Source organism: Bos indicus, chromosome 12, assembly GCF_029378745.1.
Source record: "Bos indicus isolate NIAB-ARS_2022 breed Sahiwal x Tharparkar chromosome 12, NIAB-ARS_B.indTharparkar_mat_pri_1.0, whole genome shotgun sequence".
Classification (NCBI taxonomy): Eukaryota; Metazoa; Chordata; class Mammalia; order Artiodactyla; family Bovidae; genus Bos; species Bos indicus.
Genome location: NC_091771.1, coordinates 69,718,555 through 70,845,855, shown reverse-complemented (window position 1 = coordinate 70,845,855; position 1,127,301 = coordinate 69,718,555). Strand labels below are relative to the sequence as shown.

The 1,127,301-nt window shown below is 40.6% G+C and overlaps 4 protein-coding genes, 1 long non-coding RNA gene and 2 pseudogenes across 12 annotated transcripts; 3 read left to right on the top strand and 4 right to left on the bottom strand.

Annotated features, from left to right (window-relative positions):
* Nucleotides 1-4,293: 4,293 nt before the first annotated feature.
* On the bottom strand, nucleotides 4,294-157,048 carry LOC139186232 (ATP-binding cassette sub-family C member 4-like). 2 transcript variants are annotated; one of them, XM_070800394.1, is made up of 27 exons: nucleotides 151,433-157,048; nucleotides 141,703-141,792; nucleotides 140,273-140,436; nucleotides 138,955-139,080; nucleotides 137,759-138,008; nucleotides 135,289-135,390; nucleotides 123,277-123,366; nucleotides 121,183-121,374; nucleotides 116,351-116,445; nucleotides 116,041-116,127; nucleotides 106,975-107,071; nucleotides 102,943-103,140; nucleotides 101,474-101,614; nucleotides 100,685-100,722; nucleotides 99,907-100,001; nucleotides 95,837-95,983; nucleotides 90,443-90,522; nucleotides 86,831-86,981; nucleotides 73,591-73,710; nucleotides 72,337-72,447; nucleotides 68,861-68,961; nucleotides 67,485-67,676; nucleotides 56,027-56,185; nucleotides 33,384-33,473; nucleotides 21,583-21,755; nucleotides 20,389-20,494; nucleotides 4,294-13,685 (listed from the first exon to the last, which is right to left on the bottom strand). In XM_070800394.1, the coding sequence occupies exons 1-27, from the start codon at nucleotides 151,616-151,618 to the stop codon at nucleotides 13,551-13,553; spliced, it is 3,516 nt and encodes a 1,171-aa protein (XP_070656495.1). In that variant the 5' UTR covers nucleotides 151,619-157,048; the 3' UTR covers nucleotides 4,294-13,550. The 2 variants fall into 2 exon arrangements, with proteins under 2 accessions (XP_070656495.1, XP_070656496.1); XM_070800395.1 differs by lacking the exon at nucleotides 33,384-33,473.
* A 56,825-nt stretch (nucleotides 157,049-213,873) lies between these two features.
* Nucleotides 213,874-615,031, bottom strand: LOC139176077 (ATP-binding cassette sub-family C member 4-like). 6 transcript variants are annotated; one of them, XM_070800386.1, is made up of 39 exons: nucleotides 614,836-615,031; nucleotides 612,703-612,902; nucleotides 594,751-594,864; nucleotides 594,085-594,205; nucleotides 583,672-583,773; nucleotides 570,784-570,873; nucleotides 568,698-568,890; nucleotides 563,051-563,144; nucleotides 562,738-562,827; nucleotides 483,993-484,103; nucleotides 482,781-482,901; nucleotides 457,942-458,166; nucleotides 450,566-450,655; nucleotides 442,493-442,656; nucleotides 441,202-441,327; nucleotides 439,807-440,056; nucleotides 406,774-406,875; nucleotides 396,906-396,995; nucleotides 392,813-393,004; nucleotides 382,287-382,381; nucleotides 381,975-382,061; nucleotides 355,454-355,550; nucleotides 352,089-352,298; nucleotides 350,725-350,865; nucleotides 349,897-349,934; nucleotides 349,410-349,504; nucleotides 345,721-345,867; nucleotides 302,728-302,807; nucleotides 297,206-297,356; nucleotides 289,509-289,628; nucleotides 288,117-288,227; nucleotides 287,064-287,164; nucleotides 285,815-286,006; nucleotides 273,598-273,753; nucleotides 265,298-265,387; nucleotides 254,675-254,847; nucleotides 253,982-254,087; nucleotides 248,077-248,211; nucleotides 213,874-214,730 (listed from the first exon to the last, which is right to left on the bottom strand). In XM_070800386.1, the coding sequence occupies exons 10-39, from the start codon at nucleotides 484,046-484,048 to the stop codon at nucleotides 214,686-214,688; spliced, it is 3,786 nt and encodes a 1,261-aa protein (XP_070656487.1). In that variant the 5' UTR covers nucleotides 484,049-484,103; nucleotides 562,738-562,827; nucleotides 563,051-563,144; nucleotides 568,698-568,890; nucleotides 570,784-570,873; nucleotides 583,672-583,773; nucleotides 594,085-594,205; nucleotides 594,751-594,864; nucleotides 612,703-612,902; nucleotides 614,836-615,031; the 3' UTR covers nucleotides 213,874-214,685. The 6 variants fall into 6 exon arrangements, with proteins under 6 accessions (XP_070656487.1, XP_070656489.1, XP_070656488.1 ...); XM_070800388.1 differs by having other exon boundaries at nucleotides 594,751-594,861; XM_070800387.1 differs by lacking the exon at nucleotides 583,672-583,773.
* LOC139186273 (glutamyl-tRNA(Gln) amidotransferase subunit A, mitochondrial pseudogene) lies at nucleotides 409,104-410,667 on the top strand (annotated as a pseudogene).
* On the top strand, nucleotides 425,007-427,593 carry LOC139186230 (uncharacterized). Its single transcript, XR_011569794.1, has 3 exons — nucleotides 425,007-425,076; nucleotides 426,615-426,778; nucleotides 426,902-427,593. It is a non-coding gene; the product is annotated as an uncharacterized lncRNA (long non-coding RNA).
* An 18,327-nt stretch (nucleotides 615,032-633,358) lies between the features above and the next one.
* LOC109567078 (ATP-binding cassette sub-family C member 4-like) lies at nucleotides 633,359-1,016,692 on the bottom strand. The gene is made up of 31 exons (XM_070800391.1): nucleotides 1,016,234-1,016,692; nucleotides 935,220-935,330; nucleotides 934,011-934,131; nucleotides 908,697-908,921; nucleotides 892,207-892,296; nucleotides 889,706-889,869; nucleotides 888,410-888,535; nucleotides 887,029-887,278; nucleotides 842,916-843,017; nucleotides 833,126-833,215; nucleotides 828,718-828,909; nucleotides 818,436-818,530; nucleotides 818,124-818,210; nucleotides 803,177-803,273; nucleotides 797,168-797,377; nucleotides 795,783-795,923; nucleotides 794,951-794,988; nucleotides 794,464-794,558; nucleotides 791,961-792,107; nucleotides 743,328-743,407; nucleotides 737,971-738,121; nucleotides 728,392-728,511; nucleotides 726,991-727,101; nucleotides 725,935-726,035; nucleotides 724,686-724,877; nucleotides 712,476-712,631; nucleotides 704,032-704,121; nucleotides 680,322-680,494; nucleotides 679,625-679,730; nucleotides 673,762-673,896; nucleotides 633,359-637,299 (listed from the first exon to the last, which is right to left on the bottom strand). Exons 1-31 carry the CDS (start codon nucleotides 1,016,305-1,016,307, stop codon nucleotides 637,255-637,257), a joined length of 3,915 nt encoding a protein of 1,304 aa, XP_070656492.1. The 5' UTR covers nucleotides 1,016,308-1,016,692; the 3' UTR covers nucleotides 633,359-637,254.
* LOC139176074 (glutamyl-tRNA(Gln) amidotransferase subunit A, mitochondrial pseudogene) lies at nucleotides 844,623-846,770 on the top strand (annotated as a pseudogene).
* Nucleotides 1,016,693-1,017,737: 1,045 nt separating the features above from the next.
* LOC139186231 (ATP-binding cassette sub-family C member 4-like) lies at nucleotides 1,017,738-1,064,024 on the bottom strand. Of its 2 annotated transcripts, XM_070800392.1 has the most exons (9): nucleotides 1,063,700-1,064,022; nucleotides 1,062,402-1,062,527; nucleotides 1,061,004-1,061,253; nucleotides 1,057,300-1,057,401; nucleotides 1,045,357-1,045,446; nucleotides 1,043,263-1,043,455; nucleotides 1,037,731-1,037,824; nucleotides 1,037,421-1,037,507; nucleotides 1,017,738-1,022,834 (listed from the first exon to the last, which is right to left on the bottom strand). In XM_070800392.1, exons 1-6 carry the CDS (start codon nucleotides 1,063,792-1,063,794, stop codon nucleotides 1,043,333-1,043,335), a joined length of 786 nt encoding a protein of 261 aa, XP_070656493.1. In that variant the 5' UTR covers nucleotides 1,063,795-1,064,022; the 3' UTR covers nucleotides 1,017,738-1,022,834; nucleotides 1,037,421-1,037,507; nucleotides 1,037,731-1,037,824; nucleotides 1,043,263-1,043,332. The 2 variants fall into 2 exon arrangements, with proteins under 2 accessions (XP_070656493.1, XP_070656494.1); XM_070800393.1 differs by lacking the exons at nucleotides 1,017,738-1,022,834; nucleotides 1,037,421-1,037,507; nucleotides 1,037,731-1,037,824 and adding an exon at nucleotides 1,041,659-1,042,162 and having other exon boundaries at nucleotides 1,063,700-1,064,024.
* Nucleotides 1,064,025-1,127,301: the final 63,277 nt, after the last annotated feature.

Below are 1,127,301 nucleotides of genomic sequence, written 5' to 3'. Positions count from 1 at the left end.
AGAGATGGGAATCCCAGACCACCTTATCTGTCCCCTGAGGAACCTGTATGCAGGTCAAGAAGCAACAGTTAGAGCCGGACATGGAACAACTGCCTGGGTCAAAATTGGGAAAGGAGTATGACAAGGCTAGATAGTGTCACCCTGATTTAATTTATATGAAATAGAATGTATGTATCTCTATAACTGAATCACTGCTGTACAGCAGAAGTTAACACATTGTAAGTCAACTATACTTAAATAAATTTTTAAAGAAACATGAAAAAAAGCTAAGGGTGTCATTAGGTTCATTATTAGTAATGTTTATTTTGGTTACTTGCTTAGCCTGGTGTTTGCCAGATTTTTCTACTTAAAAATATAATTCTTCCCTAAAGAATTAATCTGAGAAAATAGTTTGAGTCCATGAAAATGCCATGTCTCCCCCAACCCCCAAACATGCACTGTCTATTCAGCCAATGATGAAATTTGTCTGAATTATTTATGACAATGATGGCTAAACTTTTCTGTCAATCTGTTTAGATTTGTGAGTTGGCATTCTACTGCAAAAAAGCTTTCCCTTCCTCCTATTTTCTGTCTTATTGGAATCAATATAAATTCAGATTTAAAAAAAATTTTATTGTTGTGAAATGTAGGGTTTTAAAACCCTCAATCCTTTGTTTATCATTACTCATTACATTGCTAATGTGATATAAACTACATCTAAGAGACTCATTCTTTGTCTAGATAGTCTGCAAAATGTAATTTAAAAAATGTTTTTCACATAATGTTCTCCAGAAGTAAATATGATTAGATTTTGGATCAAACACTGTTTTGGAATACCCCAAGCTTCCACCTATTGGGATGGATACTTGTGAGCATGGTTGCTGAGTGAAAAAGTGAATTTACTCAGAACCATTCAATGTAAACTTGGTGTAAAACATTCTTAGTGTGTCTTCTTTATCTTTGACAAAGGAGGCAAGAATATACAATGGATTAAAGACAATCTCTTTAACAAGTGGTGCTGGGAAAACTGGTCAACCACTTGCAAAAGAATGAAACTAGAACACTTTCTAACACCATACACAAAAATAAACTCAAAATGGATTAAAGATCTAAATGTAAGACCAGAAACTATAAAACTCCTAGAGGAGAACATAGGCAAAACACTCTCCGACATACATCACAGCAGGATCCTCTATGACCCACCTCTCAGAATATTGGAAATAAAAGCAAAAATAAACAAATGGGACCTAATTAAACTTAAAAGCTTCTGCACACAAAGGAAACTATAAGCAAGGTGAAAAGACAGCCTTCAGAATGGGAGAAAATAATAGCAAATGAAGCAACTGACAAACAACTAATCTCAAAAATATACAATCAACTCCTACAGCTCAACACCAGAAAAATAAATGACCCAATCAAAAAATGGGCCAAAGAACTAAATAGACATTTCTCCAAAGAAGACATACAGATGGCCAGCAAACACATGAAAAGATGTTCAACATCACTCATTATCAGAGAAATGCAAGTCAAAACCACTATGAGGTACCATTTCACACTAGTCAGAATGGCTGCTATCCAAAAGTCTACAGGCAATAAATGCTGGAGAGGGTGTGGAGAAAAGGGAACCCTCTTACACTGTTGGTGGGAATGCAAACTAGTACAGCCACTATGGAGAACAGTGTGGAGATTCCTTAAAAAACTGGGAATAGAATGGCCTTATGATCCAGCGATCCCACTGCTGGGCATACACACTGAGGAAACCAGAAGGGAAAGAGACACGTGTACCCCAGTGTTCATCCCAGCACTGTTTATAATAGCCAGGACATGGAAGTAACCTAGATGTCCATCAGCAGATGAATGGGTAAGAAAGCTGTGGTACATATACACAATGGAGTATTACTCAGCCATTAAAAAGAATGCATTTGAGTCAGTTTTAATGAGGTGGATGAAACTGGAGCCTATTATACAGAGTGAAGCAAGCCAGAAAGAAAAACAGCAATATAGTATACTAACGCATATATGTGGAATTTAGAAAGATGGTAACAATAACCCTGTATACGAGACAGCAAAAGAGACACTGATGTATAGACCAGTCTTTTGGACTCTGTGGGAGAGGGAGAGGGTGGGATGATTTGGGAGAATGGCATTGAAACATGTATAATATCATATATGAAATGAGTCGCCAGTCCAGTTTCGATGCACGATACTGGATGCTTGGGGCTGGTGCACTGGGACGACCCAGAGGGAGGGTATAGGGAGGGAGGTGGGAAGAGGGTTCAGGATGGGGAACACATGTATACCTGTGGCAGATTCATTTTGATATATGGCAAAACCAATACAATATTGTAAAGTTAAAAATAAAATTAAATTTAATTAAAAAAAATTCTTAGTGTGTCTTAACATTGATTCTTCTTAAAACACACACACACACACACAAACACACAATCCCAGTTTAACTCCTAAGGCAAGCCAGATGGGTCTGGAGTACAGATGGAGGTTTCACAGTGCTTGGCATGTTATTCCTTCTTGTAATGTTATTTTTTAGGTCTAAATTCAAATAAATATATGTCTATCCCAGTTTTCAACACACATTGCTATTTTAGTTTTCAGAAAAAAAAATTCTTTAGAACATTAGGTTTAAAAAACAAAAGCTCAGTTAAGCCCTATTCTTTCTGTTTTTAAAGGAAAATTAAGAGCTCACACATAAAACCTTGTATTTAAAAAACTCTGAAGAGTTTTAAAGTAGCCTGTTGTGTTTCCAGGTACCTTATTCAACTTTAGGACCATGTTGCTGATTCAAGAATAGCATCAATATAAATACATGCACAGTACTAGCTTGGGAGGGGGACCTCTAAATGTAAAGAGAAATTTAATTATTTTGAAGTTTTTAATGCTATTACAAATATTGATAATGTACAGTAGGACCTTTTGAAAGCCCATATGGTCTCATTTTAAGCATAAGTAAGATGATAACAATTAATAAAGAGGGTAGTACTGGAGAGGGTAGTACTGATTGACAGCTAATCACACATCCAGCATTGTTCAAAAGCAGTGTTTCTCACCTGTCTGGGATTAAGTATTAGTTTTATTTAATTTCACATTTTCCATCCATTGCTACCTAATCAGTGATCCACAGTGCATGGCTAGTGTGCAGCTCAGCCCCATGCCCCTCCCTCTCCCTGCAAGTGCAACAGTCACACTGGTCTCTGGGATGTTCAGGATCCCACCATCCTAAGTGTGGATGTCACAGCCATAGCTGATGGCTCCGAGTTTCTAGCTTTCTTAAATTTCCTGTGCGTACTTCTAACCTGGTTATAAACAGTCCACAGACTGGCACTAGTGCACAGACCACATTGGGAGTGTCACTGTCATAGTTAATCTTTGCAACAACCCTCTGAGAATCATACTATCCCCACTTCAACTTTCAGACAAAGACGCTGAAGCACAGCGGGCTTCCCAACCTTAAAAGCCCATGATTAGCAGGCAGCTGAACTTGTATCTAAACCCAGTTAGTGTCCAGAGGAGCCAGGATTTGCCCCTGGAAGGCTGACTCCAGAGCCTGTGCTCCTCCCCATGTGCTGGTGTCATTTTAACTACATGTGAAGGAGGAACAGTCTGGTTTAGCCCATCAGATGAGGACCTCCTCAAATACACCTTCTGCAGTCTACAAACCTCCTTCATCCACACCCATTTTGCTCTTTTCTCTTGGTGATTAAGAATCACCAAGGTCAGTGACTGCACCCTGTGTCTTTGGATGCTCTTGGTCCACCCATCATCCCAACCAAAGCAATGGTTCAAGAGCAGGAATTATATTCATTTTCCAGACAAAGTAGCTGAGAGGCAGAGGTTAAGATACTCTCCCAAGCATGAAACTAAGTCTACATGGCTGTAGGATGTCCAGAGCCCTTTTTATCAAGGATGGTACCAGTTTATTTCCCTGGAATCCTGGCTGGTTATCGGTTTCCCGTCACTCTCAAGTGTCCCACTCTGGACAATGCATTCTTTGGACACCCACACTGCTGGTGAGAGCACAGAAAGACCTGACAGGCAGGTCAGTGTGACTGATTCCAAAACCAGGGCTGTCTGTTATCCCAGGCTACCTCTTAGAATTTCAAAACTATAAATTTGAAAAGGAAGGTTTGTTCTCAGTCAACATTTATTCATTCAACCAACATTTACTGAACACTCCCTACATGATGCACACTGTGCTGGAAGATGTAATTAAAAAGTGGATAGGGTATAATTCCAAGTCTTTTTCTCACTTGATTTAATGAGAAAACAGACCATGTGTGAACACTCATAATCAGGGTGAAAGTGAAAGTGAAGTCGCTCAGTCGTGTCTGACTCTTTGCGACCCTGTGGACTGTAGCCCACCACCCATGGGATTCTCCAGGCAAGAATACTGGAGTGGGTTGCCATTTCCTTCTCCAGGGGATCCTCCCGACCCAGTGATCGAACCCAGGTCTCCCGCATTGTAGGCAGATGCTTTAACCTCTAAGCTACATCATATAGAAGCAGTGCACAATGGAAAGAACAGACCCCTTGTTTACAAATGAAGTATCTCAGGATGGAGACAACAGGACACTAACCAAGCACGGTTCAGTTTAACAAACAAGAGGTGCTCAGGGTCCTACAGAAATATGAGTTACCTAGGGTGATGACTTCCTAGAAGAGGTGACAACTGGGCTGACCCTGGAGAATGAGGATATCTCCCCTATATGGACCTTCTCCTCTATTTTTTAGACCAGAGGGTATTGAGGAGAATCACTAAATCACTGTTTTGACTTACATATCAGTCATCAAGAGTTTCCCGCACAGTACACCTTCATCACCTACCTCTGGAGCTGTGATACATGCTGTGGGGGGAACATGGAGACGTGCTGTCCTGACCTCCCTTCAAGGACTCGCTGTCCAGCTGCTGGAAGTGCTCAGTGGGCAAGTTTAAACCACCAGCCCTTCCAGGAGCAGGCTATGTGCACTACCCATCTAGGGGGAGGTATGACAGCCTGGCCAGTGGAGTGTCAAGACAACCCTGGAGAGCCCTCATCACTCCAGACCCCCATGTGGTCAGCTAAGGTCATCTGGCCAGTGTTCCTCTGCCCTATCCCGTTTCGTCCCTCCTGATTCCACAATGCTGACCCCAAGGGCACCCCTGATATACACCCCAGCACTAAACTCCATCTGAGTCTGCATCGTAGAGAACCAGCCTGCATGTGTCAGAAAACATTCCAGTATTTGGGTAGGATTTTTATTTGAAAATTACTGGTTACATACAGATTTATAATATTATAAAACCCCCAAATAAAATACAAAATGGTAGAAACAAGGACTTTTTGTGTTAATGTGGTTACCTTTGGTTTAAAATCCACAATCTAATGTTGTCTGACCAAAATGAAATTAAGTTATATATTAATAACAAAAGAAAATGATTATGTTTAACCATATGAAAGTACCATTTTATAGCTTATAAAAAGATGGAATGTTAGCAGTTCCACATGGTTCAATCTAATAGAAAAAATCCATTAGCATTTGAAACTTAGAAAACATTATACTTATGAATAACCCATAGATAAAAGATATAGTTAATGAATTAAATTAGTATTTAGAAAATACATAATACTTTGACTACTGGTTGTACTAAGTATCAAAACTTGTAGGTTGCGGCTAAAGTGGATATCAGAAAAAAATGTCAGCTTCATATACTTATATTAGAAAAATAATGACATTATTAACGTTTCCAATTTAAGAATTTAGAGAAAAAAAATCTCAGGAAAAGTTGAAGGAAAGAAAAAATGATGTGAGGAATTAGAAAAAAAAAAAAAAACACAGAGCCTCAATAAAAGAAAAAGTTGATTTTTTGAAAATAGAAAAAAGTTATGCAAGATTGTTAATAAAAAAGCAAAAGCTTAAAGAAAACTAAAAGCCAAAAGGACAGAGATGCTGCAGAGATTAAGCATATAAGATACTGTGAAAACATTTATGCCAGTCAAGCTCAAAACTCACAGGAAACAAATCCACTTCTAGAAAAATGAAACGTACCAGAATGACTCTGCAGAAATAACAACCTTTACCAAAAGTTACCTAGACAATGATGGTTGCACAATCTTGTAAACATGATTAATGCCACTGAATTGTATGATTAAAAATGGTTATATGGCAAATTTTATGTTATATATGTTTTACCACATTTTTTTTAATGTAAAAAAAAATTAAATCCTGTATCTAAAAGACAGTCATAGCACACGTTTGTCCTTCATGAGCAAATCCCAGCAAGGGTTCCTACTTTGAGAAAGCATATTTTCTCTTTCTTCTCTTTTAGAGGGCTTTCCCAGTGGCTCAGTGGTAAAGAATCTGCCTGAAATGCAGGGGATACAGGAGATGAACATAAAATATTGTCCTATATTTTAACCATAGTTTTTTTGGAGAGCAACACCTCTCTTTCCTATAATGTCACTTAAACTACATGTGTCATATGTTCTTCCTATTAGTTATATCTAGTATTTTAACCAGAGATCTTTGAGTGGAAAAATGGATCATAGTGTTAAAGGAAGTAGTGACACAAAACAGCAACTTCACACTATCTGCAAGTAAACAGAAGCCCTGACATAATTCTAAAGTAATATGTAATTGTGGAAACCGTAAAAAAAAAAAAAAAAAAAAAAAAAACACATCTGTGACAACTTTGTCTCAAATCTTAGAAAATGAGTTTGGCTCTGGAGTCTCTCAAGACACAAAACCTGGGAGACAGGTTTATTGGTGGCCTGTACTCTGATTGGAGAAGGCAATGGCACCCCACTCCAGCACTCTTGCCTGGAAAATCCCATGGACAGAGGAGCCTGGAAGGCTGCAGTCCATGGGGTCGCTAAGAGTCGGACACGACTGAGTGACTTCACTTTCACTTTTCACTTTCATGCATTGGAGAAGGAAATGGCAACCCACTCCAGTGTTCTTGCCTGGAGAATCCCAGGGACGGGGGAGCCTGGTGGGCTGCCATCTATGGGGTCGCACAGAGTCGGACACAACTGAAGTGACTTAGCAGCAGTACTCTGATTTGGATAAGAAAGAAAACACTGTAACATATAAATAAAGATAATAAATCCTTTTGCAAGAGCTTGAAATCACTGAGTGAAGGAGGAGGAAAAAACTATAGAAAAAAATAAACATCTTGTGATACGTAAATATTTGTTGTTAATGCAAAACAGTACAATTTATGTAGTGCAAAAACCTATTGGAAAAATGCCTTTGGAATAGACATGAACTCATGGTAGAATCACAGAGTTGACTCAAAAATTGCTAAGGCTGAGAGCTGTCCACTGGACATTCATTACATTGATAAAACCACACAGTCACTGTGAGTGATATCTGGCTATTGCTTCAAAATGCACCTGGGGGTGGGGAAAGCCAAAAACAAAATGTTTAAGAGTTTTAAAGTCCTTCTCCTAAGGCAACACATTTCTAAGTCCACTTCTTCATTTGAAGCAAATCATATCACTACTGGAGACACAATTTAAAAAAACAAGTGTGTTTATTCTATGGAGGAAGTAGCCCCCTTAGAACCCTCAGTGGGGCTGAACTTAATGCCAAACAACCTGTAGATCCACTAGAGTTCTGATCATTCTGATTAACAAATAAGTTTTATCACTAGAGCAAATTGATAAGTAAAATCATTTTACTAATTCAAAGCCTGGAGATAAACACCGGGTGACAAAGAGGCTGGGAAATCTATTAATACTGTCTGCCCAATGGTTTCTCATAATATGAGCACAACGAATTTGGATGTTAATATCAGGTTGTAATCCCTATGTTTTAAAAACTCTGCTTGACAAGTATTGAAAATAAGGAGTAGGAAATGGAGAAAGTGTAGCACTATGTAGCCATTAAAAGGAATGAGACAACTATATGCATTGATATAATCTGAGATATAATATTAGCTGAAAAAAAAAAAGGAAAGAACAGCTATCATCTGTGCTTAAAAACAGGAAGACCACATTTTCACAAGTTCTTCCTGATGCACAGAAGAGTCAACAAGACAGTCAACAGTGGTGCTGGGGCTCCATCTAGGGAGGAGCTGTGTGATGACAGGAGTGGAGGGTGATTTACTTTCTGTTCATAAATCCTTAAAAAGTATTTTTTAAAGATTTTAAATTTTGTAGCAGTATATGTATCATTTGTTTTCAAACTTATTATTAAAAATACCTTTTAATTACTTACACCAGCAGTCCCCAACCTTTTTTGGCACCAGGAACCCAGTTGCATGGAAGACAAGCTGTCCACAGACAGGACGGGGTGGGAGGGGAGTTGGGGGAGGTGTAATACGAGTGATTACGCTCAGGTGTAATATGAATGATGGGGAGCGGCAGATGAAGCTTTGCTCACTCCCCCACCACTCACCTCCTGTTGTGTGGCCCAGTTCCCAACAGCCCATGGAGCGGTACAAGTCTGTGGTCCAGTGGTTGGGGATCCCTGATTTAGAGTCTCTGAAGCTACTTAGAAGAACTATGGGTATATTTGTTTTATTGTTGGGAGCCAAGGCTTCTGACTACAGCTTTTACAGAGCCTAGAGCCTTCCCTTCTTTTTTTAATTTTAATTTTTTTAAACTGAAGGATAATTGCTTTATAGAACAGTGTTGGTTTCTGCCAAACACCAACATGAACCAGCCTTAGGTATACATATGTTCCCTCCCCATACCACCTCTCTAGATTGTTACAGAGCCCAGATTTGAGTTTCCTGAATCATACAGCAAATTCCCATTGGCTATCTGTTTTACATATGGTAACGTAAGTTTCCATGTTACTGTCTCCATACATCCCACCATCTCCTTCCTCCCCCCATCCCACCAGGTCCATAAGTGTTCTCTGTGTTCATGTCTCCATTGCTGCCCTGCAAATAATTTCATCAGTACCATCTTTCTAGACTCCATATATACACGTTAGTATGTGATACTTGTTTTTCTCCTTCTGACTGACTTCACTCTGTATAATAGGCTCGAGGTTTATCCACCTCATTAGAACTGACTCAAATACATTCCTTTGTATGGCTGAGTAATATTCCACTGTGTATATGTGCCACACTTCTTTATCTATTCATCTGTCGATGGACATCTAGGTTGCTTCCATGTTCTAGCTATTGTAAATGGTGCTGCTACAACATTGGAGTACATGTGTGTTTTTCAATTTTGGTTTCCTCAGGGTATATGCCTAGGAGTGAGATTGCTGTGTCATATGGTTGTTTTATTCCTAATTTTTAAAGGAATCTCCATACTGTATTCCACAGTGGCTGTATCAACTTACATTCCCACCAATAGTGAAAGAGGGTTCCCTTTTCTCAACACCCTCTCCAGCGTTTAGTGTTTGTAGACTTTTTGATAATGGCCATTCTGACTGGTGTGAGGTGATATCTCACTGTGGTTTTGATTTGCATTTCTCTAATAATGAGCAATGTTGAGCATCTTTTCATGTGTTTGTTAGCCATCTGTATGTCTTCTTTGGATAAATGTATGCTTATGTCTTTTCCCCACTTTTTGATTGGGTTGTTTGTTTTTCTGGAACTGACTTACATGGAAGTGTGGTAATGTTAGCATCTCAGTTGTGTCCGACTCTTTGTGACCCAATGGGCTGTAGCTCACCAGGCTCCTCTGTCTATGGGAATCTCCAGGCAAGAATACTGAAGTGGGTTGCCATTTCCTACTCCAGAAGATCTTCCTGAACCAGGACTGAACCTAGGTCTTGCACATTGCAGGGTTCTCCCTCATTGCAGGCAGATTCTTTACCATCTGAGTCACTAGGGAAGCCTTGCATGGGCAGCTTGTATATTTTGGAAATTAACCCTTTGTCAGTTGTTTAATTTGCTATTATTTTCTCCCATTCTGCAGGTTGGAAAAATGATCCCACTTTTATACTGTAAAACACTCTAAAGTCTCAAAGCATTTAAGCATCTGCTCTCTCATCTGATCCCTGTAATGAGTGTGAAGAAACTGGCAGACCTGTAATCCCTGCTCTACACACAGGTGAGGACCTGAGGCAGAGAGGCCTCGGGGGACACAAGGCCACATGGATGCTAAATGCCTCCTCCATTGATTCAAACTGGTCCAGGCACCTAGAACTAGGATATTGGGATTTTGTAATTTCTGGACTGTATTAAGTGATTTCATGAATAGATTAATAACACCTTTGTTACACACCAGGAGCAAAGAAACTTCAAAAAACTCCAATCAGGTCTGCTTTATCACAGAACAGAATAAATGACAGGCATTTTTTCTTTGAGTTGAATTGTGTCCCCTCCAATTTTACATGTTGAAGTCCTAAACCTGCTAGTACATCAGAATGTGACTGCATTTGGAGACAGGCTCTTTAAAGAGGCAAAAAGTTAAAATGAAGTCAAACAGATGGGTCCTAATCTAATAGACTGGAGTTCTTACAAGAAAAGAAGATCAGGACATAGGTACAGAGGGAAGGCCATGTGATGACACAGAGGGAAGATGGCATCTCCAAGCCAAGGAGAGAGACCTCAGAGGAAACCAACCCTACTGACACCTTGACCTCAGACATCCATTCTCCAGGGCTGTGAGAAAATAAATTTCTGTTGTTTAAGTCATCTACTCTGTGGTACTTTGTATGGCAGTCCTAGCAAACTAATGCCCCTTCCGCTTTGTGTATCTGAAAGGTAATTTCTCTGCTATTTCATAGATCATCTAAAAGGGTCAATCAGACAGTGAATCAGTGATTCACTTGAACTATGTATTTTAAAAAATGTGACTTGGAAGCACCTTTTCTCAGCTATTGAGTTTTCTTTTCAAATGAATGAATTCTGTTCTATTAGAGTGAAAATTTTGTTGACTTAGGCTAATGCTCCTGGTGTTATAGCTCTGAACAATGCATGGGTATCTGATGCTTGCACGTCCAAAAACCTGATAATCTGACAGCTTACCTAAGAGGATGCAGAGTATGCAGAAATAATGTCAAGAAGATGTTCAACTGGGATGAGGATCAAGAAATGCTTTTTTTTTTTTTTTGTTCTGTAGAGGTGACCTGACCCAGTGGCAGGACTCCAACTCAAGAGTGAGGTTCTGCTACTCTGTGAACTTGCATGATGACCCCATCTTGGCTACCACGTGAAAGAAGCAGTGTTCTCAGAATTGATACAGAACACAGTACCCAGGGTGGCCCTCAGCCTCCCCTAGCAATTGCCCCTCTGCTCCCTGGACCAGCGCTGTGACCTTAGGTGAGCCGTGGACACACCCTCCCCAACCGTGACGTGGATAAAAATGGACCATCATGAGATTATGTGAAATCATACATGTGAGAGCAATGTAAAATAAATTGAGAAAAACTACACAAATGTAACTTACCCTGAATATTGTTAGAGTAGGTGCAGGATTACTAGACCAGGAAGCACAAGATTTCTAGTTCTATGACCCATGTCTGTTTTTATATGTATGTTATACTTGATTTAAAACATTTACTGAAAGAAAAGATTTCTAATTCTGTATCTGCTGCAAACTAACTTCACGCCAATTATATACATAGGGCCACCTTCCTTCTAAGGGGCCTCAGTTTCATAACCCGTAAAATGAGGTTGTTGAAACCTATCTTATGTTATCCGGACCTATCAGAAGTTCTATGATCTACTTCTCATTACTCAATGTCTTGATAATATATAATGATAACACAGTGTTTAAATGAAGACTTTGACACAGGTGGACACACCTCTTTCTGATGTGAAATGCCTAAGGTGGAAAGACCAAAAGGGTTTGGGAGATTCCTGGTTGTTTTGTGATTTTGTCACCCAGAAAATGACAAATGCTTATCGAGTCTTCAATGACTGGCAGACACTCGAATTAACGAAAGTGCTCTGTGAATTTCAGGCACTAAAAAAATATAAAGGGTGATATATATGGCTCAGATGGTAAAGAATTTGTCCTCAATGTGGGAGACTAGAGTTCGATCCCTGGGTTGGGAAGATCCCCTCGAGAAGGGAATGGCAACCCACTCCAGTATTCTTGCTTGCAAAATTCCATGGACAGAGGAGACTGGCAAGCTACAGACAATGGTGTTGCAGAGTCAAACGTGACTTTACGACTAACACACACACTCTATATTTGCATACAATATAAGCACTTTGGAAATGTTCAGAACAGACTTCCTTGTCCCTAAACCTAAGTACAAACTCTAATTCTACCACCTCTTCAACCAGCTCTGCAACCCAGGAAGTCTCCTACACTATGAGCAATGGAAGGTACTGCTCTGCGTTTCCTCATTTCTAAGGAGGGCTGAGATGAGACAGTGATGAACTAAGGTCACATTTTAGATAAATGCTTTATATAGTAGTACTTAAGATACTGGGACATGTTTTCTTTAAGACATTTAAAATATTACACTAGTAATCTTATTCTGCTTACAAGTGAAAATCTGGGAAATGCACAAAAGTATGAGAATAGAAAATATACCCATAATTTAATACTAAGAGATAAATTTTCTATGGAGAAGCCTCACCACAGGCAGCTGGAAGCCTCATCCCACCCCAAACCCTGCATGTCAAGGGTCAAGAACACCAGACCTTCCTTCCCTCCATCTTCCCATCAACCCTATTCCCACTCCAACCTTCTTCCAGAAAAACTTACAGATGGCTGAATGACAATGGCTAAGTATCCTAACCTAGACCTCAGTTACCATCTCACCTTTGTTTGGAAGATGTCACATGACCTGAATGTTACCCATCAAGCCTGTTCCTCATACCATGCACCGTGCTTAGTGCTTCGCACACCTCATCTCTGAAAAAGTACTTTGTAAACTTTCAAGCATCATTCAGACTACAGTGTGAAGGTATTGTGAGTTCTTGATTTGTCCTGATTACAATTTCATTTTCTAGAAGGTAGAGGAAGAAGTTTTCCTTACAGATTAGAAAACAGAAGAGACCTACACCTTTCCCTGGAAGATCTTCCTAGAATCAAAATATTTCAAAAATTGTCCCCTGAACTCTCAAATTTCCTGGATATTCCTTGACAGAACTTGCATCACAAATATGCTGAGCACCAGTCAGAATGAATGTAAAGGGTCTGCAAACTGAGAGTGTTCTGTGCTCTATGAGAATCTGAACCCAGAGCCCAGAAATGTGGAAGTCCAATCTGAAATCTCTGTCACAAGATCTATATGATACTGGATGCTTGGGGCTGGTGCACTGGGACGACCCAGAGGGATGGTATGGGGAGGGAGGAGGGAGGAGGGTTCCAGATGGGGAACACATGTATGCCTGTGGCGGATTCATTTCGATATATGGCAGAACCAATACAATATTGTAAAGTTTAAAAAAAAATAAAATTAAAAAAAAATGAAATCTCTGTAGCAGGCACAGGTGTGTGCACATAGAAGGGTGCACACATCCTGACCCCACCCCCACCACTGCTGCAGATCTTCAGCAGACCTGCTCTTAACCCACCTTGTGTTGTTAAGACCCACTCATGAAGCTTAGTCTCTGGAGGTTTATAAGGCCACAGAGTGCTTGTTATCAGACCCCTGATAGAGATCTTGTGAAGAGTGAACCTGGAGACAAACTTTAATGACAACTCCCTGTCCTATTTTGCCCTTTCAGTGAGGACAGCTATTTCCTCCTTGCCCAGATGTTGCACCATTTTATAAAACAGACTGTTTCTATTCTGCAGCAAATCATTTGGCTGGCCAGTTTCTTTCCGTCTCCCTGAATCCAAAACCTGTAAACAGCAAAAAGAAACCCATTAGTACATAATGTCTCCCAGTAACATATTATAACTCAGACAATATTTCAAAAAGTGGCAGCATAGGGAAACAGAGAAAATCTATTTGGGTGGTAGGGCTGGCTGATGTTTTAATAGTTCAACTAATTTGTTTTACTAGGCAGACAAAGGCCTAAGCTAACCTTTTAATATTATAATGTTATAGGAAAGAAAGAAAATATGACTACTAGTACTCTATAGCATCTTATTTTATGTTCAGGGCATTTGGGGTTGTTATCATTAGCACTTTTAACACTCAGACTCTGAGCTTTGAGGCAATTTGTACAGATTCACAGAGTTGGCAAATATCTTCATTCAAGAAAATCAAACTCCATTTACCTAAAAAGTAGGTTGGTGTCATACAAACCAGAAAGCAGTGCCCTGACAACAAACTAATGGTCGATTTGAGAATCTGAGCAATATTTGGGGAAAAAAGCAAAGGCTTCCAGGATTTCTTAAGGATCCTGGATTATGCCAGCTTCTAAGAGGAACAGAATCCTTGTCCAAGGGATTGAGATGCTTCCTGAAGCTGGATGTGGTTGTAGTTTATTCTTCTGAGAGAGAAAGCTTGGCAAAAGGAGCTGGTACATAAGCAGCTTTTGCAAAATTGCTCTGCACAGAAGAAATCTCTAGAAATCCAGTTTTCTCTTTGGATAAGACTAAAGAAGCAAGTAAGAAATTGAGCTCCAAATTCCAGTGATCATGGGTTACAGAGCACATGGGGCCAGCCCAACCTGAACTGCCTAGGATCTGAATCTGTTTCCATTAATTATCTTTCTTTCCTTGTTTCTCTTTCTTTCTTCAGCTGCTTTCCTTTCACCCCTGTTATTGCTCATTAATAAGTCTGCTAAATGCAAACTGAAAGGGAGAGGAAGGGGTCCTTCACTCTGCCTTTCTACTTATTAGTGACTTTGGTTAATGGTTCTGGATGGGGAAAAAGTGTCTGAAACAATTGGCCCAAGTGATATAATTATAAAACTGTTCTGATGTTCAGTAGTATTTAATTCATTTAGGTCATATTTGAAATAAATGCATATTAAGAGAATATACTGGATGAGCTTCCCTGGTGGCTCAGTGATAAAAGAATCCACCTACTAATGCAGGAGTCTTGTGTTCCATCCCTGGTTCAGAAAGCTCGCACATGCCACAGAGCAACTAAGCCCATGTGCCGTAACTACAGAGCCTGTGGTCTAGAGCCCAGGAGCCTCAGCTATTGAGCCTACATGCCTAGAACCCATGCTCCACAACAAGAGAGCCCATGCAATGAGAAGTCTGCACACAGCAATGAAGAGTAGCCCCTACTTGCTGCAACTAGAGAAAAGTCTGTGTAGCAAGGAAGACCCAGCACAGCCTAAAATAAACAAATAAATAAAAGTTGATGTATGGCAAAACCAATACAATATTGTAAAGTAATTAACCTCCAATTAAAATAAATAAATTTATATTTTTTAAAAAAAGTTTTTTATTTTATTTTTAAAGAACAGAATGCAGGAACTCTAAACAACATACAGGTTGTTTTTCAACATATAAGTACTACAATAAATTTAATCCTTTCCATTTAATTGGAAACATTTTTTAGTCTCATAAATGCCATTTTCCTGTTAATCATTTGTTTACTACTGTGAATCACTGCTAAGGGTAGCCTTCTCAAAAGAGTCTGAGAATAATCGAATCTGTTTCATCCACTTAATGGGCTTCCAAGGTAACTCAGTGGATAAAGAATCTGCCTGCAATGAAGGAGACACAAGAGACACAGGTTCGATCCCTGGGTTGGGAAGATCCCCTGGAGAAGGGCATAGCAACCTATGCCAGTATTCTTGCCTGGAAAATCATATGGACAGGGGAGTCTGGTGGACTACAGTCCATAGGATCATAAAAAGTCAGACATGACTGAGCAACTTTCACTTTCACATCTGCATAATAATTTAAATGTTCAGTGAAAGTTGCTCAGTCATGTCCAATTCTTTATGACCCCATGGGACTGTAGTCCACCAGGCTTCCCTGTCCATGGTAAGAATACTGGAGTGGGTAGCCATCCCCTTCTCCAGGGGATCTTCCTGACCCAGGGATTAAACTCAAGTCTCCTGCATTGCAGGTGGAATCTTTACCCTCTGAGCCACCAGGGAAGCCCTGTAACTTGGCATGTCAATTTAGATGTCTCACATGTGCAATTCTACTTAAGCATAGCATAACAGAACGTAACTACCACTCCTGATGTTGAAGAAGAAAAACTGCAGTTTTAAAACACTGGTCTCCACACATCTACGTCAATTAATCTATGAAACAGTACACAAGAATTGGAGAAAAGACAGTTTCTATGGTAAATAGTACTGGGAAAGCTGAACACCTGAAAATATATGAAATTAGACACTCCCTCACATCATGCACAAAAATAAACTCAAAATGGCTTCAAGATCTAATATAAGGCTGGGAACTACAAAACTAAATGAAAATACAGGCAAAAGACTCTTTGATATAAATCATAGCAATATTTTTTTTTTAGATTAGTCTCCCAAAGCAAAAGAAATAAAAGCAAAAACAAATGGAACCTAATCAAACTTAAAAGCCAAGGCTCACGTAGGGGCTACAAGAGCTGAGATGGGACACAGACTGAAAAAAGGCCAGAAATAGAATTTTACCAACTTAGCCTTTACATTTACTGGTTTGGTCAAAAACTCTAGATATTTCAGAACAAATAAACATAAAGCAAATCCAAATTCTCATTATGTACAGAAAAATAGGTATAATTTTGGATTTTTAACATCCCTTATAAGAAAAAGCTCCTACAATCTCCCGTTAGGTCCCCAACTCCTTGTAACCCGAGATAAACTATTAACTAAACCACATATTCAAGTTGGTATGATAACAATCCCCAAACCCTAGGATCTCTCCAGGAACCCCAACCCTGAACTGCTTATCAAGCTCTAGTACGTTAAGTAAAAATACATTATGTTGGATGAGTAAGTTAGTTACATAAGCTCAATGAAGATGTGTTTATGAAGCCTGTTTATGTGCAGATATTCCAGACAGCTGTCCTAGACATAAAAATGAAATGGATGCACTGCAAGATAATTTGATCCATTTTCACTGGCAGGATGTCATCAGAGATAAAGAATGCAGGGAGAGGTGGGTGAGTGCACCAAGAGGTGGTGGTGCCCAGGAGAGGATGGAGGAGAAGCCTGGTAAGAAAGATGCTGGGAAATGATGACAACAATGGAGAGAGATCCCGCTGCACAACAAGCAGAGTTGGGAGGGGGAGATCTGAGTGTCAGATTTGTCTCTGGCTGCCAGGTGATGACACGGGATAGCTGTCCAACCCTGAAAGGTGGGTCCTCATTGGTAAAACGGGTACCTGTGATTTTCTCAGTGACTGGACAATGTGGCGACTATTAACTCAAAATCCTGTCTTGGGTCTTGAAATAGTAAATCATTCTTCTCACTGGGGAGGGATGAACGCTGGGTCAGGGTGACCTCCACAGCCACGCTCCCAAAGCTGCTGCCTTTGCACACAAGCACGCCCCCTCCATAAAGTATTTCTTCTCCCCAACTGTACTTCCTACCTCAGTGTTAGTTACCTTTCCTCTGAAAACTTGAGTGAAATCTCTTGCAGTGTTTTTGAAGGAGCTTTTCTCTTCTCAAATGTTCTAATTGCAATATATAGGTTTATGAAAGAAAAGTACCATTAAGGTGAAAAATAGAATTTAAGTAAAACTCTAGTTAGGTTGAGCTGTTTTATGCTTTTCAGGCGGGTGTGTTACAACCATTTCTGATTTTCACTTCTGTGGGAAAAATTCTAAGTAGAGGTTTGAGATGAGGAAGAAACAAAAAGAGGAAGAAACAAAAAATATAAAACCATAAGATGGACTATAAACAGAAGAGGTGGGATCTGAGTTTCTCAGCTCTGCTTTTGGTTCTTCATCATTCATTTCCAGAGAATTCTCTGAGGACAGTGAAAGTGTTGACCACAGATAACACTGTTGGAGCAAGTGCAGATTGTCACATGCTTCCTTTGTTCACACCAACAGGAGAATCTGGGTGATATGAAGGCAGCAGTGTGCAGAGACTGGAGGGAAGAGCTGGGCTGTTGGCTGCAGAGAAAGCAGGTCACGAGCACTCAGATACTCTGAAAAACTACAGGAAGAACCCTCTAGTGTAGAGAGAGTGGTGAGTCTTAGGATAAAGAGCATTTCTAATTTGTCTGTCTTGCTCCACCGTTTTGTGGCAACAGGGAAAGTAAGGAAGATTATATTAGCTGTCATGACTCCATCATGTTTAATAAACTTAATATTGAGAGAACTTTGTGAAATTGAATTCTAAGCCTGACACATGAATGGTGCTTAATGAACTAAAGCAGGGAAAACCCCTTTGGAGAGACAACACATAAACAAAGCTATTAATTAGGTTACAATTGTTTCCCAACAAGCCCTTTCTCTGATTTACTTACAGTGAACAAAACCATATCCATCTAATAATTTCAAGATTTTTGATAAAAGTGACAATTTGGAAAATATATAGATGTCTAAGTTTGAGATTAATCATGCTCTATCCCTATGATGAAATTTTACTCAGCTTTAAGAACTGAGCTGTGGAAAATTAATAAATGACATGGGGAATTTTAAGAATACAAAAAAAATTCTGGTAATGAAATATTCTGTCTTGCAGAATAAAATAAATTATTAAAATGGCTCTAATGTTATCCAAATAATTATAGCACTATATAACTGCCACTTTCTGGTGGTGGGTATTTTGTAACCTTCCCTTTATGAGATTTTCTTCTGTTTTCCTATTTTTATCTTGCACATTTATTGCTTTTTTATAACAAAAATATATTTTTATGGATTAGATTCAATTAAAAATAGAATTTAAAAAACATATTCATCTATCTTTCTGCAGAAGTATTCATGTGCAATAAAATGTAATTATTACACCTTATCACTTGCAATGATAGGACTTTATGGTGACAACCCTGTTGGTTATGCCCTTCATCAGCACCTGTCACTTCCCCAGCTACTCCTTAAGGCCGGTCACCTGCCCTCTGGAGCATAGGCTTTGAAACAGATTGACTCATCTTTATGTCCACAACTAAAGCTTTCAGAATAGACAGTCACCTGCTTTCCAGAAAGGAAGGAGGTACAGTCATCCCTCTGTGTGGGAATAGTTTCAGAAGGAATGAAGTGAATATGGCAGTAAAATGAGTCATATGAATGTTCTGGTTTCCCAGAATGTACAGAAGTTATGTTTTCATGACACTGGCCTATCAAGTGTGCAATAGCATTATGTCTGAGAAAACAATATAGAGACCTTAACCTAAAAGCAATGCATTGCTTAAAAAAATACTAACCAACAGATGAGACTTCAGCAAGTCATAGCAGTAACATTGATGTTACAGATCACCAGAGAAACTATAATGATTGTGAAAAAGTTTGACATATAATGAGAATTACCAAAATGTGAGACAGAGAATTGGAATGAGGAAATACTGTTTGAAAAATGGCGCCCATAGACTTGCTCGATGCAGGGTTATGATAAGCTCTCAATTTGCAAAAACACAGTATCTGGGAAGTACAATAAAAAAGCTATGTCTATTTCTAAAGCAAGAAATACAAATAAGGTTCAAATTGGGAAAGGATGTCAAGGTTGTATATTGTCACTCTTCTTACTTAACATATATGCAGAGTACATCATGCAAAATGTCAGCCTGGATGAAGCTCAAGATGGAATCAAGATTGCTAGGAGAAATATCAATAACCTCAGATATGTAGATGACACCACCCTTATGGCAGAATCAAAGAGGAACTAAGGAGCCTCTTGATGAAAGTGAAAGAGGAGAGTGAAAAAAGCTGGCTTAAAACTCAGCATTCAAAAGACAAAGATCATGGCATCTTTGCCATCACTTCATGGCAAATAGATGGGGAAACAATGGAAACAGTGACAGACTACTTTCCTGGGCTCCAAAATCACTGTAGACAGTGACCACAGCCATGAAATTAAAAAGATGCTTCCTCCTTGGAAGAAAAGCTATGACAAACCTAGACAACATATTAAAAAGTTGAGACATTATTTTGCCAACCAAGGTCCGTCTAGTCAAAGCTATATGGTTTTTCCAGTAGTCATGTATGGATGTGAGAGTTTGACCATAAAGAAGGCTGAGCACCAAAGAATTGATGCTTTCAAACTGTGGTGATAAAGAAGACTCTTGAGAGTCCCTTGGACTGAAAGAATATTAAACCGGTAAATCCCAAAGGAGATCAACCCTGAATATCCATTGGAAGGACTGATGCTAAAGCTGAAGCTCCAATACTTTGGCTATGTGATGCAAAGAGCTGACTTATTGGAAAATACTCTGATGCTGGGAAAGATTGAAGGCAGGAGGAGAAGGGGATGACAGAGGATGAGATGGTTGGACAACATCACAGACTCAACAGACATGAGTTTGAGCAAACTGGGATATAGTGAAGCACAGGGAGGCCTGGTATGCTGAACTTCATGGGGTCACGAACTACCAGACATGACTGAGCGACTGAACAACAACAATTTTCAGGAAAGAGAGGAGAAACTAATAGAAAATTACATTACTGGAGGTTTGTATCAAATTTTACAAGGAAGGATACATTGAAAAATTGAACATAAATGAAAACAACTAAAATGGTAAGAGTCTTACCGATATCTGTTGACAGTCAATGACATTGCTCAACCTGTGTGTGATGGTCAGCACAGTGCAGTGAGCAAATTTCTCACGAATTTTTTTTTGTATTAACTCATCAGTTCTAGAATCAAAGAAATTGATTCAGTTCAGTAAAAACAGGAAAAGCAGACTTTTGACTTAAAAATATCATGATACTTTTAATAATGTTTTTAAAAATCAATACCTTAATGTATAATCTCGTTCCAAAAAAAACCTAAGTATAAAAAGTCTATTTAGAGATTTACTGTTTTTCAAAAATGGAAAATAGTCTTCCCTCAAAATTGCTTGAGATTATAATGAGCTGGATTTAGGAATCTAGTTCTCTCAGGATGCCTCATAACAACATTAACCCTTTATAACATGTCTTGGTTTTTCCTTTGTTTTATGGAATTAATATTATAAAGAAATATCCATGAGGCCAAGAGAACACTTAGAAACATTTCTAAGCATCACTAAATGTTTTCCATTTACCACCTTTATTTTTTTTAATTTTTTTAATTAATTTTATTTTATTTTTAAACTTTACATAATTGTATTAGTTTTGCCAAATATCAAAATGAATCCACCACAGGTATACATGTGTTCCCCATCCTGAACCCTCCTCCCTCCTCCCTCCCCATACCATCCCTCTGGGTCGTCCCAGTGCACCAGCCCCAAGCATCCAGTATCGTGCATTGAACCTGGACTGGCATCTCGTTTCATACATGATATTTTACATGTTTCAATGCCATTCTCCCAAATCTTCCCACCCTCTCCCTCTCCCACAGAGTCCATAAGACTGTTCTATACATCAGTGTCTCTTTTGCTGTCTTGTATACAGGGTTATCGTTACCATCTTTCTAAATTCCATATATATGCGTTAGTATACTATATTGGTGTTTTTCCTTCTGGCTTACTTCACTCTGTATAATAGGCTCCAGTTTCATCCACCTCATTAGAACTGATTCAAATGTATTCTTTTTAATGGCTGAGTAATACTCCATTGTGTATATGTACCATAGCTTTCTTATCCATTCATCTGCTGATGGACATCTAGGTTGCTTCCATGTCCTGGCTATTATAAACAGTGCTGCGATGAACATTGGGGTACACGTGTCTCTTTCCCTTCTGGTTACCACCTTTAGAATTCAAGGATTCAGATTCAAGGTTTCCTAGATCTCAGCTCCATACCTTGGATCCACATTTGATGTGGCTTTGTCAATAATCAATATCTGATTTTTCTTCAGAATAGTCCGAGCAAGGCACACCAGTTGTCTCTGTCCAACACTTAAGTTCAATGCAGATTCTGCTAATTCAGTATTCATTTTACCAGAAAGATGTTCAAAGGTGTCTTTAAGTTGCACCTGTAGATACAGAAAGAATGACATTTTCCTAAGTAAACTGTTACTGAAGTAGACAAACCTCTTACACATTAGAATTCTGATGTCCTTATGTATCTTACATGGACTTCTTATGTATCTTACATGTATAGCCAGGTGAAGGGGAGAGCTTTTTCCAAAGAGCATTCACTGAGAAAGATGGTGGAGTCAAGTCAGGACAGAAAGATCTCAATGTCCCCCATCCCTGCCACAGGACAGCCTCCAGAAACCACACCGAGGGATTAGTTAAGGAAGTTTCTCAAAAAATGAAGCTATTTCTCCTAATGTGGTTTGAACAGAAAAGTTAAAACAATCTTTATGGTTGAGTCAAGTTTCTCAACATTCATTCTGCATAGGAGTTGGTACACTAAAGAAAAACTTCAAAACTTTTACAGTAAGTCTTTTTCTCTGAGGATAAAATCTTACCAGCACATTTGGTTTTAGAAAAGGCAGAGGAACCAGAGATCAAATTGCCAACATCCGCTGGATCATTGAAAAAGCAAGAGAGTTTCAGAAAAACATCTATTTCTGCTTTATTGACTATGCTAAATCCTTTGACTGTGTGGATCATAATAAACTGTGGAAAATTCTGTAGGAGATGGGAATACCAGACCACCTGACCTGCCACTTGAGAAACCTATATGCAGGCCAGGAAGCAACAGTTAGAACTGGGCATGGAACAACAGACTGGTTCCAAATAGGAAAAGGAGTACGTCAAGGCTGTATATTGTCACCCTGCTTATTTAACTTATATGCAGAGTACATCATGAAAAATGCTGGGCTGGATGAAGCACAAGCTAGAATCAAGATTTCTGGGAGAAATATCAATAACCTCAAATATGCAGATGACCCCACCCTTATGGCAGAAAGTGAAGAACTAAAGAGCCTCTTGATGAAAGTGAAAGAGGAGAGTGAAAAAGTTGGCTTAAAGCTCAACATTCAGAAAACGAAGATCATGGCATCCAGTCCCATCACTTTATGGAAAATAGGTGGGTAAACAGTGGAAACAGTGACTGACTTTATTTTGGGGGGCTCCAAAATCACTGCAGATGGTGATTGCAGCCAAGAAATTAAAAGATGCTTACTCCTTGGAAGGAAAGTTATGACCAACCTAGACAGCATGTTAAAAAGCAGAGACATTACTTTGCCAACAAAGGTCCGTCTAGTCAAGGCTATGGTTTTTCCAGTAGTCATGTATGGATGTGAGAGTTGGACTATAAAGAAAGCTGCGCACTGAAGAATTGATGCTTTTGAACTGTGGTGTTGGAGAAGACTCTTGAGAGTCCCTTGGACTGCAAGGAGATCCAACCAGTTCATCTTAAAGGAGATCAGTCCTGGGTTTTCATTGCAAGGACTGATGTTGAAGCTGAAACTCCAATACTTGGCCTTGGATACTTGAAATACTTGAAATATTGATACTTGAAATACTTGAAAAGTATTTCAATACTTGAAAAGACCCTGATGCTGGGAAAGATTGAGGGCAGGAGGAGAAGGGGTTGACAGAGGATGGCATGGTTGGATGGCATCACTGACTCAATGGACATGGCTTTGGGTAGACTCCGGGAGTTGGTGATGGATAGGGAGTCCTGGCGTGCTGTGGTTCATGGGGTGGCAAAGAGTTGGACATGACTGAATGACGGAACTGAACTGAAAATACACAAATTCAAACAATTGCAAACTTCACCTTATACATTAGTAATCCTGGAACCTGCTCTGGTGATGGTTCTTTCCCAAGTTTAATTCTATAAATAGTGGACCAATCAAGTGCATTTTCCTCAATATCATAAATGTCTTGCAGTGAATGAAAACTCATGAAAAATAAGACACAACATATTATTTCCCCCAGAAAATGAATATCAGATCAGATCAGTCACTCAGTCCTGTCCGACTCTTTGCGACCCCATGAACTGCAGCACGCCAGGCCTCCCTGTCCATCACCAACTCCCGGAGTTCACTCAGACTCACGTCCATCGAGTCAGCGATGCCATCCAGCCATCTCATCCTCTGTCATCCCCTTCTCCTCCTGCCCCCAATCCCTCCCAGCATCAGAGTCTTTTCTAATGAGTCAACTCATCGCATGAGGTGGCCAAAGTACTGGAGTTTCAGCTTTAGCATCATTTCTTCCAAAGAAATCCCAGGGCTGATCTCCTTCAGAATGGACTGGTTGGATGTCCTTGCAGTCCAAGGGACTCTCAAGAGTCTTCTCCAACACCACAGTTCAAAAGCATCAATACTTCAGCACGCAGCCTTCTTCACAGTCCAACTCTCACATCCATACATGACCACAGGAACAACCATAGCCTTGACTAGACGAACCTTTGTTGGCAAAGTAATGTCTCTGCTTTTTAACATGCTGTCTAGGTTGGTCATAACTTTCCTTCCAAGGAGTAAGCGTCTTTTAATTTCATGGCTGCAGTCACCATCTGTAGTGATTTTGGAGCCCAGAAAAATAAAGTCTGACACTGTTTCCAAGAATATGGATATAGGTGATGTTTATATTAATCTATCTTCATAAAGTTATACTCCACAAATTATAAAAAACAAACTTAACTGCCAAAGATAATCTGAAGCTACATTTGGTGGTAGGGATCAGTTCTGGAGAAGGAAATGGCAACCCACTCTGGTGTTTTTGTCTGGAGAATCCCAGGGGCGGGGGAGCTGGTGGACTGACGTCTATGGGGTCACACAGAGTCGGACACGACTGAAGTGACTTAGCAGCAGCAGCAGGGATCAGTTCAAAAATATTTATTTTGGAAAAGTATTATAGATAGAGAACCAAACTCAGGCTTTCCTTGAAGTTGAATAACAAAGAAGAAATACACTCCAAATTAAGAGACCAACAGATTGATGAGTGATGGCTGATAAATTTTGTAACATTTTACAATGTCAGATAATAGCACACCAAGGATGAGTGAGCAGTGTTTTTAATTTTTCATTTTTCAGGTATCCTAAATGCTGGAGCACATCTATGAATATGAACCTGAATTGTGTTCCAGATGGGAGTCTGATCACATGAAAAGGGAATTCTGAGTTAGGATTAAATATGGTATTTGTAGGTAGTGTTAGCATGAAAAGTACATAAAATCTAAAGAGTAAGCTTTGGATTGTGGTGCAAGTAGTTGGACTTGCTTAAAGCTGACATCCTGACTCACACTTGCTTCTGACTTGGATGACATCTCATCACTAATTTGATTTTATACTTTCCTTCGAGTTTGTCCATATCGGCGCCACAAGGAAAAAGGGTTGTGAGAGGCAATGTTTTTCAGAAAATTAATTTCTGAGATTCTGTCTTCATTTATAAATCAGGGATGGTTATGAGAATATATGAATATGAAGGCCCTCTGTATTGTAATGATAAAATCAAATTATAATTAAGTATTAAAATGGGAAAAAAGGACAATAGAAGCAGAGACAATAATAACTAGAAGCTACAATTAGAGAATCTGAAAACATATCAGATAATAGTATAATATTACTGTTAAATTTATTGATTGACATGACTGTGTTAGGACACATAAGGGAATGTCCTTGTTCTTACAAGGTGTACATTTTTGTATTTAAAGGTGAAATCCAACTTTTAATAAACATTTCTACAACTTACAAACAATTCAGCAAAATATAGATTATATTGATGGAGAAAATATGGGAAGACACTAACAGCTGATGAATCCAGATGAATGTGTATGTGTTCATCACACTATTCCTTCCATGTTCCTGTGATTTGAACATTTTAAAACAATAAATTGGAGGCTTGGGACTCCCTGAGGGTCCAGTGGTTAAGAATCCACCTGCCAATGCACAGAACATGGGTTTCATCCCTGGTCCAGGATGATCCCATGGCAAGAAGCAAGTGAACCCATGTGCCACAACTACTGAGCCCAACTCTAGAGCCCACAGGCTACAACTCCTGAGCCTGCAGGCCACAGTTCTGAAGCCTGTGTGCTCCAGAGTCCAGGTGTCACAACAGGAGAAGCTATGTCAGTGAGAAGCTGTGCACTGCCACTAAGATTAGCCCGTGTTTGCCACAACTAGAGAAAGCCTAGAAGCAGCAATGAAGAACCAGCACAGACAAAGGGAAAAAAAAAAAAAAAAATGAAGACTTGAAGTCAGACAGCCTGAGCATAAGTCCTGCCTGGCTCTGCCAACTGGGCAAGTTTCTAAACTTATTCTACCTTAGCTTCCTAAGCTCTAAGACTATAATATCATAATTGTAAAGATGGGTACCTCCTAACATTGATAGAGTATAAAATGAATCAGTACATGTAGAATTTATGACAGATCAATAGATATTGCCCAATATTAATAATGCTGTCAGCTAGCCTCTCTTCATGTTCTGCTCCATTTTCCTCCTTTGCATGTATTAACACTGAGGCCTTGTTATGTATGCATCGATTTGTTTTCCACCTTCTCCAAGAGAATTTAAGCTCCAAGGGTAGAGATTTTGTCTTTTGATGACTGTGATAGCCCTACAATCTGCTACACTGCATGTCTAACAAGCTCTCAGGAGATATTTGTTGCCTTAATGAAGGCATGAGTGAATCCCATCATGTAACACATCTGTTCCTATAAATTAGAAAATAAATCCACATATATAAATAATTTATACATAACACTATCTTCTTATTAAGTTTAAGTGTAAAAGGAATATATTATAACAATTAACTGGGTCCAAGATATCACAACCTCACACTTTAAACAGTGGAAAGCACTGAAAAAGTTATGATTTAAGGAAAATGGAGTAAATAATACTATTCAAAACTATACATCTCAGTAGAGAATCCTTCAGACTGTTTTTGAGTTTGGGAAAATAACAGAATATAGCAAAATTGAAAAATAATACACTGAAATTGAAGGCACCCTATTTCTATCACTATAAACATTTCAATGTAACCTACTAATGTACTGAATCTACCAACCAGGCACCAACACCCCGCTCAGGAGATCAACACAGATGTCAGACGGTTTCTGTATTAACCTTCTTACTTTTCAAAAAGAAAGGCTGCTGTGGACTGAAGGAGAAAGGGAAATGCAATCTACAGATGGGGAAGAACTTTTACTAGAGCAGGACTGGCAGTAAAGGAAGTAAAGGGAGAGCCCATTCATCTAACACAAGGCCCGGAAGTGAACATGTGATCTGTCTCCACCACAAGGACTGAACCACTGCATCAGTGGTTCCTGATGCAGAGGCTGTTGATGCCCAGGTTTCTGTATCTCGGTTTCCTGTGTGATGAGACACATTTCTGTCCAAACAGAGACACTATCAGCATCGAACATTTGACTGCATGATTTCTTCCCCAGTTTTGACAGGACAGACCATATGCTTAACTTCGTATCCCAGAATCCCAGCTGTTTTGTTCTCATTTTTTTTTAACAGAAGTGACACATTGGTGATTCATTTTGAGAGTTTTATCTACTGTGCTCTTTTAACCTTTGAGTGATAAGGTGCTTCCTCTTCAGATACATTCATGTTATACTTGCAGCATTATCTTGCTTCTTAGTGCCCCTATCAACACTAATTAACTGATGAATTTTTGTCAATTTACAGTAAGGTGGCTAGTTTACACTATGTGAAAAATGTAGTCTCAGCATATTTTGAAAAATAACCATGATGAGATGGGCAGCATCCATTGGACTGCCTCCCTTCTGAATGACCATCTCTCCCAAGGAAGGAGGAGGAAACAGAACTAGAGGACTTTAAAAGAGGAAAAATTAGTGGTTCCCTCCTACTCACTCTCAGGCCACCTCTGTGAGTTTGGGTTCACATGTCCAGTTTGGCACCACTTACACACTAATAACGATGGTTTTGAGTTCATATAAAAGTTGACCTCACTGATTTAGTGATCACCTTTTAGAGTGAGAGGCTTTCCATGTGGTACAGTAATTATGAATCCTCCTGCCAAATGCAGGAGATGCAAGAGATGTGGGTTCAATTCCTGGTTTGGGAAGATCTTCTGAAGGAGGAAACAGCAACCCACTCCAGTATTTCTTACCTGGAAAACTCCATGGACAGACAAGTCTGGCAGGCTATAGTTCCACAGAGGGTCACAAAAAAGTCATACATGATCAAGCATGCACATGCACACACACACACACACACTTAGAGTGATAAATCACCCCATTATTCTATTTCTTCAGGAATTTTTCTTTATCACATATGTATGCTTTCAATGAAATATTTGGTAGGTTTTCTTTAAAACAGCCATAAAGAAGCAATCCCTAGAGAAAAACAATGATGGGATGATTTCTCTAAGTGATACTAGCGAAGTTAACACAGTAAATTCCATAAGCAATATATGGAAACCACATACTTCACTTTTGAAATAGACTCACGTCTATTTCTTTCTATAGAAAGCTCCAAATGTAGTTTAAATAAAGGTAGATCTTAGTATTATCTACCCCTTCTACCACTTCATCATTTTTAGAATTTAGATAAAAATTGCCTCTCTGTCCATGGAACAATGTGTTCTAAAATTCTAGAGTAATTTTTCTACCTGAGAATCTGTGAAAAAATGTATCAGCTGGGAAACAGAAAAATAATTTACCAGTACTTCCAGTATTTTTCTTAAGATGTCATAATTTCACCATTAAATATGTCCTGTGAATTCAAGATCAATTAGTTCAATTCAGTTCAGTTGCTCAGTCATGTCCTACTCTTTGCGACTCCATGGACTACACAACACCAGGCTTCCCTGTCCATCACCAACTCCTGGAGCTTACTCAAACTAAAGTCCATCAAGTCAGTGACGCCATCCAATCATCTCATCCTCTTCATCCCCGTCTCTTCCTGCCTTCAATCCCTCCCAGCATCAGAGCCTTTTCTAATGAGTCAGTTCTTTGCATCAGGTGGCCAAAGTATTGGATTTTCAGCTTCAGCATCAGTCCTACCAATGAATATTCAGGACTGATTTCCTTCAGGATGGACTGGTTGGATTTCCTTGCAGTTCAAGGGACTCTCGAGTGTTTTCTCCAACACCACAGTTCAAAAGTATCAATTCTTTGCCACTCAGCTTTCTTTATAGTCCAACTCTCACATGACTACTAGAAAAACCATAGCTTTGACTAGATGGAACTGTGTTGACAAAGTAATGTGATATTTAAAATAATATGCTGTTAAGGTTAGCAAAGTAATATAATATTTAAAGTAATATGCTGTCATAGATTTTTTTCCAAGGAGCTAGTGTCTTTTAATTTCATGACTGCAGTCACCATCTGCAGTGATTTTGGAGCCCCCAAAATAAAGTCTTTCAGTGTTTTCATTGCTTCCCCATCTATTTGCCATGAAGTGATGGGACCAGATGCCATGATCTTCGTTTTTTGAATGTTGAGTTTTAAGCCAACTTTTTCACTCTCCTGTTTCACTTTCAACTGCAGCTTCTTCAGCATTCTTCAGCAAGATCAGTGAATCATCCTATCTTTTATTATATTTGATAGTTAACTGTTCTCCCCTCTTCTCTTCTAGAATTTCACTCTAGACTCAAAGACTTAAATGAAATCAGAGGTGCACTTCTTTGGGGGCAGGAAAAGGTAAAGCAATTGGCCCGATTTAGGAAAATAAAATCCTAACGTTACTGGAAAGCCAGGTGGGTGTGTAAAGACTCAGTGCTGACATCTTCAGAAACCAGAATTTCTGGCTGGAAATGTATGAGCTCCATCCAAATCAGCCTGCTCACAGTCAAGGCTCATCTACATATTACAGATTTCAGAGCTTGCCTGGAAGGATAACACTAAATGGCAAATACATCAATTCAAAACAACAAGAACAATTACTCAGATTTGTGTAACAACAACAATTTAAAGAACTATGCCACACTTCTCTGAAATGAAGAGAGCAATCGAAAATTTGGTAGTTATTTATGTCAAAGAGTGTTTTTCCTTTGTTTTCTCTAAGAATTTTATTGGGTCTGGTCTTACATTTAGGTCTTTAATCCATTTTGAGTTTATTTTTGTATATGGTATTAGCTGTTGCTGCTGCTACTAAGTTGCTTCAGTTGTGTCCGACTCTGTGCGACCACATAGATGGCATCCCACCAGGCTCCTCTGTCCCTGGAATTCTCCAGGCAAGAATACTGGAACGGGTTGCCATTTCCTTCTCCAATGCATGCATGCATGCTAAGTCGGTTCAGTAGTGTTCGACTCTGTGTGACCCTATGGACAGCAGCCCACCAGACTCCTCTGTCCATGGGATTCCCTAGGCAAGAATACTGGAGTGGGTTACCATTTCCTTCTCCAATATGGTTTTAGGGAGTATTCTAATTTCATTCTTTTACATGTAGCCATCCAATTTTCCCAGCACCACTTATTGAAGAGATGTCTTTTCTCCATTCTATATTCTTACCTCCTTTGTCATAGATTAGGTGACCATAGGTATGTGAGTTTATCTCTGGGCTTTCTATACTGTTCCATTGATCTATATTGCTGTTCTTTTTTCATGCCAGTACCATACCATCTTGACTACTGTATCTCTGCAGTGAATTTGTCAAAGAGTTCATTTGGGTCTTTATATAATATCTTATGTAACGAACTTTTTGGCCAACTTAATAATGTAGTCTGAAATTAAGGAACCTAATCCCCAGCTTCATATTTTCTTTCTTAAGATTGCTTTGTGTTTCCATACAAATTGTAAAATTTTTTGCCCTAATTCTATGAAAAATGTCATTGGTAATTTGACAGGGATTGTATTGAATCTGTAGATTCCTTGGGTAGTATAGCCATTTTCACAATATTGATTCTTCAAATCCAAGAATATATCTTCAAACTGTTTATGTCAACTTTGGTTTCCTTTATCAGTAAATTACAGTTTTCTGAGTACTTATCTTTTGCCTCCTTCAGTTCAGTCCAGTTCAGTCACTCAGTCGTGTCCGACTCTTTGCAACCCTATGAATTGCAGCAGGCCAGGCCTCCCTGTCCATCACTAACTCCTGGAGGTCACTCAAACTCATGTACATCAAGTCAGTGATGCCGTCCAGCCATCTCATCCTCTGTCGTCCCCTTCTCCTCCTGCTCCCAATCCCTCCCAGCATCAGAGTCTTTTCCAATGAGTCAACTCTTCTCATGAGGTGGCCGAAGTACTGGAGTTTCAGCTTCAGCATCAGTCCTTCCAAAGGACATCCAGGACCAATCTCCTTTAGAATGGACTGGTTGGATCTCCTTGCAGTCCAAGGGACTCTCAAGAGTCTTCTTCAACATCACAGTTCAAAACTATCAATTCTTCGGCACTCAGCTTTCTTCACAGTCCAACTCTCACATCCATACATGACCACTGGAAAAACCATAGCCTTGACTAGACGGACCTTTGTTGGCAAAGTAATGTCTCTGCTTTTCAATATGATATCTAGGTTGGTCATAACTTTCCTTCCAAGGAGTAAGCGTCTTTTAATTTCATGGCTGCAGTCACCATCTACAGTGATTTTGGAGCCCCAAAAAATAAAGTCTGACACTGTTTCCACTGTTTCCCCATCTATTTCCCATGGAGTGATGGGACCGGATGCCATGATCTTCGTTTTCTGAATGTTGAGCTTTAAGCCAACATTTTCACTCTCCTCTTTCACTTTTATCAACAGGCTTTTTAGTTCCTCTTCACTTTCTGCCATAACGGTGGTGTCATCTGCATATCTGAGGTTATTGATAGTTCTGGCAATCTTGATTCCAGCTTGTGCTTCCTCCAGCCCAGCGTTTCTCATGATGTACTCTGCATAGAAGTTAAATAAGCAGGGTGACAATATACAGCCTTGACGTACTCCTTTTCCTATTTGGAACCAGTCTGTTGTTCCATGTCCAGTTCTAACTGTTGCTTCCTGACCTGCATATAGGTTTCTAAAGAGGCAGGTCAGGTGTTCTGGTATTCCCATCTCTTTCAGAATTTTCCACAGTTTATTGTGATCCACACAGTTAAGGCTTTGGCATAGTCTAGAAAGCAGAAGTAGATGTTTTTCTGGAACTCTCTTGCTTTTTACATGATCCAGTGGATGTTGGCAATTTGATCTCTGGTTCCTCTGCCTTTTCTAAAACCAGCTTGAACATCTGGAAGTTCATGGTTCATGTATTGCTGAAGCCTGGCTTGGAGAATTTTGAGCATTACTTTACTAGCGTGTGAGATGAGTGCAATTGTGTGGTAGTTTGAGCATTCTTTGGCATTGCCTCCTTAAGTAGGTTTATTTTTATGTATTTTATTCTTTTTGTTGCAATGGTAATGGGATCGTTTCCTAATTTCTCTTTCTGATATTTCATTGTTAGTGTATAGGAATGTGCATGCTTACTTTTTAGAAACAAAAGACTAAGCTGCTGCTGCTGCTAAGTCGCTTAAGTCGTGTCCAACTCTATGCGACCCCACAGACGGCAGCCCACCAGGCTCCGTCATCCCTGGGATTCTCCAGGCAAGAACACTGGAGTGGGTTGCCATTTCCTTCTCCAATGCATGAAAGTGAAAAGTGAAAGTGAAGTCGCTCAGTGGTGTCCGACTCTTAGTGACCCCATGGAATGCAGCCTTCCAGGCTCCTCTGTCCATGGGATTTTCCAGGCAAGTGTACCGGAGTGGGGTGCCATTGCCTTCTCCAAAGACTAAGTTAGGTCCTGTGAAAAATTCAAAGACTGTCTATGGTTTACAAGTCTAGAGTTTCTGCCCAAAGTAGAATCAATTTGTAAAACGAGGGCAAATACACAAAATAATTTGCATTAAATATTCAAACCAACAGCAAGATAATAGTCAAAAATGTTTCACACAAAGGTGAGGGAATTCAAAGAAGAGGGGCAAGGGGAAACATGACACAAATGACAGAAAATTCTCCAGAAATGAACCTCTCCGTACAAGAGCTCAGCAAATTCTCCAGGGTTCTGTTACCTGCATTCATGATACGGCATTAAAATGACATAATCACCAATAAGTAATCATTCTCACATTCCAGGGCTTCCCTGGTGGCTCAGACAATAAAGAATCTGCCTGCAATGTGGTAGACTCAGGTTTGATCTCTGGGTTGGGGAGATCTCCTGGAGGACAGAATGGCAACCCACTCCAGTATTCTTGCCTGGAGAAGTCCATGGACAGAGGAACCAGGCAGGCTACAGTCTGTGGGATCGCAGAGTCAGACATGACTGTGTGAATCTCTTTTTTCTGTCTTCTTCTCATATTTCAACTATAAAATATACTTTTATAGACACTTTGCTATGAAACTTCCTCATTTTATTGGTCTGATCTCATTCACATCTTTCAGTTAATAATGAAAAACTACTATTGTCTCCACTTAGTAGATGTTCCCTAAGATCAAAGGAATAAAATGAACACTGGAGGGTAATTAGGGTAATTACATCACTAGATCACTAGTAGAATTTGATCCCACAGCTTTAATGTCTAATTTAGTGCTCTGCAAAGAACAAGATAATGTGTCTAGTCATTCAAGGTTTTAAGGAAAAAGCTAAAATGGAAACATGGCATTATATTGTTTTTCATCATCATCAATTAATAAACATTGTAAGTGTACACATGTTATCAATGTTCTTCTAGGTGGTAAACAAAGTCAGTTAAACTGCTAAGCTCCTCTTAATTACCTGCAATGCTCTAAATGTACATGCATGGATACTGATACTAACAATTAATTATATTTAATATTAATAAATTACCTCTTCTAAGGCATTCCACAGTTCCTCATCTGTATGTTCATTAAAAGGATCCAGATTGTTCCTCATTGTTCCAGTGAATAAAACAGGTTCCTAAATACCCCAAAATACTGAATATTATTAACTTAACCTCTTTTCATTATATCCCAATGGTTACAGATCAGAATTAAAATATAAAATATCAAAATTACTGTAAGTATTAATAATAAAATTGCAAATGTATATTTAGAAAACTATCTATAAAATAATTTTCCATGTACAAAGCATGCTACAAGATATCCTGCAGACTATTGAACATTAACAGAAGAAAAAAGTGTTGAAGAAATTTTTTATATTAAGAAAAAACCTGAAGAATAGAAAAGAGAATTTGATTCTTTAAAATAAAAAAAAAAGGCTTTCTGGGACCATGGGCTTAAGCACACACACACAAACTGAGGATATAATTACTGGAGAAACTTTACATCAAGATCTACATAAATTAATTGTCAATCTTAGTGTGACTGGGAAATATCAGTAGCATGATTAGTTGAAGTTTGTGCCTCAAAGCAAAATCATTAAATATTTACACACTGGCACTGAAGAATAAACTAGGCTCTTTTCTCCACTGGTCAGTCTTCTAGGATATGGAATCTCTCCATTTGTGTGAAAGAACATCCTCACACGTGCAAACAGAAGTCACCTCCTGGTGTCCGCAGCAGCTCTGTCCAAGGAGAGATCTCCTTGGATTCTACATCAACCTGATCCCCACATTCTCTCACCTGTTCATCAGGATGACCTGCCTCACAGAGCCTCCTTACTACTAACTGCAAGGTCAGAATGACCTGAAACCCATTATGACTGGGTCATAATAAAATTATTCAAATAACTTTTCCTGTTCAACTTTAGGAGGAGCCACAAGTAAATTACCCTAGAAATGTATGAGTCCTTCCAAGTTTCAGGACTTCCCTGGTGGCTTAGAGGGTAAAGTGTCTGCCTGCAATGCGGGAGACCTAGTTTCGATCCCAGGGTCGGGAAGATCCCCTGGAGAAGGAAATGGAAACCCATTCCAATATTCTTGCCTGGAGAATCCCATGGACGGATGAGCCTGGTAGGCTACAGTCCACCAGCTCGCAAAGAGTCTGACACGATTGAGCAATTTCACATTCCTTTCCTTTTTACCAAGTTTCAAGAGAGAATCTTGTTCAAAAGCTCCTGCCTGGCCTTGGGGCTAGACTTTCCTCCTCACTTCACAAAAGCCTGAGAAGATGAAGAAGACATTTATTTTTCCTAGTCATGAAGAAGAATGACACTCAGAGAGCCTCCTGTACTTTCTTTCAATATTGTCTCTGTTTTAAGTCTGGTGAGAGACAAATGAATGCAGAAGACTCGGGGTGTGGCCCCCAAAAATGTGTATCCCTAAGCAAAATCCAAAATTAAAAAGAAATTATACAGGAGCTTTATTGCACAAAGTTGATTAAGTGGCCAATATGCCTCCAAAGTGGTGAAATCATTGCTCACACATTTCAAAATGATTACTGAACTGAAAACTCCTGAGACCCAAATTTAAGGTCTCCCTTAAAACTCTTGAATTTATTGCTTGTAGACTTTTGGATAGCAGCCATTCTGACTGGCGTGAAATGGTACCTCATTGTGGTTTTGATTTGCCTTTCTCTGATAATGAGTGATGTTGAGCATCTTTTCATGTGTTTGTTAGCCATCTGTATGTCTTCTTTGGAGAAATGTCTATTTAGTTCTTTGGCCCATTTTTTGATTGGGTCATTTATTTTTCTGGAATTGAGCTGTAGGTGTTGCTTGTATATTTTTGAGATTAGTTGTTTGTCAGTTGCTTCATTTGCTATTATTTTCTCCCATTCTGAAGGCTGTCTTTTCACCTTGCTTATAGTTTCCTTTGTTGTGCAGAAGCTTTTAAGTTTAATTAGGTCTTATTTGTTTATTTTTGCTTTTATTTCCAATATTCTGGAAGGTGGGTCATAGAGGACCTTGCTGTGATTTATGTCGGAGAGTGTTTTGCCTATGTTCTCCTCTAGGAGTTTTATAGTTTCTGGTCTTATGTTTAGATCTTTAATCCATTTTTAGTTTATTTTTGTGTATGGTGTTACAAAGTGCTCTAGTTTCATTCTTTTGCGAGTGATTGACCAGTTTTCCCAGCACCACTTGTTAAAGAGACTGTCTTTAATCCATTGTGTATTTCTTGCCTCCTTTGTCAAATATAAGGTGTCCATAAGTGCATGGATTTATCTCTGGGCTTTCTATTTTGTTCCATTGATCTGTATTTCTGTCTTTGTGCCAGTACCATACTGTCTTGATGACTGTGGCTTTGTAGTAGAGCCTGAAGTCAGGCAGGTTGATTCCTCCAGTTCCATTCTTCTTTCTCAAGATGGCTTTGGCTATTTGAGGTTTTTTGTATTTCCATACAAATTGTGAAATTATTTGTTCTAGCTCTGTGAAGAATACCGTTGGTAGCTTGACAAGCAATAAATGCTGGAGAGGGTGTGGAGAAAAGGGAACCCTCTTACACTGTTGGTGGGAATGCAAACTAGTACAGCCACTATGGAGAACAGTGTGGAGATTCCTTAAAAAACTGGAAATAGAACTGCCTTATGATCCAGCAATCCCACTGCTGGGCATACACACTGAGGAAACCAGAAGGGAAAGAGACACGTGTACCCCAATGTTCATCGCAGCACTGTTCATAATAGCCAGGACATGGAAGCAACCTAGATGTCCATCAGCAGATGAATGGATAAGAAAGCTGTCGTACATATACACAATGGAGTATTACTAAGGCATTAAAAAAATACATTTGAATCAGTTCTAATGAGGTGGATGAAACTGGAGCCTATTATACAGAGTGAAGTAAGCCAGAAGGAAAAACACCAATACAGTATACTAATGCATATATATGGAATTTAGAAAGATGGTCACAATAACCCTGTGTACGAGACAGCAAAAGAGACACTGATGTTTAGACCAGTCTTTTGACTCTGTGGGAGAGGAAGAGGGTGGGATGATTTGGGAGAATGGCATTGAAATATGTATAATATCATATATGAAATGAGTCGCCAATCCAGGTTTGATGCACAATACTGGATGCTTGGGGCTGGTGCACTGGGATGATCCAGAGGGATGGTATGGGGAGGGAGGAGGGAGGAGGGTTCAGGATGGGGAACTCGTGTATACCTGTGGCGGATTCATTTCGATATATGGCAAAACCAATACAATATTGTAAAGTTAAAAAATAAAATAAAATTAAAAACAAACAAAAAAACAAACAAATTCTTGAATTTAGGACCAAGACCAAACAACCATCTGTGCAATGGTAAGAGTTCCTTGTTAGGGGAACCATCATTCTATTTCAGATTTCCACAAAACTTTTTTTACTCTTTGTAATTATCAACCCTAAGATTGCTACATGCAGGCAATTTTTCATCCTTCAGTTGTTTCCATGAGGTTAAAACAGATGACATGGTCAGGCAAGGGGAGGCTGCTCCCCAATACTCCTCTTTTCTCCATCTTCACTTCATTTTCCAGATTCTTTCAGATATGCAGCTGCTTGATGAACATAATCCCAATCAGTGTTCTTTCTGAGAAACATACTTAACTACTTTAGATACTCAGCACTAAGGATGAACATACATCCTTTGTTCATCAACCTACTTTGTACATCAACCTACTTCAGATCCTCAGCACAAAGGATGAACATACATCCTACCTGTTCTGTTCAAGGAAATAATTTAGGAAGAGCTTTCATTTTTGCTCATTCCTGAATTTTGAACACAAATTGAGGAGTACCTTCTTTAAAACACAGTATTCATCTTCAAAAGATCCCCCAGGACTGATGGTCTATGTCCCCACTCCCCTATCTCTGGTTCCTATCCAGGTCCTTGCTGCTATCCCATCTCCCCCAATTCTGATCTGCTCATGCAGGGTCAGCAGGATGGTGGGACGAGCCTGGGAGAGAGGTAGAGAGAGGAACCCAGAAACTCACTGCTGCTCCAAGGATCACAGAGAGCAGGTAGCTAGGGGAGGTGATGCAAGTTCATTATCTGAGTGGCTCACCTGAAAGGGGCAACTCAAAGAAACAGCACTGGGCTCCCCTTCTGCAGAGTCTGCTCTCAGCTTCCCTAAATTAGGATGTTGAGACACAAACATCACTGCTTCCTATTCATTTCGGGGGAAGAGAGATTTAAGTTTTCTGCACTTAGACAACTTAACTTCATGTAACCAAACCAACAGACTTTCTTCACCTCTGAGCCAGTAAGACATTGTAAAGACAAAGGGCTCTTGACTGGGGAGGGGTAACAGTTTGAGTATGTTCTTCTGACACTTATTAGCCCAAGACACATAAACAAATAAACCCATTTCAAAACTGATGCTGTCCAAATAAGAGATAGGGCATTAGCAGTAGTATCTTCTGGCTTTGCTCCATACTTACTCACTTTTATTATGGTTTGGGGAATCCTTTTGAGGATTTTTTAACATAAAATGTTATGTTATGTTTAAAAAAAATAGGAAAATATCTGATGAGAACATAATTTAGTTCAATTAACATTTATTGAAAAAAATAAACTTGGAGTCAGACAATTCTCAGTTCTGATTTTACTGCTCATTAGTTATTAGACTCAGGGTAAATTATTAATCTTCCCAAGACTTACTGCAAACTGGGGTTAGCCTTGCAGGGCTGCTCTGAGAATCTGGAATAACAGGGCAGCTCCTGTTGTGATGCTAACATGGACCAGAAGCCCCGAGCAGGGGGACAGTGAGGGACAGTGTTTGTTAAAATGCAGGTGCAATGAATGGATCAGGAAATCAATTTTGTGCCTCGTGACCATCATTTTGTCATTTATATGAACTAGGATAGAACTGGCATCACAGAAAATATCAGAGCACAGAGCAAGAGTAATATTATTTGTGAAATCTTTGTTCCTCTGTGTGTGTGTATGCACACGGAGGCACATGAATCATGATACAAATCAATTGTACATGGACCACACTCAACAGCCACTTGAAGGCACAAGCAGAGTAATTTGCTGCCCAGGCTCTGGAGTTGGGAATCTCTTTAAATTTGAATCCTGTTAGTATATTTTGGAAATTAATACCTGGTTGGTTGCAACATTTGCAAATATTTTCTTCCTTTCCAGAGGCTGTTTTTCAGTTTTATTTATGGTTTACTTGGTGCTTCAAATCCTTTTAACTAGGTCCCCTTTATTTTTGCTTTTCTTTCCATGACTTTAGGGGACAGATCCAAGAACATATTGCTGTGATTTATGTCAAAGAATATTCTATGTTTTCCTCTAGGATCTTGTCTTACAAATCTTTAGGTCTTTAATTTATTTTGACTTTATTTTTGTCTACATTATTAGAGAGAGTTCTAATTTCATTGTTTTACATATAGTTGCCCAGATTTTCCAGCACTATTTATTGAAGAGACTGTCTTTTATCCATTACATATTCTTACCTCTTTTGTCTTAGATTAACTGACCATAAGTGCATGGGTTTATATCTGGGTTTTTTAACCTGTTCCATTAATCTATATGCCTGGTTTCTGTGACAGGAATATACTTTTCATTATTGTGTGTCTGTAGTACAGTTAGAAGTCAGAGACTGTGAATCTTCCAGCTGTGTTCTTCTTTCTCAAGATGGTTTTTTGCTATTTGAGGTCTTTTCTGTTTCCGTATAAATTAAAAAAAATTTTTTTTTTTCTTTTGTTCTACTTCTGTGAAAAATGCCATTGGTAATTTGATAGGGATTGCATTGAATCTGTAAGTTGCCTTGTATAGTTTTGTCATTTTTAACAATATTGATCCTTTCAATCTAAGAACACAGTATATCTTTCCATCTGTTTGTGTTGTCTTCAATTTCTTTCATCAGCATCTTATAGATTAAGGGTCTTTTGCCTTCTTAAGTAGGTTTATTCCTAGTTATCCCTAGCATTGTTTTTATTTTTCCCTTTGACATGATGGCCAACGAGGTTGATTCCCTAATTTCTCTTTCTGAAAGAGAAATCTTTCAGAAAGTAAGGGAAATCTTTCAAAGTAACAGAAATCTCTTACTTTGATTTTAGTCTATATAAATGCAAGACATTTCTGTATATACAACAGCTTATACAGCTCAATACCAAAGACACAAAAAACCCAATCAAAAAATGGACCAAAGATCTAAATAGACATTTCTCCAAAGAAAAATACAGATGGCCGAAAGGCATATGAAAAGATACTCGACATCACTAATTATTAGAGAAATGCAGATCAAAACTACAATGAGGTATGACTTCACACTGGTCAGAATGGCTATCATGAAAAAGTCTGCAGATAATAAATGCTGGCAAGGGTGTGGAGAAAGGGTACTCTCCTACACTGTTGGTGGGAATGTAAACTGGTGCAGCTATTATGGAAAACAATGTGGAGGTTCCTTAAAAGCAGAAAAAGAATTACCATGTGATCCAACAACTCTAATCCTCAGCATATATCCAGAAAAGATAAAAACGCTTATTCAAAACAATACATGCACCTGAGTGTTCACAACAGAACTACCTAACAACAGCCAAGATATGCTCATGGACAGATAAATGGATGAAGAAGATGTGGAGTATACACACACATGCACACACAATGGAATATTATCAGCCATATAAACGAACCAAACAATGCCACTTGCAGCAACAAGGAAGAACCCAGAGATTGTCAGGCTAAGTGAAATAAGTCAGACAGAGAAAGACAAACATAATATGAGATTACTTATATATGGAGTCTTAAAAAATGATAGAAATTAATTTATTTATTATTTACAACCCAGAAGTAGACTCACAGACATAGAAAACAAATAATGGGTACCAAAGGAAAAGAGATAGGGAAGGATAAATTAGAAATCTGGTAATAATAGATACACACTACTATATACAAAATAGATAAAAAAGGATCTATTGATAGAACAGGGAACTATTTGTAACATCTTGCAATAACCTATGATAAAAGGATCTGAAAAAAATATATATGTGTGTGTGTATATACATGCATATATATAATGTATATATAAACATATACATTTATATAAAATTATATATATAAATATATATAACTGAACCTCTTGGCTGTACTACTGAAACACTGTGAATCAACTATTCTTCAATTTAAAAAAATATGGAACAGTCTTATGGAATCTGTGGGAGAGGGAGAGGGTGGGAAGATTTGGGAGAATGGCATTGAAACATGTAAAATATCATGTATGAAACGAGATGCCAGTCCAGGTTCAATGCACGATACTGGATGCTTGGGGCTAGTGCACTGGGACGACCCAGAGGGATGGTATGGGGAGGGAGGAGGGTTCAGAATGGGGAGCACATGTATACCTGTGATGGATTCATTTTGATATTTGGCAAAACTAATACAATTATGTAAAGTTTAAAAAAAAAATAAAATAAAAATAAAATAAACAGACACACACAAAATAAATCCTGACTCTGTCCCTTACTTGATCAGTGGGATAAGGTCCCAGTGCCTCAATTTTTAAATCTGTCAGGTAAGGATAACAAAAGAATTGTGAGGATTAAGCAGGAAGTGGTAGGATAAGTGGCTAAGGCATGTTAATGATTCCACAAACATTAGGAATTATCAATACTCATGTAACTTGCCAGGGATTGTAACAAGCACTAGAAGAACAGACATGAGAAATATAGGCTCTGTCCTCAAGGAAAGGAAGAAAAGAGTTGAGAATGTGAGGCAGACTGAGAAGGTCAGAGGTCTTGGTGTATAAGTAAGTAAATAAGAAAGTACCAGTGTGTACAAGGTGGTGATCAGGAGAGAAGCAGGTGGGAGGACAGCCAGAAATAAAAGTACAAAAAAATGCTAATCTGTCCTCTTGGTCTTGGTGGAAAACATCAGATACATTTCTGTGTTACACTTTTCCCCAAAATTCCTACTGTATTTTTTGTTTCTTTGCTTTACTATTTATGTTTATAAAAATAATTTAGTTTATATTGTAACAATAAATATAAAGAAAATAACCAAGGACTATAAACACATAAGCAGAAATTAAAGAGTAGAGTCACTCCAGAAGGTGCTACTCTTTTTACTTAAGCAGAAATAATACCCAAAGGTCTGTGCCCTGATCCTTAAGAATAACAATAGTTCTTATCGACTGAACTCTCCTAAGAACTAGACACAGGCGCAAACATTTTCACACCCAGTTATATCTTCACAGCAAATCTGTGTGACAATGATTCCCAGACCTGGAATAAGGACGCAGCCAGGTGACATCGACAAGGTCCTACAGCCATATGAGACAGAGCAAGAATAAAACTATGGGTCACATTGACACTCGGTCTACACTTTTAAACTTTCTACCCCTGTCTGCCTTCTGAATGTTTTCCTCGGATCCTTTGCAAGTTCTCTCTAGATTCTCTCAATTTGAACAACCACATAACAAGGAATTTACATGGACACAAGTTCAGTTCAGTCACTCAGTCATGTCCAACTCTTCATGACCCCATGAACCGCAGCACCCCAGACCTCACTGCCCATCACCAACTCCTAGAGTTTACCCAAACACATCTCCATTGAGTCAGTGATGCTATCCAACAATCTCACTCTCTGTTGTCCCCTTCTTCTCCTGCCCTCAATCTTTCCCAGCATCAGGGTCTTTTGAAATGAGTCACCTCTTCACATCAGGTGGCCAAAGTATTGGAGTTTCAGATTCAGCATCAGTCCTTCCAATGAATATCCAGGATTGATCTCCTTTAGGATGGACTGGTTGGATCCCCTTGCAGTCCAAGGGACTCTCAAGAGTCTTCTCCAACACCACAGTTCAAAAGCATCAGTTCTTCAGGACTCAGCTTTCTTTATAGTCCAACTCTCACATCCATATGTGACTGCTGGAAAAACCATAGCTTTGACTAGACAGATTTTTGTCAGCAAAGTAATGTCTCTGCTTTTGAATATGCTGTCTAGGTTGGTCATAACTTTCTTACCAAGGAGTCAGATCAGATCAGATCAGATAAGTCGCTCAGTCGTGTCCGACTATTTGCGACCCCATGAATCGCAGCACGCCAGGCCTCCCTGTCCATCACCAACTCCCGGAGTTGACTCAGACTCACATCCATTGAGTCAGCAATGCTATCCAGCCATCTCATCCTCTGTCGTCCCCTTCTCCTCCTGCCCCCAATCCCTCCCAGCATCAGAGTCTTTTCCAATGAGTCAACTCTTCGCATGAAGTGGCCAAAGTATTGGAGTTTCAGCTTCAGCATCATTCCTTCCAAAGAAATCCCAGGGCTGATCTCCTTCAGAATGGACTGGTTGGATCTCTTTGCAGTCCAAGGGACTCTCAAGAGTCTTCTCCAACACCACAGTTCAAAAGCATCAATTCTTCAGCACTCAGCCTTCTTCACAGTCCAACTCTCATATGCATACATGACCACAGGAAAAACCATAGCCTTGTCTAGACAGACCTTTATTGGCAAAGTAATGTCTCTGCTTTTTAACATGCTATCTAGGTTGGTCATAATTTTCCTTCCAAGGAGTAAGCGTCTTTTAATTTCATTGCTGCAGTCACCATCTGCAGTGATTTTGGAGCCCAGAAAAATAAAGTCTGACACTGTTTCCAGTGCTTCCCCATCTATTTGCCATGAAGTGGTGGGACCGGATGCCATGATCTTCGTTTTCTGAATGTTGAGCTTTAAGCCAACTTTTTCACTCTCCACTTTCACTTTCATCAAGAGGCTTTTGAGTTCTTCTTCACTTTCTGCCATAAGGGTGGTATCATCTGCATATCTGAGGTTATTGATATTTCTCCCCGCAATCTTGATTCCAGCTTGTGTTTCTTCCAGTCCAGTGTTTCTCATGATGTACTCTGCATATAAGTTAAATAAACAGGGTGACAATATACCGCCTTGACGAACTCCTTTTCCTATTTGGAACCAGTCTGTTGTTCCATGTCCAGTTCTAACTGTTGCTTCCCTGACCTGCATACAAATTTCTCAAGAGGCAGATCAGGTGGTCTGGTATTCCCATCTCTTTCAGAATTTTCCACAGTTTATTGTGATCCACACAGTCAAAGGCTTTGGCATAGTCAGTACAGCAGAAATAGATGTTTTTCAGGAACTCTCTTGCTTTTTCCATGATCCAGCGGATGTTGGCAATTTGATCTCTGGTTCCTCTGCCTTTTCTAAAACCAGCTTGAACATCAGGAAGTTCATGGTTCACATATTGCTGAAGCCTGGCTTGGAGAATTTTGAGCATTACTTTACTAGCGTGTGAGATGAGTGCAATTGTGCGGTAGTTTGAGCATTCTTTGGCATTGCCTTTCTTTGGGATTGGAATGAAAACTGACCTTTTCCAGTCCTGTGGCCACTGCTGAGTTTTCCAAATTTGCTGGCATATTGAGTGCAGCACTTTCACAGCATCATCTTTCAGGATTTGAAATAGCTCAACTGGAATTCCATAACCTCCACTAGCTTTGTTCATAGTGATGCTTCCTAAGGCCCACTTGACTTCACATTCCAGGATGTCTGGCTCTAGGTCAGTGATCACACCATCGTGATTATCTGGGTCGTGAAGATCTTTTTTGTACAGTTCTTCTGGGTATTCTTGCCACCTCTTCTTAATATCTTCTGCTTCTGTTAGGTCCATACCAGTTCTGTCCTTTATCGATCTCATCTTTGCATGAAATGTTCCTTTGACATCTCTGATTTTCTTGAAGAGATCCCTAGTCTTTCCCATTCTGTTGTTTTCCTCTATTTCTTTGCACTGATCACTGAGGAAGGCTTTCTTATCTCTTCTTGCTATTCTCTGGAACTCTGAATTCAGATGCTTATATCTTTCCTTTTCTCCTTTGCTTTTTGCTTCTCTTCTTTACACAGCTATTTGTAAGGCCTCCCCAGACAGCCATTTTGCTTTTTTGCATTTCTTTTCCATGGGGATGGTCTTGATCCCTGTCTCCTGTACAATGTCACGAACCTCATTCCATAGTTCATCAGGCACTCTATTTACCAGATCTAGACCCTTAAATCTATTTCTCACTTCCACTGTATAATCATAAGGGATTTGATTTTTATCATATCTAAATGATGTAGTGATTTATCCTACTGTATTCAATTTAAGTCTGAATTTGTCAATAAGCAGTTCATGATCTGAGCCATAGTCAGCTCCTGGTCTTGTTTTTGCTGACTGTATAGAGCTTCTCCAACTTTCGCTGCAAAGAATATAATCAATCTGATTTCGGTGTTGACCATCCGGTGATGTCCATATGTAGAGTCTTCTCTTGTATTGTTGGAAGAAGGTGTTTGCTGTGATCAGTGTGTTCTTTTGGCAGAACTCTATTGTCCTTTGCCCTGCTTCATCCCGTATTCCAAGGCCAAATTTGCCCGTTACTCCAAGTGTTTCTTGACTTCCTACTTTGCATTCCAATCCCCAGTAACATCTTTTTTGGATGTTAGTTCTAAAAGGTCTTGTAGGTCTTGTTAGAACCGTTAAACTTCAGCTTCTTCAGCATTATTGGTTGGGGGATACACTTGGATTACCATGATATTGAATGGCCTGCCTTGGAAACAAACAGAGATCATTCTGTCGTTTTTGAGATTGCATCCAAGTACTGCATTTTGGACTCTTTTGTTGACTACAATGGCTACTCCATTTCTATTAAGAGATTCTTGCCCACAGTAGTAGACATACTGGTCGTCTGAGTCAAATTCACCCATTCCAGTCCATCTTAGTTCACTGATTCCTAGAATGTTGATGTTCACTCTTGTCGTCTCTTGTTTGACCACTTCCAATTTGCCTTGATTCATAGACCTAACATTCCAGGTTTCTATGGAATACTGCTCTTTACAGCATCAGATCTTGATTCTATCACCAGTCACATCCACAACTGGGTGCTGTTTTTGCTTTGGCTCCGTCCCTTCATTCTTTCTGGAGTTAGTTCTCCACTGATCTCCAGTAGCATACTGGGCACCTACCGACCTGGGGAGTTCATCTTTCAGTGTCCTATCTTTTTACCTTTACATACCATTGATAGGGTTCCCAAGGCAAGAATCATGGATACAAAGCTTAGGACTATTTTGTAAGCATGCTGTCTGGAGTGTGCATATAGAGCATACTCAAAGGAAAGGTGGAAACCAACAGGACAGAACCAAAACATGGTGATGCAAAGGTTTGTTTGGTCTTTGCTCAGATGTGCTTCCAAACATTATTATCTATCATTATAATCTAATGATATTTACTTATAGCGTTATTTTATGTACACAAGCATACAACTTTTTTCCTATTGAGAAGCATTAAAAATAATGTAGGGCATTTGTTTAAGTCCTTGTATCCAAGGACTTTATACACATGCCCTTTATTTCTGTTAACTGATCATCTCACTTGGCCTTTTCAGAGAGGAATACCATCAAAACATAAAACTTGGGAATCTAAGCTCATTTATTTTCTATGTAACCACAAGTCATAACTCTAATAGCCAAAGGAAATTTTTTTTTCATTTTTTTCAAAATCGATTTTATTGCAGCCAAAACAGTGGAAATTTTTAAATATGGGTACTGAATGTGCTAAAAATTTCTTCCCATTTTTCCTGAATGGAACACCTTCGAATAAAAATTGTTTTAATTGTAGTAAAATACACATAAAGTTTACTAGTTTCACCACCTTTAAGTGCACAGTTCACTGGTATTAAATACATTCACACTGTTGTACAATCATCACCACCTTCCAGCCACAGATCTCCTTTCATCTGGCAGAATTGAAAATCTGTACCCATTAAACAACAATTCCTCTTTCCCAAAAGCTTCTGGCACCCACTATTCTATATCTTGTATCCATGAATTTAGTACTCTAGGAACCTCCTATTAGTAGAATCATACAGTATTTGTCCTTTGTGACTGGCTTATTCCACTTAGTTTAATTTCCTCAAGGTTCATCTGTGTTATAGCATGTTTCAGAATTTTCTTCTTTTGTAAGGCCAAATAATATTCCACTCTATGTATATATGCTACACTTTATTGATTCATCTGTCAATGGATTCTTGGATGCCTCCACCTTTTTGTTGTTGAGAATAATGCTGTTGTATCATGCATGTAGAGGTATCTCTTTAAGACCCTTCTTCCAATTCTTTTGTGTTTATACTCTAAAGTAGGATTGCTAGGTCATATGACAATTCTATCTTTAACTTTTCTGAGCAAACATCAACTTGATTTCCATAGTGGCTGTAGTAGTTTACATTCCTACAAGCAATGAATAAGGTTTCTAATTTCTCTACCTCTTTGCCAACACTTGTCATTCTCTTTCTCTCTCTCTCTTTTTTTAAAATTTTATTTTATTTTTAAACTTTACAATATTGTATTAGTTTTGCCAAATATCGGAATGAATCCACCACAGGTATACCTGTGTTCCCCATCCTGAACCCTCCTCCCTCCTCCCTCCCCATACCCTCCTTCTGGGTCATCCCAGTGCACCAGCCCCAAGCATCCAGTATCGTGCATCGAACCTGGACTGGCGATTCGTTTCATACATGATATTATACATGTTTCAATACCATTCTCCCAAATCTCCCCACCCTCTCCCTCTCCCACAGAGTCCATAAGACTGATCTATACATCAGTGTCTCTTTTGTTGTCTCATACACAGGGTTATTGTTACCATCTTTCTAAATTCCATATATATGCATTAGTATGCTGTATTGGTGTTTTTCTTTCTGGCTTACTTCACTCTGTTTAATAGCAGACATCTTAAAGGTTGTGAGGTGGCATTTCACTATAGTCTGAAAAGAATATCTTGGTTTCAAAAGTACTTAGAGTAATTCCAGGTATTTTAGAGGTCACGGGTAGGTAGCAACAGCAGTACCCAAGTCCACATTCTCCTTCCCTTTGGGTGCCATGTTCTATATGCTCCCTAATAAACAGGCATTTCAGGGCACATTACACCCACATTCCAGGAAGCACAACTGCCTGGCTCATTTTGTCTCATCTCCTTTCTGTTTTACATTTCAAGTGGGTATTTTTTTCTGAGCTTCCTTTGATGGGCATATGATTATCAAGTATATTAAAAAATTCAAATTATTATTATTTTTTTTTAAGTCAGTAAGTCTGTCAAAGCAGAGTACAGGATGGAAGATGAGGACACAGGATCTAGGCTGCCCTTGGCTATACACCTGGAGGATAGTATTTTCTCAGTAAATATTCACCAAATTATGGTGAGTGAACTAACCACAAGGAATGACAGGAATGTCTACTGTGCATATAACAGTTCCAAACACTCCCTGAAAGTTATACTTCTTTAAGATGCAGAAGAAAAGAAAACAGAATCAGAGTTCAGGAAAAGACTAGCCAATGGCCAATTCCATGCTCCACCATCACAGCAGTTGCATCAGGGTCTATGTGAAGCACTTCACACTTAGTGACCTATTTTGTCCTCACAACAGCTCAAGGGGTTGGTACTGTTAGTTACCTTATAAGACAGATAAAACTGAGGTACATAGAGACAGAATTCTCAGTTACCTACTCTACCTCAGTTCTATATTCTATACTGCCTCCCTGGTGAAAATTATTTATTAATGGATAAATTGTCAAAGTCTCCCCAGCATCTACATACCCTGTAATTCTCAAAGCTCAACAGTTTCACATAAAGTCCTCCAAGGAGATAATCACCTTTGAAAAGATGTCCTCATTTCCCACAGCAAAATTCCATCTGTAAAACACTTAAAAGTCATGTTTCCCTATAGGAACCTCTCCAGCACTAGACAAACCATTTAGCCTTTTATTCTCAGAATTATGTGGTTATCAGTGGATAAAATTGTGGCAACTGAGGAAGACTGAGTCCAGAAATCTATCTCAGTAAGTTATTAAATCACATGCACACAAAGCTAATAAACGAACAAAGAAACAAAACATGGTATCCGAAGAAAATGTCTGTTGAAAATACCTGATGCTAAAAAATGTGCTCTATTGGGAAAAAAAGGATCAACCCTTTTGAGAGAGTCATTTCCTAGGCAGGTTGATAGGGAGTCTAGGGGTCCCCAAGGAGAGAGGGGTCTGGAATTCTCAAGGAGGAAGAAAGGACAAACTTTTTTCTTTCTCCACATTCCTTAGGATTATATAACAATAATGTATCCTGCCTAAGGACAGTCTTTGGATTAAACCTTCTGTTATCTTAAAATGTAAATTATGGGAGTAGGTCTGCTGAGGTCTTTACAACCTCCAGACATTCTTTGGATTCATTGGAGAGTATATAATTTCATTGCTAACACTAGCAAGCGGGTACTCTTTCTGCCCCCTTCTGATGCCTATGTCAGAAGCTTTCTCTATCTCCTTTATACTTTAATAAAACTTTATTACACAAAAGCTCTGAGCTATCAAGCCTCATCTCTGGCCCCGGATCAAATCCTTCTCCTCCAGGGGCCAAGAATCCCGGTGTCTTCGTGTGATTCAACAACAACCTTTCATCTTGGGGGCTCATCCACGATCCTTCAGGACAAGGTAAGGATGCTTGGAGCTTTAGTTCTTTGTTCTCTTAGCGAACACGTTTTCTGCTGTGCTTTACTAACTCTACGGTGTGCTTGTGTGAATGAATGGCATGCCCTGCGTGAAGCAAGTAAGAAGCCCTACTCTGCGGTTCCACAGTGATCTCATATGGCTTATGGCAGAAACCTGTCGGGGGTTATACTGACCTGCCAATGCCAAGAGGCACCCAATGTCTCCTTCAGGAACCGACCAGAAATGGGCAAAGCGTGTGGACCGAACTCCCCTTTCTTGGTCAAACTTTTCGGTCTCTTTGACCATTTCATAACTCCTTGGGAATTAGAAGTACTAACCTAATCTATCGGATCATAGACTTTCAAGGGACTTGTGATCTATACTGTTATTGTGTACTGTGACTTAAGTCCCAAACTTGGATTGGTAGTTAAGAAAGCGCCTAGCCTCACTAGGAAGCTAGATGGAGCTCTAGCTCCCAGAACATCTCTGAGGTTAAAGGTTACTCAGATTGGGATTGAGATGGGTTTTTTTTTTTTTTTTTTGGTAATGTCGGCTCTTAGTGGATCAGAGGAGGCTATTATACTGGTGTGGTGATGCTTGGAAAGAACATCTCAGTTTTATGTTCGCGTCGGTCTTATTGTAGTCAGGAAATATTCAGGGTCGTGCACAGGCACTCAGGTGACAAATGTTTCCCCTAGCGGTCTTAGCTTGGGAGCCATTCCAGAAGGTTACTCTGATTCACCCCGGGTGACATTAGAGGCAAGCAAGTTAAAGGTGAAGAGCTGGATGTCAAGTAGGGATGCTATCAAGTCTACCCCTGGTACATCCTCACCCCATATTGGTGGTAGAACCGGGAGGGATGCGGACTGTGCCTGTGTCGGTAAGGGACAGACTAAGTCCGACCAGGAAGGAAAAGCTTTTGGTGTAATGTCTGTCTACACCCCCATCTAGAACAGGGAGGGATGCCTCCGGTAGAAAAAATGGCGCTTGTCGCTTTTTTTTCTCTCTTACAGATGGGAGCTAACAATTCCAGCCTCAATCCTTTGAACTGTATCCTGAAAAACTGGGATAGATTTGATCCCCAGGGCTTAAAGAAGACACACCTGGTCTTCCTATGTGATACTGCATGGCCACGGTATCCATTGGAGGATAGCGAATGGTGGTCAGTTGGAGGGTCTCTTAAGTATAATACTGTTTTACAATTAGACTGGTTCTGTAAGGAACAAGGGAAATGGGTAGAAGTAGCATATGTATTGCCCTTTTTCTCTCTGTGAAATATGCCAGACTTATGTCCTAAGGGTATAAATTTGGGTGTGAAACCTTCAGCTCCCTCCTTTATATCTCCTGTCTCAGTACGACCTCAGACTACTCTGGTTTCAGTAGAAACTCAGACCATCGAAGTAAGAGATGAGATGGAGGACAGGAGACAGAGAGAAGAGGAAAAACAGGTTTCTCCAATCTATCCCTGGGATCATATGCGCAGAGCAGCCAGAGAGACTGAGGAACAGCCACACAAGCTGTTACCTCTTTATCAAACACCCACTGGGAGCAATAATCAGTCTGTGAGAGTTAATAAGCCTTTTTCTTATCAAGAAATACAAAGAATCAAGGATGATCTGGGAGACTATTTAGAGGACCCAGAAAAATTTTAGAGCCTTTAAAGGTGTTACTCTGCTTTATGACCTCACTTGGAAGGATGTGATGTATATCTTGGGACAAACGCTGACTCCCGAGTCAAAGACTCGAGTTTTGGGAAAAGTGGTTGCTTATGGAGATGAATGGCTTGGTAATGAATCAGTAGGAAAGAGGGAGAACGAGATAGCGGCCGTCCCCACTGGGAATCAGGTGGTCCCAACTATAGAACCAGACTGGGACTACAACACAGCTAAAGGAAGATGGGATCAGAGTCATTTTGTTAGATGTATTCTTGAAGGACTTAGGCTGGTGCATTCTAAGCCTTTATACTATGGCAAATTGGCAGACACAGAACAGGAGAAGGAAGCTCCTGGTAAATTCCTAGATAGACTGAGAAGCCCTTCGCAGATTCACTGGGGTTGATCCCGAAAGTGAAGAGGGAAAAGTGATCTTAAAGGATAGATTTCTCACTCAGTTGGCTCCAGATATCCGCCGTAAGCTATTAAAACAGGCGTATGGACCAAATCAGTCTTTAGATACTCTGTTACAACTGGCTCAGACAGTCTATTATGGTAGGGAATATGAGGAAAAGAAAGAAAGGCAAAAAAAGACAAAGGAAAAGGCGGAAGCCTTTGCCATGGCTATGAAAAACGTTCTTAAACAGCCTGAGAAAAATGCCCAGAGGGACCCAAGTGAAAAGGGATGGGCTTGCTATTACTGTGGAAAGGAGAGGCACCTCAAGTGGGATTGCCCTAAGGCATCTAAGCCGCCCCCGGCTCCATGTCCGGTCTGCAAAGGACCACACTGGAAGAGAGACAGCCCCCAGAGGCGTAGGTCTCCGGGGTTGGACTCTCAAGACAATCAGGACTGAAGGTGCCTGGCGGTCCCCACACAAGCTCCTGTCCTAATTACACCTGAGGAACCCCGGGTATTAATAATTGTGGGGGGCCAATCCATCGATTTCCTTTTAGATACTGGGGCAACTTATTCTGTGCTTACTGAAGCCCCTGGCCCACTTTCTTCCTGATCCGCTTCCCTAATGGGTCTGTCTGGACGAGCCAAAAGGTATTATTTCAGTTATTCTTTATCTTGCAACTGGGATTCTGTGCTGTTTTCACACGAGTTTCTGATCGTGCCAGAATCTCCCTCACCCCTTTTGGGAAGGGTTATACTGAGCCAGGTCCATGCCTCTGTTTTCATGAATATGGAGCCCTTCCTTTCTCTCCCTTTAGTTGAACAAAATGTAAATCCTAGAGTATGGGCTGATGGAAAATCAGTGGGTCGAGCACAAAATGCTATTCCTGTAGTTGTTAAGCTCAAAGACCCACACGTATTTCCACATAAGAAGCAGTATCCACGGAAACCTGAAGTTAAGGAAAGGTTAAAACCCATCATCGAAAATTTAAAGGAGCAGGGACGATTAATTCCCTGTAACAGTCCTTGCAACACTCCTATTTTGGGTATAAAGAAATCGAATGGTAAATGGAGACTAGTTCAAAATTTACAAATAATAAATGAGGCTGTAGTTCCTTTACACCCCGTGGTGCCTAATCCTTATACTCTATTGTCTGAAATTTCTGAACGGGCCAAATATTTCTCAGTAATTGATTTAAAGGATGCCTTCTATTCAGTGCCTTTGGCGGAAGAAAGTCAATTTCTATTTGCCTTTGAAGACCCTACACAGCCAGCTTCTCAGTTAACCTGGAGAGTTTTGCCCCAGGGATTTCGTGACAGTCCTCACTTATTCGGACAAAGTTTGTCACAGGATCTAAAAAACTTTAATAGCTCTGAAGCGGTGGTGTTACAATATGTAGATGATATTTTGCTCTGTGCTGAGACAGAGGAAGCTTGTTCGCCAGCCTCAGAAGATTTCTTAAACTTTCTGGCAGGCTGTGGTTACAAGGCATCAAGAGAAAAGGCTCAGCTTTGTCAACAGTTGGTTAGATATCTGGGCCTAATCATATCAGAAGGGACTAGGGCCATAGGCCCTGAGAGAATTAAACCTATACTAAATCATCCCCTACCTATGACTTTAAGACAATTGAGAGGATTTTTAGGAATCACAGGATACTGTTGCATTTGGATTCCGGGTTATGGGGAACTTGCCCGGCCTTTATATAAACTTACAGCTGAAACTCAGCAGGCCCAAACTGACAAACTGGTTTGGTCTCCAGAAACTCAAAAGGCTTTTAAGATTCTTCAGACTGCTCTCCTGCAAGCTCCAGCTCTGAGCTTGCCCACAGGGTCAGAATTTAATTTGTTTGTCACTGAAAGAAAGGGTGTGGCATTGGGAATTTTGACACAACCCCAAGGGCCTCATCAGCAACCTATTGCTTATCTAAGCAGAGAATTAGATGTAGTTTCACGTGGGTGGCCCCACTGCCTAAGAGTAATTGGGGCAGCGGCTTTATTAGCACCTGAAGCTTTAAAAATAATTAATGGATGAAACCTTACCTTACTGACTTCTCGTGATGTGAGTGGAATATTAAATTCTAAGGTTAATATTTGGATGACAGACAGTAGGCTTCTTAAGTATCAGTCATTGTTGTTAGAAGGACCAGAAACTAAGCTTAAAGTTTGTGGAAATTTAAATCCTGGCACTTTCCTTCCTGAGAAGGAAAATGAAACACCTGATCATGATTGTTCTCAATTCCTAACTTCAAACTATGCAGCTCAGGAGGATCTAAAGGATACCCCATTAGACAATCCTCACATGGAAATATTTACAGATGGCTTTTGCTCAGGATGGAAAGCGTAAAGCAGGTTATGCCGTGGTGACTGCTGAACAGGTTTTGGAAGCAAAATCTCTCCCCCAGGGAACCAGTGCTCAGTTAGCGGAGCTTGTGGCCCTGACCCGAGCTCTAGAGTTAAGCAAAGGGCAGCGGGTAAATATCTACACAGATTCTAAGTATGCTTATTTGACTTTACATGCTCATGCTACAATATGGAAGGAAAGGCAGTTTAAAATAGCAACAGGAGAACCTATTAAGCATTTCAGAGAGATCGAGAGACTTTTAACTGCTATATATTGTCCTAAAGAAGTAGCTGTTATGCACTGCAAAGGGCACAGCAGGGATGGGAGTAAAATAGCTGAAGGTAAATCATCTGGCTGACTGTCAAGCCAGAAAAGCGGCACTTTACGAAACCCCTTCACTACAGACGCCTTTGATCTGGACAGGTCCTGTGGAACAGGAAAAACCACAATATACTGAGGAAGAATAGAAAGATATGAGAAACGAGGAGCAAAGATTACTGATAAAGGATGGTTACAGTCCGAGGATGGACGATTAATAATTCCTGAAAATGCTCAGTGGAAAATTCTTAAGAGTTTACATCAGAATTTTCATTTGGGTGCCGAGAGTACTTACCAAATGGTTTCTCATTTGTTTGAAGGTAAAAGTGTAATGAAAACTTTAAAGAATATTATCAAAAGGTGTGAGATTTGTTTAAAAAATAACCCAAAGACTGAAAAGCTAGCAAAATCTGGATTACAACGAAGTGGGAAGTATCCTGGAGAGGATTGGGAAATTGATTTTACTCATATGCCAAAAGCTAATGGATATTCTTGCTTACAAGTTTGAGTAGATACCTTTACTGGGTGGATTGAGGCTTTTCCCTGTCATAGTGAACAGGCTAAGGAGGTTATAAAGATTTTAATCCATGAAATTATCCCCACGTTTGGGCTGCCACGGAGCCTTCAGAGTGACAATGGTTCCGCCTTTAAAGCTGCTGTAACTCAGGGGGTATCTAAAGCTCTAGGAGTAGAATATCACTTACACTGTTCCTGAAGACCCCAATCCCCCGGGAAAGTTGAAAAAGCTAATGACATTATCAAAAGGCATCTGCGCAAATTAACTCAAGAGACGCAGGACAAATGGATTAAAGTCCTACCTATAGCTTTAATGAGGGCTCGAACTACCCCCAAAAAGGAGGGATTGTCCCCCTTTGAATGTATTTATGGAGGGCCTTTCTTACGCACAGACATTGTTATAGACCCTGAAGCCTTGGAATTAACTAATTATGTAACTCAGCTCTCAGCTTTTCAACAGGCATTAACAGAACTCTGGGAGACGACTCCTGACCCAGCCTCCGAGACAAGCAAGCCTCTATTTGAGCCAGGAACCGAGGTCCTCATAAAAACATTGGGATCTGGGGGCCTATCCCTTGAGCCTCTCTGGGAAGGTCCTTACCAGGTTATTCTTTCTTCTCCCACAGCTGTCAAAGTGCCAGGAATTGATTCATGGGTACATCACACTCGAGTTAAGAGGTGGCACCCTGACCAAAATTAAGTGACTTCATTTTATGTCTTTACTTTCTATGCTCTGACTTTGTACCTTTTAGATGGACCTGATAACCTATGTGAGTTTACTTCTGCTGACTCCAAATATCCTGAGTCTGCCATTGTATCCTCAAGACAATGTCTTCTTGTCCTGGGCTCACTCCTATGCTACATTCCACAATCGGTCTAATTGCTGGGTCTGCGGAGCGCTCCCCTCTTCATCAGTGGAAGGCTTCCCATGGTGGACATCCCTACCTCAAGGAAAAGACTTTCTCCCAGTCTGTGAATACCTTCAACAACAACCACATGCGATGCCTCTTCTTCATCTGATGACATCTACCAACCCTAAAATGGACTGGTGCAACACTTTGCACTTTAACTATGGACATAATGTGACTTTTAATTTTGATTCTGATTGTTTTGTTCTTGCTGTTTGCTCCCTGCATCTGTAATTGTATAACTGGATTTGTTTCTAGCCGCATGAAAGCTTTTAAGTTACAAATGGTTGCTTAAACTCCTGCTACTGCTGTAGCTTCCTTCAACTACTATTTGGGGCCCCTGGATCAGATATCCTCAATATGAGGATTAGGAGAATATGTTGCCTCACCAATTTAGGGACAATGCCCCTTGTCAGCTCGGAAGCATTTATGGAACGAGAACGACGTCCCTTTTCCCTAGGCAACATAATTCTCCTAAAAGAAAAGGGGGGAAATGAGAGAGTCATTTCCTAGGCAGGTTGATAGGGAGTCTAGGGGTCCCCAAGGAGAGAGGGGTCTGGAATTCTCAAGGAGGAAGAAAGGACAAACTTTTTTCTTTCTCCACATTCCTTAGGATTATATAACAATAATGTATCCTGCCTAAGGACAGTCTTTGGATTAAACCTTCTGTTATCTTAAAATGTAAATTATGGGAGTAGGTCTGCTGAGGTCTTTACAACCTCCAGACATTCTTTGGATTCATTGGAGAGTATATAATTTCATTGCTAACACTAGCAAGCGGGTACTCTTTCTGCCCCCTTCTGATGCCTATGTCAGAAGCTTTCTCTGTCTCCTTTATACTTTAATAAAACTTTCTTACACAAAAGCTCTGAGCGATCAAGCCTCATCTCTGGCCCCGGATTGAATCCTTCTCCTCCAGGGGCCAAGAATCCCGGTGTCTTCACGTGATTCAACAACAACCTTTCACTTTCATGTAACTTGAAAATAAAAATCAAACTAAAAGCAATGAAACTTATATACTTTATTAAAAGAACATGTGAGAATGCTCTGATGTGCATACCTGAGGTGCAACTGACATTTTCTTCCTTAAATCATGAAGTCCAATGTTGGTTGTCCAGATCCCATCAATCCAAATGTCAGGTTCTTCAGGTTCTGACAATCTAAAAAGAGCAGTGATGAGGGAACTTTTTCCAGCTCCTGTTCTTCCCACAATGCCACGCTGTAAAGAGACCCAGAGCAATTAAACCCTGATTGTTGAAAACGAATTTTCAAAGTTCTATTATATATAAAGTGTAGTCTATAGTTTCTCAAGCATGGTCCTGGTGACATTTGGGTCCAGATAATTCATTGTTGGGGGGTCTGGGGACTGTCTTGCATATTGTAAGATGTTTGACAGCAGCAATGAACTCTACCCACTAGATACCAGATGCAACCCCCAAATTGTGGCAACCAAAAATGGCAGATATTTACAAGTGCCCCTCCTTGAGACCACCATCAACCCAAGCATATGTAATATAAACGTGAGTGATTTTATGCCTTCTTACAGTTTTATTTATTTATGCAGTTTTATTCAGATTTCCCAAAAGTGAAAGTGAAGTTGCTCAGTCGTTTCCAACTCTTTGTGACCCCATAGACTATAACTTACTAGGCTCCTCCATGGGATTTTCCAGGCAAGACTACTGGAGTGGGTTGCCATTTCCTTCTCCAGAGGATCTTCCCAACCCAGGGATCGAACCCAGGTCTCCTGCATTGTAGGCAGACGCTTTACCATCTGAACCACCAGGGGAATCAGATTTCCCTGAAGGAATGCTTAATATGCTAAAAATTGTTTGTTTTCTGTGATTATCACATAGTATCCATTATGTGGTAGGCTAAAAGGGGGAGACATATTTTGTGTGTGGTGTATGTGTATACATGTATATGTATGTGTGTAATTAACATTCATAAATAAAGCAAGAAGATAACTTAAAAAAAATCTGCTGGCCGTGAAAAAACAGCAGTCTCCTAAGTGGCGCATAGGAAGTCAGTTTTTAAATTAGGTTTATTCCTACTGCCTGGGTAATCTGACTTTGAGAATTACACGGGTAATTGTACAGAGATGTCAGCAAGTCATAAGTGTTATACACAAACAACTACTCAGTTTTTCAGGGATCTTTTAAGAGGAGTTATTCTTTGGTATAAAAATGAAATCACTTCCTGATATTAAATATCTTAATTACATTCTATCTTGAAACAACTTAAAATATAAAATAGACAAAATGCACATAATGAGATTAAAAACAACACAAAGAAAATTTTATATTTACATGGGACCTTTCATCAGAGCAGCACAAAAGGCAGTTTATTAAAAACTTAATACTTACAATTGAATTTTGGAAAAATAAAAAATACATGTCGTGTCAGTCTATTTATTAATACTAAAGCAGAGAGAAATTAAATGACTAACAATAAAGTGAAAGAATCTATACAGTGCAGGTTAAATGCTGGTAAGGAATAAAACTGCATTCAAATATGTATGTAGAAACTGGCCTTTTTTACCAATGAGTTTGAAAGTAAAAGAAAGTATTAGCCACTCAGTCTTGTCCAGCTCTTTGCAACACCATGGAATGTAGCCTGCCAGGCTCCTCTGTCCATGGAATTCTCAAAGCAAGAATAGTACAGTGGGTTGCCATTTCCTACTCCAGGGGATTTTCCTGACCCAGGGATGGAACTCGGGTCTCCTGCCTTGCAGGCAGATTCTTTACCATCTGAGCCACCAGGGAAGCCCAACTGCAAATTCCCTGAAGGAAGCTTCCCAAGAGATGATTTCATCTCTATTTAGAATCTGGAATTGATGACAGTATAAGACATGCTTTTGATCATTTGTAAAACAGTAAAATTTTAAAACTCAGCTTTAAATGGAACAACTAAATCTTTCTGAGCAATATAATCAGAATTCTTGGAAATTTTCATATTTTCTGAATTGAATCATATTTTCTGATTTGAATCTCTAAAGTGTCACATCTTAGTCTGTCAAATCAATCATGGCATTTCAAAGCAGAATTTACCTTTAAAGAAATTAAACATAAGAAAAAGCAGGTTTAGCTAATTTTATTATCTTACGAAGATAATACAATGTCTATAAGATAATTTGTTGTTGTTGTTTAGTCGCTCAGTCACGTCCAACTCTTTGCAACCCCATGGACTGCAGCACACCAGGCCTCCCTGTTCTTCATCATCTCCCTGAGCTTGCTCAAACTCATGTCCATTGAGTCAGTGATGCCACCCAACCATCTTAATCCTCTGTCATCCCCTTCTCCTCCTGCCTTCAATCTTTCCCAACAGGGTCTTTCCCAATGAATTGGCTCTTCTCATCAGATAGCCAAAGTACTGGAGCTTCAGCTTCAGCATGTTTTTCCAATGAATATTCAGGATTGATTTCCTTTAGGATTTACTGGTTTGATCGCCTTGCTGTTCAAGGGACTCTGAAGAGTCTTCTTCAACACCACATTTCAAAAGCATCAGTTATTTGGTGCTCAGCCTTCCTTACATTCCAACACTCACATCCATACACAACTACTGCAAAAACCATAGCTTTGATTATATGGACTTTTGTTGGCAAAGTAATGTCTCTGCTTTTTAGTACACTGTCTAGGTTTCTCATAGACTTTTCTTCCAAGGAGCAAGCGTCTTAATTTTATAGCTGCAATCACCGACCACAGGGATTCTGGAGACCAAGAAAATAAAGTCTGTCAATGTTTCCATTGTTTCCCCATCTATTTGTCACAAAGTGATGGGATTGGATGCCATGATTGTTGTTTATTGAATGTTGAGTTTTAAGCCAACTTTTTCACTCTCCGCTTTCACTTTTAGTCTTTAGTTCTTTTTCACTTTCTGCCATAAGGTTGGTGTCATCTGCATAACTGAGTTTATTGATATTTTTCACAGCAGTCTTGATTCCATCTTGAGCTTCATCCAGCCCAGCATTTCACATGATGTACTTTGCATATAAGTTGAATAAGCAGGATAACAATATACAGCCTTGACGTACTCTTTTTCCAATTTTTAACCAGTCTTTTGTTCCATGTCCAGTTCTAACTCTTGTTTCTTGACCTGAATACAGGTTTCTCAGGACATTTTTTTACCTTATTTTAAACCCTAATCTGTATAATACATTCTCTGCACACAAACAGGTTGTAGTGTGTACATATGTGGCTCATATGTGTGTACAGGCAGAACTCGAAGATATTTTGGATTTGGTTTCAGACAACCTCAATCATGTGAAAATCACAAAATAAAGTTATATGAATTTTTTGTTTCTCTGTTCAAATAAATTGATGTTTATACTATATTGTAGTCTACTGTGTACAGTAGCATTATATATTAAAATGATGTACAACCTTAATTTTCAATAGTTTATTGCTAAAAGAATGCTAACCATCACCTGAGCCTTTAACATTAAAATACACTGATCACAGATCAGAATAACAAATATAATAATAATGAAACAGTTCACAATATTGCGAGAATTACAAAAATGTGACACAGATACATGAAGTTAGCAAATGCTGTAGGAAAAATGGTGCCAATATACTTGCTTGATACAGTGTTGCCATAAATGTACAATCTGTTTAAAAAATGCATTATCTGTGAGGCACAATAAAACAGATGTGCCTATATTTCTGGGTGTTCTCATACACAAATCAACACATATCAGGACACAAGTGAGAACTGTATCTGTGAGAATGTGTGTTTGTTCCCATGTTATCAGCTCCACTGAAACCGATCCATCTGTACAAACAGGAACATTTGTAGACTTTGGGTAAATGGACTGAGATATGTAGGAGCACCGAGGACTGCTCATAACCACAGGTCTGTGAACTCCATACTCCAGTGAGAAGAATAAAAGAAAAACAAAAACAAAAAAAAACGGGGGGACTTCCGTGGCAGTCCAGTGGTTAAGATCCTGTACTTCCTCTGTAGGAGGTGTGAATTCAATCCCTCATCAGAGAACTAAGATCCCACATGCTGCGTGGCCACAGGCCCCCCCAAAAAGAAAAAGACAACTCAAAGAAAATCTGGCTCTGGCTATCCTGCCATTCAGTCATCAAAACTATAGTCTGAATGTCTTTTCTGGGTAACCAAAGGGTTTTACCAATTGCCCGTGGAGAGGGTCACTAGTATCAGTAAGCTCACATTATTCAATCTAAAGACACTTTGAGGGCTTCCCTGGTGGCTCAGTGGTAAAGAATCCACCTGCCAGTACAGGAGACATGTGTGCAATCCCTCATCCAGGAGAATCCCACATGCCACAGAGCAACTAAGCCCGTGTGCCACAACTATTGAGCCTGTGCTCTACAACACAGGAACCAAAACTACTGAGCCACAACTACTGAAGCCCTCACACGCTACAGACTGTGCTTTGTAACAGGAGAGGCCACCACAATGAGAAGCTCAGGCACACAACTAGAGGAGTCCCCGTTCACCACAACTAGAGAAAAGCCCGAGCAGAAACAAAGACTCAGCTCAGACAAAAATAAATAAATAAAATTATGAAGACACTTGGAGAAAATCTTATTTTATTTGCTTTGAAATGGCCACTTTCTATTTTTCCAACCAGGTTTGTCTCTGATGATATCAACTTGTTACACATTTGCACCTGGATTTCTCTGCACACACCAAACTCAACATAATCAACACCCAATGCCCTACACAAAGCAACCCATTCCTCCTCTTTCCCACGTTACTCTCATGACTTCATTCCCAGCCTCAGGGGCTGAACTGTCCACCTCACTTCCCTGAGTCCAGCATGGTGCCAAGCCCTGAAGACTCTACCTTTGCAGTGTTTTATGACTCAGTTCCTCATTTTAAGAGCCACAGTCAGCACTGGAGTGCCAGGCTGCATTACCTTTTAAAAAACAAATTAAAACAAACTTTATGATTTATAAAAAAATATGTTTTATGATTATGATCCTTAATCATAATCAGTATAAATTTGAAAAATAAATAATAGCTATACTCAGCACTCTGAAAAAAACATTTTCAAGATGACATTTTTACTTTCTAGACTTCTGTATGTGTTCTTAAAGACACATGTTCCCATATATAAACAAAATGGGATTAATATGAACATATTGTTATGTGTTTTCATTTAGTATTTCATAAGAATATTTATTTTAATGGCTACAAAATATTACAGTATATGTGATCAATTAACAAACCCCCTACTTCTGGATATTTAGGCAGTTTTCAATAATTTGTTATTATAAATAACTCTGCTAAATATCCTTGAAGCTAAATCTTCTTTTTTGCAAATACTCTCAAGGATTTCCTTCAGATAAATTCTCAAATGTGGAACTACTGAGAATCAAGTGTGAACATTTTCAGAGGAAACTGTTAAGCTGTTAACCTACTCTCCAGAAATACGATACCATTTTCTACTCCCACTCAATTCCTTGCACATTCACAAACCCAAGTGTTATATCTTTGTTTTAATCGACATCAGTTTGATTCCAAAAAGGGGAATCACTTTTCCGGGACATTTTCCTGGAGGCACAACAGCTCCAGGCTCCCCACCTCCTGCATCTGTCCACTCTGGTCCTCAAGCTCTCACTTCTCAGATTAAACTCCCAAAGGCCACAGGCTCCGTGCCCATCACTCCACCCTAGGATGTTTCTTCTACAAAACTGTTCCCACTGACCTCTCCATCCCTCATGTGCACAAGTTGGCTTCCTTGGGGTGACTCGGGAGTTGTCAGGGTTGAACATGTAAATTTCTGCTGCACACCTGGTAGCTGATTTTCCTGAATTCTCTGCAGATGCCTCATTCTTCATTCACTGGATCAGGGCATCATGCTTTTGCTTATGTTGACTCCACCTCCTAAAGAACTTTCACATGCATTTCTGCTGAATGCATCTCCACCAGCTGAAACCCTAACCACACATCACTAAGTCTGTCTCACATGCCTAAATCCTTGGAAATACTCTCCGTGTCCCATCATGTGGGCTTGTCCCAACCCTAACAGATGTTATGTCATTTTTGTAAAAAAAAAAACAAAAACTGTTATGTTATTTTTGTGAAAACATGTAAAAAATTATGACCTCTTTCTAGCTTACAAAGCTAATATAGTCATTTTCTTGTTTCTTCAGATGAACTGTACATGTTGACAGCAGAATCTGTATTGGATTTGACTCATTTGTATTACCTATGGTGTCCTGAGAAAAAGAAGCTTCCATTGGGAACTGAGATTTTTAAATCAGGCCAGACAAATTTATGGAAAATCTATTACTGTATTATTTAGGTATATGATAAACCAGACAGAGAAACACAACAGATGGATCCTACAGCTATAGATACTTCAAATGGCCAACACCTCTTTTCTCATGGGATAGACAACTTGGGTATAAGTGGTTATGGTCATTTAATACCCAATGAAATGATGGCCATCTTTATCCAAGCAATTACTCTGATCCCTATGCTGGGTGTTTTACATGTCTTATCTTGTTTAAGTTGTACAACAACCCTACAGGTTACATCCTATTGCTTCCATTTTGGAAAAGAAAAGATTGAGGTTTAGTTAGATTAATTAGTCTGCCTGAAATGTCAGAACCCATAAGTCACAGGATGGGACTCAAATCCATATCCTCGGGCTCTTCTCCATCTGCTGATGGCCTGGCACCTTATCATGTCCCTCTGTGTAGCCAGAACAGAGAAACTGGGGAGAAGTCAGTGTAGCTGCAGTTAAAGGCACAGGCCTAACATAGAGATCCTATAGCCAGAGAGTTAAAGCATGATGTGGACACAGGCATGTTCATGGTGAGTGGGAGCAAGAGTGTGCCTGAGATCAGGTGGGCCAGCTGTCAGCAGGAAGAACCGGCACCCACAGCTGGGCTGAGAGAAACCTGCAGCTGAGTGGGGCACATGGTGCCTGGGGAACAGACCAGACAGACCTCGTGCCCTGCTTAAGGAGCAAGATTCATATTTCATCCCATCAGGTGGTGAAAGAGCCATGCATACGCTCAGCAATCTCTGACTACCTTGCTCAGCAGTCTCTGACTCCAGTTCCAGGCAGGGCTGAGCCTGTGGGAAATTCCTCCTGTCCCCACAGAAGGCTGCTATGGAGAAGGACAGACAGCAGGATGAAAATGGCCCGCGATGAAGACAGACTCCATGGAAAGATGCAAATAAATGCAGTAAAATCACAGAATTAGATTATACTGTAAAGACCCGATTTATAGAATATAAACGTAAGTAAATCTGTAGGGTAAGTGGTACAGAGCTTTCTAGTGCCTCCTGCTCAGTCACAATAGGGGTTTGGGTGATTCATGAGCTCAGTTTCAAACTGTCAAAGGACATTTCTTGGAAATCACATGCTATCAGTTATAGAACCCTGCCCATGGGAGAGAAAGGACTTTACTAGGAGGTCCTGCAATGCTGAGAAAGTGATCTGAATGGGCCTGAGACCCTGCATTTCTAAGAAGCTCCAGGAGATGCAGGTGCTGCTGCTCTGGCACCACAGTCTGAGTCACAAGGAATGAGGAAGCCAGCAGGGGAAGAAGGACAAGCTGAGAGTGAAGGGAGGGGTTTACAAGAAAACATTACATAAAAAAGAGAAAATATAGAAAACTAATATTTTTGCACATTATAGAAAGGTCTAGTAAGCATCTGTAAAAATATATTACCCAAATAAGAGCCGTGAGCAAAAACAAACAAATCAATCTACCTCAAGAGATGGAAAATGCTTTAATATGGCCCAGGACTCTCTAAAATGATCAAATAAACCACAAAATCATCTAAATGAAAAATGCAGCCCATGTTCAGAATCTAACCAGGAAGCCTAGCATGCTATTTACCTCAAGCTGATTTTTTTTTTTTTTTTTTTTTAAGTTTTTGGCTGTGCTGGGTCATGGTTGCTTTGGGCAGGCTGTCTCCAGTTGTGATGAGTGGAAGCTACTCCTTGTTGCAGTGAACTGACTTCTCACTGAGGTGGCTGCTTTTGTTGCTGAGCACAAGCTTTAGTAGTTGTGGCATGTAGGCTCAGTAGTTGTGGTACATGGACTCAGCAGTTGTGGCGCACAGGCTCAGTTGCTCTGCGGCATGTGAAACCTTCTCGGTTCAGATCAAGGATTGAACCAGTGTCCCCTGCATTGAAAGGTCGATTCTTCTCCACTGCACCACCAGGGAAGTCCTGGTTCTTTATTTTCACTTGTCATTTCTTCTATGGATTAAAGTCCCGCATAGTACCTACTACACTTTCCTATTGATGGTAACTTCCAGGAATCGTGACAGCAGAGGAAACGAGGGAAAGAGAATAAAGCCCCCCTTCTGCTGAGCTGGTTCACTCCCATGTCTCCTCCCCACCCACGGCTGCTGCTGCTGCTGCTAAGTCGCTTCAGTCGTGTCTGACTCTGTGCGACCCCATAGATGGCAGCCCACCAGGCTCCCCCGTCCCTGGGATTCTCCAGGCCAGAACACTGGAGTGGGTTGCCATTTCCTTCTCCCACAGCAGCTTCTCTCAATCAAATCCAACACCAAAGGGGGTGTCCTGGAGTGACAGGGGTGGGGACCTGTGAGCAGGAGAGGAAACCTGGGATGTACACAGGTGGAGTGAAATGGCTTCATGAACATGCTGCCCGGGTTTCATCTCCCCACACAGAAATGAAACTAATGGCGATACTGTGTCAAGTTGCTGCAGTTATTAATTCAGTCTCCAAATTTAATTTGCCCTCAAACATTTTAGAATCTCAATAATCCTATGATTTCCAGGGTTTAAGAAAGAAGAATAAGAATCTCTTATGTCCCTAAGTTGTACTACAGAGTTTCTTATGTAAGTTAACAGAATTACATTTACAATGGAAAATCTGACAGACTCATTGCCTGAGAGTAAACAAACATTGCCCTCAGAGCTCTCAGGGACAAAATTGTATCAAAAGCTGTGGTGAATGTTTTCCTGATAAGGCAGTTCACCTTCTTCCTGACCTACAGTGGAACTGGAAATAATTAGGACCAGCTTTTGCCCTGTGACTGACTGAAGCTGCTCCCTGGGCAGCATTTGGGGATTAAGTTGAATATTTATTTTTTCATTTTCATGTTACAAAGCTACCATTCATTAAATTACAGCTCCATTCCACTATATGGGTCTGGGGTGGTAAGAATTTTAAAGAGCAGTTCTTTTGGTTATTTACAGAGTTGTCTTCTCTGTGTGTGTTGGTTCCTGGTTGCTCACACCTATGTATTACTCGCCCTCTCATCCAGCAATCACTCAGTACTCTCTCTGTGCTCTGAAGAATGCCACTTGCTAGGGAACATAGATGAAAATAAGATGCTTCCTGATTTTAAAAAGTTTCAAGGTACTGTGACATACAGACTCAAATTACAAAGCATGTCACAGGTGCTATCTTTTAATTTAATTATGATAAAATTCACATAACATAAGATTTAACTACTTAACCATTTTATTGGACAGTTTGGTTTTCAGTACATTCACATTATTGTGCAACCAAGCTCGAGAATTTATTTTTTTGCCTCATGAAACTGATATACTATACCCTTTAGACAAACAACTCCCCATCTCCCCTCCCACAGTCCCTGGAGACCACCATCCTACTTCCTGTCTTTTTGAATTTGACTGCTCTAGGAAACTCACATGAGTGGAATCAGAGTTTTCATTTCTTTTGTGTCTGGTTTATTTCATTTAGCAAGATGTCCTCAAGTTTTATCCATAGGCCAGAATTTTCTTCATTTTTAAGGCTGAATAATATTTCATTGTAAGGATTTAGTTCCTTCCAACTTTTGCCTGCTATGACCACAGGTGTGGTCCACTATGACCACATAGTAAATGCTATGTTAAAAGAAAATATAAGACACTGAGGAAGAATTGAGAGTCTCTAAGACGCATTAGAGATGCCTCAGAAAATGAGGCGGAGAAGGCAATGTCACCCCACTCCAGTACTCTTGCCTGGAAAATCCCATGGGCGGAGGAGCCTGGTAGGCTGCAGTCCATGGGGTCGCTAAGAGTCGGACATGACTGAGCGACTTCACTTTCACTTTTCACTTTCATGTGTTGGAGAAGGAAATGGCAACCCACTCCAATGTTCTTTCCTGGAGAATCCCAGGGACGGGGGAGCCTGGTGAGATGCCGTCTATGGGGTCGCACAGGGTTGGACACGACTGAAGCGACTTAGCAGCAGCAGAAAATGAGGAGACTTTCACCATCCAGATGATGGAGGGGATGGGTCTCTCAGGTTGAGGGACATAGTGCACACTGGAAGTTGGGAGGACATAGCTTTGGGAGAACCTACACACAACCCGAGTGCAGGGGTGTGTGTAAATCAGGAGACATCCTGGCTGTAGAGGCAGATGGGGCAAGGGCTTCCTACCACCTTGTCTGTTCTGGTTTAGTCTCTTCTTCAAGAGTCTGCCCTGGCCCCAGGTGAGGTTCCCAATCTGAGCGTGAAAGGAACATCACCAGCGGACATGGACGCCGGCAGGTGCAGGTTACTAGCCTCTCTGCCATTTCCAATGTGAATCTTCCCTGCTCCCTTCAATTTGCTTTTGACTCTGAGCAAGTCTCTGGGCCCTATCCCCATCTGGGGCTCTGGTGCCTCACCCGTGACTGAGTCATGATTCTGGCTTTTCTCTAGTGGCTACGAGCTCACCCCACAGCCTCTACTGGAATGGGCTTTGGGCTGTGCTGTGGTTCTACCAGCAGCTCACCCAGGCCAGCAAAAGTCAGATCTGTGCTTCAGAAAGAAGCAGTCTGCGGGGTGGGGCAGGGCAATGGCAGTTCAGTGTCGGTGAATGGAGGACAAGTCTATGGGAAGGGCTAATGGAGAGAGGAGGAGGCGGCCACCAGAGGGCACCATGGGAGCAGGAGGAGATATCAGAAATACAAAGAAGAAAAAACGGAAAGGAGGAAAGGCAGGGGATATTGGACAGTTAGTGGCAGGGAGCCACGGCTGACTTCCCAGACTTAGTATGAATAATCAGGTGTCCTGTAGAGTGTCCTGGGTCAGGTTAAGATTGAGCCCTGGAGCCAAGGACCCATCTACCACCATGAGGGGGCTCACTCCACAGGGAAAAAATCACTGGTATCCCAATTTCATAGTCAGTTTCCAAGAAAGATTCACCTATGATGTCACTGATCTAATCTGCATCCATTAGGAACAGAGTCCCCCTGACACACTGACAAGGAAGCCAAGAGCAGATGTGGTGCTAAATCTTTAGCTGGATTTTAAAAAGGCAAATGAGTCATCCCAGTGCACCAGCCCCAAGCTTCCCATGACAGATGCATGTTGATGTATGGCAAAACCAATACAATATTGTAAAGTAAAAAAAAAAAAGATGTTCTAAATTAAAAAGTTCTGGAGATGGATAGTGGTGATGGTTGTAGAACAATGTGAATATACTTAATGCTACTGAAGTACATTTAAAAATAGTTAGAACGGTAAATTTTATGTATATTTTACCTCAATAAACAAGATAAAATGTTAACACTTAAAAAAAATAAATAAATAAAGAGGTAAATGGCTTAAACTAACCTTTTCTCTTGGGTCAATGAGCGTGTCCAGGTTCTTCAATACCAGAGGCCCATCCAGGCTGTACTTGAAATTAACATAAGTAATGTAAATCCTTCCTTCATGAGGCCAGGATGGTGGTGGACGATACTCAAGTTCCCAGGGTGCTTCTTTTTCAAGGTCTGTATATTCAATCCCCCTTTCTACTGAAATCATCTGAAATGCATATGACATCACAAGAGTTAAGTGTCAGACAGTCTTGCTTATGAATTTTAGAGATTGCAAGTGAAACCTTCTGCTTTTATATCTTCACATTTGCCTTTATATGGTATAGAATATCTCAGGTCTCAGCATCCACAAAGGACAGAAGTAGGAGTCTTATGGGGCCTTGGGTGATTTGCAAATTTATTCATCTTCAACCCTTTTACTTACAACTACTTCCTTCAACTTTATATTAAAGCTAAAAGAATTAGAGAAATGATTGTTTAAGATTTTATCCCTCTACCTTTCACATCTGCTTAATGTTAAATAAAATATATACATCTTTTTCTCAGTTTTGTGTGCTCCATGTCAACAGGTTTGATAGTTTGTGACTATAAATTTTTTTTTAAAAATTTAAAAAAGAGAATTTCTCAAAGAAAAGAACACCTATGGACACCAACTAGTAAACTGTGGTTACAGAAGGGCAATGTGTTACAGATGAGCAGGACTGGATGATCATCAACCAACATTTTAATAATTAGTCAGGTTCTACTCTGTTAGAAGACCAAAATTAAAAGACTTCATTTTTATTGTTTTTCTCCCTTTAGGAGAAGGTGCAAATATTTAGAGAAAGTGTATAATTTACATATTGATTAAGGCCTCTTAAACAACTGTAACTCCACACCTTGGAGAGCACATTTTGAGAAACAGCTTATCCTACCAGAAAGAAGGGCTTCCAGCAATTTTAGGTGCTCAACACATACAAGGATAAATGACAAAATGGGTTGGGGGAAAGGCAGAGGAAGCTATTAATTAAATAAACAAACCTCAGAGTACTGAATACTTTTTTTTTTTTTAACTAAAAATGAGGAATTACCCCTTAAGAAACAAAGATAAACAAGCTGCTAAGAAATTAGCTCATATTCTCTGCAGGATTACCTGAACTCCCTCCTGCAGAGACATTTATTATACTTGAGGACAGTTTGTGACTATAAAACCTGTTGACATGAAGCACACAAAACTAAGAAAAAGTTGTATATATTTTATTTAACATTAAGCAGATGGAGAAGAATAAAAAGAAATCCCTCTGTTAACAATGATGTAAAGAAATAGTTTTATTATTTTACATTAGAATTGCTTTTATTCCATTTAACAGCAAGGAGACTTGAAAAGACTAAGAATGGAAAGATAAACATCACCATATTCTCAACTTCAGTACTTTGCCTGATACACCACTGGAACATCCCCGTAAATGTGATGATTAGAGACAGGACCAGGCCAACCTCCCCAGGATTCAAAGCTAAATGAGGAAGAAGAGGAACAGTCAGTCTCCTTCTCCACCCCCTCACCTAGTTCTGTCACTTTATGAAGAAGACTCTTTTATTTTTATAATTTTTATTGGAGCATATTTGATTTACAAAGTTGTGTTAGTTTCAGGTGTACAGTAAAGTGAATTAGCCACACATATACATAAAATCTATTCATTCTAAAATTATTTTCCCATATAGACCATTACAGAGTATTGAGTAGAGTTCCCTGTGCTATATAGTAGGTCCTTAATAGTTATCTATTTTATGTTAATATATAGTAGTGAGAAGACTTCTTTATGGCATTTTAATCATTTGCATGTAATATTACTCATAATATTACTGTCTATTGATTGGGACCATAATACAGTGAAAAAAACACTATGGATTTAGAAAGAATTAGAAAGGTGATTTTATTAATCCCAACTGGTGATTTTATTAATCCTAACTGGATTGACATACAGTTGACAGTATTATATGGGTGAGGATCATGTCATTATTCAGACTTTCATCATTATGGCTTCAATTATCATTATGTAATCTCACTTTCTATGTCCAATGTAGCTGCAGCTGAAATCACAAAAACAAGGCAATTCTAGGAGCCAATGCTTTTAAATCTAAAGTATTACTCTCATGTTTCATTATTAAAGACTATGATTCAGAGTTACTACTATGAATAGTTAGGGATGGTGAGTTCATGCCACAGATACCCACACCTGCTCATCTTGTATGCATACAGCAGTGAGGATATTGATCTTTGCTACAGAGAATCCTTCTCACCCCAATGTACCATTACCTATAACTAAGAGATCCGAGTAGACCTAAAGCTAAAACCTAAACTCTCATTTGTGGAAAAAGTTTAATAGAAAACTTGATTCTCCCCTCCCAACTACAGGACACTACCTGGAATGTTCAGAATGTCATGCTGCTACAGCTGTGTAGACCTCAATCCCTTCAAAGAAAGATGAAAAGATAAAAGGTCTCAACAAGGACCTACAGCAAATAAATATACAAAGAAACTATCCAAAGCAATCTATAGATTCAATGTAATCCCTATCAAATAACCAATGACATTTTTTACAGAATAAGAACAAAAAATTTTACAATTTGTATGGCAACACAAAAGATGATGAATAGCCAAGGCAATCTTGAGAAAGGAAAACAAAGCTGAGGTAATCAGGCTCTCAGTCTTAAAACTATACTACAAAGCTTCAGTAATCAAAAGAATCAGTAGCTCCTATGCTACTGGCACAAGAAACAGAAATACAGATCAATGGAATAGGATTGAAAGTACAGAAATAAGCCCATGCTCCTATGTCACCTAATCTATGACAAAGGAGGCAAGAATATACAATGGAGAAAAGACAGTCTCTTTGATACGTGATGCTGGCAAAACTGGACAACTATTTGTAAAAGAGCGAAATTAAAACACTCCCTAACACCATACACAAAAATAAACTCAAAATGGATTACAGACATAAATGTAAGACTAGACACTATAAAATTCTCAGATGAAAATAGATAGAACACTCTGTGACATAAACTGAAGTCATAACTTTTTGATCCACCTCTGAAAGTAGTGAAAATAAAATAAAAAGTTAACAAATATGACATAATTAAACTTAAATGCTTTTATACAGCAAAGGAAACCATAAATAAAATGAAAAGACAACCCATAATATGGAGGAAAATATTTGCAGATAAAATGACTAACTAGGAATTATTCTCCAATACATACACAGACCATGGTTCAATATCAAAACAAATAACCCAATCAAAAAATAGGCAGAAGATCAAAAATGACATTCTTCAAAGAAGACATAAAAATGACCAAAAAAGCACATTAAAAGACACTCAACATCTCTAATTATTAGAGAAATGCAAATCAAAACTACAATGAGGTATCACCTCACACCAGTCAAAATGACCATCATCAAAAAGCCTACAAACAATAAATGTTGGAGAGGATGTGGAGAAAAGGGAAACCTCCTACACTGTTAGTGGGAATGTTAACTGGTATAGCCCATATTGAGAACAATACAGAGGTTCCTTTAAAAACTAAAATAGAACTACCATATGATCCAGCAATCTCACTTCTGGGTAAATATCCAGAGAAAACCATAATTCCCCCAATGTTCATTGCAGCACTATTTACAATAGCCAGAACATAGAAGTTGGACATAAATGTCCACCAAGAGAGGAATGGATAAAGAAGAGGTGGTATATATACACAATGGACTATTACTCAGACATAAAAAGAAAGAAATAATGCCGTCTGCAGCAACATGGATGAACCTAGAGACTGTCATAAGTCAGATTCAGAGAAAGACAAATAGCATATGATATTGCCTATATGTAGAATCCAACAAAAGGCTAGAAATGAACTAATCTACTTACAGATGCAGAAAATCCAAGGGGTAAGGGAAGGAAGGGATAATTTGGAAGACTGACACATACACACTACTATATACAAAAGAGATAACTAATAAAGACCTACTATAAAGTACAGCGAACTCTGTAATGACTTACAGGGAAAAGAATCTAAAAAACAGTAGGTATGTATATAGCAGATTCACTTTGCTGTACACATGAAATGCTGTACACTAAGATAACAGTAAAAATCAACTATACCCCTATAAAATATTTTAAAAATAAAAATAAAAGAATGGCCCAAGTGAGTCAAAGCAGGCACCCAAGGCACCACAGATCAGCTGGAACAGGCAGGTTCATACCTGGTCTTTGTTCCTGAAGATTCCTAAAGCCAAAAAGAAAAGTTCTTTCCAATAGGGCAATTTATTTGAAGTATTCTTTAAAATGAAAATTACTAAAAATATGCATGCAGCCCAATGTTCATGAGGTAGAAAAAAAGAATCCAAAAAAGGGGGATATAAGTATAACAGATTTGGGTTTCCATGTGGCTCAGTGGTAAAGAATCTGCCTGCTAATGCAGAAGACACAGGCTTGATCTCTGGGTCCAGAAGATCCCCTGAAGGAAATGGCAACCCACTCCAGTATTCTTGTCCGGAAAATCCCATGGACAGAGGAGCCTAGCAGGCTATGTCCATGGAGTTTCAAAGAGCTGACATGGCTTAGAGACTGAGCACACAGCAACAGATTCACTTGGCTGTACATTAGAAACTAATACAACATTGTAAAGCAAATAAACACCAATAAATCTTTTTTTAAAGGTCTCAACAAGGATCTACTGTAAATAAATAAATGGAAAAAAAGATAAAAGTTATCAAGATGTAAATAACTTCACATGGACCACAATGTGGAGTCACATGCTACAAACACTTTAATACAATTCATTAGAATCTGAAGCTATAAACTGTAAGCATTCCATAAATATTCAGATTTTTACTTACTATCTGCCAGAATCAGGGCCGCAAAGGCAACAACAGTGACAAAGATGGCACAGATGACATCCAGATACATAGCGAGCTGTTGGGACATCGTCAAAAGCAGGAAACAAGCCTCTGGATTTGTGAACCATAATATAATGAATAAACATAAAAACCATGTTAGCTGCTCCTAATGAAGGAGAGCATTTTTCTTAGTTAAGCATTTACACAAGGTAGGACAGCAAAGTTACACATTCAAGGAAACTGAAGATTCCAGAAAGCTAGGTTCTGACAAAGACAACATATAGCACATATAGAATCAGTCCAGTGGCTTTGTGAAGTTGAAAACTTCAACTCACTGGTTATCAACAGAAGTACAATCACAAGGAAAAAGAGGGAAAAAAGTCTAATCCGCACATTTCCGGCAGTGCTGGACCTCAACATGAAGGTCATCCTCTCACATGTCAACTGTTCCCAGCTCTCTGATAGCAGACAGCACAGCTCACACTGTTTCCAGCACCTTCTGCACTCATTACATGACCCTACATGTGTCTACTTTTAGGAGCTAATATCTAAAGGACCATCAGCTAACAAGATCTGCATGCAGTTTTTAAAATGCAGTCATTACCTTCAAACAGAATAAAGATTTTAGAGATAGCTCAAAATTTTGCAGACTTAGTGGAAATTCTGAAATTTCTTCCTAAAAATAATTCATTGATACAAAGTATGATCAAGTGGGTGGCAAATCAGGAAATTATATTCCTCAATCACATCTGCCACCCTGTATACTCTGAAAGGAAAGTCAATAAACTAAAGCCTGTGGGCCAAGAACAGCCACCACCTGGTTCTGTAAAGTTTTATTGGAACACAGCCCTAGCTATTTGCTGACATATTATCTTTGTCTGTCTTTGTGCTACAACACCAAAGGTAAGTATCTGCAATAGAGACAGTATAGTACAAAAAGCCTACAATATATTCTATCTGGATGTTTATTAAAAAAAAGAAAAAGGTTTCTTAACTCCTGCCCTAAAGAGAGAGAAAACCACAGAGCACAGTGATGGAAGGACGAAGGACAACGCAAACAAGGCGGGGGAGAAAAGCAGGGGGTGATGGGGAAGAGGGGCACACAGAGGGATGCTGAGAGGAAGGGGTGGAGGAGGCAGGTGTGCAGAGGGGGATGAGGGGCGGCACAGAACAGCCAGGCCACCTGAGAAGAAGATCAGGCCTCAGAAGGCAGCAGACCTCATACTTCGAAATCATCTCCAGAAACTGACAGACCTGAGTGCAAATCCTGGTATGTGTCGAACAGTTTCTGAAACTTGTGTTCAGCTTTGTACGCCCGGATGGTCCCAAGTCCCCGGAGAGAAGATGCTAAGTGAGAAAACACTGGACTCTGTGCTGGGGAAGCAGAGACAGACACACAACAGAGAAAGTCAGGGAGGCTGGACGTGAGGAAACCCACTGCTTCCCGGGCTCTGTGGTCACACGTCCCGACAAAGGGCACACCCAGGGCTTCCTGGAGGGCCGCCTGGGGAAGGAAGCTGCCCCTTTTGGAAAGGATCCTCCATGTGACCCTCAAACTCCTGTTCACGCCAACCTTCACTATAACAACCTGGAAATTAAAGATTCTCTTTGAACTCACCTTTGACCAAATTCAAATTGAAGCTAGATTTAGGTAAAAGAACTCTTAACTCATCAAGGTCCTCTCAAACATGCCTCCCTCCAAATTCTTCTGGCATCTCTCCATGTGGAAATTGTTCACAATGTTTTTTAAAACATATTGAAGGACAGTTGATTTACAATAATATGTTAGTTTCAGGTATACAGTACAGTGAGTCACTTATTTTTTCTTATTATATTCCATTATAGGTTATTACAAGATACTGAATAAAATTCCTTGGGCTTTACAGCCAATCCTTGTTCCTTACCTATTTTTACATGGTACTGTTTATCTGTTAATCCCATATTCCTAATTTATTCCTCCCTTCCAGTCCCCTTTGGTAACCATAAGTTGTTTTCTGTATCTCTGAGTCTATTTCTGTTTTGTATATAGTCTTTTACTTTTTAGATTCCACGTATAAGTGATGACGTATCATATTTGTTTTTCTCTGAATTACTTTACTAAGAATAATATTCTTTGCATCCATGTTGCTGAAAATTGTAGTATTTCATCCTTTTTCATCACTGAGTAATTATTCACTAATTTATGAGTCAGTGGCATTCCAAAATTTAATTCATTAGAGTCCTCACCACACTGAATTTTGATGAGCTACCTGTGTGCCATCTCCACCTTAGATGAGTAGACTAAAGGCTGGGATAGAGTCAGTACATCCCCCACCCTAGACCAGACCCAGACCCAGGACAGGGTGAGACGAGTAAGGGGAGTGGAGTCTGATGCCTCCCCTGTCCTGAGCCTCTCCCTGCACCTGCGCCAGGAGCCTCTGTGCGGGTCATGGAGCACCCAGTGCTGCACCACCCTTGTGCCCACAGGACCCAGCAGATGAGGAGCCTTTGAATAGTATCGACTTCTGCTCTGGGAACCTGATGGATGTTTTTATAACTTCCCTGCTGGATACCTGTCCTGGTGTTTGGAGGTCACTGTGACATATGACATTCACATCACCTTTTTAGAATCTGACAGTGGCCTTAGTGTCCACTCTCTTTTGAGTGATTTCATGTGAGTTTTGGGTCTGGTGTCACATGACTGGTCATTGTTTCCTGCCATCTTCTCTAAGAGCACACTGACCACGAGCACCAGGGTCAGGCTCCTGCCCATCAGGGAACAGGTGAGCTGTAGGCTGCAGGGCAGGGAGGACCCCTTACGGTTCTCATTCTCTACCATGAAAAAGGCTGTAACTTGCTGTGTCAGTGGCAGACTGTGACACTGTGGCCTCTGTCCGGGACGAGTGATAACTTGTGTTGTATCAGCAGGAAATACCAACATCACCTTGTTACCTGTGCATCTCCTGAGAAGAGCTATTAGTAAAACTTGGGTGTTTAGAAGAAGTTAAGATCACTTATCTTGCAGGCAGCTATGGAGATTTTATAAAATGAAAGGGAAAAAAGTCAAGGGGGAGAACTCCAAATTATTTTCAGGGCCTGACTCCTTAGCCTACCATCCAAACATCTGTCTGGTGACAGTGTAATCAGTAGCAATGTGCACATGGGCGTTGCGGGGTGGGGGTGCGCTGGGATACAAGGGGGCAAAGACACAGAACCTCCTCTTATGCTTAGTGTTCTCCGTTCTACCAGCAAGGAAGGAGCAGCCTTCCTCCTGTGAGACACTGGAGCTCAGAGAGGGTAGGAACCCCTGGCTGGGGGTGGACAGCTTGGGCTGGGGGCCAGCTGACCATCCACTGGACCCTGGGGCTCTTTCCACCTGGGGGTGTCTGACCAGGAACCATAACTATTAGTGCCCCACCTGTGACACTGACTTAAAGGAAAAACCTTCTGTGAAACTGAACATGATCATACATTTCCCCTTTGTACGTTGTTCAGGCAAAGAGCTGAAAGTGATTCAATGGTGCTTTGCCTTTGGTCATCCAGTTGTGTGCCTGTGTTCTCATTTCAGCATCCACACGGCTCTCTGTCTTCACTAAGTTGAATAACATTTTATTTTAGCTTCCTATAACTTTGCCCTTTTAAGAGCAACACAAACACAGACTGAGCTCATGCTTCAAATAAGAGAATCTGGGAGCTCTGTTCAGTCCTTTTCTGCACCCCGGCAGGTGTCCCAATCCAACCCCAGAACTCAGTCTGGAACCAGGGTTCTCAGAGGGATGACGCAGGTGAATTCCGGGGCCATCACCCTGTCAGAAGGATGCCAAGGCTGCAGCTCCAGAGAGCACAGAAAACTCACAAGAACCAGGCTCCCATTTTCACAGCAAATGTGGTGACATCAACACTACTCATCACAGACAAGACTTCTGAGCAGGAAGCAGATGTGACTGTTCACCCAGGGAGAGTCCTGGAATGAACTCTTCAGTGTGGCCTCCCTCACCTGCTTCCCTGTTGGGAGATCAAAGCTGCAGCTGATTCTCTCCAGCAGGGATGGTGGCCAGGGTTGACTTTAGAAACCAGGTGTCATCTCAGCCTTGAACACCAGGGAACCAAACATCCCACCACCTACCTCACCTCATGCCCAAGAGTTTCAGTGGGCCAGAGGGAATGCAGACCTGTGAAAAGCCATCCTGTTTCTTTTAAACCCCACTTAGGGTTGAGCAGGATGCCAGGATGAGTGAACTGGAGGGTCTGCAAAGACAATTAATTTGTACAGGGGAAGAGGGGATGTCAAGGCTCTGGTATTATGTTGCCCAATGTAACATCCTTTTTCCCACAAACACTGAGCTCACTATCCTGAAGCAGATATGTAACAGACATGGCATCACTCAGCAGTCACAGACACGTGTAACTCTACATTTCATGTGACTGACAGCTACATTTTTCACAACCCTGAGGACACTTGGGAACAAACCTCACAATGCCAGGACAACTTCCCTGGCAGGGGGAGGGAAGGAATTGCATGCAAGGACCCTGGGCTGACAGCCTCCCTGCAGGTTATCATTCATGCTCCCTGAGACCTGCTAGTTGTTGTTCAGTCCCTAAGTCGTGTCTGACTCTTTGAGACCAAATGAACTACAGCACGCCAGGCTTCCCTGTCCTGCACTGTCTCCCAGAGTTTGCTCAAATTCATGTCCATTGAGTCAGTAATACTATCTAAATATTTTATCCTCTGTCGTTCCCTTCTCCTCCTGCCCTCAACCTTTCCCAGAATCAGGGTCTTATCCAATGAGTTGGCTTTTCAGATCAGGTAGCCAAAGTATTGGAATTTCAGTTTCAGCATCAGTCCTTCCAATGAATATTCAGGACTGATTTCCTTTATGATTGACTGGTTTGATCTCCTTGCTGTCGAAGGGACTCTCAAGAGTCTTCTCCAGCACCAAAGTTCAAAAGCATCAATTCTTTTGCACTCAACCTTCTTTATGGTCCAACTTTTACATCCATACATGACTACTGGACAAACCATACCTTTGACTACACAGACCACTGTCAGCAAAGTGATATCTCTGCTTTGTAATATGCTGTCTAGGTTTTTCAGTTTTTCTTCCAAGGGCAGAAATTAATTTCATGACTGTGGTCAACATCCACAGTGATTTTAGAGCCCAAGAAAATAAAGTGTGTAACCGTTTCTGCTTTTTCCCCATATATTTGCCATCATGGGATGGGATTGGATGCCATGATCTAGTTTTTTGAATGCTGAGCTTTAAAACCAGTTTTTTTCACCCTCCTCTTTCACCTTCATCAAGAGATTCTTTAGTTCTTTGCTTTGTGCCATTCAAGTGGTATCACCTGTATATCTGAGGTTGTTGATATTTCTCCCAGCAATTTTGATTCCAGCTTGTGATTCATCCAGCCTGGCATTTCACATGATGTACTCTGCATATAAGTTAAATAAGCAGGGTGACAATGTACAGACTTGAAGTACTCTTTTTCCTTTTTGGAACCAGTCTGTTGTTCCATGTCCAGTTCTTACTGTTGTTTCTTGTCTTGCATGCTGGTTTCTCAGGAGGTAGGTATGGTGGTCTGGTGTTCCCATCTCTTCAAGAATTTTCCAGTTGTGATACACATAGCCAAAGTCTTCCATGTAGTCAATGAAGCAGAAATAGATTCTTTTCTGGAATTCCTTTGCTTATCTATGATCCAACAGATGTTGGCAATTTGAGCTCTGGCTCCTCTGCCTTTTCTAAATCGAGCTTGCACATCTGGGTAGTTCTTGGTTCATGTTCTGTTGAAGCCTACCTTAAGGGTTTTGAACATTACCTTACTAGCACAGAAATGAGTGCAATTGTGCAGTAGTTTGAACATTCTCTGGTATTGCCTTTCTTTGAGATTGGAATGAAAACTGACTTTTCCAGTCCCTTGGCAACTGCTGAGTTTTCCAAATTTGCTGGCATATTGAGTTTGCAGCAAACTAACAGCATCTTTTAGGATTTGAAATAGCTCAGCTGGAATTTGATCACCTGTACTAGCTTTGTTTGTAGTGATGTTTCCTAAGATCCATTTGACTTCACACTCCAGGATGTCTGGTTCTAGGTGAGTGATCACATCACTGTTAATATTTTCTTATTTCTTCTTGTTCAAGGTCTGGTGTCTTTGGCAGTGGCCTGCAAGTACTTTATAAGTGTCAAACTCAAGAAATTCTCATAGGAACCCCAGAAACTGAGGGATTAAGAACACTCACTTAAGTAAGATTAAGTAAATTAACCTACCTAAGTGGTAGAGCAGATGTCAGACCCAACTCTGTTTTATTCCCAAGTCTGTACCTGTGTATTAAGTCATTATAGTCATGTCTGACTCTTTGCAACCCTATGGACTGCTGCCCACAAGTCTCCTCTATCCACGGGGTTCTCCAGGCAAGAATACTGGATTGGGTTGCCTTTCCTTCTCCAGGGGATCCTCCCACCCGAAGGATTGAACCTGTATCTCTTATGTCTCCTGCACTGGAAGGCAGGTGCTTAACCACCAGCACCACCTAGTTCAGTTCAGTTCAGTCTCTCAGCCATGTCCGACTCTTTGGAAGCCCCTTATTCCCAAGGCTGGGCTTTTATTCACAGCTGCAGTGTCTCTTTTAGCGCAGGCGGCTGTGACCAGCGCACTTAGCGCAGCTGAGAGGAGCTACCCCACGTCCGAGGTCAGGGGCAGAATCTGGGAGGACCCCATGCCCGAGGGGAGGCAGCCAAGAGGAGTTACCCCACATCCAACATCAGGGGCAGCAGCCAAGAGTGCCAGGCTGAGACGGCGCAGGAATGACCGAGAGGAGCTACCCCACGTCCGAGGTCAGGGGCAGCGGCCGAGAGGAGCTACCCAGTGTCCAAGGTTAGGGGCGGTGGCCGGGAGGACCTACCCCACATCCGAGGCCAGCAGTGGCAGCCGGGAGGACCTACCCCATGCTGAGGCCAGGGGCTGTGGCCAGGAGGAGCAATCCCACCTCCAAGGAGTGGTGGCTGCACAGGGTGCAGGAGGTCCTAGAGGAGCTAGTCCATGTTCAAGGTCAGAAGGGGCAGTGGTGAGGAGATACCCCTTGTTCAAGGTAAGCAGCAGTGGCTGCGCTTTGCTGGAGCAGCCGTGAAGAGATACCCCACGTCCAAGGTAAGAGAAACCCAAGTAAGATGGTAGGTGTTGCTACAGGGCATCAGAGGGCAGACACACTGAAACCATAATCACAGAATACTAGTCAATCTAATCACACTAGGACCACAGCCTTGTCTAACTCAATGAAACTAAGCCAAGCCTGTTGGGCCACCCAAGATGGGCAGGTCATGGTGGAGACATGAATGTGGTCTGACAGAATGTGGTCCACTGGAGAAGGGAATGGCAAACCACTTCAGTATTCTTACCTTGAGAACCCCATGAACAGTATAAAAAGGCAAAGTGATAGGATACTGAAAGAGGAACTTCCCAGGTCAGTAGGTGCCCAATATGCTACTGGAGATCAGTGGAGAAATAACTCCAGAAAGAATGAAGGGATAGAGCCAAAGCAAAAAAAATACCCAGTTGTAGATGTGACTGGTGATCGAAGCAAGGTCTGATGCTGTAAGAGCAATACTGCATAGGAACCTGGAATGTCAGGTCCATGAATCAAGTCAAATTAGAAGTGGTCAAACAAGAGATGGCAAGAGTCAACATCGACATTCTAGGAATCAGAGAACTAAAATAGACTGGAATGGGTGAATTTAACTCAGATGACCATTATATCTACTACTGAGGGCAGGAATCCCTCAGAAGAAATAGAGTAACCATCATGGTCAACAAAAAGTTTCGAAATGCAGTACTTGGATGCAATCTCAAAAATGACAGAATGATCTCTGTTTGTGTCCAAGGCAAACCATTCAATATCACAGTAATCCAAGTCTATGCCCCAACCAGTAACGCTGAAGAAGCTGAAGTTGAACGGTTCTATGAAGACCTACAAGTCCTTTTAGAACTAACACCCCAAAAAGATGTCCTTTTCATTATAGGGGACTGGAATGCAAAAGTAGGAAGTCAAGAAACACCTGGAGTAACAGGCAAATATGGCCTTGGAATACAGAATGAAGCAGGGCAAAGACTAATAGAGTTTTGCCAAGAAAATGCACTGGTCATAGCAAAACCCTCTTCCAACAACACAAGAGAAGACTCTACACATGGATATCAATAGATGGTCAACACCAAAATCAGACTGATTATATTCTTTGCAGCCAAAGATGGAGAAGCTCTACACAGTCAGCAAAAACAAGACCAGGAGCTGACTGTGGCTCAGATCATGAACTCCTTATTGCCAAATTCAGACTGAAATTGAAGAAAGTAGGGAAAACCACTAGACCATTCAGGTATGACCTAAATCAAATCCCTTATGATTATACAGTGGAAGTAAGAAACAGATTTAAGGGACTAGATCTGATAGATAGAGTACTGATGAACTATGGACTGAGGTTTGTGAAATTGTACAGGAGACAGGGATCAAGACCATCCCCATGGAAAATAAATACAAAAAAGCAAAATGGCTGTCTGGGGAGGTCTTACATATAGCTGTGAAAAGAAGAGAAGTGAAAAGCAAAGAAGAAAAGGAAAGATATAAGCATCTGAATTCGGAGTTCCAAAGAATAGCAAGAAGAGATAAGAAAGCCTTCCTCAGCAATCAATGCAAAGAAATAGAGGAAAACAACAGAATGGGAAAGACTAGAGATCTCTTCAAGAAAATCAGAGATACCAAGGGAACATTTCACTGAAAGATGGGCTCAATAAAGGACAGAAATGGTATGGACTTAACAGAAGCAGAAGATATTAAGAACAGGTGGCAAGAATACACAGAAGAACTATACAAAAATCTTCATGACCCAGATAATCACAATGGTGTGATCACTCACCTAGAGCCAGATATCCTGGAATGTGAAGTCAAGTGGGCCTTAGAAATCATCACTATGAACAAAGCTAGTGGAGGTGATGGAATTCCATTTGAGCTATTTCAAATCCTGGAAGATGATGCTGTAAATGTGCTGCATTCTATATGCCAGCAAATTTGGAAAACTCAGCAGTGGCCACAGGCCTGGAAAAGGTCAGTTTTCATTCCAATCCCAAAGAAAGGCAATGCCAAAGAATGCTCAAACTACTGCACAATTGTACTAATCTCACACGCTAGTAAAGTAATGCTCAAAATTCTCCAAGCCAGGCTTCAGCAATACGTGAACCATGAACTTCCGGATGTTCAAGCTGGTTTTAGAAAAGGCAGAGGGACCAGAAATCAAATTGCCAACATCTGCTGGATCATGGAAAAAGCAAGAGAGTTCCAGAAAAACATCTATTTCTGCTTTATTGAGTATGCCAAAGGCTTTGACTGTGTGGATCACAATAAACTGTGGTAAATTCTGAAAGAGATGGGAATACCAGACCACCTGACCTGCCTCTTGAGAAATCTGTATGCAGGTCAGGAAGCAACAGTTAGAACTGGACATGGAACAACAGACTGGTTCCAAATAGGAAAAGGAGTACGTCAAGGCTGTATATTGTCACCCTGCTTATTTAATTTATATGCAGAGTACCTCATGAGAAACGCTGGGCTGGAAGAAGCACAAGCTTGAATCAAGATTGCCAGGAGAAATATCAATAGCCTCAGACATGCAGATGACACCACCCTTATGGCAGAAAGGGAAGAGGAACTAAAAAGCCTCTTGATGAAGGTGAAAGAGGAGAGTGAAAAAGTTGGCTTAAAGCTCAACATTCAGAAAACGAAGATCATGGCATCCAGTCCCATCACTTCATGGGAAATAGATGGGGAAACAGTGGAAACCGTCAGACTTTATTTTGGGGGGCTCCAAAATCACTTTAGATGGTGACTGCAGCCATGAAATTAAAAGACACTTACTACTTGGAAGAAAAGTTATGACCAACCTAGATAGCATATTGAAAAGCAGTGACATTACTTTGCCAACAGAGGTCCGTCTAGTCAAGGCTATGGTTTTTCCAGTGGTCATGTACGGATGTGAGAGTTGGACTGTGAAGAAAGCTGAGTGCTGAAGAATTGATGCTTTTGAACTGTGGTGTTGGAGAAGACTCTTGAGAGTCCCTTGGACTGCAAGAGATCCAACCAGTCCATTCTGAAGGAGATCAGCCCTGGGATTTCTTTGGAAGGAATGATGCTAGAGCTGAAACTCTAGTACTTTGGCCACCTCATGCGAAGAATTGACTCATTGGAAAAGACTCTGATGCTGGGAGGGATTGGGGGCAGAAGGAGAAGGGGACGACAGAGAATAAGATGGATGGATGGCATCACTGACTTGATTGACGTGAGTCTGAGTGAACTCTGGGAGTTGGTGAGGGACAGGGAGGCCTGGCGTGCTGCCATTCATGGGGTCACAAAGAGTCAGACAAGACTGAACTGAACTGAACTGAACTGCAGTGTCTCTGAGGGAGAATAATCAGGGTTAAGGATGCCCATGTGTGAATACATGCATTTTTCCTCCAGACTTCGTTATTTATATTCAGAATACTCCCAGATCTAACTCAGCTAGTAACTAACAGCTTTTGCCATTACCATACATCTTATTAAGCACCAGAGGTTGAACAAAGTTCCTGGGAATCTTGTATGAAAACACCTTAAAACAGCAGATTTAAGGGATGGTCTGAATACACCTGAACAACTTGCTAACCCACTGCTACCAAAGCCTGTGGCAGATATTGCTAGTTGATCACACCAGCCTTTCAAATAGAATTTGCATGTGACTTCATCATTCAGGCACTGCTAAATGCAGAGTGGACCAGAACATTAAAAAGAATGAACTAATGCCATTTGCAGCAACATGGATGGACCTAGAGAGTGTCACATGAATTAAATCAAACAAAAAGGGAGAAATATCGTATGAAATCCTTTATATGTGGAATCTAATAGGAAATTATACAAGTGAACTTACAAAACAGAAACAGACTCGCGTACTTAGAGAACAAACTTATGGTTGCCGGGGGAAGAATGAGAAAAGATAGGGAGCTTTGGATGGACGTCTACACAGTGCTGTATTTAAAATGGATAACCAACAAATATCTACTGAGTAGCACATGGAATGTTAAGTGCAGCCTGGTTGGGAGAGGGTTTTGGAGTAGAATGGATACATGTATATGTATGACTGAGTTCCTTCATTGTTCACCCGAAGCCATCACAATGTTGTTTGTTAATTGGCTATACCCCAATATAAAATAAAAAGTTTAAAAACAAACAAAAAAGAATTGGTGAGAGAAAGGCATGGAAAAGGCAATGGCAACCCACTCCAGTACTCTTGTCTGGAAAATCCCATGGATGGAGGAGCCTGGTAGGCTGCAGTCCATGGGGTCGCTAAGAGTCGGACACGACTGAGCAACTTCACTTTCACTTTTCACTTTCATGCATTGGAGAAGGAAATGGCAACCCTCTCCAGTATTCTTGCCTGGAGAATCCCAGGGACAGAGGAGCCTGGCGGCCTGCTGTCTATGGGGTCACATAGGGTCGGACATGACTGAAGCGACTTAGCAGCAGCAGCAGCAGAGAAAGGCAATCAAATGCCATCCAGGTTTTATGTACTGCTCTGTGACTATTGCTATGCTCAGTTTTGCAAAAATGTGCTCAATAAACCCATTATAATCAGCTGCATATTCATCATTAAGATGAAAGTGTCAACCTAAGCTTCTAAAGGCAACTAGGCAGCAGGATCTGAAACAAAACCTCAGGACTTCAGTAGTCCTTCAGAGCACAAAGAAGAAGCAGGTTTATGCCTTCTGGCCATAGCTGTCAGACAAGTGAACTTACAGAACAGATGTCCTTACAAAATAGATGTCAGGTGTCCTTCTTGCTGGTGGTTCCAGCAGTGACCTTAAGATATACTATAAGTTACTATTTAGAGAAAACAGAAGTGTTATTATTTATGGCACAGACCCACCACCTAGACAGAGAACATAGACAATTCTAATCAACTAGCTACCACATGTGGTTATCTGGGGTGTGTAGGAGGGGGTATCTGGATTGAATTTACAGTCTAACATTCCTGCAGCCTACTAGAGTACCAAAAATTCCAATATTCCACAGAGATGGGGCCAAAGTTTTCAGACTCTTCAGATGAAACATTGAGAAAATCCTGTACTGCTTCCTCATTAAAAAAGCCTCAGGAGGTGCCCTTCTCTCCACTTCTGTGTGGATGGGAAGTAGCCCTTCCCTAGGTATAAATCTTTTTTTTTTTTAATTTTACTTTATTTTTAAACTTTACATAATTGTATTAGTTTTGCCAAACATCAAAATGAATCCATCACAGGTATATATGTGCTCCCCATCCTGAACCCTCCTCCCTCCTCCCTCCCCATACCATCCCTCTGGGTTGTCCCAGTGCACCAGCCCCAAGCATCCTGTATCCTGCATCGAACCCAGACTGGCATCTCGTTTCATACATGATATTTTACATGTTTCAATGCCATTCTCCCAAATCTTCCCACCCTCTCCCTCTCCCACAGAGTCCATAAGACTGTTCCATACATCAGTGTCTCTTTTGCTGTCTCGTACACAGGGTTATTGTTATCATCTTTCTAAATTCCATATATATGCGTTAGTATACTGTATTGGTGTTTTTCCTTCTGGCTTACTTCACTCTGTATAATAGGCTCCAGTTTCATCCACCTCATTAGAACTGATTCAAATGAATTCTTTTTAATGGCTGAGTAATACTCCATTGTGTATATGTACCACAGCTTTCTTATCCATTCATCTGCTGATGGACATCTAGGTTGCTTCCATGTCCTGGCTATTATAAACAGTGCTGCGATGAACATTGGGGTACACGTGTCTCTTTCCCTTCTGGTTTCCTCAGTGTGTATAAATCTTAATCACTTGTTCCTTCTGGAACAACACCTCTTTGAATGTACCAGAGACCTGCTTTTTCCAACAAAACTACTGAATGACTCCAGCTCATGTGCACCCTCAAATCATAAAACTTCTGAAGCCTTGTCTACACAGAAGACTGGATGGAGCTCATCACTTCCTTTTCTGCCTCCCCAGGTCCTACTGTGCTACCAAGTCACATCAGCAGAATGCCACACACCTGGACTCTACTGCTCCCCATCCATCCAAACACCTCACAAGACCACACCTCACAGGAGTTCAGCTAGTTCTCTTGATGAGTGAAAACTTCTAAAGCTTTTATAAAACAGATGATCACTATCCTTTTTGCAAATAATTAGAATAAGTATCTCTTAAGCATTTTTATTATTAAAAACAAAGCACACAAATGCCACAATAAAGGGAAAAAACTCCTTTGAATGAACTTAGATTTTTTTTCCACTTGGTAGATACAAAGAATCATAGGACTCAATATGCTTCTCTTCTTGGCTTGGTTTCTAGAAGGTTAAGTTGGTATTAATTTGTTATAATTATTCATGATTTGGGTCTCTGATATAAATATTTTCCTTCCTTATTTTTTGGCTATAGTTCTTACAACTTTTTAAAAAACATATAACAATTCTGCTTTATTTTTTTGTTTTAATATTGATGAAATATGTACATTAATAATCAGATACATTCAATTATTTCATCACCTGTGATTACCCATAGTATAGAAGGATTCATCATAAAATGCGTTCTCCATTATTATTATTATTATTTTTTTTTTTGGCTGTGCTGTGTGGGATCTTAGTTCCCCAACCAGGGATTGAAGTTGTGCCCCCTGCAGTGGAAGCACAGAATCTTATCCACAGGACCACCAGAGAAGTCCCTGTTCCTCATTATTCTACAAGTAGGAAACTGATTGGGGTAATAGACCAAATGCCTACCAAACAGATTCCCTGTCCTGGGTCCTCCCAGGGGAATATTTTTCATATAGCATCTCATATAGTTTTCCCATATAGCATCATTTATACGAGAAGCTTTGAGAAAGGAGGGACCACAGTGTGGGATCACTCCAAATACTGGTGATGATAAAGAATGAAGCTGAAAATAATAGGACTTATCTTTCCAATACATTTAACAGCTGCAACTTACTCGGACATGTAAATGAATGTATTTTTCAAATATATCACTTCTGACACACATTTCCTTAATATCTCCTTTCCTTTTCTTAATCTCTTACTATCCTTGTCATCTCTAGTAGGAGAAGAAAAAAATGTCATCTTTAGCAGAAGAAAAACTCCTATTTTCTTTCTACAATAGTTCAAACACGATGAAATGTTTTATTTTTAAGAAAAGTATCTATAGAGTGGATAATCTGTTAGGCAGTATGTCATAAACAAGACAGAACGGTCCCTGTCCTCACCGTGCTCACATTCATCTTCTTTGTGCTAAAATGCAAAGCTGCAGCTGACCTGTTAAAGGCCACACTGACTTACAGTGGCCATCACATTCAATTACATAATGTCAACTTAGTGAGAAATTCCAGAAGATAAGACTCTCTGGAATTTCAAGGGTATAGTTAATTATAGCATAAATGGAAGCCAGCCTGCATTGCCATCCCAACCTGAGAGTACCAGTACTCACCTGCAGATTCCAGGCATTTCACATCTCGTGATGACCTTAAGAAATACCACTGGATAGCAAAGAAAATGATGCCAAAGGGAATCACAAGTACAGTAACCCAAGGAATCACAGCCACCATCACGCCCATCACACCAATCACAAGTAAAAACGTCTGAAATGGCAAAAATAGATACAGAGGGCTCCTTAGGAAGGACACTTCTCAAACTTTAATGGGCTGTTTTGTTAGGATTAAACTCCTTTGCTCGAAAGACTTGTTGAAACAGTAAGGAATGCTTTTGCATCTTAAGAAATAAAACTATAGGAGGTCCTCATAATGTTTATTATATGAACCAAACACTATGATAAGAACTTTCTCAGTATTCTTGTTCACTTGCTAACTTAAGCCTGACTCTTTGTGACCCCATGGACTGCAAAACACTAGGCTTCCCTGTCCTTCACCATCTCCCAGAGTTTGCTCCAACTCATGTCCATTGAGTCAATGATAACATTCAACCATCTCACCCTCTGTCATCCCCTTCTCCTCCTGCCTTCAATCTTTCCCAGCATCAGGGTCTTTTCCAATGAGTTGGCTCTTTACATCAGGTAGCCAAAGTATTGGAGCTTCAGCTTCAGCATCAGTCCTTCAATGAAGAGTCAGGGTTGATTTCCTTTAGGATTGACTGGTTTAATCTCCTTGCTGTCCAAGGGATTCTCAAGAGTCTTCTCCACCACAGTTCAAAAGCATCAATTCTTCAGCTCTCAGCTTTCTTTATAGTCCAACCCTCACATCTATACATCACTACTGGAAAAACCATAGCTTTGACTAGATAGACTTTTGTTGGCAAAGAATGTCTCTGCTTTTAATACACTGTCTAGGTTTGTCATTGCTTCTCTTCCAAGGAGCAAACATCTTTTAATTACATGGCTGTAGTCACCATCTGCAGTGATTTTGGAGCCCAAGAAAATAAATTCTGTCACTGTTTCCATTGTTTCCCCATCTTTTTGCCATGAAGTGATGGGACTAGATGCCATAATCTTTATTTTTTGACAGAGCTCCCACAATTAGGAGTCCAGAAGCATCAAGGGGTGAGTTTCTAGATGTCTTCATCCCCTGGGGGACTGGAGGAGACCCATGAGGGGAGGACTTCATGCCTGACTCACATCTGTACCTCAGGACCTCAAATCTATTTCATTTGTTGAAGGGAAGGAGGGAGAGAGGGAAATACCCTCACCACCTCACACACACCTGACTCACAAACTTAAAATCCAAACAACCAGCAATATATCCTCAGACCCTACATTCCAGATGGACCTCTCTCCTGCTTCAGTCAAACTCCTTCCAAAAATAGCCTGTCTTCACCTCAACTCCCTCCACGCCTCCTGCATTTGCAACCCTTTGCAGTCTGGCCTCCTCCCACCTGAAGCCTGTTCCTTGAGTCATCAGAAGCCTCCTGATTTGAAATCAACTGACAATTTTCCACAGACTCACCCTCTCATTTGAGTTGAACAGACTCGTCCTTCCTTGGCTCCCCAGCCTACTTCCTCTTTTCTCACTTGCTATTTATTGTTTGTCTCCTCTCCTCCCCTTTCTCTCTGCTTTCTCTCTGAGTATCGAACCTTCTTATCTTGACCCCTAAAACTGCTTCACTCTCCCTGGGTTGCCATCTTCACAGATTCAACTAATACCTGCTCAGTGAAAACTACACAGGCTCCATGCTCATCCCAGGTCTCTCCCTCGAACACCAGACTCTTACTTCCAATGACCTGCAGGTCATCTCCACCTTCAACTTCAAGATAATTGAACTACAGGGCAGAGCTGAGATTGAAAATCAGTGAGACTAGAATTTTATATCCTCATTACTGAGACTGGATCCTACAGAAATCAGGTAGCATCTATCTCTGTCCTTCCCTGTGTCATGCAAAAATATGTGACGATTCTGATAATGACTACTAACTAACCAAATATTAAGCACACGGAGGAAACCCAGCCTTGGCCTAGCTTGTCATTAACAAAGATACAGAGCCTTTCACAAAATCTTTTCAAAGCTATTCACAATCATTGTTAAAATATAGCACTGTTTTTAGGGAAGAAGTGTTTTTGGGGATAAATTATGTAGTTAAACTCAGCAGGATGTACTTATAAAATCAGTTTGTGAAAGAGGAAAAAAAAAAAAAAAAGACCAGACATCTCTGCAGTAAAAGCACTCTGCCTCCTAATCTCAGCTTAATTCACATTGGTAACAGTGAAAGCCATGCTCACAGGCTACACTGTCTGCAGTCAGATATTGACTGCTGCATTTCTGCGCTCAGCTTTTGATAATGCATTTCACTTCTGAAATTAACAATTGGAAAGAAAATGAAAATTTTCCACAGATTTAATCACTAAAAATTTGACAGTATTAAATAACAGAAAAAAAAAAAAAACAACACTCCACATGAGCAACTGTACTGAGCGAAGAAATGAGAGCTGAGATGACCCAACATCATTCTTTAGAACCTCAAATTCACAGACAAAACAGAGGCTGGATGACAGTATTCCTGTAGGTCTCTCTCTCTCATTTTTTTAAGACCCTTTAAGACAGAGCAATCAACTTGTTAAAAGAAAAACTTCCTACAAAAACAAAAGACATTTTATGAGATGGCTTTGATCATGGAATTGAATTACTGGCTTAAAGGCTTTATATCTTCAATAACTGCTCTGTATTGTACTTGTTGAATTCCCTGGTGGGTCACTGGTAAAGAATCCACCTGCCAATGCAGGAGACGCAGGTTTGATTCCTGGGTCAGGAAGATCTCCTGGGCAAGGAAATGGCAACCCACTCGAGTATTATTGCCTGAAAAATCCCATGGATGGAGAAGCCTGGCGGGCTACAGTCCATGGGATCACAAAATAGTTGGACACAACTTAGTAACTGAACAACATTGTCCTTGCTAAAGTATGAATTTCACCTTATTTTTACCACTCTTCTCTTGGTAAGTAACCACACCTGGCTTTATCCAAATAAAACAGTGCAGTAAGTATTTGTCCTCTGTGAGAATACAATGTATCAGCTCGTGCTCAGTCCTGTCCAACTCCTTGTGACCCCATGGACTGTAGCCCACCAGCTTCCTCTGTCTATGGAATTCTCCATGCAAGAATAGTGGAATGGGTTGCTCTTTCCTCCTCCAGGGAATCTTCCTGTCCCAGGGATCAAACTCACATCTCTTGCATCTCCTGCACTGGCAAGCAAATTCTTCACCACTGAACCACCTGGGAAGCCTGATACAATGCATAGTTTAGTTAATCTAGGCTCTCTTTCCAGGAGAGGTGATTATTTCTATATTGTGAAAGTCTCACAGTAAAGGGAATCCAGTGAGACACCTGGAAGGCAGAGGGAGAACCAATTGCCCAGCATGTCAACTGCTTCAGAACAACCTTGATGTCACTGTGTAGCCACTCTTGCCCCAGGTGTTTCTCATGTTAACTCAGCCTCCCAATCACAGCTGCACCTCTCTCTCACAAGCATGACCTTACAGAAGATAACAGGACACATTGCCAGGCTGAAAGGCCCACCCTCAGTCCCTCTGAAATGGCCTTGAGAAACAGGCACTCTACTATTCCCTGTGAGAACTCTGAGAGGATTGGTACGTTACCTGGATGAAATCTTGAAATATCTGGGGCAGTAAGTCATCCATATGCCCAATGTCTTTGGAGAAACGATTTAAAATTCTTCCTGCAAGAACAGGATATGAGAAATTACTCATTTCCTCAGATAGGAAACAAACAATTCACAAACAAATCAAAACACTGTTTGTAAAGTATATGTATTTAGAGACTTTCCTGGTGGTACAGTGTCCCCAGTGCAAAGGACATAGGTTCAATCCCTGGTCCAGGAAGATCCCACATGCCACAGAGCAACTAAGCCTTCACAACTACTGAAGCCCCTGTGCTTAGAGCCTGAGCTCCACAGCAAGAGAAGCCACTGCAGTGAGAAGCAGGAGCACCACAATGAAGAGCAGCCCTGCTTGCTGTAAGTAGAGAAAGCCCATGTGCAGCAACAAAGACCCAATCCAACTATAAATAAATACATCTTAAAAGCAATCTTGCAAGATTCTTCTTTCAAGATTGCAAAGCAATCTTGAGAAAGAAGAATGGAACTGGAGGAATCAACCTGCCTGACTTCAGGCTCTACTACAAAGCCACAGTCATCAAGACAGTCATCATACTGGCACAAAGACAGAAATATGGATCAATGGAACAAAATAGAAAGCCCAGAGATAAATCCATGCACCTATGGACACCTTATCTTTGACAAAGGAGGCAAGAATATACAATGGAGAAAAGACAATCTCTTTAACAAGTGGTGCTGGGAAAACTGGTCAACCACTTGTAAAAGAATGAAATTGGAACACTTTCTAACACCATACACAAAAATAAACTCAAAATGGATTAAAGATCTAAACGTAAGACCAGAAACTATAAAACTCCTAGAGGAGAACATAGGCAAAACACTCTCCAACATAAATCACAGCAGGATCCTCTATGACCCACCTTCCAGAATACTGGAAATAAAAGCAAAAATAAACAAATGGGACCTAATTAAAATTTAAAGCTTCTGCACAACAAAGGAAACTATAAGCAAGGTGAAAAGACAGCTGTCAAAATGGGAGAAAATAATAGCAAATGAAGCAACTGACAAACAACTAATCTCAAAAATATATAAGCAACTCCTGCAGCTCAATTCCAGAAAAATAAACGACCCAATCAAAAAATGGGCCAAAGAACTAAATAGACATTTCTCCAAAGAAGACATACAGATAGCTAACAAACACATGAAAAGATGCTCAACATCACTCATTATCAGAGAAATGCAAATCAAAACCACTATGAAGTACCATTTCACTTCAGTCAGAATGGCTGCGATCCAAAAGTCTACAAGCAATAAATGCTGAGAGAGGGTGTGGAGAAAAGGGAACCCTCTTACACTGTTGGTGGGAATGCAAACTGGTACAGCCACTATGGAGAACAGTGTGAAGATTCCTTAAAAAACTGGAAATAGAACTGCCTTATGATCCAGCAATCCCACTGCTGGGCATACACACCGAGGAAACCAGAAGGGAAAGAGACACGTGTACCCCAATGTTCATTGCAGCACTGTTTATAATAGCCAGGACATGAAAGCAACCTAGATGTCCATCAGCAGATGAATGGATAAGAAAGCTGTGGTACATATATACAATGGAGTATTATTCAGCCATTAAAAAGAATACATTTGAATCAGTTCTAATGAGATGGATGAAAACTGGAGCCTCATTATACAGAGTGAAGTAAGCCAGAAAGAAAAACACCAATACAGTATACTAACGCATATACATGGAATTTAGAAAGATGGTAACAATAACCCTGTATGCAAGTGAGCAAAAAGAGACACAGATGTATAAAACAGTCTTTTGGACTCTGTGGGAGAGGGAGAGGGTGGGATGATTTGGGAGAATTGCATTGAAACATGTATAATATCACATAAGAAACGAATTGTCAGTCCAGGTTCAATGCAGGATACAGGATGCTTGGGGCTGGTGCACTGGGATGACCCAGAGGGATGGTATGGGGAGGAAGGTGGGAGGGGAGTTCAGGAAGGGGAACACATGTACACCTGTGGCGGATTCATATTGATGTATGGCAAAACCAATACAATATTGTAAAGTAAAAAATAATAATAATAAAGAAATGATAAATGGTTAAAAATAAATAAATAAAATAAAATTATAGGTCAAATTCCCTCTAAAAAAAAAAGAAAGAGAAAACAGGATGATACCTAAAAAGAAACAAAACTACCACTAAATGTCAGTGGGTGGGGAGTTGAAACTGAGCCCTGATTTTTAAAAGAATGGAGGAATCTTGTGGCAGTATCAAAAAGGGTTGATGGATTTCAGTATGTTCCCTCCCTTTAGATCCATCCCATCTAAGACTCATTCCAAGTGCTAAGTTGGTAAATAAACAGTTGCAAAATACCCAAATTAATCCTAATGTTACACTAACTTTGCTTTAGTTGTCAAGATTAATTTTCCCAAGTGATACTCTTTAAATCAACATAATTATAATCTCTCTGTAATTTTTTCCCTCCAGATCATTCACAGCACCTCACATTTGGGGGAAACTGTGAGTTTTGACCATTTCCAAGTTGTGAGTTTACTACTGGGGTAATAAAGTCATTATTTTCAGAGTGTACCAGGTGTGACAAGCACAGACTTATGAATAAGCATCTAAGAAGATCAGAGGGATGTAGGCAGGAAAACAAATATATTACTAAATCACTAAGGATCACTTATCATTGATTTTATTTCCCTTTTCAGAATCCACAACAATAGTATATCCACAATGATATGTATAAAGGCTGCAGGATTAGAATATGAGAACTAGTTTCTATTAAATATCTAGTGCAAACTTAAAACGCCACTTGCCACATCAAACAAAGGATTCTGCAACCATGAGGACTCTGCAGCCACCCTACAAGGGTGGTGCACCCTGAGGAGATGCAGAATGAGAAAGCAGAGGGTACTGGCCCCAGACAGGAGAGGTGCACATCAAAGGAACTGCAACAAGGAGAAGCCAATACTGACTCCAAGCTGGATCTGTTTCTTTGACCATTGCTGTTCACTGCTTTTGTTAGGAAACCCTGACCCTCTGCCTCAAAGTTAAACTAAAATGGCTTTTTTCAGCTCACAGGGGGACAATCTGACCCTCACCACCTATGAATGGCTGTAGAAAAGAAAAAATTAACGAATCCCCTCCAATTTTGCAAGGCAAATGGCTTTACTTCCTCACCTCCTCTCCTCTGTATTCTATAAAAGAACCTGGCATCCAGACCCCAATAAGATGGTTATTTTGAGACATTAGTCTGCCAGGCTTCCAAATAAAGTTGCTATTTCTTGCTTTAACACATCAGCTGTAAGACTTACTGGCATTGTGAGGCGAGCAGAGTGAGCTTGAACTTGGTAACAAGTAACCCCACTCCATGTGGTTCTCTCTTCATGCCATCACACACCAGAAACAAAGACACCATAAACAGTCTATTACAAATTCTAGTTTTGAAAATAAACACAGGGAAAAGTTCAACTTAGTGTACCTACAAAGGAGTAAATAAGTGATACCCTGAAACCTTTGGGTGTATCTTTGCAGCATTTAATTAGGCTTCTATTTCTTGAAGGAATGAAGTTCTGATAATAGACACAGGATGAAGAAACAATATATATACTAGTGTGCCTGCTGCTCTAGGATTAGTGAGCTTGAAGATTTAAACTTGGTTCCAAATCCTTGAATAATAAATACATCAGCATCTGGAGAAGCCTACAGGTCATCATCAGCCTGTTCAGCTGTGGTCAGGAGCACTCAGAGGCTGTGATAACAGAAATTCAGTCCCACTTGATGCTCCCAAATTTATAACCATAGCTTTCACATTAACAGGCAAAGTAAAGTAGAGCAGCTTCACAGCCAAAATAGCATGGACTCCTCCAATCACTTCCTCGCTATGACTTCATAATATGATGAGATCTATGTGAGCCTCTGCACCTTACCATCCTGTGCTCCACACAGTGCCTGGACTAAATGACATGTGTTGAATAAATCTGCACAAGATGCTGCCCTAAACAGTCTTATTTAATCCTCACAACAGCCTTGTCAAACAGGAAGGGCAACTGTTATTCCCATTTCACAGGAGAGGAAGTTCCCAGAAACTATGTCATTATCCTTACTAAGGTTCATTAGCTACTGCCAGTGTGCTAAATGCTATGAATATATTAACCTGTTTAATGCCCACAAAATCAAGATATTGGTAAGTGTGTGAATAATATCCTCATTTTATAGGTAAGAAAATTGAGGCACAGAGAAATTAAATAATTTTCACATAAGTATTAACATAAATATAACTGGCTATTACTACTAGTAACTAGCACCAGGACTGAAGGTAAGAAAATCGAGGCACAGAGAAATTAAATAATTTGCACATAAGTATTAACATAAATATAACTGGCTATTACTACTAGTAACTAGCACCAGGACTGAACCCAGGAAGTTGGCTCCAGAGTCCATACTTATAACCATGACAATATCCTGCCTGGAGATTTGCCTGCCCAGTAGTATCTACCTACTTTGACCTTGATCACACAGCTAGTTGATGACCAGGCAACTCCTGTCCTCTCTCCAGTCACATCCCTGCCTTAACAGGTCCTGTCAATCATGACCTGCAAAAACAAACCTGCCCTGGGCCTCAACACAAGTCTAACCAACTGAACAGAGTGGGCATATATGCTGATGAACTACCTGTTTGTAGAAACTCACGTCAGGAGACTACCTTGCAAAGCAAGACAGGTCAAAGGCCTCAGAATGGAGGAAACAACCACTGGGAAACCTTCAGGGACACCCTTACTTAGTAATGAAAATCCACCTGCTATGTACCACAAGACCTCTTAAATGTAACCAGAATTCCATTGTAAAACTAGAGGGTTGATTTTACTGAAGAGGAGGTATACCTTTCACTGATCTTGCATTTAAATTAATTTTCCATTACAATTCAGATAAACCTCAAAATATGAGCACATGCCAGAGCTCTGTGGTCCCAGAAATGGATGGACAATGAAAGAAAGAAACACACAGCCTGTCTCCTGTAGAGATGTTTCTGGAAGAAGGTCATTCCTAGTTAGCTTAACACCATGTAACACGCCCAATGTTCCAACAACTAGTCGAAGACATTTCAACACATTTGCATTGTATATTGGGTATATATAACAAATGAATTTCTAAATCATCCTGCAAAGTAAATGTTATTTTTTTACAGACATGCATAAATTGGAATAAAAGCTTATATGCTCCTATATTCAGATTTTTTTCCTACCAAGAAAAATTACTAATGAAGCTTTTTGTACAAAATGAAAAACCACGGACAGTGATTTTCTTCCAAGCGTATCTTCCATTTTCAAATATGAAAATGTAATCAGGCACTAAATGTGTTAATAAGACATATTCATTGAGAAGTTTCATGTCTGACTTACCTATTGGATTTCTGTTGAAAAACAATACCGGAGCTCTCAAAATGCTCTCCAACATTTTGTTGTGCAAAGTTTGTGAAGAATTAGCAAGGACATAGAATAACAGCAGAGACCTTGTGATGCCAAAAAGGAAGGTAGATACAGTTAACCCTGAAATAAAGAAACATCAATCAGCACAAGATCTCTGTCTAATCCTCAATGATGCTGAAGCATAGTAGGCAGTTTATAAAGATACAATGCATTTAATTCTATAGGTAAAATTTACACAAAAATTTACATACACATAGAATAAATAAAATTTTATATGTAAATATATATATATATAGTAAATTCTGTAAGAGTTTAATGCTTTCACAAAAATACATTTATAAAGAAGAATATAAAAATCAATGTTTTCCTCTCACTAAATAGAAACAACACAGGGGTAAAAATATCTGTTACCTACAGTTTCATTCTAGGCTTTCCTAATTCAATTACAAGTTCTAATAAAAACTCACAAGATTGATAATTGCAAAAAGTAGTTGATCTTCTCTCCACATTTCAAATTTCACTATTTACAAACATGTCTCACAATCTAAAAGTGAGGTATGCTTTGGTACCAGCATGTGAATTAACAGGAAATAGGAGAAATGATTTACCATTTCCCTGTAATTTACAAGGAAATTTACTTCCATGTAAAGTAGCTTCTTAAGAACCTACTGTATAGCACAGGTAACTCTATTCAGTGCTCTGTGGTGACCTAAATGGGAAGGAAATCCAAAGAGAAGATATTGTATCATTGGTTCACTTTTCTGTACCACAGAAACTAACACAACATTGGAGAGTGAGTATACTGAAATAAAAATTAATAAAATTTTAAAATATTAAAAATAAAGTAGCTACTCTAGGCCCAAGTAACTTTAAAGAGTATAAAAAGACCATGTTAAGTTGCAAGTGGACAATCTCTTAAATAACTGAATTGTAAGAAACTACATTGAAACATGTAAAATATCATGTATGAAACGAGATGCCAGTCCAGGTTCAATGCACGATACTGGATGCTTGGGGCTGGTGCACTGGAACGACCCAGAGGGATGGTATGGGGAGGGAGGAGGGAGGAGGGTTCAGGACGGGGAACACATGTATACCAAAAAAAAAACAAAAAACAAAAAAAAAAGAAAAGGACATTAGGTGAAAACTAAGGAAAAAAAAAAAAAAAAGAAACTACAAATTACGTTCTGGCATGAGATAATTAATCTAAACAAGCAATTCATCTCTCACTAAGTGTTTGATAGAACCCCAAAGCATTTGTAAACAAATATAATCATGCGAATTTATGTTTTATCAATAACATAAATGAACTCTACTATGCATATAAAGGGCTTCCCTGATAGTTCAGAGGTTAAAGCGTCTGCCTGCAGTGTGGGAGACCTGGGTTCAATCCCTGGGTTGGGAAGATCCCCTGGAGAAGGAAATGGCAACCCACTCCAGTATTCTTGCCTGGAGAATCCCATGGACGGAGGAGCCTGGCGGGCTACAGTCCATGGGGTGGCAAAGAGTCAGACATGGCTGAGCGACTGAACTGAACTGAACTGATGCATATAAAAATTAAAAGAGCCCTCTAAACATCTCTTCAACCCACAATGCTAAATAGAGTTGGAGTAACTTCTGTAATAAATATTCCATCAAACATTTTTTTCCATTCAGCTGACCAGTATTATTTAAATTCTGAAAGCTGCTCAAATTCCTGAATTCCATTAACAGCCATTTGCCTTAAGCCCACCATCCGATATGGATGTGTAACAGAACACCTCCCTTCTTCTCTAAGCTCTCATTGTCCACCAATCCAGAAGGTAAACTGCTGGTGGATTCAAGTTTCTTGACAAGCAATCAACAAAATAAATGCCAAATTTTAGTGAGTGGATTTTTACATAACACACTCTTTGTTAATCTTTGTACAAGCATTTGTACAAGCAAACTTTGAAAAGCATTTTCTGTGAGGATATTTAAATTTTTATTTAGTTTTTGTTTTAATTTTATTAGGGTACAGTTGCTTTACACTGTTGTGTTAGTTTCTGCTGTACAATGAAGTTAACCAGCTGTATGTATACATATATCCCCTCCCTCATAGACCTCCCTTGCCCCCATCCCTCCCCTCTAGGTCACCACAGAGCACTGAGCTGAGCTCCCTGTGCTACACAGCAGCTTCCGACTAGCTATCTGTTTTACACATGGTAGTGTATGTATGCCAATCCTAATCTCCCAGTTCATCTTCCCCACCTCCCTACCCCTCACTGTGTCCACACATCTGTTCTCTACATCTATGACTCTGTTCCTGCCCTGTAGTTTTATATGTACTGTTTTTCTAGATTCCATATATATGCATTAATATAAGCATTTTGTTTGTTTTTCTCTTTTGACTTACTTTACTCTGCATGATAGACTCTAGGTCCATCCACATCTCTACAAATGACCCAATTTCCTTACTTTCTATGGATCAGTAATATTCCAGTGTATATATGTACCATAAATGAAATGAAAAGACAGTCCTGAGAATGGGAGAAAATAACTGCAGACTAAGCAACTGACAGGGATTAGTCCCCACAATATACAAGCAGCTCATGCAGCTCAATATCAGGGGAAAAAAATTAAAAATGGGCAGAAGACCTAAATAGACCTTTCTTCAAAGAAGACATACAGATGCCCAAGAGGCACGTGAAAAGATGGTCAGCATCACTATTAGAGAGATGTTGATCAAAACTACAATAAGATATTACCTCACACCAGTCAGAATGGCCATGATCAAAAAATACACAAACAATAAATGCTAGAGAGTGTGGAGAAAAAACAAACCCCTTGCACTGTTGGTAGGAATGTAAATTGATACAGCCACTATGGGGAGCAGTATGGAGGTACCTTAGAAAACTAGAAATACAACTACTATATGACCCAGCAATCTCACAACTGGGCCTATACCCTGAGAAAACCATAATTCAAAAAGACACATGTACCCCAATATTCATAGCAGCAATATTTACAAAACCCACGGCATGGAAGCAACCTAAATGTCCATCAACAAATGGACATTTTAGATGAAGATACCCTTTAAGTAGTACATAATGCGATATACAGTCTAAACATTCTTGTGAATAGAGACAGTCCTGCTAATATTAGTCTGGCACACCAAATGTTAAATTAATCACACAGTTGGGGAGGAGATAACACTGTGATCTCAAGATAAGAAAGAGAAGGAATCTGATCCCAGGCCCTGGATTTCCCCTGTTTAGCTTCTCTAGTAATTAGTGAAGCCCAAGAGATGACCAGTGTGGTAAAGGGGAGCTTTGCATACCTGGTAGGGAATAATGCTTTTAACTGGAACCCATGCTGCCAGAGGATTTCACCCAAGATCAATAAAAGCCAGGGGTTATTTAGACTGAATTGGAACATCCTGAACCACAGGGTGGGGATTCATTTCTAATCCCCTTGCCCATCCATATAGTGGATAAAAGATTTAGCTAAAGCAATCTATTTAATAGACAATAGCCATGTATTTTCCAGGGGCTGATTTTCTGAATGTGCAATACTGGTTTAACTACCAAAATCCAGTAGAGAGCAAATTAAGAGTCTTCATTCAACCTCTTTTCTTCTAGTAGATCTTTAAAATAATTATTCTAATTAATTCACAGAGTAAATGAGACTAAGACAATCAGTTAATACATTACTGAATTACTCTAGAAGCCCTAGTTTATCACACAGACTCTTTATAAACACCTTGCTGCTGCTGCTGAGTCACTTCAGTCGTGTCCGACTCTGTGCAACCCCATAGATGGCAGCCCACCAGGATGCCCCATCCCTGGGATTCTCCAGGCAAGAACACTGGAGTGGGTTGCCATTTCCTTCTCCAATGCATGAAAGTGAAAAGTGAAAGTGAAGTCTCTCAGTCATGTCCAACCCTCAGTGACCCCATGGACTGCAGCCTTCCAGGCTCCTCCATCCATGGGAGTTTCCAGGCAAGAGTACTGGAGTGGGGTGCCACTGCCTTCTCCATAAACACTTTAGACTCTGCTATAATGGAGCAGATGACGCAACTTTACCTGAATAAACTCCTAAGAACCAGTTCAGAACAAACATTACATCTGTGGCTTCTTCTACATATGTCCCAAAATACAGGCCACTTTGTACATTCGCCCTATGAAACAGGGAAGAAGAAATATTACACTATAGATTATATATAGAATTTACACAAATATCAAAAATTTTACCTCAATTCAAGAAATGTATTTTATGCTGTAAAGTGTTTCCCAGCTCACAAGACCCTGTGTGTATCTCCCCTTTAAAAATCTGAATCAGTTTTCAAAACTGTCTGTGAAGACAGACTTAGAAAAGGAACTTACAGTTGCTGAGGGGAAGGATAATTAGAGAGTTTGGATGGTCATGCACACATTGCTAGATTTAACAGAGGTAACCAACAAGGATTTATTGTACAGCACATGGAACTCTGCCCAGTGTTACGTGGCAGCCTGGATGTGAGCAGGGTTTGGGGGAGAATGGATACATGCATATGTATGACTGAGTCCCTTAGAAGTTCATCTGATAGTTCACCTGATAGTTCACCAACTATCACAACGTTGTTGATCGGCTATACTCCAATACAATATTAAAAGTTCAAAAAAAGTAAAAAAAAAAAACTTTCTGTGAAGAAGCTGCTAGAGGGAGGGACATGGGAGAGATCACAGGGGGATCACACACCACCCACAGGAACTTTTATTTTTCTTCAGGGAAACTACGTGAGGGTCAGTCCCCCTGACTTTGTGGGAAAGTGAGGCTTTGTATAGACTTTCAGCACTTTCAGTCAGACCAGGAATCACTCACCAGTTTAAAAGCCACCAATCCTGCAGGACGTAGGCAACCTGGAGCAGGAAACAGCAGTCATTCACACACTGACATCACTGAGCCTCACACCCCGCTCACTAGGAAGGGGGACGGAAAGGCTCCAGAACATGGAGATGGTCCTTCCAGCTCAGGTCTGCACCAATCCCCATGCCCAGATGACCACAGGTCAGGGGAGAGCATGTTACAGTTTAACATGTTTAAAAGAAACCCCCTTTTCCCTAGAAGACTTTGCTCCCCAAATATAATGTATTTCAATGCAAATCCAAGTAGACTGTGAAAGGCAGTAATAACAGTACAAATGTTAGGATTTTTCAAAGCAAAAAGCTTGACAGGTACAGTGATGGTCAGTTCCAGTGTCAGCTTGGCTAGGCCAGTCTCCAGTGATTCAACCAAACACTGGTCTAGATGTTGCCGTGAAGGTAGTTTGTGGATGTAGTTCACATCCTTCATCAGAAGTTAAGTAGAGGAGATCACCCTCAACACTGTGGTTGCCTCATCCAGTCAGTCAAAGGCCCTTAGAGCAAAACCTGAGGCTTCCTGGAGGAGGAAGAAATTCTGCCTCAAGACATCAGGGTCAGCTCCTGCCTGAGGTTCCAGCCTACAGGCCTGCCTTTCTGATTTCACATTCACCCAGCTAGATCCCACAACCTCATGAGCCAATTATTTGAGACAAATCTCTTAATACACAAAAATAATCATAAAATGCAATATAAATAGTATGTAAATATCAACCTGGGTACACAAATCAAAATAAACGCCCTTACGTACCTGAGCTGCGATGTTTACTAGAATAAGGAAGATGATGACAGACCAGTGAGCACCAGCTGTGAAGTAACTTGCATAGGTCTTAAAATCCACTTTTCTTTCCAACTGGTCTCCTAAAGGTAGTGTAACCTGTATGTTCTCAGTCTAGAAGGGAAACATGGCAGTGAGAGATGAAATTTTATATAATGAACCCCAAATTTCAAGAGTTCAACACTGCCCTCCACTGCAAAACTGTGGGGAAACAGACACATCGCATACAGTGGCAGGAGTGCGGATGGTCCATCTCCTGTGGAGAAGGGTGTGGGAATATCTGGCCAAATCACATATGCATTTACCCCTGGACACAGCCATCCTACTTCTAGGAATCTATTAGAAATAAAAGAATATCCTCACAAGGTTATTCACTGTTGGGTAGCTTTGCTTAAAATAGATCATGACTTTCAGCACACACACAACAAAATCAATTAATGTATAAATGCAGAAGTTTGCTCTAAAATAACACACAAAATGATATGGAGCTAATATATCCCTCTAGATGACTTGTGTCACTCAATGATAGAAACAGAAAACACAGGCTCAAAATACTAGCCAAATACAGTAAACTGAGATCACAGAGAGGGCTGGAATAATCAGTTTGGATAGCACATTGCAAACGTATGATCTGAATCTATTTGATTCTGAAATTTCAGAGTGATTCTTGAGTTTAGAAAGTGAACAGCTAATCCCAGTAATTATCAGAATCAGCCAGGCTCCTGGGTTTGGATATCAAAGAATATCTGTGTATTTTAAGGGAGCTCTAGTATATTTCTGCATTTCTGTCTGGAGCACTTAGAATGCATTATAGAGTCACGGGAGCCTAAAATGTTCTACTCTACCCTGGCCACTGGATCCAAGGTTGATAAGATGTGGTTGTCGGTCTTCAAGGGGAAGAAAGGAGTACGGGAACTAACAGCGAAGTGTCTGTCATGTGTCAGGTCCTTTGCACGTTACCTCTGACCTATCACAAACCATCTGACACCAAGGCAAAATACTACCATTAGTCATATGCAGTGCTAGAACATTCCAACATACAGGAAAAATAGATGATTTACTATGGCAACAGCAGGACTCAGTCTAAGGTAGTCTTCATATTAAGCTTCTGGATGCATAAGGGAAGTTGGGAGCCATGAGAGCAAGTAGGACACAACCATGGTAAACTGAAGAGTTCTCAATCAGTGTGAGCCACATGTACCCAGAAATGCACAGCAGTGCACCCACTACTGACCTCCATAAGGTTTTCCAACTACACCCAAAGGAGAACCACAAACAGGCTTGCTCCCTTCATGCTTTCCCATGAATTCCATGGAATAAGACTTTGGGAACTTAAGGGTCTACTTTGGGAAAAATGAAGATATCATTAGAGAAGCAGACTGAAGGTCCATGAAGCCACCAAGAGCAGAAAGACCAGGGCACACTGATGGATAGAAACTCACATCTTGGTCTTCTGGAGCTACATCCTTCCATGAGGGTCTAGGAGACTGTAGAGACCAACTCAAAGACTTGGAAATCAGAGTGGGAGTTCCTGGAACTGGAGATGGTTCAGATTGCTTATTCCTGTTGTCAAAAAGGGAAAGAATATCTACCCTAGATTTCAGGAACTCAGAGTAAGTCCCCCTTTTCACTGTTTTGCCCTAAAATAAAAAAAAAATTGAGAGGAATTAATTTACATTTGATAATATTAAAACAAGCTAAATACTAGTCAAGAAAAGTTATGTGGCCTTAAATTGTGGTTTTTGTAAAAAAAAAAAAAAAATCTCTGAGTCTAGAAGTCTTGTTGAAAAATCTAGTTCAGTCAACTCAGTATAGAACTGAGCATTGTGTTCTCTGCCAAACCCTGTGTTAGGTGCTAGGGGATATGAAAGAAACATGTGCTTGTGTGTTTAAAATGCAGGTCATTGACATAAGTACCCTGGGCCCTTGGGGAAGCAAAAAGCACAGAGTTTGGTGTAAGGATCAGCACAGTCTCTACAGACAACATGGGAATTGAGAGAAGCCTCCCTGGTGGCTCAGACAGTACAGAATATGCCTGCAATGTGGGAGACCTGGGTTCGACCCCTGGGTTGGGAAGATCCCCTAGAAGAGGGCATGGCAATCCACTCCAGTGTTCTTGCCTGGGAAATCCCATGGACAGAGGGTCCATGGGGTCACAAAGAGTCTGACATGACTTGAATGACTAAGCACATACAGCACATTAGGTGAGAAGCAGAATTTTTAAAAACAGTCAACTGGGGAGGATATTCCAGGAAAGAAATTTAAACTTAACCCAGAGGTGGGGACCAGCACATCTGCATATGGGTAAGAGTCTCTCATTAAATCTTCACTGACCACTGTCACTGTCACACTGTCATGTGCCCGGCTGGGATAACAGGAACCAGTCCCGGACAGAAAATCCAAGAGAGGCCTCTCCTTGGTCTACAACTGTCCCCAGACACTCAGCAAGTTTCCAACTTAAAATTCAATATTCCACCTTTTAAAGTAATTAAACAAGGAGGCCATGGGGCTGGGGTGGCTCTAAAGCCTTGGCAGTCTGTGTCCACAAACCAAAACCTAAGCCAGAATCAGTGCACTCAGATCCGAGAGAAAAACTTAAGACCAACCAACCACAAGCAGCCAACCAGCCTTCCCCAAAACAGGCAACTGCTTAAGCTATAGCCAATCTCATCATGTTCTTCGAACACGAGTGACAGATCCTTGCACAGTTTCCCTCCCTTAGAAAGTCATATAAAAAAATATGTTTCACTATTTTCTGACCCCTAAGCAAGACACACCTGAATCACTCAGTGGCAAACAAAACATATAGGAGAAAAATCCCAGGATGCAAAACTCATCAAATGCAAGCAGCTCTGGTCAACAGTGGTCAGATGGAAGATGACTCCGGACCCTGGTTGGGACCCCTCTCACCCTTTCCCCTGAGGTGAGCCAATGGGAGAAACCCAGTGAAGCATCTGGGTACCATCTGATACTTCAGAGCTAGAAACGTATGTAGGATATGGTGTGTCTTGTTCCACTTGGGAGGCAAAATTCATACACCTCTTCAAGGAAATTAGTGCTCACCACTTGATATCTGTAATATACACAATGAAATGACTGGTAGTACAAAGACAGCAATTTCACTGAGCAGCCAAGCACTGACAATTCCAAGGGGACAAGGGGGCAGCCATCCCCCCCTCTGCTGTGAGAGACGGACCAAACAAACACTAAGGATGGACCCCACTCATGCAGGAGTATTCACCAGTGGACAAATAGTTGTTTTGTTAGTAGTAAAATTGGGGGTAGTGTCCTCAAAGGAAGTAATAAGGGGACCCTAAAACATCTAGGGATGGAATAAATAGGTTATTCTCTTGCCCACTGATCCTGTGCTCATAACACTGTCAACACTGGGATTTGCACACTAGAATTGCACTCTCTGCACATGAAATCAACTGCTCTCAAGCTCAGAAAACCTTAACCACGACCCCCTTCCCATTCCTAGAGGAGCAGGTAGGAGTCAACACATGGAACTGCTTCCAGAGAGACAGAGGTTCTGCATTCTAATAATCTTTCTTAGAGCAGAGATTCATTTCTTAAGTCGAGAATTTGACCAAGAGCCTGTGGAACAGTCAGGGATTAATGACAAAGGTGCTAAGACACAGAGGCAAACAAGCCAAGGAGTGAAGCATCAAACGACCTCTAAGTCTGAATACTTCTCACTACTCTCCACCCCACCCCCAACCATGCTAGGAGTTGTGGGTTGGATGGTGCCCCCTCCTCAAAAAGATAAGTTCACACATGACACCTGTGAACATGACCTTATTTGGAAGCAGGGTCTTTGCAGATATAATCAAGTTAAGATAAGGTCACCCTGGAGTAGGGTGACCCTATATCCAATATGACTGATGTTCTTATGAGACTCAGACAAACATGGGGACAATGACCATGTGACATCAGAGGCAGAGACCACAGTGCTGTAGCTGGAAGCCAAGGAACACCAAGGAAGGCCAGTGAACACCAGAGGCTGGAGGGAAGGAATCTCCCTTGGAGCCTTCAGGAGAGCATAGCCATGCCAGCATCTAGATTTGGGACTTGTAGCCTCCAGAACAAGGAGACAATAAACTTCTGTTGTTTTAAGTCACCCAGTTTGCGGTGCTTGGTTACAGCAGCTCTAGAAACTGATACTCTAGCCTGAGCCCACACTTCTGTCTCCTCAGCTTTACTAAGATTCCTAATTACTTCTTCTGTCACCCCTCCAGTGACCATCAGAGGAATCTTTCAAATCCACATCAGATCACATCCCTCCTCTGTTCTGGATCATCCGATGGCTTCCATCCCACAACCGCCCATTGTCCACTGCTCAGAGACCAGCTCCCTTCTGTCCCCTGCTCACTCTCCTCAGACACTCTGGTCTTCCTGCCATTCCTTCAACCTGCCCAGTCAGCTCCTTCCTTAGGGAGTCTGCCTTCCTTAGGACCCCCTGCCTCAGACCCCCCTCCCCCAGGTGACAATGTGGCCCCCACCTTCATGTCACTCAGACCCCGTAAGGCACCATCTCTTCAGGGAGGCAGCCAGGATGTCAGGCCACCTCTCTCTCTGTCACATCCTCCCCATAAGAACAGGAGCCCAATGAAAGCAGGGCCTTGTCCTCCTGCCGCATAGGCTCCCACACGTATTGGACACAGAGAGACCTGGGCAGGGGGACCAGCAACTGGCGACACCAGCAGAGTGGGCATCTCTGACCTGAGTGCTTGGATACCCAACCTGGCTTCTGGTGTTAATGGAAGATGCTCTTTAGGCAAACTATGTATAACAATCACTTAGATACAATCAGATGTTAGTATCTCTAATTTCTAAGTGATACATTTTGACTTAAGTTGTGAAAGGAAAATGAAAACTTCTAAACAAAATTGAATCATTATCCTTAACAGATTTCATCAGAACAGTGACGATTTAGTAATACTGTTGCACTTTTATATACTTTAGGGTTTATGTGACTTAGAGTGTAGTAGTGACATTTCCTGCATTGGGGAAGGAAATGGCAATCCACTCCACGTTCTTGCCTGGAGTATCCCAGGGATTGGGGAGCCTGGTGGGCTGACATCTATGGGGCCGCACAGTCAAACATGACTGAAGCGACTTAGCAGCAGCAGCAGCAGTGACATTTCTGGACTTACCAGGTGGTGCCAGTGGTAAAGAACCTGACTGCCAATGAGACAGGATTCAATAGCAAGAGACTCGGGTTTGATCCCTGAGTCAGGAAGATTCCCTGGAGGAAGCCATGGCCACCCCCTCCAGTATTGTTGCCTGGAGATTCCCATGGACAGGAGCCTTGGGGGTTACAGGTCTTTGGGTTCATCCTCCAAGGCATGAACACCACCTACTCTGAGAAGGGGGTGTTTACCATGAATCCAAGGAGAATGACCTGTGGGGAGGTCTGTTCTTCAACACACGTGAGAGAAAAGCAATTCCCCAGACTTCTAGAAACCACTTACATCTTTCAGTATCAGAATCTGACTTGCATCTTCTAGGTACTGCAACTGATGAGTTACTAAGATTGTGATTTTCTCCTTCAAGGCCTGACGAATACACCTACAAATGCAAAAGGCACAGTATGCAAATGCACATTAATGGGGTGCTTCAAACTGGAAACTTATATTTTGAAAAAAATAAGACAAAGACTACACAGTAGTCAAAAATCTGCAGTTTAAATACCAAATCAATAATAAAAATTAAACATAAATCAATTAATCTTACTAGGTTCTTACATTTATCCCCAGTAAATTTGAACCTAACTCATCCCCAGTAAATTTGAACCTAACTCTGACTATGCCAAAGCCTTTGACTGTGTGGATCACAATAAACTGTGGAAAATTCTTTAAGCGATGGGAATATCAGGCCACCTGACCTCCCTCTTGAGAAAACTGTATGCAGGTCAGTAAGCAACAGTTAGAACTGGACATGGAACAACAGACTGGTTCCAAATAGGAAAAGGAGTACGTCAAGGCTGTATATTGTCACCCTGCTTGTTTAACTTATATGCAGAGTACATCATGAGAAATGCCAGGTTGGATGACGGACAAGCTGCAATCAAGATTGCTAGGAGAGAAATATCAATAACCTCAGATATGCAGATAACACCACCCTTATGGCAGAAAATGAAGAATAACTAAAGAGCCTCTTGATGAAAGTGAAAGAGGAGAGTGAAAAAGTTGGCTTAAAGCTCAACATTCAGAAAACTAAGATCATGGCATCCAGTACCATTACTTCATGGCAAATAGATGGGGAAACAGTGGCTATTTTGGGGGGCTCCAAAATCACTGCAGATGGTGATTGCAGCCATGAAATTAAAAGATGCTTACTCCTTGGAAGAAAAGTTATGACCAACCTAGACAGCATATTAAAAAGCAGAGATATAACTTTGTCAACAAAGGTCCATCTAGTCAAGGCTATGGTTTTTCCAGTGGTCATGTATGGATGTGAGAGTTGTACTATAAAGAAAGTTGAGAGCCAAAGAATTGATGGCTATTGAACTGTGGTGTTGGAGAAGACTCTTGAGAGTCCCTTGGACTGCAAGGAGATCCAACCAGTCCATCCTAAAGGAGATCAGTCCTGTGTTTTCATTGGAAGCACTGATGTTGAAGCTGAAACTCCAATACTTTGGCCACCTGATGAGAAGAGCTGACTCATTTGAAAAGACCCTGATACTAGGAAAGATTGAGGGCAGGAGGAGAAGGGAACTACAGAGGATGAGATGGTTGGATGGCATCACCAACTCGATGGACGTGAGTTTCAGTGAACTCCGGGAGGTGGTGATAGACAGGGAGGCCTGGCATGCTGCAGTTCATGGGGTCGAAAAGGGTCGGACATGACCATGCGACTGAACTGAAAAACTTCTAAAAAGTAATCCAATGAAGGAGGGGCACCAATAGCTAAGTTTTGTTTTTTCTTTTCCCTAAAACTCAGCTTAACAATTATTTACATGTTTCATAAAGAAAAGCAACTAATACTGAGATTCCTAAATTTGACTGAACTAAAATACTATTTCATCGCTATGTGGGAATGAGAGAAGAGGGATCTATGTCATATAAAAATGTGTACATTCTAGGGCAACTTTCTACATGATTATAATCAATTATGTAAATATTAGCAATGAAAAAACTAATAGATTCTCTGTAATCTTTGCCACAGTGCATTTGCTAAACACTTGCTCCCAAAGAACGTTAGACAGAAACTAAATCCTAGTGTGGCCTCCATCAGTCTCTGCAAAATTCCCAGTCCCAATCAGGAAGCAAGACTTCTTTCATCAGGACTGAACACCTTCCAAACATGAAAATAAAAGAACAGAACCCAAATGGCCCCAATCAAAATGGAAATCATCCAACAGCTCAGAGCACCCACCAGTTCTCTATAGTCAAAACCCCCCTCACTATTCAACCTTAAATTTTTTTCACAAAAAAAAAAAAAAAATTACAACTGCTCCTACCTTTTAAAAGCAGACCCCTAGGAACTCAGCCCCAGTCTCATCCCACAGGGTCCACAACCCCTCTAGGGAAGCGAGCGTCCAGGTCTGGCACCCCGCTGACCGTGGGCAGGGCTCCAGGCAGGTACTCTGGGAACCTAAGCCCCTTGCAGAGCAAATCTCAGGAGCATGGGCCACACCTCAGCCTGTGAGTGAGTCAGATGGAGAATCTGGAGGCAGCAGGCTGCAGCTCAGTCCCTCTCAGGAGTCTGACGATGTCAGACAAGCAACTAAACTTCATTTTCTTCATCTCAGAATGTCAGTGACAACTTCATCCACATGTTCTGAGAAGTCAAACCACCAACACGCTCAGTAAACGTCAGCCCCCTTCTCCGCTCCTCCCTAACCACAAGTGGCCCTGTGCTTTGGACTCAGGACAGAGTCCTAAGGGGACACTCTGGACACTGGGTCTGTGATCAGAATCAGGACCCCAGGACTCAACACACAAACCATCACTTCATTAAGTCCAAAAGGATTCATGTTTACCCTTTAACATGTGTTAGTTCAGTGTTCATACTAAGTTTCTTGACTAACACTTTTTTCAGATTTAGTACTAAAGCTTTTAAATAGAATTTTTTTCTCCTTAATTCATAATTACCTGCCAGTAGTCTAGGAAGGCATATGTTAATTAAATCTAATGGGCTGTACAGTCCAAAATAGACCAACACAAAAGTTTTAAATTGTTTTCTTCTTAACATTCCATCACAGATGAGGTAACATAAATAATTACAACAAAGTGATCAGTTGATGGCTTGGAATTTTTCCTAGATAATGCTTTTATCCAAATCATTAGGAAAATACACTATTTTCCAAGTTTTTTTTTTCTTTTTTTAATTTTATTTTATTTTTAAACTTTACAATATTGTATTAGTTTTGCCAAACATCAAAATGAATCCGAGTTTTTAGAGTAAAGATTTCCAAGTCATGCCCTAGAAATTACTGAGCAGCAACCAGTTGTTTAACTGCTATTCCTATATAAAGGCTGTGTTAATCCTATAATCCCACATATAATCCTATATAAGGGCTGGTCCCTGACAGCTCAGCTGGTAAAGAATCTGCCTGCAATGCAGGACACCCTAGTTCAATTCCTGGGAAGATATGCTGGATAAGGGATAGACTACCCACTCCAGTATTGCTGGATTCCCCTGTGGCTCAGCTGCTAACCTGGATTTGATCCCTGGGTTGGGAAGATCCCCTGGAGAAGGGAAAGGCCAGCCACTTTAGTATTCTGGCCTGGAGAATTCCATTGACTGTACAGTCCGTGAAGTCGGACTATACAAAGAGTCCGACATGACTGAGTGACTTTCACTTTTCTGGGGAGACACGGGAGCCCTGAGACTCTCTGGGAGAACATCCTGGAAAAAGACACAGCAAGTGCAGGGGTCATGGGACAGAACACGCTGGGCTGAGGCGCCTTCCTGCATTCATAGCTTGGGGGCAGGTGAGGGCACTCATAAATGGTCAAGGGCATCCACTGAGGGCTGTGGGAAGACAGAGGGCAGGGGCGCCCCCTGGAGGAGTGGGAGGGAATGGCAGGGCCGCCTTCCTTCTGTGTCCTGTGCACTGCTCCCTGGCTCTGGGACAGAGGGACCAATGTGCACAGACAGAAGGGGTGAGAAAGGACCCCACAGAGCCCGCACAGCCACACACCGAGTGGGGGTAGAGCTGGAAAGGCTGCGGGGGCAGACGGCAAGGAAGCCTGTTCTCTGTCTGAGGACCTGGAGCTGCTTCCCGAATGTGAAGAGGGGTCTGAGAAGGGCTGGAGCAGGAGGGTGAGCTGTGTAGACAGCAGCATGTGAGTCTGATCAGGACAGAACTGAAGACTTGATAATGCAGGAGGTGGGTGTCTGGAATGTGGGGCTGAACCAGAACAGGATCCACAGTGGACACAGGTGAGAGAGCATCAGTTCACCCAAAGCCACTCATCTTCTGTGGGTGACAGAATCCATTTAGTGTTCACAGCATAATGTAAAACTCACGAACCTTAATGACCTTCCTTCATAACTGAAGGAATCTGTTCATCGTAAGTAGAAGTGTGATTCATTCACTTTTAATACAAAATCCTTCACATGACTAAGCTTCCACATGACCACCATCTCTCACAGCATATTGTTCGTCCAGTTCCCTAGCTTGAGAACACTCTCCAACTGCTGCTGAGTGATTTCCTAAATTGCTTTTATATTCTCTGCTTTTGCTTTAAATCACCATAGAGAATGTGGTTCTGATTAACACAACTGTCTTAAGCCTGCTTCTCTCAAGAATATATCCAAAGTGGTACACCCAAAATATTTGAGAGGATTTTATAAATATCTCCTGTGTTCAAAAAAGAACTCAAGAGAACTTCTGTGATCAGCACACTGTACTTCACACTAATTGCCTTCCCCTGTGACATGGATGCAACAGCCAGTAGCATCTGTTCCCACCTTGATGGGGAAATTGTGCAGATGTTCACAAGATGGGGTGACACACATTTGTGAGTTCAAGATCGGGTCCTAGGAATAAAGAGGCTGAGATACTCACAATGCCAGGAGGATGGGGGTAGGGAATCACTGACATAGCACTAGCTCCTGTCACTGAACTCATGACAAGACACAGGCACTTCTCTAATGAAAAATTCATCAAGTCATGAACAGGAGAAGGTGGGAGGTCAGATCAGAGAACTGGAGGCCACGCCATGTGTCATCTGCCCTGTTCTCTCATGTTCTCAAAGATTCAGTGCTACTATGCATGTTTGTATAAGTGTTACAATGTATATAACACGAAATTTACCATTTTAACAATTTTAAGCATACAGCCCAGTGGCACTAAGTACATTCACATAGTTGTGCAGGCGTCACCACCATCCATCTCCACAACTCTTTCATCACCCCAACACTGAGCACGTTTTACACCTGGGCAGGTTCCACCAAAGACTAACGACCTCTGCTTAGAGGACATGGAATCCCAGCTCCTCATATCCAGGGCTCTGAAATCTCTTCACTTGGCTATCTCTGAGATTCACTTGACACTTTAACCATCAGTTTCTTAGAATTTGGTGACAGGGACTTTAAAGAGTTAATCATTACCCTCAATTATACTGGACCTAATCTAATCTGACTGGTGTGCTTAGATGAAGTGGAGACTAAGACACAAGGACAGAGACAGGACTGCAAATCAATGAAGTTGGAACACACCCTCCCTCCATGCACAAAAATAAACTCAAAATGGCTTAATGACTTAATCATAAGATGTGATACCATAAAACTTTAGAAGATATTAGAGGCAAACATTCTCTGACATAAATTATACAAACATTTTCTCCTAAGGCAATAGAAATATAAGCAAAAATATACAAAAAGGGCTTTCCTGGTGGCTCACTGGTAAAGAACCCATGTGCCAATGCAGGAGACATGGTTTCGATCCCTGGTCCAGGAGGGTCCCACATGCCATGGTGCAACTAAGTCCATGCACCACAACTACTGAGCCTGTGCTCTGGGGCCCAGAAGCCTCAACTACTGAGCCCACACACCCTAGAGCCAGTGCACTGCTCAAGAGGAGCCACTGAAATGAGAAGCCCACACACTGCAACTAAAGAGAAGCCCCTGCTCATCACAGTTAGAGGGAAACCTCCACCAACAAAGAGCCAGCACAGCCATAAACAGATAATTATTTTTAATTAAAAAAAAAGTAAGCAAACAGGGCCTAATCAAATTTACAAGCTTTTGCACAGTAAAGGAAACCATAAATACAATAAAGAGACAACCTATAGAATGGGAAAAAATACTACAAATAATGTGACCAACAAGGGCTTAATTTCCAAAATATACAAACAGCTCATACAACCCAACAACAACAAAAAATCCAATCAAAAACTAAACTGCCTTTTTTTTAGGCAGAAAAACTAAATAGACATTTCTCCAAAGGACAGACACAGATGGCCAAAAGAAGCTCACCATTGTGAATTATTGGAGAAATGCAAATCAAAACTACAATCTGGTATCACCTCACACCAGTGAGAATGGCCAGCATTAAAATAACAGTGGCTGAGGGGGAATGGAGTAAAGAGAACCCTCTTACACTGCTGGTGGGATTATTAGTTGTTGCAGGCATTATGGAAAACATTATGGAGATTCCTCAGAAAACTAAAAACAGAATTATCTTATAATCCAGTAATCCCATTTCTGGGCATATATCTGGGGAAAACTATATATCAAAAAGACACATGCAACCCTATGTTCATAGCAAAACTATTCACAATAGCCAAAACATGGAAATAACCTAAATGTCCATAGACAAATGAATGGGTAAAGAAGATGTGATACATATAGACGATGCAATACTACTCAGCCATAAAACAAAGAGAAAGAAAGAATACCATTTGCAGAAGTGTGGATGGACCTAGACTTTATCATACTAAGTGAAGTAAGTCAGAAAGAGAAAGATATCACGTATCACTTATATGTGGAATCTAAAATAAGGCAAAAATGAACCTATCTATAAAACAGAAACAGACTCACAGACAGTGAACAGACGTGGGGTTGCATGGGTGGAGGGGGTGTGGGGGAGGGATGGACTGGGAATTTGGGGTTAGCAGATGCAAACTGCTGCTGCTGCTGCTAAGTCGCTTCAGTCGTGCCCGACTCTGTGTGACCCCATAATGGACAGACAACATGGTTCTATGGTACAGTGCAGAGAACTATATTCAGGATATTCAATATCCTGAGATAAACCATAATGGAAAAGAGTATTAAAAAAGAATGTATAGCTGTGTATAACTGAGCCATTTTGCTGTACAAAGAAAGTAACACAATATTGTAAATTAACCATATTTCAATAAAAAATTTTTTTAAAAAAAGGACAGAGACACAGGGGTGCTCAAGGACAGAGAGGAGACCATGTGAGGACACCGTGCGGTGGCCGCCGCAGAGACCAAAGCTGCCCATGTGCTGAACTCCCAGCCTCAAGAACCCTGAGAGAATCAATTTCTGTTCTCTAAGCACCTCCATCTGTGACAGCTTGGTAGAGTGAATGTTTTTGTCCTCAAAATGCATGCATTAAAACCTAATCTTCACTTTTTTGGTATTAGGAGGTGGGGCCATCAGGAGGTGATCAGGTCATGAGGGTGGAGCCTCCATGAAAGGGATTAGTGTCCTGATAAAAGGAACCACAGGGCTCCCTCACCCTTCCAGCATGAGAGGACACCAGAATCAGACCCTCACCAGACGCTGAATCTGCCAGCACCCTGACTTGGACTATTTCAGCCTCCAGAACCGAGAGAGATAAACTTCCATTATTTCTAAGCCACCCAGCTCTGGTTCCTGTGAGAGCAGCCTGGATGGACACAATCCTAGAAACTAACATAGGACCTGACAACAAGAATTCCCAAACAGCTTCTCTCTGCTGAACACCCCGCCTCCTCCAGGTGAGGATATGCCTGCTATCCTCCTCACAGCCCTGCTTCCTCCTCCCACCATACCTGAGCTTCTCCTCTTCCTTCAGCAAAGGACTGGGTCCTCTTCTCAGCCTCCACACACACCCACCCAGCCTGAAGGCCCCCAGGGCACTGCCCGCCCAGCTCCGGGCACAGGGAGCTTTCCAACTTCAGTGAAAGTCTCTAGCTGCCACTTCCATTTCCACTTAGTACTTCCTACCCGGTATGGAAACTTTCTAAACCGTGATTCTGCTGAGCTTTCCCAGGCATCTGTGTTAACAAGCTCCACATAGAGACAGGTTCCTCAGAGGCAGGAATGAGAGCTGGGTGTCCTAGTCTCCCTTATTCGGTCCAGTGTGGTCCTTACCCTCTCCTGGCTCACCATCCTCCTTGTAAACTGAGAGGTTTTGTGTAGGAACATCTGTAAGGGCATCGATCTCAGTGTATACAGCAGGACATTAATAAGTGCAGCTGGAAGGCTCGTTGGCTTTACAAGGTGAATGACAGCAAGGGAACTAACTGTGGGGTAGATGTAGAGGCTGTTTCAGAAAAAGAAAATTCATGAGGCTTTCAAACAGGCCAGTCTAGACTCCACCAGAGGCCTCAGTCAGCATGTGTTAGGACAGAAAAGCATCAGAGCTCTTCTCCTTCAGGAGTTCTGTGGCCAAGAAAGAGCCACTGACAACAAATTCTAGAACAAAGTGAGAGTTAGGACTTTAACCAAGATATCGAGTTTCAAATTCAAGGTTACCCTACATGAGGGTCTAAGTATTAATTCTAGTAAGAATCCATTGCTGCTGCTAAGTCGCTTCAGTCGTGTCCGACTCTGCGACCCATAGATGGCAGCCCACCAGGCTCCCCCGTCCCTGGGATTCTCCAGGCAAGAACACTGGAGTAGGTTCCCATTTCCTTCTCCAATGCATGAAAGTGAAAAGTGAAAGTGAAGTCGCTCAGTCGTGTCCGACTCTAGCGAACCCATGGACTGCAGCACACCAGGCTCCTCCGTCCATGGGATTTTCCAGGCAAAAGTACTGGAGTGGGGTGCCATTGCCTTCTCTGAAGAATCCATTAAGCAATGTTAAATAATTGAGTCATATTCAGATGTGAAATAAATCATTTGCAAATTCTAGTCTTTATTAAGTATTTCCAAACCAACAGATTAATTAATAAGCATAAACCAAAAGTCTTTTCAAAGAAGTCCTATGTCAGTACTGAAAACTTCACTTCTAATGTGCCTTGAACACACGATGGAGGAAAAGGGCTGGTTACCAGGTTACCAAGTCCTACTCTCTGATTTAAAAATTTTACATTGCCCTTCTTATCCCTGGGGTCTGGATCCATCAACTACAAGTCATGGAGGAATCTGCCATCTATCCCTCACTCCCTAAAGCATGGACCCCACTGTCCTCCACACACTGGAAGCACCTGCTGTATTTTCCTGTCCTGACCTCATCATGATGTAAGATTTCTCTAGGATGGATCTTCTATGGAGGGAAGGGAGTGGAGAGAGGAACACCAGGGCAGAGGGAGCTGAGTCTCTTGGAGCACAAAGACCTTCCTGAGCTCCCTTCCCTGATCCCTACAGGGTTCCTGGAAAGAAGAAATGATATAAAACAGGTGCAAACTCACTGTTCAAACAAGTGCCTGCTGATTCCTGCATCCACTGCGCTGAGCGGATCATCCAGGAGGTAGATGTCTGCGTCCTGATACACAGCTCTAGAAAATGTAGAGAGACGTCAAGAGAAGACACTTCACACTCCCTGGGTCTCATCTCTGAATCATGATGGCGTCCAACAACTTCATGTTCCTTCCTGGAGCCCAGGGAAAGGGCCAAGACCCTGCTTCACACAGGCCTACCCGGTGAGCAGGGTCTACCTGCTCACGTCCACTAGGAGCCGCAGAGGAAGAGGGGTAGGATGGCAACTGAAACCCCATTTACCTGGCAAGGCTGACCCGGGCTTTCTGGCCTTCACTCAGCGGGGTTCCTCCATCTCCTGTCACAGTTAGATCTCTTTCCTTCAAATTCTGAAAATCCTGTATGGAGATAGAAAAGGGGAAAAAGAAAAACATTTAAAATGTGTTCTCCTGCCATCCTAACCTTTTAGCATAAGTTCTTCATACAAGTGTTTAATCAACAGCAATGGGCTTATTTCATAGTGACTATACTGTAACCAGGAAAATTAAACTCTCAGGGCTTTTCACTTGTTTTCATTCTGTGTTTTTTCAAAGCATTTATGCATTTTACCACTTTAACATGTATTTACTGAGGATTGAATATACACCAGGCACCGTTCTGGGCACAATGAATTCATCCATGAGAAAACAGAGCCCTTAGAATTTCTTTCCATGGTGGGAGGTGGTGATATGGAAAATTAACCTGAGCATAAGTATCCAGGACAAGAAGGAAAAGGAAGCCAGCTCAGGGGGATGGAGAGTGAAGGAGGGAAGTGAGTCCACACTGGATTGGGAGGGCTCTGCTCAGAGTGGGTGTGAGCAGATCTGGGGGTGGGGGGTGGGGCTCAGGCAGACCTGGAGAGGCTGCTCCTCACAGATGAAGGGGTGGGTGCAGGGACCACAGGGAGATGCCCAAGGTGTTCAGGACAAGGAGACAGGAGAGCAGAGCAGAGTAAGAATGAGGGGAGTGAGGGCAGAGACAGAGCAGGAGGAGCCTGGGGGCACTCCAGTAAGAGGAGGAGGGGGAGGGGAGGACTGACATGGTCTGAGGTTTACAATGAAACTCCTGTGCTTTGCAGAAACCAGGCAGTAAGTGGGAAAGGGTGAGGGCAGATACAAGTGAGGACATTACTGGAATAAGCTAGAGAACAGTGGGAATGGAGAGACGGGGTCACACTCCAGACACATTTGGAAGGCAGAGTTGTGAGACCTGCTGACAGGATGGGTGTGGGCTGTCAGAGGAGACTGTGGTGTCTGGGGTGAGGAGGGGGACGGACAGGGTCTCCATTTACTGAGCTGGGGAAGATGGTGGAGGCAGGTTTAGGAGACATCACTTGTGGACAAGCTGAGATGAGCTCTCGGTGATGTCATGGTGCAGCTGGACACGCAGGTGCAAAGGTCTGTGCTAGAGACACAGGTGTGAGAGCTGGAGGCCCAGGAGGTGAAGGCACAGGACTTGTTTTATCTCAAGTTACCAGTTGTCCTGATCTTGGTCTCTGCTTCTCACTTTCAGAGAAGGGATAACATCTCGCCAATGTCTTCACAGTGATACTTAAGGCAAGTCATACAATGACAGATAAGGTCTGTATAAGAAATGGGAGCAGAAAGAGTAGGTTGGGCAGGAAAACCAGAAGGAAAGAAACAGTCTGCTCGATGTACACCAAGCATATCAGCTGGACTAAGCAGATGCTTATCTGTGAAAGCAGGAAAATCTCAAAAGTTAAGAAGGATATGAAGCTTTGACTTGAGAATCTGGGAATCTACCATAAGTTATATTTGAATATTATTTAAGAAGTAAATGGACAAATCAGTCTATTTTCCCAAGAGTATCTGGGGAAATTTTTAAAAAATGACAACAATATCCCCCAAATGACAAGATAACAATCGTTTAAGTTACACAATTATTATGTTATAAATCTTTGAATTATCTACTAAACCCCTCAGGCATCAACCTAAGATACACAGCAGTACCTTTCTGCAGATGACGTGATCCCTCTGTCTCTACTTTAGCAAATTTGGGGAGAAAGCAGGTAGCACACTGGAGTCTGCATGAGAAACAAGTCCTTTGATCTCCCTAAGTCTCACATTCCTCTTCTACAGAATGTGCTACAAAAACAAGAGTCACTAAACTCAAAAGTGAGAACACCCTCTATAAATGGAAAAAGGACTGGAATTGATTGCAACTTGCTACTGGTGGCTGATGCCTATTTTCCCATCAAACCAACAGTGGGACCACATTCACATTGTGGGTCATAACATGCAAAGCACATGACCATAAAGAGAAGAAAGAGTGTCCATCATAACCCTCCCTGACAGGCACACAGACACACAGGGTCCCTGCTCACTCAAAACTTAACTGGGGTACATCCAATGAAAGGCAGCAACTGATCTGTCATGAAAATTCATCATTGTTTTATTGTCTTTCTTTGACAAGTTCAGAAGTTATTACCATCTCTTGATTTGGTTTTCATGAACAACAATGAGCCACTTTAAACAGGTTCCCAGACCTACATTCATGCACACACACACACACACACACACACAGAGTTATTGGTCTCTGTTTCACTGTTGAAGTCCTTGCAAACTGTTCCACTCAGCTTTTATGCTTTGATTCTACATTGTTTCATTTTGCTTAACAAAATAGTAACACATCATAGCACAGCAACCTTAACTATGTTCTAGAAAAAGCACCTAAATCCACACATTCACTTAGCACAGTTAGGGCACAAGAAACAGGCTCTCTCTGAGTCTGGTAGCAAGACTGCGACTGCATTGTTGACTCTGAACATTATTTATGGAGCAGCCCCAAATGAGAAAACCATTTCACAGAATTTGCAACAAAATCCAAGTCAGGCTAAATTTCTAGCCACCATTTTCCAATTAGGTTAAAGGGAAAAGCCTGACTTGAGTATAGACTACAATTCCCCCCACTGACAGAAAGGTGTTCTTATTCACGTTATTTTCCTTTAAGTTTCCCCAATTCTCACTGAACAGCAGACACACACACTAGAGGCAAACTAGGAAATGGCAAAGCAGATTTGATGCCATCCATCCAGAAGCACATCAAGGGCCCTTCAGCGATGGTGGAGACTTACAGTAGAAGCATCACCAAGCAGACTGCTGAAATGGTAAATGTGGGCAAGATGTGAAGCCCTGGCAGAGGAGGGCTGGACTCGAGAGTCAAGCAGCAGGAGCCCTGGCAGAGGAGGGCTGGACTCGAGAGTCAAGCAGCAGGAGCCCTGCCTTCCTTCACAGCTTTTCTTCCATGTAGAATCACCACTCCTCTCACAGTCTGTCAATATCCTGCCCATTTTCCCAGGCTCAGCCCAAGCACACTCTCCCATGGAACCATCCTGGACTCATCTCTACCTGCTGGGTTCCTAAGGCTCTGTTTACATCTCTCATCTCTCATGAAAGACCATCTTATTCTGCTCCATCGTTTGTACACGTGTATATGGCTTCTCTCAGGTCCTGGGGGGTAAGATCTGTGCACCAAGCTCTGTGCTGGATCCTGATGCTGATTATCTCTAATCCTCACAACAAGCTAAGAGGAAGCACTGGCCCCATTTCACAGATGAGGAAACTGAGATTAAGTGAGGTCGTATCACTGGTCTGAGGATGGTCAGCTGCTAAACAGAAGAGCTGAAATCTGAACCAGATCATGTCCTTTCAAACCACTTCATAGCCTTTTGCTCTTTCACATCACACGGCCCAGGGGGTGACTGAAGATTATATCTGAAATGAATGCAACACTAAAATAACTCAAGTCTCGAAGGCCTCTATACCTAGACACAGAAGGATCTTGTTATCTATGATTGTCAAGGCAACCTGAAAAGAAAATGGCCAAGTTGCCAGGAATGTGTAAATACGAGATGAAAGTATAAACTTACAGGCGTCCAAGAGGGCTTTGTAAGGTCAAGCAATAAATATGGGAAAATATCAAACTATAATTTATCAACATGATACCTGTAACTAGGTAATGCCTAAAACTTTTTAAAGTCCTTAAAAATTTTTTATAAAAACTTGTTTATGGCAAATAGATGGGGAAAAGGTAGAAACAGTGACAGATTTTATTTTCTTGGGCTCAAAAATCACTGCAGACAGTGACTGCAGCCATGAAATTAAAAGATGCTTGCTCCTTGGGAGAAAAGCTGTGACAAACCTAAACAGTATACTAACGAGCAGAGACATCACTTTGCCAACAAAGGTCCATATAGTCAAAGCTATGGTTTTTCCACTAGTCATGTATGGATGTGAGAGTTGGACCATAAAGAAGGCAGAGTGCTGAAGAATTGAAACTTTTGAATTGTGGTGCTGGAGAAGACTCTTGAGAGTCCCTTGGACTGCAAGGAGATCAGTCCTGAATATTCATTAGCAGGACTGATGCTAAAGCTGAATCTCCGATACTTTGGCCACCTCATACGAAGTGCCAACTCATTGGAAAAGACCCTGACACTGGGAAAGACTGAGAGCAGGAGGAGAAGGGGACAATGGAGGATTAGATGGTTGGATGGCATCACCGACTCAATGAACATGAGTTTGAGCAAGCTCCAGGAGATGGTGAAGGACAGGGAGGCCTGGCCTGCTGCAGTCCATGGAGTCGAAAAGAGCTGGACAGGACTTAGTGACTGAACAACGACAACAATGAAATGTTTACAGATGAACTAATCTGAGGTCTAGGATCCGCTTTAGAATACCGGGAGATGGGGTGGGGTGTTGGGTGGAGGGGTGGCACAGGGAAGGGGTAAAGACCTAGCAAGACCGGCTACCAGCTGACCCTGGCTGAATCTGGGGGTGGGAACATGAGGGTTCATTACATGGTGCTCTCTTCTACAAATTTTTGTTAATTGTCCATTAAGAAAAGAATCTAAAAGTAAATGATACTTCACCAAATGAAACAAAGGCATTCTGTGACGATCATTATCACACCAGAATTAAAACAGCAACATATATGACTGCATACTTATGCAAAGTCCAGCATAAAGCAACAAATAAGACCTTTCAAATTAAAAAAAAAAAAGAACTTTTAACAAACCTTAGAGCTTAAATCAATGTTATCGTAATTTGACCACATGCAACTCAAGAGTCACTACTCACCTCTTCCAAAGCACAAGCCTTTATTACTTCTTCATATCGTTCTTCTTCATATTTCTTCCCAAATAAAATGTTATTCTTCACAGTTCCTGGAAACACCCAGGGCTGCTGAGAAACATATGCGATCCTCCCGAGCACGCTGACCTTCCCCTGGCTTGGGGGCAGCTCCCCCAGAACAGCACTTAACAGTGATGACTGCAACAGACGGGAACACACACAGGTGAACAGGGTGCACTCAGAATGGAACATGCCCCGCAGCACAGCCGACCCCACCCTGGCTCTTGACACACGATATCAGAAGAGTATACAGTACAGTTTTGATACTGCAGGGAAAAAAAAATTGGAAAAGAGCCATTATTGGTCACCATAAACTAAAGGTTGATAAGCAATATTAACACGATAACAATCTACTCTGCCTGAGTTCCCTCAGATGAAATGCTCTACTCAGCAAAGACTAAGAATGTTTAACATCCTTCACTAGCAGAGCAGACTAGCAGGATGTATATTTTCTGTATCTGATGTTTAATGCAGTTGCTCCTGCATCTGGGTATCTTTTACTTGACAAATAGTTGTTCTTAAAAAGCTATGTGGGGCTTCCCTGGTGGTCCAGTGGTTAAGAATCCACCTTGGATTGGGGGAAGGGATAGTTAGGGAGTTCAGGATGAACAGGTACACACTGCTGTATTTAAAATGGATCACCAGCAAGGACCTACTGCACAGCTCATGGCACTCCATTCACTGTTACATGGCAGCCTGGATGGGAGGGGATTTGGGGGAGGATGGATGCATGTGTATGGATGGCTGACATACACCCTTCACTGTTCACCTGATACTATCACAACATTGTTAACTGGCTACACCCCAGTACAAAAGGAAATGCTAAAAAAAACAATAATTATATCCAGATAACAAACACTGAAAAAAAGAAGAATCCACCTTCCAATGCCATAGACTCTGGTTAGATCCCTGGTCCCCTGGTGGGAGAATTAATACCCCACATGCCCAGGGCAACTGAGCCCACATGCCACAATTAGAGATGCTATGCACTGCAACAAAGACTCAATGCAGCCAAATACATAAATAAGTATATTTTTTTAAAAAGTAAGAACTATGTGTGAAGAATATATCCAAAGATTATTATTTAAAACAACTCTGAGGTTGTTGTATTTGAAGAACAGAAGTCCATCATGCCCAGGGAACTCAAATCCTGGGCTCTGTGACAACCTAGGAGGGTAGGATGGGATGAGAGGTGGGAAAGAGGTTCAAGAGAGAGGAAACATATGTATACCTATGGCTGTTGATTCATGTTGATATATGGCAGAAACCAACACAGTATTGTAAAGTGATTATCCTCCAATTAAAATTAAATTTTTAAAAAAGTCCTTCATGGAGGAAATCATCACTCTCTCGTGTGCACACCCCACATTTAGGTTTCTGTATTTTGTTGTACAAAACACAGGACACTAAATGCACATGTACATGTCCTTCATATCTCTTGTAACACACAGAAATGACATGCCTATGTCCACGCCATCAGAGCACTCACCACACTGGGCTGAAATAGTCTGCCTGCATATCTGTCTTGCCCCAGAACCTGCTTGCCTCTGGAGGGCAGAGGTGTCAAGGTCTGGCTCATGTCTATATCTTTAGCTCCAGCATATGGTTGTACATTCCCTACACGTGCACTGATAGGACCAAGTCAAGTCACATGAAGAAATGCTCAGAGCTTCCTGGAAGAGCCTTCACCACCTCCAGACTTCCTGGAGGGGCCACCATGACAAAAAGAAGTCCCCACTGTCTCCGTCCATCCTGAACAGCTGCCACATAAATAATGTCCTTCATTGAGATGTGCAAACTCCCCACGAGCAGTTCCCAAGTATGTCACATGAAGCATCAAGAAGGAAAACACAGTGTGCATTTATCCCGATGTATTCGGCCATGAAATCTTTTTGCAAAACTAATGTTCCTAGAGAAACACCTTTCTAGATACACCCAATTCAAACTCAAACTGAGCCACACTCAGCTCTGGGCTCCACTCTGAGGACTGAATAGGGGCGGTGGCATTACATTAGGCTGACAAAAAGCATCATAACTTACCTTTCCTGCTCCCACAGGTCCGACCACAGCTAACAGTTCACTGGGTCTGACAGTAAAGGAAAGGCCTTGTAGGGTTGGGATTTCTGATTCCTGCAAATTAAAGTTTATAAAAATGTACTCATTTCGATAAAGTAATACACATTACTTTAAAAAGTAGAGAAAGTAACGTAATAGTCACTGATATCCTAACATTAACTCACATTTTTCTCCTTCCTATTTTAAGATACTGTGTCTCAAAGGTGTTTTCATCCAATCCTATGTCTTAGGGGGTTTGAAGTAGTTTTAAGTTGCCTTTAGGAAGCCTCTTTCTTTTACCAAATTTACATACGGATTCAGCTCTAGACACCCATAGAATTTAGTAGCAGAGATGACAAGGCACCTTCCCGAAATGCAAACTGAATGATGCATACTAGTTTATTAAAATAATGTACTTAAATACAATATCCAGTGTGGAATGTTTTTAATAATTTATAAGTTTTCATCAGGGTCCTTGGTTTTAACTGTCTCATTAATCTCCACAAAGCGGCAGCATAAGTACCTGGCATGCCTGGCCCTTTACTAAATAAATAAATTGAAAGTAAAAGTCACTCAGTCTTGTGATCACAACTCTTTGTGATCCCATGGCCTGTAAAGTCCATGGAATTCTCCAGGCCAGAATACTGGAGTGGATAGCCTTTCCCTTCTCTAGGGGATCTTCCCAACCCAGGGATTGAACCCAGGTCTCCCGCCTTGCAGGAGGATTTTTTACCAACTGAGCCACAGGGAAGCCCAAGAATAATGGATAGGTAGCCTATTCCTTCTCCAGGGGATCTTCCCAACCCAGAAATTGAACTGGGGTCTCCTGTATTGCAAATGGATTCTTTACCAACTGAGCTATAAGGGAAGCCCTAAATAATTTGAAATCTCCACTAATCTCTCCACTTTCATTTGATAGAATGAAACTCAGTAATGTTCAGCAAGCAAAGAGGCATTTTATATTAAGAAGTCACTCTTGGTAAATTAACTCTTATAAGTAATCTTCAAAGCTCTAAAGAGAGCTTTAATTCAACACCTACAACAACAACAACAAAATGGGTAATAAAGAAATTAATTATGACACCATGGGTCAGAGTGATAAAGCCTCAATTTTGTACATGATATATGCATTATGTGTCCTGGCTAAACAGGGCAATAAGGTATTTCTACTGTAAGAAAAATATAAAACATGAAGGTATATGTGACAACACATAATCCAACTCAAAGGTGAAGGACAAAGTACTCCTCATGCTGGTCACAGGTCACGTTCCTGAGAGACTCAGGGTGTCTGTGTGTCTTTACATATCCTGACTGTTAAGAAAATAGTAACTTCTATGTCAAAAAAAAAAGTTTATATGTGATTAATTAAAATGCTCAAAAGACTAAAAGCACACAGTTTGGATTAAAAGTCTGAATAATCTTCAAACTGAATTTTTTTTCTAGAAAAAAATTGAATTGCTTAAACAACATTCACATACTAAAAAAATGACAATAATTTTTCATCACCAAAAAAACTAGTTTCAGATTTTAAGAATGAAAAATCTATCAAAAGAAACTATATTTTAATATACAAGAAACATTTTTTAAGCCTTTTAAGCTTCTCCACTTTCCCCCTTAGTCAGTCTCTCCATCAAAAGGCTTCCATAAGCCTCTTATCCATCTTCATCAGAGGGCAGACTGACTGAAAACCACAATCATAAAAAACTAACCAATCTGATCACATGGACCACAGCCTTGTTTAACTCAATGAAATTATGAGCCACGCCATGTAGGGCCACCCAAGACAAACAGGTCATGGTGTAGAGTTCTGACAAAACGTGGTCCACTGGAGAAGGGAATGGCAAACTACTTCAGTATTCTTGCCTCGAGAACCCATGAACAATATGAAAAGGCAAAAAGATAGGACACTGAAAGATGAACTCCCCAGGTCGGTAGGTACCCAGTGTGCTACTGGAGATCAGTGGAGAAATAACTTCAGAAAGAATGAAGAGATGGAGCCAAAGCAAAAACAACACCCAGTTGTGGATGTGACTGGTGACAAAAGCAAAGTCCTGTGCTGGAAAGAGCAATATTGCATATGAACCTGGAATGTTAGGTCCATGAATCAAGGCAAATTGGAAGTGGTCAAACAGGAGATGGTGAGAGTGAACATTGAAATTTTAGGAATCAGCAAAATAAAATGAATGGAATGGGTGAATTTAACTCAGATGACCATTATATCTACTACTGTGGTCAAGAATCCCTTAGAAGAAATGGAGTAGCCATCACAGTCAACAAAAGAGTCCGAAATGCAGTATTTGGATGCAATCTCAAAAATGATAGAATGATCTCCATTTGTTTCCAAGGCAAACCGTTTAATATCATGGTAATCTAACTCTATGCCCTGAAGAAGTTGAATGGTTCTATGAAGACCTACAAGGCCTTCTAGAAAGTGAAGTGAAATCGCTCAGTTGTGTCCGACTCTTTGCGATCCCATGGACTGTAGCCTACAAGACTCCTCTGTCCATGAGATTTTCCAGGCAAGAATACTGGAGTGGGTTGCCATTTTCTTCTCCAGGAGATCTTCTCTACCCAGGGATTGAACCCAGGTCTTCCACATTGTAGGTAGATGTGTTACTGTCTGAGCCACCAGAATTAATATCCAAAAAAGATGTCCTTTTCATTATAGGGGACAGGAATGCAAAAGTAGGAAGTCAAGAAATACCTAGACTAACAGGCAAATTTGGTTTTGGAGTAAAGAATGAAGCAGGGCAAAGGACAATAGAGTTTTTCCAAGAGAACTCACTGCTCAAAGCAAACACCTTCTTCCAACAACACAAGAGAAGACTCTACACATGGACATCACCAGATGGTCAATACGGAAATCAGACTGATTATATTATTTGCAGCCAAAGATGGAGAAGCTCTATACAGTCAGCAAAAAAAAAAAAAAAAAAGATGGGGAGCTGACTGTGGCTCAGATCATGAACTCCTTATTGCCAAATTCATACTTAAATTGAAAAAAGTAGGGAAAACCAGTAAACCATTCAGGTATGACCTAAATCAAATCCCTGTGATTATACAATAGACATGAGAAATAGATTCAAGGGATTAGATCTGATAGACAAAATGCTGGATGAACTATGGACAGAGATTTGTGACACTGTACAGGAGAAAGGGAGCAAGACCATCCCCAAGAAAAAGAAATGCAAAAAAGCAAAATGGCTGTCTGAGGAGGCCTTACAAATAGCTGAGAAAAGAAGAGAAGTGAAAAGCAAAGGAGAAAAGAAAAGATACATCCATTTGAATGTGGAGTTCCAAAGAATAGCAAGGAGAGATAAGAAAGCCTTCTTCAGTAATCAGTGCAAAGAAATAGAGGAAAACATTAGAATGGGAAAGACGACTGATCTCTTCAAGAAAATTAGAAATAACAAGGGAATATTTCATGCAAAGATGGGAACAATAAAGGACAGAAATGGTACAGACCTAACAGAAGCAGAAGACATTAAGAAGAGGTGGCAAGAATACACAGAAGAACTACACAAAAAATATCTTCACTACCCAGATAATCACGATGGTGTGATCATTCACCTAGAGCCAGACATCCTGGAATGTGAAGTCAAGTGGACCTTAGGAAGCATCACTACAAAGTGTCTGGAGGTGATGGAATTCCAGCTGAGTTATTCCAAATCCTAAGAGATGATGCTGTGAAAGTGCTGCACTCAATATGCCAGCAAATTTGGAAAACTCAGCAGTGGCCACAGGACCGGAAAAGGTCAGAGTTCATTTCAATCCCAAAGAAGGGCAATGCCAAAGAATGTTCAAACTACTATACAATTGCACTCATCTCACACACTAGTAAAGTAATGCTCAAAATTCTCCAAGCCAGCTTCAACAGTATGTGAATGTGAACTTCCAGATGTTCAAGCTGGTTTTAGAAAAGGCAGAGGAACCAGAGATCAGATTGCCAACATCTGTTGGATTATCAAAAAAGTCAAAGAGTTCCATAAAAATATCTATTTCTGCTTTATTGACTATGCCAAAGCCTTTGACTGTGTGGATCACAATAAACTGTGGAAAATTCTTTAAGCGATGGGAACACCAGACCACCTGACCTGCCTCTTAAGAAATCTGTATACAGGTCAGGAAGCAACAGTTAGAACTGGACATGGAACAACAGACTGGTTCCAAATAGGAAAAGGAGTATGTCAAGGCTGTATATTGTCACCCTGTTTATTTATCTTATATGCAGAGTACATTGTGAGAAATGCTGGGCTGGATGTAGCACAAGCTGGAATCAAGATTGCCAGGAGAAATATGAATAACCTCAGATATGCAGATGACACCACCCTTATGGCAGAAAGCAAAGAATAACTAAAGAGCCTCTTTATGGAAGTGAAAGAGGAGAGTGAAAAAGTTGGCTTAAAGTTCAACATTCAGAAAACTAAGATCAAGGAATCTGGTCCCATCACTTCATGGCAAATAGATGGGGAAACAGTGAGAGAGTTTATTTTGGGGGGCTTCAAAATCATTGCAGATGGTGATTGCAGCCATGAAATTAAAAGATGCTTGCTCCTTGGAAGAAAAGCTATGACCAACCTAGACAGCATATTTTAGAGCAGAGACATCAATTTACCAACAAAGATCCATCTAGTCAAAGCTATGGTTTTTCCAGTAGTGATGTATAGATGTGAGAGTGGACTATAAAGAAAGCTGAGAGCAGAAGAATTGATGCTTTTGAACTGTGGTGTTGGAGAAGACTCTTGAGAGTCCCTTGGATTGCAAGGAGATCCAACTGGTCCATCCCAAAGGAGATCATCCCTGAATATTCATTGGAAGGGCAGATGTTGAAGCTGAATCTCCAATACTTTGGCCACCTGATGCAAAAAAATGACTCATTTGAAAAGACCCTGATGTTGGGAAAGATTGAAGTCAGGAGAAGAAGGGGATGACAGAGGATGAGATGGTTGGATGGCATCACTGAATCAATGGACATAAGTTTAAGTAAGCTCCAGGACTTTATGACGGGCAGGGAGGCCTGGCGTGCTGCAGTCCATGGGGTCGCCAAGAGCTGGACATGACTGAGCGACTGAACTGAACTCCTTTCTTCCTGCCTGACACTTGGGATTCCTATTTTACTGCTTTTCACCTAGTTATGACAGCAAAATAGTGAACCAACTACAAACATCAACTTCCTATCACAGCCCCTCAGTCTGTCAAGGACAGAGTTCCTTCCGTGTTCAGGCCTCAGGATCGCGCACTGCTCCGGGGTGATCAGAAGGGGGCAGCACTCGACAACTCATGGCTGCTGGGTCCCTCCCCCACTGGTTATCCGGGCTCAGGGAACACTGACTCAATAAAGACCATCATCTAAGCTACTACTCTGTGCAGACACGGTTCAAAACCCTGCACCTTGAGATCTGGAGGCTCCCACAAGACCTTTGTTTTGCTTATTCTTTTTTTTATTATTTTGGCTGCTGCTCTGGGTCTTTGTTGGGGTATGGGGGCTTAGTCGGAGAAGGCAATGGCACCCCACTCCAGTACTCTTGCCTGGAAAATCCCATGGATGGAGGAGCCTGGTAGGCTGCAGTCCATGGGGTCGCTAGGAGTTGGACACGACTGAGCGACTTCACTTTCACTTTTCACTTTCATGCATTGGAGAAGGAAATGGCAAGCCACTCCAGTGTTCTTGCTTGCCTGGAGAATCCCAGGGAGAGGGGAGCCTGGTGGGCTGCCATCTCTGGGGTCGCACAGAGTCCGACACGACTGAAGCGACTTAGCAGCAGCAGCAGCAGCAGAAGCAGCAGCAGCAGCAGCAGCAGGGGGCTTAGTTACTCCATAGCATGTGAGATCTTAGTTCCTCAACCAGGGATGGAACCAGAGTCCCCTGTATTGGAAGGTGGATTCTGAACCACTGGACCACCAGATAAGTCCCTGGAACCATTTATTTTAAATCTTAAAGATCAAGACCAAGTCACATCATTTCATGAATGAGACCTGGGTACCTGAGAACTGCCCCCACCTGCCCATCTGGCTGTCTAGGGGAGCAGATTACAGAGCTCATGTCTGTCTCCTGCCTCCCAGCCCAGCAGGGGCTTCATTCAGACTCAGCTTTTCTCCAAAACCCTAAATGCCTTCCCCTTCCCCTCCAAGGACTCTCTCACCTATGACCTAACCTGACAGCCCTAATTACTAATAACCCCAGCAAGGGACACAGTCCTTCCATAGGCAAGGCCAGGGCAACAGAACAGGGTGTTCTGGACTACAGAACAGGCAACAGAACAGGGTGTTCTGGACTACACAGAAGTCTGTGACCATGTTATTAAGCTCTTGAAAGAACAAGATAGTTCATTTTTAAATGCTGCATGCTGCTGCTGCTGCTAAGTCACTTCAGTTGTGTCTGACTCTGTGCAACCCTATAGAAAGCAGCCCAGCAGGCTCCCCTGTCTCTGGGATTCTCCAGGCAAGAACACTGGAGTGGGTTGCCATTTCCTTCTCCAATGCATGAAAGTGAAAAGTGAAAGTGAAGTTGCTCAGTCGTGTCTGACCCTCAGCGACCCCATGGACTGCAGGGCACCAGGCTCCTCCGTCCATGTGATTTTCCAGGCAAGAGTACTGGAGTGGGGTGCCATTGCTCCATAGTTTGGTACAAAAGCAATTCAGCGGACACCTGCTCACACTGGGGGAGAGGATGCAGGGGACAGAAGGATGGACGCAGCGATGGGTCCACTTGAACACCTGCACAGAGGACGGACGTATTGTCGGGCTCTCCCACCTGCTGCTCTGGGCCACGGGCTGCCTGGCCATGCTCTGTGTGATGACCAGCTCAGGGCACCACCCTGGCCCTGACGTGACTACAGCTCAGCTTTACTGAGCACCACCACTCAGTGCCGCCACTCCTCAGGAGCACCTCTCCAGCCCCAGAAATCTGGGAAACCACAACAGCTATGTTTCCTGTTTTGATGCTAAGACTGCTAATACTACCTGCTTTTGGACTGAATGAAAGGTAAGACCTACTGTTTACATAATTCAAAGTTAGTGACTGCCAGGTGGTGAACACAGAATTCTTTCTGTATCTGTGCCTGCTGTCACACCATTGCCAACCAATTTGAGAGCTAACACCACAACTCTGCCTTCCCCTCCACAGCTCCCACTGCAGCTGCCACATCAGGTGTAACTAAAACCACTAACTCTGAGCTCACAACCCATGCCAAAGTCTGCCTCTGATGCAGCCAGGTTCTTTGGAGGAACTGTCCTTTCTTGGGTGTGTAGGCTGTAATTTTCTTTCTCTATAGATTTGCAAATCTAAAAACAAAAAATTACCACACCCTATGGGCTTCCTTGATGACTCAGATGGTAGAGAATCCACCTACAATGTGCTGAGACCCAAGTTTGATCCCTGGGTAGGGAAGATCCTCCTGGAGAAGGGAATGGCAACCCACTCCAGTATTCTTGCCTGGAGAATTCCATGGACAGAAGAGCCTGGCGGGCTATAGTCCATGGAATCACAAAGAGTTGGACCCAACTGAGCAACTAACACTAACCCCACCCTCTGAAAACAGACCTGCTAAATTAACAAGGGCTGGAGTGTAACTCACTGAAACCAAAATATCATCTTTCAATATGTCCCACATGGAAGATGCTATTCTGGGATCTTTAATTTTTCAAGGGATGCATATCGGAGCATTGCTCTTGAAGAAAAATCAGTTAAATCATATTGCTCAAGGGGAATATTTAAAGTGCTCTGCATGAATATTTGTGGCTGCTTCTTTTACCTTAAATGGCTGCTGCTGTGGGATTAGATTCTCTCTTCTTTACATGTCAAATGTAAGTCTGTAAGTGATGGAAAACACTGTCCTGTGCGGACAGCCTATGACCCTTTTGCAGGTGCAGTGAAAGTCACTTAGCAGTCCCTAGGCAAGATTACTAGAGTGGGTTGCCATTCCCTTTTCCAGGGGATCTTCCCAACCTAGGAACCGAACCTGGGTCTCCTGCACTGCAGGCAGATTCTTTACCATGGATCCACCATGGAAGCCCAATATTGTAAAGTAATTAGCCTCCAATTAAAATTCTTTTAAAAAGAAGTCATTTTAAAGCCTGAAAGATGCATTATTTTTATTCAAACTCAGGATGTACTTTAGTGACCAGAATTTAGAAGAAAGTGCTAAATGAGCATCAATCAGGTGGATTTTTGGCTATCATTTAAAAAGTGGAATAAATTTAAAAATTTAGTATCCTTAGAGTAAAATTTTGTGCTTGATAACAGTTATTTTTTATACATGGAAAAATGATGCCACATTCCAGATTTAAAGAAATGAATGGAAAGGACACAAAAATAGTTAAGTACAACAGATTATTGTTCATACTTATAAAGCACTTTGTATCATTTATAAATTAAAGAACAATGCCTTAAAGTCTAGACCTAACCTAAAATGCTGGTGATTTGCTATTTCACATTAAAGAAGGGAAAAGTTGGTCTGAGGATGTAACTGTTGATGTGGGCAATAAAAAATCTGCTCTAAGATACTACACTGTTATAACTGAAAACGTACCTACTTTATTTCAAGCCTGAGTAACTTAAACAATTTATATGAAGTCAAAAGCCTGCATCTATGGAACCACCCTACATTTTTCTTATGACTGTTAAAAAGTATAAAGTTGATTTAATTATATTTTCCTTTGTACTTCAAAAAAGTATCCTAACTGTTGTACCTTAAGATTTTCACCAAGCTTTCTTAAAATGTAACTTTCATGAGGCAAGAAAGAAGTTGTTTTAGAATCATTTACTAACTCTTTAACGAGACAATCATTTTAAGTTTTGACACAGAAAATGTGAACAGTGTAATTTCAGAAAAAAATTTTAGTTGATCGGATTACTGTTGATTTTTAATGATGATTGTTCTAGGTAAATAGATAGTACTTTTTATTTCTTCTCACCTATCTTTTTTTTCCTTAGTTCCAATCCCTGTGGTATGGTAAGCATGCATACTTTCATCTCTTTAGTTTCCTTATGAATCACTAGTTTTTTCAGGTTTAGAGGGATCCTTCTTCCCTGCCTTTGACACACAGGATTAGTCCAGGGACTTAAGTCAGTTTAAAATGAGCTTTTGCTCATTAAGGCTCCAGGTCATTAAGGCTTTTTTGTTTTAGTTTCCTTACCCTACAATGGCTGAATTTAGCACTTGGTTTTCAATATTATATAGTAAGAAATGACAAGTTGCTCTTGACCATTTCTTAAGCCAAAGTTCCTTACATTTAAACAATTAAAGATTCATAAAATGAAGATTTACTATTTCTTCATTGCTTGCTGGTACAGCTATAGTTTGTTTTACTCGCAAGTTTATACATATCCCTAATGTTTTCAAGTGCCTTAATTGTTTAATATCTCTGGCTTCAAAGGTTTCTGGGAAAAGATATGCTTACCTCACATTTTTGTGTCTCCCTCAGTCGTGACAGTCTAGGTACCTCACAAAAAATGTTATTATGGTGCCATGGCTGTTAGTTTTTAGTGAGTGCTATTAGAGACTAGATTCAGTTGAAAATATTTATAATTTCTATTCCATGAAAGTGGTAAAAATTAGCTGCAATACCATAATCATCATTTACCTAGATAGGAATACCTTTGCTTTGCTCAGTCACTCTGCAACCCTATGGACTCTACCCACCAGGCTCTTCTATCCATGGGATTCTCCAGGCAAGAATACTAGAGGGAGTTGCCATTTCCTTCTCTAAGGAAACTTTGCCACACAATAATGTTCACATTTTCATCTATTTTTGTGAAAATGTAGCTGATGAAGCCTCTCATCTCTGTAATTTTGAATTCTGCTCTAACAGAATCATAATATCCCATTAGTTAGATTTTACAAGAACCTTACAACAGAACTCACAGCCTTTTCCCCTCTTCCTTCAGCAGTTTAGTATCTTGATTTAGTAATAATGTGTTTTTTTTTTTTTAACTCTAGAAGCTATATAGAAACCTTTTCAGATTTTTCATCTGATTTATTAACATGGACTGTAGTACAACTAAAATCCCTTATTCTACCTTACAGGCATTTGCTGCACAGGCAGACTGCTGAATACAGATATTTTTATTTTAGTTAATTAATAACTGCAGAACATATACTGAACTGATTTAAAGTAAATCTACATGTTTGCTCAGAACAAAAGAAATCTGCTCATAAGTTCATACAAAGTATGTGTTAGCATTTACATAAAATGGTCTTTATAATGGAATTTTAGTGGTGCATTCTATAAATGCTTCAAGAGCATTATGAGGAGAAACACCAACCAGAAGGTAAATCCACTGTATTAAGGTAGCAGAAGCTCTCAGGTTAGATCAGACACCTTGTGTGAGTTTCCATGGACAGAAGGTACAGGGATGTGGTTTCATGTATCTAGGAACAAACCACTGGTTGTCGGTGGGGACGGCAGCTGCTGAGTCAGAAGCAGGTGAACAGGATGCAGGTGGCACCACAGAGTCACAGGCACGGAAGACAGGGTGAGTCTACAGTCAGGACACATGCTCTGTGATCCCCACTCTGACAGCCCGGCTCCTGGGCTCTGCTCTGGAGGGTGGACCCTCTGGTGGAGGCGCCGCCTCCCTGAGTCCCTCCAGCGCTGGGGGTGGGAGCAGCTTCCTGCCTTTGATAACCCCTGGGTTGTCTCGCGCACCACCATTTTGCCCTTACTGCTTTTTTCTCCCTCTTTTATCATCTGCGTAACTAATTCCCTGCATGGAACTCCCTCTCCAGTGGTGGGGTTCTGTTTTCCTAACAAATCCTCACTGATACAGGAGGGTGAGCACAGAAGACCACGGAACCGGGGAGCAGCGGGGCATTTCAGTTGGTAAAGGCGCTGCACTGGGTGTGTGATACTGACAACTTCTTGAGACCAGACCCTGTTGTTTTTTCTGTTTGACTGAACCTAACAAATAATAACCCTGTATACGAGACAGCAAAAGAAACACTGATGTATAGAACAGTCTTTTGTACTCTTTGGGAGAGGGAGAGGGTGGGATGATATGGGAAAATGGCATTGAAATATGTATAATATCATATATGTAACGAGTCGCCAGTCCAGGTTCGATGCACGATACTGGATGCTTAGGGCTGGTGCACTGGGACGACCCAGAGGGATGGTATGGGGAGGGAGGAGGGAGGAGGGTTCAGGATGGGGAACACATGTATACCTGTGGCGGATTCATTTCGATATTTGGAAAAACCAATACAATATTATAAAGTTTAAAAATAAAACAAAATTTAAAAAAATAAATAAAAGAAGATCAAAAAAAAAAAAAAAAAAAGAAACCAAATAAGGTGATGAACAGGGAGGCCTGGCATGCTGCAATTCATGGGGGTCACAAAGAATCAGACACGACTGAGCTGAACTGAACTGACTGAACTGAAAAGTGTTGGAAATCACTAGCTCTCCTAGTCAGCTTCCACACAATGTAATCCTTTAACTAGGAATCACTGGTGCTCATTATGATCACCTTCTGTCTCCTCCTACCCTGGCTGCCACCAAAGTATTCAGAACCATCCAGAAGCTCAGGATGGGAGAGCCCCCACTCTACCCCACAGCAAAGATCCAGATCATGGCCTCATTCTGTGTATAATAAACTGCTCTGAAAATCAAGGCAAAAAATATATGCTGATTCCCCAAAGCCTCTTTAAAAACTAGTTATTTTTCAGATAACCCATATCACATTGCAGCATTTTGTCTGTCCAATTCCGTAAATGCTAACATTACAAATGTATGGACTTTAAGTTCAAAATGTGCTAATACTTTGAAAGCTCTCTTGAAAATGAGAGAGACAGCAACATGTCAAACATCTTAGGTTGATATTACAATCTCCATTACATACAAACATTAGTCCCTATTTTGAATAATTTTGTAACATACTTTTAGTAAATGAGCAAGTCACATTTTACACCATGGGTAAAATCTAAAAATTCTCCAGTGAATCTTAGTCACAGTTGTCTGTTAGCAGTCATGATCTTGGAATGGAAGATCTGTTACCTCATCCCAAAAAGCAGTGAAATCTTGCATGTCCACCATCACTTCACCCTCTGATGGCAGCTGAGTGTTGACCTGTGGTATTTCATCAAGTAATAAAAAATTCTATAGAAATGAGGCAAAAAAAAAAACAGATTGTAAAAAAACAGATTGTTAAACTGCAGGAAGAAAGCACAAACAAAAACAATTGCTTTCCTGGGATTTGCAAACTTTGAACAGTCTAAATATGTTTTGCTAACTGTTCTTAAAGTATTAGTTCACATCAAAACATATTATGCAATACATGAGACCCCAGTTTGATTCCTGGGTTGGGAAGACCCGCTGGAGAAGGGTTAGTCTACCCACTCCAGCTGTGGCTTCCCTTGTGGCTCAGCTGGTAAAGAATCCACCTGCAATGCAGGAGACCTGGGTTTGATCCCTGGGTTGGGAAGATGCCCTGGAGAAGGGAAAGGCTACCCATTCCAGTATGCTGGCCTGGAGAATTCCACAGAATGTATAGTCCATAGGGTTGCTAAGAGTCAGACACAACTGACCAACTTTCACTTTCACTCAGAACATATTAAATAATGTATGGAAAATATATTACATAATTATTATTATTACATAATTAATAATTACTATTATTACAGCTCATGGTATATATCAATATAATCATATAATATAGTGTATTTGCTGTTGCTCAGTCACTAAATCGTGTCTGACTCTTTGCAATCCCATGGATTGCAGCACTCCAGGATCCCCTGTCCATCACTATCTCCAAGAGTTTGCTCAGATTCATGTCTGTTGAGTCAGTGATGCTATCCAACCATCTCACCCTCTCTCGTCCCCTTCTCCTCTTGCCCTCAATCTTTCCCAGCATCAGAGTCTTTTCCAATGAGTTGGCTCTTGGCATTAGATAGCCAAAGTATTGGAGCTTCAGCATCAGACCTTCCAATGAATACTCAGGGTTGATTTCCTTTAGGATTGGCTGGTTTGATCTCCTTGCAGTCCAAGGGGCTCTCAAGAGTCTTCTCCAGTACCACAGTTCAAACCATCAGTTCTTCGGTGCTCAGCCTTCTTTATGGTCCAACACTCACATCTATACAAGACTAGTGGAAAAACCATACTTTTAACTATAGGGAACGTTGTTGGCAAAGTAATGTCTCTGCTTTTTAATACACTGTCTAGAATTTTCATAGCTTTTCTTCAAAGAAGCAAGGGTCTTTGAATTTCATGGCTGCAATCAGCACCTTCAGTGATTTTGGAGCCCAAGAAAATAAAGTCTGTTTCTGTTTCCATTGTTTCCCCATCTATTGCCATGAAGTAATGGGATGAGATGCCATGATTGTAGTTTTCTGAATGCTGAGTTTTAAGTCAGCATTTTCACTCTCCTCTTTCACCTTCATCAAGAGGCTCTTTAGTTCCTCTTCACTTTCTGCCATAAGGGTGGTGTCATCTGCATGTCTGAGGTTATTGATATCTCTCCCAGCAATCTTGATTCCAGCTTGAGCTTCATCCAGCCCAACATTTCTCATGATGTACTCTGCATATAAGTTAAAAAAGCAAGGTTACGATATATAGCCTTCATGTACTCCTTTTCCAAATTGGAACCAGCCCATTATTCCATGACCAGTTCTAACTGTTGCCTCTTGACTTGCATACAAGTTTGACAGGAGACAGGTAAGGTGATTTGATATTCCCATCTCTTTCATGATTTTCCACAGTTTGTTGTGATCCACACACTCAAAGGCTTTAGAGTAGTCAATGAAGCAGTAGCAGATGTTTTTCTGGAATTCTCTTGTTTTTCTATGATCCAACGGATGCTGGAAATTTGATCTCTGGTTCCTTTGCCTTTTCTAAATCCAGCTTGTATATCTGGAACTTCTTGGTTCACATAATGGTGGGAATTGTAAATGTGAAAAAAAAGAGGGCAGTTAGAGGATTAAGCAGTAAATAAAGAGGGGACAGGGATGAAAAGGCAGATGCAAAAGGTGGCTCAGATATCAACAAGCAAAACATCTGTAGAGGAAAGAACTCATTTTTGAACACAGAGAATTAAGTGAATCTGAGGCCACTCTTCCTGTCCAAGGAGCTGGGAGCTCTCAGCAAGTTCCTCCCGTCCCGGCCCAGAGAGGAATCCTGTACCCCAGGACTGCACAGTCACTGCCTGGTCACTGGAGTCAGCACAGGAGATGCACTCTGTTTGCTTCTCCTGCTTTTACACATTGTAGTCACTCTGCAGGCATCACTACACAAGAGCCCTGTGCTACTGCTACTTATATATACTACTGTCCCTACAAGAGAACCATTCTTATGATATCTGTAATGCACTCTACCTAAGAAGAAAAGGGAGTATCTACAACATTCTGGGAAGACTGCCAGCTTTGGCACTGAGAGAGCTAAATATCTCCTAACTGGAACACAGTGATACCAAACAAAAGGGCATTTTACAAAAAATCCACCGAAAACTGAAAACAATTATTTGTCCCCAAACCTTGATTCTTCGGATGCTGACAACAGCCTCTGACACCTTCTCGACGGCCATGGGGAAGTAAAGGGTGCTCGAGAACCGCAGAGCCTCAATCAGCATCACCACCACAAACACCTGGCTGGCTGTGATCCAGTTGTCAAGGAGCTCATTGGTGATGAAGGTGACAAAAATCATAATTTTGCTGATAGCGAAAAATGATGCCAAATTCATGCCCCTAAGGTAGGAACTTTTCAGAATCCTGGAAATTTCCTTCCTGAAAAGAGAGTAGGAAAGAGGTTTTAAAAGAAGCATCGACATCCAAGGCATGAATTCAAGCCCTCACATGGAGACACTACACAGGGCATGCCTGGGGCTCCGTCCCAACACCAGGACACACACTTCATCACCACTTCACTCTTCCAACTAAAGAGAGGCTTCATGTCACCCTTTTAAACACTGTTGGTCAATTGGACTGGGTTTGAACATTCTTTCAACAAGCATTCATAACCACAAGTCCTGGGCCATGCTCCCCACTGTTAACAGAAAGACACAGTCCGTCCCTTCCAGGAATTCATGAACTTGTGGGAGAAGAGAATAAGACACCCCAAAATTGTGAGACACCAAGACATTAGACAGAGGCAGACACCATGGCCGCCCTGGAAGCACATGTCCTGGCTATTGTAAATAGTGCTGCAATGAGCATTGAGGTACATGTGTCTTTTTGAATTCTGGTTTGCTCAGGGCATATGCCCAGTAATGGGATGGCTGTGTCATATGGTGGATTTATAACTAATTTTCTAAGGAATCTCCAGCCTCTTTTCCACAATAGCTGTGCCAATTTGCACTCCTACCACAGTGCAGGAGGGTACTGTTTGTAGACTTTTTGTTGATGGCCATGCCTACCAGTGTGAGGTGATACTTCATTGTAGCCTTGATTTGAATTTCTCTAAGAAAGAGTGATGTTGAGCATTTTTCATGTGTTTATTGACTATCTGTCTTCAGAAGCATACATAATTTTTACTTTAAGAAGATCGTAAGTGGAACAGCAGGTTAAAACGACATTTCCCCTCTTCCACTTAACCCTCCTGCCACATGTAAGGTATGGAGTTCATAGTATTTAAGCTCATCTTCATGTGAAAACTTGGTAAGACTTCTAATTTCAGTCAGTAAAAATAGAGGGGAAAGTACAAAAATATGGTGTGATATGTACAAAAACTTACCTTCTCAGTCTGGTAATAAGGTCTATAAATGACTTTTCCCAAGCATTCATTTTTACTGTTCTGATGCCAGTTATGACTTCAGTCATGGTCCTGATCCTGTCGTCTGTGAGAGCTGCAGTCTTACTCCTGAGGGGACAGACGAGATGAGCCTCAGTGACCACAGCCCAACTTTCTTCAGCAGCTGCAGAAGCAGCAGGGGGCACAGGGAGGGACCAGGGATTGATGATTCCCTACAGCTCTTCTGTGCTGACATTACAGGCAGGTCGTTCTCAAAGTGCAAATGGAGAAAAAGACTTTTAGAAGTCAACCACTCAGCCCAACTCAAGGAGTAACTTGGAGAACTCGAAGTTTCTCCAAGTTACTGGGCTGAGGAAGACCCAAAGTAAGTCAGGTATAAACTCTCTGCCCAAGGAGGTCACAGTTGGACAGGGAAGGCAAAAAGACACTGAATCTAACAGGAAGACAGTGTCTGTGCTATGATAAAATAGGAGAGAAGTGCTGGGGAGCAGAAAAGATGGGACTGTGAATTCTACCAGGAAAGCAGAACAAGAAGAAATTCAGAGACCTGATAGCACTGGAACAGGGCCTCGAAGGATAAGGAACATCTCTTCACAGCCAACAGGAAAGGAAATTGCAAATAGACAAAAATATCACATGTAAAGTCATAAAAAAAAAAAAAAAGAAGAGAAATCTCAAGGGGGAAAAAAAAAAACTTCAAAGAGCACAATACCTCCATCACCTAACAACCTGGACAATGACCCGCCTCCAACCCTCTGGGATCTACTTCAGGTCTATCTCTTTGCCATTAGGTCCTTCATGACCAGCCACTGTTCTATCACATAGTCTGCTGGGACTGTGGGGCTTTACAAAGACATAGTTAATTAAGATTGACCTTGTCCTTGAGGCATTTATAAGTTAGTGGGAACACTGAATTAAAAACAAGACAAAAAAATAGGTACCTGAAAATTGCTCTAACATAAGAATAACAAAAATACATGCAGTTAAATTTGAGTCTATGGGATTATTACTATTTAATAAAGTTTACATAACATCAATGTAGGTATATTCTGCTCAAGGACATTCCACTTATTCAGCTACGGTAGTGGGAGGAGCCAGTGAGTGCCACCTCCTTTCCCTCTTCAAGATCAGCCTTCAGCTTAAGGCTGGAGCCTCCACCTGCAAAGCCTGAAGGGTCTACAATGCACTCAAAGAAGAGACCAGAGAAGGCATTGGTTTTGTTTTTGAACACAAGCATCGAGCAGACGGTGCATGTTACTAAGCACATATCACCTATTTTTTAAATCAGTGTTTCTCTTACCGGAGTGATGAAAACAACATCCCGAAGCAGCTTTGCAAAAGCAGAAGAATAATGAGAACCGCCATCCCGGCAAGACACGACATTCCTATTTCCTTCCAGAGCAGGGCGGTCACTGCGACAGCCTGCAGTGGTCCCATCCACAGATAGTGCAAGAACATCGCTACCTTAAAAGAGAAAGACAACAGTGTAGAAACAATCTACTCTGAAGGAACAGACAGGAATCTAAACAGAAATGATCTTAGTGAGTTTTACACCTGCTGAAGGAGAAATCCAAGTGTCCACCCCAGATGACGCTGTTCTGGGGAAGCACAGGGCCGGCCTCAGGGACATCCAGGGAGAACCTGACCAGCACCACTGACAGAAGATGTTGATTTTGTCCACAACACAGATGATCTCAGGGCTTCCCCAAACTCTCTCTGTCCCAAAATTCAGCCCCATCTCCCCAGAAGAGCCTATATTATGGTACCTACCACACTTTCCAATAACTGCTTGTGCATTTACCTTTTGGACAGGCTGTGGCCTTTCCAGGGCAGAAATTAAGGCTTATTGATCCTTCAAATTAAGTAGAGGCCTTATGTCATGTTTGATGAATAATTGAAGGGGAATTGAAAGTGTTAGTCACTTAGTCATCCAACTCTTTGCAACCCCATGGATTATAGCCCACCAGGCTCCTCTGTCCATGGAATTATCCTGGCATGACAACTGGAGCAGGGTGCCATTTCCTTCTCCAGGGAATGTTCCTGACCCAGGGATCAAACCTGGGCATCGTGCATTGCAGGTGGACTCTCTACCATCTGAGCTACCAGGTAAGCTCCCAAACTTAAAGGCAGTATCATCCAGGAAAAAGAACTGTTCTATGCAGATCTGGCCAACAGCTGCAACACCCTGGTAACATGATCTATTCATAAGGTAAGTGTGAAGTGGGTATGATGGGATAGCAGAGAGGAGATTGTGCAAAGCTGGAGACCATCCACTTGGCATTATTCCTCAAAGGCACCCTGTGAAGCAGCACTGAACAGGGGGCAGGGGAAAGAACAATCCCTGCCCACCAGGCCTTCATCATCCAGAGAGGGAGGAAGACAGTTCAGGCAGCAACACTGACACCACATGCCAAGAAGGGCCACTACAAAACTTCTATGGAGTACCTCTATGAACACTAATCAAGCTGTCTAAGAACACTACTGCCTGCCTATTACTGAAGTATATTGCAGAAAATGTCAGAAAAACAAACTTCTCATCTACAGGACAAAACATATTATCACATCTAAGTTGCACACAGAGGAAATGAGAGTTGGATAAAGAGAACCCTTGTCTTATGTCCTCAACAGAACACTGACCGACACCAAACCCTGGCACCTGGCATCCCAATAAGCTAAATCCAGTAAGAAGAAGGGTGGGAAATGGAAGAGGATCCCTCAGGGGCAGCTCACCTGATCAAACCTGTTCACATCGTTGGACAGCAGGTTAACTATCTGGCCTGTGGTGGTCTTCCCCATGGCTGAGCTACTCAGGCGAAGTGACTGAAATGAAAGAAAGATACAGAGAATCAGATTCCTATAGTGATACCAAGTCAGTCTGAGAACATAGCAAAATGGAGTGTGTTTTCATGGGGTCTTGTGTGGTGTCAGGACGAGCAGGGTGATGCCTGACAGCAGGGCTTTGGGGACCCATGTTCATCCTTAGACAATTCAATGTGGCAGCAGCCCTGCTTACAAGGACAGCAAAAGGAGGAGCAGGAGACAGAAGAAAAATCCTCCACCCTGTTTCTCAGTGAACTTGGACCTGTCTGAAGGATAAATGAATGTAGGTTTAGACTTACAAGCCAACTAAGTAATTTTCAGCCAAACCCTAAACAGCATATTAAAAAGCAGAGACATCATTATGCCAACAAAGGTCCATATAGTCAAAGCTATATTCTTTCCAGTAGTCATGTACTGATATGAAAGCTGGACCATAAAGAAGGCTGAGCACTGAAGAACTGATGCTTTCGAAATGTGGTTCTAGAGAACTCTTGAGAGTCCCCTGGACAGCTAGGAGATCCAACCACTCAATCCTAAAGAAAACCAACCCTGAATACTCATTGTAAGGACTGATACTGAAACAAGCTCCAACAGTTTGGCTGCCTGATGCCAAGAGCCGATTCATTGGAGAAGATCCTGATGCTGGGAAAGATTAAGGGCAGGAGGAGGAGGGGGAAACAGAGGATGAGATAGTTGGATGGCATCCTGGTCTCAATGGACATGAGTTTGTGCAAACTCCGGGAGATAATAAATGACAGGGAAGGCTGGTGTGCTGCAGTCCATGGGGTCACAAAGAGTTGGACTGGACTTAGCGACTGAACAACAACAAAATGAAAGTGGAGAGGTCACCTTAAGGAAAGAGATTAGGGGACCTGGACTATAAATCTGGTCAGTCATTAACACTAGGTATGACACCATTTAAACACTCTGGTCTTAGTTTCCTCATTCTAAAACTAACCAGTATAGTATTCAAAACACTAATCCTGTGAGGAAACTATGTTCTTAATGCCAGTCTGCTGACTTTACAAAAAACACAGACTGTGCTGTACAATCCTTGATTTGATTAAAAAGCTCTGAAAAATTCCCTGGAGAACTGAGAAACCTGAACAGACCACCTTGACCTGTTTCAACAGACCATCAGCTGGAGCCATGAATCCAAACAAAATACCATGGTTCATAAATTCTTTATATTTAGTCTTCAAGTTAAACAGAAAAATCAGTGCTCAAGAGAAAATGTAAAATGATGTAGCCACAATGGAAGAGATGGCATTTCCTCAAAAACCAAACATGAAATTAGTACACAGCACAGCAATTTCATTTCCCAGAATGTACCCAGAATAATTTAGAGCATGAACTTTACTGGTCATTTGTGCACCATGTTCATACCACCATTATGTACAACAGTCAAAAGGTAGAAACAACTCAAATGTCCACTAACAGATAAATAGATACCCAGTCAGTCAGTCAGTCAGTACTCAAACTCAAGTCCATCGAGTTGATGATGCCATCCAACCATCTCATCCTCTGTCATCCCCTTCTCCTCCTGCCTTCAATCTTTCCCAGCATCAGAGTCTTTTCCAGAGAGTCAGTTCTTTGCATCAGGTGGCCAAACTATTGGAGTTTCAGCTTCAGCATCAATCCTTCCAATGAATATTCAGGGTTGATTTCCTTTAGGATGGACTGGTTTGATCTCCTTGCAGTCCAAGGGACTCTCAAGAGTCTTCTCCAACACCACAGTTCAAAAGCATCAATTATTTGGTGCTCAGCTATCTTTAGATTCCAACTCTCATCCAAACATGACTACTGGAAAAATCATAGCTTTGACTAGACAGACCTTTGTTGGCAAAATACTGTCTCTGCTTTTTAATATGCTGTCTAGGTTGATCATAGCTTTTCTTCCAAGGAGTAAGCATCATTTAATTTCATGGCTGCAATAACCATCTGCAGTGATGTTGGAGCCCCAAAAAATAAAATCTCTCACTCTTTCCATTGTTTCCCTATTTACTATGAAGTGATGGGATCGGATGCCATGATCATAATTTTCTGAATGTTGAGTATTAAACCAGCTTTTTCACTCTCCTCTTTCACTTTCATCAAGAGGCTCTTACTTCTTCTTCGCTTTCTGGCATAAGGGTCATGTCATCTGCTTATCTGAGGTTATTGATATTTCTCCCGGTAATCTTACTTCCAGCCTGTGCTTCATTCAGCCTGGCATTTCTCATGATGTGCTCTGCTATAAGTTAAATAAATAGGGTGGCAATATACAGCCTTGATGTACTCCTTTTCCGATTTGGAACCAGTCTGTTGTCCCATGTCTGGTTCTAACTATTGCTTCTAACTACTGCAAAAAATTTCTGAGGAGGCAGGGTCAGGTGGTCTGTTATTCCCATCTCTTTAAGAATTTTCCACAGCTTGTGGTAATCCACACAGTTAAAAGCTTTGGCATAGTCAATAAAGCAGAAGTAGATGTATTTCTGGAACTCTTTACCTTTTTCAATGATCCAACAGAGCTTGGCAATTTGATCTCAGGTTCCTCTGCTTTTTCTAAATTCACCTTGAACATTTGGAAGTTCATAGTTCACATGCTCTTGAAGCTTGGATTGTAGAATTTTGAGCATTACTTTGCTAGCATGTGAGATGAGTGCAACTGTGGGGTGGTTTGAACATTCTTTGGCATTGCTTTTCTTTGGGATTGGAATGAAAACTGACCTTTTTCAGTCCTGTGGCCACTGCTGAGTTTTCCAAATTTGCTGGCATATTGAGTGCAGCACTTTCACAGCATCATCTTTTAGGATTTGAAATAGTTCACCTGGAATTCCATCACCTCCACTAGCTTTGTTTGTAGTGATGCTTCCTAAGGCCCACTTGACTTCACATTCCAGGATGTCTGGCTCTCGTCCTGTGATCACACCATCATGGTTATCTGGGTCATGAAGATCTTTTTAGTATAGTTCTTCTGTGTATTGATGCCACCTCTTCCTAATATCTTTTGCTTCTGTTAGGTCCATACCATTTCTGTCCTTTATTGTGCCCATATTTGCATGAAGTGTTCCCTTGGTATCTCTAATTTTCTTGAAGAGATCTCTAGTCTTTCCCATTCTATTGTTTTCTTCTATTTCTTTGCACTGATCACTAAGGAAGGCATTCCAATTTCTCCTTGCTATTCTTTGGAACTCTGAATTTGAATGAGTATATCCCTGCTTTTCTCCTTTGTCTTTAGCTTCTCTTCTTTTCTCAGCTATTTGCAGGATCTCCTTAGACAACCATTTTGCCTTGTTGCATTTCTTTTTCTCAGGAACGGTCTTGATCATGGCCACCTGTACAATGTCAAGAACCTCCATCCATAGTTCTTCAGGCAGTTTGTCTATCAGATCTAATCCCTTGAATCTATTTGTCACTTCCACTGTATAATCATAAGGGATTTGATTTAGGTCATACCTGAATCAGTTCAGTTCAGTCGCTCAGTCATGTGCAACTCTTTGCAACCCCATGGACTGCAGCACGCCAGGCCTACCTGTCTATCACCAACTCCTGGAGTTCACTCAAACTCATGTCCATTGAGTTGGTGATGCCATCCAACCATCTCATCCTCTGGCGTCCCCTTCTCCTCCCACCTTCAATCTCTCCCAACGTCAGAGTCTTTTCAAATGAGTCACTTCTTCGCATCAGGTGGTCAAAATATTGGCGTTTCAGCCACTGCATCAGTCCTTCCAATGAACACTCAGGACTGATCTCCTTTGGGATGGATTGGTTGGATCTCTTTGCTTCCAAGGGACTCTCAAGAGTCTTCTCCAACACCACAGTTCAAAAGCATCAATTCTTCTGCTCTCAGCTTTCTTTATAATCAAACTCTCACACCCATACATGACTACTGGAAAAACCATAGCTTAGACTAAATGGACTTTTGTTGGCAAAGTAATGTCTCTGCTTTTCAATATGCTGTCTAGTTTGGTCATAACTTTCCTTCCAAGGGAAAGCGTTTTTTAATTTCCTGGCTGCAGTCACCATTTGCAGTGATTTTGGAGCCCCAAATAATAAAGTCTCTTACTGTTTCCCCATCTACTTGCCATAAAGTGATGGGACCAGATGTCATGATCTTAGTTTTCTCATTGTTGAGCTAAATGGTCTAGTGGTTTTCCCTACTTTCTTCAACTTATGTCTGATTTTGACAATAAGGATTTACACAATATTGTATATACATGTGAAGGAATATGATTCACCTTTAAAAAGGACTTAAATTCTGACATCTGTTCCAACATGGATGAATCTTGAAGACATTGTACTACATGACATAGAATAAATATTGTATGATTTCGCTTAAATGAGGGACCTAGAGGAGTCAAATTCATAGAAAGATGTAGTAGAGTCATGATGATGAAGAGGAGGTGACTGGGGAGTGAGTATTTAATTAATGCAGAGCTTAAGTTTTGGAAGAAGAAAAAATTCTGGAGATGCAGAGTGGTGATGGCTGCACAAGAATGTGAATGTATTTAATGTCACTAAATGGTGCACTTAAAAAGTTAAAATGGTAAATTTTATGTTGTGTATGCTAAGTCACTGCTAAGTCACTTCAGTCATGTCCGACCCCATAGACGGCAGCCCACCAGGCTCCCCCATCCCTGGGATTCTCCAGGCATGCTGTGTATATTTTACCACAATTGTTAAAATTATGAACCAAAGCTATAAGTAATTTTATCAAAAGGTAAATAAATGACAAATCATCTTTATATATGATACATCTCCCAAAATCATTCAATATCACAAACTATGACTACGAGCTTAGCAGCCATCCCATTTCTATTACCCAATCTGATTTCTCCCCAGGACCAGGGGTCAGGAGGTGGAGCCTAAGTATGAAACACAGACGTTCACAGGGACATTTCAGAGCCTCTCGGCAACCCCAGCTTTGCCCTAAGAAATCAGCCCACCTGTTACCTGCAAAAAAGTGTCTTATTTCTCCATCTCAGTAGGAATCTAGATGCAAGGCTGTCCATGAGGAAATTTCCATGTTTCTAGAATTTCAGCTTATGTATACAGTTTCTGACTTTGAAAGAAACAATTATTTTAGGCAATTAAGCCAGTAAATGAACACTTTGGGAGATGTTCACATTCACATAAGCAACATACAAGGTCAGGTCAGATTTCCCAAAAGAGGCATTCCAAAGTGTTAGTGGGAAGAGGAAGAAAACCAGGCGGACACTGGCTCACCTGTACAGCAAAGAAAGAGCTTTGTTTGCCTAAACCATCATCTCAAATATAACTTAAGGTTTTCCCAGTACAGTTCTGGTGAAATTTCCTGCATACTTATGGGAGCTAAGCATGATCTGGAAAGGTAAACATCTAGCTATTTTTTGGGGGGGTGGGGGCTCCAAAATCACTGCAGATGGTGACTGCAGCCGTGAAATTAAAGACGCTTGGATGTATGTCGGAGAGTGTTTTGCCTATGTTCTCCTCTAGGAGTTTTATAGTTTCTGGTCTTACATTTAGATCTTTAATCCATTTTGAGTTTATTTTTGTGTATGGTGTTAGAAAGTGTTCTAGTTTCATTGTTTTACAAGTGGTTGACCAGTTTTCCCAGCACCACTTGTTAAAGAGATTGTTTTTAATCCATTGTATATTCTTGCCTCTTTTGTCAAAGATAAGGTGTCCATATGTGTGTGGATTTATCTCTGAGCTTTCTATTTTGCTCCATTGATCTATATTTCTGTCTTTGTGCCAGTACCATACTGTCTTGATGACTGTGGCTTTGTAGTAGAGCCTGAAGTCAGGCAGGTTGATTCCTCCAGTTCCATTCTTCTTTCTCAAGATAGCTTTGGCTATTCGAGGTTTTTTGTATTTCCATACAAATTGTGAAATTATTTGTTCTAGCTCTGTGAAGAATACCGTTGGTAGCTTGATAGGGATTGCATTGAATCTATAAATTGCTTTGGGTAGTATACTCATTTTCACTATATCGATTCTTCCAATCCATGAACAAGGTCTATTTCTCCATCTATTAGTGTCCTCTTTGATTTCTTTCACCACTGTTTTATAGTTTTCTATATATAGGTCTTTAGTTTCTTTAGGTAGATATATTCCTAAGTATTTTATTCTTTTTGTTGCAATGGTGAATGGAATTGTTTCCTTAATTTCTCTTTCTGTTTTCTCATTATTAGTGTATAGGAATGCAAGGGATTTCTGTGTGTTGATTTTATATCCTGCCACTTTACTATAATCATTGATTAGTTCTAGTAATTTTCTGGTGGAGTCTTTAGGGTTTTCTATGTAGAGGATCATGTCATCTGCAAACAGTGAGAGTTTGACTTCTTCTTTTCCAATTTGGATTCCTTTTATTTCTTTTTCTGCTCTGATTGCTGTGGCCAGAACTTCCAAAACTATGTTGAATAGTAATGGTGAAAGTGGGCACCTTTGTCTTGTTCCTGACTTTAGAGGAAATGCTTTAATGAAACTATTAGCAAGGTGAAAAGGCAGCCTTCAGAATGGGAGAAAATAATAGCAAATGAAGCAACTGACAAACAACTAATCTCAAAAATATACAAGCAACTCCTACAGCTCAACTCCAGAAAAATAAATGACCCAATCAAAAAATGGGCCAAAGAACTAAATAGACATTTCTCCAAAGAAGACATACAGATGGCTAACAAACACATGAAAAGATGCTCAACATCACTCATTATCAGAGATATGCGAATCAAAACCACTATGAGGTACCATTTCACACCAGTCAGAATGGCTGCGATCCAAAAGTCTACAAGCAATAAATGCTGGAGAGGGTGTGGAGAAAAGGGAACCCTCTTACACTGTTGGTGGGAATGCAAACTGGTACAGTCACTATGGAGAACAGTGTGGAGATTCCTTAAAAAACTGGAAATAGAACTGCCTTATGATCTACCAATCCCACTGCTGGGCATACACACTGAGGAAACCAGAAGGGAAAGAGACACGTGTACCCCAATGTTCATCGCAGCACTGTTTATGATAGCCAGGACATGGAAGCAACCTAGATGTCCATCAGCAGATGAATGGATAAGAAAGCTGTGGTACATATACACAATGGAGTATTACTCAGCCATTAAAAAGAATACATTTGAATCAGTTTTAATGAAGTGGATGAAACTGGAGCCTATTATACAGAGTGAAGTAAGCCAGAAAGAAAAACACCAATACAGTATACTAACGCATATATATGGAATTTAGAAAGATGGTAACAATAACCCTGTGTACGAGACAGCAAAAGAGACACTGATGTATAGAACAGTCTTACGGACTCTGTGGGAGAGGGAGAGGGTGGGGAGATTTGGGAGAATGGCATTGAAACATGTATAATATCATGTATGAACGAGTCACCAGTCCATGTTCAATGCACGATACTGGATGCTTGGGGCTGGTGCACCGGGATGACCCAGAACGATGGTATGGGGAGGGAGGAGGGAGGAGGGTTCAGGATGGGGAACACAGGTATACCTGTGGCGGATTCATTTCGATGTTTGGCAAAACTAATACAATATTGTAAAGTTTAAAAATAAAATAAAATTTTAAAAAATTACAAAAAAAAAAAAAAGACGCTTGGCTCCTTGGATGAGAAGCTATGACAAACCTCAGTTCAGTTTAGTTCAGTTCAGTCGCTCAATCTGATAACCCTAGACAGCATATTAAAAAGCAGAGACATTACTTTGCCAGCAAAGATCCATCTAGTCAAAGCTATGGTTTTTCCACTAATCATGTATGGATGTGAGAGTCTGACTATGAAGAAAGCTAAGCGCTGAAGAATTGATGTTTTTGAACTGTAGTGTTGGAGAAGACTCTTGAGAGTCCCTTGAACTGCAAGGAGATCCAACCAGTCCATCCTAAAGGAAATCAGTCCTGAATATTCCTTGGAAGGACTGATGCTGAAGCTGAAACTCCAATATTTTGCTACCTGATGTGAATAACTGACTCATTGGAAAAGACCCTGATGTGGGGAAAGATTGAAGGCGGGAGAAGAAGGGGACAACAGAGGATGAGATGGTTGGATGTCATCACTGACTCAATGGACATGAATTTGAGTAAACTCTGGGAGTTTGTGATGGACAGGGAGACCTGGTGTGCTGCAGTCCAAAGAGGTCTCAAAGAGTCGGACATGACCGAGCAACTGAACTGAACTGAATTTGCGGGGAAATCTGAGTATTTTGTCTACTAAACGGTACAACAAGGTGTAAGAGAATAACAAATATGATGATGACTGACAATGAAGACACTTAACTAGAGGGTATGTCACCCAAGGAGAATCTGGACTCATGTGCCATAGCCAAACACAGACAATGAGATGCCAGGGCCCTGAGTTCACAGTCCCAAGATTTAACAAGATTTTACTAAAGGAAAGATGGGGAAAACACATGCTACATTTTACCCAGAAAAGTATTCCCAAGAAACAGAAGCTCTAGATAAGTAGCAAATAATAAGAGAAGCAATATTTTTCATTTAAATTTTTTGGTTTTAGCTTTCAATGAGGATTTTGTTTATTTGTAGTAAAAATTAAATGTATTTAATATGTGCAATGTGATATTTTGATGTAAATAAACATTGGGAAACAGTTACAGTAGAAAAACAAACATACGCCATCATCACATGTAGTTACCCTTTTGTATGTGTGGTGAGAACATTTAAGATCTACTCTCTCTACAAATTTCAACTATAAAATAACAGTTATATAATTTTTTTTCTAGAAAAAAGTAGACAGCCCAGGGCAAAGAGACATCCAAGATCAAGTTTATAAACAGCCCTTCAGCTTATAACACTGGTGTATCTGTGGCAAATCCTTAATAAAATCACCCAAAATCCTTATTTCTTTTAAACTATTTAAGACCTGGGTAAACTATGGAACAATTCTGCAGCATTTCTCAATACAAAATCACTGAACACATTAAATCAGGTCTTATTAAAAGTGCTAAAATGCATACTTAAGAAAAAAGAAACACTGAATTAAACAACTTGAATGAATAGCAACAAATTCTCACCAAAATACCAAAAACAAACTTGTGATTTCAAGTTTCATCCCAACATTCAGCTCTATTCTTTAATACCATTATAAACAATCATAACTATAGAATATAGTGAGTGAGTCTATGTTTGGCATGGATTCCATTTATAGGTTTTTTTAGTTCACACAATTATATTCAATATGATTAGATGTTTCATTTAAAAATATAATCGTTTCCTTTCTCAAATACATTTTTTGCTCCTAGATTTAATTTTATAAATCCAATCACTGAAGTTTACTTTTAAATACAACTTCAATGTAAAAGAAGGTTTTAATGAACAACAAAAGTTCTACAAATACAGCTATGAGATTTAAGTATGAAAACATTGAAAACCAATTTGATAATCAGAATCCATTACAAGCTGAGTGGATATTATGCAACAACCTGTGGATAAAAGTTATCAAAGGCAGCTCTGACACGATCTCAACACAAAACTTTTCATTATTTACTTGTAAAGTTTGCTTAAATGACAACAAGAAAATTGGCCTGATGCAAATAGCAAGACTCTCTAGGAAGGTGTAAATGATCCCAGTTACAAATTTTTAGTTTTCAGAGAACTTTCCCAAAATGCTTATGATGCTTGAGGGGAGGTACACACCATGGTACCGAGCGATACTCACCTTGCGATAGATCATATGGCACACGGCTACTCTCAGCCTCATCCCCACACACTGCATGTGGTAGAAGTACAAGTGGTGCAGAATGGCCCACACAAGCACGCAGGCACTCAGCCCTGCTGCATAGCCATAGGCTTCATGCAAAGCAGCAGAATTGGCAGGATCATAGTTTTCAATATAACTAACCATTTTCCCCAAAAATATGGGTTGAACTACTCTGGTGCCTTCCTGAAAGAAAAAAACCTTAATTAGAAATACAAGTGATGTCAGTTTTTCTTAATACAAGCTTTACTATTATTATTAGCATGTTGAAAAAGCCATCTTGAGAAAATGCTACATTCATGGCTAATCTAAAAGAAAAATGCACAGATCCACTATCTCAAAAAAGACAAGCAGACAACAGTGTTAGTTTTAATGTAGCCAAAATCTTACAATCAAAGACATTAAGCCTTAGTATTGGGTTGGCCAAAAACTTCTTTTGGTTTTTAAGTAAAAATAAAAGGCACATTTTTCATTTTCACCAAGAACTTTGTTGAACAACCTTGTCAAAGTTCTGTTCCATTACCTTCTTCCATTTTTCGGGCAATTTCCTAATTTCATCCTCCCAAAACTTTGTATCTTTTTGAGGAAAACTTTGTATCTATTTCAGGTGCCTTTTACAGTCTTCTGGAGAATTAAAATTTTCTTCCAGTAAGAGAATCTTGTAAAAAACAAAATAAATGGAAATCTGAAAGTGCAATGTCTGGTAAATATAGAAGATGGGATAGATCCTCCAGGTCAGGCTGTAACGGTTTCTGCCTGGTCATCAAAGAAACATGCAGTCTTACATTATCCTGATGGAAGATAATGCATTTTCTGTTGACTAATTTCAGACACTTTTCATCAAGTGCTGCCTTAAGTTGATATAATTGGGAGAAGTACTCACTGGAATTAACTGTTTGGTTTTCCTGAAGAAGCTCATAATAGAGGACTCCCTTTCACTCCCACAGTATACATAACATCAACTTCTCTGGATGAAGACTGGACTTTGGTGTGGTTGGTGGTGGTTCATTTCACTTACCCCATGATTTCTTCCATGCCACATCAGTGTAGAGTATCCACTTTTCATCGCCCATCACAATTTGTTTTTAAAAAGGAGCATTTTATTAATAATTACATATCAGTAGAGAATTGAGTGGGGAAATATGGTCAAGAAGGGTTTTTTGCCCCCTGCTTAACTTAGGTGGAAACAAAACAACAAAGTCATTAACATAAACAAAATGGTAAAATGACTTTTGATGGTTTTTTTTTTTTTTTTTTGGCTATTTTGAGTATGTTGACTATCTCCCATATGATATAACACTGATTGTTCTTAATCAATGTCTGGATTTGATCTGTGTCAACTTCTACTATCAAATGGTCTACTCAATTGTGGAACATCAGCCACAAAGAAACCTCCAGCACAAAATGTTTCTCTTTTTTTGGCTGTGTTGAGTCTTCATTGCAGTGCGCAGGCTTCTCTTGTTGGGAACTGCCAGTTTAGTTGCCCTGAGGCATGTAATATCTTACTTCCATGACCAGAGATCAAACTTGTGACCCCTGCATTGAAAGGCAGACTCTTAGGACCACCATGGAAGTTCCCAGATGGGTTTTCTTTTGAGAGCTCTCTACTGTCTGTACAAAGTTGAGGCACCCACACACAAGAGGAAAGGAAGAAGAATCCAAAGCTCAAAATGTGAAGCATAACAAAAAAGCATTTTCTGCTCAACCAACTAGTGCCTGCTCAAATTATTTACAGAAAGCTGACCCCATGTCTCAAATGGATGAGGCACTCAAATGGATGAGGCACTCCTATATTGCTCTACATACACATGTTCATAGGCTCTAACACCTGCCTTACCTTCCACAAGGTCACAGGAGATTTCATCTACTCCAGAAAAGAGAAGACCATGTAGTGGAAGAATTATGAGTAAGGTGACCATATAAGAGTAAGATGACCAGTTTTCAAGAACACAAAGGCTCACTGCGACACTTCCAGAAAGCCCCATCATTCACCCCTAGAGGTGCTAAAAGCTTAAAAGCCCCTCACATCATAGATTATAAAACACACTGCTTATAGAGTTTACTTAGGTAGAAGTCTGGAGGCTTACACAGAGAAGCAAGAATGTCAAACTACACAAGGCAGTCCCCAGCCCAGATATGATCAAGGGAAGCCCAGTGCTGCAGGCTACAAACCTGGGGCTCTCCACCAGAAGTCCAGCAGTAACACCTGCCATCCCAAAGTGTCCTAAAACTGTGATTCTCTTTGGGAATCACTGCTGTCTGTTACTCAGCTCTCTATTTGGTCCTAATATTGTTGTAATTACAGGAAAAGTAAGAGTAATGCCACCTACTTAAAGAACACTGTAAATGCAACAAATCCAGCAAAAAAAAAAAAAAAATACTGCAAAAGAAAGGCAGGTCATTACTGCCTAAATGTCTTGATTTTTCTGCTGAGAGACAGAATTTAATATGCCAGCTGAGCAAACAGCCTCACTAAGGAGTAATGCCAGTCCAGGACCTATATCTTCTACTCTTCTGTCTGTTCCTGATCCTAACCCTCAATTAGTAAGGTAAAAAACAACTGAGAAAGTATTCAGTATCAAACTTGAACTGGGGGCTCTCCTGATAGCTCAGTTGGTAAAGAATCCACCTGCAGTGAGGAGACCCCTGTTTGACTCCTGGGTTGTGAAGATCTGCTGGAAAAGGGATAGGCTACCCACTCCAGTATTCTTGGGATTCCCTTGTGGCTCAGCTGGTAAAGAATCCACCTGCAATGTGGGAGACCTGGGTTTGATCCCTGGGTTGGGAAGATCCCCTGGAGAAGGGAAAGGCTACCCACTCCGGTATTCTGGCCTGGAAAATTCCATGGACTGTAGAGTCTGTAGGGATCACAAAGAGTCAGACACAATTGAGTGACTTTCACAAACTTGAAACTAACGAAATTAAAACTTTCTGGATAAGCAGGGAGAAGATAAAAAATTGTTTCCAAGATCCTTCATCTTTGACTTCTAAGCTTGATCTGTGAATATTCTTTCCACAAACCAATTGAGATTAGAGTTCTTACTCCTTCACAGGAATTCTTCACAACTGTGAAACCATAAAAGATTTTTAAAAGAGTCCAATACAATATGACAACATTTGTTCAAGTTTCCACAGAAATCTCAGGGTAAGAGAGAAATAGACAGACATTTCATGGTGCAGTCCCTAGTATTCAACCTTCTGAAAGCACTTGACTTTGGGCCCCATTTCCTGCTTCTTAGGGGAACTTCTCACAGGGTTAAGTGCTAAAATTTCCCTAGTCAGGATAGTTTCCCCATTACATTTCTGCATGTACTTAAAAGGTTTCTTACCCAACTCCACCATCTCCACTTCATGAGAAAAATTAATAAAACACAGAAAATAGAAACAAGCTATCAACTAAAAAAATGCTTGAGTGAAGTATATAAGCAGAAAAGAATGAGCTTATGGAAAAAATGAATAGATAGTTTATCTTCAGAAATGGGGGAACAGGTGACAAAGAGTAGAGCTGAGAAAGATCCAGAGCTAAGGAGGAAAAGCAGTGAATCAGGGAAAAAAATAACCATTAGCATTTTACATATAACTTCACTCCTCCCGACACAATGGTCTTCATCCTGACTGTAGCTTACCATCACCTGGGAGGGGTTAGGAGCGCTCTGAGGCCTGAAACCCAGCCTCCAGAAACTGATTTAGGTTCAAATGATTAGAGATGGAGCCTGAAGTTCCCTCTCCCTAGAAGATGCTGGATGCAGAAACTAATCCCATGTAAGCATCTGCTATTCTCCTGTATCATCAGGGCATCTGGACGTGGAGGGGTCATGAACCTGCTCTGAAGGACTTACAAGTGCCACAAAGGGTTTTAACCAGAGTTCCATGTTACATATCATGCTTCTAGGAAAATTCCTTATGAATCCAAACTCTTTAGACTCCAATGATGAAATTCAGACCTTTCATTTGACACTACAGAAAAAAGTAAATGTTTATAAAATACTATATCTACAAAATAAAAACATGAATAAAAATTTGTAATGTTACCTCTAAAAGGGGAGGGAGAATTAGAATGGAGCCAACAAGGATATCAGACTTCCTTAAAAACAGCCTCTTCTGTTGATAGAGTTTGAAAACAATATCAGTTCAATTCAGTTCAGTCGCTCAGTTGTGTCTGACTCTTTGCAACCCCATGGACCACAGCACACCAGGCCTCCCTGTCCATCACCAACTCCTGAAGTCTACTCAAACCCATCTCCATTGAGTTGGTAATGCCATCCAACCATCTCATCCTCTGTTGTCCCCTTCTCCTCCTGCCTTTAATCTTTCCCAGAAAAATATTATACAGAATTATAATTATAAAACAACAAAGTTTTAAAAAGCAATTCCTAAAATTTCAGAGTGAAATGAAACAAAAGGTATATCCATCCAGTAGGCTGAGTTATACAAAAAAAGAATTATTAAAAGTGGTTGTAAAAAAATAATTTGAAAACACATTCCCTGTGTGATATGCCTAAGGACAATATGAACAGCAAAAAAAAAAAAAAAAAAAAGCTTCCAAAAGTCACATTATGGTTAATAGTGTTGATACTATAAGATTTTTAAATGAGTAATTATGTTGATATCATTGAGAACTGGGATTAGGCATGACAGAAAAGAGAACAGATGATGAAAGAAAACAGATACCAATCTAAGAGTTAAAAGATAAAGTAAAAACACTACTGTCCTGAATCTGATTTAGATTGAAAATACCCATATAAACTCAAGGTTTGTTTACTACAAAAAAATGTATACTAGCCTTGTCCAATGAAAAAGCTGAGAAATAATAGCCGACTCAACAGCAATGAGCACCCCTAGTGCCCAGACCATAGTCTCTAAATACCATTTCCCACTAGAAGGAACCATGGCTGCTTGGAGAAATGGAGATTCCAGGGCTGAGGCAAATTTTTACTTAAGGGTGCACAGCTTTTTTGTGTGTGTAAAGATAAACTAGAAACATTTTGTCACATCAGAAAGCAAAAAATTAGCAAGGATTTCTACAGTATGCACAAAAGACAGGAGTCCTAGGAAGAGATGCATTCTATCCTTAATGGCAGAGGCTGGTTTCACAAAGGGCTTAGAAAACTCATTGCTGTTTATAGGCCATTATGGCTGAATGAGATCTCTTGAGAAAAGTCACTTCTAAAAGCCAACTTTTCTGGAAAGTAATTAAAAGTTTCGCTTCTAAGCAGGACTTTGATTTTTTTAATCATTATGAAAGCAATCTTTAAAAAAAAAAGGAATCATCAAGGAAATAATCTATTTCCTTGATTTTTTAAAGAAAATGGATTGAGGGGGATTGGAGGATGAGTGAAATAGGTGAGGGAGATTAAGAGACACAAACCAGTTATAAAATAAATAAGTCATGGGAATGTAATGTACAACATAGGGAATACAGTCAATAACATTGGAAAAATTTGTATGGTGACAGAGGATAACTAGACTGATCAGGGTGATCATTTAATAATGTACAAAAATACTGAGTCACTACACTCACTATACACTTGAAACTAATATAATATTTATATTATACTTCATTATACTATATATATTATATATTAGTATATATAATATTATATATTATGCTAATATTTATATATACTTCATTATATTATAAAGTATAATACTTCATATTATACTTCAAAAATCATACTTCAATTTTTAAAACTTTTTTTCAATGAGGCAATAAAAGTATAGATTTTTTTAAAAAAATGAATTGAAAAGCATTACCCTCATATATGTCTCAAGGTCATCACTGTGGATATTACTAACACCTGATGGCTAATGCTATGCTCTCAAGAATCAGTAGAGCAGGTCTGTTCTGCAGGTCCCTTTCTAGTTGGCTCAGTGCCCCCTCCTCCTCCCCTTTGCTGTGTGGTCCTCAGTGGTTGCTCTGAGCCCACATATCTCTGCCACAAGCAGCCACTCCTCAGCCTCCTGGGTGGAGCAGAAGTGAGGGACACATGGAAGAAAGGGTTGGGAAATAAATGCAAAGACCACTCAGCTCTCTGGGAGTGAGTCAAGGCACAAAGCGCTGAGTCCAGGCACAAAGCCCACTTTGGGATGCAGAGGATTCTACTTACTTCCTGCTCATCAGTTGAGCTCTGATATAAAGATTTACACAAATATGTGCTTCCTACATTCTCCACCTAAAGCAGAGACAATCAGCAAAAATGGCCTTGGACAAAGGTCAGTAATTAGACAAGGCCAGGCCATTTCTAAGGTTCCCAGGAAGAGGACATAAACTCTGGTCACTTCGCCCCCCTCAGGGGAAGGGACTGGGTGAACTGGACTAGGTGAACTGGACTGGGTGAACCCCCTCTGGTTCTCTGAGGTCACCCCACTTACACACCAGCAGGTGGACACCTCCTCTGTCACAGAGAAGCCCTAATGACCTGGGGAGGTGGTCTCTGTGTCTCTGGTCCAGGAAGAGTCTTCGGGCCCCTCCTCTCCACCCTGAGGGCCCCAGGCAGGCAGAGACCTGTTCTCCTCACCCAAGGTCCCCATGGAGGTGCACACAGGGGCCAGGGTGCTGGGAACTCGCTGGCTGTTCTGTTCTAATCAGGGGTGACCTGCAAGTGCTCCAGGTTGGACATTAGCCTGGTACTTGCTTCCCCAAGCCTTATGATCACTCCTCAATTTGCACAGGACAGAGGTTTCACACTTTAAAATCTTAACCCCAAAAGCCTCATGCTGGACTGGCATCACCCTGCCTCTTCCCACTGTGTGCCAGGAGTGCCTTTGCTGTGGTTGGTCACAGCACTGTCTGGGAACAATGGGTAACCCATGAGTTGTCTGTGCATCACAGGAATTAAAAGAGGGCAGGAGGTTACAAAGTAAACGTATTCATGTTTTAGAGAATCCAGAAGTGAGTTTAGATCTTCCACTATCTAAAATTATCACCACTTAGGGACAGTAATGAGGGGAAGCTGGCTTCTTAAGAGGCTCCTGGTCCATCTGACCACAGCATGATATTGTTGCCGGCATCAACATCCTAGTCAAATCTGGCACCCAGGGGACATGGTCACTTGAAAACTACTCACAATTATGATCCCAAATCCGACTTCCTGCTCCAGGAAGTTCTTAGCATCCTATTTATTATATTAAACAAAGTTCAGGATGCATGTGTCTGAGACCCTGAAGACAAAGCTCTAAAGACAAGCCTTCCTGACCCTGGATAAACTCTTAGTCATTGAGATGATCAGGCTTGTAAGTCAGAGTGCCTGAAATGGAACCTCACTTTGTCCTTTAAACTCCCTGTAACCACAGGCAACCTATGTAATTACCTGGGTTCAGAGTCCTTTCTTCTACAATGGGGGTAATAGAAAACCTACAACTTCGCTGAGTTAGCCAAAGAAATAAAAATGTTATTACACATAAAGTGCTCGTGGCAGTTCCTGATACATAACTTAATTCGAGTACTTGCTATTGCTATTGCTGCACTACTAATAGTACTGTGGCTGCCACCACCAGTACTACTCAGTATGACCCTTTGTAACTGCCACTTGTACTTGTAGTACTACTACTGAGATGAGACCCCCATTTACCAGGTCCTCAACTCCCCACTTCTCTGCCATGACCACCCAACAACCAGCCTCCTGAAAGAGGGGCTGGGGCTCTACCAGTTGCACTTGATGCAGCCCCTAGGCCTGGCCTTCCTGGATCCCCAGTAGGAAGTGTTCCTGGGGCTGGACAACTGTGAAATCAACATTCCACCCCACCCTTCACAAGGCACTGCAGCATCTTGGTGGTCAGAGCCCTCTCTAAGGTGGCACTCTGCCCCACATACCTGTCCCCACCCTATGGCACAATTGTCAACTCACCTTTGTCATCAATGAGAACTCCGTCTCCCAGGACCACCCAGTCACCTGGGAGCTGACAGATTCTCTGTCTGTCCATTTGTGTGGGGCAGACTTCACCTGCCCAGCTGCCCACTGCCCACAGTGCCCTTCAGTATAGCACAGCCTTTAAACAAGAGCCATGCTGCCCACCTGTAAACCACCTGGCCCACCCAACACAATGAACTGATGACAGCTCACCACCTTCTCCACCTAGAACACCACTTTAACAGCAACTGCATCTTCCACCCCTCCCTTCCATCACACACTCACAGGCCACCTGTGTCCCTAAGGCAGTGCTAAGGGACCACGGAGAGCACGAGCCACCCAGGGGGGTCTGCAGCAGACCTCCAGCAGGCTCAGCCAGAACAGGGGGCTGACGGCACTGTGTCCCCAGGTGAACCGTCTCACTGCAGGGTCTTGACCCAGGATCTTCAGGGTCACGGAGGTCATTGACCTCACGGTTTTCTGTCCCTGGTTTTCTCCTGCACATCCCCTCCTCCATCTCCACCAAAGCCAGGATACCAAGACTCTCCCTTCAACCAGCAAACCACTTCCGCAGCCAGAACAGAAACCAGCATGGAGGGTGCATGAATTCATGGTGAAGCTGGAGCTCCTCCACCTGACCTGGGTGACCTGGCCCACAGGGAGGGCACAGCCCAGGGAAGGGCATGCTCTTGGAGCTCTGGCTCCTCCAAACCAGCTCCTCCAAACCAGGAGGCTCATATTCCTTGAGGTTGTAGGATATTTTCCTCAAGGATCACTTTCAGCATTTGTATCAAGTACTAAGCACTAAAAATGTCCTCAGTCTTAATTAGTCACTCAGTCGTGTCTGATTCCTTGCAACCCCATGAATCATGGCATGCCAGACCTCCCTGTCCATCACCAACTCTCAGAGTTCACCCAAACCTATGTGCATTGAGTCGGTGATGCCATCCAACCATCTCATCCTCTGTTGTCCTCTTCTCCTTCTGCCCCCAATCCCTCCCAGCATCAGGGTCTTTTCCAATGAGTCAACTCTTCGCATGAGGTGACTAAAGTATTGGAGTTTCAGCCTCAACATCAGCCCTTCCAATGAACACCCAGGACTGATCTCCTTTAGGATGGGTTGGTTGGATCTCCTTGCAGTCCAAGGGACTCTCAAGAGTCTTCTCCAACACCACAGTTCAAAAGCATTAATTCTTCAGCGCTCAGCTTTCTTCATAGTCCAACTCCCACACCCATACATGACCACTGGAAAAACCATAGCCTTGACTAGATGGATGTTTGTCAGCAAAGTAATATCTCTGCTTTTCAATATGATATCTAGGTTGGTCATAACTATCCTTCCAAGAAGTAAGCATCTTTTAATTTCATGGCTGCAGTCACCATCTGCAGTGATATTGGAGCCCATAAAAATAAAGTCTGACACTGTTTACCCATCTATTTGCCATGCAGTAATGGGACCAGATTCCATGATCTTCATTTTCTGAATGTTGAGCTTTAAGCCAACATTTTCACTCTCCTCTTTCACTTTCATCAAGAGGCTTTTGAGTTCCTCTTCACTTTCTGCCATAAGGGTAGTGTTATCTGTATATCTGAGGTTATTGATATTTCTCCCAGCAATCTTGATTCCAGCTTGTGCTTCTTCCAGCCCAGTGTTTCTCATGATGTACTCTGCATATAAGTTAAATAAGCAGGGTGACAATATACAGCCTTGACATACTCCTTTTCCTATTTGGAACCAGTCTGTTGTTCCATGTCCAGTTCTAACTGTTGCTTCCTGACCTGCATACAGGTTTCTCAAGAGGCACGTCAGGTGGTCTGGTATTCCCATGTCTTTCACAATTTTCCACAGTTTATTGTGATCCACACAGTCAAAGGCTTTGGCATAGTCAATAAAGCAGAAATAGATGTTTTTCTGGAACTCTCTTGCTTTTTCCATGATCCACTGGATGTTGGCAATTTGATCTCTGGTTCCTCTGCCTTTTCTAAAACCAGCTTGAACATCTGGAAGTTCACGGTTCACATATTGCTGAAGCCTGGCTTGGAGAATTTTGAGCATTACTTTACTAGCATGTGAGATGAGTGCAATTGTGCAGTAGTTTGAGCACTCTTTGGCATTGCCTTTCTTTGGGATTGGAATGAAAACTGACCATTTCCAGTCCTGTGGCCACTGCTGAGTTTTCCAAATTTGCTGGCATGTTGAGTGCAGCACTTTCACAGCATCATCTTTTAGGATTTGAAATAGCTCAACTGGAATTCCATAACCTCCACTAGCTTTGTTCATAGTGATGCTGTCTAAGGCCCACTTGACTTCACATTCCAGGATGTCTGGCTCTAGGTGAGTGATACGGTATAAAATGTCTTGTCTTATCAGTGCCATCCTTTACAATAAGCTGTTATGAGAAAACCTGAAAGAACTTTTGGCCAACTTAGTACTAATCCCCTGGAGGCTCACTCCTTTAAGCTCTGTCCATTCTAAAAATAAACGCAACCACTGAGGTACATAATGATGAGATTTATCCTGTGACAAACTGCTGTCCTCTCTCCCCACCATTGCATCCATCTCAGTACTGATCTGCACACACTTAAAAGCAACACACAGTATGTAAAAAAATTTTACCTCAAGAAAGGTAAATATTCCCAAAACTAGACAGGATTTCCAGTAACACTTTACGATTGCTTTCATTAAAGAAGGCTCCTGTTTGTATGTCTTGGCTCTCAAAACTTCTTGATCCCAGTACCTGTGATGAGAAACAGAGTACAGTAAATAACAGCGTGTCCACCAAAAGGAAAGGGGGAGGGGTGGAGTGGGAGATGAGCCTTCACTACAGGGTGCTCTGCGGCTGCCCCATAGATGCTGGCTAACTGATCACAGGGCTCCTGAAAGATGAGTGGTGCAGACTCTGAAGCACCAGAGAAACAGGCCTTGAGGGAAAAGTTCCAGATTCTGGAAACAAGTTCCTTCCAAGCTTTGCTGGACTCACAGGTCATGAGCAGTTCAGGGCAGACACTGTCCTCAGGGACCCCACCTCCAGGGACAGAGCTCGCTCTCTAGGGCCGTGGCTGTGGGCTCCCTCCACGTCCACAGATGCACAGGAAACACGGGCTCCCCCAGCCTCCAAAGTGGGCTAAGCCCGGGGTCAGCCTGAGGAGGGGAGCATTCAGTGTCAGGGGAGGAGGCTCAGAAGAACCTGGAGGAAGCAAAGCCCCCCCACATGCACCTTTAGCCCCACATGGAAATTCTCACTCTCCCTCCCTTTCTCCCTGCTGCCTGTGCTCACCCTTGCAGCTCTTCTCCAAGGTGCTGGGAGCGATCTTCTGGAAGCACTGAGTACATGTCATCTTGTTTTAATTTCTGTTCATCACCAATTTTAAACAAGGGGTTTAGCCACCTGCTAAAAATTAAAAGGACAGTGATATATATCCAAATTCTGCTGCTCTGCACAGATGCTCAATTGTACATCCAAACTACACATCTATAATTAGAATCTTATATTTATGGGCTTTGTTAAATAAAAACAAAAAAAACCACTACATTTTAAATATATAGAGGTATGGGGGAATAATTAGATATCTGTTTACACACTCACTCACATACATACACACAGTCCCTAACTCTGTACTCTGAGAGGCCCTGGAAGCAATGGCGCACTGGTAGCATTTTAGCCCCCTGATCTTGGGGTTTGGGGTAACATACACAATCACAATTTTTTTCTTGTTGTAAGAAATGTTAAGGTCTCTTATCAGCTTCCAAATATTCAGAACAGTAGGATTAACTAAAGTCAACAGACTGCACATTACATCCCCATAACTGACTCATTTTATAATGGAAGTTTGTGCCCTTAGGTCCCCTTCACCCAGACCTTGGCTTTTTAATACCTTCTTCGCTAAAAGGAATCAACTAAGAAAAGGCTGGTTCCAAAATTGGGGCTGTGTGTGTCAGCACTGATAACTCTGTTTTTTTTTTTTTTTTTACTGTAATATAAGTGCCTGAAATAAAGCTTTGAAGACATCCATGTCAAAGACATCCATCTCCAGTGAACACGTGACAGCTACACAATGAGATAAAGAGCCAGTCCACCCCACCCGTGAAGTTCCCGCTTTAGAAAGCTCTGGTTGACCTGATAACAGACCATCTCACTGACTGTTTGCTTCTCCCTTCCTGCACTTTAATTCCCTCTCTTATTTTTTAAATTCACCAATAAAGAGTGAAACTTTAAAATCCTAGACACCCTACCCTCAACCTCAAAAAGGCAGAACCCCAAGTCCAAGCTTACTCGAGAGCTCTCTCTCCCCACCTAGGACCTCGCTGTGTCACCCCAGGGGTGCCTTGTACCCTCCGGGGCATGTGAGTGATACACCTTGGCATTTCAAAGTTCCCTGATGGTTGTTGCTAAGATGTGTCTCACAATCCTAAGAACCACAAGGGCCAGTCCAGCCACAACACTGGCTGCAAAAAGAGAATTTCTGTGGGGCTGCTCATAACTAGTATGAGCCCTGGTGAGCAGAGCCCCAGGCAAAAGCCTCACTGTCTACAGGCCAAAACCAACAGGCAGAGAAAGTCCAAGATGGGTCTGGGACATATTGTGCCATAAAATAAAGAATCATGAGGATGTGTAGGAAGGACAGAGAAGCTTGAATGGCTCTTGCTAGACAAATCTGGGATACTTTGAACATCCAATGAACTTAACCCAGTAAATAATGAAAGAATCCATGAATAAGTACTGCTAAATAAATGGAAGAAAAAGGAAAACTCTTGCAAACAAATGCAAACACACATAAAATGAGTAATCAATTACTTTTTAACTGTGTACATAACTTAAAATGTACTGTACTGAATGATTTTTAAGCGCAAGATATGTTTTATCTTTATATGAGAAAAATCACTTGAGAAATTGTTTTGTGATTCAATCTATAAACTATGTATTCCAAGACATGTCTGTTCCAGATAGATGCTTAGTCCCTTGTGCAAATCAAGTATTGGTCCAAAATACTGCTGAAATTTTATATTTTTACTGATATTTTACACTTTTTTATCCTGCATGTCCTGTAAAGTTATAAATCTGCACAATAAAAATATTTAACAATTCCAAAAAAATAAAAGGAACAATCAAGTCAAGAAAATCATCAATGGAAATTAAAAACTGGCTGAAAGTTTACAGCAGAAGATGATATTTACATAATCTCAACTTATCTCTCTGCAATTATTTATTATAAAGGGAAAAAACAGTAACTATACAGATAATCCCACCGAAAAACCTATTCAGATAGACCATGCATTATTTAAATGATAATAGTTAGTATGCAGAGACAGCCCACAGGTAAACACCATTTTATTGATTTTGCCAGGGTAAGGAAATTTCCAAGGCCAGACCATAATAACCCATGGATAGAGATTAAATCAGTCAGTCCTAAAAGAAATCAACCCTGAATATTCATTGGAAGGCCTGATGCTGAAGCTCCAATACTTTGGCCAAGCTAATGAGAAGAGCTGACTGATTGAAAAAGACCCGGATGCTGGGAAAGGTTGAAGGCAAAAGGAGAAGAGGGCAGTAGAAGATGAGATGGTTAGATAAGATCACTGACTCAATGGACATGAGTTTGAGCAAACTCCAGGAGAGAGTAAGGGACAAGGAAGCCTGGTGTGCTGGTCCATGGGGTCGCAAAGAGTCGGACACAACTGAGCGACTGAAAAACAGCCAGGACAGAGATCATATTTCTTTTATCTTGTTATTCCTAGGACAACATGGGTACAGATGCTCAAGAATTATTTGTTGGATGTATGAATATCCATGACTCATTAAAGAAGCAATAAGATTGAACTTCAAATTTTGCTAATCCAGGTACCTTGGCACCCCTAAAGAAACCCCAGTTCAGGAGTCAGAAGACTGGACTCTAGTCCCAGCAGTGGTGCTGAGCACTCAGGGCCTCAGCTGTCCTCTGCTCCACGTCTCCACTCCGGTTCAGCAGCTCCATGCCTTTAACATCTCTAGGCCTCAGTTTCCTTCCAAAACAATGGTGTATACCTAGGAGCTTTACCACTAAGCAGGTTTGACACACGTTGGGTGTTATTCCACACTTGTCCCCCACAGAAAATGCCCAGGGAATCAGCACTGGGATGTACCCAGATGATGACACTCTGCCCCCAAAGTGAAAGCGTTAGTCACTCAGTTGTGTCTGATTCTTCCTGACCCCATGGTCTGTCCACAGAATTCTCCAGGCAAGAATACTGGAGTGGGTAGCCATTCCCTTCTCCAAGGGATCTTTCTGACCTAGGGCTGAACCAGGTTCTCCTGCATTACAGATTTTTTACCATCTGAGCTACAAGGGAAGCCCACAAAAGACCCTCTAAAATTCTGCTTGAAGAGGAAAAGATGCTCAGCATCATTAATCATGAGGAAAATGCACATGAAAACCACAATGAGACATCAGCTCACACATATTAGGAGGGCTACGATGGGGAAAAAAAGAAGAAAAAATAGTGTGGGCAAGGATGTGGAGAAACTGGAAATTTGCACACTGGCGATGGGATTGCAAAAAGGTGTATCACAAAGGACAAAGATTTTATGATTTGATTTACATGAAGTCCTCAGATCAGTCAAATTCAAAGAGAAACAAAATGGCCCTGTGGTTGCCAGGGGCTGTGTACAAGAGAAGTGGGCAGTTAGTGTTTTTCAGTTCAGTTCAGTTCATTTCAGTCGCTGAGTCGTGTACAACGCTTTGTGAACACATGAACCACAGAACGCCAGGCCTCCCTGTCCATCACCAACTCCCAGAGTTCACCCAAACCCATATCCATCAAGTCGGTGATGCCACCCAACCATCTCATCCTCTGTCGTCTCCTTTTCCTTCTCCCCTCAATCTTTCCTAGCATCAGGGTCTTTTCAAATGAGTCAGCTCTTCCCATCAGGTGGCCAAAGTATTGGAGTTTCAGCTTCAACATCAGTCCTTCAAAATGACACCCAGGGCTGATCTCCTTTAGGATGGACTGGTTGGATCTCCTTGCAGTCCAAGGGACTCTCAAGAGTCTTCTCCAACACCACAGTTCAAAAGCATCAATTCTTCAGCGCTCAGCTTTCTTCACAGTCCAACTCTCACATCCATACATGACCACTGGAAAAACCATAGCCTTGACTAGATGGACCTTTGTTGGCAAAGTAATGTCTCTGCTTTTGAATATGCTATCTAGGTTGGTCATAACTTTCCTTCCAAGGAGTAAGTGTCTTTTAATTTCATGGCTGCAATCACCATCTGCAGTGATTTTGGAGCCCAGAAAAATAAAGTCAGCCACTGTTTCCACTGTTTCCCCATCTATTTGCCTTGAAGTGATGGGACTGGATGCCATGATCTTAGTTTTCTGAATGTTGAGCTTTAAGCCAACATTTTCACTCTCCTCTTTCACTTTCATCAAGAGGCTCTTTAGTTCTTCATTTTCTGCCATAAGGGTGGTGTCATCTGCATGTCTGAGGTTATTGATATTTCTCCCGGCAATCTTGATTCCAGCTTGTGCTTCTTCCAGCCCAGTGTTTCTCATGATGTACTCTGCATATAAGTTAAATAAGCAGGGTGACAATATACAGCCTTGATGTACTCCTTTTCCTATTTGGAACCAGTCTGTTGTTCCATGTCTAGTTCTAACTGTTGTTTCCTGACCTGCATACAGGTTTCTCAAGAGGCAGGTCAGGTGGTCTGGTATTCCCATGTCTTTCACAATTTTCCACAGTTTATTGTGATCCATACAGTCAAAGGCTTTGGCATAGTCAATAAAGCAGAAATAGATGTTTTTCTGGAACTCTCTTGCTTTTTCCATGATCCACTGGATGTTGGAAATTTGATCTCCGGTTTCTCTGCCTTTTCTAAAACCAGCTTGAACATCTGGAAGTTCACAGTTCACGTATTGCTGAAGCCTGGCTTGGAGAATTTTGAGCATTACTTTACTAGCATGTGAGATGAGTGCAATTGTGCGGTAGTTTAAGCATTCTTCCACATTGCCTTTCTTTGGGATTGGAATGAAAACTGACCATTTCCAGTCCTGTGGCCACTGCTGAGTTTTCCAAATTTGTTGGCATATTGAGTGCAGAAGTTTCACAGCATCATCTTTCAGGATTTGAAATAGCTCAACTGGAATTCCATCACCTCCACTAGCTTTTAATAGCACACTAGTACAGAATGCGAAGAAGGCAATGGCAACCCATTCCAGTACTTTTTGGCTGGAAAATCCCATGGTTGGAGGAGCGTGGTAGGCTGCAGTCCATGAGGTTGCAGAGAGTCGGACACGACTGAGCGACTTCACTTTCATTTTTCACTTTCATGCATTGGAGAAGGAAATGGCAACCCACTCCAGTGTTCTTGCCTGGAGAATCCCAGGGACGGTGGAGCCTGGTGGGCTGCCATCTATGGCGTCGCACAGAGTCGGACACAATTGAAGCGACTTAGCAGCAGCAGCAGCAGCAGTACAGGATGAAAAGAGTTCTGGAAATTGGCTGCACAATAATGTGAATGTACTTAACAATACTGAACTGCATGCTTAAAAATCGTCAAGATCATAAATTTTATGTTGTGCGCATTTCCCACAATTTAAAAAAATTAAATCAGAAACAAAAATGGCACCTGATGTGCCTCATTTGGAAATCTTCCTGTGTTAGAGTCTAGACTTCGCCACTTCCTGGTTATATGACCGTGAACCAGCCACAAAACCTCTCAGTATTGGCCTTGGGAAAGTGGGGAGAAGACCTGGAGAGAACACCTCCCTGGGATGCTGAGAGGGTCAGTGATGCTCTGAACAGGACAAAGTCCCCCCAGACAAAGAGCAGTCATCACCACCACAGAGTGCTCGAGTAATCCCATGTGGTCCCCAGTAGAAAGCCTCTGAAAGTTTGATACATGAGGTTACAACAACAGCAGTGCCCAAGAGGAAGAAGAAAGACTCTTCTCCTTTCCTGGCAAGGACACAGGCAATGAAAAGCCATGGACTCTGTAAGAGCCCTCCCAACCTCCTCTTCCCCTCTGTAAAAATGCTCTCCAGGCCTGGCACTTTGGGGACTTGGCTCTCCACAAATGCAAACCTCAAACTGCAATTCTGTGCTGATTCTGAATAAACCCATTTTTGCTGGAGAAATATCTGACACTCTGTTTGTTCAGGTCAACAGAGGGAAGGGAATCAACATGATTGGGGGAACCATGGAAGACTCCAAAAGGCAAATGATCCACTTGACACATCTGAAAGGACACTTGTCTCAGGCTGATCAGATGCAGAATTATAAAGACCAAAAAAATCAAGAATAAACTACAGGAGATACATTTGTTAGGAAGTTTATTCTGCCATAAGGACATACCAATAAATTTTAATATACCTTTGGGACGTTCTACCTCTTGCTTGAGGCTGTGGATATTGTATAAAGTTATCAAAACTCATCAAACTAAACAGTTATTGAGAACAGGTCAAGGCCAGAGAAACAGCCCTGCAGAGCTCACCCAGCCTCCTTCTCCAACATGTGGATTTCTGACTTTTAATGAAGAATAACAAGTGTATTCTGAAAATGGTGCAAAGAATCCTAGTTTGAAATTTAACATTTCGATGTATTCACAATCAATAGTTACTAAGGACCTTACAGGACCAACCTCCCTAAACCATCTCAGCACTCAGCCAGTTCACATCCCCCTCATGTCATCAGCTTCTCTGACAAGAGTCTCTGGAGAGTCTGGCTTGACACCAGTGACAGTTTCCACATCCACACTCACCCTGTGGCCAGTGTCAAGGGAGCAAGAATGTAACCAGTCCCTGAAGGGTCAAGTGCATCTGGTCCAAGACCCTGCTCCATCTCATCCCTGGGGACAGGTCCTGCACTCACCCTCAGCTGGCTGGACTCTGGGATGAGGGTGGAGGGAAACACAGAGCTCACCCCAGAGGCTGCAGAGAGGACAGCAGGGAGAGTCTGAGCAGACGGGAAAGTCCAGTCCCCACAGGGACACAGTTTATAAACTAGGCCACTGATTTCCAATAATGGGGAAGAAGAATTATTCAGTAAATCATAATGGGGAAATGGGCTATTTTAGAAAAAAATGGGGCCTATCTTACATCAAAAACTAAAAAATTCTAGCTGCCTTTACTATTAAAATGAGATGAGAAAAAAGGTAAAATTAAACAGATTTATATGATGTTAGGATTTTTAAAACACATACTACAAAAGCAACAAGAGAAATCAAAAAGAAAAGCTCAATTTTAAGTAATGATATATAATTTAAAACCTCTAGATACCCAGAGGGGAGGAGCTAAGATGGGGGAGGAATAAGACGGGGAGAACACTTTCTCCCCCACAAATTCATCAAAAGAACATTGAAACGCTGAGTAAATTACACAGAACAACTTCTGAATGCTGGCAGAGGACATCAGGCACCCAGAAAAGTAACCCATTGTCTTCGAAAGGAGGTAGGAAAAAATATAAAAAACAAAAAAGGAGACAGAAGAGGGAGGGATGGAGCTCTGTCCCAGGAAGGGAGTCTTAAAAAGAGAGAAGTTTCCAAACACCAGGAAACATTATCACTGCTGAGTCTGTGCCGAGCCTTGGAAGCACAGAGGGCAACATGACAGGGAGGAAAAATAAATAAACAATTAAAACCCACAGATTACGAGCCCTACAGTAACTCCCCCAGCGGAGAAACAGCACAGATGCCTGCATCCGCCACTAGCAAGCGGGGGCTGGGCAGGGAGGTGCAGCACAGGCTACATCGCTTAGAGTAAGGATCTGGCCTGAATACCCCGAGCGCTACCTGAGCAAAATAATTTGGGCTAGAAAACCAGACTGTGGGATACTTACCATGCGAAAAGCCAGCCCTAATTCTGAAAGATGATGCTGTGAAAGTGCTGCACTCAATATGCCAGCAAATTTGGAAAACTCAGCAGTGGCCATAGGACTGGAAAAGGTCAGTTTTCATTCCAATCCCAAAGAAAGGCAATGCCAAAGAATGCTCAAACTACCGCACAATTGTACTCATCTCACACACTAGTAAAGTAATGCTCAAAATTCTCCAAGCCAGGCTTCAGCAATATGTGAACCGTGAACTGCTTGATGTTCAAGCTGGTTTTAGAAAAGGCAGAGGAACCAGAGATCAAATTGCCAACATCTGCTGGATCATAGAAAAAGTAAGAGAGTTCCAGAAAAACATCTATTTCTGCTGTACTGTCTATGCCAAAGCCTTTGACTGTGTGGATCACAATCAACTGTTGAAAATTCTGAAAGAGGTGTGAATACCAGACCACCTGATCTGCCTCTTGAGAAATTTGTATGCAGGTCAGGAAGCAACAGTTAGAACTAGACATGGAACAACAGACTGGTTCCAAATAGGAAAAGGAGTTCGTCAAGGCTGTTTATTTAACTTCTATGCAGAGTACATCATGAGAAACGCTGGACTGGAAGAAACACAAACTGGAATCAAGATTGCCGGGAGAAATATCAATAACCTCAGATATGCAGATGACACCACCCTTATGGCAGAAAGTGAAGAGGAACTCAAAAGCCTCTTGATGAAAGTGAAAGTGGAGAGTGAAAAAGTTGGCTTAAAGCTCAACATTCAGAAAACGAAGATCATGGCATCCGGTCCCACCACTTCGTGGGAAATAGATGGGGAAACAGTGCATACACTGTCAGACTTTATTTTTATGGGCTCCAAAATCACTGAAGATGGTGACTGCAGCCATGAAATTAAAAGACGCTTACTCCTTGGAAGGAAAGTTATGACCAACCTAGATAGCATATTCAAAAGCAGAGACATTACTTTGCCAACAAAGGTTCATCTAGTCAAGGCTATGGTTTTTCCTGTGGTCATGTATGGATGTGAGAGTTGGACTGTGAAGAAGGGTGAGCACCGAAGAATTGATGCTTTTGAACTGTGGTGTTGGAGAAGACTCTTGAGAGTCCCTTGGACTGCAAGGAGATCCAACCAGTCCATTCTGAAGGAGATCGGCCCTGGGATTTCTTTGGAAGGAATGATGCTAAAGCTGAAACTCCAGTACTTTGGCCACCTCATGTGAAGAGTTGACTCATTGGAAAAGACTCTGATGCTGGGAGGGATTGGGGGCAGGAGGAGAAGGGGACGACAGAGGATGAGGTGGCTGGATGGCATCACTGACTCGATGTACATGAGTTTGAGTGAACTCCGGGAGTTGGTGATGGACAGGGAGTCCTGGCGTGCTGAGATTCATGGGGTCGCAAAGAGTCAGACACGACTGAGTGACTGATCTGATCTGATCTGATCTGAACCTAAGACACTGTCAGGCCCACACAGAGAACAAAGGACTGAACAGAGATAGTGGGCTGCAGACAGTCCCCCTCTGGTGACAGGCAGCCAGAGCCGGAAGGGGGCAATCACAGCCCCAGAGAGACATTATCTACAAAACTGTAAGCAGGCTTCTTTGATAACTAAAACTTCTTGGGGGTCTGGACAGTCAACATCCGCCTGAGAAGGTGCTCCAGATGTACACCCAGATAACCGAGCACTGGGGAGGCGATAAGTCACAGCAACCATGCTCTCCAAACACCTCATCATCTGAGCTGCTCAGACCTGGGAAGGGCACAAAACGCAGGCCCAACCGAATCTGTGCCTCTGAGGACTACCCGAGTGCCTGAACCTGAGCGGCTTAGACCTGGGAGGTGCAAGCAGCCCAGGGCCGGCTATGGATGGTTCCCAGTGGAGCAACCTAGAGCCTGATCAGTGTGGGCAGGGAGGCTACATGCGCCGTGAGCAGGGGCGGGCCCAGTGTGGCTGAGGTACTGCGACCACACGCTAGTGTTATTTGTTTGCAGCGTCCCTCCCTACCCACAGCGTGACTGAACAAGTGAGCCTAAAAAAAAAAAAAATAAAGTGTCCACCACCACCCTCTTTGTATCAGGGCGGAAATCAGACACTGAAGAGACCCACAAACAGAAGAAGCAATAACAGAGGGAACGGCCTTGGAAGCGACAGGCAATAAATTAAAACCCCATGATTAGTACCGATTACATAGGAAGGGGCCTATAGATCTTGAGAAATATAAGCCTGAACAAGGAATTAGCCGAAAATGAACTGACCCCACAATAACACCAGAGAAAGTCCTAGATATATTTTTACTATTTTTACGATAATTCTCTCTTTTTTTAATTTTTTAAAAAATTTTAAGTCCTCTATTACTCCTTTAATTTTCACTTTTGTAACCTACTATTACTTTGCAAAAAAAAAAAAAAAAAAAAAGACCCTTTAAAAAAAAAAAAAGCAACCTTCATATATATATTTTTTATAATTTTTGTGACCTTGTTTTTTTTTTTCTTTTTCTCTTTCTTTCTTTTTTTTTTTTTTTTTCTTTTCTTTAACATTATATTTTTGAAATTCCAAACTGTGCTCTAGATTTTTAATTTTAGCTTTTTGGTATTTGTTATCAATTTTGTACCTATATTTTTTTAATTACTTTTGTGACTTTTTTTTCCCTCTCTTTCTTTATCTTCATCTTTTCTTTAACATTCTACTTCTGAAATTCCGAACTCTACTTCAGATTTTTAATTTATGCTTTTTGGTATTTGTTTTCAATTTTGTACCTATATCTTCTTTATAATTTTTGTGACTTTTTTTTTTCTCTTTCTTTTTCTTCTTCTTTTCTTTAACATTGTATTTTTTAAATTCCACACTCTACTGTAGATTTTTAACTTTTGCTTTTTGGTATTTGTTATCCATTTTGTACCTATATTTTCTTTATACCTTTTGTGACTTTGTTTTTGTTTTTGTTTTCTTTTTCTCTCTTTTCCTTCTTCTTTACATTAACACTGTATTTTTGAAAATACAAACTCTACTCTAGATTTTTAATTTTTACTTCTAGGTATTTGTTACCAATTTTGTACCTTTAAGAACCCAGTCTTCAGTACCCATTTTTTACTAGGGAGTGAGAATACTGGCTTGACTGCTCTCTCTCTTTGAATTCTCCTTTTTCTCCACCAGGTCGCCTGTATCTCCTCCCTAACTCCTCTCTACTCTACCCAACTCTGTGAATTTCTGTGTGGTCCAGACGGTGGAGAACACTTAGGGAACATATTACTGGCTGGATCTGTCTCCCTCCTTTTCATTCCCCACTTTTATCCTCTTGGCCACCTCTGTCTCCTTCCTCCCTCTTCTCTTCTCTGTATAACTCCATTAACATCTCTGAGCGGTCCAGTTGTGGAGTGCACATAAGGAAGTGATTACTGGTTAGTCCGCTCTCTCCTCTATTGATTCCACCTCATCTCATTCGGGTCACCTCTAACTCCCTCCTCCCTCTTCTCATCTCCATGTAATGCTGTGAACCTCTCTGGGTGACCCTTATGGTGGAGAAACTTTTCATCTTTAACGTAGATGTCTTATCAATGGTGCTGTATAGAAGGAGAAGTTTTGAGACTACTGTAAAAAATAAGACTGATAACAGGAAGCAGGAGGCTAAAGTCCAAACCCTGACTCCACGGAACTCCTGACTCCAGGGAACATTAATTGACAGGAGCTCATCAAATGCCTCCATACCCACACTGAAACCAAGCACCACACAAGGGCCAACAAGTTCCAGGGCAAGACATACCAAGCAAACTCTCCAGCAACACAGGAACACAGCCCTGAGCTCCAAGATACAGACTGCCCAAAGTCATCCCAAAACTATAGACATCTCATAACTCATTACGGGACACTTCATTGCACTCCAGAGAGAACAAATCCAGCTCCACCCACCAGAACACCGACACAAGCTTCCCTAACCAGGAAACCTTGACAAGCCACCTGTACAAACCCAAACACAGTGAGGAAACGCCACAATAAAGAGAACTCCACAAACTGCCAGAATACAGAAAAGACACCCCAAACTCAGCAATTTAAACAAGATGAAGAGACAGAGGAATACCCAGCGGGTAAAGGAATAGGATAAATGCCCACCAAACCAAACAAAAGAGGAAGAGATAGGGAATCTACCTGATAAAGAATTCTGAATAATGATAGTGAAATTGATCCAAAATCTTGAAATCAAAATGGAATCACAGATAAATAGCCTGGAGACAAGGATTGAGAAGATGCAAGAAAGGTTTAACAAGGACCTAGAAGAAATAAAAAAGAGCCAATATATAATGAATAATGCAATAAATGAGATAAAAAATACTCTAGAGGCAACAAATAGTAGAATAACAGAGACAGAAGATAGGATTAGTGAATTAGAAGATAGAATGGTAGAAATAAATGAATCAGAGAGGAAAAAAGAAAAACGTATTAAAAGAAATGAGGACAATCTCAGAGACCTCCAGGACAATATTAAACGCTACAACATTCAAATCATAGGGGTCCCAGAAGAAGAAGACAAAAAGAAAGACCATGAGAAAATACTTGAGGAGATAATAGTGGAAAACTTCCCTAAAATGGGGAAGGAAATAATCACCCAAGTCCAAGAAACCCAGAGAGTCCCAAACAGGATAAACCCAAGGCGAAACACGCCAAAACACATATTAATCAAGTTAACAAAGATCAAACACAAAGAACAAATATTAAAAGCAGCAAGGGAAAAACAACAAATAACACACAAGGGAATTCCCATAAGGATAACAGCTGATCTTTCAATAGAAACTCTCCAAGCCAGGAGGGAATGGAAAGACATACTTAAAGTGATGAAAGAAAGTAATGTACAGCCAGGATTACTGTACTCAGCAAGGATCTCATTCAAATATGAAGGAGAAATCAAAAGCTTTACAGACAAGCAAAAGCTGAGAGAATTCAGCACCACCAAACGAGCTCTCCAACAAATACTAAAGGATACTCTCTAGACAGGAAACACAAAAACGGTGTATAAATTCGAACTCAAAACAATAAAGTAAATGGGAACTGGATTATACTTATCAATAATTACCTTAAAAGTAAATGGGTTGCATGCCGCAACCAAAAGGCAAAAACTGGCTGAATGGATACAAAAACAAGACCCCTAAATATGTTGTCTACAAGAGACCCACCTCAAAACAGGGGACACATACAGACAAAGTGAAGGGCTGGAAAAAGATTTTCCATGCAAATAGGGACTAAAAGAAAGCAGGAGTAGCAATACTCATATCAGATAAAATAGACTTTAAAACAAAGGCTGTGAAAAGAGACAAAGAAGGTCACTACATAATGATCAAAGGATCAATCCAAGAAGAAGATATAACAATTATAAATATCTATGCACCCAAAATAGGAGCACCATAATATGTAAGAAAAATGCTAACAAGTATGAAAGAAGAAATTAACAATAACACTATAATAGTAGGAGACTTTAATACCCCACTCACACCTATGGATAGATCAACAAAACAGAAAAATAACAAGGAAACATAAACTTTAAATGATACAATAGACCAGTTAGACCTAATTGATATCTATAGGACATATCATCTCAAAACAATGAATTTCACCTTTTTCTCAAGCGCACATGGAACCTTCTCCAGGATAGATCACATCCTGGGCCATAAATCTAGCCTTGGTAAATTCAGAAAAATTGAAATCATTCCAAGCATCTTTTCTGACCACAATGCAGTAAGATTAGATCTCAATTACAGGAGAAAAACTATTAAAAATTCCAACATATGGAGGCTGAACAACACGCTGCTGAATAACAAACAAATCACAGAAGAAATCAAAAAAGAAATAAAAATTGCATAGAAATGAATGAAAATGAAAACACAACAACCCAAAACCTGTGGGACACTTTAAAAGCAGTCCTAAGGGGAAAGTTCATAGCAATACAGGCATACCTCAAGAAACAAGAAAAAAGTCAAATAAATAACATAACTCTACACCTAAAGCAACTAGAAAAGGAAGAAAAGAAGAAGCCCAGGGTTAGTAGAAGGAAAGAAATCTTAAAAAATAGGGCAGAAATAAATGCAAAAGAAACAAAAGAGACCATAGCAAAAATCAACAAAGCCAAAAGCTGGTTCTTTGAAAAGATAAATAAAATTGACAAACCATTATCCAGACTCATCAAGAAACAAAGGGAGAAAAACCAAATCAATAAAATTAGAAATGAAAATGAAGAGATCACAACAGACAACACAGAAATACAAAGGATCATAAGAGATTACTATCAGCAATTATATGCCAATAAAATGGACAACGTGGAAGAAATGGACAAATCCTTAGAAAAGTACAACTTTCCAAAACTGGGCCAGGAAGAAATAGAAAATCTTAAAAGACCCATCACAAGCACAGAAATTGAAACTGTAATCAGAAATCTTTCAGCAAACAAAAGCCCAGGTCCAGATGGCTTCACACCTGAATTCTACCAAAAATTTAGAGAAGAGCTAACACCTATCCTACTCAAACTCTTCCAGAAAATTGCAGAGGAAGGTAAACTTCCAAACTCATTCTATGAGGCCACCATCACCCTAATACCAAAACGTGATAAAGATGCCACAAAAAAGAAAACGACAGGCCAATATCACTGATGAACATAGAAGCAAAAATCCTTAACAAAATTCTAGCAATCAGAATCCAACAACACTTTAATAAGATCACACATCATGACCAAGTGGGTTTTATACCAGGGATGCAAGGATTCTTCAATATCCATAAATCAATCAATGTAATACTCCTCATTAACAAATTGAAAAATAAAAACCATATGATTATCTCAATAGATGCAGAGAAAGCCTTTGACAAAACTCAACATCCATTTATGAAAAAACTCTCCAGAAAGCAGGAATAGAAGGAACATACCTCAACATAATGAAAGCTATATATGACAAACCCATAGCAAACATTTTTCTCAATGGTGAAAAATTGAAAGCATTTCCTCTAAAGTCAGGAACAAGATGAGGGTGCCCAATTTCACCATTCCTATTCAACATAGTATTGGAAGTTTTGGCAACAGCAATCAGAGCAGAAAAAGAAATAAAAGGAATCCAAATTGGAAAAGAAGAAGTCAAACTCTCACTGTTTGCAGATGACATGATCCTCTACATAGAAAACCCTAAAGACTCCACCAGAAAATTACTAGAACTAATAAATGAATATAGTAAAGTTGCAGGATATAAAATTAACACACAGAAATCCCTTGCATTCCTATACACTAATAATGAGAAAATAGAAAGAGAAATTAAGAAAACAATTCCATTCATCATTGCAACAAAAATAATAAAATACTTAGGAATATATCTACCTAAAGAAACTAAAGACCTATATATAGAAAACTATAAAACACTGGTGAAAGAAATCAAAAAGGACACTAATAGATGGAGAAATATACCATGTTCATGGATTGGAAGAATCAATATAGTGAAAATGAGTATACTACCCAAAGCAATCTATAGATTCAAAGCAATCCCTATCAAACTACCAATGGTATTCTTCACACAGCTAGAACAAATAATTTCACAATTTGTATGGAAATACAAAAAAACTCGAATAGCCAAAGCTATCTTGAGAAAGAAGAATGGAACTGGACGAATCAACCTGCCTGATGTCAGGCTCTACTACAAAGCCACAGTCATCAAGACAGTATGGTACTGGCACAAAGACAGAAATATAGATCAATGGAACAAAATAAAAAGCCTAGAGATAAATCCACACACCTATGGACACCTTATATTTGACAAAGGAGGCAAGAAAATACAATGGATTAAAAACAATCTCTTTAACAAGTGGTGCTGGGAAAACTGGTCAACCACTTGTAAAAGAATGAAACTAGAGTACTTCCTAACACCATACACAAAAATAGACTCAAAATGGATTAAAGATCTAAACGTGAGACCAGAAACTATAAAACTCCTAGAGGAGAACATAGGCAAAACACTCTGCGACATACATCACAGCAGGATCCTCTATGACCCACCTCCCAGAATACTGGAAATAAAAGCAAAAATAAACAAATGGGACCTAATTAAACTTAAAAGCTTCTGCACAACAAAGGAAACCATAAGCAAGGTGAAAAGGCAGCCTTCAGAATGGGAGAAAATAATAGCAAATGAAGCAACTGACAAACAACTAATCTCAAAAATATACAAGCAACTCCTACAGCTCAACTCCAGAAAAATAAATGACCCAATCAAAAAATGGGCCAAAGAACTAAATAGACATTTCTCCAAAGAAGACATACAGATGGCTAACAAACACATGAAAAGATGCTCAACATCACTCATTATCAGAGAAATGCAAATCAAAACCACTATGAGGTACCATTTCACGCCAGTCAGAATGGCTGCGATCCAAAAGTCTACAAGCAATAAATGCTGGAGAGGGTTTGGAGAAAAGGGATCCCTCTTACATTGTTGGTGGGAATGCAAACTAGTACAGCCACTATGGAGAACAGTGTGGAGATTCCTTAAAAAACTGGAAATAGAACTGCCTTATGATCCAGCAATCCCAATGCTGGACATACACACCGAGGAAACCAGAATTGAAAGAGACACGTGTACCTCAATGTTCATCGCAGCACTGTTGATAATAGTCAGGACATGGAAGCGACCTAGATGTCCATCAGCAGATGAATGGATAAGAAAGCTGTGGTACATATACACAATGGAGTATTACTCAGCCATTAAAAAGAAAACATTTGAATCAGTTCTAATGAGGTGGATGAAACTGGAGCCTATTATACAGAGTGAAGTAAGCCAGAAAGAAAAACACCAATACAGTATACTAACGCATATATATGGAATTTAGAAAGATGGTAACAATAACCCTGTATATGAGACAGCAAAAGAGACACTGATGTATAGAACAGTCTTTTGGATCCTGTGGGAGAGGGAGAGGGTGGGATGATTGGGAGAATGGCATTTAAATATGTATAATATCATATATGAAATGAGCTGAAAGTCCAGGTTCAATGTACGATACTGGATGCTTGGGGCTGGTGCACTGGGATGACCCAGAGAGATGGTATGGGGAGAGAGGAGGGAGGAGGGAGGAGGGTTCAGGATGTGGAATACATGTATACCTGTGGTGGATTCATGTTGATATATGGCAAAACCAATACAATATTGTAAAGTCAAATAAAATTAAGTTTAAAAATAAATAAATAAATAATAAAAAACCTGCAAAAAAAAAAAAAAAAAAAAAACCTCTAAAGAACAAGTTAAAACCTCAAAAAGTATTATATGTATGATTACAAGTTATTTCAAAAATATAAATGCTCTATAAGAAAAAACATCTATTAACAGACATTTGAAGAAACACAAATAAATGGTCAGTAGACATAAAAAATCTTCCATCTCTACAAATCAAATGGCAACCCACTCCAGTATTCTGTCTGGGAAATCCCATGGAGAGAGGAGCCTGACAGACTACAGTCCATGGGGTTGCAAACAGTCAAACTGGAGTAAGTGACTGAGCACACATAAATCAAATAAATTCAAATTAAAACTCTTTGAATTATTTTTAACTTCAGGCCCAGGAAAAAAATGTAATTCAGATACTCAAAGTTGACAATGAAATAAGCTCACAAACACCTGTTAAGAGGGCAAATTGATCTGAACCTAATGGAAAACAATTCAGCCTTTCACTAATTATTCTATTTCTGGGAATTTGGAAAAAGAAAAGATGCACCAAAATATATGGTCATAGATATGCATCACATCCTAATTAGCAATACACTCTATTAAACAAAAGTGAAAGACTGCATACATTTCAATTAAATACCATGTTTTGACATAAACAGATTCACAGACTTAGAGAATGAACTTGTGGTTGCCAGGGAGAGTGATGGGGGAAAGGGATAGTTAGGGAGTTTAGTGGGAACATGCATACACTGCTGTATTTAGGATGGATAAGCAACAAGGACCCACTGTATCACAAAGGGAACTCTGCTCAATGTTATGTGCCAGCCTCGATGGGAGTGGGGTTTGGGGAAAAATGGATACGTGTTTATGTACAGCTGAGTTCCTTTGTTGTCCCCCTGAAACTATCACATTGTCAGTTGGATATACTCCTATACAAAATAAAAAGTTTACCTAAAAAATAAATGCCACATTTTGAACATTAACGCTATAAATAAATGTTAACCATAGAAAATTAAGAAGGAATCAGGATCCAAAGATATTTAACTTTATACAAAAGTGTGCATAACACAACATTGTTAGCAACTATGCCACAATAAAAATTAATTCTAAAAAAACATGAGCTATAATTTTGATTAAAAAAAAAAAAACTGTGCATGTGCAGATATGCACAAAAATTTTATGGGGAAAGACTAAGAAACAACCAAAATATCAGCAAGTATACCTGGCTAAAAAACAACAAATCCTTGTTCTTTTCTTCTTCTATGTGTTCAGTCGTGTCTGACTCATTGCAGAGTAGCCCACCAGACTCCTCTGTCCATGGGATTCTCCAGGCAACAGTATTGGAGTGGGTTGCCATTTCCTACACCAGGGAATCTTCCTGACCCAGGGATCAAACCCATGTCTGTGTCTCCACATTGGCAGGTGGGTTCCTTACGTCTGGGCCACCTGGGAAGCCCTTCTTCTTGCATAAATTTTTTTATAGAAATAGAAAAATATATATTCTTTTCTAAAATTCTCAATTACCAATAGCCATAATGTATACCTTCTCTTAGACCCTAAGTCCTACCTCTCCTGTGAAAACACTAAAACCCCTGTGAGGTCATTTGTATAAAGACAATAAGCTATTTATTGGCATTATTTACAAGTTGAGAAAGCAGATGAAATGTAGGAAAAGAAAACACCCAATGAGAAAATGAAAACTGTTTCTCTACATGGTGGGTCTTGTCTCTGGGCAGCAATTCCTGCCTGGCCTCATTTCAATTTCCCAGGACAGCAAGTGGGGGACATGAGTAAATCATGAGGATACCTCAGACTTTACAAACAGGATGGCAATTGTGGTTACCAACTAACTTCACAAAGTCTGGACCCCTTTTTAAAAGTTAACACTGAAGGAACAATGCCAATGGGAGGAGTGGCTTAAAGCAGAAAATAGCCTATACCTTCCATCAGAATCTCCTAGAGCTTGTTTAACCCCATCCCCACGGTTTCTAACTTTACAGAATTGGTCTAGAAGGAGCATGGAGCAGGGGTGGGGTGGGGGTGGGGGTGGTGATTTGCATTTCTAACAAGCTCCCAGGTAAGGAGGATGCTGCAGGTCTGAAAGCCATATTTTAGAACAGCCACCCTAAAGCTTGATTAGAGACGTTTCATGTGCATCATCTCCAAGAACAAGATCTTTAAGAACTTCCCTTGAGAAACTCCACTTAGAAGACCAAAGGTGTGTTTGAAATCACCTTCTCCCTCCATTTAAGAGCAAGAATCTCAACAGAAGCAGCTCAGTACTACAGTTACATCCACAACAACACAGGCTCGGAAGCCAGACTGACTGGTTTGGGATCCAACTCTTACTAGTAGCTGTGTGATGGTAGGCAACCTGGTCAACCTCTTGGAATCTGGGGCAGAATGGATACATGTTTATATACGGCTGAATCACTTTCCTGTCCACCTGAAACTATAGCAACATTGTAAATTGTCTGTGAAAATGAAAGTCATTCAGTCATGTCTGACTCTTTGCAACTCCATAGATTATACAGTCCGTGGAATTCTGCAGGTCAGAATACTGGAGTGGGTACCCTTTCCCTTCTCCAAGGGAATCTTCCCAACCCAGGGATTGAACCCCGGTTTCCTCATTGCAGGCAGATTCTTTACCAGCTGAGCCAGAAGTTTATTTTAAAAAAAAGTTTTAAAAAAATTTACTCAATCTCTCTGCTTAGGTGACTTCACATGTTAAATAAGAGGTAATAGCTCCTTCCACTCCAGAAGAAAAATTGGAAATGGGTGCCTACCCAAATCAATAAGAAGTCCTCACATTCCCATTTCTGTGCACATACAATTTGAAAATCCACAACAGAACATGCCTTGCCCTGGAGAGCTCCTTGCCCTGTCTGAAGTTAAGGAGAGGGGTCCCTTAACTTTGTTATTATTTATTGTGGTTGCTGTTTAGTCACTAAGTCATGTCCGACTGTTTTGCAACCCCATGGACTGTAGCCCGCCAGGCTCCTCTATTCATGGGATTTCCCAGACAAGAATACTGGTGTGGGTTGCAATTCCTTACTCCAGGGGATCTTCCCCACCCAGGGAACAAACCCACATCTCTTAGTCTTCTGCTATGGCGGGTGAATTCTTTACCACTGAGCCAACAAGGAAGCCTACATCCATATTTTTTCTTCTTGACCCTCTTTCCTTAAGGGCCACCAAATGGCCAAGAGATGTAGTTACACACACTGAATACACCACCATCAGAACAAGCACAGAAGCTTCTGTTTCCTGGGAATCCCCAAGGACCTCCCATATGAAGAAAAGGAAATAGAATTTGTGGGAAAGATGGATGGTTTCGGGTCCAGAAAAGAAAGATATAATAATTACTCAAGTGTGATTAAACCCACCTAATTAGTGTTCCCAACTACCAGATGGAAAACTTTAGTTAAGAGTTTCACCTCTCTGAGCTGCTTTTCATCTGTGTGTTTCCTCGCAACTTAGGGGCCCCTCAGTGGTTTCAAAACTACAGGACTCCTGGGAAGGACCACCTGCATCAAGACCATGCACTGTTTCTGGAAAGGCTAGAGATGTAGATAAGACCCCACAGGCTTCAGGGACCCCATCCCCAGGGTGACTCTCTAAAGTGGAAGCAGAGATTCACAGTAAGGGGCTGGTATCCCAGATAAAAGCAAAATGGGTTCAAGAATCATGTCCCTGTTCATTTTTTAAAAAGTGTTTTTTTTACACACATGAAATTTGTCAGTAGATACTGGAATATAGTGAGAGATGCACACAGACAGGGAGGCAGGGAGACATGGTCATAGACACAGTGACAAGTGAGCCTGGTGCAGTTGGAACTCAGCTGTCACCTCAAGAATAAGGAGAAAGCTGGGGACATTATTGGAAGATGGCAACAGGAGCAGAGCACTAATTAGATTAAGGAAGTGGTTCAGGGCTGTTTGCTTAGTGGGGAAAGGGTGCGAATTAGTTCAGAACTATGAATCTGGAGCTGTCCTGGGGAAGCCAGCTAAGGATGGTGTGCGGGGTCCGGTCCTTCTCCCACTGACGGTGACCCCTCTGGACAGCCTGGGTTCTCAGCCTCCCTGCCTCCTGCTCCCGCTGCCCCTCCTGGTCCCTGGACTAAGGAGGCTGACAGGGCAGCAAGCTGCTAGGCAGGGAGACCCTGCACTCCACCATCAGGACCCTCTTCTCCTTCCTGCTACCCCTTCCCACCGCCTCACCCAGAGGGCGCAGACAGGGACCCCCGCGGCCGGCGTGGGGAGACCCCACCTGCTACAAGCTGCAGCTGCTGCTGCTAAGTCGCTTCAGTCGTGTCCGACTCTGTGGACCCCATAAACGGCAGCCCACCAGGCTCCTCTGTCCATGGGATTCTCCAGGCAAGAACACTGGAGTGGGTTGCCATTTCCTCCTCCAATGCATGAAAGTGAAAAGTCAAAACCCGCTACAAGCAGCCATCGGAAAGCGCTCCTTCGCCCTGACCCTCGACCCGCAGCCCCTGAAAGGCGCAGCAGCGTCAGGCACTGGCCCTGAGGCTGCGGGCTGTCTCAGCCCAGGCGGGGCTCACCAGAACAGCCGCGAGCAGATGTTCGCGTCCTGCATCGGATTGGGCTTCTCCTCCGGGGACACCGGCCGCATCTTGCCGGCCTGTGAGGTGCGGGCAGCCGTGGGCCTCACGCAGGTGTGAGGTGAGGCTGCAGGCGCCGCTGATGGTGGCGGTGGGGGAACTGCACGGCGGGGGACGCAGGACCCCAGGCGCCCTCGTTCCCACCCTGGCTGCAAACGCTATCGGAGCGCACACTCTGAGCCCGGACCCCAACACAGAAGGTAGAGAGGGAGGGGCAGGCTGGAGCTGAAACGCCCCTCAGCTGTGGTGAAGACCCGGAGAAAGCTGGCAGAAGCAGATAGCAGCCCGCCCTCTGGGCACGCTGCCCTCATCAGGACCAAACAAGGGTGCTGTGGGAAGGTCTCCAACTGGAATGGAGAAGTACTCTGGTGGGCCTTTCTGGGAGAGACCCCACCCCACCGAGAGATACCCTGAGGTAGTGGCCTGTACTGGTCGGTGGAGGTGAGCACAGATGATGGGCACAAAGCTGCCAGGCTACTGAGATACAGCCCCAGGCTCCCCAGTGTCTGTCCTACTGCTAGGCTGGCCCTGAGGAATCCTGTTTTGATAAGAGGAGGGAAAAGGAAAGACCACAGCACATGCTTCTCATGGCATGAAGCACACTCAGTAGTGAACTGAGCACAGATAAAAGTACATAAGCAAGAAGTCAAGGTTTACTTTGTTTATCCCTCAAATAAATAAATTTTGAATCAGCCAATAAGCAGATATCAGTGCAAGAGAGAAATAAAGAACTTCAAACTTTTTTCCCATATATAAAGCCCATATGAATATATGAAGAAAATAACTGTATTCAAAAGTATTATTTCTTGAATGAATAAACAAAGTGTGGTATAAACATACAGTGGAGTATCATTCACCCTTAAAAAGGAAGGAAATTCTGACACGTGCTGCAGCATGGATGAATCTTGAAGACTGTTATATTGTGACTTAGAATACTTATTTAGTCTTCATGCTATTGCTTGCACAGAACTCCTAAAACCCTTAGGTGCTCTAAGACTGAAAAAGTATCTTGATAATTATAACAAGCCCCTTTCAACTACACCTGAGTTTTACTGAATGCATCTGTGTGTCAGAAAACCAAACAGCTGATTAAAGGGTTGGCAGTTTCAGCCCACCCCCCATGTCCAGGGAGGAGAGGGACTGGAAACAGTTCAACTAGAGTCTGTGAGCCAGGATGAGAGAATGCCATAGAGGGTGATGAAGCGTGTGCCATCCAGCTGGGGAGCAGATGAGAACAAGTTACATCCTTCCTTTAAAATCCCACAGCAGTTCTATTTCCAGTTTTTTAAGGAATCTCCACACTGTTCTCCATAGTGGCTGTACTAGTTTGCATTCCCACCAACAGTGTAAGAGAGTTCCCTTTTCTCCACACCCTCTCCAGCATTTATTGCTTGTAGACTTTTGGATCATAGCCATTCTGACTGGCGTGAAATGGTACCTCATAGTGGTTTTGATTTGCATTTCTCTGATAATGAGTGATGTTGAGCATCTTTTCATGTGTTTGTTAGCCATCTGTATGTCTTCTTTGGAGAAAATAGAACTGCCTTATGATCCAGCAGTCCCACTGCTGGGCATACACACTGAGGAAACCAGAAGGGAAAGAGACACGTGTACCCCAATGTTCATCGCAGCACTGTTTATAATAGCCAGGACATGGAAGCAACCTAGATGTCCATCAGCAGATGAATGGATAAGAAAGCTGTGGTACATATACACAATGGAGTATTACTCAGCCATTAAAAAGAATACATTTGAATCAGTTTTAATGAGGTGGATGAAACTGGAACCTATTATACAGAGTGAAGTAAGCCAGAAAGAAAAACACCAATACAGTATACTAACGCATATATATGGAATTTAGAAAGATGGTAACAAAAACCCTGTGTACGAGACAGCAAAAGAGACACTGATGTATAGATCAGTCTTATGGACTCTGTGGGAGAGGGAGAGGGTGGTAAGATTTGGGAGAATGGCATTGAAACATGTATAATATCATGTATGAAACGAGTCGCCAGTCCAGGTTTGATGCACGATACTGGATGCTTGGGGCTGGTGCACTGGGACGACCCAGAGGGAGGGTATGGGGAGGGAGGAGGGAGGAGGGTTCAGGATGGGGAACACAGGTATACCTGTGGTGGATTCATTTCGATATTTGGCAAAACTAATACAATATTGTAAAGTTTAAAAATAAAATAAAATTTAAAATAAATAAATAAAATCCCACAGCAAAGTTGATTTTAAAAACAGAATACATTTTAAAAAACATTTGCCGAAAAAAAGTGGAAACCAGACTTTGCTAAAGTTTAAGAAACAACAACAGGAAGATAAATAAAAACTCTTCCTAAAACTAGATCATCTGCTTTATAATCAGGTTAGATTTATAGTCCCTATTCTTCATCCTCCACATTACAAGTGGTGCAGGAGAAGGAAATATCTCATCCTGGGAGACGTGGGAGTACCAGGGACCAGCTTCCAAGTGAGGGTCTTTGGCTTCCTGCGGGAGAGAGTTGAAGAAGGAGCTGAAGTAAAGTGAAAATGGACTTATTCAGGGAGACACACATTCCATAGTCAAAATATGGACCCTCTCAGAAGATGAAAGGACCCAGGTTGTTATTTGTCATGGACTGGGTAATTTCATATGATAATAAGCAGGACGAATATTCTTGCTATTCCAGGGAAGGAACAGGGATTTTCAAGAACTGAATCACTGCATACTTTTGAAATGGAGCAGGACCCTATGGTCCTTGCCCCCAGTGTCCTCTGCCTGCCTTTTGTCTGTTGAAAATCTTTAGCCAAAAAATGTTTAATCCCAGAAGTGAGAACATGCAGAAGCAAAAGAAAACAGTTAAAGGAGACCAAATAATAATAATGTAGTCATTAAGCATAGTCAAGAATCTCTTAATTCCTTCCCAAGGGCTATAGATACTATTCTGAGCCATATCCTGTGAGCTGTCTTATAGGTACTGAAAACCCCTCCAAGTAAAAGAACTGCATGATGACCAGACTGTAGCCATGATATAAGCTACCACAGTTCTGAGAATAGACCTTGAGAAATGGGGACAAACCAACCCTGGAACTGAAGAGTAACTATACTTAAAACAATCAAGATGAAGCTGATCAGACCACCAGTGACCAATCTCAAGATGACTGTCAGCACTGACTGCTATTTTTACACATAACCCTCTCTCTCTCTGTCTATAAAATCTCTTGTCCATTCGTTCTCAGGGGAGAGGGCAGTAAGCCTTTGGACAGGTGCCCACCCTCCCCCTCACCACAAACTGTCATCCAAAATAAAGTAAATGTTCCTTTCTACCAACCTGGCCTCTTTATTGGCTTTTGAGGGCAGAGAAGCCAGACCCGCCTCGCTTTCTATGGTCAGCCTTGGAACTATCACGGCACCTGTCACAGTAAGAGGTGAGTGAATTTTAGTGTTATAGTGAAGGTGTAATGAGTTAGAGGTCAAAGGCCAGACCGTACTCAACACCATCTTGATTTTAGCTGGTTCAAGCCAGTTTTTGTGGGATCCTGTTTTTCTCAATATATGTGCCCCTCTTCCTTCCTGTCTTACAAGCATAGGAACACTATTTCCATAGTGATGAGGCCATCTTAGCCTGTCATCTGGGAGTCCAGACCTGGTTCTCTGTGTACCCTGATACTTAGGTCCTTCCCTTGCCCATTTAAGCAATACCAGGTTGTCTTCCTCAAATGAAGGGCACCACGGACTCCCACTTATTTTAGGAGCAACATCAAGCCCCAGCCAAGAGGGAGTTATCTTATAGGTTGAAAAAAAAAAAAAAAAACTGATTATATCAATACCTTCCCTTTTGGATCTTCAGGCATAGAAGAGAAATTTGTCTCTTTCTCTTCATCAAGATGATCTCCACAGGTAAAAAGGAAACAGTCATTTAAGTTAAGCTGGGACCCTTAATATTCAGGAAGGCTGGACTGTGATGCAACAGTCACTGATAAAGCCCATCAACCATTACCTGGGAGTAAAGTTAGAATCTGGATAATGAGATGAAGTTTACCTTTTATCTCTCCCTTTGTGCTGAGTCTTGTTTCACTTGCTCACAGGGCGCCTCGTACAGAAGCCTCACACCTGGTCCTTCAGATGAGACTCCCTGGTGTGAATTGGCTGTGCTGACACCTCAGCTCTGAGGGCCGTGTGCAGAGTCTCTGCGCCTGGCACTGTGATTCAAGATGGCGGCCAGGGGGCCGTGTGCAGAGATGCTGACCCAGCACTATGATCTGGAGCCACAGGCTGAGTTTGTCCTGTGAGAACCCACCCATCCCCCTGACAGGAATCACACACAGCAGTCCCAGGGGTGCTTTTAGAAGAAAGCCTGTCCTCTACAGCACATTCTGTGGACACAAGCCGTACTTGACAGAGGGGCTTCCCAGGTGGCTCAGCGGTAGAGAACCTGCCTGCCAGTGCAGGAGACTCGCATTGATCCCTGGGTCAGGCAGATCCCCTGGGGCTGAAATTGGCAACTCGCTCCACTATTCTTGTCTGGGAAACCCCATTGACAGAGGAGTCTGGTGGGCTGCAGTCCATGGGGTTGCAAAGAGTCAGACGTGACTGAGCACATACACACACACACACACCTGGCAGAAGGAACCCTTTGGGCTTTGGGCTCTGACTGGGGAGGGTAGGTAACAAAATAGGAGGAAGTCAAACCATCTTTGGTTTTCCTGGTGGCTCAGATGGTAAAGAATCTGCTTGCAATGGAGGAGACTCATGTTCAATCCCTGGGTTGAGAAGATTCCCTGGAGAAGGGAATGGCCTCCCACTCCAGCATTCTTCCCTGGAGAAGTCCATGGAATTCTGGTGGGCTATATAATTCGTGAAGTCACAGTCAGACGCAACTGAGCAACTTACACTTGTTCACACTTTCTAGCAATGAAAGCAGCTGCCATTTGGGAAGACATGAGATCTTTTGCCTCCAACAATGGTTCTCACTTGGCTGCAGGGTGGAATCACCTGTGGGGTTTTAAAAAGTGTTGACGCCTGCTTCCCCTCCCTCGAGATTCTGATTTAACTGAGATGAGGCTTCAGCACTGGGATTTCAAAGAGTCTTCCCTGTAGTCAAGTTTACAACCCCCTGGCCTTTAAGAGTGTGCGTTTCTGTATATAAGGTGTAGATGAGGTGGGTGGGGGGCGGGGGGGCCTGTGACCCCCTTTCCCCCCGTGTGAGGCCTTCCTGGCCCCTCTATCCACGGCCTTTGCAAGCCGCTCACCTGGACACATGGATTCTGCTGCCCCCTGCTGGTAACTTTCAGTGTAGCACAGTTTTCCCTGGAGGGTTTCATGCAAGCCCCACTTTCAGTTCAGTTTAGTTCAGTTGGTCAGTCATATCCGACTCTCTGCGACCCCATGAATCGCAGCACGCCAGGCCTCCCTGTCCATCACCAACTCCCGGAGTTCACTCAGACTCATGTCCATCGAGTCAGTGATGCCATCCAGCCATCTCATCCTCTGTCGTCCCCTTCTCCTCCTGCCCCCAATCCCTCCCAGCATCAGAGTCTTTTCCAATGAGTCAACTCTTCACATGAGGTGGCCAAAGTACTGGAGTTTCAGCTTTAGCATCATTCCTTCCAAAGAAATCCCAGGGCTGATCTCCTTCAGAATGGACTGGTTGGATCTCCTTGCAGTCCAAGGGACTCTCAAGAGTCTTCTACAATACCACAGTTCAAAAGCATCAGTTTGGGGAGGAGCCAAGATGGCGGAGGAGTAGGATGGGGAGAACACTTTCTTCCCCACAAATTCATCAAAAGAACATTTAAACGCTGAGTAAATTCCACAAAACAACTTCTGAATGCCGGCATAGGACATCAGGCACCCAGAAAAGCAACCCAAGTCTTCGAAAGGAGGTAGGAAAAAATATAAAAGACAAAAAAAGAGACAAAAGAGGGAGGGACGGAGTTCTGTCCTGGGAAGGGAGTCTTAAAAAGAGAGAAGTTTCCAAACACCAGGAAACCTTCTCACTGCTGAATCTGTGCCGAGCTTTGTATGCACAGAGGGCAACATAACAGGGAGGAAAAATAAATAAACAATGAAAACCCACAGATTGCAAGACCTACAGTAACTCCCCCAGCGGAAAAGCAGCACAGACGCCTGCACACACCATTAGCAAGCAGGGACTGGGCAGGGAGGTGCGGCGCGGGCTGCATTGCTTAGAGTAAGGACTTGGCCTGAATACCCTGAGCGCTATCTGAGCGAAATAATTTGGGCTAGCAAACCAGACTGTGGGATATCTACCACGTGAAAAGCCAGCCCTAACCTAACACACTGCCAGGCCCGCGCACGGAACAAAGGACTGAACAGAGATAGCCAGCGGCAAACCTTCCCCCTCCGGTGACAGGCAGCCAGAACCGGAAGGGGGCAATCGCAGTCCCAGAGAGACATTATCTATAAAACTGTAAGCACGCTTCTTTGCTAACTAAAACTTCTTGGGGGTCTGGACGGTCAACATCTGCCTGAGAAGGTGTGGCGGTTGTACACCTAGATAACCGAGCGGAGGGGAGGCGATAAGTCGCAGCATTGGCGCTCACCAAACACCTCATCACCTGAGCTGCTCGGACCTGGGAAGGGCACAAAATGCAGGCCCAACCAAGTCTGCGCTTCTGAGGACTACCCGAGTGCCTGAACCTGAGCGGCTTGGACCTGGGAGGTGCAGGCAGCCCAGGGCCAGCCATGGATGGTTCCCAGCAGAGCAACCTAGAGCCTGAGCAGAATGGGCAGGGAGGCTACACATGCCATGAGCAGGGGCAGACCCCATGTGGCTGAGGCACTGAGAGCACACGGCAGTGTTTTTTGTTTGCAGCATCCCTCCCTCCCTCCCCACAGCACAACTGAACAAGTGAGCCTAAAAAAAAAAAAAAAAAAAAAAGTGTCCTCCAACGTCCCCTTTGCGTCAGGGTGGAAACCAGACACTGAAGAGACCAACAAACAGAAGAAGCTATAACAGAGGGAACCGCCTTGGAAGCTACAGGCAATAGATTAAAACCCTGTGGTTACTACCGACTACATAGAAAGGGGCCTATAGATCTTGAGAAATATAAGTCGGACCAAGGAACTAGCCAAAAATGAACTGAACCCACAATACTCACAACAAAACCAGAGAAAGTCCTAGATATATAGATATATTTTTACTATTTTTATGATCATTCTTTATTTTTTTAATTTTTTAAAAAAATTTAAGTCCTCTATTATTCCTTTAATTTTCACTTTTATAACCTGTTACTTTGCAAAAAAAAAAAAAAAAGACCCAATTTTTTTTTACAGCAAACTTCATATTACATATATTTTATAATTTTTTGACCCCTTTTTTTTTCTTCTTTTCTTTAACATTGTATATTTGAAATTCCAAACTCTACTCTAGATGTTTAATTTTAGCTTTTTGGTATTTGTTATCAATTTTGTACATATAGTTTTTTTTTTTTTTAATAATTTCTGTGACTTTTTTTTTCTCCGTTTCTTTCTCTTCTTCTTTTATATAACATTGTATATCTGAAATTCCAAACCCTACTCTAGATTTTTAATATATGCTTTTTGGTATTTGATATCAATTTTGTACCTGTATTTTCTTTATAATTTTTGCGATTTTTCCCCCCTCTTTCTTTTTCTTCTTCTTTTTTTTTTTTTTTTTTTTGACATTGTATTTCTGAAATTCCAAACTCTACTGTAGATTTTTAACTTTTCCTTTTTGGTATTAGTTATCAATTTTGTACCTATATTTTCATTATAATTTTCACAACGTTGTTTCTTTTTGTTTGCTCATTTTTTCTCTCTTTCTTTTCCTTCTTCTTTTCTTTAACATCGTATTTTTGAAATTCAAAACTCTACTCCAGATTTTTAATTTTTACTTTTATGTATTTGTTACCAATTTTGTACCTTTAAGAACCCAATCTTCAGTACCCATTTTTTACTAGGGAGCGAGATTACTGGCTTGACTGCTCTCTCCCTCTTTGGATTCTCCTTTTTCTCCATCAGGTCACCTGTGTCTCCTCCCTAACTCCTCTCTACTCTACCCAACTCTGTGAATTTCTGTGTGTTCCAGACGGTGGAGAACACTTAGGGAACTGATTACAGGCTGGATCTGTCTCCCTCCTTTTCATTCCCCCCTTTTATCCTCCTGGCCGCCTCTGTCTCCTTCCTCCTTCTTCTCTTCTCTGTATAACTCTGTGAACATCTCTGAGTGGTCCAGTTGTGGAGTGCAAATAAGGAAGTGATTACTGGCTAGCCCACACTGTCCTCTATTGATTCCACCTCATCTCATTCAGGTCACCTCTAACTCCCTCCTCCTTCTTCTCTTCTCCATGTAACGCTGTGAACCTCTCTGGGTGACCCTCATGGTAGAGAAACTTCATCTTTAACATAGATGTTTTATCAATGGTGCTGTATAGAAGGAGAAGTTTTGAGACTACTGTAAAAATAAGACTGATAACAGGAAGCAGGAGGCTAAAGTCCAAACCCTGACTCCACGGAACTCCTGACTCCAGGGAACATTAATTGACAGGAGCTCATCAAATGCCTCCATACCCACACTGAAACCAAGCACCACACAAGGGCCAACAAGTTCCAGGGCAAGACATATCAAGCAAATTCTCCAGCAACACAGGAACACAGCCCTGAGCTCCAAGATACAGGCTGCCCAAAGTTACCCCAAAACCATAGACATCTCATAACTCATTATGGGACACTTCATTGCACTCCAGAGAGAACAAATCCAGCTCCACCCACCAGAACACTGAAACAAGCTTCCCTAACCAGGAAACCTTGACAAGCCACCTGTACAAACCCACACACAGTGAGGAAACGCCACAATAAAGAGAACTCCACAAACTGCCAGAATACAGAAAAGACACCCCAAACTCAGCAATTTAAACAAGATGAAGAGACAGAGGAATACCCAGCAGGTAAAGGAACAGGATAAATGCCCACCAAACCAAACAAAAGAGGAAGAGATAGGGAATCTACCTGATAAAGAATTCTGAATAATGATAGTGAAATTGATCCAAAATCTTGAAATCAAAATGGAATCACAGATAAATAGCCTGGAGACAAGGATTGAGAAGATGCAAGAAAGGTTTAACAAGGACCTAGAAGAAATAAAAAAGAGCCAATATATAATGAATAATGCAATAAATGAAATTAAAAACCCTCTGGAGGCAACAAATATTAGAATAACAGAGGCAGAAGATAGGATTAGTGAATTAGAAGATAGAATGGTAGAAATAAATTAATCAGAGAGGATAAAAGAAAAATGAATTAAAAGAAATGAGGACAATCTTAAAGACCTCCAGGACAATATTAAATGCTACAACATTCAAATCATAGGGGCCCCAGCAGAAGAAGACAAAAAGAAAGACCATGAGAAAATACTTGAGGAGATAATAGTTGAAAACTTCCCTAAAATGGGGAAGGAAATAATCACCCAAGTACAAGAAACCCAGAGAGTCCCAAACAGGATAAACCCAAGGCGAAACACCCCAAGACACATATTAATCAATTTAACAAAGATCAAACACAAAGAACAAATATTAAAAGCAGCAAGGGAAAAACAACAAATAACACACAAGGGGATTCCCATACGGATAACAGCTGATCGTTCAATAGAAACTCTTCAAGCCAGGAAGGAATGGCAAGACATACTTAAAATGATGAAAGAAAATAACCTACAGCCCAGATTATTGTACCCAGCAAGGATCTCATTCAAATATGAAGGAGAAATTCAAAGCTTTTCAGACAAGCAAATCTGAGAGAATTCTGCACCACCAAACCAGCTCTCCAACAAATACTAAAGGATATTCTCTAGACAGGAAACACAAACATGGTGTATAAATTCAAACCCAAAACAATAAAGTAAATGGCAACGGGATTAAACTTATCAGTAATTACCTTAAACGTAAATGGGTTGAATGCCCCAACCAAAAGACAAAGACAGGCTGAATGGATACAAAAACAAGACCCCTACATATGTTGTCTACAAGAGACCCACCTCAAAACAGGGGACACATACGGACTGAAAGTGAAGGGCTGGAAAAAGATTTTCCATGCAGATAGGGACCAAAAGAAAGCAGGAGTAGCAATACTCATATCAGATAAAATAGACTGAAATAAAGGCTATGAAAAGAGACAAAAATGGTCACTACATAATGATCAAAGGATCAATCCAAGAAGAAGATATAACAATTACAAATATATATGCACCCAACACGGGAGCACCGCAATATGTAAGACAAATGCTAACAAGTATGAAAGGAGAAATTAACAATAACACAATAATAGTGGGAGACTTTAATACCCCTCTCACAACTATGGATAGATCAACTAAACAGAAAATTAACAAGGAAACACAAACTTTAAATGATACAATAGACCAGATAGACCTAATTGATATCTATAGGACATTTCATCCCAAACCAATGAATTTCACCTTTTTCTCAAGCACACATGGAACCTTCTCCAGGATAGATCACATCCTGGGCCATAAATCTAGCCTTGGTAAGTTCAAAAGAATACAAATCGTTCCAAGCATCTTTTCTGACCACAATGCAGTAAGATTGTAGATCTCAATTACAGGAGAAAAACTATTAAAAATTCCAACATATGGAGGCTGAACAACATGCTGCTGAATAACCAAAAATCACAGAAGAAATCAAAAAAGAAATCAAAATTTGCATAGAAACGAATGAAAATGAAAACACAACAACCCCAAACCTGTGGGACACTGTAAAAGCAGTCCTAAGGGGAAAGTTCATAGCAATACAGGCATACCTCAAGAAACAAGAAAAAAGTCAAATAAATAACATAACTCTACACTTAAAGCAACTAGAAAAGGAAGAAATGAAGAACCCCAGGGTTAGTAGAAGGAAAGAAATCTTAAAAATAAGAGCAGAAATAAATGCAAAAGAAACAAAAGAGACCATAGCAAAAATCAACAAAGCCAAAAGCTGGTTCTTTGAAAGGATAAATAAAATTGACAAACCATTAGCCAGACTCATCAAGAAACAAAGGGAAAAAGTCAAATCAATAAAATTAGAAATGAAAATGGAGAGATCACAACAGACAACACAGAAATACAAAGGATCATAAGAGACTACTATCAACAATTATATGCCAATAAAATGGACAACTTGGAAGAAATGGACAAATTCTTAGAAAAGTACAATTTTCCAAAACTGGACCAGGAAGAATTAGAAAATCTTAACAGACCCATCACAAGTACGGAAATTGAAACTGTAATCAGAAATCTTCCAGCAAACAAAAGCCCAGGTCCAGACGGCTTCACACCTGAATTCTACCAAAAATTTAGAGAAGAGCTAACACCTATTCTGCTCAAACTCTTCCAGAAAATTGCAGAGGAAGGGAAACTTCCAAACTCATTCTATGAGGCCACCATCACCCTAATACCAAAACCTGACAAAGATGCCACAAAAAACAAAACAACAGGCCAATATCACTGATGAACATAGAAGCAAAAATCCTTAACAAAATTCTAGCAATCAGAATCCAACAACACATTAAAAAGATCATACACCATGACCAAGTGGGCTTTATCCCAGGGATGCAAGGATTCTTCAATATCCACAAATCAATCAATGTAATACACCACATTAACAAATTGAAAAATAAAAACCATATGACTATCTCAATAGATGCAGAGAAAGCCTTTGACAAAATTCAACATCCATTTATGATAAAAACTCTCCAGAAAGCAGGAACAGAAGGAACATACCTTAACATAATAAAAGCTATATATGACAAACCCTCAGCAAACATTATTCTCAATAGTGAAAAATTGAAAGCATTTCCTCTAAAGTCAGGAACAAGACAAGGGTGCCCACTTTCACCATTCCTATTCAACACAGTATTGGAAGTTTTGGCAACAGCAATCAGAGCAGAAAAAGAAATAAAAGGAATCCAAATTGGAAAAGAAGAAGTCAAACTCTCACTATTTGCAGATGACATGATCCTCTACATAGAAAACCCTAAAGACTCCACCAGAAAATTACTAGAACTAATCAATGATTATAGTAAAGTTGCAGGATATAAAATCAACACACAGAAATCCCTTGCATTCCTATACACTAATAATGAGAAAACAGAAAGAGAAATTAAGGAAACAATTCCATTCACCATTGCAACAAAAGGAATAAAATACTTAGGAATATATCTACCTAAAGAAACTAAAGACCTATATATAGAAAACTATAAAACACTGGTGAAAGAAATCAAAGAGGACACTAATAGATGGAGAAATATACCATGTTCATGGATTGGAAGAATCAATATAGTAAAAATGAGTATACTACCCAAAGCAATTTATAGATTCAATGCAATCCCTATCAAGCTACCAACGGTATTCTTCACAGAGCTAGAACAAATAATTTCACAATTTGTATGGAAATACAAAAAACCTCGAATAGCCAAAGCTATCTTGAGAAAGATGAATGGAACTGGAGGAATCAACCTGCCTGACATCAGGCTCTACTACAAAGCCACAGTCATCAAGACAGTATGGTACTGGCACAGAGACAGAAATATTGATCAATGGAACAAAATAGAAAGCCCAGAGATAAATCCACACACATATGGACACCTTATCTTTGACAAAGGAGGCAAGAATATACAATGGATTAAAGAGAATCTCTTTAACAAGTGGTGCTGGGAAAACTGGTCAACCACTTGTATAAGAATGAAACTAGAACACTTTCTAACACCATACACAAAAATAAACTCAAAATGGATTAAAGATCTAAATGTAAGACCAGAAACTATAAAACTCCTAGAGGAGAACATAGGCAAAACACTCTGCGACATACATCACAGCAGGATCCTCTATGACCCACCTCCCAGAATATTGGAAATAAAAGCAAAAATAAACAAATGGGACCTAATTGAACTTAAAAGCTTCTTCACAACAAAGGAAACTATTAGCAAGGTGACAAGGCAGCCTTCAGAATGGGAGAAAATAATAGCAAATGAAGCAACTGACAAACAACTAATCTCAAAAATATACAAGCAACTCCTACAGCTCAACTCCAGAAAAATAAATGACCCAATCAAAAAATGGGCCAAAGAACTAAATAGACATTTCTCCAAAGAAGACATACAGATGGCTAACAAACACATGAAAAGATGCTCAACATCACTCATTATCAGAGAAATGCAAATCAAAACCACTATGAGGTACCATTTCACACCAGTCAGAATGGCTGTTATCCAAAAGTCTACAAGCAATAAATGCTGGAGAGGGTGTGGAGAAAAGGGAACCCTTTTACACGTTGGTGGGAATGCAAACTAGTACAGCCACTATGGAGAACAGTGTGGAGATTCCTTAAAAAACTGGAAATAGAACTGTCTTATGATCCAGCAGTCCCACTGCTGGGCATACACACTGAGGAAACCAGAAAGGAAAGCGACACATGTACCCCAATGTTCATCGCAGCACTGTTTATAATAGCCAGGACATGGAAGCAACCTAGATGCCCATCAGCAGATGAATGGATAAGAAAGCAGTGGTACATATACACAATGGAGTATTACTCAGCCATTAAAAAGAAAACATTTGAATCAGTTCTAATGAGGTGGATGAAACTGGAGCCTATTATACAGAGTGAAGTAAGCCAGAAAGAAAAACACCAATGCAGTGTACTAACGCATATATATGGAATTTAGAAAGATGGTAAAAATAACCTTGTGTACGAGACAGCAAAAGAGACTCTGATGTATGGAACGGTCTTATGGACTCTGTGGGAGAGGCAGAGGGTGGTAAGATTTGGGAGAATGGCATTGAAACATGTATAATATCACGTATGAAACGAGTTGCCAGTCCAGGTTCGATTCACGATACTGGATGCTTGGGGCTGGTGCACTGGGACGACCCAGAGGGATGGTATGGGGAGGGAGGAGGGAGGAGGGTTCAGGATGGGGAGCACATGTATACCTGTGGCAGATTCATTTCGATGTTTGGCAAAACTTATACAATATTGTAAAGTTTAAAAATAAAATAAAATTAAACTAAACAAACAAACAAACAAACAAAACAAAAGCATCAATTCTTTGGCACTCAGCTTTCTTCACAGTCCAACTGACATCCATATATGACCACTGGAAAAACCATAGCCTTGACTAGACGGACCGTTGTTGGCAAAGTAATGTCTCTGCTTTTCAATAAGTGCCGCCTTAGGTCAGCACAAACCTATGAGCACCTCATCTACACACTGCACACAGAAACGCACACTCCTGTTCCTGAACAATCACTCGGTTTACCCTGTTTCCTCATTCAGTTTTTTATATCCTTAGTATGTGCTTAGTTCAGCACAACCTATGAGCTTGCTAGGAAGGAAACCCTGGGAACTGTAACAGGATGAGCAGCTCCGCAGTACCTTCAGGAGCTGTTCCTGTGCAGGGAAGCTCAGGGAGCTCCAGGCCACTGGCCAAGCACAGGTCTGGCACATGCCTGTGACTGGAGCATTCATGTACTTGGAGTCTGGGGTGTGTGTGTGTTCAGTCGTGACGACTCTCTGGGACCCCGTGGACAGAGGATGGGATTTCCCAGGCAGGAATACTTGGAGTGGGTTGCCATTTCATCCTCCAGGGGCTGTTCCCCTACCTGCGTCTCTTAGATCTCCTGCATTGGCAGGCAGATGCTTTACCACTAGCGCCCCCTGGGGGTTTGAGGAAACTGGTCTTATTGTCCAGTGACAAGTGCTTCCCAGGCTCAGTGGTAAAGAATCCACCTGCCAATGAAGGAGACACAGGAGACGTGAGCTGGAGCCCTGGGTCTGGAAGACTCCCTGGAGGATGAAATGGCAACCCACTCCAGTATTCTTGCCTGAAAAATCCCATGGACAGATGAGCCTGGTGGGCTGCAGTCACAAGGTCACAAAGAGTCACTCATGACTAAGCACAGCCAGTGACAAGTGCCTATGATATCGAGCATCCGAAAGTGCAGAGATGTAAGCTAAAGAGCGTCCCAATAAACAGCAGCTGCCCCTTATTCTGCTTCATGTGGCAGGATGTGTCTTTACTTTATCACGTTTAATTTTAACGCAAGCTCAGAAGGTATTAGGATCCCCATTTTACAGACAAGGAAACAAACCCACAGAGCTTAAGGACCTTGATCAATGGCATTCGACTCCTAACTGACAGATGCAGCCTCTGTTCCAGCTCCACCCGTGTCCCGGCAGGACCAGGAGGTCTCCCTGCCCAAAGACCTGCTCAGCAGCTTCAGCCTGACCCCCCAGGTGGGTCCGTGTGGTCCCTCCAGGCGCCCGCAGCCCCTTCACTCCTATTGCCCCTGACTCAGGTCCTTCCTTCTGCAGAGCAGCCCCCAAGAGCCCCATGGTCGGCAGGAGGACACCCTTGCCCCGTTCTGGCAGCTTCTCCCTGCAGCCAGCTCCCAGGGGTGGGGTCAGGCTAGATTGTTAGTAAATCAGGAGAGAAGCATGAAGGTGTGAACTCATGGTCGGCATATTCCTCTGACCTGGGACCTCCCTCTCTTCCCCCTGATGCTTCCTGCTCCTCTCCACACTTCCCCCCCACCACCCCCATTACAAGTTTTCCTATAGTTCTGCTGTGGATCAGAGTCATCAGGGGAGGGTTATAGGTTCCTAGGCTCCAGCCCCAAAGATCTGATGGAAGGGGTCACACAAATGGGGCCTGGAAATTTGAATTTTTAACCAACATCCTTTGGATGTGACGCAGGGGCATCTCTGAACACTTTGAGAAGCATTTAACAGACCTGCCACTCACATCTGTGGGTCCTGGGTCAAGAGTATAAATGAAGCCCATCCTATATATTTAAATATTTAAAAGTTAAAAGTCAAGCTAACACATTGTCAAGTGCACCTTCATAACCACCTAGCAGGCTGGAATTCCTGGACCCCAGAGTTTGGAGCCAGAAGGCAGGACAGCAGAGGGAAGAGCCGCCCCAGCCCCCAGCCCTCCCACTGCTCCTCCCACCTCTGGCTCTGACCCTCTCTGTGCCCTGAGGAATCCGCTGCTCAAGCAAGAGCACCCCCAGCCTTCAAGTCCAAGCTCAGGCCACCCTTTTCCCACCCTAAACAGCTATATCTTGACCACCTGTCAAGCTGGGACGTGGGCCCCAGGAGGAGGCCTGCACTGACGCTGGGAGCAGGGTTCTGGGCTCCCGGTGGTCAGAGAACGGCCTGGAGTGGATGGGGCTCCAGGTGGCCACACCCCCTGGTCCTCCCTGGCGGCCTGCACCTGGGGAGGGTACAACCGCAGGAGGACCGAGCAGGGCTTCTAAACCAGCGCTTTTCTAACTGTACTGTGAGCAGGACTCACCTGGGGTCCAGAGATTCTGAGTCAGTGGGTCTGGGGTAGAGACAAGATTCCAACAGCCTCCCAGGCCAGCCGATGCTGCTGGTCCACAGGCCACACTTAGAACAGCAGAGCTCTGGGACAGAGTGGGCAGAGATTTCCTATAAAGAACCAGGAAATACATTTCCAGATTTTCACATCGGACGATCTATGCGACCCCTCAACTCTGCTGGTGGAGCACAAAGGCAGCCACAGACAAATATTAGTGAATGAGGATGGCTATGCTCCAATAAAACCTTATTTCTGAACACTGAAATTTGAATTTCATATAATTTTCCTATGAGAGACAAATATTCGTCTTTGGATTCTTTCAACCATTTAAAAATATTAATAAAAAAACTGTTCTTAGCTTACAGGCCATAAGGAACAGATAGTGGGACAGACTTAGCCCCAAATCTCTAAAACACAAGGATGTTTTAAAATAACCACAACATCAATGTCCATCCTAAAAACAATTACCAATAATTTTTAACATCATCAAATACCCTTTTCGTCTTAATATATAATCACTGTTTAATTTGTCCTTTTATCCTTTCCCTGTCCCACAGTAGCTCAGTATCCTAAACTCTGTAAATGTTGTCATACTACTTCACCAGTAGATGGCACTGATAATTGTGACATTAGCTAGCAGTTTACACAAAGGAAGACATTATTTGTATGCAATTTGCAATTATAAATAAATATATGAACAAAAAAATTGAAAAGAGCCTGTTGACTCTGTGTATCATGCATAAAAGCTCAATACATTCCAATTTCAAGGAACATTTTTTATGTCAAACAAATTTTATTATTTTTTTTAAAGAGGTAACATGGGAAGCTCCTGTCATCTTTATTAGATCAACAATTTTTAGTGTTAAATAATGGAGGCCCTTATGTTTTTATACTTTTCTGTTTAAGAAAAAAAAATTTCTGTGCAAATTGAATCTATTTGCACAAATGATCTATGTTAAAACTCATTATAAATGTACTATCTGAATAAAAACTTATTTTTCAAACTTGCTCCAGTCTGTTGTGAATAACAAGGACTTAGGATGTGAGATTTGGAGGGAATCTTTAAGCCCATGTAGTTGACCCTTCCTCAGCTAACAGCAGACTTATATCACATTATGAAATCTCATAGCAATGTAATGGTTTTCTGTGCAATTTGCCATCTTTCTGCCAGTGATCTCCCCTTCTTCGCTCCAGCCCAGTCCTGCTATAAACATAAACTATTAAAAATAATTACTCAATAAAATTAGTTTCTGACTTTGGCTTATTTTGTATAATTCATCTAGAAAAAGAAGTTTAAAAAATCATCAACATGAGAGTACAAGTGAGATCATAATTACAGTCATACTCCAAATCTCAATATTCTGTCCTCCCACCTGCTTAAATACAACTAGTTCACACAGCCGCAGAGGACCCAGTCCACAGGGAGTGGGAGAGGGGTGTCTCAGAGCTGTTTCTTTCCATTGATATCTGAGGATGTCATGTGATTTACCTAAGACTACACAGGCCATTTGTGTGAGATGAGGGTCTTTTGACTCCAGGCTGACAGGATTCTAATTGGACCTGAGGGTTTGTACTTCATATGCAGTGGTGATATGTTCAACACAGTGCTTTTTTAAAACAAGTTAAGTTCTTGTTGTTATAAAGTCTTTAAATCATACTTTTTTAAACAAGTTAAAGTTCTTGTTATTATAAAGTCTTTAAATTATACCTTTTTCTCCTGCTTGTTACTAGACTATAATATTTTTTTTCTAATTCCCTTCCCTATATCAAAAGAAAGCCCTGTCAGAAAATTTAACAGTCCCAGTTTAAGGCAGTTTAGGGCTTTGTACATTGTTTCTCAAAGCCTGACAAACTCTTCCAAACTACTTGGAGAAGATGGGAGGTCCCACCCAGACAAACTGAATCAGAACTCTTGGGGAAGTTGAAGCAGGAATCTGAATGGTAACAAGCATCTTTCTTCCCCACAATTAACAGTGCCATCTACTGGTGAAATGTAGTATGACAACATTTACAGAGTGCAGGACTCAGCTACTGTGGGACAAGTAAAAGATAAAAGGACAGATTAGACAGTGATTATATATTAAGACGATGGTGAATCTATCTTCTATGAAATAACTATAAATTCAAATTATTATATATAATATGTATATTCAAATTACTGTATATATAAACAGATATTTGATTATGTTAAAAATTATTGCTAATTGTTTTTAGGTGAGCATTTGATATTGTGGTTATTTTAAAACATCCTTGTGTTTTAGAGATTTTCACAGAAAACCATTACATTGCTGTGAGATTTCATAATGTGATTTCAGTCTGCTGTTAGCTGAGGAGGCTCAACTAGATGGGCTTAAAGATTCCATCCAAATATCACATCCTGAGTCCTTGTTCTTCACAACAGGCTGGAGCAAGTTTGAAAAAAAAAAAAAGCTTTTATTCAGATAGTACATTTAAAATGAGTTTTAACCTGCTAAACTGTGAATTTTATTTTATTTAGAGTTGAAATAAAATTCAGTGAAATAATGAATGTGAATCTGCTTGGTACAGAGTTTCCCAGACTGATCCATGATCTTAACAGTCAATTCTTTAACAACAGCAGCAAAAATATATTCAAGGATATATGTTCTTAAATGTAGTTTTTAAATATATGTAAGAACAATATTAAATATGTTTATAAGAGGTTATTACTAAAGACAATGTCCCTTTTACAATGGTACAGCACACCTGGGGAGATCAGGAAATAAGGGCACCTCATGTGTCCATGTATGATGCCCATGGACAGGTAAGCAGCATGATGTTTTCTCAACAGTCACCAGCCTGTTATGAGTCATAATTTCAGCAAATATTTGTGAGACTTTCAATGTTCCTTGTGTATTAAAACATTTATTTTATTTGTCTTGTGAATGGATCTGAAAGACCTGCAGTTTTAAACCAAAAGTCAATTTTGTGGCTCTGAAAACACAAAAAATTGAACAATTCAGAATGAAGATGAATGCTTTTAGCCTTCAGATCCTGAAAAACTGGAAGGAGAGCTATCCAAGATGAAATAATGATTTTCAGAGCAGCCCATTGCAAAAATGCCCAAATATGGCAAAACATGCCATTTATGTTCTTCTCCCCATTGTCATTACACTCTCTGTGCTCCAACACAAACAGACTAAATGAAGGGACTTGATGTTGCATCTGATATGAAGTCTGACTCAGCCCCATTGCTCCAAATGTTAGTGCCTAAAGGGAAATAAAATAGAGTTCATTAAAAATGTATTCAGTATGTTGTGTTTTATAATACAAAGTGTAAACTGAAAGATGCTTTATTTTTATACAGTTTTTTACTATTTGTTCTCAACAAAATAGTTAAGTATGTATAAATTAATTAATTATCCATTATAGTTAGTTACTTAAGTCACTCAGTCCTGTCCGAATTTTTATGACACCATGAATCACAGCATGTCAGGCCTCCCTGTCCATCACCAACTCTCAAAGCTCACTCAAACTCATATGCATCCAGTCAGTGATGCCATCCAACCATCTCATTCTCTGTTGTCCCCTTCTCCTCCTGCCCCCAATCCCTCCCAGCATCAGGGTCTTTTCCAATGAGTCAACACTTCACATGAGGTGGCCAAAGTATTGGAGTTTCAGCTTCAGCATCAGTCCTTCCAATGAACACCCAGGACTGATCTCCTTTAGGATGGACTGATTGGATCTCCTTGCAGTCCAAGGGACTCTCAAAAGTCTTCTCCAACACCACAGTTCAAAAGCATCAATTCTTCAGCACTCAGCTTTCTTCATAGTCCAACTCTCACATCCATACATGACCACTGGAAAAACCATAGCCTTGACTAGACGGACCTTTGTTGGCAAAGTAATGTCTCTGCTTTTGAATATGCTATCTAAGTTGGTCATAACTTTCCTTCCAAGGAGTAAGCATCTTTTAATTTCATGGCTGCAATCAGCATCTGCAGTGATTTTGGAGCCCAAAAAATAAAATCTGACACTGTTTCCACTGTTTCCCCATCTATTTCCCAGGAAGTGATGGGACCAGATGGCATGATCTTCATTTTCTGAATGTTGAGCTTTAATCCAACTTTTTCACTCTCCACTTTAACTTTCATCAAGAGGCTTTTAAGTTCCTCTTCACTTTCTGCCATAAGGGTGGTGTCATTTGCATATCTGAGGTTATTGATATTTCTCTCGGCAATCTTGATTCCAGCTTGTGATTCATCCAGCAAAGGGTTTCTCATTATGTACTCTTCATAGAAGTTAAATAAACAGGGTGACAATATATAGCCTTGACAAACTCCTTTTCCTATTTGGAACCAGGCTGCTGTTCCACATCCAGTTCTAACTGTTGCTTCCTGATCTGCATACAAATTTCTCAAGAGGCAGGTCATGTCGTCCGGTATGCCCATCTCTTTCAGAATTTTCCACAGTTTATTGTGATCCACACAGTCAAAGGCTTTGGCAAAGCAGAAATAGATGTTTTTCTCGAACTCTCTTGCTTTTTCCATGAGCCAGCAGATGTTGGCAATTTGATCTCTGGTTCCTCTGCCTTTTCTAAAACCAGCTTGAACATCTGGAAGTTCACGGTTCACATACTGCTGAGATCTGGCTTGGAGAATTTTGAGCATTACTTTACTAGTGTGTGAGATGAGTGCAGTAGTTTGGGCATTCTTTGGCATTACCTTGCTTTGGGACTGGAATGAAAATTGACCTTTTACAGTTCTGTGGCCACTGCTGAGTTTTCCAAATTTGCTGGCATATTGAGTGCAGCACTTTCACAGAATCATCTTTCAGGATTTGAAATAGCTCCATTGGAATTCCATCACCTCCACTAGCTGTGTTTATAGTGATGCTTCCTAAGGCCCGCTTGACTTCACCTTCCAGGATGACTGGCTCTAGGTGAGTGATCACACCATCGTGATTATCTGGTCATGAAGCTCTTTTTTGTACATTTTTTCTGTGTATTCTTGCCACCTCTTCTTAATATCTTCTGCTTCTGTTATGTCCATACCATTCCTGTTCTTTATCGAGCCCATCTTTACATGAAATGTTCCCTAGGTATATCTAATTTTCTTGAAGAAATTTCTAGTCTTTCCCATTCTGTTGTTTTCCTCTATTTCTTTGCATTGATAGCTGAGGAAGTCTTTCTTATCTCTCCTTGCTAATCTTTGGAATTCTGCATTCAGATGCTTATATCTTCCCATTTCTCCTTTGCTTTTCACTTCTCTTCTTTTCACAGCTATTTTTAAGGCCTCCTCAGACAGCCATTTTGCTTTTTTGCATTTATTTTCCATGGGGACGGTCTTGATCTCTGTCTCCTGTACAGTGTCACAAACCTCTGTCCATAGTTAATCAGGAACTCTGTCTATCAGATCTATGCCTTAAATCTATTTCTCATTTCCATTGTATAATCATAAGAGATTTGATTTGGGTCATACCTGAATGGTCTAGTGATTTTCCCCACTTTCTTCCATTTAAGTCTGAATTTGGCAATAAGAAGTTCATGATCTGTGCCACAGTCAGCTCCTGGTCTTTTTTTTTGTGGACTGTATAGAGCTTCTCCATCTTTGGCTGCAAAGAATATAATCAATCTGATTTCGGTGTTGACCATCTGGTGATGTCCATGTGTAGAGTCTTCTCTTGTGTTGTTGGAAGCGGGTGTTTGCTATGACCAATGCATTCTCTTGGCAAAACTCTATTAGCCTTTGCCCTGCTTCATTCTGCACTCCAAGGCCAAATTTGCCTGTTACTCCAGGTGTTTATTTACTTCCTACTTTTGCATTCCAGTCCCCTATAGTGAAAAGGACATCTTTTTTGGATGTTAGTTCTAAAAGGTCTTGTAGGTCTTCATAGAACCATTCAACTTCAGCTTCTTCAGCTTTCCTGGCTGGGGCATAGGCTTGGATTATCGTGATATTGAATAGTTTGCCTTGGATACGAACAGAGATCATTCTGTCGTTTTTGAGATTGCATCCAAGTACTGCATTTCGGACTCTTTTGTTGACCATGATGGCTACTCCATTTCTTATAAGGGATTCATGCCCACAGTGGTAGATATAATGGTCATCTGAGTTAAATTCACCCATTCCAGTCCATTTTAGTTCACTGATTCCTAGAATGTCGACGTTCACTCTTGCCATCTCTTGTTTGACCATTTCCAATTTGCCTTGATTCATGGATCTGACATTCCAGGTTCCTATGCAATATTGCTCTTTACAGCATTGGACCTTGCTTCTGTCATCAGTCACATCCACAACTGGGTATTGTTTTTGCTTTGGCTCCATCCCTTCATTCTTTCTGGAGTCATTTATCCACTGAACTCCAATAACATATTGGGCACCTACTGACCCGGGGAGTTCCCCTTTCAGTATCCTACCATTTTGGATAATGGATAATCCAAAAAAATATCCATTATATTGTATGGCAATTCATATAAACTATAATAAAAAAAACAATTCAAAGGAAAATCTACATGGCAAACAAACAAATGCAAAGATGTTCAACATCACTAGCCATTAAGAAAATTCAAATTAAAACTAAATGAGATACCACTACACATCCATTAGAATGGCTATGATTAAAAAGACTGACAAAACCAAGTATTGGTGAGGATGTCAGGAAGATGGAATTCTCATTTATTTCTTAACACAAGAGACATTATTCTCTTACCGTTCTGAAGGCCAGAAGTCTGAAATAAGGGGAAAGGCAGGCCCACACTCTCCCTGGCTCTACCGGAGATCCTCCTCTTCCATCTTCCACTGGCTGTTGGCTTTCCTTGACTTCCAACTGCATCTCTCTCTGCTCCACCATCACGTCACCTCTCTTCCACTTGTCTGCCTCTAAAGTCCCTGAGCCTCTCTTACAAGGATACATGTTATAGCACTTAGGATCCACGCAGATAATCTAGGATGAATTCCTCCTCTGGAGATCCTTACTTACCCACATCGTCTACCATATTAGGTAATTTTCATAGGTTCCAGGGATTAGAATACATATGTGCCGGGAGCCAGCATGGGAGTCCTCACCCATGACAAGGTCATGCGGGAGAGCTCTGATGGGCAAGGCGAGTCAGAGCTTGAGCCCACCCCACCCCCCACCCCACCCCGGACCTGCCTGAGCGTCTACCCTAAAACCAGAATCTGTCTGTTTTACTGTTTCATGACCTTCACCAACTCCTCTGACATTTACGGGGGCTATCCCTGACCACCTTTCTCTGTAAGAAAATCAATTTAAAGCTCTAATTAATAATTCTCCTGGGCATAATAGGAGTGTTTCAATTCAAATCCCTCCAATGACTTTCTAGCTTGCCTGACAGGTTTGTTCAGATTCACAGCCTCCCAACCATGAGAGGCACGGGAAGCTTAAGATATTCTAACAATGCAGAGCTTCTCAGAGAGTTAAAATTGTTAGAATATAACTAGTAGAGGATTTCTTTGTTGAGCTAATGCTTGCTATCAAGTTTCCATATCCCTTACCTGTGTCCTTGGGAGTGTATTGATTAATATAGTTGGTGTATAGGAATGTAAGTAGTAGCTTTAATGTTTGTAACCTTGGACCCTTGAGTTAATTCTTTTCTTGTTATAGCCCACCACACTTTTGCCCTATAGGAATGCAACTTTATCTAATGCTTTCGGAGGGTGGTGCCTGACTTTAGAATAATCACCTTTAGAGAAAAATAAGTTTTCTGAAGAAAGGGTTATAAAATGTTAACAGGCCTTCTGGCCAGAAGATGATGTAAATCACCTAAAGCTTTTGCATATGATAAGCCTGCAGAAATAAAGCCTGGCTTTGATAAGGATCAAGGACTGTTGACCTTGCATGACTCCCTCCCCCCCCCCCCCATTATCCTCTATGCACAACTTAAGGTATAAAAACTACTTTGGAAAATAAAGGGCGGGCCTTGCTCACCGAAGCTTGGTCTCCCCGTATCGTTCTTTGTCTTTCCTTTTCCTTTTCAGGCTGACCTCCTGGAGCACAGGGGCCCTTTGCATTCACTTTCTTGCCTGGGCTTCTAAGACCCACTCAAGAAGGTGCCTAAGGTGGGGCATCTTCCGCGATTCGAGAGGGCACCTGCAGTCTACGTGAACAGAGCAAGTCCTGTGCTGGGGCTTTATTGGTTTTCTGCATAAACCAAGGAATATCAGCCTCTTTTCTCTCCTCTATTTTCTTAACTGCAAAATTCTTTTCTTACCTCTTTCTCCTTTTATCTATCCTTTTCGTCAATGCCATCCTCGCGAGGGAATCCCTGGATCCAACCAGGGCAGGACCCTGGCACATATGTATCTTTAGACCACTGTTGTTGTTGCACCTCATTTTATGCTAGTTGGTTTAGTCTCAGGTCACTGCTATCTATAATCAATGTATCCAGAAGATGAGAGTCCTCTGATGGACCAGGGGTTTGACACCCCTCTGTCCATCAGGATCACCTCTCCCTCTAGTGATCCTGATTCCATAGTTATAGGAGTGGCCTGGCATCAGAGAAACTCCTGAGGTGATTCTACTGTCTAGCCAGGCTTGTAAACCAGTGATTTTGGAAGATCCAAAGTGGCTGCCACTCACTGGGGTTGGCATGGGTGGAAGTTGGGAGGAAATCACAGCCCCCTACAGTACAATTGCAGTTGTGCTGCTGTGCTCTGTTGATTGAGCAAAAAAGTCTTTTGAGGAGAGCTACTCTGGAATCAGAAATATTTTAAACTTAAAATTATATTTTCATGAACCCTATCTCCTACTTGAGTTTGAAAAAGAGCATCACATGTTTTCTCAAGATTCCATTTATTTTTGCCTATAGATAAGAGTTGGACACGACTGAACAACTTTACTTTGACTTTTCACTTTCATGCATTGGAGAAAGAAATGGCAACCCAATCCAGTATTATTGCCTAGAGAATTCCAGAGAAGGGAGAGCCTGGTGGGCTGCTGTCTATGGGGTCACGCAGGGTTGGACACAACTGAAGCAACTTAGCAACTGCAGCAGCAGCAGCAACACTAGGTAAGCATATGCATTGAGGATTGCCTCCCAACAGTTCTTTGTGGTCCTTGTCCACTGGATGGGAACCCCACATTCATACACGAGCTGCCAGCTTTCCTCTGCTTCCCATAGAGATGGCAGGGGGCTGGAGGGTCATGGTAGGTACAGGGACATCAATAAGGCAGAGAGTGCTAGGCATTCCTGCTCATGTGTGGTGCCCAGACTCTCAAAAGATTACCTGTAATTGTGTGCATGTATACACACACACACAGCAGGTATGGCTAGCCTGAGTCCTGCATGTAACATGAGGAAAGATAACTCTGCCTCTCATCTACAGAGTGCAGGTGAGGAGTGGTGGCCAGGTGAAGTCACTGGGTATCACCACATTCATATTTGTAAGCAGGATTTCATCCCTTTATTTTTTAAAACTTTTTTGAAGAAGGACTTAGTATCTTTTTTAAAAAATTAAAGTATTGTTGATTTACAATATTATGTTAGTTCCAAGTGTACAGCAAAGATGATTCAGTCTTTTTTATATATATTTATATATATATATATATAAAATATGTATATAATATATATTATATATTTTTTCAGATTCTTTTCCATTAAGGTTATTAAAAGATATTGAATATTGTTCCCTGTGCTCTACAGGAGGTAATTGCTGGCAGAGCTGGTACGAGAGAACCAGGGCCTGCAGTGTGGCAACAGAGCCCATGGATGCATCAGGACATGGGCAAAGAGGGGACCAGGCTATCCTTAGAGCAGGGCAAGAGGCCTCTTCTCTGACCCTCACACTTTAAAGAACCCCAGTCTAGTCCTCCGCTGACACCCTCCTCCCAGTCCCCATGGGTTGAAGCCTCTGAGAGCCAAGGAGACACACCCCAGTCCAGAGCCCTCTCCTCCAGGCGCTCGCCTGGCAAAGTGTGGTCCACAGAGCACCAGCATCAGCATCCCACATGCCCACAGCAATGAAGGCGTAGAGTCTTAACCATTCAACTGACAGGGAATTACCACTATGGTCTAATTTTAAATATAAATACGGTAACAATAAAGAAGGTAGTTGAGCTAACCACATATCGAGTATTGTTCTAAAGTACTGCTTCTCACATCTCAGATTAAGAATCAGCTTTTACATTTTCAGCCCACTGCAACATAATCACTGATCCATTGTGCACAGTTAGTGTGCAGCTCAGCCATGTGCACCTCCCCCTGCAAGTGCAACACTCACAATGGTCTCTGGGCTGTTCAAGATCCCACCCATCCTGAGTGTGGATGTCACTGCAACAGCAGATGGCTGTTAGTTTCTAGCTTTCTTGAATTTTCTGTAGTTATTTCAGACCTGGTTACAAACAGGTCATGAACTGGCACTAGCTCACAGACCATATTCTGTGACTGTCTCTGATGTATTTAATATTTGCAACTGCTCTCTGAGAAACATACTACTCCCATCTCAACGTTACAAAGAAACTGAAGATCAGTGGGCTTCCCAACCTTAACAGCCCACAATTAGCAGGCAGCAGAACTCGTATCCAAATCCAGTCAGCAATGCCCAGAGGAACCAGTATTTGTCCCTAGAAGGCTAACTCCAGAGCTTGTGCTCCTCCCCATATGCTTACGTCATTCTGACTATATGTTAGAAGAGGAACAGTTATAACTTAGGCCGTCAGATGAGAACCTACTCAAATACACCCTTTACAGTATCTTGCCTACTTTCAAACATACCCATCTTGCTCTCTTCTCTTGGTGGTTAAGAATCACCAAGGTCAGTAATTCCATCCTTTGCTTCTTTGGATGCTTTCAGTCCATCCATCATCCAACCAAAGCAACTGCTGAAGAGCAGAAGTTATATTCATTTTCCAGATAAAGAAGCTGAGATTCAGAAGTTGAGACTTACCTATGCAAGTAATTAAGGCTACATGGCTATATGGTATCCAGAGCCCATTTTGTCAAGGTTGGTGCCAGTTTATTATGTTGGTAACTTAGCTAGTTATTTCCTTTCACTCCCAAGTGTCCCAATTGGACACTACACTTTTTGAACACCCATACTGCTAGCAAGTAGCAGATAAAGAATTGGCATGCAGATCAATGTGACTGACTCCAAACCCAGGGCTTTCTGTTATCCCAGGCTGCTGCTGCTGCTGTTAAGTTGCTTCAGTCATGTCCGACTCTGTGCAACTCCATAGATGGCAGCCCACCAGGCTCCACCATCCCTGGGATTCTCCAGGCCAGAACACTGGAGTGGGTTGCCATTTCCTTCTCCAATGCATGAAAGTGAAAAGTGAAAGTGAAGTCACTCAGTTGTGTCCAACTCTTTGTGACCCTGTGAACTGCAGTCTACCAGGCTCCTGCATCCATGGGATCTTCCAGGTAAGAGTACTGGTGTGGGTTGCCATTGCCTTCTCCAGGCTACCTCTTAAAATTTCAAAATCATAACGTTCAGAAAGAATATTTGTTTTCAGTCAACATTCATTCAGCAACGAGCATCCCTTATGTGACAGACACTGTGCTGCAAGGTTAGCCAGGTGACTCAGTGGTAAAGAATCTGCCTGCCAATGCAGGAGACGTAGGTATGATCCCTGGGTCCAGAAAATACCCTGGAGAAGGAAATGGCAACCCACTCCAGTATTCTTACCTGGGAGATCCCATGGACAGAAGAGCCTAGTGGCCTACAGTCCATGGGGTTGCAAAAGAATTGGACACAATTTAGCGACTAATGAACAACAAAAATGTAATAGACATTGTGCTGCAAGATGTAATTAAAAAGTAGACAGGGCACAGTTTAAAGTTTTTGGAAGCTCATGGTTTAGTAAGAAAACAAACCACCTATGAATACCCATTGTCAGGGTAGGCTACATAATTTACAGAACCCAGTGCAAAATGCAAAAAGAAGGGAGGCTTGTTCAAAAATTAAGTATTTCAAGATGGTAAGAACAGGCACTAGCCAAGCATGATTGGGTTTAACAAATGAGAGGTAACCAGGGTATCAGAGAAATAAGCATTAACTAGGATGATGAATGATCTTGAGATTGCTTCCTAGAAGAGGTGACAACTGGGCTGACCCTACAGAATGAGGATTTCTCCCCTACATGAACTTCCTCCTTTATTTTTTAAACCATAGGGTATTGAGGAGAATCAGTTACTCAGTCATTTTAGTTAAACATCAATCACCAAGAGTTTCTGTCACAGTACACACTCATCACCTACCCCTGGAGCTGTGACACATGCCATGAGGGGCATGCAGATGTGCTGTTCAGACCTCCCTTCACGGACTCATTGCCCAGCCACTAGAAGTGCTGCTAGTGGGCAACCTTAAGCCACCAGCCCCTCTGGGCATAGCCTCTGTACAATGACCCATCCGATGTATGACGGCCTGGCCAGTGGATATGTCACAACAATCCCAAAGGGTCATCACACCAGAGCTCCCGTGGGGTCAGCTAAGGTCATCTGGCCAGTGCTCCAGCTTGATTTTTTTCTCTGCCCTATCCCATTTCTTCCCTCTTGATTCCACAAGTGCTGATCCTAACGGCACCCTTAATACATATGCCAGTACTGAACTCCATCCAAGTCTGCATGTCAGAGAACCAACCTGTAACATGTGTCAAAAAACATTCAGTTCTTGGACAGGATTTTTATTTGAAAATACTGTTTACATACATACTTATAACATTTCTAAATCACCAAGTAAAATATAAAATGGAAACAAGGACTCTCTGTGTGAGTGTGGTTACCTTTGGTTTAAAATCCTCAATCTAATGTCTGACTAAAAATTAAGTTTTAGTTTCAGGTTAGTAACAAAAGAAAATTAATATGTTGAACCATATGAAACTGCCATTTTTATGGGTTAAAAAAAGGTTGGATATGATTTTCACATGGTTTAATGTCATAGTAAAAAGCACTTAGCATTTGAAATTTAGAGAACATTACACTTATGAATAACTCATGGGTAAAAGATATAATGAATAAAATTAAAAATTAGAAGATACCTAAATACTATGTTTATTGATCAGTGCTAAGTTCCAAAACCTGTAGTTGCAGATAAAGTGAGTCTTAGGGGAAAAAAGTGGGCTTTATGTACTTTTAACTTAATCACTTTTCTAATATAAGTTTGTAATTTAAGAATTTAGTGAAAAATATCAAAAAGTAAATGAAGAAAAGTTAAAGGAAAGAAAGAATAATATAGTGAAACCACCAAAAAAGAAAAAGAAAAAAAAAAGCCCATCAAAGGATCAATCAAGCAAAAAAAACTTATTCTTTGAAAATTAATAGGAAAAATTATTTTTTTTTTCCCCTCAAGATTTTTCAAGGGGAAAAAAAAAAAAAAACAGGGCAAAGTTACAACGTTAAAACGCAAAGAACAACATAATCATAGATGATGCAGAGATTAAACATTTAAGATACTATGAATAATTTTATGCCAATCAAGCTCAAAACTCACAGAAACAAATCCACTAATAAAGAAATAAAACTTAACCAAAAATGACTCTGTAGAAATAACACACTGAAAAGTACTAAAATAATGAACAAAAATTAAGTAGATGTTGATTGTTGTACAATATTGTGGATACAATTAATGCCACTGAATTATATGTTTAAAAATGGTAATATGGCAAATTTTATGTTATCTATACTGTAAAAAAAAAAAAAAAATGTAAAAAAATCCCCAATCTAGAAGACAATCAATGATCATGTCTGTTCTTCATTATTAAATGCCCTCGAAGGGTTCCTATTTTGAGAAAGCATGTTTTCTCTCCCTTCTCTTTTAAGATATAAAATTAAATATTGTCCTTCTATATCTTAATCGCATATCTTCTTTTGGGGGGGGGCACAACTCTCCCCTATAATATCACTTAGAGTATATTTTTTGTTTTTCCTATCCGTTTTCTCTGTAGTATTTTAACCAGAGGTCTTTGGGTGGAATAATTGATCCTAGTTATATTAAAGTCAGTTGTGAAACAAAACAGCAACTTCACAGCCTTCAAGTAAACAGAATCCTTGATATAACTGGAAAGTAATATGTAATTCTTGGAACAGTAAAAAAATAAAATCTGTGACAAATTTGTTTTATAACTTAGAAAATAAGCTTTAGCTCTGGACTCTCTCAAGGCACAAAATCTGGGAGACAGCTTTTATTGGTGGCTTGCTTCTCTGATTTGGATAAGGAAAAAAAAATAGTATAACCTTTAAAAATTAATAAGTCATTTTGTAAGAGTTTGAAATCATTGTGTGAAGTTGGAGAGAGATAAATCCAAATTAACATCTTGTATGTGTAAATATTTGTTGCTGGTATAAAGAAGTACAACATAGTTTATGCAAGGCAAATACTATGGGAGAAATGCCTTCAGAATAGACTTGACTTCACAGGAGGATCACAATGCTATCTCAAAAATAGTTAAGATTAAGGTCTGTCCATTGGAGGCATTCATAACCACACAGTCACTGAGCATCATCATCATCTGGATAATTCCTTTTGAGGTACACCTGAAAAAAAAATTAATAAAAACAACACACTTAAAAGCTGTAAAGTCCCTCCTAAAGCAACACATTTCTAGGGTCACTTCTTCATGTGAAGCAAATCATAACACTAATGGAGGCACAATTTTTAAACCCAGTGATGTGCTTATTCTATGAAGGATGTAGCCCCATTAAAACCCTCAGTGGGACTGGGCTGAATGCCAAACGTGATTCCCTTGAGTTCTGATCATTCTGATTCACAGATAAGCTTTGATCACTAATTGATAACCAAAATAATTTTACAGAATTAAAACATGGAGATAAATTATAAGCAAGATAACAAAGAGGCTGGGAAATCTAGTGTCTGCGTGAGGGTTTCTCACTTTTACACAAAAATGAGCATCATCAATCTAGATGTTAATATCAGGTTTGCCAGGCTTTGAATTCTTGACTTTTACCAATTTCTAGCTGAACTGGAAGAGACATAGGTTTTCTGATAAATGTATAATCAGAACATAAAGGAAGTGAAGTGCTGTCAAGTTTGTCTGTTCCACAATCATCAGTGTTTGTAGCTGCACCATATCTTGGTTTCTTGATGAATGCACATAACAAAATGAAATAATGTCAAGACTTGTGAGCTCTTACCTCTAAATGTGTTTGGCTGTAAAAGGACTTCAAATGTCATTTTTTCCCCCAAATAAGAATGTGTAAAGTTTTGTTTGAGTGTTTAAAACAGAAAATGTGCCATCTATCTGAAGCTGGCTCATGTCATGAGCTAGGTTGCTAGGTCATGTGATTCCAGATTCATTTTATAAAACTTGATTCTAAGTCCATTTGTAGATGCTATCAACAAAGTTATCATGAGAGATAGTGGGCTTCACATATGAAATAGAAAAGCTCTGAGACACCTACCTTTATATTAGGTGTACTTTTTCTCTTGTTACCTGCACACATGCTACTCCCTAAACAGCACTGCATATGAAATGCTATATATCAAAATGTCCCTTAAGTTAAGGAGAAAAACAAGAAATTCTCCAAGAATGTTTAGGCTCATGGATGAAATCTGAGGCTAGTTCCATTATGAACGCAAGAATTTAAAAAAAAGTGGTGGTGGGGTGGGGTGGTGTGGGGGGTTGTGGGGGGGCTTTGGATCCAGTGGTTCAGAGTCCACCTGCCAATGCAGGGGACATAGGTTTTATCCCTAGTCCAGGAAGATCCACATATCATAGAGCAACTAAGCCTATGTGCCATAACTACTGAGTCCACATGTCTCTACTATGAATCCCGTATGCCACAACTACTGAAGCCAGTGCACCCTAGAGCTCATGCTCTGTAACAAGAGAAGTAAGAAAAGCCCGCATACCACAACTATAGAGTAGCCCCCTGCTCACCACAACTAGAGAAAGCCTGTGTGCAGTAATGAAGACCCAGCACAGCCAAAACTAAATAGATAAATAAATAAATAATTTAAAATAACAATAGTAAGCCCTTTTGAGATAGCATTGTTGAGGACACTCAAGCTGAAGGGCAGGCCCCCGTAGGAGCTTTCTCTGTGTACTCTGAGGTGGCAGGGTACTGCCTACATGAGCTCCAGGGGTGGGTGTAAGCTGATGCTGCCACCTCAGACTCCAGAGGCAGTCACAGACAGATGCCACTACCACCTCCAAGGGTCCTGTGAGTTGGTGCAGGTCACTCCCCCACCTTCCTTGAAGTATGCCTGGCTCACCACCACTGCCAAGGCACCCGTGACTGGGAGCCAAGTGCCTTCCTGGGAGAGTGCACATGCCATACACCCACACAACTGCACACCCCCTATCTAGGGGAAAACAGCCAGCATATGCTGAGGAAATAGATGGCAAGCATCAAAACCTAAAACAGTCCTCCTACCGAAAAAAAAAAAAAAAATTAATCCACAAAAGCTACAGAGGGACAGTCCCACATAGAAATAACCCTCTAAGACAACAGTAGATAATTGTTTCACCTAAATTCAGAGTAAGAGAAACATAAGCAAAATGAAGAAGAGAAACCACTCTCAGTTAAAAGACCAAGAGAATTCCCCTGAAGGAACAATGAAACAGATCTCTTCAGTCTAATGGACAGCAAGCCTCAAAAGGAGGCAATGAAAATACTGAAGGAATTAAGAGGCTATCAACAGAAATGCAAATTACTGGGAAAAGGAACTAGAAACTATAAGGATTCAGGAGAATGCATTTGCTGAGACTAAAACTGAGCTCAAGGCAATGAAGAATAGAATGAATATTGCAGCAGAAAGAATAAGTGACCTGGAAGATAGAATAATGGAAATTATTTAATCAAAACAGCAGACAAAAATCCAAATGAAAAATTAAAGCAATATAAGAAAGCTATGGGATAATATAAAGCAGGCCAATCTATATATATAATAGGGATTCCAGAAGGAAAAGAAAAAGAAAAGGGGATTGAAAATGTATTTGAAAAAATTATGGCTGAAAACTTCCTAGATACAAGATGCACAGAGAGCCCCAAACAAGATGAACCCAAACAGTCCAATACCAACATATTATGATAAAAATGGTAAAAGTTAGAGATAAAGAGAAGATTCTAAAGACAGCAAGAGAAAAACAAAGAGCTCATCTAAGAGAATTCCCATAGGCTATCAGCTGATTTCTCTACAGAAACACTACAGGCCAGAAGGGAGTAGCAAAATATATTGAAAGTATTAAAAGAGAAAAAAATCAACTCAATGGACATGAATTTGAGCAAACTCCAGGAGACAGTGAAGGACAGGGAAGCCTGGCTTGCTGCAGTCCATGAGGTCACAAGGAGTTGGACATGACTGAGCGACTGAACAGCAGTACTCTACCCAGGAAGATTATTTAGAAAGGCAGAAGAAATAATTTCTCAGATAAGCAAAAACTAAAGGAATACAGCAATACTAAAACTATCCTAAAAGAAATATTGAAAAATCATCTCTAAATAGAAAAGAAGCAGGAAGATATAGGAAGGAGGAAATCACAACTGAAAAGTAAATCACTTAAATTAATGAAAATACAGGTTAAAAAAAATAACTATTTGTGAAAGCAATGATAAACACAAGGAGCAGCAGAGAGATAAACATGAAGATGTAAAAAGGGACATTAAAATCATATTATGTGGGGAAAAGTGTGAAAGTGTTATTTGCTCAGTCATGTCTGACTTTTTGCAACCCCATGAACTGTAGTCCGCCAGGCTCCTCTGTCCATGAAATTCTCCAGGCAAGAATACTGGAGTGGGTTTCCATTCTCTTCTCCAAGGGGTCTTCCCAACCCCGAGATTGAACCTGGGTCTCCCAAATTGCAGGAAGATCTTTACAATCTGAGCCAACAAGCAAGCCCAAATATGTGAGGAAGGAGAATAAGAAAATGCAAATTCTTTTTCTTATTTTTAGAATGTGTTTGAGCCTATCTGACTAACAGTCTAAAGCAAGCAGATATATAAAGGGATTAACATACTTGAAAAACAGGGCAACTACAAGTCAAAAGCATACAATAGAATCACAAAAAAATAAAAAGAAGAGAATAAAATAAAGCATAAAATAAAGTTAAATCATTAAACTATGGAAATAAAAACAAAAATAAAAAGAAAGGAACAAAGAAGAAGCAAAGAATCAACTGGAAAACAAGGTTTGAAATAGAAATAAATACATATGTATCAATAATTACCTTAAATGTCAATGGGTGCAGAATCAAAAGACACAGGGTGGCCAACTGAATTAAAAACAAGAATCTAAGCTCAGGGAACTCAAACAGGGGCTCTGTGAAAATCTAGAAGGGTGGGAGGTTCCAGAGGGAGGGGACACTGGTGTACCTATGGCTGATTCTTGTTGATGTATGACAGGAAACCACAAAATTGTGTAAAGCAATTATCCTTCAATTAAAAAAATAAATTTAAAAAAATTTGGGAAAAAAAAAATACCAAGAGCCCACAAGAGACCCATGCTGCCTACAATATGCAACTTAGGCAAAGGATACACACAGATTGAAAGTGTGGAGATAAAATTTTGATATTTGGCAAAACTAATACAATTATGTAAAGTTTAAAAATAAAATAAAAAAAAATATTAAAAAAAAAAGAAAAAAGATATTTCATGCAAACAGAAATGACAGGAGAGCAGGAATTACAATACTGTATTCATAAAAAAAGAGACTTTAAAGCAAAGGCTATAAAGAAAGATAAAGAAGGACATTATATAATGAGGTCAATACAAAAAGAGGATTTTACATTCATCAACATATATGCACCTATAGGAGCATCAAAATACATAAAACAAATACTAACATACATAACAAGAGAAAGCAATAAGAATACAATAATAATAGATATTAACCCCCATTCACATCAATGCACAGATCTTCCATAGAGAGAATCAATATGGCAACAGAGGTCCTAAATGATACAATAGAAGAGTTAGATTCAATTGATATTTTCAGAACACTACATCAAAAAACAAAACAAACAAACAAAAAAACAACCCAAAGTATATATTTGTATCAAGTAGACACAGAACATTGTCTAGGATTTACCATATATTAAGGCACAAAATTAACTTCAATAAATATGAGTATAGAAATTATTTCAAGTATCTTCTCTGACCACATGGCATGAAACTAGAAATCAACTACAGGAAAATAAATAAGAAAAAAAGATTACATGGAGACTAAATAACACACTACTTAAAAACCAGTGGGTCAATGAGAAAATTAAAAAGGAAATTTAAAAATATATTCAGACAAACAACAATGAAAACGTAACTATACAAAATCTATTTGGATTGGATTGCTCAGTTGCTCAGTCACGTCCAATTCTCTGTGGCTGTATGGACTGCAGCCGATCAGGCTTCTCTCTCGATGGGATTTTCCTGGCAAGAATACTATAGTGGGTTACCATGTCCTCCTCCAGGGGATATTTCCAACCCAGGGGTTGAACCTGCATCTTCTGTGTCTCCTGCATTGAATGCAGATACTTTATCACTGTATGGGGCTTCCCTTGTGGCTCAGATGGTAAAGAATCCACCTTCAATGTGGGAGACCTGGGTTCGATCCCTGGGTTGGGAAGATCCCCTGGAGAAGGGAAAGGCTACCCTCTCCAGTATTCTGGCCTGGAAAATTCCATGGACTTTATAGTCCATGGAGTCCCAAAGGGTCGAACACGACTGAGCAACTTTCACTTTCACTTTACCACTGAGCAACAAGGGGAGCCCCACAAAAATCTATGCTATGCAGCAGAAGCAATTCTTAGAGGTAAGTTTATAGTCATACAGGCCTTCATCAACAGAAAAATCTCAAGTAAACAACCTAACCCACCACCTAAAAGAATTAGAAAAAGAAGAACAAACAAAACCTAAAATCAACAGAAAGAAGGAAATAGTAAAGATCGGGAGAAAATAAATAAAATAGAGATTTGAAAAAATTGAAAAAATTCAACAAAACCAAGAGCTAGTGCTTTGAAAGAATAAAGAAAATTGAAAAACTTCTAGCCAGGTTCACCAGGAAGAAAGGAGAGAGAACACAAACAAACAAAATAGAAACTCAAAAAGGAAAAGTCTCAACTACCACAGAAATACAAAAAAAAAAAAAAAAATAGAATACCAATTATATGCCAACAAATTTTGCAATCTAGAAAAAATGGACAACTTTCTAGAAACACATAACCCAACTAAAACTGAAGCAAGAAGAAATAGATAATTTGAACAGATAAATCACTAGAACTGAAATACAATCTATATTTTAATAACTCCCTACAGACAAAAGTCCAGGACCAGATGGCTTCACAGGCAAATTCTACCAAGCATACAAAGAAAAACTTATACCAATTCTTCTCAAACTCTTCCAAAAGATTAAAGAGGAGGGAATACTCCTAAAAACATTCTATGAAGCCACCATCACCCTGATAATAAATCAGACAAAGATAACACCAAAAAAGAAAATTACAGGCCAAAATCTCTGATCAATCTATTGACAGATGTAAACGTTATCAACAAAATGTTAGCAAATTAAATAAACCTACACATAAAAAAGATACACCATGACAAAGTGGGTATGGATTTGGTGACCAAGTGGGTATTCATCCCAGATTCATAAGGATGGTTCAACACATGCAAATCAATGTAATACACCACATTAACAAAAGAAAAAAAAAATTAAAACACCTGATCATCTCAATAAATTCAGAAAAAGGATCTGATAAAATTCAATGCCTATTAATCATAAAAACTCTTACTAACGTGGGAATAGAGGGAACATATCTCAACATAATAAAAGTCATTTATAACAAACCCACAGCCAATATAATACTCAATAGTGAAAAGCTAAAGCCTTCCTGCTAAAATCTGGAATAAGACAAGGATGTCCATTCTCATCACTTCTTTTCAACATAGTATTGGAAGTCCTAGCCATAGTTAGAAGACAATTAAAAAAATAAAATGCACCCAAATTGGAAGGGAAGAGGTAAAACTGTCACTATATACAGATTCCATGACACTATATAAAGAGAACCCTAAAGACTCCACACCAAAACTGCTAGATCTAATAAATGAATTCAGCAAAGTAGCAAGATACAAGATTAACATTCAGAAATTGTTTGCAATCCATTACACTAACAATGAAATATCAGAAAGGGAATACCTTTTAAAACTCACACCAAAAAAAAGAAAGAAAGAAACTTTGGAATAAACCTAACCAAAGAGGTGAAAGGCATATGTTGAGAACTATAAAACATTGATAAAGGAAATTAAAGATGACTGAAATAAATTGAAATATATTCTATGTTCTTGAATTGGAAGACTCAATATTGTTAAAATGGCAATACTATCCAAAGAAATCTAAAGATTTAATGTGATCCCTATCAAACTACCCATGACGTTTTTCTCAGAACTAAAATAAATCATTGAAAAATTTATATGGAACTACAAAAGACCCAGAATTGCCAAAGAAATCTTGAGGAAAAAAAAAAACAAACCTAGAGGCATAACTCTCTGAGACTTCAGAAAATATGGCAAAGCTACAATAATCAAAGCAGTGTGGTATTAATGTGAAAATGACATAAAAATCAATGGAATAGAATAGACAGCCCAGAAATAAACCCATATACCTACTGTCAATTAATCTTCAACAAAGGAAGTACGAATTTAAAATGGGGGAAAGACAGTCTCTTCAGCAAGTGGTGCTAAGGAAGTTGGAAATCTGCATGTAAAGCAATGAAGGTAGAACACACCCTCACATCATGCACAAAAATAAACTCAAAGTGACTTAAAGACTTAAACATAAGACATGACATTATAAAATGCCTAGAAGAAAGCATGGGCAAACATTCTCTGACATAAATCATACCAATGTTTTCTGTCTCCTAAGGCAATAGAATTAAAAATAAACAAATGGGACCTAATCAAACTTACAAGACTTTACACAGCAAGGGAAATGATAAAACAAAACAAAAAGACAACCTATATAATGGGAGAAAAATATTTGTAAATGATGCAACAGACAAGAACTTAATCTCCAAAATATACAAAGAGCTGATACAACTTAACAAAACAAAAACATTCAACCCAACCAAAAAATGGGCAGAATATCTTAATAGATATTACTCCAAAGAAGACATACAGATAGCCAATAGGCACATGAAAAGATATTTGACATCACTAATTATTAGATAAATGCAAATCAAATCTACCACTTCACACTGATCAGGATGTCCATCATTAAAAAGTCTACCAATAATAAATTATGGAGAGGGTGCGGAGAAAAGGGAACCCTCCCACACTAATGGTGGGGATGTAAGTTAGGGTTGGTACAGCTACTATGGAAAACAATACAGAGGTTCCTCAGAAAACTAATTATGATCCAGCAAACCCATTCCTGGGCATATGCCCAGAAAAAAACTAGAATTCAAAAAGATACATGCATGCTTATGTTCATAGCAGCAGTATTCACAATAGCCAAAACATGAAAGCAACCTAAATGTCCATCGATGAAGTAATGGATGAAGAAGATGTGGTATTGTTGGGCATACACACCGAAGAAACCAGAACTGAAAGAGACACGCATACACCAATGTTCATTGCAGCAGTGTTTACAATAGCTAGGACATGAAAGCAACCTAGATGTCCATTGGCAGATGAATGGATAAGGAAGTTGTGGTACACATACATGATGGAATATTACTCAGCTACTCAGCTATAAAAAGGAACACATTTGAGTCAGTTCTAATGAGGTAGATGAAACTGGAGCCTATTATACAGAATGAAGTGGGTCAAAAAGAGAATCACCAATACAGTATATTAACACATATATATGGAATTCAGAAAGATGGTAACGACGATCCTATATGCAAGGCAGCAAAAGAGACGTAGATATAAAGAACAGACTTTTGGACTATGTGGGAAAGGCGAGGGTGGGATGATTTGAGAGAATAGCATTGAAACATGTATATTATCATATGTAAAATAGATAACCAGTGCAAGGTCGATGCATGAAGGAGGGCACTCAAAGCTGATGTTCTGGGACAACCCAGAGGGGTGGGATGGGGAGGGAGATGGAAGAGGGGGTTCAGGATGGGAGGACACATGTGCACCTGTGGCTGATCCATGTTGATGTATGACAAAACCACCACAATAATGTAAAGCAATTAGCCTCCAATTAAATCAAATAAAATTTTTGAAAAAGATGTGGTACATATATACAATGGAATACTCAGTTCAGTTCACTTCAGTCGCTCAGTCATGTCTGACTCTTTGTGACCCCATGAATCGCAGCACGCCAGGCCTCCCTGTCCATCACCAACTCCCAGAGTTCACTCAGACGCACGTCCATTGAGTCAGTGATGCCATCCAGCCATCTCATCCTCTGGCGTCCCCTTCTCCTCCTGCCCCCAATCCCTCCCAGCATCCCTCCCAGACTTTTTTCCAATGAGACAACTCTTTGCATCAGGTGGCCAAAGTACTGGAGTTTCAGCTTTAGCATCATTCCTTCCAAAGAAATCCCAGGGCTGATCTCCTTCAGAATGGACTGTTTGGATCTCCTTGCAGTCCAAGAGACTTTCAAGAGTCTTCTCCAACACCTCCGTTCAAAAGCATCAATTCTTCAGCACTCAGCTTTCTTCACAGCCCAACTCTCACATCCATACATGACCACTGGGAAAAACCATAGACTTGACTAGACGAACCTTTGTTGGCAAAGTAATGTCTCTGCTTTTCAATATGCTATCTAGGTTGGTAATAACTTTTCTTTCAAGGAGTAAGCGTCATTTAATTTCATAGCTGCAATCACCATCTGCAGTGATTTTGGAGCCTCCCCCCCCACGCCCCCGCCCCCCCCCAAAAAAAAGTCTGACACTGTTTCCACTGTTTCCCCTTCTATTTCCCATGAAGTGATGGGACGAGATGCCATGATCTTCATTTTCTGAATGTTGAGTTTCAAGCCAACTTTTTCACTCTCTTCTTTAACCTTCATCAAGCGGCTTTTTAGTTCTTCTTCACTTTCTGCCATAAGAGTGGTGTCATCTGCATATCTGAGGTTATTGATATTTCTTCCGGCAATCTTGATTCCAGCCTGTGCTTCTTCCAGCCCAGCATTTTTCATGATGTACTCTGCATATAAGTTAAATAAGCAGGGAGACAATATACAGCCTTGATGTACTCCTTTTCCTATTTGGAACCAGTCTGTTGTTCCATGTCCAGTTCTAACTGTTGCTTCCCTGACCTGCATACAAATTTCTCAAGAGGCAGATCAGGTGGTCTGGCATTCCCATCTCTTTCAGAATTTTCCACAGTTTATTGTGATCCACAGAGTCAAACGCTTTGGCATAGTCAATAAAGCAGAAATAGATTTTTTTTCCGGGACTCTCTTGCTTTTTCAATGATCCAGCAGATGTTGGCAATTTGATCTCTTTTTCCTCTGCCTTTTCTAAAACCAGATTGAACATTTGGAAGTTCATGGTTCATGTTGCTGAAGCCTTGCTTGGAGAATTTTGAGCATTACTTTACTAGCGTGTGACATGAGTGCAATTGTGCAGCAGTTTTAGCAATCTTTGGCATTGCCTTTCTTTGGGATTGGAATGAAAACTGACCTTTTCCAGTCCTTTGGGCACTGCTGAGTTTTCCAAATTTGCTGGCATATTGAGTGCAGTACTTTCACAGAATCATCTTTCAGGATTTGAAATAGCTCAACTGGAATTCCATCACCTCCACTAGCTTTGTTCATAGTGATGCTTTCCAAGGCCCACTTGACTTCACATTCCAGGATGTCTGACTCTAGGTGAGTGATCACACCATCGTGGTTATCTGGGTCGTGAAGATCTTTTTTGTACAGTTCTTCTGTGTATTCTTGCCACCTCTTCTTAATATCTTCTGCTTCTGTTAGGTCCATACCATTTCTGTCTTTTATTGAGCCCATCTTTGCATGAAATATTCCCTTGGTATCTCTAATTTTCTTGAAGAGATCTCTAGTCTTTCCCACTCTGTTGTTTTCCTCCATTTCTTTGCATTGATCGCTGAAGAAGGCTTTCTTATCTCTTCTTGCTATTTTTGGAACTCTGTATTGAGATGCCTATATCTTTCATTTTCTCCTTTGCTTTTCACTTCTCTTCTTTTCACAGCTATTTGTAAGACCTCCCCAGACAGCCATTTTGCTTTTTTGCATTTCTTTTCCATGGAAATGGTCTTGATCCCTGTTTCCTATACAATGTCATGAACCTCAGTCCATAGTTCATCAGACACTCTATCTATCAGATCTAGTCCCTTAAATCTATTTCTCACTTCCACTGTATAATCATAAGGGATTTGATTTAGGTCATACCTGAATGGTCTAGTGGTTTTCCCTACTTTCTTCAATTTAAGTCTGAATTTGGCAATAAGGAGTTCATGATCTGAGCCACAGTCAGCTCCTGGTCTTTTTGTTTTTTTTTTTTTTTTTGTGGACTGTATAGAGCTTCTCCATCTTTGGCTGCAAAGAATATAATCAATCTGATTTTGGTGTTGACCATCTCGTGATTTCCATGTGTACAGTCTTCTCTTGTGTTGTTGGAAGAGGGTGTTTGCTATGACCAGTGCATTCTCTTGGTAAAACTCTATTGTCCTTTGCCCTGCTTCATTCTATACCCCAAGGCCAAATTTGCCTATTACTCCAGGTGTTTCTTGACTTCCTACTTTTGCATTCCAGTCCCCTATAATGAAAAGGATATCTTTTTTGGGTGTTAGTTCTAAAAGGTCTTGTAGGTCTTCATAGAACTGTTCAACTTCAGCTTCTTCAGCATTACTGGTTGGGGCATATTCTTGGATTACCATGATATTGAATGGTTTACCATGGAAACGAATAGAGATCATTCTGTCGTTTTTGAGATTGCATCCAAGTACTGCATTTCGAACTCTTTTGTTGACCATGATGGCTACTCCATTTCTTCTGAGGGATTCCTGCCCGCAGTAGTAGATATAATGGTCATCTGAGTTAAATTCACCCATTCCAGTCCATTTTAGTTTGCTGATTCCCAGAATGTCGACGTTCAGTCTTGCCATCTCTTGTTTGACCACTTCCAATTTGTCTTGATTTGTGGACCTGACATTCCAGGTTCCTATGCAATATTGCTCTTTAAAGCATCAGACCTTGCTTCTGTCATCAGTACATCCACAACTGGGTATTGTTTTTGCTTTGGCTCCATCCCTTCATTGTTTCTGGAGTTATTTCTCCACTGATCTCCAGTAGCATATTGGGCACCTACTGACCTGGAGAATTCCTCTTTCAGTATCCTATCATTTTGCTTTTTCGTACTGTTCATGGGGTTCTCAAGTCAATGGAATACAACTCAGCCATAAAAAGAACAAGATAATGTCATCTGCAGCATCGTGGATGTAACTACAGATTATCATACTAAGTAAGTCAGAAAGAGAAAGACAAATACCATATGATATCACTTATATATGGAATGCGAAATATGGCACAAATCAACCTACCTACAAAACAGAGATAGACTCACAGTCATAGAGAACAGACTTGTGGTTACCAAGGGGGAAAGGGGAAGGGAGTGGAAGGGACTAGGAATTTAAGGTTGGTAGAGGCAAATCCTTACATTCAGAATGGATAAAAAGAAGGTCCTGGGACTTCCCTGGTGGTCCAGTGGTTAAGATTCTGCTTTGCAGTGCAGGGGGCATGGGTTTTGATCCCTGACTAGGAAACTAAGATCCCACATATTGTGGAGAAACTAAGCCTGTGTACCACAACTAGAAAGTCCATGCACCTTAACAAAAGATCCTGCATGATACAAGGAAGATCCCACATGCTGCAACTAGGACCCAACAAAGCCAAATAAATAAATATACTGCACACAAAAATAAATAAATATATAAATAAAAAAACAAGGCCCTAATGCATAGCATAGGGAACTATATTCAATATTCTGTGATTAAAACATAGTGGGAAAGAACATAAAAAAATAATGTATCAGTTCAGTTCAGTTCAGTTGCTCAGTCATGTCCGACTCTTTGCAACCCATGGACTGCAGCATGCCAGGCTTTTCTGTCCATCACCAACTCCCAGAGCCTGCTCAAGCTCATGTCCATCCAGTTGGTGAGGCCATTCAACCATCTCATCCTCTGTCATCCCCTTCTCTTCCTGCCTTCCATCTTTCCCAGCATCAGCATCTTTTCAAATGAGTCAGTTCTTTGCATCAGGTAGCTTAAACTGATTGAAACTGCAATCAGTTTCAGCTTCAGCATCAGTCCTTCCAATGAATACTCAGGACTGATTTTCTTTAGGATTGAGTGGCTTGATCTCCTTGCAGTCTCCCAAGGGAATCTCAAGAGTCTTCTCTAACACTACAACTCACAAGGATCAATTCTTCAGCACTCAGCTTTCTTTATGGTCCAACTCTCAAGCCATACATGACTAGTGGGAAAACTAGAGCTTTGGCTAGACAGACCTTTGCCTGCAAAGTCATGTCTCTGCTTTTTAATATGCTATCTAGGTTGGTCATAGCTTTTCTTCCAAAGACTAAGCATCTTTTAATTTCATGGTCTCAGTCACCACTTGCAGTGATTTTGGAGCCCAGGAAAATAAAGTCTCTCACTGTTTCCATTGTTTCCCCATCTATTTGCCATGAAGTGATGGGACTGGATGCCATGATCTTAGTTTTCTGAATGTTGATCTTTAAGCCAACTTTTTCACTCTGCTCTTTCACTTTCATCAAGAAGTTCTTTAGTTCTTCTTCACTTTCTGCCATAAGGGTGGTGTCACCTGCATATCTGAGGTTATTGATATTTCTCCTGGAAATCTTGATTCCAAGTTCTTCTTCACTTTCTGCCATAAGGGTGGTGTCACCTGCATATCTGAGGTTATTGATATTTCTCCTGGAAATCTTGATTCCAGCTTGTGCTTCTTCCAGCCCAGCATTTCGCATGATGTACTCTACATATAAGTTAAATAAGCAGGGTGACAGTATACAGCCTTGATGTACCCCTTTTCCAATTTGGAACCAGTCATTTGCTCCATGTCCGGTTCTAACTGTTGCTTCTTGACCTGCATACAGATTTCTCAGGAGGCAGGTAAGGTGGTCTGTTATTCCCATCTCTTTAAGAATTTTCCACAGTTTGTTGTGATCCACACAGTCAAAGGCTTTGGTGTACTCAACAAAGCAGAGGCACAGCAAAGTGATTCAATTATAAATGTAAATAAATTATTTTCTTTGTTTTTCTGGAACTCTCTATTGTTTGTTTGTTTGTTTGTTTTCTGCATCTCTGTGCAGCAGAGATGGACACAACATTGTAAACCAACTATATGTCAATAAAAAACAAAAAGTAAAAGTAAGGCTTTTGGGAAGTCTAATTGCATATCATCCCCCTCTTCCATTTTATTAAGCTACCCATATTTTGTGTGGTTTTATGTGTATGTATTCCTTTTGAAACAAAAACATCCAAAATAACAAATGGAAATATGTTTCACTTTCTACTGTTTGACAGTGCTCCCCAAATCAGAGGATTCCTTTTCCCATATCTCTTCTCAATGTAATTTTTATGAAGAAAATGCTATTATTATCACCTCTTAGCCAAAATGGGATTTGCTTCATGAATAGCTTCCTATGTATAAACTCCTTGGTTTGACCTTTCTCTCTCTTATCTGTTTGCCCTGGTGTAGATCACACTCTGGTTGACAGGAGGAGTGAGAGAAGGCATCTTCTTCACAGGGCAGTTTGCGAAGGGAGTTGAGATGACTGAATGCTTATTAGCAGAGTCCTTGTGGATGGGCTGCATCTAGGATGGAGAAGCCCAGTCTCACCTCTCTCCTGGGACCACTGCTGATCCTGGAAAAATCACTTAAGCTCTCTCCACACCAGCTAGTTCATTTGTGAAACGAGACAATGACCTACCTCATAGGAACTAAGTGACAGCTACAAACTTCAGGTTGTAAACATGCTGAGCTAAGTGTTGGGTGTGATTGTGATGCTTCTCAGAGATGTGGCCCCTTAGCTCATGAAAAGTGGCAGCATCACCTAGCTTGAACAATGAAAACAAAACAAGACATCTGGGAGGCACTTTTATGAATCTTCTGATTTTATCTTAAAGCAAGCCCAGAGCCTTAGTGGAGATGTATTTAATTCAGTGAATATAGTGACAAGAGGCAGAAGGTGGTTAAAAGTTTACTAACTCTTTCTCTCCTGTGACTTTGAGAAGTTAGTTGGGACCTTCTCTCTTAGTTTCTACACCTGAGGGATTATAGTGCCAGTTCAGAATAGTTGTGAAGATTCAAGTAGATACAATGACAAAAAAGTTCAAATTTCAGTGCAAACAGACCAGTCAGTGGTGGGTTTCTTGGCCTTATCCTCTTCCTTCTCTTGGATTTGTTCATTATGCTGCTGCTGCTAAGTCGCTTCAATCGTGTCCGACTCTGTGCGACCCCAGAGATGGCAGCCCACCAGGCTCCACTGTCCCTGGGATTCTCCAGGCAAGAACACTGGAGTGGGTTGCCATTTCCTTCTCCAGTGTATGAAAGTGAAAAGTGAAAGTGAAGTCGCTCAGTCGTGTCCGACTCTTAGCGACCCCGTGGACTGCAGCCTACCAGCCTCCTCCATCCATGGGATTTTCCAGGCAAGAGTACTGGAGTGGGGTGCCATCACCTTCTCCATTCATTACAGTTCCTTTCATATAGGCTGAAACTAAGTCCAGTATTTAAACTCCAGATTGTAAATAAAGCCACCATCACGGAATTAGATCTTACTAAAAGCAACAGAGCAATAAAAGTTCCCCTGCATGGACAAAGGCCAGCAATCAACGATTTAATATATGTACAATTCTAGCTCAAGTCTCTGACCATTCATTCTCACTAAGCTGCATGGCCCTAGTTCAATCCCAGTAATCCTCAAACTCCTCATATTTAAAGCAACTAATTTTGGTGTATATAATGGCAGATAAATTATCCAAGTTAAAGAATGCTGGAGAGTTAGAGAGGATTTCCACTTTTAACACAATGAAATAATTAATTTTACCTTCCCTTATCCTCTCAGAAATCACCTTAAACAGCAAGGATATTGGGAGATTAAAAAAAAAAAAAGCTCAATCTTTGATGAAATCAGGAGTCATTTGAAAACTCAAATGACAAAAAATCTGGACAAGTTGCCTTAAGCAACTGGATCCAATGGGCTGTGCCAAGACAGAGAGAGTATATAAGGGGAGTGGATCTCAACAATCATGGAGAGCACATTTCTTCAACTAACTGGCAAACTCTAAGGTATACCCATGAAGAAGTATATAGATAGAATCATTATCTTTGCCTGAAGGATGTACACTGGTCAGGTCCTAGGAGAAGAGAAATTCTGGAGTGCAAGCAGCATTGACTGCCCAGCTCTGCAGGTTAGAGAGGAATACAAGCTAAATGAATACCGGTTCTCATTTATTTCTCCCTCACCTATATATGTGTCCCCTCTCTCTCTCTCTCTCTCTGCACCATAAGGAGCTTCTGTGTAAAATAGAATTTCTTTTAGCCTGAAATGGTTACCTAGCCACAACTATCTGGCAAATATATGATCTAGAAAAAAACATTAAATTCAAGGGTGAGTAGTATGAATAACAACAATAAAAAAGTAGTATAGGATCTGTAAAAGACACAAACAAAAAATGAGGCTAAAGGACCAGATAAGCAGATGACAGATGAAAATACTCACTGAAAGATGAAAATTATAAAAATACATAATGCAATACATTTAAAAAAACACCATAGAACAATCAACCTGTGAACAACAGATAAATAGGAGTGCAGGAAAGCATGACACAGCAACAGAAGATTATGAAACATGAGTTGACAGAGGTTGAAAATGGAGTGGAAGAGAAACATGAAAGCATCAAAGAATGATCACTCTATAAGGTGCCACAAAGATCAGTCATTGCTGAAAAAAGTATGAGACATGAAGGACAGGACTAAGAATGCAAGGTACATAACTGTAAATTAATAAAAATTTTAAAAGGTTAAGGAGATATGTTTTATACAATAGACAAAGGATGTAACCTCTGAGCCACCAGGGAGCCCATATATACATACAGATATTTGTAAAGAAGAAAGTCCAATGAAATAAAAGGAACTCAAAGATATAATTCAAGTAAAGTTACATGGAAAAAAAAAAAAAAAACAAACAAACACTTGAATGTGCAGACTAAGGAAGTCCTAGAAAAAACTAATGACCTTCAACATAGAGAAAGAATTTTTTGAGCATCCAGGAAAAATTAAGTTATTTTAAATTAGAGAGACAACAGATAAATATTTCACACAGTTGATCTTTGATCAACAAAGGGGTTAGAGGCACTGACCCTCTGAACAGTTAAAAATCTGTGTATAACATTATAGTCAGCCTTCTGTATCCACAGATTCAATCAACAGTGGATGGTATAGTACTACAGCACATATTTATTGAAAATAATCCACATGTAAGTGGACCCATGCAGTCCAAACCTGTGCTTTTCAAGTATCAATTATATTTACAATTAGTCAGGGATTCTAACTCAAATGGACCCTCCTTTAAGTTTGTACAGTCTTGTTTTCAACCTTTCATTTGTACTGCTACACTGAATACTAAATACACTTAACTTTACATTGAATCTCAGTATAGAATCACTATCTATAGTTACCTATTCTGAAAAGAGTTTAATGCAATATTTACTGTTACTACAACGGACACATTGCTACTTTCCTTCTATTCCATTCTTTTCTATCTCATTTCCTAAAACATGCTGGTGGTGACTGGACTAAACAAATTTCACAGCCCTGCTATGAATCACAGTCCAGAATTTGAAAAACACTATACTAGAAGACAAACTTTAGCAAACTAGAGATGGAAGAAATATAATTTAAAACAAGTAAGCAGGGAGGCGGTTGTAAGATGGTGGAGGAATAGGACAGGGAGACCACTTTCTCCCCCAAAAATTCATCGAAAGAACATTTGAATGCTGAATAAATTCCACAAAACAACTTCTGAATGCTGGCAGAGGACACCAGGCACCCAGAAAGGCAGCCCATTGTCTTCGAAAGGAGATGGAGAAATCTTGAGGCTACTGTAAGAATAAGACTGAAAACCAGACCAGGAGGCTTAAATCCAAATCCTGAGAACACCAGAGAACTCCTGACTCCAGGGAACGTTAATCCATAGGAGCTCATCAAACACCTCCACATCTACACTGAAACCAAGCACCAACCAAGGGCCAACAAGTTCCAGAGCAAGACATACCACACAAATTCTCTAGCAACACAGGAACATAGCCCTGAGCTTCAATATACAGGCTGCCCAAAGTCACACCAAACCCATTGACATCTCAAAACTCATTACTGGACACTTTATTGCACTCCAAAGAGAAGAAATCCAGCTCCACCCAACTGAGCACCAGCACAAGCTTCCCTAACCAGGAAACCTTGACAAGCCACCCATCCAACCCCACCCACAGTGAGGAACCTTCACAATAAAGAAGAATCACAAACTGCCAGAATATGGAAAGGCCACCCCAAACACAGCAACATAAACAAGATGAAAAGGCAGAGAAATACCCAGCAGGTAAAGGAACAGGATAAATGCCCACCATACCAAACAAAAGAAGAGATAGAGAATCTACCTGATAAAGAATTCCAAATAATGATAGTGAAAATGATCTAAAATCTTGAAAACAAAATGGAATTATAGATAAATAGCCTGGAGAAAAGGATCACAAAGATGTAAGAAAGGTTTAACAAGGACCTAGAAGAAACAAAAAAGAGTCAATATAACAAAAAAAAGCAATAAATGAGATCAAAAACACTCTGGATGGAACCAACAGTAGAATAACGGAGGCAGAAGATAGGATAAGTGAGTTAAATGATAGAATGGTAGAAATAAATGAAACAGAGAGGCAAAAAGAATTAAATGAGGACAACCTCAGAGACCTCTGGGACAATGTTAAATGCCCCAACATTAGAATCATAGGAGTCCCAGAAGAAGAAGACAAATAGAAAGACCATGAGAAAAAACTTGAGGAGATAATAGTTGAAAACTTCCATAAAATGGGGATGGAAATAATCACCCAAGTCCAAGAAACCCAGAGAGTCCCATACAGGATAAACCCAAGGCAAAATACCCTAAGACATGTATTAATCAAATTAACAAAGATCAAACACAAAGAACAAATATTAAAAGCAGCAAGGGAAAAACAACAAGTACCACACAAGGGGATTCCCATAAGGATAACAGCTGATCTTTCAATAGAAACTCTTTAGGCCAGAAGGGAATGGCAGAATATTCTTAAAGTGTTGAAAGAAAAAAAAAAAAAACCTACAGCCCAGATTACTGTACTCAGCAAGGATCTCATTCAAATATGAAGGCGAAATCAAAAGCTTTACAGACAAGCAAAAGCTGAAAAAATTCAGCACCACCAAACCAGCTCTCCAACAAATGCTAAAGGATCTTCTCTAGACAGGAAACACAGAAAGGGTGCATAAACTCGAAACAAAAACAATAAAGTAAATGGCAACGGGATCATACTTATCAATAATTACCTTAAGTGTAAATGGGTTGAATGCCCCAACCAATAGACAAAGACTGGCTTAATGGATACAGAAACAAAACCCCTTGTCTACAAGAAATATACCTCAAAACAAGGGACACATATAGACTGAAAGTCAAGGGCTGGAAAAAGATATTCCATGCAAATCGAGACCAAAAGAAAGCAGTAGTAGCAATACTCATATCAGATAAAATGGACTTTATAACAAAGGCTGTGAAAAGAGACAAAAAAGGACACTATATAATGATCACAGCATCAATCCAAGAAGATATAACAATTATAAATATATATGCACTCAACATAGAGGCACTGCAATATGTAAGACAAATGCTAACAAGTATGAAATGGGAAATTAACAATAACACAATAATAGTGGGAGACTTTAATAACCCACTCACACCAATGGATAGATCAACTAAGCAGAAAATTAACAAGGAAACACAAACTTTAAATGATACAATAGACCAGTTAGACCTAATTGATATCTATGGCATTTCACCCCAAAACAATGAATTTCACCTTTTTCTCAAGTGCACATGGAACCTTCTCCAGGATAGATCACATCCTGGGCCATAAAGCTAGCCTTGGTAAATTCAAAAAAATTGAAATCATTCCAAGCATCTTTTCTGACCACAATGCAGTAAGATTAGAACTCAATTAAAGGAGAAATAAAAATTCCAACATATGGAGGCTGAACAACATGCTGCTAAATAGCCAACAGATCACAGAAGAAATCAAAAAAGAAATCAAAATATGCATAAAAATGAATAAAAATGAAAACACAACAACTCAAAACCTATGGGACACTGTAAAACCAGTGCTAAGGGGAAGGTTCATAGCAATACAGGCTGACCTCAACAAACAAGAAAAAAGTCAAATAAATAACCTAACTCTACACCTAAAGCATTAGAAAATGAAAAAAAGAAAGAAAGAAAGAACCCCAGGGTTAGAAGAAGGAAAGAAATCTTAAAAGTTAAGGCAGAAATAAATGCAAAAGAAACAAAAGAGACCATAGCAAAAATCAACAAAGCCAAAAGCTGGTTCTTCGAGAAGATAAATAAAATTGACAAACCATTATCCAGACTCATCAAGAAACAAAAGGAGAAGAATCCAAAATAAATAAATAAATAAATATATATATATATATATATATATATATATATATGAAAATGGAGAGATCATAACAGACAACACAGAAATGAAAAGGATCGTAAGAGACTACTACAAGCAACTATATGCCAATAAGATGGACAACTTGGAAGGAATGGACAAATGCTTAGAAAAGTACAACTTTCCAAAACTGAACCAGGAAGAAATAGAAAATCTTAACAGACCCATCACAAGCACGGAAATTGAAACTGTAATCAGAAATTTTCCAGCAAACAAAAGCCCAGGTCCAGATGGCTTCACACCTGAATTCTATTAAAAATTTAGAGAAGAGCAAACACCTATGCTACTCAAACTCTTTCAGATAATTGCAGAGGACGGTAAAGTTCCAAACTCATTTTATGAGACCACCATCACCCTAATACCAAAACCTGACAAAGATGCCACACACAAAAAAAAAAAAAAAAAGAAAGAAAGAAAGGAAACTACAGGCCACTATCACTGATGAACATAGATGCAAAAATCCTCAACAAAATTCTAGCAAACAGAATCCAACAACATATTAAAAAGACCATACATCATGCCCAAGTGGGTTTTATCCCAGGGATGCAAGGTTTCTTCAATATCTGCAAATCAATCAATGTAATATACCACATTAACAAATTGAAAAATAAAAACCATATGATTATCTCAATAGATGCAGAGAAAGCCTTTGACAAAATTCAACATCCATTTATGATAAAAACTCTCCAGAAAGCAGGAATAGAAGGAACATACTTCAACATAATAAAAGCTATATATGACCAACCCGCAGCAAACATTATCCTCAATGATGAAAAATTGAAAGCATTTCCCCTAAAGTCAGGAACAAGACAAGGGTGCCCACTCTCACCACTACAATTCAACATAGTTTTGGAAGTTTTAGCCACAGCAATCAGAGAAGAAAAAGAAATAAAAGGATCCCAGATTGGAAAAGAAGAAGTAAAACCCTCACTGTGTGCATATGACATGATCCTCTACATAGAAAACCCTAAAGACTCCACCAGAAAATTACTAATCAATGAATACAGTAAAGTTGCAAGATATAAAATTAACACACAGAAATCCCTTGCATTCCTATACACTAACAATGAGAAAACAGAAAGAGAAATTAAGGAACAATTCCATTTACCATTTCAATGAAAAGAATAAAATACTTAGGAATATATCTACCTAAAGAAACAAAAGACCTATATATAGAAAACTATAAAACACTGGTGAAAGAAATCAAAGAGGACACAAATAGATGTAGAAATATACCGTGTTCATGGATTGGAAGAATCAATATAGTGAAAATGAGTATACTACCCAAAACAATCTATAGATTCAATGCAATCCCTATAAAGCTACCAATGGTATTTTTCACAGAACTAGAAAAAATAATTTCACAATATGTATGGCAATACAAAAAACCTCAAATAGCCAAAGCAATCTTGAGAAAGAAGAATGGAACTGGAGGAATCAACCTGCCTGACTTCAGGCTCTACTACAAAGCCACAGTCATCAAGACAGTATGGTCCTAGCACAAAGACAGAAACATAGATAAATGGAACAAAATAGAAAGCCCGGAAATAAACCCATGCAACTATGGACACCTTATCTTCGACAAAGGAGGCAAGAATATACAATGGAGAAAAGACAGCCTCTTTAACAAATGGTGTCGGGAAAACTGGTCAACCACTTGTAAAAGAATGAAACTAGAACACTTTCTAACATCATACACAAAAATAAAATGGATTAAAGATCTAAATGTAAGACCAGAAACCATAAAACTCCTAGAAGAAAACACAGGCAAAACACTCTCCGACATACATCATAGCAGGATCCTCTATGACTCACCTCCCAGAATATTGGAAATAAAAGCAAAAATAAATGGAACCTAATTAAAATTAAAAGTTCGATGTACGATACTGGATGCTTGGGGCTAGTGCACTGGGACGACCCAGAGGGATAGTATGGGGAGGGAGGAGGGAGGAGGGTTCAGGATGGGGAACATATGTATACCTGTGGTGGATTCATTTTGATATTTGGCAAAACTAATACAATTATGTAAAGTTTAAAAATTAAAAAAAAAAATAAAGGTAAAAAAAAAAAGAAAAAAAAAAAAAAGCTTCTGCGCAACAAAGGAAACCATAAGCACGGTGAAAAGACAGCCTTCAGAATGGGAGAAAATAATAGCAAATGAAGCAACTGACAAAGAATTAATCTCAAAAATATATAAGCAACTCCTGTAGCTCAATTCCAGAAAAATAAACAACCCAATCAAAAATGGGCCAAGGAACTATACAGACATTTCTCCAAAGAAGACATACAGATGGCTAACAACACATGAAAAGATGCTCAACATCACTCATTATCAGAGAAATACAAATCAAAACCACAATGAGGTACCATTTCATGCCAGTCAGAATGGCTGCTATCCAAAAGGCTACAAGCAATAAATGCTGGAGAGGGTGTGGAGAAAAGGGAAACCTCTTACACTGTTGGTGGGAATGCAAACTAGTACAGCCACTATGAAGAACAGTGTGGAGATTCCTTAAAAAACTGGAAATAGAACTGCCATATGACCCAGCAATCCCACTGCTGGGCATACACACTGAGGAAACCAGAATTGAAAGAGACACGTGTATCCCAATGTTCATCACAGCACTGTTTATAATTGCCAGGACATGGAAGCAACATAGATGTTCCATCAGCAGACAAATGGATAAGACAGCTGTGGTGCATATACACAATGGAATATTACTCAGCCATTAAAAAGAATGCATTTGAATCAGTCCTAATGAAGTGGATGAAACTGGAGCCTATTATACAGAGTAAAGTAAGCCAGAAAGAAAAACACCAATACCGTCTACTAATGCATATATATGGAATTTAGAAAGATGGTAGTGATAATCCTGTATGCAAGACAGCAAAAGATGTATAGAACAGTCTTTTGGACTCTGTGGGAGAGGGCAAGGGTGGGATGACTTGGGAGAATGGCATTGAAACATGTACATTATCATATGTGAAATGAATCACCAGTCCAGGTTCAATGCATGATACAGGGTGCCTGGGGCTCGCGCACTGGGATGATCCAGAGGGATGGGTTGGGGAGAAAAGTGAGAGGGGGGTTTAGGAATGGGAACACATGTACAGCCATGGCAGATTCATGTCAATGTATGGCAAAGCCAATACAATATGGTAAAGTAATTAGCCTCCAATTAAAATAAATAAATTTATATTAAAAAAAGACGAGAGTGACAAAGAGATGGAAGAAATTATTACAGATTTTATCATTCAAAATAAGAAGAGATTCTTTAAAAATTTTATTTATGAGGAACTTTTAATATAGGTTAATAAGTTGTTTGCTTTTAAAGAAGGAATTGAAAGAGCATGATCTAAAAGCCATGTTATTCATGCAAAATTTCTGCAAGCTAACTGAGTGTTTAAGAGGTTTTTAAGATGTTGCAAGATCTCGAAAATGATTGTTTAGAAAAGGTTTCTCACAAGCAGCCAAATAAAAACCCTTAATTGAAAACTTAAATCTTTGGTTAAAAGGTGTAAAAACAAATTATTTTAAAATGTCTGTTTGCAAGAATTAATACGCATAGCATATTTTGTGTTTTGTGCACAAATCTAAATATATCACTTTTATTGGTATTGTGATTAAATTGTAAAAAATAAATAATCCTAAAGTGATATGAATTAAGTTGTTTTAACTACTAATTTTATATTTCAGCATAACCCCACAGGAGCAAAAGTGTGAACTCTTAAGTTCCAAAATGATGGCAGCAACCAGAAAAAAAATTGTTGTGGTGAAATAAGTATAACATGCTTGTCAGGGCAGCAAAAGAGACTCAGACATAAAGAACAGGCTTTTGGACCCAGTGGAAGAAGGTGAGGGTAGGATGATTTGAGAAAATAGCATCAAAAAATATACATTACCTTATGTAAAATAGATGACAGTGGGAGTTCGATGCATGAAGCAGGGCACCCAAAACCAATGCTCTGGGACAACTTAAAGAGATTGGGTGGGGAGGGACTGGGAGGGATTCAGGATGGGGGTGGGGGGACACATGTATACCTATGGCGATTCATGTTGATATATGGCAAAGGTCAGAGACATTACTTTGCCAACAAAGGTTCATCTAGTCAAGGCTGTGGTTTTTCCTGTGGTCATGTATGGATGTGAGAGTTGGACTGTGAAGAAGGCTGAGTGCCGAAGAATTGATGCTTTTGAACTGTGGTGTTGGAGAAGACTCTTGAGAGTCCCTTGGACTGCAAGGAGATCCAACCAGTCCATTCTGAAGGAGATCAGCCCTGGGATTTCTTTGGAAGGAATCCTGCTGAAGCTGAAACTCCAGAACTTTGGCCACCTCATGGGAAGAGTTGACTCATTGGAAAAGACTCTGATGCTGGGAGGGATTGAGGGCAAGAGGAGAAGGGGACGACAGAGGATGAGATGGCTGGATGGCATCACTGACTCGATGGACCTGAGTCTGAATGAACTCTGGGAGTTGGTGATGGACAGGGAGGCCTGGCGTGCTGCGATTCATGGGGTCGCAAAGATTCGGACACGACTGAGTGACTGAACTGAACTGAACTGAATGGCAAAAACCATCACAATGTTGTAAAGTAAATATACTTTAATTAAAATAAATAAATTAACTTTTAAAAAATTAAGCAAAATAATACAGGTTAAAATATTTTTAAATATTTGAAGATAAAACAGAATTTAAATAACTAAAATTTGGTGGTAGAAAGGAAAAAAGGGAACTATGTTTTCAATGTTTATAATGTGGAGTCAATAATAACAAAATAAACCATTCCTAGAAGAAATGAAAGCAACACACATACAATAGTGAACAACAACAAAAAAATACAGTCTGCAAACTAAAAGGTTAAAAAAAAAGAGACAACACTTAAAACTGCAAGCATAACATAAAAGAACTCATGTAAAATATACCTATAAGGGCTAAGACTAAACTCAGAGCTAAACCTAACTACTTACCATTGTAGGAGACACATCTACAATCTGATATTTAAAGACAGTGAAAGACATATCAGGCAAATGAAAACAAAGTGAAAACAGAGGACTCGATTTTAGTCTTGAACCAGCTTAGATTCAGGCAAGAAACATTAAAAATATCAAAGTAAGGCACCTCAAAAATTGTGGAAAATATACTTCTTAGTGAAAACCCAAATCATGAATATTTGTGGACTGAGAAATCACTGCATCAAAATTATCAAAACAAAAATGACAAGAACAAAAAGTGAAACATGGTACAAGGTGAGACTAATTCACCTAAGTCCAAGTCACATCAAAGGAACCAAAATAAAGAAGGATAGAGAAAACCTAAGTAATGAAATTAATAACTCAATCTAATTACAAATTAAACTCTGTATCTTGGATTCCCTGGTAGCGCAGTGCATAAGAATGCACCTACCAAAGCAGGGGACACAGGTTTGATCCCTGATCTTGGAAGATTCCACATGCCACAGAATAACTAAGCCATGTTCCACAACTGCTGAGCCTGTCCTCTGCAGCCTATGAGCCACATGTACTGAGCCCACACACTGTGACTACTGATGCTCAAAACCCTAGAGCTTGTGTTCCATAACAAGAGAAGCCACTGAGAATGAGAAGCAAGCATACTGCAATGAAGAGTAGCCTCTGCTCACTACAACTAGAGAAAGCCTGCATGCAACAATGAAGACCCAGCACAGTCAGAAACAGAGTTAAAATAGTTCATCTTTTTAAATGCTCAAAGAACATTCACAAAACTTATCTATACACTAGAACATGAAAAATTATTAACAAATACACTTTCTGGGTGAAAATAGTACAGATAACTTTTTTTAATCACAAAGCAATGAAATGAGTAAAATAAAGAGTAAATTAGAAAACAAATCAATGTTAAAAAATCCTCTATACCCAGGAAATTTTAATTACCTCCTTCTCAAATAATTCTTGGACCAAAGAGGAAATGAAAGCCAAAATTATAGAAATCTATAAGTAAAAACCTAACTATAATGAAAGGGCTACACACCAGCCCATAGGATATAACTAGAACAGTATGCAGAGAGAAGTTCACAGCCTTAAAATGTTTATATTAATAAATAAGAAAAATAAAAATAAACACATTCAAGAAGTGAGAAGTGACAACAAAATAAACCAAAGGGAGTGTGGAATTTTTAAAGATAAAAAGCAGAAAGTGATAGATTATATTAAACAAAAAAATACAAATAGTAAGTGAATTTGGGAGCTTCTTCTTTGGGGGTAAAAGCACCAAACTGTAACACTTAATTAGAAGGGAAAATGAGGAGTAGGGAATAGATAAATCATAAATATTATGTAGCCATTACAAAGAATAACTATGCAGTGATATAATCTGAGGTATTATATTAAATGAAAACAACAAGAACAGCCACCATTTGTGCTTAAAAACAGGAAGGGCATATCTGCACAATTCTTCCTGATGCACAGAATATTCAATAGAACAGCCAACAGTGGAGCTGGGGCTCCACCTGGGGAGGAGCTGTGTGATGACAGGAGTGGAGAGTGATTTACTTTTCATTCATAAATTTTAAAGAATTTATTTTTAAAACTGAAGTTTTAAAATTTTATAGCATTAGATGTATCATCTCTTTAAAAGCTAATTATTAAAAATACATTTTATTTATTTTGAGTCTCTAAAGCTACTCAGAACTGTAGGTGCATTTTCCTATTATTGGGAAGTAAGGGTTCACTCTAAGCCTTTTAAAAAAATAATCCCACTTTTATACTGTAAAACACTCTATATTCTCAAAGCACCAAAGCATCTGCTCTTTCATTTGATCCTTGTGTAGAATAACTGTGAAGAAGCCAGGCAGGGATGTAATCTCTGCTCTACATACAGGTGAGGATCTGAGGCCCAGAGACCTTGGGGGACACAAGGCCACATGGCTGCCAAGTGCCAACTCCATTTATTCAAATTGACCCAGGCTCTTAGATCCAAGATGAGGGTTTCATAACTTTTGGGTTGTATCTGGTGATAACACAAATAGAAAAAATGACCCCTCTGTTACACATTGGAAACAAAGAAAATTCAAAAAATCTCAATCAGGTCTGCTTCATCACAGAAGAAAATGAATGACAACTTTCATCCTTTGTTATGGGCTGAATCCTGTCCCCTCAAATTTTATATGTAGAAGCCCCAACCTTCCCCTATGCACAGAATCTCAGAATGTGACTCCATATTGAGACAGTGTCTTTAAAGAGACAATAAAGTTAAAATGCAGTCATATAGGCAGGTCCTAATGTAATCTGACTGATGTCCTCATAGAAAGAAGAGATTAGGACACAGGCACACACAGAGGAAAGACCACATGAGGACACAGAGAGAAGATGGCATCTCCAAGCCAAGAAGAGAGACCTCAGAGGAAACCACCCTACCGACACTGTGATCTCAGACTTGCAGTCTCCAAGGCTGTGAAGTAGTACATTTATGTTGTTTAACTCTCCTATTCTTTGGTACTTTCCCACTCCAGTGTTCTTGCCTGGAGAATCCCAGGGACAGGGGAGCCTGATGGGCTGCCGTCTCTGGGGTCGCACAGAGTTGGAGACAACTGAAGCGACTTAGCAGCAGCAGCATGGCAGCTCTAGCAAACTAATGAACCCTGCAGCTTTATATTTCTAGAAAGTACTTTCTCTACTGTTTTATGGATCATTTAAAAGGGTCAATCAGACAGTTATTGAGCTTCTCTGCACCAACATTTTCAGAGAAGGAACTACATAGTCAAGAAAATGTGATTTGGAAGCACCTTCTCCCAGATGTTGAGTTTTCTTTTCAAATGAATGAATTTTATTCTATTAGAGTGAAAAGCTTTTTGACTTAGGCTAATGTTCCCAGTGTTACAGCTCTGAACCATGCATTGATATCTGATGCATGCACTTTAAAAAAATTGACAATCTGATAGTTTGTTCACCTAATAAGATCAAGTATATGCAGAAAGAATATCTAAAAGATACTCAGCTGGATGGGGAACCAGGAAATGTACTTCCTTATGTTTTCTGCAGAGGTGACCTGAACCAGTGGTTGGACTGAAATCTAAGAGAAACTAATGCTTTGCCACCCAATGAACTTGGGTGATGACCCAACTTGGCTATCAATTAAAGAAGGAGCAGCGTTCTCAGACTCAATACAAAACACAGTACCTAGGGCAGCACACAGCCTTTCTGCTTCCTGGACCACCTCTGTGACCTTGTGCTTAGTCACTCAGTAGTGTCCAACTCTTCATGACCCCATGGACTGTAGACCCCCAGTTCCCTCTGTCCATGGGGATTCTCCAGGCAAGAATACTGGCAGGGGTTGCCATTCCTTTCTCCAGGAGATCTCCCCAACCCAGGGGTCAAACCTAGCTCTCCCACATTGAAGGTGGATTCTTGACCATCTGAGCCACAAGGGAAGCCCTCTGTGACCTTGGTGGCTTAGTCACTAAGTCATGTTTGACTCCTGTGAGCCCATAAACTGTAGCCCACAAGGCTCTCCTGTCTCTGGGATTTCCCAGGCAAGAATACTGGAGTGGGTTGTCATCTCTTTCTCTGTGACCTTATGTGTGACCAAATCTCTTCATCCATGATGTGGATAAAAAACAACCATCAAGAGGATTAAGTGAAATAATACATGTGAGAACTATGTAAAGCAATTGTAAAGAACAATACAAACATAACTTAGTGATATTGTTAAACTAGGTGCAAGATTATAGACCACAATCATGAGATTTCTATAACCCATTTCTGCTTTTGTATGTATGTTAAACTTGATTTGAAACACATACTGAAAAAACAAATTTCTAATTCTGTAGTATCTGCTACAAACTAGCAAAACAACTAGTTACATACATCAGTTCCATCTTCCTTCCAAGGAGTCTTAGTTTTCTCATCTGTAAAATGACCGTGGTGAACTCTGTTATTAAATATTTGGACCTATCTAAAATTCCCTGGTCTATTTTCTCATTACTCAATTTTGAAAAAGATAAAATGATAACACATTTTTTAAATGAAGACTGACACACAGGTGAGGACACATCCTTTTGATGTAGAATGCATAAGGTCAAAGGAACAAATGTTTATAAATTCCTGACTTCTTTGTGACTACTTATTCAAGGAATCACAAATGATCATCAGGCCTTAGCGGGGAAGCTCTGACTGAGAGACACTCTAGTACAGAGGTCCCCAACCTTTTTAGCACCAGGGACCAGTTTTGTGGAATAGTTTTTCCATGGATTGGGTTGGGGGATGGTTCTGGGATGATTCAAGTGCATTCGATTTATTGTGCTCTTTATTGCTGTTTTGTGGCAATCTTAGGATATTTCACCTCAACTTTTGGGTTAAAGTTCACGCTCCTATGAGAATCCAATGCTGCCACTGATCTGACAGGAGACAGAGCTCAGGGGATATGAGAAAAAGCTACAAACACTGATGAAGCTTGGCTTGCTCACCTGCCACTTACCTCCTGCAGTACTGCCCAGTTCCTAACAGGACATAGACCAGTATTGGTCTGTGGCCTAGGGGTTGGGGACCTCTGCTCTGGTAGGTAAAAACGCTCTGTGAGTTTCAGGAATTAAAAATAAGTCAGGGCTCCAAGTACAGCTTCTCTATATCTGCACACAATATAAGTACTTATGAAAAGTTCAGAACACAAACTTCTCATCCCTATACCAAGAATTGAATCCTGACGCTGCCAACTCTTCAGCCAGCTCGATGACGCTGTGCAACTTCCCACACTGTGAAAAGTGGAAGGTACTACTCTTCATCTCCAAGGAGAAGAACGGAGGTGAAGCGGTGACAGAGGAAAATTGAGCTACATTTTAGATAAATCTCTCACTTAGAAATACCATTCAGTTCAGTTCAGTCACCCAGCCATCTCCAACTCTTTGCAACCCCATAGACTGCAGCATGCCAGGCTTCCCTATCCATCACCAATTCCTGGAGCTTGCTCAAACTCATGTCCATTGAGTTGGTGATCCATCCAACCATCTCATCTTCTATCATCCCCTTCTCCTCCTTCCTTCAATCTTTCCCAACATCAGGATAATTTCCAATGAGTCAGTTCTTCACATCAGGAGGCCAAAGTACAGGAGCTTCAACTTTAGCATCAGTCCTTCCAATGAATGTTCAGGACTGATTTCCTTTAGGGTTGACTGGTTGGATTTGCTTGCAGTCCAAAGGACTCAAGAGTCTTCTCCAACACCACAGTTCAAAAGCATCAATTCTTTGGTGCTCAGCTTTCATTGTAGTCCAACTCTCACATCCATACATGACTACTGGAAAAACCATGCTTTGATCAGATGGACCTTTGTCAGCAAAGTTATGTCTCTAGTTTTGTTGTTGTTGTTGTTGTGGCATGCTTTTTTTTTTCTTAAACTTTACAATATTGTATTGGTTTTGCCAAATATTGAAATGAATCCACCACAGGTATACATGTATTTCCCATCCTGAACCCTCTTCCCTCCTCCCTCCCCATATCATCCCTCTGGGTTGTCCCAGTGCACCAGCCCCAAGCATCCAGTATCGTGCATCGAACCTGGACGGGCAACTCATTTCATATATGATGTTATACGTATTTCAATGCCATTCCCCCATATCCTCCCACCCTCTTCCTCTCCCACAGAGTCCAAAAGACTGTTCTATACATCAGTGTCTCTTTTGCTGTCTTGTATACAGGGTTATTGTTACCATCTTTCTAAATTCCATATATATGCGTTACTGTATTGGTGTATACAATTAGTATACTGTATTGGTGTTTTTCTTTCTGGCTTACTTTACTCTGTATAATAGGCTCCAGTTTCATCCACCTCATTAGAACTGATTCAAATGTATTCTTTTTAATGGCTGAGTAATACTCCATTGTGTATATGTACCACAACTTTCTTATCCATTCATCTGCTGATGGACATCTAGGTTGCTTCCATGTCCTGGCTATTATAAACAGTGCTGCGATGAACACTGGGGTACACGTGTCGCTTTCAATTCTGGTTTCCTCGGTGTGTATGCCCAGCAGTGGGATTGCTGGATCATAAGGCAGTTCTATTTCAGTTTTTTAAGGAATCTCCACATTGTTCTCCATAGTGGCTGTACTAGTTTGCATTCCCACCAACAGTGTAAGAGGGTTCCCTTTTCTCCACACCCTCTCCAGCATTTATTGCTTGCGACTGAATATGTCTCTGTTTTTTAATATGCTGTCTAGGTTTGTCATAGCTTTTCTTCCAAGGAGCAAGCGTCTTTTAATTTCATGGCTGCAGTCACCATCTGCAGTGATTTTGGAGCCCACTGTTTCCATTGTTTCCTCATCTATTTGTCATGAAGTGATGGGACTGGATACCATGATCTTAGTTTTCTGAATGTTGAGTTTTAAGCCAGGTGTTTCACTTTCCTCTTTCACTTTCATCAAGATGCTCTTTAGTTCTTCTGTTTTCTGCTATAAGGATGGTATCATCTGCATGTCTGAGGTTATTGATATTTCTCCTGGCAATCTTAATTCCAGCTTGTGCTTCATCCAGCCCAGCGTTTAACATGATGTACTCTGCATATAAGTTAAATAAGCAGAGTGACAATATACAGCCTTGACGTACTTCTTTCTCAGTTTGGAACCAGTCTGGTGTTCCTCATCCAGTTCTAACTGTTGCTTCTTGACCTGCATACAGATTTCTCAGGAGGTAATTAAGGTGGTCTGGTATTCCCATCTCTTGAAGAATTTTCCACAGTATATCTAACAGAAATATTGTGGGATACTTAGAATATGTTTTTAAGAGACATTTAAAATATTACACAAGTAAATTTGTTCTTTACAAGTGAAAAATCTGGGAGATTCAAAGTATGAAGAAGTAAAAACGCACCAATAATTTAATGAGCAGAGATTTAGTTTCATTGGGGAAGCCTCACCACACACAGTTAGAAGCCTCATCCCACCTCAAGCCATGCATCTCAAGGGGCAAGAGCACCAGACCATCATTCCCTCCTTCCATCCTTCCATCCTTCCATCAACCCCACTCTCACCTTGTTCCAGAAAGAATTACAGGCAGCTGCATGACAATGACTAAGTTCCTTAAGCAGACCTCAGTGCAGGCATTCTTGCCATTTCTGCTTGTTCCTCATGTCATAACCACAGAAACCAAAGGCCATGAAGTCAGCAAAGCAAAAAATATCAAAACAGGAACATTTTGACTGGGACCAGGGGACCAAAATGACCAGGGATAACATCATGGAAATAGCTATCCTAAAAACAAAGCAACTATATGTGACAGCCGTCATATAGGCACCCTAAAACTTTTCTTTAAATACACCTGCTGTCTCTTAGAAGGCAGGATGATAGTTCTTAAAAAATTAGTCTGCTATCCTACTCATTTGCTAGCAAATTAACAAATTTCTTTCCTTTATTCTTTGAAACTTGTCTTCATTATTCTCATTCAGCATTGGAAACAAAGACCAAATTTTTCAGTACAAAACCACATGACCTGAGTGTTACCCATCGAGCCCCTTCCTCACACCATGCACAGTGCTTAGTGCTTCACACACCTCATCTCTGAGAAAGTGCTCTGTAAACCTTCAGACACCATTCAGACTACAGTGTGAAGGTATTGTGAGCTCCTGATTTGTCCTGATGACACTTTCATTTTCCATATGCTAGAGAAAGCATGGGGGGCAAATGCACCTAACTCGAAACAACAAAGAATTAGAGAGAAAGTGTCAGTATCAGGTAGGAGTTTTATTTACAGATCAGAACACAGAAGAGACCTACATCTTTCCCTGGAAGATTTTCCTAGAATCAAAATACTCCAAATTTTTTCCCTTAAACTCTCAAATTTTCTGGATATTCTTTGACAGAACTTGTATCACAAATGTGCTAAGCACCAATCAGAATGAATGTGAAAGGTCTGCAAAATGGGTGTCCTGTGCTCTGTGAGAATCTGAACCCAGAGTCTAAATGTGTGCCAAGTCCAATCCAAAATCTCTCTCAGGTGCACGTGCATGCACACATCCTGACCCCATCCCCACTGCTTCTGCAGAGTCCCAGCAGACCTGGCTTCCACCTGCAACATGTAAAGATCCATTCATGAATCTTTGTCTCTGGAGCGTATGATTGAAAAGGACACAGAGAGCTTGTTACTGGACCCCTGCTACCAAATCGTGAGGAGTGAACTGTGGAGATAAATTTTAATTACAACTCCCCACAGTGGGCTCACCTGTTTTGCTGTTTCAGTGAGGGCAGCGGCCTTGGCCTTGCCCAGTTGTTGCACCATCTTGTAAAACAGGCCGTCTCTATTTTGCAGCAAAACATATGGCTCATCATATTCTTCCAGTCTTCCTGAATCCAAAACCTGTTAAGCAGCAGAGGAAACCTGTTAGTACACAACATTTCACAGTAACTTATTATAACTCCAACAATATTTCAGAAAGGGGCAGGACAGGGAGAATACAGAGAATCTATTTGGGTGGTAAGACTGGCTGGTATTTAAATAGTTTGATTACCCTAGGTTACTAGTAGATCAAGCTCTAACCCAATGTTTTACTATTATAATGTTATAGGAATAGAAGAAAATCAAAGTTTTAGACTATGATTACAGACACTTAGCAATCTATATCATTTATATTATGCCAAAGGCATTTGGGGTTGTTATGATTAGTTAGTATTTTTAGCTTTCAGACTCTTAAGATTTGAGGGTTGTTTATACAGACATTCAAAGCTGGGAAATTTCTTAATTCAAGAAAATCAAACTCAATTTATCTAAAAAGTACAGTTGCTGCTGCTGCTAAGTCGCTTCAGTCGTGTCCAACTCTGTGCTACCCCACAGTTGGCAGTCCACCAGGCTCCCCAGTCCATGGGATTCTCCAGGCAAGAACACTGGAGTGGGTTACCATTTCCTTCTCCATTGCGTGAAAGTGAAAAGTGAAAGTGAAGTTGCTCAGTCGCCTCTGACTCTTAGCGACACCATGGACTGCAGCCTACCCAGGCTCCCCCCATCCATGGGATTTTCTAGGCAAGAGTACTGGAGTGGCTTACTATTGCATTCTCTGAAAAAGTACAGTGGTATCATATAATAAGACAACAGTGACTTGACAGCAAATTAACTGTCAAGTTGGTTTAAAAACACTGAGCAAAACTTGGGAAAAAAGTAAATGCTTCCAGATTATGCCACCTCTTTGGGGCTGAATCCCTTGTCAGTGAGGTTAAAGTGCTTCTGAAAGTTGGTTTTGGTTGTACTTTATTATCCTGAAAGTGAAAGCCTGACAAAAAAGAGTTGCTACATAAACAGCTTTAGTGTAATCGCTCTGCACTGAAGAAATATCTAGAAATCCAATTTTCTCTTTGAGTAAGACTAAAGAAGCAATTTTTCCAGTAGTCATGTATGCATGTGAGAGTTGGACTATAAAGAAAGCTGAGCACCGAAGAATTGATGGTTTTGAACTGTGGTGTTGGAGAAGACTCTTGAGAGTCCCTTGGATTGCAAGGAGATCCAACCAGTCCATCCTAAAGTAGTCAGTCCTGGGTGTTCATTGGAAGGACTGATGCTGAAGCTGAAACTCCAGTACTTTGGCCACCTGATGTGAAGAGCTGATTCATTTGAAAACACCCTGATGCTGAGAAAGATTGAGGGCAGGAAAAGGAGGGGACGACAGAGGATGAGATGGTTGGATGGTGTCACTGACTCAATGGACATGAGTTTGGGTAAATTCCAGGAGTTGGTGATGGACAGAGAGGCCTGGAATGCTGCAGTTCATGGGATTGCAAAGTGTCAGACACGACTGAGCGACTGAACTGAACTGAAGACTTTGTACTAGCTTTATATATAAATTGAACAAATATGCCCATAAGCATAAATATTTCCCCCACTTTCTACTGCAATTTTTATTACACTCAGGCTCAGATTATTTACTGTGTACCTCTTATATATTCACAGAAAAATAAAACAACTCTGATTTAGCTTTCAAGATTAATAAAGAGTTAAGTAACGCATAGACAAAACACATTTGAGGATCACAAGAAAATTTTTCATTAATTTCTGAATTATTCAGCAAATATTTTTTACACATTTAGTTGCATTCCTGTCACTATGCTAGATGTTGTGGAAGAGCCAAACACAAGTAAGTCACAGCCCCTGCCTTCAGGGAGCCTGTACTGAGAGGAGAGAGAGAAGGAAATCCTCTAATGTCTACAATGCAAGAGAAAAAAAAAATCATAAAAAGGAGTTTAGTAACAGAAAAGATGACTTCTGTCAGAGGTTCTGAATATGAGCTTCAAGGAGGAGATCAGGCAATGAACTGGGCCTCAAAGAATGAATAGACGTGAACATGCAGAAGTGGGGGTGGGTGGGTGGACAATGGTCATTCCAGACACAGGGAATAACCTAGGTCAAGAGGGCTGGAGGAGAGACTGGCATCTCCTTAAGTGCAGGGTATGCAATCTCCCTTGTTTGGTGTTGCATCTCAGGCCCCTGGCATTGTACATGACAGGTAACAGGCACTTAATACATGCTCATTGGAAGTTAAATGGAAAGGAAACTAAATTCAGGGCATGAATGAGTGACCACCCAATGGTGTAATCTGTCAAGACTATAGGATGAGATCAGGGGGTTTGGAGAATGAGTCCAGCTGGCTTGGGGAATAGCTAAGGATTAGGGATGTGGATCTGGAGGACCACATGCCCAAGATTGATGACTGTGGCCAAGAGGGAGAGTGAGAGGGGAAATGAGGGAGGGACAAAGCAGGGTTGAGGATTGAAACTCATTTACATCAAATATTGGAATAAAAGAAAGAAAAAGGACAGTCAGAGAAGAGGGAGAGTCGAAAGGAGCAAGAGCTTAGTGCAGCTCAGACTCATGTCAGGCCACAAGAGCTGAGATGGGACCCAGACTGAAAAATTCCAGGAACAGAATTTTACCAACTTAGCCTTTACATTTATGGCTTTGATCAAAGATTCTAGATATTTCAGAACAAATTGACATAAACAACTATAATTTTTTTCTTTGTGTACAGAAAAAATAGGTATAGTATTAACTTTTTATTTTAAAACCCTCTAATTTGAAATTAAAAGTATCCTGTAATCTCCAGGTATATCTCCACTCTTCCCGTAACTCAAGTTAAACTATAAAGTAAACCACACATTCAATTCGGTGTGATAAGAATCCCTCAACTCTCGACCCCAATGAATACCAACCTCAAATTGCTTGTCACTCTCTAGTAGGTTTAGGAAAAATACATTATATTATCTGAGTCAGTTATATAAGCGCAATAAAGATGTGTTTATCTGGCTTCTGTATCTGCTGACATTCCAGCTAGTTGTCCTAGACATAAAACTTAAATGGACCCAATGCAAGATAATTTAATTTGTTTTTATTGGTAGGATGCCTTCAATGACAATGGGGTGGCTGCAGGGAGAGGTGGAGGGCAAGGACAGGGTGAAAGAAAAACCTGAAAAAGGGCTTGAAACAGGTAAAGTTCACAGCATCATTCACGTACTGTGGAAGAAGTGGGAACAGTATGGAAATACAATACTGAGAGATAAGAATTAACAAAGTGACAGGTAAAGAGTAGAAGGAAAAGGTTACTTTTCCCATTAGCATTCAAGAACACAAAATGAGTGACTAAAGATGCTCCATGCTAAACATCTCTGGATTCTAAGAGTAACTGTTCTACAATCTTGGGTTGTCACCAGGTCCCTCACAAACTCTGTAGGAGAAGCCTGCTTCCTACTGAGATGTTCTTGTCCTGTGACCAGCTGCACTGCTTGGAGCCTAGAGCATCCCTTTGGTTGGCAATCCCCTACTCCAGTCATCTGCCTCCACAGAGCTCACTTCTGTGCATGTTCAGCTTGGGAGAGTGAGGCTACAGGCACTGCCTCAGTGCTGACAGTCCGGTATCTATTCAGTGTCCCCACTAATGATCCCACCTGACAATGCATGGGGAAGAGGGTGGGAGGTGATTTTCTAGAAACTGCCCAAGAAGTCAAAAGCTCCATTATATCATTGGACATAAGGAATTTGAGGTATTACTGACCATTTATTCCTGATTCTTACCTGTTTAGTGTGGACCATCAAAATCACTGGTTAACTCTATCTGCTGCCTCTTGTGCATTGTGCAGGCCTTCTTTATCTATTTACTTCATCACTAATCAGCATCAATTGTATACTCTGGAGTCTTGTGATGACTAGTATCTATACAGTGGGTAAAATAAGCTCATTGACCCAGACTAGGTTAGGCTGAAAATACCTTGCTTCTTTTGGGCTTATTTGCTACCAAAGGTTTTTCCTTTGAGGGATGATTTCCTTGTCATTTAATAAACCACAACCTAAAATCTATTGAAACTCAGCAAGCAACAGAGGAGAAGAACAAAGAGAGAGAGAATAGAAAGAAAAAGAGAGAAAATGAAGGGAGGAAGAAATGGAGGAGATAAAGCTAAGGAAGGAAATATTAAATTACTAAGGAAGAAAGAGCAATCAAACCTGAAAGAAAGACACTAGACAGACATCCAGAGACCAAAGTTTGGAGCTTGCTGTGTCTGCAATGCCTGGATACATTGTATAAGAGACTTGCTAGTAAAAAAAAAAAAAAGAGAGAGAGAGAGAGAGACTTGCTAGTTGTTCATTTACAGTCACTCAGTCTCCATCTGCCTTTCTTTCTACACTTTCACCTGTGATGCAGAGGTTGTCTCTGCAAAGGCTCTTTGGCCTGCTGGCCCTTTGTGAGGTTCTGCCAGTAGGGGGCACTAGAGGGAGGAGGAAGGTGGGAAGCAGAGCAAATGGTCTCCCTCCTTTCTGCTACTTCTGCAACATAACGCTAGCTTCTATCAGCACATGGAGAACTAGCCTCATCATGCTCACTCACAAATATGACCAGTAGCTAGACAATGACCTCCCCTTGGAGGTCGCTCAGTCATGTCCAACTCTTTGCAACCCCATGAATTACAGCACGCTGGGCCTCCCTGTCCATCACCAACTCCTGGAGTTCACTCAAACTCACGTCCATTGAGTCAGTGATGCCATCCAGCTATCTCATCCTCTGTCATCCCCTTCTCCTCCTGCCCATAATCCCTCCCAGCATCAGAGTTTTTTCCAATGAGTCAACTCTTCACATGAGGTGGCCAAAGTATTGGAGTTTCAGCTTCAGCATCAGTCCTTCCAAAGAACACCCAGGACTGATCTCCTTTAGAATGGACTGGTTGGATGTCCTTGCAGTCCAAGGGACTCTCAAGAGTCTTCTCCAATACCACAGTTCAAAAGCATCAATTCTTCGATACTCAGCTTTCTTCACAGTCCAACTCTCACATCCATACATGACCACTGGAAAAACCATAGCCTTGACTAGACGGACCTTTGTTGGCAAAGTAATGTCTCTGCTTTTTAATATGCTATCTAGGTTGGTCATAACTCTCCTTCCTAGGAGTAAGCATCTTTTAATTTCTGTACTGAACTGAACTGAACTGGAGGTCTCAGCACTGACTCATAAGGCTTCTTCTCTGAGTCTTAGGTCTGGAGATCTGTCCTAGGGCAGTCATTGCTTCCTAAAATTATTACCCCAGTGATTCATTTTTCCAGCCCTCCAATTCTTATGTAACAAATTTCCTTTATTAAATCCTTTCTGTCTAAATACTTTTTCTCATTAGGCCTTTTGTCCTCAACGACTCCCCTCTGACAGCACATATTGTGAATGTCCCAACAACTGGGAAATTCTGCAAGTTCACCTAACAACTGCCTGGCAGTCTAATGAAATGCTGCTTTTATTAAGGGAATACAAAAATGCTGAAAGAACTGTGACACAGTAAAAATGACTTTGTTGCACCACTCTGAAATCTGAAGTCTCATTGTGAGTTTGGAATATTTTCATGGTTGGATACCTTAAAAAAACAGCAATTCAAATAAACTTTTAAATGGAAATAGGAAATTACTGTTTCCTATTCCTAAACAATACTGGAATGTATTGTTTAATAGCACATTCTGAAACTACACTTAAGTACTTGAGTTATTGTCAAGGATGAGAGGAAAAAATAAAAATTAATTAATTAGAAGTTTTAATCAAGTTTTACAAGGAAGAATAAATTTAAAAATTGAAGGTAAATGGAAACAATGGAAATCCCACAGGTGAGGGCCTTACCATTATCCTGTCACTGTCAATAATGGTGCTCAATCTGTGTGCGATGGTTAGCACAGTACACTGTGCAAATTTCTCACGGATCTTTTTTTGTATTAACTCATCAGTGCTGGAATCAAAGAATTGCATTTAGTTAAGTAAAGACAGGAAAAGCAGACTTAAGACTTGAAAATATCACATGATATTTTTATGCTTTTAAAAATCAATACTTAAGACATAATCCTGCTCTTGAAACACTAAGTATTAAAAGTCTTTATTGTTGTTGTTTAGTTGCTAAGTTGTGTCTGACTCTTTTGCAACCTCATGGACTATAGCCCACCAGGCTCTTCTGTCCATGGGATTTCCCAGGCAAGAATACTGGAGTGGGTTGCCATTTCCTGGTCCAGGAAATCTTCCCAATCCAGGGGAAAGTCTACTTGGAAACGTACTATTTTTCATAAAACAATAAAAAGTTGTCTTCCTGCCAAATTGCTTGAAACTATCAGGAGCTGGATTAACAAATCTAGCTCTCTCAGGATGCCTCATAACGTTATTACCACATTTTGGTTTCTTCCTCTGTTTTCTGGAATTAATGTTACCAGGAGATGTCTTTGGGGCAAATAGAGCACATAAAAACATTTCTCAACATCACTAAATATTTCCCATTTACCATATTTAAAATTCAGATTCCATGTTTCATGAATCTTAGCTCCATACCTTGGATCCACATGTGCTGTGGCTTCATCAATAATCAATATCTGATTCTTCCTGAGAATAGCCCTGGCAAGGCACACCAGTTGTTTTTGCCCAACACTTAAGTTCGATCCAGATTCTACTAATTCAGTATCCATTTTATCAGGAAGTTCTTTGATGATTTCTTTAAGTTGTACCTGTGCATATAGAAAGAAGAATGACATTTTCTTAAACAAACAACTACTGAAGTAGACAAGCCTCTTAGACATTAGAGCTTTGACATCTTCAGGACTTCTTATGTATCTTACATGTACAGCCAGGTGATGGGGAGAACTCTTTCCAAAGAGTGTTCACTGAGGAAGATGGTGGAGTCAACTCACGACAAAAAGGTCTCAGTGTCCCCCACACCGACTTAATGATTAGTTAAGAAAGTCTCTCAAAAAACTAAGCTATTTCTCTCAGTACAATTTGAACAGAAAAGTTAAAAGGACCCTATGGATGAGTCAAATTTCCCAAAAATAGATTTTGCAAAGGAGTTACTACACTTGAGCTCCCCTGGTAGTTCAGATGGTAAAGTGTCTGCCTGCAATGTGGGAGACCTGGGTTCGATCCCTGTGTTGCAAAGATCTCCTGGAGAAGGAAATGGCAACCCACTCCAGTATTCTTGCCTGGAGAATCCCACGGACAGAGGAGCATGGTAGGCTACAGTCCATGGGATCGCAAAGAGTCGGACATGACTGAGTGACTTCACTTTCTACTACACTAAAGTAAATTAAAAAAAAAAAAAATATATATATATATATATATATTTTGATTGTAGGAAGTATGGTTCTCTAAATATATAATCTTCTCAGCACTTCACCATTTTGGAAGGTCCAAATGTCTAAAAAAAATAAATTCAAATAATGGCAAATTGTACCTCATAGATCAGTAAAACTAGAGCTATTTTGGTGATGATTCTTTCTCATGTTTAATCCCATAATTGTGAACAAGTGCATTTTCTTCAATGTTATAATTTTGAAAAGTTTTTTTCTTGAACAGTAATTTATTTACTATATTATTTTAGTTTCAGGTATACAGCAAAGTGAATCAGTATATATATATATATATATATATATATATATTTCCTTCAGATTATTTTCCACTGTAACTTACTATCAGTCAGTTCAGTTTAGTCACTGAGTCCTGTCTGACTCTTTGCCACCCCATGGACCATAGTGCACCAGGCTTCCATCGGTGTCCATCACCAACTCTCCGAGCCTGCTCAAACTCATGTCCATCAAGTCGGTGATGCCATCCAACCACCTCATCCTCTGTCCTCTCCTTCTCCTCCTGCCTTCAATTTTTCCCAGCATCAGGGTCATTTCAAATAAGTCAGCTCTTCACATCAGGTGGCCAAAGTATTGGAGTTTCAGCTTCAAGATCAGTCCTTCCAATGAACACCCAGGACTGATTTCCTTTAGGATGGACTGGTTCGATCTCCTTGCAGTCCAAGGGACTCTCAAGAGTCTTCTCCAACACCAAAGTACAAAAACATCAATTCTTTGGGACTCAGCTTTCTTAATGGTCCAACTCTCACATCCACACATGACTGCTGGAAAAACCATAGCTTTGACTAGACAGATCTTTGTCAGCAAAGTAATGTCTCTGCTTTTTAATATGCCATCTAGGTTGGTCATAGCTTTTCTTCCAAGGAGCAAGTGTATTTTAATTTCATGGCTGCAGTCACCATCTGCAGTGATTGTGTAGCCCAAAAAATAAAGTCTCTCACTGTTTTCATTGTTTCCACATCTATTTGTCATGAAGTGATGGGACCAGATGCCATGATCTTTGTTTTTTGAATGTTGAGTTGTAAGCCAGCTTTTTAACTCTCCTTTTTCACTTTCATCAAGAAGTGCTTTAGTTCTTCTCTTTCTTCCATAAGGGTGATTTCATCTGCATATCTGAGATTATTGATATTTCTCCTGGAAATCTTGATTCCAACTTGTGCTTTATCCAGCCCAGCATCTCACATGATGTACTCTGCATGTAAGTAAATTAGCAGGGTGACAATATACAGTCTCGACATACTCCTTTCCCAATTTGGAACCAGTCCATTTTTCCATGTCTGGGTCTAACTGTTCCTTCTTGACCTGAATACAGATTTGTCAGGAGGCAGGTCAGATGGTCTGGTAGTCCCATCTCTTTAAGAATTTTCCACAGTTTGTTGTGATCCACACAATCAAAGACTCTGGCATAGTCAATAAAGCAGAGGTAGACATTTTTCTGGAACTCTCTTGCTTTTTCAATGATCCAACAGACGTTGGCAATTTGATCTGTGGTTCCTCTGCCTTTTTAAATCCAGCTTGAACATCTGGAAGTTCACAGTTCACTTATTGTTGAAGCCTGGCTTGGAGAATTTTGAGCATTACTTTGCTAGCATGTAAGATGAGTGCAACTGTGAAGTCGTTTGGACATTCTTTGGCATTGCCTTTCTTTGGGATTTGAGTGAAAAACTGACCTTTTCCAGTCCTGTGGCCACTACTAAGTTTTCTGAATTTGTTGGCATATTGAGTGCAGCCCTTTAACAGCATCATCTTTTAGGATTTGAAATAGCTCAACTGGAATTCCATCACCTCCACCACCTTTGTTCATAGTGATGCATCCTAAGGCCCATTTGACTTCACACTCCAGGATGTCTGGCTCTAGGTGAGGGATCACACCATCATGGTTATCTGGGTCATGAAGATCTTCTTTGTATAGTTCTTCTGTGTATTCTTGCCACCTTTCCTTAATATCTTCTACTTCTGTTAGGTCCATACCATTTCTGTCCTTTATTGTGCCCATCTTTGATGAAATGTTCCCTTTGTATCTTCAATTTTCTTGAAGCTATCTCTAGTCTTTCCAATTCTATTGTTTTACTTTTTTCTTTTCATTTTTCACTTAAGTGAAAGTGAAAGTGATGTCGCTCAGTCGTGTCCGACTCTGCCACCCGTGGACTGTAGCCCACCAAGCTCCTCCGTCCATGGGATTCTCCAGGCAAGAATACTGGAGTGGGTTGCCATTTCCTTCTCCATTTTTCACTTAGAAGACTTCCTTATCTCTCCTTGTTATTCTTTGGAACACTTCATTCAGATGAGTGTACATTTCCTTTTCTCCTTTGCCTTTCACTTTTTCTCAGCTATTTGTAAGGCCTCCTCAGGCAACAGTTTTGCCTTTTTGCATTTCTTCTTATTGGGGATGGTTTTGAACACCGCCTCCTGTACAATGTCATGAACCTCCATCCATAGTTCTTCAGGCACTCGTCTATCAGATCTATTCCCTTACTGTAAGGTACTCTAGTTGCCTGTGCTATACAGTAAATCCTTGTTGCTACTCTATTTTATGTATAGTAGTTTGTATCTGTGAATTTCGTACTCTTGATTGATCCCTCTCTTTCCCCTTTGGTAACCATAAGTTTATTTTCCATGACTGTAACTCTGTTTCTTTTTATACATACATTAATTTGCTTTATTTTTTAGAATCCACATATAAGTGATATAATATAATATTTGTCTTTCTCTGACTTCACTTAGGATGATTTTCTAGGTTTATCCATGTTGCTGCAAATAGCAATATTTCATTGCTTTTTATGTCTGTATAACACAATATACATACATATACACATATAATATATATATATAGATAGATAGATAGATATTTATGTGTGTATGTTGCCACATCTTCTTAAAGATGTTGTCTTGTCTGTTGACAGAAACTTGAGTTCCTTCTATATCTTGGCTATTGCAAATAGTACAGCAATGAACCCTGGGGTGCATGTTATTTCCAAGTTAGTATTTCCATTTTCCCCAGATATATACCCAGGAGTATAATTGCTGGATCATGTGGTAGCTCTATTTTTAGTTTTTTTAGGAACCTCCATACTGTTTTCCACACACCAATTTACATTCCCAACATAAGTGTCTTGGGGATTTCCCAAGTGGCTCAATGGTTAAAAAAAAAAAAAAAAAAAAAAATCCAGCTGCCAATGCAGGAGATGAAAGAAATGTGGGTTTGATCTCTGGGTCAGGAAGATCCCCTGGAGAAGGAAATGACAACCCACTCCAGTATTCCTGCCTGGAAAATCCTGTGGACAGAAGAGTCTGGCAGGCTACAGTTCATAGGGTTGCAAAGAGTAAAACATGACTGAGCATACACACACACAGCAGTGTGTTGGAGTTCCTTTTTTCCTACATCTTCTCTAGCATTTATTATTTATAAACTTTTTGATGATAGCCATTCTGACTGGTATGAGTTTGTACCTCATTGTGGTTTTGATTTGCATTTCTCTAATAATTAATAATGCTGAGCATCTTTTCATGTGTCTATTGGCCATCTGTATGTCTCCTTTGAAGAATTTCATAAATGTTTTTCAGTGAAAACTCAGGAAAACAAGACCACAACACAAGAAGTTATTTACCCCAGACTATGGATGTAGGTGGTATTTGTATTAATCTATCCTCATAAAATCAAAGTTGCAAGATTAAAGAATCAACTTTTTAACTGCCAAAGATAATCTTAAACTATATTGAGTTGCAGGGGTCAATGAACATTTGTTTTGGAGAAATATTATAGATTAAGAACAAAATTCAGACTGTGCTTGAAATTAAAGAACAGAGAGTAAATACACTTCAAATTAAAGGATTAAAGATTGATTAGTGATGGCCAATTAGCATACACAGAATTACAAAGGCAAATTACAAAACACCAGGGTGAGTGGGCAATGTTTTCATGGTATCCTAAATGCTGTAGTACTTCCATGAATGTTATCCTGAATTGCTTTCCTTATGAAAGTCTAATCTGTAGAAACGGGGATTCTGAGTATGGATTAAACATGGTATTAGTATTTAGTGATAGCATGAAAGATATGCAAAATCTGAAGGATAAGATATGGATTATGAGGGAAGTGGCTGAAAAGAAAATTATAAAATGAAAGTCAGCTTAATCACCCCCACCTCCACCACCTCATTACAAGGAAGAGGACTTACTGAATATTCTATGAAACATATTCCATAAATCTAAACTCAAGTGATAGGACTGATAAGAGTGTAACACTGCAAGACTTTCTCACTTTCCTTCTTAGTTGACTTTGGTAATCCTTGTAAATGCAAATTTGTCTTTCTTAAGACTGACATCATGACTGTGAGGAAATAACCTCAAACCTACTGGTGATTCAGGTGATATCTCATCATTAATCTGGTTTTTTACTTTCCTTCAAGTTGTCTACATATGCCTGACAAGGAATAAGCTGTTGTGAGGTGAAAATGCTTTCCAGAACACATGGTTTTCTGAGACTCTAATTTCATTTATGGATCAGAGATGGTTGACAATGCTATAAATATGAAGACCTTTTGTAGTGTAATCATATAATCAAGTTATAATTATTTGAATGGAAAAAAGACAAAAGAGACAGTAAACAATAACTAGGAGTTACAACTAGAGAATCTGAAAACATATCAAATAGTGTAATGCAGTGAAGTGAAGTGAAAGTCGCTCAGTCGTATCCAACTCTTTGAGATCCCATGGACAACAGTCCATAGAATTCTCCAGGCCAGAATACTGGAGTGGGTAAACTTTCCCTTCTCCAGGGGATCATCCCAATTCAAGGATCGAAACCAGATCTCCTGCATTGCAGGTGGATTCTTCACCAGCTGAGCCACAAGGGAAGCCCAAGAATACTGGAGTGGGTAGCCTATCCCTTTTCCAGTGGATCTTCCAGACCCAGGAATCCAACTGGGGTCTCCTGCATTGCAGTCAGATTCTTTACCAACTGAGCTATCAGAGAAGCCCAATAGTGTAATATTACTATTAAATTTCTTGAGTGAGATATTAGTATAATGTTATGTAGGAGAATGTTCTTGTTTTTAAAAGTGTATGTTTATGTATTTAGGATGAGTTTCAACTTAAAAAAAATTTCTGCAACTTACTTTCAAACAGTTCAGCAAAATATAGATGATAGAAGAGAGAAAGCAAATACAGAAAAAATATCAATAACTGGTGAATTTTGGTGAAGTTATATATGTGTTCATCATACCATTCCTTGCATATTCCTGTGATTTGAAAGCTTTAAAACAGAAAATTGGGACCTTGAACCTAGACAGCCTAGGCATAAGTCCTGCCTGGTCTGCCAACTGGGCAATTTCCTGAGCTTAATCTATCTTAGCTTCCTAAACTCTAAATAAGACTATAATATTGTAATATTGTAGTATTCCTTCCTTCCTCCTAATATTGTTAGAGTATAATGTGAGTCAGTATGTGTAGAATCTACAACAGAGGTTGATATGAAGAGATCAACAGATATTGCCCATTGTTAATAATGCTGTCAGCTATCCTCTCCTCATGCTCTACTTTGTTCATCTCCCTGCATGTTTCAGTACTGAGACTTTATTACACACACATTGGTGGTTTGCTTTTTACCTTCTCTATAAGAAGATAAACTCCAAAAGGATAGAGACTTTGCCTCCTCTGGTAACTGTGATAGCCCCAGAATCTGAAACACTGCCTATCCAAAAAACTCTCAATACATATTTGTTGGAAGTATGAATGAAGCAACAAGTGCATCTTATCTTGTGACATAACCTGTTTCTATAAGATAGGAAATAAATCCACACATAATTTTATATAATACCATTTTCTCATTAAATATCATTGTAAAATAAATATATTCCTTATAAAAACAATTAACTGGCCCCAAGATATCATAATATCTAACTTTAAACTATGGAAACCTTTTTTTAAAAAGTTGGTAATTTAAGAAAAACAGAGAAAATAACACTATTTGAAATTACATATATTGTATAGAATAGTTCAGATGATTTTTGAGCTTGGGAAAATAATAAACTACAGCAAAACTGAAAATAATAAGCTGAACTTATAGGACACCTCAGTTCTATCATCATAAACACTTTCAAATAACCTAGTAAATAAACCATCTTTCTCATACAGGTGCCAATGTCCCTCACAGAAGGTTAACACAGATGTAAGATGGTTTCCACATTTTATGAACCCTTACTTTTCAAAATGAAAGGCTGGTGTGGGCTGGAAAGAGACAGTGAAATCCAATCAGCAAATGGGGAAGAGCTATTACCAGAGCAGAGCCAGCAGTAAATGAAGTAAAGGGGAGCTTGTTCACCTAAATACAAGGCCCTGGGAAATGGGCCTGTGACCTGTCACCATAGCAAGGAATGAACCGCGTGTACAGGTTGCTGATGTCCAGATTTCTGTATCTTGGCTTCCTGTGTGATGAGACATACTTGTATTTTAACAGAGATACTATCAACGGTTCATATAATTGGATGTTTTCTGCACAGTTTTGACATGAAATACTATATTCTCAATTGTAAACTCCTGGATCAAAACTGTTTTATTTTTTCAGCGGAAGCAACACACTGCTGATTCATTTCCAGAGTTTTATCTACTGTGCTGTTTTAATCTTTGAGTGATAAAGTGCTTCATTTTTAAGCACTACTCTATATATTTGTAGACCTGCTGTTGTTTTTTTTAGGTTCTCTAACTTATAATTAACATTCTTCAGTGTATAGTAAGTTGGCTATTTTTCAGAAATTGAAAAACATATTTTTAACATATTTTGAAAAATAACCAAGATGAGAGGGACAGCATCCATAGGGCTATCTTCCTTATGGACGTTCATCTCTAACAGGAGAGAATGAAGAGGCAGAAATAGAGGACTTTAAAAAAATTTTAAAAGCATCTTTTCCTTTTAGTTAAATTTCTTTTTCTTTTTAATTTTTATTATTATTTTTTTCTTTTACTTTACAATATTGCATTGGTTTTGCCATACATCAACATGCATCCGCCACAAGAGTAAAATGGGTGCCCTCTTACTCTCAGGTCAACTGTATTAGTTTTGATTGACAGTTTCACCTTGGCTTTATTTATAAAGCAATGACTGGGGTTTTTAATCCACCTAAAAACTGACTTCATTGTTTAGACTGAGAAATCATCCCATCATGGTGTTCCTCTAGGAATTATTTCTTTATGAGATTTACATGTTTTCCAGTGAAGATCGGTAAACAATATATACAAAGGACAGAATGAAATAATTCCCAGAGGAACACAATGCTGGGATGATTTCTCACTTTAAGATATATCACTAAAATAGTAGGGTTAATTTCAGAAGCAATACAGAAAAACCACACACTTCACTTTGTGACATAAACTCATATTTATTTCTGTTTATGGAAAGTTCCAAATGTAGTCTAAATAAATGTAGATCTTAGTATCATGTACCACTCATCATTTTAGAATTGAGAGACTACTAAATTTTAATTTTAGCTCCTTCAGGTGAATTAACAAGTTAGGGCCAAGTTCTAAGAGAGTTTTTAACAGAATTTGTCTCCAATTAACATTTTTTTTCTGTCTATGGAATAATGTTTTCTAAAATTTTAAAGTAATTTTTCTGAGAATCTCTGAAGACACATGTCAAGCTCAGAAATAAACAGGGATATACCAGGGCTTCCAGTTAAAATGTGTCCCAATTTCACCAGTAAATGCATCCTATGACTGTGAGAGCAGTCTATCATCCTACCTTTATTTACACTTAGTGGTTTATTGTTCTCCCCACCTCTTTTCCTCTACAATTTCACTGTAGAAAGACTTACAAACTTAAGTGAAAGCAGAGGCCCACTGTTTTCCAATTAGGATAAGGTGAAGTAACCAGCCTGATTGAGGAAAGTAAAATTCCCACAATTGCTAGAAAGCAGGGTGGGTGTGTAAAGACTCAGTGCTGACAACCTTCAGAAACCAGAATTACTGGCAGGAAATTCTCAGACCTCCAAATCTGCTGACTCATAGTCAAAGGCCCTCTATGAATTACACATCTCAGTGCTATCCCAGGAAGAGTGACACCAAAAGATAAAAACACTGATTCTAAACAACAATGTGAGCAATTGCTTTCTGGTATTTTTGACCAAAAAAAAAAAAAAACAAATTTTTTTTTTTTAAGAAATAAGATACAATTCTCTAAAATGAGATAAAGTAAATATTCAGTGCCTATTTGTGCAACACATATTTTTTCAGGGCAAAAGACCTGGATAGGTATTTTCTATGAGAGCCTAGAAGTCTGCCTATTATTTAGAAGTCTAGGTAGAGTTTCTGCCATCAGTACCTTAGAATAAATTTGCAAAACTAGGGAAAATCCACAAAAATAATTAAAATTAAAAAAAAAAAAAAAAAAAAAACAAGAGCACCTTAACAGTCAAAATCCTTTTTATGCAAGACTGAGGAGGTTCAAAGTAGTGAGTCAAAGAGAAACATGACATAAATAATAGAAAATCCTCTAGAAATGAACTTAGTACAAAGCCTCAGCAAAAGCTCCAGAGTTGTGTCACCAGCATATGCTCTGTGGCATTGAATGATGCAGCTGCTAATAAATAATTATCACTTTTCAAATGTATAATATACCTTTAATAAACTCTTTCTTATGAAATTTCATACCATGTTACTGGCATGATCTCATTTATCTTTCTGTTAGTAATGAAAAACAACTGATATCTCCACATAGTAGATACTTCCTAAGATCAAAGGAATAAAAATGAATGTTGCAAATTAAGGTAATTAATTCCCTAGGTCACTAGTAGAATTTGAACACACAATTTTACCTTCTAGTTTAGTGTTCTACTAAGGACAAGAAAGAGGAGAGTGAAAAAACTGGCTTAAAGCTCAACATTCAGAAAACTGAGATCATGGCATCTGGCCCCATCACTTCATGGGAAATAGATGGGGAAACTGTGGAAACAGTGTCAGACTTTATTTTTGGGGGCTCCCAAATCACTGCAGATGGTGACTGCAGCCATGAAATTAAAAGACGTTTACTCCTTGGAAGGAAAGTTATGACCTACCTAGATAGCATATTCAAAAGCAGAGATATTACTTTGCCAACAAAAGTCCATCTAGTCAAGGCTACGGTTTTTCCAGTGGTCATGAATGGATGTGAGAGTTGGACTATAAAGAAAGCTGAGCGCTGAAGAATTGATGCTTTTGAACTGTGGTGTTGGAGAAGACTCTTGAGAGTCCCTTGGACTGCAAGGAGATCCAACCAGTCCAGCCTAAAGGAGATCAGTCCTGGGTGTTCTTTGGAAGGACTGATGCTAAAGCTGAAACTCCAATACTTTGGCCACCTCATGTGAAGAGTTGACTCATTGGAAAAGACCCTGATGCTGAGAGGGATTGGGGGCAGGAGGAGAAGGGGACGACAGAGGATAAGATGGCTGGATGGCATCACCGACTCAATGGACATGAGTTTGAGTGAACTCCGGGAGTTGGTGATGGACAGGGAGGCCTGGCACACTGTGATTCATGGGATCGCAAAGAGTTGGACACAACTGAGTGACTGAACTGAACTGCACTGAAGGGCAAGAAATGTAATGTATCTAATTGCTTTGGGTTCTAGGGAAAAAGGTAAAAGGGAAACATGATGAATTATACTGTTGGTTTTCATATTTACTCATTTCATCATACACACATTTTAAGTACATCCATGTCATCAATGTTCTCCTAGGAGGTGTGAAGTCAATTAAACTGTTAAGCTCCCTTAATTACCTACAATGCTTTTAAATGTACACACGTGAGATATTGATGCTAACAAGTTTATCATATTTAATAAATTACCTCTTCTAAGACATTCCATAGTTCCTCATCTGTATACTTATTAAAGGGATCCAGATTTTTCCTCATTGTTCCAGTGAACACAATAGGGTCCTAAATACAACAAAATAGAGAATGTTATTACTGCAGTCTCTTTTCATTTCATTCCAATTTTTAGAGAACAGATTTAAAATGCAAAAAAAAAAAAAAGAAAGAAAGAAAACAAAGTTTACTACAATCATTAATAGTAAGCTTGCAAATCCGTTCAATCACTTAGTCATGTCCAACTCTTTGTGACCTCATGGACTGCTGCAAAACACCAGGCTGCCCTGCCCTTCACCAACTCCCAGAGCTTACTCAAACTCATGTCCATCAAGTCAATGATGCAGTCCAACCATCTCATCCTCTGTCAAACCCTTTTCCTGCCTTCTATCTTTCCCAGCATCAGGGTCTTTTCAAATGAGTCAACTCTTCGCATCAGGTGGCTAAGTATTGGAGTTCCAGCTTCAGCATCAGTCCTTCCAATGAATATCCAGGACTGATTTCCTTTAGGATGGACTGGTTTGATCTCCTTGCAGTCCAAGGGACTCTAAAGAGTCTTCTCCAACACCACAGTTCAAAAGCATCAATTCATTTGTGTTCAGATTTCTTTATACTCCAACTTTCACGTCTATGCATAACTACTGGAAAAACCATAGCTTTGACTAGACAGACCTTTGTTGGCAAAGTTATGTCTCTGCTTTTTAATATGCTGTCTAGGTTGGTCATAGCTTTTCTTCAAAGGAGTAAGCATCTTTTAATTTCATGGCTGTAACCACCATCTGCAGTGATTCTGATCCAAAAATATATATATATATATCCAAAAAAATAAAGTCTTTCGCTGTTTCCATTGTTTCCCCATCTATTTGTCATGAAGTGATAGGATCGGATGTCATGCTCTTAGTTTTCTGAATGTTGAGTTTTAAGTCAACTTTTTCACTCTCCTTTTTCACTTTCATCAAGGGCTACTTTAGCTCTTCTTTGTTTTCTGCCCTAACGGTGGTGTCATCTGCATATCTGAGGTTATTGATATTTCTCCTGGCAATCTTGATTCCAGCTTCTGCTTCATCCAGCCCAGCATTTTTCATGATATACTCTGCATATAATTTAAATAAGCAGGGTGACAATATATAACCTTGACATACTCCTTTCTTGATTTGGAACCAATCTGTTGTTCCATGTCCAGTTCTAACTGTTGCTTCTTGACCTGCATACAGGTTTCTCTGTAGGCAAGTAAGTTGGTCTAGTATTCCCATTTCTTTAAGAATTTTCCAGAGTTTGTTGTGATCCACACAATGAAAGGTTTTGGCATAGTCAATAAAGCAGAAGTAGATGTTTTTCTGGAACTCTTTTGCTTTTTCAGTGATCCAACAGATGCTGGCAATTTGATCTCTGGTTCCTCTGCCTTTTCTAAATCCAGCTTGAACATCTAGAATTTCACAGTTTACTTACTGTTGAAGCCTGGCTTGGAGAATTTTAAGCATTACTTTGCTAGCATGTGAGATGAGTGCAATTGTGCAGTAGTATGAACATTCTTTGGCATTGCCTTTCTTTGAATTTGAATGAAAACTGACCTTTTCCAGTCCTGTGGCCACTGCTGAGTTTTCCGAATTTGTTGGCATATTGAGTGCAGCACTCTAACAGCATCACCTTTTAGGATTTGAAATAGCTCAACTGGAATTCCATCCATCACCTCCACTAACTTTGTTCATAATGATGCTTCCTAAGGTCCACTTAACTTCACACCAGAATGTCTGGCTCTAGGTGGGAGATCACACCATCGTGATTCTTTGGGTCATGAAGATCTTTTTTGTATAGTTCTTCTGTGTATTCTGGCTACCGCTTCTTAATATCTTCTGCTTCTGTTAGGTCCCTACCATTTCTGTCCTTTATTGTGCCCATCTTTGCATGAAATGTCCCCTCAGTATCTCTAATTTTCTTGAAGAGATCTCTAGTCTTTCCCATTCCATTGTTTTCCTCTGTTTCTTTGCACTGATCAGTGAGGAAGGCTTTCTTATCTCTCCTTGCTGAGACTGAGCAACTAAAACTAAAAATTAAATTTAAGCATTTCCCATTGCAATATGGGCACCCACTTACATCTATACTGCCAATTTAAAAGGATATATTGAGAGATTATTCATGTTCATTTAGCTGTAGTAGATGGCAGAACAGAGTTTAGTAAATAAGAGTATTTCCCTTTGTTCTACATGCCAAATATATATCTCAAAATCAGTAAAATTTTCATCAAAGCTTATTGAATAAAAAGAATTATCTATTAAAACATGAATTGTGGAACTGACTGTAAAAGTGCTCACAGTAGACACATATGCAAGGGCAGATAAGGATCAAAACAATAAAAACATATTATTATTACAGTATCAGGTACTACAGTACCTCTAGGCAATGAAGCAAATAAACTTATCTTATAAATAATCATTATAAAGATGTGTACAGGCAGAACACTTCAGTGTAGAGATTTACAGTAGAACATAAAAAATTCTTATATATACACTAAATCTGTTGGCCTAAGTATATTCTTTCTGAAGGTACACAATTAAGTCTCATTTAATAAGAATTAAACAGTTAAAGGAGCCTGGTGTGCTACAGTCCACAACGTTGCAAAGTGTTGGACATAACAACTGAACAACAACAATAAGAGTTAGCTGGCACAGCAGAGTCAGGGAAACAAATGCTCTTCGTCAATATAGCGTTTTAAATGGAGTACTAGCTTCAAACCTGTTTTTCATCATGGTATAAAGTTGATACTTTTAAAATGTAACCCTTCATACCATATTTAGTAGTAATTTTTCCCTTGTTACTACTGTAAGTTCACATTAGACATGTGACACAAAAATGGCCACTCTGAATCAGAGCATTTAGTGTAGCAAATTGATAATCCCTCAACACAACTGCAAGCCTGTAAACCTCAGTCTTACTGGACCTTTTTATATGGTCCTGGAAGATAAGACTCTCATTATCTTACAAAAAAGCCCTGCCCACTAACCTGGTGCTTAAAACAGCCTGGGACTCAGACAAACATCATACAAGTGGTTACAAATGGGGCAGATACAGAACAACAGTTTTAATGATTTCAGTCCCAAACCAGGAAACTGCCCTCCACTAATGTTTATGTAGTGTAACTATAGCTGCTGCTTCCTTGAGTCCTAAAAGCTCTGTCCTCATTTCTGTTCTGAGAATCTTTAAGGTGCAGCTCATCTCCCTGTTTCAAGAAGAAGGACCCAGAGTTGTTTTAAAATCTTAGTTTTCTTCTTCTTCTACTTCTTCTTCTTCTTTTTTTTTTTTTTTTGTAATCCTGTAGCTTCTAAACGAGTTTAATCCCTGGCTCAGGAAGATCCCCTGGAGGAGGAAATGGCACTCCAGTATTCTTGCCTGGAGAATCCCATGGGCAGAGGAGCCTGGCAGGCTACAGTCCATGGGGTCACAAAGAGTCAGACACAACTGAAGAGACTTAGCAGCAGCAGCCTCTAAATGAACTGATCATCGTCCATATTCAGAAGAAAGAGTATTGTTTGCCAGCAAAAGAAATGAATATAAGTCCTGTAAAGTTCTCTTTTGGTAGCTCCAGGGAGCAGTTCAAAGGGATTTAACAAAGACTTCTGACTGCATTGGTCTAGAGTCTAGTAATAGAACATCCACCTCTTCTGAGTTTTGTTCTCAATGAGGAAAAAGGGGGAAAGAAAGCCAGGTACTTTGGGATGTCTTAGAGAGAGACAGCTCTGGTTTACCTCTTTCAACCTACTGGAGAAAACTCGGGAAATAGAAATACCAAAAGAGCAGAGTGGGCTATTAAAAAAAATACCTAACTTTTGTCTTGATTTTTCAAAAACCTATTACATATAAAAATGAATCTGTTTAATCATAATAAACAGATCTGTGCTGATTTGTGCCAACCCTTGGTCTGTAATCATAAACACTCAATTTGCAAGGAATCTCTTTTCAACTGAAAACATTTTCTTTGTGCCAACAGCATAAGGGTTTCTAGGTACAGAGAGTCATCCAAAGAAGTTTTAAAATCCATTTTTTTAGATTCTTTTAGATAAGCAGCTACTACTTGAATGTAATCACTCCATGGTGTTCTTTCTGGGAAACATAACTACTTCACATCATGAGCATAAAGGATGCATACACTTCAGGCCCCTGTTGTTTAAGGAAAGTACCTAGGAAGTGCTTTCAGTTTTTACTTATTCCTGAAAATTTGAACACAAATTGAGGAGTACTTTCTTAAGAATATAGTATTTGTTTTTGAAAGCTTCCCGCCACCCCCCCACCCCCCCACCCCCCGCCCCATGACTCCAGGATTGATGCTCTATGACACCATTTCCCTGCCTCTGGCTCCTATGCAGGCCCTTGGTGCTATCACATCTCCCCCAGTTCTAACTTGCTCATGGTGGGGTCAACAGTGATGGGGATGAGCCTAGAGGGCAGAGAGAGAGAGAGAGAGAGATGATCCCAGAAGCTCGCTGCTGCTCCCAGGATCACAGGGAGCAGGGAGCCAGGGAAGATGGTGTGGGCCTGGCTCACCTGAGTGGGGCAACTCAAAGAAACAGCCTTGGGCTCCCTCTCTGCAGAATCTCCTCTCAGCTTCCTAGGTTCCCTAAATCAGGGTGTTGAGGCACAAGCATCACTGCTTCCCACTCCTTTGAGGAAGGGGGATATAAGCTTTTTGCACTCAGACAAGTAACTTTAAGTAATCAAGTCAACAGATTTTCTCCATCTCTGTAGTCAGCAAGACATTGTAAAGAGAAAGGACTCTTGGCTGGGGAGGGCTAAGATTTTTAGTATCTTCTGACATTTATTAACCCATGACACATAAGTGAATAAACTTGTTTCTAAACTGATACTGTTCAAGTGAAGGACATAGCACTAGAAGAAATATCTTCTGGTTTTGATCTATACTTTTTCACTTTTGTTACATTCTAGAGAATCGCCAAGATATTTCCTGAGAATTATACTTCTTTAAGAAGCAGAACAAAGGAAAACAGAATCAGAGACCAAGAAGAAATGGTCAATTCAACTTTCCATGATCACAGCAGCCAGATACTGGTTTTATATGAAGCATTCCACACACAGACCTATTAAGTCCTCACAATAGTTCAAGGAGTTGGTACTTGTTAGCTGCCTTGTAAGGGAGAGAAAATTGAGGTGCACAGAGATGGAATACCATATCCCATATTCTTCTTCACTATTCTCTACTGCTTGCCTGCTTGTTGCTGTTGTTGTTCAGTCACTAAGTTGTGTCTGACTCTTTGTGATCCCATAGACTGCAGCATGCCAGGCTTTCACTATCTCCCAGAGTTTGCTCAAACTCATGTCCATTGGGTCAATGATGCAATCCAACCATCTCATCCTCTGTCACCCCCTTTTCCTCCTTCCTGCAATCTTTCCCAGCATCAGAGTCTTTTCTAAAGAGTCAGTTCTTCACATCAAGTAGCCAAAGTATTGGAGCTTCAATTTTGGCATCGGTCCTTCCAATGAATATTCAGGGTTGATTTCCTTTAGGATTGACTGGCTTAATCTCCTTGTTGTTGAAGAGACTCTCAATCATCTTCTCCAGCACCACAGTTTGAAAGCATCAAATCTTCAGTGCTCATCCTTCTTTACGGTCCAACTCTCACATCTGTGCATGACTACTAGAAAAACCATAGCTTTGTCTATACAGACCTTTGTCAGCAAAGTGATGTCTCTGCTTTTTAATATGCTATCTGGGTTTGTCATAGTTTTTCTTCCAAGGAGCAAGTGTCTTTTAATTTCATGGCTGCAGCCACCATCTGCAATGATTTTGATGAAAAGGACTTTTTTTTTTTTTTTTTTTTGGTGTTAGTTCTATAAAGTCTTGTAGGTCTTCATAGAACCATTCAGCTTCACCTTCTTCAGCATTAGTGGTTGGGGCATAGACTTGGATTACTGTGATGTAGAATGGTTTGCCTTGGAAACAAACCAAGAGCATTCTGTCATTTTGCGATTGCAGCCAAGTACTGCATTTCAGACTCTTCTGTTGATTATGAAGGCTACTCCATGTCTTCTAAGAAATTCTTGCCCACGGTAGTAGATATAATGGTCATCTGAATTAAATTCACCTATTCCCATCTGTTTTAGTTCACTGATTTCTAAAATGTTGATGTTCACTCTTGCCATCTCCTGTTTGACCACTTCCAATTTACCTTGATTCATGAACTTAACATTCCAGGTCCCTATGCAATACTGTTCTTTACAGCATCAGACTTTACTTTTACCACCAGACACATCCACAACTGGGCATTGCTTCCACTTTGGTTCAGCCTCTTTATTTCTTCTGGAGCTATTTTTTCACTCTTCTCCATTAGCATATTGGAAACCTACTGACCTGAGGGGTTCATCTTTCAGTGTCATATCTTTTTGCCTTTTCATACTGTTCATTGGGTTCTCAATGCAAGAATGCTGAAGTGATTTGCTTGCCTCATTAAAATCTTTTATTAATCACTCATTTATTAAAGTCTCCCCAAAGCATCCATACACTCTGTAATTCTTAAAGCCCCACAGTTTCAAAAAAAGCCCTGCAGGGAGATAATCACCTTTATTTATTTATTTTTAATTTAAATTTGTTGTAATTGGAGGCTAATTACTTTACAATATTGTATTGGTTTTGCAATACATCAACATGAATCCACCACAGGTGTACACATGTTCCCCATCCTGAACCCCCCTCCCACCTCCCTCCCCATATCATCCCTCTGGGTCATCCCAGTGCGCCAGCCCCGAGCATCCTGTATCCTGCACTGAACCTGGACTGGTGATTCGTTTCTTATATGATATTATACATGTTTCAATGCCATTCTCCCAAATCTCCCCACCCTCTCCCTCTCCCACAGAGTCCAAAAGACTGTTCTATACATCTGTGTCTCTTTTGCTGTCTCACATACAGGGTTTTCATTACCATCTTTCTAAATTCCATATATATGTGTTAGTATACTGTATTGGTGTTTATCTTTCTGGCTTACTTCACTCTGTATAATACGCTCCAGTTTCATCCACCTCATTAGAACTGATTCAAATGTATTCTTTTTAATGGCTGAGTAATACTCCATTGTGTATATGTACCACTGGTTTCTTATCCATTCATCTGCTGATGGGCATCTAGGTTGTTTCCATGTCCTGGCTATTATAAACAGTGCTGCGATGAACATTGTGGTACACGTGTCTCTTTCAATTCTGGTTTCCTTGGTGTGTATGCCCAGCAGTGGGATTGCTGGGTCATAAGGCAGTTCTATTTCCAGTTTTTTAAGGAATCTCCACACTGTTCTCCATAGTGGCTGTACTAGTTTGCATTCCCACCAACAGTGTAAGAGTGTTCCCTTTTCTCCACACCCTCTCCAGCATTTATTGCTTGTAGACTTTTGGATAGCAGCCATTCTGACTGGTGTGAAATGGTACTTCATTGTGGTTTTGATTTGCATTTCTCTGATAATGAGTGATGTTGAGCATCTTTTCATGTGTTTGTTAGCCATCTGTATGTCTTCTTTGGAGAAATGTCTATTTAGTTCTTTGGCCCATTTTTTGATTGGGTCATTTATTTTTCTGGAATTGAGCTGCAGGAGTTGCTTGTATATTTTTGAGATTAGCTGTTTGTCAGTTGCTTCATTTGCTATTATTTTCTCCCATTCTGAAGGCTGTTTTTTCACCTTGCTTATGGTTTCCTTTGTTGTGTAGAAGCTTTTAAGTTTAATTAGGTCCCATTTGTTTATTTTTGCTTTTATTTCCAATATTCTGGGAGGTGGGTCATAGAGGATCCTGCTGTGATGTATGTCGGAGAGTGTTTTGCCTATGTTCTCCTCTAGGAGTTTTATAGTTTCTGGTCTTACATTTAGATCTTTAATCCATTTTGAGATAATCACCTTTAAAAAGTTAACTTTATTTCCCATAGCAAAATTCCATCAGTAAGACACAACCTGTGTTTCCCTATAGAATCATCTCCAGTGCTAAATCATTTATCATATTGTTCTCAGAATTGTGTGCTATCAGTGGATAAAACTGTGGCATCTGGCAAAATTTTGAGTCTAGAAATCTATCTGGATAAGTTATTAAATCACATACACACAAACCAAAATAACAAACAACAAAACCTGGTTTCTGATTAAAGTATCTGTTGAAAATACCTGCTGTTAAAAATATGCTCTACTGAGGGGGAAAATATTAACCCTTTCATTTTTTAAAATCAATCAAATTAAAAGCAATTAAACTTGGATACTGGATGAAAAGAACATGTGAGACTATTCTGATGTACATACTTGAGGTATGATTGACATTTTCTTCCTTAAATCATGAAGTCCAATTTCAGTTGTCAAGATCTTATCAATACAAATTCTACCTTCAGGCTCTGACAATCTAAAGAGGGCAGCAACGAAAGAACTTTTTCCAGCTCCTGTTCTTCCCACGATGCCAACCTGTGAAGAGATCCAGGAGGGATTAAGAACTAACAATATGCAATAAACCTGGGAGAAACCCTGGTGGTTGAAGATAAATTTTAAAAGCTCTATATTGAATATAGTCTATACATTTTTCAACCATGGCACTATTGACATTTTTGTTTAAATACTTCATTGTTATGGGGTGGGAGGCTGTCCTGTGTATTGTAGGATGTTTAGCAGTAGCCATGGACTCTACCCACTAGAGGCCAGAAGCACACCTAAACTGTCAACCAAAAATGTCAGATGTTGACAAATGTCTTCGGGTTGAGATCCCCTGGTCCAAAGAAGAGTTAAAAATAACAGAATCAATCTACTAGCAACAAAAAATCAGAAGTTGCCTAAGTGTTCCATAAGAAATAAATCTTTAGTTTTTATTTCTACTGTCTGCATATTTTGAACCTTGAGAATTTTGTGGATAATTTCATAGAGATATCAACAAATCAAATCAGAACTGTTACGTATACATAAGTATACATTTTCCCAGAGTTCTATTATTTAAAAGGGCTTATTCTCTGGGCTTCCCAGGTAGCGCTGGTGGTAAAGAACCTGTTTGCCAATGCAGAAGACGTCAATGATGTAGGTTCAATCCCTAGGTTGGAAAAACTCCCTGGAGTAGGAAATTGCAACCCACTCCAGTATTCTTGCCTGGAGAATCCCATGGACAGAGGAGAATGGCAAGCTAAAGTCCATAGGGTCGCAAAGAGTCAGACACGACTAAGTGACTGAGCACACATACATTCTCTGGTAGAGAAACTAAATCACTTCAACGTATTAAATACCTTGGTTATGTTCTGTCTTGAAAGGAATCATTTTAAAATTGTAAAATACTCACCTCAGTGTCTTAAGAGACAGTAGCCAGTACGCAAAACACATATAATAAAATCAACAACAACACAAACAACATTTGCTATTTATATGGAACCTTTCATCTGAACAGTTCAAAAGGCATTTTACAAACCAATTAATACTTATAGTTAAACCTTGGAAAGATATATGTCAAGTATCAGTCTGGTTATTTAAAACCAAGGCATAATGAAATTAGTACATTAAAAATAAGATCAAAGAATCACAATAATGCAGGTAAAATGCTGGTTAGGAATGAAACTGTATTATAAAAGTTGGCTTTTCACTGTGTGCTATAAACATGCATGCAGAGCACAATATAAAGTAGCCTAGACATGGGAGCAAACTAAATGTCCATTAACAGAGGAATCGATAAAGAAGATGTGATACATATATAAAGGGAATACTGCTACTGCTGCTAAGGTGCTTCAGTCGTGTCCGACTCTGTGCGACCCCATAGACGGCAGCCCACCAGGCTCCCCCGTCCCTGGGATTCTCCAGGCAAGAACATTGGGGTGGGTTGCCATTTCCTTCTCCAAAGGGAATACTACTCAGCCATAAAAAGTCATGAAATGTTACCATTTGCAGCAACATGGATGGACCAAGAGATTATAGTAAGTGAAGTAAATCAGACAAAGGCAAAGAAAATATCATGTTATCACTTACATGTGGAATCTTAAAAAAATGATACAAATGAACTTATTTACAAAACAGAAAGAGACTCACAGACATAGAAAACAAATTTATGATTACCAAAGGGGAAAGTGGTAGGGGGATAAACTAGGAATTTTGGAGTAACATATACACACTACTTCTGGAGGAGGGCATGGAAACCCACTCTAGTATTCCTGCCTGGAGAATCCTCATGGACAGAGGAGCCTGGCAGGCTACAGACCATGGGGTCTCAGAGTCAGACACAACTGAGTGACTAAGCATAGCACAGCACATACACATTACCATATATAACATTAAAAAGGTCCTACCCTATAGCTTCCTTGGTGGTTAAGACAGTAAAGCATCTGCCTACAATGTGGGAGACCCAGATTCAACCCCTGGGTTGGGAAGATCCCCTGGAGAAGGAAATGGCAACCCACTCCAGTACCCTTGCCTGGATGGAGGAGCCTGGTGGGCTACAGTTCATGGGGTCACAAAGAGTAGGACACGACTGAGCAACTTCACTTCACCATATAGCACAAGGAACTATACTCAGTATTTTGTAATAACCTATATGGAAAAAGAATCTATATATCTGAATCCCTTTGCAATACACCTGAAAGTAATACAACATTGTAAATCAACCATACTTCAATAAAAATAAATAAAAGCATGCATGCAGAAACTGGCTTTTTTATAGCAATGAGCTTGCATAACTGCAGATTCCCTAATGAGAGCTTCTCAAAAGATGATTTCCTCTCTATTTAGGAATTTGGAATTGATGATGTGCATAAGACATGCTTTCAATCATTTGTAAATTAATTCAGTTAGTAAATTTTTAAAATTCACAGCTTTAAACAGAGAAGAGTTAAATCTTTCTGAGCACTTATTATATTCTGGGAACCTTACATATTTTCTCATTTGAATACCTTCAAAGTTCCAAAGCTTAATCTGTAAGATCAATAATGGCACTTCAAAAAGGAATTTATCTTTACAGAGATTACATGTAAGAAAAGTAGCTTTAGTTGATTTATCTTTATAGCCAATTTTCTATCTTAATTTATTTAATACTGACGGGTCATTTTCTGCATATAGGCAAGTTCTTCTGCATACATGAATAGCTCATATGTTCTCTGTACAGGCTGATCTGGGCAACATGGCAGGTTCAGTTCCAGACCACTGCAATAAAATAAGTATTGCAATAAAACAAGTCACACTTTTTTAGTTTCCCCATGTATATAAAAGTTCAGTTCAGTTCAGTTCAGTTCAGTTACTCAGTCGTGCTTTGCTATACTATAGTCTGTCATGTGAGAAATAGCATTATATCTTAAAAAACAGTATTAGTATCTTAATTAAAAAAAAAAACTTTGTTTAAAAATGCTATCAACTGAGCCTCTGGCAAATTATAGCAGTAACATCAAAGATCATTGATCACAGATCATAACAAACATAATAATAATAATGTTTGAAATATTGTGAGAATTACCAAATGTGACCCAAAGACATGAAATTAGCAAATTCTGTAGGGAAAATGGTACTGATCCACATGTTTGAGGCAGGGTTGCCACAAATGTTCAATTTGCAAAAAATGCAGTATCAGTCAAGCGCAATAAAACCAGGTATCCCTGTATTTCTGGGTGTTCTCGTATGTGAATCAAAACACATCAGGACACAGGTGAGAACTGTGTTGTAAGAATGTGTGTGAGCAGGACTATAAACTACAAACTCCAAAAAGGAGAGTAAGAAAAAGGTAACTCAAAGAAAATCTGGCCCAGGCTATTTCTACTGTTCAGTTTTCAAAGCTATGTCTGGAAATCTTTCCCAGGTCACCAAAGGATTTTGCTAAGTGCCTGTGGGGAATGTCACCAATATTAGTAATTTTACATTCCTAAATCCAAAGGTACTTGGAAACAGTCTTACCTCAGCTTTACAACTGCTCCTTTTTGTTTTTCCAACCAGGCCAAGGTTGGTCTCTGACAACCACACCAACTTGTTGACATCTGCCCCCAGATCTATCTCCATACTGATACATTGAACTCCACATGATTAACATCAAATGCCCCCACAAAACAGCCACTTCTTCTGACTTTCCTACTTTAATCTCATTACTTCTTTCCCAGGCTCAATTGTACACTTTATTTGCAGCTTTCCCTGATTCCATCATGGTACCAAGGCCTACAGATTCTATATCTGCAATGTTTCATGACTCAATCCCTTATTTTAATGACCATAATCATTATGTGAGTAACAGGCTGTGTTAGCTTTTAAAAAGCCAAACAAATCTTTTTATTAATCATAATCAGTGCAAATAAATCTAGAAAGTAAATAAATACTAGTCATCACCACTGCACGCCAATAAATCCATTCCTAAGATATTGATGTATTTTCTTTCTGGATGTGTGTGTATATTGAAGACAAAAACTCATTTAAACAAAAAGAGATATGAACATATTGCAATTTGTTTTCATTTAATATTCACTAAAATATTTATTTTAATGACTATATAATATTATAGTATGTGTGCTAATTTATTTAATAAACCCCCTATTGGTGGATATTTGCTGCTGCTAAGTCACTTCAGTCGTGTCTGACTCTGTGTGATCCCATAGACAGCAGCCCACCAGGCTCCCCTGTCCCTGGGATTCTCCAGGCAAGAACACCGGAGTGGGTTGCCATTTCCTTCTCCAATGCATGAAAGTGAAAAGTGAAAGTGAAGTCGCTCAGTCGTGTCCAACTCTTAGCGACCCCATGGACTGCAGCCTACCAGGCTCCTCCATCCATGGGATTTTCCAGGCAAGAGTACTGCAGTGGGGTGCCATTGCCTTCTCATTGGTGGATATTTAGGCAGTCTCTAATATTTTGCTAATATAAATAACTGTGTGTTAAATACCCTTGAAGCCAAATCTTTGCAAACAACTGTCATTATTTTCTTAAGATAAGTTCTAATATGTGGGATTGCCAAGAAACAGGTATGAACTACTTTTTAAAGTAGACTCTTAAGTACTGCCAAACTACCTCCAGAAATATGATAGCAATTTCTACTCTCAGCTGTTTCCCTGCACATTCACAAACCCATGTGTTATAACTTAGTTTTAATTTACATCAGTTTGATTTCAAAATGTGGAATCACATTCCCAGGACATCTTCCTGGAGGCACAAGAATTCCTGGCTCCCTGCCTCTCACGTCTGCCCACTCTGGTGCACGTGCTCTCACTTCTCAGATTAACCTCAGGAAGGCCAGTTCTGTGCCCATCGCTCCACCCCAGGATATCTGACCTCTCCATTCTTCACGTCTATGAGTCAGTTTCCTTGGGGTCACTAGGTAGTTGTGGAGTTGGACATGAAAGTGTGTTATACATCTGATAGTTCACTTAACTGAATACTAGGTGCCTAGGTCTTCATTCACAGAATCAGAGCATCATGATTTGCTTATGCTAGCCCCACTTCCTGGAATGACTGTCACATACACTTCCACCTGCTAAAATTCTAACCACAAGTCACTAAAGCCTCTCTTACCTGTGTAATTCCTTGGAAATTCTGCACTTCTCCCCTCATGGGGGCTTGTTTCAACCCTAACAGATGTTATACCATCTTTTAATAAACTTCCATAAAAGTTCTTACAAAGTTAATACAGACTTCTTCTTATTCTTCAACTGGACTATATGTGTTGACAGTAGGATCCGCATTGGATTTGCCTTTGTATTATTTGTGTTACCTATGGTGTCCTGTGCAAAAGAGGCTTCTGTAGGGAGCTGAGGATTTTAACTCAGGCTGGAGAAATGTATGAAAGATCTATTACTATATTGTTTAGGAATGTGATAAGCTGGACAGAGAAACAGGCACAACAGATGGATTCTATAGCCATAAATACAATTGCAAATGGCTAAGCTTCTCATTTTCATGAGATAGACAGTTTATAAGTAAACAAAGTATAAGTGGTTATGGTCATTTTACACCTTATGAAAATGAAAGCTATCTTTGTCCAAGCATGTACTGCATGCTGATGTCCATGCTGGGTGTTTTATGTATCTTCTGTTGTTTAAGTTGTACAACTACCTTAGAGATTAGGTCCTGTTGCCTCCATTTTGCAAAAGAGAAGATCAAGGCTTAGTTAGATTAACTAGTCTGCCTGAAATAATAAAGCTTTTAAGTGCCAGGATGGGACTCATTCCACATATATTAGGTTCTTTTTCATTCTGCTGATGACCTCTTTATCATCTGGTTGGCCTGACTCCCTATTATGTCCCTCTGGCTAACTAGAACAGAGAAAGTGGGGAGAGGTGTAGCCACAGTTAAAGGAACAGACCTAACATGGAGATCCTATGGCCAGAGAGTTTAAGCAAGATGTGGATACGGGTGAGTATAAAGTAGTGTGTGGGACAAGAAGGACAAAATCTCTGAACAAAGAGCAAAACTGAGATCAGGTGGGCAGGCTGTCAGGAGGAAAAACCAGCACCTACAGGTGGGCTGGGGAAGAGCCCTACAGCTAAGTGGGATACAAGGTTCCCCAGGAAACAGGTCAAACAGACCTCAGGCACTGCTTGGGGCAGCAAGACTCATTTTTGATCCCATTAGGTGGTGAAAGAGCTGCACATACACTGCTGTGCGGGGCTGTCTCTGATTCTAGGTCCAGGCAGGACTGAGCCTGTGGGAAATCCCTCCAGTCTTTGAAGGAGGGTGGTGTGGAGAAGGCTGGAGCAGGATGAAAACTGCCTGTGATGAAGATAGACTCACTGAAAAGATGGAAAGAAATGCAGTGGACATGAAAAGATGCTCAACAGCACTCATTATCAGAGAAATGCAAATCAAAACCACTATGAGGTACCATTTCACACCAGTCAGAGTGAATGCTATCCAAAAGTCTACAAGCAATAAATGCTGGAGAGGGTGTGGAGAAAAGGGAAACCTCTTACACTGTTGGTGGGAATGCAAACTAGTACAGCCACTATGGAGAACAGTGAGGAGATTCCTTAAAAAACTGGAAATAGAACTGTATGACCCAGCAATCCCACTGCTGGGCATGCACACCAAGGAAACCAGAATTGAAAGAGACACGTGTATCCCAGTGTTCATCGCAGCACTGTTTATAATAGCCAGGACATGGAAACAACCTAGATTTCCATCAGCAGATGAATGGATAAGAAAGCTGTGGTACATATACACAATGGAGTATTACTCAGCCATTAAAAAGAATACATTTGAGTCAGTTCTAATGAGGTGGATGAAACTGGAGCCTATTATACACAGTGAAGTAAACCAGAAAGAAAAACACCAATACAGTATACTAACGCATATATATGGAATTTAGAAAGAGGGTAACAATAACCCTGTATACGAGACAGCAAAAGAGACATTGATGTATAGAATAGTCTTTTGGACTCTGTGGGAGAGGGAGAGGGTGGGATGATTTGGGAGAATGGCACTGAAACATGTATAATATCATATATTAAATGAGTCGCCAGTCCAGGTTTGATGCACGATACTGGATGCTTGGGGCTGGTGCACTGCAACGACCCAGAGGGATGGTATGGGGAGGGAGGAGGAAGAAGGGTTCAGGATGGGGAACACATGTATACCTGTGGCAGATTTATGTTGATATATGGCAAAACCAATACAATATTGCAAAGTTAAAAAATAAAAAAAATAAAAATAAAACCACAAAAAGATATGACACACATTAAAAAAAAAAAAAAAAAAAAGAAATGCAGTGGAATCACACAGTCTTAGACTATAACATAAAGGCATGATTTGCAGAATATAAATATGAATCTGTAGGGTGGTAAGTGATACAGAACTTTCTAGAGTCTCATGCTCAGACACAAGAGGGGTTTGGGTGATTCATGAGCTCAATTTCAAACTATCAAAGAATGTTTCATGGAAATCATGGGTTATTAGTCATCAAACACTGTACGGGAGAGAAAGCTCTTCACTAGGAGGTCTTTTTCAAATTTGATGCTGAGTCAAGAAGTCTGGATAAGAATGGGATTCTTCATATTTAAGAAGCTCTAGGAGATGCAGGTGCGTTGACCCTTGCACCACAGTCTGGGTCATGAGGAATTAGGAAGTTGGTAGAGAAAGTGGGACAATTTGGGAGTGGGGGGAAGGGTTGCTGAGGAAACACATAAACAAGGAGAAAATGCAGGAAAATAACATATTTGCATATTATATCAAGGTCTAGTAAGCATATATAAAAATGTATTATCCAAGTAATAACTCTGAGCAAGAAAAAAAAATATAACAAACCAACATCAATCTACCTCTAGAGGTGAAAAATGCTTTAAAATAGCCTAGGACTCTCTAAAATGATCAAATAAACCATCAAATCATCTAAATGAAAAACTCAACCCATGTTCAATATCTACGCAGAAGCCTAAGGTGCTATTTACCTCGTTTTTTGCTTGCTATTTCTTCTATAAATTAGAAACCACCATCAGATCAGATCAGATCAGATCAGTTGCTCAGTCATGTCCAACTCTTTGCGACTCCATGAATCGCAGCACGCCAGGCCTCCCTGTCCATCACCAACTCCTGGAGTTCACTCAGACTCACGTCCATCAAGTCAGTGATGCCATCCAGCCATCTCATCCTCTGTTGCCCCCTTCTCCTCCTGCCCCCAATCCGTCCCAGCATCAGAGTCTTTTCCAATGAGTCAACTCTTCACATGAGGTGGCCCAAGTATTGGAGTTTCAGCTTTAGCATTATTACTTCCAAAGAAATCCAAGGGCTGATCTTCAGAATAGACTGGTTTGATCTTCTTGCAGTCCAAGAGACTCTCAAGAGTCTTCTCCAACACCACAGTTCAAAAGCATCAATTCTTCGGCGGTCAGCCTTCTTCACAGTCCAACTCTCACATCCATACATGACCACTGGAAAAACCATAGGCTTGACTTTTGTTGGCAAAGTAATGTCTCTGCTTTTGAATATGCTATCTAGGTTGGTCATAACTTTCCTTCCAAGGAGTAAGCATCTTTTAATTTCATGGCTGCAGTCACTATCTGCAGTGATTTTGGAGCCCCCAAAAAATAAAGTCTGACACTGTTTCCACTGTTTCTCCATCTATTTCCCATGAAGTGATGGGACCGGATACCATGATCTTCATTTTCTGAATGTTGAGCTTTAAGCCAACTTTTTCACTCTCCACTTTCACTTTCATCAAGAGGCTTTTGAGTTCCTCTTCACTTTCTGCCATAAGGGTGGTGTCATCTGCATATCTGAGGTTTTTGATATTTCTCCCAGCAATCTTGATTCCAGCTTGTGTTTCTTCCAGTCCAGCATTTCTCATGATGTACTCTGCATATAAGTTAAATAAGCAGGTTGACAATACACAGCCTTGATGTACTCCTTTTCCTATTTGGAACTAGTCTGTTGTTCCTAGCTCCAGAGAGCAGCCTCAGTTAGTCACATGGCAAAAGCCTGCTTCTTAGTATTTCCAGTTTCAGTGTAGGTTGGAAAAATAGTAACTGTACCTCATGATGCAATCCTGTCCTTAAAATCACCATAGGCGATGTTTGCTTACTAGCAGTTAAGTATGTCCATTAGATTTCCCATCATAAACATATGTGAAATCACCTTATGAACATGCTGCCTGGTTATAATCTTTAAACACAGAAATGAAATTAAAGGTGATACTGTGAGTGGACCATGACACAAATCAAAAGTCAAGTAACTGAAGTTATTAATTCAGTCTCCAGATTCAATCATCCCTCAAACATTTTAGAAGCTCAGCTAGTCCTATGATTTGAGAATTTTAAGGTAAAAGAATGCAAATGTGTTATGTCCCTAAGATATAGATAATTAATATTTGATGTCTTTGTGGGAAATTTAAGACAGGAGCAAACTGACAGAATTATGTTTACGGTGGGAAATCTGATGGACATACTTAACTGCTAGTAAGAAAACTTCACCTATGGTGATTTTAAGGACAGGATTGCATCATGAGGTACAGTTACTATTTTCCCAACCTACACTGAAACTGGAAATACTAAGGAGCAAGCTTTTGCCATGTGACTAACTGAAGCTGCTCTCTGGACTGTAGCCCGCCAGGTTCCTCTGTGCATGGGGATTTTCCTGGCAAGAATACTGAAGTAGGCTGCCATGTCCTCCTCCAGGCCCTGGATATCATTTGGGCATTAAATTCAATATTCTTTCATGTCACAAGGGCTTCCCAGGTGGTGCTAGTGGTAAAGAATCCACCTGCCAATGCAAGTAGAGGTAAGAGACCTCTGTTCGATCCCTGGGTTGGGAAGACCCCCTGGAGAAGGAAATGGCAACCCATTCTAGTATTTTTGCTTGGAAAATCCCATGACCAGAGGAGCCTGGAGGGCTGCAGTCCATAGTGTCACACAGAATCACAAGGGTATCATTTATTAAATATGGCTATGGTCCACTAGGTGGGTCTGAGGTAGAAGGAGGAGGAGGAAGAAGGTCTGAGGAGAAGGAAATGGCAACCCATTCTAGTATTTTTGCCTGGAAAATACCATGACCATAGGAGCCTGGAGGGCTGCAGTCCATAGCATCACACAGAGTCACAAGGGTATTATTCATTAAATATGGCTATGGTCCACTAGGTGGGTCTGAGGTAGACCCACCTAGTGGGTTTTAAACAGCAGTTCCTAAAGTATTTAACACATCTAGGAAACTGGTTACTTACAAGGAGTTGCCTTGTGTGTATGTTTTGGTTACTGGTTGCACTTATCCATGTATTATTCACTCAACCTCGCAGCCGGCAGTCCCTCAGCACTTTCTGTGTGCCCTGCAGAACACTTTCTGAGGAACAGAGCTAAAAATAAGATGTTCCCTGATCTTTAGAAGCCTTAGGGTATTCTGGGATATAGACTAAAAATTACAAAGCATGTGAAGATGCTCTCTTTTATTTTAATTGTGGTAAAATACATATAACATACACTTTGCCAATTTAACTATATTTAAATTGACAGTTTAGTCTTAAGTTTTCATATTGTTGTGCAACAAACCTCCAGAATATTTTTTGCCTTTTATTCTTTGTCTTGTAGAACTTAAATTCTATACTCATTAAACAATAACTCCCTACTTCCCATCCCTCTGTCCTTGGTGACCATCATTCTACTTTCTGTTTTTAGGAATTTGACTACTCTAGAAACACCATAAAAGTGGAATTATATAGTATTTTTTCTTGTGTGTCTGGCATATTTCATTTAGTATGATGTACTCAAGGTTTATCCATGGGTCAGAAATTCCTTCCTTTTTAAGGCTGAATAATATTACATTGTAAGGATCAGGGAGAATTTTCTTTTTAGCTCTGTTCCCCAGAAAATGGCATTCTGCAGGGCACATAGAGGGTGCTGAGGGGCTGCTGGCTGGGAGAGTGAATGAGTAACATTTTATTTATCTATTCACCTGTTGAAGGATACTTACAAGCACACGTGTATGATAAATGCTATCTTAAGGGTATACAACACTAGGAGGAATTGGGAAGAAGATGCATTACAATTAACTCAGAAATGAGGAGGCTTTAACCAGAAGATGAGAGTGGGAAGGGTCTCTGAAGTAGAGAGGGCAGTGTGTGCACACTGGAAGCAGGGAGGATGTGGTACTTTAGGAAAATCTACACACAACCTGAGTCTTGGGGAGTGTGTGAACATGAGGACTTGAGGCTGGAGAGGTAGGTGGGGAGGAAATGCCTACTACCTTGTCTGTTCTGGTTTAGTCTGCTCTTCAAGACTCTGCCCTGGTCCCAGCTGAGGGCCTCAAGCTGCATGGGAAAGGAACATAACTTGCAGACATGGGTGCTGACAGGACCAGATCACAAGACTTTCTGCCATCTTCCACCTGGAATCTTCCCTGCTCCTCTCAGTTTGCTTTCATCAACTCTGAGTGAGTCTCCGGACTCTGACTCCATGGAGGGTTCTGGATTTTCACCCCTGACTGAATCATGATTCTGGGCTCTTCTCTGGTGGCTCTAAGCCGGCCACACAATCCCTGCTAGAATGGATATAGGACTGCCCTATGGTTCCAGTAGCAGCTCGCCCAGTCCAGTAAGGATCAGATCTGTGCTTCAGAAAGAAGCAGTCTGTAGGGGCAGGGCAGGAGGATGACAGTTGAGTGTGGGTTAATGGAGGACAAGTCTACGGGAAGGGCCAAAGGACAGAGGAGGAGGCCATAGCTGAAGGGCATCAGAGGAAGAAGAGAAGATTTCAGAAATACAGAGAAGAATGGATAGGAAAAAAGGAGATATTGGAGAGTTAGAGACAGTGAGTCAAGGCTGACTTCTCAGAATCCACATGAATAATCAGGTGTCAATATAGTGTCCTGGGTCAGGCTGTTATAGTTCAGGAGCTCAGGACCCACCAACCACCATGAGGGAGTTCACAACGCAGGGAAAGAAATACTGGGATCCCCATCCCCTGGTCAGTTTTTAAGAGAGATTCACCTGTGATGTCACTGATCTAATCTGCACCCATGAAGAACAAAGAGTCCTCCCAAGACACACAAGAAAGTCAACAGCAGATGTGGCACTAAATCTTCAGCTGAATTTTTAAAGAGACAAATGGCTTAAACAAACCTTTTCTCCTGGTTTAATGTCTGTTGTCAGGTCCTTCAATACCAGAGGCCCATCTGAGCTGTACTTGAAGTTCACATTGCTCAAGGCAATCATTCCATTGTTGGGCCAGTCTGGTGGTGGACGAAACTCGAGTTCCCAGGGTGCTTCTTGCTCAAGCTCTATATATTCTATCACCCTTTCTACTGAAATCATCTGAAATATATATGACATCATGTGGGTTAGGAGCAGAGGGCTTTATTTATGGATGTTCAGAGACTGTAAATAAGGTGTTCTGTTTTTATATCTTTATATGTGCTTTTTATATCTGCTTCCAGGTCTTAGCATCTGTGAAGGACTGAAGTAGGAGTGTGATGACTCCTTTGATGATTTGCAAACTTATTCATCATCCTGTAACAGTTTCACTTAAGGCTGTCTTCTTCAGCATTATATTAAAACTAAAAGAATTATATAAATGAATGCAAATATTTTACTTATTCACTTTCTACATCTGAATAAAAAGAATTTTGTCAAAGAAAAGAATACTTATGGGCACTAGTAAGTGGTCATAAAAGGGCCACGTGTTATAGAGTAGAACTGGATGGTCATCAAACCTCATTTTAATAATTTCTCACTTTCTACTCTATTAGAAAAGAGAAATGCAAATATTGCATTTTTTTGTTTGTTTGTTTTTCTCTCTTTGGGACAATATGCAATACTCAAAGGAGAATATAATTTAAATACTGACCAAGGCCTCCTAAACAAAAATAATTTGACATCTTTGATAGAACATTCAGAGAGGTGGCTTATTCTACCAAAAAGGAGGGACACCAGCACATTCCGGTGTTTAACACATACAAGAATAAATTCTAAAATAAGGCAGGGACAAATATCTATCAATTAAACAAAGAACTACAAAATATTGAATTCTTCTTTTACCAATAATGAGCAATTACCAGTTAAGAAACAATAATAAACAACCTCCCCCCAAACTGGTTTATATTCTCTCCAAAATTTCAGAACCTCCCTCTTACAGAGACATTTATTACATTTGAAGACAGGTTGTTATGAATAAAAACCTGCTGACATGGCATACATAAGACTGAGTAAAAGATGTACTTTTTTACATTAGCTTTAAACAGATGGAGGAGGATATAAAAACCTCTGTGAGCTAGATGTAAAAACAAGTTTTAATATTTTACATAAGAATTATTTTTATACTTTTTAATGGCAAGAAGTAGTATAAGGTTAAGAATGTTAAGATAAACATCACCATATGCTCAACTTCAACACTTAGCCTGATGCACCATGGGAACACCACTATGATGTTGAGGGCATAGGACAGTATCAGGCCAACCTGCCCGACATTCAAAACTAAATGAGGAAGAAGAGGGGGGAAAAAGTCAGTCCTGTTTTTGACCTTGAGGCCAGTTCCTTCTATCACTTTATTAAGATAACTCCTTTATACTATTTAAATCATTAACATATAATGACAATATTACTTATACTTTTACTATCATTTGATTGAGTCCACAATACAATTAAAACCTCCGTCCCCAAAAATTAAAACCACTATGAATTTAGAAAGACTTAAATGAACTTAATCTCAACATTGTCAATATACAGTAGACAATGAGGAATAATGTTATTATTAAGACTTTTGTCATTGTGGTTTAAAGAACAATCAAGCAATTTCACTTTCTATGTCCAATGCAACCATAATTGGAAACCATGAAAAACAAGGCAATGGTTTCTAAAAGCCAGTGCTTTTAAAACTAAAATACCATTCTCATTGTTCCATATTAAAGACTGTGATTCAATATTGCTCTTATAGAATATTTAGGGCTGGTAAATTCATGCTATATACACCAACACCTGCTCATCTGGTACCCACCCAGCGATGAGGATGGTGTCCTTTGCTACAGAGAACCTTTCTCATCCCAGTGCACCAAGCATCTGCAACCAAGAGACCCCAGTATCCCTAAAACCAAAATCTAAAGTCTTAACTTGGACAAAAAGCTTTATGGCAAATTTGGTTCTCTCCATCCAACTACTAAACACTACCAGGAAAGTTTCTAAGGTCAGCTTGCTATAGCTGAGTAGACATCTACTCATTCAAAGAAAAAGAAGAGAATAAAAGGTCCCATCAAGACCCAAATGACCTCTCTACATGGGCCACACTGTGGAATCACATGCTGCAAATGCTTTAATACAATTCATTAGAACCAAACTGTATTTGTTAGACAAGGCAGCAAGAGTTTAATAACTGTAAATACAGCTATAAATTTTAATCACACCATAAATAGTTATTTATACCCATACTTACTTTGTGCAAGAAGCAGGGCCCCAAAGTCAACAAGACAGATGAAGATAAAATAGATGATATCCAGACGCAAAGAGAACCATCGGGTTATAGTGAAAAGCAAGAACCAGGCCTCTGGATTTGTGAACCATAATAAGCATAATGAATAAGTTAGAAAAACCATGTTAACTGCTTTGAACAAGAAAGATCATTTTGCTCAGTTGAGCTACAGAAGATTTTTACACAAAGTAGGGTGGCAAAGTTATACACCCAAGGAACATGAAGGTTCCAAAAAGCTGTTTTGATACCAGACAACATCGGACACAGAAGAATCACACCAGGAGCTCTGTGGAACTATATTCAATAGCTTGTAATAATTTATGATGGAAAATTATCTGAAAAAATACACATATAAAATTGAATCATTTTGCTGTACATCTGACACTAACATACTACTGTTTATCAACTGTACTTCAATAAGAAAAAAATTCAACTCACAGGTTATAAACAGTAATATGATCACAATGGAGAAAATGGAAAAATGGTCTCATTGGTACATTTCCTACAGTGCTAGGCCTCGACGTGAGGCTCATCCTCTCTCAGGGCCAACTGTTCCCAGCTTTCGGACAGCAGAGAGCACAGCTCACACACTCTTTCCAGCACCTCCACACTTATTACAGGGCCCTGCACAGTGTTTATTCTTAGGAGCCAGTGTCTATACAACCATGAGCTAACTGGATCTGCGAAATGCCATTTTATCTTTAAGATACAATAAAGACTGGAGAGATGGGCCAGGATTTTACAGATCTAGAGGGAATTCTGAAATTTCTACTTAGGGAAAAATATTACCAATATTCAGAATAATATTAACCAAGTGAGTTAAAAATCTGTTAATTAGATAATGATTTACCTCAATGGAATCTGCTGCCCTGCATGCTCTGAAAAGAGAGTTGACAAACGGTAGCCTGTGGACCAAGAATGGCCATCATCTGCTTTTGTAAATAATTTTATTGGAACACAGTCATGTGCTTTTGCTTATGTATTACCTTTGCCTGTTTTTGTGCTACAACAGCAAAGTTGATAAGTTAAAACAGAGATAGAATGGCACACAAGTCTAAAATATTTACTATCTGTTGTTTGAAAAATATATATATATATACTGACTCCTGTCCTAAAGGGACAGAAAGCCATAGGACTCCATGATGGAAGGACGATGGAAGTCAGTCTGGGGAGAAGGGGGAAAAGGGGACCACAGACGGGGTGCTGGGAGGAAGGGGTGGGGGAGGCAGGTGTGCAGTGGGGGATATGGGGCAGCACAGAAAGAGGTGCTGACCAGCAAGACCACCTGAGAGGGAGGTCAGGCCTCAGATGACAGCACATCCCATCCTTTGAAATCATCTCCAGAAACTCACAGACCTGAATGCAAGTCCTGGTATGAGTCGAACAGTTCCTGAAACCTCTGCTCAGCTTTGTATGCCCGGATGGTCCAGAGTCCTTGGAGAGAAGATGCTAAGTGGGAAAACACCAAGCTCTGTGCTGGGGAAGCAGAGACAGACACAAGACAGAGAAAGTCAGGAAGGCTGGATGCAAAGAAACCCATAGCCTCCCGTGTGCTGTGATTGCACATTCTGCCAAACAGTGCACTAGAGTTCCTAGTTGGGCTGCCTGGGGGAGAAGGGGTGATGCCCTTTCTGGAGAGAATTCTCCATGTGCCACTCAAACTCCGGCTCATGCCAAGCTTCACCTTAATGACCTAGAAATGAAAGATTCTCTTTGAATCTATCTTTGTGCCTGCATGTTAAGTCTTCTCAATTGTGTCTGACTCTACGACCCTATGGACTCACCCACCAGGCTCCTCTGTACATGGGATTCTCCAGGCAAGAATACTGGAGTGGGTTGCCATACCCTTTTCCAGGGGATCTTCCCAACCCAGGAATCGAACTCATGTCTCTTGTGGCTCCTGCAGTGCAGGTTGATTCTTTACCGCTGAGCCACCAGGGAAGCCTGAATCTATCTTTAACCAAATTCAAATTTGACCTAGATTTAGATACTGAAATTCTTTACTAGCTCGTTCATCACAATCCTCAAACATGGCCTCTCTCCAAATTCTTCCCTGACATCTCTCTGGGTGGAAACTGTTCACAAACGTTTGATTCAATAGCATTTTCTTTGACTGCACTGGGTCTTCATTGCAGCATGCAAGCTTTCTTTAGTTGCAGTGCATGGGCTTCCATTATTTTAGATCACAGGCTCTAGAGCTCATGGGCTCAGTAGTTGCAGCACATGGGCTCTCTAGTTGTGGCACACAGGATTAGTTGCCCTGTGACATATAGGATCCTAGTTCACCAATCAGGGATTAAGACTAAGTCCCCTGCATTGGAAGGCAGATTCTTAACCACTGGATGAGAAGGATAGGCCCAATTCAATAGCATTTTTAAATTTAATTCTCTTTGAGAGTTCTTACCACACTGAATTTTGGTGAGCTGTCTGTGTGCTGTCTCCAACTTAGATGAGTAACCTAAGAGCCAGGATAGAGTCAGTACATCCCCTACGCTGAACCAGAGCCAGACATAGGACAGGGGCAAGATGAGTAAGAGGAGCAGACAGTCTGCCATCTCCCCCATCCTGGGACTCTCCCTGCACCTGCACCAGATGTCTCTGCATGGGTCACAGAACACCTGGCACTGCACCACCCTTGTGCCCACAGGACTTGCTTAGCCAGGTGTCCCTGAACGGTCTTGACTTCTTCTCTGAGAATCTAATCCAGGCTTTTAAAACTACCTGCTCAATGCTTTTTCTGGCATTTGGAGGTCACTGTGGCATGTGATACACACATACCTTATAAAACCTAACTGTGCCCTTAGTGATCATTTTCTTTGAGTGACTTCATGTGGGTTTGGGGTCTGGCATCCCTTCACTGACCATTCATTTCCTGCCATCTTCTCTAAGAGGACATTGACCACAAGCACCAGAGTTAGGCACCTGCCCATCAGGGAATAGGTGGGCTGCAGGCTGCCAGGCAGGGAGGACCCTTACGGTTCTCACTTCTACCATGAATGAGGCTGTAGCCTGCTGCAGTCAGAGGCAGATAGTGAGCCTGTGACCTCTGTCTGGGGTGAGTGATAACTTGTGCTGTATCAGCAGGAAATACTGACATCACTCTGTTACTTGTACATCTCCTAAAAAGACCTGTTAGTAAAATCTGGGCATTTAGGGGAAGTTAAGGTCACTTATCTTGCAGGAGGCCTCAGAAATTATATCAAATGATGGGGTAAGAATCAAAGGGGAGAAACTCCAAATTATTTTCAGGTTTTCACTCCTTAGCCTGGCATCCAAATGCCTGTCTGGGTGACAGTTCAGTCATTATCGACATACACAGGCTCCATGGGGTGGAGGGGCTGTAGGGGGACAGGGAATAAATGGGCAAAGACACAGAACTCCTCTTGTGCTTATTATTCCTGGATCTATCATATAATAAAGGAAGGAGCAGGCTTCCTCCTCTGAGACACTGGAGCTCAGAGAGGGTGGGAAGCCCTGCACTGGGGCAGGACAGCCTGGGCTGGGTCCTAGCTGACCATCCACTCAGCCCTGTGGCTCTTTCTACCTGGGACATCTGATCAGGAACCCTAACTGTTAGGGACCCTCAGCTGTAATATTGCTGTAAGGAAATATACCTTCTTTGAAACAGGACATGATATAACATTTCCCTTTGTATCTAATTCAGGCAAAGAGCCTAAAGTGGTTCAATGGTGTTTCTGACCTTCCAAGGACATGTCTGTGGTCTTACTTCAGCATGCACACTGTTCTCTCTCTTCATTGTATTGCATGGCAAGTTGATTCAATCATGTCTGACTCTGCAATCCTATAGACCGTAGTTCACCAGGCTTCTCTGTCCATGGGATTCTCCAAAAAAGAATTCTGGAGTGGATTGCCGTGCCCTCCTCCAGGGGATCTTCCCAACCCAGGGATCAAACCAGAGTCTCTTTAGTCTCCTGCATTGGTAGGTGAGTTTGTTACCACTAGCACCACCTGGGAAACTCTTATTCTATTGAGTAACATTTAATTGTATTTATTTTAGCTTTAACTTTACACTTTTAAAATAGCAATATGAACTTTTTTTTTTATTTTTTTTTGCAGATTTTTGCATATGTTTTATTTTTTTAATTTTATTTTATTTTTAAACTTTACATAATTGTATTAGTTTTGCCAAATATCAAAATGAATCCGCCACAACAGCAATATGAACTTTTAACAGCACTTTTAAGACTGAGCTCATGATCCAAATAACAAAGGCTAGGAACTCTCTTCAGGGCTTTTCTGCATTCCCAGAAGGTGTCCCAACCAGACCCCAGAACTCAATTACTCTGGAAGCAGGGGGCTCACAGCGATGACACAGGTGAATTCCGGGCCCATCACACTGTCAGGAGGATGTCAAGAGTCCAGCTCCAGAGAACACAGAAAACTCACTAGAACCAGGCTGTGATTTCCAGACCAAATGTGACGTCAACGCTATTCATCACAAACAAGTCTTCTGAGCAGGAAGTAGATGTGCCTGTTCCCCCAGGGAGAGTCCTGGAATGAACTCTTCAGCGTGGCCTCCCTCACCTGCTTCCATCACCAGGAGATCAAAGTGCAGTTGATTCTCTCCAGCAGGGATGGAAGATGGGGTCGACTTTAGAAACCAGGTGTCATCTCAGCCTTGAACACCAGGTAACCAAACACTCCATCACCTACCTCACCTCATGCCCAAGAGTTACAGTGGGCCAGAGGGGATGATGACCTGTGAAAATCTATCCTGTGTCTTTCAAACCCCACTAGGGGTGAACAGGATGCCAGAATGTGGGAACTGGAGGGTCTGCAAAGAAAATTAACTAGTACACGAGGAGAGGGGATGTCAAGGCTCTGGTCTCACCTTGCCTAACATAACACCCTTTTCCCCACAAAGACCGAGCCCACGATCCTGAAGCAGACTATATAACAGCCATGATATCAGTCAGAAGTCATAGATGCATGTAACCCTACAGTTTACATGACATACAGCTGTGTCTCCATAACCCTGAGGACACTTGGGGACACATTCCACCTGGACTGCAAATCTTCCTTGGGGTGGGGGCGGGGCAGTGAACCACATGAAAAGACCCCAAGGTGGCAGCCTTGCTGCAGGTTATCATTCACCTATGTGAGAACTGCCAGTTGTTACTATGTTCTTAATTCCTTCACATTTGGACTTCCCTGGTGGTTCTGTGGATGAGAATCTTGCTGCCAGTGCAGGAGACAAGGGCTCAATCCCTGATCTGGGAAGATCCCACATGCCAAAGAGCAACTAAACCCATGCACAATTATTATTGAGACTGTGCTCTAGAGCCTGAGAGCCACGAATACTGAGCTCACAAGCTAGAAGCCCAAGCCCTGTAGAGCCTGTGTCCCCTAAACAAAAGAAGCCATTACAGTGAGAAGCCCACATACCAACGAAGACTTAGCACAGCCAAAAACAAACAAATAAAAAATTTTAAATACCCTCATGTTCAAAGTTCTGGTGCCTTTGGTAGTCACTACCAAATATTTTGGGGCTTCCCTGGTAGCTCAGCTGATCAGGAATTTTTCTGCAATGCAAGAGATTGTGGTTTAATTCTTGGGTTGTGAAGATCCCCTGGAGATGGGATAGGCTACCCATTCAAGTATTCATGGGCTTCTCTGGTGGCTCAGATGGTAAAGAATCCACCTGCAAGGCAGGAAACCTTAGTTCAGTCCCTGGGTTGGGAAGATCCCCTGGAGGAGGGCATGGCAACCCACTCCAGTATTCTTGACTGGAATCCCCATGGACAGAGGCGCCTGGTGGCTACAGTCCATGGGGTCACAAAGAGTCAATATGACTGAGCAGCTAAGCACAGCACAGCACAGCATGTATTTTACAAGATCAATTCAAGAAATCCTGAGAGCCCCAGAAGGCAGGTATTAGTATACCTGTGACAGAGGGAAAACCAGACTGAGGAATTAAGAGTACTTCCTGCCCAAGATTAAATAAATTAACTCACCTAAGTGGTAGAGCTGAGTGTCAGACCCAATTCTGTCTTATTTCCAAGGCTGTTGTTTTAATCATAACAGCAGTGTCTCAGAGGGAGAATAATCAGGTATAAGGATGTCCATGAGTGACTAAATGCACTTTTCTCCAGACTTTGTTTACCTTCAGAAAATCCTCAAATCTTACTTAGCTAACATCCAACAGCCTTAGACATTACCGTACATCATACTAAGCACCTTAGGTTGAATAAAGTCCCAGGGAATCCGGCATGAGAATGCCTTAAGATAGCAGACTTGAGGATCCAATCTGAATAAATGTGGCACATGCGCTAAACCTCTCTTTGCAATGTCTCTGACAGACATTACTAGTTGATCACAGAATCCTTACAGATAAGATTTGATACAGATTCATAATTCAGGTACTGCCAAATGAATAGGTTTGGCTAGAAAAATGCAACCAAATGCCATAGTGGTTTTGCATTTTGGTTATGCTCAGTTCTAGAAAAATAAAAAAAATATTATGATCAACTGCACATTTGTCACTAAGAGGACAAAAATCAACATAATGCTCCAGAAAGGTAGGCAGCTGGATCTGAATATAAACCTCAGGATTTTAGCAGTTTTTCAGAGCACAGGAATGAAGTAGGCTTATGCCTTCTGGTTATAGCGATCAGATGTCTTTTTGCTGGTGGCTCCAGCAGTGGCCTTAAAATATACTATTAGTTACTGCATAGAGAAAAAAGTGGTATCCTTATTTATTGCACAGACCCACAACCTGGAGAGAGAACATAAACATTCTAATCAACAGGCCATCTCATTTGGTTACCTGTGGTATGGAAGAGGGGTATCTGGATTGAATTTACTGTCTAACATTGTTGCAGCCTGCTGCTGCTGGGGCTAAGTCACTTCAGTCGTGTCCAACTCTGTGTGACCCCATAGACGGCAGCCCAACAGGCTCCCCCGTCCCTGGGATTCTCCAGGCAAGAACACTGGAGTGGGTTGCCATTTCCTTCTCCAATACAGAAAAATGAAAAGTGAAAGTGAAGTTACTCAGTCGTGTCTGACTCTTCGCGACCCCATGGACGGAAGCCTACCAGGCTCCTCTGTCCATGGGATTTTCCAGGCAAGAGTATGGGAGTGGGGTGCCATTGCCTTCTCCCATTGCAGCCTACTAGGTTGCAAAAAATCCAAATACTCCACAGGGATGGGGCCAAAAAGTTCTCAGACTCTACAGGTGAAATCCTGTACTGCTTTTTGAAAAAGGCCTCAGGAGGTGCCCTTCTCTCCACTTCTATGTTGATAGGAAGTGGCCCATGCTCTAGGCAAAAATCTCTGAAAAACATTCCTTCTGGAACAGTCCCTCTTTGAATGGAACCTGCTTTGAACAAGACTATTGAATGACTCCATTTCATGACTGACTTCAAATCATAAAATGATTGAAGCCCTGTCTACACAAAAGACTGTATGGAGCTCATCATTTCTATTCTGTTTTCCCAGGTCCTACCATCATACCAAATCACATCATCAAAATATCACATATGTCTGGACTCTACTGCTCCATAATCCAATCAAACACCTCACAAAACCCAGACCTCATGGGAGTTTAGCTGGTTCTCTTGACTGAAAATTTTTTTCTACAGCGTTTATGACACCAACTGTACTTTATGCAAATACATAGGATGAATGCCTCTCAAGAGTTTATTATTAAAAATGAAACATACATATTTCACCACCAAAAACTCCTTTGTCTTGATTAACTTAGATTTTTCCACTTAGTAGATACAGAGAAGAATGAGACTCAATATGTTTCTCTTCTTGGCTTGGTTTCTAGAAAGTTAAGTTGTTATTAACTTGCAGTAACTATCCATAGTTAAGGTTTCTGACACAAACATCTTCATTTTCTGTCCTTATACCTTCTTTAAAAATATTTAACAATTCTACTTTCATTATAATTTTTTGTTTTAATATTGATGAAATATGTCTGTGCATTAATGACGAGATAAGTTCTGGATTATTTCATCCATTGTGATTGCCTGAAGAATAGAATGATTAATCATAAAATAATGTTCCCCATTATTCTAAAACTAGGAAGCTGAATGGAGTGATAAACTGCTGCTGCTGCTGCTGCTAAGTCGCTTCAGTCGTGTCCGATTCTGTGCGACCCCATAGACGGAAGCCCACCAGGCTCCCCTGTCCCTGGGATTCTCCAGTCAAGAACACTGGAGTGGGTTGCCATTTCCTGCTCCTAATGCATGAAAGTGAAAAGTCAAAGGGAAGTCGCTCAGTCATGTCCAACTGTTAGCGATCCCATGGACTGCAGCTTACCAGGCTCCTCCATCCATGGGATTTTCCAGGTAAGAGAACTGGAGTGGGGTGCCATTGCCTTCTCCGAAGTGACAAACTAAAAGTCTACTAAACAGATCCTCCTCCTGGGTCCTCCTAAAGGGATTATTTCCATCATCATTTATATGAACAGTCTTGGGGAGGGGTGACCATAGTGTGACATCATTGCAAATACTGGTGATGATAAAGAGCAAACCTGGAAATAACAGGGCTTATCTTTTCCATACATTTAACAACTACAACTTACTTACCATCTTAGGAGTATGTGAAATAATGTATTTTCTAAAAATATCACCTTGGACATATGAATACATTTCCTCATGGCTCCTTTCCTTTTCTTAACATTTTCCTTTCCTTGTCATTTCTAGTAACTTCAAGGGAAGAAAAATTCCCTATTTTCCTTCTACAATAGTACCAACATGATGAAACATATTTTTTGGAAAACTTTATACTGGGTGGCTGTTCTGTTTTAGGAATTATGTCATGAACAAGACAGAAATGGCCCCTGTCCTTATGGTGCTCATACTCATCCTTGTGCTAAAATGCAAAGCTGCAGCTGACCTGCCACCAGCTCAACTTGTCTTAAGGGTCACACTGACTCACAGGGCCCATAACATACAACTACCTAATGCTGATATAGGGAGAAATTCCAAAAGATATATTCTACAGGATTTCAGGGGTATGGTTAATTATGGTATAAATGCAGCCAACCTGCATTGCCATTCCAACCTGAGAGTTCCAGTACTCACTTGAACATTCCAGGCGTTTCACATCTCGTGACGTCTCTAAGAAATACCGCCGAAGAAAAAAGAAAAGGATGCCAAGGGGAATCACAGGTATGGCAATCCAAGGAATCACCATCACCACCACAACCACCACACCAATCACTTGTAGAAGTGTCTGGAAGAGTGAAAAATAGATGCAGGGGCCTCTTTATCAAGGATTATTTTCAAAAATAAACTTTAATAGACTATTTAGTTGTGACTAAACTTCTTTTCCTGAAAGATGTATTGAAATAGTAGAGAAAGCTTTGCCACCCAAACAAATAAAATTATAGATGGTTCTAATGATATTTATTGCAAGATTATGTGTGTGTGTGCTCAGTTGCTTAGTCATCTCCGACTCTTTGCGATCACATAGACCGCAGCCCTCCAGGCACCTCTGTCCACAGAATTTTCCAGGCAAGAATACTGGAGTGGGTTTCCATTTCCTCCTCCAGGGGATCTTCCTCACCCAAGAATCAAATCCATGCCTCCTGCGTTTCCTACATTGCCAGGTGAGTTCTTTACCACTAGCCACCTGGGAAGCTCTATTACATGATTCAGTTCAGTTCAGTTCAGTCGCTCAGTCGTGTCTGACTCTTTGCAACCCCATGAATTGCAGCACGCCAGGCCTCCCTGTCCATCACCAACTCCCGGAGTTCACTCAAACTCATGTCCATCGAGTCAGTGATGCTATCCAGCCATCTCATCCTCTGTCGTCCTGATTGCTGTGTGCCAAAAACCTTAAGAACCTTCTAGGTATTAGCTCTTTTAATATACTTAGTAGCCTATAAAATAGGAATTACTAATTTTAATAGATGATAAAATATTTGAGGTTCAGAGAGACTAGGACTTGAACCCTAAACTATCATGAGTCAGTAGGTATTACTAGAGATGAATGAGCAGCCATCACAGATAAGGAAACCAGAAGCCTCAGTTACACAGGTAAGGAAGTGGTTAATTACAAAGTTAGTGTCCAGTAAAGGAGGAAAAGATGCAAAAGTGACTTTTGGAAGTAGAAATTTTTCTTTCCTGGTTTTCTATCCATGGTTAACATTTACTGAGTGCTGACTCTGTACAGGGCTACACATTTAATACTTGACATGTATTAGCTTATTACGTCTCACAATAGCCCTATCAAGTAATAGTATTATCTCATTTTACAGATGGAAACACTGAGGCACAGGGAAAGGAAAAGGAGCTTGATGGAAACAAAGCCTGAGCCATGGAGCCAGAGAGTCTACATCATGAGCCATTAGGACATACTTAAGCTTGTTCCCAATATACCGCCAACTATTTATTGTCCAGGAAAATTATTTTTACTTATTTGAGGCTCCTAATCTATCTTAATTTTTTCTTCTAAATACCTTATTTAAGGAATTTCAGAGTTCATCAGCATGCCTAATAAAGAACAGACAAAAGAAGAGAAATGTGATAAAACAAATTTTGGGTATTTCCTAGAAATATGGGGAAGAATTTTGATAATAAACAACTTTTAAGCAAGAAGAGTTTTTTTTTTTTAATTTTATCCTCTGAATATAATTAAAATTTTTATCATTATGATAAAAATGACTGTTTTAAGGAGCAGTGATTATAACAACAGGGGGTGCCATTTACCCGGTGTTTACTCTATGCACAGCACTGTGGTAAGAGTTCCATAATCATTCACTTAAGCATCACATCATTCCATGAGGTCATTTTATCTTGGGAAATGATCTTGGTCTAAAAACACAGCAGGTACAATAGAAGCCCAAATCATTGATAGATGCTGATTTAGACATCCATATTTATCAGGAAAAGTATGACACTCTGATGAAAAGTTTCAGGTGATAGGAATGCAACCAGCACTTAGTATCTATGTGTAGTATCTATCTCAGTATCTAGTCTGCTATGAAAAGGGGTCAAAAGTTGAGGATATGCAGATTCACAGAATTTGGGCCAACGCCTCCAGAGTTTATGATCTCAGATGGATACAGTTCCATGGTGATCTTCACAAGGCACTGGGGAAACACAGGGAAGAACATGTGAATCCTTTATTGAAACTTTGAATAAGAGATTGACAACTGAATTTCACAGGCTAGAGAAATAGAGAATGACATGAATAATTTGAGGATAGCAATCACAATTCCTGGAAATTTTGACCAAAAGGGAGCTGGGCTGGGAAGGTCAAATGGCTTGTTCAAGTTAGCACCAGGTATTCTGTGTCCTCTTAGAACCAGCACTCCCTGTTCACCAACCCAGGGCCTCCACACTTTGTTGCCCAGGGCAGCTGTTCCCAGCATGTCTTTGGTGGATGCATTAGTAGAGTAATGCCTATATCACAGAGACTTGGGTTATCATTTCACAGCTCTTCCAGATAAGTTTTCTCAGATGATCTTCACAACCATTTATGAATGAGAAAAGCAAGAACTTTCATTTCCATTTATAGGTAAGAAAATTGTAAGCTAGGAGGGTCAGCAGTTGTCCTAAGTTTTCCCAGGAAGGTACTGCAGGTCATGAAGAAAGACAGGAAGAATCTGTACTCTGGGAATCTCAGAGACACAGTTGTTTGCAGAGGAGCCTGAAAGGGGAAGGAAATGTCCAGAACTGTGACTCTGTATTCAGGAGCCCTTGTGAATCAAAGTGCATTATTTGGATAGAGACATGTGCTTTTCCTGTTTCTCCCCATCTGCTGTGGTATCAATATAAAACTCAGAGTGCAAAGCATGGAATCTGAAGGAACAAATTTCAATCATAAGTGGAGAAATATACATCTGTCTAACCTCCCTTCTATTATATTTTCAGTTGAACAATTTCTTACAGCCATAGCATTAACTAATGCATCCCACCTTGCTATACCCTTTTCTCATGGGGAGGGTCCTTCCTTCTGTGTGTGATCTTAAGTCAAGTCACTAGGTTTGCCATCAGTAGTTGTCAGGAAAAAAGATCTGAAATGTCAATTATAAAAAATCCAAATTACAGTTTTTAGTAGACTCACATTATTTTATTGGACAATATTCACCAGTTTCAATAGCCTGGCTCTCCCCAGGTGGGGGCCTTTTATGACCAATCCAGCATGGCAGATAACCTAGGAAGAAGAGGTAAGATCAAAATGAAGGGCTCCACCTGAGCTGTGCCAATACTTTTTTCTTGAGTCCTCATTAAAGACCTGTAACTATTGTTCTCAAAAGCTCCTAAATTAGGTCCTTCAGATTTCATGCTCCTTAATTCTGAAGCAATTCAAATAGGCTTGTTATAAGAGTTTTATTTCTATTTACAGGTCATACCCTAACCAGCCTTATAGTGGATATTGGGATTTCCTTGTGGCTCAGCTGGTAAAGAATCTGCCTGCAATGCGGGAGACCTGGGTTTGGTCCCTGGGTTGGGAAGATTCTCTGGAGGAGGGAAAGGCTACCCACTCCAGTATTGTAGCCTGGAGAATTCTATGAACTGTATAGTCCACCGGGTCACAAGAATTGGACACAACTGAGCAACTTTCACTTTCATAGTGGATATTACATATTATATTAACATATATACAATGCATGAGTTTATATTTAAATTTACTTATGCATATACATTTATGAATCTTTTATTGCCAGCTGTCTCAAACTGTTAACAGAAGCTGTAGAAGACAAAAATAGTATCCAAGCAAAAAGTCAACAGTCTGAAGAAGGAGAGAGCATATTTCTGTGTGCGACAGAGATCCCTTCCTTGAAGCCAGTCTCATTTATTTCTTCCACATTTTCAGGAATTTCAAGGAACCTAATCCTAGCTACACACACAATTCACCCCATCTGACTGGATTTCAGGCCCATCTGATGGCCCATATTACCATGGCCAGTACTTCTGTACTTCTGTCTCACCATGGCACAAAGACAATGATGTGTGTACAACAAGAAACATGTTGACCCAGAAGAAGTGACCCAAGTCCTGATGCTCCAGGAAATAAAGGGAATCACTATTTTGATATGCTTATTTCCCACTGGGAGCACACCAGTTGGGAATTCTATCAGAAGTCATGAATTCACATGAATAAATAGAAATAATCTTTTGGATGAACCTTTCACTTGAGAGTACATGGTGATTTTTCACAATTCAATTAAGTATTTAGTTTGCAGAATATGATAACTACACCTAGAGGAGAAATTCCATTAGCCTGATATTGTGCTGAGATGGGGTTTAGTGTTAACATTCTTGAATATTAATAGGGAGGGTAAAACTCTGTACAAGCTGGAATAAAGATTGCAGGAGAAATATCAACAACTTCAGATTTGCAGATGATACCACCCTAATGGCATAAAGAGAAGAGAAACTAAAGAGCCTCTTGATGAATGTGAAAGAGGAGATTGAAAAAGATGTCTTAAAATTCAATACTCAAAAAACAACCATGGCATCCAGTCCTAACACTTCGTGGCAAATAGAAGGGGGGAAAGAGGAAGCAGTAACAAGACTTTTATTTTCTTGGGCTCCAAAATCACTGCAGACAGTGACTGCAGCCACAAAATTAAAAGACGTTTGCTCCTTGGAAGTAAAGCTATGACTAACCTAGCCAGCACATTAAAAAACAAAGATATCATTTTGCTGACAAAGATCTATATAGTCAAATCTATTGTTTTTCAAGTAGTCATGTATGGATATGAGAGTTGGATCATAAAGCATCCTGAGCACTGAAGAATTGATGCCTTTGAATTGCAGCATTGGAGAAGGCTCTTGAGAGTCCCTTGGACTGCAAAGGGATCATATTAGTCAATCTTAGAGGAAATCAACCCTGAATATTCATTGGAAGGACTGATGTTGAAGCTGAAGCTCAAACACCTTAGCCACCTAATGCAAAGAGCCAACTCATTGGAAAAGATCCTGATTCTGGGAAAGATTGAAGACAGAAGGAGAAGGGGATGACAGAGGATGAGACGGTTTGAAGGCATCACCAACTCAATGGACATGAGCTTGAGCAAACTATGGGAGATAGTGAAGAGCAAGGAAGCCTAGTGTGCTGCAGTCCATGGGGTTGCAAAGAGTCAGATACAACTTAGTGAGTGAACAACAGTGATTGTTTTTGGTCAAGTATTATTGGTCACCTCATTATTATTAATCTTTTCTTTGTAACACATGCTTTATCAGAAAAAAAGATGCAGTAAGTATTTGTCCTTTATGGTAATACAATACACAATTTAGTTCATCTTGGCTATCTTTTCATGAGAGGTGCTTGTTTCTATTATGAAATATTCTTACAGTAAAGGGAATCCACACCAGACACCTGGAAGGCAGAGAGTGAACCACTTACCTAGCAGTTGCTGCTTCAGACCAACCCTGACATAACAGAGTAGCCACTCCTGTCCCAGGTGTTACTAATGTTAACTCAGCCTCCCAATCACAGCCACACCTTTCTCTCACAAATATGGCTTTTATTTAAGATTAAAGGACACATCACCAGGCTGAAAGGCCCACCCTCAACCCCTGTGAAAAGGCCTTAAGAAACAGGCTCTCTGTTCTTCCCTGTGAGAACTCTGACAGGACTGATACATTACCTGCATGAACTTTTGAAATGATGAAGGCAGCACATCATCCATATACCCAATGTCTTTGGAGAAACGATTTAAAATTCTTCCTATAAGAACAGAATATGAGAAATTACTCTTTTACCCAGACAGGCCCTTTAAGACAAACAATTCATGACCAAATAAAATAATATTTTAAATGCATATTTATTTAATATATTTTAGAATCATATGAAATAAGCTGATGTCAGTGGAAGAAGGAGAAAATAGGATAATACCTAAAAAGAAACCAAAATACCACCAAATAGAAGTGGGTGGGATTGAAATTAGCTCTTGGTTTTTAAAAGAATGGTGGGGGGAGGGCAGGGAATCTTGTGGAAGGGTTGATGGATTTTGGAATGTTCCCTCCTTCATTCCAAGTGCTTCTTATCCTTGATTTTATTTGCCTTCTCAAAATGCACTAAAACAGTATATCCTAAATGCTGCAGAATTTGAAGATGAGAATTTCTAATATCTACTGCTTTTAATGATTTAATTCAAACAACCCTGAAGCTACACAAATACATGTATACACACAATCAATTTTGGTGTATCCAGGGAAATGTGTTTATCTACCCTGGGAAATGTGTTTATCTACCTCTCTGAGCTTCATTTGTAATTGAAGCTTCAGGAAGCCAGCCTGCAGATGAGATGTGGGACCTCTACCTGCTCTTCCTGACCTCAGTCACAGATGACTTCCTCCCAAGGCCTTTCACATCAACCCACAACAGGCTGGTGAATGAGCAGTGGTTGGGGGCTGATTTTCTACTGCTGCTGGGATGTGAGGCTCTTCTGTTGTCCACAGGGTGTCTGGCTCACCGGAAGCACAGGGTGTGCCCACACCAGGAACTGGAGTGGAATCTGGAATCAATGTTCACCCTTGGCCAGGCCAGCATTACAGCCTCAATTTTCCCATCTCAGACTTAGGAAATACAGATGAAGAAACTGTCTTTTAGTGACACATTTGGCAGATCTAGTGATAACTCTTCTGATATTGTAAGAATGCCTACTTTAGAGGGTGATTCTCAGGATTAAATAGGCTCTTGAAGGTGAAAGAACCCAGCCACAATGTCAGGTAAGTTACCAGGCGCTCAACCACCAAGGTGAGATGATGATTCTGACCCCCATGTTCTGCAGCATCACGTCCCCTGGGAAAGTCCACCAGGCGCTGCAGGAGGTCCACTTGGTAAAATGCAGATTCTGACTCAGGAATGCTGGGGGAGCTAGAGAGTCTGCATTTCCACCAAGCCGCCACATGACACCCTTTCTGCTGATGTTTCCCACACCATGCTTCAAGGGGCAAGAGGTTGGGTTATTTAAACAATTCTGCTTTAGGAACATTAAAATCAAATGGGTTTTTTTTTTCAAATATTCTAGATAATTTTGTGACCTACATAGTCTTTTTTAAGATTTATATATTTATTTAATTTTTGGCTGTGCTGGATCTCCATTGCTGCACATGGGCTTTCTCTAGTTGCAGCGCGGTGGTTTCTCTTGTTGTTGAGCATGGGCTTTAGGCACACAAGCTTCAGGAATTGTGGTGCATGGACTTAGCTGCCCTATGGCATGTGGAATCTTCCTACACCGGGGATCGAACCAGTTATCCCTGCACTGCCAGGTGGATTCTTAACCACTAGATTACCAGGGAAGCCCTGCATTGTCATTTTTTAACTTCTCAAAGTAATAATACCAAAATAAGGAAAATGTATGTCAAAAAATGTTAAGATACAGTTTACATGCAAATGGTTTCATCAGTGGAAGAGTACAACTATTTAACATAGGCAGAATTTGGAAACACTGTAAATACAATTCAGCTTAAAAAGTGTTTAAAGCAATGATGGAATTTTTTTGAAAGATGAAAAGGCTACCCAGAGATGAACAGTACATGAAAACCACCCCTTTACCTTTCACCAGATGTGGGTGACTTAAGGTCTGAGAGACTGAGGATTAGCAAAGTTTGTAGAATACAAGAAAAACAAAACCAATGAGAAAAAGCATCTCTCCACATAGCAACTATAATAACTGAACTAAATATCAAATATCATAAAAAAAAAACTAAACTCTTATCACCAATGAGCTGAGTGCAGAAAATGTGAGGTCAGCAAGTTTAACAGTTACTTCTTGCACTAAGAAACATTAAGAGAACAGATAGTGATAAACCCACAGCAAACATTATCCTCAATGATGAAAAATTGAAAGTATTTCCCCTAAAGTCAGGAACAAGACAAGGATGCCCACTCTCACCACTACTATTCAACATAGTTTTGGAAGTTTTAGCCACAGCACTCAGAGAGGAAAAAGAAATAAAAGGAATACAGATTGGAAAGAAGAAGTACAATTCTCACTGTTTGCAGATTACATGATCCTCTATATAGAAAACCCTAAAGACACCACCAGAAAATTACTAGAGCTAATCAATGAATATAGTAAAGTTGCAGGATATAAAATTAACACACAGAAATCCCTTGCATTCCTATACACTAACAATGAGAAAACAGAAAAAGAAACTAAGGAAACAATTCCATTCACCATTGCAACGAAAACAATAAAATAGTTAGGAATAAATATACCTAAAGAAACAAAAGACCTATATATAGAAAACTATAAAACACTGATGAAAGAAATAAAAAAGCACGCAAATAGATGGAGAAATATACCATGTTCATGGATCGGAAGACTCAATACAGTGAAAATGAGTATACTACCCAAAGAAGTCTATAGATTCAATGTAATCCCTATCAAGCTACCAATGGTATTTTTCAGAGGACTAGAACAAATAATTTCACAATTTGTATGGAAATACAAAAAACCTCGAGTAGCCAAAGCAATCTTGAGAAAGAAGAATGGAACTGGAGGAATCAACCTGCCTGACTTCAGCCTATACTACAAAGCAACAGTCATCAAGAAAGTATTGTACTGGCACAAAGACAGAAACATAGATCAATGGAACAAAATAGAAAGCCCAGAGATAAATCCATGCAGCTATGGACACCTTCTCTTTGACAAAGGAGGCAAGAATATACAATGGCGAAAAGACAATCTCTTTAACAAGTGGTGCTGGGAAAACTAGTCAACCGCTTGTAAAAGAATGAAACTAGAACACTTTGTAACACCATACACAAAAATAAACACAAAATGGATTAAAGATCTAAATGTAAGGCGAGGAACTGTAAAACTCCTAGAGGAAAACATAGGCAAAACACTCTCTGATGTACATCATAGCAGGATCTTCTATGACCCACCTCCCAGAGTAATGGAAATAAAAGCAAAACCAGATGGGACCGAATTAAACTTAAAAGCTTTTGTACAACAAAGGAAACTATAAGAAAGGTGAAAAGACAGCCTTCAGAATGGGAGAAAATAATAGGAAATGAAACAACTGACAAATAATTAATCTCAAAAATATACAAGCAACTCCTGCAGCTCAATTCCAGAAAAGGCGTGCTGAGCGCAGGCGGCTGCGACTGGCGACCTGAGTGCAGCCCAGAGGAGCCACCCCACGTCCGAGGTCAGGGGAAGAAGCTGGGAGGACGCCATGCCCGAAGGGCAGCGGCCAAGAGGAGTTACCCCACGTCCGAGGTCAGGGGCAGCGGCCGAGGGTACCAGTCAGTGATGGTGTAGGAACGGCCGAGAGGAGCTACCCCGCATCCGAGGTCAGGAGGGGCGGCCGAGAGGAGGTACCCAGCGTCCGAAGTCAGGGGCGTCGACGAGAAGAGTTACCCCACGTCTGAGGTCAGGGGCGGTGGCCGGGAGGAGCTACCCCATGCCCCTAAGACCGAGGCCAAGCATGGCGGGTGGGAGGAGCTACCCCACGCACCCATACCTGAGGCCAGGGACTGCAGCCAGGAGAAGCAACCCACGCCCGAGGCCAGAGGCAGTGGCCAGGAGGACCAACCCCACGTCCAAGGAGCCATGGCTTCACAGGCCCAGGAGGGCCTACAGGAGCTATCCCACACCGAAGGTCAGGAAGGGCAGCAGTGAGGAGATACCCCTCATCCAAGGTAAAGATCAATGGCTGCGCTTTGCTGGAGCAGCCGTGAAAAGATACCCCACGCCCAAGGTAAGAGAAACCCAAGTAAGATGGTAGGGGTTGCAAGAGGGCATCAGAGGGCAAACACACTGAAACCATACTCACAGAAAACTAGTCAATCTAATCACAATAGGATGACAACCTTGTCTAACTCAATGAAACTAAGCCATGCCTGTGGGGCAACCCAAGATGGGCGGGTCATGGTGGAGAGACCTGACAGAATGTGGTCCACTGGAGAAGGGAATGGCAAACCACTTCAGTATTCTTGCCTTGGGAACCCCATGAACAGTATAAAAGGCAAAGTGATAGGATACTGAAAGAGGAACTCCCCAGGTGAGTAGGTGCCCAATATGCTACTGGAGATCAGTGGAGAAATAACTCCAGAAAGAATGAAGGGATGGAGCCAAAGCAAAAACAATACCCAGCTGTGGATGTGACTGGTGATAGAAGCAAGGTCTGATGCTGTAAAGAGCAATATTGTATACGAACCTGGAATGTCAGGTCCATGAATCAAGGCAAATTGGAAGTGGTCAAACAAGAGATGGCAAGAGTGAACGTTGACATTCTAGGAATCAGCTAACTGAAATGGACTGGAATGGGTAAATTTAACTCAGATGACCATTATACCTACTACTGCGGGCAGGAATCCCTCAGAAGAAATGGAGTAGCCATCATGGTCAACAAAAGAGTCCGAAATGTAGTACTTGGATGCAATCTCAAAAACGACAGAATGATCTCTGTTCATTTCCAAGGCAAAACATTTAATATCACAGTAATCCAAGTCTACGCCCCAACCAGTAACGCTGAAGAAGCTGAAGTTGAACGGTTCTATGAAGACCTACAAGAACCTGTATACCTAACCTTTAGACCTTTAGACCTAACCTTTAGACCTTTAGAACTAACACCCAAAAAAGATGTCCTATTCATTATAGGTGACTGGAATGCAAAAGTAGGAAGTCAAGAAACACCTGGAACAATAGGCAAATTTGGGCTTGGTATATGCAATGAAACAGAGCAAAGACTAATAGAGTTTTGCCAAGAAAATGCACTGGTCATAACAAACACCCTCTTCCAACAACACAAGAGAAGACTCTATACATTGACATCACCAGATGGTTAACATCGAAATCAGACTGATTATAATCTTTGCAGCCAAAGATAGAGAAGCTCTATACAGTCAGCAAAAACAAGACCAGGAGCTGACTGTGGCTCAGACCATGAACTCCTTATTGCCAAATTCAGACTTAAATTGAAGAAAGTAGGGAAAACCACTAGACCATTCAGGTATGACCTAAATCAAATCCTTTATGATTGTACAGTGGAAGTGAGAAATAGATTTAAGGCACTAGATCTGATAGAGTGCCTGATGAACTGTGGACTGAGGTTCGTGACATTGTACAGGAGACAGGGATCAAGACCATCCCCATGGAAAAGAAATGCAAAAAAGCAAAATGGCTGTCTGGGGAGGCCTTTCAAATAGCTGTGAAAAGAAGAGAAGCGAAAAGCAAAGGAGAAAAGGAAAGATATAAACATCTGAATTCAGAGTTCCAAAGAATAACAAGAGATAAGAAAGCCTTCAGCAATCAATGCAAAGAAATAGAGGAAAACAACAGAATGGGAAAGAATAGAGATCTCTTCAAGAAAATCAGAGATACCAAAGGAACATTTCATGCAAAGATGGGCTCGATAAAGGACAGAAATGGTATGGACCTAACAGAAGCAGAAGATATTAAGAAGAGATGGCAAGAATACACAGAAGAACTGTACAAAAAAGATCTTCATGACCCAGATAATCAGGATGGTGTGATCACTGACCTAGAGCCAGACATCCTGGAATGTGAAATCAAGTGGGCCTTAGAAAGCATCACTATGAACAAAGCTAGTGGAGGTGATAGAATTCCAGTTGAGCTATTCCAAATCCTGAAAGATGAAGCTGTGAAAGTGCTGCACTCAATATGCCAGCAATTTGGAAAACTCAGCAGTGGCCACAGGCCTGGAAAAGGTCAGTTTTCATTCCAATCCCAAAGAAGCAATGCCAAAGAATGCTCAAACTACCACATAATTGCACTCATCTCACACGCTAGTAAAGTAATGCTCAAAATTCTCCAAGCAAGGCTTCAGCAATATATGAACCGTGAACTTCCTGATGTTCAAGCTGGTTTTAGAAAAGGCAGAGGATCCAGAGATTAAATTGCCAACATCCGCTGGATCATCGAAAAAGCAAGAGAGTTCCAGAAAAATATATATTTCTGCTTTATTGACTATGCCAAAGCCTTTGACTGTGTGGATCACAATAAACTGGAAAATTCTGAAAGAGATGGGAATACCAGACTACCTGATCTGCCTCTTGAGAAATTTGTATGCAGGTCAGGAAGCAACAGTTAGAACTGGACATGCAACAACAGAGTGGTTCCAAATAGGAAGAGGAGTTCGTCAAGGCTGTATATTGTCACCCTGTTTATTTAATTTATATGCAGAGTACATCATGAGGAACGCTGGACTGGAAGAAGCACAAGCTGGAATCAAGATTGCCGGGAGAAATATCAGTAACCTCAGATATGCAGATGACAGTACCCTTATGGCAGAAAGTGAAGAGGAACTAAAAAGCCTCTTGATGAAAGTGAAAGTGGAGAGTGAAAAAGTTGGCTTACAGCTCAACATTCAGAAAATGAAGATCATGGCATCTGGTCCCATCACTTCCTGGGAAATAGATGGGGAAACAGTGGAAACAGTGTCAGACTTTATTTTTTTGGACTCCAAAATCACTGCAAATGGTGACTGCAGCCATGAATTTAAAAGACACTTACTCCTTGGAAGGAAAGTTATGACCAACCTAGATAGCATATTCAAAAGCAGAGACATTACTTTGCCAACAAGGTTCATCTAGTCAAGGCTATGGTTTTTCCTGTGGTCATGTATGGATGTGAGAGTTGGGACTGTGAAGAAGGCTGAGCGCCAAAGAATTGATGCTTTTGGACTGTGGTGTTGAAACTCTTGACAATCCCTTGGACTGCAAGGAGATCCAACCAGTCCATTCTGAAGATCAGCCCTGGGATTTCTTTGGAAGGAATGATGCTAAAGCTGAAACTCCAGTACTTTGGTCACCTCATGTGAAGAGTTGACTCATTGGAAAAGACTCTGATGCTGGGAGGGATTGGGGGCAACTGGAGAAGGGGACGACAGAGGATGAGATGGCTGGATGGCATCACTGACTCGATTGACGTGAGTCTCAGTGAACTCTGGGAGTTGGTGATGGACAGGGAGGCCTGGCATGCTGTGATTCCTGTGGTCACAGAGTCAGACACGACTGAGCGACTGATCTGATATGATCTGATCCGAATCAAAAAATGGGCCAAAGAACTAAATAGACATTTCTCCAAAAAAAACATACAGATGGCTAACAAACACGTGAAAAGATGCTCAACATCACTCATTATCAGAGAAATGCAAATCATTCACGCCCATCAGAATGGCTGCAATCAAAAAGTCTACAAACAATACATGCTGGAGAGAGTGCAGAGGAAAAGGAACCCTCTTACACTGTTGGTGGGAATGCAAACTAGTTCAGCCACTATGGAGAACAGTGTGGAGATTTCCTTAAAAAACTGGAAATAAAACTGCCATATGACCCAGCAACCCCACTGCTGGGCATACACACACCAAGGAAACCAGAATTGAAAGAGACACGTGTACCCCAACGTTCATCACAGCACTGTCTATAATAGCTAGGACAAGGAAGCAACCTAGATGTCCATTGGTAGACAAATGGATAAGAAAGCTGTGGTACATATACACAATGAAATATTACTCAGCCCTTAAAAAGAATGTATTTGAATCAGTTCTAATGAGTTGGATGAAACTGAAGCCTATTATTCAGAGCAAAGTAAGCCACAAAGAAAAACACCAATACAGTATATTAATGCATACATATGGAATTTAGAAAGATGGTAATGATGACCCTATATGCGAGATAGCAGAGACACAGATGTAAAGAACAGACTTTTGGACTCTGTGTGAGATGGCGCGGGTGGGATAACTTGAGAGAATAGCATTGAAACATGTATATTATCATATGTGAAGTAGTCACCAATCCAGTTTCCTTGCATGAGGCAGGGTGCTCGAGGCAGGGTGCTCAAGGCTGTTGCACTGGGATGACTCTGAGGGATGGGATGGGGAGGTAAGTGGGAGGGTGGGTCAGGATGGGGAACACATGTACACCCATGGCTGATTCATGTGTATGAATGGCAAAAAACCCCACAACATTGTAAAGTAATTAGCCTCCAGTTAAAATAAATTTTAAAAAAGAGAGAGAGAGAACAGATAGCTTTTCAGAATATTTATTTCCTCTGTTTTTGAGATAGACTGTTGTAATCAGAGCTGTAATTCCAACTTTATGGCCTTGTAGTATAAAGTTCTCTCAAAGGTCTCCATATGAAAGCCTTATGATAAATTCCCTTCACACACATGCCATGATTATTCATATGAATGACACAGGATACATGGCCCCTACTGCAATATCTCCAGGAATACAGAGGGAAAAAAGGATTCACAGTAAACAAGGGGAACCCAAGCCATTTTCAGACTATTCTGTTAGGGCTTTCTCACATTAAACTGAATCTTGTCTTCCTGAAAGATCCAAACTCTGATGTTTATTCTCTCCTTATAAGCACACAAAGTGAATCTAATTTCTGTCAATAGGACAGTCTTTCAAATACTTAAAGGAAGTGAATCATATCCTTTCCACCACTACTCCTTGGTGCCTCAATGATCTCTAATAAGGCATGGTCTTATCCTGGCCGCTGCCTCTTGACCAGACTCAGATGGCCAGTCCCAGTTAATGCCTTGAGCCCAGGAGTAAAATCACCACCTCCTTCATCCTGCATAATCAGCCACAAAGCTGACAAACATGGTAAATTCTGGAGGCCAGATCATATTTTGGATATGGGTATAATGAAAATCCACATCACTCTCATCTACAGCACAGGTAAATTTAGAGGAACAATTGAGTAATACATATAAACAACTCTAAAAGTACATCCCTTCTCACCCAGAAATTCCATTTCTAGGAATGTATCCCAGGAGTTAAAACCAATATAATATTGTACAGTAATTAGCCTCCAATTAAAGTAAATAAATTTAAATTTTAAAAAAATTTTAAAAATGAAATAAAATTGATTTAAAAAAAAAGTGCATCAAAGGTGTACAATGTGGCATATTTGGAGAGTCAGAAGCAAAAAACAACCTCAACAAGTCTGAAATAAGCCTGCAATATAAATGTACAATTTAAATTTTTTGTGGTGTTTTTCTACAATGTCTATCGTTACTTGTATAAAAAGGTAGAGTTGGGGGAAGAACAAGAGAAAGACTGGGGGAAAGAGGGAAGGGAAATCAAGTGTTAAGGAGAGGAGGGAGGTAGTAGAAAGAGTTGAGGAAGAGAGGGGAGGAAGATAGCCTTCTTGAAGTCCATAGTATCTGAGAACCAATAAGGATCCTCTTAACTACTATGGTCCACATTTTTCTATTTTGGTCATGAGACAGAATACCATGAAAGATGTTACTGAACTTCTCATCAAATCCAAATTCACAATGATCATATTTTATGTTGTCTCTGAGTCTGGCTTCTCTTATTCAGCCTAAGGTTTTTGAGGTTCACCTGTGAGGTAACATGTGTCTTTTTAAGTCTTTTTTTTTTTTTTTTTACCACACAAGTGGTCTTAGGCACCAGCAATAACAGACCACATATCAGGCCATATCACACCTGACCTTGAGGGTAAGTAAGAGCAGATGGGTTCTGTGAAATCTTCAATGTTGTGAGCTTCTTTAGATGTGTCCATGGTTAGCTTCACTGATAGTCCTAGAATCTAATTGTTTTGATAAGAACTTACCATTGGTTTAAAGCCCTGCAGAGAATCAGAAGCTGGGGGTGGAGGGCCAAGGACAGGTTCTGAGTCCAGTGGAGTGTGGAGGGGTGGGAAGAACAATAAAGGAACCACTGTCCTCGTGAAAAGTGGGATTTATATTCAAGCAGCCTATTCAAAAAGCAAAAAAAAAAAAAAAAAAAAAAGAGAGTCTCTCCAAAGGGGCCAAGAAAATATACACTGGTTGTCGTGTACACAAGGATCCTTTTCATCCCAGTGGTCATCTCTGGGCTCCGCTGAACACCCTCTCCATTGGACCAGTTTTGCCCCATCCCGTTGCACAGTACCTGGAAGGTCCAGGTATATTTTTTTGTGTACACGAAGGAGTCATTAAAGGAGGTGGTCCAGCCTGGACTTCCTGCATCTACACAAATTAATTCGACTTACAAGAACCTAAGAACAGGAGCGGGAGCTGTAGAAGTCTGGGAGCTCCACAGTTTCTTCATCTTTGCTGTTAGAATAGGTCATAAATATGGTGCCTGCTCAAAGAATGTCAAGAAACATTAGGTTGGTGCAAAAATAATCACGGTTTTGCACTGTTGAAATTTGGCATTTGATATTGGAATACATGAATGTGGCTATGTCATACATCATTATAATGTTCATTTCTTGCTTTATGTTTTTTGCTAATGAATTATTACTTGCTGTTCATTTTATATATATTTTGGACTATGGAAATAATGTTAATAAAAAAGCAAATTTGAGCTATTTTCTTATTTGAGTTCAAAATGGGTCATAAGGCGGTGGAGACAACTCACAACATCAACAAGGCATCTGGCCCAGGAATTGCTAATGAATGTACAGTGCAGTGACGGTTCAAGTAGTTTTGCAAAGGAGATGAGAGCCTTGAAGATGAGCACGATGGCCAACCATCAGAAGTTGACAATGACCAAATAAGAGCACCGTTGAAGCTGACCCTTTTACCACTACAAGAGAAGTTGCCCCCAAAATCAACACCAACAATTTTACAGTCACTTAGCATTTGAAAGGTAAAAAGGCTCAATAAGTGGGTGTGTCATGAGCTGATCGCATATCAAAAAACTTGTTTTAAAGTGTCTATTCTATGCAACAACAATAAGCAATTTCTTGATTGGACTGTGACATGAGACCAAACTGGTTTTACATGACAACCAGCAATCACCAGCTCAGTGGTTGGACTGAGAAGACGCTCCAAAGCACTTCCCAAAGCCAAACTTACACCAAAAAAGGGTCATGGTCACTGTTTCGTGGTCTGCTGGCCATCTGATGCATTATAGATTTTTGAATCCCAGCAAAACCATTACTTCTGAGAAGTATGCTCAGCAAATTGATGAGATGCATAGAAAACTGCAATTCTTGCAGCTAGCATTGATTAACATAAAGGACCCAATTATTTGGGACAATACCCAGCAGCAGGTCACACAACCAACACTTCAAAAAGTGAACAAATTGGGCTACAGTTTTTTTTTTTTTAATAATTGTTTTTAAAAATTGTTTATTTTTTAACTGAAAGATAATTGCTTTACAGAATTTTTTTGTTTTCTGTCAAACCTCAACATGAATCAGCCATAGGTATATATATGTTTCTTCTCTCTTGAACCTCTCTCGCATCTCCCTCCCCATCCCACCCCTCTAGGTTGATACAGAGCTTCTGTTTGAGTTCCCTGAGACATACAGCAAATTCCTGTTGGCTATCTCTTTTACATATGGTAATGTAAGTTTCCCTGTTACTCTCAAACATCGTACCCTCTCTTCCCCTCTCCCCATGTCCGTAAGTCTGTTCTCTATGTCTGTTTCTCCATTGCTGCCCTGCAAATAAATTATTTGGTACCATTTTTCTAGATTCCATATATATGCATTAGTACATGATAATTATATTTCTCTTTCTGACTTACTTAATATGTATAATACTCTAGGTTCATCCACCTCATTAGAGCTAACCCAAATGTGTTCATTTTTATGGCTGAGTAATATTCCATTGTGTATATGTATCACAACTTCTTTATCCATTCATCTGTCAATGGACATCTAGGTTGCTTCCCTGTTCTAGCTATTGTAAATAGTGCTGAAACGAACATTGGGGTACGTGTGTCTTTTTCAATTTTGGTTTCCTCAGGGTATATGCCTAGGAATGGAATTGCTAGGTCATCAGTTCAGTTCACTTCAGTCGCTCAGTTGTTTCTGACTCTTTGCAACCCTATGGACTGCAGCATGCCAGGCCTCCCTATCCATCACCAACTCCAGGAGTTAACTCAAATTCTTGTCCACTGAGTCGATGATGCCATCCAACCATCTCATCCTCTGTCATCCCCTTCTCCTCCTTCCTGCAATCTTTCCCACCATCAGTGTCTTTTCAAATGAGTCACTTCTTCGCATCAGGTAGCCAAAGTATTGGAGTTTCAGCTTCACCAACAGTGTTTCCAATGAATATTCAGGACTGATTTCCTTTAGGATGGACTGGATGGATCTCCTTGCAGTCCAAGGGAATCTCAAGAGTCTTCTCCAACACCGTAGTTCAAAAGCATCAATTCTTTAGTGCTCAGCTTTCTTTATAGTCCAACTCTCACATCCATACATGACCACTGGAAAAACCATAACCTTGACTAGATAGATGGACCTTTGTTGGCAAAGTAACATCTCTGCTTTTTAATATGCTGTTTAGGTTGGTCATAACTATCCTTGCAAGGAGTAAGTGTCTTTTAATTTCAAGCATGCAGTCACCATTTGCAGTGATTTGGGGGCCCCCCAAAATAAAGTCTCTCATTGTTTTCACTGTTTCTCCATCTATTTGTCATGAAGTGATGAGGCCGGATGCCATAATCTTAGTTTTCTGAATGTTGAGTTTTAAGCCAACTTTTTCACTCTCCTCTTTCACTTTCATGGTGTAATCTTCATATCTGAGTTTATTGATATTTCTCCCAGCAATCTTGATTCCAACTTGTGCTTCCTCCAGCCAACCATTTCTCATGATGTACTCTGCATATAAGTTAAATAAGCAGGGTGACAATATACAGCCTTGATGTACTCCTTTTCCTATTTGGAACCAGTCTGTTGTTCTATGTCCAGTTCTAACTGTTGCTTCCTGACCTCCATACAGGTTTCTCAAGAGGCAAGTCAGGTGGTCTGGTATTCCTGTCTCTTTCAGAATTTTCCACAGTTTATTGTGATCCACACAATCAAAGGCTTTGGCATAGTCAATAAAGCAGAAATAGATGTTTTTTCTGGAACTCCCTTGCTTTTTCAATGATCCAGTGGATGTTCGCAATTTGAACTCTGGTTCCTCTGCCTTTTGTAAATCCAGCTTGAACATCTGGAGGTTCACAGAAGAACTGTACAAAAAAGATCTTCATGACCCAGATAATCACAATGGTGTGATCATTCACCTAGAGTCAGACACCCTCGAATGTGAAGTCAAGTGGGCCTTAGGAAGCATCACTACAAACAAAGCTAGTGGAGGTGATGGAATTCCAGTTGAACTATTTCAAATACTAAATGATTATGCTGTGCATTCAATATGCCAGCAAATTTGAAAAACTCAGCAGTGGCCACAGGGACTGAAAACAAAGGTCAGTTTTCATTCTAGTCCCTAAGAAGGGCAATGTCAAAGAATGTTGGGTCTTATGGTGGTTTTATTCCTAGTTTTCTAAGGAATCTATACCAATCTATAGTTACATTCCCACCAACAGTGCAAGAGGGTTCACTTTTCTCCACATCCTTTCCAGTGTTTATTGTTTGTAGACTTTTTGATAATGGCCATGCTCACTGGCCATCTGAATGCAGAGTTCCAAAGAATAGCAAGGAGAGATAATAAAGCCTTCCTCAGCGATGAATGCAAAGAAATTGAGGAAAACAATAGAATGGGAAAGACTAGAGATCTCTTCAGAGAAGTCAATGGTACCCCACTCCAGTGCTCTTGCCTGGAAAATCTCATGGATGGAGGAGCCTGGTGGGCTGCAGTCCATGGGATCACTAAGAGTCGGACACGACTGAGCGACTTCACTTTCACTTTTCACTTACATGCATTGGAGAATGAAATGGCAACCCACTCCAGTGTTCCTGCCTGGAGAATCCCAGGGATGGTGGATCCTGGTGGGCTGCCGTCTATGGGGTCGCACAGAGTCAGACACGACTGAAGCGACTTAGCAGCAGCAGCAGCAGAGATCTTTTCAAGAAAATTAGAGATACCAAGGGAACATTTCATGAAAAGATGGGTTCAATAAAGGACAGAAATGGTAGTGGCCCAACAGAAGTAGAAGATATTAAGAAGAGCTGGCAAGAATTCACAGAAGAACTGTACAAAAAAGATCTTCACAACCAAGATAATCACATTGGTGTGATCACTCACCTAGAGCCAGACATTCTGGAATTAAACAAAGCTAGTGGAGGCGATGGAATTCCAGTTGAGCTCTTTCAAATCCTGAAAGATGATGCTGTGAAAGTGCTGCACTCAATATGCCAGCAAATTTGGAAAATTCAGCAGTGGCCACAGGCCTGGAAAAGGTCCGTTTTCATTCCAATCCCAAAGAAAGGCAATGCCAAAGAATGCTCAAACTACCATACAATTGCACTCATCTCACACACTAGTAAAGTGATGCTCAAAATTCTCCAAGCCAGGCTTCAGCAATACATGAACCATGAACTTCCAGATGTTCAAGATGGTTTTAGAAAAGGCAGAGGAACCAGAGATCAAATTGCCAACATCTGCTGGATCATGGTAAAAGCAAGAGAGTTCCAAAAAAACATCTATTTCTGCTTTATTGAGTATGCCAAAGCCTTTGATTGTGTGGATCACAATAAACTGTGGAAAATTATGAAAGATATGGGCATACGAGACCACCTGACCTGCCTCCTGAGAAACCTGTATGCAGGTCAGGAAGCAACAGAACTGGACATGGAACAACAGACTGGTTCCAAATAGGAAAAGGAGTATGTCAAGGCTGTATATTGTCACCCTGCTTGTTTAACTTATATGCAGAATACATCATGAGAAACGCTGGGCTGGAAGAAGCACAAGCTGGAATTAAGATTGCCAGGAGAAATATCAATAACCTCAGATATTCAATGACACCACCCTTAAGGCAGAAAGTGAAGAGGAACTAAAGAGCGTCTTGATGAACATGAAAGAGGAGAGTGAAAATGTTGGCTTAAAGCTCAACATTCAGAAAACGAAGATCATGGCGTCTGGTCCCATCACTGCATGGGAAATAGATGGGGGAACAGTAGAAACAGTGGCTGACTTTATTTTTCTGGGCTCCAAAATCACTGCAGATGGTGATTGCAGCCATCAAATTAAAAGACCTTTGCTCCTTGGGAGCAAAGTTATGACCAACCTAGACAGCGTATTAAAAAGCAGAGACAATAGTTTGTCAGCAAAGGTCAGTCTACTCAAAGCTATGGTTTTTCCAGTGGTCACATATGGATGTGAGAGTTGGAATATAAAGAAAGCTTAGCACAGAAGGATTGATGCTTTTGAACTGTGATATTGGAGAAGACTCTTGAGAGTCTCTTGGACTGCAAGGAGATCCAACCATTCCATCCTAAAGATCACTTCTGGGCATTCATTGGAAGGACTGATGTTGAAGTTGAAACTCCAATACTTTGGCCACCTAATGTGAAGAACTGACTCATTTGAAAAGACTCTGATACTGGGAAAGATTGAAGGCGGGAGGAGAAGGGGAAAACAGAGGCTGAGATGGTTGAATGGCATCACTGACTCAATGGACAAGAATTTGAGTAAACTCTTGGAGTTGGTGATGGATAGGGAGGCCTGGCGTGCTGCAGTCCATAGGGTTGTAAAGAGATGGACATGACTGAGCAACTGAACTGATGGAATTGATTCTGACTGGTGTGAGGTGATATCCCATTGTGGTTTTGATTTGCATTTCTCTAGTTATGAGCAATTGAAGAAGACAATGGCACCCCACTCCAGTACTCTTGCCTGGAAAATCCCATGGACAGAGGGACCTGGTGGGCTGCAGTCCATGGGGTCGCTAAGAGTCAGACACAACTGAACGACTTCACTTTCACTTTTCACTTTCATGCGTTGGAGAAGGAAATGACAACCCACTCCAGTGTTCTTGCCTGGAGAATCCCAGGAACGGGGGAGCCTGGTGGGCAGCCATCTATGGGGTTGCAGAGAGTCGGACACGACTGAAGTGACTTAGCAGCAGCAGCAGCAGCAGCAGCAGCAGCAATAATAAGAAATATTGAGCATCTTTTCATGTGTTTGTTAGTCATTTGTAGTCTTCTTTGGAGAAATGTCTGTTTAGGTCTTTTCCCCACTTTTTGATTGGGTTGTTTTTTTCTTCTGGCATTGATTTGTAAGAGCTGCTTGTATATTTTGGAAATTAATCCTTTGTCAGTTGTTTCATTTGCTATTATTTTCTTCCATTTTGAGGGTTGTCTTTTCACTGGGTTTACAGTTTCCTTTGCTGTGCAAAAGCTTTTAAGTTTAATTGGGTACCATTTGTTTGCTTTTGTTTTTATTTCCATTATTCTAGGAGGTGGATCATGGAGGATCTTGCTTTATTTTATGTCATCGAGTGCTCTGCCCATGTTTTCTTCAAAGAGTTTTATAGTATCTGATCTTATATTTAGGTCTTTAATCCATTTTGAATTTATTTTTGTGTATGGTGTTAGGAAGTGTTCTAATTTCATTCTTTTACATGTAGCTGTCCAGTTTTCCCAGCACCACTTATTGAAGAGGCTATCTTTGCCCCATTGCATATTCTTGCCTCCTTTTTCAAAAATAAGGTACTCATAGGTGCATGGGTTTATTTCTTGGCTTTCTATCTTGTTCCATTTGCCTATATTTCTGTTTTTGTGCCAGTTCCATACTGTCTTGATGACTGTAGCTTTGTAGTATAATCTGAAGTCAAGAAGGTGGATTGCTCCAGTTCCATTCTTCTTTCTCAAGATTGCTTTGGCTATTTGGGTTCTTCTGTTTCCAAGTGAATTGTGAACTTTTCTGTTCTAGTTCTGTGAGAAATGCCATTGGTAATTTGATAGGAATCACATTGAATCTGTAGATTGCATTTGGTAGTATTGTCATTTTCATAATATTGGTTCTTCCTACTTAGGTACATGGAATATCTCTCCATCTGTTTATGTCATCTTTGATTTCTTGCATCAGTGTCTTATAATTTTCTGTGTACAGGTCTTTTGTCTCCTTAGGTAGGTTTATTCTTAGATATTAGCAATGGTGAGTGGGGATTGATTTCTTAATGTCTTTTTCTGATTTTTCATTGTTGGTATATAGGAATGCAAGTGATTTCTGTGTACTGATTTTTGTATCCTGTGCCTGTGACTTTGCTAAATTCACTGATAAGCTCCAGTAATTTTCTGATAGTATCTTTAGGGTTTTTTATGTATAGTATCATGCCATCTGCAAACAGTGAGAGCTTTGTTTCTGCTTTTCTGATCTAGATTCTTTTTACTTATTTTACTTCGCTGATTGATGTAGCTAAGACTTCCAAATCTATGTTGAATAGCAGTGGTGACAGTGGACACCCTTGTCTTGTTCCTGATCTTAGGGGAAGTGCTTGCTGTTTTTCACCATTGAGAATAACATAGGCTGTGGGCTTATCATATATACCCTTTTCTATGTTGAGGTAGGTTCCTTTATTTCCTATTTTCTGAATAATTTCAATTATAAATGGGTGCCAAGTTTTTTCAAAGGCCTTTTCTGCATCTGTTGAGATTATCATATGTTTTTTAATCTTTCAGTTTGTTAATATGGTGTATCACATTGATTAATTTGCATATATTGAAGAATCCCTGTACCTCTGGAATGAACCCAATTGGATCGTGGTGTATGAGCTTTTTAATGTGTTGTTGAATTCTGTTTGCTAGAATTTTATTGAGAATTTTTCCATCTATGTTCATCAGTGATATTGGCCTGTAGCTTTCTTTTTCTGTGTTGTCTTTGGTTTTGGTATCAGGGTGATGGTGGCCTCATAGAATGAGTTTGGAAGTATTCCTTCCTCTGCAATTTTTTGAAAGAGTTTTAGAAGGATAGGCATTAGCTCTTCTCTAGATGTTTGACAGAATTCACCTGTGAAGCTATCTGGTCCTAGTCTCATTTTTGGGGAGATTTTTTTTTTTTTATCACAGCTTCGATTTCAGTGCTTGTAATTGGGTCATTCATAATCTCTATTTCTTCCTGGTTCAGTCTTGGAAGATCAAACTTTTCTAAGAATCTGTCCATCTCTTCCAGGTTATCCATTTTATTGCCATGTAGTTGTTCATAATAGTCTCTTATAATCCATTGCATTTCTGTATTGTCTGTTGTAACCTCTCCTTTTTCATTTCTAATTTTTTTGATTTGATTCTTCTCTTTTGTTCTTGATGAGTCTGGATAAATGTTAGTCAATTTTGTTTATTTTCTCAAAGAACCAGCTTTTAGTTTTATTAATCCTTGCTATTGTTTATTTATTTATTTTTCATTTATTTCTGCTCTGATCTTTTTTATTTCTGTCCTTCTGATAATTTGGGGATCTCTTTTTCTTCTTATTTTTCCAGTTGTTTTAGGTGTAAAGTTAGGTTGTCTATTTGATGTTTTTTTTTTTTGTTTCTCGAGGTAGGATTGTATTGGTATAAACTTCCCTCTTAGAACTGCTTTTGCTGCATCCCATACGTTTTGACTTGTCATATTTACATTGTCATTTGGTTTTAGGAATTTTTTTATTTCCCTTTTGATTTCTTCAGTAAGCTGTTCATTATTTAGAAACATTTTTTTAATCTCCATTTGTTTGGGTTTTTTTTACAGATTCTTTTCTTGTAATTGATATCTAGTCTGATAGCATTGTGGTCAGAAAAGATGCCTGATACAGTTTCAATTTTTATTAATTTACTGAGGTTTGATTCGTGATCCAAGATATGCTCTGTCCTGGAGAATGTTTCATGTGCACTTGAGAAGAAGGTGTATTCTTCTGCATTTGGATGGAATATCCTGAAGGTATCAATGAGATCCATCTTATCTAATGTATGGTTTAAGACTTGCATTTCCTTATGAATTTTCTGTTTTGATGACCTGTCTGTTGGTGTAAGTGGGATGTTAAACTCTCCTCCTATTATTGTGCTACTGTCATTTCTCCTTTTATGTCTGTTAGTACTTGTCTTATGTATTGAGGTGCTCCTGTGTTGGATGCATAGATATTCAAAATTGTTATGTCTTTCTCTTGGATTGATCCCTTGATCATTTGTAGTGTCCTTCCTTATCTCTTGTAATATTCTTTATCGTAACGTCTATTTTGTCTAATATGAGAATTGCTACTTCAGTTTTCTTTTGCTTTCCATTTGCATGGAATATATTTTTCCATCCTCTCACTTTCAGTCTATATATGTCTTTAGGTCTGAAGTGGGTTTCTTGTAGACAGCATATATATGGGTCTTGTTTTTATATCCATTCAGCCAGTCTATATATTTTGTTTGGAGCATTAAATCCATTTACATTTGAAGTAATTATTGATATATAGGTTCCTATTGCCATTTTCTTAATTGCTTTGGGCTTGCTTTTGTAGATCTTTTTCTTCTCTTGTATTTCCTGACTATATAATTCCCTTTAACATTTGTTGTAAAGCTGGTTTGGTGGTACTGAATTCTCTTAACTTTTGTTTGTCTGAAAAGGTTTCAATTTCTCCATCAATTTTGAATGAGATCCTTGCCAGGTAGAGTAATCTTGGTTGTGGACTTTTCCCTTTCAGTACTTTAAATATATCCTGCCATTCCCTTCTGGCATGCAGAGGGAAATCTCTTAACGGCAGAGATCAGCTGTTAAGTAAATGGGGTTTCCTTTGTATGTTTCTTGTTGCTTTTCCCTTGCTGCTTTTAATATTCGTTGTGTGTTTAATCTTTGTTAGTTTGATTAGTATGTCTTAGCGTGTTTCTCCATGGGTTTACCCTATATGGGACTCTTCGTGCCTCTTGGACTTGATTGACTATTTCCTTTTCCATATTGGGGAAATTTTCAACTATAATTTCTTCAAATTTTTTCTCAACTTTTATTTTTCCCTTCTTTTTCTAGGACCCCTATTATTTGAATGTTGGTGCATTTAATATTGTCCCAGAGGTCTCTGAGACTAACCTCAGTTCTTTTCATTCTTTTTACTTTATTCTACCCTTCAGCATTTATTTCCACCATTTTATCTTCCAGCTCCTTGATCTGTTCTTCTGCTTCAAATATTCTGCTACTGATTCCTTCTGGAGTATTTTTAATTTTATTAATGTGCTGTTTGCCTTTATATGTTTATTCTTTAATACTTCTAAGCCTTTGTTAATTGATTGTTGCATTTTCTACATTTTATTTTCAAGGTTTTTGATCATCTTTACTATCATTATTCTGAATTCTTTTTCAGGCAGTTTGCCTATTTCCTCTTCATTTATTTGTTCTTGTGTATTACTAGTCTGTTCCTTCATTTGTGCAGTATTTCTCTGCCTTTTCTTTTTCTTTTTCTTTTTTTTTTTTTATAAATCTTACTGTGTTTGAGGTCTCCTTTTTCCAGGCTTCAAGTTTGAATTATTTATTCCCTTTGGTTTCTCCCCTCCTAAGTCTGGTCCAGTGGTTTGTGTAAGCCTCATGTAGGGTGAGATTTGTGTTGAGTGGTTGTTTTTTTCCTCTGATTGGCAGAGTGTGGTATTAATCCTGTCTGCTGATGATTGGGTTTGTATTTTTGTTCTGTTTGTTGTTTGGATGAGGCATCCTGCACAGGGTGCTACTGGCATTTGGGTGATGCCAGATCTTGTATATAAGTGGCTGCCTTTGTGGGAGTTCTCACTATTGAATACTCCCTAGGGTTAGTTCTCTGGTAGTCTAGATTCTTGGAGTCAGTACTCCCACTCCAAAGGCTCAGGGCTTGATCTCTGGCCAGGATGGAGATTCCACAGGTGGTTTGTTATGGCATTAAATGGGATTAGAACAAATATACAAAAACAGGAAACCAAAGAAGAACCCTAGACAAATGGCAGTTACAAAATCAGGCAAACAATAATTAAAATAATGGAATATACACATATACATATACACCCATAAGCAAAATCAAAATAGACCAACAAGCATAAAGATCGACTCAGTGAACAAAGGAAACAAAAAGTGATATCTGCCAGTTAAGAACAAAACTAATGAAAGTACAAATTGGAAAACAAAACTAAAGCAAGGTGCCAACTAGGGAATAAAGCAATGAAAGCAAAACTAAGAAACATGGTGAGAAAAAGAAAGAAGAAAGAATAGAAATGCAGTTAAATAAAGTTATATAAAGAAGATTTATATTTATTAAAGATCAACTGCATGGGGGGAAATAAGAGTAGGAAAAACGAACAAAGGAATAAAAGTAGAAAAATAATAATAGATTTTAAAAGTTTAAAAATTAAAATTAAAAAGAGGGGATAAAAAGTAGAAGAAGAAGAAAAAAAAAGAAAACTCCACAGAATTTAAAAAGGCCAACATACAAGCAGAGGTTTATAACAGCAATAAAAAGTGTGATTGAATAAAAATTTGAAAAAAGAAACCCTCAAAAGCTTAATTAGATTTCATAGTGCTAATAAAATCAACAACTACAAGGGGTGGGTGGGAAATGAAAGAAAAAAAAATCCAAAATAAACTACAGAACAAGCCAAAAGATAAGAATAATAAATGTTTTTCTTGAGTCTCTGCTGTCAGCATCCTTTCCCTCTCTGGGAGTCATAGTCCACCTTATCTCCCTAGGATGCCCTCCAACACTGCTGGTCTCTGGACCTGCTGTTGGGGCAGCTCAGAATCTAATCTGCTCCTATTCCTGTGTGTTCTTTCCTACAATGTACACAGCTATCAGAACTAGTGTGTTTTCTTTTGTGGAGCTCTCAGTGTCCTTTTATATAGACACAGAGTCTGCCTAGTTCATCATATGGATTTAATCTGCAGCTTGTATAGCTGGTGGGAAGGTTTTTTGTCTTCTTCCTTAGCCACACTGTCCTTGGATTTCAATTGTGGTTTTATTTCCACCTCTGCATGTGGGTCATCCCCAGGGGTTTGCTCCTGAGGCTGCCCTGGAGGACTTGGGTCTGGTCCAGTGAGGGCCACTTGTGGAGATGTTGCCACTGCTTGGGTCGAGGGGGTTCTGGCAGCACCAGGTACTCAGGGTAGTTGGTGGCTAGGGCAGCAAGAAATATACTGCTCTAGAAGGGTATGGCAACCAGTATTGGCCAATACACTCCAGTATTCTAGCTTGGAGAATCCCTCTGACAGAGAAGCCTCACAGGCCACAGGCCACAGGGTTACAGAGTCCAACACGACTTAAGTGACCCTGCGTGCATAGACTCAAGACTTCTTTTGCCTATGGCAGCTCTGCCCTAGTGAGAGTTGAGCATTAAGGTGGTGCAGCTGCTTGGGTCGTGGGTACCTGATGGCGCTAATTGTGCAGGGCCATGGACTGTCTCTGCCACAGGAGTTATGGCCCTATCAGCGTCTTTTTTTCAAGCCTGTGGTAGCTGGTGATCAGAAGACCTCTTTGGCCAGTCTTTCTCTATAGCTCTGCCCATTCAGGCACTTAGAGGGCTCCCTTGCCTGGGGTTCTTCTCTGTTGTTCATTACATCAGGCACATAGAGAGGCCCTCCAGACTGGGGTCCTACTCTGTAGATCCATGCATCAGGCAGTTAAAGTGGCACTTTGGGTGGGGTAGTCTGGCGAATCAGTCACTTAAAGGAACACCCTGGGTGGGGTCCTACTCGGTAGTTCAGTGAGTCAGCCATTTGATAGGCCAGCCTCTCTATTGTTCTGTTGCTGATGCTGCCCGTGTGGCAGGAGAAGCTACAGTGATGGCTCCACCCCCTACACATGACTCAGCAGTATCGCCTTGCTTCCATGCCTGCCTGGCTTTCCTCCACAGGCATGTCCCACCACAATCTCCTCTCTCATGTCCCCTCAGTCTGTCTCTCCACAGTCAACAGCAGCTCTCACCCTGGGATTGCTCCATAATCCCTACGCTCCAGCTCCCAGTCGCTGCATCTTCTAGGGGACCTGCATCCCTGTCTGGGATACATATAGCTGCGACATGGACTGTCTAATTCTCATTCCATTTCAGTTCAGCTCAGTCACTCAGTCGTGTCCGACTCTTTGTGACCCCATGAATCGCAGCACGCCAGGCCTCCCTGTCCATCACCAACTCCCGGAGTTCACCCAGACTCACGTCCATCGAGTCAGTGATGCCATCCAGCCATCTCATCCTCTATTGTTCCCTTCTCCTCCTGCCCCCAATCCCTCCCAGCATCAGGGTCTTTTCCAATGAGTTAACTCTTCACACGAGGTGGCCAAAGTACGGGAGTTTCAGCTTTAGCATCATTCCTTCCAAAGAAATCCCCGGGCTGATCTCCTTCAGAATGGACTGGTTGGATCTCCTTGCAGTCCAAGGGACTCTCAGGAGTCTTCTCCAACACCACAGTTCAAAAGCATCAATTCTTCGGTGCTCAGCTTTCTTCACAGTCCAACTCTCACATCCATACATGACTACTGGAAAAACCATAGCCTTGACTAGATGAACCTTTGTTGGCAAAGTAATGTCTCTGCTTTTGAATATGCTATCTAGGTTGGTCAGTCAGCTGTTTCACTCTCAGCCTTAAATATTTCTCTTCTGACCCAGACAATTGCCGTAATGCAGGGATTGGACCCTTGCTTCAGTTCCCTCATCCACCAAGGATAGGTCCAATACTACTAACACTCCTGTTTTTCCCCCTAATTCCTTCATCCTATTCAGTTTTACATGGTTCTATATATTCTTTTCCAGTGGTCAGGTACTCCTGTTGGCTCTCAGCTGGTGTTCTCCAAGCAGTGGTGTCTGAAGGTGTATTCCTGACATTTCCATAGAGAGACATGTACTCCATGTCTATCTACTCCTCACCATATTTTTTCCCTATCTACAAACTTTTGCCTCATCCACCTTATTCACTTGATCTCTCACCAACCAACTACCACTTCAAGAATCTCAACAACTCTTTGCAGGGGAAATGATTCCACAACCAGCAGGATGCAGAAAGTACTTTCCAAGAATTCATCAAATCCCAAAGCATAGATTTTCTTTTCTTTTCTTTTCTTTTTTTTTTTTTTGCTACAGGAATAAAAAAAAACATTTCTTGTTGGCAAAAATGTATTGATTGAAACTGTTCCTACTTTAATTAATTAAAGATGTGCTTGAGCCTAGTTATAATGATTTAAATATCACTATTTAAACTTAAACTTAAAATGATTTAAAACTCACTATTAAAACGCACCAACCTAATAGAACAGGAATTAGGAAACCATCAGTGGAAAAACACAAGGTTCTGGGCCTCCTCTAATGCACAGTAGCAATAGGCATTTTGGTAACTCATTCAAACTCCATTGAGAGGTAAATTGCTACTGCTAAGTCACTTCAGTCGTGTCCGACTCTCTGCGACCCCATAGATGGCAGCCCACCAGGCTCCCCCATCCCTGGGATTCTCCAGGCAAGAACACTGGAGTGGGTTGCCATTTCCTTCTCCAATGCATGAAAGTGAAAAGTGAAAGGGAAATCACTCAGCCGTGTCCGACCCTCAGCGACCCCATGGACTGCAGCCTTCCAGGCTCCTCCATCCATGGGATTTTCCAGGCAAGAGTACTGGAGTGGGGTGCCATTGCTTTCTCCATTGAGAGGTAAATACCTTATCTTTAAAAGTGAGATAACATTCACAGGATAAAACATCATGCTTAGTCAGTTCCCTCCTAAACTTTAAAGAAATACATGCATGCAAGGTATTATTCATATTATCCTTTGAGATTTTAGGGCTTTAAGGGGCATGAAAGGTCATCAGGGATAGTAATTTCCAAACTCTGTCCTGTGAAATATATAAGATGCAACAGAGGTGCCCCAGAGAATGATGCAAAAGAGGGAGTAATGGTGAAGTTTGCCCAGTTCCAGACACACCATCTGGATGTCTCCCTTACTGCCCATCCTCATCAAACAGAGTCCCTTACATATATCTGAATGTTCACATAGTGATGGCCTTTTAAGGAAGGTTTCTGCAGCTAAGATAAATGTTCAAATCCCTTTGTAAACCAAGCTTCCTGTGATATAAGAGACAAGGTCCAATCTTGCTCAGGGTGATGCAATAACATTTCATTATGGGGTGGGTGCTAATGTCAAGGGCTTCCCTACAGTCATCCTGGAATTTCCACTCTGCACAGAAAGGAGGCAAGAAAACCCTACTATGTAGCACAACTTCCTGCAATATCCCTTACTGCCCTTATTTCTTTCTAAGGATAGTTCCATTGACCATTTCTCCTTTTCCTGGTGCTCCTTCTAAACTTTGCTCACTTTTATTATTATGATTTCCTATTTGCTTATGCATCCCAAATCATATCTCCACTCCTAATCTCTTGCTTGGGCATGTGGCTGCCCTACAGAACATCTTAAGATCAAAACACATCCAAAATGAGCAGCGAGATCAGCCAAAATGGTGGAGTAGAAAGTCCTTCATTCCACCTCACTTTAAGAGCACACCAAAATCACAACTATCTGAAGAACAACCATCAGTGAAAAAGACCAGAACTTAACCAGAAAATATCTTCTATAAACTAAAGACAAAGAAGGAACCACATCAAGATGGGAGGAGGGACAGACTCACGATATAATCAAATCCCATATGCCCCTAGGTGGGCAACCTAAAAACTGGAAAATAATTATACTGCAGAGATTCTCCAGTGGGAGTGAAACCTGAGCCCAACATCAGGCTCCACTGCCCAGGGTTCTGGCACTGGAAAGACAAGCCCCCAGAATATTTGGTTTTGAATGCCAATGGGATTTAACTACAAGAGTTCCAAAAGGACTGGAAGAAATAAACACTTCACTCTTATAGGACACACACAAATATCTCACATGCACCAGGACTCAGGGGAAAAGCAATAATTTAATAGAAGCCTGGGGCAGATGTACTTGCTGGTTTTTGAGAGTCTCCTAGAGAGACGGAGGGTGGTTTCAGCTCACCCTGGGGGTACAGATACTGGTGGCAGAAGTAGGGAACATTCAGCCACATGAACACTCCTGCAGGCTGAAATCCTGGAACATTAGAGCCAAGACTTGGTCCCACTGAACAGCCTATAGACACCAGTGTAGGAACACCATAGGCCAAACAACTAACTGGACAGGACATGGCCCCACCCATCAGAAGATAGGCTGCCTAAAGACTAGAGAGCTCACAGCCACCTCTGGACATTTGTCTAAACATGGCCCAGCCATGAGAGGGCCAAGACCCAATTCCAACCACCAGTGGGCAGGCATGGACCTCCTTACCTGGAAACCTGCACAAGCCTCCAGAGCAGCCTCACCCAAGAGGGAACAGACACTAGAAGCAAGAAAACTACAATCCCAACAACATAGAACAGATCCTACCTTGGACCAGCTAGGCCCTGGCTCTGGCCACTGACAGGCCAATACAACATTAGTATTTGCATCATAGGAGTATCAGAGGAGAAGAGAAAGAGACACAGCCCAAGAAAATATTTGAAGAGATAATAGGTGAAAACCTCCTTTACCTGAGAAAGGAAATAGTTACCCAAATCCAGGAAGCCCATAGAGTCCCATACAGGATTAACCCAAAGAGGAACATGTTAAGACACATTGTAATCAAAATGACAAAAAAATACAGAGAGATTATTAAAAGCAACAAATAACATATAAGGGAATTCCCATAGGCTATCAGCTGATTTTTCATCAGATCCTGTAGCAAGAAGGGAGTGGCACAGTATCTTTAGAGTGATGAAAGGGAAAACCTACAATCAAGAATACTTCAACCAACAAGGCTCTCATTCAAATTTGATGGTGAAATCAAAAGCTTTATAGATAAGCAAAAGATAAAAGAATTCAGTACCAACAAACCAGCTTTACAATAAATGTCAAAGGAACTTCTCTAGGCAAAAAAAAGAAAAGATCACAACTAGAAACAAGAAAACTACAGAATGAAAAATCTCACCAGTAAAGGGAAACAATGGCAACCCACTCCAGTACTCTTGCCTGGAAAATCTCATGGGAGGAGGAGGAGCCTGGTAGGGTGCAGTCCATGGGGTCGCTAAGAGTCAGACATGACTGAGCTACTTCACTTTCACTTTTCACTTTCATGCATTGGAGGAGGAAATGGCAACCCACTCCAGTGTCCTTGCCTGGAGAATGCCAGGGACGGGGGAACCTGGTGGGCCGCCATCTCTGGGGTCGCACAGAGTCGGAAACGACTGAAGTGACTTAGCAAAGGAAAACATATAGTACTATATATAGTAACTACAAATCAAAAATCTGTAATAGATATGTCCACAAATAAGGAAAAGGAATCCAAACATAATGGCAAGGATAGTCATAAACTCACAAGAGAAGAGAACAAAAGAAGAAAGGTGGGGGGGGGGGGGGGGGCGGGCGGTGGGGAAAGACCTACAAAAGCAAACTCCAAATAATAAACAAAACAGCAATAAGAATACCAGTTCAGTTCATTTCAGTCGCTCAGTCGTGTCCAACTCTTTGCAACCTCATGAATTGCAGCACGCCAGGCCTCCCTGTCCATCACCAACTCCCAGAGTTCACCCAGACTCACGTCCATCAAGTCAGTGATGCTATCCAGCCATCTCATCCACTGTCATCCCCTTCTCCTCCTGCCCCCAATCCCTCCCAGCATCAGAGTCTTTTCCAATGAGTCAACTTTTCACATGAGGTGGCCAAAGTACTGGAGTTTCAGCTTTAGCATCATTCCTTCCAAAGAAATCCCAGGGCTGATCTCCTTCACAATGGACTGGTTGGATCTCCTTGCAGTCCAAGGGACTCTCAAGAGTCTTCTCCAACACCACAGTTCAAAAGCATCAATTCTTCAGCGCTCAGCCTTCTTCAAAGTCCAACTCTCACATCCATACATGACCACAGGAAAAACCATAGTCTTGACTAGACAAACTTTTGTTGGCAAAGTAATGTCTCTGCTTTTGAATATGCTATCTAGGTTTAGGTTGGTCATAACTTTCCTTCCAAGGAGTAAGCGTCTTTTAATTTCATGGCTGTAGTCACCATCTGCAGTGATTTTGGAGCCCCCCCAAAAAAAGTTTGACACGGTTTCCACTGTTTCCCCATCTATTTCACATGAAGTGATGGGACCAGATGCCATGATCTTCGTTTTCTGAATGTTGAATTTTAAGCCAACTTTTTCACTCTCCTCTTTCACTTTCATCAAGAGGCTTTCTAGCTCCTCTTCACTTTCTGCCATAACAGTGGTGTCATCTGCATGTCTGAGGTTATTGATATTTCTCCCGACAATCTTGATTCCAACTTGTGCTTCTTCCAGCCCAGGGTTTCTCACGATGTACTCTGCATATAAGTTAAATAAGCAGGTTGACAATATACAGCCTTGACGTACTCCTTTTCCTATTCGAAACCAGTCTGTTGTTCCATGTCCAGTTCTAACTGTTGCTTCCTGACCTGCATACAGATTTCTCAAGAGGCAGGTCAGGTGGTCTGGTATTCCCATCTCTTTCAGAATTTTCCACAGTTTATTGTGATCCACACAGTCAAAGGCTTTGGCATAGTCAATAAAGCAGAAATAGATGTTTTTCTGGAACTCTCTCGCTTTTTCCATGATCCAGTGCATATTGGCAATTTACATATTGATAATTACTTTAAATGTAAACAGACTAAATGCTTCAACCAAAAGACAAAGACTGGTTTGCTGGATACAAAAACAAGACCTATATATATGCTGCCTACAAAAACTCATTTCAGATCTAGAGACACATACCAGTTGAAAGTGAAGGGATGGTTAAATATACTTCACATAAATAGAAATCAAAAGGAAGCAGGAGTAGCAATACTTAGAACAAAATAGGTTTTAAAATAAAGACACTTAAAGAGACAAAGAAGGAGATTACATAATTATTAAGAGGTCAATCTAAGATCTAACAATTATAAATATATATGCACCCAACATAAAAACACCTCAATATATAAGGAAAATAGTAACAGGCATGAAGGAAGAAATTGACAGTAACACAATAGCAGTAGGGGACTTTAACACCCCACTTACATCAATAGATCATCCAGATAGAAAATCAATAAGGAAACACAGGCCTTAAATAACACATTAAACCAATGTAAATTGTATTTACAGAGCATTCCATCCAAAAGCAACAGAATGCACATTCTTCTCAAGTGCACATGAAACATTCTCTAGGATTGATCACTTGTTGAGCCACAAAGCAAGCCTTAATAAATTTAAGAAAACTGAAATCATACCAACCGTCTTTTCCGACCATAACATTATGAGATTAGAAATCAACTACAAGAAAAATAAAATTATTAAAAACCACAAACAAGTGGAGGGTAAACAATATGCTACTAAACTAACAATGCATCATTGAAGAAATCAAGGAGAAAATAAAAAAATAACTGGAGACAAATACTAATAAAAACAAAAACAAACTGTAACCAAAAAATGACAATACAAACTTCTGGGACATAGCAAAAGCAGTTCTAAGAGGGAAGTTTATAGTGATACAACCTTACCTCAGGAAACAAGAAATATCTCAAATAAATAAACTAACCTTACACCTAAAGCAACTAGACAAAGAAGAACAAACAAAACCCAAATGATAACTCGTTGTTATTAGAAGAAAAAAATCACAAATATCAGAGCAGAAATAAATGAAATCAAGATTAAAAAGAAATAGAAAAGACCAATGAAACCAAAAGCTTGTGTTTATTTTTAAAGATAAACAAAATTGATAAGCCTTTGGCTGACTCAACAAGAAAATAAGCTCAAATTAATCAGAAATGAAAAAGGGGAAATTGTAACTGATGCCACAGAAATACAAAGGATCATAAAACTACTACAAGCAACTATACATCAATAAAGTAGAAAAATTCTTAGAAACGTACAATTTCACAAAACTGAAACAGGAAGAAATAGAAAATATGAACAGATAATTACCAGTAATGAAGATGAATCAGTAATTTTAAAACTCCTACAAACAAAAGTCCAGGATCAGCTGCTTCACAGGCAAATTCTAACAAATATTTAGAGATGAATAAACACCCATCTTTCTGAAACTAATCCAGAAAAAAACTGCAAAGTAAAAAACAATTCTGAACTTGTTCTATGAAGCCACCATCACCCTTATAATAAAACAAGACAAAGATATCACAAAAAAAGAAAATTACAAGACAATATCACTCATAAACATAGATGCAAAAATCCTCAACAAAATTCTAGCAGATAATGTTCAGCTGAAACTGCTGCTGCTGCTAAGTCACTTCAGTCATGTCCGACTCTGTGTGACCCCATAAATGGCAGCCCATGAGGCTCCCCCATCCCTGGGATTCTCCAGGCAAGAACACTGGAGTGGGTGGCCATTTCCTTCTCCAATGCAGCTGAAACTATCACATCATTAATCAGCTATACCTCAATACAGAATAGTTAGGAAAAAAAAAAAAAACACTAATTCAAAAAGAAAAAATTGCTAGCAAATTAGCTCCAATAATCCATTAAAAAGATTATACAACATAATCAAGTGGGATTTATCTCAGGCATGGAAGAATTTTTCAATAGCCATAAATCAATCAGTGTGATACATCATATTAACAAATTAAAGAATAAAAACCATATGATCATCTCAATACATGTAGGGAAAGCCTTTGATAAAACTCAACACCCATTCATGATAAAAAACAAACAAACAAACAACCAACTTCCCAGAAAGTGGCCATAGAAGGAACATACCTCAACATAATAAAGGCCATATATAACAAACCCACATCTAATATCATGGTCAATGGTGAAAAGTTGAAAGCCTTTCCTCTAAGATCAGGAACAAGACAAGGATGTTCACTCTCACTACTCTTATTCAACACAGTTTTAGAAGGCCTAGCTAAGCAATCAGGAAAGAAAAAGAAAAAAGAAGGAACCCAAATTAGAAAGGATGAAGTAAAACTGTTAATCATTTGCAGATAACAACAAAAATCATAATGATGACACTAGGAAACTACTAGAGCTAATCAATGAATTTGGTAAAGTTCCAGGATACAAAATAAAGATACAGAAATCTGCTGCAATTCTATCCACTAATAAAAAAGTATCAGAAAGGAAAATTAAGGAAACAATTCCATATACCATAGGATCAAAATAATAACCAAAAACCTGGGAAAAAATCTACCTAAGGAGGCAAAATCTATAAGACACTGATAAAATAAACTGAAAACCACACAAACAAAAAGATATACTGTATTCTTGAATTGGAAGAATCAATATGGCTAACATAAAACTCTTAGAGGATACCTGAGGCAGAACACTCTTTGATATAAATTTGTCAATATATTTTAGATCCATCTCCTAGAGTAATGGAAACAAAAGCAAAAATCAACAAATGGAATCTAATTAAAGACTTTTTCAAAACAAAGGAAATCATCAACAAAATGAAAAACAACCTACTGAATAGGACAAAATATTGGCAAGTGATGAGATTGATGAAAAATTAATTTCCAGAATATAAATTCAGTTCAGTTCAGTTCAATTCAGTCACTCAGTTGTGTCCGACTCTTTGCAACCCCATGAATCGCAGTGGGCTAGGCCTCCCTGTCCATCACCAACTCCCGGAATTCACTCAGACTCACATCCATCGAGTCAGTGATGCCTTCCAGCCATCTCATCCTCTGTTGTCCTCTTCTCCTCCTGTCCCCAATCCCTCCCAGCATCAGAGTCTTTTCCAATGAGTCAACTCTTCGCATGAGGTAGCCAAAGTACTGGAGTTTCAGCTTTAGCATCATTCCTTCCAAAGAAATCCCAGGGCTGATCTCCTTCAGAATGGACTGGTTGGATCTCCTTGCAGTCCAAGGGACTCTCAAGAGTCTTCTCCAACACCACAGTTCAAAGGCATCAATTCTTCGGCACTCGCCTTCTTCACAGTCCAACTCTCACATCCATACATGACCACAGGAAAAACCATAGCCTTGACTAGATGAACCTTTGTTGGCAAAGTAATGTCTCTGCTTTTGAATATGCTATCTAGGTTGGTCATAACTTTTCTTCCAAGGAGTAAGCGTCTTTTAATTTCACGGCTGCAGTCACCATCTGCAGTGATTCTAGAGCCCCCCAAAAATAAAGTCTGACACGGTTTCCACTGTTTCCCCATCTATTTCCCAAGAAGTGATGGGAACATATGCCATCTCAGTAAAAAGAAAAAACAGCCCAATCGAAAAATGGGAGATGAACTAAATAGACATTTCTCCAAAGAACACATATATTGGTCAACAAGCACATGAAAAGATTCTCAACATCACTAATTATTACACAAATGAAGATCAAAACTACAATAATGTATTATGTCACACCTGTCAAAATGGCTGTCATCAAAATGTCTATAAATAATAGATGCTGGAGAGGGTGTGATGGAAAGGGAACCCTCTTACACTATTGGTGGGAATGTAAATTGATATAGCCACTTTGGAAAACAGTATGGAGATTTCTTTAAAAACTAGACCCCCATGGACTGAGTAGCCTGCATAGGCTATGCAGGCTACTCCGTCCATGGGATTTTCTAGGCAAGAGTATTGGAGTGGGTTGCCATTTCCTTCTCCAGGGAATCTTCCCAACCCAGGGATCAAACCCAGGTCTTACACATTGTAGACAGATACTTTACCATCTGAGCCACCAGGGAAGCCCAAAACTACTATATGATCTAGCAATCCCATTCCTGGGCATATATCCGGAAAATCCAATAACTCTAAAAGATATGTGACACTATTTATAAAATCCAAGGGATAGAAACAACCTAATTGTTCATTGACATATGAATGGATAAAGAAGATGCAGTGCATACACACAATGGAATATTACCCAACCATAAAGAACAATGAAATAATGACATTTGCAGCAACATAGATGAAGTAAGTGAACTTAGTGAAGTCATACAGAGAAAAATGAATACTGAATGGTACCACTTACATGTGGAATCTAAAATATGACACAAATGAACTTATTTAAAAAGCAGGAATGGACTAACAAACATAGGAAACAAATTTTATGGTTCCCAAAGGGAAAAGGGAAGGAAGGAATAAATTGGGAATCTGATATTAACAGATAAAGAGTACCGTACATAAAATAGGTAAACAGAAAGGACCTACTATATATAGCACAGGGATCTATATTCAATAACTTCTAATAACCTATAATGGAAAAGAATCTTAAAAAGATACATACATGTACATATTTTATATATGTATATATAACTGAATCACTCATCTATATATCTGATATATTGTAAATCAACTATGAAAGTGCTGTGCATTAGTCACTCAGTCCCGTCCCACTCTTCGTGACTCCATGGACTGTAATCTGCAGGCAGAGTTTTTAACATCTGAGCTACCAGGGAGGGCCAACTGAAAAAAAAGAGAGAGAGAGAAAGAAAAAAGAAATGGCAGAAACCTTTAAAGTTGACCCACAATCCGGGTCCAACTTCTCAAACTTGCTTTCTAAAATTAGTAGGGGAAATTATAGATTTTTGTAAAGTTAAAATTTCAAATTACTAAATACCCTTTAACAAGAAACGCTGTGGAAGCTGAAGTTGAACAGTTCTATGATGACCTACAAGACCTTCTAGAACTAACACCCAAAAAAGATGTCCTTTTCATTATAGGGGACTGGAATGCAAAAGTAGGAAGTCAAGAAACACCTGGAGTAACAGGCAAATTAGGCCCTGGAGTACAGAATAAAGCAGGGCAATGGCTAATAGAGTTCTGCCAAGAGAACGCACTGGTCATAGCAAACACCCTCTTCCAACAACACAAGAGAATTTTCTACCAGATGGTTGACACCGAAATCAGACTCATTATAATCTTTGCAGCCAAAGACAGAGAATTTCTATATAGTCAGTAAAAACAAGATGTGGAGGTGACTGTGGCTCAGATTATGATCTCCTTATTGCCAAATACAGACTGAAATTGAAGAAAGTAGGGAAAACCACTAGACCATTCAAGTATGACCTAAATCAAATCCCTTATGATTATACAGTGGAAGTGAGAAATAGATTTAAGGGCCTAGATCTGATAGACAGAGTGCCTGATGAACTATGGATGGAGGTTTGGGACACTGTACAGGAGACAGGGATCAAGACCATCCCCAAGAAAAACAAATGCAAAAAAAGCAAAATGGCTGTCTGGGGAGGCCTTACAAATAGCTGTGAAAAGAAGGGAAGTGAAAAGCAAAGGAGAAAAGGAAAGATATAAACATCTGAATGCAGAGTCCCAAAGAATAGCAAGAAGAGATAAGAAAGACTTTCTCAGCGATCAGTGCAAAGAAATTGAGGAAAACAATAGAATGGGAAAGACTAGAGATCTCTTCAAGATAATTAGAGATACTAAGGGAACATTTCATGCAAAGATGGGCTCGATAAAGGACAGAAATGGTGTGGACCTAACAGAAGCAGAAGATATTAAGAAGAGGTGGCAAGAATACACAGAAGAACTGTACAAAAATGATCTTCGTGACCCAGATAATCACAATGGTGTGATCACTCAACTCGAGCCAGACATCCTGGAATGTGAAGTCAAGTGGGCCTTAGGAAGCATCACTACAAACAAAGCTAGTGGAGGTGATGGAATTCCAGTTGAGCTATTTCAAATCCTGGAAGATGATGCTGTGAAAGTGCTGCACTCAATATGCCAGCAAATTTGGAAAACTCAGCAGTGGCCACAGGACTGGAAAAGGTCAGTTTTCATTCCAATCCCAAAGAAAGGCAATGCCAAAGAATGCTCAAACTACCGCACAATTGCACTCATCTTACATGCTAGTAAAGTAATGCTCAAAATTCTCCAAGCCAGGCTTCAGCAATACGTGAACCATGAACTTCCAGATGTTCAAGCTGGTTTTAGAAAAGGCAGAGGAACCAGAGATCAAATTGCCAACATCTACTGAATCATGGAAAAAGCAAGAGAGTTCCAGAAAAACATCTTTTTCTGCTTCATTGACTATGCCAAAGCCTTTGACTGTGTGGATCACAATAAACTGTGGAAAATTCTGAAAGAGATAGGGATACCAGACCACCTGACCTGCCTCTTGAGAAACCTGTACGGAGGTCAAGAAGCAACAGTTAGAACTGGACACAGAACAAGGGACTGGTTCCAAATTGGGAAAGGAGTGCCTCAAGACTGTATATCGTCACCCTGCTTATTTAACTATATTCAGAGTACATCATGTGAAATGCCAGGCTGGATGAAGCACAAGATGGAATCAAGATTGCTGGGAGAAATATCAATAACTTCAGATATGTAGATAATACCACTCTTATGGCAGAAAATGAAAAGGAACTAAAGAGCCTCTTGATAAAACTGAAAGAGGAGCATGAAAAAAATTAAAACTTTTTCACTTAAACTCAAGGCTTAAAACTCAACATTCAAAAAACAAAGATCACGGCATCTGGTCCCATCACTTTCTGGCAAATAGATGGGAGACAAGGGAAACAGTGACACACTTTATTTTCTTGGGCTCCAAAATCACCATGGACAGTGACTGCAGCCATGAAATTAAAAGATGCTTGTTCCTTGGAAGAAAAGCTATGACATACCTAAACAGTGTATTAAAAAGAAGAGACATAACTTTGACAACAAAGGTCTACCTAGCCAAAGCTATGGTTTTTCCAATAGTCATGTAGGGATATGAGTGTTGGGGGCATAAAGAAGGCTTAGCAGTGAAGAATTGATGCTTTTCAACTGTGGTGTTGGAGAAGACTCTCGAGAGTCCCTTGGACTGCAAGAAGATTAAACCAGTCAATCCTAAAGGAAATCAGTCCTGAATATTCCTTGGAACGACTGATGCTGAAGCTGAAACTCCAAAACTTTGGCCACCTGATGTGAAGAACTGACTCATTGGAAAAGACCCTGATGCTGGGAAAGACTGAAAGCAGGAGGAGAAGGGGAGGACAGAGGATGAGATGGTTGGATGGCAGCACCAACTCAATGGACATGTGTTTAAGTAAGCTCTGGGAGTTGGTGATGGACAGGAAGCCTGGAGTGCTGCCAGGGGTCACAAAGAGTCAGCCACGAGTGAATGACTGAACAGCAACAACAATATTGTCTTCTATAATGGCTGTATCAGTTTATATTTGCACCAACAGTGCAACAGGGTTCCCTTTTCTCCACAGCCTCTCCAGCATTTATCGTTTGTGGACTTTTGGGTGATGGCCATTCTGACCGAATTGAGATGACACCTCATTTTGGTTTTGATTTGCATTTCTCTAATAATGACCAAGGGTGAGCATCTTTCCATGTGTTTATTAGCCATTTATATATCTTCTTTGGAGAAATGTCTGTTTAGGTCTTCAGTCTACTTTTTGATTAGGTTGTTTGCTTTTTTGGTACCTGAGCTGCTTGTATATTTTGGAGATTAATTCTTGGTCAGTTGTTCTAGCTCAAAGGATTTGAGCTATGCTTTTTGCCTAGAAAATCCCATGGATGGAGGAGCCTGGTAGGCTGCAGTCCATGGGGTCGCTAAGAGTCGGACACGACTGAGCGACTTCACTTTCACTTTTAACTTTCATGCATTGGAGAAGGAAATGGCAACCCACTCCAGTGTTCTTGCCTGGAGAATCCCAGGGATGGGGAAGCCTGGTGGGCTGCCGTCTATGGGGTCGCACAGAGTCGGACATGACTGAAGCGACTTAGTATTTATTTATTTGCTAGCATATGAAATGAGTGCAATAGTACCGTAGTTTGAACATTCTTTAGCATTGCCCTTCTTTGGGATTGGAATGAAAACTAATCCCATGGGATACAATCCATTAAAATGCAGTTGTAAAAAAAGAAAGGAAAGGAAAATACTTCCAGAACACAGAACTTGATTTTATAATAGCTTTGTACTCAACAACCTCTTAATAAATTTCCACTCAAACTGTACTTGGAAGCTTGCCATCTTTTTTCCTATATATTGGAGTTTCACCTAAGGGAAAAATTTATGAAAATTAATCCTGGCTACCAAGAATGAAAAAAACATTCAACAGATCACAGTTAGTTTCATGACAACATTATTTATGAAGGAAATAGCATTGCTTATGTTCAGCCTACTGTCAAAACATTTGTAACATGCTTCTAAAAGGCCCAGAGACAAGTGTGCGTAGAGATTACCAAGGGCAACAGTGAAAGTGCTGGCTTCCCTCTTCTTTCCCTAACACACTTTCTGAGATGACCTTTAGCACCTAGATTGTCCCTGGTGGCTCAAGAAAGCATTTCAGTATCAGCAAGATTCTGGATACTGAGCTGAGTTTGCTGTAAGCTTAGAGATGATTTTTTTTAAATCAGTTTTATTTCCTAAATTCCTCTCACATTCCCACTGGTATGATTTCATTTTGAAAACATTTCATCTTTAAGTTCCAGAATAGTTTTTAGCAATTTTTTGAAAATAAGGGCAACAACTTTTGTAATTGACTATGAAAAAGAAATACACCACAGGGCTATGCTTATAAGTGTCTGTGTTGTATATACATGTGAATTGAAATCTCCAATCTACAGCTATATTAAATTTTGGATCTGCATCTTTTCTATACGGAATCATAGAATATTGGCATGACATTAAAAAAAAAAAAGAATCAATCCGTTGTCTGCAATTATTTATGTTTTCAAATACCTTGAAGACGGGAACTTTTTCTCTAGTGCTTGGGTCTACAAATAACAACTAGTAGATGACCAATAGAATGGAAAGGTCCCCACTTCTTACATGTTAAAACCTGAGGCCAAGAGAAGAAAAGTGACTGGCACAGCTCTTCCACAGCTATGTTTCAGTAGAACCTGGACGTCACAGCATCTTCACCTGCATCCAAACTCTCTGTCCAATAATAGTTTTTAAACGTCTACTGATGTTTTAAAATGGATGAATTCCTCCTCTTTACTTGATAAAGGCCTAAGTTTGTGAGGTAAAGCTACTATCAGATATCAAATATTTAACTCACATAACTTTAAAGCATAAATAACCCCCAGGGAAACATATTAGTTGTTTAACTGTTTCATTTCCTTGATTGACAGACAACAGAACTTGGAAGCTTGAATAGTCTGGATCTATGAACTGCAACTTCCAGAGAACCACTATATGTGGTTTGCTCTTCATGCCATCACATACAAGAAAGTCCACCACAAATAATTTATTACAAATTCTACTTTTGAAAATAAACTATAAAAAGGATTTTAATTTAACCCATCATTAAAAGAGCAAATAAATAATTTTTGGCCCCTAAACCTTTTGGGAAAACTAGGCCTGTCTTTGCAGTACTTATTTGGGCTTCTATTTTCTTGAAAGAATTAAGTCCTGCTGAGAGACACAAGGAGAAGGAAGCAAGATAAACACGAGTGTGCTGGCTGCTCTAAGATGAGCAACCTCAAAGATTTAAACTTGGTCCCAAATCCTTGAAAAATAAATGAATCAGCATGTGGAGAAGTCTACAGGTCTTGAACATGAAAAGCCTGGTTAACTGTGGTCATGAACACTCAGAAGCTGTGATGAAAGAAATCCAGTTCCACTTAATGCTCCAAACTTTATGACTGTAGTTTTTCAATTAACTGACAAAGTGTAACAACTTCACAGCCATAATAGCATAGACTCCTCCAATCACTTTCTCACTACAGTTTCATAGTAAGACAAGATCTGTGTGGGCCTTTTCAGGTTGTTACCTGTGTTTTATCCAGTGCCTGAACTAAACAAGTGCTGAATAAATCTGCACAGGATACTACTCTAAACAGTCTTATTTAATTCTCACAAAAGTCTTATGAAACAAAGAGGGCAGCCGTTATTCCCATCCCACAGAAGACAAAGTTCCCAGACACCATGTCATCATCATCACTAAGGTTCATTAGGCACTAACCATGTGCTAAGCCCTCTGAATGTATTAACCTGTTTAATTTCCATGGTATTGTGATATGGTAGATATGAACACCATCTCTATTTTACAGGTGAGAAAACTATGACACAGAGAAATTAACACATAAGTGTTAACATAACTACAATCAACTATCACAATTAGCAACTAGCACCGGAACTGAACCTAGGAAGGTGGCTCCACAGTCCATACTTATATCATGACAATATCGTGCTTTGATATTTGACTGCCCAAATAGTATGCACTTGCTTTGGGCTTGGTCACACGACTTTTTATGGCCAGTCCAAGACTACGTCCATCCTCCCTCCAGCCCACCTCCGTGCCACAGCAGGTCCTGTCAATCATCACCTGCAAAAACAAAGCTGCCCTGGGCCTCAGCACAAATCTAATTAACTGGACAGAGTGAGCATGTCCAATTAACTGATGAACTAACTCTTCATAGAAACCCAAGTCAAGAGGATACCTTCCAAAGACAGGTGAAAGGCCTCAAGGTGGAGGCATCAACCACTGGTAAACCTCCAGGGACACTCATATTCGAAACCTACTATTGAAGATTCACCTGTTAGGTAACACAAAGCCTCTTATATGTAATTGGAAGTCATTACCTTATTAGGAAAACCTCATAGTTGGAGAACATGCCAGAGCTGTGTGATTCCAGGAATGAAAGGGCAATGAAAGAAAGAAACATATAGTCTGTGTCTTATAGGGAGATTTCTTGTAAGAAGGTTCTTCATATGGGACAACCTAACAATGCTATTTAAGAGTCCATGTTTGCACAACTAGTCTAGGACATTTAAATATGTTTACATCAAATATAGGGTATTTCCCTCTTACTCTTTTGGTGGGAACGCTAACTAGTACAGCCACTATGGAGAACAGTGTGGACATTACTTAAAAAACTGGATATAGAATTGCCATATGACCCAACAATCCCACTGCTGGGCATACACACTGAGGAAACCAGAATTGAAAGAGACACATGCACCCCAATGTACTTTACAGCACTGTTTATAATACCTAGGACATGAAAGCAACCTAGATGTTCATCGACACACAAATGGATAAGGAAGTTATGATACATATACACAATAGAATATTACTCAGCTCAAAAAAAATTCATTTTAGTAAGTTCAAATGCCAAGAAAATGCACTGGTCATAAAAAACACCCTCTTCCAACAACACAAGAGAAGACTCTATACATGGACATCACCAGATGTCAACACCAAAATCAGATTGATTATATTCTTTGCAGCCAAAGATGGAGAATCTCTATACAGTCAACAAAAACAAGACCAGGAGCTGACTGTGGCTCAGACCATTAACTCATTATTGCCAAATTCAGGCTTAAATTGAAGAAAGTAGGGAAAACCACTAGACCATTCAGGTATGACCTAAATCAAATAGCTTATGATTATACAGTGGAAGTCAGAAATAGATTTAAGGGCCTAGATATGATAGACAAAGTGCCTAATGAACTATGGAATGAGGTTCGTGACATTGTACAGGAGACAGGGATCAAGACCATCCCCATGGAAAAGAAATGCAAAAAAGTGAAATGGCTGTCTGGGGAGGCCTTGCATATAGCTATGAAAAGAAGAGAAGGAAAAGCAAAGGAGAAAAGGAAAGATATAAACATCTGAATGCAGAGTTCCAAAGAATAGCAAGAAGAGATAAAAAAAGCCTTCAGCAATCAATGCAAAGAAATAGAGGAAAACAACAGAATGGGAAATACTAAGGATCTCTTCAAGAAAATCAGAGATACCAAAGGAATATTTCATGCAAAGATGGGCTCGATAAAGGACAGAAATGGTATGGACCTAACAGAAGCAGAAGATATTAAGAAGAGGTGGCAAGAATACACAGAAGAACTGTACAAAAAAGATCTTCATGACCCAGATAATCACGATGGTGTGATCACTGACCTAGAGCCATACATCCTGGAATGTGAAGTCAACTAGGCCTTAGAAAGCATCACTACGAACAAAGCTAGTGGAGGTGATGGAATTCCATTTGAGCTCTTTAAATCCTGAAAGATGATACTGTGAAAGTGTTGCACTCAATATGCCAGCAAATTTGGAAAACTTAGCAGCGGCCACAGGCCTGGAAAAGGTCAGTTTTCATTCCAATCCCAAAGAAAGGCAATGCCAAAGAATGCTCAAACTACCACACAATTGCACTCATCTCACAGGCTAGTAAAGTAATGCTCAAAATTCTCCAAGCCAGGCTTCACCAATATGTGCACTGTGAACTTCCTGATGTTCAAGCTTGTTTTAGAAAAGGCAGAGGAACCAGAGATCAAAATGCCAACATCCGCTGGATCATGGAAAAAGCAAGAGAGTTCCAGAAAAACATCTATTTCTGCTTTATTGACTATGCCAAAGCCTTAGACTGTGTGGATCACAATAAACTATGGAAAATTCTGAAAGAGATGGGAATACCAGACTACCTGACCTGCCTCTTGAGAAATTTGTATGCAGGTCAGGAAGCAACAGTTAGAACTGGACATGCAACAACAGACTGGTTCCAAATAGGAAAAGGAGTTCGTCAAGGCTGTATATTGTACCCTGTTTATTTAACTTATATGCAGAGTACATCATGAGAAACACTGGACTGGAAGAAACACAAGCTGGAATCAAGATTTCTGGGAGAAATATCAATAACCTCAGATACACATATGACACCACCCTTATGACAGAAAGTGAAGAGGAACTAAAAAGCTTCTTGATGAAAGTGAAAGAGGAGAGTGAAAAACTTGGCTTAAAGCTCAATATTCAGAAAACGAAGATCATGGCATCTGGTCCCATCACTTCCTGGGAAATAGATGGGGAAACAGTGGAAACCGTGTCAGACTTTATGTTTTTGGGCTCGAAAATCACTGCAGATGGTGACTGCAGCCATGAAATTAAAAGACGCTTACTCCTTGGAAGAAAAATTATGACCAACCCAGATAGCATATTCAAAAGCAGAGACATTACTTTGCCAACAAAGGTTCGTCTAGTCAAGGCTATGGTTTTTCCTGTGGTCATGTATGGATGTGAGAGTTGGACTCTGAAGAAGGCTGAGTGCCAAAGAATTAATTCTTTTGAACTGTGGTGTTGGAGAAGACTCTTGAGAGTCCCTTGGACTGCAAGGAGATCCAACCAGTCCATTCTGAAGGAGATCAGCCCTGGGATTTCTTTGGAAGGAATGATGCTAAAGCTGACACTCCAGTACTTTGGCCACCTCACGCGAAGAGTTGACTCACTGGAAAAGACTCTGATGCTGGGAGGGATTGGGGGCAAGAGGAGAAGGGGACGACAGAGGATGAGATGGCTGGATGGCATCACTGACTTGATGGACATGAGTCTGAGTGAATTCCTGGAGTTGGTGATGGACAGGGAGGCCTGGCATGCTGCGATTCATGGGGTTGCAAAGAGTCAGACATGACTGAGCGACTGATCTTATCTGATCTGAAGTTCAAATGAGATGGATGAAACTGGAATCTATTATACAGAGTGAAGTAAGTCAGAGAGAGAAACACCAATAGAGAATATTAATACATATATGTAGAATTTAGAAAGATGGTCATGACAATCCTATATGCAAGGCAGCAAAAGAGACACAGAGCCTCTAAAGAACATGCTTTTGGACTCTGTGGGAGAAGGCAAGGGTGGGATGATATGAGAAAATAGAATTGAAACATGTATATTGCCATATGTAAAATAGATGACAAGTGCAAGTTCTATGAATGAAGCAGGGCACTCAAGCTGGTACTCTGAGGCAATCCTGAGAGATGGGGTAGAGAGGGAGGTGGGAGGTGGGTTCAGGATGAAGGGACAATTTGCACCCATTGCTGATTCATGTTGATGTATGGAAAGACCAACACAATATTGTAAATTAATTATCCTCCAATTAAAATAAATACATTTTTAAAACAAATATATGGTGTTTCATAAGCCACACAAATGGATTCCTAAATCATTCTGCTAAGTGAACATTCATTTATATTCCCCCATACACATAAATGAAAAGCTTATATGCACCTATATTCAAATTTTCTCTAGTAAGAGAAAAATATCAGTGAAGATTTTTGTAGAAAATGAATAGACACACACAGTGATTTCCTCCAAGAATCTCTTCCATTTTCAAATACTAGAACATGGCAAAACACTAAATGTGTTAAGATATATTTACTGAGAAAATTGGTGTCTGACTTACCCGCTGGATTTCTATCAAAGAACAATACCGGAACTCTCAAAATGGTCTTCAACATTTTGTTGTGCAAAGTTTGTGAAGAATTAACAAGGATGTACAATGCCAACAGAGATCTTGTGACACCAAAAAGGAGACTAGATGCAGTTAAACCTGAAATAAAGAAATGTCACTCATAACATAAAATCTCTGCCTTTTCTTCAACGATACTGAAGTACAGCAAGCAGTTTATAAAGATATTATGCATTTTCCACTATAAAAAGAATTTACATATAAATTTTATATATAGAATGTGAAGGAAATAAGTTTAGATACATATATAGAATGGATTCTGTAAGAGTTTAGTGCATTCACAAGAGACATTTATTAAAAAGAATATGAAAATCAGTATTTTCCTTTCACTAAACAGAAACCACGTGTGAATAAAAAGTGAAGTGTAAACTACAATTTCATTCTCAGTTCAGTTCAGTTCAGTCGCTCAGTCGTGTCTGACTGTTTGCAACCCTATGAATTGCAGCACACCAGGCCTCCCTGTCCATCACCAACTCCCGGAGCTCACTCAAACTCTTATCCATCAAGTCGGGAATGCCATCCAGCCATCTCATCCTCTGTCGTCCCCTTTTCCTCCAGCCCCCAATCCCTCCCAGCATCAGAGTCTTTTTCAATGAGTGATCTCTCTGCATGAGGTGGCCGAAGTACTGGAGCTTCAGCTTTAGCATCATTCCTTGCAAAGAACACCCATGACTGATCTCCTCTAGAATGGACTGGTTGGAACTTCCTGCAGTCCAAGGGACTCTAAAGAGTCTTCTCCAACACCACACTTCAAAAGCATCAATTCTTCGGCGCTCAGCTTTCTTCACAGTCCAACTCACATCCATACATGACCACAGGAAAAACCACAGCCTTGACTAGACAGACCTTTGTTAGCAAATTAATGTCTCTGGTTTTCAATATGCTATCTAGGTTGGTCATAACTTTTCTTCCAAGGAGTAAGCGTCTTTTAATTTCATGGCTGCAATCACCATCTACAGTGATTTTGGAGCCCCCAGAAAATAAAGTTTGACACTGTTTCCACTCTCTCCCCATCTATTTCCCATGAAGTGATGGGACCAGATGCCATGATCTTCATTTTCTGAATGTTGAGCTTTAAGCCAACTTTTTCACTGTCCTCTTTCACTTTCATCAAGAGGCTTTTTAGTTCCCCTTCACTTTCTGCCATAAGGGTGGTGTCATCTGCATATCTGAGGTTATTGATATTCCTCCCAGCAATTTTGATTCCAGCTTGTGCTTCTTCCAGCCCAGAGTTTCTCATGACATACTCTGCATATAAGTTAAATAAGGAGGGTGACAATATACAGCCTTGATGTACTCCTTTTCCTATTTGGAACCAGTCTGTTGTTCCATGTCCAGTTCTAACTGTTGCTTCCTGACCTGCATATAGGTTTCTCAAGAGGCAGGTCAGATGGTCTGTATTCCCATCTCTTTCAGAATTTTCCAGTTTTTTGTTATCCACATAGCCAAAGGCTTTGGCATAGTCAATAAAGCAGAAATAGATATTTCTCTGGAACTCTCTTGCTTTTTCCATGAGCCAGCAGATGTTGGCAATTTGATATCTGGTTCCTCTGCCTTTTACAAATTTCATTCTAGGCTTTCCAAACTCAATTTGCAAGTTCTAATAAAAACTATTCAAAAGCAGAGACATTACTTTGCCAACAAAGGTCCATCTAGTCAAGGCTATGGTTTTTCCAGTAGTCATGTATGGATGTGAGAGTTGGACTGTGAAGAAACCTGAGTGCTGAAGAATTGATGCTTTTGAACTGCGGTGTTGGAGAAGACCCTTGAGAGTCCCTTGGACTGCAAAGAGATCCAACCGGTCCATTCTAGAGGAGATCAGTCGGGGGTGTTCTTTGGAAGGACTGATTGTAAAGCTGAAACTCCAATACTTTGACCACCTCATGCAAAGAGATCACTCATTGGAAAAGACTGATGCTGGGAGGAATTGGTGGCAGGAGGAGAAGCGACAACAGAAGATGAGATGGCTGGATGGCATCACTGACTTGATGGACATGAGTTTGGGTGAACTCCAGGAGTTGGTGATGGACAGGGAGGCCTGGCATGCTGCAATTCATGGGGTTGCAAAGAATCAGACACGACTGAGTGACTGAACTGAACTGAATAAAAACTCAGAAGAAAAATTAATTATAAAAAGTAGTTAATCGTTCTTTCTCCATGTTTCAATCTCACTATTTACAAAATTTTCCATAATGTGAAATTGTGGTATGCTTTGGTACCAGCATGTGAATTAACAGGAAACAGGAGAAATTATTTCACTTCATTGAACAAAATACCCAGTAGCTTTAAAAAATAGGAAAATACCATACTAAGTTGCAAGTAGAAAATGTCTTAAATAGTTGAACTGCATGAAAATACAAATTATATCTTAACACAAGATAATTAACCTAAAAGAGCATCTATTCTCATTTTTTATAGAAACAAAAAGCATTTGCAAATGCACATAATTATTGAAATTTGTTTTATTAATGACATAAATGAGTATTTACTATGCATATAAAAATTAAAATAGCCCTCCAAACATCTCTTGAACCCATGATACTAAGGAAACTGGAAATAACTTCTGTTATAAATATTCCATCAGGTATTTATTCTCCTTCAGCTTTTCACATCACTGTTATTCCAACTCTGGAAGCTGTTCGAATTCCTGAATTCCATCAACAGGCATTTGCCTTAGCCCACTATCCAAAATGAATATACAACAGAATCTTTTCCTTCTTCCTTTAAGCCCCCACAGTCCACCAATTCAGAAGGTAAACAAATAATGGATTTAGGTTTTTTAGCAAGTGATCAACAAAAGAAATAACAAATTTCTATGAGTGGGTTCTTACAAAGATCTAATTCACTCTATCTTTGCAGAAAGTTAGTATGCATGTTTCTTGTGCAAATATTTTAAAATTTTAGATGAGTATTTCCTTTTGAAAGTATGCAATGCTACACATATTCTAGGCACTGTTGTGAAAACAGAGCCACATTAATATTAGTCTGGCAAGCCAGATGTTAAATTAATCACACAATTGGAGGTGTAATAACATTGTGATCTCAAGGTAAGAAAGAGAAGGAATCCTAATTAATTCGCAGACATTGGATTTCTCCCTACTTAGCTTCTCTCTTAAGTAATTGGTGAAGCCCATGGAATGAGCAGTGTGGCAAAGGGGAGTTTGTATACCTGCAAGAAAATAGTGCTTTTGCTTGGGGGCCCTTGCTGCCAGAGAAATTCATCTAAGTTCAATAAAACACAGGGCTTATTCAGACAGAACTGGAAAAATTCAAACCACAGAGTGGGGATCCATTTCTAATCCCCTTGTCCATCCATATAATAAGATTTAGATAAAGCAACCCATTAGAATAGACATGTTTCCAGTTTCCAGTGGCTGATTTTCTGAATGTTCAATTCTAGTTTAACTTCCAACATCCAGTACAGAGCAAATTAAGAGTCTTCATTCACCTTCTTCTAGTAGATTTTTAAAATAATTATTCCAATTAATTAATAGAGTAAATGCAAGTCAGACTCTTATTTGCTGAGGTATTTCTGAATTTCTCCTGGAAGCCCTAGTTGCTCTCACAGGTTCCTTGTAAGCACCTCAGAGTCTAGTATAAGAGACCAGATGATTTGGCTTTACCTGAAAAAATTCCTAAGTACCAGTCCAGATCAACCCTCTCTGTTATATTTTCTTTTTCATATGCCATGGTATTCAGAGTTTCCTGTTCATTTGCCCTATGGAACAGGGAAGAAAAAAAATATTATGCTACAGGTAGAATGTACATATATACCAGAAAAAAAAAATTAACCTTGATTTAGGAGATGAATTTAATGCTAGAAAATGGTTCCCAGCTCTAAAGGCCCTATGTCTCTCTGCCTTATAGAGATACCATTTGTATCACAACTTTCAATTCTCAAAAATGTCTGTGAGGAAGCTTCTGAGAGTAAGACATGGAGAGAGACCATGGGAGGGTCACATTCCAGCAGGAACTGTCATTTTTCTTCAGGGAAACTACATGAGGGTCAGAGGAGGAGACTGAACAACCCCACCCCTCCCCCAACCCTGTGGGAAAGTGAGGCTTCGTGTAGACTTCACAGCACTTTGGATCAGAGTAGGAATCACTCACCAGTTTAAAAGCCACCAATCCTCCAGGATATAGGCAACCTAGAGCAGGAAACAACAGTCACTCACACACTGATGTTACTGAGCCCTCACACACCGCTCACTAGGATGGGAGACGGAAAGGTTCCAGAATAGGGAGACGGTCCTTCCGACTCAGGTCTGTGCCAAGCCCCACATCCCAGATGATGAGAGGTCAGGGGAAGACATGTTATATATCTGTAAAATGCATTCTTTTTTTTTTTTTTTTCTAGACTCTGTCACAAACACATACCAATAAGCCTCACTTATTTTGTTACCCAAAGATAGCATATTTGAATGAAAATCCAAGTACATGTCAAAAAAAAAAGTAGGAGTGTAAATGCTCAGGGTTTTGAAGGAAGACTCTTGACAGGTACTGTGATGGTCAGTTTTCTGTGTCACCTTGGCCATTCCAGTCTCTGGTCATTTAATCAAACACTCCTCTAGATATTAATGTGAAGGTATTTTTTGTGGATTGTGGTTCATATCTATAACTAGTCAACTTAAGTAAAAATAACCATCAACAATGTGGTGGGCCCCATCCAGTCAGTTGAAGGATGTAAGAGCACAACCTGAAGCTTCCTGGAGGAGGAAGAAATTCTGCCTTAAGACTGCAGCTCCTGCCTGAGGTTCCAGCCTGCAGGCCTGCTCTTCTGCTTTCAGATTCACCCAGGTAGATCCCACAGCTTCATGAGCCAGTTTTTTTAAATAAATCTCTTCATAAACATAATAATAATTAAATAAAGAGATACAGTATAAATAGTATGTGAATATCAAGCTAAGGACACACACCAAAACAAATTTCCTTACTTACCTGAGCTGCTATGCTTACTAGAACAAGGAAAATGATGACGGACCAGTGAGCACCAGCTCCCAAGTAATTCTTGTAGGTCTTAAAACCAACTTTTCCTTCTAAACGTCTCTCCTCAGATAGTGTATCCTGTATATTCTCAGTCTTGGAGGGAAAAATGGCAGTGAAAGACAAAATTTTAAATAATTATCTACGAAACTACAAAAGTTCAACAATGCCCTAAATTGCAATTCTGTGGCAAAAACAGACACACCTCACATGCTGGTAGGAGTGCAAGATAGTCCATCTCCTATGGACAGGGTATGGAAATATCTCACCAAACCATATATGCACTGACTCTTGGACCTAGCCATATTACTTCTAGTAATCTATTAGAAATAAGGAAATATCATTTGCACAAGGTTATTCATTGTTCTGTGGCTTTGCTTAAAGTAGCGGTGCTCTGTGATGTCTAGACGTTTGGGACAGGGGTGTAGGGGGGAAAGGAAGTCCAAGAGGGAGGGGATATATGTATACATAGAGTGGATTCACTTCATTGCAGAGTGGAAAGCAACACAACATTGTAAAGCAGTTGTACTTCAATTAAAATATAAATTATATGACTAAAGAATAAAAATAGGATATTATGACTTTCAGCACACATAAAACATATCCAATTCAAACATGAATGCAGAAGTTTGTTCCAAAATAACACATAAAATGATAATGTAGTTAATGTATCCCTCTAGATGACTTGTGTCATTCAATGATGAAAACATAAAACATAGCTGGTCCTCAAAATACTAGTCAAATACAATAAGCTGAGTTCACACAACAAGTTTGAGTAAGGTGAGTTTGGACAGCAGGAGGACAGCATATGATCTGAATCTATGTGGTTCCTGAATTTCAGTGATTCCTGAGTGTGGAATGTGAGGGACTAATCAGTGTCTGCTGTGTGTCAAATCCTTAGCACACGTTATCTCTGGTCTATCACAAACCTTCTGACAGCAAGGCAGAATACGACAATCAGTCATCTGCAGTGCCAGAACATTCCAATATGTGGGGAAAATAGCTGATTTAATATGGTCACAGCAGGATTTGATAGGAGAGGGTCTTCATAGTAAGCCTCTGGATGTAAAAGGGAAGCTGGGAGCCATTATAAACATACACCCAGAAATTCATAGCAGTGTACCCACTACTGATCTTGATAAGATTCATCATCCTATACCCAAAGGATAACCCTGGTCAGAGAGCAATTTAATTCTACTGGTTCCATGGAATAAGGCCCTGGAAACGTATTTACTTTGAGACAAAGATATCATGAGAGGAGAAGACTGAATGGCCATCAAAAGCAGACAGAGCAGAATGTTGCAGAATGAGAAACTCACATCTTGGTCTTCTGCAGCTGCATCTTTCAACAAGGGTGTGGAAGACTGTTGAGACTGAACTGAAGACTCGGAGGAGGTCTGAGTCCTCATAGTGGGAGATTCAGGAACCGGAGATGGTTCAGCCTCCTCATTCTCCTTCTTTAAAAGGGAAGCAAAATCTACCCCGGATTTCAGTAACTCAGCATAAGTCCCTTTTTGCACCATTTCACCCTAAAATAAAAATTTTAAACTTGAGAGGAATGTACTTGCATTAGATAATACTAATCTATTTAAATACTAATCAAGAAAAGTTAACTGGTATTAAACTATAACTTTTTTAAGAAAATATTTTTTAGGTCCGGAATTATGGTTCACAAATCTATTTCAGTACAAGCCTTCTGTCCTCTGCCAAACCAAATACTGTGTACGGTGCTGGCAGATATGAAAGAAATGTGTACTTATGTATTAAAAATGGAGGCCATTGAGATAACTGCTGTGTACACTTAGGGAAGCAAAAACTGTAGATGTCAGTAGAAGTATCAGTAGTTTTTTTAAGACAATTCAGATAAACTTCATGTGAGAAACAGAATTTTTAAAAAAACAGTCAATTGGAGAAGATATTCCAGGAAACAAACTTAAGACTGACACAGAGGTGAGCACAAGCTCATCTGCATAGGTAAAAGTCACTCATCAAATCTTTGCTGACCATGTCACTTCCAGTAGCATGTGTTCAGCTGGAACAAGACCTGTAAGAAGTAGCTCTGGACAGAGAATCAGTAAGCTGTGTCTTCATTGTCTTTATAACTTCCCCACAAACTCAGAAAGTTCCCAACTTCAAATTCAATATTCTTTCTGTTCAAGTCATTAAACAAGAAGGCCATGACACGGGAGTGGTTCTAAAGCCTTGCCAGCAAACCAAAACCTAACCCAGAATCAGTGAGCTCAAATTTGAGAGGCTTACTTAAAAACAACCAATCACATACAGATAACCAGGCCTCCTCAGATCAGGAAACTGCTTAAGCCACTGGGAATCTAATTAAGTTCTTTGAAAATTCATGACATTTTACTTTAGTTTCTCTCCCTTGAGTTCAATTCAGTTCAGTCGTTCCGTCGTGTCTGACTCTCTGAGACCCCATGGACTGCAGCATGCTAAACCTCCCTGTCCATCACCAACTCCTGGAGTTTACTCAAACTCATGTTCATTGAGTCAGTGATGGCCATCCAACCATCACATCCTCTGTCATCACCTTCTCTTCCCGCCTTCAATCTTTATCAGAATCAGGGCCTTTTCCAATGAGTCAGTTCTTCATTACAGGAGGCCAAAGTATTGGAGCTTTAGCTTCAGCAACATTCCTTCCAATGAACATTCAGGACTGATTTCCTTGAGAATTGACTGGTTGGATCTCTTTGTAATTCAAAGGACTCTCAAGAGTCCTTTCTAACACCATAGTTCAAAAGCATCAATTCTTCGGTGCTCAGCTTTCTTTATGGTCCAACTCTTACATCCATACATGACTACTGGAAAAACCGTAGCTTTGACTAGATGGACATTTGTTGGGAAAGTAATGTCTCTGCTTTTTAAAACGCTATCTAGTTTGGTCATAGTTTTTCTTCCAAAGAGCAAGTGTCTTTTAATTTCATGGGTGCAGTCACCATCTGCAGTAATTTTGGAGCCAAAAAAAAAAAATAAAGTCTGTCATTGTTTCCTTTGTTTCCCCATCTATTTGCCATAAAGTGATGGGACTGGATGCCATGATCTTCGTTTTTTGAATGTTGAATTTTAAGCCGGCTTTTTCACTCTCCTCTTTCACTTTCATCAAGAGAATGACTCTTTAGTTCTTCTTTGCTTTCTGCCATATGGGTGTTGTTATCTGCATATCTAAAGTTATTGATAAATCTCCTGGCAATCTTGACTCCAGCTTGTGCTTCATCCAGTATTTCACATACTGTACTCGGCATAGAAGTTAAATATATAAGGTGACAATATAAAGTCTTGACGTACTCCATTCCTCATTTGGAATCAGTCTGCTGTTCTGTGTCCAGTTCTATCTGTTTCTTCTTGACCTGATTACAGATTTCTCAGGAGGCAGGTCAGGTGGTCTGGTATTTCCATCTCTTGAAGAATTTTCCACAGTTTGTTGTGATCTACACAAAGGCTTTAGTGTAGTCAATAAAGCAGAAGTAAATGTTTTTCTGGAACTCTCTTATTTTTTCTATGATCCAACAGATGTTGGCAATTTGATCTCTGGTTCCTCTGCCTTTTCTAAATACATCATGAACATCTGGAAGTTTTCAGTTCATGTCCTGTTGAAGCCTAGCTTGGAGAATTTAGAACATTTCTGTTGTTTGAAGTCACCCAGTTTGTAGTACTTTGTTACAGCTGCTTTAGAAACTGATACTCTAGCCTGAGCCCACACTTCCGTCTTCTCAGCTTTACTAAGCCTTGTAACTGCTTCTGCTGTCACCTCTCCAGTGACCGTCAGAGGAATCTTTTAAATCCCACATCAGACCATATCCTCCTCTGCTCTGGGCCATCCAGGCTTCCATTTCACTTCTGGGCTCACTTCGCATTGCTCAGAGACCAGGTCCCTCCACATCCCCCTGCTCACTATCCTCAGACATGCTGGTCTTCCTGACATTCCTCCAACCTGCCAGGTCAGCTCCTTCCTTAAGACCCCCCTGCCTCAGATTCCCTCTCCCAGGTGACAGCATGGCCCCCTCCTTCATGTCACTCAGACCCCGTGAGGCACCAGCTCCTCAGGGAGGCAGCCAGGATGTCACCTTCTTTGTCATAACTGTCCCCATAAGAACAGGAGCCCCGTGAGGGCAGGGCCTTGTCCTCCTGCTGCACAGGCTCCCACACGTATTGGACACATAGAGACCTGGGCAGGGAGACCAGTGACTGGCAACACCAGCAGAGAGGGTGTCTCTGACCCAGGTGCTTGGCTACCCAACCTTGTTTCCTGTACTAATGGAAGATGCTCTTCAGGCAAACTGCATGACAATCATGTGGATACAAACAGGTCTTAGTATCTCTAATTTCCAAATAATACAATTTGACTTAAATCCTGGAAAAGGAAAACAAAAAGTTCTAAATAACTTTGCATCATTATCCTTAACAATTTCACTAGAACAGTGATGATTCAGTAGCCTTGTAATTGTACTTCTATACACTTTAAGCTTTATGTGGCTTAGAGTTTAATAGTGACATTTCTACAGGCCTTTGGATTCACCCTCAAATACCACCAGTTCTGAGAAGAAGGGAGTGTACAACTGAGGAAGAAGAGGGCATTTACGATTAATCCAGGAGAGTGACCTGTTGGGAGGCCTGGCCTTCAACACACCTGAGTGTCAGCAAGTATCACAGACTTCTAGAAATTACTTACCTTTTCCAGTAACAGAATTTGACTTGCATCTTTCAGGTACTGCCACTGATGAGTCACTAAGATTGTGATCTTCTCATGCAAGACTTGGCAAATACACCTACAAACGTAAAAGATACAGTATGTAAAAACATGAATGGGGGTGCTTCCAACTGAAAACATATATTTTGAAAACATAATGAGACAAAGAAAACACAGGAGTTGAAGATCCATGGTTTAAATACCAAATAAATAATACAAACTAAGTACCAATATAAATCAATAAATCTGACTAAGTGCTCAAATTCATCAGCAGCAAACCTGAATCCAGCTCTGTTCAAAAATCCCTGTATATGAGACAGCAAAAGAGACACTGATGTATAGAACAGTCTTATGGGCTCTGCGGGAGAGGGAGAGGGTGGGAAGATTTGGGAGAATGACATCAAAACATGTATAATATCATGTATGAAATGAGTTGCCAGTCCAGGTTCGATGCACGATACTGGATGCTTGGGGCTGGTGCACTGGGACAACCCAGAGGGATGGTATGGGGAGGGAGGAGGGAGGAGGGTTCAGGATGGGGAACACATGTATACCTGTGGCGGATTCATTTCAATATTTGGCAAAACCAATACAATATTGTAAAGTTTAAAAATAAATAAAATTAAAAAAAAAATTCTACAAACCAGTACAGTGAAGGAGGCACCAACAGCTAGTTTTTTTTTTTTTTTCTCAAAAAACTCATCAATTATTTACATGTTTCATGATGATAAACAACTGATCAGTATTGAGATTACAAAACCTGACTGAACTAAAACACTGTTTCATCACTACACAGGAATGGGAGAAGAGGAAGCTATATCATTTAAAACTCTGTACATTTTTTCTCAGGCAGTTTTCTAAGTGATTGTTTATGATTTATAATGTACATAGTAACAACAACAAATTAATAGACTCTTGGTAACCTTTGCCAGAGTGCATTTTCTAGACACTTCTTCCCAAATAGCACTAGATAGAAAATGAATGCTAGTGTGGCCTCCATACGTCTCTGCAACATTCCATCCCAACCAGGAAGTAAATGTTTCATTTGAACCAAAAACTTTCTGAATATGAAAATGAAAGATGAGAGTCCAAATGGCCCAAATCAGAGGAAATAATCCAACAGCTCAAGACACACAATTCTCTTGGCCAAGACCCCCCTAAACTATCCAGACTTAAGTGTTTTTTTCACAACAACCCCCTCAAACTGCCCCTACATCTTAAATGCAGACCCCAAGGAACTAAGCCCCAGTCTTTTCCTACAGGGTCCACAACGCCTTCAGAGAAGTGAGTAGCCAGGTCCGAGGCCCCAGTGAGCATGGGCAGGGCTCCAGGCAGGTACTCTGAGTGCCCTGCACCCTCACAAAGCAAATCTCAGGAACATGGGCCAGAGCTCAGCCTGATGAGTGAGTCAGATGGAGAACCTGGAGGCAGTAGACTGCAGCTCAGTCCCATCAGACAAGCCACTAAACCTGTTTCTTCATCTCAGAATCACACCAATGACAATCACATGTTCTGAGAAGTCTAACCACCCGGCTGCTCAGTAAATGCCAGCTCCCTTCCCCACTCCTCCCTAACCACAAGTGGTCATATGCTTTGGACTCAGAATAGAAAAACTCTGAGGGGACTCTCTGGACACAGGGTCTGTGATCAGAAAGAAGACCCTGGGATGCAGACACACTCACCATCATTTCATTAATTCCAAGCAGATTTATTTTTACCTTGACATGTCTTAGTTCAGCATTTGTACCTAAGTTTCTTGACTGAGTAACCCCCTCCTCCACTTTTAGTACTAAAGTTTTTCATGGAATTGTTGTCATTCAGTCCATAAGTCATGTCTAACTCTCTTTGACCCCATGGACTGCAGCACACCAGGCTTCCCTGTCTTCCACTGTCTCCACAGTTTGCTCAAATTCATGTCTATTAAGTCAATGATGCTATCTAACCATCCATCCTCTGCTGCCCCCTTCTCCTTTTGCCTTCAATCTTTCCCAGTGTCAGGGTCTTTTCCAATGAGTTGGCTCTTTGCATCAGGTGGCTAAAGGATTGGAGTTTCAGCTTCAGCTTCAGCATCTGTCCTTCCAGTGAATATTCAGGACTGATTTCCTTTAGAACTGACTTGTTTGATCTTTTTGAAGTCCAAGGGACTCTCAAGAGTCTTCTCCATGACCACAATTTGAAAGCATCAATTCTTTGGCACTCAGCCTTCTTTGTGGACCTACTCTCATATCCGTATATGACTACTGGAAAAACCATAGCTATGACAATACAGATTTTTGTCCACAAAGTGATGTCTTTGTTTTTTAATACACTGTCTAGGTCTGTCATAGTTTTCCTTCCAAAGAGCAAGTGTCTTTTAATTTCATGGCTGCAGTCACTGTCCACAGTGATTTTGGAGTCCAGAAAACATAAAATGTCACTGTTTCTACATTTTCCCCTTCTATTCGGCATGAAGTGGTGGGACTGGATGTCATAATCTTAGGTTTTTTAATGTTGAGCTTCAAGCCAGCTTTTTCACTCTCTTCTTTCATCCTCAGGTGGCACAGTGATAAAGAATTTGCCTGCCAATGCAGGAGACATGGATTCAATCCCTGAGTTGGGAAGATCCCCTGTAGAAAGAAATGGGAATCCACTCCAGTATTTTTATCTGGAAAACTCCATGGACAAAGGAGATTGGTGGGCTGCAGTCCATGGGGTTGCAGACTCAGACATGATTGAGAATACATGTGTACACAGTTTCACCCTCATCAAGAGGTTCTTTAGTTCTGCTTCACTTTCTTCCATTAAGGGTGGCATCATCTGTAGCTTGTTCATATTTCTCCCAGATTCTCCCCATTCTTGATTCCAGCTTGTGATTCATCCAGCCCAGCATTTTACATGATGTACTCTGCATAAAAGTAAAATAAGCAGGGTGACAATATACAGCCTTGACATACTCCTTTCCTAATTTTGAACCAGTCAGTTGTTCCATGCCCAATTCTAACTGTTGCTTCTTGATCCACATACAGGTTTCTCAGGAGACAGGTAAAGTAGTGTGGTATTCCCATCTCTTGAAGAATTTTCCACAGTTTGTTGTGATCCACACAGTTAAAGGCTTTAGCATAGTCAATGAAGCAGAAGTAGTTAGTTAGTTTGTTTGTTTGTTTGTTTGTTTTTTTAGATTTCCTTTCTTTCTCTATGATTCAGTGAATGATGGCAATTTGATCTCTGGTCCCTCTGCCTTCTCTAAACCCAGCTTGTACATCTGGAAGCTTTCAGGTCACATACTGCTGAAGCCTACCTTGGAGGATTTTAAACATTACCTTGCTAGCTTATGCAATGAATACAGTAATTTGAACATTCTTGGGAATGTTCTTTGGAACTCATGGAATTGTTTTTCTTTAGTTCAAAATACCTGTCAATAGTCCCCGAAGGCAGATGTTAATTGAATATGATGGGTTGCTTTATCCAAGATGGACCAACTGAAAAGTTTTAAAATGTTTTCTTCCTAACATTTCATCACAGATGAGGTAATATAATTACAATGAAGTGATCAATTGATGATTTTGAATTTCTTCCCAAACAATAATTTTTATCCAAATCTCTAGAAAAATACTTTATTTTCCAACCTTTCAAGAGTAAAGTTTTCCAAGTCATACCATAAAAAATAATTGCTTCAGCGTTGAGCTGTTTACACATTATTTCTAGATAAGCGCTGTTAACCATACAATTCCCTATATCAAAACAATCCTATATAAATGCTGTGTTAAGAGGGAACATAGTAGGTTATTGTAGAAAGGATATAAGTAATATAGAGTCCCACCTTCATTCATTCGACTGGCAGACTTTGGTTAGGCAGAGGTGCTATCCCAAGTGCTGAGGATACACCTACAGCTCAAGACAGTAGACAACACTCTGCACCATGGAGAGCGGAATACACTGAACTAATATAGAAAAATCCACTATCGGGCTGTGATGTGTGCTCTGAGAGTAAAGCAAGGGAGTCCTGCTGTCTTACATAGAGTGACATGGGATCTCTGAGACTATCTGGAAAATTCCTGGAAGAATACCACAGCAGGTGCAGGGGTCCTGGGACAGAACATGCTGGGTGGAGGCACCTTCCTGCATTCACTGCTTAGGGTCGAGGTGGGGGGAGTGGCAGCGGGGGGGGGACTCATAAATGGTCAAGTGCACCCCACTGAGGGCTGTAGGAAGACAGAAGGCAAGGGAGCCCTCTGGAGGAACAAGAGGGAATGGCAGGACCCATCTTCCACCTTCTTTCTGTGTGCTGGTACACTGCTCCCTGGCTCTGGGACAGAGGGACCAGTATGTACAGACAGACAGGGATGAGAAAGGACACCCCATAAATCCAGCACAGTCGGATACTTATTGCGTGTGGGGATGAGCTGGAAAGGTTGATGGGGCAGATGGCAAAGAAGCCTGTTCTCTGTTTGAGGACCTGGAACTGCATCCTGAATGGGGTGGGGGGACAGGGGGGATCTATGAAAGGCTGGAACAGGAGCGTGAGCTGTGTAGACAGCAGTGTCAGAATATGATTAGGACAGACCTGAAGAGAAGATGATGCAGGAGGTGGGGGGTCTGATGATGTAGGGCTGGACCAGGACACAATCCATGGCTGGACACAGGTGTCACTGCATCAGTTCACCTAAGGCCCCTCACCTTATGTAGGTGATAGAACTCACTTAGTGTAGTAAGTGTAACAACATATAGGTGTAAAACTTATGGACCTTAATAACCTTGGATTCATGACTGAAGAAAACTGTTAATGGCTAGTAGAAATATGATTCACTCACTTTTAATACAAAATACTCCCCATTATTAAGCTTCAACACAACCACCATCTCTCATAGCATAATGTTCCATCCAATTTTCTAACTCACTGAGAACATTCTCAGTTGCTGCTAAGTGATGTCCTAAATATTGCATTCATGCTTCCTGCCCTAAGTTTCCCCAGAGAATGTGGTTCTTATTAGCAAAGGACAGTCTTAATTAACAAGCTTGCTTCTATCCAGTGTACATCCAGAGTCATTACACCCAAAAGGTTGATAGGACTTTATAAACACATCCTGAGTTCAGAAAAGAACTTGGGAGAGCTTTTGTTATGATCACAGTGACACTTGACAATCAGAAATCTGTCTTCTCCCCTCCCAGTGATGCAAATACAACAGTCAGCAGAATCTCTTCTTACACAGATGGAGAATTTGTGCAGATGCACACAAGACAGAGTGATAGACATTTGTGGGTTCAGGGTGGGGTATTGAGAACAGGGAGGCTGAGCTACTCATGATGCCAGAAGGGCAGGTTGGGGAATCTCTGTCACAGCACTAGAGCAATCACTGAACTCATGACAAGACACAAAGCATTTCTCGAAGGGAAAATTCATCAAGCCATGATCAGGAGAGGGTAGGAAAGGGGGTCAGACCAGAGAGCTGGAGGCCATGTCAAGGGTCAGCTGTGCTGCTCTCTTACTTTGAAAGTCAGTATTACTGTGCATTTTTTGTGTGGCAAAATACATGTAATATGAAATCTACCATTTTAACCATTTTTAAGTATACAGCTCAGTAATGTTAAGTACATTTACATTGTTGTGTAACCATCATCACCATTCATCTCCAGAGCTCTTTCATCACCCCAATACTAAGCACAAGTTACACACAAACTTTGGTAGAACTCGTACAATGACGATGCTCAGTTCAGTTCAATTCAGTCCAGTTCAGTCACTCAGTCGTGTCCGACTCTTTGTGACCCCATGAATCACAGCACGACAGGCCTCCCTGTCCATCACCAACTCCCGGAGTTCACACAAACTCATGTCCATCAAGTCAGTGATGCCATCCAGTCATCTCATCCTCTGTCATCCCCTTCTCCTCCTGCCCCCAATCCCTCCCAGCATCAGAGTCTTTTCCAATGAGTAAACTCTTCACATGAGGTGGCCAAAGTATTGGAGCTTCAGCATTAGCATCAGTCCTTCCAATGAACACCCAGGACTGATCTCCTTTAGAATGGACTGGTTGGATCTCCTTGCAGTCCAAGGGACTGCCAAGAGTCTTCTCCAACACCACAGTTCAGAAGCATCAATTCTTCGGCACTCAGATTTCTTCACAGTCCAACTCTGACATCCATACATGACTACTGGAAAAACCATAGCCTTGACTAGACGGACCTTTGTTGGCAAAGTAATGTCTCTGCTTTTGAGTATGCTATCTAGGTTGACTTCCCTGGTGGCTCAGACGGTAAAGTATCTGCCTGCAATGCGGGAGACCCAGATTCAATCCCTGGGTCGGGAACATCTCCTGGAGAAGGGAATGGCAACCCACTCCAGTATTCTTGCCCCCCCCCCAAAAAAGGGGGCTCAAAGAAATGACCGTGCTAGTTAATGTGAAATACCAGCTCCTTGTATCCAGAGCTCAGATGTCTCTCATGCCTCCACATGTCTCTCTCTCTCTCTCTCTCTCTCTCTCTCTCTCTCTCTCTCTCTCACACACACACACTGCTAACTTTGCTGAAATCTTTTTACTTTGCTGCTGCTGCTGCTAAGTCGCTTCAGTCGTGTCCGACTCTGTGCGACCCCATGGATGGCAGCCCACCAAGCTTCCCCATCCCTGGGATTCTCGAGGCAATAACACAGGAATGGGTTGCCATTTCCTTCTCCAATGCATGAAAGGGAAAAGTGAAAATGAAGTCGCTCAGTCGTGTCCAACTCTTAGCGACCCCATGGACTGCAGCCTACCAGGCTCCTCCATCCATGGGAGTTTCCAGGTAAGAGTACTGGAGTGGGGTGCCATTGCCTTCTCCATTTTACTTTGCTAGGTAGCATGAATTGTGAATGAATTCTTTTCCCTACAAATGTACATGCTGATGTCTTAACCCCCAGTACCTTAGAATTTGGTGACAGGACCTTCAAAGAGGTATTTAAGTTAGATGATGCCATTAGGGTGGGCCAAATATAATCTGACTGGTGTCCTTAGAAGAGGAGACTAAGACATAAGAACAGAGACACAGCGGTGCACGTGGACAGAGGGAGGACCATGTGAGGACCATGCAAGAAGAAGGCCATTAGAAGCCAAGTAGAGAGGTCTAAGGAGAAACCAAACTGCCCACCACTTGATCTTAGACTTTCCCAGCTTCCAAAACTATGAGAGATAAACTTATATTATTTCTAAACTTCCCAGGCTCTGGTCTCCTGTGAGAGAAGCCTGGATGGACACAGCCCCAGGAAACTAACACAGGACCTGAAAGCAAGAATTTCTAAACAGCTTATCTCTGCCAAACACCCCACCTCCTCCAGGTGAGGACATGCCTGCTGTTCTCGTCACAGCCCTGTTTCCTCCTCCCTCCACACCTGAACTTCTACTCATCCTATAGCAAAAGAACTGGGTCCTCGGAGGTGGTCCTAAGATGGCAGAGGAATAGGACAGGGAGGCCACTTTCTCCCTCAAAATTCATTGAAAGAACATTTGAATGCTGAGCAAATTCCACAGAACAACTTCTGAATGCTGGCAGAGAACATCAAGCACCCAGAAAGGCAGCCCATTGTCTTTGAAAGGAGGTAGGACAAAATATAAAAGATAAAAAGAAAGGCAAAAGAGGTAAGGACAGAGATCCCCCCCAGGAAGGGAGTCTTAAAAAAGAGAGAAGTTTCCAAACACCAGGAAACACTCTCTCCGGCAGGTCTGTGGCGAACCTTGGAATCTCAGAGGGCAAAATAACTGAGATGAAAAATAAATAAATAAAACCCACAAATTACGTGCCCAACAGCAACTCCCAGTGGAGCAGCAGCCCACACTCTCATCCCCCACTAGATATCAGGGGAGGGAAAGGGAGGAGCGGGCTGCATTGCTTAGGGTAAGGACCCGCCTAAATGTCCTGAGGGCAATCTGAGGGAACTAGCTTGAGATAGCAACCCAGACTGTGGGATCAGTTCAGTTCAGTGGCTCAGTCGTGTCCAACTCTTTGCGACCCCATGAATTGCAGCACACCAGGCCTCCCTGTATATCACCAACTCCCAGAGTTCATTCAGACTCACGTCCATTGACTCAGTGATGCCATCCAGTCATCTCATCCTCTGTCGTCCCCTTCTCCTCCTGCCCCCAATCCCTCCCAGCATCAGAGTCTTTTCCAATGAGTCAACTCCTCGCATGAGGTGGCCAAAGTACTGGAGTTTCAGCTTTAGCATCATTCCTTCCAAAGATCTCCTTCAGAATGGACTAGTTGGATCTCCTTGCAGTCCAAGGGACTCTCAAGAGTCTTCTCCAACACCACAGTTCAAAAGCATCAATTCTTCAGTGCTCAGCCTTCTTCACAGTCCAACTCTCACATCCATACAAGACCACTGGAAAAACCATAGCCTTGACTAGACAGACCTTTGTTGGCAAAGTAATGTCTCTGCTTTTGAATATGCTACCTAGGTTGGTCATAACTTTTCTTCCAAGGAGTAAGCTTCTTTTAATTTGATGGCTGCAGTCACCATCTGCAGTGATTTTGGAACCCAGAAAAATAAAGTCTGACACTGTTTCCCCATCTATTTCCCATGAAGTGATGGGACCAGATGCCATGATCTTCGTTTTCTGAATGTTGAGTTTTAAGCCAACTTTTTCACTCTCCTCTTTCACTTTCGTCAAGAGGCTTTTTAGCTCCTCTTCACTTTCTGCCATAACGGTGGTGTCATCTGCATGTCTGAGGTTATTGATATTTCTCCCGGCAATCTTGATTCCAGCTTGTGCTTCTTCCAGCCCAATGTTTCTCATGATGTACTCTGCATAGAAGTTAAATAAGCAGTGTGACAATTTACAGCCTTGACGTACTCCTTTTCCTATTTGGAACCAGTCTGTTGTTCCATGTGCAGTTCTAACTGTTGCTTCCTGACCTGCATACAAATTTCTCAAGAGGCAGGTCAGGTGGTCTGGTATTCCCGTCTCTTTCAGAATTTTCCAGTTTATTGTGGTCCACACAGTCAAAGGCTTTGGCATAGTCAATAAATCAGAAATAGATGTTTTTCTGGAACTGTTTTGCTTTTTCCATGATCCAGCGGATGTTGGCAATTTGGTCTCTGGTTCCTCTGCCTTTTCTAAAACAAGCTTGGACATCTGAAAGTTCACAGTTCACGTATTGCTGAAGCCTGGCTTGGAGAATTTTGAGCATTACTTTACTAGCGTGTGGGATGAGTACAATTGTGCGGTAGTTTGAGCTTTCTTTGGCATTGTCTTTCTTTGGGATTGGAATGAAAACTGACATTTTCCGGTCCTGTGACCACTGCTGAGTTTTCCAAATTTGCTGGCGTATTGAGTGCAGCACTTTCACAGCATCATCTTTCAGGATTTGAAAGAGCTCAAATGGAATTCCATCACCTCCACTAGCTTTGTTCGTAGTGATGCTTTCTAAGGTCAATTTGACTTCACATTCCAGGATATCTGGTTCTAGGTCAGTGATCACACCATCGTGGTTATATTGGTCGTGAAGATCTTTTTTGTACAGTTCTTCTGTGTATTCTTGCCACCTCTTCTTAATGTCTTCTGCTTCTGTTAGGTCCATAAAATTTCTGTCCTTTATCTAGCCCATCTTTGCATGAAATGTTCTCTTGGTATCTCTAATTTTCTTAAAGAGATCTCTAGTCTTTCTCATTCTGTTATTTTCCTCTATTTCTTTTCATTGATTGGTGAGGAAGGCTTTCTTATCTCTTCTTGCTATTTTTTGGTACTCTGCATTCAGATGCTTATATCTTTCCTTTTCTCCTTTGTTTTTTGCTTCTCTTCTTTTCACAGCTATTTGTAAGACCTCCCCAGACACCCATTTTGCTTTTTTATGCATTTCTTTTCCATGGGGATGGTCTTGATCCCTGTCTCCTGTACAATGTCACGAACCTCATTCCATAGTTCATCAGGCACTCTATCAGATCTAGGCCCTTAAATCTATTTCTCACTTCCACTGTATAATCATAAAGGATTTGATTTAGGTCATACCTGAAAGGTCTAGTGGTTTTCCCTACTTTCTTCAATTTAAGTCTGAATTTGGCAATAAGGAGTTCATAATCTGAGCCACAGTCAGCTCCTGGTCTTGTTTTTGTTGACTGTATAGTGGTTCTCCATCTTTGGCTGCAAAGAATATAATCAATCTGATTTCAGTGTTGACCATCTGGTGATGTCCATGTATAGAGTCTTCTCTTGTACTGTTGGAAGAGGGTGTTTTGCTATGACCAGTGCATTTTCTTGGCAACACTCTATTAGTCTTTTCCCTGCTTCATTCCATATTCCAAGGCCAAATTTGCCTGTTACTCCAGGTGTTTCTTGACTTCTTACTTTTGCATTCCAGTCCCTTATAATGAAAAGGACACCTTTTTTGGGTGTTAGTTCTAAAAGGTCTTGTAAGTCTTCATGTAACTGTTCAACTTCAGCTTCTTCAGCGTTACTGGTTGGGGCATAGACTTGGATTACTGTGATATTGAATGGTTTGCCTTGGAAATGAACAGAGATCATTCTGTCGTTTTTGAGATTGCATCCAAGTACTACATTTCAAACTCTTGTTGACCATGATGGCTACTCCATTTCTTCTGACGGATTCCTGCCTGCAGTAGTAGATATAATGGTCATCTGAGTTAAATTCACCCATTCTAGTCCATTTCAGTTTGCTGATTCCTAGAATGTCGACGTTCAGTCTTGCCATCTCTTGTTTGACCACTTCCAATTTGTCTTGATTCATGGACCTGACATTCCAGGTTCCTATGCAATATTGCTCTTTACAGCATCAGACCTTGCTTCCTATATCCGGTCACATCCACAACTGAGTATTCTTTTTGCTTTGGCTCCATCCCTTCATTCTTTCTGGAGTTATTTCTCCACTGATCTCCCATAGCATATTGGGCACCTACTGACCTGAGGAGTTCCTCTTTCAGTATTCTATCATTTTGCCTTTTCATACTGTTTATGGGGTTCTCATGGCAAGAATACTGAAGTGGTTTGCCAATTCCCTTCTCCAGTGGACCACATTCTGTCAGACCTCTCCACCATGACCCGCCCGACTGTGTGATAGCTACCCTGTGAAAAGCCCTAACCCAAGACACTGCCAAGCATGCTCACAGAACAAAGGACTGAGCAGAGCTAGCTGGCTGTGGACAGGCCCATCCCCCTCCAGAGACAGGCAGGTGAGGGCAGCCAGAGCTAGAAGGGGGCAATTGCAGCCCAAGAAAGGCATCCTATACCAAACTGCAAGCAGACTTTGTTGCTAACCAAGACTTCTTGGGATTCTGGATGGTCAACATCTGCCAGGAGGGTCGCAGCCAGAGATCAGCTCCCCAGAAGAGACACACGGCACACCCGAGAAGGCAAGCCCATTGTACACCCAGAAAATAGAGTGGCTGGGACGGGGGAGGGGATAAGCCACAGCCTTCAACTGAGGGAGACTACACGTGCCAAGCCCCTGGTCACCTGAGCTGCTCAGACCCGGGACAGGAACAAAATGCAGGCCCAACCAAGTCTGCCCCTTTGTGGAGTATCTGAGAACCTTAACCTGAGCAGCTTAGACCTGGGAAGTGCATGCAAACCTGGGCCCACATCAGACAGTTCCCAGCAGAGCAACCTAGAGTCTGAGCAGACTGGAGAAGCACACACACTGTGAGCGGGGACAAACCCAGTGTGGCTGAATCACTGTGAGCACATGCTAGTGATATTTTTTGCAGTGTCCCTCCCTTCCCAAAGCACGACTAAACAAGCGAGCCTAAAAAAGGTGACCACCATCACGTACCTTGTGTTAGGGCAGAAATTAGACACTGAAGAGACCCGCAAACAGAAGAAGCTAAAATAAACAGAGGGAACCGCTCTGGAAGTGACAGGTGCAGTAGATTAAAATCCTGTAGTTAGCACCGACTACATAGGAAGGGGCCTATAGCCCTTGAGAAGTACAAGCTGGACCAAGGAACTATCTGAGAATGAACTGACCCCACACTGTCTGCAATAGCTCCAGAGAATGTCTTAGATATATTTTAACTATCATTTTTTTAAATTAAAAAAATATTTTATTTTATTTTTTTGATTTTTAAGTCCCCATTACAGCTTTAATTTTCATTTTTATAACCTACTATTACCTTGAGGAAAAAAAAAAAAAAAGACCCTATTTTAAAAGCAAACTTTGTATATATATTTTTAATAATTTTTGTGACTTTTTTTTTTTAACATTGTAATTTTGAGAATCTAACCTCTACTCTAGATTTTTAATCTTTGCTTTTTGGTATTTGTCATCAACTTTGTACCTTTAAGAACCCAAACTTCAGTACCCATTTTAACTTGGGAGCGAGATCACTGGCTTGATTGCCCTCTCCCCCTTCTGACTCTCCTTTTTCTCCAACAGGTCACCTCTATCGCTCCCTTCCCCCTTTTCTTCTCTACCCAACTCAGTGAATCTCTTTGTGTGTTCTGGGCTGTGGAGAACACTTAGGGAACTGATTACTGGCCGGATCTGTCTTTCTCCTTTTGATTCCCCCTTTTATCCTCCTGGCCACCTCTGTCTCCTTCCTCACTCTTCTCTTCTCTGTTTAACTCTGTGAACATCTCTGAGGGATCCAGACTGTGGAGAGCATATAGGAAAGTGATTACTGGCTAGCTTGCTCTCTCCCCTTTTGATTCCCCCTCTTCTCCTCCTTGTCACCTCTATCTCCCTCCTCCCTTTTCTCTTCTCCATGTAACTCTGTGTACCTCTCCAGGTGTTCCTCACTCTGGAGAAACTTTTCACCATTACCCTAGATGTTTTATCATTGGTGATGTATAGATGGAGAAGTCTTGAGGCTACTGTAAGAATAATACTGAAAACCAGAGGCAGGAGGCTTAGTCCAAATCCTGAGAACACCAGAGAACTCCTGACTCCAGGGAACATTAATAGATAAGAATGCATCAAACACTTTCATACCTACACTGAAACCAAGCACGACCCAAGGGCCAACAAGCTCCAGAGCAAGACATACCACACAAATTCTCTAGCAACACAGGAACATAACCCTGAACCTCAATATACAGGCTGCCCAAAGTCACACAAAACCCACTGACATCTAAAAACTCATTACTGGACACTTCATTGCACTCCAGAGAGAAGAAATCCAGCTCTACCCACCAGAACACCGACACAAACTTCCCTAACCAGGAAACCTTGACAAGCCACGCATCCAACCCCACCCAAAGCCAGGAAGTGCTACAATAAAGAGGAACCACCAACTGCCAGGATACAGAAAGGCCACCTCAAACACAGCAATATAAACAAGATAAAAAGGCAGAGAAATACCCAGCAGGTAAAGAAACAGGATAAATGCCCACCAAACCAAACAAAAGAGGAAGAGATAGGGAAACTACCTGATAAAGAATTCCGAATAATGATAGTGAAAATGATCCAAAACCTTGAAAACAAATTGGAGTTACAGATAAATACCCTGGAGACAAGGATTGAAAAGATGCAAGAAATGTTTAACAAGGACCTAGAAGAAATAAAAATAGTCAGTATATAATGAATAATGCAATAAATGAGATAAAAAACACTCTGGAGGGAACCAACAGGAGAATAATGGAAGTGAGGTATAAGATAGAATGGTAGAAATAAATGAATCAGAGAGGAAAGAAGAAAAAGGAATTAAAAGAAATGAGGACAACCTCAGAGACCTTTGGGACAATGTTAAACACACCAACATCGAATCATGGATTCCCAGAAGAAGAAGACAAAAAGAAAGACCACGAGAAAATACTTGAGGAGATAATAGTTGAAAACTTCCTGAAAATGGGGAAGGAAATAATCACCCAAGTCCAAGAAACCCAGAGACCAAAACAGGATAAACCCAAGGAGAAACACCCCAAGACACATATTAATCAAATTAGCAAAGATAAAACACAAAGAACAAATATTAAAAGAAGCAAGGGAAAAACAACAAATAACACACAAGGGGATTCCCATAAGGATAACAGTTGATCTTTCAATAGAAACTCTTCAGGCCAGAAGGGAATGGCAGGACATACTTAAAATGATGAAAGAAAATAACCTACAGCCCAGATTACTGTACCCAGCAAGGATCTCATTCAAATATGAAGGAGAAATCAAAAGCTTTACAGACAAGCAAAAGCTGAGAAAATTCAGAACCACCAAACCAGCTCTCCAACAAATGCTAATGAATCTTCTCTAGACAGGAAACACAGAAAGGGTGTATAAACTCGAACCCAAAACAATAAAGTAAATGGCAATGGGATCATACTTATCAATAATGACCTTAAATGTAAATGGGTTGAATGGCCCAACCAAAGACAAAGACTGGCTGAATGGATACAAAAACAAGACCCCTATATATGTTGTCTACAAGAGATCCACCTTGAAACAAGGGACACATATAGACTGAAAGTTAAGGGATGGAAAACGATATTCCATGCAAATAGAGACCAAAAGAAAGCAGGAGTAGCAATACTCATATCAGATAAAATAGACTTTAAAACAAAGGTTGTGAAAAGAGACAAAGATGGACACTACATAAAGATCAAAGGAGCAATCCAAGAAGAAGATATAACAATCAAAAATATATATGCACCCAACATAGGAACACCACAACATGTAAGACAAATGCTAACAAGTGTGAAAGGGGAAATTAACAATAATACAGTAACAGTGGGAGACTTTAATACCCCACTCACACCTACGGATAGATCAACTAAACAGAAAATTAACAAGGAAACACGAACCTTAAATGATACAATAGACCAGTTAGAACTAGTTGATATCTATAGGACATTTCACCCCAAAACAATGAATTTCTTTTTCTCAAGCACACACAGAAGCTTTTCCAGGATAGATCACATCCTGGGCCATAAATCTAGCCTTGGTAAATTAAAAAAAAAAAAAAAAAATTGAAATCATTCCAAGCATCTTTTCTAACCACAATGCAGTAAAATTAGATCTCAATTACAGGAGAAAAACTATTAAAAATTCCAACATATGGAGGCTGAACAACGCAACTGCTGAATAACCAACAAATCACAGAAGAAATCAAAATATGCATAGAAACGAATGAAAATGAAAACACAACAACCCCAAACCTATGGGACACTGTAAAAGCAATGCTAAGGGGAATGGTCATAGCAATACAGGCTTACCTCAAGAAACAAGAAAAAAGTCAAATAAATAACCTAACTCTACACCAAAAGCAACTTGAAAAGGAAGAAGTTATGAACCCCAGGGTTAGTAGGAGGAAAGAAATCTTAAAGATTACAGCAAAGATAAATGCAAAAGAAACAAAAAGACAAAAATCAACAAAACCAAAAGCTGGTTCTTTGAGAAGATAAATAAAATTGACAAACCATTAGGCAGACTCATCAAGAAACAAAGGGAGAAAAATCAAATCAACAAAATTAGAAATGAAAATGGAAAGATCACAACAGACAACACAGAAATACAAAGGATTGTAAGAGACTACTATCAGCAACTATATGCAAATAAAACGGACAACTTGGGAGAAATGGACAAATTCTTAGAAAAGTAAAACTTTCTAATTTGGCAAAACTAATACAATTATGTAAAGTTTAAAAATAAAATAAAATTTAAAAAAATAAATGAATAAAATAAAATTGAACCAGGAAGAAATAGAAAATCTTAATAGACCCATCACAAGCATGGAAATTGAAACTGTAATCAGAAATCTTCCAACAAACAAAAGCCCAGGACCAGACGGCTTCACAGCTGAATTCTACCAAAAAATTAGAGAATTAATACCTATTCTACTAAAACTCTTCCAGATAAATTGCAGAGGAAGGTAAATTCCAAACTCATTCTATGAGGCCACTATTACCCTAATACCAAAACCTGACAAAGATGTCACAAAAAAAGATAACTATAGGCCAAAATCACTGATAAACATAAATGCAAAAATCCTTAACAAAATTCTAGCAAACAGAATCCAACAATATATTAAAAAGATCATACATCATGACCAAGTAGGCTTTATCCCAGGGATGCAAGAATTCTTCAATATCCACAACTCAATCAAGGTAATATACCACATTAACAAATTGAAAAATAAAAACCATATGATTATCTCAATAGATGCAGAGAAAGCCTTTGACAAAACTCAACATTCATTTATGATAAAAAACCCTCTAGAAAGCAGGAATAGAAGGAACATACCTCAACATAATAAAAGCTATAGATGACAAACCCTCAGCAAACATTATCTTCAATGGTGAAAAATTGAAAGCATTTCCCCTAAAGTCTGAAACAAGACAAGGGTGCCCACTCTCACCACTACTATTCAACATAGTTTTGGAAGTTTTGGCCAGAGCAATCAGAGCAGAAAAAGAAATAAAAGGAATCCAAATTTGAAAAGAAGAAGTCAAACTCTCACTGTTTGCAGATAACATGATCCTCTACATAGAAAACCCTAAAGACACCACCAGAAAATTACTAGAGCTAATCAATAAATATAGTCAAGTTGCAGGATATAAAATCAACACACAGAAATCCCTTGCATTCCTATACACTAACAATGAGAAAACAGAAAGAGAAATTAAGGAAACAATTCCATTCACCATTGCAACAAAAAGAATAAAACACTTAGGAATATATCTACCTAAAGAAACAAAAGACCTATATAGAGAAAACTATAAAACACTGGTGAAAGAAATCAAAGAGGAGACAAATAGATGGAGAAATATACCGTGTTCATTGATTGAAAGAATCAATATAGTGAAAATGAGTATACTACTAGATGCAATCCCTATCAAGCTACCAATGTTATTTTTCACAGAACTAAAACAAATAATTTCACAATTTGTATGGAAATACAAAAAAAATTTCAAATAGCCAAAGCAATCTTGAGAAAGAAGAATGGAACTGGAGGAATCAACCTGCCTGACTTCAGGCTCTACTACAAAGCCACGCTTATCATGACAGTATGGTACTGGCACAAAGACAGAAATATAAATCAATTGAAGAAAATAGAAAGCTCAGAGTTAAATCCACAAACCTATGGATATTTATCTTTGACAAAGGAGGCAAGAATATACAATGGAGAAAAGACAATCTCTTTAACAAATGGTGCTGGGAAAACTGGCCAACCACTTGTAAAAGAATGAAACTAGAACACTTTCTCACACCATACACAAAAATAAACTCAAAATGGATTAAAGATCTCAACATAAGACCAGAAACTATTAAACTCCTAGAGGAAAACATAGGCAAAGCACTCTCCAACATAAACCACAGCAGGATCCTCTATGACCCACCTCCCAGAATATTGAAAACAAAAGCAAAAATAAACAAATGGGATCTAATAAAAATTAAAAGCCTCTGAACAACAAAGGAAACTATAAGCAAGGTGAAAAGACAGCCTTCAGAATGGGAGAAAATAATAGCAAATGAAGCAATGGACAAATAATTAATCTCAAAAATATACAAGCAACTCCTGCAGCTCAATTCCAGAAAAATAAATGATCCAATCAAAAAGTGGACCAAAGAACTAGAAAGACGTTTCTCCAAAGGAGACATACAGATGGCTAACAAACACATGAAAAGATGTTCAACATCACTCATTATCAGAGAAATGCAAATCAAAACCACAGTGAGGTACCATTTCACGTCAGTCAGAATGGCTGCTATCCAAAAGTCTACAAGCAATAAATGCTGGAGAGGGTGTGGAGAAAAGGGAACCCTCTTACACTGTTGGTGGGAATGCAAACTAGTACAGCCACTATGGAGAACAGTGTGGAGATTCCTTAAAAAACTTGAAATAGTACTGCCTTATGATCCAGCAATCCCACTGCTGGGCATACACACCGAGGAAACCAGAAATGAAAGAGACACGTGTACCCCAATGTTCATCACAGCACTGTTTATAATAGCCAGGACATGGGAGCAACCTAGATGTCCCTCAGCAGATGAATGGATAAGAAATCTGTGGTGCATATACACAATGGAATATTACTCAGCCATTAAAAAGAATACATTTGAGTCAGTTCTAATGAGGTGGATGAAACTGGAGCCTATTATACAGAGTGAAGTAAGCCAGAAAGAAAAACACCAATACAGTATACTAATGCATATATATGGAATTTAGAAAGATGGTAACAATAACCCTGTATAGGAGACAGCAAAAGAGACACTGATGTATAGAACAGTCTTTTGGACTCTGTGGGAGAGGGCGAGGGCAGGATGATATGGGAGAATTGCATTAAAACATGTAAATTATCATATGTGAAACAAATCACCAGTCCAGGTTCGATTTATAACACAGGGTGCTCAGGGCTGGTGCACTGGGATGACCCAGAGGGATGGGATGAGGAGGGACTGGGAGGGGGGTTTACGATGGGGAACACATGTACACCCATGGCGGATTCAAGTCAATGTATGGTAAAACCAATACAATATTGTAAAGTAAAATAAATTAGTTAATTAATTAATTAAAAAAAAAGAACTGGGTTGTCTTCTCAGGCTCCACATACCTGACCAGCCTGAGGCCCCTGGGGCACTTTCTGCCCATCCCTGGGCACAGGGAACTTTCCAACTTCAGTGAAAGCCTCCAGCTGCCACTTCTGCTTTCAGTCAGCGCTTACTATCCTGTATTAAAACCCTCTAAATGTCAAGAAGCAACAGTTAGAACTGGACATGGAACAACATATTGTCACCCTGCTTATTTAACTTGTATGCAGAGGGCATCATGAGAAATACTGGGCTGGATGAAGCACAAGCTGGAATCAAGATTGCAGGGAGAAATAGCAATAACCTCAAATATGCAGATGACATTACCCTTATGGCAGAAAGCAAAGAAGAACTAGAAAACCTCTTGACAAAAGTAAAAGAGTAGAGTGAAAAAGTTGGCTTAAAACTCAACATTCATAAAAAGAAGATCATGGCATCTGGACCCATCACTTCATGGGAAATAGAAGGGAAAACACTGGAAATAGTGACAGAGTTCATTTTGGGGATCTCCAAAATCACTGCAGATGGTGATTGCAGCCATGAAATTAAAAGATGCTCACTCCTTGAAAGAAAAGTTATGACTAACCTAGACAGCTTCTTAAGAACCAGAGACATTACTTTGCCAACAAACATCCGGGTAGTCAAAGCTATGGTTTTTCCAGTAGTCATATATGGATGTGACAGTTGGACTATAAAGAAAGCTGAGCACTGAAGAATTGATGCTTTTGAACTGTGGTGTTGGAGAAGACTCCTAAGAGTCCCTTGGACTGTAAGGAGATTCAACCAGTTTATCATAAGGGAAATCAGTCCTGAATATTCATTGGAAGGACTGATGTTAAAGCTGAAACTCCAATACTTTGGCCACCTGATGCAAAGAACTGATGAAAAGAACTCATTTGAAAATACCCTGATGTTGGGAAAGATTGAAGGCAGGAGGAGAAAAGGACAACAGAGGATGAGATGGTTGGATGGCATCACCAACTCAATGGACATGAGTTTGAGTAAACTCTGGGATTTGGTGATAGGACGGCCTGGCATGTTGCAGCCCATGGTGTCACAAAGAGTCGAACACGACTCAGTGGCTGAACTGAACTAAGCTGCTGACCTTTTCCCAGCCCTCTGTCTTAACAAGCTCCATGTAGAGACAGGTTCCTTACAGGCAGGAATGAGAGCTGAGCATCCTAGTGTTCCTTAATTCTTCCCAGTGTAGGTCCTTCCTGTCTCATGGCTGACCGTCTTGTTTGTAAACTAAGAGGTTTTGTGCAGTGACATCTCTAATGGTGTTGATCTCAGGGCACACAGCAGGGCTTTAATAAATGCAGCTGGAAGGACTTTTGGGCTTCACCAAGGTGAACAACAGCAAGATGGAGTAGATGTGGATGTTGCTTCAGAAAATCAAGTGTGTGAGACTTTCAAAAAGACCCATCTAGAATCCACCAGAGGTCTCTGTCAGAGTGTATTAGGACACATTATACACAAAAAGGAGCCATGGCTGCACGGGCGCAGGAGGGCCTAGAGGAGCTATCCCACATTGAAAGTCAGAAAGGGTGGCGGTGAGGAGATACCCCTCATCCAAGGTAAAGAGCAATGGCTGCGCTTTGCTGGAGCAGCTGTGAAGAAATACCCTACACCCAAGGTAAGAGAAACCCAAGTAAGATGGTAGCTGTTGCAAGAGGGCATCAGAGGGCAAACACACTGAAACCATACTCACAGAAAACTAGTCAATCTAATCACACTAAGACCACAGCCTTGTCTAACTCAATGAAACTAAGCCATGCCCATGGGGCAGTGCAAGATGGGCGGGTCATGGTGGAGAGACCTGACAGAATGTGGTCCACTGGAGAAGGGAATGGCAAACCACTTCAGTAGTCTTGCCTTCAGAACCCCATGAACAGTATGAAAAGGCAAAATGATAGGATACTGAAAGAGAAACTCCCCAGGTCAGTAGGTGCCCAATATGCTACTGGAGATCAGTGGAGAAATAACTCCAAAGAATGAAGGGATGAAGCCAAAGCAAAAAGAATACCCAGCTGTGGATGTTACTGGAGATAGAAGCAAGGTCCGATGCTGTAAAGAACAATATTGCATAGGAACCTGGATGTCAGGTCCATGAATCAAGGCAAATTGGAAGTGGTCAAACAAGAGATGGCAAGAGTGAATGTCGGCATTCTAGGAATAAGTAAACTGAAATGGACTGGAATGGGTGAATTTAACTCAGATGACCATTATATCTACTACTGCGGGCAGGAATCCCTCAGAAGAAATGGAGTAGTCATCATGGTCAACAAAACAGTCCAAAATGAAGTACTTGGATGCAATCTCAAAAACAACAGAATGATCTCTGTTCATTTCCAAGGCAAACCATTCAATATCACAGTAATCCAAGTCTAGGCCCCAACCAGTAATGCTGAAGAAGCTGAAGTTGAATGGTTTTTGAAGACCTACAAGACCTTTTAGAACTAACACCCAAAAAAGATGTCCTTTTCATTATAGGGAACTGGAATGCAAAAGTAGGAAGTCAAGAAACACCTGGAGTAACAGGCAAATTTGGTCTTGGAATATGGAATGAAGCAGGCCAAAGACTAATAGAGTTTCGCCAAGAAAATGCACTGGTCATAACAAACACACTCTTCCAACAACACGAGAGAAGACTCTATACATGGACATCACCAGATGGTCAACACCGAAATCAGATTGATTATATTCTTTGCAGCCAAAGAGGGAGAAGCACTATACAGTCAGCAAAAACAAGACCAGGAGCTGACTGTGGCTCAGACCATGAACTCCTTATTGCCAAATTCAGACTTAAATTGAAGAAAGTAGGGAAAACCACTAGACCATTCAGGTATGACCTCAATCAAATCCCTTATGATTATACAGTGGAAGTGAGAAATAGATTTAAGGGCCTAGATCTTAGAGATAGAGTACCTGATAAACTATGGAATGAGGTTCGTGACATTGTATAAGAAACAGGGATCAAGACCATCCCCATGGAAAAGAAATGCAAAATGGTTGTCTGGGGAGGCCATACAAATAGCTGTGAAAAGAAGAGAAGCGAAAAGCAAAGGAGAAAAGGAGAGATATAAACATCTGAATGCAGAGTTCCAAAGAATAGCAAGAAGAGATAAGAAAGCCTTCTTCAGCGATCAATGCAAAGAAATAGAGGAAAACAACAGAATAGGAAAGAATAGAGATCTCTTCAAAAAAATCAGAGATACCAAAGGAACATTTCATGCAAAGATGGGCTCGATAAAGGACAGAAATGGTATGGACCTAAAAGAAGCAGAAGATATTAAGAAGAGATGGCAAGAATACACAGAAGAACTGCACAAAAAAGATCTTCTGAACCAGATAATCATGATGGTGTGATCACTGACCTAGAACCAGACATACTGGAATGTGAAGTCAAGTTGGCCTTAGAAAGCATCACTACAAACAAAGCTAGTGGAGGTGATGGAATTCCGGTTGAGCTATTCCAAATCCTGAAAGATGGTGCTGTGAAAGTGCTGCACTCAATATGCCAGCAAATTTGAAAAACTCAGCAGTGGCCACAGGCCTGGAAAAGGTCAGTTTTCATTCCAATCTCAAAGAAAGGCAATGCCAAAGAATGCTCAAACTACCGCACAATTGCACTCATCTCACACGCTAGTAAAGTGATGCTCAAAATTCTCCAAGCCAGGCTTCACCAATATGTGAACCATGAACCTCCTGATGTTCAAGCTGGTTTTAGAAAAGGCAGAGGAACCAGAGATCAAATTGCCAACATCTGCTGGATCATGGAAAAAGCAAGAGAGTTCCAGAAAAACATCTATTTCTGCTTTATTGACTATGCCAAAGCCTTTGACTGTGTGGATCACAAGAAACTGTGGGAAATTCTGAAAGAGATGGGAATATCAGACCACCTGATATGCCTCTTGAGAAATCTGTATTCAGGTCAGGAAGCAACAGTTAGAACTGGACATGGAACAACAGACTGGTTCCAAATAGGAAAAGGAGTACATCAAGGCTGTATATTGTCACCCTGCTTATTTAACTTCTATGCAGAGTACATCATGAGAAACGCTGGGCTGAAAGAAACACAAGCTGAATCAAGATTGCTGGGAGAAATATCAATAACCTCAGATACGCAGATGACACAACCCTTATGGCAGAAAGTAAAGAGAAACTAAAAAGCCTCTTGATGAAAGTGAAAGTGGAGAGTGAAAAAGTTGGCTTAAAGCTCAACATTTAGAAAACGAAGATCATAGCATCTGGTCCCATCACTTCATGGGAAATAAATGGGGAAACAGTGGGAACAGTGTCAGACTTTATTTTGGGGGGCTCCAAAATCACTGCAGATGGTGACTGCAGCCATGAAATTAAAAGTTGCTTACTCCTTTGAAGGAAAGTTATGACCAACCTAGATAGCATATTCAAAAGCAGAGACATTACTTTGCCAACCAAGGTCCATCTAGTCAAGGCTATGGTTTTTCCTGTGGTCATGTATGGATGTGAGAGTTGGATTGTGAAGAAAGCTGAGCGCCGAAGAATTGATGCTTTTGAACTGTGGTGTTGGAAAAGACTCTTGAGAGTCCCTTGGAGTGCAAAGAGATCCAACCAGTCCATTCTGAAGGAGATCAGCCCTGGGATTTCTTTGGAAGGAATGACGCTAAAGCTGAAACTCCTGTATTTTGGCCACCTCATGCGAAGAGTTGACTCATTGGAAAAGACTCTGATGCTGGGAGGGATTGAGGGCAAGAGGAGAAGGGGACAACAGAGGATGAGATGTCTGGATGGCATCACTGACTCAATGGATGTGAGTCTGAGTAAACTCCGAGACTTTGTGATGGACAGGGAGGCCTGGCATGCTCGATTCATGACGTCTCAAAGAGTCGGACATGACTGAGCAACTTATCTGATCTGATACACAAAAAAGCATCAGAGTCTTTCTACCTCAGGGATTCAGAAGTCAACAAGAACTTCTGCTGCTGCTAAGTGACTTCAGTCATGTCCAACTCTGTACGACCCCATAGACAGCAACCCACCAAGCTTCCCTGTCCCTGGGATTCTCCGGGAAAGAGCACTGGACTGGGTTGCCATTTTCTTCCCCAACGCATGAAAATGAAAAGTGAAAGTGAAGTCACTCAGTCATGTCCGACTCTTGGCGACCCCATGGACTGCAGCCTACCAGGCTCCTCCATCCATGGATTTTCCAGGCAAGAGTACTGGAGTGGGGTGCCATTTCCTTCTCCACAAACAAGAACTACTAACAAAACATTCCAGACACAAAGTAAGAGTCAGATTCTAGATACCTAGTTTCAAATTCAAGTTAACCCTACATGTGGGTCTAAGTATTCATTCTACTAAGCATTAATGAAGCAGTTTTAATGTTTGAGGCCATATGCTGGTGAGGAATAAACCACTTTGAAATTCTCGACTTTAGTAAGAATTTCAAACCAACGGAATGACAAGCACAATAAACCAACAAGGCCTTTCCACAGAAGTTGTATACCAGTACTAAAAACATGGCTTCTAATGAGCCTTGAACAAATGATGGAGGAAAAGAACTGGCAGCCAAGTAGCAGGTCACCTAGTCCAATTGTCCAGTTTAAAAAGCATGCATCCCTCTGGGTCATCCCAGTGAGGGATGGGATGGGGAGAGAGGTAGGTAGGAGAGGGGTTCAGGATGGGGAACACATGTATACCCGTGGTGGATTCATTTCAATGTATGGCAAAACCAATACAATATTGTAAAGTAATTAGCTTCCAGTTAAAGTTAAAAAAAATAAGTCAAAAGAACGAGAAAGTGAGGAGAGGAGAAAAGAGATGTCAGGCAGAGGGGACCGCATGAGCCAAGCACTGGGGGTGAGTTTGGGATCAGCATGGATGACTGGGGGAAGTCTGAGGTTTTGTGCCCTGGACAACTTTAAGAAAAGGCTATGTCTAAACCACCGGACTGTGTGCATAGAACATATGATGCCAGAGGCAGGGTGAGCCTCCTGTAATTTCACAAGGTCACTCTAGACTCAAGATTATGCAGAACATTTCCCCCTGACAAGAAGAAGAAGAAGGAGAAGGAGAGGGAGGAGAAGGAGACGGAGGAGAAGGAGGAGGGGAAGGAGAAGGAGGACATCGTTCCCTGATGTTGGGAAAGATTGAAGGCAGGAGGAGAAGGGGATGACAGAGGATGAGATGCTTGGATGGCATCACCAACTCAATGGACATGAGTTTGAGTAAACTCTGGGATTTGGTGATAGACAGGGAGGCCTGGCATGCTGCAGTCCATGGGGTCACAAAGAATCAAAAATGACTCAGTGACTGAACTGAACTGAGCTGCTGACCTTTCCCCGGCCCTCTGTCTTAACAAGCTCCACGTAGAGACAGGTTCCTTACAGGCAGGAATGAGAGCTGAGCATCCTAGTGTCCCTTAATCCTGTCCAGTATAGGTCCTTCCTGTCTCATGGCTGACCGTCTTGCTTTGTAAACTAAGAGGTTTTGTGCAGTGACATCTCTAAGGGCGTCAGTCTCAGGGCACACAGCAGGGCTTTAATAAGTGCAGCTGGAAGGACTTGTGGGCTTCACCAAGGTGAACAACAGCAAGATGGAGTAGATGTGGATACTGCTTCAGAAAAAGCAAGTTTGTGAGACTTTCAAAAAGACCTGTCTAGATTCCACCAGAGGTCTTGGTCAGCGTGTATTAGGACACATTATACACAGAAAAGCATCAGAGTCTTTCTACGACAGGGATTCAGTGGTCAAACAAGAACTACCATCAACAAATTCCAGACACAAAGTAAGAGTCAAATTCTAGATACCTAGTTTCAAATTCAAGTTAACCCTACATGTGGGTCTAAGTATTCATTCTACTAAGCATCAATGAAGCAATGTTAATGTTTGAGGCGATATGCTGGTGAGTAATAAATCACTTTGAAATTCTTGACTTTAGTAAGAATTTCAAACCAACAGAATGACAAGCAAAATAAACCAAGGCCTTTCCACAGAAGTCATATGCAGTACTAAAAACTTGGCTTCTAATGTACCTTAAACAAATGATGGAGGAAAAGAACTGGCAGCCAAGTAACAAGTCACCTAGTCCCATTCTCCAATTTAAAAAACATGCATCCCTCTGGGTCATCCCAGTGAGGGATGGATAGGGAGGGAGGTAGGTGGGAGGGGGGTTCAGGAGGGGGAACACATGTATACCCATGGTGGATTCATGTCAATGCATGGCAAAACCAATACAATATTGTAAAGTAATTAGCTTCCAATTAAATTTTTTAAAAATAAGTAAAAAAAAGAAAAAAAAAACCTCTAAAGTGTTACACAGAGGGGAAAAAAAAAAAAAAGAACTAGAAGGTGAGGAAAGGAGAAAAGAGATGTCAGGCAGAGGGGACGGCATGAGCCAAGCACTGGAGGTGAGTTTGGGACCAGCATGGATGACTGGGGGAAGTCTGAGTTCTTGTGCCCTGGACAACTTTAAGAAAAGGCTATGTCTAAACTCACAGGGATGTGTGAATAGAACATGTGATGCCAGAGGCAGGGTGAGCCTCCTCTAATTTCACAACATCACTCTAGACTCAAGATTATGCAGAACATTTCCCCCGACACGTGCATAAAAACAAAAAGGAAAAAAAATCTTTCTTTCTTCTTTTTAAATATTTATTTATTTATTTAGCTGTGTCAGGTCTTAGTCATTTCATGAAACATCTTTTGTTGCAATGCAGGCTCTCAAGCTGTGGTGTGCAGGCTCTGGAGCATTCAGGCTCAACAGTTGTGACCCATGGGCTTAGTTACTCCATGGCATAAGAGATCTTAGTTCTCCAACAGGGACAAAACCCATGTCCACTGCATTGCAAGGCAGTTTCTTACCCACTAGACCACTAGACCACCCTATTCATCATCCTTCTTATCCCTGGGGTCTGGATTCAGCAACTACAAGTAGCAGGGGGAAATCTGCCATCTATCCCTCACTCCCTAAAGCACAGACCCCACTGTCCTGCACACACTGGAAGCACCTCCAGTATTTTCCTATCCTGCCCTCTCTTCCCTGATCTCTACAGAGTTCCTGGAAAGCAGAGATGATAGAAAACAAGAGCAAACTCACTGTTCGAACAAGTGCCTGCTGACTTCTGCATCCATTGCGCTGAGCGGATCGTCCAGGAGATAGATGTCTGCATCCTGATACAGGGCTCTAGAAAATGCAGAGAGACATCAGGAGAGGACACTTCACACTCCCTGAATCTCATCTCTGAATCATGACAGTGTTTGAAAACTCTTTATGTTCATTCCAAGAGCCTAGGAAAAGAGCCAAGACCCTGCTTCACACAGGCCCACCCAGTGAGCAGGGTCTGTGTGCTCACAATCACTAGGAGCCATGGAGAAGGAGGGGCAGGATGACAACTGAAATGCCATTTACCTGGCGAGGCTGACCCGGGCTTTCTGCCCCCCACTCAGTGTGGTTCCTCGGTCTCCTACGACAGTTAGATCTCCATTCTCCAGAAACTGTAAATCCTACACGGAGAGAGAAAAGGGGGAAAAAAAACCAAAGAATTAAAATGTGTTGTCCTCCTGCCATCTTAGCTCTTCAGCGTTAGTAATTCATACAAGTGTTTGATCAGCAGCAGTGTGCTTATTTTCAAAGCACCTAAATTGTAATTTTGAACATTGAAAAAAAAAAAAAAAACTTCTCAGGGCTTTTAATATGTTTTCATTCTATATTTTTTTCAGAGCATTTATGTATTTAACCATTATAACAGGTATTTATTGAGCATCAACTATATAGCAGGCATCGTTCTGGGCACAAGAATTCAGCCATGAGGAAACAAATGCTCAGAATTTCTTTCCATGGTGGGAGACAGATGATATGGAAAATTAACCTGAGCACAAGTACTGAGTACAGGAAGGAAAAAGAAGCCGGCTCAGGCAGATGGAGAGTAAAGGGGGGAAGTGAGTCCACATTGGGGTGTGAGGGCTCTGCTCAGAGGGGGTGTGAGCAGATCTGGGGTGGGGAGGGGTGCAGGCAGACCTGGAAGGGCTGTTCCACACAGAGGGAAGGGCGAGTGCAGGGGCCACGGGGAGATGCCAAAGGGGTTCAAAACAAGCAAGGAGGCCAGGAAAGCAGAGCAGAGTAAGAATGAGGGGAGTGAGGGTGGAGACAGCGCAGGAGGAGCCTGGGGTCACTCCAGTAAAGAAGTAAGGGGAGTATTGACATAGTCTAAGATTTTTAAGAAATCAGTCCTGCCCTTTGTGGAAAACAGACAATAATGGGAGAAAGGTGAGGGCAGATAAAAGCAAGAAGGCTACTGGAATAATCTAAGTGAGAGATGACAGTGGCCAGGACCAGAGTGGAAGCAGCAGGAATGGAGAGAGGGGATCACACTCCAGACACACTTAGAATGTGGAGTCTGGAAGACCTGCTGATGGGACAGGTGTGGGCTGTAAGAGAAGAGGACTGTGGTGTCTGGGGTGAGGAAGGGGAAGGACAGGGTCTCCATTTACTGAGTTGGGGAAGATGGTGGAGGCAGGTTTAGGACACTTCTCTTGTGGACAAGCTGAGATGACCTCCCAGTGGTGTCACAGTGCAGCTGGGCATGCAGGTGTGAAGGTCTGTGCTAGAGACACAGGTGTGAGAGCTGGTGGCCCAGGAGGTGAAGGCACTGCTGCTGCTGCTGCTGCTGCTAAGTCGCTTCAGTCATGTCCGACTCTGTGCGACCCCATAGACGGCAGCCCACCAGGCTCCCCCATCCCTGGGATTCTCCAGGCAAGAACACTGGAGTGGGTTGCCATTTCCTTCTCCAATGCATCAAAGTGAAAAGTGAAAGTGAAGTCGCTCAGTTGTGTCTGACTCTTAGCGACCCCATGGACTGCAGCCTACCAGGCTCTTCCATCCATGGGATTTTCCAGGCAAGAGTACTGGAGTGGGATGCCATGGTGAAGGCACAGGTCTTACTTTATCAAGGAGTAAATGTGTCTTAAACAAAACATTTTACTGATCTCAGCCTCAGCTTCCCACGCTCTCTGAAGAGATAATACCTGACCTGTGTCTTCCACAGTGATACTTAAGGCAAGGGGTAGACTGATGAGATCAGTACAAGAAATGGAAGCAGAAAAAAATAAGCATATGAAAAGATATTTGACAGAAATGTCATTAGGAAATTACAAATCAAAACAACAAGATACTACTATATACCTATTAGACTGGCTAAAATTCAAAACATTGAAAACACCAAATGTTGAAGAGGGTGTGGAGCAACAGGAACTATAATTCATTACTAACAGGATGTGAAATGGCACAGCCATTGTGGAAGATATTTTGGCACTTTTTTTTACAAAGTTTAACATGGGGCTTACTACATGACCTAGTAATCACTCTCCTAGATATTTGCCCATATGAATTGAAAATGTATGTCCACAAAGGAACCTATACCTTAATACTCATATCAGTATCTTTCATAATTTCTAAGACCTAGAAGCAAGAAAGATGGCCTTCACTAGCTGCATTTAGAAACAAACTGAGGTGCAACCATACCACGGGATATTATTTAGCAATAAAAATGAATGAGTTATCAGGCCATGTGTGGAAATCTTAAATGCATTTGACTAAATTAAAGAAGCCAGTCTGAAAATGCTTCATTATGTATGATTCTAACTCTAAAACACTATGAAAAAGGCAAACTATAAATACATGAAAAAGATCAGTGACCACTAATGGTTGAGTGAGGAGGAAAGATGAAGATGCAGAGCACAGATTTTTAGGGCAATAAAACCTCTGTATGATAAAGTACTAGCGAATGTATGACATTATGTATTTGTCAAAACCCATAGAAATGTACAATAAAAAATGAACTTTAATGTAAAGTGTGGATTTTAGTTAATAATAATGTGTTGTTTTGGGTTCATCTATTGTAACAAATGTACCACACTAATGCAGATGATAATAGTGAAAACTGGGGGAGGGGTAATCAGAAGATGGAGTGTATGGGAACTCTTCAGTGCCTGCTCAATTTTTCTATAAACCTAAAACTGCTATAAAATGAAGCATAAAAAAAAAAAAAAGATGGAACAGTCTGCATGAAAAATCAAAGGGAAAGAAACAGTGTGCTCAAGGGACACCAAGAAAAACTGCTGGACTAAGTAGATTCTTGTTCATGGAAGCAGGAAAAACTCAAAGCTAAGAAGGATATGAAGTTTCAACTTGAGAATCTGGAAATCTATCAAAAGTTATAATTTTACATTATTTAAGAACTAAGTAGACAAATCAGAGTATCTGGTGGGGGTTGGGGGAGAGATAATAAGAACATCCCCAAATGACAAGATAACAACCAAAGTTTATGTTACACAGCATTATATTACAAATCTTAGATTGCCTGTAATTACCACTGGACAGATCCTGGCACAGACAAACAGAGTTTGGGGGAGTTTGTTATCTACTAAACCCATCAGGCATCAATCTATGATGCCCAGCAGTACCTGTCTGCAGATAAAGCCCTCTTTTGTCTCTACTTTAGCAAATTTGGGGAGAAAGCACGTGGCACAGTAGGGTCTCCAGGATAAGAAGTTGTCTGATCTCCCTAAGTCTCACTTTCCTTTTCTACAGAATGTGCTGCAGAAACAAGAGTCACTAAACTCAATGATGCTGTGAGAATCAAAACACACATATGAACACCCTCCATAAATAAAAAAAAGGACATGAATTGATTGTAACTTGCTATTGGTGACTGAGACCTATTTTCACATCAAGCCAACAATGGGACCCTGCTCATAGTCTGGATCACAATATGCAAAGCATGTGACCAAAAGAAAAAGAGATTGTCTCCATCATAACCCTCCCTGACAGCCACAAAGACATACAGGCACACAGGTTCCCTGCTCATTCAAAGCTTAAACTGGAGTGCATCCAATGAAAGGCAACAATAGCTCTGTTGTGGAAATTCATTATTGCACCTTCTTTCTTTGTGGAGCTCAGAAATTATCATCTCATGCTTTTGGCTTTAGAGAAAAACAACAGGCCATTTTAAGATAGGTTCCCAGCCTCACACACACACACACACACACACACACACACACACACAGACACAACTGTTTACCTGGCTTCTGTTTCACTGTTGACAGTCTTCACAAACTGTTCCACTTAGCTTTTATGCTTTGATTTTATGTTGTTTTCATTTCTTTCTCAAAAGAGCACCACATTGTAGCACAGCAATCTCAACCATGCTCTAGAAAAGGCACCTGAATCCACTCCTTCATTTAGCACAGTCAGAGCATAAGATGCAAGCACTCTCTCTCCAGGTCTGGTGGGAGGACTTTGAGTGCCTCCTTGACTCTGACAATTTAGTTCAGTTCTCACCAACTCCCAGAGCTTGCTCAAACTCATGTCTGTTAAGTCGGTGATGCCATCCAACCATCTCATCCTCTGTCGTCCTCTTCTCCTCCTGCCTTCAATCTTTCCCAGCATCAGGGTCTTTTCAAATGAGTCAGCTCTTTACATCAGGTGACCTAAGTATTGCAGTTTCAGCTCCAACATCAGTCCTTCCAATGAACACCCAGGACTGATCTCCTTTAGGATGGACTGGTTGGATCTTCTTGCAGTCCAAGGGACTCTCAAGAGTCTTCTCCAACACCACAGTTCAAAAGAATCAATTCTTTGGTGCTCAGCTGTCTTCAAAGTCCAACTTTCACATCCATACATGACCACTGGAAAAACCATAGCTTTGACTAGGTGGACCTTTGTTGGCAAAGTAATGTCTCTGCTTTTTAATACGCTATCTAGGTTGGTCATAGCTTTTCTTCCAAGGAGTAAGCGTCTTTTAATTTCATGGCTGCAATCACTATCAGCAGTGATTTTGGAGCCCCAGAAAATAAAGTTACTCACTGTTTCCCCCATCTATTTGCCATAAAGTGTTGGGACCAGATGCCATAATCTTCTTTTTTTGAATGTTGAGCTTTAAGCCAACTTTTTCACTCTCCACTTTCACTTTTGTCAGGAAGCTCTTTTGTTCCTCTGGGATTTCTGCCATAAGGGTGATGTCATCTGCATATCTGAGGTTATTGATATTTCTCCCTGCAATCTTGATTCCAGCTTATGCTTCATCCAGCCCAGCATTTCTCATGATATATTCTGCATATAAGTTAAATAAGCAGGGTGACAATATACAGCTTTGATGTACTTCTTTCCCAATTTGGAACCAGTCTATTTTTCCATGTCCAGTTCTAACTGTTGCTTCTTGACCTGCATACAGATTTCTCAGGAGGCAGGTAAGGTGGTCTGCTATTCCCATCTCTTGAAGAAATTTCCACAGTTTGTTGTGTTCCACACAATCAAAGGCTTTGGCGTGGTCAATAAAGCAGAAGTGGGTGCTTTTCTGGAACTCTCTTGCTTTTTTTTTTGATGATCCAATGGATGTTGGCCATTTGATCTTTGGTTCTTCTACCATTTCTAAATCAAGTTTGAACATCTGGAAGTTCACGGCTCACATACTGTTGAAGCCTGGCTTGGAGAATTTTGAACATTACTTTGCTAGAATGACAACTGCTCTGACAATTATTCATGGACAAACCACAGATGGGAAAACAATTTCAAAGTATTTGAAGTAAAATCCAAGTCAGGTTAATTCCCAGCCACCATTTTCAGATTAGGTTAAAGGGAAAAGCCTGAGTTGAGCATATATTACAGTTCCTCCCACTGACAGGAAGGTGTTCTTATTCACGTTATTTTCCTCGAAGTTAAATTTAACCAATTCTTACTGAACAGCAGACACACACACTAGAGGCAAACTAGGAAATGGTGCTGCTGATTCTTGATGCCATCCATCCAGAAGAACATGAAGAGCCCTTCACTGATGGTGGAGACTTAGTGTAGAAACACCACACAGTAGACTGTTGAAACTGTTAATGAGGCCCTGACAGAGGAAGGCTGGGTTCCAGAGTCAAACGGCGGATGTCTTGTCTTTCTTACAGCTTTTCTTCCACTTGGAATCGCCCTTCCTCTCACATCCTGTCAATATCCCGCCCATCTTGCCAGGCTCAGCCAAAACACACTCCCGATGAACCCATCCTGGACTCATCTCTTCCTACGGGTTTCCTAAAGTTCTACTTACATCTCTCATCTCTCATGAAGGACTGTCTTATTCTGGTCCATCATTTGTATACATGCACAAGGTGTCTCTCAGTTCCTGGAGGGTAAGATCTGTGGTGGACCACAATGCTGTTTATCTCTAATCCTCACAACAAGCTGCACAGGAAGTACTGGCCCCATTTCACAGATGAGGAAACTGAGACTAAGTGAGGTCACATCACTGCTCTGAGGAATGCCTTTACATAATGTACTATGTACAGAGCACCTACATAAATATAAACTTAAATAATGGAAGTTAAATATTCAAATACCTTCTTTCTTACATGTCATATTTTATGGATGTGTTTTACCAAAAACTTACTGAGCTTAAAATTAACAGCTAATTTTTTCAAAATTATTCTAACATTTATAAAGTGCCTGTTATGTCCCTAGCAATCAGGTGCTTTAAAATCTCTCCTGCATTTCATCCTCAAAACAACATTTTGAGGTTAATAGTACTATATTCTCTATTTTACAGATGAAGGATCATGCACCTAGCGAACACAGAAACAGACTCAATTCCTGAGCCTCTGACTCCTGGGCCTTGAAGTTGATGTCATCAGTCTGAATTGATCTTGCCACTGTGATTACTTCATTTCTCCCTATTTTATCATATTAATAGAAATGTTTTCAGCTCAATGAACTTAAATGTTTACTTCAATTAAATCTAGTATAATATATCATGTTGTAATTAACATATGTAATACAAGAAAATTTGCTCTTTTTACTGCTCCTGGATTTGGGGGCAGTGGGGTTAGGGAAAACAGTGAGGAGACATCTTCATTTATATGTATGTATATTTGTAGAGAAAAGGGCTATAATAGTAAAAATAGCTACCATTTACTGAAACACTGGCATGTTTGCATTCCACATGCATGGCCTGTAGCCTTTAAAATAATTCCACCTCTCCTTGCATTCAATAAGAAAATAAATTGAGATAAACACCCAGAGTTAACAACTAAGATTGTTTCTCTCCAAAAGCCAAGCCTTTTCTACTACACATACAGTTTCTGTAACTATAGGTCAAAATAGTTCTAGAAACCCCTATTATCTATGGAAGTATTATGCTCGCCCACTGATATAGGGATTCAAAAAAAGATAAGCAAAGAATCTCATTAGGTGGTTCCCAGGTGTAAAAACCTTGCTGACCCCTTGCTAATCATAGTCACAGATGACATTTCAGAGCAGTAACAAAACCTCCTGGATACCCTCTGATCCAGAGTCCTTGTTTTACTGCAGATACATCAGAGGTCCAGGAAGGTAACAGGACATGTCCAGAGTGACAGTGAGCAAGTGACAAAGCTAGGGACAAGACTCTGCTCTCTGATCCCTCCCTTCCTGCCAGGGAGGAAATGGACACAAGGGGCCCCAACTCCATAACCCAAACATGCAGAAAACAGGAGAGCAGTCGGTGTTTATAAACACCACATCACATACAGAAGAATCACTGTGCAGCCCGGTCCTGCAGGTCCCCTTCCCACCAGGGTCTGTGCTGCACACATGCCCTAGGCTGGGTGAAGCCCCAGGACACCGCCCACATTACTGGTCCAGTCACCCCATGTGGCTGCAGCAAAGCATCAGCTCCCATGGGATATACTGAATGACAGCCACTGTCCCAGTACCTGCTCTTCAGAGATGCTCAAGTGTGGGGCAAAAGATAATGCTGAGCTTTACCAGAAAGGCAAGGTCATAAAAGAAACAGCCACACAGTGGCCTGGGTCTTTGGAGCCTGATCTGGACATCAAAAACTCAACTTGATTAAGGTACTTATTAACCTGTTTCTTATGAAATGCCTGAAATCTATTTATTTCCCATCGACTTGCATAAATCACCCAATTTTTTAAATAAGTTGTTCCTTATAAACTTCCTCAATTGAAAGGTAGCATGGCACTGTGGAGTCTAGAGTCCTGCTGAAACAGCTCTGAACCTGAGCTGCCAGTATTGAGGTGAGTCATTTCTTCTCACCAAGCCTCAGTTTTACCAGATATACAATGAGGTGGTAACATCAAAAACACTGGTAAAAGATTCATAACTCATATTTTTTTTTTATGTGTGTACATGTGTGCACGTGTGAGTGATACACAGAAAGCAGATGGGCACATGGACTCAATAAATGAGAGCTATTCTCTCACTAGCTTACATTTGCTTTCCCTCTTATTTTCTTACACAGTATGTATGTCATTTAATAAAAATCTAGTTCATTACTGCTAATGACATCATTTCTGCAAAAGCACAATCATCCATTAACAATAACCCAGGAGAAAGAAATAAGACAGTTAAGCAATTTTGTTTGTCTACATCATCATAAAATGGTACTCACCTGATACAATCTATGAAATTCAAGCCATTGTTCAAGCAAAATTACTATTTCCTCAGAAAGTGGGTCTGGAGCCTTCAACCCCACACCTTTGAAAGTCTGTCCCATCCTTTTTGTTACAGTATAAAAGAAATTAGATGTCCAGACTGCACTGAATAGACCCCAGGGGAAGCCCTTTAACATTGTTATTCACTGATTTTTCTAACCCAAGAGAGTAACATAGTATTTACCAGTATTTAATTTTTTCTTTTTTTTGCCAAATGATATTCTCCTATCAGGTAGGTTTAGTTTTCATTATTCACTAATTTATATCCCAATGTACAGTTAAAATTTTCATCTTGCCATTTCCTGTGAAACTCAGTGCCATTCCTGAAAATGACCTCTGCATAGTAAAAGATGCAGTATTAAAAAGAAATGTTAAAGCATTTGATTTTCTTTAAAGAATAAACTGCAAGTCAAAAATGAAGTGGAGACGGAAACCTGGAGACTGAAATGGAGCAAGAAGGCATCAACCAAGTGCAATGGACAGACCTCATACAGAGTCTGATTTCAATAATGGTGAAGAAGATTTCTCAGTGATATGATTAATAACATGTAAACACAGATTAGGAAAAAATAATAGCAAATGAAGCAACTAACAAAGAAGTAATCTCAAAAATATACAAGCAGCTCATGCAGCTCAATACCAGAAAAATAGACAACTCAATAAAAAAATAGGCAAAAGAACTAAACAGACATTTCTCCAAAGAAGACATACAGATGGCTAACAAACACATGAAAAGATGCTCAGCATCACTCATTATCCCAGAAATGCAAATCAAAACCACAGTGAGGTACAATCTCATGCCAGTCAGAATGGCTGCTATCAAAAAGTCTACAAACAATAAATGCAGGAGAGGGTGCAGAGAAAAGGGATCCCTCTTACACTGTTGATGGGAATGCAAACTAGTACAGCCACTATGGAGAACAGTGTGGAGATTCCTTAAAAAACTGGAAATAGAACTGCCATATGACCCAGCAATCCCACTGCTGGGCATACACACCAAGGAAACCAGAATTGAAAGAGACATGTGTACCCCAGTGTTCATCACAGCACTGTTTACAATAGCCAGGACATGGAAGCAACCTGGAGAAGGCAATGGCACCCCACTCCAGTACTCTTGCCTGGAAAATCCCATGGACAGAGGAGCCTGCAAGGCTGCAGTCCATGGGATCGCTGAGGGTCGGACACGACTGAGCGACTTCACTTTCACTTTTCACTTTCATACACTGGAGAAGGAAATGGCAACCCACTCGTGTTCTTGCCTGGAGAATCCCAGGGACAGAGGAGCCTGGTGGGCTGCCGTCTATGGGTCACACAGAGTCAGACACAACTGAAGCGACTTAGCAGTAGCAGTAGCAGGAAGCAACCTAGATTTCCATCAGCAGATGAATAGATAAGAAAGCAGTGGTACATATACACAATGGAATATTACTCAGCCATTAGAAAGAACACATTGGATCAGTTCTAATGAGGTGGATGAAACTTGAGCCTATTATACAGAGTGAAGTAAGCCAGAAAGAAAAACACCAATACAGTATACTAATACATATATATGGAATTTAGAAATATGGTAATGATAACCCTGTATGCAAGACAGAGAAAGAGACACAGATTTATTGAACAGTCTTTTGGACTCTGTGGGAGAGGGCAAGGGTGGGATGATATGGGAGAATGTCATTGAAACATGTAAAGTATCATATGTGAAACAAATCACCAGTGCAAGTTCGATTTATAATATAGGGTGCTCAGGGCTGATGCACTGGGATGACCCTGAGGGATGGGATGGGGAGGGAGGTAGGAGGGAGGGACACGATGGGAAACACATGTACATCCATGACTGATTCATGTCAATGTATGGCAAAAACACTACAATACTGTAAAATAATTAACCTCCAATTAAAATAAATAAATTAAAAAAAAAAAAAAAAACACAGACTAGAAGCTTGATGATATTCAAGAATTTGAGCTATTTTTCAGGTGAAATAATGTGGTGATTTTTTCCCAAAGGCTATCCTATCTTGTAGAGAAAACTAATGATATGTTTACAGATGAACAAATCTGATGTCTAGGATCTGCTTCAGAATACTCTGGGGTGGGGGTGGGGCTGGTAGGGGGCAGGGGTAGAGATACAGCAAAATTGGCCACCAGCTGATCTTGGCTAAAGCTGGGGGTGGTACATGAGAGTTCATTATACTATACTATTTCTGTAAATTTTTGTAATCATTCATTAAAGAAAGAAATTAAAAAGTGAATAAAACATTATAAAATTAAACAACCACCCACTACTTTCTAAAGGCATTTCTGTAAGTGCTGCTATCACATTGGCCATTGAAACAGCTGGCTTACATGTGTATATTTACCCAGAAACCCTTCAAAATTTGAAACAAAACTTTAATAAACTCTGTGGTTTAAACCAACACTATCATTATTTGAAATTTAAATATATGCAACTCAAAAGTCATTACTCACCTCTTCCAAAGCACAAGTCTTTATTACTTTTTCATACCGTTCTTCTTCATATTTCTTCCCAAATAAAATGTTACTCCTCACAGTTGCTGAGAACACCCAGGGCTGCTGAGACACATACGCGATCCTCCCATGCACACTGACCTGTCCCTGGCTTGGGGGCAGCTCCCCCAGCACAGCGCTTAACAGTGACGACTGAAACAGATGGCAACAGACACACATAAACAGGCAGCACTAAGGATAGAACAGCACACCCCACCATTGCACTTGATACACTATAGAACCCTTTCATTTAGAACAGGATGAAGTAGATCCGTGGCACATGTGAAAAAAAAAAAAGAAAAGAAAAGAACCCCATTGGTCCACGTACTACTAATGGTTGATAAGAAACATTAATATAATATTATAACAACCTAACTGCTAAGAATTTCCCCCAAATAAAAAATTTTACTCAGAAAAGACTAGCTAAGAAAGTTAAACATTCTTAACTAGCACAGCAGTGCAGCAGGATGTGTATTTCATGTATCCAATGTTTCGAGTAGTTCTTTCTGCATCCAGGTATCCTTTACTTGACAAACACTTATTATTAAAAAGCTACATGTGAAGAATATATCCAAAGATTATTATTAAAAGAACTGTGAAGTGAGTTGTGTCCAAAGAGCAAAGGACCATCCTAAAGGAAATCATCACTCTCTTGTGTGCACATCTCACATCTAGATTTCCACATTTTGTTGTTTCAAAGTACAGCTCTGGTTCCAATAGGGAAAGGAGTATGTCAAGGCTGTATATTGTCACCCTGCTTATTTAATTTATATACATAGTGCATCATGAGAATTGCTGAACTGGATGAGCCACAAGCTGGAATCAAGATTGCCAGAAATATCAATAACCTCAGATATGCAGATGGCATTACCCTTATGGCACAAAGTGAAGAAGAACTAAAGACCCTCTTAATGAAAGTGAAAAAGGAGAGTGAAAAAGTTGGCTTAAAACTCAACATTCAGAAAACTAAGGTCATGGCATCTGGTCCCATCACTTCATGGCAAATTGATGGGGAAACAGTGGAAACAGTGACGGACTGTTTTGGGGGACTCCCAAATCACTGCAGATGGTGACTGCAGCCATGAAATTAAAAGACACTTACTCCTTGGAATAAAAGTTATGACAAACTTTGAAAGTTTATTAAAAAGAAGAGACATAACTTTGCCAACCAAGGTCTGTCTAGTCAAAGCTATGGTTTTTCCAGTAGTCATGTATGGATATGAGAGTTGGACTTTAAAGAAATCTGATTACCGAAGAATTGATGCTTTTGAACTGTGGTGCTGGAGAAGACTCTTGAGAGTGTCTTGGACTGCAAGGAGATCCAACCAGTGCATATAAAGGAAATCAGTCCTGAATATTTATTGGAAGGACTGATGCTGAAGCTGAAGCTCCAATACTTTGGCCACCTGATGCAAAGAATTGACTCTTTTGAAAAGACCCTGATACTGGGAAAGATTGAAGGCAGGAGGAGAAGGGGACGACAGAGGATGAGATGGTTGGATGGCATCACCGACTCAATGGACATGAGTTTGAGTGGACTCCAGGAGCTGGTGATGAACAGGGAGGCCTGGCATGCTGCAGTCCATGAAGTCACAAAGAGTCAGACACAACTGAGCAACTGAACTGAACTGACAGCTGCATATTTACTTCAAATCTTTAACAACACATAGATGTGGTATGTGTATATCCACATCACACTAAGCTGAAATAATCTGCCTGTGTATTGGTTTCACCCAGGACCCTGGTTGCCTCTGGAAGGCAGGGGCATCAGGGTCTTGCTTACGTCCGAATCTTTTGCTCCAGCACATGGCTGCACCTTTACTACACATGTACTCATGGGACCAAGTCGACTCACATGAGGAAATGCTCAGAGCTTCCTGGAAGAGCCTTTGCAACCTCCAGACTTCATGGAGGGGCCATTAGGAAGTCCCCATGTCTCTGTCCCTCCTGACAGCTGTCACATAAATAATTTCCTTTAATGAGATGTCCAAATTCCCAATAAGCTGTTTCCAACCGTAAAACATGAAGCACCAAGAAGGAAAATATAATGTGCATTTACCCAGATCTGTGTGGCCATGAAACCTTGTAAAATAAAAGTTCCATGGAACACACCTAGAGAAATGCTGTTCTAGATACATCTAATTAAAACTGTTTTCCTTATAGCAGCATAAAAAGTCAAAGAAAAGTCCTTCCCCAATAAGAAACCACTGGCAGGACTTCCCTGGTGGTACAGTGGTTAACACTCTGTGTTTCCACTGCATGGTGCATGGTTTTTATCCCTGGTTGGGGAACTAAGATCCCACATACCTCACAGGTGCAGCAAAACAAACAAAAAAACAAAGAAGTAAACCAGAGGCAGATATTCTTGCAATGGATGCTGAAGGAAAGTTCTGTCTTACTGCCAATAAAACTAATAAAGATCTTTCTCAAAGGGAAAAAATAATTGTGTTACTAGCAACAAAAAGTCAGAAGGAGAAATTAAGGAAATAATCCCATTCATCATTATATCAAAAAGAATAAAATGCTTAGGGAAAAAAATTACCTAAGGAGACAAAAGACCAAAATGAAGAAAACTGTAACACACTGATGAAAGAAATCAAAGATGACATGAACAGATACACTGTGTTCTTGGACTGTAGGGATCAATATTGTGAAAATTACTGTACTACCCAAAGCAATATACAAATTCAATGCAATTCCTGTCAAATTACCCATAGCATTTTTCACAGAACTGGAACAAAAATTTTTTACAGTTTGTTTGGAAACACAAAAGACCCCAAATAGCCAAAGTAATCTTGAGAAGGAAAAAAAGAAAATAGAGCTGGAAGAATCAAGCTCTCTGACTTCAGACTATACTACAAAGCTATAGTAATCAAGACAGTACAGGGCTGGCACAAAAAAAAAAAAAAAAAAGAAAGAAAGAAAAGACATACAGATCAATGGAACAGTTTGGCAAGCCCAGAGATAAACCCATGCACCTATGGAAACCTTATCTTTGACAAAGGAGGCAAGAATATACATTAGATAACACATATCCTCTTCAATAAGTGGTGCTGAGAAAACTGGACAGCTACATGTAAAATAATGAAATTAGAACACTTCCTAACATCATATTGTTCATGTTTTAGGAGGGAGACCTGGGTTCAATCCCCTGGAGGAGAGCATGGCAACGCACTCCAGTATTCCTGCTGGAGAATCCCCATGGACAGAGGAGCCTGACAAGCTACAGTCCATGGGGTAGCAAAGAGGTGGACACAACTGAGTGACTAAGCACAGCTCAGCACAAGGAGCTCAACTCAGTGCTCTGTGATGACCTGGAAGGGTGGGATGGGGGGAGGGTGGGAGGGAGGCTCAAGAGGGAGGGGATATATATATATATATATATATATATATACACACACACACACATACTTACAGCTGAGTCATGTTGTTGTACAGCAGAAACTAATACAACATTGTGAAGCAATTATGTTCCCATTGAAAACTAAATTTAAAAAAAAGAATGACCATGGATGACTTATTAAAACAATGTAAACTAGGACATCAGAATAGCATTTTTAATGAGCTGAAAGGTATGGACTATAATCATCATGGAGATTTCACAAGTGTGACGATCAACACAAACTTCTCAAGAGGGTAAATCTTTATAGATCCCTCTGTGGAATGACCTTACAATTTGGCTCAGAAGGTCCCTGGGTCTGTCCAGGACTCCTGTGTCCATGAGAAAACTATGCCAGGCCTCTCCATGCTCTTCTCAGTAAGTTTCGTGGCAATCACTGCAATCCTTACCAAATATCTCTTATATGACATTATAAATTATAAGGAATCAATACACATGTGTACATGTAAAACTTTCTGAGAATCAAGATGGATGTGCCAAAACTGAGGCAATGCAGAGATGGGTTTCACTGTAATTATTTCACTATTATTCAATTTCAATAAACTATCCTGTTTGAAAAAAAAAAACATTGTACACACAGCTTTGGGCTCAACTCTGAGAATTTAATAGGGACTGTAGTGTTGCATCAAGCTGCCGAAAGGCACCACAACTTACCTTTCCTGCGCCCACAGGTCCAACCACAGCTAACAGTTCACCAGGTCTGACAGTAAAGGAAAGGCCTTGTAGGGTTGGGGTTCTTAATTCCTGCAAATTAAAGTTTATAAAAACATATCCATTTCAATAAAGTATGCCAAATGCTACAGAAAATGGAGAAAATAATATAATATACATTGATATGCAAATTAACCCACATTTTTCTCCAGCCTATTTTAAGATATCCTGTCCTGGAGGCCTTTTCATCCAATCATATTTCTTTGGAAGTTTCAAGCAGCTTTAGTTGCCTTTAGACACCCACAGATTTTAAGTAGGTGAAATGACAAGGCACCCGCATGAAGTGAAAACTTCATGATGCATATTAACTTATTAAAATAATATACTTTATAGAGTATCCAGTATGTGAAGTTTTATAATCATTTATAAGGTTTCATTATGACCCTTGGCTTTAATTAACTATATCTCATTAATCTCCACAAGGGAGCTACACAGGTATATGGCAGACCTGGCTCTTTAAATAATTTGAATCTCCACTAATCTCTCCATTTTCACTTGATAAAGAAAGAATCTCAGTAATGCTCAGCCAGCAAAGGAGCACTTTATATAAAGAAGTCTTTCTCAATATGGGTTGGCCAAAAAGTCTGTTCAGTTTTTTCTGTAAGACAGCTCTAGTAGCACTAAGTTGTCTTTAACTTTAGTCAAAACAATGTCGTTAAGATTGTATTATGACAGCTGTCATATCAGCATGCATTTTAAAAAAACTTTTTAAAATTGGTGAATTTTTGTGTAGCCATTTTAATATTAAAATTAAAAAGCAACAGTTTTGTTTTTGTTTTTGTTTTATTTCTACATATAGATTTATTTTATTTTTGTTTTTGTTTTTTAATTTTATTTTATTTTTAAACTTTACATACTTGTATTAGTTTTGCCAAATATCAAAATGAATCCGCCACAGGTATACACGTGTGGCACATTATGTTTTACTTTTTCTTTTTTTACTTTAGTATTTAAAGAGAGGTAAAAATGCAACTGAAATGCAGAAAAAGATTTGTGCAGTGTATGGAGAATGTGCTGTGACTGATCAAATGTGTCAAAAGTGGCTTGCAAAATTTTGTGCTGGATATTTCTTGTTGGACAATGCTCTGCTGTTAGGTATGCCAGCTGAAGTTGAAAGAGATTCCATCAAGACATCGAGAACAAACAATGCTATACCATGCAGGAGACAGCTGACATACTCAAAATATTCAAATATTTCATGCAAAGTATTGAATGGAAATCATTTGCACCAGCTTGGTTATGTTAATCACCTTGATATTTGAGTTTCACAGAAGTTAAGCAAAAAACCCTTCTTGACCATATTTCTGCACACAGTTCTCCACTTAAACGTAGCAGAAACATTCCATTTTTAAAACAAATTGTGACAGGTGATGAAAAACGGATACTGTACAATACTGTGGAACAGAATAGATTATGGGCAAATGAAATGCACCAGCACCAACCACAATCAAAAGCCAGTCCTCATCCAAAGAAGGTGATGTGTGTATGGTGGCATTGCAATGGAATCCTCTATAATGAGCTCCTTCAGGAAAACCAAATGATTAATTCCAATAAATACTGCTCCCATTAGACCAACCAAAAGCAGCTCTCTATGAAAAGCATCCAGAAAGTCAACAGAAAACGCATAATCTCCCATCAGGATAGCACAAGACTGCATGTTTCTTTGATGACCAGGCAACAAAACTGTTACAGACTGGCTGGGAAGTTCTGACTGATCCCCCGTATTCACCAGACATTGTACTTTTGGACTTCCATTTATTTCAGTCTTTACAAAATCCACTTAATGGAAAAAATTCAATTTCCTGGAAAACTGTAAAAGGTATCTGGAAAAGTTATTTGCTCAAAAAATCAAAAAATTTTGAAAAGATGGAATTATGCAATTCCCTGGAAAATGGCAGAAGGTAGTGGAACAAAACGGTGAGTATGTTTTTCAATGAAGTTCTTGGTGAGAATCAACCAGAGCAACAAGAACTCTGAGAGAGGGTTCCAGGAAAAGTTATATTAAGAAGACTACCCATGCCCTTTGGCCACATGGAAAATAGTACTGACAAGCAGCTGAATAAGGAAAGAATTATTGATGGATTTATATACATAAACTACTCAAATGAAAAATGGATAAATTTCAGAAGGGTAGGAGGAACTGTCATGAAAAAAAAATGTGATGACTACACACTACTTTTCCTAGCAGTTAATGATATTTACATGGTCATCAGTTCAGTTCAGTTCAGTTCAGTTCAGTTGTGTCCAACTCTTTGCGACCCCATGAATCACAGCATGCCAGGCCTCCCTGTCCATCACCAAATCCCAGACTTTATTCAAACTCATGTCCATCAAGTCGGTGATGCCATCCAACCATTTCATCCTCTATCGTCCCCTTCTCCTCCTGCCCCCAATCCCTCCCAGCATCAGAGTCTTTTCCACTGAGTCAACTCTTCCCATGAGGTGGCCAAAGTACTGGAGTTTTAGCTTCAGCATCAGTCCTTTCAATGAATACCCAGGACTGATCTCCTTTAGGATGGACTGGTTGGATCTCTTTGCAGCCCAAGGGACTCTCAAGAGTCTTCTCCAACACCACAGTTCAAAAGCGTCAATTCTTCAGTACTCAGCTTTCTTCACAGTCCAACTCTCACATCCATACATGACCACTGGAAAAACCATAGCCTTGACTAGACGGACTTTTGTTGGCAAAGTAATGTCTCTGCTTTTCAATATGCTATCTAGGTTGGTCATAACTTTTCTTCCAAGGAGTAAGTGTCTTTTAATTTCATGGCTGCAGTCACCATCTGCAGTGATTTTGGAGCCCCCAAAAATAAAGTCAGCCACTGTTTCCCCATCTATTTCCCATGAAGTGATGGGACCAGATGCCATGATCTTCGTTTTCTGAATGTTGAGTTTTAAGCCAACTTTTTCACTCTCCTCTTTCACCTTCATCAAGAGGCTTTTTAGTTCCTCTTCATTTTCTGCCATAAGGGTGGTGTCATCTGCATGTCTGAGGTTATTGATATTTCTCCTGGCAATCTTGATTCCAGCTTGTGCTTCTTCCAGCCCAGCGTTTCTCATGATGTACTCTGCATAGAAGTTAAATAAGCAGGTTGACAATATACAGCCTTGACATACTCCTTTTCCTATTTGGAACCAGTCTGTTGTTCCATGTGCAGTTCTAACTGTTGCTTCCTGACCTGCATACAGGTTTCTCAAGAGGCAGGTCAGGTGGTCTGGTATTCCCATCTCTTTCAGAATTTTCCACAGTTTATTGTGATCCACACAGTCAAAGGATTTGGCATAGTCAAAAAGCAGAAATAGATGTTTTTTCTGGAACTCTCTTGCTTTTCCCATGATCCAGTGGATGCTGGCAATTTTATCTCTGGTTTCTCTGCCTTTTCTAAACCAGCTTGAACATCTGGAAGTTCATGGTTCACATATTGCTGAAGCCTGGCTTGGAGAGTTTTGAGCATTGCTTTACTAGTGTGTGAGATGAGTGCAATTGTGTGGAAGTTTGAGCATTCTTTGGCAAATAGCAAATAAAAAATTACCCCAAAATTGTGAAAAATTAAAAATTTCTTAGTGAAAATTAAAACTATGTCTTTTATTTTTACTTAAAACCAAAGAAACTTTTTAGCCAACCATAAAAAAAAAAAAAAAAAAAAAAAAAAACAACTCCTGTAAAAGGCAATCCAGGCTCTAATCTCACTAGAGCTCTAACTTAACACCAAAACCAACAAAAACAAAAAAGGGAATAGATGTAAAGTATTACATCATGGGTTACAGTGATTGCCGTAAATTTTACACCTATTACATGCATTACCTGCCCTGGCTAAACAGGGATAACAAAGTACTTCTGTTAAAAAAAAGAAAAAAAAAAACAAAACAGATGTGCTATTGCATGTACAATCCAACATGAGAGCAAATGACAGAGTACTCATCATGCCATTCACAAGTTGTATTTCTGAGTAATCTGTAAGTTCTAAGGTAAAGAGATTTAAGGGTGTGTGTGTATACATTTACATATACTAAGTATTAAGAAAACTTCTCAATAACTGTTAGTTTTTTTCTTTTTCTTAAGAGAGTGATCACATGTGATTAGCAAAATGCCTGAAAGACTAAAGGAACAGGATCTAGATTAAAAGTTTGGAAAATCTTCTAAGTGAAAAATTCCTCTGGAAATAACTGAACTGATTATGGAACAGTCACTTGCTAAAACAACATTTACTTTTAATCATCAAATTATACCAGATTTTATAGGTATTATGAACAGTATCAAGAATAGAGTTTACTCCTTGGAAGAAAAGCTATGAAAAACCTACACAGCATATTAAAAAGGAGAGACGTTACTTTGTCAACAAAGATGCATATCGTCAAAGCTATGGTTTCTCCAGTAGTCATGTATGGATGTGAAAGTTGAACTATAAAGAAAGCTGAGCACCAAAGAATTGATGCTTTTGAACTGTGGTGTTGGAGAAGACTCTTGAGAGTCCCTTGGCCTATAAGGAGATCCAACCAGACTAAGGAAGTCAGTCCTGAATATTCATTGGAAGGACTGATGCTGAAGCTGAAGCTCTAATACTTTGACCTCCTGATGGGAAGAACTGACTCATTGGAAAAGACCCTGATGCTGGGAAAGAAGGAAGGCAGGAGGAGAAGGGGACGAAAGAGAATGAGATGGTTGGATGGCATCACCAACTCAATGGACATGAGTTTGAGTAAGCTCTGAGAGTTAGTGATGGACAGGGAGGCCTGGCATGCTGCAGTCCATAGGGTCACAAAGAGTCCGACACGACTGAGCCACTGAACGGAACTGATAAAGAAGAAACTAAATTTTAATACATGAGAAACATTTTTAAGCTTATCCACTCCTTTCTTCTTGCCTGACACTTAGGGTTCCTATTTTACTACTTTTCACTTGGTTAAGACTACAAAATACAAACATCAGATTCCTGTCTGCAGATTTCAAAGTCTATCAAGGCCACACACTGAGTTCCCTCCCAGTTTAGGCTTCGGGATCAAGCACTGCTTTGCCACAACCAGAAGGGGGCAGCACTCGACAGCCCATGGGTCCTGGGTATGTTCCCTCTTGGTTATTCAGGCTCAGGGGACCACTGACTCAACAAAGATCATCAGCTGAGTCCCCACTCTGTGTGAGAACAGTTTGAAACGCCTGCCCTGTGGAGATTTGGAGATACCCCAAATATACTTTAAAGATTAGAGACTGAGATCAATTCCCATCTTTTCATGAATGAGACTTGTATCCATGAGACCATCTCCAACCTGTCCACCTGGCTGTCCAGTGGAGCCAGTTAGAGTTCATGTCTATCTCCTGCCTCCCAACCCAGCAGAGGCTTCATTAAGACTTAGTTTCTCTTCAAAACTTCCAATGTCTTTGCCTTTCTCCCTCCCAAGGGCCCTCTCACCCATGACCTAACTTGACAGCCCCTAACTACTAATGAAAGGCAATGCCAAAGAATGCTCAAACTACCGCACAATTGCACTCCTCTCACATGCTAGTAAAGTAATGCTCAAAATTCTCCAAGCCAGGCTTCAGCAATATGTGAACCATGAACTTCCAGATGTTCAAGCTGGTTTTAGAAAAGGCAGAGGAACCAGAGATCAAATTGCCAACATCCGCTGGATCATCAAAAAAGCAAGAGGATTCCAGAAAAACATCTATTTCTGCTTTTTGACTATGCCAAAGCCTTTGACTGTGTGGGTCACAATAAACTGTGGAAAATTCTGAAAGAGATGGGAATACCAGACCACCTGACCTGCCTCTTGAGAAACCTGTATGCAGGTCAGGAAGCAACAGTTAGAACTGCACATGGAACAACAGACTGGTTCCAAATAGGAAAAGGAGTATGTCAAGGCTGTATATTGTCAACCTGCTTATTTAACTTCTATGCAGAGTACATCATGAGAAACGCTGGGCTGGAAGAAGCACAAGCTGGAATCAAGATTGCCGGGAGAAATATCAATAACCTCAGATATGCAGATGACACCACCCTTATGGCAGAAAGTGAAGAGGAACTAAAAAACCTCTTGATGAAAGTGAAAGAGGAGAGTGAAAAAGTTGGCTTAAAACTCAACATTCAGAAAACAAAGATCATGGCATCTGGTCCCATCACTTCATGGGAAATAGATGGGGAAACAGTGGAAACAGTGGCTGACTTTATTTTTGGGGGCTCCAAAATCGCTGCAGATGGTGACTGCAGCCATGAAATTAAAAGCCACTTACCCCTTGGAAGAAAAGTTATGACCAACCTCGATAGCATATTCAAAAGCAGAGACATTACTTTGCCAACAAAAGTCCGTCTAGTCAAGGCTGTGGTTTTTCCAGTGGTCATGTATGGATGTGAGAGTTGGACTGTGAAGAAAGCTGAGTACTGAAGAATTGATGCTTTTGAACTGTGGTGTTGGAGAAGACTCTTGAGAGTCCCTTGGACTGCAAGGAGATCCAACCAGTCCATTCTGCAGGAGATCAGCCCTGGGATTTCTTTGGAAAGAATGATGCTAAAGCTGAAACTCTAGTACTTTGGCCACCTCATGGGAAGAGTTGACTCATTGGAAAAGACTTTGATGCTGAGAGGGATTGGGGGCAGGAGGAGAAGAGGACGACAGAGGATGAGATGGCTGGATGGCATCACTGACTCGATGGACGTGAGTCTGAGTGAACTCCGGGAGTTGATGATGGACAGGGAGGCCTGGCATGCTGTGATTCATGGGGTCGCAAAAGTTGGACACGACTGAGCGACTGCACTGAACTAAACTACTAATGACTCTGCCAAGGTGCACAATCTTTCTATAGGCAAGTCCAGGACAACACAATAGAGTGTTCTGTACAATTATGCAAGTTGTACAGAAGTCTAAGAACATGTTCTTGGAAGTTCTTGGAAGAAGAACAAAACATCTTAGTTTATAATGTTGCATAGTTTGATATAAGAGAAATTTGGTAATTTGTCATATGGTGGCTGGGAAGGTAAAGAATCCACCTGCAATGCAGGAGACCTGGGTTTGATCCCTGGGTTGGGAAGATACCCTGGAGAAGGGCATGGAAGCCCACTGCAGTATTCTTGCCTGGAGAATCCCCACAGACAGAGGAGCCTGGTGGGCAACAGTCCATGGGGTCACAAAGAGACACGACTTAGCGACTGAAAAACAACATACAAAGTATGTGTCAACATTCACATAAAGTTAACATCATAATGGAATTTTAGTGGTACTTTCCATAAATGCTTCAAGTGGATTATGACAAAAAATACCAAGCAGGGGGCAAATCTACTCTATTAAGGTAGGGTAGGTCAGCCACCTTGTATGAGTTCCCATGTGCAAAAGGTATAGGGATGTTGTTGTATATAGTTTTCTATATATTTATATAGAACATACTACTGTCTTACTGGTGGAGATGAAAGGTGCTGAGTCAGAAGTAGGTGAACACAATGCAGGTGGCACAGCAGAGTCACTGGGATGAAAGACAGGAGGAGTCTACAGAGTCTGGACATTTGCTCTGTGTCCCCACTCTGACAGCAGCCAGGCTCCCAGACTCTGATCTGGAGGGTAGACCCTCTGGTAGAGGTGTCTCCTCCCTGAGTCCTTCCTGTCCTGGGTTGGGAGCAGCTTCCTGCCTTTGCTAATCGCTGAGCTGCCTCATCCACCACTGCTTTGCCTTTTTTGTTCTTTCATCTCCTATGTAACTAATTTCCTGCATGGAATCCCCTCGCCCCTGCTGTAGGTTCTCCTGATTAATCCACACTGATACAGGAGGATATGCACAAAGAACTATAAAGCTGGAGGCAGGAGGAGACTTTCAGTTGTCTGTAATGGGGCTGCACTGGGAGTGCAAACTTGAGACCTTTTGGAGAGTGGTCCCTATTGTTTTTCCTATTTGCTAAATTTCAGAAATAAACCAAGTGCTGGGAAAATCTTTGTGATTTCACCAGTTCTCCCTGTCAGCTTGTCACACAGTATAACTCTTCAACTTGGAATCACTGGTACTCACTATGCCCACCTGCTCTCTCCTCCTGCCCCTGGCCGCCACAGAAGTAGCCAGAACCATCCAGAAGCTTAGCATAGAGGAGCCCCACCCTACCCCAGCAAAGATGCAAACACTCACACTATGTAATAAGATACTTGATAACATTAAGGCAAAAAAGCATACACTGATTGCATCCAAAGTCTCTGGTCTCTAACAACTGATTGTGTATTTGTTAGTTAACCCTTTCTATACTGCAGCATTTTGTCTCTCCAATTCTACAAATTCTAATATTATAAATGCATTTACTTCAAGTTCAAAATATGATAACCCTTTGAAAGTTCTCTTGAAAGTGAGATAAATAATGTGTCAAATGCCTCAGGCTGACTTTATTTTTAGTGTTAGCAAGTGTTAGTTTCTCAGTCGTGTCTGACTCTTTGTGATCCCATGGATTGTAGCCGACTAGGTTCCTCTGTCCATGAAATTCTCCAACCAAGCATACCACAGTGGTTTGCCATTTCTTTCTCTGGAGTTCCTGTAGGGGAAATTAGAATTGGATGCCTCAAGTCCAAGGGACCGCGCCCCCCCACCCACCCACCCCGGGCATGTTCATTACCAGAGCATTCCTCTCCTTTGTAAAGACAGGAATTTTTTTCTTTACAAAGAAGTGCTTTGTAAAGCACTTCTGACTGACTGCCAGATTGTTTAATTGTGAGCCATACAGAGGCCATTGCTCTTTTGATCTTAACATATCTAATATGCACCCCAAATATCTTTCCTTCAGGACAGATGAAATATTTCCCATTTTTGCAAAACACAAAACACCAAAACACAAAAGATGCAGACAATTTCCAACAAAAATGGTACAAGACAGATTCCAGCATCAATGCATACAGATGAACTGGCCACCAACAGGGTAAATACATTTACCCTATAAAACAAATTAACTAATTCTATCTAGGTTACCCACTCCCACAAGAACTAGCTCCCAAATGAACCGGTTCCAACTGGACCAGTTCCCAAATCAGGTAAATAAATGTACCCTACATATGAGCTATGGTGGGCTTGCCCCATGAGAACTAGTTCCCAATGAACTGGTTCAGGGTAGAGTCCAACAACACCTCCCCTCTGTAAACGGGTACCCAACCAAATTAGCTTGTCCTGTAAAGGAAAAGCCCAGATTGAGGGGAAAAAATGTCCCTGGTGTGCACACTGGAGCAACTTACCCTTCAAAATCAAGCCTGTCAGCTCTTAACACAAAACGACACTCAAAACAAGTGAACCAGTTGAATCAGCTATCAAATTGGGTAGACTTACCCTATAACTGAAATCAAGTCTGTTGACTCTAGAAGTTTGTCAGTTCCTTGTCTCAATTGTCAAGCTGAGGGAAGCCAGTACCCATTCAGGGAATCTTGAAGGAAAGAACCTCAGGACAAATGATCCCAGCAGCTGCTAGGGTCTTGCTCCAATATTCCCTGATTGGTGTCGGCTAGCCACAAGCAGCAAGGCTGCTGGCTGGCTAAGCCAAATTGTTACCGAGTCCAAACTCGCTCTGCTCACCGCATGACAGGTAATGAATCTGAGAGACAAGGTTTTGAGGCAAGGAAAAGACCTTAATTGGGGAGCTGGTAGACCAGGAAGACTGCAGGCTAATGCTGCAAAACAACCATCTTTATTTTTAATCTCTGTTAATTGCAAACCTCATTCCTGATTCAGACTTTTTATAACATACTTCCATTGTAAATGGGCAAGTCACATTTTGTATCATGTGTAAAACCTCAAAATCCTCCAATAAATCTATGTCACAGTTGTCCTTTAGCAGTCACAATCATGAAATTAAGGATTTGTTACCTTATCCCAAAAACCAGTGAAATCTTGCACATTCACAACTCTTTTACCATCTGATGGCAGCTGATGATCACACTGTGGTAGCTCATCAAGTAACAGAAAGTTCTACAGAAAAAGAAAATACACAGATTGTTTAAACTATAGGAACAAAGCACAAGCAAAATAATTGCTTCCATGAAATTTGCAATATATTTTAAAACTGTATTTCATTATGTTAGGTCATTGAAGTGAAGTAAAGTCACTTAGTCGTGTCCGACTCTTTGCAACCCCATAGACTGTAGCCTACCAGGCTTCTCTGTCCATGAGATTTTCCAGTCAATAGTACTGGAGTGGACTGCCATTTCCTTCTCCAGGGGATCTTCCCAACCCAGGGCTTAAACCCGGGTTTCCCACATTCTAGACAGATGCTTTACCGTCTGAGCCACCAGGTAAGTCCAATGTTAGGTCATTAGAAATACTAAATAATATGTAGTATAAAGTATTATAGCATATAATATAGTACATACAGTATACACATATAGCTTATAGTGTGTATATATGTACACACACACACACACACAAAAATTTCAGGCCAAGGAACTACCTTTGTAACTTTCTTAACAAGTATACTGGCTCCCCTTTAAAGAACAAATATGTCTCCAAATTTGAACACATCAAGAACTGGGACATTTTTATTATGTCATTAATAATACAAACAGGTTTTGACATAAAATGATTTCATAAATATTTACTGAATCCCACCAGGTTCCAAGCACCATGCAACACTGCTGGGAACACAGAGTAGAAGGTCATTCCCAGGCCTTTAGCAGTTGGGTGGCAAAGGACAGGCTGGGAACATAAGACCTATGGAAAAAACTCCGAATGAAAGCCTTACTCTACTTTCCTCCTCCTGTGTATCAAATCCCTATCACTGGTTGTCAATAACTATCATTAAAATCATCATTCTTAAAAGATAATGCTATTAAGTCTCTATCTCTTTCTTACTTTTCACAAGCATCTTTTCACAAATACTTGTCTCTGCTCCTGAGTCAAAGTCCTCTCCTCCTCAACAGAATGATCACATCTTCCACTTCTTGCTATTTTCCACACAATTATTAATAGGAACTATTCAATGCAATTTAGCTGAATAAAATAAAGTCTTGAAAATCATTAGAAATCTAATATAATCATATACAGGAAATTCCCTCTTACCCTTTAAATGCTAAAAATAATCCAATGAGAAAACACACAGTGAGAAAGAAACTGAACAACAGAGACCACTCCCACCCCCACCCTCAAGTACTATGAACATGTGGTAGAGACTACTGGCTGTCCTCAAAACCTGCTCTCTTTCTTCTGTGCTAACAAAACCTTGGGTTTTAGCTGCACATGGCAACCTGGAAAGAAGCCCTCTCTCTCCAGCCTCCTGAACAAATAGGAGCAGCCACGTGACTAAATCCTGGAAGGTGACAACAACCAGGATCTTTCTCCACCCCATGGCCTGGGCCTTGGAGGCTGCCAGCATGGTCAAGATCAATGCATTTGACATCATGGAGGATCATACTAGCCATGGAGCTTGTTACAGGTTAAATTATATCCCTCTCCCAAATGATACACTGAAGTCCTATCTAGGAACTCCAGTTACATCAAAACGTGACTGTATTTGGAATTAGGGTCTGATTAAGATGCAATTATACTAGAGTCGGGTTGGCCCTAAATCCAATATGACTGATGCCTTTATAAGGAGACAAACACAGTCAAAAAACAGCCACCTAAAGAAAACGGAAACTGGAGTGGTGGCAGTTAAAAACCAAGGAACCCAAGGTTTGCCTGCAACCACCAAAATCTAGAAGAGGCAAAGAAAAATTCTCCCTGTGACCAGAATTTAGAGGGATCAGTAAGCCTGCTGACACCTTGATTTCAGACTTCCAACCTCCACAACTGGGAAACAATAAATTTCTATTGTTTTAACCACCTGGTTTGTAGTACTTGGTTATGGCAGTCCCAGAAAACAGATACAAAGCCTTATAAGGTTTCTTGCATGAGTGAAAAACAAACTATATTTCTGTGAAAAGTAGTTTTACCATGCATAATTCTAGGACCTATAGGCACAGAATCTTAACCAACACAGGGGGCAACTGAAACAAATATGCGATGATGTTCGAAAAAGAAAATGGATGTGAATAGTAACCTACTACCCTAAACCTCATAAATAGCCTTCAAGTCCTTGACACCCTTATTTATTGTGCCATAAAGCTACAAATTTGATAACCACCTTCTACTTCAAAAGTACAACTGTTCCTCTTCCTCCTTTGTCACCAGGCCCTGGTGGTGGCAGGCAGGGCACAAGGACCATGTTGGGTTGGACCCTCCAAGAAGTTTCTGTGGCACTAGAACAAGGCCAAGTTACTCCAACTGAGCTCTGTCAAGGATAGCTCTCCTTTATCAAGAAGACCAAGTTACTATATCAGAAGAGGTGGTCTTAAAGCAAGTTGAAGAATCAGAGGAAAGATATAAGGTCACTCACTGTGGAATTTAGATGAAATTCCTATTGCAGTAAAAGACAACTTTAGCACATCTGGCATTGAGACAACATGTGCATCAAACATACTGAAAAGTTAAGTATCACCTTAAATTCCACAGAGGTTGTTGGATCAGGAAGCTCTGTTAATGGTAAAAACAAACTTACATGAGTCTGCTATGGGATACAGAAGCACAGATGGAATTTTTGGACCATTTATAAACCCATGGAGTTATTCAAACAATATAGAGAAAAGAGGAAGCAGAAGTCTCATGGTGAAAATAAGGATTCAAATTGGCTTATAACTGGAGGAAGCTCAGGAGGGAGTGCAGTGGCTGTGTCAGCATTCACTTGCTTCATTGCTTTAGGACCGGATTCCAGAGGATCAACCAGCAATCCAGCTGCCCCCTATGAGGTTGTTGGTTTAAAATCCAGCTATGACTTAGTTTCTTGTCATGGCCTCACTCCCCCTGGTGAATTCAATGATGTGCCCAGAATCTTAACTAGATATGTGGATGATGCACCAATGTGTTGAGTATACTAGCTGGGCATGATCTCTAAGATTCTACCACAATTCAAGATCCTGTTAAAACCATTTATGCTTCCAAGTTTAACAGGTGAGAGCAAATGATGTATAGGAATTCCAAAGGAATGTCTTATACCAGAATTGTCAAGTGAAGTACAATCTTTTTGGTCCAAAGCTGCTAATCTCTTTGAGTCTGAAGGGGCCAAAGTAATTGAAGTGTCCCTGCCCCAACCAGTTATTCAGTTGTCTGCTACCATGTACTGTGTACATCAGAAGTGGCATCAAATATGGCAAGATTTGATAGGTTAGAATATGGTCACTGATTTGACATTGATGTGTCTACTGAAGCCATGTATGCTGCAACTAAACAAGAAGGGTTCAATGATATGGTGTGGGGAATAATCCTCTCAGGAAACTTTCTTATTAAAAGAAAATTATGAGAACTATTTTATCAAAGCAGAGAAAGTGAGATGACTCATTACTAATGATTTTGTGAATGTTTTTAACTCTGGAGTAGATGTTTTGCTAACTCCCACTGCCTTGAGTGAGGCAGTGCCATACGCAAAGTGCATCAAAGAAGACAACAGAATATGAATTGCCCAGGGTGATATTTTTACACAGACTGTAATATGGCAGAATTGCCCATGGTGATATTTTTACACAGACTGTAATATGGCAGAACTGCCAGTGGTGAGTGTCCCTACGGCCCTGTCAAGCCAAGGATTGTCAATAGGACTGCAGTTTAATGGTTGTGCATTGTGTGACCAGCTGCTTTTTTACAGTTTGCAAATGGTTTGAAAAACAAGTACGGTTTCCTGTTACTCAGCTTATCAAACTAATGGATGATTGTTCATCAAACTGTGAAAATTAAATGTTATCTCTGCTTCTCTAAAATAGTAGTAGTAACTATACCATGCAAATTATTATGACTTTTAAAGCTTTTATATTCTAGACAATTCAAGTGATCTTGTAATTTGGTTCATTGTCAGTACATTCATTCCTTGAAATCACTTATTAAAATTCTTGTGATATAATTATAAAAAATCTGTCAGGATTTATTAAACATTCACTAAGTATAAACAAAGTATAGGATTTCTATTATAATACAATATACCTGTTCCTGAAAAATGATGCATTCTGCAAAAATGATCATTAAAAACAACACCGACTACAGTACAAGTAAGCTTAGGGTAAATCTTTCAAAACTTCTACGTCTTTGCAACCAAAGCACTAACAAAATCACTGGTACCCTTATTTTTGACAAAGGAGGCAAGGACATACAATGGGGCAAAGATGGTTTACTCAATAAGTGCTGCTGGGGAAACTGGATAGTTACATGAAAAAGAGTGAAATTAAAATACTTCCTAACACCATACACAAAGATAAACTCAAAATGGATTAAAGATCTAAATATAAGACCATAAACTATAGAATCTTAGAGGAAAACATAGGCAGAACACTATGATATAAATCACAGCAAGATCCTCTATGACCCACCTCCTACAGTAAAGGAAATAAAAAAATAAATTAACAATGGGACCTAAGTAAATTTAAAAGCTTTTGCACAGTAAAGGAAACTGCAAACAAGGTGAAAAGACAACCCTCAGAATGGGAAAAAATAATAGCAAATGAAACAACTGACAAGGGTTAATTTCAAAAATATACAAGCAGCTTATATAAATCAATAACAGAAAAACAAATAACCCAATCAAAAAGTGGGCAAAAGCCCTAAGCAGACATTTCTCCAAAGAAAAGATATAGATGGCTAATAATAACATGAAAAGATGTTCAACATCATTCATTATTTAGTTCAGTTCAGTTGCTCAGTTGTGTCCAACTCTCTGCAACCCCATGAATTGCAGCACACCAGGCTTCCCTGACCATCACCAACTCCCGGAGTTCACCCAAACTCATGTGCATCGAGTCAGTGATGCCATTCAGGCCTCTCATCCACTGTCGTCCCCTTCTCCTCCTGCTCTCAATCTTTCCCAGCATCAGGAATTAGAACTATGCAAAATATTCAAAAAAGTACTAATATTTTGACCTGTTCAGGCCCCAAACAACAACCTGCTACTTTACAACCTTTAGTTGCAGATATCCCTATTAATTTATGTGGACGAGATCTATTTATGCAATGGACAGCTTATGTAACAAGTCTTATTATATCTTCTCAAGTTAAACAAATTATGGTAAATATAGGATACAATCCTGTTCAAAATACACAGGCTTTTTAGTGGAGGCCACTGCTGGATCACCGGAAAAGCAAGAGAGTTCCAGAAAAACATCTATTTCTGCTTTTTGACTATGCCAAAGCCTTTGACTGTGTGGGTCACAGTAAACTGTGGAAAATTCTGAAAGAGATGGGAATACCAGACCACCTGACCTGCCTCTTGAGAAACCTATATGCAGGTCAGGAAGCAACAGTTAGAACTGCACATGGAACAACAGACTGGTTCCAAATAGGAAAAGGAGTATGTCAAGGCTGTATATTGTCACCCTGCTTATTTAACTTCTATGTAGAGTACATCATGAGAAACGCTGGGCTGGAAGAAGCACAAGCTGGAATCAAGATTGCCGGGAGAAATATCAATAACCTCAGATATGCAGATGACACCACCCTTATGGCAGAAAGTGAAGAGGAACTAAAAAGCCTCTTGATGAAAGTGAAAGAGAAGAGTGAAAAAAGTTGGCTTAAAACTCAACATTCAGAAAACGAAGATCATGGCATCCGGTCCCATCACTTCATGGGAAATAGATGGGGAAACAGTGAAAATAGTGTCAGACTTTATTTTTGGGGGCTCCAAAATCGCTGCAGATGGTGACTACAGCCATGAAATTAAAAGATGCTTACTCCTTGGAAGAAAAGTTATGACCAACCTAGATAGCGTATTCAAAAGCAGAGACATTACTTTGCCAACAAAGGTTCATCTAGTCAAGGCTATGGTTTTTCCTGTGGTCATGTATGGATGTGAGAATTGGACTGTGAAGAAAGCTGAGCACTGAAGAATTGATGCTTTTGAACTGTGGTGTTGGAGAAGACTCTTGAGAGTCCCTTGGACTGCAAGGAGATCCAACCAGTCCATTGTGAAGGAGATCAGCCCTGGGATTTCTTTGGAAGGAATGATGCTAAAGCTGAAACTCTAGTACTTTGGCCACCTCATGGGAAGAGTTGACTCATTGGAAAGGACTTTGATGCTGGGAGGGAATGGGGGCAGGAGGAGAAGGGGATGACAGAGGATGAGATGGCTGGATGGCATCACTGACTCGATGGACATGAGTCTGAGTGAACTCCGGCAGTTGGTGATGGACAGGGAGGCCTGGCATGCTGCGATTCATGGGGTCGCAAAGAATTGGACACGACTGAGCGACTGAACTGAATTGAACTGGCAAACAACAAAAACAGCACTTAAGTTGACATGGAAATCTGATGAGCCTACTTGGACAGACCAGTGGCCCCTATCACATGAAAAGTTACAGGCTCTTGAACAGCTAGTAGAGGAACAAGTATCTTTTAATCATATCACCTCAACTAGTAGTCCTTGGAATTCTCCTGTCTTTGTTATTAAGAAGAAATCTGGGAAGTGGAGAATGTTAACTGATTTAAGAAAAATTAATGCTATAATCAAACCTATGGGTGCTTTACAACCAGGCATTCCGTCACCTTCTATGATACCATGAAATTGGAAAATAAAAATCTTTGATCTTAAAGATTGTTTTTATACTATTCCTCTATAAGAGTCTAATGCTTTCCATTTTGCTTTTACTATACCATCAATTAATAATAAAAAACCAGTGTCTCGATATGACTGGAAGGTATTGCCACAAGGAATGCTTAATAGTCCTACATTATGTCAATTATACATCTCCCAACCACTTAAATTTATTAGAAAACAATTCCCTCATGCTTATATTATCCACTATATGAATGATATTCTTTTAGCTTCTCCTTCTGCTGAGGAACTTCAATGTATTTTCTTAAATACAGAGATTAAATTAAAAGAATATGGGTTATATATTGCTGTCGATAAATCACAAGAGCAGGAACCATATACCTATTTAGGATATATATTGCAAAAAAATATTATTAAACCACAAAAAATACAAATTCAAACTGATTCCTTGAAAATTTTAAATGATTTTCAGAAATTATTTAGGAGATATAAATTGGTTACAACCATCTTTAGGAATTCCCAGTCATTCCTTAACACATATATTTCAAATCCTACAAGGAGAATCTGATTTAAACAGATCCCCTATACTAACAGAACAGGCTAAACAGAAATTGGATCTTGTAAATCAAGCTATATAGCAAAGACAAGATAAACAAGTAGATCTGACTGTTCCAATTTCTTTACTTATTTTTCCTGCTTTAGATTCCCCTACAGGAATATTATGACAACTGCTGGGTATCCTTGAATGGGGAAGTTTATCCCACACTCCTGAGAAAATAATGACTACTTACATAATGCTTATTTCCTTTCTTATTTCAAAAATGAGATCCAGATGTATACAACTTTCTGGTTATGGTCCATATGAAACTGTTTTTCCTTTCACTAATGATCAAATCCATAGATTATTTGTTACCAGTATGGATTGGCAAATCGCCATTGCTGATTTCATAGGTGAGGTTCATAACCATTTTCCAAAGTCACCTTTGATTACTTTTGCTGCTAAACACAAATGGATAATTCTTATTATTACTAAAACAATTCCTCTTGTTCATGCCCCCATGTATTTTACTGACACAAATAAAACTCTCAAAGCTGGTTATACTGTACCCACAACAAAGGTTTGTCAATCTACCCTAGCCTCTGTTCAACAAGATGAATTAGAGGCTATTGTTACCTTATTACAGGATGTTTCTACAGCTTTAAATATTATATCAGATTCTCGTATGCTATACAGATAACACAAATCATTGAAACCATATCTCTACCAAAGGCTTCTTCTAAATCATCTATTATTACAATGTTATCTCAATTACAAAGTATAGTAAGGCTTCATTCTGCCCCTTTTCATATTACACATATCAGATCTCATTCTAAATTGCTTGGACCATTGGCAAAGGGCAATGATTCCATCAACTCTTTGTTAATTGTTTTTCTTACTCATTATGAATTTCATCAACTCACACATATAAATATACATGGCTTGATGAATAAATTTCAATTATCCAGACAAGAGGCCAGAAAATTTGATCCTACAACTACAGGGGTTAATCCCAGAGGCCTTTATCCCAATGATATGTGGCAGACTGATGTTACTCATGTCCCTTCTTTTGGACGTTTGGGAGCTGTTCATGTTTCTGTGGATACATATTTGGGCATGATTTATGCTTCTGCTCATTCTGAAGAAACATCTGCTCATGTTATCTCACGTTTTTTGCAGGCCTTTTCTTACATGGGCCTACCAAAACATGTTAAAACTGATAATGGCCCTGCATATGTGAGTCATGGTTTTGCAAAATTTTTATCTGATTGGAATATTTCTCATTCTACAGGTATTCCATATAATTCTCAAGATCACTCATTGTGGTCTTGAACACACTCATCATACTCTGAAAAATATATTTTTTAAAAAGAAAGGGGGAGAAAAGTATGGCATACTGATGACACCAAAAGAGAAATTAGCCCAAGTTAATTTACTTTAAATTTTTTGGATTTACGATTGGATCATACAATGCCAGCAGTAACATTGCATTTTCAGAATACCATTCTTAGTGAAAATTATACTCCTGGTCAAATGATTGCAGATAATACTCCGGTATGGTTGGAAAATGCTATGAACAATTTGTGTAAGGGCTTTAGACTTAAGAAAGGACGAGGTTATGCTCTTGTCATTTCAGATGATGGACAACACCATTGGATACCAGGAAGCCATGTCAAAGTAAGGAAAGAAGAGGACATGGTTTGACATTGATCCTCCTGGAGAGCCGCCAATGATGGGGATAATAAGACTGATGATCAGCAACTGCCCCAAACCAGCTCCAAGGACCAACAAAGCCAAACCGCCCACTTGGGGTCAATTGAAGAAATTGACCATTGAATAGGAAAAATTGGTCAAAGAACAGGGACAGTCTTTGACCTTGGCTACCTTGTTCTTGGCTATGTTATCTGTGGTAACTACTAAGGTAGGTGCCAATCATACTTATTGGGCATATGTGCCCAATCCTCCCCTATTAAGGCCAATTATGTGGGAGGATTATTCTTTTCCAATTTTCATAAATGACTCTTCTTGGTTACTGAGATGTTTTGACCCGAGCCTTCCTTTAAAACCAGAAGAAGAGACCCGACAACTTTCAAAGGTTAGTGTTAATTATACTGTGGGAACAGATCTTACCCCTATATATGGGAGTGGAACCTCATTGTCTTAAAAGAGGATTACAAAGTTGGTTATCTATAGTAAAAGAACCTCAAGGGACCAAAACTCATTTTTTTTTTTAATTTGCATTTCAGATTTTTTTTTTTTTTTTTTTTTTTTTTTTACTCTACAATATTGTATTGGTTTTGCCATACATCAACATGCATCTGCCACGGGTGTACACGTGTTCCCCATCCTGAACCCCCCTCCCACCTCCCTCCCATACCATCCTTCTGGGCCATCCCAGTGCACCAGCCCCAAGCTTCCTGTATCCTGCATCAAACCTGGACTGGCAATTCATTTCTTATATGATATTATACATGTTTTAATGCTATTCTCCCAAATCATTCCCCCCTTCCCTCTCCCACAGAGTCCAAAGACTGGTCTATACATCTGTGTCTCTTTTGCTGTCTCGCATACAGGGTTGTCATTACCATCTTTCTAAATTCCATATATATGCATTAATATACTGTATTGGTGTTTTTCTTTCTGGCTTACTTCACTCTGTATAATAGGCTCCAGTTTCATCCACCTCATTAGAACTGATTCAAATGTATTCTTTTTAATGGCTGAGTAATACTCCATTGTGTATATGTACCACAGCTTTCTTATCCTTCATCTGCTGATGGACATCTAGGTTGCTTCCATGTCCTGGCTATTATAAACAGTGCTGCGATGAACATTGGGGTACACGTGTCTCTTTCCCTTCTGGTTTCTTCAGTGTGTATGCCCAGCAGTGGGGTTGCTGGGTCATATGGCAGTTCTATTTCCAGTTTTTTAAGGAATCTCCACACTGTTCTCCATAGTGGCTGTACTAGTTTGCATTCCCACCAACAGTGTAAGAGGTTTCCCTTTTCTCCACACCCTCTACAGCATTTATTGCTTTTTTTCTTATTAGAAGCATTTCCTTTAATATCACAGGAGAAAATACTACTATGTTTCCACCCCATCTACCGAAATGTATTATTTCTATAAAATCTGGAATAGAACATTGGGTACAATGGAAATTATGGAAAACTAATACTGGACACATTATGCCCAATACTTCTGATGGAGAATTACTGATTGGAACCCCAAAGGAGATCCTTTGGACAAAAATAATAATTTGGATTTGCCTATATTGTTAAACAATACTTTAGACTCTATCAATAACATTGTTATTAGCTCTATACATTGGCATGGAGGGAGTTTCTGCCCTCCCTTACCTAAATTACCTTGTATGCCTTTACATTCAGAATTGTGGAAAATATCAGCTGCCTTCCAACCCATAACAGCATGGAGGGGGCAATTTAACTCGATAGCATCTGGTCATTCCTTACATTTTGATAAATATTCAGCCCATTGGATTAAAGCATCTGTTCATTTACCTTTTGTATTTTTGACAGGACCTACTTTTTATAATTCCTCTTCTGGGTTACTTACTTGTCAAAATTGTTCCTTTTACACTTGTATCAATTCTTCTCTCCAGTTTCAGAATGACTATTCTCTATATATTCTAAAATCAGATCTGGAGTATGGCTTCCTGTAAAAATGAATAGACCATGGCAGGATACCCCCACAGTCTATATGTTAGCAATAAAAAGCCTGCACGGATCAGGATCTTGGCTTTTGCCTGCGAATGGCATCAGGCCCCTGATCCTCACCTTATTTTTGAGTCTTAGTTTTCTTTATTCTTCTGTGGCACTGCTCCCTCGTGTCAGTTTGTTGTTGGGCTGGTCCCAGCACCTAACCAGGAAACCTTGAAAACCACTCGTCCAACCCCACCCACAGGGAGCTAGCTTTACAAAAAGAGGAACCACAAACTTCCAGCCTACAGAAAGGCCATCCCAAACACAGCAATCTAAACAAAATGAAAAGGCATAGAAATATACAGCAGGTAAAGGAACATGATAAATGCCCATCAAACCAAACAAAAGAGGTACAGATAGGGAGAATACCTGGAGAAGAATTCAGAATAATGATAAGAAAGATGGTCCAACATCTTGAAAACAAAATGGAGTTACAAATAAATAGACTAGAGACAAGGATTGAGAAGATGAAAGAAATGTTTAACAAAGACCTAGAAGAAATAAAGAAGAGTCAATCAATAATGAATAATGCAATAACTGAGATCAAAAGCACTCTGGAGGAAACCAACAGTAGAATAACTGAGGCAAAAGATAGGATAGGTGAGGTGGAAGGTAGAATGATGGAAATCAGTGAAGCAGAGAGGAAAAAAGAAAAAAGAACTACAAGAAATGAGGACAACCTCAGAGACCTCTGGGACAATGTTAAATGCCCAACATTCGAACCATAGGAGTCCCAGAAGAAGAAAACAAAAAGAAAGGCCATGAGAAAATACTCGAGGAGATAATAGTTGAAAATGTCCCTAAAATGGGGAAGGAAATAGCCACCCAAGTCAAGAAACCCAGAGAGTCCCAAACAGGATAAACCCAAGGATAAAGACCCCAAGACACATATTAATCAAACTAATGAAGATAAAACACAAAGAGCAAATATTAAAAGCAGCAAGGGAAAAGCAACAAATAACACCCCCATTAGGAAAACAGCTAATCTTTCAATAGAAACTCTTCAGGTCAGAAGGGAATGGCAGAACATACTTAAAGTGATGAAAGAGAAAAACGTACTGTTGGGAGCCGTGTTAGAAATTACTGACAAAATGGAGGCATGGCAACAGACCCCTCTCCTCATTCCACAGGCACAGCCCCGGGATGAAGGAGTTAGGCTTTGTAATTCTGACTTGTCTTTTCCTCTTCTTGCCTGAGTTGACTGAAAAGGAATATTAAGGTGCTTATTGTTCTTGAGAGGAGCATGAGAAGGCACAAAGCCTTCTACAGCTGTGCTCAGAAAATAATTCATAAAGTTAATCATTGACATTTGTTCAAGGATTTTTATACAAGATAGTTCCAGGATGAGCACATAGGCCATAGCTTGAGGCCATGGAAGGGATTGCTATTTGAAGCCTATTTGTGAGGAGAATGTTTATGGCAAAGGAGTTTACTGAATTTAGGGCTTAGAAATAATTAAAACAGTTAAAAGTTAAATATTTAAGTAATGTTGCACAGTTAGCATATTTTACTATAGCTTATAGAAGTTAGGAATTTTTAGAGACACTATAGCTAGAAGCCTTTTTAAGTGAGCTAAGGATGTTAGGGGCAAACAGGATTTAGGAAGATGAGTAGTAAACTGAGGAATGTAGCATGAGTTACAATGTAATCACAAGTTAACTATAGGACACATTAGAGAAGGTAGATAATAGATGATAAGGCTGATTCTGAGAGAATCACTGAAGCAGGAACTCTGTTTGAAGAGCAACAATGATTTATGGAGATAATAAATCTGGGAGAGGGAGAACTGTATATGTCAAGCCTCTGGCCTAATGTTTTTGTAAAAGTATAAAAGAGAATCTTAAACTTGAAATAAACAGGCAGTCCAAAAGAAAATTGAGAGGCTGCCTCATCACTGACACCGTCCATCTTTTCAGGTTGAATCCCTGGCTGCTGGAGTTGGACTCTGGCAACATACAACCAAGATTACTATACCCATCAAGGATCTCATTCAAATATGAAGGAGAAATCAAAAGCTTTACAGACAAGCAAAAGCTGAGAATTCAGCACCACCAAACCATCTCTTCAACAAATGCTTAAAGATATTCTCTACATAGGAAACACAGAAAAGGTTTATAAACTTGAAACCAAAACAACAAAGGAAATGGCAATGGGATCATTCAGTTCAGTTCAGTCGTTCAGTCGTGTCCAACTCTTTGCAACCCCATGAATTGGAGCACGCCAGGACTCCCTGCCTATCACCAAATCCCGGAGTTTACTTAAACTCATGTCCATTGAGTCAGTGATGCCATCCAGCCATCTCATCCTCTGTCATCCCCTTCTCCTCCTGCCCCCAATCCCTACCAGCATCAGAGTCTTTTCCAATGAGTCAACTCTTCACATGAGGTGGCCAAAGTATTGGAGTTCCAGCTTTAGCATCAGTCCTTCCAATGAACACCCAGGACTGATCTCCTTTAGAATGGACTGGTTGGATCTCCTTGCAGTCCAAGGGACTCTCAAGAGTCTTCTCCAACACCACAGCTCAAAAGCATCAATTCTTCAGCAATCAGCTTTCTTCACAGTCCAACTCTCACATCCATACATGACCACAGGAAAAACCATAGCCTTGACTAGATGGACCTTTGTTGGCAAAGTAATGTCTCTGCTTTTGAATATGCTATCTAGGTTGGTTATAACTTTCCTTCCAAGGAGTAAGCATCTTTTACTTTCATGGCTGCAGTCACCATCTGATTTTGGAGCCCCAAAAAATAAAGTCTGACACTGTTTCCACTGTTTCCTCATCTATTTCCCATGAAGTGATGGGACCAGATGATCATATCAATAATTACCAATAATCAATAATTACCTTATATGTAAATGGGTTGAAAGCCCCAACCAAAAGACAAAGACTGGCTGAATGGATACCAAAAAAGACCCCTATATGTGTTGTCTACAAGAGACCCACCTCAAACCAAAGGACACATACAGGCTGAATGTGAAGGGCTAGAAAAAGATGTTTCATGCAATTGAGACCAAAAGAAAGCAGGAGTAGCAATACTCATATCAGATAAAATAGACTGAAATAAAGGCCATGAAAAGAGACAAAGAAGGATACTACATAATGATCAAAAGATCAATCCAAGAAGAAGATATAACAATTATAAATATATATGCACTCAACATAGGAGCACCACAATATGTAAGACAAATGTTAACAAGGATGAAAGGGGAAATTAACAGTAACACAAAAATAGTGGGAGTCTTTAATACCCCCACTCAGACCTATGGATAGATCAACCAAACAGAAAATTAGCAAGGAAACACAAACTTTAAATGATACAATGGGCCAGTTAGACCTAATTGATATCTATAGGACATTTCACCCCAAAACAATGAATTTCACCTTTGTCTCAAGAGCACACAGAACATTCTCCAGGATAGATCACATCCTGGGCCATAAATCCAGCCTTGGTAAATTCAAAAAAAATTGAAATCATTCAAGCATCTTTTTTAATCACAATGCAGTAAGATTAGATGTGAACTACAGGGAAAAAATATTAAAAATACAAATATATGGAGGCTAAACAACAGGCTTCTGAATAACCAACAAATCATGGAAGAAATCAAAAAAGAAATCAAAATATTCATAGAAACAAGTGAAAATGAAAACACCACAACCCAAAACCTATGGGATTCAGTAAAAGCAGTGCAAAAGGGAAGGTTCACAGCAATACAAGCTTACCTCATGAAAGAAGAAAAAATCAAACAAATAACCTAACTTTACACCTAAAGCAACTAGAAAAAGAAACAATGAAGAACCCCAGGGTTAATAGAAGGAAAGAAATCATAAAAATTATGGCAGAAAGAAATTAAAAAGAAACAAAGGAGACTATAACAAAAATCAACAAAACTAAAAGCTAGTTCTTTGAGAAGATAAATAAAATAGACAAACCATTAGCCAGATTCATTAAGGAAAAAAGGGAGAAGAATCAAATCAACAAAATTAAAAATGAAAATGGAGAAATCATAACAGACAACACAGAAATACAAAGGATCATAAGAGACTAGTATTAGCAACTATATGCCAATAAAATGGGTAACTTGAAAGGAATGGACGAATTCTTAGAAAAGTATAACTCCCAAAACTGAACCAGGAAGAAATAGAAAATCTTAACAGACCCATCAGAAGCACTGAAATTGAAACTGTAATCAAAAATCTTCCAGCAAACAAAAGCCCAAGACCAGATGGCTTCACAGGTGAATTCTACCAAAAATTTAGAAAAGAGCTAACAACTATTCTACTCAAACTCTTCCATAAGATTAAAGAGGAAGGTAAAACTTCCAAACTCATTCTATAAGGCCACCATCACCTAATACCAAAACCAGATAAAGATGCCACAAAAAAAGAAAACTAAAGGCCAATATCACTGATGAACATAGATGCAAAAATCCTCAACAAAATTCTAGCAAACAGAATCCAACAACACATTAAAAAGATCATACATCTTGACCATGTGGGCTTCATCCCAGGGATGCAAAGATTCTTTAATATTCACAAATCAATCAATGTGATACACCACATTAACAAACTGAAAGATAAAAAAACATATAATTATCTTAATAGATGCAGAGAAAGCCTTTGACAAAATTCAACATCTATTTGATAAAAAAAAAAGACCCTCCAGAAAACAGGCATAAAAAGAACATACTACAAAATACTAAAAGCCATATCTGATAAACCCACAGCAAACATTATACTCAGTGGAGAATAATTGAAAGCATTTGCCCTAAAGTCAAGAGCAAGACAAGGGCACCCACTCTGACCACTACTATTCAACATAATTTTGGAAGTTTTAGCCACAGCAATCAGAAAAGAAAAAGAAATAAAAGGAATCCAGATTGGAAAAGAAGAAAAACACTCACTGCTTGCAGATGACATGATCCTCTACATAGAAAACCCTAAAGACACCACCAGAAAAGTATTAGAGCTAATCAGTGAATATAGTAAAGTTGCAGGATATAAAATTAACAAAGAGAAATCCTTGCATTCCTGTACACTAACAATGAGAAAACAGAAAGAGAAATTAAGGCAAAAATTCCATTCACCATTGCGATGAAAAGAATAAAATACTTGGGAATAAATCTACCAGAAGAAACTAAGGCCTGTATATAGAAAACTATAAAACACTGATGAAAGAGATCAAAGATGACACAAATAGATGGAGAAATATACAATGTTCGTGGATCAGAAGAATCAATATAGTGAAAATGAGTATAATATCCAAAGCAATCTACAGATCCAATGCAATCCCTATCAAGCTATCAACGGTATTTTTCACAGCCATAGAACAAACCAGAATTGAAAGAGACATATGTACTCCAATGTTCATCACAGCACTGTTTACAATATGCAGGACATGGAAACAACCTAGATGTCCATCAGCAGACAAATGGATAAGGAAGCTGTGGTACGTATATACGATGGAATATTATTCAGCCATTAAAAAGAATGCATTTGAATCTGTTTTAATGAGGTGGATGAAACTGGAGCCTATTATACAGAGTGAAGTAAGTCAAAAAGAAAAACACCAATACAGTATATTAACGCATATATATGGAATTTGGAAAGATGGTAATGATGACCCTATATTTGAGACAGCAAAAGAGACACAGAGATAAAGAACAGACTTTTGGACTCTGTGGGAGAAGGCGACGGTGGGATGACTTGAGAGAATAGCAATGAAACGTATATTACTATATGTCAAACAGATCACCATTTCAAGTTCAGTGCATGAGGCAGGGTACTCAGGGCTGGTGCACTGGGATGACCCTGAGGGATGGGATTGGGAGGGAGGTGGGAGGAGGTTTCTGGATGGTGAACACATGTACACCCATGGCTGATTCATGTCAATGTATGGCAGAAACCACTACAATATTATAAAGTAATTAGCCTCCAATTAAAATGAATTAACTAAAAAGAAAAAGAAGTGGTGGTATATATATATATATACAATGGAATATTACTCAGCCATTAAAAGGAATGCATTTGAGTCAGCCCTAACAAGGTGGATGGGATTCCCTGGTAGCTCAGATGGTAAAGCATCTGCCTGCAATGTGGGAGACTCAGGTTCAATCCCTGGGTTGGGAAAATTCCCTGGAGAAGAAAATGGCAACCCACTCCAGTACTCTTGCCTGGAAAACTCCATGGACAGAGGAGCCTGGTAAGCTATAGCCCATGGGGTCGCAAAGAGTCAGACACAACTTAGCGACTTCCTTTTCCCTTTAATGAGGTGGATGAACTAGAGCCTATTATACAGAATGAATTATGTCAGAAAGAGAAAAACAAATAAACAAATATCAAATACTCATGCATATATGTGGAATCTAGAAAGATAATATTGATTAATCTATTTGCAGAGCAGCAACAAAGACACAGACATAGAGAACAGACTTACAGACAAGGCTAGTGGGGGAGGAAGGAGAGGGATGTATGGAGAGAATAAAATGGAAACATACATTACCATATGTAAAAGAAATAGCCAATGGGAATTTGCCATCTGACTCAGGGAACTCTAATCAGGGGCTGGGTAACAACCTAGAGGGGTGATATCTGGAGGGATGTGGGAGGGATGTTCATGTGTAAACCTATGGCTGATTCATGTTGATGTTTGGTAGAAACCAATGCAATACTGTAAAGCAATTTTCCTTCAGTTAAAAATAAATGTTAAAAAAATAATAACCTGTACCTCAAAGGAGGTACAGCAAAAACCTAAACCCACAGCAAAAATATCTCTGTACCTACAGAGATAACCTAGACAGCCCAGTGAACAGGCAACTCAATGTTCAGTGGACGCCACCTCAGCAGATGTTAAAAATGCACACACACACACACACACACACACACAAAACAGTAAAATGGGAATATCCACCACCAAATCTGAGCAGAACAGGTGGAAGAGGAACTCTGAGTAGAGGAGGAAGTACAACCTGATAGGAGCCAGTGTCATACCAGATGGCCATGTGCCTCTCTCTAGGGAGAGACCAAGATATCAGCACTTCTCTAAGAATAGAGCTGCAACGAATGAGAACCTTTTTCCTTTCCTTCTAAAAGTTAAAATGTCACTTCTGCTATTTCAGAGCCTCATGTCAAAGAACCAGAATAACTCCATGTTACACTGAGTTCATTTTCCTAGTTACCAATCACAAATAAGCTCAGTGATGCCACAGACACATTTGTTATGACCTAACAGACCACAGTGGACTCAAAACTTGGTAGCTAGTAGAGCACAGCTTTAGTGAGAAAGTTTCTTTACAAGTGGTCTCTCCTTAGGTTCCTTGAGTGCAAAGAAACATGAAACGAATCACCAGTCCAGGTTCGATGCAGGATACAGGAAGCTTGGGACTGGTGCACTGGGATGACTCAGAGGGATGGTATGGGGAGGGAGGTGGGAGCGGGGTTCGGGATTGGGAACACGTGTACACCTGTGGTAGATTCATGTTGATGTATGGCAAAACCAATGCAGTATTGTAAAGTAATTAGCCTCTAATTAAAATAAATTTAATTTAAAAAAACTAATGAAAATCATACATTTACCCACTTAAAGTTTCATTGTTCAATCTTTGTCAGAACATCAATGTCACCTCATGTTTATCATTTGACACATTTATTGTTGATAAGTATAAGTAAGGAGGCAAATTATTTAATACTTTATTAAATAATTTAACAAACTTTAAATTATTTAAATTATTTCAAACAAATTATAATTTACTAAACTTACTTTGTTTAGTAAGGGGGGAAAAAAAGCTTTTCTAAATATGAAACACATGAAGGAAAACATAAGAGGCAGAACCTTCTTGAAACCACTAGAACATTGCATGGTGGGAGTTTAACCTGCCTGGTAATTTTCATTAGTAGTTTTCTCTCTCCCTGGGATTCTCCCACTACCAAATACTCAATCTGATAAGCTTACATACAAGTTTTCTATGAAAGGTACACTATATTCTTAGATACTTTGATTGTGAATCCCTGAAAGAGAAGAAATTCACAACAGAGAATTCAGTTCAGTTCAGTCACTCAGTCATGTCCGACTCTTTGAGGCCCCGTGGACTGAAGCATGCCAGGCTTCCCTGTCCATCACCAACTCCCAGAGCTTGCTCAAACTCATGCCTATCAAGTTGGTGATGCCATCCAATCATCTCATCCTCTGTCATTTCTCCTGCCTTCAATTTTTCCCAGCAATAGGGTCTTTTCCAATAAGTCAGTTCTTCACATCAGGTAGCCAAAGTATTGGATTTTCAGCTTCAGCATCAGTTCTTCCAATGAATATTCAGGACTGATTTCCCTGAGGATTGACTGGCTGGATCTCCTTTCAGTCCAAGGGACTCTCAAGAGTCTTCTCTAACACTGCAGTTCAAAAGCATCAATTCTTCGGTGCTCAGCTTTCTTTATAGTCCAACTCTCACATCTATACATGACTACTGTAAAAACCACAGCTTTGATTAGACATAACTTTGTTGGCAAAGTAACGTCGCTGCTTTTTAATATGCTGTTTAGGTTGGTGATAGCTTTTCTACCAAGGAGCAAGTGTCTTTTAATTTCATGGCTGCAGTCACCATCTGCAGTGATTTTGGGTCCCAAAAGAATAAAGAATTGCTTTACTTTATAACAAAATTCTCAGTTGGGGGAGAATGTATGATATAAATGGCAAGCAAATAAATCTTTGCCTAGTCTTTTTTATGTATGTATAATTTGAAATAAATTTTTTTCAAAGGAAAAGAAAAGAACAACTAGTAAAAATAGAATATGATAACCTGCTTCTGTGCAGGAAAAGGAAGACAGGATCCTTGCATTTCTCTAAAAAACCAACTGGTAGGAGATGTGATCAACTCTTTCCCTCTTCCTCTTATCCAGGTTCACTGAGAACCTAACACTGAGCCTAGCTACTCCTACCTGCCCTGAGCCTGTGTTCAACAGGAGGCAAGACGGACAGATGGTGGTCCAAGGACGCCTCTGCAGACTCTCAACCACCACAGCCTGAGTTCTCTCTTCACACCACCTCTCCCATCGTCAGCCAGGTATGGGCTCTCATCGGTTCTGACACAGCTCAACCCTCTTCCAATTCTGCTTTTTTCTTGAAACAACACAATTTCAGACTCTATTAATCTTTTCAAATACTGATACAACTTTTCTTTTGCTAGTTCTGAGATAGGCTGGGACCTGGGACCTTTTGCTGCAGTGCTGCAATGCTTACACCTGGACACATCTCTCCTCCAGCAACCAACTACAGAAATGTTATGTGACTAAAAATAACTGCGTGCATGTGCAGTTGGGGCAAATTCTGGACCCAAAAGAGAAAAAGATCAAAAACCCGAACTGCCACTTTTTGAAAAGCCTGGAGCAAAAACAGCATGTCAGAACAAAAGCAGAGTACTGCACATGCCCCTGCACACAATACCACCTTAGGAGTGGATGAAACACCTAAACCACACCTGTGGCGTGACCCCTGGACACACCCCTACCCTCTCCCCATATAAGGAAAAGGCTTGCCCCTCATGGGGGAGCGAGCAAGCAAGGGAAACTATTGTTTGTTCTCCCTCCCCACTGCTGGAGCAGGGGCCCCAATAAAGCCTTGCCTGAATTTCTTGTCTGGCCTCTAGTCAATTTCTATTGTTTAAGGAGGCTAAGAACCCTGGTAGCAGTTCCTTCCCCAGCCCTTCCCAACACCACTTCCTCCTGATCTCTTTAGAGCACCTCTAAGAGTGTTCACCATGCTTAAAACCCTCCAGTGACCAACAGTACCTAAGTCCACACTCCCCAAGTGGCCTCTGCCTGGAGACCCTGAGTACTAACTCCACCCATTCTTCTGCATCACCTCAAATACTAATCCTCCTGGGAGCCAGTCAGGATGTCTTCAGCTTACACTTACTTCCTTACCTCTAAATTCCCATGGGGGATTCCCATTACACCACATAGAGGGTGGATAACCATGTCATCCAAGCACTTACAGACATAGCCCCAACTCTAATGAGACTGAACCTTACACAGAGTCAGCCCATTGTGGTTATCAACTAAAGGAAGGAACAGACTGTAGGGCTGTTCAAATCAGTCCAACTACAGACAAGCTACAACCTTGCATAGTCAGAGCTAACACAGCAACAAGAAAAAGTTATATATGTTATAAATTTTGTCAAGGCAGAAATTCCAATTGCAGCTTAAGCATATTGCCAAAACATAAAACTTAATATTCAGTGTATGCATATTAGAATATAGAATTCTCCACCTTCAAAAAAAAAAAAGAAAAATTATGCCTTAAGTGAGGAAGAAAATCTGTTGAGCACTTTTCTATAAATAACACATCTGAGGGAGAAGTTACAATATTCCAGAGGTTAGATGAGACTTCAGTCAACATCTGACCAGCTTGTAAAGGTGTCAGAAGTGCTGGCTGAATTCTGTAGCGATCATGGTGATGAAAAAACTAAAATTAAGTTGCCATTAGAGCCACTCTCACAGACCTGGGTTCTTGGACCCTTGAATCAATAGAAATTGATAAGACACCAGATGAGAAATTCAGGCAAAGTTTTAGTGGGACTCATGCTGCAGTATGAGGGAGTGTAACAGACAAGAACAAAGTCTGATTCCATGTTGGACCTGTTTCCTTTACTTTAACCTTTGTTTTTCGTAACTTTTGTTATTATAATCATTGTCTATAGCTATAAGCATCCATAATGGCCTGCCCTCAAGGAGCCCTGCCTCTCTGTCTGAATGTTAAACCAAAATGCCTTTGTTTATGGAAATATCCTGAAGCTGTCCACCTGAGAATGGCTGCAAAAAAGAAGAAATTAATACATCCCCTACCCGAGGCTGGCCATTCCAGGAGATATTTGCAAGATTAATGACCTTTTTACTTTACTTCCTCACCTTTTCCTGCTCTGTATTCTTCAAAAGAAACTGGCATTCAGGACCAAATAAGATGGTTATTTTGAGACACTAGTCTGCCATCTTCTTGATCAGATAGCTTTCCAAAAAAGTTGTATTTCTTGCCTCAACACATTGTCTCTGATGTATTGGACTGCCATGTGTGCAGAGTGTGCAGAGTGCACTTTGACTTAGGAGTGAAAACAACTAACACGTGTTCTTGCTCACTCACAGGGGGCTGGGGTGGGGGGTAAGCTAGTTCTTTAAATGGAGCGAAAATTGAGGCGGATCAGTGGGTGGGGCTGAAGAGGTGGCTTAGGTGTCTGCCCACCCCTTTGATGGTGCTATGTGCAGGGATCATGTGCAGTACATTGCTTTTGCTCTGGGTACCTCAGAAATGGCAGTTTGTTTTGGCCTTTTGTATCTTATTGCTCATAATTCATCCCAACTACCAGTGCATGCAGTTATTTTTACTCTCATAGTTTCTTATGTCTTATAGTTTCTTTAGTCTTATAGTTTCTTTATATTTTGTTGCTCAAAGAGATGTTTTTCCACCTATAAGCAGTCCAGTAAAGCATCCCACATCCCAGCCTATCTCACCATGAAGTGCAGGACAAGCACAGGTCATGCAGGAAAGTATCAAGGTCAGAACTAGAGCCAAAAAGGTTGACTTTCCAATGGCTAATAGGGGAAAATCTAAGCAGCTTTGTGAACAATATAACCTCAGAGAAACATTTTACTGGATGTAAAAGTTATTTAAATTTTTTAGTGCTTTGAAGTTAAAACAAGATTTTTTGAAATCCTATTGAAGTAATGCAATGCCAAAACCACAGGGCCCCTTTCTTCACTTAAAGAAAAATAGATGGACTTCTTGGTTATGTGGTTATAATATCAATAAATCTTCATTTTCTGAACATGGAAAAAAAAAAGAAATTGAAAAGCATGTGTAAACAAGAGGATACAATGCTATGAAATCCATATACAGGTCCACAGGTAAAACCACTAAACCCCCTCCAAGGTGGGCAGGGGTGGTGGATTTTCTTCCTAGGCTCCCAGACATGATAAGGGGAAATTATGAGAGATGACCATCCAGTCTACCAAGTACCAGGCTGCAGGAAGCAGCAGGGCTCAACACCATACTATGTTCTAAACTCTATACCTCATAATGATTCCAGGTGATCTACAGTCAAACCTTGCCCAGTTTTGGCCACCTAGTCAGTAAACTCAGCTGATCTATTCTTTCTTTCCTGTTTCCAAATTCACCTTTTAATTGGGATTAACACATATAAGTGAGAGGCATGGGAAGGAAGAAAAATGAACATCAGATCAGATAATTATATTTATTTCCTATTTCCTTTTAGAAACTAGGAAGGAGGTTGAATCAGACTTGGCTCATCATTGGGGTGGATCGTATAGCAAACACTGGGGGATTTCAAAAGCCTCTCAGAATACAAAACCAAATTCATGATCTTCTGTTCCCCTTGTTGTTCAGTCACTAAGTTGAATCTAACTCTTTGAGACCCTAATGACTGCAGCACACCAGGCTTCCCTGTACTTCACCATCTCCAGCAGCTTGTTCAAACTCATGTCCATCGAGTCAGTGATGCCATCCAACATCTCATCCTCTGTTGTACCCTTCTCCTCCCACCTTCAATCTTTCCCAGCATCAGGGTCTTTTCTTATGAGTCAGGTCTTAGCATCAGGTTTTCAAAGTATTTAAGTTTAAACTTCAGCATCAGTCCTTTCAATGAATATTCAGGGCTGATTTCCTTGAGAAATGACTAGTTGAATCTCCTTGCAGTTCAAGGGACTCTCAAGAGTCTTCTCCAACACCATAGTTCAAAAGCATCAATTCTTCAGTGCTCAGCTTTCTTTATGGTCCAACTCTCACATCCGTAGATGACTACTGGAAAAACCATAGCTTTGACAATATGCATCTTTGTCAGCAAAATATTGTCTCTGCTTTTTAATATGCTGTCTGTGGAAAATTCTGAAAGAGATGGAAATACTAGACCACCTGACCTGCCTCTTGAGAAACCTGTATGCAGGACAATTAGAACTGGACATGGAACAACAGACCGGTTCCAAATAGGAAAAGGAGTACATCAAGGCTGTATATTGTTACCCTGCTTATTTAATTTATATGCAGAGTACATCACGAGAAACGTAGGGCTAGATGAAACACAAGCTGGAATCAAGAGTTCCAGGAGAGATATCAATAACCTCAGATATGCAAATGACACCACCCTTATGGCAGAAAGTAAAGAAGAACTAAAGAGCCTGTTGATGAAAGTGAAAGAGGAGAGTGGAAAAGTTGGCTTAAAGCTCAACATTCAGAAAATGAAGATCATGGCATCTGGTCCCATCACTTCATGGCAAATAGATGGGGAAACAGTGGCTGACTTCATTTTGGGGGGCTCCAAAATCACTGCAGATGGTGACTGCAGCCATGAAATTAAAAGACACTTACTCCTTGGAAGGAAAGTTATGACCAACTTAGACAGCATATTTAAAAGCAGAGACATTATGTTGCCAACAAAGGTCCATCTAGTCAAGGCTATGGTCTTTCCAGTAGTTATGTATGGTTGTGAGAGTTGGACCATAAAGAAAGCTGAATGCTGAAGAATTGATGCTTTTGAACTGTGGTGTTGGAGAAGACTCTTGAGTGTCCCCTGGACTGCAAGGAGATCCAACCAGTCTATCCTAAAGGAGATCAGTCCTGAGTGTTTATTAGAAGGACTGATGTTGAAGCTGAAACTCCAATCCTTTGGTCACCTGATACAAAGAGCTGAGTCATTAGAAAAGACACTGATACTGGGAAATATTGAGGGCAGGAGGAGAAGGGGACGACAGAGGATGAGATGGTTGTATGGCATCACCGACTCAATGGATATGAGTTTGGGAAAACTCCGGGAAATGGTGATAGACAGGAAGTCCTGGCGCACTGCAGTCCATGGGGTTGCAAACAGTCAGAAATGACTGAGTGACTGAACTGGACTGAACTGGGGTTTATCATAGCTTTTCTTTCAAGGAGGAAACGTCTTTTAATTTCATGGCTGCAGTCACCATCTGCAGCAATTTTGGAGCCAAAAATAAATAAATAAATAAATAAAAATAAGCTCTTTCACTGTTTCCAGTGTTTCCCTATCTATTTGCCATGGAGTAATGGGACTGGATGCCATGATCTTCATTTTATGAATGTTGAGCTTTAAGCCAACTTTTTTGCTCTCCTCTTCCACTTTTATCAAGAGGCTCTTTAGTTCTTCTTCACTTTCTGCCATAAGGGTGATGTCATCTGCATATCTGAGGTTATTGATATTTCTCCCGGCAATCTTGATTCCAGCTTATGCTTCATCCAGTCCAGCATTTCTCATGATGCACTATGCATGTAAGTTAAATAAGCAGGGTGACAATATACAGCCTTGATGTACTCTTTTCTGTATTTGGAACCAGTCATTTCATGTCTGGTTCTAACTGTTGCTTCTTGACCTACATATAGATCTCTCAGGAAGAAGGTAAGGTGGTCTGGTATTCCCATCTCTTGAAGAATTTTCAACAGTATTTTTGAGATCCACACAATCAAAGCCTTTAGTGTAGTCAATAAAGCAGAGGTAAATGTTTTTTTTTTTGAAACTCTCTTGCTTTTTCTATAATCCAACGGATGTTGGCAATTTGATCTTTGGTTCCTCTGCCTTTTCTAAATCCAGCTTGAACATCTGTAAGTTCTCAGTTCACATATTGTTGAAGCCTAGCTTGGAAAATTTTGAGCATTACCTTGCTAGCATGTGAGAGGAGTGCAATTGAGCAGTAGCTTGAACATTCTTTGGCATTGTCTTCTTTGGGATTGGAATGAAAACTGACCTTTGCCAGTCCTATGGCTACTGCTGAGTTTCCAAATTTGCCAGCATATTAGAACTCCATATTTCAACAAATTCAGGTATTTTACAGCCCCATAACCCAAAACAGCCCAGCATTCACCTCTCCCTTCCTGCCATACCCAATTCAAGACATGCGCTGAGTTGTGCTTGAATGCTCTGAAATCTGGCCAAGTCTATTTCACCCTAAACCAAACCACATCATCTCGTCCCTGGACCATGTACTGCATCAGCCTCCTGACACACTCATCTCCCTGCCTCTGTTCTAGGTCCCCGCCCCATCTCCCTGTCCAGTTCCCAAGGCTGCAGCCAGGCTGAGTTCTGAGACACTAAAAACCTTAACTTGTGGTTTCCTTTCAGTTCCCTCCTCAGGCCTCCAGTACTCTCTACTCTGCAGCCTCAAACATTTTTGTTTCCTTCTTATGCACTAAAAGCCTTTGTCACAGTCACCATCCCCATGAAAATGCAAAGTATCAGCTTCCCACCTCCCCCACCCCCACACATGAAATTCTCCAGTCTTCCCAGGAAGTACCATCTCCAAAATTAAACCAGTGTCTCTAACAAAGTACCTCATTTCACCTCAGAGTTCTCCTTCCAAGGACTAATGACACAAAAACACACATCCACAGTGAGTTTCACTATTCGGTTTGTTATTAACCCTCCACTTGAAAGGAATTCCAAGGAGGACAGACTGCTCTATATTTCCTTACCAGCCATTATACATACACACCTAGCTTGTGCCAGGCTTCAGTTATTTATTCAATTATCTTGGTGATGGAATAGATGAATAAATTCCAAATTTGCCCCTAAAACATCTAATGTAAACCAAGACAGGTTTTTCCTCTCAACTAATTTTACTTTTCAAATGATCTTGACATCCTCTCTATTGGATTTGCACAGTTTGGATTTGTTTGCTCTTTTCTACAACTAGGGCACTGTTTCCCAAATGTGGCCTATGTTCAGGTACCCAGGGACATTAACCGAAGGCATATTAATAGACACTTTGGATTCCAGCCAACACCTAGTGAATCAGAATCTCCAAGGTGTGATCATTTAGTTTTAATAAGCACTACAGGTGATTCTGATAAACTAGAGAACTAAACTTTTTAAGGGTTAGAGAAATCAAATGAACTTAAAAAGAGGCTAAAATCTAAAATTTTAAATTATATATATTTCAATAATGATTTCAACCCACCAGGAAGCAGTTTGCCATTCTGACACTAACCCTTCTCATCACTCTATTCTTGGCCATTTGTCCCACATTTACTGAAAATGACTGTCAAAAAGATCTCAATACCTAGGCCATCTTCCAGCCAGAAATTTTATGTACATGAGGGAAAATTGGTGTTTCTTTCCCAAATCAAAGGTGCTTCCTTTACCAGGACACAAAGAAACCTGACAAAGTCAGCACCAGGAAAATTCAAAGTTCTCAACAGGTCATAATGTTAATGTTATTGCACACATCTACATAGGAAGGAATTTCAAGCCTCAGACACAGTTCAGTTGAATTTTGGTGGGAAAAAAATCCTACCCAAATATTTGAGCACGATTCCATAAAAACCTTATTTAGCACCCCTTTTGTGCTACACTCTTTGGTGCACCACATAATCCACCAAAGAATAAGAGTTAACACTTTTTGCACTAAAACCACACTTAATGGTTAGCCATTTGCAGAATCCCTACCAGACATGATGGAGCTGGATGGTTCTTTCAGTTACATACTTTCTGGGCACCTGCTATTTGTGAGGACTACAAAGATGAATGAGGCACTATATCTGCCCTTTAGATAAGTCTGCAGTTCAGGGAAGGAAAGAAATCCACAAACATGTGGTTTAGTGAGGGCAAAGTCACATCCATGAGCTCAAAGGAAGATATGGGAATTAAAGAGGGTGTGATGGTTAATTTTATGTCAACTTGACTAAACCACAGTCTTCAGACACCTGCTCAAACACATCTGGTTATTACAGTGAAAGTATTTTTAGATGAGATTAGTATTAAAATCAATAGACTCAGTAAAGCAGATTATTCTCCTATAGAAGAATACTAAGTAGCCAAGATGGCAATGGTCTGGCTCTTTTGCCCCACTTCTAGAAACAATGATGTTACATGATTATGTAATGGCTGAGATCATCTATAGCACTGCACAGGCACAATACAAAGTAACAGCTTGGCCACTTCCCACTTCTGTTCATGTATACCTTATAAGCCCATCTTAAAATCCCTGCTGCTGCTGTATCAGTTCAGTTCAGTTCAGTCACTCAGTCGTGTCCGATTCTTTGTGACCCCATAAATCGCAGCATGCCAGGCCTCCCTGTCCATCACCAACTCCCGGAGTTCACTCAGACTCACATCCATCGAGTCGGTGATGCCATCCAGCCATCTCATCTTCTGTCGTCCCCTCTCCTCCTGCCCCCAATCCCTCCCAGCATCAGAGTCTTTTCCAATGAGTCAACTCTTCGCATGAGGTGGCCAAAGTACTGGAGTTTCAGCTTTAGCATCATTCCTTCCAAAGAAATCCCAGGGCTGATCTCCTTCAGAATGGACTGGTTGGATCTCCTTGCAGAATCAGCCACTAGCAAATAAAGTATGTCTGTAGTTCCTATTGGAGAAGGCAATGGCACCCCACTCCAGTACTCTTGCCTGGAAAATCCCATGGACGGAGGAGCCTGGTAGGCTGCAGTCCATGGGGTTGCAAAGAGTCGGACACGACTGAGCTACTTCACTTTCAGTTTTCACATTCAATTTGAAAGCATCAATTCTTTGGTGCTCAGCCTTCTTTATGGTCCAGCTCTCACATCCATACTTGACTACTAGAAAGACCATACCTTTGGCTATACAGACCTTACATCTTGTTAGCAAGATGATGTCTTTCCTTTTTAATAGGCTGTCTAGGTTTGTCATAGCTTTCCTTCCAAGAAACAAGCATCTTCTAATTTCAAGGCTGCAGTCACCATCTGCAGTGATTTTAGAGCTCAAGAAGAGAAAATCTGTCACTGCTTAGAACTTTTCCCCTTCTATTTACCATGAAGTGATGGGATCAGATGCCATGATCTTAGTTTTTTAATACAGAGTTTTAAACCAGCTTTTTCACTCTACTTTTTCACCCTCATTAAGAGGCTCTTTAGTTCTTTGCTTTGTGCCATTAGAGTAGTATCGTTTGCATATCTGAGGTTGCTGATATTTCTCCCAGCAACCTTGATTATTCTTGATTCCTGTTTGCAACTCACAAATGCCATTCTTGCATTTCTCATGATGTACTCTGCATATAAGTTAAACATGGTGACAATATACAGCTTTGTTGTATTCCTTTCCCAATTTTGAACCAGTCCATTGTTCCATGTCCAGTTCTAACTGTTGCTTCTTGACCTGCAAACAGGTTTCTCAGGAGACAGGTAAGATGGTCTGGTATTCACAATTCTTTAAGAATTTTCCAGTTTGTTGTAATCCATACAGTCATAGGCTTTGGCATAGTCAATGAAGCAGAAATAAATGTTTTTCTGGAATTCCCTTGCTTTCTCTAAGATCCAACGAATGTTGGCAATTCCATAAAAAGGAATGAATTTGAGTCAGTTGTAGTGAGGTGGATGAAACTACAGCCTGTTATATACAGAGAAGTCAGAAGAATAAAAACAAATATCATAAATTAATGCATAAATATGGAATCTAGAAAAATGATATTGATGAATCTATTTGCAGGGAAGGAATGGAGAAGCAGATGTAGAGAACAGACTTGTGGACACAGCAGGGGAAGGAGAGGGTGGGACATACATTGAGAGAGAAAAATAGCACTGACATATATACACATCATGTGTAAAACAGAGGTGGCTCAGTGGTAAAGAATCAACTTGACAATGCAGAAGACACGGGTTCAATCCCTGGGTTGGGAAGATCCCCTGGAGTAGGAAATGGCAACCCACTCCAGTATTCTTGCCTGGAGAGTCCCACGGACAGAGGAGCCTAGCAGGCTACAGTCCAGGGGGTTGCAAAGAGTTGGACATGACTGAGCAACTTAGCTAGAGGGAAGTTGCTCTGTAACACAGGGAGCTCAACCTGGTGCTCTGTGACAACCTAGAGGGGTGGGATGTGGAGGGGAGGGAGGTTTAAGAGGGAGGTGATATATATGTATAATTATGACTGATTCATGATGTTGCATGGCAGAAACCAACATAACATTGTAAAGTAATTATCCTCCAATTAAAATAAATAAATAAAATGAAAATAGGGCTTCCCTGGTAGCTCAGATGGTAAAGAATCTGACTACAATGCAGGAGACCCAGGTTCGATCCCTGGGTTGGGAAGAACTGCTAGAAAAGGAAATGGCAACCAACTCCAGTATTCTTGCCTGGAGAATTCCACAGACAGAGGAGCCTGGTGGGCTACAGTCCACAGGATTGAAAAGAGTTGGAGGTTTAAGAGGGGATATATGTATAATTATGACTGATTCACTATCTTGTACAGCAGAAATCAACACAACATTGTAAAGCAATTATCCTCCAATTAAAAATAAATAAATAAAATGAAAATAAGAAAAAAAGAGAAAAAAGACTGACCAACTCCAAACAGGAGGAAATTCTGTGTCAAGATCATCTTTGGACTCCAGATACATTTTAGCATAAAGTCTGATGGTTTTAGTCTTCTTTTATCTCATGATGGCTGGCAAGACTTTCAGACTAAGTTTGTTAATCAAGACTGAGTGTTCCTATTTATCTACAAGACTCAAGAGCCCAGACCAGGTGTCAGGCCAGCAGTCTACATGAACACCAGGCTGTGCTAGCCACAACTCCTCTCTTTAAAGAGCAGGCCCACTGACAGACACAGAAAACAAAGGGAAGATTCATATCTATTTCCACTCTTGATAAGATCCAGCTCCCCTAAGTTGAAACACACTACCACACATACACACCAAAGATCAATGTTCCAGGAATGCTAACCCCAGTCTGCTCCCTCCCTCTGCATTGCTCTGGCTTCTAGTGCAGGTTGAGCCACCCTGGGCCTCTGTAGGCTCCCAGCCATTTCCTGTAACTGTTGTTTCAGTCAATCCAGTATGAATTTGATGCCCATGGTATGTCTGGTATGGTCCAGGCACTACATTAAAGAATCAGACACAGTCTACCAGACACAGTCAGCTGTCACAGGGCTTGGAACACTACCAGGGAGTCAACATCAGCCCACCCGACATGATGCTGGGTGGCACGGGACTGGCTGTGTACATAAATGGAAGCCCTGGATCATCGTGAATGAAAGTGCTGAGAGAGGCTCATGGGGCTACTGGAGGCTCAGCAGTATTTACTTAAATCAACAAGAGAAGACAAGGTGACCCAGGGGGCCCAACAGAGTGAGCCAAGACCCCAAAGTGGGGGTGACTGTGGCAGTCACAGAGACAACCTCACCACCTCCCTCCCTCCTCACTTGTCCAAGTGCTGGGAAACAAACAGAATGGACAGTGGAGCTAACAGTTAAAAATTTTAACTTTTCAGGAAGCAGGGAACTTTTGCATATCTTCAGAGTGAGACTCGTTGATGTGAATCACACTTAAGGACTTACTCCACTTGGCAGAAGGTACTAAGAAGACAATAATGTAACAATGGCTAAGAAACCAGGCTTTGGGTAGGATCCTAGAATGTCATGGAGAAGGCAATGGCAACCCACTCCAGTACTCTTGCCTGGAAAATCCCATGGACGGAGGGGCCTAGTAGGCTGCAGTCCATGGGGTCACTAGGAGTCAGACACGACTGAGTGACTTCACTTTCACTTTTCACTTTTCACTTTCATGCATTGAAGAAGGAAATGGCAACACACTCCAGTGTTCTTGCCCAGAGAATCCCAGGGACAGGAAGCCTGGTGGGCTGCCGTCTATGGGGTCGCACAGAGTCGGATATGACTGAATGACTTAGCAGCAGCAGCAGCTAGAATGTCATTTACAGGCTATTTGAGGATGGGTGAGTTGTTTCACCTGATACAGAAACCCATTTCCTTAGTTGTAAAGCAGGGACACATGCTAATCTCATTCAATTGCTGTCAGGATTAAATGAGAAACCCTGTAAGCCTTTGCGTGTACCCAGACCACACAGTGAGCCCTGGCAACAGCGATCAAAGATAGTGGCTGTGTCAAAATCACAGCGCTGTAACAAAATCACAGCAGTACAGCACATGTATGAAGCCTCCATCTGGACACATTACCCTGTCATTGACAATGTGACTATGGTCCAGGAATATTCCTAAGTGTTTTCTTTCAAGATGCAAAAGCTAAGGGAAAAAAAAAAAAAAATTGTTGAACTGAATGGACCATCCCTTAACAGTGTTGCTAGAAGCCCCTGGCAGAAAGAATGACAAAACTCAGGGGACCAGAACTAACCCTGTATGACTGATCTGCTTTGTAAGTAATCATTTTTTAAATAGTATATAGAAACTTCATCATAAAAAAAAAAAATCAACTTTTATGATAAGACCCCAAAATAAAATAAAATCGCACCCAAACCTATCTAACTTCACTATAGATCTGTTACTGTCTGTCCATCACTGAGGAGAAGGACAAAAGCAATTAAATATTTTATAAAGCCCAGATACTCAGTCATGCCCAGGCTGGCTCACAGAGCCAGTTTACCTTCATTTTAGACCTACTCATAAACATGCAAGTACTTTAGAGCCTACTGTATGCCAGGCTCTTATTTTGGTGACGTAAATTATTTGCCCTTGGCAATACAGAGACAGAAAAAAAGGAGACAGTGGATATGGTGGAAATCACAAATCTGAAAGGAAGAAGCCAATTAGAGATAGGATTAAAGAGTAAGGGTAAAGAGGACAAGTCAGATCCAAAAGACATGTTCAGAAATCAACAAGCAAGCCATCTGTGGAGGAAAGAAACCATTTTTAAACAGTGAATTAAGTGAATCTGAGGCCACTCTTCCTGTCCAAGGAGCAGGACCTCTCAGCAAGTTCTTTCCCTCCAGACTCAGAGAGGAATCCAATTCACCCCAGGACTGAACACAGTTGCTAGTCATTAAAGTTAACACAGGAGATGCAATCTGTTTACTTCTTTTGCTTTTAGACATTTTAGTTGCCCTGCAGCCATCACTTGTACATCAAGAACCCTGTGCCACTGCTACTGCTGCTCATAAATGAGCAGTGATCTTATATTATTTGTAATGTATTCTACCAAAGAAGAGAGGGGAGTATGTATGACATTTTGGAACAGCTACCAGTTATGTCCAAAACATTAAATCTCACCTAACTGGCATACAGTGACACCAAATAAAAGGAACCATTTTACCTAAAATCTACCTAAAACTTTAAAAAGTTATCTTTCACCAAACCTTGATTCTTCGGACACTGGCGACTGTTGATGCTACGTTCTCGATGGCTGTGGGGAAGAGGAGGATGCCTGTAAACTGCACAACTTGGTACAGTGTTATGGCCAAAAACACTTGGTTAACTGTGATCATGTTGCCAAGAAGCACGTAGGTGGTAAAGGTGACGAAAAGGATGACTCTGCTTGCAGTGTCAAAGAATATCAAATTCATTCCATCAAGGTAGGAACGTCTCAGAATCTTGGAAATTTCCTTCCTGTAAAAGAGAGACGGGAATAGATTTTAAAAGAAGCATCAACATCCAAGCTATGAATTCAAATGCCCTGTGTGAGTGGCCCCTTTCTAGAGAGTGGACACAGATTAAGATGAACCATCCCTCACATCATGGAGACACTATACAGAGCACACCTGGGGCTCTGCCCCGACCCAAGGACCACACACTTCATCATCGCTTCACTCTCCCAACTAAATGGAGGATTAACGTCACACTTTTAAACATTTTGAGTCAATAACAGTTGAGTTTGAAAATTCATTCAACAAGCATTTGTAATCACAAATCCTGTGTAGGGTACCTTGAGGATGACAGAAAAAGAGAACTTGTCCCTTCCAGGAGTTCATGAACTTAGAAAAGAAAATGGGTAGTCCAGTGGTTAAGACTTCATGCTTCTAACGCAGCAGCCATGGATTTGATCCCCAGTCAGGGAACTAAGATTTCATATGTCCACCAAGACATTAGACAGAGGCAGCCAGCATGGCCCCCATGGGAACACAGAGCAGAGATTTGTAACCCAGAGCAGTAAAGTCAGGACAATTCACACATACATGGACGCTGAGAAGATGAGTGGGAGTCAGTTAGGGCTGGTGGAAGCCAGAGAAGAAGGAAGATGAGAAAGTGTATTCCCAGCAGAGGGAGGGGCCCTTACAAAGGTACGAAGGTGAGAGGTAACAGGATGCAGCCAGAGAATTATGAATAGCTTGTGCTGGAATATAAATACTCATCAGATATTTAAATAAAAGATGGACAAAATTTCTATAAACCTAAAGAAAATTCAAAAGGAAAGGTATTTTCATGGCTCTGTTTGGAATAAAAAATACTGAATCATAAAGTTTGGCCCAATACAAATATACCCACTCTCTCTAATCTTCCCATTTGTTCTATATTAACATAAATTGTAGTTTTAGTTTAAACATCATCAACTCAAATATGAACATCTTAGGATCATTGCTTCCTTGAGATTTGGGGTATTAATATGTGAAATTTCATTTCTATATAAGAAAGAAGCACATATATTTTTCCTTTAGGAGGATGGTAAATAAAAGAACAGTAATACTTTTAAACCATTCAGTAAAAACAGGAAATAAAAAACTATGAACTGTGGTTTGAAATATACAGAAAGTTACCTTCTCAATCTGGTAATAAGCTCTGCAAATGACTTTTCCCAAGCATACATTTTTATTGTTCTGATGCCAGTTATAACTTCATTCATGGTCCTGAGCCTGGTGTCTGTGAGAGCTGCAGTCTTACTCCTAAGGGAACAAACATGAGAAATGAGCCTTAGTGATCACAGCAAAAATTTCCTTCCCGACAGCAGCATTGGCACAGTCAGAGACCAGGGATCAAATGATTTCCTACAGCTCCCCTAAGCTGACAACACAGGCAGGTCCTACTCAAAGTACAAACAGAGGAAGACTTTAATTAGGAAGTCAACCATGCAGCCCAATTCAACAAATAACTTGGAGAACTTGCAGTATTGGCTAAGGAAGACCTGAAGTAAGTCAGGTACAATCCACCTGCCCAAGGAAGTTGTGGTCAGCTAGGGAAGGCAGAAGACACCCGAATCTAATGGAAAGACAATGTGCTATAATAAAATAGGATTAAGGTGCTGGGAAGCAGAAAAGATGGGGCTGTGAATACCACTGGGAAAGGAGAGCAAGAAAAGCTTCAGAGACCTGGTAGCACTCAAACGGGGCTTCAAAGGATAAGGAACATCTTTCTGTGGTAAAGATAAGAAATAAAATTCCAAGTAGAGAAAAATAACATGCATAAAGTCACCAAAAAAAGAAAGGAAAAGAGCTCAATGTGCTTCAAACAGTACATCTCCATCACCTGACAATCTGAACAACACACCTCCAATCCCCTGATATATGCTTCAAGTCTAACTCATCACCATTAGACCCTTCATCACTAGACACTCTTTTATCACATAAGCTGCTGGTACTGTGGGGAACAAACAAACTGTGGGGCTTTATAAATTTATGTCTTTATGCCCTTGGAGTTCTGATAACTTAATGCAAACAGTGAATTAAAAACAAGACATGAATTTAAATAACTAAAAATGATCCTAATACAAGCATAGCAAAAATATATGCAGCTTGAATTGGGCCTATAGGATGATTACTATTTAATAATGTTTAAATAACCTGGACTTAGGTAAATTCTGCTTACAGACACTATACTTATTCAAGTACAGTTCCAAGAAGAGCCAGGAAATGGCTTCACCTTTCCCCTGTCAAGATCAGTCTTTGGTTTAAGGATGGAGCCTCCACTAGCTAAGCCTGAAGGGTCTACAAGATATGCAGAAAAAGAGATCAGAGAAGGTTGTTGTTGTTGTTGTTTTAACAAAAGCATAGAGTAGACTGTGGGTTCACCAAGTACACATCATCTGTTTTTTTAAACCAGTGTTTCTCTTACCGGAGTGATGAAAACAACTTCCCAGAGAAGCTTTGCAAAAGCATAAAAATAATGAGGAGTGCCATCCCGGCAAGAGATGATATTCCTATTTCCATCCAGAGCAAGATGATCACTGTGATAGCATTAAGTGGCCCAATCCACAGGATGTGCAAGCGTACTATTACCTTAAAAGAAAAAGACAAAGTCTTCCTAGAACTGTATAAAAGCAAAACCATAAGCACACAATTTAGAAACAATCTGCTCTGAAGGAAGAGACAGGAGCCTAAATAGAAATGATCTCAGTGGGTTTTAAACCTGCTGAAGCAGAAATCGAAGCATCCTCCCCAGATGATGCTGTTTTGGGGCAGCACAAGGCTGGGTTCAGGATGTCCAGGAAGAAGCAGACAGGCACACTGGAAGGAAAATGATTTTGTCAACAATGCAGATGGTCACAGGACATCCCTAAACTCTCTGTCCCAAAATTCAGACGCCTTTTTCCCTGGGGCTCCCTGCAACCCCAGGAAAGTCTACATTATGGTACCTACCACTCTCTCCAGTAATGACGTGTGTATTTACCTCCCTGATGAGCTTTGACTTCTCCAGGGCAGAAACTAAGCCTTATTCATCCCTGAAATTGGAGAGGTACCTGATTTCATGTCTGATGAATGAATAACTGAAAGAGAAGTTGTTGTTCATCACTTAGTCATATCCGACTCTTTGTGACCCCAATGGACTGCAGCACACCAGACTTCCCTGTCCTTCACCATCTCCAAGAGCTTTCTCAAACTCATGTCCATTGAGACAGGGATGCCATCCAACTATCTCATCCTCTCTTGTCCCCTTCTGCTCTTGCCCTCAATCTTTCCCAGCATCAACGTCTTTTCCAGTGAGTCAACTCTTCACATCATGTGGCCAAAGGATTAAAGCTTTGGCTTCACCATCAGTCAATCCAATGAATGTTCAGGGTTGATTTCCTTAAGGATTGACTGGTTTGATCTCCTTCCTATCCAAGGGACTCTCAGGAGTTTTCTCCAGCACCACAGTTTGAAAGTATTAATTCTTTTGTGCTCAGACTTCATGATATGGTTCAACTCTCATATCCATATAAGACTAGTGAAAAAACAAACATAGCTTTCACTACATGGACCTTTGTCAAAAAAGTGATGTCTCTCCTTGTTAATAGGCTATCTAGATTTGTTATAACATTTTTTCCCCAAGTAACAAGCGTCTTCTAATCGCATGGCTACAGTTACCATCTACGGTGATTTGGGAGCCCAAGAAAACAAAGTAAGTCACTCTTTCCATTGTTTCCCCATCTATTTCCCATGAAGTGATGGGACCAGATGCCATGATCTTTGTTTTCTGAATGTTGAGCCTTAAGCCAACTTTTTCACTCTCCACTTTCACTTTCATCAAGAGGCTTTTTAGTTCCTCTTAACTTTCTGCCATAAGGGTGGTGTCATCTGCATATCTGAGGTTATTGATATTTCTCCCAGCAATCTTGATCCCAGCTTGAGCTTCACCCAGCCCAGGATTCCACATGATGTACTCTGTATAAAAGCTGAATATGCAGGGTGACAATATACAGTCTTGACATATTCCTTTCCTGATTTGGAACCAGTCCGTTATCCTATGTACAATTCTAACTCTTCCTTCTTGACCTGCATACAGGTTTCTTGGGAGGCAGGTAGGTGGTCTAGTATTCCCATCTGTTAAAGATTTTCCCACATTTTATTGTGATCCACACAATGAAAGGCTTTAGCATAGTTAATGAAGGAAAAGTAGATGTTCTTCTGGAATTCCCTTTCTTTTTCTATGACCCAAGGAATGTTGGCAATTTGATCTATGATTCCTCTGCCTTTTCTAAATCCAGCTTATACATCTGGAATTTCTTTGTTTGTGTACTGTTGGAGCCTAGCTTGAAGGATTTTGAGCATTACCTTGCTAGCATGTGAAATGAATGCAGTTGTGTGGTACCTGGAACATTCTTTGACATTGCCTTTCTTTGGGATTGGAATGAAAACTGACCTTTTCCAGACCTGTGGTCACTGCTTAGTTTTCCAAATTTGCTGGCATTTTGTGTGGAGTACTTTAACAGCATCATTTTTTAGGATTTAAAATAGCTCAATTGGAATTCCATCATGCCCACTAGCTTTGTTGGTAGTAATGCTTCCTAAGGCGCACTTGACTTCATACTCCAGGATGTTTGGCTCAAGGTAAGTGATCATGCTATCATGTTTATCTGTGTCATTAAGATCTTTTTTGTACAGTTCTTCTGTGTATTCCTGCCACCACTTCTTAATATGCTCTGTTTCTCTTAGGTCCATACCATTTCTGTCAATTATTACGCCCATCTTTCCGTGAAATGTTCCCTTGGTATTTCCAGTTTTCTTGAAGAGATCTCTGTCCAGTTCAGTCATTAAGTGGTGTCCCACTCTTTGTGACCCCATGGACTGCAGCATACCAGGCCTTCCTGTCCATCACCAACTCCTGGAGTTTACTCAAATTCATGTCTATTGAGTCAGTGATGCCATCCAACCATCTAATCCTCTGTTGTCCCCTTCTCCTCCCACCTTCAATCTTTCCCATCAGCAGTGTCTTTTCCAATGAGTCGGTTCTTCCCATCAGATGGCCAAAGTATTGGAGTTTCAGCTTTGGCATCAGTCCTTCCGATGAACATTTAGGACTGATTTCCTTTAGGATTCATTGGCTTGATCTCCTTGCTATTCAAGGGATTCTAAGGAATTTTCTCCAGCACTACAGTTTGAAAGCATTAATTCTTTGTGCTAAGCTTTCTTGATAGTCCAACTCTCACATCCATACATGACTACTGGAAAAACCATAGCTTTGACTACAAGGACCTTTGTCAGAAAAGGTCCTTTGATGTCTCTGCTTTTTAATATGCTCTCTGGGTTGGTCATAACTTTTCTTCCAAGGAGCAAGTGTCTTTTAATTTCATGGCTGCAGTCACCCTCTGAAGTGATTTGGGAGACCAAGAAAATAAAGTCTGTCACTGTTTCCATTGTTACACCGTCTATTTGCCATGAAGTGATGGGACCAGGTGTCATGATCTTCGTTTTATGAATATTGAGTTTCAAGGCAACTTTTTCACTCTCCTCTGTCACTTTCATCAAGGGTGGTGTCATCTGCATATCTGAGGTTATTGCTGTTTCTCCTGGAAACAGAAGATTGATTCCAGCTTGTGTTTCATCCAGCCCAGCATTTCGCTTGATGTACTCTGCATATAAGTTAAATAAGCAGGGCGACAATATACAGCCTTGACACATTCCATTCCCGATTTGGAACCAGTCTGTTGTTTCATGTCCAATTCTAACTTGCTTTTTGACTTGCATATAAATTTCTCAGGAGGTAGGTCAGGCAGTCTGGTATTCCCATCTCTTAAAGAATTTTCCACAGTTTGTTGTGATTCACACAGTCAAAGTCTTTGGAATAGTCAATAAGGCAGAAGTAGATGTTTTTCTAGAACTCTCTTGCTTTTTCTATGATCCAATGGATGTTGGCAATTTGGTTCTTCTGCCTTTTCTAAATCCAGCTTGAACTTCTGGAAGTTCACCATTCACATACTGTAAGCATTACTTTGCTAGTGTGTGAGATGAATGCAACTGTGTGGTAGTTTGAACATTCTTTGGCATTGAGTTTCTTTGGGATTGGAATGAAAACTGACCTTTTCCAGTCCTGTGGCCATCAAAATCTTGTGCACACCAGGAGACCCCACAGAAACTGAGCCAGTACCTGCCTTTGAGTGTTTGAGGGTCTCCTGCAGAGGTACAGGTCAGCAGTGGCCTGCCACAGGGGTAGAGGCTCTGGGTGCAGCAAACCTGGGTATGACATAAACCCTCTTGGAGGAGGTCAACATTAACACCACCATAGGGCTGCCAGAACTTACACAGGACTGGGGAAACAGACTCTTGGAGGACAGGGGAAAAAAAAAAAAAAAAAAAAAACAACCCTTGTGTGCACAAGGACCAAGGAGAAAAAAGCAGTGACACCACAAGAGACTAATCCAGACTTGCCCATGAGTGTCCAAGAGTCTCTGGCAGAGGCATGGGTTGGCTGTGACCTGCTACAGGGTTGGGTACACTGACTGTGGCAGTGCATACACAGGACCTTTTGAAGGAGGTCACCATTATCTTCATTCAGTTCAGTCACTCAGTCATGTCTGACACTTTGCAACCCCATGGAATGAAGTACGCCAGGCTTCCACACCCATCAGCAAATCCAAGAGCTTGCTCAAACTCATGTTCATTGAGTCCGTGATGCCATCCAACCATCTCATCCTCTGACATCCCCTTCTCCTCCTGCCTTCAATATTTCCCAACACCACAGTCTTTTCAAATGAGTCAGTTCTTCCCATCAGGTGGCCAAATAATTGGAGCTTCAGCTTTAGCATCAGTTCTTCCAATGTATATTCAGGACTGATTTCCTTGAGGATTAACTGGTTGGATCTCCTTGCAGTTGATGGGACTCTCAAGAGTCCTTTCCAACACCAAAGTTCAAAAGCATCAATTCTTCAAAGCTCAGCTTTCTTGATAGTCCACCTCTCACAACCATATATGACTGCTGGAAAAACCATAGCTTTGACTAGACAGACTTTGTTGGTAAAGTAATATCTTTGCTTTTTAATAAGCTGTCTAGGTTGATCAAGCTTTTCTTCCAAGGAGCAAGTGTCTTTTAATTTTATAGCTGCAGTCATCATCTGCAGTGATTTTGGAGCCCAGGAAATTAAAGTCAGTTACCCTATTCCTATCTGCCATGAAGAGATGGGACCACATGCCATGATCTTCTTTTTCTGAATGTTGAGTTTTAAGGCAACTTTTTCACTCTCCTCTTTCACTTTTGTCAAGAGGTTCTCTAGTTCTTCTTCACTTTCTGCCATAATGGTGCTATCATCTGCATATTTGAGGTTATTGATATTTCTCACAGAAATCTTGATTTCAACTTGTGCTTCATCCAGCCTGGCATTTTGCATGATGTGCTCTGCATATAAGTTAAATAAGCAGGGTGAAAATATACAGCCTTGACATATTCCTTTCCCAATTGGAACCAATCTGTTGTTCCATGTCCGGTTAGAACTGTTGCTTTTTGACCTGCATACAGATGTCTCAGGAGGCAGGTAACGTGGTCTTGTATTCCTATTTCTTTAAGAATTTTCCACAGTTTGTTGTTATCCACACAGTCAAAGGCTTTGGTGTACTAATAAAGAAAAAACAGATGTTTTCCTGGAACTCTCTTGCTTTTTCTATGATCCAACAGATGTTGGCAATTTGATTTCTAGTTCATCTGCCTTTTCTACATTCAGCTTAAACATCTGGAAATTCATGATTCACGTATTATTGAAGCTTGGTTTGGAGAATCTTGAGCATTACTTTGCTAGGGTGTGAGATGAGTGCAGTTGTGTGGTGGCTGGAACATTTTTTGGCATTGCCTTCCTTTGGAATTGGAATGAAAACTGACTTTTTTCAGTCCTGTGGCCACTGCTCAGTTTTCCAGATTTGTTGGCATATTGAGTGCAGCATTTTCACAGCATCATCTTTTAGGATTTGAAATAGCGCAACTGGAATTCCAAGACCTCCACTAGCTTTGTTTGTAGTGATTCTTTATAAGGTCCACTTGGCTTCACATTCCAGGATGTCTGGCTCTAGGTGAGTGATCACACCATCGTGGCTATCTGGATCATGAAGATCTTTTCTGTACAGTTCTTCTGTGTATTCCTGTCATCTCTTCTTAATATCTTCTGCTTCTGTTAGGTCCATAACATTTCTGTCCTTTATTGAGCCCATCTTCGCATGAAATGTTCCCTTGGTATCTCTAATTTTCTTAAAGAGATCTATAGTCTTTCCCAGTCTATACTGTTTTCCTCTATTTCTTTGCATTGATTGCTGAGGAAGGCTTTCTTATCTTTCCTTGCTATTCTTTGGAACTCTGCATTCAAATGGATATATCTTTCCTTTTCTCCTTTGCCTTTAGCTTCTCTTCATTTCTCAGCTGTTTGTAAGGCCTCATCAGACAACCATTCTGCCTTTTTGCATTTCTTTTTCTTGCAGATTGTCTTCACTGCCTCCTGTACAATGTTACAAACTTCTGTCCACAGTTCTTCAGGCACTCTGTCTATCAGATCCAATCCTTTGAACCTATTTGTCACTTCCACTATATAATGATAAGGGATTTTATTTAGGTCACACCTGAATGGCCTAGTGGTTTTCCCCAGTTTCTTCAATTTAAGTCTGAATTTGGCAATAAGGAGTTCATGATCTGAGCCACAGTCAGCTCCTGGTCTTGTTTTTGCTGACTGTATAGAGCTTCTCCATCTTTGGCTGCATAGAATATAATCAATCTGATTTCGGTATGGACCATCTGGTGATGTCCACGTATAGAGTCTTCTCTTGTGTTGTTGGAAGAGGGTGTTCGCTATGACCAATGTGTTCTCTTGGCAAAGCTCTGTTAGCCTTTACCCTGCTTCATTTTGTACTCCAAGGCCAAATTTGTGTTACTCCAGGTAGCTTTTGAATTCCTACTCTTGCATTCCAGTCCCCTATAATGAAGAGGATATCTTTTTTGAGTGTTAGTTCTAGAAGGTTTTGTAGGTCTTCATAGAACTGTTCAGCTTCAGCCTCTTCAGCATTACTGGTCAGGGCATAGACTTGGATTACTGTGATATTGAATGGTTTGCCTTGGAAATGAATGGAGATCATTCTGTCATTTTTGAGATTGCATCCTAGTACTGCATTCAGTTCAGTTCAGTCTCTCAGTCATGTCCAACTCTTTGCAACCCCATGCACTGCAGCATGCCAGACCTCACTGTCCATCATCAACTCCTGGCGTTTTCTCACACTCATGTCCATTGAGTCAGTAATGCCATCCAACCATCTCATCCTCTGTTGTCCCCTTCTCCTCCCACCTTCAATCTTTCCCAGCATCACAGTCTTTTCCAATGAGTCAGTTCTTCCCATCAGGTGGCCAAAGTATTAGAATTTTGGCATCAGTCCTTCCAATGAATATTCAGGACTGATTTCCTTTAGGATGGACTGGTTGGATCTCCTTGTGGTGCAAGGGACTCCCAAGAGCCTTCTCAATCACCACAGTTCAAAAGCATCAATTCTTTGGCACTCAGCTTTTTTTATAGTCCAACTCTCACATCCATATATGACTATTGGAAAACCCATAGTCTTGACTAGATGGACCTTTGTTGGCAAAGTAATGTCTCTGCTTTTTAATATGCTGTCTAGGTTGGTCATAACTTTTCTTTCAAGGAGCAAGAATCTTTTAGTTTCATGGTTGCAGTCATCATCTGCAGTGATTTTGGAGCCCAAAAATATATGCAGAGTACATCATGAGAAATGGTGGACTGGAAAAAGCACAAGCTTGAATCAAGATTGCTGGGAGAAATATCAATAACCTCAGATATGCAGATGACACCACAATTAAGGAGAAAGTGAAGAAGAACCAAAGAGCATCTTGATGAAAGTGAAAGAAGATAGTGAAAAAGTTGGCTTAAAACTCAACATTCAGAAAACTAAGATCTTGGCATCTGGTCCCATCACTCCATGGCAAATTGATGTGAAACAGTGGAAACAAGTACTGCATAGTCATAAGGTAAGTGTAAAAAAAAAAAAAAAAAGAGTGTGGGGTTGACAGCTGAGAGGAAGTTGAGTCTGGCTGGAGAACACCTACTTTGCATATTCCTCACAGGCTCCCTGTGCAGCAGCACTGAACAGGGCACAGGAGAAATAACAATCCCTGCCCACCAAGCCTTCATCATCCAGAGGAGGAGGGAGACAGTTCAGCAACACTGACAGCATGTGGCAAGAAGGGCTACACCAGGAGGACCTTTAGGGACACTAACCGAGCTGGGATAGAACACTGCTGCCTATCTAGTATTAGAAAAACAAAATTCTTATCCACAGGACAATATATATTTTTACATGTAAGTTGCACGCAGAAGAGATGAGAGCTGGGTAACAACAACCCTTATCTTAGGTTCTCAACAGAACCCTGGCTGACACCAAACCCTGGCACTTGGCTCCCAAAAAGCTGAACCCAGTGAGAAATGAAGAGGATCCCTTGGTCACTTACCCTGTCAAACCTGTTCACATCATTAGACAGCAGGTTGACTATCTGGCCTGTGGTGGTCTTCCCTATGGCCGAGTTACTCAGGCGAAGGGTCTGAAATAAGAGAGGGAGACAGAGAATTGGATTCCCATGTTGATACAAATTCACACTTAAAACATAGCAAACTGGATAACACTTTCTTGGGGTCATGCATGGTATCAGGATGAGCAGGATAACCCCTGACAGCAGGGCTCTAGGGACCCATGTTCATCCTTTATCTCCTCAATGTGGCAGAAGCCCCACCAAGAAGGACAGCAAAGGGAGGAGTAGGAGGTAGGAAAAAAAAAAAAAAATCCCCCACCCTGTTTCTCAATTAACTTGGGTCTGCCCAGAGTGTAAAGGGTATAGGTTTAGATTTAGGAGCAAAATAAAGTAAATGTGAGCCTAACTAGATGAGAGTGGAGAAACTGCCTTAAAGCAAGAAATTAGAGGACTTGGACTAGAAATTAGGGGACTTGGAATCAATCACACTGTATGTGAAATCATTTAAGAACTTTGACTTTAATTTCCTCATTCCAATATGAGCAGAGGACTTCCCTGGTGGTTCAGTGGTTAAGCATCTGCCTGCCAATGCAGGGAACACAGTTTTGATCCCTCATCTGGAAAGATCCCACATGCTGCAGGGCAACTAAGCCTGTGCACCACAATTACTGGGCCCGAGCACCCCACAGCCTGTGTTCTGCAATAAGAGAAGTCATCTCCACAATAAGAGAAACCATCTGCACACTGCAATTAGAGAGCAGCCCTCAACAAGAGAAACAACAAGAGAAAACCCATACAAAGCAACAAAGGCCCAGCACAGACAAAAATAAATACTTATTAAATTCTTTAAACAAATGTTTTAAAATAATATACAATAAAATGAGCAGAGAATAGTGTTCAAAATAATATTCTCGTGAGGAATCTATGGCCTTTAATGTCTGACTTTACAAAAAATAGCCTGTTTTACATGATCCCTTTATTTGGTAAAAAGTTGCAAAATATGCCCTAGAGATCAGGAATCTGAAGTGACCACTGTAAGATGTTTCAGTGGACTACCAACTGGAGCCATGGATCCAAACAAAATGTCAGAATTCATGAAAACTTTTCATTTAGTTCTCAAGTTAAAGAGAAAAGTAAGTGATCAAGTAGAAAATATAAAATTATGTAGCCATGATTGAAGAGGGTATGGCGGTTTCTCAAAAAATTAAACATAAGATTAGTATATAGCACAACAGTTCCACTACTGGGAATGTACTCAAAAGAACTGAAAGCACAACCTTGAACAGATATTTGTTTACCTATGTTCATAGCAGCACTATTCACAATAGATATAAGATTGAAACAACCCAAACATTTATTAACAGATGAATGAATACACAAAATATTGTACATACCTATCATGAAATATCATTCAGTCTTAAAAAAGAATTTAATTCTGAAACCTGATACAACATGGATAAACCTTGAAAACATTGTGCTAGGTGACATAATCCAGACATCATATGCTTTCACTTATATGAGGCACCTGGAGTAGTGAAATTCATAAAGAGAAGTAGAATGGTGATGGTGGTGAAGGGATGGGAGTAGAAACTTAGTGTTTAATGGGTGCAGATTTGAGAAGATGAAAAAGTTCTGGAGATGCATAATGGTGATAACTCTACAATAATGTGAATGTACCTGATGTCATTAAATGGTGCACTTAAAAAGAGTTAAAACTGTAAATTTTGTTGTGTATATTTTGTTGCAACTTTTTAAAAAATCAATGATCAAAAGCCACAAGTTATTTTACCACAGTTGTGGAAAGATAATTAAAAGGCAAGTCATTTTCTATATATCATACATCCCACAAGATCACTCAACAATACAAACTATGACTATAAGCTTATCAGCCATTCCATTTCTAACACTCAATCTGATTTCTTTCCAGGACTAGGGATAAGCAAGTAGGGCCTCAGCATAAGCCAGAAACATTCAGATGCGCCTTTTAGAGCTGTTCTGCAGTACCAGCTTTTTCCCTAAAGAGTCAGCCCACCTGTAACCTACAAAAAAGAAACATCTTATTTCTTCACCTCAGCAGGATTCTAGATACATGAAAGTGCATGAGGAAACTGTCTCTCCCATGTGTCTGGAGGAGCTTCCCTGGTAGCTCAGCTGGTAAAAAAAATCCACCTGCAATGCAGGAGACCCCAGTTCAATTCTTGGGTCAGGAAGATTTCCTGGAGAAGGGATAGGCTATCCACTGCAGTATCCTTGGGCTTCCCTGGTGGTTCAGCTGGTAAAGAATCTGCCTGCAATGTGGGGAGACCTGAGTTCAATCCCTGGGTTAGAAAGATCCCCTGCAGGAGGGAACAGCTACCCACTCCAGTATTCTGGCCTGGAGAATTCCATGGACTGCATAGTCCATGGGGTCGCAAAGAGTTAGACACAACTGAGTGATGTTTCTTGAAATCCACGTTACCTCTGTGGTTTTACCTCAGCAATTCCTAACTTTGTAAAAAGACAATTCTTTTAAATACAAAGACTCTAAATTGGAAAGGAAGAAGTCAAACTGTCACTATTTGTAGATGACATGATACTATACATAGGAAATCCTAAAGACACTACCAGAAAACCGTTAGATTTCATCAATGAATACGGTAAAGTTTCAGGATACAAAATTAATATACAAAAATGTGCTGCATTTCTATACATTATTAAGAAAGTATCAGAAAGGGAAATTAAGGAAACAATCCCATTTACCATTGCATCAAAAAGACTAAAATGCCTAGGACTAAACCTACCTAAGGAGGCAAAAGATCTGTACCTCCAAAACTATAAGACACTGATGAAAGAAATTGAAGATGACAAAACAGATGGAAAGATATACCATGTTCTTGGATTGGAAACATTAGTATTGTCAAAATAACCATACTACCCAAGGCAATCTACAGATTCAATGAAACACCTATCAAATTACCAATGGCATTTTTCACAGAACTGGAACAAAAAAATATAAAATTTGTATGGAAAAACAAATGACACAAATAGTCAAAAAAAAAATTGAAGAAGAAGAACAAAGTTGGAGGAATCACACTCCTTGACTTTGACCATAGTACAAAGCTACAGTATTCAAAATAATAGTATGAAAGTGAAGTGAAAGTCACTCAGCCGTGTCCAACTCTTTGTGACCCCATTGACTACACAGTCCATGGAATTCTCTAGGCCAGAATACTAGAGTGGGTGGCCTTTCTCTTCTCTAGGGGATCTTCCCAACTCAGGGATCAAACCCAGGTCTCCCACATTGCAGGCATATTCTTTACCAGCTGATCCACAAGGGAAGCCCAAGGGAAGACAGTAGATACTGGCACAAAAACAGACACATAGATCAATGGAACAGTATAGACAGCCCAGAAATAAACCCATACACTTAGGGTCAACTAATTTAAGACAAAGGAGGCAAGAATACACAATGAAGAAAGCACAATCTCTTCAATAACTGGTGCTGAAAAAATGCACAGTTCAATTTAGTCACTCACTCATGTCCAACTCTTAGTGATCCCATGGACTGCAGCAGACCAGGCTTCCCAGCCCATCACCAACACCCAGAGCTTGCTTAAACTCATGTCCATCAAGTCAGTGATGTCATCCAACCATCTCGTCCTCTGTTGTCTCTTTTTCTTCCTGCCTTCAATCTTCCCCAGCATCAGGGTCTTTTCCAATGAATCAGTTCTTCACATCAGGTGGCCAAAGTTTTGGAGCTTCAACTTCAGCATCAGTCCTCCCAGTGAATATTCAGGACTGATTTTCTTTAGGATTGACTGGTTTGATCTCCTTGCTGTCCAAGGGAATCTCAAAGAGTCTTCTTCAACACAATAGTTCAAAAACATCAATACTTTGGCACTCAGCTTTCTTTATGGTTCAGCTCTCACATACATACATGACTGCTGGAAAAACCATAGTTGACTAGATGGACCTTTGTCGGTAAAGTACTGTCTCTGCTTTTTAATATGCTGTCTAGATTGGTCATAGCTTTTCTTCTAAGATGCAGGCATCTTTTAATTTCATGGCTGCAGTCACCATCTGCAGTGATTTTGGAGCCTGAGAAAATGAAGTCTGTCACTGTTTCTATTGATTTCCCATCTATTTGCCATGAAATCATGGGACCAAATGCCATGATATTCATTTTTTTGAAAGTTTTATGCCAGCTTTTATACTCTCTTCTTTCACTTTCATTAAGAGGCTCTTTCGTTTCTCTTTGCTTTATGCCATAAGGGTGGTGTCATCTGTATATCTTAGGTTATTGATACTTCTCCCTGCAATCTTGGTTACAGCTTGTGCTTCATTCAACCCAACATTTCGCATGATGTACTCTGCATCTGAGTTAAATTAGGAGGGTGACAATATACAGCCTTGATGTACTCCTTCCCCAATTTGGAACCAGTAAATTTTTCCATGTCTGGTTCTAACTGTTGCTTCTTGACCTGCATACAGGTTTCTCAGGAGGAAGGTCAGGTGGTCTGGTATTCCCATCTCTTGAGGAAATTTTCCAGAGTTTGTTGTGATCCACAAAGTAAACAGCTTTAGTGTAGTCAATGAAGCAGAAGTAGATGTTTTCTGGAATTCTCTTGCATTTTCTATGATCCAAGGGATGTTGGAAATTTCATCTCTGGTTCTTCTGCCTTTCTAAATCTAGCTTGAAAATCTGGAAGCTTTTGGTTCATGTACTGTTGAAGCCTAGGTTGGAGAGTTTTGAGCATTGCTTTGCTAGCATGTGAAATGAGTGCAATTGTGCAGTAGTTTGAACATTATTTGGCATTGCCTTTCTTTGGGATTGGTATGAAAACTGACCTTTTCCAGTGCTGTGGCCACTGCTGAGTTTTCCAAATTTGCTGGCATACAGAGTGCAGCATTTTAACAGCATCATCTTTTAGGATTTTAAACAGCTCAGCTGAAAAAAAAAAAAAGTGGTCCACTGGAGAAGGGAATGCAAACCACTTCAGCATTCTTGCCTTTAGAATGTCATGAACAGTATGAAAAGGCAAAAAGATTTGACACTAAAAGATGAACTCCCCAGGTCAGTAGATGCCCAACATGCTACTGGAGAAGAGCAAAGAAATAGCTCCAGAAGGAATGAAGAGGCTGAGCCAAAGTGAAAATAACATCCCATTGTGGATGTGTCTGGGGGTGAAAGGAAAGTCCAATGCTGTAAAAAACAATATTACAGAAGCTTTTAAGGTTAATTAGGTCCCATTTGTTTATTTTTGCTTTTATTTCCAATATTCTGGGAGGTGGGTCATAGAGGATCCTGCTGTGATGTATGTCAGAGAGTGTTTTGCCTATGTTCTCCTCTAGGAGTTTTATAGTTTCTGGTCTTACGTTTAGATCTTTAATCCATTATAGCCAGGACATGGAAGCAACCTAGATGTCCATCAGCAGATGAATGGATAAGAAAGCTATGGTACATATACACAATGGAGTATTACTCAGCCATTAAAAAGAATACATTTGAATCAGTTCTAATGAGGTGGATGAAACTGGAGCCTATTATACAGAGTGAAGTAAGCCAGAAGGAAAAACATCAATACAGTATACTAACGCATATATATGGAATTTAGAAAGATGGTAACAATAACCCGGTGTACGAGACAGCAAAAGAGACACTGATGTATAGAACAGTCTTATGGACTCTGTGGGAGAGGGAGAGGGTGGGAAGATTTGGGAGAATGACATTGAAACATGTAAAATATCATGTAAGAAACGAGTTGCCAGTCCAGGTTCGATGCACGATACTGGATGCTTGGGGCTAGTGCACTGGGACGACCCAGAGGGATGGTATGGGGAGGGAGGAGGGAGGAGGGTTCAGGATGGGGAACACATGTATACCTGTGGCGGATTCATTTTGATATTTGGCAAAACTAATACAATTATGTAAAGTTTAAAAATATATATATATATTGCATAGGAACCTCAAATGTTAGGTCCATGAATCAGGTTCACATAGCCCAAGGATTAACAAGACTCTGCTCAAAAAAGGATGAGGAAAGATACTTTTAATTTGCTGAGAAAAATATTCCTAAAAAATAGAAGCTCTAGATAAGTAACAACCAAGTAAAAGAAGTGCTTGTTTTCATTTAAATTGCTTGGTTTTATCTTTCAATGAGGATTCTGTTTATTTTTAATTATATATATATATATATATATATATATATATACACACACACACACACACACACACACACACACATATATATATATGCACAACAAGATGTTTGACATAAATGTACACTGGGAAATGATTACTGTAGTTAAAACAGTTAACATACCCATTGCCTCATGTAGTTATCTTTCTGTGTGTGCAGTGAAAACACTTATAATCTATCTCTCAGAAAATTTCAAGTGTGTAACATGATTAAATAAGGATTTTTTTTTTAATGAAACAACCCAAGATAAATAGATACCTAAGATCTTGTAGGTATCAAGAGCTCTCCAGCACATGTCACTGGTGTATCTGTGGCAGTTCATTTGTAAAGACATCTGAAATACTTAACTCCTTTTATACTAGATAAGACTAGAGTAAAATATAGAATAATTTTATAGCATTTCTCAGTACAAAAACACTAGAAAAATCAAACCAGATTTTATTAAAGCTGTTATAATGCATACTTTTAAAAAAGCAAATATTGTATTAAGAAAATAACTTCAATGAATAGCAACATAAATACCCTCTAAAATTGCTAAAAACAAAATTTCAAGTTTTCTCCCAAACACTCAACCATTTTCTTTAATATTATCAAAAACAATCAGAACTACAGAAGATGATGAGTGAGTCTAATTTGGCACAGATTTCACTTATATTTTTATTTAGTAAGCACAATTATATTAAACATGACTAGATGCATCATTTAAAATATAATCATTTATTTTATTAAATACATATTTTTCTCCTAAATTTAATGTTATAGATACAATCACTGAAGTCATTTTTAAACACAACTTTGATGTAAATGAAGGTTTAAATGAAAAACAACAAAATTTCCATGAATACCACAATATGATTTAGGCAAGAAAACATTGAAAATCAGTTTGATAATTTTGATACCTATTTTTAATTAGATTTCAATATAAGTTTAGTGGGTATTATGCACCAGCCTATGCATAAAGTTATCAAAGGCAGCCTTGGTCTGATCTCCAAACAAAACTTTTTAATATATTGGTAAAGTTTGCTCAAACAACAACAAATTGGCTTGAAACGAATATCGAGTATCTCTGGCAAGGAGTAAATGACACCATTTACAAAATTTTTAATCTACAGAGAACTTTCCCAAAATGCTTCTTATTCTTCAGAGGAGGTACAAGCTTTTGTACCAAATGACACTTACCTTGCGGTAAATCATATGGCACATGGCTACTCTTAATCTCATTCCTATACGCTGAGCATAATAGGAGAAAAAATGCTGAAGAATTGCCCAAATGACAAGGCAAACATTCAGTACAGCGGTGTAGCCATAGGCTTTGAACACAGCCCCAGAATCAGAAGGATCATAATTTTGAAAGTAAGTAATTAAATCCTCAAAATATGTTGGTAATAGTACTCTGAAGGTTTCCTAAAAGGAAAGGAAAAGAAACCTTAATTAGAAATACAAGCCATACAAGTTTTTCTTATCACAAGCTTCACTTTTTTTAATTTAATTTTTGCTGTGGTTCAGTTGCTAAGTCATGTCCATTTCTTTGTAACCCCATGGACTGCAGCATGCCAGGCTTCCCTGCCCTTCACTGTCTCTCAGAGTTTGCTCAAACTCATGTCCATTGAGTCAGTGATGCCATTTAACTATCTCATCCTCTGTCACTGCCTTCTCCTTGTGCCCTCAAACTTTCCTAGCATCAAGGTCTTTCCCAGTGAGTTGACTCTTTGCATCAGGTGGCCAAAGGATTGGAGCTTCAGCTTCAGCATCAGTCCTTCCAATAAATATTCAGGATTGATTTCCTTTAGGATTGACTGCTTTGATCTCCTGGAAGTCAAAGGGAGTCTTTAGAGTCTTCTCCAGCACCACAGTTTGAAAGCATTAATTCTTCAGTGCTCAACCTCTTTACAGTCCAACTCTCACATCTGTACATGACTACTGGAAAAAGCAAAGCTTTGACAATGTGGACCTTTATGGGCACAGTAAAGTACAGTTGATTTCCAATGCTATGTTAGTTTCAGGTGTACAGCAAAGTGATTCAGTTATACATATACATATATCTATTCTTTTTCAGATTCTTTTCCTATGTAGGTTATCACAGATTATTTAGTAGAGTTCCTTGTGCTACACAGTGCTGCCTGCTCACTGTCTGATGCTTTGCAACCTTATGGACTGTAGCCTGCCAGTCTCCTCTATCCATAGGATTCTCCAGGCAAAAATACTAGAATGGGTTGCCATTTCCCCCTCTAGGGGATCTTCCTGACTCAGGGATCAAAACCACATCTCCTGCATCTCCTGCATTAGCAGGTGGATACTTCACCACTAAACCACATGGGAAGCCCCATGCTATACAGTAGGTCCTTTTTAATTATTAATATCAATTTCATATATAGTAGTGTGTATATGCGGAGAAGACAATGGCAACCCACTATTCAGGCAACCAGTACTCTTGCCTGGAATATCCCATGGACAGAGGATCCTGGTAGGCTACAGTCCATGGGGTCGCACAGAGTTGGACAAAACTGATGCAACTTAGCAGCAGCAGCAGCAGTGAGTATATGTTCACCTCAAAGTCCTAATTTACTCCTCCCCTTGCCTTTCCCCTTTGAAAACCATAAGTTTGTTTTTGAAGTCTGTTTGGAACAACGTTCATTTTGTACCATCCGTTTAGATTCCACATATAACTGATACCATATGATATTTGTCATTCTTTATCTGACTTACTTCATTCAGTATTATAATATCTAAGCCCATCCGTGTGGTTGCAAATAGTATTCTTTCATTCTTTTTTTGTGACTGAGTAATATTTCATTGTATATATGTACCACATCTTCTTTATCCATTTCTCTGTCAATAGTCTTTTATATTGCTTCTAGACTATTGTAAATAGTGAAGCGATGAACACTAAGGTCCATGTCTCTTTTCAAATTAAGGTTTCCTCCAGATACGTGCCCAGTAGAGGGATTGCTGAATCATGTGGTAGTTCTATTTCTTAGTTTTTTTGAGGAACCTCCATTCTCACCAACAGTGTAGGAGGTTTCCTTTCTATCCACGTGTTCTCTAGCATTTATTATTTGCAGACTTTTTGATGATGGTTATTCTGACTGGTGTCAGGTGACAACTCATAGCAGTTTGATTTGCATTTCTCTAATAATTAACAATGTTAAGCATCTTTTTATGTGCTTTTTGGCCATCTGTATGTTTTCTTTTGAGAAATGTCTATTTAGATCTTCTGCCAATTTTTTTATTATATATATATATATATATTGAGCTGCATGAGCTATTATATATTTTGGAGATTAATCCCCTGTCAATCACTTCATTTGCAAATATTTTCTTCCATTCTGTGGGTTGTCTTTTCATAAAAGGAGAAATCAACATTGGCAAGAATAGTGGGGGACTTTAGTACTCCACTTCCATCAATGGACAGATCATACAGACAGAACAATCAATAAGGAAACAGAGGCCTTAAATGACATATTAGACCATATGGACATAACTGATATTTATATGACATTCTATATGAATGCAGCAGAATACACATTCTCCTCAAGTGCACATTGGAACATTCTCCAGGATAGCTAACATGCTGAGCCACAAAGCAACCTCCAGGCAAGTGGGGTGCCATTGTCTTCTCTGTCAGTAAATTTAAGAACACTTAAATCATATCAAGGATCTTATCCAACCATGACATTATGGATTACAAATCAACTACAAGGGAAAAACTGTAAAAAAAAAAAAAAAAAAACCAAAACAAAACAGATATGAAAGCTAAATAATATCTTACTAAGCAACCAATGCATCACTGAAGAAATCAAAGAGGAAACCAAAAAATACCTAGAGACAAATGAAAACCCAATGATCCTAAACCTATGAGATGCAACAAAAGCAGTGCTAAGAGAGGAAACAAGAAAAATCTCAAATAAACAACGTAACCTTATACCTCAAGCAACTAGAGAAAGAAGTACAAACAAAATTCAAAGATAGGAGAAGGGAAAAAATGATAAATCAGAGCAGAAATGAATTAAATAGAGATAAAGAAAACAATAGAAAAGATCAATGAAACTAAAAGCTGGTTCATCAAAAATATAAGCAAAATTGATAAGCCTTTAACCAGACTTATCAAGAAAAAAAGGAAGAGGGCTCAAATCAACAGTTAGAAATGAAAAAAGAGAAATTACAATGGACACTAAATAAATACAAAGAAATATGAGAGACTACTACAAGCAAATATATGCCAATAAAGTGGACAGCTTGGAAGAAATGGACAAGTGTTTAGAAAAGTAAAACCTTCCAAGACTGAAGATTGAACCAAGAAGAAATAGAAAATATGAACAGACTAATCATAAGTACTGAAATTGAAACTATGAGTAAAAACCTCCCAAAAAACAAAAGTCTAGGACCTGATGGCTCCACAAACAAGGATACCACAAAAAAAGAAAATCACAAGACAATCTCACTGATGAACATAGAAACAAAAATCCTCAACAAAATACTAGCAAATCAAATCCAACAACACATTAAAAAGATTACACATCATGATCAAGTGGGATTTATCTCAGGGAGGCAAGCACTCCAGTATATGCAAATCAATCAATGTAATATATTATATTAACAAACTGAAGAATAAAATCCATACGATCATCTCAATAGATGCAGAAAAAGCTTTCAACAAAATTCAACACCCTTTTATAATAAAAACTCTGCAGAAAGTGGGCATAGAGGGAACTTACCTAAACAAAATAAAGGCCATATGCCACAAACCCACAGCTAACATAGTCAATGGTGAAAAGTTGCAATTATTTCCTCTAAGATCAGGAACAAAAAAAGGATGTCCATTCTTGCCACTTTTATTCAACATAGTTTTTAAAGTCCTAGCCACAGCAATCAGAGAAGAAAAAGAAATAAAGGAATCCAAGTTGGAAAAGAAGTAAAATTTTCACTGTTTGCAAATGACATGATACTATACATAGAAATGGTACTGGATGCTTGGGGCTGGTGCACTGGGACGACCCAGAGGGAGGGTAGGGGAGGGAGGAGGGAGGAGGGTTCAGGATGGGGAGCGCGGGTATACCTGTGGCGGATTCATTTCGATATTTGGCAAAACTAATACAATATTGTAAAGTTTAAAAATAAAATAAAATTAAAAAAAAAAAGAAATTGTTAAAGCTGTTGCCAGAAAACTACTAAAGCTCATCAATGAATTCAGTAAGCTTTCAAGAAACAAAATCAGTACCCATAAATCTCTTGCATTTCTATACACAAACCAGCTTCACCTTTATTATCAGCATATTAAAATGGCATTTTTACGAAATGCTATACTCATGGCTAATCTAAAAGAAAAATATACAGATCCACTCTCTTCTATAAGACAAGCAGACAATAGCTTTAAACTTAAGTCAAATTTTTTCAAGGTAATAAATCCTTAGTACATTGTGTTTGGTACACTGTTGATGCTCAATAAATATTACATCCAGTGTTTTAGAACACATTTAGTAAAACACCAAGTGAGTCTTTGCCTAAGATGAATGAGGAAAAGGTGACAGAAGAAGCATAAGAGATTTGCTTCCATATGAACAAGCCCTGCTGGTAGCCTGCCCTGGTCCCCTGTAGTCTCAACATCCCAGCCCGACAGAAAGTCAAGATGGCGCATGTAGGCAAGACACACTCCTGCTATCATCTTTTGCTTTAAGAGCCTTTATGAACTGACACATTGGCACACAAACAGATCCAATCTTTCCCAGCCAGAATTCCACGTGTCAGCAGGTCAAGATATCAGACTAGCTTTTGTTGGTGTATCAAAAATAAACCAGGCTTGGGAGGTTCCCAAACTCTCAGCTCCACATGGCACTGCATCAATATATCTCTAGACCTTAGAAGCTGGGATTTTCCTTGAGTTAAAAGTTAAACACAGCAGAAGACAAGCTAAAAATAAAACATCCATGGTTCTCCATCAGCCACACACTGCAGGTGTTGGTTTGGAAGAAATGATTTCTTCCCCAGAGCAAAAATTTTAAATACTAAACCAATCATTTGGGAGGCATTGGGGCTTAACTCCTGAGTAAGACTTACAGAAAACAATTGTCTTTCCCCAAATAAATAGCAACACTTGCCCACCCTGCCAAATAGCCACTCCACCAAACATCCTACTACTTCCTCCCTGTAGTCATCCCTTGAGAAAGTACCCTTTTTCCCCAGGAAGGAAAACCAAACTCTCAACACAAATTCAAGTCACAAAAAGTAAACACTTAGGCCCTCAACACCATTTCCTCCACAGACTTGTCAAAAGACAAAATGCCAAAAGTTTGGAAATCTTTCTGGAATTCCATTTTGAGATAAATTTTTCCTTTTAAGCAATCTCCTTACTAACACAGACAAGGTAAACAACTGACAGGCTGCTTTGATAGTTCTCTTCTGTTATCTGAAGTTGAGGAGCCCATGCACAAGAGTAAGGGAAAGTAGAATCCAAAACACCAAACATAAGACAAAACTAACAAGTATTTTCTGCTCAGCCAACTAGTACCCAATCAGGATATGTACAGAAAGCTATCCTCATCCCTCAGATGGGTGTGACACTGAACCCAAACACTCCTGTTTTGTTGCACACACATGTTCACACCCTGCATCAACTGCTTTGTTTTCCAAGAGGTCACAGAAGTTTTCATCTACTATAAAGAAGTAAGGCTTCCCCAAAGGTTCAGCATTAAAGAATCTGCCCATAATGCAGGAGATGCAGCAGGAGCTGCAAGTTCGATCCCTGAGTCAGGAAGATACCCTGGAGAAGGAAATGGCAACCCACTCCAATAGTCTTGCCTAGAGAATCCCATGGACAGTGAAGCCTGGAAGGCTACCATCCATGGGGTTGCAAGAGTCAGGCACAACTTAGCAACTAAACAGCAACAATAGAGAAGTAAGCAAATAACACTTAGTTAAATGAGTAAGATGATCAAATCAGAGCAAGATGCTCAGTTCTCAAAAGCACAAAGGCTCACTATTACCTTTCCAGCATGCTTCATCGTTCATTGCAAGGGGCATGAAGAGCTTAAAAGAGCCCCTCATACAATAGATGATAAAACACACTTTTTATAGAGTTTACTGAGGTGGAATGGGAGGCTTTCACAGAGAACCAAGAATGTCAAACTGGACACATGCACGGTTCTACCCCAGGTATGGTGAAAGACAGCCCAGTGCTGCAGTCTGCAAACCTGGGGCTCTCCACCAGAAGCCCAGCACTAACACCTGCCTTCCCAAACTGTCCTGAAACTTACGATTGTCTCTGGGAGTCACTGTTGCCTGTTACTCAGCTCTTTGATTGAGGCTAACATTGTGTAATTATAAAAGTGTAATTATAAAAGTGTAATTATAAAAGTAAGAGCAATATCACCCACCAAAGAGCATACCAACAGATGCAACAAATTCAGCAAAAAAAAAAAAAGTGCAAACAAAGGTACATCATTACTGCTTAAGTGTCAGGATTTTTATACTAAAATATATCATTTAATAACCCAGTTGAAAAAAACAGTCTCATTAAAGAGTAATGCCATTTCATGGCCCATAGCTTGAATTCCTCTGTCTTTTCTTGATCCTGAACTCAACTAGTAAGAAATATAACAGCTGAGAAAATATTCACTATCAAACCTGAAACTAACCAAATTAAAATTTTCTGGATAAGTAGGAACAAGGACAAATATTACCCCATAAATCCTTCACTTTTGACACCAATCTATGACCCAATGAAAATTTTTTCCACAAACCAAGTGAAAATAGTTTTATTCCTTCACAAGTATTCTTCACAACTGTAAAACCATACAAGATTTTTTTAAAGAGCCCAACTTAATTCCATAATGCTCATCATTCAAAGTTCTCTGAGAATCTCAGTGTCTCCGAGGCAAACATTTCTTGATGGAGTCCTTCATATTCAGCCTCCTAAAAGCATCATCTGTTTGACCCCATGTCTTGGTTCAGGGGAACTTCTTACACGTTTGATGCCAGAACTTCCTCAGTGGGTACAATGCCTCCTCCATGTTTCCCCATGAAACATTTCTTGCCGAATTCCATGATCTTTGATTTATGAGGAAAAAAAAAGAAAACACAGTATATAGAAATAAGAAATCAGGCAAAGAAAGACTGCTTGAGTCAAACATAGGCAGAAAAGAGTGAGTTTGTGGGAAAATGAATAGGCAGTTAATCTTTAGAAATGGGCAGGTGACAAGAGTAGAGTTTAGAAATATCCAGAACTAAGGATGAAAAGCAGTGACTCTGGGGAAACCATAACCATCAGGATCCTAGATATACCTTCACTCCTCTTTCACACAATGGTCTTCATCCTGACTGCACCTTAGCATCACCTAGGGGAGCAACGCAGTTAAGAGCATGAGGCCCGCCTCCAGAATCTGGTTTAGGTTCAACTGGTTAGGGATGGATCCTAAAGTTCCCTCTCCATGGACAATTCTGGGTACAGGAACTAATCCCATATAAGTATCTGCTATCCTCCTCTCCCACAATATCATGGCATTTGAGCCTGGAAAATCTACAGACCTACTTATAAGTACCGCAAAGGCTGACTGGATTGATAGGTGGGTTGATTGGTTGATTAATTAATTGGCTGTGCTTCGTCTTCATTACTGCAAATGAGCTTTCTCTAGTTGCAGCAATCAGGGGCTACTCTGTAGTTACAGTGCCCAGCCTTCTCATTGTGCTGGCTTCTCTTGTTGCCTAGTATGGGCTCTATGCACGTGGGTTTCCTTAGTTATGACTCCCAAGCTCTAGAGCACAGGCTCAGTAGTTGTGGTGCAATGAGGCTTAGTTGCCTTGTAGCATGTGGAATCTTTCCAGACCAGGGATAGAAACAGCATCCCCTGCATTGGCAGGCAGATTCCTAACTACTGGAGCACCAGGGATGTCTACCACAAAGGGTTTTAATCAGAATTCAATGTGACATATCATACTTCCAAGAAAAATCCTTATTACCCCAAGTCCTGAGATTCTAATGATGAAATTAAGACCTTTCTGTACATTAGGAAAAATTGAGTGTTCAGAAAGCACTACATTCACAAAATTAAAAGATAAATCCAAATGGGTTTGTTAAGTTGCCTCTAAAAGAAGGAATTAGAGTGGAACAAGGATATCAACCTTTTAAAAAAAAGTAGCTTCTTCTGTTGACTTAACTTTGGAAGCATGAAAACATTATACAGAATTACAATTATAAAACAACTAATTTTTTCAAAAGCAATTCCTAAAATCTCAGAGTAAAATGAAACAAAAGTAACTAAATATATACTTGTCCACTTGGTTGACAGAGCCATATTAAGAAGAACTATTCCTGATGAAAGTGAAAGAGGGGGGTGAAAAAGTTGGCTTAAAGCTCAGTATTTAGAAAACTAAGATCATGGCATCTGGTCCCATCACTTCATGGGAAATAGATGGGGAAACAGTGGAAACAGTGGCTGACTTTATTTTTGGGGGCTCCAAAATCACTGCAGATGGTGACTGCAGCCATGAAATTAAAAGACGCTTACTCCTTGGAAGGAAAGTTATGACCAACCTAGATAGCATATTCAAAAGCAGAGACATTACTTTGCCAACAAAGGTCCATCTAGTCGAGCTATGGTTTTTCCAGTGGTCATGTATGGATGTGAGAGTTGGACTGTGAAGAAAGCTGAGCACCGAAGAATTGATACTTTTGAACTGTGGTGTTGGAGAAGACTCTTGAGAGTCCCTTGACTGCAAGGAAATCCAACCAGTCCATTCTGAAGGATATCAGTCCTGGGTGTTCATTGGAAGGACTGATGCTAAAGCTGAAACTCCAGTACTTTGGCCACTTCATGCGAAGAGTTGACTCATTGGAAAAGACTCTGATGTTGGGAGGGATTGGGGGCAGGAGGAAAAGGGGATGACAGAGGATGAGATGGCTCATGGCATCACCAACTTGATGGACATGAGTGTGAGTAGACCCTGGGAGTTGGTGATGGACAGGGAGGCCTGGCGTGCTGCAATTCATGGGGTCGCAAAGAGTCGGACATGACTGAGCAACTGAACTGAACTGAAAACAAAATAATTTGAAAATGTATCCTCTGTGTGATATATCTACTTAAAGAAACTATGAACTGCAAAAAATTCTAAAACTGTTTTGAGAAGTCACGTTATGGGTGATAGTGTTCATATCATAAGGTAAAACACTTGAATATAATTATATTGTTATCATTGCAAACTAGGATTAGATATGGGACAACAGAGAATAGATGACAGGAAAAAAAGAGATATATTATGGATTTAAGAGAAATGAGATGAAGAAAAAACACTAATGTCCTGAATCTGATTTGAATTGGAAATACTCATGTAGACTCATGAGATGTTTACCTTAAAAAAAAAAAAAAAAAAATGTATTCTACAGCTTCCCTGGTGGTCTAGTGGTTAGGAATTCAACTGCCAAATGCAGGGGACTCTGATTTTATTTCTGACCCAGGAAGATTCCACATGCCAGAGTGTAACTAAGCCCATGTGCCACAACTACTGAAGCCTGAGTGCCCTAGAGCCTGTACTCTGCAAAAAGAGAACCACCACAGTGAGAAGCCCACACACCACAAGTAGCGAGTAGCCCCCATTCTCAGCAACCAGAGAAAAGCCCACACAGCAACAAAGACCCAGCATAACCAAAAATAAAAATAAACCAAATTTTAAAAATGTATTCTATTAAATGTATTCTCTCTGTCCAATCAAAAAGCTGAGAAGCAATAACCAACTAAGCAGCAAGGAGCAACTCTAATGCTCAGACTATAAACTTTAGATACCATTTCCCACCAAAAGGAGCCAGAGTTGCTTGAAGAAATGCTGATACCAGGGCTGGGGGAAAAGCTGCACAAGATAAACTAGAAATATCTTGTCACATCAGAAAGCAGAAAAGGCTAGCTAAGCCTACTAGAATATGTACAAAAACTTAGGACCCAACCTGGATAGATTCCCATTGGCCAAAGATGGCCAAAGGTTGGCATAAGCATAACAACTGTAATCATCGTAACAACTGAAGCACATCAGAAATGCTTAAATTTCTCTGGGGCTTCACAAAATGCCGGCAGCCGGCATATTGCATATTGAGTGCATATTGCATATTGAGTGCAGCACTTTCCACAGCATCATCTTTCAGGATCTGGAATAGCTCAACTGGAATTCTATCACTGCCGGGAGCCAGCGTGAGGAGCTCCACCCATGACAAAGGTCATGAGGAAGGAGGCTTGGCATACGCAAAGGCAGGATCGAGCCTCAGGAGTCCCCCTGGAAATTCTCGAGCATTTACACCCAAAACCAGAGTCTGCCTACTTTCTGCTTTGTGCCTTCACCTACACCTCTGACTTTACGGGGGGCTGTCCTCCACTACCTCTCTCTGAAAAAAGAGTTAGCTTACAGTTCCAGTTAATAATTCCTGGGTGTGACAGTGTTTAACCTACAAACTCCTTTGGAAATCCTCTAGCCTGCCTGAATAGGTTTTTCTGGCCACATGTGATTGTTCAGAGCCTCCCAACTGTGAGAGGCAGAAGATGTTCTAAACTGTCTAAACACAGATTCTTTTGAGTAGTTAAAAGATTGATTAGAAATTGTACTAGTGAAGGGATTTTCACTTGTTGGACCAATGTTTGCTGCTAAGTTTCCATATCCCTTACCTGCTGTGTCCCTGGCAGTGTATTGATTAATATAATTGGTGTAAGTAGTAGCTTTAATGTTTGTAACCTGGGACCCTTGAGTTAATTCTTTTTCTTGTTATAGCCCACCACACCTTTGCTCTGTAGGAATGCAACTTTATCTAATGCTTTTGGAGGGTGGCTCCTGACCAATCACCTTTAGAGAAAAATAAGTTTTCTGAAGAAAGGGTCTTAAAATGTTAACAGGCCTCTGGGCCAGAAGATGACGCAAATCACCTAAGCTTTTGCGTATGATAAGTTTGCAGGAAGAAAGCCTGGCTTGCTGCATGACTCTACCCCTTCCCCCATTATCCTCTATGCGTAACTTAAGGTATAAAAACTACTTTGGAAAATAAAATGCAGGCCTTGTTCACCCAAACTTGGTCTCCCCATGTTGCACTCTCTCCCAAATTCTGGCTGAGTCTCCATCTGGAGCATGGAACCCGCCATGCTTGCTAACTATGCTTGGGCTTCTAAGATCTGACCGGGGATCTTAGTGTCTCCTCTCCTTCGAGAGAACGGAAGGATGCCTGCGGCCTACGTAAGTGGTGCAAACTTCTTGTCTTGAAGTTTTATTGGTCTCCCGCGTAAACCAAACTACTCAGCCTCTTTTCTCCACTGAATTTCCTCACTGAGCTATCCTTATTTCAGCCTCTTTTCTCCACTGAATTTCCTCACTGAGCTATCCTTATTCTATTACTCTTTATATCCTTAATTAACGTTTAATTAAGCAGTTGTTTCCTGATCCTCGCCTACGTCTCTCCTTCGAATACCCTGGATCAGCCGGGGCTGGACCCTGGCAACAAAACAACAAAATAAATAACAACAACCACAAAATTCATTAACCCCAAAGGAGAAGCAACTCACTATTTTGAAAATTAGTTTTTAAAAAGTAAAAACAGGCAGTTCAAGATGGCAGAGTAGAAGGACATGCACTCATCTCCCCCTGCAAGAGCACCAAAAATGCAACTAACTGCTGAACAACTATTGAGAGGAGGATGCTGGAACATACCAAAAAAAAAAGATACCCCACATCCAAAGACAAAGAAGACACAGCAAGACAGTAGGAGGGGCACAATCACAATGAAATCAAATCTCATACCCATTGGGTGGGTGACCCACAAGCTAGAGAACAATAAAAGCAAAGAAGTTCTCCCACTGTTGTGAAGGTTCTGAATCCCATATCAGGCTTCCAAGCCTGGAGATCTGACAAAGGAACTGGGACTCTCCAGGGAATCTGACCTTGAAGGTCAGTGGAATTTCAGACTTCCATAAGACTGGGGGAAACAGAGACTTCAGTCATAGACGGCACAAACAAAATCTCATGCACACCAAGGCCCAAATGGAAGGAACAGGGATCCCACAAGATACTGAACCAGGACTACCTGCTAGCATTGGAAGGTCTCCTGTGAAGGCATGGGTTATCAGGGGCTCACCACAGGGTCAGGGGCACTGGAAGCAGCAGTCCAGGAAGGTCCCCCTTGATGTAATCCCTCTAGGAGGTCACCATTAACCCTACCATAGACCCCACACCTCAGAGCTGGGTCACCTCAGGCCAAACAACTACCAGGGAGGGAGTGCAACCCCATCTTCATCAGATAATTGGATTGAAACTTTACTGAGCAAGGCCTTGCCCACCAGAGCAGGACCCAGTTTTTCCCACCACCAGTCCTTCCCATCAGGAGGCTTACACAAGTCTCTTTGCCTCCTCCATCAAAGGGAAGACAGAAGAGACAAGAAGAAATATAGTCCTACAGCAGCTAAAACAAGAGCCATATTACAAAATATCAATCAAGATGAAAAGGGAGAAAATTATGTCCCAGATGAAGGGACAAGATAAAACCCCAGAAAAACAACTAAATGAAGTGGAGCTAGGCAACCTTCCAGAAAAAAAGAATTCAGAATAATGATAGTGAAGATGATCCAGGATCTTGGGAAAATAATGGAGAAGATGCAATAAATGCTTATCAAAGACTTAGAAGAACTAAACAAACAGAGATGAATAACACACTAGAAGGAATTAATAGCAGAATAACTGAGACAGAAGAACGAATAAATGACCTGGAGGACAGAAAGAATGAAAAGAACTGAAGACAAAGAGACCTCTGGGACAACATTAAGCATGTGAACATTTGCATTATAGGGGACCCAGAAGGAGAAAAGAGAAAGAAAGCACATGAGAAAATATTTGAAGAGATAATAGCTGAAAATGTCCTTAACGTGGGAAAGGAAATAGTCAACCAAGTTGAGGAAGCATAGAGAGTCCAATTAGTATAAACCCAAGGAGGAGCACACCAAGAAACATAGTAATCAAACTGACAAAAATTAAAGACAAAGATAAAATGTTAAATATTAAAAGCACCAAGAAAAAAACAACAAATACAAGGAAACTCCCGTCAGGCAATCGCTGATTTCTCAACAGAAACTCTACAAGCCAGAAGGAAATGGCACGATATATTTAAAGTGCTCAAAGGGATGAACTTACAACCAAGAATACTCTACCCAGCCAGACTCTCCTTCAGATTTGATGGAGAAATCAAAAGCTTTTCAGATAAGCAAAAGTTAAGAGAATTCAGCACCACCAAACCACCTTTACAACAAATGCTAAAGGAACTTCTCTAGCCAGGAAACACAAGAGAAGGAAAAGACCTACAGAAAATAAACAAAAAATTAAGAAAACAATAATAGGATCAAATGTACCAACCAAAAGACACAGACTGGCTAAGTGGAGGAAAATATATGCATATGTGCACTTCCAATTACGACATCACTCCCTGACCCCTCAAATTTTATGTAATTATTTTATATTGCAAATACTTTGGCCACCTCATGTGAAGAGTTGACTCATTGGAAAAGACCCTCATGCTGGGAGGGATTGGGGGCAGGAGGAGAAGTGGAGGACAGAGGATGAGATGGCTGGATGGCATCACCAACTTGATGAACATGAGTTTGAGTAAACTCCGGGAGTTGGTGATGGACAGGGAGACCTGGCATGCTGCAACTCATGGGGTCGCAAAGAGTCTGACACTACTGAGCGACTAAACTGAACTGAACTGAGTAGACTTCCCTGGTGGTTCAGACAGTAAAGAATCTGCCTGTGGGAGACCCGAGTTTGATCCCTGGATCGGGAAGATCCCCTGGAGAAGGGAATGACAACCCACGCCAGTATTCTTGCTTGGAGAATCCCACAGACAGAGGAGTCTGGTGGGCTACAGTCCACAGGGTCACAAAGAGTCAGACATGACTGAGCAACTAACATTTTCACGTCTTTCTTTCATTTTATATTGTTAGGTTAATTATGGTTTGCAATTGTAATTATCCTTTCTTTTTTTATCTGGCTACTGATTGTGAAAACTGATAAACATGTTTTGCTATTGTGATTATGTAACTAGTACTCACTTAATGCCATTTTGTCATGATTGGTCAACAGAAAAATAATACTCTATATCATGAACACTGCAATTTAATAGAATAACTTGTTACCACTTTTTAAAATTCAGATGCATATCAGAATTATCTTGGAATTTTTTGAAAAATACAAATGTATAGGTATTGCTTTTTTTTTCCTCCAGAGCTTTAGATATATCTCTAGTGAGCAGCCATGTTTAAAAATAACTGGACTATATGATCTTTTACTTTTATCTAATTTGTTTCACTTTTTCTATTTCATATTCAGTGCTCCAATTTTACTTAGTTTGTATTTTCCAATTTCTCCATCTCTTCTTTTGTTTTTGATGTTCTTCCTCAAGCCTTTATCAAGTGCAGTAGGAAAGCTTTTGTATACATAAATAATATGTATAATATATGTATATTTTAGAAAACATGAACTTTTGCTTAGCTAAAAATTTTATGACATTTTGATTCTACTTGTTTGACTTAGTATGGATAGAATGCTAGATTTCTAATTATAAAAAAAATAAATACTTGAAAAGCAACAAAGGTTTACTGTATAGCATAGGAGCTATAATCTATATCTTATATAGCCTATAATAGAAAATAATTTCAAAAATAATATACGCATATATGTATAATTGAAATATTCCCTTGTGGCCCAGATGGTAAAGAATCTGCCTGCAATGTGGGAGACCTGGGTTCGATCCCTACATTGGGAAGATCCTCTGGAGAAGGGAATGGTAACCCACTCCAGTATTCTTGCCTAGAGAATTCCATGGACAGAGGAGCCTGGTAGGTTATAGTCCATGGGGTCACAATGAGTTGGACAGGACTGAGTGACTAACACTACTATATATAATTGAATCACTTTGCTGTGCATCTGAAAGATTGTAAGTCAACTACAGTACAACAAAGCACATATATTAAGAAAAAAATGTAAAAAAGAGACTTCACTGGTGGTTCAGTGGTTAAGACTCCACACTTTCAATGCAGAGAACATGGGTCTGATCTCTGGTAGGGAACAAAGATTCCACATGTCACTTGGCTTGGCAAAAATAATAAAGAAGGGGAAAAAATGTTTTAAGTTAAAAAAAAAATAAGAATTTTCCCTGCCATTCCTATACATACTATAGCTCAGAGTAACCAAAGAGTTAACAATGGCAAAGTGGCTCTTTATTTTAGCTAATAAATGAAAAAGGTAAAAATTAGAATTAGAACATCAACATTTTGTAATTCCTAATGAGTTAATGAAACTTGAGTAATGATCATGAATAGTTACTAACATCTCACACACATAAAAAGAGAAGACTTTGTCTACTTTATAAGGGAGGTGCACAACCCTACAAGCCTACCTCCTATATAAAGGAGGGGCAGGGAAATCCTGAATGAGTCAGATCAGCTTCTAACCACTAACTTAAGGTGCCAGAAAGTGAAAGTGTTAGTCGCTCAATCATGTTCAACTCTGTGACCCCATGGACTGTAGGCTGTCAGAGGAACATGTAAAGTGACACAGGGAGAGAAGCAATCAGCCAAATCCAGACTGTGTGAATCTCTCCAGGACAAACAACTTGGTTTCTTCCATTTAAATAATAATAATAAGTAAAATAAATAGCTGAGAGGAGACAGACAAGAGGTGGAGGGGAATAGAAATTAATCCATGCAACCTCTGTCAACCAAATGTGCCTTTTTTTATTTTGCTTCAGACTACAAGGCAAGGGGAAATAGGATAACTGTGTGCAATGGCTCGATATTGATGATATTAAAGTTAATATTTAGGCATAATAATGGGGATAGAATTATATAAAGGGACAACTCTACATCTTTTAAAGATACAGACTAAAATATTTACAGAATAAAAATGATGTGATATCTAGGTACTGCTTCAAAATAATTTGGGGAAGTGAGAGTAGAGGTTCAGATGATTCAAGACTGCTCATGAGTTGGGAACTACTGAAGCTGACTTAGGATGACATAGAGGCTTATTTTCCCTCTACCCTCTGAGTTCTTAGCTAACACTCCCTGTAATAAAAGACAGAATAACAAGAGAAAAAGAAACAGAAGTTTATTAATATGCAGACCTCCTATATACCTGGGAGATACTCAGGTATCTCCTGGCTCAATTCACTACCTTAAATACCATCTTGAGCTCAAGACAAACAGAAAAGTGAGGTAGTACTTATGAGAGATTAATAGGAAACATGGGACTGGGTGTGTCATGCACATTTAAGACTTCTGGAAGACTTTTCCACTGACAGGATTCTTATGTGATTTAGAGCCATCTTTCTGGTACAAAGAAGGAGACACCCTTACAAATGGAGATTTCCTTTATCAGTGTAAATGTCCCTCATAGAAGGTTAGCTTATACTCTGTCTTCAGAGCTTCTCCTGTGTCTATTCTAAAAAAAAAAAAAAATAGCTCAAAACAATCCAAAGATGCATAGATGTATGTTCTGGGGTGACATATTCTGTTACCCTGTAATCCTATACTGGTTTTGTATTTTTGAAATATTCTTGAAAACCTATGTGGCACAACTGAAACTAATACAATGTTGTAAGCCAATTATACTTCAATTGTTTTTAATTTTTAATGCTATGTACATGCTTTTAAGAACAAGATGAAAGTGGATTGAAAAGATAACCTTCATTTATTGAAGGAGGAAACAGAACAGGCTCCATCTTGAAAGCAGGACTCCATCTTGGGCTGGACTGTGGACTTTGAGCTATATGCCCAGTATCTATGGAAACAATATACCAATGGAAAACGAGACCCCCCAGTGAAGGAGCCTCAGGACTTGTACCTAGACTCTCCAGTCACCTAAAGTGAAGTCGGTCAGTCATGTCCAGCTCTTTGCTACCCCATGGTCTGTAGCCTACCAGGCTCCTCTGTCCATGGGATTTTCCAGGCAATAGTACTGGAGTGGATTGCCATTTCCTTCTCCAGGGGATCTTCCCAAACCAGGGATTGAACTCAGGTCTCCCGCATTGTAGAAGGACACTTTACAGTCTGAGCCACCAGGGAAGTCCAGTCGCCTAAAAGAATGTGCTAATTATCTCTGTAACAGAACAAAGTCATAAATCCCATTATGCTTATCAGGGTATGACCACAGGCCTATTGATAAATGTCCACTGTTTAAATATCTAGGCTTATGACACATGAATCATGGGATAACTTTGATCGTATCTCTCTTTCACCTTGTCCAGACTAGTTTCAAGGAATTTAGGGAGGTGGGTTTGAGCACGTACACTTAGAGTATAAAAGGTTTTCACAAAAACTGGTCAGGGTCCTTGGCTAAGAGGAGACTCTGCCTTGGGCCCACTCGTGTAATAAACTGCACTCCACTATCTGCATTGTCCTGAGTGAGTTTGTTTCCCAGAATGCGTGGCTACATTATGACTCAAGGTCATCACTGTTGATATTACTAATACCAAATGGATAATATATACACTCAAGAACCAGCAGGATACACACAGCAGGTCCCTGTCCATGCTCAGTGCTCCTTCCTCCTGTCCCTTACTGTGTTGTCCTCAATGGTTGCTCTTACCCCACTGTACCTTTTCCACCACCAGCCCCACTCCCTAGTCCCAGTTGGTTGGAGGTGAGGAACATTTAGAACAAAAGGTTGGGAAAGGTAAGACCCAGTATGGCTCTTGGGGAATCAGCTCTCAGTCAAGGCAGAAACCTTACTGTGGGACTCGGAGGTTTCTGTCTACTTCTTGCCTATCAGCTGAGCTCCAAAGTGAAGGTTTACACAAATATGTATTTCCTACAGCCTCCACCTGGACCAGAGACCGTCAGCAAAAGTGACCTCAGACAGAGACCAAGTAACTGGGTAACCAGGCAATGCTAGGCCATTTCTAAGGGTCATGAGAATAGGACATAACTCCTGGCCACTCATCGCCTCTTAGAGAAAGGGACTGAGTGAACCCACTCTGGTTCTCTGAGATCATCCCACTTACACAGCAGCAGGTGGAGACCTCACCTCTCAGAGAGAAGCACTGATAACCTGGGAGGTGGTCTCTGTGTCTCTGGCCCAGGCAGAGGCTTCAGCTCCTCCTCTCCACCCTGAGGGCACTAGGCAGGCAGAAACCTGTCCTCCCAACCTGCTATCCCTGTGGAGGTGCACACAGGGGCCAGGCATGCTGGGAGCTCTCTGGCTATTCTGTCCTAATTAGGAGTGACCTACAAGCGCACCAAATTCAACATTAGTCTGGTACTTGTTTCTCTAAGCATTAAAGGGATTCCTAATATTCACAGGACAGAGGTTTTCATAGTTTGAATCCTAACCCTAAAAGCTTCACCCTGAACTGGCATCACCTGCCTCTTCTTGCTGGTGCTGCCAGTACTTATGGTCAGTAATAGCACACTGCTTGGGAATCATGGATAATCTGCAAGGCATTCTGTGTACCAGAGGAATTAAGAGAGCTGGAGGTCACAAAGAAAATCTGTTTACATTTTAAAACATCCTGCGTTCAGTTTAGATCTTCCATTATCTAAAATACAAAGAGCAGGGACTTCCCTGGTAGTCCAGTGGTTAAGACTCCACAATTCCAATGCAGGAGGCAAGGGTTTGATCCTTGATCAGGGAACTATGATCCCGTATGCCATGTAGCATGGCCAAAAAATAAAAATAAATAAATAAATAAATAAAACAAAGTATATACTATGCTTTTCTAAAAAAAAATAAATAAATAAAATACAAAGACAGGAAAGCAGCATAGACAGAAGATCACAAAATGGGAAGTTAATTTCATGAAACCAATTATTTAGCTTACATTCCATCTAACTCAGCAGATTTAATCACTGAAAACCCAAACACCACCTGCAAATCATTTCTGAAAGGTAGCAGACTCTTTCTAGCTTTTTTATAAGAAATAACTTCTTTCTAACTTTTCCAAACAGCAGAGGGTCAACAGATAAATCTAGGAAAACAGAAGTATTTGTGTCGGATTTCAGGCTTCTTTTAGCTGCCAGGGGAAATACTCAACATTTACTTCTCATTAAGCTTTACTGTCCCAAAACTTCTTGAACTTCACTGCATCAGAATGAAGAGTTCTTCCATTATTATCCCAATCTGTCCAGCTGGTCCTACCCAACCATCACCTAAGACCTCAGGCCTGGGGCACACACTGTGTGCAGGAAAATGTATTCAGATAACAGGGAAGGAGAACTGCTCCATATCCCAGTAACTGACCTAGGGTTCTCATTTTCACTGAGCAAATGTGCCTCCAGATTCACAGAGATACCAGCTCTTTGCTAGCTTCCAGGTACTCTAAGTAACAACATTGATAATCTGGGCAGAGATCAATTCCTTGAGGTCCCAATGTTGTCATGTCCAAGAACCATTACCTTCCTACTCAAGGAGTCAATCTGTTATGGTGTCTTAAGAGTGTGGATGGTTATTTAGAACTTAGCTCACCAGGTCAGTTACAACCACTTCCACTTGGGGATGGTAATGAGGGCAAGTGGCTTCCTGAAGGGCTCCTGGCCCACCTGAACAAAGCATGACACTGCTGCTAATAGTGTCAACACCTAGTCACTTCAGGAACCTGGGGTTCAACCACCTTGATTCCACCCTCATTTATGATCCCCAATCTGACTCTCTGTTCCAGGGAGTTCCTAGTATCCTATTTCTTATACTTAGGCCAAGGTCAGGATGCATGAGTCTCAGACCATAAAAACAAAGCTCTTAAGATGAGCCTTCTTCACCCCGGATGAGCTCTCAGTCATTGAGATGGTCAGGCTCAGAAGTCAGAGAGGGAACCTCAGTCTGTCCTTCATGCTTCATGTGACCACAGGCACATGATATAACTGCTGCTGCTGCTGCTAAGTCACTTCAGTCATGTCTGACTCTGTGCGACCCCATAGATGGCAACCCACCAGGCTCCCCTGTCCTTGGGATTCTCCAGGCAAGGACACTGGAGTGGGTTGCCATTTGCTTCTCCAATGCATGAAAGTGAAAAATGAAAGTGAAGTTGCTCAGTCATGTCCGACTCCTAGTGATCCCATGGACTGCAGCCCACCAGGCTCCTCCATCCATGGGATTTTCCAGGCAAGAGTACTGGAGTGGGTTGCCATTGCCTTCTCCCATGATACAACTACTCGGTACTAAATGTCCTCTCTTCTTAAATGGGGGTAATACAATACCTATGAGTTAGTTGAATTAACAAAAGGAATAAAACTTTTACCACATATAAAGTACTCACAACTACTGAGTATGAGCCCCTTTACTGCTACTAGTACTTCTAGTACTACTACAAAGGATGAGCCCCCACATCTGCAAGGCCCTTGACTTCCCAATTCTCTGCCATGACCACCCAACAACCAACCTCCTGAAAGAGGAGCCAGGGCTCCACCAGTTGCATCTTATGCAACCTCAGGCCTGGCCTTCCTGGAAGTATTTCTGGAGATAAACAATTTTGGAATCAACACTCCCCACTGCCCTTCCCAAGGCACTGCATTTATCTAGGTGGTCCCTGCCCTCTCAGAGGTAGCACTCTGCCCCACATACCTGTCCTATCCTCTGGCACAATGACCAACCCACCTGTGTCATCAAGGAGAGCTCTGTCTCCCAGAACTATCCAGTCACCTGTGAGCTGACAGATTCTCTGGTTTCTCCAGTTGTATGGGGCAGACTTCACCTACCCAGCTGCCTACAGCTTGCAGTGCCCTTCAGTAAAACAGAGTCTTTTTCTTTCCTTTTTCAACCATGCCAGGCAGCATGTGGGATCTTAGTTCCCCAACCAGGGATGGAACCTGCATTGGAAGCATGGCATCTTAACCACCAGACCACCAGGGAAGTCCAACAGAGCCTCTTAAACAAGCAACCACACCGCCCACCCATAAACCACCTGACCCAACCCCTTCACCCCAACACAGTGGACTGATGACAACCCACCACATTCTCCATGTAAAACACCTCTTTCTCAGCAACTGCATCTTCCATCCCTCCTGCTCTCAGACACTCACAGGCCACCCATGTCCCTAAGGCAGCACTAAGGGACCACAGAGAGCATGAGCCACCCAGGGGGGTCTGCAGCAGAATTCCAGCAGGCTCAGCCAGAACAGGGGGCTGACGGCACTGTGTCCCCAGGTGGAACTGTCTCACTGGGGAATCTTGACCCAAGCCCTTCAGGGTCATGGAGGTTACTGACCTCACAGCTTCTGCCTTTGGTTTTCCCTGTACATCCCTTCCTTCACCCTCTGCTAATGCCAGGCTCCCAGACTCCACCTTCAACCAGCAATCCACCCCCACAGCCAGGGACAGGAACCAGCATGGGTGGCTCACGAATTCTCCACAATTCACAGTGAAACTGGAGCTCCTCCCAATCAGGGCCTTTGGCTTGGGATACCCAGCCCACTGGGAAGGGGGCAGCCAGGGGAATGCATGTACTCTTGGGAGCTCTGGGCAACTTCAGCTGAGATGCAGGGATCCAGATTCTGTTCCCCTTGAAGAGGAGGAGGTGACAATTATCACTTTAGGAAAACATTTATCCGATGTGATCTGATCCATATGACCCAACCATCTCACTACTGGGCTTATACACAAAGAAAACTATAATTCAATGTACAGTAAAAAATCACCACAATATTGTAAAGTAATTATCCTCTAATTAAAATAAATTACTTTATTTTTTAAAAGACACATGAATCTCAATATTCACTGGAGCACTATTTAAAATGGCCAGGACATGGAAGTAACCTAAATATCAATCAACAGAGAAATGGATAAAGAAGATGTAGTACATCTATACAGTGTAACATTTCTCAGCCATAAAAAGGAACAAAAATGGATCATTTGTAGAGATGTGGATGGACCTAGAGAGTGGCATACAAAGTGAAATAAGTCAGAAAGAGAAAACAAATATTGTATATTAATGCATATATGTAGAATCTGAAAAAAAACAATATAAATGATGTTAATTACAAAGCAGAAATAGAGAAGAAATTTATGGATACCAAGGAGGAAGGGGAGATGGAATGAACTGGGAAAGTGTGATTGACATATCTTCACTACTATGTATAAAATAGATAGCTAATGAGAACCTACTGTATAGCGCAGGGAACTCTACTCAATGCTCTGTGGTGACCTAAATGGGAAAGAAATCAAAAAAGAGGCAATGTATGTGTTCATGTAGCTGATTCACTCTGCTGTACAGCAGAAACTAATTCAACATTGTAAAGCAACTATATTCCAAAAAAAGTTAAAAACAATTATTTGCTGAGTACCTTTGCTATTGTAACTGGGAAGAGTTAATTTTGATTCTTCCATGATAGATCTGTGTCTTAGGCCCCTTTTGTTGTTACAGTCACACATAATGGCCTGCCTCAGAGAATCCTGCCCCTTTGTCTGGCTGTTAAACGAAATTGCCTTTGTTCAGAACCCTGTCCACCTGTAGATGGCAGGAAGGAAGAAATTAACACATCCCCCTGCCTGAGGCTTGCCATTCTAGGAGATACTTGCAAGATTAAATGGCCTTTTAACTTTGTTTCCTCACCTCGCCTCACCTCATCTCTGATCCATAAAAGAACCTGGTATCCAGAACCCCAGAAGGATGGTTACTTTGAGACATTATTCTGCCACCTTCTTGGTCAGCCAGCTCTGCATTCCTCGGATTCATTGGCAGCTAGCAGTGTGAGCTTGGACTTGGTGACATTACTGGGGCTCTGGTCCAAATTTACTTTCTCAAAACCATGAGGCACATATTCCTTGAGGTTCTAGGATCTTTTTTGGTCAAAGATCATTATATCATTTACTAATCACCAACAATATCACCATCCCCAAGAAAAAGAAATTCAAAAAAGCAAAATGACTGTCTGAAAAGGCCTTACAAATAGCTGTGAAAAGAAGAGAAGCAAAAAGCAAAGGAGAAAAGGAAAGACATACCCATTTGAGTGCAGAATTTCAAAGAATAGCAAGGAGAGATAAGAAAGCTTTCCTCAGGGATCAATGCAAAGAAATAGAGGAAAACAATAGAATGGGAAAGACTAGAGACCTCTTCAAGAAAATTAGAGATACCAAGGGAATATTTCATGCAAAGGTGGGCTCAACAAAGGACAGAAGTGGTATGGACCTAACAGAAGCAGAAGATATTAAGAATAGGTGGCAAGAATACACAGAAGAACTGTACAAAAAAGATCTTCATGACCCAGATAATCATGATGGTGTGATCACTCACCTAGAGCCAGACACCCTGGAATATGAAGTCAAGTGGGCCTTAGGAAGCATCACTACGAACAAAGCTAGTGGAAGTGATGGAATTCCAGTTGAGATATTTCAAATCCTAAAAGATGATGCTGTGAAAGTGCTGCATTCAATATGCTAGCAAATTTGGAAAACTCAGCAGTGGCCATAGGACTGGAAAAGGTCAGTTTTCATTCCAATCCCAAAGAAAGGCAATGTCAAAGAATGTTCAAACCACCACACAATTGCACTCATCTCACACGCTAGTAAAGTAATGCTCAAAATTCACCGAGCCAGGCTTCAGCAATATGTGAACTGTGAACTGCCAGATGTTCTAGTTGGTTTTAGAAAAGGCAGAGGAACCAGAGATCAAATTGCCAACATCCACTGGATCATCAAAAAAGCAAGAGAGTTCCAACAACATCTATTTCTGCTATGCCAAAGCCTTTGACTGTGTGGATCACAATAAACTGTGGAAAACTCTGAAAGAGATGGGAATACCAGACCACCTGACCTGCCTCTTGAGAAACCTGTATGCAGATCAGAAAGCAAAAATTAGAACTGGACATGGAACAACAGACTGGTTTCAGATAGGAAAGGTATACATCAAGGCTGTATATTGTTACCCTGCTTATTTAACTTATATGCAGATTACATCGTGAGAAATGCTGGGCTGGAAGAAGCACAAGCTGGAATCAAATTTGCCGGGAAAAGTATCAGTAACCTCAGATATGCAGATGACACCACCCTTATGGCAGAAAGTGAAGAAGAACTAAAGAGTCTCCTGATGAAAGTAAAAGAGGAGAGTGAAAAGGTTGGCTTAAAGCTCAACATTCAGAAAACTAAGATCATGGCATCTGGTCCCATCACTTCATGGCAAATAGATGGGGAAACAGTGGAAACAGTGCCAGACTTTATTTTGGGGGGCTCCAAAACCACTGCAGATGGTGACTGCAGCCATGAAATTAGAAGAAAGCTTACTCCTTGGAAGGAAAGTTATGACCAACATAGACAGCACATTAAAAAGCAGAGACATTACTTTGCCAACAAAGGTCTGTCTAGCCAAGGCTATGGTTTTTCCAGTAGTCATGTATGGATGTGAGAGTTGGACTATAAAGAAAGCTGAGCACTGAATAATTCATGCTTTTGAACTGTGGTGTTGGAGAAGACTCTTGAGAGTCCCTTGGACTGCAAGGAGATCCAACCAGTCCATCCTTAAGGAGATTAGTCCTGGGTGTTCACTGGAAGCACTGATGTTGAAGCTGAAACTCCAATACTTTGGCCACCTGATGCAAAGAATGGACTCATTTGAAAAGACCCTGATGCTGGGAAAGATTGAAGGCAGGAGGAGAAGGGGATGACAGAGGAGATGGTTGGGTGGCATTACCGACTCAATGGACATGAGTTTGGGTAAACTCCAGGAGTTGGTGATGGACAGGGAGGCCTGGTGTGCTGCGGTTCATGGGTTTGCAAAGAGTTGGACACAACTGAGGGAATAAACTGAACTGAACAATATCCTAAGTTGGAATAAAACATCTTTTCTTTTCAGTACTTCTTTCCAGGATACTACATTTTAATCAGTTAAAAGGGAAAGAGTAATCCACCAGAGGTCCAGTCCTTTAAGTATCTTTGTATTCTAAAGATAAATACAGCCATTGAGCTACATCATGTTTCCTAGACATCTTATCCTCTGATATTAAACCTCTGGCCTCTTTCCCTACCAGTTGTATCCATCTCAGTACTGATCTGCATGTAGACAGTAACACACTTTATATAAAAGCTTTTACCTCAAAAAGCTTAAAAATTGCAAAAGGCAAATAGGATTTCCAGTAACACTTTATGATTGCTTTCGTTAAAGAAGGCTCCCGTGCATCTTTCTCAGCTCTCTTCACTTCCTGATCCCAGTACCTGTGATGAGAAACAGCACAGTGAACAGCGTGTCCACCAAAGGGGAAAGGAGGTGGGGCGGAGTGGGAGAGGAGCCTGCACTACAGGGTGCTCTGTGGCTACCCTATAGATGCTGGCTAACTGCCCACAGGGCTTCTATGAGCAAAGATGAATGGTGCAGACCCTGAAGCACCACGTGTGCTTCCCTTCAACAAGCCTTGAAGGGAAAAGTCCTAGTCTCGGGAAATGAGTTCCTCCCAATCTTTGCTGGATTCACAGCACCATGAACAGCTCAAGAGGGCAGACACCTTCCTCCTGCTGAAGAAAAGAAGCTAATTCTGACTACATGTTGGAAACTGTTTCTCTGACTTGCTTTTTGTTGCTTTTGTTATTACAGTCATAGGTAATGGCCTGCCTCAGAGGACCCTGCCACTCTGCCTGACTGTAAACTAAAGTGCGTTTGTTCAGCTCTTAGATAATCTGACTCCCCACATGTGAATAGAAGAGATTAACACTCCCCTTCCAAAGGCTGGCCATTCCCTTGGAGATGTGTTATAGGACTGAAAATCCTTTCACTTTACTTCCCCACTGCCTCTCCCTCTCTATTCTGCATTTTGACTTTAGTTCCTCATTGCTTCCTTCTCTCTGACTCTACAAAAGAACCTGGCATCCAGACCTCCACAAGATGGTTACTCTGAGTCACCAGTCTGCCACCTTCTGGGTCAGCCAGCTTTCCGAATAAAGTCATATCCCTTGCCTCAATACCTTGTCTCTCAGATTCATTGGTCTGTCATGAGGTGAGCAGAGTGAGCTTGGACTCAGTAACACTCCAGGGACCCCACACCCAGGACAGAGCTCAGCCTCCAAGGCCTCGACTGTGGGCTCCCTCCACTTGCACAGATGCACAGGGAACATAGACTCCCCGAACCTCCAAAGTGGGCTAAGACCAGGGTTAGCCTGAGACGGGTGAGTATACCAGGTCAGGGGAGGAGGCTCAGAAGAACCCAGAGGAAGGCAAAGCCACCCCCCCCCTCCACCACCATACACATACCTTTAGCCCCATGTGGAAAATTCTCACTCTCCCTCCCCTTCTCCCTGTTGCCAGTGCTCACCCTTGCAGCTTTTCTCCAAGGTGCTGGCAACGATCTTCTGGAAGCACCGAGTACATGTCATCTTTTTCTAATCTCCGTTTGTGACCAATTTTAAACAAGGGATTTATCCACCTGTTAAAAATTAAGAGAAAAGAAGAGAGATGGAAATTCAAACTACATATCTTGTTGCAGAGAAGAAGCCAATTCTGACTCCATGTTGAAAACTGTTTGACTCGCTTTTATTAGTAAAATCATACACAATGGCCTCGTAAAAGAACCCTTACCCTTCTGATTGACTGTAAACTACAGTGTCTTTGTTCAGCTCATGGAGAGATAGTTTGTCTCTCCCTACCTGTGAGTGGAAGAGCTTAACACACCCCTTCCAAAGACTAGTTATTCCCTTGGAGATGGTTTGAAAGACTGAAGACCCTTTTACTTTACTGCCTCTGCCTCTCTATTTTACCTTTTGACTTTAGCTGTTTATTGTTTTTCTCTCTGTGATCTATAAAAGAATCTGGTATCCAAACACCAATAAGATGGTTATTTTGAGGCATTAGCCTGATATTGTACAGGAGATAGGGATCAAGACCATCCCCAAAGGAAAAAAAAAATGCAAAAAAGCAAAATGGCTGTCTTAGGACACCGTACAAATAGCTGTGAAAAGAAGAAAAGCAAAAAGCAAAGGAAGAAAGGAAAGATGTACCAGTTTGAATGCAGAGTTCCAAAAAAATACCAAAGAGAGATAAAGCCTTTCTCAGGGATCAATGCAAAGAAATAGAGGAAAACAATAGAATGGGAAAGACTAGAGATCTCTTCAAGAAAATTAGAGATACCAAGGGAACATTTAATGCAAAGACAGGCTCAATAAAGGGCAGAAATGGTATGGACCTCACATAAGCAGAAGATATTAAGAATAGGTGGCAAGAATACACAGAAGAACTATTCAAAAAAGATCTTCATGACCCAGATAATCGCGATGGTGTGATCACTCACCTAGAGCCAGATATCCTGGAATGTGAAGTCAAGTGCGCCTTAGGAAGCATCACTATGAACAAAACTAGTGGAGGTGATGGAATTCCAGTTGAGATATTTCAAATCCTGAAAGATGATGCTGTGAAAGTGCTGCACTCAATATGCCAGCAAATTTGGAAAACTCAGCAGTGGCCACAGGACTGGAAAAGGTCAGTTTTCATTCCAATCCCAAAGAAAGGCAATGCCAAAGAATGCTCAAACTACCACACAATTGCACTCATCTCACACGCTAGTAAAGTAATGCTCAAAATTCACCAAGCCAGGCTTCAGCAATATGTGACCCATGAACTTCAAGCTGGTTTTAGAAAAGGCAGAGGAACCAGAGATCAAATTGCCAACATCCAATGGATCATCGAAAAAGCAAGAGAGTTCCAAAAACATCTATTTCTGTTTTACTGACTATGCCAAAGCCTTTGACTGTGTGGATCACAATAAACTGTGGAAAATTATGAAAGAGATGGGAATACCAGACCACCTGACCTGCCTCTTGAGAAACCTGTATGCAGATCAGGAAGCAACAGTTAGAACTGGATATGGAACAACAGACTGATTCCAGATAGGAAAAGGAGTATGTCAAGGCTATATATTGTCACCTTGTTTATTTAACTTCTATGCAGAGTACATCATGAGAAACGCTGGGCTGGAAGAAGCACAAGCTGGAATCAAGATTGCCAGGAGAAATATCAATAACCTCAGATATGCAGATGACACCACCCTTATGGCAGAAAGTGAAGAAGAACTAAAGAATCTCTTGATGAAAGTGAAAGAGGGGAGTGAAAAAGTTGTCTTAAAGCTCAACATTCAGAAAATTAAGATCATGGCATCTGGTCCCATCACTTCATGGCAAATAGATGGGGAAACAGTGGAAACAGTGGCTGACTTTATTTTTTGGGACTCCAAAATCACTGTAGATGGTGACTGCAGCCATGAAATTAAAAGAAAGCTTACTCCTTAGAAGCAAAGTTATGACCAACCTAGATAGCATATTGAAAAGCAGAGACATTACTTTGTCAACAAAGGTCTGTCTAGTCAAGGCTATTGTTTTTCCAGTAGTCATGTATGGATGTGAGAGTTGGACTATAAAGAATGCTGAGAACCGAAGAATTGATGCTTCTGAACTGTGGTGTTGGAGAAGACTCTTGAGAGTCCCTTGGACTGCAAGGAGATCCAACCAGTCCATTGTAAAGGAGATCAGTCCTGGGTGTTCATTGGAAGCACTGATGTTGAAGCTGAAACTCCAATACTTTGGCCACCTGATATGAAGAGCTGACTCATTTGAAAAGACCCTGATGCTGGGAAAGATTGAGAGCAGGAGGAGAAAGGGACCACAGAGGATGAAATGGTTGGATGACATCACTGACTCAATGGACATGAGTTTGGGTAAAGTTCACGTGTTGGTGATAGACAGGGAGGCCTGGCATTCTGTGGTTCATCGGGTCACAAAAATCAGACATAACTGAGCTACTGAACTGAACTGAGCCTGCCATCTTCTCTGTCTGTCAGTTCCCCAATTAAAGTCTCTACCTTGCCTCAGCAGCTCGTCTGTCAGATTCATCAGCCTATTGTGAGGCAAGCATAGTGGGCTTGGACTCAGTAACAATCTCTAATTAGAACCCTATATTAATGAGCTTTATTAAAAAGAAAAGTCTACATTTCAAATATATAGAGATATGATTGGGGGGAATATATGGGCATCCCTGGTGGCTCATTGGTAAAGAATCCACCTGCTAATGCAGAAGACATGGATTTGATCCCAGGAGAAGGAAATGGTAACCCCCTCCAGCATCTTGCTTCAGAAATCCCAGGCACCCAGGAGCCTGGCGGGCTATCGTGCATGGGGTCACAAAAGAGTCAGACACAACTTAATGACTAATCAACAATACTTTCATATATATGCCCTAGCTCTACACACTGCTACTGCTGCTGTTGCTAAGTCTCTTCATTCGTGTCAGACTCTGTGCAACCCCATAGACGGCAGCCCACCAGGCTCCCCAGTCCCTGGGATTCTTCAGGCAAGAACACTGGAATGGGTTGCCATTTCCTTCTCCACACTAAAGGGGTCCTAAAAGCAAAGACACACCAGCTGCAAAGAACATTCTAGCACCCCAATGTTAGAGGTTTTGTTTCTTTAACCTACACAATTACAAAATATTTTTCTCGTGATGAGAACTTTCACAGTTGAGAAATAAATACTGCTTCCCATATCAGTAAACAAAGGATATCAGAGTCATCAATGATTGCAGTCACCTCCCTTTGAGTGAGTGAACTGGTGAGTCCTTTGGGAACACAGGAAGGAAACAAACAAACAAAAAACCATGCTACATGTTGTTGCTGTTCAGTCGCTCAGTCATATCTGACTTATTGCAACCCCATGGACTGCAGCACACCAGGGTTTCCTGCCCTTCACAGTCTCCCAGAGTTTGCTCAGATTCATACCCATTGAGCTGATGATGCCATATAACCATTTCATCCTCTGTTGTCCCTCCTTCTCCTGCCCTCAATCCTTCCCAGCATCAGGGTCAAACTGCAGCAACCCCCAATAGTGACCCCAGAGGGAGTACAGAATGACAAAATACAGAATACTGGCCCCAGATAACTGAGGTGCATATCAAAGGAATGATTTCCTTGAGCCCAGATTCCTGCATCTTCCCATTCAAAGAAAATCACTAAATTTTTTGAGATATTTGGTTTTCTTTCATTAAGAATATTTTGACGTTCAGACTACCTGTCCATTAGGGAAAAACTCCTATCTAACTGGGCTCTATACCTTCACCTCCTCAGAGCACTTTTCTCAGGGTTACTTGAGATGCTTCCTCCTAGACTTGAAGTCTTAAGAATATCTACTGAATAAAGCATAACTGTCAATATTTAGGCTCTGCAATTTTTTTTCAATCGACTCTCTTAGGTACTTTGCTGCTGCTGCTGCTGCTGCTGCTGCTGCTAAGTAGCTTCAGTCGTGTCTGACTCTGTGCGACTCCATAGACGGCAGCCCACCAGGCTCCCCTGTCCCTGGGATTCTCCAGGCAAGAACATTGGAGTGGGTTGCCATTTTCTTCTCCAATGCATGAAAGTGAAAAGTGAAAGTGAAATTGCTCAGTCGTATCCGACTCTTCATGACCCCATGGACTATAGCCTACCAGGCTCCACCACCCATGGGATTTTACAGGCAAGAGTACTGGAGTGGGGTGCCATTGCCTTCTCCCTTAGGCACTTTAGGTGCTTTCAAATATGCAATATAGTAATTTTTCAATGTATTAGTAGTTTGGGGGAGGTAATTTTAACTTTATTTATTTATGGTTGCACTGGGTCTTCATTGTTATGAATGGGCTTTCTTGAGTTGTGTCGAGCAGGGGCTACTCTCTAGTTGTGGTGCTCAGGCTTCTCATTGTGATGGCTTCCCTTATTGGGAGCATGGGATCCATGCTTCATGGGCTTAGTTGCCTTGCAGCATGTGAGGTATTCCCAGACCAGGGACTGAAACTGTGTTCCCTGTATTGGCAGGTGGATTCTTTATGACTGGACCACCAGGAAAGTCTGCAATACAGTATTATTAACTACAGTTACTAACCTGGACATTAAGTTTTCATGATTTATTTGTAACTGGAATTTTGTGCCTTTTGTTCCTCTTCACCTAGATCCTGGTTTTTAATACATTTTTTCCTAAAAGGAACCAGGCTCCTTGAAGCAATGGCTAACTTCAAGGTTGGGAGACTGTGTGCAAGCACTGACAATTAGCTGTTTTGATTATAATGCAATTTCCTAACATCAAGCTATGGAGACATCCATTTCAAAAACATTCACCTCCAGTGAACACATGCCAGCTACATGACTAGATAAAGAGCCAGGCCAGCTCACCCACAAAGTTCCCTTTTGTAGAAAGTTCAGGTTGACATGATAACAGATTATCTCACTGCCTGCTTGCTTCTCTCTTCCTGTTTTTTTAATTCCCACTCTCATGTTTTAATTAACCAATAAAGAGTGAACTTGTTCCATACTAGACACCACACTCTCAAACCCAAAAAGGCAGAAACCCAGATCCAAATACTCTCTCCCTAGACTACACTAAAGCCTTTAACTGTGTGGATCACAACAAACTGTGGAAAATTCTTCAAGAGATGGGAATACCAGACCAACGTACCCGCCTCCTTAGAAATCTGTATGCAGATCAAGAACAACTGTTAGAACCAGACATGGAACAACGAACTGGTTCCAAATTGGGAAGAGTACCTCAAGGCTATATATTGTCATGCTGCTTATTTAATTTATATGCAGAGTAAATCATGAGAAATGCTGGGATGGATGAAGCACAAGCTGAAATCAAGATTACTGGGAGAAATATCAATAACCTCAGATATGCAGATGACACCACCCTTACGGCAGAAAGTCAAGAGGAACTAAAGAGCCTCTTGATGAATGTGAAAGAAGAGAGTGAAAGAGCGGGCTTAAAACTCAACATTCAGAAAACAAAGATCATGGCATCCAGTCCCATCACTTCATGGCAAATAGTTGGGGAAACAATGAAAACAGTAACAGAATTTATTTTCTTGGGCTCCAAAATTACTACAGATGGTGACTGCAGCCATGAAAATAAAAGATGTTTGCTGCTTGGAAGAAAAGCTATGACAAACCTAGATAGCATATTTAAAAGTAGAGACATTACTTTGCTGGCAAAGGTTCGTCTTGTCAAAGCTATGATTTTTCCATTAGTCATATATGGATGTGAGAGTTGGACTATAAAGAAAGCTGAGTGCCGAAGAATTGATGTTTTTGAACTGTGGTGTTGGAGAAGACTCTTGAGAGTCCCTTGGACTGCAAGGGGATCCAACCAATTCATCCTAAAGGAAATCAGTCCTAAACATTCACTGGAAGGACTGATGCTGAAGCTGAAACTCCAATACTTTGGCCACCTGATGCAAAGAACTGACTCATTAGAAAAGACTCTGATGCTAGGAACAATCAAAGGTGGTAGGAGGAGGGGACGACAGAGGATGAAATGGTTGGATGGCATCACGGACTCGATGGACATGAGTTCGAGTGAGCTCTGGGAGTTGGTGATGGACAAGGAAGCCTGGAGTGCTGCAGTCCCGGGGTCTCAAAGACTCGGACATGACTGAGTGAACTGAACTGAACCGAACTCTCTCTCTTTCATCCAGGACATCACTGTGTCACCCAACATGTACCTTGTGCCCTCCAAGACATGTGAGTGATAAACCTTGCCTTTTCAAAGTTCCCTAATGGTTGTTGCTGAGACTAGTCTCACAATCCTAAGAACTACAAGTACAGGTCAGGTCACAACACTGGTTCCAAAAAAGGAACATCTGCGGGTGCTGCTATAACTAGTGTGAACACAGGTGAGCAAAGCCCCAGGCATCTCCAGCAGCAGAACCACTATCAGTAGGTGAAAAACAACAGCCAGAGAAATTATAAGCCAGGCCTGGAACACCTTGCACCATAAAATAAGGAAGTGTGCAAGGAATTGAGAGATGAAATTATTTTAAGAAATTAAATATTTCCTGCAATATCAGTAAACAAGGAAGTAACAAACATCAGCAGGAATTAGTGAGCCCTGAGGAAATTCAGGAAGGAAAAGAATACCTGCCATCTAGTAGCAATCAGACCTCAGTCACTCTCTGCAGCCATTCCCTGTGATGAGCCCTAAGGAAACTAAGCACATGAAAACACAGGATACTAGCTCCAGATAACAGAGATACATATCAAAGGAATAACTTCAATGAGCCTAGACTCGTCTTCCCATACATATAAAAGCACTAAATTCCTTAACTGGGATATTGGATTTACTTTAATTTACAATAATCTTTTGATGTTCCTGGATATTTCCCCTTTGTTTCAAAACACCTATATATCCTAGCTCCTCCTTTTGCCTCCCTGGAGCCATTTCTCTAAGGCTGTCTCCCAGGCTGCAGTCCTCATTTTGCCTCAGTTCAGATCAGTTCAGTTCATTTCAGTTCAGTCACTCAGTCGTGTCCAACTCTTTGCGACCCCATGAATCGCAGCATGCCAGGCCTCCCTGTCCATCACCAACTCTTGGAGTCTATTCAAACTCATGTCCATCGAGTTGGTGATCCATCCAGCCATCTCATCCTCTGTCATCCCCTTCTCCTCCTGCCCCCAATCCCTCCCAGCATCAGGGTCTTTTCCAATGAGTCAACTCTTCACATGAAGTGGCCAAAGTATTAGAATTTCAGCTTTAGCATCATTCCTTCCAAAGAACACCCAGGACTGATCTCCCTTAGAATGGACTGGTTGGATCTCCTTGCAGTCCAAGGGACTCTCAAGAGTCTTCTCCAACACCACAGTTCAAAAGCATCAATTCTTCAGCGCTCAGCTTTCTTCACAGTCCAACTCTCACATCCATACATGACCACTGGAAAAACCATAACCTTGACTAGATGGACCTTTGTTGGCAAAATAATGTCTCTGCTTTTTAATATGCTTTCATCAAGAGGCTTTTTAGTTCCTCTTCACTTTCTGCCATAAGGGTGGTGTCATCTGCATATCTGAGGTTATTGATATTTCTCCTGGCAATCTTGATTCCAGCTGTGCTTCTTCCAGCCCAGTGTTTCTCATGATGTACTCTGCATAGAAGTTAAATAAGTAGGGTGACAATATACAGCCTTGACAGACTCCTTTTCCTATCTGGAACCAGTCTGTTATTCCATGTCTAGTTCTAACTGTTGCTTCCTGATCTGCACACAGGTTTCTCAAGAGGCAGGTCAGGTGGTCTGGTATTCCCATCTCTTTCAGAATTTTCCACAGTTTATTGTGATCTACACAGTCAAAGGCTTTGGCATAGTCAGTAAAACAGAAATAGATGTTTTCCTGGAATTCTCTTGCTTTTTTGATGATCCAGAGGACGTTGGCAATTTAATCTCTGGTTCCTCTACCTTTTCTAAAATCAGCTGGAACATGTGGAAGTTCATGGTTCACATATTGCTGAAGCCTGGCTTGGAGAATTTTGAGCATTACTTTACTAGTGTGTGAGATGGGTGCAATTGTGTGGTAGTTTGAGCAATCTTTGGCATTGTCTTTCTTTGGGATTGGAATGAAAACTGACCTTTTTCAGTCCTGTGGCCACTGCTGAGTTTTCCAAATTTGCTGGCAAATAAATTGTAATTCCCAACTTTCATGTTGTGAAATATTTTTTCAACAGAATCATGAGGATGTGTAGAAAGGACAGAGAAGTCAACTTGAAGGGCTCTCACTAGAGAAACCTGGGATACTTCAAGAACAGAAATAAATAAATGGGGCTTCCTTGGTTGCTCAGTGGTTAAGAATCTGCCTGCCAATGCTCACAAACCACAACTAGAAAGTAGCCCCTGTTCTTCACAAGGAAAGCCCACACACAACAATAGAGACTCAGAACAGCCCAAAATAATAAAGATACAATATTGCCTTTAGAAAAAAAAAATTAAAATATATGGCAATGAATCATAACTCACTAAATAATGAATGAATCCACGAATCCTTACTGTAACATAAACAAGAGAGAAGGGAAAGCTTTTTCATTCTAGAATGCAAACAAACATAGAAGCAACAATGGAGTTAGAAAATTATCCATAGAACTTAAAACTAATGGGTAAAAGTTTGATGTGGAGTATGATATTTATATAATCTCAAATTATCTCTCTGCAAATTATTTATTAATTTTAACAGGAGAAAGCAGTAACTATATAGAAGATCACCCCACAAAACCCCATTCAAATCCAGTATGCACTGTGAAAGCAATAATAATTAATATGCAGAGATAACCCAAAGACTAAGATCAATGTACTGATTTTGCCAGGGTTAGGAAAGTTTCAAGGTGAAACAATAATAACCCTTAAAAGTGGAGATCAGATTTCTTATACCTATTGCTTTATTTCTAGCACAATATATAGTGCAGAGAAGATGCTCAAGAATTATATGTTAAATAAATTAATGTCTATGAATTATTAAATAAGCAATAAGAGACTGAGCTTCAGATTGTGCAAACCCTGCCTGGCATGCCTAAAGGACCTGGTCCAGGAGTCAGAAGACTGGATTCTACTCCCAGCAGTGGTAATGAGGAACCAGGGCCTTGAAGGTCCACCTCCCCACTGCTCCCCTACTCCATTCCAGTTCAGACTTTCATGACCTTTAATATTTCTAGGTCTCAATTTCATTCCAAAACAAAAGTATAAATCTATAAGTTTTTATTACCAAACTTGCTTAAAAGATGTTGGGTCATTTATCCTACAGTTATTCCCTACAGAAATCACTCAGGAAATTAGCACTGGGACTTACCCAGATAATGACATCCTGCCTGAGAGGTCCACTGTAAAATTCTGCTTGGGCAGGAAAGATGCTCAACATCACTAACCATTAGAGAAATGAGACACCACTTCACACATTTTAGAGGAACTAATATGGGGAGAACAAAGAAGAAAAGAGAAGGTTTAGCAAGGATGTGAAAAAACTGGGCACTTACACACTGATGGTGAGGTAGGGGGTGTAAAATGGACACAGGATAAATACTGTATGATTCTACTTACATGAAGATACTCAGAGCAGTCAAATTTAGAGAGAAACAAAGTGGTCCTGTGGTTCCCAGGGGCTGGAAAGGGACTGGGAGTTAGTGTTTAATGACACACTAATGCAGGATGAGTTCCAGAAAAGGGAGTTTCAGAAAAACATCTATTTCTGCTTTATTGACTATGCCAAAGCCTTTGACTGTGTGGATCACAATAAACTGTGGAAAATTCTGAAAGAGATGGGAATACCAGACCACTTGACCTGCCTCTTGAGAAACCTGTATGCAGGTCAGGAAGCAACAGTTAGAACTGGACATGGAACAACAGACCTATTTTGGTTCCGAATAGGAAAAGAAGTATGTCAAGGCTGTATATTGTCACCCTGCTTCTTTAACTTATATGCAAAGTACCTCATGAGAATCGATGGGCTGGAAGAAGCACAAGCTGGAATCAAGATTGCCGGGAGAAATATGAATAACCTCAGATATGCAGATGACACCACCCTTATGGCAGAAAGTGAAGAGGAACTCAAAAGCCTCTTGATGAAAGTGAAAGTGGAGAGTGAAAAAGTTGGCTTAAAGCTCAACATTCAGAAAATGAGGATCATGACATCTGGTCCCATCACTTCATGGGAAATAGATGGGGAAACAGTAGAAACAGTGTCAGACTTTATTTTTCTGGACTCCAAAATCACTGCAGATGGTAACTGCAACCATGAAATTAAAAGACGCTTACTCCTTGGAAGGAAAGTTATGTCCAACCTATATAGCGTATTCAGAAGCAGAGACATTATTTTGCCAACAAAGGTCCATCTAGTCAAGGCTATGGTTTTTCCTGTGGTCATGTATGGATGTGACAGTTGGACTTTGAAGAAGGCTGAGCCCCGAAGAATTGATGCTTTTGAACTGTGGTATTAGAGAAGACTCTTGAGAGTCCCTTGGACTGCAAGGAGATCCAACCAGTCCATTCTGAAGGAGATCAGCCCTGGGATTTCTTTGGAAGGAATGATGCTAAAGCTGAAACTCTAGTACTTTGGTCACCTCATGCGAAGAGTTGACTCATTGGAAAAGATTCTGATGTTGGGAGGGATTGGGGGCAGGAGGTGAAGGGGATGACAGAGGAGGAGATGGCTGGATGGCATCACCGACTCTATGGACGTGAGTCTGGGTGAACTCCGGGAGTTGGTGATGGACAGGGAGGCCTGGTGTGCTGCGATTCATGAGGTCGCAAAGAGTAGGACACAACTGAGCGACTGAACTGACGTGAACTGAACTGAAAATCACTGCAGATGGTGACTGCAGCCATGAAATTAAAAGATGCTTACTCCTTGGAAGAAAAGTTCTGACCAACCTAGATAGCATATTCAAAAGCAGAGACATTACTTTGCCAACAAAGGTCCGTCTAGTCAAGGCTATGTTTTTTCCCAGTGGTCATGTATGGATGCGAGAGTTGGACTGAGAAGAAAGCTGAGTGGTGAAGAATTGGTGCTTTTGAAGTGTGGTGTTGGAGAAGACTCTTGAGAGTCCCTTGGATTGCAAGGAGATCCAACCAATCCATTTTAAAGGAGATCAGCCCTGGGTGTTCTTCGGAAGGAATGATGCTAAAGCTGAAATGCCAGTACTTTGGCCACCTCATGCGAAGAGTTGACTCATTGGAAAAGACTCTGATGCTGGGAGGGATTGGGGACAGGAGGAGAAGGGGACGACAGAGGATGAGATGGCTGGATGGCATCACCGACTCGATGGACGTGAGTTTGAGTGAACTCCGGGAGATAGTGATGGACAGGGAGGCCTGGCGTGCTACGATTCATGGGGTTGCAAAGAGTCAGACACGACTGAGTGACTGAACTGAACTGAACTGAATGCACGATGAAAAGGGTTCTGAAAATAGGTTGTATTATAATGTGAATGTACATAACAACCCTGAATCAAATGCTTAAAAGTGGTTAAGATGGTAAATTTATGATTTGTGCATTTTACCACTATTTTTTTTAATTTAAAGAGAAAAAAAAAATTGTACTTGGTGTACCTCAGGTGGAAATCTTCCTGTGTTAGAGTCTAGGTTTTACCAGTCTCTGGTTGTATGACCTTGAACTAGTCAAGTAACCTCTCAGTATCTGTCTCTGGAAAGTGGGGAGAACACCTGGAGATAATAACATCCACCTGGGCTGCTGAGTTATTAACTGAAAGGATCAATGTTGCTCTGAACAGGACAAAGTCAGACAAAGAGCAGCTGTCACCACACCACTCTTGAATAATCCCATGCAGAAAAGAGATGAATTTGCTCAATTAGGCAATTTTCCTCCCCCATAGCTCTTGATTTAAGGACTTTCACAAATTCCTTTGCTGCCACATCTCAAAATGCCAGACAGAGTCCTCTGGACACCATCAAGGGATGAAGATTTTCACCTCCCTTAGATGACTGACAGGAAACTAAATCACATGTCACCTCCTAAATAAGGATTTGGACCTGGAGACCTGGATCAATTGACTCCTTAATTCCAATTTATCCCTGAGGGCATATACTCAACAATTCAACCACTGCTGAATGAGCTATCCCTCAACCCAGTTCCACTCCAAGAATTATACTCTCCACCGTGATCCTTTATCCTTCCCTCTCCTCCTATAACTCTTCATCCAGCAGCAGTATTTCCCACTAACTGTCCCACCAGAGACCACACTCCTTCAGGGCAATGATTACTTACATACTACATGGAGATTCTATGACTAAGCACAGCACCTGGCACAGATGTCACTGGAACCCATTGCTGGTGAGCTATGGGTCACCACCCTGGCTTTCTCAGAGTGGCCCAAGCCAAATCCAATGAGTCATGAGTGTCAATGCTCAAGCTAAAATCTTCTCTCCTTTCCTCTGAGACTTTCCTTGGTTCCTAAAACTTGCTCAAAATCCATTTTCTCATCCTTTCCCTGTTCATCCACTCTCTGTTCTTTCCACTTCAAAATAATTGAAGAAGCAGTGCAGAGTGCATGCCCCACCCTCGCCAAGGCTCTCCAGTTTTCTCCACACCCTCTGCCCTGGGGTCCACCAGGCTGTGGGCGCTGCAGATCCTTCCTGCCTCAGAAACTTCTAGGCCTTTTCTGCTTCATGTCTGGCCTTTTGTCTCCCTCTCTCCTAACAGCTAATCAAAGACTTTTACTTCTTCACAGTGTCCCTTGTCTTATCAACACACATATTCTCAACACTTTTTCCCATACTACAGCTAACACCAAAAATCTACTATTACACACAGATAACTGTTTTAAATTCTCTTCTTTAAGAGAAAAAAAGACACACACATTAGATACATTTGCAAAAATTCAGTAACAGTGACAGTAAAAAATGAGGAGTCACAACTAAAATACTGTTCTTGCTGACCAACTCCCAGCATTGTGATGGGATTAAAGTACTGCTGATTGGAACCAGTAAGCAACGAGCAGGTGATGCCCTACCTGCATGTAACAGGTGCATGGCCACCACTAGGTACAGGACTCAATCATCACCAAAGTCTCTCTGAGTGCCTATTTCTAACTCACCTCAGAATATTTGGTCTTTAGTATCTGTTCCAACCAACCACTTTTTCTAAACTATTAAAATTCTTCCCCATGAGGAATGACAGAGCTCTTGCTTCCAAGTTCCAGGAATCCTTCCTGAAAGTAGGGAGTATATATGCCTACCCAAGAAAGCTTTTGATGCCACTCATTGGGATTTGAGAAACCAAAGCATAGGAAAGAAACTACTCTACTTGGATCAAATAAGCATTCCAGAACCTGAATTAAATGCACATGAACATGCAATTCATATTTTCTTAATTAAAGGACACAATTCAAGACCAAAGAACTGATAGAATCTTGTGAGTTATCTTGGTGCTTTAACAGATTGCTCAAAGTTTATCAGTCCCTGAGAAATAAACATCAGTGCATTTAGGTGAATTTAGGAGATATGTCATCTTATGCAGCTTGCAAAGCCAAGCCTCCAGCCTCAGTACAATTAGGACCAATGTGAGCGCCTGCATATTTGCAATAGCCCCAACCTGCTTTTCCCATCACATATCCCTCTGTCCCAACATGAACCTTTTCTCACAGCCAGGTTGGTTTCCATCTTGTTCCTGAACACTCACTGACACGCCTACCTTTATCCTCCCACCCTGCATCCACCCTAGTCCTTCATAAGCCTTTATCTGTAACTGAGCAGGACCCTATGGGGTCTTCCCAAGACAGATCCCTTCCCCATATCCTGTTTTAACTCCTCTTTGAAGCACCTACATAACAGTATTTGAATCATATTTCCTGAGTTGTTTTACAGATGTGAAAACCCCCATCTAAAGGAAGATGTTAATTGGTTGATGACCATGAGCATATAGCTCCCAGGTCCCTTGAAGCCTAAGGATTGATAATGTTAACCCCTGTGACACTGTCCTTTTACCTCACCATCAACCAATCAAGAGAATTGTACATGAGCTGATCACATACCCTGTGACCCCTCCCCCTTACCTAGCCTTTAAAAATACTTTCCTGAAATCCTTTGGGGATTTTGGAGTTTTGGAGGCATGAGCCACCCATTTCCTTGCATGGCCCTACAATAAACCTTGCTCTGCTCCAAACTCTGACATTTCCTTATTGTTTGGCCTCACTGTACATCAGGCACATGAACTTGCTTTTAGTTACAATTTTGGCAAGGCAGCCCAGAGTCTGTGCCCATAGTAGGTCAACTCCAGCCACAGAAAGTCCCTTCTCTGAGTCCCCAGAGGCTGCTGGAGCTCATTTGCTCCAGGGAACTGGGAGGCACTGTCCTTGAGAGGTACCAACTGCCTCATGGCACAAGACTGTTTGGAGCAAAGAAATGTCTGGAGCTGCAGTCCACATTCAGTGTTGCTTGGAAGGTAAGTCATTCCAGCTTGTGCAGGCTGGGAACTCTCTCTACTCCATTTGGGCTGCTTCCCTTACAGGAAGTGAGCCACTCTGGGTCTGTTCTCTTTAGAGAGCTGGACCAATCTGTTTAGAGGCCTCTATCTGGGTATGGATATAAAAAATTTTTACACCTCCTCTGAGTTTCTGTCTGTGAAACCATATTTTATATGCTTTTGTATCATTTTGGGGTGAGTCACTCTGTGTCCATTCTCTTTTGGGAGCCAGGTCACTCTGTGGCCTTCATCTGGAAATGGAGGTGGAATTTGGGGGCTATACCTGAGCTGATTGTTTGTATGTGGGACCATACGTTTGTTGTTTGTATGTGCATCAGTACTTGCACTGGCCAACTGAGATGTCTTTGGTGAATAATGCAGCTCATGTGTGATGATGCATTGAGTTGGGCTTTGCCTGTGGTGCAGCACTGCTTAGCATTTTCCCTTTTGGACTAGCCTTGGTCATTCATTCAGTTTTATTTCTGATGGCATGTTGGTTGAGGTTCTCCCCATTTTGACTAAAGGGACATGGTTTTGGAATCTCCCTGTTTGGGGCTAGGGAACTGTGATCCTGAGACAACATTTTGAATTATTGTTTGCTTGATATTTGATGACACCAGCCACGAATAATGGATGATCAGAGCTCTGTTCCATCTTACAGTTCCGCTAGGGTATACGTTGCAAAACTGGGAGATCTTCAGCTATGTTCATGTAAAAGAAAGAAAACTGTATTTTTATTATAACACTGTGTATGCTCAATACTCTCTAAGATCTGGAGAACAATGATCCCTAATGGCTCTGCTATTGTATCAAAATGGGCCTTTTGCAATTTGGCTTATATTGGAGGATATGTGTGTGGGTATCTGTGTTGTCTTCCTGCCTGAGTCCAAATCTGTTCCCTCTTTGTGGTTTTGCTTAAAGTGAGCCATGTGAATGTGAGCAAATGATATACATTACTGTCTATTACTATTATCTGTTTTTTAAAACTTAAGTGGATACTTGAGAACTGGAGAAAAAATTTTCTGAAAATAGCTAAGATGACTGAGTTTTGTATAATGAGTTAGAAGAGAAATTTGCATTTCTCTTTTTGTGCCTTTTAGATATAAATGATCTCTATAGATATTTGGTAACGTAAAATTTTAGAGTTGTGCTAAATCAAGTTAAATGATGGAAGTTTATGCAGTTGTTTCAACATGGGATAATTTAAGAACAAAATAACAGATAAAGAAAATGATGAAAGGTTTGTAGAAAGGCAACACTGAAAAAAGAACTTTGTACGTGGTACAGATGGGCTAAGTTTATACTGAATTTAATTAAGTAAATGACTTTTATTATTAAAAGCAAACTGGTACAAGACTAGATTTGGTTTTCTCTTTCTGTTAGAAGGACAAAGTTCTCCTGGAATGCTGACTTTGATAACAGATTATGTGAACTTCTGTGCCTTGAAGTGATCTGTATTTGTGTTTGAGATGTCTTCTCACTTTGGTTAAGAAAGAAGTAATGTTTCACAGTGATCTATGACCTTATTTAACCAAGTGTTTTGAAAATTTTTCACAAATTTTCCAAATATACAATTTTCATTAAAGTTCTTTTGACTTCCAGACAGCTTTAAAATGCTTTAGAGAGCCCCTGATGCATCTAAGAGAAATTCTTAACTAGTATTATTTGGTACATAAAATTACTGGAGAGCATTATCACAAGAGTGATAAAGCTACTTAGAGTATACTTTATGAATGAATGTTATTAACATACATGGTAAAAGTTAAAGTTTCTGAAATTTGGATATGCACTGGTATAATTGTATCAGTCATAATTCTAGTTATCTTAAAATACAGGATGTCCCAACAACTTGGTTAAACTTCCTTGTCAAAAAACACTAATCAGATCTCTAACTTTGCTTTTTTAAGTCCTTAATCATCTGCAGACAGTTTAAGCTGAGTCTTTCCAAATTGCTCCATCTTTAAGAAGAGTCACAGGAAGGACTTCTGACAAGAACAGGTTTCTGAAAACTTTCATATCATGCTGCTGAACCAGGTAAGATATTTAAAATTTAACGGAATTTCTCACTTCATGAAAATGCTAGTAAAAATGATTAATTCTATAAGATTGAGTAAACTAATGAATGGGCTCCCCAAGTGGTACAGTGGTAAAGAACTCGCTGGAGATGTGGGTTCGATCCCTGGGTTGGGAAGATCCCCTGGAGTACGAAATGGGAACCCACTCCAGTATTCTTCCCTGGAAAATTTGATGGACAGAGGAATCTGGCAGGCTACAGTCCATGGGGTTGCAAAAGTGTCAGACTTCACTGAACACACACATTCATACAAACTGATACATATGGGTTATAATTTTGAAGTTTTGTCTGAAATATTACCAGTCCTTAATCTGTGTTTCTACAGATATAAGGAAATGTTAGGTAGTTTGAGAAAGGTGTCCAAAATGGCAGTTAAAAAGTGGCAATTAAAAGGCAAACAAAGAAATAAAAAAGCGAGAGTAAAATAAAACAAAGGAAAAATCTGCAACCTGCAGCAAAAACCTTTGGTGGGAAAAACACACCCAACATGACCCCTTCCCTGGTTGGTCTCAGGCACAAGCCCTGATTGACACTGCTGTTCTTCAGTTGCTCAGTCCTTTCCGACTCATTGCAACCCCATGGACTACAGCACTCCAGGCTTCTCTGTCCTTCATCACCTCTCAGAGCTTGCTCAAACTCATGTTCATTTAATGGATGATGCCATCCAACCATCTCATCCTCTGTCATCCCCTTCTCCTCCTGCCCTCTATCTTTCCCAGCATCAGGGTCTTTTCCAATGAGTCGTCTTCTTCACATCAGGTGACCAAAGTATTGGAGCTTCAGCTTCAACATCAGTCCTTCCAATGAATATTCAGGATTGAATCCCTTCAAGATTGACTGGTTTGATCTCCTTGCAGTCCAAGGGACTCTCAAGAGTCTTATCCAGCACCACAGTTCAAAAGCATCAATTCTTTGGTGCTCAGCCTTCTTTATAGTCCAAATCTCACATCCATACATGATTACTGGAAAAACCATAGCTTTGACTATATGAACCTTTGTTGGCAAAGTGATGTCTCTGCTTTTTCATAAGCTGTCTAGGTTTGTCATAGCTTTTCTTCCAAGGAACAAGCATCTTTTAATTTAATTGCTGCAGTCACCATCTACAGTGATTTTGGAGCCCAAGAAAATAAAGTCTGTCACTGTTTCCATTGTCTCCCCATCTATTTGCCATGAAGTGATGGGACCAGATGCCATGACTTTCATGTTTTAAATGTTGAGTTTTAAGCCAGCTTTTTCACTCTCCTCTTTCACCTTCATCAAGAGGCTCTTTAGTTCTTCTTTGCTTTCTACCATTAGAGTAGTGACATCTGTATATCTGAGGTTATTGACACTCCCCCTGGCAACCTTGTGACATTGTTAGTAATATCTTTAAGATGGCAGAATTCTCATTTTCTACAAGAACACCAAAATCAAACTAGGTGTTTGACATGGGGCAGAACAAATCAGGCTCTGGGGATGGCTTAGGAGATGGAACAAAGGACATTAAAAGAAAGCCTAAGACAGGGTGGGACCACTCTTACAGAGGTCAGTCTGCTCTCACAACTCAAGAGTGTGTTTCATGTCGCTTGTTTAATAAACGGTGCCTGCATGAGCTTTCCTGATCTGTAATTTTTATTTTTTACTACAACAAGACAAGGATGGAAGACAAAGAACCACACCTGACAATTTGGTGCCATGCCTCAGATGTAAGATAAACTGCATGTCTCGCCTAAACCTCTGGCTGGAGACTTCTGACTTTTCTCCCTCTTTTCTCTCACTCTGCCTAAACTACAACCCCCAGTATGCCTTGTGTACTAGGATTGTGTTTTTCTCAACAGGGCAAACAATGTGCTGGGAGTTGGAGCTTGGCGCCTGCTGCTACCTGCAACAAGTTTGCACCACTGGATGGCAAACTTGTTTTCCTGGGATAAAAAAAATTTACATCCCCCAGGTCCTGCTGCCTCCCAGAATCTTTCTCCCTGAGCAGCTTGCTAGTGCTCGTACCATCTCACCAGCCAGTGTGCTCTGCCCTTTACTTTTTCCTGGGATTTTCTTACCCACTCTACTTGGGAAGAACAATCTCCCACCTTACCCTGTGTTCAAAATTCCTCTGTTAAAATACTAGGACTTTCTCCTATAATCCATAGTGTGAAAAACCAGAAAACTCTCCTAACATCATAAAGAATTTCCATTTAAATTCTCCTATCTCTCAGGGGGAAGGAGAGCCCAGATTCCCTCACTCCTTCCCCTACCCAGTTTCTTTACCCTGTCAGGCTCTTCTGATCAAACAAAAAAATTATAAAGTCTCTATCTGGATATATATGTATGTCTCAGTGTGTGTCTTTGTCTTTGGATACTATTATTAATGCTAATTTATAAATGAGCTCTAATTTAGTTGGCCTAAAGAAAAGTAAGTGCCTTCAAACCAAATAATTCTAAATTCAAAATTCAGTTCAAGACAGCAAAAGAGACATTGATGTATAGAACAGTCTTTTGGACTCTGTGGGAGAGGGAGAGGGTGGGATGATTTGGGAGAATGGCATTGAAATATGTATAATATCATATATGAAACGAGTCGCCAGTCCAGGTTTGATGGACGATACTGGATACTTGGGGCTGGTGCACTGGGACGACCCAGAGGGATGGTATAGGGAGGGAGGAGGGAGGAGGGTTCAGGATGGGGAACACATGTATACCTGTGGCAGATTCATTTCGATATATGGAAAAACCAATACAATATAGTAAAGTTAAATAATAAAATTAAAACAACAACAACAAAAAAAAGAAAAACAAACAACAACAACAAAAAAATTCAGTTCAGTTCAGTCGCTCAGTCGTGTCCAACTCTTTGCGACCCCATGAATCGCAGTATGCCAGGCCTCCCTGTCCATCACCAACTCCCAGAGTTCACTCAGACTCACGTCCATCGAGTCAGTGATGCCATCCAGCCATCTCATCCTCTGTCGTCCCCTTCTCCTCCTGCCCCCAATCCCTCTCAGCATCAGAATCTTTTCCAATGAGTCAACACTTCACATAAGGTGGCCAAAGTACTGGAGTTTCAGCCTTAGCATCATTCCTTCCAAAGAAATCCCAGGGCTGATCTCTTTCAGAATGGACTGGTTGGATCTCCTTGCAGTCCAAGGGACTCTCAAGAGTCTTCTCCAACACCACACTTCAAAAGCACCAATTCTTCAGTGCTCAGCCTTCTTCAAAGTCCAACTCTCACATCCATACATGACCACAGGAAAAACCATACCCTTGACTAGATGGACCTTTGTTGGCAAATTAATGTCTCTGCTTTTGAATATGCTATCTAGGTTGGACATAACTTTCCTTCCAAGGAGTAAGTGTCTTTTAATTTCATGGCTGCAGTCACCATCTGCAGTGATTTTGGAGCCCAAAAAAATAAAGTCTGACACTGTTTTCACTGTTTCCCCATCTATTTCCCAGGATGTGATGGGACCGGATGCCATGATCTTCATTTTCTGAATGTTGAGCTTTAAGCCAACTTTTTCACTCTCCTCTTTCACTTTCATCAAGAGGCTTTTAGTTCCTCTTCACTTTCTGCCATAAGGGTGGTATCATCTGCATATCTGAGGTTATTGATATTTCCCCCAGCAATCTTGATTACAGCTTGTGTTTCTTCCAGTCCAGCATTTCTCATGATGTACTCTGCATATATGTTAAATAAGCAGGGTGACAATATACAGCCTTGATGTACTCCTTTTCCTATTTGGAACCAGTCTGTTGTTCCATGTCCAGTTCTAACTGTTGCTTCCTGACCTGCATACAAATTTCTCAAGAGGATCTGACAGAATGTGGTCCACTGGAGAAGGGAATGGCAAACCACTTTAGTATTCTTGCCTTGAGAACTCCATGAACAGTATGAAAAGGCAAAATGATAGGCTACTGAAATAGAAACTCCCCAGGTCAGTAGGTGCCCAATATGCTACTGGAGATCAGTGGAGAAATAACTCCAGAAAGAATGAAGGGATGGAGTCAAAGCAAAAACAATACCCAGTTGTGGATGTGACTGGTGATAGAAGCAAAGTCCAATGCTGTAAAGAGCAATATTGCATAGGAACCTGGAATGTTAGGTCCATGAATCAAGGCAAATTGGAAGTGGTCAAAAAAATTAAACTAAATTAATTTCAGGTTCATGTGAACTGTTTGTGTTTGTTTGCTGATCTAATTAACAGACGTGTCTTGAGTCACCAACATTGTATAATACTTTTATTGTGTATAGGCTTATATCTGTTGCAAATTGTCAGCAAGGAAATTGACGATGTAAAGAAACTTTAAAGGAAAGAAAATGCAAATGAGGTAAGAGCTTTAAATTATTTATATTTACCAATCTACCGAGTACTGTACTGATATAAAGGATACTTCATGGTTGCTTAAGAAATGTAGGGTGCATGGTACAAGTTTTCTTAAAATGTTAAATTGCCCTTGATAATGGATATTAAGTTTCTTTTCCTTTTAAATGATCTTTTCTAAGTTTACCTTTGAAATCTCTTGTTACTATTGCTAAGTGAATAACTGTTGTTCATGATCCTATCTCACTGAATGTTATGAACCCTTTAGATATTTTTGGGAAATTTTCCTTAAATTAAAGTTGAATGAAGTTGTTTTGTCTTCTAGCTAACTTTGAGGTGTTTCTGAGGGCCCCTGAGGCATCCCAAAGAAGGATATTAAACTAATTATGTTCATTTAACATGTTAAAGGTACATGGGAAATACTGTCAATAAGCAACAAATCTTTTTAGGCTATATTATATGGTAAATGACACTAATACAGATAGTCTAAAAATTATGTGAAATTCATAGAGATCTGATATGTCCTGCAAAAATATTGTCAGTTATAATTCTAATTATCGTATTAAAGTGTTACACGACACAGCAATAACCAGGTTGCTTTGTCAACTGCAATGTAATCACATTCTAAATGTGTCTTCTATGGTTTCACTCTGATGCCTTTGCAAAAATACTGCTGCTTCTTTAAGGTTTATGGCAAACATTTTCTAAGATTAACCAGATAAACAAATTTTATAATTAATAGTAACCTGGTGCCAGACTGAATTTTCTTTTTCTCTCTGTTAAGAAAACAAAGTTATCTAGGAATGTGGTATTTAATAACAGACAATGTGAATTTCTTTGCTTTTAACTGATTTATATTTGTTTTTAAAAGCTTTTCTTACTCTGGTAAAGTAAATAAGGCTGAGCTTTATCTACATGTACCATAATCTTTATTTTGCTTTTACAAAAATTAACCCCTCATTGTCAGACGCTTACTATCCTGATGTCCTTAAAACATAGCAACAGTCTACTCCTAAATTGGGGAAATTAAAATGGGTAAACTAACTATAAATCAAATAGGGTTGTGGGAAACACAAGATGGTCACTTGGCTTTCCCCAGCCCCGTGACAAACCTCATTTTTATTTGATGGGATAAAGCCTTCCCTGGCTGCAGAGTTAATATGTCCTCATGAAGGAAAATTTTCTTTATGTTTCACTAAATATTAAATTCTGCTGCTGCTGCTGCTGTTGCTGCTGCTAAGTCGCTTCAGTCGTGTCTGACTCTGTGTGACCCCATAGACGGCAGCCCACCAGGCTCCCCCGTCCTTGGGATTCTCCAGGCAAGAACATTGGAGTGGGTTGTCATTTCCTTCTCCAATGCATGAAACTGAAAAGTGAAAGTGAAATTGCTCAGTCGTGTCCAACCCTCAGCGACCCCATGGACTGCAGCCTTCCAGGCTCCTTCATCCATGGGATTTTCCAGGCAAGAGTACTGGGGTGGGGTGCCATTGCCTTCTCCGAGTATTAAATTCTAGTTTTGTTAATTAAGGTCTATGTTTGCCAAGGCTCACTTGCCAGGTCTTCCTTTGCTGTTTTGTTATATTACTAAAAACTTTGAGTTATTAAGAGATACTCCAAGTTTGTCTCTAAAGCTTATCTCAGTAATGTGTCTTTGGAGGGCAATCAGATGCCCTGTGGCCTACAACCAGAGGATTATAGGTTCTGGAAAAGACACAATGCAAACAACTATCACCAACCTGGACAGAAGGACCCTTATCAGGTATTAACTAGCTCATTTACAGTGAAACTAAAAGAAAATTAACTCTAGGGTTAACTTCCACTGACAAAGGGTCCCTGTACTGGAGTGGCCTATAGAGAGAACTGCTGACCTCAAGTCCACCTTAAAACAATGCTCAGAGGGGAAAACTACACTCACACAAGGATAAAAAGATGACATCAGAAGTAGGACAACTCACCCAAGAGCCTTAACCTGATTCGTATGATTCATCATGTTTTCTTTATAATGATTTCTTGATTTCTTAGATCTTTGCATTTAAATCAAATATTTTTCTATCATAGACATGATCCTATGCTAATTTAAAAAATCAACCAAATTGTTGGCTTTGTGGCCAGTTATCTATGTCTAGCACTTCTGGGTTACTTGGTGGATTTCTCCATTCCAAGGCTCTAATTGGTTGACTCAGAAAATTTTTCTAAAATTAAAAATCAATGACTTACATCCCTCAAGACAATACACATTTAGATTTGCAGCTATTCCACCAGGTTCCCAGTTTCAGGGCATAGGCTTGGATTGCTCTACACTTTGCTACTTATTTCCAACTGAGGTGGACAAACTAGCAACAAGTCTGACCAATTCTTCCATTCAGGTCCACATGACACTCCTCTACTGGAAACCCTGGGGACACCCAATTCCAGTAAAGGGGATCCCAAGAAGTCTCTCAAGCTCCCTTGGCATCCATGTCCTGACCGAGGGATGCTTGGCTCTCAGAATACAATCTCTTAATCCTACTAAGCACTAGTTATGCTGGAGACCTTGGGAATGCTTAACTCCACCTCTGGGATCCCAGGAGGTTGACCTGCCTTCACCTTCCCAGGGATCTGCACCTTGACACAAGGACGCTCAGCTCTCAGGTTGCCCCAGTCCTGGGAAGGATAAGCGTCAGCCCAGAGAAGTCCACCCATGGGATCCTATTAGCTTTTCCTGTCATTACTTTCAGATTGGGGGAAAAAAAAATCCACTTCCCCACAGATGCCCTTGAGATACATCCTTGATAACTGGGAACTGTTCGACCCTCAGACTCTAAGGCTAAGACACTTGAGATTCTTTTGTAAAACTGCATAGCTGCAGAGGGTGGTCTCAAGATGACAGAGGAATAGGACCAAGAGACCACCTTCTCCCCTAAAAATTCATCAAAAGATCATTTGAATGCTGAACAACCTCCACAAAACAACTTCTGAACACTGGTGGAGGACACCAGGCACCCAGAAAGGCAGCTCATTCTCTTCAAAATGAGTCATGAGGCTACTGTAAGAATAAGACTGAGAGCCAAAGGCAGGAGGCTTAACTCCAAAACTTGAGAACATCAGAGAACTCCTGATTCCAGGGAACATTAATAGACAAGAGCTCATCCAAAAGCCTCCATACTTACACTGAAACCAAGCTCCAACAAAGAGTCAACAAATTCCAGAGCAAGATATCCCATGCTAATTATCCAGCAAAGCAAGAATACAGCACTGAGCACTAAAAGACAGGATGCCCAAAGCACCAAACCCACAGACACCCCAAAACTCAATACTGGACACTTCATTACACTTCAGAGAGAAGAAACAGAGCTACACCCACCAGAACACAGAAGCAAGCTCCCCTAACTAGGAAACCTTGACAAGCCACTAGTCCTCCCCACCCACAGAGAGCAAGCTCCACAATAAAGAAGAACCACAAACTTCCAGCCTAGAGAAAGGCCACCCCAAACACAGCAATATAAACAAAATGAAAAGGCAGAGAAATATACAGCATGTAAAGGAACATGATAAATGCCCACCAAGCCAAACAAAAGAAAAGGAGACAGGGAGTCTACCTGAAAAAGAATTCAGAATAATGATAGTAAAGATGATCCAAAATCTTGAAAACAAAATGGAGTTACAGATAAATAGACTAGAGACAAGGATTGAGAAGATGCAATAAATGTTTAACAAAGACATAGAATAATGAATAATGCAATAACTGAGATCAAAAGCACTCTGGAGGAAACCAACAGTAGAATAACTGAGGAAGAAGATAGGATAGGTGAGGTGGAAGATAGAATGGTGGAAATCAATGAAGCAGAGAGGAAAAAAGAAAAAAAGAATTACAAGAAATGCAGACAACCTCAGAGACCTCTGGGACAATGTTAAACACCCCAACATTCGAATCATAGGAGTCCCAGAAGAAGACAAAAAGAAAGGCTGTGAGAAAATACTTGAGGAGATAATAGTTGAAAACTTCTCTAAAATGGGGAAGGAAATAGCCACCCAAATCCAAGAAACTCAGAGTCCCAAAAAGGATAAGCCCAAGGATAAAGATCCCAAGACACATAGTAATCAAACTAATGAAGATCAAACACGAAGAGCAAATATTAAAAGCAGCAAGGGAAAAGGAACAAATAACATCCCCATTAGGATAACAGCTCATCTTTCAATAGAAACTCTTCAGGCCAGAAGGAATGGCAGGACACTCTTAAAGTGATGAAAGAGAAAAATCTACAACCCAGATTACTGTACCCAGCAAGGATTTCATTCAAATATGAAGGAGAAATCAAAAGCTTTACAGACAAGCAAAAGCTGAGAATTCAGCCCCACGAAACCAGCTCTTCAACAAAATGCTAAAGGAGCTTCTCTAGATAGGAATCACAGAAAAGGTTTATAAACTCAAACCCAAAACAACAAAGTAAATGGCAATGGAATCATACTTACCAATAATTACCTTAATGTAAATGGGTTGAATGCCCCAACCAAAAGACAAAGACTGGCCAAATGGATACAAAGAAAGACCCCTATATGTGCTGTCTACAAGAGACCCACCTCAAAACAAGGGACACATATAGACTGAAAGTGAAGGACTGGAGAAAGATATTTCATGCAACTGAGACCAAAAGAAAGCAGGAGTAGCAATACTCATATCAGATAAAATAGACTGAAATAAAGGCCTAAAGAGACAAAGAAGGATACTACATAATGATCAAAGGATCAATCCAAGAATAATATATAACAATTATAAATATATATGCACCCAACATAAAAGTGAAAGTGAAGTCGCTCAGTCGTGTCCGACTCTTTGCGACCCCATGGACTGTAGCCTACCAGGCTCCTCTGTCCATGGGATTCTCCAGGCAAGGATACTGGAGTGGGTTGCCATTTCCTTCTCCAGGGATCTTCCCGACCCAGGGATTGAACTCGGGTGTACTGCATTGCAGGCAGACACTTTACCGTCTGAGCCACATTTTGCTAATGCACCCAACATAGGAGCACCTCAATACATAAGGCAAATGTTAACAAGGATGAAAGGGGAAATTAACAGTAACACAATAATAGTGGGAGACTTTAATACCCCACTCACACCGATGGATAAATCAACCAAACAGAAAATTAGCAAGGAAACACAAACTTTAAATTATACAGTGGACCAGTTAGACCTAACTGATATCTATAGGACATTTCACCCCAAAACAATGAATTTCACCATTTCCTCAAGTGCACACAGAACATTCTGCAGGATAGACCACATCCTGGGCCATAAATCTAGCCTTGGTAAATTCAAAAAAATTGAAATCATTTCAAGCATCTTTTCTGATCACAATGCGGTAAGATTAGATATCAACTACAGGAAAAAAAAAAAAAAAACTATTAAAAATACAAACATATGTCCTGTAAGTCAGAAAGAAAAACACCAACACAGTATACTAACGCATATATATGGAATTTAGAAAGATGATAACAATAACCCTGTGTACAAGACAGCAAAAGAGACACCGATGTATAAATCAGTCTTATGGACTCTGTGGGAGAGGGAGAGGGTGGGGAGATTTGGGAGAATAGCATTAAAACATGTATAATATCATGTATGAAACGAGTCGCCAGTCCAGGTTCGATGCACGGTACTGGATGCTTGGGGCTGGTGCACTGGGATGACCCAGAGGGAGGGTAGGGGAGGGAGGAGGGAGGAGGGTTCAGGATGGGGAACGTGGGTATACCTGTGGTGGATTCATTTCGATATTTGGCAAAACTAATACAATATTGTAAAGTTTAAAAATAAAATAAAATTTAAAAAAAAGAAAAAAAATACAAACATATGGAGGCTAAACATCATGCTTCTGAGTAACCAACATGTCATGAAAAAAATCAAAATATGCATAGGAACAAATGAAAATTAAAACACCACAACCCAAACCCAATGGGCTTCAGTAAAAGCAGTTCTAAGGGGAAGGTTCATTACAATACAAGAAACAAGAGAAAAATCAAATAGATAACCTAACTTTACACCTAAAACAACTAGAAAAAAAAAGAAAGAAATTATAAACCCCAGGGTTAGTAGAAGGAAAGAAATCATAAAAATTAGGGCAGAAATAAATGAAAATGAAACAAAGGAGACTATAGCAAAAACCAACAAGACTAAAAGCTGGTTCTTTGAGAAGATAAATAAAATAGATAAATCATTAGCCAGAGTCATCAAGGGGAAAAAAAAAAGGAGAAGAATCAAATCAACAAAATTAGAAATGAAAATGGAGAAATCACAACAGACAACACAGAAATACAAAGGATCATAAGAGACTACTATCAGCAACTATATGCCAATAAAATGGGAAACTTGGAAGAAACGGACAAATTCTTAGAAAAGTATAACCTCCCAAAACTGAGCCACGAAGAAATAGAAAATCTTAACAGACCCATCACAAGCATTGAAATCGAAACTGTAATCAAAAATCTATCAACAAACAAAAGCCCAGGACCAGATGGCTTCACATGTGAATTCTACCAAAAATTTAGAGAAGAGCTAACACCTATTCTACTCAACTCTTCTAGAAATTTGAAGAGGAAGGTAAACTCTCAAACTCATTCTATGAGGCCACCATCACCCTAATAGCAAAACCAGACAAAGATGCCACAAAAAAGAAAACTACAGGCCAATATCACTGATGAACATAGATGCAAAAATCCTCAACAAAAATTCTAGCAAACAGAATCCAACAACATATTTAAAAGATCATACATCATGACCACGTGGGCTTTATCCCAGGGATTCAAGGATTCTTCAATATTCACAAATCAATCAATGTGATACACCACATTAACAAGTTGAAAGACAAAAATCATATGATTATCTCAATAGATGCAGAGAAATCCTTGGACAAAATTCAACAACAATTTATGATAAAAACTCTCTAGAAAGCAGGCATAGAAGGAACATACCTCAACATAATAAAACACATACCTGATAAATCCATGGCAAACATTATCCTCAATGGAGAAAAATTGAAAGCATTTTGCCTAAAGTCAGGAACAAGACAAGGATGCCCACTCTCACCACTACTATTCAACATTGTTTTGAAAGTTTTAGCCACCAGCAATCAGAGAAGAAAAAGAAATAAAAGGAATCCGGATTGGAAAAGAAGTAAAACTCTCACTGTTTGCAGATGGCATGATCCTCTACATAGAAAACCCTAAAGACTCCACCAGAAAATTACTAGATCTAATCAATGAACATAGTAAAGTTGCAGGATATAAAATTAACACACAGAAATCCCTTGCATTCCTATACACTAACAATGAGAAAACAGAAAGAGAAATTAAGGAAACAATTCCATTCACCGTTGCAACGGAAAGAATAAAATATTTAGGAATAAATCTGCCTAAAGAAATCAAAGATCTATATATAGAAAACTGTAAAACACTGATGAAAGAAATCAAAATGACACAAATAGATTAAGAAATATACCATGTTCATGGATCAGAAGAATCAATATAGTGAAAATGAATATACTATCCAAAGCAATCTGTAGATTCAACACAATCCATATCAAGCTACCAACGGTATTCTTCACAGAATTAGAACAAATAATTTCACAATTTGTATGGAAATACAAAAAAAACTCAAATAGCCAAAGCAATCTTGAGAAAGAAGAATGAAACTGGAGGAATCAACCTACTTGACTTCAAACTATACTACAAAGTTACAGTCATCAAGATAGTATGGTACTGGCACAAAGACAGAAGTACAGATCAATGGAACAAAATAGAAAGCCCAGAGATAAATCCATGCACCTATGGACACCTTATCTTTGACAAAGGAGGCAAAAATATACAATGGAGAAAAGACAATCTCTTCAATAAGTGGTGCTGGGAAAACTAGTCAACCACTTGAAAAAGAATGAAACTAGAACACTTTCATGGAGAAGGCAATGGCACCCCACTTCAGTACTCTTGCCTGGAAAACCCCATGGACGGGGGAGCCTGGAAGGCTGCAGTCCATGGGGTCGCTGAAGTCGGACATGACTGAGCGACTTCACTTTCACTTTTCAGTTTCATGCATTGGAGAAGGAAATGGCAACCTACTCCAGTGTTCTTATCTGGAGAATCCCAGGGAAAGGGGAGCCTGGTGGGCTGCCGTCTATGGGGTCTCACAGAGTTGGACACCACTGAAGTGACTTAACAGAACACTTTCTAACACTATACACAAAAATAAACTCAAAATGGATTAAAGATCTAAATGTAAGACAATAAACTATAAAACTCCTAAAGGAAAACAGGCAAAACACTATCTGACATAAATCACAGCAAGATCCTCTATGACCCACCTTCCAGAGTAATGGAAATAAAAGCAAAAATAAACAAATGGAACCTAATTAAACTTGAAAGCTTTTGCACAATGAAGGAAGCTATAAGCAAGGTGAAAAGACAGCCTTCAGAATGGGAGAAAATAATAGCAAATGAAGCAACTGACAAAGAATTAAACTCAAAAATATACAAGCAGCTCATGCAGCTCAATACCAGAAAAATAAACGACTCAATCAAAAAATGAGCCAAAGAACTAAACTAAACTATTTCTCTATAGAAGACATACAGATGGCTAACAAACACATGAAAAGATGCTCAACATCATTCATTATCAGAGAAATGAAAATCAAAACCACGATGAGGTATCATATCATGCCGGTCAGAATGGCTGCTATCAAAAAGTCTACAAACAATAAATGCTGGAGAGGATGTGGAAAAATGGGAACCCTCTTAGGCTGTTGGTGGGAATGCAAACTAGTACAGCCACTATGGAGAACAGTGTGGAGATTCCTTAAAAAAAAAAAACTAGAAATAGAGCTGCCATTCGACCCAGCAATCCCACTGCTGGCATACACACGGAGGAAACCAGAATTGAAAGAGACAGGTATATCCCAATCACAGCATTTTTTACAATAGCTAGGACATGGAAGCAACCTAGATATCCATCAGCAGACAAATGGATAAGGAAGTTGTGGTATATATTCCATATATACACAATGGAATATTACTCAGCTATTAAAAAGCACATCTGAATCAGTTGTAATAAGGTAGATGAAACTGGAGCCTATTATACAAAGTAAGTCAGAATGAAAAACACCAATTCAGTATATTAACACATATACATGGAATTTAGAAAGATGGTAATGATGACCCTATATGCGAGGGAGCAAAGAGACACAGATCCAAAAAAACAGACTTTTGGACTCTGTTGGGAGACGATAAGGGTGGGACGATTTGAGAGAATAGCACTAAAACATGTATATTACCATATGTGAAATAGATCACCAGTCCAAGTTCGATGCATGAAACAAGGTACTCAAAGCCAGTGCACTGGAATGATCCTGAGGGATGGGATGCCGAGAGAGGTGGGAGGGGGGTTCAGAATGTATACTCATGGATGATTCATGTCAATGTATGGCAAAACCCACCAAATATTGTAAAGTAATTAGCCTCCAATTAAAATAAATTAATTACTTTTTTAAAAAAAGATACAGAGGCAAGAAGATTGGAAAGGGACGGGGGGTGGGTGGGGGGGACTGCATAGCCGCTATATTCACTGGGGGATGGGGAACACTGACCTGAGGATTGGAGTTTAAATTACAACACCATCCTGCAGCTAAACTTCCTCTGCAAAAAGCAAGGGGAATGGACAGAGATCCCCTATGTCCAAATTTTCTCTCAGCTAAGGGACATGAAGGCACTCTGTCTTAAGTGTGGAACTGACATATGCCCTAAAAGCTAGCCTACTAAGCAAATGGTGTTAGTCACAGACAACCAAGGGAAGAAATCCCCCATGAAGGCTTACCTCTCATGGCTTCTGAGTCTTCTGGTGCTCCTTTTCCCTTATATCCAAAATTTCCCCCATACCCTGGAGCACTCCCTCCACAAGAGCCAGCCCAAGTATGTCCCTTGATTGAAAACGGAGAATTCCAACCACAAGAGCCAGCCTGAGTACATCCTTAGTTGAAACCAGAGGGAAATTCAGACCAACCCAGGTCCATAAGCCCTTCTCCCTCTTAGAATTAAGACAACTCAAGGAAGACCTGGGAAGCTATATAGATGACCCAGGCAAATATATAGACACATGCTACCACATTACTTTGGCCTCTGACTTGATGTGAACATCATGGTTTTATTTGATCAAACTTTATCTGACTCTGAGGACGCTAGGGTCTTTAAAGAAGCTCAAAAACATGCTACAGGACTTCATATGTCAAGGGGTAAACTGCAGTTCCCTCTTCAGATCCCAGCTGAAACTCTAATGACCCTGAGCATATCTGGGAAAATGAACATTTTCTGATTTGTGTAAAGGCAAGACTAAAGACAGGCTTCCCCGGTAGCTCAGCTGGTAAAGAATTCACCTGCAATTCAGGAGACCTGGGTTCGATCCCTGGGTTGGGAAGATCCCCTGGAGAAAGGAACAGCTATTCACTCCTGTATTCTGGCCTGGAGAATTCTATGGACTGTATAGTCTATGAGGTCACAAAGAGTCAGACACGACTGAGCAACTTTCACTTTCACTTCACGTTAATTTTCAGGATTAAAACCAGCCCAATAAAAAGTAACCAACTATGCCCAGGTCTCAGCACTAATTAGGAGCTCACTACCTTTCTGGAAAGGTTAAAAGAAGCTCTTCAAAATTTACCTGTCTGAACTTAGATTCTTATGAAGGGCAGGTGGTTTTAAATGACAAATTCCTGTCCCAATGTGCATCAGATATAAAGTTACTATAGCTATAGCAACAGAGCCTTACTGCCTCCTTAGACAAGATGGTCCAGCCAGCCACCAAAACCTTTTATAATAGAGAACAGGAGAGGAAAGCCAAGGCCCAGGAAAGGGAGAGAAGTTAAGAGATAAAACATGCCCAGATCCTGGCTGACCTTCAGGGAAGCCCTATGGCAAACCCTGAATCCTTAAATGACAGGGCATAAAACAAATGCCTAATATGTACTGGCAGGACATTGGGCCAAACTGTCCAAATCAAGGCAAGCCTCCTAAAACAGCTTGCCACAAATGCCATCAGTCAGGAAACTGGGTGGCACTCTGCCCTGGGGAACCAAGAGCCTCAAGGTCAAGTACCAAACCTTCCCTCACGATGGTTCAACAGGACTGATGCAGGCCACCCCAGCCAGCCCACCTGTCACATACAACCATCATGGGACTGGAGCCAAGAGTGTAAGAGGATGTGGCAGGTAGGTCCAAGAATTTCTTGGTTGACACAGGGGCTACCTACTCTGTCCTGACCTCCTACTCCAGAGCCTTCTTCTCCCAAACCTGTACCATTTTGAGTCCTATGGGGAAAACAATTACAAAAAGATTCATCTGAGCACTTCTTTCTTGCTGGGATGGATAAATATTTTCCCATCAGTTTCTGGTGGTCCCTGAGTGCCCTACCCCATTATTGGGAAGAGATATTCTCATCAAGCTGGGAACCATATTTATGATTTGAAGTTTTTAGCGCCTAGGGCTCTGCAGCTCTTAGTTACTGCTGAGGAACCCATTATAGTCTCTCCAATTGGGCAAAAAAACTTTGAGGGGACAAAATTAACCCCTAGGTACGGGATCAGGGGATTCATGGACAAGCTCACTGAGATAAACTGGTTGTCATTGTCCTGAGACGCCACTCAGTTTCCAAATCAGAAACAATAACCCCTCAGAAGAGAAGCTCAGGAAGGACTCAGATCAGATCAGTCGCTCAGCCGTGTCCGACGATTTGCGACCCATGAAATGCAACATGCCAGGGCTCCCTGTCCATCACCAACTCCCGGAGTTCACCCAGACTCACGTCCATCAAGTCAGTGATGCCATCCAGCCATCTCATCCTCTGTCGTCCCCTTCTCCTCCTGCCCCCAATCCCTCCCAGCATCAGAATCTTTTCCAATGAGTCAACTCTTCGCATGAGGTGGCCAAAGTACTGGAGTTTCAGCTTTAGCATCATTCCTTCCAAAGAAATCCCAGGGCTGTTCTCCTTCAGAATGGACTGGTTGGATCTCTTGCAGTCCAAGGGACTCTCAAGAGTCTTCTCCAACACCACACTTCAAAAGCATCAATTCTGAGGCACTCAGACTTCTTCAAAGTCCAACTCTCACATCTATACATGACCAGAGGAAAAACCATAGCCTTGACTAGATGGACCTTTGTTGGCAAAGTAATGTCTCTGCTTTTGAATATGCTATCTAGGTTGGTCATAACTTTCCTTCCAAGAAGTAAGCGTCGTTTAATTTCATGGCTGCAGTCACCATCTGTAGTGATTTTGGAGCCCAGAAAAATAAAGTCTGACACTGTTTCCACTGTTTCCCCATCTATTTCCCATAAAGTGGTGGGACCAGATGCCATGATCTTCGTTTTCTGAATGTTGAGCTTTAAGCCAACTTTTTCACTCTCCACTTTCACTTTCATTAAGAGGCTTTTGAGTTCCTCTTCGCTTTCTGCCATAAGGGTGGTGTCATCTGCATATCTGAGGTTATTGATATTTCTCCCGGCAATCTTGAGTCCAGTTTGTGTTTCTTCCAGCCCAGTGTTTCTCATGATGTACTCTGCATATAAGTTAAATAAACAGGGTGACAATATACAGCCTTGGCGAACTCCTTTTCCTATTTGGAACCAGTCTGTTGTTCCATGTCCAGTTCTAACTGTTGCTTCCTGACCTGCATACAAATTTCTCAAGAGGCATATCAGGTGGTCTGGTATTCCCATCTCTTTCAGAATTTTCCACAGTTTATTGTGGTCCACACAGTCAAAGGCTTTGGCATAGTCAATAAAGCAGAAATGGATGTTTTTCTGGAACTCTCTTGCTTTTTCCATGATCCAGCAGATGTTGGCAATTTGATCTCTGGTTCCTCTGCCTTTTCTAAAACCAGCTTGAACATCAGGAAGTTCACGGTTCACGTATTGCTGAAGCCTGGCTTGGAGAGTTTTGAGCATTACTTTACTAGCGTGTGAGATGAGTGCAATTGTGCGGTAGTTTGAGCATTCTTTGGCATTGCCTTTCTTTGGGATTGGAATGAAAACTGACCTTTTCCAGTCCTATGGCCAAAGCTGAGTTTTCCAAATTTGCTGGCATATTGAGTGCAGCACTTTCACAGCATCGTCTTTCAGGATTTGGAATAGCTCAACTGGAATTCCATCACCTCCACTAGCTTTGTTCGTAGTGATGCTTTAAGGCCCACTTGACTTCACATTCCAGGATGTCTGGCTCTAGGTCAGTGATCACACCATCATGATTATCTGGGTCATGAAGATCTTTTTTGTACAGTTCTTCTGTGTATTCTTGCCATCTCTTCTTAATTATCTTCTGCTTCTGTTAGGTCCATATCATTTCTGTCCTTTATCGAGCCCATATTTGCATGAAATATTCCCTTGGTATCTCTAATTTTCTTGAAGAGATCTCTAGTCTTTCCCATTCTGTTGTTTTCCTCTATTTCTTTGCATTGATTGCTGAGGAAGACTTTCTTATCTCTCCTTGCTATTCTTTGGAACTCTGCATTCAGATGCTTATATCTTTCCTTTTCTCCTTTGCTTTTCACTTCTCTTCTTTTCACAGCTATTTGTAAGGCTTCCCCAGACATCCATTTTGCTTTTTTGCATTTCTTGTCCATGCGGATGGTCTTGATCCCTGTCTCCTGTACAATGTCATGAACCTCATTCCATAGGCAATCTATCTATCAGATCTAGGCCCTTAAATCTATTTCTCACTTCCACTGTATAATCATAAGGGATTTGTGGTCTATTGGTCCCCACCAATTCACCATGTAACACCTCGATCCTCCCTATAAAAAAAAAGGAAGGAATCTGGTGTGTGGTTCAAGATCTCCAGATCATAAATGAGGCTATATTCCCCCTCCACCCCCTCAGTGCCCAATTTCTATGTAATCCTGGGAGACATCCCATGCAATTGCAAGTGGTTTACTCTCCTGGACCTGAAGGACAAATTCTTTTGCACACCTCTGACTGAGAAATACTTTTTGCCTTCTAGTGGGAGGCTCCAGGAAAAAAACAAATGACCTGGATAGTATTACCTCAGGGATTCAACTGATAGTCCCCATCTGATTGGACAAGTTCTTAGAAGAGATCTCTTAGATCTGAACCTGGGACCAAATAGAAATAAAACAAATACATTCTTTAGCTTAGAGCATATTGTCAATAATACAGCTTCCCAAACAACAACAACAACAACCTAACCTGTGTTTACGGGTAGATATATAAACCTCTCTCCCACAAGTAACCTGACCTTGGGAGGAAGATCAGATGGAATTTAAGATTATAATCCCAGGAGACATTATTACCTACAAGTCCCCAGCCTCCTCAACTGAGACCACCTAGACAACCTACTTAGTCAACTATATGCTTATAAAAGACAACAGTTTATCTCTGGCCTTTCAAAACATCCTCTGTTGGTGGTCATCACTCATCCTGCCTGCCAGACTCCTACCACAGTATCCTTAATAGGGATTGAATACTATTTCCTATGTGGGAAAAACTTGTATATAACACTTCTAACTAAATGGCAAAGACTGTTCAATTCTTAAAGTTGTTCCATGAGTAAGATTCCACAACCCAGGAAGTTAAGACCACCTTGGGAGAAATTCCAAACCTAGGTTCCTTCTTAGAGCATGCCTTATAAGATGATGCTTTGAGCTGTTCTAAGAAAGCAAAGTCCTAGAGTGTGAAGTTACATGGGGCTTACGAAGCATCACTACGAACAAAGCTAGTGGAAGTGATGGAATTCTAGCTGAACTATTTCAAATCCTAAAAGATGATGCTGTTAAACTGCTGCACTCTATATTCCAGCAAATATGGAAAATTCAGGAGTGGCCACAGGACTGGAAAAGATCAGTTTTCATTCCAATCACAAAGAAAGACAATGCCAAAGAATTTTCAAACTACCACACAATTGCACTTATTTCACATGCTAGCAAAGTAATGTCAAAATTTTCCAAACCAGGCCTCAACAGTACATGAATCGTGAACTTTCAGATGTTCAAGCTGGATTTAGAAAAGGCAGAGGAACCAGAGATCAAATCGCCAACATCTGTTGGATCACAGAAAAAGCAAGAAAATTCCAGAAAAACATCTACCTCTGCTTCCTTGAATATACTAAATCCTTTGACTGTGCGGATCACAACAAACTCTGGAAAATTCTTAAGGAAATGGGAATACCAGACCACTTGACCTGCCTCCTGAGAAACCTGTATGCAGGTCAAGAAGCAACAGTTAGGACCAGACATGCAACAATGGACTGGTTCCAAATTAGGAAAGGAGTACATCAAAGCTGTATATTGTCACCTTGCTTATTTAACTTATATGCAGAGCACATCATGTGAAATGCCGGGTTGGATGAAGCACAAGCTGGAATCAAGATTGCAAGGAGAAATATCAATAACGTCAGATATGCAGATGACACCACACTTATGGCAGAAAGCCAAGAGGAACTAAAGAGCCTCTTGACAAAAGTGAAAGAGGAGAGTAAAAAAGCTGGCTTAAAACTCAACATTCAAAAAACAAAGATCATGGCATCTGCTCCCATCACTTCATGGCAAATAGAAGTGCTTGGGCTATTTTTATTTTCTTGGGCTCCAAAATCACTGCAGATGGTGACTGCAGCCATGAAATTAAGACACTTGCTCCTTGGAAGAAAAGCTATGTCACACCTAGACAGCATATTAAAAAGCAGAGACAGTACTTTACCTACCTAAGGTCCGTCTAGTCAAAGCTATGGTTTTTCCAGTAGTCATGTATAGATGTGAGAGTTAGACTGTAAAGAAGGTTGAACACTGAAGAATAAATGCTTTTGAACTGTGGTGTTGGAGAAGACCCTTGAGAGTCCCTTGGACTGCAAGGAGATCAAACCAGTCAATCCTAAAGGAAATCAATCCTGGATATTCATTAGAAGGACTGATGTTGAAGCTGAAGCTCCAGTGCTTTGGTCACCTGATGGGAAGAGTCAACTCATTGCAAAAGACCCTGATGCTGGAAAAGATTGAAGGCAGGAGAAGGGGATGACAGTCGGATGGTTGGATGGCATCACTGACTCAATGGACATGAGTTTGAGCAAGCTTCAGGAGATGGTGAAGGAGAGGGAAGCCTAGTGTGCTGCAGTCTATGGGGTTGCAAAGAGTCAGACACAACTGAGTGACTGAACAGCAAGACAGAATTTCCCTTCGTATAACCTTTCTCCTGAGAGATTTGGACACCTCAGTTTTCAATATAGCCCTATCTTGAAGGACCCAGAATTGGACACAATATTATTCGGGGCTTTATCTGGTCTAGGGAAATACCTCACTTGGAAAGAGAAATTATAAATTTTTCAGTGATGATGCAGCAGGGATAAAAAGCCATAATATTGGCTTTAGAGACCCAACAGAATCCATCAACAGCTTGACAGGGGTTGTACTCCAAAATAGAAGGGCAGTATATCTCCTGAAGGCTGAACAAGGAGGCGCTTGTGCCATCTTAAATGAGACGTGTTGCTTTTGGATAAACATCTCCAGTCAAGTTGAAAACATTCTCACAGTCCTCAAGGAACAGGATCTTAAAGAATGAGCTAGAGAGTCCTCAGGATGGCTACAATCCCTCTTTGGGGAATTCTTCTCCTGGTAAAGAAGGATTTGGAATTGGCTGATGCACCTATTAAAACCAGTTATCACCATATTAATACTACCTATGATTACTTCATGTGTTATCAATTGTTTAACCTGTTTTGTCTCTGCCCAGGTCAGCAAGCTACAAAATGCAGAGTTAATTCAACAAGGATATGTAGAACTACACCTGACCACAGAAAATATCTCACTCACCCTTAACCAGATGTCACCATAAGGTCCCTGAAGCTTGAGGTTAACAATAGGGAAAGGCCCAACACCCTTGCCATACCAACTCGGGAAGAAGTAGCCAGAGAGACATCAGTGGCCCTCTTCCCAAAGAACTGGGCTTCCAATCTCTTGAGGCAGGAATGTTAGGTAAGAGTCCAGAATGGCAGTTAAACAGTGGCAGCTAAAAAGTAAACAAAGATATGAAATAGCCCTCAAAAAACAGAACAAAGGGAAAATCCACAGCATGGAGTAAAAACCTTTGGCAGGAAAAACACACCCAACACTCCCCCTTCCCCGGTTGGCCTATGGTACAAGACCTGTTTGACATGCATGGGTACGTGCTAAGTCACTTCAGTGGTGCCTGACTCTTTTGACCCTATGCACTGTCCATGGAATTCTCCAGGCAAGAATACTGGAGTGGGTTGCTGTGCCCTCCTCCAGGGGATGTTCCCAACCCAGGGATTGAATCCACATCTCTTACATCTCCTGCATTGGCAGGCAGGTTCTTTAATACTAGTGCCACCTGGGAAGCTCCCTGTTTGATATGGGGCAGAAAAAAATCAGGTTCTGGGATCTGTTTGGGGGACAAAGGACATAGAAAGGAAAGCCTGAAACAGGGTGGGACCACTTCTATGAGGGTCAGTCCACCCTCACATCTCAGGAGCATATTTCATGTCGCTTGTTTAATAAATCTTGCCTGTGTGAGCTTTCCTGGTTTGTCATTTTAATTTTTCACATTGACAAGACAAAGACCAAGGAAAAAGAACCACACCCAAAAGGAAACTTTCCTCTTAAGCCAATTATGACTTCTATCAACTTGGTAAAGTATACCTTTGTAAGCACAGTTAAAACATTTATCTTTTCTCTTTACCTGATCTCTCCAGAGATTGGAAACTTTCAGGTTCCCAATAGCTTTATCAGGTAAATTATGAAGGCCACTTCCTAACAGGTGAAAAAAATCATAAAGTATTTTGGGGACCTCAAAAAGGGAGAAATTCACCTAAATTTGTAAGGTAAAATCTATGGCAAGTCCTTGGTATGGCTTTCCTAACCCTGAAAGGCCCTTTAAATTTCAGTCTGAGACTCCTTATGAAAAGTTGCAGCACAACCAATTTAAAGGAACCAACATGCTCAATTAACCAGACTCATTTTGCAAACAAGCTAGTCTTAATTTAGCTGTTTTTGATAAAAATTAGGGTTTTAGAGAAAGATTATGTTGCAGTGGGTGTCAAATTCTGATTCCATTAACTGAGGTCTGCATGTACTGTCTAAGACTCACTTCCCAGATAGTTCCTTGCTGTCATCCTACATAATTGTAAAGTTTAATTAAATTATTAAAGACATTGTAAGTCTATATTTCTGAGGCTTAATCTACTTTTGGATGAGTATCAGATGCCTTATGACCTGCAGCCAGGGATTATACATAGTGCAAGGAGCATCATTTAACGGGCTATTTCCAAACCAGATTTTAAAAAGACCCTATCAGGCACACTTAACTAGCTCATACGCAATGGAACTGGAGAGAATTGACTCTTGGATTAACATTTCAACTTATACAGGGGCTCTATACTGGACTGGCCTATAGAGAGGACTGCTGATCTCAAAATTACCTTTAAATAACACAGAGGGAAAACTGGCTTCCCTGATGGCTCAGATGGTAAAGAGTCTGCCTGCAATGTGGGAGACCTGGGTTTGGTCCCTGGGTTGGGAAGACCCGATGGAGAAGGAAATGGCAGCGCACTCCAGTATTCTTGCCTGGAGAATTCCACGGACAGAGGAGCCTGGTGGGCTACAGTCGATGGGGTTACAAAGAGTTGGACACGATTGAGTGACTAACTTTCTTTTCTTTCTTTCTTTTTCAGAGGGGAACCTACCATACCAGGATAAGAAGAAGACAACATTTTAAGTGGACAACAGATGTAAGATGCTGGAACAGGTATGTGTACCAATTACTTTGATAATTGCTTGCACCTTTCTTATGAACCAACTGTATTTCACAATCTTATGCAGAGTTGAAGTAATCCAGATACTTTAGATTTATGGTCACTACCTATATTCAGTACTTCTGGGTTACCCAGGTGGATTTCTTCACTCCAAATCTCTTATTCGTTGGCCCTTAGGAAATTTATTCTAGAAGGAAGAAATTATAGTTCTATTCAGGCCACTATTGATATTACTAGGTGGGATTCCCTCACCTGGTCAATTAATAATACCTGCTCCAATCCGTATTGTTAGGAGCACAGCAGGCCATTGCCCATCACCAGCTTGTAATGTGGAAAAAAGTGAACTAAAGCAATTTTATAACAACTAAAAATAAAAATAATAATAATTCTCTGAACCCAGCCATAAATATGAGTTTTCTTCTAAAGTTACTCGCACTCTATCAGAGCAACAGGCAGTAGTTCAGCCATAGAAAATAACCTCCCACAACTATGGGATGGATTTATGTGGTTAACACATGGCTGTGGTCATTTAAATTTAAAGGATCCCTTTAAACCATGCTAGAATAACCAGCCTCATAAGAAATTGGGCTGGGTATCTTATGGAAAATGCCAATATACAATTTCCCTTAAAGAAAAGGACAAGTATGAAACAAACTCAGATAACCTGTGGATATACTTGGCTGCACTTAATGGAAGTTCTTAACTTAAATTCTTACTTATAAGTTCAGTTTATTTCAGTCACTCAGTTATGCCCAACTCTTTGTGACCCCATGGACTGCAGCACACCAGGCTTCCATGTCCATCACCAACTCCCGGAGCTTACTCAGACTCATGTCCATCGAGTCAGTGATGCCATCCGACCATCTCATTCCCTGTCTTCTCCTTCTCCTCCTGTTCTTAATCTTTCCCAGCATCAGGGTCTTTTCCAAAGAGTCAGTTCTTCACATCAGGTGGCCAAAATATTGGAGTTTCAGCTTCAGCATGAGTACTTCCAGTTAATATTCAGGACTGATTTCCTTGAGGATTGACTGATTTGATGCCCTTGCAGTCCAAAGGACCCTCAAGAGTCTTCTCCAACCCCACAGTTCAAAAGCATCAGTTCTTCGGTGCTCAGCTTTCTTTATGGTCCAACTCACATCCATACATGACTACTGGAAAAACCATAGCTTTGACTAGACAAACTGTTGTCAGCAAAGTAATGTCTCTGCCTTTTAATATGCTGTCGAGGTTGGTCATACTTTTTCTTCCAAGGAGCAAGCATCTTTTAATTTCATGGCTGCAGTTGTCTTAAATCAGATATTAGCAGAAAAAGTATATGTTAATACCACATCAGAAGTCAAAACCTATAGAAGATAAAAATAGACAACCAGCTACCTGGCTACAACTCTCCCCAACAGAGCGAGGTCCAGACTGGTCTTTAGATTTTTTCTCCTGAATTCCTCAACAAATGAGATCTATTTTGTTCTGGCTGTCACTCTTCCATCTATTTCTAATTGAGTCTGTTGGCACCAAAAGGGCAGACTAAGTGACTGAGATCTTAATCACACAAGACTCAGAAACTTGAAACTCGGGAATATTTCCAATTTGGTGTCCATTCCCCAAACTGAGGCAGGACTACACCCCATTTCAGCAGCAAGTTGCCAGACCAGTTATTGCCTCATTCCCTGAAAGATTTGGGGAGGGATGAGATAGGGTTGGAGAGTGAAACCAAGTTCCCCTAAAATCTAGTTCCTCTGTTGAGTTTATGATTAAACTCTTTATCCAAAAATAATTCCTTTTTCATGTCCAACACCTGTTTTCCTCAAAATTGAGGAGTATGGAAGAGAAAAGGGGTATTGTAATTAAGCAGGATCCATGGGGCCTTCCTGGGGCAAGCCCTTCCCCCATATCCTCTGCTTTAAGTGAAGTGAAAGTCCCTCAGTCGTGTCTGACTCTTTGTGACCACATGGACTATACAGTCCATGGAATTCTCCAAGCCAGAATACTGGAGTGGGTAGCCTTTCACTTTGCCAGGGGATCTTCCCAACCCAGGGATCTAACCAGGGTCTCTGGCATTGCAGGCAGATTCTTTACCAGCTGAGCTACAAGGGAAGCCCATCCTCTGATTTGCTACTGCTGCTGCTAAGTCGCTTCAGTCGTGTCCACCTCTGTAAGACCCCATAGACGGCAGCCCACCAGGCTCCCCCGTCCCTGGGATTCTCCAGGCAAGAACACTAGAGTGGGTTGCCATTTCCTTCTCCAGTGCATAAAAGTGAAAAGTGAAAGCGAAGTCACTCAGTCGTGTCTGACTCCTAGCAACCCCATGGACTGCAGCCTACCAGGCTCCTCCATCCATGGGATTTTCCAAGCAAGAGTACTGGAGTGGGTTGCCATTGCCTTCTCTGCTTTAGCTCCTCTCTAAAGTACCTAAATAACAGTATCTGATGTACATTCCTGAGTTGTTTTACAAATTTGAAACCCGCCCCGCAACCAAAGGAAGATGTTAACTACTTGATACTATGAACATATAGCCTCCAGGCCTCCTGAAGTTTAAAGACTGATAATGTTAATCTGTGACACCATCAACCAGAGAACTGTGCTAATTATATACCCTGCAATGCCCCTTCCCTTATCTTCCCTTTAAAATTGCTTTGCTTAAACTCTGGGAAACTTAGAGTTTGGGGGGCATAAGTCACTTGTCTCTTTGCATGGCCCTGCAATAAGCCTTTCTCTGCTTCAAACTTCAGTATTTCAGTACTGTTTCACCATGTGTCACATACATAAACTTGCTTTCAGTAAGACACCCTTTTTGTTTCAACAGACTTTATTTTTTTAGCACAGTTATATAGTCAAAGCAACACTGAGCAGTACAGAGAGTTCCCATATATCTATCAAAAAAAGGTTGCCTGCCATATCAGTAAACAAAGGATAGTGCAGTCCTCAAGTCACTACATTATAGTTGTCCCAACAGTGTGCCCTGAGGGAACTCAGGATGGGAACAAAACACCCCCCATCTAGCAGTCAGCTGCCACAACCACCCCTGATGGCACACCCTGAGAAGACTTAAGAAGATAAAGTATAGGATATAAGCCCCAGATTGTTGAGGTGCATATCATAGGAACGATTTCAATAGGCCCACACTTGCATCTTTTATCTTCCCAGACATAGAAAAGTGCTAAGTTCCTTAACTTTGGGTATCTAATTTTCTTTAATTAACTGTAATCTTCTGCTGTTCCAACAACCTGGAGTTTTCTTTTGCAGACACTCCTATATCACCTGGTGCCTCCCTTACCTCTCCAGAGATGTCTCTCAGAGCTACTTGAGAGGCCACATGAACTTGAAGTCCTTAGTTTTGTCTGCCTAACTAAAACATAATCCTCAGCTTTTAGATTGTGTGTTTTTACTTTCAGATGACATACTCTTTCCCCACAAATATGTACAACCTCCCCCATTATCAACAACGCCCATCAGATAGGTATACTTGTTACAAACAATGAACCTACACTGATCTGTCATTATCACCCAAAGTTCATAGTTTACATTAGAGTTCACTCTTGGTTTTGTACATTCTATAGGTTTGGACAAGTGTATAAGGACCTTTATTCATCATTATTGTATAATACAAAGTAGTTTCACTGCCACAGAGAATCAGAACCGTATCAGTACCCTTGGTCTCCTACCTTGCTCTAAAACAGAAATGGACATTGAGGGCTAAGAAAGACCTGAGAAGTGGTTCCAAAATTTTAGCATCTGAATCACTCAGGAAACAAGTTTAAAATTTCAGATTTCAGGATGACACTTCTTTCTTCACCCCAACCTCAACATAATCACAAGAGATTATGATCCTATGAGTAAGAAATGGGGTTCATACTTTTATATTTTTAATCCATTTGGGAAATAAACCATGGCAATTTACAGAAGAAAATGTTATCTTACAATTGTTAAGAAATAAAAGGAAGGTGGTATGACTATTTTTGAGTATTTATTTACCATTTAAAAATGGCAACCCGCTCAACTATTCTTGCCTGGAGAATCCCATGGACAGAGGAGACTAGTGGGCTACAGTCCATAGGCTCACAAAGAATCAGACATGACTTAGTGACTAACACTTACTTACTTACTTACTTACCTGCCAGACTCTATTTTAAATGTTTCACCGGTGTGTCTGGTTTATTTAACACTTTTCACCATCTGATAAGGTGGGTATGATGATCAAGTAAGCAGCAGCAGAGGTCAGATCTGTATTCAGGCAATCTGGCTTCAGATGGGGTGCCACTCCACTGTACTACCCAACCAGGATGAGGGCGCAGTGTTGTGTAAATGAGCCTCTGGCCATGGTGCTGGGAAAACAACATGGGCATTGGCCTGCTATCTTGCATTCACTCCTATGGCCCTACTAATCCAACAGCTCACTCAGAGGGACATGCCTTTCAGCAGGCAAGACCCCAATCCTAGCCCTGATAGCCCTCCAAAGACAGGATAGTTATAAGATCTGCCTCAACTCATCATAAGTGCAACTGTGTAAGAAACGATGGAAGATAAGGATCAGAAAGCAGACTCAAGAATCCTTGAAGGCTCAGTTCAGTTCAGTCGCTCAGTCGTGTCCAACTCTTTGCGACCCCATGAATCGCAGCACGCCAGGCCTCCCTGTCCATCACCAACTCCCGGAGTTCACTCAAATTCACGTCCATCGAGTCGGTGATGCCATCCAGCCATCTCATCCTCTGTCGTCCCCTTCTCCTCCTGCCCCTAATCCTTTCCAGCATCAGGGTCTTTTCCAATGAGTCAACTCTTCACATGAGGTGGCCAAAGTATTGGAGTTTCAGCTTCAGCATCAGTCCTTCCAATGAACACCCAGGACTGATCTCCTTTAGGATGGACTGGTTGGATCTCCTTGTAGTCCAAGGGACTCTCAAGAGTCTTCTCCAACACCACAGTTCAAAAGCATCAATTCTTCGGTGCTCAGCTTTCTTCACAGTCCAACTCTCACATCCATACATGACCACAGGAAAAACCATAGCCTTGACTAGATGGACCTTTGTTGGCAAAGTAATGTCTCTGCTTTTGAATATGCTATCTAGGTTGGTTATAACTTTCCTTCCAAGGAGTAAGTGTCTTTTAATTTCATGGCTGCAATCACCATCTGCAGTGATTTTGGAGCCCAGAAAAATAAAGTCTGACAACTGTTTCCACTGTTTCCCCATCTATTTCCCATAAAGTGATGGGACCAGATGCCATGATCTTCGTTTTCTGAACGTTGAGCTTCGTTAAGCCAATTTTTTTGCTCTCCTCTTTCACTTTCATCAAGAGGCTTTTTAGTTCCTCTTCACTTTCTGCCAGAAGGGTGGTGTCATCTGCATATCTGAGGTTATTCACATTTCTCCCAGCAATCTTGATTCCAGCTTGTGCTACTTCCAGCCCAGCATTTCTCATGATGTACTCTGCATATAAGTTAAATAAGCAGGGTGAAGGCTAGGGCTAAAGAATTATTCTTGAGAGCAAGAGGTGAGAGAGGTTTTTAAGCAAGAGTACAGCATGGGTTTGTTTTAGGGGAAAGACTGGTAGCAGGAATGCACATTGGGAGGAAGAGAAGCCAAAAGTGTTAGGTGAGGACTGCGGGTGAAGGGAGGAGGAAGGATGGGTTCAAGGAACACAAACTCCAGAAGCTGCCTTCCCTGTGGGCCCCACACATCCACACTCAGGAAACAGTTACTGAAAGAATGAGTGACTCCAAGGGCATGTCTAAAGCTGAATCAGTAGGATCTGATGTCAGCAGATGAGAGTGAAGAAGTTAAGGAGAACTGATAGCTTGATGCCTTCAGGACTGGATGGATAAGGATTCCAACAATGCCTCCAGCAATCAAGAGTCACCATAATAAAGTAGGAGAACACACTTCAGATGCATGCCTATACAAAAAGTATATTCAGTCACTAACATGACTGTTAAATGTCTACTAGATTGAGTTAGCATATTCACTTAATATTCGCTCAACCTGTGGGAGTTAAAGCCAAGTAAATAGGAACTTCAGGACTGCCAGCCTCAGTGTGTGCTGAAAATGTGGGTAAAGTTGCAGTTAGGGCACAGAGACTTCCCAGCTATGAGGCTCCTAAAAAGCTGCCCACACTTTCTGGACATATTTTTCCTTATTTGTAAAATGGAGATATCTTCATGATAAGACAGGGTTCTCTGGCCCCATCAAAAAGTTGTAATAGGGAAGAACTCCATTTTAGATCTGTTTCCTTTACTTTAATCTTTGTATTCTATTGCTTTTGCATTCATATGATGCTTGTCTCATAGGAATGTTTGAGGATTAAATAAGACTTATGTAAAAATGTTAACAAATTATGAACCCTCATGAAGCATTCAATAGGTGTGATTATCAGTAATGTCATCTCTAGATATATACCCAATATAAGATATTTTTTAAAGCATTAATCTTTGTGTGTGTGTTAGTCGCTCAGTGATGTCCAACTCTTTGAACCCCATGGTCTGTAGCCACCAGGCTTCTCTTTCCAAAGGATGCTCCAGGCAAGAATACTGGAGGGGGTTGTCATTTCCTACTCCAGGGGATTTTCCTCATCCAGGGATAGAATCTGGGTCTCCTGCATTGCAGTCAAATTCTTTAGTGTCTGAGCCACCAGGGAAGCCCTATTAATCTTTATATGGATCTAAAAGTTACCTTCCTGTCTTCAAGTATCCCCTAGCCCCAATAACATGAGGCCTTAACCCTAGAATGGGTGAATACATTAAGATCATCCCATCCTTCCAATTTTAAGCCAGCTAAAGCTGAGCTTCACTCACACTTAGCCACACAGAATTTTCAGGGCCAAGATAAGACCATCCAGTCATTCAGTAGCCTACACTTTTCCACTGTATTACAGGCATCCGTCTTCACCCATGGTGGACACAGAAACACAGAAAATGTCTACAGGGGCTTATCTTTCACAAAGAAGAAATCCATGGAGATATCTTCATGATAAGACAGGGTTCTCTGGCCCCATCAAAAAGTTGTAATAGGGAAGAACTCCATTTTAGATCTGTTTCCTTTACTTTAGTCTTTGTATTCTATTGCTTTTGCATAAAGTTAAGAACATTGCCTATAGCCTGAAATATAAAGGACAGCCCATTCTCAAGGCTCTGATCTCTAAGGATATAGCACTTTTCCAGTCATACAGAGATTTAAAAATTGCAAAATAGAGAATAATATTTGCCTTGTTGAAGGTTCACAGGAACTTGTTGGAGGTTCACAGGAACTTCGTGGCCTGCAAGAACAAAGGATTATGACACCAAAAGTTTGCACCAAACAACCATGTCCCTCCCTCATCTTTCCTTTTAAAACACTTTGCTGAAACTCTTTGAGGACTTTGGGGTTTGAATAAGGCAGAAACCACCCATCTCCTTGAATGGCCCTGTAATAAACATTGATCTGCTCCAAACTCTGACATTTAAACTCATTTACCCTCACTGTGCTTAGAGCACACAAATTTGTGTACAGTAACAAAGTTATAGGCAAATAGTTATAGACAAATTATCCACTTGACACACCTGAATGGACACTAGTTGATACTTCTCAGGCTGACCAGATGCAGGACTATAAAGATCCAAAAAATCAAGAATAAATTACAGGAGATAAACTTATACTTTTATACTATTTATTCCACTATAAGGAATTAGTTGTAAATTGTAATGCACCTTTAGTCTGTTCTACATCTTGCTTGAAGCTGTAGTTATTGTATAAAATTGCCAAAACTCATCAAACTAAATGCTTAAGGGAAACAGAGAAAGAGCCCTGGAGAGCTCACCTAGCCTCCGTTTACAACACGTGGATTTCTGACTGTTAGTGAAAAACAACAAGATTAATACATATGGTATTCTGAAAATAATGTAAAGAATCCTAGTTTGAAATTAAACATTTCTATACATTCATGATCACTAGTTACTGAAAGCCTAAACCATCTCAGCTCTCAGCCAGTTCACATCCCTCCTCATGTCATCAGCTTATCTGACAAGAGCCTCCAGAGAGTCTGTCTTGACACCAGTGGCAGTTTCCACATCTGCACTCCTTTTGTAAGTGAAGAGTTTGAAGTAGGAGATAGATGGGCCCTGGGCTAGACAACTAGTATTTGGCAAGAGGAGTAAAATTCAAGCTTTGTTCTCACCCAAACACTCCAATGACAAAGCTAGTGGTAAAAGCTGAGCTCTGCTAAAGCAAAGAGATAAGGTGCCCACTCCTGAGATCAAGGAAAACTTTCCCTTCCATACATGCACAGAAGGCTCCTTGGAGTTCAAAAAGGGAGGGGGCTTCACCCCATAATAAGTATAGATATGCAGCTATAGGCCTCTGCAGTGGGATCCATCTTGGCAAAATCTTGGGGAGGGTCCAAGGACCGGTCAGGTGTGAAGAAAGAAACGAGGTAATTGGCCAAGTAAACAAAGATCCACAAACTGCACTCATCTCACACACAATCAAAATAATGCTCAAAGTTCTCCAAGTCAGGCTTTAACAGCACCTGAACCAAGAACTTCCAGATGTTCAAGCTGTATTTTAAAAAGGCAGAGGAACCAGAGATCAAATTGCCAATATCTGTGATCATAGAAAAAGCAAGAGAATTCCAGAAAAACATCTACTTCTCCTTCATTGACTATGCTAAAGCCTTTAACTGTGTGGATCACAACAAACTCTGGAAGATTCTTAAAGAGATGGAAATACCAGACCACCTTACCTGCCTCCTGAGAAACCTGTATGCAGGTCAAGAAGCAACAGTTAGAATTGGACATGGCACAATGGACTGGTTCCAAATGAGGAAAGGAGTACATCAAAGCTGTATATCGTCACCCTGCTTATTTAACTTATATGCAGAGTAAGGCTGCTTAGAACCCAGAAGTCTCCATTTTCTAGAGGAACCAGCCTCTCACCTCAAAAAAAAAAAAAAAAAAACTATTTCATTTTATTCACAGAGGGATAATTTACCAAATTGCTATAAGTCATGAGTAACTTGAGGGGAAGGGCTTCCCTGTATCTGGAAAACAGATCAAAACCAATAGCATTCCAGAAAAAAAAGAACATAAACATTATAACCACATTCACCAGTTTACTTGGTAATCAATACCTTTGTTAATTTCTTTAGATGCCATCACGTTTTCCATTAGGATTTTTAATGTGGTACCAGTTCAGCAGTATCATTTGAAATTTATCAGAGACCTGCACTTGTCAAAAAGTCCTATGAAGCTTCTTGAAGATGAAGCACTTTTGCCAAAGCATCAGAACTGTCTATAAATAATAGAGTTAAAAGGCACAGTTAAACACCTAATTACAATGTAATAACTAGATTATGACTAGTAACATTTTATCAGAAGATACTCAAATTTTAGAACCTATATATAATTTCTGTGATATTTACATTAATAATATTTATCCATACTATATAATCTGAGGGGGTTAACATTCATTTGACAATGCTTCCTGTGTAATTTAACATACAAACCAATCCTAGTTAATTTTTTTTTCTCTGAGATGGTTCAGAGGCTCTCTGAAGCAACTGAAAGTTAGCTGAAGTCAAAAGAGATTTGGAATTTGGTAGTAAGTTTGTAAAAAATATCAAAAAGTTTTCAAAACATTTGGTCAGATAGAATCATAGTCCACTGTGCCCAGCAATCCCACTACTGGACATATATCCTGAGAAAACCATAATTGAAAAAGATACATGTATTCCAATGTTCATTGTAGCACTATTAACAATAGATAGGACATGGAAGCAACCTAAATGTCCATCAACAGATGAATGGATAAAGAAGTTGTGGTACATATATGCAATGGAATATTACTCAGCCATAAAAAGGAACACATTTGAGGCTATTCTAATGAGGTGGATGAACCCAGAGCCTGTTACACAGAGTGAAGTCAGAAAGAGGAAAACAAATATAGTATTTTAATGTGTGTGTGTGTGTGTATCGAATCTACAAAGATGGTACTGATGAATCTATTTGCAAGGCAGAAATGGAGACACAGACATAGAGAACACACTTGTACACAAAGTGAGGGAAGGAGAGGATGGAACTAATTGAGAGAATAACAAGGAAACAGATATATTACCATATGTAAAATAGATAACCAGTGGGAATTTACTGTATGACAACTCAGGGAGCTCAACTTGGTGCTCTGTGTCAACCTAGAGGGGTGGATGCAGTGGGAGGTAGGAGAGAGGTTCAAGAGGAAGGGGACATATGTACACCTATGGCTGATTCATGTTGATGTATGGCACAAACAAACATGATACTGTAAAGCAATTATCCTCCAATCAAAAATAAATAATTAAAAAAAAAAGAATCCTAGGTCACTGTGAATATTTACAAACAAATACAGATTGCTTAAAGGCAAGGAAGTTCACAAAATCTGATGTCAAAAGCAGTATTCTAAGTAAAACTTATTTTCTTAGCAGAGTGGAAACAAGACTAGTACTGTACCAGCCTAATTTTAAGAGTAAAATCCATTTACTTAATTAAATTTAACCTAACCTCAGCTCAACCATGTACAAAACTCCTTTTTCTACTCAAAACATATTTCCTACTATATACTGAAATGTTTCTTTTATTACTTTTAGCAGCTTTAGTCACATATTTAAAATAGAATCCTCAACTCTTAAAAATCTCATTAATTCCTAGTGAAAACCAAGTAGCAAGTAATTGTGAACTGTTTGTCATACCAGCACTTCCTGACTGGAAACTTATGCTTTAGTTTTCCTTTCCTAACAAGGCAAACAAAGGTAGGTCAACTTAGACTTGCCCAGCAACAAATGTTCCAATATTTTATCCTATTTGAAATGGCACAGATAGTCACTGAATTCTTATCATTCAGCTTTAGTTTCAGGTTATCAAAATCTGAAGAGATTTGAGATGATGTTTTCAAAACATAAGTACTGCTATAGAGTTTACCTTTTATCATATCAAGTTATTTTTCTTGATGACAAATGCCTATGTTAATCAAACTAACAAGCTTAAGCTAGCTTCAATAGTACATGATTCAGTACTAACTATTCCCCAGATAATGTGAACCTGCAATATATTTGGCTGATGTTTTAAAGATTTGCAAGTAGTATTTAATTTGTAAGGGTTTACTTTTAAGTCAGTTAAGTAGAGCTCATTTACAAATTAATTTTTACATAAGGATAGAACCAGAGATCTCAGTTTTTCTGCTTGAGTTTAAGAAGGTCTTTCTCTCAAAACCTCCCTGGTGGCCCAGTGTTAATAATCTGCCTGCCAGTGTAGGAAACAGGAGTTTGATCCCTAGTCCAGGAACTAAGATCCCACATGCTGTGGGGCAACTAAGCCTGAGCATCACAGCTACTGAGCCTGCCTGCTACAAAACTTGTATGGCCTAGAACCTGTGTTCCACAACAGGAGAAGCTACCACCATGAGAAGCCCATGCACCAAAGTTCAAAAGCATCCCCTGCCCACTGCAATTAAAGAAAGCTCACATGCCGCAACAAAGACCCAGAACAGCCAAATGAATACATAAATATAAATAACTTACTAAAAAGAAATTTTAAGGCCTTTCTTTATTTTTCCTCCTTGAGAGCCCAAGTACATTATTTACCTTTCAAGGTGAGGTAGAAATTGCTAGGCAGTCAGTGTAGGTCTGAGACCTCGGTTCCTTTTTTCAATTTCAACCCTCCCAAATAAACATCTCAACCCATTAACCTAAAGCTATACTTGTTATTCCAGTTTCCAGGCATCCAAAAGAATTCCACCTCAGTCTGGTTGGTCATAAAATATCCAGACCCAAGACAGGACAATCATTAACTGCTGTCCAGTTTATCAAGAAGAAAAATACCAAATGGACCATTAACTCTTAACCCATACATCTGGTCCTTAAACAGTGGCCTGGGGTCATGAGAAAGAATCACAGGAATGGTGACTCAATGTTAAAAAAAAACTGAAAAACTGGGGATCAAAAAAAAAAAAAAAAAAACATAAAGATGACAAAGTGTACATAGTGCCCTTCAAACTGATTGGTCAGAGATTACATATGTCAGGGACATGAGCCAACCAAAAAGGAACAGATCAATACTAATAAAGACATAAACTGCTATAATTCTCACCTTTTGGGGCATTTCACCCACTCTCAGTGTCTATGCTGGGGCTTTGTACTTCTCTTTACCTTAAAATAAATCCTGCTTGTTTGCTACCATGAGTGTTTGCATGTTCGTGAAGTTCATTCTTGGGCTCCATGAACAAGAACTCAGATTCCCATTTCAAAGATACAGGGAGAAATACAAACTCCATTTATTAATGGAAACTGAAGAGTTCCCAGCTTTGCAAAAAATACCCACTGGGGGGATTATAAGATAGAACAGAGTTTTGATCATCCATACTTAATTATCCACAGCTAGTGTTATTACTGGAGAAGGCAATGTCAACCCACTCCAGTACTCTTGCCTGGAAAATCCCATAGTTGGAGGAGCCTGATAGGCTGCAGTCCATGGGGTCACTAAGAGTCAGACACGACTGGGCAACTTCACTTTCACATTTCACTTTCATCATTGGAGAAGGAAATGGCAACCCACTCCAGTGTTCTTGCCTGGAGAATCCCAGGGATGGGGGAGCCTTGTGGGCTGCCGTCTATGGGGTCACACAGAGTTGGACACGACTGAAGTGACTTTGCAGCAGCAGCAGCAGTGCTATTACTATCAAATATCAAACAATTTAAAGAGGTCTCTCAGGGTCACAGTTTCCTAGTCCAAAATTAGAAGTCTTCACCTTCCCATTTCCAAGCACATACACTTTGAAACTCACAAACATAAGATGCTTGGACAGTTCCTTGCCCTGCTATTGCAGCAAAAACAGAAATAAGTTTTTCCTCTCCTGAAAACAAGGGAAGTAAGAAGACCAGTCAACAGTCTAGGGAAGAAACATGGACAGGCCTGAAAGAATTAATGACTTCTAGTTTTACTTTAACCGTTACTAACCTGTAGTGTAACCAGAAGCTAACCTATCACCCCCTAATACTAGGTAAATTACACCCTGCACTTGGTATTTGCTCTCCCTGACCTCTCTTACAGAAAACTACCCTTTACAGTTTTTTGCATTTCAGAAAGAAGACTGCAGACCAAAAATCCAGAGACAAGTGGACCCCAATTACCAGGCTGCCTGATGCCAGCTGTGACTGTTTTGAAATAATGCAGGAAGAAAAAAAATGCAAAAACTTCATTGTGCTGTGTTTGTTCAGTCATGTCCAACTCTTTGCAAACTCATGGACTATGGCCCATCAGGCTCCTCTGTTCATGGAGTTTTCCAGGCAGGAATGTGGAGTGGGTTTCCATTTCCTACTCTAGGGGATCTTCCTGACCCAGGGATCAAACTCACCTGTCTTGCATCTCCTGCATTGGCAGGCAGATTCTTTACCACTGCGCCACCTTGGAAGCCCCAAAACATCATTACTCTGAACTTTATCATTTAGCCTAAGATCACAAGAGCCAGGCTATATACAGTCTCTTGGTTCCCTGGGTGGGGGTACATGGCTCTTGAGGCCTTAGCCTGCTGTGTTCTCCTCTCTGCTAGCTGATTTTTAAAGCCATCTTTCTATTCCCTCCAAACTCTGTCTCCATATTTTTTTATTTGGCATCAGTAGGCAGAGAAAGCCAAGATTTTGGCTGTAGCACTGCCTGAAGTTAAGGAGACAGTTGCCTACTTTGTTACCATTTAAGGTACCCGTATCCATATTCCTCCTTCTAGGGATTTCTTTGGAAGGAATGATGCTAAAGCTGAAACTCCAGTACTTTGGCCACCTCATGTGAAGAGTTGACTCGATGGAAAAGACTCTGATGCTGGGAGGGATTGGGGGCAAAAGGAGAAGGGGACGACAGAGGGTGAGATGGCTGGATGACATCACTGATTCGATGGACGTGAGTCTGAGTGAACTCCGGGAGTTGGTGATGGACAGGGAGGCCTGGCATGCTGCGATTCATGGGGTCGCAAAGAGTCGGATACAACTGAGCGACTGATCTGATCTGGTCTGATCTGAGGCCCCTATTTCCTTAAGGGCCACCAAAGGACCCAGAAATGCAGCTACACAAAATGAACACCACAATGGAAAAAAGCATAGGAACTCCCATCCCCTGGGGTCCCCTAGGTGGTCCCATAAAAAGGAAATATCAGAATATGTAGGAAAGATGAAAAGATTGGGTTCTCAGCACAAAAATCTAATAATCACCCAAGTGTGATCAAAGCCCAAAGGCTGAGACCCACCTAGTTAATAGTCTCAGCTACTACATGGAAAACTGAAGTTTCAGGGACTTCCCTGGTGGGTCAGTGGTTAAGAGTCTGAACTTCCACTGCAGGGAGTGTGGGTTCAATCCCTGGTTGGGGAACTAAAATCCCAGCAGGCCCCACAGCATGGCCTAAGAGAGAGGGAGAAGAGTTTCACCTCTGAGCCCTTTTTCATCTGTGTTTCCTCCCAGCTCAAGGACCTTCAGTGCTTTCAAGAACAAAGGACTCCAGGGCAGGACTATAATAGTGAAGAAAAAATTGGATTCCATGTTAGATCTGTTACTTTTATTTTAACCTTTGTATTCTATTGATTTTGCTACAAGTTAATCAGGAAAGGGATGTCTATAGCTCAAACTATACATAATGGCCCCTCAAGTCTTAATGTTAAACTAAAATACCTTTGTTTAGCTCACAGGAAACATCCTGACCCAGACCATCTCTTAATGGCTGCAGGACAAAAGATATTAACACACTCAGAGGAGACCAGGAGATATTTGCAATATCTTAGGACCTTTGTGGGTTTCCCAGGAGGCTCAGTGATAAAGAAAACACCTGCCAATGCAGAAGATGTGGGTTTGATCCCTGGGTAGGGAAGATCCTGTGGAGAAGGAAATGGCAACCCTCACCAGTATTCTTGCCTGGGAAATCACATGGACAGAGGAGCCTGGCGGGCTACAGTCCATGGTGTCACAAAAGAGTCAGCCATGATTTAGCAACTCAACAACAACAAATGGCCTTTCTACTTTACCTCCTCACTTCCCTCCTTTTTGTTCTATAAAAGAAACTAATGTCCAGACCTTGGTAAGATGGTTTTCTAGGACATTAATTTTCAGTCTACTCAGACTTCTGACTTTCCAAATAGAGTGACTAACCCTTGCCCAAACAACCCCTCTCCCAATTTACTGGCCTGTCCTGGGGCAAGGAGAAGGAGGTCTAACTAGGTAGCAGGACCACCTGCTTCAAGACCATGTACCACTTCCCTAAAGGCTGGAAATAAGACTCCACAGGCTTTGGGGACCCCATCCTCAGGGTTATCCTCAAAGGAGGAAGCAGAAATACTAGCAATTAAGGAAATGCTCAGTCGCTCAGTAGTGTCAGACTCTTTACGACCCCGTGGACTGTAGCCTTACAGGCTCCCCTGTCCATGGGATTCTCCAGGCAAGAACACTGGAGTGGGTTACCATTTCCTACTCCAAATTAAGGAAAGGGGTTGGGCAAATACATTCTTCAGTCGTGGCTGTGTGTCCCAGGCAAAAGCAAAACGTGTTCAAGAATATTGTGTCCATTCGTTAAATACAAAATAACTGTTATTCACCCACATGAAAATTGCTCCAACCAAATACCAGGATGTACAGTAACAGGTGTACCGGAAGACAGGGAGAGAGGGAGACATGGTCATAGACACCGGGACGAAGGGGCCGGGTGAAGTTGGAACTCAGCTGTCACCTAAGGAATATGGGAAAAGGTGGGGACATTATTGGAAGGTGACAACAGTCCAAGGCACTAATTAGATAAAGGAAGCTGTTCATAAGCTGCTTGCTTGGAGGGTAAACGAGTGCAGCTTTAGTTCAGAACTGAGAACTCCGGAGCTGTAACTGGGGAAGTCGGCCAAGGATGGAGTGTGGGGATCCAGTCCTTCTCCAGTTGGGCAGTGACTCTCCCAGGACAGCGTCCCAGCCTCCCGCTCCCGGGCACTGGAAGCTAGCCGGCCTTCGAGTGGAAAGAGATGCGCCCTAGTCACCAGGTCCCTGGCACCCTCCTCACCTCCGTCAGGTTCCCGCCTGCCGCGCGCGCCCAGGCGCAGGCAGAAATCACCCCTCCGGGGTGGGAGGGCTGCACCAAAAGCAAGAAGCCGGGCAGTAGGAGCGCCAGCAGAAAGCTCTCCCTCATCCCGACCCTCGGTCCCGGGAAAAGCGCCTGCAGCATTAAGTTCGGCAGCGCATCTCAGCTCAGGCAGGGCGCTCACCAGAATACCAGGCGTGAGCAGAGGTTCGCGTCCTGCAGCGGGTTCGGCTTCCTCTCCGGGAACACCTGCAACATCTTGCTGGCCGAGGGTGTGGGTGCTGGTCGTGGCCGTCCTTGCAATCGCTGCCACTGTTCCTGTAGGGCCCGACAGAGACGTTGGAGACCTGGCTGCCTCTCCGGTCTGCTTGACGTGAACTGAGAGCCACCTGCGTCTCTGGGAGTGGAGTGCCAGCTGCCTGTCGGTGCCCTCCCACCAGGTCGCCGGCTACGTTCCTCTGCCACAGCTGAGAGTGCCCGGGGCGGGAGCGATGGGAGGGCCCACAACCTCCACCCCCAGGCTAGGGAAGACACTGCAAGGAGCCACGCAGGTGGAAGGCAAGGCCATGAGGGCAGATGATAGAGGTGGGTAAGTGAATTACCGGCCACACTGGGTCCTCCCAGACGCCCCAACCTACTCACCTGACTTCAGACTCTAGCAAAGTGCTTGCTGGAACCCAGGCACCCACCGAGGAGGTGCAGAGAGAGCATAGACTTTGCCACCCACCCCCAACGGCGCACCTCCCCCCCCCCCCCCCCATCCCCGCCCCCAGGCCACTGCAGCTGGTAAAAGGAGATAGCAGCCCAACCTCTGGGCAAGCTGCCCTCATCAGTACCAAAAAAGGGCACTGTGGGAGAACTGTAGGGGAGCAGCACCTTTCCCAGGATATGTGCACCTCCCCACGCCCTTTTCCTCTGCCTGTCTCTTGTTGTAGAAAAGCTTTATTCTCCCAGGCCTCCCCTGAGTCACAAAAGGCCAACTCAGGATTAATGATTAAAAGAATGTAAACATATTATCAAAAAATATTTAAACAGTAGATCAGCCATGTAACAGTCTATAGTTCCTCCCTGAAGAACCTAGTAACAGTGTCTGATGCATATCTTGAGTTGTTTTGCTAAAAACCCCACCAGATGCAGTTAACTGCAAAAACCCTGACCAGCGGGAGCCTAAGGATTGATGATGCTAAACCCTGTGACACTAGCTTTGTTACCAACCAATTAAAGAATAGAGCAGTGGCTGATCACACACCCTGGACTCTCTCCCTCACTGTGCTTTTAAAGAGCCTCCCCTGAAATCCATCAGAGAGTTCAGATCTTTTGAGCATGAGCTGCCTGTACTCCTTGCTTTGGCCCTTACAGTAAGTCTCTGTCTGCTCTGAACTATGTTTTGGTTTGTTTGGCCTCACTTTGCCTCCAGCTTAGTAACTTGGGTTATACACAATTCATGGCCAAGCATTTGACCTCAAACAACAGCAGGGTTTAACACAGTTTGTTTGTTGTGCTACAAACACCTAAGGAAAGGTAACAGAAGGTTAGAAAAGCTCAAATGATTTTGGAAGACGAATCCATGCAGTTATTGGGAAAGGCTTTTGGCATCTCACATCTTGTATTGTGTGGGGGATCTCTGTGGGTTTTTGCTGCCCTCTTGGATTGGGAAAGGAGAACATGGGGAGAGAGAGGCTGCCTTATGACTTCTTTCATCATGAGCTCAGGGCCTGGCAGAATAAGAGTGACATATGTTCTAGGGCATAGGTCGTATGCTTTTCTGGGGGCCTTACCTCATTTTAACTCTAACAATGCCCTATTCAAGAAAGTAGTATCATCGCTACTTTACAGATAAGAAAAATGAGGCTCAAGGACAGCACTTGTCCAAGGTCTTCAAATAAGTGAATGATGAATCCTAATTTAGACTCAAGTGAGATTCCAGCATGGTCTGTCTCACTGGAGGATGGACAGTGTGTGTGAAAAGTGTCTAGAATATGCTGTTTGAATGAATGAGTTCATAACTGAAAGAATAAGATCTTGGGCTCTCACTCAAATCTTTAGTTGTTTGTGTGGCTGTCTTACTAGCTCAGCAGCTTCCCTTCCCTTTCACCCTAAATGAAGAAAGATCAAAGTTTGTGGTGCTTATAACAAGATCACTTTATTATTCTTTGATAATTGCCCATCGTCCTTGGCTAAAACACTGTTATTAATAATGTCTTTTAGCTTCAGCCATTCAAAAATGAGTATGTGCTACAGAACTGATGTACAGGAGTTAACAATACAGTACTGCATGCTTTTAATCTTCTAAGAGAGTACATCTTAAGTGTTCTCAGCATAAAAAATAAAAAAAGGGAAAATGGATAAAGTGTGAAGTATTACATTTCACAATATACACATGTATCTAGTCATCAGACTACAACTTAACTATATACAATTTTTGACTCTCGTTTGTACCTCAATAAAGCTGGAAGGAAAATGGCTTTTGAGGAAGGCCTTAATGTATTCAAATACTTTTTAAGTCAAATGTATAAGAATGGCAAAATGTTGATAATTTTAAATTAATGGACATGATAGGGGTTTACTATACTATTTTCTTGATATTTCATGCATGTTTGAAATTTTCTGTTACAAAAAGGAAGACAATGAAAGCTGAAATTTGTAATTTTTTCAATTACCTGCTTTCTGATGCTAGTTCTTTCTCAGATAACACAATCTACAACCTTTATAGTCAGTCCTCACATCTGATTTACAGTTCTCTTCGATGTTCTCTTTGACATTGCCTACATTTTCCAGCCTTGTGAATGCTACTAGTTCTACTTCAAAGATGAAGAAATTTCTTGCTGAAGATGGACATTTAGTGACTTCCCTTGTCAGATTGCCCCAGACTGTTGTCTCCAGTCCCCACTACTATCTCAAATCATAATTAGCCATCTCCAAACTGCTGAATACACTCAGTCCATTCTCTTGTCTTTTTTTAAATTAAGATCTTTTGAAACTTAGCATTTTTTCTGAACATTAACTAATATGCTTTTTAGTAGAGATATTGAGAACCAGTGTTGAATCATACAGAGAAGACTGTATATGAAGCCAGGGACCAGAGATCTTGATGTTTTGCTTGTTATCTAAATTTCTCAGGTCTAAAATGAGAAACCCGTATTTCTCCTACTTCCTACAGGGTTATTGTAAGCCTCAGAAATTGTGAATACACTTTGTAAAAAACGTTAGGTTTTAAGGCAATATACAAGAAAATGGTTTTTTTGGTTTTTTTGTTTTTAATTAATTGAACAAATGAAGGCCTTCTAGGTACATTACCACTAGGCCAGGCACAAGCTTGTAAACATGGGGACGATGTCATAAGGCCTCTATCTGCAATTGTTTACTGACGTTAATGGACCAACTCAATGAATATGAGTTGGAGCAAGTTCTGGGAGATGGTAAAAGACAGAGAATCCTGGTGTGATGCAGTCCATGGATTCACAAAGAGCCGGACATGACTGAGCAACTGAACAACAACTGATCTTAAATGGTTCAGTACTATAACTAAAAAGACAATAGGAAGTAGAAAGGATATAGAGAAATGGGAACCCTCATACATCACTGGTAGGAATGTAAAATAGTACAACCAAAAAGGTACCGTATAACCTAGGAACACTACTCCTAGTTTTCTACCCAAGATAAATGAAAACCTAGGTCTATACAAAAACCTTGATACAAAGTCATAGTAGCATTATTCAAAAAAAAGTCAAAAAGTATACTAGGGGTATGCAGAACCATGTGTACATCAACTGGTGAGTGGATAAATAAAATGTGATATTACATGCAATGGAATATTATTTGGCAAGATAGACATCCTGATGTATGCTACAACATGGATGAACACTGAAAACATTATGCTGAGTTAGTGAAGGCAAACACTGACTCTAGTGAGGATGATGAGACAACTTCTAAGGAGAGATGCAGTCTTGTTGGACTTGATAATTCCTTCCCAAACAAACTTCAGGGACACGTGATACAAATTTGTGTATGTGCAATCTATAAATTATTAAATGGTTTAAAGGATCCTGTCAAAGAGTCAAAAAAGCATGTTAAATCTAAAGTAGGTTTACAGTCATATCCAACTCTTTGCAACTACATGAACTGTAGCCCACCAGGCTCCTCTGTCCATGGGATTTTCCAGGCAAGAATACTGGAGTGGGTTGCCATTTCCTTCTCCAGGAGATCTTCCCAACCCAGGGACTGAACGCCTGTCTCTTAAGTCTCCTGCATTAGAAAGCAGACTCTTTACCACCAAGCCACCTAGAAAGCCCAGGTATAAGAGTGATAATATTAATAAAATATTTCAGTTAAGACAGTGCTGGTCCTCAAGCATTTTTCTACCAAGGCACATAGGAGAGATGACATTCAGAATTTGAATATACTCCAGTGAATATCCACAGTTCTGAATATGGCAACAATTTCTTTGTTACTGCAATTTCTATCAATCTATCCACCTCTGTAAGCTCAAGAGTCAGCCCTCAAATCAAATATAGCCAATCATAATATACCATGTTCTTGTCCAGAGGGTTTGGCACAGAAATAACCTCGTGGCATACCCGACTAACTTGCTTTCCTCCTTGAGAATCTTTGTTTCTTTTCCTGAAGTTAGAAAGGGAAAGGCCTCTCTTTCATTTCTAATGAGGGAGTTATAAGGATATGACCAAACACTGCTGGTAGCCATGTGCCCCATTTAGGTGGAGATGCCTGAAAGAATAAAGCAGGTACTCAAGGGGAAGTCATACAGTCATGGCTATTTATTAAACACCTACTGTGTGCCAACAACTGTTCCAGGAGCAAGGGAAAGATAAGTGAACAGGACAAGTGGTATAATGGAGTCTTGGTGGCATCAAGTCTCTGGGGCTCCTGAGGCTAAGGGGATCCCTCATTGGCTGGTGTGACCTGGAGCAGAAGAAGAAGCTGGAGCAGAAACTGTCACTTCCCAGCTCATGTCCTCTGACATTCATTCAAAATTCAGGCAACTCACTGCTTACCTGCAGATCTCTGCTGAAGGGCCTTTTTCTGCCTGTGGGAGCACAATGGGGACATACACAAGATAAGCCAGAACCCCTGGATTCAGCCCTCAAACAATGATGGATGGGGAGTGGGTAGATAAACACCCCAGTGCCTTTGCCTGTCAGTTGGAACAATGCTGTCTCTCAGGGTGACCCCGCAGGAAGGAGTCCAGTAACCCAAATAGTAACTGTCTTTTTTAACACACTTTTTATTGATTTAATGTCATTCTGTCTCACTTCTCCACTTCCTACAAATGTTTCCTGGGATCACTTCTAAATTACCTACGTTCACTCAAATCCTTGTCTCAGAGTTCATGGGAGGCCTAATTAAGACACCTAACAGAAATGTCCTTCTAAGAGTTAAGAACATGGTCCTTTGCTTGCACTCATAAATATCTTAACTATAATATAATAATTTATATTTTAAAAACTTACAAAATCGATACAATATATAATTTATATTTCATAAATTTATTAAATGAGTTTCAATTCAGTTCAGTCACTCAGTCATGTCTGACTCTGTGAACCCATGAACCGCAGCACACCAGGCCTCCCTGTCCATCACCAACTCCCAGAGTCTACCCAAACCCATGTCCATCGAGTTGGTGATGCCATCCAGCCATTTCATCCTCTGTCGTCCCCTTCTCCTCCTGTCCCCAATCCTTCCCACCATCAGAGTCTTTTCCAAAGATCAACTCTCTGCATCAGGTGGCCAAAGTACTGTAGTTTCAGCTTCAACATCAGTCCTTCCAGTGAACACCCAGGACTGATCTCCTTTAGGGTAGATTGGTTGGATCTCCTTGCAGTCCAAGGGACTCTCAAGGGTCTTCTCCAACACCACAGTTCAAAAGCATCAATTCTTCGGTGCTCAGCTTTCTTCACAGTCCAACTCTCACATCCATACATGACCACAGGAAAAACTATAGCCTTGACTAGACAGACCTTTGTTGGCAAAGTAATGTCTCTGCTTTTGAATATGCTATCTAGGTTGGTCATAACTTTCCTTCCAAGGAGTAAGCGTCTTTTAATTTCATGGCTGAAATCACCATCTGCAGTGATTTTGGAGCCCAGAAAAATAAAGTCTGACAACTGTTTCCACTGTTTCCCCATCTATTTCCCATGAAGTGATGGGACTGGATGCCATGATCTTAGTTTTCTGAACGTTGAGCTTTAAGCCAACTTTTTCACTATCCTCTTTCACTTTCATCAAGAGGCTTTTTAGTTCCTCTTCACTTTCTGCCATGAGGGTGGTGTCATCTGCATATCTGAGGTTATTAATATTTCTCCTGGCAATCTTGATTCCAGCTTGTGCTTCCTCCAGCCCAGTGTTTCTCATGATGTACTCTGCATATAAGTTAAATAAGCAGGGTGACAATATACAGCCTTGATGTACTCCTTTTCCTATTTGGAACCAGTCTGTTACTCTATATCCAGTTCATACAATAAACTCTGCTTTATTGAACACAGAAGCACTACTCACAATAGGATGCTGACCACTTGAAATATGTCTACTGAAAACTGAGATGTGCAATAATGGTAAAACACAAAGAGCTTTCGAAGACAGTATACAACATTTCCTGATCTCAGTGATGTTTACATTGAATACTTGGAAAATAATATAATTTTGCACATGTTGGTTTAAACACTAATAAGTAAATTTTGGTTTTTTGAGTTTGCATATAGGTACTAAAAAATTTTTAATTTCAGATGTGGTTCAATTTATTTTTCACTATAAAATTCTAAATATATAATTCTATGTATATATTAAGGTTCTAACAACAAAACGAGGGTACCAACATTAGATAAAAAGCAACTAGGAAGGGTAACTCGCCTTGGGTCCCAACATAGTAGTTCTAGTCAGAAAGTCTCAGTTCAAACTTTATCAAAGGAGCTGTTCTGTAACAATACATTTAACCCTACGTTTGGGCTTTCCTGGTGGCTCAGAGGTTAAAGCATCTGCCTGCAATGTGGGAGACCTGGGTTCGATCCCTGGGTCAGGAAGATCCCCTGGAGAAGGAAATGTTAACCCAATCCAGTATTCTTGCCTGGAGAATCCCATGGAGGGAGGAGCCTGGTGGGCTACAGTTCACAGGGTTGCAAAGAGTTGGACACGACTGAGAGACTTCACTTTCACTTTCTATGTATCCATACACAGTTCAAAACCCAACAAGGAAGTATAGCTTGCTTGTATCCACAAGAGATGCCACTCTCTCTAGATTCATACCAAATTCTGGGCCAAAAGTTTTCACCCCTCTCACCAACAATGATGTGTGTATATGTACATTTCACTTAGCATTTTTCAGCAGTCATGAAACATAGGTCTTCACTTGTTAATCAAAACAGCCACGGAGGCTATTTCTACCACACCTCTGTATGTCCTACAGGACTGTAACCATTACTCTACTATCCTGAAACCACTTTTCTTATCTCACATTTAGAATTTCATCCTTCAGCTATCAAGCATTGCCACCCATCTCTGGCCATCAGTCTACTTGGTCAGTTTCCAGAAAACAGCCATCTCTGCTTACAATGGCACTTATTGGTAGATTCATTTGGGTGTTTTAATACATTTTCCTGGTTTCCTTAAAATAAATGAATAGAAAATGGATAAAATTTACATGATGATATTACTGACCATGCAATTAACACAAGATGGACAGAGCATGAAGTAGAATAAAAGAGGTTGCTGTTCAGTCTGGTTTGGATGCTCATGGGAAGTAAGTCTGTTGATTATATGTTTAACTTTGAAGGGAAATAGTTTGTTTCTGTTTTGTTTTTTTTTTTTTAATCCATGGACTGCCGATAGCACATTTAATCATATTTGACAAAATTGGAAGTGACCAAGATGATAGCCAGTAAGTAAATGGAGAAATAAACTGATCTATCCATATATAGACTATTATTCCACACTAAAAAGAAAGAAGCTGTGAAGTCAGAAAACCAATAGGAGGAAACTTAAATGGTATTACCAAGTGAAGGAAGCCCATTTGATACAGCCATGTGGTGCATGTATTTCTATCTGTATGACATCGTCAATAGGCGAAACTGTGGAGACAATGGAAAGATCCATAGTTGCCAGCAGGGGGTGGTGGGGCTGAGAAATGAATACATGGAAGACAGAGGACCCTTCTTCCTATAGCACAAAGAAAACGTTCTGTATAATACCAAAATTATGGTAATGTCATTGTACATTTGTCCCGCCTCATAGAATGCACAACACCAAGAGTGAACCCTAATGTAAACCACGGTGTTTGGGGGACATTGACGAGTCAGTGTAGATTCACTAGATGTAGCTGATCTCTCAGTATGGTGGGGGATGCTGGTAATCGGTGGCTGTGCCGTGTGGGGACATGGATTAGGGGAAAACTCTGCACAGCCCCTCAAAGAAAAGAACACACAAAAGAAGGAAAAGCGAAAAAAACAATCTATGAAATGCTGGTAATATATTGGTGAAGTTTATATATTCAAAATGTGAAGTGTTACATTATAGGATATGGAGAAGAATTTTTTTTAAGTCATAGGCTGAGGGGCTATATTAACAAAATATCCCCCCATCGACCCTTTAGAGAATTTCATGGGCTTATACAAGATCTGATTAGAGCCACAGCTTTCTTCAACACAATCAAGAAAACTAGAGGGCCAAACTTAACCTTGCTCTTGTCAATTTTTAAAAAGTATTTATAAAACACTACCAAAATTATCCTCATAAACTTCTTTCCATCCCTTGCAAATCATCCTCTGTGGGCCATTTCTCCTTCATCAAACTCTATTTCTGGATTTATTAAATGTGTCAGGAAGCAACAGTTAGAACTGGACATGGAACAACAGACTGGTTCCAAATAGGAAAAGGAGTGCGTCAAGGCTGTATATTGTCACCCTGCTTATTTAACTTATATGCAGAGTACATCATGAGAAACACTGGACTGGAAGAAACAAAAGCTGGGATCAAGATTGCCGGGAGAAATATCAATAACCTCAGATATGCAGATGACACCACCCTCATGGCAGAAAGTGAAGAGGAAATAAAAATCCTCTTGATGAAAGTGAAAGTGGAGAGTGAAAAAGTTGGCTTAAAGCTCAGCATTCAGAAAACGAAGATCATGGCATCCAGTCCCATCACTTCATGGGAAATAGATGGGGAAACAGTGGAAATAGTGTCAGATTTTATTTTTCTGGGCTCCAAAATCACTACAGATGGTGACTGCAGCCATGAAATTAAAAGACGCTTACTCCTTGGAAGGAAAGTTATGAACAACCTAGATAACATATTCAAAAGCAGAGACATTACTTTGCCAACAAAAGTTCGTCTAGTCAATGGATGTGAGAGTTGGACTGTGAAGAAGGCTGAGCGCCGAAGAATTGATGCTTTTGAACTGTGGTGTTGGAGAAGACTCTTGAGAGTCCCTTGGACTGCAAGGAGATCCAACCAGTCCATTCTGCAGGAGATCAGCCCTGGGATTTCTTTTTGAAGGAATGATGCTAAAGCTGAAACTACAGTACTTTGGCCACCTCATGCGAAGTTGACTCATTGGAAAAGACTGATGCTGGGAGGGATTGGGGGCAGGAGGAGAAGGGGACGACAGAGGATGAGATGGCTGGATGGCATCACTGACTCGATGGACGTGAGTCTGGGTGAACTCCGGGAGTTGATGATGGACAGGGAGGCCTGGCGTGCTGCGATTCATGGGGTCGCAAAGAGTCGGACACGACTGAGCGACTGATCTGATCTGATCTGATCCATTGAGCTAGGAGAAACAAAAGTTGAGCTAAGAAATACACTTATAAGATTAATTTGCAGATTTCCCTAGTGGCATGGTGGATAGAAATCTGCTTGCCAGTGCAGAGGACACAGGCTCAATACCTGGACTGGGAAAATTGTACATGCCGACAAGCAACTAAGCCCCTGCACCACAACCACTAAGCCCTCACTCTTGAGCCCGTGAGCCACAACTGCTGAGCCTGGGTAGTGCAACAACTGAAGTCCACATGCCTACAGCCTGTGCTGCCCAGCAAGAAAAGCAACAAAAGCCCCTGTAATGAGAAGCCTACACAAGGCAACAAAGAGTAGCCCCCAATCCCCGCAAGCAGAAAAGAGCCAGCACAAAGCAACAAAGGCCCACCACGGCCAAAAGTTAATGAACAAACAAAGTTTGGTTTTCAATTCACTAGCAGTACCTGACTATTAATATTTAGTCTCTGTTTTGGATATGCATAGATGTCTTATAGAACACTCAGGCCTTTAAAACCTGAAGCACTCTTTCTCTATGTAAAGAAATTTAGGATTCTTTTTTGTTTTCCGAAAACAGACTACCCTTCATTCCGCTTAGACAGTCCACTTGCAACTGCACTCTCAGGGAAGCTGTAGGTACAAAAGTAGCAAATTGCATCTAAATGAAATGTGTGTGTCCTACCTTCACAGAGCTTACAGCGTGCACTGGGTCTGCAATTCCCATCCTTGGAGTCATGCTTTGTCCAAAGGGTTTCATTATAATGTGGACAACAGAAATTAAGTCCATTATGTCTTAATATTAACACAAAACTTGTTGAATTTTTTGCTTGGCTTTTTTTCTAAAATGTGTTACTGATGTACTTCCATTCTTAGAGTATGCAGAACATGACAATCGTTATTGATTATTTGGTATCCTTACCATCATAATGTATTGTGCCATTTGGAACAATATTCTAACAGCCTAATGTAGCATGGGTATAAGATTTATGGATTTACTTATTTACATTTGGTGCTGTTGTTGTTCGGTGGCTAAGTCCTGTTTGACTCCTTGTGACCTCATGGACTGCAGCACCCCAGGCTTTCCTATCCTTCACTACCTGCTGCATTTTGCTCAAACTCATGTCCATTGAGCAGTGACGTCATCCAACCATCTCATCCTCTGTCACCATCTTCTCCTCCTGCCCTCAATCCTTCCCAGCGTCAGGGTCTTTTCCAGTGAGTCGGCTCTTCAATCAGGTGGCCAAGGTATCAGATCTTCAGCTTCAGCATCAGTCGTTCCAGTGAATATTCAGGGTTGATTTCCTTTATGACTGACCAGTTTGATCTGCTTGCAGTCCAAAGGAGTCTCACGAGTCTTCTCCAATACCACAATTGGAAAGCATCAATTCTTCAGTGTTCAGTCTTCTGTATGGTCCAAACTCACTTAAACTCATGACCCTTGGAAAAACTATAGCTTTGACCATACAGACCTTTGTGGGCAAAGTGACATCTCTGATTTTTAGTACACTGTCTAGGTCTTTAAATGTATATACACACCCTTAATAGCAACCATTTATCCTTTAACACTTTCATGTCTGTACATTTCTCCTCTGCTTCTCTGCCAGCATTTTACTTTTTACTACTCTTTGATGCTCTGTAAGTTAAGAATGAATAGGTTTTAAATAAGGATCTGAGAGCCTCCACTAGGAATAATAAGGATGAGTTTGGACATACGATTTATGCAACTTAGATGCCTCTTCTCCTCAGCTGTCTTCTGTAAGACTGAACTTGCCCAAATAATGACAGCCGAAGACATGAATGTTTCTGTCAGAAGGTGCTTTGGTTTGCTAATGTCTTTATCAGTTCAGTTCAGTTCAGTCGCACAGTCGTGTCCGACTCTTTGCAACCTCATGAATCGCAGCACGCCAGGCCTCCCTGTCCATCACCAACTCCCAGAGTTCACTCAGACTCATGTCCACCGAGTCCGTGATGCCATCCAGCCATCTCATCCTCTGTTGTCCCCTTCTCCTCCTGCCCCCAATCCCTCCCAGCATCAGTCTTTTCCAATGAGTCAACTCTTCACATGAGGTGGCCAAAGTACTGGAGTTTCAGCTTTAGCATCATTCCTTCCAAAGAAATCCCAGGGCTGATCTCCTGCAGAATGGACTGGTTGGATCTCCTTGCAGTCCAAGGGACTCTCAAGAGTCTTCTCCAACATCACAGTTCAAAAGCATCAATTCTTCAGCACTCAGCCTTCTTCACAGTCCAACTCTCACATCCATACATGACCACAGGAAAAACCATAGCCTTGACCAGATGAAACTTTGTTGGCAAAGTAATGTCTCTGCTTTTGAATATGCTAACTACGTTGGTCATAACTTTCCTTCCAAGGAGTAAGCGTCTTTTAATTTCATGGCTGCAATCACCATCTGCAGTGATTTTGGAGCCCAAAAAAATAAAGTCTGACACTGTTTCCCCATCTATTTCACATGAAGTGATGGGGCCAGATGTCATGATCTTCTTTTTCTGAATGCTGAGCTTTAAGCCAACTTTTTCACTCTCCACTTTCACTTTCATCAAGAGGCTTTTTATTTCCTCTTCACTTTCTGCCAGAAGGGTGGTGTCATCTGCATATCTGAGGTTATTGATATTTCTCCTGGCAATCTTGATTCCAGCTTGTGTTTCTTCCAGTCCAGCGTTTCTCATGATGTACTCTGAATATAAGTTAAATAAGCAGGGTGACAATATACAGCCTTGACACACTCCTTTTCCTATTTGGAACCAGTCTGTTGTTCCATGTCCAGTTCTAACTGTTGCTTCCTGCCCTGCGTACAGATTTCTCTGTTCCTAAATGATTAGTAAAATTTCCCTCTCCTTTTAACGTGAGATATTTAAAAATGCTCAAAAGAAAATTTTTTTAAGTCTTAACTAATACTGGATACCGGAGAAGGCAATGGCACCCCACTCCAGTACTCTTGCCTGGAAAATCCCATGGATGGAGGAGCCTGGTAGGCTGTAGTCCATGGGGTCGCTAAGAGTCGGACACGACTGAGCGACTTCACTTTCACTTTTCACTTTCATGCACTGTAGAAGGAAATGGCAACCCACTCTGGTGTTCTTGCCTGGAGAATCCCAGGGACAGGGGAGCCTGGTGGGCTTCCGTCTATGGGGTCGCACAGAGTTGAACACAACTGAAGCGACTTAGCAGCAGCAGCATAATACTGGATACTGTGGGTTGACCAATTTGTGGTTGCTTTGGTTCAGTCGCTAAGCCACGTCTGACTCATTGTGACCCCACAGACTGCACCACTCCAGGTCCTCTGTCCTCCATTAGCTCTGGGAGTTTGCTCAAGTTCATGGCCACTGAGTTGGTGATGGTGCCTGACCATCTTATCCTCAGCTGCTCCATTCTCCTTTGGCCTCCAATCTTTCCCAGCATCAGGGTCTGGGAAAGTGAGTTAGCTTTTCCTATCAGGTGGCCAAAGTATTAGAGCTTCAGTTTCAGCATCAGTCCTTCCAGTGAATATAAAGGGTTGATAATCTTAAAATTGACTGTTCTGACTTCCTTGCAGTCCAACAGACTGTCAAGAGTCTTCTCCAGCACCGCACTTGGAAAGCATCAGTTCTTTGGCGTTCAACCTTCCTTATGGTTCAGCTTTTACAGTAGCATGATCTACATATGGGTTTTGAAACTTGAAATGCATTCGGGTCCAAATGAGATGTCTTGTATGTGTAAAAGACACAGTGGATTTCAAAGACATTATAAAATACTTGTTGGTCTCACTAATAATACTTTATAATTGATTACGTGCTTAAGTAATATTATTTGGACATGAAGGTTTAAAAACATCTTCCTAATAACATTTCCACTAGTTCCTTTTTCCTTTTTAACATGGTTATTATAAAATTTAAAATTAGACATGGGCTTCACTTTATAGCTCTGTGGACAGAAGACAGGGTGATAACTCTAAATAAGAAGCAAGTGGGAAAGGGTGGCTGGCCTTTGGCCCTAAGATGATGGTTTCAGTCAGAAAGCCTGAGGTGCCACCTCTTCAAAGAAGCTGTTCTGTAATGATACATTTAACCCCATGTTATGCATCCATACACAGTTCAGAATCCAATAAGGAAGTATAGCTTGCTTGTATCCCACAAGAGATGCCACTCTCTCTAGATTCATACCAAATTCTGGACCAAAAGTTTGCACCCCTCTCATCAACAATGATATGTGCATATGCACATTTCACTTAGCATTTTTCAGCAGTCATGAAACAGGTCTTCACCCCTCTCATCAACAATGATATGTGTATATGCACATTTCACTTAGCATTTTTCAGCAGTCATGAAACATAGGTCTTCACTTGTTAATCAAAACAGCCACGGAGGCTATTTCTACCACACCACTCTATGTCCTACAAGACTGTAACCGTTACTCTGCTATCCTGAAACCACTTTTCTTATCTCACATTTAGAATTTCATCCTTCAGCTATCAAGCATTGCCACCCATCTCTGCCCATGAGTCTACTTGGTCAGTTTCCAGAAAACAGCCATCTCTGCTTACAATGGCAGATTGTAAGCAGATTATTAGTAGATTCATTTGGGTGTTTTAATACATTTTCCTGGTTTTCTTAAAATAAATGAATAGAAAATGGATACAATTAACATGATGATATTACTGACCATGCAATTAACACAAGATGAACTGAGCATGGAAGCAGAAGAAAGGAGGTTGCTGTTCAGTCTGGTTTGTATGCTCATGGGAAGTAAGTCTGTTGATTTATATGTTTAATTTTGAAGGGAAAGAAATAGTTTCTTTTTAGTTAATAGAATACCTATAGTACATTTAAATAAGTTACTATTGTTGTTCCTTAGTAAGTCATGTCCAGCTCTTTTGTGACTCCATGAACTTCAAATTGCCAGCCTCCTCTGTCCATGGGATTTTTAAGGCAAGGTTACTGGAGTGGGTTTCCATTTCATTCTCCAACATTTAATCATATTTCACAATATTTGGAATTCACCAAGTGATCTTCAATAAATGAATGGAGAAATAAATTGGTCCATCCAGATATGGAATATTATTCAGCACTAAAAAGTAATGAGCTACCAAGTTAGGACACCACATGCAAGAAACTTAAACACTTATCACTAAGGGAAAGAAGCCAGTCTGAGAAGGCTACATAGTGTGTAAGTCTCACTACATTATATCATCACACAGGCAAAACCATGAAGACAATGAAAAGATAAATAGTTGCTAGCAGGTGGTGGCAAGGGTGAGGGATGAATAGGTGGAGCACAGAAGATTTTTAAGTAGAAAGAAAATACTATATATGATACCAAAATGATGGAAATGTCATTGTACATTTGTCCAACCTCATAGAATGTACAACACCAAGAGTGAACCCTAAGGTAAACCATGGAGCTTGGCGGACATGATGTGTCAGTGTAGATTCATTAGATGTTGCCAACATATCACTCTGGTGGGGAATGCTGGTAATTGGTGGATGTGGAGCATGGGGACATGAGTTAGGGCAAATCTCTGTACATGCCCTTCAAAAGACAAAGAGGAAGAAAGGAAGAAAAAGGCAGAAAAAAATCTATGAAGTTCTGGTAACATATTAGTGAATTTTATATATCCAAAACATGGAATGTTACAAAACAGGAAATGGAGACAGGTTTTTTTTAAGTTATAGACCGAGGCTCTATATTAACAAGGTATCCCCCCATCGACCCCTTAGAGAATTTCCCAGGTTTATACACCATCTAATAGATGTTCAAGCTGGTTTTAGAAAAGGTAGAGGAACCAGAGATCAAATTGCCAATATCTACTGGAACATCGAAAAAGCAAGAGAGTTCCAGAAAAACATCTATTTCTGCTTTATTGACTATGCCAAAGCCTTTGACTGTGTGGATCACAATAAACTGGAAAATTCTGAAAGAGATGGGAATACCAGACCACCTGACCTGCCTCTTGAGAAATTTGTATGCAGGTCAGGAAGCAACAGTTAGAACTGGACATGGAACGACAGACTGGATCCAAATAGGAAAAGGAGTACGTCAAGGCTGTATATTGTCACCCTGCTTATTTAACTTATATGCAGAGTACATCATGAGAAACGCTGGGCTAGAAGAATCACAAGGTGAAATCAAGATTTCTGGGAGAAATATCAATAACCTCAGATATGCAGATGACACCACCCTTATGGCAGAAAGTGAAGAGGAACTAAAAAGCCTCTTGATGAAAGTGAAAGTGGAGAGTGAAAAAGTTGGCTTAAAGCTCAACATTCAGAAAACTAAGATCATGGCATCTGGTCCCATCACTTCATGGGAAAAAGATGGGGAAACAGTGGAAACACTGTCAGACTTTATTTTGGGGGGTTCCAAAATCGCTGCAGATGGTGACTGCAGCCATGAAATTAAAAGACGCTTACTCCTTGGAAGAAAAGTTATGACCAACCTAGATAGCATATTCAAAAGCAGAGACATTACTTTGCCAACAAAGGTCCATCTAGTCAAGGGTATGGTTTTTCCTGTGATCATGTATGGATGTGAGAGTTGGACAGTGAAGAAAACTGAGCACCGAAGAACTGATGCTTTTGAACTGTGGTATTGGAGAAGACTCTTGAGAGTCCCTTGGACTGCAAGGAGATCCAATCAGTCCATCCTAAAGGAGATCAGTCCTGGGTGTTCATTGGAAGGACTGATGTTGAAGCTGAAACTCCAGTACTTGGGCACCTGATACGAAGAACTGACTCATTTGAAAAGACCCTGATGCTGGGAAAGATTGAGCGCAGGAGGAGAAGGGGACTACAGAGGATGAGATGGCTGGATGGCATCACCAACTCGATGGACATGAGTTTGGGTAGACTTCAGGAGTTGGTGATAGACAGGGAGTCCTGGCATGCTGCAGTTCATGGGGTCGCAAAGAGTCGGACATGACTGTGTGACTAAACTGAACTGAAAAAATTCTAAAAAATAGTCCAGTGAAGGAGGCACCAACAGCTGTTTTCCAAGTTTTTAGAGTAAAGATTTCCAAGTCATGACATAGAAATTACTGAGCAGCAACCAGTTGTTTGACTGTTATTCCTCTAAAAAGGCTGTGTTAGTCCTATAATCCCACATTCTTGCCTGGAGAATCCCAGAGATGGGGGAGCCTAGTGGGCTGCCGTCTATGGGGTCACACAGAGTCCAACACGACTGAAGCGACTTAGCAGCAGCAGCAGCAGCAGCATAATCCTATATAAGGGCTGGTCCCTGACAGCTCAGCTGGTAAAGAATCCACCTGCAATGCAGGTGACCGTAGTTAAATTCCTGGGTCGGGAAGATATGCTGGAGAAGGGGTAGACTACCCACTCCAGTATTGCTGAGATTCCCCTGTGGCTCAGCTGCTAAAGAATCCGCCTGTAATACAAGAGACCTCGATTTGATCCCTGTGTTGGGAAGATCCCTTGGAGAAGGGAAAGGCCACCCACTTCAGTATTCTGGCCTGGAGAATTCCATGGACTGTATAGTCCGTGAAGTCACAAAGAGTCGGACATGACTGAGCGATTTTCACTTTTCTGGGGAGACGTGGGAGCCCTGAGACTGTCTGGAGAAACATCCTGGAAGAAGACACAGCAGGTACATGGGTCCTGGGACAGAACACACTGGGTTAAGGCGCCTTCCTGCATTCACAGCTTGGGGGCACGTGGGGGGACTCATAAATGATCAAGTGCACCCACGGAGGGCATGGGCGCCCCCTGGAGGAGCGGGAGGGAACGGCAGGGCCACCTTCCTTCTGGATCCTGCGCACTGCTCCTGGCTCTGGGACAGAAGGACCAGTGTGCACAGACAGATGGGATGAGAAAGGACCCCACAGAGCCCGCACAGCCAGACATCGAGTTGGGGTGGAGCTGGAAAGGCTGAGGGGGGCAGACGGCAAGGAAGCCTGTTCTCTGTCTGAGGAGCTGGAGCTGCTTCCTGAATGTGAAGAGGGGTCTGAGAAGGGCTGGAACAGGAGAGTGAGCTGTGTAGACAACAGCATGGGAGTCTGATCAGGACAGACCCGAAAACTTGATAATGCAGGAGGTGGGCGTCTGGGATGTGGGGCTGAACCAGGACAGGATCCACAGCTGGACACTGGTGAGACAGCATCAGTTCACCCAAGGCCCCTCACCTTCTGTGGGTGACAGAACTCAGTATTCACAGCATAAATTGTAAAACTCACAAACCTTAATGACCTTCCTTCATGACTGAAGGAATCTGTTCATTGTAAGTAGAAGTGTGATTCGTTCACATTTAATACAGAACCCTTCACATGACTAACCGTCCACATGACCACCATCTCTCACAGCATGTTGTTCCATCCAATTCTCTAGCTTGAGAACACTCTCCAGTTGCTGCTGAGTGATTTCCTAAGTTTCTTTCATGCTCTCTGCTTTTGCTTTAAATCACTCTAGAGAATTTGGTTCTGATTAGCAAATAACTGTCTTAAGCCTGCTTCTCTCAAGTATATATCCAAAGTGGTACACCCAAAGTATTTGAGAGGATTTTGTAAATATCTCCTCTGTTCAAAAAATAACTCAGGACAACTTCTGTGATCAGCACACTGTACTTCACACCAGTTGCCTTCCTCTGTGACATGGATACAACAGCCAGTAGGATCTGTTCCTGCCCTGATGGGAAACTTATGCAGATGCTCACAAGATGGGATGACACACATTTGTGAGTTCAAGGTAGGGTCCTGGGAATCAAGAGGCTGAGATACTCACGATGCCAATGGGGTGGGGGTAGGGAATCACTGTCACAGCACTAACTCCTGTCACTGAACTCATGACAAGACACAGGCACTTCTCTAATGAAAAATTCATCAAGTCATGAAAAGGAGAAGGTGGGAGGACAGATCAGAGAACTGGAGGCCACACCATGTGTCATCTGCCCTGTTCTCTCATGTTCTCAAAGATTCAGTGCCACTATGCAGGTTTGTGTAAGTGTTACAATATATATAACATGAAATTTACCATTTTAACAATTTTAAGCATACAGCCCAGTGGCACTAAGTACATTCACATAGTTGTGCAGCCATCACCACCATCCATCTCCACGACTCTTCCATCACCCCAACACTCAGCACATTTTACAGCCGGGCAGGTCCCACCAAAGACTAACGACCCCTGCTTAGTGGACGTGGAATCCCAGCTCCTCATGTCCAGAGCTCAGAGCTCCTCACACATCTCCCTGTCACACACTGGACTCTGCTGAAATCTCTTCACTTGGCTATTTCTCAGATTCACTTGATACTTTAACCATCAGTTCCTTAGAATTTGATGACAGGGACTTTAAAGAGTTAATCATTACCCTTAATTGTACTGGACCGAATCTAATCTGACTAGTGTGTTTAGATGAAGCAGAGACTGAGACACAAGGACAGAGACACAGGACAGCAAATCAATGATATAGGAACACACCCTCCCACCATGCACAAAAATAAACTCAAAATGGCTTAAAGACTTAATCGTAAGATGTGACACCATAAAACTGCTAGAAGAGATTAGAGGCAAACATTCTCTGACATAAATTATACCAATGTTTTCTTAGGTCAGTCTCCTAAGGCAATAGAAATAGAAACAAAAATATACAAAAAGGGCTTTCCTGGTGGCTCACTGGTAAAGAACCCATGTGCCAATGCAGGAGACATGGCTTCGATCCCTGGTCCAGGAGGGTCCCACATACCACGGAGCAACTCAGTCCATGGACCACAACTACCGGGCCTGTGCTCTGGGGTCCAGGAGCCTCAACTACTGAGCCCACACACCCTAGAGCCAGTGCTCTGCTCAAGAGGAGCCACTGAAATGAGAAGCCCACACTGCAACTAGAGAGAAGCCCCTGCTCATCACAACTAGAAAGAAAGCCCCACAGCAACAAAGAGCCAGCACAGCCATAAACAAATAATTATTTTTAATTAAAAAAAAAGTAAAAAAAAAATAGGACCTAATCAAACTTACAAACTTTTGCACAGTAAAGGAAACCATAAACACAATGAAGAGACAACCTACAGAATGGGAGAAGATACTACAAATGATGTGACCAACAAGGGCTTAATTTCCAAAATATACAAACAGCTCATACAACTCAACAAGAACAAAAAATCTAATCAAAAAATAGGCAGAACTAAATAGACATTTCTCCAAAGGACAGACACAGATGGCCAAAAGAAGCTCACCATTGTGAATTATTGGAGAAATGCAAATCAAAACTACAATCCGGTATCAACTCACACCAGTCAGAATGGCCATCATTAAAATAACAGTGGCTGAGGGGGAATGGAGTAAAGAGAACCCTCCTACACTGCTGGTGGGATTATCAGTTGTTGCAGGCATTACGGAAGACAGTATGGAGATTCCTCAGAAAACTAAAAACAGAATTATCTTATAATCCAGTAATCCCATTTCTGGGCATATATCTGGGGGAAACTATAAATCAAAAAGACACATGCAAGCCTATGTTCATAGCAAAACTATTCACAATAGCCAAAACATGGAAATAACCTAAATGTCCATAGACAAATGAATGGGTATACCTGTGGTGGATTCATTTTGATATTTGGCAAAACTAATACAATTATGTAAAGTTTAAAAATAAAATAAAATTAAAAAAAAATAAAGACCTAAAAAAAAAAGAAGATGTGATACATATAGATGATGCAATACTACTCAGCCATAAAATAAAAAGAAAGAAAGAATACCATTTGCAGAAATGTGGGTGGACCTAGATTTTATCATACTAAGTGAAGTAAGCCAGAAAGAGAAAGATATCACGTATCACTTATATGTGGAATCCAAAATATGGCAAAAATGAACCTATCTACAAAACAGAAACAGACTCACAGACAGTGAACAGATTTGGGATTGCATGGGTGGAGGGGTGTGGGGGAGAGATGGACTGGGAATTTGGGGTTAGCAGATGCGAACTATTATGTGTATAATGGACAGACAACACGGTCCTATGGTATAGTGCAGAGAACTGTATTCAGGATATTCAATATCCTGAGATAAACCATAACGGAAAAGAGTATTAAAAAGAATGTATAGCTGTGTATAACTGAGCCATTTTGCTGTACAAATAAAGTAACACAATATTGTAAATTAACCATATTTCAATAAAAACTTTTTAATAAGAAAGGACAGAAACACAGGGGTGCTTGAGGACAGAGGGGAGACTGCATGAGGACACCGCACAGTGGCCGCTGCCAGAGGGCGAGGTGGCATGCTCAGCAGAGACCGAAGCTGCCCACGCGCTGGACTCCCAGCCTCGAGAACCGTGAGAGAATCAATTTCTGTTCTCTAAGCACCTCCATCTGTGACAGTTTGCTATAGACTGAATGTTTTGTCCTCAAAATTCATGCATTAAAACCTAATCTTCACTGTGTTGGTATTAGGAGGTGGGGCCATCAGGAGGTGATTGGGTCATGAGGGTGGAACCTCCACGAAAGGTATCCTGATAAAAGGAACCACAGGGCTCCCTCACCCTTCCAGCACAAGAGGACACCAGAATCAGACCCTCACCAGATGTTGAATCTGCCAGCACCCTGACTTGGACTTTCTCAGCCTCCAGAACCGAGATAGATAAACTTCCATTATTTCTAAGCCACCCAGCTCTGGTTCCTGTGAGAGCAGCCTGGATGGACACAATCCTAGAAACTAACACAGGACCTGACAAGGAGAATTCCCAAACGGCTTCTCTCTGCCAAACACCCCGCCTCCTCCAGGCGAGGATGTGCCTGTTGTCCTCCTCACAGCCCTGCTTCCTCCTCCCTCCACACCTGAGCTTCTCCTCTTCCTTCAGCAAAGGACTGGGTCCTCTTCTCAGCCTCCACATATCTGCCCAGCCTGCAGGCCCCAGGGCACTGCCCGCCCAGCCCCGGGCACAGGGAACCTTCCAACTTCAGTGAAAGCCTCCAGCTGCCACTTCTGCTTCCACTTAGTACTTCCTACCCTGTATGAAAACTCTCTAAACCGTGACTCTGCTGAGCTTTCCCAGGCATCTGTCTTAACCAGCTCCATGTAGAGACAGGTTCCTCAGAGGCAGGAATGAAAGCTGGGCATCCTAGTCTCCCTTATTCTGCCCAGTGTGGTCCTTCCCCTCTCCTGGCTCACCGTCCTCCTTATAAACTGAAAGGCTTTGTGTAGGAACATCTGTAAGGGCATCGATCTCAGTGTATACAGCAGGACATTAATAAGTGCAGCTGGAAAGCTCGTTGGCTTTACAAGGTGAACAACAGCAAGGGAACTAACTGTGGGGTAGATGTGGAGGCTGTTTCAGAAAAAGCGAATTCATGAGGCTTTCAAACAGGCCAGTCTAGACTCCACCGGAGGCGTCAGTCAGCGTGTGTTAGGACAGAAAAGCATCAGAGCTCTTCTCCTCCAGGAGTTCTGTGGCCAAGAAAGAGCCACTGACAACAAATTCCAGAAATAAAGTGAGAGTCAGGACTTCAACCAAGATACCGAGTTTCAAATTCAAGGTAACCCTACACAAGGGTCTAACTATTAATTCTAGTAAGAATCCATGAAGCAATGTAAAACAACTGAGTCAGATGTGAAAAGAACATACTCAGATGTGAAATAAATCATTTGTAAATTTTAGTCTTTATTAAGTATTTCCAAACCAACTGATTAATTAATAAGCATAAACCAATAGTCTTTCCATGGAAGTCCTATGTTGGTACTGAAAACTTCAGTTCTAATGTGCCTTCAGGAGAAGGCAATGGCATCCTATTCCAGTACTCTTGCCTGGAAAATCCCATGGATGGAGGAGCCTGGTGGGCTGCAGTCCATGGGGTCGCTAAGAGTCAGACACGACTGAGCGACTTCACTTTCACTTTTCACTTTCATGCACTGGAGAAGGAAATGGCAACCCACTCCGGTGTTCTTGCCTGGAGAATCCCAGGGACAGGGGAGCCTGGTGGGCTGCTGTCTATGTGGTCACACAGAGTTGGACATGAGTGAAGTAACTTAGCAGCAGCAGCAGCAATTTGCCTTCAACACATGATAGAGGAAAAAGGACTGGCAACCAGTTACCAGGTTACCAAGTCCTACTCTCTGATTTAAAATTTTTACATTGCCCTTCTTACCCCTGGGGTCTGGACAAATAAACTGCAAGTCATGGGGGAATCTGACATCTATCCCTCTCTCCCTAAAGCATGGACCCCACTCTCCTCCACACACTGGAAGCACCTGCTGTATTTTCCTATCCTGACCTCATCATGAATGTAAGATTTCTCTATGATGGATCTTCTGTGGAGGGAAGGGAGGGGAGGGAGGAACACCAGAGCAGAGGGAGTTGAGTCTCGCACAAAGGCTTTCCTGAGTTCCTTTTCCTGATCCCTACAGGGTTCCTGCAAAAAAAAAAGATATAAAACACGTGCAAACTCACTGTTAGAACAAGTGCCTGCTGACTTCTTCTGCATCCACTGAGCTGAGCGGATTGTCCAGGAGGTAGATGTCTGCATCCTGATACATGGCTCTAGAAAATGTGGAGAGACGTCAGGAAAGGACACTTCACACTCCCTGGGTCTCATCTCTGAATCATGATGGTGTCCGACAACACCAGGTTCCTTCTACAAGCCCAGGGAAAGGGCCAAGACCTTGCTTCACACAGGCCCACCCAGTGAGCGGGGTCTGCGTGCTCATGTCCACTAGGAGCCGCGGAGGAGGAGGGGCAGGATGGCAACTGAAACCCCATTTACCTGGCGAGGCTGACAGGGCTTTCTGTCCTTCACTCAGTGGGGTTCCTCCATCTCCTGTCACAGTTAGATCTCTTTCCTCCAAATTCTGAAAATCCTGTGTGGAGATAGAAAACGGAAAAAAGAAAAACATTTAAAATGTGTTCTCCTGCCATCCTAACCTTTTAGCATCAGTTCTTCATACAAGTGTTTAATCAACAGCAATGTGCTTATTTCATAGTGACTAAATTGGAACCAGGAAAGTTAAACTCTCAGGGCTTTTCACTTTTTTCATTCTGTATTTTTTCAAAGCATTTATGCATTTTACCACTTTAACACGTATTTATTGAGGATTGACTATACACCAGGCACCATTCTGGGCACAATGAATTCTGCCACGAGGAAACAGAGCTCTTAGAATTTCTTTCCATGCTGGGAGATAAGTGATATGGAAAATTAACCTGAGCACAAGGACTGAGGACAAGAAGGAAAAGGAAGCCGGCTCAGGGGGATGCAGAGTGAAGGAGGGAAGTGAGTCCACACTGGGGTGTGAGGGCTCTGCTCAGAGAGGGTGTGAGCAGATCTGGGGGTAGGGAGGGGCTCAGGCAGACCTGGAGAGGCTGGTCCTCACAGAGGGAGGGGCGAGTGCAGGGGCTATGGGGAGATGCCCAAGGGGTTCAGGACAAGGAGGCAGGAGAGCAGAGTGAGAATGAGGGGGTGAGGGTGGAGACAGAGCAGGAGGAGCCTGGGGGCACTCCAGTAAGAGGAGGAGGGGGAGGGGAGGATTGACATGATCTGAGGTTTACAAGGAAACTCCTGTGCTTTGCAGAAACCAGGCAGTAAGTGGGGAAGGGTAAAGGCAGATACAAGTGAGGACATTACTGGAATAAGCTAGAAAACAGTGGGAATGGAGAGATGGGGTTACACTCCAGACACATTTGGAAGGCAGAGTTGTAAGACCTGCTGACAGGATAGGTGTGGGCTGTAAGAGAAGAGGAGACTGTGGTGTCTGGGGTGAAGAAGGGGAAGGACAGGGTCTCCATTTACTGAGCGGGGGAAGATGGTGGAGGCAGGTTTAGGAGACATCACTTGTGGACAAGCTGAGATGAGCTCTCAGTGACATCACGGTGAAGCTAGATATGCAGGTGCAAAGGTCTGTGCTAGAGACACAGGTGTGAGAGCTGGAAGCCCAGGAGGTGAAGGCACAGGACTTGTTTTATCTCAAGTTACCAGTTTTCCTGATCTTGGTCTCTGCTTCTCACTTTCAGAGAAGGGATAACACCTCGCCAATGTCTTCACAGTGATAATTAAGGCAAGTCAGAGTGAAAGACAAGGTCTGTACAGAAATGGGAGCAGAAAGAGCAGGCTGGGCAGGAAAACCAAAAGGAAAGAAACAACGTGTTTGAGGGACACCAAGGAGATCAGCTGTACTAAGTAGATGCTTGTCTGTGAAAGCAGGAAAAACTCAAAGTTAAGAAGGATATGAAGCTTTGACTTGAGGATCTGGGAATCTACCATAAGCTATATTTGAATATTATTTAAGAAGTAGGCTTCAGCATGGGGAACACAGGTATACCTGTGGCAGATTCATTTCGATATTTGGCAAAACTAATACAATATTGTAAAGTTTAGAAATAAAAAAAAAAAAAAGTAAATGGACAAATCAGTCTATTTTCCCCAGAGTATCTGGGGAAATTAAAAAAAACAATGACAACAATATCCCCCAACAACAAGATAACAATCAGGTTTTGTTACACAATTATTATGTTAGAAATCTTTGAAATATCTACTAAACCCCTCAGGCATCAACCTAAGATACACAGCAGTACCTTTCTGCGGATGACGTGCTAACTCTGTCTCTACTTTAGCAAATTTGGGGGGAAAGCGGGTAGCACACTGGAGTCTGCATGAGAAACAAGTCCTTTGATCTCCCTAAGTCTCACATTCCTCTTCTACAGAATGTGCTACAAAAACAAGAGTCACTAAACTCAAAAGTGAGGACACCCTCTATAAATGGAAAAAGGACTGGAATTGATTGTAACTTGCTACTGGTGGCTGATGCCTATTTTCCCATCAAACCAACAGTGGGACCACATTCACATTGTGGGTCATAACATGCAAAGCACATGACCATAAAGAGAAGAAAGAGTGTCCATCGTAACCCTCCCTCCCTGACAGGCACACAGACACACAGGGTCCCTGCTCACTCAAAGCTTAAGTAGGTTATATCCAATGAAAGGCAGCAACTGATCTGTCATGAAAATTCATCATTCTTTCATCATCTTTCATTGTTGAGTTCAGAAGTTATTACCATCTCTTGATTTGGTTTTCATGAACAACAATGAGCCACTTTAAACAGGTTCCCAGCCCTACATACACACATACACACACACACATATATTGGCCTCTGTTTCACTGTTGAAGTCCTTGAAAACTGCTCCACTTAACTTGAGGAGCCTGATAGGCTGCAGTCCATGGGGTCGTGAAGAGTCGGACATGACTGAGCGACTTCACTTTCACTTTTCACTTTCCTGCATTGGAGAAGGAAATGGCAACCCACTCTAGTGTTCTTGCCTGGAGAATCCCAGGGATGGTGGAGCCTGGTGGGCTGCCATCTATGGGGTTGCACAGAGTCAGACACGACTGAAATGACTTAGCAGCAGTAGCTTTTATGCTTTGATTCTACATTGTTTCATTTTGCTTAACAAAATAGTAACACATCATAGCACAGCAACCTTAACCATGTTCTAGAAAAAGCACCTAAATCCACACATTCACTTAGCACAGTTAGGGCACAAGAAACAGGCTCTCTGAGTTTGGTAGCAAGACTGTAACTGTGTTGTTGACTCTGAACATTATTCATGGACCAGCCCCAAATGGGAAAACCATTTCACAGGATTTGCAACAAAATCCAAGTCAGGCTAAATTCCTAGCCACCATTTTCCAATTAGGTTAAAGGGAAAAGCCTGACTTGCATATAGCCTACAATTCCCCCCACTGACAGGTGTTCTTATTCACATTATTTTCCTTTAAGTTTCCCCAATTCTCACTGGACAGCAGACACACACACTAGAGGCAAACTAGAAAATGGCAAAGCAGATCTGATGCCATCCATCCAGAAGCACATCAAGGGCCCTTCAGCGATGGTTGAGACTTACAGTAGAAGCACCATGGAGCAGACTGCTGAAATGGTAAATGTGAGTCCGGACGTGAGGCCCTGGCAGAGGAGGGCTGGACTCTAGAGTCAAGCAGCAGGAGCCCTGCTTCCTTCACAGCTTTTCTTCCATGTGGAATCACCCCTCCTCTCACAGCCTGTCAATATCCTGCCCATTTTCCCAGTATCATCCCAAGTATACTCTCGCATGAAACCATCCTGGACTCATCTCTATCTGCTGGGTTCCTAAGGCTCTGTTTACATCTCTCATCTCTCATGAAAGACCGTCTTATTCTGCTCCATCATTTGTACACGTGTACATGGCTTCTCTCAGCTCCTGAGGGGTAAGATCTGTGCACCAAGCTCTGTGCTGGACCCTAATGCTGATTATCTCTAATCTTCACAACAAGCTCACAGGAAGCACTGGCCCCATTTCACAGATGAGGAAACTGAGACTAAGTGAGGTCGTATCACTGGTCTGAGGATGGTCAGCTGTTAAACAGAAGAGCTGGAATCTGAACCAGATCATGTCCTTTTGAACCATTTTATAGCCTATTGCTCTTTCACATCACATCGCCCAGGGGGTGACTGAAGATTATATCTGAAATGAAGGCAACACTAAAATAACTCAAGTCTTGAAGGCCTCTATACCTAGACACAGAAGGATCTTATTATCTATGATTGTCAAGGCAACCTGAAAAGAAAATGTCCAAGTCACCAGGAATGTGTAAATATGAGATGAAAGTATAAACTTACAGGCGTCCAAGAGGGCTTTGTAAGGTCAAGCAATATATATGGGAAAATATCAAACTAGAATTTATCAACATGATACCTTTAACTAGGTAATGCCTAAAACTTTTTAAAATCCTTAAAAGATTTTTTTTAAAACTTGTTTAAAAAAATTAAGTTTTTAAAAGTGGTTAATGATAATATAAAATGTTACATACTATATTGCTTATCGTAACAGAATATGTTTATTGATGATTTATGTGGCATCTGGCCCCATTCAGTTCAATTCAGTCACTCAGTCATGTCTGACTCTCTGCGACCCCATAAATAACACGCCAGGCCTCCCTGTCCATCCTCAACTCCCGGAGTTCACCCAAACTCATGTCCATCGAGTCAGTGATGCCATCCAGCCATCTCATCCTCTGTCATCCCCTTCTCCTCCTGCCCCCAATCCCTCCCAGCATCAGAGTCTTTTCCAATGAGTCAACTCTTCGCATGAGGTGGCCAAAGTATTGGAGTTTCAGCTTTAGCATCAGTCCTTCCAGTGAATACCCAGGACTGATCTCCTTTAGAATGGACTGTTTGGATCTCCTTGCAGTACAAGGGACTCTCAAGAGTCTTCTCCAACACCACAGTTCAAAAGCGTCAATTCCTCAGCACTCAGCTATCTTCACAGTTACTTCCTGGCAAACAGATGGGGAAAAGGTAGAAACAGTGACAGATTTTATTTTCTTGGGCTCAGAAATCACAGCAGACAGTGACTGCAGACATGAAATTAAAAGATGCTTGCTCCTTGGAAGAAAAGCTGTGACAAACCTAAACAGTATATTAAAAAGCAGAGCCATCACTTTGCCAACAAAGGTCCATATAGTCAAAGCTATGTTTTTTCCACTAGTCATTCATGGATGTGAGAGTTGGACCATAAAGAAGGCAAAGTGCCAAAGAATTGATACTTTTGAATTGTGGTGCTGGAGAAGACTCTTGAGAGTCCTATGGACTGCAAGGAGATCAAACCAGTGCATACTTAAAGGAAATCAACCCTAAATATTCATTGGAAGGACTGATGCTAAAGCTGAATTTCCAATACTTTGGATAACTGATACGAAGTGCCAACTCATTGAAAAAGACCCTGACACTGGGAAAGACTGAGGGCAGGAGGACAAGGGGACAACAGAGGATTAGATGGTTCAATGGCATCACCGACTCGATGGACATGAGTTTGAGCAAGCTCCAGAAGATGGTGAAAGACAGGGAGGCCTGGCCTGCTGCAGTCCATGGAGTCGAAAAGAACTGGACAGGCCTTCGTGACTGAAAAACAACAATGAGTGCTTACAGATGAACTAATCTGAGGTCTAGGATCTGTTTTGGAATACCGGGGGATGGGGCGGGGTGTTGGGTGGAGGGGTGGCACAAGGCAGGGGTAAAGACCCAACAAGACTGGCCACCAGCTGACCCCGGCTGAACCTGGGGGTGCAAACATGAGGGTTCATTACATGGCGCTCTCTATTCTTCAAAATTTTGTTAACTGTCCATTAAAAAAAAGAATCTAAAAGTGAATGATACTTCACCAAATGAAACAAAGGCATTCTGTGACCATCATTATCACACAAGAATTAAAACAGCCACATATATGACTGCATACTTACCCAGAAGTCCAGCATAAAGCAACAAATAAGACCTTTCAGATTCAAAAAAAAAAAAAAAGAACTTTTAACAAACCTTAGAGCTTAAATCAATGTTATCATTATTTGAAATTCGACTACATGCAACTCAAGAGTCATTATTCACCTCTTCCAAAGCACAAGCCTTTATTACTTCTTCATATTGTTCTTCTTCATATTTCTTCCCAAATAAAATGTTACTCTTCACAGTTCCTGGAAACACCCAAGGCTGCTGAGAAACACATGCGATCCTCCCGAGCACACTGACCTTCCCCTGGCTTGGGGGCAGCTCACCCAAGCATAGCTCTTAACAGCGAGGACTGAAACAGACAGCAACACACACACATGAACACGGTGCACTCAGGACAGAACACGACCCACAGCACAGCCGACCCCACCCTGGTGCTTGATACACGATATCAGAAGAGTATAAAGTACAGCTTTGATACTGCAGGGAAAAAAATGGAAAAGAGCATTATTGGTCACCGTAAACTAAAGGTTGATAAGGAATATTAATACAATAACAATCGACTCTGCCTGAGTTCCCTCAGATGAAATGTTCTACTCAGCAAAGACTAAGAATGTTTAACATCCTTCTCTAGCAGAACAGACAAGCAGGATGTGTATTTTCTGTATCTGATGTTTAATGCAGTTGTTCCTGCATCTGAGTATCTTTTACTTGACAAATACTTGTTTTTAAAAAGCTATGTGGGGCTTCCCTGGTGATCCAGTGGTTAAGAATCCACCCTCCAGGATGGGAGGAAGGGATAATTAGGAGTTCAGGATGGACAGGTAGGTACACACTGCTGTATTTAAAATGGATCACCAGCAAGGACCTACTGCACAGCTCATGGAACTCTATTCAATGTTATGTGGCAGCCTGGATGGGAGGGGAATTTGGGGGAGAATGGATACATGTGTACGTATGGCTGACATACACCCTTCACTGTTCACCTGAAACTATCACAACATTGTTAACTGGTTACACCCCAGTACAAAATAAAATGTTAAAAAAACAATAATTATATCCAGATAATAAACACTGAAAAAAAGAAGAATCCATCTTCCAAAGCCAGAGGCTTTGGTTAGATCCCTGGTCCCCTGGTGGGGGAACTAATATCCCACATGCCCAGGGCAACTGAACCCACATGCCACAATTAGAGATGCTATGCACTACAACAAAGACCCAATGCAACCAAATACATAAATAAGTATATTTTTAAAAATTGATAACTATGTGTGAAGAATATATCCAAAGATTATTATTTAAAATAACTCTGTGGTTGATGTATTTGAAGACCAGAAGTCCATTATGCCCAAGGGATTCAAATCCTGGGCTCTGTGACAACTTAGGAGGGTAGGATGGGATGAGAGGTGGGAAAGAGGTTCAAGAGAGAGGAAACATGTAAACTTATGGCTGATTCATGCTGACGTATGGCAGAACCCAACACAATATTGTAAAGCGATTATCCTCCAATTAAAAATAAATTTTTAAAAAAGTCCTTCATGGAGGAAATCATCACCCTCTCATGTGCACATCCCACATTTAGGTTTCTGTATTTTGTTGTACAAAACACAGGACACTAAGTGCACATGTACGTGTCCTTCATATCTCTTGTAACACAGAGAAATGACATGCCTATGTCCACGCCATCAGAGCACTCACCACACTGGGCTGAAATAGTCTGCCTGCATATCTGTCTTGCCCCAGAACCTGGTTGCCTCTGGAGGACAGAGGTGTCAAGATCTGGCTCATGTCTATATCTTTAGCTCCAGCACATGATTGCACATTCCCTAATGTGCACTGATGGGACCAAGTCAAGTCACATGAAGAAATGCTCAGAGCTTCCTGGAAGAGCCTTCACCACCTCCAGACTTCCTGGAGGGGCCACTGTGACAAAAAGAAGTCCCCACTGTCTCCGTCCATCCTGAACAGCTGCCACATAAATAATCTCCTTCACTGAGATGTCCAAACTCCCCACGAGCAGTTCCCAACTATGTCACATGAAGCATCAAGAAGGAAAACACAATGTGCATTTATCCTGAATTTGGCCATGAAACCTTTTTGCAAAACTAATGTACCTAGAGAAACACCTTTCTAGATATACCCAATTCTAGCTCAAACTGAGTCACACTCAGCTCTGGGCTCCACTCTGAGGTCTGAACAGGGGCTGTGGCATTGCATCAGGCTGACAAAAGGCATCACAACTTACCCTTCCTGCGCCCATAGGTCCGACCACAGCTAACAGTTCACCGGGTCTGACAGTAAAGGAAAGGCCTTGGAGGGTTGGGGTCTCTGATTCCTGCAAATTAAAGTTTATAAAAATGTACCCATTTCAATAAAGTAATACACATTACTTTAAAAAGTAGAAAAAATAACGTAATAGTCACTGATATCCTGATATTAACTCACATTTTTCTCCTTCCTATTTTAAGATACTGTGTCCCAAAGGCCTTTTCATCCAATCCTATGACTTAGGGGGTTTGAAGTAGTTTTTGTTTGTTTGTTTGTTTAACTTTTTAACTTTACAATATTGTATTGGTTTTGCCATATATCAACATGAATCCACCACAGGTATACACATGTTCCCCATCCTGAACCCTCCTCCCTCCTCCCTCCTCCCTCACCGTACCATCCCTCTGGGTCGCCCCAGTGCACCAGCCCCAAGCACCCAGTATCGTGCATCTAAGTTGCCTTTAGGAAGCCTCTTTCTTTTACCAGATTTACATACGGATTCAGCTCTAGACACCCACAGAATTTAGTAGCAGAGATGACAAGGCACCTTCCTGAAATGCAAACTGAATGATGCATGCTACTTTATTAAAATAATGTACTTAATACAATATCCAGTGTGGAAGGTTTTTAATCATTTATAAGTTTTCATCAGGACCCTTGGTTTTAACTGGCTCATTAATCTCCACAAAGTGGCAGCATAAGTACCTGGCATGCCTGGCCTTTTACTAAATAAATAAATTGAAAGTGAAAGTCGCTCAGTCATGTCCAACTCTTTGCAATCCCATGGACTATAAAGTCCATGGAATTCTCCAGGCCAGAATACTGGAGTGAATAGCCTTTTCCTTCTCTAGGGGATCTTCCCAACCCAGGGATCAAACCCAGATCTCCCACATTGCAGGAGGAATCTTTACCAACTGAGCCACAAGGGAAGCCCAAGAATACCAGGCAGGTAGCGTATTCCCTCTCCAGGGGATCTTCCCAAGCCAGGAATCAAACTGGGGTCTCCTGTATTGCAAATGGATTCTTTACCAACTGAGCTATAAGGGAAGCCCTAAATAATTTGAAAGCTCCACTAATCTCTCCATTTTCATTTGATAAAACAAACCTCAGTAATGCTCAATAAGCAAACAGGCACTTTATATTAAGAAGTCACTCTTGGTAAATTAACTCTTATAAGTAATCTTCAAAGCTCTAAAGAGGGCTTTAATTCAACACCAACAACAAAACAATGGGAAATAAAGAAATTAATTATGACACCATGGGTCAGAGTGATAAAGCCTCAATTTTATACATGATACATGCATTATGTGTCCTGGCTAAACAGGGCAATAAAGTACTTCTACTGTAAGAAAAATATAAAGCATGAAGGTATATGTGACAACACATAATCCAACTCAAGGGTAAAGGACAAAGTACTCCTCATGCTGATCACAGGTCACATTCCAGAGAGACCTAGGGTATCTGCGTGTCTTTACATATCTTGAGTGTTAAGAAAATAGTAACTGCTATGTCAAAAAAAAAAAAAAAAAAAGGTTTCATGTTATTAAGTAAAACACCCAAAAGACTAAAGGCATAGAGTCTGAATTAAAAGTCTGGAATAATCATCAAATTGAAATTTTTTTCTAGAAAAAACTGAACGGATTAAACAACATTCACATGCTAAAAAAATGACAATGATTTTTCATCACCAAAAAAACTAGTTTCAGATTCTAAGAATGAATGATCTACCAAAAGAAGCTACATTTTCATATGCAAGAAACATTTTTTAAGCCTTTTAAGCTTCTCCACTTTCCCCCTCAGTCAGTCTCTCCCATCAAGAAGCTTCCATAAGCCTCTTATCCATTTTCATCAGAGGGCAGACAGACTGAAAACCACAATCACAGAAAACTAACCAATCTGATCACATGGACCACAGCTTTGTCTAACTCAATGAAACTATGAGCCATGCCATGTAGGGCCACCCAAGACAAACGGGTCATGGTGGAGAGTTCTGACAGAATGTGGTCCATTGGAGAAGGGAATGGCAAACCACTTCAGTATTCTTGCCTTGAGAACCCCATGAACAGTATGAAATGGCAAAAAGATAAGACACTGAAAGATGAACTCCCCAGGTCAGTAGGCGCCCAATATACTACTGGAGATCAGTGGAGAAATAACTCCATAAAGAATGAAGAGACAGAGCCAAAGCAAAAACAACACCCAGCTGTGGATGTGAATAGTGACAGAAGCAAAGTCCAGTGCTAAAAAGAGAAATATTGTAGATGAATCTGGAATGTTAGGTCCATGATTCAAGGCAAATTGGAAGTGGTGAAACAGGAGATGGCAAGAGTGAACATTGACATTTTAGGAATCAGCAAAATAAAATGACTGGAATGGATGAATTTAACTCAGATTACCATTGTATCTACTACTGTGGGTAAGAATTCCTTAGAAGAAATGGAGTGGCTATTGTAGTCAACAAAAGAGTCCAAAATGCAGTACTTGGATGCAATCTCAAAAATGACAGAATGATCTCTGTTCGTTTCCAAGGCAAAGCATTCAATATCACAGTAATCCAAGCCTATGCCCCAACCAGTAATGCTGAAGAAGCTGAAGTTGAATGGTTCTATGAAGACCTACAAGACCTTCTAGAAAGTGAAGTGAAGTCACTCAGCTGTGTCCAACTCTTTGCAATCCCGTGGACTGTAGCCTACCAGGCTCCACTGTCCATGAGATTTTCCAGGCAAGAATACTGGAGTGGGTTGCCATTTCCTTCTCCAGAATATCATCCCAACCTGGGATTGAACCCAGGTCTTCCACATTGTAGGCAGATGTCTTACTGTCTGAGCTACCAGAACTAACACACAAAAAAAGATGTCCTTTTCATTATAGGGGACTGGAATGCAAAAGTAGGAAGTCAAGAAACACCTAGACTAATAGGAAAATTTGGCCTTGGAGTACAGAATGAAGCAGGGCAAAGGACAATAGAGTTTTACCAAGAGAACACACTGGTCACAGCAAACACCTTCTTCCAACAATACAAGAGAAGACTCTACACATGGACATCACCAGATGGTCAATACCAAAATCAGATTAATTATATTATTGGTGGCCAAAGATGGAGAAGCTCTATACAGTCAGCAGAAAAAAGACAGGGAGCTGACTGTGGCTCAGATCATGAACTCCCTATTGCCAAAATCAGACTTAAATTGAAGAAAGTAGGGGGAACCAATAAACCATTCGAAGTGAGAAACAGATTCAAAGGACTAGATCTGATAGACAGACTGCTGGTTGAACTATGGACAGAGGTTCATGACATTGTACAGGAGACAGGGAGCAAGACCATCCCCAAGAAAAAGAAATGCAAAAAAGCAAAATGGCTGTCTGAGGAGGCCTTACATTATAGCTGAGAAAAGAAGAGAAGTGAAAAGCAAAGGAGAAAAGGAAAGATGCATCCATTTGAATGTGGAGTTCCAAAGAATAGCAAGGAGAGATAAGAAAGCCTGCCTCACTGATCAGTGCAAAGAAATAGAGGAAAACAATAGAATGGGAAAGACCAGAGATCTTTTCAAGAAAATTAGAGATAACAAGGGAATATTTCATGCAAAGATGGGCAATAAAGGACAGAAATGGTATGGACCTAACAGAAGTAGAAGACATTAAAAAGAAGTGGCAAGAATACACAGAAGAACTGTACAAAAAAGATCTTCACAATCCAGAAAATCATGATGGTGTGATCACTGACCTAGAGCCAGACATCCTGGAATGTGAAGTCAAGTGGGCCTTAAGAAGCATCACTACAAACAAAGAGAGTGGAGGTGATGGAATTCCAGCTGAGTTGTTCCAAATCCTAAAAGATGATGCTGTGAAAGTGCTACACTCAATATCCCAGCAAATTTGGAAATATCAGCAGTGGCCACAGGACTGGAAAAGGTCAGTTTACATTCCAATCCCAAAGAAAGGCAATGCCAAAGAATGCTCAAACTACCACACAGTTGCACTCATCTCACGCGCTAGTAAAGTAATGCTCAAAATTCTCCAAGCCAGGCTTCAGCAATATGTGAACCATGAGCTTCCTGATGTTCAAGCTGGTTTTAGAAAAGGCAGAGGAACCAGAGATCAAATTTCCAATATCCACTGGATCATGGAAAAAGCAAGAGAATTCCAGAAAAACATCTATTTCTGCTTTATTGACTATGCCAAAGCCTTTGACTGTGTGGATCACAATAAACTGTGGGAAATTCTGAAAGAGATGGGAATACCCGACCACCTGATCTGCCTCTTGAGAAATTTGTATGGAGGTCAGGAAATAACAGTTAGAACTGGACATGGAACAACAGACTGGTTCCAAATAGGAAAAGGAGTACGTCAAGGCTGTATATTGTCACCTTGATTATTTAACTTCTATGCAGAGTACATCATGACAAATGCTGGGCTGGAAGAATCATAAGGTGAAATCAAGATTGCTGGGAGGAATATCAATAACCTCAGATATGCAGATGACACCACGCTTATGGCAGAAAGTGAAGAGGAACTAAAAAGCCTCTTGATGAAAGTGAAAGTGGAGAGTGAAAAAGTTGGCTTAAAGCTCAACATTGAGAAAACGAAGATCATGGCATCTGGTCCCATCACTTCATGGGAAGTAGATGGGGAAACAGTGGAAACAGTTTCAGACTTATTTATTTATTTATTTATTTTTGGCTCCAAAATCACTGCAGATGGTGACTGCAACCCTGAAATGAAAAGACGCTTACTCCTTGGAAGGAAAGTTATGACCAACCTAGATAGCATATTCAAAAGCAGAGACATTACTTTGCCAACAAAGTTTCATTTTGTCAAGCCTAGGGTTTTCCCTGTGGTCATGTATGGATGTGAGAGTTGGACTGTGAAGAAGGCTGAGTGCCAAAAAATTGATGCCTTTGAACTGTGATGTTGGAGAAGACTCTTGAGAGTCCCTTGGACTGCAAGGAGATCCAACCAGTCCATTCTGAAGGAGATCAACCCTGGGATTTCTTTGGAAGGAATGGTGCTAAAGCTGAAACTCCAGTACTTTGGCCACCTCATGTGAAGAGTTGACTCATTGGAAAAGACTCTGATGCTGGGAGGGATTGGGGGCAGGAGGAGAAGGGGATGAGGGGATGAGATGGCTGGATGGCATCACTGACTCGATGAACGTGAGTCTGGGTGAAGTCCGGGAGTTGGTGATGGACAGGGAGGCCTGGCATGCTGTGATTCATGGGGTCACAAAGAGTTGGACACAACTAAGTGACTGAACTGAACTGAACTGATCCCCGACCACCTTTTTCTGAAGGAAATCAACTTAAAACTCTAGTTAATAAGCCTCCTGGGCATAATAGGAGTGTTTAAATCCAAACCCCTCAGAGGTCTCTCTAACTTGCCTGACAGGTTTACCCAGACTCCTACAGCTATGCAAAGGATTGTTTACAGTCTCCCAACTGGGAGAGGCTTGGGAAGCTCAAGATATTCAAATAGTATAGAGCCTCTCAGGGAGTTAGAAATTATTAGAATAAAACTAGTAGAAGATTTCATTGTTGAGCCAATGCTTGCTGCCAAGTTTCCACATCCCCTGTATTGTATCCTCGGAAGTGTATTATTTAATATAGTTGGTATATAGAAAAAATAAGTAGTGGCCTTGGTGTTAACAACTTTAGACCCTTAAGGTAATAAATTATTTCCTTTGTTGTAAGCCCACTGCACCTTTGCCCTATAGGAATGCAACTTTATCTAACACCTTCGCCAAACTTTAAAATAATTACTCTTAGAGAAAATAAGTCTTATAGTTGACAAACCTTATCAGAGTCATAAAATGTTAACAGGCCTTCTGGCCAGAAGATGATGTAAATCACCTCAACCATTTGTATAGGATAAGTTTTCAGAAAAGAAAGCCTGGTCTCCATAAGGATCAAAGACTGCTGACTTTGCATGATTTCACACCCCCTATTATCCTCTATGCACAACTTAAGGTATATAAGCTCCCTTTGAAAATAAAGCTATGGGCCTTGCTCAAAGCTTGGTATCCCCGTGTCGTTCTTTCTTGTTTCTTTTTCTCTCCTTTTCTTTTCTGTTCTTCTTTCAGGACATTTAATTGGAGCTCGGGGGTCCTCTGGGACCACTTACTTGCCTGGGCTTCTAAGACCCACTCGAGAAAATGCCTCAGGTAGGGCACCTTCAGCGATTTGAGAGGGTGCCTGCGGCCTCCATGGTCAGAGCAAAGCTGATGTCATGGGTTTTATTGACTTTCCGCATAAACCAGTTATAATGAGCCTCTAATCTCTCTGCTTTGCTATTCTAATCACCAATGCCGTCCTCCCCAAGGAATCCCTGGATCCAACCGGGGCAGGACCCCGGTACTCCGGGGTGACCAGAAGGTGGCAGCACTCGACAGCTCATGCTGCTGGGTCCCTCCCGCACTGGTTATCCAGGCTCAGAGAACACTTACTAACAAGGATCATAATCTAAGCCACTACTCTGTGCAGACAAGGTTCAAAACCCTGCCCTGTGAAATCTGGAGGCTCCCACAAGACGTTTGTTTCTTTTGTTTTTTTTTTTGGCTGCTTCTCTGTGTCTTTGCTGGGATATGTGGGCTTAGTTGCTCCATAGCATGTGATCTTAGCTATCTCTCATGTGATCTCTCATAGCTTGAGATCTTAATTCTTCAACCAGGGATGGAACCAGAGGCCCCCATACTGAAAGGTGGATTCTTAATCACTGGACCACCAGAGAAGGCCTTGGAAGCATTTATTTTAAAACTTAAAGATCGATACCAAGTCTCATCATTTCATGAATGAGACCTGGGTCCCTGAGACCTTCTCCACCTGTCCACCTGGCTGTCTAGGAGAGCATGTTACAGAGCTCACATCTGTCTCCTGCCTCCCAGCTCAGCAGGGGCTTCAATCAGACTCAGCTTCTGTCCAAAACCCCAATGTGTTCCCCTTCCCCTCCGAAGGCTCCCTCACCCATGACCTAACCTGACAGCCCTAATGACTAATGACCCCAGCAAGGGGCACAGTCCTTCCATAGGCAAGGCCAGGACAACAGAACAGGGTATTCTGAACTACAGTGCAATTTACACAGAAGTCAGTGATCATGTTATTAAGCTCTTGAAAGAACAAGATAGTTCATTTTAAAATGCTACATCAGTTCAGTTCAGTTCAGTCACTCAGTCGTGTCTGACTCTTTGCGACCCCATGAATCGCAGCACACCAGGCCTCCCCGTCCATCACCAACTCCCGGAGACTCACGTCCATCAAGTCAGTGATGCCATTCAGCCGTCTCATCCTCTGTCATCCTCTTCTCCGCCTGCCTCCAATCCCTCCCAGCATCAGAGTCTTTTCCAATGAGTCAACTCTTCTCATGAGGTGGCCAAAGTACTGGAGTTTCAGTTTTAGCATCATTCCGTCCAAAGAAATCCTGGGGCTGATCTTCAGAATGGACTGGTTGGATCTCCTTGCAGTCCAAGGGACTCTCAAGAGTCTTCTCCAACACTGCACTTCAAAAGCATCAATTCTTCGGCACTCAGATTTCTTCACAGTCCAACTCTCACATCCATACATGCCCACTGGAAAAACCATAGCCTTGACTAGACAGACCTTTGTTGGTAAAGTCACGTCTCTGCTTTTCAGTATGCCATCTAGGTTGGTCAAAACTTTTCTTCCAAGGAGTAAGCGTCTTTTCATTTCAGGGTTGCAGTCACCATCTGCAGTGATTTTGGAGCCAAAAATAAATAAATAAATAAATAAGTCTGACACTGTTTCCACTGTTTCCCCATCTATTTCCCATGAAGTGATGGGACCAGATGCCATGATCTTAGTTTTCTGAATGTTGAGCTTTAAGCCAACTTTTTCACTCTCCACTTTCACTTTCATCAAGAGGCTTTTTAGTCCCTCTTCACTTTCTGTCATGCATAGTTTGGCCCAAAAGCAATTCAATGGACACCTGCACACACTGGTGGGGGGGGGGGGGGGTGGTGAGGACGCAGGGGACGGAAGGACAGACGAAGCGTTGGGTGCCCAGGTCCACTTGAACACCTGCATGGAGGACGCGTTGTTGGGCTCTCCCACCTGCTGTTCTGGGCCGCGGGCTGCCTAGCCACGCTCTGTGTGATGACTGGCTCAGGGCACCTCCCCGGTTCCTGATGTGACTACAGTCCAGTTTTACTAAGCACCACGATAGCCCCAGTACCGCCACTCCTCAGGGACACTTCTCCAGCACCAGAAATCCGGGAAACCATAACAGCTGTGTTTCCTGTTTTGATGCTAAGGCTATTAATACTACCTGCTTTTGGACTGAATGAAAGGTAAATGCTACTGTTTACATAATTCAGAGTTAGTCACTGCCAGTTGGTAAACACAGAATTCTTTCTGTGCCCGCTGTCACACCATTGCCAACCAATTCGAGAGCTAACACCACAACTCTGCCTTCCCCTCCACAGCTCCCACCGCAGCTGCCACATCAGGTGTAACTAAAACCACTAACTCTGAGCTCACAATCCATGCTAAAGTCTGCCTCTGATGCAGCCAGGTTCTTTGGAGGAACTGTCCTTTCTTGGGTGTGTAGGCTGTAATTTTCTTTCTCTATAGATTTACAAATCTAAAAACAAAATTACCACACTCTATGGGCTTCCTTGGTGACTCAGATGGTAAAGAATCTGCCTGCAATGTGCAAGACCCAGGTTTGATCCCTGGGTAGGGAAGATCCTCTGGAAAAGAGAATGACAACCATTCCAGTATTCTTACCTGGAGAATTCCATGGACAGAGAAGCCTGGAGGGCTACAATCCTTGGGGTCACAAAGAGTTGGACCCGACTGAGTGACTAACACCAACCCCACCCTCTGAAAATGGATCTGCTAAATGAACAAGGGCTGGAGTGTAACTCACTGAAACCAAAATATTGTCGTCTTTCAATGTGTCCCACATGGAACATGCTATTCTGGGATCTTTAATTTTTCAAGGGATGCATATAGGAGCATTGCTCTTGAAGAAAAATCAGTTAAATCATTTTGCTCAAGGGGAATATTTAAAGTACTCTGCATGAATATTTGTGGCTTCTTCTTATACCTTAAATGCCTGCTGCTGTGGGATTAGATTCTCTCTTCTTTACATGCCAAATGTAACTCTGTAAGTGATGGAAAACTGTCCTGTGCAGATAGCCTCATGACCCTTTTGCAGGTGCAGTGAAAGTCACTTAGCAGTCCCTAGGCAAGATCACTAGAGTGGGTTGCCATTCCCTTTTCCAGGGGATTTTCCCAACCTAGGAACCGAACCTGGATCTCCTGCACTGAAGGCAGATTCTTTACCATGGAGCCACCACGAAAGCCCAATATTGTAAAGTAATTAGCCTCCAATTAAAATTTTTTAAAAAGTAGTCATTTTAAAGCCTGAAAGATGCATTATTTTTATTCGAACTCAGGATGTACTTTAGTGACCAGAATTGAGAAGAAGGTGCTAAATGAGCATCAATCAGGTGGATTTTGGGCTATCATTTAAAAAGTGGAATAAATTTAAAAATTTAGTATCCTTAGAGTAAAATTTTGTGCTTGATAACAGTTTTTTCTACATGGAAAAAAAGATGCCATGTTCCAGATTTTAAAAAATGAATGGAAAGGACAAAAAAATAGTAAAGTATAACACATTATTGTTCATACTTATAAAGCACTTTGTATCACTTAGAAATTAAAGAATAATACCTTAAAGTCTAGACTTAACCTAAAATGCTGGTGATTTGCTATTTCACATTAAAGAAGGGAGAAGTTGGTCTGAGGATATAACTGTTGATGTGGGCAATAAAAAATCTGCTCTAAGATACTACACTGTTAGTATTTAACTGAAAACTTACCTACTTTATTTCAAGTCCGAGTAACTTAAACAATTTATAGGAAGTCAAAAGCCTTCAGCTATTGAGCCACCCTAAATTTTTATTATGGCTGTTAAAAAGTATAAAGTTGATTTAATTATATTTTCCTTTGTACTTCAAAAAAGTATCCTAACTGTTGTACCTTAAGATTTCCACTGAGCTTTCTTAAAATGTAACTTTTATGAGGTAAGAAAGAAGTTGTTTTAGAATCATTTACTAACTCTTTAATGAAACAATCATTTTAAGTTTTGACACAGAAAATATGAGCAGTATAATTTCAGAAAAAAATCTTAGTTGATCAGATTACTGTCAATTTATAATGATGATTGCCCTAGGTAAATAGATCATACTTTTTATTTCTTCTCACCCATCTTTTTCTTCTTAGTTTCAGTTCCTGTGGTATGGTAAGCATGCATACTTTCATCTCTTTAGTTTCCCTATGAATCACTAGTTTTTTCAGGTTTAGAGGGATCCTTCTTCCCTGCCTTTGACACACAGGATTAGTTCAGGGGTTTAAGTCAGTTTAAAATGAGCTTTTGCTCACTAAGGCTCCAGGTCGTTAAGGCTTTTTTGTTTTAGTTTCCTTACCCTACAATGGCTAAATTTAGCACTTGGTTTTCAATATTATATAGTAAGATATGACAAGTTGCTCTTGACCATTTCTTGAGCCAAAATTCCTTACATTTAGTTAATTAAAGGTTCATAAAATGAAGATTTACTATTTCTTCATTGCTTGCTGGTACAGCTATAGTTTGTCTTACTCACAAGTTTATACATATCCCTAATGTTTTCAAGTGCCTTAATTGTTTAATATCTCTGGCTTCAAAGGTTTCTGGGAAAAGATATGCTTACCTCACATTTTTGTGTCTCCCTCAGTAGTGACAGTCTGGTACCGCATGAAAAATATTATGGTGCCATGACTGTTAGTTTCTAGTGAGTGCTATTAGACTAGATTCAGTTGAAAATATTTAGAATTTCCATTCCCTGAAAGTGGTAAAAATTAGCTGCAATACCATAATCATCATTTACCTAGATAGGAATACCTTTGCTTTGCTTTGCTAAGTCACTTCAGTCATGTCCGACTCTGCAACCCTATGGACTGTAGCCCACCAGGCTCTTCTATCCATGGGATTCTCCAGGCAAGAATACTGGAGGCGGTTGCCATTTCCTTCTCCAAGGAAACCTTGACACACAATAATGTTAACATTGTATCTATTTTTGTGAAAACATAGCTGATGAAGCCTCTCATCTCTGTAATTTTGAATTCTGCTCTAACAGAATCATAATATGCCTTTAGATTTTACAAGAGACTTACAACAGAACTCACAGCCTTTTCCCCTCTTCCTTCAGGAGTTTAGTATCTTGAGTTAGTAATAATGTGTGTGTGTGTGTGTGTGTGTGTGTGTGTGTTTTAACTCTAGAAGCTATATAGAAACCTTTTCAGATTTTTCATCTGATTTATTCACATGGACTATAGTACAACTAAAATCCCTTATTCTACATTACAGGCATTTGCTGCACAGGCAGACTGCTGCATACAGATATTTTTATTTCAGTTAATAACTGCAGAATATATACTGAACTGATTTAAAATAAATCTACATGTTTGCTGTGAACATAAGAATTCCACTAATAAGTTCAAACAAAGTATGTGTTAGCATTCACATGAAATGTTCTCTATAATGGAATTTTAGTGGTGCTTTCTATAAATGCTTCAAGAGCATTATGACGAGAAACACCAACCAGAAGGTAAATCCACCGTATTAAGGTAACAGAAGCTCTCAGGTTAGATCAGACACCTTATGTGAGTTTCCATGGACAGAAGGTACAGGGATGTGGTTTCATGTATGAGGGAACAAACCACTGGTTGTCGGTGGTGATGGCAGCTGCTGAGTCAGAAGCAGGTGAACAGGATGCAGGGAGCACCACAGAGTCACAGGGACAAAATACAGGACAAGTCTACAGTCAGGACACGTGCTCTGTGGTCCCCACTCTGACAGCCCAGCTCCTGGGCTCTGCTGTGGAGGGTGGACCCTCTGGTGGAGGCGCCGCCTCCCTGAGTCCCTCCAGCCCTGGGGATGGCAGCAGCTTCCTGCCTTTGATAACCCCTGGGTTGTCTCGCGCACCACCATTTTGCCTTTACTGCTTTTTTCTCCCTCTTTTATCATCTGCGTAACTAATTCCCTGCATGGAACTCCCTCTCCCGCGGTGGGGTTCTGTTTTCCTAACCAATCCTCACTGATACAGGAGGGTGAGCACAGAAGACCACGGAACCGGGGAGCAGCGGGGCATTTCAGTTGGTAAAGGGCTGCACTGGGCGTGTGATACTGACAACTTCTTGAGACCAGACCCTGTTGTTTTTTCTGTTTGACTGAACCTAACAAATAAACCAAGTGTTGGAAATCACCAGCTCTCCTAGTCAGCTTCCACACAGCGCAATCCTTTAACTAGGAATCACTGGTGCCCACTATGATCACCTGCTGTCTCCTCCTACCCTGAATGCCACCAAAGTATTCAGAACCATCCAGAAGCTCAGGATGGGGGAGCACCCACTCTACCCCACAGCAAAGATCCAGATCATGGCCTCACTCTGTGTATAATGAACTGGTCTGAAAATCAAGGCAAAAAATATACGCTGATTCCCCAAAGCCTCTTTAAAAACTAGTTGTGTATTTTTCAGATAACCCATATCACATTGCAGCATTTTGTTTGTCCAATTCTGTAAATGCTAACATTACAATTGTATGGACTTTGAGATCAAAATATGATAATACTTTGAAAGTTCTATTGAAAATGAGAGCGAGCACAACATATCAAACATCTTAGGCTGATTTTATAATTTATCTCCATTAGATACAAACATTAGTCTCAATTTTGAAAATTTTTGCAACATACTTTTAGTAAATGAGCAAGTCACATTTTACACCGTGGGTAAAATCTAAAAATTCTCCAATAAATTGTAGTCACAGTTGTCTGTTAGCATTCATGATCTTGGAATGGAAGATCTGTTACCTCATCCCAAAAAGCAGTGAAATCTTGCATGTCCACCATCACTTCACCCTCTGATGGCAGCTGAGTGCTGACCTGTGGTATTTCATCAAGTAATAAAAAATTCTACAGAAACGAGGGAAAAAACAGATTGTTAAACTGCAGGAAGAAAGCACAAACAAAAACAATTGCTTTCCTGGGATTTGCAAACTTTGAACAGTCTAAATACTGTTTTGCTAAAAAGTATTAGTTCACATCAGAACATATTATGCAATACATGAGACACTGGTTCGATTCCTGGGTCAGGAAGATCCGCTGGAGAAGGGTTAGTCTACCCACTCCAGTATTCTTGGGCTTCCCTTATGTCTCAGCTGGTAAAGAATCCACCTTCAATGCAGGAGACCTGGGTTCGATCCCTGGGTTGGGAAGATGCCCTGGAGAAGGGAAAGGCTGCCCAGTCCAGTATTCTGGCCTGGAGAATTCCATGGACTGTATAGTCCATAGGGTTGCAAACAGTCGGACACAACTGACCAACTTTCACTTTCACTCAGAACATATTAAATAATGTATAGAACAAAATATTACATAATTACTATTATTACATAGTTACTATTATTACATCTTATGGTATATATCAATATAATCTTAAAATATAGTGTATTTGTTGTTGCTCAGTCACTAAGTCATGTCTGACTCTTTGCAATCCCATGGATTGCAGCACTCCAGGATCCCCTGTCCATCACTATCTCCAAGAGTTTGCTCAGATTCATATCCATTGAGTCAGCGATGCTATCCAAGCATCTCATCCTCTTTCATCCCCTTCTCCTCTTGCCCTCAATCTTCCCCAGCATCAGGGTCTTTTCCAATGAGTTGGCTCTTGGCATTAGGTGGCCAAAGTATTGGAGCTTCAGCATCAGACCTTCCAATGAATACTCAGGGTTGATTTCCTTTAGGATTGGCTGGTTTGATCTCCTTGCAGTCCAAGGGGCTCTCAAGAGTCTTCTCCAACACCACAGTTCAAAAGCATCAAATCTTCCATTCTCAGCCTTCTTTATGGTCCAACACTCACATCCATACATGACTAGTGGAAAAACCATAGCTTTGACTACAGGGAACATTGTTGGCAAAGTAATGTCTCTGCTTTTTAATACACTGTCTAGGATTGTCATAGCTTTTCTTTGAAGGAGCAAGGGTCTTTGAATTTCATGGCTGCAATCAGCACCTGCAGTGATTTTGGAGACCAAGAAAATAAAGTCTATTTCTGTTTCCATTGTTTCCCCATCTATTGCCATGAAGTAATGGGATGAGATGCCATGATTGTAGTTTTCTGAATGCTGAGGTTTAAGTCAGCTTTTTCACTCTCCTCTTTCACCTTCATCAAGAGGCTCTTTAGTTCCTCTTGACTTTCTGCCATAAGGGTGGTGTCATCTGCATGTCTGAATTTATTGATATCTGTCCCAGCAATCTTGATTCCAGCTTGAGCTTCATCCAGCCCAGCATTTCTCATGATGTACTCTGCATATAAGTTAAAAAAGCAAGGTTACACTATACAGCCTTCATGTACTCCTTTCGCAATTTGGAACCAGTCCATTATTCGATGACCAGTTCTAACTGTTGCCTCTTGACTTGCATACAAGTTTGACAGGAGACAGGTAAGGTGGTTTGATATTCCCATCTCTTTCATGATTTTCCACAGTTTGTTGTAATCCACACAGTCAAAGGTTTTAGAGTAGTCAGTGAAACAGTAGCAGATGTTTTTCTGGAATTCTCTTGTTTTTCTATGATCCAATGGATGCTGGAAATTTGATCTCTGGTTCCTCTGCCTTTTCTAAATCCATCTTGTATCTGGAACTTCTTAATTCACATAATGGTGTGAATTATAAATGTTAAAAGAAGAGGGCAGCTAGAAAGAGAGGATTAAGCAGTAAATAAAGAGGGGACAGGGATGAAAAGGCAGATGCAAAAGGTGGCTCAGACATCAACAAGCAAAACATCTGTGGAGGAAAGAACTCATCTTTGAACACAGACAATTAAGTGAATCTGAGGCCAGTCTTCCTGTCCAAGCAGCAGGGAGCTCTCAGCAAGTTTCTCCCCTCCTGGCCCAGAGAGGAATCTTATACCCCAGGACTGTGCACAGTCACTGCCTGGTCACTGGGGTTAGCACAGGAGATGCACTCTGTTTGCTTCTCCTGCTCTTAGACATTTTAATCACTCTGCAGGCATCACTACACAAGAGCCCTGTGCTACTGCTACTTATATATACTACTGCCCCTACATGAAAACCACTCTTACGGTATCTGTAACACACTCTACCTATGAATAGAAGTGGGCACCTACAACATTCTGGGAAGACTGCCAGATTTGGCACTGAGAGAGTTAAATATCTCCTAATTGGAACACAGTGATACCAAACAAAAGAGCATTTTACAAAAAATCCACCTACAACTGAAGCAATTATTTGTCCCCAAACCTTGATACTTCGGATGCTGACGACGGCCTCTGACACCTTCTCAATGGCCATGGGGAAGTACAGGGTGCTCGAAAACCTCAGAGCCTCAAACAGCATCACCACCACAAACACTTGGCTGGCTGTGATCAGGCTGTCAAGGAGCTCATTGGTGATGATGGTGACAAAAATTATAATTTTGCTGACACCAAAAAATGATGTCAAATTCATGCCCCTAAGGTAGGAAATTCTCAGAATCTTGGAAATTTCCTCCCTGAAAAAAAGAGTAGGAAAGAGGTTTTAAAAGAAGCATCGACATCCAAGGCACGAATTCAAGTCCTCACATGGAGACACTACACAGGGCATGCCTGGGGCTCCGTCCCAACATCAGGACGCACACTTCATCACCACTTCACTTCCAACTAAACAGAGGCTTCATGTCACCCTTTTAAACACTGTTGGTCAACTGAACTGGGTTTGAACATTCTTTCAACAAGCATTCATAACCACAAGTCCTGGGCCAGGTCCCTACTGATGACAGAAAGACACAGTCTGTCCCCTTCAGGAGCTCATGAACTTGTAGGGGAAGAGAATAAAACACCCCAAAATTGTGAGGCACCAAGACATTAGACAGAGGCAGGCACCATGGCCCCTATGGAAGCATATGTCCTAGCTATTGTAAACAGTGCTGCAATGAGCATTGAGGGACATGTGTCTTTTTGAATTCTGGCTTTCTCAGGGCATATGTCCAGTAGAGGGATGTCTGGGTCATATGGCAGATTTATTCCTAGTTTTCTAAGGAATCTCCAGCATCTTTTCCATAATAGCTGTGCCAATTTGCACTCCTACCACAGAGCAGGAGGGTACTGTTTGTAGACTTTTTGTTGATGGCCATGCCTACCAGTGTGAGGTGATACTTCATTGTAGTCTTGATTTGTATTTCTCTAAGAAAGAGTGATGTTGAGAATTTTTTCCTGTGTTTATTGGCTATCTGTATGTCTTCAGAAGCATATATAATTTTTCCTTTAAGAAGATGGTAAATGGAACAGTAGGTTAAAATGACATATCCCCTCTTCCACTTAACCCTCCTGCCATATGTGAGGCGTGGAGTTCATAGTATTTAAGTTCATCTTCATTTGAAAACTTGGTAAGACTTCTAATTTCAGTCAATAAAAATAGGGGGGAAAGTACAAAAATATGGTGTGATATGTACAAAAATGTACCTTCTCAATCTGGTAATAAGGTCTATAAATGACTGTTCCCAAGCATACATTTTTACTGTTCTGATGCCAGTTATAACTTCACTCATGGTCCTGATACTGTCATCTGTGAGAGCTGTGGTCTTACTCCTGAGGGGATAGACGTGAGAGATGAGACTTAATGACCACAGCCCAACTTTCCAGCAGCAGCAGCAGCAGGAGGGGGCAAAGGGAGGGACCAGGGATCGATGATTCCCTACAGCTCTTCTGTGCTGACATCACAGGCAGGTCCTTCTCAAAGTGAAAATGAAGAAAAAGACTTCTAGAAGTCAACCATTCAGCCTAATTCAAGGAGTAACTTGGGAACTCGCAGTACTGGCTGAGGAAGACTCAAAGTAATTCAGGTATAAACCCTCTGCCCAAGGAGGTTGCAGCTGGGCAGAGAAGGCAGAAAGACACTGAATCTAACGGGAAGACAGTCTGTGCTGTGATAAAATAGGAAAGAAGTTCTGGGAAGCAGAAAAGATGGGACTGTTAATTCTACCAGGAAAGCAGAACAAGAAGAAATTCAGAGACCTGGTAGCACTGGAACAGGGCCTCAAAGGATGAGGAACATCTCTTCACAGCAGACAGGAAAGAAATTGCAAATAGACAAAAATATCACATATAAAGTCATAAACAAACAAACAAACAGAAGAGAAATCTCAAGGAAAAAAAAAAAAAAACTTCAAAGAGCACAACACCTCCACCACCTGACAGCCTGGACAAATGACCCACCTCCAACCCTCTGGGACCTGCTTCAGGTTTATCTCTTCACCATTATGTCCTTCATCACCAGTGACTGTTCTATCACATATTCTGCTGGGACTGTGGGGCTTTACTAAGACATAGTTAATTAAGATTGACCTTGTCCTTGAGGCACTTACAAGTTAATGGAAACACTGAATTAAAAACAAGACATGAAAATAGAAACCTGAAAATTGCTCTAGCATAAGAATAACAAAAATACATGAAGCTAAATTTGAGCCTATAGGATTATTACTATTTAATAAAGTTTACAAAACATCAATGTAGGTACATTCTGCTCAAGGACACTCCACTTATTCAGCTATGGTAGTGGGAGGAGCCAGTGAGTGCCATCTCCTTTCCCTCTTCAAGATCAGCCTTCAGCTTAAGGCTGCAGCCTCCACCTGCAAAGCCTGAAGGGTCTACAATGCACTCAAAGAAGAGACCAGAGAAGGCACTGGTTTTGTTTTTGAACAGAAGCATTGAGCAGATGCTGCATGTTACTAAGCACTTATCACCTATTTTTTAAACCAGTGTTTCTCTTACCGGAGTGATGAAAACAACATCCTGAAGCAGCTTTGCAAAAGCAGAAGAATGATGAGAACCGCCATCGCAGCAAGATATGACATTCCTATTTCCTCCAGAGCAGGGCGATCACTGCGACAGCCTGCAGTGGCCCCACCCACAGATAGTGAAGAACATCCTCACCAATAAAGAGAAAGACAAGCCTTCTTAGGACTGCATACAATAAAACCAGTAAGGACACAGTGTAGAAACAATCTGCTCTGAAGGAACAGACAGGAATCTAAACAGAAATTATCTCAGTGAGTTTTACACCTGCTGAAGCAGATATCCAAGCTTCCACCCCAGATGACGCTGTTCTGGGGCAGCACAGGGCCAGCCTCAGGGACATCCAGGGAGAACCTGACCAGCACCACTGACGGATGATGTTGATTTTGTCCACAACACAGATGAGCTCAGGGATTCCCCAAACTCTCTCTGTCCCAAAATTCAGCCCCTATCTCCCCAGAAGAGCCTATATTATGGTACCTACCACACTTCTAATAACTGCTTGTGCATTTACCTTTTGGACAGGCTGTGGCCTTTCCAGGACAGAAATTAAGGCTTATTCATCCTTCAAATTAAGTAGAGGCCTTACGTCATGTTTGATGAGTAAATAATTGAAGAAGTGAAAATGTTAGTCACTTAGTCATGTCCGACTCTTTGCAGCCCCATGGATTATAGCCCTCCAGGCTCCTCCATCCATGGGATTCTCCAGAAAAGAATACTGGAGTAGGTTGTCATTTCCTTCTCCAGGGGATCTTCCCAATCCAGGGATCGAACTCAGGTCTCCCACATTGCAGGCAGATGCTTTAACCTCTGAGCCACCAGGGAAGCCCAAAGAAAACATTATACAGAATTATAATTATAAAACAATAAAGTTTTCAAAAGCAATTCCAAAAATTTCAGAGTAAAATGAAACAAAAGTTATATCCATCCAGTAGGCTGAGTTATACAAAAGAGAATTATTAAAAGTGGTTGTAAAAAAATAATTTGAAAACACATTCCCTGTGTGATATGCCTAAGGACAATATGAACAGCAAAAAAATACAAAAAGCTTCCAAAAGTCACATTATGGTTAATAGTGTTGATACTATAAGATTTTTAAATGAGTAATTATGTTGATATCATTGAGAACTGGGATTAGGCATGGCTGAAAAGAGAACAGATAGTGAAAGAAAACAGATACCAATCTAAGAGTTAAAAGAGAAAGTAAAAACACTACTGTCCGGAATCTGATTTAGATTGAAAATACCCATATAAACTCAAGGTTTGTTTACTACAAAAAATGTAGACTAGCTTTGTCCAATGACAAAGCTGAGGGAAAATAGACAACTCAACAGAAAGGAGCACCCCCCAGACCATAGTCTCTAAATACCATTTCCCACTAGAAGGAACCATGGCTGCTTAGAGAAATGGAGATTCCAGGGCTGGGGCAAATTTGTACTTAAGGGTGAGCAGCTTTTTTTGTGTAAAGATAAACTAGAAACATTTTGTCACATCAGAAAGCAAAAAATTAGCAAAGATTTCTACAGTATGCACAAAAGACAGGAGTCCTAGGAAGAGATGCATTCTATCCTTAATGGCAGAGGCTGGTTTCACAAAGAGCTTAGAAAACTCATTGCTGTTTATAGGCCATTATGGCTGAATGAGATCTCTTGAGAAAAGTCACTTCTAAAAGCCAACTTTTCTGGAAAGTAATTAAAAGTTTCACTTCTAAGCAGGGTTTTGATTTTTTCCTCATTATGAAAGTAATCTTTTAAAAAAGGAGTCATCTATTTCCTTGATTTTTTAAAGAAAATGGATTGAGGGGGATTGGAGGATGAGTGAAATAGGTGAGGGAGATTAAGAGACACAAACCAGTTATAAAAGAAATAAGTCATGGGAATGTAATGTACAACACAGGGAATACAGTCAATAACACTGGAAAAATTTGTATGGTGACAGAGGATAACTAGACTGATCAGGGTGATCATTTAATAATGTACAAAAACACTGAGTCACTACACTATACACTTGAAACTAATATAATATTGTAAGTCAATCATACTTCAATTTTTAAAACTTTTTTTAAATGAGATAATAAAAATACAGATTAAAAAAAAAATGAATTGAAAAGCATCACCCTCATATATGTCTCAAGGTCGTCACTGTGGATATTACTGACATCTGATGGCTCATGCTAAGCTGTCAAGAATCAGCAGGGCAGGTCTGCTCTGCAGGTTCCTGTCTGCTTGGCTCAGTGCCCCCTCCTCCTCTCCCTTGCTGTGTAGTCCTCAGTGGTTGCTCTGAGCCCACCTATCTCTGCCACCAGCAGCCACTCATCAGCCTCCTGGGTGGAGCAGAAGCAAGGGATACAAGGAAGAAAGGGTTGGGAAATAAATGCAAAGACCACTCAGCTCTCTAGAAGTGAGTCAAGGCACAAAGCCCCAAGTCCAGACACAAAGCCCACTTTGGGACGCAGAGGATTCTGCTTACTTCCTGCTCATCAGTTGAGCTCCAATGTGAAGATTTACACAAATATGTGCTTCCTACATTCTCCACCTAAAGCAGAGACAACCAGCAAAAGTGGCCTTGGAAAAAGGTCAGTAATTAGACAAGGCCAGCCATTTCTAAGGTTCCCGGGAAGCAGATATAAACCCTCTTCACTCCGCACCTCTCAGGGGAAGAGACTGGGTGTACCCTCTCTGGTTCTCTGAGGTCACCCCACTTATACACCAACAGGTGGGGACCTCACCTCTCAGAGAGAAGCCCTGATGACCTGGGGAGTGGTCTCTGTGTCTCTGGTCCAGGAAGAGTCTTCAGGCCCCTCCTCTCCACCCTGAGGGGCCTGGGCAGGCAGAGACCTGTTCTCCTCACCCAAAGTCCCCATGGGGGTGCTCACAGGGGCCAGGGTGGTGAGAACTCGCTGGCTGTTCTGTTCTAATCAGGGGTGACCTGCACGTGCTCCAGGTTGAACATTAGCCTGGTACTGGCTTCCCCAAGCATTATGATCACTCCTCAATTCTCACAAGACAGAGGTTTCACACTTAAATCCTAACCCCAGAATCCTCACCCTGGACTGGCACCACCTGTGCTGCCAGGAGTGCCTGTGCTGTGGTTGGTCACAGCACTGTCTGGGAACCACGGGTAACCCATAACTCGTCTTTGCACTAGAGGAATTAAAAGAGGGCAGGAGATCACAAAGTAAATGTGTTCATGTTTTAGAGAATCCAGAGCTGAGTTTAGATCTTCCACTATCTAAAATTATCACCACTTAGGGATAGTAATGAGGGGAAGCTGGCTTCTTAAGACACTCCTGGTCCATCTGACCACAGCATGATGTTGCTGCTGGCATCAACATCCTAGTCAAATCTGGCACCCAGGGGACATGGTCACCTGAAATCTACCCACAATTATGATCCCAAATCTGACTTTCCGCTTCAAAAAGTTCTTAGTGTCCTATTTATTATCCTTAAACAAAGTTCAGGATGCATGTGTCTGAGACCCTGAAGACAAAGCTCTAAAGACAAGCCTTCGTGACCCTGGACAAGCCATTGAGATGATCAGGCTTGTAAGTCAGAGTGCCTGAAATGGAAGCGCACTTTGTCCTTTAAGCTCCTTGTAACCACAGGCAACCTATGTAATTACTTGGATTCAGAGTCCTTTCCTCTACAACGGGGGTAATAGGAAACTCACAACTTCGCTGAGTTAGCCAAAGGAATAAAAATGTTATTATGCATAAAGTGCTCATAGCAGTTCCTGATACATAACTTATTTCAAGCACTTGCTATCGCTATTGCTGCACCACTAATAGTACTGTGGCTGCCACCACCAGTACTACTCAGTATGATCCCTTGTTACTGCCACTAGTACTTACAGCACTACTATTGAGATGAGCCCCCCCATTTACCAGGTCCTCGACTCCCCACTTCTCTGCCATGACCGCCCAACAACCAGCCTCCTGAAAGAGGGGCTGGGGCTCTACCAGTTACACTTTATGTAGCCCCCAGGCCTGGCCTTCCTGGATCCCCAGCAGGAAGTGTTCCTGGGGCTGGACAACTGTGAAATCAACACTCCACCCCACCCTTCACAAGGCACTGCAGTACCTCGGCAGTCAGAGCCCTCTCTAAGGTGGCACTTTGCCCCATATACCTGTCCCCACCCTCTGGCACAGTGGTCAACACATCTTTGTTATCAACGAGAACTCAGTCTCCCAGGACCACCCAGTCACCTGGGAGCTGACAGATCCTCTGTCTTTCCAGTTGTATGGGGTGTACTTCACCTGCCCAGCTGCCCATTGCCCGCAGTGCCCTTCAGCACAGCACTTTAAACAAGAGCCTTTAAACAAGAGCCACGCCGCCCACCTGTAAACCACCTGGCCCATAACCTCACCTCAACACAATGGACTGATGACAGCTCACACCTTCTCCACCTAAAACACCCCTTTCACAGCAACTGCATCTTCCATCCCTCCTGCCCTCACACACTTACAGGCCGCCTGTGTCCCTAAGGCAGTGCTAAGGGACCATGGTGAGCACGAGCCACCCAGGGGGGTCTGCAGCAGACCTCCAGCAGGCTCAGTCAGAACAGGGGGGCTGCCGGCACTGTGTCCCCAGGTGGACTGTACTCTGGGGAATCTTGATCCAGGATCTTCAGGGTCATGGAAGTCAGTGACCTCATGGCTTTCTGTCTCTGGTTTCCTCCTGCACATCCCCTTCTCCACCCTCCACCAAAGCCAGGATACCAAGACTCTCCCTTCAACCAGTAAACCACCCCCACAGCCAGGACAGAAACCAGCATGGAGGGTGCATGAATTCATGGTGAAGCTGGAGCTCCTCCACACGGGGTCTCTGACCTGGGTGACCTGGCCCACGAGGAGGGTGCAGCCCAGGGAAGGGCGTGCTCTTGGAGCTCTGGCAGCTCCCCCCGCCAGATGCAGGGCCCAGAGTTCTGTTCCACAAGAAGAGAAGAAGCGAGGACCCCTTTTTAGGAAATCATTTATCAGATGTGACCTAGGCAAGTTAACAATCACTTGCTTGAGCACCTGTAAAATGCCTTATGTTACTGGGCTCTGATCCAAAGTTACTTTCTCCAAACCAGGAGGCTCATATTTCTTGAGGTTGTAGGATCTTTTTCTCAAGGATCATTTCAGCGTTTATATCAAGTACTGAGCACTAAAAATGTCCTAATATGGTATAAAACGTCTTGTCTTGTCAGTGCCATCCTTTCCCATAAGCTGTTATGGGAAAACCTGAAAGAACTCTTGGCCAACTTAGTACTAATCCCCTGGAGGCTCACTCCTTTAAGCATCAGTCCATTCTAAAAATAAACACAACCATTGAGCTACATCATGATGAGATTTATCCTGTGACAAACCACTGTTCTCTCTCCCCACCATCACATCCATCTCAGTACTGATCTGCACACACTTAAAAGCAATGCACAGTATGTAAAAATTTTTACCTCAAGAAATGTAAATATTCCCAAAACTAGACAGGATTTCCAGTAACACTTTATGATTGCTTTCATTAAACAAGGCTCCCGTTTGTATGTCTTGGCTCTCAAAACTTCTTGATCCCAGTACCTGTGATGAGAAACAGAGCACAGTAAATAACAGCGTGTCCACCAAAGGGAAAGGGGGCAGGGAAGAGTGGGAGAAGAGCCTGCACTACAGGGTGCTCTGCGGCTGCGCAATAGATGCCAGCTACCTGCTCACAGGGCTCCTGAAAGATGAGCAGTGTAGACCCTGAAGCACCAGAATAAAAGGTTTTGAGGGGGAAAAGTCCAAATTCTGGAAATAAGTTCCTTCCAAACTTTGCTGGACTCACAGGTCATGAGCCGCTTAGGGGGGCAGACTCCCTTCCCCAGGGACCCCACCTCCGGGGACAGAGCTCAGCCTCCAGGGCCATGGCTGCAGGCTCCCTCCACGTCCACAGATGCACAGGGAACACGGGCTCCCCCAGCCTCCAAAGTGGGCTGAGCCTTGGGTCAGCCTGAGGGGGTAAGCGTTCAGTGTCAGGAGAAGAGGCTCAGGAGAACCCAGAGGAAGCAAAGCCCCGACACACACACCTTTAGCCCCACGTGGAAATTCTCACTCTCCCTCCCTTCCTCCCTGCTGCCTGTGCTCACCCTTGCAGCTCTTCTCCAAGGCACTGGGAGCGATCTTCCAGAAACACCGAGTACATGTCATCTTGTTTTAATTTCTGTTCGTGACCAATTTTAAACATGGGGTTTAGCCACCTGCTAAAAATTAAAAGGACAGTGACATATATGCAAATTCTCTCTGCTCTGCTCAGATGCTCAATTGTACATCAAAATTACACATCTCTAATTAGAATCCTACATTTATGGGCTTTGTTAAATAAAAACAAAAAACTACATTTTAAATATATAGAGGCAAGGGGGAATAATTAGATATGTGTTTACACACTCACTCACATACATACACACAGTCCCTAACTCTGTACTCTGAGAGGCCCTGGAAGCAGTGACACACTGGTAGCATTCTAGTCCCCTGATCTTGGGGTTTGGGGTAACATACACAATCACAATTTTTTTTTTTTCTTGTAAGAAATGTTAAGTTCTCTTCAGTTCAGTTCAGTCCAGTTGCTCAGTCATGTCCGACTCTTTGCAACCCCATGAATCGCAGCAGGCCAGGCTTCCCTGTCCATCACCATCTCCCAGAGTTCACTCAAACTCACGTCCATCAAGTCGGTGATGTCATCTAGCCATCTCATCCTCTGTTGTCCCCTTTTCCTCCTGCCCCCAATCCCTCCCAGCATCAGAGTCTTTTCCAATGAGTCAACTCTTCGCATGAGGTGGCCAGCTTTCAAATATTCAGAACCGTAGGATTAACTATAATCACCAGACTGCACATTACATCCCCATAACTGACTCATTTTATAATGGAAGTTTGTGTCTTTTGACCCCCTTCACCCAGACCTTGGCTTTTTAATACCTTCTTCCCTAAAAGGAACCAACTAAGAAATGGCTGGTTCCAAAATTGGGGCAGTGTGTGTCAGCATGTGATAATTCTTTTTGTCGTTGTTGTTTTATTGTAATATAAGTGCCTGACATGAAGCTTTGGAGACATCCATGTCAAAGACATCCATCTCTGGTGAACACGAGACAGCTACACAACCAGATAAAGAGCCAGGCCACCCCACCCATAAAGTTCCCTCTTTCAGAAAGCTCTGGTTGACCTGATAACAGACCATCTCACTGACTGTTTGCTTCTCCCTTCCTGCACTTTAATTCCCTCTCTTATTTTTTAAATTCAACAATAAAGAGTGAAACTTTAAAATCCTAGACATCCCACACTCAACCTCAAAAAGGTGGAACCCCTCGTCCAAGCTTGCTCATGAGCTTTCTCTCTCTCTCCACCCAGGACCTCGCTGTGTCATGCCAGGTGTGCCTTGTACCCTCCAGGACATGGGAATGATACACCTTGACATTTCAGATTTTCCTGATGGTTGTTGCTGAGATGTGTCTCACAATCCTAAGAACCACAAGGGCCAGTCCAGCCACAACACTGACTGCAAAATAGAATTTCTGTGGGGGCTGCTCATAACTAGTATGAGCCCTGGTATGCAGAGCCCCCGGAAGTCCTGGCAAAAGTCTCACTGTCTACAGGCCAAGACCAACAGGCAGGGAAAGTCCAAGATGGGTCTAAGACATCTTGTGCCATAAAATAAGGAAGTGCTCAAGGAATCATGAGGATGTGTAGAAGGACAGAGAAGCTTGAATGGCTCTTGCTAGACAAATCTGGAATACTATGAGCATCAAAACAAACAAATGGCAATGAAGCTTAACCCAGTAAATAATGAAAGAATCCATGAATCAGTAGTGCTACATAAACAGGAGAGAAAGGAAAGCTCTTGCAAACAAATGCAACCAAACATAAAAGGAGTAATCAATTACTTTTAAACTATGTACATAACTGAAAATGTACTATACTGAATAATTTTTAAGTGCAAGGTATTTTTTATCTTTACATGAGGAAAATCACTTGGGAAACTGTTTTGTGATTCAATCTATAAACTATGTATTCCAAGACATGTCTGTTCTAGATAGATGATTAGTCCCTTGTGCAAATCAAGTGCTGGTCCAAAAGACTGCTGAAATTTTATATGCCTACTGATATTTTACACTTTTTTATCCTGCGTGTCCTGTAAAGTTATAAATCTGCACAATAAACATGTTTAACAATTCAAAAAAATAAAAATAATAAAGGAAAAATCAAGTCAAGAAAATCATCCATGGAAATTAAAAACTGGCTGAAAGTTTGAAGCAGAAGATGATATTTACATAATCTCAACTTATCTCTCTGCAATTATTTATTATAAAGAGAAAAAACAATAAGGGTACAGATGATCCCACCAAAAAACCTATTCAGATAGATCATGCATTATTTAAATGATAATAATATGCAGAGACAGCACATAGGTAAATACCATTTTTCTAATTTTACCAGGGTAAGGAAATTTCCAAGGCCAGATCATAATAACCCATGGATAGAGATCAAACCAGTCAGTCCTAAAGGAAATCAACCTTGAATATTCATTGGAAGGCCTGATGCTGAAGCTCCAATACTTTGGCCAAACTGATGCAAAGAGCTGACTAATTGGAAAAGACCTGGATGCTGGGAAAGGTTGAAGACAAAAGGAGAAGAGGGCAGCAGAAGATGACATGGTTAGATAACATCACCCACTCAATGGACATGAGTTTGAGCAAACTCCGGGAGAGAGTAAAGGACAAGGAAGCCTGGTGTGCTGGTCCATGGGGTCGCAAAGAGTCAGACATGACTGAGCAACACAACTGAGCAATAACAGCAATGACAGAGATCACATTTTTTATCCTGTGGCAGATTCATTTCGATATTTGGCAAAACTAATACAATATTGTAAAGTTTAAAAATAAAATTAAATTTAAAAAAAAGAAATATTTGTTGAATGTATGACTATCCATGACTCATTAAAGAAGAAATAAGATAAACTGAACTTCAGATTTTGCTAATCTGGGTACTTGGCACCCCTAAAGAATCCCGGTCCAGGAGTCAGAAGACTGGACTCTAGTCCCAGCAGTGGTGCTGAGCACCCAGGGCCTCAGCTGTCCTCTGCTCCACATCTCCACTCCAATTCAGCAGCTCCATGACCTTTAACATCTCTAGGTCTCAGTTTCCTTCCAAAACAATGGTGTACATCTAGGAGCTTTACCACTAAGCCAGTTTGAAACATGTTGGGTGATTTATTTCACACTTGTCCCCTACAGAAAATGCTCAGGGAATTAGCACTGGGACTTACCCAGATGATGGCATCCTGCCCCCAAAGTGAAAGCATTAGTCACTCAGTTGTGTCCAAGTCTTCGTGACCCCATTGTCTGTCCACAGAATTCTCCAGGCAAGAATACTGGAGTGGGTAGCCATTCCCTTCTCCAGGGGATGTTTCTGACCCAGAGACTGAACCAGGTTCTCCTGCATTACAGATTTTTTACCATCTGAGCTACAAGGGAAGCCCACAAAAGACCCTCTTTAAAATTCTGCTTGAAGAGGAAAAGATGGTCAGCATCACTAATCATGAGGGAAATGCAAATGAAAACCACAATGAGACATCAGCTCACACATATTAGGAGGGCTACCATGGGAAAAAGAAAGAAGAAAAAATAGTGTTGGCAAGGATGTGGAAATCTGCACACTGACAGTGGGATTGTAAAATGGTGTATCACAAAAGACAAAGGTTTTATGATTTGATTTACATGAAGTCCTCAGAGTAGTCAAATTCAAAGAGAAACAAAGTGGCCCTGTGGTTGCCACGGGCTGGGGATAAGGGAAGTGGGCAGTTAGTGCTTTAATAGCACACTAGTACAAGATGCAGAGAAGGCACTGGTAACCCATTCCAGTACTCTTGCCTGGAAAATCCTATGGACGGAGGAGCGTGGTAGGCTGCAGTACATGGGGTCACGAAGAGTCAGACATGACTGAGCGACTTCACTTTCACTTTTCACTTTCATGCATTGGAGAAGGAAATGGTAACCCACTCCAGTGTTCTTGCCTAGAGAATCCCAGGGACGACGGAGCCTGGTGGGCTGCCATCTATGGGGTCGCACAGAGTCAGACATGACTTAAGCAACTCAGCAGCAGCAGTACAGGATGAAAAGAATTCTGGAAATTGGCTGCACAATAATGTGAATGTACTTAACAATACTGAACTGCGTGCTTAAAAATTGTTGATGGTAAATTTTATGTTGTGTGCATTTTCCACAATTTTAAAAAATTTAATCAGAAACAAAAATGGCAACTGATGTCCCTCATTTGGAAATCTTCCTGTGTTAGAGCTAGACGTTGCCACTTCCTGGTTATATGATCGTGAACCAGCCACAAAACCTCTCAGTATTGACCTCAGGAAAGTGAGAAGACCTGGAGAGACACCTCCTTGGGATGCTGAGAGGGTCAGTGATACTCTGAACAGGACAAAGTCCCTCCAGACAAACAGCAGTCATCACCACCACAGAGTGCTCCAGTAATCCCATGTGGTCCCCATTAGAAAGCCTCTGAAAGTTTGATACATGAGGTTACAACAATAGCAGCCCCCAAGAGGGAGAAGAAAGACTCCTCTCCTTTCCTGGCAAGGGCTCAGCCACTGAAAAGCCATGACTTTGAAAGAGCCCTCCCAAGTTCCTCTTCTCCTCTATAAAAGTGCTCTCTAGCCCTGGCACTTTGGGGACTTAAACTTGGCTCTCCACAAATGCAAACCTCAAACTGAAATTCTCTGCTGATTTTGAATAAGTCCATTTTTGCTGGAGAAATATCTGACACTCTATTTGTTCAGGTCAACAGAGGGAAGGGAATCAACATGATTGCAGGACCCATGGAAGACTCCAAAGGCAAATGATCCACTTGACACATCTGAAAGGACACATGTCTCAGGTTGATCAGATGCAGAACTATAAAGACCCCAAAAAAAAAAAAAAAATCAAGAATAAACTACAAGAGATAAATTTGTTAGAAGTTTATTCTGCCATAGGACATATCAGTAAATTTGAATATACCTTTGGGGTGTTCTACTTCTTGCTTGAGGCTGTTGATATTGTATAAAATTATCAAAACTCATCAAATTAAACAGTTATTGAGAACAGGTCAAGGCCAGAGAAACAGCCCTGCAGAGCTCACCCAGCCTCCTTCTCCAACATGTGGATTTCTGACTGTTAATGAAGAATAACAAGTAGTATTCAGAAAATGGTGCAAAGAATCCTAGCTTGAAATTTAACATTTCGATGTATTCACAATCGATAGTTACTAAGGGCCTTACAGGACCAACTTCCCTAAACCATCTCAGCACTCAGCCAGTTCACATCCCCCTCATGTCATCAGCTTCTCTGACAAGACTCTCTGGAGGGTCTGTCTTAACACCAGTGACAGTTTCCACATCCGCACTCACTCCCGCAAGGGGACAGTTCACTAACTGAGACGTGGTCAGGGTCAGGGGAGCAAGGATGTAACCACTCCCTGAAGGGTCAAGTGCCTCTGGTCCAAGACTCTGCTCCACCTCATCCCTGTGGACAGGTCCTGCACTCAACCCCCAGCCTGCTGTGGGCTCTGGGACAAGGGTGGAGAGAAACGCAGAGCTCACCCAGAGGCTGCAGGGACATCAGGGACATCACCAGGGAGAGTCTCAGCAGACTTGACAGTCCAGTTCCCAGAGGGACACTGTTCATAAACTAGGCCACTGATTTCCAATAATGGGGAAGAATTATTATTCAATAAACCATAATGGGAAAATGGGCTGTTTTAGAAAAAAAAAAAAATGAGGCCTATTCTTACACCAAAAACTAAAAATATTCTAGCTGCCTTTACTGTCAAAATAAGAAAAAAGCTAAAATTAAACACAGAGATTTAGGTGATATTAGGATTTTTAAAACACATACTAAAAAATCAACAAGAGAAATCAAAATTAAAAGCTCAACTTTAATTAGTGATATATAATGTAAAACCTCTAAAGAACAAACTAAAATCTGAAAAAGTATTACATGCACTTATTATAAGCATTTATTCACGTATTGCTGAAGCCTGGCTTGGAGAATTTTGAGCACTACTTTACTAGCGTGTGAGATGAGTGCAACTGTGCAGTAGTTTGACCACTCTTTGGCATTGCCTTTCTTTGGGACTGGAATAAAAACTGACCTTTTCCAGTCCTGTGGCCACTGCTGAGTTTTCCAAATTTGCTGGCAAATTGAGTGCAGCACGTTCACAGCATCATCTTCCAGGATTTGAAATAGCTCAATGGGAATTCCATCACCTCCACTAGCTTTGTTCGTAATGATGCTTTCTAAGCTGGAATCAAGATTGCCAGGAGAAATATCAATAACCTCAGATATGCAGATGACACCACCCTTATGGCAGAAAGTGAAGACGAACTAAAACGCCTCTTGATGAAAGTGAAAATGGAGAGTGAAAAAGTTGGCTTAAAACTCAACATTCAGAAAATAAAATTCATGGCATCCCATCGCTTCATTGGAAACAGATGGAGAAACAGTGTCAGACTTTATGTTTTTGGGCTCCAAAATCACTGCAGATGGTGACTGCAGCCATGAAATTAAAAGACGCTTACTCCTTGGAAGGAAAGTTATGACCAACCTAGATAGCATATTGAAAAGCATAGACATTACTTTGCCAACAAAGGTCCGTCTAGTAAAGGCTATGCTTTTTCCTGTGGTCATGTATGGATGTGAGAGTTGGACTGTGAAGAAGGCTGAGTGCCAAAGAATTGATGCTTTTGAACTGTGGTGTTGGAGAAGACTCTTGAGAGTCCCTTGGACTCTAAGGAGATCCAACCAGTCCATGCTGAAGGAGATCAGGCCTGGGATTTCTTTGGAAGGAATGATGCTAAAGCTGAAACTCCAGTACTTTGGCCACCTCATGCGAAGAGTTGACTCATTGGAAAAGACTCTGATGCTGGGAGGGATTGGGGGCAGGAGGAGAAGGGCATGACAGAAGATGAGATGGCTGGATGGCATCACCGACTCAATGGACGTGAGTCTGAGTGAACTCCGGGAGTTGGTGATGGACAGGGAGGCCTGGCGTGCTGCGATTCATTGGGTTGCAAAGAGTCGGACACGACTGAGCGACTGAACTGAAGGCCCACTTGACTTCACATTCCAGGATGTGTGGCTCTAGGTCAGTGATCACACCATCGTGATTATCTGGGTCATGAAAATCTTTTTTGTACAGTTCTTCTGTGTATTCTTGCCACCTCTTCTTAATATCTTCTGCTTCTGTTAGGTCCATATCATTTCTGTCCTTTATCGAGCCCATCTTTGCATGAAATGTTCCCTTGGTATCTCTAATTTTCTTGAAGAGATCTCTAGTCTTTCCCATTCTGTTGTTTTCCTCTATTTCTTTGCATTGATCGCTGAGGAAGGCTTTCTTATCTCTTCTTTCTATTCTTTGTAACGCTGCATTCAGATGATTATATCTTTCCTTTTCTCCTTTGCTTTTTGCTTCTCTTCTTTTCACAGCTATTTGTAAGGCCTCCCCAGACAGCCATTTTGCTTTTTTGCATTTCTTTTCCATGGGGATGGTCTTGATCCCTGTCTCCTGTACAATGTCACAAACCTCAGCCCATAGTTCATCAGGCACTCTATCTATCAGATCTAGTCCCTTAAATCTATTTCTCACTTCCACTGGATAATTATAAGGCATTTGATTTAGGTCATACCTGAATGGTCTAGTGGTTTTCCCTACTTTATTCAATTTAAGTCTGAATTTGGCAATAAGGAGTTCATGACTGAGCCACAGTCAGCTCCTGGTCTTGTTTTTGTTGACTGTATAGAGCTTCTAGATGTTTGGCTGCAAAGAATATAATCAATCCGATTTCAATGTTGACCATTTGGTGATGTCCATGTGTAGAGTCTTCTCTTTTGTTGTTGGAAGAGGTTGTTTGCTATGACCAGTTCATTTTCTTAGCAAAACTCTATTAGTCTTTGCCCTGCTTCATTCTGTATTCCAAGGCCAAATTTGTGTGTTACTCCAGGTGTTTCTTGACTTCCTACTTTTGCATTCCATTCCCCTATAATGAAAAGGACATCTTTTGGGGGTGTTAGTTCTAAAAGGTCTTGTAGGTCTTCACAGAACCGTTCAACTTCAGCTTCTTCAGCATTATTGGTTGGGGCATAGACTTGGATTACTGTGATATTGAATGGTTTGCCTTGGAAACGAACAGAGGTCATTCTGTCGTTTTTGAGATTGCATCCAAGTAATACATTTCAGACTCTTTTGTTGACCATGATGGCTACTCCATTTCTTCTGATGGATTCCTGCCCGCAGTAGTAGATATTATGGCCATCTGAGTTAAATTCAACCGTTCCAGTCCATTTTAGTTCACTGATTCCTAGAATGTCGATGTTCACTCTTGCCATCTCTTGTTTGACCATTTCCAATTTGCCTTGATTCATGGACCTGACATTCCAGGTTCGTATGCAATATTGCTCTTTACAGCATCAGACCTTGCTTCTATCACCAGTCACATTCACAGCTAGGTATTGCTTTTGCTTTGGCTCCATCCCTTCATTCTATCTGGAGTTATTTCTCCACTGATATCCAGTAGCATATTGGGCACCTACTGATCTGGGGAGTTCCTCTTTCAGTATTCTATTATTTTGCCTTTTCATACTGTTCATGGCTTCCAGATGTTCAAGCTGGTTTTAGAAAAGGCAGAGGAACCAGAGACCAAATTGCCAATATCCGCTGGATCATCAAAAAAGCAAGACAGTTCCAGAAAAACATCTATTTCTGCTTTACTGACTATGCCAAAGCCTTTGACTGTGTGGATCACAAGAAACTGTGGAAAATTCTGAAAGAGATGGGAATATCAGACCACCTGACCTGACTCTTGAGAAATTTGTATGCAGGTCAGGAAGCAACAGTTAGAACTGGACATGGAACAACAGACTGGTTCCAAATAGGCAAAGGAGTACATCAAGGCTGTATATTGTCACCCTGCTAATTTAAGTTATATGCAGAGTGAATCACGAGAAATGCTGGGCTGGAAGAAACATAAGCTTGAATCAAGATTGCCAGGAGAAATATCAATAACCTCAAATATGCAAATGACACCACCCTTAAGGCAGAAAGTGAAGAGGAACTAAAAAGCCTCTTGATGAAGGTGAAAGAGGAGAGTGAAAAAGTTGTCTTAAAGCTCAGCATTAAGAAAACGAAGATCATGGCACCTGGTCCCATCACTTCATGGGAAATAGATGGGGAAACAGTGCAAACAGTGTCAGACTTTATTTTCTTTGGCTCCAAAATCACTGCAGATGGTGACTGCAGCCGTGAAATTAAAAGACACTTACTCCTTGGAAGGAAAGTTATGACCAAACTAGATAGCATATTGAAAAGCAGAGACATTACTTTGCCAAAAAAGGTTCATCTAGTCAAGGCTGTGGTTTTTCCAGTGGTCATGTATGGATGTGAGAGTTGGACTGTGAAGAAGGCTGAGTGCCAAAGAGTTGATGCCTTTGAACTGTGGTGTTGGAGAAGACTCTTGAGAGTCCCTTGGACTGCAAGGAGATCCAACCAGTCCATTCTGAAGGAGATCAGCCCTGGATTTCTTTGGAAGGAATGAAGCTAAAGCTGAAACTCCAGTACTTTGGCCACCTCATGCGAAGAGTTGACTCATTGGAAAAGACTCTGATGCTGGGAGGGATTGGGAGCAGGAGGAGAAGGGGATAACAGAGGATGAGATGGCTGGATGGCATCACTGACTCGATGGACGTGAGTCTGAGTGAACTCTGGGGGTTAGTGATGGGCAAGGAGGCCTGGCGTGCTGTGATTCATGGAGTTGCAAAGATTCGGACACAACTGAGTGACTGAACTGAAATGATAAGCATTTATTACAAGTTATTTCAAAAATATAAATGCTCTATAGGAAAAATAATCTATTAATAGACATTTGAAGAAACACAAATAAATGGTCAGTAGACATAAAAAATCTTCCATCTCTACAAATCAAATGGCAACCCACTCCAGTATTCTTGTCTGGGAAATCCCATGTACAGCGGAGCCTGACAGGCTACAGTCCATGGGGTTGCAAACAATCAAACTGGAGTAGGTGACTGAGCACTCATAAATCAAATAAATTCAAATTAAAACTCTTTGAATTATTTTTGACTTTAGGCCCAGGAAAAAAATGTAATTCAGGTATTCAAAGTTGACAATGAAATAAGCTCACAAACAGCTGTTAAGAGGGCAAATTGATCTGAACCTAATTAAAAACAATTCAGCCTTTCACTAATTATTCTACTTCTGGGAATTTGGAAAAAGAAAAGATGCAGCAAAATATATGGTCATAGATATGCATCACATCCTAATTAGCCATAAACTCTATTAAACAAAAGCAAAAGACTGCATACATTTCAATTAAATACCACATTTTGACAGAAACAGATTCACAGATTTAGAGAACTTGTGGTTGCCAGGGAGAGTGATGAGGGAAAGGGATAGTTAGGAATTTAGTAGGAACATGTGTACACTGCTGTATTTAGGATGGATAAGCAACAAGGACCCACTGTATCACAAAGGGAACTCTGCTCAATGTTATGTGCCAGCCTCAATGGGAGTGGGGTTTGGGGGAGAATGGATACGTGTTTATGTATGGCTGAGTTCCTTTGTTGTCCACCTCAAACTATCGCGTTGTCAGTTGGATATACTCCTATACAAAATAAAAAGCCTACCTAAAAAATAAACGCCACATTTTGAACATTATTTAATGCTATAAATAAATGTTAACCATAGAAAATTAAGAAGGAATCAGGATTCAAGGATATTTAACTTTATAGAAAAGTGTGCATAATACAACATTGTTAAGCAACTATGCTACAGTAAAAATTAATTCTAAAAAACCATGAGCTATATTTTAATTAAAAAAAAAAAAACTGTGCATTTGCAGATATGCACAAAAACTTCAGAGGGAAAGACTAAGAAATAACCAAATTATCAGCAAGTATACCTGGCTAAAAAAAAAAAAAAAAAATCCTTGTTCCTTTCTTCTTCTTCTATGTGCTCAGTCATGTCTTTCTCTTTGCAGAGTAGCCCACCAGACTCCTCTGTCCATGGGATTCTCCAGGCAACAGTACTGGAGTGGGTTGCCATTTCCTACACCAGGGGATCTTCCTGACCCAGGGATCAAACCCATGTCTCTGTGTCTCCACATTGGCAGGTGGGTTCCTTATGTCTGGGCCACCTGGGAAGCCCTTCTTCTTCCATAAAGTTTTTTATAGAAATAGAAAAATATATATTCTTTTCTAAAATTCACAATTACCAATAGCCATAATGTATGCCTTCTCTTAGACTCTAAGTCCTACCTGTGCTGTGAAAACACTAAAACCCCTGTGAGGTCATTTGTATAAAGACAATAAGCCATTTACAAATTTAGAAAGCAGATGAACTGTAAGAAAAGCAAACACACAATGAGAAAATGAAAACTCGGTTTCTCTACAAGGTGGATAGACAGCACTCTGGGCAGCATTTCCTGCCTGGGCTCATTTCAATTTCCCAGGACAGCAAGTGAGGGACACGAGGAAATCATGAGGGTACCTCAGACTTTGCAAACAGGATGGCAATTGTGGTCCCCAAGTAACTTCACAAAGTCTGGACCTCTTTTTAAAAGTTAACACCGAAGGAACAATGCCAATGGGAGGAGTGGCTTAAAGCAGAAACCAGTCTCTACCTTCCATCAGAATCTCCTAGAGCTTGTTTAACCCCATCCCCAGGGTGTCTAAATTTACAGAATTGGCCTAGAAGCAGCATGGGGTAGGGGTGGGGTAGGGGTGGTGATTTGCATTTCTAACAAGCTCCCAGGTGAGGAGGATGCTGCAGGTCTGAAAGCCATATTTGAGAACAGCCGTGCTAAAGCTTGATTATAGAGACGTTTCACGTGCATCATCTCCAGCAACAAGATCTTTAAGAACTTCCCTTGAGAAACTCCACCTACAAGACCAAAGGTGTGTTTGGAATCACCTTTTCCCTCCATTTAAGAACAAAAATCTCAACAGAAGCAGCGCAGTACTGCAGTTACATCCACATCAACACAGGCTTGAAAGCCAGACTACCTCGTTTGGGATCCAACTCTTACTAGTAGCTGTGTGATGGTAGGCAACCTGGTCAACCTCTTGGAATCTGGGGCAGAATGGATACATGTTTATATATGGCTGAATCACTTTCCTGTCCACCTGAAACTATAGCAACATTGTAAATTGGCTGTGAAAGTCATTCAGGCATGTCTGACTCTTTGCAACTCCATAGATTATACAGTCCGTGGAATTCTCCAGGTCAGAATACTGGAGTGGGTACCCTTTCCCAGAAGGGAAATCTCTGGGAAACACCAAGGGAATCTTCCCAACCCAGGGATCGAACCCCAGTTTCCTGAATTGCAGGCAGATTTTTACCAGCTGAGCCACAAGTTTATAAAATAAAAAGTGTTTTTAAAAATTACTCAATCTCTCTGCTTCAGTGACTTCACATGTTAAATAAGAGATAATAGCTCCTTCCACTCCAGCAGAAAAATTGGAAATGGGTGCCTACCCAAATCAATAAGAAGTCCTCACATTCCCATTTCCATGCACATACATTTTGAAAATTCACAAATAAAACACTCCTTGCCCTAGAGAGTTCCTTGCCCTGTCTGAAGTTAAGGAGAGGTGTCCCTACTTTGTTATTATTTATTGTGGTTGTTGTTTAGTCACTAAGTCATGTCCGACTCTTTTGCAACCCCATGGGCCATAACCTGCCAGGCTTCTCTGTCCATGGGATTTCCCAGATAAGAATACTGGAGTGGGTTGCCATTCCCTACTCCAGGGGATCTTCCCCATCCAGGGAACAAACCCACATCTCTTGGTCTTCTGCTATGGCAGGTGCCTTCTTTAACACTGAGCCAACAAGGAAGCCTACACCCATATTTTCTCTTCTTGACCCTCTTTCCTTAAGGGCCACTAAATGGCCAAGAAATGTAGTTACACACACTGAATACACCACCATCAGAACAAGCACAGAAGCTTCTGTTTCCTGGGAATCCCCAAGGACCTCCCATATGAAGAAAAGGAAATATTAGAATTTGTGGGAAAGATGGACGGTTTCAGGTCCAGAAATGAAAGACATAATAATCACTCAAGTGTCTTTAAACCCAAAGGTTCCAGCCCACCTAATTAGTGGTCCCAACTACCAGATGGAAAACTTTAGTTAAGAGCTTCACCTCTCTGAGCTGCTTTTCATCTGTGTTTCCTCCTGGCTCAGAGGCCCCTCGGTGGTTTCAGAACCAGAGGACTCCTGGGCAGGACCACCTGCATCAAGACCATGCACTGCTTCTGGAAAGGCTAGAAATGCAGATAAGATCCCACAGGCTTCAGGGACCCCATCCCCAGGGTGACTTTCAAAAGTGGAAGCAGAGATTCACAGTAAGAAAAAGGGCTGGTCAAATACATCCTCCAGTCCTCTCAATGTATCCCAGATAAAAGCAAAATGGGTTCAAGAATCATGTCCCCGTTCATTTTTTAAAAAGTGTTTTTTTACACACATGAAATTTGTCACAACTAGATACTGAAATATAGTGAGAGATGCACACAGACAGAGGGAGGGAGGGAGACATGGCCATAGACACAGTGACAAGGGAGCTTGGTGCAGTTGGAACTCAGCTATCACCTCAAGAATATGGAGAAAGCTGGGGACATTATTGGCAGATGGCAACAAGAGCAGAGCACTAATTAGATTAAGAAACCTGTTCATGTCTTTTGCTTAGTGGGGAAAGTGTGTGAACTAGTTTAGAATTATGAATCCGGAGCTCTCCTGGGGAAGCCGGCTAAGGATGGCATGCGGGGTCCGGTCCTTCTCCTTCTGGCAGTGACCCCTCGAGGCAGCCTGGGTTCTCAGCCTCCCTGCCTCCTGCTCCCGCTGCCCCTCCTGCTCCCAGGACTAAAGAGGCTGACGGGGCAGCGAGCTGCAAAGCAGGGAGACCCTGCGCCCCGCCACCATGTCACTCTTCCCGTTCCTGCTACCCTTTCCCGCCGCCTCACCCAGAGGGCACAGACAGGGACCCCCGCGGCCGGCGTGGGGAGACCCCACCCGCTACAAGCAGCCATCCGAAAGCTCTCCCTCGCTCTGACCTCGACCCTCAGCCCCTGCAAGGCGCAGCAGCGTCAGGCACTGGCCCTGAGGCTGCGGGCTGTCTCAGCGCAGGCGGGGCTCACCAGAACAGCCGCAAGCAGATGTTCACGTCCTGCATCGTGTTGGGCTTCTCCTCCGGGGACACCGGCTGCATCTTGCCGGCCTGTGGGGTGGGGGTATCTGCAGGCCACATGTAGGTGTGAGGCGAGGCTGCAGGCGCCGCTGATGGTGGTGATGGGGGAACCACAGGGCACAGGGCACAGGACCCCAGGCACCCTCGTTTCCACCCTGGCTGCAAACGCTACCGGAGGGCCCGCTCTGAGCCCGGACCCCCACCCAGAAGGTGGAGAGGGAGGGGCAGGCTGAAGCGGAAATGCCCCTCAGCTATAGTGAAGACCTGGAGAAAGCTGGCAGAAGCAGATAGCAGCCCGCCCTCAGGGCACGCTGCCCTCATCAGGACCAAACAAGGGAGCCGTGGGAAGGTCTCCAACTGGAATAGCTCAGGACCCTGGGGGGCCTTCCTGGAAGAGACCCCACCCCGCCGCGAGATACCCTGATCTAGTGGCCAGTACTGGTCAGTGGAGGTGAGCACAGATGATGGGCACAAAGCTGCCAGGCTACTGAGATGACAGTTCCCGACTCCCTAGTGTCTGTTCTACTGCTAGGCTGTGAGAGAGTCACTTCCTAGGCAGGTTAAGGAGTCTAGGGGTCCCTAACGAGAGAGGGATCTGGAATTCTCAAGGAGGAAGAAAGGACAAACTTTTCCTTCTCTACATTCCTTAGGATTATATAATGTATCCTGCCTGAGGATAGTCTCTGGATTAAACCTTCTGGCTAATTCTGTTATCTTAAAATGTAAATTATGGGAGTAGGTCTGGTGAGGTCTTTACAACCTCCAGACATTCTTTGGATTCATTGGAGAGTATATAACTTCATTGCTAACACTAGCAAGCGGGTACTCTTTCTGACCCCTTCTGATGCCTATGTCAGAAGCTTTCTCTATCTCCTTTATACTTTAATAAAACTTTATTACACAAAAGCTCTGAGCAATCAAGCCTTGTCTCTGGCCCCAGATTGAATTCTTCTCCTCCCAGGGCCAAGAATCCCAGTGACTTCGTGTGATTCAACAACAACCTTTCAGCTGGCCCTGAGGAATCCTGTTTTGATAAGAGGAGGGAAAACGAAAGACCACAGCACATCCTTCTTGTGGCATGAAGGACAGTTACTCAGCAGTGAACTGATGCACAGAGAAAAGTACATAAGCAAGAAGTCAAGGTTAACTTTGTTTATCCCTCAAAGAAATAAATTTTGAATCAGCCAATAAGCGGGAATCAGTACAAGAGGGAAATATATATGGCAAAACCAATACAATATTGTAAAGTAAAAAATAAATAAATAAAAAAATAAAAAAGAACTTCAAACTTTTTTCCCGTATATAAAGCCCATATGAATATATAGGAAGCATTCAAAAGTATTATTTCTGGAATGAATAAACAAAATGTGGTATAAATATACAGTGGCGTATCATTCACCCTTAAAAAAGAAGGGAATTCTGACACATGCTGCAGAGTGGATGAACCTTGAAGACTTGTGACTCAGAATACTTATTTAATCTTCATGCTGTTGCTGGCACAGATCTCCTAAAACACTTAGGTGCTCTAAGAGTGAAAAAGTATCTTGATAATGGTAACAAGCCCCTTTCAACTACACCTGAGTTTTAGTGAATGCATCTGTTTGTCAGAAAAATCACACCGATTAAAGGGTTGGCAGTTTCAGCCCACCAATGCTTTAATCAACCTTGCCTAAGTATGTTTCTATGAAGCCTCAATAAAAAATGAATAGGATGGGGTCCACAGAGCTTCCTGGCTGGTGAACATATGCAGGTTCTGAGAAGCTCTCTCCTGGAGAGGGCCTAGAAGCCCCTCCCCTCCTCCTACCTTGCTCTGCATCCATTCCATCTGGCTGTTCGTGACTTGAATCCTTTTATAATAAACTAGTGATCTAGTTGAATAAACTGTTTTCCTGAGCTGTAAGCCACTTTAGAAAATTACCAAACCCAAGGAAGGGGTTATGGGAACCCTGATTTATGAGCAGTCCATAAGGAGAACAGGACTCAAGACTGGCTCTGAAGTTGAGAAGGGGCAGTCTTGTGAGACTGAGTCCTTAACCCATGATGAGGTCTAACACTAACTTCAGGCAGATAGTGTCAGAACTGACTTAAATTGCGGGACACAGTTGTGTCTGGTGAGTTGGAGAACTGGTTAGGATTGGTTAGTACACACATGGTGTCCAGAAGTACTGAGTCACCAAAAGACAAATACTGTGATTCCAGTTATATGAGGGGCCTAGACTAGTCAAATTCATAGAAACACAAAGTAGAATGGTGTTTGTTGGGAGAGGGTGGGGAGTGTTTAATGGACACAGTTTCAACTGGAAGATGAAAAAGCTCTGGAGAGGGACTGTGGTGATGGTTGCACAGCAGTGTGAATATAATCAACACCCAGAATAGTACATTTTAAAATGATTAAAATTGTTCACTTGTGTTATGTATATTTTACCATGTAAGGGAGGAGAAAATTCCTTTTCCTTTTACCCTTCTAGGCCCTCTGGCTGGGGCATGGGAAATTCAATTGATGTAAGACAGATGAACAAGAGAAAAACAATTTATTGACCTGTACAGCCTGCACGTGTATGCAAGAAGTCTTTCATCATACAGACAGTTGTTGTTGTACTCAGATGTGTTTGTAAAACTGCTTCATTTTTAAGAAGATTCATGGGAAGGACTTTTGACAAGTACATATTTCTGATAAGTTTCAAACCACAAGCTAAACTTTGTAAGAAATTATGAAGTCCTAATGGAAAACCTGATGCTCAATAAAACCATTAACAAAAAGGACTAGTTGCTGAGTGAACTGGAGAATATGCTTATAAATTTTACTGTTTTTGTCTAAAATATTAGTGATTTAAGTGATTAAGTTAGTGTTTTCCTAACATAAGGAAATCCTTTCCCTCAAGCTAATTATGACTTACAACAATTTGGTTAATTACACTTTGTAAGTAGAATTAAAACATTTGTCTTTTCTTTCTATCTGATCCTCCAAAAACTGGAAACTCTTAAGGTTTCCAGAAGCTGTACCAGATAAATAAGGAAGGCCACCCCATAATAGGGGCAACTCTTCCACCTCTAGTTGAGTGACACATGTTCTCTGAACTCAGTTTCTCATCTGTAAAATAGGTATTAAAAAGTAGTATCTTGGTTTTCCCTGGTAGTCCAGTGGTTAAGAATCTGCTTTGCAAGACAGGGGAGTTGGTTTCAATCTCTGGTCAGGGAACTCAGAGCCCACATGCCAGCAGAGTGACTAAGCCTGAGCACCGCAGCTATTGAGCCTGGCCGCTCCATATAAGAGAGTCCATGTACCCCAATGAAAGATCTCACATGACACAACGTAGGTCCTGAGTGCCACAACAAAGCCCTAACAAAGCCAAAATTAAAAAAAAAAAAAAAGTAATAACTGTCTCATGGAGTTACTGTTTATGTGAAAGTGCTTTTTGTAATTTCTGATGCAGAAGGGATGTTCAATAAGTGGAGATTATAGCAAGATATTTTATCAGAATATTAAATTAATTGTCCTTGCTATGGTATGAATGTTTGTGCTAAAGGAATGAAAATTCCTTGAGGTTATAGCTTAAAGACCACTGGTGCTGGCATGAAAAGCACAGTTTGCAAGAAAACTTAACCAAATGAATTTTCCTCCAGAGAAGAGAGATTGAAACCCAAGCCAGAGGAGAGCAAAGGTCTGGGGATAAGAGGCAGAGAGTTGGTGACCCCTGTCCCCAATGGTCATCATCCTCAACCTCCCAGGCAAGGACAAAGTAGAGGGGATACAGGATATCATAGAACCCCCCCAACCCAAGTACAGCTGGTGCCTTACCTACTGCTAGAAGCCAGGTGAGTTGGTTGCTTTGCAGAGGAGACTCCCATACCATCATTTTGTGTTACAAGTAAAATAGAAAAACCTGATTTCCCACTTTGGGTCTGGAAAATTCAGAAAGAGGGAGGCAGCAAGCTTAGACAGTCTGTGAGCCAGGATGACAGAATGCCATAGAAGGCGATGAAGCGTGTGCCATCCATCTGGGGAGCAGATGAGAACTCAGTTACATCCTTCCTTTAAAATCCCACAGCAGAGTTGATTTTAAAAACAGAATACACATGTTCCCCATCCTGAACCCTCGTCCCTCCTCCCTCCCCATACCATCAAAATAAATAAATAAAAATAATACATTTTAAAAAACATTTGCCCAGAAAAGTGGAAACCAGACTTTGCTAAAGTTTAAGAAACAACACCAGGAAGATAAATAAGAACTCTTCCTAAATCTAGATCATCTGCTTTATAATCAGGTTAGATCTATAGTCCCTATTCTTCATCCTCCATGTTACAAGTGGTGCAGGAGAAGGAAATATCTCATCCTGGGAGATGTGGGAGTACCAGGAACCAGCTTCCAAGTCAGGGTCTTTGGCTTCCTGCAGGAGAGAGTTGAAGAGGGAGCTGAAGTAGAGTGAAAATGGACTTATTCAGGCAGACACACACTCCATAGTCAAAATATGGACCCTCTCAGAAGGTGAGAGGATCCAGGTTGTTAGTTGTCATGGGCTGGGTAATTTCATATGATAATAAGTGGGACAAATATTCTTGCTATTACAGGGAAGGAACAGGGATTTTTAAGAACTGAACCACTGCACACTTTTGAAATGGAGCAGGACCCTGTGGTCCTTGCCTAGTGTCCTCTGCCTTCCTTTTGTCTATTGAAAATCTTTAGCCAAATAATAAATTTAATCCCAGAAGTGAAAACATGCAGATACAAAGAAAAACAGTTAAAGGACACCAAATAATAACAATGTAGCCATTAAGCATAGTCAAGGACCTCTTTATTCCTTCCCAAGGGCTATAGATAATATTCTGAGCCATACCCTGTGAGCTGTCTTATAGGTACTGAAAACCCCTCCAGGTAAAAGAACTACATGATGACCAGACTGTAGCCATGATATAAGCTGCCACAGATCTGAAAATGGACCTTGAGAAATGGAAACAAACAAACCCTAGAACTGAAGAGTAACTATACTTAAAACAATCAAGATGAAGCTGGTCAGACCACCGATGACCAATCTCAAGATGATGGTCAGAGTTGACTCTGCTATTTCTACATGCAACCCTCTCCCTCTGTCTATAAAAGCTCTTGTCCCTTCATTCTCAAAGGAGCAGGCAGTCAGCCTTTGGAGAGGTTCCCAGCCTTCCCTTCACCACATACTGGCATCCAAAATAAAGTAAATGTTCCTTTCTACCAACCTGGCCTCTTTATTGGCTTTTGAGCGGCGAGAAGCCAGACCCGCCTCTTCGGTATCACTATTTGGCTTTCTATGGTCAGCCTTGGCACTATCACAGCACTTGTCACAGTGAGAGGGGAGTGAATTCTAGTGTTATAATGAAGATGTAAGAGTTAGAGGTCAGAGGCCAGACCGTACTCAACACCATCTTGATTTTAGCTGGTTCAATCCAGTTTTTGTGGGATCCCGTTTTTCTCAATATCTGTGCCCCCTTCCTTCCTGTCTCACAAGCATAGAAACACTGTTTCCATAGTGATGAGGCCATCTTAGCCTCTCATCTGGGAATCCAGACCTGGTTCTCTGTGTACCCTCATGCCTAGGCCCTTCCCTTGCCCATTTAAACAATACCAGGTTGTCTTCCTCAAATGAAGGGCACCACAGACTCCCACTTATTTCAGGAGCAACATCAAGCCCCAGCCAAGAGGGAGTTACCTTATGGGTAAAAAAACAAAACTGATTATATCAATACCTTCCCTTTTGGGTCTTCAGGCATAGAAGAGAAATTTGTCTCTTTCTCTTCATCAAGATGATCTCCACAGGTAACAAAGGAAACAGTCATTAAAGTTAAGCTGGGGCCCTTAATATTCAGGGAGGCTGGGCTGTGATGGAACAATCATTGATAAAGCCCATAAACCATTCCCTGGGAGTAAAGTCAGCATCTGGTTAATGAAATGAAGTTTACCTTTTATCTCTCCCTTTGTGCTGAGTCTTTTTTCACTTGTTCACAGGGCGCCTCCCGCAGAAGCCTCGCACTTGGTCCTTCAGACGAGACTCCCTGGTGTGAAATGGCTGTGCCGACACCTCAGCTCTGAGTTCCATGTGCGGAGTCTCTGCGCCCGGCACTGTGATTCAAGATGGCGGCCAGGGGGCCGTGTGGAGAGATGCTGAGCCCAGCACTGTGATTCAAGATGGCGGCCAGGGGGCCGTGTGCAGAGATGCTGACCCAGCACTATGATCTGGAGTCACGGGCAGCACACCTGAGCCTGTCCTGTGAGAACCCACCCATCCCCCAGCTGACAGGAATCACACACAGCAGTCCCAGGGGTGCTTTTATGTGAAAGCCTGTCCTCTATATCACATTCAAGGGACAAGCCATACCTGACAGAGGGGCTTCTCAGGTGACTCAGCGGTAGAGAACCTGCCTGCCAGTGCAGAAGACTCTCATTGATTTCTGGGTCAGGCAGATCCCCTGGAGCTGAAATTGGCAACCTGCTCCACTATTCTTGTTTGGAAAATCCCATTGACAGAGGACTCTGGTGAGCTGCAGTCCGTGGAGTTACAAAGAGTCAGAAATGACTGAGTGACTGAGCATACACATACCTGGCAGAAGGAACCCTTTGGCCTTTGGGGTCTGACTGGCGAGGGTCAGTAGCAAAATAGGAAGAAATCAAACCATCTTTGGTTTTACTGGTAGCTCAGATGGTAAAGAATCTGACTGCAATGGAGGACACCCAGGTTCAATCCCTGGGCTGAGAAGATTCCCTGAAGAAGGGAATGGCCTCCCACTCCAGCATTCTTCCCTGGGGAAGTCCATGGAATTCTGGTAGGCAACATAATTCATGGAGTGACAAACAGTCAGACACAACTGAGCAACTTATACTTGTTCACACTTTCTAGTAATGAAAGCAGCTGCCATTTGGGAAGACATGAGATCTTTTGCCTCCAACAATGGTTCTCACTTGGCTGCAGGGTGGAATCACCTGTGGGGTTTTAAAAAGTGTTGACTCCTGCCTCCCTTCCCCCAAGATTCTGAGTTAACTGAGATGAGGCTTCAGCACTGGGATTTCAAAGAACTCCCCTGTAGCCAAGTTTACAAACCCCTGGCCTTTGCCATACTGAAGATGTAAAGACCTGTACCTGGATGAGGAAACAGGGTAAACTGATAGAGTGATTCTGCAGGAGCAGGAGTGTGCGTTTCTGTATATAAGGTGTAGATGAGGTGGGGGGCCTGTGACCCCTTTTGCCCCGTGTGAGGCCTTCCCGGCCCCTCTTTCCACGGCCTTTGCACACTGCTCACCTGGACACGTGGATTATGCTGCCCCCTGCTGGTGATTTTCAGTGTGGCACAGTTTTCCCTGGAGGTTTCACACAAGCCTCACCTTCAGTTGAGTTCAGTTCAGTTCAGTTCAGTCGCTCAGTCGTGTCTGACTCTTTGCAACCCCATGAATCGCAGCACGCCAGGCCTCCCTGTCCATCACCAACTCCCGGAGTTCACTCAAACTCATGTCCATTGAGTCGGTGATGCCATCCAGCCATCTCATCCTCTGTCCTCCCCTTCTCCTCCTGCCCCCAATCCCTCCCAGCATCAGAGTCTTTTCCATTGAGTCAACTCTTCGCCTGAGGTGGCCAAAGTACTGGAGTTTCAGCTTTAGCATCATTCCTTCCAAAGAACACCCAGGACCGATCTCCTTTAGAATGAACTGGCTGGATCTCCTTGCAGTCTGAAGGACTCTCAAGAGTCTTCTCCAACACCACAGTTTAAAAGCATCAATTCTTCGGTGCTCAGTTTTCTTCACAGTCCAACGCTCACATCCATACATGACCACTGGAAAAACCATAGCCTTGACTAGATGGACCTTTGTTTGCAAAGTAATCTCTCTGCTTTTGAATATGCTATCTAGGTTGGTCATAACTTTCCTTCCAAGGAGTAAGTGTCTTTTAATTTCATGGCTGCAATCACCATCTGCAGTGATTTTGGAGCCAAAAAAAAAAAAAAATAATAAAGTCTGACACTGTTTCCACTGTTTCCCCGTCTATTTCCCATGAAGTGATGGGACCAGTTGCTATGATCTTCATTTTCTGAATGTTGAGCTTTAAGCCAATTTTCTCACTCTCCTCTTTCACTTTCATCAAGAGGCTTTTTAGTTCCTCTTCACTTTCTGCCTTAAGGGTGGTGTCATCTGCATATCTGAGGTTATTGATATTTCTCCCAGCAGTCTTGATTCCAGCTTGTGCTTCTTCCAGCCCAGCGTTTCTCATAATGTACTCTGCATATAAGTTAAATAAGCAGGGTGACAATATACAGCCTTGGCGTACTCCTTTTCCTATTTGGAACCAGTCTGTTGTTCCACGTCCAGTTCTAACTGTTGCTTCCTGACCTGCATATAGGTTTCTCAGGATGTAAGTCAGGTGGTCTGGTCTTCCCATCTCTTTCAGAATTTTCCACAGTTAGGTCAGCACAAACTTATGAGCACCTCATCTACACCCTGCACACGGAAATGCACACTCCTGCTCCTGAAGAATCACTCTGTTTACTCTGTTTTTTCATCCAGGTACATTTTTTTATATCCTCCGTATGTGCTTAGTTCAGCACAACCTATGAGCTTGCTGGGAGGCAAACCCTGGGAACTGTAACAGGATGAGCAGCTCGGCAGGAACTTCAGGAGCTGCTCCTGCACAGGGAAGCTCAGGGAGCTCCAGGCCACTGGCCAAGCACAGGTCTGGCACATGCCTGTGACTGGACCATTCCTGTGCCTGGGGTTTGAGGTGTGTGTGTGTGTGCTTAGTCGTGGCGACTCTCTGGGACCCCGTGAACAGAGGATGGGATTTCCCAGGCAGGAATATTTAGAGTAGGTTGCCATTTCCTCCTCCAGGGGCTGTTCCCCTACCTGCATCTCTTAGATCTCCTGCATTGGCAGGCAGATGCTTTACCACTAGCGCCCCCTGGGAGGTTGAGAAATTGGTCTTATCGTCCAGCGACAGGTGCTTCCTGGGTTAAGTGGTAAAGAATCCACCTGCCAATCCAGGAGACACAGGAGACGTGAGTTAGATCCCTGAGTCCGGAAGACTCCCCGGAGGAGGAAATGGCTACACAGTCCAGTATTCTTGCCTGGAAAATCCCATAGATAGATGAGCCTGGAGGGCTACAGTCACAAGGTCATAAAGAGTCACGCATGACTGAGCACAGCCAGTGACAAGTGCCTATGATATAGAGCATCCGAAAGTGCAGAGATGTAAGTTAATGAGTGTCCCAATAAACAGCAGCAGCCCCTTATTCTGCTTTGTGAGGCAGGATGTGTTTTTACTTTATCACGTTTAATTTTAATGAAAGCTCAGAAGGTATTAGGATCCCCATCTTACAGACAAGGAAACAAACCCACAGAGCTTAAGGACCTTGATCAACGTCATTCGACTCCTAACTGACATATGCAGCCTCTGTTCCAGCTCCACCGTGTCCCAGCAGGACCAGGAGGTCTACCTGCCCAAAGACCTGCTCAGCAGCTTCAGCCTGAGCCCCCCAGGTGTATCCGTGTGGTCTCTCCAGGCGCCCGCAGCCCTTTTGCTCCTATTGCCCCTGACTCAGGTCCTTCCTTCTGCAGAGCAGCCCCCGAGAGCCCCACGGTCGGCAGGAGGACACCCTTGCCCTGTTCTGGCAACTTCTCCCTGCAGCCAGCTCCCAGGGGTGGGGTCAGGCTAAGTTGTGAAGAAAATCAGGAGAGACGCAGGAAGGTGTGAGCTCATGGTCGACACCTTCCTCTGACCTGGGACCTCCTTCTCTTCTCCCTGATGCTTCCTGCTCCTCTCCACACTCCCCTCACCCTCATTACAAGTTTTCCTATAGTTCTGCTGTAGATCAAAGTCACCAGGGGAGGGGTTAGAATATAGGTTCCTAGAGCAGGAAATGGCAACCCACTCCAGCGTTCTTGCCTGGAGAATCCCAGGGACTGGGGAGCCTGGTGGGCTGCCATCTATGGGGTCACACAGAGTCGGACACGACTGAAGCAACTTAGCAGCAGCAGCAGCAGTAGGCTCCATTCCCTAAAGATCTGATTGAGGGAGTCACACAAGTGGGGCCTGGAAATTTGAATTTTTAACCAACACCCCTATTGGATATGATGCAGGGGGATCTCTGAACACTTTGAGAAGCATTTAACAGACCTGCCACTCACATCTGTGGGCCCTGGGTCAAGAGTATAAATGAAGCCCATTCTATATATTTAAATATTTAAAAGTTAAAAGTCAAGCTAACACATTGTCAAGTGCACCTTCATAACCACCTAGTAGGCTGGGATTCCTGGACCTCGGAGTTTGAAGCCAGAAGGCAGGACAGCAGAGGGAAGGCCCGCCCCAGCCCCCAGCCCTCCCCCTGTTCTTCCCACACCTGGCTCTGACCCTCTCTATGCTCTGAGGAATCCACTGCTCAAGCAAGAGCACCCCAAACCTTCAAGTACAATGGGATTTATTGGAGCATTGGCTATGCTCCAATAAAACCTTATTTTTGAACACTGAAATTTGAATTTCATATAATTTTCCTATGAGACAAATATTCTTCTTTGGATTCTTTCAACCATTTAAAAATATTAATATAAAAACTGTTCTTAGCTTACAGGCCATAAGAAACAGATAGTGGGACAGACTTAGCCCCAAATCTCTAAAACACAAAGATGTTTTAAAATAACCACAACATCAATGTCCAACCTAAACACAACTAGATAAACAGCTGTGTCTTGACCACCTGTCGAGCTGGGGCATGGGCCCCAGGAAGAGGCCTGCACTGCCGCTGGAAGCAGGATTCTGGGCTCCAAGTGCTCAGAGCACGACCTGGAGGGGGCGGAGCTCCAGGTGGCCATGTCCCTACCCCTCTCTGCCTGCCCCTGGGGAGTGTGCAACCACAGGAGGATGGAGCAGGGCCTCTAAACCAGCGCTTCTCTGACTGTACTGCACTGTGAGCAGGGCTCACCTGGGATCCAGAGATTCTGAGTCAGTGGGTCTGGGGTAGAGACAAGATTCCAACTGCCTCCCAGGCCAGCCTATGCTGCTGGTCCACATGCCATACTTAGAATAGCAGAGCCCTGGGGCAGAGTGGGCAGAGGTTTCCTATAGAGGACCAGGAAATACATTTCCAGGATTTTCACATTGGATGATCTCTGCAACCCCTCAGCTCTCCTGCTGCTGCTGCTGCTACTAAGTCGCTTCAGTCGTGTCCGACTCTGTGCGACTCCATAGACGACAGCCCACCAGGCTCCCCCATCCCTGGGATTCTCCAGGCAAGAACCCTGGAGTGGGTTGCCATTTCCTCCTCCAATGCATGAAAGTGAAAAGTGAAAGTGAAGTCATTCAGTCGTGTCTGACTCTTAGCGACCCCATGGACTGCAGCCTACCAGGCTCTTCCATCCATGGGATTTTCTAGGCAAGAGTACAGCTCTCCTAGTGGAGCACAAAGGCAGCCACAGACAAATATTAGTGAATGAGGACGGCTATGCTCCAATAAAACCTCATTTTTGAACACTGAAATTTGAATTTCATATAATTTTCCTATGAGACAAATATTCTTCTTTGGATTCTTTCAACCATTTAAAAATATTAATAAAAAAACTGTTCTTAGCTTACAGGCCATAAGGAACAGATAGTGGGACAGACTTAGCCCCAAATCTCTAAAACACAAAGATGTTTTAAAATAACCACATCAATGTCCAACCTAAAAACAATTACCAATAATTTTAACATCATCAAATACCCTTTTCGTCAATATATAATCACTGTTTAATCTGTCCTTTTATCCCTTCCCTGTCCCACAGTAGCTCAGTATCCTGCACTCTGTAAATGTCATCATACTACTTAACACCAGTAGATGGCACTGATAATCGTGACATTAGCTAACAGTTTACACAAAGGAAGACATCATTTGTATGCAATTTGCAATTATAAATAAATATATGAATGCAAAAATTGAAAATAGCCTGTTGACTCTGTGTATCATGCATAAAAGCTCAATACATTCCAATTTCAAGGAAAAATTTTTATGTCAAACAATTTTTTTTTTAAGAGGTAAGTAACATGAAAAGCTCCTGTCATCTTTACTAGGTCAACAATTTTTAGTGTTAAATAATGGAGGCCCTTATTTTTTATAATTTTCTGTTTAAGAAAAAAGCAAATTTAATCTATTTGCACAAATGATCTATGTTAAAACTCATTATAAATGTACTATCTGAATAAAAACTTATTTTCAAAACTTGCTCCAGTCTGTTGTGAAGGATGAGGACTTAGGATGTGAAATTTGGATGGAATCTTTAAGCCCATCTAGTTGACCCTTCCTCAGTTAACAGCAAACTTATATCACATTATGAAATCTCATAACATTGTAATGGTTTTCTGTGCAATTTGCCATCTTTCTGCCAGTAATCTTCCCTTCTTCCCTCCAGCCCAATCCTGCTATAAACATAAGCTATTAAAAATATATAATTACTCAATAAAATTAGTTTCTGACTTTGGCATATTTGTATAATTCATCTAGAAAAAGAAGTTAAAAAAATCATCAACCTGAGAGTACAAGTGAGATCATAATTACAGTCATACTCCAAATCTCAATATTGTGTCCTCCCACCTGCTTAAATACAACCAGTTCACACAGCCGCAGAGGACCCAGTCCACGGGGAGTGGGAGAGGGGTGTCTCAGAGCTGTTTCTTTCCATTGGTATCCGAGGATGTCATGTGATTTACCCAAGACTACACAGGCCATTTGTGTGAGATGAGGGTCTTTTGATTCCAGGCTAACAGAATTCTAATTGGACCTGAGGGTTTGTACTTCATATGCAGTGCTAATATATTCAACACACTGCTTTTTTTAAACAAGTTAAAGTTCTTGTTGTTATAAAGTCTTTAAATTATACTTTTTTAAACAAGTTAAAGTTCTTGTTGTTATAAAGTCTTTATACTTTTTTAAACAAGTTAAAGTTCTTGTTGTTATAAAGTCTTTAAATTATACTTTTTAAACAAGTTAAAGTTCTTGTTGTTATAAAGTCTTTAAATTATACTTTTTAAACAAGTTAAAGTTCTTGTTGTTATAAAGTCTTTAAATTATACCTTTTTCTCCTGCTTGTTACTAGACTACAATATTTTTTTCTAATTCCCATTCCTGTATCAAAATAAAGCCCCATTAGAAAATTTAACAATCCCAGTTTGAGGCAAATGAGGGCCTTATACATTGTTTCTCAAAGTCTGACAAACTCTTCCAAACTACTTGGAGAAGATGGGAAGTCCTACCCAGACAAACTGAATCAGAACTCCTGGGGAAGTTGAAGCCGGAATCTGAATGGTAACAAGCATCTTTCTTCCCCACAATTAGCAGTGCCATCTACTGGTGAAATGTAGTATGACAACATTTACAGAGTGCAGGACTCAGCTACTGTGGGACAAGTAAAGGATAAAAGGACAGATTAGACAGTGATTATATATTAAGACGATAGCGAATCTATCTTCTATGAAATAATTATAAATTCAAATTATTATATATAATATATATTCAAATTGTTATATATATAAATGGGTATTTGATTATGATAAAAATTATTGCTAATTGTTTTTAGGTGGGGCATTTGATACTGTGGTTATTTTAAAACACCCTTGTGTTTTAGAGATTTACACAGAAAACTATTATATTGCTGTGAGATTTCATAAGGTAATTTCAGTCTGCTGTTAGCTGAGGAGGCTCAGCTAGATGGGCTTAAAGATTCCATCCAAATCTCACATCCTGAGTCCTTGTTCTTCACAACAGGCTGGAGCAATTTGAAAAAAAAAAAAATCTTTTATTCAGATAGTACATTTAAAATGAGTTTTAACCTGCTAAAGTGTGAATTTTATTTTGTCTAGAGTTGAAATAAAATTCAGTGAAATAATGAATGTGAATCTGCTCGGTTCAAAGTTTCTTAGACTGATCCATGATCTTAACAGTCAGTTCTTTAACAACAGCAGCAAAAATCTATGCAAGGATATGTGTTCTTAAATGTAGTTTTTAAATATATGTAAGAACAATATTAAATATGTTTATAAGAGGTTATTACTGAAACAAGACAATGTCCCCTTTACAATGGTACAGCACACCTGGGGAGATCAGGAAATAAGGGTACCTCATGTGTCCATGTATGATGCCCATGGAGAGGTAAGCAGCATGCTGTCTACTCAACAGTTGCCAGCCTATTATGAGTCGTAATTTCAGCACATATTTGTGAGAGTTTCAATGTTCCTTGTGTATTAAAACATTTATTTTACTTGGCTCGTAGATGGATCTGAAAGACCCACAGTTTTAAACAAAAAGTCAATTTTGTGGCTCTGAAAACACAAAAAGTTGAACAGTTCAGAATGAAAAATTTTAGCCTTCTGAACCTGAAAAACTGGAAGGAGAGCTATCCAAGATGAAATAATGATTTTCAGAGCAACCCATTTCAAAAATGCCCCAATATTGCAAAACATGCCATTTATGTCCTTCTCCCCATTGTCATTACACCCTCTGTGCTCCAACAGAAACAGAATAAATGAAGAGACTTGATGTTGCATCTGATATGAAGTCTGACTCAGCCCCATTGCTCCAAATGTTAGTGCCTAATAAAGGAAGGGACGTAAATAGAGTTCATTAAGAATGCATTCAGTATGTTGTTTTATAAAAAGTGTAAACTGAAAGATGCTTTATTTTTATATAGTTTTTATAATTTGTTCTCAACAAAATAGTTAAATGTGTATAAATTAATTAACTGTCCATTATAGTGTATGTTAAATCATATAAACTATAATAAAAAACAATTCAAGAGAAAATCTTCATGGCAAACAAACAAATACAGAGATGTTCAACATCACTAGCCATTAAGAAAATTCAAACTAAATGAGATACCACTACACATCCATTAGAATATCTATGATTAAAAAGACTGACAAAACCAAGTGTTGGTGAGGATGTCAGGAAGATGGAATTCTCATTTATTTCTTAACACAAGACACATTTATTCTCCTACAGTTCTGGAGGCCAGAAGTCTGAAATCAGGGGGCAGGTAGGCCCACACTCCCTCTGGAGGCTCTACCAGAGATCCTCCTCTTCCATCTTCCAGTGGCTGTTGGCTTTCCTTGACTTCCAGCTGCATCTCTCTCTGTTCCACCATCACATCACCTCTCCTCCACTTGTCTACCTCTAAGGTCTCTGAGCCTCTCTTATAAGGATACATGTTATGACACTTAGGATCCACCCAGATAATCTAGGATGAATTCCTCCTCTGGATATCCTTACTTACATCATTCACCATATTAGGTATTTTTCACAGATTCCAGGGATTAAGATACATATGTATCTTTAGACCACTGTTGTTGTTGCACCTCATTTTATGCTGATTGGTTTAGGTTTCAGGTCACTGCTATCTATAATCAATGTGTGCAGAAGATGAGAGTCCTCTGATGGACCAGGGGTTTGCCAACCCTCTGCTCATCAGGATCACCTCTCCCTCTAGTGATCCTGATCCCAGAGTTAGAGGAGTGGCTGGGCATCAGAGAAACCTCTGAGGTGATTCTACTGTGTAGCCAGGCTTGTAAACCAGTGATTTTGGCAGATCCAAAGTGGCTGCCACTCACTGGGGGTGCCGTGGATGAAAGTTGGGACAAAATCACAGCCCCCTAAATTACAATTACAGTTGTGCTGGTGTGCTCTGTTGATTGAGCAAAGAAGTCTTATGAGGAGAGCTACCCTGGAATCAAGATAATCGCGATGGTGTGATCACTTACCTAGAGCCAGACATCCTGGAATGTGAAGTCAGTTGGATCTTAGAAAGCATCACTACGAACAAAGCTAGTGGAGGTGATGGAATTCCAGTGGAGCTATTTCAAATACTGAAAGATGATGCTGTGAAAGTACTGCACTCAATATGCCAACAAATTTGGAAAACCCAGCAGTGGCCACAGGACTGGAAAAGGTCAGTTTTCATTCCAATCCCGAAGAAAGGCAATGTCAAAGAATGCTCAAACTACCACATAATTGCACTCATCTCACACGCTAGTAAAGTAATGTTCAAAATTCTCCAAGCCAGGCTTCAGCAATACATGAACCATGAACTTCCAGATGTTCCAGCTGGTTTTAGAAAAGGCAGAGGAACCAGAGATCAAATTGCCAACATCCGCTGGATCATGGAAAAAGCAAGAGATTTCCACACAAAAAAAAATCTATTTCTGCTTTATTGACTATGCCAAAGCCTTTGACTGTGTGGATCACAATAAACTGTGGAAAATTCTGAAAGAGATGGGAATACCAGACCACCTGACTTACCTCCTGAGAAACCTATATGCAGGTCAGGAAGCAACAGTTAGAACTGGACATGGAAAAATAGACTGGTTCCAAATAGGAAAAGGAGTACGCCAAGGCTGTATATTGTCACCCTGCTTATTTAACTTATATGCAGAGTACATCATGAGAAATGCTGTACTGGAAGAAACACAAGCTGGAATCAAGATTTCAGGGAGAAATCTCAATAACCTCAAATATGCAGATGACACCACCCTTAAGGCAGAAAATGAAGAGGAACTAAAAAGCCTCTTGATGAAGGTGAAAGAGGAGAGTGGAAATGTTGTCTTAAAACTCAACATTCAGAAAACGAAGATCATGGCAACTGGTCCTATCACTTCATGGGAAATAGATGGGGAAACAGTGGAAACAGTATCAGACTTATTTTTTTTTTGGCTCCAAAATCACTGCAAATGGTGATTTCAGCCATGAAATTAAAAGATGTTTACTCCTTGGAAGGAAAGTTATGACCAACCTAGATAATATATTCATAAGCAGAGAGATTACTTTGCCAACAAAGGTCTGTCTAGTCAAGGCTATGGTTTTTCCAGTGGTCATGTATGGATGTGAGAGTTGGACTGTGAAGAAAGCTGAGTGCCAAAGAATTGATGCTTTTGAACTGTGGTGTTGGAGAAGGCTCTTGAGAGTCCCTTGGACTGCAAGGAGATCCAACTGGTTAATTCTAAAGGAGATTGGTCCTGGGTGTTCATGGGAAGGACTGATGTTGAAGCTGAATCTCCAATACTTTATCCACCTCATTCAAAGAGTTGACTCAATAGAAAAGATACTGATGCTGGGAGGGATCAGGGGCAGGAGGAGAAGGGGACGACAGAGGATGAGATGGCTGGATGGCATCATCAACTCAATGGACATGAGTTTGAGTGAACTACAGGAGTTGGTGATGGACAGGGAGGCCTGGCGTGCTGCAATTCATGGGGTCACAAAGAGTCGGACATGACTCAATGACTGAACTGAACTGAAGCCTAGACTCAGAAATATTTTAAACTTAAAATTATATTATATATTTTTTAACTTCAAAAATGAATATAGTAAAGTTGCTGGATATAAAATCAGCACACAGAAATCCTTTGCATTCCTATACACTAATAATGAGAAAACAGAAAGAGAAATTAAGGAAACAATTCCATTCACCATTGCAACGAAAAGAATAAAATACTTAGGAATGTATCTACCTAAAGAAACTAAATACCTATATATATAAAACTATAAAACACTGGTGAAATGAATCAAAGAGGACACTAATAGATGGAGAAATATACCATGTTCATGGATCAGAAGAATCAATATAGTGAAAATGAGTATACTACCCAAAGCAATATATAGATTCAATGCAATCCCTATCAAGCTACCAACGGTATTTTTCACAGAGCTAGAACAAATAATTTCACAATTTGTATGGAAATACAAAAAAAAAAAAAAAAAAACTCAAATAGCCAAAGCAATCTTGGGAAAGAAGAATGGAACTGGAAGAATCAACCTGCCTGGCTTCAGGCTCTACTACAAAGCCACGGTCATCAAGACAGTATGGTACTGGCACAAAGACAGAAATATAGGTCAATGGAACAAAATAGAAAGCCCAGAGATAAATCCACGCACATATGGTCACCTTATCTTTGACAAAGGAGGCAAGAATATACAATGGATTAAAGACAATCTCTTTAACAAGTGGTGCTGGGAAAACTGGTCAACCACTTGTAAAAGAATGAAACTAGAACACTTTCTAAGACCATACACAAAAATAAATTCAAAATGGATTAAATATCTAAACATAAGACCAGAAACTATAAAACTCCTAGAGGAGAACATAGGCAAAACACTCTCCGACATAAATCACAGCAGGATCCTCTATGACCCATCTCCCAGAATATTGGAAATAAAAGCAAAAATAAACAAATGGGACCTGCTGCTGCTAAGTCGCTTCAGTCGTGTCCGACTCTGTGCGACCCCATAGACGGCAGCCGACTAGGCTCCCTCGTCCCTGGGATTCTCCAGGCAAGAACACTGGAGTGGGTTGCCATTTCCTTCTCCAATGCATGAAAGTGAAAAGTGAAAAGCGACTCCTAGCAACCCCATGGACTACAGTCTACCAGGCTCCTCCGTCCATGGGATTTTCCAGGCAGAGTACTGGAGTAGGTTGCCATTGCCTTCTCCAAAATGGGACCTAATAAAACTTAAAAGCTTCTGCACATCAAAGGAAACTATTAGCAAGGTGAAAAGACAGCATTCAGAATGGGAGAAAATAATAGCAAATGAAGCAACTGACAAACAACTAATCTCAAAAATATACAAGCAATTCCTGCAGGTCAATTACAGAAAAATAAATGACTCAATCAAAAAATAGGCCAAAGAACTAAATATACATTTCTCCAAAGAAGACATACAGATGGCTAAAAAACACATGAAAAGATGCTCAACATTACTTATTATCAGAGAAATGCAAATCAAAACCACAATGATGTACCATTTCACGTCAGTCAGAATGGCTTCAATCCAACAGTCTACAAGCAATAAATGCTGGAGAGGATGTGGAGAAAAGGGAACCCTCTTACACTGTTGGTGGGAATGCAAACTAGTACAGCCACTATGCAGAACAATGTGGAGATTCCTTAAAAAACTGGAAATAGAATTGTCTTATGACCCAGCAACCCCACTGCTGGGCATACACACTGAGGAAACTAGAATTGAAAGAGACACATGTACCCCAATGTTCATTGCAGCATTATTTATAATAGCCAGGACATGGAAGCAACCTAGATGTCCATCAGCAGATGAATGGGTAAGAAATCTGCAGTACATATACACAATGGAGTATTACTCAGCCATTAAAAAGAATATATTTGAATCAGTTCTAATGAGGTGGATGAAACTGGAGCCATTCTACAGAGTGAAGTAAGCCAGAAATAAAAACAGCAATACAGTATCAGATCAGAGCAGATCAGATCAGTCACTCAGTCGTGTCCAAGTCTTTGTGACCCCATGAATCGCAGCATGCCAGGCCTCCCTGTCCATCACCAACTCCCAGAGTTCACTGAGACTCAGGTCCATCGAGTCAGTGATACCATCCAGCCATCTCATCTTCTGTCGTCCCCTTCTCCTCTTGCCCCCAATCCCTCCCAGCATCAGAGTCTTTTCCAATGAGTCAACTCTTCCCATGAGGTAGCCAAAGTACTAGAGTTTCAGCTTTAGCATCATTCCTTCCAAAGAAATCCCAGGGCTGATCTCCTTCAGAATGGACTGGTTGGATCTCCTTGCAGTCCAAGGGACTCTCAAGAGTCTTCTCCAACACCACAGTTCAATAGCATCAATTCTTTGGCGCTCAGCCTTAGCCTTCTTCACAGTCCAACTCTTACATCCATACATGACCACAGGAAAAACCATAGCCTTGACTAGACGAAACTTTGATGGCAAATTAATGTCTCTGCTTTTGAATATGCTATCTAGGTTGGACATAACTTTCCTTTCAAGGAGTAAACGTCTTTTAATTTCATGGCTGCACCCACCATCTGCAGTGATTTTGGAGCCCAGGGAAATAAAGTCTGACACTGTTTCTGCTGTTTCTATTTCCCATGAAGTGATGGGACCAGATGCCATGATCTTCATTTTCTGAATGTTGAGCTTTAAGCCAACTTTTTCACTCTCCACTTTCACTTTCATCAAGAAGCTTTTGAGTTCCTCTTCACTTTCTGCCATAAGGATGGTGTCATCTGCATATCTGAGGTTATTGATATTTCTCCCGGCAATCTTGATTCCAGCTTGTGTTTCTTCCAGTCCAGCGTTTCTCATGATGTACTCTGCATATAAGTTAAATAAACAGGGTGACAATATACAGCCTTGGTGTACTCCTTTTCCTATTTGGAACCAGTCTGTTGTTGCATGTCCAGTTCTAACTGTTCTTCCAGACCTGCATACAAATTTCTCAAGAGGCAGATCAGGTGGTCTGGTATTCCCATCTCTTTCATAATTTTCCACAATTTTTGTGATCCACACAGTCAAAGGCTTTGGCATTGTCAATAAGGCAGAAATAGATGTTTTTCTGGAACTCTCCTGCTTTTTCCATGATCCAGCGGATGTTGGCAATTTATACTAACACATATATATGGAATTTAGAAATATTGTAACAATAACCTTGTATGTGAGACAGCAAAAGAGACACAGATATATAGAACATTCTTTTGGACTCTGTGGGAGAGGGAGATGGTGGGATAATTTGGGAGAATGGCATTGAAACATGTATAATATCATATATGAAATGAATCGCCAGTCCAAGTTTGATGCATGATACTGGTTGCTTGGGGCTGGCGCACTGGGACGATCCAGAGGGATGGTACAGGGAGGGAGGAGGGAGAGGGTTTGGGGTAAACACGTGTATACCTGTGGTGGACTCATGTTGATGTATGGCAAAACCAATACAATATTATAAAGTAATTAACCTCCAATTAAAATAAATTTTAAAAAATAAACTTAAACTTAAAACTCTATCTCCTACATGAGTTTGAAAAAGAGCATCACATGTTTTCTCGACATTCCATTTATTTTTGTTTATAGTTAACAGTAGGTAAGCATATGCATTGAGGATTGCCTCCCAACAGTTCTTTGTTGTCCTTGTTCACTGGATGGGAACGGCACATTCATACCCGAGCTGCCAGCTTTCCTCTGCCTCCCATAGAGATGGCAGGGCACTGGAGGGTCATGGTAGGTACAGGGACATCAATAAAGGCAGAGAGTGCTATGCATTCCTGCTCATGTGTGATGCCCAGACTCTCAAAGATTACCTATAATTGTGTGCATGTGCATGTGTACACACATACAGCAGGCATGGCTAGGCTGAGTCCTGCAGGTAACATGAGGAAAGATAACTCGGGCTCCCACCTACAGAGTGCAGGTGAGGAGTGGTGGCCAGGTGGACTCACTGGGTATCACCACATTCATATTTGCAAGCAGGATCTCATCCCTTTATTTTTTAAAACTTTTTTGAAGAACTTAGCATCATTTTTTTTATTTAAGTATTGTTGATTTACAATATTATGTTAGTTTCAAGTGGACAGCAAAGATGATTCAGTTATATATATAATATGTACACTATATATATATATATATATATATATATAATATTTTTTTCAGATTCTTTTCCATGAAGGTTATTAAAATATATTGAATATTGTTCCCTGTGCTCTACAGTAGGTTCTTGCTGACAGAGCTGGTAGGGGAGGACCAGGGCCTGTAGTGTGAGAACAGAGCCCATGGATGCATCAGGACATGGGCAAAGAGGGGACCAGGTTGCCCTTAGAACAGGGCAAGAGACCTCTGCCCTGAGCCACACACTTTAGAGAACCCCAGTCTAGTCCTCCGCTGACACCCTCCTCCCAGTCCCCATAGGGTGAAGCCCCTAAGAGCCAAGGGGATACACCCCAGTCCAGAGCCCTCTCCTCCAGGTGCTTGCTTGGCAAAGTGTGGTCCACAGAGCACCAGCATCAACATCCCATATGGCACCAGCAATGAAGGTGCAGAGTCTTAACCATTCAACTGACAGGGAATTATCACTATGGTCTAATTTTAAATATAAATATGGTAACAAATACGGTAACAAAGAAGGTAGTAGAGCTAACTACATATCCAGTATTGTTCTAAAGTAGTGCTTCTCACATCTCAGGTTGAGTCAGCTTTTATATTTTCAGCCCATTGCAACCTAATCACTGATCCATTGTGCACAGTTAGTGTGCAGCTCAGCCACGTGCACCTCCCCCTGCAAGTGCAACACTCACAATGGTCCCTGGGCTGTTCAAGATCCCACCCATCCTGAGTATGGACGTCACTGCAACAGCAGATGGCTGTGAGTTTCTAGCTTTCTTGAATTTTCTGTACTTATTTCAGACCTGGTTACAAACAGGTCATGAACTGGCACTAGCTCACAGACCATATTCTGTGACTGTCTCTGATGTATTTAATCTTTGAAATTGCTCTCTGAGAAACATACTACTCCCATCTCAATGTTACAAAGAAACTGAAGCACAGTGGGCTTCCCAACCTTAACAGCCCACAATTAACAGGTAGCAGAACTCGTATCCAAACCCAGTCATAATGCCCAGAGGAGCCAGTATTTGTCCCTAGAAGGCTGACTCCAGAGCTTGTGCTCCTCCCCATGTGCTTACATCATTTTAACTATGTGTTAAATGAAGAGGAACAGTTATAACTTAGGCTGTCAGATGAGATCATACTCAAATACATCCTTTACAGTCTCTTACCTACTTTCAAACATACCCATCTCGCTCTCTTCTCTTGATGATTAAGAATCACCAAGGTCAGTGATTCCATCCTTTGCTTCTTTGGATGCTTTCTGTCCATCCATCATCCAACCAAAGCAACTGCTCAAGAGCAGAAGTTATATTCATTTTCCAGATGAAGAAGCTGAGATTCGGAAGCTGAGACTTACCTATGCAAGTAATTAAGGCTACATGGCTATATGGTATCCAGAGCCCATTTTGTCAAGGTTGGTGCCAGTTTATTATGTTGGTAACTCAGCTAGTTATTTCCTTTCACTCCCAAGTGTCCCAGTTGGACACTACACTTTTTGAACACCTACACTGCTAGCAAGTAGCAGATAAAGAATTGGCATGCAGATCAATGTGACTGACTCCAAACCCAGGGCTTTCTGTTATCCGAGGCTGCTGCTGCTGTTGCTGGTGCTAAGTCACTTCAGTTGTGTCTGACTCTGTGCAACCCAATAGATGGCAGCCCACCAGGCTCTCCCAACCCTGGGATTCTCCAGGCAAGAGCACTGGAGTGGGTTGCCATTTCCTTTTCCATTGCGTGAAAGTGAAAAGTGAAAGTGAAGTCCCTCAGTTGTGTCCCCGTGAACTGCAGCCTACCAGGCTCCTCCATCCATGGGATTTTCCAGGCAAGAGTACTTGGGTGGGTTGCAATTGCCTTCTCCAGGCTACCTCTTAAAATTTCAAAATCATAACGTTCAGAAAGAATATTTGTTTTCAGTCAAAATTCATTCAGCAATGAGCATCCCTTATGCTGTTTGACAGACAGTGTGCTGTAAGGCTAGCCAGGTGACTCAGTGATAAAGAATCTGCCTGCCAATGCAGGAGACGCAGGTATGATCCCTGGGTCCAGAAAATCGCCTGGAAAAGGAAATGACAACCCACTTCAGTACTCTTACCTGGGAGATCCCATGGACAGAGGAGCCTAGTGGCCTACAATCCATGGGATTGCAAAAGAGTTGGACACAATTTAGCAACTAATGAACAACAAAAATGTGATAGACATTACGCTGCAAGATGTAATTAAAAAGTAAACAGGGTACAGTTTAAAGTTTTTAGAAGCTTGTGGTTTAGTAAGAAAACAAACCACCTATGAATACTCATAGTCAGGGTAGGCTACATAATTTACAGAACCCAGTGCAAAATGGAAAAAGAAGGGACCCTTGTTCAAAAATTAAGTATTTCAAGATAGTGAGAACAGGCACTAGCCAAGCATGATTGGGTTTAACAAATGAGAGGTGACCAGGGTATCAGAGAAATAAGCATTAACTAGGATGATGAATGATCTTGAGATTGCTTCCTAGAAGAGGTGACAACTGGGCTGACCCTACAGAATGAGGCTTTCTCCCCTACATGGACTTCCTCCTTTATTTTTTAAACCATAGGGAATACCGGAGAATCAGTTACTCAGTCATTTTAGTGAAACATCAATCACCAAGAGTTTCCATCACAGTGCACACTCATCACCTACCTCTGGAGCTGTGACACACCCATGAGGGGCATGCAGATGTGCTGTTCAGACCTCCCTTCACGGACTCACTGCCCAGCCACTAGAAGTGCTGCTAGTGGGTGACCTTAAGCCACCAGCCACCCTGGGCGCAGCCTTTGTACAATGACCCATCCAGGTGGATGTATGAAAAGCTGGCCAGTGGATCTGTCACAACAATCCCAAAGGGTCATCACATCAGAACTCCCATGGATCAGCTAAGGTCATCTGGCCAGTGCTCCAGCTTGATTTTTTCCTCTGCCCTATCCCATTTCTTCCCTCTTGATTCCACAAGTGCTGATCCTAATGGCACCCTTAATACATATGCCAATACTGAACTCCATCCAAGACTGCATGTCAGAGAACCAATCTGTAGCATGTATCAAAAAACATTCAGTTCTTGACCAGGATTTTTATTTGAAAACACTGTTTACATACATAACATTTCTAAATCACCAAGTAAAATATAAAATGGAAACAAGGACTCTCTGTGTGAGTGTGGATATCTTTGGTTTAAAATCCTCAATCTAATGTCTGACTAAAACAAAATTAAGTTTTAGGTTAATAACAAAAGAAAATTAATATGTTGAACCATATGAAACTGCCATTTTTATAGGTTAAAACAAGGCTGTATGTGATTTTCACATGGTTTAATCTCATAGTAAAAAGCAATTTGCATTTGAAATTTAGAGAACATTACACTTATGAATAACTCATGGGTAAAAGATATAATGAATAAAATTAAAAATTAGAAAATACCTAAATACAATGGTTATTGATCAGTGCTAAGTACCAAAACTTGTAGTTGCAGCTAAAGTGAGTCTTAGGGGAAAAAAGTAGGCTTTGTGTACTTAATTTTTAACTTAATCACTTTTCTAATATAAGTTTCTAATTTAAGAATTTAGTGAAAAATATCACAAAGTAAATGAAGAAAAGTTAAAGGAAAGAAAGAATAATATAGTGAAACTACCAAAAAAAAAAAAAAAAAAAAAAGGAAAAGAAACCCACCAAAGGGTCAATGAAGCAAAAAAAATTATTCTTTGAAAATTAATAGGAAAAAGTCATTCAAGACTTTAAAATAAATAAATTTAAAAAAATTAAGAAATAAAAATTAAAAAAAAGACTTTTCAAGGAAAAAAACAGGGCAAAGTCACAAAGTTAAAAAGCAAAGAACAACATAATTTTAGATGCAGCAGAGATCAAACATTTAAGATACTATGAATAATTTTATGCCAGTCAAGCTCAACACTCACAGAAACAAATCCACTGCTAAAGAAATAAAACTTCACCAAAAATGACTCTGTAGAAATAACACACTGAAAAGTACTAATATAATTAACAAAAATTAAATAGATGTTGATTGTTGTACAATATTGTGGATACAATTAATGCCACTGAATTGTATGTTTAAAAATGGTAATATGGCAAATTTTATGTTATCTATACTGTACCATCGGAGAAGGCAATGGCACCCCACTCCAGTACTCTTGCTTGGAAAATCCCATGGACGGAGGAGCCTGGTGGGCTGCAGTCCATGGGGTCGCTACAAGTCAGACACGACTGAGGGACTTCACATTCATTTTTCACTTTCATGCATTGGAGGAGGAAATGGAAACCCACTCCAGAATTCTTGCCTGGAGAATCCCAGGGACGGGGGAGCCTGGTGGGCTGCCATCTATGGGGTCGCACAGAGTCGGACATGACTGAAGCGACTTAACAGCAGTATCAGATCAGATCAGATCAGTCGGTCAGTCGTGTCCAACTCTTTGCGACCCCATGAATCACAGCATGCCAGGCCTCCCTGTCCATCACCAGCCCACGGAGTTCACTCAGACTCACGTCCATCGAGGCAGTGATGCCATCCAGCCATTTCATCCTCTGTCGTCCCCTTCTCCTCCTGCCCCCAATCCCTCCCAGCATCAGAGCCTTTTCCAATGAGTCAACTCTTCGCATGAGGTGGCCAAAGTACTGGAGTTTCAGCTTTGGCATCATTCCTTCCAAAGAAATCCCAGGGCTGATCGCCTTCAGAATGGACTAGTTGGATCTCCTTGCAGTCCAAGGGACTCTCAAGAGTCTTCTCCAACACCACAGATCAAAGGCATCAATTCTTCGGCGCTCAGCCTTCTTCATAGTCCAACTCTCACATCCATACATGACCACAGGAAAAACCATAGCCTTGACCAGACGAACCTTTGTTGGCAAAGTAATGTCTCTGCTTTTGAATATGCTATCTAGGTTGGTCATAACTTTCCTTCCAAGGAGTAAGTGTCTTTTAATTTCATGGCTGCAGTCACTATCTGTAGTGATTTTGGAGCCCAGGAAAATAAAGTCTCACACTGTTTCCACTGTTTCCCCATCTATTTCCCATGAAGTGGTGGGACCAGATGCCATGATCTTCGTTTTCTGAATGTTGAGCTTTAAGCCAACTTTTTCACTCTCCACTTTCACTTTCATCAAGAGGCTTTTTATTTCTCTTCACTTTCTGCCATAAGGGTGGTGTCATCTGCATATCTGAGGTTATTGATATTTCTCCCGGAAATCTTGATTCCAGTTTGTGTTTCTTCCAGTCTAGCGTTTCTCATGATGTACTCTGCATATAAGTTAAATAAACAGGGTGACAATATACAGCCTTGACGAACTCCTTTCCTATTTGGAACCAGTCTGTTGTTGCATGTCCAGTTCTAACTGTTGCTTCCTGACCTGCATACAAGTTTCTCAAGAGGCAGATCAGGTGGTCTGATATTCCCATCTCTTTCAGAATTTTCCACAGTTTATTGTGATCCACACAGTCAAAGGCTTTGGCATAGTCAATAAAGCAGAAATAGATGTTTTTCTGGAACTCTCTTGCTTTTTCCATGATCCAGCGGATGTTGGCCATTTGATCTCTGGTTCTTCTGCCTTTTCTAAAACCAGCTTGACCATCTGGAAGTTCATGGTTCATGTATTGCTGAAGCCTGGCTTTGAGAATTTTGAGCATTACTTTACTAGCATGTGAGATGAGTGCAATTGTGCGATAGTTTGAGCATTCTTTGGCATTGCCTTTCTTTGGGATTGGGATGAAAACTGACCTTTTCCAATCCTGTGGCCACTGCTGAGTTTTCCGAATTTGCTGGCATATTGAGTGCAACACTTTCACAGTATCATCTGTCAGGATTTGGAATAGTTCAACTGGAATTCCATCACCTCCACTAGCTTTGTTCATAGTGATGCTTTCTAAGGCCCACTTGACTTCACATTCCAGGATGTCTGGCTCTAGGTGACTGATCACACCATTGTGATTATCTGGGTCATGAAGATCTTTTTTGTACAGTTCTTCTGTGTATTCTTGCCATCTCTTCTTAATATCTTCTGCTTCTGTTAGGTCCATACCATTTCTGTCCTTTATCGAGCTCATATTTGCATGAAATGTTCCTTTGGTATCTCTGATTTTCTTGAAGAGATCCCTAGTCTTTCCCATTTTGTTGTTTTCCTCTATTTCTTTGCACTGTACCATAAAATAAATGTAAAAAAAATCCCCAATCTAGAAGACAATCAATGATCATGTCTGTTCTTCATTATCAAATGCCCTCAAAGGGTTCCTATTTTGAGAAAGCATGTTTTCTCTCCCTTCTCTTTTAAGATATAAAATTAAATATTGTCCTTCTGTATCTTAATCACATATCTTCTTTTTCGGGAGCACCACTCTCCCCTATAATATCACTTAGAGTATATTTTTTGTTTTTCCTATCAGTTTTCTCTGTAGTATTTTAACCAGAGGTCTTTGGGTGAAATAATTGATCCTAGTTATATTAAAGGCAGTTGTGAAACAAAACAGCAACCTCACAGTTTTCAAGTAAACAGAATCCTTGATATAACTGGAAAGTAATATGTAATTCTGGGAACAGTAAAAAAAAAAAAAAAATCTGTGACAAATTTGTTTTATAACTTAGAAAATAAGCTTTAGTTCTGGACTCTCTCAAGGCACAAAACCTGGGAGACAGATTTTATTGGTGGCTTGCTTCTCAGATTTGGATAAAGAAAAAAAATAGTATAACCTTTCAAAATTAATAAGTCATTTTCTAAGAGTTTGAAATCACTGTGTGAAGTTGGAGAGAGATAAATCCAAATAAACTAACATCTTGTATGTGTAAATATTTGTTGCTGGTATAAAGAAGTACAATTTAGTTTATGCAAGGCAAATACTATTGAAGAAATGCCTTCAGAATAGACTTGACTTCACAGGAGGATCACACTGCTATCTCAAAAATAGTTAAGATTAAGGTCTGTCCATTGGAAGCATTCATAACCACACAGTCACTGAGCATCATCATTATCTGGATAATTCCTTTTGAAGTACACCTGAAAAAAAAAAAAAAAAGAAAGAAATAAAAACAACACACTTAAAAGCTGTAAAGTCCCTTCTAAAGCAACACATTTCTAGGGTCACTTTTTCATGTGAAACAAATCATAACACTAATGGAGGCACAATTTTTAAACCCAGTGATGTGTTTATTCTATGAAGGATGTCGCCCCATTAAAACCCTCAGTGGGACTGGGCTGAATGCCAAACGTGATTCCCTTGGGTTCTAATCATTCTGATTCACAGATAAGCTTTAATCACTAATTGATAACCAAAATCATTTTACAGAATTAAAACATGGAGATAAATTATAAACAAGATGACGAAGAGGCTGGGATCTAGTGTCTGCATGAGGGTGTCTCACTTTTACACAAAAAAAGAGCACCATCAATCTAGATGTTAATATCAGGTTTGCCAGGCTTTGAATTCTTGACTTTTACCAATTTCTAGCTGAACTGGAAGAGACAGAGGTTTTCTGATAAATGTATAATCAGAACATAAAGGAAGTGAAGTGCTGTCAAATTTGTCCATTCCACAATCATCAGTTTTTGTAGCTGCACCATATCTTGGTTTCTTGATGAATGCACATAATAAAATGAAATAATGTCAAGACTTGTGAGCTCTTACCTCTAAATGTGTTTGGGTGAAAAAGGACTTCAAGTGTCATTTTTTTTTTTCCCCAAATAAGAATGTGTGAACTTTTGTTTGAGTGTTTAAAACACAAAATGTGCTCTCTATCTGAAGCTGACTCATGTCATGAGCTAGGTTGCTAGGTCATTGATCCAGATTCATTTTATGAAACTTGATTCTAAGTCCATTTGTAAATGTTATCAACAAAGTTATCATGAGAGATAGTGGGCTTCACATATGAAACAGAAAAGCTCTGAGACACCTACCTTTATATTAGGTGTACTTTTTCTCATTACACACTTGCTATTCCCTAAACAGCACTGCATATGAAATGATATATATCAAAATGTCCCTTAAGTTAAGGATAAAAACAAGAAATTCTCCAAGAATGTTTAGGGCCCATGGATGAAATCTCAGGCTAGTTCCATTGCAAATGCAAGGAATAAAAAAAAAAAGGTTGGGGAGGGGAAGCTTTGGATCCAGTGGTTCAGAATCCACCTGCCAATGCAGGGGACATAGGTTTGATCCCTAGTCCAGGAAGATCCACATATCATAGGGCAGCTAAGCCTGTGTGCCATAACTACTAAGTCCACATGTCTCTATTATGAATCCTGTATGCCACAGCTACTGAAGCCAGTGCACCCTAGAGCTCATACTCTATAACAAGAGAAGTAAGAAAAGCCTGCACACCACAACTATAGAATAGCCCCCTGCTCACCACAACTAGAGAAAGCCTGTGTGCAGTAATGAAGACCCAGCACAGCAAAAACTAGATAAATAAATAAAAATTTTTAAACTAAAAAAAGTAAGCCCTTTTAAGATGGCATTGTTGGGGGCACTCAAGTTGAGGGGCAAGCCCCCATAGGCGCTTCTTTATCTGTGTACTCTGAGGTGGCAGGGTACTGCCTACATGAGCTCCAGGGGTAGGTGTAAGCTGATGCTGCCACCTCAGACCCCAGAGGCAGGCACGGACAGATGCTACTACCACCTCCAAGTGTCCTGTGAGTTGATGCAGGTCACTTCCGCCACCTTCCTTGAAGTATGCCTGGCTCACCACCACTGCCAAGGCACCCGTGACTGGGAGCCAAGTGCCTTCCTGGAGAGTGCACATGCCATACACCCACACAACTGCACACCCCCATCAAGGGGAAAATAGCCAGCATATGCTGAGGAAATAGATGGCACGCATCAAAACCTAAAACAGTCCTCCTACAAAAAAAAAAAAAAAATTAAATCCACAAAAGCTACAGAGGGACACTCCCACATATAAATAACACTCTAAGACAACAGTAGATAATTGTTTCACCTAAATTCAAAGAGAAACATAAGCAAAATTAAGAAGAGGAATCACTCTCAGTTAAAAGACCAAGAAAATTCCCTTGAAAGAACAATGAAACAGATCTCTTCAGTCTAATAGACAGCAAGCTCAAAAGGAGGCAATGAAAATACTGAAGGAATAAAGAAAGGCTATCAACAGAAATGCAAATTACTGGGAAAAGGAACTAGAAACTATAAGGATTCAGGAGAATGCATTTGCTGAGACTAAAACTGAGCTCAAGGCAATGAACAGCAGAATGAATAATGCAGAAGAAAGAATAAGTGACCTGGAAGATAGAATAATGGAAATTCTTTCATCAAAACAGCGGACAAAAAGCTAAATGAAAAATTAAAGCAATGTAAGAAAGCTATGGGATAATATAAAGCAGGCCAATCTATATATAATAGGGATTCCAGAAGGAGAAAAAAAAAGAAAAAGAAAAGGGGATTGAAAATGTATTTGAAAAAACTATGGCTGAAAACTTCCTAGATACAAGATGCACAGAGAGCCCCAAACAAGATGAACCCAAACAGTCTAATACCAACATATTATGATAAAAATGGTAAAAGTTAGAGATAAAGAGAAGATTCTAAAGACAGCAAGAGAAAAACAAAGAGCTCATTTAAGAGAATTCCCATAGGCTGTCAGCTGATTTCTCTACAGAAACACTACATGCCAGAAGGGAGTGGCAAAATATATTGAAAGTATTAAAAGAGAAAAAAAAATCAACTCAATGGACATGAATTTGAGCAAACTCCAGGAGACAGTGAAGGATAGGGAAGCCTGGCTTGCTGCAGTCCATGGGGTCACAAGGAGTTGGACATGACTGAGTGACTGAACAGCAATACTCTACCCGGAAAGATTATTTAGAATGGCAGGAGAAGTAATTTCTCAGATAAGCAAAAACTAAAGGAATACAGCAATACTAAAACTATCCTAAAAGAGATATTGAAAAGTTATCTCTAAATAGAAAAGAAGCAGGAAGATATAGGAAGGAGGAAATCATAGTTGAAAAGTAAATCACTTAAATTAGTGAGAATACAGGTCAAAAAAAAAAAAAAAAAAACCTATTTGTGAAAGCAAGGATAAACATGAGGAGCAGCAAAAAGATAAACATGAAGATGTAAAAAGGGACATTAAAATCATATTATGTGGGGAAAAGTATGAAAGTGTTAGTTGCTCAGTCATGTCTGACTTTTTTTGCAACCCCATGAACTGTAGTCTGCCAGGCTCCTCTGTCCATTTAATTCTCCAGGCAAGAATACTGGAGTGGGTTTCCATTCTCTTCTCCAAGGGATCTTCCCAACCCAGAGATCGAACCTGGGTCTCCCAAACTGCGGGAAGATTCTTTACCATCTGAGCCACCAAGCAAGCCCAAATATGTGGGGAAGGAGAATAAGAAAATGCAAATTCTGTTTCTTATTTTTAGAATGTGTTTGAGCCTATGTGACTAACAGTCTAAAGCAAGCAGATATATAAAAGTGTTAACATACTTGAAAAACAGGGCAACCACAAGTCAAAAGCATACAATAGAATCACACACAAAAAAAAAGAGAGAGAGAGAGAGAGAGAAGAGAATAAAATAAAGCATAAAATAAAGTTAAATCATTAAAATATTGAAAGGAAAGCAAAAATAAAAAGAAGAATAAAGAAGAAGCAAAGAATCAACTGGAAAACTAGGTTTGAAATAGAAATAAATACATATGTATCAATAATTACCTTAAATGTCAATGGGTGCAGAATCAAAAGACACACAGTGGCCAACTGCATTATAAACAAGAACTTGGATTCAGGGAACTAAAACAGGGGCTCTGTGAAAATCTAGAAGGGTGGGATGGGGAGGAAGGTTCTGGAGGGAGGGGACACTGGTGTACCTATGGCTGATTCTTGTTGATGTATGACAGGAAACCACAAAATTCTGTAAAGGAATTATCCTTCAATTAAAAATAATAATAAATTAAAAAAATTGGAAAAAAAAATACCAAGAGCCTAAAAGAGACCCATGCTGCCTACAATACTCAACTTAGGCAAAGGATACATACAGATTGAAAGTGTAAAGATGAAAAAAGATATTTCATGCAAACAGAAATGACAGGAGAGCAGGAATTGTGATACTGTACTCATGGAAAAGAAATGCAAAAAAGTAAAATGGCTGTCTGGGGAGGCTTTACACATAGCTGTGAAAAGAAGAGAAGTGAAAAGCAAAGGAGAAAAGGAAAGATATAAGTATCTGAATGCAGAGTTCCAAGAATAGCAAGAAGAGATAAGAAAGCCTTCCTCAGAGATCAATATAAAGAAATAGAGGAAAACAACAGAATGGAAAAGACGAGAGATCTCTTCAAGAAAATTAGAGATACCAAGGGAACATTTCATGCAAAGATGGGCTTGATAAAGGACAGAAATGGTATGGACCTAACAGAAGCAGAAGATATTAAGAAGAGGTGGCAAGAATACACAGAAGAACTGTACGATAAAGGTCTTCATGACCCAGATAATCACGATGGTGTGATCACTCACCTAGAGCCAGACATTCTGGAATGTGAAGTCAAGTGGGCCTTAGAAAATATCACTACGAACAAAGCTAGTGGAGGTGATAGAATTCCAGTTGAGCTATTTTAAATCCTGAAAGACGATGCTGTGAAAGTGCTGCATTCAATATGCCAACAAATTTGGAAAACTCAGCAGTGGCCATAGGACTGGAAAAGGTCAGTTTTCATCCCAATACCAAAGAAAGGCAATGCCAAAGAATGCTCAAACTACCACACAATTGCACTCATCTCACATGCTAGTAAAGTAATGCTCAAAATTCTCCAAGCCAGGCTTCAGCAATACATGAACCATGAACTTCCAGATGGTCAAGCTGGTTTTAGAAAAGGCAGAGGAACCAGAGATCAAATGGCCAACATCCACTGGATCATCGAAAAAGCAAGAGAGTTCCAGAAAAATATCTATTTCTGCTTTATTGACTATGCCAAAGCCTTTGACTGTGTGGATCACAATAAACTGTGGAAAATTCTGAAAGACATGGAAATACCAGACCACCTGAGCTGCTTCTTGAGAAACCTGTATGCAGGTCAGGAAGCAACAGTTAGAACTGGACATGGAACAACAGACTGGTTCCAAATAGGAAAAGGAGTTCGTCAAGGCTGTATATTGCCACCCTGCTCATTTAACTTATATGCAGAGTACATCATGAGAGATGTTGGGCTGGAAGAAGCACAAGCTGGAATCAAGATTGCCAGGAGAAATATCAATAATCTCAGATATGCAGATGACACTACCCTAAGGCACAAAGTGAGAGGAACTAAAAAGCCTCTTGATGAAAGTAAAAGAGGACAGTGAAAAAGTTGGCTTAAAGCTCAACATTCAGAAAACTAAGATCATGGCATCCGGTCCCATCACTTCATGGGAAATAGATGGGGAAACAGTGGAAGCAGTGTCAGACTTTATGTTATTTTATTTATTTATTTATTTTTTGGCTCCAAAATCACTGCAGATGGTGATTGCAGCCATGAAATTAAAAGATGCGTACTCCTTGGAAGGAAAGTTATGACCAACTTAGATAGCATATTCAAAAGCAGAGACATTACTTTGCCAACAAAGGTTCATCTAGTCAAGGCTATGGTTTTTCCAGTGGTCATGTATAGATGTGAGAGTTGGACTGTGAAGAAAGCTGAGCACCGAAGAATTGATGTTTTTGAACTGTGGTGTTGGAGAAGACTCTTGAGAGTCCCTTGGACTGCAAGGAGATCCAACCAGTCCATTCTAAAGGAGATCGGTCCTGGGTGTTCTTTGGAAGGATTGATTCTAAAGCTGAAACTCCAACACTTTGGCCACCTCATTCAAAGAGTTGACTCATTGGAAAAGGCTCTGATGCTGGGAGGGATTGGGGGCAGGAGGAGAAGGGGACGACAGAGGATGAGATGGCTGGATGGCATCACTGATTCGATGGACATGAGTTTGAATGAACTCCGGGAGTTGGTGATGGAAAGGAAGGCCTGGCATGCTGCGATTCATGGGGTCGCAAAGAGTCGGACACGACTGAGTGACTGAACTGAACTGAACTCATCAAAAAAAAAAAAAGTCTTTAAAGCAAAGGCTATAAAGAAACATAAAGAAGGACATTATATAATGATAAAAAGGTCAGTTCAAAAAGAGGATTTTACATTCATCAACATATATGCACCTATAGGAGCACCAAAATACATAAAACAAATACTAACATACATAACAAGAGAAAGCAATAAGAATACAATAATAAGAGAAGACATTAACACCCATTCACATCAATGCACAGGTCTTCCATACAGAGAATCAATATGGAAACAGAGGTCCTAAATGATACAATAGAAGAATTAGATTTAATTGATATTTTCAGAACACTACATTAAAAAAAACAAGGTATACATTCTTATCAAGTAGACATAGAACATTCTCTAGGATTTACCATATATTAAAGCACAAAATTAACTTCAATAAATTTGAGTATAGAAATTACTTCAAGAATCTCTTCTGACCACATGGCATGAAACTAGAAATCAACTACAGGAAAAGAAACAAGGAAAAAAAAAAAAAAAGATTACATGGAGACTAAATAACACACTACTTAAAAACCAGTGGGTCAGTGAGAAAATTAAAAAGGAAATTTAAAATTATCTTGAGACAAACAACAATGAAAACTTAACTATACAAAATCTATTTTGATTGGATTGCTCAGTTGCTCAGTCATGTCCAATTCTCTGTGGCTCTATGGACTGCAGCCCACCAGGCTTCTCTCTCCATGGGATTTTCCTGGCAAGAATACTGGAGTGGGTTGCCATGTCCTCCTCCAAGGGATATTCCCAACCCAGGGGTTGAACCTGCATCTCCTGTGTCTCATGCATTGCATGCAGATACATTACCACTATATGGGGCTTCCCTTGTGGCTCAGATGGTAAAGAATCCACCTGCAATGTGGGAGACCTGGGTTCTATCCCTGGGTTGGGAAGATCCCCTAGAGAAGGGAAAGGCTACCCTTTCCAGTATTCTGGCCTGGAAAATTCCACGGACTTTATAGTCCATGGGGTCCCAAAGAGTCGGACACAACTGAGCAAGTGTCACTTTCATTTTACCAGGGGCAACCAGGGAAGCCCCCACAAAACTATGCTACGCAGCAAAAGCAATTCTTAGAGGGAAGTTTATAGTCATACAGGTCTTCATCAACAAATGGAAAAATCTCAAGTAAACAACCTAACCTACCACCTAAAAGAATTAGAAAAAGAAGAACAAACAAAACCTAAAATCAACAGAAAGAAGAAAATAATAAAAATCAGGGGAAAATAAATAAAATAGAGATTAAAAAATAGGAAAAAAAAAATCAACAGAACCAAGAGCTAGTGCTTCGAAAGAGTAAACAAAATTGACAAACTTCTAGCCAGGCTCACCAGGAAGAAAGGAGAGAGAACCCAAACAAATAAAATAGAAACTCAAAAAGGAAAAATCTCAACTGATACCACAGAAATACAAAAAAACATAAGAGAATACCAATTATATGCCAACAAATTTTGCAGTCTAGAAAAAATTAACAACTTTCTAGAAACACATAACCCAACTAAAACTGAAGCAAGAAGAAATAGATAATTTGAACAGATAAATCACTAGAACTGAAATAGAATCTATATTTTAATAACTCCCTACAGACAAAAGTCCAGGACCAGATGGCTTCACAGGCAAATTCTACCAAACATACAAAGAAAAACTTATACCAATTCTTCTCAAACTCTTCCAAAAGATTAAAGAGCAGGGAATACTCCCCAAAACATTCTATGAGGCTACCATCACCCTGATAATAAATCAGACAAAGATAACACCAGAAAAGAAAATTACAGGCCAAAATCTCTGACGAATCTATTGATACATGTAAAAATTATCAACAAAATGTTAGCAAATTAAATAAACCTACACATAAAAAAGATCATACACCATGACCAAGTGGATATGGATATGGTGACCAAGTGGATATTCATCCCAGATTCGTAAGGATGGTTCAACACATGCAAATCAATGTAATATACCACATTAGCAAAAGAAAAGTAAAAAAAGAAAAAAAACCTGATCATCTCAATAAATGCAGAAAATGGATCTGATAAAAGTCAACGCCTATTCATGATAAAAACTCTTACTAATGTGGGAATAGAGGGAACATATCCCAACATAATAAAAGCCATTTATAACAAACCCACAGCCAATATAATACTCAATAGTGAAAAGCTAAAAGCCTTCCTGCTAAAATCTGGAATAAGACAAGGATGCCCATTCTCACCATTTCTTTTGAACATAGTATTGGAAGTCCTAGCCACAGTTAGAAGACAATTAAAAGAAATAAAATGCATCCAAATTGGAAGGGAAGAGGTAAAACTGTCACTATATGCAGATTCCATGACACTATATGAAGAGAACCCTAAAGACTCCACACAAAAACTGCTAGATCTAATAAATGAATTCAGCAAAGTAGCAAGATACAAGATTAACATTCAGAAAGTGTTTGCAATCCTTTACACTAAGAATGAAATATCAGAAAGGCAATACCTTTTAAAACTCACATCAAAAAAAAGAGAAAAAACCTTGGAATAAACCTAACCAAGGAGGTGAAAGACATACGCCAAGAACTATAAAACACTGATAAAGGAAATTAAAGATGACTGAAATAAATTGAAAGATATTCTATGTTCTTGAATTGGAAAAATCAATATTGTTAAAATGGCAATACTATCCAAAGAAATCTAAAGATTTAATGTGATCCCTATCAAACTACCCATGACATTTTTCTCAGAACTAAAACAAATAATCTAAAATTTTTTATGGAACCACAAAAGACCCAGAATTGCCAAAGAAATCTTGAGGCAAAAACAAACAAACAAACAAACCTAGAGGCATAACTCTCTCAGACTTCAGACAAACCTACAAAGCTACAATAATCAAAACTGTGTGGCATTGGTGTGAAAATAGCATAAAAATCAATGGAATAGAATATACAGCCCAGAAATAAACCCACATACCTACTATCAATTAATCTTCAACAAAGGAAGTAAAAATTTAAAATAGGGAAAAGATAGTCTCTTCAGCAAGTGGTGCTAAGGAAGTTGGACAGCTGCATGTAAAGCAATGAAGGTAGAACACACCCTCACATCATGCACAAAAATAAACTCAAAATGACTTAAAGACTTAAACATAAGACATCACACCATACAATGCCTAGAAGAAAGCATAGGCAAGTATTCCCTGACATAAATCATACCAATGTTTTCTTATGTCAGTCTCCTAAGGCAATAGAATTAAAAATAAAAATAAACAAATGGGACCTAATCAAACTTACAAGACTTTGCACAGCAAGGGAAATGATAAAACAAAACAAAAAGACAACCTATAGAATGGGAGAAAAATATTTGTAAATGATGCAACAGACAAGGGCTTAATCTCCAAAATATACAAACAGCTGATACAACTCAACAAAATAAAAACATGCAACCCAACCAAAAAATGGGTAGAAGATTTTAATAGATATTGCTCCAAAGAAGACATGCAGATGGCCAGTAGGCACCAGCAAAGATATTTGACATCACTAATTATTAGAGAAATGCAAATCAAATCTACCACCTCACACTGGTCAGGATGTCCATCATTAAAAAGCCTACAAATAATAAATTATGGAGAGGGTGTGGAGAAAAAGGAACCCTCCCACACTAATGGTGGGAATGTAAGTTAGGGTTGATACAGCTACCATGGGAAACAATACAGAGGTTCCTCAGAAAACTAAAAATAGAATTACTTTATGATCCAGTAAACCCATTCCTGGGCATATGCCCAGAAAAAACTAGAATTCAAAAAGATACATGCATGTTTATGTTCATAGCAGCAGTATTCACAATAGCCAAAACATGAAAGCAATCTAAATGTCCATTGATGAAGTAATGGATAAAAAAAATGGGGTATTGTTGGGCATACACACCGAAGAAACCAGAACTGAAAGAGACACACATACACCAATGTTCACTGCAGCACTGTTTGCAATAGCTAGGATATGAAAGCAACCTAGATGTCCATTGGCAGACGAATGGATAAGGAAGTTGTGGTACACATACACGATGGAGTATTACTCAGCTATAAAAAAGAACACATTTGAGTCAGTTCTAATGAGGTAGATGAAACTGGAACCTATTATACAGAATGAAGTGGGTCAAAAAGAGAAACACCAATATAGTATATTAACACATATATATGGAATTCAGAAAGATGGTAATGACGATCCTATATGCAAGGCAGCAAAAGAGATGCAGATGTAAAAAACAGACTTTTGGACTACGTGGGAGAAGGCAAGGGTGGGATGATCTGAGAGAATAGCACTGAAACATGTATATTACCATATTTAAAATAGATAACCAGTGCAAGGTCGATGCATGAAGCAGGGCACTCAAAGCTGGTGTTCTGGGACAACCCAGAGGGGTGGGGTGGGGAGGGAGATGGAAGAGGGGGTTCAGGATGGGGGGACACATGTGCACCTGTGGCTGATCCATGTTGATGTATGACAAAACCACCACAATATTGTAAAGCAATTAGCCTCCAATTAAAACAAATAATTTTTTTTAAATGATGTGGTACATATATAAAATGGAATACTACTCAGCCATAAAAAGAACAAAATAATGTCATCTGCAGCATCATGGATGCAACTACAGATTATCATACTAAGTAAGTCAGAAAGAGAAAGACAAATATCATATGATATCACTTATATATGGAATGTGAAATATGGCACAAATTAACCTACCTACAAAACAGAGACAGACTCACAGTCATAAAGAACAGACTTGTGGTTGCCAAGGGGGAAAGGGGAAGGGAGTGGAAGGGACTAGGAGTTTAAGGTTGGTAGATGCAAATCATTACATTCAGAATGGATAAAAAGAAGGTCCTGGGACTTCACTGGTGGTCCAGTGGTTAAGATTCTGCCTTGCAGTCCAGGGGGCATGGGTTTTGATCCTTGACTAGGAATCTAAGATCCCACATACTGTGGAGAAACTAAGCCTGTGAACCACAACTAGAAAGTCCATGTCCCTCAACAAAAGATCCTGCATGATACAAGGAAGATCCCACATGCTGCAACTAGGACCCAACAAAGCCAAATAAATAAATATATTGTGCACACACACAAAAAAAGGCATAGCATAGGGAACTATATTCAGTATCCTGTGATTAAAATATAGTAGAAACAAACAAACAAACAAACAAAAAAAAACATAAAAAAAGAGTGTATCAGTTCAGTTCAGTTCAGTTGCTCAGTCATGTCTGACTCTTTGCAATCCATGGACTGCAGCATGCCAGGCTTCCCTGTCCATCACCAACTCCCAGAGCCTGCTCAAACTCATGTCCATCCAGGTTGGTGAGTCCATTCAACTATTTCATCCTCTGTCATCCCCTTCTCCTCCTGCCTTGCATCTTTCCCAGCATCTTTTCAAATAAGTCAGTTCCCAGGGTCTTTTCAAATAAGTCAGTTCTTTGTATCAGGTGGCCTAAGTATTGCAGTTTCAGCTTCAGCATCAGTCCTTCCAATGAATACTCAGGACTGATTTCCTTTAGGATTGAGTGGCTTGATCTCCTTGAAGTCTCCCAAGGGAATCTCAAGAGTCTTCTCCAACACCACAGCTCACAAGCATCAATTCTTCACCATTCAGCTTTCTTTATGGCCCAACTCTCAAGCCATACATGACTAGTGGGAAAACTAGACTCTGACTAGATGAACCTTTGCCTGCAAAGTCATGTCTCTGCTTTTTAATATGCTATCTAGGTTGGTCTTTTCCATGGGGATGGTTGATCAAGACCATCCCCATGGAAAAGAAATGCAAAAAAGAAAAATAGCTGTCTGGGGAGGCCTTACAAATAGCTGTGAAAAGAAGAGAAGTGAAAAGCAAAGGAGAAAAGGAAAGATATAAACATCTGAATGCAGAGTTCCAACGAATAGCAAGAAGAGATAAGAAAGTCTTCTTCAGCGATCAATGCAAAGAAATAGAGGAAACCAACAGAATGGGAAAGACTAGAGATCTCATCAAGAAAATCAGAGGTACCAAAGGAACATTTCATGCAAAGATGGGCTCGATAAAGGACAGAAATGGGATGGACCTAACAGAAGCAGAAGATATTAAGAAGAGGTGGCAAGAATACACAGAAGAACTGTACCAAGAAGATCTTCACGACCCAGATAATCACGATGGTGTGATCACTCACCTAGAGCCAGACATTCTGGAATGTGAAGTCAAGTGGGCCTTAGAAAGCATCACTACGAACAAAGCTAGTAGAGGTAATAGAATCCCAGTTGAGCTATTCCAAATCCTGAAAGATGATACTGTGAAAGTGTTGCACTCAATATGCCAGCAAATTTGGAAAACTGAGCAGTGGCCATAGGACTGGAAAAGGTCAGTTTTCATTCCAATCCCAAAGAAAGGCAATGCCAAAGAATGCTCAAACTACCGAACAATTGCACTCATCTCACATGCTAGTAAAGTAATGCTCAAAATTCTCCAAGCCAGGCTTCAGCAATATGTGAATTGTGAACTTCCTGATGTTCAAGCTTGTTTTAGAAAAGGCAGAGGAACCAGAGATCAAATGGCCAACATCCGCTGGATCATGGAAAAAGCAAGAGAGTTCCAGAAAAACATCTATTTCTGCCTTATTGACTATGCCAAAGCCTTTGACTGTGTGGGTCACAATAAACTGTGGAAAATTCTGAAAGAGATGGGAATACCAGACCACCTGATATGCCTCTTGAGAAATTTGTATGCAGGTCAGGAAGCAACAGTTGAAACTAAACATGGAACAACAGACTGGTTCCAAATAGGAAAAGGAGTTCGTCAAGGCTGTATATTCCCACCCTGCTCATTTAACTTATATGCAGAGTACATCATGAGAAACACTGGACTGGAAGAAACAAGGAATCAAGATTTCTGGGAGAAATATCAATAACCTCAGATATGCAGATGACACCACCCTTAAGGCAGAGAGTGAAGAGGAAATAAAAAGCCTCTTGATGAAAGTGAAAGTGGAGAGTGAAAAAGTTGGCTTAAAGCTAAACATTCAGAAAACGAAGATCATGGCATCTGGTCCCATCACTTCATGGGAAATAGATGGGGAAACAGTGGAAACAGTGTCAGACTTTATTTTTCTGGGCTCCAAAATCACTGCAGATGGTGACTGCAGCCATGAAATTAAAAGACGCTTACTCCTTGGAAGGAAAGTTATGACCAACTTAGATAGCGTATTCAAAAGCAGAGACATTACTTTGCCAACAAAGGTTCGTCTGGTCAAGGCTATGGTTTTTCCTGTGGTCATGTATGGATGTGAGAGTTGGACTGTGAAGAAGGCTGAGTGCCAAAGAATTGATGCTTTTGAACTGTGGTGTTGGAGAAGACTCTTGAGAGTCCCTTGGACTGCAAGGAGATCCAGCCAGTCCATTCTGAAGGAGATCAGCCCTGGGATTTCTTTGGAAGGAATGGTGCTAAAGCTGAAACTCCAGTACTTTGGCCACCTCATGCGAAGAGTTGACTCATTGGAAAAGGCTGTGATGCTGGGAGGGATTGGGGGCAGGAAGAGAAGGGGACGACAGAGGATGAGATGGCTGGATGGCATCACTGACTCGATGGACGTGAGTCTGAGTGAACTCTGGGAGTTGGTGATGGACAGGGAGGCCCAGCGTGCTGCAATTCATGGGGTCGCAAAGGGTTGGATATGACTGAGCGACTGATCTGATCTGATCTAGGTTGGTCATAGCTTTTCTTCCAAGGAGTAAGCATCTTTTAATTTCATGGCCGCAGTCACCACCTGCAGTGATTTTGGAGCCCAGGAAAATAAAATCTCTCACTGTTTCCATTGTTTCCCCATCTATTTGCCATGAAGTGATGGGATTGGATGTCATGATCTCAGTTTTCTGAATGTTGAGCTTTAGGCCAACTTTTTCACTCTCCTCTTTCATTTTCATCAAGAGGTTCTTTAGTTCTTTTTCGCTTTCTGCCATAAGCGTGGTGTCACCTGCATATCTGAGGTTATTGACATTTCTCCTGGCAATCATGATTCCAGCTTGTACTTCTTCCAGACCAGCATTTTGCATGATGTACTCTGCATATAAGTTAAATAATCAAGGTGACAATATACAGCCTTGATGTACCCCTTTCCCAATTTGGAACCAGTCCTTTGCTCCATGTCCAGTTCTAACCGTTACTTCTTGACCTGCATACAGATTTCTCAGGAGGCAGGTAACATGGTCTGGCATTCCCATCTCTTTAAGAATTTTCCACAGTTTGTTGTGATCCACACAGTCAAAGGCTTTGGTGTACTCAATAAAGCAGAGGCACAAAATATGGCTAGCTTTATAAAATGGAAGAGGGAGATGACATGCAATTATACTTCCCAAAAGTCTCACTTTTATTTTTTATTTTTATTGACATATAGTTGGTTTACAATGTTTTGTCCACCTCTGCTGCACAGCAAAGTGATTCAATTGTACATATAAATACATTCTTGTTGTTGTTTTTCTGGAACTCTCTCTGTCTCTCTCTCTCTTTTTTTTTTTTTTTTCTGCATCTCTGTGCATCAGAGATGGACACAACATTGTAAACCAACTATATGTCAATAAAAATAAAAACTAAAGTAAGGCTTTTGGGATGTCTAATTGCATATCATCTCCCTCTTCCATTTTACTAAACTAGCCATATTTTGTATGGTTATATGCATATGTATTCCCTTTTTGAAACAAAATTATCCAAAATAACAAATGGAAATATGTTTCACTTTCTACTGTTTGATCAGATCAGATCAGATCAGATCACTCGCTCAGTCGTGTCCGACTCTTTGCGACCCCATGAATTGCAGCACGCCGGGCCTCCCTGTCCATCACCAACCCACGGAGTTCACCCAGACTCATGTCCATCGAGTCAGTGATGCCATCCAGCCATCTCATCCTCTGTCGTCCCCTTCTCCTCCTGCCCCCAATCCCTCCCAGCATCACAGTCTTTTCCAATGAGTCAACTCTTCGCATGAGGTGGCCAAAGTACTGGAGTTTCAGCTTTAGCATCATTCCTTCCAAAGAAATCCCAGGGCTGATTTCCTTCAGAATGGACTGGTTGAATCTCCTTGCAGTCCAAGGGACTCTCAAGAGTCTTCTCCAACACCACAGTTCAAAAGCATCAGTTCTTCAGCGCTCAGCCTTCTTCACAGTCCAACTCTCACATCCATACATGACCACAGGAAAAACCATAGCCTTGACCAGATGAACCTTTGTTGGCAAAGTAATGTCTCTGCTTTTGAATATGCTATCTAAATTGGTCATAACTTTCCTTCCAAGGAGTAAGCGTCTTTTAATTTCATGGCTGCAGTCACTATCTGCAGTGATTTTGGAGCCCAGAAAAATAAAGTCTGACACTGTTTCCCCATCTATTTCCCATGAAGTGATGGGACCGGATGCCATGATATTCGTTTTCTGAATGTTGAGCTTTAAGCCAACTTTTTCACTCTCCACTTTCACTTTCATCAAGAGGCTTTTGAGTTCCTCTTCATTCTCTGCCTTAAGGGTGGTGTCATTTGCATATCTGAGGTTATTGATATTTCTCTGGGAAATCTTGATTCCAGCTTGTGTTTCTTCCAGTCCAGCGTTTCTCATGATGTACTCTGCATATAAGTTAAATAAACAGGGTGACAATATACAGCCTTGGCGTACTCCTTTTCCTATTTGGAACCAGTCTGTTGTTCCATGTCCAGTTCTAACTGTTGCTTCCTGACCTGCATACAAATTTCTCAAGAGGCATATCAGGTGGTCTGGTCTTCCCATCTCTTTCAGAATTTTCCACAGTTTATTGTGATCCACACAGTCAAAGGCTTTGGCATAGTCAATAAGGCAGAAATAGATGTTTTTCTGGAACTCTCCTGCTTTTCCATGATCCAGCGGATGTTGGCAATTTGATCTCTGGTTCCTCTGCCTTTTCTAAACCCAGCTTGAACATCAGGAAGTTCATGGTTCACATATTGTTGAAGCCTGGCTTGGAGAATTTTGAGCATTACTTTACTAGCGTGTGAGATGAGTGCAATTGTGCGGTAGTTTGAGCATTCTTTGGCATTGCCTTTCTTTGGGATTGGAATGAAAACTGATCTTTTCCAGTCCTGTGGCCACTGCTGAGTTTTCCAAATTTGCTGGCATATTGAGTGCAGCACTTTCACAGCATCATAGTCCTCCCCAAATCAGAGAATTCATTTTCCCATAACTCTTCTCAATGTAATTTTTATGAAGAAAATGTTATTTTTTCACCTTTTAGCCAAAATGGGCTTTGCTTCATGAATAGCTTCCTATGCATAAACTCCTTGGTTTGACCTTTCTCTCTCTCATCTGTTTGCCCTGGTGTAGATCACACTCTAGCTGACAGCAGGAGTGAGAGAAGGCATGTTTTTCACAGGGAATGTTGCTAAGGGAGTTGAGATGACTGAACGCTTGTTAGCAGAGTCCTTGTGGACAGGCTGCGTCTGGGATGGAGAAGCCCAGTCTCACCTCTCTCCTGGGACCACTGCTGATCCTGGAAAAATCACTTAAGCTCTCGCCACACCAGCTAGTTCATTTGTGAAATGAGACAGTGACCTACCTCACAGGAACCTGCTATAAACTGCAGGTTGTAAACATGCTGAGCTAAGTGTTGGGTGTGATTATGATGCTGCTGAGATGTGGCCCCTTAGTTCATGAAAAGTAGCAGCATCACCCGGCTTGAACAACGAAAACAAAACATCTGGGAGGCACTTTAATGAATCTTCTGATTTTATCTTTAAGCAAGCCCAGAGCCTTAGTGGAGATGTATTTAATTCAGTGAATATAGTGACCAAGAGGCAGAAGGTGGTTAAAAGATTACTAACTCTTTCTCTCCTGTGACTTTAAGAAGTTACTTCGGGCCTTCTGTCTTAGTTTCTACATCTGAGGGATTATAGTGCCAGCTCAGAATAGTTGTTAAGATTCAAGTAGATACAAGGCCAAAAAAGTTCAAATTTCAGGGCAAATAGACCAGTGAGTGGTGGGTTTCTTGACCCTATCCTCTTTCTTCTCTTGGACTTGTTCATTATAGTTCCTCTAATATAGTCTGAAACTAAGTCCAGTATTTAAACTCCAGTTTGTAAATAAAGCCACCATCATGGAATTAGATCTTACTAAAAGCAACAGAGCAATAAAAGTCCCCCTGCATGGACAAAGGCCAGCAATCAATGATTTAATATATATACAATTCTAGCTTAAGTCTCTGAGCATTCATTCTCACTAAGCTGCATGGCCCTAGTTCAATCCCAGTAATCCTCAAACTCCTCATATTTAAAGCAACTAACTTTGGTGTACATACTAGCAGATAAATTATCCAAGTTAAAGAATGCTGGAGAGTTCGAGAGGATTTCTATTTTTAACACAAGGAAATAATGAATTTCCCTTCCCTTATCCTCTCAGAAATCACCTTAAACAGCAAGGATATTGGGAGATTTTTAAAAAGCTCAATATTTGATGAAATCAGGAGTCATTTGAAAACTCAAATGACAAAAAATCTTGACAGGTTGCCTTAAGCAACTGGATCCAATGGGCTGTGCCAAGACAGAGAGAGTATATAAGGGGAGTGGATCTTATGGAGAGCAATCATGGAGAGCACAGTTCTTCAACTAACTGGAAATTCTAAGGTATACCCATGAGGAAGTATATAAATAGAATCACTATCTTTGCCTGAAGGATGTACTGTCAGGTCCTAGGAGAAGAGAAATTCTGGAGTGCAAGCAGCATTGACTACCCAACTCTGCAGGTTAGAGAAGAATACAAGCTAAATGAATACAGGTTCTCATTTATTTCTCCCTCACCTATATATGTTCTCTCTCTCTCTCTCTCTGAGCCATGAGGAGCTTCTGTATAAAATAGAGAGAATCCCTTTTAGCCTGAAATGGTTACCTAGCCACAACTATGTGGCAAATATATGATCTAGAAAAAAAATATTAAATTCAAGGGTGAGTAGAATGAATAACAACAATTAAAAAAGTCATATAGGATCTGTAAAAGACACAAACAAAAAATGAGGCTAAAGAACAAGATAAGCAGATGCAGATGAAAATACTCACTGAAGATGAAAATTATAAAAATACATAATGCAATATATTTTTAAAAATACCATAGAACAATCAATCTGTGGACAACAGATAAATAGGAGTGCAGGAAAGCATGGCACAGCAGCAGAAGATGATGAAACATGAGTTGACAGAGGTTGAAAGTGGAGAGGAAGAGGAACATGAAATCATCAAAGAATGATCATTCTATAAGGTGTCACAAAGATTAGTCATTGCTGAGAAAAAGTATGAGATATGAAAAATGGGACTAAGAATGCAAGGCACATAACTGTAAATTAATAAAAAATTTAAAAGGATTAAAGAGATAATAGCTTTATACAATAGACAAAGGATGTACCATATATACATATAGATATTTGTAAAGAAGAGAGTCCAATGAAATAAAAGGAACTCAAAGATATAATTCAAGTAAAGTTACAGGAAAAAAAAAAAAAAAACTTGAATGTGCAGACTAAGGAAGTCCTAGAAAAAACTAATGATCTTCAACATAGAGAAAGAATTTTTTGAGCATCCAGGAAAAATTAAGTTACTTTAGAGAGACAACAGATAAATATTTCACACAGTTGATCTTTGATCAACAAAGGGGTTAGAGGCCTGACCCTCTGAACAGTTAAAAATTTGTGTATAACATTATAGTCAGCCTTCTGTATCCACAGATTCAATCAACAGTGGATGGTACAGTACTACAGCACATATTTATTGAAAATAATCCACATGTAAGTGGACTCATGCAGTCCAAAACTGTGCTTTTCAAGGATCAATTATATTTACAATTAGTCAGGAATTCTAACTCAAATGGACCCTCCTTTAAGTTTGTACAGCCTTGTTTTCAACCTTTCATTTGTACTGCTACACAGAATAGTAAATACACTTAACTTTACATTGAATCTTAGTATAGAGTCACTATCTATAGTTAGATATTCTGATAATAGTTTCATGCAATACTTACTGTTACTACAATGGAAAGATTGTTACTTTTCTTATATTCCATTCTTTTCTATCTCATTTCTTAAAACATGCTGATCATGACTGGGCTAAACAAATTTCAAAGCTCTGCTAATGAATCACAATCCAGAGTTTGAACAACACTATACTAGAAGACAAACTTTAGCACACTAGAGATGGAAGAAGTATAATTTAAAACAAGTGAGCAGGGAGGTGGTCCTAAGATGGCAGAGGAATAGGAAAAGGAGACCATTTTCTACCCCCCAAATTCATCAAAAGAACATTTGAACGCTGAGCAAATTCCACAAAACAACTTCTGAATGCTGGCAGAGGACATCAGGCACCCAGACAGGCAGCCCATTGTCTTCGAAAGGAGATGGAGAAGTCTTGAGGCTACTGAAAGAATAAGACTGAAAACCAGAGGCAGGAGGCTTAAGTCTAAATCCTGAGAACACCAGAGAACTCCTGACTCCAAGGAATGTTAATTGATAGGAGCTCATCAAACACCTCCATGCCTATACTGAAACCAAGCACTACCAAAGGGCCAACAAGTTCCAGAGCAAGACATACCATGCAAATTCTCCAGCAACACAGGAACATAGCCCTGATCTTCAATATACAGGCTGCCCAAAGTCACACCAAACCCACTGACATCTCAAAACTCATTACTGGACACTTCATTGCACTCCAGACAGAGGAAATCCAGCTCCACCCACCAGAGCACCAACACAAGCTTCCCTAACCAGGAAACCTTGACAAGCCACCCATCCAAACCCACCCACAGTGAGGAACCTTCACAATAAAGAGGAACCACAAACTGCCAGAATATGGAAAGGCCACCCTAAACACAGAAATGTAAACAAGATGAAAAGGCAGAGAAATACCCAGCAGGTAAAGGAACAGGATAAATGCCCACCAAACCAAACAAAAGAGGAAGAGATAGGGAATCTACCTGATAAATAATTCCAAATAATGATAGTGAAAATGATCCAAAATCTTGAAAACAAAATGAAGTTATAGTTAAATAGCCTGGAGACAAGGATCGGGAAGATGCAAGAAAGGTTTAACAAGGACCTAGAAGAAATAAAAAAAAAAAGAGTCAATATATAATGAAGAATGCAATAAATGAGATCAAAAACACTCTGGAGGGAACCAACAGTAGAATAACGGAGGCAGAAGATAGGATAAGTGAAGTAGAAGATAGAATGGTAGAAATAAATGAAACAGAGAGGAAAATATAATTAAAAGAAATGAGGACAACCTCAGAGACCTCTGGGACAATGTAAAACGCCCCAACATTCGAATCATAGGAGTCCCAAAACAAGAAGACAAATAGAAAGACCATGATAAAATACCTGAGGAGATAATAGTTGAAAACTTCCCAAAAATGGGGAAGGAAATAATCACCCAAGTCCAAGAAACCCAGAGAGTCCCAAACAGGATAAATCCAAGGTGAAACACCCTAAGACACATATTAATCAAACTAACAAAGATCAAAAACAAAGAACAAATATTAAAAGCTGCAAGGGAAAAACAACAAGTAACACACAAGGGGATTCCCATAAGGATAACAGCTGATCTTTCAATAGAAACTCTTTAGGCCAGAAGGGAACATTCTTAAAGTGTTGAAGGAAAAAAACCTACAGCCCAGATTACTGTACCAAGCAAGGATCTCATTCAAATATGAAGGAGAAATCAAAAGCTTTACAGACAAGCAAAAGCTGAGAGAATTCAACACCACCAAACCAGCTCACCAACAAATGCTAAAGGATCTTCTCTAGACAGGAAACACAAAAAGGGTGAATAAACTCGAACCCAAAACAATAAAGTAAATGGAAATGGGATCATACTTATCAATAATTACTTTAAATGTAAATGGGTTGAATGCCCCAACCAAAAGACAAAGACTGGCTGAATGGATACAAAAACCCCTATATATGTTGCCTACAAGAGACTCACCTCAAAACAAGGGACACATACAGACTGAAAGTGAAGGGCTGGAAAAAGATATTCCACACAAATGGAGACCAAAAGAAAGCAGTAGTAGCAATACTCATATCAGATAAAATGAACTTTATAACAAAGGCTGTGAAAAGAGACAAAGAAGGACACTACATAATGATCAAAGGAGCAATCCAAAAAGATGTAACAATTATAAATATATATGCACCCAACATAGGAGCACCACAATATGTAAGACAAATGCTAACAAGTATGAAAGGGGAAATTAACAATAACACAATAATAGTGGGAGACTTTAATACCCCACTCACACCTATGGATAGATCAAATAAACAGAAAATTAACAAGGAAACACAAACTTCAAATGATACAATAGACCAGTTAGACCTAATTGATATCTAGGACATTTCACCCCAAAACAATGAATTTCACCTTTTTCTCAAGTGTACAAGGAACCTTCTCCAGGATAGATCACATCCTGGTCCATAAATCTAGCCTTGGTAAATTCAAAAAAATTGAAATCATTCCAAGCATCTTTTCTGACCACAATGCAGTAAGATTAGCTCTCAATTACAGGAGAAAAACTATTAAAAATTCCAACATATGGAGGCTGAACAACACGCTGCTAAATAGCCAAAAAATCACATAAGAAATCAAAAAAGAAATAAAAATATGCATATAAATGAATAAAAATGAAAACACAACAACTCAAAACCTATGGGACACTGTAAAAGCAGTGCAAAGGGGAAGGTTCATAGCAATACAGGCTGACCTCAAGAAACAAGAATAAAGCCAAATAAATAACCTAACTCTACACCTAAAGCACTAGAAAATGAAAAAATAAAGAACCCCAGGTTTACTAGAAGGAAAGAAATCTTAAAAATTAGGGCAGAAATAAATGCAAAAGAAACAAGAGAGACCATAGCTGCCAGGAGCCAGCACGGGAGTCCCCACCCATGACAAGGTCATGCAGGAGAACTCTGATGGGCAAGACGAGTCAGAGCTCGAGGGGTGCCCCTCTGGACCTGCCTGAGCATCTACCCCAAAACCAGAATCTGTCTGTTTTACTGTTTTATGACTTTCACCAACTCCTCTAACAGTCACAAGGGGCTATCCCCGACCACTTTTTCTGCAAGAAAATCAACTTAGAGCTCTAGTTAATAAGTCTCCAGGGTATAATAAGGTATGTTCCAATTCAAATCCCTCAGAAAGCTTTCTAACCTGCCTGACAGGTTTCCAGACTCTTACAGCTATGCATGTGATTGTTTGATGCCTTCCAACCATGTGAGGCACAGGAGACTTAAAATATTCTAACAATGCAGAGCCTCTCAGGGAGCTAGAAATTATTAAAATAGAACTAATAAAGGATTTCTTTGTTGAGCTAATGTTTGCTACCAAGTTTCCATATCCCTTACCCACTGTGTCCCTGGGAGTGTATTGATTAATATAGCTTGTATATAGAAATATAAGAGCTAATAAATTCTTCCCTTAATTAGCCCCACTGCACCTTTGCCCTATAGGAATGCAACTCTATTTAGTGCTTTCAGGAATGGCACCAAACTTTAAGAAAAATCACTTCTGGAGAAAATAAGTTTTTCTGGTTGACTAATTCTTATCAGAAGAAAAATGTTAGTAGGTCTCCTGACCAGAAGATGATGTAAATCACCTAAAGCCTTTGTATCTGATAAGTTTGCAGAAGAAAAGCCTGGTTTCAATAATGGTCAAGCTCTGCTGACCTTGCATGACTTTGCATCCCCTATTATCTTCTATGTATAACTTAGGGTATAAAATCTCCTTCTGAAAATAAAGCTATGGACCTTGCTCAACAGGCTTGGTCTCCCCGTGTCGTTCTTGCTTCCTTTTCTCTCCTTTTGGTCTCTGCTCTTCTTTCAGGCCAAAATAATTGGAGCACAGGGGTCCTCTGAGACTACTTATTTGCCTGGGCTTCTAAGACCCACTCGAGAAGGTGCCTAAGGTGGGACACCTTCTGCTACTCGAGAGAGCGCCTGTGGCCTCCGTGGTCAGAGCAAACCTGGTGTCACAGGTTTTATTGATTTTCCGCATAAACCAATTATAATAAGCCTCTAATCTCTCCACTGCTGCTATTCTATTCGCTGACACTGTCCTCCCGAGGGAATCCCTGGATCCAACCAGGGCTGGACCCTGGTACATAGCAAAAATCAACAAAGCCAAAAGCTGGTTCTTTGAGAAGATAAATAAAATTGACAAACCATTAGCCAGACTCATCAAGAAACAAAGGGAGAAAAATCAAATCAATAAAATTAGAAATGAAACTGGAGAGATCACAACAGACAACACAGAAATACAAAGGATCATAAGAGACTACTATAACAACTATATGCCAATAAAATGGACAACTTGGAAGGAATGGACAAATTCTTAGAAAAGTACAACTTTCCAAAACTGAACCAGGAAGAAATAGAAAATCTTAACAGACCCAACACAAGCACGGAAATTGAAAGTGTAATCAGAAATCTTCCAGCAAACAAAAGCCCAGGACCAGATGGCTTCACAGCTGAATTCTATCAAAAATTTAGAGAAGGGCTAACACCTATCCTACTCAAACTCTTTCAGATAACTGCAGAGGACGGTAAACTTCCAAACTCATTCTATGAGGCCACCATCACCCTAATACCAAAACCTGACAAAGATGCCACAAAAAAAAAAAAAAAGAAGAAGAAGAAGAAGAAGAAGAAAAGAAAACTACAGCCAATATCACTGATGAACATAGATGCAAAGATCGTCAACAAAATACTAGCAAACGGAATCCAACAACATATTAAAAAGATCATACATCATGACCAAGTGGGCTTTATCCCAGTAATGCAAGGTTTCTTCAATATCTGCAAATCAATCAAGGTAATACACCACATTAACAAATTTGAAAAATAAAAACCATATGATTATCTCAATAGATGCAGAGAAAGCCTTTGACAAAAGTCAACATCCACTTATGATAAAAACTCTCCAGAAAGCAGGAATAGAAGGAACATACCTCAACATAATAAAAGCTATATATGGCAAACATTATCCTCAATGGTGAAAAATTGAAAGCATTTCCCCTAAAGTCAGGAACAAGACAAGGGTGCCCACTCTCACCACTACTATTCAACATAGTTTTGGAAGTTTTGGCCAAAGCAATCAGAGCAGGAAAATAAATAAAAGGATTCCAGATTGGAAAAGAAGAAGTAAAACTCTCACTGTTTGCAGATGACATGATCCTCTACATAGAAAACCCTAAAGACTCCACCAGAAAATTACTAATCAATGAATATAGTAAAGTTGCAGGATATAAAATTAACACACAGAAATTCCTTGCATTCCTATACACTAACGATGAGAAAACAGAAAGAGAAATTAAGGAAACAATTCCATTCACCATTTCAACAAAAAGAATAAAATACTTAGGAATATATCTACCTAAAGAAACAAAAGACTTATATATAGAAAGCTATAAAACTCTGGTGAAGGAAATCAAAGAGGACACAAATACATGGAGAAATATACCGTGTTCATGGATTAGAAGAATCAATATAGAGAAAATGAGTATACTACCCAAAGCAATCTATAGATTCAATGCAATCCCTATCAAGCTACCAACGTTATTTTCACAAACCTAGGACACATAATTTCACAATATGTATGGAAATACAAAAAAACCTCAAATAGCCAAAGCAATCTTGAAAAAGAAGAATGGAACTGGAAGAATCAACCTGCCTGACTTCAGGCTCTACTACAAAGCCACAGTCATCAAGACAGTATGGTACTGGCACAAACACAGAAACATAGATCAATGGAACAAAATAGAAAGCCCAGAGATAAATCCACACACCTATGGACACCGTATCTTTGACAAAGGAGGCAAGAATATACCATGGATTAAAGACAATCTCTTTAACAAGTGGTGCTGGGAAAACTGGTCAACCACTTGTAAAAGAATGAAACTAGAACACTTTCTAACACCATACACAAAAATAAACTCAAAATAGATTAGATCTAAACATAAGACCAGAAACTATAAAATTCCTAGAGGAAAACATAGGCAAAAGACTCTCCGACATAAATCACAGCAGGATCCTCTATGACCCACCTCCCAGAATATTGGAAATAAAAGCAAAAATAAACAAATGGGACCTAATTAAAATTAAAAGCTTCTGCACAACAAAGGAAACTATAAGCAAGGTGAATAGACAGCCTTCAGAATGGGAGAAAATAATAGCAAATGAAGCAACTGACAAAGAATTAATCTCAAAAATATACAATCAACTCCTGCAGCTCAATACCAGAAAAATAAACAACCCAATCAAAAAATGGGCCAAGGAACTACACAGACATTTCTCCAAAGAAGACATACAGATGGCTAACAAACACATGATAAGATGCTCAACATCACTTATTATCAGAGAAATGCAAATTCAAACCACAATAAGGTACCATTCACGTCAGTCAGATTGCTATCCAAAAGTCTACAAGCAATAAATGCTGGAGAGGGTGTGGAGAAAAGGGAACCCTCTTACACTGTTGGTGGGAATGCAAACTAGTACAGCCACTATGGAGAACAGTGTGGAGACTCCTTAAAAAACTGGAAATAGAACTGCCTTATGACCCAGCAATCACACTACTGGGCATACACACCGAGGAAACCAGAATTGAAAGACACGCGTGTACCCCAATGTTCATCGCAGCACTGTTTATAATTGCCAGGACATGGAAGCAAGCTAGATGTTCCATCAGCAGATGAATGGATAAGAAAGCTGTGGTACATATACACAATGGAATATTACTCAGCCATTAAAAAGAATGCATTTGAATCAGTTCTAATGAGGTGGATGAAACGAGCCTATTATACAGAGTGAAGTAAGCCAGAAAGAAAAACACCAATACAGTATACTAACGCATATATATGGAACTTAGAAAGATGGTAACAATAACCCTGTATGTGAGACAGCAAAAAGACACAGATGTATAGAACAGTCTTTTGGATTCTGTGGGAGAGGGTGAGGGTGGGATGACTTGGGAGAATGGCATGGAAACATGTTATTATCATATGTGAAATGAATCACCAGTCCAGGCTCAATGCATGATACAGGGTGCTCAGGGCTGGTGCACTGGGATGATCCAGACAGATGGGTGGGGAGGAAGGTGAGAGGGGGGTTCAGGAATGGGAACATATGTACATCCGTGGCAGATTCATGTCAATATATGGCAAAACCAATACAATATGGTAAAGCAATTAGCCTCCGATTAAAATAAATAAATTTATATTAGAAAAAAGATGAGAGTGACAAAGAGATGGAAGAAATTATTACAGATTTTATAATTCAAAATAAGGAGAGATTCTTTAAAATTTTTATTTATGAGGAACTGTTAATATAGGTTAATAAGTTGTTTGCTTTTAAAGACAAGGAATTGAAAGAGCATGACCTAAAAGCCATGTTATTCATGCAAATTTTCTGCAAGCTAACTGAGTGTTTAAGAAGTTTTTAAGATTTTGCAAGATCTCAAAAATGATTGTTTAGAAGTTTTCTCACAAGCAGCCAAATAAAAACCCCTAATTGAAAACTTAAATCTTTGGTTAAAAGGTGTAAAAACAAATTATTTTAAAATGTCTGTTTGCAAGAATTAATATGCATAAGCATATTTTGTGTTTTGTGCACAAATCTAAAGATATCACTTTTATTGGCATTGTGATTAAATTGTAAAAAATCAATAATCCTAAAGTGGTATGAATTAAATTGTTTTAACTACTAATTTTGTATTTCAGCATAACCCCACAGGAGCAAAAGAGTGAACTTGTAAGTTCCAAAACAATAGCAGCAACCAGACAAAAAATTGTTGTGATGAAATAATTATAAGACACTTGTTAGGGCAGCAAAAAAGACTCAGACATAAAGAACAGACTTTTGGACCCAGTGGAAGAAGGCGAGGGTAGGATGATTTGAAAGAATAACATCGAAAAATATACATTACCTTATGTAAAATAGATGACAGTGGGAGTTCGATGCATTAGCAGGGCACCCAAAGCCAATGCTCTGGGACAACTTAAAGAGATTGGGTGGGGAGGGAGTGGAAGGGATTCAGGATGGGGGTGGGGGAACACATGTATACCTATGGCGATTCATGTTGATGTATGGCAAAAACCATCACAATGTTGTGAATACACTCTAATTTAAATAAATAAATTAACTTTTAAAAAATTAAGCAAAATATAGAGGTTAAAATATCTTTAAATATTTGAAGATAAAACACAATTTAAATAACAAATTTGGTGGTAGAAAGGAAAAAAAGGGAACTATGTTTTCAATGTTTATAATGTGGAGTCAATAATAACAAAATAAACTATCCCTAGAAGAAATGAAAGCAACACACATACAATAGTCAACAACAACAACAACAACAAACAGACTGCAAACTAAAAGGTTTAAAAAAAAAAAGACAACACTTAAAACTGAAAGCATAATGTAAAAGAACTCACATAAAACATACCTATAAGGGCTAAGATTAAACTCAGAGCTAAACCTAACTACTTACCATTGCAGGAGACACATCTACAATCTGATATTTAAAGACAGTTAAAGACATAACAGGCAAATGAAAACAAAGTAAAAACAGAGGACTCGATTTTAGTCTTGAACTAGCTTGGATTCAGGCAAGAAACATTAAAAATATCAAAGAAAGTCACCTCAAAATAGTGGAAAATATAATTCTTAGTGAAAACCCAAATCTTGAATATTTGTGGACTAAAAAGTCACTGCATCAAAATTATCAAAACAAAAATGACAAGAACTAAAAAGTGAAACATGGTACAAGGTGAGACTAATTCACCTAAGTCCAAGTCACATCAAAGGAACCAAAATAAAGAAGGATAGAGAAAACCTAAGTAATGAAATTAATAACTCAATCTAATTACAAATTAAACTCTGTATCGTGGATTCCCTCGTAGCGCAGTGCATAAGAATCCACCTACCAAAGCAGGGGACACAAGTTTGATCCCTGATTGGGGAAGATTCCACATGCCACAGAGTAACTAAGCCATGTGCCACAACTGCTGAGCCTGTCCTCTGCAGCCTATGAGCCACATATACTGAGCCCACACACTGTGACTACTGATGCTCACAACCCTAAAGCTTGTGTTCCATAACAAGAGAAGCCACTGAGAATGAGAAGCAAGCATACTGCAATGAAGAGTAGCCTCCACTCACTGCAACTAGAGAAAGCCTGCATGCAGCAATGAAGACCCAGCACAGTCAGAAAGAGAGTTAAAATAGTTCATCTTTTTAAATGCTCAAAGAATATTCACAAAAATTATCTATATACTAGAACACAAAAAATTATTAATAAATACACTTTCTGGGTGAAAATAGTACAGATAACTTTTTTTTTTTAATCACAAAGCAATGAAATGAATAAAATAAAGAGTAAATTAGAAAACAAATCAATGTTAAAAAAATCCTCTATACCCAGGAAACTTTAATGACCTCCTTCTCAAGTAATTCTTGGACCAAAGAGGAAATGAAAGTCAAAATTATAGAAATCTATAAATAAAAACCTAGCTATAATGAAAGGGCTACACACCAGCCCATAGGATATAACTAGAACAATATGCAGAGAGAAGTTCACAGCCTTAAAACATTTATATTAATAAATAAGAAAAAATAAAAATAAACACATTCAAGAAGTGAGAAGTGACAACAAAATAAACCAAAGGGAGGGTGGAATTTTTAAAGATAAAAAGCAGAAAGTGATAGATTATATTTAAAACAATAAAAACAGTGAATTTGGGAGCTGCTTCTTTAGCGGGAAAAGCACCAAATGGTAACAGTTAATTAGAAGGGAAAATGAGGAGTAGGGAATAGAGAAATCATAAATATTATCTAGCCATTACAAAGAATAACTATGCACTGATATAATCTGAGGTATTATATTAAATGAAAACAACAAGGAACAGCCACCATTTGTGCTTAAAAACAGGAAGGGCATATCTGCACAAGTTCTTCCTGATGCACAGAACACTCAACAGAACAGCCAACAGTGGAGCTGGGGCTCCACCTGGGAAGGAGCTGTGTGATGACAGGAGTGGAGAGTGATTTACTTTTCATTCATACATTTTAAAGACTTTATTTTTAAAACTGAGGTTTTAAAATGTTATAGCATTAGATGCATCATCTCTTTAAAAGCTAATTATTAAAAATACATTTTATTTATATTGAGTCTCTAAAGCTATTCAGAACTGTAGGTGCATTTTCCTATTATTGGGAAGTAAGGGTTCACTCTAAGCCTTTAAAAAAAAATAATAATCCCACTTTTATACTGTAAAACGTTCTATATTCTCAAAGCACCAAAGCATCTGCTCTTTCATCTGATCCTTGTAATAACTGTGAAGAAGCCGGGCAGGGATGTAATCTCTGCTTTACATACAGGTGAGGATCTGAGGCTCAGAGATCTTGGGGGACACAAGGCCACATGGCTGCTAAGTGCCAACTCCATTTATTCAAACTGGTCCAGGCTCCTAGATCCAAGATGAGGGTTTCATAACTTTTGGGTTGTATCTGGTGATAACACAAATAGAAAAAATGACCCCTCTGTTACACATTGGAAACAAATAAACTTCAAAAAATCTCAATCAGGTCTGCTTCATCACAGAAGAAAATGAATGATAGCTTTCATCCTTTGTTATGGGCTGAATCCTGTCCCCTCAAATTTTATATGTAGAAGCCCCAGCCTTCCCCTATGCACGGTATCTCAGAATGTGACTCCATATTGAGACAGGGTCTTTAAAGAGAAATGTGACTCCATATTGAGACAGGGTCTTTAAAGAGACAATAAAGTTAAAATGCAGACATATAGGCAGGTCCTAATGTAATATGACTGACATTCTCATAGAAAGAAGAGATTAGGACACAGGCACACACAGAGGAAAGACCACATGAGGACACAGAGAGAAGATGGCTTCTCCAAGCCAAGAAGAGAGACCTCAGAGGAAACCACCCTACCGACACTGTGACCTCAGACTTGCAGTCTCCAAGGCTGTGAAGTAGTACATTTATGTTGTTTAAGTCACCTATTCTTTGGTGCTTTGTATGGCAGCTCTAGCAAACTAATGAACCCTGCAGCTTTATATTTCTAGAAAGTACTTTCTCTACTGTTTTATGTATCATCTAAAAGGGTCAATCAGACAGTTACTGAGCTTGCCTGTACCAACATTTTCAGAGAAGCAACTACATGGTCAAGAAAATGTGATTTGGAAGCAGCTTCTCCCAGATGTTGAGTTTTCTTTTCAAATGAATGAATTTTATTCTATTAGAGTGAAAAGCTTTTTGACTTATGCTAATGTTCCCAGCGGAGAAGGCAATGGCACCCCACTCCAGTACTCTTACCTGGAAAATTCCATGGGCAGAGGAGCCTGGTAGGCTGCAGTCCATGGGGTCGCTAAGAGTCGGACACGACTGAGCGACTTCACTTTTACTTTTCACTTTCATGCATTGTAGAAGGAAATGGCAACCCACTCCAGTGTTCTTGCCTGGAGAATCCCAGGGATGGGGGAGCCTGGTTGGCTGCCGTCTATGGGGTTGCACAGAGTCGGACACGACTGAAGTGACTTAGCAGCAATGTTCCCAGTGTTAAAACTCTGAACCGTGCATTGATATCTGATGCATGCACTTTAAAAAAAATTGACAATCTGATAGCTTGTTCACCTAAGAGGACCAAATATGCTGGGGTGCAGCCCCGGCAGATCCAGGGAATTCAAAGGGGAGACGGCATCTGCGAGTACACTGGCTTTAATTAAATATTAATCAAAGATATAAAGAGTAATAGAATAAGGATAGCTCAGTAGGAAAATTCAGTGGTGGAAAGAGGCTGAGTAACTTGGTTTACGCGGAAAACCAATAAAACTTCGAGACAAGAAGTTTGCAGCACTTACGTACGCCACAGGCGTCCTTCCGTTCTCCCATGGGAGAGGAGACACTGAGGCCTCCCCTGTCGGATCTTAGAAGCCCAGGCAAAATTAGTAAGCTTGGCAGGCCTCCGCACTCCAGATGGGAACTCAGCCAGAGGTTGAAAGAAAGAATGACATGGAGAGACCAAGCTTCAGTGAGCAAGGCCCATAGCTTTATTTTCAACTGGGGCTTTTATACCATAAGTTGCACATAGAGGATAATAGGGGGTGTGAAATCATGCAAAGTCAGCAGTCTTTGATCCTTATCAAAACCAGGGTTTCTTTTCTGCAAATTTATCATATACAAATGGTTTAGGTGATTTACATCATCTTCTGGCCAGAAGGCCTATTAACATTTTATGAGTCTGACAAAGGTTTGTCAAACATAAGACTTATTTTCTCTAAGAGTAATTATTTTAAAGTTTGGCGCCATCCTCCTAAGGTGTTAGATAAAGTTACATTCCTATAGGGCAGAGGTGCAGTGGGTTTACAACAAAGGAAAGAATTTATTACCTTAAGGGTCTAAAGTTGCTAACACCAAGGCCACTACTTATTTTTTCTACATACCAACTGTATTAATTAATACACATCCAAGGATACAATACAGGGGATGAGGAAACTTGGCAGCAAGCATTGGCTCATCAATGAAATCTTCTACTAGTTTTATTCTGACAGCTTCTAACTCTCCGAGAGGCTCTAAGCTATTTGAATATCTTAAGGTTCCCATGCCTCTTGCGGTTGGGAGACTGTAAACAATCATATGCATAGCTATAGGAGTCTGGGGAAACTTGTCAGGCAAGTTAGAGAGCCATCTGAGGGGTTTTGATTTAAACACTCTTATTATGCCCAGGAACTTTATTAATTGCAGCTGTAAGTTAACTCTTTTTCAGAGAGAGCGAGATGGTGGTGGGGGACAGCCCCCATAAAGTCAGAGGTGAGAGCACAAAGCAATAAAGTAGGCAGACTCTGGTTTTGGGGGTAGATGCTCAAGAATATCCAGGGGGACTCCTGAGGCTCGATCCCACCTTTGCATATGCCGAGCCTCCTTCCTCACGACCTTTGCCACGGGTGGAGTTCTTCATGCTGGCTCCTGGCACAAGCATATGCAGAAAGAATGTCTAAAAGATACTCAGCTGGATGGGGAATCAGGATATGTATTTCCTTATGTTTTCTGCAGAGGTGACCTGAACCAGTGGTAGGGCTGAAATCTAAGAGAAACTGATGCTTTGCCACCCGATGAACTTGGGTGACAACACAACTTAGCTATCAATTAAAGAAGGAGCAGCATTCTCAGACTCGATACAAAACACAGTACCTAGGGCAGCACCCAGCCTTTCTGCTTCCTGGATCACCTCTGTGACCTTGTGCTTAGTCACTCAGTAGTGTCCAACTCTTTGTGACCCCATGGACTGTAGCCCGCCAGTTCCCTCTGTCCATGGGGATTCTCCAGGCAAGAATACTGGGGTGGGTTGCCATTCCTTTCTCCAGGAGATCTCCCCAACCCAGGGGTCAAACCCAGATCTCCCACATTGAAGGTAGATTCTTGACCATCTGAGCACCAGGGAAGCCCTCTGTGACCTTGGTGGCTTAGTCACTAAGTCATGTTTGACTCCTGTGAGCCCATAAACTGTAGCCCACAAGGCTCCCCTGTCTCTGGGATTTCCCAGGCAAGGATACTGGAGTGGGTTGTCATCTCTTTCTCTGTGACCTTATGTGTGAACAAATCTCTTCATCCATGATGTGGATAAAAAACAACCATCAAGAGGATTAAGTGAAATAATACATGTGAGAACTATGTAAAACAATTGTAAAGAACAATACAAATACAACTTAGTGATATTGTTAAACTAGGTGCAAGATTATAGACCACAATCATGAGATTTCTATAACCCATTTCTGTTTTTGTATGTATGTTAAACTTGATTTGAAGCACATGCTGAAAAAACAAGTTTCTAATTCTGTAGTATCTGCTGCAAACTAGCAAAACAACTAGTTACATACATCAGTTCCATCTTCCTTCCAAAGAGTCTTAGTTTCCTCATCTGTAAAATGACCGTGGTGAACTCTGTTATTAAATATTTGGACCTATCTAAAATTCCCTGGTCTATTTTCTCATTACTCAATTTTGAAAAAGATAAAATGATAACACATTTTTTAAATGAAGACTGACACACAGGTGAGGACACGTCCTTTTGATGTGGAATGCATAAGGTCAAAGGAACAAATGTTTATAAATTCCTGACTTCTTTATGACTACTTATTCAAGGAATCACAAATGATCATCACACCTTAGTGGGGAAGCTCTGACTGGGAGACACTCTAGTACAGAGGTCCCCAACCTTTTTAGCACCAGAGACCAGTTTTGTGGAATACAATTTTTCCATGGATTGGGTTGGGGGATGGTTCTGGGGTGATTCAAGTGCATTACATTTATTGTGCTCTTTATTTCTGTTTTGTGGCAATCTTAGGTTATTTCACCTCAACTTTTAGGTTAAAGTTCACGCTCCTATGAGAATCCAATGCTGCCACTGATCTGACAGGAGACAGAGCTCAGGGGATATGAGAAAAAGCTACAAACACTGATGAAGCTTGGCTTGCTCACCTGCCACTTACCTCCTGCAGTACTGCCCAGTTCCTAACAGGACATAGACCAGTATTGGTCTGTGGCCTAAGGGTTGGGGACCTCTGCTCTGGTAGGTAAAAACACTCTGTGAGTTTCAGGAATTAAAAATAAATCAGGGCTCCAACTACAGCTTCTCTATATCTGCACACAATATAAGTACTTATGAAAAGTTCAGAACATAGACTTCTCATCCCTATTCCAAGAATTGAATTCTCATGCTGCCAACTCTTCAGCCAGCTCGATGATGCTGTGCAACTTCCCACCCTGTGAAAAGTGGAAGGTACTACTCTTCATCTCTAAGAAGAAGGAATGAGGTGAAACAGTGACAGAGGAAATGTGAGCTACATTTTAGATAAATCTCTCACATAGAAATACCATTCAGTTCAGTTCAGTCACCCAGCCATGTCCAACTCTTTGCAACCCCATGGACTGCAGCATGTCAGGCTTCCCTATCCATCACCAATTCCTGGAGCTTGCTCAAACTCATGTCCATTGAGTTGGTGATGCCATCCAACCATCTCATCTTCTGTCATCCCCTTCTCCTCCTTCCTTCAATCTTTCCCAGCATCAGGGTCATTTCCAATGAGTCAGTTCTTCACATCAGGAGGCCAAAGTACAGTAGCTTCAACTTCAGCATCAGTCCTTCCAATGAATGTTCAGGACTGATTTCCTTTAGGGTTGACTGGTTGGATTTGCTTGCAGTCTAAGGGACTCAAGAGTCTTCTCCAACACCACAGTTCAAAAGCATTAATTCTTTGGTGCTCAGCTTTCATTGCAGTCCAACTCATATCCATACATGACTACTGGAAAAACCATGCTTTGACTAGATGGACCTTTGTCAGCAAAGTCATGTCTCTGTTTTTTAATATGCTGTCTAGGTTTGTCATAGCTTTTCTTCCAAGGAGGAAGCGTCTTTTAATTTCATGGCTGCAGTCACCATCTGCAGTGATTTTTGAGCCCACTGTTTCCATTGTTTCCTCATCTATTTGTCATGAAGTGATGGGACTGGATACCATGATCTTAGTTTTCTGAATGTTGAGTTTTAAGCCAGATTTTTCACTTTCCTCTTTCACTTTCATCAAGATGCTCTTTAGTTCTTCTCTGTTTTCTGCTATAAGGATGGTGTCATCTGCATGTCTGAGGTTGTTGATATTTCTCCTGGCAATCTTAATTCCAGGTTGTGATTCATCCAGCCCAGAATTTCACATGATGTACTCTGCATGTAAGTTAAATAAGCAGAGTGACAATATACAGCCTTGACGTACTTCTTTTCAGTTTGGAACCAGTATGTTGTTCCATGTCCAGTTCTAACTGTTGCTTCTTGACCTATATACAGATTATCTCAGGAGGTAATTAAGGTGGTCTGGTATTCCCATCTCTTGAAGAATTTTCCACAGTATATCTAACAGAAATACTGTGAGATACTTGGAATATGTTTTTAAGATATATTTAAAATATTACAAAAGTAAATTTATTCTTTACAAGTGAAAAATCTGGGAAATGCAAAGTACGAAGTATGAAGAAGTAAGTATGCACCTATAATTTAAAGATCAGAGATTTAGTTTCAGTGGGGAAGCCTCACTCCACACAGTTAGAAGCCTCATCCCACCTCAAGCCATGCATCTCAAGGGGCAAGAGCACCAGACCATCATTCCCTCCTTCCATCCTTCCATCAACCCCTCTCTCACCTTGTTCCAGAAAGAATTATAGGCAGCTGCATGACAATGACTAAGTTCCTTAAACCAGACCTCTGTGCAGGCATTCTTGCCATTTCTGCTTGTTCCTCTTGTTGTAACCACAGAAACCCAAGGCCATGAGTCAGCAAAGCAAAAAATATCAAAACAGAAACATTTTGACTGGGACCAGGGGACCAAAATGACCAGGGATACCATCACGGAAATAGATATCCTAAAAAAAAAAATCAACTATATGTGACAGCCGTCATATAGGCACCCTAAAACTTTTCTTGAAATACACCTGCTGTCTCTTAGAAGGCAGGATGATAGTTCTTAAAAAATTAGTCTGCTATCCTACTCATTTGCTAGCAAATTAACAAATTTCTTTCCTTTATTCTTTGAAACTTGTCTTCATTATTCTCATTCAGCATTGGAAACAAAGACCAAATTTTTCAGTACAAAACCACATGACCTGAGTGTTACCCATTGAGCCCCTTCCTCACACCATGCACAGTGCTTAGTGCTTCACACACCTGATCTCTGAGAAAGTGCTCTGTAAACCTTCAGGCACCATTCAGACTGCAGTGTGAAGGTATTGTGAGCTCCTGATTTGTCCTGATTACAATTTTATTTTCTGTGCTAAAGAAAGCATGGGGGGCAAATGCACCTAACTTGAAACAACAAAGAATTAGAGAGAAAGTGTCAGTATCAGGTAGGAGTTTTATTTACGGATCAGAACACAGAAGAGACCTACACTTTTCCCTGGAAGATTTTGCTAGAATCAAAATACTCCAAATTTGTTCCCTTAAACTCTCAAATTTCCTGGATATTCTTTGACAGAACTTGTATCACAAATGTGCTGAGCACCAATCAGAATGAATGTGAAAGGTCTGCAAAATGGGTGTCCTGTGCTCTGTGAGAATCTGAACCCAGAGTCTAAATGTGTGCCCAGTCCAATCCAAAATCTCTCTCAGGTGCACGTGCATGCACACATCCTGACCCCACCCCCACTGCTTCTGCAGAGTCCCAGCAGACCTGGCTTCCACCTGCAACATGTAAAGATCCATTCATGAATCTTTGTCTCTGGAGGCATATGATTGAAAAGGACACAGAGAGCTTGTTACTGGACCCCTGCTACCAAATCGTGAGGAGTGAACTGTGGAGATAAATTTTAATTACAACTCCCCACAGTGGGCTCACCTGTTTTGCTGTTTCAGTGAGGGCAGCGGCCTTCGCCTTGCCCAGTTGTTGCACCATCTTGTAAAACAGGCCGTCTCTATTTTGCAGCAAAACATATGGCTCATCATATTCTTCTAGTCTTCCTGAATCCAAAACCTGTTAAGCAGCAGAAGGAAACCTGTTAGTACACAACATTTCACAGCAACTTATTATAACTCCAACAATATTTCAAAAAGGGGCAGGACAGGGATAATACAGAGAATCTATTTGGGTGGTAAGACTGGCTGGTATTTAAATAGTTTGATTACTCTAGTTTACTAGTAGATCAAGCTCTAACCCAATGTTTTACTATTATAATGTTATAGGAATAGAAGAAAATCAAAGTTTTAGACTATGATTACAGGCACTTAACAATCTATATCATTTATATTCTGTCAATGGCATTTGGGGTTGTTATGATTAGTTAGTATTTTTAGCTTTCAGACTCTAAGATTTGAGAGTTGTTTATACAGACATTCAAAGCTGGGGAATTTCTTAATTCAAGAAAATCAAACTCAATTTATCTAAAAAGTACAGTTGCTGCTGCTGCTGCTAAGTTGCTTCAGTCACGTCCGACTCTGTGTGACCCCATAGACAGCAGCCCACCAGGGTCCCCCGTCCCTGGGATTCTCCAGGCAAGAACACTGGAGGGGGTTGCCATTTCCTTCTCCATTGCCGGAAAGTGAAAAGTGAAAGTGAAGTCGCTCAGTCGTGTCTGACTCTTAACGACCCCATGGACAGGCTCCTCCAATCCATGGGATTTTCTAGGCAAGAGTACTGGAGTGGCTTGCCATTGCCTTCTCTGAAAAAGTACAGTGGTATCATATAAATCAGACAACAGTGACCTGACAGCAAATTAACTGTCAAGTTGGTTTAAAAACACTGAGCAAAACTTGGGAAAAAAGTAAATGTTTCCAGATTATGTCACCTCTTTGGGGCTGAATCCCTTGTCAGTGAGGTTAAAGTGCTTCTAAAAGTTGGTTTTTGTTGTAGTTTATTATCCTGAGAGTGAAAGCCTGACAAAAAAGAGTTGCTACATAATCAGCTTTAGTATAATCGCTCTGCACTGAAGAAATATCTAGAAATCCAATTTTCTCTTTGAGTAAGACTAAAGAAGCAATTTTTCCAGTAGTCATGTATGCATGTGAGAGTTGGACTATAAAGAAAGCTGAGCACTGAAGAATTGATGCTTTTGAACTGTGGTGTTGGAGAAGACTCTTGAGAGTCCCTAGGATTGCAAGAAGATCCAACCAGTCCATCCTAAAGGAGATCAGTCCTGGGTGTTCATTGGAAGGACTGATGCTGAAGCTGAAACTCCAGTACTTTGGCCACCTGATGTGAACAGCTGACTCATTTGAAAAGACCCTGATGCTGGGAAAGATTGAGGGCAGGAAGAGAAGGGGACGACAGAGGATGAGATGGTTGGATGGCGTCACTGACTCAATGGACATGAGTTTGGGTAAATTCCAGGAACTGGTGATGGACAGAGAGGCCTGGAGTGCTGCAGTTCATGGGGTTGCAAAGAGTCAGACACGACTGAGCGACTGAACTGAACTGAAGACTTTGTACTAGCTTTATATATAAATTAAACAAATATGCCCATAAGCATAAATATTTCCCCTACTTTCTACTGCAATTTTTATTACACTCAGGCTCAAATTATTTACTGTGTACCTCTTATACATTCACAGAAAAATAAAACAAATCTGATTTAGCTTTCAAGATTAATAGTTAAGTAACACACAGAAAAACACATTTGAGGAACACAAGAAAATTTTTCATTAATTTCTGAATTATTCAGCAAATATTTATTACACATTTAATTGCATTCCTGTCATTATGCTAGATGTTGTGGAAGAGCCAAACACAAGTAAGTCACAGCCTCTGCCTTCAGGGAGCCTGTACTGAGAGGAGAGAGAGAAGGAAATCCTCAAATGTCTACAATGCAAGAGAAAAAAATAAAAAGGAGTTTAGTAACAGAAAAGATGACTTCTGTCAGAGGTTCTGAGTATGAGCTTCAAGGAGGAGATCGGGCAATGAACTGGGCCTCGAAGAATGGATAGATGTGAACATGCAGAAGTGGAGGTGGGTGGGTAGACAATGGTCATTCCAGACACAGGGAATAACCTAGGTCAAGAGGGCTGGAGGAGAGACTGGGATCTCCTTAAGTGCAGGGTATGCAATCTCCCTTGTTTGGTGTTGCATCTCAGGTCCCTGGCATTGTACATGACAGGTAACAGGCACTTAATACATGCTCATTGGAAGTTAAATGAAAAGGAAACTAAATTCAGGGCATGAATGAGTGACTACCCAGTGGTATAATCTGTCAAGACTATAGGATAAGATCAGGAGCTTTGGAGAATGAGTCTAGCTGGCATGGGGAATAGCAATGCGGACCTGGAGGACCACATGCCCCAGATTGATGACTGTGGCCAAGAGGGAGAGTGAGAGGGGAAATGAGGGAGGGACAAAGCAGGGTTGAGGACTGAAACTCATTTACATCAAATATTGGAATAAAAGAAAGAAAAAGGACAGTCAGAGAGGAGGGAGAGTTGAAAGGAGCAAGAGTTTAGTGCAGCTCAGACTCATGTCAGGCAACAAGAGCTGAGATGGGACCCAGACTGAAAAATGCCAGGAACAGAATTTTACCAACTTAGCCTTTACATTTATGGCTTTGATCAAAGATTCTAGATATTTCAGAACAAATTGACATAAACAACTATAATTTTTTTTTCTTTGTGTTCAGAAAAAATATGTATAGTGTTAACTTTTTTATTTTAAAACCCTTTAATCTTGAAATTAAAAGTCTCCTGTAATCTCCAGGTATATCTTCACTCTTCCCATAACTCAAGTTAAACTCTAAAGTAAACCACACATTCAATTTGGTGTGATAAGAATCCCTCAACTCTCAACCCCAATGAATACCAACCTCAAATTGCTTGCCACTCTCTAGTAGGTTTAGGAAAAATACATTATATTATCTGAGTCAGTTATATAAGTGCAATAAAGATGTGTTTAGCTGGCTTCTGTATCTGCTGATATTCCAGCTAGTTGTCCTAGGCATAAAACTGAAATGGACCCAATGCAAGATAATTTAATTCATTTTTATTGGCACGATATCTTCAATGACAATGGGGTGGCTGCAGGGAGAGGTGGAGGGCAAGGACAGGGTGAAAGAAAAACCTGAAAAAGGGCTTGAAACAGGTAAAGTTCACAGCATCATTCACTTACTGTGGAAGAAGTGAGAACAGTATAGAAATGCAATGCTGAGAGATAAGAATTAACAAAGTGACAGGTAAAGAGTAGAAGGAAAAGGTCACTTTTCCCATTAGCATTCAAGAACACAAAATGAGTGACTAAAGATGCTCCATGCTAAACATCTCTGGATTCTAAGAGTCACTGTTCTATAATCTTGGATTGTCACCCGGTCCCTCACAAACTCTGCAGGAGAAGCCTGCTTCCTACTGAGATGTTCTTGTCCTGTGACAAGCTGCACTGCTTGGAGCCTAGAGCATCCCTTTGGTTGGCAATCCCCGACTCCTGTCATCTGCCTCCACAGAGCTCACTTCTGTGCATATTCAGCTCAGGGGAGTGAGGCTACAGGCACTGCCTCAGTGCTGACAGTCTGGTATCTATTCAGTCCCCACTGATGATCCCACCTGACAATGCATGGGGAGGAGGGTGGGATGTGATTTTCTAGAAACTGCCCAAGAAGTCAAAAGTTCCATTATATCATTGGACATAAGGAATTTGAGGTATTACTGACCATTTATTCCTGATTCTTACCTGTTTAGTGTGGATCATCAAAATCACTGGTTAACTCCATCTGCTGCCTCTTGTGTATTGTGCAGGCCTTCTTTATCTATTTACTTCATCACTAATCAGCATCAATTGTATACTCTGGAGTCTTGTGATGACTAGTATCTATACAGTGGGTGAAATAAGCTCATTGACCCAGACTAGGTTAGGCTGAAAATACCTTGCTTCTTTTGGGCTTATTTGCTGCCAAAGGTTTTTCCTTTGAGGGATGATTTCCTTGTCATTTAATAAGCCACAACCTAAAATCTATTGAAACTCAGCAAGCAACAGAAGGGAAGAACAAAGAGAGAGAGAATAGAAAGAAAAAGAGAGAAAATGAAGGGAGAAATAAATGGAGGAGATAAAGCTATGGAAAGAAATATTAAATTACTAAGGATGAAAGAGCAATCAAACCTGAAAGAAAGACACTAGACAGACATCCAGAGACCAAAGTTTGGAGCTTGCTGTGTCTGCAATGCCTGGATACATTGTATAAGAGACTTGCTAGTAAAAAAAAAATAAGAGAGAGAGACTAGCTAGTTGTCCATCTACAGTCACTCAGTCTCCATCTGCCTTTCTTTCTACACTTTCATCTGTGATGCAGAAGTTGTCTCTGCAAATCATATTTCAGAGGCTCTTTGGCCTGCTGGCCCTTTGTGAGGTTCTGCCAGTAGGGGGCACTAGAGGGAGGAGGAAGGTGGGAAGCAGAGCAAATGGTCTCCCTCCTTTCTGCTACTTCTGCAGCATAACTCCAGCTTCTATCAGCACATGGAGAACTAGCCTCATCATGCTCACTCACAAATATGACCAGTAGCTAGACAATGACCTCCCCTTGGAGGTCGCTCAGTCATGTCCGACTCTTTGCAACCCCATGAATTACAGCACGCCAGGCCTCCCTGTCCATCACCAACTCCTGAAGTTCACTCAAACTCATGTCCATCGAGTCGGTGATGTCATCCAGCCATCATCCTTTGTCATCCCCTTCTCCTCCTGCCCCTCATCCCTCCCAGCATCAGGGTCTTTTCCAATGAGTCAACTCTTCGCATGAGGTGGCCAAAGTACTGGAGTTTCAGCTTTAGCATCAGTCCTTTCAAAGAACACCCAGGACTTGTCTCCTTTAGAATGGACTGGTTGGATCTCCTTGCAGTCCAAGGGACTCTCAAGAGTCTTCTCCAACACCACAGTTCAAAAGCATCAATTCTTTGGTGCTCAGCTTTCTTCACAGTCCAACTCTCACAGCCATACATGACCACTGGAAAAACCATAGCCCTGACTAGACGGACCTTTGTTGGCAAAGTAATGTCTTTGCTTTTGAATATGCTAGCTAGTTTGGTCATAACTTTCCTTCCAAGGAGTAAGCATCTTTTAATTTCTGTACTGAACTGAACTGAACTGGAGGACTCAGCACTGACTCATAAGACTTCTTCTCTGAGTCTTAGGTCTGGAGATCTGTCCTAGGACATAGTCATTTCTTCCTAAAATTATTACCCCAGTGATTCATTTTTCCAGTCCTCCAATTCTTGTGTAACAAATTTTCTTTATTAAATCCTTTCTGTTTAAATACTTTTTCTCATTAGGCGTTTTCTCCTCAATGACTCCCCTCTGAGAGCACATATTGTAAATGTCCCAACAACTTGGAAATTCTTCAACTTCACCTAACAACTGCCTGGCAGTGTAATGAAATGCTGTTTTTATTAAGGGAATACAAAAATGCTGAAATAACTGTGACACAGTAAAAATGACTTTGTTGCACCACTCTGAAATCTGAAGTCTCATTGTGAGTTTGGAATATTTTCATGGTTGGATACCTTAAAAAAAATAGCAATTCAAATAAACTTTTAAATGGAAATAGAAAATTACTGAATGTATTATTTAATAGTACATTCTGAAACTACACTTAAGTACTTGAGTTATTGTCAAGGATGAGAGGGGAAAAAAAAGAATTAATTAATTAATTAGAAGTTTTAATCAAGTTATACAAGGAAGAATAAATTTAAAAATTGAAGGTAAATGGAGACAATGGAAATCCCATAGGTGAGGGCCTTACCATTATCCTGTCACTGTCAATAATGGTGCTCAACCTGTGTGCGATGGTTAGCACAGTACACTGTGCAAATTTCTCACGGATCTTTTTTTGTATTAACTCATCAGTGCTGGAATCAAAGAATTGCATTTAGTTAAGTAAAGACAGGAAAAGCAGACTTAAGACTTGAAAATATCACATGATATTTTTATGCTTTTAATAATCAATAGTTAAGACATAATCCTGCTCTTGAAACACTAAGTATAAAAAGTCTTTGTTGTTGTTGTTTAGTTGCTAAATTGTATCTGACTCTTTTGCAACCTCATGGATTATAGCCCACCAGGCTCTTCTGTCCATGGGATTTCCCAGGCAAAAATACTGGAGTGGGTTGCCATTTCCTGCTTCATGAAATCTTCCCAACCCAGGGGAAAGTCTACTTGGAAACTTACTACTTTTCATAAAACAATGGAAAGTTTTCTTCCTGCCAAATTACTTGAAACTATCAGGAGCTGGATTTACAAATCTAGCTCTCTCAGGATGCCTGATAACAACATTATTACCACGTTTTGATTTCTTCCTCTGTTTTCTGGAATTATTGTTATCAGGAGATGTCTTTGGGGCAAACAGAGCACATAAAAAACATTTCTCAACATCACTAAATATTTCCCATTTACCATATTTAAAATTCAGATTCCAAGTTTCATGAATCTCAGCTCCATACCTTGGATCCACATGTGCTGTGGCTTCATCAATAATCAATATCTGATTTTTTCTGAGAATATTCCTGGCAAGGCACACCAGTTGTTTTTGCCCAACACTTAAGTTCGATCCAGATTCTACTAATTCAGTATCCATTTTATCAGGAAGCTCTTCTATGATTTCTTTAAGTTGAACCTGTGCATATAGAAAGAAGAATGACATTTTCTTAAACAAACAACTACTAAAGTAGACAAGCCTCTTAGACATTAGAGCTTTGATGTCCTCAGGACTTCTTATGTATCTTACATGTACAGCCAGATGATGGGGAGAACTCTTTCCAAAGAGTGTTCACTGAGGAAGATGGTGGAGTCAACTCAGGACAAAAAGGTCTCAGTGTCCCCCACACCGACTTAAGGATTAGTTAAGAAAGTCTCTCAAAAAACTAAGCTATTTCTCTCAGTATGATTTGAACAGAAAAATTAAAAGGACACTATGGATGAGTCAGATTTCCCAAAAATAGATTTTGTAAAGGAGTTACTACACTAAAGTAAATTAAAAACATATATATATTGATTGTAGGAAGTATGGTTCTCTAAATATATAATCTTATCAGCACTTTACCATTTTGCAAGGTCTAAATGTCTAAAAAAAAAATAAATTCAAACAACGGCAAATTGTACCTCATAGATCAGTAAAACTAGAGCTATTTTGGTGATGATTCTTTCTCATGTTTAATTCCATAATTGTGAACAAGTCAAGTGTGTTTTCTTCAATGTTATAATTTTGAAAAGTTTTTTATTAACTGTAATTTATTTACTATATTATTTTAGTTTCAGGTATACAGCAAAGTGAATCAGTTTATATATATATATATATTATATATTTATATATTATATTTATATATATATTTTATATATATATATCCTTCAGATTATTTTCCACTGTAATTTACTATCAGTCAGTTCAGTTTAGTCGCTCAGTCCTGTCTGACTCTTTGCCACCCCATGGATTGCAGTGCACCAGGCTTCCATCATCAGTGTCCATCACCAACTCTCCGAGCCTGGTCAAACTCATGTCCTTCAAGTTGGTGATGCCATCCAACCATCTCATCCTCTGTCATCTCCTTCTCCTCCTCCCTTAAATCTTTCCCAGCATCAGTGTCTTTTCAAATGAGTCAGTTCTTCACATGAGGTGGCCAAAGTATTGGAGTTTCAGCTTCAGCATCAGTCCTTCCAATGAACACCTAGGACTGATTTCCTTTAGGATGGACTGGTGGATCTCCTTGCAGTCCAAGGGACTCTCAAGAGTCTTCTCCAACACCACAGTACAAAAATGTCAATTCTTCGGGACTCAGTTTTCTTGTGGTCCAACACTCACATCCATACATGACTGCTGGAAAAACCATAGCTTTGACTAGGCAGATCTTTGTCAGCAAAGTAATGTCTCTGCTTTTTAATATGCTGTCTAGGTTGGTCATAGCTTTTCTTTCAAGGAGAAAGTGTCTTTTAATTTCATGGCTGTAGTCACCCTCTGCAGTGATTTTGGAGCCCAAAAAATAAAGTCTCTCACTGTTTCCATTGTTTCCACATCTATTTATCATGAAGTGATGGGACCAGATGCCATGATCTTTGTTTTTTGAATGTTGAGTTTTAAGCCAGCTTTTTCACTCTCCTTTTTCACTTTCATCAAGAGGTGCTTTAGTTCTTCGCTTTCTGCCATAAGGGTGGTGTCATCTGCATATCTGAGGTTATTGATATTTCTCCGCATCTCACATGATGTACTCTACATGTAAGTAAATTAGCAGGGTGACAATATACAGTCTTGACATACTCCTTTCCCAATTTGGAACCAGTCCATTGTTCTGTCTGGGTCTAACTGTTCCTTCTTGACCTGAATACAGATTTCTCAGGAGGCAGGTCGGGTGGCCTGGTATTCCCATGTCTTTAAGAATTTTCCACAGTTTGTTGTGATCCACAAAATCAAAGGCTCTGGCATAGTCAATAAAGCAAAGGTAGACATTTTTCTGAAACTCCCTTGCTTTTTCAATGATCCAACAGATGTTGGCAATTTGATCTGTGGTTCCTCTGCCTTTTTAAATCCAGCTTGATCGTCTGGAAGTTTACAGTTCACTTACTGTTGAAGCCTGGCTTGGAGAATTTTGAGCATTACTTTACTAGTGTGTAAGATGAGTGCAACTGTGAAGTAGTTTGGACATTCTTTGCCATTGCCTTTCTTTGAGATTTGAATGAAAACTGACCTTTTCCAGTCCTGTGGCCACTACTGAGTTTTACAAATTTGTTGGCAAATTGAGTGCAGCACTTCAACAGCATCATCTTTTAGGATTTGAAATAGCTCAACTGGAATTCCATCACCTCCACTACCTTTGTTCATAGAGATGCTTGCTAAGGCCCATCTTACTTCGCACCCCAGGATGTTTGGCTCTATGTGAGGGATCACACCATCATGGTTATCTGGGTCATTAAGATCTTCTTTGTATAGTTCTTCTGTATTCTTGCCACCTTTCCTTAATATCTTCTACTTCTGTTAGGTCCATACCATTTCTGTCCTTTATTGTGCCCATCTTTGATGAAATGTTCCCTTTGTATCTCTAATTTTCTTGAAGAGATCTCTAGTCTTCCCCATCCTATTGTTTTCCTTTATTTCTTTTCATTTTTCACTTAGGAAGGCTTCCTTATCTCTCCTTGTCATTCTTTGGAACTCTTCATTCAGATGAGTATATATTTCCTTTTGTCCTTTGTTTTTCACTTCTCTTCTTTTCTCAGCTATTTGTAAGGCCTCCTCAGGCAACAATTTTGCCTTTTTACATTTCTTTTTATTTGGGATGGTTTTGATCACTGCCTCCTGTACAATGTCATGAACCTCCATCCATAGTTCTTCAGGCACTCTGTCTATCAGATCTAATCCCTTACTGTAAGGTACTCTAGTTGCCTGTGCTATACAGTAAATCCTTGTTGCTTCTCTATTTTATGTATAGTAGTTTGCATCTGTGAATTTCATACTCCTGATTGATCCCTCTCTTTCCCCTTTGGTAACCGTAAGTTTACTTTCTATGTCCGTGAGTCTGTTTCTTTTTATATATACATTAATTTGCTTTATTTTTTTTTTTTTAGAATCCACATATAAGTGATATTAGATAATATTTGTCTTTCTCTGACTTCACTTAGGATGATATTCTAGGTCTATCCATGTTGCTTCAAAAAGCAATATTTCATTACTTTTTATATCTGTATAACACAATATACATACATATATACATATAAAAATATATATATTTATGTGTGTATGGTGCCACATCTTCTTAAACCAATTTTCTGTTGACACACACTTGAGTTCCTTCTATATTTTGGCTATTGCAAAGAGTGCAGCAATTAACGCTGGGGTGCATGTATCTTTTCAAATTAGTATTTCCTTTTTCCCCAGATATCTACCCAGGAGTATAATTGCTGGCTCATGTGGTAGCTCTATTTTTAGTTTTTTAAGGAACTTCCATACTGTTTTCCACATATCAATTTACATTCCCACCAACAGTGTGTTGGGGATTTCCCAAGTGGCTCAATGGTGAAAAATCCAGTTACCAATGCAGGAGATGAAAGAAATGTGGGTTTGATCCCTGGGTCAGGAAGATCCTCTGAAGAAGGAAATAACAACCCACTCCAGTATTCCTGCCTGAAAAATCCTGTGGACAAAGGAGTCTGGCTGGCTACAGTTCATAGGGTTGCAAAGAGTCAAACATGACTGAGCATACACACACACAGCAGTGTGTTGGAGTTCCTTTTTTCCCACATCTTCTCTAGCATTTATTATTTATAGACTTTTTGATGATAGCCATTATGACTGATATGAGTTGGTACCTCATTGTGGTTTTGATTTGCATTTCTCTAATAATTAATAATGCTGAGCATCTTTTCATGTGTCTATTAACCATCTGTATGTCTTCTTTGAAGAATTTCATAAATGTTTTTCAGTGAAAACTCAGGAAAAACAGACCACGACACAAGTTATTTCCCCCAGACTATGGGTATAGGTGGTATTTGTATTAATCTATCCTCATAAAATCAAAATTGTAAGATTAAAAAATCAACTTTTTAACTGCCAAAGATAATCTGAAACTATATTGAGTTGCAGGGGTCAGTTCAATGAATATTTGTTTTGGAGAAATATTATAGATTAAGAACAAAATTCAGACTGTGCTTGAAATTAAAGAACAGAGATGAAACGAGTCGCCAATCCAGGCTTGATGTACGATACTGGATGCTTGGAGCTGGTGCACTGGGACAACCGAAAGGGATGGTACGGGGAGGGAGGAGGGAGGAGAGTTCAGGATGGGGAACACGTGTATACCTGTGGCATATTCATGTTGATATATGGCAAAACCAATACAATATTGTAAAGTTCAAAAAAAAATTTTAAATAAATAAAATGATACAATTACACAAGTTGGTAAAAAGGAGATATTTAATAATAAATCTTGCTCATGCTCAAAATATATATATATATATATATATATATATATATATATATATATATAATTTAAAAAAGAACAGAGAGTAAATACACTTCAAATTAAAGGATTAAAGATTGATGAGTGATGGCCAATTAGCAGGTACACAGAATTACAAAGGCAAATTACAGAACACCAAGGTGAGTGGGCAATGTTTTCATGGTATCCTAAATGCTGGAGTACTTCCATGAATGTTATCCTGAATTGTGTTCCTTTTGAAAGTCTAATCCATAGAAATGGGAATTCTGAGTAAGGATTAAACATGGTATTAGTATTTAGTGATAGCATGAAAAGTATGCAAAATTTGAAGGATAAGATATGGATTATGAGATAAATGGCTCCATTGAAAATTATAAAATGGAAGTCAGCTTAATCACCCCCACCCCTGCCTACCTCGTTACAAGGAAGAAGCCTTACCGAATATTCTATGAAACATATTCCATAAATCTAAACTCAAGTGATGGGACTGATCAAGAGTGTAACACTGGCAAGACTTTCTCTTTTCCTTCTGAGTTGACTTTGGTAATCCTTGTAAATGCAAATTGGTCTTTCTTAAGACTGACATGATGACTGTGAGGAAATAACCTCAAACCTACTGGTGACTCAGGTGATATCTCATCACTAATCTGATTTTTACTTTCCTTCAAGTTGTCTACATATGCCTGACAAGGAATAAGCTGTTGTGAGGTGAAAATGTTTTCCAGAACACATGGTTTTCTGAGACTCTAACTTCATTTATGGATCAGGGATGGTTATGACAATGCTGCAAATAAGACCCTTTGTAGTGTAATCATATAATCAAGTTATAATTATTTGAAGGGAAAAAAAGACAAAAGAGACAGTAGACAATAACTAGGAGTTACAACTGGAGAATCTGAAAACATATCAGATAATAGTGTAATACAGCAAAGTGAAGTGAAAGTCGCTCAGTCATATCCAACTCTTTGAGACCCCATGGACAACAGTCCATGGAATTCTCCAGGCCAGAATACTGGAGTGGGTTAACTTTCCCTTCTCCAAGGGATCTTCCCAACTCAGGGATCGAACCCAGGTCTCCCACATTGCAGGTGGATTCTTTACCAGCTGAGCCACCAAGGAAGCCTAAGAATACTGGAGTGGGTAGCTTATCCCTTCTCCAGGGGATCTTCCAGACCCAGGAATCCAACTAGGGTCTCCTGCATTGCAGGCAGATTCTTTACCAACTGAGCTATCAGGGAAGCCCAATAGTGTAATATTACTATTAAATTTCTTGAGTGAGATATTAGCATAATGTTATTAGGAACATTAGGTGCCGGGAGCCGGCGAGAGGCACTCCACTCATGGCAAAGGTCATGACGAAGGAGGCTTGGCATACGCAAAGGTGGGATCGAGCCTCAGGAGTCCCCCTGGATATTCTCGAGCATCTACCCCCAAAAAACCAGAGTCTGATGTTGGGGGCCAGAGTGAGGTACTCCGCCCATGACAAAGGTCATGAGGAAGGAGGCTCGACATACGCAAAGGCGGGATCGAACCTCAGGAGTCCCCCTGGAACTCCTCGAGCGTCTACCCCCATAACCAGAGCCTGCCTACTTTACTACTTTGTGCTCTTACCTACACCTCTGACTTTACGGGGGGCTGTCCCCCACCACCTCTTTCGGAGAAGGAGTTAACCTAGAGCTCCAGTCAATAAAAACTCTTGGGTGTGACAAGAGTGTTTTAACCTACAAACTCCTCTGAAGGTTCTCTAGCCTGCCTGACAGGCTCGTCGGGCCACATGTGATTGCTCACAGCCTCCCAGCCAATCTTGAGAGGCACAAGATGCTTTAAACCCTCTAAAAACAGGTTCCTTAGAAAAGTTAGAAAACTATAAGTATAGTGGGCTAATTAGAAATTGTGTTGGTGAAGGGTTTTTCATTTGTTGAGCCAATGTTTGTTGCTAAGTCTCCATATCCCCTGCCCTTACACACATTAATGAATATATAGAAGAAATAAGTATTAACCTTTGATATTAATCACGTTAGACCTTAGGCTAAGTAAATTCTTTCCTTAACTAAAACCCACTACACCCTCACCCTGTAGGAATGTAACTTTATTTGGGTGGCGTCTGTTTTGAGAATAATCAGCCCTGGAGAAATAAGTGTCCTGATTGACTGACCGCTGTCACAAGGAGAGGGTCGTAAATTGTCAGCAGGCCCCCCTGGCCAGAAGATGATGTAACACCCCTAAGACCTCTGTATACATTTGTATGAAGCACCTGACTTTGATAAAAGTCAGGACTGCTGACCCCGCGTGAGTTTTGCATAACATCTCAGTGTATAAAAGTAGACCATGGAAAATAAAGAATTGGGATCAGTTTCTTGAAATACTGGTCTCCCCATGTCGCTCTCTCTCTCACTCTGGTTGAGTCTCCATCTGGAGCGCGGAACCCACCATGCTTACTAATTATGCCTGGGCTTCTAAGATCCGACCGGGGAGGCCTCAGTGTCTCCTCTCCTTCGGGAGAACGGAAGGACGCCTGCGGCCTACGTAAGTGGTGCAAACTTCTTGTCTTGAAGTTTTATTGGTCTCCCGCGTAAACCAAGCTACTCCGCCTCTTTGCTCCACTGAATTTTCCTACTGAGCTATCCTCATTCTATTACTCTTTATATCCTTAATTAACGTTTAATTAAGCAATTGTATCCTGATCTTCGCCTACGCCGTCTCTCCTTCGAATACCCTGGATCAGCCGGGGCTGGTCCCCGGCAGGTGGCGCCCGAGACAGGGATTTTCGAAGGTAAGCTCCCAAAGCAATCAGAGCCATCAGCCCTATTGCTCCCCGTTCTCGAAACAACTGGGTTACCAGCCCTCTTGTTCCCCCACGGAGCAGTTTGGGTCACCAGCCCTACTGCTCCTCCCTCGGAACAGTTTGGGCCATCAGCCTACTGTTCCTCCCCCCGGAACAATCTGGGCCATCAGCCCTATTGTTCTTCCAATGTTCGGGACGGCTAGGACCCCACTCGAGGGTGCCGCGGACCCCCCTGTAGGATAGACAGGGCGAGAGGAGTGGGAAGTGTTGAAAGTGTTAAAGAGTTAGAGTTAGAGAGAAAAAATGGTTTCTGAAGTTAAAAGGCCAAAGAAAAGCCTGATCTTTTTAAAAGCTAAAAGCTTTATCTTCTATTATGTTTAACTTTCTGACATGGATAACACTGAAACTAAGAATGGCAACTCTTTATACAAGTAATCTTGAAACTGTTAAAGAGGCTACTGTTAATTTAGATACTTGGGTGAAGGTGAAAAAAACAACTAAACACTTATCCTATAAATATGATTAAAAATGTTCTGGATCCTCGTCGTGAGGCTGTGGGGTGACCTATGGGAGAGGCTATAGCGGTGGATGGTAGTGGGTCTCCACCTTCTGCACAGATCATATTTTCTGCCATTGACAAGGAAGAGGAGGGACACTGTGCTCTACCTCCCGAGGAGTGAGAGGGCTTACAGGACGCTGCGGCCGGGCGCCCTGGCGAGCCCCCTCTCCCTCTACACAAACCTTTAAAAATTTATCCAACAATTTCTGATTTAAGGCGACTACTCCACCTCTGCTTGCACCTCCCAGGGCCTAAAAATTCCCCAGTTTACATCCAAAGTCTCCCAGAGCATTGCCTAAAGCTGAAAAAGATAAAAAAGATTTCTCTTAAACAAAGGAGCTTTTAAAGAATACACAATATACAGAGCCTGCTCCTTGCAGAAAAACCCCCTCAGGGGGGCTTCACCCAAGCAAAAAAAAAAGAGAGAGAGAGAAAAATAAAAAGAAAAAAGAAAAAAAGTGAAAAATAAAAAAGGAAAGAAAATAGAGAAAGATCTAAAGATAGAAAAAGAACTAAAGAGTGAAAAGGAGAGAGGAACGGAGGAGGAAGAAATCAGGGAATGCAGCAAGATAGAAAAAGGGAAAAAGGAAGTTAGAAAAAGAGATACAGAGAGAAAGAGAGGGAGGAGGAAAAGAAAAAGTTAGAGAGAAAGAGGGTAAAGGAAAAGAAACGAAAGAAAGAGAAGGTAGTAAGAAGGAAGAAGGGAGAATGAAAGAGGGAAACAAGAAGGAAATGATAGAAAGTAAAAGAGAAGAGAAGAGGAAGGAAAAAAGATAGAGTGAGGGAAAGAAAACTTGAGAAAGATTTAAAGAGAAGAAGGAAGAAAAAATCAGCAGAGGAGAGAGGAGAGGACTTACAGGACACTGTGGCCAGACGCCCTGGCGAGCTACCTCCCCCTCTGCGCAAACTTTAAAAAAAACTTATCCACCACTTTCTGATTTGGGGCGATAGCCGCCGCCTCCGTTTGCGCCTTCCAGGGCCCAAGAGTTCCCCACTTTGCCCCCAAAGCCTCTCAAAGTGTTGCCTAAGCCTGAAAAAGATAAAAAGTTTTTTAAACAGTGGAGCTTTTAAAACAGACTGCATGCACAATATGCAGAGCGTGCTCCTTGGAGAAAACCCCCTCAGGGGGGTCTCACCCAGGCTAAGAGAAAAGCCAAACGGTAAGGGGATTTAGCAACAATATTAACCCTTGACGAGGTTACTCCAATTCCAACGGGAGTGGCTGGCCCCCTACCTGAGGGCATTGTAGGACTTGTGCTAGGGCGTAGCTCGATTTCTTAAAAAAAAAAAAAAAAGAAAGAAAAAGAATAAATAAATAAAAAGAAAAAGAAAATTTCGGTGGTGCATGGTGTAGTAGATTCTGATTATATTGAGAAATTAAAGTTTTGTTCTCACCGCCTACTAAAACTGTGCAAATTAATAAAGGTCAAAGAGTAACACAGCTTTTGCTTTTTACCTTATTATCAGACAAGAAAAACCTTGACTTCTCAAGCTAAGAGCCACAGAGCATTTAGATTTAGTGATCTAGCTTTTTGGGTGCAGGGAATTACAGCTCCAAGGCCTTTAAAAGATCTTTTAATTCAAGAAAATAAAATGTCAGGGCTATTAGACACAAGAACAGACGTCTCTTAACATTGCTGGAAAAGACTGGCCTAGTTCCTGGCCCACGTATAATACTGAAAATGAGTTGGTGGGATTAGAGAAAGTGATATGCAGGGTGAGAATGCTGTAGAAAAAAAAAAAAAAAGGTGAGGGAGAGTTTAAAACCTTGAAGAGTAGTGAGTTCCCTGTTGCTGGAAGTATTCAAGCAAAGATTAGATGGTTGCTTGTCATCTAAAAAGCTATAGACCAGATTTAGGTTACAAAACAAAAACTGGAGAAGCTTATAAAGATGTTGTGCAACACCTCTTTACTTGCTTCTCATATTTAGGTGTGCCAAAAGTTTTAAAAACTGATAATGCCCCTTTGAAGCTGTGGAGAGATTGTTTACTAACTTTAAATGATTTCCAAAAATTATTAGGGGACATTAATTGGATACGCCCTCATTTAAAACTGACTACTGCAGATTTAAAGCCTTTATTTGATTGCTTAAAAATTGATCCTAATTCCAGTTCTAAGAGAAAGTTGACTAATGAGACAGAGTTAGCTCTTGTTGAAGTGTATGAGACTTTAAATGGTCAGTTAATTAGGATTAATATTACCAAAAGATGAGATTAAATTATTCTTGCCATAAAACATACACCTACAGGATACTTGTGACAAAAAGGCCCATTGGTTCCATCTACCAGTGACCCCAAGAAAAATAGTTTTATCTTATCCCAACTTGGTGGCACAATTAATTATAAAAGGAGGAAAAAAGAAGTGTGGAACTTTTTAGAAAAGAAGTAGCAAATATAGTAATTCCATTCAATAAGGATCAACTACAAGTCTTTTACAAAGTAGTGATGATTGGCAAGTTGCCCTGATAGATTTCAGGGGTCAAATTTTGTTTCATTTGCCCTCAAGCCCCCACAGTAGTTAAAAGTTCAAAAATGTTAGATTGGCAGTTTGAAGATACCTGTGGAACTTTCCAACCCTACGTAGTTCCTACGCTCCCCTTTACCCTATGGGGGAGGGACGTGCTATCTCAAATAGGAGATACTCAGAGAAGGGTTTTCTCAATTTCTTAGTGATCAACAGGCGGTACAATTAATAATACTATATATATTATTATAAATACATAATATAAATATATTTGCCTAATTGCAGTTCGCCTAATTAGGTATGTGTATAAATAAAATATAATAGAGGTATACCTAATTCTATTTATGGATCTATACTTAATTAATCTGTATATAATTAATATGTATAGTATATATGCATATTATACATATACTGTATAATCAAATATATATTGCAGTAGTATAATGTGTGTGGCTGATATTAATTGGTATGGATTGATGTGCTGTGATGATATATGTTCTATATACTGTATAATTATATATGTGTGACATGTATTATTGCAGTACATTGGTTTGTGTTGGCTGGTATTAGCTGTGTACGTGTTGTATTGCTGTAATATATATTAATTAACATTAATTATAAAGATTAATTCAAGTATATTATGTCAATAAGTTTATACTTGTTGAAATGCATAAATACATATATAAATACATTTTGCATTTAGATATATTTGTTTACCAAAATGAGATAAGGAGGTTATACATTTATTGTTTAAATTTATACAGAGACCCAAACTAAACATTAGACCTAAATTAACATATCCCTAAATTTATGTTGTTAAATTGTAAATTTTAAAAATTTAAAAAATTAAATTGACAACTGCTTGACAATTCTTTTACCATAAAACCCCCATAGGTGTAATTGGGGTAGCCAGACAAAAAATTGGTTTTATGGCAAAACAGCCCCCCATAAATACTGAGGATAAAAATACTGAGGATAAAAAGCGATCTGCCTTTAGTCTTCCATCAGAAAATCTTAAACAGCCTTATTTATGGTTTCAGTGGAAGGAATGAAAAATAGCCCCACCCTTTGTCAAAAGTTTGTTAGTGCTGCTTTAGAAGATGTTAGAAGTAAATATGAACAAGTCTATATGATCCATTATATGGATGACATCTTAATTGCCCACCCTGATAGGGCTCATTTACAAACTGTCCTCCAGGATTTGACCCAGGCATTAACAGACAGAGGCTAAAAAATTGCCCCAGAGAAAATTCAAGTCAATCTGCCCATAACCTACTTAGGACAGGTTATCAGTTCAGAAACTGTAACTCATGTCCCATTAAAATTGAGAAAAGATCACCTTGTTACTTTAAATGATTATCAAAAACTTTTAGAAGATATTAATTGGATCAGACCTTATTTAAAATTAACCACTGCTGAATTAAAGCCTCTTTTTAATATTTTACGTGGGGATCCTGACCCAACTTCTAAAAGACAATTAACTGCTGAAGCTCAGGAAGCTTTAGACAAAGTAGAAGCAGCCCTATCTGATAGCTATGTTAAAAAGAGTTAATTTACAGACAAACTGGCAATTCCTCTGCTTAGCTACTCCAACTGCGTGCCTACGGGAGTTTTATGGCAAAACGGCCCCCTAGAATGGGTCCATCTCCCCACCCAAGCTAAAAAAAAAAAAACAAAAAACAGTGGCTTCTTATCCAGGACTGATACCTATGTTGAAATTAAAAGGGAGAAAACGGAGCATTGAATTATTTGGTAAAGAGCCATCAGAAATTGTAATTCCATATAATAAGGAACAACTTGATGCTCTTCTAATGTTTGATGAGGACTGGCAGATTGCCGTAGGAAATTATTTTGGTCAAAATTTTTGCATCATTTACCCTCACATGTTTTGCTGAATTTTATATCCTGACATCCAGTTATTTTCCCTGTCAGATGTAAACAATCTCCTATTCCAAATGCTCAGATAGTTTTTACTGACGGGTCAGCAAACGGTAAAGCCTCCATAGTTACTAAAAATCACCAAAAGGTTTTAGAAACACGGGAAACTTCAGCTCAAAGAGCTGAAATAACAGCAGTCATAGAGGCTTTTGCTATGTTTGCAGATGAAGAATTTAACCTTTATTCTGATTCTCAGTATATTGTCAGGTTGTTTCCACACATTGAAACTGTGGTTTTTGTCTAAAAATAAAACTACCATATTTCATTTGTTAACTAAATTACAGCAACAAATTTGGAAAAGAAATAAAATATTTTTCACTGGACACATTCGGGCTCATTCCGGATTGCCCGGCCCTTTAAATGCCTTTAATGATTTGGCTGACTTAACCAGAAATACAGTGGCTACTGTGATTGAGGAGGCCAGAGCCTCTCACTCACTTCATCATCAATATGCTACTGCCTTAAGATATCAATTCCAAATTCCCAGAGAAACTGCTAGGGAGATTGTGCGTTCTTGCTTATATTGCCCCACTGTTTATAATAGTCTACCTATGGGAGTTAACCCTCGTGGTCTCAAACCTAACATACTCTGGTAAATGGATGTAACTCATATCTCTTCATTTGGAAAACTTTTCTTTGTTCATGTAACTATAGATACCTTTTCTCATGTCATTATTGCAACGTCTTATACCAGAGAGGCAGTTAAAGATGTTATACAACATCTCTTTACTTGTTTTTCATATTTGGGCCTACCAAAAGCTCTGAAAACTGACAATGCTCCTGCTTACATTTCTAAGTCTTTTCAGGAATTTTGTTTACAGTTTCAAATTAAACACAATACAGGCATCCCTTATAATCCCCGGGGACAAGCCATTGTGGAAAGAGCACATCAAACATTAAAGCTTCAAATTCAAAAATTAAAAGAAGGGGAGTTTAAGTATAGTTCTCCCCATCAAATCTTGCAACATGCTCTTTTCGTAATAAATATTCTAAATGCTGATCTGGCTGGAACTACTGCAAGGCTTCGTCATTGATGCCTGGAGCAATTAAATGCAAAACCATTAGTTAAATGGAAGGACCTCCTCTCAGGACAATGAAAGGGTCCTGACCCATTATTAACTAGCGGTCGAGGGTGCTTGTATTTTTCCACAGGATGCAAATTCTCCAATTTAGATCCGGGACAGGTTGATTCTCCATGTTGCAGACCCCCAGACATCCAGTTCCCCCATTGCTTCGATCACAAAAGAGGAGCCCGCCGGCAGGGGAGACAAGATAAACATCGAGATCCCGGCGAGACAGACAGGGCAGCTGCAGCGTGAACTCCAACCAGAAAATAATTCTACTTATTCTGTTTTAGCTTATCCACCCTTGCCTTATGTTTTCCTTTTTACTAATGACTCCAACAAACTTAATGTAGGCATGAATTATTCAGGTGGACCTAACGTAGTGACTTGTGAACAATGTATGCTTTCATCTTGTTTAAACCCTCAATGTAATGTTTGCTCCTTTGTGGTGTTACAATGCCCATCCTATCTTATGGTGCCTATATGATAGCTATGGTCTTACTGTGTTACAACAACTGCAGGATTTAATGCGATCGCGACGGTTTGTGGTCTTACTTATTTTAGGAATATCAGCTTTAATAGCAGCAATTACTTCTGTTACTGCGGCAGCAATATCATTGACTCAACAAGTGCATACTGCCCAATATGTTGATACCATGTCTCAAATTGTTTCTTTAACTCTAGCAACACAGGAAGCTATAGATAGGAAATTAGAGATGAGAGTAGACGCATATTGGGACTGAGTTACAGGCTTTAAAGGTGAAGATGGCGTTGACATGCCACACTGATTACAGGTGGATATGCATGACATCTTTGAAGGTAAACGAGACAGATTATGAATGGGAAAAGATTAAAAATCATATCTCAGGTGTTTGGAACAGTTCTGATATTGGCCTGGACTTAGGGAAACTTCATAATCAAATACAGACCTTGGAACACTCTCAACTGGATTTTACCGCCACTGGAGCAGCTAATGACTTTTTTCACACCTTCTCTAACTTTTTTCTGGAAAAAATATTCTGTCTAATATCCCTAGTCTCTAATCCTACTTCTCATAATCATTCTTCCTTGTATTGTCAGGATTCTCCGGCAGAGCATTCGGAGGCTTGCGACTGAGCTGCATCTGGCTGTTTTAAGAAATAAAAAAGGGGGAGATGTTGGGGGCCAGAGTGAGGTACTCCGCCCATGACAAAGGTCATGAGGAAGGAGGCTCGACATACGCAAAGGCGGGATCGAACCTCAGGAGTCCCCCTGGAACTCCTCGAGCGTCTACCCCCATAACCAGAGCCTGCCTACTTTACTACTTTGTGCTCTTACCTACACCTCTGACTTTACGGGGGGCTGTCCCCCACCACCTCTTTCGGAGAAGGAGTTAACCTAGAGCTCCAGTCAATAAAAACTCTTGGGTGTGACAAGAGTGTTTTAACCTACAAACTCCTCTGAAGGTTCTCTAGCCTGCCTGACAGGCTCGTCGGGCCACATGTGATTGCTCACAGCCTCCCAACCAATCTTGAGAGGCACAAGATGCTTTAAACCCTCTAAAAACAGGTTCCTTAGAAAAGTTAGAAAACTATAAGTATAGTGGGCTAATTAGAAATTGTGTTGGTGAAGGGTTTTTCATTTGTTGAGCCAATGTTTGTTGCTAAGTCTCCATATCCCCTGCCCTTACACACATTAATGAATATATAGAAGAAATAAGTATTAACCTTTGATATTAATCACGTTAGACCTTAGGCTAAGTAAATTCTTTCCTTAACTAAAACCCACTACACCCTCACCCTGTAGGAATGTAACTTTATTTGGGTGGCGTCTGTTTTGAGAATAATCAGCCCTGGAGAAATAAGTGTCCTGATTGACTGACCGCTGTCACAAGGAGAGGGTCGTAAATTGTCAGCAGGCCCCCCTGGCCAGAAGATGATGTAACACCCCTAAGACCTCTGTATACATTTGTATGAAGCACCTGACTTTGATAAAAGTCAGGGCTGCTGACCCCGCGTGACTTTTGCATAACATCTCAGTGTATAAAAGTAGACCATGGAAAATAAAGAATTGGGATCAGTTTCTCGAAATACTGGTCTCCCCATGTCGCTCTCTCTCTCACTCTGGTTGAGTCTCCATCTGGAGCGCGGAACCCACCATGCTTACTAATTATGCCTGGGCTTCTAAGATCCGACCGGGGAGGCCTCAGTGTCTCCTCTCCTTCGGGAGAACGGAAGGACGCCTGCAGCCTACGTAAGTGGTGCAAACTTCTTGTCTTGAAGTTTTATTGGTCTCCGGCGTAAACCAAGCTACTCAGCCTCTTTTCTCCACTGAATTTTCCTACTGAGCTATCCTCATCCTATTACTCTTTATATCTTTAATTAATATCTAATTGAAGCTATTGTATCCTGATCCTCGCCTATGCCGTCTCTCCTTCGAATACCCTGGATCAGCCGGGGCTGGTCCCTGGCAGTCTGCCTACTTTATTGCTTTTTGCTCTCACCTCTGACTTTACTGGGGGCTGTCCCCCACCACCATCTTGCTCTCTCTGAAAAAGAGTTAACTTACAGCTGCAATTAATAAAGTTCCTGGGCATTAGGAGTGTTTAAATCTAAACCCCTCAGATAGCTCTCTAACTCGCCTGACAAGTTTACCTGGACTCCTACAGCTATGCATATGATTGTTTACAGTCTCCCAACCGCAAGAGGCATGGGAATCTTAAGATATTCAAATAGCTTAGAGCCTCTCAGAGAGTTAGAAACTGTCAGAATAAAACTAGTATAAGATTTCATTGATGAGCCAATGCTTGCTGCCAAGCTTCCACATTCCCTGTATTGTATCCTTGAATGTATATTAATTAATATAGTTGGTATGTAGAAAAAATAAGTAGTGGCCTTGGTGTTAGCAACTTTAGACCCTTAAGGTAATAAATTCTTTCCTTTGTTGTAAACCCATTACACCTCTGCCCTATAGGAATGCAATTTTATCTAACACCTTTGGAGGATGGCGCCAAACCTTAAAATAATTACTCTTAGAGAAAATAAGTCTTACGGTTGACAAACCTTTGTCAAGAGTCATAAAATGTTAATAGGCCTTCTGGCCACAAGATGATGTAAATCACCGAAACTATTTGTATATGATAAATTTCAGGAAAAAAAAAACCCTAGTTTTTGATAAGGATCAAAGACTGCTGACTTTGCATCCCCTATTATCCTCTATGTGTAACTTAGGGTATAAAAACCCCTGTTGAAAATAAAGCTATGGGCCTTGCTCACCAAAGCTTGGTCTCCCCATGTCATTCTTTCTTCTCACATTCTGGCTGAGTCTCCATCTGGAGTGCAGAGGTCCTCTGCGACCATTTATTTGCCTGGGCTTCTAAGACCCACTCGAGAAGGTGTCTAAGGTGGGACACCTTCCGCTATTCAAGAGGGCGCCTGCGGCCTCCGTGGTCAGAGCTAACCTGGTGTCACAGGTTATATTGATTTTCCACGTAAACCAAGCTACTCAGCCTCTTTTCTCCACTGAATTTTCCTACTGAGCTATCCTCATTCTATTACTCTTTATATCTCTAATTAATATTTAAATAAATCACCGACGCCGTCTCTCCTTCGAATACCCTGGATCAGCTGGGGCTGGACCTCAGCAATTAGGAGAATGTTCTTGTTTTTTAAAAGTGCATGTTTATGTATTTAGGATGAGTTGCAACTTTAAAAAAAGTTTCTGCAACTTACTTTCAAACAGTTCAGCAAAGTATAGATGATAGAAGAGAGAAAGCAAATACAGAAAAAATATGAACAACTGGTGAATTTTGGTGAAGTTATATATGTGTTCATCATACCATTCCTTTCATGCTCCTGTGATTTGAAATTTTTAAAACAGAAAATTGGGACCTTGAACTTAGACGGCCTAGGCATAAGTCCGGCCTGGTCTGCCAACTGGGCAATTTCCTGAGCTTAATCTATCTTAGCTTCCTAAACTCTAAATAAGACTATAATATTGTAACAAAGTATCTTCCTCCTAACATTGTTAGAGTATAATGTGAGTCAGTACCTGTAGAATCTACAACAGAGGTTGATATGAAGGGATCAACAGATATTGCCCATTGTTAATAGTGCTGTCAGCTATCCTCTCCTCATGTTCTACTTTATTCTTCTCCCTGCATGTTTCAGTACTGAGACTTTATTACACACATTGGTGGTTTTCTTTTTACCTTCTCTATAGGAAAATAAACTCCAAAAGGTAGAGACTTTGTCTCTTCTGGTAACTGTGATAGCCTCAGAATCTGCAACACTGCTGCTGCTGCTGCTAAGTGACTTCAGTCGTTTCTGACTCTGTAAGACCCCAGAGATGGCAGCCCACCAGGCTCCCCCGTCCCTGGGATTCTCCAGGCAAGAACACTGGAGTGGGTTGCCATTTCCTTCTCCAATGCATGAAAGTGAAAAGTGAAAGTGAAGTCACTGAGTCTTGTCCAACTCTTAGCGACCCCATGGACCCCACCAGGCTCCTCCGTCCATGGGATTTTCCAGGCAAGAGTGCTGGAGTGGGGTGCCATTGCAACACTGCCTATCCAAAAAACTCTCAATACACATTTATTGGAAGTATGAATGAAGTGACAAGTGCATCTTATCTTGTGACATAACCTGTTTCTATAAGATAGGAAATAAATCCATACATAATTTTATATAATTCTATTTTCTCATTAAATATCATTATAAAAGAAATATATTCCTTATAACAACAGTTAACTGGCCCCAAGATATCATAATATCTAACTTTAAACTATGGAAACTTTTTTTTTTAAGTTGGTAATTTAAGAAAAACAGAGAAAATAACACTATTTGAAATTACATATCTTGTATAGAATAGTTCAGATCATTTTTGAGCTTGGGAAAATAATAAACTACAGCAAAACTGAAAATAATAAGCTGAACTTATAGGACACCTCAGTTCTATCATCATAAACACTTTCAAATAACCTAGTAAATAAACCATCTTTCTCAACCAGGTGCCAATGTCCCTCACAGAAGGTTAACACAGATGTAAGATGGTTTCCACATTTTGTGAACCCTTACTTTTCAAAATGAAAGGCTGGTGTGGGCTGGAAAGAGACAGTGAAATGCAATCAGCAAATGGGGAAGAGCTATTACCAAAGCAGAGCCAGCAGTAAATGAAGTAAAGGGGAGCTTGTTAAGCTAAATACAAGGCCCTGGGAAATGGGCCTATGACCTGTTGCCATAGCAAGGACTGAACCGTGTGTACAGGTTGCTGATGCACAGATTTCTGTATCTTGGCTTCCTGTGTGATGAGACATACTTGTATTTTAACAGAGATACTATCAACGGTTCACATATCTGGATGTTTTCTGCACAGTTTTGACATGAAATACTATATTCTCAATTGTAAACTCCTGGATCAAAACTGTTTTGTTTTTTCAGAGGAAGCAACACACTGCTGATTCATTTCCAGAGTTTTATCTACTGTGCTCTTTTAATCTTTGAGTGATAAAGTGCTTCATTTTTAAGCACTACTCTATATATTTGTAGACCTGCTGTTGTTTTTTTTTAGGTTCTCTAACTTATAATTAACATTCTTCAGTGTATAGTAAGTTGGCTATTTTTCAGAAATTGAAAAACATATTTTTAACATATTTTGAAAAATAACCAAGATGAGAGGGACAGCATCCATAGGGCTATCTTCCTTACGGACGTTCATCTCTAACAGGAGAGAATGAGGAGGCAGAAATAGAGGACTTTAAAAAAATTTAAAAAGCATCTTTTCCTTTTAGTTAAAGTTCTTAAAGAGTAAAATGGGTGCCCTCTTACTCTCAGGTCAACTGTATTAGTTTTGATTGACATTTTCACTTTGGCTTTATTTATAAAGCAATGACTGGGGTTTTTAATCCACCTAAAAACTGACCTCATTGCTTAGACTGAGAAATCATCCCATCATTGTGTTCCTCTAGGAATGATTTCTTTATGAGATTTACATGTTTTCCAGTGAAGATCGGTAAACAATATATACAAAGGACATAAAGAAATAATTCCCAGAGGAACACAATGATGGGGTGATTTCTCACTTTAAGATATATCACTAAAATAATAGGGTTAATTTCAGAAGCAATAACAGAAACCACACACTTTACTTTGTGCATAAACTCATATTTATTTCTGTTTATGGAAAGTTCCAAATGTAGTCTAAATAAATGTAGATCTTAGTATCATGTACCACTCATCATTTTAGAATTGAGAGACTACTAAATTTTAATTTTAGCTCCTTCAGGTGAATTAACAAGTTAGGGCCAAGTTCTAAGAGAGTTTTTAACAGGATTTGTCTCCAACTAGCATTTCTTTTCTGTCCATGGAATAGAAACAATTCCATTCACCATTGCAATGAAAAGAATAAAATACTTAGGAATATATCTACCTAAAGAAACTAAAGACCTATATATAGAAAACTATAAAACACTGGTGAAAGAAATCAAAGAGGACACTAATAGATGGAGAAATATACCATGTTCATGGATTGGAAGAATCAATATAGTGAAAATGAGTATACTACCCAAAGCAACTTATAGATTCAATGCAATCCCTATCAAGCTACCAACAGTATTCTTCACAGAGCTAGAACAAATAATTTCACAATTTGTATGGAAATACAAAAAACCTCGAATAGCCAAAGCGATCTTGAGAAAGAAAAATGGAACTGGAGGAATCAACCTACCTGACTTCAGGCTCTACTACAAAGCCACAGTTATCAAGACAGTATGGTACTGGCACAAAGACAGAAACATAGATCAATGGAACAAAATAGAAAGCCCAGAGATAAATCCACGCACATATGGACACCTTATCTTTGACAAAGGAGGCAAGAATATACAATGGATTAAAGACAATCTCTTTAACAAGTGGTGCTGGGAAATCTGGTCAACCACTTGTAAAAGAATGAAACTAGAACACTTTCTAACACCATATACAAAAATAAACTCAAAATGGATTAAAGATCTCAATGTAAGACCAGAAACTATAAAACTCCTAGAGGAGAACATAGGCAAAACACTCTCTGACATACATCACAGCAGGATCCTCTATGACCCACTTCCCAGAATATAGGAAATAAAAGCAAAAATAAACAAATGGGACCTAATTAAACTTAAAAGCTTCTGCACAACAAAGGAAACTATTAGCAAGGTGAAAAGACAGCCTTTAGAATGGGAGAAAATAATAGCAAATGAAGCAACTGACAAACAACTAATCTCAAAAATATACAAGCAACTCCTACAGCTCAACTCCAGAAAAATAAATGACCCAATCAAAAAATGGGCCAAAGATCTAAATAGACATTTCTCCAAAGAAGACATACAGATGGCTAACAAACACATGAAAAGATGCTCAACATCACTCATTATCAGAGAAATGCAAATCAAAACCACTATGAGGTACCATTTCACACCAGTCAGAATGGCTGCAATCCAAAAGTCTACAAGTAATAAGTGCTGGAGAGGGTGTGGAGAAAAGGGAACTCTCTTACACTGTTGGTGGGAATGCAAACTAGTACAGCCACTATGGAGAACAGTGTGGAGATTCCTTAAAAAACTGGAAATAGAACTGCCTTATGATCCAGCAATCCCACTGCTGGGCATACACACTGAGGAAAGCAGAAGGGAAAGAGACACGTGTACCCCAGTGTTCATCGCAGCACTGTTTATAATAGCCAGGACATGGAAGCAACCTAGATGTCCATCAGCAGATGAATGGATAAGAAAGCTTTGGTACATATACACAATGGAGTATTACTCAGCCATTAAAAAGAATACATTTGAATCAGTTCTAATGAGGTGGATGAAACTGGAGCCTATTATACAGAGTGAAGTAAGCCAGAAGGAAAAACACCAATACAGTATACTAACGCATATATATGGAATTTAGAAAGATGGTAACGATAACCCTGTATATGAGACAGCAAAAGAGACACTGACGTATAGAACAGTCTTATGGACTTTGTGGGAGAGGGAGAGGGTGGGAAGATTTGGGAGAATGGCATTGAAACATGTAAAATATCATGTATGAAACGAGATGCCAGTCCAGGTTCAATGCACGATACTGGATGCTTGGGGCTAGTGCACTGGGACGACCCAGAGGGATGGTATGGGGAGGGAGGAGGGAGGAGGGTTCAGGATGTGGAACACATGTATACCTGTGGTGGATTCATTTTGATATTTGGCAAAACTAATACAATTATGTAAAGTTTAAAAATAAGATAAAATTAATTAAAAAAAATTTTTTAAGTAATTTTTCTGATAATCTCTGAAGAGAGATCTCAAGCTCAGAAATAAACAGGGATATACCAGTGTCCCAATTTCACCAGTAAATGCATCCTATGACCACGAGAACAGTCTATCATCCTACCTTTATTTACACTTAGAGGTTTATTGTTCTCCCCACCTCTTTTCTTCTAGAATTTCACTGTAGAAAGACTTAAAAACTTAAATGAATCAGAGGCCCACTGTTTTCCAATTAGGATAAGGTGAAGTAACAGCCTGATTTAGGAAAATAAAATTACCACAATCGCTGGAAAGCAGGGTGGGTGTGTAAAGACCCAGTGCTGACAACCTTCAGAAACCAGAATTACTGGCAGGAAATTCTCAGACCTCCAAATCTGTTGACTCATAGTCAAAGGCCCTCTATGAACTACACATCTGAGTGCTATCCCTGGAAGAGTGACACCAAAAGATAAAAACACTGATGCAAAACAACAATGTGAGCAATTGCTTTCTGGTATTTTTGACAAAAAAAAAAAGATATAATTCTCTAAAATAAGAGAAAGCAAATATTCAGTGCCTATTTGTGCAACACATACTTTTTCAAGGTAAAAGACCTGGCTAGGTATTTTCTATAAGAGCCTAGAAGTCTGCCTATTATTTAGAAGTATAGGTAGAGTTTCTGCCATCAGTACCTTAGAATAAATTTGCAAAATTAGGGAAAATCCACAAAAATAATTAACATTTAAAAAAAAAAAAAGAGCACCTTAACAGTCAAAACCCTTTTCATGCAAGACCGAGGAGATCCAAAGTAGTGGGCCAAAGAGAAATATGACATAAATAATAGAAAATCCTCTAGAAATGAACTTAGTACAAAGCCTCAGCAAAAGCTCCAGAGTTCTGTGACCAGCATATGCTCTGCAGCATTGAATGATGCAGCTGCTAACAAATAATTATCACTTTTCAAATGTATAATATACCTTTGATAAACTCTTTCTTATGAAATTTCATACCATGTTACTCGCATGATCTCATTTATCTTTCTGTTAACAATGAAAAACAACTGATATTGCCATATAGTAGATATTTCCTAAGATCAAAGGAATAAAAATAAATGTTGCAAATTAAGGTAATTAATTCACTAGGTCACTAGGAGAATTTGAACACATAATTTTACCACCTGGTTTAGTGTTCTACTAAGGGCAAAAAAGAGGAAAGTGAAAAAGTTGGCTTAAAGCTCAACATTCAGAAAACTAAGATCATGGCATCTGGCCCCAACACTTCATGGGAAATAGATGGGAAAACAGTGGAAACAGTGTCAGACTTTGTTTTTTGGGGCTCCAAAATCACTGCAGATGGTGACTGCAGCCATGAAATTAAAAGACGCTTACTCCTTGGAAGGAAAGTTATGACCAACCTAGATAGCATATTCAAAAGCAGAGATATTACTTTGCCAACAAAAATCCATCTAGTCAAGGCTATGGTTTTTCCAATGGTCATGTATGGATGTGAGAGTTGGACTGTGAAGAAAGCTGAGTGCCGAAGAATTGATGCTTTTGAACTGTGGTGTTGGGGAAGACTCCTGAGAGTCCCTTGGACTGCAAGGAGATCCAACCAGTCCATCCTAAAGGAGATCAGTCCTGAGTGTTCATTGGAAGGACTGATGTTGAAGCTGAAACTCCAATACTTTGGCCACCTCATGCGAAGAGTTGACTCATTTGAAAAGACCCTGATGCTGGGAGGGATTGGGGGCAGGAGGAGAAGGGGACGACAGAGGATGAGATGGCTGGATGGCATCACTGATTCAATGGACATGAGTTTGAGTGAACTCCAGGAGTTGGTGATGGACAGGGAGGCCTGGCCTCCTGTGATTCATGGGGTTGCAAAGAGTCAGACACGACTGAGCAACTGAACTGAACTGAACAGAAGGGCAAGAAATGTAATGTATCTAATTGCTTTGGGTTCTAGGGAAAAAGGTAAAATGGAAATGATGAATTATACTGTTGGTTTTCGTATTTACTTGTTGCATCATAAACATATTTTAAGTACATCCATGTCATCAATGTTCTTCTAGGAGGTAAATGAAGTCAATTAAACTGTTAAGCTCACTTAATTACCTACAATGCTTTTAAATGTACACACATGAGATATTGATGCTAACAAGTTTATCATATTTAATAAATTACCTCTTCTAAGACATTCCATAGTTCCTCATCTGTATGCTTATTAAAGGGATCCAGATTTTTCCTCATTGTTCCAGTGAACACAATAGGGTCCTAAATACAACAAAATATAGAATGTTATTACTGCAATCTCTTTTCATTTCATTCCAATTTTTAGAGAACATATTTAAAATGCAAAAAAAAAAAAAGCAAAATTTACTACAATCATTAATAGTAAGGTTGCAAATCAGTTCAATTCAGTTCAATCACTCAGTCATGTCCAACTCTTTGTGACCTCATGGACTGCTGCAAAACACCAGGCTTCCCTGTCCTTCACCAACTACCAGAGCTTACTCAAACTCATGTCCATCGAGTCAGTGATGCAATCCAACCATCTCATCCTCTGTCATGCCCTTCTCTTCCTGCCTTCAATCTTTCCCAGCATCAGGGTCTTTTCAAATAAGTCAACTCTTCACATCAGGTGGCCACAGTATTGGAGTTCCAGCTTCTTTCCAATGAATATCCAGGACTGATTTCCTTTAGGATGGACTGGTTTGATGTCCTTGCAGTCCAAGGGACTCTCAAGAGTCATCTACAACACCACAGTTTAAAAGCATCAATTCTTCTATGTTCAGATTTCTTTATACTCCAACTTTCACATCTATACATAATCACTGGAAAAACCATAGCTTTGACTAGACAGACCTTTGTTGGCAAAGTCATGTCTCTGCTTTTTAATATGCTGTCTAGGTTGGTCATAGCTTTTCTTTCAAGGAGAAAGTGTCTTTTAGTTTCATGGCTGTAATCACCATCTGCAGTGATTCTGGAGCCCCAAAAATAAAGTCTCTCACTGTTTCCATTGTTTCCCCATCTATTTGTCATGAAGTGATAGGATCAGATGTCATGATCTTAGTTTTCTGAATGTTGAATTTTAAGCCAACTTTTTCACTCTCCTTTTTCACTTTCATCAAGGGCTGCTTTAGCTCTTCTTTGCTTTCTGCCCTAAGGGTGGTGTCATCTGCATATCTGAGGTTATTGATATTTCTCCTGGCAATCTTCATTCCAGCTTGTGCTTCATCCAGCCCAGCATTTTTCATGATATACTCTGCATATAAGTTAAATAAGCAGGGTGACAATATATAACCTTGACATACTCCTTTCCTGATTTGGAACCAATCTGTTGTTCCATGTCCAGTTCTAACTGTTGCTTTCTGACCTGCATACAGATTTCTCTGGAGGCTAGTAAGGTGGTCTGGTATTCCCATTTCTTTAAGAATTTTCCAGAGTTTGTTGTGATCCACACAATGAAAGGTTTTGGCATAGTCAATAAAGCAGATGTTTTTCTGGAACTCTTTTGCTTTTTCAATGATCCAACAGATGCTGGCATTTGATCTCTGGTTCCTCTGCCTTTTCTAAATCCAGCTTGAACATCTATAATTTCACAGTTTACTTACTGTCAAAGCCTGACTTGGAGAATTTTGAGCATTACTTTGCTAGCATGTGAGATGAGTGCAATTGTGCAGTAGTATGAACATTCTTTGTCATTGCCTTTCTTTGAATTTGAATGAAAACTGACCTTTTCCAGTCCTGTGGCCACTGCTGAGTTTTCCAAATTTGTTGGCATATTGAGTGCAGCACTCTAACAGCATCATCTTTTAGGATTTGAAATAGCTCAACTGGAATTCCATCCATCACCTCCACTAACTTCGTTCATAATGATGCTTCCTAAGGTCCACTTAACTTCACACCATGATGTCTGGCTCTAGGTGGGATATCACACCATTGTGATTATTTGTGTCATGAAGATCTTTTTTGTATAGTTCTTCTGTGTATTCTTGCCACCTCTTCTTAATATCTTCTGCTTCTGTTAGGTCCCTACCATTTCTGTCCTTTATTGTGCCCATCTTTGCATGAAATGTTCCCTCAGTATCTCTAATTTTCTTGAAGAGATCTCTAGTCTTTCCCATTCTATTGTTTTCCTCTATTTCTTTGCACTGATCAGTGAGGAAGGCTTTCTTATCTCTCCTTGCTGAGACTGAGCAACTAAAACTAAAAATTAAATTTAAGCATTTCCCATTGCAATATGGGCACCCACTTACATCTATACTGCCAGTTTAAAAGGCTATTTGGGGAGATTATGCATGCTCATTTAGCTGTAGTATATGGAAGAACAGAGTTTAGTAAATAAGAGTATTTCCCTTTGTTCTACATGCCAAATATATATCTCAAAATCAGTAAAATTTTCATCAAAGCTTATTGAATAAAAAGAATTATCTATTAAAACATGAATTGTGGAACTGACTGTAAAAGTGCTCACAGGAGACACATATGCAAGGGCAGATAAGGATCAAAGTAATAAAAACAGATATTATTATTACAGTATCAGGTACCACAGTACCTCTAGGCAATGAAGTAAATAAACTTATAAATAATCATTATAAAGATGTGTACAGGCAGAACACTTCAGTGTAGAGATTTACAGTAGAACATAAAAAATGCTTATATATATACTAAATTTGTTGGCCTAAGTATATTCTTTCTGAAGGTACACAATTAAATCTCATTTAATAAGAATTAAACAGTTAAAGGAGCCTGGTGTGCTACAGTCCATGACGTTGCAAAGTGTTGCACATAACAACTGAACAACAACAATAAGAGTTAGCTGGCACAGCAGAATCAGGGAAACAAATGCTCTTCATCAATATAGCGTTTTAAATGGAGTACTAGCTTCAAACCTGTTTTTCATCATGGTATAAAGTTGATAGTTTTTAAATGTAACTCTTCATACCATATTTAGTAGTAATTTTTCCCTTCTTACTACTGTAAGTTCATATTAGACATGTGACACAAAAATGGCCACTCTGAATCAGAGCATTTAGTGTAGCAAATTAATAATCCCTCAACACAACTGCAAGCCTGAAAACCTCAGTCTTACTGGACCTTTTTATATGCTCCTGGAAGATAAGACTCTCATTATCTTACAAAGAAGCCCTGCCCACTAATCTGATGCTTAAAACAGCCTGGGACCCAGACAAAAATCATACAAGTGGTTACAAATGGGGCAGATACGGAACAACAGTTTTAATGATTTCAGTCCCAAACCAGGAAACTGCCCTCCACTAATGTTTATGAAGCGTAACTATAGCTGCTGCTCCCTTGAGTCCTAAAAGCTCTGTCCTCATTTCTAATCTGAGAACCTTTAAGGTGCAGCTCATCTCCCTGTTTCAAGAATAAGGACCCAGAGTTGTTTTAAAATCTTAGTTTGCTTCTTCTTCTTTTTTTTTTTTTTTTTTTTGTAATCCTGTAGCCTCTAAACAAATTTAATCCCTGGCTCAGGAAGATCCCTTGGAGGAGGAAATGGCACTCCAGTATTCTTGCCTGGAGAATCCCATGGGCAGAGGAGCCTGGCAGACTACAGTCCATGGGGTCACAAAGAGTCAGACACAACTGAAGAGACTTAGCAGCAGCTAGAATAAACATCTGCAGTAGAACTTAACTGCAGTTCTAAATGAACTGATCATCATCCATATTCAGAAGAAAGAGTATTGTTTGCCAGCAAAAGAAATGAATATAAGTCCTGTAAAGTTCTCTTTTGGTAGCTCCAGGGAGCAGTTCAAAGGGATTTAACAAAGACTTCTGACTGCATTGGTCTAGAGTCTAGTAATAGAACATCCACATGTTCTGAGTTTTGTTCTCAATGAGGAAAAAAGGGGAAAGAAAGCCAGGTAATTTGGGATGTCTTAGAGAGAGACAGCTCTGATTTACCTCTTTTAACCTACTGGAGAAAACTCAGGAAATAGAAATATCAAAAGAGCAGAGTGGGCTATTTAAAAAAAATACCTAACTTTTGCCTTGATATTTCAAAAATCTATAACATATAAAAATGAATGTTTAATAATAAACAGATCTGTGCTGATCTGTGCCAACCCTTGGTCTGTAATCATAAACACTCAATTTGCAAGGAATCTCTCTTCAACTCTTCAACCTCATTAGAACTAATTCAAATATATTCTTTTTAATGGCTGAGTAATAATCCATTGTGTATATGTACCCCAGCTTTCTTATCCATTCATCTGCTGATGGACATCTAGGTTGCTTCCATGTATGGCAAAACCAATACAATATTATAAAGTAAAAAAATTAAAATTAAAAAAATTTTTTCTTTGTGCCAACAGCATAAGGGTCTCTAGGTGCAGTGTCATCCAAAGAAGTTTTGAAATCCATTTTTTAGGTTCTTTTAGATAAGCAGCTACTACTTGAATGTAATCACTCCACAGTGTTCTTTCTGGGGAACATAACTACTTCACATCATGAGCATAAAGGATGCATACACTTCAGCCCCCTTTTGTTTAAGGAAAGTATCTAGGAAGTGCTTTCAGTTTTTACTTATTCCTGAAATTTTGAACACAAATTGAGGAGTACTTTCTTAAGAATATAGTATTTGTTTCTGAAACCTTCCGGCTACCCCCCATGACTCCAGGATTGATGCTCTATTGACACCATTTCCCTGCCTCTAGCTCCTATGCAGGCCCTTGGTGCTATCACATCTCCCCCCATTCTGACTTGCTCATGGTGGGGTCAACAGTGAGGGGGATGAGCCTAGAGGGGAGAGAGACAGAGAGAGAGAGAGAGAGAGAGAGAGAGAGAGAGAGAGAGATGATCCCAGAAGCTCACTGCTGCTCCCAGGATCACAGGGAGCAGGGAGCCAGGGAAGATGGTGTGGGCCTGGCTCACCTGAGCGGGACAACTCAAAGAAACAGCCTTGGGCTCCCCCTCTGCAGAATCTCCTCTCAGCTTCCTAGGTTCCCTAAATCAGGGTGTTGAGGTACAAGCATCACTGCTTCCTACTCCTTTGGGGAAGGGGGATATAAGCTTTTTGCACTCAGACAAGTAACTTTAAGTAATCAAGTCAACAGACTTTCTCCATCTCTGTAGTCAGCAAGATGTTGTGAAGAGAAAGGACTCTTGGCTGGGGAGGGCTAAGATTTTTAGTATCTTCTGACATTTATTAGTCCATGACACATAAGTAAATAAACTTGTTTCTAAACTGATACTGTTCAAGTGAAGGACATAGCACTAGAAATATCATCCTGTTTTGATCTATACTTATTTACTTTTGTTACATTCTAGAGAATCGCCAAGATATTTCCTCAAAATTATACTTCTTTAAGAAGCAGAACAAAGGAAAACAGAATCAGAGACCAAGAAGAAATGGTCAATTCAACTTTCCATGATCACAGCAGCCAGATACTGGTTTTATATGAAGCATTCCATACACAGACCTATTAAGTCCTCACAATAGTTCAAGGAGTTGGTACTTGTTAGCTGCCTTGTAAGGGAGAGAAAATTGAGGTGCACAGAGATGGAATACCATATCCCATATTCTTCTTCACTATTCTTTACTGCTTGCCTGCTTGTTGCTGTTGTTGTTCAGTCACTAAGTTGTGTCTGACTCTTTGCGATCCCATAGACTGCAGCACGCCAGGCTTTCACTATCTTCACTATCTCCCAGAGTTTGCTCAAACTCATGTCCACTGGGTCAATGATGCCATCCAACCATCTCATCCTCTGTCACCCCTTTTCCTCCTTCCTGCAATCTTTCCCAGCATCAAAGTCTTTTCTAAAGAGTCAGTTCTTCATATCAAATGGCCAAAGTATTGGTGCTTCAATTTTGGCATCGGTCCTTCCAATGAATATTCAGAGTTGATTTCCTTTAAGATTGATTGGCTTGATCTTGTTGTTGAAGAGACTCTCAAGCATCTTCTCCAGCACCACAGTTTGAAAGCATCAAATCTTCAGTACTCATCCTTCTTTACGGTTCAACTCTCATATCTGTGCATGACTACTAGGAAAACCATAACTTTGTCTATACAGACCTTTGTCAGCAAAGTGATGTCTCTGCTTTTTAATATGCTGTCTCGGTTTGTCATAGTTTTTCTTCCAAGGAGCAAGTGTCTTTTAATTTCATGGCTGCAGCCACCATCTGCAATGATTTTGATGAAAAGGACTTTTTTTTTTTTTTTTGGTATTAGTTCTAGAAAGTCTTGTAGGTCTTCATAGAACCATTCAGCTTCACCTTCTTCAGCATTAGTGATTAGGGCATAGACTTGGATTACTGTGATGTAGAATGGTTTGCCTTGGAAACAAACCAAGAACATTCTGTCATTTTTGAGATTGCAACCAAGTACTGCATTTCAGACTCTTCTGTTGATTATGAAGGCTACTCCATGTCTTCTAAGAGATTCTTGCCCACAGCAGTAGATATAATGTTCATCTGAATTAAATTCACCTATTCCCATCCATTTTAGTTCACTGATTTCTAAAATGTTGATGTTCACTCTTGCCATCTCCTGTTTGACCACTTCCAATTTACCTTGATTCATGAACCTAACATTCCAGGTTCCTATGCAATACTGTTCTTTACAGCATCAGACTTTACTTTTACCACCAGACACATCCACAACTGGGTGTTGCTTCCACTTTGGTTCAGCCTCTTTATTCCTTCTGGAGCTATTCTTCCACTCTTCTGCAGTAGCATATTGGAAATCTACTGACCTGAGGGGTTCATCTTTCAGTGTCATATCTTTTTGCCTTTTCATACTGTTCATTGGGTTCTCAATGCAAGAATGCTGAAATGATTTGCTTGCCTCATTAAAATCTTTTATTAATCATTCATTTATTAAAGTCTCCCCAAAGCATCCACACACTCTGTAATTCTTAAAGCCCCACAGTTTCACAAAAAGCCCTGCAGGGAGATAATCACCTTTATTTATTTATTTTTAATTTAAATTTATTTTAATTGGAGGCTAATTAAAATATTGTATTGGTTTTGACCTACATCAACATGAATCCGCCATGGGTATACACATGTTCCCCATCCTGAACCCCCCTCCCAATCCCTCCCCATATCATACCTCTGGGTCATCCCAGTGTACCAGCCCCAAGCATCCTGTATCCTGCATTGAACCTGGAATGGTGATTCATTTCTTATATGATATTATACATGTTTCAATGCCATTCTCCCAAATGACCCCACCCTCTCCCTCTCTCACAGAGTCCAAAAGACTGTTCTATACATCTGTGTCTCTTTTGCTGTCTTGCATACAGGGTTATTGTTACCATCTTTCTAAATTCCATATATATGCGTTAGTATACTGTATTGGTGTTTTTCTTTCTGGCTTGCTTCACTCTGTATAATAGGCTCCAGTTTCATCCACCTCATTAGAACTAATTCAAATGTATTCTTTTTAATGGCTGAGTAATACTCCATTGTGTATATGTACCCCCGCTTTCTTTTCCATTCATCTACTGATGGACATCTAGGTTGTTTCCAAGTCCTGGCTATTATAAACAGTGCTGTGATGAACATTGGGGTACACGTGTCTCTTTCAATTCTGGTTTCCTCAGTGTGTATGCCCACCAGTGGGATTGCTGGGTCATAAGGCAGTTCTTCTATTTCCAGTTTTTAAAGGAATCTCCACACTGTTCTCCATAGTGGCTGTACTAGTTTGCATTCATTCCCACCAACATTGTAGGAGGGTTCCCTTTTCTCCACATACTCTCCAGCATTTATTGCTTGTAGACTTCTGGATAGCAGCCATTCTGACTGGCGTGAAATAGTGTCCCACTGTGGTTTTGATTTGCATTTCTCTGATAATGAGTGATGTTGAGCACCTTTTCATGTGTTTGTTAGCCATCTGTATGTCTTCTTTGGAGAAATGTCTATTTAGTTCTTTGGCCCATTTTTAGATTGAGTCATTTATTTTTCTGGAATTGAGCTGTAGGAGTTGCTTGTATATTTTTGAAATTAGTTGTCAGTTGCTTCATTTGCTATTATTTTCTCCCATTCTGAAGGCTGTCTTTTCACCTTGCTTATAGTTTCCTTTGTTGTGCAGAAGCTTTTAAGTTTAATTAGGTCCCATTTGTTTATTTTTGCTTTTATTTCCAATATTCTGGGAGGTGGGTCATAGAGGATCCTGCTGTGATGTATGTGGGAGAGTGTTTTGCCTATGTTTTCCTCTAGGAGTTTTATAGTTTTTGGTCTTACGTTTAGATCTTTAATCCATTTTGAGATAATCATCTTTAAAAAGTTAACTTTATTTCCCATAGCAAAATTCCATCAGTAAGACACAACCTGTGTTCCAGTGCTAAATCATTTATCATATTGTTCTCAGAATTGTGTGTTATCAGTGGATAAGATTGTGGCATCTGGCAAAGTTTTGAGTCTAGAAATCTATCTGGATAAGTTATTAAATCACATATATACAAACCAAAAGAACAGACAACAAAACCTGGTTTCTGATTAAAGTATCTGTTGAAAATACCTGCTGTTAAAAATATGCTCTACTGGGGTGGGGAGGGGGTGGAATATTAACCGTTTCATTCATTTTTAAAATCAATCAAATTAAAAGCAATTAAACTTAGATACTGGATTAAAAGAACATGTGAGAATATTCTGATGTACATACTTGAGGTATGATTGACATTTTCTTCCTTAAATCATGAAGTCCAATTTCGGTTATCAAGATCTTATCAATCCAAACTCTACCTTCAGGCTCTGACAATCTAAAGAGGGCAGCAATGAAAGAACTTTTTCCAGCTCCTGTTCTTCCCACGATGCCAACCTGTGAAGAGATCCAGAAGGGATTAAGAACTAACAACATGCAACAATCCTGGGAGAAACCCTGGTGCTTGAAGTTGAACTTTAAAAGCTCTATATTGAATATAGTCTATACATTTTTCAACCATGGCACTATTGACATTTTTGTTTAAATACTTCATTGTTATGGGGTGGGAGGCTGTCCTGTGTATTGTAGGATGTTTAGCAGTAGCCATGGACTCTACCCATTAGAGGCCAGAAGCACCCCTAAACTGTCAACCAAAAATGTCAGACATTGACAAATGTCTTCGGGTTGAGATCCCCTGGTCCAAAGAAGAGTTAAAAATAACAGAATCATTCTACATAGTTTTGGAAGTTTTGACCACAGCAATCAGAGCAGAAAAAGAAATAAAAGGAATCCAAATTGGAAAAGAAGAAGTAAAACTCTCACTGTTTGCAGATGACATGATCCTTTACATAGAAAACCCTAAAGACTCCACCAGAAAATTACTAGAACTAATCAATGATTATAGTAAAGTTGCCGGATATAAAATCAACACACAGAAATCCCTTGCATTCCTATACACTAATAATGAGAAAATAGAGAAATTAAGGAAACAATTCCATTCACCATTGCAACAAAAAGAATAAAATACTTAGGAATATATCTACCTAAAGAAACTAAAGACCTATATATAGAAAACTATAAAACACTGGTGAAAGAAATCAAAGAGGACACTAATAGATGGAGAAATATACCATGTTCATGGATTGGAAGAATCAATATAGTGAAAATGAGTATACTACCCAAAGCAACTTATAGATTCAATGCAATCCCTATCAAGCTACCAACGGTATTCTTCACAGAGCTAGAACAAACAATTTCACAATTTGTATGGAAATACAAAAAACCTTGAATAGCCAAAGTGATCTTGAGAAAGAAGAATGGAACTGGAGGAATCAACATACCTGACTTAAGGCTCTACTACAAAGCCACAGTTATCAAGACAGTATGGTACTGGCACAAAGACAGAAATATTGATCAATGGAACAAAATAGAAAGCCCAGAGATAAATCCACACACATATGGATACCTTATCTTTGACAAAGGAGGCAAGAATATACAATGGATTAAAGACAATCTCTTTAACAAGTGGTGCTGGGAAAACTGGTCAACCACTTGTAAAAGAATGAAACTAGAACACTTTCTAACACCTTACACAAAAATAAACTCAAAATGGATTAAAGATCTAAACGTAAGACCAGAAACTATAAAACTCCTAGAGGAGAACATAGGCAAAACACTCTCCCACATACATCACAGCAGGATCCTCTATGACCCACCTCCCAGAATATTGGAAATAAAAGCAAAAATAAACAAATGGGACCTAATTAAACTTAAAAGCTTCTGCACAACAAAGGAAACTATTAGCAAGGTGAAAAGGCAGCCTTTAGAATGGGAGAAAATAATAGCAAATGAAGCAACTGACAAACAACTAATCTCAAAAATATACAAGCAACTCCTACAGCTCAACTCCAGAAAAATAAATGACCCAATCAAAAAATGGGCCAAAGATCTAAATAGACATTTCTCCAAAGAAGACATACAGATGGCTAACAAACACATGAAAAGATGCTCAACATCACTCATTATCAGAGAAATGCAAATCAAAACCACTATGAGGTACCATTTCACACCAGTCAGAATGGCTGCAATCCAAAAGTCTACAAGTAATAAGTGCTGGAGAGGGTGTGGAGAAAAGGGAACTCTCTTACACTGTTGGTGGGAATGCAAACTAGTACAGCCACTATGGAGAACAGTGTGGAGATTCCTTAAAAAACTGGAAGTAGAACTGCCTTATGATCCAGCAATCCCACTGGTGGGCATACACACTGAGGAAACCAGAAGGGAAAGAGACATGTGTACCCCAATGTTCATTGCAGCACTGTTTATAATAGCCAGGACATGGAAGCAACCTAGATGCCCATCAGCAGATGAATGTATAAGAAAGCTGTGGTACATATACACAATGGAGTATTACTCAGCCATTAAAAAGAATACATTTGAATCAGTTCTAATGAGATGGATGAAACCGGAGCCTATTATACAGAGTGAAGTAAGCCAGAAAGAAAAACACCAATACAGTATACTAATGCATATATATGGAATTTAGAAAGATGATAACAATAACCCTGTATGCGAGACAGCAAAAGAGACACAGATGTATAGATCAGTCTTATGGACTCTGTGGGAGAGGGAGAGGGTGGGGAGATTTGGGAGAATAGCATTGAAACATGTATAATATCATGTATGAAATGAGTCGCCAGTCCAGGTTCGATGCACGGTACTGGATGCTTGGGGCTGGTGCACTGGGACGACCCAGAGGGAGGGGAGGGGAGGGAGGAGGGAGGAGGGTTCAGGATGGGGAATGCGGGTATACCTGTGGCTGATTCATTTCGATATTTGGCAAAACTAATACAATATTGTAAAGTTTAAAAATAAAATAAAATTTAAAAAAAATAAAAATAACAGAATCAATCTACTAGCAACAAAAAATCAGAAGTTCCATAAGAAATAAATCTTTAGTTTTTATTTCTACTGTCTGCATATCTTGAACCTTGAGAATTTTGTGGATAATTTCATAGAGATATCAACAAATCAAATCAGAACTGTTACATATACATATGTATACATTTTCCCAGAGTTCTATTATTTAAAAGGGCTTATTCTCTGGGCTTCCCAGGTAGTGCTGGTGGTAAAGAACCTGCTTGCCAATGCAGGAGATGTCAACGATGAAGTGGTTCAATCCCTAGGTTGGAAAAATTCCCTGGAGTAGGTAATGGCAACCCATTCCAGTATTCTTGCCTGGAGAATCCCATGGACACAGGAGAATGGCAGGCTAAAGTCCATAGCGTCGCAAAGAGTCAGAAACGACTGAGCGACTGAGCACACATATATTCTCTGATAGAGAAACTAAATCACTTCAACGTATTAAATGCCTTGGTTATGTTCTGTCTTGAAAGGAATCATTTTAAAATTGCAAAATACTCATCTCAGTGTCTTGAAACAGTAGCCAGTACGCAAAACACATATAATAAAATCAACAACAACACAAACAACATTTGCTATTTATATGGAACCTCTCATCTGAACAGTTCAAAAGGCATTTTACAAGCCAATTAATACTTATAGTTAAGCCTTGGAAAGATATATGTCAAGTATCAGTCTGGTTATTTAAAACCAAGGCATAAAGAAATTAGTACATTAAAAATAAGATCAAAGAATCACAATAATGCAGGTAAAATGCTGGTTAGGAATGAAACTGTATTATAAAAGTTGGCTTTTCACTGTGTGCTATAAACATGCATGCAGAGCACAATATAAAGTAGCCTAGACATGGGAGCAAACTAAATGTCCATTAACAGAGGAATCGATAAAGAAGATGTGATACATATATAAAGGGAATACTGCTACTGCTGCTAAGTCGCTTCAGTCGTGTCCGACTCTGTGCGACCCCATAGACGGCAGCCCACCAGGCTCCCCCATCCCTGGGATTCTCCAGGCAAGAACACTGGGGTGGGTTGCCATTTCCTTCTCCAAAGGGAATACTACTCAGCCATAAAAAGTCATGAAATGTTACCATTTGCAGCAACATGGATGGACCAAGAGATTATAGTAAGTGAAGTAAATCAGACAAAGGCAAAGAAAATATCATGTTATCACTTACATGTGGAATCTTAAAAAAATGATACAAATGAACTTATTTACAAAACAGAAAGAGACTCACAGACATAGAAAACAAATTTATGGTTACCAAAGGGGAAAGTGGTGGGGAATAAATTAGGAATTTTGGAGTAACATATACACACTTCTTCTGGAGGAAGGCATGGAAACCCACTCTAGTATTCCTGCCTGGAGAATCCCCATGGACAGAGGAGCCTAGCGGGCTACAGATCATGGGGTCTCAGAGTCAGACACAACTGAGTGACTAAATATAGCATAGCGCATACACATTACCATATATAAAATAAAAAGGTCCTACCCTATAGCTTCCCTGGTGGTTCAGATGGTAAAGCATCTGGCTACAATGTGGGAGACCCGGATTCAATCCCTGTGTCGGGAGGATCCCCTGGAGAAGGAAATGGCAACCCACTCCAGTACCCTTGCCTGGAAAAATCCCACGGATGGAGGAGCCTGGTGGGCTACAGTTCATGGAGTCACAAAGAGTAGGACATGACTGAGCAACTTCACTTCACCATATAGCATAAGGAACTATACTCAGTATTTTGTAATAATCTATATGGAAAAAGAATCTATACATCTGAATCCCCTTGCTATACACCTGAAAGTAATACAACATTGTAAATCAACTATACTTCAATAAAAATAAATAAAAGCAGGTATGCAGAAACTGGCTTTTTTATAGCAATGAGCTTGCATAACTGCAGATTCCTTAGTGAGAGCTTCTCAAAAGATGATTTTCTCTCTATTTAGGAATTTGAATTGATGATGTGCATAAGACATGCTTTCAATCATTTGTAAATTAATTCAGTTAGTAAATTTTTATTTTTTTATTTTATTTTTTAACTTTACAATATTGTATTGGTTTTGCCATATATCAACATGAATCCACCACAGGTATACACGTGTTCCCCATCCTGAACACTCCTCCCTCCTCCCTCCCTGTACCAACCCTCTGGGTTGTCCCAGTGCACCAGCCCCAAGCATCCAGTATTGAAAATTCACAGCTTTAAACAGAGAAGAATTAAATCTTTCTGAGCACTGATTATATTCTGGGAACCTTACATATTTTCTCATTTGAATACCTTCAAAATTCCAAAGCTTAACCTATAAGATCAATAATGGCACTTCAAAAAGGAATTTATCTTTAGAGAGATTACATGTAAGAAAAGTAGCTTTAGTTGATTTATCTTTGTAGCCAATTTTCTATCTTAATTTTTTTAACACTGATGGGTCATTTTCTGCATATGGGTAGGTTCTTCTGCATACATGAATAGCTTATATATTCTCTGTACGGGCTGATCTGGGCAACATGGCAGGTTCAGTTCCAGACCACTGCAATAACATAAGTATTGCAATAAAACAAGTCACACTTTTTTAGTTTTCCCATCTATATAAAAGTTCAGTTCAGTTCAGTTCAGTCACTCAGTCATGGTATGCTATACTATATTCTGTCATGTGAGAATAGTGTTACATCTTAAAAAACAGTATTAGTATCTTAATTTAAAAAAACTTTATTGTTTAAAAATGCTAACTATCAACTGAGCCTCTGGCAAATTATAGCAGCAACATAAAAGATCATTGATCACAGATCATAACAAATATAATAATATAATAAGTTTGAAATATTGGGAGAATTATCAAAATGTGACCGAAAGACATGAAATTAGCAAATTCTGTAGGGAAAATGGTACTTATCCACAAGTTTGAGGCAGGGTTGCCACAAACGTTCAATTTGCAAAAAATGCAGTATCAGTCAAGCACAATAAAACCAGGTATCCCTGTATTTCTGGGTGTTCTCATATGTGAATCAAAACATATCGGGACATAGGTGAGAACTGTGTTGTAAGAATGTGTGTGAGCAGGACTATAAACTACAAACTCCAAAAAGAAGAGTAAGAAAAAGGCAACTCAAAGAAAATCTGGCCTGGGCTATTTCTACCGTTCAGTTTTCAAAGCTATGTCTGGAAGTCTTTACCAGGTCACCAAAGGGTTTTGCTAAGTGCCTGTGGGGAATGTCACCAATATCGGTAATTTTACATTCCTAAATCCAAAGGTACTTGGAAACAGTCTTACCTCAGCTTTACAACTGCTCCTTTTTGTTTTTCCAACCAGGCCAGGTTTGGTCTCTGACAACCACACCAACTTGTTGACATCTGCCCCCGGATCTATTTCCATACTGATACATTGAACTCCACATGATTAACATCAAATGCCCCCACAAAACAGCCACTTCTTCTGACTTTCCTACTTTAATCTCATTACTTCTTTCCCAGGCTCAACTGTCCACTTTATTTCCAGTTTTCCCTGATTCCAGCATGGTACCAAGGCCTACAGATTCTATACCTGCAATGTTTCATGACTCAATCCCTTATTTTAATGACCATAATCATTATGTGAGTAACAGGCTGTGTTAGCTTTTAAAAAACCAAACAAATCTTTTTGTTAATCATAATCAATGCAAATAAATCTAGAAAGTAAATAAATACTAGTCATCACCCCTGCACGCCAATAAATCCATTCCTAAGATACTGATGTATTTTCTTTCTGGATGTCTGTGTGTCTATGTGTGTGTATGTTGAAGACAAAAACTCATTAAAAAAAGAGATATGAACATATTGCAATTTGTTTTCATTTAATATTCACTAAAAATATTTATTTTAATGACTATATAATATTATAGTATGTGTGATAATTTATTTAATAAACCCCCTATTGGTGAATATTTAGGCAGTCTCTAATATTTTGCTATTATAAATAACTGTGTGTTAAATATCCTTGAAGCCAAATCTTTGCAAACAACTGTCATTATTTTCTTAAGTTCTCATATGTGGAATTGCCAAGAAACAGGTATGAACATTTTTAAAGTAGACTCTTAAGTACTGCCGAACTACCTCCAGAAATATGATAGCAATTTCTACTTTCAGCTGTTTCCCTGCACATTCACAAACCCATGTGTTATAACTTAGTTTTAATTTACATCAGTTTGATTTCAAAATGTGGTATCACATTCCCAGGACATCTTCCTGGAGGCACAAGAGTTCCTGTCTCCCTGCCTCTCACGTCTGCCCACTCTGGTGCACATGCTCTCACTTCTCAGATTAACCTCACGAAGGCCGGTTCTGTGCCCATTGCTCCACCCCAGGATATCTGACCTCTCCATTCTTCACGTCTATGAGTCAGTTTCCTTGGGGTCACTAGGTAGTTGTGGAGTTGGACATGAAAGTGTGTTATACATCTGATAGTTCACTTAACTGAATACTAGGTGCCTAGGTCTTCATTCACAGAATCAGAGCATCATGTTTTGCTTATGTCCCACTTACTGGAATGACTTTCAAATACATTTCCACCTGCTAAAATTCTAACCACAAGTCACTAAAGCCTCTCTTACCTGTGTAATTCCTTGGAAATTCTGTACTTCTCCCCTCATGGGGGTTTGTTTAAACCCTAACAGATGTTATACCATCTTTTAATAAACTTCCATAAAAGTTCTTACAAAGTTAATACAGCCTTTTTCTTATTCTTCAACTGGACTGTATATGTTGACAGTAGGATCTGCATTGGATTTGCCTTTGTATTACCTATGGTGTCCTGTGCAAAAGAGGCTTCTGTAGGGAGCTGAAGTTTTTAACTCAGGCTGGAGAAATGTATGAAAGATCTATTACTATATTGTCTAGGAATGTGATAAGCTGGACAGAGAAACAGACACAGCATAAGGATTCTATAGCCATAAATACAATTGCAAATGGCTAAGCTCATTTTCATGAGATAGTTTATAAGTAAACAAAGCATAAGTGATTATGGCCATTTTACACCTTATGAAAATGACAGCTATCTTTGTCCAAGCATGTACTGCATGCTGATCTCCATGCTGGGTGTTTTATGTATGTTATGTTGTTTAAGTTGTACAACTACCTTAGAGATTAGGTCCTGTCACCTCCATTTTGCAAAAGAGACGATCAAAGTTTAGTTAGATTAACTAGTCCACCTGAAATAATAAAGTTTTTAAGTGTGTAAGGATGGGACTCATTCCACATATGTCAAGTTCTTTTCCATTCTGCTGATGGCCTCTTTATCACCTGGTTGGCATGACTCCCTATTATGTCCCTCTGGCTAACTAGAACAGAGAAAGTGGGGAGAGGTGTAGCTACAGTTAAAGGAACAGACCTAACATGGAGATCCTATGGCCAGAGAGTTTAAGCAAGTTATGGATACGGGTGACTATAAAGTAGTGGGTGGGACAAGAAGGACAAAATCTCTGAACAAAGAGAATGACTGAGATCAGGTGGGCAGGCTGTAAGTGGGAAAAACCAGCACCTACAGGTGGGCTGGGGAAGAACCCTGCAGCTAAGTGGGACATAAGGTTTCCCAGGAAACAGGCCAAACAGACTGCAGGCACTGCTTAGGGCAGCAAGACTCATTTTTGATCCCATTAGGTGGTGAAAGAGCTGCACATACACTGCTGTGCAGGGCTGTCTCTGATTCTAGGTCCAGGCAGGACTGAGCCTGTGGGAAATCCCTCCAGTCCCTGCAGGAGGCTGGTGTGGGGAAGGCTGGAGCAGGATGAAAACTGCCTGTAATGAAGACAGACTCACTGAAAAGATGCAAAGAAATGCAGTGGAATCACACAGTCTTAGATTATAATGTAAAGGCATGATTTGCAGAATATAAATATGAATCTGTAGGGTGGTAGGTGATACAGAACTTTCTAGAGTCTCATGCTCAGACACAAGAGGGGTTTGGGTGATTCATGAGCTCAATTTCAAACTGTCAAAGAATGTTTCATGGAAATTATGGGTTATGAGTCATCAAACACTGTCTATGGGAGAGAAAGGACTTTACTAGGAGGTCTTGTTCAAATTTGATGCTGAGTCAAGAACTCTGGATGAGAATGGGATTCTTCATCTCTAAGAAGCTCCAGGAGATGCAGGTGCTGTTGACCCTGGCACCACAGTCTGAGTCATGAGGAATTAGGAAGCTGGTAAAGAAAGTGGGACAATTTGGGAGTGGGGAGAGGAGTTGCTGAGGAAATAAACAAGGAGAAAATGTAGGAAACTAACATATTTGTACATTATATCAAGGTCTAGTAAGCATCTATTAAAATGTATTATCTAAGTAACAACTCTGAGCAAGAAAAAAATATAACAAACCAATATCAGTCTACCTCTAGAGCTGAAAAATGCTTTAAAATAGCCTAGGACTCTCTAAAATGATCAAATAAACCATCAAATCATCTAAATGAAAAACTCAACCCAGGTTCAATATCTACGCAGGAAGCCTAAGGTGCTATTTACCTCATTTTTAGCTTACTATTTCTTCTATAAATTAGAAACCAGCATAATACCTATTAATTTTTCCCATTTACCCTAACTTCCAGGAATTGGGACAGCAGAGGAAATGAGGGAGAGAATAAAGCCCAATTTCTGCTGGTCTGGCTCACTCCCAGCAACCTCAGTCAATCAAATCCAACACAAAAGGGTATCCAGGAGTGACGGGGCCTGGGACAAGTGAGCAGGAGAGGAAACCTGAGGATGTACACAGGTGGTGTGAAATCACCTCATGAACATGCTGCCTGGTTATAATCTTTAAACACAGAAATGAAACTAATGGTGATACTGTGAGTGGACCATGACACAAATCAAAAGTCAAGTAACTGAAGTTATTAACTCAGTCTCCAAATTCAATCATCCCTCAAACATTTTAGAAGCTCAGATAGTCCTATGATTTGAGAATTTTAAGGTAGAAGAATACAAATATGTTATGTCCCTAAGATATAGATAATTCATATTTGATGTCTTTGGGCAAAATTTAAGACAGGAGCAAATTGACAGAATTATGTTTATGATGAGAAATCTGATGGACATACTTAACTGCTAGTAAGCAAACATCACCTATGGTGATTTTAAGGACAGGATTGCATCATGAGGTACAATTACTATTTTCCCAACCTACACTGAAACTGGAAATACTTAGGAGCAAGTTTTTGCCATGTGACTAACTGAAGCTGCTCTCTGGACTGTAGCCCGCCAGGTTCCTCTGTACATGGGGATTTTCCTGGCAAGAATACTGAACTAGGTTGCCATGTCCTCCTCCAGGCCCTGGATATCATTTGGGCATTAAATCTAATATTCTTTCATGTCACAAGGGCTTCCCAGGTGGCGCTAGTGGTAAAGAATCCTCCTGCCAATGCAAGTAGAGGTAAGAGACCTCTGTTTGATCCCTGGGTTGGGAAGACCCCCTAGAGAAGGAAATGGCAACCCATTCTAGTATTTTTGCCTGGAAAATCCCATGACCAGAGGAGCCTGGAGGGATGCAGTCCATAGCGTCACACAGAGTCACAAGGGTATCATTCATTAAATATGGCTACGGTCCACTAGGTAGGTCTGAGGTAGATAGAGATTTAAACAGCAGTTCCTAAAGTATTTAACACATCTAGGAAACTGGTTACTTACAATGAGTTGCCCTGTGTGTATGTTTTGGTTACTGGTTACACTTATCCATGTATTATTCACTCAACCTCGCAGCCAGCAGTCCCTCAGCACTCTGTGTGCCCTGCAGAACACTTTCTGGGGAACAGAGCTAAAAATAAGATGTTCCCTGATCTTTAGAAGCCTTAGGGTATTCTGGGATATAGACTCAAAATTACAAAGCATGTGACGATGCTTTCTTTTATTTTAATTGTGGTAAAATACATATAACATACACTTTGCCAATTTAACTATATTTAAATTGACAGTTTAGTCTTAAGTTTTCATATTGTTGTGCAACAAACCTCCAGAATATTTTTTGCCTTTTATTCTTTGTCTTGTAGAACTTAAATTCTATACTCATTAAACAATAACTCCCTACTTCCCATCCCTCTGTCCTTGGTGACCATCATTCTACTTTCTGTGTTTAGGAATTTGACTACTCTAGGAACCCCATAAAAGTAGAATTATATAGTATTTTTTTCTTGTGTGTCTGGCATATTTCATTTAGTATGATGTACTCAAGGTTTATCCATGGGTCAGAAATTCCTTCCTTTTTAAGGCTGAATAATATTACATTGTATGGATCAGGGAGAATCTTCTTTTTAGCTCTGTTCCTCAGAAAATGGCATTCTGCAGGGCACAGAGAGGGTGCTGAGGGACTGCTGGCTGGGAGAGTGAGTGAGTAACATTTTATTTATCTATTCACCTGTTGATGGATACTTGTACACACGTGTACAATAAATGCTATCTTAAGGGTATACAACATTAGGAGGAATTGGGAAGCAGACACATTAGAATTAACTCAGAAAATGAGGAGGCTTTAACCAGAAGATGACAGAGGGGAAGGGTCTCTGAAGTAGAGAGGGCCATGTGTGCACATGGGAAGCAGGGAGGATATGGTACTTTAGGAGAATCTACACACAACCTGAGTGTTGGGGAGTTTGTGAACATGAGGACTTGAGGCTGGAGAGGTAGGTGGGGAAGAGATGCCTACTGCCTTGTCTGTTCTGGTTTAGTCTGTTCTTCAAGACTCTGCCCTGGTCCCAGCTGAGAGCCTCAAGATGCATGGAAAAGGAACATCACTTGCAAACATGGGTGCTGACAGGACCAGGTCACAAGTCTTTCTACCATCTTCCACCTGGAATCTTCCCTGCTCCTCTTGGTTTGCTTTCATCAACTCTGATTGAGTCTCCAGACTCTGCCTCCATGGAGGGCTCTGGTTTTTCACCCCTGACTGATTCTGGGCTCTTCTCTGGTGTCTCTGAGCTGGCCACACAATCCCTGCTAGAATGGATCTAGGGCTGCCCTATGGTTCCAGCAGCAGCTCACCCAGTCCAGTAAGGATCAGATCTGTGCTCAAGAAAGAAGCAGTCTGTGGGCGCAGGGCAGGAGGATGACAGTCGAGTGTGGGTTAATGGAGGACAAGTCTACGGGAAGGCTCAAAGAACAGAGGAGGAGGCCATAGCTGAAGGGCATCAGAGGAAGAAGAGAAGATTTCAGAAATACAAAGAAGAATGGATGGGGAAAAAAGGAGATATTGGAGAGTTAAGAGACAGTGAGTCAAGGCTGACTTCTCAGAATCCACATGAATAATCAGGTGTCAATATAGTGTCCTGGGTCAGGCTAAGTTATAGTTCAGGAGCTCAGGACCCTCCAACCACCATGAGGGAGTTCACAACAAAGGGAAAGAAATACTGGGATCCCCATCCCCTGGTCAGTTTTCAAGAGAGATTCACCTGTGGTGTCATTGATCTAATCTGCACCCATGAAGAACAAAGAGTCCCCCCAGCACACACAAGAAAGTCAACAGCAGATGTGGCACTAAATCTTCAGCTGAATTTTAAAAAGGCAAATGGCTTAAACAAACCTTTTCTCCTGGTTTAATGTCTGTTGTCAGATCCTTCAATACCAGAGGCCCATCTGAGCTGTACTTGAAGTTCACATTGCTCAAGGCAATCATTCCATTGTTGGGCCAGTCTGGTGGTGGACGAAACTCGAGTTCCCAGGGTGCTTCTTGCTCAAGCTCTATATATTCTATCACTCTTTCTACTGAAATCATCTGAAACATATATGACATCATGTGGGTTAGGAGCAGAGGGTTTTATTTATGGATGTTCAGAGACTGTAAATAAGGTGTTCTGTTTTTATATCTTTATATCTGCTTTTTATATGGTTAAGAATATTCCAGGTCTTAGTATCTGTGAAGGACTGAAGTAGGAGTGTGATGACTCCTTTGATGATTTGCAAACTTATTCATCATCCTATAACAGTTTCACTTAGGGCTGCTTCCTTCAGCATTTTATTAAAACTAAAAGAATTAGATAAATGAATGCAAAGATTTTATTTATTCACTTTCCATATCTAAATAAAAAGAATTTTGTCAAAGAAAAGAATATATATGAACACTAATCAGTGGTTATAAAAGGGCCACGTGTTATAGAGGAGTAGAACTGGATGGTCATCAAACCTCATTTTAATAATTTCTCACTTTCTACTCTATTAGAAGAGAGAAATGCAAATATTGCATTTTTATTGTTTTTCTCTCTTTGGGACAATATGCAATACTCAAAGGAGAATATAATTTAAATACTGACCAAGGCCTCCTAAACAAAAATAACTTATCTTTGATAGCACATTCAGAGAGGTGGCTTATTCTACCAAAAAGGAGGGATAGCAGCATATTCAGGTGTTTAACACATACAAGAATAAATGCTAAAATGAGGCGGGGACAGCTATCTATCAATTAAACAAAGAACTACAAAATATTGAATTCTTCTTTTACCAATAATGAGCAATTACCAGTTAAGAAACAATAATAAACAACCTGTCCCCAAACTGGTTTATATTCTCTCCAACATTTCAGAACCTCCCTCCTACAGAGACATTTATTACATTTGAAGACAGTTTGTGATGAATAAAAACCTGCTGACATGACACACATAAGACTGAGTAAAAGATATATTTTTTTACATTAGCTTTAAACAGATAGAGGAGGATATAAAAACCTCTGTAAGCTAGATGTAAAAACAAGTTTTAATATTTTACATAAGAATTCCTTTTACACTTTTTAATGGCAAGAAGTAGTACAAGGTTAAGAATGTTAAGATAAACATCACCATATTCTCAACTTCAACGCTTAGCCTGATGCACCATGGGAACACCACCATGACGTTGAGGGCATAGGACAGTATCAGGCCAAGCTGCCCGACATTCAAAGCTAAATGAGGAAGAAGAGGGGGGGAAAAGTCAGTCCTGTTTTTGACCTTGAGGCCAGTTCCTTCTATCACTTTATTAAGCTAACTCCTTTATAATATTTAAATCATTAACATATAATGACAATATTACTTATACTTTTACTATCATTTGATTGAGTCCACAATACAATTAAAACCTCCCTCACCCAAAATTAAAACCACTATGAATTCAGAAAGACTTAAATGAACTTAATCTCAACATTGTCAATATACAGTAGACAATGAGGAATAATGTTATTATTAAGACTTTTGTCATTGTGGTTTCAAGAACAATCAAGCAATGTCACTTTGTATGTCCAATGCAACCATAGTTGGAAACCATGAAAAACAAGGCAATGGTTTCTAAAAGCCAGTGCTTTTAAAACTAAAATAAAATTCTCATTGTTCCATATTAAAGACTGTGATTCAATATTGTTCTTATAGAATATTTAGGGCTGGTAAATTCATGACATTTACACCAACACCTGCTCATCTGGTACCCAAACAGCGATGAGGATGGTGTCCTTTGCTACAGAGAATCTTTCTCATCCTCGTGCACCAAGCACCTACAACCAAGAGACCCAAGTAGCCCTAAAGCCAAAATCTAAAATCCTAACTTGGACAAAAAGCTTTACGGCAAATTTGGTTCTCTCCATCCAACTACTAAACACTACCAGGAAATTTCTAAGGTCAGCTTGCTATCGCTGAGTAGACATCAACTCATTCAAAGAAAGAGAAAAGAATAAAAGGTCCCAACAAGACCAAATGACCTCTCTACATGGGCCACACTGTGGAATCACATGCTGCAAATGCTTTAATACAATTCATTAGAACCAAACTGTACTTGTTAGACAAGGCAGCAAGAGTTTAATATAATAACTATAAATACAGCTATAAATTTTAATCACACCATAAATAGTTATTTACACCCATACTTACTTTGTGAAAGAAGCAGGGACCCAAAATCAACAAGACAGATGAAGATTAAATAGATGATATCCAGACGCAAAGAGAACCATCGGGTTATAGTCAAAAGCAAGAACCAGGCCTCTGGATTTGTGAACCATAATAAGCATAATGAATAAGTTAGAAAAACCATGTTAACTGCTTTGAACAAGAAAGACCATTTTGCTCAGTTGAGCTACAGAAGATTTTTACACAAAGTAGGGTGGCAAAGTTATACACCCAAGGAACATAAGGTTCCAAAAAGCTGTTTTGATACCAGATAATATGGGACACAGAAGAATCAAGCCAGGGACTCTGTGGAACTATATTTAATAACTTATAATAATTTATGATAGGAAATTATCTGAAAAAAAATGCACATATAAAACTGAATCATTTTGCTGTACATCTGAAACTAACATACTACTGTTTATCAACTACACTTCAATAAGAAAAAAATTCAACTCACAGGTTATAAACAGTAATATGATCACAATGGAGAAAATGGAAAAATGGTTTCATTGGTGCGTTTCCTACAGTGCTAGGCCTTGACATGAGGCTCATCCTTTCTCAGGAGCAATTGTTCGCAGCTTTCTGACAGCAGAGAGCACAGCTCACACTCTGTTTTCAGCACCTCCACCTTACCACAGGGCCCTGCACAGTGTTTATTCTTAGGAGGCAGCGTCTATACAACCATGAGCTAACTGGATCTGCATGTGACTTTCAAAATGCCATTTTATCTTTAAGATACAATAAAGATTGGAGAGATGGGCCAGGATTTTACAGATCTAGAGGGAATTCTGAAATTTCTACTTAGAGAAAAATATTACCAATATTCAGAATAATATTAACCAAGTGAGTTAAAAATCTGTTAATTAGATAATGATTTATCTCAATGAAATCTGCTGCCCTGCATGCTCTGAAAAGAGAGTTGACAAACGATAGCCTGTGGGCCAAGAATGGCCATCACGTGCTTTTGTAAATAAAGTTTTATTGGAACACAGTCATGTGCTTTTGCTGATGTATTATCTTTGCCTGTTTTTGTGTTACAACAGCAAAGTTGATAAGTTACAACAGAGATAGAATGGCACACAAAGTCTAAAATATTTACTATCTATTGTTTGAAAAAAAAAGTATACTGACTCCTGTCCTAAAGGGACAGAAAGCTATAGGACTCCGTGATGGAAGGACAATGGAAGTTGGTCTGGGGAGAAGAGGGAAAAGGGGAGCACAGACGGGGTTCTGAGAGGAAGGGGTGGGGGAGGCAGGTGTGCAAAGGGGAACATGGGGCAGCACAGAGAGAGGTGCTGGCCAGCAAGACCACCTGAGAGGGGGGTCAGGCCTCAGACGACAGCATATCCCATCCTTTGAAATCATCTCCAGAAACTCACAGACCTGAATGCAAGTCCTGGTGTGAGTCGAACAGTTCCTGAAACCTCTGCTCAGCTTTGTACGCCCGGATGGTCCAGAGTCCTTGGAGAGAAGATGCTAAGTGGGAAAACACTGGGCTCTGTGCTGGGGAAGCAGAGACAGACACACGACAGAGAAAGTCAGGGAGGCTGGATGCAAAGAAACCCATAGCCTCCCGTGTGCTGTGATTGCACGTTCTGCCAAACAGTGCACTAGAATTCCTGGTTGGGCTGCCTGGGGAAGAAGGGATGATGCCCTTTCTGGAGAGAATTCTCCATGTGCCGCTCAAACTCCTGCTCACGTCAAGCTTCACTTAACAACCTAGAAATGAAAGATTCTCTTTAAATCTATCTTTGTGCATGCATGTGAAGTCTTTTCAGTTGTGTCTGACTCTTCACGACCCTATGGACTCGCCCACCAGGCTCCTCTGTACAGAGGATTCTCTAGGAAAGAATACTGGAGTGGGTTGCCATACCCTTTTCCAGGGGATCTTCCCAACCCAGGAATCGAACCCGTGTCTCTTGTGGCTCCTGCAGTGCAGGCTGATTCTTTACCACTGAGCCACCAGGGAAGCTTGAATCTATCTTTAACCAAATTCAAATCTGACCTAGATTTAGATACTGAAACTCTTTACTAGCTCATTCATCACAATCCTCAAACATGGCCTCTCTCCAAATTCTTCACTGACATCTCTCTGGGTGGAAACTGTTCACAAACTTTTGATTCAATAGCATTTTCTTTGACTGCACTGGGTCTTCATTGCAGCATGCAAGCGTTCTTTAGTTGCAGTGCATGGGCTTCCATTATTTTAGATCACAGGCTCTAGAGCTCATGGGCTCAGTAGTTGCAGCACATGGGCTCTCTAGTTGTGGCACACAGGATTAGTTGCCCTGTGACATATATGATCCTAGTTCACCAATCAGGGATCAAGACTAAGTCCCCTGCATTGGAAGGCAGATTCTTAAATGCTGGATGAGTAGGGTAGTCCCAATTCAATAACATTTTTAAATTTAATTCTCTTTGAGAGTTCTTACCACACTGAATTTTGGTGAGCTATCTGTGTGCTGTCTCCAATTTAGATGAGTAACCTAAGAGCCAGGATACAGCCAGTACATCCCTATGCTGAACCAGAGCCAGACATAGGACAGGAGCAAGATGAGTTAAGAGGAGCAGTTTGCCATCTCCCCCATCCTGGGACTCTCCCTGCACCTGCACCAGGTGTCTCTGCACGGGTCACAGAACACCTGGTACTGCACCGCTCTTGTGCCCACAGGACTTGCTTAGCCAGGTGTCTCTGAATGGTCTTGACTTCTGCTCTGGGAATCTAATCCAGGTTTTTAAAACTACCTGCTCAATGCTTTTTCTGGCATTTGGAGGTCACTGTGGCATGTGATACTCACATACCTTATAAAACCTAACTGTGCCCTTAGTGATCATTCTCTTTGAGTGACTTCATGTGGGTTTGGGGTCTGGTGTCCCTTCACTGACCATTCATTTCCTGCCATCTTCTCTAAGAGGCCATTGACCACAAGCACCAGGGTTAGGCACCTGCCCATCAGGGAATAGGTGGGCTGCAGGCTGCCAGCCAGGGAGGACCCTTACAGTTCTCATTTCCACCATGAATGAGGCTGTAACCTGCTGCTGTTAGAGGCAGATAGTGAGCCTGTGATCTCTGTCTGGGGTGAGTAATAACTTGTGTTGTATCAGCAGGAAATGCTGACATCACTTTCTTACTTGTACATCTCCTAAAAAGACCTCTTAGTAAAATCTGGGCATTTAGGGGAAGTTAAGGTCGCTTATCTTGCAGGAGGCCTCAAAAATTATATAAAATGATGGGGAAAGAATCAAAGGGGAGAAACTCCAAATTATTTTCAGGTTTTCACTCCTTAGCCTGGCATCCAAATGCCTGTCTGGGTGACAGTTCAGTCATTATCGACATACACACAGGCTCCACGGGGGTGGAGTGGCTGTAGGGGGGCAGGGTATAAATGGGCAAAGACACAGAACTCCTCTTGTGCTTATTATTCCTGGATCTATCATATAAGAAAGGAAGGAGCAGGCTTCCTCCTCTGAGACACTGGAGCTCAGAGAGGGTGGGAAGCCCTGTGCTGGGGGGAGGACAGCCTGGGCTGGGTCCTAGCTGACCATCCACTCGGCCCTGTGGCTCTTTCTACCTGGGACATCTGATCAGGAACCCTAACTGTTAGGGACCCTCAGCTGTAATATTGCTGTAAGGAAAAAACCTTCTTTGAAACAGGACATGATATAACATTTCCCTTTGTGTCTAATTCAGGCAAAGAGCCTAAAGTGGTTCAATGGTGTTTCTGACCTTCCAAGGACATGTCTGTGGTCTTACTTCAGCATCCACACTGTTCTCTCTCTTCATTCTATTGCATGGCAAGTTGCTTCAATCATGTCTGACTCTGCAATCCTATAGACTGCAGTTCACCAGGCTTCTCTGTCCATGGGATTCCCCAGGCAAGAATACTGGAGAGGATTGCTGTGCCCTCCTCCAGGGGATCTTCCCAACCCAGGGATCAAACCGGCATCTCTTTAGTCTCCTGCATTGGTAGGTGAGTTTGTTACCACTAGCACCACCTGGGAAACCCTTATTCTATTGAGTAACATTTAATTGTATTTATTTTAGCTTTAACTTTACACTTTTAAAATAGCAATATAAACTTTTAACAGCACTTTTAAGGCTGAGCTTATGCTCCAAATAACAAAGGCTAAGAACTCTCTTCAGGCCTTTTCTGCATTCCCAGTAGGTGTCCCAACCAGACCCCAGAACTCAATTATTCTGGAATCAGGGGGCTCACAGCGATGACACAGGTGAATTCTGGGCCCATCACACTGTCAGGAGGATGTCAAGAGTCCAACTCCAGAGAACACAGAAAACTCACTAGAACCAGGCTGTGATTTCCAGAGCAAATGTGACATCAACACTATTCATCACAAACAAGGCTTCTGAGCAGGAGGTAGGCATGCCTGTCCCCCCAGGGAGAGTCCTGGAATGAACTCTTCAGCATGGCCTCCCTCACCAGGAGATCAAAGTGCAGCTGATTCTCTCCAGCAGGGATGGAGGATGGGGTTGATTTTAGAAACTAGATGTCATCTCAGCCTTGAACACCAGGGAAGAAAACACTCCATCACCTACCTCACCTCATACCCAAGGGTTACAGTGGGCCAGAGGGAATGCTGACCTGTGAAAATCTATCCTGTTTCTTTCAAACCCCACTAGGGGTGAGCAGGATGCCAGAATGAGGGAACCAGAGGGTCTGCAAAGAAAATTAACTAGTACATGAGGAAAGGGGATGTCAAGGCTCTGGTCTTACCTTGCCCAACATAACACCCTTTCCCCCACAAAGACCGAGCCCAAGATCCTGAAGCAGACTATAAAACAGCCATGACATCAGTCAGAAGTCATAGACGCATGTAACCCTACAGTTTACATGACATACGGCTGTGTCTCCACAACCCTGAGGACACTTGGGGACACATTCCACCTGGACTGCAGATCTTCCCTGGGCTGGGGGCGGGGGCAGGGAACCACATGAAAAAACCCCAGGGTGGCAGCCTTGCTGCAGGTTATCATTCACCTATGTGAGAACTGCCAGTTGTTACTATGTTCTTAATTCCTTCACATTTGGACTTCCCTGGTGGCTCTGTGGATGAGAATCTTGCTGCCAGTGCAGGAGACAAGGGCTCAATCCCTGATCTGGGAAGATCCCACATGCCAAAAAGCAAATAAACTCATGCACAATTATTATTGAGACTGTGCTCTCAAGCCTGAGAGCCACAAATACTGAGCTCACAAGCTAGAAGCCCAAGCCTCATAGAGCCTGTGTCCCCTCAACAAAAGAAGCCATCACAGTAAGAAGCCCCCATACCACAACTAGAGAAAAGCCCACATACCAACGAAGACGTAGCACAACCAAAAACAAATAAATAAAAAAATTTAAATACCCTCATGTTCAAAGTTCTGGTGCCTTTGGTAGTCACTACCAAATACTTTGGGGCTTCCCTGGCAGCTCAGCTGATAAAGAATTTGCCTGCAATGCAAGAGACCATGGTTTAATTCTTGGGTTGTGAAGATCCCCTGGAGAAGGGATAGGCTACCCATTCAAGCATTCATGGGCTTCTCTGGTGGCTCAAATGGTAAAGAATCCACCTGCAAGGCAGGAAACCTTGATTCAGTCCCTGGGTTGGGAAGATCCCCCGTAGGAGGGCATGGCAACCCACTCCAGTATTCTTGACTGGAATCCCTATGGACAGAGGCGCCTGGTAGCTACAGTCCATGGGGTCACAAAAAGTCAATATGACTGAGCAACTAAGCACAACACAGCACAGCAAGTATTTTACAAGCTTCAATTCAAGAAATGCTGAGAGCCCCAGAAGGCAGGTATTAGTATACCTGTGACAGAGGAAAAACCAGACCGAGGAATTAAGAGCACTTCCTGCCCAAGATTAAGTAAATTAACTCACCTAAGTGGTAGAGCTGAGTGTCAGACCCAATTCTGTCTTATTACCAAGGCTGTGCTTTTAATCACAACAGCAGTGTCTCAGAGGGAGAATAATCAGGTTTAAGGATGTCCATGCGTGACTAAACGCACTTTTCTCCAGACTTTGTTTACCTTCAGAAAACCCTCAAATCTTACTTAGCTAACATCCAACAGCCTTAGCCATTACCATACATCATGCTAAGCACCTTAGGTTGAATAAAGTCCCAGGGAATCCAGCATGAAAATGCCTTAAAACAGCAGACTTGAGGATCCATGATCTGAATAAATGTGGCACATGTGCTAAACCTCCCTTTGCAATGTCCCTGGCAGACATTGCTAGTTGGTCACAGAATCCTTATAGATAGGATTTGATACAGATTCATAATTCAGGCACTGCCAAATGAATAGATTTGGCTAGAGAAATGCAAAGAAGTGCCATCCTGGTTTTGAATTATAGTTATGCTCAGTTCTATAAAAATGAAAAACCATTATGATCAGCTGCAGATTTGTCACTAAGAGGACAAAATTCAACATAATGCTCCAGAAAGGTAGGCAGCTTGATCTGAATATAAACCTCAGCATTTTAGCAGTTTTTCAGAACACAGGAATGAAGTAGGCTTATGCTTTCTGGTTACAGCGATCAGATGTCTTTTTCCTGGTGGCTCCAGCAGTGGCCTTAAGATAAACGATTAGTCACTGCATAGAGAAAAAAGTGGTATCATTATTTATGGCACAGACCAACAACCTGGAGAGAGAACATAAATGTTCTAATCAACAGGCCATCTCATTTGGTTACCTGAGGTGTGGAAGAGGGGTATCTGGATTGAATTTACTGTCTAACATTGTTGCAGCCTATGAGGTTGCAAAAAATCCAAATACTCCACAGGGATGGGGCCAAAAAGTTCTCAGACTCTACAGGTGAAATCCTGTACTGCTTTTTGAAAAGGGCCTCAGAAGTTGCCCTTTTCTCCACTTCCATGCGGATGGGAAGTGACCCATGCTCCAGGCAAAAATTTCTGAAAAACATTCCTTCTGGAGCAATCCCTCTTTGAATGGAACTACCTGCTTTGAACAAGACTATTGAATGACTCCATTTGATGACTGACTTCAAATCATAAAATGATTGAAGCCCTGTCTACACAAAAGACTGTATGGAGCTCATCACTTCTATTCTGTTTTCCCAGGTCTTACCATCCTACGGAATCACATCAGCAAAATATCACACACATCTGAACTCTACTGCTCCATAATCCAATCAAACACCTCCCAAAACCCAGACCTCATGGGAGTTTAGCTGGTTCTCTTGGCTGAAATTTTCTACAGCATTTATGACACCAAGTGTACTTTATGCAAATACACAGGATGAATGCCTCTCAAGAGTTTATTATTGAAAATGAAACACACACATTTCACCACCAAAAGTCCTTTGTCTTGATTAACTTAGATTTTTCCACTTAGTAGATACAGAGAAGAATGAGACTCAATATGTTTTTCTTCTTGGCTGGGTTTCTAGAGTTAAGTTGGTATTAAATTACAATAAATATCCATAGTTAAGGTTTCTGACACAAACATCTTCCTTTATTTTCTGTCCTTATACCTTCTTTAAAAATATTTAACATTTCTACTTTCATTATAATTATTTGTTTTAATATTGATGAAATACATCTATGCATCAATGATGAGATAAGTTCTGGATTATTTCATCCTCTGTGATTACACTGTGGCTCAGATCATGAACTCCTTACTGCCAAATTCAGACTTAAATTGAAGAAAGTAGGGAAAACCACTAGACCATTCAGGTATGACCTAAATCAAATCCCTTATGATTATACAGTGGACATGAGAAACAGATTTAAGGGACTAGATCTGATAGAGTGCCTGATGAGCTATGGAATGACGTTCCTGACATTGTACAGGAGACAGTACACCCAGACCATCCCCATGGAAAAGAAATGCAAAAAAGCAAAATAGCTGTCTGGGGAGGGCTTACAAATAGGTGTGAAAAGAAGAGAAGCAAAAAGCAAAGGAGAAAAGGAAAGATATAAGCGTCTGAATGCAGAGTTCCAAAGAATAGCAAGGAGAGATAAGAAAGTCTTCCTCGGCGATCAATGCAAAGAAATAGAGGAAAACAGCAGAATGGAAAAGACTAGAGATCTCTTCAAGAAAATTAGAGATACCAAGGGAACATTTCATGCAAAGATGGTTTGATAAAGGACAGAAATGGTATGGACCTAACAGAAGCAGAAGAAATTAAGTAGAGGTGACAAGAATACACAGAAGAACTGTACAAAAAAAGCTCTTCACGACCAAGATAATCACAATGCTGTGATCACTCACCTAGAGCCAGACACCCTGGGATGTGAAGTCAAGTGGGCCTTAGAAAGCATCACTACAAACAAAGCTAGTGGAGGTGATGGAATTCCAGTTGAGCTATTTCAAATCCTGAAAGATGATGCTGTGAAAGTGCTGCACTCAATATGCCAGCAAATTCGGAAAACTCAGCAGTGGCCATAGGACTGGAAAAGGTCAGTTTTCCTTCCAATCCCAAAGAAAGGCAATGTCAAAGAATGCTCAAACTACCACACAATTGCACTCATCTCACACACTAGTAAAGTAATGCTCAAAATTCTTCAAGCTAGGCTTCAGCAATATGTGAACTGTGAACTTCCAGATGTTCAAGCTGGTTTTAGAAAAGGCAGAGGAACCAGAGGTCAAATTGCCAACATCTGCTGGATCATCGAAAAAGCAAGAGAATTCCAGAAAAACATCTATTTCTGTTTTATTGATTATGCCAAAGCCTTTGACTGTGTGGATCACAATAAACTGTGGAAAATTCTGAAAGAGATGGGAATACCAGACCACCTGACCTGCCTCTTGAGAAACCTGTATGCAGGTCAGGAAGCAACAGTTAGAACTGGACATGGAACAACAGACTGGTTCCAAATAGGAAAAGGAGTACATCAAGGCTGAATATTGTCACCCTGCTTATTTAACTTATATGCAGAGTACATCATGAGAAGTGCTGGGCTGGATGAAGCACAAGCTGGAATCAAGATTGCTGGGAGAAATATCAATAACCTCAGATATGCAGATGATACCACCCTTATGGCAGAAAGTGAATAGGAACTAAAAAGCTTCTTGATGAAACTGAAAGAGGAGACTGAAAATGTTGGCATAAAGCTCAACATTCAGAAAACGAAGATCATGTCATCTGGCCCCATCACTTCATGAGAAATAGATGGGGAAACAGTGGAAACAGTGTCAGACTTTATTTTTTGGGCTCCAAAATCACTGTAGATGGTGATTGTAGCCATGAAATTAAAAGACGCTTACTCCTTGGAAGGAAAGTTATTCCACGACCAACCTAGATAGCATATTCAAAAGCGGGGACATTACTTTGCCAACAAAGGTCCATCTAGTCAAGGCTGTTTTTCCAGTGGTCATGTATGGATGTGAGAGTTGGACTGTGAAGAAAGCTGAGCACCGAAGAATTGATGCTTTTGAACTGTGGTGTTGGAAAAAACTCTTGAGAGTCCCTTGGACTGCAAGGAGATCCAACCAGTCCATTCTAAGGGAGATTAGTCCTGGGTGTTCTTTGGAAGGAATGATGCTAAAGCTGAAACTCCAATACTTTGGCCACCTCATGCGAAGAGTTGACTCATTGGAAAAGACTCTGATGCTGGGAGGGATTGGGGGCAGAAGGAGAAGGGGATGACAGAGGATGAGATGGCTGGATGGCATCACCGACTCGATGGACGTGAGTTTGAGTGAACTCCGGGAGCTGGTGATGGACTGGGAGGCCTGGTGTGCTGTAATTCATGGGGTCGCAAGAGTCGGACATGACTGAGTGATTGAACTGAACTGATAACCTGAAGAATAGAATGATTAATCATAAAATAATGTTCCTCATTATTCTAAAACTAGGAAGCTGAATGGAGTTATAAACTAAAAGTCTACTAAACAGATCCTCATCTTGGGTCCTCCTGAAGGGATTATTTCCAGCACCATTTATATGAACAGCCTTGGGGAGGGCTGACCACAGTGTGACATCAGCTCAAATACTGGTGATGATAAAGAGCAAACCTGGAAATAACAGGGCTTATCTTTTCAATACATTTAACAACTACAATTTAATTACCATCTTAGGAGTATGTGAAAGAATGTATTTTCTAAAACTATCACCTCTGACGTATGAGTACATTTCCTGATGCTTCCTTTCCTTTTCTTAATATTTGCCTTTCCTCGTCATTTCTAGTAACTCTAAGGGAAGAAAAATTCCCTATTTTCCTTCTACAATAGTACCAACATGATGAAACATATTATTTTTTGGAACACTGTTTACTGGGTGGCTGTTCTGTGTTCAGAAGGATGTCATGAACAAGACAGAAATGGCCCCTGTCCACATTTGTCCTTGTGCTAAAATGCAAAGCTGCAGGTGACCTGCTACCAGCTTAACTTGGCTTAAGGGTCACACTGACTCAACAGGGCCCATAATATATAATTACCTAATGCTGACTTAGGAGAAGGAAATGACAACCCACTCCAGTATTCTTGCCTGGAGAATCCCAGGGACGGGGGAACCTTGTGGGCTGCTGTCTATGGGGTCCTACAGAGTCGGACACGACTGAAGTGACTTAGCAGTAGCAGTAGACTGTCATGCGGAGAAGGCAATGGCAACCCATTCCAGTACTCTTGCCTGGAAAATCCCATGGGCAGAGGAGCCTGCTAGGCTGCAGTCCATGGGGTCGCTAAGAGTCGGACACGACTGAGCGACTTCACTTTCACTTTTCACTTTCATGCATTGGAGAAGGAAATGACAACCCACTCCAGTATTCTTGCCTGGAGAATCCCAGGAACAGGGGAGCCTGGTCGGCTGCCGTCTATGGGGTCGCAAAGAGTCGGACACAACTGAAGCGACTTAGCAGCAGCAGCAGCAACGCTGACTTAGGGAGAAATTTTTTTTAAAAAGATATATTCTGCAGGTTTTCAGGGGTGTGGTTAATTATGGTATAAATGCAGCCAACCTGCATTGCCATCCCAACCTGAGAGTTCCAGTACTCACTTGAACATTCCAGGCGTTTCACATCTCGTGACGTCTCTAAGAAATACCGCCGAAGAAAAAAGAAAATGACGCCAAGGGGAATCACAGGTATAGCAATCCAAGGAATCACCACCACCACCACAACCACCACACCAATCACTTGTAGGAATGTCTAGAAGAGTGAAAAATAGATGTAGGAGACTCTTTGTCAAGGACTCTTTTCAAAAATAAACTTTAATAGACTATTTTGTTGTGATTAAACTTCTTTTCCTGAAAGATGTATTGAAATAGTAGAGATAGCTTTGCCATCCAAATAAAATTATAGGTGGTTCTAATGATATTTATTGCAAGATTATGTGTGTGTGCTCAGTTGCTTAGTTGTGTCTGACTCTTTGTGATTGCATGAACTGCAGCCCTCCAGGCACCTCTGTCCATGGAATTTTCCAGGCAAGAATACTGGAGTGGGTTGCCATTTCCTTCTCCAGGGGATCTTCCCCACCTAAGAATCAAATGGGCCTCCTGCATCTCCTACATTGCCAGGTGAATTCTTTACCACTAGCCATCTGGGAAGCTTTATTACGTGATTGCTGTGTGCCCAAAACCTTAAGAATCTTCTAGGTATTAGCCCTTTTAATACACTTTGTAGTCTATAAGGTAGGAATTACTAATTTTAATAGATGAGAGAATATTTTACGTTCAGAGAGACTAGGACTTGAACCCTAAAATATCATGAGTCAGTAGGTATTACTAGAGATGAATGAGCAGGCATCACAGATAAGGAAACCGGAAGCCTCAGTTACCCAGGTAAGGATAAAGAAGTGGTTAATTACAAAGTTAGTGTCCAGTAAAGGAGGAAAAGATGCAAATGTGACTTTTAAAGTGGAAATTTTTCTTTGCTGGTTTTCTATCCATAGTTAACATTTACTGAGTGCTGACTCTGTACAGGGCTACACATTTAATACTTGACATGTATTAGCTTATTACTTCTCACAATAGCCCAATCAAGTACTAGTATTATCTCATTTTACAGATGGAAACACTGAGGCACAGGGAAAGGAAAAGGAGCTTGATGGAAACAAAGCCTGAGCCATGGAGCCAGAGAGTCTACATCATGAGCCATTAGGACATACTTAAGCTTGTTCCCAACATACCACCAACTATTTATCGTCCAGGAAAATTAGTTTTACTTATTTGAGCCTCCTAATTTATCTTAAATTTTTCTTCTAAATACCTTATTTAAGGAATTTCAGAGCTCACCAGCATGCCCAATAAAGAACAGACAAAAGAAGAGAAATGTGATAAAACCAGTTTTTGGTATTTCCTAGAAATCAGGGGAAGAATTTTAATAATAAACAACTTTAAATCATGAATATTTTTGTGTTTGTTTGTTTGTTTGTTTTATCCTCTGGATATACATTAAATTTTTTAACATTATGATAAAGATGACTATTTTAAGGAGTAGTGATTATAACAACAGGGGGTGCCATTTACCAGGTGTTTACTCTATGCACAGCACTGCGATAAGAGTTCCATAATCATTCACTTGAGCATCACATCGTTCCATGAGGTGATTTTATCTTGGGAAATGATCTTGGTCTAAAAACACAGCAGGTAGAATAGAAGCCCAAATCATTGATTGATGCTGATTTAGACATACATATTTATCAGGAAAAGTATGATACCCTGGTGAAAAGTTTCAGGTGATAGGAATGCAACCAGCACTTAGTATCTATGTGTAGTATCTATCTTAGTATCTAGCCTGCTATGAAAAGGGGTCAAAAGTTGAGGATATGCAGATTCACAGAGTTTGGGCCAATGCCTCCAGAGTTTATGATCTCAGATGGATACAGTTCCATGGTGATCTGCACAAGGCTCTGGGGAAACACAGGGAAGAACATGGGAATCCTTTATTGAAACTTTGAAGAAGAGATTAACAACTGAATTTCACAGGCCAGAGAAACAGAGAATGACATGAATAATTTGGGGTAGCAATCACAATTCCTGGAAATTTTGACCAAAAGGGAGCTGGGCTGGGAAGGTCAAATGGCTTATCCAAGTTAGCACCAGGTGTTCTGTGCCTCTTAGAACCAGCACCCCTGCTCACCAACCCAGGACCTCCACACTTTGTTGCCCAGGGCAGCTGTTCCCAGCATGTCTTTGGTGGATGCATTAGCAGAGTAATGCCTATATCACAGAGACTTGGGTTATCATTTCACAGCTCTTCCATATAAGTTTTCTCAGATGATCTTCACAACCATTTGTGAATGAGAAAAGCAAGAACTTTCATTTCCATTTATAGGTAAGAAAATGGTAAGCTAGGAGGGTAAGCAGTTGTCCTAAGTTTTCCCAGGAAGGTACTTCAGGTCATGAAGAAAGACAGGAAGAATCTGTACTCTGGGAATCTCAGAGACACAGTTGTTTGCAGGGGAGCCTGAAAGGAGAAGGAAATGTCCAGAACTGTGATTCTGTGTCCAGGAGCCCTTGTGAATCAAACTGCATTATTTGGATAGAGACATTTGCTTTTCCTGTTTCTTCCCATCTGCTGTGGTGTCAATATAAAATTCAGAGTGAAAATCATGGAATCTGAAGGAACATATTTCAATCATAAGTGGAAAAATATAGGTCTGTCTAACCTCCCTTCTATTATATTTTCAGTTGAACAATTTCTTACAGCCATAGGATTAACTAATGCATCCCACCTTGCTATACCTTTTTCTCATGGGGAGGGGTCCTTCCTTCTGTGTGTGATCTTAAGTCAAGTCACTAGGTTTGCCATCAGTAGTTGTCAGGAAAAAAGATCTGAAACGTCAATTATAAAAAATTCAAATTACAGCTTTTTCATAGACACATTATTTTATTGGACAATATTCACCAGTTTCAATAGCTTGGCTCTCCCCAGGTGAAGGCCTTTTATGACCAACCCAGCATGGCAGATAACCTAGGAAGAAGAGGTAAGATCAAAATGAAGGGCTCCACTTGAGCTGTACCAATACTTTTTCCCTGAGTCCCTATTAAAAACTTGTAACTGTTGCTCTCAAAAGCTCCTAAATTAGGTCCTTCAGATTTCATGCTCCTTAATTCTGAAGCAATTCAAATAGGCTTTTTATAAGAGCTTTATTTCTATTTACAAGTCATACCCTAACCAGCCTTATAGTGGATATTGGGCTTTCCTTGTGGCTCAGCTGGTAAAGAATCTGCCTGCAATGTGGGATACCTGGGTTCAGTCCCTGGGTTGGGAAGATTCTCTGGAGAAGGGAAAGGCTACCCACTCCAGTATTCTAGCCTGGAGAATTCCATTAACTGTATAGTCCACAGGGTCACAGAGAATTGGACACAACTGAGCAACTTTCACTTTCATAGTGGATTTTACATATTATATTATATTAACATATATACAATGCAAGAGTTTATATTTAAATTTATTTATGAATGTATGAATCTTTTATTGCCAGCTGTCTCAAACTGTTAACAGAAGCTGTAGAAGACAAAAATAGTATCCAAGCAAAAAGTCAACACTCTGAAGAGGGAGGGAGCAGATTTCTGTGTGAGACAGAGATCCCTTCCTTGAAGCCAGTCTCATTTCTTTCTTCCACATTCTCAGGAATTTCAATGAGCCTAATCCTAGCTACACACACAATTCTCCCCATCTGATTGGATTTCAGACCCATCTGATGGCCCATATTACCATGGCCAGTGCTTCTGTACTTCTGTCTCACCATGGCACAAAGACAATGATATGTGTATAACAAGAAACATGTTGACCCAGAAGAAGTGACCCAAGTCCTGATGCTCCAGGAAATAAGGGGAATCATTATTTTGATATGCTTATTTCCCACTGGGAGCACACCAGTTGGGAATTCTATCAGAAGTCATGAATCCACATGAATAAATAGAAATAATCTTTTGGATGACTCTTTCACTTGAGAGTACATGGTCATTTTTCACAATTCAGATAAGTATTTAATTTGCAGAATATGATAAATACACCTAGAGGAGAAATTCCATTAGCCTGATATTGTGCTGAGATGGGGTTTAGTGTTAACATTCTTGAATATTAATAGGGAGGGCAAGACTCTATACAAGCTGGAATCAAGATTGCAGGAGAAATATCAACAACCTCAGATATGCAGATGATACCACCCTAATGGCATAAACAGAAGAGAAACTAAAGAGCCTCTTGATGAATGTGAAAGAGGAGAGTGAAAAAGATGTCTTAAAACTCAATATTCAAAAAACAACCATGGAATCTAGTCCTAACACTTCATGGCAAATAGAAGAGGGAAAAGAGGAAGCAGTAACAAGACTACTTTCTTGGGCTCCAAAATCACTGCAGACAGTGACTTCAGCCACAAAATTAAAAGACGTTTGCTCCTTGGAAGAAAAGCTATGACTAACCTAGCCAGCACATTAAAAAGCAAAGACATCACTTTGCCGACAAAGATCTATGTAGTCAAATCTATTGTTTTTTCAGTAGTCATGTATGGATGTAAGAGTTGGACCATAAAGCAGCCTGAGCACTGAAGAATTGATGCCTTTGAATTGCAGCATTGGAGAAGGCTCTTGAGAGTCCCTTGGACTGCAAGGGGATCAAATTAGTCAATCTTAAAGGAAATCAACCCTGAATGTTCATTGGAAGGACTGATGCTGAAGCTGAAGCTCAAAAACTTTAGCCACCTAATGCAAAGAGCCAACTCATTGGAAAAGATCCTGATGCTGGGAAAGATTGAAGACAGGAGGAGAAGGGGGTGACAGAAGATGAGATGGTTTGAAGGTATCACCAACTCAATGGACATAAGCTTGAGCAAACTATGGGAGATAGTGAAGGACAAGGAAACCTGGTGTGCTGCAGTCCATGGGGTTGCAAAGAGTCAGACACAACTTAGCGAGTGAACAACAATGATTGTTTCTGTTCAAGTATTATTGGTTACCTTATTATTATTAATCTTTTCTTTGTAACACGTGCTTTATTAGAAAAAAAGGTGAAGTATATATTTGTCTTTTATGGTAATACAATACACAATTTAGTTCATCTTGGCTATCTTTTCATGAGAGGTGCTTGTTTCTATTATGAAATATGCTTACAGTAAAGGGAATCCACACCAGACACCTGGGAGGCAGAGGGAGAACCACTTACCCAGCATGTGCTGCTTCAGACCAACCCTGACATGACAGAGTAGCCATTCCTGTCCCAGGTGTTACTAATGTTAACTCAGCCTCCCAATCACAGCCACACCTTTCTCTCACAAACATGGCTTTTATTTAAGATTAAAGGACACATCACCAGGCTGAAAGGCCCACCCTCAATCCCTGTGAAAAGGCCTTGAGAAACAGGCTCTCTGTTCTTCCCTGTGAGAACTCTGACAGGACTGATACATTACCTGGAAGAACTTTTGAAATGATGAAGGCAGCACATCATCCATATACCCAATGTCTTTGGAGAAACGATTTAAAATTCTTCCTGTAAGAACAGGATATGAGAAATTACTCTTTGACCCAGACAGGCCCTTTAAGACAAACAATTCATGACCAAATAAAATAATATTTTAAATGCATATTTATTTAATATATTTCAGAGTCATATGAAATAAGCTGATGTCAGTGGCAAAGAAGGAGAAAATAGGATAATACCTAAAAAGAAACAAAAATACCACCAAATAGAAGTTGGTGGGATTGAAATTAGCCCTTGGTTTTTAAAAGAATGGTGGGCTGAGGGCAGGGAATCTTGTGGAAGGGTTGATGGATTTTAGTATGTTCCCTCCTTTTAGATCCACCCCATCTAAGGCTTCATTCCAAGTGCTTCTTATCATTGATTTTATTTGCCTTCTCAAAATTCACTAAAACAGTATATCCTAAATGCTGCAGAATTGGAAGATGAGAATTTCTAATATCTACTGCTTTTAATGATTTAATTCAAACAACCCTGAAGCTACACAAATACATACATACACACAATCAATTTTGGTATATCCAGGGAAATGTGTTTATCTACCCTGGGAAATGTGTTTATCTACCCCTCTGAGCTTCATTTGTAATTGAAGCTTCAGGAAGCCAGCCTGCAGATGAGATGTGGGACCTCTACCTGCTCTTCCTGACCTCAGGCACAGATGACTTCCTCCCAAGGCCCTTCACATCAACCCACAACAGGACGGTGAATGAGCAGCAGTTGGGGCTGAGTTTCAACTTCTGCTGGGATGTGAGGCTCTTCTGTTGTCCACAGGGTGTCTGGCTCACTGGAAGCACAGGGTGTGCCCACACCAGGAACTGGAGTCACTGGAGGCTTTCACCCTTGGCCAGGCCAGCATTACAGACTGGGCCTCAAATTTCCCTACTCAGACTTAGGAAATACAGATGCAAAAACTGTCTTTTAGTGATACCTTTGGCAGATCTGGTGACAACTCTTCTGATATTGTAAGAATGCCTGTTTTAGAGGGTGATTCTCAGGATTAAATAGGCTCTTGCAGGTGAAAGAGCCCAGCCACGATGCCAGGTAAGTTACCGGGCACTCAACCACCAAGGTGAGATGATGATTCTGACCCCCAGGTTCTGCAGCATCACGTCTCCTGCGAAAGTCCACCAGGCGATGCAGGAGGTCCACTTGGTAAAATGCAGATTCTGACTCAGGAGGGCTGGGGGAGTTAGAGAGTCTGCATTTCCACCAAGCTGCCACATGACACCCTTTCTGCTGTTTCCCACACCACACTTCGAGGGGCAAGAGGTTGGGTTATTTAATCAGTTCTGCTTTAGGAACATTAAAATCAAATGGGTTATTTTTCAAATATTCTAGATAATTTTGCTACCTACCTAGTCTTCTTCTTCTTTTTTTTTTTTTTTTTTTTAAGATTTATTTATTTATTTCATTTTTGGCTGTGCTGGATCTCCATTGCTGCACATGGGCTTTCTCTAGTTGCAGCACGGTGGTTTCTCTTGTTGCTGAGCATGGGCGTTAGGCACACAGGCTTCAGGATTTGTGGTGCATGGACTTAGCTGCCCTATGGCATGCGGAATCTTCCCAGACCAGGGATCAAACCAGTTATCCCTGCATTGCCAGGTGTATTCTTAACCACTAGACCACCAGGGAAGCCCTGAATGGTCATTTTTTAACTTCTCAAAGTAATAATACCAAAAACAAGGAAAATGTATGTCAAAAAATGTTAAAGATACAGTTTACATGCATATGGTTTCATCAGTGGAAGAGTACAACTATTTAACATAGGCAGAATTTGGAAACCTTGTAAATACAATTCAGCTTAAAAAGTGTATAAGGTAATGATGGAATTTTTTAAAGATGAAAAGGCTACCCAGAGATGAACAGTACATGAAAACACCCCTTTACTTTTCACCAGATGTGGGTGACTTAAGGTCTGAGAGACAGGATTAGCAAAGTTTGTAGAATACAAGAAAAACGAAACCAATGAGAAAAACCATCTCTCCACATAGCAACTACAAAAACTGAACTAAATATCAAATATCATAATAAAAAAAAAAAAACTAAACTCTAATCAGCAATGAGCTGAGTGCAGAAAATGTGAGGTCAGCAAGTTTAACAGTTACTTCTTGCACTAAGAAACATTAAGAGAACAGATAATGATAAACCCACAGCAAACATTACCCTCAAAGGTGAAAAATTGAAAGCATTTCCCCTAAAGTCAGGAACAAGACAAGGATGCCCACTCTCACCATTACTATTCAACATAGTTTTGGAAGTTTTAGCTACAGCAATCAGAGAAGAAAAAGAAATAAAAGGAATACAGATTGGAAAGAAGAAGTACAATTCTCAATATTTGCAGATGACATGATCCTCTATATAGAAAATGCTAAAGACACCACCAGAAAATTACTAGAGCTAATCAATTAATATAGTAAAGTTGCAGGATATAAAAATCAACACACAGAAATCCCTTGCATTCCTATATACTAGTAATTAGAAAACAGAAAGAAAAATTAAGGAAACAATTCCATTCACCATTGCAACGAAAAGAATAAAATACTTAGGAATATATCTACCTAAAGAAACAAAAGACCTATATAGAGAAAACTATAAAACACTGGTGAAAGAAATCAAAAAGGACACAAATAGATGGAGAAATATACCATGTTTATGGATCAAAAGAATCAATATAGTGAACATGAGTATACTACCCAAAGCAATCTACAGATTCAATGTAATCCCTATCAAGCTACCAATGGTATTTTTCAGAGAACTAGAACAAATAATTTCACAATTTGTATGGAAATACAAAACGCCTCAAATAGCCAAAGCAATCTTGAGAAAGAAGAATGGAACTGGAGGAATCAACCTGCCTGACTTCAGGCTCTACTGCAAAGCCACAGTCATCAAGACAGTATGGTACCAGCACAAAGACAGATACATAGATCAATGGAACAAAATAGAAAGCCCAGAGATAAATCCACGCACCTATGGACACCTTATCTTTGACAAAGGAGGCAAGAATATACAATGGAGAAAAGACAACCTCTTTAACAAGTGGTGCTGGTAAAACTTGTCAACCACTTGTAAAAGAATGAAACTAGAACACTTTCTAACACCATACACAAAAATAAACTCAAAATGGATTAAAGATCTAAATGTAAGGCCAGAAACTATAAAACTCCTAGAGGAAAACATAGGCAAAACACTCTCTGATGTAAATTATAGCAGGATCCTCTATGACCCACCTCCCAGAGTAATGGAAATAAAAGCAAAAATAAAAAATGGGACTTAATTAAACTTAAAAGCTTTTGCACAATGAAGGAAACCATAAGCAAGGTGAAAAGACAGCCTTCAGAATGGGAGAAAATAATAGCAAATGAAGCAACAGACAAAGAATTAATCTCAAAAATGTACAAGCAACCCCTGCAGCTTAATTCCAGAAAAATAAATGACTAAACAGACATTTCTCCAAAGAAGATATACAGATGGGTAACAAACACATGAAAAGATGCTTAACATCACTCATTATCAGAGAAATGCAAATCAGAACCACAATAAGGTACCATCTCACGCCGGTCAGAATTCAGTTCAGTTCAGTCGCTCAGTCGTGTCCGACTCTTTGTGACCCCATGAATCGCAGCACGCCAGGCCTCCCTGTCCATTACCAACTCCAGAAGTTCACTCAGACTCACTTCCATCGAGTCAGTGATGCCATCCAGCCATCTCATCCTCTGTCGTCCCCTCCTCCTCCTGTTCCCAATCCCTCCCAGCATCAGAGTCTTTGCCAATGAGTCAACTCTTCACATGAGGTGGCCAAAGTACTGGAGTTTCAGCTTTAGCATCATTCCTTCCAAAGAGCACCCAGGACTGATCTCCTTCAGAATGGACTGGTTGGATCTCCAGGATGGCTGCTATCAAAAAGTCTACAAAATAAATGTTGGACAGGGTGAAGAGAAAAAGGAACCCTCTTACACTGTTGGTGGGAATGCAAACTTGTACAGCCACTATGGATAACAGTGTGGAGGTTTCCTTAAAAAACTGGAAATAGAACTGCCATATGACCCAGCAACCCCACTGCTGGGCATACACACACCGAGGAAACCAGAACTGAAAGAGACACGTGTACCACAATGTTCATCTCAGCACTGTCTACAATAGCCAGGACAAGGAAGCAACCTAGATGCCCATCGGCAGATGAACGGATAAGAAAGCTGTGATACATATACACAATGGAATATTACGCAGCTATTAAAAAGAATGTATTTGAATCAGTTCTGATGAGGTGGATGAAACTGAATCCTATTATACAGAGCAAAGTAAGTCAGAAAGAAAAACACCAATATAGTATATTAACGCATACAGATGGAATTTAGAAAGATGATAACGATGACCCTATATGTGAGATAGCAGAGACACAGATGTAAAGAACAGACTTTTGGACTGTGTGGGAGAAGGTGACGGTGGGATGATTTGAGAGAATAGCATTGAAACATGTATATTATCATATGTGAAACAGATCGCCAATCCAGGTTCCATGCATGAGGCAGGGTGCTTAGGGCTGGTGCACTGGGATGACCCTGAGGGATGGGATGGGGAGGTAGGTGGGAGGGTGGGTCAGGATGGGGAACACATGTACATCCACGGCTGATTCGTGTGAATGAATGGCAAACCACCCCCCCACACACACACACACACACACAATATTGTAAAGTAATTCAGTTCAGGTCAGTTGCTCAGTCATCTCCGACTCTTTGCGACCCCATGAATCGCAGCATGCCAGGCCTCCCTGTCCATCACCAACTCCCAGAGTTCACTCAGACTCATGTCCATCGAGTCGGTGATGCCATCCAGTCATCTCATTCTCTGTCATCCCCTTCTCTTCCTGCCCCCAATCCCTCCCAGCATCAGAGTCTTTTCCAATGAGTCAACTCTTCACATGAGGTGGCCAAAGTACTGGAGTTGCAGCTTTAGCATCATTCCTTCCAAAGAAATCCCAGGGCTGATCTCCTTCAGAATGGACTGGTTGGATTTCCTTGCAGTCCAAGGGACTCTCAAGAGTCTTCTCCAACACCACAGTTCAAAAGCATCAATTCTTTGGCGTTCAGCTTTCTTAACAGTCCAACTCTCACATCCATACATGACCACTGGAAAAACTAAAGCCTTGACTAGATGGACCTTTGTTGGCAAAGCAACGTCTCTGCTTTTTAATATGCTGTTTAGGTTGGTCATGACTATCCTCCCAAGGAGTAAGTGTCTTTTAATTTCATGGCTGCAGTCACCATCTGCAGTGATTTTGGAACCCCCCCAAAATAAAGTCTCTCATTGTTTTCACTGTTTCTCTATCAATGCCATGAAGTGATGCCATGATGCCATGATGCCATGACTGGATGCCATGATCTCAGTTTTCTGTATGTTGAGCATTAAGCCACATTTTTCACTCTCCTCTTTAACTTTCATGGTGTCATCTTCATATCTGAGGTTACTGATATTTCTCAAAGCAATCTGGATTCCAGGTTGTGCTTCATCCAGCCCAGTGTTTTTCATGATGTACTCTGCATATAAGTTAAATAAGCAAGGTGACAATATACAGCCTTGACATACTCCTTTTCCTATTTGGAAGCAGTCTGTTGTTCCATGTCCATTTCTAATTGTTGCTTCCTGACCTGCATACAGGTTTCTCAAGAGGCAGGTCAGGTGGTCTGCCTCTGACCTGCCTCTTGGGAAAGGCATTCCCATGTCTTTCAGAACTTTCCACAGTTTCTTATGATCCACACAGTCAAAGGCTTTGGCATAGTCAATAAAGCAGAAATAAATGTTTTTTTCTAGAACTCCCTTGCTTTTTCAATTATCCAGTGAATGTTGAAAATTTGATCTCTGGTTCCTCTGCCTTTTCTAAATCCAGCTTGAACATGTGGAAGTTCACAGAAGAACTGTACAAAAAAGATCTTCACAACCCAGAAAATCACAATGGTGTGATCATTCACCTAGAGCCAAACACCCTGGAATGTGAAGTCAAGTGGGTTTAGGAAGCATCACTACAAACAAAGCCAGTGGAGGCAAAGGAATTCGAGTTGAACAATTTCAAATCCTAAATGGTGATGCTGTAAAGTGGCACATTCACTATGCCAGCAAATTTGGAAAACTCAGCAGTGGCCACAGGGACTGTAAAAGTGACTTTTCATTCCAAGCCCTAAGAAAGGCAATGTCAAAGAATGCTGGGTCTTATGGTGGTTTTATTACTAGTTTTCTAAGGAATCTCCATACCATCTTCTATACTGACTGTACCAATTTACATTCCCACCAACAGTGCAAGAGGGCTCCCTTTTCTCCACATCCTGTCCAGCATTTATTGTTTGTAGACTTCTTGATGATGGCCATGCTCACTGGCCATCTGAATGCAGAGTTCCAAAGAATAGCAAGGAGAGAAAAGATAACCTTCCTCAGCAAGCAAAGCAAAGAAATCAAGGAAAACAATAGAATGGGAAAGACTAGAGATCTCTTCAAGAAAATTAGAGATACAAAGAGAACATTTCATGCAAAGATGGGCTCAATAAAGGACAGAAATGGTATGGACCTAAAAGAAGCAGAAGATATTAAGAAGAGGTGGCAAGATTACACAGAAGAACTGTACAAACAAGATCTTCGTGACCCAGATAATCACGATGCTGTGATCACTCACCTAGAGCCAGACATCCTGGGGTGTGAAGGCAAGTGGGCTTTAGGAAGCATCACTAGGAACAAAGCTAGTGGGGGTGATGGAATTCCAGTTGAGCTATTTCAAATCCTGAAAGATGATGCTGTGAAAGTTCTGCACTCAGTATGTCAGCAAATTTGGAAAACTCAGCAGTGGCCACAGGCCTGGAAAAGGTCAGTTTTCATTCCAACCCCAAAGAAAGGTAATTTCAAAGAATGTTCAAACTACCACACAATTGCACTCAGCTCACATGCTAGTAAAGAGATCCTTAAAATTCTTCAAGCCAGGCTTCAGCAATACATGAACCATGAATTTCCAGATGTTCAAACTGGTTTTAGAAAAGGCAGAGAAACCAGAGATCAAATTGCCAACATCTGCTGGATCACAGAAAAAGCAAGAGAGTTCCAGAAAAACATCTATTTCTGCTTTATTGACTATACCAAAGCCTTTGACTGTGTGGATCACAATAAACTGTGGAAAATTCTGAAGGAGATGGGAATACCAGACCACCTGATCTTCCTCTTGAGAAACCTGTATGCAGGTCAGGAAGCAACAGTTAGAACTGGACATGGAACAACAGACTGCACCCAAATAGGAAAAGGAGTACGTCAAGGCTATATATTGTCACCCTGCTTGCTTAACTTATAAACAGAGTACATCATGAAAAACACTGGGCTGGAGGAAGCACAAGCTGGAATCAAGATTGCCATGAGAAATATCAATAACCTCAGATATGCAGATGACACCACCCTTATGGCAGAAAGTGAAGAAGAAGTAAACAGCCTCTTGATGAATGTGGAATAGGGGAGTGAAAAAGTTGGCTTAAAGCTCAACATTCAGAAAACGAAGATCATGGCATCTGGTCCCATCACTTCATGTCAAATAGATGGGGAAACAGTGGAAACACTGGCTGACTTTATTTTTCTGGGCTCCAAAATCACTGCAGATGGTGACTGAAGCCATGAAACTAAAACAACTTGGCTCCTTGGAAGCAAAGTTGTGACCAACCTAGACAGCATATTAAAAAGCAGAGACACTACTTTGCCAACAAAGGTTCATCTAGTCAAGGCTATCGTTTTTCCTGTGGTCATGTATGGATGTGAGAGTTGTACTGTGAAGAAAGCTGAGCACCAAAGAATTGATGCTTTTGAACTATGATGTTGGAGAAGATCTTGAGAGTCCCTTGGACTGCAAGGAGATCCAACGAATCCATCCTAAAGGAGGTCAGTCCTAGGTGTTCATTTGAAGGACTGATGTTGAAGCTGAAACTCCAATACTTTGGCCTCCTGATGTAAAGAGCTGACTCATTTGAAAAGACCTTGATACTGGGAGAGATTGAAGATGGGAGGAGAAGGGGACAACAAAGGCTGAGATGGTTGGATGGTATCACCGACTCAATGGACATGGATTTGGGTGGACTCCAGGAGTTGGTGATGTACAGGGAGGCCTGGCGTGCTGTGGTTCATGGGGTTGCAAAGAACCAGACACAACTGAGCAACTGAATTGACTGAATTGATTCTGACTGGTGTGAAGTGACATCTTATTGTGGTTTTGATTTGCATTTCTCTATTAATGAGCAATCGGAGAAGGCAATGGCACCCCACTCCAGTACTCTTGCCTGGAAAATCCCATGGACAGAGGAGCCTGGAGGGCTGCAGTCCATGGGGTCGCTAAGAGTTGGACACGACTGGGGGACTTCACTTTCACTTTTCACTTTCATGCATTGGAGAAGGAAATGGCAACCCACTCCAGTGTTCTTGCCTGGAGAATCCCAGGGACAGGGGAGCCAGGTGGGCAGCCGTCTATGGGGTCGCACAGAGTCGGACATGACTGAAGCAACTTAGCAGCAGCAGCAGGAGCAATAATGAGCAATATTGAGCATCTTTTCATGTGTTTGTTAGTCATCTGTAGTCTTCTTTGGAGAAACATCTGTTTAGGTAGTTTTCCCACTTTTTGATTGGGTTGTTTTTTTCTTCTGGTATTGAGTTGTATGCTGCTACTGCTGCTAAATCACGTCAGTCGTGTCTGACTCTGTGCAACCCCATAGATGGCAGCCCACCAGGCTCCCTCGTCCCTGGAATTCTCCAGGCAAGAACACTGGAGTGGGTTGCCATTTCCTTCTCCAATGCATGAAAGTGAAAAGTGAAAGTGAAGTCCCTCAGTCATGTCTGACCCTCAGAGACCCCATGGACTGTGCCTTTCAGGCTCCTCCATCCATGGGATTTCCCAGGCAAGAGCACTGGAGTGGGGTGCCATATGAGCTGCTTGTATATTTTGGAAATTAATCCTTTGTCAGTTGTTTCATTTGCTATTATTTTCTTCCATTTTGAGGGTTGTCTTTTCACTGGGTTTACAGTTTCCTTTGCTGTGCAAAAGCTTTTAAGTTTAATTGGGTACCATTTGTTTGCTTTTGTTTTTATTTCCATTATTCTAGGAGGTGGATCATGGAGGATCTTGCTTTATTTTATGTCATCGAGTGCTCTGCCCATGTTTTCCTCAAAGAGTTTTATAGTATCTGATCTTATATTTAGGTCTTTAATCCATTTTGAATTTATTTTTGTGTATGGTGTTAGGAAGTGTTCTAATTTCATTCTTTTACATGTAGCTGTCCAGTTTTCCCAGCACCACTTATTGAAGAGGCTGTCTTTGCCCCATTGTATATTCTTGCCTCCTTTGTCAAAAATAAGATACCCATAGGTGCATGGGTTTATTTCTTGGCTTTATATCTTGTTCCATTTGCCTATATTTCTGTTTTTGTGCCAGTTCCATACTGTCTTGATAACTGTAGCTTTGTAGTATAATCTGAAGTCAAGAAGGTGGATTGCTCCAGTTCCATTCTTCTTTCCCAATACTGCTTTGGCTATTTGGGGTCTTCTGTGTTTCCAAAAGAGTTCTGAGATTTTTTGTTCTAGTTCTGTGAAAAAATTCCATTGGTAATTTGATAGGAATTGCATTGAATCTGTAGATTGCATTTGGTAGTATAGTCATTTTCACAATATTGGTTCTTCCTACCCAGGTACATGGAATATCTCCATCTGTTTATGCCATCTTTGATTTCTTTCATCAGAGTCTTATAATTTTCTGTGTACAGGTCTTTTTTTCTCGTTAGGTAGGTTTATTCCTAGATATTTAATTCTTTTTGTTGCAATGGCGAATGGGGAGTGATTCCTTAATGTCTCTTTCTGATTTTTCATTGTTGGTATATAGGAATACAAGTGATTTCTGTGTATTGATTTTTGTATCCTGTGCCTGTGACTTTGCTAAATTCACTGATTAGCTCCAGTAATTTTCTGATAGTATCTTTAGGGTTTTCTATGTATAGTATCATGCCATCTGCAAACAGTGAGAGCTTTGTTTCTGCTTTTCTGATCTGGATTTTTTTTTTTAACTTATTTTACTTCTCTGATTGATGTAGCTAGGACTTCCAAATCTATGTTGAATAGCAGTGGTGAGAGTGGACACCCTTGTCTTGTTCCTCATCTTAGGAGAAATGCTTGCAGTTTTTCACCATTAAGAATAACATAGGTTGTGGGCTTATCATATATGTTGGGAGCCAGCACAGGAGATCCCACCCATAGCAAGGTCATGCAGAGGAGAACTGACAGGCAAGGAGGATCAGGACTCAAAGGACACCCTGGACCTGCTCGAGCATCTACCCTGAAACCAAAGTCTGTCTGTCCACTGTTTACTATATTATGCCTTTCACCAACTCTTTTGACATTCAGATTAGATCAGTTGCTCAGTCTTGTCCGACTCTTTGCAACCCCATGAATGGCAGCACACCAGGCCTCCCTGCTGTCCATCACCAACTCCCAGAGTTCACTCAGACAGAAGTCCATCGAGTCGGTGATGCCTTCCAGCCATCTCATCCTCTGTCGTCCCCTTTTCCTCTTGCCCCCAATCCCTCCCAGCATCAGAGTCTTTTCCAATGAGTCAACTCTTCACATGAGGTGGCCAAAGTACTGGAGTTTCAGCTTTAGCATCATTCCTTCCAAAGAAATCCCAGGCCTGGTCTCCTTCAGAATGGACTGGTTGGATCGCCTTGCAGTCCAAGGGACTCTCAAGAGTCTTCTCCAACACCACAGTTCAAAAGCATCAATTCTTCAGTGCTCAGCCTTCTTCACAGTCCAATTCTCACATCCATACGTGACCACAGGAAAAATCATAGCCTTGACTAGATGAATCTTTGTTAGGAAAGTAATGTCTCTGCTTTTGAATATGCTATCTAGGTTGGTCATAACTTTCCTTCCAAGGAGTAAGCGTCTTTTAATTTCATGGCTGCAATCACCATCTGCAGTGATTTTGGAGCCCAGAAAAATAAAGTCTGACACAGTTTCCACTGTTTCCCCATCTATTTCCCATGAAGTGATGGGACCGGATGCCATGATCTTCGTTTTCTGAATATTGAGCTTTAAGCCAACTGTTTCACTCTCCACTTTCACTTTCATCAAGAGGCTTTTTAGTTCCTCTTCACTTTCTGCCATAAGGGTGGTATCATCTGCATATCTGAGGTTATTGATATTTCTCCTGGCAATTTTGGTTCCAGCTTTTGTTTCTTCCAGTCCAGCGTTTCTCATGACATACTCTGCATATAAGTTAAATAAACAGGGTGACAATATACAGCCTTGATGTACTCCTTTTCCTATTTGGAACCAATCTGTTGTTCCATTTCCAGTTCTAACTGTTGTTTCCTGACCTGCATATAGGTTTCTTAAGAGGCAGGTCAAGTGGTCTGGTATTCCCATATCTTTCAGAATTTTCCACAGCTTATTGTGATCCACACAGTCAAAGGCATTGGCATAGTCAATAAAGCAAAAATAGATTTTTTCCTGGAACTCTCTTGCTTTTTCCATGATCGAGCAGATATTGGCAATTTGATCTCTGGTTCCTCTGCCTTTTCTAAAACCAGCTTGAACATCAGGAAGTTCACGATTCACATATTGCTGAAGCCTGGCTTGGAGAATTTTGAGCATTACTTTACTAGAGTGTGAGATGAGTGCAATTGTGCGGTAGTTTGAGTATTCTTTGCCATTGCCTTCTTTGGGATTGGAATGAAAACTGACCTTTTCCAGTCCTGTGGCCAGTGCTAAGTTTTCCAAATTTGCTTTCATATTGAGTGAAGCACTTTCACAACATCATCTTTCAGGAAAGGCCCACTTGACTTCACATTCCAGGATGTAACAGGGGGCTCTCCCTGACCACCTTTCTCTGAAGGAGATCAACTTAAGGCTCTAATTAATAAGTCTCCTGGGCATGAATGGAGTATTTCAATTCAAACCCCTCTGTTGGCATTTTAGATTCCTTGTCAGGTTTATCCATACTCTTGCAACTAACGCACATGATTGTTCACAACATCCCAACCATGACCTTCGAGCAGTGAAAAAGTTGTGGTACATATACACAACGGAGTATTACTCAGCCATTAAAAAGAATACATTTGAATCAGTTCTAATGAGGTGGATGAAACTGGAGCCTACTATACAGAGTGAAGCAAGCCATAAAGAAAAACACCAATACAGTATACTAACGCATATACATGGAATTTAGAAAGATGGTAACAATAACCCTGTATACGAGACAGTAAAAGAGACACACAAAAGATCAGTCTTTTGGACTCTGTGGGAGAGGGAGAGGGTGGGATGATTTGGGAGAATGGCATTGAAACATATATAATATCATATATGAAACAAGTCACCAGTCCAGGTTTGATGCACGATACTGGATGGTTGGGGCTGGTGCACTGGGATGACCCAGAGGGATGGTATGGGGAGGGAGGAGGGTTCAGGATGGGGAACACGTGTATACCTGTGGCAGATGCATGTTGATGTATGGCAAAACCAATACAATATTGTAAAGTTAAAAAATAAAATTAAATAATAAAATAAAATTTAAAAAAAAAAAAAAAAGAATAACACTGCATTGTTGAGCCAATGCTTGCTTACCCACTGTGTGCCTGGGAGTGCATTAGTTGATATAGTTAGAATGTAGGAAAAACAAGTAGTAGCCTTGGCATTAGCAACATAAGACCTTTGAGTTAATAAGTTCTTTCTTTGTTGTAACCCACTGCACCTTTGCTCCATAAGAATGTAACTTTATTTTCTGAGGGGGACGCAGATTGGAAAAATAAAGAAAAAACATTTTAAGGAAAACAAGTTTTCTGGTTGACCAACCTTTATCAGGAAAGAGATAAAATGTTAACAGGCCACAGGGCCAGAAGATAATGTACACAACAGAAGACCCTTGTAATTGGAAAGGTATGTGAAAAAGAGCCTGGTTTCGATAAAGGTTAAATCTGATGGAATGTTGAGCTGACTCTGCATGACTCTGCATCTTTCACTTCTGTAAATGTGTAACTCAGGGTATAAAAGCTCCTTTTGAAAATAAAATTGCAGACCCGTTCCACCTAAGCTTGGTCTCCCCGTGTCTTTCTTTCTCTCTTTCTCACTCACTCTCTCTCCTTCTCTTTTTTTCAGGCTGATCCTGAGGCTCTCTGAGTTCACTTTCCTGCCCAAGCTTCTAAGACCCCATCGAGAGGGCCCCTGAGGCCTCTGTGAACAGAGCAAGTCCCATGTCAGGGGCTTTATTGGCTTTCTGTGTAAACCAAGGAATATCAGCCTCTTTCTCTCTCCTTTACTTTCATCTCTCTCACTGACGCTGCTCATCCTGAGGGTATCCCTGGCCTCTGCTGAGGCTGGACCCCGGAACATATATAGCCTTTACTATGTTGAGGTAGGTTCCTTTATTTCCTATTTTCTGAATAATTTCAATTATAAATGGGTGCCAAGTTTTGTCAAAGGCTTTTTCTGCATCTGTTGAGATTATCATATGGTTTTTATCCTTCAATTTGTTAATATGATGTATCACATTAATTGATTTGCATATATTGAAGAATCCTTGTACCCCTGGAGTAAACCCACTTTGATTATGATGTATGAGCTTTTTAATGTGTTGTTGAATTCTGTTTGCTAGAATTTTGTTGAGAATTTTTGCATCTATGTTCATCAGTGATATTGGCCTGTAGCTTTCTTTTTTTGTGTTGTCTTTGGTTTGGGTATCAGGGTGATGGTGGCCTCATAGAATGAGTTTAGAAGTGTTCCTTCCTCTGCAATTTTTTGAAAGAGTTTTAGAAGGATAGGCATTAGCTCTTCTCTAAATGTTTGACAGAATTCACCTGTGAAGCTATCTGGTCCTAGGCTTGTTTTTTGGGAGACTTTTTATCACAGCTTTGATTTCAGTACTTGTAATTGGGTCATTCATAATCTTTATTTCTTCCTGGTTCAGTAATGGAAGATCAAACTTTTCTAAGAATCTGTCCATCTCTTTCAGGTTATCCATTTTATTGCCATGTAGTTGTTTGTAATAGTCTCTTATAATCATTGTATTTCTGTATTGTCTGTTGTAACCTCTCCTTTTTCATTTCTAATTTTGTTGATTTGATTCTTCTCTCTTTTGTTCTTGATAAGTCTGGATAAAGGTTAGTCAATTTTGTTTATCTTCTCAAAGAACCATCTTTTGGTTTTATTAATTCTTGTTATTGTTTCTTTCATTTCTTTTTCATTTATTTCTGCTCTGATCTTTTTTATTTCTTTCTTTCTGATAATTTTGGGATTTCTTTTTTCTTTTTCTTTTTCCAGTTTGTTTTAGGTGTAAAGTTAGGTTATCTATTTGACACTTTTCTTGTTCCTTGAGGTAGGATTGTATTGCTATAAACTTCCCTCTTAGAACCACTTTTGCTGCATCCCATATGTTTTGACTTGTCATGTTTTCATTGTCATTTGTTTCTAGGAATTTTATTTCCCTTTTGATTTCTTCAGTAACCAGTTCATTATTTATAAACATATTTTTTAATCTCCATTTGTTTGTGTTTTTCTACAGATTTTTTTTCTTGTAATTGATATCTAGTCTTATAGCATTGTCATCAGAAAAGATGCTTGATACAATTTCAATTTTTTAAAATTTACTGAGGTTTGATTCATGATCCAAGATGTGCTCTCTCCTGGAGAATGTTCCATGTGCACTTGAGAAGAAGGTGTATTCTTTTGCATTTGGATGGAATGTCCTGAAGGTATCAATGAGATCCATCTCATCTAATGTATGGTTTAAGACTTGCATTTCCTTATTAATTTTCTGTTTTGATGACCTGTCTGTTGGTGTAAGTGGGATGTTAAACTCTCCTCCTATTATTGTGCTACTGTCATTTCTCCTTTTATGTCTGTTAGTATTTGTCTTATGTATTGAGGTGCTCCTGTGTTGGATGCATAGATATTCAAAATTGTTATGTCTTTTGGATTGGCCCCTTGATCATTTGTAGTGTCCTTCCTTATCTCTTGTAATCTTCTTTATCGTAACATCTATTTTGTCTAATATGAGAATTGCCACTTCAGTTTTCTTTTGCTTTCCGTTTCCATGGAATATATTTTTCCATCCTCTCACTTTCAGTCTATATATGTCTTTAGGTCTGAAGTGGCTTTCTTGTAGACAGCATATATATGGGTCTTGTTTTATATCCATTCAGCCAGTCTGTATCTTTTGCTTGGAGCATTTAATCCATTTATATTTGAAGTAATTGTTGATATATAGGTTCCTATTGCCATTTTCTTAATTGCTTTGGGTTTGCTTTTGTAGATCTTTTTCTTCTTTTGTATTTCCTGACTATATAATTCCCTTTAACATTTGTTGTAAAGCTGGTTTGGTGGTACTGAATTCTATTAACTTTTGCTTGTCTGAAAAGCTTTCGATTTCTCCATCAATTTTGAATGAGATCCTTGCCAGGTAGAGTTATCTTAGTTGTAGATTTTTCCCTTTCAGTACTTTAAATATATCCTGCCATTCCCTTCTGACCTGCAGTTTCTGCTGAAAGATCAGCTGTTAAGTAAATGGGATTTCCTTTGTACGTTACTTGTTGCTTTTCCCTTGCTGCTTTTAATATTCGTTGTGTGTTTAATCTTTGTTAGTTTGATTAGTATGTCTTAGCGTGTTTCTCCATGGGTTTATCCTATATGGGACTCTTTGTGCCTCTTTGACTTGATTGACTATTTCCTTTTCCATGTTGGGGAAATTTTCAACTATAATTTCTTCAAATTTTTTCTCAACTTTTATTTTTACCTTCTTTTTCTAGGACCCCTATTATTTGAATGTTGGTGCATTTAATATTGTCCCAGAGGTCTCTGAGACTAACCTCAGTTCTTTTCACTCTCTACTTTATTCTACTCTTAAGCAGTTATTTCCACCATTTTATCTTCCAGCTCATTGATCTGTTCCTCTGCTTCAAATATTGTGCTACTGATTCCTTCTAGAGTATTTTTAATTTTATTAATGTACTATTTGTCTTTATATGTTTATTCTTTAATTCTTTTAAGTCTTTTTTAATTGATTGTTGCATTTTCTCCATTCTATTTTCAAGGTTTTTGATTATCTTCACTATCATTATTCTGAATTCTTTTTCAGGCAGTTTGCCTATTTCCTCTTCATTTATTTGGGCTTGTGTATTACTAGTCTGTTCCTTCATTTGTGCAGTATTTCTCTGCCTTTTCATTATCTATTTTTTTAACTTACTGTGTTTGAGGTCTCCTTTTCCCAGGCTTCAAGTTTGAATTATTTATTCCTTTTGGTTTCTCCCCTCCTAAGGCTGGTCCAGTGGTTTGTGTAAGCCTCATGTAGGGTGAGATTTGTGCTGAGTTGTTGTTGTTTTTTTCCTCTGATGGGCAGAGTGAGGTGTTAATCCTGTCTGCTGATGATTAGGTTTGTATTTTTGTTTTGTTTGTTGTTTTGATGAGGCATCCTGGGTGATGCCAGGTCTTGTATACAAGTGGCTGCCTTTGTGGGAGTTCTCAGTATTGAATACTCCCTAGGGTTAGTTCTCTGGTAGTCTTCTTGGAGTCAGCACTCCCACTCCAAAGGCTCAGGGCTTGATCTGTGGCCAGGATGGAGATTCCTCAGGTGGTTTGTTATGGCATTAAGTGGGATTAAAATAAATACCCGAAAACAGGAAACCAAAGATGAATGCTAGACAAATGGAAGTTACAAAATCAGGTAAATAATAATTAAAATAATGAAATATACACATATACATATACATCCATAAGCAAAATCAAAACAGACCAACAAACATAAAGTACAGTATATCAACTCAGCAAACAAAGGAAACAAAATATGATATACGCCAGTTAAGAACAAAACTAACTAAAGCACAAATTGGAAAACAAAACTACAGCAAGGTGTCAAATGGGGAATAAAGCAGTGAAAGCAAAACTAAGATATACGGTGAGAAAAAGAAAGAAGAAAGAATAGAAATACAGAGTTAAATAAAGGTATATAAAGAAGATTTATATATATTAAAGATCAATTGCATGGGGGAAATAAGAGTAGGAAAAACAAAAAAAAGGAATAAATGTAGAAAAATAATAATAGATTTTAAAAGTTTAAAAATTAAAATTAAAAAGAGAGGGGATAAAAAGTAGAAGAAAAAAAATGAAAACTCCACAGAACTTAAAAAGGCCAACATACAGGCAGAGTTTTGTAACAGCAATAAAAAGTGTGATTGAAGGAAAATTTAAAAAAGAAACCCTCAAAAGCTTAATTAGATTTCACAGTGCTAATAAAATCAACAACTACAAGGGGGGGGGGTGGGGAATCCAAAATAAACTACAGAACAAGTCAAAGATAAGAATAATAAATGTTTTTCTTGAGTCTCTGCTGTCAGCATCCTTTCCCTCGCTGGGAGTCATAGTCAACCTTACCTCCCTAGGATGCCCTCCAACACTGTGCTGGTCTCTGGACCTGCTGTGGGGGTAGCTCAGACTCTAATCTGGTCCTATTCCTGTGTGTTCTTGCCTCCAATGTACACAGCTATCAGAACTAGTGTGTTTTCTTTTGTGGAGCTCTCAGTGTCCTTTTATATAGACACAGAGTCTGCCTAGTTCATCATATGGGTTTAATCTGCAGCTTGTATAGCTGGTGGGAAGGTTTTGTGTCTTCTTCCTTAGCCACACTGTCCCCGGGTTTCAATTGTGGTTTTATTTCCACCTCTGCATGTGGGTCATCCCCAGGGGTTTGCTCCTGAGGCTGCCCTGGAGGACTTGGGTCTGCCCCAGTGAGGGCCACATGTGGAGATGTTGCAGCTGCTTGGGTCACGGGGGTTCTGGCAGCACCAGGTACTCAGGGGAGTTGGTGGCTAGGGCAGCAGGAAATATACTGCTGTAGAAGGGTATGGCAACCAGTATTGGCCAATACACTCCAGTATTCTAGCCTGGAGAACCCTTCTGACAGAGAAACCTCACAGGCCACAGTCCACAGGGTTACAGAGTCCAACACGACTTAAATGACCCTACGTGCATAGACTCAAGACTTTTTTTGCCTGTGGCAGCTCTGCCCCAGTGAGAGTTGAGCATTAAGGTGGTGCAGCTGCTTGGGCTGTGGGTACCTGGTGACGCTAATTGTGCAGGGACATGGACTGTCTCTGCCACAGGAGTTATGGCCCTATCAGCATCTTTTTTCAAGCCTCTTGTAGCTGGTGATCAGAAGAACTCTTTGGCTTGTTCTATCTCCATAATTCTGCCCATTCAGGCACTTAGAGGGCTCCCTTGCCTGGGGTCCTTCTCTGTTGTTCAGGAGATCAGGCACATAGAGGAGCCCCCCAGACTGGGGTCCTACTCTGTAGATCCATGCATCAGGCAGTTAAAGTGGCACCTTGGATGGGGTTCTACTCTGTAGTCTGGTGAACCAGTCACTTAAAGGAGCACCCTGGGTGGGGTCCTACTCTGTAGTTCAGTGCGTCAGCCATTTGATAGGCCAGCCTCTCTTTTGTTCTGTTGCTGATGCTGCCTGTGTGGCAGGAAAAGCTACCGTAATGGCTCCACCCCCTACACATGTCTCAGCAGTATCGCCTTGTTTCCATGCCTGCCTGGCTTTCTTCCACAGACATTTCTCACCACAATCTCCTCCTTCATGTCACCTCACTCCATCTCTCCACAGTCAACAGCAGCGCTCACCCTGGGATTGCTCCATAATCCCTACGCTCCAGCTCCCAGTTGCTGCATCTTCTAGGGGATCTGAATCCCTCTCTGGGGTACATATGGTTACAATATGTACTGTCTAATTCTCATTCCATTTAGGCTGCCACAAATCAGCTGTTTCACTCTCAGCCTTAAATGTTTTTCTTCTGACCCAGACTACTGTCCCAATGTGGGGATTTGACCCCTGCTTCAATTCCCTCACCCACCAAGGGTAAGTCCAGTCCTACTAACACTCCTGTTTTTCCCCCTAATTCCTTCATCCTATTCAGTTTTATGTGGTTCTATATATTCTTTTCCAGTGGTCAGGTACTCCTGTTGGCTCTTAGCTGGTGTTCTCCAAGCAGTGGTGTCTGAAGGTGTATTCCTGACATTTCCATAGAGAGACATGTACTCCATGTCTACCTATTTCTCGCCGTCTTTTTCCCTATCTACAAAGATTTGCCTCATTCACCTTATTCACTTGACCTCTCACCAACAAACTACCACTTCAAGAATCTCAACAACTCTTTGCAGAGGATATGATTCCACAACCAGCAGGATGCAAAAAGTACTTTCCAATAATTCATCAAATTCCAAAGCACAGATTTTTTTTTTTTTTCCTACAGGAATAAAAATTTTTTCTTGTTGGCAAAAATGTGTTGATTGAAATGGTTCCTACTTTAATTAATTAAAGATGTGTTTGAGCCTAGTTATAATGATTTAAATATCACTATTTAAACTTAAATTTAAAATGATTTAAAACTCACTATTAAAATGCACCAACATAAAAATAAATAAATAAATAAAATGCACCAACATAATAGAACAGGAATTAGGAAACCATCAGTGGAAAAACACAAGGTTCTGGGCCTCCTCTAATGCACTGTAGCAATAAGCATTTAGGCAACTCATCCAAACTCCACTGAGAGGTAAATACCTTATTTTTAAAGGTGAGATAACATTCACAGGATAAAACATCATGCTTAGTCAGTTTCTTCCTAAACTGTAAAGAAACACATGCATGCAAGATATTATTCATATTATCCCTTGAGATTTTAGGGCTTTAAGGGACATGAAAGATCATCAGGGATAGTAATTTCCAAACTTTGTCCTGTGAAACATATGATAGGCAACAGAGGTGCCTCAGAGAATGATGCAAAAGAGGGAGTAATGGCCAAGTTTGCCCAGTTCCAGGCACACCATCTGGATGTCTCCCTTGCTGCCCATCCTCCTCAAACAGAGTCCCTTACATATATCTGGATGTTCACATAGTAATGGCCTTTGAAGAAAGGTTTCTGCAGCTAAGAGAAATGTCCAAATCCCTTTGTAAACCAAGCTTCCAGTGATATAAGAGACAAGGTCCAACCTTGCTCAGGGTGATGCAATAACATTTCATTATGGGGTGGGTGCTAACGTCAAGGGCTTCCCTACAGTCATCCTGGAATTTCCACTCTGCACAGAAAGGAGGCAAGGAAACCCTACTATGTAGCACAACTTCCTGCAATATCCCTTACTGCCTCATTTCTTTCTAAGGATAGTTCCATTGACCATTTCTCCTTTTCCTGGTGCTCTTTCTAAACTTCGCTCACTTTTATTATTATGATTTCCTATTTGCTTATGCATCCCAAATCATATCTCCACTCCTAATCTCTTTCTTGGGCATGTGGCTGTCCTACAGAACATCTTAAACTCCAAACACATCCAAACTGAGCAGAGAGATCAGCCAAAATGGTGGAGTAGAAAACCCTTCATCCCACCTCACTTCAAGAGCACACCAAAATCACAACTATCTGAAGAACAACCATCAGTGAAAAAGACCAGTACTTACTAGGAAATATCTTCTATAAACTAAAGACAAAGAAGGAACCACATCAAGATGGGAGGAGGGACAGACTCACGATATAATCAAATCCCATATGCCCCGAGGCGGGCAACCTAAAACTGGAAAATAATTATACTGCAGAGGTTCTCCCAGGGGAGTGAAACCTGAGCCCAACATCAGGCTCCACTGCCCAGGGTTCTGGCACTGGAAAGACAAGCCCCAGAACATTTGGTTTTGAATGCCAGTGGGATTTAACTACAGGAGTTCCAAAAGGGCTGGAAGAAATAGACACTTCACTCTTACAGGGCATACACAAAAATCTCACATGCACCAGGACTCAGGGAAAAAGCAATAATTTAATAGAAGCCTGGGGCAGATGTACCTGCTGGTTTTCGAGAGTCTTCTAGAGAGATGGAGGGTGGCTGTAGCTCACCCTACGGGTATAGATACTTGTGGAAGAAGTAGGGAACATTCAGCCACATGAACACTCCTGCAGGCTGAAATCTTAGAACATTAGAGCCAAGACTTGGTCCCACTGAACAGCCTATAGACACCAGTGTAGGGACACCATAGGCCAAACAACTAACTGGACAGGACATGGGCCCACCCATCAGAAGATAGGCTGCCTAAAGACTAGAGAGCTCACAGCCACCTCTGGACATGTGTCTAAACATGGCCCAGCCCTCAGAGGGCCAAGACCCAATTCCAACCACCAGTAGTCAGACATGGCCCTCCTTACCTGGAAACCTGCACAAGCCTCTAAAGCATCCTCACCCACCAGGGAACAGACACTAGAAGCAAGAAAACTACAATCCCAACAATGTAAAACAGATCCTACCTTGGGATCAGCTAGGCCCTGGCTCTGGTCACTGACAGGCCAATACAACATTAGTATTTGCATCATAGGAATGTCAGAGGAGAAGAGAAAGAAACACAGCCCAAGAAAATATTTGAAGAGATAAGTGAAAATCTCCCTAACCTGAGAAAGGAAATAGTTACCCAAACCCAGGAAGCCCAGAGAGTCCCATACAGGATTAACCCAAAGAGGAACATTCCAAGACACATTGTAATCAAAACATCAAAAAGATAAAGAGAGATTATTAAAAGCAACAAATAACATATAAGGGAATTCCCATAGGCTATCAGCTGATTTTTCATCAGAAATCCTGTAGCAAGAAGGGAGTGGCACAGTATCTTTAGAGTGATGAAAGGGAAAACCTACAATCAAGAATACTTCACCCAACAAGGCTCTCATTCAAAATTGATGGAGAAATCAAAAGCTTTATAGACAAGCAAAAGATAAAAGAATTCAGTACCAACAAACCAGCTTTACAATAAATGTCAAAGGAACTTCTCTAGGCAAAAGAAGATCACAACTAGAAACAAGAAAATTACCGAATGAAAAATCTCACCAGTAAAGGAAAATATATAGTACTATATATAGTAACTACAAACCAAAAGTCTGTAATAGATATGTCCACAAAAAAGGAAAAGGAATCCAAACATAATGGTAACGATAGTCATAAACTCACAACAGAAGAGAACAAAAGAAGAAAGGGGGCGGGGGGGGGGAAGACCTACAAAAGCAAACTCCAAATAATAAACAAAATAGCAATAAGAATATACATATTGATAATTACTTTAAATGTAAACAGACTAAATCCTTCAACCAAAAGACAAAGACTGGCTTGCTGGATACAAAAACAATACCTATATATATGCTGACTATAAAAAACTCACTTCAGATCTAGAGACACATACCAGATGAAAGTGAGGGGATAGTTAAAGATCAGATCAGATCAGATCAGTCACTCAATCGTGTCCGACTCTTTGCGACCCCATGAATCGCAGCACACCAGGCCTCCCTGTCCATCACCAACTCCCGGAGTTCACTGAGACTCATGTCCATTGAGTCAGTGATGCCATCCAGCCACTTCACATAAATAGAAATCAAAAGAAAGCAGGAATAGTAATACTTATATCAGAACAAAATAGGTTTTAAAATAAAGACACTTACAAGAGACAAAAAAGGAGATTACATAATGATCAAGAGATCAATCTAAGATCTAACAATTATAAATATATATGCACCCAACATAAAAACACCTCAATATATAAGGAAAATATTAACAGTCATGAAGGAAGAAATTGACAGTAACACAATAGCAGTAGGGGACTTTAACACCCCACTTACATCAATGGACAAATAGATCATCCAGACAGAAAATCAATAAGGAAACACAGGCCTTAAATAATGCATTAAACCAATGTAAATTGTATTTACCGAGTATTCCATCCAAAAGCAACAGAATGCACATTCTTCTCAAGTGCACATGAAATATTCTCTAGGATTGATCACTTGTTGAGCCACAAAGCAAGCCTTAGTAAATTTAAGAAAACTGAAATCATACCAACCATCTTTTCTGACCATAACATTATGAGATTAGAAATCAACTACAAGAAAAATAAAATTATTAAAAACCACAAACAAGTGGAAGGTAAACAATATGCTACTAAACTAACAATGGATCATTGAAGAAATCAAGGAGGAAATAAAAAAATAACTGGAGACAAATACTAATATAAACAAAAACAAACCATAGCCAAAAATGACAATACAAACTTCTGGGACATAGCAAAAGCAGTTCTAAGAGGGAAGTTTATAGTGATACAACCTTACCTCAGGAAACAGGAAACATCTCAAATAAATAAACTAAACTTACACCTAAAGCAACTAGACAAAGAAGAACAAACAAAACCCAAATGATAACTCTTTCTTATTAGAAGCAAAGAAATCACAAATATCAAAGCAGAAATGAATGAAATCAAGATTAAAAAGAAATAGAAAAGATCAATGAAACCAAAAGCTGGTGTTTATTTTTAAGATAAACAAAATTGGTAAAACTCTGAGGGTGGGAAGATTTGGGAGAATGGCATTGAAGCATGTATAATATGTATGAAACGAGTCACCAGTCCAGGTTCGATACATGATACTGGATGCTTGGGGCTGGTGCACTGGGACGACCCAGAGGGATGGTATGGGGAGGGAGGAGGGAGGAGGGTTCAGGATGGGGAACACATGTATACCTGTGGTGGATTCATTTCGATATTTGGCAAAACTAACACAATATTGTAAAGTTTAAAAATAAAATAAAATTTAAAAAATTTTTTTTAAAAATTGGTAAGACTCAAGACTCAAAACTGGTAAGACTCAAACAAAATTGGCAAGACTTTGGCCAGACTCAACAAGAAAAAAAGCTCAAATTAATCAGAAATGAAAAAGGAGAAATTGTAACTGATGCCACAGAAATACAAAGGATCCTAAAACTACTACAAACAACTATACATCAATAAAGTAGATAAAATCTTAGATAGGTACAATTTCCCAAAACGGAACCAGAAAGAAATAGAAAATATGAACAGACTAATTACCAGTACTGACGGTGAATCAGTAATTTTAAAACTCCTACAAACAAAAGTCCAGGATCAGCTGCTTCACAGGCAAATTCTAACAAATATTTAAAGATGAATAAACACCCATCTTTCTGAAACTAGTCCAGAAAAAAACTGCAAAGTAAAAAACAATTCTGAATTTGTTCTATGAGGCCACCATCACCCTGATACTAAAACTAGACAAAGATATCACAAAAAAAGAAAATTACAAGCCAATATCACTCATAATGCTATGCTAAGTCACTTCAGTTGTCTCCGACTCTGTGTGACCTCATAGACGGCAGCCCACCAGGCTCCCCCATCCCTGAGATTCTCCAGGCAAGAACACTGGAGTGGGTTGCCATTTCCTTTTCCAATGCATGAAAGTGAAAAGGGAAAAGTGAAAGTGAAGTAGCTGAGTCTTGTCCGACTCTTAGCGACCCCATGGACGGCGGCCCACCAGGCTCCTCCATCCATGGGATTTTCCAGGCAAGAGTACTGGAGTGGGTTGCCATTGCCTTCTCCAAATATCACTCATAAACATAGATGCAAAAATCCTCAACAAAATTCTAGCAGATAATGTTTAGCTGAAACTATCACATTGTTAATCAGCTATACCTCAATACAGAATAGGTTTTTGTTTTTTTTTTTAAAGAAAACAAAAACACTAATTCAAAAAGAAAAAAAAATTGCTAGCAAATTAGCTCCAATAATCAATTAAAAAGATTATACAACATAATCAAGTGGGATTTATCTCAGGCATTTTTCAATAGCCATAAATCAATATGATACATCATATTAACAAATTAAATAATAAAAACCATATGATCATCTCAATACATGTAGGGAAAGCTTTTGATAAAACTAAACATCCATTCATGATTTTAAAAAAAAGAAAAACTCCCCAGAAAGTGGGCATAGAAGGTACACACCTCAACATAATAAAGGCCATATATAACAAACCCACATCTAATATCATATTCAATGGTGAAATTGAAAGCATTTTCTCTAAGATTAGGAACAAGACAAGGATGTTCACTCTCACTACTCTTATTCAACACAGTTTTAGAAGGCCTAGCCAAGCAATCAGGAAAGAAAAAGAAAAAAATAAGGAACCCAAATTGGAAAGGAAGAAGTAAAACTGTTAATCATTTGCAGATAACAACAAAAATCATAATGATGCCACTAGGAAACTATTAGAGCCAATCAATGAATTTGGTAAAGTTCCAGGATACAAAATTAAGATACAGAAACCTGCTGCATTTCTATACACTAATAACAAAGTATCAGAAAGAAAAATTAAGGAAACAATTCTGTATACCATAGGATCAAAACAATATCCAAAAACCTGGGAATAAATCTACCTAAGGAGGCAAAACCTATAAGACACTGATAAAGAAACTGAAAACCACACAGACAAAAAGATATACTGTATTCTTGAATTGGAAGGATCAATATTGCTAACATAAAACTCTTAGAGGATACCTCAGGCAGAACACTCTTTGATATAAATTTATCAATATACTTTAGATCCATCTCCTAGAGTAATGGAAACAAAAGCAAAAATAAACAAATGGAATCTAATTAAAGGCTTTTTCACAGTAAAGGAAATCATCAACAAAATGTAAACACAACCTACTGAATAGGACAAAATATTTGCAAATGATGAGATTTATGAAAAATTAATTTCCAGAATATAAATTAATTATACCTAATTATATTATATAGTTTATACATCTCAGTATAAAGAAAAAAACAGCCTAATCAAAAAATGGGCAGCTGACCTAAATAGACTTTTCTCCAAAGAAGACATATATTGGTCAACAAGCACATGAAAAGATGCTCTACATCACTAATTATTACACAAATGTAGATAAAAACTACAGTAATCTATTATGTCACACCTGTCAAAATGGTCATCATTAAAAAGTCTATAAATAATAAATGCTGGAGAGGGTGTGATGAAAAGGGAACTCTCTTACACTGTTGGTGGGAATGTAAATTAATATAGCCACTTTGGAAAACAATATGGATATTTCTTTAAAAACTAGGAATAAAACTACCATATCCCATTCCTGGGCATATATCCGGGAAATCCAATAACTCTAAAAGATATGTGACACTATTTACAAAAGCCAAGGCATAGAAACAACCTAATTGTTCACTGACAAATGAATGGATAAAGAAGATGCAGTGCATACACAAAATGGAATATTACCCAACCATAAAGAACAATGACATAATGCCATTTGCAGCAACATAGATGAACTAAGTGAACTTAGTGAAGTAAATCATACAGAGAAAAATGAATACTTTATGGTACCACTTACATGTGGAATCTAAAATATGACACAAATGAATTTATTTAAAAAACAGGACAGACTAACAAACATCGGAAACAAATTTATGGTTCCCAAAGGGAAAAGGGAAGGAAGGAATAAATTGGGAATCTGACATTAACAGATACAAAGTACTGTACATAAAATAGGTAAACAGAAAGGACCTACTCTATATAGCACAGGGATCTATATTCAATAACTTCTAAAAACATATAATGGAAAAGAATCTTAAAAAGATACATACATGTACATATTTTATATATGTAGACATAACTGAATCACTCCACTATACATTTGATACATTGTAAATCAACTATGAAAGTGTTGTGTGTTAGTCACTCAGTCCTGTCCTACTCTTTGTGACCCCATGGACTGTAATCTGCAGGCAGGTTTTTTTAACATCTGAGCTATCAGGGAAGGAAAATTGAAGAAAAAAACGAGAGAGAGAGAGAGAGAGAGAGAAAAGAAATGGCAGGTTCCTTTAAATTTGACCCACAACAATCCAGGTCCAACTTCTTAAACTTGCTTTCTAAAATTAGTTGGGGAAAGGATAGATTTTTGTAAAGTTAAAATTTCAAATTACTAAATACTCTTTTACCCAGAAACGCTGTGGAAGCTGAAGTTGAACAGTTTTATGATGACCTACAAGACCTTTTAGAACTAACACCCAAAAAAGATGTCCTTTTCATTATAGTTCTGCTTTATTGACTTCTGCTTTATTTCTGCTTTGACTATGCCAAAGCCTTGGACTGTGTGGATCACAATAAACTGTGGAAAGTTCTGAAAGAGATGGGAATAGCAGACCACGTGATCTGCCTCTTGAGAAATTTGTATGCAGGTCAGGAAGCAACAGTTAGAACTGGACACGGAACAACAGACTGGTTCCAAATAGGAAAAGGAATACGTCAAGGCTGTATATTGTCACTCTGTTTATTTAACTTATATGCAGACTACATCATAAGAAATGCTGGGCTGGAAGAAGCACAAGCTGGAATCAAGATTGCTCAGAGAAATATCAATACCCTCAGATATGCAGATGACACCACCCTTATGGCAGAAAGTGAAGAGGAACTCAAAAGCCTCTTGATGAAAGTGAAAGTGGAGAGTGAAAAAGTTGGCTTAAAGCTCAACATTCAGAAAACGAAGATCATGGCATACGGTGCCATCACTTCATGTGAAATAGATGGGGAAACAGTGGAAACAGTGTCAGACTTTATTTTTCTGGGCTCCAAAATCACTGCAGATGGTGACTGCAGTCATCAAATTAAAAGACGCTTACTCCTTGGAAGGAAAGTTATGACCAACCTGGATAGCATATTCAAAAGCAGAAACATTACTTTGCCTACAAAGGTTTGTCTAGTCAAGGCTATGGTTTTTCCTGTGGTCATGTATGGATGTGAGAGTTGGACTGTGAAGAAGGCTGAGCGACGAAAAATTGATGCTTTTGAACTGTGGTGTTGGAGAAGACTCTTGAGACTCCCTTGGACTTCAAGGAGATCCAACCAGTCCATTCTGAAAGAGATCAGCCCTGGGATTTCTTTGGAAGGAATGATGCTAAAGCTGAAACTCCAGTACTTTGGCCATCTCATGCAAAGAGTTGACTCATTGGAAAAGACTCTGATGCTGGGAGGGATTGGGGGGAAGAGGAGAAAGGGACGACAGAGGATGAGATGGCTGGATGGCATCACTGACTCAATGGACGTGAGTCTGAGTGAACTCTGGGAGTTGGTGATGGACAGGGAGGCCTGGCGTGCTGCGATTCATGGGGTCGCAAAGAGTCGGAAACGACTGAGCGACTGATCTGATCTGATCTTTCATTATAGGGGACAAGAATGCAGAAGTAGGAAGTCAAGAAACACCTGGAGTAACAGGCAAATTAGGCCTTGGAGTACAGAATGAAGCAAGGCAAAGGCTGATAGAGTTCTGCCAAGAGAATGCACTGGTCATAGCAAACACCCTCTTCCAACAACACAAGAGAAGACTCTATACATGGACATCACCAGATGGTCAACAACGAAATCAGATTGATTATATTCTTTGCATCCAAAGATGAAGAAGCTCTATACAGTCAGTAAAAACAAGACCTGGAGCTGACTGTGGCTCAGATTATGATCTCCTATTGCCAAATACAGACTGAAATTGAACAAAGTGGAGAAAACACTAGACCATTCAAGTATGACCTAAATCAAATCCCTTATGACTATACAGTAGAAGTGGGAAATAGATTTAAAGGACTAGATCTGATAGACAGAGTGCCTGATCAACTATGGATGGAGGTTCATGAAATTTTACAGTAGACAGGGATCAACACCATCCCCAAGAAAAAGAAATGCAAAAAAACAAAATGGCTGTCTCAGGAGGCGTTACAAATAGCTGTGAAAAGAAGGGAAGTGAAAAGAAAAGGAGAAAAGGAAAGATATACCCATATGAATGCCAAGTTCCAAAGAATAGCAAGGAGAGATAAGAAAGCCTTTCTCATTGATCAATGCAACGACATAGAGGAAAACAATAGAATGGGAAAGACTAATTATCTTCAAGATAATTAGAGATACCAAAGGAATATTTCATGCAAAGATGGGCTCAATAAAGGACATAAATGGTATGGACCTAACAGAAGCAGAAGATATTAAGAAGAGGTGGCAAGAATACACAGAAGAACTGTACAAACAAGATCTTCATGACCCAGATAATCACGATGGTGTGATCACTGACCTAGAGCCAGACATCCTGGAATGTGAAGTCAAGTGGGCCTTAGGAAGCATCACTATGAACAAAGCTAGTGGAGGTGATGGAATACCAGTTGAGGTATTTCAAATCCTGAAAGATGAGACTGTGAAAGTGCTGCACTTAATATGCCAAAAATTTGGAAAACTCAGCAGTGGCCACAGGACTGGAAAAGGTCAGTTTTCCTCCCAATCCCAAAGAAAGGCAATGCCAAAGAATGCTCAAACTACCACACAATTGTACTCATCTCACACGCTAGTAAAGTAATGCTCAAAATTCTCCAAGCCAGGCTTCAGCAATACATGACTGAGAACTTCCAGATGTTCAAGCTGGTTTTAGAAAAGGCAGAGGAACCAGAGATCAAATTGCCAGCATCTGCTGGATCATGGAAAAAGCAAGAGAGTTCCAGAAAAACATCTATTTCTGCTTTATTGACTATGCCAAAGCCTTTGACTGTGTGGATCACAATAAACTGTGGAAAGTTCTGACCTTTCTTCTTCTGGAAAGACCACCTGACCTGCCTCTTGAGAAACCTATATGCAGGCCAGGAAGCAACAGTTAGAACTGGACATGAACAACAGACTGGTTCCAAATAGGAAAAGGAGTACGTCAAGGCTGTATATTGTCACCCTGCTTATTTAACTTATATGCAGGGTATATCATGAGAAACGCTGTGCTGGAGGAAGCACAAGCTGGAATTAAGATTGCCAGGAGATATATCAATAACCCCAGATATGCAGATGACACCACACTTAAGGCAGAAAGTGAAGAGGAACTAAAGAGCCTCTTGATGAATATGAAAGGGGAGAGTGAAAGTTGGCTTAAAGCTCAACATTCAGAAAACTAAGATCATGGCATCCGGTCCCAACACTTCATGGCAAATCCATGAGGAAACAGTGGAAACTGGCTGACTTTATTTTTCTGGGCCCCAAAATCACTGCAAATGGTGATTTCAGCCATTAAATTAAAAGACGCTTACTCCTTGGAAGCAAAGTTATGACCAATCTAGATAGCATATTAAAAGGCAGAGCCATTAATTTGCCAACAAAGGTCCATCTAGTCAAGGCTATTGTTTTTCCAGTGGTCATGTATGGATGTGGGAGTTGGACTATGAAGAAAGCTGAGCGCTGAAGTACTTATGCTTTTGGATTGTGGTGTTGGAGAAGACTCTTGAGAGTCCCTTGGACTGCAAAGAGATCCAACCAGTCCATCCTAAAGGAGATCAGTCCTGGGTGTTCAGTGGAAGGACTGATGCTGAAGCTGAAACTCCAATACTTTGGCCACCTCATGCAAAGAGTTGACTCATTGGAAAAGACCCTGATGCTGGGAGGGATTTGGGGCAGGAGGAGAAGGGAACAACAGAGGTTGAGATGGCTGTATTACATCACCAAATTGATGGACTTGAGTTTGAGTAAACCCCGGGAATTGGTGATGGACAGGGAGGCCTAACATGCTCTGATTCATGGGGTCTCAAAGAGTCAGACACAACTGAGCAACTGAACTAACTAAATATTAAAAGTTAATAAAAAGGGGGGCGGTCCTAAGATGGCAGAGGAATAGGATGGGGAGACTTTCTCCACAACAAATTCATCAAAAGAACATTTGAACGCTGAGTAAATTCCACAAAACAACTTCTGAATGCTGGCAGAGGACATCAGGCACCCAGAAAAGCAGCCCATTGTCTTTGAAAGGAGGTAGGAAAAAATATAAAAGACAAAAAGGGAGACAAAAGAGGTAGGGACAGAGCTCCATAGGGGAAGGGAGTCTTAAAAAGAGAGAAGTTCCAAACATCAGGAAACACTCTCACTGCCAAGTCTGTGGTGAGCCTTGGAATCACAGAGGGCAACATAACTGGGAGAAAAGTAAATAAACAATTAAAACTCACAGATTATGTGCCCAACAGTAACTCCCCCAGTGGAGAAGCAGCGCAGACGCCTGCATCCGCCACTAGCAAGCAGGGGCTGGGCAGGGAGGCGTGGGCTGAATTGCTTAGAGTAAGGACCAGGCCTGAATGCCCCGAGGGCAATCTGAGGGAACTAACTTGGGCTAACAAACCAGACTGTGGGATAGCTACTACGAGAAAAGCCCTAACCTAAGAAACCGCCAGGCCTGCTCACAGAACAAAGGACTGAGCAGAGATAGCCAGCTGCAGACCATCCCCCTCTGGCGACAGGCAGCCAGATTCAAAAGGGGCAATCTCAGCCCCAGAGAGGCATTATCTACCAAACTGCAAGCAGGCTTCATTGCTAACTAAGACTTCTTGGGGTTCTGGATGGTCAACTTTCGCCTGAGAAGGCTTGCCAGTTGTACACCCAGAAAACCAAATGGCAGGGACAAGGGAGGCGATAAGTTGCAGCAACTGCGCTCTCCAAACACCATATCACCTGAGCTGCTCGGACCTGCGAAGGGCACAAAACACAGGCCCAACCGAGTCTGCGCCTCTGAGGACTACCCGAGTGCCTGAACCTGATCAGCTTAGACCCGGGATATGCATGCAGCCCAGGCCAACCTCCGACAGTCCCTGGCGGAACAACCTAGAGCCTTAGCAGTGGGGCCAGGGAGGGCACACGTGCCGTGAACAGGGGCAGGCCCAGTGTGGCTGAGACACTGCAAGCACATGCCACTGTTATTTGTTTGCAGCATCCCTCCCTCCCCACAGCACGACTGAACAAGTGAGCCTAAAAAAGTGTCCACCACCATCCCCTTCAGTCAGGGTGAAAATCAGACACTGAAGAGACCAGCAAACAGAAGAAGCTAAAACAGAGGGAACTGCCTTGGAAGTGACAGGTGCAATAGATTAAAATCCTGGTGTTAGTACTGACTACATAGGAAGGGGCCTATAGATCTTGAGAAATATAAGCCGGACCAAGGAACCAGCTGAAAATGAACTGACCCCACACTACCCACAACACCAGAGAAAGTCCTAGATATATTTTTACTATTTTTACTATCATTTTTTAAATTTTTTAAATTTTTTAAGTCCTCTATTACTCCTTTAATTTTCATTTTTATAACCTATTATTACTTTGCAAAAAAAAGACCCTATTTTTAAAGCAGACTTCATATATATATATATATAAATATATATATATATATATAAAGTAATTTTGTGACTTTGTTTTTTTTCTTTTCTTTTTTTCTTTTCTTTAATATTGTATTTTTCAAAATTCAACCTCTACTCTTGATTTTTAATCTTTGCTTTTTGGTATTTGTTTTCAATTTTGTACCTTTAAGAACCCAATCTTCAGTACCCATTTTTACTTAGGAGCGAGATTACTGGCTTGACTGCTCTCTCCCTCTTTGGACTCTCCTTTTTCTCCACCAGGTCTCCTCTATCTCCTCCATCCACCTTCTCTTCTCTACTGTACTCTGTGAATCTCTTTCTGTGACCCAGACAGTGGAGAACACTTAGGGAGCAGATTACTGGCTGGATCTGTTTTTCTCCCTTTGAATCCTCCTGCTTTATCCTCCTGGCCACCTCTGCCTCCTTCCTCCCTCTTCTCTTCTCTGTATAACTCCGTGAACATCTCTGAGTGGCCCAGACTGTGGAATGCACACAGGGAGTGATTACTGGCAAGCTTGCTCTCTTCTCTTTTGATTCCACCTCATGTCATTTGGGTCACCTCTATCTCCCCCCTCCCTCTTCTCTTATCTCCATGTAACTCTGTGAACCTTTCTGGGAGTCCCCTACTGTGGAGAAACTTTTCTTCTTTAACCTAGATGTTTTATCACTGGTGCTGTATAGATGGAGAAGTCTTGATGCTACTTTAAAAATAAGACTGAAAACCAGAAGCAGGAGGCTTAAGTCCAAATCATGAGAACACCAGAAAACTCCTGACTCCAGGGAACATTAATCAACAGGAGTTCATCAAATGCCTCCATCAGATCAGATCAGATCAGTCGCTCAGTCGTGTCCGACTCTTTGCAACCCCATGAATCGCAGAATGCCAGGCCTCCTTGTCCATCACTAACTCCCAGAGTTCACTGAGACTCACGTCCACCGAGTCAGTGATGCCACCCAGCCATCTCATCCTCTGTCGTCCCCTTCTCCTCCTGCTCCCAATCCCTCCCAGCATCAGAGTCTTTGCCAATGAGTCAACTCTTCGCATGAGGTGGCCAAAGGACTGGAGTTTCAGCTTTAGCATCATTCCTTCCAAAGAAATCCCAGGGCTGATCTCCTTCAGAATGGACTGGTTTGATCTCCTTGCAGTCCAAGGGACTCTCAAAAGTCTTCTGCAACACCACAGTTCAAAATCATCAATACTTCGGCACTCAGCCTTCTTCACAGTCCAACTCTCACATCCACACATGACCACAGGAAAAACCATAGCCTTGACTAGACGAACCTTTGTTGGCAAAGTAATGTCTCTGCTTTTGAATATGCTATCCAGGTTGGTCATAGCTTTCCTTCCAAGTAGTAAGAGTCTTAATTTCATGGCTGCAGTCACCATCTGCAGTGATTTTGGAGCCCAGAAAAATAAAGTCTGACACTGTTTCCACTGTTTACCCATCTATTTCCCATGAAGTGTTGGGACCGGATGCCATGATCTTCGTTTTCTGAATGTTGAGCTTTAAGCCAACTTTTTCACTCTCCACTTTCACTTTCATCAAGAGGCTTTTGAGTTCCTCTTCACTTTCTGCCATAAGGGTGGTGTCATCTGCATATCTGAGGTTATTGAGATTTCTCCCGGCAATCTTGATTCAAGCTTGTATTTCTTCCAGACCTCCATACCTACACTGAAACCAAGCACCACCCAAGGGCCAACAAGTTCCAAAGCAAGAAATACCATGCAAACTCTCCAGTAACACAGGAACACAGCCCTGAGCTTCAATATACAGGCTTCCCAAAGTCATTACAAACCCATTGACATTTTATAACTCATTACTGGACACTTAATTGTACTCCAGAGAGAATAAATCCAGCTCCACCCACTAGAACACCAACACAAGCTTCCCTAACCAGGAAACCTTGACAAGCCACCCATACAACCCCGTCCACAGTGAGGACACTCCACAATAAAGAGAATTCCACAAACTACCAGAATACAGAAAGGGCTGCCAGAATGCAGAAAGGGCATCCCAAACACAGCAATATAAACAGGATGAAGAGACAGAGGAATACACAGCAGGTAAAGGAACAGGATAAATGCCCACCAAACCAAACAAAAGAGGAAGAGATAGGGAATCTACCTGATAAAGAATTCCGAATAATGATAGTGAAAATGATCCAAAATCTTGAAATCAAAATGGAATCACAGATAAACAGCCTGGAGACAAGGATTGAGAAGATGCAAGAAAGGTTTAACAAGGACCTAGAAGAAATAAAAAAGAGTCAATATATAATGAATAATGCAATAAATGAGATCAAAAACACTCTGGAGGGAACAAATAGCAGAATAACTGAGGCAAAAAATAGAATTAGTGAAGTAGAAGATAGAATAGTAGAAATAAATGAATCAGGAAAAAATAAAAACGAATTAAAAGAAATGAGGACAATCTCAGAGACCTCCAGGGCAATGATAAACGCCCCAACACTCGAATCATAGGAGTCCCAGAACAAGAAGACAAACAGAAAGACCATGAGAAAATACTTGAGGAGATAATAGTTGAAAAGTTCCCAAAAATGGGGAAGGAAATAATCACCCAACTCCAAGAAACCCAGAGGGTCCCAAACAGGATAAACCCAAGGCAAAACACCTCAAGAAACATATTGATCAAATTAACAAAGATCAAACACAAAGAACAAATATTAAAAGCAGCAAGGGAAAAACAACAAATAACACACAAGGGGATTCCCATAAGGATAACACCTGATCTTTCAATAGAAACTCTTCAGGCCAGGAAGGAATGGCAGGACATATTTAAAGTGATGAAAGAAAATAACCTACAGCCCAGATTACTGTACGCAGCAAGGATCTAATTCAAATATGAAGTAGAAATCAAAAGCTTTACAGACAAGCAAAAGCTGAGAGAATTCAGCACCACCAATCCAGCTCTCCAACAAATGCTAAAGATCTTCTCTAGACAGGAAACACAGAAAGGGTGAATAAACTTGAACCCAAAACAATAAAATAAATGGCAATGGGATCATACTTATCAATAATTACCTTAAATGTAAATTTGTTGAATGCCGCAACCAAAAGACAAAGACTGGCTGAATGGATACAAAAACAAGACCCCTATATATGTTGTCTACAGGAGACCCACCTCAAAACAGGGGACACATACACACTGAAAGTGAAGGGCTGGAAAAAGATATTCCACACAAATAGAGACCAAAAAAAAGCAGGAGTAGCAATGCTCATATCAGATAAAATAGACTTTAAAACAAAGGCTGTGAAAAAAAGAGGAAGAAGATCACTACATAATGAACAAAGGAGCAATCCAAGAAGAAGATATAACAATTATAAATATATATGTACCCAACATAGGAGTACTGAAATATGTAAGACAAATGCTAATAAGTATGAAAGGGAAAGTAACAATAACACAATTATAGTGGGAGACTTGAATACCCCACTCACATCTATGGATAGATCAACTATACAGAAAATTAACAAGGAAACAAAAACTTTAAATGATACAATAGACAAGTTAGACCTAATTAATATCTATCAGACAGTTCACCCCAAAACAATGAATTTCACCTTTTTCTCAAGTGCACACGGAACCTTCTCCAGGATAGCGCACATCCTGGGTCATAAATCTAGCCTTGGTAAATTCAAAAAAATTGAAATCATTCCAAGCATCTTTTCTGACTTCAATGCAGTAAGATTAGTTCTCAATTACAGGAGGAAAACTATTAAAAATTCCAACATATGGAGGCTGAACAACACGCTACTGAATAGCCAACAAATCACAGAACAAATCAAAAAAGAAATCAAAATACACATAGAAACTAATGAAAATGAAAACACAACAACCCAGAACCTGTGGGACACTGTAAAAGCAGTGCTAAGGGGAAGGTTCATAGCAATAAAGGCATACCTCAAGAAATAAGAAAAAAGTCAATTAAATAACCTAACTCTACACCTAAAGCAACTAGAAAAGGAAGAAATGAAGAACTCCAGGGTTAGTAGAAGGAAAGAAATCTTAAAAATCAGGGCAGAAATAAATGCAAAAGAAACAAAAGAGATCATAGTAAAAATCAACAAAGCCAAAAGCTGGTTCTTTGAGAGGGTAAATAAAATTGACAAACCATTAGTCAGACTCATCAAGAAACAAAGGGAGAAAAATCAAATCAATAAAATTAGAAATGAAAATGCAGAGATCACAACAGAAGACACAGAAATACCAAGGATCATAAGAGACTACTATCAGCAATTATGTGCCAATAAAATGGAAAACGTAGAAGAAATGGACAAATTCTTAGAAAAGTACAACTTTCCAAAACTGAACCAGGAAGAAATAGAAAATATTAACAGACCCATCACAAATACAGAAATTGAAACTGTCATCAGAAATCTTCCAGCAAACAAAAGCCCAGGTACAAATGGCTTCACAGTTGAATTCTACCAAAAATTTAGAGAAGAGCTAACACCTATCCTACTCAAACTCTTCCACAAAATTGAAGAGGAAGGTAAACTTCCAAACTCATTCTATGAGGCCACCATCACCTTAATACCAAAACCTGACAAAGATGCCACAAAAAAAGAAAACTACAGGCCAATATCACTGATGCACATAGATGCAAAAATCCTTAACAAAATTCTAGCAATCAGAATCCAACAACATATTAAAAAGATCATAAACCATGACCAAGTGGGCTTTATCCCAGGGATGTAGGATTCTTCAATATCGGCAAATCAGTGTAATATACCACATTAACAAATTGAAAAATAAAAGCAATATGATTATCTCGATAGATGCAGAGAAAGCCTTTGACAAAATTCAACATCCATTTATGATAAAAACTCTCCAGAAAGCAGGTATAGAAGGAACATACCTCAACATAATAAAAGCTATATATGACAAACCCATAGCAAACATTATTCTCAACAGTGAAAAGTTGAAACCATTTCCCCTAAAGTCAGGAACAAGACAAGGGTGCCCACTTTCACCACTACTATTCTATGTAGTTTTGGAAGTTTTGGCCACAGCAATCAGAGCAGAAAAAGAAATAAAAGGAATCCAAATTGGAAAAGAAGTAAAACTCTCACTGTTTGCAGATGACATGATCCTTTACAAAGAAAACCCTAAAGACTCCACTAGAAAATTACTAGAACTAATCAATGAATACAGTAAAGTTTCAGGATATAAGATCAACACACAGAAATCCCTTGCATTCCTATACACTAATAATGAGAAAATAGAGAAATTAAGGAAACAATTCCATTCACCATTGCAATGAAAAGAATAAAATACTTAGGAATATATCTACCTGAAGAAACTAAAGACCTATATATCAGATCAGATAAGATCAGTCGCTTAGTCGTGTCCGACTCTTTGCGACCCCATGAATCGCAGCATGCCAGGCCTCCCTGTTCATCACCAACTCCAGTAGTTCACTGAGACCCACGTCCATCGAGTCAGTGATGCCATCCAGCCATCTCATCCTCTGTCGTCCCCTTCTCCTCTTGCCCACAATCCCTCTGTAAAACACTGGTGAAAGAAATCAAAGAGAACACTAATAGATGGAGAAATATACCATGTTCATGGATTGGAAGAATCAATATAGTGAAAATGAGTATACTACCCAAAGTGATCTATAGATGCAATGCAACCCCTATCAAGTTACCAACAGTATTTTTCACAGAGGTAGAACAAATACATTTGTATGGAAATACAAACAAAAAAAAAAATCAAATAGCCAAGGCAATCTTGAGAAATAAGAATGGAACTGGAGGAATCAACCTACCTGACTTCAGGCTCTACTACAAAGCCCCAGTCATCAAGACAGTATGGTACTGGCACAAAGACAGAAATATAGATCAATGGAACAAAATAGAAAGCCCAGAGATTAAATCCACACACATATGGACACCTTATCTTTGACAAAGGAGGCAAGAATATGCAATGGAAAAGTGAAAATCTCTTTAACAAGTGGTGCTGGGAAAACTTGTCAACCACTTGTAAAAGAATGAAACTAGAACACTTTCTAACACCATACACAAAAATAAACTCAAAATGGATGAAAGATCTAAATGTAAGAGCAGAAACTATAAAACGCCTAGAGGAGAACATAGACAAAACATTCTCCAACATAAATCACAGCAGGATCCTCTATGACCCACCTCCCAGAATATTGGAAATAAAAGCAAAAATAAAGAAATGGGGCCTAATTAAAATTAAAAGCTTCTGGACAACAAAGGAAACTATAAGCAAGGTGAATAAACAACCTTCAGAATGGGAGAAAATAATAGCAAATGAAGCAACTGACAAACAACTAACCTCAAAAATGGACAAGCAACTCCTGCAGCTCAATTCCAGAAAAATAAACGACCCAATCAAAAAATGGGCCAAAGAACTAAACAGACATTTCTCCAAAGAAGACATACAGATGGCTAACAAACATGAAAAGATGCTCAACATCACTCATTATCAGAGAAATGCAAATCAAAACCACAATGAGGTACCATTTCATGCCAGTCAGAATGGCTGCTATCCAAAAAATATCTACAAGCAATAAAAGCTGGACAGGGTGTGGAGAAAAGGGAACCCTCTTACACTGTTGGTGGGAATGCAAACTAGTACAAACTAGTACAACCTAGTACACTATGGAGAACAGTGTGGAGGTTCCTTTAAAAACTAGAAATAGAACTGCCTTATGACCCAGCAATCACACTACTGGGCATACACACTGAAGAAACCAGAATTGAAAGAGACACATGTACCCCAATGTTCATCACAGCACTGTTTATAATAGCCAGGACATGGAAGCAACCTAGATGTCTATCAGCAGATGAATGGTTAAGAAAGCTGTGGTACATATACACAACGGAGTATTACTCAGCCATTAAAAAGAATACATTTGAATCAATTCTAATGAAGTGGATGAAACTGGAGCCTATTATACAGAGTGAAGTAAGCCAGAAAGAAAAATACCAATACAGTATACTAATGCATATATATGGAATTTAGAAAGATGGTAACGATAACCCCATATGCGAGACAGCAAAAGAGACACAGATGTACAGAGCAGTCTTTTGGACTCTGTGGGAGAGGGAGATGGTGGGATGATTTGGGAGAATGGCATTGAAACATGTATAATATCATATATGAAACAAATCACCAGTCCAGGTTCTATGCATAATACAGGATGCTTGGGGCTGGTGCATTGGGATGACCCAAAGGGGTGGTATGGGGAGGGAGGTGGGAGGGGTGTTCAGGATGGGGAACACGTGTATACCCGTGGCGGATTCATGTTGATGTATGCCAAAACCAATACAATGCTGTAAATTAATTAGCCTCCAAATAAAATAAATAAATTTATATTAAAAATAAATAAAGGTAATAAAAAACAATTAATCCATGATTCTGCCTATAATTCAAAGCACTGCTGCTTATTTAGATACATAGAATTATTTATGTGAGAAAATGTATTTAAGTAGTAGTCCACATACACTGCAATACCTGTTCAAATATCTTTCTTTGTGTAGGATGGCAAGAAATGACCGCATTATTTTTCTTATGACACCTTCAAGATTCTCTTCTTTTTGCTTACATGCTTCAATCAAACAGAGCGAAGGATAAGATTACTCACTGAATCAAAAGAACACTTCCAGAAACATTCACTTAAAGTTCAGAAAGAAATCATTAACTAATTGTTCACTTAAAAATCCCCAAATCAGGGACTTAGACAGAAAATCACCCAGGGCCATTGCTCTGTTTTCTACTTAATTGTTAACAACATTCTGCTATATAACACTGCCTTCTCTCAATGGCAGGTTTGGAGGCAGGATTTTCCCATCATGAGAAGCATGACTGTGTTTGTAATAACATATAGATAGAGATTTTTAAACATATAACAAGTCTAAAATAGACTTTCCAAGTGTTCAAGAAGTTGAAACATTTCCCCATTTCCCTATGGGACTGTTAGTCCATAAGTTATGTCCATGTCTTTCAGACCCCATAGACTGTGACTCTATACATGGACATCACCAGATGGCCAATACTGAAATCAGATTGATTATATCCTTTGCAGCCAGCTCTTTTGTGCAGGAGAAGCTCTATATAGTCAACAAAAGCAAGACCAAGAACTTATTGTGGCTCATATCATGAGCTCTTTATTGCAAAATTCAGACTTAAATTGAAGAAAGTAGGGAAAACCACTAGACCATTCAGGTATGACCTAAATCAAATCCTTTAATGATTATACAGTACAAGTGACAAATAGATTCAAGGATTATCTCTGATAGAAAGAGTGCATGAAAAACTATAGACAGAGGTTCATAACATTGTACAGGAGGTGGTGACTAAAATGACCCCCAAGAAAAAGAAACACAACAAGGCAAAATGGCTGTCTAAGGAGGCCTGACAAATAGCTGGGAAAAGAATAGAAGCCAAAAGCTAAAGGAGCCAAGAAAAGATACATGCATCTGAATGCAGAGTTCCAAAGAATAGCAAGAAAAGATAAAAAGTCTTATGAAGTGAACAGTTCAAAGAAACAGAGGAAAAACAATAGAATGGGAAATATTAGGGATCACTTCAAGAAAATTAGAGATACCAAGGGAACATTTCATGCAAAGATGGGCACAGTAAATGACAGAAACGGTAGGGACATAACAGAAGCAGAAGATATTAAGAAGAGGTGGCAAGAATACACAGAAGAACTGTACAGAAAAGATCTTCACAACCCAGATAAGTACGATGGTGTGATCACTCACCTGGAGCCAGATATCCTGGAGTGTGAAGTCACGTGGGCCTTAGTAAGCACTACTATGAACAAAACTGCTGGATTTGATGGAATTCCAGCTGAGCTGTTTCAAATCTTAAAAGATGATGCTGTGAAAGTGGTGTACTCAATATGTCAGCAAATTTGGAAAACTCAACAGTGACCACAGGACTGGAAAAGGTCAGGTATCATTCCAGTCTCAAAGAAGGGCAATGCCAAAGAATGTTGAAATTACTGCACAACTGCATTCCTTTCACATGCTAGCAAGGTAATACTCAAAATACTTCAAGCTACACTTCAATAGTACATGAACCAGGAACTTTCAGATGTACAAGCTATATTTAGAAAAGGCAGCGGAACCAGAGATCAAATGGCCAACATCCAGTGGATCATAGAAAAAGCAAAAGAATTCCAGAAAAACATCTACTTCTGCTTCATTGACTATACCAAAGCCTTTGATTGTGTGGATCACAACGAACTCTGGAAAATTCTTCAAGAGATGGGAATGCCAGACCATCTTACCTGCCTCCTGAGAAACCTGTATGGAGGTCAAGAAACCATAGTTAGAACTGGACACAGAACAAGGGACTGGTTCCAAATTGGGAAAGGAGTGCCTCAAGACTGTATATCGTCACCCTGCTTATTTACCTATATTCAGAGTACATCATGTGAAATGCCAGGCTGGATGAAGCACAAGATGGAATCAAGATTTCTGGGAGAAATATCAATAACCTCAGATATGTAGATAACACCACCCTTATGGCAGAAAATAAAAAGGAACTAAAGAGCCTCTTGATAAAGCTGAAAGAGGAGAATGAAAAAAATTAAAACTTTTTCACTTAAACTCAAGGCTTAAAACTCAAGATTCAAAAAACAAAGATCATGACACCTGGTCCCATCACTTTATGGCAAATAGATGGGAGACAATGGAAACAGTGACACACTTTATTTTGGGGGGCTCCAAAATCACCATGGACAGTGACTGCAGCCATGAAATTAAAAGATGCTTGCTCCTTGGAAGAAAAGCTATGATATACCTAGACAGTGTATTAAAAAGAAGACACATAACTTTGACAACAAATGTCTGCCTAGCCAAAACTATGGTTTTTCCATAGTTATGTATGGATGTGAGTGTTGGGAGCATAAAGAAGGCTGAGTGCTGAAGAACTGATGCTTTTCAACTGTGGTGTTGGAGAAGACTCTCGAGAGTCCCTTGGACTGCAAGATCAAACCAGTCAATCCTAAAGGAAATCAGTCCTGAATATTCATTGGAACGACTGATGCTGAAGCTGAAATTCCAAAACTTTGGCCACCTGATGTGAAGAACTGACTCATTGGAAAAGACCCTGATGCTGGGAAAGATTGAAGGCAGAAGAAGGGGACAACAGAGGATGAGATGGTTGGATGGCATCACCAACTCGACGGACATGTGTTTGTGTAAGCTCTGGGAATTGATGATGGACAGGAAGCCTGGTGTGCTGTGGTCTATGGGGTCACAAAGAGTCAGACACGAGTGAATGACTGAACAGCAACAAAAATACTGTCTTCCATAATGGCTGTATCAGTTTACATTCGCACCAACAGTGCAACAGGGTTCCCTTTTCTCCACACCCTCTCCAGCACTTATCGTTTGTGGACTTTTGGATGATGGCCATTCTGACCGACTTGAGATGACACCTCATTTTGGTTTTGATTTGCATTTCTCTAATAATGACCAAGGGTGAGCATTTTCCCATGTGTTTATTAGCCATTTATAAATCTTCTTTTGAGAAATGTCTGTTCAGTTCTTCAGTCAGTCCACTTTTTTATTAGGTTGTTTGCTTTTTTGGTATTGAGCTACATGAGCTGCTTGTATATTTTGGAGATTAATTCTTAGTCAGTTGTTCTAGCTCGAAGGATTTGAGCATATCCTTGCTAGCATATGAAATGAGTGCAATAATACCATAGTTTGAACATTCTTTAGCATTGCCCTTCTTTGGGATTGGAATGAAAACTAATCCCATGGGATACAATCTATTAAAATGCAGTTGCAAAAAAGGAAAGGAAAGGAAAATACTTCCAGAACACAGACTTTGATTTTATAATAGCTTTGTACTCAACAATCTCTTAATAAATTTCCACTCAAAGTGTACTTGGAAGTTTGTCATCTTTTTTCCTATATATTAGAGTTTCACCTGAGGGAGAAAGTTCTGAAAATTAATCCTAGTTACCAAGAATGAAAAAAACATTCAACAGATCACAGTTAGTTTCATGACAGTATTTATGAAGGAAACATCATTGCTTATGTTCAGCCTACTGTCAAAACATTTGTAACATGCTTCTAAAAGGCCCAGAGACAAGTGTGCATAGAGATTACCAAGGGCAACAGTGAAAGTGCTGGCTTCCCTCTTCTTTCCCTAACACACTTTCTGAGATTAGCTTTAGCACCTAGATTGTCCCTGGTGGCTCAAGAAAGCATTTCAGTATCATCAAGAGTCTGGATACTGAGCTGAGTTTGCTGTAAGCTTAGAGATGATAGTTTTGTTTTGTTTTGTTTTTTAATCAGTTTTGTTTCCTAAATTCCTCTCACATTCCCACTGGTGTGATTTCATTTTGAAACCGTTCATCTTTAAGTTCCAGAACAGTTTTTAGAATTTTTTTTTTAAATAAGGGCAACAACTTATGTAATTGACTATGAAAAAGAAATACACCACAGGACTATGCTTATAAGTGTCTATGTTGTGTGTATGTGTGAATTGAGATCTCCAATCTACAGCTATATTAAATTTTGGATCTGTATCTTTTCCATACGGATTCAAAGAATATTGACATGACATTAAAAAAAAAAAAGAATCAATCCATTGTCTGCAATTACTTATGTTTTCAAATACCTTGAAGACAGGGACTTTTTCTCTAGTGCTTGGGTCCACAAATAACAACTAGTAGAAGAACAATAGAGTGAAAAGGTCCCCACTTCTTACATGTTAAAACCTGAGGCCAAGAGAAGAAAAGTGACTGGCACAGCTGTTCCAAAGCTATGTTTCAGTAGAACTGGGATGTCATAGCATCTTCACCTACATCCCAACTCTCTGTCCAATAATAGATTTTAAATGTCTACTGATTTTTTTTTAAAGTACTAGTTTATCATTTATTGATTTTAACAATTGACTAGTGGATCTATTTGTGATTTATTTATTTATTTTTTTTAGAAATTTATTTTATTTTATTTTTAAACTTTACATAATTATATTAGTTTTGCCAAATATCAAAATGAATCCATCACAGGTATACATGTGTTCCACATCCTGAACCCTCCTCCCTCCTCCCTCCCCATACCATCCCTCTGGGTTGTCCCAGTGCACTAGCCCCAAGCATCCAGTATCGTGCATCAAACCTAGACTGGCATCTCGTTTCATACATGATATTTTACATATTTCAATGTCATTCTCCCAAATCTTCCCACCCTCTCCCTCTCCCACAGAGTCCATAAGACTGTTCTATACATCAGTGTCTCTGTTGCTGTCTCGTACACAGGGTTATTGTTATCATCTTTCTAAATTCCATATATATGCGTTAGTATACTGTATTGGTGTTTTTCCTTCTGGCTTACTTCACTCTGTATAATAGGCTCCAGTTTCATCCACCTCATTAGAACTGATTCAAATGAATTCTTTTTAATGGCTGAGTAATACTCCATTGTGTATATGTACCAAAGCTTTCTTATCCATTCATCTGCTGATGGACATCTAGGTTGCTTCCATGTCCTGGCTATTATAAACTTTGCTGCAATGAACACTGGGGTACACGTGTCTCTTTCCCTTCTGCTTTCCTCAGTGTGTATGCCCAGCAGTGGGATTGCTGGATCATAAGGCAGTTCTATTTCCAGTTTTTTAAGGAATCTCCACACTGTTCTCCATAGAGGCTGTACTAGTTTGCATTCCCACCAACATTGTAAGAGGGTTGCCTTTTCTCCACATCCTCTCCAGCATTTATTATTTGTAGACTTTTGGATCGCAGCCATTCTGACTGGTGTGAAATGGTACCTCATAGTGGTTTTGATTTGCATTTCTCTGATAATTACTGATGTTGAGCATCTTTTCATGTGTTTGTTAGCCATCTGTATGTCTTCTTTGGAGAAATGTCTGTTTAGTTCTTTGGCCCATTTTTTGATTGGGTCATTTATTTTTCTGGAGTTGAGCTGTAGGAGTTGCTTGTATATTTTTGAGATTAGTTGTTTGTCAGTTGCTTCATTTGCTATTATTTTCTCCCATTCTGAAGGCTGTCTTTTCACCTTGCTGATAGTTTCCTTTGTTGTGCAGAAGCTTTTAAGGTTAATTAGGTCCCATTTGTTTATTTTTGCTTTTATTTCCAATATTCTGGGAGGTGGGTCATAGAGGATCCTGCTGTGATGTATGTCAGAGAGTGTTTTGCCTATGTTCTCCTCTAGGAGTTTTATAGTTTCTGGTCTTATGTTTAGATCTTTAATCCATTTTGAGTTTATTTTTGTGTATGGTGTTAGAAAGTGTTCTAGTTTCATTCTTTTACAAGTGGTTGACCAGTTTTCCCAGCACCACTTGTTAAAGAGATTGTCTTTAATCCATTGTATATTCTTGCCTCCTTTGTCAAAGATAAGGTGTCCATATGTGCGTGGATTTATCTCTGGGCTTTCTGTTTTGTTCCATTGATCTATATTTCTGTCTTTGTGCCAGTACCATACTGTCTTGATAACTGTGGCTTTGTAGTAGAGCCTGAAGTCAGGTAGGTTGATTCCTCCAGTTCCATTCTTCTTTCTCAAGATCGCTTTGGCTATTTGAGGTTTTTTGTATTTCCATAAAAATTGTGAAATTATTTGTTCTAGCTCTGTGAAAAATAATTCCTCCTCTTTACTTCATAAAGGCCTAAGTTTGTGGGGTAAAGCTACTATCAGATATCAAATATTTAACCCACAAAACTTCTTTAAAGCATAAATAAACCCCAGGGAAATGTATTCGTTGTTTAACAGTTTCAGTTCCTTGATTGACAGACAACAGAACTTGGAAGCTTGAATAGTCTGGATCTATGAACTTCCAAAGAAGTTCCAAAGAATCGCTATATGTGGTTTGCTCTTCATGCCATCACATACAAGAAAGAAAGCCCACCACAAACAATTTATTACAAATTCTACTTTGAAAATAAACTATAAACAGGAGTTTAATTTAACACATCATTAAAAGAGAAAATAAACAATTTTCTGCCCCTAAACCTTTTGAGCAAACTAGGCCTGTCTTTGCAGTACTTATTTGGACTTCTATTTTCTTGAAACAATGAAGTCGTGCTGAGAGATACAAGGAAAAGGAAGCAAGATAAACATGAGTGTGCCGGCTGCTCTAAGATAAGCAACCTCAAAAATTTAAACTTGGTCCCAAATCCTTGAAAAATAAATGAATCAGCATGTGGAGAAGCCTACAGGTCTTGAACATGAAGAACCTGGTTAACTGTGGTCATGAGCACTCAGAAGCTGTGATGAAATAAATCCAGTCCCACTTAATGCTTCAAACTTTATGACTGTAGTTTTTGCATTAACTGACAAAGTGGAACAACTTCACAGCCATAATAGCATAGACTTCTCCAATCACTTTCTCTCTACAGTTTCATAGTAAGATGAGATTTGTGTGGGCTTTTGCAGGTTATTATCCTGTGTTTTATCCAGTGCCTGAACTAAACAAGTGCTGAATAAATTTTCACAGGATACTACCCTAAAAAGTCTTATTTAATTCTCACAAAAGTCTTATGAAACAAGGAGGGCAGCCATTATTCCCATCCCACAGAAGACAAAGTTCCCAGACTTTGTGATGATGTCATCATCATCACTAAGGTTTATTAGGCACTAACCATGTGCTAAGCCCTCTGAATATATTAACCTGTTTAATTTTCATGTTATTGTGACATGGTAGATATGAACAGCATCTCTATTTTACAGGTGAGAAAACTATGACACAGAGAAATTAACACATAAGTATTAACATAACTACAATCAGCTATCACAATTAGGAACTAGCACCGGGACTGAACCTAGGAAGGTGGCTCCACAGTCCATACTTATATCATGATAATATCATGCCTTGATATTTGGCTGCCCAAGTAGTATGCACTTGCTTTGGGCTTCATCACACGACTAGTTGATGGCCAGTCCAAGACTACTTCCATCCTCCCTCCAGCCCACCTCTGTACCTCAGTAGGTCCTGTCAATCATCACCTGCAAAAACAAAGCTGCCCTGGGCCTCAGCACAAGTCTAATTAACTGGCAGACTGAACGTGTCCAATTAACTGATGAACTAACTCTTCATAGAAACCCAAGTCAGGAGGATACCTTCCAAAGACAGGTGAAAGGCCTCAAGGTGGAGGCATCAACCACTGGTAAACCTCCAGGGACACTCATATTCGAAACTTACTATTGAAGATTCACCTGTTAGATAATACAAAGCCTCTTATATGTAATTGGAAGTCATTACCTTATTAGGAAAACCTCATAGCTGGAGAACATGCCAGAGCTGTGTGATTCCAGGAATGAAAGGGCAATGAAAGAAAGAAATATATAGCCTGTGTCCTATAGGGAGATTACTTGTAAGAAGGTTCTTCATATGGGACAACCTAACTTAATGCTATTTAAGAGTCCATGTTTTAGCAACTAGTCTAGGACATTTAAATATGTTTACATCAAATATAGGGTATTTCCCTCCTACACTGTTGATGGAAACACTAACTAGTACAGCCACTATGGAAAATGGTGTGGAGATTCCTTAAAAAACTGGCTATAGAATTGCCATATGACTCAACAATCCCACTGCTAGGCATAAACACTGAGGAAACCAGAATTGAAAGAGACACATGCACCTCAATGTCCTTTACAGCACTGTTTACAATACCTAGGACATGCAAGCAACCTAGATGTTCATCAACAGACAAATGGATAAGGAAGTTATGATACATATACACAATGGAATATTACTCAGCTCGAAAAAAAATCATTTTAGTAAGTTCAAATGAGGTGGATGAAACTGGAGTCTATTATACAGAGTGAAGTAAGTCAGAAGGACAAACACTAATACAGAATATTAACGCATATATATGGAATTTAGAAAGACGGTAATGACGATCCTATATGCAAGGCAGCAAAAGAGACACAGAGCCTGTAAAGAACAGGCTTTTGGACTATGTGGGAGAAGGCAAGGGTGGGATGATCTGAGAAAATAGAATTGAAACATGTATATTACCATATGTAAAATAGATGACCAATGCAAGTTCAATGAATGAAGCAGGGCATTCAAGCTGGTACTCTGGGACAATCCTGGGGGATGAGGTGGAGAGGGAGGTGGGAGGAGGGTTCAGGATGAAGGGACAATTGTGCACCCATGGCTGATTCATGATGATGTATGGCAAGACCACCACAATATTATAAATTAATTACCCTCCAATTAAAATAAATACATTTTTAAAACAAATATATGGTGTTTCATAAGCCATACAACAAATGGAATTCTAAATCATTCTGCTAAGTGAACACTGATTTACCTTCCCCCACACACATAAATGAAAAGCTTATATGCGCCTATATTCAAATTTTCTCTAGTAAGAGGAAATATATCAGTGAAGATTTTTGTAGAAAATGAATCAACACACACAGTGATTTCTTCCAAGCATCTCTTCCATTTTCAAATACCAGAACATGGCAAAGCACTAAATGTGTTAAGATATATTTACTGAGAAAACTGGTGTCTGACTTACCCGCTGGATTTCTATCAAAGAACAATACCGGAACTCTCAAAATGGACTTCAACATTTTGTTGTGTAAAGTTTGTGAAGAATTAACAAGGATGTACAATGCCAAGAGAGATCTTGTGACACCAAAAAGGAGACTAGATGCAGTTAAACCTGAAATAAAGAAATGTCACTCATAACATAAAATCTCTGTCTTTTCTTCAACGATACTGAAGTACAGCAAGCAGTTTATAAAGATATTATGTATTTTCCACTATAAAAAGAATTTACATATAAATTTTATATATAGAATTTGAAATAAATAAGTTTAGATACATATATAGAATGGATTCTGTAAGAGTTTAATGCATTCACAAGAGACATTAAAAAGAATACGAAAATCAGTGTTTTACTTTCATTAAACAGAAACCACATGCGAAGAAAAAGTGAAGTGTAAGCTACAATTTCATTCTAGGCTTTCCAAACTCAATTTGCAAGTTCTAATAAAAACTATTCAAAAGCAGAGACATTACTTTTCCAACTAAGGTCTATCTAGTCAAGGCTATGGTTTTTCCAGTAGTTATGTATGGATGTGAGAGTTGGACTGTGAAGAAAGCTGAGCATCAAAGAACTGATGCTTTTGAACTGTGGTGTTGGAGAAGTCTCTTGAGAGTCCCTTGGACTGCAAGGAGATCCAACCAGTCCGTTCTGAAGGAGATCAGTCCTGGGTGTTCTTTGGAAGGACTGATTGTAAAGTTGAAACTCCAATACTTTGGCCACCTCATGTGAAGAATTGATTCATTGGAAAAGACTCTGATGCTGGGAGGGATTAGGGGCAGGAGGAGAAGGGGACAACAGAGGATGAGATGGCTGGATGCCATCACCGAATCGATGGACATGAGTTTGGGTGAACTCCAGGAATTGGTGATGGACAGGGAGGCCTGGCATGCTGCAATTCATGGGGTCGCAAGGAGTCCGACACGACTGAGCTACTGAACTGAACTGAACTGAATAAAAACTCAGCAGAAAAATTAATTATAAAAAGTAGTTAATCGTTCTTTCTCCATGTTTCAAATCTATTTACAAAATTTTCCATAATGTGAAATTGTGGTATGCTTTGGTACCAGCATGTGAATTAACGGGAAACAGGAGAAATTATTTCGCTTCATTGTACAAAATACCCAGTAGCTTTAAAAATAGGAAAATACCATACTAAGTTACAAGTAGAAAATGTCTTAAATAGTTGAATTGCAAGAAAATACAAATTATATCTTAACACAAGATAATTAACCTAAAAGAGCATCTATTCTCATTGTTTTATAGAAACAAAAAGCATTTGTAAATGCACATAATTATTGAAATTTGTTTTATTTATGACATAAATAAGTGTTTACTATGCATATAAAAATTAAAATAGCCCTCCAAACATCTCTTGAACCCATGATACTAAGGAAACTGGAAATAACTTCTGTTATAAATATTCCATCAAGTATTTTTTCTCCTTCAGCTTTTCACATCACTGTTATTCCAACTCTGGAAGCTGTTCGAATGCCTGAATTCCATCAACAGGTATCTGCTTAGCTGACTATCCTAAATGAATATACAACAGAATCTTTTCCTTCTTCCTTTAAGCCCCCACAGTCCACCAATTCAGAAGGTAAACAACTAATGGATTTAGGTTTCTTAGCAAGTGATCAACAAAAGAAGTACCAAATTTCAATGAGTGAGTTCTTACAAAGATCTAATTCACTGTATCTTTGCAGAAAGTTAGTATGCATGTTTCTTGTGCAAATAATTTAAAATTTTAGATAAGGATTTCCTTTTGAAAGTATGCAAGGTTACACATATTTTAGGCACTCTTGTGAAAACAGAGCCATATTAATTAATATTAGTCTGGCAAGCCAGATGTTAAATTAATCATACAATTGGAGGTGCAATAACATTGTAATCTCAAGGTAAGAAAAAGAAGGAATCCTAATTAATTCCCAGACACTGGATTTCTCCCCACTTAGCTTCTCTCTTAAGTAATTGGTGAAGCCCAAGAGATGAGCAGTGTGGCAAAGGGGAGTTTGCATACCTGCAAGAAAATAGTGCTTTTGCTTGGGGGCCCTTGCTGCCAGAGGAATTCATCTAAGTTCAATAAAAGACAGGGTTTATTCAGACAGAACTGGAAAAATTCAAACCACTGGGTGGGGATCCATTTCTAATCCCCTTGTCCATCCATATAATAAGATTTAGATAAAGCCACCCATTAGAATAGACAGTAGCACGTTTCCAGTGGCTGATTTTCTGGATGTTCAATTCTAGTTTAACTTCCAAAATCCAATACAGAGCAAATTAAGAGTCTTCATTCATCTTCTTCTAGTAGATTTTTTAAATAATTATTCCAATTAATTAATAGAGTAAATACGAGTCAGACTCTTATTTGTTGATGTATTTCTGAATTTCTCCTGGAAGCCCTAGTTGCTCACACAGGCTCCTTGTAAGCACCTCAGACTCTACTATAATAGACCAGATGATTCGGCTTTACCTGAAAAAATTCCTAAGTACCAGTCCAGATCAATCATCTCTGTTATATTTCCTTTTTCATGTGCCGTGATATTAAGAGTATCCTGTTCATTTGCCCTATGGAACAGGGAAGAAAAAAATATTATGCTATAGATAGAATATACATATATACCAGAAAAAAAAAATAACCTTGATTTAGGAGATGAATTTAATGCTAGAAAATGGTTCCCAGCTCTAAGGGCCCTATGTCTCTCTACCTTATAGAGATACCACTTGAATCACAGCTTTCAATTCTCAAAAATGTCTGTGAGGAAGCTTCTGAGAGTGAGACATGGAGAGAGACAATGGGAGGGTCACAGTCCAGCAGGAACTGTGATTTTTCTTCAGGGAAACTACATGAGGGTCAGAAGAGGAGGCTGAACAATCCCCACCCCTCCCCCTGACCCTGTGGGAAAGTGAGGCTCTGTGTAGACTTCACAGCACTTTGGACCAGAGCAGGAATCACTCACCAGTTTAAAAGCCACCAATCTTGCAGGATATAGGCAACCTAGAGCAGGAAACAACAGTCACTCACACACTGACGTTACTGAGCCCTCACACCCCACTCACTAGGATGGGGGATGGAAAGGTTTGAGAACAGGGAGACGGTCCTTCCGACTCAGGTCTGTGTCAAGCCCCACATCCCAGATGATGAGAGGTCAGGGGAGGGTATGTTATATTTTAATATCTCTAAAGGCATTCTTTTTTTTTTTTTCCTAGACTCTGTCACAAACACACACCAATAAGCCTCACTTATTTTGTTGCCCAAAGATAGCATATTTGAGTGCAAATCCAAGTACATGTCAAAAAAAAAAGTAGGAGTGTAAATGCTCAGTGTTTTGAAGGAAGACTCTTTACAGTACTGTGATGGTCAGTTTTCTGTGTCATCTTGGCCATTCTAGTCTCTGGTCACTTAATCAAACACTCCTCTAGATATTAATGTGAAGGTATATTTTGTGGATTGTGGTTCATATCTATAGTTAGTCACCTTAAGTAAAAATAACCATCAACAATGTGGTGGGCCTCATCCAGTCAGTCGAAGGCTGTAAGAGCACAACCTGAAGCTTCCTGGAGGAGGAAGAAATTCTGCCTTAAGACTGCAGCTCCTGCCTGAGGTTCCAGCCTGCAGGCCTGCTCTTCTGCTTTCAGATTCACCCAGGTAGATCCCACAGCTTCATGAGCCAGTTTTTTTTTTTAAATAAATCTCTTCAGAAACATAATAATAATTAAATATAGATACAGTATAAATAGTATGTGCATATCAAGCTAAGGGAACACACCAAAACAAATTTCCTTACTTACCTGAGCTGCTATGTTTACTAGAATAAGGAAAATGATGACAGACCAGTGAGCACCAGCTCTGAAGTAATTCTTGTAGGTCTTAAAACCAACTTTTCCTTCTAAACGTCTCTCCTCAGATAGTGTGTGCTGTATATTCTCAGTCTTGGAGGGAAAAATGGTAGTGAAAGACAAAATTTTAAATAATGAACTACAAAACTACAAAAGTTCAACAATGCCCTAAATTGCAATTCTGTGGTGAAAACAGACACACCTCACATGCTGGTAGGAGTGCAAGATGGTCTATCTCCTATGGAGAAGGTATGAAAATATCTAACCAAACCATATATGCATTGGCTCTTGGACCCAGCCATACTACTTCTAGTTATCTATTAGAAATAAGGAAATAAAAAAAAAAGAAATAAGGAAATATCATTTGCACAAGGTTATTCATAGTTGTGTGGCTTTGCTTAAAGTAGCAGTGCTCTGTGATGATCTAGATGTTTGGGACAGGGGTGTAGGGGGGAAAGGGAGTCCAAGAGGGAGGGGATATATGTATACATAGAGCAGATTCACCTCATTGCACAGTGGAAAGCAACACAACATTGTAAAGCAGTTATACTCCAATTAAAAAATAAATTATATGACTAAAGAATAAAAGTAGGATATTATGACTTTCAGCACATGCAAAACATATCCAATTCAAATATGAATGCAGAAGTTTGTTCCAAAATAACACACAAAATGATATGTAGCTAATGTATCCCTCTAGATGACTTGTGTCATTCAATGATGAAAACATAAAACATAGCTGGGCCTCAAAATACTATTCAAATACAATAAGCTGAGTTCACACAATAAGTTGGAGTAAGGTAGTTTGGATAGCAGGAGGACGGCATATGATCTAAATCTATGTGGTTCCTGAATTTCAGTGATTCCTGAGTGTGGAATGTGAGAGACTAATCAGTGTCTGCTGTGTGTCAGGTCCTTAGCACACGTTATCTCTGGTCTATCACAAACCTTCTGACACCAAGGCAGAATACGACAATCAGTCATCTGCAGTGCCAGAACATTCCAATATGTAGGAAAAAATAGCTGATTTAATGTGGTCATAGCAGGATTTGATAGGAGAGGGTCTTCATAGTAAGCCTCTGGATGTAAAAGGGAAGCTGGGAGCCATTATAAACATACACCCAGAAATTCATAGCCGTGTACCCACTACTGATCTTGATAAGATTCATCATCCTATACCCAAGGAGAACCCTGGTCAGAGAGCAATTTAATTCTACCAATTCCATGGAATAAGGCCCTGAAAACTTTTTTACTTTGAGACAAGATGTCATGAGAGGAGAAGACTGAACGGCCATCAAAAGTAGACAGACCGGGATGTTGCAGAATGAGAAACTCACATCTTGGTCTTCTGCAGCTGCATCTTTCAACAAGGGTGTGGAAGACTGTTGAGACTGAACTGAAGACTCGGAGGAGGTCTGAGTCCTCATAGTGGGAGATTCAGGAACTGGAAATGGTTCAGCCTCCTCATTCTCCTTCTTTAAAAGGGAAGCAAAATCTATCCCAGATTTCAGTAACTCAGCATAAGTCCCTTTTTGCACCATTTCACCCTAAAATAAAAATTTTAAACTTGAGATGAATGTACTTGCATTAGATAATACTAATCTAATTTAAATACTAATCAAGAAAAGTTAACTGGTATTAAACTATAACTTTTTTAAGAAAATATTTTTTAGGTCTGGAATTATAGTTCACAAATCTATTTCAGTACAAGCCTTCTGTCCTCTGCCAAACCAAATACTGTGTACGGTGCTGGCAGATATGAAAGAAATGTGTGCTCATGTGTTAAAAATGGAGGCCATTGAGATAACTACTGTGGGCACTTAGGGAAGCAAAAACTATAGACACCAGTAGAAGTATCAAAAGAGTTTTTTTAGACAATTCAGATAAATTTCATGTGACAAGCAGAATTTTTAAAAAGTCAATTGGAAAAGATATTCCAGGAAACAAATTTGAGACTGACACAGAGATGGGCACAAGCACATCTGCATAGGTAAGAGTCATTCATCAAATCTTTGCTGACCATGTTACTATCACAGAAGCATGTGTTCAGCTGGGACAAGACCTGTAAAAAGTATCTCTGGACAGAGAATCCATTATCTGTGTCTTCACTGTCTTTATAACTTCCCCACAAACTCAGGAAGTTCCCAACTGCAAATTTAATATTCTTTCTGTTCAAGCCATTAAAAAAGAAGGCCATGACACTAGAGTGGTTGTAAAGCCTTGGCAGCAAACCAAAACCTAACCCAGAATCAGTGCGCTCAAATTTGAGAGGAAAACTTAAAAACAACCAATCACAAGCAGATAACCAGGCCTCCTCAGATCAGGTAACTACTTAAGCTACTGCCCATCTAATCAAGTTTTTTGAAAATACATGACATTTTACTTCAGTTTCCCTCCCTCCAGTTCAGTTCAGTTCAGTTGCTTGGTTGTGTCTGACTCTCTGAGACCCCATGGACTGCAGGACACCAGGCCTCCCTGTCCATCACCAACTCCTGGAGTTTACTCAAACTCATGTCCACTGAGTCAGTGATGCCATCCAACCATTGCATCCTCTGTTGTCACCTTCTCTTCCCGCCTTCAATCTTTATCAGAATCAGGGCCTTTTCCAATGAGTCAGTTCTTCACATCCAGAGGCCAAAGTACTGGAGCTTCAGCTTCAGCATCATTCCTTCCAATGAACATTCAGGACTGATTTCCTTGAGGATTGACTGGTTGGATCTCCTTGTAGTTCAAAGGACTCTCAAGAGTCTTCTCTAACACCATAGTTCAAAAGCATCAATTCTTCTATGCTCAGCTTTCTTTATGATCCAACTCTCACATCCATACATGACTACTGGAAAAACCATAGCTTTGACTAGATGGACATTTGTTGGCAAAGTAATGTCTCTGCTTTTTAAAATGCTATGTAGGTTGGTCATAGCTTTTCTTCCAAAGAGCAAGCATCTTTTAATTTCATGGCTGCAATCACCATCTGCAGTGATTTTGGAGCCAAAAAATATAAAGTCTGTCACTGTTTCCTTTGTTTCCCCATCTATTTGCCATAAAGTGATGGGATCAGATGCCATGATCTTCATTTTTTGAATGTTGAGTTTTAAGCCAGATTGTTCACTCTCCTCTTTCACTTTCATCAAGAGACTGTCTCTTTAGTTCTTCTTTGCTTTCTGCCTTATGGGTGATGCTATCTGCATATCTGAAGTTATTGATAAATCTCCTGGCAATCTTGATTCCAGCTTGTGCTTCATCCAGCCCAGTATTTAACATGATGTACTCTGCATAGAAGTTAAATATATAAGGTGACAATATAAAGTCTTGACATGCTCCATTCCTCATTTGGAATCAGTCTTCTGTTCCGTGTCTGGTTCTAACTGTTTCTTCTTGACCTGCATACAGATTTCTCAGGAGGCAGGTCAGGTGGTCTGGTATTTCCATCTCTTGAAGAATTTTCCACAGTTTGTTGTGATCTACACAGACAAAGGCTTTAGCATAGTCAATAAAGCAGAAGTAAATGTTTTTTTGGAACTCTCTTGCTTTTTCAATGATCCAACGGATGTTGGCAATTTGATCTCTGGTTCCTCTGCCTTTTCTAAATACAACATGAACATCTGAAAGTTCTCAGTTCATGTACTGTTGAAGCCTAGCTTGGAGAATTTTGAGCATTACTTTGCTAGAGTGTGAGATAAGTGCAATTGTGTGGTAGTTTGAATATTCTTTGCATTGCCTTTCTTTGGAATTGGAATGATAACTGACCCTTTCCAGTCCTGTGGCCACTGCTGAGTTTTCCAAATTTCCTGGCATATTGAGTGTAGCACTTTCACAGCATCATCTTTTAGGGTTTAAAATAGCTCACCTGGAATTCCATCACTGCCACCAACTTTGTTAATAGTGAGGCTTTCTCTTTTTTTTGTTTTGTTTTGTTTTTTAATTTATTTTATTTTATTTTATTTTATATAGTGAGGCTTTCTAAGGCCCACTTGACTTCACACTCCAGTCTGTTTGTCTCTAGGTGAGTGATCACACCATTGTGGTTATCTCAATCATTAAGATCTTTTTTCTACAGTACTTCTGTGTACTCTTGCCATCTCTTCTTAATATCTTCTGCTTCTGTTCGGTACATACCATTTCTGTCATTTATTGTGCCCATCTCTGCATGAAATGTTCCCTTGGTATCTCTAATTTTCTTGAAGAGATCCTTAGTCTTCCCCATTCTATTGTTTTCCTCTGTTTCTTTGCATTGATCACTGAGGAAGGCTTTCTTATTTCTCGTTGCTGTTCTTTGGAACTCCCATATGCAGGTGCTTTCACTGTTTTCTAGCCCCATGAAACAAGACACAGCTAATTCACTCAGTGGCAAACAAAATATGAGGCCAAAATTTCAGGATGCAAAACCAATCAAAAGAGGGAATCTGGTTAAGGTAGATCAAGTAGAAGAAAGTGCCCCATGACCCTACCTTTGACCCCTCTCATCCTATCTCCTGAGGTGGTCCCCTGAAGAAACCCTATGAAACCTTTGGGAACCATCTGATACTGAAGAATTAGAATTTTATTCAAGATATATTGTGTCTTGTGCCACTTGAGAGACAAAATACATACACCTTACTTAATGAAATTACCACTTTCTACTTAGTATCTGTAAGCTGCACAAGGAAATTACTAGTGGTACAAAGACAGTAATTTCACTCAGCAGCCAAGCCCTGACAATTCCAAGGGGACAAGGGGGCATGCCTTCCCCCCTCTGGTGTGAGAGAGAGATCAGACAAATAGAAAGGATGGACGCCCAACTCATCCAGGGGTGCTCACTAGTGGACAAATTGTTGTTCTAAAATTGAGGATGGTATTCTCAAAAGAAGCAATGAGGGGGCCCCAAAACATCTAGGGGCTGGCTAAATATGTTATTGTGCCTCTCACCATTCTGTACTCAATACTGCCAATGCAGGGTTTTACATACTACTATCACCTGCTCTGTGGGCTTCCCTGGTAGCTCAGCAGGTAAAGAATCCACCTGCAATGCAGGAGACCCTGGTTCAATCCCTGGGTTAGGAGTATCCCCTGGAGAAGGGATAGGCTACCAACTCCAGTATTCTTGGACTTCTCTGGTGCATAGATGGTAAAGAATCTGCCTGCAATGCAAAAGACCTGGGTTCCATCCCTGGGTTGGAAAGATCCCCTGAAGGATGGAATGGCAACACACTCCAGTATTCTTGCCTGGAGAATCCCCATGGACAGAGGAGTCTGGGGTAACAAAGAGTTGGACATGACTGAGTTACTAAGCACAGCACATCATCTGCTCTGCACATGAAGTTAACTGGTCTCAAGCTTAAGAAATCTGAGCTCCACATTCCTGGAGGAGTGGAGAACAGTCTACACATGGAATTGCTTTGAGAGGTAGAGATGCTATGTTTTAATCATCTTTCTTAGAACAGAAATTCATTTGATAAGTGAGAGATTTTGCCATGTGTCTGTTGAAAGAGACAAGGGTTAACAACAGAGGTGCTGAGGCACAGACACAGACAAACTAAGGGGTGAAACATCAAACAATTACCAAGTCTGAAAAATTCTCACTAATCTCCAACCCACTCCCAATCTTGTGAGGTATTGTGCACTTAATGGTGGCCCCTTAAAAAGGTGTGTTCAAGCCCTAAACATGATACCTGTGAACTTACCTTATTTGGAAGCAGGGTCTTTGCAGATGCAATCAAGCTAAGATGAGGTCACATTGGAGCAGGGTAACCCTAAATCCAATATGACTGATGTCCTTATGAGAACAGAAGAGATTCAGACAAACAAGGGATAATGGCCACGTGGTATCAGAAGCAGAGACCACAATACTGCAGCTGGAAGCCAAAGAACACAAGGAAGACCAGCGCACACCAGTGGCAGGAAGGAAGGATTCTCTCCTGCAGCCTTCAGGCAGAACACAGCCCTGCCAGCACCTGGACTAGCAGGGCTGTGGCCTGGTCTGTAGCCTCCAGACCAGGGAGACAATAAATCTCTGTTGTTTTTAGGACAGAGAGAACAGACCTGTAGTTTCCAACAGGGAGGGAGCTGGGGAGACTTCGAGTATGAGGTTTTGGATTAGCAGATATAAGCATTATATATGGAATGGATAAACAACAAGGTCCTACTGTGTAGCACACAAAGAATTATATTCAGTATCCTATAATAAACCATAATGGAAAAGAATATTTAAAAATAAATATATGTATATGTATAACTGAATCACTTCACTGTACAGCAGAAATTAATACAATATTGTAAATCAACTATATTTCAAGAAAATAAAATACATTTCTGTTGTTTGAAGTCACCCAGTTTGCAGTACTTTGTTACAGCAGCTCTAGAAACTGATACTCTAGCCTGAGCCTACACTTCTGTCTTCTCAGCTTTACTAAGCCTTGTAACTGCTTCTGCTGTCACCTCTCCAGTGACCATCAGAGGAATCTTTTAAATTCCACATCAGACCACATCCTCCTCTGCTCTGGACCATCCAAGGCTTCCATCTCACTTCTGGGCTCACTGCCCACTGCTCAGAGACCAGCTCCCTCCACATCCCCCTGCTCACTCTCCTCAGACATGTTGGTCTTCCTGACGTTCCTCCAACATGCCAGGTCAGCTCCTTCCTTAAGACCCCCTTGCCTCAGATTCCCCCTCCCAGGTGACAGCACGGTCCCCACCTTCATGTCACTCAGACCTCATGAGGCGCCAGCTCCTCAGGGAGGCAGCCAGGATGTCACCTTCTTTGTCATATCCATCCCCATAAGAACAGGAGACCCATGAGGGCAGGGCCTTGTCCTCCTGCTGCACAGGCTCCCACACGTATTGGGCACATAGAGACCTGGGCAGGGAGACCAGCGACTGGCAACACCAGCAGAGAGGGTGTCTCTGACCCAGGTGCTTGGCTACCCAACCTTGCTTCCTGTACTAATGGAATATGCTCTTCAGGCAAACTGCATGACAATCATGTGACTACAAACAGGTCTTAGTATCTCTAATTTACAAATAATACAATTTGACTTAAATCCTGGAAAAGGAAAACAAAAAGTTCTAAAAAACATTGCCATCATTATCCTTAACAATTTCACTAGAACAGTGATGATTCAGTAGCCTTGTGGTTGTACTTCTATACACTTTAAGCTTCATGTGGCTTACAGTATAATAGTGACATTTCTACAGGCCTTTAGATTCATCCTCAAGTGTAAGAATACCACCAGCTCTGAGAAGAAGGGAGTGTACAACTGAGAGAGAAGAGGGCATTTACCATTAATCCAAAGAGAGTGACCAGTTGGGAGGCCTGACCTTCAACACACCTGAGTGTCAGCAAGTTCCACAGACTTCTAGAAATTACTTACCTTTTCCAATACCAGAATCTGACTTGCATCTTTCAGGTACTGCCACTGATGAGTCACTAAGATTGTGATCTTCTCATGCAAGCCTTGGCAAATACACCTACAAACGTAAAAGGTACAGTATGTAAAAACATGAATGGGGGTGCTTCCAATTGAAAACACATATTTTGAAAACATAATGAGACAAAGACAACACAGGAGTTGAAGTTTTGTGGTTTAAATAACAAATACATAATACAAATTAAGTACCAATATAAATCAATAAGTCTAAGTCCTCAAATTCATCAGCAGCAAACCTGAATCCAGCTCTGTTCAAAAATTCTACAAACCAGTCCAGTGAAGGAGGCACCAACAGCTAGGTTTTTTTTTCCTTAAAAAACTCATCAATTATTTACACATTTGATGATGATAAACAACTGACCAATACTGAACAACTAACTGAACTAAAATACTATTTCATCACTATACGGGAATGGGAGAAGAGGAATCTATGTCATTTAAAACTCTTTATATTTTTCTCAGGCAGTTTTCTAAGTGATTGTTTATGATTTATAATGTACATAGTAACAACAACAAATTAATAGACTCTTGGTAACCTTTGCCAGAGTGCATTTTCTAGACACTTCTTCCCAAATAGCATTAGACAGAAAATGAATGCTAGTGTGGCCTCCATACGTCTCTGCAACATTTCATCCCAACCAGGAAGTAAACGTTTCATTTGAACCAAAAACTTTCTGAATATGAAAATGAAAGATGAGAGTCCAAATGGCCCAAATCAGAGGAAATAATCCAACAGCTCAAGACATACAATTCTCTTAGCCAAGATCCCCCCAAACTATCCAAACTTAAGTGTTTTTTTTTCACAGCAACCCCCTCAAACTGCCCCTACATTTTAAATGCAGACCCCAAGGAACTCAGCCCCAGTCCCTTCCTACAGCGTCCACAACCCCTTCAGAGAAGTGAGTAGCCAGGTCCGAGGCCCCAGTGAGCATGGGCAGGGCTCCAGGCAGGTACTCTGAGTGCCCTGCACCCTCACAAAGCAAATCTCAGGAACATGGGCCAGAGCTCAACCTGCTGAATGAGTCAGATGGAGAACCTGGAGGCAGTAGACTGCAGCTCAGTTCCATCAGACAAGCCACTAAACCTCAGTTTCTTCATCTCAGAACAACATCAATGACAATCACATGTTCTGAGAAGTCTAACCACCCGTCTGCTCAGTAAATGCCAGCTCCCTTCCCCAATCCTCCCTAACCACAAGTGGTCATATGCTTTGGACTGAGAATAGAAAAACTCTGAGGGGACCCTCTGGACACAGGGTCTGTGATCAGAAAGAAGACCCTGGGATGCAGACACATTCAGCATCGTTTCATTAATTCCAAACAGATTTATTTTTACCTTATGACATGTCTTAGTTCAGCTTTTAAACATAAGTTTCTTGACTGAGTAACCCCATCTCCAGTTAGTATTAAAGTTTTTCATGGAATTGTTGTCAATTAGTCCATAAGTCATGTCCAACTCTCTTTGACCCCATGGACTGCAGCACACCAGGCTTCCCTGTCCTCCACTGTCTCCACAGTTTGCTCAAATTCATGTCTATTAAGTCAATGATGGTATCTAACCATCTCATCCTCTGCTGCCCCCTTCTCCTTTTGCCTTCAATCTTTCCCAGTGTCAGGGTCTTTTCCAATGAGTTGGCTCTTTGCATCAGGTGGCCAAAGGATTGGAGTTTCAGCTTCAGTATCTGTCCTTCCAATGAATATTCAGGACTGATTTCTTTTAGAACTGACTTGTTTGACCTTTTTGAAGTCCAAGGGACTCTCAAGAGTCTTCTCCAACACCACAGTTCAAAAGCATCAATTCTTTGGCGCTTAGTTTCTTCATAGTCCAACTCTCACATCCATACATGACCACTGGAAAAACCATAGCCTTGAGTAGACAGACCTTTGTTAGCAAAGTAATGTCTCTGCTTTTCAATATTGTATCTAGGTTGGTCATAACTTTTCTTCCAGGGAGTAAGCATCTTTTATTTTCATGGCTGCAGTCACCATCTGCAGTGATTTTGGAGCCCAAAAAATAGTCTGACACTGTTTCCAGTGTTTCCCCATCTATTTCCCATGAAGTGATGGGACCAGATGCCATGATCTTCGTTTTCTGAATGTTGAGTTTTAAGCCAACTTTTTCACTCTCCTCTTTCACCTTCATCAAGAGTCTTTTTAGTTCCTCTTCATTTTCTGCAATAACGGTGGTGTGATCTGCATATCTGAGGTTATTGATATTTCTCAAAATCAGCAATCTTGATTCCAGCTTGTGCTTCTTCCAGCCCAGTGTTGCTCATGATGTATTCTGCACATAAGTTAAATAAGCTGGATGACAATAAACAGCCTTGACGTACTCCTTTTCCTATTTGGAACCAGTCTGTTGTTTCATGTCCAGTTCTAACTGTTGCTTCCTGACCTGCATACAGGTTTCTTAAGAGGCAGATCAGGTGATCTGGTATTGCCGTCTCTTTCAGAATTTTCACAGTTTATTGTGATTCACACAGTCAAAGGCTTTGACATAGTCAATAAAACAGAAATAGATGTTTTTCTGGAACTCTCTTGCTTTTTCCATGATCCAGAGGATGTTGGCAATTTGGTCTCTGGTTCCTCTGCCTTTTCTAAAACCAGCTTGAACATCTGGAAGTTCATGATTCACGTACTGCTGAAGCCTGGCTTGGAGAATTTTGAGCATTACTTTACTAGCCTGTGAGATGAGTACAATTGTGCGGTAGTTTGAGCATTCTTTGGCATTGCCTTTCTCTGAGACTGGAATGAAAACTGACCTTTTCCAGTCCTGTGGCCACTGCTGAGTTTTCCAAATTTGCTGGCATATTGAGTGCAGCACTTTCACAGCATCATCTTTCAGGATTTGAAATAGCTCCACTGGAATTCCATCACCTCCACTAGCTTTGTTCTTAGTGATGCTTTCTAAGGCCCACTTGACTTCACATTCCATGATATCTAGCTCTGGTTGAGGGATCACACCATGATGATTATCTGGGTCATGAAGATCTTTTTTTGTACAGTTCTTCTGTGTATTCTTGCCACCTCTTCCTAATATCTTCTGCTTCTGTTAGGTCCATCCCATTTCTGTCCTTTATCGAGCCCATCCTTGCTTGAAATGTTCCCTTGGTATCTCTAATTTTCTTGAAGAGATCTCTAATCTTTCCCATTCTGTTGTTTTCCTCTATTTCTTTGCATTGATCACTGAAGAAGGCTTTCTTATCTCTTCTTGCTATTCTTTGGAACCCTGTATTCAGATGCTTATATCTTTCCTTTTCTCCTTTGCTTTTCACTTCTCTTCTTTTCATAGCTATTTGTAAGGCCTCCCCAGACAGCCATTTTGCTTTTTTGCATTTCCGTTCCGTGGGGATGGTCTTGATCCCTGTCTCCTGTACAGTGTCACGAACCTCATTCCATAGTTCATCAGGCAGTCTATCTATCAGATCTAGGCCCTTAAATCTATTTCTCACATCCACTGTGTAATCATAAGGGATTTGATTTAGGTCATACCTGAATGGTCTAGTGGTTTTCCCTACTGTCTTCAATTTACGTCTGAATTTGGCAATAAGGAGTTCATGATCTGAGCCACAGCCAGCTCCTGGTCTTGTTTTTGCTGACTGTATAGAACTTCTCCATCTTTGGCTGCAAAGAATATACTCAATCTGATTTTGGTGTTGACCATCTGGTGATGTCCATGTATAGAGTCTTCTCTTGTGTTGTTGGAAGAGGGTGTTTGCTATGACCAGTGCATTCTCTTGGCAAAACTCTATTAGTCTTTGCCCTGCTTCATTCCGTATTCCAAGGCCAAATTTGCCTGATACTCCAGGTGTTTCTTGACTTTCTACTTTTACATTCCAGTCCCCTATAATGAAAAGGATATCTCTTTTGGGAGTTAGTTCTAAAAGGTCTTGTAGGTCTTCATAGAACCGTTCAACTTAGCTTCTTTAGCGTTACTGGTTGGGGCATAGACTTGGATTACTGTGATATTGAATGGTTTGCCTTGGAAACGAACAGAGATCATTCTGTCGTTTTTGAGATTGCATCCAAGTACTGCATTTCGGACTCTTTTGTTGACCATGATGGCTACTCCCTTTTTTTCTGAGGGATTCCTGCCCGCAGTAGTAGATACAATGGTCATCTGAGTTAAATTCACCCATTCCAGTCCATTTCAGTTCGCTGATTCCTAGAATGTCGACATTCACTCTTGCCATCTCTTGTTTGACCACTTCCAATTTGCCTTTATTCATGGACTTGACATTCCAGGTTCCTATGCAATATTGCTCTTTACAGCATCGGACCTTGCTTCTATCACCAGTCACATCCATAGCTGGGTATTGTTTTTGCTTTGGCTCCATCCCTTCATTCTTTCTGGAGTTATTTCTCCACTAATCTCCAGTAACATATTGGGCACCTACTGACCTGGGGAGTTCCTCTTTCAGTATCCTATCATTTTGCCTTTTCATACTGTTCATGGGGTTTTCAAGGCAAGAATACTGAAGTGGTTTGCCATTCCCTTCTCCAGTGGACCACATTCTGTCAGACCTCTCCACCATGACCCGCCCGACTGTGGGATAGCTACCCCGTGAAAAGCCCTAACCTAAGACACTGCCAGGCATGCTCACAGAACAAAGGACTGAGCAGAGCTAGCTGGCTGTGGACCAGCCCATCCCCCACCAGAGAAAGGCAGGCGATGGCAGCCAGAGCCAGAAGGGTGCAATCGCAGCTCAAGAGAGGCATCCTATACCAAACTGCAAGCAGACTTTTTTGCTAACCAATACTTCTTGGGATTCTGGATGGTCGACATCTGCCAGGAGGGTCGCAGCCAGAGATTAGCTCCCCAGAAGCGACACACAGCACACCTGAGAAGGCACACCCATTGTACACCCAGAAAACCGAGCGGCTGGGATGGGGGAGGGGATAAGCCACAGCCTTCAACTGGGGAAGACTATGCGCGCCAAGCACCTGGTCACCTCAGTTGCTCAGACCTGGGACGGGAGCAAAACACACGCCCAACCAAGTCTGCACCTTTGTGGAGTATCTGAGAACCTGAACCTGAGCAGCTTAGACCTGGAAAGTGCATGCAAACCAGGGTCTGCATCAGACAGTTCCTAGAAGAGCAACCTAGAGTCTGAGCAGACTGGAAAAGCACACACACTGTGAGCAGGGACAAACCCAGTGTGGCTGAATCACTGTGAGCACATGCTAGTGATATTTGTTTGCAGTGTTCCTCCCTCCCCAAAGCACGACTGAATAAGCAAGCCTAAAAAAAGTGACCACCATCACGCCCCTTGTGTCAGGGCGGAGATTAGACACTGAAGAGACCAGCAAATAGAGGAAGCTAAAATAAACAGAGGGAACTGCTCTGGAAGTGACAGGTGCAGTAGATTAAAATCCTACAGTTAGCACCGACTACATAAGAAAGGGCCTATGGCCCTTGAGAAGTATAAGCTGGACCAAGGATCTATCTGAGAATGAACTGAACCCACACTGACTGCAATAGCTCCAGAGAAAGTCTTAGATATATTTTAACTATTGTCATTTTTTTAATTTAAAAAATTATTTTATTTTATTTTTTTGATTTTTAAGTCCCCATTACAGCTTTAATTGTCATTTTTATAACCTACTATTACCTTGAGAAAAAAAAGACCCTATTTTTAAAGCAAACTTCGTATATATATATATATTTTTTATAATTTTTGTGACTTTTTTAATATTGTAATTTTGAGAATCTAACCTCTAGTCTAGATTTTTAATCTTTGCTTTTTGGTATTTGTTATCAACTTTGTACCTTTAAGAACCCAGTCTTTAACTTTGGGAGCAAGATCACTGGCCTGATTGCTCTCTCCCCCTTCTGACTCTCCTTTTTCTCCAACAGGTCGCCTCTATCTTCCCCCTCCCCCTTTTCTTCTCTACCCAACTCGAATCTCTTTGTGTGTTCTGGGCTGTGGAGAACACTTAGGGAACTGATTACTGCCTGTATCTGTCTTTCTCCTTTTGATTCCCCCTTTTATCCTCCTGGCCACCTCTGTCTCCTTCCTCACTCTTCTCTTCTCTGTTTAAGTCTGTGAACATCTCTGAGAGATCGAGACTGTGGAGAGCACATAGGAAAGTGATTACTGGCTCACTTGCTCTCGCCCCTTTTGATTCCCCCTCTTCTTCTCCTGGTCACCTCTTTCTCCCTCCTCCCTCTTCTCTTCTCCATGTAACTCTGTGTACCTCTCCAGGTGTTCCTCACTGTGGAGAAACTTTTCATCATTACCCTAGATGTTTTATCATTGGTGATGTATAGATGGAGAAGTCTTGAGGCTACTGTAAGAATAAGACTGAAAACCAGAGGCAGGAGGCTTAGTCCAAATCCTGAGAACACAAGAGAACTCCTGGCTCCAGGGAACATTAACTGATAGGAGCGCATCAAACACCTTCATACCTACACTGAAACCAAGCACCACCCAAGGGCCAACAAGCTCCAGAGTCTTAATACCACGCAAATTCTCCAGCAACACGGGAATATAACCCTGAGCCTCAATATACAGGCTGCCCAAGTCACACCAAACACACTGACATCTAAAACCTCATTACTGGACACTTCATTGCACTCCAGAGAGAAGACATTCAGCTCCACCCACCAGAACACCGACACAAGCTTCCCTAACCAGGAAACCTTGACAAGCCACCCGTACAACCCCACCCACAGCGAGGAACCTCCACAATAAAGAGAATTCCACAAACTACCAGAATACAGAAAGGCCACCTCAAACACAGCAATATAAACAAGATGAAAAGGCAGAGAAATACCCAGCAGGTAAAGGAACAGGATAAACGCCCACCAAACCAAACAAAAGAGGAAGAGATAGGGAATCTACCTGATAAAGAATTCTGAATAATGATAATGAAAATGATCCAAAATCTTGAAAACAAATTGGAGTTACAGATAAATAACCTGGAGACAAGGATCGAGAAGATGCAAAAAAGGTTTAACAAGGACCTAGAAGAAATAAAAAAAGAGTCAATATATAACGAATAATGCAATAAATGAGATAAAAAACACTCTGGAGGGAACCAACAGGAGAATAATGGAGGCAGAAATGAGGTATAAGATAGAATGTTAGAAATAAATGAATCAGAGAGGAAAAAAGAAAAAGGAATTAAAAGAAATGAGGACAACCTCAGAGAGCCCTGGGACAATGTTAAACACCCCAACATAGAATCATAGGAGTCCTAGAAGAAGAAGACAAAAAGACAGACCATGAAAAAATACTTGAGGAGATAATAGTTGAAAACTTCCCTAAAATGGGGAAGGAAATAATCACCCAAGTCCAAGAAACCCAGAGAGTCCCAAACAGGATAAACCCAAGGAGAAACACCCCAAGAAACATATTAATCAAATTAACAAAGAACAAATATTAAAAGCAGCAAGGGAAAAACAACAAATAACACACAAGGGGATTCCCATAAGGATAATAGCTGATCTTTCAATAGAAACCCTTCAGGCCAGGAGGGAATGGCAAGACATACTTAAAGTGATGAAAGAAAATAACCTACAGCCCAGATTACTGTACCCAGAAAGGATCTCACTCAAATATAAAGGAGAAATCAAAAGTTTTACAGACAAGCAAAAGCTGAGAGAATTCAGAACCACCAAACCAGCTCTCCAACAAATGCTAAAGGATCTTCTCTAGATAGGAAACACAGAAAGGATATATAAACTCGAACCCAAAACAATAAAATAAATGGCAATGGATCATACTTATCAATAATTACCTTAAATGTAAATGGGTTGAATGCCCCAACCAAAAGACAAAGACTGGCTGAATGGATACAAAAACAAGGCCCCTATATATGTTGTCTACAAGAGACCCACCTTAAAACAGGGGACATATACAGACTGAAAGTGAAGGAATGGAAAAAGATATTCCACGCAAATAGAAACCAAAAGAAAGCAGGAATAGCCATACTCATATCAGATAAAATAGACTTTAAATCAAAGGCTGTGAAAAGAGACAAAGAAGGACACTACATAATGTTCAAAGGAACAATACAAGAATATATAACAATCATAAATATATATGCACCCAATATAGGAGCACCACAATATGTAAGACAAATGCTAACAAGTGTGAAAGGGAAAATTAACAATAACACAGTAATAGTGGGAGACTTTAAGACCCCATTCACACCTATGGATAGATCAACTAAACAGAAAATTAACAAGGAAACACAAACTTTAAATGATACAATAGACAAGTTAGACCTAATTAATACCTATAGGACATTTCACCCTAAAACAATGAATTTCACCTTTTTCTCAAGTGCACACGGAAGCTTCTCCAGGATAGATCACATCCTGGCCCATAAATCTAGCCTTGGTAAATTCAAAAAAATTGAAATCATTCCAAGCATCTTTTCTGACTACAATGCAGTAAGATTAGATCTCAATTACAGGAGAAAAACTATTAAAAATTCCAACATATGGAGGCTGAACAACATGCTGCTGAATAGCCAACAAATCACAGAAGAAATCAAAATATGCATAGAAATGAATGAAAATGAAAACACAACAACCCAAAACCTGTGGAACACTGTAAAAGCAGTGCTAAGGGGAACAGTCATAGCAATACAGGCTTACCTCAAGAAACAAGAAAAAAGTCAAATAAATAACCTAAATCTACATCTAAAGCAACTTGAAAAGGAAGAAACTATGAATCCCAGGGTTAGTAGAAGGAAAGAAATCTTTAAAATTATGGCAGAGATAAATGCAAAAGAAACAAAAGAGACAAAAATCAACAAAACCAAAAGCTGGTTCTTGAGAAGATAAATAAAATTGACAAACCATTAGGCAGACTCATCAAGAAACAAAGGGAGAATAATCAAATCAACAAAATTAGAAATGAAAATGGAGAGATCACAACAGACAACACAGAAATACAAAGGATCATAAGAGACTACTATCAGCAACTATATGCAAATAAAATGGACAACTTGGAAGAAATGGACAAATTCTTAGAAAAGTACAACTTTCTAAAATTGAACCAGGAAGAAATAGAAATCTTAATAGACCCATCACAAGCATGAAAATTGAAACTGTAATCAGAAATCTTCCAACAAACAGAAGCCCAGGACCAGACGGCTTCACAGCTGAATTCTAGCAAAAATTTAGGGAACTAATACCTAGCCTACTAAAACTCTTCCAGATAAATTGCAGAGAAAGGTAAACTTCCAAACTCATTCTATGAGGCCACCATCATCCTAACACCAAAACCTGACAAAGATGCCACAAAAAAATATAACTATAGGCCAATATCATTGATGAACATAAGTGCAAAAATCCTTAACAAAATTCTAGCAAACAGAATCCAACAACATATTAACAGATCATACATCATGACCAAGTAGGCTTTATCCCAGGAATGCAAGGATTCTTCAATATCCACAACTCAATCAATGTAATATACCACATTAACAAATTGAAAAATAAAAACCATATGATTATCTCAGTAGATGCAGAGAACACCTTTGACAAAATTCAACATCCATTTATGATAAAAACTCTCCAGAAAGCAGGAATAGAAGGAACATACCTCAACATAATAAAAGCTATAGATGACAAACCCTCAGCAAACATTATCTTCAATGGTGAAAAATGAAAGAATTTCCCCTAAAGTCTGGAACAAGACAAGGGTGGCCACTCTCACCACTACTATTCAACATAGTTTTGGAAGTTTTGGCCACAGCAATAAGAGCAGAAAAAGAAATAAAAGGAATACAAATTGGAAAAGAAGAAGTAAAACTCTCACTGTTTGCAGATGACATGATCCTCTACATAGAAAACCCTAAAGACTCCACCAGAAAATTACTAGAGCTAATCAATGAATATAATCAAGTTGCAGGATATAAAATCAACACAGAGAAATCCCTTGCATTCCTATACATGAACAATGAGAAAACAGAAAGAGAAATTAAGGAAACAATTCCATTCATCATTGCAATGAAAAGAATAAAATACTTAGGAATATATCTACCTAAAGAAACAAAAGAGCTATATAGAGAAAACTATAAAACACTGGTGAAGGAAATCAAAGAGGACACAAATAGATGGAGAAATATACCGTGTTCATGGATTGGAAGAATCAATATAGTGAAAATAAGTATACTACACAAAGCAATCTATAGATTCAATGCAATCCCTATCAAGCTACTAAGGATATTTTTCAGACAACTAAAACAAATAATTTCACAATTTATATGGAAATACAAAACGCCTCAAATAGCCAAAGCAATCTTGAGAAAGAAGAATGGAACTGGAAGAATCAACCTGCCTGACTTCAGGCTCTACTACAAAGCCACCATCATCAAGACAGTATGGTACTGGCACAAAGACAGAAATATAAATCAGTGGAACAAAATAGAAAGCCCAGAGATAAATCCACGCACCTATGGACACTTGTCTTTGACAAATGAGGAAGGAATATACAATGGAGAAAAGACAATCTCTTTAACAAATGGTGCTGGGAAAACTGGTAAACCCCACTTGTAAAAAAATGAAACTACAACACTTTCTAACACCATACACAAAAATAAACTCAAAATGGATGAAAGATCTAAACATAAGACCAGAAACTATTAAACTCCTAGAGGAGAACATAGGCAAAACACTCTCCAACATAAATCACAGCAGGATCCTCTATGACCCACCTCCCAGAATACTGGAAATAAAAGCAAAAATAAACAAACAGACCTAATTAAAATTAAAAGCTTCTGCACAACAAAGGAAATTATAAGCAAGGTGAAAAGACAGCCGTCAGAATGGGAGAAAATAATAGCAAACAAAGCAACAGACAAAGAATTAATCTCAAAAATAAACAAGCAACTCGTGCAGCTCAATTCCAGAAAAATAAACGACCCAATCAAAAAGTGGACCAAAGAACTAAATAGACATTTCTCTAAAGAAGACATACAGATGGCTAACAAACACATGAAAAGATGCTCAACATAACTCATTATCACAGAAATGCAAATTAACACCACAGTGAAGTACCAACTTACGCCAGTCAGAATGGCTGCTATCCAAAAGTCTACAAGCAATAAATGCTGGAGAGGGTGTGGAGAAAAGGCAACCCTCTTACAATGTTGGTGGGAATGCAAACTAGTACAGCCACTATGGAGAACAGTGTGGAGATTCCTTTAAAAACTGGAAATAGAACTGCCTTATGACCCAGCAATCACTGCTGGGCATACACACTGAGAAAACCAGAATTGAAAGACACACGTGTGCCCCAGTGTTCATTGCAGCACTATTTATAATAGCCAGGACATGGGAGCAACCTAGATGTCCATCAGTAGATGAATGGATAAGAAAGCTATGGTACATATACACAATGGAATATTACTCAGCCATTAAAAAGAATACATTTGAATCAGTCCTAATGAAGTGGATGAAACTGGAGTTTACTATACAGAGTGTAGTAAGCCAGAAAGAAAAACACCAATACAGTATACTAATGCATATATATGGTATTTAGAAAGATGGTAATGATAACCCTGTATGCAACAGCAAAAGAGACACAGATGTATTGAACAGTCTTTTGGATTCTGTGGGAGAGGGCGAGGGCGGGATGATATGGGAGAATGGCATTAATACATGTAAATTATCATATGTGAAACAAATTGCCAGTCCAGGTTCGATTTATAATACAAGGTGCTCAGGGCTGGTGCACTGGGATGACCCAGAGGGATGGGATGGGGAGGGATTGGGAGGGGGATGCAGGATGGGGAACACATGTACAGCCACGGCAGATTCAAGTCAATGTATGGTAAAACCAATACAATATTGTAAAGTAAAATTAATTAATTAATTAATTAAAAAAAAAAAAAGAACTGGGTCCTCTTCTCAGGCTCCACACACCAGCCCAGCCTGCAGGCCCCCAGGGCATTTCCTGCCCAGCCCTGGGCACAGGGAACTTTCCAACTTCAGTGAAAGCCTCCAGCTGCCACTTCTGCTTTCACTCAGCACTTACTATTCTGTATTAAAACCCTCTAAATGTCAAGAAGCAATAGTTAGAACTGGACATGGAACAACAGACTGGTTCCAAATCAGGAAAGGAGTATGTCAAGGCTGTATATTGTCACCTTGCTTATTTAACTTGTATGCAGTGGGCATCATGAAAAATGCTGGGCTGGATGAAGCACAAGCTGGAATCAAGATTGCAGGGAGAAATATCAATAACCTCAAATATGCAGATGACATCACCCTTATGGCAGAAAGCAAAGAAGAACTAGAGAACCTCTTGACAAAAGTGAAAGAGGAGAGTGAAAAAGTTGGCTTAAAACTCAACATTTGGAAAAAGAAGATCATGGCATCTGGTCCCATCACTTCATGGGAAATAGATGGGAAAACAGTGGAAATAGTGACAGACTTCATTTTGGGGAGCTCCAAAATCACTGCAGATGGTGACTGCAGCCATGAAATTAAAAGATGCTCACTCCTTGAAAGAAAAGTTATGACTAACCTAGACAGCTTCTTAAAAAACAGAGATGTTACTTTGCCAACAAACGTCCAGGTAATCAAAGCTATGGTTTTTCCAGTAGTCATATATGGATGTGAGAGTTGGACTATAAAGAAAGCTGAGCACCGAAGAATTGATGCTTTTGAACTGTGGTATTGGAGAAGACTCTTGAGAGTCCCTTGGACTGTAAGGAGATCCAACCAGTTCATCATAAAGGAAATCAGTCCTGAATATCCATTGGAGGGACTTATGTTGGAGCTGAAACTCCAATACTTTGGCCACCTGATGCAAAGAACTGACTCATTTGAAAAGACCCTGATGTTGGGAAAGATTGAAGGCAGGAGGAGATGGGAATGACAGAGGATGAGATGGTTGGATGGCATCACGAACTCAATGGACATGAGTTTGAGTAAACTCTGGGATTTGGTGATAGACAGGGAGGCCTGGCATGTTGCAGCCCATGGGGTCACAAAGAGTCAAACATGACTCAGTGACTGAACTGAACTGAGCTGCTGACCTTTTCCCAGCCCTCTGTCTTAACGAGCTCCACGTAGAGACAGTTTCCTTACAGGCAGGAATGAGAGCTGAGCATCCTGGTCTCCCTTAATACTGACCAGTGTAGGTCCTTCCCCTCTCATGGCTGACCATCTTGCTTTGTAAACTAAGAGGTTTTGTGCAGTGACATCTCTAAGGGCATCAATCTCAGGGCACACAGCAGGGCTTTAATAAGTGCAGCTGGAAGGACTTGGCTTCACCAAGGTGAACAACAGCAAGATGGAGTAGATGTGGATGCTGCTTCAGAAAAAGAAAGTTTGGGAGACTTTCAAAAAGACCCATCTAGACTCCACCAGAGGTCTCGGTGAGCATGTATTAGGACACATTATACACAGAAAAACATCAGAGTCTTTCTACCTCAGGGATTCAGTGGTCAAACAAGAACTACCAACAACTAAATCCAGACACAAAGAGTCAGATTCTAGATACCTAGTTTCAAATTCAAGTTAACCCTACATGTGGGTCTAAGTATTCATTCTACTAAGCATCAATGAAGCAATTTTAATGTTTGAGGCCATATGCTGGTGAGGAATAAATCACTTTGAAATTCTTGACTTTAGTAAGAATTTCAAACCAATGGAATGACAAGCAAAATAAACCAACAAGGCCTTTCCACAGAAGCCATATACCAGTACTAAAAACTTGGCTTCTAATGGGCCTTGAACAAATGGTGGAGGAAAAGAACTGGCAGCCAAGTAGTAGGTCACCTAGTCCCATTCTCCAATTTAAAAAGCATGCATCCCTCTGGGTCAATCCCAGTGAGTAATGGGATGGGGAGGGAGGTAGGTGGGAGAGGGGTTCAGGATGGGGAACACATGTACACCCGTGGCGGAGTCATGTCAATGTATGGCAAAACCAATACAATATTGTAAAGTAATTAGTTTCCAATTAAAATTTAAAAAAATAAGTCAAAAAAATACCTCTAAAGTGTTACACAGAGGAAAAAAAAAAAGAACGAGAAGGTGAGGAGAGGAGAAAAGAGATGTCAGGCAGAGGGGACGGCATGAGCCAAGCTTTGGAGGTGAGTGTGGGACCAGCATGGATGACTGGGGGAAGTCTGAGGTCTTGTTCCCTGGACAACTTTAAGAAAAGGCTATGTCTAAATCACCAGGCTGTGCGTATAGAACATGTGATGCCAGAGGCAGGGTGAGCTTCCTGTAATTTCACAAGGTCACTCTAGACTCAAGATTATGCAGAACATTTCCCCCTGACACATAAACAAAAAAAAAAAAAAAAAAGAAGAAGAAGAAGAAGAAAAGAAAAAGCATGCATCATCTTTCTTCTTTTTAAATATTTATTTATTTATTTAGTTGCATCAGGTCTTAGTCGTTTCATGCAGCATCTTTTGTTGCGATGCAGACTCTCAAGCTGTGGTGCGCAGGCTCTGGAGCATTCAGGCTCAACAGTTGTAACACATGGGCTTAGTTACTCCATGGCATAAGAGATCTTAGTTCTCCAACAGGGATAAAACCCATGTCCACTACATTGCAAGGCAGATTCTTAACCACTAGACCACCAGACCACCCTATTCATCGTCCTTCTTATCCCTGGTGTCTGGATTCAGCAACTACAAGTAGCAGGGGGAAATCTGCCATCTATCCCTCACTGCCTAAAGCACAGACCCCACTGTCCTCCACACAGTGGAAGCACCTGCTCTATTTTCCTGTCCTGACCTCAGCATGATGCAAAATTTCTCTATGATGGATCTTCTGTGAGGGGAAGGGAGGGGAAAGAGAGATACCAGGCAGAGTGAGCTGAGTCTCCCAAAGTACAAAGGCTTTCTTGAGCTCTTTCCTGATCTGTACAGAGTTCCTGGAAAGCAGAAATGATAGACAATAGGAGCAAACTCACTGTTTGAACAAGTGCCTGCTGACTTCTGCATCCACAGCGCTGAGTGGATCATCCAGGAGGTAGATGTCTGCATTCTGATACAGGGCTCTAGAAAACGTAGAGAGACATCAGGAGAGGACACTTTACACTCCCTGAGTCTCATCTCTAAACCAAGACAGTGTTCGAAAACTCTTTATGTTCATTCCAAGAGCCTAGGGAAAGAGCCAAGACCCTGCTTCACACAGGCCCACCCGGTGAGCAGGGTCTGTGTGCTCATGTCCACTAGGAGCCATGGAGAAGGAGGGGCAGGATGACAACTGAAGTGCCATATACCTGGCGAGGCTGACCCGGGCTTTCTGCCCCCCGCTCAGTGTGGTTCCTCGGTCTCCTACGACAGTTAGATCTCCATTCTCCAGAAACTGTAAATCCTACATAGAGAGAGAAAAGGGAAAAAAAAAAAAAAAAAACAAAGAATTGAAACGTGTTGTCCTCCTGCCATCTTAGCCCTTCAGCGTTAGTAATTCATACAAGTGTTTGATCAGCAGCAGTGTGCTTATTTTTCATAGCAACTAAATTGTAACTTTGAACATTGAAAAAAAAAAAAAAAAACCTTCTCAGGGCTTTTAATGTGTTTTCATTCTATATTTTTTTCAGAGCATTTATGCATTTAACCATTATAACAGGTATTTATTGAGCATCAACTATATGGCAGGCATCATTCTGGGCACAAGAATTCAGCCATGAGGAAACAAATGCTCAGAATTTCTTTCCATGGTGGGAGACGGATGATATGGAAAATTAACCTGAGCACAAGTACTGAGGACAGGAAGGAAAAGGAAGCCGGCTCAGGCGGATCGGGAGTAAAGGGGGGAAGTGAGTCCACATTGGGGTGTGAGGGCTCTGCTCGGAGAGGGTGTGAGCAGATCTGGGGTGGGGAGGGGCTCAGGCAGACCTGGAGGGGCTGCTCCACACAGAGGGAGGGGCAAGTGCAGGGGCCATGGGGAGATGCCCAAGGGGTTCAAGACAAGCAAGGAGGCCAGGAGAGCAGAGCAGAGTAAGAATGAGGGGAGTGAGGGTGGAGACAGAGCAGGAGGAGCCTGGGGTCACTTCAATAAAGAAGTAAGGGGAGTATTGACATGGTCTGAGATTTTTAAGAAATCAGTCCTGCCCTTTGTGGAAAACAGACAATAATGGGAGAAAGGTGAGGGCAGTACAAGTGAGGAGGCTACTGGAATAATCTAGGTGAGAGATTACAGTGGCCAGGACCAGAGTGGAAGTAGCAGGAATGGAGAGAGGGGATCACACTCCAGACACACTTGGAATGTGGAGTCTGGAAGACCTGCTGATGGGACAGGTGTGGGCTGTAAGAGAAGAGGACTGTGGTGTCTGGGGTGAGGAAGGGGAAGGACAGGGTCTCCATTTACTGAGCTGGGGAAGATGGTGGAGGCAGGTTTAGGAGACTTCTCTTGTGGACAAGCTGAGATGACCTCCCAGTGGTGTCACAGTGCAGCTGGGCATGCAGGTGTGAAGGTCTGTGCTAGAGACACAGGTGTGAGAGCTGGTGGCCCAGGAGGTGAAGGCACTGCTGCTGCTGCTGCTGCTGCTAAGTTGCTTCAGTCATGTCCGACTCTGTGCGACCCCATAGACGGCAGCCCACCAGGCTCCCCCATCCCTGGGATTCTCCAGGCAAGAACACTGGAGTGGGTTGCCATTTCCTTCTCCAATGCATCAAAGTGAAAAGTGAAAGTGAAGTCGCTCAGTTGTGTCTGACTCTTAGCGACCCCATGGACTGCAGCCTACCAGGCTCTTCCATCCATGGGATTTTCCAGGCAAGAGTACTGGAGTGGGATGCCATGGTGAAGGCACAGGTCTTACTTTATCAAGGAGTAAATGTGTCTTAAACAAAACATTTTACTGATCTCAGCCTCAGCTTCCCACGCTCTCTGAAGAGATAATACCTGACCTGTGTCTTCCACAGTGATACTTAAGGCAAGTGGTAGACTGATGAGATCAGTACAAGAAATGGAAGCAGAAAAAAATAAGCATATGAAAAGATATTTGACAGAAATGTCATTAGGAAATTACAAATCAAAACAACAAGATACTACTATATACCTATTAGACTGGCTAAAATTCAAAACATTGAAAACACCAAATGTTGAAGAGGGTGTGGAGCAACAGGAACTATAATTCATTACTAACAGGATGTGAAATGGCACAGCCATTGTGGAAGATATTTTGGCACTTTTTTTTACAAAGTTTAACATGGGGCTTACTACATGACCTAGTAATCATTCTCCTAGATATTTGCCCATATGAATTGAAAATGTATGTCCACAAAGGAACCTATACCTTAATACTCATATCAGTATCTTTCATAATTTCTAAGAACTAGAAGCAAGAAAGATGGCCTTCACTAGCTGCATTTAGAAACAAACTGAGGTGCAACCATACCACTGGATATTATTTAGCAATAAAAATGAATGAGTTATCAGGCCATGTGTGGAAATCTTAAATGCATTTGACTAAATTAAAGAAGCCAGTCTGAAAATGCTTCATTATGTATGATTCTAACTCTAAAACACTATAAAAAGGCAAACTATAAATACATGAAAAAGATCAGTGACCACTAATGGTTGAGTGAGGAGGAAAGATGAAGATGCAGAGCACAGATTTTTAGGGCAGTAAAACCTCTGTATGATAAAGTACTAGCGAATGTATGACATTACGTATTTGTCAAAACCCATAGAAATGTACAATAAAAAATGAACTTTAATGTAAAGTGTGGATTTTAGTTAATAATAATGTGTTGTTTTGGGTTCATCTATTGTAACAAATGTACCACACTAATGCAGATGATAATAGTGAAAACTGGGGGAGGGGTAATCAGAAGATGGAGTGTATGGGAACTCTTCAGTGCCTGCTCAATTTTTCTATAAACCTAAAACTGCTATAAAATGAAGCATAAAAAAAAAGATGGAACAGTCTGCATGAAAAATCAAAGGGAAAGAAACAGTGTGCTCAAGGGACACCAAGAAAAACTGCTGGACTAAGTAGATTCTTGTTCATGGAAGCAGGAAAAACTCAAAGCTAAGAAGGATATGAAGTTTCAACTTGAGAATCTGCAAATCTATCAAAAGTTATAATTTTACATTATTTAAGAACTAAGTAGACAAATCAGAGTATCTGGTGGGGGTTGGGGGGGAGATAATAAGAACATCCCCAAATGACAAGATAACAACCAAAGTTTATGTTACACAGCATTATATTACAAATCTTAGATTGCCTGTAATTACCACTGGACAGATCCTGGCACAGACAAACAGAGTTTGGGGGAGTTTGTTATCTACTAAACCCATCAGGCATCAATCTATGATGCCCAGCAGTACCTGTCTGCAGATAAAGCCCTCTTTTGTCTCTACTTTAGCAAATTTGGGGAGAAAGCACGTGGCACAGTAGGGTCTCCAGGATAAGAAGTTGTCTGATCTCCCTAAGTCTCACTTTCCTTTTCTACAGAATGTGCTGCAGAAACAAGAGTCACTAAACTCAATGATGCTGTGAGAATCAAAACACACATATGAACACCCTCCATAAATAAAAAAAAGGGACATGAATTGATTGTAACTTGCTATTGGTGACTGAGACCTATTTTCACATCAAGCCAACAATGGGACCCTGCTCATAGTCTGGATCACAATATGCAAAGCATGTGACCAAAAGAAAAAGAGATTGTCTCCATCATAACCCTCCCTGACAGCCACAAAGACATACAGGCACACAGGTTCCCTGCTCATTCAAAGCTTAAACTGGAGTGCATCCAATGAAAGGCAGCAATAGCTCTGTTGTGGAAATTCATTATTGCACCTTCTTTCTTTGTGGAGCTCAGAAATTATCATCTCATGCTTTTGGCTTTAGAGAAAAACAACAGGCCATTTTAAGATAGGTTCCCAGCCTCACACACACACACACACACACACACACACACACACACACACACACACAGACACAACTGTTTACCTGGCTTCTGTTTCACTGTTGACAGTCTTCACAAACTGTTCCACTTAGCTTTTATGCTTTGATTTTATGTTGTTTTCATTTCTTTCTCAAAAGAGCACCACATTGTAGCACAGCAATCTCAACCATGCTCTAGAAAAGGCACCTGAATCCACTCCTTCATTTAGCACAGTCAGAGCATAAGATGCAAGCACTCTCTCTCCAGGTCTGGTGGGAGGACTTTGAGTGCCTCCTTGACTCTGACAATTTAGTTCAGTTCTCACCAACTCCCAGAGCTTGCTCAAACTCATGTCTGTTAAGTCGGTGATGCCATCCAACCATCTCATCCTCTGTCGTCCTCTTCTCCTCCTGCCTTCAATCTTTCCCAGCATCAGGGTCTTTTCAAATGAGTCAGCTCTTTACATCAGGTGACCTAAGTATTGCAGTTTCAGCTCCAACATCAGTCCTTCCAATGAACACCCAGGACTGATCTCCTTTAGGATGGACTGGTTGGATCTCCTTGCAGTCCAAGGGACTCTCAAGAGTCTTCTCCAACACCACAGTTCAAAAGAATCAATTCTTTGGTGCTCAGCTGTCTTCAAAGTCCAACTTTCACATCCATACATGACCACTGGAAAAACCATAGCTTTGACTAGGTGGACCTTTGTTGGCAAAGTAATGTCTCTGCTTTTTAATACGCTATCTAGGTTGGTCATAGCTTTTCTTCCAAGGAGTAAGCGTCTTTTAATTTCATGGCTGCAATCACTATCAGCAGTGATTTTGGAGCCCCAGAAAATAAAGTTACTCACTGTTTCCCCCATCTATTTGCCATAAAGTGTTGGGACCAGATGCCATAATCTTCTTTTTTTGAATGTTGAGCTTTAAGCCAACTTTTTCACTCTCCACTTTCACTTTTGTCAAGAGGCTCTTTTGTTCCTCTGGGATTTCTGCCATAAGGGTGATGTCATCTGCATATCTGAGGTTATTGACATTTCTCCCTGCAATCTTGATTCCAGCTTATGCTTCATCCAGCCCAGCATTTCTCATGATATACTCTGCATATAAGTTAAATAAGCAGGGTGACAATATGCAGCTTTGATGTACTTCTTTCCCAATTTGGAACCAGTCTATTGTTCCATGTCCAGTTCTAACTGTTGCTTCTTGACCTACATACAGATTTCTCAGGAGGCAGGTAAGGTGGTCTGCTATTCCCATCTCTTGAAGAAATTTCCACAGTTTGTTGTGTTCCACACAATCAAAGGCTTTGGCGTGGTCAATAAAGCAGAAGTGGGTGCTTTTCTGGAACTCTCTTGCTTTTTTTTTTTTTTTTTGATGATCCAACAGATGTTGGCCATTTGATCTTTGGTTCTTCTACCATTTCTAAATCAAGTTTGAACATCTGGAAGTTCACGGCTCACATACTGTTGAAGCCTGGCTTGGAGAATTTTGAACATTACTTTGCTAGAATGACAATTGCTCTGACAATTATTCATGGACAAACCACAGATGGGAAAACAATTTCAAAGTATTTGAAGTAAAATCCAAGTCAGGTTAATTCCCAGCCACCATTTTCAGATTAGGTTAAAGGGAAAAGCCTGAGTTGAGCATATATTACAGTTCCTCCCACTGACAGGAAGGTGTTCTTATTCACGTTATTTTCCTCGAAGTTAAATTTAACCAATTCTTACTGAACAGCAGACACACACACTAGAGGCAAACTAGGAAATGGTGCTGCTGATTCTTGATGCCATCCATCCAGAAGAACATGAAGAGCCCTTCACTGATGGTGGAGACTTAGTGTAGAAACACCACACAGTAGACTGTTGAAACTGTTAATGAGGCCCTGACAGAGGAAGGCTGGGTTCCAGAGTCAAACAGCAGATGTCTTGTCTTTCTTACAGCTTTTCTTCCACTTGGAATCGCCCTTCCTCTCACATCCTGTCAATATCCCGCCCATCTTGCCAGGCTCAGCCAAAACACACTCTCCCATGAACCCATCCTGGACTCATCTCTTCCTACTGGTCTCCTAAAGTTCTACTTACATCTCTCATCTCTCATGAAGGACTGTCTTATTCTGGTCCATCATTTGTATACATGCACAAGGTGTCTCTCAGTTCCTGGAGGGTAAGATCTGTGGTGGACCACAATGCTGTTTATCTCTAATCCTCACAACAAGCTGCACAGGAAGTACTGGCCCCACATCACAGATGAGGAAACTGAGACTAAGTGAGGTCACATCACTGCTCTGAGGAATGCCTTTACATAATGTACTATGTACAGAGCACCTACATAAATATAAACTTAAATAATGGAAGTTAAATATTCAAATACCTTCTTTCTTACATGTCATATTTTATGGATGTGTTTTACCAAAAACTTACTGAGCTTAAAATTAACAGCTAATTTTTTCAAAATTATTCTAACATTTATAAAGTGCCTGTTATGTCCCTAGCAATCAGGTGCTTTAAAATCTCTCCTGCATTTCATCCTCAAAACAACATTATGAGGTTAATAGTATTATATTCTCTATTTTACAGATGAAGGATCATGCACCTAGCGAACACAGAAACAGACTCAATTCCTGAGCCTCTGACTCCTGGGCCTTGAAGTTGATGTCATCAGTCTGAATTGATCTTGCCACTGTGATTACTTCATTTCTCCCTATTTTATCATATTAATAGAAATGTTTTCAGCTCAATGAACTTAAATGTTTACTTCAATTAAATCTAGTATAATATATCATGTTGTAATTAACATATGTAATACAAGAAAATTTGCTCTTTTTACTGCTCCCGGATTTGGGGGCAGTGGGGTTAGGGAAAACAGTGAGGAGGCATCTTCATTTATATGTATGTATATTTGTAGAGAAAGGGCTATAATAGTAAAAATAGCTACCATTTACTGAAACACTGGCATGTTTGCATTCCACATGCATGGCCTGTAGCCTTTAAAATAATTCCACCTCTCCTTGCATTCAATAAGAAAATAAATTGAGATAAACACCCAGAGTTAACAACTAAGATTGTTTCTCTCCAAAAGCCAAGCCTTTTCTACTACACATAAAGTTTCTGTAACTATAGGTCAAAATAGTTCTAGAAACCCCTATTATCTATGGAAGTATTATTCCCACCCATTGATATAGGGATTCAAAAAAAGATAAGCAAAGAATCTCATTAGGTGGTTCCCAGGTGTAAAAACCTTGCTGACCCCTTGCTAATCATAGTCACAGATGACATTTCAGAGCAGTAACAAAACCTCCTGGATACCCTCTGATCCAGAGTCCTTGTTTTACTGCAGATACATCAGAGGTCCAGGAAGGTAACAGGACATGTCCAGAGTGACAGTGAGCAAGTGACAAAGCTAGGGACAAGACTCTGCTCTCTAATCCCTCCCTTCCTGCCAGGGAGGAAATGGACACAAGGGGCCCCAACTCCATAACCCAAACATGCAGAAAACAGGAGAGCAGTCCGTGTTTATAAACACCACATCACATACAGAAGAATCACTGTGCAGCCCGGTCCTGCAGGTCCCCTTCCCACCAGGGTCTGTGCTGCACACATGCCCTAGGCTGGGTGAAGCCCCAGGACACCGCCCACATTACTGGTCCAGTCACCCCATGTGGCTGCAGCAAAGCATCAGCTCCCATCGGAAATACTGAATGACAGCCACTGTCCCAGTACCTGCTCTTCAGAGATGCTCAAGTGTGGGGCAAAAGATAATGCTGAGCTTTACCAGAAAGGCAAGGTCATAAAAGAAACAGCCGCACAGTGGCCTGGGTCTTTGGAGCCTGATCTGGACATCAAAAACTCAACTTGATTAAGGTAATTATTAACCTGTTTCTTATGAAATGCCCGAAATCTATTTATTTCCCATCCCACTTTCATAAATCACCCAATTTTTTAAATAAGTTGTTCCTTATAAACTTCCTCAATTGAAAGGTAGCATGGCACTGTGGAGTCTAGAGTGCTGCTGAAACAGCTCCGAACCTGAGCTGCCAGTATTGAGGTGAGTCATTTCTTCTCACCAAGACTCAGTTTTACCAACTATAAAATGAGGTGGTAACATCAAAGACACTGGTAAAAGATTCATAACTCGTATTTTTTTTATGTATGTATATGTGTACATGTGTGAGTGATAGACAGAAAGCAGATTGGCACATGGACTCAATAAATGAGAGCTATTGTCTCACTGTCTTACATTTGCTTTCCCTCTTATTTTCTTACACAGTAAGTATGTCATTTAATAAAAATCTAGTTCATTACTGCTAACGACATCATTTCTGCAAAAGCACAATCATCCATTAACAATAACCCAGGAGAAAGAAATAAGACAGTTAAACAAGCAATTTTGTTTGTCCACATCATCATAAAATGGTACTCACCTGATATAATCTATGAAACTCAAGCCATTGCTCAAGCAAAATTACTATTTCCTCAGAAAGTGGGTCTGAAGCCTTCAACCCCACAACTTTGAAAGTCTGTCCCATCCTTTTCTTCACAATATAAAAGAAATCAGATGTCCAGACTGCACCTTATAGACCCCAGGGGAAGCCCTTTAACATTGTTATTCACTGATTTTTCTAACCCAAGAGAGTAACATAGTATTTACCAGTATTTAAATTTTTCTTTCTTTTTTTTTTTTTTTTGCCAAATGATATTCTCCTATCAGGTAGGTTTAGTTTTCATTATTCACTAATTTATACCCCAATATACAGTTAAACATTTCATCTTGCCATTTCCTGTGAAACTCAGTGCCATTCCTGAAAACAACCTCTCCATAGTAAAAGATGCAGTATTAAAAGGAAATGTTAAAGCATTTGATTTTCTTTAAAGAATAAACTACAAGTCAAAAATGAAGTGGAGAGGGAAACCTAGAGACTGAAATGGAGCAAGAAGGCATCAACCAAGTACAATGGACAGACCTCATACAGAGTCTGATTTCAACAATGGTGAAAGAGATTCCTCAATGATATGATTAACAACATGTAAACACAGATTAGGAGAAAATAATAGCAAATGAAGCAATTGACAAAGAAGTAATCTCAAAAATATACAAGCAGCTCATGCAGCTCAATACCAGAAAAATAAACGACTCAATCAAAAAATGGGCCAAAGAACTAAACAGACGTTTCTCCAAAGAAGACATACAGATGGCTAACAAACACATGAAAAGATGCTCAACATCACTCATTATCACAGAAATGCAAATCAAAACCACAGTGAGGTACCATCTTATGCCAGTCAGAATGGCTGCTATCAAAAATTCTACAAACAATAAATGCTGGAGAGAGTGCAGAGAAAACGGAACCCTCTTACACTGTTGGTGGGAATGCAAACTAGTACAGCCACTATGGAGAACAGTGTGGAGATTCCTTTAAAAACTGGAAATAGAACTGCCTTATGACCCAGCAATCACACTGCTGGGCAATCACACCAAGGAAACCAGAATTGAAAAAGACACGTGTACCCCAGTGTTCATCACAGCACTGTTTACAATAGCCAGGACATGGAAACAACCTAGATGTCCATCAGCAGATAAATGGATAAGAAAACTGTGGTACATATACACAATGGAATATTACTCAGCCGTTAAAAAGAATACATTTGAATCAATTCTAATGAGGTAGATGAACCTGGAGCCTATTATACAGAGTGAAGTAAGCCAGAAAGAAAAACACCAATACAGTATACTAACACATATATATGGAATTTAGAAAGATGGTAACAATAACCCTGTATGCAAGACAGTGAAAAAGATGCAGATTTATTGAACAGTCTTTTGGATTCTGTGGGAGAGGGCGAGGGCAGGATGATATGGGAGAATGGCATTGAAACATGTAAATTATCATATGTGAAACAAATCACCAGTCTAGGTTCGATTTATAATTTAGGGTGCTCAGGGCTGGTGCACTGGGATGACCCTGAGGGATGGGATGGGGAGGGAGGTAGGAGGGAGGGACACGATGGGAAACACATGTACATCCATGACTGATTCATGTCAATGTATGGCAAAAACACTACAATATTGTAAAATAATTAGCCTCTGATTAAAATAAATTAATTAATTAAAAAAAAAAAAAAAACACAGACTAGAAGCTTGATGATATTCAAGTATTTGAGCTATTTTTCAGGTAAAATAATGTGGCAATTTTTTCCCAAAGGCTATCCTATCTTGTAGAGAAAACTAATGATATGTTTACAGATGAACAAACCTGATGTCTAGGATCTGCTTCAGAATACTCTGGGGTGGGTGTGGGGCTGGCAGGGGTCAGGGGTAGAGATGCAGCAAAACTGGCCACCAGCTGATCTTGGCTAAAGCTGGGGGTGGTACATGAGAGTTCATTATACTATACTATTTCTGTAAATTTTTGTAATCATTCATTAAAGAAAGAAATTAAAAAGTGAATAAAACCTTATAAAATTAAACAACCACCCACTACTTTCTAAAGGCATTTCTGTAAGTGCTGCTATCACATTGGCCATTGAAACAGCTGGGTTACATGTGTATATTTACCCAGAAACCTTTCAAAATTTGAAACAAAACTTTAATAAACTCTGTAGTTTAAACCAACACTATCATTATTTGAAATTTAAGTATATGCAACTCAAAAGTCATTACTCACCTCTTCCAAAGCACAAGCCTTTATTACTTTTTCATACCGTTCTTCTTCATATTTTTTCCCAAATAAAATGTTACTCCTCACAGTTCCTGAGAACACCCAGGGCTGCTGAGACACATACACGATCCTCCCGTGCACGCTGACCTGTCCCTGGCTTGGGGGCAGCTCCCCCAGCACAGCGCTTAACAGTGATGACTGAAACAGATGGCAACACACACATGTGAACAGGCAGCACTCAGGATAGAACAAGACCCGTAGTACAGCAGACCCCACCGTTGCCCTTGGTACATTATAGAACCCTTTCATTTATAACAGGATGAAGTAGATCCCTGGCAATTGCGAAAAAAATAAAAGAAAAGAAAAGAACCCCATTGGTCCACGTACTACTAATGGTTGATAAGAAACATTAATATAATACTATAACAACCTAAACTGCTCAGAATTTTCCCCCAAATAAAAAATTATACTCAGAAAAGTCTAGCTAAGAAAGTTAAACATTCTTAACTAGCACAGCAGTGCAGCAGGATGTGTATTTCATGTATCCAATGTTTCAAGTAGTTCTTCCTGTATCCAGGTATCCTTTACTTGACAAACACTTATTATTAAAAAGCTACATGTGAACAATATATCCAAAGATTATTATTAAAAGAATTCTGAAGTGAGTTGTGTCCAAAGAGCAAAAGACCATCCTAAAGGAAATCATCACTCTCTTGAGTGCACATCTCACATCTAGATTTCCACATTTTGTTCTTTCAAAGTATAGCTGTGGTTCCAAATAGGGAAAGGAGTATGTCAAAGCTGTATATTGTCACCCTGCTTATTTAATTTATATACATAGTGCATCATGAGAAATGCTGGACTGGATGAAGTACAAGCTGGAATCAAGATTTCCAGGAGAAATATCAATAACCTCAGATATGCAGATGGCATTACCCTTATGGCAGAAAATGAAGAAGAACTAAAGACCCTCTTAATGAAAGTGAAAAAGGAGAGTGAAAAAGTGGGCTTAAAACTCAATATTTAGAAAACTAAGGTCATGGCATCTGGTCCCATTGCTGCTGCTAAGTGACTTCAGTCATTTCTGACTCTGTAAGACCCCAGAGATGGCAGCCCACCAGGCTCCCCCATCCCTGGGATTCTCCAGGCAAGAACACTGGAGTGGGTTGCCATTTCCTTCTCCAATGCATCAAAGTGAAAAGTGAAAGTGAAGTCACTCAGTAGTGTCCGACTCTTAGCGACCCCATGGACTGCATCCTACCAGGCCCCTCTGTCCATGGGATTTTCCAGGCAAGAGTACTGGAGTGGGTTGCCATTGCCAAGGTCATGGCATCTGGCCCCATTACTTCATGGCAAATAGATGGGGAAACAGTGGAAACAGTGACAGACTATTTTGGGGGGCTCCCAAATCACTGCAGATGGTGACTGCAGCCATGAAATTAAAAGACACTTACTCCTTGGAATAAAAGTTATGACCAACCTTGAAAGCTTATTAAAAAGCAGAGACATAACTTTGACAACCAAGGCCTGTCTAGTCAAAGCTATGGTTTTTCCAGTACTCAGGTATGGATATGAGAGTTGGACTATAAAGAAATCTGATTTCCAAAGAATTGATGCTTTTGAACTGTGCTGCTGGAGAAGACTCTTGAGAGTGTCTTGGACTTCAAGGAGATCCAACCAGTCCATCTAAAGGAAATAAGTCCTGAATATTTATTGGAAGGACTGATGCTGAAGCTGAAGCTCCAATACTTTGGCCAACTGATGCAAAGAATTGACTCTTTTGAAAAGACCCTGATGCTGGGAAAGATTGCAGGCAGGAGGAAAAGGGGACGACAGAGGATGAGATGGTTGGATGGCATCACCAACTCAATGGACATGAGTTTCAGTGGACTCCGGGAGTTGGTGATGGACAGGGAGGCCTGGCATGCTGCAGTCCATGGAGTCACAAAGAGTCAGACACAACTGAGCAACTGAGCTGAACTGACAGCTGCATATTTACTTCAAATGTTTAACAACACATAGATGTGGTATGTGTATATCCACATCACACTAAGCTGAAATAATCTGCCTGCGTATCGGTCTCACCCAGGACCCTGCTTGCCTCTGGAGGGCAGGGGCATCAGGGTCTTGCTCACATCCAAATATTTTGCTCCAGCACATGGCTGCACCTTTACTACACGTGCACTGATGAGACCAAGTCAAGTTACGTGAGGAAATGCTCAGAGCTTCCTGGAAGAGCCTTTGCAACCTGCAGACTTCATGGAGGGGCCACTGTAATGAAAAGGAAGTCCCCATGTCTCTGTCCATCCTGAACAGCTGTCACATAAATAGTTTCCTTTAATAAGATGTCCAAATTCCCAACAAGCTGTTTCCAACTGTACAACATGAAGCACCAAGAAGGAAAACATAATGTGCATTTACCCAGATCTGTGTGACCATGAAATCTTGCAAAATAAATGTTCCATGGAACACACCTAGATAAATGCTGTTCTAGATACATCTAATTAAAACTGTTTTCCTTATAGCAGCATGAAAAGTCAAAGAAAAGTCCTTCCCCAATAAGAAACCACTGGCAGGACTTCCCTGGTAGTACAGTGGTTAACACTCTGTGTTTCCACTGCTCGGTGCATGATTTTGATCCCTGGTTGGGGAAGTAAGATCCCACATACCTCACAGGTGCAGCAAAAACAAACAAACAAACAAAGAAGCAAACCAGAGGCAGACATTCTTGCAATGGATGCTGAAGGAAAGTTCTGTCTTCCTGCCAAAAAAACTAATAAAGATCTTTCTCAAAGGAAAAAATAATTGTGTTATTAGCAACAAAAAGTCAGAAGGAGAAATTAAGGAAATAATCCCATTCATCATTGTATCAAAAAGAATAAAATGCTTAGGGAAAAAAATTACCTAAGGAGACAAAAGACCAAAATGAAGAAAACTGTAAGACACTGATGAAAGAAATCAAAGATGACATGAACAGATACACTGTGTTCTTGGAATGTAGGAATCAATATTGTGAAAACGACTATAGTACCCAAAGCAATATACAGATTCAGTGCAATCCCTGTCAAATTGCCCATAGCATTTTTCACAGAACTAGAACAAAAATTTTTACAATTTGTTTGGAAACATAAAAGACCCCAAAGAGCCAAAGTAATCTTGAGAAGGAAAAAAAAAAAAAAAACAACAGAGCTGGAAGAATTAAGCTCTCTGACTTCAGACTATACTACAAAGCTATAGTAATCAAGACAGTACAGGGCTGGCACAAAAAAACAGAAATACAGATCAATGGAATAGTATGGCAAGCCCAGAGATAAACCCATGCACCTATGAACACCCTATCTTTGACAAAGGAGGCAAGAATATATATTGGAGAACAGATAGCCTCTTCAATAAGTGGTGCTGAGAAAACTGGACAGCTACATGTAAAATAATGAAATTAGAACACTTCCTAACATCATATTGTTCTTGTTTTAGGAGGGAGACCTGGGTTTGATCCCCTGGAGGAGAGCATGGCAACCCACTCCAGAATTCCTGCTGGAGAATCCCCATGGACAGAGGAGTCTGACAAGCTACAGTCCATGGGGTAGCAAAGAGGTGGACACAACTGAGTGACTAAGCACAGCTCAGCACAAGGAGCTCAACTCAGTGCTCTGTGATGACCTGGAAGGGTGGGATGGGGGGAGGGTGGGTGGGAGGCTCAAAAGTGAGGGGATATATATATATATATATATATATATATATATATATATACACACACATACTTACAGCTGAGTCATGTTGTTGTACAGCAGAAACTAACACAACATTGTGAAGCAATTATGTTCCAATTGAAAAATAAATTAAAAAAAAGAATGACCATGGATGACTTATTAAAACAATGTAAACCTAGGACAATAGAATAGTATTTTTAATGAGCTGAAAGATATGGACTATAATCATCATGGAGATTTCACAAATGTGAAGATCAACGAAAACTTCTCAAGAGGGTAAATCTTTATAGATCCCTCTGTGGAATGAACTTACACTTTGGCTCAGAAGGTCCCTGGGTCTGTCCAGGACTCCTGTGCCCATGAGAAAGCTATGGCAGGCTTCTCCATGCTCTTCTCAGTAAGTTTCGTGGCAATCACTGTAATCCTTACCAAATATCTCTTATATGACATTATAAATTTTAAGGAATCAACACACATGTGTACACGTAAAACTTTCTGAGAATCAAGACGGATGTGCCAAAACTGAGGCAATGCAGAGATGGGTTTCACTGTAATTATTTTACTATTATTCAATTTCAATAAACTATCCTGTTTGAAAAAAAAAAAAGAAAAAAAACATTGTACACACAGCTTTGGGCTCAACTCTGAGAATTTAATAGGGACTGTAGTGTTGCATCAAGCTGCCGAAAGGCACCACAACTTACCTTTCCTGCGCCCACAGGTCCAACCACAGCTAACAGTTCACCAGGTCTGACAGTAAAGGAAAGGCCTTGTAGGGTTGGGGTTCTTAATTCCTGCAAATTAAAGTTTATAAAAACATATCCATTTCAATAAAGTATGCCAAATGCTACAGAAAATGGAGAAAATAATATAATATACATTGATATGCAAATTAACCCACATTTTTCTCCAGCCTATTTTAAGACATCCTGTCCTGGAGGCCTTTTCATCCAATCATATCTCTTCGGGAGTTTCAGGCAGCTTTAGTTGCCTTTAGACACCCACAGATTTTAAGTAGGTGAAATGACAAGGCACCCACATGAAGTGAAAACTTCATGATGCATGTTAACTTATTAAAATAATATACTTTATAGAGTATCCAGTATGTGAAGTTTTCTAATCATTTATAAGTTTTCATTATGACCCTTGGCTTTAATTAACTATATCTCATTAATCTCCACAAGGGAGCTACATAGGTATATGGCAGACTTGGCCCTTTAAATAATTTGAATCTCCACTAATCTCTCCATTTTCACTTGATAAAGAAAGAATCTCAGTAATGCTCAGAAAGCAAAGGAGCACTTTATATAAAGAAGTCATTCTCAATATGGGTTGGCCAAAAAGTCTGTTCAGTTTTATCTGTAAGATGGCTCTAGTAGCATTAACAATGTCATTAAGATTGTATTATGACAGCTGTCATATCAGCATGCATTTTAAAAAACTTTTTAAAATTGGTGAATTTTTGTGTAGCCATTTTAATATTAAAATTGAAAAGCAACATTTTTGGCACATTATGTTTTACTTTTTTTTTTTTTTTTGCTTTACTATTTAAAAAGATGCAACTGAAATGCAGAAAAAGATTTGTGCAGTGTATGGAGAATGTGCTATGACTGATCAAATGTGTCAAAAGTGGCCTGCAAAGTTTTGTGCTGGATATTTCTTTTTGGGCAATGCTCTACTGTTAGGTATGCCAGTTGAAGTTGATAGAGATTACATCAAGACATCAAGAACAAACAACGCTATACCAGCTGACAACTCAAAGTATTCAAATATTTCATGCAAAGTATTGAATGGAAATCGTTTGCACCAGCTTGGTTATGTTAATCACCTTGATATTTAAGTTTCACAGAAGTTAAGCAAATAAAACCCTTCTTGACCATATTTCTGCACACAGTTCTCCACTTAAACGTAACAGAAACATTCCATTTTTAAAACAAATTGTGACAGGTGATGAAAAATGGATACTGTACAATACTGTGGAACAGAATAGATTGTGGGCAAGTGAAATGCACCAGCACCAACCACAACCAAAAGCCAGTCCTCATCCAAAGAAGGTGATATTGTGTATATGGTGGTATTGCAATGGAATGCTCTATTATGAGCTCCTTCAGGAAAACCAAATGATTAATTCCAACAAATACTGCTCCCATTAGATCAACTGAAAGTAGCTCTCTATGAAAAGCATTCAGAATTAGTCAACAGAACATGCATAATCTCCCATCAGGATAGCACAAGACTGCATGTTTCTTTGATGACCAGGCAAAAAACTGTTACAGATTGGCTGGGAAGTTCTGACTGATCCCCCATATTCACCAGACATTGTACTTTTGGACTTCCATTTATTTCAGTCTTTACAAAATTCTCTTAATGGAAAAAATTCAATTCCCTGGAAAACTGTAAAAGGTATCTGGAAAAGTTCTTTGCTCAAAAAAAATCAAAAAATTTTGAAAAGATGGAATTATGCAGTTCCCTGGAAAATGGCAGAAGGTAGTGGAACAAAACAGTGAGTATGTTGTTCAATGAAGTTCTTGGTGACAATCAACCAGAGCAACAAGAACTCTGAGAGAGGGCTCCAGGAAAAGTTATGCTAGGAAGACTACCCATGCCCTTTGTCCACATAGAAAATAGTACTGACAAGCAGCTGAATAAGGAAAGAATTATTGATGGATTTATATACATAAACTAATCAAATGAAAATGGATAAATTTCAGAAGGGTAGGAGGAACTTTCATGAAAAAAAGAAAAAGTGAACACTACACACTACTTTTCCTAGCAGTTAATGATATTTACATGGTAATCAGTTCAGTTCAGTTCAGTCGCTCAGTCGTGTCCGACTCTGCGACCCCATGAATCACAGCATGCCAGGCTTCCCTGTCCATCACCAACTTCAGGAGTTCACTCAAACTCATGTCCATCGAGTCGGTGATGCCATCCAACCATCTCATCCTCTATCGTCCCCTTCTCCTCCTGCCCCCAATCCCTCCCAGCATCAGAGTCTTTTCCAATGAGTCAACTCTTCACATGAGGTGGCCAAAGTATTGGAGTTTTAGCTTCAGCATCAGTCCTTCCAATGAACACCCAGGAATGATCTCCTTTAGGATTGACTGGTTGGATCTCCTTGCAATCCAAGGGACTCTCAAGAGTCTTCTCCAAAACCACAGTTCAAAAGCATGAATCTTCAGTGCTCAGCTTTCTTCACAGTCCAACTCTCACATCCATACATGACCACTGGAAAAGCCATAGCCTTGACTAGATGGACCTTTGTTGGCAAAGCAATGTCTCTGCTTTTCAATATGCTGTCTAGGTTGGTCATAACTTTCCTTCCAAGGAGTAAGCATCTTTTAATTTCATGGCTGCAGTCACCATCTGCAGTGATTTTGGAGCCCCAAAAAATAAAGTCTGACACTGTTTCAACTATTTCCCCACCTATTTGCCAGGAAGTGATGGGACCAGATGCCATGATCTTTGTGTTCTGAATGTTGAGCTTTAAGCCAACTTTTTCACTCTCCTCTTTCACTTTCATCAAGAGGCTTTTTAGTTCCTCTTCACTTTCTGCTATAAGGGTGGTGTCATCTGCATATCTGAGGTTATTGATATTTCTCCTGGCAATCTTGATTCGAGCTGTGCTTCCTCCAGCCCAGCGTTTCTCATGATGTACTCTGCATATACATTAAATAAGCAGGGTGACAATATACAGCCTTGATGTACTCATTTTCCTATTTGGAACCAGCCTGTTGTTCCATGTCCAGTTCTAACTGTTACTTCCTGGCCTGCATATAGGTTTCTCACGAGACAGGTCAGGTTTTCTGGTATTCACATGTCTTTCAGAATTTTCCACAGTTTCTTGTGATCCACACAGTCAAAGGCTTTGGCATAGTCAATAAAGCTGAACTCTCTTGCTTTTCCCATTATCCAGTGGATGTTGGAAATTTGATCTCTGGTTCCTCTGCCTTTTCTAAAACCAGCTTGAACATCTGGAAGTTCATGGTTCACGTATTGCTAAAGCCTGGCTTGGAGAGTTTTGAGCATTGCTTTACTAGTGTGTGAGATGAGTGCATTGTGCAGTAGATTGAGCATTCTTTGCTGCTACTGCTAAGTCACTCAGTCGTGTCCAACTCTGTGTGACCCCATAGACGGCAGCCTACCAGGCTCCTCCGTCCCTAGGATTCTCCAGGCAAGAGTACTAGAGCATTCTTTGGCAAATAGCAAATAAAAATTCAACCCAAAATTGTGAAAAATTGAAAAGTTCTTAGTGAAAATTAAAACTATGTCTTTTATTTTTACTTAAAAACCAAAGAAACTTTTTTAGCCAACCATAAAAAAATTTCCTGCAAAAGGCAGTCAAGACTCTAATCTCACTAGAGCTCTAACTTAACACCAAAACCAACAAAAACAAAAAAGGAAATAGATGTAAAGTATGACGTTATGGGTTACAGTGATACCCCTATATTTTACACTTATTACATGCATAATCTGCCCTGGCTAAACAGGGATAACAAAGTACTTCTGTTTAAAGAAAAAAAAATCAGATGTGCTATAGCATGTACAATCCAACACAAGAGCAAATGACAGAGCGCTCATCATGCCATTCACAAGTTGTATTTCTGAGTAATCTGTAAGTTCTAAGGTAAAGAGATTTAAGGGTGTGTGTGTATATATACATACACATACATTTACATATACTAAGTATTAAGAAAACTTCTCAATAACTGCTAGTTTTTTCTTTTTCTTAAGAGAGTGATCACCTGTGATTAGCAAAATGCCTGAAAGGCTAAAGGAACAGGATCTAAATTAACAGTTTGGAAAATCTTCTAAGTAAAAATTCCTCTAGAAATAACTGAACTGATTATGGAACAGTCACTTACTAAAACAACAATTACTTTTAATCATCAAATTATACCAGATTTTATAGGTATTATGAACAGTGTCAAGAATAGAGTTTACTCCTTGGAAGAAAAGCTATGAAAAACCTAGACAGCACATTAAAAAGCAGAGACGTTACTTTGTCAACAAAGATGCATATAGTCAAAGCTATGGTTTCTCCAGTAGTCATGTATGGATGTGAGAGTTTATGTGAGAACTATAAAGAAAGCTGAGCACCAAAGAATTGATGCTTTTGAACTGTGGTGTTGGAGAAGACTCTTGAGAGTCCCTTGGCCTGTAAGGAGATCCAACCAGACTAAGGAAGTCAGTCCTGAATATTCATTGGATGGACTGATGCTGAAGCTGAAGCTCCAATACTTTGACCTCCTGATGGGAAGAACTCACTGGAAAAGACCCTGATGCTGGGAAAGAAGGAAGGCAGGAGGAGAAGGGGACGACAGAGAATAAGATGGCTGCATGGCATCACCGACTCAATGGACATGAGTTTGAGCAAGCTCTGGGAGTTGGTGATGGACAGGGAGGCCTGGCATGCTGCAGTCCATGGTGTCACAAAGGGTCCAACATGACTGAGCCTCTGAACAGAACTGATCAAGAAGAAACTAAATTTTAATACATGAGAAACATTTTTAAGCTTATCCACACCTTTCTTCTTGCCTGACACTTAGGGTTCCTATTTTACTACTTTTCACTTGGTTAAGACTACAAAATACAAACATCAGATTCCTGTCTGCAGATCTCAAAGTCTATCAAGGCCACACAGAGTTCCCTCCCAGTTCAGGCTTCGGGATCAAGCACTGCTCTGCCACAACCAGAAGGGGGCAGCACTCGACAGCCCATGGGTCCTGGGTATGTTCCCTCTTGGTTATTCAGGCTCAGGGGACCACGGACTCAACAAAGATCATCAGCTGAGTCCCCACTCTGTGTGAAAACAGTTTGAAACCCCTGCCCTGTGGAGATTTAGAGATACCCCCAAATATACTTTAAAGATTAGAGATTGAGATCAATTCCCATCATTTCATGAATGAGACTTGCGTCCATGAGACCATCTCCAACCTGTCCACCTGGCTGTCCAGAGGAGCCAGTTAGAGCTCATGTCTATCTTTTGCCTCCCAACCCAGCAGAGGCTTCATTAAGACTTAGTTTCTCTTCAAAACTTCTAATGTCTTTGCCTTTCTCCCTCCCAAGGGCCCTCTCACCCATGACCTAACTTGACAGCCCCTAACTACTAATGAAAGGCAATGCCAAAGAATGCTCAAACTACCGTACAATTGCACTCATCTCACACGCTAGTAAAGCAATGCTCAAAATTCTCCAAGCCAGGCTGCAGCAATACGTGAACCGTGAACTTCCAGATGTTCAAGCTGGTTTTAGAAAAGGCAGAGGAACCAGAGATCAAATTGCCAACATCCGCTGGATCATAGAAAAAGCAAGAGAGTTCCAGGAAAAAATCTATTTCTGCCTTATTGACTATGCCAAAGCCTTTGACTGTGTGGATCACAATAAACTGTGGAAAATTCTGAAAGAGATGGGAATACCAGACCACCTGACCTGCCTCTTGAGAAATTTGTATGCAAGTCAGAAAGCAACAGTTAGAACTGGACATGGAACAACAGACTGGTTCCAAATAGGAAAAGGAGTACATCAAGGCTGTATATTATCACCCTGCTTATTTAACTTATATGCAGAGTACATCATGAGAAACACTGGGTGGAAGAAGCACAAGTTGGAATCAAGACTGAGGGGTGAAATATCAATAATCTCGGATATGCAGATGACACCACCCTTATGGCAGAAAGTGAAGAGGAACTCAAAAGCTTCTTGATGAAGGTGAAAGAGGAGAGTGAAAAAATTGGCTTAAAACTCAACATTCAGAAAACAAAGATCATGGTATCTTGTCCCATCATTTCATGGGAAATAGATGGGGAAACAGTGGAAACAGTGTCAGACTTTATTTTGGGGGGCTCCAAAATCACTGCAGATGGTGCATACAGCCATGAAATTAAAAGACGCTTACACTTTGGAAGAAAAGTTATGACCAACCTAGACAGCATATTGAAAAGCAGAGACATTACTTTGCCTACAAAGGTTCATCTAGTCAAGGCTATGGTTTTTCCAGTGGTCATGTATGGATGTGAGAGTTGGACTGTGAAGAAAGCTGAGCACCAAAGAATTGATGCTTTTGAACTGTGGTGTTGGAGAAGACTCTTGAGAGTCCCTTGGACTGCAAGGAGATCCAACCAGTCCATTCTAAAGGAGATCAGCCCTGGGATTTCTTTGGAAGAAATGATGCTAAAGCTGAAACTCCAGTACTTTGGCCCCCTCATGCGAAGAGTTGACTCATTGGAAAAGACTCTGATGCTGGGAGGGATTGGGGGCAGGAGGAGAAGGGGACGACAGAGGATGAGATGGCTGGCTGGCATCACTGACTCGATGCATGTGAGTCTGAGTGAACTCTGGGAGTTGGTGATGGACAGGGAGGCCTGGCGTGCTGCGATTCATGGGGCCGCAAAGAGTCAGACACGACTGAGCGACTGAACTGAACTGAACTTCTAATGACTCTGCCAAGGTGCAGTCTTTCCATAGGCAAGTCCAGGACAACACAATAGAGTGTTCTGTACAATTATGCAAGTTGTACAGAAGTCTAAGAACATGTTCTTGGAAGTTCTTGAAGAAAAACAAAACATCTTAGTTTATAATGTTGCATAGTTTGATATAAGAGAAATTTGGTAATTTGTCAAATGGTGGCTCAGAAGGTAAAGAATCCACCTGCAATGCAGGAGACCGAGGTTTGATCCCTGGGTTGGGAAGATCCCCTGGAGGAGGGCATGGAAACCCACTCCAGTATTCTTGCCTGGAGAATCCTCACAGACAGAGGAGCCTGGTGAGCAACAGTCCATGGGGTCACAAAGAGACACAACTTAGCAACTGAAAAACAACATACAAAGTATGTGTCAACATTCACATAAAGTTAACATCATAATGGAATTTTAGTGGTGCTTTCCATAAATGCTTCAAGTGGATTATGACAAAAAATACCAAGCAGGAGGCAAATCTATTCTATTAAGGTAGGGTAGGTCAGCCACCTTGTATGAGTTCCCATGTGCAAAAGGTGTAGGGATGTGGTTTATATATTTTCTATATATTTATATAGAACATACTACTGTCTTGCTGGTGGAGATGAAAGGTGCTGAGTCAGAAGTAGGTGAACACAATGCAGGTGGCACAACAGAGTCACAGGCATGAAAGACAGGAGGAGTCTACAGAGTCTGGACATTTGCCCTGTGGTCCCCACTCTGGCAGCAGCCAGGCTCCCGGACTCTGATCTGGAGGGGAGACCCTCTGGTAGAGGTGTCTCCTCCCTAACTCCTTCCTGTCCTGGGTTGGGAGCAGCTTCCTGCCTTTGCTAATCGCTGAGCTGCCTCATCCACCACTGCCTTGCCCTTTTTTGTTCTTTCATCTCCTATGTAACTAATTTCCTGCATGGAATCCCCTCGCCCCTGCTGTAGGTTCTCCTGATTAATCCACACTGATACAGGAGGATATGCACAAAGAACTATAAAGCTGGAGGCAGGAGGAGACTTTCAGTTGTCTGTAATGGGGTTGCACTGGGAGTGCAAACTTGAGACCTTTTGGAGAGTGGTCCCTATTGTTTTTCCTATTTGCTAAATTTCAGAAATAAACCAAGTGCTGGGAAAATCTTTGTGATATCACCAGTTCTTCCTGTCAGCTTGTCACACAGTACAACCCTTCAACTTGGAATCACTGGTACTCACTATGCCCACCTGCTCTCTCCTCCTGCCCCTGGCTGCCACAAAAGTAGCCAGAACCATCCAGAAGCTTAGCATAGAGGAGCCCCACCCTACCCCAGCAAAGATGCACTCACTCACACTATGTAATAAGATATTTGATAACATTAAGGCAAAAAGCATATACTGATTGCATCCAAAGTCTCTGGTCTCTAACTGATTGTGTATTTGTTAGTTAACCCTTTCTATACTGCAGCATTGTGGCTCTCCAATTCTACAAATTCTAATATTATAAATGCACTTACTTCAAGTTCAAAATATGATAACCCTTTGAAGGTTCTCTTGAAAGTGAGATAAATAATAATACATCAAATGCCTCAGGCTGACTTTATTTTTAGTGTTAGCAAGTGTTAGTTTCTCAGTCGTGTCTGACTCTTTGTGATCCCATGGATTGTAGCCGGCTAGGTTTCTCTGTCCATGAAATTCTCCAACCAAGAATACCACAGTGGTTTGCCATTTCTTTCTCTGGAGTTCCTGTAGGGGAAATTACAATTGGATGCCTCAAGTCCAAGGGAACCCCCCACCCCCACCCCGGGCATGTTCATTACCAGAGCATTCCTCTCCTGTGTAAAGAGAGGAATTTTTTTCTTTACAAAGAAGTGCTTTATACTTCTTTACAAAGAAGTGCTTTGTAAAGCACTTCTGAGTGCCAGATTGTTTAATTGTGAGCCATACAGAGGCCATTGCTCTTTTGATCTTAACATATCCAATATGCACCCCAAAGATCTTTCCTTCAGGACAGATGAAATATTTCCCATTTTTGCAAAACACAAAACACCAAAACACAAAAGATGCAGGCAATTTCCAACAAAAATGGTACAAGACAGATTCCAGCATCAATGCACACAGATGAACTGGCCACCAACAGGGTAAATAAATTTACCCTATAAAACAAATGGACTAATTCTATCTAGGTTACCCACTCCCACAAGAACTAGCTCCCAAATGAACCGGTTCCAACTGAACCAGTTCCCAAATCAGGTAAATAAATGTACCCTACATATGAGCTATGGTGGGCTTGCCCCATGAGAACTACTTCCCAATGAACTGGTTCAGGGTAGAGTCCAACAACACCTCCCCTCTGTAAACAGGTACCCAACCAAATTAGCTTGTCCTGTAAAGGAAAAGCCCAGATTGAGGGGAAAAAATGTTCCCGGTGTGCACATTGGAGCGACTTACCCTTCAAAATCAAGCCTGTCAGCTCTTAACACAAAACGACACACAAGACAAGTGAACCGGTTGAATCAGCTATCAAATTGGGTAGACTTACCCTACAACCGAAATCAAGTCTGTTGACTCTAGAAGTTTGTCAGTTCCTTGTCTCAATTGTCAAGCTGAGGGAAGCCAGTACCCATTCAGGGAATCTTGAAGGAAAGAACCTCAGGACAAATGATCCCAGCAGCTGCTAGGGTCTTGCTCCAGTATTCCCTGATTGATGTCGGCTAGCCACAAGCAGCAAGGCTCCTGGCTGACTAAGCCAAATTTTTACCGAGTCCAACCTTGCTCTGCTCACTGCATGACAGGTAATGAATCTGAGAGACAAGGTTTTGAGGCAAGGAAAAGACCTTAATTGGGGAGGTGGTAGACCAGGAAGACTACAGGCTAATGCCTCAAAACAACCATCTTTATTTTTAACCTCTGTTAATTGTAAACCTCATTCCTGATTCAGAATTTTTATAACATACTTCCATAGTAAATGGGCAAGTCACATTTTGTATCATGTGTAAAATCTCAAAATCCTCCAATAAATCTATGTTACAGTTGTCCTTTAGCAGTCACAATTGTGAAATTAAGGATTTGTTACCTTATCCCAAAAAGCAGTGAAATCTTGCACGTTCACAACTGTTTTACCATCTAATGGCAGCTGATGATCACACTGTGGTAGCTCATCAAGTAACAGAAAGTTCTACAGAAAAAGGAAAAACACAGATTGTTTAAACTGTAGGAACAAAGCACAAGCAAAATAATTGCTTCCATGAAATTTGCAATATATTTTAAAACTGTATTTCATTATGTTAGGTCATTGAAGTGAAGTGAAGTCGCTCAGTCGTGTCCGACTCTTTGCAACCCCATAGACTGTAGCCTACCAGGCTTCTCTGTGCATGGGATTTTCCAGTCAGTAGTACTGGAGTGTACTGCCATTTCCTTCTCCAGGGGATCTTCCCAACCCAGGGCTCGAACCAGGGTCTCCCACATTCTAGACAGATGCTTTACCATCTGAGCCACCAGGTGAGTCCAATGTTAGGTCATTAGAAATACTAAATAATCTGTAGTATAAAGTATTATAGCATATAGTATAGTACATACAGTATACACATATAGCTTACAGTGTGTATATAGGTACACACACACACACAAATAGTTTCAGGCCATGGAACTATCTTTGTAACTTTCTTAACAAGTATACTGGCTCCCCTTTAAAGAACAAATATGTCTCCAAATTTGAACACATCAAGAAGCGGGATATTTTTCTTGTGTCATTAATAATACAAATGGGTTTTGACAGAAAATAATTTCATAAATATTTACTGAATCCCACCAGGTTCCAAGCACCATGCAACACTGCTGGGAACACAGAGAGGAAGGTCATTCCCAGGCCTTCAGCAGTCAGGTGGCAAAGGACAGGCTGGGAACATAAGACCTTTGGAAGAAACTCCGAATGAAAGCCTTACTCTGCTTTCCTCCTCCTGTGTATCAAATCCCTATCACTGGTTGTCATTAACTATCATTAAAATCATCATTCTTAAAAGATAATGCTATTAAGTCGCTATCTCTTTCTTACTTTTCACAAGCATCTTTTGACAAACACTTGTCTCTGCTCCTTAGTCAAAGTCCTCTCCTCCTCAACAGAATGATCACATCTTCCACTTCTTGCTATTTTCTGCACAATTATTAATAGGAACTATTCAGTGCAATTTAGCTGAATAAAATAAAGTCTTGAAAATCATTAGAAATCTAATATAATCATATACAGGAAACTCCCTCTTACCCTTTAAATGCTAAAAATAATTCAATGAGAAAAGACACAGTGGGAAAGAAAATGAACAACTGAGACCACTCCCACCCCCAACCCCAAGTACTATGAACATGTGGCAGAGACTACTGGCTGTCCTCTCTTTCTTGCTCTCTTTCTTCCATGCTAACAAAACCTTGGATTTTAGCTCCACATGACAACCTGAAAAGAGGCCCTCTCTCTCTCCAGCCTTCTGAGCAAATAGGAGCAGCCACGTGACTAAATCCAGGTCAGTGGAGGGTGACAACAACCAGGCTCTTTCTCCACCCCATGGCCTGGGCCTTGGAGGCTGCCAGCATGGTCAAGGTCAATGCATTTAACATCATGGAGGATCATACTAGCCATGGAGCTTGTTACAGGTTAAATTATATCCCTCTCCCAAATGATACACTGAAGTCCTATCTAGGAACTCCAGTTACATCAAAACATGACTTAATTTGGAATTAGGGTCTGATTAATATGCAATCATACTGGAGTCAGGTTGGCCCTAAATCCAATATGACTGATGTCCTTATAAGGAGACAAACACAGTCAGAAAACAGCCACCTGAAGAAAACGGAAACTGGAGTGGTGGCAGTTAAAAACCAAGGAACCCAAGGTTTGTCTGCAACCACCAAAATCTAGAAGAGGCAAAGAAAGATTCTCCCTGTGACCAGAATTCAGAGGGATCAGTGACCCTGCTGACACCTTGATTTCAGACTTCCAACCTCCACAACTGGGAAACAGTAAATTTCTATTGTTTTAACATCTGGTTTGTAGTACTTGGTCATGGCAGCCCCAGAAAACAGATACAAAGCCTTACAAGGTTTCTTGCATGAGTGAAAAACAAACTATATTTCTGTGAAAAGTGGCTTTGCCATGCGTAATTCTAGGACCTATAGGCACAGAATCTTAACCAACACAGGGGGCAACTGAAACAAACATGTGATGATGTTCGAAAAAGGAAATGGACGTGAATAGTAACCTACTACCCTAAACCTCATAAATAGCCTTCAAGTCCTTGACACCCTTATCTATTGTGCCATAAAGCTACAAATTTGATAAACACCTTCTACTTCAAAAGAACAACTGTTCCTCTTCCTCCTTTGTCACCAGGCCCTGGTGGTGGCAGGCAGGGCACAAGGACCACGTTGGGTTGGACCCTCCAAGAAGTTTCTGTGGCACTAGAACAAGGCCAAGTTACTCCAACTGAGCTCTGTCAAGGATAGCTCTCCTTTATCAAGAAGACCAAGTTACTGTATCAGAAGAGGTGGTCTTAAAGCAAGTTGAAGAATCAGAGAAAAGATATAAGGTCACTCACTGTGGAATTTAGATGAAATTCCTATTGCAGTAAAAGACAACTTTAGCACATCTGGCATTGAGACAACATGTGCATCAAACATACTGAAAAGTTAAGTATCACCTTAAATTCCACAGAGGTTGTTGGATCAGGGAGCTCTGTTAATGGTAAAAACAAACTTAGATGAGTCTGCTATGGGATACAGAAGCACAGATGGAATTTTTGGACCAGTTATAAACCCATGGAGTTATTCAAACAATATAGAGAAAAGAGGAAGCAGAAGTCTCATGGTGAGAATAAGGATTCAAATTGGCTTATAACTGGAGGAAGCTCAGGAGGGAGTACAGTGGCTGTGTCAGCATTCACTTGCTTCATTGCTTTAGGACCAGATTCCAGAGGATCAACCAGCAATCCAGCTGCCCACTATGAGGTTGTTGGTTTAAAATCCAGCTATGACTTAGTTTCTTGTCATGGCCTCATTCCCCTGGTGAATTCAATGATGTGCCCAGAATCTTAACTAGAGGTGTGGATGATGCACCAATGTGTTGAGTATACTAGCTGGGCAGGATTTCTAAGATTCTACCACAATTCAAGATCCTGTTAAAACCATTTATGCTTCCCAGTTTAACAGATATGAGCAAACGATGTATAGGAATTCCAAAGGAATATCTTATACCAGAATTGTCAAGTGAAGTACAATCTTTTTGGTCCAAAGCTGCTAATCTCTTTGAGTCTGAGGGGGCCAAAGTAATTGAAGTGTCCCTGCCCCAACCAGTTTTCAATTGTCTGCTACCATGTACTGTGTACATCAGAAGTGGCATCAAATATGGCAAGATTTGATAGGTTAGAATATGGTCACTGATTTAACATTGATGTGTCTACTGAAGCCATGTATGCTGCAACTAAACAAGAAGAGTTCAATTATTTGGTGTGGGGAAGAATCCTCTCAGGAAACTTTCTTATTAAAAGAAAATTATGAGAACTATTTTATCAAAGCAGAGAAAGTGAGATGACTCATTACTAATGATTTTGTGAATGTTTTTAACTCTGGAGTAGATGTTTTGCTAACTTCCACTGCCTTGAGTGAGGCAGTGCCATACACAAAGTGCATCAAAGAAGACAACAGAACATGAATTGCCCAGGGTGATATTTTTACACAGACTGTAATATGGCAGAATTGCCAGTGGTGAGTGTCCCTACAGCCCTGTCAAGCCAAGGATTGTCAATAGGACTGCAGTTTAATGGTTGTACATTTTGTGACCAGCTGCTTTTTTACAGTTTGCAAATGGTTTGAAAAACAAGTACTGTTTCCTGTTACTCAACTTATCAAACTAATGGATGATTGTTCATCAAACTGTGAAAATTAAACGTTATCTCTGCTTCTCTAAAATAGTAGTAATAACTATACCATGCAAATTATTATGACTTTTAAAGCTTTTATATTCTAGACAATTCAAGTGATCTTGTAATTTGGTTCATTGTCAGTACAGTCATTCCTTGAAATCACTTTTTAAAATTCTTGTGATGTAGTTAATTATAAAAAATCTGTCAGAATTTATTTAGCATCCACTAAGTATAAACAAAGTATAGGATTTCTATTATAATACAATATACCTGTTCCTGAAAAATGATACATTCAGCAAAAATGATCATTAAAAACAACGCTGCTTACAGTACAAGTAAGCTTAGGAGTAAATCTTTCAAAACGCCTACATCTTTGCAACCAAAGCACTAACAAAATCACTGGTACGCTTATTTTTGACAAAGGAGGCAAGAACACACAATGGGGCAAAGACGGTTTCCTCAATAAGTGCTGCTGGGGAAACTGGATAGTTACATGAAAAAGAATGTAACTCAAAATGGATAAACTCAAAATGGATTAAAGATCTAAATATAAGATCATAAACTATAGAATCTTAGAGGAAAACATAGGCAGAACACTATGACATAAATCACAGCAAGATCCTCTATGACCCACCTCCTACAGTAAAAGAAATAAAAAAATAAATTAACAATGGGACCTAAGTAAATTTAAAAGCTTTTGCACAGTAAAGGAAACTGTAAACAGGTGAAAAGACAACCCTCAGAATGGGAAAAAATGATAGCAAATGAAAGAACTGACAAGGGTTAATTTCAAAAATATACAAGCAGCTTGTACAAATCAATACCAGAAAAACAAATAACCCAATCAAAAAGTGGGCAAAAGCCCAAAGCAGACATTTCTCCAAAGAAAAGATATAGATGGCTAATAATTACATGAAAAGATGTTCAACATCATTCATTATTTAGTTCAGTTCAGTCGCTCAGTCGTGTCCAACTCTCTGCAACCCCATGCATCGCAGCACGCCAGGCCTCCCTGACCCTCACCAACTCCCAGAGTTCACCCAAACTCATGTGCATCGAGTCGGTGATGCCATCCAGGCATCTCATCCTCTGTCGTCCCCTTCTCCTCCTGTTCTCAATCTTTCCCAGCATCAGGAATTGGAACTATGGAAAATATTCAAAAAAGTACTAATATTTTGACCTGTTCAGGCCCCAAACAACAACATGCTACTTTACAACCTTTAGTTGCAGATATCCCTATTAATTTATGGAGACGAGATCTACTGATGCAATGGACAGCTTATGTAACAATTCTTACTATATCTTCTCAAGCTAAACAAATTATGGAAAATATGGGATACAGTCCTCTTCAAAATACACAGGCTTTTTAGTGGAGGCCACTGCTGGATCATCAAAAAAGCAAGAGAGTTCCAGAAAAACATCTATTTCTGTTTTATTGACTATGCCAAAGCCTTTGACTGTGTGGATCACAAGAAACTGTGGAAAATTCTGAAAGAGATGGGAATACCTGACCACCTGACCTGCCTCTTGAGAAATTTGTATGCAGGTCAGGAAGCAACAGTTAGAACTGGACATGGAACAACAGACTGGCTCCAAATAGGAAAAGGAGTACATCAAGGCTGTATATTGTCACCCTGCTTATTTAATGTATATGCAGAGTACACCATGAGAAACACTGGGCTGGAGGAAGCACAAGCTGGAATCAAGATGGCCAGGAGAAATATCAATAACCTCAGATATGCAGATGACACCACCCTTATAGCAGAAAGTGAAGAGGAACTAAAAAGCCTCTTGATGAAGGTGAAAGAGGAGAGTGAAAAAGTTGGCTTAAAACTCAACATTCAGAAAACAAAGATCATGGCATCTGGCCCATCACTTCATGGGAATAGATGGGGAAACAGTGGAAACAGTGTCAGACTTTATTTCTTTGGGCTCCAAAATCACTGCAGATGGTGACTGTAGCCACAAAATTAAAAGATGCTTACTCCTTGGAAGGAAAGTTATAACCAACTTATACAGCATATTGAAAAGCAGAGACATTAGTTTGCCAACAAAGGTCTGTCTAGTCAAGGCTATGGTTTTTCCAGTGGTCATGTATGGATGTGAGAGCTGGATTGTGAAGAAAGCTGACCGCCGAAGAACTGATGCTTTTGAACTGTGGTGTTGGAGAAGACTCTTGAGAGTCCCTTGGACTCCAAGGAGGTCCAACCAGTCCATTCTGAAGGAGATCAGCCCTGGGATTTCTTTGGCCACCTCATGCGAAGAGTTGACTCATTGGAAAAGACTGATGCTGGGAGGGATTGGGGGCAGGAGGAGAAGGGGACGATAGAGGATGAGATGGCTGGATGGCATCACTGACTCGATGGACATGAGTCTGAGTGAACTCCAGGAGTTGGTGATGGACAGGGAGGCCTGCCGTGCTGCAACTCATGGGGTCGCAAAGAGTCAGACACAACTGAGTGACGGAACTGAACTTAACTGAACTGGCAAACAACAAAAAACAGCACTTAAGTTGACATGGAAATCTGATGAGCCTACTTGGACAGACCAGTGGCCCCTATCACATGAAAAGTTACAGGCTCTTGAACAGCTAGTAGAGGAACAAGTGTCTCTTAATCATATTGCTTCAACTACCAGTCCTTGGAATTCTCCTGTCTTTGTTATTAAGGAGAAATCTGGGAAATGGAGAACGTTAACTGATTTAAGAAAAATTAATGCTTAATCAAACCTACGGGTGCTTTACAACCAGGCATTCCGTCACCTTCTATGATACCACGAAATTGGAAAATAAAAATCATTGATCTTAAAGATTGTTTTTATACTATTCCTCTACAAGAATTTAATGCTCTCCATTTTGCTTTTACTCTACCATCAATTAATAATAATTAAAAAAAAAAAAAAAACAGTGTCTCGATATTACTGGAAGGTATTGCCACAAGGAATGCTTAATAGTCCTACATTATGTCAATTATACATCTCCCAACCACTTAAATTTATTAGAAAACAATTCCCTCATGCTTATATTATCCACTATATGAATGATATTCTTTTAGCTTCTCCTTCTGCTGAGGAACTTCAATGTATTTTCTTAAATACAGAGATTAAAGTAAAAGAATATGGGTTATATATTGCTGTTGATAAATCACAAGAGCAGGAACCATATACCTATTTAGGATATATATTGCAAATAAATATTATTAAACCACAAAAAAATACAAATTCAAACTGATTCCTTGAAAATTTTAAATGATTTTAAGAAATTATTTAGGAGATATAAATTGGTTACAACCATCTTTAGAAATTCCCAATCATTCCTTAACACATATATTTCAAATCCTGCAAGGAGAATCTGATTTAAACAGACCCCGTATACTAACCGAACAGGCTAAACAGAAATTGAATCTTGTAAATCAAGCTATACAACAGAGACAACTTAAACAAGTAGATCTGACTGTTCCAATTTCTTTACTTATTCTTCCTGCTTTAGATTCCCCTACAGGAATATTATGACAACTGCAGGGTATCCTTGAATGGGGAATTTTATCCCACACTCCTAAGAAAATAATGACTACTTATATAATGCTTATTTCCTTTCTTATTTCAAAAATGAGATCCAGATGTATACAACTTTCTGGTTATGATCCATATGAATTGTTTTTCCTTTCACTAATGAACAAATCCATAGATTATTTGTTACCAGTATGGATTGGCAAATTGCCATTGCTGATTTCATAGGTGAGGTTCATAACCATTTTCCAAAGTCACCTTTGATTACTATTGCTGCTAAACACAAGTGGATAATTCCTATTACTACTAAAACAATTCCTCTTGCTCATGCCCCATGTATTTTACTGACACAAAACTCTCAAAGCTGATTATACTGTACCCACAACAAAGGTTTGTCAATCTACCCTAGCCTCTGTTCAACAAGATGAATTAGAGGTTATTGCTACCTTATTACAGGCTGTTTCTACAGCTTTAAATATTATATCAGATTCTCAAGATGCTATACAGATAACACAAATCATTGAAACCATATCTCTACAAAAGGCTTCTTCTAAATCATCTATTATTACAATGTTATCTCAATTACAAAATATAGTAAGGCTTCATTCTGCCCCTTTTCACATTACACATATCAGATCTCATTCTATATTCCTCAGACCATTGGCAAAGGGCAATGATTCCATCAACTCTTTGTTAATTGCTTTTCTTACTCATTATGAATTTCATCAACTCACACATATAAATATACATGGCTTGATGAATAAATTTCAATTATCCAGATAAGAGGCCAGAAATATTGTTTCTGCCTGCCCTACATATATTCTTAGTTACCACATTCCTACAACTACAGGAGTTAATCCCAGAGGCCTTTATCCCAATGATATGTGGCAGACTGATGTTACTCATGTCCCTTCTTTTGGACATTTGGGAACTGTTCATGTTTCTGTGGATACATATTCGGGCATGATTTATGCTTCTGCTCATTCTGAAGAAACATCTGCTCGTGTTATCTCACGTTTTTTGAAGGCCTTTCTTACATGGGCCTACCAAAACATGTTAAAACTGATAATGGCCCTGCATATGTGAGTCATGGTTTTGCAAAATTTTTATCTGATTGGAATATTTCTCATTCTACAGGTATTCCATATAATTCTCAAGACCACTCATTGTGGTCTTGAACACACTCATCATACTCTGAAAAATATGTTTTTTAAACAGAAAGGGGGAGAAAAGTATGGCATACTGATGACACCAAAAGAGAAATTAGCCCAAGCTAATTTACTTTAAATTTTTTGGATTTACAATTGGATCATACAACGCCAGCAGTAACACTGCATTTTCAGAATACCATTCTTAGTGAAAATTATATTCCTGGTCAAATGATTGCAGATAATACTCTGGTATGGTTGGAAAATGCTATGAACAATTGGTGTAAGGGCTTTAGACTTAAGAAAGGACGAGGTTATGCTCTTGTCATTTCAGATGATGGACAACACCATTGGATACCAGGAAGGCATGTCAAAGTAAGGAAAGAAGAGGACATGGTTTGACATTGATCCTTCTGGAGAGCCACCAGTGATGGGGATAACAAGACTGATGATCAGCAACGGCCCTGAACCAGCTCCAAGGACCAATAAAGCCAAACCACCCACTTGGGGTCAATTGAAGAAATTGACCATTGAATAGGAAAAACTGGTCAAAGAACAGGGACAGCCTTTGACCTCAGCTACCATGTTCCTGGCTATGTTATCTGTGGTAACTACCACAGTAGGTGCCAATCATACTTATTGGGTGTATGTTCCCAATCCTCCCCTATTAAGGCCAATTATGTGGGAGGATTCTTCTTTTCCAATTTTCATAAATGACTCTCCTTGGTTACCCGGATCTTTTGACTGAGCCTTCCTTTAAAATCAGAAGAGACCCGACAACTTTCAAATGTTAGTGTTAATTATACTGTGGGAACAGATCTTACCCCTGTATGTATGGGAGTGGAAATTCATTGTCTTAAAAAGAGGATTACAAAGATGGTTATCTATAGTTAAAGAACCTCAAGGGACCAAAACTCATTTTTTCTTATTAGAAACATTTCCTTTAATATCACAGGAGAAAATACTACTATGTTTCCACCCCATCTACCGAAATGTATTATTTCTATAAAATCTGGAATAGAACATTGGGTACAAAGGAAATTATGGAAAGCTAATACTGGACACATTATAGCCAATACTTCTGATGGAGAAATTACTGATTGGAGTCCCAAAGGAGATCCTTTAGACAAAAATAATAATTTGGATGGAACAACAGACTGATTCCAAATAGGAAAAAGAGTTCATCAAGAATGTATATTGTCACCTTGTTTATTTAACTTAAATGCAGAGTACACCATGAGAAATGCTGGACTGGAAGAAACGCAAGCTGGAATCAAGATTGCTGGGAGAAATATCAATAACCTCAGATATGCAGATGACACCACCCTTATGGCAGAAAGTGAAGAGGAACTAAAAAGCCTCTTGATGAAAGTGAAAGTGGAGAGTGAAAAAATTGGCTTAAAGCTCAACATTCAGAAAACGAAGATTATGGCATCCGGTCCCACCACTTCATGGGAAATAGATGGGGAAACAGTGGAAACAGTGTCAGACTTTATTTTTCTGGGCTCCAAAATCACTACAGATGGTGACTGCAGCCATGAAATTAAAAGACGCTTACTCCTTGGAAGGAAAGTTATGACCAACCTAGATAGCATATTCAAAAGCAGAGACATTACTTTGCCAACAAAGTTTCGTCTAGTCAAGGCTATGGTTTTTCCTGTGGTCATGTATGGATGTGAGAGTTGGAATGTGAAGAAGGCTGAGCGCTGAAGAACTGATGCTTTTGAACTGTGGTGTTGGAGAAGACTCTTGAGACTCCCTTGGACTGCAAGGAGATCCAACTAGTCCATTCTGAAGGAGATCAGCCCTGGTATTTCTTTGGAAGGAATGATGCTAAAGCTGAAACTCCAGTACTTTGGCCACCTCATGCGAAGAGTTGACTCATTGGAAAAGACTCTGATGCTGGGAGGGATTGGGGGCAGGAGGAGAAGGGGACGACAGAGGATGAGATGGCTGGATGGCATCACTGACTCGATGGACGTGAGTCTGAGTGAACTCCAGGAGTTGGTGAGGGACAGGGAGGCCTAGCGTGCTGTGATTCATGGGGTCGCAAAGAGTCGGACACGACTGAGTGACTGATCTGATCTGATATTGTTAAACAATACTTTAGACTCTATCAATAACATTGTTATTAGCTCTATATATTGGCATGGAGGGAGTTTCTCCCCTCCCTTACCTAAATTACCTTGTTTGCCTTTACATTCAGAATTGTGGAAAATATCAGCTGCCTTTCAACCCATAACAGCATGGAAGGGGCAATTTAACTCGATAGCATCTGGTCATTCCTTACATTTTTATAAAAATTCAACCCATTGGATTAAAGCATCTATTCATTTACCTTTTGTATTTTTGACAGGACCTACTTTTTATAATTCCTCTTCTGGGTTACCTACTTGTCAAAATTGTTCCTTTTACACTTGTATCAATTCTTCTCTCCAGTTTCAGAATGACTATTCTCTATATATTCTAAAAATCAGATCTGGAGTATGGCTTCCTGTAAAAATGAATAGACCATGGCATGATACCCTCACAGTCTATATTGTAGAAGAAATCCTTAAGAAAGTGTTAAAACACACTAAACGGTTTATTGGACTGTTAATTGCTGCCATTTTAGGAATTATTTCTATAGCTACTACAGCAGCTGTAGAAAGAGTGGCATTACTTCAGAGTGAACAGACTGTGCCCTTTGTGCAAGAATGGCATAAAGACTCTGATGTTCTTTGCTCTACCCAGAGAAAAACAGATGGAAAATTAGCTGCACAAATGGCTGATTTACAACAGGTTGCTATACTACTAGGTGATCGAGTAAATAGTATGCAAAAACAGATTCGTCTTAAGTGTGATTGGAACATAACTTCTTTTTGTGTCACTCCTCACAAATATAATGAATCTGCATTTCATTGAGAAAAAGTTAAACAACACCGCTTAAGTCAAGGTAATATATCTCTGGATATTAATAACTTACAACAAGAGATTATGGAAACTTTCTCTCGGAAACTACACCTTTTGCAAGGATCTAATCTGCTGGAAGCAGCAGCAATGGGATTTCTCAATTAAATCGCATTCCACCCCTGACAACTAACGGAGAATCAATTTATGTTAATTTTTGTATGTCTTTTTCTCTGTTTCTACATAGTCTGGTGGTGAATCACCAAGAAAGTCAACAGACAACAGCAATTAGTGACTATCGCTTTGGCTTCTATGATCAACAATAATCATAAAAAAATAAGCTTCTAAAAAAAGGGGGGGGGGGATATGTAGGGAATATGCTATGCACAGGCCTGTACTATAATTAACAAGGCTTCTTTGAAAAATAAGAATGACTTTCTCATCACCTCCAGGCAAAGGGCCAGGAGCAGTAAAAAGTAAATCGTGGGAAAACGTCTTGAAAACAAGATGCTGAAGTAGTGATGTGATTGATGGAAAAATATTAGTGACTGTTCTCCTGACCAGAGCCTTGAGGGAGTTGCTGAGAAAGGTCGTCACTAGCTGCAGGGCTAAACATAGTTATGAAATGCCTGAAGGTTTGACATTGAAGACTGTGCATTGTATATCATTTATCCCTGATCTGAAATTGTAAAAAACAGATGTCTTTAGAGCACACACAAGAAAGTAGATGTTAGCAATAAAAAGCCTGCAAGGATCAGGATCTTGGCTTTTGCCTGCGAATGGCATCAGCCCCCTGATCCTCACCTTATTTCTGAGTCTTAGTTTTCTTTATTCTTCTGCAGCACTGCTCCCTCATGTCAATTTGTTGTTGGGCTGGTCCCAGCACCTAACCAGGAAACCTTGAAAACCACTCGTCCAACCCCACCCACAGGGAGCTAGCTTCACAAAAAGAGGAACTACAAACTTCCAGCCTACAGAAAGGCCACCCCAAACACAGCAATCTAAACAAAATGAAAAGGCAGAGAAATATACAGCAGGTAAAGGAACATGATAAATGCCCATCAAACCAAACAAAAGAGGTGGAGATAGGGAGACTACCTGGAGAAGAATTCAGAATAATGATAGGAAAGATGGTCCGCCATCTTGAAAACAAAATGGAGTTACAGATAAATAGACTAGAGACAAGGATTGAGAAGATGCAAGAAATGTTTAACAAAGACCTAGAAGAAATAAAGAAGAGTCAATCAATATTGCAATAACTGAGATCAAAATCACTCTGGAAGAAACCAACAGTAGAATAACTGAGGCAGAAGATAGGATAGGTGAGGTGGAAGATAAAATGATGGAAATCAATGAAGCAGAGAGGAAAAAAGAAAAAAGAACTACAAGAAATGAGGACAACCTCAGAGACCTCTGGGACAATATTAAATGCCCAACATTTGAACCATAGGAGTCCCAGAAGAAACAAACAAACAAACAAAAAAAGGCCATGAGAAAATACTCAAGGAGATAATAGTTGAAAATTTCCCTTAAATGGGGAAGGAAATAGCCACCCAAGTCAAGAAACACAGAGTCCCAAACAGGATAAACCCAAGGATAAAGACCCCAAGACACATATTAATCAAACTAATGAAGATCAAACACAAAGAGCAAATATTAAAAGCAGCAAGGGAAAAATAACAAATAACATCCCCATTAGGATAACAGCTGATCTTTCAATAGAAACTCTTTAGGCCAGAAGGGAATGGCTGCTGCTGCTGCTGCTGCTAAGTCGCTTCAGTCGTGTTCGACTCTGTGCAATCCCATAGACGGTGGCCCACCAGGCTCCCCCGTCCCTGGGATTCTCCAGGCAAGAACGCTGGTGTGGGTTGCCATTTCCTTCTCCAATGCATGCAAGGGAAAAGTGAAAGTGAAGTCGCTTAGTCGTGTCCGACTCTTCGCGACCCCATGGTCTGCAGCCTACCAGGCTTCTCCGCCCATGGGATTTTCCAGGCAAGAGTACTGGAGTGGGGTGCCATTGCCTTCTCCAAAGGGAATGGCAGGACATACTTAAAGTGATGAAAGAGAAAAATGTACTGTCAGCAGCTGCGTTAGGCATTACTGACAAAATGGAGGCACGGCCACAGACCCCTCTCCTCATTCCGCAGGCACAGCCCCGGTATGAAGGAGTTAGGCTTTGTAATTCTGACTTGTCTTTTCCTCTCCTTGGCTGAGATGACTGAAAAGGAATATTAAGGTGCTTATTGTTCTTGAGAGGAGCATGAGAAGGCACAAAGCCTTCTGCAGCTGTGCTCAGAAAATAATTCATAAAGTTACATTGTCATTTGTTCAAGGATTTTTTCAAAAGAGTGTTCCAGGATAAGCACATAGGCCATAGCTTGAGGCCCATGGGAGGGATTGCTATTTGAAGCCTATTTGTAAGGAGAATAGCGCAGGTGGCTGCGACGGGTGCGCCATAGCACAGGTGGCTGCGAACGGCCAAGAGGAGCTACCCCGCGTCCGAGGTCGGGGCGTGAGGGGGGGGGGGGCGCGGCCGAGAGGAGATACCCAGCGTCTGAGGTCAGGGGCGGCCGCCCGGAGGAGCTACCCCACGCCCCCACGCCGGAGGCCAGGGTCGGCGGCCGGGAGGAGCAACCCACACCTGAGGCCAGGGGCAGTGACCAGAGGAGTTACCCCAAGTCTGAGGCCAGGGGCGGCAGCCAGGAGGAAGTACCACACACCTCAAGCCAGAGGCCAGGGGCGATAGGCGGGAGGATCTACCCCACGCCTCTAAGCCCAAGGCCAAGGGCAGCGGTGGGGAGGAGCAACCGCACGACTGAGGCCAGGGGCGGTGGCCGGGAGGACCAACCACACGTCCAAGGAGCCGAGGCTGCGCGGGCGCAGGAGGGCCTAGAGGAGCTATCCCACATTGAAGGTCAGGAATGGCGGCAGTGAGGAGATACCCCTCGTCCAAGGTAAGGAGCAATGTCTGCACTTTGCTGGAGCAGCCGTGAAGAGATACACCACGCCCAAAGTAAGAGAAACCCAAGTAAGACGGTAGGTGTTGCAAGAGGGCATCAGAGGGCAAACACACTGAAAACATACTCACAGAAAACTAGTCAATCTAATCACACTAGGACCACAGCCTTGTCTAGCTCAATAAAACTAAGCCATGCCCGTGGAGCAACCCAAGACAGGCGGGTCATGGTGGAGAGATTGGACAGAATGTGGTTCACTGGAGAAGGGAATGCCAAACCACTTCAATATTCTTGCCTTGAGAACCCCGTGAACAGTATGAAAAGGCAAAATGATAGGATACTGAAAGAGAAACTCCCCAGGTCAGTAGGTGCCCAATATGCTACTGGAGATCAGTGGAGAAATAACTCCAGAAAGAATGAAGGGATGGAGCCAAAGGAAAAAGAAACCCAGCTGTGGATGTGACTGGTGATAGAAGCAAGGTCCGATGCTGTAAAGAACAGTATTGCATAGGAACCTGGAATGTCAGGTCCATGAATCAAGGCAAACTGGAAGTGGTCAAACAAGAGATGGCAAGAGTGAATGTCTACATTCTAGGAATCAGCGAACTGAAATGGACTGGAATGGGTGAATTTAACTCAGATGACCATTGTATCTACTACTGCGGGCAGGAATCCCTCAGAAGAAATGGAGTGGCCATCATAGTCAACAAGAGTCCAAAATGCAGCACTTGGATGCAATCTGAAAAACAATAGAATGATCTCTGTTTGTTTCCAAGGCAAACCATTCAATATCACAGTAATCCAAGTCTATGCCCCAACCAGTAATGCTGAAGAAGCTGAAGTTGAACGGTTCTATGAAGACGTACAAGACCTTTTAGAACTAACACCCAAAAAAGATGTCCTCTTCATTATAGGGGACTGGAATGCAAAAGTAGGAAGTCAAGAAACACCTGGAGTAACAGGCAAATTTGGCCTTGGAATATGGAATGAAGCAGGGCAAAGACTAATAGAGTTTTGCCAAGAAAATGCACTGATCATAACAAACACCCACTTCCAACAACACAAGAGAAGACTCTATACATGGACATCACCAGATGATCAACACCAAAATCAGATTGATTATATTCTTTGCAGACAAAGACGGAGAAGTTCTATACAGTCAGCAAAAACAAGACTAGGAGCTGATTGTGGCTCAGACCATGAACTCCTTATTGCCAAATTCAGACTTAAATTGAATAAAGTAGGGAAAACCACTAGACCATTCAGGTATGACCTAAATCAAATCCCTTATGATTATTATACAGTGGATGTGAGAAATAGATTTAAGGGCCTAGATCTGATAGATAGAGTGCCTGATGAACTATGGAATGAGGTTCGTGACACTGTACAGGAGACAGGGATCAAGACCATCCCCACGGAACAGAAATGCAAAAAAGCAAAATGGCTGTCTGGGGAGGACTTACACATAGCTGTGAAAAGAAGAGAAGTGAAAAGCAAAGGAGAAAAGGAAAGATATAAGCATCTGAATGCAGAGTTCCAAAGAATAGCAAGAAGAAATAAGAAAGCCTTCTTCAGAGATCAATGCAAAGAAATAGAGGAAAACAACAGAATGGGAAAGACTAGGGATCTCTTCAAGAAAATCAGAGATACCAAAGGAACATTTCATGCAAAGATGAGTTCGATAAAGGACAGAAATGGTATGGACCTAACAGAAGCAGAAGATATTAAGAAGAGATGGCAAGAATACACAGACGAATTATACAAAAAAGATCTTCACGACCCAGATAATCACTATGGTGTGATCACTGACCTAGAGCCAGACATCCTGGAATGTGAACTCATGTGGGCCTTAGAAAGCATCACTACGAACAAAGCTAGTGGAGGTGATGGAATTCCAGTTGAGTTATTCCAAATCCTGAAAGATGATGCTGTGAAAGCGCTGCACTTAATATGCCAGCAAATTTGGAAAACTCAGCAATGGCCACAGGACTGGAAAAGGTCAGTTTTCATTCCAATCCCAAAGAAAGGCAATGCCAAAGAATGCTCAAACTACCGCACAATTGCACTCATCTCACAGGCTAGTAAAGTAATGCTCAAAATTCTCCAAGCCAGGCTTCAGCAATACGTGAACCGTGAACTTCCTGATGTTCAAGCTGGGTTTAGAAAAGGCAGAGGAACCAGATATCAAATTGCCAAAATCCTCTGGATCATGGAAAAAGCAATAGAGTTCCAGAAAAACATCTATTTCTGCCTTACTGACTATGCCAAAGCCTTTGACTGTGTGGATCACAAGAAACTGTGGAAAATTCTAAAAGAGATGGGAATACCAGACCACCTGATCTGTCTCTTGACAAATTTGTATGCAGGTCAGGGAGCAACAGTTAGAACTGGACATGGAACAACAGACTGTTTCCAAATAGGAAAAAGAGTTCATCAAGAATGTATATTGTTACCCTGTTTATTTAACTTATATGCAGAGTACATCATGAGAAACGCTGGACTGGAAGAAACACAAACTGGAATCAAGATTGTTGGGAGAAATATCAATAACCTCAGATATGCAGATGACACCACCCTTATGGCAGAAAGTGAAGAGGAACTCAAAAGCCTCTTGATGAAAGTGAAAGTGGAGAGTGAAAAAATTAGCTTAAAGCTCAACATTCAGAAAACGAAGATCATGGCATCCGGTCTCACTACTTCATGGGAAATAGATGGGGAAACAGTGGAAATAGTGTCAGACTTTATTTTTCTGGGCTCCAAAATCACTACAGATGGTGACTGCAGCCATGAAATTAAAAGACGCTTACTCCTTGGAAGGAAAGTTATGACCAACCTAGATATCATATTCAAAAGCAGAGACGTTACTTTGCCAACAAAGGTTCGTCTAGTCAAGGCTATGGTTTTTCCTGTGGTCATGTATGGATGTGAGAGTTGGAATGTGAAGTAGGCTGAGGGCTGAAGAATTGATGCTTTTGAACTGTGGTGTTGGAGAAGACTCTTGAGAGTCCCTTGGACTGCAAGGAGATCCAACTAGTCCATTCTGAAGGAGATCAGCTTTGGAATTTCTTTGGAAGGAATGATGCTGAAGCTGAAACTCCAGTACTTTGGCCACCTCATGCGAAGAGTTGACTCATTGGAAAAGACTCTGATGCTGGGAGGGATTGGGGGCGGGAGGAGAAGAGGACGACAGAGGATGAGATGGCTGGCTGGCATCATTGACTCGATGGACGTGAGTCTCAGTGAACTCCGGGAGTTGGTGATGGACAAGGAGGCCTGGCGTGCTGCAATTCATGGAGTCGCAAAGAGTCGGACACGACTGAGCGACTGATCTGATCTGATATGTGAGGAGAATGTTTATGGCAAAGGAGTTTACTGGCTTTAGGGCTTAGAAATAATTAAAACAGTTAGAAGTTAAAGATTTAAGTAATGTTGTAAAGTTAGCATATTTTACTCTAGCTTATAGAAGTTAGGAATTTTTAGAGACACTATAGCTAGAAGCCTTTTTAAGAGATAGTGAGCTCAGGATGTTAGGGGCAAACAGGATTTAGGAAGATAAGTAGTAAACTGAGGAATGTAGCTTGAGTTACAATGTAATCACAAGTTAACTATAGGACATATTAGAGGAGGTATATAATAGATGATAAGGCTGATTCTAAGAGAATCACTGAAGCAGGAACTCTGTTTGAAGCGCAACAATGATTTATGGAGATAATAAATCTGGGAGAGGGGGAACTGAATATGTCAAGCCTCTGGCCTAATATTTTTGTAAAAGTATAAAAGAGAATCTTAAACTTGAAATAAACAGGCAGTCCAAAAGAAAATAGAGAGGCTTCCTCATCGCTGACACCGTTCATCTTTTCAAGTTGAATCCCTGGCTGCTGGAGCTGGACTCTGGCAACGTACAACCAAGATTACTATACCCATCAAGGATCTCATTCAAATATGAAGGAGAAATCAAAAGCTTTACAGACAAGCAAAAGCTAAGAATTCAGCACCACCAAACCATCACTTCAACAAATGCTAAAGGATATTCTTTAAATAGGAAACACAGAAAAGGTTTATAAACTTGAACCCAAAACAACAAAGTAAATGGCAATGGGATCATTCAGTTCAGTTCAGTCGCTCAGTCGTGTCCGACTCTTTGGGACCCCATGAATTGGAGCATGCCAGGCCTCCCTGCACATCACCAAATCCCGGAGTTTAATCAAACTCATGTCCATCGAGTCAGTGATGTCATCCAGCCATCTCATCCTCTGTCGTCCCCTTCTCCTCCTGCCCCCAATCCCTCCCAGTATCAGAGTCTTTCCAATGAGTCAACTCTTCGCATGAGGTGGCCAAAGTATTGGAGTTTCAGCTTTAGCATCAGTCCTTCCAATGAACACTCGGACTGATCTCCTTTAGAATGGACTGGTTGGATCTCCTTGCAGTCCAAGGGACTCTCAAAAGTCTTCCCCAAAACCACAGTTCAAAAGCATCAATTCTTCAGTGATCAGTTTTCTTCACAGTCCAACTCTCACATCCATACATGACCACTGGAAAAACCATAGCCTTGACTAAACAGACCTTTGTTGGCAAAGTAATGTCTCTGCTTTTGAATATGATATCTAGGTTGGTCATAACTTTCCTTCCAAGGAGTAAGCGTCTTTTAATTTCATGGCTACAATCACCATCTGCAGTGATTTTGGAGCCCCCCAAAATAAAGCCTGACACTCTTTCCACTGTTTCCTCGTCTATTTCCCATGAAGTGATGGGACCAGATGATCATACTTATCAATAATTACCTTAAATGTAAATGGGTTGAAAGTCCCAACCAAAAGACAAAGACTGGCTGAATGGATACAAAAAAAAGACCCCTATATGTGCTGTCTACAAGAGACCCACCTCAAACCAAGGGACACATACAGGCTGAATGTGATGGGCTGGAAGAAGATATTTCACACAAACGGAGACCAAAAGAAACTAGGAGTAGCAATACTCATATCAGATAAAATAGACTTTGAAATAAAGGCTGTGAAAGGAGACAAAGAAGGATACTACATAATGATCAAAGGATCAATCCAAGAAGAAGATATAACAAGTGTAAATATATATGCACCCGAAATAGGAGTACCACAATATGTAAGACAAATGCTAACAAGGATGAAAGGGGAAATTAACAGTAACACAATAATAGTGGGAGTCTTTAATACTCCACTCACACCTATGGATAGATCAACCAAACAGAAAATTAGCAAGGAAACACAAACTTTAAATGATACAATGGGCCAGTTAGACCTAATTGATATCTATAGGACAATTCACCCCAAAACAATGAATTTCACCTTTGTCTCAAGAGTACACAGAACATTCTCCAGGATAGATCACATCCTGGGCCATAAATCTAGCCTTGGTAAATTCAAAAAAAATTGAAATCATTCAAGCATCTTTTCTATCACAATGCAGTAAGATTAGATGTGAACTACAGGGAAAAAATATTAAAAATACAAATATATGAGGCTAAACAACATGCTTCTGAATAACCAACAAATCGTGGAAGAAATCAAAAAAAGAAATCAAAAAATTCATAGAAACAAATGAAAATGAAAACACCACAACCCAAAACCTATGGGATTCAGTAAAAGCAGTGCAAAAGGGAAGGTTCACAGCAATGCAAGCTTACCACAAGAAAGAAGAGAAAAATCAAATAAATAACCTAACTTTACACCTAAAGCAACTAGAAAAAGAAACAATGAAGAACCCCAGGGTTAATAGAAGGAAATAAATCATAAAAATTAGGGCAGAAAGAAATTAAAAAGAAACAAAGGAGACTATAGCAAAAATCAACAAAACTAAAAGCTAGTTCTTTGAGAAGATAAATAAAATAGACAAACCATTAGCCAGACTTATCATGGAAAAAAGGGAGAAGAATCAAATCAACAAAATTAAAAATTAAAACGGAGAAATTACAACAGACAACACAGAAATACAAAGGATCATAAGAGACTACTATTAGCAGCAATATGACAATAAAATGGGTAACTTGGAAGGAATGGACGAATTCTTAGAAAAGTATAACTTCCCAAAACTGAACCAGGAAGAAATAGAAAATCTTAACAGACCCATCAGAAGCACAGAAATTGAAACTGTAATAAAAAAATCTTCCAGCAAACAAAAGCCCAGGACCAGATGGCTCCACAGGTGAATTCTACCAAAAATTTAGAAAAGAGCTAACACCTATTGTACTCAAACTCTTCCAGAAAGTTAAAGAGGAAGGTAAAACTTCCAAACTCATTCTATAAGGCCACCATCACCCTAATACCAAAACTAGACAAAGATGCCACAAAAAAGAAAACTAAAGCCAATATCACTGACGAACATAGATGCAAAAATCCTCAACAAAATTCTAGCAAACAGAATCCAACAACACATTAAAAAGATCATACATCATGATCATGTGGGCTTTATCCCAGGGATGCAAGGTTCTTTAATATTCACAATCAATCAATGTGATACACCACATTAACAAACTTAAAGATAAAAAACATATAATTATCTCAATAGATGCAGAGAAAGCCTTTGACAAAATTCAACATCTATTTATGATAAAAAAAAAAAAAAAAAAACCTGCAGAAAACAGGCATAGAAGGAACAAACCACAAAATAATAAAAGCCATATCTGATAAACCACAGCAAACATTATACTCAATGGTGAAAAATTGAAAGCATTTGCCCTAAAGTCAAGAACAAGACAAGGGTGCCCACTCTCATCACTACTATTCAACATAGTTTTGGAAGTTTTAGCCACAGCAATCAGAGAAGAAAAAGAAATAAAAGGAATCCAGATTGGAAAAGAAGAAAAACTCTCACTGCAGATGATATGATCCTCTACATAGAAAACCCTAAAGACACCACCAGAAAATTACTAGAGCTAATCAATGAATATGGTAAAGTTGCAGGATATAAAATTAACACAGAGAAATCCTTGCATTCCTGTACACTAACAATGATAAAACAGAAAAAGAAATTAAGGCAAAAATTCCATTCATCATTGCGATGAAAAGAAGAAAATACTTGGGAATAAATCTACCAAAAGAAACTAAGGCCTGTATATAGAAAACTATAAAACACTGATGAAAGAAATCAAAGATGACACAAATAGATGGAGAAATATACAATGTTCGTGGATTGGAAGAATCAATACAGTGAAAATGAGTATTCTATCCAAAGCGATCTACAGATCCAATGCAATCCCTATCAAGCTACCAATGGTATTTTTCACAGAACTAGAACAAACCAGAATTGAAAGAGACACGTGTACTCCAATGTTCATCGCAGCACTGTTTACAATAGGCAGGACATGGAAACAACCTAGATGTCCATCAGCAGACAAATGGGTAAGGAAGCTGTGGTACGTATACACAATGGAATATTATTCAGCCATTAAAAAGAATGCATTTGAATCTGTTCTAATGAGTTGGATGAAACTGGAGACTATTATACAGAGTGAAGTAAGCCAGAAAGAAAAACACCAATACAGTATACTAATACATGTATATGGCATTTGGAAAGATGGTAATGATGACCCTATATTTGAGACAGCAAAAGAGACACAGAGATAAAGAACAGATTTTTGGACTCTGTGGGAGAAGGTGACGGTGGAATGATTTGAGAGAATAGCAATGAAACGTATATTACCACATGTGAAACAGATCAACATTCCAAGTTCAATGCATGAGGCAGGGTGCTCAGGGCTGGTGCACTGGGATGACCCTGAGGGATGGGATGGGGAGGGAGGTAGGAGGAGGTTTCCAGATGGTGAACACATGTACACCCATGGCTGATTCATGTCAATGTATGGCAAAAACCACTACAATATTATAAAGTAATTAGCCTCCAATTAAAATAAATAAATTCACTAAAAAGAAAAAGAAGTGGTGGTATATATATACAATGGAATATTACTCAGCCATTAAAAGGAATGCATTTGAGTCAGCCCTAACGAGTTGGATGGGATTCCCTGGTGGCTCAAATGGTAAAGCGTCTGCCTACAATGCGGGAGACCCAGGTTCAATCCCTGGGTCAGGAAGATTCCCTGGAGAAGAAAATGGCAACCCACTCCAGTACTCTTGCCTGGAAAACTCCATGGACGGAGGAGCCTGGTAAGCTACAGCCCATGGGGTTGCAAAAAGTCAGACATGACTGAGTGACTTCCCTTTCCCTTTAATGAGGTGGATGAACTAGAGCCTATTATACAGAGTGAATTATGTCAGAAAGAGAAAAACAAATATCAAATACTAACGCACATATGTGGAATCTAGAAAGATAATACAGATTAACCTATTTGCAGAGCAGCAGTAAAGACACAAACATAGGGAACAGACTTACAGACAAGGCTAGTGGGGGAGGAAGGAGGGGGATGTATGGAGAGAGTAAAATGGAAACATACATTACCATATATAAAAGAGATAGCCAATGGGAATTTGCTGTCTGACTCAGGGAACTCTAATCAGGGGCTGGGTAACAACCTAGAGGGGTGATATCCAGAGGGATGTGGGAGGGACGTTCAGGTGGGAGGAGCATGGGTAAACCTATGGCTGATTCATGCTGATGTTTGGTAGAAACCAATGTAATACTGTAAAGCAATTATCCTTCAGTTAAAAATAAATAAGTTAAAAAAATAATAATAACCTGTACCTCAATGGAGGTACAGCAAAAACCCAAACCCAAAGCAAAAATATCTCTGTACCTACAGAGATAACCTGGACAGCTCAGTGAACAGGCAACTCAATGTTCAGTGGGGGCCACCTCAGCAGATGTTAAAAATGCACCAAAAAAAAAAAAAAAACCAGTAAAATGGTAATATCCATCTCCAAATCTGAGCAGAACAGGTGGAAGAGGAACTCTGAGTAGAGGAGGAAGTACAATCTGATGGGCCCCAGAGTCATACCAGATAGCTATGTGCCTCTCTCTAGGGAGAGACCAACATATCAGCACTTCTCTAAGAATAGAGCTGTAACGAATGAGAACTTTTTTCCTTTCCTTCTAAAAGTTAAAATGTCACTTCTGCTATTTCAGAGTCCCATGCAAAAGAACCAGAATAACTCCATGTTACACTGAGTTCATTCTCCTAGTTACCAATCACAAATAAGCTCAGTGATGTCACAGAGACGTTTGTTATGATCTAACAGACCACAATGGACTCAAAACTTGGTAGCTAGTAGAGCACAGCTTTAGTGAGAAAGTTTCTTTACAACTGGTCTCTCCTTAGGCTCCTTGAGTGCAAAGAAACATTAATGGGAGTATGTATTCAGAACTTGAAAAAAAACTAATGAAAATCATATATTTACCCACTTAAAGTTTCATTGTTCAATCTTTGTCAGAAATCAATGTCACCTCATGTTTATCATTTGACACATTTACTCTTGATAAGTATAAGTATTCTACTTTAACACATTTATGTTGATAAGTAGGGAGGCAAATTATTTAATAGTTTATTAAATAATTTAACAAACTTTAAATTATTTAAATTATTTCAAACAAATATAATTTACTAAACTTACTTTGTTTAGTAAGGGGGGAAAAAGCTTCTCTAAATGTGAAACACATGAAGGAAAACATAAGAGGCAGAACCTTCTTGAAACCACTAGAACATCGCATGGTGGGAGTTTAACCTGCCGGGTAATTTTCATTAGTAGCTTTCTCTCTCCCTGGGATTCTCCCACTACCAAATACTCAATTTGATAAGCTTACATAAAAGTTTTCTGTGAAAGGTACACTATATTTTTGGATATTTTGACTGTGAATCCCTGAAAGAGAAGAAATTCACAACAGAGAATTCAGTTCAGTTCAGTCACTCAGTCTTGTCGGACTCTTTGAGACCCCGTGGACTGAAGCATGCCAGGCTTCCCTGTCCATCACCAACTCCCAGAGCTTGCTCAAACTCATGCCTATCAAGTTGGTGATACCATCCAAGCATCTCATCCTCTGTCATTTTCTCCTGCCTTCAATTTTTCCCAGCAATAGCATCTTTTCCAATAAGTCAGTTCTTCAGGTAGCCAAAGTATTGGATTTTCAGCTTCAGCATCAGTCCTTCTAATGAATATTCAGGACTGATTTCCCTGAGGATTGACTGGTTGGATCTCCTTGCAGTCCAAGGGACTCTCAAGAGTCTTCTCCAACACTGCAGTTCAAAGGCATCAATTCTTTGGTGCTCAGCTTTCTTTATAGTCCAGCTCTCACATCTATACATGACTACTGTAAAAACCATAATTTTGACTAGACATACCTTTGTTGGCAAAGTAACATCCCTGCTTTTTAATATGCTGTTTAGGTTGGTGATAGCTTTTCTACCAAGGAGCAAGTGTCTTTTAATTTCATGGCTGCAGTCACCATCTGCAGTGATTTTGGGTCCCCAAAGAATAAAGAATTGCTTTACTTTATAACAAAACTCTCAGTTGGGGGAGAATGTATGATGTAAATGTCAGGCAAATAAATCTTTGCCCCAGTCTTTTTTATGCATGTATGCTATGCTATGCTAAGTCACTTCAGTCGTGTCCGACTCTGTGTGACCTCATAGACGGCAGCCACAAGGCTCCCCCGTCCCTGGGGTTCTCCAGGCAAGAACACTGGAGTGGGTTGCCATTTCCTTCTCCAATGCATGAAAGTGAAAAGTGAAAGCGAAGTCGCTCAGTCGTGTCCGACTCTTAGCGACCCCATGGACTGCAGCCTACCAGACTCCTCCATCCATGGGATTTTCCAGGCAAGAGTACTGGAATGGGGTGCCATTGCCTTCTCTGTATGTATGTATAATTTGAAATAAATTTTTTTCAAAGGAAAAGCAAAGAACAACTAGTTAAAAATAGAATATGATAACCTGCTTCTGTGCAGGAAAAGGAAGACAGGATCCTTGCATTTCTCTCAAAGACTAACTGGTAGGAGATGTGATCAACTGTTTCCCTCTTCCTCTTACCCAGGTTCACTGAGACCCTAACACTGAGCATGGCTACTCCTACCTGCCCTGAGCCTGTGTTCAACAGGAGGCAGGATGGACGGATGGTGGTCTAAGGACTCCTCTGCAGACTCTCAACCACCGCAGCCTGAGTTCTCTCTCCACACCACCTCTCCCATCGTCAGCCAGGTATGGGCTCTCATCGATTCTGACACAGCTCAACCCTCTCCCAATTCTGCTTTTTTCTTGAAACAACACAATTTCAGACTCTCACTATTAATCTTACATCTCTCCTCCAGGAACCAACTACAAATAAATCTTATGTGACTAAAAATAACTGGGTGCATGCGCAGTTGGGGCAAATTCTGGACCCAAAAGATAGAAAGAGATCAAAAACCCAAACTGCCACTTTTTGAAAAGCCTGGAGCAAAAGCAGCATGTCAAAACAAAAGCAGGGTACTGCACATGTCCCTGCACACAATACCACCTTAGGAGTGGATGACACACCTAAACCACACCTGTGGCCTGACCCCTGGACACACCCCTACCCTCTCCCCATATAAGGAACAGGCTTGCCCCTCATGGGGGAGCGAGCAAGCAAGGGAAACTATTGTTTGTTTTCCCTCCCCACTGCTGGAGCAGGGGCCCCAATAAAGCCTTGCCTGAATTTCTTGTCTGGTCTCTAGTCAATTTCTATTGTTCAAGGAGGCTAAGAACCCTGGTAGCAGTTCCTTTCCCAGCTCTTCCCAACACCACTTCCTCCTGATCTCTTTACAGAGAGAGATCTAAGAGATCTAGATTTAACACCTCTAGGAGTGTTCACCATGCTTAAAACCCTCCAGTGACCAACAGTACCTAAATCCACACTCCCCAAGTGGCCTCTGCCTGGAGACCCTGAGTACTAACATCACCCATTCTTCTGCATCACCTCAAATACTAATCCTCCTGGGAGCCAATCAGAATGTCTTCAGCTTACACTTACTTCCTTACCTCTGAATTCCCATGGGGGATTACCATTACATCACATAGAGGGTGGATAACCATGTCATTCAAGCATTTACAGACACAGCCCCAACTCTAATGAGACTGAATCTTGCACAGAGTCAGCCCATCATGGGTATCTGCTAAAGGAAGGAACAGACTGTAGGGCTGTTCAAATCAGTCCAACTACAGACAAGCTACAGCCTTGCATAGTCAGAGCTAATACAGCAACAAGAAAAAAATTATATATGTTATAAATCTTGTCAAGGCAGAAATTCCAATTGAAGCTTAAGCATATTGCCAAAACATAAAACTTAATATTCAGTGTATGCATATTAGAATATAGAATTCTCCACCTTCAAAAATAAGAATTATGCCTTAAAAGAGGAAGAAAATCTGTTGAGCACTTGTCTATAAATAACACATCTGAGGGGGAAGTTACAATCTTCCAGAGGTTAGATGAGACTTCAGTCAATATCTGACCAGCTTGTAAAGGTGTCAGAAGTCCTGGCTGAATTCTCTAGCGACCATGGTGATGAAAAAACTGAAATTAAGTTGCCATTAGAGCCACTAGCACAGACCTGGGTTCTTGGACCCTTGAATCAATAGAAATTGATAAGAGATCAGATGAGAAATTCAGGCAAAGTTTTAGTGGGACTCATGCTGCAGTATGAGGGAGTGTAAAAGACAAGAACAAAGTCCGATTCCATGTTGGATCTGTTTCCTTTACTTTCAGTTCAGTTCAGTTGCTCAGTCGTGTCTTACTCTTTACGACCCCATGAATCTCAGCACGCCAGGCCTCCCTGTCCATCACCAACTCCTGGAGTTCATCCAGATTCACATCCATCGAGTCAGTGATGCCAGCCAGCCATCTCATCCTCTGTCGTCCCCTTCTCCTCCTGCCCCCAATCCCTCCCAGCATCAGAGTCTTTTCCAATGAGTCAACTCTTCGCATGAGGTGGCCAAAGTACTGGAGTTTCAGCTTTAGCATCATTCCTTCCAAAGAAATACCAGGGCTGATCTCCTTCAGAACGGACTGGTTGGATCTCCTTGCAGTCCAAGGGACTCTTAAGAGTCTTGTCCAAAACCACAATTCAAAGGCATCAATTCTTTGGCGCTCAGCCTTCTTCACATTCCAATTCTCACATCCATACATGACCACTGGAAAAACCATAGCCTTGACTAGACTAACATTTGTTGGCAAAGTAATGTCTCTGCTTTTGAATATGATATCTAGGTTGGTCATAACTTTCCTTCCAAGGAGTAAGCGTCTTTTAATTTCATGGCTGCACTTACCATCTGCAGTGATTTTGGAGCCTAAAAAACTAAAGTCTGACACTCTTTCCACTGTTTCCCCATATATTTCCCATGAAGTGATGGGATCAGATGCCATGATCTTCGTTTTCTGAATATTGAGCTTTAAGCCAACTTTTTCACTCTCCACTTTCACTTTCATCAAGAGGCTTTTGAGTTCCTCTTCACTTTCTGCTATAAGGGTGGTGTCATCTGCATATCTGTGGTTATTGATATTTCTCCCAGCAATCTTGATTCCAGCTTGTGTTTCTTCCAGTCCAGCGTTTCTCATGGTGTACTCTGCATATAAGTTAAATAAGCAGGGTGACAATATACAGCCTTGACAGACTTCTTTTCCTATTTGGGACCAGTCTGTTGTTCCATGTCCAGTTCTAACTGTTGCTTCCTAACCTGCATACAGGTTTCTCAAGAGGCAGATCAGGTGGTCTGGTATTCCATCTCTTTCAGAATTTTCCACAGTTGATTGTGATCCACAGTCAAAGGCTTTGGCATAGTCAATAAAGCAGAAATAGATGTTTTTCTGGAACTGTCTTGATTTTTCAATGATCCAGAGGATGTTGGCAATTTGATCTCTGGTTCCTCTACCTTTTCTAAAACCAGCTTGAACATCTGGAAATTCATGGTTCACGTATTGCTGCAGCCTGGCTTGGAGAATTTTGAGCATTATTTTACTAGCATGTGAGTTGAGTGCAATTGTGCGGTAGTTTGAGCATTCTTTGGCATTGCCTTTCTTTGGGATTGGAATGAAAACTGACCTTTTCCAGTCCTGTGGCCATTGCTGAGTTTTCCAAATTTGCTGGCATAGTGAGTGCAGCACTTTCAAAGCATCATCTTTCAGGATTTGAAATAGCTCAACTGGAATTCCATCACCTCCACTAGCTTTGCTCATAGTGATGCTTTCTAAGGCCCACTTGGCTTCACATTCCAGGATGTCTGGCTCTAGGTCAGTGATCACACCATCAGTGATTATCTGGGTCATGAAGATCTTTTTTGTATAGTTCTTCTGTGTATTCTTGCCATCTCTTCTTAATATCTTCTGCTTCTGTTAGGTCCATACCATTTCTGTCCTTTATCGAGCCCATCTTTGCATGAAATGTTCCCTTGGTATCTCTAATTTTCTTGAAGAGATCTCTAGTCTTTCCCATTCTGTTGTTTTCCTCTATTTCTTTGCATTGATCTCTGAAGAAGGCTTTCTTATTTCTTCTTGCTATTCTTTGGAACTCTGCATTCAGATGCTTATATCTTTCCTTTTCTCCTTTGCTTTATGCTTCTCTTCTTTTCACAGCTATTTGTAAGGCCTCCTCTGGCAGCCATTTTGCTTTTTTGCATTTCTTTTCCACGGGGATGGTCTTGATCCCTGTCTCCTGTACCATGTCACGAACCTCAGTCCATAGCTCATCAGGCACTCTATCTATCAAATCTAGACCCTTAAATCTATTTCTCACTTCCACTGTATAATCATAAGGGATTTGATTTAGGTCATACCTGAATGGTCTAGTGACTTTCCCTACTTCAATTTAAGTCTGAATTTGGCAATAAGGAGTTCATGATCTGAGCCACAGTCAGCTCCTGGTCTTGTTTTTGCTGACTATATAGAACTTCTCCATCTTTGGCTGCAAATAATATAATCAATCTGATTTTGGTGTTGACCATCTGGTGATGTCCATGTGTAGAGTCTTCTCTTGTGTTGTTGGAAGAGGGTGTTTGTTATGATCAGTGCATTTTCTTGGCAAAACTCTATTAGTCTTTGCCCTGCTTCATTCCATATTCCAAGGCCAAATTTGCCTGTTACTCCAGGTGTTTCTTGACTTCCTACTTTTGCATTCCAGTCCCCTATAATGAAAAGGACACCTTTTTTGGCTGTTAGTTCTAAAAGGTCTTGTAGGTCTTCATAGAACTGTTCAACTTCAGCTTCTTCAGCCTTACAGGTTGGGGCATAGACTTGGATTACTGTGATACTGAATGGTTTGCCTTGGAACTTTTGTTATTATAATCATTGTCTATAGCTTTAAGATACACAATGGCCTGGTTTCAAGGAACCCTGCCTCTCTGTCTGAATGTTAAACCAAAATGCCTTTGTTCATGGAAACATCCTGAAGCTGTCCACCTGAGAACGGCTGCAAAAAAGAAGAAATTAATACATCCCCTACCCGAGGCTAGCCATTCCAAGAGATATTTGCAAGATTAATGACCTTTTTACTTTACTTCCTCACCTCTTCCTGCTCTGTAGTCTACAAAAGAAACCTGCATTCAGGACCAAATAAGATGGTTATTTTGAGACAGTAGTCTGCCATCTTCTTGATCAGATAGCTTTCCAAAAAGTTGTATTTCTTGCCTCAACACATTGTCTCTGATATATTGGACTGCCATGTAATAAGCAGAGTGCACTTTGACTTAGGAGTGGAAACAACTAACACGTGTCCTTGCTCACTCACAGGGGGCTGGGGTGGGGGCTAAACTAGTTCCTTAAATGGAGCGAAAATTGAGGCGGATCAGTGGATGGGACTGAAGAGGTGGCTTAGGTGGTCTGCCCACCCCTTTGATGGTGCTATGTGCGGGGATCATGTGCAGTACATTGCTTTTGCTCTGGGTACCTCAGAAATGGCAGTTTGGTTTTGGCCTTTTGTATCTTATTGCTCATAATTTATCCCAACTGCCAGTGCATGCAGTTATTTTTAGTCTCATAGTTTCTTATGTCTTATAGTTTCTTTAGTCTTATAGTTTCTTTATATTTTGTTGCTCAAAGAGATGTTTTTACACCTATAAGCAGTCCAGTAAAGCATCCCACATCTCAGTCTATCTCACCATGAAGTGCAGGACAAGCACAGGTCATTCAGGAAAGTATCAGGGTCAGAACTAGAGCCAAAAAGATTGACTTTCCAATGGCTAATAGGGGGAAATCTAAGCAGCTTTGTGAAAAATATAACCTCAGAGAAACATTTTACTGGATGTAAAAGTTATTTAAGATTTTTAGTGCTTTGAAGTTAAAACAAGATCTTTTGAAATCCTATTGAAGTAATGCAATGCCAAAACTGCAGGGCCCCTTTCCTCACTTAAAGAAAAATAGATGGACTTCTTGGTATGTGGTTATAATATCAATAAATTTTCATTTTATGTACATGGAAAAAAGGAAATTGAAAAGCATGTATAAACAAGAGGATACAATGCTATGAAACCCATATGCAGGTCCACAGGTAAAACCACTAAACCCCCTCCAAGGTGAGCAGGGGTGGTGGATTTTCTTCCTAGGGCTCCCAGACATGATAAGTGGAAATTATGAGAGATGACTATACAGTCTACGAAGTACCAGGCTGCAGGAAGCAGCAGGGCTCAACACCATACTATCTTCTAAACTCTATACCTCATAATGATCCCAGGTGATCTACGGTCAAACCTTGCCCAGTTTTGACCACCTAGTCAGTAAACTCAGCTGATCTTTTCTTTCTTTCCTGTTTCCAAATTCACCTTTTAATTGGGATTAACACATATAAGTGAGAGGCATGGGAAGGAAGAAAAACGAACATCAGATCAGATAATTATATTTATTTCCTATTTCCTTTTAGAAACTAGGAAGGAGGTTGAATCAGACTTGGCTCATCATTGGGGTGGATCGTATAGCAAACACTGGGGGATTTCAAAAGCCTCTCAGAATACAAAACCGAGTTTATGATCTTCTCTTTCCCTTGTTGTTCAGTCACTCAGTTGAATCTAACTCTTTGAGACCCTAACGACTGCAGCACGCCAGGCTTCCCTGTACTTCACCATCTCCAGCAGCTAGCTCAAACTCACGTCCATCGCGTCAGTGATGCCATCCAACCATCTCATCCTCTGTTGTCCCCTTCTCCTCCCACCTTCAATCTTTCCCAGCATCAGGGTCTTTTCTAATGAGTCAGGTCTTAGCATCAGGTTGTCAAAGTATTTGAGTTTCAGCTTCAGCATCAGTCCTTTCAATGAATAGTCAGGTTTGATTTCCTTGAGGAACGACTAGTTGAATCTCCTTGCAGTTCAAGGGACTCTCAAGAGTCTTCTCCAACACCATAATTCAAAAGCATCAATTCTTCAGTGTTCACCTTTCTTTATGGTCCAACTCTGACATCCATACATGAATACTGGAAAAACCATAGCCTTGACAATATGGATCTTTGTCAGCAAAGTATTGTCTCTGCTTTTTAACACGCTGTCTGTGGAAAATTCTGAAAGAGATGGAAATACTAGACAACCTGACCTGCCTCTTGAGAAATCTGTATGCAGGTCAGGAAGCAACAGTTAGAACTGGACATGAAACAACAGACTGGTTCCAAATAGGAAAAGGAGTACATCAAGGCTGTATATTGTCACCCGGCTTATTTACCTTATATGCAGAGTACATCATGAGAAACATTGGGCTAGATGAAGCACAAGCTGGAATCAAGATTTCCGGGAGAAATATCAATCACCTCAGATATGCAGATGACACCACCCTTATGACAGAAAGTGAAGAAGAACTAAAAAGCCTCTTGATGAAAGTGAAAGAGGAGAGTGAAAAAGTTGGCTGAAAGCTCAACATTCGTAAAATGAAGATCATGGCATCTGGTCCCATCACTTCATGGGAAATAGATGGGGAAACAATGGCTGACTTCATTTTGGGGGGCTCCAAAATCACTGCAGATGGTGATTGCAGCCATTAAATTAAAAGACACTTACTCCTTGGAAGGAAAGTTATGACCAACCTAGACAGCATATTAAAAAGCAGAGACATTACGTTGCCAACAAAGGCCCGTCTAGTCAAGGCTATGGTTTTTCCAGTAGTCATGTATGGATGTGAGAGTTGTACCATAAAGAAAGCTGAGTGCTGAAGAATTGATGCTTTTGAATGTGGTTTTGGAGAAGACTCTTGAGAGTCCCTTGGACTGCAAGGAGATCCAACCAGTCCATTCTAAAGGAGGGTTCAGGATGGGGAACACATGTATACCTGTGGCGGATTCATTTTGATATTTGGCAAAACTAATACAATTATGTAAAGTTTAAAAATAAAATTAAGAAAAAAAGGAAATCAGTCCTGGGTGTTCATTAGAAGTGATGCTGGAGCTGAAATTCCAATCCTTTGGTCACCTGATATGAAGAGCTGAGTCATTAGAAAAGACCCTGATGCTGGGAAAGATTGAGGGCAGGAGGAAAAGGGGATGACAGAGGATGAGATGGTTGTATGGCATCACCAACTCAATGGACATGAGTTTGGGAAAACTCCGGGAGTTGGTGATAGACAGGAAGTCCTGGCACACTGCAGTCCATGGGGTCGCAAACAGTCAGAAATGACTGAGTGACTGAACTGAACTGAACTTAGGATTGTCATAGATTTTCTTTCAAGGAGCAAGCGTCTTTTAATTTCATGGCTGCAGTCACCATCTGCAGCGATTTTGGAGCCAAAAAATAAATAAATAAATAAAGTCTCTCACTGTTTCCACTGTTTCCCTATCTATTTGCCATGGAGTGATGGAACCGGATGCCATGATCTTCATTTTATGAATGTTGAATTTTAAGACAACTTTTTGGCTTTCCTCTTTCACTTTCATCAACAGGCTGTTTAGTTCTTCTTCACTTTCTGCCATAAGGGTGATGTCATCTGCATATCTGAGGTAATTGCTATTTCTCCCTGCAATCTTGATTCCAGCTTGTGTTTCATCCAGTCCAGCATTTCTCATGACGCACTATGCATATAAGTTAAATAAGCAGGGTGACAATATACTGCCTTGATGTACTCTTTTCTGTATTGGGAACCAGTCATTGTTTCATGTCTGGTTCTAACAGTTGCTACTTGACCTACTTATAGATCTCTCAGGAAGCAGGTAAGGTGGTCTGGTATTCCCATCTCCTGAAGAATTTTCAACAGTATTTTTGTGATCCACACAATCAAAGCCTTTGGCGTAGTCAATAAAGCAGAGGTAGATGTTTTTCTGGAACTCTCTTGCTTTTTCTATAATCCAACGGATGTTGGCAATTTGATCTCTGGCTCCTCTGCCTTTTCTAAATCCAGATTGAACATCTATAAATTCTCATTTCACATATTGTTGAAGCCTAGCTTGGAAAATGTTCAGCATTACCTTGCTAGCATGTGAGAGGAATGCAATTGTGCAGTAGCTTGAACATTCTTTGGCATTGTCTTTTTTGGGATTGGAATGAAAACTGACCTTTTCCAGTCCTGTGGCTACTGCTGGGTTTCCAAATTTGCCAGGGTATTAGAACTCTATATTTCAACAAATTCAGGTATTTTACAGCCCCATAACCCAAAACAGCCCAGCATTCACCTCTCCCTTCCTGCCATACCCAATTCAAGACATGCGCTGAGTTGTGCTTGAATGCTCTGAAATCTGGCCAAGTCTATTTCACCCTAAACCAAACCACATCATCTCGCCCCTGGACCATGTACTGCTCCTGACCCACTCATCTCCCTGCCTCTGTTCTAGGTTCCCACCCCACCTCCCTGTCCAGTTCCCAAGGCTGCAGCCAGGCTGAGTTCTGAGACACTAAAAACCTTAACTTGTGATTTCCTTTCAGTTCCCTCCTCAGGCCTCCAGTACTTCCTACTCTGCAGCCTCAAACATCTTTGTTTCCTTCTTATGCACTAAAAGCCTTTGTCACAGTCACCATCCCCATGAAAATGCAAAGTATCAGCTTCCCACCTCCCCCACCCCCACACATGAAATTCTCCAGTCTTCCCAGGAAGTACCATCTCCAAAATTAAACCAGCATCTCTAACAAAGTACCTCATTTCAACTCAGACTTCTCCTTCCAAGGACTAATGACACAAAAACACACATCCACAGTGAGTTTCACTATTTGGTTTGTTATTAACCCTCCACTTGATGAAAGGAATTCCAAGCAGGACAGACTTCTCTGTATTTCCTTACCAGCCATTATACATACACACCTAGCCTGTGCCAGGCTTCAATTATGTATTCAATTATCTTGGTGATGGAATAGATGAATAAATTCCAAATCTTCCCCTAAAACATCTAGTGTAAACCAAGACAGGTTTTTCCTCTCAACTAATTTTACTTTTCAAATGATCTTGACATCCTCTTTATTGGATTTGCACAGTTTGGATTTGTTTGCTCTTTTCCACAACTAGGGCACTGTTTCCCAAATGTGACCTATTTTCAGGTACCCAGGGACATTTACTAAAGGTGTATTAATAGACACCTCGGATTCCAGCCAACACCTAGTGAATCAGAATCTCCAAGGTGTGATCATTTAGTTTTAATAAGCACTACAGGTGATTCTGATAAACTAGAGAACTAACCTTTTTAAGGGTTAGAGAAATCAAATGAACTCAAAAAGAGGCTAAAATCTAAAATTTTAAATTATATATGTTTCAATAATGATTTCAACCCACCAGGAAGCAGTTTGCCATTCTGACACTAACCCTTCTCATCACTCTATTCTTGGCCATTTGTCCCACATTTACTGAAAATGACTGTCAAAAAGATGTCAATTCCTAGACCATCTTCCAGCCAGAAATTTTATGTACATGAGGGAAAATTGGTGTTTCTTGCCCAAATCAAATGTGCTTCCTTTACCAGGACACAAAGAAACCTGACAAAGTCAGCACCAGGAAAATTCAAAGTTCTCAGCAGGTCATAATGTTAATGTTATTGCACACACCTACATAGGAAGGAATTTCAAGCCTCAGACACAGTTCAGTTGAATTTTGATGGAAAAAAAAATCCTACCCAAATATTTGAGCACAATTCCATAAAAACCTTATTTAACACCCCTTTTGTGCTACACTCTTTGGTGCACCACATAATCCACCAAAGAATAAGAGTTAACATTTTTCCCACTAAAACCACGCTTAATGGTTAGGCATTTGCAGAATCCCTCCCAGATATGATGGAGCTGGATGGTTCCATCAGTTACATACTTTCTGGGCACCTGCTATTTTTGAGGACTACAAAGACGAATGAGGCACTGTATCTGCCCTTTAGATAAGTCTGCAGTTCAGGGAAGGAAAGAAATCCACAAACACATGGTTTAGTGAGTGCAAAGTCACATCCATGAGCTCAAAGGAAGAGATGGGGATTAAAGAGGGTGTGATGGTTAATTTTATGTCAACTTGACTAAACCACAGTCTTCAGACACCTGCTCAAACACACCTGGTTATTACAGTGAAAGTATTTTTAGATGAGATTAGTATTAAAACCAGTAGACTCAGTAAAGCAGATTATCCTCTTGTAGAAGAATACTAAGTAGCCAAGATGGAAATGGTCTGGCTCTTTTGCCCCACTTCTAGAAACAATGGTGTTACATGATTCTGTAATGGCTGAGATCATCTATAGCACTGCACAGGAACAATACAAAGTAATAGCTTGGCCACTTGCCACTTCTGTTCATGTATACCTTATAAGCCCACCTGAAAATCCCTGCTGCTGCTGTATCAGCCACTAGCAAATAAAGCATGCCTGTAGTTCCTATTGGAGAAGGTAATGGCACCCCACTCCAGCAATGGCAACCCACTTCAGTACTCTTGCCTAGAAAATCCCATGGACGGAGGAGCCTGCTCGGCTGCAGTCCATGGGGTCGATAAGAGTCGGGCACGACTGAGCAACCTCACTTTCACTTTTCACTTTCATGCATTGGAGAAGGAAATGGCAACCCACTCCAGTGGTCTTGCCTGGAGAATCCCAGGGATGGGGGAGCCTGGTGGGCTGCCCTCTATGGGGTCGCACAGAGTCGGACATGACCGAAGTGACTTAGCAGCAGCAGTTCCTATGGCTCCTCACACTTTCATCCAGCTTTCCGACTCACACTTTGTCTACCCTAGGGTCAGAGACCAGCGAGAAACCTGTATAATGTGGGTGGGCCTCATGCAATTAGTCAAAGGCCTTAAGAGAAAAAAGACTAACATACAATGGAGAAAACACAGCCTCTTCAATCAGTGATGATGAAAAAACTGGACAGCTACTTGTAAAAGAAAGGTATTAGAACATTTCCTAACACCACACACAAAAATAAACTTGAAACGGATTAAATGTAAGGCCAGAAACTACAAAACTTTTAGAGGAAAAGTAGGCAGAACACTCTTTGACAAAAATCACATCAACATTCTCTTTAACCCAATTCCTAGAGTAATGGAAATAAAAACAAAAATAAACAAATGGGATATAATTAAACTTAAAAGCTTTTGCACAGCAAAGGAAACAATAAATATGATGAAAAGACAACCATCAGAATAGGAGAAAATAATTGCAGATGAAACAACTGACAAAGGATTAGTCTACAAAATATATAAGCTCATGAAATGTATCAGAAAAACAAACAACCCAATCAAAAAATGAGCAGAAGATCTAAGCGGACACTTCTCCAAAGACATACAGATAGCCAATAAACATATGAAAAGATGCTCAACATCACTCATTATTCAGTTCAGTTCAGTTCAGTTCAGTCAGTTGTCTCCGACTCTTTTCGAACCCATGAATTGCAGCACGCCAAGGCCTCCCTGTCCATCACCAACTCCCAGAGTTCACTCAAACACATATCCATCGAGTCGGTGATGCCATCCAGCCATCTCACCCTCTGTCGTCCCCTTCTCCTCCTGCCCCCTCTCCCAGCATCAGAGTCTTTTCCAATGAGTCAACTCTTCGCATGAGGTGGCCAAAGTACTGGAGTTTCAGCTTCAGCATCATTCCTTCCAAAGAACACCCAGGACTGATTTCCTTTAGAATGGACTGGTTGGATCTCCCTGCAGTCCAAGAGACTCTCAAGAGTCTTCTCCAACACCACAATTCAAAAGCATCAATTCTTCGGTGCTGTTTTCTTCACAATCCAACTCTCACATGACTACTGGAAAAACGATAGCCTTGACTAGATGGACCTTTGTTGGCAAAGTAATGTCTCTGCTTTTGAATATGCTATCTAGGTTGGTCATAACTTTCCTTCCAAGGAGTAAGTGTCTTTTAATTTCATGGCTGCAATCATCATCTGCAGTGATTTTGGAGCCCAAAAAAAAAAAAACTCTGACACTATTTCCACTGTTTCCCCATCTATTTGCCATGAAATGATGGGACTGGATGTCATGATCTTAGTTTTCTGAATGTTGAGCTTTAAGCCAACTTTTTCACTCTCCTATTTCACCTTCATCAAGATGCTTTTTAGTTCCTCTTCACTTTCTGCCATACGGGTGGTGTCATCTGCATATCTGAGGGTATTGATATTTCCCTGAGCAATCTTGATTCCAGCTTGTGCTTCTTCCAGCCCAGCATTTCTCATGATGTACTCTGCATATAAGGTAAATAAGCCGGGTGACAATATACAGCCTTGACAGACTCCTTTTCCTATTTGGAATCAGTCTGTTATTCCATGTCCAGTTCTAACTGTTGCTTCCTGACCTGCATATAGGTTTCTTAAGAGGCAGGTCAAGTGGTCTGGTATTCCCATCTCTTTTAGAATTTTCCGCAGTTTATTATGATCCACACAGTCAAAGGCTTTGGCATAGTCAATAAAGCAGAAATAGATGTTTTCCTGGAACTCTCTTGCTTTTTCCATGATCCAGCAGATGTTGGCAATTTGATCTCTGGTTCCTCTGCCTTTTCTAAAACCAGCTTGAACATCTGGAAGTTCACGGTTCACGTATTGCTGAAGCCTGGCTTGGAGAATTTTGAGCATTATTTTACTAGCATGTGAGATGAGTGCAATTGTGTGGTAGTTTGAGCATTCTTTGGCATTGCCTTTCTTTGGGATTGAAATGAAACTGGCCTTTTCCAGTCCTGTGGCCACTGCTGAGTTTTCCAAATTTGCTGGCATATTGAATGCAGCACTTTCACAGAATCATCTTTCAGGATTTGAAATAGCTCAACTGGAATTCCATCACCTCCACTAGCTTTGTTTGTAGTGATGCTTTCTAAGCCAGGATGTCTGGCTCTAGGTCAGTAATCACACCATCGTGATTATCTTGGTTGTGAAAATCTTTTTTGTACAGTTCTTTTGTGTATTCTTGCCACCACTTCTTAATATCTTCAGCTTCTGTTAGGTCCATACCATTTATGTCCTTTATCAAGACCATCTTTGCATGAAATGTTCCCTTGGTATCTCTAATTTTCTTGAAGAGATCTCTAGTCTTTCCCATTCTGTTGTTTTCCTCTATTTCTTTGCATTGATCTCTGAGGAAGGCTTTCTTATCTCTTCTTGCTATTCTTTGGAACTCTGCATTCAGATGCTTATATCTTCCCTTTTCTCCTTTGCTTTTCACTTCTCTTCTTTTCACAGTTATTTGTAAGGCCTCCCCAATCAGCCATTTTGCTTTTTTTGCATTTCTTTTTGACACGCAAATCAAAACTAAATGAGATATCACCTCATACCACTCAAATTGGCCATCATCAAAAAACCTTCAAACAATAAATTCTGGAGAGGATGTGGAAAAGGGGGGACTCTCTTACACTGTTGGTGGGCATGTAAATCCATACAAGCCACTATGGAGAACAGTATGGAAGTCCTTAAAATTCTAGGAATAAAACTACCACATGACCCAGAAATTCACCACTGAGCACTGACTCTGAGAAAAATCATAATGCAAAAAGACATGTGTACCTCAGTGTTGACTGTAGCACTATTTACAATAGCCAGGACATGGAAGCAATCTAGATATATATCGACAGATGAATGGATAAAGAAATCGTGGTGTATATATATACAACGGAATATTTGTTGTTGTTTTTCCATCACTAAGTCGTGTCTGACTCTTTGCAACCCCATGGACTGCAGCACACCAGGCCTCCGTGTCCTTCATCATCTCCCAGAGTTTGTACAAATTCAAGTCTGTTGAATCAGTGATGTCATCCAACCATCTCATCCTCTGTTGCCCGCTTCATCTCCTGCCCTCAATCTTTCCCAGCATCAGAGTCTTTTCCATTGAGTTAGCTCTTCACATCAGGTGGCCAAATTATTGGAGCTGCAGCTTCAACATCAGTCCTTCCTATTAATATCCAGGGTTGATTTCCTTTAGAATTGACTGGTTTGATCTCCTTGCTGTCCAAGGGACTTTCACGAGTCTTCTCCAGCACCACAATTTGAAAGCATCAATTCTTTGGTGCTCAGCCTTCTTTATGGTCCAGCTCTCACATCTATATACAACTACTAGAAAGACCATAACTTTGGCTATACAGACCTTACATCTTGTTAGCAAGATGATGTCTTTCCTTTTTATTTTTATTTATTTTTTATTTTTTTAAATTTTATTTTATTTTTAAACTTTACAATATGGTATTAGTTTTGCCAAATATCAAAATGAATCTGCCACAGGTATACCTGTGTTCCCCATCCTGAACCCTCCTCCCTCCTCCCTCCCCATACCCTCCCTCTGGATCGTCCCAGTGCACCAGCCCCAAGCATCCAGTATCGTGCATCAAACCTGGACTGGCGACTCATTTCATACATGATATTATACACGTTAGGCTGTCTAGGTTTGTCATAGTTTCCTGCCAAGAAACAAGTGTCTTCTAATTTCAAGGCTGCAGTCACCATCTGCAGTGATTTTAGAGCTCAAGAAGAGAAAACCTGTCACTGTTTAAAACTTTTCCCCTTCTATTTACCATGAAGTGATGGGATCAGATGCCATGATCTTAGTTTTTTAATACAGAGTTTTAAACCAGCTTTTTCACTCTACTTTTTCACCCTCATTAAGAGGCTCTTTAGTTCTTCTTTGCTTTGTGCCATTAGAGTAGTATCATCTACATATCTGAGGTTGCTGATATTTCTCCCAGCATTCTTTGATCCCTGTTTGCAACTCACAAATGCCAGTCTTGCATTTCTCATAATGTACTCTGCATATAAGTTAAATAAACATGGTGACAATATACAGCCTTGTTGTATTCCTTTCCCAATTTTGAACCAGTCCATTGTTCCATGTCCAGTTCTAACTGTTGTTTCTTGACCTGCATACAGGTTTCTCAGGAGACAGGTAAGATGGTCTGGTATTCCCAATTATTTAAGAATTTTCCAGTTTGTTGTAATCCATACAGTCATAGGCTTTGGCATAGTCAATGAAGCAGAAATAAATGTTTTTCTGGAATTCCCTTGCTTTCTCTAAGATCCAATGAAATTTGGCAATGCCATAAAAAGGAATGAATTTGAGTCAGTTATAGTGAGGTGGATGAAACTACAGCATGTTATATACAGAGAAGTAAGTCAGAAAAAGAAAAATAAATATCATAAATTAATGTATAAATATGGAATCTAGAAAAATGATATTGATGAATCTATTTGCATGGAAGGAATGGAGAAGCAGATGTAGAGAACAGACTTGTGGACACAGCAGGGGAAGGAGAGGGTGGGACATACATTGAGAGAGAAAAATAGCACTAACATATATACACTATCGTGTTAAAACAGAGGTGGCTCAGTGGTAAAGAATCAACTTGCCAATGCAGAAGACACAGGTTCAGTCCCTGGGTTGGGAAGATCCCCTGGAGTAGGAAATGGCAACCCACTCCAGTATTTTTGCCTGAAGAGTCCCATGGACAGAGGAGCCTAGTGGGCTACAGTCCAGGGGGTTGCAAAGAGTTGGACATGACTGAGCAACTTAGCTAGAGAGAAGTTGCTGTGCAACACAGGGAGCTCAACCTGGTGCTCTGTGACAACCTAGAGGGGTGGGATGTGGAGGGGAGGGAGGTTTAAGAGGGAAGTGATATATATGTATAATTATGACTGATTCATGACATTGTATGGCAGAAATCAACATAACATTGTAAAGTAATTATCCTCCAATTAAAAATAAATAAATAAAATGAAAATAGGGCTTCCCTGGTAGCTCAGATGGTAAAGAATCTGACTACAATGCAGGAGACCTGGGTTCGATCCCTGGGTTGGGAAGAACTGCTAGAAAAGGAAATGGCAACCAACTCCAGTATTCTTGCCTGGAGAATTCCACGGACAGAGGAGCCTGGTGTGCTACAATCCACAGGAGTGAAAAGAGTTGGAGGTTTAAGAGGGGATATATGTATAATTATGACTGATTCACTATCTTGTACAGCAGAAATCAACACAACATTGTAAAGCAATTATCTTCCAATTAAAAATAAATAAATAAAATGAAAATAAGAAAAAAAGAGAAAAAAGACTGACCAACTCCAAACAGGAGGAAATTCTGTGTCAAGATCATCTTTGGACTCCAGATACATTTTAGCATAAAGTCTGATAGTTTTAACCTTCTTTTATCTCATGATGGCTGGCAAGACTTTCAGACTAAGTTTGTTAATCAAGACTGAGTGTTCCTATTTATCTACAAGACTCAAGAGCCCAGACCAGGAGTCAGGCCAGCAGAGTCTACATGAACACCAGGATGTGTTAGCCACAACTCCTCTCTTTAGAGAGCAGGCCCACTGACAGACACAGAAAACAAAGGGAAGATTCAGATCTATTTCCACTTGATAAGATCCAGCTCCCCTAAGTTGAAACACACTACCACACATACATACCAAAGATCAATGTTCCAGGAATGCTAACCCCAGTCTGCTCCCTCCCTCTGCATTTCTCCAGCTTCTAGTGCAGGTTGAGCCACCCTGGGCCTCTGTAGGCTCCCAGCCATTTCCTGTAATTGTTGTTTCAGTCAATCCAGTATGTATTTGATGCCCATGGTATGTCCAGTATGGTCCAGGCACTACATTAAAGAATCAGACACAGTCTACCAGACACAGTCAGCTGTCACAGGGCTTGGAACACTACCAGGGAGTCAACATCAGCCCACCTGACATGATGCTAGGTGGCGCGGGACTGGCTGTATACATAAATGGAAGCCCTGGATCAGTGTGAATGAAAGTGCTGAGAGAGGCTCGTGGGGCTACTGGAGACTCAACAGTATTTGCTTAAATCAACGAGAGAAGAGAAGGCAACCCAGGGGGCCCAACAGAGTAAGCCAAGACCCCAAAGTGGGGGTGACTGTGGCAGTCACAGAGACAACCTCACCACCTCCCTCCCTCCTCACTTGTCAAAGTGCTGGGAAACACAGAATGGCCAATGGAGCTAACAGTTAAAATGTTTAATTTTTCAGGAAGCAGGGAACCTTTGCATATTTTCAGAGTGAGACTAGTTGATGTAACTCACACTTAAGGAGTTACTCCACTTGGCAGAAGGTACAAAGAAGACAATAATGTAACAATGGCTAAGAAACCAGGCTTTGGGTAGAATCCTAGAATGTCATTTACAGGCTATTTGAGGATGGTGTATTGTTTCACCTGATACAGAAAACTGTTTCCTTAGTTGTAAAGCAGGGACACATGCTAATCTCATTCAATTGCTGTCAGGATTAAATGAGAAACCCTGTAAGACTTTGCGTGTACCCAGACCACACAGTGAGCCCTGACAACAGCGATCAAAGATAGTGGCTGTGTCAAAATCACAGCGCTGTAACAAAATCACAGCAGTACAGCACATGTATGAAGCCTCCATCTGGACACATTACCCTGTCATTGACAATGTGACTATGGCCCAGGAATATTCCTAAGTGTTTTCTTTCAAGATGCAAAAGCTAAGGGAAAAAAAAAAAAAATTGTTGAACTGAATGGACCATCCCTTAACAGTGTTGCTAGAAGCCCCAGGCAGAAAGAATGACAAAACTCAGGGGACCAGAACTAACCCTGTATGACTGATCTGCTTTGTGAGTAATCATTTTTTTTATAGTATATAGAAACTTCATCATAAAAAAACACAACTTTTATGATAAGACCCAAAAATAAAATAAAATCGCACCCAAACCTATCTAACTTCACTATAGATCTGTTACTGTCTGTCCATCACTGAGGAGAAGGACAAAAGCAATTAAATATTTTATAAAGCCCAGATACTCAGTCATGCCCAGGCTGGCTCACAGAGCCAGTTTACCTTCATTTTAGACCTACTCATAAACATGCAAGTACTTTAGAGCCTACTGTATGCCAGGCTCTTATTTTGGTGACGTAAATTATTTGCCCTTGGCAATACAGAGACAGAAAAAAAGGAGACAGTGGATATGGTGGAAATCACAAATCTGAAAGGAAGAAGCCAATTAGAGATAGGATTAAAGAGTAAGGGTAAAGAGGACAAGTCAGATCCAAAAGACATGTTCAGAAATCAACAAGCAAGCCATCTGTGGAAGAAAGAAACCATTTTTAAACAGTGAATTAAGTGAATCTGAGGCCACTCTTCCTGTCCAAGGAGCAGGACCTCTCAGCAAGTGCTTTCCCTCCAGATGCAGAGAGGAATCCACTTCACCCCAGGGCTGGACACAGGTGCTAGTCATTAAAGTTAACACAGGAGATGCAATCTATTTACTTCTTTTGCTTTTAGACATTTTAGTTGCCCTGCAGCCATCACTTGTACATCAAGAACCCTGTGCCACTGCTACTGCTGCTCATAAATAAGCAGTGATCTTACATTATTTGTAATTTATTCTACCAAAGAAGAGAGGGGAGTATGTATGACATTTTGGAACAGCTACCAGTTATGTCCAAAAGCATTAAATCTCACCTAACTGGCACACAGTGACACCAAATAAAAGGAACCATTTACCTAAAATCTACCTAAAACTTTAAAAAGTTATCTGTCACCAAACCTTGATTCTTCGGACACTGGCGACTGTTTCTGCTATGTTCTCGATGGCTGTGGGGAAGAGGAGGATGCCTGTAAACTGCACAACTTGGTACAGTGTTATGGCCAAAAACACTTGGTTAACTGTGATCGTGTTGCCAAGAAGCACGTAGGTGGTAAAGGTGATGAAAAGGATGAGTTTGCTTGCAGTGTCAAAGAATATCAAATTCATTCCATCAAGGTAGGAACGTCTCAGAATCTTGGAAATTTCCTTCCTGTAAAAGAGAGACGGGAATAGATTTTAAAAGAAGCATCAACATCCAAGCTATGAATTCAAATGCCCTGTGTGAGTGGCCCCTTTCTAGGGAGTGGACACAGATTAAGATGAACCATCCCTCACATCATGGAGACACTATACAGTGCACACTTGGGGCTCTGCCCCGACCCAAGGACCACACACTTCATCATCGCTTCACTCTCCCAACTAAATGGAGGCTTAATATCACACTTTTAAACATTTTGGGTCAATAACACTTGAGTTTGAACATTCATTCAACAAGCATTTGTAATCACAAGTCCTGTGCAGGGTACCTCGAGGATGGCAGAAAGAGAGAACTTGTCCCTTCCAGGAGTTCATGAACTTAGAAAAGAAGATGGGTGGTCCAGTGGTTAAGATTCCATGTTTCTAATGCAGCGGCCATAGATTTGATCCCCAGTCAGGGAACTAAGATTTCACATGTCCACCAAGACATTAGACAGAGGCAGCCAGCATGGCCCCCATGGGAGCACAGAACAGAGATTTGTAACCCAGAGGCAATTCACAAATACATGGACCCTGAGAAGATGAGTGGGAGTCAGTTAGGGCTGGTGGAAGCCAGAGAAGAAGGAAGATGAGAGGGTGTATTCCCAGCAGAGGGAGGGGCCCTTACAAAGGTGTGAAGGTGAGAGGTAACAGGATGCAGCCAGAGAATTATGAATAGCTTGTGCTGGAGTATAAACACTCATCAGATATTTAAATGAAAGATGGACAAAATTTCTATAAACCTAAAGCAAATTCAAAAGGAAAGGTATTTTCATGGCTCTGTTTGGAATAAAAAATACTGATTCATAAAGTTTGGCCCAATACAAATATACCCAATCTCTACAATCTTCCCATTTGTTCTATATTAACATAAATTGTAGTTTTAGTTTAAACGTCATCAACTCAAATACGAACATCTTAGGATCATTGCTTCCTTGAGATTTGGGTATTAATATGTGAAATTTCATTTCTATATAAGAAAGAAGCACATATATTTTTCCTTTAGGAGGATGGTAAATAAAAGAACAGTAATACTTTTAAACCATTCAGTAAAAACAGGAAATAAAAAAGTACAAACTGTGGTTTGACATATACAGAAAGTTACCTTCTCAATCTGGTAATAAGCTCAGCAAATAACTTTTCCCAAGCATACATTTTTATTGTTCTGATGCCAGTTATAACTTCATTCATGGTCCTGAGCCTGGTGTCTGTGAAGGCTGCACTCTTACTCCTAAGGGAACAAACATGAGAGATGAGCCTTAGTGATCACAACAAAAATTTCCTTCCCGACAGCAGCATTGGCACAGTCAGAGACCAGGGATCAAATGATTTCCTACAGCTCCCCTAAGCTGACAACACAGGCAGGTCCTACTCAAAGAACAAACAGAGGAGGACTTCAATTAGGAAGTCAACCATGCAGCCCAATTCAACAAATAACTTGGAGAACTTGCAGTATTGGCTAAGGAAGACCTGAAGTAAGTCAGGTACAATCCACCTGCCCAAGGAAGTTGTGGTCTGGTAGGGAAGGCAGAAGACACCCGAATCTAATTGAGACAATGTGCTATAATAAAATAGGATTAAGGTGCTGGGAATCAGAAAAGATGGGGCTGTGAATACCACTGGGAAAGCAGAGCAAGAAAAGCTTCAGAGACATAGTAGCACTTGAACAGGGCTTCAAAGGATAAGGAACATCTCTCTGTGGTAAAGATAAGAAATGAAATTCCAAGTAGAGAAAAATAATATGCATAAAGTCACCAAAAAAAAGAAAGGAAAAGAGCTCAATGTGCTTCAAACAGTACATCTCCATCACCTGACAATCTGAACAACACACTTCCAATCCCCTGATATATGCTTCGAGTCTAACTCATCACCATTAGACCCTTCATCACTAGACACTCTTTTACCACATAAGCTGCTGGTACTGTGGGGAACAAACAAACTGTGGGGCTTTATAAATTTATGTCTTTATGCCCTTGGACTTCTGATAACTTAATGCAAACAGTGAATTAAAAACAAGACATGAACTTAAATAATTGAAAATGATCCTAAAACAAGCATAGCAAAAATATATGCAGCTTGGATTGGGCCTATAGGATGATTACTATTTAATAATGTTTAAATAACCTGGACTTAGGTAAATTCTGCTTACAGACACTATACTTATTCAAGTACAATTCCAAGAAGAGCCAGGAAATGGCTTCACCTTTCCCCCTTCAAGATCAGTCTTTGGTTTAAGGATGGGGCCTCCACTAGCTAAGCCTGAAGGGTCTACAAGACGTGCAAAAAAAGAGATCAGAGAAGGTTGTTGTTGTTGTTGTTATTGTTTTAACAAAAGGATAGAGTAGACTGTGGATTCACCAAGTACATATCATCTGTTTTTTTAAACCAGTGTTTCTCTTACCGGAGTGATGAAAACAACTTCCCAGAGAAGCTTTGCAAAAGCATAAAAATAATGAGGAGTGCCATCCCGGCAAGAGACGATATTCCTATTTCCATCCAGAGCAGGATAATCGCTGTGATAGCATTAAGTGGCCCAATCCACAGGATGTGCAAGCGTATCATTACCTTAAAAGAAAAAGACAAAGTCTTCTTAGAACTGTATAAAAGCAAAACCATAAGCACACAATTTAGAAACAATCTGCTCTGAAGGAAGAGACGGGAGCCTAAATAGAAATGATCTCAGTGGGTTTTAAACCTGCTGAAGCAGAAATCGAAGCATCTTCCCCAGATGATGCTGTTCTGGGGCAGCACAAGGCTGGATTTAGGACATCCAGGGAGAAGCAGACAGGCACACTGGAAGGAAAATGATTTTGTCAACAATGCAGATGGTCTCAGGGAATCCCTAAAGTCTCTGTCCCAAAATTCAGACGCCTTTTTCCCTGGGGCTCCCTGCAACCCCAGGAAAGTCTACATTATGGTACCTACCACTCTCTCCAGTAATGACTTGTATATTTACCTCCCTGATGGGCTTTGACTTCTCCAGGGCAGAAACTAAGCCTTATTTATCCCTGAAATTGAAGAGGTACCTGATTTCATGTCTGATGAATGAATAACTGAAAGAGAAGTTGTTGTTGTTCATCATCTGAGCCACAGTCAGCTCCCAGTCTTGTTTTTGCTGACTGTATAGAGCTTCTCCATCTTTGGCTGCATAGAATATAATCAATCTGATTTCGGTATTGACCATCTGGTGATGTCCACGTATAGAGTCTTTTCTTGTGTTGTTGAAAGAGGGTATTTGCTATGACCAATGTGTTCTCTTGGCAAAACTCTGTTAGCCTTTGCCCTGCTTCATTTTGTACTCCAAGGCCAAATTTGTCTGTTACTCCAGATAGCTCTTGACTTCCTACTCTTGCATTTCAGTCCCCTATAATGAAGAGGATATCTTTCTGAGTGTTAGTTCTAGAAGTTTTTGTACGTCTTCACAAAACCATTCAGCTTCAGCATCTTCAGCATTACTGGTCAGGGCATAGACTTGGATTACTGTGATATTGAATGGTTTGCCTTGGAAATGAATGGAGATCATTCTGTCATTTTTGAGATTGTATCCTAGTACTGCATTCAGTTCAGTTCAGTCTCTCAGTCATGTCCAACTCTTTGTGGCCCCATGTGCTGCAGCATGCCAGGCCCCACTGTCCATCATCAACTCCTGGAGTTTTCTCACACTCATGTCCATTGAGTCAGTGATGCTATCCAACCATCTCATCCTCTGTTGTCCCCTTCTGCTCCCACCTTCAATCTTTCCAGCATCACAGTCTTTTCAAATGAGTCAGTTCTTCCCATCAGGTAGCCAAAGTATTAGAATTTCAGCATCAGTCCTTCCAATGAATATTCAGGACTGATTTCCTTTAGGATGGACTGGTCGGATCTCCTTGTGGTCCAAGGGACTCTCAAGAGTCTTCTCAATCACCACAGTTCAAAAGCATCAATTCTTTGGCATTCAGCTTTATTTATAGTCCAACTCTCACATCCATACATGACCACTGGAAAAACCATAATCTTGACTAGATGGACCTTTGTTGGCAAAGTAATGCCTCTGCTTTTTAATATGATGTCTAGTTTGGTCATAACTTTTCTTTCAAGGAGCGATCATCTTTTAGTTTCATGGCTGTAGTCACCATCTGCAGTGATTATGGAGCCCAAAAATATATGCCGAGTACATCATGAGAAATGCTGGACTGGATGAAGCACAAGCTTGAATCAAGATTGCCGGGGAAAATATCAATAACCTCACATATGCAGATGACACCACAATTAAGGAGAAAGTGAAGAAGATCCAAAGAGCCTCTTGATGAAAGTGAAAGAAGATAGTGAAAAAGTTGGCTTAAAACTCAACATTCAGAAAACTAAGATCTTGGCATCTGGTCCCATCACTTCGTGGCAAATTGATGTGAAACAGTGGAAACAAGTACTGCATAGTCATAAGGTAAGTGTAAAAAAAAAAAAAAGAGTGTGGGGTTGACAGCTGAGAGGAAGTTGAGTCTGGCTGGAGAACACCTACTTGGCATATTCCTCACAGGCTCCCTGTGCAGCAGCACTGAACAGGGCACAGGGGAAATAACAATCCCTGACCATCAAGCCTTCATCATCCAGAGGAGGAGGAAGACAGTTCAGCAACACTGACAGCATGTGCCAAGAAGGGCTACACCAGGAGGACCTTTAGGGACACTAACCGAGCTGGGATAGAACACCGCTGCCTATCTAGTATTAGAAAAACAAAATTCCAATCCACAGGTCAATACATCTTTTTACATGTAAGTTGCACACAGGAGATGAGAGTTGGATAACAACAACCCTTCCTTATCTTAGGTTCTCAACAGAACCCTGGCTGACACCAAACCCTGGCACTTGGCTCCCAAAAAGCTGAACCCAGTGAGAAATGAAGAGGATCCCTTGGTCACTTACCCTGTCAAACCTGTTCACATCGTTAGACATCATGTTGACTATCTGGCCTGTGGTAGTCTTCCCTATGGCTGAGTTACTCAGGCGAAGGGTCTGAAATAAGAGAGGGAGACAGAGAATTGGATTCCCATGTTGATACAAATTCACACTTAAAACATAGCAAACTGGATAACACTTTCTTGGGATCATCCATGGTATCAGGATGAGCAGGATAACCCCTGACAGCAGGGCTCTAGGGACCCGTGTTCATCCTTTATCTCCTCAATGTGGCAGAAGCCCCGCCCAGAAGGACAGCAAAGGGAGGAGTAGGAGGTAGGGGAAAAAAAAATCCACCACCCTGTTTCGCAATTAAATTGGGTCTGCCCAGAGTGTAAAGGATGTAGGTTTAGATTTAGAAGCAAAATAAAGTAAATGTGAGCCTAACTAGATGAAAGTGGAGAAACTGCCTTAAAGCAAGAAATTAGAGGACTTGGACTAGAAATTAGGAGACTTGGAATCAATCACACTGTATGTGAAATCATTTAAGAACTTTGACCTTAGTTTCCTCATTCCAATATGAGCAGAGAATTTCCCTTGTGGTTCAGTGGTTAAGCATCTGCCTGCCAATGCAGGAAACACAGCTTTGATCCCTCATCTGGAAAGATCCCACATGCTGCAGGGCAACTAAGCCTGTGCACCACAATTACTGGGCCCGAGCACCCCACAGCCTGTGTTCTGCAATAAGAGAAGCCATCTCCACAATAAGAGAAACCATCTGCACACTGCAATTAGAGAGCAGCCCTCAACAAGGAAACAAGAGAAAACCCATACAAAGCAACAAAGGCCCAGCACAGACAAAAATAAATACTTATTAAATTCTTTTTAAAAATGTTTTAAAATAATATACAATAAAATGAGCAGAGAATAATGTTCAAAATAATATTCTCATGAGGAATCTGTGGCCTTTAATGCCTGACTTTACAAAAAATAGCCTGTTTTACACAATCCCTTTATTTGGTAAAAAGTTCCAAAATATGCCCTAGAGATCAGGAATCTGAAGTGACCACTGTAAGATGTTTCAGTGGACTACCAACTGGAGCCATGGATCCAAACAAAATGTCAGGATTCATGAAAATTTTTCATTTAGTTCTCAAGTTAAAGAGAAAAATCAGTGATCAAGTAGAAAATATAAAATGATGTAGCCATGATGGAAGAGGGTATGGCAGTTTCTCAAAAAATTAAACATAAGATTAGTATATAGCACAACAGTTCCACTACTGGGAATGTACTCAAAAGAACTGAAAGCACAACCTTGAACAGATATTTGTTTACCTATGTTCATAGCAGCACTATTCACAATAGATATAAGATTGAAACAACCCAAACATTTATTTTTTTTTAATTTTATTTTATTTTTAAACTTTACATAATTGTATTAGTTTTGCCAAATATCAAAATGAATCCACCACAGGTATGCATGTGTTCCCCATCCTGAACCCTCCTCCCTCCTCCCTCCCCATACCATCCCTCTGGGTCGTCCCAGTGCACTAGCCCCAAGCATCCAGTATCGTGCATCGAACCTGGACTGGCAACTCGTTTCTTACATGATATTTTACATGTTACAATGTCATTCTCCCAAATCTTCCCACCCTCTCCCTCTCCCACAGAATCCATAAGACTGTTCTATACATCAGTGTCTCTTTTGCTGTCTCGTACACAGGGTTATTGTTACCATCTTTCTAAATTCCATATATATGCGTTAGAATACTGTATTTATGTTTTTCCTTCTGGCTTACTTCACTCTGTATAATAGGCTCCAGTTTCATCCACCTCATTAGAACTGATTCAAATGTATTCTTTTTAATGGCTGAGTAATACTCCATTGTGTATATGTACCAAAGCTTTCTTATCCATTCATCTGCTGATGGACATCTAGGTTGCTTCCATGTCTTGGCTATTATAAACAGTGCTGCGATGAACATTGGGGAACACGTGTCTCTTTCCCTTCTGGTTTCCTCAGTGTGTATGCCCAGCAGTGGGGTTGCTGGATCATAAGGCAGTTCTATTTCCAGTTTTTTAAGGAATCTCCACACTGTTCTCCATAGTGGCTGTACTAGTTTGCATTCCCACCAACAGTGTAAGAGGGTTCCCTTTTCTCCACACCCTCTCCAGCATTTATTATTTGTAGACTTTTGGATCGCAGCCATTCTGACTGGTGTGAAATGGTACCTCACAGTGGTTTTGATTTGCATTTCTCTGATAATGAGTGATGTTGAGCATCTTTTCATGTGTTTGTTAGCCATCTGTATGTCTTTTTTGGAGAAATGTCTATTTAGTTCTTTGGCCCATTTTTTGATTGGGTCGTTTATTTTTCTGGAGTTGAGCTGTAGGAGTTGCTTGTATATTTTTGAGATTAGTTGTTTGTCGGTTGCTTCATTTGCTATTATTTTCTCCCATTCTGAAGGCTGTCTTTTCACCTTGCTAATAGTTTCCTTTGATGTGCAGAAGCTTTTAAGGTTAATTAGGTCCCATTTGTTTATTTTTGTTTTTATTTCCAATATTCTGGGAGGTGGGTCATAGAGGATCCTGCTGTGATGTATGTCGGAGAGTGTTTTGCCTATGTTCTCCTCTAGGAGTTTTATAGTTTCTGGTCTTATGTTTAGATCTTTAATCCATTTTGAGTTTATTTTTGTGTATGGTGTTAGAAAGTGGTCCAGTTTCATTCTTTTACAAGTGGTTGACCAGATTTCCCAGCACCACTTGTTAAAGAGATTGTCTTTAATCCATTGTATATTCTTGCCTCCTTTGTCGAAGATAAGGTGTCCATATGTGCGTGGATTTATCTCTGGGCTTTCTATTTTATTCCATTGATCAATATTTCTGTCTTTGTGCCAGTACCATACTGTCTTGATAACTGTGGCTTTGTAGTAGAGCCTGAAGTCAGGTAGGTTGATTCCTCCAGTTCCATTCTTCTTTCTCAAGATCGCTTTGGCTATTCGAGGTTTTTTGTATTTCCATACAAATTGTGAAATTATTTGTTCTAGCTCTGTGAAGAATACTGTTGGTAGCTTGATAGGGATTGCGTTGAATCTATAAATTGCTTTGGGTAGTATACTCATTTTCACTATATTGATTCTTCCAATCCATGAACATGGTATATTTCTCCATCTATTAGTGTCCTCTTTGATTTCTTTCACCAGTGTTTTATAGTTTTCTATATATAGGTCTTTAGTTTCTTTAGGTAGATATATTCCTAAGTATTTTATTCTTTCTGTTGCAATGGTGAATGGAATTGTTTCCTTACTTTCTCTTTCTGTTTTCTCATTATTAGTGTATAGGAATGCAAGGGATTTCTGTGTGTTGATTTTATATCCTGCAACTTTACTGTAGTCATTGATTAGTTCTAGTAATTTTCTGGTGGACTCTTTAGGGTTTTCTATGTAGAGGATCATGTCATCTGCAAATAGTGAGAGTTTTACTTCTTCTTTTCCAATTTGGATTCCTTTGATTTCTTTTTCTGCTCTGATTGCTGTGGCCAAAACTTCCAAAACTATGTTGAATAGTAATGGTGAAAGTGGGCACCCTTGTCTTGTTCCTGACTTTAGAGGAAATGCTTTCAATTTTTCACCATTGAGGATAATGTTTGCAGTGGGTTTGTCATATATAGCTTTTATTATGTTGAGGTATGTTCCTTCTATTCCTGCTTTCTGGAGAGTTTTTATCATAAATGGATGTTGAATTTTGTCAAAGGCTTTCTCTGCATCTATTGAGATAATCATATGGTTTTTATTTTTCAATTTGTTAATGTGGTGTATTACATTGATTGATTTGCGGATATTGAAGAATCCTTGCATCCCTGGGATAAAGCCCACTTGATCATGGTGTATGATCTTTTTAATGTGTTGTTGGATTCTGATTGCTAGAATTTTGTTAAGGATTTTTGCATCTATGTTCATCAGTGATATTGGCCTGTAGTTTTCTTTTTTTGTGGGATCTTTGTCAGGTTTTGGTATTAGGGTGATGGTGGCCTCATAGAATGAGTTTGGAAGTTTACCGTCCTCTGCAATTTTCTGGAAGAGTTTGAGCAGGATAGGTATTAGCTCTTCTCTAAATTTTTGGTAGAATTCAGCTGTGAAGCCGTCTGGACCGGGGCTTTTGTTTGCTGCAAGATTTTTGATTACAGTTTCAATTTCCATGCTTGTGATGGGTCTGTTAAGATTTTCTATTTCTTCCTGGTCCAGTTTTGGAAAGTTGTACTTTTCTAAGAATTTGTCCATTTCTTCCACGTTGTCCATTTTATTGGCATATAATTGTTGATAGTAGTCTCTTATGATCCTTTGTATTTCTGTGTTGTCTGTTGTGATCTCTCCATTTTCGTTTCTAATTTTGTTGATTTGATTTTTCTCCCTTTGTTTCTTGATGAGTCTGGCTAATGGTTTGTCAATTTTATTTATCCTTTCAAAGAACCAGCTTTTGGTTTTGTTGATTTTTGCTATGGTCTCTTTTGTTTCTTTTGCATTTATTTCTGCTCTAATTTTTAAGATTTCTTTCCTTCTACTAACCCTGGGGTTCTTCATTTCTTCCTTTTCTAGTTGCTTTAGGTGTAGAGTTAGGTTATTTATTTGACTTTTTTCTTGTTTCTTGAGGTGTGCCTGTATTGCTATGAACTTTCCCCTTAGGACTGCTTTTACCGTGTCCCACAGGTTTTGGGGAAACAACCCAAACATTTATTAACAGATGAATGAATACACAAAATATTGTACATACCTACCATGAAATATCACTCAGTCTTAAAAAGGAATTTAATTCTGACACCTGATACAACATGGATAAACCTTGAAAACATTATGCTAGGTGACATAATCCAGACATCATATGCTTTCACTTATATGAGGCACCTGGAGTAGTGAAATTCATTAAGAGAAGTAGAATGGTGATGGTGGTGAAGGGATGGGAGTAGAAACAGTGTTTAATGGGTGCCAATTTGGGAAGATGAAAAAGTTCTGGAGATGCATAATGATGATAACTCCACAACAATATGAATGTACCTGATGTCATTAAATGGTGCACTTAAAAAGAGTTAAAACTGTAAATTTTGTTGTGTATATTTTGTTGCAACTTTTAAAAAAATCAATGATCAAAAGCCAAAAGGTATTTTACCACAGTTGTGGAAAGGTAATTAAAAGACAAGTCATTTTCTATATATCATACATGCCACAAATCACTCAACAATACAAACTATGACTATAAGCTTATCAGCCATCCCATTTCTAACACTCAATCTGATTTCTTTCCAGGACTAGAGATGAGCAAGTAGGGCCTCAGCATAAACCAGGAACATTCAGATGGGCCTTTTAGAGCCGTTCTGCAGCACCAGCTTTTGCCCTAAAGAGTCAGCCCACCTGTAACCTACAAAAAAGAAACATCTTATTTCTTCACCTCAGCAGGATTCTAGATGCATGAAAGTGCATGAGGAAACTGTCTCTCCTGTGTCTGGAGGGGCTTCCCTAGTAGCTCAGCTGGTAAAGAATCCACCTGCAATGCAGGAGACTCCAGTTCAATTCCTAGGTCAGGAAGATTTCCTGGAGAAGGGATAGGCTATCCACTGCAGTATCCTTGGGCTTCCCTGGTGGTTCAGCTGGTAAAGAATCTGCCTGCAATGTGGGGAGCCCTGGGTTAAATCCCTGGGTTAGAAAGATCCCCTGCAGGAGGGAACAGCTGCCCACTCCAGTATTCTGGCCTGGAGAACTCCATGGATTGTATAGTCCATGGGGTCGCAAAGAGTTAGACACAACTGAGTGATGTTTCTTAAAATCCACGTTACCTCTGTGGTTTTACCTCAGCAATTCCTAACTTTGTAAAAAGACAATTCTTTTAAATACAAAGACTCTAAATTGGAAAGGAAGAAGTCAAACTGTCACTACTTGTAGATGACATGATACTATACATTAGATCAGATCAGGTCAGTCGCTCAGTCGTGTCCGACTCTTTGTGACCCCATGAATCGCAGCATGCCAGGCCTCCCTGTCCATCACCAACTCCTGGAGTTCACTGAGACTCACGTCCATCGAGTCAGTGATGCCATCCAGCCATCTCATCCTCTGTTGTCCCTTTCTCCTCTTGCCCGCAATCCCTCCCAGCATACATAGGAAATCCTAAAGACACTACCAGAAAACCATTAGAGTTCATCAATGAATTCGGTAAAGTTTCAGGATACAAAATTAATATACAAAAATGTGCTGCATTTCTATACATTATTAAGAAAGTATCAGAAAGGGAAATTAAGGAAACAATCCCGTTTACCATTGCATCAAAAAGACTAAAATGCCTAGGAATAAACCTACCTAAGGAGGCAAAAGATCTGTACCCCCAAAACTATAAGACACTGATGAAAGAAATTGAAGATGACAAAACAGATGGAAAGATATACCATGTTCTTGGATTGGAAACATTAGTATTGTCAAAATAACCGTACAACCCAAGGCAATCTACAGATTCAATGCAACACCTATCAAATTACCAATGGCATTTTTCACAGAACTAGAACAAAAAAATATAAAATTTGTATGGAAAAACAAATGACACAAATAGTCAAAAAAAAAAAAAAAAAAAAGAAGAAGAAGGACAAAGCTGGAGGAATCACACTCCTTGACTTTGACCATAGTACAAAGCTACAGTAATCAAAATAATAGTATGAAAGTGAAGTGAAGGTCACTCAGCTGCGTCCAACTCTTTGTGACCCCATTGACTATACAGTCCATGGAATTCTCTAGGCCAGAATACTAGAGTGGGTGGCCTTTCTCTTCTCCAGGGGATCTTCCCAACTCAGGGATCAAACCCAGGTCTCCCACATTGCAGGCGATTCTTTACCAGCTGAGCCACAAGGGAAGTCCAAGGGAAGAGAGTAGATACTGGCACAAAAACAGACACATAGATCAATGGAACAGTATAGACAGCCCAGAAATAAACCCATACACTTAGGGTCAACTAATTTAAGACAAAGGAGGCAAGAATACACAATGGAGAAAGCACAGTCTCTTCAATAACTGGTGCTGAAAAAATGCACAGTTCAGTTTAGTCACTCACTCATGTCCAACTCTTTGTGACCCCATGGACTGAAGCACACCAGTCTTCCTAGCCCATCACCAACTCTCAGAGCTTGCTTAAATTCATGTCCATCAAGTCAGTGATGTCATCCAACCATCTCATCCTCTGTTGTCTCTTTCTCTTCCTGCCTTCGAACTTCACCAGTATCAGGGTCTTTTCCAATGAATCAGTTCTTCACATCAGGTGGCCAAAGTTTTGGAGCTTAAACTTCAGCATCAGTCCTCCCAGTGAATATTCAGGACTGATTTTCTTTAGGATTGACTGGTTTGATGTCCTTGCTATCCAAAGGAATCTCAACAGTCTTCTCCAACACAATAGTTCAAAAGCACCAATACTTTGGCACTCAGCTTTCTTTAAGGTTCAACTATCATATCCATACATGACTGCTGGAAAAACCACAGTTGACTAGATGGACCTTTGTCAGTAAAGTACTGTCTCTGCTTTTTAATATGCTGTCTAGATTGGTCATAGCTTTTCTCCCAAGAAGTAGGCATCTTTTGATTTCATGGCTGCAGTCCCTGTCTGCAGTGATTTTGGAGCCCAAGAAAATGAAGTCTGTCACTGTTTCCATTGTTTCCCCATCTATTTGCCAAGAAATTATGTGACCAAATGCCATGATCTTCGTGTTTTGTTTTTTTTTTAAGTTTTATTCCAGCTTTTACACTTTTCTTTCACTTTCATCAAGAGGCTCTTTAGTTTCTCTTTGATTTCTGCCATAAGGGTGGTGGCATATGCATATCTGAGGTTATTGATACTTCTCCCTGCAATCTTGGTTACAGCTTGTGCTTCATTCAGCCCAACATTTCGCATGATGTACTCTGCATATGAGTTAAATTAGCAGGGTGACAATATACAGCCTTGATGCACTCTTTCCCCAATTTGGAACCATTCCATTGTTCCATGTCTGGTTCTAACTGTTGCTTCTTGACGTGCATACAGGTTTCTCAGGAGGCAGGTAAGGTGGTCTGGTATTCCCATCTCTTCAAGAATTTTCCAGAGTTTGTTATGACCCACAACAAGCAAAGTAAAAGGCTTGAGTGTAGTCAATGAAGCAGAAGTAAATGTTTTTCTGGATTCTCTTGCTATTTCTATGATCCAACGGATATTGGCAATTTGATCTCTGGTTCCTCTGCCTTTTCTAAATCTGGCTTGTACATCTGAAGTTCTCGGTTCGTGTACTGATGAAGCCTAGCTTGGAGAATTTTGAACATTACTTTGGTTGCATGTGAAATGAGTGCAATTGCTCAGTAGTTGGAACATTCCTTGGCATTGCCTTTCTTTGGGATTGGAATGAAAACTGAGTTTTCCCATCCTATGTTCACTTCTGAGTTTTTCAAATTTGCTGGCATATTGAGTGCAGCACTTTCACAGCATCATCTTTTAGGATTTGAAATAGCTCAAATGGAATTCCATCACCTCCACTAGCTTTGTTCATAGTGATGCTTCCTAAGGCCCACTTGACTTCACACTCCAGGATATCTGGCTCTAGATGAGTGATCACACCATTATGATTATCTGGGTCATTAAGATCTTTTTTGAATAGTTCTTCTGTGTATTCTTGCCACCTCTTCTTAATATCTTATGCTTCTGTTAGGTCCATACCATTTCTGTCCTTTATTGAGCCCATCTTTGCATGAAATATTCCCTTGGTATCTCTAATTTTCTTGAAGGGATCTCTCTTTTCCATTCTATTGTTTTCCTCTATTTTTTTTTTTTTTTTTTTGCATTGATCACTAAAGAAGGCTTTCTCATCTCTCCTTGCTATTCTTTGTAACTCTGCATTCAAATGGGTATATCTTTCCTTTTCTCCTTTGCCTTTCACTTCTCTTCTTTTCTCAGCTATTTGAAAGCTCTCCTCAGACAATCATTTTGCCTTTTTGCATTTCTTCTTCTTGGAGATGGTTTTTATCACTTCCTTCTGTACAATGTTATGAACCTCCATCCATAGTTCTTCAGGCACTGTATCTATCAGATCTAATGCCTTCAATCTATTTGCCACATCTACTACATAATCATAAGGGATTTGATTTAGGTCATACCTGAATGGCACAGTGGTTTTCCCTACTTTCTTCAATTTAATCCTGAATTTGGCAATCAGGAGTTCATGAACTCAGTCACAGTTAGCTCCCAGTCTTGTTTATGCTGACTGTACAGAGCTTATTCATCTTCTGTTGCCAAGAATATAATCAATCTCATTTTGGTATTGACCATCTGGTGATGTCCTTGTGTAGTTGTCTGTTGTGTTGTTGGAAGAGGGTGTTTGCTATAACCACTGCATTCTCTTGGCAAAATGCTGTTAGCCTTTGCCCTGCTTCATTTTGTACTCTAAGGCCAAGTTTGCCTGTTATTACAGGTATCTTTTGACTTCCTACTTTTGCATTCCAGTCCCCTATAATGAAGAGGACATCTTTTTTTGGCTGTTAGTTCTGGAAGTTCTTGTTAGTCTTCATAGAACCATTCAACTCTAGCTTCTTCAGCATTACTGGTTGGGGCATAGACTTAGATTACTCTGATATTCAATGATTTGCCTTGGAAACAAACAGAAATCATTCTGTCATTTTTGAGACTGGATCCAAGTACTGCATTTCAGACTCTTTTGTTGACTATGAGGGCTACTCCATTTCTTCTAAGGAATTCATGTCCACAGTAGTAGATATAATGGTCATCTGAATTAAATTCACACATTCCAGCTCATTTTATTTCACTGATTCCTAAAATGTTGATGTTTACTCTTGCCATAACCTATTCGACTACTTCCAATTTACCACGATTCATAGATGGAACATTCCAGGTTCCTATGCAATATTGTTCTTTACAGCATCAGGATTTACTTCTATTACCAGTCACACGCACAACTAGGTGTCATTTTCATTTTGGCTCAGCCTCTTCATTCCTTCTGGAGCTATTTCTCCACTCTTCTCCAGTATCATATTGAGCACCTACCGACCTAGGGAGCTCATCTTTCAGTGTCCTATCATTTTGCCTTTTCATACTCTTCATGGAGTCCTCAAGGCAAGAATGCTGAAGTGATTTTTCCATTTCCTTCTCCAGTGGACCACATTTTGTCAGAACTCTCCACTATGACCCATCCATTTTGGGTGGCCCTACACGGCATGGCTCATAGTTTCACTGAGTTAGACAAGGCTGTGATTCAAGTGATCAGTTTGGCTATTTTTAAATGTAGCTTGCTCCTTGGAAGAAAAGCTATGACAAACCTAGACAGCATATTAAAAAGCAGACACATTACTTTACCAACAAAGGTCTGGGAAAACTGGACAGCTACATTTAAAAGGATGAAATTAAACCATTCTCTAATACCATATACAAAAATATACTCAAAATGTGTTAAAGACCTAAATGTAAGACCAGATACTATAAAACTCCTAGAGGGAAACATGGGCAGAACGCTCTTTGACAAAAACCAATGCAATGTATTTTGGGGTTCTCTCAAAGTAAAAGAAATGAAAGCAAAAACAAATAGAAAAGAACTAAACTTAAAAACTTTTGCATGGAGAAGGAAATCATCAACCAAATGAAAAGAAAAGATACTGAATCATAGGAAATATTTGTAAATGATATGACCTATATGGGATTAATATCCTATGTATACAAGCAATTTATATAACACAACATCATAAAAACAAACAACCCTATTAAAAATGGACATAAAGAATTAAATGGACATTTTTCCAATGAGGAAATTTGAATCGAAACCACAATGAGATATCACCTCACACCTGTCAGAATGACTTTAATCAAAAAGAACATGAATAACAAATTCTGGTAAGGATGTGGAGGAAAGGTAACACTCATACACTATTGGTGGAAATGTATATTGGACAACCACTGTGAACAACTGTATGAAGGCTTGTCAAAGAACTAAAAAGAGAACTACCACATGACCCAGCAATTCAACTTCCTGTGATATATCCAAAAAAAAAAACAAAAACACTACTTCAAAAAAAATACATGTACCACAATGTTCATATAAGCATTATTTACAGTTCTCAGGATATGCAAGCAACCTAAGCATCCATACACAGACATCCAATCACTGCAGATAGTAATTGCAGCCATGAAACTAAAAGAAACATGATCCTTGGAAGAAAAGCTATGACCAACCTAGACAGCATATTAAAAAGCAGAGACATCACTTTGCCAACAAAGGTCCTTCTAGTCAAGGCTATAGGTTTTCCAGTAGTCATGTATGGATGTGAAAGTTGGACTATAAAGAAAGCTGAGCACCAAAGAATTGATGCTTTTGAACTGTGGTGTTGGAGAAGACCTTTAAGAGTCCCTTGGACATTAAGGAGATCAAACCAGTTAATCCCAAAGGAAATCAATCCTAAATATTCATTAGAAGGAATGATGCTGAAGCTGAAACTCCAATTCTCTGGCCACCTGATGCCAAGAACTGACTCGTTGAAAAAGACCCTGATGCTGGGAAAGATGGGAGGCGGGAGGAGAAGGGGATGATAGAGGATGAGATGGTTGTATGGCATCACCAACTCAATGGACATGAGTTTGAGCAAGCTCCAGAAGTTGGTGATGGACAGGGAAGCCTGGAGTGCTGCAATCCATGGTGTCACAAAGAGTCAGACATGACTGAGTGACTGAACTGAATGGAACTGATGCTAAATGAAACAAGTCAGAGAGAGAGAGAGATAAATACTGTATGATATTGTCTATAAGTGGAGCCTAAAAATACAATAAACTAGTGAATAAAACAAAAGAGAAATAGGCTCACAGATACAGAGAACAAACTAGTGGTTACCAGTGAAGTGGGGGAGCCATATAGTGATGGGGGAGTGGGAGGTACAAACTATTGGGAGTAAGGTAGCCTACAATGATATATAGTACAACACAGGGAATGCAGCCAATATCTTATAATAACTCTAAATGGAGTGTAATCTTTAAATATCATATAAAATTTTCTAAAAAATGGAAAAGGAAACAATTCCTTAAGGCTAATCAAGTAGGCAAATTAATGCCTTTGGAAAATGTTTACTTTCATGTAAGAAACATGCCCCCCTGGAGAAGGGCATGGCAACCCATTCCAGTATTCTTGCCTGGAGAATTTCATAGACAGAGGAGCCTGGCAGGTTACAGTCCATGGAGTCACAAAGAGTTGGACATGACTGAGCAACTAAGACTGTCACTTTCACTTTCAAGCAGCATGCCAGGAAGGGTCCAATTTCTCAAAGGCAACATTCCAAAGAACTAGTGGGTAGAGAAAGGAAACCAGTTGGACAATGGCTTACATGTGGAACAAAGAGTAAACTTTGAGTAAAACATCACCTCACAACTAATATAAGAGTTTCATAGTGTACTTCTGGTGAAATTTCCTATTTATTTATTTATAGGAGTTAAACATGATCTGCAAAGACAAACTTCTAGACAATTTGTAGGGAAACCTGAGTATTCATCTTCTAAATAGAAGGAGGTGCAACAGAATAACAAACATGATGATTGAGGACAAGGAAGATGCTTGACTGGAGTGTATGGGCATCGTTGCATTTCCACATCAACTAGGAACAAATTAGCTTATGTTCTACAGTCTATGACTGACAGTGACACGCCAGACCCCCAGTTTCACACTTGTTGTTGTTCTTCAATTGCTCAGTAATGTCAGACTCTTTGCAACCCCATGGACTGCAGCACATCAGGCTGTCCTATCCATCAACAATTCCCGGAGCTTGTTCATCCTCATGTCCATGGAGTTGGTGATGCCATTTAACCATCTCATCTTCTGTCACCCCCTTCTCCTCCTGCCCTCAATCTTTGCCAACAACAGGGTTTTTCCAACAAGTCAGCTCTTCGCATCAGGTAGCCAAAGTGTTGGAGTTTCAGCTTTAGCATCAGTCCTTCCAATGAACATTCAGGATTGATTTCCTTTAGGATTGACTGGTTTGATTTCCTTGCAGTCCAAGGGACTCTCAAGAGTCTTCTCCAACACCACAGTTCAAAAGCATCAATTCTTTGGCACTCAGCTTTCTTTATGGTCCAACTCTCATATACCTACATGACTACTGGAAAAAAAAAAAACAACATAGCTTTGACTAGACCTTTGTTGGTAAAGTAATGTCTTTGCTTTTCAATATGCTGTCTAGGTTGGTCATAGCTTTTCTTCCAAGGAGCAAGTGCCTTTTAATTTCAAGGTTGTAATCATCTGTGGTGATTTTGGAGATCCCCACCCAAAAAAATAAATAAATAAATAAAGTCTGAAACTGTTTCCATTGTTTCCCCATCTGTCATGAAGCGATGTGACTGGATGCCATGATCTTTGTTTTTTGAATGCTGAGTTTTAGCCAGCTTTTTTTTTTTTAACTTTACAATATTGTATTGGTTTTGCCATATATCAACATGAATCCACCACAGGTATACACGTGTTCCCCATCCTGAACCCTCTTCCCTCCACGTACCATCACTCTGGGTTGTCCCAGTGCACCAGCCCCAAGCATCCAGTATCGTGCATCGAACCTGGACTGGCGACTCATTTCATATATGACACTATACATGTTTCAATGCCATTCTCCCAAATCATCCCACCCACTCTCTCTCCCACAGAGTCCAAAAGATTGTTCTATACATCAGTGTCTCTTTTGCTGTCTCGTATATAGGGTTATTGTTACCATCTTCTAAATTCCATATATATGCATTAGTATACTGTATTGGTGTTTTTCTTTCTGGCTTACTTCATTCTGTATAATAGGTTTAGCCAGCTTTTGAACTCTCCTCTTTAACTTTCATCAAGAGGCTCTTTAGTTTCTCTTTGCTTTCTTCCATAAGGGTGGTGTCATCTACATATTTGAGGTTATTGATATTTCTCCCAGAAGTCTTGATTTCAACTTGTGCTTCATTCAGCGTGGCATTTTCCATGATGTGCCCTGCTGCTGCTGCTGCTGCTGCTGCTGCTACTAAGTCGCTTCAGTCATGTCCGACTCTGTGCAACCCCATAGACAGCAGACCACCAGGGTCCTCCGTCCCTGGGATTCTCCAGGCAAGAATACTGGAGTGGTTTGCCATTTCCTTCTCCAATGCACGAAAGTGAAAAGTGAAAGTGAAGTCGCTCAGTCGTGTCTGACTCTTGGCGACCCCATAGGCAGCAGCCTACCAGGCTCCTCCACCCATGGGATTTTCCAGGCAAGAGTACTGGAGTGGGGTGCCATTGCCTTCTCTGGATGTATTCTAAATAGAAGTTAAATAACAAGGGTGACAATATACAGCCTTGACGTACTCCTTTACCAATTTGGAATCAGCCCATTGTTCCATGTCCAGTTCTAACTGTGGCTTCTTGACCTGCATACAGGTTTCTCAGGAGGCAGGTATGGTGTTCTGGTATTCCCATCACTTTAAGAACTTTCCAGAGTTTGTTGTGATCCACAAAGTAAACGGCTTTAGTGTAGTCAATGAAGCTGAAGTAGATGTTTTCTGGAATTCTCTTGCATTTTCTATGATTCAACGTATGTTGGCAATTTGATCTCTGGTTCCTCTGCCTTTGCTAACTCTAGCTTGAAAATCTGGAAGTTTTTGGTTCATGTACTGTTGAAGCCTAGGTTGGAGAGTTTTGTGCATTACTTTGCTAGCATGTGAAATGAGTGCAATTGTGCAATAGTTTGAACATTATTTGGCATTGCCTTTCTTTGGGATTGGTATGAAAACTGACCTTTTCCAGTGCTATGGCCACAGCTGAGTTTTCCAAATTTGCTGGCATACAGAGTGCAGCATTTTAGCAGCAGTATCTTTTAGGATTTGAAACAGCTCAGCTGGAAAAAAGTGGTCCACTGGAGAAGGAAATGCAAACCATTTCAGCATTCTTTCCTTGAGAATCCCATGAACAGTATGAAAAGGCAAAACGATTTGACACTAAAAAATGAACTCCCCAGGTCAGTGGATGCCCAACATGCTACTGGAGAAGAGCGAAGAAATAGCTCCAGAAGGAATGAAGAGGCTGAGCCAAAGTGAAAACAGAGCCCCATTGTGGATGTGTCTAGTGGTGAAAGGAAAGTCCAATGCTGTAAAAAGCAATATTACATAAGAACCTAGAATGTTAGGTCCATGAATCAGGTTCACATAGCCCAAAGATTAACAAGACTCTGCTCAAAAAAGGCTGAGGAAAGATATCTTTAATTTGCTAAGAAAAGTATTCCTAAAAAATAGAAGTTTCAGATAAGTAGCAACCAAGTAAAAGAAGTGCTTGTTTTCATTTAAATTGCTTGGTTTTATCTTTCAATGAGGATTTTGTTTATTTTTAATGAAATATATATATATATAAATGTGCACAACAAGATGTTTGACATAAATGTACACTGGGAAATGATTACTATAGTTAAAACAGTTAACATATCCATTGCCTCATGTACTTATCTTTTTTTGTGTGCAGTGAAAACACTTATAATCTCTCTCTCAGAATATTTCAAATATACAACATGGTTAAATAAGGATTTTTTTTTTTTTTAATGAAACAGCCCAGGACAAAGAGATATCTAAGATCTCATTTATCAAGAGCTTTCCAGCACATGACACTGATGTATCTGTGGCAGTTCATTTATAAAGACATTGAAATACTTAACTCCTTTTATACTAGATAAGACTAGAGTAAAACATAGAATAATTTTACAGCATTTCTCAATACAAAAACACTAGAAACATCAAACCAGATTTTATTAAAGCTGCTATAATGCATACTAAAAAAAAAGCAAATATTGTATTAAGAAAATAACTTCAATGAATAGCAACATAAATGCCCTCTAAAATTGCTAAAAACAAATTAAAATTTCAAGTTTTCTCCCAAACAGCCATTTTCTTTAATATTATCAAAAACAATCAGAACTACAGAAGATCATGAGTGAGTCTAATTTGGCACAGATTTCACTTATATTTTTATTTAGTAAGCACAATTATATTAAACATGACTAGATGCATCATGTAAAATATAATCATTTATTTTATTAAAAACATATTTTTCTCCTAAATTTAATGCTATAGATACAATCACTAAAGTCACTTTTAAATACAACTTTGATGTAAATGAAGGTTTAAATGAAAAACAACAAAATTTCCATGAATACCACAATAAGATTTAGGCAAGAAAACATTGAAAATCAGTTTGATAATTTTGATACCTATTTTTTAATTAGTTTCAATATAAGTTTAATGGGTATTATGCACCAGCCTATGCATAAAGTTATCAAAGGCAGCCCTGGTCTGATCTCCAAACAAAACTTTTCATTATATATTGGTAAAGTTTGCTCAAACAACAACAAAATGGCTTGAAACAAATATCGAGTATCTCTGGCAAGGAGTAAATGACACCAGTTACAAAATTTTTAATCTACAGAGAACTTTCCCCAAATGTTTCTGATTCTCCAGAGGAGGTACAAACTTTTGTACCAAATGACACTTACCTTGCAGTAAATCATATGGCACATGGCTACTCTTAATCTCATTCCTACACGCTGAACGTAATAGAAGCAAAAGTGCACCAGAATTGACCAAATGAAAAGGCAGAGATTCAGTACAGCAGTGTAGCCATAGGTTTTGAACAAAACCCCAGAATCAGAGGGATCAAACTTTTGAAAATGAGTAAGTAAATCCTCAAAATATCTTGGTAATAGTACTCTGAAGGTTTCCTAAAAGGAAAGGAAAAGAAACCTTAATTAGAAATACAAGCCATACCAGTTTTTCTTATTACAAGCTTCACTTTTTTTAATTTAATTTTTTCTGTGGTTCAGTTGCTAAGTCATGTCCATTGCTTTGTAACCCCATGGACTGCAGCATGTCAGGCTTTCCTGCCCTTAACTATCTCTCAGAATTTGCTCAAACTCATGTCCATTGAGTCAGTGATGCCATTTAACTATCTCATCCTCTGTCGCCCCCTTCTCCTTGTGCCCTCAATCTTTCCTAGCATCAAGGTCTTTTCCAGTGAGTTGACTCTTTGCATCAGGTGGCCAAAGAATTAGAGCTTCAGCTTCAGCATCAGTCCTTCCAATAAATATTCAGGATTGATTTCCTTTAGGATTGACTGCTTTGATCTCCTTGAAGTCAAAGGGACTCTTTAGAGTCTTCTCCAGCACCACAGTTTGAAAGCATTAATTCTTCAGTGCTCAACCTTCTTTATGGTCCAACTCTCACATCTATACATGACTACTGGAAAAACCAAAGCCTTGACTATATGGACCTTTACTGGCACAGTAAAGTATAGTTAATTTCCAATGCTATGTTAGTTTCAGGTGTACAGCAAAGTGATTCAGTTATACATATACATATATCTACTCTTTTTCAGATTCTTTTCCCATATAGGCTATCACAGATTATTGAGTAGAGGTCCCTGTGCTACACAGTGCTGTCTGCTCACTGTGTGATGCTTTGCAACCTTATGGACTGTAGCCTGCCAGGCTCCACTGTCCATGGGATTCTCCAGGCAAGAATACTAGAGTGGGTTGCCACTTCCCCTCTAGGGGATCTTCCTGACCCAGGGATCAAAACCACATCTCCTGCATCTCCTGCATTAGCATGTGGATACTTCACTACTAAACCACGAGGGAAGCCCCATGCTACACAGTAGGTCCTTGTTAACTATTAGTATCAATTTCATATATAGTAGTGTGTATATATTCACCTCAAAGTCCTAATTTATTCTTCCCCCTGCCTTTCCCCTTTGAAAACCGTGCTTGAAGTCTGTTTGGAACAACGTTCATTTGTATCATTTTTTTAGATTCCACACATAATTGATACCATATGATATTTGTCCTTCTCTATCTGACTTACTTCACTCAGTGTTATAATCTCTAAGCCCAACCGTGTGGTTGTAAATGGTATTATTTCATTCTTTTTGGTGACTGAATAATATTTCATTGTATATACATACCACATCTTCTTTATCCATTTCTCTGTCAATAGACTTTTATATTGCTTCCAGACTATTGTAAATAGTGAAGCAATGAACACTGAGGTGCATGTCTCTTTTCAAATTAAGGTTTCCTCCAGATACATGCCCAGTAGAGGGATTGCTGGATCATGTGGTAGTTCTATTTTTTTAGTTTTTTTGAGGAACCTCCAATCTCACCAACAGTGTAGGAGGTTTCCTTTCTCTCCACATCTTCTCCAGCATTTATTATTTGCAGACTTTTTCATGATGGTTATTCTGACTGGTGTCAGGTGACAACTCATTGTTTGATTTGCATTTCTCTAATAATTAACAATGTTAAGCATCTTTTCATGTGCCTTTTGGCCATCTGTCTGTTTTCTTTTGACAAATGTCTATTTAGACCTTCTGCAAATTTTTTGATTGGGTATATATATATATGTATGTATGTATGTATTTTGAGCTGCATAAGCTGTTATATATTTTGAACATCAATCCCTTGTCAATCACTTCATTTGCAAATATTTTCTCCCATTCTGTGGGTTGTCTTTTCATAAAAGGAGAAATCAACATTGGCACAAGAAAGTGGGGTACTTTAGCACTCCACTTACATCAATGGACAAACCATACAGACAGAACAATCAATAAGGAAACAGAGGCCTTAAATGACATATTAGACCATATGGACATAATTGATATTTATATGACATCCTATATGAATGCAGCAGAATACACATTCTCTTCAAGTGTACATGGAACATTCTCCAGGATAGCTAACATGCTGGGCCACAAAGCAACCCTCAATAAATTTAAGAACACTGAAATCATATCAAGCATCTTATCCAACCACAACATTATGGATTACAAATCAACTACAAGGGAAAAACTGTTAAAAAACAAAACAAAAAAACAGATATGAAAGCTAAATAATATCTTACTAAGCAACCAATGCATCACTGAAGAAATCAAAAAGGAAACCAAAAAATACCTAGGGACAAATGAAAACAAAATGATCCTAAACCTATGGAATACAGCAAAAGCAGTTCTAAGAGGGCAGTTTATACTAATACAATCTTATCTCAGGAAACAAGAAAAATCTCAAATAAACAACCTAATCTTACACCTCAAGCAACTAGAGAAAGAAGTAAAAAAAAAAAAATTCAAAGTTAGGAGAAGGGAAAAAATGATAAATATTAGTGCAGAAATGAATTAAATAGAGATAAGGAAAATAATAGAAAAGATCAATGAAACTAAAAGCTGGTTCATCAAAAATATAAGCAAAATTGATAAGCCTTTAACCAGACTTATCAAGAAAAAAAGGAAGAGGGCTCAAATCAACAAAGTTAGAAATGAAAAAGGAGACATTACAATGGACACTAAAGAAATACAAAGAAAGATGAGAGACTACTATAAGCAAATATATGCCAATAAAGTGGACAACCTCAAAGAAATGGACAAGTGTTTAGAAAAATAAAACCTTCCAAGATTGAATTTTGAACCAGGAAGAAGTAGAAACTATAAACAGACTAATCATAAGTACTGAAATTGAAACTGTGAGTAAAAACCTCCCAAAAAACAAAAGTCCAGGACCCGATGGCTTCACAGACAAAGATACCACAAAAAAAAAAAAAAAAAGAAAAGAAAAGAAAATTACAAGCCAATCTCACTGATGAACATAGAAACAAAAATCCTCAACAAAATACTAGCAAATCAAATCCAACAACACATTAAAAAGATCACACACCATGATCAAGTGGGATTTATCTCAGGGAGGCAAGGACTCTTCAGTATATGCAAATCAATCAATGTGATATATTATATTAACAAATTGAAGAATAAAAGCCATATGATCATCCCGATAGATGCAGAAAAAAGCTTTCAACAAAATTTAACACCCATTTATGGTAAGAACTCTGCAGAAAGTGGGCATAAAGGGAACTTACCTAAACAAAATAAAGGCCATATGCCACAAACCCACAGCTAACATACTCAATGGTGAAAAGTTGAAAGTATTTCCTCTAAGATCAAGAACAAAAAAAGGATGTATATTCTTGTCACTCTTATTCAACATAGTTTTTAAAGTCCTAGCCACAGCAATCAGAGAAGAAAAAGAAATAAAGGAATCTAAATTGGAAAAGAAGTAAAATTTTCACTGTTTGCAAATGACATGATACTATACATAGAAATTGCTAAAGCTGCTACCAGAAAACTACCAAAGCTCATCAATGAATTCAGTAAGCTTTCAAGAAACAAAATCAATACCCATAAGTCTCTTGCATTTCTATACACAAACCAGCTTCACCTTTATTATTAGCATATTAAAATGGCATTTTCACAAAATGCTACACTCATGGCTAATCTAAAAGAAAAATATACAGATCCACTCTCTTCTATAAGACAAGCAGACAATAGCTTTAAACTTAAGCCAAAATTTTCCAAGGTAATAAATCCTTGGTACACTGTGTTTGGCACACTGTGGATGCTCAATAAATATTACATCCAGTGTTTTAGAACACATTTAGTAAAACACCAAGTGAGTCTTTGCCTAAGATGAATGAGGAAAAGGTGACAGAAGAAGGATAAGAGATTTGCTTCCATATGAGCAAGCCCTGCTGGTAGCCTGCCCCTGTCCCCTGTAGTCTCAACATCCCAGCCCGACAGAAAAGTCAAGATGGCACATGTAGGCATGACACACTCCTGCTATCATCTTTTGCTTTAAGAGCCTTTATGAACTGACACATTGGAAAAAAACAGATACAATCTTTCCCAGCCAGAATTCCACATGTCAGCAGATCAAGATATCAGACTTTAGCTTTTGTTGGAGTATCACAAATAAACCAGGCTTGGGAGATTCCCAAACTCTCAGCTCCAGGTGGCACTGCATCAATATATCTCTAGACCTTAGAAGCTGGGATGTTCCTTGGAGTTAAAAGTTAAACACAGCAGAAGACAAGCTAAAAATAAAACATCCGTGGTTCTCCATCAGCCACACACTGCAGGTGTTGGTTTGGAAGAAATTATTTCTTCCCCAGAGAAAAAATTTAAAATACTAAACCAATAAGTTGGGAGGCATTAGGGCTTAACTCCTGAGTAAGACTTACAGAAAACAATTGTCTTTCCCCAAAGAAATAGCAACACTTGCCCACCCTGCCAAATAGCCACTCCACCAAACATCCTACTATTTCCTCCCTGTAGTCACACCTTGAGAAAATACCCTTTTTCCCCAGGAAGGAAAATCAAACTCTCAACACGAATTCAAGTCACAAAAAGTAAACACTTAGGCCCTCAACATCATTTTCTCCACAGACTTATCAAAAGACAAAATGCCAAAAGCTTGGAAATCTTTCTGGAATTCCATTTTGAGATAAATTTTTCCTTTAAGCAATCTCCTTACTAACACAGACAAGGTAAACAACTGGCAGGCCTGCTTTGATAGTTCTCTTCTGTTATCTGAAGTTGGGGAACCCATGCACAAGAGGAAGGGAAAGCAGAATCCAAAACACTAAACATAAGACAAAACTAACGAGCATTTTCTGCTCAGCCAACTAGTACCCAATCAGGATATGTACAGAAAGCTATCCTCATCCCTCAGATGGGTGTGACACTGAACCCCAACACTCCTGTTTTGTTGCACACACATGTTCACACCCTGTATCAACTGCTTTGTTTTCCAAGAGGTCACAGAAGTTTTCATCTACTATAGAGAAGTAGGGCTTCCCCAAAGGCTCAGCGTTAAAGAATCTGCCCGTAATGCAGGAGATGCAGCAGGAGCTGCAGGTTCGATCCCTGGGTCAGGAAGATCCCCTGGAGAAGGAAATGGCAACCCACTCCAGTAGTCTTGCCTAGAGAATCCCATGGACAGTGAAGCCTGGCAGGCTACCATCCATGGGGTTGCAAGAGTCAGGCACAACTTAGCAACTAAACAGCAACAATAGAGAAGTAAGCAAATAATGCTTAGTTAAATATGGGTAAGATGATCAAATCAGAGCAAGATGCTCAGTTCTCAAAAGCACAAAGGCTCACTATTACCTTTCCAGCATGCTTCATCATTCGTTCCAAGGGGCATGAAGAGCTTAAAAGAGCCCCTCATACAATAGATGATAAAACACACTTTTTATAGAGTTTACTGAGGTGGAATGGGAGGCTTGCACAGAGAAGCAAGAATGTCAAACTGGACACATGCACAGTTCCAGCCCAGGTATGGCCAAGGACAGCCCAGTGCTGCAGCCTGCAAACCTGAGGCTCTCCACCAGAAGCCCAGCACTAACACCTGCCTTCCCAAACTGTCCTGAAACTTATGATTGTCTCTGGGAGTCACTGTTGCCTGTTACTCAGCTCTTTGATTTAGCCTAGCATTGGTGTAATTATAAAAGAAAGTAAGAGCAATATCACCCACCAAAGAGCATACCGACAGATGCAACAAATTCGGGGGTGAGGGGGAGTGCAAATAAAGGTACGTCATTACTGCTTAAGTGTCAGGATTTTTATACTAAAAGGTATCATTTAATAACCCAGTTTAAAAAACAGTCTTATTAAAGAGTAATGCTAGTTCATGTCCCATAGCTTGAACTCCTCTGTCTATTCTTGATCCTGAACCTCAACTAGTAAGAAATACAACAGCTGAGAAAATAGTCACTATCAGACCTGAAACTAACCAGATAAGTAGGAACAAGGACAAAAATCATCCTCATAAATCCTTCACTTTTGACACGAATCTATGACCCAATGAAAATTCTTTCCACAAACCAACTAAAAATAGTTTTATTCCTTCACAAGTATTCTTCACAACTGTAAAACCATACAAGATTTTTTTAAAGAGCCCAACTTAATTCCACAATGCTCATCATTCAGAGTTCTCTGAGAGTCTCAGAGTCTCTGAGGCAGACATTTCTTGATGGAGTCCTTCGTATTTAGCCTTCTAAAAGCATCATCTGTTTGACCCCATGTCTTGGTTCAGGGGAACTTCTTACACGTTTGGTGCTAGAATTTCCTCAGAGGGTACAATGCCTCCTCAGTGTTTCCCCATGAAACATTTCTTGCCCAATTCCATGATCAAAAAAAAAAAAGAAAGAAAACACAGGATATAGAAATCAGGCAAAGAAAGACTGCTTGAGTCAAACATAGGCAGAAAAGAGTGAGTTTGTGGGAAAATGAACAGGCAGTTAATCTTTAGAAATGGGGGACATGTGACAAGAGTAGAGTTTAGAAAGATCCAGAACTAAGGAGGAAAAGCAGTGAATCTGGGGAAATCATAACCATCAGGACCCTACATATACTTTCACTCCTCTTTTACACAGTGGTCTTCATCCTGACTGCACCTTAGCATCACCTAGGGGAGCAATGCAGTTAAGAGCACTCAAAGAACTGAGACCTGCCTCCAGAATCTGCTTTAGGTTCAACTGGTTAAGGATGGATCCTGAAGTTCCCTCTCCATGGACAATTCTGGGTACAGGAACTAATCCCATGTAAGTATCTGCTATCCTCCTCTCCCACAATGTCATGGCATTTGAGCCTGGAAAAGCTACAGACCTACTTACAAGTACCACAAAGGCTGACTGAATTGGTAGGTGGGTTGATTGGTTGGTTGATTGATTGGCTGTGCGTGGTCTTCATTACTGAAAATAAGCTTTCTCTAGTTGCAGCAAGCAGGGGCTAGTCTGTAGTTATAGTGCCCAGGCTTCTAATTGTGGTGGCTTCTCATGTTGCCTAGCACGGGCTCTTTGCACGTGGGTTTCCTTAGTTGTGGCTCCCAACCTCTAGAGCACAGGCTCAGTAGTTGTGGTGCAGTGGGGTTTAATTACCTTGTAGCATGTGGAATCTTTCCAGACCAGGGATAGAACCAGTGTCCCCTGCATTGGCAGGCTGATTCCTAACCACTGGAATGCCAGGGATGTCTACCACAAAGGGTTTTAATCAGAATTCAATATGACATATCATACTTCCAGAAAAATCTTTATGACCCCAAATCCTGAGGTTCCAATGATGAAATTAAGACCTTTCTGCACAGTAGGAAAAATTGAGTGTTCAGAAAACACTACATTCACAAAATGAAAAGATGAATCCAAATGGGTTTGTTAAGTTGCCTCTAAAAGGAGAAGGAATTAGAATGGAACAAGGATATCACCTTTTTAAAAAAAAAAGTAGCTCTTCTGCTGATTTAACTTTGGAAGCATGAAACCATTATACAGAATTATAATTACAAAACAACTAATTTTTTAAAAAGCAACTCCTAAAATCTCAGAGTAAAGTGAAACAAAAGTAACTAAATATATACTCATCCAATTGGTTGGCAGAGCCATATTAAAAAGAACTATTTTTAAATGATTTTAAAACAAAATAATTTGAAAATGTACCCTCTGTGTGAGATATCTACTTAAAGAGAATATGAACTGCAAAAAAATTCTAAAACTCTTTTGAGAAGTCACATTATGGGTGATAGTGTTCATATCATAAGGTAAAACACTTGAATATAATTATATTGCTATCATTGAAAACTGGGATTAGATATGGGACAACAGAGAATAGATGACAGGAAAAAAGAGATATATTATAGATTTAAGAGAAATGAGATGAAGAAAAAACACTAATGTCCTGAATCTGATTTGAATTGGAAATACTCATGTAGACTCATGATATGTTTACCTTAAAAAAAAAAATGTATTCTACAGCTTCCCTGGTGGTCTACTGGTTAGAAATTCACCTGCCAAATACAGGAGACTCTGGTTCTATTTCTGACCCAGGAAGATTCCACATGCCAGAGTGTAACTAAGCCCATGTGCCACAACTACTGAAGCCTGAGTGCCCTAGAGCCTGTACTCTGCAACAAGAGAAGCCACCACAGTGAGAAGCCCACACACCACAACCAGAGAGTAGCCCCCATTTGCAGCAACCAGAGAAAAGCCCACACAGCAACAAAGACCCAGCACAACCAAAAATAAAAATAAACCAAATTTAAAAACTGTTAAATGTATTCTCTCTTTGTCCAATCAAAAAGCTGAGAAGCAATAAACAACTAAGCAGCAAGGAGTAACTCTAGTGCTCAGACTATAAACTTTAGATACCATTTCCCACCAAAAGGAGCCAGAGTTGCTTGAAGAAATTCTGATACCAGGGCTGGGGGAAAAGCTGTACAAGATGAACTAGAAATATCTTGTCACACCAGAAAGGAAAAAAGGCTAGCTAAGCCTACTAGAATACGTACAAAAGACTTAGGACCCAACCTGGATGGACTCCCACTGGCCAAAGATGGCCAAAGTTTGGCTTAAGCATAACAACTGTAATCATCATAACAACTGAAGCACATCAGAAATGCTTAAATACTCTGGGGCTACACAAAACAACAAAATAAATAACAACGGCACAAAATTCATTATCTCCAGAGGAGAAGCAACTCACTATTTTGAAAACTAGTTTTTAAAATGTAAAAACAGGCAGTTCAAGATGGCAGAATAGAAGGACATGCACTCATCTTCCCCTGCAAGAGCACCAAAATTGCAACTCACTGCTGAACAACTATTGACAGGAGGATGCTGGAACATACCAAAAAAAAAAAAGATACCCCACATCCAAAGACAAAGCAAGACCCGGGTTCGAGCCCTGGGTTGGGAAGATCCCCTGGAGAAGGAAATGGCAATGCACTCCAGGACTATTGCCTGGAAAATCCCATGGACAGGGGAGCCTGGTAGACTACAGTCCATGGGGTCGCAAAAAGTCAGACACGATTGAGCGACTTCACTTCACTTCACCTCACTCACTTAATACCATTTTGTCATGATTGGTCAACAGAAAAATAATACTCTATATCATGAAAACTACAATTTAATAGAAAAAACTTGTTACCACTTTTGTTTTGTTTTGTTTTTAATTTTATTATTATTATTGTTATTTACTTTACAATATTGTATTGGTTTTGCCATACATCAACATGCATCCACCATGGGTGTACACGTGTTCCCCACCCTGAACCCCTGCCTCCCACCTCCCTCTCCATACCATCCCCCTGTGTCATCCCAGTGCACCAGCCCCAAGCTTCCTGTATCCTTTTTTTAAATCCAGATGCATATCAGAATTATCTTGGAATTTTTCGAAAAATATAAATGTATAGGTATTGCTTTTTTTTCTCCAGAGCTTTAGATATATCTCTAATGAACAGCCATGTTTAAAAATAACTGGACTGGAGGAGCCAAGATGGCGGAGGAGTAGGACGGGGAGAACACTTTCTCCCCCACAAATTCATCAAAAGAGCATTTAAACATTGAGTAAATTCCACAAAACAACTTCTGAATGCTGGCAGAGGACATCAGGCACCCTGAAAAGTCGCTCAACTCTTCGAAAGGAGGTAGGAAAAAATATAAAAGACAAAAAAAGAGACAAAAGAGGGAGGGACGGAGTTCCATCCCAGGAAGGGAGTCTTAAAAAGAGAGAAGTTTCCAAACACCAGGAAACCTTCTCACTGCTGAATCTGTGCCGAGCTTTGGAAGCACAGAGGGCAACATAACAGGGAGGAAAAATAAACAAGTAAAACTCACAGATTGCGAGCCCTACGGTAACTTCCCCAGCGGAGAAGCAGCACAGACGCCTGCACACGCCATTAGCAAGTGGGGGCTGGGCAGGGAGGCGCGGCGCCGGCTGCATCGCTTAGAGTAAGAATCTGGCCTGAATACCCTGAGCATTATCTGAGCGAAATAATTTGGGCTAGCAAACCAGACAGTGGGATATCTACCACGCGAAAAGCCAGCCCCAACCTAAGACACCACCAGGCCCGCACACGGAACAAAGGACTGAACAGAGATAGCCGGCTGCAGACCTTCCCCCTCTGGTGACAGGCAGCCAGAGCAGGAAGGGGGCAATCGCAGCCCCAGAGAGACATTATCTATAAAACTGTAAGCAGGCTTCTTTGCTAACTAAAACTTCTTGGGGGTCTGGACGGTCAACATCTGCCTGAGAAGGTGCACCGGTTTTACACCCAGATAACCGAGTGGCGGGGAGGCGATAAGTCGCAGCATTGGAGTTCGCCAAACACCTCATCACCTGAGCTGCTCGGACCTGGGAAGAGCACAAAATGCAGGCCCAACTGAGTCTGTGCCTCTGAGGACTACCCGAGTGCCTGAACCTGAGCGGCTTGGACCTGGGAGGTACATGCAGCCCAGGGCTGGCCTCGGATTGTTCTCGGCGGAACAACCTAGAGCCCGAGCAGTGTGGGCAGGGAGGCTACACGCGCCGTGAGTGGGGGCAGACCCAGTGTGGCTGAGGCACTGCAAGCGCACGCCAGTGTTATTTGTTTGCAACATCCCTCCCTCTCTCCCCACAGTGCGACTGAACAAGTGAGCCTAAAAAAAATAAAAAGTTTCCCCCACTGTCCCCTTTGTGTCAGGGCAGAAGTCAGACACTGAAGAGACCAGCAAACAGAAGAAGTTATAACAGAGGGAAACGCCTTGGAAGCTACGGGCAATAGATTAAAACCCCGTGGTTACTACGGACTACATAGGAAGGGGCCTATAGATCTGGAGAAATATAAGTCGGACCAAGGAACTAGCCAAAAATGAACTGAACCCACAATACAACAAAACCAGAGAAAGTCCTAGATATATGTTTACTATTTTTACGATCATTCTTTCTTTCTTCCTTTCTTTCTTTTTTTTAATTAAAAAAAAAAATTTTTAAGTCCTCTATTGTTCCTTTAATTTTCACTTTTATAACCTATTACTTTGCAAAAAAAAAAAAAAAAAGACCCTATTTTTTTCTTCTTCAGCAAACTTCATATATATATATTTTATAATTTTTTGACCTTTTTTTTTCTTCTTCTTTTCTTTAACATTGTATTTTTGAAATTCCAAACTCTACTCTAGTTTTTTAATTTTAGCTTTTTGGTATATGTTATCAATTTTGTACCTACAGTTTTTTTTATAATTTCTGTGACTTTTTTTCTTTTTTCTGTTTCATTCTCTTCTTTTATATAACATTGTATATCTGAAATTCCAAACTCTACTCTAGATTTTTAATTTATGCTTTTTTGTATTTGATATCAAATTTGTACCTGTATTTTCTTTATAATTTTGCGACATTGTTTTTGTTTGTTTGTTTTCTCTCTTTATGTTTCTTCTTCCTTTTTTTTTAACATTGTATTTTGAAATTCCAAACTCTACTCTAGATTTTTAATTTTTGCTTTTATGTATTTGTTACCAATTTTGTACCTTTAAGAACCCAATCTTCAGGACCCATTTTTCACTAGGGAGCGAGATTACTGGCTTGACTGCTCTCTCTCCCTTTGGACTCTCCTTTTTCTCCACCAGGTCGCCTGTGTCTCCTCCCTAACCCCTCTCTACTCTACCCAACTCTGTGAGTTTATGTGTGTTCCAGATGGTGGAGAACACTTAGGGAACTGATTACTGGCTGGATCTGTCTCCCTCCTTTTCATTACCCCCTTTTATCTCTCTGGCCACCTCTGTCTCCTTCCTCCTTCTTCTCTTCTCTGTATAACTCCGTGATTATCTCTGACTGGTCCAGTTGTGGAGTGCACATAAGGAAGTGACTACTGGCTACCCCACTCTCTCCACTGTTGATTCCACCTCATCTCATTTGGGTCACCTCTAACTCCCTCCTCCCTCTTCTCTTCTCCATGTAACGCTGTGAACCTCTCTGAGTGACCCTCACAGTACAGAAACTTTTCATCTTTAACGTAGATGTTTTATCAATGGTGCTGTATAGAAGGAGAAGTTTTGAAACTACTGTAAAAATAAGACTGATAACTGGAAGCAGGAGGCTTAAGTCCAAACCCTGACTCCAGGGAACTCCTGACTCCAAGGAACATTAATTGACAGGAGCTCATCAAACGCCTCCATACCGACACTGAAACTAAGCACCACACAAGGGCCAACAAGTTCCAGGGCAAGACATACCAAGCAAATTCTCCAGCAACAAAGGAGCACAGCCCTGAGCTTCAAGATACAAGCTGCCCAAAGTCACCCCAAAACCATAGACATCTCATAACTCATTACTGGACATTTCATTGCACTCCAGAGAGAAGAAATACAGCTCCACCCACCAGAACACCGACAGAAGCTTCCCTAACCAGGAAACCTTGACAAGCCACCTGTACAAACCCACACACAGCAAGGAAAAGCCACAATAAAGAGAACTCCACAAACTGCCAGAATACAGAAAGGACACCCCAAAATCAGCAATTTAAACAAGATGAAGAGACAGAGGAATACCCAGCAGATAAAGGAACAGGATAAATGCCCACCAATCCAAACAAATGAGGAAGAGATAGGGAATCTACCTGATAAAGAATTCTGAATAATGATAGTAAAATTGATCCAAAATCTTAAAATTAAAATGGAATCACAGATAAACAGCCTGGAGATAAGGATTGAGAAGATGCAAGAAAGGTTTAACAAGGACCTAGAAGAAATAAAAAAGAGTCAATATATAATGAATAATGCAATAAATGAAATTAAAAACACTCTGGAGGCAACAAATAGTAGAATAACAGAGGCAGAAGATAGGATTAGTGAATTAGAAGATAGAATGGTAGAAATAAATGAATCAGAGAGGATAAAAGAAAAACGAATTAAAAGAAATGAGGACAATCTCAGAGACCTCCAGGACAATATTAAACGCTACAACATTCGAATCATAGGGGTTCCAGAAGAAGAAGAGAAAAAGAAAGACCATGAGAAAATACTTGAGGAGATAATAGTTGAAAACTTCCCTAAAATGGGGAAGGAAATAACCATCCAAGTCCAAGAAACCCAGAGAGTCCCAAAGGGATAAACCCAAGGCAAAACACCCCAAGACACATATTAATCAAATTAACAAAGATCAAACACAAAGAACAAATATTAAAAGCAGCAAGGGAAAAACAACAAATAACACACAAGGGAATTCCCATAAGGATAACAGCTGATCTTTCAATAGAAACTCTTCAAGCCAGGAGGGAATGGCAAGACATACTTAAAGTGATGAAAGAAAATAACCTACAGCCCAGATTATTGTACCCAGCAAGGATCTCATTCAAGTATGAAGGAGAAATCAAAAGCTTTTCAGACAAGCAAAAGCTGAGAGAATTCTGCACCACCAAACCAGCTCCCCAACAAATACTAAAGGATATTCTCTAGACAGGAAACACAAAAACGGTGTATAAATTCGAACCCAAAACAATAAAGTAAATGGCAACGGGATCATACTTATCAGTAATTACCTTAAACGTAAGTGGGTTGAATGTCCCAACCAAAAGACAAAGACTGGCTGAATGGATACAAAAACAAGACCCCTACATATGTTGTCTACAAGAGACCCACCTCAAAACAGGGGACACATACAGACTGAAAGTGAAGGGCTGGAAAAAGATTTTCCAAGCAAATAGGGACCAAAAGAAAGCAGGAGTAGCAATATTCATATAAGATAAAATAGACTTTAAAACAAAGGCTGTGAAAAGAGACAAAGAAGGTCACTACATAATGATCAAAGGATCAATCCAAGAAGAAGATATAACAATTATAAATATATATGCACCCAACACGGGAGCACCGCAGTATGTAAGACAAATGCTAACAAGTATGAAAGGAGAAATTAACAATAACACAATAATAGTGGGAGACTTTAATACCCCACTCACACCTATGGATAGATCAACTAAACAGAAAATTAACAAGGAAACACAAACTTTAAATGATACAATAGACCAGTTAGACCTAATTGATATCTATAGGACATTTCATCCCAAAACAATGAATTTCACCTTTTTCTCAAGCGCACATGGAACCTTCTCCAGGATAGATCACATCCTGGGCCATAAAGCTAGCCTTGGTAAATTCAAAAAAATAGAAATCATTCCAAGCATCTTTTCTGACCATAATGCAGTAAGATTAGATCTCAATTACAGGAGAAAAACAATTAAAAATTCCAACATATGGAGGCTGAACAACACGCTGCTGAATAACCAACAAATCACAGAAGAAATCAAAAAAGAAATCAAAATTTGCATAGAAACGAATGAAAATGAAAACACAACAACCCAAAACCTGTGGGACATGGTAAAAGCAGTCCTAAGGGGAAAGTTCATAGCAATACAGGCACACCTAAAGAAACAAGAAAAAAGTCAAATAAATAACCTAACTCTACATCTAAAGCAACTAGAAAAGGAAGAAATGAAGAACCCCAGGGTTAGTAGAAGGAAAGAAATCTTTAAAATTAGAGCAGAAATAAATGCAAAAGAAACAAAAGAGACCATAGCAGAAATCAACAATGCCAAAAGCTGGTTCTTTGAAAGGATAAATAAAATTGACAAACCATTAGCCAGACTCATCAAGAAACAAAGGGAGAAAAATCAAATCAATAAAATTAGAAATGAAAATGGAGAGATCACAATAGACAACACAGAAATTCAAAAGATCATAAGAGACTACTATCAGCAATTATATGCCAATAAAATGGACAACGTGGAAGAAATGGACAAATTCTTAGAAAAGTACAACTTTCCAAAACTCGACCAGGAAGAAATAGAAAATCTTAACAGACCCATCACAAGCACGGAAATTGAAACTGTAATCAAAAATCTTGCAGCAAACAAAAGCCCAGGTCCAGACGGCTTCACAGCTGAATTCTACCAAAAATTTAGAGAAGAGCTAACACCTATCCTACTCAAACTCTTCCAGAAAATTGCAGAGGAAGGTAAACTTCCAAACGCATTCTATGAGGCCACCATCACCCTAATACCAAAACCTGACAAAGATCCCACAAAAAAAGAAAATTACAGGCCAATATCACTGATGAACATAGATGCAAAAATCCTTAACAAAATTCTAGCAATCAGAATCCAACAACACATTAAAAAGATCATACACCATGACCAAGTGGGCTTTATCCCAGGGATACAAGGATTCTTCAATATCCGCAAATCAATCAATGTAATACACCACATTAACAAATTGAAAAATAAAAACCATATGATTATCTCAATAGATGCAGAGAAAGCCTTTGACAAAATTCAACGCCCATTTATGATAAAAACTCTCCAGAAAGTAGGAATAGAAGGAACATACCTCAACATAATAAAAGCTATATATGACAAACCCACAGCAAACATTATCCTCAATGGTGAAAAATTGAAAGCATTTCCTCTAAAGTCAGGAACAAGACAAGGGTGCCCACTTTCACCATTACTATTCAACATAGTTTTGGAAGTTTTGGCCACAGCAATCAGAGCAGAAAAAGAAATAAAAGGAATCCAAATTGGAAAAGAAGAAGTAAAACTCTCACTATTTGCAGATGACATGATTCTCTACATAGAAAACCCTAAAGACTCCACCAGAAAATTACTAGAACTAATCAATGAATATAGTAAAGTTGCAGGATATAAAATCAACACACAGAAATCCCTTGCATTCCTATACACTAATAATGAGAAAACAGAAAGAGAAATTAAGGAAACAATTCCATTCACCATTGCAACAGAAAGAATAAAATACTTAGGAATATATCTACCTAAAGAAACTAAAGACCTGTATATAGAAAACTATAAAACACTGGTGAAAGAAATCAAAGAGGACTCTAATAGATGGAGAAATATACCATGTTCATGGATTGGAAGAATCAATATAGTGAAAACGAGTATACTACCCAAAGCAATTTATAGATTCAATGCAATCCCTATCAAGCTACCAACAGTATTCTTCACAGAGCTAGAACAAATAATTTCACAATTTGTATGGAAATACAAAAAACCTCGAATAGCCAAAGTGATCTTGAGAAAGAAGAATGGAACTGGAGGAATCAACCTACCTGACTTCAGGCTCTACTACAAAGCCACAGTTATCAAGACAGTATGGTACTGGCACAAAGACAGAAATATAGATCAATGGAACAAAATAGAAAGCCCAGAGATAAATCCACGCACATATGGACACCTTATCTTTGACAAAGGAGGCAAGAATATACAATGGATTAAAGACAATCACTTTAACAAGTGGTGCTGGGAAAACTTGTCAACCACTTGTAAAAGAATGAAACTAGAACACTTTCTAACACCATACACAAAAATAAACTCAAAATTGGTTAAAGATCTAAACATAAGACCAGAACTATAAAACTCCTAGAGGAGAACATAGGCAAAACACTCTCTGACATACATCACAGCAGGATCCTCTATGACCCACCTCCCAGAATATCGGAAATAAAAGCAAAAATAAACAAATGGGACCTAATTAACCTTAAAAGCTTCTGCACATCAAAGGAAACTATCAGCAAGGTGAAAAGACAGCCTTCAGAATGGGAGAAAATAATAGCAAATGAAGCAACTGACAAACAACTAATCTCAAAAATATACAAGCAACTCCTACAGCTCAACTCCAGAAAAATAAATGACCCAATCAAAAAATGGGCCAAAGAACTAAATAGACATTTCTCCAAAGAAGACATACAGAGGGCTAACAAACACATGAAAAGATGCTCAACATCACTCATTATCAGAGAAATGCAAATCAAGACCACTATGAGGTACCATTTCACACCAGTCAGAATGGCTGCGATCCAAAAGTCTACAAATAATAAATGCTGGAGAGGGTGTGGAGAAAAGGGAACCCTCTTACACTGTTGGTGGGAATGCAAACTAGTACAGCCACTATGGAGAACAGTGTGGAGATTCCTTAAAAAACTGGAAATAGAACTGCCTTATGATCCAGCAATCCCACTGCTGGGCATACACACTGAGGAAACCAGAAGGGAAAGAGACACATGTACCCCAGTGTTCATCACAGCACTGTTTATAATAGCCAGGACATGGAAGCAACCTAGATGTCCATCAGCAGATGAATGGATAAGAAAGCTTTGGTACATATACACAATGGAGTATTAGCCATTAAAAAGAATTCATTTGAATCAGTTCTAATGAGGTGGATGAAACTGGAACCTATTATACAGAGTGAAGTAAGCCAGAAGGAAAAACACCAATACAGTATACTAACGCATATATATGGAATTTAGAAAGATGATAACAATAACCCTGTGTACGAGACAGCAAAAGAGACACTGATGTATGGAACAGTCTTATGGACTCTGTGGGAGAGGGAGAGGGTGGGAAGATTTGGGAGAATGGCATTGAAACATGTAAAATATCATGTATGAAACGAGATGCCAGTCCAGGTTCAATGCACGATACTGGATGCTTGGGGCTAGTGCACTGGGACGACCCAGAGGGATGGTATGGGGAGGGAGGAGGGAGGAGGGTTCAGGATGGGGAGCACATGTATACCTGTGATGGATTCATTTTGATATTTGGCAAAACGAATACAATTATGTAAAGTTTAAAAATAAAATAAAATTTAAAAAAATAAAAATAAAATAAAATTTGGTAAACACTTTTAAAAAATAAAATAAAAATAACTGGACTATATGATGATCTTTTACTTTTATCTAACTTGTTTCACTTTTTCTATTTCATATTAAGTGCTCCAATTTTATTTAGTTTGTATTTTCCAATTTCTCCATCTCTTCTTTTGTTTTTGATGTTCTTCCTCAAGCCTTTATCAAGTGCAGTAGGAAAGCTTTTGTATAAATAAATAATATATATAATATATATATTTTAGAAAACATGAGCTTTTACCTAGATAAAAATTTTATGATATTTTGATTCTACTTGTTTGACTTAGTATGGATAGAATGCTAGATTCCTACTTTTAAAAAAATAAATACCTGAAAAGCAACAAAGGTTTACTGTATAGCATAGGGAGTTATAACCAATATCTTATAATAACCTATAATAGAAAATAATTTAAAAAATAATATATGCATATATGTATAATTGGAGTCTTCCCTTGTGGCCCAGAATCTGCCTGAAATGTGGGAGACCTGGGTTCGATCCCTGCATTGGGAAGATCCTCTGGAGAAGGGAATGGTAACCCACTCCAGTATTTTTGCCCAGAGAATTCCATGGACAGAAGAGCCTGGCAGGTTACAGTCCATGGGGTCACAATGAGTTGGACAGGACTGAGTGACTAATACTACTATATATAATTGAATCACCTTACTGTACATCTGAAACATTATAAGTCAACTACACTACGACAAAGGACATATATTAAGAAAAAAAAGTAAAAAAGAGACTTCACTGGTGGTCCAGTGGTTAAGAGTCCACACTTTCAATGCAGGGAATATGGGTCTGATCCCTGGTCAGGGAACAAAGATTCCACATGTCACTTGGCTTGGCAAAAATAACAAAGAAGGGGGAAAAAAATGCTTTAAGTTAAAAAAATAAGAATTTCCCCTGACATTCCTATGCATACTATAGCTCGGGGTAACCAAAGAGTTAACAATGACAAAGTGGCTCTTTATTTTAGCTAATAAATGAAAAAGGTAAAAATGAGAATTAGAACGTCAACATTTTGTAATTCCTAATGAGTTAATGAAACTTGAGTAATGATTATGAATAGTTCCTAACATCTCACACACACAAAAAGAGAAGACTTTATCTACTTTATAAGGGAGGTGCACAACCCTACAAGCCTACCTCCTATATAAAGGAGGGGCAGAGAAATCCTGAATGAGTCAGATCAGCTTCTAACCACTAACTTAAGGTGCCAGAAAGTGAAAGTGTTAGTCGCTCAATCGTGTTCAACTCTGTGACCCCCATGGACTGTAGGCTGTCAGAGGAACATGTTAAATGACACAGCGAGAGAAGCAGTCAGCCAAATCCAGACTGTGGGAATCTCTCCAGGACAAACAACTTGGTTTCTTCCATTTAAAAAATAATAATAAGACTGTTCTATATATCTGTGTCTCTTTTGCTGTCTCGCATACAGGGTTGTCATTATGCGACACAGCAAAAGAGACACAGATGTATAGAACAGTCTTTTGGACTCTATGGGGGGTGGGGGGGAGATGATTTGGGAGAATGGCATTAAAACATGTATAATATCATATAAGAAACGAATCGCCCGTCCAGGTTTGATGCAGGATACAGGAAACTTGGGGCTGGTGCACTGGGATGACCCAGAGGGATGGTATGGGGAGGGAGGTGGGAGGGGGGTTCAGGATGGGGAACACGTGTACACCCATGGCAGATGCATGCTGATGTATGGCAAAACCAATACAATATTATAAAGTAAAAAATAATAATAATAAAATAAATAAATAACCAAAGAGGAATAACTTTAAAAAATAATAATAAGTAAAATAAATAGCTGAGAGGAAAGAGACAGGAGGTAGAGGGGAATAGAAAGTAACCCATGCAACCTCTGTCAACCAAATGCACCTTTTTTGATTCTGCTTCAGACTACAAGGCAGGGGGAAATAGGACAAATGTGTGCAATGGCTCAATATTGATGATATTAAAGTTAATGTTTATGACCAACTTAGATAGCATATTGAAAAGCAGAGACATTACTTTGCCAACAAAGGTCCATATAGTCAAGGCTATGGTTTTTCCAGTGGTCATGTATGGATGTGAGAGTTGGACTGTGAAGAAAGCTGAGCACCAAATAATTGATGCTTTTGAACTGTGGTGTTGAAGAAGACTCTTGAGAGTCCCTTGGACTGCAAGGAGATCCAACCAGTCCATTCTAAAGGAGATCAGCCCTGGGTGCTCTTTGGAAGGAATGTTGCTAAAGCTGAAACTCCAGTATTTTGGCCACCTCATGCGAAGAGTTGACTCATTGGAAAAGACTCTGATGCTGGGAGGGATTGGGGGCAGGAGGAAAAGGGGACGACAGAGGATGAGATGGCTGGATGGCATCACTGATTCAATGGATGTGAGTTTGAGTGAACTCTGGAAGATGGTGATGGACCGGGAGGCCTGGCATGCTGCAATTCATGGGGTTGCAAAGAGTCGGACACGACTGAGTGACTGAACTGAACTGAACCGAAAGTTAATGTTCAGGCATAATAATGGGAATAGAGTTATATAAAGGGACAATTCTACATCTTTTAAAGATACAGACTAAAATATTTACAGAATAAAAATGATGCGATATCTAGGTACTGCTTCAAAATAATTTGGGGAAGTGAGAGTAGGGGTTCAGATGATTCAAGACTGCTCGTGAGTTGGGAACTATTGAAGCTGACTTAGGATGACATAGAGGCTTATTTTCCCCCTACCCTCTGAGTTCTTAACTAACACTCCCTGTAATAAGAGACAGAATAACAAGAGAAAAAGAAACAGAAGTTTATTAATATGCAGACCTCCTATATACCTGGGAGATACTCAGGTATCTCCTGGCTCAATTCACTACCTTAAATACCATCTTGAGCTCAAGACAAACAAAAAAGTGAGGTAGTACTTATAAGAGATTAATAGGAAAAGCAACACCATGGGACTGGGTGTGTCATGCATAATTAAGGCTTCTGGAAGACTTTTCCACTGACAGGATTCTTATGTGATTTAGAGCCATCTTTCTGGTACAAAGAGAGAGACACTCTTACAAATGGAGATTTCCTTTATCAATGTAAATGTCCCTCACAGAAGGTTAGTTTATACTCTGTCTTCAGATCTTCTCCTGTGTCTAGTCTCAAAAAAAAAAAAAAAAATCAGCTCAAAACAATCCAAAGATGCATGTTCTGGGGTGACATATTCTGCTGCCCTATAATCCTATACTGTTTTTGTATTTTTGAAATATTCTTGAAAACCTATGTGGCACACCTGAAAATAATACAATGTTGTAAGTCAATTATACTTAATTTATTTTAATTTTTAATGCTATAATAAAAACTTACACATGCTTTTAAAAAGAAAACGAAAGTGGATTGAAAAGATAACCTTCATTTATTGAAGGAGGAAACAGAACAAGCTCCATCTTGAGAGAAAGACTCCATCTTGGGCTGGACTGTGAACTTTGAGCTTCATGCCCAGTATCTATGGAAACAACATACTAATGGAAAACCAGACACCACCTCCCCCCCACCCCAGAGGAAGGAGCCTCAGGATTTGTACCTAGACTCTCCAGTCACCTAAAAGAATGTGCTAATTATCTCTGTAACAGAACAAAGTCATAAACCCCATTATGTTTATCAGGATATGACCACAGGCCTATTGATAAATGTCCACTGTTTAAATATCTAGGCTTATGACACATGAGCCTAGATATGGCACAAACACAAGTGACTGTGACGGAGCACAAGCATGGCCCAGAGGAGCTAACCGACATCCGAGGCCAAGGGCAGCACTGGGAGGAGCTACCCCACATCCAAGGAGCAGTGGCTGCACGGGTGCAGGAGGGCCTAGAGGAGCTACTCCACGTTCAAGGTCAGGAGGGGCAATGGTGAGGAGATACCCCTCCTTCAAGGTAAGGAGCAACGGCTGTGCTTTGCTGGAGCAGCCATGAAGAGATACCCCATGCGCAAGGTAAGAGAAACCCAAGTAAGATGTTAGGTGTTGCAAGAGGGTATCAGAGGGTAGACACACTGAATCCATAATCTCAGAAAACTACTCAATCTAATCACACCAGGACCACAGCCTTGTCTAACTCAATGAAACTAAGCCATGCCCTGTGGGGCCACCCAAGACAGGAAGGCCATGGTGGAGAGGTCTGACAGAATGTGGTCCACTGGAGAAGGGAATGGCAAACCACTTCAGTATTGTTGCCTTGAGAACCCCATGAACAGTATGAAAAGGCAAAATGATAGGATACTGAAAGAGGAACTCCCCAGGTCAGTAGGTGCCCAATATGCTACTGGAGATGAGTAGAGAAATAACTCCAGAAAGAATGAAGGGATGGGGCCAAAGCAAAAACAGTACCCAGTTGTGGATGTGACTGGTGATAGAAGAAAGGTCCGATGCTGTAAAGAGCAATATTGCCTAGGAACCTGGAATGTTAGGTCCATGAATCAAGGCAAATTGGAAGTGGTCAAGAGTGAATGTCAACACTCTAGGAATCAGCAAAGTAAAATGGACTGGAATGGGTGAATTTAACTCAGATGACCATTATATCTACTACTGAGGGAAGGAATCCCTTAGAAGAAATGGAGTAGCCATCATGGTCAACAAAAGAGTCTGAAATGCAGTACTTGGATGCAATCTCAAAAATGACAGAATGATCTCTGTTCGTTTCCAAGGCAAACCATTCAATATCACAGTAATCCAAGTCTATGCCCCAACCAGTAACACTGCAGAAGCTGAAGTTGAACGGTTCTATGATGACCTACAAGACCTTTTAGAACTAACACCCAAAAAAAGATGTCCCTTTCATTATAGGGGACTGGAATGCAAAAGTAGGAAGTCAAGAAACACCTGGAGTAACCAGCAAATTTGGCCTTGGAATATGGAATGAAGCAGGGCAAATGCTCATAGAGTTTTGCCAAGAGAACGCACTGGCCACAGCAAACACCTTCTTCCAACAACACAAGAGAAGACTCTATACATAGACATCACCAGATGGTCAACACCGAAATCAGATTGATTATACTCTTTGCAGCCAAAGATGGAGAAGCACTATACAGTCAGCAAAAACAAGACCAGGAGCTGACTGTGGCTCAGATCATGAACTCCTTATTGCCAGATTCAGACTGAAATGGATTTGTTTAATGACCTCAATCAAATCCCTTACGATTATACAGTGGAGGTGAGAAATAGATTTAAGGGACTAGATCTGATAGATAGAGTGCCTGACAAACTATGGACTGAGGTTCGTGACATTGTACAGGAGACAGGGATCAAGACCATCCCCATGGAAAAGAAATGCAAAAAAGCAAAATGGCTGCCTGGGGAGGCCTTACAAATAGCTGTGAAAAGAAGAGAAGTGAAAAACAAAGGAGAAAAGGAAAGATATACCCATTTGACTGCAGAGTTCCAAAGAATAGCAAGGAGAGATAAGAAAGCCTTCCTCAGTGATCAGTGCAAAGAAATAGAAGAAAACAACAGAATGGGAAAGACTAGAGATCTCTTCAAGAAAATTAGAGATACCAAGGGAACATTTCATGCAAAGATAGGCTCGATAAAGGACAAAAATAGTATGGACCTAACAGAAGCAGAAGATATTAAGAAGAGGTGGCAAGAATACACAGAAGAATTGTACAAAAAAGATCTTCACGATCAAGATAATCACGATGGTGTGATCACTGACCTAGAGCCAGACATCCTGGAATGTGAAGCCAAGTGGGCCTTAGAAAGCATCACTTCGAACAAAGCTAGTGGAGGTGATGGAATTTCAGTTTAGCTATTTCAAATCCTGAAAGATGATGCTGTGAAAGTACTGCACTCAATATGCCAGCAAATTTGGAAAACTCAGCAGTGGCCACAGGACTGGAAAAGGTCAGTTTTCATTCAAATCCCAAAGAAAGGCAATGCCAAAGAATGCTCAAACTACTGCACAATTGTACTCATCTCACACGCTAGTAAAGTAATGCTCAAAATTCTCCAAGTCAGGCTTCAGCAATACATGAACCGTGAAATTCCTGATGTTCAAGCTGGTTTTAGAAAAGGCAGAGGAACCATAGAAAAATTGCCAACATCTGCTGGATCATTGAAAAAGCAAGAGAGTTCCAGAAAAACATCTGTTTCTGCTTTATTGACTATGCCAAAGTCTTTGACTGTGTGGATCACAATAAACTGTGGAAAATTCTGAAAGAAATGGGAATACCAGACCCCCTGACCTGCCTCTTGAAAAACCTGTCTGCAGGTCAGGAAGCAACAGTTAGAACTGGACACAGAACAGACTGGTTCCAAATAGGAAAAGGTATACATCAAGGCTGTATATTGTCACCCTGCTTTTTTAACTTATATGCAAAGTGCATAATGAGAAACGCTGGGCTGGAAGAAGCACAAGCTGGAATCAAGATTGCCGGGAGAAATATCAATTACCTCAGATATGCAGATAACACCACCCTTATGGCAGAAATTGAAGAAGAACTAAAGAGCCTCTTGATGAAAGTGAAAGAGGAGAGTGAAAATGTTGGCTTAAAGCTAAACATTCAGAAAACTAAGATCATGGCATCTGGTCCCATCACTTCATGGGAAATAGGTGGGGAAACAGTGGAAACAGTGTCAGACTTTATTTTGGCGGGCTCCAAAATCACTGCAGATGGTGACTCCAGCCATGAAATTGAAAGAAAGTTTACTCCTTGGAAGGAAAGTTATGACCAACCTAGAAAGCATATTGAAAAGCAGAGACATTACTTTGCCAACAAAGATCCGTCTAGTCAAGGCTATAGTTTTTCCAGTAGTCATGTACGGATGTGAGATTTGGACTATAAAGAAAGCTGAGCACTGAAGAATTGATGCTTTTGAACTCTGGTAGTGGAGAAGACTCTTGAGGGTCCCTTGGACTGCAAGGAGATATAACCAGTTCCTCCTAAAAGGTATCAGTCCTGGGTGTTCACTGGAAGGACTGATGTTGAAGCTGAAACTCCAATACTTTGGCCACCTGATGCAAAGAGTGGACTCATTTGAAAAGACCCTGATGCTGGGAAAGATTGAAGGCAGGAAGAGAAGGGGACGACAGAGGATGAGATGGTTGGGTGGCATTACCAACTCAATGGACATGAGTTTGGGTAAACTCCAGGAGTTGGTGATGGACAGGGAGGCCTGGCATGCTGCAGTTGATGGGGTCACAAAGAGTATGACACAACTGAGCGACTGAACTGAACTGAACAATATCCTAACTTGGAATAAAATGTCTTTTCTTTTCAGTCCTTCATTCCAGGATACTACATTTTAATCAGTTAAAAGGAAAAGAGTAACCACCAGAGGTCCAGTCCTTTAATTATCTTTGTATTCTAAAGATAAATACAGCCATTGAGCTACATCATGTTTCCTAGACATTTTATCCTCTGATCTTAAACCTCTGGCCTCTTTCCCTACCAGTTGCATCCATCTCAGTACTGATCTGCATGTATACAGTAATGCACTGTATATAAAAGCTTTTACCTCAAAAAGCTTAAAAATTGCAAAAGGCAAATAGGATTTCCAGTAACACTTTATGATTGCTTTCATTAAAGAAGGCTCCCGTGCATCTTTCTCAGCTCTCTTAACTTCTTGATCCCAGTACCTGTGATAAGAAACAAAGCACAGTAAAGAACAGCATGTCCACAAAGGGAAAACAGGGGAGGGGCGGAGTGGAAGATGAGCCTTCACTACAAGGCGCCCTGTGGCTACCCTATAGATGCTGGCTAACTGCCCATAGGGCTTCTGTAAGCAAAGATAAACGGTGCAGACCCTGAAGCACCAGGTGTGTTTCCCTTCAACAAGCCTTGAAGAGAAAAGTCCTAGTCTCAGGAAATGAGTTCCTGCCAAACTTTGCTGGATTCACAGCACCATGAACAGCTCAAGAGGGCAGACACCTTCCTCCTGCTGCAGGGAAAAAAAAAAAAAGCTGATCCTGACTACATGTTGGAAACTGTTTTTCTGACTTGCTTTTTGTTGCTTTTGTTATTACAGTCATAGGTAATGGCCTGCCTCAGAGGACCCTGCCACTCTGCCTGACTGTAAACTAAAGTGCCTTTGTTCAATTTGTAGATAATCTGACCTCCCACCTGTGAATAGAAGAGATTAACACTCCCCTTCCAAAGGCTGGCCATTCCCTTGGAGGTGTATTATAGGACTGAAAATCTTTTCACTTAACTTCCCCATTGTCTCTCCCTCTCTATTCTGCATTTTGACTTTAGTTCCCCATTGCTTCCTTCTCTCTGACTCTACAAAAGAACCTGGCATCCAGACCTCCACAAGATGGTTACTCTGGGTCACCAGTCTGCCACCTTCTGGGTCAGCCAGCTTTCTGAATAAAGTCATATTCCTTGCCTCAATACCTTGTCTCTCAGATTCATTGGTCTGTCATGCGGTGAGCAGAGTGAGCTTGGACTCAGTAACACTCCAGGGACCCCACCTCCCAGGACAGAGCTCAGCCTCCAAGGCCTCGACTGTGGGCTCCCTCCACTTGCACAGATGCACAGGGAATACAGATTCCCTGAACCTCCTAAGTGGGCTAAGACCAGGGTTAGCCTGAGATAGGTGAGCATGTGAAGTCAGGGGAGGAGGCTCAGAAGAACCCAGAGGAAGGCAAAGCCCCCCACATACACACCTTTAGCCCCATGTGGAAATTCTCACTCTCCTCCCCTTCTCCCTGCTGCCTGTGCTTACCCTTGCAGTTCTTCTCCAACGTGCTGGGAGCGATCTTCTGGAAGCACCGAGTACATGTCATCTTCTTCTAATCTCCGTTTGTGACCAATTTTAAACAAGGGATTTATCCACCTGTTAAAAATTAAGAGAAAAGAAGACAGATGTAAATTCAAACTACACATCTTGTCGCAGAGAAGAAGCCAATTCTGACTCCATGTTGAAAACTGTTTCTTTGACTTGCTTTTATTAGTAAAATCATACACAACAGCCTCCTAAAAGAACCCTTGCCCTTCTGCTTCACTGTAAACTACAGTGCCTTTGTTCAGCTCATTGAGACAGAGTTTGTCCCTCCCTACCTGTGAGTAGAAGAGCTTGACACACCCACTTCAAAGGCTGGTCATTCCCTTGGAGATGTTTTGAAAGACTGAAGACCCTTTTACTTTACTGCCTCTCCCTCTCTATTTTGCCTTTGACTTTAGCTACTGATTGTTTTTCTCTCTGTGATCTATAAAAGAATATGGTATCCAGACCCCAATAAGATGGTTATTTTGAGGCATTAGCGTGACATTGTACAGGGATCAAGACCATCCCCAAGAAAGAAACGCAAAAAAGCCAAATGGCTGTCTAAGGAGGCCTTACAAATAGCTGTGAAAAGAAGAGAAGTGAAAAGCAAAGGAAGAAAGGAAAGATATACCCATTTCAATGCAGAGTTCCAAAAAATAGCAAGGAGAGACAAGAAAGCCTTCCTCAGGGATCAATACAAAGAAATAGAGGAAAATAATAGAATGGGAAAGACTAGAGATCTCTTCAAGAAAATTAGAGATACCAAGGGAACATTTCATGCAAAGATGGGCTCAATAAAGGACAGAAATGGTATGGACCTAACAGAAGCAGAAGATATTAAGAAGAGGTGGCAAGAATATACAGAAGAACTATTAAAAACTTATATTTTTTTCTTTTAATATCTGTGACTTTGTTTTGTTTTGTTTTTCTTCTTTTCTTTAATATTCTATTTTTTAAAATCCAACCTTTACTCTAGATTTTTAATCTTTGCTTTTTGGTATGTTATCAATTTTGTACTTTTAAGAACACAATCTTCAGTCCCCATTTTTACTTGGGAGCGAGATTATTGGCTTGACTACTCACTCCCCCTTTGGACTCTCCTTTTTCTCCACCAGGTCGCCTCTGTCTCCTCATTCCCCCTTCTCTTCTCTACCCAACTCTGTGAATCACCAGTGTGTTCCGGACGGTGGAGAACACTTAGGGAACTGATCACTAGCTGGATAGGTCTCTCTCTTTTTGATTCTCCCTTTTTATCCTCCTGGCCACCTCTGTCGCCTTTCTCCCTCTTCTCTTCCCTGTATAACTCCGTGAACATCTCCAAGCGGTCCAGACTGTGGAGTACACATAAGGAAGTGATTACTGGCTAGCCTGCTCTCTCCTTTATTGATTCCACCGCATCTCATTCGGGTCACCTCTAACTCCCTCCTCCCTCTTCTCTTCTCCATGTAACTCTGTGAACCCCTCTGGGTGTCCCCCACTGTGGAGAAACTTTTCATCTTTAACCTAGATGTTTTATCAACAGTGCTGTATAGAGGGAGAAGTCTTGAGACTACTGTAAAAATAACACTGAAAACCAGAAGCAGGAGGCTTAAGTCCAAATCCTGAGAACATCAGAGAACTTCTGACTCCAGGGAACATTAATCGATAGGAGCTCATCAAAAGCCTCCATACCTATACTGAAACTAAGCACCACCCAAGTGCCAACAAGTTCCAGAGCAAGACATACCATGCAAATTCTCCAGCAACACAGGAACACAGCCCTGAGCTTCAATATACAGGCTGCACAAAGTTACTCCAAACAACTGACATCTCATAACTCATTACTGGACACTTCATTGCACTCCAGAGAGAAGAAATTCAGCTCCACCCACCAGAACACCGACACAAGCTTCCCTAACCAAGAAACCTTGACAAGCCACCTGTACAACCCCATCCACAGTGAGGAAACTCCATAATAAAGAGAACTCCACAAACTGCCAGAATACAGAAAGGCCACCCCAAACTCAGCAATATAAACAAGATGAAAAGACAGAGGAATACCCAGCAGGTAAAGGAAAAGGATAAATAATTTCACCTTTTTCTCAAGCGTGCACGGAACCTTCTCCAGGATAGATCACGTCCTGGGCCATATCTCTAGCCTTGGTAAATTCAAAAAAATTGAAATCATTCCAAGCATCTTTTCTGACCACAATGCAGAAAGATTAGATCTCAAGTACAGGAGAAAAACTGTTAAAAATTCCAACATATGTAGGCTAAACAACATGCTGCTGAATAACCAACAAATCACAGAACAAATCAAAAAAGAAATCAAAATATGCATAGAAATGAATGAAAATAAAAACACAACAACCCCAAACCTATGGGACACTGTAAAAGCAGTGCTAAGGGGAAAGTTCATAACAATACAGGCATATCTCAAGAAATAAGAAAAAAGTCAAATAATAACCTAACTCTACACCTAAAGCAACTAGAAAAGGAAGAAATGAAGAACCCCAGGGTTAGTAGAAGGAAAGAAATCTTAAAAATTAGGGCAGAAATAAATGCAAAAGAAACAAAGGAGGCCATAGCAAAAATCAACAAAGCCAAAAGCTGGTTCTTTGAAAGGATAAATAAAATTGACAAACCATTAGCCAGTCTCATCAAGAAACAAAGGGAGAAAAATCAAATCAATAAAATTAGAAATGAAAATGGAGAGATCACAACAGACAACACAGAAATACAAAGGATCATAAGAGACTACTATCAGCAATTATATGCCAATAAAATGGACAACATGGAAGAAATGGACAAATCCTTAGAAAAGTACAACTTTCCAAAACTCGACCAGGAAGAAATAGAAAACCTTAACAGACCCATCACAAGCACGGAAATTGAAACTGTAATCAGAAATCTTCCAGCAAACAAAAGCCCAAGTCCAGACGGCTTCACAGCTGAATTCTATCAAAAATTTAGAGAAGAGCTAACACATATCCTACTCAAACTCTTCCAGAAAATTGCAGAGGAAGGTAAACTTTCAAACACATTCTATGAGGCCACCATCACCCTAATCCAAAATCTGACAAAGATGCCACAAAAAAAGAAAACTACAGGCCAATATCACTGATGAAAATAGATGCAAAAATCCTTAACAAAATTCTAGCAATCAGAATCCAACAACACATTAGGAAGATCATACACCATGACCAAGTGGGCTTTATCCCAGGGATGAAAGGATTCTTCAATATCCACAAATCAATCAGTGCAATACACCACATTAACAAATTGAAAAATAAAAGCCATATGATTATCTCAATAGATGCAGAGAAAGCCTTTGACAAAATTTAACATCCATTTATGATAAAAACTATCCAGAGAACAGGAATAGAAGGAACATACCTCAACATAATAAAAGCTACATATGACAAACCCACAGCAAACATTATCCTCAATGGTGAAAAATTGAAAGCATTTCCCCTAAAGTCAGGAACAAGACAAGGGTGCCCACTTTCACCACTACTATTCAACACAGTTTTGGAAGTTTTGGCCACAGCAATCAGAGCAGAAAAAGAAATAAAAGGAATTCTAATTGGAAGAGGAGAAGTAAAACTCACACTGTTTGCAGATGAAATGATCCTCTACATAGAAAACCCTAAAGACTCCACCAGAAAAGATCTTCATGACACATATAATCATGATGGTGTGTTCACTCAACTAGAGCCAGACATCCTGGAATGTGAAGTCAAATGGGCCTTAGGAAGCATCACTATGAACAAAGCTAGTGGAGGTGATGGAATTCCAGTTGAGCTATTTCAAATCCTGAAAGATGATGCTGTGAAAGTACTGCACTCAATATGCCAAAAATTTGGAAAACTCAGCAGTGGACACAAGACTGGAAAAGTCAGTTTTCATCCCAATCCCAAAGAAAGGCAATGCCAAAGAATGCTCAAACTACCACACAATGGCATTCATGTCACACTCTAGTAAAGTAATGCTCAAAATTCACCAAGCCAGGCCTCAGCAGTATGTGAACCACGAACTTCCAGATGTTCAAGCTGGTTTTAGAAAAGGCAGAGGAACCAGAGATCATATTGCCAACATCCGCTGGATTATCGAAAAAGCAAGAGAGTTCCAGAAAAACATCTATTCCTGCTTTATTGACTATGCCAAAGCCTTTGACTGTGTAGATCACAATCAACTGTGGAAAATTCTGAAAGAGATGGGAATACCAGACCACCTGACCTGCCTCTTAAGAATCCTATTTGCAGGTCAGGAAGCAACAGTTAGAACTGGACATGGAATAACAGACTGGTTCCAGACAGGAAAAGGAGTATGTCAAGGCTGTATATTGTCACCCTGCTTATTTAACTTATATGCAGAGTACATCATGAGAAACGCTGGACTGGAAGAAACACAAGCTGGAATCAAGATTGCCGGGAGAAATATCAAAAACCTCAGATATGCAGATGACACCACTCGTATGGAAGAAATTGAAGAAGAACTAAAGAGGCTCTTGATGAAAGTGAAAGAGGGGAGTGGAAAAAGTTGGCTTAAAGCTCAACATTCAGAAAATTAAGATCATGGCATCTGATCCCATCACTTCATGGCAAATAGATGGGGAAACAGTGGCTGACTTTATTTTTTAGGACTCCAAAATAACTGTAGATGGTGATTTCAGCCATGAAATTAAAAGAAAGTTTACTGCTTAGAAGGAAAGTTATGACCAACCTATACAGCATATTGAAAAGCAGAGACATTACTTTGTTAACAAAGGTCCGTCTAGTCAAGGCCATGGTTTTTCCAGTAGTCGTGTATGGATGTGAGAGTTGGACTATAAAGAAACCTGAGCTTCGAAGAATTGATGCTTTTGGACTGTGGTGTTGGAGAAGTCTCTTGAGAGTCCCTTGGACTGCAAGAAAATCCAACCAGTCCCTCCTAAAGGAGATCAGTCCTGGGTGTTCATTTGAAGTACAAATACTTTGGCCACCTGACGTGAAGAACTGACTCATTAAAAAGACCCTGATGCTGGGAAAGTTTGAGGGCAGGAGGAGAGGGGGATGACAGAGGATGAAATGGTTGGATGACATCACTGAATCAATTGACATGAGTTTGGGTAAACTCCAGGAGCTGGTGATGGACCGGGAGGCCTGGCATTCTGTAGTTCATGGGGTCACAAAGAGTCATACATAACTGAGCAACTGAACTGAACTGAGCCTGCCATCTTCTCTGTCTGTCAGTTCCCCAATTAAAGTCTCTACCTTGCATCAGCAGCTCATCTGTCAGATTCATCAGCCTATTGTGAGGTGAGCATAGTGAGCTTGGACTTGGTAACAATCTCTAATTAGAACCCTATATTAATGGGCTTTATTAAAAAGAAAATTCTACATTTTAAATATATAGAGACATGAGTGGGGGGAATATATGGGCATCCCTGGTGGCTCAGTGGTAAAGAATCCACCTGCCAATGCAGAAGACACAGATTCGATCCCTGGGTCAGAAAGATCCCCTGGAGAAGGAAGTGGTAACCCCCTCCAGCATCTTGCCTCAGAAATCCCAGGCACAGAGGAGCCTGGTGGGCTAACGTGCATGGTGTCACAAAAGAGTCAGACACAACTTAATGACTAAACAACAATACATTCATATATATGCCCTAGCTCTACACACTGAAGGGGTCCTAAAAGCAAAGACATACCAGTTGCAAAGAACATTCCAGCTCCCAAATGTTAGGGGTTTTGTTTCTTTAACCTACACAATTACAAAATATTTTTCTCATGATGAGAACTTTCACAGTTGAGAAATAAAATACTGCTTCCCATACCAGTAAACAAAGGATATCAGAGTCATCAATAATTGCAGCCACCTCCCTCTGAGTGAGTGAACTGGTGAGTCCTTTGGGAACACAGGAAGGAAACAAACAAACAAACAAAAAACCATGCTATATGTTGTTGCTGTTCAGTCGCTCAGTCAGGTCTGACTCATTGGGACCCCATGGACTGCAGCATGCCAGGGTTTCCTGCCCTTCACGATCTCCCAGAGTTTGCTCAAACTCATACCCATTGAGCTAATGATGCCATATAACCATTTCATCCTCTGTTGCCCCTCCTCCTCCTGCCCTCAATCCTTCCCAGCAACAGTCAAACTGCAGCAACCCCCAATAATGACCCCAGAGGGAGCACAGGATGACAAAACACTAGATACTGGCCCCAGATAACTGAGGTGCATATCAAAGGAATAATTTCCATGAGCCCAGATTCCTGCATTTTCCCATTCAAAGAAAAGCACTAAATTCTTCAATTTGAGATACCTGGTTTTCTTTCATTAAGAATATTTTGACCTTCAGACTACCTGTCCTTTAGGGGAAAACTCCTATATAACTGGGCTCTACACCCTCACCTCCTCAGAACACTTTTCTCAGGGTTACTTGAGATGCTTCCTCCTAGACTTGAAGTCTTAAGAATATCTACTGAATAAAACATAACTGTCAATATTTAGGCTCTGCAATTTTTTCTCAATCGACTCTCTTAGGTACTTTGCTGTTGTTGATGCTGCTAAGTAGCTTCAGTCGTGTCCGACTCAGTGTGACCCCATAGACGGCAGCCCACCAGGCTCCCCCGTCCCTGGGATTCTCCAGACAAGAACACTGGAGTGGGTTGCCATTTCCTTCTCCAATGCATAAAAGTGAAAAGTGAAAGTGAAATCGCTCAGTCGTGTCCGACTCTTCACGACCCCATGGACCGTAGCCTCCCAGGCTCCTCCACCCATGGGATTTTACAGGCAAGAGTACTAGAGTGGGTTACCGTTGCCTTCTCCCTTAGGCACTTTGCTGCTGTTGCTGGTAAGTCGCTTCAGTCGTGTCCAACTCTGTGCAACCCCATAGACAGCAGCCCACTAGACTCCTCTGTCCCTGGGATTCTCCAGGCAAGAATACTGGAGTGGATTGCCATTTCCTTCTCCAGTGCATGAAAGTGAAAAGTGAAAGGGAATTCGCCCAGTCGTGTCCAACTCTTAGCGACCCCATGGACTGCAGCCCACCAGGCTCCTCCATCCATGGGAGTTCCAAGCAAGAGTACCAGAGTGGGGTGCCAGTGCTTTCAAATATGCAATATAGTAATTTTTCAATGTATTAGTAGTGTGGGGGAGGTAATTTTAACTTTATTTATTTATGGTTGCACTGGGTCTTCATTGTTATGAATGGGCTTTCTTGAGTTGTGTCGAGCAGGGGCTACTCTCTAGTTGTGGTGCTCAGGCTTCTCATTGTGATGGCTTCCCTTATTGGGGAGCATGGGCTCCATGCTGCATGGGCTTAGTTGCCTTGCAGCATGTGAGGTATTCCCAGACCAGGGACTGAAACTGTGTTCCCTGTATTGGCAGGTGGATTCTTTATGACTGGACCACCAGGAAAGTCTGCAATACAGTATTATTAACTACAGTTACTAACCTGGACATTAAGTCTTCATGATTTATTTGTAACTGGAATTTTGTGCCTTTTGTTCCTCTTCACCTAGATCCTGGTTTTTAATACATTTTTTCCTAAAAGGAACCAGGCTCCTTGAAGCAATGGCTAACTCCAGGGTTGGGAGACTGTATGCAAACACCTGACAATTAGCTGTTTTGATTATAATGTAATTTCCTAACATCAAGCTATGGAGACATCCATTACAAAAACATTCACCTCCAGTGAACACATGCCAACTACACGACTAGATAAAGAGCCAGGCCAGCTTATCCACGAAGTTCCTTTTTGTAGAAAGCTCACATTGACATGATAACAGACTATCTCACTGCTTGCTTGCTCCTCCCTTCCTGTTTTTTTAAGTCCCACTCTCATGTTTTAATTAACCAATAAAGAGTGAACCTGTTGAATACTAGACACCACACTCTCAACCCCAAAGAGGCAGAAGTCCAGATCCAAATACTCTCTCCCTGGACTACGCTAAAGCCTTTAACTGTGTGGATCACAACAAACTGTGGGAAATTATTCAAGAGATGGGAATACCAGACCAACTTACCTGCCTCCTTAGAAATCTGTATGCAGGTCAAGAACAACAGTTAGAACCAGACATGGAACAACGAACTGGTTCCAAATTGGGAAAAAAGTACATCAAGGCTATATATTGTCACCCTGCTTATTTAACTTATATGCAGAGTACATCATGAGAATTGCTCGGCTGGATGAAGCACAAGCTGAAATCAAGATTACTGGGAGAAATATCAATAACCTCAGATATGCAGATGACACTATCCTTATGGCAGAAATTGAAGAAGAATTAAAGAGCCTCTTGATGAATGTGAAAGAGGAGAGTGAAAAAGTGGGCTTAAAACTCAACATTCAGAAAACAAAGATCATGGCATCCAATCCCATCACTTCATGGGCAAATAGTTGGGGAAACAATGAAAACAGTGACAGAATTTATTTTCTTGGGCTCAAAAATTACTACAGATGGTGACTGCAGCCATCTGTAAATAAAAGATGCTTGCTCCTTGGAAGAAAAGCTATGACAAACTTAGATAGCATATTAAAAAGTAGAGACATTACTTTGCTGACAAAGGCTCATCTTGTCAAAGCTATGATTTTTCCATTAGTCATGTATGGATGTGAGAGTTGGACTATAAGGAAAGCTGAGTGCTGAAGAAGTGATGTTTTTGAACTGTGGTGTTGGAGAAGACTTTTGAGAGTCCCTTGGACTGCAAGGAGGTCTAACCAATCCATGCTAAAGGACATCAGTCCTAAATATTCATTGGAAGGACTGACGCTAAAGCTGAAACTCCAATACTTTGGCCACCTGACGCAAAGAACTGACTCTTTGGAAAAGACCCTGATGCTAGGAACAATCGAAGGTGGTAGGAGGAGGGGACGACAGAGGATGAAATAGTTGGATGGCATCACCAACTCGATGACATGAGTTTGAGTGAGCTCTGGGAGTTGGTGATGGACCGGGAAGCCTGGCGTGCTGTCCATGGGGTCACAGAGACTCGGACTTGACTGAGTAAACTGAACTGAACTGAACTGAACTCTCTCTCTTTCATCCAGGACATCATTCTGTCACCCAACGTGTACATGTGAGTGATAAACCTTGCCTTTTCAAAGTTCCCTAATGGTTCTTGCTGAGACTCGTCTCACAATCCTAAGAACTCAAGTACAGGTCAGGTCACAAGACTGGTTCCAAAAAAGGAACATCTGTGGGTGCTGCTATAACTAGTATGAACTCAGGTGAGCAAAGTCCCAGGCATTTCCAGTAGCAGAACCACTATCAGTAGGTGAAAAACAACAGCCAGAGAAAGTACAAGCTGGGCCTGGAACACCTTGCACCATAAAATAAGGAAGCAAGGAATTGAGAGATGAAATTATTTTAAGAAATTAAATATTTCCTGCAATATCAGTAAACAAGGATGTCACAAACATCAGCAGGAACTGGTGAGCCCTGAGGAAATTCAGGACGGAAAAGAATACCTGCCATCTAGTAGCCATTAGACCTCAGCCACTCTCTGCAGCCATTCCCTGTGATGAGCCCTAAGGAAACTCAGCACATGAAAACACAGGATACAGGCTCCAGATAACAGAGATATACAGCAAAGAAATATGTTCAGTGAGCCCAGACTCTTGTCTTCCCATATATATAAAAGCACTAAATTCCTTAACTTGGGATATTGGATTTACTTTAATTTACAATAATCTTTTGATGTTCCTGGCTACTTGCCCTTTGTTTCAAAACTCCTATATATCCTAGCTCCTCCTCTTGCCTCCGTTGAGCCATTTCTCTAAAGCTGTCTCCCGGGCCACAGTCCTCATTTTGCCTCAATTCAGATCAGTTCAGTTCAGTTCAGTTCAGTCGCTCAGTCGTGTCAGACTCTTTGCGACCCCATTAATCGCAGCACGCCAGGCCTCCCTGTCCATCACCAACTCCCGGAGTCTACTCAAACTCATGTCCATCGAGTTGGTGATGTCATCCAGCCAGCTCATCCTCTGTTGTCCCCTTCTCCTCCTGCCCCCAATCCCTCCCAGCATCAGGGTCTTTTCCAATGTGTCAACTCTTCCCATGAGGTGGCCATAGTATTGGAGTTTCAGCTTCAGCATCAGTCCTTCCAAAGAACACCCAGGACTGATCTCCCTTAGAATGGACTGGTTGGATCTCTTTGCAGTCCAAGGAACTCTCAAGAGTCTTCTCCAATACCACAGTTCAAAAGCATCAACTCTTCAGCGCTCAGCTTTCTTCACAGTCCAACTCTCACATCCATACATGACCACTGGAAAAACCATAGCCTTAACTAGATGGACCTTTGTTGGCAAAGTAATGTCTCTAATTTTTAATATGCTTTCATCAAGAGGTTTTTTACCTCCTCTTCACTTTCTGCCATAAGGGTGGTGTTATCTGCATATCTGAGGTTATTGATATTTCTCCCGGCTGTCTTGATTCCAGCTTGTGCTTCTTCCAGCCCAGCATTTCCCATGATGTACTCTGCATATACTTTAAATAAGCAAGGTGACAATATACAGCCTTGACATACTCCTTTTCCTATCTGGAACCAGTCTGTTGTTTCATGTCCAGTTCTGTTGCTTCCTGACCTGCATATAAGTTTCTCAAGAGGCAGGTCAGGCGATCTGGTGTTCCCCTCTCTTTAAGAATATTCCACAGTTTATTGTGATTCACACAGTCAAAGGTTTGGGGATAGTCAATAAAGCAGAAATAGATGTTTTTCTGGAACTCTCTTGCTTTTTACATGATCCAGCGGATGTTGGCAATTTGATCTTTGGTTCCTCTGCTTTTTCTATACCAGCTTGAACATCTGGGAGTTCATGGTTCATGTATTGCTGAAGCCTGGCTTGGAGAATTTTGAGCATTAATTTACTAGCGTGTGAGATGGGTGCAATTGTGCAGTCGTTTGAGCATTCTTTGGCATTGCCTTTCTTTGGGATTGAAATGAAAACTGACCTTTTCCAGTCCTGTGTCCACTGCTGAGTTTTCCAAATTCGCTGGCAAATAAATTGTAATTCCCAACTTTCATGTTGTGAAATTTTTTTCAACAGAATCATGAGGATGTGTAGAAAGGACAGAGAAGTCAACTCGCAGGGCTCTCACTAGACAAACCTGGGATACTTCAAGCACAGAAATAAGTGAATGGGGCTTCCTTGGTGGCTCAGTAGTAAAGAATCTGTCTGCCAATGCAGGCAAGACAGCTTTGATCCCTGGTCCAGGAGGATCCCACATGTCACAGGATAACCACTCAACCAGCACTCTAGAGTCCATAAGCTACAACTGCTGAGCCCAAGAACTGAAACTACTGAAGCCCACTCACTCTAGGGCCCATGCTCTGAAACAAGAGAGACCACTGCTCACAAACCAAACTAGAAAGTAGCCCCTGTTCTTCACAAGGAAAGCCCACACACAGCAATAGAGACTCAGCACAGCCAGAAATAATAAAGAAACAATCTTGCCTTTAGAAAAAAAAAAAAAATTAAAATATATGGCAATGAATCATAACCCACTAAATAATGAATGAATCCACGAATCCTTACTGTAACATAAACAAGAGAGAAGGGAAAGCTTTTCCATTCTAGAATGCAAACAAACATAGAAGCAACAATGGAGTTAGAAAATTATCCATGGAACTTAAAACTAATGGGTAAAAGTTTGATGTGGAGTATGATATTTATATAATCTCAAATTATTTCTCTGCAAATTATTTATTAATTTTAACAGGAGAAAACAGTAACTAAATAGAAGATCACCCCACAAAACCCCATTCAAATCCAGTATGCACTGTGTAAGTGATAATAATTAATATGCAGAGATAGCCCAAAGACTAAGATCAATTTACTGATTTTGCCAGAGCTAGGAAATTTTCAAGGTGAAATAATAATAACCTGTAAAAGTGGAGATCAGATTTCTTATACCTATTGCTTTATTTCTAGCACAATATATAGTGCAGAGAAGATGCTTAAGAATTACATGTTAAATAAATGAATGTCTATGAATTATTAAATAAGCAATAAGAGACTGAGCTTCAGATTGTGTAAACCCTGCCTGGCATGCCTAAAGGACCCTGGTCCAGGAGTCAGAAGACTGGATTCTACTCCCAACAGTGGTAATGAGGACCCAGGGCCTTAAAGGTCCACCTCCCCACTGCTCCCCTACTCCATTCCAGTTCGGTACATTCATGACCCTTAATATTTCTAGGTCTCAATTTCCTTCCAAAACAAAAGTATAAATCTATGAGTTTTATTACCAAACTGGCTTAAAAGATGTTGGGTCATTTATCCTACAGTTATTCCCTACAGAAATCACTCAGGAAATTAGCACTGGGACTTACCCAGATAATGACACCCTGCCTGAGAGGTCCTCTGTAAAATTCTGCTTGAGCAGGAAAGATGTTCAACATCACTAACCATCAGGGAAATGAGACACTACCTCACACATTTTAGAGGAACTAACATGGGGAAAACAAAGAAGAAAAGAGAAGGTTTAGCAAGGATGTGAAGAAACTGGGCCCTTACACACTGATGGTGAGGGAGGGGGTGTAAAATGGACACAGGAAAAATACTGTATGATTCTACTTACATGAAGGTACTCAGAGCAGTCAAATTTAGAGAGAAACAAAGTGGCCCTGTGATTCCCAGCGGCTGGAAAGGGACTGGGGAGTTAGTGTTTAATGGCACACTAATGCAGGATGAAAAGGGTTCTGAAAATAAGTTGTATTATAATGTGAATGTACATAACAACCCTGAATCAAATGCTTAAAAGTAGTTAAGATGGTAAATTTATGGTTTTTGCATTTTACCACTACTTTTTAAAATTTAAAGATAAAAAAAATTGTACTTGGTATACCTCAGGCGGAAATCTTCCTGTGTTAGAGTCTAGGTTTTACCACTCTCTGGTTGTATGACCTTGAACTAGTCAAGTAACCTTTCAGTATCAGTCTCTGGAAAGTGGGGAGAACACCTGGAGATAATAACACCCACCTGGGCTGTTGAGTTAACTGAAAGGATCAATGTTGCTCTGAACAGGACAAAGTCAGACAAAGAGCAGCTGTCACCATGACACCACTCTTGAGTAATCCCATGCAGAAAAGAAATTAATTTGCTCAATTAGGCAAATTTCTTTCCCCATGGCTCTTGATTTAAGAACTTTCACAAATTCCTTTGCTGCCAAATCTCAAAATTCCAGACAGAGCCCTCTGGACACCATCAAGGGATGAAGATTTTCACCTCCTTTAGATGACTGACAGGAACCTAAATCACATGTCACCACCTAAATAAGGATTTGGACCTGCAGACCTGACTCCTTAATTCCAATTTATCCCTGAGGGCATATACTCAACAATTCAACCAATGCTGAATGAGCTATCCCCCAACCCAGTTCCACTCCAAGAATTATCCTCTCCACCATGATCCTTTCTCCTTCCCTCTCCTCCTACAACTCTTCATCCAGCAGCAGTATTTCCCACTAACTGTCCCACCAGAGACCACAATCCTTCAGGGCAATGACTACTTACATACTACATGGAATCTCCATGACCAAGCACAGCGCCTAGCATAGATGTCACTGGAACCCATCCAGGAGGATATCAGAACACCCACATTGCTGTTGAGCTATGGGGCACCACCCTGGCTTTCTCAGAGTGACCCAAGCCAAATCCAATTAGTCATGAGTGTCAATGCTCAAGCTAGAATCTTCTCTCCTTTCCTCTGAGACTTGCCTTGGTTCCTAAAACTTGCTCAAAATCCATTTTCTCATCCCTTCCCCTTTCATCAACTCTCTGTTCTTTCCACTTCAAAATAATTGAAGCAGCAGTGCAGGTTGCATGCCCCACCCTCCCCAAGGCTCTCCAGTTTTCTCCACACCCTCTGCCCTGGGGTCCACCAGGCTGTGGGCACTGCAGAGCCTTCCTGCCTCAGAACTTCTAGGCCTTTTCTGCTTCATGCCTGGCCTTTTGTCTCCCTTCTTTCCTATCAGGTAATCAAAGACTTTACTTCTTCAGTGTCCCTTGTCTTATCAACACACATATTCCCAACACTTTTTCCCACACTACAGCTAACACCAAGAATCTACTATTACACACAGATAACTGTTTTAAATCCTCTTCTTTAAGAGAAAAAAAAAGACACACACATTTGATACATTTGCAAAAATTCGGCAACAGTGAGAGTAAAAAATGAGGAGTCACAACTAAAATACTGTTCTCGCTGACCAACTCCCAACGTTGTGATAGGATTAAAGTACTGCTTGGAGAAGGCGATGGCACCCCACTCCAGTACTCTTGCCTGGAAAATCCCATGGATGGAGGAGCCTGGTGGGCTGCAGTCCATGGGGATTGGAAACAGTAAGCAACGAGCAGATGATGCCCTACCTGCATGTAACAGGTGTACAGCCACCACTAGGTACAGGACTCAATCATCACCAAAGTCCCTCCAAGTGCCTAGTTCTGACTCACCTCAGAATATTTGGTCTTTAGTATCTGTTCCAATCAACCACTTTCTTCTAAACTATTAAAATTCTTCCCCATGAGGAAGGACAGAGCTCTTGCTTCCAAGTTCCAGGTATCCTTCCTGAAAGTAGGGAGTATATCTGACTACCCAAGCAAGCCTTTGATGCCACTCACTAGGATTTGAGAAACCAAAGCATAGGAAAGAAACTACTTTACTTGGATCAAATAATCATTCCAGAACCTGAATTAAATGCACATGAGCATGCAATTCATATTTTCTTAATTAAAGGACACAAAGAACTGATAGAATCTTGTGAGTTATCTTGGTGCTTTAACAGATTGCTCAGTTTATCAGTCCCTGAGAAATAAACATCGGTGCATTTAGGTGAATTTAGGAGATATATCATCTTATGCAGCTTGCAAAGCCAAGCCTCCTGCCTCAGTACAATCAGGACCAATGTGAGTGCCTGCATATTTGCAATCGCCCCAACCTGCTTTTCCCATCATATATCCCTCTGTCCCAAGAGGAATCTTTTCTCACAGCCAGGTTGGTTTCCATCTTGTTCCTGAACACTCACTGACATGCCTACCTTTATCCTCCCACCCTGCATCCACCCCAGTCCCTCATAGGCCTTTATCTGTAACTGAGCAGGACCCTATGGGGTCTTCCCAAGACAGATCCCTTCCCCATATCCTGTTTTAACTCCTCTCTGAAGCACCTAGATGACAGTATTTGAATCATATTTCCTGAGTTGTTTTACAGATATGAAAACCCCCACCTAAAGGAAGATGTTAACTAGTTGATGATCATGAGCATATAGCTCCCAGGCCCCTTGAAGCCTAAGGATTGATAATGTTAACCCCTGTGACACTGTCCTTTTACCTCACCATCAACCAATCAAGAGAATTGTACATGAGCTGATCACATACCCTGTGACCCCTCTCCCTTACCTAGCCTTTAAAAATACTTTCCTGAAATCCTTTGGTGATTTTGGAGTTTTGGAGGCATAAGCCACCCATTTCCTTGCATGGCCCTACAATAAACCTTGCTCTCCTCCAAACTCTGACATTTCCTTATTGTTTGGCTTCACTGTACATCAGGCACATGAACTTGCTTTCAGTTACAATTTTGGCAAGGCAGCCCAGAGTCTGTGCCCACAGTAGGTCAACTCCAGCCACAGAAAGCCCCTTCTCTGAGTCCCCAGAGGCTGCTGGAGCTCATTTGCTCCAAGGAACTGGGAGGCACTGTCCTTGAGAGGTACCAACTGCCTCATGGCACAAGACTGTTTGGAGCAAAGAAATGTCCAGAGCTGCAGTTCACATTCAGTGTTGCTTGGAAGTTAAGTCATTCCAGCCTGTGCAGGCTGGGAACTCTCTCTACTCCATTTGGGCTGCTTCTCTTACAGGAAGTGAGCCACTCTGGGTCTGTTCTCTTTAGAGAACTGGGCCAATCTGTTTAGAGGCCTCTATCTGGGTATGGATATAAAAATTTTTACACCTCCTCTGAATTTCTGTCTGTGCAACTGTATTTCATATGCTTTTGTATCATTTTGGGGTGAGTCACTTGTGTCCAGTCTCTTTTGGGAGCCAGGTCACTCTGCGGCCTCCATCTGGAAATGGAGGTGGAATTTGGGGGCTCTACCTGGGCTGATTCTTTGTATGTGGGACCATACGTTTGTTGTTTGTATGTGCGTCAGTACTTGCACTGGCCAACTGAGATGTCTTTGGTGAATAGTGCAGCTCTTGTGTGATGATGCATTGAGTTGGGCTTTGCCTGTGGTGCAGCACTGCTTAGCATTTTCCCTTTTGGACTAGCCTTGGTCATTCATTCAGTTTTATTTCTGATGGGATGTTGGTTGAGATTCTCCCCATTTTGACTAAAGGGACATGGTTTTGGAATCTCCCTGTTTGGGGCTAGGGAACTGTGATCCTGAGAGAACATTTTAAATTGCTGTTTGCTTGATATTTGATGACACCAGCCATGAATAATGGATGATCAGAGCTCTGCTCCATCTTACAGTTCCGCTAGGGTATATGTTACAAAACTGGGAGATCTTCAGCTATGTTCATGTAAATGAAAGAAAACTGTATTTTTATTGTAACACTGTGTATGCTCAATACTCTCTAAGATCTGGAGAACAATGACCCATAATGGCTCTGCTATTGTATCAAAATGGGCCTTTTGCAATTTGGCTTATATTGGAGGATATGTGTGTGGGTGTCTGTGTTATCTTCCTGCCTGAGTCCAAATCCTGTTCCCTCTTTCTGGTTTTAAGTGAGCCATGTGAATGTGAGCAAATGATATACATTACTGTCTATTACTATTATCTGTTTTTTAAAACTTAAATGGATACTTGAGAACTGGAGAAAAAAAATTCCTGAAAATAGCCAAGATGATTGAGTTTTGTATAATGAGTTAGAAGAGAAATTTGCATTTCTCTTTTTCTGCCTTTTAGATATAAATGATCTCTACAGATATTTGGTAATGTAAAATTTTAGAGTTGTGCTAAATCAAGTTAAATGATGGAAGTTTATGCAGTTGTTTCAACACGGGATAATTTAAGAACAAAATAACATAGATACAGAAAATGATGAAAGGTTTGTAGAAAGGCAACACTGAAAAAAGAACTTTGTGTGTGGTACAGATGGGCTGTTTATACTGAATTTAATTAAGTAAATGACTTTTATTATTAAAAGCAAACTGGTACAAGACTAGATTTGGTTTTCTCTTTCTGTTAGAAGGACAAAGTTCTCCTGGAATGCTGACTTTGATAACAGATTGTGTGAACTTCTGTGCCTTGAAGTGATCTGTATTTGCGTTTGAGATGTCTTCTCACTTTGGTTAAGAAAAAAGTAATGTTTCACAGTGATCTATGACCTTATTTGACCAAGTGTTTTGAAATTTTTTCACAAACTTTTCAAATATACAATTTTCATTAAAGTTCTTTTGATTTCCAGACAGCTTTAAAATGCTTTAGAGAGCCCCTGATGCATCTAAGAGAAATTCTTAACTAATATTATTTGGTACATAAAATTACTGGACAGCATTATCACATGAGTGATAAAGCTACTTAGAGTATACTTTATGAATGAATGTTATTAACACAGACATGGTAAAAGTTAAAGTTTCTGAAATTTGGATATGTACTGGTATAATTGTATCAGTCATAATTCTAGTTGTTATCTTAAAATACTGGATGCCCCAACAACTTGGTTAAACTTCCTTGTCAAAAAACACTGTAATAAGATCTCTAACTTTGCTTTTTTAAGTCTTTAATCATCTGCAGACAGTTTAAGCTGAGGCTTTCCAAATTGCTCCATCTTTAAGAAGAGTCACAGGAAGGACTTCTGACAAGAACAGGTTTCTGAAAACTTTCATATCATGCTGCTGAACCAGGTAAGATATTTAAAATTTAACAGAATTTCTCACTTCATGAAAATGCTAGTAAAAATGATTAATTCTATAAGATTGAGTAAACTAATGAATGGGCTCCCCAAGTGGTACAGTGGTAAAGAACTCGCTGGAGATGTGGGTTCAATCCCTGGGTCGGGAAGATCCCCTAGAGTAGAAAATGGGAACCCACTCCAGTATTCTTCCCTGGAAAATTTGATGGACAGAGGAATCTGGCAGGCTACAGTCCAAAAGGTTGCAAAAGTGTCGGACTTCACTGAACACACACATTCACACAAACTGATACATATGGGTTATAATTTTGAGGTTTTGTCTGAAATACTACCAGTCCTTAATCTGTGTTTCTACAGATATAAGGAAATGTTAGGTGGTTTGAGAAAGGAGTCCAAAATGGCAGTTAAACAGTGGCAACTAAAAGGCAAACAAAGAAATAAAAAAGCCAGAGTAAAATAAAACAAAGGAAAACTCTGCAGCCTGGAGTAAAAATCATTGGTGGGAAAAACACACCCATCATGACCCCTTCCCTGGTTGGTCTCAGGTATAAGCCCTGATTGACGCTGCTGTTGTTCTTCAGTCGCTCAGTCCTTTCTGATTCATTGAAACCCCATGGACTGCAGCACACCAGGCTTCGCTGTCCTTCATCATCTCTCAGAGCTTGCTCAAACTCATGTCCATTTAATGGATGATGCCATCCAATCATCTCATCCTCTGTCATCCCCTTCTCCTCCTGGCCTCTATCTTTCCCAGCATCAGGGTCTTTTCCAATGAATTGGCTTCTTCACATCAAGTGACCAAAGTATTGGAGCTTCAGCTTCAACATCAGTCCTTCCAATGAATATTCAGGATTGATTTCCTTTAGGATTGACTGGTTTGATCTCCTTGCAGTCCAAGGAACTCTCAAGAGTCTTCTCCAGCACCACAGTTTGAAAGCATCAATTCTTTGGTGCTCAGCCTTCTTTATAGTCCAAATCTCACATCCAGACATGATTACTGGAAAAACCATAGATTTGACTATATGAACCTTTGATGGCAGTGATGTCTCTGCTTTTTCATATGCTGTCTAGGTTTGTCATAGCTTTTCTTCCAAGGAACAAGCATCTTTTAATTTAATGGCTGCAGTCACTATCTACAGTGATTTTGGAGCCCAAGAAAATCAAGTCTGTCACTGTTTCCATTGTTTCCCCATCTATTTGCCATGAAGTGATGGGACCAGATGCCATGATTTTCGTGTTTTAAATGTTGAGTTTTAAACCAGCTTTTTCACTCTCCTCTTTCACCTTCATCAAGAGGCTCCTTAGTTCTTCTTTGCTTTCTGCCATTAGAGTAGTGACATCTGTATATCTGAGGTTATTGACACTCCCCCTGGCAACCTTGTGATATTGCTAGTAATATCTTTAAGATGGCAGAATAGAAGGGCATGCGCTCATTTTCTACAAGAACACCAAAATCACAACTAGCTGTTTGACATGTGGCAGAACAAATCAGACTCCGGGGACTGCTTAGGAGACGGAACAAAGGACATTAAAAGAAAGCCTAAGACAGGGTGGGACCACTCTTACAGAGGTCGGTCTGCTCTCACAACTCAAGAGTGTGTTTCATGTCGCTTGTTTAATAAATCCTGCCTGCATGAGCTTTCCTGATCTGTAATTTTAATTTTTTCTACAAGACAAGGATGGAGGAAAAAGAACCACACCTGACAATTTGGTGCCATGCCTCAGATGTAAGGTAAACTGCAGGTCTCGCCCAAACCTCGGCTGGAGACTTCTGACTTTTCTCTCTCTTTCTCTCACTCTGCCTAAACTACAACCCCCAGTATGCCTTATGCACTAGGATTGTGTTTTTCTCAACAGGGCGAACAGTGTGCTGGGAGTTGGAACTTGGCGCCTGCTGCAACAAATCTGCACCACTGAATGATAAACTTGTTTTCCTGGGATAAAAAAAAAAAATTTACCTCCCCCAGGTCCTGCTGCCTCCCAGAATCTTTCTTCCTGAGCAGCTTGCTAGTCCTTGTACCATCTCACCAGCCAGTGTGCTCTGCCCTTTACTTTTTCCTGGGATTTTCTTACCCACTCTACTTAGGAAGAACAATCTCCTACCTTACTCTGTGTTCAAAAATCCTCTGTTAAAATACTAGGACTTTCTCCTATAATCCATAGCCTAAAAAATCAGAAAACTCTCCTAACATCATAAAGAATTCCCATCTAAATTCTCCTATCTCTCAGGGGGAAGGAGAGCCCAGATTCCCTCACTCCTTCCCCTACCCAGTTTCTTTACCCTGTCTGGTTCTTCTGATCAAACAAAAAAATTATAAAGTCTCTATCTGGATATATATGTATGTCTCAGTGTGTATCTTTGTCTCTGGATAATATTACTGAGGCTAATTTATAAATGAGCTCTAATTTAGTTGGCCTAAAGAAAAGTAAGTGCTTACAAATCAAATAATTCTAAATTCAAAAAAATTAAACTAAATGAATTTCAGTTTCATGTGAACTGTTTGTGTTTGTTTGCTGATCTAATTAACAGAGACGTGTCTTGAGTCATTGACATCGTGTAATACTTTTACTGTGCATAGGCTTATATCTGTTGCAAATTGTCAGCAAGGAAAGTGATGATGCAAAGAAACTTTAAAGGAAAGAAAATGCAAATGAGGTAAGAGCTTTAAGTGATTTATATTTACCAATCTATAGAGTACTGTACTGATATAAAGGATACTTCATGGTTGCTTAAGAAATATAGGGTGCGTCGTACAAGTTTTCTTAAAATGTTAAATTGCCTTTGATAATGGATATTGTTTATTTTCCTTTGAAATGATCTGTTCTGTGTTTACCTTTGAAATCTCTTGTTACTATTGCTAAGTGAATAACTGTTGTTTCTCAGTGAACTGCATGATCCTATCTCACTGAATGTTATAAACCCTTTAGATATTTTGGGGAAAACTTCCTTAAAGTCAAATGAAGTTGTTTTGACTTCTAGCTAACTTTGAGGTGTTTCTGAGGGGCCCTGAGGCATCCCAAAGAAGGATATTAAACTAATTATGTTCATTTAATATGTTAAAGGTACATGGGAAGTACTGTAAATAACTAACAAATCTTTTTAGGCTATATTATATGGTAAATGACACTAATGCAGGTAGTCTAAAAATTATGTGAAATTCATAAAGATCTGATATGTCCTGCAAAAATATTGTCAGTTGTGATTCTAATTATCATATTAAAGTGTTACATGACACAGCAATAACCAGGTTGCTTTGTCAACTGCAATGTAATCAGATTCTAAATGTGTCTTCCATGGTTTCATTTTGATGCTTTTGCAAAAATACCGCTGCTTCTTTAAGGTTTATGGTAAACATTTTTTAAGATGAACCAGATAAACAAATTTTATAATTAATAGTAACCTGGTGCCAGACTGTTTTTTTTTTTTTTTTTTTTTTTTTTTCCTCTCTGTTAAGAAAACAAAGTTATCTAGGAATGTGGTATTTAATAACACAGTGTGAATTTCTTTGCTTTTAACTGGTTTATATTTGTTTTTAAAAGCTTTTCTTACTCTGTTAAAGTAAATAAGGCTGAGCTTAATCTACATGTACCATCTGAATGCAGAGTTCCAAAGAATAGCAAGAAGAGATAAGAAAGCCTTCCTCAGCGATTAATGCAAAGACATAGAGGAAAACAACAGCATGGGAAAGACTAGAGATCTCTTCAAGAAAATTAGAGATAACAAGGGAACATTTCATGCAAAGATGGGCTCGATAAAGGGCAGAAATGGTATGGACCTAACAGAAGCAGAAGATGTTAAGTAGAGGTGGCAAGAATACACAGAAGAACTGTACAAAAAAAGATCTTCACAACCCAGATAATTATGGTGATGTGATCACTGACCTAGAGCCAGACATCCTGGAATATGAAGTCAAGTGGGCCTTAGAAAGCATCACTTCGAACAAAGCTAGTGGAGGTGATGGAATTCCAGTTGAGCTATTTCAAATCCTGAAAGATGATGCTGTGAAAGTGCTGCACTCAATATGCCAGCAAATTTGGAAAACTCAGCAGTGGCCACAGGACTGGAAAAGGTCAGTTTTCATTCCAATCCCAAAGAAAGGCAATGCCAAAGAATGCGCAAACTACTGCACAATTGCACTCATCTCACACGCTAGTAAAGTAATGCTCAAAATTCTCCAAGCCAGGCTTCAGCAATATGTGAACCATGAACTTCGTAATGTTCAAGCTGGTTTTAGAAAAGGCAGAGGAACCAGAGATCAAATTGCCAACATCCGCTGGATCATGGAAAAAGCAAGAGAGTTCCAGAAAAACATCTATTTCTACTTTATTGACTATGCCAAAGCGTTTGACTGTGTGTATCACAATAAACTGTGGAAAATTCTGAAAGAGATGGGAACACCAGACCACCTGACCTGACTCTTGAGAAATCTGTATGCAGGTCAGGAAGCAATAGTTAGAACTGGACATGGAACAACAGACTGGTTCCAAATAGGAAAAGGAGTACGTGAAGGCTGTATATTGTCACCCTGCTTATTCAACTTATATGCAGAGTATATTATGAGAAACACTGGCTGGAAGAAACACAAGCTGGAATCAAGATTGTCGGGAGAAATATCAATAACCTCAGATATGCAGATGACACCACCCTTATGGCAGAAAGTGAAGAGGAACTAAAAAGCCTCTTGATGAAAGTGAAAGTGGAGAGTGAAAAAGTTGGCTTAAAGCTCAACATTCAGAAAACGAAGATCATGGCATCTGGTCCCATCACTTCATGGGAAATAGATGGGGAGACAGTGGAAACAGTGTCAGACTTTATTTTGGGGGGCTCCAAAATCACTGCAGATGGTGACTGCAGCCATGAAATTAAAAAACGCTTACTCCTTGGAAGGAAAGTTATGACCAACCTAGATAGCATATTCAAAGGCAGAGACATTACTTTGCCAACAAAGGTCTGTCTAGTCAAGGCTATGGTTTTTCCTGTGGTCATGTATGGATGTGAGAGTTGGACTGTGAAGAAAGCTGAGGGCCGAAGAATTGATACTTTTGAACTGTGGTGTTGGAGAAGACTCTTGAGTCTCCCTTGGACTGCAAGGAGATCCAACCAGTCCATTCTGAAGGAGATCAGCCCTGGGATTTCTTTGGAAGGAATGATGCTGAAGCTGAAACTCCAGTACTTTGGCCACCTCATGTGAAGAGTTGACTCACTGGAAAAGACTGTGATGCTGGGAGGGATTGGGGGCAGGAGGAGAAGGGGACAACAGAGGATGAGATGGCTGGATGGCATCACTGACTCGATGGATGTGAGTCTGAGTGAACTCCGGGAGTTGGTGATGGACAGGGAGGCCTGGCGTGCTGAGATTCATGGGGTCTCAAAGAGTTGGACACAACTGAGCGACTGAACTGACTAACTGAACTGACCAGAGTCTTTATTTTGCTTTTACAAAAATTAACCCCTTATTGTCAGACGCTTGCTATCCTGATGTCCTTAAAACATGGCAACAGTCTACTCCTAAATTGGGGAAATTAAAATGGGTAAACTAACTATAAATCAAATAGGGTTGAGGGAAACACAAGATGGTCACTTGGCTTTCCCCAGCTCTGTAACAAATCTCATTTTTATTTGATGGAATAAAGCCTTGCCTGGCTGCAGAAATAATATGTCCTCATGAAGGAAAATTTTCTTTATGTTTCACTAAATATTAAATTCTAGTTTTGTTAATTAAGGTCTATGTTTGCCAAGGCTCACTTCCCAGGTCTTCCTTTGCTGTTTTGTCATATTACTAAAAACTTTAATTGAGTTATTAAGAGATACTCTAAGTTTGTTTCTAAAGCTTATCTCAGTAATGTGTCTTTGGAGGGCAATCAGATGCTCTGTGGCCTACAACCAGAGGATTATAGGTTCTAGAAAAGACACAATGCAAAGGACTATCACCAACCTGGATAGAAGGACCCTTATCAGGTATTAACTGGCTCATGTACAGTGAAACTAAAAGAAAATTAACTCTAGGGTTAGCTTCCACTGACAAAGGGTCCCTGCACTGGAGTGGCCTATAGAGAGAACTGTGACCTCAAAATCACCTTAAAACAATGCTCAAACGGGGAAAAATTACACTCACACAAGGATAAAAAGATGACATCAGAAGTAGGACAACTCATCCAAGAGCCTTGATTCGTATGATTCATCATGTTTTCTTTATAATGATTTCTTGATTTTTTAGATCTTTGCATTTAAATCAAATATTTTTCTATCATAGACATGATCCTATGCTAATTTAAAAAATCAACCAAATTGTTGGGTTTGTGGCCAGTTATCTATGTCTAGCACTTCTGGGCTACCTTGGTGGATCTCTCCATTCCAAGGCTCTAATTGGTTGACTCAGAAAACTTTTCTTAAAAAATTAAAAACCAATGACTACAACCCTCAGGACAATACAAAATTAAATTTGCAGCTATTCCACCAAGTTCCCAGTTTCAGGGCATAGGCTTGGATTGCTCTTCATCATGCTATTTATTTCCAACTGAGGTGGACAAACTGACAACAAGTCTGACCACTTCTTCCATTCAGGTCCATGTGACACTCCTCTACTGGAAACCCTGGGGACACCCAATTCCAGTAAAGGGGATCCCAACAAGTCTCTCAAGCTCCCTTGGCATCCATGTCCTGACCGAGGGATGGATGCTTGGCTCTCAGAACACAATGTCTTAATCCTACTCAGCACTAGTCATGCTGGAGGCCTTGGGAATGCCTAACTCCACTTCTGGGATCCCAGGAGTTTGACCTGCCTTCACCTTCCCAGGGATCTGCATCTTGACACAAGGACGCTCAGCTCTCAGGTTGCCCCAGTGCTGGGAAGGATAAGCGTTAGCCCAGGGAAGTCCACCCATGGGATCCTATTAGCTTTTCCTGTCATTACTTTCAGATGGGAAAAAAAAAAATCCACTCCCGCACAGATGCCCTTGAGATACATCCTTGATAACTGGGAGCTGTTTGACCCTCAGACTCTAAGGCTAAGATGCTTGAGATTATTTTGTAAAACTGCATAGCTGCAGAGGGTAGTCCCAAGATGGCAGAGGAATAGGACCAAGAGACCACCTTCTCCCCCACAAATTCATCAAAAGATCGTTTGAATGCTGAACAACTTCCACGAAACAACTTCTGAACACTGGTGGCGGACACCAGGCACCCAGAAAGGCAGCCCATTCTCTTCAAAATTAGTCTTGAGGCTACTGTAAGAATAAGACTGAGAGCCAAAGGCAGGAGGCTTAACTCCAAAACTTGAGAACATCAGAGAACTCCTGATTCCAGGGAACATTAATTAATTTGACAAGAGCTCATCCAAAAGCCTCCATACCTACACTGAAACCAAACTCCAACAAAGAGTCAACAAGTTCCAGAGCAAGATATACCATGCTAATTATCTAGCAAAGCAAGAACACAGCACTGAGGACTAAAAGACAGGATGCCCAAAGCCATACCAAACCCATAGACACCCCAGAACTCACTACTGGACACTTCGCTGCACTTCAGAGAGAAGACAAGAGACAGAGATACACCCACCAGAATACAGAAACAAGCTTCCCTAACTAGGAAACCTTGACAAGCCACTAGTCCTCCCCACCCACAGACAGCAAGCTCCACAATTAAGAGCTACCACAAACTTCCAGCCTATAGAAAGGCCACCCCAAAAACAGCAATCTAAACAAAATGAAAAGGCACAGAGAAATATACAGCATGAAAAGGAATATGATGAATGCCCACCAAGCCAAACAAAAGAAGAGGAGACAGGGAGTCTACCTGAAAAAGAATTCAGAATAATGATAGTAAAGATGATCCAAAATCTTGAAACCAAAATAGAGTTACAGATAAATAGACTAGAGACAAGGATTGAGAAGATGCAAGAAATGATTAACAAAGACATAGAACAATGAATAATACAATAATGGAGATCAAAAGTACTCTGGAGGAAACCAAGAGTAGAATAACTGAGGCAGAAGATAGGATAGGTGAGGTGGAAGACAAAATGGTGGAAATAAATGAAGCAGAGAAGAAAAAAGAAAAAAGAATCACAAGAAATGAGGACAACCTCAGAGACCTCTGGAACAATGTTAAACATCCCAACATTCAAATCATAGGCGTCCCAGAAGAAGAAGACAAAAAGAAAGGCTGTGAGAAAATACTTGAGGAGATAATAGTTGAAAACTTCCCTGAAATGGGGAAGGAAATAGCCACCCAAATCCAAGAAACCCAGAGAGTCCCAAACAGGATAAACACAAGGATAAAGACCCCAAGACACATATTAATCAAACTAATGAAGATCAAACACGAAGAGCAAATATTAAAAGCAGCAAGGGAAAAGCAACAAATAACATCCCCATTAGGATACTAGCTGATCTTTCAATAGAAACTCTTCAGGCCAGAAGGGAATGGCAGGACATACTTAAAGTGATGAAAGAGAAAAATCTACAACCCAGATTACTGTACCCAGCAAGGATCTCATTCAAATATGAAGGAGAAATCAAAAGCTTTACAGACAAGCAAAAGCTGAGAATTCAGCACCACCAAACCAGCTCTTCAACAAAATTCTAAAGGAATTTTCTTTTATTATTAATCTCTAGATAGGAATCACAGAAAAGGTTTATAAACTCAAACCCAAAACAACAAAGTAAATGGCAATGGGATCATACTTACCAATACTTACCTTAATGTAAATGGGTTGAATGCCCCAACCAAAAGACAAAGACTGGCCAAATGGATACAAAGAAAGACCCCTATATGTGCTGTCTACAAGAGACCCACCTCAAACCAAGGGACATAAAAGTGAAGGACTAGAAAAAGATATTTCATGCAACTGAGACCAAAAGAAAGCAGGAGTAGCAATATGCATATCAGATAAAATAGATTTTGAAATAAAGGCCATGAAAAGAGACAAAGGATACAACATAATGATCAAAGGATCAATCTAAGAAGAAGATATAACAATTATAAATATATATGCACCCAACATAAGAGCACCTCAATACATAAGGCAAATATTAACAAGGGTGAAAGGGGAAATTAACAGTAACACAATGATAGTGAGAGACTTTAATACCCCACCTATGGATAAATCAACCAAATAGAAAATTAGCAAGGAAACACAAACTTTACATTATACAGTGGACCAGTTAGACCTAATTGATATCTATAGGACGTTTCACCTGAAAACAATGAATTTCACCTTTCCTCAAGTGCACACAAAACATTCTGCAGGATAGACCACATCCTGGGCCATAAATCTAGCCTTGTTAAATTCAAAAAAATTGAAATCATTTCAGGCATCTTTTCTGATCACAATGCAGTAAGATTAGATGTCAACTACAGGGGAAAAAAACTATTAAAAATACAAACAGGGGGCGGTCCTAAGATGGAGGAGGAATAGGATGGGGAGACCACTTTCTCCCCCACAAGTTCATCAAAATAACATTTAAATGCTGAGTAAATTCCACAAAACAACTTCTGAATGCCGGCAGAGGACATCAGGCACCCAGATAAGCAGCGCATTGTCTTCGAAAGGAGGTAGGAAAAAATATAAAAGACAAAAAAAGAGACAAAAGAGGTAGGGACAGAGCTCTGTCCCAGGAAGGGAGTCTTAAAAAGAGAGAAGTTTCCAAACACCAGGAAACACTTTCACTGCCGAGTCTGTGGCAAGCCTTGGAACCACAGAAGGCAACATAACTGGGAGGAAAAATAAATAAATAATTAAAACCCACAGATTACATGCCCAACGGTAACTCCGCCAGTGGAGAAGCAGCACAGACACCTGCAAACCCCTCCCCTCCACCCCCGACTAGCAAGCGGGGGCTGGGCAAGGAGGCACGGGCTGCATTGCTTAGAGTAAGGACCAGGCCTGAATGCCCCAAGAGCAATCTGAGAGAACTAACTTGGGCTAGCAAACCAGATTGTGGGATAGCTACCACGTGAAAAGCCCTAACTAAGCCCACTCACAGAACAAAGGACTATACAGAGTTACTCTGCTGCAGACCATCCCCCTCCGGTGACAGGCAGCCAGAGCGAGAAGGGGACAATTGCAGCCCCAGAGAGACATTATCCACCAAACCGCAAGCAGGCTTCTTTGTTAACTAAGACTTCTTGGGGTTCTGGACAGTCAACATCCATCTGAGAAGGTGTGCTGGTTGTACACCCAGAAAACCAAGCGGCAGGGATGGAGGAGGCGATAAGTCTCAGCAACCGCGTTCACCAAACACCTCATCACCTGAGCTGCTCGGATCTGGGAAGGGCACAAAATGCAGGCCCAACTGAGTCTGCGCCTTTGAGGACTTCCTGAGTGTCTGAACCTGAGCGGCATAGACCTGGGAGGTGCATGCAGCCCAGGGCCGGCCTTGGACAGTTCATGGCAGAGCAATCTAGAGCCTGAGCAGTGTGGGCAGGGAGGGCACATGCACAGTGAGCAGGCCCAGTGTGGCTGAAACACTGCAACCACATGCCAGTGTTATTTGTTTGCAGCGTCCCTCCCTCCCCACAGAGCGACTGAACAAGTGAGCTTTAAAAAAGTGTCCACACCGCCCCCATTGTGTCAGGGCGGAAATCAGACACTGAAGAGACCAGCAAACAGAAGAAGCTAAAACAGAGGGAACCAGCTTGGAAGCGACAGGTGCAAAAGATTAAAACCCTGGCGTTAGTACCAACTACCTAGGAAGGGGCCTATAGATTTTGAGAAATATAACCCAGACCAAGGAACTATCCAAAAATGAACTGACCCCACACTGCCCACAACAACACCAGAGATAGTCCTAGATATATTTTTACTATTTTCATGATTATTCTTTTTTTTAATTTTTTTTAATTTTTAAGTCCTCTATTACTCCTTTTTCATTTTTATAACCTACTATTACTTTGCAAAAAAAAAAAAAAGACCCTATTTTTTTAAAGCAAACTTCATATATGTATTTTTTAATATAATTTTGTGACTTTGTTTTGTTTTCTTATGTTTTTTTCCTTCTTTTCTTTAATATTGTATTTTTGAAAATACAACCTTTACTCTAGATTTTTAATCTTTGCTTTTTGGTATTTATTATCAATTTTGTACCTTTAAGAACCCAATCTTTAGTACCCATTTTTACTTGGGAGTGAGATTACTGGCTTGACTGCTCTCTCCCCCTTTGGACTCTCCTTTTTCTCCACCAGGTCACCGCTATCTCCCTCCTCCCTCTTCTCTTCTCCATGAAACTCTGTGAACCTCTCTGGGTGTCCCTCAATGTGGATAAACTTTTCATATTTAACATAGATATTTTATCAACTGTGCTGTATAGATGGAGAAGTCTTGAGGCTACTGTAAAAATAAGACTGAAAACCAGAAGCAGGAGGCTTAAGTCCAAATCCTGAGAACACCAGAGAACTCCTGACTCCAGGGAACATTAATCAACAGGAGCTTATCAAATGCCTCCATACCTACACTAAAACCAAGCACCACCCAAGGGCCAAAAAGTTCCAGAGCCATACATACCACGCAAATTCTCCAGCAACACAGGAACACAGCCCTGATCTTCAATATACAGGCTGCTCAAAGTTACTCATCAAACCCATTGATCTCTCATAACTCATTACTGGACACTTCATTGCACTCCAGAGAGAAGAAATTCAGCTCCACCCACCAGAACACCGACACAAGCTTCCTTACCCAGGAAACCTTAACAAGCCACCCATACAACACCACCCACAGTGAGAGAACTCCACAAACTGCCAGAATACAGAAAGGACACCCCAAACTCAGCAAGATAAACAAGATGAAGAGAAAGAGTAATACCCAGCAGGCAAAGGAACAGGATAAATGCCACCCAAACCAAACAAGAGGAAGAGATAGGGAATCTACCTGATGAAGAATTCTGAATAATGATAGTGAAAAGGATCCAAAATCTTGAAATCAAAATGGAATCACAGATAAATAGCCTGGAGATGAGGATTGAGAAGATGCAAGAAAAGTTTAACAAGTACCTAGAAGAAATAAAAAAGAGTCAATACATAATGAATAATGCAATAAATGAAATCAAAAACACTCTGGAGGCAACAAATAGTAGAATAATGGAGGCAGAAGATAGGATTAGTGAAGTAGAAAATAGAATGGTAGAAATAAATGAATCAGAGAGGATAAAAGAAAAACCAATTAAAAGGAATGAGGATAACGTCAGAGACCTCCAGGACAATATTAAATGCCCCAATATTCGCATTATAGGAGTCCCAGAAGAAGAAGACAAAAAGAAACACCATGAGAAAATACTTGAGGAGATAATAGTTGAAAACTTCCCTAAAATGGCGAAGGAAATAATCACCTAAGTCCAAGAAACCCAGAGAGTCCCAAACAGGATAAACCCAAGGTGAAACACCCCAAGATACATATTAATTAACAAAGATCAAACACAAAGAACAAATATTAAAAGCAGCAAGGGAAAAACAACAAATAACACACAAGGGGATTCCCATAAGGATAACAGCTGATTTTTCAATAGAAACTATTCAGGCCAGGAGGGAATGGCAAGACATACTTAAAGTGATGAAAGAAAATAACTTACAGCCCAGATGACTGTACCCAGCAAGGATCTCACTCAAATATGAAGGAGAAATCAAAAGCTTTACAGACAAGCAAAAGTTCAGAGAATTCAGCACCACCAAACCAGCTCTCCAAAAAATGCTAAAGGATATTCTCTAGACAGGAAACACAAAAAGGGTGTATAAACTGGAACCCAAAACAATAAAGTCAAAGACAACGGTATCATCAGTTCAGTTCAGTTCAGTTCAGTCGCTCAGTCGTATCCGACTTTTGCGGCCTCAGGAATTGCAGCTCGCCAGGCCTCCCTGTCCATCACCAACTCCTGGAGTTCATTCAGACTCACGTCCATCAGTTAGTGACGCCATCCAGCCATCATATCCTCTGTCGTCTCCTTCTCCTCCTGCCCCAATCCTTCTCAGCATCAGAGTCTTTTCCAATGAGTCAACTCTTCGCACGAGGTGGCCAAAGTACTGGAGTTTCAGCTTTAGCATCATTCCTTCCAAAGAAATCCCATAGTACGCTATCACGTATGCTATCAAGGTTGGTCATAACTTTTCTTCCAAGGAGTAGGGCCTTTTAATTTCATGGCTGCAGTCACCATCTGCAGTGATTTTGGAGCCAAAAACAGTAAAGTCTGAAACTGTTTCCACTATTTCCCCATCTATTTTCCACGAAGTGATGGGACAAGAGACCATGATCTTCATTTTCTGAATGTTGAGCTTTAAGCCAACTTTTTCACTCTCCTCTTTCAATTTCATCAAGAGGAATTTTAGTTCCTCTTCACTTTCTGCCATAAGGGTGGTGTTATCTGCATATCTGAGGTTATTAATATTTCTCCCAGAAATCTTGATTGCAGTCTGTGCTTCCTCCAGACCAGCGCCTCTCATGATGTACTCTGCATAAAACTGAAATAAGCAGGGGACAATATACAGCCTTGATGTACTCCTGTTCCTATTTGGAACCAGTCTGTTGTTCCATGTCCAGTTCTGACTGTTGCTTCCTGACCTGCATATAGGTTTCTCAAGAGGCAGGTCAGGTGGTCTGGTATTCCCATCTCTTTCAGAATTTTCCAGTTTCTTGTGATCCACACAGTCAAAGGCTTTGGCATAGTCAAGAAAGCAGAAATAGATGTTTTTCTGGAACTCTCTTGCTTTTTTTTTTTTTAATTTTATTTTATTTTTAAACTTTACAATATTGTATTAGTTTTGCCAAACATTGTTTGGCAAAACTCTCTTGCTTTTTCCATGATCCAGCGGATGTTGGCAATTTGATTTCTGGTTCCTCTGCCTTTTCTAAAACCAGCTGGAACATCAGGAAGTTCACGGTTCATGTATTGCTAAAGCCTGGCTTGGAGAATTTTGAGCATTACTTTACCACCTTGTTTATTTTACTTATATGCAGAGTACATCATGAGAAACGCAGGACTGGAAGAAACACAAGCTGGAATCAAGATTGCCAGGAGAAATATCAATAACCTCAGATATGCAGATGACACCACCCTTATGGCAGAAAGTGAAGAGGAACTCAAAAGCCTCTAGACGAAAGTGAAAGTGGGGAGTGAAAAAGTTGGCTTAAATCTCAACATTCAGAAAACGAAGATCATGGCATTCGGTCCCACTACATGGGACATAGATGGGAAAACAGTGGAAACAGTGTCAGACTTTATTTTTCTGGGCTCCAAAATCACTGCAGATGGTGAGTACAGCCATGAAATTAAAAGACGCTTACTCTTGGAAGGAAAGTTATGACCAACCTAGATAGCATATTCAAAAGCAAAGACATTACTTTGCCAACAAAGGTCCGTCTAGTCAAGGCTATGGTTTTTCCTGTGGTCATGTATGGATGTGAGAGTATGGATGTGAAGAAGGCTGAGCGCCGAAGAATTGATGCTTTTGAACTGTGGTATTGGAGAAGACTCTTGAGACTCCCTTGGACTGCAAGGAGATCCAACCAGTCCATTCTGAAGGAGATCAGCCCTGGGATTATTTTGGAAGGAATGATGCTAAAGCTGAAACTCCAGTACTTTGGCCACCTCATGCGAAGAGTTGACTCATTGGAAAAGACTCTGATGCTGGTGGGGATTAGGGGCAGGAGGAGAAGGGGACGACAGAGAATGAGATGGCTGAATGGTATCACTGACTCGATGGACGTGAGTCTCAGTGAACTCCGGAAGTTGGTGATGGACAGGGAGGCCTGGCGTGTTGTGATTCATGGGGTCGCAAAGAGTCGGACACGACAGAGTGACTGATCTGATCTGATCTGATCTGAGTGCAATTGTGCGGTAGTTTGAGCATTCTTTGGCATTGCCTTTCTTTGTGATTGGAATGAAAACTGACTTTTTCTAGTCCTGTGGCCACTGCTGAGTTTTCCAAATTTGCTCGCATATTGAGTGCAGCACTTTCACAGCATCATCTTTCAGGATTTGAAATAGCTCAACTGGAATTCCATCACCTCCACTAGCTTTGTTCATAGTGATGTTTTCTAAGGCCCACTTAACTTCACATTCCAGGATGTCTGGCTCTAGGTCAGTGATCACATCATCGTGATTATCTAGGTCGCGAAGATCTTTTTCATACAGTTCTTCTGTGTATTCTTGCCACCTCTACTTAATATCTTCTGCTTCTGTTAGGTCCCAATCATTTCTGCCGTTTATCGAGCCCATTTTTGCATGAAATGTTCCCTTGGTATCTCTAATTTTCTTGAAGAGATCTCTAGTCTTTCCCATTCTGTTGTTTTCCTCTATTTCTTTGCATTGATCACTGAGGAAGGCTTTTTTATCTCTTCTTGCTATTCTTTGGAATTCCGCATTCAGATGCTTATATCTTTCCTTTTCTCTTTTGCTTTTTGCTTCTCTTCTTTTCACAGCTATCTGTAAGGCCTCCTCAGGCAGCCATTTTGCTTTTTGAATTTCTTTTCCATGGGGATGGTCTTGATCCCTGTCTCCTGTACAATGTCATGAACCTCAGTCCATAGTTCATCAGGCACTCTGTCTATCAGATCTAGTGCCTTAAATCTATTTCTCACTTCCACTGTATAATCATAAGGGATTTGACTGAGGTCATACCTGAATGGTCTAGTGGTTTTCCCTACTGTCTTCAATTTCAGTCTGAATCTGGCAATAAGGAGTTCATGATCTGAGCCACAGTCAGCTCCTGGTCTTGTTTTTGTTGACTGTATAGAGCTTCTCCATCTTTGGCTGCAAAGAGTATAATCAATCTGATTTCAGTGTTGACCATCTGGTGAGGTCCATGTGCAGAGTCTCTTCTTGTGTTGTTGGAAGAAGGTGTTTGCTATGACCAGTGCATTTTCTTGGCAAAACTCTATTAGTCTTTTCCCTGCTTCATTCCATTTCCAAGGCCAAATTTGCCTGTTACTCCAGGTGTTTCTTGACTTCCTACTTTTGCATTCCAGTCCCCTATAATGAAAAGGACATCTTTTGGCGGTGTTTGTTCTAAAATGTCTTGTAGGACTTCATAGAACCGTTGAGCTTCAGCTTCTTCAACATTACAGGTTGGAGCATAGACTTGGATTACTGTGATATTGTATGGTTTACCTTGGAAACGAACAGAGATTATTCTGTCGTTTTTGAGACTGCATCCAAATACTGCATTTCGGACTCTTTTGTGGACCATGATGGCTACTCCCTTTCTTCTAAGGGATTTCTGCCCACAGTAGTAGATATAATGGTCATCTGAGTTAAATTCACCCATTCCAGTGAATTTTAGTTCGCTGATTCCTAGAATGTCAACGTTCACTCTTGCCATCTCTTGTTTGACCACTTCCAATTTGCCTTGATTCATGGACCTAACATTCCAGGTTCCTATGCAATATTGCTCTTTACAGCATCAGACCTTGCTTCTATCACCAGTCATATCCACAACTCGGTATTGTTTTTGCTTTGGCTCCATCCCTTCATTCTTTCTGGAGTTATTTCTCCACTGATCTCGAGTAATTATCTTAAACGTAAAAGGGATGAATGCCCCAACCAAAAGACAAAGACTGGCTGAATGGATACAAAAACAAGACCCCTATATATGTTGTCTACAAGAGATCCACCTCAAAACAGGGGACACATACCGACTGAAAGTGAAGGGCTGGAAAAAGATATTCCATGCAAATAGAGACCAAAAGAAAACAGGAGTAGCAATACTCATATCAGAAAAAATAGACTTTAAAAAGAAGGCTGTGAAAAGAGACGAAGAAGGACACTACATAATGATCACAGAATCAATCCAAGAAGATATAACAATTATAAATATATATACACCCAACATAGGAGCACCACATTATGTAAGACAAATGCTAACAAGTATGAAAGGAGAAATTAATAACACAATAATAGTGGGAGACTTTAATACCCCACTCACACCTATGGATAGATCAACTAAACAGAAAATTAACAAAGAAATACAAAGTTTAAATGATACAATAGACCAGTTAGACCAAATTGATATCTATAGGACATTTCACCCCAAAACAGTGAATTTCACCTTTTTCTCAAGTGTACATGGAACCTTATCCAGGATAGATCACATCCTGGGACAAAAATCTAGCCTTCATAAATTCAAAAAAGTTGAAATCTTTCCAAGCATCTTTTCTGACCACAATGCAGAAAGATTAGATCTCAATTACAGGAGGAAAACTATTAAAAATTCCACCATATGGAGGCTGAAGAACATGCTGCTGAATGACCAACAAATCACAGAAGAAATCAAAAAAGAAATCCAAAAATGCATAGAAATGAATGAACATGAAAACACAACAACCCAAAACCTGTGTGACACTGTAAAAGCAGTGCTAAGGGGAAAGTTCATAGCAATACAGGCACACCTCAAGAAACAACAAAAAAAAAGTCAAATAAATAACCTAACTCCACATCTAAAGAAACTAGAAAAGGAAGAAATGAAGAACTCCAGGGTTAGTAGAAGGAAAGAAATCTTTAAAATTATGGCAGAAATAAATGCAAAAGAAACAAAAGAGACCATAGCAAAAATCAACAAAGCCAAAAGCTGGTTCTTTGAAAGGATAAATAAAATTGACAAACCATTAGCCAGACTCATCAAGAAACAAAGGGAGAAAAATCAAATGAGTAAAATTAGAAATGAAAATGGAGAGATCACAACAGAAGACACAGAAATTCAAAGGATCATAAGGGAATGCTATCAGCAATTATATGCCAATAAAATGGACAACTTGGAAGAAATGGACAAATTCTTAGAAAAGTACAACTTTCCAAAACTGAACCAGAAAGAAATAGAAAATGTTAACAGACCCATCACAAGATTGGAAATTGAAACTAATCAGAAATCTTCCAGCAAACAAAAGCCCGGGTCCAGACGGCTTAACAGCTGAATTCTACCAAAAATTTAGGGAAGAGCTAACAACTATCCTACTCAAACTCTTCCAGAAAACTGCAGAGGAAGGTAAACTTCCAAATTCATTCTATGAGGCCACCATCACCCTAATACCAAAACCTGACAAAGATGCCACAAAAAAAGAAAACGACAGGCCAATATCACTGATGCACATAGATGTAAAAATCCTTAACAAAATTCTAGCAATCAGAATCCAACAACACATTAAAAAGATCATACACCATGACCAAGTGGGCTTTATCCCAGGGATGTAAGGATTCTTCAATATCCGCAAATCAATGAATGTAATACACCACATTAACAAATTGAACAATAAAAGCCATATGAGTATCTCAATAGATGCAGAGAAAGCCTTTGAAAAAATTCAACATTCATTTATGATAAAAACATAATAAAAGCTATATATGACAAACCCACAGCAAACATTATCCTCAATGGTGAAAAATTGAAAGCATTTCCCCTAAAGTCAGGAACAAGACGAGGGTGCCCACTTTCACCACTACTATTCAACACAGTTTTGGAAGTTTTGGCCACAGCAATAAGAGCAGAAAAAGAAATAAAAGGAATCCAAATTGGAAAAGAAGAAGTAAAACTCTCACTGTTTGCAGATGACATGATCCTCTACATAGAAAACCCTAAAGACTCCACCAGAAAATTACCAGAGCTAATCAATGAATGTAGTAAAGGCAGGATATAAAATCAACACACAGAAATCCCTTGCATATCTGTACACTAATAATGAGAAAATAGAGAAATTAAGGAAACAATTCCATTCACCATTTCAACGAAAGAATAAAATACTTAGGAATAAATCTACCTAAAGAAACCAAAGACCTATATATAGAAAACTGTAAAACACTGGTGAAAGAAATCTAAGAGGACACAAATAGATTAAGAAATATACCATGTTCATGGATTGGAAGAATCAATATAGTGAAAATAAGTATACTACCCAATGCAATCTATAGATTCAATGCAATCCCTATCAAGCTACCAATGGTATTTTTCACAGAGCTCAAACAAATCCTTTCACAATTTGTATGGAAATACAAAAAAAAAAAAAAAACTCAAATAGCCAAAGCAATCTTGAGAAAGAAGAATGGAACTGGAGGAATCAACCTGCCTGACTTCAGGCTCTACTACAAAGCCACAGTCATCAAGACAGTATGGTACTGGCACAAAGACAGACATATAGATCAATGGAACAAAATAGAAAGCCAAGAGATAAATTCACGCACCTATGGACACCTTATCTTTGACAAAGGAGGCAAGAATATACAATGGGGAAAAGACAATCTCTTTAACAAGTGGTTCTGGGAAAACTGGCCAACCACTTGTAAAAGAATGAAACTAGAACACTTTCTAACACCATACACAAAAGTAAACTCAAAATGGATGAAAGATCTAAATGTAAGACCAGAAACTATAAAATTCCTAGAGAACATAGGCAAAACACTCTCCGACATGCATCACAGCAGGATCCTCTATGACCCATCTCCCAGAATATTGGAAATAAAAGCAAAAATAAACAAATGGGACCTAATTAAACTTAAAAGCTTCTGCACAACAAAGGAAACTATAAGCAAGGTAAAAAGACAGCTTTCAGAATGGGAGAAAATAATAACAAATGAAGCAACTGACAAGCAACTAATCTCAAAAATATACAAGCAACTCCTGCAGCTCAATTCCAGAAAAATAAATGACCCAATCAAAAAATGGGCCAAAGACCTAAACAGACATTTCTCCAAAGAAGACATACAGATGGCTAACAAACCCATGAAAAGATGCCCAACAGCACTCATTTTCAGAGAAATGCAAATCAAAACCACAATGAGGTATCATCTCATGCTGGTCAGAATGGCTGCTATCAAAAAGTCTACAAACAATATATGCTGGAGAGGATGTGGAAAAATGAGAACCCTCTTACACTGTTGGTGGGAATGCAAACTAGTACAGCCACTATGGAAAACAGTGTGGAGATTCCTTTAAAAAACTGGAAATAGAACTGCCATTCGACCAAGCAATCCCACTGCTGGGCATACACACCAAGGAAACCAGAATTGAAAGAGATGGGTGTATCCCAATGTTCATCGCAGCACTTTTTACAATAGCTGGGACATGGAAGCAACCTAGATGTCCATCAGAAGATGAATGGATAAGAAAGCTGTGGTATATATACACAATGGAGTATTACTCAGCTATTAAAAAGCACATTTGAATCAGTTGTAATGAGGTGGATGAAACTGGAGCCTATTATACAGAGTAAAGTAAGTCAGAATGAAAAACACCAATACAGTATATTAATGCATATACATGGAATTTAGAAAGATGGTAACGATGACTCTATATGTGAGAGAGCAAAGAGACACAGATACAAAAAAAAAAAACAGACTTTTGGACTCTGTGGGAGACGATGAGAGTAGGATGGTTTGAGAGAAGAGCACTAAAACATGTATATTACCATACGTGAAATAGATCACCAGTCCAAATTCAATGCATGAAACAGGGCACTCAAAGCCAGTGCACTGGGATGATCCTGAGGGAGGGGATGGGGAGAGAGGTGGGTGGGGGGTTCAGGATGTATACCCATGGCTGATTCATGTCAATGTATGGCAAAAACCATCAAATATTGTAAAGTAATTAGCCCCCAATTAAAATAAATAAATTAATTTTATTTTAAAAAGATATAGAGGAAAAAGATTGAAAAGGGGAAAAAAAAAAAAAACACTGCATAGCTGCTATATTCACTGGGGGATGGGGAACACTGACCTGAGGATTGGAGTTTAAATTACAATACCATCCTGCAGCTAAACTTTCTCTGCAAAAAGCAAGGGAAATGGACAGAGATCGCCTATGTCCAAATTTTCTCTCAGCTAAGGGACATGAAGGGACTCTGTCTTAAGTGTGGGATTGATGAATGCCCTAAAAGCTAGCCTACTAGGCAAATAGTGTTAGTCACAGACAACCAAGGGAAGAAGTCCCCCATGAAGGCTTATCTCATGGCTTGAGTCTTCTGGTGCTCCATTTCCCTTATATCCAAAATTGGCCCCATACCCTGGTGCACTCCCTCCACAAGAGCCAGCCCCAGTATGTCCTTTGATTGAAACTGGAGGAGAATTCCGACCACAAGAGCCAGCCTGAGTACATCCTTAGTTGAAATCAGAGGGAAATTCAGACCAACCCAGGTCCATAAGCCCTTCTCCCTCTTAGAATTAAGACAACTCAGGGAAGACCTGGGAAGCTATATAGATGACCCAGGCAAATATATAGACACATGCTACCACATGACTTTGGCCTCTGACTTGATGTGAACATCATGGTTTTATTTGATCAAACTTTATCTGACCCCAAGGACACTAGGGTCTTTAAAGAAGCCCAAAAACACGCTACAGGACTTTACATGTCAAGGGGTAAACTGCAGTTCCCTCCTCAGATCCCAGCTGAAACTCTAATGACCCTGAGTATAACTGGGAAAAGGAACATTTTCTGATTTGTGTAAAGGCAAGACTAAAGACATGCTTCCCCGGTAGCTCAGCTGGTAAAGAATTCACCTGCAGTGCAGGAGACCTGAGTTCGATCCCTGGGTTGGGAAGATCCCCTGGAGAAAGGAACAGCTACTCACTCCTGTGTTCTGGCCTGGAGAATTCTATTGACTGTATAGTCTATGAGGCCTCAAAGAGTCGGGGACGACTGAGAAACTTTCACTTTCAGGATTAAAGACAGCCCAATAAAAAGTAACCAACTATGCCCAGGTCTCAGCACTAATTAGGAGCTCACTACTTTTCTGGAAAGGTTAAAAGAGGCCCTTCAAAAGTTTACCTGTCTGAACTTTGACTCTTATGAGGGGCAGGTGATTTTAAATGACAAATTCCTGTCCCAATGTGCATCAGATATAAAGTAACAATAGCTATAGCAACATAGCCTTACTGCCTCCTTAGACAAGATGGTCCAGACAGCCACCAAAACCTTTTATAACAGAGAACAGGAGAGGAAAGCCAAGACCCAGGAAAGGGAGAGAAGTAAAGAGATAAAGCATGCCTAGACCCTGGCTGCCCTTCAGGGAAGCCCTATGGCAAACCCTGAATCCTTAAATGACAGGGCATGAAACAAATGCCTAATCTGTCCTGGCAGGACATTGGGCCAAAGTGTCCAAATCATGACAAGCCTCCTAAAACAGCTTGCCACAAATGCCATCAGTCAGGACACTGGGCGGCACTCTGCCCTGGGGACCCAAGAGCCTCAAGGTCAACTACCAAACCTTCCCTCATGATGGTTCAACAGGACTGAAGCAGCCTGCTCCAGCCAGCCACTGTCACATATAACCATCATGGGGCTGGAGCCAAGAGTGCAAGTGGATGTGACAGGTAGGTCCAAGAATTTCTGGGTTGGCACAGGGGCTACCTCCTCTGTCCTGACCTCCTACTCTGGAGCCTTCTCCTCCCAAACCTGTACCATTTTGAGTGCTATGGGAAAAACAATGAGAAAAAGATTCATCTGAGCACTTTTTTGTTGCTGGGGTGGATAAATGTTTTCCCATTAGTTTCTGGTGGTCCCTGAGTGCCCTACCCCCTTATTGGGAAGAGATATACTCATCAAGCTGGGAACCATATTTATGATTAGAAGCTTTCAGCCCCTGGGGCTCTGCAGCTCCTGGTTACTGCTGAGGAACCCATTATAGCCTCTCCAATTGGGCAAAAAAACTTTGAGAGGACAAAATTAACCCCTAGGTGTGGGATCAGGGGACTCCTGGATGAGCTCACTGAGCTGGACTGGTTGTCATTGTCCTGAGACCCCACTTAGTTTCCAAATCAGAAACAATACCCCCTCAGAAGAGAAGCTCAGGAAGGACTACAGCCTCTAATAAATAAATTCCTTGCCTGTGGGCTATTGGTCCCCACCAATTCAGCATGTAACACCTCGATCCTCCCTGTAAAGAAAAAGGAGGGAATCTGGTGTGTGGTTCAAGATCTGCAGATCATAAATGAGGCTGTAGGCCCCCTCCACCCCTCAGTGCCTGATTCCTATGTAATCCTGGGAGAAATCCCACACAATTTCAAGTGGTTTACTCTCCTGGATCTGAAGCACACATTCTTTTGCACACCACTGGCTGAGAAATACTTTTTGCCTTCTAGTGGGAGGCTCCAGGAAAAAAACGCCAACAAATGACCTGGACAGTATTACCTCAGGGATTCAATTAATAGTCCTCATCTGTTTGGACAAGCTCTTAGCTGAGATCTCCTAGATCTGAACCTGGGACCAAATAGAAATAAAACAAATATACTCTATAGCTTAGAGCATATTATCAATAATACAGCTTCCCAAACAACAACAACCTAACCTGGTTTACGGGTAGATATATAAACCTCTCTCCCACAAGTAACCTGACCTTGGGAGGAAGATCAGATGGAATTTAAAATTATAATCCGAGGAGTCCTTATTACCTCAACTAAGTCCCCAGCCTCCTCAACTAAGACCACCTGGACAACCTACTTAGTCAAGTATACGCTTATAAAAGACAGCAGTTTATCTCTGGCCTTTTGAAACATCCTCTGTTGGTGGTCATCACTTATCCTGCCTGCCAGACTCCTACCACAATATCCTTAATAGGGATTGAATACTATTTCCCATGTGGGAAAAACTTGTATATCACACTTCTAACTAAATGGCAAAGACTGTTCAATTGTTAAAGTTGCTCCACGAGTAAGATTCCACAACCCAAGAAGTTAAGGCCACCTTGGGAGAAATTCCAAACCTAGGCTCCTTCTTAGAGCAGGCCTTATGAGATGATGCTTTGAGCTCTTCTAAGAAGAATGCAAAGTCCTAGAGTGTGAAGTTACATGGGGCTTACGAAGCATCACTTCAAACAAAGCTAGTGGAAGTGATGGAATTCCAGCTGAGCTATTTCAAATCGTAAAAGATGATGCTGTTAAACTGATGCACTCTATATTCCAGCAAATATGGAAAATTCAGGAGTGGCCACAAGACTGGAAAAGGTCAGTTTTCATTCCAATCACAAAGAAAGACAATGCCAAAGAATGTTCAAACTACCATACAATTGTACTTATTTCACATACTAGCAAAGTAATGCTCAAAATTTTCCAAGCCAGGCTTCAACAGTACATGAATCATGAACTTTCAGATGTTCAAGCTGGATTTAGAAAAGGCAGAGGAACCAGAGATCAAAGTGCCAACATCCGTTGGATCACAGGAAAAACAAGAAAATTCCAGAAAAACATCTACCTCTGCTTCCTTAATTATGCTAAAGCCTTTGTGTGGATCACAACAAACTCTGGAAAATTCTTAAGGAAATGAGAATACCAGACCACCTTACCTGCCTCCTGAGAAACCTGTATGCAGGTCAAGAAGCAACAGTTAGAACTGGACTTGCAACAATGGACTGGTTCCAAATTAGTACATCAAAGCTGTATAATGTCACCTTGCTTATTTATCTTATATGCAGAGTACAACATGTGAAATACCGAGCTGGAGGAAACACAGGCTGGAATGAAGATTGCGAGAAGAAATATCAATAACCTCAGATATGCAGATGACACCACCCTTATGACAGAAAGCCAAGAGGAACTAAAGAGCCTCTTGACAAAAGTGAAAGAGGAGAGTGAAAAAGCTGACTTAAAACTCAACATTCAAAAAACAAAGATCGTGGCATCTGCTCCCATCACTTCATGGCAAATAGATGGGGAAACAAAGGGAACCGTGACAGAATTTATTTTCTTAGGCTCCAAAATCACTGCAGATGGTGACTGCAGTGATGAAATTAAAAGACACTTGCTCCTTGGAAGAAAAGCTATGACAAACTTAGACAGCATATTAAAAAGCAGAGACAGTACTTTACCTACAAAAGGTCTAGTCTAGTCAAAGCTGTGATTTTTCCAGTAGTCGTGTATAGATGTGAGAGTTGGACCATAAAGAAGGTTGAATGCTGAAGAATTAATGCTTTTGAACTGTGGTGTTGGAGAAGACTCTTGAGAGTCCCTTGGACTGCAAGGAGACCAAACCAGTCAATCCTAAAGGAAATCAATCCTGAATATTCATTAGGACTGATGTTGAAGCTGAAGCTCCAGTGCTTTGGTCACCTGATGGGAAGAGTCAACTCATTGCAAAAGACCCTGATGCTGGGAAAGATTGAAGGCAGGAGAAGGGGATGACAGAGGACGAGTTGGTTGGATGGCATCACTGACTCAATGGACATGAGTTTGAGCAAGCTTCAGGAGATGGTGAAGGACAGGGAAGCCTGGTGTGCTGCAGTCCATGGGGTTGCAAATAGTCAGACACAACTGAGTGACTGAACAGCAAGGCAGAATTTCCCTTCATATAACCTCTCTCCTGAGAGATCTGGACACCTCAATTACCAATATAGCCCTATCTTGAAGGACCCCAGAATTGGACACAATATTATTCAGGGCTTTATCTGGTCTAGGGAAATACCTCACTTGGAAAGACAAATCATAAATTTTTCAGTGATAATGCAGCAGGGATAAAAAGCCACAGTATTGGCCTTAGAGGCCCAACAAAATCCATCAACAGCTTGACAGAGGTTGCACTCCAAAATAGAAGGGCAGCATATCTCCTGAAGGCTAAACAAGGAGGGGCTTGCGCCATCTTAAATGACACGTGTTGTTTTTGGGTAAACATCTCCAGCCAAGTCGAAAAAAGTCTCACAGTCCTCAAGGAAACCATTTAGATCCTACAGGATCTTAAAGAATGAGCTAGAGGGCTTCCCTGGTGGCTCAGACGGTAAAGCGTCTGTCTACAATGGGGGAGACCCAGGTTCGATCCCTGGGTTGGGAAGATCCCCTGGAAAAGGAAATGGCAATCCATTCCAGTACTATTGCCTAGAAAACCCCATGTACACCGGAGCCTGATAGGCTACAGTCCATGTGGTCGCAAAGAGTCGGACACGACTGAGCGATTTCACTTTCACTTACCTGGTTCAAGTGCTGTGAAAATTAAATACAACGTTATCTTTGTAAAAAAAAAAAAAAAAAAAAGAATGAGCTAGAGAGTCCTCAGGATGGCTACAATCTCTCTTTGGGGAATTCTTCTCCTGGTAAAGGAGGATTTGAAATTGGCTGATGCCCCTATTAAAACCCGTTATCACCATATTAATACTATTTGTGATTGCTTCATGTGTTATCAATTGTTTAACCTGTTTTGTCTCTGCCCAGGTCAGCAAGCTACAAAATGCAGTTAATTCAACAAGGATATGTAGAACTACACCTGACCACAGAAAATATCTATCACTCACCCTTAACCAGACACCACCATAAGGTCCCTGAAGCTTGAGGCTAACAAGAGGGAAAGGCCCAACACTCCTTGCCGTCCCAACTCAGGAAGCAGTAGCCAGAGCGACATCAGTGTCCCTATTCCCAAAGAACTGGGCCTCCCATCTCTTGAGGGAGGAATGTTAGGTAATTAGAATAAAGAGTCCAGAATGGCAGTTAAACAGCAGCAGCTAAAAGGCAAACAAAGATATGAAATAGCCCTCAAAAAACAGAACAAAGGGAAAATCCACAGCATGGAGTAAAAACATTTGGCAGGAAAAACACACCCAACACTCCCCCTTCTCTGGTTGGCCTAAGGTACAAGGCCTGTTTGACATGCATAAGTGCATGCTAAGTCACTTCAGTGGTGCCCGACTCTTTCGACCCAATGCACTGTAGCCCACCAGGCTCCTCTGTCCATGGAAGTCTCCAGGCAAGAATACTGGAGTGGGTTGCTATGCCCTCCTCCAGGGGATCTTCCCAGCCCAGGGATTGAATCCACATCTCTTACATCTCCTGCATTGGCAGGCAGGTTCTTTAACACTAGTTCCACCTGGGAAGCTCCCTGCTTTGACATGGGGCAGAAAAAAATCAGGTTCTGGGATCTGTTTGGGGGACAAAGGACATAGAAAGGAAAGCCTGAAACAAGGTGGGATCACTTATACGAGGGTCAGCCCACCCTCACATCTCAGGAGCATATTTCATGTCGCTTGTTTAATAAATCCTGCCTGTGTGAGCTTTCATGGTTTGTCATTTTAATTTTTCACTATGACAAGACAAAGACCAAGGAAAAAGAACCACACCCAAAAGGAAACTTTCCTCTTAAGCCAATTATGACTTCTATCAATTTGGTAAAGTATACCTTTGTAAGCACAGTTGAAACATTTATCTTTTCTGTTTATCTGATCTCTCCAGAGATTGGAAACTCTCAGGTTCCCAACAGCTTTATCAGGTAAATTAGGAAGGCCACTTCCGAACAGGTGAAAAAAATCATAAAGTATTTTGGGGACCTCAAAAAGGGAGAAATTCACCTAAATTTGTAAGGTAAAATATATGGCAAGTCCTTGGTATGGCTTTCCTAACCCTGAAAGGCCCTTTAAATTTCAGTCTGAGACTCCTTATGAAAAGTTGCAGCACAGCCAATTTAAAGGAACCAACATGCTCAATTAACCAGACTCATTTTGCAAACAAGCTAGTCTTAATTTAGCTGTTTTTGATAAAAATTAGGGTTTTAGAGAAAGATTATGTTGCAGTGGGTGTCAAATTCTGATTCCATTAACGGAGGTCTGCATGTACTGTCTAAGACTCACTTCCCAGATAGTTCCTTGCTGTCATCCTACATAATTGTAAAGTTTAATTGAATTATTAAAGACATTCTAAGTCTATATTTCTGAGGCTTAATCTACCTTTGGATGAGTATCAGATGCCTTATGACCTGCAGCCAGGGATTATACATAGTGCAAGGAGCATCATTTAACGGGCTATTTCCAAACCAGATTTTAAAAAGACCCTTATCAGGCACACTTAACTAGCTCATACGCAATGGAAGAGAATTGACTCTTGGATTAACATTTCAACTTATACGGGGCTGTATACTGGACTGGCCTATAGAGAGGACTGCTGATCTCAAAATTACCTTTAAATAACACTCAAAGGGAAAACTGGCTTCCCTGATGGCTCAGATGGTAAAGAGTCTGCCTGCAGTGTGGGAGACCTAGATTTGATCCCTGGGTTTGGAAGACCTGATGGAGAAGGAAACGGCAGCCCACTCCAGTATTCTTGCCTGGAGAAATCCAAGGACAGAGGAGCCTGATGGGCTACAGTCCATGGGGTCACAAAGAGTTGGACACGATTGAGTGACTAACTTTCTTTTCTTTCTTTCTTTTTCAGAGGGGAAACTACCATACCAGGATAAGAAGAAGACAACAGTTTAAGTGGACAACAGATGTTAAGATGTGGAACAGGTATGTATACCAATTACTTTGATAATTGCTTGTACCTTTCTTATGAACCAACTGTATTTCACAATCTTATGCAGAGTTGAAGTAATCCAATTACTTTAGATTTACAGTCACTACCTATATTCAGTACTTCTGGGTTACCCTGGTGGATTTCTTCACTCCAAATCTCTTATTCGTTGGCCCTTAGGAAATTTATTCTAGAAGGAAGAAATTATAGTTCTATTCAGGCCACTATTGATATTACCAGGTGGGATTCCCTCACCTGGTCAATTAATAATACCTGCTCCAATCAGTATTGTTAGGAGCACAGCAGGCCATTGCTCACCGCCAGCTTGTAATGTGGAAAAAAGTGAACTAAGGCAATTTTATAATAACTAAAACTAAAAATAATAATAATTCTCTGAACCCAGACATAAATATGAGTTTTCTTCTAAAGTTACTCGCACTCCATCAGACCAACAAACAGTAGTTCAGCCATAGAAAATAACCTCCCACAACTATGGGATGGATTTATGTGGTTAACACATGGCTGTGGTCATTTAAATTTAAAGGATCCCTTTAAACCATGCTAGAATAACCAGTCTAGTAATAGTAAGAAATTGGGCTGGGTATCTTTTGGACAATACCAATATACAATTTCCCTTAAAGAAAAGGATAAGTATGAAACAAACTCAGATAACCTGTGGATATACCCGGCTGCACCTAATATAAGTTCTTAACTTAAATTCTTACTTATCAGTTCAGTTCATTTCAATTGCTCAGTCGTGTCCCACTCTTTGCAACCCCATGAACTGAAGCATGCCAGGCTTCCATGCCCATCACCAACTCCCGGAGCTTTCTCAGACTCATGTCCATCGAGTCGGTTATGCTATCCAACCATCTCATCCTCTGTCTTCTCCTTCTCCTCCTGCCCTTAATCTATCCCAGCATCAGGGTCTTTTCAGATGAGTCAGTTCTTCACATCAGGTGGCCAAAATATTGGAGTTTCAGCTTCAGCATGAGTCCTTGCAATGAATATTCAGGACTAATTTCCTTGAGGATTGACTGGTTTGATGCCCTTGCAGTCCAAAGGACCCTCAAGAATCTTCTCCAACACCACAGTTCAAAAGCATCAGTTCTTCAGAGCTCAGCTTTCTTTATGGTCAAACTCTCACATCCATACATAACTACTGGAAAAACCATAGCTTTGGCTAGACGGACCTCTGTCGGCAAAGTAATGTCTCTGCTTTTTAATATGCTGTCTAGGTTGGTCATACTTTTTTCTTCCAAGGAGCAAGCATCTTTTAATTTCATGGCTGCAGTTGCCTTAAATCAGATATTAGCAGAAAAAGGATACATATGTACTAGCCAATATCTCCTATTATGTATATGTTAATCCCACATTGGAAGTCAAAACCTACAGAAGATAAAAATAGACAACCAGCTACCTAGCTACAAGTCTCCCCAAAAGAACCAGGTCCAGACTGGCCTTTAGACTTTTTCTCCTGAATTGCTCAACGAATGAGATCTATTTTGTTCTGGCTGTCACTCCTCCATCTATTTCTAATTGAGTCTTTTGGCACCAAAGGGAAGACCAAGTGACTGAGATCTTAATCACACAAGACTCAGAAACTTGAAACTCGGGAATATTTCCAATTTGGTGTTCAGTCCCCAAACTGAGGCAGGACTACAACCCATTTCAGCAGCAAGTAGCCAGACCAGTTATTGCCTCATTCCCTGAAAGATTTGGGGAGGGATGAGATAGGATTGGAGATTGAAACCAAGTTCCCCTAAAATCTAGTTCCTCTGTTGAGTTTATGATTAAACTCTTTATCCAAAAATAATTCCTTTTTCTTGTCCAACACCAGTTTTCCTGAAGATTGAGGAGTATCGAAGAGAAAAGGGGTATTGTAATCAAACAGGATCCATGGGGCCTTCCTGGGGCAAGCTCTTCCCCCATATCCTCTGCTTTAAGTGAAGTGAAAGTCACTCAGTCATGTCCGACTCTTTGCGACCCCATGGACTATACAGTCCATGGAATTCTCCAGGCCAGAACACTGGAGTGGGTAACCTTTCCCTTCTCCAGGGGATCTTCCCAACCCAGGGATCAAACCCAGGTCTCCGGCATTGAGGGCAGATTCTTTACCAGCTGAGCTACAAGGGAAGCCCATCCTCTGCTTTAGCTCCTCTCTAAAGTACCTAGGACAGCAGGAGCCCAACTCAGCAAAGCTCCTGCAGTAGAAGCAGAATGTGAAGAAAACCCAACGAAGGGGAAAGCCCATCATGCTGGAAACCGGGACAGTGAAAAATGAACTCAGCAGAAAGCTCACACAGCTCAGTCTCAGATTCCAGAAGACCTCCGGTTAACTTAGGTGGTCCTCGCTCCTATGGCTGGAGGGACATGCCTAACAAAATCTTAATTCCTTTACAATCTCTCATTTCTTGTTTCCTTGAATCCCCCGCAAACAGGTGGCAGTGGGCGCAATTGAGGGACTCTGAAGAGGCTACTCTTTGGTATATCCCAAAGGCACTAACCAGACCGCACAAAAGTGCGCTGGCTGCGATGGACTGCGCAGAAGCCTGGCCGAGAGGAGCTCGCCCAAGGTCAGGGGTGGCAGCCGAATGAAGCTACCCACATCCGAGGTCAGGGGCGGCGGCCAGGAGGAGCTACCCCATGCCCAAGGTCAGGGGCAGTGGCTGAGAGGAACAAACCCACATCCAAGGAGCAGTGGCTGCATGGGCACAGGAGGGCCTAGAGTAGCTACTCCACGTTCAAGGTCAGGAGAGGCAGCGGTGAGGAGATATCCCTCGTCCAAGGTAAGAAGCAGTGGCTGTGCTTTGCTGCAGCAGCCATGAAGAGATACCCCACGTTCAAGGTAAGAGAAACCCAAGTACAACGGTAGGTGTTGTGAGAGGGCATCAGAGGGCAGACACACTGAAACCATAATCTCAGAAAACTAGTCAATCTAATCACACGGACCACAGCTTTGTCTAACTCAATGAAACTAAGCCATGCCCTGTGGGGCCACCCAAGATGGGAGGGTCATGGTGGAGAGGTCTGACAGAATGTAGTCCACTGGAGAAGGGAAGGGCAAACCACTTCAGTATTCTTGCCTTGAGAACCCCATGAACAGTATGAAAAGGCAAAATGATAGGATACTGAAAGACAAATTTCCCAGGTTAGTAGGTACCCAATATGCTACTGGAGATGAGTGGAGAAATAACTCCAGAAATAATGAAGGGATGGGACCAAAGCAAAAACAATACCCAGTTGTGGATATGACTGGTGATAGAAGCAAGGTCCAATGCTGTAAAGAGCAATATTGCATAGGAACCTGGAATGTCAGGTCCATGAATCAAGGCAAATTGGAAGTGGTCAAACAGGAGATGGCAAAAATGAATGGCGACATTCTAGATCAGCAAACTAAAATGCACTGGAATGGGTAACTTTAACTCAGATGACCATTATATCTACTACTGTGGGCAGGAATCCCTTAGAAGAAAGGGAGTAGCCATCACGGTCCACAAAAGAGTCCGAAATGCAGTACTTGGATGCAATCTCAAAGACGACAGAATGATCTCTGTTCGTTTCCAAGGCAAACCATTCAATATCACAGTAATCCAAGTCTATGCCCCAACCAGAAACACTGAAGAAGATGAAGTTGAATGGTTATATGAAGACCTTTTAGAACTAACAACCAAAAAGGGTGTCCTTTTCATTATAGGGGACTGGAATGCAAAAGTAGGAAGTGAAGAAACGCCTGGGGTAACAGGCAAATTTGGCCTTGGAATACGGAATGAAGCAGGGCAAAGACTAATAGAGTCTTGTCAAGAGAATGCACTGGTCATAGCAAACACCCTCTTCCAACAACACAAGAGAAGACTCTACACATGGGCATCACCAGATGGTCAACACCAAAATCAGATTGATTATATTCTTTGCAGCCAAAGATGGAGAAGCTCTATACAGTCACCAAAAACAAGACCGGGAGCTGACTGTGGCTCAGATCATGAATTCCTTATTGCCAGATTCAGACTGAAATTGAAGACAGTAGGGAAAACCACTAGACCATTCAGGTGTGACCTCAATCAAATCCCTTATGATTATACGTGGAAGTGAGAAATAGATTTAAGGCACTAGATCTGATAGACAGAGTGCCTGATGAACTATGGACAGAAGTTCGTGACATTGTACAGGAGACAGGGAGCAAGACCACCCCCCTGGACAAGAAATGCAAAAAAGCAAAATGGCTGTCTGAGGAGGCCTTACAGATAGCTGTGAAAAGAAGAGAAGTGAAAAGCAAAGGAAAAAAAGGAAAGATATAAGCATCTGAATGCAGAGTTCCAAAGAATAACAAGGAGAGATAAGAAAGCCTTCCTCAGTGATCAATGCAAAGAAATAGAGGCAAACAACAGAATGGGAAAGACTAGAGATCTCTTCAAGAAAATTAGAGATACCAAGGGAACATTTCATGCAAAGATGGGCTCGATAAAGGACAGAAATGGTAGGTACCTAACAGAAGCAGAAGATATTAAGAAGAGGTGTTAAGAATACACAAAAGAACTGTACGAAAAAGATCTTCATGACCAAGATAATCACGATGGACCCAATTGACTTTAACTGGTTTACATTATGCTTCCCTGGAGGGGCTTCCCTGGTGGCTCAGACTGTAAAGTGTAGGAGACCCGGGTTCGATCCCTGGGTAGGGAAGATCCCCTGGAGAAGGAAATGGCAACCCACTCCAGTACTCTTGCCTGGAAAATTCCATGGACAGAGAAACCTTGTAGGCTATAGTCAATGGGGTTGCAAGGAGTTGGACACGACTGAGTGACTTCACTTCTATGCTTCCCTAGTGGCTCAGAGGATAAAGCATCTGCCTGCAATGGAGGAGACCCGGGTTCAATCCCTGGGTTGGGAAGATCCCCTGGAGAAGGAAATGGCAACCCACTTCAGTATTCTTGTCTGGAGAATCCCATGAACAGAGAAGCCTGGCAGGCTACAGTCCACGAGGTCACAAAGGGTGGGATAGGACTGAGCCACTTCACACACAAAGTACCTAGACAACAGTATCTGATGTACATTCCTGAGTTGTTTTACAAATTTGAAAACCACCCCCCACCACCAAAGGAAAATGTTAACTACTTGATACTAGGAGCATATAGCCTCCAGGCCTCCTAAAGCTTAAAGGTTGATAATGTTAATCTGTGACACCATCAACCAAACAGAGAACTGTGCATGAGCTGATTATATACCCTGCAATGCCCCTTCCCTTACCTGCCCTTTAAAAGTGCTTTGCTTAAACTCCGGGAAATTTAGGGTTTGGGGGGCATAAGTCACCTGTCTCTTTGCATGGCCCTGCAATAAACCTTTCTCTGCCTCAAACTTCAGTATTTCAGTACTGTTTCACCATGTATCACATACATAAACTTGCTTTCAGTAATACACCCTTTTTGTTTCTACAGATTTTTTTTTAGCACAGTTATACAGTCATAGCAACACTGAGTAGTACAGAGAGTTCCCATATATCTATCAAAAAAAAAAGTTGCCTGCCATATCAGTAAACAAAGGATAGTGCAGTCCTCAAGTTACTACATTATAGTTGTCCCAACAGTGTGCCCTGAGGGAACTCAGGATAGGAACAAAACACCCCCCATCTAGCAGTCAGCTGCCACAACCACCCCTGATGGCACACCCTGAGAAGACTTAAGAAGAGAATGTATAGGATATAAGCCCCAGATTGTTGAGGTGCATATCATAGGAGTGATTTCAATGGACCCACACTTGCATCTTTTATCTTCCCAGACATAGAAAAGTTCTAAGTTTCTTAACTTTGGGTATCTGATTTTCTTTAATTAACTGTAATCTTTTGCTGTTCCAACAACATGGAGTTTTCTTTTGCAGACACTCCTATATCATTTGGTGCCTCCCTTACCTCTTCAGAGATGTCTCTCAGAGCTACTTGAGAGGCCACATGGACTTGAAGTCCTCAGTTTTGCCTGCCTAACTAAAACATAATCCTCAGCTTTTAGATTGTGTGTTTTTACTTTCAGTTGACATACTCTTTCCCCAGAAATATGTACAACCTCCCCCATTATCAACAACGCCCATCAGATAGGTATACTTGTTACAAATAATGAACCTACACTGATCTGTCATTATCACCCAAAGTTCATAGTTTACATTAAAGTTCACTCTTGGTTTTGTATATTCTATAGGTTTGGACAAGTGTATAAGAACTTTTATCCATCATTATTGTATAATACAAAGTAGTTTCACTGCCACAGAGAATCAGAACCGTATCAGTACCCTTGGTCTCCTACCTTGCTCTAAAAAGAAATGGGGGGAGGAGCTAAGATGGTGGAGGAGTAGGACAGGGAGAACACTTTCTCCCCCAAAAATTCATCAAAAGAACATTTAAACGCCAAGTAAATTCCACAAAACAACTTCTGAATGCTGGCAGAGGACATCAGGCACCCAGAAAAGCAACCCAAGTCCTCTAAAGGAGGTAGGAAAAAATATAAAAGACAAAAAAAGAGACAAAAGAGGGAGGGACGGAGTTCCATCCTGGGAAGGGAGTCTTAAAAAGAGAGAAATTTCCAAACACCAGGAAACTTTCTCACTGCCGAATCTGTGCCGAGCCTTGGAAGCACAGAGGGCAACATAACAGGGAGGAAAAATAAATAAACAATTAAAACCTGTACATTGCATGCCCTACGGTAACTCCCTCAGCGGAGAAGCAGCGCAGATGCCTGCATCTGCCATTAGCAAGCGGGGGCTGGGCAGGGAGGCACGGCGCGGGCTGCATTGCAAGGATCTGGCCTGAATACCCCAAGCGCTATCTGAGCGAAATAATTTGGGCTAGCAACCCAGACTGTGGGATATCTACCACGCGAAAAGCCAGCCCTAACCTAAGACACCGCCAGGCCCGCACACGGAACAAAGGACTGAACAGAGATAGCCGGGGGCAGACCATCCCCCTCTGGTGATAGGCAGCCAGAGCCGGAAGGGCACAATCGCAGCCCCAGAGAGACATTATCTATAAAACTGTAAGCAGGCTTCTTTGCTAACTAAAACTTCTTGGGGTCCTGGATGGTCAACATCCGCCTGAGAAGGTGCGCCGGTGCACATCTTGATAACCGAGCGGCGGGGAGGCGATAAGTCGCAGCAATCATGCGCACCAAACACCTCATCACCTGAGCTGCTCGGATCTGGGAAGGGCACAAAACGCAGGCCCAACCGAGAGTCTGCGCCTCTGAGGACTACCCGAGTGCCTGAACCTGAGCGGCTTGGACCTGGGAAGTGCAGGCAGCCCAGGGCCGGCCACGGATGGTTCCCGGCGGAGCAACCTAGAGCCTGAGCAGCGTGGGCAGGGAGGCTACACGCGCCATGAACAGGGGGCAGACCCAGTGTGGCTGAGGCACTGCGAGCACATGCCAGTGTTATTTGTTTGCAGCATCCCTCCCTACCTCCCCTCAGCGCGACTGAACAAGTGAGCCTAAAAAAACAAAAAAAGTGTCCTCCACCATCCCCTTTGTGTCAGGGCAGAAACCAAACACTGAAGAGACCAGCAAACAGAAGAAGCTATAACAGAGGGAACCGCCTTGGAAGCTACAGGCAATAGATTAAAACCCTGTGGTTAGTACCAACTACATAGGAAGGGGCCTATAGATCCTGAGAAATATAAGTCAGACCAAGGAACTAGCCAAAAATGAACTGAACCCACAATACTCACAACAAAACCGGAGAAAGTCCGAGATATATTTTTACTATTTTTACGATCATTCTTTCTTTCTTTTTTATTATCTTTTTTAATTTAAAAAAAATTTTAAGTCCTCTATTATTCCTTTAATTTTCACTTTTATAACCGATTACTTTGCAAAAAAAAAGACCCTATTTTTTTTTAAAGCAAACTTCATATATTTTTTTTTTATAATTTTTTGACCTTGTTTTTTTTTTTTTTCTTCTTCTTCTTTTCTTTAACATTGTATTTTTAAAATTCCAAACTCTACTCTAGATTTTTTACTTTAGCTTTGTGGTATTTGTTATCAATTTTGTACCTATAGTTTTTTTATATATAATTTCTGTGACCATTTTTTATTTTTTCTTTTTCTTTTTCTCTGTTTCTTTCTCTTCTTCTTTTAAATAACATTGTATACATGAAATTCCAAACTCTACTCTATATTTTTAATTTATGCTTTTTGGTATTTGTTATCAATTTTGTACCTGTATTTTCTTCATAATTTATGTGACTTTGTTTGTCCTTGTTTGGTTTTTTCTCTCTCTCTTTCTTTTTCTTCTTCTTTTTTTAACATTGTATTTTTGAAATTCCAAACTCAACTCTAGATTTTTAACTTTTGCTTTTTGGTATTAGTTATCAATTTTGTACCTATATTTTCTTTATAATTTCCGCGACCTTGTTTGTTTTTGTTTGTTCATTTTTTCTCTCTTTCTTTTCCTTCTTCTTTTCTTTAACATCATATTTTTGAAATTCCAAACTCTACTTTAGATTTTTAATTTTTGCTTTTATGTATTTGTTACCAATTTTGTACCTTTAAGAACCCAATCTTCAGGACCCATTTTTCACTAGGGAGTGAGATCACTGGCTTAACTGCTCTCTCTCCCTTTGGACTCTCCTTTTTCTCCACCAGGTCGCCTGTGTCTCCTCCCTAACCCCTCTCTACTCTACCCAACTCTGAGAATTTCTGTGTGTTCCAGATGGTGGAGAACACTTAGGGAACTGATTACTGGCTGGATCTATCTCCCCCCTTTTCATTCCCCCCTTTTATCCTCCTGGCCACCTCTGTCACCTTCCTCCTTCTTCTCTTCTCTGTATAACTCTGTGAACAACCCTGAGCGGTCCAGTTGTGGAGTGCACATAAGGAAGAGATTACTGGATAGCCCACTCTCTCCTCTACTGATTTCACCTCATCTCATTCGGGTCACCTCTAACTCCCTCCTCCCTCTTCTCTTCTCCGTATAACGCTGTGAACCTCTCTGGGTGACCCTCACGGTAGAGAAACTTTTCATCTTTAATGTAGATGTTTTATCAATGGTGCTGTTTAGAAGGAGAAGCTTTGAAACTACTGTAAAAATAAGACCAATAACTGGAGCAGGAGGCTTAAGTCCAAACCCTGACTCCAGGGAGCTCCTGACTCCAAGGAACATTAATTGACAGGAGCTTATCAAATGCCTCCATACCTGCACTGAAACCAAGCACCACACAAGGGCCAAAAAGTTTCAGGGAAAGACATACCAAGCAAATTCTCCAGCAACAAGGAACACAGCCCTGAGCTCCAAGATACAGGCAGCCCAAAGTCACCCCAAAACCATAGACATCCCATAACTCATTACTGGACATTTCATTGCACTCCAGAGAGAAGAAATACAGCTCCATCCACCAGAACACCAACACAAGCTTCCCTAACCAAGAAACTTTGACAAGCCACCTGTACAAATCCACACAGAGCAAGGAAATGCCACAATAAATAGAACTCCACAAATTGCCAGAATACAGAAAGGACACCCCAAACTCAGCAATTTAAACAAGATGAAGAGACAGGGGAATACCCAGCAGATAAAGGAACAGGATAAATGCCCGCCAATCCAAACAAAAGAGGAAGAGATAGGAAATCTACCTGATACAGAATTCCGAATAATGATAGTGAAATTGATCCAAAATCTTGAAATCAAAATGGAATCACAGATAAATAGGCTGGAGACAAAGATTGAGAAGATGCAAGAAAGGTTTAACAAGGACCTAGAAGAAATAAAAAAGAGTCAATATATAATGAATAATGCAATAAATGAAATTAAAAACACTCTGGAGGCAACAAATAGTAGAATAACAGAGGCAGAAGATAGGATTAGTGAATTAGAAGATAGAATGGTAGAAATAAATGAATCAGAGAGGATAAAAGAAAAACGAATTAAAAGAAATGAGGACAATCTCAGAGACCTCCAGGACAATATTAAACGCTACAACATTCGAATCATAGGAGTCCCAGAACAAGAAGACAAAAAGAAAGACCATGAGAAAATACTTGAGGAGATAATAGTTTAAAAGTTCCCTAAAATGGGGAAGGAAATAATCATCCAAGTCCAAGAAACCCAGAAAGTCCCAAACAGGATAAACCCAAGGTGAAACATCCCAAGACACATATTAATCAAATTAACAAAGATCAAACACAAAGAACAAATATTAAAAGCAGCAAGGGAAAAACAACAAATAACACACAAGGGAATTCCCATAAAGATAACAGCTGATCTTTCAATAGAAACTCTCCAAGCCAGGAGGGAATGGCAAGACATACTTAAAGTGATGAAAGAAAATAACCTACAGCCCAGATTATTGTACCCAGCAAGGATCTCATTCAAATATGAAGGAGAAATCAAAAGCTTTTCAGACAAGCAAAAGCTGAGAGAATTCAGCACCACCAAACCAGCTCTCCAACAAATACTAAAGGATATTCTCTAGACAGGAAACACAAAAACGGTGTATAAAATCGAACCCAAAACAATAAAGTAAATGGCAACGGGATCATACTTATCAGTAATTACCCTAAACGTAAATGGGTTGAATGCCCCAACCAAAAGACAAAGACTGGCTGAATGGATACAAAAACAAGACCCCTACATATGTTGTCTACAAGAGACCCACCTCAAAACAGGGGACACATACAGACTGAAAGTGAAGGGCTGGAAAAAGATTTTCCATGCAAATAGGGACCAAAAGAAAGCAGGAGTAGCAATTCTTATATCAGATAAAATAGACTTTAAAACAAAGGCTGTGAAAAGAGACAAAGATGGTCACTACATAATGATCAAAGGATCAATCCAAGAAGAAGATATAACAATTACAAATATATATGCACCCAACACGGGAGCGCCGCAATATGTAAGACAAATGCTAACAAGTATGAAAGGGGAAATTAACAATAACACAATAATAGTGGGAGACTTTAATACCTGACTCACATCTATGGATAGATCAACTAAACAGAAAATTAACAAGGAAACACAAACTTTAAACGATACAATAGACCAGTTAGACCTAACTGATATCTATAGGACATTTCATCCCAAAACAATGAATTTCACCTTTTTCTCAAGCGCACATGGAACCTTCTCCAGGATAGATCACATCCTGGGCCATAAATCTAGCCTTGGTAAATTAAAAAAATAAAAATCATTCCAAGCATCTTTTCTGACCACAATGCAGTAAGATTAGATCTCAATTACAGGAGAAAAACTAATTCCAACATATGGAGGCTGAACAACACGCTGCTGAATAACCAACAAATCACAGAAGAAATCAAAAAAGAAATCAAAATTTGCATAGAAACGAATGAAAATGAAAACAAAACAACCCAAAACCTATGGGACACTTTAAAAGCAGTCCTAAGGGGAAAGTTCATAGCAATACAGGCATACCTCAAGAAACAAGAAAAAAGACAAATAAATAACCTAATCCTACACCTAAAGCATCTAGAAAATGAAGAAATGAAGAACCCCAGGGTTAGTAGAAGGAAATAAATCTTAAAAATTAGGGCAGAAATAAATGCAAAAGAAACAAAGGAGACCATAGCAAAAATCAACAATGCCAAAAGCTGGTTCTTTGAAAGGATAAATAAAATTGACAAACCATTAGCCAGACTCATCAAGAAACAAAGGGAGAAAAATCAAATCAATAAAATTAGAAATGAAAATGGAGAGATCACAACAGACAACACAGAAATACAAAGGATCATAAGAGACTACTATCAACAATTATATGCCAATAAAATGGACAATGTGGAAGAAATGGACAAATTCTTAGAAAAGTACAACATTAACAAATTGAAAAATAAAAAACCATATGATTATCTCAATAGATGCAGAGAAAGTCTTTGACAAACTTCAACATCCATTTATGGTAAAAACTCTCCAGAAAGCAGGAATAGAAGGAACATACCTCAACATAATAAAAGCTATATATGACAAACCCACAGCAAACATTATCCTCAATGGTGAAAAATTGAAAGCATTTCCTCTAAAGTCAGGAACAAGACAAGGGTGCCCACCTTCACCATTACTATTCAACATAGTTTTGGAAGTTTTGGCCACAGCAATCAGAGCAGAAAAAGAAATAAAAGGAATCCAAATTGGAAAAGAAGAAGTAAAACTCTCACTGTTTGCAGATGACATGATCCTCTACATAGAAAACCCTAAAGACTCCACCAGAAAATTACTAGAACTAATCAATGAATATAGTAAAGTTGCAGGATATAAAATCAACACACAGAAATCCCTTGCATTCCTATACACTAATAATGAGAAAACAGAAAGAGAAATTAAGGAAACAATTCCATTCACCATTGCAACGGAAAGAATAAAATACTTAGGAATATATCTACCTAAAGAAACTAAAGACCTATATATAGAAAACTATAAAACACTGGTGAAAGAAATCAAAGAGGACACTAATAGATGGAGAAATATACCATGTTCATGGATTGGAAGAATCAATATAGTGAAAACGAGTATACTACCCAAAGCAATTTATAGATTCAATGCCATCCCTATCAAGCTACCAACGGTATTCTTCACAGAGCTAGAACAAATAATTTCACAATTTGTATAGAAATACAAAAAACCTCGAATAGCCAAAGCTATCTTGAGAAAGAAGAATGGAACTGGAGGAATCAACCTACCTGACTTCAGGCTCTACTACAAAGCCACAGTTATCAAGACAGTATGGTACTGGCACAAAGACAGAAATATTGATCAATGGAACAAGATGCCCAGAGATAAATCCACGCACATATGGACACCTTATCTTTGACAAAGGAGGCAAGAATATACAATGGATTAAAGACAATCTCTTTAACAAGTGGTGCTGGGAAAACTGGTCAACCACTTGTAAAAGAATGAAACTAGAACACTTTCTAACACCTAACATCTAAAGATGTTTAACATCTAAAGATCTAAACGTAAGACCAGAAACTATAAAACTCCTAGAGGAGAACATAGGCAAAACACTCTCCGACATACATCACAGCAGGATCCTCTATGACCCACCTCCCAGAATATTGGGAATAAAAGCAAAAATAAACAAATGGGACCTAATTAAACTTAAAAGCTTCTGCACAACAAAGGAAACTATTAGCAAGGTGAAAAGGCAGCCTTCAGAATGGGAGAAAATAATAGCAAATGAAGCAACTGACAAACAACTAATCTCAAAAATTATACACGCAACTTCTACAGCTCAACTCCAGAAAAAGAAATGACCCAATCAAAAAATGGGCCAAAGAACTAAATAGACATTTCTCCAAAGAAGACATATAGATGGCTAACAAACACATGAAAAGATGCTCAACATCACTCATTATCAGAGAAATGCAAATCAAAACCACTATGAGGTACCATTTCACGCCACTCAGAATGGCTGCGATCCAAAAGTCTACAAGCAATAAATGCTGGAGAGCGTGTGGAGAAAAGGGAACCCTCTTGCACTGTTGGTGGGAATGCAAACTAGTACAGCCACTATGGAGAAAAGTGTGGAGATTCCTTAAAAAACTGGAAATAGAACGGCCTTATGATCCAGCAATCCCACTGCTCGGCATACACCCTGAGGAAACCAGAAGGGAAAGAGACACGTGTACCCCAGTGTTCATCACAGCACTGTTTATAATAGCCAGGACATGGAAGCAACCTAGATGCCCATCAGCAGATGAATGGATAAGAAAGCTTTGGTACATATACACAATGGAGTATTACTCAGCCATTAAAAAGAATACATTTGAATCAGTTCTAATGAGGTGGGTGAAACTGGAACCTATTATACAGAGTGAAGCCAGAAAGAAAAACACCAATACAGTATACTAACGCATATATATGGAATTTAGAAAGATGGTAACAATAACCCTGTGTACGAGACAGCAAAAGAGACACTGATGTAGAGCTCAGTCTTATGGACTCTGTGGGAGAGGGAGAGGGTGGGGAGATTTGGGAGAATGGCACTGAAACATGTATAATATCATGTATGAAACGAGTCACCAGTCCAGGTTCGATGCACGATACTGGATGCTTGGGGCTGGTGCACTGGGACAACCCAGAGGGAGGGTACGGGGAGGGAGGAGGGATGAGGGTTCAGGATGGGGAGCACGGGTATACCTGTGGCAGATTCATTTCTATATTTGGCAAAACTAATACAATATTGTAAAGTTTAAAAATAAAAATTAAAAAAAAAATGGACATTAGGGCTAAGAAAGACCTGAGAAGTGGTTCCAAAATTTTAGCATCTGAATCACTCAGGAAACAAGTTTAAAAATTCAGATTTCAGGATGACACTTCTTTCTTCACCCCAACCTCAACATAATCACAAGAGATTATGATCCTATGAGTAAGAAATGGGATTCATAATTTTACATTTTTAATCCATTTGGGAAATAAACCATGGCAATTTACAGAAGAAAATGTTATCATACAATTGTTAAGAAATAAAAGGAAGGTGGCATGACTATCTTTCAGTATTTATTTACCATTTACAAATGGCAACCCGTTTGACTGTTGCCTGGAGAATCCCATGGACAGAGAAGCCTGGTGGGCTACAGTCCATAGGCTCACAAGGAGTCAGATAGGACTTAATGACTAACACTTACTTACTTACTTACCTGCCAGATGCTATTTTAAATGTTTGACCAGTGTGTCTGATTCATTTAATGCTTTTCACCATCTGATAAGGTGGGTATGATGATCAGGTAAGCAGCAGAGGTCAGATCTGTATTCAGGCAATCTGGCTTCAGATGGGGTGCCACTCCACTGTACTACCCAACCAGGATGAGGGTGCAGTGTTGTGTAAATGAGCCTCTGGCCATGGTGCTGGGAAAACAACATGGGCATTAGCCTGCTATCTTGTGTTCACTCCTATGGCCCTACTAATCCAACAGCTCACTCAGAGGGACATGCCTTTCAGAAGGCAGGACCCCAATCCTAGCCCTGATAGCCCTAAAGACAGGATAGTTATAAGATCTGCCTCAATTAATCATAAGTGCAACTGTGTAAGAAACGATGGAAGATAAGGATCAGAAAGCGGACTCAGAAGAATCCTTGAAGGCTCAGTTCAGTTCAGTCGCTCAGTCATGTCTGACTCTTTGCGACCCCATGAATCGCAGCATGCCAGGCTTCCCTGTCCATCACCAACTCCCAGAGTTCACTCAAACTCATGTCCATTGAGTCGGTGATGCCATCCAGCCATCTCATCCTCTGTCATCCCTTTCTCCTCCTCCCCCTAATCCTTTCCAGCATCAGGGTCTTTTCCAATGAGTCAACTCTTCACATGAGGTGGCCAAAGTATTGGAGTTTCAGCTTCAGCATCAGTCCTTCCAATGAACACCCAGGACTGATCTCCCTTAGAATGGACTGGTTGGATCTCCTTGCAGTCCAAGGGCCTCTCAAGAGTCTTCTCCAACACCACAGTTCAAAAGCATCAATTCTTCAGCACTCAGCTTTCTTCACAGTCCAACTCTCACATCCATACATGACCACTGGAAAAACCATAGCCTTGACTAGATGGACCTATGTTGGCAAAGTAATGTCTCCGCTTTTGAATATGCTGTCTAGGTTGGTCATAACTTTCCTCCCAAGGAGTAAGCATCTTTTAATTTCATGGCTGCAATCACCATCTGCAGTGACTTTGGAGCCCAGAAAAGTAAAGTCTGACACTGTTTCCACGAATGTTGGCATTCGTTAAGCCAATTTTTTCACTCTCCTCTTTCACTTTCATCAAGAGGCTTTTTAGTTCCTCTTCACTTTCTGCCATAAGGGTGGTGTCATCTGCATATCTGAAGTTATTGATATTTCTCCCAGCAATCTTGATTCCAGCTTGTGCTTCTTCGAGCCCAGCATTTCTCATGATGCACTCTGCATGTAAGTTAAATAAGCAGGATGAGGGCTAGGGCTAAAGAATTACTCTTGAGAGCAGGAGGCGGGAGAGGTTTTTAAGCAAGAGTACAGCATGGGTTTGTTTTAGGGGAAAGACTGGTAGCAGGAATGCACGTTGGGAGGAAGAGAAGCCAAAAGTGTTAGGTGAGGACTGCAGGGGTGGGGAGGGGGAGGGGTGGGTTCGAGGAACACAAACTCCAGAAGCTGCCTTCCCTGTGGGCCCCACACATCCACACTCAGGAAACAGTTACTGAAAGAATGAGTGACTCCAAGGGCATGTCTAAAGCTGAATCAGTAGGATCTGATGTCAGCAGATGAGAGTGAAGAAGTCAAGGAGAACTGATAGCTTGATGCCTTCAGGACTGGATGGATAAGGATTCCAACAACGCTTCCAGCAATCAAGAGTCACCATAATAAAGTAGGAGAACACACTTCAGATGCATGCCTATACAAAAAGTATATTCAGTCACTAATATGACTGTTAAATGTCTGCTAGATTGAGTTAGCATATTCACTTAATATTCGCTCAAACTGAGGGAGTTAAAGCTAGGTAAATAGGAACCTGAGGACTGCCAGCCTCAGTGTGTGCTGAAGATGTGAGTACAGCTGCAGTTAGGGCATAGAGACTTTCCAGCTATGAGGCTCCTAAAAAGCTGCCCACACTTTCTGGACATATTTTTCCTTATTTGTAAAGTAAGTATTCATATGATGCCTGCCTCATAGGCATGTTTGAGGATTAAATAAGACATATGTAAAAATGGTAACAAATTCTGAGCCCTCAAGAAGCATTCAATAGGTGTGATTATCAGTAATGTCATCTCTAGATATATACCTAATATAACAGATTTTTTTAAAGCATTAATCTCTGTGTGTGTGTTAGTCGCTCAGTCATGTCCAACTCTTTGAACCCCATGGTCTGTAGCTACCAGGCTTCTCTTTCCAAAGGATGCTCCAGGCAAGAATACTGGAGAGGGTTGTCACTTCCTACTCCAGGGGATCGTCCTCATCCAGGGATAGAACCTGGGTCTCCTGCATTGCAGGCAAATTCTTTACTGTCTGAGCCACCAAGGAAGCCCTATTAATCTTTATACGGATCTAAAAGTTACCTTCCTGTCTTCAAGTATGCCCTAGCCCCAATAACATGAGGCCTTAACCCTAGAATGGGTGAACACATTAAGATCATCCCATCCTTCCAATTTTAAGCTAGCTAAAGCTGAGCTTCACTCACATTTAGCCACACAAAATTTTCAGGGCCAAGATAAGACCATCCAGTCATTCAGTAGCCTACACTTTTTCACTGTACTACAGGCATCCATCTTCACCCATGGTGGACACAGAAACAGAAAATGTCTACAGGGGCTTATCTTTCACAAAGAAGGAATCCACGGAGATATCTTCATGATAAGACAGGGTTCCCTGACCCCATCAAAAAGCTGTAATAGGGAAGAACTCCATTTTAGATCTGTTTCCTTTACTTTAATCTTTGTATTCTATTGCTTTTGTATAAAGTTAAGAACATTGCCTATAGCCTGAAATATAAAGGACACCCCATTCTCAAGGCTCTGATCTCTAAGGATACAGCACTTTTCCAGTCATACAGAGATTTAAAATTTGCAAAACAAAGAATAATATTTGTCTTGTTGGAGGTTCACAGGAACTTCGTGGCCTGACATATGGATAGCTGCAAGAACAAAGGATTATGACACCAAAAGTTTGCACCAACCAACCATGTCCCTCCCTCATCTTGCCTTTTAAAACACTTTGCTGAAACCCTTTGGGGTTTGAATAAGGCAGAAACCACCCATCTCCTTGCATGGCCCTGCAATAAACATTGATCTGCTCCAAACTCTGACACTTAAACTCTTTTACCCTCACTGTGCTTAGAGCACACAAATTTGTGTACAGTAACAAAGTTAAAGGCAAGATTAGGATAAAGGTGATCCACACTCCACAGAGAAGACAAAGCCTGGGAGACAGACAATGAGGTGTAAATAAAGCCTCAAATAGTCAGAAGACCAGAAGTGGGATGTCACACATACAACACTTGCAAAGTCCAACAGCAAGAAGAAAGACTTTTCTTTCCTTACAAGGATTCAGCCAATGAAAAGTTATGGACCACAACAACCCTCCCAACTTCCTTTTCCTCTATAAAAGAGTTCTCCTTCCCTTGCCCTTTGGGGACTTGCATGTGACTCACCATGGTTGCAGACACTGAATTGCAATTCTCTGCTGATCCCAAGAAAACCCACCTTTGTTGGAGAAATATCTGATAGTCTATGTGCTTTGGGCCAACAGAGAAAGGGAGTCAACACATTGGGGGACACCCAGAAGACTCAGAAAGACAAATTATTCACTTGACACACCTGAATGGACACTAGTTGACACTTCTCAGGCTGACCAGATGCAGGACTATAAAGATCCAAAAAATCAAGAATAAACTACAGGAGATAAACTTATACTTGTTATACTATCTATTCCACTATAAGGAATTAGTTGTAAATTTTAATGCACCTTTAGTCTGTTCTACATCTTGCTTGAAGCTGTAGTTATTGTATAAAATTGCCAAAATCATCAAACTAAATGCTTAATGGAAACAGAGAAATAGCCCTGGTGAGCTCACCTAGCCTCTGTTTACGACACGTGGATTTCTGACTGTTAGTGAAAAACAACAAGATTAATACATATGGTCGGAGAAGGCAATGGCACCCCACTCAAGTACTCTTGCCTGGAAAATCCCAGGGACGCGGGAGCCTGGTGGGCTGCTGTCTATGGGGTCGCACAGAGTCGGACATGACTGATGCGACTTAGCAGCAGCAGCAGCAGCAATACATACGGTATTCTGAAAATAATGTAAAGAATCCTAGTTTGAAATTAAACATTTATATACATTCATGATCACTAGTTACTGAAAGCCTAAACCATCTCTGCTCTCAGCCAGTTCACATCCCCGCTCATGTCATCAGCTTCTCTGACAAGAGCCTCCAGAGAGTCTGTCTTGACACCAGCGGCAGTTTCCACATCCACACTCCCTTTGTAAGTGGAGAGTTTGAAGTAGGAGATAGATGGACCCTGGGCTAGACAACTAGTATTCGTCAAGAGGAGTAAAATTCAAGCTTTGTTCTCACCCAAACACTTCAACGACAAAGCTAGTGGTAAAAGCTGAGCTCTGCTAAAACAAAGAGACAAGGTGCCCACTCCTGAGGTCAAGGAAAACTTTCCCTTCCACACATACACAGAAGGTTCCTTGGAGTTCAAAAAGGGAGGGGACTTCACCCCATAATAAGTATAGATATGCACCTATAGGCCTCTGCAGTGGGATCTATCTTGGCAAAATCTTGGAGAGGGTCCAAGGACCAGTCGGGTGAGAAGAAAGAAACGAGATAACTGGCCAAGTAAACAAAGACCCAATAATTGCACTCATCTCACACACGATCAAAATAATGCTCAAAGTTCTCCAAGTCAGGCTTCAACAGCACCTGAACCAAGAACTTCCAGATGTTCAAGCTGTATTTTAAAAAGGCAGAGGAACCAGAGATCAAATTGCCAATATCTGTGATCATAGAAAAAGCAAGAGAATTCCAGAAAAATATGTACTTCTCCTTCATTGACTGTATGCTAAAGACTTTAACTGTGTGGATCACAACAAACTCTGGAAAATTCTTAAAGAGATGGAAATACCAGACCACCTTACCTGCCTCCTGAGAAACCTGTATGCAGGTCAAGAAGCAACAGTTAGAATTGGACATGGCACAATAGACTGGTTCCAAATGAGGAAAGGAGTACATCAAAGCTGTATATCGTCACCCTGCTTATTTAACTTATATGCAGAGTAAGGCTGCTTAGAACCCAAAAGTCTCCATTTCTGGAGGAACCAGCCCCCCACCTCAAAAAAAGAAAACTATTTCATTTTATTCACAGAGGGATAATTTACTAAATTGCTATAAGTCATGAGTAACTTGAGAGGAAGGGCTTCCCTGTATCTGGAAAACAGATCAAAACCAATAGCATTCCAATAGAATTTCAACCAATAGAAAAAAAGAACATAAACATTATAACCACATTCACCAGTTTACTTGGTAATCAATACCTTTGTTAATTTCTTTAGAAGCCATCACGTTTTCCATTAGGATTTTTAATGTGGTACCAGTTCAGCAGTATCATTTGAAATTTATCAGAGACCTGCACTTGTCAAAAAGTCCTACGAAGCTTCTTGAAGATGAAGCACTTTTGCCAAAGCATCAGAACTGTCTATAAATAATAGAGTTAAAAGGCACAGTTAAACATCTAATTACAATGTAATAACTAGATTATGACTAGTAACATTTTATCAGAAGATACTCAAATTTTAGAACCTATATATAATTTCTGTGATATTTATATTAATAATATTTATCCATACTATATAATCTGAGGGGGTTAGCATTCATTTGACAATGCTTCCTGTGTAATTTAACATACAAACCAATCCTAGTTAAATTTTTTTTCTCTGAGATGGTTCAGAGGCTCTCTGAAGCAACCAAAAGTTAGCTGAAGTCAAAAAACTTTGAGACTTGGTAGTAAGTTTGTAAAAAATATCAAAAAGTTTTCAAAACATTTGGTCAGATAGAATCATAGTCCACTGTGCCCAGCAATCCCACTATTGGACATATACCCTGAGAAAACCATAACTGAAAAAGATACATGTATTCCAATGTTCATTGTAGCACTATTAACAATAGATAGGACATGGAAGCAACCTAAATGTCCATCAACAGATGAATGGATAAAGAAGTTGTGGTACATATATGCAATGGAATATTACTCAGCCATAAAAAGGAACACATTTGAGGCTATTCTAATGAGGTGGATGAACCCAGAGCCTGTTATACAGAGTGAAGTCAGAAAGAGGAAAACAAATATCATATTTTAATGTATATATATATGGAATCTACAAAGATGGTATTGATAGACCTATTTGCAGAGCAGAAATGGAGACACAGACATAGAGAACACACTTGTACACAAAGTGAGGGAAGGAGAGGATGAGACTAATTGAGAGAATAACAAGGAAACAGATATATTACCATATGTAAAATAGATAACCAGTGGGAATTTACTGTATGACAACTCAGGGAGCTCAACCTGGTGCTCTGTGTCAACCTAGAGGGGTGGATGCAGTGGGAGGTAGGAGAGAGGTTCAAGAGGAAGGGGACATATATATACACCCATGGCTGATTCATGTTGATGTACGGCACAAACCAACACGATATTGTAAAGCAATTATCCTCCAATCAAAAATAAATAATTAAAAAAAAAAAGAATCCTATGTCACTGTGAATATTTACAAACAAATCAGATTGCTTAAAGGCAAGAAAGTTCACAAAATCTGCTGTCAAAAGCAGTATTCTAAGTAAAACTTATTTTCTTAGCAGAGTGGAAACAAGACTAGTACTGTACCATCCTACTTTTAATAACAAAATCCATTTACTTAATTAAGTTTAACCTAACCTCAGCTCAACCATGTACAAAACTCCTTTTTCTATTCAAAACATATTTCCTACTATATACTGAAATGTTTCTTTTATTATTTTTAGCAGCTTTAGTCACATATTTAAAATAGAATCCTCAACTCTTAAAAATCTTATTAATTCCTAGTGGAAACCAAGTGGCAAGTAATTGTGAACTGTTTGTCATAGCAGCACTTCCTGATTGGAAACTTATGCTTTAGTTTTCCTTTCCTAACAAGGCAAAAAAAGGTAGGTCAACTTAGACCTGCCCAGCAACAAATGTTCCAATATTTTATCCTATTTGAAATGGCACAGATAGTCACTGAATTCTTATCATTCAGCTTTAGTTTCAGGTTATCAAAATCTGAAGATTTGAGATGATGTTTTCAAAACATAAGTACTGCTATAGAGTTTACCTTTTATCATATCAAGTTATTTTCTTGATGACAAATGCCTATGTTAATCAAACTAACAAGCTTAAGCTAGCTCCAATAGTACATGATTCAGTACTAAATATTCCCCAGATCATGTGAACCTGCAATATATTTGGCTGATGTTTTAAAGATTTGCAAGTAGTATTTAATTTGTAAGGGTTTACTTTTAAGTCAGTTAAGTAGAGCTCATTTATGAATTAATTTTTACATACGGATGGAACCAGAGATCTCAGTTTTTCTGCTTGAGTTTAAAAAGGCCTTTCTCTAAAAACCTCCCTGGTGGAGGAAGAGCTAAGATGGAGGAAGAATAGGCTGGGGAGACCACTTTCTCCCCCACAAATTCATCAAAAGAACATTTAAATGCCGAGTAAATTCCACAAAACAACTTCTGAATGCTGGCAGAGGACATCAGGCACCCAGAAAAGCAGCCCATTGTCTTCGAAAGAAGGTAGGGAAAAATATAAAAGAAAAAAAGGAGACAAAAGAGGGAGGGACAGAGCTCCATCCCGGGAAGGGAGTCTTAAAAAGAGAGAAGTTTCCAAACACCAGGAAACACTCTCACTGCCGAGTCTGTGCCAAGCCTTGGAAGCACAGAGGCAACTTAACAGGGAGGAAAAATAAATAAACAATTAAACCTACAGATTACAAGCCCAAGGGTAACTCCCCCAGAGGAGAAGCAGTGCAGACGCCTGCACCCACCACTAGCAAGCGGAGGCTGGGCAGGGAGGCGCGAGCTGCATCGCTTACAGTAAGGAACTGGCCTGAATGCCCCGAGCGCTATCTGAGCGAAATAACTTGGGCTAGCAAACAAGACTGTGGGATAACTACCACATGAAAAGCCAGCCCTAACCTAAGACACCACCAGGCCGGCGCACAGAACAAAGGACTGAACAGAGATAGCCGGCTGCAGACCATCCCCCTCCAGTGATAGGCAGCCAGAGCCAGAAGGGGGCAATCGCAGCCCCAGAGAGACATTATCTACAAAACTGTAAGCAGGCTTCTTTGCTAACTAAGAGTTCTTGGGGTTCTGGACAGTAAACATCCCCCTTAGAAGGTGCGCCAATTGTACACCCAGAAAACCAAGTGGCGGGGAGGCAATAAGTCGCAGCAACAGTGCTTGCCAAACACCTCATTACCCGAGCTGCTTGGACCTTGGAAGGGCACAAAACACAGGCCCAACTGAGTCTGCGCCTCTGAGGACTACCCAAGTGCCTGAACCTGAGCGGCTTAGACCTGGAAGGTGCATGCAGCCCAGGGCCAGCCTCGAATGGTTCCCGGCAGAGCAACCTAGGGCATGAGCAGCGTGGGCAGGGAGGGTACACGCGTTGTGAGCAGGGGCAGGCCCAGTGTGGCTGAGGCACTGCGAGCACATGCCAGTGTTATTTGTTTGCAGCTTCCCTCCCTCCCCACAGTGCGACTGAACAAGGGAGCCTAAAAAAATAAATAAATAAAGTGTCCACCACCTCCCCCTTTGTGTCAGGGTGGAAATCAGACACTGAAGAGACCAGCAAACAGAAGACATTAAAACAGAGGGAACCGCCTTGGAAGCGACAGGTGCAATAGATTAAAACCCTGTCGTTAGTATGGACTACATAGGAAGGGGCCTATAGATCTTGAGAAATATAAGCTGGACCAAGGAACTAGCCAAAAATGAACTGGCCCCACAATACCCACAACACCACCAGAGAAAGTCCTAGATATATTTTTATTATTTGCATGATCACTCTTTTTTTTTTTTAAATTTTTAAAAAAATTTTCAGTCCTCTATTACTCCTTTAATTTTCACTTTTATAACCTACTATTACTTTGCAAAAAAAAAAAAAGACCCTATTTTTTAAAAGCAAACTTCATATACATATTTTATAATTTTTGTGACTTTATTTTTTCTTTCTTTTTTTTTTCTTCTTTTCTTTAACATTGTATTTCTGAAATACCAAACTCTACTCTAGATTTTTAATTTTTGCTTTTTGGTATTTGTTATCAATTTTGTACCTATATTTTTTTATATAATTTTTGTGACTTTTTTTTCTCTTTCTTTGTCTCTTCTTTTCTTTAATACTGTATTTCTGAAATTCCAAATTCTACTCTAGATTTTTAATTTTTGCTTTTAGGTATTTCTTATCAATTTTGTACCTTTTTTTTTTTATAATTTTTGTGAATTTTTTTTTTTTCTGTCTTCTTCTTCTTCTTTTCTTTAACATTGTATTTTTGAAATTTCAAACTCTACTCTAGATTTTTAATTTTTGCTTTTTGGTATTTGTTATCAATTTTGTACCTATAAGAACCCAATCTTCAGTACCCACTTTTACGTGGGAATGAGATTACTGGCTTGACTGCTTTCTCCTCCTTTGGACTCTCCTTTTTCTCCATCAGGTCGCCTATGTCTCCTCCCTAACCCCTCTCTACTCTACCCAACTCTGAGAATTTCTGTGTGTTCCAGATGGTGGAGAACACTTAGGGAACTGATTACTGGCTGGATCCGTCTCTCTCCTTTTCATTCCCCCCTTTTATCCTCCTGGCCACCTCTGTCTCCTTCCTCCCTCTTCTCTTCTCTGTATAACTCCATGAACATCTCTGAGCGGTCCAGTTGTGGAGTACACAAAGGAAGTGATTAATGGCTAGCCTGCTCTCTCCTCTATTGATTCCACCTCAGCTCATTCGGGTCACTTCTAACTCCCTCCTCTCTCTTCTCTCCTCCATGTAACTCTGTGAACCTCTCTGGGTGTCCCTCACTGTGGAGAAACTTTTCATCTTTAACCTAGATGTTTTATCAATGGTGCTGTATAGAAGAAGTTTTGACACCACTGTAAAAATAAGACTGAAAACCTGAAGCAGGAGGCTTAAGTCCAAACCCTGACTCCAGGGAACTACTGACTCCAGGGAACATTAATCGATAGGAGCTCATCAAAGGCCTCCACGCCTACACTGAAACCAAGCACCACACAAGGGCCAACAAGTTCCAGAGCAAGACATACCACGCAAATCTCCAGCAACACAGGAACACAGCCCTGAGCTCCAATATACAAGCTGCCCAAAGTTACTACAAAACCATAGACATCTCATAACTCATTACTGGACACTTCATTGCACTCCAGAGAGAAGAAATTCAGCTCCACCCACCAGAACACCGACACAAGCTTCCCTAACCAAGAAACCTTGACAAGCCACCTGTACAACCCCATCCACAGCGAGGAAACTCCACAATAAAGAGAACTCCACAAACTGCCAGAATACAGAAAGGACAACCGAAACTCAGCAATATAAACAAGATGAAGACACAGAGGAATACCTAGCAGGTAAAAGAACAGGATAAATGCCCACCAAACCAAACAAAAGAGAAAGAGATAGGGAATCTGATAAAGATTTCTGAATAATGATAGTGAAAATGATCCAAAATCTTGAAATCAAAATGGAATCACAGATAAATAGCCTGGAGACAAGGATTGAGAAGATGCAAGAAAGGTTTAAAAAGGACCTAGAAGAAATAAAAAAGAGTCAATTTATAATGAATAATGCAATAAATGAGATCAAAAACACTCTGAAGGCAACAAATCAAATAGTAGAATAACAGAGGCAGAAGATAGGATTAGTGAATTAGAAGATAGAATGATAGAAATAAATGAATCAGAGAGGATAAAGAAAAACGAATTAAAAGAAATGAGGACAATCTCAGAGACCTCCAGGACAATATTAAACGCTACAACATTCGAATCAGAGGAGTCTCAGAACAAGAAGACAAAAAGAAAGACCATGAGAAAATACTTGAGGAGATAATAGTTGAAAACTTCCTGAAAATGGGGAAGGAAATAACCATCCAAGTCCAAGAAACCCAGAGAGTCCAAAACAGGATAAACCCAAGGCAAAACACCCCAAGACACATATTAATCAAGTTAACAAAGATCAAACACAAAGAACAACTATTAAAAGCAGCAAGGGAAAAACAACAAATATCACACAAGGGAATTCCCATAAGGATATCAGCTGATCTTTCAATGGAAACTCTTCAAGCCAGGAGGGAATGACAAGACATATTTAAACTGATGAAAGAAAATAACCTACAGCCCAGATTACTGTACCCAGCAAGGATCTCATTCAAATATGAAGGAGAAATCAAAAGCTTTACAGACAAGCAAAAGCTGAGAGATTCAGCACCACCAAACCAGCTCTCCAACAAATACTAAAGGATATTCTCTAGACAGGAAACACAAAGGGGTGTATAGACTCGAACCCAAAACAATAAAGCAAATGGCAACAGGATCATACTTATCAATAATTACCTTAAATCTAAATGGATTGAATGCCCAACCAAAAGACAAAGACTGGCTGAATGGATACAAAAACAAGACCCCTATATATGTTGTCTACAAGAGACCCACCTCAAAACAGGGGACACAGACACACTGAAACTGAAAGGCTGGAAAAAGATTTTCCATGCAAATAGAGACCAAAAGAAAGCAAGAGTAGCAATATTCATATCAGATAAAATAGACTTTCAAATAAAGGCTGTGAAAAGAGACCAAGAAGGTCACTACATAATGATCAAAGGATCAATCCAAGAAGAAGATATAACAATTACAAATATATATGCACCCAACATAGGAGCACCACAGTATGTAAGACAAATGCTAACACGTATGAAAGGGGAAATCAACAATAACACAATAATAGTGGGAGACTTTGATACCCCACTCACACCTATGGATAGATCAACTAAACAGAAAATTAACAAGGAAACACAAACTTTAAATGATACAATAGACCAGTTAGACCTAATTGATATTTTATAGGACATTTCATCCCAAAACAAAGAATTTCACCGTTTTCTCAAGTGCACACGGAACCTTCTCCAGGATAGATCACTTCATGGGCCTTAAATCTAGCCTTGGTAAATTCAGAAAAACTGAAATCATTCCAAGCATCTTTTCTGACCACAATTAGATTAGATTGATTAGAAAAGATTAAATCTCAGAAAAGATTAGATTTTAGAAAAGATTAGAAAAGATTAATTAGAAAAGATTAGATCTCAAGTACAGGAGAAAAACTATTAAAAATTCCAACATATGGAGGCTGAACAACACGCTGCTGAATAACCAACAAATCACAGAAGAAATCAAAAAAGAAATCAAAATTTGCATAGAAACGAATGAAAATGAAAACACAACAACCAAAAACCTGTGGGACACTGTAAAGGCAGTCCTAAGGGGAAAGTTCACAGCAATACAGGCATACCTCAAGAAATAAGAAAAGAGTCAAATAAATAACCTAAATCTACACCTAAAGCAACTAGAAAATGAAGAAATGAAGAACCCCAGGGTTAGTAGAAGGAAATAAATCTTAAAAATTAGGGCAGAAATAAATGCAAAAGAAACAAAGGAGGCCATAGCAAAAATCAACAAAGCCAAAAGCTGGTTCTTTGAAAGGATAAATAAAATTGACAAACCATTAGCCAGACTCATCAAGAAACAAAGGGAGAAAAATCAAATCAATAAACTTAGAAGTGAAAATGGAGAGATAACAGACAACACAGAAATACAAAGGACCATAAGAGACTACTATCAGCAACTATATGCCAATAAAATGAACAACGTGGGAGAAATGGACAAATTCTTAGAAAAATACAACTTTCCAGAACTGGACCAGGAAGAAATAGAAAATCTTAACAGACCCATCACAAGCACAGAAACTGAAACTGTAATCAGAAATCTTCCAGCAAACAAAGGCCCAGGTCCAGCCGGCTTCACAGCTGAATTCTACCAAAAATTTAGAGAAGAGCTAATATCTATCCTACTCAAACTCTTCCAGAAAATTGCAGAGGAAGGTAAACTTCCAAACTCATTCTATGAGGCCACCATCACCCTAATACCAAAACCTGACAAAGATGCCACAAAAAAAGAAAATGACAGGCCAATATCACTGATGAACATAGATGCCAAAATCCTTAACAAAATTCTAGTAATCAGAATCCAACAACACATTAACAAGATCATACACCATGACCAAGTGGGCTTTATCCCAGGGATACAAGGATTCTTCAATATCCGCAAATCAATCAATGTAATACACCACATTAACAAATTGAAAAATAAAAGCCATATGATTATCTCAATAGATGCAGAGAAAGTCTTTGACAAACTTCAACATCCATTTATGATAAAAACTCTCCAGAAAGCAGGAATAGAAGGAACATACCTCAACATAATAAAAGCTATATATGACAAACCCACAGCAAACATTATCCTCAATGGTGAAAAATTGAAAGCATTTCCCCTAAAGTCAGGAACAAGACAAGGGTGCCCACTTTCACCATTACTATTCAACATAGTTTTGGAAGTTTTGGCCACAGCAATCAGAGCAGAAAAAGAAATAAAAGGAATCCAAATTGGAAAAGAAGAAGTAAAACTCTCACTGTTTGCAGATGACATGATCCTCTACATAGAAAACCCTAAAGACTCCACCAGAAAATTACTAGAACTAATCAATGAATATAGTAAAATTGCAGGATATAAAATCAACACACAGAAATCCCTTGCATTCCTATACACTAATGATGAGAAAATAGAAAGAGAAATTAAGGAAACAATTCCATTCACCATTGCAACAGAAAGAATAAAATACTTAGGAATATATCTACCTAAAGAAACTAAAGACCTATATATAGAAAACTATGGTGAAAGAAATCAAAGAGGACATTAATAGATAGAGAAATATACCATGTTCATGGATTGGAAGAATCAATATAGTGAAAACGAGTATACTACCCAAAGCATTTATAGATCAATGCCATCCCTATCAAGCTACCAACGGTATTCTTCACAGAGCTAGAACAAATAATTTCACAATTTGTATGGAAATACAAAAAACCTCAAATAGCCAAAGCAATCTTGAGAAAGAAGAATAGAACTGGAGGAATCAACCTGCCTGACTTCAGGCTCTACTACAAAGCCACAGTTATCAAGACAGTATGGTACTGGCACAAAGACAGAAATATAGATCAATGGAACAAAATAGAAAGCCAAGAGATAAATATATGGACACCTTATCTTTGACAAAGGAGACAAGAACATACACTGGATTAAAGACAATCTCTTTAACAAGTGGTGCTTGGAAAACTGGTCAACCACTTGTAAAAGAATGAAACTAGAACACTTTCTAACATGATACACAAAAATAAACTCAAAATGGATTAAAGATCTAAACGTAAGACCAGAAACTATACAACTCCTAGAGGAGAACATAGGCAAAACACTTTCTGACATGCATCACAGCAGGATCCTCTATGACCCACCTCCCAGAATATTGGGAATAAAAGCAAAAATAAACAAATGGGACCTAATTAAACTTAAAAGCTTCTGCACAACAAAGGAAACTATAAGCAAGGTGAATAGACAGCCTTCAGAAGGGGAGAAAATAATAGCAAATGAAGCAACTGACAAACAACTAATCTCAAAAATACACAAGCAACTCCTGCAGCTCGATTCCAGAAAAATAAATGACCCAATCAAAAAATGGGCCAAAGAACTAAATAGATATTTCTCCAAAGAAGACATATAGATGGCTAACAAACACATGAAAAGATGCTCAACATCACTCATTATCAGAGAAATACAAATCAAAACCACTATGAGGTACCGTTTCATGCCAGTCAGAATGGCTGCGATCAAAAAGTCTACAAGCAATAAATGCTGGAGAGGGTGTGGAGAAAAGGGAACCCTCTTACACTGTTGGTGGGAATGCAAACTAGTACAGCCACTATGGAGAACAGTGTGGAGATTCCTTAAAAAACTGGAAATAGAACTGCCTTATGACCCAGCAATCCCACTGCTGGGCATACACACTGAGGAAACCAGAATTGAAAGAGACACGTGTACCCCAATGTTCATCACAGCACTGTTTTAATAGCCAGGACATGGAAGCAACCTAGATGTCCATCAGCAGATGAATGGATAAGAAAGCTTTGGTACATATACACAATGGAGTATTACTCAGCCATTAAAAAGAATACATTTGAATCAGTTCTAATGAGGTGGATGAAACTGGAACCTATTATACAGAGTGAAGTAAGCCAGAAAGAAAAACACCAATACAGTATACTAACGCATATATATGGAATTTAGAAAGATGGTAACGACAACCCTGTATATGAGACAACAAAATAGACACTGATGTATAGAGCAGTCTTTTGGACTCTTGGAAGAGGGAGAGGGTGGGATGATTTGGGAGAATGGCAGTTAAACATGTATATCATATATGAAATGAGTCGCCAGTCCAGGTTCCATGCACAATACTGGAAGCTTGGGGCTGGTGCACTGGACTGACCCAGAGGGATGGTACAGGGAGGGAGGAAGGAGGGTTCAGGATGGGGAACACATGTATACCTGTGGCGGATTCATGTTGATATATGGCAAAACCAATAAAATATTGTAAAGTTAAAAAATAAAATAAAATTTTAAAAAAAAAAAAAAAACCTCCCTGGTGGCCCAGTGTTAAGAATCTGCCTGCCAGTTCAGGAAACAGGAGTTTGATCCCTAGTCCGGGAACTAAGATCCCACATGCTGTGAGGCAACTAAGCCTGAGCATCACAGCTAACTAAGCCTGCCTGCTACAACAACTCGCATGCCCTAGAACCTGTGTTCCACAACAGAAGAAGCCACCACCATGAGAAGCCCATGCACCAAAGCTCAAAACATCCCCTGCCCACTGCAATTAAAGAAAGCTCACATGCAGCAACAAAGACCCCATATGCCGCAACAAAGACCCAGAACAGCCAAATAAATAAAGAAATATAAATAACTTGCTAAAAAAAAATTTTTTTAAGGCCTTTGTCTATTTTTTCTCCTTGAGAGCCCAAGTAGATTATTTACCTCTCAAGGTGAGGTAGAAGTTGCTAGGCAGTTAGTGTAGATCTGAGACCTCGGTTCCTTTTTTTAATTGCAACCCTCTCAAATAAACATCTCAACCCATTAACTAACCTAAAGCTATACTTGTTGTTCCAGTTTCCAGGCATCCAAAAGAATGCCACCTCAGTCTGGTTGGTCATAAAATATCCAGACCCAAGACAGGACAATCATTAATGCTGTCCAATTTATCAAGAAGAAAAATACCCGATGGACCATTAACTCTTAACCCATACATCTGGTTCTTAAACAGTGGCCTGGGGTCATGAGAAAGAATCACAGGAATGGCGACTCAATGTCTAAAAAAACTGAAAAACTGGGGATCAAAAAAAAACATAAAGATGACAAAGTGTACATAGTTCCCTTCAAACTGATTGGTCAGAGATTACATATGTCAGGGACATGAGCCAGCCAAAAAGGAACAGATCAATACTAATAAAGACATAAACTGCTATAATTCTCACCTTTTTGGTCACTTCACCCACTCTTGGTGTCAATGCTGGGGCTTTGTACTTCTCTTTACCTTAAAATAAATCCTGCTTGTTTGCTACCATGAGTGTTTGCATGTTAGTGAAGTTCATTCTTGGGCTTCATGAACAAGAACTCAGATTCCCATTTCAAAGGTACAGGGAGAAATACAAACTCCTTTTATTAATGGAAACTGAAGAGTTCCCAGCTTTGCAAAAAATACCCACTAGGGGGATTATAAGATAGAACAGAGCTTTGATCATCCATACTTAATTATCCACAGCTAGTGTTATTACTGGAGAAGGCAATGTCAACCCACTCCAGTACTCTTGCCTGGAAAATCCCATGGATGGAGGAGCCTGATAGGCTGCAGTCCATGGGGTCACTAAGAGTCAGACAGGACTGGGCAACTTCACTTTCACTTTTCACTTTCATGCATTGGAGAAGGAAATGGCAACCCACTCCAGTGTTCTTGCCTGGAGAATCCCAGGGATGGGGAAGCCTGGTGGGCTGCTGTCTGTTGGGTGCACAGAGTTGGACACGACTGAAGCGACTTAGCAGCAGCAGCAGTGTTATTACTATCAAATATCAAACAAACAATTTAAAGAGGTCTCTCAGGGTCACAGTTTCCTAGTCCAAAATTAGAAGTCTTCACCTTCCCATTTCCAAGCACATACACTTTGAAACTCACAAACAGAACATGCTTGGAGAGTTCCTTGCCCTGCTATTGCAGCAAAAATAGAAATGAAGTTTCTCCTCTCCTGAAAGCAAGGGAAGTAAGAACAGTGAACAGCCTAGGGAAGAAACATGGACACGACTGAAAGAATTAATCACTTCTAGTTTTACTTTAACGGTTACTAACCTGTAGTGTAACCAGAAGCTAACCTATTACCCCCTAATACTAGGTAAATTACACCCTGCACTTGGTATTTGCTCTCCCTGACCTCTCTTACAGAAAACTACCCTTTACAGTTTTTTTGCATTTCAGAAAGAAGACTGCAGACCAAAAATCCAGAGACAAGTGGACCCCAATTACCAGGCTGCCTGATGCCAGCTGTGACTATTTTGAAATAATGCAGGAAGAAAAAAAAATGCAAAAACTTCATTGTGCTGTGTCTGTTCAGTCATGTCCAACTCTTTGCAAACCCATGGACTATGGCCCATCAGGCTCCTCTATTCATGGAGTTTTCCAGGCAGGAATGTGGAGTGGGTTTCCATTTCCTATTCTAGGGGATCTTCCTGACCCAGGGATCAAACCCACCTGTCTTGCATCTCCTGCATTAGCAGGCGGATTCCTTACTACTGCGCCACCTTGGAAGCCCAAAAACATCATTACTCTGAACTTTATCATTTAGTCTAAGGCCACAAGAGCCAGGCTATATAAAGTCTCTTGGTTCCCCGGGGTGGGGGTATATGGCTCTTGAGGCCTTAGCCTGCTGTGTTCTCCCCTCTGCTGGCTGATTTTTAAAGCCATCTTTCTATTCCCTCCAAACTCTGTCTCCATATTTTTTTTATTTGGCATCAGTAGGCAGAGAAAGCCAAAATTTTGGCTGTAGAACTGCTTGAAGTTAAGGAGACAGTTGCCTACTTTGTTACCATTTAAGGTACCAGTATCCATATTCCTCCTTCTATGCCCCTCTTTCCTTAAGGGCCACCAAAGGACCCAGAGAGGCAGCTACACAAACTGAACACCACAATGGAAAAAAGCATAGGAACTCCCATGCCCCTGGGGTCCCCTAGGTGGTCCCATAAAAAGGAAATATCAGAATATGTAGGAAAGATGAAAAGATTGGGTTCTCAGCACAAAAAATCTAATAATCACCCAAGTGTGATCAAAGCCCAAAGGCTGAGACCCACCTAGTTAATAGTCTCAGCTACTACATGGAAAACTGAAGTTTCAGGGACTTCCCTGGTGGGTCAATGGTTAAGAGTCTGAACTTCCACTGCACGGAGTGTGGGTTCAATCCCTGGTTGGGGAACTAAAATCCCAGCAGGCCCCACAGCATGGCCTAAGAGAGTGGGAGAAGAGTTTCACCTCTGAGCCCTTTTTCATCTGTGTTTCCTCCCAGCTCAAGGACCTTCAGTGCTTTCAAGAACAAAGGACTCCAGGGAAGGACTATAATAGTGAAGAAAAAATTGGATTCCATGTTAAACCTGTTACTTTTATTTTAACCTTTGTATTCTATTGATTTTGCTACAAGTTAATCAGGAAAGGGATGTCTATAGCTCAAACTATACATAATGGCCCCTCAAGTCTTAATGTTAAACTAAAATACCTTTGTTTAGCTTACAGGAAACATCCTGACCCAGACCATCTATGAATGGCTGCAGGACAAAAGATATTAACACACTCAGAGGGGACCAGGAGATATTTGCAATGACTTAGGACCTTTGAGGTTTCCCAGGAGGCTCAGTGATAAAGAAAACACCTGCCAATGCAGATGGTGTGGGTTTGATCCCTGGGTAGGGAAGATCCTGTGGAGAAGGAAATGGCAACCCTCACCAGTATTCTTGCCTGGGAAATCACATGGGCAGAGGAGCCTGGCGGGCTACAGTCCATGGGGTCACAAAAGAGTCAGCCATGATTTAGCAACTCAACAACAACAAATGGCCTTTCTACTTTACCTCCTCACTTCCCTCCCTTTTGTTCTATAAAAGAGACTAGTGTCCAGACCTTGGTAAGATGGTTTTCTAGGACATTAATTTTCAGTCTACTCAGACTTCTGACTTTCCAAATAGAGTGCCCAAACAACCCTTGCCCAAACAACCCCTCTCCCAATTTACTGGCCTGTCCTGGGGCAAGGAGAAGGAGGTCTAACTAGGTAGCAAGACCACCTGCTTCAAGACCATGTACCACTTCCCTAAAGGCTAGAAATAAGACCCCACAGGCTTCAGGGACCCCATCCCCAGGGTTGTCCTCAAAGGAGGAAGCAGAAATACTAGCAATTAAGGAAATGCTCAGTCGCTCAGTAGTGTCAGACTCTTTGCCACCCCGTGGACTGTAGCCTTACAGGCTCCCCTGTCCATGGGATTCTCCAGGCAAGAACACTGGGTTGCCATTTTCTACTCCAAATTAAGAAAAGGGGCTGGTCAAATACATTCTTCAGTCGTGGCTGTGTGTTCCAGGCAAAAGCAAAACGTGTTCAAGAATACTGTTCCCATTCGTTAAATACAAAATAACTGTTATTCACCCACATGAAAATTGCCCAAACCAAATACAAGGATGTACAGTAACAGGTGTACCAGAAGACAGGGAGAGAGGGAGACATGGTCATAGACACAGGGACGAAGGGGCCGGGTGAAGTTGGAACTCAGCTGTCACCTAAGGAATATGGGAAAAGGTGGGGACATTATTGGAAGGTGACAACAGTCCAGGGCACTAATTAGATAAAGGAAGGAGGGTAAACGAGTGCAACTTTAGTTCAGAACTGCGAACTCCGGAGCTGTAACTGGGGAAGCCGGCTAAGGATGGAGTGTGGGGATCCAGTCCTTCTCCAGTTGGGCGATGACTCTCCCAGGACAGCGTCCCAGCCTCCCGCTCCCGGGCACTGGAGGCTAGCGGGCCTTCGAGTGGAAAGAGATGCGCCCCAGTCACCAGGTCCCTGGCACCCTCCCCACCTCCGTCAGGTTCCCGCCCGCCGCGGGCGCCCAGGCGCAGGCAGAAATCACCCCGCCGGTGTGGGAGGGCTCCACCAAAAGCAAGAAACCGGGCAAGTAGGAGCGCCAGCGGAAATGGCTCCCTCATCCCGACCCCTTGGTCCCGGGAAAAGTGCCTGCGGCATTAAGTTCGGCAGCGCGTCTCAGCTCAGGCGGGCGCTCACCAGAATACCAGGCGTGAGCAGAGGTTCGCGTCCTGCAGCGGGTTGGGCTTCCTCTCCGGGAACACCTGCAACATCTTGCTGGCCGAGGGTGTGGGTGAGGATCGTGGCCGTCCTTGCAGTCGCTGCCGCTGTTCCTGTAGGGCCCGACAGAGACCTTCGAGACTGAGAACCACCTGCGTCTCTGGGACTGGAGTGCCAGCTGCCTGTCGGCTCCCCCTCTTCCAGGTCGCCCGCTAAGCGCCTCTGCCACAGCTGAGGAGTGCCCGGGGGCGGGAGCGATGGGAGCGCCCCGCAACCACCACCCCCAGGTTAGGGAGGACACTGCAAGGAGCCACGCAGGTGGAAGGCAAGGCCATGAGGGCAGCTGATTGAGGTGGATAAGTGAATTACCCGCCACACTGGGTCCTCCCAGACGCCCCAACCTACTCACCTGACTTCAGACTCTAGCAAAGTGCTTGCTGTGAACTCAGGCACCCACCGAGGAGGTGCAGAGGGAGCATAGACTTCGCCACCCACCCACCCACCCCCCCCCACGGCGCACCTCCCCCCAACCCCCCCGTGCCGCCCCCCACCCCCCCCACCCCCACGCTGCTGCAGCTGGTAAAAGGAGATAGCAGCCCGACCTCTGGGCAAGCTGCCCTCATCAGTACCAAAAAAGGGCACTGTGGGAGAACTGTAGTGGAGCAGCACCTTTCCCAGGGTATGTGCGCCTCCCCACGCCCTTTTCCTCTGCCTGTCTCTTGTTGTAGAAAAGCTTTACTCTCCTAGGCCTTCCCTGAGTCACAAAAGGCCAACTCAGGATTAATGATTAAAAGAATGTGAACATATTGTCAAAAAATATTTAAACAGTAGATCAGCCATGTAACAGTCTATAGCTCCTCCCTGAAGAACCTAGTAACAGTGTCTGATGCATATCTTGAGTTGTTTTGCTAAAAGCTCCACCAGATGCAGTTAACTGCAAAAACCCTGACCAGCAGGAGCCTAAGGATTGATGATGCTAAACCCTGTGACACTAGCTTTGTTACCAACCAATTAAAGAATAGAGCAGTAGCTGATCACACACCCTGGACTCTCTCCCTCACTGTGCTTTTAAAGAGCCTCCCCTGAAATCCATCAGAAAGTTCAGCTCTCTTGAGCATGAACTGCCTGTACTCCTTGCTTTGGCCCTTACAGTAAGTCTCTGTCTGCTCTGAACTCCTATGTTTTGGTTTGTTTGGCCTCACTTTGCCTCCAGCTTAGTAACTTGGGTTATACACAATTCATGGCCAAGCATTTGACCTCAAACAACAGCATGGTTTAACACAGTTTGTTTGTTGAGCTATGAAAGGTTGTTGAATCATGCGAAGACACCCGGATTCTTGGCCCCCGGAGGAGAAGAATTCAATCCGAGGCCAGAGACGAGGCTTGATCGCTCAGACCTTTTGTGTAATAAAGTTTTAATAAAGTATAAACAAAATAGAGAAAGCTTCTGACACAGGCATCATAAGGGGGCAGAAAGAGTACCTACTTGCTAGTGTTAGCAATGAACTTATATACTCTCCAATGAATCCAAAGAATGGCTGGAGGTTGTAAAGACCTCATCAGACCTACTCCCATAATTTACATTTTAAGATAACACTGTCCTCAGGCAGGATACATCCTTGTAAAGACCAGGTCTACTCCCATAATTTACAGTTTAAGATAACAGAAAGTTTAATCCAAAGACTGTCCTTAGGCAGAATACATTATTGTTACATAATCCTAAGGAATGTGGAGAAAGAAAAAAAGTTTGTCCTTTCTTCCTCCTTGAGAATTCCAGACCCCTCTCCCCTTGGGGACCCCTAGACTCCCTATCAACCTGCCTAGGAACTAACTCTCTCAGCTACAAACACCTAAGGAAAGGTAACAGAAGGTTAGAAAAGCTCAAATGATTTTGGAAGACAAATCCATGCAGTTATTGGGAAAGGCTTTTGGCATCTCACATCTTGTATTGTGTGGGGGATTTCTGTGAGTTTTTGCTGCCCTCTTGGATTGGGAAAGGAGAACATGGGGAGAGAGAGGCTGCCTTATGACTTCTTTCATCATGAGCTCAGGGCCTGGCAGAATAAGAGTGACATATGTTCTAGGGCACAGGTCGTATGCTTTTCTGGGGGCCTTACCTCATTTTAACTCTAACAATGCCCTATTCAAGAAAGTAGTATCATCGCTACTTTACAGATAAGAAAAATGAGGACAGCACTTGTCCAAGGTCTTCAAATAAGTGAATGATGAATCCTAATTTAGACTCAAGTGAGATTCCAGCATGGTCTGTCTCACTGGAGGATGGACAGTGTGTGTGAAAAGTGTCTAGAATATGCTGTTTGAATGAGTGACTTCATAACTGAAAGAATAAGATCTTGGGCTCTCACTCAAATCTTTAGTTGTTTGTGTGGCTGTCTTACTAGCTCAGCAGCTCCCCTTCCCTTTCACCATAAATGAAGAAAGATCAAAGTTTGTGGTGCTTATAACAAGATCACTTTATTATTCTTTGACAATTGCCCATCGCCCTTGGCTAAAACATTGTTATTAATAATGGCTTTTAGCTTCAGCCATTCAAAAATGAGTATGTGCTACAGAACTGATGTACAGGAGTTAACAATACAGTACTGCATGCTTTTAATCTTCTAAGAGAGTACATCTTAAGTGTTCCCAACATAAAAAATAAAAAAAGGGAAAATGGATAAAGTGTGAAGTATTACATTTCACAATGTACACATGTATCTAGTCATCAGACTACAACTTAACTATATACAATTTTTCACTCTCAATTATACCTCAATAAAGCTGGAAGGAAAATGGCTTTTGAGGAAGGCCTTAATGTATTCAAATACTTTTTAAGTCAAATGTATAAGAATGGCAAAATGTTGATAATTTTAAATTAATGGACATGATAGGGGTTTACTATACTATTTTCTTGATATTTCATGTTTGTTTGAAATTTTCTGTTACAAAAAGGAAGACAATGAGAGCTGAAATTTGTAACTTTTCAATTACCTGCTTTCTGATGCTAGTTCTTTCTCAGATAACACAATCTACAACCTTTATAGTCAGTCCTCACATCTGATTTACAGTTCTCTTTGATGGTCTCTTTGACATTGCCTACATTTTCCAGCCCTAGTTCTACTTCAAAGATGAAGAAATTTCTTGCTGAAGATGGACATTTAGTGACTTCCCTTGTCAGACTGCCCCAGACTGTTGTCTCCAGTCCCCATTACCATCTCAGGATCATAATTAGGGATCTCCAAACTGCTGAATACACTCAGTCCATTCTCTTGTCTTTTTTAAAATTAAGATCTTTTGAAACTTAGCATTTTTTCTGAACATTAACTAATATGCTTTTTAGTAGAGATATTGAGAACCAGTGTTGAATTATACAGGGAAGACTGTATATGAAGCCAGGGACCAAAGATCTTGATGTTTTGATTGTTATCTAAATTTCTCAGGTCTAAAATGAGAAACCCATATTTCTCCTACTTCCTACAGGGTTATTGTAAGCCTCACAAATTGTGAATACACTTTGTAAAAAACGTTAGGTTTTAAGGCAAAATACAAGAAAATGTTTGTCTGTTTGTTTTTATTCACTGAACAAATGAAGGCCTTCTAGGTACATGACCACTAGGCCAGGCACAAGCTTGTAAACATGGGGATGATGTCATAAGGCCTCTATCTGCAATTGTTTACTGACGTTAATGGACCAACTCAATGGATATGAGTTGGAGCAAGTTCTGGGAGATGGTAAAAGACAGGGAAGCCTGGTGTGATGCAGTCCATGGATTCACAAAGAGCCGGACATGACTGAGCAACTGAACAACAACTGATCTTAAATGGTTCAGTACTATAACTAAAAAGACAATAGCAAGTAGAAAGAATATAGAGAAACGGGAACCCTCATACACTGGTAGGAATGTAAAATAGTACAGCCACAAAGGTACCATATAACCTAGGAATACTACTCCTAGTTTTCTACCCAAGATACATGAAAACCTATGTCTATACAAAAACCCTGATACAAAGTCATAGTAGCATTATTCCAAAAAAAGTCAAAAAGTAGACTAGGGGTGTGCAGAACCATGTGTACATCAACTAGTGAGTGGATAAATAAATTGTGATATTACATGCAATGGAATACTATTTGGCAAGACAGACATCCTGATGTATGCTACAACATGGATGAACACTGAAAACATTACGCTGAGTTAGTGAAGGCAAACACTGACTCTAGTGAGGATGATGAGACAACTTCTAAGGAGAGATTCAATCTTGTTGGACTTGATAATTCCTTCCCAAACTTCAGGGACACATGATACAAATTTGTATATGTGCAATCTATAAATTATTAAATGGTCTAAAGGATCCTGTCAAAAAGTCAAAAAAGCATGTTAAATCTAAAGTAGGTTTACAGTAATGTCCAACTCTTTGCAAGTACATGAACTGTAGCCCACCAAGCTCCTCTGTCCATGGGATTTTCCAGGCAAGAATACTGGAGTGGGTTGCCATTTCCTTCTCCAGGAGATCTTCCCAACCCAGGGACTGAACCCCTGTCTCCTAAGTCTCCTGCATTAGCAAGCAGACTCTTTACCACCAAGCCACCTAGAAAGCCCAGGTATAAGAGTGATAATATTAATAAAATGTTTCAGTTAAGACAGTGCTGGTCCTCAAGCATTTTTCTACCAAGGCACATAGGAGAGATGACATTCAGAATTTGAATATACTCCAGTGAATATCCACAGTTCTGAATATGGCAACAATTTCTTTGTTACTGCAATTTCTATCAATCTATCCACCTCTGTAAGCTCAAGAGTCAGCCCTCAAATCAAATATAGCCAATCGTAATATACCATGTTCTTGTCCAGAGGGTTTGGCACAGAAATAACCTCGTGGCCCACATCAGACTAACTTGCTTTCCTCCTTGAGAATCTTTGTTTCTTTTCCTGAAGTTAGAAAGGGAAAGGCCTCTCTTTCATTTCTAATGAGGGAGTTATAAGGATATGACCAAACGCTGCTGGTAGCCATGTGCCCCATTTATGTGGAGATGCCTGAAAGAATAAAGCAGGTACTCAAGGGGAAGTCATACAGTCATGGCTATTTATTAAACACCTACTGTGTGCCAACAACTGTTCCAGGAGCAAGGGATATATAAGTGAACAGGACAAGTGGTGTAACAGAGAGTCTTGGTGGCATCAAGTCTCTGGGGCTCCTGAGGCTAAGGGGATCCCTCATTGGCTGGTGTGACCTGGAGCAGAAGAAGCTGGAGCAGAAACTGTCACTTCCCAGCTCATGTCCTCTGACATTCATTCAAAATTCAGGCAACTCACTGCTTACCTGCAGCTCTCTGCTGAAGGGCCTTTTTCTGCCTGTGGGAGCACAATGGGGACATAAGCAAGATAAGCCAGAACCCCTGGATTCAGCCCTCAAACAATGATGGATGGGGAGTGGGTAGATAAACACCCCAGTGCCTTTGCCTGTCAGTTGGAACAATTCTGTCTCCCAGGGTGACCCTGCAGGAAGGAGGCCAGTAACCCAAACAGTAACTGTGTTGTTAACACACTTTTTATTGATTTAATATCATTCTCGGTCTCACTTCTCCACTTCCTACAAATGTTTCCTGGGATCACTTCTAAATTACCTACGTTCACTCAAATCCTTGTCTCAGAGTTCATGGGAGGCCTAATTAAGACAACTAACAGAAATGTCCTTCTAAGAGCTAAAGAATATTGTCCTTTGCTTGCACAATATCCTAACTATAATAATTTATATTTTAAAAACTTACAAAATTGATACAATATATGATAATATAATTTATATTTCATAAATTTATTGAGTTTCAGTTCAGTTCAGTCACGAACCCGTGAACCACAGCACACCAGGTTTCCCTGTCCATCACCAACTCCCGGACTCTACCCAAACCCATGTCCATCGAGTTGGTGATGCCATCCAGCCACCTCATCCTCTGTTGTCCTCTTCTCCTCCTGTCCCCAATCCTTCCCACCATCAGAGTCTTTTCCAAAGAGTCAACTCTCTGCATCAGGTGGCCAAAGTACTGGAGTTTCAGCTTCAACATCAGTCTTTCCAATGAACACCTAGGACTGATCTCCTTTAGGGTAGACTGGTTGGATCTCCTTGCAGTCCAAGGGACTCTCAAGAGTCTTCTCCAACACCACAGTTCAAAAGCATCAGTTCTTCGGCTCTCAGCTTTCTTCACTGCTTTTCAATACGCTATCTAGGTTGGTCATAACTTTTCTTCCAAGGAGTAAGCGTCTTTTAATTTCATGGCTGCAATCACCATCTGCAGTGATTTTGGGGCCCCAAAAAGTAAAGTCTGATACTGTTTCCACTGTTTCCCCATCTATTTCCCATAAAGTGATGGGACCAGATGCCATGATTTAAGTTTTCTGAATGTTGAGCTTCGTTAAACCAATTTTTTCACTCTCCTCTTTCACTTTCATCAAGTGGCTTTTTAGTTCCTCTTCACTTTCTGCCATAAGGGTGGTGTCATCTGCATATCTGAGGTTATTGATATTTCTCCCAGCAATCTTGATTCCAGCTTGTGCTTCTTCCAGCCCAGCGTTTCTCATGATGTACTCTGCATAGAAGTTAAATAAGCAGGGTGAGAATATACAGCCTTGACATACTCCTTTTCCTATTTGGAACCAGTCTGTTGTTCCATACCCAGTTCATACAATGAACTCTGCTTTATTGAACAAATGAGCACTACTCACAATAGGATGCTGACCACTTGAAGTATGTCTACTGAAAACTGAGATGTGAAATAATGGTAAAACACAAAGCTTTTGAAGACAGTATACAACATTTCCTGATCTCAGTGACATTTACATTGAATACATGGAAAATAATATAATTTTGCACATGTTGGTTTAAACACTAATAAGTTTAAATTTTGGGGTTTTTTTGTATTTGAATATAGGTACTAAAAATTTTTTTAATTTCAGTTGTGGTTCAATTTATTTTTCACTATAAAATTCTAAATATATAATTCTACGTATATATTAAGTTTCTTACAACAAAACGAGGGTATCAACATTAGATAAAAAGCAACTAGGAAGGGTAACTCGCCTTGGGTCCCAACATAGTAGTTCTAGTCAGAAAGTCTCAGGTCAAACTTCATCAAAGGAGCCGTTCTGTAATGATACATTTAACCCCATGTTTGGGCTTCCCTGGTGGCTCAGAGGTTAAAGCATCTGCTTGCAATGAGGGAGACCTGGGTTCGATCCCTGGGTCAGGAAGATGCCCTGAAGAAGGAAATGGCAACCCACTCCAGTATTCTTGCCTGGAGAATCCCATGGATGTAGGAGCCTGGTGGGCTACAGTCCACGGGGTCGTAAAGAGTCGGACACGACTGAGCGACTTCACTTTCACTTTCTATATCACTATATAGATATATTTCTATATCACTGTATCCATACACAGTTCAGAATCCAACAAGGAAGTATAGCTTGCTTGTATCCCACAAGAGATGCCACTCTCTCTAAATTCATACCAAATTCTGGACCAAAAGTTTGCACCCCTCTCACCAACAATGATGTGTGTATATGTACATTTCACTTAGCATTTTTCAGCAGTCATGAAATTTAAGTCTTCACTTGTTAATCAAAACAGCCGTGGAGGCTATTTCTACCACACCGCTGTATGTCCTACAGGACTGTAACTATTACTCTGCTATCCTAAAACCACTGTTCTTATTTCACATTTAGAATTTCATCCTTCAGCTATCAAGCATTGCCACTCATCTCTTCCCATCAGTCTACTTGGTCAGTTTCCAGAAAACAGCCATCTCTGCTTATAACAGCACTTAGTAGATTCATTTGGGTGTTTTAATACATTTTCCTGGTTTCCTTAAAATAAATGAATAGAAGATGGATAAAATTTACATGATGATATTACCGACCATGCAATGAACACAAGATGGACAGAGCATGAAGTAGAAGAAAGGGGGTTCCTGTTCAGTCTGGTTTGGATGCTCATGGGAAGTAAGCCTATTGATTATATGTTTAACTTTGAAGGGAAACGAACAGTTTGTTTCTGTTTTTTTTTCTTTTTTTTTTTTTTTACTCCATGGACTGCCGATAGCACATTTAATCATATTTGACAAAATTTGGAAGTGACCAAGATGATAGCCAGTAAGTAAATGGAGAAATAAACTGATCTATCCAGATATGGACTATTATTCCACACTAAAAAGAAACGAGCTGTGAAGTCAGAAAACCAATAGGAGGAAACTTAAATGCTATTACCAAGTGAAGGAAGCCCATTTGATACAGCCATGTGGTGTATGTATTTCTATCTGTATGACATCGTCAATAGGTGAAACTTTGGAGACAATGGAAAGATCCATAGTTGCCAGCAGGGGGTGGTGGGGCTGAGAGATGAATACGTGGAAGACAGAGGATCCTTCTTCCTCTGGGACAAAGAAAATGTTCTGTATAATACCAAAATTAGGGTAATGTCATTGTACATTTGTCCCACCTCATAGAATGCACAACACCAAGAGTGAACCCTAATGTAAACCACGGTGTTTGGGGGACATTGACGAGTCAGTGTAGATTCACTAGAGGTAGCCGATCTCTCAGTCTGGTGGGGGACGCTGGTAATCGGTGGCTGTGGCGTGTGGGGACATGGATTAGGGGAAAACTCTGCACAGCCCCTCAAAGAAAAGAACACACAAAAGAAGGAAAAGTGAAAAAACAATCTATGAAATGCTGGTAATATATTGGTGAAGTTTATATATCCAAAATGTGAAGTGTTACATTATAGGATATGGAGAAGAAATTTTTTTAAGTCATAGACTGAGGGTCTATATTAACAAAATATCCCCCCATCAACCCTTTAGAGAATTTCATGGGCTTATACAAGATCTGATTAGAGCCATAGCTTTCTTCAACACAATCAAGAAAACTAGAGGGCCAAACTTAACCTTGCTCTTGTCAATTTTTAAAAAGAATTTATAAAACACTACTAAAATTATCCTCATAATCTCCTTTCCATCCCTTGAAAATCATCCTCTGTGGGCCATTTCTCCTTCATCAAACTTTATTTCTGGGTTTATTAAATGTGACTTTCCATTGAGCTAGGAGAAACAGAAGTTGAGCTAAGAAATACACTTATAAGATTAATTTTCAGATTTCCCTAGTGGCACGGTGGATAGAAATCTGCTTGCCAGTGCAGAGGACACAGGTTCAATACCCAGACTGGGAAAATCGTACATGCCGACAAGCAACTAAGTCCCTGCACCACAACCACTAAGCCCTCACTCTTGAGCCCGTGAGCCACAACTGCTGAGCCTGTGTAGTGCAACAACTGAAGTCCGCATGCCTACGGCCTGTGCTGCCCAGCAAGAAAAGCAACAAGAAGAACCCCTGCAATGAGAAGCCTACACAAGGCAACAAAGAGTAGCCCCCAATCCCCGCAAGCAGAAAAGAGCCAGCACAAAGCAACAAAGGCCCACCATGGCCAAAAGTTAATGAACAAACAAAGTTTGGTTTTCAATTCACTAGCAGTACCTGACTATTAATATTTAGTCTCTGTTTTGGATATGCATAGATGTCTTATAGAACACTCAGGCCTTTAAAACCTGAAGAACTCTTTCTCTACATAAAGAAATTTAGGATTCTCTTTTGTTTTCCGAAAACAGACTACCCTTCATTCTGCTTAGACAGTCCACTTGCAACTGCACTCTCAGGAAGCTGTAGGTACAAAAGTAGCAAATTGCATCTAAATGAAATGTGTGTGTCCTACCTTCACAGAGCTTACAGCGTGTACTGGGTCTGCAATTCCCATCCTTGGAGTCACGCTTTGTCCAAAGGGTTTCATTATAATGTGGACAACAGAAATGAAGTCCATTATGTCTTAATATTAACACAAAACTTGTTGAATTTTTTGCTTGGCTTTTTTCTAAAATGTGTTACTGATGTACCTCCATTCTTAGAGTATGCAGAACATGACAAGTGTTATTGATTATTTGGTATCCTTACCATCATAATGTATTGTGCCATTTGGAACAATATTCTAACAGCCTAATGTAGCACGGGTATAAGATTTATGGATTTACTTATTTACATTTGGTGCTGTTGCTGTTCTGTGGCTAAGTCCTTGTTTGACTCCTTGTGACCCCATGGACTGCAGCACCCCAGGCTTTCCTGTCCTTCACTATCTGCTGCATTTTGCTCAAACTCATGTCCATTGAGCAGTGACGTCATCCAACCATCTCATCCTCTCTCACCATCTTCTCCTCCTGCCCTCAATCCTTCCCAGCGTCAGGGTCTTTTCCAGTGAGTCGGCTCTTCAATCAAGTGGCCAAGGTATCAGATCTTCAGCTTCAGTATCAGTCCTCCCAGTGAATATTCAGGGTTGATTTCCTTTATGATTGACCAATTTGATCTCCTTGCAGTCCAAGGGAGTCTCACGAGTCTTCTCCAACACCACAATTGGAAAGCATCAATTCTTCAGTGTTCAGCCTTCTGTATGGTCCAAACTCACTTAAACTAATGACTCCTGGAAAAACTATAGCTTCGACCATACAGACCTTTGTGGGCAAAGTGACATCTCTGCCTTTTAGTACACTGTCTAGGTTTTTCAATGTATATACATACACTTAATAGCAACCATTTATCCTTTAACACTTTCATGTCTGTACATTTCTCCTCTGCTTCTCTGCCAGCATTTTACTTTTTGCTACTTTTAAGATGCTCTGTAAGTTAAGAATGAATAGGATTTAAATAAGGATCTGAGGGCCTCTACTAGGAATAATAAGGATGAGTTTGGACATATGATTTACGCAACTTAGATGCCTCTTCTCCTCAGCTGTCTTCTGTAAGACTGAACTTGCCCAAAGAATGACAGCTGAAGACATGAATGTTTCTGTCAGAAGGTGCTTTGGTTTGCTAATGTCTTTATACCTGTTCCTAAATGATTAGTAAAATTTCCCTCTCTTTTTAACATGAGATATTTCAAGAACGCTAAAAAGAAAATTTTTTTAAGTCCTAACTAATACTGAATACTGTGGGTTGACCAATTTGTGGTTGCTTTGGTTCAGTTGCTAAGCCACGTCTGACTCTTTGTGACCCCACAGACTGCACCACTCCAGGTCTTCTGTCCTCCATTAGCTCTGGGAGTTTGCTCAAGTTCATGGCCACTGAGTCAGTGATGATGCCTGACCATCTCATCCTCAGCTGCTCCATTCTCCTTTGGCCTGCAACCTTTCCCAGCATCAGGGTCTGGGAAAGTGAGTTAGCTTTTCCTATCAGGTGGCCAAAGTATTAGAGCTTCAGCTTCAGCATCAGTCCTTCCAGTGAATATAAAGGGTTGATAATCTTAGGATTGACTGGTCTGACCTCCTTGCAGTCCAACAGACTGTCAAGAGTCTTCTCCAGCACCGCACTTGGAAAGCATCAGTTCTTCAGCACTCAGCCTTCCTTATGGTTCAGCTTTTATGGTAGCATGATCCACATGTGGGTTTTGAAACTTGAAATGCATTTGGGTCCAAATGAGATGTTTTGTATGTGTAAAAGACACAGTGGATTTCAAAGACACTATAAAATACTTGTTGGTCTCACTAATAATATTTTATAATTGATTACATGCTTACATAATACTATTTGGACACGAAGGTTTAAAAACATCTTCCTAATATCAATTCCACTAGTTCGTTTTTCCTTTTTAACATGGTTATTATAAAATTTAAAATTAGACATGGGCTTCACCTTATAGCTCTGTGGACAGAAGGTAGGGTGGTAACTCTAAATAAGAAGCAAGTGGGAAAGGGCGGCTGGCCTTTGGCCCAAAGATGATGGTTTCGGTCCAAAAGCCTGAGGTGCCACCTCTTCAAAGGAGCTGTTCTGCAATGATACATTTAACCCCATGTTATGTATCCATAAACAGTTCAGAATCCAACAAGGAAGTATAGCTTGCTTGTATCCCACAAGAGATGCCACTCTCTCTAGATTCACACCAAATTCTGGACCAAAAGTTTGCACCCCTCTCACCAACAATGATATGTGTATATGCACATCACTTAGCATTTTTCAGCAGTCATGAAACTTAAGTCTTCACTTGTTAAAGAAAACAGCCAGGGAGGCTATTTCTACCACACCACTGTATGTCCTACAAGACTGTAACCGTTACTCTGCTATCCTGAAACCACTTTTCTTATCTCACATTTATAATTTCATCCTTCAGCTATCAAGCATTGCCACCCATCTCTGCCCATCAGTCTACTTGGTCAGTTTCCAGAAAACAGCCATCTCTGCTTACAGTGGCACTTATTGGTAGATTCATTTGGGTGTTTTAATACATTTTCCTGGTTTCCTTAAAATAAATGAATATAAAATGGATACAATTAACATGATGATATTACTGACCATGCAATGAACACAAGATGAACAGAGCATGGAAGTAGAAGAAAGGAGGTTGCTGTTCAGTCTGGTTTGGATGCTCATGGGAAGTAAGTCTGTTGATTATATGTTTAATTTTGAAGGGAAAGAAATAGTTTCTTTTTAGTTAATGGAATACCTATAGTACATTTAAATAAGATTAAATAATAACTAAATATTATTGTAGTTCCTTAGTAAGTCGTGTCCAGCTCTTTTGTGACTCCATGAACTTCAAACTGCCAGCCTCCTCTGTCCATGGGATTTTTAAGGCAAGGATACTGGAGTGGGTTGCCATTTCATTCCCCAACATTTAATCCTTTTTCACAGTATTTGGAATTCACCAAGTGATCTTCAACAAATGAAAGGAGAAATAAATTGGTCCATCCAGATATGGACTATTATTCAGCACTAAAAAGTAATGAGCTACCAAGTTAGGACACCACGTGCAAGAAACTTAAACACTTATCACAAAGGGAAAGAAGTCACTCTGAGAAGGCTACATAGTGTGTAGCCTCACTACATTATATCGTCACACAGGCAAAACCGTGAAGACAATGAAAAGATAAATAGTTGCTAGCAGGTGGTGGAAAGGGTGAGGGATGAATAAGTGGAGCACAGAGGATTTTTAAGGAGAAAGAAAATACTTATATGATACCAAAATGATGGAAATGTCATTGTACATTTGTCCAACCTCATAGAATGTACAACACCAAGAGTGAACCCTAAGGTAAACCATGGAGCTTGGTGGACATGATGTGTCAGTGTAGATTCATTAGATGTTGCCAACATATCACTCTGGCAGGGAATGCTGGTAATTGGCGGATGTGGAGCATGGGGATATTAGTTAGGGCAAATCTCTGTACATGCCCTTCAAAAGACAAAGAGGAAGGAAGGAAGGAAAAGGGAGAAAAAATCTATGAAATTCTGGTAACATATTAGTGAATTTTATATATCCAAAATATGGAATGTTACAAAACAGGAAATGGAGACAAGTTTTTTTTAAGTTATAGACTGAGGGTCTATATTAACAAAGTATCCCCCTATCGACCCCTTAGAGAATTTCACAGGTTTATACACCATCTAATTGATGTTCAAGCTGGTTTTAGAAAAGGCAGAGGAACCAGAGATCAAACTGCCAAAATCTGGTGGATCATGGAAAAAGCAAGAGAGTTCCAGAAAAACATCTATTTCTGCTTTATTGACTATGCCAAAGCCTTTGACTGTGTGGATCACAATCAACTGTGGAAAATTCTGAAAGAGATGGGAATACCAGACCACCTGACCTGCCTCTTGAGAAACCTATATGCAGGTCAGGAAGCAACAGTTAGAACTGGACATGGAACAACAGACTGGTTCCAAATAGGAAAAGGAGTACATCAAGGCTGTATATTGTCACCCTGCTTATTTAACTTCTATGCAGAGTACATCATGAGAAACGCTGGGCTGGAAGAAGCACAAGCTGGAATCAAGATTGCTGGGAGAAATATCAATAACCTCAGATATGCAGATGACACCACCCTTATGGCAGAAAGTAAAGAGGAAATAAAAAGCCTCTTGATGAAAGTGAAAGTGGAGACTGAAAAAGTTGGCTTAAATCTCAACATTCAGAAAACTAAGATCATGGCATCTGATCCAATCACTTCATGGGAAATAGATGGGGAAACAGTGGAAACAGTGTTAGACTTTATTTTTCTGGGCTCCAAAATCACTGCAGATGGTGACTGCAGCCATGAAATTAAAAGACGCTTACTCCTTGGAAGAAAAGTTATGACCAATCTAGATAGCATACTCAAAAGCAGAGACATTACTTTGCCAACAAAGGTCCATCTAGTCAAGGGTATGGTTTTTCCAGTGGTCGTGTATGGATGTGAGAGTTGGACAGTGAAGAAAGCTGAGAGCCGAAGAACTGATGCTTTTGAACTGTGGTGTTGGAGAAGACTCTTGAGAGTCCCTTGGACTGCAAGGAGATCCAACCAGTCCATCCCAAAGGAGATCAGTCCTGGGTGTTCATTGGAAGGACTGATGTTAAAGCTGAAACTCCAATATTTTGGCCACCTGATGCGAAGAACTAACTCATTTGAAAAGACCCTGATGCTGGGAAAGATTGAGCGCAGGAGAAAAAAGGGAATACAGAGGATGAGATGGCTGGATGACATCACCAACTCAATGGACATGGGTTTGGGTAGACTCCGGGAGTTGGTGATGGACAGGGAGGCCTGGCGTGCTGCAGCTCATGGGGTCGCAAAGAGTCAGACATGACTGTGCGACTAAACTGAACTGAAAAAATTCTAAAAAGTAGTCCAGTGAAGGAGGCACCAACAGCTGTTTTCCAAGTTTTTAGAGTAAAGATTTCCAAGTCATGACATAGAAATTACTGAGCAGCTACCAGTTGTTTGACTGTTATTCCTATATAAAGGCTGTATTAATCCTATAATCCCACGTATAATCCTGTATAAGGGCTGGTCCCTGACAGCTCAGCTGGTAAAGAATCTGCCTGCAATGCAGGTGACCCTAGTTCGATTCCTGGGTCGGGGAGATATGCTGGAGAAGGGATAGACTACCCACTACAATATTGCTTGGATTCCCCTGTGGCTCAGCTGCTAAAGAATCCACCTGCAATGCAAGAGACCTGGATTTGATCCCTGGGGTGGGAAGATCCTTTGGAGAAGGGAAAGGCCACCCACTTCAGTATTCTGGTCTGGAGAATTCCATGGACTGTATAGTCCATGAAGTCACAAAGTCGGACATGACTGAGCGATTTTCACTTTTCTGGGGAGACACGGGAGCCCTGAGACTGTCTAGAGAAACATCCTGGAAGAAGACACAGCAAGTGCAGGGGTCCTGAAACAGAACACGCTGGGCTAAAGCACCTTCCTGCATTCACAGCTTGGGGGCAGATGGCTGCTACTGCTGCTGCTTCTAAACCACTTCAGTCATGTCCGACTCTGTGCAACCCCATAGACGGCAGCCCACCAGGCTCCACCATCCCTAGGATTCTCCAGTCAAGAACATTGGAGTGGGTTGCCATTTCCTTCTCCAATGGGTGAAAGTGAAAAGTGAAAGTGAAGTCGCTCAGTAGTGTCCGACTCTTCTTGACCCCATGGACTGCAGCCCACCAGGCTCCTCCATCCATGGGATTCTCCAGGCAAGAGCACTGGAGTGGGGTGCCAGTGGGGGGGACTCATAAATGGTCAAGTGCACCCACAGAGGGCATGGGCGCCCCCTGGAGGAGCGGGAGGGAACGGCAGGGCCACCTTCCTTCTGGATCCTGCGCACTGCTCCTGGCTCTGGGACAGAGGAACCAGTGTGCACAGACAGATGGGGTGAGAAAGGACCCCACAGAGCCTGCACAGCCAGACACAGAGTGGGGGTGGAGCCGGAAAGGCTGAGGGGGGCAGACGGCAAGGAAGCCTGTTCTCTGTCTGAGGACCTGGAGCTGCTCCCTAAATGTGAAGAGGGGTCTAAGAAGGGCTGGAGCAGGAGAGTGAGCTGTGTAGACAACAGCATGGGAGTCTGATCAGGACAGACCCAAAGACTTGATAATGCAGGAGGCGGGGGTCTGGGATGTGGGGCTGAACCAGGACAGGATCCACAGCTGGACACAGGTGAGACAGCATCAGTTCACCCAAGGCCCCTAACCTTCTGTGGGTGACAGAACCCATTTAGTATTCACAGCATAAATTGTAAAACTCACAACCTTAATGACCTTCCTTCATGACTGAAGGAATCTGTTCATTGTAAGTAGAAGTGTGATTCGTTCACATTTAATACAGAACCCTTCACATGACTAACCTTCCACGTGACCACCATCTCTCACAGCATATTGTTCCATCCAATTCTCTAGCTTGAGAACACTCTCCAGTTGCTGCTGAGTGATTTCCTAAATTTCTTTCATACTCCCTGCTTTTGCTTTAAATCACCCTAGAGAATGTGGTTCTGATTAGCAAACAACTGTCTTAAGCCTGTTTCTCTCAAGTATATATCCAAAGTGGTACACCCAAAATATTTGAGAGGATTTTGTAAATATCTCCTCTGTTCAAAAAATAACTCAGGACAACTTCTGTGATCAGCACACTGTACTTCACACCAATTGCCTTCCCCTGTGACATGGATGCAACAGCAAGTAGGATCTGTTCCTGCCCTGATGGGAAACTTATGCAGATGCTCACAAGATGGGATGACACACATTTGTGAGTTCAAGGTAGGGTCCTAGGAATAAAGATGCTGAGATACGGAGGATGCCAGGAGGGTGGGGGTAGGGAATCGCTGTCACAGCACTAGCTCCTGTCACTGAACTCATGACAAGACACAGGCACTTCTCTAATGAAAAATTCATCAAGTCATGAAAAGGAGAAGGTGGGAGGACAGATCAGAGAACTGGAGGCCACACCATGTGTCATCTGCCCTGTTCTCTCATGTTCTCAAAGATTCAGTGCTACTATGCAGGTTTGTGTAAGTGTTACAATGTATATAACATGAAATTTACCATTTTAACAATTTTAAGCATACAGCCCAGTGGCACTAAGTACATTCACATAGTTGTGCAGCCATCACCACCATCCATCTCCACGACTCTTTCATCACCCCAACACTCAGCACATTTTACAGCCGGGCAGGTCCCACCAAAGACTAATGACCCCAGTGGACGTGGAATCCCAGCTCCTCGTGTCCAGAGCTCAGAGCTCCTCACACGTCTCCCTCTCACACACTGGACTCTGCTGAAATCTCTTCACTTGGCTATTTCTCAGATTCACTTGACACTTTAACCATCAGTTCCTTAGAATTTGATGACAGGAACTTTAAAGAATTAATCATTACCCTTAATTATACTGGACCTAATCTAATCTGACTGGTGTGTTTAGATGAAGCAGAGACTAAGACACAAGGACAGAGACACAGGACTGCAAATCAATGACGTGGGAACACACCCTCCCACCATGCACAAAAATAAACTCAAAATGGCTTAACGACTTAATCGTAAGACTGTCACCATAAAACTGCTAGAAGAGATTAGAGGCAAACATTCTCTGACATAAATTATACCAATGTTTCCTTAGGTCAGTCTCCTAAGGCAATAGAAATATAAGCAAAAATATACAAAAAGGGCTTTCCTGGTGGCTCACTGGTAAAGAACCCATGTGCCAATGCAGGAGACATGGCTTCGATCCCTGGTCCAGGAGGGTCCCACATACCACGGAGCAACTCAGTCCATGGACCACAACTACCGGGTCTGTGCTCTGGGGTCCAGGAGCCTCAACTACTGAGCCCACACACCCTAGAGCCGGTGCTCTGCTCAAGAGGAGCCACTGAAATGAGAAGCCCACACTGCAACTAGAGAGAAGCCCCTGCTCATCACAACTAGAGAGAAAACCCCACCAACAAAGAGCCAGCACAGCCATAAACAAATAATTATTTTTAATTAAAAAAAAAGTAAACAAATAGGACCTAATCAAACTTACAAGCTTTTGCACAGTAAAGGAAACCATAAACACAATGAAGAGACAACTTACAGAATGGGAAAAAAATACTACAAGTGACGTGATCAACAAGGGCTTAATTTCCAAAATATACAAACAGCTCATACAACTCAACAACAACAAAAAATCCAATCAAAAAATAGGCAGAACTAAATAAACATTTCTCCAAAGGACAGACACAGATGGCCAAAAGAAGCTCACCATTGTGAATTATTGGAGAAATGCAAATCAAAACTACAATCTGGTATCACCTCACACTAGTGAGAATGGCCAGCATTAAAATAACAGTGGCTGAGGGGGAATGGAGTAAAGAGAACCACTCTACACTGCTGGTGGGATTATCAGTTGTTGCAGGCATTATGGAAAACAGTATGGAGATTCCTCAGAAAACTAAAAACAGAATTATCTTATAATCTGGTAATCCCATTTCTGGGCATATATCTGGGGGAAACTATAAATCAAAAAGACACACACAACCCTATGTTCATAGCAAAACTATTCACAATAGCCAAAACATGGAAACAACCTAAATGTCCATAGACAAATGAATGGGTAAAGAAGATATGATACATATAGATGATGCAATACTACTCAGCCATAAAATAAAAAGAAAGAAAGAATACCATTTGCAGAAATGTGGATGGACCTAGACTTTATCATACTAAGTGAAGTAAGCCAGAAAGAGAAAGATATCACGTATCACTTATATGTGGAATCTAAAAAATGGCAAAAATGAACCTATCTACAAAACAGAAACAGACTCACAGACAGTGAACAGATTTGGGATTGCATGGATGGAGGGGGTGTGGGGGAGAGATGGACTGGGAATTTGGGGTTAGCAGATGTGAACTATTATGTGTATAATGGACAGATAACACAGTCCTATGGTATAGTGCAGAGAACTGTATTCAGGATATTCAATATCCTGAGATAAACCATAACAGAAAAGACTATTAAAAAGAATGTATAGCTGTGTATAACTGAGCCATTTTGCTGTACAATATTGTAACACAATATTGTAAATTAACCATATTTCAATAAAAAAAATTTTATAAGAAAGGACAGAGACACAGGGGTGCTCAAGGACAGAGGGGAGACCACGTGAGGACACCGCGCGGTGGCCACCGCCAGCGGGTGAGAAGGCATGCTCAGCAGAGACCAAAGCTGCCCACGCACTGAACTCCCAGCCTCGACAACCATGAGAGAATCAATTTCTATAGGTTCTCTAAGCACCTCCATCTGTGACAGTTTGCTATAGACTGAATGCTTTTGTCCTCAAAATTCATGCATTAAAACCTAATCCTCACTGTGTTGGTATTAGGAGGTGGGGCCATCAGGAGGTGATTGGGTCATGAGGGTGGAGCCTCCATGAAAGGGATTAGTGTCCTGATAAAAGGAACCACAGGGCTGCCTCACCCTTCCAGCACAAGAGGACACTGGAATCAGACCCTCACCAGATGCTGAATCTGCCAGCACCCTGACTTGGACTTTCTCAGCCTCCAGAACCGAGATAGATAAACTTCCATTATTTCTAAGCCACCCAGCTCTGGTTCCTGTGAGAGCAGCCTGGATGGACACAGTCCTAGAAACTAATACAGGACCTGACAACGAGAATTCCCAAACAGCTTCTCTCTACCGAACACCCCGCCTCCTCCAGGCGAGGATGTGCCTGTTGTCCTCCTCACAGCCCTGCTTCCTCCTCCCTCCACACCTGAGCTTCTCCTCTTCCTTCAGCAAAGGACTGGGTCCTCTTCTCAGCCTCCACATATCTGCCCAGCCCGCAGGCCCCAGGGCACTGCCCGCCCAGCCCCGGGCACAGGGAACCTTCCAACTTCAGTGAAACCCTCCAGCTGCCACTTCCGCTTCCACTTAGTACTTCCTACCCTGTATGGAAACTCTCTAAACCATGACTCTGCTGAGCTTTCCCAGGCATCTGTCTTAACCAGCTCCATGTAGAGACAGGTTCCTCAAAGGCAGGAATGAGAGCTGGGCATCCTAGTCTCCCTTATTCTGCCCAGTGTGGTCCTTCCCCTCTCCTGGCTCACCGTCCTCCTTATAAACTGAGAGGTTTTGTGTAGGAACATCTGTAAGGGCATCGATCTCAGTGTATACAGCAGGACATTAATAAGTGCAGCTGGAAAGCTCGTTGGCTTTACAAGGTGAACAACAGCAAGGGAACTAACTGTGGGGTAGATGTGGAGGCTGTTTCAGAAAAAGCGAATTCATGAGGCTTACAAAGAGGCCAGTCTAGACTCCACCGGAGGCGTCAGTCAGCGTGTGTTAGGACAGAAAAGCATCAGAGCTCTTCTCCTCCAGGAGTTCTGTGGCCAAGAAAGAGCCACTGACAACAAATTCCAGAAATAAAGTGAGAGTCAGGACTTCAACCAAGATACCGAGTTTCAAATTCAAGGTAAACCTACACAAGGGTCTAACTATTAATTCTAGTAAGAATCCATGAAGCAATGTAAAACAACTGAGTTATACTCAGATGTGAAATAAATCATTTGTAAATTTTAGTCTTTATTAAGTATTTCCAAAGCAACAGATTAATTAATAAGCAAAAACCAATAGTCTTTCCATGGAAGTCCTATGTTGGTACTGAAAACTTCACTTCTAATGTGCCTTCAGGAGAAGGTAATGGCACTCCACTCCAGTACTCTTGCCTGGAAAATCCCATGAACGGAGGAGCCTGGTGGGCTGCAGTCCATGGGGTTGCTACGAGTCAGACACGATTGAGCGACTTCACTTTCACTTTTCACTTTCATGCACTGGAGAAGGACATGGCAACCCACTCCGGTGTTCTTGCCTGGAGAATTCCAGGGATGGGGGAGCCTGATGGGCTGTCGTCTATGGGGTCACACAGAGTCGGACACGAGTCAAGTGACTTAGCAGAAGCAGCAGCAATGTGCCTTCAACACACAATGGAGGAAAAAGGACTGGCATCCAGTTACCAGGTTACCAAGTCCTACTCTCCAATTTAAAATTTTTACATTGCCTTGCTTATCCCTGGGGTCTGGATCCATCAACTGCAAGTCATGGGGGAATCTGCCATCTATCCCTCTCTCCCTAAAGCATGGACCCCACTCTCCTCCACACACTGGAAGCACCTGCTGTATTTTCCTCTCCTGACCTCATCATGATGTAAGATTTCTCTATGATGGATCTTCTGTGGAGGGAAGAGAAGGGAGGGAGGAACACCAGAGCAGAGGGAGTTGAGTCTCGCACAAAGGCTTTCCTGAGCTCCCTTTCCTGATCCCTTCAGGGTTCCTGGAAAGAAAAAATGATATAAAACACATGCAAACTCACTGTTAGAACAAGTGCCTGCTGACTTCTGCGTCCACTGAGCTGAGTGGATTGTCCAGGAGGTAGATGTCTGCATCCTGATACATGGCTCTAGAAAATGTGGAGAGACGTCAGGAAAGGACACTTCACACTCCCTGGGTCTCATCTCTGAATCATGATGGTGTCCGACAACACCAGGTTCCTTCTACAAGCCCAGGGAAAGGGCCAAGACCTTGCTTCACACAGGCCCACCCAGTGAGCAGGGTCTGTGTGCTCATGTCCACTAGGAGCCTCAGAGGAAGAGGGGCAGGATGGCAACTGAAACCCCATTTACCTGGCGAGGCTGACAGGGCTTTCTGTCCTTCACTCAGTGGGGTTCCTCCATCTCCTGCCACAGTTAGATCTCTTTCCTTCAAATTCTGAAAATCCTGTGTGGAGATAGAAAATGGAAAAAAGAAAAATGTTTAAAATGTGTCCTCCTGCCATCCTAACCTTTTAGCATCAGTTCTTCATACAAGTGTTTAATCAACAGCAATGTGCTTATTTCATAGTGACTAAATTGGAACCAGGAAAATTAAACTCTCAGGGCTTTTCACTTTTTTCATTCTGTATTTTTTCAAAGCATTTATGCATTTTACCACTTTAACACGTATTTATTGAGGATTGACTATACACCAGGCACCATTCTGGGCACAATGAATTCTGCCACGAGGAAACGGAGCTCTTAGAATTTCTTTCCGTGCTGGGAGATAGGTGATATGGAAAATTAACCTGAGCACAAGGACTGAGGACAAGAAGGAAAAGGAAGCCGGCTCAGGGGGATGGAGAGTGAAGGAGGGAAGTGAGTCCACACTGGGGTGTGAGGGCTCTCCTCAGAGAGGGTGTGAGCAGATCTGGGGGTGGGGAGGGGCTCAGGCAGACCTGGAGAGGCTGATCCTCACAGAGGGAGGGGTGAGTGCAAGGGCTATGGGGAGATGCCCAAGGGGTTCAGGACAAGGAGGCAGGAGAGCAGAGTGAGAATGAGGGGGTGAGGGTGGAGACAGAGCAGGAGGAGCCTGGGGGCACTCCAGTAAGAGGAGGAGGGGGTGGGGAGGACTGACATGGTCTGAGGTTTACAAGGAAACTCCTGTGCTTTGCAGAAACCAGGCAGTAAGTGGGGAAGGGTAAAGGTAGATACAAGTGAGGACATTACTGGAATAAGCTAGAAAACAGTGGGAATGGAGAGACGGGGTTACACTCCAGACACATTTGGAAGGCAGAGTTGTAAGACCTGCGGACAGGATGGGTGTGGGCTGTAAAGAGAAGAGGAGACTGTGGTGTCTGGAGTGAAGAAGGGGAAGGACAGGGTCTCCATTTACTGAGCGGGGGAAGATGGTGGAGGCAGGTTTAGGAGACATCACTTGTGGACAAGCTGAGATGAGCTCTCGGTGACATCACGGTGCAGCTGGACATGCAGGTGCAAAGGTCTGTGCTAGAGACACAGGTGTGAGAGCTGGAAGCCCAAGAGGTGAAGGCACAGGACTTGTTTTATCTCAAGTTACCAGTTTTCCTGATCTTGGTCTCTGCTTCTCACTTTCAGAGAAGGGATAACACCTCACCAATGTCTTCACAGTGATAATTAAGGCAATTCATAGAGTGACAGACAAGGTCTGTAGAGAAATGGGAGCAGAAAGAGCAGGCTGGGCAGGAAAACCAAAAGGAAAGAAAGAACGTGCTTGAGGGACACCAAGCAGATCAGCTGGACTAAGTAGATGCTTGTCTGTGAAAGCAGGAAAAACTCAAAGTTAAGAAGGATATGAAGCTTTGACTTGAGGATCTGGGAATCTACCATAAGCTATATTTGAATATTATTTAAGAAGTAAATGGACAAATCAGTCTATTTTCCCCAGAGTATCTAGGGAAATTAAAAAAACAATGACAACAATATCCCCCAATAACAAGATAACTATCAGGTTTTGTTACACAATTATTATGTTAGAAATCTTTGAATTATCTACTAAACCCCTCAGGCATCAACCTAAGATACACAGCAGTACCTTTCTGCAGATGACGCCCTCACTCTCTGTTTCTACTTTAGCAAATTTGGGGAGAAAACGGGTAGCACACTGGAGTCTGCATGAGAAACAAGTCCTTTGATCTCCCTAAGTCTCACATTCCTCTTCTACAGAATGTGCTACAAAAACAAGAGTCACTAAACTCAAAAGTGAGAACACCCTCTATAAATGGAAAAAGGACTGGAATTGATTGTAATTTGCAACTGGTGGCTGATGCCTATTTTCCCATCAAACCAACAGTGGGACCACATTCACAGTGTGGGTCATAACATGCAAAGCATATGACCATAAAGAGAAGAAAGAGTGTCCATCGTAACCCTCCCTCCCTGACAGGCACACAGACACACAGGGTCCCTGCTCACTCAAAGCTTAAGTAGGTTATATCCAATGAAAGGCAGCAACTGATCTGTCATGAAAATTCATCATTCTTTCATCATCTTTCATTGTTGAGTTCAGAAGTTATTACCATCTCTTGATTTGGTTTTCATGAACAACAATGAGCCACTTTAAACAGGTTCCCAGCCCTACATACACACATACGCACACACACATATATTGGCCTCTGTTTCACTGTTGAAGTCCTTGAAAACTGCTCCACTTAACTTGAGGAGCCTGATAGGCTGCAGTCCATGGGGTCGTGAAGAGTCGGACATGACTGAGCGACTTCACTTTCACTTTTCACTTTCCTGCATTGGAGAAGGAAATGGCAACCCACTCCAGTGTTCTTGCCTGGAGAATCCCAGGGACGGGGGAGCCTGGTGGGCTGCCGTCTATGGGGTTGCACAGAGTCAGACACGACTGAAGTGACTTAGCAGCAGTAGCTTTTATGCTTTGATTCTACATTGTTTCATTTTGCTTAACAAAATAGTAACACGTCATAGCACAGCAACCTTAACCATGTTCTAGAAAAAGCACCTAAATCCACACATTCACTTAGCACAGTTAGGGCACAAGAAACAGGCTCTCTCTGAGTTTGGTAGCAAGACTGTGACTGTGTTGTTGACTCTGAACATTATTTATGGACCAGCCCCAAATGGGAAAACCATTTCACAGGATTTGCAACAAAATCCAAGTCAGGCTAAATTCCTAGCCACCATTTTCCAATTAGGTTAAAGGGAAAAGCCTGACTTGCATATAGACTACAATTCCCCAACTGACAGGTGTTCTTATTCACGTTATTTTCCTTTAAGTTTCCCCAATTCTCACTGGACAGAAGACACACACACTAGAGGCAAACTAGGAAATGGCAAAGCAGATCTGATGCCATCCATCCAGAAGTACATCAAGGGCCCTTCAGTGATGGTGGAGACGTACAGTAGAAGCACCACGGAGCAGACTGCTGAAATGGTAAATGTGGGTCCGGACGTGAGGCCCTGGCAGAGGAGGGCTGGACTCTAGAGTCAAGCAGCAGGAGCCCTGCTTCCTTCACAGCTTTTCTTCCATATGGAATCACCCCTCCTCTCACAGCCTGTCAATATCCTGCCCATTTTCCCACGCTCATCCCAAGTGTACTCTCGCATGAAACCATCTTGGACTCATCTCTACCTGCTGGGTTCCTAAGGCTCTGTTTACACCTCTCATCTCTCATGAAAGACCATCTTATTCTGCTCCATCATTTGTACACATGTACATGGCTTCTCTCAGGTCATGGGGGGTAAGATCTGTGCACCAAGCTCTGTGCTGGACCCTGATGCTGATTATCTCTAATCCTCACAACAAGCTCACAGGAAGCACTGGCCCCATTTCACAGATGAGGAAACTGAGACTAAGTGAGGTCGTATCACTGGTCTGAGGATGGTCAGCTGTTAAACAGAAGAGCTGGAATCTGAACCAGATCATGTCCTTTTGAACCACTTCATAGCCTATTGTTCTTTCACATCACATGGCCCAGGGGGTGACCAAAGATTATATCTGAAATGAAGGCAACACTAAAATAACTCAAGTCTCGAAGGCCTCTATACCTAGACACAGAAGGATCTTATTATCTATGATTGTCAAGGCAACCTGAAAAGAAAATGTCCAAGTTGCCAGGAATGTGTAAATATGAAAGTATAAACTTACAGGCGTCCAAGAGGGCTTTGTAAGGTCAAGCAATATATATGGGAAAATATCAAACCAGAATTTATCAACATGATACCTGTAACTAGGTAATGCCTAAAACTTTTTAAAATCCTTAAAAGATTTTTTTAAACTTGTTTTAAAAAATTAAGTTTTTAAAAGTGGTTAATGATAATATAAAATGTTACATACTATATTGCTTATGGTAACAGAATATGTTTATTGATGATTTATGTGGCATCTGGCCCCATTCAGTTCAATTCAGTCACTCAGTCATGTCTGACTCTCTGTGACCCCATAAATAACACGCCAGGCCCCCCTGTCCATCACCAACTCCCGGGGTTCACCCAAACTCATGTCCATCAGGTCGGTGATGCCATCCAGCCACCTCATCCTCTGTCGTCCCCTTCTCCTCCTGCCCCCAATCCCTCCCAGCATTAGAGTCTTTTCCAATGAATCAACTCTTCACATGAGGTGGCCAAAGTACTGGAGTTTCAGCTTCAGCATCAGTCCTTCCAATGAACACCCAGGACTGATCTCCTTTAGAATGGACTGTTTTGATCTCCTTGCAGTCCAAGGGACTCTCAAGAGTCTTCAACACCACAGTTCAAAAGCATCAATTCTTCAGCACTCAGCTATCTTCACAGTTACTTCCTGGCAAATAGATGGGGAAAAGGTAGAAATAGTGACAGATTTTATTTTCCTGGGCTCAGAAATCACAGCAGACAGTGACTGCAGCCATGAAATTAAAAGATGCTTGCTCCTTGGAAGAAAAGCTGTTACAAACCTAAACAGTATATTAAAAAGCAGAGACATCACTTTGCCAACAAAGGTCCACATAGTCAAAGCTATGGTTTTTCCATTAGTCACGTATGGATGTGAGAATTGGACCATAAAGAAGGCAGAGTGCCAAAGAACTGATACTTTTGAATTGTAGTGCTGGAGAAGACTCTTGAGAGTCCCGTGGACTGCAAGGAGATCAAACCAGTGCATACTTAAAGGAAATCAACCCTAAATGTTCATTGGAAGGACTGATGCTAAAGCTGAATTTCCAATACTTTGGCTAACTGATACGAAGTGCCAACTCATTGAAAAAGACCCTGACACTGGGAAAGATTGAGGGCAGGAGGAGAAGGGGACAACAGAGGATTAGATGGTTCAATGGCATCACCAACTCGATGGACATGAGTTTGAGCAAGCTCCAGTAGATGGTGAAGGACAGGGAGGCCTGGCCTGCTGCAGTCCATGGAGTCGAAAAGAGCTGGACAGGACTTTGTGACTGAACAACAACAATGAAATACTTACAGATGAACTTATCTGAGATCTAGGATCTGCTTTGGAATACTGGGGGATGGGGCAGGGTGTTGGGTGGAGGGGTGGCACAGGGCAGGGGTAAAGACCCAGCAAGACTGGCCACCAGCTGACCCCGGCTGAACCTGGGGGTGCAAACATGAGGGTTCATTACATGGCACTCTCTATTCTTCAAATTTTTGTTAACTGTCCATTAAAAAAAGAATCTAAAAGTGAATGATACTTCACCAAATGAAACAAAGGCATTCTGTGACCATCATTATCACACCAGAATTAAAACAGCAACATATATGACTTCATACTTACCCAGAAGTCCAGCATAAAGCAACAAATAAGACCTTTCAGATTCAAAAAAAAAAGAACTTTTAACAAACCTTAGAGCTTAAATCAATGTTATCATTATTTGAAATTCAACTACATGCAACTCAAGAGTCATTACTCACCTCTTCCAAAGCACAAGCCTTTATTACTTCTTCATATTGTTCTTCTTCATATTTTTTCCCAAATAAAATGTTACTCTTCACAGTTCCTGGAAACACCCAGGGCTGCTGAGAAACATATGCGATCCTCCCGAGCACGCTGACCTTCCCCTGGCTTGGGGGCAGCTCCCCTAAGCACAGCTCTTAACAGTGACGACTGCAACAGACGGAAACACACACAGGTGAACAGGGTGCACTTAGAATGGAACACGACCCACAGCAGAGCCAACACCACCCTGGTGCTTGATACACGATATCAGAAGACTATAAAGTACAGCTTTGGATACTGCAGGGAAAAAAATGGAAAAGAGCATTATTGGTCACCGTAAACTAAAGGTTGATAAGGAATATTAACACAATAACAATCTACTCTGCCTGAGTTCCCTCAGATGAAATGCTCTACTCAGCAAAGACTAAGAATGTTTAACATCCTTTTCTAGCAGAGTAGACAAGCAGGATGTGTATTTTCTGTATCTGATGTTTAATGCAGTTGTTCCTGCATCTGAGTATCTTTTACTTGACAAATACTTGTTTTTAAAAAGCTATGTGGGGCTTCCCTAGTGATCCAGTGGTTAAGAATCCACTTTCCAGGATGGGAGGAAGGGATAATTAGGAGTTCAGGATGGACAGGTAGGTACACACTGCTGTATTTAAAATGGATCACCAGCAAGGACCTACTGCACAGCTCACGGAACTCTATTCAATGTTATGTGGCAGCCTGGATGGGAGGGGAATTTGGGGGAGAATGGATACATGTGTACGTATGGCTGACATACACCCTTCACCGTTCACGTGAAACTATCACAACATTGTTAACTGGCTACACCCCAGTACAAAAGGAAATGCTAAAAAAAAAACAATAATTATATCCAGATAATAAACACTGAAAAAAAGAAGAATCCATCTTCCAATGCCAGAGGCTCTGGTTAGATCCCTGGTCCCCTAGTGGGGGAACTAATATCCCACATGCCCAGGGCAACTGAGCCCACATGCCACAATTAGAGATGCTATGCACTGTAACGAAGACCCAATGCAACCAAACACATAAATAAGTATATTAAAAAAATTGATAACTATGTGTGAAAAATATATCAGAAGATTATTATTTAAAAGAACTCTGAGGTTGATGTATTTGAAGACCAGAAGTCCATCATGCCCAGGGGATTCAAGTCCTGGGCTCTGTGACAACCTAGGAGGGTAGGATGGGATGAGAGGTGGGAAAGAGGTTCAAGAGAGAGGAAACATATGTATACCTATGGCTGATTCATGCTGATGTATGGCAGAAACCAACACAATATTGTAAAGCGATTATCCTCCAATTAAAAATAAATTTTTAAAAAACTCCTTCATGGAGGAAATCATCACCCTCTCGTGTGCACATCCCACATTTAGGTTTCTGTATTTTGTTGTACAAAACACAGGACACTAAGTGCACATGTACATGTCCTTCATATCTCTTGTAACACAGAGAAATGACATGCCTATGTCCACATCATCAGAGCACTCACCACACTGGGCTGAAATAGTCTGCCTGCATATCTGTCTTGCCCCAGAACCTGGCTGCCTCTGGAGGACAGAGGTGTCAAGATCTGGCTCATGTCTATATCTTTAGCTCCAGTACATGGCTGCACATTCCCTAATGTGCACTGATGGGACCAAGTCAAGTCACATGAAGAAATGCTCAGAGCTTCCTGGAAGAGCCTTCACCACCTCCAGACTTCCTGGAGGGGCCACTGTGACAAAAAGAAGTCCCCACTGTCTCCATCCATCCTGAACAGCTGCCACATAGATAATCTCCTTCACTGAGACGTCCAAACTCCCCACGAGCAGTTCCCAACCATGTCACATGAAGCATCAAGAAGGAAAACACAATGTGCATTTATCCCGATGTATTTGGCCATGAAACCTTTTTGCAAAACTAATGTACTCAGAGAAACATCTTTCTAGATATACCCAATTCTAGCTCAAACTGAGTCACACTCAGCTCTGGGCTCCACTCTGAGGTCTGAACAGGGGCTGTGGCATTGCATCAGGCTGACAAAAGGCATCACAACTTACCCTTCCTGCGCCCACAGGTCCAACCACAGCTAACAGTTCACCAGGTCTGACAGTAAAGGAAAGGCCTTGGAGGGTTGGGGTCTCTGATTCCTGCAAATTAAAGTTTATAAAAATGTACCCATTTCAATAAAGTAATACACATGACTTTAAAAAGTAGAAAAAATAATGTAATAGTCACTGATATCCTGACATTAACTCACATTTTTCTCCTTCCTATTTTAAGATACTGTGTCCCGAAGGCCTTTTCATCCAATCCTATGACTTAGGGGGTTTGAAGTAGTTTTTGTTTGTTTGTTTAATTTTTTAACTTTACAATATTGTATTGGTTTTGCCATATATCAACATGAATCCACCACAGGTATACACATGTTCCCCATCCTGAACCCTCCTCCCTCCTCCCTCCCCATATCATCCCTCTGGGTCGTCCCAGTGCACCAGCCCCAAGCATCCAGTATCGTGCATCTAAGTTGCCTTTAGGAAGCCTCTTTCTTTTACCATATTTACATATGGATTCAGCTCTAGACACCCACAGAATTTAGTAGCAGACATGACAAGGCATCTTCCTGAAATGCAAACTGAATGATGCACACTACTTTATTAAAATAATGTACTTAATACAATATCCAGTGTAGAAGGTTTTTAATCATTTATAAGTTTTCATCAGGACCCTTGGTTTTAACTGTTTCATTAATCTCCACAAAGCAGCAGCATAAGTACCTGGCATGCCTGGCCTTTTACTAAATAAATAAATTGAAAGTGAAAGTCGCTCAGTCCTGTCCAATTCTTTGCAATCCCATGGACTATAAAGTCCATGGAATTCTCCAGGCCAGAATACTAGAGTGAATAGCTTTTTCCTTCTCTAGGGGATCTTCCCAACCCAGGGATCAAACCCAGATCCCCCACATTGCAGGAGGATTCTTTACCAACTGAGCCACAAGGGAAGCCCAAGAATACCAGACAGGTAGCCTATTCCTTCTCCAGGGGATCTTCCCAACCCAGAAATCAAACTGGGGTCTCCTGTATTGCAAATGGATTCTTTACCAACTGAGCTATAAGGGAAGCCCTAAATAATTTGAAAGCTCCACTAATCTCTCCATTTTCTTTTGATAGAACAAACCTCAGTAATGCTCAATAAGCAAACAGGCACTTTATATTAAGAAGTCACTCTTGGTAAATTAACTCTTATAAGTAATCTTCAAAGCTCTAAAGAGGGCTTTAATTCAACACCAAGAACAAAACAATGGGTAATAAAGAAATTAATTATGACACCATGGGTCAGAGTGATAAAGCCTCAATTTTATACACGATACATGCATTATGTGTCCTGGCTAAACAGGGCAATAAAGTACTTCTACTGTAAGAAAAATATAAAGCATGAAGGTATATATGACAACACATAATCCAACTCAAGGGTGAAGGACAAAGTACTCCTCATGCTGATCACAGGTCACATTCCAGAGAGACCTAGAGTATCTGCATGTCTTTACATATCTTTAGTGTTAAGAAAATAGTAACTGCTATGTCAAAAAAAAAAAAAAAAGGTTTCATGTTATTAAGTAAAACACTCAAAAGACTAAAGGCATAGAGTCTGGATTAAAAGTCTGGAATAATCATCAAATTGAAATTTTTTTCTAGAAAAGACTGAACTAATTAAACAACATTCACATACTTAAAAAATGACAATGATTTTTCATCACCAAAAAAACTAGTTTCAGATTTTAGGAAGGAATGATCTACCAAAAGAAGCTACATTTTCATATGCAAGAAACATTTTTTAAGCCTTTTAAGCTTCTCCACTTTCCCCCTCAGTCAGTCTCTCCCATCAAGAAGCTTTCATAAGCCTCTTATCCATCTTCATCAGCAGGCAGACAGACTGAAAACCACAATCACAGAAAACTAACCAATCTGATCACATGGACCACAGCTTTGTCTAACTCAATGAAACTATGAGACATGCCATGTAGGGCCACCCAAGACAAACGGGTCATGGTGGAGAGTTCTGACAAAATGTGGTCCACTGGAGAAGGGAATGGCAAACCACTTTAGTATTCTTGCCTTGAGAACCCCATGAACAGTATGAAATGGCAAAAAGATAAGACACTGAAAGATGAACTCCCCAGGTCAGTAGGCGCCCAATATACTACTGGAGATCAGTGGAGAAATAACTCCATAAAGAATGAAGAGACGGAGCCAAAGCAAAAACAACACCCAGCTGTGGATGTGACTAGTGACAGAAGCCAAGTCCAATGCTGTAAAGAGCAATATTGTAGATGAACCTGGAATGTTAGGTCCATGAATCAAGGCAAATTGGAAGTGGTCAAACAGGAGATGGCAAGAGTGAACATTGACATTTAAGGAATCAGCAAAATAAAATGACTGGAATGGGTGAATTTAACTCAGATGACCATTGTATCTACTACTGTGGGCAAGAATTCCTTAGAAGAAATGGAGTGGCCATCGTACTCAACAAGAGAGTCCAAAATGCAGTACTTGGATGCAATCTCAAAAATGACAGAATGATCTCTGTTCGTTTCCAAGACAAACCATTCAATATCACAGTAATCCAAGCCTATGCCCCAACCAGTAACGCTGAAGAAGCTGAAGTTGAATGGTTCTATGAAGACCTACAAGACCTTCTAGAAAGTGAAGTGAAGTCTCTCATTTGTGTCCGACTCTTTGCAATCCCGTGGACTGTAGCCTACCAGGATCCTCCGTCCATGATATTTTCCAGGCAAGAATACTGGAGTGGGTTGCCATTTCCTTCTCCAGGATATCTTCCCAACCTGGGATTGAACCCAGGTCTTCCACATTGTAGGCAGATGTCTTACTGTCTGAGCTACCAGAACTAACACACACAAAAAAAGATGTCCTTTTCATTATAGGGGACTGGAATGCAAAAGTAGGAAGTCAAGAAACACCTAGACTAACAGGCAAATTTGGCCTTGGAGTACAGAATGAAGCAGGGCAAAGGACAATAGAGTTTTGCCAAGAGAACACACTGGTCATAGCAAACACCTTCTTCCAACAATACAAGAGAAGGCTCTACAATTGGACATCACCAGATGGTCAATACCAAAATCAGACTGATTATATTCTTTGCAACCAAAGATGGAGAAGCTCTATACAGTCAGCAGAAAAAAGACGGGGGGCTGACTGTGGCTCAGATCATGAACTCCCTATTGCCAAAATCAGACTTAAATTGAAGAAAGTAGGGGAAATCAGTAAACCATTCAAGTATGACCTAAATCAAGTACCTTACAATTATACAGTGGAAGTGGAAAAACAGATTCAAGATCTGATAGACAGACTGCTGGATGAACTATGGACAGAGGTTCATGACATTGTACAGGAGACAGGGAGCAAGACCATCCCCAAGAAAAAGAAATGCAAAAAAGCAAAATGGCTGTCTGAGGAGGCCTTACATTATAGCTGAGAAAAGAAGAGAAGCAAAAAGCAAAGGAGAAAAGGAAAGGTGCATCCATTTGAATGTGGAGTTCCAAAGAATAGCAAGGAGAGATAAGAAAGCCTTCCTCAGTGAACAGTGCAAAGAAATAGAGGAAAACAGTAGAATGGGAAAGACCAGAGATCTCTTCAAGAAAATTAGAGATAACAAGGGAATATTTCATGCAAAGATGGGCAATGAAGGATAGAAATGGTATGGACCTAACAGAAGTAGAAGACATTAAAAAGAAGTGGCAAGAATACACAGAAGAACTGTACAAAAAAGATCTTCACCATCCCAGAAAATCACAATGGTGTGATCACTCACCTAGAGCCAGACATCCTGGAATGTGAAGTCAAGTGGGCCTTAAGAAGCATCACTACAAACAAAGAGAGTGGAGGTGATGGAATTCCAGCTGAGTTATTCCAAATCCTAAAAGATGGTGCTGTGAAAGTGCTACACTCAATATACCAGCAAATTTGGAAAACTCAGCAGTGGCCACAGGACTGGAAAAGGTCAGTTTTCATTCCAATTCCAAAGAAAGGCAATGCCAAAGAATGTTCAAACTACTAAACAATTGCACTCATCTCACACTCTAGTAAAATAATGCTCAAAATTCTCCAAGCCAGGCTTCAGTAATACGTGAATCATGAAATTCAAGATGTTCAAGTTGGATTTAGAAAAGGCAGAGGAACCAGAGATCAAATTGCCAACATCCACTGGGTTATCAAAAAAATCAAAGAGTTCCAGAAAATCATCTACTTCTGCTTTACTGACTATGACAAAGCCTTTGACTGTGTGGATCACAATAAACTGTGGAAAATTCTTTAAGCGATGGGAATACCAGACCACCTGACCTACCTCTTAAGAAATCTGTATACAGGTCAGGAAGCAACAGATAGAACTGGACATGGAACAACAGACTGGTTCCAAATAGGAAAAGGAGTTTGTCAAGGCTGTATATTGTCACCAAGTTATTTAACATATGCAGAGTACATCATGAGAAATGCCAGGCTGGATGAAGCACAAGCTAGAATCAAGATTGCCGGGAGAAATATCAATAACCTCAGATATGCAGATGACACCAGCCTTATGACAGAAAGCAAAGAAGAACTAAAGAGCCTCTTGACGGAAGTGAAAGAGGAGAGTGAAAAAGTTGGCTTAAAGCTCAACATTCAGAAAACTAAGATCAAGGACTCTGGTCCCATTTCTTCATGGCAAATAGATGGGGAAACAGTGGAAACAGTGTCAGACTTTATTTTGGTGGGCTCCTAAATCACTGCAGATGGTGACTGCAACCATGAAATTAAAGGACGCTTGCTCCTTGGAAGAAAAACTATGATCAACCTAGACAGCATATTGAATAGCAGAGACATCACTTTGTCAACTAAGGTCCATCTAGTCAAGGCTATGGTTTTTCCAGTAGTCATGTATAGATGTGAGAGTTGGACTATAAAGAAAGCTGAGTACCGAAGAATTGATGCTTTTGAACTGTAGTGTTGGAGAAGACTCGAGAGTCCCTTGGACTGCAAGGAGATCCAACCAGTCCATCCCAAAGGAGATCAGTCCTGAGTGTGCATTGGAAGGACTGATGCTAAAGCTGAAACTCCAACACTTTGGCCACCTGATGCGAAGAACTGACTCATTTGAAAAGACCCTAACATTGGGAGAGATCAAGGGCAAGAGGAGAAGGGGACAACAGAGGATGAGATGGCTGGATGGCATCACCGACTTAATGGACATGAGTTTGGGTGAACTCCGGGAGTTGGTTATGGACAGGGAGGCCTGGTGTGCTGCAATCCATGGGGTCACAAAGAGTCCGACACGACTGAGCGACTGAACTGAACTCCTTTCTTCCTGCCTGACACTTGGGATTCCTATTTTACTACTTTTCAATCAGGTATGACAGCAAAATAGTGAACCACCTACAAACACCAGCTTCCTATCACAGCCCCTCAGTCTGTCAAGGACAGAGTTGCCTCTGCATTCAGGCTTCAGGATCACGCACTGCTCCAGGGTGACCAGAAGGTGGCAGCACTCGACAGCTCATGCTGCTGGGTCCCTCCCCCACTGGTTATCCAGGCTCAGGGAACACTGACTAACAAGGATCATAATTTAAGCCACTACTCTGTGCAGACAAGGTTTAAAACCCTGCCCCGTGAGATCTGGAGGCTCCCACAAGACGTATGTTTCGCCTTTTTTTTTTTTTTGGCTGCTGCTCTGGGTCTTTGTTGGGGTGTGTGGGTTTAGTTGCTCCATAGCATGTGATCTTAGTTGATCTCTCATGTGATCTCTCATAGCTTGAGATCTTAGTTCCTCAACCAGGGATGGAACTAGAGTTCCCCATACCGAAAGGTGGATTCTTAATCACTGGACCACCAGAGAAGGCCCTGGAAGCATTTATTTTAAAACTTAAAGATCGACACCAAGTCTCATCATTTCATGAATGAGACCTGGGTCCCTGAGACCTTGCCCACCTGCCCACCTGGCTGTCTAGGAGAGCAAGTTACAGAGCTCACATCTGTTTTTTGCCTCCGAGCCCAGCAGGGGCTTCATTCAGACTCAGCTTCTATCCAAAACCCCAATGTCTTCCCCTTCCCCTCCAAAGGCTCCCTCACCCATGACCTAACCTGACAGCCCTAATGACTAATGACCCCAGCAAGGGACACAGTCCTTCCATAGGAAAGGCCAGGACAACAGAACAAGGTATTCTGAACTACAGTGAAATTTACACAGAAGTCGGTGACCATGTTATTAAGCTCTTGAAAGAACAAGATAGTTCATTTTAAAATGCTGCATCAGTTCATTTCAGTTCAGTCACTCAGTCATATCAGACTCTCTGCGACCCCATGAATCACAGCACTCCAGGCCTCCCTGTCCATCACCAACTCCGGGAGTTCACCCAGATTCATGTCCATCGAGTCAGTGATGCCATCCAGCCATCTCATCCTCTGTTGTCCCCTTCTCCTCCAGCCCCCAATCCCTCCCAGCATCAGAGTCTTTTCCAATGAGTCAACTCTTTGCATGAGGTGGCCAAAGTACTGGAGTTTCAGCTTCAGCATCATTCCTTCCAAAGAAATCCCAGGGCTGATCTCCTTCAGAATGGACTGGTTGGATCTCCTTGCAGTCCAAGGGACTCTCAAGAGTCTTCTCCAACACCACAGTTCAAAACCATCAGTTCTTCAGCGCTCAGCCTTCTTCACAGTCCAACTCTCACATCCATATATGACCACTGGAAAAACCATAGCCTTGACTAGACGGACCTTTGTTGGCAAAGTAATGTCTCTGCTTTTCAATATGCTATCTAGGTTGGTCATAACTTTTCTTCCAAAGAGTAAGCGTCTTTTAATTTCATGGCTGCAGTCACCATCTGCAGTGATTTTGGAGCTAAAAAAAATAAAGTCTAAAACTGTTTCCACTGTTTCCCCATCTATTTCCCATGAAGTGATGGGACCAGATGCCATGATCTTAGTTTTCTGAATGTTGAGCTTTAAGCCAACTTTTTCACTCTCCACTTTCACTTTCATCAAGAGGCTTTTTAGTTCCTCTTCACTTTCTGCCACGCATAGTTTGGTACAAAATCAATTTCAATGGACACCCGCACACACTGGTTGGGGAGGGGGGGCGGTGAGGATGCAGGGGACAGAAGGACAGACACAGCGTTGGGCGCCCAGGTCCAGTTGAACACCTGCACGGAGGACGTGTTGTTGGGCTCTCCCACCTGCTGCTCTGGGCCACGGGCTGCCTAGCCATGCTCTGTGTGATGACCGGCTCAGGACACCTCCCCGGTGCTGATGTGACTACAGTCCAGCTTTACTGAGCACCACGATAGCCCCAGTACCGCCAACTCCTCAGGGACACCTCTCCAGCATCAGAAATCTGGGAAACCACAACAGCTGTGTTTCCTGTTTTGATGCTAAGGCTGCTAATACTACCTCCTTTTGGACTGAATGAAAGGTAAATGCTACTGTTTACATAATTCAGAGTTAGTCACTGCCAGTTGGTAAACACAGAATTCTTTCTGTGCCCGCTGTCACACCATTGCCAACCAATTCGAGAGCTAACACCACAACTCTGCCTTCCCCTCCACAGCTCCCACCACAGCTGCCACATCATGTGTAACTAAAAGCACTAACTCCAAGCTCACAATCCACGCCAAAGTCTGCCTCTGATGCAGCCAGGTTCTTTGGAGGAGCTGTCCTTTCTTGGGTGTGTAGGCTGTAATTTTCTTTCTCTATAGATTTGCAAATCTAAAAACAAAATTACCACACTCTATGGACTTCCTTGGTGACTCAGATGGTAAAGAATCTGCCTGCAATGTGCAAGACTCAGGTTTGACCCCTGGGTAGGGAAGATTCTCTGGAGAAGAGAATGACAACCCATTCCAGTATTCTTACCTGAAGAATTCCATGGACAGAGAAGCCTGGAGGGCTACAATCCTTGGGGTCACAAAGAGTTGGACCACACTGAGCGACTAACACCAACCCCACCCTCTGAAAATGGATCTGCTAAATGAATAAGGACTGGAGTGTAACTCACTGAAACCAAAATATCGTCTTTCAATATGTCCCACATGGAACATGCTATTCTGGGATCTTTAATTTTTCAAGGGATGCATATAGGAGCATCGCTCTTGAAGAAAAATCAGTTAAATCATTTTGCTCAAGGGGAATATTTAAAGTACTCCGCATGAATATTTGTGGCTTCTTCTTATACCTTAAATGCCTTCTGCTGTGGGGTTAGATTCTCTCTTCTTTACATGCCAAATGTAATTCTGTAAGTGATGGAAAACACTGTCCTGTGCAGACAGCCTCATAACCCTTTTGCAGGTGCAGGAAAAGTCACTTAGCAGTCCCTAGGCAAGATTACTAGAGTGGGTTGCCATTCCCTTTTCCAGGGGATTTTCCCAACCTAGGAACCGAACCTGGATCTCCTGCACTGCAGGCAGATTCTTTACCGTGGAGCCACCACGGAAGCCCAATATTGTAAAGTAATTAGCCTCCAATTAAAATTTTTTAAAAAGTAGTCATTTTAAAGCCTGAAAGATGCATTATTTTTATTCAAACTCAGGATGTACTTTAGTGACCAGAATTGAGAAGGTGCTAAATGAGCATCAATCAGGTGGATTTTTGGCTATCATTTAAAAAGTGGAATAAATTTAAAAATTTAGTATACTTAGAGTAAAATTTTGTGCTTGATAACAGTTTTTTCTACATGGAAAAAAAGATGCCATGTTCCAGATTTTAAAAAATGAATGGAAAGGACAAAAAAATAGTAAAGTATAACAGATTATTGTTCATACTTATAAAGCACTTTGTATCACTTAGAAATTAAAGAATAATGCCTTAAAGTCTAGACTTAACCTAAAATGCTGGTGATTTGCTATTTCACATTAAAGAAGGGAGAAGTTTGTCTGAGGATATAACTGTTGATGTGGGCAATAAAAAATCTGCTCTAAGATACTACACTGTTAGTATTTAACTGAAAACTTACCTACTTAATTTCAAGCCCGAGTAACTTGAATAATTTATAGGAAGTCAAAAGCCTTCATCTATTGAACCACCCTAAATTTTTATTATGGCTGTTAAAAAGTATAAAGTTGATTTAATCATATTTTCCTTCATACTTCAAAAAAGTTTCCTAACTGTTGTACCTTAAGATTTCCACTGAGCTTTTTTAAAATGTAACTTTTATGAGGTAAGAAAGAAGTTGTTTTAGAATCATTTACTCTTTAATGAGACAATCATTTTAAGTTTTGACACAGAAAATGTGAGCAGTATAATTTCAGAAAAAATCTTAGTTGATCAGATTACTGTCAATTTATAATGATGATTGCCCTAGGTAAATAGATCGTACTTTTTATTTCTTCTCACCCATCTTTTTCTTCTTAGTTCCAATTCCTGTGGTATGGTAAGCATGCATACTTTCATCTCTTTAGTTTCCTTATGAATCACTAGTTTTTTCAGGTTTAGAGGGATCCTCTTCCCTGCCTTTGACACGCAGGATTAGTTGAGGGGTTTAAGTCAGTTTAAAATGAGCTTTTGCTCACTAAGGCTCCAGGTCATTAAGGCTTTTTTGTTTTAGCTTCCTTACCCTACAATGGCTGAATTTAGCACTTGGTTTTCAATATTATATAGTAAGAAATGACAAGTTGCTCTTGACCATTTCTTAAGCCAAAATTCCTTACATTTAGATAATTAAAGGTTCATAAAATGAAGATTTACTATTTCTTCATTGCTTGCTGGTACAGCTATAGTTTGTTTTACTCGCAAGTTTATACATATCCCTAATGTTTTCAAGTGCCTTAATTGTTTAATATCTCTGGCTTCAAAGGTTTCTAGGAAAAGATATGCTTACCTCACATTTTTGTGTCTCCCTCAGTAGTGACAGTCTGGTACTGCATGAAAAATGTTATTATGGTGCCATGGCTGTTAGTTTCTAATGAGTGCTATTAGACTAGATTCAGTTGAAAATATTTAGAATTTCCATTCTCTGAAAGTGGTAAAAATTAGCTACAATACCATAATCATCATTTACCTAGAGAGGAATACCTTTGCTTTGCTTTGCTAAGTCACTTCAGTCATGTCCGACTCTGCAACCCTATGGACTGTAGCCCACCAGGCTCTTCTATCCATGGGATTCTCCAGGCAAGAATACCGGAGGGGGTGGCCGTTTCCTTCTCCAAGGAAACCTTGACACACAATGTTAACATTGTATCTATTTTTGTGTAAACATAGCTGACGAAGCCTCTCATCTCTGTAATTTTGAATTCTGCTCTAACAGAATCATAATATGCCTTTAGATTTTACAAGAGACTTACAACAGAACTCACAGCCTTTTCCCCTCTTCCTTCAGGAGTTTAGTATCTTGAGTTAGTAATAATGTGTTTTGTTTTGTTTTGTTTTTTTAACTCTAGAAGCTATATAGAAACCTTTTCAGATTTTTCATCTGATTTATTCACATGGACTATAGTACAACTAAAATCCCTTATTCTACATTACAGGCATTTGCTGCACAGGCAGACTGCTGAATACAGATAATTTCATTTCAGTTAATAACTGCAGAATATATACTGAACTGATTTAAAACAAATCTACATGTTTGCTGGGAACAAAAGAATTCTAATAAGTTCATACAAAGTACGTGTTAGCATTCACATGAAATGTTCTTTATAATGGAATTTTAGTGGTGCTTTCTATAAATGCTTCAAGAGCATTATGACGAGAAACATCAACCAGAAGGTAAATCCACCGTATTAAGGTATTAGAAGCTCTCAGGTTAGATCAGACACCTTGTGTGAGTTTCCACAGACAGAAGGTACAGGGATGTGGTTTCATGTATGAGGGAACAAACCACTGGTTGTCGGTGGGGATGGCAGCTGCTGAGTCAGAAGCAGGTGAACAGGATGCAGGGAGCACCACAGAGTCACAGGGACAAAATACAGGACAAGTCTACAGTCAGGACATGTGCTCTGTGGTCCCCACTCTGACAGCCTGGCTCCTGGGCTCTGCTCTGGAGGGTGGACCCTCTGGTGGAGGCGCCGCCTCCCTGAGTCCCTCCAGCCCTGGGGGTGGGAGCAGCTTCCTGCCTTTGATAACCCCTGGGTTGTCTCACACACCACCATTTTGCCCTTACTGCTTTTTTCTCCCTCTTTTATCATCTGCGTAACTAATTCCCTGCATGGAACTCCCTCTCCCGCGGTGGGGTTCTGTTTTCCTAACCAATCCTCACTGATACAGGAGGGTGAGCACAGAAGACCACGGAACCGGGGAGCAGCGGGGCATTTCAGTTGGTAAAGGGGCTGCACTGGGCGTGTGATACTGACAACTTCTTGAGACCAGACCCTGTTGTTTTTTCTGTTTGACTGAACCTAACAAATAAACCAAGTGTTGGAAATCATCAGCTCTCCTAGTCAGCTTCCACACAGCATAATCCTTTAACTAGGAATCACTGGTGCTCACTATGGTCACCTGCTGTCTCCTCCTACCCTGAATGCCACCAAAGTATTCAGAACCATCCAGAAGCTCAGGATGGGAGAGCACCCGCTCTACCAGCAAAGATCCAGATCACGGCCTCACTCTGTGTATAATGAACTGGTCTGAAAATCAAGGCAAAAAATATATGCTGATTCCCCAAAGCCTCTTTAAAAACTAGTTGTGTGTTTTTCAGATAACCCATATCACATTGCAGCATTTTGTTTGTCCAATTCTGTAAATGCTAACATTACAATTGTATGGACTTTGAGATCAAAATGTGATAATACTTTGAAAGTTCTCTTGAAAATGAGAGCAAGCACAACATGTCAAACATCTTAGGCTGATTTTATAATTAATCTCCATTAGATACAAACATTAGTCCCTATTTTGAAAAATTTTGCAACATACTTTTAGTAAATGAGCAAGTCACATTTTACACCATGGGTAAAATCTAAAAATTCTCCAATAAATCGTAGTCAAAGTTGTCTGTTAGCAGTCATGATCTTGGAATGGAAGATCTGTTACCTCATCCCAAAAAGCAATGAAATCTTGCATGTCCACCATCACTTCACCCTCTGATGGCAGCTGAGTGCTGACCTGTGGTATTTCATCAAGTAATAAAAAATTCTACAGAAACGAGGGAAAAAACAGATTGTTAAACTGCAGGAAGAAAGCACAAACAAAAACAATTGCTTTCCTGGGATCTGCAAACTTTGAACAGTCTAAATACTGTTTTGCTAAAAAGTATTAGTTCACATCAGAACATATTATGCAATACATGAGACACTGGTTCAATTCCTGGGTCAGGAAGATCCACTGGAGAAGGGTTAGTCTACCCACTCCAGTATTCTTGGGCTTCCCTTATGGCTCAGCTAGTAAAGAATCCACCTGCAATGCAGGAGACCTGGGTTTGATCCCTGGGTTGGGAAGATGTCCTGGAGAAGAGAAAGGCTACCCATTCCAGTATTCTGGCCTGGAGAATTCCACAGACTGTATAGTCCATAGGGTTGCAAAGAGTCAGACACAACTGAACAACTTTCACTTTCACTCAGAACATATTAAATAATGTATAGAACAAAATATTACATAATTACTATTATTACATGATTAATAATTACTATTATTACAGCTCATGGTATATATCAATATAATCATATAATATAGTGTATTTGTTGTTGCTCAGTCACTAAGTCATGTCTGACTCTTTGCAATCCCATGGATTGCAGCACTCCAGGATCCCCTGTCCATCACTATCTCCAAGAGTTTGCTCAGGCTATCCAGCCATCTCATCCTCTTTCATCCCCTTCTCCTCTTGCCCTCAATCTTTCCCAGCATCAGGGTCTTTTCCAATGAGTTGGCTCTTGGCATTAGGTGGCCAAAGTATTGGAGCTTCAGCATCAGACCTTCCAATGAATACTCAGGGTTGATTTCCTTTAGGATTGGCTGGTTTGATCTCCTTGCAGTCCAAGGGGCTCTCAAGAGTCTTCTCCAACACCACAGTTCAAAAGCATCAAATCTTCCATTCTCAGCCTTCTTTATGGTCCAACACTCACATCCATACATGACTAGTGGAAAAACAATAGTTTTGACCATAGGGAACATTATTGGTAAAGTAATGTCTCTGCTTTTTAATACACTGTATAGGATTGTCATAGCTTTTCTTTGAAGGAGCAAGGGTCTTTGAATTTCATGGCTGCAATCAGCACTTGCAGTGATTTGGAGCCCAAGAAAATAAAGTCTGTTTCTGTTTCCATTGTTTCCCCATCTATTGCCATGAAGTAATGGGATGAGATGCCATGATTGTAGTTTTCTAAATGCTGAGGTTTAAGTCAGCTTTTTCACTCTCCTCTTTCACCTTCATCAAGAGGCTCTTTAGTTCCTCTTCCCTTTCTGCCATAAGGATGGTGTCATCTGCATGTCTGAGGTTATTGATATCTCTCCCAGCAATCTTGATTCCAGCTTGAGCTTCATCCAGCCCTGCATTTCTCATGATGTACTTTGCATATAAGTTAAAAAGGCAAGGTTACACTATACAGCCTTCATGTACTCCTTTCACAATTTGGAACCAGTCCATTATTCCATGACCAGTTCTAACTGTTGCCTCTTGACTTGCATACAAGTTTGACAGGAGACAGGTAAGGTGGTTTGATATCCCCATCTCTTTCATGATTTTCCACAGTTTGTTGTGATCCACACAGTTGAAGGCTTTAGAGTAGTCAGTGAAGCAGTAGCAGATGTTTTTCTGGAATTCTCTTGTTTTTCTATGATCCATTGGATGCTAGAAATTTGATCTCTGGTTCCTCTGCTGCCGGGAGCCGGCATACTGCATATTGCATATTGAGTGCAGCACTTTCCACAGCATCATCTTTCAGGATCTGGAATAGCTCAACTGGAATTCTATCACTGCTGGGAGCCAGTGAGGAACTCTGCCCATGACAAAGGTCATGAGGAAAGAGGCTCGGCACACGCAAAGGCGGGATCGAGCCTCAGGAGTCCCCCTGGAAATTCTTGAGCATTTACACCCAAAACCAGAGTCTGCCTACTTTCTGCTTTGTGCTTTCACCTACACCTCTGACTTTACGGGGGGCTGTCCCCCACTACCTCTCTGAAAAAAGTTAGCTTACAGCTCCAGTTAATAATTCCTGGGTGTGACAGTGTTTAACCTACAAACTCCTTTGGAAATCCTCTAGCCTGCCTGAATAGGTTTTTCCGGCCACATGTGATTGTTCAGAGCCTCCCAACTGTGAGAGGCAGGAGATGTTCTAAACTGTGTAAACACAGATTCTTTTGAATAGTTAAAAGATTGATTAGAAATTGTATTGGTGAAGGGATTTTCACTTGTTGGGCCAATGTTTACTGCTAAGTTTCCATATCCCTTACCTGCTGTGTCCCTGGCAGTGTATTGATTAATATAGTTGGTGTAAATAGTAGCTTTAATGTTTGTAACCTGGGACCCTTGAGTTAATTCTTTTTCTTGTTATAGCCCACCACACCTTTGCTCTGTAGGAATGCAACTTTATCTAATGCTTTTGGAGGGTGGCTCCTGACCAGTCACCTTTAGAGAAAAATAAGTTTTCTGAAGAAAAGGTCTTAAAATGTTAACAGGCCTCCGGGCCAGAAGATGATGCAAATCACCTAAGCTTTTGCATATGATAAGTTCGCAGGAAGAAAGCCTGGCTTGCTGCCTGACTCTACCCCTTCCCCCATTATCCTCTATGCATAACTTAAGGTATAAAAACTACTTTGGAAAATAAAGCGCGGGGCCTTGTTCACCGAAACTTGGTCTCACCATGTCGTTCTTTCTCTTACCTTCTGGCTGAATTATTCAGCCTCTTTTCTCCACTGAATTTCCTCACTGAGCTATCCTTATTTCAGCCTCTTTTCTCCACTGAATTTCCTCACTGAGCTATCCTTATTTCAGCCTCTTTTCTCCACTGAATTTCCTCACTGAGCTATCCTCATTCTATTACTCTTTATATCCTTAATTAACGTTTAATTAAGCAAGTGTTTCCTGATCCTCGCCTATGCCGTCTCTCCTTCGAATACCCTGGATCAGCCGGGGCTGGTCCCCGGCACTCTGCCTTTTCTAAATCCAGCTTGGATCTGGAACTTCTTAATTCACATAATGGTGGGAATTATAAATGTGAAAAGAAGAGGGCAGCTAGAGAGAGAAGATTAAGCAGTAAATAAAGAGGGGACAGGGATGAAAAGGCAGATGCAAAAGGTGGCTCAGACATCAACAAGCAAAACATCTGTGGGGGAAAGAACTCATTTTTGAACACAGAGAATTAAGTGAATCTGAGGCCAGTCTTTCTGTCCAAGCAGCAGGGAGCTCTCAGCAAGTTCCTCCCCTCCCAGCCCAGAGAGGAATCTTACACCCCAGGACTATGCACAGTCACTGCCTGGTCACTGGGGTTAGCACAGGAGATGCACTCTGTTTGCTTCTCCTGCTTTTAGACATTTTAATCACTCTGCAGGCATCACTACACAAGAGCCCTGTGCTACTGCTACTTATATATACTACTGCCCCTCCATGAAAACCAGTCTTACGGTATCTGTAACTCACTCTACCTATGAACAGAAGTGGGCACCTACAACATTCTGGGAAGACTGCCAGCTTTGGCACTGAGAGAGTTAAATATCTCCTAATTGGAACACAGTGACACCAAACAAAAGGGCATTTTACAAAAAATCCACCTACAACTGAAAGCAATTATTTGTCCCCAAACCTTGATTCTTCGGATGCTGACAACGGCCTCTGACACATTCTCAATGGCCATGGGGAAGTAGGGGGTGCTCGAAAACCTCAGAGCCTCAAACAGCATCACCACCACAAACACTTGGCTGGCTGTGATCAGGTTGTCAAGGAGCTCATTGGTGATGAAGGTGACAAAAATTATAATTTTGCTGACAGCCAAACATGATGCCAAATTCATTCCCCTAAGGTAGGAAATTCTCAGAATCTTGGAAATGTCCTTCCTGAAAAAGAGAATAGGAAAGAGGTTTTAAAAGAAGCATCGACATCCAAGGCACGAATTCAAGTCCTCACATGGAGACACTGCACGCCTGGGGCTCCGTGCCAACACCAGGACGCACACTTCATCACCACTTCACTTCCAACTAAATAGCGGCTTCACGTCACCCTTTTAAACACTGTGGGTCAACTGGACTGGGTTTGAACATTCTTTCAACAAACATTCATAACCACAAGTCCTGGACCAGGCTCCCCGCTAATGACAGAAAGACACAGTCCGTCCCCTCCAGGAGCTCATGAATTTGTGGGGGAAGAGAATAAAACACCCCAAAATTGTGAGGCACCAAGACATTAGACAGAGACAGGCACCATGGCCCCTATGGAAGCACATGTCCTGGGTGTTGGAAATAGTGCTGCAATGAGCATTGAGGGACATGTGTCTTTTTGAATTTTGGTTTTCTCAGGGCATATGCCCAGTAGAGGGATGGCTGGGTCATATGGCAGATTTATTCCTAGTTTTCTAAGGAATCTCCAGCCTCTTTTCCATAATAGCTGTGCCAATTTGCACTCCTACCACAGAGCAGGAGGGTACTGTTTGTAGACTTTTTGTTGATGGCCATGCCTACCAGTGTGAGGTGATACTTCACTGTAGTCTTTTTTTCTTTTTTTTTTTCTAATTTTTTTTATACTTTTAGACGGCCGAGCCGCCGAGCCAGGCGGCAGAGAAGCGGCAGGCGGCTGCGTCGCGGGCGGTGTCTGCGCGGCTGCGGCCCGGCCGGCGGCTGCGGCGACTCCAGTCCCGTCAGCGCCGGCCCCCGCCCCCTCCCCTCCCCTTCCCCAGGAGCGCCTTCACTGTAGTCTTGATTTGTATTTCTCTAAGAAAGAATGATGTTGAGAATTTTTTCACGTGTTTATTGGCTATCTGTATGTCTTCAGAAGCGTATATAATTTTTCCTTTAAGAAGATGGTAATGGAACAGCAGGTTAAAATGACATATCCCCTCTTCCACTTAACCCTCCTGCCACATGTGAGGTGTGGAGTTCATAGTATTTAAGTTCATCTTCATTTGAAAACTTGGTAAGCCTTCTAATTTCAGTCAATAAAAATAGGGGGGAAAGTACAAAAATATGGTGTGATATGTATAAAAACGTACCTTCTTAATCTGGTAATAAGGTCTATAAATGACTGTCCCCAAGCATACATTTTTACTGTTCTGATGCCAGTTATAACTTCACTCATGGTCCTGATCCTGTCATCTGTGAAAGCTGTGGTCTTACTCCTGAGGGAATAGACGTGAGAGATGAGACTTAATGACCACAGCCCAACTTTCCAGCAGCAGCAGCAGCAGGAGGGGGCAAAGGGAGGGACCAGGGATCGATGATTCCCTACAGCTCTTCTGTGCTGACATCACAGGCAGGTCCTTCTCAAAGTGAAAATGGAGAAAAAGACTTCTAGAAGTCAACCATTCAGCCTAATTCAAGGAGTAACTTGGGAACTTGCAGTACTGGCTGAGGAAGACCCAAAGTCAGTCAGGTATAAACTCTCTGCCCAAGGAGGTCGCAGCTGGGCAGGGAAGGCACTGTCTAATGGGAAGACAGTGTCTGTGCTGTGATAAAATAGGAGAGAAGTTCTGGGAAGCAGAAAAGATGGGACTGTTAATTCTACCAGGAAAGCAGAACAAGAAGAAATTCAGAGACCTGGTAGCACTGGAACAGGGCCTCGAAGAATGAGGGACATCTCTTCACAGCAGACAGGAAAGGAAATTGCAAATAGACAAAAATATCACATGTAAAGTCATTAAGAAAAAAAAAGAAGAAGAGAAATTTCAAGAAAAAAAAAAAAAACTTCAAAGAGCACAACACCTCCACCACCTGACAGCCTGGACAAATGACCCACCTCCAACCCTCTGGGACCTGCTTCAGGTCTATCTCTTCGCCATTAGGTCCTTCATCACCAGTGACTGTTCTATCACATATTCTGCTGGGACTGTGGGGCTTTACTAAGACATAGTTAATTAAGATTGACCTTGTCCTTGAGGCACTTATAAGTTAATGGAAACACTGAATTAAAAACAAAACATGAAAATAGATACCTGAAAATTGCTCTAGCATAAGAATAACAAAAACACATGTAGCTAAATTTGAGCCTATAGGATTATTACTATTTAATAAAGTTTACAAAACGTCAATGTAGGTACATTCTGCTCAAGGACACTCCACTTATTCAGCTATGGTAGTGGGAGGAGCCAGTGAGTGCCATCTTCTTTCCCTCTTCAAGATCAGCCTTCAGCTTAAGGCTGGAGCCTCCACCTGCAAAGCCTGAAGGGTCTACAATGCACTCAAAGAAGAGACCAGAGAAGGCATTGGTTTAGTTTTTGAACACAAGCATCGAGCAGATGCTGCATGTTACTAAGCACTTATCACCTATTTTTTAAACCAGTGTTTCTCTTACCGGAGTGATGAAAACAACATCCCGAAGCAGCTTTGCAAAAGCAGAAGAATGATGAGAACCGCCATCGCAGCAAGACACGACATTCCTATTTCCATCCAGAGCAGGGCGGTCACTGTGACAGCCTGCAGTGGCCCCACCCACAGATAGTGAAGAACATCCTCACTGTTAAAGAGAAAGACAAGCCTTCTCAGGACTGCATACAATATAACAATACAGTAAGGACACAGTGTAGAAACAATCTGCTCTGAAGGAACAGACAAGAATTTTTTTTTTTTCCTTTTTTTTTTTCTTTTTTTTTTTTTTTTTTTAATTTTAAAAAAATTATACATGTGTTCCCCATCCTGAACCCTCCTCCCTCCTCCCTCCCCATACCATCCCTCTGGGTCGTCCCAGTGCACCAGCCCCAAGCATCCAGCATCGTGCATTGAACCTGGACTGGCATCTCGTTTCATACATGACATTTCACATGTTTCAATGCCATTCTCCCAAATCTTCCCACCCTCTCCCTCTCCCACAGAGTCCATAAGCCTGTTCTATACATCAGTGTCTCTTTTGCTGTCTCGTATACAGGGTTATCGTTACCATCTTTCTAAATTCCATATATATGCGTTAGTATACTGTATTGGTGTTTGTCCTTCTGGCTTACTTCACTCTGTATAATAGGCTCCAGTTTCATCCACCTCATTAGAACTGATTCAAATGTATTCTTTTTAATGGCTGAGTAATACTCCATTGTGTATATGTACCACAGCTTGCTTATCCATTCATCTGCTGATGGACATCTAGGTTGTTTCCATGTCCTGGCTATTATAAACAGTGCTGCGATGAACATTGGGGTACACGTGTCTCTTTCCCTTCTGGTTTCCTCAGTGTGTATGCCCAGGAGTGGGATTGCTGTATCATAAGGCAGTTCTATTTCCAGTTTTTTAAGGAATCTCCACACTGTTCTCCATAGTGGCTGTACTAGTTTGCATTCCCACCAACAGTGTAAGAGGGTTCCCTTTTCTCCACACCCTCTCCAGCATTTATTATTTGTAGACTTTTGGATCGCAGCCATTCTGACTGGTGTGAAATGGTATCTCATAGTGGTTTTGATTTGCATTTCTCTGATAATGAGTGATGTTGAGCATCTCTTCATGTGTTTGTTAGCCATCTGTATGTCTTCTTTGGAGAAATGTCTATTTAGATCTTTGGCCCATTTTTTGATTGGGTCATTTATTTTTCTAGAGTTGAGCTGTAGGAGTTGCTTGTATATTTTTGAGATTAGTTGTTTGTCAGTTGCTTCATTTGCTATTATTTTCTCCCATTCTGAAGGCTGTCTTTTCACCTTGCTAATAGTTTCCTTTGATGTGCAGAAGCTTTTAAGTTTAATTAGGTCCCATTTGTTTATTTTTGCTTTTATTTACAATATTCTGGGAGGTGGGTCATAGAGGATCCTGCTGTGATGTATGTCAGGGAGTGTTTTGCCTATGTTCTCCTCTAGGAGTTTTATAGTTTCTGGTCTTACGTTGAGATCTTTAATCCATTTTGAGTTTATTTTTGTATATGGTGTTAGAAAGTGTTCTAGTTTCATTCTTTTACAAGTGGTTGACCAGATTTCCCAGCACCACTTGTTAAAGAGATTGTCTTTAATCCATTGTATATTCTTGCCTCCTTTGTCAAAGATAAGGTGTCCATATGTGCATGGATTTATCTCTGGGCTTTCTATTTTGTTCCATTGATCTATATTTCTGTCTTTGTGCCAGTACCATACTGTCTTGATAACTGTGGCTTTGTAGTAGAGCCTGAAGTCAGGTAGGTTGATTCCTCCAGTTCCATTTTTCTTTCTCAAGATCGCTTTGGCTATTCGAGGTTTTTTGTATTTCCATACAAATTGTGAAATTATTTGTTCTAGCTCTGTGAAGAATACTGTTGGTAGCTTGATAGGGATTGCATTGAATCTATAAATTGCTTTGGGTAGTATACTAATTTTCACTATATTGATTCTTCCAATCCATGAACATGGTATATTTCTCCATCTATTAGTGTCCTCTTTGATTTCTTTCACCAGTGTTTTATAGTTTTCTATATATAGGTCTTTAGTTTCTTTAGGTAGATATATTCCTAAGTATTTTGTTCTTTTCGTTGCAATGGTGAATGGAATTGTTTCCTTAATTTCTCTTTCTGTTTTCTCATTATTAGTGTATAGGAATGCAAGGGATTTCTGTGTGTTGATTTTATATCCTGACTTTATAGTCATTGATTAGTTCTAGTAATTTTCTGGTGGAGTCTTTAGGGTTTTCTATGTAGAGGATCATGTCATCTGCAAATAGTTAGAGTTTTACTTCTTCTTTTCCAATTTGGATTCCTTTTATTTCTTTTTCTGCTCTGATTGCTGTGGCCAAAACTTCCAAAACTATGTTGAATAGTAATGGTGAAAGTGGGCACCCTTGTCTTGTTCCTGACTTTAGAGGAAATGCTTTCAATTTTTCACCATTGAGGATAATGTTTGCTGTGGGTTTGTCATATATAGCTTTTATTATGTTGAGGTATGTTCCTTCTATTCCTGCTTTCTGGAGAGTTTTTATCATAAATGGGTGTTGAATTTTGTCAAAGGCTTTCTCTGCATCTATTGAGATAATCATATGGTTTTTGTTTTTCAATTTGTTAATGTGGTGTATTACATTGATTGATTTGCGGATATTGAAGAATCCTTGCATCCCTGTGATAAAGCCCACTTGGTCATGGTGTATGATCTTTTTAATGTGTTGTTGGATTCTGATTGCTAGAATTTTGTTTAGGATTTTTGCATCTATGTTCATCAGTGATATTGGCCTGTCGTTTTCTTTTTTTGTGGGATCTTTGTCAGGTTTTGGTATTAGGGTGATGGTGGCCTCATAGAATGCGTTTGGAAGTTTACCTTCCTCTGCAATTTTCTGGAAGAGTTTGAGCAGGATAGGTGTTAGCTCTTCTCTAAATTTTTGGTAGAATTCAGCTGTGAAGCCGTCTGGACCTGGGCTTTTGTTTGCTGGAAGATTTTTGATTACAGTTTCAATTTCCGTGCTTGTGATGGGTCTGTTAAGGTTTTCTATTTCTTCCTGGTCGAGTTTTGGAAAGTTGTACTTTTCTAAGAATTTGTCCATTTCTTCCTCGTTGTCCATTTTATTGGCATATAATTGTTGATAATAGTCTCTTATGATCCTTTGTATTTCTGTGTTGTCTGTTGTGATCTCTCCATTTTCGTTTCTAATTTTATTGATTTGATTTTTCTCCCTTTGTTTCTTGATGAGTCTGGCTAATGGTTTGTCAATTTTATTTATCCTTTCAAAGAACCAGCTTTTGGCTTTGTTGATTTTTGCTATGGTCTCTTTTGTTTCTTTTGCATTTATTTCTGCTCTAATTTTTAAGATTTCTTTCCTTCTACTAACCCTAGGGTTCTTCATTTCTTCGTTTTCTAGTTGCTTTAGGTGTAGAGTTAGGTTATTTATTTGACTTTTTTCTTGTTTCTTGAGGTGTGCCTGTATTGCTATGAACTTTCCCCTTAGGACTGCTTTTACTGTGTCCCACAGGTTTTGGGTTGTTGTGTTTTCATTTTCATTCATTTCTATGCAAATTTTGATTTCTTTTTTGATTTCTTCTGTGATTTGTTGGTTATTCAGCAGCGTGTTGTTCAGCCTCCATATGTTGGAATTTTTAATAGTTTTTCTCCTGTAATTGAGATCTAATCTTACTGCATTGTGGTCAGAAAAGATGCTTGGAATGATTTCTATTTTTTTGAATTTACCAAGGCTAGCTTTATGGCCCAGGATGTGATCTATCCTGGAGAAGGTTCCATGTGCGCTTGAGAAAAAGGTGAAGTTCATTGTTTTGGGATGAAATGTCCTATAGATATCAATTAGGTCTAACTGGTCTATTGTATCGTTTAAAGTTTGTGTTTCCTTGTTAATTTTCTGTTTAGTTGATCTATCCATAGGTGTGAGTGGGGTATTAAAGTCTCCCACTATTATTGTGTTATTGTTAATTTCTCGTTTCATACTTGTTAGCATTTGTCTTACATACTGCGGTGCTCCCGTGTTGGGTGCATATATAATTGTTATATCTTCTTCTTGGATTGATCCTTTGATCATTATGTAGTGACCATCTTTGTCTCTTTTCACAGCCTTTGTTTTAAAGTCTATTTTATCTGATATGAGTATTGCTACTCCTGCTTTCTTTTGGTCCCTATTTGCATGGAAAATCTTTTTCCAGCCCTTCACTTTCAGTCTGTATGTGTCCCCTGTTTTGAGGTGGGTCTCCTGTAGACAACATATGTAGGGGTCTTGTTTTTGTATCCATTCAGCCAGTCTTTGTCTTTTGGTTGGGGCATTCAACCCATTTACGTTTAAGGTAATTACTGATAAGTATGATCCCGTTGCCATTTACTTTATTGTTTGGGGTTCGAATTTATACACCATTTTTGTGTTTCCTGTCTAGAGAATATCCTTTAGTATTTGTTGGAGAGCTGGTTTGGTGGTGCAGAATTCTCTCAGCTTTTGCTTGTCTGAGAAGCTTTTGATTTCTCCTTCATACTTGAATGAAATCCTTGCTGGGTACAATAATCTGGGCTGTAGGTTATTTTCTTTCATCATTTTAAGTATGTCTTGCCATTCCCTCCTGGCTTGAAGAGTTTCTATTGAAAGATCAGCTGTTATCCTGATGGGAATTCCCTTGTGTGTTATTTGTTGCTTTTCCCTTGCTGCTTTTAATATTTGTTCTTTGTGTTTGATCTTTGTTAATTTGATTAATATGTGTCTTGGGGTGTTTCGCCTTGGGTTTATCCTGTTTGGGATTCTCTGGGTTTCTTGGACTTGGGTGATTATTTCCTTCCCCAGTTTAGGGAATTTTTCAACTATTATCTCCTCAAGTATTTTCTCATGGTCTTTCTTTTTGTCTTCTTCTTCTGGAACCCCTATGATTCAAATGTTGTAGTGTTTAATATTGTCCTGGAGGTCTCTGAGATTGTCCTCATTTCTTTTAATTCGTTTTTCTTTTATTCTCTCTGATTCATTTATTTCTACCATTCTATCTTCTAATTCACTAATCCTATCTTCTGCCTCTGTTATTCTACTATTTGTTGCCTCCAGAGTGTTTTTAATTTCATTTATTGCATTATTCATTATATATTGACTCTTTTTTATTTCTTCTAGGTCCTTGTTAAACCTTTCTTGCATCTTCTCAATCCTTGTCTCCAAGCTATTTATCTGTGATTCCATTTTAATTTCAAGATTTTGGATCAATTTCACTATCATTATTCGGAATTCTTTATCAGGTAAATTCCCTATCTCTTCCTCTTTTGTTTGGTTTGGTGGGCGTTTATCCTGTTCCTTTATCTGCTGGCTATTCCTCTGTCTCTTCATCTTGTTTAAATTGCTGAGTTTGGGGTGTCCTTTCTGTATTCTGGCAGTTTGTGGAGTTCTCTTTATTGTGGCTTTTCCTCGCTGTGTGTGGATTTGTACAGGTGGCTTGTCAAGGTTTCCTGGTTAGGGAAGCTTGTGTCGGTGTTCTGATGGGTGGAGCTGTATTTCTTCTCTTTGTTCAGTCGCGCTCCTTTCGAAGAGTTGGATTGCTTTACTGGGTGCCTGATGTCCTCTGCCGGCATTCAGAAGTTGTTTTGTGGAATTTACTCGACGTTTAAATGCTCTTTTGATGAATTTGTGGGGGACAAAGTGTTCTCCCTGTCCTACTCCTCCGCCATCTTGGCTCCTCCCCCAGGAACAGACAGGAATTTAAACAGAAATTATCTCAGTGAGTTTTACACCTGCTGAAGCAGAAATCCAAGCTTCCACCCCAGATCACGCTGTTCTGGGGGCAGCACAGGGCCAGCCTCAGGGACATCCAGGGAGAACCCGACCAGCACCACTGATGGATGATGTTGATTTTATCCACAACACAGATGAACTCAGGGCTTCCCCAACTCTCTCTGTCCCAAAAATCAGCCCCATCTCCCCAGAAGAGCCTATATTATGGTACTTACCACACTTCCGACAACTGCTTGTACATTTACCTTTTGGACAGGCTGTGGCCTTTCCAGGGCAGAAATTAAGGCTTATTCATCCTTCAAATTGAATAGAGGCCTTACGTCATGTTTCATGAGTGAATAATTGAAGGAGAAGTGAAAGTGTTAGTCGCTTAGTCATGTCCGACTCTTTGCGACCCCATGGATTATAGCCCACCAGGCTCCTCTGTCCATGGAATTATCCTGGCATGATAACTGGAGCGGGGTATCATTTCCTTCTCCAGGGAATGTTCCTGACCCCAGGGATCAAACCGGGGCCTCTTGCATTGCAGGTGGACTCCAGCTCTTACCTGGAGCTACCAGGTAAGCCCCCAAACTTAAAGGCCAGGATCATCCAGGAAAGAGAACTGTTCTATGCAGATCTGTCCAACAGCTGCAACACCCTGGAATTGTGATCTATTCATAAGGTAAGTGTGAAATGGGTATGATGGGACAGCAGAGAGGAGGTTGTGCAAAGCTGGAGACCACTCACTTGGCATTATTCCTCCATGGCTCCCTATGCAGCAGCACTGAACAGGGGGCAGGAGAAGGAACAATCCCTGCCCACCAGGCCTTCATCATGCAGAGGAGAAGGAAGACAATTCAGGCAGCAACACTGACACCACATGCCAAGAAGGGCCACTACGAAACTTCTATGGAGGACCTCTACTAACACTAATCAAGCTGTCCCAGAACACTACTGCCTGCCTATTACTGAAGTATATTGCAGACAATGTCAGAAAAACAAACTTCTCATGTACAGGACAAAACATATCATCACATCTAAGCTGCACACAGAGGAAATGAGCGTTGGATAAAGAGAACCCTTGTCTTATGTCCTCAACAGAACACTGACGGACACCAAACCCTGGCACGTGGCATCCCAATAAGCTAAATCCAGTAAGAAGAAGGACGGGAAATGGAAGATGATCCCTCAGGGGCAGTTCACCTGATCAAACCTGTTCACATCGTTGGACAGCAGGTTGACTATCTGGCCTGTGGTGGTCTTCCCCATGGCTGAGCTACTCAGGCACAGTGACTGAAATGAGAGAAAGATACAGAGAATCGATTCCTACAGTGATACCAAGTCAGTCTGAGAACTTAGCAAAATGGAGTGCATTTTCATGGGGTCTTGTGTGGTGTCAGGACGAGCAGGATGATGCCTGACAGCAGGGCTTTGGGGACCCATGTTCATCCTTAAACGATTCAATGTGGCGGCAGCCCTGCTTACAAGGACAGCAAAAGGAGGAGCAGGAGACAGAAGCAAAACCCTCCACTCTGTTTCTCAATGAACTTGGACCTGTCCGAAGGATAAGTGAATGTAGGTTTAGACTAAGTAAACTAAGTAATTTTCAGCCAAAACCTAAACAGCATATTAAAAAGCAGAGACATCATTATGCCAACAAAGGTCCATATAGTCAAAGCTATCTTCTTTCCAGTAGTCATGTACTGATGTGAGAGCTGGACCATAAAGAAGGCTGAGCACCGAAGAACTGATGCTTTTGAAATGTGGTTCTAGAGAAGACTCTTGAGAGTCCCCTGGACAGCTAGGAGATCCAACCACTCAGTCCTAAAGAAAATCAACCCTGAATACTCATTGTAAGGACCGATACTGAAACTGAAGCTCCAACAGTGTGGCTGCCTGATGCCAAGAGCCAACTCATTGGCAAAGACCCTAATGCTGGGAAAGATTAAGGGCAGGAGGAGGAGGGGGCAACAGAGGATGAGATAGTTGGATGGCATCCTCAACTTAATGGACATGAGTTTGCCCAAACTCCGAGAGATAATAAAGGACAGGGAAGGCTGGTGTGCTGGAGTCCATGGGGTCACAAAGAGTTGGACAGGACTTAGTGACTAAACAACAACAAGATGAAAGTGGAGAGGCCGCCTTAAGGAAAGAGATTAGGGGACCTGGACTATAAATCTGGTCGGTCATTGATACCAGGTATGACACCATTTAAACACTTTGGTCTTAGTTTCCTCATTCTAAAACTGATCAGTATAACAGTCAAAATACTAATCCTGTGAGGAACCTGTGTTCTTAACGCCAGTCTGCTGACTTTACAAAAAAAAAAAAAAAACTGTGCTGTACAATCCCTTGATTTGACAAAAAGCTCAGAAAAATTCCCTAGAACTGAGAAACCTGACAGACCACCTTGAGCAATTTCAACAGACCATCAGCTGGAGCCATGGATCCAAACAAAATATCACGGTTCATAAATTCTTTCTATTTAGTCTTCAAGTTAAACAGAAAAATCAATGCTCAAGAGAAAATGTAAAATGATGTAGCCACAATGGAAGAGAATATGGCATTTCCTCAAAAACCAAACATGAAATTAGTACACAGCACAACAATTTCATTTCCCAGAATGTAACCAGAATAACTTAGAGCATGAATTTGACTGGTCATTTGTGCACCCTGTTGATAGCACCATTATGTACAACAGTCAAAAGGTAGAAACAACTCAAATGTCCACTAACAGATAAATAGATACCCAATCAGTCAGTCAGTACTCAAACTCAAGTCCATCAAGTCGGTGATGCCATCCAACCATCTCATCCTCTGTCATCCCCATCTCCTCCTGCCTTCAATCTTTCCTATACTCAGGGTCTTTTCAATGAATCAGTTCTTTGCATCAGGTGGCCAAAGTATTGGAGTTTCAGCTTCAGTATCAGTCCTTTCAATGAATATTCAGACTGATTACCTTTAGGATGGACTGGTTGGATCTCCTTGCAGTCCAAGGGACTCTCAAGAGTCTTCTCCAACACCACAGTTCAAAAGTATCAATTCTTCAGTGCTCAGCTTTCTTTCATCCAAACATGACTAATGGAAAAACCATAGCTTTGACTAGAGGGACCTTTGTTGGCAAAGTAATGTCTCTGCTTTTTAATATGCTGTCTACGTTGATCATAGCTTTTCTTCCAAGGAGTAAGGATCATTTAATTTCATGGCTGCAGTCACCATCTGCAGTGATTTTGGAGCCAAAAAAAAAAATAAAATCTCTCACTCGTTCCATTGTTTTCCCATCCATTTGCTATGAAGTGATGGGATTGGATGCCATGATCTTAATTTTCTGAATGTTGAGTATTAAACCAACTTTTTCACTCTCCTCTTTCATCAAGAGGCACTTTAGTTCTTCGCTTTCTCCCATAAGGGTAGTGTCATCTGCATATCTGAGGTTATTGATATTTAACCTGGCAATCTTGATTCCAGCCTGTGCTTCATTCAGCCTGGCATTTCTCATGACGTGCTCTGCATATAAGTTAAAAGAGCAGGGTGACAATATACAGCCTTGAAGTACTCCTTTCCCAATTTGGAACCAGTCTGTTGTTGTTCCATGTCTGCTTCTAACTATTGCTTCTAACTATTGCTTACAGATTTCTGAGGAGGCAGGTCAAGTGGTCTACTATTCCCATATCTTCAAGAATTTTCCACAGTTTGTGGTAATCCACACAGTCAAAAGCTTTGGCATAGTCAATAAAGTAGAAGTAGATGTATTTCTGGAACTGTCTTGCTTTTTCGATGATCCAACAAAGGCCGGCAATTTGATCTCTGGTCCCTCGGCCTTTTCTAAATTCACCTTGAACATTTGGAAGTTCAAGTTCACGTACTCTTGAAGCTTGGCTTGGAGAATTTTGAGCATCACTTTACTAGCGTGTGAGATGAGTGCAATTGTGGGGTAGTTTGAACATTCTTTAGCATTCTCTTTCTTTGGGATTGGAATGAAAACTGACCTTTTCCAGTCCTGTGGCCACTGCTGAGTTTTCCGAATTTGCTGGCATATTGAGTGCAGCACTTTCACAGCATCATCTTTTAGGATTTGAAATAGTTCACTTGGAATTCCATCACCTCCACTAGCTTTGTTCATAGTGGTGCATTCTAAGGCCCACTTGACTTCACATTCCAGGATGTCTAGCTCTCGTCCAGTGATCACACCATCGTGGTTATCTGGGTCATGAAGATCTTTTTTGTATATTTCTTCTAGATTGATTATATTCTTTGCAACCAAAGATGGAGAAGCTCTATACAGTCAGCAAAAACAAGACCGGGAGCTGTGGCTCAGATCATGAACTCCTTATTGCCAAATTTAGACTTAAAAGAAAGTAGAGAAAACAACTAGTCCATTCAGGTATGACCTAAATCAAATTCCTTATGATTATACAGTGGAAGTGAGAAATAGATTTAAGGGACTAGATCTGATAGATAGAGTGCCTGATGAACTATGGACGAAGGTTTGTGACATTGTACAGGAGACAGGAATCAAGACCATCCCCATGGAAAAGAAATGCAAAAAAGCAAAATGGCTGCCTGAGGAGGCCTTACAAATAGCTGTGAAAGGAAAAGAAGCAAAAAGCAAAGGAGAAAAGGAAAGATATAAGCATCTGAATGCAGAGTTCCAGAGAAGAGCAAGGAGAGATAAGAAAGCCTTCCTCAGCAATCAATGCAAAGAAATAGAGGAAAACAACAGAATGGGAAAGACTAGAGATTTCTTCAAGAAAATTAGAGATACCAAGGGAACATTTCATGCAAAGATGGGCTCAATAAAGGACAGAAAGGGTATGGACCTAACAGAAGCAGAAGATATTAAGAACAGGTGGAAACAATACACAGAAGAACTGTACAAAAAAGGTCTTCATGACCAAGATAATCATGATGCTGTGATCACTCACCTAGAGCCAGACATCCTGGAATGTGAAGTCAAGTGGGCCTTAGAAAGCACCACGATGAACAAAGCTAGTGGAGGTGATGGAATTCCAGTTGAGCTATTTCAAATCCTGGAAGAAGATGCTGTGAAAGTGCTACACTCAATATGCCAGCAAATTTGGAAAACTCAGCAGTGGCCACAGGACTGGAAAAGGTCAGTTTTCATTCCAATCCCAAAGAAAGGCAATGCCAAAAAATGCTCAAACTACCACACAATTGCACTCTTCTCACACGCTAGTAAAGTAATGCTCAAAATTCTCCAAGCCAGGCTTCAGCAATATGTGAACCATGAACTTCCAGATGTTCAAGCTGGTTTTAGAAAAAGCAGAGGAACCAGAGATCAAATTGTCAACATTTGCTGGATCATTGAAAAAGCAAGATAGTTTCAGAAAAACATCTATTTCTGCTTTATTGACTATGTAAAAACATTTGACTGTGTGGATCAGAATAAACTGTGGAAAATTCTTAAAGAGATGGGAATACCAGACCACCTGACCTGCCTCTTGAGAAACCTATATGCAGACAAGGAAGCAACAGTTAGAACTGGACATGGAACAACAGACTGGTTCCATATAGGAAAAGGAGTATGTCAAGGCTGTATATTGTCACCCTGCTTATTTAACTTATATGCGGAGTACATAATGAGAACCGCTGGACTGGAAGAAACACAAACTGGAATCAAGATTGCTGGAAGAAATCTCAATAACCTCAGATATGCAGATGACACCACCCTGATGGTAGAAAGCGAAAAGGAACTAAAAAGCCTCCTGATGAAAGTGAAAGGGGAGAGTGAAAAAGTTGGCTTAAAACTTCAGAAAACGAAGATCATGGCATCCAGTCCCATCACTTCATGGGAAATAGATGGGGAAACAGTGGAAACAGTGTCAGACTTTATTTTTTGGGGCTCCAAAATCACTGCAGATGGTGACTGCAGCCATGAAATTAAAAGACGTTTACTCCTTGGGAGGAAAGTTATGACCAACCTAGATAGTATATTCAAAAGCAGAGACATTACTTTGCTAACAAAGGTCCATCTAGTCAAGGCTATGGTTTTTCCTGTGGTCATGTATGGATATGAGAGTTGGACTGTGAAGAAGGCTGAGCGCCGAAGAATTGATGCTTTTGAACTGTGGTGTTAGAGAAGACTCTTGAGAGTCCCTTGGACTGCAAGGAGATCCAACCAGTCCATTCTGAATGAGATCAGTCCTGGGATTTCTTTGGAAGGAATGATGCTGAAGCTGAAACTCCAGTATTTTGGCTGCCTCATGCAAAGAGTTGACTCATTGGAAAAGACTCTGATGCTGGGAGGGATTGGGGGCAGGAGGAGAAGGGGACGACAGAGGATGAGATGGCTGGATGGCATCACTGACTCGATGGACGTGGGTCTGAGTGAACTCCGAGAGTTGGTGATGGACAGGAAGGCCTGGTGTGCTGCGATTCATGGGGTTGCAAAGAGTCGGACATGGCTGAGCAACTGAACTGAACTGAACTGAACCTGCTCACAGGGCTCCTGAAAGATGAGCAGTGTAGACCCTGAAGCACCAGAATAAAAGGCTTTGAGGGGAAAAAGTCCCAATTCTGGAAATAAGTTCCTTCCAAGCTTTGCTGGACTCACAGGTCATGAGCCGCTTAGGGGAGGCAGACTCCGTCCTCCAGGGACCCCACCTCCGGAGACAGAGCTCAGCCTCCAGGGCCATGGCTGCGGGCTCCCTCCATTTCCACAGATGCACAGGGAACAAGGGCTCCCACAGCCTCCAAAGTGGGCTGAGCCCTGGGTCAGCCTGAGGGGGTGAGCGTTCAGTGTCAGGGGAGGAGGCTCAGGAGAACCCAAAGGAAGCAAAGCCCCCGCCACATGCACCTTTAGCCCCACGTGGAAATTCTCACTCTCCCTCCCTTCCTGCCTGCTGCCTTGCAGCTCTTCTCCAAGGCGCTGGGAGTGATCTTCCGGAAACACCGAGTATATGTCATCTTGTTTTAATTTCTGTTTGTGACCAATTCTAAACAAGGGGTTTAGCCACCTGCTAAAAATTAAAAGGACCGTGACATATATCCAATTCTCTCTGCTCTGCTCAGATGCTCAACTGTACATCAAAATTACACATCTCTAATTAGAATCCTACATTTATGGGCTTTGTTAAATAAAAACAAAAAATTACATTTTAAATATATAGAGGCAAGCGGCAATAATTAGATATGTGTTTGCACACTCACTCACATACATACACACAGTCCCTAACTCTGTACTCTGAGAGGCCCTGGAAGCAGTGACACACTGGTAGCATTCTAGCCCCCTGATCTTGGGGTTTGGGGTAACATACACAATCACAATTTTTTTTGTTGTTGTAAGAAATGTTAAGTTCTCTTCAGTTCAGTTCAGTTCACTCAGTCGTGTCCGACTCTTTGCAACCCCATGAATCGCAGCAGGCCAGGCCTCCCTGTCCATCATCATCTCCCAGAGTTCACTCAAACTCATGTCCATTGAGTCAGTGATGCCATCTAGCCATCTCATCCTCTGTTGTCCCCTTTTCCTCCTGCCCCCAATCCCTCCCAGCATCAGAGTCTTTTCCAATGAGTCAACTCTTCACATGAGGTGGCCAGCTTTCAATATTCAGAACAGTAGGATTAACTATAATCACCAGACCACACATTACATCCCCATAACTGACTCATTTTATAATGGAAGTTTGTGCCCTCTGGCCCCCTTCACCCAGACCTTGGCTTTTTAATACCTTCTCCCCTAAAAGGAACCATCTAAGAAATGGCTGTTTCCAAAACTGGGGCAGTATGTGTCAGCATGTGATAATTCTATTTTTTTTTATTGTAATATAAGTGCCTGACATGAAGTTTTGGAGACATCCATGTCAAAGGCATCCATCTCCGGTGAACACATGACAGCTACACAACGAGGTAAAGATCCAGGCCACCCCACCCATGAAGTTCCCGCTTTCAGAAAGCTCTGGTTGACCTGATTACAGACCATCTCACTGACTGTTTGCTCCTCCCTTCCTGCACTTTAATTCCCTCTCTTATTTTTTAAATTCACCAATAAAGAGTGAAACTTTAAAATTCTAGACTCCCCACCCTCAACCTCAAAAAGGCAGAACCCCAAGTCCAAGCTGGCTCATGAGCTCTCTCTCTCCACCCAGGACCTCACTGTGTCACCAAAGGGGTGCGTTGTACCCTCCAGGGAATGTGAGTGATACACCTTGACATTTCAAAGTTCCCTGATGGTTGTTGCTGAGATGTGTCTCACAATCCTAAGAACCACAAGGGCCGGTCCAGCCACAACACTGACTGCAAAAGAGAATTTCTGTGGGGGCTGCTCATAACTAGTATGAGCCCTGGTGAGCAGAGCCCCAGGAAGTCCTGGCAAAAGTCTCACTGTCTACAGGCCAAGACCAACAGGCAGGGAAAGTCCAAGATGGGTCTAAGACATCTTGTGCCATAAAATAAGGAAGCACTCAAGGAATCATGAGGATGTGTAGAAGGACAGAGAAGCTTGAATGGCTTTTGCTAGACAAATCTGGAATACTATGAGCATCAAAACAAACAAATGGCAATGAAGCTTAACCCAGTAAATAATGAAAGAATCCATGAATCAGTAGTGCTACATAAACAGGAGAGAAAGGAAAACTCACAAACAAATGCAAACAAACATAAAAGGAGTAATCAATTACTTTTAAACTATGTACCTAACTGAAAATGTACTATACTGAATAATTTTTAAGTGCAAGATATTTTTTATCTTTACATGAGGAAAATCACTTGGGAAACTGTTTTGTGATTCAATCTATAAACTATGTATTCCAAGACATGTCTGTTCCAGAGAGATGCTTAGTCCCTTGTGCAAATCAAGTGCTGGTCCAAAAGACTGCTGAAATTTTATATGCCTACTGATATTTTACACTTTTTTATCCTGCATGTCCTGTAAAGTTATAAATCTGCACAATAAACATGTTTAACAATTCAAAAAAATAAAAATAATGAAGGAAAAATCAAGTCAAGAAAATCATCAATGGAAATTAAAAACCGGCTGAAAGTTTAAAGCAGAAGATGATATTTATATAAGCTCAACTTATCTCTCTGCAATTATTTATTATAAAGGGAAAAAACAATAAGTGTACAGATGATCCCACCAAAAAACCTACTCAGATCGATCATGCATTATTTAAATGATAATAGTATGCAGAGACAGCACCTAGGTAAACACCATTTTACTAATTTTGCCAGGGTAAGGAAATTTCCAAGTCCAGACCATAATAACCCATGGATAGAGATCAAACCAGTTAGTCCTAAAGGAAATCAACCTTGAATATTCATTGGAAGGCCTGATGCTAAAGCTCCAATACTTTGGCCAAGCTGATGCAAAGAGCTGACTAATTGGAAAAGACCTGGATGCTGGGAAAGGTTGAAGGCAAAAGGAGAAGAGGGCAGCAGAAGATGACATGGTTAGATAACATCACCCACTCAATGGACATGAGTTTGAGCAAACTCCGGGAGAGAGTAAAGGACAAGGAAGCCTGGTGTGCTGGTCCATGGGGTCGCAAAGAGTCAGACACGACTGAGAAACTGAATAACAGCAATGACAGAGATCACATTTCTTTTATCCTGTTATTCCTATGATAACATGGGTACAGATGCACAAGAAATATTTGTTGAATGTATGAACATCCATGACTCATTAAAGAAGAAATAAGATAAACTGAACTTCAGATTTTGCTAATCTGGGTACCTTGGCACCCCTAAAGAATCCCAGTCCAGGAGTCAGAAGACTGGACTCTAGTCCCAGCAGTGGTGCTGAGCACCCAGGGCCTCAGCTGTCCTCTGCTCCACGTCTCCACTCCAATTCAGCAGCTCCATGACCTTTAACATCTCTAGGTCTCAGTTTCCTTACAAAACAATGGTGTACATCTAGGAGCTTTACCACTAAGCAGGTTTGAAACATGTTGGGTGATTTATTCCACACTTGTCCCCTAAAGAAAATGCTCAGGGAATCAGCACTGGGACTTACCCAGATGATGACACCCTGCAGCCAAAGTGAAAGCATTAGTCAATCAGTTGTGTCCGACTCTTCGCGACCCCATTGTCTGTCCAAAGAATTGTCCAGGCAAGAATACTGGAGTGGGTACCCATTCCCTTCTCCAGGGGATGTTTCTGACCCAGGGACTGAACCAGGTTCTCCTGCATTACAGATTTTTTACCATCTGAGCTACAAGGGAAGCCCACAAAAGACCCTCTTTAAAATTCTGCTTGAAGAGGAAAAGATGCTCAGCATCACTAATCATGCTACTGCTGCTAAGTCACTTCAGTCGCGTCCGACTCTGTGCGACCCCAGAGACGGCAGCCCACCAGGTTCCTCTGTCCCTGGGATTCTCCAGGCAAGAACACTGGAGTGGGTTGCCATTTCCTTCTCCAATGCATGAAAGTGAAAAGTGAAAGTGAAGTCACTCAGTCGTCTCCGACTCCTAGTGACCCCATGGACTGCAGCCTACCAGGCTCCTCCGTCCATGGGATTTTCCAGGCAAGAGTACTGGAGTGGGTTGCCATTGCCTTCTCTGGCACTAATCATGAGGGAAATGCAAATGAAAACCACAATGAGACATCAGCTCACACATATTAGGAGGGCTACTGTGGGAAAAAGAAAGAAGAAAAGGTAGTGTTGGCAAGGATGTGGAGAAACTGGAAATCTGCACACTGACAGTGGGATTGTAAAATGGTGTATCACAAAAGACAAAGATTTTATGATTTGATTTACATGAAGTCCTCAGAGTAGTCAAATTCAAAGAGAAACAAAGTGGCCCTGTGGTTGCCAGGGGCTGGGGACAAGGGAAGTGGGCAGTTAGTGTTTTAATAGCACACTAGTACAAGACGCAGAGAAGGCAATGGTAACCCACTCCAGTACTCTTGCCTGGAAAATCCCATTGATGGAGGAGCGTGGCAGGCTGCCGTCCATGGGGTCACGAAGAGTCAGACATGACTGAGCGACTTCACTTTCACTTTTCACTTTCTCGCATTGGAGAAGGAAATGGTAACCCACTCCAGTGTTCTTGGCTAGAGAATCCCAGGGACGGCGGAACCTGGTGGGCTGCCATCTATGGGGTCGCACAGAGTCAGACACAACTTAAGCGACTCAGCAGCAGCAGTACAGGATGAAAAGAGTTCTGGAAACTGGCTGCACAATAATGTGAATTACTTAACAATACTGAACTGCACGCTTAAAAATTGTCAAGATGGTAAATTTTATGTTGTGTGCATTTTCCACAATTTTAAAAAATTTAGTCAGAAACAAAAATGGCACCTGATGTCCCTCATTTGGAAATCTTCCTGTGTTAGAGCTAGACGTTGCCTCTTCCTGGTTATACGATCGTGAACCAGCCACAAAACCTCTCAGTATTGGCCTCAGGAAAGTTGGGAGAAGACCTGGAGAGACATCTCCCTGGGATGCTGAGAGGGTCAGTGATGCTCTGAACAGGACAAAGTACCCCCAGACAAACAGCAGTCATCACCACCACAGAGTGCTTGAGTAATCCCATGTGGTCCCCATTAGAAAGCCTCTGAAAGTTTGATACATGAAGTTACAACAATAGCAGCCCCCAAGAGGAAGAAAGACTCCTCTCCTTTCCTGGCAAGGGCTCAGCCACTGAAAAGCCATGACTCTGAAAGAGCCATCCCAACTTCCTCTTCTCCTCTATAAAAGTGCTCTCCAGACCTGGCACTCTGGGGACTTACACTTGGCTCTCCACAAATGCAAACCTCAAACTGCAATTCTCTGCTGATTCTAAATAAACCCATTTTTGCTGGAGAAATATCTGACACTCTGTTTGTTCAGGTCAACAGAAGGAAGGGAATCAACATGATTGGGGGACCCATGGAAAACTCCAAAAGGTAAATGATCCACTTGACACATCTGAAAGGACACTTGTCTCAGGCTGATAAGATGCAGAACTATAAAAACCAAAAAAATCAAGAATAAACTACAGGAGATAAATTTGTTAGGAAGTTTATTCTGCCATAAGGACATACCAGTAAATGTGAATATACCTTTGGGATGTTCTACCTCTTGCTTGAGGCTGTGGATATTGTATAAAATTATCAAAACTCATCAAATTAAACAGTTATTGAGAACAGGTCAAGGCCAGAGAAACAGCCCTGCAGAGCTCACCCAGCCTCCTTCTCCAACATGTGGATTTCTGACTGTTAATGAAGAATAACAAGTAGTATTCTGAAAATGGTGCAAAGAATCCTAGCTTGAAATTTAACATTTCAGTGTATTCACAATCGATAGCTACTAAGGGCCTTACAGGACCAACTTCCCTAAACCATCTCAGCACTCAGCCAGTTCACATCCCCCTCATGTTATCAGCTTCTCTGACAAGAGTCTCTGGAGAGTCTTGTGGACAGTTTCCACATCCGCACTCACTCTGCAAGGGGACAGTTCACTGACTGAGACGTGGTCAGGGTCAGGGGAGCAAGGATGTAACCACTCCCTGAAGGGTCAAGTGCCTCTGGTCCAAGACCCTGCTCCACCTCATCCCTGGGGATAGGTCCTGCACTCACCCCCAGCCTGCTGTGGGCTCTGGGACAAGGGTGGAGAGAAACGCAGAGCTCACCCAGAGGCTGCAGGGACATCAGGGACATCACCAGGGAGAGTCTCAGCAGACTGGACAGTCCAGTCCCCAGAGGGACGTAGTTCATAAACTAGGCCACTGATTTCCAATAATGGGGAAGAATTATTATTCAATAAACCATAACAGGAAAATGGGCTGTCTTAGAAAAAAATGGGGCCTATTCTTACATCAAAAACTAAAAAAATTCTAGCTGCCTTTACTGTTAAAATAAGAAAAAAGCTAAAATTAAACACAGAGCTTTAGATGATGTTAGGATTTTTAAAACACATACTACAAAATAAACGAGAAATCAAAAAAAAAAAAAGCTCAATTTTAATCAGTGACATATAATTTAAAACCTCTAAAGAACAAATTAAAATCTGAAAAAGTATTATATGCACTTATTATAAGCATTTATTACAAGTTATTTCAAAAATATAAATGCTCTATAGGAAAAATAATCTATTAATAGACATTTGAAGAAACACAAATAAATGGTCAGTAGACATAAAAAATCTTCCATCTCTACAAATCAAATGGCAACCCACTCCAGTATTCTTGTCTGGGAAATCCCATGGACAGAGGAGCCTGACAGGCCACAGTCCATGGGGTTGCACAGAGTCAAACTGGAGTAGGTGACTGAGCACACATAAATCAAATAAATTCAAATTAAAACTCTTTGAATTATTTTTAACTTTAGGCCCAGGGAAAAAAATGTAATTCAGGTACTCAAAGTTGACAATGAAATAAGCTCACAAACACCTGTTAAGAGGGCAAATTGATCTGAACCTAATGGAAAACAATTCAGCCTTTCACTAATTATTCTACTTCTGGGGAATTTGGAAAAAGAAAAGATGCACCAAAATATATGGTCATAGATATGCATCACATCCTAATTAGCAATAAACTCTATTAAACAAAAGCAAAAGACTGCATACATTTCAATTAAATACCACATTTTGACAGAAACAGATTCACAGACTTAGAGAATGAACTTGTGGTTGCCAGGGAGAGTGATGGGGGAAAGTGATAGTTAGGGAGTTTAGTGGGAACATGCATACACTGCTGTATTTAGGATGGATAAGCAACAAGGACCCACTGTATCACAAAGGGAACTCTGCTCAATGTTATGTGCCAGCCTCGATGGGAGTGGGGTTTAGGGGAGAATGGATACGTGTTTATGTATGGCTGAGTTCCTTTGTTGTCCACCTGAAACTATCACATTGCCAGTTGGATATACTCCTATACAAAATAAAAAGTTTACCTAAAAAATAAATGCCACATTTTGAACATTATTTAATGCTATAAATAAATGTTAACCATAGAAAATTAAGAAGGAATCAGGATCCAAAGATATTTAACTTTATAGAAAAGTGTGCATAATACAACATTGTTAAGCAACTATGCTACAATAAAATTCTAAAAAACCATGAGCTATAATTTCGATTAAAAAAAAAACTGTGCATGTGCAGATATGCACAAAAACCTCACGGGGAAAGAATAAGAAATAACCAAAATATCAGCAAGTATACCTGGCTTAAAAAAAAAAAAGTCCTTGTTCCTTTCTTCTTCTTCTATGTGCTCAGTCATGTCTTTCTCTTTGCAGAGTAGCCCACCAGACTCCTCTGTCCATGGGATTCTCCAGGCAACAGTACTGGAGTGGGTTGCCATTTCCTACACCAGGGGATCTTCCTGACCCAGAGATCAAACCCATGTCTCTGTGTCTCCACATTGGCAGGTGGGTTCCTTATGTCTGGGCCACCTGGGAAGCCCTTCTTCTTCCATAAAGTTTTTTATAGAAATAGAAAAATATATATTCTTTTCTAAAATTTGCAATTACCAATAGCCATAATGTATGCCTTCTCTTAGACTCTAAGTCCCACCTGTGCTGTGAAAACACTAAAACCCCTGTGAGGTCATTTGTATAAAGACAATAAGCTAGTTATTGGCATCATTTACAAATTTAGAAAGCAGATGAAATGTAAGAAATGCAAACACCCAATGAGAAGATGAAAACTCAGTTTCTCTACAAGGTGGATAGACAACACTCTGGGCAGCACTTCCTGCCTGGGCTCATTTCATTTTCCCAGGACAGCAAGTGGGGGACACGAGGAAATCATGAGGGTACCTCAGACTTTACAAACAAGATGGAAATTGTGGTCACCAACTAACTTCACAAAGTCTGGACCCCTTTTTAAAAGTTAACACCGAAGGAACAATGCCAATTGGAGGAGTGGCTTAAAGCAGAAAACAGCCTCTAAGCTCAACTCTAGAAAAATAAATGACCCAATCAAAAAATGGGCCAAAGATCTAAATAGACATTTCTCCAAAGAAGACATACAGATGGCTAACAAACACATGAAGAGATGCTCAACATCACTCATTATCAGAGAAATGCAAATCAAAACCACTATGAGATACCATTTCACACCAGTCAGAATGGCTGCGATCCAAAAGTCTACAAATAATAAATGCTGGAGAGGGTGTGGAGAAAAGGGAACCCTCTTACACTGTTGGTGGGAATGCAAACTAGTACAGCCACTATGGAGAACAGTGTGGAGATTCCTTAAAAAACTGGAAATAGAACTGCCTTATGATACAGCAATCCCACTCCTGGGCACACACACTGAGGAAACCAGAAGGGAAAGAGACACGTGTACCCCAATGTTCATCGCAGCACTGTTTATAATAGCCAGGACATGGAAACAACCTAGATGTCCATCAGCAGATGAATGGATAAGCAAGCTGTGGTACATATACACAATGGAGTATTACTCAGCCATTAAAAAGAATACATTTGAATCAGTTCTAATGAGGTGGATGAAACTGGAGCCTATTATACAGAGTGAAGTAAGCCAGAAGGACAAACACCAATACAGTATACTAACGCATATATATGGAATTTAGAAAGATGGTAACGATAACCCTGTATACGAGACAGCAAAAGAGACACTGATGTATAGAACAGGCTTATGGACTCTGTGGGAGAGGGAGAGGGTGGGAAGATTTGGGAGAATGGCATTGAAACATGTGAAATGTCATGTATGAAACGAGATGCCAGTCCAGGTTCAATGCACGATGCTGGATGCTTGGGGTTGGTGCACTGGGACAACCCAGAGGGATGGTATGGGGAGGGAGGAGGGAGGAGCGTTCAGGAAATAACATAATTAAAAAAAAAATAAATAAAATAAAATAAAAATAAATAAAATTGGTAAATTAAAAAAAAAATAAATATATATATATATATATACACACATTACACAAAATCTCTGCCCTGGTTGACCCACAGGGACACTGAGAATCAAATGAGACAACAATTGATAATGCAGTATATAACTATGAGGTATTATTATATAATTATTGTCAAATAGCATTGAGAAAATCCAGGTCAGGTCTCATTCCCTGCTTTGGCAGCCTGCCCTAATTCTGCAACATAATGTTTCCTAGAATGGCCAGCTTCTATCTGAACAGTCTCTCTTAGTAGGAAGACTTCATTCTGACTCTGATTAAAAATATGAACCCAAGAAGCAAAGAATATGCATTTCCTATTTCTGCTGTGACCCTTGAGAAAGAGGAAGAAGAGGATGATTTTTTTAAACGTTTCTGGGGCAAACTACTTAAAAAAAAAAAAAAAAAAGAAAACAGCCTCTACCTTCCATCAGAATCTCCTGGAGCTTGTTTAACCCCATCCCCAGGGTTTCTAACTTTACAGAATTGGCCTAGAAGGAGCATGGGGCAGGGATGGGGTGGGGGTGGTGATTTGCATTTCTAACAAGCTCCCAGGTGAGGAGGATGCTGCAGGTCTGAAAGCCATATTTGAGAACAGCCACCCTAAAGCTTGATTATAGAGACGTTTCACGTGCATCATCTCCAGCAACAAGATCTTTAAGAACTTTCCTTGAGAAACTCCACCTACAAGACCAAAGGTGTGTTTGGAATCACCTTTTTCCTCCATTTAAGAACAAGAATCTCAACAGAAGCAGCTCAGTACTGCAGTTACATCCACATCAACACAGGCTCGGAAGCCAGACTGCCTCGTTTGGGATCCAACTCTTACTAGTAGCTGTGTGATGGTAGGCAACCTGGTCAACCTCTTGGAATCTGGGGCAGAATGGATACATGTTTATATATGGCTGAATCACTTTCCTGTCCACCTGAAACTATAACAACATTGTAAATTGGCTGTGAAAGTGAAAGTCATTCAGTCGTGTCCGACTCTTTGCGACTCCATAGATGATACAGTCCGTGGAATTCTCCAGGTCAGAAAACTGGAGTGGGTACCCTTTCCCAGAAGGGAAATCTTCCCAACCCAGGGATCGAACCCTGGTTTCCTGCATTGCAGGCAGATTCTTTACCAGCTGAGCCACAAGTTTATAAAATAAAAAGTGTTTTTAAAAATTACTCAATCTCTCTGCTTCAGTGATTTCACATGTTAAATAAGAGGTAATAGCTCCTTCCACTCCAGCAGAAAAATTGGAAATGGGTGCCTACCCAAATCAATAAGAAGTCCTCACATTCCCATTTCCACGCACATACATTTTGAAAATCCACAAATAGAACACTCCTTGCCCTGGAGAGTTCCTTGCCCTGTCTGAAGTTAAGGAGAGGTGTCCCTACTTTGTTACTATTTATTGTGGTTGTTGTTTAGTCACTAAGTCATGTCCGACTCTTTTGCAACCCCATGGACCATAACCTGCCAGGATCCTCTGTCCATGGGATTTCCCAGACAAGAATACTGGTGTGGGTTGCCATTCCCTACTCCAGGGGATCTTCCCCACCCAGGGAACAAACCCACATCTCTTAGTCTTCTGCTATGGCGGGTGAATTCTTTACCACTGAGCCAACAAGGAAGCCTACACCCATATTTTTTCTTCTTGACCCTCTTTCCTTAAGGGCCACCAAATGGCCAAGAGATGTAGTTACACACACTGAATACACCACCATCAGAACAAGCACAGAAGCTTCTGTTTCCTGGGAATCCCCAAGGACCTCCCATATAAAGAAATGGAAATATCAGAGTTTGTGGGAAAGATGGATGGTTAAAGGTCCATCAATGAAAGACATAATCACTCAAGTGTGATTAAACCCAAAGGTTCCAACCCACCTAATTAGTGGTCCCAATTACCAGATGGAAAACTTTAGTTAAGAGCTTCACCTCTCTGAGCTGCTTTTCATCTGTGTTTCCTCCCGGCTCAGAGGCCCCTCGGTGGTTTCAGAACCAGAGGACTCCTGGGCAGGACCACCTGCATCAAGACCCTGCACTGCTTCTGGAAAGGCTAGAGATGCAGATAAGACCCCACAGGCTTCAGTGACCCCATCCCCAGAGTGACTCTCAAAAGTGGAAGCAGAGATTCACAGTAAGAAAAGGGGCTGGTCAAATACATCCTCCAGTCCTCTCAATGTATCCCAGATAAAAGCAAAATGGGTTCAAGAATCATGTCCCCGTTCATTTTTTAAAAAGTGTTTTTTTACACACATGAAATTTGTCACAACTAGATACTGAAATATAGTGAGAGATGCACACAGACAGAGGGAGGGAGGGAGACATGGCCATAGACACAGTGACAAGGGAGCCTGGTGCAGTTGGAACTCAGCTGTCACCTCAAGAATATGGAGAAAGCTGGGGACATTATTGGCAGATGGCAAAAGGAGCAGAGCACTAATTAGATTAAGGAAGCTGTTCATGTCTTTTGCTTAGTGGGGAAAGGGTGCGAACTAGTTTAGAATTACGAATCCGGAGCTCTCCTGGGGAAGCCGGCTAAGGATGGCGTGCGGGGTCCGGTCCTTCTCCTTCTGGCAGTGACCCCCGAGGCAGCCTGGGTTCTCAGCCTCCCTGCCTCCTGCTCCCGCTGCCCCTCCTGCTCCCGGGACTAAGGAGGCTGACGGGGCAGCGAGCTGCAAGGCAGGGAGACCCTGCGCCCTGCCACCAGGTCGCTCTTCCCGTTCCTGCTACCCCTTCCCGCCGCCTCACCCAGAGGGCACAGACAGGGACCCCCGCGGCCGGCGTGGGGAGACCCCACCCGCTCCAAGCAGCCATCGGAAAGCTCTCCCTCGCCCTGACCTCGACCCTCAACCCCTGCAAGGCGCAGCAGAGTCAGGCACTGAGCCTGAGGCGGCGGGGTATCTCAGCCAGGGCGTGCCCTCACCAGAACAGCCACGAGCAGATGTTCGCGTCCTGCAGCGGGTTGGGCTTCTCCTCCGGGGACACCGGCCGCCATCTTGACGGCCTGTGGGGTGGGGGCAGCCGCGGGCCTCACGCAGGTGTGAGGCGAGATCGCAGGCCCCGCTGATGGTAGCGGTGGGGGAACTGCACGGCGCGGGGCGTAGGACCCCAGGCGCCCTCGTTTCCACCCTGGCTGCAAACGCTACCCGAGGGCTCGCTCTAAGCCCGGACCCGCACCCACAAGGTGGAAAGGGAGGGGCAGGCTGCAGCGGAAACGCCCCTCAGCTGTGGTGAAGACCCGGAGAAAGCTGGCAGAAGGAGATAGCAGCCCGCCCTTCCGGGCACGCTGCCCTCATCAGGACCAAACAAGGGCGCTGTGGGAAAGTCTCCAACTGGAATGGAGCAGGACCCTAGGGGGCCTTCCTGGAAGAGACCCCACCCCACCGCGAGATACCCTGAGCTAGTGGCCAGTACTGGTCAGTGGAGGTGAGCACAGATGACGGGCACAAAGCTGCCAGGCTACTGAGATGACAGCCCCAGGCTCCCCAGTGTCTGCTCTACTATAGGCTGGCCCTGAGGAATCCTGTTTTGATAAGAGGAGGGAAAAGGAAAGACCACAGAACATCTTTCTCGTAGCATGAAGGACAGTTACTCAGCAGTGAACTGATGCACAGAGAAAAGTACATAAGCAAGAAGTCAAGGTTAACTTTGTTTATCCCTCAAATAAATAAATTTTGAATCAGCCAATAAGCGGGAATCAGTACAAGAGGGAAATAAAGAACTTCAAACTTTTTTCCCATATATAAATCCCATATGAATATATATGAAGCATTCAAAAGTATTATTTCTGGAATGAATAAACAAAGTGTGGTATATACAGTGGAGTGTCATTCACCCGTAAAAAAGAAGGGAATTCTGACACATGCTGCAGAGTGGATGAACCTTGAAGACTTGTATTGTGACTCAGAATACTTAATCTTCATGCTGTTGCTGGCACAGAACTCCTAAAACCCTTAGGTGCTCTAAGAGTGGAAAAGTATATTGATAATGGTAACAAGCCCCTTTCAACTACACCTGAGTTTTAGTGAATGCATCTGTTTGTCAGAAAAATCACACCTGATTAAAGGGTTGGCAGTTTCAGCCCACCCCCCACATCCACGAAGGAGAGGGACTGGAAACAGTTCAACCACCAATGGCCAATGCTTTAATCAACCTTGCCTAAGTATGTTTCTATGAAGCCTCAATAAAAAACCAATAGGATGGGGTCCACAGAGCTTCCCGGCTGGTGAACATGTGCAGGTTCTGGGAAGCTCTCTCCTGGAGAGGGCCTAGAAGCCCCTCCCCTCCCCCTACCTTGCTCTGCATCCATTCCATCTGGCTGTTCCTGACTTGAATCCTTTTATAATAAACTAGTGATCTAGTTGAGTAAACTGTTTTCCTGAGCTGTAAGCCACTCTAGAAAATTATCAAACCCAAGGAAGGGGTTATGGGAACCCTGATTTATGAGCAGTCCATAAGGAGAACAGGACTCATGACTGGCTCTGAAGTTGAGAAGGGGCAGTCTTGTGAGACTGAGTCCTTAACCCATGATGAGGTCTAACACTAACTTCAGGCAGAGTGTCAGAACTGACTTAAATTGCAGGACACAGTTGTGTCTGGTGAGTTGGAGAATTGGTTAGGATTGCTTAGTACACACATGGTGTCCAGAAGTACTGAGTCACCAAAAGACAAATACTGTGATTCCAGTTATATGAGGGGCCTAGACTAGTCAAATTCATAGAAACACAAAGTAGAATGGTGTTTGTTGGGGGGGTGGGGGGGCGGGGAGGGTGGGGAGTGTTTAATGGACACAGTTTCAACTGGAAGATGAAAAAGCTCTGGAGAGGGACTGTGGTGATGGTTGCACAGAAGTGTGAATATAATCAACACCCACAATAGTACATTTTAAAATGGTTAAACTTGTTCACTTGTGTTATGTATATTTTACCATGTAAGGGAGGAGAAAATTCCTTTTCCTTTTACCCTTCTAGGCCCTCTGGCTGGGGCCTGGGAAATTCAACTGATGTAAGACAGATGAACAAGAGAAAAACAGTTTATTAACCTGTACGGCATGCACATGTATGCAATAAGTCTTTCATCATACAGACAGTTGTTGTTGTACTCAGATGCATTTGTAAAACTGCATCATTTTTAAGAAGATTCATGGGAAGGACTTTTGACAAGTACATATTTCTGATAAGTTTCAAACCACAAGCTAAACTATGTAAGAAATTATGAAGTCCTAATGGAAAACCTGATGCCTTCAATAAAACCATTAACAAAAAGGACTAGTTGCGGAGTGAACTGGAGAATATGCTTGTAAATTTTACTGTTTTTGTCTAAAATATTAGTGATTTAAATGATTAAGTTAGTGTTTTCCTAATGTAAGAAAATCCTTTCCTTCAAGCTAATTATGACTTACAACAATTTGGTTAATTACACTTTGTAAGTAGAATTAAAACATTTGTCTTTTCTTTCTACCTGATCCTCCAAAAACTGGAAACTCTTAAGGTTTCTAGAAGCTGTACCAGATAAATAAGGAAGGCCACCCCATAATAGGGGCATCTCTTCCACCTCTAGTTGAGTGACACATGTTCTCTGAACTCAGTTTCTCATCTGTAAAATGGGTATTAAAAAGTAGTATCTGGGATTTCCCTCATAGTCCAGTGATTAAGAATCTGCCTTGCAATGCAGGGGAGTTGGTTTCAATCTCTGGTCAGGGAACTCAGAGCCCACATGCCAGCAGAGCAACTAAGCCTAAGCACTGCAGCTATTGAGCCTGCCCGCTCCATATAAGAGATTCCATGTACCCCAATGAAAGATCTTGCATGACACCCGTGCCATAAAGCCCCAACAAAGCCAAAATTAAAAAAAAAAAAGTAATAACTGTCTCATGGAGTTATTGTTTATGTGAAAGTGCTTTTTGTGATTTCTGATCCAGAAAGGATGCTCAATAAGTGGAGGTTATTATAGCAAGATATTTTATCAGAATATTAAATTAATTGTCCTTGCTATGGTATGAATGTTTGTGCTAAAGGAATGAAAATGGAATTCTTGAGGTTATAGCTTAAAGACCACTGGTGATGGCATGAAGAGCACAGTTTGCAAGAAAACTTAACCAACTGAATTTTCCTCCAGAGAGGAGAGATTGAAACGCAAGCCAGAGGAGAGCAAAGGTCTGGGGACAAGAGGCAGAGAGTTGGTGACCCCTGTCCCCAGTAGTCACCATCCTCAACCTCCCAGGCAAGGACAAAGTAGAGGGGATACAGGATATCATAGAACCCCCCCAACCCAAGTACAGCTGGTGCCTTACCTCCTGCTAGAAGCCAGGTGAGTTGGTTGCTTTGCAGAGGAGACTCCCATACCATCATTTTGCGTTACAAGTTAAATAGAAAAACCTGATTTCCCAGTTGGGGTCTGGAAAATTCAGAAAGAGGGAGGCAGCAAGCTTAGACAGTCTGTGAGCCAGGATGACAGAATGCCATAGAAGGCGATGAAGCATGTGCCACCCATCTGGGGAGCAGATGAGAACTCAGTTACATCCTTCCTTTAAAACCCCACAGCAGAGTTGATTTTAAAAACAGAATACATTTTAAAAAACATTTGCCCAGAAAAGTGGAAACCAGACTTTGCTAAAGTTTAAGAAACAACACCAGGAAGATAAATAAGAACTCTTCTTAAATCTAGATCATCTGCTTTATAATCAGGTTAGATCTATAGTCCCTATTTTTCATTCTCCATGTTACAAGTGGTGCAGGAGAAGGAAATATCTCATCCTGGGAGATGTGGGAGTACCAGGGACCAGCTTCCAAGTCAGGGTCTTTGGCTTCCTGCAGGACAGAGTTGAAGAGGGAGCTGAAGTAGAGTGAAAATGGACTTATTCAGGGAGACACACATTCCATAGTCAAAATATGGACCCTCTCAGGAGGTGAGAGGACCCAGGTTGTTAGTTGTCATGGGTTGAGTAATTTCATATGATAATAAGTGGGACAAACATTCTTGCTATTACAGGGAAGGAACAGGATTTTCAAGACTTGAACCACTGCACACTTTTGAAATGGAGCAGGACCCTATGGTCCTTGCCCCGCCATGTCCTCTGCCTGCCTTTTGTCTACTGAAAACCTTTAGCCAAATAATAAATTTAATCCCAGAAGTGAGAACATGCAGATACAAAGAAAAACAGTTAAAGGACACCAAATAATAACAATGCAGCCATTAAGCATAGTCAAGGACCTCTTAATTCCTTCCCAAGGGCTATAGATAATATTCTGAGCCATACCCTGCGAGCTGTCTTATAGGTACTGAAAACCCCTCCAGGTAAAAGAACTACATGATGACCGGACTGTAGCCATGATATAAGCTGCCACAGATCTGAGAATGGACCTTGAGAAATGGGAACAAACAAACCCTAGAACTGAAGAGTAACTATACTTAAAATAATCATGATGAAGCTGGTCAGACCACCAATGACCAATCTCAAGATGATTGTCAGCATTGACTCTGCTGTTTCTACACATAACCATCTCCCTCTGTCTATAAAAGCTCTTGTCCATTCATTCTCAAGGGAGTAGGCAGTCAGCCTTTGGAGAGGTTCCCAGCCTTCCCCTCACCACAAACTGGTATCCAAAATAAAGTAAATGTTCTTTCTACCAATCTGGCCTCTTTATTGGCTTTTGAGCAGCGAGAAGCCAGACCCGCCTCTTCAGTATCACTGTTTGGCTTTCTATGGTCAGCCTTGGAACTATCACAGCACCTGTCACAGTGAGAGGGGAGTGAATTTTAGTGTTATAATGAAGATGTAAGAGTTAGAGGTCAGAGGCCAGACCGTACTCAACATCATCTTGATTTTAGCTGGTTCAATCCAGTTTTTGTGGGATCCCGTTTTTCTCAACATCTGTGCCCCCTTCCTTCCTGTCTCACAAGCATAGAAACACTGTTTCCATAGTGATGAGGCCATCTTAGCCTCTCATCTGGGAATCCAGACCTGGTTCTCTGTACCCTGATGCCTAGCCCTTCCCTTGCCCATTTAAACAATACCAGGTTGTCTTCCTCAAATGAAGGGCACCACAGACTCTCACTTATTTCAGGAGCAACATCAAGCCCCAGCCAAGAGGGAGTTACCTTATGGGTAAAAAAAACAAAACTGATTATATCAATACCTTCCGTTTTGGGTCTTCAGGCATAGAAGACAAATTTGTCTCTTTCTCTTCATCAAGATGATCTCCACAGGTAACAAAGGAAACAGTCATTAAAGTTAAGCTGGGGCCCTTAATATTCAGGGAGGCTGGGCTGTGATGGAACAATCACTGATAAAGCCCATCAACCATTCCCTGGGAGTAAAGTCAGAATCTGGTTAATGAAATGAAGTTTACCTTTTATCTCTCCCTTTGTGCTGAGTCTTTTTTCACTTGTTCACAGCCCACCTCCTACAGAAGCCTCGCACTTGGTCCTTCAGACGAGACTCCCTGGTGTGAAATGGCTGTGCCGACACCTCAGCTCTGAGGGCCGTGTGCGGAGTCTCTGCGCCCGGCACTGTGATTCAAGATGGCGGCCAGGAGGCCGTGTGGAGAGATGCTGACCCAGCACTGTGATTCAAGATGGCGGCCAGGGGGCCGTGTGCAGAGATGCTGACCCAGCATTATGATCTGGAGTCACGGGCAGCACACCTGAGCCTGTCCTGTGAGAACCCACCCATCCCCCAGCTGACAGGAATCACACACAGCAGTCCCAGGGGTGCTTTTATGTGAAAGCCTGTCCTCTATATCACATTCAATGGACAAGCCATACCTGACAGAGGGGCTTCTCAGGTGACTCAGCGGTAGAGAACCTGCCTGCCAGTGCAGAAGACTCTCATTGATTTCTGGGTCAGGCAGATCCCCTGGAGCTGAAATTGGCAACCCGCTCCACTATTCTTGTTTGGGAAATCCCATTGACAGAGGAGTCTGGTGGGCTGCAGTCCATGGGGTTGCAAAGAGTCAGAAGTGACTGAGCATACACATACCTGGCAGAAGGAACCCTTTGTCCTTTGGGGTCTGACTGGGGAGGGTCGGTAGCAAAATAGGAAGAAATCAAACCATCTTTGGTTTTACTGGTGGCTCAGATGGTAAAGAATCTGCCTGCAATGGAGGACACCCAGGTTCAATCCCTGGGTTGAGAAGATTCCCTGGAGAAGGGAATGGCCTCCCACTCCAGTATTCTTCCCTGGGGAAGTCCATGGAATTCTGGTGGGCCACATAGTTCGTGGAGTCACAAACAGTCAGACACAACTGAGCAACTTATACTTGTTCACACTTTCTAGCAATGAAAGCAGCTGCCATTTGGGAAGACATGAGATCTTTTGCCTCCAACAATGGTTCTCACTTGGCTGCAAGGTGGGATCACCTGTGGGGTTTTAAAAAGTGTTGACTCCTGCCTCCCCTCCCCCGAGATTCTGAGTTAACTGAGATGAGGCTTCAGCACTGGGATTTCAAAGAACTCCCCTGTAACCAAGTTTACAAACCCCTGGCCTTTGCCATACTGAAGATATAAAGACCTGTACCTGGATGAGGAAACAGGGTAAACTGATAGAGTGATTCTGCAGGAACAGGAGTATGAGTTTCTGTGTATAAGATGTAGATGAGGTGGGGGGCCTGTGACCCCTTTTGCCCCGTGTGAGGCCTTCCTGGCCCCTCTTTCCACGGCCTTTGCACACTGCTCACCTGGACGCGAGGATTATACTGCCCCCTGCTGGTGATTTTCAGTGTGGCACAGTTTTCCCTGGAGGTTTCACACAGGCCCCACCTTCAGTTCAGTTCAGTTCAGTCGTTCAGTCGTATCGGACTCTTTGCCACCCCATGAATTGCAGCATGCCAGGCCTCCCTGTCCATCACCAACTCCTGGAGGTCACTGAGACTCACGTCCATCGAGTCAGTGATGCCATCCAGCCATCTCATCCTCTGTCGTCCCCTTCTCCTCCTGCCCCCATTCCCTCCCAGCATCAGAGTCTTTTCCAATGAGTCAACTCTTCACATCAGGTGGCCAAAGTACTGGAGTTTCAGCTTTAGCATCATTCCTTCCAAAGAACACCCAGGACCGATCTCCTTTAGGATGGACTGGTTGGATCTCCTTGCAGTCCAAGGGACTCTCAAGAGTCTTCTCCAACACCACAGCTCAAAAGCATCAATTCTTCGGCACTCAGCTTTCTTCACAGTCCAACTCTCACATCCATACATGACCACAGGAAAAACCATAGCCTTGACTAGACGGACCTATGTTGGCAAAGTAATGTCTCTGCTTTTCAATATGCTGTCTAGGTTGGTCATAACTTTCCTTCCAAAGAATAAGGGTCTTTTAATTTCATGGCTGCAATCACCATCTTCAGTGACGTTGGAGCCAAAAAAAAATAAAGTCTGACACTGTTTCCACTGTTTCCCCGTCTATTTCCCATGAAGTGATGGGACCAGTTGCCATGATCTTAGTTTTCTGAATGCTGAGCTTCAAGCCAACTTTTTCACTCTCGTCTTTCACTTCCATCAAGAGGCTTTTGAGTTCCTCTTCACTTTCTGCCATAAGGGTGGTGTCATCTGCATATCTGAGGTTATTGAGATTTCTCCTGGCAATCTTGATTCCAGTCTGTGCTTCCTCCAGCCCAGCATTTCTCATGATGTACTCTGCATAGAAGTTAAATAAGCAGGGTGACAATATACAGCCTTGACGTACTCCTTTTCCTATTTGGAACCAGTCTGTTGTTCCATGCCCAGTTCTGTTGCTTCCTGACCTGCATACAGGTTTCTCAAGAGGCAGGTCAGGTGGTCTGGTATTCCCATCTCTTTCAGAATTTTCCACAGTTAGGTCAGCACAAACTTATGAGCACCTCATCTACACCCTGCACACAGAAATGCACACTCCTGCTCCTGAAGAATCGCTCTGTTTACTCTGTTTCTTCATCCAGGTAGTTTTTTATATCCTCCGTATGTGCTAGCTTAGCACAACCCTATGAACTTGCTGGGAGGGAAACCCTGGGAACTGTAACAGGATGAGCAGCTTGGCAGTAACTTCAGGAGCTGCTCCTGCCCAGGGAAGCTCAGGGAGCTCCAGGCCACTGGCCAAGCACAGGTCTGGCACATGCCTGTGACTGGGCCATTCCTGTGCCTGGGGTTTGAGGTGTGTGTGTGTGTGTGCTCAGTCGTGACGACTCTCTGGGACCCCGTGGACAGAGGATGGGATTTCCCAGGAAGGAATACTTGGAGTGGGTTGCCATTTCCTCCTCCAGGGGCTGTTCCCCTACCTACGTCTCTTAGATCTCCTGCATTGGCAGGCAGATGCTTTACCACTAGCGCCCCTGGGGGGTTGAGAAATTGGTTTTATCCTCCAGTGACAGGTGCTTCCCTGGCTAAGTGGTAAAGAATCCACCTGCCAGTCCAGGAGACACAGGAGATGTGAGTTGGATCCCTGAGTCCCGGAGACTCCTCGGAGGAGGAAATGGCAACCCACTCCAGTATTCTTGCCTGGAAAATCCCATAGACAGATGAGCCTGGAGGGCTACAGTCACAAGGTCGCAAAGAGTCACGCATGACTGAGCACAGCCAGTGACAAGTGCCTATGATATCGAGCATCCGAAAGTGCAGAGATGTAAGCTAATGAGCGTCCCAATAAACAGCAGCCGCCCCTTATTCTGCTTTGCGTGGCAGGATGTGTTTTTACTTTATCACGTTTAATTTTAACGCAAGCTCAGACGGTATTAGGATCCCCATCTTACAGACCAGGAAACAAACCCACAGAGCTTAAGGACCTTGATCAACGTCATTCGACTCCTGAGAGATGCAGCCTCTGTTCCAGCTCCACCCGTGTCCCGGCAGGACCAGGAGGTCTCCCTGCCCAAAGACCTGCTCAGCAGCTTCAGCCTGACCCCTTAGGTGTATCCATGTGGTCTCTCCAGGCGCCCGCAGCCCTTTTGCTCCTATTGCCCCTGACTCAGGTCCTTCCTTCTGCAGAGCAGCCCCCAAGAGTCCCACGGTTGGCAGGAGGACACCCTTGCCCAGTTCTGGCAGCTTCTCCCTGCAGCCAACTCCCAGGGGTGGGGTCAGGCTACGTTGTGAAGAAAATCAGAAGAGAAGCAGGAAGGTGTGAGCTCATGGTCGGCACCTTCCTCTGACCTGGGACCTCCCTCTCTTCTCCCTGATGCTTCCTGCTCCTCTCCACACTCCCCCCACCCCCATTACAAGTTTTCCCATAGTTCTGCTGTAGATCAGACTCACCAGGGGAGGGGTTAGAATATAGGTTCCTAGAGAAGGAAATGGCAACCCACTCCAGTGTTCTCGCCTGGAGAATCCCAGGGACGGGGGAGCCTGGTGGGCTGCCGTCTATGGGGTCGTACAGAGTCGGACACGACTGAAGCGACTTAGCAGCAGCAGCAGCAGCAGCAGGCTCCAGCCCTAAAGATCTGATCGAGGGAGTCACACAAGTGGGGCCTGGAAATTTGAATTTTTAACCAACACCCCATTGGATGTGACGCAGGGGATCTCTGAACACTTTGAGAAGCATTTAACAGACCTGCCACTCATATCTGTGGGCCCTGGGTCAAGAGTATAAATGAAGCCGATCCTACATATTTAAATATTTAAAAGTTAAAAGTCAAGCTAACACATTGTCAAGTGCACCTTCATAACCACCTAGCAGGCTGGGATTCCTGGACCCCGAAGTTTGAAGCCAGAAGGCAGGACAGCAGAGGGAAGGGCCGCCCCAGGCCCCAGCCCTCCCCCTGCTCTTCCCACATCTGGCTCTGACCCTCTGTGCTCTGAGGAATCCACTGCTCAAGCAAGAGCACCCCCAGCCGTCAAGTCCAAGCTCGGGCCGCCTTCTTCCCGCCCTAAACACTGTATCTTGACCACCTGTCGAGCGGGGGCATGGGCACCAGGAAGAGGCCTACACTGACGCTAGGAGCAGGATTCTGGACTCCAGGTGCTCAGAGCACGACCTGGAGGGGGCAGGGCTCCAGGTGGCCACGCCCCCTAGTCCTCTCTGCCTGCCCCTGGGGAGGGTGCAACCACAGGAGGACAGAGCAGGGACTCTAAACCGGCGATTCTCTGACTCTACTGTGAGCAGGACTCACCTGGGATCCAGAGATCCTGAGTCAGTGGGTCTGGGGTAGAGACAAAATTCCAACTGCCTCCCAGGCCAGCCTATGCTGCCAGTCCACATGCCACACTTAGAATAGCAGAGCTCTGGGGCAGAGTGGGCAGAGGTTTCCTATAGAGGACCAGGAAATACATTTCCAGGATTTTCACATCGGATGATCTCTGCAACCCCTCAGCTCTCCTGCTGCTGCTGCTGCTGCTAAGTCACTTCAGTCGTGTCCGACTCTGTGTGACCCCATAGATGGCAGCCCACCAGGCTCCCCCGTCCCTGGGATTCTCCAGGCAAGAGTGCTGGAGTGGGGTGCCATTGTCTTCTCCCCTCAGCTCTCCTAGTGGAGCACAAAGGCAGCCACAGACAAATATTAGTGAATGAGGATGGCTATGCTCCAATAAAACCTTATTTCTGAACACTGAAATTTGAATTTCATATAATTTTCCTATGAGAAAATATTCTTCTTTGGATTCTTTCAACCATTTAAAAATATTAATATAAAAACTGTTCTTAGTTTACAGGCCATAAGGAACAGATAGTGGGACAGACTTAGCCCCAAATCTCTAAAACACAAGGATGTTTTAAAATAACCACAGCATCAATGTCCAACCTAAAAACAATTAGCAATAATTTTTAACATCATCAAATACCCTTGTCGTCTTAATATATAATCACTGTTTAATCTGTCCTTTTATCTTTTCCCTGTCCCACAGTAGTTCAGTATCCTGCACTCTGTAAATGTTGTCATACTACTTAACACCAGTAGATGGCACTGATAATCTTGACATTAGCTAACAGTTTACACAACGGAGAAGGCAATGGCACCCCACTCCAGTACTCTTGCCTGGAAAATCCCATGGCCGGAGGGCCTGGTGGGCTGTAGTCCATGGAGTCGTTAAGAGTCGGACACGACTGAGTGACTTCACTTCATTTGTATGCAATTTGCAATTATAAATAAATATATTAACGCAAAAATTGAAAATAGCCTGTTGACTCAATTTTTTTTTAAAGAGGTAACATGGGAAGCTCCTGTCATCTTTACTAGGTCAACAATTTTTAGTGTTAAATAATGGAGGCCCTTATGTTTTTATAATTTTCTGTTTAAGAAAAAAAGCAAATTGAATCTATTTGCACAAATGATCTAAGTTAAAACTCATTATAAATGTACTATCTGAATAAAAACTTATTTTCCAAACTTGCTCCAGTCTGTTGTGAAGAATGAAGACTTAGGATGTGAAATTTGGATGGAATCTTTAAGCCCATCTAGTTGACCCTTCCTCAGCTAACAGCAGACTTATATCACATTATGAAATCTCATAGCAATGTAATGATTTTGTGTGCAATTTGCCATCTTTCTGCCAGTGATCCCCCCTTCTTCGCTCCAGCCCAGTCCTGCTATAAACATAAACTATTAAAAATATATAATTACTCAAGAAAATTAGTTTCTGACTGGCGTATTTTGTATAATTCATCTAGAAAAAGAAGTTTAAGAAATCATCAACCTGAGAGTACAAGTGAGATCATAATTACAGTCATACTCCAAATATCAATATTCTGTCCTCCCACCCGCTTAAATACAACCAGTTCACACAGCTGCAGAGGACCCAATCCACGGGGAGTGGGAGAGGGGTGTCTTAGAGCTGTTTCTTTCCATTGGTATCTGAGGATGTCATGTGATTTACCCAAGACTACACAGGCCATTTGTGTGAGATGAGGGTCTTTTGACCCCAGGCTGACAGGATTCTAATTGGACCTGAGGGTTTGTACTTCATATGCAGTGCTAATATGTTCAACACACTGCTTTTTTTAAACAAGTTAAAGTTCTTGTTGTTATAAAGTCTTTAAATTATACCTTTTTCTCCTGCTTGTTACTAGTCTATAATATTTTTTTCTAATTCCTGTTCCTGTATCAAAAGAAAGCCCCGTCAGAAAATTTAACAATCCCAGTTTAAAGCAGTTTAGGGCCTTGTACATTATTTCTCAAAGCCTGACAAAGTCTTCCAAACTACTTGGAGAAGATGGGAAGTCCCATCCAGACAAACTGTATCAGAACTCCTGGGGAAGTTGAAGCAGGAATCTGAATGGTAACAAGCATCTTTCTTCCCCACAATTAGCAGTGCCATCTACTGGTGAAATATAGTATGACAACATTTACAGAGTGCTACTGCTGCTGCTGCTGCTAAGTCGCTTCAGTCGTGTCCGACCCTGTGCGACCCCAGAGACGGCAGCCCACCAGGCTCCCCCGTCCCTGGGATTCTCCAGGCAAGAACACTGGAGTGGGTTGCCATTTCCTTCTCCAATGCATGAAAGTGAAAAGTGAAAGTGAAGTCGCTCAGTCGTGTCCGACTCTAGCGACCCCATGGACTGCAGCTCACCAGGCTCCTCCATCCATGGGATTTTCCAGGCAAGAGTACTGGAGTGGGGTGCCATACAGAGTGCAGGACTCAGCTATTGTGGAACAAGGATAAAAGGACAGATTAGACAGTGATTATATATCAAGACGATGGCGAATCTATCTTCTATGAAATAATTATAAGTTCAAATTATTTTATATATAAACAGGTATTTGATTATGTTAAAAATTATTGCTAATTGTTTTTAGGTGGGCATTTGATATTGTGGTTATTTTAAAACATCCTTTTGTTTTAGAGATTTTCACAGAAAACCATTACATTGTTGTGAGATTTCATAATGTGATTTCAGTCTGCTGTTAGCTGAGGAGGCTCAACTAGATGGGCTTAAAAATTCCATCCAAATCTCACATCCTGAGTCCTTGTTCTTCACAACAGGCTAGAGCAAGTTTGGAAAAAAAAAAAAAAAAAAGCTTTTATTCAGATAGTACATTTAAAATGAGTTTTAACCTGCTAAAGTGTGAATTTTATTTCATCTAGAGTTGAAATAAAATTCAGTGAAATAATGAATTTGAATCTGCTTGGTGCAGTTTCCCAGACTTATCCATGATCTTAACAGTCAGTTTTTAACAACAGCAGCAAAAATCTATGCAAGGATATATGTTCTTAAATGTAGTTTTTAAATATATGTAAGAACAATATTAAATATGTTTATAAGAGGTTATTACTGAAACAAGACAACGTCCCCTTTACAATGGTACAGCACACCTGGGGAGATCAGGAAATAAGGGCACCTCATGTGTCCATGTATGATGCCCATGGACAGGTAAGCAGCATGCTATCTTCTCAACAGTCACCAGCCTGTTATGAGTCATAATTTCAGCAAATATTTGTGAGACTTTCAATTTTCCTTGTGTATTAAAACATTTATTTTATTTGTCTTGTGAATGGATCTGAAAGACCTGCAGTTTTAAACCAAAAGTCAATTTTGTGGCTCTGAAAACACAAAAAATTGAACAATTCAGAATGAAGATGAATAATTTTAGCCTTCAGATCCTGAAAAACTGGAAGGAGAGCTATCCAAGATGAAATAATGATTTTCAGAGCAGCCCATTGCAAAAATGCCCCAATATTGCAAAACATGCCATTTATGTTCTTCTCCCCATTGTGATTACACCCTCTGTGCTCCAACAGAAACAGAATAAATGAAGAGACTTGATGTTGCACCTGATATGAAGTCTGACTCAGCCCCATTGCTCCAAATGTTAGTGCCTAATAAAGGAAGGGATGTACAATAGAGTTCATTAAGAATGTATTCATTGATCTATATTTCTGTCTTTGTGCCAGTACCATACTGTCTTGATGACTGTGGCAATTGAAAGAGACACCTGTACCCCAATGTTCATCGCAACACTGTTTATAATAGCCAGGACATGGAAGCAACCTAGATGTCCATCAGCAGATGAATGGATAAGAAAGCTTTGGTACATATACACAATGGAGTATTACTCAGCCATTAAAAAGAATACATTTGAATCAGTTCTAATAAGGTGGATCAAACTGGAGCCTATTATACAGAGTGAAGTAAGCCAGAAAGAAAAACACCAATTCAGTATACTAACGCATATATATGGAATTTAGAAAGATGGTAACAATAACCCTGTATACGAGACAGCAAAAGAGATATTGATGTATAGAACAGTCTTTTGGACTGTGGGAGAGGGAGAGGGTGGGATGAATTGGGAGAATGGCATTGAAATATGTATAATATCATATACGAAACGAGTCGCCAGTCCAGGTTTGATGCACGATACTGGATGCTTGGGGCTGGTGCACTGGGACGACCCAGAGGGATGGTATGGGGAGGGAGGAGGGAGGAGGGTTCAGGATGGGGAACACATGTATACCTGTGGGAGATTCATTTTGAAATATGGAAAAATCAATACAATATTGTAAAGTTAAATAAAATAAAATTTTTAAAAAAAGAATGTATTCAGTATGCTGTGTTTTATAATACACAGTGTAAACTGAAAGATGCTTTACTTTATTTTTATATAATTTTTTATTATTTGTTCTCAACAAAATAGTTCAATTTGTATAAATTAATTCATTATCCTTTATAGTTAGCTAGTTATTCAGTCACTTAGTCGTGTCCGACTTTTTATGACACCATGAATCACAGCATGCCAGGCCTCCCTATCCATCACCATCTCCCGGAGTTCACCCAAACTCATGTGCATCGAGTCGGTGATGCCATCCAGCCATCTCATCCTCTGTCATCCCTTTTTCCTCCTGCCCCCAATCCCTCCCAGCATCAGAGTCTTTTCCAATGAGTCAACTCTTCGCATGAGATGGCCAAAGTACTGGAGTTTAAGCTTCAGCACCAGTCCTTCCAATGAACACCCAGGACTGATCTCCTTTAGGATGGACTGGTTGGATCTCCTTGCAGTCCAAGGGACTCTCAAGAGTCTTCTCCAACACCACAGTTCAAAAGCATCAATTCTTTGGCGCTCAGCTTTCTTCACAGTCCAACTCTTACATCCATACATGACCATTGGAAAAACCATAGCCTTGACTAGAAGGACCTTTGTTGACAAAGTAATGTCTCTGCTTTTCAATATGCTATCTAGGTTGGTCATAACTTCCCTTCCGAGGAGTAAGCGTCTTTTAATTTCATGGCTGCAATCACCATCTGCAGTGATTTTGGAGCCCCAAAAAATAAAGTCTGACACTGTTTCCACTGTTTCCCCACCTATTTTCCATGCAGTGATGGGACTGGATGCCATGATCTTCATTTTCTGAATGTTGAGCTTTAAGACAACTTTTTCACTCTCCTCTTTCATTTCCCTCAAGAGGCTTTTTAGTTCCTCTTCACTTTCTGCCATAAGAATGGTGTCATCTGCATATCTGAGGTTATTGAGATTTCTCCCGGCAATCTTGATTCCAGTTTGTGCTTCCTCCAGCCCAGCATTTCTCATGATGTACTCTGCATAGAAGTTAAATAAGCAGGGTGACAATATACAGCCTTGACGAACTCCTTTTCCTATTTGGAACCAGTCTGTTGTTACATGTCCAGTTCTAACTGTTGCTTCCTGACCTGCATACAGGTTTCTCAAGAGGCAGGTCAGGTGGTCTTGTATTCCCATCTCTTGAAGAATTTTCCACAGTTTATTGTGACCAACACAGTCAAACATTTTGGCATAGTCAATAAAGCAGAAATAGATGTTTTTCTGGAACTCTCTTGCTTTTTCCATGATCCAGCGGATGTTGGCCATTTGATCTCTGGTTCCTCTGCCTTTTCTAAAACCAGCTTGAACATCTGGAAGTTCACAGTTCACGGACTGCTGAGGTCTGGCTTGGAGAATTTTGAGCATTACTTTACTAGCATGTGAAATGAGTGCAATTGTGCGGTAGTTTGGGCATTCTTTGACATTGCCTTTCTTTGGGATTGGAATGAAAACTGACCTTTTCCAGTCCTGTGGCCACTGCTGAGTTTTCCAAATTTGCTGGCATATTGAGTGTAGCACTTTCACAGCATCATCTTCCAGGATTTGAAATAGCTTAACTGGAATTCCATCACCTCCACTAGCTTTGTGCGTAGTGATGCTTTCTAAGGCCCACTTGACCTCACATTCCAGGATGTCTGGCTATAGTTGAGTGATCACACCATAGTGATTATCTGGGTCGTGAAGATCTTTTTGTAGTTCTGTGTATTCTTGCCAGCTCTTTTTAATATCTTTTGCTTCTGTTAGGTCCATACCATTTCTGTCCTTTATCGAGCCCATCTTTGCATGAAATGTTCCCTTGGTATCTCTAATTTTCTTGAAGAGATCTCTAGTCTTTCCCATTCTGTTGTTTTCCTCTATTTCTTTGCATTGATTGCTGAGGAAGGCTTTCTTTTCTCTTCTTGCTAATCTTTGAAACTCTGCATTCAGATGCTTATCTTTCCTTTTCTCCTTTGCTTTTCGCTTCTCTTCTTTTCACAGCTATTTGTAAGGCCTCCTCAGACAGCCATTTTGCTTTTTTGCATTTCTTTTCCATGGGGATGATTTTGATCCCTGTCTCCTATACAATGTCAGGAACCTCTGTCAATAGTTCATCAGGCACTCTATCTATCAGATCTAATCCCTTAAATCTATTTCTCACTTCCACTGTATAATCATAAGGGATTTGATTTAGGTCATACCTGAATGTTCTAGTAACTTTCCCCACTTTCTTCCATTTAAGTCTGAATTTGGCAATAGGAGTTCATAATCTGAGCCACAGTCAGCTCCCGTCTTGTTTTTGGTGACTGTATAGAGCTTCTCCATCTTTGGCTGCAAAGAATATAATCAATCTGATTTCAGTGTTGATCATCTGGTGATGTCCATGTGTAGAGTCTTCTCTTGTGTTGTTGGAAGAGGGTGTTTGCCATGACCAGTGCATTTTCTTGGCAAAACTCTATTAGTCTTTGCCCTGCTTCATTCCGTATTCCAAGGCCAGATTTGCCTGTTACTCCAGGTGTGTCTTGACTTCCTACTTTTGCATTCCAGTCCCCTATAATGAAAAGGACATCTTTTTTGGGTGTTAGTTCTAAAAGGTCTTGTAGGTCTTCATAGAACCTTTCAACTTCAGCTTCTTCAGCGTTACTGGTTAGGGCATAGGCTGGATTACCATGATATTGAATGGTTTGCCTTGGAAACGAACAGAGATCATTCTGTCGTTTATGAGATTGCATCCAAGTACTTGCATTTCGGACTCTTTTGTAGACCATGATGGCTACTCCATTTCTTCTGAGGGATTCCTGCCCACGGTAGTAGATATAATGGTCATCTGAGTTAAATTCACCCATTCCAGTCCATTTTAGTTTGCTGATTCCTAGAATGTCGCCGTTCACTCTTGCCATCTGCTGTTTGACCACTTCCAATTTGCCTTGATTCATGGACCTGACATTCCAGGTTCCTATGCAATATTGCTCTTTACAGCATTGGACCTTGCTCTGTCACCAGTCACATCCACAACTGGGTGTTGTTTTTGCTTTGGCTCCATCCCTTCATTCTTTCTGGAGTTATTTCCCCACTGATCTCCAATAGCATATTGGGCACCTACCGACCTGGGGAGTTCCCCTTTCAGTATCCTACCATTTTGGATAATGGATAATCAAAAAAAATATCCATTATATTGTATGGCAATTCATATAAACTATAATAAAAAAACAATTCAAAGGAAAATCTACATGGCAAACAAACAAATGCAAAGATGTTCAACATCACTAGCCATTAAGAAAATTCAAATTAAAACTAAATGTGATACCACTACACATCCATTAGAATGGCTATGATTAAAAAGACTGACAAAACCAAGTATTGGTGAGGATGTCAGGAAGATGGAATTCTCATTTATTTCTTAACACAAGAGACATTTATTCTCTTACAGTTCTGGAGGCCAGAAGTCTGAAATCAAGGCTCTACCAGAGATCCTCCTCTTCCATCTTCCAGTGGCTGTTGGCTTTCCTTGACTTCCAGCTGCATCTCTCTGTGCTCCACCATCATGTCACCTCTCCTCCACTTGTCTACCTCTAAGGTCACTGAGCCTCTCTTACAAGGATACATGTTATGGCACTTAGGATCCACCCAGATAATCTAGGATGAATTCCTCTTCTGGAGATCCTTACTTACCCACATCATTTACCGTATTAGGTAATTTTCACAGGTTCCAGGGATCAAGATACATATGTATCTTTAGACCACTGTTGTTGCACCTCATTTTATGCTGATTGGTTTAGGTCTCAGGTCACTGCTATCTCTAATCAATGTGTCCAGAAGATGAGAGTCCTCTGATGGACCAGGGGTTTGCCACCGCTCTGCCCATCAGGATCACCTCTCCCTCTAGTGATCCCAATTCCACAGTAATAGGAGTGGATGGGCATCAGAGAAACTCCTGAGGTGATTCTAATGTGTAGCCAGGCTTGTAAACCAGTGATTTTGGCAGATCCAAAGTGGCTGCCACTCACTGGGGGTGGAGTGGATGGAAGTTGGGAGGAAATCACAGGCTCCTACAGTACAATTACAGTTGTGCTGCTGTGTTCTGTTGATTGAGCAAAAAAGTCTTTGAGGAGAGCTACCCTGGAATCAGAAATATTTTAAACTTAAAATTATATTTTCAGGAACCCTATCTCCTACCTGAGTTTGAAAAAGAGCATCACATGTTTTCTCAAGATTCCATTTATTTTTGCCTATAGATAAGAGTCAGACACAACTGAGCGACTTCACTTTGACTTTTCACTTTCATGCATTGGAGAAGGAAATGGCAACCCACTCCAGTATTCTTGCCTAGAGAATCCCAGGGATGGGGAAGCCTGGTGAGCTGCCGTCTATGGGGTCGCACAGGGTAGGAAACGACTGAAGCGACTTGGCAGCAGCAGCAACACTAGGTAAGCATATGCATTGAGGATTGCCTCCCAACAGTTCTTTGTGGTCCTTGTCCACTGGATGGGAACCCCACATTCATACCCGAGCTGCCAGCTTTCCTCTGCCTTCCATAGAGATGGCAAGAGACTGGAGGGTCGTGGTAGGTACAGGAACATCAATAAAGGCAGAGAGTGCTATGCATTCCTGCTCATGTGTGGTGCCCAGACTCTCAAAAGATTACCTGTAATTGTGTGCATGTGCATGTGTACACACACACAGCAGGTATGGCTAGCCTGAATCCTGCAGGTAACATGAGGAAAGATAACTCGGGCTCCCACCTACAGAGTGCAGGTGAGGAGTGGTGGCCAGGTGAACTCACTGGGTATCACCACATTCATATTTGTAAGCAGGATTTCATCCTTTTATTCTTTAAAACTTTTTTGAAGAAGGACTTAGTATCTTTTTTAAAAAATTGAAGTACTGTTGATTTACAATATTAATTAGTTCTAAGTGTACAGAAAAGATGATTCAGTTATATATATAATATGTACATAATATATATATTATATATTTTTCAGATTCTTTTCCATTAAGGTTATTAAAAGATATTGAATATTGTTCCCTGTGCTCTACAGGAGGTTATTGCTGGCAGAGCTGGTATGGGAGAACCAGGGCCTGCAGTGTGGCAACAGAACCCATGGATGCATGGGGACATGGGCAAAGAGGGGACCAGGCTATCCTTAGAGCAGGGCAAGAGGCCTCTTCCCTGAGCCTCACACTTTAAAGAACCCCAGGCTAGTCCTCCGCTGACACCCTCCTCCCAGTCCCCATGGGGTGAAGCCCCTGAGAGCCAAGGGGACACACCCCAGTCCAGAGCCCTCTCCTCCAGGCACTCACTTGGCAAAGTGTGACAGAGCACCAGCATCAGCATCCCACATGCCCACAGCAATGAAGGCGCAGAGTCTTAACCATTCAACTGACAGGGAATTACCACTATGGTCTAATTTTAAATATAAATATGATAACAAATATGGCAACAAAGAAGGTAGTTGAGCTAACTACATATCCAGTATTGTTCTAAAGTAGTGCTTCTCACATCTCAGATTAAGAGTCAGCTTTTACATTTTCAGCCCATTGCAACCTAATCACTGATCCATTGTGCACAGTTAGTGTGCAGCTCAGCCACGTGCACCTCCCCCTGCAAGTGCAACACTCACAATGGTCTCTGGGCTGTTCAAGATCCCACCCATCCTGAGTGTGGATGTCACTGCAACAGCAGATGGCTGTGAGTTTCTAGCTTTCTTGAATTTTCTGTACTTATTTCAGACCTGTTACAAACAAGTCATGAACTGGCACTAGCTCACAGACCATATTCTGTGACTGTCTCTGATGTATTTAATCTTTGCAACTGCTCTCTGAGAAACATACTACTCCCATCTCAACGTTACAAAGAAACTGAAGCACAGTGGGCTTCCCAACCTTAACAGCCCACAATTAGCAGGCAGCAGAACTCGTATCCAAAGCCAGTCAGCAATGCCCAGAGGAACCAGTATTTGTCCCTAGAAGGCTAACGCCAGAGCTTGTGCTCCTCCCCATGTGCTTACGTCATTTTAACTATATGTTAAATGAAGAGGAACAGTTATAAGCCGTCAGATGAGAACCTACTCAAATACACCCTTTACAGTCTCTTACCTACTTTCAAACATACCCATCTTGCTCTCTTCTCTTGGTGATTAAGAATCACCAAGGTCAGTGATTCCATCTTTTGCTTCTCTGGATGCTTTCGGTCCATCCATCATCCAACCAAAGCAACTGCTCAAGAGCAGAAGTTGTATTCATTTTCCAGATGAAGAAGCTGAGATTCAGAACTTGAGACTTACCTATGCAAGTAATTAAGGCTACATGTCTATATGGTATCCAGAGCCCATTTTGTCAAGGTTGGTGCCAGCTTATTATGTTGGTAACTCAGCTAGTTATTTCCTTTCACTCCCAAGTGTCCCAGTTGGACAGTACACTTTTTGAACACCCACACTGCTAGCAAGTAGCAGATAAAGAATTGGCATGCAGATCAATGTGACTGACTCCAAACCTAGGGCTTTCTGTTACCCCAGGCTGCTGCTGCTGCTAAGTCGCTTCAGTCATGTCTGACTCTGTGCAGCCCCATAGACGGCAGCACATTAGGCTCCCCTGTCCCTGGGATTCTCCAGGCAAGAACACTGGAGTGGGTTGCCATTTCCTTCTCCAATGCATGAAAGTGAAAAGTGAAAGTTAAGTCACTCAGTCGTCTCCGACTCCTAGTGACCCCATGGACTGCAGCCTACCAGGCTCCTCCATCCATGGGATTTTCCAGGCAAGAGTACTGGAGTGGGTTGCCATTGCCTTCTCCAGGCTACCTCTTAAAATTTCAAAATCATAACATTCAGAAAGAATATTTGTTTTCAGTCAACATTCATTCAGCAACGAGCATCCCTTATGTGACAGACATTATGCTGCAAGGCTAGCCAGGTGACTCGGTGGTAAAGAATCTGCCTGCCAATGCAGGAGACGTGGGTATGATCCCTGGGTCCAGAAAATACCCTGGAGAAGGAAATGGCAACCCACTCCAGTATTCTTACCTGGGAGATCCCATGGACAGAGGAGCCTAGTGGCCTACAGTCCATGGGGTTGCAAAAGAATTGGACACAATTTAGCGACTAATGAACAACAAAAATGTGATAGACATTGTGCTGCAAGATGTAATTAAAAAGTAGACAGGGCCCAGTTTAAAGTTTTTAGAAGCTCATGGTTTAGTAAGAAAACAAACCACCTATGAATACTCATAGTCAGGGTAGGCTACATAATTTACAGAACCCAGTGCAAAATGGAAAAAGAAGGGACCCTTGTTCAAAAATTAAGTGTTTCAAGATGGTGTGAACAGGCACTAGCCAAGCATGATTGGGTTTAACAAATGAGAGGTAACCAGGGTATCAGAGAAATAAGCATTAACTAGGATGATGAATGGTCTTGAGATTGCTTCCTAGAAGAGGTGACAACTGGGCTGATCCTACAGAATGAGGATTTCTCCCCTACATGGACTTCCTCCTTTATTTTTTAAACCATAGGGTATTGAGGAGAATCAGTTACTCAGTCATTTTAGTGAAACATCAATCACCAAGATTTTCCATCACAATGCACACTCATCACCTACCCCTGGAGCTGTGACACATGCCATGAGGGGCATGCAGATGTGCTGTTCAGACCTCCCTTCACAGACTCATTGCCCAGCCACTAGAAGTGCTGCTAGTGGGCAACCTTAAGCCACCAGCCCCTCTGGGCAATGCCTCTGTACAATGACCCATCCAAGTGGATGTATGATGGCCTGGCCAGTGGATATGTCACAACAATCCCAAATGGTCATCACACCAGAGCTCCCATGGGGTCAGCTAAGGTCATCTGGCCAGTTCTCCAGCTTGATTTTTTTCCTCTGCCCTATCCCATTTCTTCCCTCTTGATTCCACAAGTGCTGATCCTAACAGCACCCTTAATACATATGCCAATACTGAACTCCATCCAAGACTGCATGTCAGAGAACCAACCTGTAACATGTGTCAAAAAACATTCAGTTCTTGGACAGGATTTTTATTTGAAAATACTGTTTACATACATACTTACAACATTTCTAAATCACCAAGTAAAATATAAAATGGAAACAAGGACTCTCTGTGTGAGTGTGGTTACCTTTGGTTTAAAATCCTCAATCTAATGTCTGACTAAAACAAAATTAAGTTTTAGTTTTAGGTTAATAACAAAAGAAAATTAATATGTTGAACCATATGAAACTGCCATTTTTATAGGTTAAAAAAGGTTGGATATGATTTTCACACGGTTTAATGTCATAGTAAAAAGCAATTAGCATTTGAAATTTAGAGAACATTACACTTATGAACAACTCATGGGTAAAAGATATAATGAATAAAATTAAAAATTAGAAAATACCTAAATACTATGTTTATTGATCAGTGCTAAGTGTTGCAGCTAAAGTGAGTCTTAGGGGAAAAAAGTGGGCTTTATGTACTTAACTTTTAACTTAATCACTTTTCTAATATAAGTTTCTAATTTAAGAATTTAGTGAAAAATATAAAAAAGTAAATGAAGAAAAGTTAAAGGAAAGAAATATTAATATAGTAAAACCACACACACACACACACACACACAAAAACCACCAAAGGATCAATCAGGCAAAAAAACTTATTCTTTGAAAATTAATAGGAAAAAGTCATTCAAGATTTTTCAAGGAAAAAAAAAAAAACAGGGCAAAATTACAAAGTTAAAAAGCAAAGAACAACATAATTATAGATGCTGCAGAGATTAAACATTTAAGATACTATGAATAATTTTATACCAATCAAGCTCAAAACTCACAGAAACAAATCCACTAATAAAGAAATAAAACTTAACCAAAAATGACTCTGTAGAAATAACACACTGAAAAGTACTAAAATAATGAACAAAAATTAAGTAGATGTTGATTGTTGTACAATACTGTGGATACAATTAATGCCACTGAATTATATGTTTTAAAATGGTAATATGGCAAATTTTATGTTATCTATACTGTAAAAAAAAAAAAAAAATGTAAAAAAATCCCCAATCTAGAAGACAATCAATGATCATGTCTGTTCTTCATTATCAAATGCCCTCGAAGGGTTCCTATTTTGAGAAAGCATGTTTTCTCTCCCTTCTCTTTTAAGATATAAAATTAAATTTTGTCCTTCTGTATCTTAATCACATATCTTCTTTTGGGGGGGCACAACTCTCCCCTATAATAACTTAGAGTATATTTTTTGTTTTTCCTATCAGTTTTCTCTGTAGTATTTTAACCAGAGGTCTTTGGGTGGAATAATTGATCCTAGTTATATTAAAGGCAGTTGTGAAAGAAAACAGCAACTTCACAGTCTTCAAGTAAACAAAATCCTTGATATAACTGTAAAGTAATATGTAATTCTGGGAACAGTAAAAAAAAAATCTGTGACAAATTTGTTTTATAACTTAGAAAATGAGCTTTAGCTCTGATCTCTCTCAAGGCACAAAACCTGGGGGACAGCTTTTATTGGTGGCTTGCTTCTCTGATTTGGATAAGGAAAAAAAAATAGTATAACCTTTAAAAACTAAAAAGTCATTTTGTAAGAGTTTGAAATCATTGTGTGAAGTTGGAGAGAGATAAATCCAAATTAACATCTTGTATGTATAAATATTTGTTGCTGTTATAAAGAAGTACAATATAGCTTATGCAAGGCAAATACTATTGGAGAAATGCCTTCAGAATAGACTTGACTTCACAGGAGGATCACAATGCTATCTCAAAAATTGTTAAGATTAAGGTCTGTCCATTGGAAGCATTCATAACCACACAGTCACTGAGCATCATCATCATCTGGATAATTCCTTTTGATGTACACCTGAAAAAAAAAGAAATAAAAACAACACACTTAAAAGCTGTAAAGTCCCTCCTAAAGCAACACATTTCTAGGTCACTTCTTCATGTGAAGCAAATCATAACACTAATGGAGGCACAATTTTTAAACCCAGTGATGTGTTTATTCTATGAAGGATGTAGCCCCATTAAAAGCCTCAGTAGGACTGGGCTGAATGCCAAACATGATTCCCTTGAGTTCTGATCATTGTGATTCATAGATAAGCTTTAATCACTAATTGATAACCAAAATCATTTTACAGAATTAAAACATGGAGATAAATTATAAACAAGATGACAAAGAGGCTGGGAAATCTAGTGTCTGCATGAGGGTTTCTCACTTTTACACAAAAAAAGAGCACCATCAATCTAGATGTTAATATCAGGTTTGCCAGGCTTTGAATTCTTGACTTTTACCAATTTCTAGCTGAACTGGAAGAGACAGAGGTTTTCTGATAAATGTATCATCAGAACATAAAGGATGTGAAGTGCTGTCAAGTTTGTCTGTTCCACAATCATCAGTTTTTGTAGCTGCACCGTATCTTGGTTTCTTGACGAATGCACATAACAAAATGAAATAATGTCAAGACTTGGGAGCTCTTACCTCTAAATGTGTTTGGGTGAAAAAGGGCTTCAAATGTCATTTTTTTTTCCCAAATAAAAATGTGTAAAGTTTTGTTTGAGTGTTTAAAACAGAAAATGTGCCATCTATCTGAAGCTGACTCATGTCATGAGATAGGGTGCTAGGTCATGTGATCCAGATTCATTTTATGAAACTTGATTCTATTCCATTTGTAGATGGAATTCCATTCCAAATGGAATTCTATTCCATTTGTAGATGCTATCAACAAAGTTATCATGAGAGATAGTAGGCTTCACATATGAAACAGAAAAGCTCTGAGACACCTACCTTTATATTAGGTGTACTTTTTCTCGTTACTTGCACCCTTGCTACTCCCTAAACAGCACTGCATATGAAATGCTATATATCAAAATGTCCCTTAAGTTAAGGAGAAAAAACAAGAAATTCTCCAAGAATGTTTAGGGCCCATGGATGAAATCTCAGGCTAGTTCCATTACAAATGCAAGGATTAAAAAAAAAGGCGGGGGCGGGGTGAGGGGGCTTTGGATCCAGTGGCTCAGAGTCCACCTGCCAATGCAGGGGACATAGGTTTGATCCCTAGTCCAGGAAGATCCACATGTCATAGTGAAGCTAAGCCTGTGTGCCATAACTACTGACTCCACATGTCTCTACTATGAATCCCGTATGCCACAACTACTGAAGCCAGTGCACCCTAGAGCTCATGCTCTGTAACAAGAGAAGTAAGAAAAGCCCACACACCACAACTATAGAACAGCCCCCTGCTCACCACAACTAGAGAAAGCCTGTGTGCAGTAATGAAGACCCAGCACAGCCAAAACTAAATAGATAAATAAATAAAAAATTTAAAGTAACAAAAGTAAGCCCTTTTGAGATGGCATTGTTGGGGGCACTCAAGCTGAGGGGCAGGCCCCCATAGGAGCTTTCTCTGTGTACTCTGAGGTGGCAGGGTACTGCCTGCATGAGCTCCAGGGGTAGGTGTAAGCTGATGCTGCCACCTCAAACCCCAGAGGCAGGCACAGACAGATGCCACTACCACATCCAAGGGTCCTGTGAGTTGGTGCAGGTCACTTCCCCCACCTTCCTTGAAGTATGCCTGGCTCACCACCACTGCCAAGGCACCTGTGACAGGGAGCCAAGTGCTTTCCTGGGAGAGTGCATATGCCATACACCCACACAACTGCACACCCCCTATCAAGGGGAAAATAGCCAGCATATGCTGAGGAAATAGATGACAAACATCAAAACCTAAAACAGTCCTCCTACCAAAAATAATAATAATAATAATAAATCCACAAAAGCTACAGAGGGACAGTCCCACATATAAATAACCCTCTAAGACAACAGTAGATAATTGTTTCACCTAAATTCAGAGTAAGAGAAACATAAGCAAAATGAAAAAGAGGAATCACTCTCAGTTAAATGACCAAGAAAATTCCCTTAAAGGAACAATGAAACAGATCTCTTCAGTCTAATAGACAGCAAGCTCAAAAGGAGGCAATGAAAATACTGAAGAAATTAAGAAAGGCTATCAACAGAAATGCAAATTACTGGAAAAAGGAACTAGAAACTATAAGGATTCAAGAGAATGCATTTGCTGAGACTAAAACTGAGCTCAAGGCAATGAAGAGCAAAATTAATAATGCAGAAAAAAGAATAAGTGACTTGGAAGATAGAATAATGGAAATTATTTAATCAAAACAGCAGACAAAAAAGCCAAATGAAAAATTAAAGCAATATAAGAAAGCTATGGGATAATATAAAGCAGGCCAATCTATATATAATAGGGATTCCAGAAGGAGAAGAAAAGGGGATTGAAAATGTATTTGAAAAAATTATGGCTGAAAACTTTCTAGATACAAGATGCACAGAGAGCCCCAAACAAGATGAACCCAAACAGTCCAATACCAATATATTATGATAAAAATGGTAAAAGTTAGAGATAAAGAGAAGATTCTAAAGACAGCAAGAGAAAAACAAAAAGCTCATTTAAGAGAATTCCCATGGGCTATCAGCTGATTTCTCTACAGAAACACTACAGGCCAGAAGGGAGTGGCAAAATATATTGAAAGTATTAAAAGATAAAAAAAAAAAAAAATCAACTCAATAGCCATGAATTTGAGCAAACTCCAGGAGACAGTGAAGGACAGGGAAGCCTGGCTTGCTACAGCCCATGGGGTCACAAGGAGTTGGACATGACTGAGTGACTGAACAGCAATACTATACCCGGAAAGACTATTTAGAATTGCAGGAGAAATAATTTCTCAGATAAGCAAAAACTAAAGAAATACAGCAATACTAAAACTATCCTAAAAGAGATATTGAAAAGTCATCTCTAAATAGAAAAGAAGCAAGAAAATATAGGAAGCAGGAAATCACAATTGAAAAGTAAATCACTTAAATTAGTGAGAATACAGGTCAAAAAAAAACAAACAAAAAACCCTATTTGTGAAAGCAATGATAAACACAAGGAGCAACAAAAAGATAAACATGAAGATGTAAAATGGGACATTAAAATCATATTATGTGGGGAAAAGTGTGAAAGTGTTAGTTTCTCAGTCATGTCTGACTTTTTGCAACCCTATGAACTGTAGTCTGCCAGGCTCCTCTGTCCATGGAATTCTCCAGGCAAGAATACCAGAGTGGTTTTCCATTCTCTTCTCCAAGGGATCTTCCCAACCTAAAGATCGAACCTGGGTCTCCCAAACTGCAGGAAGATTCTTTACAATCTGAGCCACCAAGCAAGCCCAAATATGTGGAGAAGGAGAATAAGAAAATGCAAATTCTGTTTCTTATTTTTAGAATGTGTTTGAGCCTATCTGACTAACAGTCTAAAGCAAGCAGATATGTAAAGGGGTTAACATACTTGAAAAACAGGGCAACCACAAGTCAAAAGCATACAATAGAATCAAAAAAAAAAGAGAGAGAGAGAGAGAATAAAATAAAGCATAAAATAAAGTTAAATCATTAAAATATGGAAAGGAAAACAAAAATAAAAAAAAGGAACAAAGAAGAAGTAAAGAATCAACTGGAAAACAAGGTTTGAAATAGAAATAAATACATACGTATCAATAACTGCCTTAAATGTCAATGGGTGCAGAGTCAAAAACACACACAATGGCCAACTGCATTATAAACAAGAACCTGGACTCAGGGAACTAAAACAGGGTCTCTGTGACAATATAGAAGGGTGGGATGGGGAGGAAGGTTCTGGAGGGAGGGGACACTGGTGTACCTATAGCTGATTCTTGTTGATGTATGACAGGAAACCACAAAATTGTGTAAAGGAATTATCCTTCAATTAAAAAAATAAATTAAAAAAAATTTGGAAAAAAAAATACCAAGAGACCTAAAAGAGACCCATGCTGCCTACAATACTCAACTTAGGCAAAGGATACATACAAATTGAAAGGGTGGAGATGAAAAAAGATATTTCATGCAAACAGAAATGACAGGAGAGGAGGAATTGCAATACTGTACTCATGGAAAAGAAATGCAAAAAAGCAAAATGGCTGGCTGGAGAGGCCTTACAAATAGCTGTGAAAAGAAGAGAAGCGAAAAGCAAAGGAGAAAAGGAAAGATATAAGTATATGAATGCAGAGTTCCAAAGAATAGCAAGAAGAGATAAGAAAGCCTTCCTCAGAGATCAATGTAAAGAAATAAAGGAAAACAACAGAATGGAAAAGACTAGAGATCTCTTCAAGAAAATTAGAGATACCAAGGGAACATTTCATGCAAAGATGGGCTTGATAAAGGACAGAAATGGTATGGACCTAACAGAAGCAGAAGATATTAAAACAGAGGTGGCAAGAATACACAAAAGAACTGTACAATAAAGATCTTCATGACCAAGATAATCACGATGGTGTGATCACTCACCTAGAGCCAGACATCCTGGAATGTGAAGTCAAGTGGGCCTTAGAAAGTATCACTACGAACAAAGCTAGTGGAGGTGATGGAATTCCAGTTAAGCTATTTCAAATCCTGGAAGATGATGCTGTGAAAGTGTTGCACTCAATATGCCAACAAATTAGGAAAACTCAGCAGTGGCCACAGGACTGGAAAAGGTCAGTTTTCATTCCAATCCCAAAGACAGGCAATGTCAAAGAATTCTCAACTACCACACAATTGCACTCATCTCACACGCCAGTAAAGTAATGCTCAAAATTCTCCAAGCCAGGCTTCAGCAATATGTGAACCGTGAAATTCCAGATGTTCAAGCTGGTTTTAGAAAAGGCAGAGGAACCAGAGATCAAATGGCCAACATCCACTGGATCATCAGAGAAGCAAGAGAGTTCCAGAAAAACATCTATTTCTGCTTCATTGACTATGCCAAAGCCTTTGACTCTGTGGATCACCATAAACTGTGGAAAATTCTTTAAGCGATGGGAATACCAGACCACCTAACCTGCCTCTTGAGAAACCTATATGCAGGTCAGGAAACAACAGTTAGAACTGGACATGGGACAACAGACTGGTTCCAATTAGGAAAAGGAGTACGTCAAGGCTGTAAATTGTCACCCTGCTTTTTTAACTTATATGCAAAGTACATCATGAGAAACATTGGGATGGAAGAAGCACAATCTGGAATCAAGATTTCTGGGAGAAATATCAATAATTTCAGATATGCAGATGATACTACCCTTAAGGCAGAAAGTGAAGAGGAACTAAAAAGCCTCTTGGTGAAAGTGAAAGAGGACAGTGAAAAAGTTGGCTTAAAGCTTAACATTCAGAAAACTAATATCATGGCATCTGGTCCAATCACTTCATGGGAAAAAGTTGGGGAAACAGTGGAAACAGTGTCAGATTTTATTTTTTTGGCACCAAAATCACTGCAGATAGTGACTGCAGCCATGAAAATAAAAGACGCTTACTCCTTGGAAGGAAAGCTATGTCCAACCTAGATAGCATATTGAAGAGCTGAGACATTACTTTGCCAACAAAGGTCCGTCTAGTCAAGGCTATGGTTTTACCAGTGGTCACGTATGGATGTGAGAATTGGACTGTGAAGAAGGCTGAGCACCGAAGAATTGATGCTTTTGAACTGTGGTGTTGGAGACGACTCTTGAAAGTCCCTTGGACTGCAAGGAGATCCAACCAGTCCATTCTGAAGGAGATCAGCCCTGGGATTTCTTTGGAAGGAATGATTCTAAAGCTGAAACTCCAGTTCTTTGGCCACCTCATGCAAAGAGTTGACTCATTGGAAAAGACTCTGATGCTGGGAGGGATTGGAGGCAGGAGGAGAAAGGGACGGCAGAGGATGAGATGGCTGGATGGCATCACTGACTCGATGGACATGAGTCTGAGTGAACTCCGGAAGTTGGTAATGGACAGGGAGGCCTGGCGTGCTGTGATTCATGGGGTCGCAAAGAGTTGGACACAACTGAGCGACTAATCTGATCTGATCTGAATCTCTCCACTGTTGCTATTCTATTCGCCGACGCCATCCTCCCAAGGGAATCCCTGAATCCAACCAGAGCTGGACCCTGGTACAATGCAAAAATCAACAAAGCCAAAAGCTGGTTCTTTGAGAGGATAAATAAAATAGACAGACCATTAGCCAGACTCATCAAGAAACAAAGGGAGAAAAATCAAATCAATAACATTAGAAATGAAAATGGAGAGATCACAACAGACAACACAGAAATACAAAGGATCATAAGAGACTACTATAAGCAACTATATGCCAATAAAATGGACAACTTGGAAGAAATGGACAAATTCTTAGAAAAATACAACTTTCTAAAACTGAACCAGGAAGAAATGGAAAATCTTAACAGACCCATCACAAGCACAGAAATTGAAAGTGTAATCAGAAATCTTCCAGCAAACAAAAGCCCAGGACCAGATGGCTTCACAGCTGAATTCTATCAAAAATTTAGAGAAGGGCTAACACCTATCCTACTCAAACTCTTTCAGATAATTGCAGAGGACGGTAAACTTCCAAACTCATTCTATGAGGCCACCATCACCCTAATACCAAAACCTGACAAAGATGCCACAAAAAACATACAAACAAACAAACAAAGTAAGAAAACTACAGGCCAATATCACTGATGAACATAGATGCAAAGATCCTCAATAAAATACTAGCAAACAGAATCCAACAACATATTAAAAAGATCATATATCATGACCAAGTGGGCTTTATCCCAGTAATGCAAGGTTTCTTCAATATCTGCAAATCAATCAATGTAATACACCACACTAACAAATTTGAAAAATAAAAACCATATGATTATCTCAATAGATGCAGAGAAAGCCTTTGACAAAAGTCAACATCCACTTATGATAAAATCTCTCCAGAAAGCAGGAATAGAAGGAACATACCTCAACATAATAAAAGCTATATATGACAAACCCACAGCAAACATTATCCTCAATGGTGAAAAATTGAAAGCATTTCCTCTAAAGTCAGGAACAAGACAAGGGTGCCCACTTTCACCATTACTATTCAACATAGTTTTGGAAGTTTTGGCCACAGCAATCAGAGCAGGAAAAGAAATAAATGGATTTCAGATTGGAAAAGAAGAAGTCAAACTCTCACTGTTTGCAGATGACTTGATCCTCTACATAGAAAACCCTAAAGACTCCACCAGAAAATTACTAATCAATAAATAGAGTAAAGTTGCAGGATATAAAATTAACACACAGAAATCCTTGCATTCCTATACACTAACAATGAGAAAATAAGAAGAGAAATTAAGGAAACAATTCCATTCACCACTGCAACAAAAAGAATAAAATACTTAGGAATATATCTACCTAAAGAAACTAAAGACCTATATATAGAAAACTATAAAACACTGGTGAAAGAAATCAAAGAGGACACAAATAGATGGAGAAATATACCACGTTCATGAATTAGAAGAATCAATATAGTGAAAATGAATATACTACCCCAAACAATCTATAGATTCAACGCAATCCCTATCAAGCTACCAACAGTATTTTTCACAGAACTAGAACATATAATTTCACAATATGTATGGAAATACAAAAAAACCTCAAATAGCCAAAGCTGTCTTGAGAAAGAAGAATGGAACTGGAGGAATCAACCTGCCTGACTTCAGGCTCTACTACAAAGCCACAGTCATCAAGACAGTATGGTACTGGCACAAAGACAGAAATATAGATCAATGGAACAAAATAGAAAGCCCAGAGATAAATCCACATACCTATGGACACCTTATCTTTGACAAATGAGGCAAGAATATACGATGGATTAAAGACAATCTCTTTAACAAGTGGTGCTGGGAAAACTGGTCAACCACTTGTAAAAGAATGAAACTAGAACACTTTCTAACACCATATGCAAAAATAAACTCAAAATAGATTAAAGATCTAAATGTAAGACCAGAAACTATAAAACTCCTAGAGGAGAACATAGGCAAAACACTCTCTGACATAAATCACAGCAGGATCCTCTATGACCCACCTCCCAGAATATTGGGAATAAAAGCAAAAATAAACAAATGGGACCTAATTAAACTTAAAAGCTTCTGCACAACAAAGGAAACTATAAGCAAGGTGAATAGACAGCCTTCAGAATGGGAGAAAATAATAGCAAATGAAGCAACTGACAAAGAATTAATCTCAAAAATATACAATCAACTCCTGCAGCTCAATTCCAGAAAAATAAACAACTCAATCAAAAAATGGGCCAAGGAACTATACAGACATTTCTCCAAAGAAGACATACAGATGGCTAACAAACACGTGAAAAGATGCTCAACATCACTCATTATCAGAGAAATACAAATCAAAACCACAATGAGGTACCATTTCACGCCAGTCAGAATGGCTGCTATCCAAAAGTCTACAAGCAATAAATGCTGGAGAGGGTGTGGAGAAAAGGGAAGCCTCTTACACTGTTGGTGGGAATGCAAACTAGTACAGCCACTATGGAGAACAGTGTGGAGATTCCTTAAAAAAACTGGACATAGAACTGCCATATGACCCAGAAATCCCACTGCTGGGCATACACACCAAGGAAACCAGAATTGAAAGAGACACGTGTACCCCAATGTTCATCGCAGCACTGTTTATAATTGCCAGGACATGGAAGCAACCTAGATGTTCCATCAGCAGGCAAATGGATAAGAAGGCTGTGGTACATATACACAATGGAATATTGCTCAGCCATTAAAAAGAATGCATTTGAATCAGTTCTAATGAGGTGGATGAAACTGGAGCCTATTATACAGAGTGAAGTAAGCCAGAAAGAAAAACACCAATACTGTATACTAATGCATATATATGGAATTTAGAAAGATGGTAACAATAACCCTGTATATGAGACAGCAAAAGAGACACAGATGTATGGAACAGTCTTTTGGACTCTGGGAGAGGGCGAGGGTGGGATGACTTGGGAGAATGGCATTGAAACATGTGTATTATCATATGTGAAATGAATCACCAGTCCAGGTTCGATGCATGATACAGGGTGCTCAGGGCTGGTGCTCTGGAATGATCCAGATGGATGGGTTGGTGAGGAAGGTGAGAGGGGGATTCAGGAATGGGAACATATGTACACCTGTGGCAGATTCATGTCAATGTATGGCAAAACCAATACAATATGGTTAAGTAATTAGCCTCCAATTGAAATAAATAAATTTATATTAGAAAAAAAATGAGAGTGACAAAGAGATGGAAGAAATTATTACAGATTTTATAATTCAAAATAAGGAGAGATTCTTTAAAAATTTTATTTATGAGGAACTTTTAATATAGGTTAATAAGTTGTTTCCTTTTAAAGACAAGGAATTGAAAGAGCATGACCTAAAAGCCATGTTATTCATGCAAATTTTCTGCAAGCTAATTGAGTGTTTAAAAGGTTTTTAAGATTTTGCAAGATCTCAAAAATGATTGTTTAGAAAAGTTTTCTCACAAGCAGCCAAATAAAAACCCTTAATTGAAAACTTAAATCTTTGGTTAAAATGTGTAAAAACAAATTATTTTAAAATGTCTGTTTGCAAGAATTAATATGCATGAGCATATTTTGTGTTTTGTGCACAAATCTAAAGATATCATTTTTATTGTCATTGTAATTAAATTGTAAAAAGCAATAATCCTAAAGTGGTATGAATTAAGTTGTTTTAACTACTAATTTTGTATTTCAGCATAACCCCACAGGAGCAAAAGAGTGAACTTGTAAGTTCCAAAACAATAGCAGCAACCAGACAAAAAATTGTTGTGATGAAATAATTATAAAACGCTTGTTAGGGCAGCAAAAGAGACTCAGACATAAAGAACAGACTTTTGGACCCAGTGGAAGAAGGCAAGGGTAGGATGATTTGAGAGAATAGCATCGAAAAATATACATTACCTTATGTAAAATAGATGACAGTGGGAGTTCGATGCATTAGCAGGGCACCCAAAGCCAATGCTCTGGGACAACTTAAAGAGATTGGGTGGAGAGGGAGTGGGAGGGATTCAGGATGGGGGTGGAGGAACACATGTATACCTATGGCGATTCATGTTGAGGTATGGCAAAAACCATCACAATGTTGTAAAGTAAATATACTCTAATTTAAATAAATAAATTAACTTTTTAAAAATTAAGCAAAATATAGAGGTTAAAATATCCTTAAATATTTGAAGATAAAACACAATTTAAATAACAAATTTGGTGGTAGAAAGGAAAAAAGGGAACTATGTTTTCAATGTTTATAATGTGGAGTCAATAATAACAAAATAAACTATTCCTAGAAGAAATGAAAGCAACACACATACAATAGTGAACAACAACAACAACAACAACAAAAAAAAACAGACTGCAAACTAAAAGGTTTAAAAAAAAAGACAACACTTAAAACTGAAAGGATAACATAAAAGAACTCACGTAAAACATACCTATAAGGGCTAAGATTAAACTCAGAGCTAAACCTAACTACTTCTCATTGCAGGAGACACATCTACAATCTGATATTTAAAGACAGTTAAAGACATATCAGGCAAATGAAAACAAAGTGAAAACAGAGGACTCGATTTTAGTCTTGAACTAGCTTGAATTCAGGCAAGAAACATTAAAAACATCAAAGAAAGGCACCTCAAAAATAGTGGAAAATATAATTCTTAGTGAAAACCCAAATCATGAATATTTGTGGACTGAAAAATCACTGCATCAAAATTATCAAAGCAAAAATGATAAGAACTAAAAAATGAAACATGGTACAAGGTGAGACTAATTCACCTAAGTCCAAGTCACATCAAAGGAACCAAAATAAAGAAGGATAGAGAAAACCTAAGTAATGAAATTAATAACTCAATCTGATTACAAATTAAACTCTGTATGTTGGATTCCCTGGTAGTGCAGTGCATAAGAATCCGCTTACCAAAGCAGGGGACACAGGTTTGATCCCTGATCTGGGAAGATTCCACATGCCACAGAGTAACTAAGCCATGTTCCACAACTTCTGAGCCTGTCCTCTGCAGCCTCTGAGCCACATATACTGAGCCCACACAGTGACTACTGATGCTCAAAACCCTAAAGCTTGTGTTCCATAACAAGAGAAGCCACTGAGAATGAGAAGCAAGCATACTGCAATGAAGAGTAGCCTCTGCTCACTACAACTAGAGAAAGGCTGCATGCAGCAATGAAGACCCAGCACAGTCAGAAATAGAGTTAAAATAGTTCATCTTTTTAAATGCTCAAAGAACATTCACAAAACTTATCTATATACTAGAACATGATAAATTATTAACAAATACACTTTCTGGGTGAAAATAGTACAGATAACTTTTTAATCACAAAGCAATGAAATGAGTAAAATAAAGAGTAAATTAGAAAACAAATCAATGTAAAAAATCCTCTATACCCAGGAAATTTTAATGACCTCCTTCTCAAATAATTCTTGGACCAAAGAAGAAATGAAAGCCAAAATTATAGAAATCTATAAATAAAAACCTAACTATAATGAAAGGGCTACACACCAGCCCATAGGATATAACTAGAACAGTATGCAGAGAGAAGTTCACAGTCTTAAAATGTTTATATTAATAAATAAGAAAAAATAAAAATAAGCACATTCAAGAAGTGAGAAGTGACAACAAAATAAACAAAAGGGAGTGTGGAATTTTTTAAGATAAAAAACAGAAAGTGATAAATTATATTAAAAAAAAATACAAATAGTAAGTGAATTTGGGAGCTTCTTCTATGGGGGAAAAAGCACCAAACTGTAACACTTAATTAGAAGGGGAAATGAGGAGTAGGGAATAGAGAAATCATAAATATTATGTAGCCATTACAAAGAACAACTATGCACTGATATAATCTGAGGTATTATATTAAATGAAAACAACAAGGAACAGCCACCATTTGTGCTTAAAAACAGGAAGGGCGTATCTGCACAATTCTTCCTGATGCACAGAACACTCAACAGAACAGCCAACAGTGGAGCTGGGGCTCCACCTGGGGAGGGGCTGTGTGATGACAGGAGTGGAAAGTGATTTACTTTTCATTCATAAATTTTAAAGAATTTATTTTTAAAACTGAAGTTTTAAAATTTTATAGCATTAGATGTATCATCTCTTTAAAAGCTAATTATTAAAAATACATTTTATTTATTTTGAGTCTCTAAAGCTACTCAGAAGAACTGTAGGTGCATTTTCCTATTATTGGGAAGTAAGGGTTCACTCTAAGCCTTTTAAAAAAATAATCCCACTTTTATACTGTAAAACGCTCTATAGTCTCAAAGCACCAAAGCATCTGCTCTTTCATCTGATCCTTGTGAAGAATAACTGTGAAGAAGCCAGGCAGGGATGTAATCTCAGCTCTACATACAGGTGAGGATCTGAGGCTCAGAGATCTTGGGCGACACAAGGCCACATGGCTGCTAAGTGCCAACTCCATTTATTCAAATTGGCCCAGGCTCCTAGATCCAGGATGAGGGTTTCATAACTTTTGGGTTGTATCTGGTGATAACACAAATAGAAAAAATGAAAAAAACAAAGAAAATTCAAAAAATCTCAATCAGGTCTGCTTCATCACAGAAGAAAATGAATAATAGCTTTCATCCTTTGTTATGGGCTGAATCCTGTCCCCTCAAATTTTATATGTAGAAGCCCCAACCTTCCCCTACGCACGGAATCTCAGCATGTGACTCCATCTTGAGACAGGGTCTTTAAAGAGACAATAAAGTTAAAATGCAGTCATATAGGCAGGTCCTAATGTAATCTGACTGATGTCCTCATAGGAAGAAGAGATTAGGACACAGGCACACACAGAGGAAAGACCACATGAGGACACAGAGAGAAGATGGCGTCTCCAAGCCAAGAAGAGAGACCTCAGAGGAAACCACCCTACTGACGCTGTGATCTCAGACTTGCAGTCTCCAAGGCTGTGAAGTAGTACATTTATGTTGTTTAACTCTCCTATTCTTTGGTACTTTCCCACTCCAGTGTTCTTGCCTGGAGAATCCCAGGGACAGGGGAGCCTGGTGGGCTGCCGTCTCTGGGGTCACACAGAGTCGGAGACAACTTAGCAGCAGCAGCAGCAGCAGCAGCATGGCAGCTCTAGCAAACTAATGAACCTTGCAGCTTTATATTTCTAGAAAGTACTTTCTCTACTGTTTTATGGATCATCTAAAAGGGTCAATCAGACAGTTATTGAGCTTGCCTGCACCAACATTTTCAGAGAAGCAACTACATGGTCAAGAAAATGTGATTTGGAAGCACCTTCTCCCAGATGTTGAGTTTTCTTTTCAAATGAATGAATTTTATTCTATTAGAGTGAAAAGCTTTTTGACTTAGGCTAATGTTCCCAGTGTTACAGCTCTGAACCATGCATTGATATCTGATGCATGCACTTAAAAAAAATTGACAATCTGATACCTTGTTCACCTAATAAGACCAAGCATATGCAGAAAGAATGTCTAAAAGATACTCAGCTGGATGGGGAATCAGGAAATATATTTCCTTATGTTTTCTGCAGAGGTGACCTGAACCAGTGGTCGGGCTGAAATCTAAGAGAAACTAATGCTTTGCCACCCAATGAACTTGGGTGATGACCCAACTTGGCTATCAATTAAAAAAGGAGCAGCATTCTCAGACTCGATACAAAACACAGAACCTAGGGCAGCACCCAGCCTTTCTGCTTCCTGGACCACCTCTGTGACCTTGTGCTTAGTCACTCAGTAGTGTCCAACTCTTTGTGACCCCATGGACTGTAGCCCCCCAGTTCCCTCTGTCCATGGGGATTCTCCAGGCAAGAATACTGGGTTGGGTTGCCATTCCTTTCTCCAGGAGATCTCCCCAACCCAGGGGTCAAACCCAGCTCTCCCACATTGAAGGTGGATTCTTGACCATCTGAGCCACCAGGGAAGCCCTCTGTGACCTTGGTGGCTTAGTCACTAAGTCATGTTTGACTCCTGTGAGCCCATAAACTGTAGCCCACAAGGCTCCCCTGTCTCTGGGATTTCCCAGGCAAGAATACTGGAGTGGGTTGTCATCTCTTTCTCTGTGACCTTATGTGTGAACAAATCTCTTCATCCATGATGTGGATAAAAAACAACCATCAAGAGGATTAAGTGAAATAATACATGTGAGAACTATGTAAAACAATTGTAAAGAACAATACAAACATAACTTAGTGATATTGTTAAACTAGGTGCAAGATTATAGACCACAATCATGAGATTTCTATAACCCATTTCTGTTTTTGTATGTATGTTAAACTTGATTTGAAAGACATACTGAAAAAACAAGTTTCTAATTCTGTAGTATCTGCTGCAAACTAGCAAAACAACCAGTTACATACATCAATTCCATCTTCCTTCCAAGGAGTCTTAGTTTCCTCATCTGTAAAATGACCGTGGTGAACTCTGTTGTTAAATATTTGGACCTATCTAAAATTCCCTGGTCTATTTTCTCATTACTCAATTTTGAAAAAGATAAAATGACAACACATTTTTTAAATGAAGACTGACACACAGGTGAGGATACGTCCTTTTGATGTGGAATGCATAAGGTCAAAGGAACAAATGTTTATAAATTCCTGACTTCTTTGTGACTACTTATTCAAGGAATCACAAATGATCATCAGGCCTTAGCGGGGAAGCTCTGACTGGGAGACACTCTAGTACAGAGGTCCCCAACCTTTTTAGCACCAGGGACCAGTTTTGTGGAATAGTTTTTCCATGGATTGGGCTGGGGGATGGTTCTGGGATGATTCAA

Bases quoted from the DNA above. Each gene is read 5' to 3' on its own strand.
- LOC139186232 (XM_070800394.1), bottom strand. From the start codon at position 151,618: ATGGTTAGTTATATTGAAAACTATGATCCTGCCAATTCTGCTGCTTTG. The intron at 101,615-102,942 runs GTGAGTTTCTAT...TTTCCCTTCTAG, and splicing joins TAGCTCCAGAAGACCAAGAT to ACTGAGAACATACAGGTTAC. The intron at 100,723-101,473 runs GTACGTAAGGGC...TTCCTGCTCCAG, and splicing joins TAGTAAACATCGCAGCTCAG to GTTGCCTACGTCCTGCAGGA.
- LOC139176077 (XM_070800385.1), bottom strand. From the start codon at position 539,849: ATGTTGCAGGTGTTCCCGGAGAGGAAGCCGAACCCGCTGCAGGACGCG. The intron at 458,167-482,780 runs GTAAAAGCTTTT...CTTTCCTTTTAG, and splicing joins CAATTTTTAAGCTTTTTGAG to GAAACCTTCAGAGTACTATT. The intron at 352,299-355,453 runs GTAAGTAATTTC...TTTTTATTTTAG, and splicing joins AAATTCTGTTACTGGAAAAG to GGTGAAATGGTGCAAAAAGG.
- LOC139186231 (XM_070800393.1), bottom strand. From the start codon at position 1,063,794: ATGGAAATAGGAATGTCGTGTCTTGCTGCGATGGCGGTTCTCATCATT. The intron at 1,057,402-1,061,003 runs GTTTGGGGACAA...TCGTTTCTGTAG, and splicing joins TCAGCATCCGAAGAATCAAG to AATTTTTTATTACTTGATGA. The intron at 1,045,447-1,057,299 runs GTAACAGATCTT...TTTAATTTGCAG, and splicing joins TCATTGCTTTTTGGGATGAG to GAATCAGAGACCCCAACCCT.
- LOC109567078 (XM_070800391.1), bottom strand. From the start codon at position 1,016,307: ATGTTGCAGGTGTTCCCGGAGAGGAAGCCCAACCCGCTGCAGGACGCG. The intron at 803,274-818,123 runs GTGAGTTTGCTC...TTACGTTTGTAG, and splicing joins AGCAGGCACTTGTTCAAACA to GTGTATTTGCCAAGGCTTGC. The intron at 679,731-680,321 runs GTATGGAGCTGA...CTTTGATTCCAG, and splicing joins ACAGCACATGTGGATCCAAG to CACTGATGAGTTAATACAAA.